General features: G+C 31.3%; 24 protein-coding genes and 3 long non-coding RNA genes across 68 annotated transcripts; 18 read left to right on the top strand and 9 right to left on the bottom strand.

Moving 5' to 3' along the window:
* The first annotated feature begins 500 nt into the window (after positions 1-500).
* Positions 501-40,083, top strand: LOC100879835 (uncharacterized). Its single transcript, XM_003699172.3, has 7 exons — positions 501-1,197; positions 21,928-22,259; positions 34,372-34,472; positions 34,610-34,764; positions 35,524-36,412; positions 37,307-37,822; positions 38,049-40,083. The coding sequence occupies exons 2-7, from the start codon at positions 22,175-22,177 to the stop codon at positions 38,499-38,501; spliced, it is 2,199 nt and encodes a 732-aa protein (XP_003699220.3). The 5' UTR covers positions 501-1,197; positions 21,928-22,174; the 3' UTR covers positions 38,502-40,083.
* A 598-nt stretch (positions 40,084-40,681) lies between these two features.
* LOC100879058 (receptor expression-enhancing protein 5) lies at positions 40,682-42,777 on the bottom strand. 2 transcript variants are annotated; one of them, XM_003699165.3, is made up of 4 exons: positions 42,644-42,777; positions 42,033-42,265; positions 41,828-41,963; positions 40,682-41,754 (listed from the first exon to the last, which is right to left on the bottom strand). In XM_003699165.3, the coding sequence occupies exons 1-4, from the start codon at positions 42,768-42,770 to the stop codon at positions 41,708-41,710; spliced, it is 543 nt and encodes a 180-aa protein (XP_003699213.1). In that variant the 5' UTR covers positions 42,771-42,777; the 3' UTR covers positions 40,682-41,707. The 2 variants fall into 2 exon arrangements, with proteins under 2 accessions (XP_003699213.1, XP_012140089.1); XM_012284699.2 differs by having other exon boundaries at positions 40,682-41,751.
* Positions 42,778-43,750: 973 nt separating this feature from the next.
* Positions 43,751-47,434, top strand: LOC100879946 (transducin beta-like protein 3). Its single transcript, XM_003699173.3, has 10 exons — positions 43,751-44,888; positions 44,963-45,162; positions 45,233-45,436; positions 45,643-45,832; positions 45,923-46,041; positions 46,113-46,271; positions 46,350-46,515; positions 46,598-46,822; positions 46,954-47,081; positions 47,170-47,434. Exons 1-10 carry the CDS (start codon positions 44,081-44,083, stop codon positions 47,362-47,364), a joined length of 2,394 nt encoding a protein of 797 aa, XP_003699221.2. The 5' UTR covers positions 43,751-44,080; the 3' UTR covers positions 47,365-47,434.
* Positions 47,435-48,107: 673 nt separating this feature from the next.
* On the top strand, positions 48,108-57,650 carry LOC100879170 (pH-sensitive chloride channel 2). 4 transcript variants are annotated; one of them, XR_001095971.2, is made up of 10 exons: positions 48,108-50,320; positions 52,286-52,475; positions 52,569-52,798; positions 53,816-53,898; positions 53,983-54,138; positions 54,204-54,359; positions 54,429-54,594; positions 54,675-54,861; positions 56,508-57,211; positions 57,291-57,650. XR_001095971.2 is itself a non-coding variant. In XM_003699166.3 (9 exons), the coding sequence occupies exons 1-9, from the start codon at positions 50,241-50,243 to the stop codon at positions 56,769-56,771; spliced, it is 1,512 nt and encodes a 503-aa protein (XP_003699214.2). In that variant the 5' UTR covers positions 48,108-50,240; the 3' UTR covers positions 56,772-57,650. The 4 variants fall into 4 exon arrangements, 2 of the variants coding, with proteins under 2 accessions (XP_003699214.2, XP_012140363.2); XR_013038832.1 differs by having other exon boundaries at positions 57,274-57,650; XM_003699166.3 differs by having other exon boundaries at positions 56,508-57,650.
* Positions 57,651-57,831: 181 nt separating this feature from the next.
* LOC105662529 (Elongator complex protein 6) lies at positions 57,832-59,060 on the bottom strand. The gene is made up of 2 exons (XM_012285642.2): positions 58,903-59,060; positions 57,832-58,631 (listed from the first exon to the last, which is right to left on the bottom strand). Exon 2 carries the CDS (start codon positions 58,624-58,626, stop codon positions 57,862-57,864), a length of 765 nt encoding a protein of 254 aa, XP_012141032.2. The 5' UTR covers positions 58,627-58,631; positions 58,903-59,060; the 3' UTR covers positions 57,832-57,861.
* Positions 59,061-59,187: 127 nt separating this feature from the next.
* Positions 59,188-63,559, top strand: Dic1 (Dicarboxylate carrier 1). 6 transcript variants are annotated; one of them, XM_076533846.1, is made up of 11 exons: positions 59,188-59,324; positions 59,923-60,111; positions 60,775-60,856; positions 60,932-61,051; positions 61,208-61,232; positions 61,309-61,363; positions 61,433-61,599; positions 61,660-61,867; positions 62,779-62,859; positions 62,934-62,990; positions 63,172-63,559. In XM_076533846.1, the coding sequence occupies exons 4-11, from the start codon at positions 60,985-60,987 to the stop codon at positions 63,283-63,285; spliced, it is 774 nt and encodes a 257-aa protein (XP_076389961.1). In that variant the 5' UTR covers positions 59,188-59,324; positions 59,923-60,111; positions 60,775-60,856; positions 60,932-60,984; the 3' UTR covers positions 63,286-63,559. The 6 variants fall into 6 exon arrangements, with proteins under 6 accessions (XP_076389961.1, XP_076389962.1, XP_076389963.1 ...); XM_076533847.1 differs by having other exon boundaries at positions 60,928-61,051; XM_076533848.1 differs by lacking the exon at positions 60,775-60,856.
* Positions 63,560-67,801: 4,242 nt separating this feature from the next.
* On the top strand, positions 67,802-78,522 carry LOC100879398 (pyruvate kinase). Of its 2 annotated transcripts, XM_003699168.3 has the most exons (8): positions 67,812-67,951; positions 73,336-73,371; positions 74,627-74,971; positions 75,954-76,140; positions 76,221-76,742; positions 76,883-77,221; positions 77,340-77,496; positions 78,103-78,522. In XM_003699168.3, the coding sequence occupies exons 2-8, from the start codon at positions 73,345-73,347 to the stop codon at positions 78,113-78,115; spliced, it is 1,590 nt and encodes a 529-aa protein (XP_003699216.1). In that variant the 5' UTR covers positions 67,812-67,951; positions 73,336-73,344; the 3' UTR covers positions 78,116-78,522. The 2 variants fall into 2 exon arrangements, with proteins under 2 accessions (XP_012140818.1, XP_003699216.1); XM_012285428.2 differs by lacking the exon at positions 73,336-73,371 and having other exon boundaries at positions 67,802-67,951.
* A 189-nt stretch (positions 78,523-78,711) lies between these two features.
* LOC100880060 (pyruvate kinase) lies at positions 78,712-89,492 on the top strand. 3 transcript variants are annotated; one of them, XM_003699174.3, is made up of 10 exons: positions 78,712-79,101; positions 79,574-79,715; positions 80,010-80,248; positions 81,374-81,551; positions 82,031-82,249; positions 82,317-82,492; positions 82,559-82,789; positions 83,609-83,831; positions 84,391-84,647; positions 89,474-89,492. In XM_003699174.3, exons 1-9 carry the CDS (start codon positions 79,036-79,038, stop codon positions 84,609-84,611), a joined length of 1,695 nt encoding a protein of 564 aa, XP_003699222.2. In that variant the 5' UTR covers positions 78,712-79,035; the 3' UTR covers positions 84,612-84,647; positions 89,474-89,492. The 3 variants fall into 3 exon arrangements, with proteins under 3 accessions (XP_003699222.2, XP_076389957.1, XP_012141373.1); XM_076533842.1 differs by lacking the exon at positions 89,474-89,492 and adding an exon at positions 86,816-87,008; XM_012285983.2 differs by lacking the exon at positions 78,712-79,101 and having other exon boundaries at positions 79,601-79,715; positions 79,990-80,248; positions 89,474-89,490.
* On the top strand, positions 89,488-90,444 carry LOC100880174 (short neuropeptide F). Its single transcript, XM_003699175.3, has 3 exons — positions 89,488-89,575; positions 89,878-90,059; positions 90,385-90,444. Exons 1-3 carry the CDS (start codon positions 89,488-89,490, stop codon positions 90,442-90,444), a joined length of 330 nt encoding a protein of 109 aa, XP_003699223.1.
* Positions 90,445-91,040: 596 nt separating this feature from the next.
* On the bottom strand, positions 91,041-97,761 carry LOC100879507 (uncharacterized). 2 transcript variants are annotated; one of them, XM_003699169.3, is made up of 14 exons: positions 97,707-97,761; positions 97,284-97,367; positions 96,489-96,756; positions 96,216-96,360; positions 95,674-95,873; positions 95,414-95,520; positions 94,962-95,183; positions 94,263-94,466; positions 93,763-94,062; positions 93,300-93,398; positions 92,633-93,015; positions 92,083-92,197; positions 91,817-91,975; positions 91,041-91,348 (listed from the first exon to the last, which is right to left on the bottom strand). In XM_003699169.3, exons 2-14 carry the CDS (start codon positions 97,356-97,358, stop codon positions 91,151-91,153), a joined length of 2,475 nt encoding a protein of 824 aa, XP_003699217.3. In that variant the 5' UTR covers positions 97,359-97,367; positions 97,707-97,761; the 3' UTR covers positions 91,041-91,150. The 2 variants fall into 2 exon arrangements, with proteins under 2 accessions (XP_003699217.3, XP_076390124.1); XM_076534009.1 differs by lacking the exons at positions 91,041-91,348; positions 97,707-97,761 and having other exon boundaries at positions 91,835-91,975; positions 92,633-92,740; positions 92,853-93,015; positions 97,284-97,361.
* fh (frataxin) lies at positions 97,078-98,805 on the bottom strand. Its single transcript, XM_003699177.3, has 3 exons — positions 98,428-98,805; positions 98,191-98,311; positions 97,078-98,109 (listed from the first exon to the last, which is right to left on the bottom strand). The coding sequence occupies exons 1-3, from the start codon at positions 98,661-98,663 to the stop codon at positions 97,840-97,842; spliced, it is 627 nt and encodes a 208-aa protein (XP_003699225.1). The 5' UTR covers positions 98,664-98,805; the 3' UTR covers positions 97,078-97,839.
* On the bottom strand, positions 98,196-105,532 carry mRpS10 (mitochondrial ribosomal protein S10). Of its 3 annotated transcripts, none has more exons than XM_012286239.2 (5): positions 105,182-105,530; positions 104,791-105,081; positions 104,440-104,567; positions 104,125-104,326; positions 98,196-98,311 (listed from the first exon to the last, which is right to left on the bottom strand). In XM_012286239.2, exons 1-5 carry the CDS (start codon positions 105,194-105,196, stop codon positions 98,288-98,290), a joined length of 660 nt encoding a protein of 219 aa, XP_012141629.2. In that variant the 5' UTR covers positions 105,197-105,530; the 3' UTR covers positions 98,196-98,287. The 3 variants fall into 3 exon arrangements, with proteins under 3 accessions (XP_012141629.2, XP_076390125.1, XP_003699227.2); XM_076534010.1 differs by lacking the exon at positions 98,196-98,311 and adding an exon at positions 102,208-102,599 and having other exon boundaries at positions 105,182-105,532; XM_003699179.3 differs by lacking the exon at positions 98,196-98,311 and adding an exon at positions 103,945-104,057 and having other exon boundaries at positions 105,182-105,523.
* On the top strand, positions 98,952-102,673 carry LOC100880512 (beta-1,3-glucan-binding protein). Its single transcript, XM_012286344.2, has 8 exons — positions 98,952-99,313; positions 100,159-100,386; positions 100,525-100,652; positions 100,771-100,913; positions 101,345-101,508; positions 101,842-102,206; positions 102,271-102,372; positions 102,493-102,673. The coding sequence occupies exons 1-8, from the start codon at positions 99,166-99,168 to the stop codon at positions 102,601-102,603; spliced, it is 1,389 nt and encodes a 462-aa protein (XP_012141734.2). The 5' UTR covers positions 98,952-99,165; the 3' UTR covers positions 102,604-102,673.
* Positions 105,533-105,899: 367 nt separating the features above from the next.
* LOC100880738 (uncharacterized) lies at positions 105,900-112,741 on the bottom strand. The gene is made up of 9 exons (XM_003699180.3): positions 112,095-112,741; positions 111,063-111,940; positions 110,750-110,939; positions 110,465-110,631; positions 110,079-110,371; positions 109,742-109,973; positions 109,461-109,653; positions 108,749-109,300; positions 105,900-108,653 (listed from the first exon to the last, which is right to left on the bottom strand). Exons 1-9 carry the CDS (start codon positions 112,096-112,098, stop codon positions 106,564-106,566), a joined length of 4,599 nt encoding a protein of 1,532 aa, XP_003699228.2. The 5' UTR covers positions 112,099-112,741; the 3' UTR covers positions 105,900-106,563.
* A 14,932-nt stretch (positions 112,742-127,673) lies between these two features.
* Positions 127,674-161,334, top strand: FucTA (glycoprotein 3-alpha-L-fucosyltransferase A). Of its 5 annotated transcripts, none has more exons than XM_076533186.1 (8): positions 127,674-127,988; positions 140,918-141,161; positions 141,832-141,921; positions 144,905-145,096; positions 146,444-146,668; positions 148,039-148,230; positions 148,969-149,204; positions 151,152-161,334. In XM_076533186.1, the coding sequence occupies exons 2-8, from the start codon at positions 141,000-141,002 to the stop codon at positions 151,501-151,503; spliced, it is 1,449 nt and encodes a 482-aa protein (XP_076389301.1). In that variant the 5' UTR covers positions 127,674-127,988; positions 140,918-140,999; the 3' UTR covers positions 151,504-161,334. The 5 variants fall into 5 exon arrangements, with proteins under 5 accessions (XP_076389301.1, XP_012148355.2, XP_003706636.2 ...); XM_012292965.2 differs by having other exon boundaries at positions 127,676-127,988; positions 148,042-148,230; XM_076533187.1 differs by lacking the exon at positions 127,674-127,988 and adding an exon at positions 136,657-136,772.
* A 26,511-nt stretch (positions 161,335-187,845) lies between these two features.
* Positions 187,846-380,018, top strand: LOC100880205 (1-phosphatidylinositol 4,5-bisphosphate phosphodiesterase epsilon-1). Of its 4 annotated transcripts, none has more exons than XM_076533177.1 (20): positions 187,846-188,027; positions 210,698-210,743; positions 276,201-276,260; positions 307,464-307,759; positions 315,385-315,716; positions 317,058-317,203; positions 324,044-324,239; positions 336,469-336,693; positions 338,176-338,403; positions 345,678-346,129; positions 351,500-351,782; positions 356,543-356,748; positions 357,809-358,104; positions 359,392-359,618; positions 360,909-361,136; positions 361,739-361,963; positions 363,845-364,148; positions 365,278-365,632; positions 365,701-366,024; positions 366,145-380,018. In XM_076533177.1, the coding sequence occupies exons 6-20, from the start codon at positions 317,181-317,183 to the stop codon at positions 367,646-367,648; spliced, it is 5,076 nt and encodes a 1,691-aa protein (XP_076389292.1). In that variant the 5' UTR covers positions 187,846-188,027; positions 210,698-210,743; positions 276,201-276,260; positions 307,464-307,759; positions 315,385-315,716; positions 317,058-317,180; the 3' UTR covers positions 367,649-380,018. The 4 variants fall into 4 exon arrangements, with proteins under 4 accessions (XP_076389292.1, XP_076389293.1, XP_012148356.1 ...); XM_076533178.1 differs by lacking the exon at positions 187,846-188,027 and adding an exon at positions 188,113-188,593 and having other exon boundaries at positions 357,827-358,104; XM_012292966.2 differs by lacking the exon at positions 187,846-188,027 and adding an exon at positions 188,113-188,593.
* Positions 380,019-381,585: 1,567 nt separating this feature from the next.
* LOC100880318 (N-acetylneuraminate lyase-like) lies at positions 381,586-385,677 on the top strand. Its single transcript, XM_012292968.2, has 8 exons — positions 381,586-381,685; positions 382,433-382,494; positions 383,037-383,113; positions 383,202-383,347; positions 383,879-384,047; positions 384,581-384,726; positions 385,107-385,278; positions 385,469-385,677. The coding sequence occupies exons 1-8, from the start codon at positions 381,680-381,682 to the stop codon at positions 385,618-385,620; spliced, it is 930 nt and encodes a 309-aa protein (XP_012148358.2). The 5' UTR covers positions 381,586-381,679; the 3' UTR covers positions 385,621-385,677.
* A 485-nt stretch (positions 385,678-386,162) lies between these two features.
* Positions 386,163-393,956, top strand: LOC100880429 (N-acetylneuraminate lyase). Of its 4 annotated transcripts, XM_012292969.2 has the most exons (8): positions 386,163-386,393; positions 387,435-387,496; positions 387,797-387,873; positions 388,523-388,668; positions 389,721-389,889; positions 390,585-390,730; positions 390,978-391,149; positions 391,334-393,956. In XM_012292969.2, exons 1-8 carry the CDS (start codon positions 386,388-386,390, stop codon positions 391,483-391,485), a joined length of 930 nt encoding a protein of 309 aa, XP_012148359.1. In that variant the 5' UTR covers positions 386,163-386,387; the 3' UTR covers positions 391,486-393,956. The 4 variants fall into 4 exon arrangements, with proteins under 4 accessions (XP_012148359.1, XP_012148360.1, XP_076390106.1 ...); XM_012292970.2 differs by lacking the exon at positions 387,797-387,873 and having other exon boundaries at positions 386,165-386,393; XM_076533991.1 differs by lacking the exon at positions 387,435-387,496 and having other exon boundaries at positions 386,167-386,393.
* Positions 393,957-394,609: 653 nt separating this feature from the next.
* On the top strand, positions 394,610-395,787 carry Ccdc58 (Coiled-coil domain-containing 58). Of its 2 annotated transcripts, none has more exons than XM_012292972.2 (2): positions 394,610-394,813; positions 395,350-395,787. In XM_012292972.2, exons 1-2 carry the CDS (start codon positions 394,769-394,771, stop codon positions 395,734-395,736), a joined length of 432 nt encoding a protein of 143 aa, XP_012148362.1. In that variant the 5' UTR covers positions 394,610-394,768; the 3' UTR covers positions 395,737-395,787. The 2 variants fall into 2 exon arrangements, with proteins under 2 accessions (XP_012148362.1, XP_012148363.1); XM_012292973.2 differs by lacking the exon at positions 394,610-394,813 and adding an exon at positions 394,945-395,199.
* A 302-nt stretch (positions 395,788-396,089) lies between these two features.
* Positions 396,090-398,247, bottom strand: LOC100879977 (protein FAM162B). Its single transcript, XM_003706582.3, has 4 exons — positions 398,084-398,247; positions 397,338-397,483; positions 396,718-396,811; positions 396,090-396,564 (listed from the first exon to the last, which is right to left on the bottom strand). The coding sequence occupies exons 2-4, from the start codon at positions 397,480-397,482 to the stop codon at positions 396,354-396,356; spliced, it is 450 nt and encodes a 149-aa protein (XP_003706630.1). The 5' UTR covers position 397,483; positions 398,084-398,247; the 3' UTR covers positions 396,090-396,353.
* A 509-nt stretch (positions 398,248-398,756) lies between these two features.
* Positions 398,757-401,860, top strand: LOC100880540 (DDB1- and CUL4-associated factor 13). The gene is made up of 7 exons (XM_003706587.3): positions 398,757-399,080; positions 399,189-399,586; positions 399,664-399,832; positions 399,905-400,052; positions 400,113-400,413; positions 400,485-400,648; positions 400,737-401,860. The coding sequence occupies exons 1-7, from the start codon at positions 399,011-399,013 to the stop codon at positions 400,822-400,824; spliced, it is 1,338 nt and encodes a 445-aa protein (XP_003706635.2). The 5' UTR covers positions 398,757-399,010; the 3' UTR covers positions 400,825-401,860.
* On the bottom strand, positions 399,904-734,656 carry LOC100880089 (EGFR adapter protein). 8 transcript variants are annotated; one of them, XM_076533985.1, is made up of 11 exons: positions 734,091-734,656; positions 731,518-731,818; positions 691,177-691,257; positions 539,605-539,674; positions 492,247-492,393; positions 410,740-410,886; positions 408,637-408,825; positions 407,462-407,901; positions 406,671-406,889; positions 405,632-405,803; positions 399,904-403,719 (listed from the first exon to the last, which is right to left on the bottom strand). In XM_076533985.1, exons 2-11 carry the CDS (start codon positions 731,577-731,579, stop codon positions 403,510-403,512), a joined length of 1,737 nt encoding a protein of 578 aa, XP_076390100.1. In that variant the 5' UTR covers positions 731,580-731,818; positions 734,091-734,656; the 3' UTR covers positions 399,904-403,509. The 8 variants fall into 8 exon arrangements, with proteins under 8 accessions (XP_076390100.1, XP_076390099.1, XP_076390101.1 ...); XM_076533984.1 differs by lacking the exon at positions 734,091-734,656 and having other exon boundaries at positions 731,518-732,375; XM_076533986.1 differs by lacking the exon at positions 734,091-734,656 and having other exon boundaries at positions 539,605-539,679; positions 731,518-732,374.
* Positions 446,128-490,875, top strand: LOC143264882 (uncharacterized). Of its 5 annotated transcripts, XR_013038861.1 has the most exons (5): positions 446,128-446,322; positions 484,278-484,451; positions 484,533-484,616; positions 485,486-485,616; positions 490,189-490,875. It is a non-coding gene; the product is annotated as an uncharacterized LOC143264882 (long non-coding RNA). The 5 variants fall into 5 exon arrangements; XR_013038863.1 differs by having other exon boundaries at positions 484,278-484,616; positions 490,193-490,875; XR_013038859.1 differs by having other exon boundaries at positions 484,278-484,616.
* On the top strand, positions 497,684-500,426 carry LOC143264851 (uncharacterized). Its single transcript, XR_013038820.1, has 5 exons — positions 497,684-498,134; positions 498,200-498,306; positions 498,389-498,640; positions 499,012-499,038; positions 499,407-500,426. It is a non-coding gene; the product is annotated as an uncharacterized LOC143264851 (long non-coding RNA).
* A 5,746-nt stretch (positions 734,657-740,402) lies between the features above and the next one.
* On the bottom strand, positions 740,403-762,518 carry LOC143264751 (uncharacterized). Its single transcript, XR_013038670.1, has 3 exons — positions 762,372-762,518; positions 740,597-740,854; positions 740,403-740,515 (listed from the first exon to the last, which is right to left on the bottom strand). It is a non-coding gene; the product is annotated as an uncharacterized LOC143264751 (long non-coding RNA).
* On the top strand, positions 747,145-789,203 carry Cad88C (cadherin 88C). Of its 5 annotated transcripts, none has more exons than XM_076533206.1 (26): positions 747,145-747,160; positions 748,957-749,197; positions 763,129-763,432; positions 765,820-765,971; positions 767,801-768,181; positions 769,507-769,636; positions 770,423-770,790; positions 771,296-771,434; positions 772,028-772,283; positions 773,574-773,848; positions 774,919-775,244; positions 775,812-776,123; positions 776,577-776,850; positions 777,192-777,492; positions 777,967-778,162; positions 778,605-778,762; positions 778,970-779,151; positions 779,374-779,597; positions 779,984-780,172; positions 780,369-780,662; positions 781,237-781,482; positions 781,847-782,032; positions 782,178-782,314; positions 784,791-785,182; positions 786,395-786,659; positions 787,247-789,203. In XM_076533206.1, exons 3-26 carry the CDS (start codon positions 763,231-763,233, stop codon positions 787,356-787,358), a joined length of 5,697 nt encoding a protein of 1,898 aa, XP_076389321.1. In that variant the 5' UTR covers positions 747,145-747,160; positions 748,957-749,197; positions 763,129-763,230; the 3' UTR covers positions 787,359-789,203. The 5 variants fall into 5 exon arrangements, with proteins under 5 accessions (XP_076389321.1, XP_076389320.1, XP_076389319.1 ...); XM_076533205.1 differs by lacking the exon at positions 747,145-747,160 and adding an exon at positions 747,176-747,257; XM_076533204.1 differs by lacking the exon at positions 747,145-747,160 and adding an exon at positions 747,207-747,372.
* Positions 789,204-794,884: 5,681 nt separating this feature from the next.
* On the top strand, positions 794,885-824,072 carry LOC105663916 (uncharacterized). The gene is made up of 17 exons (XM_076533481.1): positions 794,885-795,297; positions 800,686-800,891; positions 801,829-802,070; positions 802,702-802,785; positions 802,940-803,065; positions 803,137-803,277; positions 804,018-804,141; positions 808,825-809,017; positions 809,176-809,419; positions 809,479-809,637; positions 810,079-810,405; positions 810,837-811,224; positions 812,449-812,674; positions 813,208-813,454; positions 813,909-814,134; positions 815,460-815,796; positions 816,397-824,072. The coding sequence occupies exons 1-17, from the start codon at positions 795,248-795,250 to the stop codon at positions 823,703-823,705; spliced, it is 10,629 nt and encodes a 3,542-aa protein (XP_076389596.1). The 5' UTR covers positions 794,885-795,247; the 3' UTR covers positions 823,706-824,072.
* The last annotated feature ends 17,137 nt before the right edge of the window (positions 824,073-841,209 follow it).

The following is an 841,209-nucleotide window of genomic DNA, read 5'->3' as shown; positions in this document are numbered from 1 at the left end:
GGTATTGAGGGACTCGGAGAAAGAGATAACTCATTTTCTATACCAGCTGTAATATCTTAACGAATTTTGCAACGCTGTAACATATTTTCCTCGTTCAATGTTCCTCTCAATAACCAATGCAATCTATAACACGTTTCCCCTATTAATAATTTCAATTTATAAAAACGTAACTAATTTATGAAGGAGAGCATCAATTACTTAGGGTGCAAACCTGACACCTGTCTCCACCCTTATAAATCAAAATCTGCATAAACGCACTGTACAATTCGTGAGTGACCGTAATTGGATCACAATAAGAAAGCTGGCTCCGAGTGATTCCCCGCGTTGCTTTGATCGGGAACGTAAAAAGAGAAGCACCTAGCCAAAGTGCTATCTCACGGGGAGAGAAGTACACGACGGAGTCTGCGTGTTACAACCACGTCACTCGGGGAAACGTAGAGGGTCGAAGAAGAGTACGGATGCTGTTCTGGTGGGGGTAGATCAGAGGGAGAGGATAGTTGAAGCAAAATCTGGTCTCAGTCGTGCGCGACGCGCCATATGCGGTGGATCATTTGTCAAAGTGCTTACAAAGGCCAATAATCGTCTCGCATGACACGTGTGATCCCCCGATAAAAACTGCCACGTGCTGGCAACTAACCCCTCCACGGTTATCAACCCCCCTGAACCGCTCCCGGAAATTTGACGGAAAAACTTGATCCAAGTCCAATGTCCTAGTGGTGATCGGAGGACCTCCAGGTCCGGTGCTTTCGCGATTGAATCTTCCGACTAAAACTAATATCTCGCAGGATAAAAGAAACAAGGGATGTGATATTTTTCTTTCGAGACCTTGTAACAGGTTTTCTTTCGAAACCTTGGTCAGATTTTGCCAGGAAAGTTTGGATGTTGGATACAATGCCGTTGAATGTACCTTGGCGAGCAGACTGAAAAGGTGATATTGTTAGACGGTCGCATGGGGTGTACAAAGATAGTCCTTCTTGGAACTCGGACGAACGGAAATCTGTGGTAATCGATCGGACCTTGAGTGAGACTTACGTTAAATATAATTGAATCTCGAATATCAGTGTAATTGCACGAAAGAGACAGACGTCGTTAGGGGAAAGAATTATGCACGCACAGCTTTTTGGCGCTATCCAACAACGGATGAAAATCTCGTTAAGCGCGGGAGAGAGCCGAAAATTTCAGGATGCATAATCAGAGGTAAGTCGTAAAATATCGAATGTAGTTACTAATTTTATGCTTGAGAAGCTTTTACAGCGTGTGCGGTAGCGGGCCGGGAAATTTATTCAAATTGAGTTGTCGAATTTTTGTGTTCTTACGACAAGTCAGGCGGACGTAATCTGAATGCTAAAGAGATTGATCTATTGTGCTTAATCCTCATAGGGGTTATAACGATTTAAAAGACCTTTTAGTTCCTTGTCAATTAAAATAGATTTGTTATCTGCAAATAAATTGAATATCATAATTTAGGGTTTTTGAATGCTGAGACACAAAATTAAGATTATATTTATTCCACTGTTTATATACTTTTACATACTTTTATTTAGTTTAATTTTGTTTTACTTTTACTATTAAATACTGTTTACTGTTACTATTTATGTCAGTATGTTTTTGTTGAATTAAAGGTAAGGTTATAGATCTATTATTATTATTAGATTCGGCAGTCCATGTGACCTAACCTAACTTAACGCACAGGATATCACAAGTAGCAAAAATCAAATAAATTTTGTAAATTTTTGCAATGTGTTTAAAATCTATTTATTTAAATTAAAATTTAAGTTACCAATTTTTTTATTTGGATAAAAATTATAAAGAATTTTTAAATTCTCTTTCTTCGAATGCAATTCTATGTTCAGATTTATGTCTACATATGAAATTAGCTTAAATCATATGTGTACCACATATGCAAAGCATTTCTTCACAATCTGAGTTATTTTCCTCATATCACTATCTTGTAAGTAATAATTGATTTCCGGTTACAATATACTACTGTTATGTGTAATTGTTTCCACTTGTAATTTATGATGATTTCATAAAATGTTTGTACGTTCAAACGTACATCTATAAAAATTCAATCTGCACCATGGGTAACTATACACCATTAAAACCGAGATATCTCCGTGTTTTACTGCTATTTTAAAATTGTTTTAATTAAGCTCGGTATTTGCATTTCGCAAGACCGTAAGTTAACCTGAATTCGACAAATAGTATTTACTTGTGTCTGTGAATATAACATGCTCCTACAATTTAATTCCTCTGTCGACAGATCTTTTAGAGCATTTTAAAACTTTTATGAGACTCGTTTTAATGACATTTTTAATGGATACTTTCGTCTAAATTACCATATAATTAAAGCACTCGTAACAATTTTATGACAATTTCCTGCATTTAATTTGTTAGGATATTTTTCAGCAGATTCTATCAACATTGGACCACTTATAGCTTCTCTCTTATTTTTCAAATTATTTAAATAATTAATTTGAAATTGTTATTAAAATTTGAAGTGTTAAAATTATTTATTTGAAAATATTATTTAAATTTGAATTGTTAAAATTATTCATTTGAAAATATTATTCAAATTTGAATTATTTAAATTATTCATTTGAAAATGCTATTTAAACTTGATTTATCAAAATTATTAATTTGAAAATATTATTTAAACTTGAGTCATTAAAACTATTAATTTGAAAATATTCCTTAAACATGAGTTATTAAAATTATTAATTTAAAAATATTATTTAAACTTGAGTTATTAAAATTATTAACAAGAAAATATTATTTAAATTTGAATTATAAAAATTATTAATTAAAAAATATTATTTAAACTTGACTTATTAAAATTGTTAATTTGCAAATATTATTTAAACTTGAGTTTTTAAAATTATTAATTTGAAAATATTATTTAAATTTGAATTCTGATACTGCTTAAATATTATTGAAATCGCTATTATATTTGTTATAAAAAACTTTCTAAATCTTGCAAAAGTAAATTCTGTAATTTTTGCTCTCTGTATTTATCTTGCACATGCTGCACATTTTGCATATGTTTTGCACAGCTGCGGCATATCATACTTGCATAAACTTCCACGGTCTAATAATAAGAATCATCAACGAAGCGACCTTGATTCCAGATAATCTACTTGTTGGACCGAAGTCCGATATTCAAATTCAACTCCCGAACGACGAGACACAAACAGTTATTCGGATAACTACATTATCTCTGCAAATTCCGAAGATCCGAAGTTCCAGTATTCGGAAGTTCCGAAGCTCAGAACTTCCGAAAGCGTAGAGTTCCAAAATTCCGAACTTCCAATCGATCGAAAACTTTGAAATTACCAAATTCTAGAAAATTTCGAAGTCTCAAGGTTTTAGGGTTTAGAAATTAAAGACCTCGAATGTTTAAAAATTTCAGTCTCAAAGTTCTAAGATACCTAATTTCAAAAATATCAAAACTATAAAATTACAAGATTTAAACATTCTGTAATTTAAAAGTTCTAAAATTTCAAAATTCCCGAATCCCAAAATTCTCCAAATTCCAAATTTCCAAAATTCCATATTCCCAAAATACCAAATTCCCCAAATCCCAAATTCCCCAAATCCCAAATTCCCCAAATCCCAAAGTCCCCAAATCCCAAATTCCCCAAATTCCCTTAATCCCAAATTCCAAATTCCAAATTCCCCAAATTCCAAATTTCCCAAATTCCAAATTCCCCAAATCCCAAATTCCCCAAATCCCAAATTCCCCAAATCCCAAATTCCCCAAATTCCAAATTCCCCAAATCCCAAATTCCCCAAATCCCAAATTCCCCAAATCCCAAATTCCCCAAATCCCAAATTCCCCAAATCCTAAATTCCCCAAATCCCAAATTCCCCAAATTCCCCAAATTCCCCAAATTCCCCAAATTCCAAATTCTCAAAATCTTAAATTTCTCAAATCCCAAAATTCCAAAATTCCAAAATCCCCAAATTCCCAAATCCCCAAATTCCCAATTCCCAAAATCCCAAAATTCCCAAATCTCAAAATTCCCAAATTCTCAAATTCCTAAATTCCCAAATTCCCAAATCCCAAAATTCCCAAATCCCAAAATTCCCAAATCCCAAAATTCCCAAATCCCAAAATTCCCAAATCCCAAAATTCCCAAATCCCAAAATTCCCAAATCCCAAAATTCCCAAATCCCAAAATTCCCAAATCCCAAAATTCCCAAATCCCAAAATTCCCAAAACCCCAAAATTCCAAAATCCAAAAATTAAAAAGTTTCAAACTCACAAAATATGAAACTGTACACCCCTCCTAAATCTCAAACTTCCAAAAATCTGAAAAAACTATAAAATATTTGTATAACAAAAATTGCCAATGTGATTGCAATCCCCGTTACACGGAACACCCGGTACGCAACCCTGTATCGAATAAACGTAACGAGAAAGAAGAAAGATGTTGCACAATCGATTTTTCTGTCGATACGTAAAATAACGTTGAGGTATAAATTTAGGAAAAACAAATAGCAAAGATTCAGAGTGTCGTGCGTTATCCACATTTACCCGATTTATTGATCGCGTAACGCGGATTTATCACGCGAACGGTATTTCGCACTGAACGTGTTTTATATTTAGCGAAGCTCATTGATAGACGCATTATCGTATTGCGTTGTATTAAGGCAGTGAATAATTAATCCAAATCAGCAATAAATTCACGGATTACAACCACGGCCGTTGGCGTTTAAAGGAACGAATTGAATTCCAATATCCCGCGGACTCGATTGTGTCTCGTGAAATGGGCTTCTAAGGCAATTAAACTTGACAAATACAGGCTGCAATATGGAACGCTGCAAGATCTCGGTATAAGTGAGCAGCTAAATCTGTCAGCAATCGTGTAAACTATTACTTTAGTACGGTTTAAATTGTCTTTGTTAATTCTTATATTTAATAGAGGAGTTCTTGATATATTTAGATTATTAAGTTTTATATAGTTTTATTATATTAATTATAATAGTTAGAAATTATTTTAACTAAACGTGTTATATATTAGTAATCATTAAGAGTTTTTAGTTTGTTCGCAAACTGTATTTCGAATTGTTTGTTAATATCGAACTCTACCGCGGCAGCCATTACTGCTGCGCAGTAGAGAATGCGCAGCAAATTCGCGCGAAAAGACACGTTCATTCACTGAAATAGCTCGCATTCTATAAACAAGTACCCCGTATTTCTATAGTTGAATATGAATGAGGTTAACGATGCTATTAGCGGATATAGGAGAGTGAAGTTTGAAAATACTAGTTTGAGAGTAGGTTTTATTAACCTATAAAGATTTTTGCGTGAGAGCACTGAATGTTGGTCTTTCTAGATTTCTGAATAAATCAATTTTCAAACGCAAACAATTATAAACATTAAATTAACATTTCTTTTATACTATGCTTTTTATAATTATTACATGAAAATTTATGTTTTCTTGTTATTATACATAGATTTTTCATATAAAGTCTTGTAGTATTGGTGACTTTAAAAATATATATGTATTGAACTTATACAATATGTATTAATATATACATGTCTTATTATGTTATAAATTTATAATTACACTTGTGAATGAACACAATAATAAAATAATAACCTGCAAACGATAAATAAAATATGTGTGCTTAATGTACTTAAATTTATTAAGGTTCGCATGAATAAATTGCTTCATCTGTCATATTTAATGAAGGGAAATAAACAGGTGGTCGTGAATGAAGACCTCCTCGGTAATAGGAGGCCGTTTATCTTACTGATAATTCAGTAAAGAAGTTTGTGAACATGAAAATGTTTCTTCTAACTAATAATAAAATTATATTAAGTACATTCATACTTTTCTCTATAGTCGTAAGTTAATGACATAAAATATTACTCTACCAATAATAAATAACAATTTGTGACATCATGAACTGAAAATTCGCAAAACTTTTGAAACATAAATTGAAAGTCCATAATGTATCATTATAGCAATTTCTCATACATTACAACAATGTATACTTCACAATTCTTATAACAATATAAATTTCACAGCCAATCCTATGTAAAATTCACGTGAAGTATCCAGATTACACTGCAATTTCAGATCTCACAAATAACGTTCCAGCAAAGCCGCTCCAAAAATGCAATTTTCCGAAAACAGCCTTTTTCCAGGCCTCGCCGCGTTGTTTAAGCAGTTAAGCAGAATTGACAGTTTAGAAAGTTCCAGCAGTAGCTTCGAGTTGTAGTCAGGAAACTCATAATACTACGGCTAACACGTTGTGCGATGAAATTGTAAATAGCCCCCTGAGACGACTCGTGAGACTCGAGAGTTTAAGTACCATACGATATAGTTACCCAAGGGAAAATTGTTCGTGACCCTGCTCCACGACTACTCATCACGACAAAAATACATTCTTTTCCGTCACTTTTACACCTTGAACTTTGTAAATCTTCTTTTTACGGAATTTCGCTTAGCAAGACGTTCTGTAGAATATGAACCAGTTACAGGATGTTTGGTTACTTGCTGAAATTATATATTTGTGAATTTATTCATGTCTCCATTGAAACATTATCGTTTATCTGAGACTCCACAATTTTATCCAGTAAAATTCCTTATTATAGATATACAATAGAATACAAGATATTGTATGTATGAGTGTAGGCAAACATCTAAGAACTAACATTTTCTTGAAACGTATAGGTGCTCGTCTAAAATTGCAATCCTTCATTTATTGAGAACTAAAATTAAATTAATTTATTAAATATATGAATTTGAAGATGGAAGCCAATTTTAGAAACTTGGTATGGAACACCCTATAAAACAGAGCAATGTACCAATGTCAACCCATGAGTTAGCGCGTGAAGAGGCTGACCCAGGTGTTTAGAAGAGCTGCGGTTCCAATTGGTCAGAATAGAAAAATGGACGTCTCTCAACTAACCTAAACTAACCAAATACAATTTTATTTTACAATTCTCTCAATTAATATCTGTCTCATTAATTGATTAAGGTTCTGTCTTCCTTAAAAAACCACTGAATTTAGTTCAGTATGCATTACAAGCATTGAATTAATCCCTTACACTATGGCTTATTTGTCAAGTGCGTCAGTCAGAACTAAGTAATTACAGCTACAATATTAATACAGACAAAAAAAATTTAAATGTTATGTCAATATATTATTATACAATCGTTGACTATGCAAATTATAATTGGACTTGAACTTCAAATTGAAGCGTACTAAAAATTCGAGTAAAATTGATCACGGCCGAAGAACGAGTGCGTCACGAGTCTGACTCGTCAAAATAGTGCAAGGGGTTAAAAAGAAAAAAAGTGACAAAATATAAAACTAATAAGAAATTTATTCTCAGTTCAATTGAATCACGAATAATTTCTACTACGATAAATAGATCAAACGAAAGTTGTACTTCGTTGAATGTTGCTCTAGATTATGTTTAAATCAAGTGCATTGAAATATTCACAATATGGAGTAGAACGGATATTATCAATCGAAAATGACGGATTGAGGTTGAAATAATTATAGTCCATTATCGGCAATAATGCACTCTTTGATTCACTTCCAGATGATGAAAGTATTATTCGGTCTTTGTAGTTGGTGTGAGCCGCGCATAACTTAAGGCAGTCTGTCTTAATCTGTCTCCCCACCAGTAGTCAATCCATAAATCAGTTTGCAAGCCGTTACTCCGAATGTACCGCTTGGTGCATTCGGGATACATGAATATCGACTTAGCTTAGGTAGACTTTTGTTCTGTTGCCGATTAACAGTGTTTGCAACTTTTCAAATTGGGGAACTTTTGGGACTTAGTGATTTGGAAATTTAGGAATTTGGAGATTCGGGATACTTGGGAGTGGAAAATTTAGGAATTTGAGAAAACTTGAAACTTATTAAGAATTTCAAAATTTGGGAAACTTGGAGAATTTGGAGAATTTGGGAAATTTGGGAGTTTGGAAATTTGGGAAATTCGGAAAATTGAGAATTCGAAAATTTGGGAGATTCAGGAACTTGAGATTATGGAAATTTAGGAATTTGAGGAATTTGGGAATTTGGGAATTTGGGAAATTTAGGAAATTTAGGAAATTTGGGAAATTCGAAAATTTGAGAATTTGGAAATTTGGGAAATTTGAGAATTTGGAAATTTGGGAAATTCAGGAACTTGAGAATTTGGAAATTTAGGAATTTGGGGAATTTGGGAATTTGGGATTTTGGGATTTTGGGATTTTGGGAAATTTGTTAAATTTGGGAATTTGGGAAATTTGAGAATTTGGAAATTTGGGAAATTCAGGAACTTGAAAATTTGGGAAATTCAGGAACTTGAAAATTTGGAAATTTAGGAATTTGGGGAATTTGGGAAATTTGGGAAATTTGGGAAATTCAGGAACTTGAGAATTTGGAAATTTAGGAATTTGGGGAATTTGGGAATTTGGGATTTTGGGATTTTGGGAAATTTGGGAATTTGGGAAATTTGAGAATTCGGAAATTTGGGAAATTCAGGAACTTGAAAATTTTGAAATTTGGGAAATTCAGGAACTTGAAAATTTGGAAATTTAGGAATTTGGGGAATTTGGGAAATTTGGGAAATTTGGGGAAATTGGAAAATTTGGGAATTTGGGAAATTTTGGAAAATTATGGGAAATTGGAAATGTCGAAATTTTAGAAATTTTAGAAATTTTAGAAATTAGGAAATTAGGAAATTAGACTTGTCATGTTGTACCATTTCATATAACTACCTTTCCCTACAAATAAATATTAAATTACCGTTAAATATTTACCAAAAAAAAAAATACATTGCAATCATCACAGAGTACCCTTATATTTCTTTATGCTTCAACCATTTGCACTCGACTGTCCTCTTTAAGGGGACGTCGTAAATGTAGCAAACAACTAGAATGTCCCTCGTAAGGGGACACGAAAAAACTGCAGGTAATTAGAGAGGAAAACTTATGCAAACGCAAAGTTTCTTCTAACGTTTGTTTTCTCAAGATATTTCCTTTCCATTACAAGGAAAAGCGAAGAACTCTATGTAAAATATACCAGAACGAGGCACGTTTCATTAGCATTTTTATGTTATCACTTTAAATAAGACATTTTATTCTTATAATTAGTCATTTTGCAATTAACAATGACTGACTATTTTATTTTTAAAATACAACCATTTTGTAGAATACTTAAAATGTTTTGTAGAATACCTAATATGAAAGGTTTGTATATTTTGCCTGTTAAAATGGATTCTTCAAATTAATGTAACAGATGAGCTGTTCAGCTGCTGAAGCAATCAAGTGTCACTCCTTACTGTTTCACTCGTGAAACACTTTGACATTAAAATTACGTTGACACTAAAATTGGGAACAGTCGAAAAGTCATTGACTGCCAAATGACTTGTATAATTGCAGACAAAAATTTTTAAATAATATACATTGTCTATAGAAATGTTTTCGGTGAAATTTATTCATGTCATTTGCAATTAACAATAAATAACACGAAAATTACATAAAAGGCGATATTCAAAAATTTTTTCCGAACTGAACGATCTGTTTTAATATTTGTACATTCGCGGCATGAAGCCATATCCGACTAGCAGTTTTGAAAATCGGCCATTTCGTGCGCAACAACCTAACAAAGCGAAACGTTCGATGGATCGAGACAAAACACAAATTAATCTGGATGCGGCGTTCAATGGATGAATAAAGAAACAAAAATCTGAGCAGGAAATATTTCAAAAATAAATGCTTTAGAAGATGATTACTTGGGTAGATTAAAATTGGACAGTCAGTAGAGTCGTATTGCATTCGTTCATTCGTGGATCTCGATTCGTGGATTGTCGGACGTATTTTAATGGAATTTGATGAAAGCTGGTTTCGTTCAGTCAATACGCTTTCAGGGCGTAATTAAAAGTTACTCTGCTTTATAAAGGTATCCCCATAAGAGTATGCAAATTAAATCGCTCGGGAAGCATCAAAACCATACACTGCTTTTACATTTAAATTCCTAGAAACTTTTTACGGTAATTTTATGCGGGAGTAAATTGAAAAGGAGCAAAAGAAATTTTTATAAATCATACGCTTTTTAGTACAAGTACATTTCTTTCGATATGAATTCAGAAATGCGATTTCCTGTTGCTGAGTGAAAATCAATTTTTACTATTTTTATGTCTTACTTCATTAATTAGGAACATTTGATATACTTAAACAATAAATGATAATTTCCAGATTTTTTATCTCAGGTACTTTATTCAACAGAATGTTTTATAAAATAACATATTTTATTTTACATAAATAAACATTTGACAAAATACAAATACATAATATTTGCAACAAAATACAACAGAAGTTAGCTATTAAATAGCTCGTTAATTCAAGAAATAATTGACCGTTGACGCACAAATTTCAGTCGATATTTCAGCGATTATCGAATAAGTAAATAGATAAAAAAATAATGAGAGAAACGAAAATCGGCTTTCGAATAGATTTCGCTAAGCATGTTTAATTGCGCACGCTGATTTATCGACGACAAAATGGTTTCGAGTGATCTAGGAGGGACTACCAAAAGCATAGAGATAAACGACAGAGAGATACGCAATAGGTAAATCGAACGAGAGGGAGCGAGAAAGGTAGGTAAGCCGGATGGCACCCGTATAAACCGCCGGTGAATCATGAGTGTTGAGACATGGCTGTGTAAATGTGTCTTCGAGGTAAGCGGGAGGCCACTTAACAATTGCTTAAAATAACCAGAACTGCGCGGATCGTACGGTGGAAATCGTTTTACAGCTCCTTTTTTACTAACTACATTGCCCGAGATCGTTTCCATTGTTAACTCGATGGAGAAAGAAAGTCCTCGATAAAAGCGTTGCCCTCTGACTTATTAACATACCTTAAAACTTTATGGAAATGAGTGAAGCTGATACATTATGGGATTTCTTTTAGATTAACGGCATTACTTTTAACAAGGTAGATGCTTTTTTTAATTAGTTGTACGTTTAGGTGCATAGGTTTCTTTTCAGTAAAACATGTAAAGTTACAAATTTATATATTTCTAAATTTTGAAGCTTTGATATTTTCAAACTTCTAATTTAATTATTTACATTCATAAATTTCTATATTTGCCTATTGGTAAAGTTGTAGACTTCTGAAGTACTATAGTTACAAATACTCAAATTTCTATATTTCAAGCTTTCAGATTTCTGAATTTCCGAATGATCAAATTTCTAGAGCTCTACATTTTCATGTTTCCAGTCATGATTCCCAAGTTTACATAATAATACTGAGAGAATTTAGTATTAGAAAGATTGGGATCAAGTCTGCGCAGATAGATATGCGTACTAGCTGAGGTTGGATCTGCGCAGATCGTTGTGCGCATGCGTCGACTACTCTACAATGTCGCTTGCGCAGAACGGTTGCAGACAAAAGTCATAACATAAGCACTTTACTTAACATGAATAAAAGTGTCAAAAGTAATATAAAAAAGAAAAATAAAGAAATGAAACAGACAAATACATTCCTGACCAAAATTACGAATTCACTACATGTTTAGGTTTATTATGTATGAAGAGTATTTCTCTCCTTTCGTTTTACAGTACTATATAACATAAATACCAACATCTATTAATAAATAAATGAAACACAACTACAATTCATATAAAAACTTAAACGATAAATGATAATTTCCAGATTTTTTATCTCAGGTACTTTATTCAACAGAATGTTTTATAAAATAACATATTTTATTTTACATAAATAAACATTTATGTAAAACATAGCATTATATTTATATATAACATAGCTATAAACATAGCAAATACATTATTATCACTAGAAAGTAAAAATATTTCTATTATTGTCATAATATCAAGTTATAAAAAAATAATTACTCAAAACAATTCACCTACAACCCTCAACTTATTTTCAAATACCATAAAAGAATTTAGAGAAATTCGCTCCAATTTCTTGCAAAGTATCTTCTATTTCCAAAATGCAGTGATATAAACAAGTAATTACCAAGAAATACAGCACATAAAAGGACATTAAGCAATTCTCAGAGACTATGATCTCACAGTGTATGACTCATATGTGACAATGCTGGAACTCTAGACTGCGATGAAAAGTTTCGATGTTCGTTTGTGGAGGATAAATTATTACTATGGCGGTAATGAAATTAGAGGTACAAAAGACAAGCGAACGCTGACTGTTTGGAAAGAAAACAATTATTAGTAGGGTGGATTGTGGTTCTGACGAGGGCTGAATTTAAACCGGTACACGTGGCGCAGTGACAACCGAAGCGAATAGCGCAACGGTTTACACAAGGTGCTCCGTGTAAGTGTCATAACGAAATTTTTCAAACTATCTGTGTACAACCTTTCTACAACTTTCATATGCAAATTATGCTGATCAGAGGAGAACAGATCTACTTGCTGTCTTTTAGAAATTCTTTAAGTTCTGAAAACTTTTGAATGAGTTCGAGCTTTGGAATCTGACACAACAATTTTGGGACTTTAAGTTTTAGGAATGGAAGAAGGTTTAATAATAATCTAAGAATTGAGGAAGCTTAAATTTAGAAATTTAGAAATACAAAAATTCGAAAACTCGGAAATTTTGAAGTCCAGAAAGAGGCAGTAGTATCTGGAAACCTTGGAAATTGTGAACTTAAATAAACAGAAAGCTAGAGATTAGACAATTTAGAAATTTACAGACAAAGGAATTTGGAAATCAAGATATTTGAAGACCTAGAACCTTAGTAATTATTTGTGGACCTTAGAATTTCATGACATTATTTGTGTTATTTGAGTTATTTATGGATGTTGTATATAGAAACGCAGTTATTTGTGGACGTTGGAATTTATGGACATAGTTATTTGTGAACCTTGTAGTTTGGAGACATAATTACTTGTGGAACTTGGAATTTAGAAATTTAGTAATTTGAGACTTAGAAATTTGTAGCAATCTAGAAATTTGGTAATCTAAGAGTTTGGAAACATAGCACTTATGAACATAGCACTTGTGAATTTGGAAATTTGTAAACTAATGAATTTCCTAATTTGAAAGTTTTGATACAAACTTTGTAATGCAGAGAATCAATTAAGTCCTGAAAATTCGAATCCACTACACAAAGAATAAAACTTCGGTGGATAAAAAAATTGGCAAGAAAAGGATCATAACTGTCGTTACTTCGAAGAACTGGTAACTTATGACGGCAATAAACCGATCTCTTTCACGGGAAGTAACTCTAAAATTGAATTGTCTGTTCTGAAAGTTCTCTCGAACGTTATTCGTGCTGTATTGCATTCCTTTAATGACAGTCGAATTAAGCGTTAACTCCATTACGCTCGGCTGAAGCGAATCTATTTTAACCGTGCGGCAAGAAAGTTGAAAGAAAAATATCTTGGTCCTTCTCTTATTCGCGACAAGAGACACAAGTAAGAAATGTTAATTGCTTGTTAGAGTGAATGATGGATTCTTTCGAGTGACAGAAGAACAACATACACGATGCGGCGTATAAGGGAACTGTTAAGAATAAATAAAAAGATGTAATTAATGCATGGCATAGTAGAAACGATTGATGAATTACCACGAGTGGAAGTACTCTGTATGGAATTACCATGCGTGGAGTTACCACGCGCTGAATTACCACGCGTCGAATTACCACGCATCGATTTACTACGCGTGAAATTACTACGCGTGGAATTACTACGCGTGGAATTACCACGCGTGAAATTACTACGCATCGAATTACCACACGTGGAATTACTACGCGTAGAATTACCACGCGTGGAATTACTACGCGTAGAATTACTACGCATCGAACTACCACGCGTGGAATTACCACGCGTGGAACTACTATGCGTAGAATTACTACGCGTGGAATTACTACGCGTAGAATTACCACGCGTGGAATTGCTACGCGTGGAATTACTACGCATTGAATTACCACGCGTGGAATTACCACGCGTGGAATTATTACGCGTGGAATTACCACGCGTGGAATTACTACGCATCGAATTACCACGCGTGGAATTACTACGCGTAGAATTACCACGCGTGGAATTACTACGCGTAAAATTACCACGCGTAGAATTACTACGCATCGAACTACCACGCGTGGAATTACCACGCGTAGAACTACTATGCGTAGAATTACTACGCGTGGAATTACTACGCGTAGAATTACCACGCGTGGAATTGCTACGCGTGGAATTACTACGCATTGAATTACCACGCGTGGAATTACCACGCGTGGAATTATTACGCGTGGAATTACCACGCGTGGAATTACTACGCATCGAATTACCACGCGTGGAATTACTACGCGTAGAATAACCACGCGTGGAATTACTACGCTTAAAATTACCACGTGTGAAATTACTACGCTTAGAATTATCATGCGTGGAATTACCACGCGCTGAATTACCACGCGTGGAATTACTACGCGTAGAATTACCACGTGTGGAAGTATTACGCACCGAATTACCACACGTCGAATTACCACGCGTTGAATTACCATGCGTCGACTTATTGGTTCGTATTTTTCCTAATAATACAAAAACGAAGCTTCAAATCCCACTTTTGCAAAGGGAAATCTTACTCAGAATCACATTAGCTACCCCCCATTTCAGGGACCTACACTAATTGTGAGACACCCTGCATACGTCATGTTATAAGTTAGGTTGACATCAGCTCTAATATTCTCCTTATAGCGCTCATGTAGCTAAATAAGATTGGAAGGACAAGTTACAAGACTATGGTATTTTGAGGTTATTTGTGGTTAACTAGAATTGTTTAAGGATATTTTAAGATAAGTGTGTATGGTCTTTTAAAGTTATTTCTTGTTTAACGTCTTTTAAGGTTATTCTAAGTTAAAAGTCCATAGTCTTTTAAGATTATTTCAAATTGAAGGCCTATAATCTTTTAAGGTTATTTTTAATTAAAGGTTTATAGCCTTTTAAGGTTATCTTAAGTTGAAAGATTATGACCTTTTAACCCTATCATCCATATTCTCTTGTACCATAAAATATTTGTTTCCCAATTCAAAAGGAATATCACTTGAAAACAACCATAACAGTTAAAATGAATAAAAGAAAAATATTAATAATGTAAAACGAACTGAGGAAAAAGATTCCAAATATATGCAGAGAAGAATATAAAATCTTGGCTTTCAAATAAAAGATTTGAATAGCCACTCTAATTTCGACAGTTAAATTCCATTGAATACGAGGATTGTTGGAAAAGCTGGTGATTGATTTGGACAACCATGGAAAATTGGAATCTATGCCAAATCCGGAAAGGTGGCAACCATTCTCTATTGCTCCATCGTGTCCCCAGAGTTTTCCGTACCTTTGGCTATACAAAGGCTACTTTAGATGTCTGAAAAAGAGAGAAATGTCTCTCCATTCGTTTAATTGTGACATCCAAGAAGATAAGGAACCAGATAATGGTGATCGATGTTGTACCATACTTCAAGTCCCTTTTCCCTTTTTCGAGAAGAAAGGATTTACGAAATGTAATCGTCAAGTCCTGTACACGTTTTTCCTGTTTTTACTTTTTCTTTCGCTTTCGTTTGAATTGTTTGCGCAACCTGAATTTTAAATATCTTTTGCAACTTTGGAATTTTGAAATGAACATATCTAATAGCATAACTTAGCCTAATCTTTATGGGGCGTACAAGGTCTATTTTAATTTTTTGTATTATTAAATTAAATTTTTTTAATATACATGTGAGCATAACATATAACCTAACCTAACCTTTATGAGATAGTCAGGGTTTATTTTAATTTCTTGTATAATTGAATTAGATTTTTTTAATATACATATGTGTACTAAATATTAATGTTTAATATTAATAAGTGCATTAAATATTAATATTTAATATCAATAAAAGCATTAAGTATCAATATTTCATGTACATATACATAATACAAAACATTATACTATGAAGAGTGAAAGGTTTAAGTGAAAATAGGTTTGAGTAAATATAGATTTCCCATACGGTAATAAAATTAAAGGAAATATACAAAATTTTCAAACAAATGTGATTATAAAAGAGGAATATCAGTTCACGTTATTTGTTAAATAAGAAAACTAACACATTTCACAAAATATTATTTAACTATGAAATGCTATTTCTTAACTTTTGAAATAACCTTTTGAAAATATTTTTATTGACAATATTTACATTATATAAATATTTAAAAATTTTTAAAACAACAATTATGCAAACTTGAATAAATAAAATAAGAATAATAATTTTCTTCTATTTTTTGTGATTTTGATACATCTAAGAAATAACTGAAAAATGTGAAAATTTGAGAATAACTCAAAACCTATATAAATATGATATTTTATAGTGAAAGTGCTCTGACTAAAGGAAAACAGAATTTGCTATAAAAGTTCTGAATATTATCTTCCATGGAATACTAGTACTACCCCGAAGGCGCGAATTCTTGATGCATTAAACAGGAATCGAAGATCAACAATACTTTGAATGAATATGTACATAAATCGCCATTGCTAAAAGATATTCAAATTACTCTAAAAAAATTAAAAAAAGAACACACATTACTCCTTTTAAAAAAGCAGTATTCATATATCCTTTATATGCCTCCCACAAATGAAAATTTTATTAACTTAAAATTATACTTCTAAATACGACACAAGATGTTTAATGTACCTTCAAGATATTTTCTATTTTAGGTGAAATACGCAGTACATTGTTAATATTTTAGAATTCGCAACGATCGATATATTGCCAATATTGTTGAGGGGAAATATTGACGTATTGTCGATAGTGGAACATTTACGAGATGGATTGATGGAAAAGGAAATATTATAACTTGCTATTTTATTATTCTATGTTTGTATGTAATATATCATTGTTTGTACACAAACTTTGTTCTAAATGGATGTTAGGGAACTTTGTTTAGAAATTAAATGTATTCTCAATAAATATTGAACGCCTTGAAGTGAATTTGTGTGTCAGCATGTAATGGCAGTATCGATAATATTTTGGTAGTGAAAATACTTTAGAATAATATTCTCAAACTTTCGATAAACTCTCCAGTTTTCAAATTCTTATTACTTCAAATTTTCAAATTCTCAAATTTCCAAATTATCAAATTTCCAAATTCTCAAATTCCTAAATTATCAAATTTCCAAATTCTCAAATTTCCAACTTCTCAAATTTCCAAATTCTCAAATTTCCAACTTCTCAAATTTCCAACTTCTCAAATTTCCAAATTCTCAAATTTCCAACTTCACAAATTTCCAAATTCTCAAATTTCCAAATTATCAAATTTCCAAATTCTCAAATTTCCAACTTCTCAAATTTCCAAGTTCTCAAATTTCCAACTTCTCAAATTTCCAACTTCTCAAATTTCCAACTTCTCAAATTTCCAAATTATCAAATTTCCAACTTCTCAAATTTCCAAATTATCAAATTTCCAAATTCTCAAATTTCCAATTTCTCAAATTTCCAAATTCTCAAATTTCCAACTTCTCAAATTTCCAACTTCTCAAATTTCCAAATTCTCAAATTTCCAACTTCTCAAATTTCCAAATTCTCAAATTTCCAATTTCTCAAATTTCGAAATTCTCAAATTCCCAAATTATCAAATTTCCAAATTATCAAATTTCCAAATTATCAAATTTCCAAATTCTCAAATTTCCAACTTCTCAAATTTCCAAATTCTCAAATTTCCAACTTCTCAAATTTCCAAATTCTCAAATTTCCAACTTCTCAAATTTCCAACTTCTCAAATTTCCAACTTCTCAAATTTCCAAATTCTCACATTTCCAACTTCTCAAATTTCCAACTTCTCAAATTTCCAAATTATCAAATTTCCAAATTATCAAATTTCCAAATTATCAAATTTCCAAATTCTCAAATTTCCAACTTCTCAAATTTCCAAATTCTCAAATTTCCAACTTCTCAAATTTCCAACTTCTCAAATTTCCAAATTATCAAATTTCCAAATTCTCAAATTTCCAAATTCTCAAATTTCCAACTTCTCAAATTTCCAAATTCTCAAATTTCCAACTTCTCAAATTTCCAAATTCTCAAATTTCCAACTTCTCGAATTTCCAAATTATCAAATTTCCAAATTATCAAATTTCCAATTTCTCAAATTCCCAGATCCTCAAATCCCCAAATCCCCAAATCCTCAAATACCTAAAAATTGCCAAATTTCCAAACACCCTAAATTCCTAATTTCCCAAAGACGTAAGTTCTGTATACAAATGAAAATCTTGGTACCGTATGTATCTAACCACTTCTCAACATTACCTACATACACCACTTAACTAAGAATCAATAGTACAAATTAGTTTCAACCAGATCCAATCTCGAAGCAATCAGATCAGGTGTTCCGTTCTGATCACTTGAATTCGATTCTGTAAATTGATGTAATATTTTTATTGAATTATTATGCGCTTTCTTATCGTTTTTTTTCTAACTGTATATTTTTTATTGTTCATAATATTTAGATCAGTTAATAAACCACGAAGTTAATTTGTATATTTTCTTATAATAAGATTATTCAATTTCTTTGGTATTTTCGATAATTCGCAAAAGAATTTTTCATCAACTTTTTGAGCAATTATAAATGCATACAAATTCACTAATAAAAGTCTGTTAATGAAAAAATTAGTAAATTTGTTGACAAAATTTTTAATAATGTCTAAAAAGAATTTATTAATAAAGATAAGTTAAGGAATAAATTAATAAATTCTTTGACAAACTTTCCACAATACCTAAAAGAATCCATTAGTGAAATTTATAGGTTAGGTTTGAATTTCTCAAAAACTAAAAATGGTGGCTGAAGGTAAATATATTAGTAGAGATAAACACCTAATAATTCATAATCAATAAATAAAAATTTGTAAGAATTATTTATTAAATATTATAACACAAGATACATAGAATATAATTTTCAAAATGTTTTACAATTTTCTTTCCCAAGACTACATCGAATAACACACTACATCAAAGTGTTTTCTCTGCATAAATTTAACTTTAATACCATTAAAAAATAACAACACAGAAAACAGAAGAAAACACGACCAGTCGATTACAATATCAGCTAATAATTACCTCTGAAAACATTTGTATCAACGTAATAACCCTAACTAACTCGTAAACGAACGTTGAATTATATGCGTGTACATATCCAGCATAAATTTGACGATGTTATAATGAAATGTAATTTTGGGCCGCCATTACCTATACTATATAAACAAAACCCTATCGTCCATTACATTAATGAATACGCAATCGATAGATAATGTATATCCATAATTAACTTTAACTAACTCAATTTCAAACTTGGTTCGTCTCGCGGAAGACTCATTCAATTATCGGCAAGCCATAAACTCGTGGACGGTGCACGATGTGTACGCTCTTCCATAAATGTAATAATTGCAATAAAATTGGTACAATTATTTGTGTGACAGCCGCAATGACATCGTGAGGAAAATAAAGTGGATGTACTATTTGTATTTCGTGAAACTTCATATGCGAAAGATTTATTTCTGATATTCAGTAAAAAATAAAAGTAGGTTTGAATAATATAGTCGGAAGTAGGATAAAAATTTACAATTCTATACTGGTAGGAAAATTTACTTTTTAAAGAAAATAATAATTAGAGTAATTGGAGTCAATGATCAAATTTTGCAGTTTACTGATTTTCTCAATTTTAATAAAAAAATACTGAACTGGTATATAGAATATAAGGGACTGTCAATAAAAATACTGACACAGACTGACAATAAATAAAGTTCTGCTATTTAAAAAATTTGTTCAAAGAAGACTTGTATGAATAATTTTATAATTTTGAAAGAAAATATTTCTGAATTTTTACATGTAATAATAATGCAAAAATAACAGTAAATAAATTTCTGCTATTTAAAAAATTTATTCAAAGAAGACTTGTACGAATAATTTTATAATTTTGAAAGAAAATATTTCTGAACTGTTACATGTAATGATAATACAAAACTAACAGTAAATAAATTTTTGCTATTTAAAAAATTTATTCAAAGCAGACTTGTACGAATAATTTTATAATTTTGAAAAAAAATATTTCTGAACTTTTACATGTAATAATAATACAAAACTAACACTAAATACATTTTTGCTATTTAAAAAATTTCCCAAAGCAGACTTGTATGAATAATTTTATAATTTTGTAATAATTAAAATTAATAAATAATAAAAATTTTATATGTAATAATAATAAAACCTAACAATAGTTATAATCTTAAAAGTAGTATACTACAAAATGATCATAATTTATAAAAATTCTCTATAATATTATTTTCACATTATTCCATAATAAAGGGGTCCATAATAATGGAATTTCCAATGGAGTGTCAGTCATCGAAAACCTCACAAACAGTAAAACCAGAAGAAATAAAACCCAGTAAGAAAACTGGTAATTCTAAGTTTCTTCTCAAGTATCACCACAGCCCTCTTTGGGGATAAAAAAAAACGACGTAATGATCCTTTACTTTATCCCAGGGGATCGTAGCGGTATCCCACCGTGCGATTCACCCTAGTAGAGCTAGAAAAAACTTTTTAAGGACTACCACCATTCCCCTACGATGGCTCTCTCGTTCCGTGACCTGTTTTACTGAGTGAGAATTTTAGGAATTTTTGCTCTAACTCTTCGTCGGAGCTTGACTCACTATTGTTCTATCTCTTTCTTTTGGTAGACGAACTCTTGCGTAGGATCAACAGCTGCTCATGATCAAAATTCTTAGCTCGTCATCCGTGGAGTAACGTAAACATGGGATGTACATATAACGAATCGGTGAACGTGTGAATCGTGGCATAAAAATCGGGGAATAAGGGTTGATTCGGAAAGTGCTGGAGGGTATCAATGTAGGGTAGGCTGCATTACAATTTATCATTGTACAAATAAAACATGGACCAAGTGTGTATGATTTGGAGATTTTTAATATTCTCAAATTTCTCAGATTTCACAATTCAAAGTTTCTAAATTTTTCAAATTTCTAAATTGCCGAGTTTCCAACCAGATATCTGAACTTTCAAGGTTTGAAATTCTATAGTTCTCAGTTTGCAAAATTTTAGGAAGATTTGCAGAATTCTTAAAACCACAAATTCTCAAAATTCCCAAGCTGTAAATTTATAGATTCTTTAAATTTTCAAATTTTCAATATTCCCAAATTCTCAAATTTCTAAATTCTCAAATTTCCAAATTCTCAAATTTCCAAATTCTCAAATTGCCAAATTCTCAAATTGCCAAATTCTCAAATTCCCAAATTCTCAAATTGCCAAATTCTCAAATTCCCAAATTCTCAAATTGCCAAATTCTCAAATTCCCAAATTCTCAAATTCCCAAATTCTCAAATTCCCAAATTCTCAAATTCCCAAATTCTCAAATTTTCAAATTTTCAAATTCTCAAATTCCCAAATTCCTAAATTCTCAAATTCCCAAATTCTCAAATTTCCAAATTCTTAAATTTCCAAACTCTCAAATTTCTAAATTCTCGATTTCCCAAATTCTCAAATTTCTAAATTCTCAAATTGCCAAATTCTCGAATTCCCAAATTCTCAAATTTCTAAATTCTCAAATTGCCAAATTCTCAAATTCCCAAATCCTTAAATTCCCAAATTCTCAAATTCCCAAATCCTTAAATTTCCAAATCCTCAAATTCCCAAATTCTCAATATTCCCAGACCTACATATCATCAAAGGTCTAAGCTTCCAAATTTTCAAAATTCCCATATAGCGCTTGAGAATGTAAAAATATTGCGGTACCTCATATGTACCTCATATGTCCCCTCATATATACCTCATATGTACCTCATAATCAATCTTTAAAAAATTTTCAAAGTATCACCTTCTCACATAATAATGTATTTAGTATAATTTTAAGTGATATATAAGAGTTGCTTTTATTAATCACTGGTATTTATTTTCCAGATATCAACCAAGTGATTAGAGTCCTTCTCGAGCGTGGAACCGCCACGCTGATGCGACATTTTCCTCGCTCTTTTTCCACCTAGTCTTGTACTCCAGTACAAGAGGGTAGTTGTTACGGTCTTTGAACTGCAACGGAAGCTGCTGCCCGCAGGGAACAGCGGGGCATGGAAGATGAACGCGACTGACGAAGGATTAAAGCTAGAGTGAAAGCAGCGAAGAATTGAGAAAATTATTCGGAGCAACGAAGATGAGGCAGCGTGCTGCGTTCTACCTACTTTCGTTGCTACTTTTCTCGTTGGCCAGTTTTTGTGGAGCTTTCGTTGAAACTCGGGGTAAGTAAACGTACTTGGTTAACAAAGAAAGTTCGATAACTTTCGGGTGACTGATTTCGTTCAAACTTTCAAATCTTTTTATTCTACTTATTTTGTTGTTTCATAAATTGTTATTTGCATTATTATTAACGTTGTCATTTTATTTATTTAATTATTACTTTGTAATTATATCTGTCAAAAAATTAACTCGGGTCTGTTTTGTGATATTCTTTGAAAGATTTGTTATTCAAGTTTGAGTATTTTTATATCAAAGTTATATTTGAAAATGTGTGTTACATTGTTTGGTATGATTCTTTAGTTTAACAAGAGTGGAGTCTAATTGAAAGCACTTCAAGATTTAAATAGAATTTACTGAATTAATATTACATTTGTAAACTGCACGTCAGTTGTTGATAGATAAAATAAAGGAAATAATAAGTTGGTACTATTTTACTTAGTGCAAACATTTAATTATTCAATTGCAAGACACAAATCAAACCATCTTAAGGCTAGAAAGGTTAATCTTATATTTGTTTAAATAGATGTGCGTACTTACAATAGATGGATGTGCGCAGAACAGAGAGCGCATGCGCAGAACAGGCAGCGCATGCGCAAATCAACGAATGCAGCGCAGTTCATGCTGCGACTTACTTGAATAAATGTTCTAATGAATTTGATACAAAAATTATAACATAGACATTTTATTACTAAACGAAACGTGTAAAAATCACTAAATACAAATGTTTTTCATCACACAAAACCTTCTCAATCATTTTCTTCAATGTTCAAGATAGTTTTTAATACAGCTACTTGATTTTATATTAAATTGCGTCGATATTTTACAAGCTTGCATACCCTAATCTTCTAAGAAATTTTTAAACTCGTGTATCTCAATCTTGTATGAAATTTTCAAACTTGTACAATCTAATCTTTTACAAAATCTTTAATTAATATCTTTTTCACTTATATGTTCCAATCGCTTATGAACTTCTCAAATTATTGTAAAGTGTGTCTCAATATGCAATATTTTAAAATATTGATTTATTAAAAAACTTTAATTATGAACAGACTGATCTGACTATAACAAAATATACTGACTTCACAAATAAACTTCGTAATTACTATATTAAATAATAAAAGTATATAAATTTTATAGGTGACCATAAGCACATATAAAACTCGGTAAAATTTACGATGAAATTTTCATGGACCTCCGGGCTTTTTAAAGCACGGATTCAAGTTTCGAGAAATACTCTGAACTCATCCCGCGCAGACAGTACAAATACCGTTTTATTAACAGTTTAATCCTCGCTTTATGCTCTGGCCAACCCTCTCTAATAACTTTCAACAACTCGTACATTGCTAGCTCATCGTTTGATTCGCTCACGATTTTCCCAGATTACGACTAGTTGCAAGCGCTAGAGTTTTTACGTAAAAAGAACAAGCTTTAGTCCAAATATGATGACACTTATTTTAGCATAAAGAAAATTAAATGAAAGGTTGATCAAGGTTCAAATAAAATTACGTATGTAACGCACATTATTTTTAAATGTTACGTGCATTGTTAAGTACAAAGCTAAAAAAGTAGTAAAACTTTTAAATAAAATTTTTTAAATAAAATTTGTTAAATAAAAAGAAATTATGTCCTTTGATAAAAAAGATTTAAATTATCTTGCTCTCCATTAATTTAAATGAATATTAATTCTTTATAGCTCGGTAAAATCTCCAAAGCCCCAATAACAGGGAATTATCGAACGATATCCATTGCATTTGATTTCCAGCTTTTTCGACAAGCAGAATAAACAGTGAAGAGCACACTGACATGTTAAAAAGTCGTTTATTGCCATTCACAAACGAAAACAAAAAGGTAAATTGAACATTTCAACAAACGAACAACTATAACATGATTCTGGGAACAGAAAATTTATTTCCTGCGGTGGCCAGTATATCTCCCTGATCAAAATGCAATGAAAAATATGTGGAGTAACATCGGTACAAAAATATGTGCTTCGAACAAGCAGAATAGGAATATATCAAAATAACTGCAATCGCAACAGCGCACAGTACACCGAATAAAAAAAATTTACAGACGAAAATCAATTATTTTGTTTTTTTTTTATTCTTTCATATTTCTGTGTATTGTATTGATATCAATGATTTTTTGTAAGGTAAAAATGTACGTAATCAATTTGTTATCACTGTTTATAAATTGTATTATTATATCTTAAATTATATTATACGTCTGTAAATAAATAATAACGTAAATATAGTGTAATTTAATGTAGCTTACGTAAAAAATAGAAATTCGATTATCGAAAATGTTTCTATTTGTAAAAAAAATCGTGTGTATTCTAAAAAGTAATTATTAAAACATGACTAAGTAGGAACAGCTAATTTTTGGTAATATTTTATATGTAGAATGTATATACAGGAATATTTTAGAAAAGATTAATTAATATCAGTGAAAATGGACGACCTGATATTACGAATATACCACACATGTCTGCTATTTTCATTTCTGTTGCGAAAATGAAAAAAGTAAAACAAGCCATTATTAAAATGAAGAGTATTTGCTTTTGGTATAATATTCTACCGAAAATGTACATTGTTACCTGTTTCATAATATAAGAACGTTTATTACATTAAAAGTCAAATTATAATACTTTTACACATAATAGAACATTATTAAATAACTAGAAATGATTTACAAATGTTATTATAATCATTTTACGGTCACTAGGTTTGCTTGGAAATCAAAATACGTATCGTTATGAGGACTGGAGAAATTATAACTAATGCGACTGACTAATCATTGATTTATACTACTTAAATAGTAACGTAGCTAAAGGTACATTTACATACATATATTGAATGAATGAATAGTTGTTCTTCTGTGTACTCTGGAAAATTCAAGTATAGAACAGAGTAAACTATGTTCAATTTTGGAAATTTAAGCAAATGTAATCATATAAAAATTGGTTTATTTAGTGTAAAAGTACCTGCACTTATGGACTGATCTATTCGTTAGAGAATTATTAAATTATTAGGAATTTGCAAGTTTGAAAATTGGGAAATTGGGAAGATTGGGAAATTTCAAAAATTTATAAATTGGGAAATTTAGAAAATTTGAAAATTTGAAAATTTGAGAAACTTGGGATTTTGGGATAATTGGGAAATTTGGAAATTTGGAAATTGGGAAATTTGGTAAATTGAGATTGAGAAACTTGGAAATTTGGAGAAATGGGAAATTGGGAAATTTGGAAAGTTGAAAAATTGTAAATTTGGAAATTTGGAAAAATGGGAAATTGGGAAATTGGGAAGATTGAGAAGATTGGGAAATTTGGAAATTTGGAAAATTGAAAAGTTGTAAATTTGAAAATTTAGAAAGTGGGAAATTTGGAAAATTGAAAGTGGGAAACTTGGAAAATGGAAAGTGGGAAATTTAGAAAGTTGAAAATTTGAAAATTTAGAAATTAGGAAATTTGGAAAATTGAGATTGGGAAACTTGGAAATTTAGGAAAATGGGGAATTGGAAAATTGGGAAATTGGGAAATTGGGAAAATGGGAAATTAGAAAATTAGGAAATTGGAAAATTTGGAACATTTGGGAATTAGAAATTTGGAAAGTAAAAATTTACAAATGCAGAAAGCAATTACATATATTAAGCACTTCAATGAACGTCAAGATATAGTTCCACAGCAGTACCCCTACTATCCTTCATAATTTCAACAAATTCTCAACAATAAATCCAAAATCCACCATTAGACCATTAATTGTTCTAATATAAACAATTCTAAAGTTACCAGATACGTGTCGCTGCATACGATTAATTATATCGAGTATTGTATATTCCCCTGTCACCCCATCGGTGCTTAGGAATTTTTCGCAAAGGGGTGAAAGCTTTGAATATTCATAGAATCCACTTCGAGTCGAACATGATCCAACGGTTCCACAACGTGACAATCATGTCTGATTTTCTCTTAATTTGAGTTATTCCTCGTTCATCGATATTTCAATTACGTCGTACAAAGCAGGCGCCATTTAAATTCCTCGTATTCGTTACGAGTCGGATTAAACAATTTGTTGATTGTAATTATTCACATGCTTTCTTTGTCTTGCTTGTGTTACGGTTGAAATACAAATCTGCCTTGATAAAACCTTTTTCCCAAAAAATGATTAAACATTTTAATTTAACCTTCACCTTTAAAAATATTAATGTACAAAAATTGATATGAAAATTAAATTGTAATGACAAAAAAAATAATGAAGCAAAAATTGTAATGTAAAAATAATTTTTCATAAGGCTGTTCAACAATATCATAATTCAATAATTTTGTAGTATATTATCAAACTTATAAAATATAGTCATAACTGTATCTAAATACATATAATTAATTTGAAGAGGTTATCAAATTTTGTTAATAATAATATATAATTGTTTTAGTGTGTTTTCTTGTGGTAGCAATGAAAGTAATATGTTCGAATTAAGCAAGACCATGTGTACATAACATACAAGTCTCACTTAATTCCAGCATATATTATTTGCATTGCCGCAGAAAAAATAAGTAATAGGAGCTTTAGAGCGCTCAACCATGTTAAATTCCTGAAACCACATAATCCTCTGATATTTATTTTTTCCTTTCATTAGTAAAAGTAAATTCAGCTTACCTGTATAAAACGCTGTAATTAATTAAATACTAAAAGTTTGCCAGAGTATTAAAGCAAAAAGGTAATAATCGGAAATTGATAGCTAGAGCCAGGTGTGGTAATCTAGAAACGAATGACAGATAATGGAGAAAGGAAGAATAGAGAAAATTCGGATTACATAAGAGAGAACTACCCTGGAGCACCTAATCGAAGGTTGCACAGAAACATAGACTAAAATACTCTATAGAAAACGGTCTGAGAACGAACAGCAAAAGAGAGGATAATGGAGTAGTTAGAAGCAGTAGACGGGAGATTAAAAAAGAAAGAAAATTAAGGTAATCGATGTCTTATGCAAACATCTTTATATTTTAATTCAAAACAACGTTTGACAAATAATCATATTCTTATATGTGTAACATACTGTACATGGTATATCAAAAATGTAACGGGACTTTTTAAATTTAAGGAAAACAACTAACGCCATCTATTAAAACATGTTATCTGAAAACAGTATACCTCTCCTACAAAACACAACAATCATTATTGGAATCGAGCAACGAATTGTAAACTTATAGCGTTTAATGCGACAGAATCTTTCGTCACCGTGTCACAAAATCACGGACAAGCGCAACAAATTGCTCGCGTTGAATATTGCGAGGATCTTATCAAAACAGCCAGACGAAACTGTACATTCATGGAATGAATTATGACTAGTGATGAGACTTGATGATTCAAGTATGAACCTCAAACAAAGCGCGAAAGTGCTACGTGGAAATCTCCAAGCTCTCCAAAATCAAAAAATTGCGATTCCAGAAGTCCCGAGAGAAGACAATGTTAATTTGCTTTTACGATTCTAAAGGAATTATACTTCGGGAATTCGTTCCACAGGGACAAAATGTTAATGGCGAATATTATCTGGGTGTTATGGAACATTTGTGGAAAAGGATCGTTCGTGCGAGGCCCGAATATCGAGCGCCGGGAAGTTGGTTTCTGTTGCATGATAACGCACCATGTGAACTGTCACTATTCGTGAATTTTTGGCGAAAAAACAAGTCTGTTCCAACATCCTCCAAAGCCTGACTTATCTCCATGTGATTACTTTCTTTTTCTAAAACTGAAATTAGCTACAAAAGGAACGTTTGATGACACTTACACAAGTCCAAGCAGCTGTGACAAGGGTGTTTGAAGCGATTCAAACGACATAAAAAAATCTATGTTAACGTTGTGTAAACGTGCCCAAACATACTAATCAAATATGTTGCTTCGTATTTTTGCAGTAATTGCAAATACTAATCGCTGCACAACACAGAACAGTTAAACAACAACCCCCAGTGGACATACGAGTCTTTGGAGCTTAGGTTATACTCGGTCGCTCTTAATCTAATAGTGATAAAGCATAGTGGATCAATTCTGATCCCGGCTCCCCACAACACTGTGTCTTCAAAGCAATACCCGCTATTAGATACCTATTAGATCGCATGCATAATTTGTGCACATGTGCGTGTCACAGATAACAGACAGTTTAGTAACGATTTATACGCTTTAATTTCATTCTTTATGGTAGACGATGTTTGCACTGCTCTTGGTAGTTCTATTATTACCCCCAAAATCTTGGAGTTCTTTCTCTCTTCGCAATCTTCGCAACTTCTCGACGACTGCCGGCAGACTCGAGGACTTCACACCTCTTCGAGTTGCCCTGCTTCCTGTCGTGAACAAACTTCCTCGTGGAACGTGATTAAGTTTACATGATTCGGTACAAATTTCATTGGCAAAAATCACTTTAACATGACGGGAAGTTTGGTTTAAGTAAAGCTGTGCTTGTACTGACTTAAAACTGTGTGGTTGTAACATCAATATGTGACATTGCTTATACTTGTACTATTAATGTATATACTTTTGTATACATATTTATAACATCAATATATAACGTTGTTTATAATTATACCATCAATAAATAACATTGTACAATATGCAATTATAACATCAATACATAACCTTATCTTTACTTGTATCATCAATAAATAATCTTGTACAATATGCAATTATAACATCAATACATAACCTTGTTTTTACTTGTATCATCAATAAATAATCTTATACTTTATGCAATTATAATATTAATACATAACCTTGTCTTTACTTATATCATCAATAAATGACCTTGTAAAATATGCATTTATAACATCAGTACACAGCCTTGTATATACTTATATCATTAATAAATAACCATGTTTAATATATGTATGCTTATGTCATCAATACACGATCTTGTCCATATGTGTATCATCAATAAACAGCCTTGTACAATATACATTAATAACATCAATACACAATCTTGTCTTCACCTATATTATCAATAAACAATCATGTACAATATGTATACATACAGTACACATATAGCATAATTACATAACCTTGCATACTTACAGCAATACACTAATACAGTATACTAATTCAAGTTTACAATTCTATTAAAAAATTCTCAAACAATATTAAACTAACAAAACACTTCTATTGCCTTAAAAAAACAATGTTCTTTCTTTAACATCTATAACGTTAAACTTAACTTAAGTAAAGAACTATAATTCTAATCACAAAAAATTGTCCAAATTCATCTCTGTTATCGATTTCAAAAAACTGATCGCGTTTCATGATGATGCACGTGTACAATATCAACCTTTATGAGCAGAATGAATCTATAATAGCAAGTTTATGTTATTATCAACATAATTACTAAATGTCAGTCCGGTTAACGTCTCGTCGCAATCCGGCGCAGGGATTCTAACGATCCTGGCTAATTGAGTTGTCCTTCAATCTACGCGGATATTGTTGTAAAAGAGATTAACATCGTTTTAATAGCAAAATGCTCTGACAACTCCGAAAATTTCGTTCGTGTTCTCATTTAGGGACAATGGTATTCTCTTTAGGGGGTGCGTAAAATTTCACCTATGAAAATATTTTATTATATTGAGAAGGAACTTACGTTTATTTTGTAATGTTTTCTTCTTTTGGAGAATATTTATAATTCTAATTATGTATACATATACTGTAATATAATAATATGTATACTACAACAATACACATATTATGATATAATGATGTATGCATTATAATAAAACATATAACATATGTATTAACGTATATTACAGCAATACAATAATAGTAATAATGTATATACTATAATAATACATAATATTATAGCAAAATATCACAATAATATTATACATATTAAGTGTAAAATATACTTCATAAAATTCAGTAAACAACTTCTACAATTTATAACAACCAATTATAAAAAATTTCTTATCTTATTAGTACTACACACACATTATTCACTTATATTCTTACCTACAATTTAAACATTTAGCAAATAAAATATACCTCTCTGTAAACACTCGCAATCCATGCTACGGTTTTAAATGGCACTCGTAAATTACCGTTTTAACGCTTGGATACGATATGAACATTGTATAGTGGTACACAAGTGGATCCTTAATAACACTATTCAATTTTGACCAAACAAATGTTTTTGACATTACCATTCAAAACTTTATTTTACACCACATTTACGTACCTGTAGATGTGTCTTTTACAATGTTCCGGTGCTTTAATTTCAAACGCGGGGGAATAAATTCAATAATGAAGAAGGTTATACAATCAGAAGAACAAACGGCACGATTCATTTTGAACAGAAGAAAAGAAGAAAATGGAAGGCTCTTGTAAAATACACGCTCCGAAGGATAATCGCGATGTGCACGCTCTTGTATTAATCACCGGTGAAAACTGCTACTAAAGCAGTTTATTGCAGGTTTATTTTATTTATTCATTTAACGTTCAACGTGGACCGGTAATTAGCAGCCATCAGTACATTTATTTTCAGCGGAGAATTTCAGGCACTTACATTTTGCTGAATATTTGGTTTCTTTATTTATTTTGGAGAGCTTCTTGTAACTGTATAGTATTTTATTTATATTTTTTTACTTATAATTCATTTAATGATTTTTATGTCCAGAGATGTGAGACAAGAGAATACTGTGAAACTAAATTTACCAGCTAATTTAAATTTTATGGAATTATGGAGTCAATTATAAATTGTAGATTCAAGATTATAGGTTATAGATTGTGGATAATGGATTATAGATTCATGACAGGAATAATAGTAGATGTGTATTTATAATTTGTATGAAATCGCCTTTTAAGAATGTAAGATCTAACCTCAAAACAAAATGGACGCTCGTGTATAACATAACCTCTAAAATACATCCTGGAAATAGAGATAAATGTTTAATACTGAGTACTAATTTTTAATACTAAATATTACTAATAATTCATACCTCAAGTTTTATCGACATACTTTTTCCTCCCTTTCTTAAATTAATTTAATGTGTTACCTAAACCACCCTTAGAGTATGTGCACAAATTATAGATATACTATTTCAAATTTACAACACAATATACTTTCGTTTAATTCTAAAACTATTAATAGTCAAAGGTGGAAACGTTTTTATAGACAGTAAGCTGCATTCGCAGACATTCAATTAACAAATTAACGTACCTCGAGGAGTAAAACGAGAACAAGAAAGCTAAAAAGAAACGTAAACGTAAATCGGAAAAAAGACTCGGAGGAAATGGAGAAAAATTTCTTTGCAAAGTCCGATAGAACGTTACAAAAGGCAAAGAGATAAAAGAGAGGTAGTTGAACAGACCAAGAGTACGGTATCATAGATTCTAATGATAAGACGAAGTTTGCGAGCGGCAGAACGTAAAAACGGCTAATTGAACCCGATGAAAGTCATAAATATAAATAAGGAGAACAAGTAAAGAAGAAATAGAGATAAAAGCAAAATAGTGGAGGTATGGGTGAAAATATAAAAGTTACGGAAGGGAAATAGCATCAACGAGCCGACGCTTTATTTCCATAGAACTGACTGCATCAATGCCACCTAATTACCTACCACCAAGTTTCCGGGCGTTTCAATTACTCGGAAGATCAATATTCCGGTAGGAACAAGATATTTAAACAAGTGAAATATGCAAATCAGAGGAACTTAGCTTGATGCGCTGCCAAGGGAGGTGACAGTTGGTTTTGATTCGAAAATGAAACTATTAGAGAAAGTTACTACTTTGTTCTTTATTCTGAGTTCAGAATTTTCACCTAAAATTACAAGTTTCATCTAAAAATTTAAAAATATAGATATTTTTATGGATATAGTAGATCTCATTATATCAACAGTAATTATTATTATAATACATTTGCAGATTTTACAAAACAAAAGGGGATGAAGTTTTTCATGTATAATGTAGTTTTTAAATAAATCAACGAATATTTGTCAAGTATACATATATACAGCAGCTAGTTAAATGTAATATGTGTGGACAGTTTCATTCCTGGTTAATTTAAGCTTTGTTTTCTTATCTTCGTTTCATACATTGCAGAATATGCCCCGCTATGACGTATGATCCTGGTTTGCATGTAGTCCAATGTAATGCATCAGGAATGAGCAAAATGTTAAGACTCTGTTTGTGCAATTGTCCTAATAGCATCCGTGGTGCAGACGTGATATGGCCAGTATTGTTTGCGTGCTACAATGGAAGCGATGCGCGAGTAACGACATACAGTCAGGCACAAAATTAAGCGCGCTTGAAGATTTATAATAATTGGAATAAATCGGAGAGTAGTTGAAACAGTTGATAATTTGAAAATTTAGACTAATTTATTAGGTCTAGTTTGTGAAGTCACAAATTGTAGAGACGGAAAAAATGTTAATGTGGATAAAACGTGATTTGTACATTTTTGACTCTGTTTACAGGGGAGCAAAATATTAGTGTGTAAAAGTATTATATTGAATATTTAAAAATTTTCACATAATTAAAATTTAATTGTTGTAATTGTGGATGAAATTAAGAGGCAAAATTTGAAAGTAAATTATTTAATTACTTATTATACATATAGTTTTGCGATTAGAATGAAAAATTTATAATGGTAATACAATAAAAAGTGTATATAATCTCTCATAAATTCCTACATACAGAATATTCTTATTAATACTAAAATTCTTTAACTTTGAATTTAGTCATACACATGTATGAAAAAATGGAGAACCACTGATACCTAAATTATTTAATAAATATTTAAGTTTAATAGTAAGATTAAAAATAAATTCTTAAAGAATAACCCCACAAATAAATAAAATTACAATGAACACATTACAACGAACTTATTATTGCAACAATTTTTCATCGTATAATTTTTTCTCCTTCAAACTAATTACTATACGAATTAAGCAAAATTTATTCATATTACATTATTAATATTTACTTCAATCATTTCATTATTGCATAATATTCCGAATGCAACGAGAATATGCAATAATTCAAAGTCACGTTGAAACGTTAATAATTTTCTGATTTAATTTGAATGACGTATATTTCTATAACGTGTCCATTCATAATAATTTTGTCTCTGACTGTAAACGTGAATTACGCCCGTCGACTGCTGCCACCAGCCGATATAGTGGCTTTTCACGCTCTAACGATATGCTTCTTTGACTTTTCATTGTACGAAACGTGATCGGATTAATGTTCATTGCTTCGGATTAACAGCAGAAAGCCTTCAATAATTAAAGACAATTTTATACCACGACAAACGCGTCGTTAAAACAATTTTAACGTGTGTGAAGATGGAATTTGTTTCCTTTTTTATTTCAATTACGTTATGCAATTTTTATGTCGTGTTGTAGAAAGAAAAATTATTTGCAGGATTAATATTTGAAGATTGTCACTGCAGTTATAACATATTAAAATAGACTTTAATACAAATACTTAATTATTTAATTTGTTAAATGAATGTTACTCTCTAATAAGGGTTATTAGGATACAGCTAGTGATGGATTTAAGCGAAAATATTTATTTAAATTTTGTTTAGAGAACTCATACACTTCTAACAATTTTCTTTATAAAGAAACCAGGATTTGTTTTGGTAACAAAGTAATTTTCTTTTAAATAATCTTGCCCCTTAATTATTAGTATATTACATTACAATTTTCGGATGAAATACGATAAATCAAAGTCTCTTCTGTTTGTAGACTTTACACTAATGCTAAATTTATTTACTAAGTACCTTTATAAATAAATTTTAATTCTTAATTTATAAATTTGAAGACACAGGTAATCTCCAGAATAAGCTCCAAAAAATAAGAGAAGCAAAACTTTGCTTGTTTTCAGACTGAAGTGAATGACTAGTGTAAACAATTACTCTCGACAAAAATATACATGAAGCTTGGAATATGTTTTTAGATTTAATCAATTGCGGTGGAATTTCTTTTGGTATCATGCCAGAGCTCAGCTTGTGGAGAAAATATCACATTACATTAAAATATTTGTTTATTTTCTGAACAACAAAACATAATTAAGTTGTAAATAACCGTTCGACAATGTAAATTTTCACGGAAAATTGTCACATAATTTTATTCCTTGTTTGTTGCAGGATGCAATCGCACTGTCAGAAATTCTATCGGATGGATACGTTGGACAGGAAGAATGGGGCGGTGTATCGTTCACATTGTGGCACCTTCTAGAGACCCTCAGGTTGACACAAATTCTTTCATCTGAATCATAATTTCTTATATTATAACTGTAAAATATCGCCAATTTTTATTTTGAGCCAAAAAAAAAATTATTTAAATGTATACATAATATTGCAAAAATTAAAATATCATGATTAGACGCAGGTGATCGAACTAAAAATTAGACGACTTCAAGTTGGTTTTCTGAAAGAAACCAAATGCGAAGGTGCTTATATTCAATTTTTCGATGGCGGAAAGGATGTTCAGAATAAAACAGGACGTTACTGCGGTCACGTGAATAGCAATGCAACAAGGTAAAATATTAATTTTTTCTATTATCAACAATTCAATAATTGCAATAACTGTAACTTCAGTTACTTACCTTGTTTATAATAATAAAATGCGATTATAATATGATACATTAATATTATAACACGATGCAAACATAGAAAAATGAATACGAACATACAAGATGGCGAAAACATGACGTATTAATCACACAGGGCCTTTTCACTAACATAATTGTAAAAATGTTCAACATATTCGTCATTTACCGAAACGGTCATATCTTCTAATAAACCCCTGTACCATGCCATACTTGGTCAGTTTGAACGAGTTCCTGTGCAGTTTCATATATCATCCTGTATGATGCGCACTATGTGTACTTGTTCCCCTAACGCAGGGATTCTCAACCTAATTTCTCTCGCGAGTGCTTTCAAAGTTCAAAAATACCTTTTCCTTATTAGAATATTTCGAGTTTACAATGGAACATATGAACACATTTCATTAAATATTTTGGTGAACAAAATAATTCATGCATGAAGGGAATATTAAATAGTGACAACTACTGTGAAGTATTACTTAAAGTATTTGTCAAATTATTAATGTTGTATTATAAATTATGATAGTATGATAAAAGTGTCACATCATGCAAGATTATTTATATTACCCCTCTGATTTCTGCTCCACCCATCAATGACAGCAAAGTTTCCCTCAAACCTTGCACCCAACAAACCTTTGGAACAACATAATTTATATACGCAGTTAATATTTAAGTTAAAATAATTTTACAGACTGTTCCTAAGAAAGGGGCCCAACCTGACAATCATAATGGACTCGGACGTAGAGTTTGCAACCGAAAACCCAGTAATCTTCTCCGCCCAATTTTCGATTTTACCAGCGCACTTGGCTGCCGAGCGTCACCGCGGTTTTTCTCCGTCCTTTTCATTCGACTGTCCAGTGGAGTGCGTCGTAAGAAACGACCAAAGATTCTGCAAGTTGATGTCCCCGGGTTACCCGGGCGTCTATCCCCGCGGTATCAGATGCAGGATCGCCCTGGAATCGAATTCGGGTCGCTTTAAGATCGGAGGCCAACCGACCGATATTTTCGATCTGATGAACCACACGTCCCAGGACAACTGCCAGACGGAAAACTGCGAGAGGCACATAGAAATCGTCCCGGAAGCACCGAAGACGAGGGTCGCTAAGTCGATCGGGTATCTGCCGGGATATATGTCCTACAGGAGGCCAAGGAGCCCCGATCACGAGGAGGAACTGGAATTTATCATTGGACAAACGTCGCACAAGTTTAAGAGGAATAGAAATAATCGAAGAAAAGTTAGGAAAGATAAGAAGAAAGTCGGATCGAAAGATCTGTACAAGTCTCGTAGAAGATACGTAGCTGAGGATAGAAGGAATCGTCCGAAAGAGATAACTGAACAGTCTTCTGCTTTTCATGGGTTTAAAAAGGACCCCAAGCTATTCGTCGGGTATCACGACGAGGAAACATCGCCAGATTATGTGCAAAGGAGACTTCGTCGCCCGCAGCAAATTAATAAAAAGTCTATGGACTCCAGTTCGTGGAAGAACTTTGACCTGCAAGATGTATCGAGGGAGAATTTGTCTCCTGACGGAACACAGGACATTCTGAGGAAGGAGACTCAAGAGAAAAACACTGTACAGGTCAGTTTAACATGACAATTTATTTTTAGATAGTTAGATTGTTTGGATTCAACTTTTTTAACGACTTGACAAATAATGGGGTCGTGTAGAACTAGTTAATTAAATTTTCTTGTGAAACTTGCCAGTATTTTCGAGTCAGCTCAGTATTTTTCAGTTACATAGACATTTTAAGTTTCTTCGTACATGCACCATATTTTAAATGTAATATTTATTTATTGTAAACGTGACTCCAACAATAGGTGTGTAATTGATCTCGAAAACCTGACAGTAGTTTCTTCAAAACAATTCTTTGTATTTTTGCAGTTATGTATCTTGTAAAAATACTCTCATCTTGTGAGATTTTAAATATCATATAGCCTGTTGCATTTTTTATTGTCGTCCATGAGCGTACTAAATGTATACCAATTAGAGAGTTATAGAAAATTATGATTCTCTAATTACAATTTTGTTAAAAGACTGATTGAAGCCCTAAAAGGTACAAAAGTATTTCAGGAAGATTTCATAACCTCAAAATAGCTACATAGCTACGCTCAAATTCCAATATCAATTCAAGAGTTATATGATGTGCTTTCTGTATTAATTACATATAGTGTTGGGATGACAATAACTGATATTACATTTGTCCCAATAAGATTAAACCAGACTGGATCACAGGTTAAAATTAGTCCACAATGCAATTACTAAAATTACTCTGTATTACTTCCTTTTAACTTCTCACAGACACATATTGCAGTAACTGCATAGTAAACTCCCCCAACAGTTCAGTGAAGTTCCTCTTGTACAAAGTTAGTTGAAACTGCGAGTGTTTCTATCAAGAGAGCAAATACAGAAACAATATGCTTAATTGTAAAATATGATCGAATTATTTAACCATTAGCTATTTCTCTTGCCAAGGTTTCCGAGTATGGATACACGAGGAGGGGTCGCACGCAAGATAAATTAGGAAGCACCAGTTGCGTCGGCGATTATCTTGCTCTCATGGAGAACGTAGACGGGAAAATTCTGGAGATCTCCAAATTTTGCGGCGAAGGTCACGTGCCGCGAATAATTACTCGAGGGAAGAATATTATCGTTGAGTTTTACGCGCAGCAAGATGGTACGATAATGCACGACGGCTTCCAATTGTCCGTGCAAGAAATGGAGCAGACGTCGGCTGTGACACATAGCCAAAGTTGCGATTTCGTTTATAAGAGTTCGGAACGTACTAGGGAAAATATTAAATCGTTGCCGAACTGGTATCCTCCGGACACGGTGTGCAGCTATAAGTTCATAGGCAGGACCTCTGAGAAGATTTCGGTATACATGAAAATAATTAGAAACGAACTGGATTTGGAATATGCACCTCAGACTCGGAACCTTAGTCTGGGTTATTGCTCTGGAAATGAAATTGCAGTTTATAATGGAATAGAAGTAAGTTTCTGATTGGCTTAATATATTGTGACTATTAAAAATTTCTTGCTAAATTATTTTACTATTTATTTGTCTATTAGTTTACTATTACATTATATATTAGTTTACTGTTTATTTGTATTAACTGGTAATGTATTTAATATTTGATTAAGACAATACTACATCGATTTCAGTAATAATATAATTTTACTATTTAATTTTAATTGTGTTAATATTAATTTTGCAGGCAAATAATAACATCCTAATGTGGTCCTACTGCGACGTGTCTCATCAAGACATCAATAATATTCAGGTTCCTCTCACCTCCAGCGGAAACGAATTGTTAATACAATATTACAGTGCCAAAGGTTCTTACGACGGCCAAGAGTTCACCTACACGATATCCTACAGGTTTCTGAAGAAGTCGAAGAACTCCACGAATAGGCGTCAAATACAGGACGACTTCAAGTTAATTTCTCTTAGGCCGGTCAATTTTTCTGCGCTGAATTTGAACGACAGCGAATACTGCAATTGTGATTTTGGTGACAGAATAGGCAGCTTTAAAAACTGGTTCATGGTTCTGGTTGTGCTGGGAATTATTTCGTTCCTAGGAGCCATTTTTACGATAATCACGCTCCTCGTTAAATGTATGAAAATAAGATCCATGGAGAAGCGACTGCTGCAGACTCCGAAACTGTGAATCTAATCAAATTTTGTACTACTTTCTAGCTGTGCGAAGGAAAATATTTTCTAAACGAACTCATCGCAAAATGGCGTAAATTGTTCGAATTTAATTTGGATGAAACTTTGATAAAAGTACATTTTATACAGTGCAGTAATTTGAGTTTGACGGAAACTGCTTTTTGGATTAGTGAAATCAATATCCGTAACCGACCATCTTTATTAAGCAATTTATAAATAAATGTTTGAATCTTTGAGAAACGGTTTAGTGATGAGTCAAAATTTGAACTTCATCGAATTTACCATTGATAAATTACTCTAAAAATACTGCATTAAAAATTTAGTACACATCATTCCTCGTTAATGTCAAGATGTTAATTTTAAAATAAAAATGATCACCCTCGTTATTTTATAAAGTTTTATATTTTGGGAAAAATCGTCAACATCATATTACTATGCATAAAAAACTTTGTAAAGTATATTTTTATCTTTGATCTTTTCTAGATGGTTTACAGAATGTTAATATTTAAAAGCCGGTTTGACCTTTATAGCTTGAGGTGCTGTAGCTATAAAAAGTACGTATCGATCATTTTTGGTTATTTTATATACGAAGCTTCATCCAAATCAGAATCTGACAATTCACGACACTCCTTTATCAGGTCTAGGTTTATATGTACAGTGATGCTTAGGTTATTGACATCTTAGTATGAAATAAATTATGTCCGTTAACTACGAACGCAACAATAAACTTTTGTCCGAAATATATTGGATTCACGCAAAATAGGGGTATACAAAAATTTCCATCGGTCATGTGCAAAAATTCTTATCTGCACATATTATTTCAATGAAATTAACGATAAAACATGACACAGAAAATTTGGAAAGATAACATGAAAAAGTTTCAATTTTATCTTGAAAAATAAATATTCATTTAAATAAAGAAGTGTTTAAAATTCAAGAAATATTTTACTTTAAAATGTTTCACAATAATAATATTGGAAAATTAAATATTAATACAAAAAAATTAGCTCCAAACATCATTAAAAGTTTTGTATACCCGTAACGATTCAATGAAACAAAAATAAAAATTTCGAAATACAACAATTGAAAATCAAATAAATTTTGTTAAACATATCTAAATTTATAGCTTTATTTGAGTTAATAATAATGTAAGATTATTTATGTACCTGCAATAAAATAACGGAATTTTGTACATGCTTTTAGAATGTATTTGCAGAGGATGTGCATGATTCTGCACCAATTTCATATACATATGTGTTCAAGTTTAAGCTCGTGAATTAAACGGGATATTTTTAAAAGATGTGCACTGTAAACACTTTTGGACTCCAGATAAAGAAACATACATTTTGTATATTACACTGTCAATCGAATAATACCGAAAGTAATTATGGTTAATAGACAGACCAAAATCTGATATAAAATTGAGATTTGCGAACGTGTAAATACACATCCTCGTTAACATATCCAGTTAGATAATAAGGAAATTGTATGTATTGCAATATTGATATCGTCACTCTGCGACAAAACTATATGAAACTTGTACATGCCACAAAATTATTAAAAGATAAGAGTTTTATATATTTTTCCCATTTTTATTCCTACCTTCCATGATATATTTTCTGTAGATTATATTGTCTAACGAATCGTTATTATTTTACGTTTTGTAATGCTTAATTAATTCTTGTAAATTTTTAATTTTGAAAATATAAGCGATATGATTTATAATTGTAGAACGAAAACAAATATTAGTACTAAAATTAAATTTCTGAACAGAGCAACTTTTTTATTTATCACAATTTTATTTATTGACAAAATATAGTACAACTTATTTTTTAGAAGACATGAATAAATATTTCAGTTTTCATAGTTTCAACAGATGATTTTCACCCACCTTTTGTTAAAACAATTGCAATATTATTCTGTGCCTTCTTGTATTAACATGTATTTCATCCTAATATCTCCTCATATACAACTTTCAAAGCAAGGAAGCAATATTTCTTGTGCCTATTTCAATATATCATTCATACATTTATAAATGCAAAATTTTATGAAAAAAAACTACGTATTTTTTGTCGAATATATTTTTCGTATTTGAATCTTTAAACAAGTTGCATATTTATATGCCTACAAGACCTGTATGTATAACCTTAATTGTGAAGAAATAAAAAGAAACTCCAATCTTTTTTATTTACTTTATTTTCCACGATAAAATATAGTTTAACAAATAAAATATAAAAAAATAAATGCATAATAATTAAATTATTTTGCCATGCGTGAATATTCTGGATTTTAGTTTCTGCCAATAGAACTGTAATTTTAGTCTTTGTGAGTCAAGATGTGACACGAAAGAGATAAGAGGTTTTAAAGTACAGAGATATGAGACAAACAATGAATTGAATAATAAATTCAGTTATACGAAAATCTTTTAATGTGAATATATAAATTTTATTTAACAAATTTATATTAAGAAATATAAAAATTTCTTTTCTTAAAAGCCATCTCCTAGCCCATTCTCTTTTCTTGAAGTTAGGCAAAAGCAGTGAAGCAGTATCTGTATTACGTCGTTTTACTAGGCAATTTTTTTACCTCGTGCGCACAATAGTTTTAAAATATTTAATTTGCAAGACGTTTAGTTTGTTTGTCAGATAAGCTGAATTCTGCAGAAATATTTAGCCCATCGTTTGGGTAAGATAAGCACGGCCAGAATGTTTAAAACACATAGAATTAAATTATAATTCATATTAATTGGGTAAGTAGTAATATATTAACAGCAAAATTTTGATCAAACCATGTCTGATTAACACAAACAGATCATACAGAATGTAACCACAAGTTTTTGAAATAAAGCGTCAGGAAGACGAAAATATCGATTAAAACATAACAAAAATAAAAAATAATGTTAAGTTATTTGCAAGTTATCAATTAAAAAGAAAATTATGTAAAGATTACATGTATAGTAATAAAATTCATTTGAAAATTTTGTAATATATATAAGATTATATATGGTATATATAACTAGCATATAACTAGTATATGTGACTAACCATATAACTAGTATATATAACATATATAACATATGCAATTGGTTTTACATTATAAGAATATCAAATATATTTCTATTTCTTATTATGGAAAAAAAAAGGATAGTAAAAATATTTAAGGCATACAAAATTTTAACTCCTATAGGATGCAAAATTATACAAACTAATCTTGTTTCTCCGTCAGCAGAGAACTTGCTGCTACTTTGACTGCTACAACAGAACATGTTTTATAAGACACAAATAATAATAAATTATATAATATGTTTAATTAATATAAATTTACCTGCATCATGGGCAGATGATATAAATTGATCAACTTTATGATGGTACCGCAAAAAGTATGGCCTAATAATACGGCGATATAAAATTAAGGAACCATTGTTTTCAATGGGTGCCATCAACCACATGTAAAAGATGCACTGCAAAATGAGACAAAGTTGTTAATATGTATACTTAAAGTGGGATATTTTTAATACATACAATCATACCTTAAAAAGCCAATAAACTGGGAACCAACATAAAATATAATCTGAGAAAAATTCAACAATTGTAAAAACAGCACAGACAACCCAATATGTTAACCATTTTGTATCATCTTCTTTTTTTGGAGACTCCAAAGCTTTCATAGAACAATATGCTGGATATAAAAATCCAAAGACATTACTGACTAATTGTTGTCCAATACCAAATACCAGATATAATGCTATAAATCCAGTAATACCTAAAATATTAAATAACATTATATGAATAAGCAAACACAAAAAGTACAAGAACTGTCCATCATATAAATACATAGTTATGAATCATTTCAATGTATACAAGGAAGTGGAATATCTGCACTGTCATCTCTGTAATTGTTATTCAATGATGAGTAAATAATCTCACTACTTTTTTCTATAGAAAAATTCTCTTTCAACATTTTTGCATACAACAATAAATAAGCATGAATTGAAGAAAAATAAACTGATTTCAAAGTTATAATCAGACTGTATATTACAAACGAATTTGTTCATAGAAAAAGCGCATTATGTAAAGCTAGAATCTGCGAATACAACTAGGATAAAGATTGTCACAAACTTTAAATAACCTCATGCCGTACCTAAAAACACATAAAGCCGATCCACTCCTGTTTTTTTCTCCAGACTCGCAAGATATTTTGTCCATATCCTGCTTTCGTCGTACAACGACTTCTCCAATGATGCTTTTACAGCCGATATTCTTGACATTTTGTTCCAATGTTTTTAAATATAATTTTTGCTAGTTACACCGTTACAAATTTGCGACTCACTTCTATTCTAACCGCTTCAAGGCTCAGTATTTCCCACTGCTAAAATCTAGCAATACTTGCTGCGCCATCTGACTAAGGATCCGTTTTGTTTAAAAACTAAATGCGATATACAGAGTGCTTCTTTATTTTCATAAAATTGCAATGCAATTTCTTTAAAAACTAAAGTTATCAAAAGCATATTTGGACAAACACAAAATGTTGCAAATACTTTTATATCGATTCTTTGAAATATGCTACACAAAAAAGTACGAGGACTCATACCTTAAAAAATATCAACGGTTTATAAAATAATTTGAATTGGAAAACACATTATTGGAGACATAAAAGGATTGCTTATATGAATATTGTATGAAGGACTCTTTTTGATGAAGACAAATTTTAATATTTTGAAATTGGAATTTCATATTTTTATGTAGATTCATTCCTAAGATAGATCAATGTGCAGTACTTCTTCAGACGAATTTCATATTAGTTTACTTAATATTGCGATTACAAATGTACTAATTTTTGCTAAAGAAATTCAACTTGAATAGGAAGTACCAACGATGTTGTCATTGATATGGTAAATACTATATGTTTGGTACTGGTTCTTGAAGTAAATGCAAAGGATCTTAACCCTAAGAGGTTCCAACGGAAGGTTCTCTTCTGACAAATCAATAAATTTGTAAGCTAAACTTCTTAAAAATTATTTGGAGTGGAATTTATAAACAATCAATGAATTGTCCTAAAAAATATTTTAATATGATTTGAACAAATACATGTATATATATATATATATATATATACATAAAAAAAATCTGAGTTTTACCTTTGTATTTCATAGAATAAAAAAGCTTGTTATCGTTAAAAAATTGTCCATCGTATAGCATTAAATTTTTATGTATAGTTTTTATCATTTTCGACTGTTTAGACTCGTTGAGAACACCCTATAGAACCTTTTGGTCGGATGAAATGAATTATGATCGTGCTCTTAGAGGGCGCTGATCATTTTAACACTATCGCCATCTAATCAAGTATCTGTGTCTGTCGGAACTAATTAACTGTCTCAAAAATTCGGTGTGAGTTTCCGGCCTCCAGTATACATTAATTCTACGAACAATGCACGTGTGTTTCACGTGGTTTACGATTTTGCATCGCATGCATGTGTTCCTCAATAAAACGTATACACAACAGTAAATGGACCACATTTACTTCTTAAATGTTTATAAACATTGATATTACTAACATAATCAGTATAATCCATCTAAAATGAGTAACGTCATTTTAAAAGAAGCATATGAAGTTGAATTTAAACATGCTGCATTTTATACAGGAGGAAATGTTCAGTGGAGTAAAGATGGTCAACATATATTCTGTCAAAAATATGGTGTAGTTTCTATAGTGTCAGTAACGAAAGGTGTAGTACTTCATTATTTAGGGCAAGGAAATAATAATGAAGAAGAAGATACTATTAATACATTTACTGCAAGTGATAATGATTTAAATATTATTACCCACCACAAAAGTGGTTTATTCAAATTATGGAATTGGAAAGATAATAAACTAGTCAAATTATGGAAATCCATTCACAAGGGTCCAGTAACTTGTATCGCTCACGTAAGTGAGAAGAATTTAGTTGCTTCTGGAGGTAGTGATGGAGCTATTAGATTGTGGGATTTGCAACATTATAGTTGTACTCACAATCTGAAAGGAGCTCAAGGAGTTATTAGTGTATTAGTTTTCCATCCAAATACTGAAAAAGGACTTGTCTTCGCCGCTGGTGATGATGTGAAAATTCATGGATGGAGTATTAAATCTGGTAAAGAAGAAGTTACCCTTTCTGGACATTTTAGTAAAGTTACATCTTTATCTTTTGCTGAAGATGATAATTATTTAATTAGCTCGGGAAGAGATAAAGTATTAATTTTATGGGACATCTCTTCTGGATCATCAATACGAATTTTACCAGTTTATGAAGAAATAGAAGATACATTTATTATTCCTAATAATGCATCATGTATGGTTTTGAATGACAAAAATAAGCATGGTCTTTATGTCGCTGGTGCAGGAGAGAAAGGTTTGTTAATTATATTACAAAAATGTAAATTTACATATTGTAGAAAATATTTATTCCAAAATAATATTTTTTAGGTATTGTTAAAATTTGGGAAATAAGAACTGGGAAAGAAATATATGCCCAGAAAGATTCTATTGTATCAGCAGCAAAAGAGGGAACAAATTTTGCCATCACTCATTTACTTTATAATAATAGTTGTAATAGTTTTGCTATAGTTACTGTAGACCACAACATAATTATTCATTCATTAGAGACATTTGACTACATAAAGCAGGTGAAGTTGATTTTAAACTTTAAACAAGCTTTAATGAGTATGAAAATGTTGTAATATTAAATTGTTACAGCTAGTAGGTTACAGTGATGAAATTTTAGATATTGTTTATCTTGGAAATGATGGAAGTCACATAGCAGTTGCTACTAATAGTTGTGATATAAAACTATATAACATTTCAACCTTGAATTGTGAACTATTATGTGGGCACACAGATATTGTTTTATCTCTTGCCACAACACCTGCCAATGTCTATCTACTTTTATCATCAGCAAAGGTATGACAAATCTAAAAAAAATGATTTATAATAGATCATTTATTAAAAATGATTTAAGTAATCTGTTAAATAAGAAATATTTAAGAAAGTTGATCATATAAGTTTTAGTGAAAATATTGTATAAAGCTATAAGATCTCTCTTTTTAATATTAATAGATTTTTACAATACATTTATCAGATTATTAATAACATTTTACATTTTTCAGGATAATAGTGTTCGCGCATGGTATATGGATAAAGAAACAGAGAAAGTATCTTGTGTAGCATTTTCTGTTAGGCATACTGCTCCAATTGGTTCTGTTGCTATTTCTCAAACATCTTCTAAATTCTTTGCTTCAGTAAGTCAGGATTCTTGTCTCAAATTATGGGATTTATCAGAAAATACCGAACATAAAGGTAAATGTAATTTCTACTTAAAATATAAATTATCTATTGTTCATTGTATGGTTCACTATTAACATTGTTTCATTTGTAACATAATTATAGGCACATGTACTTTAAACGTGGTTCATACAGCATTAGCTCATCAAAAAGATATTAATAGTGTATCAATATCTCCAAATGATAAATTAATAGCAACTGGGTCTCAAGATAAGACAGCTAAAGTAAGATGAATAAAGGATATAAAATTTAGAAATATAAACATATATAAACCTATTTATATTTAATATTGTAGTTGTGGTCAGTTGACAATTTACAACTGCTTGGAGTGTTACGTGGGCATAGGAGGGGTATATGGTGTGTACGATTTTCGCCCATAGATCAAGTACTTTTAACAACATCAGCGGATTGCACAGTAAAACTTTGGTCATTGACAGAACTTAATTGTTTAAAGGTAATTTTGTGTAATCATAGTTTATCTGTATTAGCAATACATTTATACATTATTACTATTATCCTCTTTACATAATAGACACTTGAAGGTCATGAATCATCTGTACTGAGAGCAGAATTTTTGTCGCGTGGAATGCAATTAATTACAGCGAGTGGCGATGGTTTCTTAAAACTTTGGAATATTAAAACGTCAGAATGTGTATGTACTATGGAACAGCATGATAGTCGTGTATGGGCACTTGCCGGTAAATACCACTTTACTATTAAGTTTTAATATAAATTTCTTTTATTATATATAACAATATCTTTATTTAATTATATTCGCAGTTAATAAAAACGAGAAAACTATCGTCAGTGGTGGAAGTGATTCCTTATTAGTTATTTGGAAGGATGTAACTGAAGAAAGAAAAACGCAAAGAGCATTGGAGAGTGAGCAACTTGCATTGGAAGAGCAGCAGTTATCAAATTTACTTAAAGCAAGTAAATTAACGTCTGCTTTAAACTTAGCTTTAAAATTAAACCGTCCTTTCCAAGTTCTAAAAATTATAGAAAGTAAGTTTTTATTTCATATGATATTAATACATAAAAAGAATTAATTACAGATTATTGCAAATTTAGAGTGTAATTCAGCAGTCATATAACTATTTTTTTTATTTTTATTACTTTTTTCTGTCATTTATTAGATATTATAAAGGAAGACTGTTTACAACTTGAACAAACAGTTCGTGATCTAAAACCTATTTATAAGGAAGAACTACTTAAGTGTGCTGTTACATGGAACGCCAACAGTAAGAATTGCCAAATTGCGCAGGTAAATACTGAAATACTGTTTCATGTTTCGATTTAATAATTAAAAAGTTTATTTATAGTTCGTCTAATACAGATTTTATATTTAACAGGTAGTTATAAATACATTAATGATGGAAATGGAAGATCTAGAATCGAGAACAACAGCATCCTCCACGCTAGAATCTATGATACCATATACCGAACGGCATTATGTACGAATGACAAAACTGCTTCAGAATCTTCATTTAATGACCTATATGCTTCATCGTATGAAACCGCATATCGCGTCTATAGAAATGAAGTAACATGATAGTAAAAAATATTGTATATTGTATATTTATAAATTTTTTTTTAATACATTTTTTGATCTATTAGGATTGTTTAAAGTTTCAATTAAATTTTAAAAAAAATTGTAATTGTTTATTTTAAAAAATTATATTGAGAATAATATGAAAGATTGAAACAGGAGCAAAATTTAAATTTCAAGATTTGTAATGTTAATACAGTTTTTTAAATGAAATATAAGTAATGTAGATACTATTTAATTTGAAGTATGACTGTGAAAGAAATATAAATATTAAGATAAGTAACTTTTGAATAAGCAAAGAGGCAGAATAATCGCAAAATATTTTTACACAAACTGTGAGTTATTAGAAGATACGTAACATGGTAAAAGAAATTTTGTGACAAATGACATTGCATAGGTTTCAAGGTTAAAATTATTTTTAAGATAGTATTACAATGAATTCAATAATTAAGATATCTACATAAAGTTATTGCATTTTGAGTAAAGTCTTCAGGCTTTCGACATGTACTCGGCCTCACAGTTTGAGCGATCCACACTGAAGTTTCTTTGATCACCAACAAACTAGTTCTTTTTATACGTCAAATAAACAATCAGTTGCCTACTTATTATTTATTCAATCTGCATCTCAACGATGAACGAATTTCCTCTAAGAAAGTTCTTGATATTTGCAAATATTGAAGCAGAATAGTGTGAAACAACAATTCGCACCTAAAGTTGAAACTTATCTAAAATCCCTGGTATCACGCCGTAAGCCGCATAATTTAGTAAGAAATAACTATTATTCCATATTGTTCGATAGGTAGTTATTTCATGTAAATTTACGTAAGCATTCATCTAATCTTTTAAATGCCTCCTTATCTGATAGACACGTATTAGGGAAATAGTTCTTACTGTGCCTGAATTGTATTCAACAAGGCCATATCCTAAATGCATATTTGCACTTTCTTAATACGAGTAATTACTCACTTTTATTTACTTAATTACACTCTTTCCATTTCTAAGAAGCAGCAAGTTAAAATAATTTAAAGTACATCTAGGAAGAGAACTGAACAATCAAGAGAATGCGTCAGCTGTTAAGATACAGACGATTATTCAAATATAAATCAAGGTTGGTTATTTCGGGCATTTTTTATCAAGATAAGCTGTACGTGAATGATCGAGAATCAAAATTATATAATTCTGTAATAAGAATTATTGGGAATTAAATACGTGTTAATATAAACTTTGATTGCGTTTTATATCTTTTATCGACTCCGGAAGTGCACCTCACATATTATGAAGCACCCTGTACACGTTGTACCTCTAGACGTTGCAATTTCATTTAAAAAAAAAAACAGAAATATTTGCATAATCATCACTTTCCTTCAACTAAGTTGCTGAATCACAGTGATTTATTATTGCAGTATAAATAGTTTCGTTACTCTACTTATCAGTTCTCTATCTCTATAATAACTGCATTTGACTACATTCATGTGTAAAAATATATTTTTTTACAGTTCTAATTGCTTGACTGGTAAGAAGGATTCCCCTGAAATATTTCAAACCTTTTCCTAATGTTTTTTGCTATTGGATATTGCAATAGTTTTAAGTATTGAATATCTATTTTTAAAACTTTATTGAACCTTTTAATCGTTTTGCACTGGTTACAGCATATCGAACGAAATATAACCAACGTAAAACAATTTTCTTTTCAACTTTAATTCCCTTGTGGTATTGACTATAATTGTGCACAAATGTGTACGTTAATTTCAATTTCACGTTTTTAGATAATTCTATAGCGTAATTATTTCAAAAATATATCTTTTATACAAATTTTAGTATCACAAATTTCTTCTTCTCGCAAGAAGTAATATCTTCATATTCATTTGTTATATTATGGACAATTTACGTCTTTCTTCATCGACATCTTATCCTGTGGGTATTTTAAAGTGAACCTCGATTTTGTAAAAATTTGTTTCTTACTTTCAGAATCACTTTTGTAACGAAAATCAAAAAACAAAGTTTTTGAAAAAATAAAATTTCAAGCGTCGGTTCGAATAAGTAGGTGAAAATTTCAAGTTTTGACTCATTTGTTAATTACTAAAACGTTTAAAGACGCTATTTATACCTCGTTACACGTTCTCCATTATACACGAAACTTCGGAGAACATTCCATCGGTAATTTCCGCTGCTTAGATACTTCTCCATATTTAGCTAAAAAACTGTATTTGAATTTAAGTACATGTGCTATAAAAATTGATAAACTTGAATTTAATTTAATTTAAAATAGTATAACATAGTGATAAAAATAGTGCATAATATTTATAATACAAATAACATGTAAGCTATTTTTTTTATTATAATATGAATGTTATGTCAAAAAACACAAGAACTGTAATGCACTGATGACATAGTAAACATATAATTTAAATGTGAATGCATGATTAAGTGTAAGTAAGAAACAGTGTATTTTTCGTCATGTTAAATAAACACATTGTTTTTAAGTACCTCGTGTAAAACAAGGTAAGTAATTGTCACAGAAAAATTATTTGACTGTTCCAGAAACAAATATATAAACTCGATTATATGTAGTTCGAAAATACGTAACTGAACAAATAGTTGAAAAATTTCTCAGTAACTTGCGGTATATCTGAACTAGTTATGTGCTTCTGATTCACTCTGTATATGTATGTACAATACTAACAATATATAGACCGTCTTAGTGTCATATGGCACTTGAATATATAATCACTTTGTAAAAGAATATTCAGAGTGGGAGGAACGGTTGGGTAATGTTTGGTTTCCAACAAATTTACTCAAGAGCATACTTGTGTATCTAAGAAAGAATCAGTTCAACTTTATTAGTGAAGGAGTTAAGTTATAAAGGAATTTACAATGGTCTCAGAACGAAAAGTCTATTATATCGCGGTTCTCTTTTATTTCCTACAATTACTGCATCTAAATTCATCTACTATGTAAGTTATACTTTTGTTATATTAACTTCCACATTTTTTAAATCTATTTTATTTGTTCATGATTAATTTTTTCTAAATGTTACTAGAAGTGAGCATAAAATGTTTTATACGCGTTTATGCAGTTTGTGCAGTTGTTTGTTTTCCACTGTGAAAAACTACTAAATTTTATGTATCGGCTAATTAAATTTTTATGTATCGATTTACAAATCATATCTATGAGTTTATATTTTAATTTATGCACGCGCATGCGTGTGCACTCTGTATATGAACCAGAAAACGTGGGTATATATTGAAACTAACAGAACAAGACATAAATTTATAATATGAAAACTACTGAGTATACAATAAATAAAATGTAAAATAACACCACAATGTAGGTCCTAATATTTCTATTACACATGTCTAATTATTATAGATATTCCAATGGAAATATTTTCTAACAGAAAATGTTTGACACTTGATTCGATAAATTAGCAGCTGTTGAAAGACTTTTGTAAATACTAAATTGATAAGAAAGTGATTTAAATCACCTTATATTTTAATTGACCATAACGTCAATCATAATTGAATAGCACATAAAATACAAAAAAAAACTTCAGAATACATTGTAGAAAAAAATATTTCATTTCTAACGATTATTCAACAAAATTTCCTATTGTAATATAAAATAGGAAGAAATGTTTCACTTCAATTCAATGCAATGTTTTAATAGAAACTACAAAATTCTCATAAAAATTGAGACCTTTCAATGTTATATATAAAGTACATTCAATGTTATATACAGAAATTTTAAACAGTATTAAAGTTCATTTAACTTTTTTAAATCAGAATTTCTTTATCTGCCCAAGGATTAAAATTTAATCTTTTTTAAATGCAAAAGATAAGATTATATCATGTTCAATCTTTTTCTCGGTAGAATGGATTATGGCGAATTTAACCATTAACAGATTTAAAAACAATAAAAACTTGTGCTTCATGTGACTCTGAAAAAACAAAAGCTTAAAGTTGCTAACATAAGCTACGGTAAACAACTGTATCTTTTGCAATACTAAAACTGTTCTCAGTAACAGTCTCCACTTCCCGCTAGATGCATCATAAGTAAAGCAAAAAGAATTCTGTTGATAGCCATGGTGCAATTTTACGATGAAAAATATTGATAACTTATATAAACAGTCAAATGTTTAATGCTATAAATTAATGTCTTCATGTAGGTAGATAAGATCTTAATGTTGAAATTGGTGTTAGTCCTGATTACGGTACCGATACTGTATTGCTTCGATTTTCAAATGAAAATTTCTTAAAACACACTTTAATCATTTACACAGATTTAAATGATTCTTCCTCGAACTTTAATTTCGTAAATACATTTTTTTATCGTTAACTTTACTTTTTAAATACTTTGCACTAATACACAAACTCTTCATTTTTACTGTAAACTGTATTAACATAAGGTTTTACATAGGTAAAAATTTTTGCATAGATAAAAGTATTCTCACATGAGTTAAAAATGTATGATCCTGAATTTCGTTCTTTCGCGAATCATTCTTGAAAAAAAAAAAGTATCGAACTTATGTATAAATGACTTTCAATATTTATACAATTATTTGTTGCGTGTGTATTTAACTATTTCGAATTCCGATGAGAGGAACTTCTTTTATGATGTACAGTCACATGCATTGTATTATGTCATCTGCGTCAGTACAGAGCAACAATAAACCATTCGTAGTATGCACTTAGTAATGTTCAGAATTTTAATTCAAGGACCCTCTTTGAAAACAGCGTTATCTTTTTGTACACCGGCTATATAGTTTAAACCATTTTATATTAATTGTTGTTCTACGTTATTGTATATTTTTTAAAAATGAGAATATATACAACTGTGCTAAATACTGAAGTAACACAATAATAATTGAAGTAATTATTTAGGAACAATCATTTTTATGTAGAAAATGCATTCTTTTATAGATTGGGAACATGTCCAATGATAAATAACAGTATTCCTATGACACAGACTGAACTTCTGCAGGAATTAACGAACGACTGTCGTTATGACAAAATGATGAGACCTCCTGGAGAAATGAATACCACTGATCCAATTAGTGTGTACACCAGTGCTTACATTTATACAATTAAATCAAATATGGTTAAAACCCTGGTAGTTTATGTTATAGTTATATTATAATTAATTGTATATAAAATTTCGATGAAAGTAATTGTTACTACATTTTTCCTAATAATGGTGTTTCAGCAATTCGATGTTCACATGATGTTACAATTTAGATATTTGGATAAACGGCTGAAGTTTGATAAAATTGTTCCGAACTTACATCAGATAAATGGTGGACAATTTGCACACGACTTAATTTGGACGCCTAATGTATATGTTTCTAATGAGCCTAGTTCAGCCATTATGGGAAAGGATGTTAAAGATATACTTGTTTCTATAAATTCATCAGGCATGGTCATATTGAACACTAGGTTTGTAGCTTCAAATGTAATTTAATTGTTAACTAGATATTTAACTGTATTTTAAGTGTACTAAAAATGGACTGTTCTAAAAAAAATATTTTTTTTAGTCATCTATAGGTTTGCTATTTTCTTCACTGTTACATTTATCATTAAATGTTACTGAATTAAAACAAAAAGTTGCAGAAACTATAAAAAATTAAAGAAAAAGTACTTTAGTATTTTTATAGAAATTCAGTTTTTTATTGAAATTTTTTTTATACATGTGAAAATGATTTACTGTTACATTTAATTATGTAAAATTGAAGAAATTAGATATGTGATACTAAAAAATGTTTGTAGCAAAATATTTGTTATGGACTAAATGACTGTCTGAAAATACTTCTTAGAAGCAAAAAAAGAATTAGTTATACAATTTTATTAATAATCTATTTTACTTATTTATCTTAATATTTAATGAACATACCTTTTAACTACAATATAAACAAATTTATACTTACTATTCTTTAACAAGATCTCTTCTTTTATTTCTAAAGTATGTAATATTATCTCCAAATTACACAACTAAAATGATGGAATTTTTAAAAATAAATTTTACTCTATACAAAACATCAATAATCAGATTAAATGTGATAATACAAGCTATATAAAAATATTTTAGTTTGTGAAACTGAATGTATCAGTTACACTATAACATTGCAATGAACTGTTTAAATTCAAAATTACTACGTGGTTGTTAATGCAAGTAATATAATATTATAATAATATAACAATATGATACTTGTTGTATCAGAAATATCGATAATGTTAAGGATATTTCTTATTATTGAAATTTTCTTGTTGACATAAACATTTCATTATATAAAATCAATATAAAATTTTAAAGATTTCAAATAGTATAAATAATCTATGTTATTAAAATACAATATTAATATCAAATCTTATGTTAACTGAAATAGTAAGTTCCAATATAGTAAATGTATTAGTGACTCCTCCTATATTATAAAAACAGTATATACATTATTATAGGTTACAAGCAACTCTTAACTGTGGGCTTCGTTTGGAGAAGTTTCCATTTGATGTACAAGAATGTCCACTCATTTTTGAAAGCTGTAGGATGTCATTGTTGTATTACTACAATGTCAGCTATTTTATTCTACTATGCTCCTTGGAATGAATGGAATTTTTACCTACAGGGACACACAATGTGCTTGACATGGTATTATATTGGGATGAAGAGCCAATTATACTTGCAGATGAATTACACTTAACTGAATACAAACTTGTGGACAAATGGGTTAATACGTCAGAAACATTTTATACTACGTCACAACAACATTTTGGTCACTTTGGTACATACCTTTTCTTACCTACTAATCAATGTTTCAACTATATTAATGATCTTTTATATTTGTAGCTGGTAATTTCAGTTCACTCAGTATAACATTTAAATTATCAAGAGAAATGGGATTCTTTGTGATGGATTACTATATACCATCTATATTAATAGTAGTGATTTCTTGGGTCTCATTTTGGTTGCATGTGGATGCAAGTCCACCAAGAATAGTATTAGGTAACAAATATTTAAAGAATACACATTAGTATTATAATTCCAAGAACTAATTAAGCATTTCACGATTAGGAACAAACACTATTCTAACATTTATGACACTTGCATCAAAAGTGGAAAATTCCTTACCAAAAGTTTCTTACATAAAAGCCAGTGAAATATGGTTTCTAGGTTGTACTATATTTTTGTTTGCAGCAATGGTCGAATTTGCTTTTGTTAATACAATTTATCGACGAAAGTATGTGTATATTATTTTAAAATTATAGTTACATTATATTTATTAATATAATTATCAATTTTGTGAATACGTTCATATAGGAAAAATGTACCTTTAAAAAAGGTTAATAGTAAATACATATTAAAATCAACATTAACGCCAAAGCTAGCGCGGAAACAATTTCAGAAAAATACTACAGGGCTAGAACGATCTCGTTCTTGGTCGTCACTTGAAAATACAAATTCCAGTGATCAAGATTTTTCAAGTCAAAATTATCTTACTGTACATGTAAGTTAATTTTATTATTAACTCTTTCTTGCTAGTTACATTATAAGGTTTGGCTTACAAATACTATTTCCACATATATATCTACATAGCTTTTACTAGTTATCCTAAATTACCTACCTTTGAAAACAGTTTGGTTCACTTTACTTCTTGTTCTGCATATTTTGCATTACTTTCAATTTCTTCATCTATTCTGTAACTCTTTTGTTATGTGTTTTCTCTTCTAATTCTACTAATTTTATGTTTTTATTTTCCATCATATTTCTTGTATGTTTCCACTATCTATGTGTATGTTAGTTCCATCTCTTTCTATCATTTTTTTCAAACTGTGACAATACCCTATTTATTCTGTGGTATTCATAGTTTTTATTGTACTATAATGTTCATCTTACTTAATTGCACTTAATACTATTTTAAACGTTTCCTCCTTAAACCATTTCTTCTTAAGTAATCTATTTTTTCTTTTCGTTCCATCTACGATTTCTGTCTCTACATTCCTTTTTCTTTTTTACATTAAACATTGTTTTATCTTCTCACATCTACACGCTTTTTGCTCTGTTTTAACACCAATTATCTTTCTTATTGTTTTCGTCGGCATTACATGTATAGTTACGAGTACATCTGTTCAAACCTGAGATCCATATTATATACTTCTATTGCACTTGTTCTAACAAATGATTAACGCCCATCGATTTCTTCTATAATAATTGTAACAAGTCTCCGACGTAATCTTATCTTTTATGTATAGATCCATATTTAGTCATTAATGAGTAATTTACAATTTAAGCCAATTTAGTTTTATATTTACTTTCTGTGTGTTTGTGATATAAATTAGATCAAATGACGTAGCACATTGACGTGGTACGAGTCTACAAATACAGCGGCTAAGCTGTAATTCTGCTCTTTCTAGCTTTTCTTCTAGAGCTACAGTTTAGAATATGTTAAAGAACTCTAATAAAATATCTTTGTCCGAATATTTGGCAAGCATAGTGGATTCGATTGCGTAGTTCTTTTAAGTCATTTATCGGCGAAGAATATGCTTTACTTTTCAAATATCTCCACAAAAACCAACGGGTTTAAATCGATGGATCGAGAGGTCTATGCAAGTGGTTTAAGTACCCTTTATTCACACTTGTTATGTGTGAATAAAGTAACTGCTTATAAAGCATTCTTCAGATGAAAGTACCGATTCCTAGAGCATATATTTTTCTTATGCTAGTTTCGGAATTTTCTTCAATGAAAGTCTATGTCTGCCAGAATTTCAATTGGAACTTTCAAATGAACCAGATGTTGGTGAAGATTGTAAAACGGTATATGAACAATTCTTCATTAATTTCTTCATTGAAGTTATATGCTGGTATTTTCAGTTCAGTATTTTGTAACTGTGTAATACTAAATTTCCTGCTTTTTCACATTAACTATTGTATACATGCTTCTTCTTGTCTCTTCTTTCATCACTCATACCGCTCACTTCACTCGCCATTCACTTAATATTTTTACCAACTCGCGCTATACACGTCTAATTCGCCGCTTACTGGAAACAGTATCCCTTAAATGTAAATTAATATTTAACATATATAATAGTTAACGACTTTTTATATATTTAGATAAAACAGTAAATATTTTTCATAAAATTTATTCTACCACAGAGTTTCCCAAGTACTCTCAACATACCTTCTGTTAAAATTGAAGAGGACAAAGACCCAGAATGCTCAGAAAGAAATATTGCAACCATCAGTAATACACCACTACCAAAACCTTTCCCAAGAAGAGCAACCCTTGCCCAGTTACATAATTTTACGACAATGACACCACAAGAAATTGCTCAGTGGATTGATAGACGTAGCAGAATTGTATTTCCTGTAGCTTTTCTTATATTCAACATCTTTTATTGGTCTTTTATTTGGATATAAAAATTTCATAATGAAACTGAACATGAGCCGTTCAAAGGCCAAAACGACCAACTTTACTGGTTTTAAGCATTTGATCAAAAATGAAATTACTAAAAGGGAGCGAGGAGCACTTTTATATTGTGGACTTGATCATTTTGGCAAATGAATGGCTCATATACCTACAAAATAATCATTTTAACTTTTTTATTAGATGTATATTATTATTTAGTTGCTTTTCAATTAACAATTTATTCTTGCAATATAAAACAATCTGAAACATATAAATTATTTTAACAAAGAAAATAAGATCTACTACCACACAATTAAATACTTCTTTCTTAATCCACTGAGAACCATCTAGGTGTTCAATTACTCGTTAAGTCAAGATTTTGAAAGAGGGACAAAATGCAGGGTTTGGTTGCAGATCTGTTAATTAAAGGGAAATATGACAAAGATTGCAGGTATAAAAATTTCCTTTGTCCATAACTAGTATCTAAATATAAATGAATAAAGTTCATTTTAGAATTACTGTACACCTAGGATAGTCTGATAAGAATGAGAAGTACATAGAAGAAATACTTTTTCCAATACTTGTATTACAAGTATATTTAACATCAAAGTTTCTTCCACTCAGGAGGAGGATTGACAGATTAGCAATGGAGTCAAATATCATTGTCATAATCTGCATGGAACATCATAGATTATTTTGTATTGTAAGCTCAAATGATGCATAGTTTTAAAATTTATAGTTAATATATTTTAAATTTGTAGTTTTGTAATTTTTACAAAAACATGTATATAATTTACAGAAAAAGAATTTAGATTTCATATTTATTCAATAATTTCCTTCATTAATTTTAACTGTATTTAAAACACTAAATAAACATATATTTTTTTTAAGTCACGTTGAAATTATTATTACCTTCTATTAAGTATCACATTGAAGTGTTTTCAAAGCACTTCATGCTTGTAATATATTTCATAAGAAATAGTAGTTCATAAGATACAATATTTATAACAAATTTGCAATGTATTTTATTTGTACTTTAATATGGGATCATATATAGTAAAAAATTCTAAACCAGCTTTATAAAAATTTATTTGATACAGTTCATATTCCAGATGCATAAATTTGCACTTGACGGTCTGATAATTTATATATGTATTTTGCTATCTCTGGCCAATTATGGTTGCATCTAATGGGATCAACCCTCCAATTAATTGTCATTTTGCCAGATGCATCACTGGAATATCCTGTTTTAAAAGGCTCAACTTTAACATATAAATGAGCCATATATTTAAGAACATCTATAAACGTATTAAACCAGCTTTGTACTTCATGTATATAGGTGTGTGTCAGAATACAAAGTTGGGATACATTATCATTCTCAACAAGTGATCTTAACCATCTTATATAATACATAGACTGTTTTAAATCAAATCCAAAGTTATAAAGATGACTTAAATCATCAATTATAATAATCACACGATTATTAAGTTTCATCATTTTACTGTACTCATTTCTAACAGTCATAAATAAACTATCAATTACTTTGTTCATTGTTTTTTTATACATATTTTCCATTTCAAGTGCTTCGATTTTTATTGGTTCTATAAAAGTAACTATATTCTTTTCTTTTAATAAGGCAAGGTTATAGCCAAATTTCATACCCACATTATGATAATGGTTGAAAGTGTTATGGAAAAGTACAAAGCATATTCCATAATCTTTCTTTAGCGCATTTGAGATAACTGCACTTAATAAGAAGTTTGCATTGCTATCATGTTGCTCTTCGATTAATATTAATTTTCCACCCATATTTACTTTATCAATACCAAGTGTATTGGACACTGAATCCATTACGCTACACATCATTTACGCTAAAAATAATGAAATAAAAGTTCTGTTATAGTATATAGAAACTAACCTATAATCTACAATATAACATCTAACTTATCAAACTTAAATTCCATTATAAAGAAAACACTACTCTTATTATACATGTTGTTAATTCGATTCATAATTTAAATTTATTTGTTTCATATAAAACCAATAACAATAAATTATTTATACAGATTTCAATTGTTAGCATTGCATACTAAGTTCATTCGAAATGTTTATAGGAAAGTAAATTTCTATTTTTCAATTTACCTAGCAATTGATATCACATATATTTCAGCATAATAGAACGTAAGGTAAAAATTCTTAAATCTTCGTCCAATTCTTCATAATCTGTTTAACAGTCTTCAAGCTTGCTGTTGTTTCTTTTCTTTCATATTAGTCGTGAACAAACATTGAGTTTTAGAACTCAATGCTTAAAACGCGATCTACTTTACCCACATAACCAATATGCCACTGAAATAATGGCGCTGCAGTCGAGTTGAAAAAGAAATATTTCCGATAATTATATCAAATTGCAGTACATATTTATACTTTCCGCCTCTCAATAATGAATTATAAAACAGTTTCAATGCTGCTTTGCAAGTGTGTGGACAACTATGATGGAAAAGTCAAAAAACATTGTCTTCAATGATGTCAAAAAGGGACTTTCCCCGCCCGGTACTTTCGGGAAGGTATATAACTCTAGTTTAAATATAATTATTCAATTGGTCACAAAAATATCACCGATAAAAGCACGATTTTTTTACATTTCAATAAGACATCTTTAATAAAAATTATGAATATTCAAATAATAATAACCTTTATACCTATTTATGTATGCAATGCATTCATTACGTATAAATGGTAAAAATGTTATAAGTGTCTTAAGAGCATATTTATAGATTCTTTTAACATTAGTTCAATACAAATAAATAATCTCTATTTTATAAAAGATACAAAAATTGAAGCAAAAGATTTGTACAGATAAGTCTGAACAGATCATTTATACACTCAATGCAGTTATAGTTAATATATTTTACTTGGTGCTGCTAATAATATATTCTTCTTATTGCTGCAATTTATTTCTTGCAAATAAAACGAAGGTTTTGTTGAGAGTTTAGCATAAATACATTTGTTGTTTTGTAACATTTTTTTTCAATAAGTACTAATCGTGTTTAAGTAGCTCTTACGTTAGCAATTATTTCTTATAATCCTTAGTTATGTTTGCGAGTAATCAGTAACTTAAAAAAAAAAAATGTGCAAAACAAACCGAATCATATTCGCCAATAGATATGTCGATAAGAAGTAGCAACCTTGAAAGGAGGTGGTATAACACGTGGCTGTCAGCTGATGTGTGCGCGTTCACCGACTTTCCAGACTGCTGACTGATTTGGAATGTTACATCACCCGAAGTTTAGATTGTTTAGAGATTCTCACCCTAACGCTGAGCTACAGATACCGCTCATAGCATGAAGCAGTGTAAGTACCACTTTTTGCATATTTATATTTGTTATGGTGCATTTTTCTTACTTGTTTCAGTCATATTTTACAATATATTTATACATTTTTATTTATTAATGGTTGTAAAAGTTTAATTCTTTTATGAATACTTATTTTTTGTTCAAATTTATATACAATGATTTTCATGTATTATACTTTTTACTATTTCTAGTATATTTTTATTTAATAAATAATTTATTACGATTACTATGATATATTCTATAGAACTTTGTACTTGACGCTCGCGAAAACAGTTTATGTAGGCTACATACAAATTAGAATTAATTTATAACGAGTCACGATTAAACGTTCATGTTGCACGTGTAACATAGTAAGTAGAACTACTGTTAATGGTTTTTATTTTTACTATAAATCGAAATGTGAAGAAAATTTGAGTGTATGAATAACATAAATCAAACACTATTTATAGAATTAATTATAACATAAAATTCATGAGAAATTTTCTACTTCATATTTTATATTATTCAATAATTTGTTTAAAATCTTTATTATAACATATATATGCGAGCAAGCGCGTATTTATATAAATTTTTACACATTTTGTTTATTAATTTAAATAAAATATTTTTGGTTTCAAATTTTCATTTAGATTATAAATGTTATTTTATTACTTATTTACAGCTTCCATTTTGTTAAAAAATTTATAATTATGTAAATATGTAAATATATAAAAAGATACTATGTAAATATATAAAAAGAAAAGGTATGTATCTTAATTTAGTCCTAATATTAAATTAGTTATATTTTGAAAAAAATAATACTTATTTGTTGCAGTAAGGTGCAATAACAAAATATAAAAAATATGGAAGATAAAACAAAAAAGTTAGCACGATGGTATTTTGGTGGACTTTCTTCAGCAGGTGCTGCTTGTGTAACCCACCCTTTAGACTTACTAAAGGTAATTTGTTTTGTACAATAAAAATATTATCTTTTCATTGTTTTCTCTATATAACAATAAAATTATGAAAAGATGTATATTCCATATATTAATATCATATTAACAAGAGTCAGTATACTGTTACATTTAAAGAAAGTATGCATACCCATATTATAGGTTCATTTACAAACACAGCAAGAAGGTAAATTATCTGTAGTACGATTGACAACGTCTATAGTAAAAAATCAAGGAATTTTAGCTTTATATAATGGTCTTAGTGCTTCTCTACTCCGTCAGCTTACATATTCTACAACGAGATTTGGAGCGTATGAAGTAAATTTCTTTATATTATATACAATGCACACTTTTATTATATATCTTTAACAATTTATAAATACATAGGTAGGCAAACAAACTTTTGAGAAACCTGGACATTCGTTGTTATTTTATCAAAAATTGTTATTAGCTGGATTTTCTGGTGCAGTTGGTGGAGTTCTTGGAACACCAGGAGATGTAATTAATGTACGCATGCAAAATGACATAAAACTTGCACCAGAACTTAGAAGAAAGTAAGTGTAAAATTTATTATGTAATATATTTTTATTTCTATTGTATATTAATTATTGTAGTTATAAGCATGCTTTGGATGGAATAGTGTGTATAGTTCAACAAGAAGGTTTTAGTAAATTATTTAGTGGATGTACTACAGCAACATTAAGAGCCGCTTTAATGACTATTGGACAACTGAGTTTTTATGATCAAATAAAAATTACAATGATTGAAAGTGGTTATTTTGAAGATAATCCTGTAACTCATGTATTATCAAGTGTGTGTGCAGTAAGTATGTTTAAACAGTATCTATATAATATGAAACATAATATAAAGTATAACATGAAGAGTAAGTTATTTAAATATAATTTCTTAAATGACACGAGTTTGCGTTTCTGATTTTCTGAAAGCATGGTGTTTTAGGAGAGATAGACCTCTCACATAACGTGCAATGAATTGCAATGTTAATTTGTTAGATTTTTATATTTTTTTAGTTCTTACTTTTTTATTTTACTTCTACTGTGTTAATAATACAATATTCAATTCTTGTTTAACCATGCTCAACCTCACTTTTCTATTTTAAAGATTTTATAAATACATTTAGTAAGTAATTGTCATGTTATTGAAAACAAGAAATATTTCAAAGATTTCATTTTGTTTGAAATACTTTGCTTGTAAATTTTCCACATAATTATTCACGTAACTTATTTATTATGTCTTATTTATTGGCATATTTATGATACAATCATTTACTTGAATGTAAGTAATAGTGGTATGTAATAAGTATTTGATATTTTAAGAAAAGTATCATAAACTTTTTTCAATATATATTACAAATGACAATTGTATAATTATATAGCATGTAGTGAGTAATTTATCTTTAATGATATTATTTAAACTTTAGAACTATAAAATATTACGTAACAAACATAGTAGTAGCTTTAGATGATTGCAACATTATACTTATCTCTTAGATTCCTCATAATTTAGATTGATAAGTAATCAATGAAAAAAAATGATTAATAGAGTAATATAAAGTAAATAATAGTTAAATTGAATAACATTTTCAGTACTGTAATAATTAAATATATTTAAAATACCTTTCTTCAGTATAGAAATTAATCTTGTTATGCCATAAATAACTTATCCTATTTACTTCATAAATTAGTATTTTATTTATACAGTTCTTTTAATATAAGGGTGCAGTAGCTACAACTCTTACACAACCATTAGATGTTTTGAAGACACGTGCAATGAATGCTAAACCTGGAGAATTTAAGGTAATATCACTAATGAAATTACTACTCAAATATGTTATAATACTTTTAATTATACATTACATTCTGTTTTATAGAGCTTAATGGATTTATTTTTGTATACTGCTAAACTTGGGCCACTAGCCTTCTTCAAGGTAAGTTCTACAATTTTGCTTATTGCTACATAAAGAAATACTTAAGAAATTAATAATGTTATTGTTTTATTTAATACGTTAATTACTTATCATTATATATGTGCATTTTAATTGTATATATTACTAAAGTATGACCTGAGAAAGATTATAACTTGAAAACCTATTGAGTATCTGATTTTAGGGATATGTACCAGCATTTGTTAGATTGGCTCCACATACCATTCTTACTTTTGTCTTCTTGGAACAATTGAGAACTAATTTTGGATTCTATCCTGTTGGAATATTGAAATCATAATCAACCAATTAGGTGGGGTATATCTATGTAGGAATTGTACAAAACAAAAAGTTAGCACAAATGATGAAAATAGGCACTAAAGGTTTGTCCTAATATTTTTAAGTTAGAGCTGTTTTATATTTCATTGCTCTTTATAAATTGAGGTAATTTACCTCATTCAATAATCCATCCAAATATTGATAAATATTTTACATGATGATTTCCAAATTCTTATTAATCTAATTTTCTACTTAGATTAATATGTTAAAAATTGATTACACTTTTTATAATGTAAATAATATTTATAGAACAGCAAAAAAAAGGCAAATTCAAATAGGACAAGCATTGGTTCTTACGTTAAATTTATTATCAAATTTATATGCATGTTGTGAAATATCTTGCATAAAATTTTTATATATTTTATGTTATCATTTTTTAAAGTTTTAATGTCCAAGTTCGTACAAATGTTAAAGTATATTGATATTCATAATATCTACAATTTATTATTGTTATGCTAATATGTGATTTTACAAATCACTTTGCAAATGGAAAACAAATGTTATTGTTTTGTGTACAATTGTGCAGTTATTAACAGAAAGATATTTAAAATCACTATCTATTCTCAAATTGGGTATAAAAGAGTATTATAATATTTCATACATTCCTAAAAATATGATTATATTTACATTGCCATGTACAGAATTATATTTTTTTATATATAACAGTGTATTTACCACATGAAAAACTACTCTTTTTATAACTGTAAACAAAAAATCCTTGAAACAATATATTTTTTTAATTTTGAAAATATATATACATATGAATGTGTATGGGAACACTTACATATATGATCATTCTACTTGTTGTAAATTAAATTATTTTGAAATAAATACAATATACACAAATTTTGTCAAAATAAATTTAATCTCCAGTTATGCATATATATGTTAGTTTACATGCATTTAATTTAACTATGTATTCTAAACTATTTAAAAAAATATTAAAATAACATTACAGTATTCTTAATTCGTAATATTAATTTTAATTAATACTTAACTTACAATACAGGCACATGCACCACTACCATAAAATTATAGGAAAACAAATTTTAGTATTTATTAATTATATGATTAATTTCATTAGTTTTTAGTTACATTATTTAATGAAATAAACATAACTATTATTTCATTAAAAACAATTACTACTATACTATATATTATAAGTAATAATATAAAACAAACATCCTAAATATAATTACTTTGCTGTAAAATCCTAATTACAAATTGATATAAGAACAAAATACTATTAGCTTCTATTCAATAATTGCTTTACATCTTATTGTAAATAGTAACAAATGTATCCAAAAAAATATCTGTACATTTTATTGACTTTAAGTATTGCTATTATTTTTTTTAATAAAAAAAGACAATATGTACAGGATTAAATACACAAACAATGAATAGTTACTTATTTTACTTCCACTATTTTTACAAAATGAAATACTTACACTTAAAATGTTGATTCTAAATGCATTAGAATATTTTTTCTAACACTTCAACTAATATTTAGGTTAACTTTCCACTAAAGATTATATATGATTATTTTTTATATTTATACCAAAAGTATTATGTATATAAATATATACCGAAATAGTAAAAACGCATCACTTAAAAATTACACTAATTAAATAATTATGGTAATACTATTCCTCTTATGGTACTTGAGATCAAGAAAACGTTAGAGACGATGCAAGGCTTACAATAGGTAGATTAAAAAATCCGTAAGAACTCAAGAATCATAGATGTAAGAATATATGGGTGGATTCCATATAGCAAAGTCCGTACTTCTTAGCCGTCGCTGTTTATAAATGTAAGGAGAATATACCGGGATGCAGTCAAATAACTCATAAAAACATTTTCTAATTGGCTCACTCGCCGGCCGGTTTATCAAATCAAAAGCAAAGAAAACTGCATTCAATTATAAGGGTCTAGGGAATATTAGAGACCTCTGGTGATGAAACCGAGAAATTTCTAAAATAATTGGGAATCCTCGTATTTTCTGGATTGCACTTTACAGGAAAGATAAGAACATCAGTGATTTTGTTCTTTGATGAATTTAAAACGAAGAAGCAATATTTTTTCGTATTTTTTGTATATTTACAGTTTTTCTGATCATATATTATTATATATAATTTATTCAAAAACGATGAAACATAAAATTTAATTTAATAATATAAAACAATTATTTATTAAAAATCTTTGAGCTTGCAAGATCTCTTAAATAATTAAGGCGTTGCAAATCAACAATATTTGATTCTGCCTGTGCTTCAAACCATTTGATAGCTATGTTTAAAGCAGCTAATGCATGAGCATCAGTAGGAATTGTTTCTTTATTATAGTCATTTGCTGTACTGGATTCAGGTTCTTCAGTACTTTCCATTTCTTCTGCTTCACTAATAGCATTGTATCCTGCAACTTCGCATATAATTTCTTCATCATTCAAAACTTGAAAACTGTGGTCATTTTCATCACTCCTAAGCCAGTTTATAGTGTCCTTAATTTCCCAATTGTCACTACATGAAATACGTTTTGCAACATGATGAATTTGTAAAATTTCTTCTATATCATTATTTGTTTCTTTATCTATTACTTCTATCTTTTGTTTATCATAAAGTAGTTTCTTCCATTCTTTGTATAGATTTTCTTTAGTGACTAGGTTCCATGCTTTATGTATTATATGGCAACAGTCTTGTAGTGCAAAATGTTTTAAAAAGTGTAATACATCTAAATTTTGTTTATCTTCACCCAGTATGCTATTTAGCAAATGTTTGCGATATGTTCTTTTAACTTTTTCAATTATACCTTGATTCATTGATTGTATTACAGATGTTATGTTTATTGGAAGAAACCTAATATGAAACATTTCATCTGTAAGTGCATTTAACTCTTTTAAAGAATGCAATGGTACATTATTTAATATGAGCAAAACTTTTCCTTTCCTCCCACTTTCTTCCTGATACTTTTTTACATTTGGAATAAAATCTAAAAGGTACCATGATTTAAATAAATCAGTATTCATCCACCCATTCTTTTGTGTTTTATAAATAATAGGAAGACTGCTAATATATTTCAAACACTTGGGTTTTTGAGCTTTCCCAATCATAAACAATGGAAGTCTATGTGAACCTGTGGTATTAAAACAAACCATAATAGTCACTCTGTCTTCATATGTTTTACAATCCACTGAAAGTTGTTTCTGAGGTAAAGACCTCCAGCACAAACTACTCTGATCTGCATTATATATACAGTCTTCTGAATAATTTTGTTCTTGTATAAAGTCACACAAATTCTTTTTGAATGTTTCACCAGCTTCTGCATTTATAGACTGTTTTTCAGCCTGAATATTTAATAAACGTATTCCATGACGTGCTTTGAAATTTCGTAACCACCCTTTACTAGCCTTGAAATTTGTACTACCCCTCATTTTTTTATTTAATTGCAAAGCCTTTTCACATAAAATTGGACCAGTAATTGGTGTGCCTATAGTACGCTGTTGCAAAAACCATAGAAAAACTGCACTTTCCAAATGGTCATTTTCTGCAGTTGACATACTCTTTTTGTTACTCCCATAGTTTCCATTAACAAGCATATTTGCTTGATATTTCAAAATCTTATCTTCATTCGATTTTATTGCTGATATAGTTGATTTGCCAATATTGTATTTTTGTGACAAAGCAGTACCAGTTTCGCCCGTTTTTAATCGTCTGAGAATATCACATTTTTCATCAAGACTGAGCACTACCCTTTTTCTTTTTAAAGATTTATTGCAGGACATATTGCTAAATACAGACACATCAAGTTTTAACAGTAATTGATGTTTAAATGTACATCGCCGCTGTTACATATTTATATCATGTTCACCTGTTCCTTCCCCGACACATATATAATTTATTTTGAATATAAAAGGATGTTTGTAAACATTCATCATAATATGCGTTCATGTAACTGAAACTACGTTCGACCATAGTTTGGATAAGGAATAGAACAGTTAGCACTAAAAAGAAAACTTGCCGTTGAGTTAGTGTATTGTTTTATAGAACAACGTACTTTTTTTTATCTTACTTACATTGTTCTTTTTTTTTAGTTTATTATAAAATTCGCTTATTAATTTGGTAAATAAAATGGATGCGAACAAGAAGAACCCGCCTTAACAACAATTTCACTAAACACATATTGTGGCGGTTACGTGAAAACAAATGTTCGTACCAAGATTTGCAACTTAAACTGATTAGTAGGGTTTATTTATGTAAATATGAGGATTTTCTTCTGTCTACAAGCTTATTTAACGCATTGCTGTTTTAGAAGAACAATTATAAAGACCTCAAAGGTGCTACATATATTATTTTGTTTTTTAACCTAATCAATAAATTTGAAAATGTCATTATGGCAATCCGATGCTCCCGCCATCTCTCCTATTGAATAGCAACTTTGAAAAAATAAAACTAGATTTGAATTGAAAATCAGCCTGAAGATAATAGATAAAGTGTACTAGAAAATAATGACCTTTGGTGTCCTTAAAACAGTTTCTCAGAGGCCGTAGTGGGAGAACGTTGATCTTGGTGTACTTCTGCGTTGTTCATTGATTTCTGTTTTCTTAAATTTTACTTCAGTTTAAATAATTTAAAAAGGTAATAACAAATTACATATTTCAATTAAAAAATTGTATTTTCGATACCGCTGTAGGCAGTGATAATCTTAAAAGGTTATGTGTTTTAAGAAATTTTAATATTTGTTACACCCAATATATTTCAATATCTTAGCATTTACGTGTACTTAAAAATTTTTATTTATTTCATGTAGGCTCTGTTATATATACGTACAATATTATAATATATAATTATGAGTTTTTTCGGATAGAGGTACTTACATAAAACACAAGGTGTGGATTGAATATAGCATTAACCTTGAAAAATTTAAAGTCACTTAAGAATTGGGCATCTTTATCAAAACCGTTTTTAAATCTTTCAGACATTATTGTACGACTTCTTTACTTTTTATGGTATATTCTTTTTATTGATATATAACTCAATTAAAAAATTTGTTTTTCTTATTCTATTGTCTATAATTTATGTCAAAATTTTTACAATGTGCTTTTATTGTTTTAATTTAAGTTCAGTATTATAATGTATGAAATTATTTTTTTAATTAATTATTTATGTCATTATAATGAGCTTCTTTTATATTTATGAGTAAAATTTGTTATATTTATGTCTGAAAATGTTGTACTATTTGTTAAAATTACAATCAAGAACTTAGGAGATTTATTTGTATATTTAACATATGTTTTATGTAATGACAAGTACAGCAGTTATTAAAGTACACATTTATAGTTGTCTGATATCAATAATTTTATATTAATTACTATTTAATATATGTCAGCAAAGATACAATTTTTTGTGAAACTTTTTACTCAATTTAATTGTATTTATATGTACAGAAACTAATTATATTTAATATATTATGACAATATAATGAATGAGTAAAATATTAAGTACAAAATTAAGAATCTACTTGTCTTTTTATCTAAAATTTGAAATAATGTAATTATATTGTATAACCCTGTGATGAATATTATCATAGATTGTATTGTCACATCTCTTTTAGTCGAATGAAAAAGAATAAGATATGCATGACTTTGAACTACACATGATCATGATTGTATAATAGTTCATGCTGTCGATCGTTTCATTCAAATATCATAAGAATGCTTAATTAATGTTGCAATATCTTAGTGTATCATGAATAGAGTACAGTTCATAACATGCTAGTAAAGTGTGATAATGTTATCACATTTCATACATGATCATGCTACATCAAATCAAATCAAATTTTGTAATGAGCTTTGTTGATAACACTTAATCAGCTGCCATGTATTATTTTAATTATTATTGCAAACATGATTAATATCAAATTTCATTAAATATAGGTTTGTTTGATACAGAATAATTAATTTGATATTTTCATTCTAACACCATGTATCAAAAACAAATTGAAAGTTCATATGAGGGTAAATAAGATTTTTGAATCTGGCTTTATATTTGTATGATTGTCTTGTATAATATATACATAATGTATTGTATAGTACACAAGACAATTATGTAATCTGCACTAAAATAATCAGTGTTTTGCATTAAAAAACTATATGCTAGAGATGGATCTTACACTTTCAGTTTGGTTGGAAATAAAACAAAATGGCAGTCATAAAATTCACCATGAACCTAAAAATCAAAGTCAACATTTTTTTATTGCATTGTATTCTAATTATTGTAAGGATAAGAAATGCAAAAGGAACCATCAATTGCTAAAATATTCATCTGATTTTATTTATAATATATTTATACCTTATAGTTAGAGTTTAGATAGAGTGTTATTGATGAAATATGTCAACTGATATGTCCAGAAAAGGTCTGGATTGCCATGAACTTCATTGAATGGGTCAACAGTTCAATGACTAAGAATTGATAGAGCAACTCTTCACCTGACAAAGGGGCAGTGGGTTATCCTTGTATCTAATGACGTATAGGGAAGAATGTTATCATTTATGTACATGTTTATCTGCTGATGGGCTTACGTAGAATAGTTGGTCTAATAAAGTCAAATGATTATATTGTTTGACAAAAATTCTATAGATGGACACTAGAAAAATTGTACAGAAATCTATGATGCACAAATTTTTATACACAATATTTCATCTGATTTCAGTCAGAGAACTTTTGGAGGATATATTTAAAGTTTATTAAATAGGCTGTTTATTTCCTCATATTTGTGTCCCTTGTCTTATTTTAAATACAGTAACAGTAATCTCTCAAATAAATATAGAAGTAACAGCTCTGGAACTATTTATATTGCATCTGACATTGAAATATACACATAGTCAGTTTGAAAACTAAAGTGATAAATATTGTGTTTAGCAGTAAATAAGTACATAACACTGATCTTAGCTTGTATTATATCTAACTTGAAATGTGAATAAAATCAGTGTTTGAAAATTAATAAAACTTTAACACAATTTTTCAAGGAAGTGGTTGAGTCATGATTCATGGTTTCCTCTACACTTTTTATTCTTGCAATTCATAGAATGCAATTGCAATAGGAGAAAGTTATAACCTTGATCTTGCAATTCAAAGTCAAGGTAGTTATATCATTTACGAGTAACTACATAACCTATTTCAATGACTTTGAAATCTTTTCGCAAGGGCAACAATGTCATACAATGTCGAAATATATTATCTAGTAAATTAATTTTTCTAGTACTTCCTGTTTCAAGTTTACACTTTGGAAACGTGTCTTGGACAATCTTTTTGATCAACACGTTTTTTTCACGTGGCTTATCGATAGATCATCGTATTTATCACATCTTTAATTAAATGATAAAAGTATAAAAATTCCATTCAACTTGGAAATTGAGGAAAACGAAAGAAAAGTGTAATAATATAATTAAATACGGTTTAACTTTTCGACATTTTGTTTAAACAATTTTTTAAATTTTCATAGCAAAAATTACGATCGAATACATAGTTCAGTTTTGATGCAATTCATATTTTTTTTATCATTTCTGTTATTGCGTCATTATTTTATTGCCATAATATCTCACATTTTTCCTCAAGGACATATCACGTAGGTTTATCAAAATACACATTCCTTTACGTGTTTTTGAAAATTCTATTTTCTTTCAGTAAAAATTCCGGAATTCGCTTTAAATTTTCTGCACAACTTTTCTAAATAAATTTTCTATCAGAATTAATTTGTTAATAAGAATTAACTGAAAATAAAAAATTATATTTCAAAGTAAACTTACGATTTACATATCGGATTTTTTACGAGCAATTTCAAATGCTATTAATAACAGGTGCTCACCTTTTACATTGTTTGCATTGCTAATTTTGCTTAAGTCTAGTAGCGAGATACAATGTTTTACACAACTTGCAGCGTTCGCACTATCATAAAATATATTATTTTGACGTATTTGAACGCACATAACTCGCGCGTAACCTAAATTATTATGCATATGTCTTTTGAAAGTTGTAATAAATAATTAAAGAAATATCATAATTTTTCTACACACGTTTTACTAATATATTTACGGGTATTTATTTTGTAATTATAAATGAAAAAAAATTATTAGGTAATTATAAATCGAACAAGTTTGATTACGGAATATTTTATAAACGGAATGCGACAATTACAATTTTTCTGCGGATATTGGTAATCCACTTATCTCGTTATCGATCAAGATAATCTCGCGTTTATTAATACTGTAACTATAAATTACATATTATGGATTAATCCATTATATAATTTATGAGTACCACATTTTTATAACATAACAAATGTTTACTTTGAAAGAGAAGAGATAAAATTAAGTTTTTCCAGTTGCAAAATAGCACAAAAGTAATTTGTAAGTATTAATATTTTGAAATATTGTTTTTATTAATACATTTACATACAATGTACAATATAATATAAAAATTACAAATACTTATCACTAAAGTGATTCTTCTAGCATAGTTATAAGACACTGCTTATTATCTTAAAACACATATGTAGATTACTTCACTAATTTTGATTAATATGTTATGACATCCATTGTCATATAATCATAATTAATACTAAAGTTGGTAAACGAGCACGGGATGCTTTCCAGAATTAAATATCGAAATAAAACAAAAAAATACACATAATTTATTACTAAATATATAATACTATTTTTAGTACTCACATCCGGAAATTACATAATTAATTTAATCAAAGTTCACATATCTCTAGACGATGGCGGAAATCAGTGCAGACAGACGATTTTTTTTATCCTAAAAGAGTATATCTATTACATAATTTATTATACTCACTAACGTTTATGGTATATTCAAGCTCGTTATTAAAATAATTTATTAATTATTTTATTTTGATACGCCTATAAAAAAATTATTAAATGTTATATTAAAAACGTTTTGGTAAGCTAGACAAATCTATATTTCTTTTCGTTATCGATTCACATGACACTTTTCAGGTTAATTATTATTTAATTCTTGATTAATTACTGATTTTTATTTATATAATATTGATTTATTGAATCCCTGTTATGTCTTGTTATCTTGAAGTGATAAATTTGTCAACATTGTAAATACAATTATGTTATCTTTGAATGCAATTTTTCTCAAGATATTCGTTTTAACATTTTTTTTTTTAAATTATTCAAAAATGACAGGACATTGATGGAAAAAAAAACACAAAAAGAATATTTTAGGGTTAAATTATTTTATTTAAAAATTAAATACATTAGCTTTTTAAATATTTAGTTATTTTTCCTTAAATATTTATGTAACAAAATGACTATTATTTTGAATATAATATAACACTTTAATTATGAATTAATTGTTTTAAATCAGGTTTTATTTTTCATGTGAAATTTCTTACATAGCTATGTTACTATAATTATATAAATAATTATATAGTGCAAATATAAATAATTATATAGTCAGATGTGTTGGAAAAATTCAATTTTTATAATATTCAGTTGAATGTTCACAATAAAATGTTTAATATTAAAGTATCTATATTTATTTACACAATTAAACTATTATTGTACATTTATCTTGAACAACTAACTTCTTCTTTCAAAAGTTCTTGCAGTAGTAAAATACATATTACTAACTTGATATTTATTTACTTGTTTATTAGCAGTTATATTAGCATTAATGTAAATTGTTCTTGATTGGCTCAGATTAATACTTGATGTTATGTGTAAGAGAAGATCGGTACTAGAAATTATTTTCGAAATAAAATGGCGCGATTCGAATTTGGGTATATCTGCTGTGTGCACTGGTACCGTCATCGTCTAATGCGTCCTGTGGATATCTTCAATTTCCCTCTCTACTTTCGTTTGTCGCAAAACTTCCGTTGCTTGTCCAATAAGCAATTTATACCTTGCGCACCAACAAATGCAGCCAGACAAAGCCGTGGTCTCATCGAAACTGTATTGTCACTAATTTCTGTCTCTAATTTATTTGCGCAGCCTGCCAAAATGGTTTGGGTTACCGTCGACGATAAGGTATTTTCAGCATACTTAGTAGCCAACGAAGAAAACTGTTTTTGGAGTGATTTTTATTTTTCTCTATTGCCTTTGTGTGTTTTCGTTTTTGGGTTGCATGTATTAACAAGACTGCGCAGAACGTTTGCGAACAGCATGCGGGAAAAAATCGCAAGCGAATGTACGGTTAAGAGTTTGTAGATCCGTTTTGCACATGTCCTTGATTTCTTTCTTTCAGTTGACTCAAGAGTTACTAATGCATTTGCCATCGTGTGCTAAATTGTTCTTTTACTATTAAAGTATTTTAACTATATCAAATTTTCAATGTTGAAAAGTATAATGAAATTGAATATTTATTAATTTTGTAGGAGTTATTTTATTTTACACATGTCAATGAAATTTGTTATATTTTTTATTATAATAATTTGCAAGGTACTTGTGCAAAACTACGATTTTTTACCTTATTATTTAATTTAATATTTAAAATAGTTAGTACAATTTTTCTATATTAAAAAATAAGATTATTAGTATAGCTTTACTACATTAAAAAATAAAATGATTAGTATACTTTTAATTCACTAAAAAATATATCTATTTTGCCAAAGAAAAATAAATATACATTTTCAAATAATTTATAAAAAAAATTACATTGTTTATTTCAAGATGGTGCTATAATAATTATTTTTCCCATTATGAATTAAAATAATAATAATGTAATTTTGTTGAACGTCCTTTAAACAATTTTTAAAAATCCCAATTTATTTATGATACTTTCTGTATGCTTTAATTGCACCTTTTTTTTTAGTGCATTTTTATTCAAATCTGTATATAGTGTAACAGTAGTAATGTGGGGGTATCTGTGGAACATACTAATAAGTACATAACATTAACAACTTATACAATAACTTTTATATTGTTTTATTTGTAAATTTATTTTATGGAATATTTTCACTACTTTTCTTATTTCTTCATTTAAAATTTTGCTAGATTAAAATATAAACTAATTGGGGTTTGATTTTTATATGTGCTTACATATAGCTATGGATGTAAAAGGAACCTTAAAACAGAGATGAGATCAACTCGCGTTTTCTTAGTCCTTTTTTAATTATTTTTGAGCAGTAGCAACTTTTTACTTGAATATCACACCAAAGCCTCAGGACGCTTTAAAGATAAGCCGTTAGATATTTGAATCGTTTGCAGTGGTAGTTGTGCAATTGTTTGCACTTAAATAGTTTACAAGAATTCGATAGAATTTAATCTTTCTACATTTTTGCAGATGGCCGGAAAACCGAACACCCAAGCTTTATACGCTCAAAGCCAGTTGGATCACATGTGTGCCCTGGATATCGAAAGCCGAGCATCCTTTGTCCGCCTTTCGGGGATCATTTGCACAATTGGACCGGCTTCAAGATCCGTTGAAACCCTTGAAAAAATGATCGAAACTGGCATGAACATTGCTCGATTGAATTTCTCCCATGGGTCTCATGAGTACCATGCAGAAACTATTAGTAATGTGCGACAAGCGCAGAAGAACCTCTCCGCTCGTAATGGCCTCAATGTTCCTGTAGCGATTGCTCTTGATACCAAAGGTCCTGAGATTCGTACTGGACTTTTGGAAGGAGTATGTAGTTCATTTTTAATTCACCCTCAGTGATGAATAAATAGCTCGTCAGTCACTTTACAATCCTTATTTTTACTCTACTGAGCTGTACAGAAACTTTTATCACATGTATAATGTTAGAGATGTTACAACTGTATAATGTTAGAGATATTACAACTGTATAATGTTAGAGATGTTACAACTGTATAATGTTAAAGAGATGACAAGTGAAAAGAATGTGAATTCTGTTAGTTATATTATGGTAGTCTTTTTGTAACCACTGCACAACTGTTCTCATACTTGCTATATACAGCTCAAAAGGTGATGAGCAGAAGTCATGTGGATTCAGTTGATTGTACTATGGTAGAACATTTTTGTAATACAACAGTAGACATACTCTCGTCGCTTGTTAAAATGGCCATATCTATGTAAGCATTCATGTAACTTGAGAAGAGTATCCACTGTACAACTGTTCTCATACTTGCTGTATACAGCTAAAAAGGTGATGAGCAGAAGTCATGTGGATTCAGTTGATTGTACTACGGTAGATTTTTGTAATACAACAGTACAGATATTACCATCATTTGTTAAAGTGGTCATATTTGTGTAAGCATTCATGTAACTTGAGAAGAGTGAGAACGAGGAACATTTATCTGGTGCCACTCCTCATATTGTAAGACCAGTTCTTGTCACTATGTTATAACACTGACAGTTCATTGCACGTATAGCTTCTTCAATATCTCCTTAAGTAATGATAAGACAGTACCCGATGGTGGGGATCGTGAGGTGACGAGTACTTAGTCATCACTGCATTAACATTTTTAAGATTACACGTTGTTTAACCACTTTAGTTTAATGTAATACCATATTATCTGTTTCACAGTCAAGTATGTTATGAAATCTGTATATTGAATAATTAAGTTCTGTCAAGTAAATGCGTGTAGATGTAAGCATTGTAATCACATAACTTCAGTTAAAATATTTGTTAATTAAATTTGTTTAGGGTGGCTCTGCAGAAGTTGAGTTGCAGAAGGGCCAAACCTTCAAACTGTCCACTGATAAGGCTCATGCGGAAAAAGGAAACGCCAATTTGGTTTATGTGGATTATGACAATATCTCTAAAGTACTGAAGGTTGGAAACCGTGTCTTCGTTGATGATGGTTTGATTTCCCTCATCGTTACTGCAGTCAGTGCGTATCATCTGAAATATATAACATTTATATTCCTTAGTGACATGAATTTTATAATAATTACCTTTGGTATATTTCAGGTCCCGAAGTAATTACGACAACCATAGAAAACGGTGGAATGTTAGGTTCTCGTAAGGGTGTCAATCTGCCTGGTGTACCAGTCGATTTACCAGCTGTCTCTGAGAAAGATAAATCCGACTTGCAGTTCGGTGTTGAACAAGAAGTTGATATGATCTTTGCTTCATTCATCAGAAACGCTGCGGCTTTAACGGAAATTCGATCCATTCTTGGCGAGAAGGGCAAGAACATTAAAATCATATCGAAAATTGAAAATCAACAGGGCATGACAAATCTTGATGAAATCATCGAAGCTTCCGATGGTATCATGGTAGCACGTGGTGATCTTGGTATTGAAATACCACCGGAGAAAGTGTTCTTGGCGCAAAAGTGCATGATCAGCAGATGCAACAAAGTTGGAAAACCAGTCATTTGCGCTACACAGATGCTTGAATCTATGGTGAAGAAACCGCGCGCGACCAGAGCTGAAACATCAGACGTGGCTAATGCTATTCTTGATGGTGCAGACTGTGTCATGTTATCAGGTACGGTATAATTTATATTTTGCGTATATGTAAATGTACGTTAAAATATTCTGATTCTTTGTGACGAAATAAATTGAATAATATTTAAAAATATGTAGTCAGTATCGACATCTATATGATATTTATTGTGGTGTATTAAGGTGAAACTGCTAAAGGAGAGTATCCATTGGAATGTGTGCGTACAATGGCCAACATCTGCAAAGAAGCAGAAGCCGCCATTTGGCAAATTCAAATCTTCCATGATCTGGCGAACAAAGCACTGCCTCCAGTTGATGCTACACATGCCGTCGCAGTTGCCGCTGTTGAAGCATCTGTGAAGTGTTTAGCAAGTGCCATTATTGTAATTACAACCACTGGTCGTTCAGCACATCTGATCGCAAAATATCGGCCCCGTTGCCCAATTATTGCAGTAACTAGATTCCACCAAGTTGCACGACAAGCACATTTGCACCGTGGTATTCTCCCACTCTACTACGAAGGTAATAAAACATTAAAATTCAAGTTAATTTAAAGTTTATCAGATATCAGAAATTAATCTTGATTTGCTCGTCATTTTTAAATAAATTCTGAAATTATAATTTCTTCAATTATGTACAGATGCGCCATTGGCTGATTGGGTGAAGGATGTTGATGTCCGAGTTCAGACTGGTTTGAACTTCGGCAAAAGTCGTGGTTTCGTTAAAACCGGAGATTCAGTTGTAGTTGTCACTGGATGGCGACAAGGCTCAGGATTTACAAATACACTTCGTGTTGTGTACGTAGATATAGAAGTTCCTCCAGATGATGATGCATGTACTGTTCGTAGTGAAACAGATTCGTATGAATATATCATGTGATCGAAACAACACATTAACATTTGTTTATCGGTTTGTTTTGCATGGTCTGCATAGCTAATACAATTTGCATGCTTAACTGTGATTAATATTTATTTGCTTTATGATTTAATGAAAGCGGTTATGTGTATTTGCAGTTTGCTTTTTCAGTATTTTTCAAAGCCTTAACATGTGTTTTAACATGTATTTGTTCCAATTTAATTATATTGTTAAAAACAACTATAGTTAAACTCGGATTAGGTTATAATCTTACTAGAGTGAGATGTATGTTACGTGTATATAAAAGTTTTACGCTTTTTGTGAAATAAATAAAGGTGATTACTAGATGGGAAGCAGTTTTATTGTGTAAAATATTGAAAACAATATAAGAGTAATTTTGGTTTTAATGCTAGAAATTTGCATGTTTGTCACATAGTTCAGTACTTAACATGTCCTTAGGTGTATAACATTAAATCACTTTATGTATATTACAAGTTTATATATTTTATTTTTTAATATGTATTTTCACATTTACTTTTTGTTTCTAGGACCGTTGATTAAACATGCACTGGCTGGGCTATAAAGAGCAAAATGGTTCAGTAACTTTAGCTTTTGAAAATTCAGTATGTATATAACTTATACTGTATGGTGAATTTAGTAAACTTGTTAAACGGGTAACAATCTGAAAATGCCGGTAGCTGCAGTATTATTGCTGTAACAAAGTACCTACATACATGAATGCAGAAGTGCACATATGTATTTTAAGGTATACGAATATAGATACAAATGAACAAACACACACACGCACACATACACACTTACACGTACATATACATACCTCTATTGAAGAACAAAATGATTATTTGAACCAATAAATTATTGAAATCAGAGATATTGTTTACTAGAAAAAACATGCTATGCTTGATTCCTAATTTCTGTAGGAAAGATGAATAAAAAAGTTTATTTTATTCTAGAATGCTTATTATTACCCTTCAATTTTTAATCCATGACTTCCTACATTTAAATAGGTAATTTGACATTAGTAATTTGAGTTTAGCCTAAATTTATGTCTAAATAATTATACTTTGTTGTATATTTAAAAAAACTCTGCACGTTTCATGATACATATTCTAAAAATATGTTTTCTCAGAAAAATATTAATTCCTATTCAAAGTTTATAAAATAGAGATCGTTTATTAATCTTCTCTTACTTGTAAACTGTAATAAGCTGAAATCTTTACAACTGAAAGATGTTAGCTCTTTTATTATGATTCGAGTTACTGAGGTTTGACTGTATGTTTATTGTCAATATTCAAATTTTTTTTATAACCACAAAATGTAGTATTAAGTGTCAAATAACCTCACCAAACCAATAGCAAAATGGATTACTTAACTTTTGATTATAATTACTGAAATTTGTGTACATGTACAATTAGTCCCCAAAAATTACCAAGTGTTTTGTACTATACGTAATATATACCATGATATGTTCTAATGCAAATTCGTCAGCAACGAAAGTTGTGAAACCATGTCATCAACCACCATGGGTATTTTTTATAGTTATTATTAGATATAAACTAATGCATTCAAGTTATGATATTATTAATTTACTGTAACAATGACATAATTAAAAATTTACAATTTTTAAAATATTAATATAAGAAAAATGGTTTTTGTTTATATTTTTCAAAGTCCTTTTTTGTGGTTTTTGAATGATGTCATTATTATAGCAAGTAAGCAAACTTCAGAATAGTAAGTATTTAAATAATAAAAAGTTGAAGAAGTCTAGTTGATTATTATAACAAGGTGTTCTTTTTCTAAGTAATTACTTTTCAAATATTTATTATTATTATTTGATGAATATTAATATATGTACTTATATTGGTATTTTTATGTACAAAATAATTTGTTTTATAGTAAATAAAAAAATTACTGATAAGTGATTATACTAAAGTAATAATTCTTCCCTTATATTCACATATTATTTTTATATTTATTAACGTTCATTTTGATACATAGATGGTACATTTAGAAGACCACTGTTTAATGGATAACCAATTAAGTGCTGCCTATCAAACTACACGTCTTGAGCACAATATAAATCTTGATATAACTTGCTGTCCTAAAGTAGCAAGACTCACTAAACTTATGGTTACACTGGGTAAGAACATGTCTCTTTATGAAACATTTTATGAGATTTAAAAAAAAACATAAAAAATAAAAATCTCATATAAATCGATTTCAAATGAACAAAAATTTAAAACTCGAATATTTAAAGAAATGTCCGAATGGTTCTTCAATATTAAATTTAATTATTAAATGCATTCTCAAAATTTTAATTTCACATGCAGATATTACATCACTTATATAAAAAATTATTTAATAGCTATACTTGTCGCACAAGAATTCAATTAAGAACAAGTTTGTGCTGTCAGATCTTACATGTTTGATATAGGTAATGCGAATTCTCATCCCGAAGCTATCGTTGAAATGATGATGGCTGGAGCAAACATAGTCCGCTTGAACATGTCCCATGAACAAGAAAAATGGCATGCAATCACGGTGCAGTCTATTAGAGAAGCTGGAAATAGAATGTATGAATACACCAGCGATATTTATCCTTTAGGAGTCGCGATGAATTTGAGAGGTCCCGAAATACGGACGGGAATATTCAACGGTGATCCTCTGAATAGAGTATGAGAATTTAGTTTTTCATAATTAAGTTTCGTTTTAATAATAAAGATTATATTGTTTGTTGAATTCGTTCTGGTTCGACAAGGTATATATTATACAGGATGACCTAACATTCAAGTTAGGTTATTCAAAACTGTTGAATTATGCGTTATAAAAAAATCTTTGCTTAGCGATCTTTGCTTCTGCAAGATTATATGACTTCAAGGAAGACGATGATGTACTTGATCATTGTACATTGATATATTTCCTTATGGGCGGTGTTTAAGAAATTTTGAAGATCAACATAATTTGAAGATCAATATTTTTAAATGGAATGCTATATGTATTTTTTATATTATATGGGAGTGTGTATCAAGATGAGTTTAACCATGATTATTTGATGACCTATAGGACCACTCAAGATCAATAACAAAGGAAGTACTTCGAATTTCCGCTTGTAGAGATTTGTTAGACAATTTGGAAATTTGGAAAATTTAAGAATTTGTGAACTTGGAGAATTTGAGAAATTCGGATTTGAAAATATGAGAATTTGGGAAACTGGGATTTGAAAATATGAGAATTTGGGAAACTGAGATTTGAAAATATGAGAATTTGGGAATTTGGAAAGTTAGGAATTTGAGAATTTGAAAACTTGAGGATTTGGAAATTTGAAAAAATGGAAACTGAGAATTTGCAAATTTGAAAACCTGGGAATTTGAAAATTTGAGATCTTGGGAATTGGAAAATTGGAAAACTTGAAAAATTGGTCCTTTGAAAATTTGAAAAGTTAGGAATTTGAGAATTTGAAAACTTGAGAATTTGGAAATTTGAAAAATTGGAAACTTTGAGAATTTGCAAATTTGAAAACCTGGGAGTTTGAAAATTTGAGATCTTGGGAATTGGAAAATTTGAAAAATTGGTCCTTTGAAAATTTGAAAAGTTAGGAATTTGAGAATGTGAAAACTTGAGGATTTGGAAATTTGAAAAACTAGAAACTTTGAGAAGTTGCAAATTTGAAAACCTGGGAATTTGAAAATTGGAAAACTTGAAAAATTGGTCCTTTGAAAATTAAAGAATTAGGGAATCTTGCATCTGAAAAATTCAAATACTATATATTGTTTTAAATAACGTATACTGTTCTTACAGGGATATGCACAATTAAAAGAAGGTGGTATAGTTAGACTGGTAACGAATGATCTTGCAAAACGAGCAGGATCTGCTTGTTGCTTTTGGATTTCCTATCCTAATTTACCACGAGTATGTCGTCCCGGAGATAAAATACTGATCGATCGTGGTGCTGCTATACTGCAAGTCAGATGTGTTCGTTAGTATACTTCATTCTTATAATTAGCAATACACACTTATCTAATTATACAAAGAAAAATAATAAAAATTATAAAAGAAAGAATATCTTTATTTTTAAAGATGAAAAATATTCTGCATAAACAAAAACATATTCTTCATTCAAAATTAATAAAAATTTCCTGTATAATGTTATGCATACGTTATATGTGTGTACGTAATATATGTACAAAATTATCATAATCATCAATAAATAACATTTCAAATCCGAAATACAAATAGATATATAAACTAACAATATCAATGCAGCTTAATACATTTATTAATTTTGATGAAACTGAAAACAGTACAAATGTAATACTCAAGAAAAGAAAGGCAATTATTCTGAATTTTATTTTATTTAACATTTTATTCAGCTATATTGAAGAATATTAACTTTCTTACAAAAATGATGTTACATAAATGTAGACATTTATAAAAATTGATATGTGTTTAATATAGGTGAAACATCTCTAGTTTGCAAAGTCATAAAAGGAGGTATTATAAAAGACGAAAAACTTGTACAATTAATGGACAGTATCATTCCACTGCCTCAAATTTCTGAAACGGATAACGAACACATTAGACTAGCAGCCGACTTAGAATGTGACATTCTTATAGCGAATCACGTGCGTAATAAGAGACTTATTAACGGGATTAAAAGTCGCTTAAAACAGATAGGTATATTTGCATTACTGGTATTAGAGCTGTAATAAAAAAGTACCGTGCTAATTTATTTTGCTTGAAGGCGCTAATAAAGTTTGCGTGATGGCGAAAATTTCTTCGCAACAAGGTTTGGAAAATTTTGACGAAATTTTGGGCGCTGCCGACGCTATTCTTCTCGATAGAAAAAGCGTAGAAATTGACGTGGGTCCTGAAAAGATGTTTCTTGTTGAAAAAGTTGTCATTGGGAAGTGTATGAATGTGAGTGTTTATAATAAGTTAATATTTTTATTTCGTAAGTATTAAATTTTGATGTTTTGATTTCAGGTAGGAAAACCAGTTATGTTAGCTTTTCACGTGCCTAACTGCGGACAACCAAGAATCGACATGAATTTAATAGCAAACGCGGTGTTAACTGGCACTGACGGAATTTTTCTTAAGACGGGTACTTTGAATTGCAAACAAACTAGCGAATTATTGAAAAATATCGACGTAATATGTAGAGAAGCTGAAAGCGCTAGATGGCAAAGGGAAATCTTTAACGACCTCAGTCATAAGGTGTTTATATTTAAAATATATGCAAGGTGTTACCTGTAACGCTACTCACGATTTTTCTCCCACTTGCAGCCACCTTACGGAAAAAGTTTAGAACAATATTTGCAGGGTATGAAGTGGACAATAGATATTAGTAAAGCAAATTTTGAAAACGGTTTGTTCTCTTGGCAAAGTCAAGGTTACCTTGTGTTTTTTAAATAGGAACATTTTTTATTCGTAGCTTTAGAGGACATCGAGACGAATTCAAAACACATATTACATGATATTTTTATTAACATATTACTCGATTTACAGAAGTGGAAATGTGAAGTACTTAGCTTTTAACTTTGGTAGTGTAACCATTATTTGATTCCGAAGAGATTACTGAATGTAAACACACGACTAGAATGTACGAAAAATACACTTTATTTAATTACATGTTCAAAATGTATGCCGCCTTCCATCACGTAATATTCCGGTCGTTTACTTCACATTTCCACTTCTGTAAATCGAGTAATATGTTAATAAAAATACCATGTAATATGTGTTTTGAATTCGTCTCGATGTCCTCTAAAGCTACGAATAAAAAAATGTGTTCCTATTTAAAAAACCCAAGGTGACCTTGACTTTGTCAAGAGAACAAACTGTTTTCAAATATCTGTTTTCTAATATCTATTCTGCATTTCATACTCTGCAAATATTGTTCTGAACATCTTTTCGTAAGGTGGCTACAAGTGGGAGAAAAATCGTGAGTAGCATTACACCCTGTATATTTTATAAACTTATGAATTAATTAATGAATGATTTATTTTACTTGAATATGTTTTTTTTGTTTGAAAATAGATAGCTATACCTTTGGATCCTTCGCAAGCGATCATCGTGGGTGCAATCGAAACATGTTCAAAGTCTAACGCAGCTGCAATTATTGTAACAACAACAAGCGGTCGTACTGCCACTATGTTGTCACTATATCGACCTAGATGTCCTATCGTTGCTATTACTCGTTATGGAATTGTTGCTAGATCGTTGCAACTTTATCATGGACTTTATCCACTTCATTATATTAGTAAATATATCTTCTTTTTATTTGACAGTCACAATTTTTCGATAGACAAATGTTCTTGGGTTATGTGAGTAATTCATGGTTTGTGCTAATGATGAATCCTAGAAGAGTTAATCATAAATTATAAGAAAATTTAAATCCTAGAAAAATATCCTCAAAAATTATTATCCTTAAAGAGTAATCTTTAAAGGATTATTCAAAGTTAGATATGAAGATAGTACTTCACCTTTGTAATTACTTTTAATTTATGTAAAAATTAAAAATTGCCCATAAATAAGACATTTATAATAAATATTTTGTGTGTAGAAATGAATCTAAGATTCTTTACGAATCTTAGATAGTAATTTATCTCAAACAGTAAGTACTAGTAATTTATTTTAAGACAAATGCATTCCCCTATGCTCGTAAGGTTAATAAAAATATTTTATTCAACTGTATTCAAGAATATTAACTTTCACATATGTGTGCACATGTATGTACATATCTGTACAATATTCAATATCTTCAATAATTCAGATATCAGTAAATTTTACATAATATATTTATATGATTGTTAATGTAGATCCGCCATTATGTGACTGGAGTAAAGACATGGAAACTCGGATCGAAAGCGGCGTCAATTTTCTCCGAAGAAAAAAGTATATTAAAGTTGGTGACGCGATTATAATCGTAAGTGGATGGCGTCAAGGAATAGGCTTCACGAATTGCATACGCATAATTTATGTTCCACCTGAACACGTCTGTATACAAAATGAACTATCAGATTTCGAACTCTGCTTGTAAAACATTCGGAAAACCAACTCATTTTCAAATAAAATTGTAAATAAATAAAAATTTGATCAAACCTATGTGTTAATATTTTAATATGTAATATTAATGTTAAATATTTTTATATTAAGGTAAAGCTTTGAGTGTCTTTTGACAACAAATATACTTTGTAGACAGTCATTAAATTAGTAAATAATTCTTCTATTTCAAAATAGTAATTTTTAAAACTGTTTAGAATATGCAGATATCTTTTGTTAGAAAATATACTATTAAAATTTTTATTTTATTATTTTTTGTTATAGTATGTATTTAATGTGAAGAACTTATTTTTATAGAACTCATTTTGCATAGTGGCTCAAACCTTTTTAAGATGATCGAGTAACCTTGATGTGTGAAGGTCAAGGTCATCAAAGTTTCATGTAACAATAAGTAACAAGTTACTATACAATGAGTGATTTTTTATAACAATAAGTTTAAGGAAAAAAGACAGTACACATGTACCATAATTCTGATTAATTAAGAACGAATACAAGTTTGAAAGGGTTATGATACGTTATCGTAATCAAGATTAAATTCTAATAAGTATCGATCACTAGCGAAATATTTGCTTGATAGGAAATATCGATTTATAAATTCTTGAAACAGATGTGAAATATCAAATGTAAATATTGCCGTGAACTAATAGAAATCGAATTATGAGATTGGCATACTGTGAAATATTGCTTTAAAAGTAATTTCGAATAAGCTGTGACAGAAATGTATTAGAAGAGTAACTTATAATAAAATGAAAAGTACAAAATATTTTTAAATTTAATTAATTATTTAATAACAAAATTATTAAGTATTTTATTTCTAATATTAGGATTTTATCGTTTATTCTTGTTAATTGATTTTTTCACTAAGAGCGTCATTATTTACTGGTGTTTTTGCAAATTTCTTCTTTGTTGGATTCTAATTTATTTAGTTTATTTAGTGTTTTTATATACATATACATACAGAAAAATGTCACAGAAATAGTGAAGATTTTCTTAATTTGTTAGTTTCATAAATATTTAAAGATACAAATAGAACTAATTTTGTAGATTACATCATGTGTTGATTGAATGTTGGACGTGTTAAACGATATATTTAGCTCTTTCAACATAGGGGTAGATTCTAGCATTGCATGTAGTCAATTAACTTGGCTCTTATTGTGAGTAAATATGTTTATTGAGACTTTAACAACGGAGTTTCTCGAGTGGACATTAACGTTAATGACGGGATGTAATTTTATACGTTCTTGTACTTCTTATGTATGTTCAACTATCGATTTTTTTTCTGCTAAGGGAAGATTATTCTGCCATTAGTACTTTTTGGATGAAATTGAGCTTAAAACTGATTTATGATTGTAATTGTTTAAATTGAAGATCTACTGCATTCTCATTTTTTTTTAATTTTATAAAAGTTACTATTTTTATAGGGGTAGTTTATTATTGTTTTATTATTTAATTTTTATTATTTTATCATTTACTATTTTAGTAGATTATTATACCATTTTTAGCATTTCATTAGGTTTTTATTTTGCTGTTTTGCTATTTTATTGTTTTGTTATTGTAATATTTTATTATTTTGCTAATTTACTGTTTTAGTGTTTTACTATTTTGCAATTTTGCAATTTTACAATTTTACTATTTTACCATCTTACAATTTCATAATTTTATAATTTCACAGTTTTACAGTTTTACAATTTCACACCTTTATAATTTTACAATTTTACCATCTTATAATTTTATAATTTTAGAGTTTTACAGTTTTACAGTTTTACAATTTTACAATTTTACCATCTTACAGTTGTATAAGTTTAAAAGTTTTACAATTTTACAACATTACAATATTACAACTTTACAACTTTACAACTTCACAATTTCTCAATTTCTCAATTTTATACATTCAAAACAATATTAATCAACGAATTTGCTTTGTAATAACATTCGAACAATAAATAAACTTATTTTAAAATCATAACTCGTCACAAAGAAAATTACAATCCTCCTCTTCAAAAATAAAAAAACTAAAATATACAAAAAATTTGTATCCGTTTTTCTTTCAAAGTAAAAACACGAATTGTCATCCTAATGGTTCACAAGACAAAACGAGAAAAATATTATTCCACTATCTACAATACACAGAACAGTATGTTTCGTATCTTAATCAAGGCTAATCAAATGTTCTTTCTTAAGGTTATTCATTGCCTGCGATTGAAAGATGATTGAACTCCTACTGTGAATCGCATCTAAGATTTATCTCTTATTCATCAAACCTGGGTCAATTTGAATACTACAAAAGAAGTAATAAAGATACCGCTGTACAAAGATAAAAAAAACAAACTCTGTTTGTATCATATTTTATTTAAACGAAAAATACAAACATGACGTGGATGTCTTTTAACTTTTTTAATGTTCTAAGTTTTCAAAATTGTAAGCTTACAAGTTGATAAATTTTCAAGCTTCCAGATTAGTAAGTTTACAAATTCTCAAGTTTTCAAGTTTATAAATATTCACTAACTTACAAGTTCCTAGGTTTTTAAGTTTACAAATGTTTTATATTCTAATCTTTTCGAAATACAGGACTTCAAGGTTTCAAGAACCACACACTCACACATCTTCAAATTTACTGATTCACAAGTTTCCAGATACCCAAATGTTTAACTTCTCAAAATTTCAAATTCCTAATTTCTCAAATCCCCAAATCCCAAAATTCTCAAATTCTCAAATCCCTAAATTTCCAAAATTCTCAAACCCCTAAATTCTCAAATTTCCAAAATCTCAAAATCTCAAAATCTCAAAATCTCAAACCCTCAAATTCTCAAATCCCCTAATCTCCAAATCCCTAAATCCTCAAATCCCTAAATCCCCAAATCCCTAAATCCCCAAATCCCTAAATCCCCAAATCCCTAAATCCCCAAATCCCCAAAATTCTCAAACCCCTAAATTCTCAAATTTCCAAATTCCCAAATCCCCAAATCCTCAAATTCCCAAATTTCCAAATTCCCAAATTCCTAAATTCCCAAATTTCCAAATTCCTAAATCTCCAAATTTCCAAATTTCCAAATCTCCAAATCTTCAAATTCTTCAAATCCCCAAATTCTCCAAATCCCCAAATTCTCCAAATCCCCAAATTCTCCAAATCCCCAAATTCTCCAAATCCCCAAATTCTCCAAATCCCCAAATTCTCCAAATCCCCAAATTCTCAAAATCTCAAACTCTCAAATTCTCAAATCCCCTAATCCCCTAATCCCCTAATCTCCAAATCCCCAAATTCCCAAATCTCCAAATTTCCAAAATTGTCAAACCCCTAAATTCTGAAATTTCCAAATCCCTAAATTTTCAAATCCCCAAATCTCCAAATTCCCAAAATTCTCACTTTCTCAAATTTCCAAATCCTTAACTAACTTCCAAAAACTTGCCTAATATCTACTACAAAACATTAAAACAATCTAAGGAATCTTACCCATATAAAAATCTTATTTACACCTTACTATATGTGTACTCACCACACGTCTATACATAATAATATATGGCATTAGAAAATAGAATCGCTGAATCATAGAATTGCAACAAACCTGAAATTTCTTTATAAGGCACATATATGTTAGAAAATGAGATAGAGATGAAAAATGGAGACGCTTGCGCTCGAAAAGATCATGTAGTTGCTTTCGAGCGGTCACCTATGTCTGCGCCCACACTCTCCTACCCCGTAAAATCCGCCGCATCCCCTATATATATGAAGACACCCTCGATACTGTCTCATTTCTCATCGACACTATCGTATCGTGCAATTCGCTAGATTTCTACGATCGCGATTTCCAATAAGCAAGTTCAACGATTCATTGAGATTCTTCTTCGTCTATTTTCGATTTGATCGGTGAGTTCGTAGACTATTACATTTTCCTTACAACTTTACAGATTTGTAGTAGTTTTATTTTTTTTCTGTATTTTAAGTTATTTTTATTTTAGTTTGATATGTAATGATGTATGTGGGCTGTCCTTGTTTTTAAAATTATACTGCAGTTGATAGTTCAAATGGAGTTTAAATTTTGTGATAGACTTCTCACTTCTCAGTTCTCACTGTAGTTCTATGCAAATGTGTGTTTATTTAGGAAATTGCTTTTGAGAAGAATAAAACGTTTTCCTCTTTGAAATAACTTTAATGAAAATAAAAGGTTTTGTCTTTAATATGATTTTTATAAATGTAAATAATTTCGTGTTTGATATGATTTTTATAAATGTAAATAGTTTCGTGTTTGATATGATTTTTATAAATGTAAATAGTTTCGTGTTTGATATGATTCTTATAAATGTAAATAGTTTCGTGTTTGATATGATTTTTACAAATGTAAAATGTTTTCGTCTTTGAAATAACTTTCTTAACAAATATATTTGGATGGTTTAGTTTGTTTTCAAGTATATTTTGTCAAACACGTTGCTTTATGAATATAGCAATTCAAGAGAACAATAGTAGATGTTTATTTAAAGTATGTTTAAACATTTTTTTAATTCAACGTCTGAGTAATGAAAGTAATATTTTGTAATGAAAAAAGAAAGTAGTAGTTATAGATAAGGATAATAATGAAATACAATTATATGGAAGAAATACAGTTTTATCATCGTATGTGTGTAAGTGTACATACTATGTACTTTATTTCTTGAAAAATCAGTATGTCTTTACAGATTTGTAAAATAGTTTAATTACATTGTAATAACTACAAGTTTATCAGTGTAGTATAATATTAAGCTTATAATTATTTCTATTAGTATCTTAAGATATTAATTTTACTATGCAAGTATAAATAAAATATATTGTGCTATAAATATAAAAATTGACTATTTTGTTCTTAGATAATTATAACAAGATGTTATCTGCATCCTGTATGAAAGCAATCTTCATCTTCGCCATGATTGGTTTCGTTTTTGGCGTCGAAAGTTATATGGACTATGGAGGTAAATAAAAAGTTACATTTTGAGAAGATATTTTAAAATAAATTAAATATAAAAATTATAAAACTTGTGGATGTATTTACAAATTCACAAATTTACAAGTTTACAAGTTTACAAATTTACAAATTTGCAATTTACAAATTTACAAATTTGCAATTCTATTAAATTTAAAAATTAAAAACTCTTAAAGATCATAGATTCTGAATATTCTTCTTCCAAAATTTGTAAAAGATTTTAAATCTCTTCGTGTTCGTAACGATGTATATTTGAGTTATTATATTATTAACGAATACTTGATATTACAGATGAAATATCAGATAAAACACCAGCGGAAAATATTCACGAACTTTATAGACTTTTACTACAACGCGCTGGTTTAGAAAATCCTGGATATAATGAAGCTCCATTCGAACATTTAATGATTCGTAAATCTCAGCGATCACCTTCATTGCGGTTGCGTTTTGGACGTTCAGATCCTCATCTAGCTGTGAGTATAATTCTTTTACTAAATTTAATTATTTTACTACTTCATGGTTATTTTCTACTTCACGGTTATATTAAAACGAAAATCTCTTTGAATTTAAACAGTTATAGAAAACTATGGTGAAATGTAATACTGCAGGTTTATACAGGGTGTTTTATTTGAGAAGAAAGAGTAGAATTACACAAATTATTACACTATTATTTACCTTATTTAAAATTTAATGAATTTACTAAGTTAATAAAGTATTGCCTTTCTATTTTTTTATCCATTAATCGCGGTGCTAAATAAAAATGAAATTGCTATTAATTGAATTGCTTTTATTTTTCAGATGCGACTACTATCCAGACAAATGAGCGCCATCGCACCACCAAGATTTGAAGATAATTAAGTAAAAATGTAGTTTATTCATTTATTTATTTCTCCTTTTTATGTACGCTAGCTGTAAACATGATAATTATTGACTGTGTAATACCTGATTCTATAAATTATTATTACTTATTTTATTAAATTATTTCTGTATTTAAAACTGATCAAATTCTTAGCAAAAGAATTGCAAGTTTCATTTTCAATATTTAACTGCTTTGTATTCAAAGTTTTAATTATAAAAGTATAAGATATATTTGAAAATGGATAATGCATGATAATGTCGAAAAAAAAAATAGTTTAATAAAAGGTATTACTGTAAATGATATATTTAGAACTTCTGTCTGTGCTATATTTGTCTGAATTCGATGCTTATTTATAGAATAATAAATAAAGTTTTACTGTAATCTGTGTTTGTCTTTTTGTTAATTTTCTTAAACATACAAAATTATATATCAGCGTACTTATTATGTATATAACTATTTTTATTATTTGTCATTGTATATTTTAAACAATTTTATTTATTACAATGTAGCTTATATTCTAAGCAATATTAAAATATCAATGATAATAATTTTTGGTATAAAATCATACCAAATTGGAAATTGTTATTTTGAACTTTTTTTAGTAATTTTAAACAAACTTAAATTTCACTTACACATTAATAAATATTATGCAAATATTTGAGGAATAAAAATTTTAATTCAATTACATTTTTCTGTGATACAAAATTACTTGAAATGTGCTGTTTTGACGGAAGAGCAAATTTTTCTAAGCAAATATACAGCTTCTTTATCTTCGTGTGATAATTCGCCGACATTTTTGAATTCTGGACGTAATAGAAGTTGACTTCGTGCATGATCAACCGTGACAGAGAGCGGCATTTTTAAAGATTTTCTCCAATTTGTCTTCTCGTATTGTGTAAGAAACTGTTAAAAAAAATCAGTATTATTATTTCTTACTAAATTTTCAATAATCATAATTATTACTTTATGTACGTGACTAGAATGAAGTAGAATTATATAATTAATAGCATCTTTTTTACAGATCAACTATATGTATATATTGTACAAAAGAATTATTTACAAATACGTATATCACAAAATGTTTAATAATATTACTGTATTACATTAAAATTTGACATTCAAATTTTTTTACCATTACTATTCTAATTTTTGTTGTAACTTTTATTCTACCTCAACTTTCTACATCAACTTTCATTCTAAATAATTTGTACTACTCTAATATTTTTCAAATTTAATTATAATTCAAAAGGAAAAATAAAAAATAAATAATTGTCAAAACAACACTTAATATAGAAAGAAAGAAGTATCTTTTCTTATCTTATAAACTTTTCATTCTTCTTCATTTATTAATTATCTTAATTTACCACTAACCTGATCAAATATACTATCCTCAATGTGAAACATTATATGAATTAGCGGTTTAACAAAAGGAAAGACTTCCGGCACATTAGGCATCAACTTCTCAGTATTATTTTGTCGGAGATTATTCAACACCAAATCAGATGCACGTACTAAATATTCATGCGTTACCTACAACATACAAGCTATAAAAAATTCTATAATATATTAATCTCTTACATAAAAGTTTCAATATTAAAACACAAGTTTAACACACAGATAATTCAATTTTTATGTACTTTTAAAGCTCGTCGTCCGGAACTGGTAAACAATAGTTCATCAGTGTATGTTTCAATGATGGAAGATATATTTTTAGCTTTGTTAACGTGCAGGTCCTCATTTGTTTCATGGATGCTGAAAGAATAATTCAAATCTTCAATTAATTTTGAATATAATATAATTTACTAAGGTATTAGTAAAGATACAGTATAGCACTGGTTGGTGACATGGATATTTTACAATTATTTCACAAACACTTGAAAAAGTCTCTTCAACAAGTCTCTCAACAAGAAACAAGTCTTTCAACAAGAAATAAGTCTCTTCAACAAGTAGTTACTATAACAATTTTAATATTTAATAATTAAAACTTTTACCGTATTTAGCATTTATTGCTGTTGAGACTTTCGGGTGTAATAAATAATTCGGGTGTAAACAGCAATAACTGCTTGGTCGTGAAAGCCTCAAATCTCTCGTATTTAGCATTGGTTAATTCTTTAGAATTCTGGACATCATCCACTGTAGTAATTAACCCTATTCAGCACTAAAAACTTACAATATAAAAATTCTTACTTGTCCTTAACAAGTTGAAAAAAATCGTCAATCTGAGAAGTGTGCTTATTGTCCTCATCGATGCTACAAATGGCTTCAGCCAAGGCAAGTACGATCGCCGAAGAATCACTAGAATCGAAGAAACTCATTTCGTAATTCACTTCTTTAAAAGTTGGACTCTCTTCCTCTTCCTCTTTGCAGGTTTTGGAATACTCAAGAAGGGCAGTATAGAGCGACGCACAAAGAATGTGAAGAAGAAGATTTCCACCGATCGGATGGCAGTGGGCAGGAATGTACTCGTTCAGTACTAATACGGTTTTTAAAACAGCAGGTGGTAAAGTCACGTACAATTCAGTGAAACAACCAATTACCAGTGACATTGCCTGGTACATACTTGCTCCTGTCTAAAATTTCAGAATTTTGTAAACATTCAGATCTTAGGATTTTTTAATTTTTTAATTTTAGGTCTACTTAATTAGGTCTTCTTTAATCTTAGTTTTACAGGGTTTTAAAACTGTGTGATGTTAGTTAAATTTAATGATGCAATTTAATTTTAAAGATTCACTTATCATAACAAATGACATTGTCGAAATTATTACAGAATACTGTGTTTGTTTCATGTTGTGTGTTGTTATATTTCATACATTAAATTATAGGTGTAAAGCGTTATTTATAAACGGTAACTTACTCTTACAGCTTCCAAAAGCATTTCAATGATCGGCTGCATTATACTATGCAGTGGATTTAAAATTGCATTTAACCATGGTGGTCTTGACTGATTCCACACCTGTGTAAATACAAGAGATACATGTATGTATGTATGTATATAATGGACATTATAAATCAAGGTAATAAATAATTACTCCATTATTAAATCATGTTAATAAATAATTCTAAATCTGTTTAAAATGCAAAAGCGTCAACTTCATTTTTCAAGATTTATTTATTATATTTTTTAGTCATATAAAACGAGAAATCTTGAAAAATAAAGAAATTTAAATCCTTCCACAATATAAAGTTAGCTCACTTTTATCATAATAAAAGCCGCTCATAAGTGGTACATGTATAATTTGTGAATTTCACTTTGAAATACTATTTCTCATCTTTTACATTCTCGTTTTATTTCTCACTTTTAAAATTCTAAAAAATACCTGTTGTCGATCAACATAACTGGACCATTCGTGACTACGTTCCAAAACTGGTGCGATAACATGACCACAATCCTGCGCGACACATGTTAAAATGTACATTAAACTATAAAGACTTGATGCTGGAGTCACTTTTAATATCTGATTGCAAGCTGTGTTACTACACAAAAAACCACCACAACCGTGTTCATCAAGTTTTGATTTTGAATGATCAAAATCGTCTTCGGACGTATAATTACCACACTCGTGAATCAATGTGTTCAACAGTATTTTAGCCACTGCATAATCATTCATAGAAAGTACCTGTAAAAATTTTAAACTACCTAAATTAATTTAAATTACTTGCAAATAATAATTTAAACAATATAAAATATAAAAAAATTGTAATTACTTGAATCAGTTTTTAAATAATTTTCAAATAAGCTTGAAATCTTTTATTCGGTTTGTTTAAAAGCTTGTAGGAGTCATTTTTCTATTCAAAATTTAACAAGTATCATAGATACCTTTATTACTTGAGGCCAATTTGGTTGAGGTTGATGCCTGAGAACATTCAGTTCCAAAATTACATATCGGTCTTCTGACAAGTTTGAGACGTAAACATCAGAATCGAGAGAACCCGCTAAGTTTGGTGCACATATTAGCAGCCAAGGTGCAGGTCCGAGACGTGGTTGTAAAATACTCAAATTATCAAACCCAACTCTGAAAGCCTATAATAAATAGAAATTCTGAAACATAATCTCTACTGCAACTTTCAATTGTTTTTAAATAAGTCATTTATATATATTATTTATACACATTGTTAATTAAACGAATCAATAACACTTAAAAGTAACTTATTTTGTCATAACTTCCCCTGAATATTATTTGTTAATTTATGTTAGTCGTTATGGTAACGTTTTTGAACAATAATAATAAATGTTACCATTAGGTTACTACATATCATAACTATAAATAATAGGACAATTTTTACAAAACTGCAAATTTTATTTTATTGAATAAAAGTACACATAAAATTAAAACAATTAAAAAGTAAATAAATATGATTTACGTGAATCAAAAAATGAAACATAATTTCAATAAATAGAAGTAATACAAGGTAATAAACAAATGTAAAACAAATGTAAAAGATAGAATAAATAAACAGGAAAATGATTCAACATCAAAACGTGACTTATTCTATTATATTATCCTTATTTTTATACTTGATATAAATCTTGAAGAGGGGTGCCTCTCAATAATAAACAAATCAACAGCTCATTGCATTTTGCATGTATATCTCTAACAGAGATTGATAATTTATTTAATTTTATTCCAATCATTTCAGTAGCATTGATACAGGCACCCAATGCAAGATATCCCGTACAACAAAGGACGTTGAAAGCGTCTGTCCAGAATTGTTCAGATCGTGCCAAAGTTGGACGACCCTAGAACAAAATAATGTTTTCTATTATATACAGGGTGTCTCACAACTAGTGTAGGTCCCTGAAATGGGGAGTAGCTGAATTTACTTCGTTTTTGAATTTATGAAGCTTCAAACCGCATTTTTGCAAAGAGATATTTTATTTAGAATCACGTCAGCTATCCCCTATTTCAGGGATCTACACTAATTGTGAAACATCTTGTATACATAATGCACATTTATAAGTATTCTTACATAGATAAATCTTGTTACAAGGATAGACAGAGATTCGTTTAACATTCCGGAAAATACACGTTGTGCCATTTTTGGGGAAACGGTGTTCCACAAATCGGCCTTCGTCCCTAAAAATAATAAGATTCGATATAATTAATGGTAATACTAACAGTGTTATTGTAATGTATTTAAAAAATAAATTTAAGAACTACCAATTTGAAAATTTAAAAAATTTTCAATATGAAGTATACGAAGTGTCCGACATGTTTAGCGCTAATTACCTTGCATATATAACCACCACATTTGAATTGAAAAAGAACAACGCTCTCGTTCAAAAAAAGGTTTAGTATCATGCCAGCTGAGAGAGTCAGCTTCATTTAATATGTACAATGAAATTAAACGGCAGTGTAGATCCAACAATCTTTCCGCTACTGCTTCAGCCATTTCATGATAAGATTTGTATGCTTTGTTTAGTTTCTCGCTATTAATAACAAACATATCAAATTTTAAAAATTAGAGTATTATGCTGTAATAGCTTTACTACTTAATAATCAACATAATTATTCATAAATAAATCTATTAAAAATATAAACGTTACTTCTTCCTTTATTTGTTATATCATGAGTAGTTGAAACACAGTAAGTTTTATTTGAATCATTTTTTTAAAGAACGAAAAGTTCGGGATTAGGAAATTGATTTCCATGAACTGAAACATCCTGTATATACCTGTTCTCAATATTTATTTTCTCCTCCTTTTATTTTGAGAATTGAAAATAAGTTCAAGATAAAAGAGTTTAAACATTTATTTCATTGTGTAATATACCTTGAATGTGAAGAAATCACACTTTTAGCTTGTTGACTATAACACCATAAGCAATTTCGTATGAGCGCAGCTGCTCCCAAAGTAGCAGTTAAAACCGTCAAATCCGCGTGATCCAACGATTCCTGAATAAGCATATGTAAATGTTCTGAAATTATTTAAGGGATAATATGACACAATAGCAATAATTTAATAACTTTATATTATAATACAGAACTGAAAACTATTTGTAAGAAATTCGAACTTAAATTTTGCAGAATGAAATATGCAATATACCTAATAATTTATCAGAGGTGTCAACAACGAGAAGTATGAATTCGGATGGCTGAATTTTTTTTATGACTCTATCCTCGGTTCCTACGTTTGCGGTAGCGTCATGTTCGCTTGCACTCGTTAATCCAGAGTGACACTTGAAAGCAGCTTGAAAATCTGCTTCCCACCATGTAACAATTTTAACAGCAGCGAATGAAGCATGTCGAGGAAAATCGAGTTTTCCACCGTGGACACGTGTACAAAGCGACTCTTTCAATACCGTTTGCATTTCCTGTATCATTGTGTAAAATATTTCTGTGATTATGTCCTTGTTCAATGTACATCCCTTATGTACCAATTTTTTAATTTATAAATTTACTTTTCAATTTATTAAAAAAGAAACATTTTGCAGATTCGTACTCAATACAGAGAAAATTATGACATCAGTGTTACAAAACAAAATACATACTATAGGTATTCTTCATTAAAATTAACTTGAGTGACCTTCGCCGACAGATTGTTCTAATTAAAACCCTATTTTATAATAAGTGAACACTATGTTAACATTAGTGTTACATCAATTCTTATTATAACTTATTTATTAAAATAAACATTTAAAATTGCATAATCAATTTTATTTATAATACAAAATATAATACAATCAAAAAGGAGGTAATTTTGCATGAAAAAATTAAAATAAATTCTACACGAAATTTTTCATTCGAAACTTTGTTTTTGGAGATAAATAATTTGGGAACTTCGTCAGATCAGAGTACTTTTCACCTTACAAAGATACTATTACACTATGATTAATAATACCTGATAATATTGCATATCCCGTTGTAATAAAATTCTTACACGGTCAACTAAATTTCCATCTTCTACAATCTCCATTTCTGTTGTCTGTTCAATAAAGAATAATATATAAATATATTTACAGATATGTTATACATTAATAAAGGTATGAATATACTTAATAATATGTAATAATGCTTAAACCTTTAGTATATTATTTATTTACAACTACAAAATATTTAATAAAGATCAACAAATATATATAGAAATTGACTATGCATGTGTGATTTATGTCTTTGCGGTTTTTATATTATTATATTTATAAATATATTATTTTAATCATAAAATTCAAAGTACACTATGAAAATTAAAAATTCTACATCATGTGCCACTCTATCATGCAAATATTTAATCGTGTGAATATTTTACAAAAATATAAATACTCACATCAATATTACTATATATTACTTAAAGTTATAATTTGTTCAAATATATACATGAAATATGAAACTTTCTATTTTCAATAGAGTACATCTGATTGTTCTAATAAAGTTTATAACTTTTAGCGCCAAATGTGTGATTAAAGAGTCTTCATTGCGGCTTCCCTCTCTTTTCCACTAAAGGAACATTTATTAAAGTTTGTTTGATCCCTTATAATTGCTGGTATTTCATTGTTCAGTAACTCATGTAATGACTTTCCATCATGTTTATAAATCCATTTACCATTTACGAAGTCATATCTTTTTGGACCAGACTTTGGAGAAGACAACCAAATTTGTTTATTTGGTGTTTGGCGATTTATGACATAAGTACCGTATTTACTACCAAACTTGATAGTCAATACACCATCCTATAAAATTAATATATTTTATGTTTAAAAGTCATAATTTAATTTATCATAAGTAATATGAATTATTATACAAAAACATACTCCATATGATATATCTGCATCCTGTAAATGAGCCGCTTTCTCTATTAGTTCATCAAAATACTCAGTCAAAGATTCAAGAGTTTCATCAGAAACTTTCTCAAACTGCACAGGCGAAAGTTCTCTACAATGATAAAAAATAATTTTTTCACAAATACTGAAAATCTCAAATCTTAAGCTAATCTTATAAACATAAAACTTAAGAGAAAACTAGACCAATCTTCCATAATATTTACTTACAGTTCAGATTGAGGATGCGTGCTACTATCTGAACTAAAATTCGATATTAATTTATAGTTTATCACTGTCAAATCATTATTTGAATAAATATTATGATAGGTTACAGCATAACCTATATTTCTTCTACATTGAATACCAGTCTGTTGTATTACACATTTGTTAATTTTGTTCAACTTTGAAGCATACAACTGGGCTTTGGAAAGTCCATTTCTTATTACATTTATAGTTAGTAACATGATACGGACTTTTTATATATTATATATCGATCAAACAAAAGGCTGGAAAGACATTACAATAGAAATAACCTCCGCCATATTTTGAGAGCGCTATCAGCGCTATTATTGTGACATTATATTTGGCGGAAAATGCAATTCTAAACGAAACAATATATTTTCAGTTTTAAGAATTAATATTTTTAAAGTTTATCAAACTGTGTTAGACAATAGCATCACATTCCTTAATATTAACAAATTTAATTTGACTGAAACTTAAATACAAATAAAAGAACCATTTATACAAATGGTATATTTTCTTTGGCGAAACTCTGATTCACAGTTAAAAAGGTGGGGATTTAAAGAGTTTTATAAGCAATCAGAGTTATACTCCCTTGCATAGTTAAATCAGTAGTATTGGCGATTTTATACGCGAACAATTATTTTTTCGTTTCTCATCGACGACCTTATGTGTCGTCATAGATAACTTCCTACTTTATCGGACAAACTGTCAATCTTAATAAACATGTTCAGCTACAGTGTTAAATCCATTTTAATTTCCATGATATTTGTTTTAACGTTCGAAAATGTTATCACGTTGGTAAATTCGTATGTTTTACCTGAACCAACATTCAAAATTTTACAACCACAAGGAATTCAAATTTCAATACCTGGTGAGTAAAAATAATTATCTACAAAATTTAATTGTTAGTTGCTTTTATTTATACCTTATTTTACATACTGTATATTAGTCACATAAGAAATTAGTGCGAAATTGAATTAAAGATTTTTAATTGGAACTTTTTTCTGTAATTAATGAATCTTCATATAAATTATTATTAATTATTATTATTGAAATGAAAGAATGAATTGTTCAAAACAAGAAGGAATTATCAATTTCCGAACTCGATGTTATTATTGTAATGAAAGAAAATAAAAATGACAGAAGTTGATAGTGGTACTTTATGAGTGCCATTATTTTTTTTTAATATTAAATAATTGGTTTTTGAAAAAATATTACTTGATACGTTTATAGATTGCTATTTTTAGTTTTTTATTTCATTTGTGATTCCCCGAGAAGACCAGTCTTACTCAACAAACTTTCCTTACAAATAATTACTCCTCGCAAGATTGGTAGAATGGCGCCATGTGTAACCGTGTGCATGCGCATCAATGTATTTCAAACTTCGCGGGCGAATTTAAATATTCTTAATTCTTGAGAATATAAATTTCAATCAGTTAATTAAACTCTATACAAAATGATCGTTTCGCCCAATGGACAATTTTTTTATTGAGTAGTGTTTTTCAAAACAACTTATTACTTATTTCTGTAAATATCATATTTATTTCTAAAGAAAATATCATATATGTAAATATAGAAAATACGTATTTTCGTACATTCATTTTAAAATAAGATTTGCATAAAATATTTTAGAACTGTACCCGTCCTTTTCCTTCACATTTTATCACAAGTTTATTGTCCTACAATAAAATATTTTATTTCTCATTCTAATATTAGATGAACCAGGAATACAGTTCTTTGCGTTTCAAGGAAATATAAATAAACGAATTCAAGTTACTCAGTCAGGACAAATATCTGGTGAAGTATTTAGAAAAAATGATGGAAAATGGACGATTGAGGATGAAGATATAAGTTTAAGAGATGGAGATGTTATACATTACTGGATTCACGTGTTAGTTAATGGGACTCCTTACCAAAAAGGAAATAAAAAATGGACAGTTACATGTATGTACTCTACAATAACTCTTCTTATAATAAATTATATAAAAATTTATAAAGTCTCTATAAAATTTATAATATCTCTGACTTAAAAATTCTGAGAAATAATTTTAAATAACGCAGAGGTATTTTATACAATTACAGCAGAAACACAAGAAAGTCCCAGCACAGAAAAACCCAACGATTCTTCTAGCACACTATTGTTTGAGGATAACTTTGATTCTCTAAATACATCCATTTGGAGTCACGATGTTAAAATGCCGTTGAGCCCTGTGAGTCATGAACATACATAAAAAATGTTTGAATACAATAGAATTTTATTCATGTTTCTCCTTTTTTGGATTTCGAATGTAACATTGATGACTATTGATATGTATATATTTTATATAGGACTATGAATTCTGTGTATATCACAATGATCAACACGACTTTTTAACCGTAATTGAAGATGGAGTATTACGAATAAAACCAGCGGTTTTGGAAGATCTTTATGGCGAAAATGCAACTGCATTTGGAACGCTACAACTTAGCGGGTAAATTTATATTAAATTCTCAGATCGTTTTATGTTTTTTAGATGAAGTATGAAAATTGTGGTATACATATAGAAAATAATAAAATGGGCTTGAAAATATGATGGTCGTTCTACAAAAATTGTCGACAATCTTATTATCTGCAAATTCTATTATAAAATATTATATATGTAGTCGTTCAAGTCGTTTTTATATCTTCAACAATTTTACACGTTTTTAATCTTTCGTTACTTATCACCATATCGTGGATTTGTTCAATCATTTTTAAAGAAGCGATTTGAACAATATTTCGAACATTCAATATCATTTGCTCTCATTCTTTGATCAAAAAATATGTTTATTCAATGTTTTCGTCAAATTTATAAACCGCTCAAGGCATTAGTATAACACTATTACTTTAACAATTTCAATCATTTTTATTTTACATATGTAGTTGTACGAGTATCTTTCCAAAGGAGTGTATGCGACAAGCCGTAGCATTTAATATTTTACCGCCACTTATATCTGCCAGATTAACAACAAAGAACAGTTTTTATTTCCGATACGGCAAAATTGAGATACGAGCAAAATTTCCTGAGGGCGACTGGCTATATCCAGGTGAATACTTGAATATTATTAAATGCTTATAAACAAAAATTTACATCAATCTAAAAAGTATATCTAAATTGTGTTCACTGTATGTAAGGATATATGAGTATAATAATTTTATTGGCTATAATAACACGATAAAACTACAATAAAATTATTATTACTATATATAAAATAATTTGTTCTACCAAAAAATTAAGCAGACAACTCTTCAGCGGCATTTTTACAATCATACCCGAACTATTGTGTACGAAATAATTTTTGTAAACAAATATTTTACCCTTGAATATAATAATAATATATTGTGGTGACTCAATTTAAATGTTTTTTTGTATATAACAGAAATGTGGCTGGAGCCAAAATACAACAATTATGGCCCCGGATATTCCAGTGGACGCGTTATTCTCGGCCTTGCACGTGGAAATGATAATTTAATAAACGTCGCTAATAATGACGTTTTTGATTCAAGAAGATTAGACTTAGGAATTATGGCAGGAACTACAAATCACATTGCTAAGCACATGATTTCGAAAATAAGGGAGGATGGTGAAAGATGGACGAAAGAGTTTCATGTTTATACAACCATTTGGAATAATGATGGGTTTCAGTTTCTGGTAGACGGTGAAAATGTCGGTACACTAAGTCCTGGAATGAATGGATGGGAGCAAGTTAATGATGTTAACAAAATTGCTCCATTTGATCAAGAGGTAAAATTGATGATAATTTAATAAATGTATAATGTTTAATTGATTTTTTACTTTCATGATTTAGTTTTACATAAGTATTGGCGTTGGTGTTGGTGGTATTCGATTCTTTCCTGATGGAACAACTAATTCAGGAAATGCAAAACCATGGTCCAATAGCGCGGCGAAGGTAACAGCATTTTTTACTTTTTTGTAAAATACGTCACGAATGTTCAAATTCATGTGTAACGAATGTCCAAAAGATTTGAATATTTTATAAATAAATAAATTTATGTTTTACACATTTCAGGCAATGCTACAATTTTGGCGTGCAAGAAATCAATGGTTGCCGAGTTTGAAGCGAGAAAATGGTAAAATGGCTACCTTCCAGATTGATTATATTCGTGTCTGGTCGTCCTAAGAATTGTATTTATATAAATGGAAATGCTAGAATCAATAAATGAATAATGAAATAATTGACAAAAATGAAATGTTTACTACTGGCTTATAATTTTTCAGCGATTGCAATGCAAACAAGTTTAAATTATTAATATCATTTATAAATCAAATGATTAGAGTCTTATTAAATAGTTTATTTTTATTTAAAATGAATACCATAAGTAGCATGTATGTAATCCTGTAAAATATATTTCCAATTTATAGCACTTTATATGAAATGTATTTTAACAATCATGGACAAATAGTATAGGAAATATTATGAAAAATATTCTAAATGCATACTCGTCTAACTTGACGCCTCCGTTAAACCGGTTTGTCTTGAAAGATGTTAAAAAGAATAAAAGAAAAGAACAGCTGCTACCATTTATTTCACAGTGTTACACGTGAAAATTTGAAAATTCAGTTAATAATTATGCACTTCAATCTAACGTGAAAGTTTTAACTAAGGTAATGATATATTTATCATTTTAATTATTGAATATTACTATTACGAATTTTACATGTTCTTTATGATGATTTAATGATTGTTTTTTTTGTTCTTCAAAATTTCAGACGTTTATAAATTCCTCATGAAAAAATTTTCAGACGTTGTAAAACAGATATAAAGTACTCATATACTATTTCAAATGACAAAGGGACTAATTATTCTTCTTATTATAACCTTAATTTATTCAACCCGTGGATTACATATTGATACATATTATCAATCCGAACAACCTCGTAAGTAAATAATATAAAAAATGAATATTTAAAATGGTCATATGTATAAGAAATGTGTATGTAGTTTTTGTTTATTATTCATGCATTTATAGGGCATGAATTCATACTATACAGGTGTATAGCTACTGTTCAGTTAAACAGAAAGCATCAAAATGAAGAACCAAACATAAATTTAAATAAGCGTAATGAAAATTTACTTCAAAAGGCATATACTACATTTAAAATGCAAAAAAGAAATTCTAGTTTCTAGAATTAAATAATAGTCATTCACATGCTAATAAAATGAAACATAAAAATATGATAAAAATTACTGAAAAAAATATAGAAAATGTATGGTTAAAGAGATGGAACATAAAGTCAATTTAAAGTTCACAATAGAAAGTGTTTTACCAGGACTAGGACAAAAATAAGCAAAATTAGAAATTTATCTCAAAATATTATCATCAAAGCAGTGATCTAAATGTGTTTAAATTACTGTAATTTTATAAATAATATAATATAGAGTGGTATGTACAGTAGCATATTCTGGTTTCTACACATATTAGTGATAACTCTCATAAAGGAAACATTAAATTTAGACCAATTTTGTATAAATTATTTTACTATTCATAAAACTTAAGGTAATATAACAAACTACATTTGTTATTGTAACCATCATGCTTGTTGAACCGTTTCTGGTAAATTATTTAATTCCACCTATAAAAGGTAACTGTCAATTCGTTATACTTTTTTAACATTGAAAAATAAAGAGTTTCAATAATACCTTTGTAACTTTCATTGCAACTCCTTCTGGAAGATTTCTTTCTATATATTCTAAGTAAGTATCTGCTGTTGAACCTGTTAATTTGAAAAGCTCAAAATATTTATAATATGTTCTTGTTTCATACTGTACACGATGTTTCTTGTGAACATGAACAGACTTAAGCAATGTCAATCTTTCGTGAACAGGTTTTCTTGGTGAGACTCTGTTAAATTGTAATATTATATTGTTATATATATATATATATATATATATATATATATATATATATATAGATTAGTTTACTTATAAATTAAAATGTTTTTAAATGTAACTTACATATTGCTAACATCAAGTTCTAAATGTCTTGCTGCCATAGTAGTAAAAGTTACATAACTTTTTAATACAGCAGGATCATGTCCCCTTACTTCTATTTCTATTTTCTTATACAGTTTATCTGGTTGATACTATAATAAAGAATGTTGTATTTGCATTATAAATATCTTTAGAGAAATATTTCTTCATCTATTCTTTGCCAAATTAAATTAAACATATAAAATGTGTTTAAAATAAAATTAATGATTATATTTATTAATATCTAGACTTTGAAACAAAAATATATTAACAACATTATAACATACAACAAAGATAAGGGCTTTCTTATGTTTATGTTATAAAAACATTCTATACCTTTTCAACAGAGGACGTATCTGTGAATGATGCTTGAACTGTATCTTCATATGTAGTTGTGATTTCTGTTGAAGCTTCTGTTGAAATATTAGTTGGTATTTGACTCGAGGTATCTGTTAAAGTTTCTGTTGAATTTTCTACTGAAGCTACATTTATGTCTGTATTTATAGCCTCTTTTGATGATTCTGTTAAAGTTGTATCCGAAGTATTTGACGAAAACAATGCGCATTTACCAGGATGTCCATTATTATATAAATTTCTGTGTATCGTATTTTGTAAAATAGAAAATATCTACACAGAAAATTGATATTATTGAAATCAATTCTAACCTATTTTACATGAATATAAATGGAACATTTCTGTACATTAATTAATGTACTAGTCAACGTACCTTTGAACGAAACATTTCTTACAGTTATTTATACAAACATCAATAAAGTGTAGAGTTTAATACATTAAAAATAATAAAAAGTTATATACATATAGATTTAACCTAAGAAATTCGTATGTTCAAATCAACAAATTTGTTGACTTTCATTCATTCTGCGCATGTTGGCTCTGGTTGGTCCGGAAAGTATCACGCATGTGCTTTTACATTTTTAGTAATAGCGTACATACCCAGTGATCTATTACTTTGTATGTTTCTTACATTATTTCCACTATTTAAATATTTTATTCACGGTGTATGTGACGATGAAGTGGAAAGTAACGTAAGCATATGCATACATTTATCAATTGTACAACTTGATGAACACTTGTACACTTTTTACCGAATTAAAATTTGCTATAACATAAGTAAATATATACGTATACAAATAGGTACAATAGGACGATGGAATTGTAAATAATACACTTAGAGACATGAGTATATTTATCAATAATATTGTTTAAAAATAAGCAATAAAATTAAATCAAACAAATGGTAATTAATAAAGACTTAGATACAGCATAACATTTTTAAATTTATTATTTAATACTGTTGTAATATAATAAGATTCATTAATATAGTCATGTGATTACTACTAATTTCATGTTATTTTCGCATTTTCATCTGCAAAATTTAATAAATCAAAGTTAGGTAAATATTTATTTATAAATTCAAATAAATGTCTAAATTACATCTTTTATTTTCTTATATATCAATGCACTGATAATATTCAATAGTTTATAAATTAAAACATCTAAGCAATGTATTAATAATAATTAAAATTTGATATTAAATTGATGATAACATATAAAACTACTGCTGTGATGTCTAATCAAAATTTTAATGAAAATATTTATATAAATATAATTAAGTCAATTATACTTTTATATAAATGCAATTTTATTTAAAAAGTACAATATAAACTTACTTTTTACATAGTCTCAAAGGAGATATACAGAAAACACCATTACCTAGACTTTGTAGTAAACACATTAAATTATAAATTCTGTATTCATTATGTAATAATGATAATAACAATGACAATTATGTTATTCTCAATGTTAAAACAACAAAACAGTAACTCAAAAAAAGAAAAAAAAACAGAATCACTTTTCACTTGCATCAACTTAAAACACAAACTATCATAATAAATATAGTAAGTTTATAAGTATTTTAAACTTTAATCGGGTAATTATTTATTCCATTCGACTTAAATATATTTTGAATTGATACTGAAACATAAAAACTATAATTTCCCCTTTGTGATCCATGTAATAAAGTGATATAATGATAAGAATATCTGAAAAAAAGTTCAAGTAACATTATTAATTTATCGAACACCAATTTTAATATGAACTTTTAAACTGAGAAGTAGGAAAAGGGCGTTGTGATTGAAAATTTGAATTTTGAAATTGCCAAGATCCTACATTGTTCCCACTTTTCCAAGAACCACTTGATGCTGCCTTTTTTTCCGTATCATTTTGAGAAAGCCAACGTGATTTTCCAACATTTTGAACGTTACTATTTTGCCACTGAGATTTCGTAGGAAAATTTGATCCTTTGTTCTGCCAATTGGCTTTATTTTTTGACCACATATCTCCCTGTTGTTCATTTTCTCTTGTCCACGTGGATGATGATGGAGTATTTTCAAATTTCGACCACCTGTCTTTAAAATCTGAAGTGCCATCATCACCCCAAGGATCTTTCGCATCTTCTGGTAAATCATTCAAATCCTCTTTGTCAGAATTTTTCCAAGAGTCCTTAACATTTACCGGTTCCCATCTACTTTGTTTTTTACTGTCCATCCATGGCTCTTTGTATGTAGTAAAAGTTTCTTTTCCACGAATATTCCAATTCTCGTTACTAGTTCCAGGCATATTCGGTGTGCTTGTCCATTTATTATCAAAACTTGACGACCATGTTTCTTTCATCATAGGTTTTGTAGGTAACTGTTTAGAGTTCCAGTTATTTCCACTACTATTCCATGAATCACTACGAACAGACTCTTTAGTATCCCACTTTTCTTGACTAAAAGATTTTCTTTGTCTATCATTACACGCAGCTTGTTCCCAATTACTATTAGATGCTAAATTTTTGTCATTTCGCCAGACATTTTGTTCTGATACTCTTTCAGTAGGGCGGAACCAAGTACCTTGTTCAATTGCTCCTCTACTTGGTATATCCCAATCATCGGTAAATGGCTGTGGAGACATTTGACGTCTTTGAGGGGATTGTGGTCTTTTCGATAGCGATGGAGAAGGTTCCGGCATGAATGCCTTCGATGATTCTTCACGTCTCATCGTGGATGTTTGTTGTCTATCTTGTAGTATTACTTGACGCCTAGAAAGTAACATTTCTTGTCTACCAGACATCATTCGATTAGGAGAAGGAATCTGTCTCCTAGGAGGTGATACTGGTCGTCTCATTGGTGATGGTTGTCTTCTAGGAGACATAGTTGATCTCATAGGAGATATTTGTTGCCGCGGTGGCGATATCTGACGTCTTAATGGCGACATTGGACGATTTAGAGGCATATCAGTTCGTCGTGGAGGTGATAATGGTCGTCTTAGAGGAGATATCTCACATCTTACAGGAGAACGTTGTCTATAAATTGGTGATGGAGGACGGCGAAGGGGAGAGAAGTGTCGTCTGGGAGGAGAACATGGACGTCTTGGAGGAGACAACAATGGTCGTTTAGGAGAAAGTCTTTTTGGTGGAGTCAACCGATGTATTATCGGGGATATTTGTCTTCTCATTGGTGACATTGGTTTCTTTACATTTCCCATTTCATTCCAACGGTTTCTATTAAAAATGTCTTGAGTCTGTTGCGGCTGCATGCTAATTTCATATCGGTCTGGTGTTACACGAAACTGTCTTTCTTCTCTGTGCTCAATTGCTTGCGATACTGGCATTATTGTATTTGGTTCTAATGGTGGTAAATTATTATATTTTTTATACCCTGGTTTCATAGTAGACTCTTCGTTATTTAAAAATTTCTTATTTGTCGCAGTAATTAAAATATCTTGGGAACCCATTTCTTGAATGTATCGACCTTTTAAAAGAAGATCATCTGTACTTTCTCTTTCACCTGAATTTACATTTTCTGGTGGTGCGATACGATCCCAAACGGAACGTGGAAGTTGACTCTGGAGTTTATTTGTTTGTTCTAAAACCATATTTAACATATTTTGCAACTGTTTAGCGGTATTTACATCGACAGTTGGAGCTGGTCCACTTAATTTTTCTTTTGCTATTTCTAAAAGTGCTTGATGCTCTTTCACTGTTTGAGCAATGTCTGTATCTAATCTATTATTAGATAATCTTTCTCTCAAATCAGGTTGCTCTTTGGGTTCTCGCATCTTTCTTTCATATGTAGGATTGATGCGCAGCTGTGGATTTTCTGTTATCCATTCTTTCTTCCTTTTAGCAGGTAAATCTATTTTAAACAATTTAGTAAAATTAGAAAATAAAATTAATAATTAGTAGTAAATATTTGTAATCATTATATCCTTAATATTTCTTAAAGCTTACCTTTAATCCCAGATTTGTTAAATTTCTTCATCAGCTTCTTTGGTGGTGCTTCTCCTTTGTCAGGGGAATGTGAACGTTTTCCTTTGAAAATATTTTTTGTTAAATTATCAGCATTTTTTGTATAAAGCGTTCTCCTTAATGCAGCCTTTGACTTTTTCGGGGCATGTTTTACTATTGGTTTATTAAAATTCTTTTTAACTTGTGGTTTAACATCTTTAACTGGTAGTCTTTTATTTGCTCCGTTTGTACTTTGTTCGTGTGCTTGTTCTTGATTATTTTTACTATCTGTTGCTTCTATACTTTTTTGGTACCAATTTAGATTCATTTTTATTGTTCGTCGTTGCAACATGATAACTGCTTCAAAATGAGGACCAACAGGTAAAGTATCAACTACGCGCGCCAAAACAGGAATAAACGGCGGTCCGCGACTGCTATTGTCTACAGGCCGTGCTAATTCTAATATAGCACGTACTGATTGCTTAGTTAATGTAGTTATCATCACTATTCGTTTAAGAGATGGAATTTTTCTGAGACATGCCATTATTTCAATAGCTAGAAAGTATAAATAAAAACATATATACGTATTTTATAATTTATAAGAATATAAAATATCAAATATTAAATATAAATATGAAAAGTTCTTATAAATTCTTTATTATTAAATTTTTTTAATAATAAAGAATCAAAGCTAGCTTATAAATAATACACATACCTCGTCCGATATTAGTGTTTGCATTAATTATTGCACCTGTTCTCCGATTTTTTGCTGCTATGGCAATTTTACCTGCGATTTGGTTAGGCGCTCCCATAATAAACGAAGCATTTTTTATGTTATTTAACTCACATGTCATTTCCGCTTCTTCTACTTCAGACGGAGAATCTACTCCTATAACTTGTTGGCATTTCTGTATCAGGGTAATATAAGAATATTACAATTTTGAAAATATAACAAAAATATAGTAACTTTTAGTGGAAATGTATTTTTTTACTCACAGAAGCCATCATGAGTCCAATAAGACCAATACCACATCCTATTTCAAATACAGTTGTTTTTGGAGTGGGACCAAGTAATTCGATTACTGCGTTTGCTATATTTTCTGCTCCTGCAGTATTTGACCAAAAATTTGTTTTGGGTGCAAGCTGTATTTTTAATCCACCCACAGTTTCATCTAAAGCTTCTGAACCTACCAAAAATGTTGTGTCTGTAACAACAGTATCATTACATCTGAAATTAAGAAAAAATATAGTTCCTCAATAATATTCATGTGATGTAAATATCAGCTGTAAATTATGTAATTTGTATATTATGGATTTTACAAGACATTCTTACTTATTTATAGTCTTGCAATAAAGAGATTTCACATTGCAATCCTTTCCAGGTCCAGATTCATAAATCTGTTTTAAACGATTCATCGTCGAGCAACTGATGTTTTTTCCAGTTGCAAATAACATAAGCTCATCCATGCTATTACAACGTACTAGTAACCACAACCATTCCTGTCTTCCATCAGTGGTTACTTCCTTTTTCGGTGATGCATCCATAGGTATATCATCAGAAAAACTTTCATTTTTAGAATTCTGTGGAAGTAATTGTTCTGTTGTTTGAAGAAAGTCTTCAAATACCTATAGAAATATAAAACAAATGTTATTATATGTATCTAGTATTAAGATTTAAGATGATACTGCATTATGCAATAGAAGAACATCGAAGCATACCTTTACAGCAGATAAGACAAAAGGTGGAAGTTCTACTTCATTATTTATATTAACACCACAGGTATTGCCTGGTTCCAATTTCCACATAAATTCTGCGTTTTTATTATCACCATCACTATCAGCATCACTTGTCATTTTTGTAGGATTTTGTACATTTTTTTTAGTACCTAGACATATACTATTGACTTAATTATATAGTTTTAAACACTACTAATATTAATTAAAAAATTGAAATAGTAAATTATAAATTTCATACTTCTCAAACATTTCATCATGATTACTTACAAATAAACTTCCAACGATTAGTATATGGTTTGTCCAAACGACAACGTCGAGCTGGTTTTAACTTGCATAAAGGAGAACCGTTCATTTTCTCTTCCCATTCTAACCAATGTTCATAGCATGGATAAGAAATTGCTAAAACTCTAGCAACCTTTGATAATCGTTCCTTTATAATTGCCTCTTTCTCAGCGAGCTGTAATCATTTTTGAAATTGAAATACTACATATGAATATGTATATAATAACCGATTTTATTACATATGTAATAATGGTTTGTATATATGATAAAATATATGTTATACTAATATTTATATTACCTTCTTTTCATACCATTCATATTTCACACATTCTCCTTCTTCTACTGCTATTGATTTATTATTTTCATTATTGTTATCAGGTATCTGCTGATTAATATTACTCTTTTCAACTCTTTCATTTTTTGCACCAATCTTCTTTATTTCCGAGTTAGATATTCTATTCTCCTGTGTCTGATCATTTTGCTTTATTACTTGAACATCAGAAGTCAAATCTATATTTTCAATTTCATCCAAATTACGTAAAACATCTTCGTCTGTTACATCTTTTTGTTCTTCTAGCTGATCTAAATTTATATCAGCAGTAAAATCAATTGATTCTGCATTTGATTGTTGTGGATGTTCATTTTCTACATTTGATTGCTCTGTATCATTTTCAATCTTATTTTGATCGTTTATAATGTTATTATGTTCATTTTCAGTGTTACTCTGTTCATTTTCAGCGTTACTCTGTTCATTTTCAGCGTTACTCTGTTCATTTTCAGCGTTACTCTGTTCATTTCCAACGTTGCTTTGTTCATTTTTATTGGTGTTCTCAATATTTTCTATGTTACTCTGATCATTTTCGATGTTAGTTTTATCATTTCCAATGTTACTCTCATCATTTTTGATGTTACTCTTATTATCTTCGATGCTACTATTAATATTTGAATTATCTGGTACTGAATCGTTTACAGAATCCATTGGTATTGCTTCATTATTTTGCTCTATATTTTTATTTTCTGTACTATTTCCAGGAACCATATCATTCGAACATTGCTTGTTCATATTAGTAGAGTTATCCATAGACTTATTCTGCGCAGCATTAGTTGTATCTTCTTCTTCGACACATTCATCAACTACTTCATAGTTTTCTCCTTCAATTGTGACTTCAGAATTTTCTATAACATTTTAATTAATGATATTAATACTTTAGATTAATTACTTTAAACAAAATAGACTTTTATAACCAAATAGTGGCATACATAATTTTATTAATATTAAATATTCGACAATGATTTACGGAAAATATTTAAACATAAAGAAAACACTTACCCATTTTATTGTCGACCTTCAAATAAGAATTTTCTGCTCTTGACTTTCGAGACAAATGACACTTGGATTAAAACATTACCGACATTACATGCAATATTGATAACTGATTTGTGACGCAACTGACGCATACAGAAAGTTAATCAATGAATGGAACTAAACCAAATCTTTTATCAAATACTCTGCTATCGTTGTACCCTTTCGGTTCTTCATAATCGTTTTATCTAATTCGTAGGTTCATAAAAATAAATCTTTTACCGATATGTACAAAAGTGCATATGTGCATATATCGTAATATGGATTTACTTTCACAAATTTCCTTTATAACGTCTTGATTCCAGGATTATACAAAATCTTCACTTTATTTCAACGCTATACCTTACGCTAGGTAACATTTAATCGCGCGATGGGCAATAATGAAAATGGCGTTCCGAAAATAATCGATTAATGTAGACCCGATGCAAAGTTATCTTTTTTAAATGGTACGCTATGAAATAAGCAAGAACAATAAATACTTATATTTTTATTATATCAAAAAATTTTTACATTTTTATCCAATTAAATACTGTTAAAATATGTATATTATTTTACGAGAGAGCATTCTTAGTTGCACAGCTCAAATCGTTCTCACTACCAGTAGTACCCTTCTATGGTATATTTCTAATTTCGTGGCCATATACATAGTGGAGAAAAATATATGATTAGCCAGAAGAACCATAGACTTATACTAGATTGTACGTATACTAAATTGTGCGACCTGCGAATTGGTACCAATTTTTATAAAAGAGGGCAGTAAGCGCAGAATAGTGTGCGCGTACATTCTGGTTTCTTTGGGGAAATGCAAATCTGGTTTCTTTGGTGAAATGCAAATCTGGTTTCTTTGGTGAAGTGCAAATCTGGTTTCTTTGGGGAAATTAATAATCAAAAAGGAAAGGTTCCTATCCACTGCAAAACCAAAGAGTAAGGATACTTCAGGCGGTACCTTTGATGTTTGAAAAATGTTTCTTTAAATTGATTGTGTTTTTTTTCTCTCTCCATAAAATAGTTTCCTTGTCGACTATTGAAATGTTTCTACTCTTTATACTGGAGTGCAACTTTCTTCAGGAAAAACAAGTAAGTGGCAAAAATCTTTATCACTTGTTATATCACCAAAAAAGGGTATTGAATTTTAAGTAATAAAATGTTCTTACATAATTGCACAGTTTTAAAAACAAGCTGGTTCATTTTGTAGCAAAAATGAATAATAGTTTACTGTCAAGTAATTCATTTAATAAGTTAAAAATATTTTGGAAGCTTCATTTGTACATTGGCGCGTCTCCTTTGAAAACAGTGCACTGATGCAACAGTGCCAGTGTTGGGCAGTCGTGAGATTTTATCTCACGCGAGAGCTTTATGCGCATGCGTTAGCTGACGTCACAGCTTGCTGCCAATGCCGTACCTAGCCGGTACACGCAGTGGTGACTGAGTAGGGCACCTTAATGATCTCACATAATTTTTCAAAAATTCTTATAATTGCATTGTAAACTATGAATGTATAGGTTGGGTTAGATTACATTAGGCTGGGTTAGGTTAGTTATATGTATGACTGTATAAATCTATACAACTATATATACATATATTATAAGTAAAATTACAATCGTAGCTCTTAAATTCTAAATTCTAATTCTAAATTAAATTCTAATCGTAGCTCTTAGCTCGGTATAGTTCTCTGAAGATTTTTTGAAGCCTTCAGAAAACTATACCAATTACCAGGTCACACCACGTGGAGGTGGCTACGATAGTGACCCACCCTAACTCCAAATCCCATCCACCCTCCAAATGCAACATCATTTATCAGAAGGATAAATGAGTTCCGACTCTACATAGCTCATAGGCTCGCACATACAAGTTCTTTACCACAATCCAGTAAAGAACTTGTATCACACACGCTCACGCACATACATTAACTTAATACTAATCGCACGGGATCCCACACGCATACGCTTAACTTATTCTAAACGCCGCATGGTACCTCTCATTCCAAGACTGCACTCAAATAATCTATGACGAATTCAAAAAGCAAAGGGAAATAAGAAAGTTAGAAGAACTTTCTACTAAAAGCAAAGAAAGTTAGAAGAACTTTCTACTAAAAGAAAAGAAAGTTAGAAGAACTTTCTATCAAAAAAGGGGACCATTATTTTTCGCCAAGCGAACCTTGCTTTCCATGGGTCAAAGGGTAGCCCATAGTGGCTTACGTGAACCACGACGGCAAAGATGAACCGAAGATACCTTTGGTAAGAACGAGTGATACACCCCAGTTGGCGGAGGGTTTCCCATTTCTGACGCGCGGGCGACTTATACAGAGGACACCCTTACCGTGATGCCCCTTGGCAGTATGGCGGCAGATCGGGGGGGCACATCATGCTATGAGAGGTGCTCCCCCCGATCGGCCCCGCCGGGCAAAGAATATCACTCGCGCTACACCGGCACTTGCAGCTCACCTCTACCGCGTGTTCACAGCGCTATGAACCCCCAATGATCCACTTGGGCGCAGAACGATTGACAAAAAATAAGTGGGTATACTACAAGTTAACGCGTACAAAGATTGAGAATTGAGAAGATGAGTGCAAGTTGGAATGAGAGGTACTTACAAGGACCCACCCACCCTTCCCACACGATTACAATTAACTTAAAATTAACGCACGCATAAAATCAACTTAAAACTAGCGCACGCATCCCTCGATGATCCCTCGATGATCCCTCGATGATCCCTCGATGTATTCAATGATGAACTATTCATGACCTGAAAGTAAGTAGGTGTGACAATAAAAAAAGGAAACAGAAAAGGAAATGCAAGATTATCTAATTAAAATAAAAACCTGAAACATCTCAATGAAATTAAAACAAACAAGAATCGTTGAAATGGAACCCTGAAACATACAAATACAGTTAAGACACATATGAATAAATAAATTACGTACATAAAATAAAAACTTGAAACATACAAAAATGATTAAGCCCTAAATGTGCCTTTTGTTCTAAAATTGCACTTCTATGATTTAAAACTTTGTAGAGAAAAGGGGTAAAGAAGAAAGTTGGAAGAACTTTCTTTTAAGTTTGAAGCAATTGACAATAAAAATGATTGGCTACTACTAAACTCTAATATGTAACAAGTTAAAAAATTGAGTTAAAGATGAGTGCAAGTTAGAACAAAAGGCACTTACAATGTGCGCAGGCTTTTCGCCACATATTGTGACGAAAAACCTGCGCCCGAGCCCACCCTTCCTCCCACAGCTCGGAATTATTGTAATTTAGATATGGAATTGAGAAGTTACGATCGTAGCTCTTAGCTCGATATCGTTTTCTAAAGTTAATTTCGTGAAAAATATTTAGAAAACGACATCGATTACCGGGTCACACCACGAGGAGGTGGCTACGATAAGATAGTGACCCACCCTAACTCCAAATCCCTACCACCCTCCATTTGCAAATCGCTCATTTATCGGAAGGGTAAATGAGTTCTGACTCTACTTAGCTCATAGGCTCGCATATACAAGTTCTTTACCACTATCCAGCAAAGAACTTGTATCACACACGCACACATACATTAACTTAATACTAATCGCATGGGTACCCACACACCTACGCTTAACTTATCTTAAACGCCGCACGGTACCTCTTACTCTAAGATTGCACTCGAATAATCTATGACGAATTCAAAAAGCAAAGGGAAGAAAGTTTGAAGAACTTTCTATTAAAAGCAAAGAAAGTTAGAAGAACTTTCTACTAAAAGAAAAGAAAGTTAGAAGAACCTTCTGTGAAAAAAGGGGATCAGTATTTTTCGCCAAGTGAACCTCGCCTTCCATGGGTCAAAGGGTAGTCCATAGTGACTTACGTGAACCACGAGACAGAGATGAACCGAAAATACTGGCAAGAACGAGTGACACATCCGCGGAGGGTCTCCCATTTCCCCGCCGCTTGCGTTTGAAGCAAGTCTGACCGCAGAGAGGAGACCCCTGCCGTGAGGCGGCAGATCGAGATGAGCCATCAATCGATCGGCCCCGCAGAGATGTGTCCCTGGCGCTACACCAGCACTTGCAGCTCACCTCTGCCGCGTGTTCACAGCGCTATGAACCCCCAATGATCCACTTGGGTTCGGAATGATTGACAAAAAATAGCTGAATATACTATAAGCTAACGCGTACAAAGATTGAGAGTTGTGAAGATGAGTGCAAGTTAGAATAAGAGGCACTTACAGGGACCCACCCGCCCTGCCCACAAGCATACACTTAAAACTAACGCACGCATAAAATTAACTTAAAACTAACGCACGCATAAAATTAACTTAAAACTAACGCACGCGTCCCACGAAGTTACTTCGATGATCTCTTGATGATCGATGTCTTCAATCTTCGCGTATACGCATCTCACACATTCACTCATTCATACTACAATATGTTACAATAGACGCAACTTAAAATAACTAGAAGTAAACTTAAAATTAGCGCATAAGTTGATGAAATCCCTCGAAGGAAGTCTTCAGTGATGACCTCTTCATTAGCTATAGAATAATTAAGTGTAGCAATAAAAAGAGGAAATAGAGAAGCACATGCAAGATTTGTAACTTTGTAATTTTGGGCATGCAGAATTCATGCTAACATGCAAAATTCATATTAACATTTTCGGAGTAAAAGGGAAATAAAATTCGAGTCGACTTGATAAAAATGCGCAAATAAAATAGAATATATTAGGGAAGTACTCAATTACTTACAATCAAAACCTGTAACATAAAAATGAAACATTTCATTACTTAATTAAAATAAGAACCTGAAATATCTGAACGAAATTAAGATAAACCAAATTATTAAAATAAAAACCTGAAACATAGAAATATTTATTAAGGCAGAAAATAAATTACTTACTTGAAATAAAAATCTGAAACAGACAAATATTTATTAACAAAGAAAATAAATTACTTACTTAAAATAAAAATCTGAAACAGACAAATATTTATTAACAAAGAAAATAAATTACTTACTTAAACTAAAAATCTGAAACAGACAAATATTTATTAACAAAGAAAATAAATTACTTACTTGAAATAAAAATCTGAAACAGACAAATATTTATTAACAAAGAAAATAAATTACTTACTTAAAATAAAAATCTGAAACAGACAAATATTTATTAACAAAGAAAATAAATTACTTACTTAAAATAAAAATCTGAAACAAACAAATATTTATTAACAAAGAAAATAAATTACTTACTTGAAATAAAAATCTGAAACAGATATATGTAATTAGACACATAGAAAACATTAAATTACTTACTTAAAATAAAAATCTGAAACAGACAAAACTGATTAAGGTAAATATGAATCATTACAACTTACTTACACAAAATAAAAACCTGAAACATACAAAAATAATTTAGACAAATATAAAATATTAAAAATTACTTACTTGAAATAAAAATCTGAAACAAACAAAAGTGATGAAGGCAAATATGAATCATTAAAACTTACTTACATACAATAAAAACCTGTAACATACAAAAATAATTTAGACAAATATAAAATATTAAAGATTACTTACTTGAAATAAAAATCTAAAACAAACAAAAGTGATGAAGGCAAATATAAATCATTAAAACTTACTTACATACAATAAAAACCTGCAACATACAAAAATAATTTAGACAAATATAAAATATTAAAGATTACTTACATAAATTTAAACCTGAAACAGACGAATGCAGTTAAAGACAGAAAATTGAAAAACAAAGAATGAAATCAATCTTTATTCGAAACACAACTTTGGAAAAATTGAAATCACCAAAAATACAGTAGATGGAATGAAATAACGAAGAGTCTTGAAAACTTCGAAGCAAGAAATAAAATAGAGAAGACTTCCAAGCAAAGAATAAAATAGAGAAGACTTGAAAACTTCCAAGCAAGGAATAAAATAGAAAGTAGTCTTGAAATCTTCAAAATAAAAAATAAAATCATTTCGAATCTGAAAAACTCTTAAACTAAATAAGTCCTGTATCGTGTACTCACATTTTCACACACTCACGCATACTACAATATTAAAGCCCTAAATGTGCCTTTTGTTCTAACATTGCACTCGTATAATATAAAAGTTTGTAAAGAAAAGGGTTAAAGAAGAAAGTTGGAAGAACTTTCTTTTAAGTTTCGAGCAATTGACAATAAAAATGATTGGCTACTACTAAAATCTAATATGTAAGAAGTTAAAAAATTGAGTTAAAGATAAGTGCAAGTTAGAACAAAAGGCACTTACAATGTGCGCAGGCTTTTCGCCACATATTGTGACGAAAAACCTGCGCCCGAGCCCACCCATCCTCCCACAAGCTCGGAATTAAAAAACTAATGCATTGAACAGAACTTATCAAAAATTACATTCTGCAACAGACAAAAGTAAATAAGACAAATATAAATTATTTCAATACTTACATAAAATAAAGATCTGAAAGAGATAAAAGTAATTAAGACGAAAATGAATGATTTCAATACTTACATAAAATAAAGATCTGAAACAGACAAAACTTATTAAGACAAATATAAATTATTTCATTACTTACTTAAAATTGAATTCTGAAACAGACAAAATTTTATTAACACAGAAAATGGTGGGAGAGGGAGCAAGATTTTTCTTTGTTTCATACAAGAATTTCAAAAAACACAAAACGCAATGAAAATTGCGGATTTCAGAAGAGAGAACAACATAACTTAGCAAAAAATTAAATTCTGAAACAAACAAAAATTTATTAACACAGAAATTTGGGAATAGAGAACATAGCTTACCAAGAATTAAATTCTGAAACATACAAAACTTTATTAACCTATAAAATTGTACGAAAAAAAGTGAAACAACCCTTCAAAAAAACAAGAAGCACAATGAAAATTACGAATTTAAAATCAATCAACAATAAAACAATTTATACAAAATCAATTCCTGAAACAGAGAAAAATAATTAACACATAAAATTGGGAGAAATTAAAATCGCGAAGGGATATAAAAATCGCGAATCTCAATATATAATCGCGAAGGGATATAAAATCTCTAATTTCGTAATAAAATTGCAAAGGGATATAAAAATCTCGAATCGCGAAGGGGTATGCAAATCTCTAATCTCAAAATTTAATTGCAAAGTTATAAAAAAATCTCTAATCGCGAAATTTAATAGGGAGGGCATAAAAATCTCGAATCGCAAAGGGGTATGCAAATCTCTAATCTCAAAATTTAATTGCAAAGTTATAAAAAAATCTCTAATCGCGAAATTTAATAGGGAGGGCCTAAAAATCTCGAATCGCGAATAAAATCGCGAGTAGCTTTGCTCGTAAAAATTCGAGCAAAACGATACATTTTGTATCGTTCAAAAAAATACATGTAAAATACAAAAAAATAATAGTGAGCATAGTGACAGAATGACTGTCCATCCTAAGATCTTAGGATGGACATTCATTAATAGTTCCCCTCTTCTTTGGCAACTTTTGCCGGGGCTCTTCGGCGTATAGCCTCTTCTCTCTTCGGCAAAGCCTCACAAAAATCACTCGCGAATTTTTACGGTAACTCGGACATTCTTATTTTTCACATAAAATTTCAATTTCGCTATCAATCTCCATAAACAGATAGCAAACAATTTTATAGAAATAAAATTGCACCAGTATCCATTTATTTCGATCGATAACAAAATCGAAATTTCATGTAAAAGTTAAATTAATAAAAAAGAAAAATAACTCAAAATAAAAAGATACGACCAGCGATTCTCAGAATGCGCTGTCCGTAAAAGAATGTCCGAGCAGAATATTTTATTTCACTGCACTTCACTTCGCTTTATACTTCATTTTTGCAGTCGGATCTAGAACCCGACTGCGACTTACAAACTAAAAGGCCTGGCCTGAACGAACAATCGAGTTCAAGAGAATATTAAATAAATTCATATTTAATATTTTTCTCTTCTCGATTTTTCGTGAACCCCCCAGATGCAAGCATCTCACGTGTGAGAGAGGAGAACAGAGAAACGTGAAAGCTTGCTCTGGCCCTACCTACTTAAAACTAACTCATTCACACCAGAAGTAAGCTACCTGCCTGCCTATCACTATATTTAAAAAATTGCAAAGTCCATTCTCACAAAAACACACTCCACGGTTCTCACACATACCACCCGGGTGCAAAAAAGCCTAATCCTAGGGAGTACGTCCCGGGACGTCTCCGACACCCGAGTTCAATACTACATTCACACTCTAAGTTCATACCTTTTTGCTGAAATCGATCGACAATCGACAGTGAACATACATATTTCATTTTCGTACTCTTTCGAATATTCAATGTAATATGCACATGTAATAATTTAAACTACTCATACAATTTTTTAACTTAATTAATTTATAAAATTTTCAAATGACTCTACTTGCATTTTGTATGCATTTTCAAATAGAATTTTGCAATATTTAAAAAATAAATCTATAGCTTAATCGACACAAGGTCCACGACCTAACCACACACACACGTGTAACTTGTGTCGATAATTCACTGTCAATTTGTCGATCGCCAAATATCTTAAAACTAAACCGTGTCCACCTGCCCTAACCCATGCGAGTAGCATCTAAGCACGCGCATGAGTATAGAGCATAAAAATGAACACGGCCACATGTATTTTGACCTACCAGTTTTCTTCATGTGTGCTGAAAATCCTGAGCTAAAAGACATGATTAGAAACATGCTAATAAAGTGTCTTCCAGCAAAAATTGACTCTAACTTTAAAAAACTTTCAAAATGGAAAATGGAAGATCACTTTGCAAAAATCTAAGTATATCGGTAATTTCATTCTTAACAGATTTGTGATATCAAAGTAAATTTCTAAATGACTCAAACATTCACAAATAACTTTGATATCGAAATCTGTTTTTCGCGAAACTTTCTTGTACATATGTGTATTCATAAAGAGTTCGCGATACAATTGAAAGTGAAAATAAAATTGAAAGTGACTCTAAAAGTAAACTAGCACGAAATCGGAGGGTCATCCGACTTCAATATACTAATTTTAATTTGATTCGTAAAAAAGTTAAGTTAAAACGCGATGTACAAGAAAACCCTGACCTGATCTAATAAATATAATAAACAGTTTGTACGAATTTTGCACGATCGTACAGTCGTGGTCACTATGCTCGCTCGAAAATATAAAATACAACCAGTTCCCGTGTCGCTTCGGACCATTCGTCCTACGACATGATGGGAACCGGAGGAACCATAAAGCATGCGACTCACCGATCGTTGACTTGCGCCACTGCGATCGCTTTACCGGTAAAGCATCAGAGATTTGGACTGCTTTGGACTGTTTTGGACTGCTTTGGACTGCTTTGGCAACGTTTGGATTTGGCAGTTTGTCCATTGGATTGGCAGCGTGACCTGTAATCATAGCAGGACAACAATTTAGTAACTGTCAATCAATTTGCATTTCGAGTAACGTATACATTTTTGAAACGCAAACAGTTAATAAACAAGTTAAGCATGCATGCAGTACTACATTACAAAAACCAGTAATAAATTTGCAAATGTATATCAAAACGTATAGTCACTCAGTGAAACATTATAAAATATTCGAAAAAATATGTCAATGCACTTGAATAATTATTGTATGGCACAGGTTAAAACGTTTGCAAATTTATACCGAAACACATAGATAACTACATGGTAAAACACATTAAAACACCAGTGCAAGTATTCCAAAACATTTAAATAACCACTCCATAATACATACTAAAACACCAGTAACAATTTGTTAAAATATTTAAATAACCATTCCATAATACACACTAAAACACCAGTAGCAATTTGTTAAAACATTTAAATAACCACTCCATAAAATATATTAAAACACCAGTAACAATATGTCAAAACACTTAAATAATCACTCCACATAATACACTAAACCACCAGTAACAATATGTCAAAACACTTAAATAATCATTCCACATAATACACTAAACCACCAGTAACAATATGTCAAAACACTTAAATAATCATTCCACATAATACACTAAACCACCAGTAACAATATGTCAAAACACTTAAATAATCATTGCATAAAGTACACTAAAGCACCAGTAACACTATGCCAAAACACTTAAATAATCATTGCATAAAGTACACCAACACCCAATAACAGTTTGTAAAAGCACTTAAATAATCACTCCACAAAATACATTAAAACAGTAAAAAATTAATAAAACATTCAAATAACCGCACCATAAAACACAGTAATAAATCCGTATACACATGCACAATCACTTAAGGAAACACACTAGTAAAGTCACTGATACTTGTAGAACCACACCATAAATTTTATTAATACACCTCCATAATTAATAAAAAATAATTATTAAAGCACATTAAACACTAGTAATAACACACTAGGTACACTAATATATCCGTATATGCATGCAGGTAACACACTGGTTAAGTCACTGACACTTGTAGAATCACACGATAAAATTTATTAATACACCCGCATATTTATTAAAAAATATTTATTAAAACACACTAAGCACTTATTAAAGCACAGTAGGTAATACAGGGACAAGCACAATATCGGTAAAGTAAATCCTTGACTCGTACCGGTAAGTGTTGACAGGGCCGATCGGACCTCCTCGACTTTCAAAACAAAACTGAGCAGCGGCGACCTCTTCAAGTGTAAGTGCGATTGGTAGTTTACAGTAGCCAATTAGACATCATGTAATCGACCAATAGATCAAATCAAAGTGCAAGAGTGATTGCTAGCGTACAGTAGCCAATCAGACATCATGTAATCCACCAATAGCGTGCAACCACTCTCATTGGTTGCTGTATAATTATTCTAACGTCATATTTTTTATAATTTTATATTTTTTGGTAGTTTATTAACAAATTTATTGTTGTAATTATTTAAATTTATTAATTTTTTTTAACTTAATCTTGCAGATATGTTGCAAAATGATTATTTATTAATATACATTGTATGTATACATATATTGTGAATTATATGTATAATATAATATAATGGGAATAATATGATGGAATATAGGAGATTATTATATTTGAAATAACACAAAAGCACAATAACTTTTAAAACACTAAATGAATTTATTATTTAAGAAAAACGACTTGGAAGAACCTCTTTGAATAACTATATTTTATACGTGTGAAAATTATAATATCAGATAAACAATAACAAAGAAATACATGGATTTCATTTTGTTAACATGCATAGATCCGATAAAAATTGAGCCGTATCTTTTTTCTTTGCTCTTGCAACAAATATTGGTATTCATATAACAAATCGGCTGGAAACGTAAAAAATAATAATAATCATAAATAAATTTAATATTACGTTTATTATATATAATCTGTTGTATTATTTAACCCTTTTATTCTTTTTCCTGCAATTTTCTTCAGATTTATTTTGTTTTCCTTACTAGGGCCTAATGATACCTTATATTTCATCAAAGTGTATACGCTACTAAGGACTTCTACGGATAGCTTACTGCGCATGTACTGGGACTGCCCAACACTGACTGTGAGTGCTACTGTTAGTAAAATACAAACAGTAACTGTCATATCTACAGTCAATTACGAAAATTAAAATTCGGAAAACCGTCATGTTTCGATATCAAACGAATTTTTCAAATAAACTCCTTTTTGCAAAAGAAGATATCTGTGAGAATGGTGTTTGGTCGAAAGAAAATTTTTTGCCATTTTTATATCATTCCCTATATTATCGATGAGGTATAGTATAGTATATACGAATTGTTCTGAACACATAATTCGCATGTATGGACACACGAAATATTTTGTAAAGAGTATAACATCGATATTAATAAGTATATAGCATATTGATCAATAAAATCAAAATTAATTGAATTTTTACGAAAATGGAACAAGTGGCATCATCTTCCGACGAACAGGGTGAACTACATACTTATCTGATATAAAAAAGGATTAATCAGCTATAGGTAACTTTCATTGACATACGATGTCGATAACTTTATTGAAAATACTTTTTCTCTTTTTGTTGCTAACAGTAAAATACGGAAGGTTAAAGTTTCTCCAAATATTAAATACAATTATCAATGATTCTATTAAATGAAATATTTTTTTTATTACAAAAATTCATTTTCTTTCATGTGGATTTGAATTTTACCGCCACCTGCGTCCACTACTGCCCTCAGACGATTTTTCTTTATATTCAGCTTTGGATTAGCATGGCGGCAATCAATCAAAAACGTGACCACGGTTTCCTATTTCTCCCAGGAGGATTGCCAAATCCCCTTGGTTCTGTGGCGTTCTATATATCAATTTATCTGTCACGTGCAGTACATATCGACACCTGATATCAACACTGTAGCTTCAGTATCAATGCGTACGAGTTACAGTGTTATTCATCATCGTTACAATCATCATTATGTCACTCTTTTAATATTAGAAAATGTATAGATAGAAAATGTACAGTTGTTATATAATTATGCTATATTTTTATGTTCATTATACATGTTCTTCAATGCTGAATATCTATGATGCAAAATTTATTGTAGAGTTAGAATATATGGACGGCTAGGAAATATGGATGTGTGGTCATTGACGTTGAATATGAACCACCTATTTTTTATTTATTGACAAGATTTATGGTAACACTATATCTTTGTAACTACTATAATTCAGAATAAAGTTTTCAAGTGCCTCACATTTTTTAACAACTGTTTCTCTTAATCTTCTGATTAGTAGAAGATTCGATAATACTCTAACATCTTTAATCAAATATCTAGCTTAACTATAAGATTTATCTAATCTTCACATTTTCAGAGGTTACATAATAGTTTTAACAATATCATACTCATTCACAAAATCAAGTTTACTTAAAATTACTTTTTCTACGTTTTGTGTAATTTATTTATTGTATACAAAGCATCTCAAACAGAATAGATCTTTGTAACGATATGATGCGTTCTGATCAAAGGATATTTGTTCTTCCTCTCCACTATTTAGGCATAGGAAGAATGAACATTAGCTCCAGGCACGGGCAAGTAGCAAATTGAGCTGGAACGCTTTCCAACGCTTTCAAGCTCGGCGGCGACATCAAAGACGGCATAGGTAGACTCAAAAGCGAGATGGCTACTTCCCCCTCTTCACTTTCTCGAGGTCACATGGTTTAATTTTTGTATACTTTACGATTGTCACATTCTTCCATACGTTTTTCATAGCGTGTGTCACACAAGACCGAAAGGCCCAGGGACAAAGGAAGCTTTATCTTGTCCATGCCTCTTACACACTGTGAATCTTTTATCGGCTGATAGTTTGATCGATTTGATAAAACATTTTTAAATTAAACTACCGTGTTTGCTAGATTAGTTTGAAAACATAAAAAACACTTCATCGTATTTATTTAACAGGTGATTCAACAGATTTAATAGATGAAGGAAAATGTTGAGGTAAATTGTCTGGTATCTTCGCGACGCAAGGGTGAGAGACTCAGGAAAAAATCAAACTACGAAACTCACTATCAAAAGGAAACTTTTATTGTTTTTAATGCACGCATCACGCTCACGCCTGGGGCCAAGAGAAGCGTTAGAGAAAACAAAAGAATATTATTTTAAAAAAGAAAAAACGCAACATGGATTGAAGCGCGAAAAACAAATAGCTTCGACAGAAAATAAATTATCAAAGCGGTTCTAAGTTACATGAATTAATTGGTATAGTTCTCTCACAAGGACACTAACGAAGAGCTAGGATCAAAGTACTAAAACGAATGTTATTTTGTTAAAACGCAAAGCATTCCTTGACGTAAAGTATTTATCGTCACATGTAGCAAATTGTGAAAATCTTCACATATACAGTATGTACATGTAGTACGTGTATGTAGTATGCTTGGTTATAGCAATCATATCAATAAGATAGAGAAATAAGGAAAATAGAGTTGTCTTCATTCTCAGAGCTCACTTTATAGAATATGACTGTTTCAGAAAATGTTTGAGTTGCATCTCTGTGATAGAGATGTACTATTAATACCTGCATTTCTCCTGTACTTAATCTTGTATGACAAAGATAGTAATCGTGCTCTTAGTGTTTAATTAACACCGTGAATTCGTACAGGGCCTAATATTTACATAGAGCTGGTAGTAAAGTAGATTTAAGCTCTCAAGCCATCCAAGTCTCTGCATGACTATGTCTAATACATGTGATTTGCCTGTTTGTTTTAAACCGAGAATAGATTGTTAACCTCAGACATTTCTAAATTTGGAATATATTATTTCTTAAATTATTATTTAATTTGGAACATATTATTATTATATATTATTTCTGAATTTGAATACGATATGGTTATCCTCAAACATCTTCTTCTGTCATTTGAAGCCATTTTTAATTCTGTTCTTCAATTACTTTTTTTGTGTCTCTGAATATTTGTCGATGATTAAATTTACATATGAAAATATGTGTTATGTTATGCAAATCTCTTTTTATTAATTCTTTGGGTTACACAAACACTGCATGAGAGAATGTATGTATAATTTACAGGAACTCTGAAGTAGTTTTCGTTGAAAGCGCTAATTCTTTCTTGGGATTGTGCGATAATTTCTGTGAAACAACTAAGATTCTCATGGGAGTACAGTCAAGAACAAATCTGACATTTTTGGGGAAAAGGCAGAAAGGTGAACAAATTACCGAATGCAAAGAGGTTTTAAACTAGTTGGTGAATTTGCAAATTTGAAATTTTAGAAATTTGGAACTGCAGAAATCGAATTTGAGGATTTGGGAATTTGGGAACTTGGGGAGGAGAAGATTTCAAAATTTTGGAGTTTGGGCTTTTGAAATTTTGGGGCTTGAGAGATTGGGAATTCTATTTAAATAATAGAAATTTGGGGAATTGGGAATTTGGAAATTTGGAGATAAACTTAGAAATTTAGGAGTTGGAAAATCCAAGAATTTGGAGATCTAAATTTGGAAATTTATGAAATTTGATGGTTTGGAACTAGCAAAATTTAAGTCCAAAATTTGAAAACTTAGAAATATAAGGTCTTGAAAATTTTGGAATTACTGAACTTAAAAATTTGAAAATTAAAGAATTCAAATTTGTATCCTTAAAAATTGTGTACCTAAAAATTTAGAAATTTCCAAATTGAGGAACACGAGAACTTAAAAGAACTCGAAAATAGAAATTAGAGAACTCGTTCGATAAAGCTAAAATTCTCAAATATCCAGATCCGCAAATTTCAACAACAAATATTAAAACAGTAAACATAATAATAAAATTCCAAACTGTACACCCTCCAGTACAAAAATTAGCAAATGTATCCAACGAAAGGAAGCCAGCGTTGCACCCGAGTGTACAGGATACGCTTGCATGACGATTAAGTTCGTGAGGCTGAAGGAGGCTTAGGCGTGCAAATTTCTCCATGGTAGAGCGCAGACGCGGCTCTTATAGATTTTCCCCTTGGTATCTCGATACGTGTAGTACCGACAAAGTTCTGGGGGTACTGACGATGGGGTGTAAGGGGGTGAAAGGCGTACGTTCAACGCGCAGTGTCCACGAAACGGGAAAAGGAACTGCGCATACCCAGCGGTGGAAACAGGGTGACGAAGAGGAGGTGGAAGAGGAGGAGGAATAGCAGGAAAAAGAGGTAGTGTTGGAGTAGGAGGAGGATGTAGTGAGAGGACAGAAGCGACGGGCTAGGCCAACCGTCTACTACGTGAACTGCTCGATCAGGAATGAATAATCTCGCGCATAGGTGGTGCCCGACGTGAACGATTTGGACATGTGACCAAGGGTGGGTGCATCATCGAGGTGCATCTTCGTGGTGCACTGTTACTCGTATCTCGCGGCTAAACACGTGGTGTCATTCCTCAACGCACTTTTGAAATGGTGAGTTCACTTGTCTCCGGCATCTTTATCAATTTCGCTATTCGCATGGCTCGCACAGCTTTCGGGCATCGCATTTTTTGAACCCCGGTTTATTGAAACTACGTCTCGATAATTTATTGAAAATACATTTCGGTCTATACATAATTTATCTTATACTTTTCGGGAACTTATAGCTTCTTAAACGGTGTGATAGCAGATTTAAACGGTATTTTAAATAGCACTGACGAAATAACGTTTATCATTTTGATACCAAGTGTTTTTTCGTACTTTTTACAAGTGATATTGGTTGTTACTGGTAATGTAAAACTTCAACCATAACCGTTTAGTATGTATCTGTACCTGGGACTGATAAAAGATATCATTGCGTAAGGCGTGTTTATTTTTATTATCTTTTTGAAATATATAACGGGTTATTTCATTTTTGCGTTGGTGTAATAACGTTGATTAGTACGAAATTTTGAGACTGCTTAAAATGTGGACTGTGGTGTGAAGAAATTGAAGTGTTAATTTGAAGAAGTGGTATACTGTAACTATGTTATAATTATACTGTAACTATGCTATAACTATTCTAGAACTATACTATAACTCTACTATACTATAATCATACTATAGCTATACTATTACTGTACTACAACTGTACTATAACTATCATGCAAATATACTACTATACTATATTACAACTATGCCATACAATAATTACAACTATCCTACATGTACATTAAAATTATGTTATAACTATACTATAACTACACTATCCTGTTAAATCATCACACTAAATAATTTATTATTAATTTGCAAAATGTATATGAAACATGAAACTGTATACAAATAACCGCAACCTTCAATCATTATAGCTGTTCTCCACCCTTTTTATAATTAACAGACACACAAATAAAAACTCAAAATTCACCCAATTTCCTACTTCAGTTATTTTTCATTTCTCAAAATTTCAAACACTTAACTTTATATCTATAAAAATTGTTAAACTGCAGACTGTGTTTCACTGTGTTAAACTGCAGACTGTTCACTGTTAAACTATAGTAACAATTACTAGACAAATGATTAATAGCTGACTATAGTGCCCGATCGAATCTAGTTTGTCTTAATCATAACATGAATAGAAATCAATTATCTCCATCGTCTTTAAACACAGTCCCTTTACCGACAAGTGTCGCTCTTTGTAAATTGCATTTTCAACAGTTAATTACTTTACGTGTCACGTTATTTATAGAATAATAACGTGTACATAGTAGAATATATTCAAGGATTAAGATAAAAACGTTATCATATCATTATTTACATTTGTTTCACTATTTGTATAACTTGGGTCACTGAAAGTGGTTCAATCACTATCAAAGTTATGCGAAAATTCGTGTAGTAGCAATTATATTTGTAAACGTTTTCAGAGATTTCAAGGTCATTTTAATTTTTCTAAATAGTCATGGGAACGCGTAAACATCAACAATTTCAGACATTTCAAATTTTCAGTTTCTCATGGTGAGATGGCGGTTCCAACGCACGCTAATATTTCATAAACATTGCAGTTTGCTTCTTCGAGGCTGACCTGGATCTTGTATCTTATAAACCGAATAAATCGTAGATTTATATCTTCATTCTTTAACGCTTTGCACTCCTTAATTTCTTTTATCTAACGACTCCTTAATTTACAAAGTAGATGAAGAAAAGAGTGTTCAGTGAAATGTATGGTAACAGGGTGGAGTATGTAACAAATACATTTTTCTTTTATTACAAGCAGTAAATAGATAATAATATACGTATTCAACCTATTTATCCGAATTATTTATAGGATCCATGGAAATGTCGAGCCACATTCGACATAGGAGTGCAAAGGGTTAATAAGTTTTCATAAAGTTAGAGTCTTAAAAGCGTTGCGATCTGGACTTTAATTAGACAGTGTCTCGTTGCGTTATAGAAAATAAGTAATACCGTAAAATGGTGTCTCTGCGCGATGTAACTTGAGCCATGTAAATGCTCAATTATGTGGAAACTGTACATAGGTATTTACATACTAGGGGTTTCGATCTAAAGGGATTTGACACGCTCAATTAAGATTGTAATCGGAACAGAGATAAGTTGCTTTATGACAGACTAATCTCGTATTTGCGTGCGAGATTCTCGCTTTTAAATTATCTATGTCAAAATTTGTTGCCGCTTGTGTACACGTGAAATGTTACACGGTTTCGTGCTGTCCCGGTGTTACATCGTTTTTATGTTCTTTATGCGTGCTTTACGCAGCCATCAAATATTTTATGATTTCTTATCCAGATTTTTGAAATGTTTATTTTCTGAACGAATGCTTTTGTATTCTAATTTCTAAGATTTTTAAAATAAACTAATTTCTTAAGCATTACTAAAATTCTTTTCTAAGTTCGTAGTCAAATTAAGAAATTCAGTAATAAATGAGAAAGCAATTATTTTTGGTGTGGAAATTTAAGTTTTTGATATAAACAGTAACTATCGATTTGTATTTTATATTTTTTTTCATTTTGCGATTTGTATTTATATTTCACATTCAGCGATATTTAATGTCAGTTATTAGTGAAATGAAAGTATGAAGTAATTTTATGAATTAAAGCAAAACATGCATTTCACATAATCTACAAATGGAGGAACAGTTTCATTGCATTAATGAAATTTGATTTGTAATTTGACGTTTAAAGCTATGAATTGTACATGTAAAATTTATTAAACTATTTACTGCAAAAGTAGTGTTTTTTGATTATTGTAAAGTTGCTTTGAGAATAATTGAAACAGGTATACTTGCACTTTTACCATATGTAAAATTGATTAAATCCTATTTATTGCAAAAGTAGTGTTTTCTAATTATTGTAAAGTAGTTTTGAGAATAATTGAAACAGGTATACTTGCACTTGTACCATATGTAAAATTTATTAAACTATTTATTGCAAAAGTAGTGTTTTCTAATTATTGTAAAGTTGTTTTGAGAATAATTGAAACAGGTATACTTGCACTTTTACCATATGTAAAATTTATTAAACTATTTATTGCAAAAGTAGTGTTTTCTAATTATTGTAAAGTAGTTTTGAGAATAATTGAAACAGGTATACTTGCACTTTTACCAGTCGATACATCAGATACAAAATATCGAGGTTATCGTAGAAAGTACGAGGGATGAATTGAGAAGTGGGCGTAAAGGTTGATTCATGCTGGTATAATACTTTATGGTACCTTCTCTGACAATATTTCGATAATAGCACAGATAACGTAATACTGCATTGTAACCGAATTTGCTATTGTATCGACGAAAAAACCAAAGATGAGTCGATAAGTTTGCTATGGTAACATTTTCATGCATGAAATACGTTATTCGTGTAATAAGTAATGCCTGAAGTGGTCGTTAATAAGATATTACCGCAATTATTTCTGTTTTTAGAAAACTACGTTTTTATATTCTTACGTTAAATAATATATCGCCGCACTTTTACTTACATCTATAGAGCTTTGCTGACTATGCACGTAACAAATCGATGTTGAGTAAGTACGTCAACAGTACGAAAATATTCTTTTTGTTTGTCGTAAATAATATAGTATTATAAGAAAATTCTATTTGACTTAATTCGAGATTTAATTCTATTTAAATATAATAGGTTTAGATAAAAAAATTGCACTTGAAATTTTGTAGATAGTTAATTTTGTTATTTGTTAGATTTTCACTTATTTGTTATATTTTCACTAAATTAATACAATCATTAATGTACAAGGTATCTATCATTTTTTAGTAAAATATATCAGAATTTTTTTTTAGAAAAACATCAAATGTATAAACATAATCAAACCTAACCTAACCAGTAAATAACTGGTATAAGTACCAGTAAAAATAAGAGAAAAATGTGATACTTTCTGTTTAGCAATATTTTATTACAAGCGATTAAACGACAATGTACTTGTTGATATTTCGTATATTACTCATCACGCGTAGTGACGATGAAATAAATATTCAAATATCATATCAATGTATTTTCATTTCTGGGAGGAAATGTTTGTCAGACAAGAATTAATAGACTGATTTCAGATTTCACTGAATTTTAAGTGATAAATTTAATTTTAGATGTCAGTTCTGTAATTAGATATTTAAAGATAGAAGCAACACTTTTGCTGGTGTGAATATTTTGCATTCAAAATAAAACATGTTATAAATAGTGAAAGCTATCATGCTTTATAAAATTGTGTATTCAAATTTCCTGTAAGGAATCTTTTTTATTTTTACAAGATTTATACGAAAGAGATATGTATGTTATATTAATCAACTTTTGTCCTTTTGACGTATATTTACGTCGTCTATAAAATCTATAAAATTAATAATTATCTATAAAGTTTTAGTTAAATGTCTTATTTATTTTTGCCGGAGTATCATTTTGCTTTATAAATATTTGTTTTATTATTTATACAGTGTGTTCTTTTAAACGAATAAACTAAAGAAAATAATCGATAAGAACAATGGTAATACGCGAAGTATATCGATATGCGTTTGCAAAGTTATAAACAAATACACATTATGTGCACGATATAGGTAATGATACATTTTCCATTATATCGCAAGGTCGGCTGCGTTTATCTGGCATAGAGACACGTGTTTTAACATTTTTTAATATTGCTTATTATACTAATATTTTTAGTGGTAATTTGCATTTGGTGTCTGAAGTTTCTGTTGAATTTCCAAGGACGTTTTCTGGTTCCACTTTTTATTAGTTATAATTTAATTTTGTATACAAAATAATGTGTATTTAATTTAATGTACAAAATATAGAAAGATATTTAATAGATATTTAATTTAATATACAAAATATATAAAATATATTTAATTTAATATACAAAATATATAAAATATATTTAATTTAATATACAAAATATATAAAATATATTTAATTTAATACACAAAATATATAAAACATATTTAATTCAATACACAAATGTATAAAGTCTATTTAATTTACTATAAAAAGCATTTAAATTTGACTTATTATACAAAATACATGAATTATATTTAATTTAATCAACGATATATATAAAACGTATTTAATTTAATACAGAAAATATATGTATAAAAATTTACTTAAACATTATTAAATTAAACACATAAAATATGTTAAAAATTTCCTCACTTTACATAAAATTTCTCCAATGAATGTACTGTAAATTGAAATTGACTAAGATTGGATAATCATATATAAATTATAATTAGTAAGTTCAACCTCAACACTAATCATCAGAAAATACTTTACACGCATGGAGTCGGAAGATACGTTTGTATCTACATAAAAACGTTATTCTTGACAAATAACTGTGTTAAAATTAACTATACAATGTGTGCCACGATTAGTTTGGATAATCGTTTTGTAGTAAATGTGTGTACCGATTTGGGTATCAAAAACAGGCCACGCATATCACATGCTTTCGACAATAAGGAATACATATGCACAATCTTACTAGGCCGACCTAATCGAATTGTAATGATCATTTGTCAATGTAGACTTATAAAGATCATTTCCTTTTAAAGAGATGGCATACATAGATGCATTCTTTAGAGCAATATTTGATACAGAAATATATAACATAAAAAAGAATTACATTTTATGAGATATTGTTTTGTCAAATTTAATTATAAGTTTCAGTACTTTTTTAACACTAAAATTATAATTAAATTATAATAAATTACATAATTTGTTAAACTGATTTCTTCATCAAGATGAAGAATTAATGTGTGTACAAATTTATATTTTGTCGTTTGCTTATTTATTTTTTGACTTCATTTTTTATCTCAAATTAAGTACACATTATACGCCGGTAGGTTTAGTGTTAAATATTGCGACAGAGTTTGAAGTGCAGCAAATTGAAATAACTATTTGCATGTTTTGAGCATACTCGATAGAATATATTTAGTATAAAAAAATAATAGGCAGAAGGATATGTTAACTTTACGTGGACTACATGACGCTCGAACGCAAAATATAAAACAAAAGAAATACAACCTAAAACTAAATCTAACCGATTAAGGAACACATAGATTCTATTCTAACATATTAATCTATTAATAGAAAGAAAAGAGAACAAAAGTTATTTAATGACTTATTCAAAGAAAAAATTATTCAAAACTCTCCTCTAGGTTCGAATATTTTTCTGCATTGTTCCTCCAGGAGATGGCACTACGATTTCAGTGTTGGTCCTTTGACGAGAATGATGTATACTTCCGATCAATGTTATGGTTCCCGGTATGTCACCATAGAGATAATGTGTCTGCCACACCGTCGCTAATCTTCGAGTGTCAAATTTCCACATCTGAATATCAAATATCCAAACGTTACGCCTGTTAAGTCCTCGTTAATATTCATGGCGACCATTTTAGCTTATTCACCCTTGAAAACCTCATTGATTCGTGAAAACTTCTACCATGTGCATTGTATACATATATTAATGTGCATATATTAAAGTGGCCATAGAATGCTAATAGATAAAAAGACCATTATTTAAATAGTATGTAAAAATGTCATGCGTCATAGTTCTGCAATTTCGATCTAATATCTAACATACCTAATAGTATGTTGTATTATACATATCATAAGTAAAGAGTAGTAGTAAATGTATACTAATACTATTAGTATATAACACAAGTAAAAAGCGTTCTTAACAAAAGCCGTAATACGTTCATTTATCGGTTGTTAACTAAACAGAAAGTTTCGCTAAAATATGCGGGCAGATTAAAACGAAACTCGTGGAAATGCGTGAGTATGTAAGCATGCACAGCATTGCGACGAAACAGATGTGAAATCTATTAGTTTCCTGTTACACGTTTCACTATTAAAACTCTTTGTCGCCACATCCTGGACGGCAACAATTGGAAAAAATTCAAATGACAAGTAGGTTATCTTGATATCACTAAGGTCTTGTAAGTTTATGCACTATTAACTGGATGCATTGAATCCATTTCATATTTTGAAATTATAATTACTAAGATTTAAAATTATAATTGACGATCTTTATGCATATTTATGTATTATGTAATTTAAATTTTGATGAAACTGTTTTTACTCTTTGCGAAGTGTATGGTGAAGTTTATTTATGAGGTTTATTTATCAGTGTTCAAATAATTATTTTAGGTTTTATGAGTGTATAATGTGTACGTAAGATACGATGATTGTAAGATCAAACATTAAAGATAGTTGTAGATTTTAATGACGACAGCTATTTACTGGATTTATAAGCAAACAAGAAAGAGTTCTACAAAATTGGTAGACTCCAATATGGCGGACAGATAGCTAACATGGAGGATCTACATCTGATTCTATATTTAATTAAAATTATTAAAAAGGAAGATATCATTTTAAACGTTAATCAGGATGAGTACAAACTTAGTTTACTGAGAAAAGTTAAGGAAAAAATCAGTTGCACTCAATAAATATTTAGTACTGAGAAAATAAATTCGTATTGTTTTAATTATAAAAAAGATATGATTATATTAGAGCATGATACAAATTATTTCAAATATATTGTAAAATGGTAACATTCTGTATTTATTTAGAGTTCTATATTTTATAATATATTACAGGTTACTGTGTATGAACACAATGTACATATAAAAACAAAAATTTACAGTTTTTGTTCATTCCGAAATATTTGTTCTATTCCGATAAAAGTCATATATTTTCGTCTAAAATAAAAATGCATTCTTTTATTCTTATTATTTAAACAACCATACTCAATAAATGATTTCGTTTTATTTTGTCACTCGAAAATATTTTTCCTCTTTATATATACTTGTCTAAAATACAGAGAATAAAATTTAAAACTACATTTAAGTGTTAGCAATATATTTACTAAAAGAGCACATTTTGATTTATAATTTATACCAGTCACATGCTTGAATGGCAAATGCACGTTTATTGCTTTTGTTCAATTTTAAATACAGTTTGTCAAATAGCTTCTATAATATATTAATTATAACTCCACAGTTATAAGTGTGCATTAATTATAAAATATAAGTTTGTTCAAGGAAATGAAGCTTTTCACTGTGTGTAGTATTTCATCTAAATTAAAAATAATGAATCGTAGTGAGGTGTGTTAAAGAAGTGGGACGTACTTAAAAATACAATTAAAGTTTAGTGGCTGTTGACACTAATTAAATCGTATACGCTCGTAATAATTACGAGTATCTCAAGATTTTGAAATGTGTGTCAACTGCAGATATTTTTTTTGGCTTTGATTCTATAAATACGTTCTTATATTTAAATTATTAATAATATTGAACATAAGAACCCTGTATATTATTCGTTTAAAATGAGGTGTTTCAACTCTCAGTATACATACAATCATAATTCTTAGACTCCATAGACAAACTAGATATAATTTACCCATTTTGTTATATCAAATTTAACAACAAAATTTGGAAGAACTTTTAAGAAAATCAAAATCAGTGATATATGTATATTCATTTCTTATGCTAAAAATTAAAATTCAGATAAAATTGCGTGTCCATGAAGCATGAAACAACGAAAAAATGAAATCGATATTTGATAGCTCGTAGTACTTCGTTTGGTTCAGCCTGTATAACTAGTTATTATTAGTTACCCTCGTTACTAGTGATAAGAGATCGATATATCGTAGCATGGCACTTCCGTGGTTATTAGTAATACTTAAGTGCTCTAAAAGTCCACGTTTACCTCGACCGATATGTCGTAACACAGGTGGAACTAGTTATTCAAAAATTAATAAAATAATCCGAAGTTCACATGGATTATACATATCAAAGTGAGTAGCAAAAAATTCCATCAAATTAATAAATATTATTTATATTATTACTTACATCAGGTTAATAGATATTATTTTTATTATCTTTCTGCAACAGTTATGCTATTATTTATTCTTGTTATTAAATTTACAGTTTACAGTATTAAATTTACAGTATAGCCGAAAATTTACAGTATTTGCAAAATAATCTTATATTAAATCCACGTGATCAAAAGTTGAACAACTTTATTAAATTTACAGTAAATTTACAGTATTAGATTGACAGTATAGTCGAAAATTTACAGTACTTGCAAAATAATCTTACATTAAACCTAGGTGATCAAAAGTTGAACAACTTTATTAAATTTACAGTAAATTTACAGTATTAGATTTACAATATAGTCGAAAATTTACAGTATTTGCAAAATAATCTTACATAAAAACCTAGGTGATCAAAAGTTGAACATTTTACTTGAAGCTTGAACGTATGTGTATAAAATTTATGGCCTACGAACTAAATAAAAATGTTTACACCTATGTATACACACAATGGCAGGAATTACATAACCGATAAAAGAATTCGGATTAATATTTCTGTAGATATTGTTTCCGATTTTGACTTTATTCCTTTTGGTAGATAAGATAGATTTCAAATACCTTGCTAGACTTTCCCGATAATGTGAAACAGTCTGCGGAGGTGATTCACTGTGTCGAGGTATGTTGTCTTTAAGCTTGCAAAAAATCTGTGTTTTTTAAGTGTTTCTTTAAAAGAGACGTGTATCGTATAACAATGATGAATCCAGGAGACGCAAATTCAACAAAAAAATCATTTTTTTTTAGTTTGTCAATATCATTCCTTCGATAATTTACTTGAGAAAGAACTTCCAGATATCTAGTTTCAATAATAAATTTTCCTGTTGTAAAAATGATCTTTCTTCCTGTAAACATGTTCTTCTGAAAATTAATCGTATATAACTGTTAATATTCATTTCCACTTTTTCAAAGATTCACTTAAAATTAATATTGACAGTAAGATATAACCGATATATTGATTGTACACGCTATCAGAAATTAAATGAAGTTGTACAACTGATTTTTCCTCAGTTCTTGTTCGTGGCTGCAGTGTGCGATGCCAGAAAAACTTTTTTTAAATTGTATCAAGGTTAGTGAAAATTAGTTACTTTTGTCAAAGATTCTCTAAATATTATTAGAGTATTAAGAAAATTATTTGTAATAAAATTTATACAATCTGTTCTACTTTCTTCTGTTTTACAATTGTATAATAGTTGTCTCGAAAAGTTTTAATTATTAAAAAGAAATAATAAGTGATTATTAAATATTATATATTATCAAAATTTTCCTTCATGCATTTTTTTGGAGAATATTCTCCACAATTTTTTCAGTAAACAATCAAAAAACCATAGACACAAAATCTATTATAAATTTTAATGTTACATCAAAAAGATCAATTTTATATCATTTATACGTGTGTGTGTTGGTAAACAATTTTTTGAAAAATTATTTTCTAAACAGTACGTTCGTTTTTCAAGAATTTTCTCACCGAGGTAAAAACATTTCATTCTAATTCCAGTATTGTAAAGCAGTTGTTGTAGTTTTATGATTTGTTATCGTTTGTGATAAGTAATCGAAAAAGTAAGATATCTTAAGACAGAAAAAATGATGATTATTGTTACTGTTATTTGACAAGAAAAATTTGTAAAATTTATCCTCCTCCTTTTTATGAAACTTCGTACGTTTTTTGAGCAAGGGACTCGTTTTTTTATCGACTGAGATGCGACTTCAAGGGTCGAATCCACCCTTTAAACTTTCAGTCCGAGTACTATCTTGAAAACCAACAAAGGTACATGAAAACTTCTAAAGGTTTTATGGTTTTTTATGTACAGTAATAAAATGAACAAACTGATCAAAATGTTTTGATTTGCAGTCACAAATGTTTGTTATAATAAATAGACATATAGTCCATTTGCAGAGCATAATTTATATTAGTCTACATTAATCTAAGTTTGTCTATATTATTAATAATCCTAAAATAATTTTACTGAATTAAATTCACCTTTAACTCCAAATTATCAGAAACATCTGTAAAGTCAAAATTTATACAAATATTATTTTAGAACATAACTTCCCCAAATGAAATTTACCGAAACTAATTTGAAATTAAACATCAGTAAAGTGAAAATAAGAAATCAGTATCGCTATCAAAATATTTATCAATCTAAGCAACTGATTACATTTTAATTACACGATGATTATTTATTCATGGAATTTCTTGTTTGTACATCACGAAGTGGTCTAATTAAGAACGACGTTCTCCATTCAGGTAAACTTCAGTTTCTGTTCTTGTTGGTACCTTCTTCCACTCTATTTGCAGCCTAAAGGTGTAAATTAAGCGGAAGAATGAACCGCATGAAATTCACAGTGTACATTAGCGGAGAGGCTCTCCGTTACATTAAATTTGCACCATTCGGGTCAACTGTTTAAACATTACTCACTTTACAGCGATCGCTTGTCTTCGACCTGTCTCGATATACATCTGCTGCCACATTTGATTTTACAAGTCTTTATGCTAACGACTTTTTACGGAAGTAATTTCTTGTTTAACACTTTGTCTTGTGGGACTACATCTTGTAGTGTATAGGAATTTTGAATTTAATGAATTTATCGTGTTTGTTATTAAGAATTTCTTCACTTGTGCAATTCGAAACACTTGAATTAATGTATTTATAACACTTGTATTATAAAAGGTGAATAATGTAAGAAAATATTGTGCAAAGGTATGATGTTAAAAGAATGTCAGAATAATTTTTAATAAAATTGACAATGGAGTAATTATCCTTAATAATAAAATATCTTAAACGAAAATTTTTTTATAAATACAGGTTCAAATCGCAGGTTCAAAGAAAGAAATTTTTATACAAAAACTCTTCAAATGTCAGTTTCTGCAAACTTCAATAGTGTTTGTTTCCGGTATTTCAATGTTATCTGATATTTTATCAGTCGTTTCAATTAACGATGCACAAATAAAAGAAAGACAAAATAGATAAAATATTTATGAACGGGAAATATTTCTGAACAGGAAGGTCGATAAAAATTTTGATAGTAATGCAATTTCTCTTGCGATTGCATGGCGGAAACCACGAAGGACATGTGATATAATATGAGGCTAACAAAGTTTATATTAGTATATGCATATTATGAAGATTTATGTGTGTTTATAACATATAGTAGTTAGTGGATGTATATGCACGTATTTATACTATATGGAAGTTAGGTGATGTACATATATGTATTTATAGTATGACAAAGTCAGGTGATGGACGTATGTGATACTCATATGAGGATTCTTAGGAAATCGCAAATTTGGTGATTTGGAAACTTTAATTATTGGGTATTTGGGAATTTGGGAGGTTTGTGAATTTGAGATTTGATGATTGGAAATTTGAGAATTCGTGGATTTGCAAATTTCAGTATTTTGAAATATGGGGATTTGAGAAGTTGGAAATTGGGGAGTTTGGGGAATTTGGGAAATTTAAGAAATTTGAGGCAAATTTGAAGAATTAGGGAATTTGTAACTTTGGGAATGTAGAAATTTGGAAATTTGGTCATTTGGAAATTTGGACATTTGGAAATTTGGAAATATGGACATTTGGAAATTTGGACATTTGGAAATTTGGAAATATGGAAATTTGAATATTTGGATATTTGGATATTTGGATATTTGGGAATTTGGAAATTTGAAAATTTGGAAATTTGGAAATTTAGAAATTTAGAAGCTTTGAAATTTGGAAAAATTCAGAAATTCGGGAAATTTGGAAAATTGTGGAAATTTAGAAAATTATAAAAATTTTTAAAGTTGAGAAAATTGTGAAAATTGAGAAAATTGAGAAAATTGTGAAAATTGTGGAAATTGTGGAATTTTGTGAAAATTGTGAAATTTGTGAAATTTGTGAAAATTATGAAAATTATGAAAATTGTGAAAATTGTGAAAATTAAATAATTTCCACATCTAATAAATTATTCATTATAAGTCTCAAAAATTGCAAATAAAATTTGTGTATCCTCCAATTTTAGAACCTTAACAACCCAAGTATTTGTAAATTCGTGCTTCTAGTAAATTATAAGTTTGTTTAATCTTATGATTTCAGTGTCCCTAAATGGATATCGAGGTTCAGACAAGAAATAACGCATGGATAGATAAAAGTTTTTGACAAAGAGGAAACGTGCGGCATGGGTCTGCCGCGTCTCTCCTTGAAAGGATACTTTTTCTACGTGTTATGTTCTTCTGGCTTGCTGTTGGTTCTCCTGAATCTCTTACAGGACGAGATATGGCATCGTATGCGACCACATCCCGGACAAACGCAATCTGTTCGACTCGCCGACAGCACCAAGGTATTCTACAATATTTACATTCTAATTATTTAATTATTAGCACGAACTTTTTGTAGTACGTTTGTACTTGCACTGGACAGAAGTGTGTAATAATCATTTGATAAACTTACTTTGAAAAATATTCTAAAACTATGAATTCTAAAATATTACATTAAACGAAATGAATTTTCAAGAATGATGTGCTAATTAATTAACGATGTGCTATTTAAATTTTGTACAAATTATAAGTGCTATCTTATCTTAATTACAAACTGTGTAAAAGTCACTGAATTCAGTAAAATCATCTCAGTTGTTTTCAAGATAAAAATATTTCAAATATAAAATATTGGAAAAGAAAAATACCGGAAAGAATTAAATATCGAAAGAATATTTGATGTAAATATAAAATGTATCGTACTGTGTTAAATTCTAAAAAAAAATGTCTTTCTTTTTTATTTTCATTGACTACAATTTTTCTAAATACTTATGAGAATTATTTTAAAACTCACATTATAGTAAAGTTACTTTTATGGTATCTTTAGACAAATAATTTAAGGTTCATTCAAAGTGAATACCAAGTATTAAGTAGTTTCCGTAGATTTTTTATTGTGCAAATAAATTGTTAGAAAAGTATGAAAATACCATAACTGAGAGTACATTAAGAACATGTAAATATCGAATTTCGATGCAGATGAAACAAAATTGGCCAACAAAATTGAGGAAAACGACAATGCATATTCTGCAAACTCAGGAAAAAGCGAAGAAAAAAGTTCCATCGGAGGTACAGTTTAAATTGCAATGTCCATAGATGGCGATAGCAACACAGTATACGCGAGAAACACACTTGAGAAAACTTTTACTATTATATTGGCGATTATGATTCAAAAATCTAGTTTTGGCTTTCACTATTAATCATTGAAATTTTTGTAATAGTGTCTTTGAAATAGGCATGATCAAATCTGCTGATAATTATGCATGGTTGACATCCATAGTCTTCATTATAAGATTTCACTGTAAATTCTTTATGACGTTGTTAGGTAACTTCAAAATTTGAGTTTATTAAACGGTATGTTATTGACGTTTATTGGTGAATTTATTAATTATTTTGTATATTTTCACTTTTCAATCATTAAATTTCATAAAATTTAATATATTAACTTACAAACATTAATTACAATATAAGTTATAAAAACAATCTTTGTGCTTGTACAGTGGTTTGTTCATATCGATTCTCACTCTTACCCATCACTACTTTCTTTAGAGGTTACTTGAGTAGCAAAATTATGCTACACCATGTATAAAACTTAATATATAGGTAACTCATAAATAAAAATAGCAAAATAAGTTATAAAAACAATCTTTGTGCTTGTACAGTGGTTTGTTCATATCGGTTTTCACTCTTACCCATCGCTACTTTCTTTAGATGTTACTTAAGCAGCAAAGGTTATGCTACATGTATGATAATAACGAAATACATACGCCCTTAATACGCCAAATATATATAAGATTTTCTACACGTCAGCAGAGTAAAAAATTAGAGATGTCAATTGATCATGTCTGTTTTAAACAGGAACATGAAATATCTAAATACGCGCAGGATGACAATTCACAACTGAAACATTCAAATGTAGATGCATGTGCCACCTATTAGTTGTACTTAGAAGTTTAGAGTAGAAGGCACAAGCTTTTAGTTGTCGCCAGAGGACTTTTAATCTAATCACAGATAGGGGAAAAAATAATAGTCATTGCAACGGTGCTATATGCATTAGTACGCATGCAATCGCTCTGATAACATCGTGCGATAAGAAATATCGTATTACTTCCGTGATGATTAAGTTAGATAATGAATTAAGTAATACTGAATTACATGACGAATTGAATAACACCGCTACTGTAATACAGATTAACTTGAAAAGTAATTTTCAGAAATTTGAGAAGTTTGATAATGTTAAAATACAAGATGGAGAAAACTGTGAGATTGTTATATTAATTTTTTCTTTTCTTCTCTCTAGTAATAAAATTATGTGTCTCACTAGGACTAAAATATTTGAATTTCAAAACCGTATTCGAATATTCCAATATTTACAGCTCTACAGAGCCTGCTTTCTAGCATCGCAGGAATCTGATTAGTTATTAACCTACTTATTAACCTAGATGTGGTCCAAAAATACGTCTGAATCGAAGCGTGTTCCCACTTGCACCGATCACCCCTGCATTTCTTTCAAAAGACTTCTTTTCAGGCATACGCTACTTACGTTCGCGATTATTTTAACAACCGATTGTTCGTTTTCAATGGAGCCTTTTGTAACGTTCAAAAGTATTCCTAATTCATTGAGGAGGTTTTAAAGAGCCGATCGAAAGATCTTGCGTCAGGGCGTTGTTGGAACCTTAATGAGATAAGAGGAGTATATCGCCATTTGTTCTTTACTATAGTAACTCATTTGCGTAGTTTCAATATGGAAATAAATTGTTATGACGGATTTTATTTGTTATTTTCTTATATTGCTTTGAGGAGTTTATAATATTTATGGAAAAGAACATTGAGATGTAAAATTGTTACGATAAAGCGAAATCGTAAATTAAACTATTAATATGTTACCTGATAAGCTTCCACGTAAATCTTGTTTGGGAATAATAAAACATATTATATGTTATTATGAAAATTATTACCATGTTATTACAATTATTAAATATAGCATTAGAGGTTAGATTCTTACAAAATGTCGGTGGTCTGCCATTTTAGATTCCTATCGCCATTTTACAAGTCAGATTTTACATTCATTAACTGAGATTTTATATTCGTCAATGATATTTTATATCTTAAAAATTGCTATCTTCAATGCACGATTTGCGAGAAATGTTAAAACAGGTTATGTTCATAGAAATTCAATATAATCTACATTTATTTCGCATTTTCTAAAACAAACTTCTATAATTCTATTCAATATTCAATACAATTCTATATTCGATAAAATTGTGTTACCGAATTCTTACAGTTTTGTAATTTCTTATCGAAGCAAAGTTTCGTTAACGGATCGCGAAATGTCGTCCATAAAAGATGGTCACTCTTCATTAGTAGTTGAAACAAGTTTCGAAAAGTAATGGTACTTCTACATAAAGCTTGATGGTTCAGTCTTTCAAACCTTCTTTCTCGCTCGCGCAAGAGATAAATACGCGGAGAAAACTACTACCTCTCACCGTAACTGATCAGTATTTGTATGTCTCTGCAAAGTTGGTTTACCTGTTCAAGTATTACTTTATTCAGTCGACAAAATGGAGCTGTTTGACCTACAGAAATGGTGAATTTATCACAACAGAGATTAATTAATAATAATTATAATCACTATGAATATTTTCAATAATGAGTTACAAATACAGTTACAAAATAGTCAATTATCCACCCCTGTTAAAAAGTACTTAACTAAAAAATTTTCATTCTATAATTTAGTTTAAAATTTTTTAAATTTGTAATCAGATTTGTAATCTTAATAAATAAAAATTTTAATTTACATTAATAAATTTTATTAACAAATTCTATATTAATTTTCATTTTTTAAAACACTATAATCTTGAACGAAGCAACATAGAATATACACGGAGAAAAATTTATTTTGCTTATAAAGCAATAAACCCAGAAGCATTTTGTAAATTAACTTTAGGACAGAGAGCAATAGATGCTATGTTCCCTAAATATTAGCTAGAATATAGAAGAGGAGCGTTGTAAAGAATAATGATTTTATTAAACGCCATTTTCTTGTTAAAAGGTATCCAATTTAACCGGCACGACGATTCTATCACGTAACAGTATAGAATCTATGGATCCATCGAAAAGACCTTGGTACATGAAAGGTGGAACCAGAAGACCTTATCCTGCCATCAAATCCCATCGCACTGGTCGGAGATTAGCGCGTTTGTGGCCGGATGAAGATGTTTACGATGATCGTGTTACGAATCAAGTAAGATTTCATACTTTTTATAATCTTCTTCATATTATATTCATATTCACGTTATCAAACAAGTAAGAGTTCATATGGCGATTTCCATGTTGCCGTAACGACATTACAAGCAAATATCGCTAGGGACGCTTTAATCAGAATCGCGAGGTAACGATATCGATTTTGATTAGCGCCGCCATTTTTAAGTAAAATCGATACCACGGAATTTGACGACGTTCAATTCAAGGATGAGTTCCAATAAAAAATGTCGGTAATTCATGAAATATTTATTTTATGAATGTACACATAAATTAGGACAGCATAAATACCACTTACAAACAATATAAATGTTAAAACAGATTAATAACAAACTTTTAAATTTTGTATATACGTAAAGTGTGATTTTATACTTGTTATAATTCGAAAATAAGAAATTTTAAAAGACCTTCGCTATCTTTCATAAAATTTATGTTCTTCTATCTTTTAAAACTGTTTTCATACTAAAACGATATACGGAAAGTAAATAAAACTTTATTACGCAAATTGTATCATTTACTCAAAGCGTTTTTACAAAGTGAACGCGCGTTTCGCTGAAAAATAGAGTTATTGATAATTGAGTGTACTCTATTAAACAAGTAACGCGCAAAAGCAAGTACCGCACGTTAAAACCTGTCCCATTTGTTCCAGGAATAAATTACCGGCCCGTAATTTGCTGTTTTGAAATGAATTACCTAATTACGCGTTTGTTCTAAAGTGTAGTAAACAACAATGGGAGTGTTGTGTTCCCCCTTCTCATTTATATTGCACATAGACATATATGTAGATGCATACATCTTTCACCCTTTCTTCTCCAGCACAATACGGCCTGCTATATAGGGCGGCGTCCTAATATAGAGTTAAGAGAGGGGAGATATAGCGACTTTAAAAACTACTGACGTACCATTCAGACAATAACCTTTTTAAAATCGAACCAAACGGCTTGAGTTTCTTGAAAGAACAACTACAAAGTTATGAAGGATGTTCACTATTTTCTTTGCGATTCCGACTGATTGTTAAATCATGACTGAAACTTTTAGTAAATATTCTTAGATCAAGAGAAATTATTTAATAATTATAACAATTTTAGTAATTGTGAAACTGAGATGCCCAAATTTCATTTGTATCATAAAATTTGTTTAAGGTACCAGAGGTATTAATTTATTCAGAATAGTAACATTAAAACGTTAATAAAATATTAAGATAGGGACACTATTAAGAAGCCGGTAAAAAATTAAAAAGTTTATTATATTTTCCCTGTTATGTTTATTGATATTCTTCCATTTAGAAAAGAAAATAAAATGAATAAATAAACGTGTCTATTTTTTATAGCTGATGTACGTGCCCACCGATTATAACAAAACAAGCGAAGAACACCAGTTGAAAAAGATAATGGTTCCGCATGGTATGCCGGAGGCGAAAGTTGGTTCCGACATATTTCTTCAGCTTCGTTGCCCAGTAAATACTTGTACGATTGTTAGGGATAATTCAGACGAGGCTGATTTAATTCTGTTTAAGGATTATATAACTCATGTGGGAAGGAGATCGCCGAATCAAGTACGTAACATGAATAATTTTATAGTTATAGTATAATTGTTAAGATTAACTTTGTTTTTGACTGATATTCATCTATGATATTATATGATATTGTATGATACTATATGATACTATATGATATTATAGTGTAAGTTATGTTGAAGTATTAATATTAACCCTTTGCACTCGAAGACAATTTTACTGTTTGCAAACAGCAACTTTAAAGTATTAATTAAAATGTTAAATGACTTCTTTTGAAGTTATTATTTCTTTACTAATAATTTCCACTATTGTCTATTTCACTATGTTTATACATCACATAAGCACTATTATAGAATTAATTAAATAATGCTTGTTTTAAATTATTGTATTAAATCGAATAGCGCCTAAGAGGCGCCTCTCGAGCGCAAAGGGTTAACTTTGTTTTTGACTGACGCCCATTTATGATACTATATGATATTATATGATACTATACAATACTATATCACATTATATGATACTATAGTGTTCGTATATGACTATAGTAGACATTAAAGTACATAATAGATTAATTAAAAGGAGAGTGCAATCTTGGCGACCGTTTATCGACGCCACAGATACTGTCGTTCGTCTTTACCTTGAGTATACTACTGGATGACACAGACACATCGTTATACTACTGAAACTTAAATATGGCCGCCTCTTTAACATTGCATGATGTTTTTAGTACAAAGATAGCACGACAAAGAAGTCGGCGCATGAGATGTTCTGTACTAAACAGACTTTATAGAGGGTGTTTCAAAAATTGTGGTGCAAATGGAATAGTGATACGTGAAAATGAGTTGACAGAAAGAATGATACATTAATATTAGTTTTTGAGGAAATTTGTATTGATAATTTGTTTAAATTGTAAGAATATTTATTTACAACAATACAGATGACAAGTTTATTTCTTTTACTGAGTTTTATACATCTCGAAGTCCATATGATTCAAAACTCTAAAATTTTTTAATTATGAGCAAAATTTCAAAATTCCAATTAATTTTGTAAACTTGTCTACTTACAAATTTCTGTTAATTTATTACATGACATAACATTTCCAAAACCGGCTCTCAAGCTATCATTGGCTCGAAATGCAAACAAATTGAGAACATCTATTTTATACAATAAATGTCCCAGTTACGTCATATAAATAATAAAAAGTGACTGCACAATATTTATGAAATGAAGCCAAAATGTCTGTCATAATCAATCATTAAACTCACCGAATCCGGCCAAATGTCACATTACATCAGTGTCGTATAATATAATAATAATAATAATCGATAGCTCTTGTATGTTCTTCTGTACTGATCTCAAAAGAAGCTCGTTAATTATTTATATGCGTGAAATGAGACTCATACAACTTTCAGCAGGTGTGGATGCTGTACCTTTTAGAGTGCCCTTATCACACGCAGAGCGTCAAGAATGCGGTAATTAATTGGACGGCTACGTATCGACGTGATAGTGATATAGTCGCACCCTATGAAAGATGGCAGTATTACGACCCTAGTGTCACGCAAATACCGCAGACCTTCAATTATGCAGCTAACAAGACTAAAAAGGTAATACAATGATGGTTTTTATAATATTTTATGTGTGTTTTATTTGAGAATTTGGGGGAATGAGGATTTGGGGATTTGAGGATTTGGAGATTTGAAAATTTGGGGGTTTGAGAATTTGGGGGTTTGAGGATTTGGGGATTTAAGGACTTGGAGATTTGAAAATTTGGGGGTTTGAGAATTTGGGGGTTAGAGAATTTGGGGATTTGAGAAATTGGGGGTTTGAGAATTTGTGGGTTTGAGAATTAGGAGATTTGAGAATTTGGGGATTTGAGAATTTGGGGATTTGAGAAATTGGGGGTTTGAGAATTTGGGGATTTGAGAGCTTGGGGAATTTGAGAATTTGGGGGTTTGAAAATTTGGAGATGTGAGAACTTGGAAGATATGAAAATTTGGGGGGCTGAGAATTTGGAGATTTCAGAACATAGGGATTTGAAAATTTGAGACCTTGAGAACTTGAAAACTTGAGAACTTGAGAACTTGAGAACTTGAGAACTTGAGAACTTGAGAACTTGAGAACTTGAGATCTTGAGAATTTGAAAACTTGAGAACTTGAAAACTTGAAAACTTGAAAACTTGAGAACTTGAGAACTTGAAAATTTGAAAATTTGAAAACTTGAAAACATGAGACCTTGAGACCTTGAGAACTTATTGCATTCCAAAATTAAAAACATTGAAGTTTAGCACCTAAATAACATTTTTTGATATTTTAATTGAAGATGTGTAATGTGTTTGTTTTAGGTGGCATGGTTCGTTTCCAACTGTCATCCACGAAACCAACGTATGCATTACGCTAAAGAACTATCAAAATATATACAGGTAGATATTTATGGCACCTGCGGTACTCTTCGATGTCCACGTTCACAATCTCAAGCTTGTTTCGAAATGCTTGATGAAGATTACAAGTTTTATCTCGCTTTTGAGAACTCAAACTGCAAGGATTACATCACGGAAAAATTTTTCGTCAATGGTCTTGGGTATGATATATTTTTTATTATAAGTAGATTTTATATTAAGATGATTCATTGTAAATTGACGTTTCAAAATTCATAGTAATATATGACGTATGGTATGTGATATGGACATATGATATATGGTATGTGATGTATAACATATGACATGTAGTATATTATATACGATGTATAATATATAACATATAACATTTAACATATAACATATAACATATAACATATAATATATAACATATAACATATAACATATAACATATAACATATAACACATAACATATGACATATGATAAATGACGTATGATAAATGACATATGATAAATGACATATGATAAATGACATATAATAAATGACATATGACAAATGACATATGACATGGAACATATGACATATGTTATACAACATATGATATATGATGTATGACATAAAACATATTACATACAACATACGATACATGACATGCAACATATGATATACAACATATGACATATGACATACAATACATGATATATGACATAAGACATATTGCATATAACATATGATATGAAATAAATGACATATGACATATGTCATATGACATATGACATGTGACATCACATATGAAAAATTCATGTACAGGTATACACAAATTATACATATAGGACATATTAACATTTTGTAGAGTTGTTACCATAATTGCCAAAGTGTACTTTACATCTAGTTGTTACTGCCCTTATTTAGTGCTCTCTAGTGCAAGTAGAGGGTTTCAAGATACTCTCTTGTCCTACTCTGCTGAAGTGTTGTCTTCACCGAGATTTGGGGATAAGAGTTACCAATCTCAGAAACTAGGGTGTAGTTGGTAGCTTTGTTTCCTTTTTATACGAAAAAATATTCTGTTCGAAATACTAATTTACTATTTTTATAATTCATACATGTTATATGTTCAAATTTTTGTATTTCTACATTTCCAAATTTTCAAATTCACATTTATTTTAATTTTCAAATGTCCAATCATTCGAATTTCTAAATACAGATATTTAGGTTTCAGAAAACCTTAATAGGCAAATTCAGAAACTCTACTTTAAAGTTCAGGAATTTCTGGAATCTCAAATTTGCAGGTTGAGAATTTCGAAGTTCATTGATTTCTATATTTTAGAATTCCTAAATTCTCGAAGTTCAAAATTCCCAAATTTCCATATTTTCAAAGTTCAAAAGTTTCAAATATCTAAAATTACCAAGTTCTCAAATTTTCCAACTCCCAAGCTTCCAAATTCTCAAATTTTCTAACTCCCAAGCTCCCAAATTCCCAAGGTTCCAAATTCTCAAGCTCCCAAATTTCCAAGCCCTTAAATTCCCAAGTTTTCAAATTTTCAAGCTTCCAAATTCCCAAGCTCCCAAATTCCCAAGCTCCCAAATTTTCAAGCTCCCAAATTCCCAAGCTCCCAAATTCCCAAGCTCCCAAAGTCTCAAGCTCCCAAATTCCCAATCTCCCAAATTCTCAAGTTCCCAAATTCCCAAGCTCCCCGATTCCCAAGCTCCCCGATTCCCAAGCTCCCAAATTCCCAAATGTACAAATTCTCAAATCCTCAAATTTCCAAAATCCTAAATTCTTGAATTTCTAAATTCCCAAATCCTTAAATCCTCAAATCCCTAAATCCCGAAACCTCCAAATCCCCAAATTTTCAAGTTTTCAAACTTCAATATCTCTCAAATCCCTAAGTTGTGAAATTCCCAAATCTCCAAATCTGTAAATTTCCAAGGCCCTAATCTCCACACTCCCAAATTTACAAATCCTTAAGTCTCCACATTCCCTAATATCTAAATCCCCAAATCCCCATATCTGCAAATTCCCAAATCCATAAATCCCTAAACTCCCCACCTTCCAACCTCCCAAACTCCCAAATCCTAAAATCCCTAACATCAATAAAATTTAATTGCGTTTCAAGAAACATAACACTATCTTTCTTTCTCATTCAGGCACAACGTTCTGCCGATTGTGATGGGTGCCCATCCAACAGACTACGCCCGCAGCGCCCCGTATCGCTCATACATCCACGTGGACGAGTTCGAGTCCCCAAAAGAGTTAGCCGAGTACCTCCACCGTTTGGACAAAGACGACGAACTCTACAATTCGTATTTCCGATGGAAGGGCACCGGTGAATTTATCAACACGTACTTTTGGTGTCGCGTTTGCGCCATGTTGCACGACGAGCGTCCATCAAAGTTTTACAAAGACGTAAACGAATGGTGGAGAGGCGACGGCATATGCACCACAACTTCCTGGCGCGAACACGATCAAACTCGTGCAGGAAACCTGAGAAACACCTGAACAATCTTCGAGGTTTGGTTACACGAAACCGTGCGTTTTTTGATACTCGTCGAAGAGAATCGTATGGACTTCCAAAGGACGCAACGGGACAGCTTGTTCTGTCGCTTTTCGTTGGTTACACGACTTATTTGATGTTTACGCGTCCAGTGTTGCCAACGCCGGGTAGTCCGTTAATTGAAGAAAAAGACTGCCGATTACGAATTTGAAACACAAGAACTAGGGGTATTTGAAACTGTATTTTTTGACGAACAACAAGGATTTTTACACACGAATTCGCTGCTCTCGACGAACTCGTTGCACTTCAAGTTTGGTGTTTTTTGAAATGCAGTTGAGATTTTTTAATTAATTTTCACGATTGAGTATATTGTAACATTTTCTGTTGCAAACTTTGTTAATGTAATTATTAATCATTAAGATTACTTTCGTACAATTTCAATTTTAATACAATTTATTTAAACTTCAAGCTGATATCTGTACGTAATATTTTTATTACAATACCGTTTTTACAGTTTAGTAATAGGTTATGTTTGTGTAAGAAACTAGTGCAATTCTGGTGAGTCGAAGAAGCGAAATGTTTTATACATTTATTGATACATAGTGAACATTGACGTAGTTTAAAATTGGAAAGACGAAAAATGTTGACGTGATTATTCACAACCTTAGTTTTAAACACACTTGAAAGACATATGTTGTTGATGTTGCATTTACATTCGATGTTTAACAACGTGGATACGCGTTAAGAATAAATTATTTCGATTCTGTAATTCTTTCATAGCAGATCAAAAATGAAGAGTGTAAAATATTGCAGAGAAAAGTAAATTAGTGTATACTTATCGCTTACGAAGCTAAAGTATTACAATTGAAGGGTTAAATAGCGTTGTGATTATTATTATAAGTATTTAAATAATAGCAATCTTTATTTATACCGATAAGTTTATGAAGGTATGAAATAGTTCTGGTTAAGGTACAATTTTTTATTTAGCCACTTATAACTATAGTGTGTATTAATTGCATACGATCATTCTCATTTTTTTTCTAAACTTTTTAAATTCTTATTTTAAATTGTTTATTTAGAATAATTATTTTAATTGTTTCAAGCTAATAATTTATTTTAATTGTTTGAAGTTAATAATTTATTTTAATTGTTTGAAGTTAATAATTTATTTTAATTGTTTCAAGTTAATAATTTATTTTAAATTAATTGTTTTAATATCTTTTTTAGAAAATTGTTTCTCTCAAGTGGTATTTATAAAAATTAGTTGTAAAATTATATTTATTGAAAAGAAGAAAAATATGAATTCTGTAAAATAGCAGAAAAATTCGATCGTATGCAGATTAATATAATCTTAAATGTTCCTGGAACTTCAACGACGTAAACATTTATCTTCGTCCAATATTCAAATAAATCTCCGCGTTAATTCATGTTTAATGAATATTTATCAGCAGATAAATTATTCATGTTGATTCGATATCAGAGCATATTTATGTTCCAATATTTCATTAAGTATTCGTATTGTAACAATTATCGTTGCATGTAATGCAATAATTTATTAATTTTTCCTTGGGTCACGATACAGCGTGAAGTAATAATCTTTTCCGTAATTAAAAAACTGATGGGTGTTTGTGTAGTCATTTTTTTAATTTTTAACCTTGAAAATTTGTAAATTTGTAAATTTTCAAATCTCCATATTTCTAAATTTGCAAATTTAGAAATTAGGAAAATGCTCTTAAATTTCTAATTTTTAGAAATGGTATTCCTTTCAAAAATCTTCAGTTGCTAATACATTCCTCATGAGAACAAAATAACAAAAATTGGTATGTTAGGATGTAAAGTCAAAACTTTCGATGACCGAGACCAAAATTTTGTAAGAAACACTTTCTCGAAGCGAAGGAAACGTTTATTGCTACATTCTGTATAAAAAAATTTCACCCCCGAATTATTTCTAAATTACGTAGGTGAAGTCTTTCAAAGTGTGATGTCTATCATTTAACTTGTTAATAGGTATATCGATAGCTCGTATAAATATTAAAATCAATGTACAATGCTAGAATAATTTTTTAGAATGTTCTCAGATTTTAAAGCATAATCGCATAAAATGGCTTTCGAAATTCTAAGGCTAATTAAGAGTGGAATTGATAAATATAGAAAATGTAAAGGGAACGTTTACACATAACTGAAACTTGCTTACTGTCTTTTGCATTATGGAATTTGTTTAAATTCGAACCTTCACAGATTCACCGTCGATTTTGGAATGTTCGGTGATCTTCGCTTGTCATAATTTGTTGTACAAAGTGTTTGAACCATTATTCTGTAAGTTGGTTCATCGTTCAGAATAGATAAGTTATCACTTTCGTGTAAGCGACTCTGATAAGCAAATCTTCGTGTTATGTAGATGTACATTTAATTACATTGTACATACGCCGTTAAGTGTAAAATGTCACCAAGTATGCGAGATATTTGCGAGTTCTAGTCAAATGCGAACTTATGGAGAGTTTCTTCGAATCATTCTTATCGCTATGTAGGCAGCGTGTACCTGTTTAAATGATTCCTAATGTAATTTAATTTCAATTCGATTAGATTAATTTAAATGATTTAGATTACTGATCAGGAGAACAGCATACTTTGCTCGTCACTGCACAATTCTATTATGAAATCATTTTTTCAACTTGAAGTTTCAACTTGATAATTATATAAAAAGGATGACGAGGAAAATTTGCTGGTTGATCAGCACTCTGTAAGTGTTAAATATATGTAATGTACGCAGTTACAAAGTTCTGACATTTGGAACTCTTAGAATACTTTATTATTCAAAGCAATGGGTATGCATATCAAAGTGCAGGTTTCTGCATTCAGTATGAAAATTTATTTTACTGTGAAATTAATTTTATTTTACATTTATTACTTTCAAAGTAATTTTGTTTTACATTTGATTATTACTTTCAAAGTAATTTTGTTTTACATTTGATTGTTACTTTCAAAGTAATTTTCTTTTATGTTTGATTATTACTTTGAAAGTAATTTTATTTCATATTTAAATATTACTTTGAAAGTAATTTTATTTCATATTTAAATATTACTTTGAAAGTAATTTTATTTCACATTTAAATATTACATTGAAAGTGATTTTATTTAACATTTAATTATCACATCGAAAGTAATTTTGTTTAACGCCTAATTATTACTTTGAAATTTTATATTACATTTAACATTACATTGAAAGTAATTTTATGTAACACCTAATTATTACTTTGAAATTTTATATTACATCTAACTTTACATTGAAAGTAATTTTATTTTACATTTAACATTACATTGGAAATTAATTTTAAATTACAAATGTTTCTATATAACAAACCTTAAGCAGCTTTAAAATTAGTATATTAGTAGGACAAACTTTTCTCACACGAAAATTTGTTCGAATGAAATTATAAAATCATTGCAATGCATTAAAATGCACTTATGCACTTACTAAAAAATTCTTTTTCGCGAAAAAATTTCGATCGAAAAATATTTTTGACACGAAAAAAATTGCCTCGAGTTTAAATAATTATGATTTCACATTTATTTCCTATCGACATATCAATGAATTAACAACGATCAGCTACATTTAGCTTCTGAATAATAAAGGATTATTAAAATCTGAAAAAGAGACGCCATTGCAGAAATTTTTTATTTCATGTACAAAATGAACACCAAAGCGACGAACCTTGAACTAAATATTTCATGGTACTTAAAAACTAGTGTTTACGTTTCAGATATTTATGAACTTTCACGTTTAGAATGAACGAATACAGTAAAACGACAGCTGCAATCTAGTCTTCTATTATTCCAAATTACATTCCATAAATTGAAAAAGGTGCACTCGTACCATTGTACATTGTAAAACGTTTATGAATTTATACTGAACTGTAAATTATATTTGCGTACTACGAAATTGCGGTACCTCGACGAAACGTGAAGTAGCGAAATGCTTTTTGGGGGTACAAAATATTAGTTACTGTATAACGAATTTATGAGCGTGGAAAAAGATGCGGTGAAAGCACAGTCGAAATACAATTATAATCTACTTGTTATTTAACCTTTCGTTGCAAGCATAAAACTTTTATCTGTCAACTGAATTTTTATCTGCAACTTTTATCTGCAAATCAATAAAATTACGGAAAATCTTTTTGTCATAATTTTTACATCTTCTCGAAAAATTACAAACTTAATTCTTCATTTTTTCAAATAATTCTTTAATGTTATTTTATTGAAAAGCTGTTCTTAGTATGGTAAGAATTTTTTTACTAGAATTTAAACATTGCGAATAGAAATCATGCAACAAAGGGTTAAACTCACTTCTGTGTTTTAAAATAATAGATGTTAGATATGAAAATGGTACAGAAAAACGGAGTGAATTGTTTGTAAGGTTAGTTCGAAGGTAGTTGGAAAATATTTCTGGCAATTGTTCGGAGAAATTGAAGCTCAAAAATGTAACCAAAACGAGGGACAGTTGCACATTCGAAACGCACGCGTGAACTACGATCGAGTTACTTAATTGTGGATTCTACCACAGCTTTCAATCGGTTCCTATGTAATGTCGATTTTTCCGAGTACGCACAAGCAAGTTAGGTACTTAGGTAATTAAGAAATTGATTGATTCCGTAGAGAAATTGGTCTCGATGATCACATCGAGGAATTTTAGGAAATCAGTGATTTTCGTGTGTTTCTATGTACTCTACCGCTCTTAGTTGCAGGATCATTACGAATCGTAAAAACAATAATTTAATACAAGTTTTGGATTTTGTTAACACTATCAAACTGGTCAAATGACTGTTCTACAAGTCTTATAATAAATTAAGAAGCTTTTTCTGAAATCTACATTGATTTTCATCAAGATAAAGAATTAATGTGTAATTTATTCTTTGTCTGTTTATTTCAAACTTGAGTTTTAATTTAAAAATTACATATAGATAGATTTAACATTAAATTTACGCAATGTGGTATTAAAAATTGTTCACATAAATCTGTCTAATATTATTTAGAAAGTTTGTGTTTCTCATTCGAGTAACATTTAATACTTACACATTAAATTCATTGATCAAATATGTGAAAAATTACGATTATTTTTGCATTACAAATTTATTTAGAATTCACTTATATAATTATTTCAGATTAAAAATGAGTCAAATATAATTTCATCGAAAAATTAAACCATTTTTGTTTTAACCCTTGAGACTTTTGAAGAGGTTATGTTCGTTAAAATAGTACTTAAATAATTTGTACACATTCTTTGTATAAATTATTATTACTTTATATAAATTATCATTTTTGTCTTTCTAACGAATAATAATAATATTTCAATGGTTATTAGCCAGATAAATTTAATTTTTAGAAATCAATTAAGTTAAAAGAGAAGTGTTCTAAAACTTTTGAGCGGTGGTGTATGAACGTGCTATTTAGTAACATTTTTTATTATCGTAAAGTTCAATCGATTTTAATTTAGAAATACAATTGCAAATTAAATACCACGTTATTCCAAAGAATAAAATAAAGTAAGGTAGAAATAATGCATGAAGATACGTAGTTATATGAATGTGTGAAAAGTTTGACAATTTTTTGAGAGTGATTTTTTAGAAACCAAACTATTTTCTAGAATATTTTGATTCGAAACGAATGATACCTTAAGACGTTTACGAATACATTTGTTATATGAACCATTTTACGTTGTCGTTAGTAACAATTTGTATGTAGAGATATTTCAGTGGTAAATTCTGATTTTAAACATTTGTATTGATTGTTGAACAACTCACTTTTATTGCAATATAAAGAAAAAAGCATAACAGTAACAAGAGCAAAACATATTTCATATTAAACATTGTTTTTTTATATGAAGAGTAATTCTAAATTAAATATAATTAATTGAAAAGAAAAATTATATCTTCAATTAATTAAATATAAAAACTAAAACATCAATTAATTAATTATGAAAATTAAATCATCAATTAAATATTAAACATCACGAAAATATTTTGCATGGTTCGAGATAAAGTAAACAATTGCTACACTTTTTAATTTGTTGTTAAAACAATTACAATTTATTGAAAACAATTAAAAAAGTTCAAAAATTAAATTGGTGAAATAAAATTTGCAATTATGATAGCAAAATTATCGAAGCGATTCGTAAGTATAGAAGTAACGACAGTAGCCGCTCGATAAATGGCTGCTGAATAAAGAGCCGTCAGAAACGAACAAGGTAACGAATTATCACATAAAGTGTTCAATTCGTTAATTTATTAAAATTAATGAATTTTGTTGTTAAAATAATTGTAAGAAACCAATTGTGAGTCAATATTTCTTGTGACAAAGAAAATATTAAAAATTTGTTAAAATTGTTTCCTCTCCAGCTATGCAAAGTGTTTTTGTATTTATTATTTTTTATAATGTGGTAAACTTAAAGAAGATATAATAATTGACATCTGTATTCAATTCTGTGAGTTGTTACCTCTTTCTAAAATTAAGTTATTAAAAATATTACTATTAATTCATGCATTGTTTTAAGTTAATAATTAACATTTAATGAATTTATCAAAAGTGTCGTCACAGATATCATACCCTAGATATAAATAAAATTTAGCAATTATAATAATTATAATCAAATTCGAACGCAGTAAATATGCAATCTTTAAAACAATCAGAGCTAGTAGAATCATGAACATTTTTTTCTAAAAATTCTGAAGTTAACAGATATAATGGGATTAGTAATTAGAAGATTCGAAACCTTGAGTACTGTATTTTAAACGTGCACGAAGAATCATAATATACGGATTCGATTAATTTGTTCACTGTTGGTGCTGATTATAACAATTGGTGCTGATGTACGCCGTACTTTGACCACGTTGTAAAACTTGTTTCTGGCGGTAAACGTTAATCAGTAATTATAGAAAGTTAGTGTATAAATAGAGCGACTGAAAATTATCAAATAGATTAATAACAAAATAGCTACAAAAAGGAAAATATGTACGCTGCTTATTTGTTTCGAATTTGAACGCCTTTTAGTATCAAACATTTAATGGATGAACGTTTAAGTTTTGATTTTGTGAAGTTTCGAACAATTTCTTCATTTAATTTGGAAATTTGGAAGTTTCTAAGCTTTTGGTTTTCAAATTTTAAAATTTTTATGATCGCAAAATTGGACAATTAGTTTATAGATTTTCCAATTTTCCAATTTTCCAATTTTCTACTTTTCAAATTTCCAAATTTCCAAACTTCCATCTAAAAATTTCCAGACTCGAGCGTTTGAAATTTCTAAATTTTCGAATATGGGAATTTAGAACTTTTTATATTTCTAGATCTCCAAGTCTAAATTATCAAATATTTCAATTTGGAACTTTGGAGCTCAAAAAACCCACCAGTTCAACCTCTAAAAATAACAAAACGTATTAAATAAGTGAAATCAATCATAGTCAAAATCAAAATAAGTGTTCTGAGTTTTCTTGCATCCTGCTGCGTTGCAAAAAATGCTCAAAAGAGATGCAATAAAATCAGATACAGTAAGCGCTTGAAAGCTTCAACACGTTTAAAATTCTCGAATTACGTGAAAAATTAATTTAATCTTAACCAGCTGCGACACAATTTTCGAATAATAAAATATTTTTATTCGACGTATTTTAACCGTTAGTTTTATACATGTGTAAGGAGTCTGTTAATTATTTAACAGCGGTGTGCTGTTGTTTAGAAATTAATTTTTTAAGTGATCGCACGTTGTGAAACTAGATAGCGACATAATTTGTAAATAGCGACTTGTGGTTATAAGGGAGTGCCAGGTGTAAAGAAATCCAAGCGTAAATTATAACGACATTTAATATCATATTAATATTCGACATTTGTAGATACAAGTGCAGAGAGTACTGCGACGTGAAATACAGGGTGTCTCACAATTAGTGTAGGTTCCGGAAATGGAGGGTAGCTGACGCGATTCTGAATAAGATTTCCCTTTACAAAAAAGGGGTTTGAAGCTTCGTTTTTGAATTATTAGGAAAAACACGGACCAGAGCGCGCGTAATCCTTGCGCTGGGATTGGTGAATTACCACGAGAGGAATTACTACCTATGGAATTACCACGCGTCGAGTTACTACGCGTTAAATTACCACGCGTGGGATTACTTCGTGTCGAATTACCACGTATCGAATTACAACGCGTCGAATTACCACGCGTGGAATTACCAAGCGTCGATTTACCACGCGTCGAATTACCACGCATCGAATTACCAAGCATCGAATTACCACGCGTCGAATTACCGTGCGTGGAGTTACCACGCGTAGAATTACCATGCGTGGAGTTACCACGCGTAGAATTACCATGCGTAGAATTACCACGCGTAGAATTACCATGCGTCGAATTACCACGCGTAGAATTACCATGCGTGGAGTTACCACGCGTAGAATTACCATGCGTGGAGTCACCACGCGTAGAATTACCACGCGTTGAATTACCATGCGTGGAGTTAGCACGCGTAGAATTACCATGCGTGGAGTTACCACGCGTAGAATTACCATGCGTGGAGTCACCACGCGTAGAATTACCACGCGTTGAATTACCATGCGTGGAGTTAGCACGCGTAGAATTACCATGCGTAGAATTACCACGCGTTAAATTACCATGCGTGGAGTTAGCACGCGTAGAATTACCATGCGTGGAGTTACCACGCGTAGAATTACCATGCGTGGAGTTACCATGTGTGGAGTTACCACGCGTAGAATTATCATACGTGGAGTTACCACGCGTAGAATTACCACGCGTAGAATTACCACGCGTAGAATTACCATGCGTCGAATTACCACGCGTAGAATTACCATGCGTGGAGTTACCACGCGTAGAATTACCATGCGTGGAGTTACCACGCGTAGAATTACCACGCGTAGAATTACCATGCGTCGAATTACCACGCGTAGAATTACCATGCGTGGAGTTACCACGCGTAGAATTACCATGCGTGGAGTTACCACGCGTAGAATTACCACGCGTAGAATTACCATGCGTGGAGTTACCACGCGTAGAATTACCATGCGTGGAGTTACCACGCGTAGAATTACCATGCGTGGAGTTACCACGCGTAGAATTACCATGCGTGGAGTTCCCACGCGTGGAATTACTACGCATAGAATTACCACGCACTGAATTACTACGCGTAGAATTATTACGCGTAGAATTACTACGCGCCAAATTACCAGACGTCGACTTATTGGTCTGTATTTTTCCTAATAATTCAAAAACGAAGCTTCAAACCCCATTTATGTAAAGGGAAATCTTATTCAGAATTACGTCAGCTACCACCCATTTCAAGGACCTACACTAATTGTGAGACACTCTGTACACTCTTTCATTCTGTTTCAGCGAAAACAAAGAATTAGTATTCTACCAACAACGTTACAATGATCGACTATAATCGTGATATTTAAAAATTACATCGTAACACTTTGATTGGTGTGTTTAATTGTTATTTCTATAATTACTCTTTTTCGAACGGACTTTCACTTCTACAATTTTCTGTGGACAATCGTTTTTATCACTTTACTGTTTCTATGAAAAAAATGTGTATACTGTATTATTTTGTAAGTCAATGTGGAATAACATTTAACGCCGCGCAAAATGATATGCAGTTTTCATTATTTACATTCCACTATTTTCGATCAATTCGAGTGCGTTAATTTTTTAAACGTTTTTAACGGAGCTGTTGGATTCTTTCGTTTTTGGTTCTGTTCGACACAATTATGTATTATATATTATCTATTTATATTGATGTTATGTATGTTCCTGATTAAGGGAATAAAAATGGACATTATTCTTATTTTTATGGTAGTATTTATTCCCATATATATTTCCCTGTTCAAAATCGTTAATTACTCACTTTCTGAGCACAGTCTATGAACTTTTATGATTAAAGAATGGTCAGCAATGCATTATTTACATGGTTCGATCACAAAAATTCCATAAATAATGTTCGGGTAATGAGTAATTAATTATTTTGTGTCAGCATTGCGATACGTACATAAGCCGCCTATGTCAATTCTACTGCGCATGCAAAGTGCAATATTTCGGCACTTTGACGACGCAGTGTGGTTCGTGAGGCATTTAGAAACAAATTTCTATTAGGGTTTGATGCGTTTTGATGTCTAATAAAGCCAGGAAATCAATTTTTGTTGAAATCGGTCCAAAACGGTACAGGTGGCGCCATCTATCGGCGAGCGGCGGAACTACGAAAAACTAAAATTTCGATTTTCTCGAAAACTAGCGAATTTTAAGTACTTCTGAAGGTCAGAAATTGTTCTGTGACCTCTCTAGAACCTACATAATGCCACAAGAACCTCTTCAGATCGCTAGAAAAGAAAATAGAAAAATTGGTCAAAACATGGACTAAAAAATTGGCGTCCATCTAGCGGTGGAAGTTGAAACTACAAAAACATAAAAACGCGATTTTCTCGAAAATTAGCGAACTTTGAATATTTCTGAGGCTCAGAAAGTGTTATGTGAACGCATTAGAAGCAAAATAATGGAACAAAAGCTTCGTAAAGGCTTTAATAAAGAAAATAGAAAAAGTGTCATTTTATGGACAAAATTTGTGGCGCCATCTAGCGGCGAAACTGCGAACTAAACTGAAAAAACGTGTGCCCGTACACGCGTTAAGGAAAAATATAAAAAGTAATATTTCGCAACTTTGACGACGTAGGATGCTTCTTTAGACATTTTAAAGCATTTTTTGTTGAATAAGTTATTCATTTTTTTGCTTATTGAGCCCAGAAAATCAATTTTTATTTGACTCCTTAACGCGTGTTCGGACACTCGTTTTTTCAGTTTAGTTCACAGTTTCGCCGCTAGATGGCGCCACAAATTTTCTCCATAAAATGACACTTTTCTTATTTTCTTTATTAAAGCCTTTACGAAGCTATTATTCCATTATTTTGCTTCTAATGCGATCACATAACACTTTCTGAGCCTCAGAAATATTCAAAGTTCGCTAATTTTCGAGAAAATCGCGTTTTTATGTTTTTGTAGTTCCAACTTCCACCGCTAGATGGACGCCAACTTTTTAGTCCATGTTTTGACCAATTTTTCTATTTTCTTTGCTAGCGCTCTGAAGAGGTTCTTGTGGCATTATGTAGGTTCTATAGATGTCACAGAACAATTTCTGACCCTCAGAAGTACTTAAAATTTGCTAGTTTTCGAGAAAATCGAAATTTTACTTTTTCATAGTTCCGCCGCTCGCCGCTAGATGGCGCCACCTGTACCGTTTCCGACCGAAATCAATTAATATCGATTTGCACATCAAATTATTTTAAAAATCACCCATAAGTACTGTTTAAATATTTCAAAACAGATAACAAGATAGAAAAATCAATAAATGCAATTTAACTTTGCAGAAATTCATTTGTGTTCCTATTCCAAGACTTTCATACTCTCCGGTTACTGTACAATATTATCTTTTGCGTTATTTGTTATAATTAATGTATAATGCACATAACATCATGTTCTAATTACAAAGTTTCCAATTTCAAAATCTATTAAATCTAATAAATTTGTTATAAAAACAATTTAGTGATTATGACTTAATTGTTCCCTACATCAGCCATTTTGTTCTTGTTCCACCACAAATTAATTAAACGCAATACTAATTGCATCGTTAAAAAATATTATCATCTATTTAGATCAAGTGTCACAAGTATACGATGGCCTGAGTTCAATTTATTCCTGGAAACTGCTGTGCAGGGCACGAGTTTACACAACTGTGGTCTGCTAACCAACTCAAGCATCGGTCAAATCTCGAGTAAATTCAACATGGAGAAACTCTTCGTTCGGGTTCAATGGTATTAATGATGTCGGTACAGGCTTGACCCAGGACCATTAGAGGGATTTATCATACTTGCAAAAGTTGATACTCTAAGACAATTTTATTCGGCTATTTTCATTTCTGTTATGGTCGTTACAAAACTTCCATGCAGCACGGTGTTGGTTCGCGAATTAAACATCAGACTCTATAATACAGTGCTGTTTAATAATGTATGAGGCACTTACAGGGTCTTATTACAGTTGATTACAATATTAATACTTTGAGCACGGTGAAAATTCACATGTGTGGTCAGAGATGGTATAATAAGGATTGTTAAAATCAAGAGTGTTTAATTTTTCAATTTCATCTTTTAATCTGGTGGTGTAGGTTGTTTTAATATTGGGGAGAGGCTGTTTAGTTTATTTTTCATACAAACAATTAATTCTGCTGAATTTGCAGCGCCAGGAAGGTATGGCTATTATGGCACATGATTACATATGTGGTCACATACGATCAATGTATGTAATTATAAACTTACCAAATTTTACAAATTTTAAGATCTTAAATTCATTACGTTTCTTTTAATTTTGATGACTTTTGAGAGATTACCACAAACCAGAGCGTTTGATATCGAAAGCAATGCGATATATCAAATCAAATCAGTTGCGTTTGATACTTTGACGAATCTACAATTTGACTCTTTGTACTTGAAGTTTCTCTTATTTATAATAATTTAATTTTCTTTGATGATTTTTTGTATGTTTGATGAGTTTCCAAATACTTGATGCTAGTTAATGAATACTTAGCTGACTTATAAGTTTACCTACAAATCAGTAGGTAATAAAAATAATACTACTATATGTCGATAATTTATGTATCCTCACATCGGAGAGAGGAAAATTTGTTAAACATTAAACTCTCCATTCTTTCCTTGCACAGTATTTTATAATACAATAGTCAAGACCGACTTGTCGAGACAAATATAGCGGTAATATTTTATTCGATGTCTTTAGCCAGGATTTTTCCTTGAGAACCTTGTAATCCTTTCTATCTTTCGTTAGAATAGCACGTAGCTCTTCGATCGAATTTCATCAAAACCAGAGGTCAAAGTAAAAGCCCGAGTCTGGCGGAAATCTCTAAATTGTTCAACCAAAGCTTCTACACACTGTTGTACCTCATACATAAGTTTTACATACCATTAAAAGAATTTTTACATACTGTTCACTTTGACAAAAAACTTTGAAAGTAATATTCCTATACGACTGCCAAGTTTAGACTAAAATGGAGTCCTATTCGCGATCATGGACTTTGAGACATGAAATGGCTGCACTTACAATGTACCATTCCAAAGTGATCATTTTTGATTTTTATGAAACTTATATATAATGTAGTTCTAGAAAAAATATTCGATATGTAGTTTTTTTTAGCTATCGACATTCAAGTTATGGGGGTGAAAATAGCTATCAAAGTGGGGAGGGGTGAGAATCACATTTTGCCGAATATCTTGGGAACTAGTAGAGCTAGAGGGATGATCCTTTGTTAGCCTCTTGAGTTGTCACGTTTGATCAAGTGGTAATTTTGCAATCTTATTCGGAAACACGCGGACTAATAAGTCGACGCGTGGTAATTCTACGCGTAGTAATTCTACGCGTGGTAATTCGGTGCATGATAATTCTATGCGTAGTAATTCCACGCGTGGTAATTCAGTGCGTGGTAACTCCACGCATGGTAATTCTACGCGTAGTAATTCGACACGTAGTAATTCCACGCGTGGTAATTCAACGTGTGGTAACTCGACGCGTGGTAATTCTTTACGTGGTAATTCGCCGCGTGGTAATTCGATGCGTTGTACTTCCATACATGGTAATTCGACGCGTGGTAATTCGACACGTAGTAATTCCACGCGTGGTAATTCAATGTGTGGTAACTCGACGCGTGGTAATTCTTTACGTGGTAATTCGCCGCGTGGTAATTCTTTACGTGGTAATTCGCCGCGTAGTAATTCGGTGCGTTGTAATTCGATACATGGTAATTCGACGCGTGGTAATTCGACACGTAGTAATTCCACGAGTGGTAATTCAACGTGTGGTAAGTTGACGCGTGGTAATTCTTTACGTGGTAATTCGCCGCGTGGTAATTCTTTACGTGGTAATTCGCCGCGTGGTAATTCAATGCGTTGTAATTTGATACATGATAATTCGACGCGTGGTAATTCGATACGTGGTAATTCGACGCGTGGTAACTCCACGCATGGTAATTCTACGCGTGGTAACTCCACGCACGGTAATTCGACGCGTGGTAATTCGATACGTGGTAATTCTACGCGTGGTAACTCCACGCATGGTAATTCTACGCGTGGTAACTCCACGCACGGTAATTCGACGCGTGGTAATTCGATACGTGGTAATTCTACGCGTGGTAATTCGACGCGTGGTAATTCGACGCGTGGTAATTCGACGCGTGGTAATTCGACGCGTTGTAATTCCACGCGTAGTAACTCGACGTTTGGTAACTCGACACGTAGTAATTCCACGCATGGTAATTCAACGTGTAGTAACTCGACGCGTGGAATGCAAAGGTTTAACCATAAAAGAACATTATTTTAGTCCGGCATCATTAACAAGATAGGCTAACAAGTCTAAGACTAGCAAAAATTCGTAATAAGATTCTCTAAATCTGAATTAGAATCGGCTAGTTGGAGACAGAGTAGTTACTCTGCCTTATTGTTAGAATATATTTGCGTTACTAAAGAATGTGAAGAAGCTATATTTATATAATAACATCATCAATTATACAGGTATTACTGTTGAGGCTTTCGGGTGTAAGCTGTGTCCTAAAGGAAGCGAGTTCGCAACGTTTCGCCAGCATTGCAGCTAGCTTCATCAGGGGATACACTGATGCTGGTGCGACTGGTGTTATTGCGCCCCTTATATTGTGGTGCGATGCTCACGTTCCGGATCGTTGACTGTTCCGGTTGATTGCTTGCGTCCAATCAGAAAGTGGGACTTTTTGATTGTGCGCACAATTAAAAAACTAGGAAGAGCGTGTGCCAGATTGGGTTAATATGATATCCTGTATCCCGGTTGATGTTCTTCGGGTGTTTCCGTATTTCTATTGCTTCCCTGTGCTTTCGGGGAAGATAGACCGATGTTTTTGCCAAAACTTCTGTTTTATCAAACAGGATTTTGTGCCCAGTGGTAATCTGGTGTTCCGCCACGGCTGGTTGAATGTAGCTCAACCTGGCGCAACGCTCATGTTCCTTGAGTCTGGTGTTCACGCTCCTCCCAGTTTGTAATTCTCTAAGTACTCCATGTAGATGTCAGCAACTACGGGAGAGATGGGTGATCCCATTGCTGCTCCGGACACCTGTTCATAGTATGTACCCTGGAAGATGAAATAATTGGTGTTGAGGCAGTGTTGGATTAGAGGAACTAGGTTTTCAGGGACTTTGTCCTGGACGATTTCGATACTTCTTTTGATGGGGACATTGGTGAAGAGGGACTGCACGTTGAAACTGACAAGTATGTCATGGGGTAGGGTTCGGATGTCCTGGATCTTTCTTATAAAGTGGGATGAGTTAGTTATGGAGCTGGGTGTGTTGCTGGTAAGGGGTTTGAGGACAGATGTAAGGTACTTTGAAAATTTGTATGTAGGAGAACCAATGGTACTAACTATGGGTCTGAGTGGAATGTTGGGTTTATGGATTTTATTAAAGACGTGTTGCGACTGCCATCTTGTGTTTTTCATTTTTGAAAAATATTTTAATTGTGAATGTGAAACCAATTTAATTTAGTTGCTTTGAATAGTTTTCAGTAACTCAAGCAATAATTGCTGTCATTCAAAATAGTGCTTTTACTCAGAATATTTATAGCGTTCTCTTCAATACGTTTATTAATAATTTCTTTATACCTAAATAAACTTCTAGCTATACAAATAAAGATCGTAAGTTATAATTTAGAAATTCTTGTGTTATATTTAAATTATTTAACACGATAAACTTAGGCTGTCTGTATTTACAGAAAATAAAAATTTATTTTACCAATAAATTAATTTTATCAAAAACACGACTAAACTAATGTTCTGCAAAGGAGGCGGTTGTAGATTAAATTTCTATTTTTATTTCTTGCATTATTTATTTATTACTGTTGTGACATCTACATTTAGATTAAAAACACTACTAAATCCAACATGGCGTCGAAATACTGGTCGGCAGCGATTCCATAGCTTCTGATTGTAATATATACAATGTTGTTTATTATTAATAGGAAAAATACCTTACATTCAAAATTATTTTAACATAGACATTTATTCTATAAAATCTATTTTGCAGAATAATTTACTATTTACAAAGTACCTTATTGTTAGGTTAGGTTAAGTATCTCAGTGTTTGCAGAATAACTATTATCTCGACATTTTGTAGAACTATTAACAGTTCAGATGATTGATTTGCTAAAATATCCTCTATAAAAATTAACGAAATATGTTTAATAACTTTATGTACTTTAAAATTTTTATAAAAATTCACAGTTGAAAAATAAAAATTGTAAACTAAGGGAAAACAAAAATTTTTCCTAGTCGATACGTTCCTATAAATCCTGTTGTATTTTATCAATGCTACGTTTAAAAAATTGCGTAAAAGCAGTAATAAATTAACGATACTGCACGATACGACAACTAATTAAAATGAAATAGGTATTCACTCTATTACCACGGATTAATAATGATACTCGTTTAATCTGTAATACAATGTATTTTCGATATCACGTGAAATTGATCGATACACGTAGCAGGTATAATAGAAATTAATTCTTGTTAACCAAGCGATAATTTATTACACGCGTCGGTAGTTACCATTTCAATGACGAATATCCAATCGTAGGATTTAATATGAAATTGTGCTGAAATAGACCATCGTATTGCTCAGAATTCAGTCTTCCAGACATAATCGCATAGTGTAAAACAGTTTTAGTAATAGGAGGTAATTGTGCGTCACCAATTTCGCTTCCTGAACATAAATGCTGCTAGTTAGGTTTCACTGAATCAGGAGAATAGGAGTTCGCCTCTTTATGGTTTATCCATTTACCGGATTTTCGACGTTGCCTGTATCAAATCGTATATTACCGCATGTTTAATTGACATATGTACAGTAATTATACCTAACTGCAAGACAAATTCTATTAATTTTCTCTCAATCTTAAGATCCACAAAAGCCAATCATATTTGACAAATAAATTACTATTATAATTTGTGGAACTTGTATTTTATTTCATTAGCTGTGTGTGTTATAGTGAAATAAAATTTATTTAATTTATTTACATGAAATTAAAGCTATTACGTTTAATAACCTAATTCATTATTAGTAGATTTTGTTGTCTAATATTCATTATTTAACTTCACTAATTTCACTAATTATTTAATTCACTATATTTCATTATCTAATTTATTTATTTCATTTCTAATTAATTTGTTAAACTTCCTTTCTATATTCCATTTATATATTATTTCATTTCTTTATTTAATTTACTGTAATTTATCATATAACTCATATATTATTTATTTTCCTTATTTAATTTTATTGCCCAATTTATTTACTTTCATTCACTTTTCATTATGTAATTTACTGTAATTTATCATCTAACTCATATGTTACTTAATTTCGTTATTTAATTTTATTGCCTAATTTATTTACTTTCATCGTCTAATTTATTAATTATTTAATTTTGTATAAGTTACTCGACGGACATAATATTTCAGCTTTCTTCACTTGTTTGAACATTGTAACAGTACTGCCTGACGCAAAATGGCTGCTTGTCGCATCTGCCAGGTTAGGTTAGGTTCAGACAAATCAGATTTTTTAGTACTATGGTTCCTCATACGTTCAAAAAAATAAACTCATAACTTACTGCTAAATGTATATACAATTTAAATTGAACGTTCGTTGACAAAAGAAATTGTATTTTGATAAATAAATCTTATCTCTTGACGCTACAAGAACTCATTATTTCAAACAATAGATAAAGCATCATCAAGTGACTATTACATCAAGAAGGTTAAATATAAATCTTGTTTACGAATGTCAACATTTAAAGCGACCTAATTTACGGCAAGGGACGGAGAATGAAAATAATTGCCACTTATCTGGGCAGAAGTTTAAAAATGAAAGGGAGGAAAAATTGTTTTAAGAGGCAAAGGGACTACCGATGCGGTGGCAAAGTCTCGTTAGTTCGCAGGGTTCGCTTTGGAGAAAATAGCGTAAAACAGTGTATATTCGTGGCTGATCGAGAAATAGGGTGTAAACTAAAGACACCTCGAACGGGCTGGCCGACGATTACCTACTAAAGGAGTCTAGATAAGCTCGACTAAGCACTAATCGAGAGCACCACGAGTCTCTTTCATCAGAACCGTAAGTAATTTGTTTAGTAATTTACTGAGCGGAGCGAATAAGAGTTACGATGAGGTGTTCTCGCATGAATTAACAAATGGTTCTGACGAGAATAACCGTCCTAAGGTAACCATTACGGCATCATTTTATAATCGATGAATTTCGCAAGCGCGGTTTTGTTCAGCGGAAAAAATTTATACTTCGTTTCTGCTGTGTTCGATTAAATAAATAGAAAGGTTGGCAAGATGGAGGATGTTACTTTTTCCTTTTAATAATATTAGCTGCTGAAAGAGGTTTTTCAGAGGTACTTGTTCAATTTTTTTTTTCGAGTAAACTTGAATAAAGGTTTGGTTAGAGATATTGGAAAAATTATATGTCAGAAATTAATTATACGTGGCTGTCTTATTAGGAAGAAATTTCTGATTTTTTAAGCTTTCTTTGTACCTCTTTGTCGTAGTTCAAAATTTTTCTTTCAAACATCTATTTCGTTTCTGACAAATTTTTTGCAAGTGATAGCTCGAAAATGACAAGGTTAAAATAACAAATGATTTTTTATGAAAAAGACTTAAACTTTTTGAATTACTATAATGTGTCAGTCTGAGAGACATTAGAGATAAGTTTAAAAAATGAGGGTTGGTTATTTTATTACCATTTAATTGTAACCTTGCAAAGTGCATATTAACTAAAGCAGAGGAATATTAAAAAGAAATAAAGATTTTACAAGTGTGTTATTTTAATATTTTTCATATTATACATTTCTGAATAGGAAGTTTAATAAATAGTGGAAGAGGAAGAAGGTTTCGCATCTATAGAAAAATAACATAGCAATTTAAAATGATTTTGATATTTATTTCAATACATTTCTTCACATAACCTCCATGAAATAACATGTCAAAGTCATCTTCCCAGAATAATTTTATTTAACAATTTATTTTTGTAAACCATAGTCACTAAAAATTTTTAAATCTTTCATTTTTACTAACATCATATAATTTTCATAATTTATAACACAAAAAGAACACCATCTGTATATTACAGTTATTGTATTCCTGCTAAAAAATTAGAAAGAATTAATCTTTGATGTCAACAATTTTCTTAACTCAGACCTTCTTTCACAATTTTTATTACAATTTCAAAACAAGTTGCATAGTAAATTCTTACACGAATATTCATTAATTTTGTAAGGTTTCAATGCTAGTTTAGTGAAAATGAAAACATGATGGTATTTTTGGCAAGCTTTTAAAATTAGGTATTTCATATTGGAGCTACCCTTTGTACATGCTGAAAATTTCATTACAGCTAATTGCATAAACAGGCTATAGGCATCAACTTGTGTTCGGATTTTTAAGTTTATTATAGTCGTAGGTCAAAGGTTATGAAAACCTTTGATTTTCACCATTTAACTATTTGTAACTCTTAACTATGTTAATGGATTTCGTTGAAACTTTCAGTTCATATTGCAATATTATGTGAACGTAATATCGTGTAGCAAAATTTCTATTGCAGTTATTTGAGTGATAGTACCTTTTTAAGAAATTTGTTTCAATGTGAAAAATAATTACATTACTTTACTCTGTACTTTCATTAGTTTAGACTATGTAAATTTTCAATTTTAAATTTTAATTTAAAACACAACAATAAGCAGAAATCGAGTGCTAAAAAAAATAGATTTAGTATCTTCTTAAGAAATATAGATTATTTCATTTACGTATCAGTTTTGAAAATAATTTTTATACACATGTTTTTACTATTCCTCGTTATTTTTTTATCAAAATTATTGTAGAGAGTGTAACAGAGCTCGATTTTATCATTTAGCTTCTCAATTTTTATAAAGAACGAAAGTACACAAAAATATATTTCTTAAGTTACGAAACTGGATTCTGTAGTACTCTCTATTATGCAAAAAATATTTGAGAACAGAAAATATGAGCAAATATTACTGATTTATCTCAAATTTTTGGACCACCGAAGTTTGGAAGCAAAAATGTCTATCTTTGTTTCTCATGCGTAAAGCAACGTAGGAGAAACAAGGACCGCTAGAGCTTTTTTACTTCGCCGCAAGATGTCTCCAAAGTCAATTCACAGTTGAAACACTTGTCATACAATTACTATCATAAGCCTTTTGCTAAGCACAAGTTTGTTTAGGGAAAATTTGGATTTCTTCAAAGTAAAAATTGAAACGATAAATAATAATTAACCACTTTATTAATATCTGATGGTGTCATATACAATCAAGTTAAATAACTCTGGTTTCATATGATGTTGCAGTTATACTATATTTACTCATGTCAAAATTAATTCAATTCACAATCGATATTCAGCATTTTCCAAGATATTTAGTAAAGTACATTTTCAGACGGTGTCAAGTTTATTCTCACGTGAAGACACTTTCATACATTAACCTAAACAAGGTTAACTTTCATTATTCCCCCGATATCAAGTGTTCAACGCACGTCACTAAACCTTCCACTTTCGCATTCAAACTACCCATATCATTTCAAACCTAATCAGTCCGAACTTGACAGAAGTGATCCTAAATGATCCTACATCGAACACCGAAGTGGAAACCGTAAATTGATTAGCAACGATAAATGCAAAGCAGCGCGAAAACGCTAGAAAAGTATCCTTTCATTGTGACCCATATAGCGTCCTCGCACCGTTCCATCTTTATCAATAACTCGCTTGATGGTGCACATCCATAAACGGATCGGAAGCTAACATTTACCACGGTATGAAGCAGTTAAACAAGAAGCAAGGGAAAAAAATACAAGAGGACAGATAAAGGGGACAAAGGGTGCGAGGGTATGCAGCGTTCAGAGGATGCAGGGTGCGCATGGTCGTTAACTATCCTTTGAGTCTCGTTGGTGAAACATTTCACCCGTGCAATGTCTCACTCGGTCCATGGGACTGTGACAATGTATGGTCGAGCTACGATGGCGGATATGCTCGGTTGCTTCGTAAAAAGGCATTTTCACAGCTCCACTAGCACACAAAATAGAAGACTCCGGCTCTTGGGGCCGTGTAAGCATCGTGTAACGCTATACCTGATTACACATAGTGATCACTGAGCCGAGCTTATCGGCGGTATGCTTCGATAAGTCGTTAAGAACATACTTCGTTGGGCTCTAACCTCTATACTAACGGAATTATCCGCTCCTCCGTGATGTATGTCCACGTATTATTAGTCTCCGATGCTTCATTTCCAATTGATCGCAGACCTTTTATCTATCTATTATTGTATTAAACGTTTGGGATGAAAGGTGCGGTCAAACTGGGTACAGTGGAACTTTTATTTACGGGTTGGCAATTTAACCCTTAACGTGTAAACGTTACAGTGCTTTGTAAACATGGGTCTTTCATGCACTATGACTTTTTAGCCTGTGTTGTTTATAAAAAAGATTGGTAAAATTCGTGGAGTGGGTTCAAACGTTCTATATTGGACGTTGGACAGATTTTGAAAATTGTTTCGTTAGATGTTGTTAAGAGTGAATAGTACACAAATAGTAAATAAATAAATAGTAATATATAAATACACATAAATAGTAAGTAAATAATAGTATATTAAATTGTATAATAGTTTATTAAATAATAAATTAAACAGTACACTAAATAGTAAATTAAATAGTGAATTAAATAGTACATTAAATAGTATATTAAGTAGTAAATTAAATAGTACATTAAATAGTATACTAAATAATAAATTAAATAGTAAATTAAACAGTAAATTAAACAGTAAATTAAATAATACATTAAACAGTAAATTAAGCACTAAATTAAATAACAAATGAAACAGTAAATTAAATAGTACATTAAATATTATATTTAATGTATAGTAAACAATATACTAAACAATATACTAAACATGAAGTATACTGTTACAATAATGAAATTATAACAAATGAATCTAAAAGAAAAAGTACAATTCAAGCTTCGGACTTTAATTAAAAACGAGACATTGCGTGTATTAATTAAAATTAGATGCTGAAATTCGCGAAATGAAAAATCGTAATTATCAAAGCATTATTTAATGTAAAGTATTAGCTTCTTTTATTTAAAAAATTGTTTTTAAAGTCAGTGACTAATTAATGCAATCGAGATTCTTTCTCATGCCAAAGAAGTTTCAATTTTAATTATCTTTTGTCATTTCCTGAGTAAACGAATTAAGCTTTGTCTTACAAAAGGAGGTAATATTTATTGAAAACAGCACATTTGTTTCTGTGAAAGAAACAAGAGCTTGTTTTTTGTAAAAATTTCGAAAACTCTTAACGTAAGATTTGCAAAAATAAAGCAAATGTGTAAACACAAAATATTAACAAAATGTAAATAGTTATATTGTTTTAATAAAGCAATTGATCTAAAAAATAAAATTTAATTTTCATGTTTTCAAAATGGAAATAAAAATAAAATTTAACATTCGTACTTCAGTTATTGTAAATGAAATAAACAGACAAATATTCAAATGATTTGTAAACCACGGTATAACAACTCACCTTTTTAAATTGCGAGCAATTTATTGAAAAGTACGTTGTTAGTTTTTCACCGGTGTACGTGGTTTTTCCACACCCGTGAATACGCACAATGTGAAAAGATCAATACCATTTCAATTACCACAGTGTTAATTACCACATCGTTATTTTCTCATTCATCGCAATTTATCAGCATTTTCACTTTCGACTGAATACATTTTAAACATTTTCGAACTTCTCGATGGGAATAAAATGAACAAAAATATATTTATGGAATTTCTCTTCAACACTGATTTCATCGACCGTAAAACCAATTTATTTGTTTTTAATTCGTGTGATAATTTGTATTTTTATACATTTTTACGGTTATCTCTTTATTGTGAGAAACAAATTATATATTATTCAAATACTGTAATTTTCTAGAGGGACAATTTATGAAAACATACAGAAGAAATTATTTAAAATTAATTTGTACTAATATGTTATTAATTTAAGAACATTAATCTGTAATATATACTAAGGTTTTTAATATATATTTAATTTTTTAACTTCTTCATATTTAATTTTGAAAATATCCTTCTAGTTTCTAGAAAAGTATTTGGATCATTTAACGAGTCTCTTAATTTATCAAATTCGAACAAATATTATTTTATATTTTATAACCTTAAATTAAGTATTTACATTTCTTTAGAGAGTATTTCGCGACAGACATTTAGAAGTAAAATTTCTAATAAATATTTGCATTCATGTTATGCTTTAAAATGTTTAGCTTTCTGTATCTGTAGAAAAGAAAATTGTTAAAAATTTAAAAATTGTTATATCAAATTTTGAAGTTCCCAAATAAAAAATTTAATAGAGCATGAATTTGATGGAGATTCAAGAATTTTGTTCGCTGAATTATAACTCAAGTTATATCATATTTGATGAGGTTCATAAAAATATTAAAATATATCGAATATTAACAAATATTAAATATAAAATACAACAAATGTTAAAATATGACAACAATCGAATATGACAACTTTTTCGATAGTATGATAGTACAGTATGTAGCCATTTTTAAATAAAAATGGTTTATCGCAAGGTTTACGAATGTGCCGCAAGAGGTCCACTCATGTACCTCGAGAAATTCACAAGAATGACACCAGAGGTCCACAGGTGTACGAACAATTTGATGGTCCAAGATTTTTTGATATAAAGAGATAAAATTTAAACACAAAACTTAATCTGTAGCATAACTTTTGAAGTACCTCTTCAAAAACACGAGTTTTGTAATTTAACTTAAAACAAGGCTGAAATTAGTTAATTAAACATTACACTTTTTTCAAACAATATCTGTATTGCTTTAAACCTATAAAGACACAGTCTAAGGAATTTTTATTTATGTATATTATTTGATAGAGCTTTTATTATTTTCTATAGAAAACTTTACACAACGTCATTACTAATGTACTGCACATCCAGTAGTTGACTCAATAAGATCACATCGAACTGCCAACTTACTGGACACGCACAGCACCTCCAGCAATTATTCTTCTTTTATTATATGTATAAGTCAAATCCTAATTTAAATGCTCTTATCGCAGCTTTAATACAAATTTTGAATGTACTAATTTTATTTTAGCTTATTATATTAATTTTGCTTTATTTTAGCACAGTACATCACATATACCAATTTTACTTTACTTCAATACATAACTTAAACAATTTTTAGCAATTACTTAAAATTTCACCAGAGTTAAGATATTACCATTACATTCATTAAAATTTTAAAGAAACATAATAAAGAATGTCTGTGCTATCTCCTTAATGAAAAAACAGCAATCGAAGCACTTTTCCCTCTGTCCACTTCATATTCGTGTGGATTCAGCTTTTGAATAATGAATAATATAAAGAACAAGAATAGGTCGCAGCTTAAGACCTTAAAAGAAGATTTCAGAGTATCCCTTTCTGCGGATAGTTCGACCTCACACAAAAGACACAGAGGGATATGGCGGTCAGCGAACAATGGCGGTCACTATTATTATTACAAAACGGAATTTCTAAGAACTGCAATTCTTATTGTTTATGTTTCACCGTACGACTCGGTATTAAATTGTCTGATTTTAAAGGAAACTTTGGTGCCTCCATGCACATAAAATTTATTCAATTTAAATCAATATAAAAATTTGGTGTTACGTAATATGACATTACGTAAAATTATAAAAATTAAAACATGAGGCGTAAGAAACATTTTACTCAACTTTATGCAAATGAGATATTTATATAATTTAGATGATAAAAACTTACTTGACAGAGTTGCACGTATTAATAGTAAATAATAATGGTTTATTAAAATAAAAAAATGTTACTTAATAATATACATCATGGTAATATAAAGAAGACACTGATATAAATAAATGAATACTTATTACAATATTGCTACCAACTTATTTGTAGCTTAAAGAAATTCCACTACCAACATTACTATATGTATAAATTTTGAAAAATAATAAATAGTAAATTGTAATTGATAAATTGTATATTAAATTTATTTTTAGAAGAAATTTTCTAAAATTTTAAATACTATGTGAAGAGTTATGTACTGGATTATATTTATATGCAAACGAACAAAAATTAAGTGTGTGAGTCCATCGTGACTGCAACTAAATGTTTGATAGCGTTAACGAATGTGTTTATTTCACATGTGGGAACACATGTGTTAACTGTTACTTCAAGTATTGAATTTGAAGTATCATTTTATTTTGAACACCGTTTATGACTGTATATAAATACTAGTGATATACATTATCAATGTTAAATATTTTCTCTGATACCTTCTGACGTTTTAATTTTTGATAACATACTTCCTACTGTAATGTATTAGCAGTACTTTTATAACGTGTACTGTAATATAGTAAGACAGAAGCGGCCGCAAGATGCCCGGGAGCTTCAGAATGCCATAGTTTGCCACAAGATACGCCTTGGGGCAAATAAGTGGAGTACGATGTCTAGTGTACTCACTTCATAGTTTCTTTCTTTCTCCTTCAACATTCTCCTGTACAACCTTACCACCAGCGATAAGACTACTGCCACGAGACCAAACTTTTGGATAGTACGACGGTATGGGGTTACCAAGTCTGTGTCTTTCTCGCAAACGCAACAAATACTGTTGTAATCAATTCTGGTTGTGGTTTTTGACAATCGTTGTAGAGATGATGAAGTGTATTTTTGTTCGATTTGGGTATTTTGGTACTTGGGGATTTGGAGTTTAGAGATTTTGGGATTTGCTAGATTTGGAGATTTGAGGATTTGGAGATTTGGCAATTTACGACTTGGAGATTTGGGGATTTGAGGATATGGAAATTTGGGGATTTGAAGATTTGACGATATGGGCATTTGAGGATTCGAAGATTTGGGGATTTGGAAATTTAGGGTTTGGAGATTTGAAGATTTGAGGGTACGGAAATTTGGGGATTTGAAGATTTGACGATTTGGAGATTTGGGAATTTAGGGTTGGGAGATTTGAGGATCTGAAAATATGGAAATTTGGGAACTTAAGGGAGTGGGAATTTGAAGATGTGGAAATTTGGGGATGTAGAAATTTGGGACTGTAGAAATTTTGGTGTGTAGGGATTTGGGGGCGTGAAAGCCTTGGGGAATAGAACCTTTGTAATATTGGGAATATAGAAATTTAGCAACTCAGGGAATTGGAAATTTGGGAAATTGGGAAATAGGGAAATTGGGAAATTGGGAGATTGGGAAATTGGGAGATTGGGAATTTGGGAGCTTGAGAATTTGGGAGCTTGAGAATTTGGGAGCTTGGGAATTTGGAATCTTGAGACTTTGGAAGCTTGGGAATTTGGGAGCTTGGAAATTTGGAAACTTGGGAACTTAAGACCTTGGGAATTTGGGAGCTTGAGAATTTGGAAGCTTGGGAATTTGGGAACTTGGAAATTTGGAAACTTGGGAATTTAAGAGCTTGGGAATTTGGGAGCTTGAGAATTCGGGAGCTTGAGAATTTGGGAGCTTGGGAATTTGGGAGCTTGGAAATTTGGAAACTTGGGAATTTAAGAGCTTGGAAATTTGGGAGCTTGAGAATTTGGGAGCTTGGGAATTTGTAATCTTGAGACTTTGGGAGCTTGGGAATTTGGGAGCTGGAGACTTTGGGGGCTTGGGAATTTGGAAACTTGGGAACTTAAGAGCTTGCGAATTTGGGAGCTTGAGAATTTGGAAGCTTGGGAATTTGGGAGCTTGGAAATTTGGAAACTTGGGAATTTAAGAGCTTGGGAATTTGGGAGCTTGAGAATTTGGGAGATTGGGAATTTGGAAAATTAAAGATATCAAATTTGAAAATTCGGAAATTTGAGTTTCTGATAATTCTGTTACTTGTACATTTGGAATCCTTAAAATGTGGCAATTTTGAAAAGAAATATAACCTTGAGAGTTCTAAAATTTGGAAAAACAATAAATACTTAGAAAATAGAAAATATTTAGAAACATTTCAAAGTTAGAATATTCTAAAAGTTTTAAACTAAAACCTATACAGCAGATATAGTAAAATTTGAAAATAACTAAGTTAGAAGATTTCAACTTTAAAAATTACAAAATGATTGTGAAAATGAGTAAGTTTCAGAACAGAACATAAAATATCTCAAATTTCTACATATTCTATGTAATTCCACGCACAACAAGGTCGCAGGTGTGGAATACTCCACACATTCCGCACAATTTGCGTCAGTCTTGATTGATCCATACGAGTGCCACACAGATTTATTAACCATGTTAAATTATGTGTCTGGTTAAACAAAACATACGAACGTGTTCCACGTATTCCTCTTGTCACGTGTAAGAATACATAGTGGTATGTTTAACTGAAAATACTCTAGAACGTAGTGCGAATAATAGATGTTCTGTTATGCGTTCGTAAACCTAACTGAGATTGAGCATTATCTTATTCATATAAATGAGGTTCTGTTGCGTATTATCAACAGGCAAACTATTCGCGCTTTGTTGCAAGAATATCTACTGAAGGCAACCCACGAGTTGGAGAATGAGGGAGGAGTTTAGGAGAGCTCTAATTGGTCAGAATAAAAAAATGGAAAAATAGAAGATCCCCACACACCAAAATTTCCACAGTCCCAAATTTCTACATCTTCAGATTCCCACTCCCTTATATTCACAAATTTCCATATTTCCAGACTCTCAAATCTCCAAATCCTAAATTCCCAAATCCCTAAATCTTCAAATCTCCGAACCCTAAATTCCCAAATCCTCAAATCCTCAAATTCTCAAATCCCCAAATCCCCAAATTTTGCATATCCTCAAATCTCCAAATCTCCAAGTTCTATATTCCAACATCTCCAAATTTCCAAATTCCTCACACATATTTTCGACGATACATTGGCTCAAACACTAATTAGGTCAAAAGTGATGACAGGCAAATATCTTGAGAGTGAGATATAATTGCAGTTATTGTCATTCAGCAGTTATTGCCATTATTATTCTTATTTGCCGAAATGTAATGAAGTGTTTATATAGTGGGGAGCTTATTTTACTTTGAGTCTTATGCGACAACCCATGGGTTGACATCTATGCATTGCTCAATTTTAAATAATTTAATTCTATGTGATATATCTATGAAGATGCAATATTACCAAATCTTTACATACTGGAATACCTGTATTTTCGAGTCCTTAGATTCTCAAATTTCTACATTTTCAAATATCTAGATATCCAAGTCGCTACAAGTAGCCGAATACCTACATTTCTAAATCCATCCATTCCCAAATTTCTACAGTACTGAATTTCTACAATTCCGAATAATTACATTTGCAAATACCTATGTTTCCAAATCCTACATTCCCGAATTCCTACATTCCCAAATCCCTATATTCCCCAATTCTTACATACTCAAATTGCTACGTCCCCAAATCGCTGCGCTTCCAAATCCATGTGTCCCCAAATTGCTACGTCCCCAAATCGCTACGTCCTCAAATCCATGTGTCCCAAAATTGCTACGTCCCCAAATCGCTACGTCCCTAAATCCATACGTCCCCCATTCGCCACATCCCGAAATCGCTACGTCCCCAAATTGCTACGTCCCCAAATCGCTACATTCCCAAATCGCTACGTCCCTAAATCGCCACGTCCCCCAATCGCTACATCCCGAAATCGCTACGTCCCCAAATCGCTACGTTCCCAAATCGCTATGTCCCTAAATCGCTACGTCCCGAAATTGCTTCATCCCCAAATCGCTATGTCCCCAAATCCATGTGTCTCAAAATTGCTACGTCTCCAAATTCATGTGTCCCCAAATCGCTACGTCCCTAAATCGCTACATCCCCAAATCGCTACATCCCGAAATCGCTACGTTCCCAAGTCGCTATGTCCCTAAATCGCTACGTCCTCCATTCGCTACATCCCGAAATCGCTACGTCCCCAAATTGCTACGTCCCCCAATCGCTACATCCCGAAATCGCTACGTCCCCAAATCGCTACGTTCCCAAATCGCTATGTCCCTAAATCGCTACGTCCCGAAATCGCTTCATCCCCAAATAGCTATGTCCCCAAATCAATGTGTCTCAAAATTGCTACGTCTCCAAATTCATGTGTCCCCAAATCGCTACGTCTCTATATCGCTACGGCTTCAATTATTCCGAACAGAAAAGTGGACATCTCACAGGTATTTTCAATCACGCGCCAACTTCTGGGTTGACACCACTACTCACCTGATGCTTTCAACATTCGCACCATCGCAAAGTTACAACTTTCCAAATATACATGTGCAGCTCGTGCAATTAGGTTATGGTACCAAGATAATGTAGCCATTGTAAACACAACAAACCACTTAGCATCAAATATGTATATTCTCCGATATTATATCACTGTACAGAGTGTTTCAAAATCTGTGGTTAACAAAGGGATGATATTTCTTGGAAAAGTATATTGAATGTGTATGTATATAATAAAATTACTATTATTGTTTAAAATTTAATTTACAATTTCTGAATGGTTTAAAATTTAATTGAAACTTTTGAAATTGTTTAAAATTTAGTTATTTATATATTGCTGGTTTTTGGCTATGTATAAATTGTTCACATTCATATATAAATTAATGACATTTGATTTGTATATAAATAGTTGATAATTTATATAAATTGTTTATATTTCATTATACATAAATTGTCATGATTTCTGACATATAATTTTGAGTCCTTATGACTTCAATTTCAACCGCACAAGTTTTTTATTATATTTCAATACTTCAGTTTTATGTAAGCTTCGAAATTTGATAAACTTTATAAATTAATTTTATAAATTGAAATTTGTATAATATACAAATATCTGAATGTTGATATGTCTCTAACTGTAATTTTGATAGATGATGTCAGGTCCAGAAGGTTAATTAACCACCAAAAAAAAATTAATGAAATGAAACTCCTAATGAAGCTCTACGTCATAAAAAATGTTCCAAAGCAAATTTTCAGTTGTTTCATCCCAAATTAAATTTAGCGAAATGTTACTATTAACACTACGTTCTTTCATTTTCAAGTTAGGATGTTTTGCACTGTACGTATCTTTCATTCTGCATCTGTAATACTACTCATGCGCTCCGGTACATTTGATCCTGGTACAATTGATATTTGGACCAATGATGCTTTATATTTTACGCGCTTGACCTAGATACACCTTGCGTCAGAGGTATTTCTGACTATCCTAAAATACTGTTATTGCTCCACTTTCCTTTCTAAGATCAAATTCGTACTATACCATAGTTTAAATTTCCTTAAATGAGTCATGTTGATGTTACATACTTATAATTTTTACCGTGGATATACGTAAACAATGAGACACGTTCAAAACATATTGTCACATGTTATGTTTATGTCATGTATGATGTTTATGTGAGTTAATTGCGCTTAATGTGAAACAGGTGATTTTAAAAGCTTACTATAAATAGAGACATGTTCTCTAATGTTCAAATATGACGTGCTGTTGTATTCACAGCAGTAGAAACCTTGTAGGAGTAAAAACCTTAGACATTTTTAGAAAGACTCATCTGTATTCTATATAATTCATAATCATTCCCAAGTTTGTTCCACGACTTTGAAGTTCCATCAGTTATTAGAAACTTGTAGAGGAAATAAGTCAAAAGAGTTACAAACAAATTTTTACCAAATTTGAAAAAATCCAGTTTTGTTGGAAAGGTATAGAAACTTGTCTCTAAATATGTATAAACATTCGATTATGGATTGAAGAAATATTAAATTGACAACATAAATGTTGACGAACCTTATGTGGACATTTTAAAACCTTGCAAAAAATACCTTGTTAAAAATTCTTGTAAAAAATGTAAAAAAATCTTCAACAAAAGAAACGTTAACACATGAGAAAATTGTAAAAATTATATATCACAAATTTCATATTTATATTAGATTTTAATGCTGAACTCTTCACTTCATATCTCATAAGTTACACAGTCTATCATATTGCATATGTAAATATTAGTTAAAATTTTAACACTTTTGGTTTTAACAACATTGAAATATCTTTGTGAAAATCTCTCAAATGTTATTTCCAGTAAAACGATTAAAGTTTCATACACAGTCGAAGAACAAAAAGAAAAGACAATATATTACACTTTCAGTTAGTCAGAAATACAATTTCAAGAATAGTAAATTTTTCGTTCTTTTTCTGATAACACAGTTGCAAGGTTTTACTCCACGTTCGTGTTTCCTCAAATGTTCGCTCGTATCCTTTCCAGGGCGAGTGTTATCTCCTCGTTGTCCTTGCTGTCAGCATAATCCTTTGTTATCGGGCTAATAACAGTGTACACCTTTTCAAACGTTTTAGGAAGACAAATCTTTGTTGAATACATCTGGGAAGTAATTAGCGATGAAGTAATTCAAGGAATTATTTGTTATAATATCAGACAAATCTGTATTGTAGAATGTTTTCGATGTTTAACTTCTTGTAGTATTGTGACGAGTCTCGTGACGCACTCGTGACGCAATTCCACTGATATCAGTTTCATTTTTAATGCGTTTCAATATAATGTTCAAGTCTAATTACAGTTTGCACAGTCAAAGATAGTACAACATCAAATTGACAGAGCGTTTCTACTTTCTTTGTTTGTTTTAAGTTTGCTTTATTGTTTTAATCCTTTGTACTATTTCGACGAGTCTGACTGGCGATGCACTTGTGACGCACTTCAGCTGTAATCAATTTTGCTCGAATTTTTAATGCGTTTCAATTAAGTGTTTAAGTCTAATTACAGTTTGCACAGTCAAAGATAGTACAACATCAAATTGACAGAGCGTTTCTACTTTCTTTGTTTGTTTTGAGTTTGCTTTATTGTTTTAATCCTTTGTACTACTTCGACGAGTCTGACTGGCGATGCACTTGTGACGCACTTCAGCTGTAATCAATTTTGCTCGAATTTTTAATGCGTTTCAATTAAGTGTTTAAGTCTAATTACAGTTTGCACAGTCAAAGATAGTACAACATCAAATTGACAGAGCGTTTCTACTTTCTTTGTTTGTTTTGAGTTTGCTTTTTTGTTTTAATCCTTTGTACTACTTCGACGAGTCTGACTGGCGATGCACTTGTGACGCACTTCAGCTGTAATCAATTTTGCTCGAATTTTTAATGCGTTTCAATATAATGTTCAAGTCTAATTACAGTTTGCACAGTCAAAGATAGTACAACATCAAATTGGCATAGCATAATAATTATTATTTTAACCCTTTGCACTATTTCGACGAGTCTGACTCGTGACGCACTCGTGACGCACTTCAGCTGTGATCAACTTCACTCAAATTTTAAAAATGCTTCAATTTGGAATTCAAGTCCAATGTGCATAGTCAACGATTGATACCAAATTCATATAACGTTTCATCTTACTATGTCTGTTTTAATATCGTAGATGTGATAAGTTCTGACTGATGCATTTAACAAATAAATCATAGTGCAAGGGGTTGAAGCTTTATTCCGTTATATTTAGTCCATTTATTGTTACATTTAATAATCTGTCTTTACATACTCGTATGTATTATTATACCTGCAGTCTATCTTATTTAGTTTCTACATATATTATTAATTAAATACAAGTTTTTATATTGTACGCATTTTTACTTGCTCATTGTTCATCAATTTAGACCATAAATGCTCGATAAATTCCACTATTGTCGAATCGCGAATTTAAAATTCGAACCAAAACTGAAGACATTTGAGGTTAAAATTGGCTCATCTAGAGGATCTAGCAACGGATGAAATATGAATGGTGATCCTCAAGGGAACGATAGGAAAGTGTTCCGCCATAGTAATCTAAACCGGATGTGACCACAGGTGGCGGTAAAGTTCAAATCTATTTATACGAGAACGAATTTTCATAAGAAAATAAAGGAACAACTATTTCTACCGATTTAATCTGAAATGTAATTTATTCTGATACGGTATCGACCTTTTGATAAAAAGTAACATTTGCTTAAATACCTTTCTTTTACTTTTATCTACATTTTGCTGAAATGTAAATCGGAACAATAGTTTTGTGTGTACATTATGATGGATGAAGAACATTAACACTATAAGTTATAATAGTACTTCTTAGAAAATTAGATAATAAATATTTATATTGTTACAAAAACTCGTAATACCAGAATCGAATTTTTAGAAAACTAGAATAAGAATTAAAAACCTGAAGCAAGGATTAAAATTAACTGCATAAAATAAATTAACTCCTAAATAAATTAACTAAATAAATTAACCAAACTAAAATTAACAGATTTTATTTCAGATAAAAATATTTTTCTCTTTCAGAATTTATTCTTCCGCAAATACATTTGTATTTTACCTCCACCAGGGTGGAAAATCTACACAATTTCATGTAGACAATTATTCTTTAACAAATAAAATTGTGTAAGTAAATCACTGTGTTGCCTGCAGCTGGAAACTCGCAAAAATTTTTTTTCAATTCCCGAATTTTCACCTCAAACATCGCCAGCTGAAATTCGATTGCCTTCAAACAACAAACATCCATAAATTTCGAATTCTGTGTACAAATATCGCGGGCGAAATTGCGACTGCTAGTTCATGTATAAAAACGTAACAGCATGGTTTGTTTCTGTAAAAAAAAGTACAGTTTTCATCCAGTAACAATAAGTTATTGACACGTTAAACCTGTTACATCATTTTTAATACTGTATTTTCTCTTATTTAAAATAAGTAGATGACAATAGGAAACAAGTACACTTTTTACGAGAGTTATTAAAAACTTGCTTTGTAAATAATATTTCACAGGTAAAGATAAAAAAGATAAAATAACGAATGCAACAGTTTTTTCCTTTGACGACGTTCACAAAGGAAAGAAGCAGATCGAGGAGAAAAAATTAAAAACTGAAACAAGGAAAGTTGAGAAAGAAATATGAAAAATCAAGAGAGAGATTATTAAAATAATATATCAAAGATTTTAATAAACAAATCGAATGCATTATTTGTAGAAATTAAACAAAAATTCTGTTAAAGTTTATCGTATAAATTTTCCTGAGAAAATATTAGTCATTTTATTTTTGACATTTACTAAATAAAAATTACACTTCAATTTTCTTCGTTAATATCAATAATTATTCAAGTTTAAATAGTTGATCGAAACTAATTTTTTCTGCACAGCAAATTACAGTTTTGCTATCTTATTTATGACAAAATTAAAAAAAAACGATTAATCACATTTCACTAAATACCACTTGTACCGCAAACTGCCATGTTCAAATTCGATTTTTATCTATGTAGCAAAGAGTTATATCTGAAAGATCTTTAACAAGTTTGGCAATAAGTCATGAAGTAAGAGTAGTAGTCCATGTTTAGATCACGTATTCTACGCTCCGCAGTGCATACAGCACGTAAAAGACCTAACTGTAGCGCACCACCATAATAAAATGAGAATAAAAGTGTGGTAGAACACCACAAAGACGGGTATTTATAATGTACAGTCGGGTACAATGTAAGGTCCCTTTGAATAAATACGCACCTAAACGTGACAATTTTTAAATTGATCCATTTTCATGTTTTTGTATTTTTTAATACACAAGATCTCGAAATTTTACTTATTAAACATTCAAGCATTTATTTTATTCAATTTTCAAGTGGTTGAAATTTTGACTTATTGGGCTTTCAAATTTCTTCATTCTTTTATTTTCAAATTTCCAAGTTTTGTCATTTCCAAATGTTCATACTTTCAAATTTTCAAATTGACAAATTTTGAAATACCCAAATTTTTCAATTTTTCATAAGCTTTCAATTTTTCAAGTTTTCTACACTTTCAAATTTTTTTCTAAGTTTTAAAATTCTTCAGTTTTGTCACTTTCAAATTCCTTGAATTCGCAAATTTTCAAATCTCCAGCTTTTTACATTTGTAACTATTTAAATTTCTCAATTTTACCCTCATATCTGTAAATATTAAAATTTTTAAGTTACGGAATTTGTCATCAAATCTCTACACTATATTCCTAAATTTACATCTCTCTAAACCTTCAAATTCCAAGATGTCTAAGTCCTCTGGATCTTAAATATTTCAATCCTGAATACCTCTATTCATAGACCTACAAATCCCTAGATCAACAAATTCCTATTTTACTAAAATTCTAAGACCCACAAACATAAATTCCTATGTCAACTTCTGAGTCCACAAATTCCTTGATCATCAAGTACCTAGGTTTCTATGTCCCTCCATTTCCAAATCCCAAGGTGTCCAAATTTTTTGTTCACAAATTCCTCAGTCACCAAGTTTCTAGTCCTACAAATTTCTCTAAAAATACTTCTATCTAGGTCCACAACTTCCTAAGTCACCAAGTTTCTAGTTCTACAAATTTCTCCAAAAATGCTTCTATCTACGTCCACAACTTCCTAAGTCACCAAGTTTCTAGTCCTACGAATTTCTCTAAAAATGCCTCTATCTAGGTCTACAACTTCCTAAGTCACCAAGTTTCTAGTTCTACAAATTTCTCTAAAAATGCCTCTATCTAGGTCTACAACTTCCTAAGTCACCAAGTTTCTAGTCCCACAAATTTTTCTAAAAATACTTCTATTTACGTCCACAACTTCCTAAGTCACCAAGTTTCTAGTCCCACAAATTTTTCTAAAAATACTTCTATTTACGTCCACAACTTCCTAAGTCACCAAGTTTCTAGTCCTACGAATTTCTTTAAAAATGCTTCTATCTAGGTCCACAATGTCCAACAAGACCAAATACCTACCTAACTTCGTACACCCCAAAAGCCTCGAAACTCTGAACCACTCCGAAATTTCGCCATCCCCAAAGACCCGTAAAAATCATCAACTATCCCCCCTCGATTTTCCCATTTCCCTAAGGAAGGCAGATTTTTTCACGACTGTACCCACACATTGGATTTGTACGGGTATCGTTGGAACTTCAGATCGTGCGCAGTGCGTACAGGCGGAACATCGGATGAATCAGGATGAACGGTCGCGTCCAGCGAATCGCGTCGCTCAAAGAGGCTACAAATAGCGTGTCCAGGGAAAGGAATCTTATCGGTCGTTGGACATAATCGCTATACACGAAGTACGATCGAGGACGATACGTACGATTACCTCGCGATAGAGAGTCAGGGTATTCGCATGTGTTAGCTGACCGGCCCTCTACGCCGTCTTGGGTCCTTGGAGCGTGAACGGAAATAGCCATCGGTGTGCACCGGAAGCTCACAGAAAAGCCCCTCTCCCTGTCCGTTCTAGAAAAGGGATCCCTGTAGCAGGTTCTGTGGTAGCGTGGCAAGGGTCGGCAACGCCGTGGAAAGAGAGGAAGAAAAAAAAAGAAGCGGGATAGCCAAGGGTGGAAGAGACAGTGGAGGGAGAAGAAAGAGGAAGAGGTGCTGGTGAGTGTGAAACGGCGAAATGGGGCGGGATGGATGTCGGTGTGGCGAAGGGGTGGAAGAGGATGGCAGATAAAAGGGTAGGAAGAGAAACCGATCGTCAGTAGAGGGATGGGTTCAGTTCGGTGGTGGCAATGGCGGCGAGGAGAATAGTGTGGCCTGACCGTAGGAGAGGGGTGGTATTATATTTGCGCAGGGTCGCCCGATAGGGCGCAGTATCGTCGCGACCGCCGTCACGTGCACGTCGATTTTCTGTAGGTTTACGTGTCTAGACCGCGAGTGCATCTGCACCGTTCAGAACGTTGCTTTTCATCTTTGTCGGTCGTAGTTTCTTCCCTCTCTTTCTCCTTGTTCTTCTCTATTCTTTTCGATTATGCATTCTTTCTCCGTTTGTTTTCCGCCACGACATTCCATGCGTATCCCTGTTCGTTCTTTTTAATCCTTCGCGCGCGATTCTTCGCCACCCCTTCGTGTTTCGTTAGCCGCGTTTGTTCGGCTCAACTGTATACAACAACAACAGATATCGCGAGACCCTCGAGCAGATATCGCGAAGTGTTCTGGCTATAAGAGTGAGTAGAACAGTGTTTATGTGATCGTCGGTGTGCTCGTTTCTGTTTGCACTGCCTTTCAAAAGAGAGAGGACCTTCGTTTGTACTTTACCCCCGATTGCTCACCCCCCCTCCCATAAATTGCACAGTCCCCCATATTTCCAGTGGCTTTTCGACGTTCACGCAACGCGACCCTATCTCTCGCGCTATCGCCGAGGATGGGTGTTCGGTACTCGATTAATTGCCGGTAATTGCGGCGGGATTGTCGCGTTTTCGGAGGATCCTATTTCGAGCAACCCCCCACTGATGGGGTAACGAGACCAACGGAACGAATACGCTTGTTTTATCACCGACGTCGTGATAATAGAGGGTGAATCACCGTTCAAGCAAATGTTAGGACCTTTACGGAACACGCGATCTTAGCTGACATTTTCGCGTTGCGTGAAAAGTCGTCGCAATAGGGATTGAAATTATTTTGCAACATGGATCTGCTGATGGGACGAAGTCAGGTAGGTTTCTTCCTTACACTATCGGGATTTTTAATGGATTTTCAATGCTGGAAATAGAAAAGTGCCATTTTAAACTCTTCCTTTATGGAAACACTGTTTTTATGAAGGCCAATGTCGGTAAACATAGATGAAAGTGTTATTATAATTTTTTGTACCTTTTAAGTTTTCTCGATACATAGTCTCATATATTTTTATGTATTTTGTTAATCATTAATATTTAGATTTTGGTGACAAATAATACTTGTGTTTTGATAAATAACATTTACGTTTTGTAAATAATTGATGTTTCATACGCGCGATCAAATAGAATTTTGATGTATTTTGATACGTTTTATCAGTAATGAAATTTTAGTTTATTTTGTTCGTGTTGACGTCTTGATACATTTTGTCAATATTGAAATTTTAATATGCTTTGTCGAGAATGGCGTTTCGATATAGTTTGTCAAATAATATTTTGATATATTTTGTCAGGGAACGCTATGACGTATTTTGTCAATATCATAATAAATTTGTTAGTAAATTTTGATAAATTGGTGAATAAATAATGTTTTGTTACACGAAAATTCTTGGAAATTGTTGTGACTTTTGGCACTTATTTATTTCTACGTGTCACTACATTCTTTTGCAATTTTCTTCATAAATCACTATTGATTTCCATCAATGTTGATTGTAAAAATTTCTCTGTAAGGAACAGGCAAAATTTTATAACTCTTTTATTCTCCAATGTTTGTATTACGATCCTTTTAAATTGTATCTCGAACAAAATCGATTTTAACCGTATAAATAAATTTAATAACCACTTCTACTGGAATTACCCTTTTTTATCGTGTCATGAGAGGTGTACAGAAAATTTGTCGATGGAGTATAATTCTTTCGGTAATTAAACATACAGAATTTTCATCTCTTAATCGAAACTCCATATAATGCTTTGCTGAAAATTAAAATCGAATGTTATATGAAATCTGTTCAATCGAATCATTAATCAATTACTAAACAAACAGCTATTAATTAATGTGAAATATTATCAATATACATATACATTCAATTTTAAAAAACAATAAATAACATCATTTTATTTATTTGTATTTCTATCAAACATTTTATGTTTTAATAATTAATATTTTTTAGCTAATTTTTCTCTTCGATATTGAATTATTATTTCGTAGCAATAAAATTATTTTCTCAAAATTAAAATAAAAATTATTTTGATTATTTTAAGATGTGAAATTATTTTGATTATTTGAGAATTTATTATTAAATAATGTTTTTAATTTAACTTTCATATTTCGTAATAAACATTTGTGACAGAATTTGAATATTTTTCGGACAATAAAGAATTTTATAACAGAAGAGAATGATTATGCTCGAATGCAGAATCGTCTGGGGATAAGTTGATAAAGATAAGTCGAATCTGACGTAAGCCTACAAACGGGAAATTCGATTTTTGTGTTAGTCTGATACCATTGTGCTCAAACTATACGACTTTGTATCGAACTTCCAGACCGCTACGACATTGTCCAATTCTCCATTCGATAATGTAAACCTTAAAGCTGAATAGACTTGACAACTTGTATTGTAATATGTCGATCGATGACTCCATTAATAAGCTATCTCGATGTAATAATATCCTGTGTAAGTTTCGGTCAAGCATTGAACAAATATCCCACTGTACCTAATATTGCTATTGTCATATTTATTTATATCGCATGGAGCTTATTGTCACATTTATTTATGTACATCACTCTATTGTCTCTCAAGGATACTCTTCATTCTGCAATTATTAACTTTATATCTTGGTTGTGTCTTCTATTTTTGGGAGAGATTTTTATATAGTTTAGTTATAATTTTAAAAATAGTAAACAGAGTAAAAGTAGCATTGGTGAATATGTGAAAGCTTGTTCTAAAAGTATAAGTATAGTAAAAGCTGACTCCAAGATAAACTCGTCATTTTTAAATTTTTAACTTGGTTGTCTTCCATTTTTGGGAAACGATGAATTTTTATACAGTTTGATTATAATTTTTAAAATAGTGAATAAAATTAAAAAAGCATTGGTGAATACGTGAAAGCTTGTTCTAAGAGGATAAATGTAGCAAAAGCTCTCTCAAAAATACTCTCTTCATGCTGAAATTTTTAACTTGGTTGTCTTCCATTTTTGGGAGACGATGAATTTTTACACAGTTTGATTGTAATTTAAAAAATAGCGAATAAAATTAAAATAGCATTGGTGAATATGTGAAAGCTTGTTCTAAGAGGATAATAAATGCAGTAAAGTCTGTTTATTGGATTTATTGAAAAGAAAGTTATTAACTGAATTTTCGTTGATTTGAATGATGCTCAAAGTGTTAAGGAGATTAGCTGAAGTTCGCGAATTTAAGCGATTAGTTCTAGTATTCTGATTCATCTCTTATTACTTTCGCATATAGAGGTTTAAAATGAAACTTTCAAATACCCAGACGTGCTTAAATGAAATGTGGATTTGGAGATCGAAGAAAAGAGATTTGTAAAATGGATGGTTCAAATTTCATGTCTTCACATTTTAGACAATTTTAGTACTTAAATTTTTAATACAAAATTTTTAACACTATTAATTCAATAAAATCTAAATACATCAGCAAACCAACCTTTCTAAATACAAATTTTCTGAACCACCTGAGACTTTGCTGTCCCAAATTTGAAAAACCAGATTAAAGCAATGTTCAAAATCTCAAAAAATTCTACACAACTGAATTAGTATTCAGACTATTAACACATATAGACTATTAAAACATTGTATACCGTGACACAACTATTCATCAAAAATATGCGAATTAACCGTGATACGTTGTTGAGTGGAATACGTATGTGTTTAATTCGTTAACGTGTTCAATCCCGGCGTAACAGGTGCAACTCGGCCGCAATAAGACGAAGTCGTAAATTAAACCATTAAGAAGCGGTTCTCAGCGACGTTGCGCACAAACTTGTATACTACATTTCAGGATTCCGTTTCGATATATCAAAATCATATTGACACTGTTTCTTATACTTATAAACTTCTGGAGGGATGCCTATCTCCCCTCATATTTTGTCAAGTGTCAGATTTGTGTACCCTTCAAGGACTTTATAATCTGTCAAAGACACCCTCATGGAATATGTTTTGAAACACAAAGTGTCTGACATGCAAATTACAATCTTACATAACAAAAATTTCTAAGATGAAATTATGCATAAAGATTTGAAGGATTTTTTATAAATCCATATATTCATTTATATAACATACAGTTCATGTGTGTACATGATTACATGCTCCAACATATGTTTATGTGTTATGGTTTGAGAGCAAATTGATTTTAGTTCAGTTATTTTTCATAAATCCATATGTTCATTTATACAACATACAGTTCATGTGTGTACATGACTACATGCTCTAACATATGTATGTCTATGTGTTATGGTTTGACAGCAAATTGATTTTAGTTCAGTTATTTTTCATAAATCCATATGTTCATTTATACAACATACAGTTCATGTGTGTACATGATTACATACTCTAACATATGTATGTCTATGTGTTATGGTTTGACAGCAAATTGATTTTGGTTCAGTTATTTTTCATAAATCCATATGTTCATTTATACAACATACAGTTCATGTGTGTACATGACTACATGCTCTAACATATGTATGTTTATGTGTTATGGTTTGACAGCAAATTGATTTTGGTTCAGTTATGGTTTGATAGCAAATAGATTTTAGTTCAGTTATGGTCTGACAGTAAATTTGTTTAGCTTCTCGATTACAGATTCGAATTACGAATTAGTGAAACGTCTTTCAAAGCTCAAAAAGTTCATGAGCGTTTTCCATTAAACGAAGAGGTAATGGAAACTATACAGCAATACTTCAGACTTTCCATAAAGTTATAGGAGGATGAGATATTGCTTTTGGAACATCGCTGGAATAAATATCGATGTTGGGAGATTATGTCGAAAAGTGAAATTGGTCTTAAACCGAAGCAGCTGTTAGATCGATAACATATTAGCCATTGTAAATGGAATTTTCAATATTTCTGTGATTAGTCAGCTTTCACGAAAATTATTGCTTCGATTAATCGCTTTATGAATATTTATACATTCAAACGTTTATTATAATCCTGTGATTGATGAAATTTAAATGTGTCGAATGATTTACGGTATTTAGAGATTTCATTTAAATATTTGAATATTGACTGATTTTGGTCGAGAGGTTAATTAATTTAGTGGAGAAAAGTCAAAAATGAGCTTTCATCATTTTGTATGTGTATTGAAAGGGACTGAAAAAGTAGGTGTGTTGATAATTCTTGTGATGATGACATATTGAAGTCTGACTATATTCGTTTATTTTCACTGTAGTGATGGGTTAGAAAATAAATCAAAAGAATTCGAAGGTTTATTTCGATGCATTTTACATTATGAGACACTATACAAATTTTAGCACAAAATATTTTAAACAATTGACCATTCAAAAAATTATACAGTGAGTAACAATATGAATTTTGCAAAAAATTAAAACTTGAGATGCAAACTTATAATTTTTATATTTTATATTATATTTTTTATAGTAACTTTTCCTATTAATAACGAAAATATTTTTGAATACGTATAGTAATTTTTTATATTCTTATAGAGTCCTATATTTTATGGTATGTTAGTTTGTAAAGAATGTTCAAAAAGCAGGTGTAGATTGGCTATTTGACGAAGCCTCAAAACACAAAGGGAAATAAGAGCAACCCTTTGTTTTCGTATACGCTACCGTTAAATTCCTGCATTTCTCTCTGTATCTTTGATCCCGACTTCCAATCCCTGATCGTATGTACGTACATATACTCCATATACATACATAAATATGTACACATAAAGTGAAGTAGTTCTGGGCGAAGCGTTGGATCAAAAATAAGAAAAAAATCCATCCTTTTACTTCTTGTTCTTGAGACTATTCTTGTCGTGGAAAAGCTTGTTGGGGCTGCAGTTCGTTTTTATTTCTTCATTTCGCTCGTAAAATTGCCATGGAATATGTTCAAACTTGTATTTTAACTTCTTTTTATTATTCGTCGCTCTTTATTATCAGTATTCGTGTTTTATGATAATTTTTGTAATATCGTGCAGGCAAATGTGTATAGAACTTAATTATTACGTTAATTTAGTTCAGTAATTAAATTATTACGTGGGGTAATCAAATTATTATGTTAATTGAGTATATTAAATAATTTAATTATTATGTTAAATAACTGTATTACTGTGTTATAAAATGTACTGTTAAAATAGATATAATTTGTTGATTTTATTGTTAATAATTTTATTTTGTTCTTTGATGAGGATCGAGAATAAATAATGTTACTAAATAATGTTGCTATATAATGTTACTAAATAATGTTACTAAATAATGTTACTAAATAATGTTACTAAATAATGTCATTAAATAATTTTACTAAATAATGTTACTAAATAATGTTAGTAAATAATGTTACTAAATAATGTCACTAAACTATGTTACTAAATAATGTTACTAAATAATGTTACCAAATGATGTTACTAAATAATGTTACTAAATAATGTCACTAAACAATGTTACTAAATAATGTTACTAAATAATGTTACCAAATGATGTTACTAAATAATGTTACTAAATAATGTTACTAAATAATGTTACTAAATAATGTCACTAAATAATATTACTAAATAATGTTATTCAATAATATTACTAAATAATGTTATTAAATAATGTCACTAAACAATGTTACTAAATAATGTTACTAAATAATGTTACTAAATAATGTTATTTAATAATGTCACTAAATAATGTTACTAAATAATGTTACTAAATAATTTTACTATATAATGTTACTAAATAACATTCTTTTTCTACATAAAACTAAGTAATACTTAAAATAAAGTAGAAATACGTTTCAAATGAATTTGTATAAATTCAAGATGCATTTAACACACAAACACAGTGGCAGCCATTTTAAGAATATCTGACTTGTTTTTCGAATTTGCATAACAGCTCATGAAACAGAAATCTTTTAAGCTGTTTTAGCTTACTTTAATTCGTTCCAGTTTCCTTCGTTAAAACGAACCTTCGTGTGTAATATATCCACATGAAATTTTCTTAAGCCAAGCGAAAATAGGAGCGAAAGTACGTAGGAATGTAATCCTTATTTCCATTCTGTTCCACTAAACTGTGAACAATTTCTTGTGTTATAATCGAGAGAGCTTGATAGAGATCGAACTATCAAAATGTTACATTTTCGTGTTAACAAGATGGTAATTAGAAAATGTATATTCGATGTAAGTTTTTATCTTTAAGTAATAAAAAATAATAGCTAATATTATAATTTTAATTAACATTTTCGATGTCATGTTATGTTACATTTTTGTTTATATATTTTTTCATATTTAGAAGAATATTATTAATAATTTTATAATATTTCATAATGTTTATTATGAATTACAATATTAATAAGTATAATATGTAAAATAATTATACCAATGTTTTTTATATGAAATTATGTAAAACATTTTTATATTTGATAAATTTGAAGTAAGAAAGTAACGAAATTGTTCATTGTTTAAAATTCCTATTATTTAAAATAAATCGAGATTTCTTATAATTCAAAAGTATAGCACTGTAAGTAATAGATTGAATCATTGTTTGATATCTACTTTATATTCTAATTTTTTCAAGTTTGATACAGTAGCACGAATACCATTCAAGTCGTTTGGTATTCAAGACAAAATCAATCCATTGAAACTTTAACCTGGAAGAGTAGAATTTGAATCAGCAGAAAGTACATTTAGATGTGCTGCTTCGTTGAACACTATATTGCCGATACCATATTACCATAGCAAACTTGTATTATCATGGAACAAGATGAAATTGTTTTAAAACTGTCATTGTAATAATTTCAATATTTTTGTGATACGTTGATGAATCTTCAAAGTATACTAAAAAATATTTTTTAATGCATTGAACGCGCTATTTCAGGTCAATGTATTAATAAAAAATTATATAAATTGGATAGTAAAATTATATAAATAGGAAAGTAAATACTATAATATATAGTATCCATGATTTTGTAGTGTTAGTAATATTTAACTGTGTTAAATTGTTGTTAATTAAATTAATGTTGGATATTGTCTTGATAGTATTGATTTTGCAGTAATATACTTCAAAATTTGCATATTTGCAAATTTCAACATTACAGATTTAAATATTCATAAATTTACGCATTTACAAATTCATATATTTACATATTTGCAAATTCATAAATTCTCAAATTTGCACGGTTATAAATTCCCAAATTTATTGATACACCAATTCAAAAATTCCTAAATTTACAAATACATAATTGACAAATTGACAAATTGACAAATTTACAAATTTACAAATTTACAAATTTACAAATTTACAAATTTACAAATTTACAAATTTACAAATTTACAAATTTACAAATCTGAACATTAACAAATATACAAACATACAAATTTATACGATTAACAAATTGCATAAACTTATGTATAAATACAGTCAATGCAACTATTGATTGTATATGTATAATGTCCCTTATATAAACATGTAAGCAAATTGTATAATTTATACGCAAATTTACAAGTTCTCAAATATAAAAATTCACAAATCCTCAAATTTACAAGTTTACATACATTAAATTGCAAATAGGTTAAGAACAAACATAAAAGTATCACACAGTTAAACTTCACCCCCGGATTAGAACGGTTTTTTGCAACAGAGATTTCGATTTGACGAAACGTGCCGGTGTGTTTTTTTAATTAAAACTAAAGCTTTCATCTGACCTTATTTTCATACCATTGTAACGGTGCACGCATGTGAACTAGTTGGTAATTCCGTTAATAACGGTATCCGAAGGAAGAAATTATGGACCAGAAACACGCAATACTTTTACCAGGAAGGGCATTTGAAACATAGGTTTTAATGAATTAAAACTTTGCGGGAAGTACTTGCGGTCAATGGTGCTTTAATTTATGTTCTAATCCGTAACGATTTTGTGACGCTTTGGTATAGAAAATTTTTATTTCGTTTAAATATTTTTCTATTTTTGTTGCTTGACCGTGCATGAAATGGTAGGATAAATTACGTGTCAAGGTATTAAAAGCAGCAATAATTATACATTGTGGCATTATCGCCGGAAGTTGCTGATATCGTAACGTTTTATAAATTGCAACGATTATGTTTTACAATTTCTACTTTATTAATAGTGCTGTGAGGTGTTTATTGGGCCAGTTGCTTTAATAACTAGGTTAGGGTTGTAATTTTCCTTTATATTATTTTAAAGAAAGTCATTTAATACGTATTTTCGATTTGTTGCAACGTGATATAATTCAAAAATTATTTGGAACGTATAAATTGTTTAATATTGCACTCATATTAACATATGTGTTTTGTATGTCGTGCACTTATAATGTATTCTATATAATACACTTATGTTCCACAGTGTAGATTTATAAAATAGGTTAGGTTACCAGGGTGTCTCACAATTAGTGTAGGTCCCTGAAATGGGGGGTAGCTGACGTGATTCTGAGTAAGATTTCCCTTTGCAGAAATAGGGTTTGAAGCTTCGTTTTCGAATTATTAGGCAAAAAACCGGACGAATAAATCGACGCGTGGTAATTCAGTGCGTAGTAATTCTACGAGTAGTAATTCGTTGCGTGGTAATTCTGTGGGTAGTAATTCCACGCGTGGTAATTCTACGCCACGCGTGGTAATTCAGTGCGTGGTAACTCCATGCATGGTAACTCTATGCGTGGTAATTCTACGCCACGCGTGGTAATTCAGTGCGTGGTAACTCCATGCATGGTAACTCTATGCGTGGTAATTCTACGCGTGGTAATTCGACACGTGGTAATTCGACGCGTGGTAATGCAACGCGTGGTAATTCGTCACGTAGTAATTCCACGCGTGGTAATTCGATGCGTGGTAATTCAACGCGTGGTAATTCGACGCCTGGTAATTCGATGCATGGTAATTCGATGGGTGGTAATTCTACGCGTTGTAATTCTACGCGTGGTAATTCTACGCATTGTAATTCGACGCGTGGTAATTCGATGCGTTGTAATTCGATACGTGGTAATTCGACGCGTGGTAATTCTACGCGTGGTAATTCGACGTGTGGTAATTCGACGCGTGGTAATTCAATGCGTCGTAATTCAACGCGTGGTAATTCGTCACGTAGTAATTCCACGCGTGGTAATTCGACGCGTGGTAATTCGATGCGTGGTAATTCGATGGGTGGTAATTCTACGCGTTGTAATTCTACGCGTGGTAATTCTACGCATTGTAATTCGACGCGTGGTAATTCGATGCGTTGTAATTCGATACGTGGTAATTCGACGCGTGGTAATTCGATGCGTTGTAATTCGATACGTGGTAATTCGATGCGTGGTAATTTGATACGTGGTAATTCGACGCGTGGTAATTCAATACGCGATAATTCGACGCGTGGTAATTCGTTACGTAGTAATTCCACGCGTGGTAATTCAACGCGTGGTAACTTGACGCGTGGTAATTTACAAATCCCAGCACAAGGATTACGTGCGCTCTGATTGGAAAGAACCCCGAAAAATATTAGAGTACAAACATCAACATAGAAACATGTATATTATTAGCTGCAAAATTTAATGTAAAATTTCTGCATACATTGTAATTAATGTATCACATGTTGAAAGTTTTCCATGTTCATATGCAGATATTCAAGTAAAAAGTTGATTGCGTGCCGCAAATGATTGAAATACCGTTTAAAAAGTTTTTCATGCACGTACAAAATTTTTCGAGGCGATTTAATGTTTTTTTAGTGAAACTCGGTCCAATTACTTTTTCCCGATACTGGTAAGAAGAAAAAGGCCGAGAATTAATAACCATGCAGAGCGCAATTATTGTTGCACATCCATAACTTGCGGTAGTATTAAAAAATATATCGATAAAATTATATTCAACGAAATCGTAGGGCGAAGATAAGTAACCCGTTTAAAAATGAATAAATTTTTGTACGTCTCGTTATAAAATAGCGGTTTAACGAAATCCGATATATTGTGGCTCTAGCGAAAGTAACGAGCTGTGCAAAGCACATCTCGTTCACCCTTTATTGACGTACGTTTATTTTCCTTTTTTCTTACTCATTTTCAGATAGTGGAACGTTTTAATGAAGAACGATAAGATGTAGTAATTACAAACCAGAACCAACTAATTCCGTATTAAAGCAGTTTCTCATGAATATTGCGCCTCATTAGTTATTAAACCGTATTGATTATAGATAGCTTTGATGAATAAATTTTATCTTTTGGCATATTTTTTTCATGTCTTTTCATAAAGCTGTATACACCAAATAACGATGTTTGTCGTTATAAAATATTTCAGCTAGAATATTGTTATTTACCTGTTTTATTGATTTGTACAGTTATTTATATTCAGCGTCTTTGATGTTACGTATAATATAAAAATGAATGTTTAGTGCTTCATCATTCTTCGTAAATGTATTTCCACGCATAAATTGTTTCAATATTACTGAACCATGACAATTTATAAATATCTGAAGTGTACGGTACACAATTCTATCGCAATCAAACACAGACTTCTATTTACCAAACGTCAAGAGGATTTCAGGAAGTCTTCAGCTTCTCGGAGAGTACACTAACGTATAAGACGGTACATACAAACGTTCCTACGTGTACGTGAATTCACCCTCTTCATTTTCCGGTGCTAGACATTTTGCTGACCGTCTTTCCATGACATTACACCGGACATCTAATGCCGGGATAACTCGATCGAAAACGAAAATGAGTTAGCACTGTTGATACAGTTTCTTCGGACGTTCTTCGATCGAAAGGCAAAATCCTCTCCACGATCCCACGGCGAAATCTACAAACTGTATTTCATTTTGGTTGATCGTCTTTTTATGGGCAACAAACTTCTGAAACATCTTGAGGGTACGTCTTTGTTAATGGAACGTGAAGCATCGTGGAGCTATTCTAATTTCATGGAACCTTTTATTTTGATGAAGTTGCGTGAGTTTGCAAAGAGGGAATCAGAGATGAATAAATTAGGTGCATCTGCATTAAGTGACACTGCACCTTCTGTGGAATAATCTCGCTGTTGGAAATATTCCTTACGGTTCTTTTGAGATGATTCTTCGTTTATAAGAATTTTTGTTGTTTCTGATATTTCATAATAATAATTGTGTGTGATTTTGTGTTAACTGGTTATGATTTGAAGCTTCGTTTTCGAATTATTAGGAAAAACACGGACCAATAAGTCGACGCGTGGTAATTCAGCACGTGGTAATTCTACGCGTAGTAATTCTACGACTAGTAATGCGGTGCATGGTAATTCTATGCGTAGTAATTCCACACGTGGTAATTCTACGCCACGCGTGGTAATTCAGTGCGTGGTAACGCCACGTATGGTAATTCTACGCGTGGCAATACTACGCGTAGTAATTCAACGCGTTGTAATTCGATGTGTGGTAATTCGACACGTAGTAACTCCACGCGTCATACTTCGACGCGTGGTAATCCGATGCGTGGTAATTCAACGCGTGGTAATTCGACACGTAGTAATTCCACGCGTGGTACTTCGACGCGTGGTAATTCGATGAGTGGTAATTCTACGCGTGGTAATTCTACACGTTGTAATTCGACGCGTGGTAATTCGATGTGTGGTAATTCGATGGGTGGTAATTCTACCCTCTGTAATTCGACGCGTGGTAATTCTACGCGTTGTAATTCGACGCGTGGTAATTCGACGCGTTGTAATTCGATACGTGGTAATTCGACGCGTGGTAATTCGACGCGTGGTAATTCGACGCGTTGTAATTCGATACGTGGTAATTCGACACGCAGTAATTCCACGCGTGGTAATTCGACGCGTGGTAATTCGATGGGTGGTAATTCTACCCGCTGTAATTCGACGCGTGGTAATTCTACGCGTTGTAATTCGACGCATGGTAATTCAACGCGTGGTAATTCAACGCGTGGTAATTCGACGCGTGGTAATTCTACGCGTTGTAATTCGACGCGTGGTAATTCGAAGCGTTGTAATTCGATACGTGGTAATTCGACGCGTGGTAATTCGACGCGTGGTAATTCGACACGCAGTAATTCCACGCGTGGTAATTCGACGCGTGGTAATTCGATGGGTGGTAATTTTACCCGCTGTAATTCGTCGCGTGGTAATTCTACGCGTTGTAATTCGACGCGTGGTAATTTGACGCGTTGTAATTCGATACGTGGTAATTCGATGCGTGGTAATTCGACGCGTGGTAATTCGATACGTGGTTATTCGGCGCGTGGTAGTTCGATGCGTTGTAATTCGGTACGTGGTAATTCGATGCGTGTTAATTCGACGCGTGGTAATTCGACGCGTTTATGTTAACTGTGTGTGACGTCTATGTGAACTGTGTTTCATAATACAGTTTTTCACATAATGACACGTTTTTGATGTGAGTTTATATTATTTCAAAAAGAAGAAAGTTGAAGGATTCTGCTGAAAGATTTTTTTGCTTTATGTAACTTCATATCTTAACAACTGCAAAACTTTTATCCTTGATATTTGTTACACACCTACACCGAAATTAGTTAATTACGAAACGTATATTAACAGTATAACCAGTATTATTTGTGGTACATTAACCACAAGATAAAGTATATCGCAAATAATGTTTACAAATATTCTATGTCCTTGAACTCTCCATGGTCAAATCGATGAAATCTGAACGTGACAACATACATATAAATTCGCTCGTTATCTTGGCAAATAGTGGATTAGGGTGTGCACACGTGCGTGAGTAATGTGAGCGACAAACGTTCCTAACAGCTTATTATAGAACAGTTATTTATTGAACGGTCACTCCGATTCTTCGAAAATCAAAGAAAGAGGTCCGTCAGTTCCCGACGCCTCTGCAATCTTAAATGCGTCTTATAGCTAAAGTCAACCTATGAAATTGCGACCATTTCGTTATTAATCTATAACAAAAAACACTGCATAACAAATATGTATTAATTTGATATAATCAAAAGTTGTGGCACAAAATGACACATTTGATATACGTTTAAACAGTTAAAAAGTATTTTGGTCATTTCCACTTTTCTATTAGACGTTGCAAGCTTCTTCTCAATTAATTTAAAGCCCGAGTAAAGTTACGCTCTTGACCGGTTTAAATAAGAGAAGTGGATTGAAGTTTGCCGTCTGAGGGTAACGATTTTGTTCAACGACTTTGACTTTGATCAGTTTTAACGTTTACAGTCACAGATGTAACAAAGCACAGTTTCTAAATAAGAGAACGCAAAATTTTACTTAAATTTCTTCGAATTTCTCATTACGTACTTTATGGAAAGCAATTAAGTTTTTTAAGGGTGCAATACGTTCACTGAACATTCAACAGCCGCGATTTGAAGATTTTAGTTTTGAACTTCACTGACCTTTTTCGTCAAACTCAAGCTGAATTTAGAGTAATATAAGGTAATGTAATAAATCGTAAATTTTATTGTTATTCATTTATAACACGAAAACTATCAAACGACCGCTCCATAAGTTTCCTATTATAAGGAACACATTTTGTTAAAGTGCATTTCTTAAAATCAGCATTGATTTGCATCAAAATAAAGAATGAACGCGCGTACTAATTTATGTTTGGTTGTTTGTTTATTTGTCAACTTCATTTTTAGTTTCAAATTAAGTACACATTATACGTCGGTAGGTTTAATGTTAAAGAACTGTTTAACGCTTTTTGATATAACAGTTTAAAGTGATTGTATCATAATTTTCGCTTTTAGAAATCTGAACCATAAATCTTTCTACACAGATTAAAATAATTGTCGACTGTACCATAATCTTCGTATTTAGGGATCCAAAGTGAAATTACAGTTGACCGAAAGTTGGAAAGTGTAAGCACAGCTAACGAAAGGGGTCGGTTGAAGTTGACCGATTTAATTTTGTAAATATTCATGGTGCGCCATGTCCCTCTGGCAAACGACAAAGCCTGCTGTTGGCTTGGAACACCATAAATATTCTATGTCGCGTCGTCCTAACTTGGAACGAGAGACGAATATGGGATATCTCAGGTGGCAGCTTCACACCTTATATGTAACATAACGAAATATTAAGTTATGCAATTATCCATGTAAATTGAACTTTCCTTTCTCTTAAGCGGACGAGCAATTCCCGAGATTATTCGATGTCCACCGGACAGATTTAGGCTCGATCGAACGGATTAGTTGAACAATAAACGCGATTACTTGGTAACTGGTCTCGTAAACAATTTTAAAATTAACTGCGGTTTGAAGGGCCTGTAGCGGTCTTTGGGGAAATCAAAAATTATTTAAACTGTGGGAAAGTTAGGGTCGCTTAAGGTGGGTAACTGTGGCTAATATGGAACTGTTGCATAGTGGAATGAAAATTCTATGTGATGTGAAGTGAAAATCTGTAGGATGAAAATTCAGTTTCATGCAAAGTGAAAATTCTGTCTCATATGGAATAAAAATTTCGTACTAAAATTTCTTAGTATCATATACATACATATGTATACATATATACATACATAAAATATAGGTTAGGTTATCAGGGTGTCACAATTAGTGTAGGTCCCTGAAATGGGGAGTAGCTGACGAGATTCTGAATAAGATTTCCCTTTGCAGAAATGGGGTTTGAAGTTTCGTTTTCGAATTATTAGGAAAAACACGGACCAATAAGTCGATGCGTGGTAATTCAGCGCGGGATAATTCTACGCTTAGTAAGTCTACGAGTAGTAATTCGGTGCGTGGTAATTGTATGCGTAGTAATTCCACGCATGGTAATTCTATGCCATGCGTGGTAATTCAATGCGTGGTAACTCCACCCATGGTAATTCTAGGCGTGGTAATTCGATACGTGGTAATTTGACGCGTGGTAATTCGACGCGTGGTTATTCGATGCGTTGTAATTCGATACGTGGTAATTCGGCGCGTGGTAATTCAACACGTAGTAATTCCACGCGTGATACTTCAACGCGTGGTAACTCGACGCGTGGTAATTCGACACGTAGTAATTCCACGCGTGGTAATTCGACGTGTGGTAATTCAACACGTAGTAATTCCACGCATGGCAACTCGACGCGTGATAATTCGACACGTAGTAATTCCACGCGTGATAATTCAACGCGTGGTAACTCGACGCGTGGCAATTCGACACGTAGTAATTCCACGCGTTGTAATTCGACGCGTGATAATTCAACACGTAGTAATTCCACGCGTGGTAATTCAACGCGTGGAAACTCGACGCGTGATAATTTGACACGTAGTAATTCCACGCGTGGTATTTCAACATGTGGTAATTCGACGCGTGGTAATTCCATACGTAGTAACTCCACTCGTGGAATATGTATATTATGTATATGTAACACATATTTAACACGTGTTTAACATGTATTTAACATGTATTTATAACAACATGTGTATCATGTGGTTCATATGTTATAAACATACATTTAAATTTTGTTTTCTAACATAACTTTCGTTGAAAACAAAATCTCTCCATTTTTAGCAAGGTCATAAAATCAGGCTACTACCATTCATTTGCATTAAACTACTATAAAAGATACATTAATCGCCATTTTAATATACCCTGTTTATAATCCTCTGTTCATATTTAGGGTAGAGTTTTAGTATCTCTTCCGACAAAACTCGACGATTTTTATGCTAAAAATTTGTTTATGACTCTTCTGGCCTAATTCCCCTTTAACTTTTTAATGACTGATGGAAAAAACTTGTCCCGGAACAAACTTGTAACATTAGTATTAATTATATTGAATAAATATGAGTTTTAAATGTCTAAGGGCAGTTTTTGGCCTCGTAACAAGCTGTGAATACAACAACAGTAGTTTTCATTTAACGCTGCGAAGTAGCGGAAGCTCATATGCAGAAAGGTTCTAACAAATTCATGATGCCATGCGGTATTCTACCAACGGAAGGATATAAGTAATATTTATGAACGGCTATTGGAGTTGGTTATTTATTATAATGTATTGTGGTTCTTGATTTGTATTTTTATTATTTTGATGGTTTTATTCGTGTTCTAATTAGATTTGTTAAGTTTGAGTCGTGTTATAATTTTGGAGATTTGAAATAATTAAATTTCAGTTTTTCAATTTTTCAATTTTTTAATTTTTTAATTTTTCAATTTCTCAATTTTTTAATTTTTCAATTTCGCAATTTCGCAATTTTTCAATTTTGCAAAATCCTCAGCTCATCCAATTTCCAACTTTTCAAATTTCAATATATTCGATAATTTGATAATTATTTATATCAAAGTCTTAATATTATCAAGCTTGCAATTATAAGTAGATATACTTTTCAATTAATATTAAAAATATCGCCTAAATGAACTCCATTCTCCATTCTTGAAGACAAGCTTTCTGTAACTTTTTCAATAACGTCCGTCATTTCTGATTACATCACTCTAACCTTTATATGGATATTTTGCTTAAGCTGCGATATTGGGAGAGGCTTGTTGACACACACTCGCTCTGTAAGATAGATCGTGTTAATTACGTTATTGCAGAATTTTATTAGAAAATACAGTAAGAGCAACCTTTAACGAGCAGGAAAAAAAATTCTCTTACGTGACATTATTTTTTAAAATTCATTCATGATTATTGTCATTTCAGAAACTGTATTCAAAATTGAATGAAATCAAATGAAAATGTTACCATTTACACTTCGTACGTTCAACCTAACCTCACTTTTCATTGATTTTTCAGGTTTCTTTCCATTAATTATAATTTTATACGATTAAAAGATCAATAAAATTTACAGTATAATAATTTCTGTTATAATCAATACAATAGAAAATGATAGCATCCATAAAAGCTTATTAAAAAAAAATCTTTCAAGTAAAAAGTGATCCTTTACGCGAAAGGAATCGCGATCGAAATTACGCTGCACAGCGATCGAACATGAATATTCCGAGTACAATTGCATACTTCCTACGTATGTTCTTTTGACAAAAATGTTAGAGATACATCCTGCATTATGTACGGGTTCTCGAAAGCTGTACGCGAAGGGGAAGATATAATTCGATTGAACTTGGAAACTCTATTGGAATCTTGAGATGGATCAAAATAGAAATCTAAAGAGAGACCAATACGTTGTTGCTTTATTCTTGCATCGACCGTTCCTCGCAGTGTACTTTCTATCGATTTCAGATACGTGACTCCTTCGTCCTAAATGGAAAAACTCGTAGCCAGAGAATTCTGTAACTCGCGGAGTTTCTGAAGGTGACGATATCTTTAATCTTATTATCAGCATTTCTCTCGTACGGCATTGGCTACTTCGAGCTTAGATGACCAAGAAAAGTTGTGTCTATAAAAAAAAATTCGATAAGTATTGATATGAAAGTACAAAGTTGACAAATTGTGTTGATAGAAAAACACAAAGACATATTGTATTGATCAAAAAAAGTACTAAGACAAACTGTGTTGATTAAAAAAGCACGAATTTGACCAATTGTACTAATAAAAAAATACAAAGACAAATTGTGTCGATTAAAAAAATGCAACTTCTTTGACAGATGACGTATGTAAATACGCGTGGCAATTCGATATGTGGTAATTCGACGCGTGGTAATTCTACACGTGGTAATTCGACGCGTGGTAATTCGAAATGTGGTAATTCGACGCGTGGTAATTCGATACGTGGTAATTCGACGCGTGGTAATTCGAAATGTGGTAATTCGACGCGTGGTAATTCGATACGTGGTAATTCGACGCGTGGTAATTTGATACGTGGTAATTCGACGCGTGGTAATTCGATACGTGGTAATTCGACGCGTGATAATTCGACGCGTAGTAATTCGATACGTGGTAATTCGACGCGTGGTAATTCGAAATGTGGTAATTCGACGCGTGGTAATTCGATACGTGGTAATTCGACGCGTGGTAATTCGACGCGTGGTAATTCGATGCGTGGTAATGCGACGCGTGGTAATTCGGAATGTGGTAATTCGACGCGTGGTAATTCGACGCGTGGTAATTCGATACGTGGTAATTCGACGCATGGTAATTCGATACGTGGTAATTCGACGCGTGGTAACTCCATGCATGGTAATTCTACGCGGGGTAATTCAACGCGTGTAAATATATAGAATAAGAATTACCTAAAAATGTTCTGGTACCGTAAACAAAATTTACGTGAAAAAATAAACGAAAAATACAGAATATTTTCATGTGTATTTTTGAATAAAGAATTGTGTTTTGAAGTTGACGTGACACATGACAAATGCAAGTTTTTATTGATTTAAGGATTATTAAGGTCGCAGTCATTACCAATAATGTTTATTATCGGTTCTTCATAATATTGGATGTAGTGCGATGAGTTTAAAAGCACATATGAGAAGGAATATTCATGAAAAATAATGAAGAGAATACTCCAGTGATAATTACATTTACTGTGGAATTAACAAACAGCTGGTTTTGTTATTTTCTGTGTTGCATTTTTACAAACATTTCCTACATATACGAAGTTTGATTTCTCCAAAAATGTGAGACAAAATTTGATTCCATATTTTTCACCTGTTTTTTCATGCAGATTTTTTGACTATATCAGTACACTATCAAAATGTAAATTTAATTTATAAACACATCTCCTTTTGAATATGTAGAAAAGCAAGAGGAAAAAGTGACTTGTCTTAAATAACAAATTTCAAGATTATTAAAATTTTTATTAGGTAATTTCGAAATTGTTAAAATCTTTTCCACAGAATTATTGTCTCATGTTATTCTATTTAATTTAAAAAGAACATAAGTTATTTTAGTTGAACATACATTTGAAACATAAGGATGTCACGTTCAAACTGCAAATGTGTATATGAATTTAGTTATATCCGAGAATAGGAATAAATTCATAAGATCCATGCTTTTGTGCGGGAAGTTCATACCTTCGTTCTCTAATAAGTCTGACTTCAAAGGTTTTCCACAGGAGATACAGAAATTAATTCTACGTTTAGCTAGTTGTTTGAGGAGAGCAAGAATAGAACTTGAGGTGCAACTACCGTTACGTGATGAGTTTTTTTAACGAGCTGAGAACTGCACACAGAATGATGTGAATTATGTGACTTCTGGGCGAAGAAATAATCTTTCAGTTCTTTTTTTTGTCGAAATAATGACATATTTTACTGTTCATATTTTTAAAAATATTCAGTCATATGGTTGTGTGAAATCTAGGACTTGAGAGTAATTAATTTTCTATTAATAAAATTTAATTATATTTGTGGAGAAAACTAAGAAATAATAATATTTAATTATATGTCTGGAGTGGTCTAAAATTCACATTATTTGCATTATGCATCTGTCACATAATTATAAAGAAAGGTAAGTAATTTTTTTATAAAAACAATATGTGTAACAAAGTTCAACTTACATCTGTAAAAAGATCTAAAATAATATATTTATAATATTAATATATAAAAAATCAAACAGTTAACATTCCTTAAAAGAATCCATCAATGCCTCCTATCAAAACAAGATCAAACACAGAATACATTTTATACATCAAAAATAGAAAATAGTAAATGCATTTGAAGCTACAGAAAACACGAACAAAGGCATAAAAAAGCTACCTATATTAAATTCCCAAAGTTCGCACCGAAAATTGCTAACAAAACATCTACAAATTGAGAAAAAATATTTAAACGCTACGATCGAATCAGTTCCATACAAAACACGCGAAAAATTGCTCGATAAATTCACCGACTGATATTTCGGGATTTAAATAAAATACCGAAAAGTGGCTTCCACGCGGTACGAATGAAGAGTACCATATTGAATTTACAAACAAAAATGGAGCAAAAATTTGAACAAATAATGAGAATTTTCGGAATAATCGAGATGGTAAACATCGTACCGTGATGTTTTCCGTAAGAGACAATGAATGAATATTGAAGGTACAACATCGTCCATTGCAAAACAATGGCTGCACTCACAAAAGGTCGTGTTGCGGATACGGTGGTGTAGAAAAGGGATCATCTATTGAACACTGTTTCCACCCAATCAAACCATCACTGCAAATCTTTATTCGAGCCAACTGGGCCGTTTAAGCTTTGCTTTAGAAACTAAATGATCCAGCTTGGAGAAAAGTGTAGTCCTAAACGTAACAGTACCGTGTTGCGAGAATATGTGAGGAGCTATGACAGAGTAAAATGGCAGTAACGGGAGACAAAAGGCTAATGTGGTCTTTGTAATCAGTATTTGTAGAGTTACAGATGATATTTGTTATATGTTACTGAAATATATGTTACTGAATAGTTTAATGCAACTTGTGACAATATCAAAACTAATATCTGAGTGTTAAATATAACACAGTAATATAATTATACAGTATGGATAGTAATATTATAGTAATATATGTATATGCAGTATACTATAGTATTATACACTTGATCTCATCAAATATAACTAACATTATGTAGTTATATGATATGTGATTATTAACTATGACTGATATTATACATATATACATGTACATATAGCTGTATAATATTTGATCATTAAAAATAACTGATATTACACGTAACTTTATTAACAGATTTTTGATGGATTTTGTATGACTACTTCTATAAAAATTTGTTTAGAAATTACTACATTTTGAATCTAATAAATAAATATTATAGACATGGTTTTCAAAGAAATGAAATAAATGCGCATACATAATATTTATTAATCGTTAAGTACTATAGGCTTCATAACCTATGACTAACCTAACCTATATATAATTCTAACCTTAAAATAATCAAATCAGGGTCGAGTTTGACTACATAAAAATTAAATATTTGTACTTTCACTATATTGAAACTAATAACGTATATTATTCAAAGTATTGTTATTTTCTAATATAAGAACAATCTTGATAAATATGAAATAAAAATAATAGAGCTTATATATTAATTAATGTAGTACAACACCTTTAAAAGAGACTAAAACATTTTTGTTATACTTCCATATCCATTTTACGATTTTCCTCGATAAAATGCCAAAGTAATTAAAGTTTATGCTAAAATAAAGTTTAATTACTTTAAAGGATTTTACGGCGTAATGTTCCTTCATGAGGATCCAATTAGGCCATCTTAGCATCGGTTATGGTTATATCATCAATACTAGCATTAAATGACGTGCAAATTGTATTGATGTTACACAGTCTATCGACGAAAAGCAACATGTGACACGTTTAATATTCGACATTCATAATTTCACTAGTAGTAATTGAATATTTATTATGATTGACAAATTGTTTATATAAACCTTGACAAATATTTTCCTTCATTGTTGTTTGATTTTTCATAATTTTATCTTGAGTTTTACTTTACTCTATTTATTATTTTTAGCAAATTTGTTACACAATGTCTATCATTTGTTTAAATGACAAATATGTAAAGTCTACGATTTTGAAGTCTGATAAATAATTTTTTTTCACCTTCTACAAAGTTAATTGATAAAACTGAAAGGTGGACTTAAATTATGATATACCACATACTTTATAATGTTCACAAAATTCAAAATAAATTGAAGTCACACATGAATACTAATAGGAACGTTTTGTTTGTTTTTAGGCAATATGGCGCTTCGCTGGGTCCGCTGTGAAGTGAAACCATAGAGGTATGTTGCTGCTTTAAGTACATTCAAACAATACTAACTTAATTTTTTACGAGTTACTAAACAAACTCTGCATGAAATTAACATTACTATCAGTAAAATCATTTTTCAATCAAAAACTAACATAAAATATTTCATTAAAATATCTGTATTTATTTACAAATTAAGTGTCTTCTTCATTTCAAAATAAACAAAAATAATGAAATAATGAAAATAATAAAATAGTTAATATATAAATAATGAAGTAATTATGATACACTTACTGTTACTTATTTGCGCTCTTAAATAAAATATTTTAACAGAATTTATTTACGTTCTCAAATAAAATATTTTAACAGAATATAAAATGCTACAATTGCAAAATTGTGGTAGAAGTGCGTTTGCTTATGGTGGATTTAAGAAAATCAATAAAGCAGCATGAGAGTTTTCCTCGAACGACATTAAATAAAGAAACTAACATACAGGAAATATGCACTACAAAAGCTTGCAAGAGTTTAATACGACATATTTTGTTCAACTGAAAAGTGCATTTTTATCATTTTATTTTCTTCTGCAATTGCAATTTTTTCAGGATAACAGTTCCTACCATAGAAATCTTTTAGTAGCTTCTTCAAATATTTAAGTGACTTAAAGTAGTTGAAACAAAGTTAAGCAGTTTTATGTAGTAGTTTTAAGTGGCTTTCAACTTTTGAAAAATTATACTGTACACGAATATTTTCATTAATGTAGTTACTAAAAATATATTTACTTGAGTTATATTAACAATCTATTATTTGAGTTTATAAGAACATTTAGTGCTAAAACTATCAAAGATGCTTATAAAAATATACTTCATTTTTTCTTTCTAAGTTTCTTCTTTCAAGTTATAAAATTTGTTAAAATAATTCTTTTAAAATCTATGTTCATTATCATTAGGATAAAAAGTTTATGTGTTTCATCATTTGTTATGATTATATTTATGTATTTTCTTTATTCATACTTTGTCAATATTTATCGACTTTTCGATTTTAAAATAAAAGTGAGTAGGTTTAGCATCTCTAGGTAGTATGTTTAGCATCACAAGTTAGTATGTTTACCTTTAACATCATTTGTTATATTAACGATAATAATTGTACGTATAAAATAGAATTAGAAATTCTAAAGTCAACAGATTCCATTCTGTATCATCTCCACTACGTATGATAATGAAAACATAACGGAAAACGCATTGGGATAAGCACGACATCCATTACGCATCTGAGCGAGAGTAGATAAGTACACTATTATGTCAGACGTCAAGTGAAACAAATTACCTTACGTCAGCCTTTGACGTAATAAGTATGCCTAACACATAAATCTTGAGTAACGCGAGCGTGATTCAACGTTAGTGAACACAAAATTGCAACTTTACCGAGTAATGATTACGTGCGTTAATCTACAGGGTGACAGAAAAATAAGTGTCTAAAATTGTATTTACGGTGGCAACACTGAACAGTCCGGAAATTTTATTGGACAGTATTTTTATTTTTAAATAATGTCTCTTTTGTTATATCTATTATAAGCAATTAATAGGATAATCTCTAAGTAATTGATAGGAGTGTTTGTAATTATGTGAGTCAACAAGTTTTTAATAGATGGTAAATTCGTTTGAAAATTTAAGCATTTATCAAATATGGCCGACGCAGTAGTAAAAATTTTAATTCTAAACACTATACTGAGATTTTAAAAATCTTCCAGAAATTTTTAACATGTATTCTTCAATTTTTATATGTGAAACTGTACTTGGAAATTGACATATCCAAAGTTATCAAATTTTTAAGTTATTAAGACGTAAATTTATAGATTTTTAAATTTAACAATTTTGGGATATTTAAAGGTACGGATTTGAAAATTTCTGAATATTTAAATTGGCAGATTTATAAATTTTTAGATCCTGAAAATTACAGATATATGAATTGTTTACTGCTAATGTAGATTTAAAAATTTATGGATTTAAATAATAAAATCTCCAAATTCAAGTTTGATAGATTTATGATTTTGTACAGATTTTAATAGATTTAAAAATAGAGTTAACAATTTCTAACTACTTTTTACAGATTTATAAGTTTCTGAATTCGTACATTTCCAGATTTATAAACTTCAGAATCTTTAAATTTCTAGATTTATACATTTCTGGTATATAAAATGTATAGATTCTCGAACTTCCAAGTTCTTAAGTTTGCTATTTATCTAATCCTCTTATTCGCTAAGTTCCAAACCCACAAACCGCCAGGCATCCAAACTTCCAAATCCCTAACTTCCAAATTCTGAAGTTCTGAACCTGTCATATTCCCAAATTTACAAATCCTTGAAGTGCTAAATTCCTGTAACCAAGAATATCCGAAACCTTCAATATCTAAATCTTTCCAAAACTCCAAATTATCAAAATTACCAAATAATATGTTTACGTTTTATAATTGTAAAATTACAAAACACCCCAAGCCTTTAAATACTTAATTTTTCAATTGCTCAAACTTTCTCAAATCTTCAAAATTCCAAATGTTCCAAAATTCTTAAAATCCAAATCTCTCAGTTCCCAAATTTCTAAATGCTCAAAATTTCTTAAATTTCATATCTTTCAATTAAAAAATAAAACAAGAGAAATCTTCAGGATTCTAAATCTTCAAATTTCCCAAAATTCTCAATTTTCGAAATGTGAATACAAATTTTTAACTATTTAAAATTTCCAAAATATCAAATCTTTCAATCTCTAGCTTTACAAATTTACAAAGTTAAAAAATTCTAAAATTTTCAAATTTCCTGTTTCAAAATTCAAAAATCTTCAAATTTACAGTTTCATATTTCAAAAATTTCTGAATTTATAAAGTTTCAGAACTCCAAAGTCTGCGACGTCCCAAAATTCCATAATTCCAAAATTCCATAATTTCATAATTCCAAAATTCCATAATTTCATAATTCCATAATTCCATAATTCCATTATTCCATAATTCTATAATTCCAAAATTCCATAATTCCAAAATTTCATAATTCCATAATTCCATAATTCCATAATTCCATAATTCCATAATTCCATAATGCCATAATTCCAAAATTCAAAAATTCCAAAATTCCATAATTCTAAAATTCTAAAATTCTAAAATTCTAAAATTTCAAAATTCCAAATTTCAAAAATTCTCAAATTCAAAAATTTGAAAATTCCAAACTTCAAAGCTTCCAAAATCCTCAAAGTTTTAAATTCTTAAAGTTTCGAATTCTCAAAGACCCAAATTCTCAAATTCCTTAAACCTCAAATTCCAAAATTCCAAAATTGCAAAATTGCAAAATTGCAAAATTCCCAAATTCCCAAATTCCCAAATTCCAAAATTCCAAAATTCTAAAATCTCCAAAATCTCCAAAATTCTAAAATTCCCAAACCTCAAAAACACCAAAATCATAAATTATTAAATTTCCCCAACTCCCTAAGTCCGACCTGCAATAAAACTTCCGAATCGGAACAAAAACAAAGTGTACATTTCTCGATTATACTTTTTCTCGTTCTCATTGGTTTTCTTCCCCATGTTCTACCTTTTTCTTATACGGTTATCTGTCTTTTCTCCCGAGAATACGGTCTCTATCCATACGCGCGTGTTTGGCACGCTCGTCAGGTGCGGACCTCAAATGTGGACGTGCACCGTATTTTCCATATCCGCGGATATCGTAAAAAATGTTCACCAGGATGTCTGATTAAATCCGTGAACACCCGGTGTACAAGTCGGTATCACGTCTTTGCATCCCTCTCTGAATCCGCACACCACCCACTTCTCGATTCATTCTCTTAAATAGAATGCCACACAAATAGTCAACGGAGACTTCCACGCTTTTCTACTCGATTGGATATAATCGTGAGGAAATTTCTAATGTGATTCGCCGGAAGCACATGATCACACCGTGTACATAATGTGATACGAATGAAAATATTTTTTTCTCATCCTCTAAAAATTTAGTGCTTTAAAAGAAATCTTGTCAAATTTTTATGCTAACAAATTTTAACTTAAGAACATTTATAGCAATTTTAACATTTATAGCAATTACAAAGTTCGTAAAATAAAATTAAAAAAAAAAAATTGTTTTAACCACATTTTTATTTGTTTCAAATTATTTAGGTTTCAATAGTTATCTTATATTAATTATAGGTACTCTGTCGAATTTGTAATTTAAATACATTATTTTGTGTTTAAGTCCTACAATTTCAAGTTTAAATTTTTCAGTTCAAATTTAAAGAAGTTCACCACACACTAAATTTGTAGAGGGTGAGAATGAAAAAAATTTCTATTTTGTGTTTAAGTCCTACAATTTCAAATTTAAATTTGTAAGTTCAAATTTAAAGAAGTTCATCAGATACTAAAATTGTAGAGGGTGAGTGCGAAAAAAATTTAACATACATAAACATCTTCATTCGTACGTTCTTACAAAACAGTAGAGATAATTGCTACAAAGTGTTTCGTACCGCACGGTGTTTCAACCTTTGTTAAAAATATTCACGTAATTAAAACTTGAGCGCGTTTTTCTTTCGAGTACTTTTTCATACTTTGTATGCGTCATACAAGATGAGCAGGCATAAGGGGTGTACTTTAATTTGAACTTTTAACTTGGTTTTTTGAATAGTTTGATTCGTGAGGTACTTATAAGTTAAATATGATTTTTGAATATGGTTGTCAAATATGATGATTGGAATTTTTAGTGCTGTTTAGTGCTGTTTGGGACAATTTTTGTAGTGAAGATCGTTGAATAAAAAGTAGTAATATTTTGACTTTCTTCTTCTTAATATTATAGTGTAGGTAGTTCTTCAGCAAATAAATCGTAAAAGGGGTTGAAAACTTAACTTTAAAAAGTGAAACATTAATTACTTTATAAGTAGGTATTGTTTTGTGTGTTTCATTATATCGATCTTTCTGTTTCAATTGAACCTGAATCATAACCTCAAAAAATTGATAACTTGAGAATTTGACAATTTGACGGTTAATTCAGGCAAACTTATCACTAAATTATATAACAAATTTTCTGTGACAAAACTTCATATTTTAAACTGACTTGAATGATTGATTTTATTAAAATTATAGCTTCATATTTTTTATGCAGTAGAATTCCAAGAATATCTGTGTTTTTGCATTTGATAAGTTGGCCATTCGATAAGAATGTTAATACTTATTTTATTTTATTTTTGTTACAGTATTGATTTTATTGTTACATTATGTATTTGTTACAGCGTGTATTTTATTTTTGTTGCAGTCTAAAACAAATTTGTCAATGTAACTTTTAACCTTTTATAAGCTTTGACCTCTGCCCTCTAATTGAATACCTTCTGCTTATACAATTTCTAGCATGTTAAGTTTATGAAAAACTTTTAAACAGATCTCATGATAAACAGTATACGAACAATGGAACTTAATTAATTGACCCTCATGATCTTCAGATTTCAATCTCTTTGATTTACAGCGACAATTAAAGTGTTCACTGTACTACGTAAGATTTATACCCGCGACCACGCAATGCTTATCATGAAATATTATTGATCATTTTACGGGATAGAAATTAAATCCTGATAGATGTGAAAGTGAATAGGACAGGATAGCTTCTGTACACGTAAAAAAGCTAGCGTATTTGCTCGGAAAAATTATTTCGAAAAATAGGGTCACTTTGTTCCCTTCGATAATGTATACCATCGATGTATTGATCTTTACATTGAAATTTCGTTCACAGAAAACTGGAAAAGCTATTTGATAATTTGTATATAAAATAATTTTGTTGTTGTTCAAATAATCTGTGAATTATAATAACTTATTTGTGATAATATGTGACATAAATTTATTTATGATAATTGTAATAATTTATGCAGCTGTTTAGGGTGATTTGTGAGTTATAATTTACTTGAATTATGGTAACAATTGTTTGGTATATAATTATAGAAATTTGTCTAATTTTTTATAAAGTATTTTATAAATTATTTGCGATAATTATTTATAATAACTCTGCTAATGTATTAGTATAATAATGCATTAGTATGACTACTATAGTCATAAATAATTTATGCAATATGACAATTTATAATAAATAACATACGACAGTAATTTATTTACAATTTGAATATAATCGTTTGCAATGATTATTGATTAACAAGAAATTATTTATGACAACTGTTTAACTTATGATAACTGATTTATAATAATTACAGTAATTTATACATGTAATTATTCAAATTTTATGAACAATTAATATAAACAAATAACTTTTGTAATAAAATAAATTCATAATTTATGCTAATATTATACGTACGAAATGTCTATGTTTTTCATTACGCAAGTCAAAATTACATTCCATATTCTAAAGGATATCTTGAAGGAAAGGTTCATTATGAAAATTGAAAATTCTCTGTGGTTAAAGCAGATCATTCGTTCACGATTTTGCAATCTAGAGCTTTGTTTTCAAGATGTGAGCTATTGAAAATTGGGTGACCGAGTTGCTGGAGTCCTGTGTAATCCTCAGGCCAAGGACGAGCATCAGGGCAATCTCTCAGAATAATGTGATATATCGTAGCCAACAAGTAGGATGATGTACACTGAAGCATCTAATATCGATAAATTATCCAAAATTGTTTGATTGATTCCGGCTAAATGAACTACATTTAAAACTAATCAATAAATTAACATTAATGAACAAAATTCGGATGTCTGTTATTTTGAAAAAATTCTTTCATAGCATTTTTCACTATTTTCACTACATCTTAGTAAATAAAAGTTTTTACAATTTTTAGTGACTGTTTATTTAAGTTAAAAGTTATTATTCAAGTAAAAGATTATTTCAAGTTAAAATAATGTACAGTTAAAATAATTTTAAGTTAAAATATTCGTAAGTTAAAAAAATTTTCCTTATTAATTTAATAAATGATTTATTTATTGATTTTATTATTTTAAGTTAAAATATTTTATTTATTAATTTAATAAATTATTTATTTACTGATTTTATTATTTTAAGTTACAATCATTTTTTTATCAAATATAATTTTGATTCCACAAGTCTGTCTTTATGAATCCATCAGATATCTAATATATAAATTTTTTAATATTTGTATAATGTAAAAAAATAAACAAAAACAGTGAACAAAAATAATATACATTTTCAAGAATCATTTTCACAAATACATTATCTCAAAATTTCAGTACTCGTTACTTAACACAAAACTAATGAAAAATGCAATGGTTTAATCGTATAAGAACATTTACAACTAAAATGTTCTCACAAGTAAACCTACCCAAGTGTCACTCTCCGATTTTCATGAAATTTGGATATGTTATAGTACATGGAAAATTAGGGGACACGTATTTTTTTTTATCTGCGGTAAAACATATTTAGGGTATGAAACAACCCCCCAAAGTGTGAGGGTAAAATGGAAAAATTGCGATATTTTCGAGATCAGTGAAGCAATTTTGATGATTTTTGGTATGAAAGTATCTTTCGATAGAAGACAAAAATTGGCCTAGGTATGTTGGAAGGGGAGTGAAAATTAGGGGGTGAAATACCCTAAAGCGACCAATTTCTTGCTGTAAAAAAATTGGTTTTCATCTGATCAAAATAAAATCTATTAAAACTTCAAGAGGAAAGTTAATTAGGGAACACGTATTTTTTTTTTTTTTGTTACATAAATATTTGGGACGTAAATTACTCCTAAATTACCGCGCTCGTTTGGCACTACGCATGAAACACCTTGCAAAACTGTATCTCTTAACTGTTCGATCTTTTTAATATATCGGTTTTTTACGTTACTGAATGGAAATCTGAAATCAAAATTCAATATAACGGATCCATTATGGCGGACGAAAACTCGAAAACCTACTTAAACAGACCGTATCTGTAACATGCGATTTTCAAAATATAATACAATTTCTGACATTCATTGTTAGGTGTGTAAGGTGAATCAAGCGTGTTAAGAACATATTGTATATTGTTTATAACAAAATTGTTTGAACAAAGGAATTAATAAAATATGTGATCGATGTTTCCATAGACATTTTTTGCATACAATGAATGCTGTCATCAGATTTTAAAAAATTTTATTTTTAAGCTATATTGTTCAAACAATTTTGTTATAAACAATATACAATATGTTCTTAACACGCTTGATTCACCTTACACACCTAACAATGAATGTCAGAAATTGTATTATATTTTGAAAATCGCATGTTACAGATACAGTCTATTTAAGTAGGTTTTCGAGTTTTCGTCCGCCATAATGGATCCGTTATATTGAATTTTGATTTCAGATTTCCATTCAGTAACGTAAAAAACCGATATATTAAAAAGATCGAACAGTTAAGAGATACAGTTTTGCAAGGTGTTTCATGCGTAGTGCCAAACGAGCGCGGTAATTTAGGAGTAATTTACGTCCCAAATATTTATGTAAAAAAAAAAAAAAAATACGTATTCCCTAATTAACTTTCCTCTTGAAGTTTTAATAGATTTTATTTCGATCAGATCAAAACCAATTTTTTTACAGCAAGAAATTGGTCGCTTTAGGGTATTTCACCCCCTAATTTTCACTCCCCTTCCAACATACCTAGGCCAATTTTTGTCTTCTATCGAAAGATACTTTCATACCAAAAATCATCAAAATTGCTTCACTGATCTCGAAAATATCGCAATTTTTCCATTTTACCCTCACACTTTGGGGGGTTGTTTCATACCCTAAATATGTTTTACCGCAGCTAAAAAAAAATACGTGTCCCCTAATTTTCCATGTACTATAACATATCCAAATTTCATGAAAATCGGAGAGTGACACTTGGGTAGGTTTACTTGTCAGTAACACTTGACAAACTTCCGCTACCGTAAAACGAGATTATAAATGTCTTTTATGGAAAATTATATCACTCTGCCTCAAGATATGTAGAATGTACAAAGACTTTCAAGCAAAGGGATTATATTTTGTAAAGAGAAGCTTTTGCTCTTGGATAATTTGTCTGCATACAGTTTGCTGACGAGCATTACACGTTTTCGTCGACAAAATTGTGATGGACGGTAACAAAGAACCATCGCTCGGTGAATTCTGAAATTTCGAAATTTGGATATTTTGAAACTTAGGAATTTTCAAATTTGGTATTTTAGAAATTTAGAAGTTTTCAAATTTTGTACTTTGGACATTTAGAAATTTTCAAATTTTGTACTTTAGAAATTTAGAAATTTTCAAATTTTGTACTTTAGAAATTTAGAAGTTTTCAAATTTTGTACTTTAGAAATGTAGGACTTTAGGAACTTGAGGATTTGAAGATATGGATTTTTGAAAGATTTGAAGTTTGAGAATTTAAATATTTAGTTGGTAATTTGTACATTTGGATATTTGGGGATTTGAGAATTTTTAGATGTGAATATTTGGGGGTTTGAAAATTTCAAAATTTAGCAATTTGCAGATTTAGATATTTGGAAATTTGGGAATTTGGTTATTTGGAAGGTTTCAAGTTTGAAAATTCAGATATTTAGATATTTGGTAGCTTGAGATATCCACACTTTGGGAATTCGGGCACTTCACATAAAATTATAATAATTCATAAATTTTTACTTCAGAAGTTAGAACTCTGTGAATTTGGCAATTTTTGAACTTGAGAATTTAAGAGAATTGTAACTGTGAAATTGTAGAAAGTTGGGAAATATGAAACTTTAGACTTTCATAACATAACCTAACATCCACACCCTCCTTTTATTCTACACATGAGATTCACATGTTCTCACATTACTCGCAGACTTGCCAAGTATTATACTTCATTAAAATGACAACAAATCAATAAGATTATTAACATTTGAATTGTAGTCGTGTTTCCTCCATATTTTTAATAAAAGTTGAATCTTTTGTTAAATTTAAATTTTGATCTGTTGAATATAATTTGGTCAGCCACAGTCCTCGAAGTGTAAAGTTATCCCGTGTATTATTATGTCGAATTATGCTAAATGCATCCGTGGAGTTAGACCGAATAATCCATGGATTGTCATATCTCTCGAAGTTAGATTCATGGTTACATTCGTATACAGACAACGTTCTGCTAGGCGGTATATCATTGTCTGTGAGATCGCTAGATGTCTTACATGAATTCTCCTCGTTCCCGTTTCCACAAAGCTAATACGCGGAGCGAACGTGCACGGATTGCATTTTACTCACTTCAAGAGTTATTGTAAGAAGCGTTTCAACTCCACCCGTTGAACTTTTAAGCCACTCTGGTAGCCTTGCTTGTTTTCTTATTGTTGAAAAACTCTTTCGGATCGCCATTTCTTTTATCGTCATTTCTTGACTTCGAATTAGTCCTTTGACATTTTAATACGATTGTAACGTAATTAATCGTGAAATCTCTTTGATGTTCGTCTGAATGTAAATGACAATTGTATCTGCTAATTTTAAGACTTAAGAAGAGATATTGAATTTATGAAAGTTTTTACGTTTTTAATTATGAAAGAATTATGAAGAGATGTTATTGTTATCTTGACAGATATTGTTAGTGTAACAAGAAAAGTAATATAGCTAAATAATTAAATTATTTTGTAAATTATTTTTCTGTAAATTTAGTATCAAACTTAAAACAAGTTCATTTATTACGATGTTATCGACTGTAGGTATAATTACGTATAGATGCCGATATGTGTTAAATAAATATATTATAGTAATAAAATAAATATATAGTATTAAGTAGATATTGACATCACAGTATTAAAATAAATACATGATAATATATTTGAAATAATACAGTGTTCCTTCATAATTCATTTAACGCTTAAGGGTACATAACCTCTTCATAGCTACAGCGAAGCTGAGAAATGTAGAACAGATTAACATATTAAGCTTGATAAATTACTTTATTATAATTAAATCTGTTCCATTTGAAATTATACTCAGCTTTAGTTATAGAAGAACCTTCCACTTAATGTTTGATTTAAAATTTTAAGCGAGTTCATAAAGACAGTCATTTAAATATTTCTTTAAAAAGAAATTGAAATACCTCTTAATAATGTACTATTATTACTTTTAATAATCCCTCTTAATAATGTATTACTTACTAAATTAAAAACCTGAAATAAAATTGCGGTATAAAAGCGAATTAAAAATGGAAGAGAAATACAAAATAAAATTGTGAAATAGAATTCCGGTATAAAAATGAATTAAAGAAGAATTAAAGGAGAATTATAAGAATTTCGTACGTTTCAGAGTTTCTTCGTATGGTAACCCGATTCTACCATTCCTTTATACTTCTCTTTCTGATCTATGCACTATAGGAAAATCTAATAGGTACCATCGCATTCTCTTCAAATTCGAAAGACGCAAACGTGATCGCTTTGTGAAATATCAAAGGAATCCGTTCCATTCAAAAAACAATTGTGCTGTAATATCGAATGCAAATCGTCTTCTAGGATTATTTCTCCACAATAAGAATTGTAATTCACTTTATTCTCATTTCTTCGAAATTTCTCTGCGAAAGAATTGAAGTTTTCACTCTAAACTGTAATATCACTTGCTATTTTAAGCCGGCAACTACTTTATATCTTCGTACTTCGAACAGAACTTTTAAATGAAACGTAATCATTTTTCTGAGATTTCTTTCATCTTGCATAATTATTCTTCTTGTTCTCCCTTTTTCTTATTATAGAATCTTGTATTCTTAAGCTATGAATACACGGTGCATTAATTACTTAACTGATTAATATCGTTTACGTACTATGCAAATATTTTTAACAGAAAAAAGAAGCTAACACTAAAATATAGTTATTCATAATATTTAAAAAAATAAAAAAGTTAAAAGAAGGAACATAAACCATTTATTTACAGTTCGTTCTTGATTTATGAATTCTAAAAATTTTTTGTAACAAAATATTTTTTATTCTCATGCGACATAAACTACTTGAAAAAGTTATTTTTAACAGCAATTAATTTTGACTAAAATCGATCTATTAAAAATTTTCCGTAAATTTTTAACATCACGTTAAAATTGTTCTCCGCCATATTAAAATACACTTTTACGCACATCACTGAAATTATAATTAAAAATAGAAAAATAAAAAGAAGCTAAAAAGTGCTTTCATTTATCTTAAGAGGACAGATGCTTTGTATGCGAATAAAAATTTTCATATCTCTCGTAGAACTGCAATTTGCCTCCGTACATTTTAAACTGCAATAAATTCACAATGTCGGGTTAAATTGTTGTATTGTTCGTATTTAAATGAATGAAAAATAAATGAACGTAACAGGTGTGTCATTTTTTAGTTAATAACGTTCATTTATTATAAATACTCTTCGTTATTTTATTTATGAAATTATAGGAATGTTCTTTTTAACGACATCAACAGGTTCACACGTTTATGCGGTAGCGAAATTTCATTATAGCAGGAAAGTCGCTATAAATGTAAATGCCTTTCAATTTAACTGTCAGCAGAAGCTACAAAACTTCGAATCCCGCCATAAGTTTACGAGGTCGCATCTTGATCATTTGCAGAATTTCTACCGCAATAAAAATAAACTTACGTGTATTGGAGAACATAACTGCATTTTGAAACCTCGTATATTCACGTAGAAGTTTATCGGTGGAAAATTACCGTCTGTTCGCAATGTGTTGAAATTATGTGTAAATTTTGTATATGGAAAAATAAAAGTATAGTTAATATTCAAGTGAATAATTGTACTTCAAAATTTAACCAAGTAAAATCGTAGCTGTTTTCATAAATAAAAGATTAATCTTGTTTAATTCCCTTTTGTAAAGAATTTTTCACAATGCTTGCAAGAAAATAAATATTTTCTATAGAAAAAGATTATTTGAACAAAATTGTATTGTGTTTTGCAATATTTCGAGAAAGAAATGTATTTATAAAAGATAGGAAATGATTTCAGTGATACTTCAATTATAAAATTTGTTTTTCATTTGTTTTCGACAAAATGTTATTACATAATGTATTTTTTATAAATGCAATATTTTATTGTTCACGGTATTTATATAATATTTTAATAATTTACAAAGAAATGAAGACTTGATAGACTTCTATTTGATAAAAGAATATTTTGTAATATATGTACTTACGTACTTGTAAGGGCGCCATTTTGGAAACCGCAGCGTTTAATACAACAAAATGGAGTCATCTCGACTGGCAACCAAACCATAATTATAATGAAGAAGATCGAAGACTGCATTGTAACTCAAATTCATATGAAATAACTATATGTATACATATAGTTGACGTAAATATATACAAAAAGAAGTAAATATATAATAAATAAATGTGCATATACAACATGCAGTGCAAGACCATTAATTATTACACAACGAATTATTTTTATACAGACAACATTAGACCTACAAGATTTATGAATATACAATATTCGCAACACTCTATGTTTGCAGTTAAAACGAAATAATATATTTTATAAATATTACACAAAAATTGATAGTGTCTCGAATCCTATTGTCAGTAGGCACACATATTTCCTTTACGTAACAAAGATACTTTATCGATACTTTCATAACAGGTCACGAGTATAATAGTCATTCTTAGCATCCTGGATAAGAGTTCATTAAAACTTAACAACACGATGTATATGCTTATGTAAGCTTTTATGCTCGTACGTTTGTTAGCGCGAAACATTTGATTACGTTATCTGATTTCAATTCAAAGTATTACGTATGCTTGTGCGGTAGAGAATATATAAATACACGCGAATGTACACAATTATTTTTGTGATATTTCTAGTGGAATTGCATGGAGTAATATCTCTAAATACTTTCTTCTTAAGTAATTTTTTTTTCTTGGTAAAAATGTGTTTGTTTCCTTGTAACTTGTTGACAATTCACTTGTAATTGTAAGATTTGTTCACATAATGATATATGAATTCGTAAAAATGTTGTTCAAAATGTTTCCAAACAAGTAGCAAAATTATAACCTCAAAATAATACGAAATGATAGAAGAAGAACATAACCAGAACATCTTAAGATTAATCTTAACTATAAACGATCTTAAAATGTTTACATAGAAATAGAGTTCACTATCCATTAATGTTACCTAACCTAACCTAATCTAAAAATCTTAAGAAGCATAACCTACAAAATCTTAAGGTGCTTATATAAATGTGGAGTTCACCACTCATTAATGTTACCTAACCTAACCTAAAAGTCTTAAGAAGCATTACCTTGCGTTGAATTACCACGCGTCGAATTACCGCGCGTGGAATTACTTCGTGTTGAATTACCACGTATCGAATTACAACACGTCGAATTACCACGCATCGAATTACCGCGTATCAAATTACCACGCGTCAAATTACCATGCGTGGAATTACTTCGCGTCGAATTACCGTGTATCGAATTACCACGCGTCAAATAACCACGCGTGGAATTACTTCGCGTCGAATTACCGCGTATCAAATTACCATGCGTGGAATTACTTTGCGTCGAATTACCGTGTATCGAATTACCACGCGTCAAATTACCATGCGTGGAATTACTTCGCGTCGAATTACCGCGCGTGGAATTACTTCGTGTTGAATTACCACGTATCGAATTACAACACGTCGAATTACCACGCATCGAATTACCGCGTATCAAATTACCACGCGTCAAATTACCATGCGTGGAATTACTTCGCGTCGAATTACCGTGTATCGAATTACCACGCGTCAAATAACCACGCGTGGAATTACTTCGCGTCGAATTACCGCGTATCAAATTACCATGCGTGGAATTACTTTGCGTCGAATTACCGTGTATCGAATTACCACGCGTCAAATTACCATGCGTGGAATTACTTCGCGTCGAATTACCACGCGTGGAATTACTTTGCGTCGAATTTCCACGCGTCGTATTACCACATATCGAATTACCGCGTATCGAATTACCACGCGTCGAATTACCACGCGTAGAATTACCATGCGTGGAGTTATCACGCACTGAATTACCACGCGTGGAATTGCTACGCATAGAATTACCCCGCGCTGAATTACCAAGCGTCGACTTATTGGTCTGTGTTTCCTAAATATCTTCAAGTAATTATATGAAAATAGAGTTCATCCATTAAAGTTACAAAGAAACTTCTGAATAAACGTTCGTGATGCAATACAGTTAAGAGGTAAAATATGAGAGTATAATACAATATCAATGAAAACGGACAACGTGGACAAAATTCAAGCTCACAAATCGGTAGTAACCAATAGTAATAACAGATCGAGGCAATTGCAGATTGGACTCGAACCAAGCAATAAGGTCATTCCGCTTCGTTTCGTACCGATTGCTCTCCCGTTCGTTTCGATATTAACTGCTGAACCTATTTCTGTTTTTCTCTCCTCGAACAATGCCGCCTCCTCGTACCGAATCCACTTCTCTTTTTTTCCCTCTGTTAGTCTCTCTTTTGATTTCCCGTCGAATGTGTCTGCGTTCCTCCGCCAGTCTTCGTTTCCCTCTTTGACGAGCCGGCCATTTAAATTCACCTCGCCGGGGGTGGCGCGTTTTTATTCATTTTCGCTCCCGAACCGAAGCTAATTTAAGAAATCAATTGAAGTCGTCCTTGCCTAATAGCGGCGAACAATGAGTCCCGACGTATCGAACTGTTTTACACTTTTTCTCGGGAAACGGATAATCCCTGCGCGATGATTGAAATTTTATTTCGAGCCGTCTCGGTCGAACAGCCGCTCTCGTTCGCAATTCTCTCGACATAAAAACGTTGATATTAGATCAGACATATTTTTTATACCACCGATATTGCGTTCGTCGTTTAATATCCGATATATGCGAATGTGTTATATTAAAACAGCAATATTGGCCGAGTTCATTTGCGAAAAATATTGTGTCTGAAATTAGTACAAACAGGGCAGGTTTCGGTGTTTTAAATTGATGGACATAAACGGAGTTTTATATGAAAATTGTCTTTGGGTTTATTAAGTATGGAAAATTGCGTGGTATTTTAAAACGTTCGTTATATTTTATTTCGATGTTTGAACTGTATTATTTAGAAACATCTTTGATTATAAAATTATTATTTTATAGAGCAATGAAATTATTTGCACCGATAACTACATTTAAATTTGGCGCCAACTTCAAAAATTGATATAAGTGCATGAAAACAGAATTTCATTCGACGATGGATCTGCTGTATTTTTTTTTAGTAATCTTTTCACTTTTTGAATACAATTTTTAAAAAATTTGTATTTTGCTATTACTTCAACACTGATAATAAATAATGATGGCATCGAATTTAATAATAAAAATAAACGTGGAAATCAGTATAGAGAACACAAATTGAATTATCGATTGTGCTTCAGAGATAGAATTTTACACTTCGTATAGTTTTTTGCTTTCGCGAATTTAAAATACTCTCGGGGCGTTCCAATTTCTCCTGCAGCACGAATTTTATGTTTGCGTTCCTCCGTTCCTGAATAAGAAACGAAAAGTTAATTTAAATTAAATTCGGAACGTTGTGTTTAACGATAAAGATAACGAAATATAAATGTTATGGGTGTTTAAAGACTACATGGACAGAAAAATCGTATGATTTAAGTAAATTTAAATTTACAATAAACAATTGCGGTTGATAAATAAAATGGTTGAGTTAATAATATTTTGAGAAATTTATATGCTGAAATTTTATTGTAAATTAAATTCTATTCAAATTTTATAATAATATCATGGTTATGGAAGTAAATTTTTATAGTTCTTTGAAGATGTTTATATTTGCTTAAATAAATATAAACAATAACATTTTGTGACATATGGAATTTATTATAAATGGAAGTTATTATAAATAACTTTATAAATAATATAGATATTTATACATTATAAATAATTTTAAATACGATTTAAATAACTGTATCTATCATCGATTATTGCAGTTATATGTTGTACATGTATGCATTATATTTCATAAAATTTCACGCTGCATTTCCGCGCGTGGAATTTATACAAATAACAATTTGCAAAAATAATGAATAATAAAGTCAATTTATTCATGCAATGAATTTTGTTTTCGCAGAAAATTTTAATACCAACGCCATAAATTTTTATCTCTTTCGATTCGCATTTATGTGAATCGATTCTCTTTCATCACACTCGAGTTCACACTCTTCTAGCAAATCACACTCATCCTCTATTCGTTCAGAAAACACTCAGCCTGTCTCTTTTTCTTCCAACTTAAACTATCACGTTTAGCCAAAGGCATTCATTAATCTGAAACACTTGATCTTTTCCTCTCTTTCACGAGTACTCTTCGTTCGTATCTAAACCACTTGAGCTGTGTACTCACATATATCGTAAATACGTATTTACCTTACAGTTATACTTTAGTCTTCCTGTTTGAATAGACTTGCTACGAATACTTTGTGATACCTAAAACACAATATAAGGACTTGAAATTTATATCAAATGTGTAACTGAAAATGTAAAGTTAATACAGATAAAGTTTATACTGATTTTAGTATTTGTTCATATAATTGTACTTGAAAGGGTATATTAATTTAAGATGCAATTTAAAAAAAGTTTTAATTGTATTTCAAATTTTCGACTATGGAATATACAGAAAAATATACAGGGTGTCTCACAATTAGTATAGATCCCTGAAATGGGGGTAGTTGACGTGATTCTGAATAAGATTTCCCTTTGTAAAAATGGGGTTTGAAGCTTCGTTTTTGAATTATTAAGGAAAAACGGACCAATCTGAGCGCGCGTAATCTTTGCGCTGGGATTGGTGAATTATCACGAGTGGAATTACTACGTATGGAATTATCACGCGTCGAATTATCGCGCGTGGAATTACCACGTATAGAATTACCACGCGTCGAATTATCACGCATCGAATTACCACGCGTGGGATTACCACGCGTTGGATTACCACGTATCGAATTACCACGCGTCGAATTACCACGTATCGAATTACCAGGCGTCGAATTACCACGTATCGAATTACAACGCAACGAATTACAACGCATCGAATTACCACGTATCGAATTACCACGCGTAGAATTACTACGCGTCGAATTACCACGCGTCAAATTACCACGCCTCGAATTACCACGTATAGAATTACCACGCGTCGAATTATCACGCATAGAATTACAACGCGTTGGATTACCACGTATCGAACTACCACGCGCGTATTACCGCGTATCGAATTACCACGTATCGAATTATCACGCGTAGAATTTCCATGCATGGAGTTACCACGCACTGAATTATCACGCGTGGAATTACTACGCATAAAATTACCACGCATCGAATTACTACTCGTAGAATTACTACGTGTAGAATTACCACGCGTTGAATTACCAAGCATCGACTTATTGGTCCTTGTTTTTCCTAATAATTCAAAAACAAAGCTTCAAATCCTATTTTTGCAAAGGGAAATCTTATTCAGAATCACGTAAGCTACATCCCATTTCAGGGACCTACGCTAATGGTGAGACACTCTGTAAATTATACACATATTTAAATACCGATGTCAACTCACACGTTGGCGCGTGAAGAGGCTGATGTATCATGACCTTCACGCGCTAGCTCATGCGTTGATATTTCTAGATGAGGTACTATTGCTCTTTATTGATCGACCAGATTTAAAATAAGAAGATCATAGTATTAAAATAGTATTAAAAGATTATAGTATTAAAATCTTGGGAAACTATGAAGTTTCGTTTGAAAAGAGTGATTTCGAATAACAAGTGTTTTGCTTGTAGAACATTAAAGGACACCGAGTATTCTACTAAATTCTCCTCCAAGCTTTGATCTGTGTATTTCGTTGAAAGTCGAGTGTAAATGTAAATATTTCAAGGACGAAGTATTTTGAATTACCTTTTCCATCTTGAACAAATTTATGTCTCACGAGTTGCATGTTAACAAGATACATCAAAGAGGCTTTTGATTTGAATTTCATTAGATTGTGCTACAGTCATTAATAAAATGTACATATTTGTATGAATACCTAAATATATACCTTTATAAATTTGCTAAGTAATACAATTTAAAACGCGTCTTGCATATTTCGCGTGTACAATTTTTCATTTCATTTTGTTTTGCAAGAGCACGTTACATATTTGCATATTTTAAGAATGTGATGCAAGATAAAATTTTACGAGACGTCTTCTAATAAATTATCTTATTCAAATATTTTCGTTTTTACACTAATTGAAATTAGTAGATCAAATAAAATATGAGTCAAAAATAATTTAGAAATATAAGATGGAACTTGAACGATGTATGTATACATTTTAGACTGATACACAAGTTTAATAAAAATTTGTAATAAATTATTTTTAAATTTTAGATGTATATGTATATTCAAAAATACTGTAAGATTACCGAATTTTATTTTTTAAAATTAATTTTTGAGTTGGATACAACTACTCCTCAATAATTATAAAAATATTAAGAAGTATGAAAATATTGAAAAGCAATGTGATAACAAGTCTATCCTAAAATTGAACAAATTCACCTTCAAATTGAATAACTATCTTATTTTTAAATTAAATGAAAACTTCATCCTTGAATCAAATAACAATTATCACTAAATTGGACAATGATTTGATCCTTAAATTGAACAAATATTTTACGTACAAATTTACCTACAAACTTATATACAAAATTATGCACCCTAACGTTTCATGAAACAATTTAAATATTTCCAAAAAATCATGACATTTTTCTGCGACAATAAGTTATTCGTGATTTCAAAGATTCCATGACATTAAAGAATTTGACCTGTGAGGATTTCAGTTTCACTCTCCTCTTTTTTTCCCTTCGCTGCCACTTTTTATTTGTCTTGTTTACCGCCAACAGTTTTCATGGCTGCTCGTTTTAACACAACACCGTAGCCAGACAATTAGCTAAAATTTACGAGCCTCAGCGGCTTCGACTTCTTAAGGAGCCCCGGTATATTTATCGTTCAAATTGCCACGAACATGTCGTTTCTTACTTCATTTTTTGTTTCGTGTATAAATCTTTGGATGGTAATACGTTAAATCGTAAAGAAAAACAAGCTAAATGTCCCTTTTTTGTTACGTTATTTTTGCGGGTGAAGAAATCACCCTCTGTTTTTATATCAATTGACGAACGGTATTATGATCTTGGACATTCTTATTAATTATCGAAGACAGATTTGCTGGTTTTTCGTAATTAATTCTCGTGTATTTGACACTTTTGTCTCGTAAATCAGTTGAACTTTAGTGAATCAAGCTGCGTCATTTTTTCGGACGGAATCAGGGTGGATTTTTGGAGGATTTAGTTTGATCAATTTTATTAACTGTTATTATTTGCTTCTGTATTTTATGGAGGTCAATATAATCATTTATCACAAGAATATGTCGCTAACACAAGTACGAGACGTTGACAGATGGCGTTAGAGTCGCTTATGTAGAAAATATAAAATACTCCTTAATAAAATATAGTGTAGGTTACTTAATTATCTACTAATAATTAACAAGCTAATTATTTAATAATATAATGCATAATCTGATAATGTTATCTAATAATATATTGTAGAATTTAGTAACCTAACTATGTAATAATCTAATTATCTAATAATGCAATACATAACCTAAGAATCAAATTATTTCATAATTCAGTACATAATCTAACAGTCTAATTATCTCATAATTTAGTACACAAGCTAATGTTCTAATTATTTACTAATACAACACATAATCTAATTATCTAGTAATACAACACATAATCTAATTATTTAATAATATAATACATTATCTAACAATGCAATACATAATTTAACAATATAATTATCTAATAATATAATACAAATAAGTTTTTCCCTGTTACTTGAAAAATTATCTACACAATACATATGTTCTTATAATATTTTACAAAATGTCCAAAGAATTTTCCTTTCGTTTTCACATGGATAATCTGCAATCGATTTAAATAATACTTTCAGAATATTCTGTAACAGTATCCGTATTTCGTGTTGCATGGCTCTTTTGCAGAAAGAAAGAAAGCCAGTTGGTAGCCCAGTAAAATCAAGAAATATGATCAATGTGACCTAGAATACCGTTGACCGGAAGCTCGAAATCATGAGTTACACGCTGGCGACGTTATAATATATGTAACTCTGGCTATTGAGTTCAAGAAAATAAATTTTGGATATTTCGATTAAAATTTATCTTTTGTGAAACGTAAAATGCGGGTGGGTACAATAATACAGTAATGCAAAATGTAAGACACGAAATGTTTGAATATGTGGGAAGTGTGAGGTCTGTGGGAGTTTGGGAATTTTGGGAATTTGAGAATTTCTGGGAATTTGAGAATTTTGGGAATTTGAGGATTTTGAGAATTTGAGAATTTCGGGAATTTTAGAATTTTGGAAATTTGAGAATTTTGGGAATTTGAGGATTTTGAGAATTTGAGAATTTCGGGAATTTGAGAATTTTGGAAATTTGAGAATTTTGGGAATGTGAGGATTTTGGGAATTCGAGAATTTTGGATATTGAAAGGTTTAGGAACTTGAGGATTGGGGATTTGGGAATTTGGGAATTTGCGGATTTGGGGATTTGTGAATTTGACATAGTAAGAATTTGGAAAATTGAGGATTTGGGGATTTGAGAATTTGGCAAAGTGAGAATTTGGGAACTTGAAGATTTGGGGATTTCAAGATTTGGGAATTTGAGGATTTGGGGATTTGTGAATTTGGTGAATTGAGAATTTGGGAATTTGAAGATTTGGGGATTTAAGAATTTGGCAAAGTGAGAATTTGGAAGATTGAAGATTTGGAAATTTAAGAATTTGGCTGAGTGCCATTTGGCAAAGTGAGAGTTTGAGAATTAAAAAATTTGGGTACTTGCAATTGTTAAATTTGAATTAGAGGACATAAAAATTTGAGGATTAGTAAACTTGAGAATTTTGGGACATGAAAGCTAAAAATTTAGAATTTTGTAACTTAATATTTTGGAATATTTCAAAACATTAAGATTTGAGTACCTTGATAAATTGATTTAGAAATTTGAGAATTTAAGTTCTTCAGAATTTATGAATTAATAAGTTCTCATAATTGCAGATTTGAGAATGTAGTACTTCTTTATTTTTTGAAATACCAAATTACCCCAGTACTACCACAAGACTCCATATAATTCAAATAAAATATTTCAAGATTTCACGCAAAATAATTCATACATAACCTAAAAACAGTGATCTCTAAATTCCGCAACATCCTGTAGCAGTATTATGATATATTAGGTATTCGCGGAATTCTCGTTGGAACAATATTGAAAACAATATAATCATATTAGCTCGGTTACTCTGGAATTCATTCGTAAGTTACAGCTGTCGATAATTGCGCGGCTAATTAACGAAAATTTCCGCTATAATGCGATTGCAGCGACCAAGGACTGGGAATTTCATAACATCCATTATAAGAGGAAATTATGCATGTAAACCGAGCGGGCCGTGTGTTCCATCATTTGTCTCAAAGCCACACAACAATCGATTTTCGAATTTGTGGTTTTTAGTTGAGTCAGAACAGAGTTTCTGCAACAATATTCATCCAACATTCTGCACCGATACAAACTCCGGTATTCCGGGTACACGATATTGGAGAGTTCAGAGATTTTGCGAACCGAGCCGGAAATTATGAATACCACCGTACTGTATTCGATCATGGTAGACCTTCTTAATCAACGCTGTGGAAACGGATAGCCTTTAATCTAACCTATCGTGTAGGTGTACTATAACGAGGTTTTTTATTATTCGGACGAGAGGTGAATGTTATTTACACGAGCGTTGCGTTGTGTACAGCTTGAAAATTTAGGGGTGGTTGAATAGTACTTTGAGTTTTAGATTTTTTTATTGGTATTAAAATTTTGTGTATTTGAATGTAGAGTGGATGTAGAATTTAATGTGTACAAATTTTTTACTATTCTAGTTTTTTAATTTTCAAGTTTTTAAATTTTTATATTATTGAATTTTCAGATTCTTTGTGGCTAATTTTAAACTTTTTAATTTTTCAATTTTTAATTTTTCAGTTTTCCAATTTTCCAATTTTCTAATTTCCTAAATTTTTACTTTTTCAGTTTTCTAATTTTTTATCTTCCCATTTTCCAATTTTTCAATTTTCCTCTTTTCCACTTTCCTAATTTTCCAATTTTTCAATTCTTCAAGTTTTCAATTTTTCCATTTTTCAATTCTTCAATTTTTCAATTTTCCTATTTTCCTATTTCTTCATTCCCCTATTTTTTCGTTTCGCAATTTTCCAATTTCGTACATTTATAATTTTGTAGTTTTTCAATTTATCAATTTTTATTTTTATACAATCACAAATTTTGTATCTCCTAATTATAAATTTTTAAGTTTTCATATTTCCAAAATATATGGTCACCAGATTTTCAAATTCCTAAATTTCAAAATTCTAAATTTCTCAAGTTTTCAAATTTGGAATTTGAAATTTGTAATTTGTAATTTGTAATTTGTAATTTGTAATTTGTAATTTGAAATTTGTAATTTGTAATTTATAATTTATAATTTGTAATTTGTAATTTGTAATTTGAAATTTGTAATTTGTAATTTGTAATTTTCAATTTATCTAATTTGTCCAATTTATTATCAAATTTCGAACTCCCTCAGTAAAATATTTTAAACGATTTCATTTACTGATAATCGCGCCTCGTTATCTCATTCAACCAGATACTCTTAACGACATTTCGTATAGTGAATTACGACTTTTATTAAACAGCGATTAAATCAGAATGTCGTTCGTGTTAAACATATATGTATGTATTAGTAAAATTTATTGAGTTAACTGCGGAATTTAGTTTCAAAAACACCACATTGATCAATGACGAGTATTCTCGTCTGATACGGGTTAAATATTATAACGGTTCCTATTATAAATTTTATGAAAACAAGTAAAACAAAATATGAGGAATAATGACACACATTTCTGCCTAAAAATGGGACAATTTGTTAATGTCAATCGTGTTGAGATGAAGTTTTGTGTTGACGGATATACTCGTCGAATGTAAAAGCAAACGTTTTTATTGTAAATTTTACGAAAATGAGTAAAATAAGCTGAGGAAGGTTTTCATTTCTATTCGATACATAATTAACAATTCGTTTTGGATTGACGAATATACTCGTCGAACACAACTCTTCATACAAATTTCAATAAAATAGGTAAAACAGAATGAAGAATAGTCATCATTTTTTTTCTCTAAAAACTTACCAATACAATTGTACAGAAATAACGATCTGAATTGACGAATATACTCGTCGAACACACCATAAACGCTCTCCATACAAATTTCACGAAAACAGGCAAACCAAAATGAGAAATAGCAATATTTCTTTCTCCCTAAAAAATTACCAACACAACTGCACTGAAATAACGTTGCTAATTGACGAATATATTCGTCAAACACACCATAAACGCTCTCCATACAAATTTCACGAAAACAGGGAAACCAAAACGAGAAACAGCAACAATTCTTTCCCCTAAAAAAAAACTACCAATTCAACTGTACCGGAATAACGTTTCAATTTGACGAATATACTCGTCGAACACAAGATAAACGCTGTTCATCCAAATTTCACGAAAACAAAGAAAACAAAACGAGGAACTACCTCAATTCTTTTTCCCTAAAAAATTACCAATTCAACTGTACCGAAATAACGTTCCGAATTGACGTGTGTACACGTCGAACACAGCTAACCAGATAATTTCAAAACGCTTTCTCTGTGAATTCGATCGTACGTATTAACTGAGCTTCAGTTCCGATTTAAAGCCGCAAAATGAACAATTTACAAAGGCACTTTTCGCTTCAATTTTCCATTGCAACGTCACGAAAGACAAGCTATTTATATTCTCCGCTGTTATTACACGCTCGCCACTTGGATATTCGAGGTTTGTTTCGATATTGCAATGTCCACGAAACTTTCATGAATTTTTAGTCACAATTTGCTCCACACCGTTTCTGATCTGCATAGTGAATCTCATTTTCGGATACTGAAATGTTACAGATATCTCGATTCGAGCTGTCTCTGGTGTTTATGACACAAAGTTCGAATGAACAAGGGATCGATTTCTGTTTGAAGATGAGTATTTTATTCTTCGGAGTTATAGATAGACTGATATTACTATGGAAATGGGTTAAGGAAGTTTTCACAGTGGCATATTTGAAGATGTATTTGTATCGCATATTTTGTGTAGCTTTTATACATATATGCAAATTTTCGAAACAAATAACTGGTCGAAAAGAATTGTAAATGTCTGGATTCTTATAACTTCAAATTTGTAAATTATCAATTTTTTCATTTTTAAGTCTCTAAATCCCCAAATTTAGAAATTAATTACAATCTAAATCTTTGAACTTTTAAATTCTTAGATTCTCTTCCTTGATTCGTACATTTATCTCAAGATAGTCATATTTGGTTTTGACTGTACAGTTTATAAACTCATTAAACTTCCAATAAATCACACCACAGTTTAATATCAAAACTTCTATTAAATAGTACTAACCGTTTAATATCACTACTAATAAATTACATAAATAGTTTCACATCGAAACTGCTATTAAATTATATTAATAGGTTAGTATCACTAATAATTTAATATGAGCTAACAAGTAGTGCTCCACATACTTACATCTACACACATGCGAGTACTGCTTCTCACGTTGTAAACTGTTTTTATTACACATTGCTTTACAAACACTTAACAAAAATGTATTGAAATTATTAGTTATAATTTAAAAATTTTTACATATAATATGTAGTTAGTATAAGTATGAAAATTTATGAATATAATAATTTACAAATTTCCTACTAAAAGTTACACGATATGCAGTCTGCATATTTCTATAAAATTTCCTTTTTATAATGCATAATATGTACTTAGCTTCACCAACGTTAAACCCTTCGCGATGCAGAACTGAATTTTAATAAAATCTTGCAGATTAAAACGAAGCGGAGGTTCAGCCACAGCTATTTATTTCTTTTTTCACATCTGCGTTGGAAACTACACATCGTTTAAATTCTTATATAATGTCATACCGCACCTTCTCAAGTATTCGCTGAATGTGATGCTATTGAACATTCCAAAGATTTATTCCGGATATTCTATAAGAACCAAATCCCCGCAAGAACATTTCCTCGATACATAAATACTTTCAATTTTGTTTCTTTATCACATACTTTAATTTTTAAAAATCTTCTTAAATATTGAATATATTCTATTGTTAAATATTAAATATTCTAGTACATAATAATAACTTTACAATATTCCGAAAAATATTTTTCATATCGAATTATCATTTTGAATTATTAGGAAAAACACGGACCAATAAGTTGACGGATGGTAATTCAGCGCGTGGTAATTCTAGGCGTAGTAATTCTATGCGTAGTATTTCGGCGTGACGTAATTCTATGCGTAGTAATTCAACGCGTGGTAATTCTACGCCGTGCGTGGTAGTTCAGTGCGTGGTAACTCCAGGCATAGTAATTCTACGCGTGGTAATTCGACATGTGGTAATTCGATACGTGGTAATTCGATACGTGGTTATTTAACGCGTGGTAATTCGACCCGTGGTAATTTGATACGTGCTAATTCGACGCGTTGTAATTCGATACGTGGCAATTCGACGCGTGGTGAATTGATACGTGGTATTTCGACGCGTGGTAATTCAACACGTAGTAATTCCACGCGTGGTAGTTCAACGCGTGGTAACTCGACGCGTGGTAATTCGACGCGTGGTAAGTCAACACGTAGCAATTCCACGCGTGGTAATCCAACACGTGGTAACTCGACGCGTGGTAAGTCGACGCGTAGTAATTCCACGCGTGGTAATTCCACGTGTGGTAATTCAACGCGTGGTAACTCGGCGCGTGGTAATTCGATGCGTGGTAAATTGATATGTGGTAATTCAACGCGTGATAATTCAATGCGTGGTAATTCAACGCGTGGTAATTCAACGCGTGGTAACTCGACGCGTGGTAATTCGATGCGTTGTAATTCGACGCGTGGTAATTCAACGCGTAGTAATTCCACGCGTGGTAATTCAACGCGTGGTAACTCGGCGCGTGGTAATCCAACGCGTGGTAACTCGACGCGTAGTAATTCCACGCGTGGTAATTCAACGCGTGGTAACTCGGCGCGTGGTAATCCAACGCGTGGTAACTCGACGCGTGGTAATTCCATACGTAGTAATTCCATTCATGGTAATTCACCAATCCCAGCACAAGGATTACTTGCACACTAATTGCTCTGTGTTTTTTCTTAATAATTCAAAAACGAAGCTTCAAACCCTATTTTTGGAAAGGGAAATCTTATTCAGAATCACATCAGCTACCCCTCATTTCAGGGACCTACACTAATTCTCAGACACCCTGTATAGTATGTACGATTAATGTATTCACCAAGACAAAAATTAGTACAAACACTACACAAAATTTCCAAAATAAATAATTTGTATTCCAAATAAAATTGCACCATATATAAAAGTATTACCTTAGATTATACTATTAATTTCAAAATAGAAATGTATCAATTGACAATAAACTTAATATTACGTACCAAAAGTACCATCCTTATGTAACGATAGTGCCAGGAAAAGAAATTCAACGTTATTTATCAGAGGTTACACAGTCGAACGGTTACGATGTCCTTCGGATACATCATGTAATTTGCGCGGAGACGCACGATTTATGATGATTTATAAGACAAAAGAGAAAGAATAGGAAAGCGATGTCACCTTTTTTCGTTTTCCGGCAGCTGTTCTCCAGCCGTCTGTCTTCGGTTATATTTCTCAAACGTTCCAATAAGTTTCACTTCTCGGGAAATTTCATAGGAAGGAGCGATTTCTCTTCGTCCTGCGAGCAGCCAATTGAGAAAAGAAGGATCACAATAACGCAGAAGAATTGATTCATAAAGTTATTTTCTGGTTCAGGGCGCTTTACTTAATTCTCTTTTTCTCAAGGAGCTGCTTAACGGAATTATATTCTCTTTTCAGGGACAAGTGAATTGATGCTAATGATATTCGTTTCGTTTTAAAATACCTCAATTTCTGTTAAAGAACGCTAGGACGTTTGTATGAAAGCCACTTTTCAGTGATACAAAAAAAAGAATTATCCGTCTTTTGATCGTTGTCGGATCGTTAAAAGTTCTTTCTAATAATTTTCTCAATCAGCGATGTAAAAATCGTGATGCAGTGGACGATAATTCATTGAATGACCCTACGCTTTTATGTTAATGAATGGAATTATTGAACGGCATAAAGTGATGTTAGGCGTGTATGTACATGCATAAGTGGTGCCTGAATTGAGAACCTATTACATACGAAGTGCAGTCACTTACGAAAATATTTTAAATTGTTAATAGCTTTTGAAAATCAAATGTTTTCATTTGCGTCTATGTACAGGACAATTAGACAAAGTTCTCTTTGTATTATATTATTGAAGTTATAATAACAATTTTTGAACGTATAAATTATAATAATACAAAACTTGAATACAAAAATTATAGTAATATAATTCTCTTATAATAATCTGAATGTGTACATAAAAATATCAGTACATTAAATTACTATGTTACATGCACATGTTACAATGTAATGAATTACAAATATATTTTTGTTTAAAGCAAAAATAATTCGTTTAATATAATCAATGATATAATCAATCGTACAATCAATCATACAATCAATCATACAATCAATCATACAATCAATCATACAATCAATCATACAATCAATAATATAATCAATAATATAATCTAATCAATAATGATTGAACAATAAAGTAAACTTAAATAAACGTTTCATTAACAGCAGTCCATTGTTACTTCCAATTAATTCAACAACTGAAGAAAGGATTCAACATTCAAATTTAAAAAAAAAACAAAAGTAATTTTAAAGATTGGTATAAGAACTTTCGTATGTGTGAAGATATCTGTTCGTGAAAAGATTTGGAAGATAAGAACAGGTTTCCTAAAATCCACGTAAAATCCGGAATGTAATACGTATTCTGTTTAGTAGTTTCGACCACTTCTTCATCAGCAACTTTGTTCTGTAAGATCGGTTCTCCGCACAGTTTCGACCCTACTTTCACCATTGATCGCATTTACCGAATGTCAATCACAAGGTTCTTCCATTTACTTCTTACTAGGTATCGAAGAACTGGATAAAAGCTTGGGATCAAGGGTGCAAGAGCAATCAGTTCTTCCTTCAAACAAGAAAACCAATAGTGATGTATAGAGCGTCTGAAAAAAAAAGTTTTGAATTTGTAGGACAGATAATACTCGAAGTGGAGGAAATAAGTTTTAATTGCTGGGACCAGGATTGGAGTGAATTGTTCTTGAGTGTCGAGGAACGATCTTTCGGAAGTTGGGGATTTGGGAATTTGAGGATTTAGGGATTTCAGGATTTAAGGATTTAGAAATTTAGATAGGGGATTAAATTTGAAATTTAGGGGTTTAGGAATTTTGGGATTGTGGGATTTTCGAATATTGGATTTTTTGAATTTTGGAACTTTGAGATTTTGGAATTTAGGAATATAAGAATTTAGGAATGTAGGACTTTAGGAATTTAGGAAGATAGGATTTTAGGAAGATAGGAATTTAGGAAGATAGGAATTTAGGAAGATAGGAATTTAGGAAGATAGGAATTTAGGAAGATAGGAATTTAGGAAGATAGGAATTTAGGAAGATAGGAATTTAGGAAGATAGGAATTTAGGAAGATAGGAATTTAGGAAGATAGGAATTTAGGAAGATAGGAATTCAACTCATAGTAATTCCACGCGTGGAAATTTAACACGTAGTAATTCCACGCGTGGTAATTCAACGCGTGGTAACTCGACGCGTGGTAATTCGATGCGTGGTAATTCGACGCGTGGTAATTCAACACGTAGTAATTCCACGCGTGGTAATTCAACGCGTGGTAACTCGACGCGTGGTAATTTGACGCGTGGTAACTCGACGCGTGGTAATTTGACGCGTGGTAATTCAACACGTAGTAATTCCACGCGTGGTAATTCGACGCGTGGTAATTCAACACGTAGTAATTCCACGCGTGGTAATTCAACGCGTGGTAACTCGACGCGTGGTAATTTGACGCGTGGTAACTCGACGCGTGGTAATTCGACGCGTGGTAATTCAACACGTAGTAATTCTACGCGTGGTAATTCAACGCGTGGTAACTCGACGCGTGGTAATTCGATGCGTGGTAATTCGACGCGTGGTAATTCAACACGTAGTAATTCCACGCGTGGTAATTCAACGCGTGGTAACTCGACGCGTGGTAATTTGACGCGTGGTAACTCGACGCGTGGTAATTCGACGCGTGGTAATTCAACACGTAGTAATTCTACGCGTGGTAATTCAACGCGTGGTAACTCGACGCGTGGCAATTCAACGCGTGGTAATTCGATACGTTGTAATTCGATACGTGGTAATTCGACGCGTGGTGATTCGATGCGTGGTAAGTTGTAAGATAGGAATTTAGGAATATCGTAGTTCAGGAATTTAGAAATTTAGTGATTTATAACTTTCAAACTCTAGAAATTGAACAATTCGAGTTTCTAGATTTTCTATACATTAAGAATTTCGATTTAAAAAATGTATAAAGTCAATTTTAAGAAATTTGCAAATCTGCAAATCGGATACTTAGTTAAACCAGAAACTTATAAATACAAAAATTTTAAAGTGTGTTAACTTAAAAACAGAAACATTTAAAGCCTGCAATTGAATTTGGAACTTTAGGAATTTTAAAAATAAAATGTAGTAAAATGTTTCGTAAATTTTTCACTCCAAAATTCCACACACAGCAATGTCTCACTTTCAGCTTTCCATTTTGGTTAAATGTAATTTGCTCGTTCCTACGATCTCACGCGACACGAATACAATGGATTACATGCATTCACACATGTATGCATGCCACATAACACAAGGTTATCATCACATGTCGCCAGCTAATTGTTAATTACATACCTTCATAATTAATGAACAGATGCAAAGAGCAGTCGTAAAGTTTCCATAGTACTATAAGATTAATACTATGGTAATTAAAATCGCTAGTTGTTGAACTAAATCATGGCGTTCAATGTTTAAGCTTCCTGTAACAACCGCAAATTGTTATACGATTAAATCATTACAGTATTTAAATACTAAAACATTAATACTTGTTTTCTTTATGAAATTATTAATTAAACTAGAATATAAAAAATTTATATGACAAAATATTATCAATTTATATAACAAAAAATTATCAATTAAATAAATATTAAAATATTAATACTCTTTGAATATATTCTACTTGAGTAAATTATTGAATAATAAATTAAAAATATTGGAAGTAAATAAACTAATAAGAATTAGTTCAAATTAATTTGAATAATAAAATATTATTTATTGTCTAGATGAACATTTCAATTAAACAAATATATAAAAAATTATTACTTACACAAGTATTCAAATGTTAATACTATTTGAACATATTTTTTTTGAATAATCTATTGATCCAAAAAATTGAAACTAAACCTAAGAAAAATTTTTAAATTGAACAGAAAAGTTAGAAGTTAATAAACTAATTAAATTAATTTGTATAATAAATACAGAATAATAAACTATTTGAATAATGAAGTATTAATACTTATTTGCTAGATAATCTTATCAATCAAACAAGCAATGCTTCATCTGTTATTGACGGCAGCGATAATCGTCACATCAGAACTGCCTGCTAGGATAAATTTTATATACAAAATCGCTATAATTTGATTCGACACGTACACCGCATCTCTATCATATTTCGTTGATTGATCAAATCCATTAGTGAAACACGTTCATTATTGGATGATTTCGTATCATCCTCGATGTTCAAAATTATATACTTAAGCAAATCAGTGTTCGGTAACTAAATATATCTCACAAAGCAAAATAGGAAATTACAGGCAATAGATAGATCTGTATAGAAGCCGATAAAATATTGAATATTTCAGCGAAATATATTTCATTCGAGCTTTACCTATTAATTCAGTGGCTTATGATACACTTTCGACGCATATCACACGTTTTGATCAAATATTAATTATATTTGTCATACAACTGTGTTTTGAGTTTAGAAATAATTATAATTTATACAATTGAAGATAGTTAAATTTTAAGTATTTTTAATATTTCTAGTTTTAGTGTTTGTTTTAATATTGCAAGGGTGATTAGTTGGTTATGACGGACACAACTGTATAAAAATTATAGGTTAAATGAGTTAACTGACAAATTTTTATTTTGCATTTTAATTTGACTTTAATTTTATCGCATTAGTTGTTGATTTATGAGTCAACACTTTTATTACCTTGCACTCTGCTGTCCACTTTGAGAGGACATCTTTCAAAAAACATCTTTCAACTTTCAGAATGCAAAGTTATTGGTTAGGTAACACTGAAACAAAAAATAATTTTGAGCAAATTTTTCCTGAATACATATTTCGTTAAGTATAATCTGCAAGTGATAAAATAAATATTAACTATTTACCCTTATTAGTAAATGACTTACTATTAATATTTAAATCAACTCCTCTCACGCAAAACAAACAAGTATCAGTGTCCAAATATTAATATAAGTATCTGTATTTAATTTAACAAACTTGCCAAATGTAACAAAATTAAAAAGTTTGTATCAAAAGAATTTTTCCTCATATCAGCATTTACCAGAAAAAAAATAATATTTCATATAAAAGAAAAAGTACATTTCACATAAACAGAAGCGAGAAGAGACGATTTCTTCAGAATAAAATGGCAGACATTGGCAGACCTGCCAATTCATTTCATTTAGAGAAACGACTGTTCGATCAATATAAAATACAAAACACTAGAAAAACTGTAATAGAAGAAAACATGTCACGCATGACTGTACAGAAAATTTTCCGAGAACTGCATTCGTATCACGTTCGACGAGTACAGAGACTTACAGAACCTAATCTTCATCTTAGAGTAGTTTTTCGTAGTTGGCTTCAGCAAGTGTGAGAACATGATCAGCATTTTGTATGTACTGTCTCAGTTTGTATTGATGGGGACGGTGAAAAGGAGATTCAAAATGGCGATATAGTAAGAGATTCTATTTACGAGTTTTTGTGTAGGATTATCTAAGAACTTTTATTTAAGGGTTATTATCTGATTATCTGAGAGTTAAAACTTAAACTTTTAGATAAATTCTTAGGCGTTATTTAGAAGGGGTAGAAATGCTTGATCGGCAATATAGTGAAACAGAAGTGACAATACATTAACATTAAAGATTGATATTTTAAATGTAACATTATAGTAAACATAATAAGGAATACAAACTAATAGAAATTCACTTGATCTAAACAGACAGATTAAACTTATATGACTATTTCAATTTTAGAAAAGACACATTTTTCAACTCTTATAAGTATTAATAATTGTAAGAAAAATATAGCGGTCAACTAATTTTTCTATTTTATATTTTTGTACTCTTTAGCAGGTAACAATCCAAGTGACTATTTAGCAAAATGAAAATTTGGTTAAATGAGAATTTGGCAAAGTGAGAATTTTGGGGTTTGAGAGTTTGGCTAAGTGAGAATTTGGGAAAATTAGAATTTGGTTAAGTGAGAATTTGGCAAAATTAGAATTTGGTCAAGTGAGAATTTGGCAAAGTGAAAATTTTGGGATTTGAAAATTTGGCAAAATTAGAATTTGGTCAAGTGAGAATTTGGCAAAGTGAGGATTTTGAGGTTTGAGAATTTGACTAAGTGAAAATTTGGCAACATTAGAATTTGGTCAAGTGAGAATTTTGGGATTTGAGGACTTTGGGGTTTGAGAATTTGGCTAAGTGACTATTTGGAAAAATTAGAATTTGGTTAAGTGAATATTTAGCAAAGTGAGAATTTGCCTAAATGAGCATATAGTAATCTTTCTTGTACCTTTTTTCAACAAAATTCTGTGAAAATAAATTTCATTTTACCTACACAATATAAAACTTTAAGAAAGCACAATACAAATAGCAATTACAGAATATACTAAATTCTACATACTACATATAGATTATCTAATATATTAAATTACCGAATGTACAAAATTCATAACTTATATTTCACAAAGTTATGAAATTAAAAAATAAAAATGTAAAATATGTAGCGAATTTACTACAAGACATATTAGAGGCACAAGCTTCGTGCAAATGTTTTGTAGGGTGCCAATGTGCTGTATGCAATATGTCGAAAAGGATCTTTGAAACAGAATGTAGTATGTGGTCTCGCTCTTTATAACCCCATGTATCTCCTAAACTGTTGTTCGACGATCGAATTTCAAGCATGAGCGATTTTACGACCAACTCATCTTATCTGCTGCCAGTGTAAGGTTAGGTTGGTCACGTGAACTGTAGATCTACGGTTTTAGTACGGGGATGTTAAAATACAATTATATAACGTAATTGTTATATAATGAAGACTTTGTCGATAGACTCATTATCAGAAATGGCTGTGCCGTAAAAATCATATTACAGAGATTAATTATTATTGATTTAGGGAAAGCGTTCGGTGTTATTTAAAATTTTCATGTTTTCTGTAAATAGAATGTTTCTGAACAAATTTTGTATGATTAATGATTTACGAAATTGAAATGTTTTATGTTTTGGAGAGAATTTTTAGTGGATTATTGTGGTGATATTATAATATCTGTTAAAGGAAGTGGTAATTTTAAAAATTATTGAATTTTCAGGTTGTCAAAGTTTTCAGGGTTTCAAATTACAGTTTCAATTACTCAATTTGCAAAATTTCTAAATTATCAAATTCTCCGAGTACACATTTTCAAATTTCAACTTTTTCAATTGTTACTCTGTAATTAGAAATTTTTTAATTTCTAAGTTTTTGAATTTCCAAACTTCCAAAATACCAAATTTCCAAATTTTTAAATTACCAAATTCTCAATTTACTAAATTTGAAATTTTCAAATCCCTAAGTCACCAAATCTTCAAACTCCCAAAATTCTCAAATCTTCAAATCTTCAAATCCTCAAATCACCAAATCCTCAACTCCTCAAATCACCAAATTCTCAAATTCCGAAATCACCAAGTATCCAAATCTTCAAATCCCCAAATCCTTAAATTCCCAAAATCTTCAAGTCATCAAATCCTCAAATTACCAAATCCTCAAATCACCAAATCCTCAAATCATCAAATCCTCAAACTCCCAAATCACCAGATATCCAAATCTTCAAATTCCTAAATCCTTGAATCCCCAAATTCTCAAATCCTCAAATCTTCAAATCACCAAATCCTCAAATCACCAAATCCTCAAATTCCCAAATTCTCAAGTCCCCAAATTCTCAAATCCTCAAATCCTCAAATCCTCAAATCCTCAGATCACCAAATCCTCAAATCCCCAAATTCTCAAATCCTCAAATTCCCAAATCACCAAATATCCAAATCTTCAAATCCCCAAAATCTCAAATCCTCAAATTCCCAAATCTCCAAAGCCCCAAAATCCCCAAATCCTCAAATTCCAAAAAATCCCCAAATCTTCAAATTCCGAAATTTCTCAACTCCACACTCGCAAAAAGTGACATCACCACTCCTACACATCTTCAACGTCAACATTCATTGTCAGCTTTTCAAAATTAATGCCGAAACCACTTATCGTACCTTAAATGTTTGGAATAGGCTCGGATTAATTTCAGTTATGTTTGTGTTACATTTAGATTAAAATTGACTGATACTTCATAATTAAACGGATTTAAGTTTGATTAGGGTTAGATTTATTGCTACAGTTACCTAATTGCTATCCGAATACCTCATGTCGATAGAATTTACGATTGTAATCAGAACCTGATATCACTTATTTGAACCAACCAAAATCAAACTCATTCAACTGCCACATAACCTATTATTAGTTCAGTATCATCGTTCGAAGTGTTTGAAATTACTTTCTTATTTATTACACTAAACGTGCATTTAACAGAAACTTAATTCTTATCAAAGTTATTTACTGCATAAGATTAAAGATTCTTTTCATATAATAAACATTGAAATTAATTGAAATTACTTTCTTATTTATTACACTAAACGTACATCCAAAAGAAACCTAAATCTATTCTTAATTCTTATCAAATTTATTTACCGCATAAGATTAAAGATTCTTTTTATATAATCCAAAAAAACGCGGACTATAAAATGAAAAGTATACCACGGTTTCAAACGAGATAAAAACGCAGTTTATTATCATACTAGCCCCCGTGTTAAAATATCTGATCCATAAATTATAACGCACCTACATTCGTCAAGTGAAAAATAAAATGAACCACGCTCGATTATTTTTTGCGAACAAAATCTTTCAATCTGATAAAAAATATTTATCATTCAATAATGTATGTGTTGAAGTTTTCTGAGGACACACTATAAATCAACGTTTCTACTCTTTACAGAGTTTATACTGACACTTTCCTTCGACATTTTTCATCATTTTCTCATTTATTTTCTTCACTTTACCTTTTTGTTTACTTCATTTATTTCATTTTTTTTGGTTATTTTATTTACTTCGTTTTTTGGTTATTTTATTTACTTCGTTTTTTTATTTACTTTGTTTACTTCATTTTTTCATTTATTTTGTTTACTTCATTTTTTCATTATTTACTTCGTTTACTTCATCTTTTCATTTATTTTCCTTATTTTATTTTTTCATTTACTTTGTTTACTTCATTTTCTCATTTATTTTATTTACTTCATTTTTTTCATTCATTTCAATGACATCATTTTTCCATTCATTTCATTGATTTCATTTTTCCATATATTTCACTGGCTTAATTTTTTCCATTTATTTCGTTTACTTCGTTTTTTCATTAACTTCATTTATTCATTTTTTCATTCACTTTGTTTAATTCATTTTTTCCATTTACTTTGTTTACTTAATTTTTTAAATTTACTTTGCTTGCTTCATTTTTTCAATCATTTCATTGGTTTCATTTTTTTCAATTACTTCGTTTACTTCATTTTTTCATTTACTTCGCTTATTTCATTTTTTCATTCACTTTGTTTACTTCATTTTTTCCATTTACTTTGTTTACTTAATTTTTTAAATTTACTTTGTTTGCTTCATTTTTTCAATCATTTCATTGGTTTCATTTTTTTCAATTACTTCGTTTACTTCATTTTTTCATTTACTTCGCTTATTTCATTTTTTCATGTACTTTGTTTATTTCATTTTTTCATTTCCCTTGTTTACCTCATTTTTTTCATTTATTTGATTTTCTCATCATCTACTTTGTTTCCTCCATTTTTCATCATTCCTCCATTGTTACCGCTTCTCAGCGGCAAATTTGAAAACCCCCAACGAAACTGCACCCACGTTCAAATAAAATTAAATATACGTTCAGTACTAGAGCTCAAGGAAGCTTTTAAACTTATAAAGTTTGAACATGTTAAAACGAATAGTTTTCCAGCTTGTTACCGTAGAATCGCAGGTGTAAGGCAAGAAAAGCAATCAGGTCTGCTCTACTGGGATTTGAACCCGTGAGGCAGTCATTCTCCGTCACAGTAAAAACATAAACTACTACATCGAAGACCCTTCTATGCCAGATTTCCTTGGTTCTATTTTTCCTTCGAGTCTATTCTTTTTTTCTGAGACGGGTTGTGGTTTAAATATTGGCCATTGTTTTTATTTCAGGGTTTAGCCTGTTAAATACTTTTAAACTGCATGAAAAAGTTTGAATGAAAAAGCAGCGACAAAAATTGTCTTTTTTATATTTGGATTTTTAGTAGTTGAAGGTCACAAAATTAATGAATGTATGAATTAGTAAATATAAATTAATAAATGTGATAAATTAATTACGTACCAGAGGATCAAAATTAAAAAGTAAGAATGTCTGATAATTGCAAAGTTTTAAAATTTGAAAAAAGTGCAAAAGTTCTGAAATAACAAAATAATAAATTTACAAGGTTCTAAAGTTCAAAGGTCACAGAATTAAAAATATAAAATACCAAAATCCTAAAATTCCAAAATTTGTCAGGTTCCATGATGTCCAACCCCCAATCTTATAGAGTTTAAATTCGATAAACCTAAAAATTTCAAAGTCCAGAAATTCTAAAATGGCAGAACACCAATTTTGCAAGGCCTGAAAGTTCCAAGTTCCAAAGTGAAACAGTATAAAATACCAAAATGCCAAAATTAGAAAATTTGTCAGGTTTCATGACCTCCACATTTCAAACTTCCAATCTCACAAAGTTTAAATTCAACAAATCTAAAAATTTCAAAGTCCAAAAATTCAAAAATCACAGAACATCAAACCTACAAGCTCTCAGTTCCAAAGCCTCCAAAATGAAACAGTACAAAACACCAAAATACCAAAATTAAAAAATTTGTCAGATTCCATGACCTCCACATTTCAAACTCCCAATCTCACAAAGTTTAAATTCAACAAACCTAAAAATTTCAAAGTTCAAAAATTCCAAACTCACAGAACATCAAACCTACAAGCTCTCAGTTCCAAAGCCCCCAAAATGAAACAGTACAAAACACCAAAATACCAAAATTAAAAAATTTGTCAGATTCCATGACCTCCACATTTCAAACTCCCAATCTCACAAAGTTTAAATTCAACAAACCTAAAAATTTCAAAGTTCAAAAATTCCAAACTCACAGAACATCAAATCTACAAGCTCTCAGTTCCAAAGCCCCGAAAATTAAACAACATAAAATCCCGAAATAGAAAAATTTCACTTTTCTCCAACTCCTGACTTCAAACATACAAAAGTCCAAAAGAACAGTTCACAAAGTAATTTTTTCGATTACTCTCTACAAAGCAGCCATGATAAATCTCTGCAGAAACGTTACAACGATCCTTCATCGTATCAAGCCCCCGGTAAAAATACATCCGAAACTTCGTCAACAAACGAACTCTTTCAACTTCTGCAAATGTTTGCTCGCGTGCAGTTGCATAATCTCTGTATAAAATGTCGCGAGTCCCGGAAAGAAATATATCGCCACAAGTATGATTTGTCGAGTGCGCTGAAAAGATTAAAGGTTTGTAAATCGCTTTAAATGCAAGCCGACCTATTGATCAGTCTATTCAATCGAAATTTACGATGCGCAGAACAATAAGCGTAGGAAACACGCCTACGTATCGAAACACGAGGATGGAAAGTTTCCGATCGTTTACTTTGCTGTTATATCGAGAACATCTTTCGGCGGAATGATGTTTGCATGCGCCGATGGCTGCAATAAGGGAAATGTTTTTGTAAAGTCCATTTACCGGATATCAAACACGCTAGACTGTGAGCTAGACACCATTTTGTTTCTCATGTTCCAAAGTTTTCTCTCATTCCGGTTTTCGTGGATAAATAGCCCGAATTTGAAATTATGCTGAAACCAATCGAATTAAACGCCTTTGCATATTTCGCTAACTGAGAGTCGCTCTAATTGTGCTTATTCCTCTCCGCACTAATTCGATATTGATTTTTCGTCTCTGCGAATTCTTGGTTGGTAGATATTCGGCTGCTGAACAGTAACGAATGTTAACGAACAATCATTTGGACCGGAGAATGAGCATTGACAAAGCACTCGTGAAGCATTTTGTGTTGAAGGATCACGCAGCTGCTCTTACAAATTTCCAGCTGGATACACATTTATAACAATGTACAATTTTATATAATCATCGTTAGATTACATGGCTAGGTACGCAATGTGACAAGTTTGAGATAAATTCAAATTTTAATTTAGGAAGTTTAAATTATACTGTAACTTTCAATACTGTACACATAATTGAGTACTGTAACATAATTGGACTGAGCTTCAAATTAGACTCTAATTTTCAATATTGAAATAGTTCAACTAACTTCTAATTCTAGCTCTAATTGTCAGATAAAATTCAATCATTGATTTATCAGTCAGTAACTCAATCAGTAATTTTAATGTGATTTCAAAGTTTCGAAATAAATTGCACATGTCGAATAAATACATAAATCCCGCAACTCAATTAATGTATAAATTCATATTTTTTGAAACTGACACGCTTTTATCCTTACAGCCACAGATATACGACCGTTGGATTTAGCAGGCATAAATAATAAAAAAATTTCAGACATACGTTTATCCTGACCTGGTTTAGTATCTGTACCGATTACTGTTTCCACAAAAATTCAACCTTCAGTTTGAATATAATTCAAACCTAAGAGTTTTATCGTGCATCTCATCGAAAATTGTTAGGTGTTATTCGAATTTACTAGCAACCCTCTTTAATTCTCTGGCAGTGTACGATGTTATCTGCGACCGCGTTGTAAATCAAAGACTTGAAGTGCTCTCGTAAATGAAAACCCAGTGGATTTAAGTTCGGTAATTGAGCTGGTCAGTTGATTGACCCTCGTTTGACCGATTCGTTTATTCGGAAATTGCTAATCTAAAAGCTGTCTCGGTAATCGACCATTATACATCATTGTGCATAAATAAAATAGTGAAACATGTAATTACCAAAGGAACGTACTAGTATGAATACATTATCACGTGTGAAATGTTAGATTTTTTGTAATTGCTTGTTGGCAGAGTTACGATAGTTTGTAACTTATGAACAGATAGCAAAATTGCAGATGGGCACCTCATTTTATTTGCTATGAGCAAATAATTTTACCTTGTCTTGTTTACTAGGAGCAAACTATCTTGTCCTGATTACTGTAAATAAATATCTTGCTTTGTTTACTATTAGTAAATAATATTACCTTATTTAATTTACTATAAGTGAATAATATTATCTTGTATTGTTCGCCATTAACAAATAGTATTACCTGGTTCCATGTACTTTAAGTGAATAATATTGTCTTGTTTCATTTACTACAAGTAAATGATATTACCTTCTTTTATTTACTATAAGAAACATTACCTTGTTTTATTTGCTATGATTTTATTTTAGCACTCATCAGACGGGTAGCTTTTTCTCCGCCTTTCAGTTCCTGAGCATTTTTCAAGAGAATTAAATAAACATGTATGGTTTGAGTTACAGTTTCATTAACATTTTGTTAAAATTTTACAAAGTCATTTATTTACATGTCTAGTAGTCTGTATAAAACACCCTTGTGAAATATACCTGAGAGAATTGACAAGTATCTTTTAAATCCCTGCTTGCTATTTTCACTCCTACAAATTTTACCTAAAAAATATAACCTAAAAAGGCAAAATAAAGTAAGTTCAACAGTCAAATAATGGTAACAATACAAAATGTGTATAAAAATAAAAAAAAAAATTTTTAAATCTACATAACCCTTAAGCCACCCTAAAGTCTTAAAAAGTAAAAATGCAAAAACGTAAATTTACTTTAACCATCTATTAAAAATAGAATAATGTATATATAAAAATAATGTATATTTTTAAGGAATGAAAAGATTACACAAAATTATGTGTTACTTTTCTCGCGATATGAGCACAAAATTGCACTGTCACGCGTGTATTTATAGTTAACTCCAAGATGGAAATGTCTGCCGTAGTTTCTTGTACAAAATGCTCGCTGAACGTTGCATTAGCAGGTTCGTTAGATTTATAAGTACCCAGAATGGTATTACAGAACGTAAGTCGGTGTCCTTTAGGGTGCATCGGATGTATGCATCATATAGTCGATGCAATTGCATTCTTCGCAGCACGTTGCATTCGTGCGCGCGCACTTGTATACCGAACATGCATGTGTGTGGGTAAGATACATACCTTGCGTTGGTGTCGTGTTTTCTGGGTCACCTTCTCTATTATCAAAGAATTCAGGTTTTGCCGAGATATATGCAGAATGAACATAAACTTGTTTTTAATACGCGAGGAATTTCACCCTTAAGTTGAAGGTACATTTCGTTGTTAATTGGTTAAAATCAATGGGGAGGTATTAGAATTGAAACTGATAGATGAACAGTGATGGAATTGTTAGTTCAAGTGGAAAATGGTTTTCAAGGTTCTAAGATTTCGAGTCCCTAAATTTTCAAATTTGTGAATTTGTGAATTTTGAAATTTTGGAATTTCTTAATTTTGGAATTCCTGAATCTTAGAATTTCTGAATCCTGGAATTTCTGAATTTTGGAATTTCTGAATCTTGGAATTTTTGAATTTCGGAATTTCGGAATTTTGGAATTTTGGAATTTTGGGATTTCTGAATCTTGGAATTTTTGAATTTCAGAATTTCTGAATTTTGGAATTTCTGAATCTTGGAATTTCTGAATTTTGGAATTTCTGAATCTTGGAATTTCTGAATTTTGGAATTTCTGAATCTTGGAATTGTTTAATTTTGGAATTCCTGAATCTTGGAATTTCTGAATCTTGGAATTTTTGAATTTCGGAATTTCTGAATCTTGGAATTTCTGAATTTTGGAATTTCGGAATTTCCGAATTTTGGAATTTCTTAGTCTTGGAATTTCTGAATTTCTCAGTTCCTATATTTCTAAATTTCCAAGTTTCCATATTTCCAAATGTTCAAATCCTCGATTTCCCAACCACTCAAATACTAAAATCTTCAAATTCCAAAATCCCTAGTAGTGTTGCAACCTCTCTAAATCTCACATGTTAATGAATAACCATTAAGGAATAAATTCATTTGAAACATACTTTTTTTTAATTTTGACCCGTTTGATTTTTATCGAAGAAGACTTACTTACAAAAATAAGTTTCTCCCCCAAAAAGTGATCAATTCACATTTCAAAAATTCACATAAAATATTCCATTCCGTTAAAATATTTCACATTAAATTTTACCAAATAATTCATCTTCATAATTCTGCAACATTTGATAAAAACGATTATTCTGAAACCTTGAAAGCATCTACCATTTATAATCAACATTTCATATCAAGATACCATTAATCATAACATGATATTAATCTACAACCACAAGATGTTTTCTTCAGAACGTTTTCTTGAAAGTTTCTAAAAACACCTTTAGATAACCAAATAGAAGATGGAGCTTGCATAAACGTATAGTCGAAATACATTTATGCAGGAGGAATGACTTTTTCTAGAAGTGGTCTAACAACGAGTTTCTGCCCTAGTCGGAAAATGGGGTCGATTGAAGTCGGTTGTTGTTTCGGTACAATAATTTTTATATTAGGTCGAGCTACTTGAGATTGCGAGGAAGTCCACTATTTTCAGTTAAAATGTACACGGTAGTGTATTATCTTATTGGAATGATTATAATAAGCATAATAAACAATGTAACGGGAGATCTTTGTAGAGGTACCAGTGATAATATTACTATAGGCAAGTTGCATACTAAATGTTGCATACTAAATGATCTCAGACTAATACATTTTCGTAAAATTATATTAAAATTCGATTGAGACGTTGATGTGTAGCTTGGAATTTTTGGGTTATTCAAAATTAGTGGACAAGCGTTTTAAGAAAATAAAATTGCACTATTTTGTAATACGTTATACAATTATAACTGTTATGTTAAGTTATAGGGTGCTAGAGATTAACTATTATATTAAGTTATAGATTACTATAGATTAACTTTATATTAAGTTGTAACTTGCTATAGATTTACTGTTACATTAAGTTATAACTTGGTATAGGATAACTATTATATTGAGTTATAGGTTGCTTTAGGATAACTATTATATGAAGCCATAGGTTGCTATAGGATAATTATTATATTAAGCTATAGGTTGCTATAGGATAATTATTATATTAAGTAATACTGTTATAAATACAAAAGAAGGTAAAATTGAAACACTAGTTATTACTAAAAATAATAGTGATTAATCACACTAGTGATAAAAATTGGATATTTCTTAATAAATTACACCAATTGTTAATCTACTGCTCTATTTCAAACCAGACGCAGCCATTTTTTAATAAAACCTTCACATAAGTTCGATGAAACTTCAAGCTTCAAACTAATATACTTTCAATACCATTTTGCAGTTTTGTACTTTTGTATCATCATAAATGCATATGAGAGTAGGTGTCCATTTTCTGTTGTGACCAATTGGAGCCATAGCTCTTCTAAACACCTGTTCATATGCGCCAACTCATGGGTTGACATCAGTACACTTTTAAGGAAAATATGAATGAAAGTATGAATATTCATATACTACATAAAATATTCACGAATCATTCATCTATCTATAGTACATGTATATTTTATCTCAGTGGTTCTCATACATATATACATACACAACTTGTTGAAAATTTCTAACATAAAACAAATATTTCGAATAATAACTTTGCTTAAACACAAATATAACAAACTAAATAATGATATTTTTGATACCTTGAAAAGTTATAAAATTACTCAAAATGATTACAAATACTAGAACAAAAATAAGCAACTACAAATACGATAATATAAGCGAATTTTTTATTTCAATTCTTGTTAATATCTTTGTTAAAATTTTTTTGTAGATATCATTTGGATATGTAAAACATAATTTTCCTCGCGTTTCATACACTCGTTCCGCACTCGTAGTTACTACATTCAGTATATTTCTTACGTTAATAAACGTCGCGGTCGTGGTAAGGGAGAAAGAAAGGTTGTCGATACAACTTACCCCAATCTTCGTGAAACTGATTGTGAAGGGCGCATCTCCCATGGGGATAATGTGGTTTACAGAGGGTAGAGAGGAAACAAAGTATAGAACGCGAAAGCTGTCCATGTTCTATCTTTTTTAATAACGATCGTTACACAGCTCCCTTCGTGTATAAAATACAAATCTACAAACTGTTTGTTCAAGCAAAATAACTTTATACAAATTTGGGATTACGAATGAGGAATTTATTTAGTAGATTTGTAGCAAGGTTACTTTTGTTCTCTTTTCTGCTTTTGTATTTAGGAATTTTTTTTGGTTTGAAAATTTTATAAATTTGTGGGATTGTAATTTTTTAATTTTTATGTTTGGGGATTTGGAGATTTGGGAATTCGGGGATTTTGAGGATTTTGATTTAAAGATCTGGAGATTTTGGGGATTTGAGAATTTAGGGATTTGAAGATTTAGGGATTTGAGGATTTGGGGATTTGAGAATTTGGTGAATTGAGAATTTGGGGATTTAGGGATTTGAGGATTTGAGAATTTAGTGAATTGAGAATTTGAGGATTTAGGGATTTCAAGTTTTAGGGATTTGGGGATTTAGGAATTTAGGGATTTAGGGATTTAGGGATTTAGGGATTTAAGGATTTGAGGATTTGAGTATTTGAGAATTTGGTGAATTGAGAATTTGGGGATTTGAGGATTTGAGGGTTTGAGAATTTGGTGAATTGAGAATTTGGGGATTTGAGGATTTGAGGGTTTAAGAATTTGGCTAAGTTGTAATTTGGCAAAGTGAGAGTATAGTGTTTTGAGAATTTTGGAATTTGAGGATTTGGAAAGTCAGAAACTTAGAAATTTGGAGATTTGATAATTTAGAAATTTAATAAGTTAGAATTTTGGAAATTTGAAACTTGAGAATTCCTAATCCGTCCAATCCCCATATTTCCAAATTCTCAAGCTCAAAAATCCCTAGGTCTCCAAATTTCAAACCCCGCGATTCATCAAATGTTCCATATCCCTACATCCCCAATTTCCAATATAAAAAACCTACCTTCCCTAATTCCTAGTTCCCCAAATACCTAAATCCCCAACTTCCGGTCCCTAAATTTCTTACTCCTCAAAGTTTAGCGTCCATCGAGTCCCTACATCCTCATAATCATTAATCTCTAAATTCCAAAGTAAAAATGTACTAAAACTGAAGAAGAAAAAGTCTTTCTACCATCTTCGTCATATTTTTCCTACGTCCACCAGATTCTTGCCTGTATGCGCTGATATACATTGTAGCCTCGTGTTGCATGCATTCTTGTTATCGATCTCCCTAACATTAACCTCTGACCGTTTTTAAAGCACTGTCAACTACAGCTCTTTAGCAGCTTAACTACAGACGGTTTCGCCGAAACGCGCATAATTTAACGATTATGTGTTCAATTTACAAAATGTCGGCGCTTGCGAGTTCGTGCCGTTAAGATTAATGGAATGTACTTACATTCTATCAATTTCTGGGGAAGAAAAATTGCTATCCACGTTCTTTCTCTAATGAGACAGTCGAAATGTTTTTATAAAGACTAATTTTCATGGCGATTTCCAAATAATAAAATGTAGTTTAAAACACATATAAAAATACATTTGGATACTGTATAATATACATAAAAATGAATATGAATAAAAATAAATTTATAAACATACATGAAAGCAAAGATAAAAATACATTTAGGTATATACATATACATACATAATATAAATAAAAATAGATTTATTAATATAAATGAAAACAATGATAAAAATACATTTAGGTATATATGTATACATACATAATATAAATAAAAATAAAAATGGAGTGCGAAAATATGTAAACTTGTTCAATAAATTACAACACCTTGTTTAATAAATTACAGTAACTGCTACTAGAGAAACAAAATACCATTTAATTTAATATAAGCAGACAATATTAAATTAAATTAAAGTCGTATAAAATTATTTAATACTACATTTATTTTTATATTTGTGGTACCTTTCCAAGCTAATAATAATTGTTATTAATACTACTGTTAATCATATTATATTAATGTAAAAATAATTGTTAACATAATTATGTCATATTAACGCGATGTAAAATTGTAAACTCTCAAAACCTATATTATTAATTAATATAATAACAATTTTCAAACTCTCAAATTTCCAAACTCTCGAATTTCCAAATTTTCAAATTTCCAAATTCTTAAATTCCCAAACTCTCAAATTTCCAAACTCCCAAATTCCCAAATTCACAAATTCCCAACTCCCAAATTTCCAAACTCTCGAATTTCCAAATTTTCAAATTTCCAAATTCTTAAATTCCCAAACTCTCAAATTTCCAAACTCCCAAATTCCCAAATTCACAAATTCCCAACTCCCAAATTTCCAAACTCTTGAATTTCCAAATTTTCAAATTTCCAAATTCTTAAATTCCCAAACTCTTATATTTCCAAACTCCCAAATTCCCAAATTCTCAAATTCCCAACTCTCAAATTTCCAAACTCTCAAATTTTCAAATTCTCAAATTTCCAAATTCTCAAATTCCCAACTCTCAAATTTCCAAACTCGCAAATTTTCAAATTCTCAAATTTCCAAACTCTTAAATTTCCAATTTCTCAAATTTCCAAATTTTCAAATTCCCTAGCCTTCAAATTCTCAAATCCCCAAATTCCAAAATTTCAAAGTCTTCAAATCCCAAAATTCTCAAGATCCTAAACTCTCAAATCCTCATATTCTAATTTTGCCAAATTCCCGAACCCCCAAATCCTCAAATCCCTAAATTACTAAATTTCTAAATTCCCCAATCTCCAAATCCCCAAATCCTCAAATCCTTAAATCCCTAAATCCTCCACTTTTAAAAATCTCCAAACATCCAAATTTTCAATTTTTCAATCCTCTCCCAAAACCTAAATCCTCCTTCCAAGTATAAAAATTTCAATCCTCCCTAAAATCTCAAAGCTTCTAAATCCCTAAATAAATTCTCAAATTTGAGACTTCCTAAAATTCGTCAGAATAAATCCTAAACTGACATATCGTGTAATCGTTCAGCATGGAAGCAAAACATTTTCAACCGAAATGGAAATAAAATTGCTTACGTAACGAGCACGAAACGGAAAGGAAATAAAGGAAAGTAACTAATTTATCTGGCGTTATTCTGCGCGTTGATCGAGGAAACCACTTTGATGTCGGTTTTAATTAATAAACGAGACCGTTATGCAGGAACTTGCACATCTGGGATGCATTACTTGAGCTGCAACGTGAATTTGTTCGTGTATAATCGCTGCCACCGACACGAAACGATGTTGTGTGGATACGAAACGAATAGCAAAGCATTGTCGATAGCGATACAAATTGAAAAACAAAGTATGACTTACAGGAATACTTGTGGCTATGCAATTCCAATATCTGGTTGCAAGGAATAAAATATTGCTTAATGTAGGATGCTATGAATAAATAAATTGATAAACGATATTTTGTACGTGCAATATGAATCGTGATACAATTATAATTATATGTTTATATGTTAATATGGGCGATTAAACATGTTTAATTAAAATATTAATAATAATTCAAATGAACGTTTTTGGGATTTTTGACAAAATTTTTTATTTTTAGATTTTGGGATTTGGAAATCTGAGAGTTGGGAATTTGGGAGGTTGGAAATTTGGGAGTTTGGAAATTTGGAAGTTTGGAAATTTGGGAGTTTGGAAATTTGAGAGTTTGGAAATTTGAGAATTTGGAAATCTGGAGATTTGTGCATTTGATAATTTGCCAATTTAGGAATTTGCAGATATTAGATTTTAAGGTGTGGAGATTTGGAAATTTGAGGCTTTGGAAATGTGAGAGTTTGGAAATTTGGGAGTTTGGAAATTTGGGAGTTTGGAAATTTGGGAGTTTGGAAATTTGAGAGTTTGGAAATTTGAGAATTTGGAAATCTGGAGATTTGTGCATTTGGGAATTTGCCAATTTAGGAATTTGCAGATATTAGAATTTAAGGTGTGGAGATTTGGAAATTTGGGAATTTGGAAATTTGGAAATTTGGGAATTTGGAAATTTGAGAATTTGTAAATTTGGGAGTTTGGAAATTTTGGAGTTTGGAAATTTGAGAGTTTGGAAATTTGAGAATTTGGAAATCTGGAGATTTGTGCATTTGGGAATTTGCCAATTTAAGAATTTGCAGATATTAGAATTTAAGGTGTGGAGATTTGGAAATTTGGGAATTTGGAAATTTGGAAATTTAGAAATTTAGAAATTTGGAAGTTTGGGAATTTAGGAGCTTAGGATCTTGAAAATTTGGAAATTTGATTTAAGTACACGGAAAATTCATTATTTTTTGAATATGGAATTTAATGAGTTCGAAATTCAAAGAACTGCAAATACAGAAATCTAGAAATTCCACTTAAAAAGTTCAAAAATTAAAAAATTGAAAACCGAAAATATCTAAAAACTCAAATACCATACATTGAAATATTTGAAAACACGTTACTTCAATGAATAAAAATTTAGAAACCCCTCTTTGAAAATTTGAGAATACAAAAATGTAATAGCGAAACATGAAACTATAAAATCGACCCATCTCACAAGTTTATTTCCCTAAACGGATTAAAAATTCTGTTTACAACGATTACCGCGAACGAGAGCGAACAATTATTCTTGAAGCAATTCGATTACGTTTCCACTCCACCGTTCAGCAGTAACAACTAAACTCGAGGGAACCATTATCTTTCTCGACAGTTTCTAAATTATTCATAAACAGTTTGACGGTCGAGATGATAACGTATATCTGGAATTCAGAAAGAACAGCCATTAAATTTCTTCCGTCTCGGCGGCCATTTTCTTGCGATTCCCTGCGAAACGCAAGGGAAAGTAATATACGTAAGCAATATTTTTGGGGAAAGGTGAAAACGGATCACTTGTAAGCGATATCCTTATCGATTTTGTTGACCCACATATTAATGCATGAGTGGTCAAGGCAGATGTTTTTGCCTGTGTCGAATATTCGTCCGTTATTTGAAACATGCCTTTTTTGCATGAGTGCTTTGCTTCCCAATAATTCATATAAATCGTAGTAGTATCGAATTTATTTCTCGATGTTTTTTAGTTGATCCGGAAACTGTGTACAGGTTATTTTGTAAATTTTTTTTTAGAATTTTCATTGTGAAGTTTAGTTTTGTGAAAGTGAAAGGTAGCTGTTATTAAAGTTAGCGTTCAGTTCTTGTCGTTCATTAATTGTTAAATTATTAAATAGAAGAATTAAACTGTAATAGTTTTTATTTTAGTCTTTGTTTGAAAATTATGTTCAAATTGGAAACATAAAATTTGGCAAAATTAGAATATGGAGATTTGAGAATTTGGGAACTTGAGAATTTTGAGATTTGGAGACTTTAAAGTTTCAGAATTTGGGGATTTGAGAATTTGGAAATTTGAGAGTTGGGAATTTGAGAATTTGGAAATTTGAGAGTTTGGAAATTTGAGAATTGGGAAATTTGAGAGTTTGGAAATTTGAGAGTTGAGAATTTGAGAGGTTGGAAATTTGAGAGTTGGGAATTTGAGAATTTGGAAATTTGAGAGTTTGGAAATTTGAGAGGTTGGAAATTTGAGAGTTTGGAAATTTGAGAGGTTGGAAATTTGAGAGGTTGGAAATTTGAGAGTTGGGAATTTGAGAATTTGGAAATTTGAGAGTTGGGAAATTTGAGAGTTGGGAAATTTGAGAGGTTGGAAATTTGAGAATTTGGAAATTTGAGAGGTTGGAAATTTGAGAGTTGGGAATTTGAGAGGTTGGAAATTTGAGAATTTGGGAATTTGAGAGGTTGGAAATTTGAGAATTTGGAAATTTGAGAGGTTGGAAATTTGAGAGTTGGGAATTTGAGAGTTTGGAAATTTTAAAGTTTGAAAATTTGGGAATTTGGAAATTTGAGAGTTTGGAAAGAACTATAAGAACGTTAATTTTACGACATAAAATATTAGATACAATATCTCAATTATATCTAAATTTTATCGTTTTATTTCAATTTTTATCTCAATTTTATCTCAATTTTATCTCAATTTCATCTCTATTTTATCTAAATTTTATTCAACTTACCTAAATTTTAATTATACTCTAAATATAACCTTGTAATAAATCTTATATTAAACAACTACTAATTACAACAATTTACATTTCTGATTTGTACAAATATTTTTCCCTTTCGTCACTTAATTCATGCAAAAGAGAAACTATAATAATTATTTCCTAAAATTAATATTGTCTCCAACTAAACTTTTACAAGCAATAAATATTTAAAGATCGTAGAAATAATTCCAAAGAACGTGCAAGTTTCGCAATTTTTCAGAAATCGTGTACCGAATTCGAATGTTTCTCGAGAACGGAATGATGTTCTCGACGGGTAGAATGGAGTTTTACTTTTCTTTCGTTCTCGTTTGTTTTCTTCGTAATTCTTGAAATCTTGAAAACCATTGTATGCTGCTTCCGGGCTTCTTTCAACTCTTCGCACAATTTCACTGTCTAAGTGATCCTTTTCGCTAACCTTTACTTTCACAAGATTTTCCATTAGGATCGTGTGTAATTTTTTAATACAGTTCAAGACTTCTTTTAAATTAATGCAGTGGTATGCAAAAAGGGATACGTAACATCTAATCCCTACAAAAGGGATAGATTTAAGGGGGACGAATGTTACATGTCTAAGTAATTATTTAAATAAATTTTGTTAATGATTATTAGTGGTCATACAATTTAATATAATACATATTATGGAATTGAAGAAATTATTCTATTATAATTTTATTTATTTGTAAATTTAGCTGGTATCCTTTTGTAGAAATCATAGTAATCTCGTATAGAAGTTGTTAATTTATAGGTTATGGCAGACATTATTTGTTGTAAAATCTGTTAACAATATATTTCACTTCATGAACCATTTGCAAGCTTAAAAGGAACAAGACTTATGATAGAATACATATCCAAATATCTAATGTCAAATATAACAAATATAGTCAGAAATAATAAAATAATATATAGGCTGTCTCATAACTAGTGTTACTCCCTGAAAGAGGTGGTAGAGGATGTCATTCTGAACATGATTTTCCTTTGCAAAAATGAGGTTTGAACCTTCGTTTTTGAATTATTAAGGAATAATATGTTGCATATGTATAAGGTGTAATAAAATATACATATATATATTAGGTATAATAAAATATCTTCATATAAAACAAAACAAATAAACAATATTCTTCTTATTATTATTTAAGCAATCTTGATTATAAAATAACATTTTAAAAATACACAAAAAATATATATTTCAGTAATATTAAAATATGACATATTTCATAACTGGACCATTACTGACGTTCACATTTAAAATATCACAAAGTTATATAAAAATGATATATTCTACAACAACAATTAACGGCAGCAATATAAAGAAGCAAATAAATAACTAATTTCACTTGGACAGGCGAAAAAAGGAAAATTATAGAATTCCATTACATCCAAAATTTATCAGCGTCAACTCATTAACGAATGTCATACCGAGCTAATCGTATTTCAGATAAAACTAATTGGCTACCTGCAGATTGTCCTTAATGAAAGAGATTACTTTGATTGGCTACCAATTAACTTTTGACTCTCCCAAAAAGAATTTTATAAATCAGATCAAGGACCGCACTCTGTACGTTTGATATCTGTTTAATTATGTAGTGTGACATATGAGGGTAGTAAAAGGTAATTTAAATAGTGTTGTGAGAGAAAAAGGAGAAAGAAAATGTTGAATTAAATAGAGCGAAACAGTAAAATAGTAAAATATTGTGCTGTTAAAATAACAAAATATTAAAATAGTAAATTAGTACAGTTACAGAATATTGAAGCAATAAAATAGCGAAATGAAATGATGAAAATAGCAGTACAGTAAAATAATCAGATGTTAGTTCAAAAATATTGGGTGCTTTTAAAAAACGTATTCAGATAACATAATACAATATAAATAATATGTTTAAATGTATTATATTTAATGATATATTTAAAGTATTTCTATATATGAACATATGTAGGCATACATAATATGTAGTACACATGCATATATGTTTCATACATGATATGTAGTATATGTACATGTATGTTGCATACATGCTATGTAGTATACATACATATATGTTGCATATAACATATGATATGTATTATACATACATATATGTTGCATACATGATGTGTAGTATACGTACATATGTGCTGCGTACATGATATGTAGTATACATACATATGTGTTGCATACATGATATGTAGTATACATACATACATATATGTTGCATATATAATATGTAGTATATACATATACTTATGTGTCACATAAATGTTATGTAATATACATACACACATGTTACACACATGCTATATAGTATACATAAAGTATTTAATACCTAGAACATCATTCCCTTAAACAAAACAGTAAAATTCTCCTTAAGTCATTACACCATTTCTTAACACAGTTAAATACTTTTGCTACCATTTCGACAAATATTATTTATTCACTATTTCTCACATATCTTGCAATTACAATGCAATGTACATGACCCAGTTGTTGTAACAACTTCGCCGAATGGTTCAAATTTCTACTTCAAGAACAAGAAAATGGCGATGGTCACTCGATCGATGCAGTACTGTTCACCGGAATCATGTAGTGTCCATTTTGTAAGCTCCCGTTTTTTTATAAATATCGAAATATGATTGCGACTAATAAATTCAATTTATTAGCAAGCTCCATATCTGACACAAATCTTATTACTTTCTTAACTTTCAATAAAGCTGTAGCACAATTTAATCAAATATTTGATGAACACTCAGTATTACATTTAAGAGCATCTTTTTTCTGCTATTAGAACATTTAGAGGTTTCGGTAAGTGAAACTTGGAAGAAAAATTAACTGCCTTTGAAAGTGAAGACGTGCACTGAGTGAACGTGCATCAATCATATTCTTCACCAAGTGATTCATAGTCATTCATAAGTCGTTGATAGATTAATAGGAAATGTTAGGTTAAGTCGAAAAACCGTAACATCATTTATTATCTAGTTTCTTAATTTCTTGGAACATTTATTAAATTTTGTAGCAAACATAAAAGAATTTTGTTATTGAATAAAAACAAAAATATATACAGTATATATTTTCAAAGTAACATATATACATATTTTTTCATATTTTATGTTATAAATTTTATTAGAAGTCAGTTATTACATTCCACACAATAAATTCACCCTAACCTAACAAATTTAATTTACTCAAATGTCTAATAATATCGTGGAATTCTTTAAATTTGCTTTTTATGATACGAAATTAGAAAACGGTTGAGAATCAGGTTAAAGCGTTACAAGGAAGAACAAATTTGTTTATAACGAGTTTTGGAGCAACACAGCGAAATACCCAAGATATTTAATCCTTAACTCTCACATTGGGGTATAAAACGACCCCAGGCAATCTAGCTTCAATTTTAGCCACTCCATATCCTGAAAATCTGAATAAATACCTTTTTCGAAATATCAGTATTTCTACTACTTTTTTCCTCAAACTTATCGTGTTCCGCTAAAATTCTGTTTATATTAAAATCCAAGAATGTTCTGAATTTTTCTGTGAAAAACGTCATTTTTTCTGTTGTTTCACTCTTTTTAATTTCTTTTCTTTTTCAATGTTTCAAACTAAAATAAGCGAAATATGTTAACATACTTTCCAAAGATACTTTCCAGGTAAAATAATGAAGTATATTTTCAAGTGAAAATAATGAGTAGTTTCTCTACAAATAATATTTGTTAGAAATATTTTTAGTTTACAATTTTTAGTTAGTTTACAATATTTAGTTTGCACTTTTAGTGGCTAAGGTATTAAACGTTCTACTGTCTCAAGTATACTATTCTGATGAAGTGTGTTAAGGGTTAAAATAACCCAATAACAAGTACACAATGTCTCAAATGAATCATTTTATTTGCAGATTACTCCTTCAACCTGAGACAGATAAAACAATTCTCATGTAGCATATATTATTAACTAGTTGCTGCAATATGCAAAATTTTCTCAAGTGTTATAGTTCCCCTGAAAGGAGCTGATTGTTATTAGGAGCGTATGAACGCAAATTCAAACTTCCCTCCGTTGTAACTTCGACCGGTTTAATTGTACAGTCAAAAAGTTTAACTGGGACAATAATGTAAATTAGAGACTTCAATCGTGGACTCTGATATTTTTAGTTCCTGTCTAATTAACTCGTAGAAAACTATTTCGTAATAATAGCCTGAATCTCTTTAATTATTTTAAATAACAGCTTCTCTCATTTTTTACACCATTTTAATTTTATATTTTAAATATTCAAAAACCTTGATATCCTTTTATCGAATTACATTTTTCTGAATACATGTGAATATAATTAGGGAACTTTATAATTAATATTTCTAGTGTTTTTTTAATTCTACTGCCACGAGTTCGTGTTTCTAGTAAAAATAACTCGAGGATTTGGGTTATCCTTTCATTCATCAATATTCCAATTAAATCGATAGTCGAGCACCGCAGATTATTTCCCAATCAATACGAGAAAAGAAAGGAAACGTATAAATAAAATGAAGTTTGCAAAAAATTCGAAAACATCATTTCACATCTGTACGTCTCAGTATATCTACATTGTTAGACTCATAAAATAAAAACGAGACAAATTAAAATTTTTTAAAAACAATAGCTCTTACAATATCCTCCAATTACATATTACATTAATTTGAATTATTAGTATTGTAAATACTGATTATCAATTTCTTTGAAAAATAATTTTAAGTAATTTCAAACAACTTTAAATGATTTCAAATAATTTCAAACAATTTTAAATGATTTTAAATAATTTCAAACAACTCTAAATGATTTTAAATAATTTCAAACAACTTTAAATGATTTTAAATCATTTCAAACAACTCTAAATGATTTTAAATAATTTCAAACAACTCTAAATGATTTTAAATAATGTTAAATAATCATAAGAAATGATTTGAAACAATTCGTAAGCATTATTTGTTTGCAACCCAATTGATATTTTATTTGAAAATGTCAATCCAGTATGTTGCAGATAAAAATCGTTCCATTGTGTCTAAAGTATTGAATGACTTTAATTGGATTGCTACGGTGATAAAGGTATCGGAAACTAAAACGAAATAAAATCGGTCTTTGTGCACGGATAATATAGTGTTCGTCGAAGTTACGTTCTTTCGAAAAATAGACACGAAAAATATTGAACTCGATAAATACGCGGCCATTTTACGTACGGAAATTTTCTTGCATCGTAAACTATTCCCGTTGTTTACTGACGCATCAATTTGGTGCACGAGACAGCTTATTAATTACAACACAGTGACCTGAATTTACCTTTCATTATTACGAAGTTACCGTGTATAAAGCAGCGACTAAAGGCTTTTAGGAAAATTATTCACGATTGTGTTAATATTCCCGTGGAATGAAAGGAACATTACCGAGTGCGTATTTTCTCGCCGAGGAAATACACTGATTGCTCATGTAATAAACAAATCAAAATTTGTACACACAATTTGAAGCTTGATGAAACGCTGTCTGTTGATTGAAAATTTTTAATAACTTCTGCTCTGTTTGCGATACGTTTGTTTACCGAATGCATCGATAAAATGTTAGGTTAGGTTTATAGAAATTTCTGCACAAAGTCTGACATTTGTCGAACAATTGCGTTTTCGATAAGTAAATTGAGATATTTTATGAGGGGCGTTTTTTAATATAATTGAAAACGGTTTGTTTTCAGGATTTTTTTTATTACTACTGATTTATTTTTAGGGTGTAGCTGTTATTCGGGGAATTGTTGAATGAATTTGTGTGGGTTACAAAATAAATACGTCGTATGAAATTTAATTCAGTATGAAAATTATGATTCAGTTATAAAAATCATAAAATCATGAAAACTATAAAGATTATAAATCATTGTGTCAAGAATTACTTTTCAAACTTGTCTTTTCTTTTGCTCCAGAAGATCTAAACAGAATTATTATGAATCCTTGTAAGAATTACAAAAATGATGAAAATACGAGCTATAATAAAAATAATAGAATTGAAATATAATTATGAACGCAAAAATTTGTAATTTTTAACAAACTTAAATTTTGTATTTTGGTCAAAAACCATCAACCAACTGTACCAGCATAATTTTTCAAAATAATTATTAAAAAATGATTATGCTCATCCTATAAGCTTCTCAAGCTACATTAATAAGTACTTACAATCTAGATTCAAAAGTAACCGATTTGAAATGACCGTAGAAAGTTAAAGTAAATAACGCGAGCTGTATTCAGAAGGTATAATACAGTGTAAAGTGTGAACAATACAGGAGCAACTTATTTATGAAGTCGCATTAAACTTAATTAGTTAACGTTAGGTAGCAGTACAAATTCGTATTAAACCATCCAGTGTGAACATCGTTGTACGATGCACACCAAAGTTACACAAACTGGCGTTGCAATGTTAACTCAACTTGATTAATGCTGTACGTTGTAACATCTTCAGAAGTTACAACCGACTCGTGTTTTAATAGTTTTCGACAGAAATAGCAAACTAAAGGAACTTGTACACGTGTAACAAAATGTACGTTTCATTCTTCAAGAATGGAAAACAACCTTTTCTCACACATTTTTCCTACTCAATTTTCTACACAAAATATTTTTGAAATTACGAGGTACTATATTTATATTTACATATGTAAAATTCTATAATGTTATTACTTTAATTCTATTATTTTATTATTTTGTTCTGTTTAGTAATTTTCAAACGTCCACACAAAAATATAATATAATTCCTTTCTGAATATTTTGTAACAATATTTTGATTTTAACAATACTTTAACGTTGTAATGAAGTAAAGATATCATTAAGTGTTATTAAATTTTATTGTGCAATTTCGGTAAGTTCGAACCATTAGAAAAAGCAGGGCTTCAAACTGAAGCAAGTAATAACACAGGGCTGAAGCTCGTAACCATTTGGCCGAACGCCAATCAAACTGAGCTAGTGATGCAAGTGTCCACAGTCTTCTTTTTAGACTCCTATTCGTTTATTTCACAGCAGTATTTATTGTTAGATTATTAATTTAGTATTGTACCTTAAATAATAACTCTTTGATGTAAAAACAAAAATTGCTACAAAGAATGAAAATACAAATTTCTTTGAAAATTGTACTTGAATCTACGATACATTTTGATCCACGACTCAGTGCAAATAAACAAAGCTTCAAGACTTGTCAGACACAATAAAACGTTATTTACAAACAAAACATTTCTCTTAAAAATTATGACTAATTGCAATAAAACTTGATATTTACATTCGTCTTCTTCATATCAACTTGAACAAAAGAATTTCCTAAAAACATAATCTTACGTATTTCCACTCGGCATCCAAGAGTTGAAAAGTAACATGAATCACTTCAGCCAACTTAAAAGATTTATATCCCCGCTGTTCGCAACTGCACGAAGAATGTAATTCATTACGAAGAATTAAAATCGATGTTTTTTCAGTTATTATTCAAGATTTAGTCCCTCTGGTAACGACAGTACCGGTGAAAGCAAGAAATCTAAATCTACATAGGAAGTTGTCTCTGGCGACCAGCCAAGGCTGTGATCAAATGTGTATCCACGTTCTTTCTCGGTTGATAGCGGAATCGTATTACCACCATGAAATTGGTTAATAGCTCGTGGCAGCGTACTACCGATACTATTGAGAAGAAAATGGGATAGTTAACACCTTGGTCACGTACGTTCCTGTTTGCATAGTAAAATAATACCGTGTTATACACCAACTGCTTCCGCGCATCCAGCTTTACTACACGAATTCCTATTACGCTTTTTCATTTTCCCCTTTCATCTTCCTGTCTGCCAACTTCTCGTGTCTGTTTCTCTCTGTCTTCCTTACCTTCTCTTTCGCTCGGTTTTCCTATTAGAAACGACCAGTCGGGAAATATTTCACTTTGTATCAATATGTGTCATGACATTTGAAGGTGTCACATGGTCGGGAAAAGTGCATGCAAATAACAGTAGGTCATCTCGTAATCCAGACTAGGTTTTTATCAGAGCACTCCTCTAGAACTTATATTGAAAAATAAAGTTCTATTTCGTTTTATGAAGTTTCAATATTTTCGAACATTTGTATTCTTTGATGATAATGGAATTTCTTATCAATGGTTACTTATAGTGAAGTATGAGATTGCAAGAATAAATTCACTAATTTTTTATCAAACTTTGTGGAATGATTTTATTATATAAATATGTTATGTGCATTTTTACTGTATTAATAGGTTACATACATTTTTATTATATGAACATGTTATATACATTTCTATTGTATTAATATTTTACATGCATTTTTATCATATGAATAGGTTACATACATTTTTATTACATGAATATGTGACATACAAGTTTTATTATACTAACATGTTATGAACACTTTTATTGTATTAATATGTTACCCACATCTTTATTATATTAATATATCAAATATTTTCTATATATACAACATGTACATGCATATGCATATGCACATGTATATGTATATGTATACATATGTATGTATATGTATGTATATGTATACGTACATGTATATATGTATATGTATGAATATTTATATTCGTATTCTTCACTGGTATACAAAATATAGAACGTAAATTTTTATGATAGCAAACATAAGTAAAAATTTACATGCATGCATACGATAAAGCTTTCCGTCAGGAAGAAAGAAGGAACGAAGAGAAGAATTTCTTAAAAGCCCATAGAAGTGCATTTCGTTTGTGTTTCTTTACTACGTTGAGTTGGATAGTTCTTATCTCCAGCGGTTTCAGTATGACATTGTGGTTTGCACAATACCCCTTTCTGCTTTCGCTCCATCCATTCAAAATAACAGAAGTCAATTGAATGGGTATCCTTTGTCGCGAACAGTGTCAGGTAAACTAAATAAGTAGTTAGATCCAATCGTATGGATGTGTGCTTCATTTAACGGGTTGAACCAAATTTTTTGAAGTGGAGAAATGTGTTTGTGTAACATGGGTCTGCTGTGAGGTTAAATCTGAGTAAAAATATTGTCACATGGTGATCGAAATTAGTGCAGCTGTAAGAATAATTTGAGATTTGTAAAAGAAAATTAATGTGAGCAGTTTTCAGTCGTTTATTGTTTGGTTAGGTTAGGTATAACCTCTTGATGGAGGTTATACAAGATGGCGGACACATCTTGGTCGCTTAATATGAATAACTTTGCTTTATTCTTGATGTCTATGTAATATGTTGTTCATGATTATTTATTTTATTGTTAAAAATATTTTTCATCTTCAACTATAATTTCTTTCAAAATAATTCTCTTAAAATTTGATTAATAAAATAGTATTTCTCAAAAGTCTTCAAAAATTAAACACATCTCCTAATTTTTAGTCAAGAAAATTTCCGAGTCTTTCTTTTTTTTATTATCATATAATTTTCCTTCAAGTTTGTTTAACAGAAAATTCTTAAAAGGTTTTACAAAATCAAACACTCCTTTCAACTTTTAATAAAAACCTCAATTTCTGCACTATTATTTTTCTATTTTACTCGCATCAATTTCTATAAATATTTTCTTTTTTAAAAACATTGTATTATTAACTCAATTATTGAATATAATTATTCCGTACACCGTAACAGAATAGAGTACTTTACCTTCAGTAAAGTATCTTACCTTTGAACTACTTTTCTTGCAGGAACTTCGAACCTGACCACGGTTGTGTACTTTTTAGTTTCCACAGATTATTCTTTTTCGTTGCGACTTTCTTCGATAGAAAGATCATAGTGCTTCGACCTCGGCACGGCTTCGAGGTAATCTCAAATAAGTTTATCGGAAAATTTTTGTTGCCTGAAGAAATCGTTCTGCACTTATAATGTGTAATATCGATTCGAATATCGTTGTGATCGATGATTTATCCAATCTTTTTATGACAATTATAACAACACGTTCTTTATTCATTTTAACTATTTGAAAGCTGAACTTAGTTCGATGATAATTTCATTGAGGTTAAATTGTAAATTTAATTATTAATATTGTTAGCTTCAGGATTTTTAATGTAGCTCCTTTTTATTTTTATAAATCTTTCACTTTTTAATCGTACGTCATTAACACATAACATGCAATAACACATGTTATAATTTATAGGTTTATTAATTCCATGTTATGTGCCATAATTTACTATTTTTAATTATATGTGATTATATGCAATTGTTTATAGTTTTGATGTGTTATAGTTTATAATTATGTAATTATACAATACTGTATTTTATAGTTTATGGTTTCTTAAATACATTACTAAACTTGTATTTTTTCTGAAGTTTTCCTAAGTTCACTACACATGTTATTGTCTAGTTTTTTCAATTTTTTTTAATCATGTCCTACCCTTGGATTTCTATATTCAGTAAGAGTTTCAATTTATTTTTGTTTCTCCAAGTACACATTTGAATTACACGTCACCATGAAGATTTACAAGGAACTATTTTCAGAATTGCGCTTTTTTCTCAGTACAAATTCGAAAGGTTAACGTATGAATAAAAAGTATTTTGGAATTAACGTCCGGTGAATAACGTCCGTGTGACTGAGAAACCATGTGATTGTACAGCGTACGTGACCGAGTGGGTTTTAAGAATAGGTTTGAGAGAAGAAAAAGGAAAAATGATTGTGGACAGAAGGATATAATGCGAGAGCTAATAGAAAGACAGATAAAGCTGAAAGTACGAATGCGGAGGAGTTGAGAGTCGGAACAACGAAATAAATCATAAGTTAACAGTAAAATGAAGTGATCAATAATAAATCATGGAAATTTCGTATTTTATATTCTTTTTCGAAAATATATTATTTTTGAGATATTTAAATGTGAACAAATAAATGAAACAGTATTATGTTATATTTTTAAATATTTTATTATGGTGTTATTTAAAATATCAACATGTTATTATTTTAAGTATGTTATCATTGTGTAATAATCAAATAAGTATTCTAAATATGTTAACATGACGTTGTTATTTTAAATATATCATCATCATGTTATGATTCTAAATATTGTATTAGAGTGTTATGATTTTAAATATGTTCTTATTATGTTATTATTTTAACTATAATATTATCATTATGTTATTATCTTATTATTTTAAATAAGTTATCGTTATGTTACATATATCATATATCATCATCATATTATGTTACATATATCATACATCATCATCATATTATATATATCATATTATGTTACATATGTCACATATGTTACATATATCATACATATATCATCATCATATTATGTATATCATATTACGTTACATGTTACATATATCATCACTGTATTATCATTTTAAATATGTTATTTTATATCATATCATATCATCATGTTACTATTTTAAGTATGTTATTATCATATTATTATTTCAAATATGTTACCACTATATTACTATTTTAAATACAATATCCTATCCTCGTTTTAAAAGCGTAACAATCATACTACTACCTTAAGCATATTACAAAATATTAAACAAAATAGTCTAATTTATTTTTTCCACCGCTAAACATGCTTCCTGTTAATTTTTTGCCCTCGTCGGGAAATATCCGACCAGTATAAATAACCTAGTAGCAAAAACTTGCTCCCCGAGCTGGTAATACCGTGCTGAAAGATGGCCAAGAAGTAACTGATAAGAAAGTATAAAATTTAAATTCATTAACCTCGTCCATATAATAGCGCTAATTTACAATTACAACCGAATTGAACGGCGTACATATTGCTTCATGAGTAATTTTATCTCTCAATGATCTTGCGTAATAGGTCATTAACTTTAATCAGGGCTGAAACGATCGGATTTTTCTTGGGTTGCCAAGAGAAGTAAGAGAACAAAATCTGAACTCGGATTACACTGTATTCTATAATCATTATTTCATGATATTACTGTAATGGTAATAGTTAATTATATCTTTAATTTATGACTCATTTGTTGAACTTTTGATATGTATTTTGATTTCATGAGATGACAATGCATTTATCTGTAATTTTATTTTAAATAGTAGTAACAAAAGAATTGATCAAAATGGTAAAATTAATAATGATATTCGTTCTCATTAATATTGAAAATTAATAATAATACAAATTCCATTGAAATGGAAAATTAATAATAATACAAATTTCCATTGAAATAGACAATTAATAATAATACAAATTCCCATTGAAGTGGAAAATTAATAGTAATACAAATTTCCATTGAAATAGAAAATTAATAATAGTACAAATTCTCATTGAAATTAAAAATGAATAATAACATAAATTCCCATTGAAATTAAAAATGAATAATAATATAAATTCTCACTAAAATATCAAAATTATCATTAAAATTGCAAAGTTAATAATAATATAATTACCCATTAAAATTTAAATAATATTGAAAATAATAAGGTACACTATTTCATTCTAAAAATAATTTTAATTACAAACGATTACTTCAATCAAAAGTTTTATCTAATTTTAATCAGTACCGATATCGATTAAACCGGAATATAGGAAAACGATAATGCAGTGAATAACAAAATAAATAAAATGCAGAGAATACAAATTGTATTAATAATCCACAAAATTCTGTTGAAAGTAAAATAGCTATTTCTCTCAGAAAGTAGAAAGAACTGAAAGAGGGAAACGTTCAGTATCTTGATGATCTATACGAACCCTTCTTATTAAATTAGAAATATTGCCACGTACCGAAACAGCGATTCTACTTTACCTTTAAATAGAGTCATTCAATTTTCATCTTGTTAAGCCACTGGACTCTTCTTGTTATCAATTTCTCTTATCTTCATTCATGGAAGAAAGATGAATCAGTTGCTGGGCATTTTGGTTGAAATTGTTACGTTGAATTATTTACTAACAACGATCGATTCTATTTGAATGATAATAAAATTACGGTTACTAGTAATTATTAAATTTTACCTTCTTCTATAAAATTATACAACATCAATAATCATTATTAATTATGAATAAATATATGTTATTATTAGATTCATGAATCTAACTAAAGAATCAAATTCTTTTATACATATTTATTTATTACGAATTTATCTTGTAATAAGTACAATATTAACAATAATAAAATCACAATTATTAGTGATTATAAAATTTTATTTTTCCTTTGTCAATATTTAAAATACAACAAAAACGAAAAATATGTAACATATGTAGGAACATATGTAGAACTCATATGTGTACACATATGTTCACGTATGAACGACTTTAATATAAATCATAAATAATAAACTTAGTAAAAATAAAGTAAACTACTGTTGCACGTAGAAAACTTGAATACATGTTAAATTTATTTTAACTCCCTTTTGATTTATCTAAAAATATGAGAAACTTTAATGTCGAATAATATGGACTTTCACGATTAAATAGTAAGTACAATAAAAATTTTACTTTATTAAACGTAAAAAATATTTCAAGTTTGCGTCTCATATTTTGGTACGGAAACGAAAATATAAATTTTTATGAAACGGGAAAAAAGTTCTGCAGCTGTCGACGTCGTAAAGGGACGGCTGCAAGCTTTAAGCACCGGAGTCCTTCGCGGAAGACAGTTGTTTGAGACTATTATTTTGTATCTCTCTAATACATTTATTAAAGAAAAATTCCAATTTTTTTTATATATCTGACACTGACATACATTGGTAAAAATTTGCACAAAAATTATTCGACACTTGTGATTTTTTTAGTTATATTCGTGAAGATATTTTAAAAACAAATCATACATTTCGTTTTGTTTATAAATAATTTTCATTTATACTTTACAGTATTTCCTAACACTATTTTATTTATTCATATATTTTTATTTGTCATTATTTACTTAGAAGTGAAAAATAATTTGAAATGCTTGAAAGAAGCTCTTTTAAAATTGTTCACCCCTTCAGATAGCTAATAAAATTAATTGCAATTTTACTCTACACAAAAATGATATTACATCTCTGATCACAAAATATAAAATTTTATATGATTTATAAACGAATAATGTAACGGTTTGATATATTACATCTCAATTACTATAAAACATGTTTTAAAATACCGTTCAGTATCGATTTGAGACACTCTTATCTACAAAAGTTCAAGTTCAACCCTGTAGAAATAAAATTTATGTACCGTTTACACCCAGCGGGTAAAAATATATGGAATAATTTCACTGTTAGTCGAGACCTTTTCACCGAAAATTATTCACACCCCTCTCGGTTACTTCAACGAGTATGTGCATAAAATGTTCTCGGAGGGACCTAAACCGATTTAGTATATCTTATAAGAAGGTATATCGTAATAGAAATATAACACCAGATTTCTGTGTATTCAGATTTTATTTACAGTTTAGTATAAAAGCTAACCTTCAATTTCAAAATTCAGAAAATTGTTCTTAAATTCGTTAAATAAGACGAAGGAGCAAAAAATAGGTATTGTAAAAATTTGTTCTTAAAATGTCGTTGGAAGGAAATTAATTTTTATAGAAAGCTCTCATAGGTACATAAATCTTGTATAAATTCTCCTTTTCCAAAAAATGAAGATGTAATAAAATATTAGTATTGATATAAATTTCTGACTCAAAAATTTAATTTTTAAATATATTAAATTTATGTTAAATCTATATTACACTAAAATAATGTATGTAATTATTAAGTTAATATGATACAATTATTGTAAAATATAACAACAAATATGTAGCCATTCTTTTATGTAAAATAATTTAAAAATTGAAAAGAAGAATACAAATTAAAATTATTACAATGAAATATATTAATAAAAATCATACAACTATTCTATTATAAAAATGAATGTTAAAATTAATAATAGAAACCAAAATTGTCTACTTGACATAATAAAATAATATTAATTGCTATAATAAAATGATACCATTATAAAGGTTCAGTGAAATACTCTTTGAAAGGTATTTTATATAATAAAATAAATTTTATCTTTCTGTTACAGGTTTAACGAGATCCACGTGAAAACGATATCGTTAATGTCGTCCGTATTAAACTCAGGAGGGTGAGTAAAAAATGGAAAAAATATATTTCACCGTTCTACACTCGAAAAATTCTAATACCGAATGATTTATTACTCTCATCCCTTAAAATCATGTATATATATGTTTTCCCTTAAATTAAAATAAAATTATTTTCCAAGGGCACACCGTCGTAAATATTGATCGTCAGTTTGGGCTCTCAACATTTCATAAATCCTTTATTCTCCGCCATATCTTTTGTTTAAGAGATTTCTTTTGTTTAAGCGAAGAACTTCGTGCCTATCTGTCTCGTTTCGTCCTGTACTCCGTACATTTATCCGTTTCTCTTCTCGAGCTTCGTCGTTGTTTCTGCTTTTAAAAATAGTTTGTCTCTGCCGTTCTCTTTTCACTTTTCCTGTTCCTTTGTTGGCTAGGTTTTTTTTTCTTTCGGGCTTTTTCCTTTCGTTTTACTCACTTTTCTACACGCAAAGTGTCTTGTTGATACAGTTTGGTTTGAAATTATTCTTCACGTTCTTCCTTTATCTTTGTTTTTGTTCGTTCAGGATTCCTTCACTGGAATTCCATATATTAAATATTACTTTACTTACACATTTTATTCTGCATGATTAAACTTAGATATTGTTTTACGACATGCTTATTTTCTTCAATTCTCATACCTTATTCACTTCATCTTGTTCAATTTTAACCATAACCTTATTCTACTAGTTTTGGTCAATTCTAACCTTAACATCATTCACTTAATCTTGTTTAATTTTAACCATAACCTTATTTGTCTAATTTTGCCCAATTTTAACCTCAGTCTTATTCACTTCATCCTGTTCAATTTTAACCATAACCTTATTCTACTAGTTTTGATCAATTCTAACCTTAACATCATTCACTTAATCTTGTCTAATTTTAACCATAACCTTATTCGACTGATTTTGTTCAATTCTAACCTCAGTCTTATTCACTTCATCCTGTTCAATTTTCACTATAACCTTATTGTACTAGTTTTTATCAATTCTAACCTTAACATCATTCACTTAATCTTGTTTAATTTTAGACATAACCTTATTTGACTAATTTTGTCCAATTCTAACCTCAGTCTTATTCACTTCATCCTCTTCAATTTTAACCATAACCTTATTCTACTAGTTTTGATCAATTCTAACCTTAACCTCATTCACTTAATCTTATTTAATTGTAACTATAACCTCACTCGTTTAATCCTGTTCAATTTTAACATCCTCTATTATAATTTAAACTTTAGAAATTGCAAAACTGGTTTCGTAATATAAAATTTGTAAATGGTACAATTTAAAAGCAACGTTTTATAATTCTCAAATTTTAGAATTCCTTTCTAGAAACAGTCTTTGTACAATTATACGAAACAAAATAAAGCCCAATTCCGCAATTCGGTTTTGTTACACTCGCTCGATTCGCGAAACGCAATTAAAAGGGTCGGAGCTTTGTACTTTTCATCGCTTCGGATAACAAACGTTTATCAGTATTTTTAACTTCAATTTCGAGCACGGAACTGTGGCGAAAAAAAGCAGCCCCAATTGATACAGTAGAACGTGACACAAAAATGGTAACAAGACTCTGTAGCCCCATGGGACGTATAACGAAAAAAAGCATTATGAGAGTGGTCTATCCTCTACCACGTCCGTGGTAAAACATTTACCCGGCTCTTGTTCGTTTCTTGTTCAAAGAGGATACTCAGCTTCCACTTTACCACTATAAGTCCCTAACATTGTATAGAAGACTAATTAAGGTTGTTAAACTTCTCTTTTACCAGACAGAGATCCGTAAAAATGTAACTTGTTAGAGAAGTAACTCGGTTCAAGTTGGAACTTTCGCTTTCGAGCGGTCTTATACCTGAAGAATATTTCTGGATTTTCCAAATCATTTGGTTTTATTTTAAGATGAAAGAAAATGCAGTGGTATTTTTCGAGGTTCGCGTAAAGTTTATAGGATGAGAGAGTTTTTAATAAAAAGGGAATTATGAAGTTGGGATTTAGTTGGTCAGAAATCTTAATAAGGGTAATTTTGTAGTAAGAAATTTTGTGTATGAGATTTGAGGATATCTGAAGATTTGAGCAATTGAGAATTTGAGATTTAAGAGATTTGAGAATTTGAGAATTTGAGAATTTGAGAAATTGAGAAATTGAGAAATTGAGAATTTAAGATTTAAGGGACTTGAGGATTTAAGATTTGAGGGATTTGAGAATTCAGGGCTTTGACAATTTGAGATTTTGAGAATTTGAGAATTGAGGGATTTGAGGATTTGAGAATTTGGAAATTTCAAAATTTAAGAAATTGAGATTAAGGAGATTTGAAAATCTTGGACTTTGAGAATTTAAGAATTGAGGGATTTGAGGATTTGAGAATTTGGAAATTTCAAAATTTAAGAAGTTGAGATTAAGGAGATTTGAAAATTTTTGACTCTGAGAATTTAAGAATTGAGGGATTTGAGGATGTGAGAATATTGGAATTTGAGATTTAAGAGATTTAAGAATTTAAGGCCTTGAGAATTTAAGTTTTTGAGTATTTGACAATTTGAGAATTTTGAAATTTGAGAATTTGAAACTCTGAGAATTTGAGACGTGGGGAATTGGTCAATTTAAGAATTTGAGATTCTAAGAATTTACGAATTTAAGAATTTGGGAATTTGAGAATTTGAAGCTTTGAGAATTTGAGACTTTGAAAATTTGAGAATTTCAAACTTTGAGATTTTGAGACTTTGAGAATTTGTATCTTTGAGAATTTGAGACTTTGAGAGTTTGAGAACTTGAGAATTTGAGGATTTGAGAATTTGAGGCTTTGAGAATTTGAGACTTTGAGAGTTTGAGAACTTGAGAATTTGAGGATTTGAGAATTTGAGAATTTGAGAATTTAAGGCTTTGAGAATTTGAAGCTTTGAAAATTTGAGGATTTGAGAATTTGAAACTTTGAGAATTTCGGGCTTTGAGAATTTGAAGCTTTGAGAAATTGAGAATTTGAGAATTTCAAACTTTGAGAATTTGAGGCTTTGAGAATTTGGGAATTTGAGAATTTCAAACTTTGAGAATTTGAGGCTTTGAGAATTTGGGAACTAGAGAAATCAAAAATCAGAAAATGTAATTTAAAAATTCGAAATCTAAAGGTCTCACAAATTTCCAAATTCCGTCCATTTTAATTAAAAATTTCCAAATTCCCTCCACTTAAATCTAAAAATTTCCAAATTTCCTCTATTTAAATCTCAAAATTTCTAAATCTCCAAACTTAACCTTAAATATTTCTCAAACTTAAGTCTCGAAACTTCTCCCACTCTTCTAAATAATAAATCACCCTACTCATCTCTTCCTCAATATCTTCAAATGTAAAAAAATAATAAATCTCCATATATCTCCACCCTATCCGTGCACCTTGCGCCCTAGCCCGCTTGATCTTTGAGAGCACTCGATTTGCCCGTCATTCAGGCAGAACACTGAGACCGCCATGAATTGGAACACAGATCGAGTTCTCTAATGCTGGTACACGAATGTGTTGCTGCGGTTCAATTGACACGTACAAAAGCTATCTATTAAATGGACAAAATGTCGCAGTTCGAATTACTAGCATGACACGTATTATGCCATGCGTCTTCTCGGAAAGTAAACAACCGTTAGTCGCTGACCATTATTCTTGTGTAACGACGACTTTATTCTTAATTACCGGAAAAGCTGGTTATGTATCGCGCAATAAATCAGTGGGCTTTTTAAACACTTGTCAGCGTGTCCTGCGGAAATATTTTAAATAAAGTGACACCTCAGATTATATCGGGTGTTTTAAAGTGAATCTTTCTGAGAATTTTAAATAAATATTAATGTATTGAAGTATTGAATGTTTAGTAGAGAAAAGTTTGTCGGTCGTGATTGTTAAAAAGATTATGGATACACTGGAAGTGATACACATACGTGATATCGATCTGAGAACTTTCTACTTGGGCGTGGCTCAGGAATCCTGAACAAAAAGGTTAACATTTACCACATTTTTCGCTCCGAACTCACCGTCTTTCGATTTTGAATTCAAAAAGAATCTTTCGATGTTTGATACTTAATTTTAAAGTTCTTTTGGAGATTCGTGGAATTTGTATAGGGTTTCTTTTCTCGCGTTTGCTACTATTTATTAAGTAAAATAATGGTTTAACTTGATGACTAAAATGTTTGTAAACATTTCCTCAAATTCCTAAAATCTCAAATTCCCAAAGTACAAAATTCTTAAATTGTCTAATATTCAAAGTTTCAAATTCTCAAAGCCCTTAAATCTCAAATCTTCAAGTCCCTTAATTCCCAAATTTTTAAATTTCAAAATTCTCAAATTCCAAACATTTAAAATTCCAAAATTCTCAAATTTCAAAATTCTCAAATTCCAAACTTTTCAAATTCCAAAATTCTCAAATTCCAAAGTTCTCAAATGCCAAAATTCTCAAATTCCAAAGTTCCCAAATGCCAAAATTCTCAAATGCCAAAATTCTCAAATTCCAAACTTATCAAATTCCAAAATTTTCAAATTCCGATATTCTCAAATGCCAAAATTCTCAAATTCCAAAATTCTTAAATTTCAAACTTTTTAAATTCCAAAATTCTCAAATTCCAAAATTCTCAAATGCCAAAATTCTCAAATTCCAAACTTATCAAATTCCAAAATTCTCAAATTCCGATGTTCTCAAATTCCAAAATTCTCAAACGCCAAAATTCTCAAATTCCAAACTTATCAAATTCCAAAATTTTCAAATTCCGATATTCTCAAATGCCAAAATTCTCAAATTCCAAAATTCTTAAATTTCAAACTTTTCAAATTCCAAAATTCTCAAATTCCAAAATTCTCAAATGCCAAAATTCTCAAATTCCAAACTTATCAAATTCCAAAATTCTCAAATTCCAAAATTCTCAAATTTCAAAATTCTCAAATTCCAAACTTTTCAAATTCCAAAATTCTCAAATTCCAAAATTCTCAAATGCCAAAATTCTCAAATTCCAAACTTATCAAATTCCAAAATCCTCAAATTCCAAAATTCTCAAATTCCGATATTCTCAAATGCCAAAATTCTTAAATTTCAAACTTTTCAAATTCCAAAATTCTCAAATTCCAAAATTCTCAAATTTCAAAATTCTCAAATTCCAAACTTATCAAATTCCAAAATTCTCAAAGCCCTAAATATTCAAATCCCTTAAATCTCAAATTCTCAAATTTCAAGGTTGTGGTTTAGTTGTGGTTCAAAAGTATAATTAAAATATTGTTATTTGATTTCAAGCATTAAATTGATCCTTGATAAGTAATCCTGATAACTAAAATATTTGTTCGTATTTCAAAATGAAAATTATGATTGAAAAGTGTAACTAAATTGTTATTAAATTTTAATTGATTTTATGTGATGAATTTGGTGTTATACTATTCTTGTTAATTAAAATATTTATTCGTATTTTAGGATGAGAATCATGGTTAAGAAATATAGTAAAAATAATTGCTTGCAAAAATTAATTTTACCATTGTAAATATACCTTTGATTAATATATTCAATATGTGTTCATAAAGCATATACATATGTATATCAATTTTTAACGTCTATAAAACTCTTAAAATATGTGTATAAAATTTAAACAAAATTCTTATCTTGTTTAAATAATATATTAAATAAAAAAAAATTGATATAACAAATGTACTTGCAAATATTAAATTGATTTTCCAAGATTCTAACTACAATTCATTTTCAAGAACACATTTTACTGTATAAATGTTTACTTTTGATTTAATAAAACACCAATACGAAAGATGAGAATTTAATGAAGATTTAATAATTTCATCTCTTGACATAATTACATGAAATTGTATCTCAGTGTGATTCATTTTATATTTCGTTCGAAAGAAATTGAATTTAATTCAAGCTCTCTCGTCGGTGGTCCACAAAAGTTACTCATGGAACGTTATACCACGCCAATATAAGATTATGACAGATTTAAGCGTAAAATGAAATTCGCGTAATGCCACCATTTAAGGCGCATTATCAAATTTTTTTCTTGCGAGATATTAATTTGCGAGGATGGTAATAAATAATAGAATCATAAGAGAGAATTTAGTTAAATTTATAAATTCATAAAAATATATATAATGTATAAAATAAAAAAATAGAATATGATTTTATAACTTTCTAAATCTTATGCGAAAATAATCGAATTCAACTGTGTTTACTGTAAAAAAATATACACAAATTTTTTTTAATACAAATTCAAATTCTTTTGAATTATAATAATTTTTGAGAAGTTTTACATATTTAAATAAAATAAATCAATTACAAAATCAAAATTGAAGTGTTTAAACATGTTATATTATTATAAAAAGAATGAATCATAAAATATATTTAATTTTAACCAATTCGAAACTTCACAAAAGATTTTTAGGTTATGTTACTACCAATCGAAATGTGTTCAAATATTTTAACATCAATTCTGCTTTATAAATTAATATAACGAAATCTTACAGTGTTTAAATATTTTGAAAGTAAATTAAAAGTACCTAGAAATATTTATTAGAGTATCAAAGTAACGATTCACAATTTAGTATGCGCTGGGACTTTAAAGCTGCATCAGCATTTCTCTTATCGAAGCGAGTTCGCTATATGCATAGTTCATAAATCCAAACCACTTTGATAATCAAATTAAATGCAAATCTCAGGAGTTTTGAGCACAATTCTTCGATAGGTCTTTTACAACTATTGCTTTACAAGTACGTATTACCCCAATAATCGATATGTTATAAATAGTATATTCTCATGCGTACTTAAAGATTTATGAAAACATTTTGAAACTTGAATTATTCATGAAAATTGTTGCACGCGTCGATTTACACGTCGGTTAATATCAAATTTCGTGATATCAATATTAACTGATACGCTTGTTGATGTCACATTTGCAATATTCATCAAAAATTTAATTTATGAACATTGCTCAGTTATTGGAGGGAAAAATTGAATGAAAGTCGAAAGTCACTTTTGAAAGTAAATGACAAAGATGATAATTATTGTGTATATTTAAGAATGTACTTAATAAAAATGTAATATACATAATAAACATTTAATAATGATATACATAATAAACATTTAATAATAATATACATAATAAACATTTAATAATGATATACATAATAAACATTTAATAATGATATACATAATAAACATTTAATAATGATATACATAATAAACATTTAATAATAACATACATAATAAACATTTAATAATAATATACATAATAAACATTTAATAATGATATACATAATAAACATTTAATAATAACATACATAATAAACATTTAATAATAATATACATAATAAACATTTAATAATAATATACATAATAAACATTTAATAATAATATACATAATAAACATTTAATAATAATGTACATAATAAAAATATAAAAATAATACACATAACACAAATTTAACGATAATATACATAATAAAGTAAATTAAACAATAAAAGAAAATATTATAGAAAATAAAATAATGAAAAGAAGTATGATTAGAAATAAAAGAATGAAAAGAAGTATTATTAAAAATAAAACAATAAAACGAAATAAATCAAAATGGATAAAAATAAATCTTGTCTCAAAATAAATAAAAATGAAAATTAGTCAATAAAATATAAACATCAAAATGCCTGTATTTTTGAAAATGAATTTATACTAACATTTATTGTATGAACATCTGTTAAAGATGTTAGAGATTAAATAAATGAGAATTTTTAATAAATGGTGCAATATGTTAAAATTAATTTGTATTGTCCCATTAAATGTATCGTACTAAGCGTATCACAGCTTATGAGAAATAGCTTTGTAAGTCAAGTATAATTAATACCTTCATGAATGGGTCAACTGTCGAAGCTAGACATGCACATAATGTACCAAAGCATTCTGGTTTGAAACATCTACATATATCGATAGTCGAATATGAAGCTTGTGCATACTTTAACAAAGGGGTTCAAATATAATAGAATATTAATTCAATATTATTAACTCACTTTTGTCGTTCTTTGTAAATTGATATAGAGTTTAATACTCAATAAATATATTTCATTTAATAATTTGTCAAATATATTTTTATTTCTTTATCAATAAACGGAGGTAATTGTTTTGAGACATTTTGAGTTGACAAACTTTTGAAAGTATACAATAACTTATTTTTTATTTATTAATTATAAATAGTTTATTAGTCAAATTATGTTAGTATCAGTTTCTAACACTATTATAAAAAATTTTAGAGCAGAAATTTGAAATATAAAATTATTTAAAGTACGACCACAAAGTTATACAAATACAAATACGATATAATTAGATAGTAATTAGCACTTTCAGTAGAAATTGAAAAATTAGATAAATCGAGAGTTCTAATTTTAAACTTCAAGGTTCACTTTAGACAATACTGAAAAAGCCTCGACAGGTGACATAAGCTTATTGAAGGCTACAACTATACAGTTCCATGAAGCAGTCGTCGATTTCTCACAATTTCACTTAAACCTCCTCTATCCTCTTAACAAAGACGTATTATGTGATATAACATGAATTTTTCTTAGTCTTTCCTGACAACCATACATGCTCCCTCGTTCATCTTAGTGACGGTCTAAAATCTTAAAATTTTACAGCTATTCTATACAAATTTTTTATTCAAATATTATTCATAGCAAGCTATATCTTCTAATTCTATTTATAATTCTATTTCTGATTTTATTAATAATTCTATTTTTCGTATATTTACTATCATTTAATATAAAATAGTGTTCATTATATTTGTACAATTTACGAGAAAATTGTCTTCATATTTCTTACATCGAATTGCAAACATTTGATTCAATAATTCGATCAAAATTATTTATTATGCAGAAATGCAATGTTAAACAATTTTATCTTAAATTAAACATATTTCGTGTCATGTTCTATTTATGTTTTGTACAATTTGCGATAAAACTGTCTCGCTATTTCTTATAATGAATTACTTGCATACATTTAATCAAATAATCCAAAGAAAATAATCTAACAAATAGAAACGCAATGATGAACAATTTTATTTTAAATTAAATTCAGTTTTTGTTATATACAAAACTGTTATCCATTCTGATTAAAGAATTTTGATTGAATTTTTATTAAAGAGATTCGTTGCTCTGATTAGAAAATTTTCGATTATAAGACTACTTGATTTATTTCACCGATTTAAAAATGAAATATTTAATTGAAGGTTCTAAATATGTATTTTAATTATTGTATCACCGTGTATAATACAGCTTCAAATATTTTCTCTAATAGTTTTAGGGTGCAAGCTAAGTGGAAAGTTAGATTTCGTTCCAATTAACTACTTCTTAAAATACTCATTAACAGTTCCGAAAGTCCTTTTGACTTACTCTCTAAACTGAGTCCAGAAGTCATTGAAAGTTTTCAATGAACCCATAGAACGGCAAATAACAACGTCCCCGAAGGAATGCAGTGCCGTCGTTTAAAGACGATTTTTGGTGGAAGACTTTTCGATCTATCTCGAAATAGATTTATGTACTGGGTGTTGTAAAATTCATCAGAAAAATTGTCATCAACTTATGTAAATTAATAGTAAATTATTATCATCGAATTAATAAATGTATTGTGTATATTTCAGTCAAAAACAAAAATTTACTGTTGCTGAAAATATTTATTTTAATATTCTAATATTGCAAGACTTTTATTTTTTATCATAAATGTGTTTGGATGTATCAAACATCTACTTGAAATATAATAATTCAAATATTCAAGTATTTAATAAATTTAATATTTTAAATAATATTCAGGGTATTCAAATATGTGTGAAACAAATGTAGTTATATTCTTTTCATAGTTTAGGACATATTCCTTATAAAATCACATTTTGCAAAAAATTAAATAAATTTGTATAAATGGTAATGAAACTGCTTCTACAAATAAGAAACATATATCAAACATCAAATTCAGCATCGTATATCACTTGAAAATACATAAAAAAAGAGAGAAAAATAATACCGAAATATGACATCATAATTGGTTCATTGAGTATTTCAGAAATATTTCGTGTTTATCCATTTTTCTCCACAATTTGAGAACCACTGCAGACCATAGAAAATTTCTAGTTAACGCACGCCACGAAAATAAATTAACACTGAGAAATGTTATTAATGTCCATGATGCATGCAATGAACCATTCGAATGGTCAAATGTAGCGCAAAATGGAGGAACATGGGCAGTGCTGGCAACGTTGGCACATATCGGAATGCCAATTACAATCATCAATTACAAACACATCAAATACAATAGTTACAGTAACTACAGATTCGCATTAGTCATTACAAATAATGGATAATGTCAGCAAAATGTATTTCAACAAACACAGCGACCTTAAAAAACAAATAAAATCAGTTCATAACGGTTTACAATTAAATTTACAGAAGTCCATTTTAAATTAAATTTATAAACACCTATTTTAAATTAAATTTACAGAAGTCTATTTTAAATTAAATTTGAGAAAGTATATTCTAAATTAAATTTGAGAAAGTATATTTTAAATTAAATTTACAGAAGTCTATTTGAAATTAAATTTGCAGAAGTCTATTTGGAATTAAATTTGCAAAAGTCCATTTTAAATTAAATTTGAAGAAGGAAATATACAATTGACTACTAATATTAACATCAATTAGCTACAATATTTAGTAAAACAGCATACTTCCAACTGAATCAAAGAAACTTAGAAATTTTTCAGGTATCCTGAAGTACCATAACAAAATGTCGAACTCGTTTCACCAGTAGAGGTTATGTACCACAGAAAATAAGTTTGTGCTTCCGTTCCTTCGACAAGTCACGATTGTCTCAACCAAAATTAGCCTATGCATTAGGTTGGCAGTAAACTTGACGACATACATACATGAATGCAAGCATAGAGTAGATAGCAGGTGAACGAACGAGTTAATGGAGTTTGATAGGATCGATCATGGAACCTCCAGCAGTAGCGGTGATAACGTGTCCATCGTCGAGAAGCTACTACATGTTGCACACATATCACTTTATATCACGAACGCGTGCACGTTAGGGATGCGCCTGATCACGTGTACACCAATTTGCTTGGTATCTATAGCGCATCGTTCGCGAAATTACCAAAATTTTTGACATGGGTAGCACCATGAACTATTTCGTGTTATCTCCATGTTTCATCAAGAGTTAAGTCGTACAAGATTTGAAACTAGCTCAGTATCTAATACTTTTTAATAAAAGTTATTAAGTAAATTTTAAACATAATTTTTTTCTAAGTACATTTTCAAATAGAAAATATTTACTGTTATTTTTATGTGTACTTTTGCATATGAAAATACCTATGTATCTGCATACGTGTAATTAGTCTTATATGCACTTTTGTATGCATTTTTAAACTCAAATAATATAGTCTTACAAAATATTGAAATTCATAAGGTGGTATGAAAGAAATGAGATAGTGTACAAGATAATATATCAGATAATCTATAAGATAGTATGCAAGATAACAAGTAAGATAATATGTAAGATAATAGACAAGATAGTATATAAAATAATATACAAAAAAATTAAGAAAATGATATACAAGATAATATAGTAGGAGTAATTTGCAAAAAAAATTAACAAGATAATATACGAGATGATGTGCAAGATAATATAGATAGTATAAAAGATAAAGGAGATAATATACAAGATAATAAGATGATATGTGAGATAATGTATGAGAAGGTTTAAAAGAAAATTAGTAAGATAATGTAGAAGACTTAAAATTTAAGATAATATAGAAACAGATAATATAGATAATGTAGATAATATAGATAATGTAGATAATGTAGACAATGTAGATAATGTAGATAATATACATAATATAGATCATGTAGATAATGTAGATAATATAGATAATATAGATAATGTAGATAATATAGATAATATAGATAATATAGTTAATATAGATACTATAGATAATACAGATAATATAGATAATATAGATAATATAGATAATACAGATAATATATAGATAATACAGATTTACAAAAAAAATAAGCAAGAAAATAAAGAAGATGTTAAATAAGAGTACTCGAGATTTCTTGTAAGCACAACTTAATTTACAATGGCAAACCTTTCGGTCCTTCGATTACACATCAAATAACAAGCGAGTGAACGAGTTAATGGACTTCTGTAGTATCAACGTACATAGAGAAGCCGCAACTAGCAATATTGATAAAAGCCTCGAAATACAGTTGTTTTCTTGCGTGTAGACAACCATGTGGATACATATATATCTATTTCCTTCGCCATTTATGTATCGTTTCACTTATATATACATATACATACGTCTTTTCAACGTAGCTTCGATTGATATCTATACTATGTATACTCTGTTGAAAGTGAATATGTACATACGATTGCATGTACGCTCGCTATGGACATTTCACAAATACCTGTTTCTGTCTATTAACCCATCTGTCAACTTGTTTATCGATCGACAGAGAATTTCGGAGGAAATAACAAGGCATGCCGTTGTCCACTACATATACTTCACGATTCTTTCTATTTCCGGTGCTTTTCGATCATTTTCTATCCAATTTGCTCGTACTTTACTTTATATGTTTTTTATTTTCAATTCAATTTTAGTAATGTTTCTTTATTATTTTTATTGGATATTTTTATTTTTAGTGGTTATAAATAATAATATAGGGTATTGTTTTGTTAGAATATATATGTGTCATTATTCATTTGGGATAATTTATTTATGTTATTAGTTATTTAGTGGAAATTTTGTGTATCATTATTTATTTGGTATAAATTATGTGTATTATTATTTGTTAGTTACAGTGATTAGGGCAAATGTGAAATTTAGAAGCTAGAAATTTTCAGATGTGAAATTCCTAGATTTAAAAGTTTATAATTTGGAAATTTGAGAGGTTGGAAATTTGAGAGTTTGGAAATTTGAGAGTTGGGAATTTAAGAGTTTGGAAATTTGAGAATTTGGAAATTTGAGAATTTGGAAAGTTGAGAGTTTGGCAATTTGAGAGTTTGGAAATTTGAGAGTTGGAAATTTGAGAATTTGGAAATTTGAGAGTTCGGAAATTTGAGAGTTGGAAATTTGAGAGTTTGGCAATTTGAGAGTTTGGCAATTTGAGAGTTGGGAATTTGAGAGTTTGGAAATTTGAGAATTTGGAAATTTGAGAGTTTGGCAATTTGAGAGTTGGAAATTTGAGAGTTTGGAAATTTGAGAATTTGGAAATTTGAGAGTTCGGAAATTTGAGAGTTGGGAATTTGAGAGTTTGGCAATTTGAGAGTTTGGCAATTTGAGAGTTTGGAAATTTGAGAGTTGGGAATTTGAGAGTTTGGAAATTTGAGAATTTGGAAATTTGAGAATTTGGAAATTTGAGAATTTGGAAATTTGAGAGTTTGGCAATTTGAGAGTTTGGAAATTTGAGAGTTGGAAATTTGAGGGTTTGGAAATTTGGGAATTTGGGAATTTGGGAATTTGGGAATTTGGAAATTTGGGAATTTGGAAATTTGGGAATTTGGAAATTTGGAAATTTAGAAATTTAGAAATTTAGATATTCAGAGATCTGAAAATTTGAAAATTGCAATATTTCATTACATATATTTCTAAATTACTTAATTTCTAAACTCAAACTCCTATTAACTAAAAATCCAAAAATTAAAAATTCCAGTGCTCATTTTCCTATAACCTCACTTTTCTTATTCCTAACCTACAAAATATTTCTAAATCCACAAATTAACCTTGTTAACCCTAACTCCTCCATTGCTTAACTTTATACAAAGTGCAAAACAAGTTCGAAATAAGAAATGTCTATTACTTAGATCATCTGCAACTTAATACAAGAACCTAGTAAGCTTACTCAAGCAACTAGTACAGTAGTACACGTTGTTCGTATCAAAAGGATTAAGGATTTGGCGGAGACGTAACAATGTGCTTACGTGGCAACAAGTTTTGTCGACTGCCAAGACAGAACCTCTTCACTTTAAACATCTACAGTACCTATGTACCGTATGTACATATAATTGCTTTCTTTTACGACTGACCCTTCTTTACCCTTCTTTCTCTTTATTTCCATTTGTTTCTATTGATTCGAATCGTATACATGCATACATATTATCGGCAATTTATTACCGAAACAAATGAACTACTCATTCAACTTATTTTAAAGTTTTCTTTTTTTACTTGTAAAATTTTTTGAGATGCTTTTCTCAAAATTTGTTGTTTTTATTAAAACAAAGAATTAATGTGTAATTCTTTATTAATTTATATTTCATCGTTTATTCGTATTATTTTGAATTTCAAGACTAAATATCCAAGATTTACACCTACTACACTTAGGTTTAGTCTTCATGGTTAGGTTAGGTCTTTGCAGTGATCGAACTTAAAACTAAAATATTAAGTTTGAATCAAGTTTGCATATTTTCCTTTAAAAACTCCTTTTTTAATTATTCAGTACAAATTAATTTTAATATACACGTACTACTGTTTTATCATTTTTATTTTCACACATTTGGTAAAGTAGTCTTTATACATATAATAAATAGAAATGTCTAAAGAATATATAAAGTATAATAAATAGTTTTTCAATTAAGCAGCTTCAAACAAAATTCCATTCAAGTAGAATATTCAGGTAGAATTCATCTTTTATTCAAACAGAATAAATTTAACTTTGACACCATCATTGTACTTCATATAATCTATAAAATTTCCTAAAAGTGATTTCAATCATTGATTTCAAAAGTGGTTTCTCAATCATCACTGATCATAAAAGATTCGTCTATGAAGAAATTCCAAAAAAATTCTTGACTATATTTTGAGAGATAAACGATTACTGCTTTGGTTCCGAGAGACGTGCACAGGAAATTCAGGTTATAAAGGGATAAGTTGTTTTCAGCATCGAGTTGTGCAAAAAAAGGGTAGTAGTGAAACTTAAAAGCATACGTAACGCAATATAAACGGTCCCATCGACCGCCCCACATATTACACATCTTCGCCTCGTTTTCTCATACCCTCTGCACTGAACTACGGTCAATTGGCTTCCCTCCATTCAGAGATGTGGAAGTACACTTGGGTGCAACGTAGACGTATTTTCAACGAGGACACATATGCAAACTTGACAATGTCCATATTTGAAAATTTTATTGAAACATTTTTTTAATGTTTGAGTCTTCGAATTTTCGAATTTTTAGGATAGCAAGCTATCGAATTTTCAAATTTTCAAATTTTTGGATTTTTAAGTTTTCAAGTTTGTAAGATATCAAGTTTTCGAGTTTCTAAGATCTGAAAGTTTCAAATTTTCAAATTGTCGAGGTTGCAAATTTTCGGATTTCAAGACTTTCAGATATTTCAAATTTCCGGACTCAAAATTTTGTTAATTTTCACATTTTTTAGTCTTCGAATTTGGAAAACTCTCAGATTTCACTTTTGTAAATTTCTAGATTTATCGATATTTAAATTTCTAACTTTCTTTCTTTCTAGACTTCCTATTATTCCGAGTTCCTAAAATCTCTAGTTTCACAAATCATCAAATACCTCAATCCTTAGATTCAATCCCTAGTTTCCCAAATCCCTTGATTCCAAAATCTGTAGTTTTCAAAATCCCTAGATTCAGAAATTCTTAGATCGCAAAATCCCTAGATTCAGGAATTCCTAGATCCAAAAATCCCTAGGTTCAAAAATTCCCAAATCCCTAGATTGCCAAATCCCTATATTCCCAAGTCTCTAGATTCCCAAATTCCTAGATTCCAAAATCCTAAAATTACCAAATTCCTAGATTCAGGAATTCCTAGATCCCAAAATCCCTAGTTTCAAAAATCCCTAAATTCCCAAATCCCTAGATTCTGAAATTCTAAATCTCCAGGTCCCCAAATTCCTTATTCCCCAAATTCCTAAATTCTCAAATCACACTATTCCCTCATAAATCAGATCCTCGAATTCCCAAATTGTAAAATTTCTAGACTCCCATATCCCTAGATCATCAAATATACAAATCCCTGGATTTCCAAACTTTTTCAACCTAAAATTCCTAGATCTTCAAATTTCTAAACAATTAACCATATATTTCAACCATATATTACAGTTTGAATATATACATTTATGAATTTAACATCCATTAATTATTAAATCAATAAAAAAGTTATTAAAAACACTTTTTATCATAAATAATTTTTCTTACAAATAAATTGAATAGTACCCAAATTCTGCAAATTCAAATTTCTTAAAAAAGAGACTAAATATGAAAAAAATGTTATCCTTCTTTTCATATTTACTTTATAACGTAAAATCATCATTTAGCTGCACGTGCCATGATTTTCACGGCGCCGTGTGTTTGCGACCGACGTTGTTAGCTGAACTCTAGGCATACACGAAGAAAATACCAGTTAACCTAGAAAAACGATGTTAATGTCCTTCGCGATGCGCGTAATGAACGAACACCACAATTTTTTCTCCAATACATCTGACGAGCACTTTGATGCCTTGCCGTGTTGACGCCGGAAACATTGTTTCGCGAGAGAAAGAAAATGCCGCGGTATGATGAGATTTAGCTATGATTTTATAAAAGCTTTTGTTACCGGGGCTGAAAGTAAGAGAGTACGGTGAAGAAAGAGCGGAGGGAGAGACAAGTTTAATGCTATACTTTCGGTCCGTGATAAACCGAGAATTGAGAAATAAATTCGTGATGTAAAGCACGAGTAGAAAAATGTCACATTGATTCTTTTTTAATTTTTTTTGGGTTATTGTTCTTTGTAAGTGTATATTTTATGAAGACTGGTGCACACGTATAAGAAAAATTCTATATTTAGAGAATTCGGGCAAAATGAGAGGAAACCCTCTCAAGCGCCATTTTATATTTAGAGAATTCGGGCAAAATGAAAGGAACCCCTCTCAAGCGCCCTCTCTTAAGAGAAAATACAATACATTTAGAGAATTTATATTTGAAACACATTGTAATACACAGTTCATGGCCATTAAATTAGGGCCACTGTTTTTCAGAATTTTTCACGATTTCCATAAAATTTGTTTGTTCAAATTGTAATGATATACTTTATTAGCTAGCATGATATACTACTACTGTACATAACATTATTAACACATGTTAATATCTTGCATTGTCTTTGCTTTATATCTTTGTCTTTGCTTTATATTTTCCTAAATATCTATAATTCTTCTCAACTCAAATAATATAGTTGGAGAGTTGTAAACTAGTCTTTCGAGTAGGCAGCCATTTTCTATGACATTCTTTCACCTGATGCGCCATCGAACCTAACCTAAACGCACGGCCCTTAATCGCTCATCACACAATTTATTACCACGATAGTAACAAATTGCTACCGTTATCAATTGCTACGTGTCGTATCAACAATAATTTTGCGTGACCTAAGACAATTCTGCATGTAACATAACATTATGGCCATAAAAGTGAAATTTTTATACGTGGTTCTAATTCCAGAGACAGTGATAACAGATGTAGTGAAATAAAAATAACGTGTATGAAGCTTGTAAAAAAGTATTATACATATGGGACACGGTGCCGGAAATAATTAGTACAGCACTGTTCACGAGGTGGCACTTCAGTTAAAAAATTTCGTTTCAAGAGAAAATGGAAATACAGTATTCATGTCTCTGCGTAAAGAAGTGTTAAGCTGTAACACAAACGAAATCAATAATTTGTGACACGTTATAAATTGAAAACTGAGATACTTTATACAAATATTCGAAATATTTTACTGTCGATTGCCGATTGATTTTATATTGTATTTCGATACTTTTATGCGCGGAATATTTTAAAGAACTGATGCGTGCAAACATGAAGAATGCAACTCCATTTTTCTGAAAAACTACGCACGCGTTTATTGCTTTTAACGGAAGTGCATATTGCTTTTTGCAATAATAAATCCTTCGGAACATTCTGTGTAGCGAGGTTTTATGGGACTGTATAGAAAAATCAATAACGGGTCAACTTTTCTGGATAGTTGTGCAATATTTAAGAACGCGATTTCCAAAATTTTGACACAATTCTTTAGATTCTTGAATTTCTAGGTTAATTAACTTTTGTAATTTTAGATTGGTTTCTGAATTTGTAACTTGCAAAATTTCGAAATTTTCCATTTTTCAAGTTTTAAAAATTTTTAAATTTTCAGTTCTTCAAATTTCTTAAATTTTTAAATTTTCAATTTTTCAAATTTCGAAATTTTCAAGTTTCTAGATTTCCAAATTTCGAATTCGTGAATTTTTTCGACATCAAATCTTCAGATAAACAATTTTTTAGGTCCCCAAGTTTCGATATTTCCAAGTCCCTAAATTTTTATATTTTTATATCTTTAAACTGCTATGCGTCCAAATCCCTAGGTTCAATAATTCTATGTCCACAAATTTCTAAGTCTTCAAATCCTTAGTTGCAGTAATTCCTATGACCTCAAATATCTAACACCCAAAATCCCTAGATCTAAGAATTCCTATGTCCCCAAATCACTAGATCCATTAACTCTCATGACCTTAAATTCCTATATTCTACATCACCTACATTCCTAATTTCTAGGCTACCAAATCTCTAAATTCAGTAATTTCTACGTCCTTAAATTTTTATGCCACCAAAGCCATCGATACAGGGATTCCTATGTCCCCATATCCCTAGATCCAGTAACTCCTTCGCCCCCAAATCCCTAGATCCTATAATATCCACATCTCCAAATTTCTAAATTCCCAAATCTCCAATTTTCCTAGATCTCTAATTTTTACTAGTACCCACTGTCCCCAAATCCCTAAATTCCCTAGTTCTTATGTCCCAAAATCTAAATATTTCCCATTGTCTCCAAATTCCTAAATTCACTAGCTCCCATGTCCCCAAATCCTCAAAGCCCCAAGTTCTCTGTTTTCAACTTTCTAGGTCCTAAATCCCTAAATTCTGTATTATCCATGTTCCTGAATTTCTAAATCCACAAATTCTTACCTAATCCCCAAAGTTAAATATTAGGATTAGCTCCAGGAAAATAAACTGCAGTGCTGAGGTGAACGGAAAATACTTTAATAATATAAAAATGTCTTTACAAAATGCGCGGTGCTTCGTAGACGAAGGTAAAACTGTAACCGTAGGACAAAGCATCGTGATGCGTGTTCGGACGCGCATAGCGCAGTTCATTTGTTTTGTCCGTTACTTCCAACATTAAATTATTAAATTAGTAAATTATTAATTATTAAGTGATGTGATCATCAGTGGCGCCCTCAGGTGGATGACAACTCCAATTCCATTGTCCTTCATTTTGTCGCAAAATATTCCAACCTAACCTAATTCCTAACCTAACCATTTTACTATGAACTTCTCTAAACATCCGTATAATAACTATGAAATGTTTTGTAACATGAAATATTCACGTATTGCAAGTTCTGTAACAAGTGATGGACACGAAGTACATAAAACACGAACACAGCTTTATAACGATATTCCCGACGGTATTATTTCAATACTGCAGATCCGAGGATTTACAAAACGCAACCAATCGAATAGAATCAATACCAGTTAAATTAAAAAGCGTTTTACTCAAACGATACAACTTCAATGGAAAAAGACAGCAATTTTGAATAATCACTTTTATATAAAATAATATAAAACTGTAATATCCGTCTCGAAAACGTGTGGAAAAAATGGAGATAAAAATTATAAAACAAAGTATTTGTTCCTTGTAAATACTGTTTCTGTGCAAGAACACATTTTTAACGGTTATAACTGCAATAAAAAATGATGATGAAGTTCAAAAATGAAAATACATTTTGTGACTGTGATATTCTGTTTCATATTGTAGACTGGGTTTATAATGTGCATTGATATCGGACTGCACATTAATATCTAATAAAATGCATTAGCATACGTTAATATTTAACTGCACTTTAGTGAAATATTAATAAAATAATAATTTGGATATGTAAATGATGATTAGTGAAATTTAAATTTGGACGAATATTTAATTTTTTAACAGGCACTAAACTTATCAGGGTACACACTTATTTTGAATTTAACAGTGAAGTTGAAAAATTTATAATAGAACATAAACTAATGTTTACAATAATTTGTCTTTGTCAAGATAAACAGATTTCAAAGAAACCTCAAGAATTTTTATAAATAAATTTGAGAGAAACCTGAACAATTTTTGTAAATAGATTTCAAAGAAATCTCAACAACTTTTTCAAACAAAATTAATGAATATAAATGTATTGTAAGCAAAATGCTTATCCGATCACTTTGAGAGTTCCAGCGTTAAAAACGGAGAAATGGAAGATGCGTAGAAATGTACTTGGCAATTGTAAAGAAACCTGGGGATTTTTGAATTTTCCGGTCCGTTATGTCAGCTTTAAACGCGCTCGATATTGTACTATAATATCTGCAACGCAAAAACTGGAGTCAGGGCACGATGAAAAAGTGACAAACGCGGGAAATCGAAAAAGCCGACGAAACAAAATCCAGTGAGAGCTTTACAGATTGATGGCCCTTTTGTCGAGCTTCTCATAAACATCTCTTAATTTTTAGAAGGTTTCAAAAATTGCATCACTACCCGGTTGTCAAAGGATCTAAACGACTTTATGCAGCATCGACAAGCTTTCAATTTTTCGTTCACTTGTTAATCTTGAATTTTTTTGTAGCGATGTGGTTGCTCTTGTCTTTCGTTTGGGTTTAAAAATGATAGTGCATAAAATGAATGAACTGAAATCAAGATAATATAGATAAACTAAATATTATGTACTAAACATATAATTACTTTAAATGCTCTCAATTTTTAATGATATTCAATTCCTTAACCTACGAGTTTTTCGGCAGGTCAGAGTAGACTAATTATTATTGCAAGGTTAAATAAAGAATGTTGAAATGTTAGGCAAATTTTGAATTTGTCGAACTTAAATTGTAATATTACACTCAAATATCGATCTTTATGCAAATACAATTTTGTCACATTTGATATTATTGTACAGGATATCTCACAATTAGTGTAGGTCCCTGAAATGAGAGGTAGCTGACGTGATTCTGAATAAGATTTCCCTTTGCAAAAATAGGGTTGGAAGTTTCGTTTTTGAATTATTAAGAAAAACTCGGACCAATAAGTCGACGCGTGGTAATTCTACGCGTAGTAATTCGGTGCGTGGTAATTCTATGCGTAGTAATTCCACGCGTGGTAATTCAGTGCGTGGTAACTCCACGCATGGTAATTCTACGCGTGGTAATTCGACGCGTGGAAATTCGGCGCGTGGTAATTCAGTGCATGGTAACTCCAGACGTGGTAATTCTACGCGTAGTAATTCTATGCGTAGTAATTCCACGCGTAGTAATTCTAAGCGTAGTAATTCGGTGCGTAGTAATTCTATGCGTAGTAATTCCACGCGTGGTAATCCAATGCGTGGTAACTCCACGCATGGTAATTCGGCGCGTGGTAATTCGGCGCGTGGTAATTCGATGCTTGGTAATTCGACGTGTGGAAATTCGACGCGTAGTAATTCGATACGTGGTAATTCGATGCGTGGTAATTCGACACGTAATAATTCCACGCGTGGTAATTCGACGCGTGGTAATTCGACGCCTTGTAATTCTATGCGTAGTAATTCCACGCGTGGTAATTCTAAGCGTAGTAATTCGGTGCGTAGTAATTCTATGCGTAGTAATTCCACGCGTGGTAATCCAATGCGTGGTAACTCCACGCATGGTAATTCGGCGCGTGGTAATTCGATGCTTGGTAATTCGACGCGTGGAAATTCGACGCGTAGTAATTCAATACGTGGTAATTCGATGCGTGGTAATTCGACACGTAGTAATTCCACGCGTGGTAATTCGACGCGTGGTAATTCGACGCCTTGTAATTCGATGCGTGGTAATTCGACGCGTGGAAATTCGACGCGTTGTAATTCGATACGTGGTAATTCGACGCGTGGTAATTCGACGCCTTGTAATTCGATACATGGTAATTCGGCGCGTGGTAATTCGATACGTGGTAATTCGACGCGTGGTAATTCGACACATAGTAATTCCAGGCGTGGTAATTCAATGCGTGGTAACTCGACGCGTGGTAATTCCATACGTAGTAATTCCACTCGTGGTAATTCGCCAATTCCAGCGCAAGGACTACGCACGCTCTGATTGGTCCGTGTTTGTTCTTAGTAATTCGAGAACGAAGCTTCAAATCCCATTTTTGCAAAGGGAAATCTTATTTAGAATCACGTCAGCTACCTCCCATTTCAGGGACCTACACTAACCGTGAAATGCTCTGCACTGTAACACTGTAACGAGTCTGAATGCTTGTTATAAGCTAAGGGATCAAAGCAAACAATTCACCAAACATTTCCATCTGATTTCAACTTCCAGTAACAAGAACGTTTAACGAAACAAATTGAGTGTAAGGCAAATACTTTATTACTGATTTGTATCACTTGTAACATTGATATCGTGCATATAAAGGAACAATATATTGAAACATATCGCGTCCTCAACACCTGTCGATGTTATTTCGCCGAACAAAAGAAAAAGCCGCTATAGTTAATTATCGCATAAAACCATTCACGTAAACGACATTGAACGAATATTTCATTCGCTGCTACGAAAATGGAATTGTACTGGTTCACTTCCGTTTACTTCGCCGATATAAAGCCTGATGAACGAAATTGACTCGTTTGTTTGCTAGGTGGCTACGTTTTAATAGAATTTGCCTGCGGCCGAATGAATGTGTGCCGGTCGATTTTAAATATATGGGAAGTGGATCACAGAATCGGATTAAAATAACAGAACCTCAATTAATCCGGACGAATTTGTCAGAATTAATCGATTGCGATTGCATTTTCTATTTATAACTGGAGTTCCTGGGTGAATCACAATTTGTTCTGGAATATATAGCAAATACAATTAATAAAGATAGAATACTTTGATTGTACGTTAAGAATACTTGTATTTCTTGCAATTCCTTTGTATATAGTGTAGAACAATATAAAAAAATAAAAATATATAAAATAGTAATGTATAAAAATCTAAAAACTTAACAATTTAAAAATTTGATAAATTTTTAAAAAATCATTTTCTATAATTTCAATTCACAACAAATACAATTATTTTCTTCATGAATCCACCTTTTGTTCGAAATTTGTAATTCAGTCTTTGAACGCTATATAATGAATATTATTCCAGCGAATTTAAGCCATTCTTCGGTAAAAATTTTTAATTAAAATTCAGAAATATCATCGGAAACTGCAATACCATTGTGCGTAATCAAATATAACCTTAAAAAGAAGAATATTTAATTTCCGCCATATTACTATGAATAAGGCGAAAGATAAATATGTGAAACCATTGGTCTCGCCTTGGCCAAATAAGATAAAGCAATTTAATGCAATGCGAGTTAGTCGAACGTATTTCGTTTATATCAAATTACATTACCAGTTTCATTATCTTTTATTATATGTAGATGACGAATTCCTTTGGATCAAATTTTATGAACATATTGGAACGAAAATTAATTTAATATGTATTAATTAAATTTCGACTACAGAGCATCGACTGAGAAGAACTAATTTAATACATGGTGAAATGATTGAAAGCAATGGGGGAGGTCAAAGGATAATAATTGTAATACGAAAGATACGTAAATTAGTATTTTAGATGAAAATATTGATTCGAGTGATGAATGGAGAGACATCATTTTTTATTCGGAGCTTTTGATAATTATTTTTGTTGATAATGTGTGATATTATTTATGTGCAATATCACCTAACCTAAATTCTCCCCAAATTTCAAAATCCTCCAATTTCCATCTTCCCAAATTTCTAAATTTTCCAAAACTTCATATCCCCAAATTCCCAACTTCTCAAATTTCCATCCCCCCAAGATCCCATTTTCCCAAATTCCCATCTTCTCAAAGTCCCATCTCCCCAAATTTCCGAATCCTTCAATTTGCACCACCCTGGATTCCCATCTTCTCAAATTGCCACCTCCCCAAATTCCCATCTCCCCAAATTTCTAAATTTTCCAAAACTCCATATTCCCAAATTCCCAACTCCCCAAATTCCCAGTTGCCCAAATTCCCAGCTCCCCAAATTCCCATCTCTCCAAATTCCCATCTCTCCAAATTCCCATCTCTCCAAATTCCCATCTCCCCAAATTTCTAAATTTTCCAAACCTCCATATCCCCAAATTCCATCCTTCCAAATTTCTAAATTTTCCAAAACTCCAGCTCCCCAAATTCCCATCCCTTCAAATTCCCAGCTCCCCAAATTCCCACCTCCCCAAATTCCATCCTTCCAAATTTCTAAATTTTCCAAAACTCCATATCCCCAAATTCCCAATTACCCAAATTCCCAACTCCCCAAATTCCCAACTCCCCAAATTCCCATCCCTCCAAGTTCCCATCTCCCCAAATTCCCAGTTCCCCAAATTCCCATCTCGCCAAAGTCCCACCTCCCCAAATTTCCGAATCCCTCAATTTGCACCATCCCGGATTCCCATTTTCTCAAATTTCCACCTCCTCAAATTCCCATCTCTCCAAATTCCCACCTTCTCAAATATCTAACGTTTTCAAAACTCTATATCTCCACCTTCCCAACTCCTGAAATTTCTATCCCCCCAAGTTCCCATCTCTGATATTATTATTTATGTGCAATTGCACCTTACCTAAATTCCCACATTCTAAATTTGTAATTAACAAGATAAATCTCTAAATTTCTAATTTATATAAATATCTTCATACACAAGTTTATTTTATTGCATCAACGAAACTTAATAACAAAATAAATATTAAAATCAACAACAGATTAAATCGGAAGCTCTCGCGAACATATCGAACGTCACAGAAAAAAGGAACGAAATTCCGTTAAAGCTCTTTTACGCTAAAGAAGTTTATCCTGTTTGCACTTCGCATGCTGTACGATATTGTACCGCATTTTGTTTTTCTGCCACAGATTTTATGAAACCAGTGAGCGTACGTTGGCAAGGAAAACTCCGCGGGGGTAGAAAATGTTCAGTAACTTTTCAAGTTTATTAGTCTCGAGGGTGGTACTCGTGTTCTTATTGAAACAAACTTCTAACACTACTAACTAATTGGAGAAATATGTTTCATTCTTTTCCAACTGCACAGATTCTGGGACTTCGACGATTACGCGATAAATAGTACAGATTTTGGTTCTTTGGTATTGGTTCGAGACTCGTCTTGGAATGGAGGACCTGAGGCCAGGGACGTAGCTTGTAGATGGAAGAGTGCCCTTGTATGTGGAAAAGTATAGATTGGGATATGTAACATTTTGACTGGAGGAATAATAATTTGATTGTGTACATGATTTGTCTTTCTGAGTTGGGAGTTCTCAAATTTCACAAATTTCTTAAGTTTCTGAAATTTTTCAAATTTTTCAAGTTTCTTAAGTTTCAATTTGAACTTGGAGTTCAATGATTTATTATAAATTAAGAGTTTAGAAATTTTGGGATTTAGGAATTAAGCAGTTCAGGAATTTTGAGATTTAAAAAATTGAAGAATTGAAAAATTGAATGATACAAGAATTGAAAAATTGAAAGATTGAAGAATTGAAAGATTGAAAAATTGAAAGATTGAAAAATTGAAAGATTGAGAAATTGAAAGATTGAAAAATTGAAAGATTGAAGAATTGAGAAATTGAAAGATTGAAAAATTGAAAGATTGAAGAATTGAAAAATTGAATGATTGAAAGATTGAAAAATTGAAAAATTGAAACATTGAAAAATTGAAAAATTGAAAGATTGAGAAATTGAACGATTGAAAAATTGAAAGATTGAAAAATTGAAAGATTGAAAAAATGAAAGATTGAAAAATTGAAAACTTGAAAACTTGAAAACTTGAAAACTTGAAAACTTGAAAACTTGAAAACTTGAAAACTTGAAAACTTGAAAACTTGAAAACTTGAAGACCTGAAAACTTGAAAACTTGAAAACTTAAAAACTTAAAAACTTGAGAACTTGAAAAATTGAAAAATTAGCTAATATTTGTTTCCTAAAAATCTCTCCAGAAATCTTCACAAATCAACCCACAAAAAACGATATAATTTAAAATTTCATCAACAAAATCCCATCCTAAATGCCTTTAAAATTAACCTTATAAGTTGCTAAGCCCGCACACTCCATTTTATGTAAACGAGCTGGCACTTTCAGTAATTTAAAGCAAAAAAGCCCGAAGTTCACTGGACTAATAGTTTCCAAGATAAAAAATTCATGAATATAGTCTGCCGAGAATGAAGAAAAATTGAAAAATTCGAAGAGCGCATATTTCCTAAAGAAAATTAAAAGTACCTTACACGGAAGTTTGAAAAATGAAACTAATCATGTGATGACCGATATCTAACCCAATTTCACGACAGCTACATCATATTTCATTTTCGACCAAATCTCTGACATTAACGTCAAAAAGTGATCGATTTAGCGTGGAATGACATAAGCGTAATTATAGGAGAGGTTTCCGAGTTATGTTTCGATGTGTCCTCAACGTTTCAGTTAGCTTCATCAAAAGTTTCAGGATGCATTGATACTGACGTGCATATGGAACGTTTCTCTATTTAAGTAAACTGTGTTCATGTTGCGATCTATAGATCCGCCACCATGAGTTTTAATTAATGAACGGTCGAATTGGGTATTGATGTTCGAAGAAAATTGGTATGGTTAGTGGGAAAAGTATTAGGGAAATCTTTTTTGGTTCATGAAGCTAGTTAAGTTTATCAAGTTAATTTAGACAGCAATATGTTAGGTATATATTCAGAATATATTTTGAAAGTAATGACTGAGAGAAGTAGGTGTTTGGAGAAGATCAATAGTTAGTTGATGGTTGAGTAATTTAAACATTATAGAAATTTGGGAATTAACAAATATTAAAATAAAGTTATTTGGTAATTTGTAGATTGGAAATTAGATACTTATAAGTTTAAGTATACTGAGATGGGAACATTGGAGATTTGCAGAATTAGAAAATGAGAAAATGGGAGATTTAGAAATTGGAAAACGGGGAAATGGGAAAATAGGAAAATTGAAGATTTGAACACTGGAAAATGGGGAAATGGGAAAATATGAAAATTGAAGATTTGAACACTGGAAAATGGGGAAATGGGAAAATAGGAAAATTGAAGATTTGAACACTGGAAAATGGGGAAATGGGAAAATAGGAAAATTGAAGATTTGAACACTGGAAAATGGGGAAATGGGAAAATAGGAAAATTGAAGATTTGAACACTGGAAAATGGGGAAATGGGAAAATAGGAAAATTGAAGATTTGAACACTAGAAAATGGGGAAATGAGAAAATTGGAAAATGGGGAAATGAGAAAATAGGAAAATTGAAGATTTGAACATTGGAAAATGGGGAAAGTAGATATTTAAAAATTGAAAAATGGGGAAATGGGAAAATTGAAGATTTGAAAATTGGAAAATGGGGAAATGGGAAAATAGGAAAATTGAAAATTTGAACATTGGAAAATGGGAAAAGTGGATATTTAAAAATTGGAAAATGTGGAAATGGGAAAATTGGAGATTTGAAAATTGGAAAATTGGTAAATGGGGAAATGGGGAAATGGGGAAATGGGGAAATGGGGAAATGGGAAAATTGTAAAATTGAAGATTTGAAAATTAAAAAATTGGAAAATGGGAAAATGGGAAAATAGGAAAATAGGAAAAAAGAAGATTTGACCATTGGAAAATGGGGAAATTTTGAAACTTCTAAATTTAGAAACCTAAAATTTCAAAAATCTACAAACTAAAAATTTATAAACTTACGATAATATGAAATTTTTACTTTATCGAAGTATCTAACTATAATTGAAACTACAAATATAATTGTCTCCATCATTCTCACGAATTATAGCATTTAATTACTCTCGAAACGTACCTGCAGTGTGCAATTAAGTGTACAGTTTCAAGATTATATCAGAAACAAGTCGAACAACGTAGCTACTGTTTGCACATGTACGAAATCTTACGTAACCAACCCGTAGTTCATTCTTGTGCAGTGGCACTATCTTGTACGTATAATTGCTGTTGTTTCTCAATAGTACAATTCTCGTAGGAAATTTACTATACAATACACTAGTATCTGAATTTGTAATAACTTTCTGATATTGAAGTGAATATTATTAAGCAAAATTTTGATATCTATAATAATAGATATTATAACAATATTTAATATTGTTATTTACTTAACTTTAGTAAATGTAAAATTTTTACTTAATTTTAATAAACATAAAATAATTAGTATTAATTTAAGTATAAAAGAAAACTAAAAAGACCACATAAGAAACACTATAAACTTCCTGAAAGAAACCAACATGTACAACAAAATATAGTACCCAAGTATACAGCCGTCGCCAATGACCACGCAGTCGACGCGACGTTAAACATTTATGAAGAAGAAGAAGAAGAAGAAGTTGTCAAACTTTTGATAGTCAAATATTTTATTAAAATGTTTTTACCACTGTTTTCGTTAGAAGAGGATTTTTAAACTTTGCTATTACCATTGAAACTTTTAAACTGTTATAAATTAATAACTGAACTTCTATAATATTGGAAATTGTTATATTACCTACACAACATACAATAAAATTGTTCAATATTACTCTATTATTTTGTTTTATTAATTATTGTATTTAGTCGCGTTATATTGGAGATATCGATTATTCAACCCTTATTGCAGCGAACGTGTTAAATCGGAAATTGTATACTTCAGATTTTCAAATGAAACAAATTGTATACGAATTTATAACAAAAGTTTATAAATACATATTGTATACTGTAATGAGCGTTAAATTATTTTATGATAATATATAATACTATGATAATTATAATATCATGACCTCACAGGGTGTCACAAAAATTGAAAAATTTGTTCAACTATTAAAGAAACAGTTGACACATTTACATTTATGAAAATTATTTTCAATTGCAATTTAGTATCATCCTGGGAATATTATAATTAATATTTAATTCAATTGTACGAACATTGTAATTAACCCTTAACGGTCTCACTTCATCAGAATAATACCTGGCGCACTGGGACCTCTAAAACCCCAGTCACTAAAAATACTTCTCACAAAGAAGCCACCCATTATTTTTACATAAAAAAAATTCTAAATAATCTTCGAAAGTTATTTTAACACATTGCATAAGTGATTTCAGTAAACTTAAATGATGAATATGTAATAAAATTTAAAAACGTGAAAAAATTGTAAAATGATTTTCACAAAAAAATTCAAAGCTTCTTTCGATTTTAATGAACCTAAAAAATCAACCTGAAAAGAACCTAAAATTTTACCTGAACAAAGTATAATAGTTTGCAGAAAAAAAACAGTAAAAAGTCCTAATATTTCAAAAAAGGTACTCATAATTTTCAAGATATAAAAATACCTAAAATTGTACCTAAATTGCCTACGTTCGTTTCACACCCCAATATGACCATCAAAAGATAATAAAATGTAATTAAAAAGCATGATAGAGAGAATTATTCGTTACACTTGACAAGTAGAATAAAATACAATCACAAAATTATAATAATGGTAATTATTTACTATTCGCTCCAAGATAGAAATTGTTAAACTATGTTAAATTACACCTGAGCAGATAAACTTTCGGTGGATAAGTATCGTTAATAAAATTTCCTAAAGTTTCATGCTAAGTAGAGAGAGTTTTAAGAAGACACTTGTGACGATGTTTAATCCCGAAAGAGCGACGAAACAGAAATTAACATCGTTCCTCAGTGAGTCGTTAAAACCGCCGCATTCTGTCAGCGACAGTTTACAGCTATCTTAGTGAAGTCTTCGACGCTTTAAGGATTAATGAGTGGCTACACTTCCTGAAAGTTTCTTCCGACATCACTCAGAAGTACCGACAAATTTTCCATATAGTTGATATACTGGGGAGAGATATAGGATATTTTGAATACAGTGGTAGTAGGTGAAGAAGGGGCTGAATGTGAAATTGAGAAAAAGTATGGGATAAAATTTTGTGTTGCGACTTTTTGAGAAATTAACTTTTTGAGACATTTTTGGGAAAACTGAATTTGAGCGTTTTATAATTGAGATAGAGGTTATTCAAATTAACACATTTAAATTACCAAGTTCTCAAATTCCCATATTTCTAATTCTCCAAGTTCTCAAATTCCCAGATTCCTAAATTTCCAAGTTCTCAAATTCCCATATTTCTAATTTTCCAAGTTCTCAAATTCCCAGATTTCTAATTTTCCAAGTTCTCAAATTCCCAGATTTCTAAATTTCCAAATTTCTAAATTTCCAAGTTCTCAAATTCCCATATTTCTAAATTTCCAAATTCTCAAATTCCCAGATTTCTAAATTTCCAAGTTCTCAAATTCCCATATTTCTAAATTTCCAAATTCTCCAATTCCCAGATTTCTAAATTTCCATGTTCTCAAATTCTCAGATTTCTAAATTTCCAAATCTCTAAATTTCCAAGTTCTCAAATTCCCATATTTCTAAATTTTCAAGTTTTCAAATTCCCAGATTTCTACATTTCCAAATTCTCAAATTCCCAGATTTCCAAATTTCTCAGATCTCAAATTTCAAAATTTCCAATTCCTTAACTTCCCAAATTTCACATTTCCACATGTGTGTGTGCATATGTATATCTACATATCCATGTATACATATGTATATCTACATATCCACATATACATATGTATATCTACATATCCACAATAAATATGTATATTACATATCCACACATATATAATTTCCAATACCCCAAATTCTCATCTTCTCAAATTCCCATCTCCCCAAAGATATATGTACACATATCTATGCATCTACCATGTTTGCCTCCCTTTTCAGGATCCTACACTATTTATGAGACACCCTGTATATCCTCCGAATATTCCATATTGCTTCATCCCAACTGATGAATACTTCCTCCCATATATTAATAATACTCATAATTAATAATACTATATCTCTCTCTACATATCCACATATACAGATGTATATCCAGGCATCTACCATCTACTTGTGTGTCTCCCATTTCAGGGACCTCCACTACTTATGAGACAGCCTGTACATTCTCCGAATATTCCACATTGCTTCATCCCAACTGAAGAATGCTTCCTCCCATATATTAATAATACTCATATTTAATAATACTAATCTCGAACATTTAAAAGTATCTAAATAGTATCCATAAAGTTCTAGTTATGAAAAGAGTTTCTTCTTTTGTGATTTGCAGGTTGACAAACAGACGTGCGAATTCTTAAGGAACGAAGGAAAAAACGGAGAAAAAAGGAGGAAAAAGGGGCGAACACTACCCTAGAGATACTATTGGATAGAGGTCAATGGAGCCATCCTGATGCAGGCTGCAAAACTACGTGGGGATTACCCGTCGTGGTCGTCGGGCTGATTTGAACGGTGAACAGTGGCGATTTCACCCGTGGGTAGAACCACCGTTTTCATCACCGTCAGCGGCAAATAGTACAGCCACTTCCGCTTCCTCCACCCCACGTGGCCGAACCATTACCTGATAAGGTACGTTCAAAAATTTCATGACATTCCGAGATAATTCTCTCAGATATACTTCAACCAGTGCTGATATCATTTCTTTTATCGTAATTTTCTACCGATTCCCTCGGGTTTCTTAAATGAAATGTCATAAAGGCTGAAGGTGTTATTTAAAATCGGGGGATATTAACACTTCGTGACACGGTATTTTCGAATTTGTTGCAAGTGTATTTCTGGACTGGTATAATCGGAGATAAAGAAATAATGATATTACAGAGTAATACAGTAATATAGTGGCGATGTAACATAGTAGTAAAGTAACATAATAACAAAGTAACAAAGTAACAAAGTAACATAGTAATATAGTAATATAGTAACATAGTAACAAAGTAACAAAGTAAAATAGAAATATAGTAACATAGTAAATTGTAACAGAATAATCAAATAACAGAATAACAAACTAAGATAGTAACATAATAACAAAGTAAAATAGTAACATAGTAACATAGTAACATAGTAACAAAGTAACATAGTGGCAAAGTACCAAAGTAACCAAGTAACAAAGAAGCAGAGTAACATAATAATTAACTTATGAAACAACAACACGATAAAATAACTGCATCGCAGAACAGCATAATGGCTAATTTGTTAAGTGAATTGATAGAAGAATACTGAAATAACGCAACAACGAACATATCAAGGTAACAAGGCGGCAAGGGGATAAGGTACCAAAGTAAAGGAGCAAGATAGAAAAGTAGGAAAATAACAAAATAGAAAAACAATAAAATAACAAAGTAGCAAATTGGAACGACAGCAATCTAACAAAGTAGCAGGGTAGCAAAGTATCAAAGGAATAAAATAGAAAAGTAAGAGAGTAGGAAATCAATAAAGTTACAAAATAGCAAAGTGATAACCACAGCAAGGTAGCAAAGTAGCAAGGTAGCAAAATGGCAAGGTAGCAAAGTAGTAAGATAGCAAAGTAGCAGGGTAGCAATGTAGAAAAGTCAGAAAATTGGAAAACAATAAAATAACAAAATAGCAAGGTGGTATCACTGCAAAGTAACAAAGTAGCAAGGCAGTAAAGTAACAAGATAGCAAAGTAACAGAGTAACAAAGTAGCAACGTAGCAAAATAGAAAAGTAGGAAAACGACAAAATTATAAAATAACGAAATGGTACCACGACAAATTAACAAAGTAGCAGAGGAGAAAAGTGGCAAAGTAACAAAGTAACAAAATTGCAAAAGTACAAAATAGTAAAACAGTAAAGCAACAAAGTAGCAAAATAAAAAAGTAACAATGTAGCGCCACAGAAAAGTAGTGAAGTAGCAAAACAATAAAATAACAAAATAGCAACTCGACAAAGTAACAAGATAGTAAACAAAGTAACAAATTATCAAAGCACCAAAACAATTAAATAGTAGAACATCAGTCGAGAAAATGTTTCAAATAATTCCTTCAAAGCTGTGCGCACCAAATCTCCCAACAGAATTATACATTTTGTAACTCTGTCCATAACCGAGAGAGAATATTCCCCTAATTGATGAAATCATTGCTTTCAGTCATTATCTTAATGAGTATCAATTCATATGTCAATTACGTAAAGGGGATGTTACGTTTAGAAAGACAGGTACTCCAACAGTCAATATTTACCGTCGTAGTTTTACTACCACTCCGTTTGTGTTGTCTTATCGTTATCTGATTATATCGATCTGTCAATCAAGTTTGTGTACATTCCAGTACTAATTAACTAGTTACTATGCTTACGTCTACTATGTTTGTTCGACGATTGAGGACTGCAGAGTACTCGTTTGTTTGAGAATATACTTAACGGGAGGGAAGGAAGTTTTTGCAAATATGTGCAGGTAGATTTTATTGGAATCGTGTATGTATTTACTTCCGGCATTGCAGAATCACGTCTGAAAGACGTTTTAATAAATAAGAATAAAATAGCGTTGATATTAGTAAAATTACAGTAGTATGATGTACAGTAGTATGGTAATAAGGGATTTTAGTAAATAATAATAGTTGACGAAGAGTGTTAAGTATTAAGCTTAGCAAATCTTCAAGTGTCCAAATCTCTAAAATAACATATCACACAATTGTCTAATAAATATAAAAATTTCAAAATTCTTATGATTCTGATTACTAGTTCTATAAATCCCCAAAAAAACCAAATTCCCAAATCTGTGAATTCTCTGATTTCTAAATATTAGAATTATCAAACTTCCAAACTAACCCCAAAATTCTAAAAATTTGAAATTCCTATCACTCCAAATTCCCATCTCCCCAAATTCCTATTTCCCCAAATTTCAAAATCCTCCAATCTCCATCTCCCCAAATTTCAAAATTTTCCAAAACTCCATATCCCCAAATTCCCATCCCTCCAAATTCCCAGCTCCCTAAATTCCCATCTCCCCAAATTTCTAAATTTTCCAAAACTCCATATCCCCAAATTCCCAACTCCCCAAATTCCCATTCCTCCAAGTTCCCATCTCCCCAAATTCCCATCTTCTCAAATTCCCACCTTCTCAAATTCCCATCTCCCCAAATTCCATCCTTCCAAATTTCTAAATTTTCCAAAACTCCAGCTCCCCAAATTCCCATCCCTTCAAATTCCCAGCTCCTCAAATTCGCACCTCCCCAAATTCCATCCTTTCAAATTTCTAAATTTTCCAAAACTCCATATCCCCAAATTCCCATCCCTCCAAGTTCCCATCTCCCCAAATTCTCATCTCCCCAACTTCCCATCTTCTCAAATTCCCACCTCCCCAAATCCCCATCTCTCCAAATACCTAAATCCCCACAGCTCCAAATATTCGACATTCTTCCTCCCTTAAATCCCCAAATTTCAAAACTCCAATACTTTCAACCCTCCACTACTTTCCAAATTATCTACCCATCACCCTCGACCACGTCTCTCCTCACTCCGTTTATAAAATGCAATTTATACGAACCAACCTATCCTTACCACTAGTTTCCCGCATCCTACTAACCTCTTCTTTACCTCGCGTTCTTTTCGACCTCTTTTTATTGCCATCACCACGTATTATCTAGAAAATATTACGTGCACATACATACATCGTTTCATAGATGTCACGTTATAAATTTTTCTAAGCCAAGAGATGCTTCCTTTGAGCGCAATAATTTAACGGAAATCAACCCTCCATCGTTTCATGTAATTTCGTTCGTTCAATATATTGTTGCCCTGTGGGACACTGAAACAAACAATATTTCATTCCATGTGTAAACGTGTGGTTTCAAAAACTTTCTTCCTTTTAGCTGTTTCTTGTATACAATAACTACATCAATACCCAAAGGAGTGCTATTCAGGCGATACACCGCGATTATAAATTATTCATAACATTTCTTTATATCTCTTTCTTTTTTTGACGTAGTTTTTAGTAGCGTGTGAACGATGTGTATCATCTAACGAAAAAGACAATTTTATTGTAGACATGTGTGAAAAATATTAGATTCCGTCAGAGTTTTATTGAAAAAATTCAATTTTAAATACTGGAGTATGGTTATAGGTTTTTTTTTTAGATTTTTATTGGACAATTTTTATTTCTAAAATCTTGTTACTGTATCTATTTTTTCTATGACATTTTTTTTCGACAAGTTTATTTTTGAAAAACTGAATATTGATATTTTTTATTAAAAAGGTTTAATTTAAAAGGTATATTGTATCCATTTTTTATACAAGATTTTTATTAAAGAAATGTTGGAACTTTTGGTAAAGTAATTTAATTTTAAAAAAACAGTACAGTGATGTTTTTCTGAAACTTTTGTTAAAGAAATTTAATTTTAAAAAACAGCACAGTGATGTAGTCATTTTTGCTATGAAACGTTTGTTAAAGTAATTTAATTTTGAAAAAACAGCGCAGTGATGTATTTTTTGTGAGACTTTTGTTAAAGAAATTTAATTTCAGAAAACAGTACAGTAATGCTGTTATTTTTTCTATGAAACGTTTGTTAAAGAAATTTAATTTTAAAAAACTAATATAGTGATGCATATTTCCTAAGACTTTCATTAAACAAAAATATTAAAAATTTGAATCATCTCAAGCAAAAAAGTAATTAAGAGTTTCTTCCATGTAAATATAAGACAAGAACACATCAAATAAGAGAAATAAATTTTTGTCTAATTTGAATTCCTGTCACGCGTTCTTTACCGAAGAAACAGTGCAGGTAGAAGATAAGGGCGGGTCGTAGATTAAATCATAAAGAAACGACGGTCTTTTGACGACGCCAGCGTTCAGGACCGCATTCAGCATTCCGTTTTAGGGATCAGTTTTGATATATTTTATAGAGCACATTGGCACTCTACGAAACATTCCTCGTGCAACCCTGACATAGCGTTTCAACTCCTTATCTCCCCTTTCGAGATCGTATTTTGTGATCTTTCACGTGCGAGCGATTTTACGAGCGTTTTGAATCTCGCCACCTCGTCGAACTGCTGCTTAAGCAGCACTTGGTAAGAAACGTGTTCAGAAACATTCTTGATAAAATTCCTGTTTTTTGAACTTTGAGTATCGGTACCTAATAAAATTTCGTTGATACATATTCTTAGTCTATTTTTGTACTTTCTAAAAATATTCAGAGTACAGGTTTTAATAAAATATTTGTTTATTGTCGCCATGTGAGGTACTTTTAATTATGCAATAAATCATTGAGGTTATGTATCTTTTTATATCTATAAATATATGAGTTCTTCAGAACCTCAAGTCTAACTTTCGATTTTTTTGTAGTTTTAGGTTAGGTTGATTATTTGTAAGAACCATTAAGAACCTGAAAATGGGGAGCACTCTTTTTGTGGATTTGATGACTTTAATAAATAAACGATTTGTATGAGAATTTTTTCTAATTTTGTATATATGGTATAAAATGAACTTTAAGTACATTTATAATATTATAAAAATTATACATTGTTGTCTTCTCATTTCTTTCGCATCCAACACTGCATTAGCAATATATTATAATTGACTATATTTATGTCACAGTTGTAGAAAGAAAATTTGTTACTAAAATATCTATAGATTTGCAAAATATAAAATAGCGTCTTTGCATCGTATTGTATGAGTTTTATTTAAAAAGATTTTTAAGATTATACACAAAGTTTGTATCGAAGTAATGCCAATTTAGGTTAAGTTGTTATTAGATTTGAATTTATTATAATGAAAAATGAAGAAATAATTGCAATTGAGATTGCAATATTGGGTTAATAAGGTAGCTAATAGTTAATTGACTGAGTTCCAATTCCGATTGGTTTCATTTGAGTTTGATTTCATCAGGTTCAGATTACCATCATTAACTCGACCGCCATGTTTCTAACCTCTCTAACCTCTCTAATAGCAAGAGATAGCCTCTCCAATTACGAACACCCAGTGTTTAAACAGTTTTAGTAATCCTGCACCCTTTAACGCGAATGAATTGATACACAAATTGTAATGTGATTAGTAATAATTATTGCTCATTTCGTAACAAGAGTTTATTTATTCGAGGGTGTTACTTATTTATTTTGTTAGATTATTTACTATACATTATGTATTATACATCTTATAATCTTAGGAAAGATTTAGAAAATAAACAAAGATTTGGAGTAATTTCATCATTTAAATTAGGATTATTAATTTTCTATAAGACATCAGTATAATTTCTCAGTGACACGAGCATGGATATCTGAATTAAACTTGAGTTTGCGCCATACCAAGAATAGATTTCTGCAAATAAACATACACTTGCAGAGCAGAAATTCCACGTAGTTAGTTAATTCCACAGACCTTGGAATTACAGGTGCAATTTTGAACTGTTGCAGAAATGCAGAAGTGAGCACAATTAACAATACACTGACTCCTTTCTATTATTCATTCATAATCATTCATTTATGAAGAAAATTTTGTTATAAATTAAGAAACTATTAATTTCATTTTCTAATCATTGATTTGAACTTTTTCTGACAATAATGGTTTAGAATTTCAATTATTTATTTTTCGTTATTAATTTTAATTATGGTCAAGTTGGACATTTATCTATTAACGAAAATTTGTAATTTAGCTGTGAGTAAAAATTTAGTATGAAAATATTTTTGAACAATAATTATTTTTTAAACATTTGATACATATATGTAGGGATAGCATACACACACATGCAGATTGCATAGACATACATGTTACTTCACATACACGCATATAGATTACATATACGTACATACCTATTTCATACACATGCACTCCTATTTCATATATGTATATGCATACAGATTGTATAGACATATACATACATACAGATTGTTAATACATATACATCTATTTTATACACATGTATACAGACCTCATACACATACATACCTATTTCACACATGCAAGATTTATTTATAATTTACTTACAAACGAACATACATAAACAAATACACAAATAACTAACATACATTGTGTATACTATAAAAACTACAAACAGACAATAGCAGTCTTAAATACAAGTACTAAAAGCACTTAATTCCATTTTGTTATTGCAACACATTATTAAAACACACGTAAACTAGTGTTAAATATTATTATCATGTACAACCAGTAAAATAGTAAGGAAATTCCATAGTAAATGGTGTTTGTGCTGCACCTTGACAATTCGACATTATAAATCGCTTTAATAACAGCGCATTTCACGGTACTTCAGATATGTCAAATTACTCGGATGCTCCTTCTTGTCGCGAGAAATGGATGCCACTCGCACATTTTCTGGCTCCTCGTGTACACGTATTATGCTCGTACACGCCTGGGCGCCAATCTTAATTATTTTTGACGGAATTAGGTCAGATTTTAAATTGTTGACGTGCTTTGAATAATACTTCAATACATGCACTTTCTTTCAGTCACACTACTTCACACAACAATTCATTTCTCTTTTCAATATTTTGGGTACCTTTGTTCGGTAATTAACGTTCAATGAATATCAAAACACTTTACGATTTCTTACTTAAATAATTAAGTACAATTAAGAACAATTAAGAATCATTTTTAACAGTCATTTTATTAAAATTGCAAAGTGCTTTTTTTCTGTGTGTTACAATATTAGACGACAACTATAGGAATCATGTTTTATGAACTGAATTGTTAGGTAATTTGACGGGGTAGATTTTGAGATGAGATAAAATATGAAACAGTATTTATAAATTTTTACTTCATTTAATTTTTGTTAACGTTTATGTACCTTCATGTTTAATTTACTTCACGTATTTGTTTGAGACAAATTGTAAATCTGTTGCACCTATAATATTTAGTAAATTGACTGTTTCTATAATAGCTACAATTTATCTAACAGCTACATTATTAAATCCATAATAATCATCTATAATAAATAACTATATCATTACACCCACAATAAGATAAAATCCATACAAATTCTTACCGCATTCAAAACAAATAAATCTTAAAAAAAAGTGACAAAATCTTTCAAAGCATCCACAGAAAAGCGACGTTATCCTTCGGTATCAAATTAAGTAACCAAGCAATATCGCAGGCGAAAGAAAGCATTATTCCTCTCTTTATATGTAAATAGTCTAACGAACTTTTCCAAGAAGCTTTTCGTAATATGATACTCAGCGGATACATAAAATAAACAAAGACATTGAAGGGGAAGTATAATGTTTAATTAGAGCTGGAGAAGCGGCCGCAGCCGCAGCCGCCTCGGAGCTCTGAGGAGCTGGAGGATCTGCAAAAGCTGCTGCACTTCCCCGAGGAGGTGGCGCTCAGGTTGACGGAGACCGAGTACCAGCTGTTCTATCAGGTACCACCACAGGAGTACCTAAGACACGTGGCGCAAGATCAGAACACGCAGAAACCACCTGCCAAGCCACCCCCGTCGCCGAGTCGCAGCTATACCACACCCCGTACCGCAAACAGCTCGACCCAGACCGAAGAAGAATCTAACTGGCCTGTTCCCAACATCTTCTCTTCCGTTCAGACACTCATCAATCGTTTTAATGAGGTAATTTCATAAGCATTTCAACTTGGTATCTGTGGATCAAGGATGATCCACGAGTTGGCGTAATCAAAAGCATATCTCCTAATTAATAGTTAGCGTAAGCGTAACTTACATTTCAGCAAACAAAAATAGTTATGACAATGACAAAAATTTTAGAGTTTGAAGACTTGAAAATTAAAATATCTGAAAGACTGAAAAATGAAAGAAAGGAAATTGAAAAATGGTAAATTCACAAATTCGTAACTTTATAAAATTGCAAATTCGCAATCATTTTAACGATGAACTTGGTATCTGCGAATCAAGGATGATGTACGAGATGGTGTGATAAGCATATCCCCATCTAGCCTAACTTACCTAAAGCCTAACTTTCATTTCAGCAAATGAAACTAATAATGGCAATAAAAAAAATTTGAAAGTTTGAAGATTTGAAAATTAAAAAATCTGAAAGACTAAAAAATGAAAGAAAGGAAATTGAAAAATGGTAGATTCACAAATTTGTAAATTTATAAAGACGTAAAATTGCAAATTCCCAAATTCGCTAAATTCAATGTTCATTTTCATTCGTAATAACCTAACTTGCCTAAAGCCTAACTTACATTTCAGCAAACAAAAATAGTGATGACAATAAAAAAAATTTGAGAGTTTGAAGATTTAAAAATTAAAAAATCTGAGAGACTGAAAAATAAAAGAAAGAAAATTGAAAAATGTCAAATTCACAAATTCGTAAATTTGCAAATCATAAAATCGTAAAATTGCAAATTTCCAAATTCGCAAAATACAATGTTGATTTCCATTCATAATAACATCGTTCGTACAAAATTAATACAGCATAAATGCGAACTTTCTGCAATGTAAAGATCTTACGACAACAGGGAAAAGCAAATAGAAATTTGTTCTGTCCACATATGAATTTAAATCTCTGATTCGCAGAACTGTACGCAATTACCATATCGACGCAATTGAATTTCAGATTAGTCGAACCGTAAACATATCGTGAATCAATATTTTTTGTGTCCAACAGTGACTCGTGGAAAATAATTGTTTTTTTTTTTAAACAATCAGTAATGCAAAACGGGGAAATGGTTTTGAAACTTTCACTAAGTACTTCAATTTCTATTTAAATTTTTGACTTTGCAATTCATGGGAAATGAAAGTGAAACATTATTTTCACGTTATTAATAATTATTTAGAATAACTGATATTTAGCAGACTAAGTTATGATAACTAAGTTGTTACCGAATTGAGTTATCCTCTAAGTTATTATTTATAGTGAATTTTGTTTTATTAGGTTAAGATATGAAAATCTTGTTACGGTTATTTCGAATATTATTTTCGATTACATAGGTAAGCTCATGGGTCACCCACGCAATTACAAGCGGCGCGACGATCGAAGAAAGGCAGGCGATTTTATCTTGCCTCCTACGCGTGGCTCAAACCTGTTGGAATACCGGAAACTTTAACTCAGCCATGGAAATTGTTGCCGGTCTCAAGTAAGTTTATTTTCCTATCATTTCCACAGTTTACACATTAATACAACTCAATAATTACTGACAACAAAAAGTTTTTATTAATAAACTATTTTCATTTTGAAGAAATCTCTCATTCATTATTACAGTAATGATAATCATTGATAACAAAAAATTTTTGTCACAAAATTTTCATTTTGAATAACTGCCTCATTTATTATTACATTAAAAAATATCATTGATAACAAAAAATTGTTGTCACAAAATTTCCATTTGGAACAAATACTTCATTAATTATTACATTAACAATAATCTTTGATAACAAGAAATTGTTATCACTAAATTTTCATTTTGAATAACTGCCTCATTTATTATTACATTAAAAAATATCATTAATAACAAAAAATTTTCATTTTGAATAAATGCCTCATTTCTTATCACATTAACAAAATATGTTTAAGCACAATATAATTCAAATAAAATTCTGCTATATGATAGTGTATATTAAACGATAAAATTGTTAGTGTATAATACATTGAACAAATTGTACATTTTGTTCTATTCTTATAAATTTCTCTAATTAACGCTTTCCCGCTTGAGTAATGTGTCTGCAAAGCACGTGATGAGCGCGAACGTTGACTATAGATCCTTGGGGAAGACGAATATCTGTGCAATTGAAAACTGTGGTTAATGTTCAATGATCCGTGACACGAGCAGGGATGAAACTTAAATAAGCAGAAACCGTCAAACCCCGGTTTCGTGTATCCTCAAGGACTTGAAGCTTGCGATACTGACGTGGATATGTTCTTCGTTGACAATTAATTTGAACTTCCACAACTTATTTTTGGTACAATGATTTATTTTGGGTTAGGGGTAGATAATATTAATTTTTACTTTTGTTATACTGATTTGTTATTGTGATAGTTGCATTATGGAACTATAAGTCGTGATATTAATATGTTAATTGTATTGTTATAGAAATTGTTACTCATAATATAAATTTAGTTATTTCTAATAATATAAACTATTGTAGTATTAATTTTTATATATTGCTTATAGTATTAATAATTAAATACTGAAATATAATATAATACTATATTATTTATAGGTTTACTGTAAATTACTTGTAATATCAAATTTCCTATAAATTGCTTATAATATCAAATTTATTATAAATTACATACAATGTCAAATTTACTATGAATTACATACAATGTCAAATTTACTATGAATTACGTACAATGTCAAATTTACTGTAAATTACATACAGTGTCAAATTTACTATAAATTTCTAATAATATCAAATTTACTATAAATTAATTACAACAGTAAATTTACTATTAATTGCTAATAATATCAAATTTATACAAATTACATACAATGTCAAATTTACTATAAATTACTTACAGTGTTAAATTTACTATAAATTGCTAATAATATCAAGTTTATTATAAATTGCTTATAGCATCAAATTTACTATAAATTACTTATATCAAATTTACTATAAGTTACTTATAACATTTTTACTATAAATTTACTCACAATACAAATCACTTACAAATTCTATAAAACTATAAAATACTTACAACATTCATTTCTAAAAATCCTACATTATTTATAAAATAAATAAAATAAATTATTACTCATAATCCTTTTTTCTTAATTTACCATTACCCAAAACTACAATTTCAATCGTCACATATTTCGTATTTCACTGCATAATTTATTATTTCATTTAGTATTATACTGAATACATAGTGCATGATTATTCTGTTCACTATTTCAAGTACAATTCAGAATATTTATGACAGAGTATCGATATTATGCAACGCGCGAAGCAGTTCTCAAAGCTGCGTTTACTCGTTCCTTCAATTTGCACAAACTAACTTGTGCAATGGAATTTGTACAAGTAGATCGTTACGTGTGAATAGAAATTTGAAGTTTCTGCAAGTTCTTGAGCGAAATCTGTTTTGCCTGATAATTTTCGCAAAGTTCGTGCGAGTAAATGCAAATTGGAAAAAGTAATCGTACGTTACTTGAAACACGATATTTGTTTCTAAATTTAATTAGCGTCAGCTAATTTTCACGTAACATTACAAGAGTAACACATTACAATAAACCAAATAAGTTTATTCCGGTAGATACTCATAAGTGGAAATAAAAAATATAATAAATAATTAATTGACATTTTATTTTGTAATTACAAATATTATTTTTAATAATATTGAAAGTTCAAATAGGATAATTTAATTCAAACTATTTTAACAAAAAATTGGTTTACTTTTAAGAAATTAATCTCACCTGAACGTGTTATATAATGATTATTTATTTATCAATATTTATTTACAAGAATATTTATTATTTCCTGTAACGAAACTGTAATTAAAAAATGTCAGTTCTCTTTTACAATTATAGGATAACAGATTTAGAATTTATTTACAGTCACAACATAGAAGCCATAAAATATTTATGTGCTTCAATCTGGCAGCTTGCTAAAAATTTTACAGCCAAAAATATTTTATTTACAAATCGGTATCGACAAAATAAAAATTTGTATTTCAATTGGTTTGTTTCCAAAGCTTCTCTGCGTTGGTAGAACTTTTTGAGATTAGGTTAACTCTCTGAGGTTGGGTTAACTCTTTGAGGTTAGGTGTCCTTTGTTTAGCTTTTCATGGGGTTTTAACTCACCTCGAAAAATTTTCACGTTAAATAATATAAATGTACATTTTTACCATTTATGTGTATTAACAACAACTTTCTGTAACTTTAAAATCATCTCAAAGAGTTAAAAAAGTAAAGAAATTCAATTAGCTGTAACTTTTTATTCGATGTAATCATCAGTAATTACTCGTAATATCTTTCACTTATAATCGTGTCATAGCTCGCGGGACTAATGAATAAAGTACCGAATGACGAGAAATAGTATAAAATTTTGTTAAAACTTAGCAAAGTAAGTTTAATGCTGGAATTAAATCAGTTTTGGTAACTCTATAAAACTTTTGAAAATTGGATACCGTCGTAACTTTAACGGATCGATTAATCTCAGTCTATTGAAATAATAGCATCCTCTAGATTCCAATTAATCCGTAGGCTTAGTAACTCAAGCAAAACGTTAGCCCACTTCAGCCATCAGTTTCATCAGAAAGCTGCTTTGATTTGGGGATCAAAGTATTTGCAACTTTCTTGTTTTATGTTTATTAAGAAAGATGTCATATAGACAAAATTTCCTTATAATATCAAACTTTATAATTTCATTATTTTAATTTGTAAATATTGTTTTAACTTACTATTAATATTAATGTATTAATATTAAATTTTGAACTACTATTAATTTATACATTTTCATATTCAATTTATGCAATTTATATGTGAAACTAGTTTCTTTTTTGTGAAAAAAGTAAAAAGTCAAATAAAAATTATTTAAATATATCATGTATTTAGAGATCACTCCGAAATTCATCAAAAGTTTTCAAAATTGTTTTCAAAATATTAATTTCAATTCTATATTAAAAATTCGTTGCTAAATTTTTGCAGTGAACATTTTGGAGACACTATTATTGTGATGAAGGTATGATTAGTAATAAAGGGTATCTATAAAAATAATTTATAAAATGTTTTAGGTAGAAGAAAGTTAAAATTGTTAGAGAGTGAAAATTAGAGAGAGAAAATTTAACGAATTTGAAATCTTAATTAATGCTGCTATCAGATTTAATCCTCACAATCTTGTACAAACTTAGCTAATTTGAGAAAGTGGAAATGATCATGATATGACACATTATATTATAGAATTCCATTTATTTGAACAAGTTTAAGTTCATTCAGACGGCTTTTAGATCATTACACAAATTCATATTGCTTTTAACTTCCATACTCTACTCAAGTTAAAATACTTTAAAAATTACGTTTACAAAAATCTTTAAAATTGTAATGAAGATACCAAAAAATATCCTTTATCATATTCAATAAAAAAAATTTTAATTTTAAAAAGTAAAAATAAAATTTGCAAACATATTAATAATCAATTATTTTTTATTTTGTATCCATTTGAAAAGATTCAATTCTTCTATCGCAAAGAAATCTACATCCAAAACTTCTTTCCAAGTTTCCAAAGTTTAATGAAAAACGTCTTCAGACCAAAACCGATCGTAATTGAAAATTTCCCATATTTTATCAACATAAAAATAAACATAAACAATTGTCCGCAATAAATCTTTGCATCAAGTCCTCGACATGGCAGCTTTATGTCATTAAAAACTGAGGGCTTTTTATACGTTTAAACCAGGACAGGTACTTCTTTAAGTGGCACCCTCGAGATCGTTTTGAAAACGAATGGAAAAATAAAGTAGTTTTATTATCAGTATCGTAAAACAGGTTGTAACCGCGAACGAGAAGATAAAAGTTCCTGCTCGAGCATCGTTCCAGACGCAGCCATTGAGGCCAATGGCTGCCTCTGTGCTTACAATTTACCTCTCTGTATCCTTCTGTTCGAGTTTTAGGAAACTCGATTAATCGAACATATGGTTTAAATTTTACCGTACTCTCACCGTGACACTCTTCAAAACTATGTGACCTTATCCCAGTTGCAACAGAAACCTTGCAACTTTACTTGCAGAAACTTTACACAAAATTTTATGACAGTACTTCATGATGTTGTACAAATTTTTGTAATTTGAAAAAATTTTATGAATTTCGCAGTAGGGACTTTTAACTTTTAGAAGGTATAAACAAAGTAATGTGCTTTTTTTATTGCCATGTAATAATCAGTTTATTTGAGACTGTGAACTGTTGCTGTGAAATGGATGTGAACGGGACTTTCTTCGGCCTCGTTAATTACAAGAGTGCCGTAAAGCGTAGTTAGGATTATGGTGCACCGTAAAGAACTTACAGAATGGAAAATGAATTAAATGAAACTTGGATGATTTCTTCGAAAATAGGTTTGGTAAACGCTGACACATTATGAAGGTATAATTTTAGTTATTATTAAAAATTCATAGAGAACCTAGTAACAGAAAAAGAATCGAAACATCAAGTATTAGGTAAATTTTAAATGAAATATTAAATAAATTGTTTAAAGTATTAAACAATAATTTTATGATAAAAGAACACATATACATTATGTGTGTTCACACATGTGTTAACACTATACATATGTGTAAACATAAACTTGTGCATTATAACATATAACTGAATTCAACTGAACAATTATGAAACAAAAAGATAACAAAAATTTTAATCTTTAGCATTTTATTTATAACACTAATTAAAAAACATATTAAACAATTATTATATCAAATATAGCTTTGAGTAATTTTCAATAAAATCAAATAATTTCTGTCAAATTTAATCATCATAATTACATAAGTTTTCACATATTTAACAAAATTGTAAAAATGTAAAATTGTAAAATTGTAAAATTGTAAAATTGTAAAATTGTAAAATTGTAAAATAGTAAAATAGTAAAATAATAAAATAGTAAAATAGTAAAATAGTAAAATTGTAAAATTGTAAAATAGTAAAATAGTAAAATAGTAAAATAGTAAAATAGTAAAATAGTAAAATAGTAAAACAGTAAAATAGTAAAATAGTAAAATAGTAAAATAGTAAAATAGTAAAATAGTAAAATAGTAAAATTGTAAAATTGTAAAATTGTAAAATTGAAAAATTATAAAATTATAAACTGGCTCCCACTATAATAAACACAAATCCAAATAAAAATTTACGCTCGCAGAAATATGAAATATGATACTCAAAGCGTTAACTCGCGATTGTCTTCGTTACGTTTTGACATGAGAAGTTTTATTAAAGTTTCATTTCACCAAGCAATCAAAATCTCCCTCATGTCATATCAAATTGACAAAGTTTTTCCGATTTTCGTAATGCGCCGCTGACCCGTCTGTAAAGTATTATTGAAAACGAAACTTTCTCCGTCTTACGAAACTTTAACATTAATTTGAACTTTAACTACTTTAAAAGAATTGAAAAATTCGAAAAGCTGCAGCTGCACTTCCACTCGACGACGCGACGTGACATGACACTGCGAAACTCGCTAGATTTTTAAAACCCGTTTATACCTTTACCCGAAAAAACAACGTATAAAATGTTCACAATGACATATTCGCAGAAACGCGTTTTGTATATTTTAATTTATCAAAAAACACGTCAAAACAACCTTTCAATTTTTCACGTTTTTTACGTTGTAAAATGCGTCTCTGTGCAAATATTTTCAGTTTCATCAAAGGTTTGAGATTATACGCGTCATATATGCAGGTACACATTGTACATGTTGGACAGAAAAGATTAAAACAAAAATCGATGTGTCCATCAATTCTTTCGAATTTTTAAAAATTTTTATCTCAAAAATTCTTCTTTTATCAATATTCAGAGGTTCTGCGAATATAAGAAATATTCATAGAAAAAATTACTATTATTTGCTGATATCACTGACAGGCGAAATTAGGATGTTAAAACATTTTTAGACACTGCAAATTATTGTAGATTTTCTGATTTGGTAATAGTAATATTTAGGTTGATATTTGATAGAGTAAGAAACACACAGATTAAATTTAAAATAAGTGGTAGTCCAAATGTTTCCTCGATATAAAGCTAACTTGAGAAATTAATTTTGAAGTACTTCAATAGTCCCATAGAATAAATTTTAATATCACATGATTTTTAAGATTAACCCAAATAAGAATAAATTTTTCCTATTTCTAAATTTTCAAAAAATTTCTCGATTTAAGATCCGATGTAAAAGGAACGCAATTTGCAATAAATATCCGAATGCTTTTCACGACACGAAAAGTTGTGATACTCATATGATATATGGAACAAATCCTTAAATCGAATGCATGGGTTTTGTTGCAGGTCCAATAAGCTAAAGCCCTTTTGGCATAGCATAAACGATCCAGTACCGGTGTTGGAGAATCTTTCCTCAGCCCTTCTCTCCGCCGAGTATGAGTTCACACTTGCTCGAGCTTTGGCAATGCCGGAATGTCCGGTGGTGCCGTTCTTCGGAGCCTTCCTGCGGGAATTGCGGGAAGTCATTGCTTCCGAGTCCAAGGTAAGCCATTAAATTCTATACCTCTACAACTACCAGACCTCGTCGAGCGATTACTATCCTGCAAAAACCTTGGAACGTTTGCATACGCTGCTGGGAATTCTAACAACGGTAAAGTTTCAAAGCCAAGATAAAGCCTTGTCCAACTTTCATTATATGCCGTTGTACCTCGACTGATTTTTAAATTAGAAAATAAAGCTCCGCTTGTTTCTATGACAGCCGCAAATTTGCATTGGCTTTCATATTTTAAACAGAAAGTGATTTTGTTATGGTATTAAACATTGATTATTTTTAGTAAAATTTATTGAATGATACTGTGTTTTTATTTTACTGTTTAAGTATATATTGACGTACAATGGACAAATAGAACTTCAATGCAGCAGATAAATAAATATCTAATTTTCACAAAACGAACTATAATTATTGCAGTTATTAATTAAACTCTGTAACAGAAAATATTAGCATTGTTTTATACCTATATTCAATTTTCTATGTCTATATCTCTGTATTTATCTTTGTATCTATATTTAATTTTTTAAAAGAATGTCATCGGAAGTGTCCAGTTAGTCCTAAGAACATCCGCCATCTTGTATAGCTCCTGCGCCATTTTGTATAGCTTCTGCGCCATTTTGATCTGTAACGCGTCGATGCACCCCAGCAAAAATTTATTAAAATCTCTAAAAATAGCTAATTAACTTATCAAGAAAATTATTCTTAAAATTATCTACAATTTCGAAGATTAAGAAAAGTTTTCTCTTAAAAATATTTTACAGAGAAAGAAGTAATTTAAGATTTCGTATGAGATACTTAGATCGTGATATGAGAATAGAGAATAAACTTTTGAGTAGTTCTTTGTTGTAATCTTTATAGTCGATAGACTCTAGTTTATAAACATATGATGATAATGATCATGATGCGCATAACTATTGACTAGCTTACTAAAATACTCGGGTATTTCTTTTTTTACCATTCCTGAAGTTGTTGGAAGTCTCAATTTATTCTGTGGAATAGCATTTGCATAATTATCCCATACGTATACATAGCAGGTCCTTTTTGCGTTGAATTTGCATTAATATTCCACTTGGTATTAAAAAAAGGAATAGATAATTTGAAATAACTGTTCAGCTTCGTTAATTTAGTGTTTTTTTACATTAATTTCGTGTTTAGTTCTTTGGTGTATTAAGACTAACAGCACTTTTTGGACGACGTGTTAATATTTACCCTCAAGGAGTAACTGACTGTTAAATTTTTATTAATGGAGTACTTGAAAATTACAGTTATTTAAATTAATTATTTAGTTCAATATTTAAACGTGTCTAAACTATATTCGATTACAAAGAAAAATAAATTGAACATTAATTTTTAATTCAGAGGAATTTAATTATGATTTTAAAAAGATTAACAGAAAAATTCGATGTTCATAAAAATATACTCTCATTTAAATTATTCTTTAAAAGAACTAAAATTGTTAAAAACAGTCATCTGTGTATTGTATTAATTTATAATTATTTGTTCAAAAAATGTCCTTGTTCAAAAGAATTCAGAGTACGTAATAAATTAGCTAAAAATTCAAAGTATGTAATAAAGGGCTGAAACGCGAAGATATAAAGCCACTTTCATTCTAGTAATTTATAAAGAAGAAAAAACTCATATAACCACATGTGATGCTGTGATTCAAATCTTTCTCATCTGTCACTTTAATATCCAGAAATTCATCTCTCGCAAAGCACGAATGTCAAAGCAGATTCGCAGAATAAACATACTTCTTGCCTGAATATATTTTTAATATTTGACCTACATGTAAAAATGAGAGATACACGAATTCCAATCCCACGGTTTTTATTATCAATCGCGCATATTTCGTCGAACTTATCTCCAGGTACAGGGAATGAATTATCGGTTCAATTAATTTTTTAACGAATTTTTTTGAATGTATTAAATACAGGTGGACTTATTGGAATTTATTATTTTAAATGCAAAATTATAAGATAGTGTTTAGTATCTTTTTCTAAGGTTTTCCATATTTCTTTCATAAATCATAGTTGTGCAAAACTTCTCTTCGCAGCAATCTAATCTTGCGAAGAGAAAGATAAATGATAAATGAGCAACCGCATGTTTCAAAGTGTAGTATTGAATCATTTATATGAAGAAATAAAAATGTGTCTTGAACAATATCATAACTGTTATATTATGAATTATTAGTAATTATTAGTAATATCGTGAGAAATTAAATTTAAAAATTTTTTATTTTCATTCATTAAAAATTAATGTGACTTGAACTCACAAAAATTATTACAATTTTAATTTACAAAAATTATTACAATTTTAATTTACAAAAATGATTACAATTTTAATTTACAAAAATGATTATAATATTATTATTTACAAAAATGATTACAATTTTATTATTTACAAAATTGATTACACTTTTATTATTTACAAAAATGATTACAATATTATTATTTACAAAAATAATTACAATTTTATTATTTACAAAAATGATTACAATTTTAACTTACAAAAATAATTACATAAACTTGCAAAAATTAATATAACTGTAACTTACAAAAGTTACAACAGAAATTACAAAATATTTACAAAGTAATAACTTCTCACATGTAATATATAAACAAATTTCATTTCGAACACTTTTAATTTTCTGACACAAATATTTCTGCCACTTTCTACGAATGTGATTGCAATCTATATAAAAAATGTAGGTAAAAACTATTTCATGAAATGCCAATTCAAAGTTTGATTTACGTTTTTATTACTTTTTTCAACTTCCATGATTTATTGGAAAATGGTTTTCGTGAAATTTAATTAAAAGTAGTAGAAACGAATCTATTCTGAAGTTTCCAAATTTTTAATCGCAGTTAATCAATATAATACGTTTTTAATTCTCGTTTGTAATTCTCAAGTCTGGCTTGAAACGAGTGATACTACTAACATTCATGTGCCGATGTCAATTTACAAATTGTCGCGTTAAGAGAGTGATACGTGTTTACAAGAGTTATGACTCCAATTGGTCAGAATAGCAAAATGGACGTCTCACATTCCCAAATTCCTATGTCTCCAAATATCTATGTATATTTCCAAATCCCCACATTCTGTAGGTTACATACAGAACTGTTACTCTATACATTCTTGATTGATTGATTTTACATGGGGCTTGACTGCTATGATCATTGGCCCACTATACATTCTTGAATACCTACATTTCTAAATTTCTCCATTCTCAAATTTTTACATTCTAAAATTCCTACAATCCTGAATACATACATTTCCAAATCTCTACAGCCCTAAATCCGTACATTTCCGAGTCCCTACATCCCCGAATCGCTACGTTCCCAAATCGCTACGCCCCCAAATCGCTACGCCCCCAAATCGCTACATTCTTGAAACTCTACATTTCCTGATTCCTTACAGTCCCAAATCCCTACACTCCCCAATCCCTACATTCCCAAATTCCTACATTCCCAAATCCCTACATTCACAAATTCCTACATTCCCAAATTTCTATATTCCCAACTTTTCACATACCCAAATCGCTATATCCCAAACTCCTACATATCCAAATCGCTATATTCCTAAATCCCTGCATTCCCGAATCCTTACATTTCCAAATCCCTACACTTCACAATCCCTACATTCCCAAATTTCTATATTCCCAACTTTTTACATACCCAAATCACTATATCCCCAAATTCCTACATATCCAAATCGCTATGTCCCCAATCCCTACATTCCCAAATTCCTACATTCCCAAATCCCTACATTCCCAAATTCCTACATTCCCAAATCTCTATATTCCAACTTCTCACATATCCAAATCGCTATATCCCCAAACCCCTACATATCCAAATCCCTACATTCCCGAATCCCTAATAATAAATCTTCCAATGTAAAGAAAGCTCACAAGTTTATAAAAAAATCACAGTAAAATTTGAATAAATAATACATCAATTTTTCATAATTCCTTGCACTATTAAAATAAAAAAAAGTAGATGTAATACTAAAAAAAAAAAATGAAATATTTGTTTAAACAAAATAAACCTTCCTTTCCTTTAACATTTTTATTATTTAAAGATTAGGTGTAATAGATATCGACCAGTAAATATTGTTTTATTTATCAAAGTCCCGAGAATGAATAATGCAACTGATAAATATCCTTCAATACAATTGCAAATTATGCAGGCGTATAATTATCAATGTTTCATTATTGATTTATATTCGCTTGTCAGTCGCTGGAAATAATTCCGTTTGATGTAATACCTTCAATCGGAAATATTATCACTCCATGTATCCAGATATTGTCTTTCATGCTATCTTTTAGCGTATTACTTGTACTGTAACAAATTATGAATTTAATCGATGCAGTAATTGAAATAAACCGATGATTTTGTGAATTATGCAGTTAGGACGATTGTGGGAATTTTGCCAACATTGTTACGAGATCAATCTGTCGACGAAATGGAGGAATTTTATGCAAGTTGGATTATGATATATGTATGCTAATGACGCAATTCAGTTTCTTTATTATTTTTATTGGTGCTAGCTTTCCTTGCTTTTATTTTGTTTTGTTGTATTTAGTCACTGAAATTTTATTCGTGAAATATTGATTTCAGTAGCTTTTATACAATAATAAATAGTCTCCACATATTCAATTTCTAAATTTTTGTAATAGTTTAAAAATATTTCTCTTTCAAACTTTTGTAATAGTTCACAATAATTAGTATATAAAATACTCGTTGTAGTTTAAAGTAATTTCTGCTTGAAACATTCACTATAATTTATAATAATTTCTATCTAAAAATTCTGCAATAAAATAATTTCTATGTGAACTGTAGTACAGTGATTTCTGTTTAACATTTCCACAATAGTTTAAAATATTTTCCCTTTAAAACTTTCATTTATAACTTTTATTGTAATTTCAAATAATTTCAGTTTCACATTTTCACCACAGTTTAAAGTAATTTCTGCTTGAAACTTTCACTGTAATTTAGGACAATTATTATTTAAAACTTTAAATACAAGTTGAAACAATTTCTATTTAAAACTTTCATTACACTGTAAAACGATTTATATTTGAAACTTTCAAAACTCAGTCTAAAATATCCTACCTAATTTTTCAAGTACTGATCATGATATAATGCACTCTTCAAAATTGATTTGTAATTAATCTGAATAATTCATCGTTTGCGTGCATCAGGAAGTACTATGTACAAATGTCAACCCACGAGTTGGCGCGTGATCGACCAAAAAGAAACTCTGTCTTCGCGATGACCGCTTCGTAACATTTCGGTTAATAAGAATAATAATGACAATAACTGCCGAACGCAAGTGGCTAGTTCATTTTTCTATTTTGACCAACTGGAGATGTTGTTATTTGGAGACGTAGTGATTTGGGGTAGCGATTTGGAAACGGAGCAATTTGGAGATATATCAATTTGGGGATGCAAGAATTTGGGGATATAGCGATTTGAAGACGTAGCGATTTGGGGACGTAGCAATTTGAGGGCACATGGATTTGGAGACGCAGCGATTTGGGGACGTAGCAATTTGGGGGCACATGGATTTGGAGACGTAGCGATTTGAGGACGTAGCAATTTGGGGGCACATGGATTTGGAGACGCAGCGATTTGGGGACGTAGTAATTTGGGGACACATGGATTTGGAGACGCAGCGATTTGGGGACGTAGCAATTTGGGGACACATGGATTTGCAGACGTAGCGATTTGGGTGTGTAAGAATTTGGGAATACAGGGATTTGAGAATGTAGGGATTCGGAATGTAGGGATTTGGGGACGTAGTGATTGGGGGACGTGGCGATTTGGGGATGTAGGAATTTGGGGACATAGCTATTTGGGTATGTAAGAATTTGGGAATGTAGGGATTTAAAAATGTAGGAATTCGGGAATGTAGGGATTCGAGAATATAAGGATTTGGGAACGTGGCGATTTGGGAATGTAGAAATTTGGGCATATAGCGATTTGGGTATGTGAGAAGTTGGGAACATAGAGATTCGGGAATATAGGAATTTGGGATGTGGCATTTTGAAGATATAGGAATTTGGGGATATAGCTATTTGGGTAAGTAAGAATTTGACAATATACAGATTTGGGAATGTAGGTACTCGGGAATGTAAGGATTTGGGAGAATTAATATTTATAAATTATAGAAATCCATTGCAAAAGATATTTGCAATTACATATTAACAGGGAAGTAAAAATGTTTATATAATAGCAATTGCGTAAAACATGTCAGAACACAAGGATTATAAATTAAGTGACTATTTCCGAAGGATCCCCCTTTCACGCAAATTGAAACAGAGGTTGTACGCTTCTAAAAATAACTGTTAATAGCTGTTATATAAACATAATGATAGTGACAGTTATAAAAATATTTTGCTGTAAATAACTTTCAAAACCAAAATTTCTAGCTGGAAATTTTCCGGATATTTCATCTTATCACTGACTTCTCAAACTTCTTATCCCGTACATTTCGCCAACTAGATTAGTATTAGATCGGTATCAATTCAACAGCAATTCAATATCGTTTCTAGCTGAATTCTATTTCAGAAACTCAGTTCTCCCTACTCTGCTCCCACAACTAATGCTTGTCTGAGATTAAATCCCCTCTGAACTTTGTATCTCAGAATCTTCGTGTACAAAATGTATCATTAAATTCAATCTAACTTACGTGGAAAATTTGTTGTACCTTCATTTGAATCTTTAAAATTGTTCAGTGTAATAAAAAAATGCAATAAAATCACTTTTTTTTGTATCTCATATCTCACATTCTCTTTGTCATAATAATAAAAATTCAGTTTTTCGAATGTTCGAACCTTTTATAGTCTGAGAAGGTTAACCTCTTGACATCGAGTTACACGTTACAGTTCAAATCTAACCTAAACCGTATTTACACCATGGCCGAGTTTTGAGTTCAGTACTAATTATAATTTGTACGATCACCCAAAATGCACGTAACACTTTAACTTTCTTTATTTATCTTAATATTGCAGTAATAATTAGCTAGCTCTGACGCAGCTGCTGAAAAATCAGGTTAACGGGTTAAACACTTTTTGTGTCACTGGGAATACAACTGGAAGACATTTCTATTTTAAAAACATTGAAATTTTTAGTTGATTGATGTATTTTATTTGACAGAGGCATTTTTATTTAACAATGGAATGGAAAATATTTTTATGTTAGATACATTGAAATTTTTAATTGATAATTAGATGTATTAATATAAAATATTTGACAGGTGCATTTTTATTTAATAATGGAATGGAAGATATTTTTATTTTGAAAACATTGAAATTTTTATTTTAATGATTGGATGCATTTTATTTGACAGATGCATTTTTATTTAACAATGAAATGGAAGATATTTTTATTTTAAAAATATTGAAATTTTCATGTAATATTGCTTGATAATTAGATAAAACTCGAGTAGTTATTAAAGGATAATCTACCCATCTATAATTTATTACATAAGTGTCTCTTCATGAAGTTATAAAAGTAAAAATAAAACAAAGAAATAAATATTACTTAATACCTACAAAACAATACTGTGAATAACCCATTAAAAATGTACCTTTTTACCCAGCAATTTAGAAAGTATAAAATAAGTTAAACAGAGTGGTCACCATGGCAAGATTAAATGCTAACAGAAAGAAAATTAAATCCATATTTTAAACTTGACAGGTTCAGTATTTCGTAGCAAAAACCATGGCATCCATCATAGTTTTGACCGCAGCCCGACATGGAGTTGATGAGTGCCTCGATTGATAAACGGCTTCGAAAATCATAGTGTACTTTATCAAAGCTGAATACATGGTACACGTACCACTAAGTGTCTGCTATAAAACTTTTACTGTCATCGATTAACTTTCATGAGAGTTACGCTCAGAAAACTTAAAGGCGATATAGATGTTTCTGTACGGAACTGTAGTACCTTCGTTGCGGACTAGGGTCACTGACGTTAACACGTATTCGTTACATTTCGATCGATATTACAATTAATGTATTTTCAAATTAGTATACACAATATTATTAGGTACGTAATATTATTATATGTTAGCTTAATGGATAGACACATATTTTGTTAGTTCTAAAATTTTTATATTTATTGTATTATTAGATAAATTATGTGTTACAGATGGTTGATATATAAAATAGTTCATGATTTCTATATTTTCATTTTTTTAAGAGAATCATTGCTTATCGTCTTCTTTGTTAAATTTTGTTTAAATCTTGTTATAGTAATTGTTACGTTATAAAGCTAGCTACAGTATTTTCAAACATATTCACATAGGAAGTAGACAAAGTAAGTTATGCAAATTTTGTATAATTTCTTCAGAATGAATAGCTTATTAAGATGTCTTCACTAAACTTGTTCTAATATTTCCTATTGCAATGTAAAACTAGTTACAGTAACTTTAGAGATATTTTCATGAAAACTAGACATTTAATTGTTTCTTTTAAATAGTTCATCTACTTCACTTTTGTTTAAATATATCTTTGTTACAATTATTGTTACAATATAAAGCTAGCTGTAGTATGTTTAGACACAGTCGCAATTTTCATTTGTTTAAAAAGAAATAAATTCCATTTTCCACTTCTTACAACACAGAAATAATTGAGAAATGTAAATGCAGCATTTCTTTAAGCTATCTTGCTTAAATATACTAGAGTACAATGTAGGAAGTGTTTCCATTTTTATCCAACCCCAGCTGTCATACACATTCGAGAGCTAGAAATAGTAATGAAAATTGATCGTGAAAATGTTGATACGACGACGTATTACGATTGGAAAAACCAATCAACTGAACAAAAATATACTAACATATAGATAATATAGCTCTTGACAAAACGTTGATTCAAATGCCATCTTTGTAATAAGGGAAATTATTAAACTAATCTAAACTAACCTAATTCGACTGTTGCTAAACATATATCTCGAAAAGTAAAACAAAATGAGAGTATATTGATTGAAACGCCATCTTTGTAATAAGAAAAAGTATTATTAATCTAAACTAACCTAATTCGACTGCTACTAGAAATATATCTCGAAAAGTAAAATAAAATGGGAGTATATTGATTGAAACGCCATCTTTGTAATAAGAAAAAGTATTATTAATCTAAACTAATCTAAACTAACCTAATTCGACTGCTACTAGAAATATATCTCGAAAAGTAAAATAAAATGGGAGTATATTGATTGAAACGCCATCTTTGTAATAAGAAAAAGTATTATTAATCTAAACTAACCTAATTCGACTGCTACTAGAAATATATCTCTAAAAGTAAAACAAAATGAGAATACATTGATTGAAACGCCATCTTTGTAATAAGAAAGAGTATTATTAATCTAAACTAATCTAAACTAACCTAATTCGACTGCTACTAAAAATATATCTCTAAAAGTAAAACAAAATGAGAGTATATTGATTGAAACGCCATCTTCGTAATTAGAAAAAGTATTAAACTAATCTAAACTAACCTAATTCGACTGTTGATACTATCTCGAACAACGAGATCGAAAAATTTCGTAGTAGTAAACTTACACGTGCGATTTGGAAACCTTCCAAGGAAGTTCCTTGATAAAATCCGTATATCCTTCACGTCTCTGTCGAAAGCGTCGAACCATGGAATATGAGCAGCGAATGGGGTCAAAGGTTACAGAGGAGATACGAGAACAGTACTCAAATTACCAACCCTTTCCTACCGTTTGACCACTTTACAGCGGCAAAACAGCGATACGGGTTAGCAACGTTGAATAGTTGAAACTAGAGAAGACGAACAATGTCGGAGATTTACGCTCCCCTTGCGATGCTCTCGAGTTATCTTGCGATTTGTGGGATCTAATGGTCTTACGGTTTAATTATTTATTACTTGACGAATAAAGTTTTTGAATATAAACGGATTTGTCTTTGAATACAAGGTATTACATCTGTGAGATTTACTTAAGATTAATTATAAATAAATGTAACACTTTGTTATCACGGTATTCAAAGTACTAACTCTTGTAAAAATTTATTAGATGTGGAAATTATTTTTGACTGACTTTGTGAGAGTAGCAATATTAATTTTTGCAAAATATCTTTCTGTTCTCTTTTCCGAAGTATTCTTTTTGAACGAATTATTTTATATAATGTTTTTAAATTATTTTATTCTACACACTTTTCGCGATAACAATGCATTTTGGAATTTTCGAAACTTCTATATTGTTGATCTTCTGAATTTTATTTTCAATTTTCTTATTTTTCAAATCTTGATGTTCTTCCATTTTTATTATGTTCGAATACACATTGCTATTTCAATTTTTTATATCTCGTTTTTATATTTACTAGATCTCAGAACTATCAGGGTTCCTTTTATACAAATTCCCACATTTTCTACGAATTTGCACATATTTAAATATATTATGAAATGCTTGTATCTCAAAATTTCTACATTTCTGAAATCTTTATATTTTCAAATCTTCAATATACCCTTTCTCTAGTTTCAAAATTCTGTAGCTACCAATTTCTTCATTTTACATCTTCTATTTTCTCAAATATTTACCCATTCAAATATATACTACTTTTCTGAGTAAAAGATGTTAACAATATTTCTATAAATTTTATTTAAATTTTGAAATGTACCTTTAGTTCGACTTGATCACATCACTTTCCATGCATTTCGTATACAATGCTCCACAAGCATTTAATCTTAATTTAATTATTTAGAATTAGTTACTTATATACTCCCACTTTACAAAATGTAACACTAAACCACTTATGACTTGTCGTCACGAAGATTCTTTCAACGGAGAAGAAGAACAGCAATGAAGAATATCTAGCGATAAGGTTAGGGGTTTCTATCGGCCTCCAGCAGTAAAGATGGTTGTAGGCCGGCGGAAACTACTTGCCCTTGTCGCTAAACATCGCCGAAAAACACAGCAAACCCACAATTTCCTTGAATGAACTTTTTCGTCGCACAGAATGACTCGTCTGAATGGTTCAGATATAAATCAAATTGACCGAATTTATATCTGCAGAACAGTTTAATGAAACTATCAGAATGGCATGAAAAAGAAAATCTTTGTTGACTCACGCGAGGATCAAAGAGTACTTTAACATCTGAATTGATTGTATACCTTTGGGGATTTGATCGAATTCCCATTTTCATCATCTTGCGATGTTATAATGTATAAAATATATAAAATGTGTATTTAATATAGAACACCTGATTTTTTGAAATTACCAAAAACAAACCTTATTAAAATTGTTAACAAAATTATTATAATATTAATTTAACATATGACATAATGTAACATAACATTAAATATGACATTACACATTTCTATCATGGCAGTCTATGTATCCTAACTATACCATTTTGTCAACCTAACCTATATTTTTGACAACCTAACGACCTGAAATTTACAACTTAATAAAATAAAATCCAAAAGTACACCCCGTTTTCATAAAGCGTATAAATACCTCCCAGAATAATTTACATAATCCATGAACAGTCCATAAACGCCTGAGCAGCCAGGAAAATGCGTAACTTTGTATGAAAATGGCGGCGTGACTCCCACGCAGCAAAACCGTAAAACGGTTAAGCAAAATGCAGATAAATTCGTCTAACGATAAAAGTTTATGTCGTATCGAAACAAAGCTTTCAGCCTAACAGACAGTTGCCCCTTTTGTAACATTCTTTTTCTTGTGTTGAGTGAAATAAAGCTCGGTCACGGTACGCTCGTCGTTACAAGGACGTAGACCTCTTTCGTGAGGGAACGACTCTCGTGAAAAAGAGGAGGAAAAGAATGACCAGAAAGCGAAAGAAAATCCTGTTCAGATTGTGACACCTTAAATCGTTTGAAACTGTAGTTGAACTGTCAAACTTCGAAACAAATGTTACTTGAACGGACAGCTTAACATGTTCATAAACGTTTCAGATTGTAAAAAGTGTGCTACGTGGTAAAGGTACTTATTAGAAACCTTCCTTAAAGAGAAATTTTTTATTTTATTAAATATACTAGGTTAGAAACTTTAAAACGTTAAAGTGAGATATTAAGATATATTTAATATTTTAAAAATTGTTATTGAAGTGACGAGAATGATTATAGGGTTACAATCGAGAGAAGCTTATTTTGAGCAGCCACATCACTGCAGATACTAATATCTCGAATTTTTCGCGCAATAAAGTTGTAAATAAGAAATCAATTTTTGTTCCAGTGTCAACAGGAGTGCAGAGACAACCATGAGTCGCCTCGCAGCAGCAGCAAAGACACCGCGACCGAAACTGTGTTGTCCTCGGGGCAAACCGAGAAGATTGCTATCGACAGCAGCACAGAATCACCCACTGAATGGAACTCGAGAAATAGTTCCTTGAAGAAACAGGAAAGCGCTCCCAACCGTGATACAAATTTTGTCCTTGAAAAGGTCGCTGAATTTCATAAGGTAAATCTGGCAAACAGATCGAGTTTTCTTACTATAAAGAAATCTGGCGGTTTGGGAGATCAAACCATAAATGTGGATAAATCTGATTATACATCCAATAATACTTAACACTTAACGGGTTGTTTGATTGTTTTTTAGGGGTTGTTTCTTTGTCTTTTTAATTTCTGTGCATTTTTTGGAAGAATTAAATAACCATATGTGTATGGTTTGTGTACATGTATGCACATATGTGTGCTGTGGTTTTATTAAATCAACGTTGTTTTTGATCAAATTTTACGAAGCTGTTTATTTATGGGTCTAGTATTTTTTGAGGATGTAATACACAGTTACTACTAGCTCTGTGTATTAAAATATACATAATTTATTAGACATAAATTCTCAGTATATCAAAAAACATACTCAGTATGTTGATATAGTTAAATCGAGAAGCTGAGCCAACAGAAAAATGAGTCCTAATTTTATAAAAGTTCATCTTCCGAACTTGAATATTTGTTGAAATTAAATTGAAATCGTGTTACAGTTCCAAATTATTTCGACCCGAAAAAAAACGTACACAAGTTTCAAATAAAATTACAGCAAACTTAACGCTGATTTAAATTTCATCTATCTTCCACTCTCCGTTTATATTTTAGCTTGAGCTAAGATAAAAAGCGCAGAATGTTAAAATTAAGTTTGCAAGTTATATCCCTTTTACCCGGTCGGATGTAATTAGGTCAGAAAATGGACTTTGTTATGTACGAAAATAATCAAAATAAAAACTTTGGGAGATAAAATCAAGGAATACCTGTGTAGACGTTTATGATCGACCTTAGCTTCTTTATTACGGGGTCTTTTTATTACTGTTATACAGAAATGATTTATGAGAAATTTATTTGTAAATAACCTTAGTTGGCGAGAAGGCAACGTAAAAATTTTTAAATTGCGCTTAAAAATGCAAAAGGGGTAGTAATTTTCTGTAATTAAATTTTTATGTTTATTGTATATTAATGTGAATTAATATTCTTACATTCATAAAATATTAATACTTCCAAATTTTTAGCAAATTCTTTAAATTGTAGATTATGTACTCAATTATAAATAGTACATAATTTATATTCTAACCTATTCAAAGCACTATGCGTAGCGTCACATCGGTAACACAAGATGGCGCCAAATCCTTTACGAAAAAGAAAGAATTTATAAATTGTCAAACAAGTAGAATTACGCATATAATTTAACTGAAATTTTAACTAAGAATGAAATAAAATAATGGTTGAATTTGCCAAAAGTTGCACATGATTTTCTTTCTTCGTTACAAAATATTTTAATTGACATGTCTTCAGAGACACATTAATTTATGCTGCACTGTTCACAAATAAATTCTCCGCGAAGCAGGTTTATTCGATGAATTATAGAGGCCAAGAATGTTCAAAGTATCATGCAAAATTCATAGAGTACCAAAATATTTTTAAATATTCATGAAATTATCGTATTTCTGTCTAGCACCGACATGCTCGAGGCAGAGACGCGACAACTGGTTCGCTTCATCGTACACTGAGTATTCATACGACCGCAATCGAGCAAACTTATATGGCCGAAGAATGTGACGAAAACGACTATCATCTCGATCTCGATTCCTACAAACCGGTGCAACCCATTTCGTTCGACCATGGAGTTGCATTGTTTCCTGTTGCTGCTCCGCATTCTGGAATGGATCTGCATCTGCTGCAGGTAAATAGTTATATAATTTACGGGTAGTATAAGCACTCGTGCACTTTCAATTAATAATTGAATTCACGATCGGGACCGAAGTAAACCTGCACCGCAAACCAGTTTACCAATCGATTTTACCCTATGTACCGTAAGGGATGTGTACCTCGTATTTTGGAAAGTTTAACACTCACAAGTTCTGGATTCCTCAATTTTACAAATTTTTAAGTTGCAATCTTCTAAATTTTCAAATTATTAAGATTTAAAACTCCTACGTTGTCAAATTTTCAAGTTCTCCAGTCTTCAAATTTCCCAATTTTCAAATTACCAGAGTTGTAACTTTAAAAATTTCTTAAATTTCCACACAAGTGTTCTAACACTTGAATCAATAGATAATTTGTAATTTTTAATAAAACGAAATAAGGTTGAAGTAACGAGAAACCCCTACAATTACGTTATTGCATCGATAACGTTGCGTTCCCAATTAAAGCGAGCATTATCGTGCAATTTCTCGGAACGAAAACGATTGCACGCATCGTCGGAATTTCTATCACGTACAGCGAAGTTTGTACGGATACAGCTATGATTCAAACCTTGAAAAGGAGCGTACATAAAGACACGACCTTACCCTCGGATGATTTCGAAATATTAATATCCTAGCATAGCGTCCAGCTACCTTCATAGTTGCTGTCCGTGCCACGGTGCTAAGATAAAAGACATCGTCAGTGTAGTTTTCCTGCACTTCAAAAGGATTTCAAAGAGCCAACCTTAGCATGCTACTTTAGGTATATTTCGTGAAAATTCGCGAGAAAAAGGGAGAGAGGCAGAGATCGGGTAGCAAGCTTTGGAAGCTGGAGGGAAATGAAAAGGATTAAAGCTGGAAGACGTCGAAGAAAGAGGTTAGGAAAAGCAGGTCACCCTTTAGAATAAAGTGTTGTTTTATTAATTGGTTACTTGTAACTTTGAGGAGGAGAGTTAAACATTCGAATACTCAATGATTTATAAAAATTAAAATTATAATGTTCATTGGTTGTTTTTAATACATTTTATGTTAGAGGAAAATGTTTGTTCAAATATTTGATTTGTTTGATGCAAGCGATCACAAAAATTCAATTTAAATAATAAAAATACACAGAATTATTTAATTCATTATGAAATTATTTTTATTAATTTTAGTAACTTTGAAAAGACTATAAATGAGTAATTGTCAGAAGTCCATATATGAGTAATTTTCATCAAAATAAAGTGGAACTAAACGTTCTACCGATCCGATGAATGCTGCCATGTTTGTTCTTAGCATCGTAAGTCGTTATGGAAGATGGCGTCCGGGATTTCGTTACCTTACGATGAAATGCGAGATGCCTTTTTAAAATTCCATATCCGCCATCGTTCTATCCGAAATGACGGGAAGTCGATACGTTCTTATACTTTTAGCATCCACTTGCCCAGATCTATATCGTGAATGATAGATCTTCTGTTCGGAGGTTCTTGAAATTTTATCGGTACAAATTCCGTTACAAATCTGTACTTGTCTTCGGTGGAATCACCGAGTATCAACTGTCTTCCTCTCGTGCAATTTTTATTTACTTTGTTCTCATAAATATAAATATGTATAATTAACTATAATATCAAATATAATAAATATTTTAATATAAAATTAAAAGAAGATATATTTTTTTAGTCTTTTACAATGAAAAAAGTATTTGCATTTTCGCATAAAAGATTTATTATTTCCACAAAGAAACGTTCATTATTTTCACAGAAAAACATGGACCATTTTTCAGAGAAAAATTCAATTACAGTTGTTTATTAAACAAAAATACACCCAATGTACGTGACAGTCGTATAATTTTACTTTGAAACAAGCTTTAACCAGAGAATATACTATGAAAACGTGTGAACGAAGAGGCAGCAATAATCCTTCTAATTAATAATATAAATCATTTGAACTATGTAGCTTCTTGTGAATTACGCTTTATCGATATTCGCGAACGACGGAAGGTGTTAAGACCTTCAATGTAACATGACAGGCACTGTTTGCATCAAAGGAGAAATTAGCGTTAGATACCTTTAAGGAATCAACGTTGCCTTTAAACATTGTGCGCACAGTGTTAATAATTTTGCGTTAATGTGCTAACCTTTAATAACTTTCGTGTCATTATGGAGTCTTTAGCGTAGTCTGATAAATGGGCGGCTATTTCACTACGGTATAAATCAAGTTTTATGAAATTTTTCGTGACGCTTTTAAGAAAGAAAAATAAAATGAAATTACTATGAAAAGTTTTCATTAAAAATGAAAAACACTGTGAGATCAAACATTCTTCAAAATACTAAATATACAAAAAATGTGATGTTATCAAAAAATAATTAGAATTGTATTAATAATTAATATTACTGTTACACTATTTCTGTGAGTAGTACTAAAAGTAGTATTACTATATGATGTATTTCTTCAGTAACATTCTTAACTCTACAGGTGTTTACATCACCACTTCCACAAGTATACATAAATGAAAAACCATCCACCATAAATACTCCTGTGGCCACAAACTTCATGAAAATATTTCATACTCGTAAAAACATTTCAAATAATTCTGCTTACACTTCAATTTTTAAGAATTTTCTGAATAACTAAACTATTAACTCATTTAATTCTCTATGTTTTGAAATATACTGGTACATTATTCACTTCAATATACATTTACGCGCATGTATCAGCAGAGAAAACCTAGCAGTGACCACAAACGGTGCATCTACCCCACACGCAGTACCAATATATCGCTGAAGCAATTAAAGACGTATGTACATGCACCGAAACACGTGTATCAGACTGCGTTAGTGGCTCTTTAATAATGTAATGTAAAGCTATCTTTACTCTTTCATAACGGTAGTCAAAGTGGCGTGTACGGAAATGCAGTAAAGCATGCATAAAGCAGACGAGTGATTGCACGTACACTCGGGTGCAACGCGGGCTTCCGTTGAATATATGCACACGTGTAAACTTCACAATTTTCAGTCAATGTTTAAATTTCTTATTGGTAATATTAATAGTGGCAATTATAAATTTTATGAGGTTAAATTATTCACAAGCTTTTGTATTTTTATGTTTGTCAAATTTGCAAATTCTGAAAATTCTCAAATATAAAAATTCCTAAACACATGTATGAAACTTTAGGTACTTAGTGTTCTAAGAAATTCAAATCTCTCTAGATTTCTCAGTACACGAATTCAAATTTTCCTAGATTCCTTAGTATAGAAATTCAAAACTTCCTATGTTTTTAAGGATATAAATTCCATACTTCTAAATTTTTAAGTTGCTAGGTTTCTGAACACATTAAGTCTAAACTTCTGCATACACAAAACCCCAAATTTCACCAAAATCCCAAATTTCACAAATTTCCAAAATTCCCAAATTTTCCAAATTTCCCAAATTTCCCAAATTTCCCAATTTCCCAAATTTCCCATATTCCTAAATTCCCAAATTCCCAAATCCCCAAATTCTCAAATTCTCGAATTTCCAAATTCCCAAATTCTCAAATTCTCAAATTCTCAAATTCCCAAATTCCCAAATTCTCAAATTTCCAAAATTCCCAAATTTCCCAAATTCTCCAAATCCCCAAATCTCCCAAATTTTCCAAAATCCCAAATTTCCCAAATGTCCAAATTTAAAAACTCCCAAATTCTCAAATCCTCAAATTCCCAAATTCCCAAATTCCCAAATTTCCAAATTCTCGAATTTCCAAAATTCCCAAATTTCCCAAATTCTCCAAATCCCCAAATTTCCCAAAAATCCCAAAATCCCCAATTTCTCAAAAATCCCAAATTTCCCAAAAATCCCCAAAATAAAAATTGTCAACTTCCTAGTTGTTCAATCATACAAATTTCCAACCTCCTACGCAGCTATCACACAAATTCCTAAATTCCTAGTTTTTCACATCTCTCTACATCTTCAAATAACCCAATTCCTTCCACTCCCAAATTCCCAATTTCCCCATCCCCAAATCTTCAATTTTCCCCCAATAACCTAACCTAACCTAACCCCCTAAAAATCAACGAGAATCAAGTCTCTCCACCTTTACCCTTATTTTCCCTAGAGGAACCAAATTTGTTCCCGACTGTACATCAAACAGGTGAGCGCATCAGTCGCGTTTCGATGCATCAATTAACGTATCAACCTTTCGACAAAGATAAATAATTTCACGCAAATGCCGGTATCGTCAGTTTTATAAACGTTCCCAGAGGCTGCACTTACGATCGCTCGCGTAAACGTGATTCCGAGTGCATTAGAAGTTCCATCAACATTATAAACACAGGCCACGATGTGGGCTACTTTCGACGTGCATTGCGCCGTTGCACGATTTGGCGCACCGCAATTGCACGGACAGAACGATTTTAATGGCCGGAGATTGTAGCCTGCGAAATAGTGTGGCAAGATTTTCACGATTCTTCGTGCTTTTGTTGCGTTTCTCCTCTGCAACGTACGAGGCTGTTTCGAGAAATAACCGAGCTCATTTGTCACTTTTATTGCCGCAATCGAGCAGAGAAAATGGATAATTTTGCTTTGGATGTAATATCGTTGTGGTTGTTATTTATAAAATTTAGGGAGGATTGAGTGGAACTAGTTTTACAGTGGATTTTGGGATTTTTAGTTCGATGGAAGTAGGTCATGACGGTTCAACTTGTAGATTTGTTGTGTATTGGAAGTGAACTGCGGCAACCCTTTCTGCGTTGTTGGTAATTGACATTTAGTGCGTGATTGTACAGAATCATTAACCCTCTATGATTTCTCTTTGTTGTAAGTGAACAAGGATAACAAAGTAAACAACCTCTTTTACATACTTCATAATTGACATTTGCTGCAAAAAATGTACTTTGTCGTACAAAATCATTAACCCTCTATGATTTAATTTCTCTTTGTTATAACTGAACAAAAATAATAGGGTAAACAACCCCTTCTTCATACTTGATAATTGGAATTTTCTGCATTATTTTTCTTTCACACCCACTTTCTTCGTTTTGTGACTGAAGAAAAATGATAGAGTAAAATCAACCCCGTTTGCATATTTTACAACCAGATTTTACTGTATTATCATAGAAATAATTACTCTTCTATGATTTGATGCTTCCTTTTATAGCTCTCAAAAATGAAAGTAAAAACAACCCCTTCTGCATATTTTATTAATATTAATTATTAACCCTCGAAGCTTTAGAAGTAACACATATGTCTTCACTCTTTCAAATTATATTATAGATAAAGCTACTAAACTGTGATAATACAACTGTAATTAAATATGTATAATTAAGGATATAAAATTGTAATTAAAGTTGATGCGATGTAAAACCTGAATAAAAAAAAAATATACAAAACTATAATTAGAAGTATAAAATTTGTAATTAAAAGTATAGGCCTATAATCATACATTTAATAAAAAGGTACAATTACCGAAATAAAGCCAATATTAAACATACAATAAAAAACTGTAATTAAGCTTATAAATCGACAATCGAACATTCGCCAAAAAAGTATGATTAAACGAATAAAGCTATCATTAAACACCCAATAAAGAAGTGCAATCAACAAAATAAAGTTATTATTAAAAACATAACAAAAAGGTGTAATTAAATACAAGCATGTAATCAAAAACAGAACTATATCCTTCGAAAGCAAATACAATTTGTATGCAACCAGCTGCAGCACTCGACGTTGCTATCGAAGCAACGTTGTTTGTGTTAGATCAATAACCGAAACCGACATTCGAATCCTATTGCATGCGATAAATTTGAAACGACAATTTTTATGGAACGTTTCAATCAATCAAGGGACATATAACCACATTGGGGAGGAAAAAAGAGTATTTGAAAGTTGCCATACGTGTGTTAAATGGAGAAATAAAAATTTTTGTCTATTAGACGATGTATCGATGATGACATCTCACTATATCAAACATTCAAATTTGTAGAGTGTTAAATATGATTTTGGGTGCAGATGTTTATTATACACAGTTTTAGGCAATCACAACGGATTGATACTTTGAAATTTGATACTTTTACTTATTTAGAGATGATTTCAAAAATGTTACTTAAGTACGTTTCTGGAAATTGTTTATTGAGGAATTGTTAAATTGTAATGTACCTATATATCGAAATCCGTGAATCCTTAAATCCTTAAGTAAACCCTTAAATCCTCAAAATTATTAAATTCTTAAATTTTTAAATTCTTACATTCGTATATCATTCAATGCCTAGATACATACCTACCTACATACATGCCCACATACATACCTACCTACATACATGCCTACATACATGCCTACATACATGCCTACCTACATACATGCCTACATACATACCTACCTATATACATCTCTATGTACATACAGTATACATACCAAAATCTATTCCAAAATTGTCATATGCCGTAATCCCTATATCCCGAAATTCTCATATCCCAATTACCTATATTCTGCAGTTCTTATATTCCGAATCCCGATATTCCACAATTCTTATACCCCGAAATCCTCATTTCATCAAATCTCTACTTTCCCAAATTCCAATAACCCGAAATACCTATTTCGCCAAATTGCTATCTTCCCATATCCCTACATCCCGAAATCTCTATATATCCAAATTCCAATATCCCGAAATTCCTATGTCCCGAATTCCTACATTCTGTAACCCTTATATACTGAATCCCTATTTCACCAAATTTCAACTTTCCCAAATTCCAATAACTTGAAATCCTAATTTAACCAAATTACTATTATCCCAAATTTCTACATCCCGAAATCTCTATATTCCCACATCCCTATTTTCCCAAATCCCAATTACCCGAAATCCTAATTTAACCAAATTACTATTGTCCCAATTTCCTATATCCCGAAATCTCTATATTCCCACATCCTTATTTTCCCAAATCCCAATTACCCCAAATCTTAATTTAACCAAATTACTATTGTCCCAAATTCCTACATCCCGAAATCTCTATATTCCCACATCCCTATTTTCCCAAATTCCTACCTCCCCAACCCTGAAAATCGCAAAAGTCCACCACCCCCAAATTCTTCCGCCCCTATATTGCTAAATCTATCTCTAGAAGCTCTAAATTTGGAGCACCCAAAATCCTTGAAAAAAAGAGCAAGGTCCTCTTCCTCACAGCTTCCTCCTACCCTACTTATCATACTTCCCCTTATCATACTTCTCCGATTTACTCCCAACTGTTCATTACATAACTCCGTATAATATAACGTAAAACATAACTAATCACCGTGTTAATTAACAATAATAAAATGTACCAGGTGCTGCATCACGGAACAACATTGGTGCACTGGGACTGCGAAGGGGGTAGGACGGCCTTGGTATTCGCGCGAGTGGATCGTGCATGCGGTACGTTCGTCTGGGAGAAACCGCCCTGGAGTCCTCTGAAGACTGCCCAGCTCGGTGGCGCTGCCCTCACAGACTTTTCGTTAACTGCCAATCCAGAGGACACGGTACCAGCCGGTTTAATAGGGAAATACGCGTGTCAACAAGTGGAATGCGCGTCCGTGACGCTGGAAGAAGGATTTCTAGACCTAAGTTCTGTGAAAGAAGTTATGATCGGTTGTTGTGATCGGGACAGAGACGCCGACCTCAGAAGCATTTGCAAGAGGTACGGGCTCCCGGGTTCTGATTCGTGCATCGGCCTCATGTACGGCTCCAGTCTGCCGGATAATCGACTGATCTTTCTCCTTTGCCCTCCTGCTCTTTGCAAGTGAGTAGTATCGATCATTTGTCTATTCAATGCGTTACTAGGTTACTGGGTGCATGTAAAAATCGTGGTACTGAGAATCTCAGCACTGTGAGATGATAATTTTATGCTGTTGTGTGTAATTATGTTGTGTTAGTATCAAGTTTAGCTTTATTTTATGGAATATTCTTGGACATACTTTGCAGCTGTTCATTATGGACAATTTTCAAACTTTTCTGTTTAACATAGTTTGTCAAGATTTATGATTTCACTGTCGATCAAACTTCACCTCATTTTGTAAGGGCGGTTCTTGTAACTTGCCCTTAATATTTTTTTAACTAATATAATCAATTATATATGTACAATTGATACAATCATTTTGACTATGTTGCTTATCCAAACCCAGCAGCATGTCGACCTGCTTTATCTGCTCTAAAATAAGACATGACCTTTTAGTTTCTATTAATTATGATCATAAAATAAAATCAAATCTGTAATATACTTTTAAAATTAATCAGGTCTATTGTCAATTTTAAGATTGATTGATTGATTGATTTTATATGGGTTTCGACTGCTTGATCATTGGCCCAGATCAATTTTAGGAGAATGTCTATTTCTCTCCAAAGGAGTAGTTATTAATTTTTGAAGCAACCTTTGCTTTTTAAATTGAATACAGAATGCACATTTGAAGAATTGAAAAAAGTTCGCAATATATCACAAGAATTCACATTTAAGTAATTTAAAAGAATTTCCGCAATATTTCACAAGAACTTAAGATTAATATCTCTTGTTGGCTAAGATGCAGTAACAACAGATCACTAAAACGGTACCTACGCTCGTTATTTTCTAGAGAATAAACTGTTACGACAAACCTTTATCCAACAGCGCTATTTCAACCCCTGGGTCGTACAGAGAATAACTGGTTTGTCGAGTTGACGTATATCGTTAACTATGGTAGCATTAAAAATAAAGTTCTACTTATTGGAAAAATTATTTCTACGAGGTAGCTATAGTAAGCTGTTACTGAAATGGACTCGACGGTAAATTTAATACCGGGTGAAGCCGTTATTTTGGTGTTTTAGTTCGAATTTGGTGCGTGAAACTTAGGTTAGGCGATGTGGGAGAAGTGGTATAATCAAATACATATACGTTTAAAATTGGGAAATTATAAAATTTTCAATTTTACTGATTTTCGTATTTTTGAATTTTAAAACGCTATAATTTCTACATTTTCAAATGTAATTTCTTAAATTTAAGTTAACTTACCTAATCTGCAAATTATTAAACAAAGAAGAAAACAACGCATATATTGTCTCATATAAGACTAATTTTCTAATCATTATAACAAATACAAAGCTGAATCTTCGCAATCTACACCTACATCTTTATCCTCCTATTCAGTTTATATATTATGATCTTGATGTGTTATTAACCATTTCATTACATACTCAATATCAGTTTAAGAGCCAAATACCCGATCACGCGATGACGTGTGTCCGATGGTAAACTCGTAATCTTTCGCTGCCACACGAAACGTTCATAAATAATCCAGTTTAATTTTTCTTCACTTTAGTAGCATCATTAAAAAATCTTCTATTACTATCTCTTGGTATTTCAATGACTTTTCTTTGCTTTTACTAGAAAAACTTTAAAACGAGAAATCACGTCGATCGGCGGAGACGGCATGACAAATGAACACGCGGTTCTGCTGATCGGCGGAGGTGGCAGCGAATGTGTTAATTGTGTGGGTAAGTGGGATATCTTCTTAAAACGATCAATCTTCATTTTTATTCGCTCATAATTATTTTAATTTACTTCTTCGACAATTTTCCTTATTTCGTGATTATTCCCTGACATTTACGAACGATTAATAACACATCAAGAGCACAATGTAAAATGAAAGAAGTGGATGGGAAGAGATAGTGCAAGGAAGAGATTTTATATGTATACAAAATGGATGAAATCCATAAAACTGAAAACTGTAAAATTTGTATAAAACTGACGGTATAGTAAATGGACTTTTATATGTAAGTCAAACAGGAATTATACAGGTTATTTTAATAATCAACTTGTATATCAAGTCTACCGGTGATTCTTAATTTCTCCAGTTCTGTAACATGGTGCGTTATCATGTAACAGAAACCAACTTCCCGGTGCTCGATATTCGGGCCTCACACGAACGATCCTCTTCCACAAATGTTCCATAACACCCAGATAATATTCGCCATTAACATTTTGTCCCTGTGGAACGAATTCCCGAAGTATAATTCCTTTAGAATCGTAATAGCTAATTAACATTGTCTTCTCTCGGGACTTCTGGAATCGCAATTTTTTTGATTTTGGAGAGCCTGGAGATTTCCACGTAGCACTTTGGCGCTTTGTTTGAGGTTCATACTTGAAGCACCAAGTCCCATCACTAGTTCCAATTGATTCCGGGAATATACAGTTTCGTCTGGCTGTTTTGGTAAGATCCTCGCAATATTCAACGCGAGCAATTTGTTGCGCTTGCCCGTGATTTTGTGACACGGTGACGAAAAGTTCTGTCGCATTAAACGCTATAAGTTTACAATTCGTTACTCGATTCCAATAATGATTGTTGTGTTTTGTAGGGGAGGTATACTGTTTTCAGATAACATGTTTTAATAGATGGCGTTAGTTTTCCTTAAATTTAAAAAGTTCCGTTACTTTTCCGACATACTGTGTAAAGTATTATAATATGTTATATTATATTCTTATAATGAAATTATAGCTAGCGATGGTACTTTGGATAAAGTATTTATCCTTCTCCTCAAACTTAAATTTTCTTAAAAAAATGCTAAGAATTATTAACTGGTACACTTGATATACATTTGAAAACTATTTACACGTTATGGAATTCACTTTTTGACTTTCTGAATTTATTTTGAAACACAACGTTGAAATATCAAAAAATATCCTCTCATAACACAAGGATTTAATGTAACTCGTTCGGTCACATGTTTGTTCTATGGAAAAATATTTCTATAGAGGTCGTGCGGTTTTCAAAGAAAAATACAGTACCGTAATCAAATTTCTTTTACTTTGTTTTTCTATCGAGATATAGACCTTTGATTTTTCGAGTGGAACCGTATTTTGTTCCACGTTAATCAATTCTTGAAAATATTCCGTGAAAAACCCGTTAAAAAATCAACGTTCCTGTAGAAACTGAAACAGTCGGGGAGACATTTCCATATGAAAATGTTTGATGAATAATTTGAAGTATCGGATGAATAAATTTTTGAAATATCTTATGAATAACCTTGTGAAATATCTGACTATTTAAATACTTTAAATACTTTTAAATATTTTATGAATAATTTGGCAGAAAATCTTTGAATAATTTTTAGAAATATAAATGCTTTTCTGAAATAATTTTTGAAGGAGTGAATTTCGTATATACTTCACATTAATAGTTTTTTTTTATTCAAAAGTAGAATATTTAGAAAATCAAACTATGCATAAAAATGTTATTTTTAGGAAAGAGCACTGTACTACTTGCATTTTTGTTAATTTTTGTTCATAACTTTTTTGATGAAAATATTTTCTTGTGTACCTTGATCTTTTAGATCATAATACAATATACATTTCCTGTGCAAAAATAATGAGTCTCGCAATCAGATATACAAAGTTCTTAAAAATACATATTTCAATTATTGTAAATATTTATTTCTAAACTTCAACTATTTTTTCTCAAACTTTTTGTAATGTTTTATAAAAAATCATTTAACAGGCACAGAAAATAAGCAAGAATTTACCATGACAAAAAATAATAATAACATAATAAAAATTGACTGAATAAAAACTATACAGTTGCATTTAACAAATAAAATATGATTTTCGCATCTGAATAGAAGAGCAAAATAAATCCATTACATCAAAAATCTCTGAAAACCATGTAAATTTCACCAAGTATTATTTTAACCATATTTTCTCTCAATAAATAAAATACGAATTTCACGAAGTCATTTCTATATTAAATTTCTTTTAAAAAAATGAATTCAACTTTCATGCTTCGTAAAGCAATGCATTATGTAAGACTGTCCAAGAATTTACCCTCGTGACAGTAGTCTTATCGTTCGTAGTAATGCCATTCAACAGAATGTTGAAAGAAAAAGAGGGAAAAGGTGAAATGGGTAAGCTAGACGTGATCCTTTATTTATGTTATCATTTCTATCTTGGCTGTTCTGTGCCACATCTTGTGACACATTGTTGCCTTCTGAACCACGGAAGTATTTTGTGTGGAGTATTGTTGTAACGGAAAGAAAATACGTTATCAACACAAGTTTTTTATATAAACTTTAACAAAATAAAATTTTTTTTTATAAACAGTTATTGTATCTTTGATAATAATTGGAGGAATAATGGAATAAATTAGAAAATATGTAGACACATATGTTAATATTACAAAATGCGTATGTTATTAATATAAATTAGTGCAAACGGTTTACAATAGTTTGTAATATTTAGTTAGTACTGTAATAAATGAACAGTTTGAGAATTTGAAGATTTAGGAATTTGACAATTTGGGAAATTTAGAATTAATGGATTTGGGATATTAGAAATTTGAAAGTTTAGAAATTAAAAAATATAAGGACTCGAAAATTTAAAAATTCGGAAATATAGGAACTCAGAAATTTTGGAATTCGAAAGCTTAGAAATTCGGAAATTTTGGAACTCAGAAATTTTGGAATTCGAAAATTTAGAAATTCGGGAATTTGGGAACTCAGAAATTTTGGAATTTAAAAATTTAGAAATTCGGAAATTTAGAAACTCGAAAATTTTGGAATTTGAAACTTTAGAAATTCGGAAATTTAGGAACTCAAAATTGTTGAAATTCGAAAGCTTAGAAATTTAGAAATTTGGGAACTCAGAAATTTTGGAATTCGAAAGCTTAGAAATTCGGAAATTTGGGAACTCAGAAATTTTGCAATTCGAAAGCTTAGAAATTCAGAAATTTAGAAACCCGAAAATTTTGGAATTTGAAAATTTAGGAATTGCAATCTCAGAAATTTGAAAATCCAGAAATTAGGAAATTTGGAAATCAAAATTCAAGTATTTGTCAATCCAGGACATTGAAAGTTTACGAATTTTCAAGTTCATCAACTTTCGAACTTCTCAATTAATAAATACAAAAATTTCCAACTTCTCACATTCTACATATTAAAAAATTGATGAATCTAAATATTACTAAAAATTTTCAAATTTTATTAATTTCATTAAGTTTCAAAGTCTTCCAAATTTGATAAAACTTCAGATTCTAGTTCCAACAATTTTAAAATTCAATTTGCAACCACCCCTAATTTCTTCTACCCACAGTCCTGATTTTATCCACCAATAACAATAATCATAATATTTTTCAAATATTCATTGTTCCAGAATTTGGTACATGGGTCTCTGTTGGATACTAAGAGGTCTGAAGCGTCAGCAACAATTAACAGATCGTAGATCGCGATGGTTAAAAGAAAAATATCTTCAGCTGTATTTCGAAGAAAGCTGTTTCGAGCCAATGACAGCCGATGCGATAAGAGCTTTCGGTGGTCGCGACTGGTACATGACTGAAAGTATAGGCACCCTTTCGCCCACGTGTAGCAGCACTCGTAAACGAAATGTTAAAGGGAAGAAAACGAAATCCATTGGCAATATTCATGCATTAACAAAGGTTAGTATACACTATTATTAGGGATACCGAAAAGTAATCAAAATTTTGTTCGCTGGCGAAAAATATTTATTTACTAAAGAAATCTTAAATCAACAAAATAATTTCTATCACTTTCTAACGCTTTTTGCCAGCTTAAAGGCAATTGTTCCCTTCTTGAAGAAAGTCCTTCGATTTTTCATAGAAAAACTTTGAAATCATCGAAGAAATTTTGATTACTTTTCGGTACCCCTAATATATTACTTTATTATAACATTTTTATAAAAATTAATTATTAGGAGTCTTAAGAAAAAAATTGAATAGCTAAAAATCAAAAATAATAGAATTTAAGTAGTATGACAGAAATAAGTGATACTTCATACTGAATTATAAAATTGAAATTTTATTAACTCCTTCCCTTGCCATTTATTTATCAGATGCGTCAGTCAAGTAACTATTCAGGACTATAACATGAAAACGAAAAAAGAAAATTGAAATGTTCTGAGTGTTATATATTCAGGGATTCTTGATAATGCAACTTATGGTTGGACCTAAATTTCAAGTTGAAGAGTATTCAAAATTTGAGTAAGGTTTGTCACACTTGAGCTGTAAGTCAAGAGTGAGACTCGTCAAAGTTCAGGAGAGGTTAAAAAAATAAATGAAGATAAAACTTGTGCTCTAAATTGATATTTTATATTTGAATTTCCGTGGAAAAAAAAAACAGTAAAAAGATTTTGTAGTCATCAAAATATGAATGCATTAATAAATGAAAATAATACCTGTGATCTGAATTGATATTTAAAAATCTAAATGTGATATCTAAATTCGATATTTGAATTTCCTCGAAAAAAATACAGTAAAAGAACTTTGCAGTCATCAGAATGTAAATTCATAAATAAATGAAAATAATCTAAACCTGATATTTGAATTTCCCTGAAAAAAATACTTAATAAAAAGATTTTATATTCGTCAGAATGTAAATGCATAAATAAACATAATACTGATTTAAAAAAAAGAATCGACAAATTATTCATAATTCTTACATAATGCAAAAATTTCATCCATGAAAGAATAGAGGTAGAGAAAAGGTCAATACAATCAGTATACAGCGTGCTTCATAACAAATGAAGCTTTGTGCCAACTTTCCTTAGACACACGACACGAAGATAATGAAAAAAGTTCCCATCGCTTATGTGTACGTGTACGTCATCTTTAACTTCGCCGTTGAGTTCCACGTACTTTTCTATTTCAATAATTCACTGTGTGACCCTCATTTTTCAAAAGTATTTCGTATGTATGTAATATGAAGATATTCTTTTGTATAGGAGACATTTTTTGTACGCAACGATCTGCGAATAAACTTTTTTAGTTAAAATGAATTGGACAAGTTTGTACGTTTATGGACATTTATTGATGAGGATTTGAGTAAATAATTTTCTTCAATTGCTATCAAGTTCAATTACTTTTTTTCTCAAATTTTTATCTGACGTTTTTCAAGTTTTTTTTTATTTATGATACAGGCTATTTCATAATATGTATATGACTTTTTCAGTTTAGATCATTTTAATTTGGTTTAGAACTGAGTATAGGATGTATAGTTTTTCTCAAATTTTTATCTGACGTTCTTCAAGTTTCTTTTTTATTTATGATACAGGCTATTTCATAATATGTATATGACTTTTTCAGTTTAGATCATTTTAATTTGGTTTAGAATTGAGTATAGGATGTATAGTTTTTCTTAAATTTTTATCTGACGTTCTTCAAGTTTCTTTTTTATTTATGATACAGGTTGTTTCATAATGTGTATATGACTTTTTCAGTTTGGATCATTTTAATTTGATTTAGAATTGCTTATGGGATATAGTTTTTCTTAAATTTTTATCTGACGATTTTCAAGTTTCTTTTTCTTTATTTATGATACAGGCTGTGTCATAATATATATATGACTTTTTCAGTTTAGTTCATTTTACTTTGATTTTGAATTGAGTATGGGATACAAAAACAGTGAAAAAGTTCTAAATTCCAAGCTCAGAATCAATATATCTAATTTGAACTTCTTTTAGCTTGGTTCACTTGCTCCCATATCTTGTGGAACGCCTTGTACAATGGTTTTGCACACATTATGCAAAAGAAACATATCAAGCTTTAGTACAGCTATGATTCTGTATAATTTAGAATATACATACAATAATTATACTGTATAATGGTAATTTCTGTTTGATCTTGTATATGTTCGATATGTTATATAATACATAAAAAGAACTTTAAGGAAAATCATATTAAGATAAAAAAAAAACAGAAAAATTGAACAGAAACTTAATAGAAACTAGTGAGTGAAAATTCCTAAATTACTAATTGTAAGTTCAGAAATTTTCAAGTTACTGAGTTTGTAAACTTCTAAATTATTAAGTGTAAAAATGTCTAAATTTCTGAATTACAAAATATGAGAATTTCTAAATTTCCAAATTTCTATATTACTGAATTAGTAAATTTCTGAATTAGTAAATTTCTGAATTTCTAAATTTCTAAATTTCTGAATTTCTGAATTTCTGAATTTCTGAATTTCTGAATTTCTGAATTTCTGAATTTCTGAATTTCTGAATTTCTGAATCTCTGAATCTCTGAATCTCTGAATCTCTGAATCTCTGAATCTCTGAATCTCTGAATCTCTGAATCTCTGAATCTCTGAACCTCTGAATTTCTGAAGTATTAAATTTGAAACCCTATAAATTTCTAAATTTCTAAATTTCTAAATTTCTAAATTTCTAAATTTCTAAATTTCTAAATTTCTAAATTTCTAAATTTCTAAATTTCTAAATTTCTAAATTTCTAAATTTCTAAATTTCTAAATTTCTAAATTTCTAAATTTCTAAATTTCTAAATTTCTAAATTTCTAAATTTCTAAATTTCTAAATTTCTAAATTTCTAAATTTCTAAATTTCTAAATTTCTAAATTTCTAAATTTCTGAATTTCTAAATTTCTAACTTTGAAACCCTACAAATTATTAACTTAAAAAATGTCCAAATTACCAAACTTAAAAGTCCATAAATCACTAAGTTCAAAAATCTCTAAATGACTGAGATTGAAAATTTCTAATATCAGAAGTTTATAAATTGAAGAGTTTGAATATGTCTGAAAAATGTAAGAACGTATGAATTTGAACGTGCGAGGCTTCTTTGCCCTACATCGCTATTTTCCCTAGGGATGCTCATCGTGCTCGCCAGTGTACATGAGATATCAAGTGCTCATACATACTTAAATGGAAAGTTTAATTTGTCTGAAACGTTAGTAGAATGCAGAAACTACTACAATTTAGAAACAGATTGAGATAAAACAAATGTTTATAAATTCTTTTTATTATTATTTTACTTCTTTTTGTTGTTTATGTGTATTAATATGCATTATCTATTCTTGTTATATTATATTACACTTTGTGAAACTGTACAATATTTAAAATTTTAATCAAAGTTAAAATTAAAAGCAAAATTTGAAATCAAAGCAAAAATTAAAAGCAAAATTTAAAATTTCAATCAAAGCAGAAATTAAAAGCAAAATTTCTTATATAATTATTTCATGTAACATTATATTCATTTCTTGTATAATTATCTAATTGCTCTCTATTTTGAGCAATCACAAAGTCACAGTTAATTGATTTTGTCGAATGAAGAGAAGTTCAGGAGTTAATTATTACACGTGTACATTAAAGGAATCTCATCAAGTAATGCAGTTGTTATCACGTTGTTCCCGAAGTCACAATGCATCGATTGCTATTGACTTGTCTAAAGTGTACTCCAATTTTCTACGAGAATTCTTTAATACGTAAAAACAGCGAACAGCTGCATTTTGTAAACTTGGTACAATTAATGTTCAATTTTTGCATGTACATCTTATGTTACTTTTATTATCGATTGATCAAATTTTGTAAATATTCAAAAAATTAATTTCTAATTTCTTTTATATATATGTTACAAAACTCGATTTTAGGATAAACTAGTTTTTCCTAGGCCAAACCAGTTCATGCGATAGGATTAACTAGTTTAGGATAAACTAGTTTTTCCTAGGCCAAACCAGTTCATCCTATATGCTTAGTCTAGGCAAAACTAGTTTGTCCTAAAATCGGGTTTGGCCGGTAACATATATAACAATTAATTAAATATACGTTTTATTCGCTACTTGGTTTCAATAAAATATTAAACACAATTATTGACTTTACCCTATAAGATTAATAACATTGAATTACTGTATACCTTGTAGACACATTAATCAAATTAAACGTGAATTTAATTAAATTTAATTTACCATTTAATTAAATGTGAATTAAAATTAAATGTTCATATTCTTCACTAAAATATTAAACATAATTAAACTCTACAATACTAAGAATATTAAATTACTATATTTTACATACATTAATTAAATTAATCATCCTTATTGCTTCGTTCAATAAAATATCAAACATCACTGCTACTTTCACATTTCACCAAAATAATTTAAAATAATTTAGAGTTACATAATTTTCCGAATAAAATTAAATCGTTCGATAAATCTTTCTATAGAAGTACAATTTAATAAAATTTAGCAAGTGTACAAAATATAACAAGATTAGCATATGATTTTATAGCTTCGAGTTACAAATCGTGCACGATAAATGAATGAGGTACTTAAATGAATTGCTCATGCAAATTCATCGTGCGCCGAGAAAATTTGAGTAGCGTTAACGAGTATGTTTTAATCAAGTAATTAACTGTTGAATTAGAACGTAGAATTTGGTTGTTTAACACAGGATTTGAGCCTAAAATATGACTCCTCGTTCACGGATGGAGGTTTATCAACGGCCCCTCTTCGGCATATTACGGGTAGCAGAGAATCTTTGACGAGAATCATACCAACATCCCCACGGTGTAGTAGAGATCGAGTTCCTCCACGGAGTCCTCCCGGTTGTGCCGAACGTATTATTAGTTCCAACTTGCCTTACTCCAGCTTCCAGAGGTAGGCATTTCAATAATTCTCAATCCAGAGACAAATATAAACAGAAATACGAAAGAATACTACACTAAATAACTGGAATGGAACTTTACAATCCTTTACTCTAAATAACTTTCATGTCTTTTAACTTTTTTTTAGTTTTCTGATTATGATTCAATGTTATTTTTATACCATTTATTTATGCATGATAAGTTGCATAAAACGTTTTCTATATTACTAGTATTATGGTATTATAGCATTATAATATTGGATACTTGTATTATAATATTAAATGCAATCACTTGTTCTTCAAATCACAGAATCTTAAGATCAATTTTTCTTATTATTATATGACGTTGGTTTATTGATTTATGACTTTTTACGTTCACACTGATTTACACTGGTTCACATCAGTCCTCACCAATTTACACTGCTTAACATTAGTATATACTGATTCAAACTGGTTTACATTAGTTCACAGTGCTTTATGCCAGTGTACATTAATTCGTACCGATGTACACCGGTTATAACTGGTTCCCAGCAGTTAGTTCACACTGAAATTAGTTGAAACTAGTTTACACTGGTTGACAATAATTCAAAAACTAATTACGTTAATTTACTGTAATAGAAAACATGTAACTTTAAATTAGTCACATCTCTACAATTTTAACTGTAGCCATATTTTTTGACTGACAACTTATTCATACGTCTTATAATAAAAATTTCGAGTAATTGTTACTTCAAGGACACTTTTATTTGGAACAAGATGTAATCTCAACTAATATTCAATATTGATTCATTATATCTTTGTTCATTACTATTTACAGCGTTCATTGTTTTCATTCAATAAGTTTTGATAACAATAAATTTCTATTCCAGTTAAAAATCGATACCGATACCAAATTTAATCCCGATTCATAAATATCTTCAAGGACTGGATAATAAAATTATTTTAATTCATGTCCAGCTCAGACCTACAATCTAAAGAACCTATGATACGAATATGCCCCTTCAATTGATAATTACAACAGTTTGTTACGTGACAGTTAAATAATGCCTTGTGTTTCCAATAATATCCTCGCAGCCTATTGTGTGTCACCAGAGACAAGGATAAGAATGGATCTGGAATGATAGGTGGTATGGAAGCAGCTTGGCAAGTGAAGGCTCGCACCACGACCATAATGTACGAAACTCAGTTAAACTTCGTCGAGTTCGTCGCATTGTTTCGATCTTTTAGTCTGAGGGCCAGAAAAGATCTGAGAGACTTATTTGGTCAACTGGCGATTACGTGTCGCAGCCAGAGTGACGGTTCCTTGAGAGACTTCAATGTACGGCCGCCTGTGTTAAGGCAAACCAGCGATGCAACCCCTCAACGAATAGGTCAGTTTGCATGAATAAATATTGTAATTTGATAAAAAAGAACCGTGACCCAATTTCAACTGTCGGATTTCCATAGTTTCATTACATACTCATTATCGATTGAGTTTCCAACTCTTTGCATTCGGAAGATGTCCCGATTCGATACGACATTTTGAAATTGGTGTTCTTTAGTTAACTCTAGTTAACATTCTTTAGTCAATGAGTGTTATATAGTAAGTCGGAAAAATAACGGAACTTTTTAAATAAAAAGAAAGTATTAGTTACTTTGCCAAAATTAATTTTTTTTATTCAAAATACATCCGCATCATACACCGCTGGGCTCACACAAGGTTAACATAGATTTTTTATGTCGTTTGAATCGCTTCAAACACCCTTGTCACAGCTGCTTGGAATTGTGTGTCATAAAACGTTCCTTTTGTAGCTAATTTCAGTTTTGGAAAAAGAAAGTAATCACATGGTGATAAGTCAGAATTTGGAGGATGTTGGAACAGACTTGTTTTTTCGCCAAAAATTCACGAACAGCGATAGTTCACATGGTGCGTTACTATGCAACAGAAACCAACTTCCCGGCGCTCGATATTCGGGCCTCACACGAACGATTCTCTTCCACAAATGTTCCATAACACCCAGATAATATTTGCCATTAACATTTTGTCCCTGTGGAACGAATTCCCGAAGTATAATTCCTTTAGAATCGTAAAAGCTAATTAACATTGTCTTCTCTCGGAACTTCTGAAATCGCAATTTTTTTGATTTTGGAGAGCCTGGAGATTTCCACGTAGCACTTTGGCGCTTTGTTTGAGGTTCATACTTGAAGTACCAAGTCTCATCACTAGTTACAATTGATTCCAGGAATGTACAGTTTCGTCTGACTGTTTTGATAAGATCCTCGCAATATTCAACGCGAGCAATTTGTTGCGCTTGACTGTGATTTTGTGACACGATGACGAAAGGTTCTGTCACATTAATCGCTATAAATTTACAATTCGTTGCTCGATTCCAATAATGATTGTTGTGTTTTGTAGGGGAGGTATACTGTTTTCAGATAACATGTTTTAATAGATGGCGTTAGTTTTTCTTAAATTTAAAAAGTTCCGTTACTTTTCCGACATACTGTGTAAAGTATTATAATGTATTATATTATATTCTTATAATGGACAATGCAATTAATAATTTCGAAAGAATGCAATGTGAGATTTTATGAAAGTTTTTAGTAGAAATTATAACATTACAAATGTTTCAAGAAAAACAGTAAATTGTTTAACAGTTGAAGTGTCTCTTCAACAGGTCTTTTAACGAGGAACAACTCCATTGACTGTCACGAATACAAAACTAGCAGTAATCTTCAAAAGAAGCAGGTTTTCGACGCAGTAGCCGCTGCCAGTATCGTTAACAATTGTTCCGGCGTCGACACCTCGAAGTCGCAAGTTATCACCTTGGCAACGTTCACTAAATTTTTGGAATCACGGCAACAGGAAAAATTGACTGACGAGGAAATCAAAGCACTTGTTAAGGTAAAAGAATTTCTCGAACTTCTACTTTTTCATGAAAAATGAAGCCTTGAAAGTTTACAGATTCATTAAGTTTTCTTCTTCCATATCTTCGTTTTGCTAAAGTATGCGGTTGCCTTTTAACGCTTTTAAAGAAGTTGCTGGCAATTACCCATTAATTAAACAAATAAGTTTCATCGTTTATTAAAAGTTCAGGTTTAAATATCCTTCATGAAAATCCGTGCTTAAGTGAAATGGGATAATGATGAATATACGTGTTGAATGTAAGACAAATACTCCTATTATAAATTTCACAGAAAGAAAAAATTATATGTTCATTTAATAATGAGTTAACAGTTTGTCAAAGTTAAGTGTAACGAAATAAAGATTTACATTGATATAAATTTTGAATTGAGCAAAAAGTTGTGGATTAGCACTTTGATCAGCAACTTTTGGATTAGAATTTTAAGTTCATTAGAAAGGTTTAGATTTGAACCTTGAATTAAGATAAACATTTTTATTGGAACTTTGGACTGACCAATAGTTTTGGATTTACACTATTAGTTAATTAAAAAATTTTTTATTTAAGCCTTGATGTAACCTATACATTTTTTATTAGAACCTTGAGTGACCAAATAGTGTTGGATTTGAACTTGGAATTAACTACAAAAGTTTTTATTTAAACCTTAAATTAACCTATAAATTTTTTATTAAAACCTTGAAGTCACCAAATAGTGTTGAATTTGAATTTTGAGTTAACTAAATAATTTTAGATTTAAACCTTGAATGAACCTACAAATTTTTTATTAGAACCTTGAATGACAAAATAGTGTTGGATTTGAACTTTGAATTAACTATAAAAGTTTTTATTTAAACCTTAAATTAACCTACAAATTTTTTATTAGAACCTTGAAGTCACCAAATAGTGTTGGATTTGAATTTTGAGTTAACTAAAAAATTCTGGACTTAAACCTTGAATTAACCTAAAAATCTTAACCTAGAATTTCGAACTAACTAAACAGTTTTGTATCAGAACTTTGAATTGATCAAAAAGTCTTAAACTTCACCTTTGTGTTAACTAAGAAGTTTTGCATTCGAACCTAAGTTTCACATTTTTCCCGAAGTACACTAAAAATGTAAAAATGATGCTTTCTCAATTTTCCGATTGAACATATTCATCAATCAGTTGAATCTTGAACGTGTAATAATTAGGGGAGCACGCAGTTATCCATAGGTTATGGTTTTGCATTACAATGTGCATACAAAGCTATAGGGAGTAACACAATCAAGCGGGACGATTTGCTCTGATTTCAGCGACACGAACCGGACCCAGCACTACGTACACAATGGTGTTTGTCTTTCGAGGGCTTTGCACGGTACATGATGGACAAGGACAATTATGCTTTCCCAAACGAGTATGCGACACCGTCCGAGACTGAAATGCAGCAGCCATTGTCCCAGTATTACATCGCCAGCTCCCATAACACTTATTTAACTGGTCATCAGCTCAAAGGAGAATCTTCGGTGCAGCTGTACTCTCAGGTGACCATAACCATTCTTTCCACGTGCTATGGCTGCATAACTCTTTCAAGAAGTTTTGTAGCGATCTCATTTTGTCTACTGCAAATTCAAAATTGATCCTTTTATTATTTTAAAAATTACTTTCACTATTATTTCAATTTTCACTTTTATGTTTGCTTAGAAAATTATTGTCATAAGCTTTAGTGTGATTATTAAAATTACATGGCACGCGTAAAACAGCAGGAGACCAACTAGCACTTTTAGGAGGTTTTTAGTTTACATTTAGTTGCAATCTCTTAATCTCCTTGATTTTTCCTGTGAATATTGTTGACTTTTGCTATCGATGTGGATTTATATTTTTTAATTGTCAAATACTTGACTTAGTTAAATATATAAGTTTCTTAAGAGTTAGTGAAATTGAACTTGTGTCGTTTTGAAAATCATCGAATTTTATCAACATTTTAATTAAAGACACTGTAATTGAAATTGTAATGTCTCAAATTATATTAAAATTGTTATAATTCCTATAGAAGATATTTCTTTCGCAAAATTTTGAAGTGTCTGTAGAAATTGGCGACATAATGCGAGTACTTCAAATAATCTCAAGTATGTACGATTTCTAGGTGCTACAAACGGGGTGTAGATGTGTGGAACTCGATTGCTGGGATGGCGATGATGGGTCTCCTGTTATTTACCATGGTCACACCTTTACTACGAAGATTCCATTTCGCTCGGTCGTCGAAGCGATTGATAGAAGCGCTTTCGTGAGCTCTCCATATCCTGTGATTCTGTCAATTGAGAATCATTGCTCTCAGAGTCAACAGGCTCGAATGGCCCAAATATTTCAAGTACGTCATATTCTGTTGAACGTTTCAAATATCCTGTTAATTCCTTATTGCATGACTTCTTTGATTTCGAGAAGGTACACATTCTTGAACTCTCAGAAGTATAGTAATAAACAAGTAAATAATTGCAATATAACATAATGGACAAATGGAAATAACATAATAAATGAACAAATAATTATAATATAAGATGATGGACAAATAAAAATAATATAATAAATGAACAAATAATTATAATATTATATAATGTACAAATAAAAATAATATAAAAAATGAATAAATAATTACAATATAAAATAATGGTCATATGAAAATAATATAAAAATGAATAAATAATTACAATATAAAATAAGGAACAAATAAAAATAATGTAATAAATGAATAAATAATTACAATATGAAACAATGAACAAATAAAAATAATATAAAAAAATGAATAAATAATTACAATATGAAACAATGAACAAATAAAAATAATATAAAAAAAATGAATAAATGATTACAATATAAAATAATGGACTAATGAAAATAATATAATAAATGAGCAAATAATTACAATATAAAATAACGGATAAATAAAAATAATATGACAAACGTATAAATAATAATTAAAATATATGATCATAAACAAATATAATATAATAGTCAAATCTTACTAATAAATTGATTTCAATAAAATTGTATAAAATTGCACATTTGCAAGGTTGTTTGAGAAAGGAGAAATTGTTGAAAACTCTCAATGAACATTTCTTCTTTCTATTTGAAAAAATTATTTATAATTTATAAGATAAAATTGTATCCTTTAAAATGAATCTGTAATGTAAAAGTTCGTGTGGACAGATGTGTTTAACATGAAACGCAAAGTATTAAAAATAATTTAACATAAACTGGTATACATCTTCCTACTTTACAGTAAATCTTGAATTCATTACTCGTTCCCAACTTCGTTTTACACGTACACACCCGAAACCACGAATTAATTGCACAGATCCACCAAAAATGTCGGTTAATTACTCACATGTATACGTTTACACTCGCAATTTATGTGATTATAAAATAGATGCTCATTAATTGTAGTCACGAACCAGAACAAGCGATGTTTACAGATCTGCGTGATGTTTCATTAATTAACTATACATATATGTTTATAATTTTGATTACCTCGGTAACTAAGTTCGACTATTCCAACTATGCAAATATGTAACGATCCAAATGTGCAAAACATGGTTTAACAATTTCCTAACCAGCTATTCATGCAAACTTATAAATATTTATTTTGTTTAAGTACGTGAATGTATTATTTGCTGATATCATTGTAATAATAAATAGAAGGATGTGTTTCAAATTTTAAAATGAATTTTACTGCAAATAATCTTTTGCGTCTTTTCAAATTTAAAACTCATTTATGTAGATGTGTTTTGCAATCCCTTTCAGTAAAATAAAAATAAGGAAAATTAAATCATATAAATTTCTATACAATTAAATTTATTTAAAATTTCAAGTAAATATTGAAATAAGTATTTACAGAAAAATTAAGATTGAAAAACTTTAATTATATTAGCATTAAGCTGACATAAGTTTATTAACCCCTTGCACTATTTTGACGTACTTTAACGTGACGCACTCGTACTTCAACGTGACGCACTCATACTTCAATTGTAATAAATTTTACTTACGAATTTTTAATACACTTCAATTTAGAGTTCAAATTCAATTATTTACATAGACAACTATTAATACGATATTGACATAATATTTCAACTTTCTCTATCTGTTTTAGTATTATAACTGCGTTGACTGACCTGACAAATAAATCATAGTGCAAGGGTTTAAAAAAATGAAGAAATAAGTACGAAAGAAAAAAATGTTACTGCTATTGTTTCAGTCCGTTTTCGGAGAAAAGCTCGTAACGAAATTTCTTTTCGAGAGCGACTTCAGCGACGATCCTCAACTTCCATCTCCATCGCAGTTGCGCTATAGAATATTGATAAAAAATAAGAAACTGGTAGTGGATCCTGCTGGTCCTTTGGCACATGCTCCCCTGAGTCATCGTGGAAAAATGCTGATGTCGGATCGTGCATCATCTATGAAACAAATGCGCACTGACGTAAACAGCGCATCCGTTGTTGAATATTTCAGCGAGGACGAAGACGATGAAGAAGATGACGACGAAGACGACAACATCGACGGTAACTATTTTTTATCACAAAAATCTCTTTGAACATATCTTACGATCGTATCAAAGAAACCGTTTTTAAAATGTCTGACAGAAATTGACATACAAAAATATTTCAGCTATTTTGAAAATTTCAAGAGAATTGCATTAAAAAGATGATTGAATCTTTTATAAAAATCTTTAATACCAAACATTTCAAAATTATATTTGGGACATCAATTATGTTAGAAGTTTAAAAAATTAAAACGCTTTTTCACGCTTTAACTGTAGCTTTTATAAAAGTTAATCCTTCTACTTATAATGCGCTGATTTCTCACTTAATAAAGAAACAACACGTCCAGAAAAATGCACTATCCAAGTTTACAGTTGTCCTAAGAAAGTTAAAACTGTTGTTCTTAATCTTTTTTAAGCTACAGCTTAACCCAAATACGCGATCCTGTTATTTCATCCGTTCTAATTGCTTCTTATCTCTTCATTTATTGATCGCAAACTTCAATTATGTCCTTTGCAAACAGTAGAAAGCAATTTTGCTGCACTTTAATTAATCCGTATACACATACACTATCCGATGCGACCGACTTTTCACAAATTTGTGTGTGTATTCGCTGTAAATACTTAACATCTGATAAAAACTTCAATTGCCTCTATTGATTCTTTCGGTAATACCTGTTAGTGGCTAAATATTTGAAGACTCGGTCTCATTACCTCTCGTATTCCTTCTATTTCGAAAATATTGAGACTTCTGATAAAAGTTTAAAACCCTCTGAAATATTTGGCTTCATTAATTCTCAAGCTTATTTTGAATGAAATAGGAAGGGCTTCTGAAGGATTTTTAACGATTAAAATACTAATACAAAGTTAGATGTCAGTTAACGTAAAAGTACTAATGTAAAAATAGTTAAGTGTCACTTAAATATTTAAGTGTCCTGTTTGTCTAAAACTCATTACATAAATTTTTAAAAAACCACCTAGAAGAATTCCTTATACCTTGACAAAGAACCACAACCAAATTGATTAACATTGCAATGTACAAATGCCAAAGTTAGGATAATCCTTCTGTATCGCAGCGAAGTTTGGTCATTGAACCGAGACACTAATTACTAAATTAACGACGAATCTGATACGAAGCTTTTACCTTTCAGATAACTCGATTTCCAGTTACGAAAGGTACTTGGGTGGAACGCAGGTGCCGCATGGCCGATTAAAGTCGGATTCAGCAGTCGACGATAAATCACAGAAGCAAAGTAGCCAAATTGCGAAGGAACTCTCAGACTTGGTGATCTACTTGCAAGCCATTAAGTTCCGTGGATTAAACACGACGCCAGGAACGGTGACAACCGGAAAAGCAAGACATCAACCGCATAGCGGACCTGTTCAGAGGCACAGCATCGCCGGAATTGGAGCTACCAGCATCGGTGCACCTTCAGGATCACCGCAATCTCTGTCAACGTCAGCGTCGCTTGCGAGTGGCGGCAGCAATATTGAGAACCTCTTCAGGTACAATTTGCAGTAAAACGAAGTCATTTAACAAACGCAACATTATCTTATAAATGAACATCTTTCAGATCCACTCGTGGAGTTCCAGCTTGCTTCCAGTGCTCTTCGTTGAATGAAAGTACAGCCAAGAAAATCTGTAGGAAACAACCTCTGGGAGTTGTCGCTCACGCTGAGACTCAGCTGATTCGAACATATCCAGCTGGAATGCGCATAGACTCGACGAACTTCAATCCTGTAATATTTTGGGCCTTTGGGATTCAAATGGTTGCGCTGAATTACCAAACCGACGATGCTGGGTTGAACTTGAACGCTGCTATGTTCGAGCAGAATGGACAATGTGGATATGTTAGGAAACCTTCGGTCATGTGGGACAAAGGACATATGATGTACAGGTACGAAATTTCTGAATAAACTCCTGCTTTAATGTAGCTATAAACTATTTGAATCACACTGTACTTTATTTAGTATTCTACTTCTGTTTGTAAACATGTATTTTGAACTGATATTTCCAGACGTTTCAACCCTTGGGACAAGGAGTTTGATGGACTGCACTCGGCGCACTTGGCACTCTCAATTATTTCCGGCCAGTACGTTTCCCCGACAAATTTCGTCGCCAGCACCTACGTCGAGATCGAACTAGTCGGCATTCCGATCGATTGTGCCAAGCACAAGACGAAAGTGATGCCAAACAACGCGTTGAATCCGATCTGGAACGAGAAGTTCTGTTTCCAAGTGATGTTCAAGGATCTCGCCTTCCTCCGCTTCGGGATCGTTGAAGCGAGCTCCCACCACCTGATCGCTCAAAGAGTGATACCGTTAAAGTGTCTAAGACCCGGCTACAGACACGTGCGTTTGCGTTCGTGCAAGAATAAACCGCTAGCACTCTCGGCGCTCTTCATCTACTCTCGCCTAGAAGAGGAGAGCCTCGATTACAACACCTGCTGCCGCGACCACAAGGAGTCATCCAAACGTCCATCATCTGGAAAGGAGCCGGAGAAACTGACCACCGTGGACTCCGGCCTAGGCGGTGTAACCTTGAAAAGAAGAATGTTCTTCCTGATGGTTTATCACGTGATACCCGACGAGCCGTACACCATCTTAAAGGTGACCCAGGAGAGCACAACGCAGGAGGTGATGTTACAAGCTCTTCAGAAGGCAGGAATCTCTCCAGACCGCGTAGACGAGTACATCCTCGTCGAAGAAGTCTCGCGCGGCTGGGAAAAACGAGACAGAGAAGAGTTACCGACCCAGCGTGTTTTGGATCCGACAGAACATCCTCTGCAGGCGCAAGCGTTGTGGAAAGGTCAAGGACGTTTCTTGCTGAAGAGAGTGGGCGACGATCCCAGTAGCAGAGCCTGGTTAGCTTCCATCAGGAGCACAGCCGGTCACTCCAAACTCGATTCCGAGAGAGACACGTCCACACACATTTGGGACGAGGCTGACACCTTCCTGGTTTGCATCTACAACGTTTCACCGGACATACCGTACGCGATACTACGTGTACCCGTCAGCAGTTCCGCTCAGGACGTCCTGGCCCAGGCTCTGGTGAAGGCTAGGCGAATGGAGGATCCCATGAAGTTCGCTTTGGTCGAGGAACTCGAATGGGGAGGCACAGGAGCGGTTGGTAGCGGCAATCGTCAGCTGAGAGTGTTACGCGACGACGAGAACGTTTACAGCACCCAAGCTTTCTGGAAAACACTCGGAAGATTCATTCTGAGGGAAAGAGAGCAGGCGATACCGAGACGACATTTGTTGCCGGCTACTTTGGATAGGCTCAGCAAAGGATTCTCCGTGGGGAGATCGGTTTCCTTGCCGGGGTCCAGCAAGGAGAAGGTACCTGTTTCGGAAGCGCTTTCTGATCCCACGTCCAGAGGACTCAGACATCGTCTGCTGATGTCTGGTCGCAGAAGAGAAGTCCACTCCGATGGAGAGGACACGCGCGAGTCCGACATTCTGAACGCAGCCATCCACTTGAAGAAGGTGTCTCTGCGGAAGTTGAGGATGTGGAAGTCATAGTGGCAGTCCCGGGCGACGTCGATATCATCGATCTTCGCCACTCGGAGAAATCAGTCATAAATGACATGCAATCGAGATACAGGCAAAATCACGTTGCGAAAGCTCGGGGAAACGAAGATGTCGCTGAGATGTTACACCGATGGTCGACCCTGAAATGTTTTGGCATAAGTATACAAAAAAACGCCTAACTCGACACTGCTTAAATACGCATCATCTTTTAACTTGTCGTTCGAAAGCAAACCGATGTTAGCGAATAGATCGGTTGAGACGGAGTTTGATTGGACGTAAAATCGTGGAACACGCGTTTCAGCTTCGAGAAAGTTACGTTCAAACAATCCTGTTAATACCATTTCAAATTACATCGTTATTTCGTGCGATCAAATTTGGATCAAATCATATACGCTGTTATGTGTACAATTGTTTGCATCTTCAGATAATTTCATTTTAAAAGGCATCTTTACTGTAGTGTGATCTCTGGGTCGTTTTCCAGTCATTTAATGTACAAATGAAGATTTTATATGCGATCGGAGAAAATCAGTTCCTTTAGAAACTTGGAGTTTTTTAATCTGGTTGCAAGGTGACCCTCGAATTTACAAGGTGTCTCATTTAATTGAAGATATTAATGCCATCAGTCATAGCTTTTTCGTGGAGGCTTAGCAGACTCTTAAATAGTCATATTGGCAAATTTCTGAATTCCTGAATGCCCAAATTCCAAAATTCTAAAATTTCTATATTTCTAAATCTCTTGATTGAATTTCTAAATTTTCAAATTTCCAAATTTTTGAATTCTCGAATTCCCAAATTCTTGATAGTTCAATCTGTCAAATTATAAAAATTCCTACTCTTCCAAATTCTCAAATCTCCAAATCCCAAAATTTCGACTCCCCAAAATTATGAATCTTCCAATTCCAAAATTTCGAAATTTCGACTCCCCAAAATTATAAATCCCCAAATTCCAAAATTTTCAAATTTTAATTCCCCAAAAATTAAAAATCCCCAAATTCCCAAATCTTGAGATCTCAAACTCCCCAATTCCAAATCCTCAAATTTCTAAACTTCCCAATTTTCAAATTTCAAAATCCCCATAGCCCAAAATTTCCAAACACCAAATTAAATTCTCAAATAAAAATTCTACAAATATTTAAATTTAATCTCTCAAAATATTAACCCTTTAACAAACTTAAGAATACGCATAAATACCCTTATATCACTTTCTAAACAATTTCACCAAAATTCGAGGGTCACACTTTTCAAAGAACGCAAAAACTAGTCTTTTAATCGCAAACTTCAGTTCGATTAAATTCTTTTCGTTATACATTGACACAAGCTTATTTTCTATATTTTTTTATACACATATACATACTTTTCAATCTAAACGATATATTTTAATATATGTATACATATTTATATATATTTAACGCATTTTATTAAACCGTATACAAAATCATACAAGGGCTTCAATATGTTCAGAATAGTCGATTCATTTTAGTTCGAAGACGAAGCCAAATATCAATTTCTCGTATAAATGTAACTTACAGCGGGACCTGATTCCTTTTTATAAACACTTACTTGTCCTTCGAGTGATTAATGCTTGGACTTTAAGTACCTGACTCGTCTGTGAAAATTTCCCGTTTATTCTACTGAAATTTCTGCCAATCATGCAGTCATAAATATTACACCAATTTATTCAATAAAAAAATTTCAAATCGAAACTTACAAAATTCATTTTTAATTGTACCTAAAGTTGACAATAACGGTGACGTGCTAACATTTCGTATGTCTTTTATTTTCGTATGCCATATTATTTAATATTATTTATACTGCATGATTTTTCCTCGCAGAAAGTAGTAATCGCAAAATGGAGAATTATATGCATTTACTGGAGAAAGGCGACGTTACGAGTTGGCGTTTGAGGTTATGTTTGGAGGAGCCATTGGTCACAAAGATGGCCGCCGTGTGTGGAGCTTCTTTTACTTTGGACCTCACGCGCCAACTCGTGGGTTATCTGTTCTTGAAAGAAAAAGATGTACTTAAAAAAATGGTAAAATTATTGGTAAAATTAATGGTAAAATGGTAAAAGAAATGCAAGAAATCGAAAAGAAAAATTTCTCTGACGGCTTCCATTTCTTCGATCAATGATTTCAGCACAAATCCCGTTAGAAACCCGAATATAAAGCTTCCCAAATCGTGAAAGATCGAACGAACACGTCTAGTCAAGCTCTATCATCGATAAAATGCTTAAAGATATACAGTAAGCGGCTCTCCGATTGCCAACTTACCAGAGTGTATCGAACTCGTCCATAATCGAAGCAGTATTTTAACGAGGTTATAGGACAAAGTTCTGAGTTAAAGTTAGTCTGTTACTTGTTGCCGAGGATCTTTAATAAGAATGATAAAAAAGACAACACTATTTCCGTAATAACCGCGTAAACTGAACGTGAATTCTAGTCCACTGTATACTATACAGAGATTTATTTATTATTCGTTTGTTACGAGCGCGGGCAATGTTTGTACATATTATCTTCTCCGTTGTTGTATCAGACCTTCTCCGACAAGAGATATTTAACGCGTGAAGTCTTGCTATCATATTTATTATATATTGTTGATAATGGGAAAAGGAAAATAGTAGGTCAATGTTACTTTTACAGTCGCTATCCAATTTATCCCTTTGGACTGTTGAACGAGTATACTTGTAGATTATAAATACGAGACCAAGGAGTGTCGATCGTTTCTTCGCTTTTTAAACACGTTCCGATCGGTTGAGGACAGTGCACTATTTAATCGGTTTCGATTCTTTTATCGGAGCCTTAAGCCTAATTTTCACAAAGTAATTCTGTGTACAAATGGTACGAATGATCAGAGAGAGATTTGAGGAAATCTGGCGTAGGTCAACGACGTCACGAATGAGTTACCCTTTGTCTTCCACCTGGATTTCTGAATTAAACATTTAGAAATTTAGAATGCATTTCGGTTGTAAAAAAGATGTTGAGTTTTGGATTTGTGCATTGAATAGTGAATATGGATCTTCTGGGGAGTATTGGGGGAATGAGAAAAGTATAGATCGTGAATATTTATGGGAATTTAGCAGTACATTTCTGGATGCAAATAGTTGGAGATTTAGGTTTTGAGTTATTAGGTTTTTGGAATCAGAAGATTTTTAAGGTTGTTTTGGATGGGTTTGAAGACTTTTAAGGTTGGGAATTTAGAAATATAGGAATTTGGGGATCTGAAGATTTGGGAGTTTGGAGAGTTCAGGATTTAAAGGACACTTGGGAGTTGAGGAAGTGTAGGATTTAGAGAATTGAGAAAGTGAAACATTGAGAATTTGAGAATATAAGGATTTAAAAATTTGAGAATATGAAAATATGGAAATTTGAAAATTCGAGAATTTGAGAATATAAGAATTCAACAGTTTAAGAATTTGCAAATTTGGGAATTTGAAAATTTAGGAATTTAGGAATTTGAGAATTCGAGAATGTAGGAATTTGAGAATTTAGGAATTTAAGAACATAGCAATTTAGGAATTTAGAAAATTAGAAGTTTGGGAATTTAGGAATGTGCACATTTAGAAATCTGGAAATTTAGGAATTTGAAAATTTAGGAATTCATAAATTTAGGAATTTGGAAGTTTAGGAATTTAGAAATTTTGAAACTTAGAAATGTAGAAATTTAAAAATATAGTAATTTGGAAATGTAGTAATTCAGAAATCTAGAAATGTAGAAATTTAGAAAATCATATATTTAGAAATTTAGAATTTTAGAAATTCAAATATTTAGAAATCAGATATTTAGAAATTTAGAACTTTAGAAATTCAAATATTTAGAAATGTAGAAATTTAGAAATTTAGAAATCTGGGAATTTTAAGATTTTGGAACTGGGAAATTTTCTGTTTAGTTTAGATTCTTACAAAAATATTACAAAGTTTCTAAATGAAAAAATTTGAAGGTTTATAAATTTAAAAATTTATTTAATTTTACTCGATAAATATTCACGATCTTTAGTACATAGTGAATGTATTATACAAATTTTTTCCCCTGTATCACCATATTTTTCAGGAAATTCTACTTTGCTCTTCAATGTGCTGTAAGCCATGCAAATATTTGTATCCTTTCATTCGTTAACTCTACATACATCTTTTCTAATTTAGAAATATAAGAATATGGAAATTTTCAAATGAAAAAGTTAAAAAATTCAAATGTAACTTCTAAAAGTTACAAATTTCCAGATTATGAAATTAACTATTCATGCTCATCAAGACAATTTAACACTATTTGATAACAAACAGTAATCTTGTATAAAATATCCAAAAACTACTTTGGTCATTTATGTCATCATAAATAATCCCAGCTATTAATTAAAAGGATATAAATACTTTTACAGCTCACTGTTTTACTTGCTCTTGTTTTAAATCAAATACAATTGTATTTGGATCAAATATATCAAAAATTTGTAAAGTTTTTACCAAAAATTTATCCAACGTATCTAACACTATATTTCAAAATAAAATACAATTGCAACAATTACATATCTAAGATCGCAGTATCATCCCCAATTGTATTATTAAACCCAACTATTTTAAAAACATCAATTTTTAACCACAATTTCAATAAATCTATAAAAATAGATTCTAAAAAACGAATTCGTGACGTTCTTGAGCTCCATAGTATATTTTTGAATACCACTTTCTCCATCATCGTTTTCCCCATTTCTTCAAATACATACATATCCTAGGACAAGCTATGGTATAAACAAATTCAACTGGAAATGAAAATGAAGTTGACCAAGTGGGTACAAACAAGATTTGCTCAAAAGTTAAAATCAAGAATTGGTGACTGAAAACAAATCAACCACAAATATCTTTCTTAATTTTATATGAAGACGTGACTTAAAACAGTTAATAACATTTTTAAAAAACGACTTGTCCACGTAATTTGTTGCAAAATGTAATGATGATTGAAAACCTCAAAACGATTGAATTCTTTGGGTTTGTTGTATTTAATATCATAACAATTTTGTTTGTTACAACAGTTATAACATAAATAAGTTTCATAAATATATAATGTCACATAATATTGCATCAATTTTTTACATATAACAAGATTTATTTTAATACTATTAATTTATTTTAATAATTATTGTAAGGTCTAAGTACTATATTTTTTACAAATTTGTAACAAATTCTTAAATAACTTGAAAATACTGTTGGTTGAGTTAATCATAACACGTACTAGAATTGTACGAAAAAATTTTAGGTTATGTTGACGACTTAACCGACTTCATAATAAACTTTTTAAATATACTTTGCTATTAGTGTAAAATATCAAATGTATCATTATGTGTAAGAAGTATATTTATAAATAGATTTATGATTTTCAACCAAATTTATTTATTATTATTAAAAGAAAACCATCTCAGTTTACGAAATAATTCACATCAAATCAATCTAATTACGTTTGCAACCAATGTGGTTAAAAGAAAGATTTCATTTCCCTTACCTCTAAAGAAAATAAAAGATACAACTATTTAATTGTGTGTACATAAATCAACTATCGCAAATTTTATATCATACGCACTAGACTTTAATACTTATAAAAGCTTCCGATCATACAGCTTCACTATATTGTCTTTCCTACTTTAATTTTTATAGTGTTACTTTTTATATTCAAAGTATATCATTTATACTTGTATTAGATGATAATAAATGTATTATATTTTTATTCGTTCTAACAAGAATCTAATTTTCCCTCTGAAAAATAAACCAAATATTCTTTGACTGACATTTATTTTCGCACAATCTTCAAAATGAAATCACCAGATCTTGTATAAATAGTATCGAATATACGTAATGAAACTACAGGAAGAAATTCAGTTATGTAAACCTGTACACGTTAATAAGTATTAAGCATGTATTTGCTTATAATAAATATAAACGTATTTGCACATACTTGTGAACGTGTACAGTATTTATATAATACAATATGTCAATTTAGCATCAACTTTCATACCTGAATTTTGCGTTACATTTAAGAATAAATCATTTCACAAAAAACTAAGACTTGAATGTATCGAGGAAACCGCATTTATATACCAAAACAGTATTTACAGTAGTGTACAGCATGGAACGTTATGTACATACGAGGAAAACAAGGGCTACTAATAATGATAATTAATTGTTATAGTTAATTTCGATGCTCCTTGAGTCTTGGAGAAAACCCCCGCATCGAGAATATCATCGACTATAACAGACGTCTTTCGAATCGTAGGAAAGGATATAAACAATTCTCGAATCAGAACAACAACGTTGAAATTTTTTCCAAAAGCATTCGCGTCGCGAGAATGACAGAATATTGGAATCGTTACATCGACCTTTAAATTCGAGAATTATATTTTTCAATTTTCTTTTCGCTGATCACCGATGATTTTTCGAATGTTTGCTTCACCGACGTCAATGCTTGGAAATCCCTTCGGCTGATTCCGGAACATTTGTTGAAGATATTTATAAGACGAAAGCTACGTTGTATTTCGCTAGAATGAAAGAACTACTTCTTAAAACTTTTGGGACCATACTCATTAAGCATATTTTCGAGCGAGCTCTCAAGGGCCATTTGAACGCAAACGATGCAGTATTAAGTTTCTTTTCGTCGATAAAGGTGGGATGGAAGTTGGAAAGGGACGAAGAGAAACGAGATCGAGCAGCTCGATATGTATTCGATCAGATTCGGAAGGACTTGATCGAGTTCTGAAATTTACATACTTACAGAAATCTTTAGATACAATACTCTTTGTACTCTTTACTAAACTGTTTATTTAATTTTATTAAATTTTTTGTTTTGTCAAAAATGGTAAAAGAGTCTGTTATTAATAAAAAACTTGCAATTAATGAAGTAACAAGAAAATAGAAATTTTTATTTATATGTAATTGCAAAGACTGTAGTTGTCAAAGGACAGATCAAATATAATTTTCATTAATAATTTCACATGTAAAAATTGAAAATTTTTTATCTATGTAAGAAAGTATTTATGTGTTCAAGAAAAATGACTATTTTTAAATGATCATGTTCTTTTATTTATTTTAAAATATTTTCTTTTATTTACTTGATGGTATACTGTAACTTAGTTAAAATTTTAGTTTAGATAATTTTAGATACTTGGACAAGTTTAAATAGTATAAATAATTTGCCATAGGGAGCATCACGATGTTTATGAAATCGAAAGTTGCAATATTTGATGGATAGAAATAAATTAGTCAAAAGTTGAAATATATTGCATTGATAACATATTGACAATTACATGGATAATATATTTTTGGATTTGGAAATTTGAGGAATTTAATATTTGAGACTTAAGAATTTGGTAATTTAGAGATTTGAGAATATGAGAGTTGGAAAATTTAGAAATTTGGAAATATAAGAATTTGAAAGTTTGAAAGTTGGGGAAAATGAGAGTTCGAAAGTTTAGAAGTCGAGGAATATGAAAGTTTGGAAATTTATAACTTCTGGAATATGAGAGTTTGGAAATTTATAACTTCTGGAATATGAGAGTTTGGAAATTTATAAACCTTGAAATATGAAAGTTTGAAAATTTATAAACCTTGATATATGAGAGCTTAAAAATTTATAAATTTAAAAATACGAGAGTTTCATAAAAATATTAATATTAATAACGAACTGCCTACAAAATCCACAAAGTTCACAAAATCCATGAAATCTCAAAATAACATATCAAAAATTGTTCCAAGACAAAGAAAAGAACAAGAAGTTCATCCATTTAAAACTACCCTAATTTCTACAACGACTCGTATCATTAAAAAATGGATCGAACTCGATAATCCTTTTCAATCTAATCGAATACGCAAAAGAAAATAAAGTGTATTGTTTGGGTACGAAAGAAGCGTATACCTTGTATCGATCGGGCATATCCCTATTGTACATATCCGTGATTCTTCGGTAGCTGTTACATTAAATCTGTACGCATTAACATGTAAACGATACACAAATGGATAAACTATACGCATCGATGCGTATACGTATGTCTGTATGTGAGAATGTATCTGTGTATGGATATGTACATATATACAGCATACTGATGCATGCATGCGTCTAGATGTGTCGAATGATTCGATAACAAACGATACATGTACATCGTGTTTTGTTTATTTTTCAAGGTTAATTAACGCGTGAGGTTCTTTCGATTTGCTGCAAGATGTACGTATATGTGAAAAATACGTATATACACATATGTACTCATATGTGATACATGAAGAACAATGTATACATACTATACGTGTATCATACATATGTGATGCATGAGGAACAACGTATGTATATACACATGTGATACATGATGATGAACGTACATATGTATATACATATGTGACACATGAAAAACTACATATACCTATGTACACATATGTGACACATGAAAATCAACGTATGTCTATGTACACATATGTGATACATGAAGAACAACGTATACCTATATACACATATGTGATACATGAAGAACGTACGTATATACATACGTGATACATTAAGAACAACATATGCATACACATATGTATATCATATATACGTGACACATGAAAATCAACGTATATCTATGTACACATATATGATACACGAAGAACGTATGTATATACATACGTGATACATTAAGAACAACATATGCATACACATATGTGTATCATACATTCGTGACGCATGAAAATCAACGTGTATCTATGTACACATATATGATACATGAAGAACGTATGTATATACATATGTGATACATGAAAAACAACGTACATAGAAAAAGAAAGTGTATGAAGATACATACAAAGAAAGTGTACGTATGTAGATACGTAGTACATGAAAGTTAAACAGTTATAAGACGTATCCAATTTTATTGTGGGTAGAAGTTTCACTAATTCAGTCACTTCCAAAACGCGACATGTAAGATAATTCATGGTTTATTAAGATGAACCTTGCCGAACTGATAAAGTATGGCAACGATAAGCCAAATCATAGTGATCCATTTTCATCGCTTATTTCAATGACGAATAGAAAAATAGAAACTTAGAAAAATTGTTATCGAATCAAGTCGAACATAACCTTCAACAGCTATGAATGATGTACTGCACTTTTGTACGGGGCGCGTTTCAGACTCAAAGAAAATAAATAAATAAAAAGAATACAGTAATAAATGAAGTTGATAGAAGAAAGCAGTTTAAGAAAACGTTTCTGCCGTTTGACCAGGCTGGCCCGGTCTCGGCGGTTGATCTATCTAACTAAATTATGATACATATACGAGATGTCTTTTTCATAAGTGTGAATTTTATGCTATATATACATATATCAACGTATATGTATTAATTAACCTTGTACATACGTACACGCTCGCATGCAAATATATACATACATACGTACACATGTATGTATGCGAAAGTTAATGTGATTCCATTGCATTCTCATGAGGCAGCTTTTTGATGCAGTGTAAGTAATTAACAAAATTAAAGTTGCGATTGCTGATATCGATCGAGAGTACGAGTCATTTAATAGTTGATCGATTTATTAAGTCTTCGCCGAATAATGGTGACGTAACCAGCTGGGACAAGTGACTTTTAAAAATTATTCTTTTCTGTTTAGGTTTATTTGTTAAATTTTTTATTTATGCAAGAAGAATGTAGTTCTATTGAGAGTCGGATCTGATAGGGGATGGTTGAAGATAATACCCTTCAATAAAAGTATAGTAATAATTAATATTGTGAAATTGGTGGTATAAAATTGGAATTTATGAAATGTTTACATGTTTATAACGGGAGGATGTAGTTATAGCTTATGATTTATTCAAATTTCCAAATTTCCAATTTCCCAAATTCTCAAATTCCCAAATTCCTAAATTCCCAAATTTCCAAATTCCCAAATTCCCAAATCCTCAAATTTCCATATTCTCAAATTCCCAAATTCTCAAATTCCCAAATCCTCAAATTCCCAAATCCTCAAATTCCCAAATCCTCAAATTCCTAAATCCTCAAATTCCCAAATCCTCAAATTCCCAAATCCTCCAATTCTTAAATCTTCCAATTCCCAAATCCTCAAATCCCCAAATGCTTAAATTCCCAAATCCTCAAATTCCCAAATCCCCAAATTCTCAAATTCCCAAATCCTCAAATTCCCAAATCCTCAAATTCCCAAATCCTCAAATTCCCAAATCCTCAAATTCCCAAATCCTCAAATTCCCAAATCCTCAAATTCCCAAATTCTCAAGTTCCCAAATTTCCATATTTTCAAATTCCCAAATCCTCAAATTCCCAAATTCCCAAATTCTTCAATTCTCAAATCCTCCAATTCCCATATCCTCAAAATCCCAAATCCTCAAATTCCCAAATCCTCAAATTCTCAAATCCTCAAATTCCCAAATCGTCCAATTTCCATATTCTCAAATTTCCAAATCCTCAAATTCCCAAATCCTCAAATTTCCAAGACCAAAAATTGCAAAGTTTAGAAATTTTCAGATCTCCAAATTTAATAACAGGAATAGTTAAATATTGCTATATTGCAGACGGCTATATAACAACACAGTACCGACTCTATGTTTATCATACGTCTACAAAACACATTCTATAGTATAATATTTTAAACAAAAATGTATCTGATCCTTTTTATCTCATTGATTCCATACTCTTCTCTATATATATTTACTTTATTACACATACTAATTTTTGTATAATAGAATCCTTTCTACTGTGTAAAATAATGACTTATTACCAATGATTTATTAGTTTCCTAATAAAGTTTATAACGTATTCATTAATAAATCTTTATAATAACTTTAAGTGAAAATAAAAATATATATTGCTTTATCTTATTTTATTTTTCTCATCAGAAAATTATATATTAAAATGTTAAATACAATTTTTACTTAAATACGCTTTTTTGTATATTTTTTAATACACACTGTAAACGTGCCAAAATAAAAACGTTGAAATAAATGAACACATAAAATTTATTTTACACACTTTACTATGTTTAATGTTTTAAAATTGCAATTATTCTCCAACATAACACGACTTCAATTTCTGAAAATTAAATACTGTTTCATAATTAAAATTTTCCATTACAATTTGTTGAAGAAGAAACGCTTTTTTTTTTATAAAAAAAACTATAACTTCTGGTTACGTCACCACTTAATATTTATTGTAACAGTACATAAGCGTTGACACTGCATTAGGAAATAAATGCATTGGAAAAAAGATATAAAACAGTCTAACGAGAACACGTCGACCTTTAATGAAAATACATAAATAAATTGTAAGTAAAGTTAACCATTCTCGTGCCATAATTTTAATGTATTTTCAAGTCAATTTTGTTCATGTGCATGTTAAGTTAAAATTTATACTGAACTTTTAGTGGCTTTCTTTTAAAAATCCCTTTAATATCTGATTTTTCAGAAACTTTACTTATTTTTGTTTTCAAATTTTTGTTAAATCGTTGTTTCAATTTTTCTGCGATTATTTATCTTTTTTAAATTTGTTGTGATTTTTTATTTCTGTCAGTAACGTAACCAGATGGGGTACACAAGTTAATAAGATTATTTCACCCCTCAAATTATAGATTATTTATTTAATCTTAAAAATTATTTAAGGTTATTTTAAGAAACTAATATTTTTAACAAAAATTGAATTCTTATTAAAATATTTAAAGTTCCCTATTATTTTTAGCAAACAAATATTTTTGATCGTCCTTACAATTTTGGTTACGTCTCTAGTCATTAATTTCATGAATATTTTTCCAAAATCTGCAGATAATTTAAAACGGAGCTCGACGTACATACAGATAAAAGCAACTGAAAATGAAATAACTGTAATAATAATATAAACGCTAAAACGATAGAGATACTTCTTCGTAACCGTACATTACTCAAAAGAAAAGTCGCCAAAATGAGCCGAACACTATTATAAGTAGTTATTATAACGTTTACCGCGGCATTTTGTCCGGTATATTGCGCGAATATCGAAAAGTACGAAGGTAGAGAAGAATGAAATATTTAAAAATAAAGAATTCTTTTACTAATACGAGCCAATGTGTAGTGTGAGTTTCGTTGTACTTAATTAAATTAAGAAGAGAAAAACAGATGAAAGACATTGTATGAGTAGCGGATAATTAAATACATAGAGTTCTCTTTGGCGTTATTATGTAAACTCTCGGATAGTATTCATTCTTGTTTTAAGGTACTCGTAATACGAATAAAACAGGAAAGCGTAATACACTATAAAGAAAGGCTATGGTCCTCTTAAAACTTATCACTACGATACTATGTTAATGTATCATTGGCATTGTTGAAGGAAAAAGTCTACATGTAAATAAATATGAAAAACATTTTTATAAATGATGGTTGTTTTATGTTCACCTCTCCTGCAAATATTATTACTATTTTTGTTATTGTTCGCAGTAATATAAATTATTTTAAGTGAAAATAATGTAAATTAAGTAGAATGATGCAAGCATTATTGACTATAAATTATTTGAATCTATTTAAATAGCAACAAAAATAAAAAACATTACAAATGAGCTAAAAATTCAAGTTTATTAATTCAATGCAAATTTATTAATATAAATCGCAGATATCGAAATAGCTGTTAAATAAATTATGTACGATGCTATATTTTTAAAAGCTTTTTTAAGGTTTCTAAATTTGAAAATTTCTAAATTTATTTTTCTGAAATTCTAGAGTTTCAAAGTATCGAAATTGTTGTTAGGTATGTGGGCGAGAAATAAATGATACAGAAGTCTTGAAAGTACTATATATAGATATAACAAAAATATTCATATTATATTATATAATATAACAAAAATATTAAATATTATATTATACATTATTCTATATAATGTTAATATTTAGGTGAATTGCACGTGTAATTCGTAACATACCTCACACATGGAGGATAACGAAAGAAGATGGTGTCAGCGAACGCGTTGGCCGAAAGAGGCCCTGACAGTAGCATATGCGCGCGCAATTTGAATCTCCCTTCTCAATAGACATTTTTTAATTTCAAGTTTCTTAATATCCAGAGTTTTAAAGCTTTGAAAGTTAAGAGCTTTGAGTTTCCAAAATTCTAAAATTTGTAAGGTCTCGAAATTAAAAAGTTTGAAGTTCCCAAAATTATAGAATCTTAGAGTACTAAAATTAAGAAATATCCAGTTCCCAAAATTGCAGAATCTCAGAGCACCAAGTTCCCAAAAATCGCAGAGTTTCAAAGCCTCAAAATTTTTAAAATTTCAAGTTTCTAAAATTCTAAATTTTAAGTTTCAAAATGAAAAAATTCCAAATTTGCAAAGTTTCAATATTTCAAAGTTTCAAAGCTGAAAAATGTGAAATTTCAAAAACTGCACAGTTGCTAAGTTTCAAAAACTAAAAATGTCAAGTTTTCAAAGTGTCATAATTCTAAAGCTTCAAAAATTAAAAAAGGCAAGTTTTCAAAGTGCCAAAATTCTAAAGCTTCAAAAACTGAAAATGTCAAGTTTTCAAAGTACCAAAATCCTAAAGCTTCAAATACTAAAAATGCCAAATTTTCAAAGTGCCAAAATTCTGAACCTTCAAAAACTAAAAATATCAAGTTTTGAAAATACGAAAATTCTAAAATTTCAAAACTGTAAAATTTCGAAATCCTAAAGTCCCATTTTGAAATAGGACTAAAAATAGATAAAATTGTTTTTACTGTCTATATTAATATTATTCAATATTTATTACCTATCAAATAACTTCTTTCGCAACACAAAATTTAAATGCAATTATAAGAACAAAAGAATGTTAAAAATATACAGAGGTAATTAAAAAACACACAAAGATAATTAAAAAATTGTTTGCATAAAAGATTATTTATCTGACAAACGGAAAATTTAATGTATCAGAATTCATGCAATGTGTATGTAATGTCTGATATGTATAAGTCTGGCAATCTTATCAGAGTCGTGGTAAAAATATTTCTCGCCGTACGATTTTATACAGTAGGCACGTTATTGCTTCACAAGTTCATCTCGTATTCCACGATGCCGGTACGTATAACCGCATACATAATCGATTTAAATTACCAAAAATGAGATTTGTACTCTTTTCAAATATTTTGAGAATATTTTTCAGTGGCTTTTACGAAAATTATTTTATTAAAATAAATTTTTATTATCAATGAGTATAATAATATTAATAAATTAATAAGAGTATAATAAAATTAATTTTGATGGCATTATTGTAACTGTCATTAAATTGATGAATATAAATATTTAATATATTATAAATAATATAAAATTTTCATTATATAATGTTATTTAAACTAGTTATATTAATTATGTATTGATTGTGTTAGTTATTTTAGTTATATGAATAAAATATACTTTCAATATCGGATCAATACGTTGCGGATGATGAGAAATATTGGCAAACTGTCATACACATACATGTTATACAAATTATCTTATTTACATTGATGTTTGTGATAAGCAGATTTCAGTTCTAAACTTACATAATTTATCTGTATGTGTTGTAGAGATACGAACAAATCTTGGTTTCATTCTATAATTTACACTTTACATCAGCAGTTATTGTTTACAATAATTCTATGAAGTCTCCCATTTAATTTACATTAAATAAAATAATGAAAATTAAGTAAAATAGTGCAAGTATTATTCACTATAAATACTTAAATATGTAGAACAACGACAAAAATGAAAATAAGCTAGCAATTCAAGTTTAAATTTATTAATGCAAAATGTAAAATGTAATATTTTATTAATTTTTGATTGTAGAAAGTACCATTCACTTTTAGAGGACTTATCGTTCCCGTGTTTTCGCCGTTTAATAATGACAGGTAATTCTATTAATATAAATAACAAAACGAATACATACAAATTTAAAATAATAAAGTTAATACATAATGTGATGCGATTCGTGAGAAAAAGTAAATGTTAAGTTAAAAATGTAATTTTATGTTGCTCTTAATTTTTTAATTATATTGATATTCAATATATTAATTCTAGTCTACACACATTTAATTTGTTTTTAACGTTAAACGTTGAAATAAATATTCTGTCAATATTTTCCATTATAAGAACATATCTGCTAAATATTATTTATTGTTAATAATAAAATGAAATTACATACGTACGTTCATTTTATAGTAAATTATTTTGAAGCCATTAGAAACGAATTATGTATGAGTGATCAATTTGATACTTTGTTGAATTTGAACAAGTTGTATCATTCATTAAAATATAAAATACTGTTTTAGGTTATTTTTGTTACCAAATAATTTTAAATTTTATATATTTAAAAATTGATAAATTAGTTTATCAACCAAGAATATCCACCAATCGACTAAAATTATATTATTACTTTATTACTTTATTTTAGCACAAGAAGTCTAAACTTGTCAATCATACCACAATATGCCAACTATTTAGCATCAAAGAAGGTTACCGGCATTCTTGGTAAGCAAAAATTAAACTTTCCTAAAATATAAGGACACGATTTGTGAAATATCTTGTGACCTTTTATTTTTAACGTTATTTTTAATAGTAAATGGAACAACTGGAGAAGGACCATCTCTATCTCTGACTGAAAGGAAGATGGTTGCCGAAGCATGGGCAAACGCTGTAAAAACGACGAAACAACATTTAATGATTCAAGTTGGAGGCGCACCCCTTCCCGATGTCCTTGAACTCGTACGTAAATAATATTCACGACTATAAACTCTATATAACAAATAGAAATAAAAGCTTTCTATACTAAACAATTAAACGAAATGAATAATAAACACACAATTGAATTGAAACGTTTACACTAAAATTACCAAAGTGAACAACTGACCATATTGCAAATTTTTTATTTTAAATTGTCAAATTTGATGAGGCCATTTTTTTGACAACTGTGTTGATTTTCATCGAGGTAAAAAGTTAATGTGAACTTATTGTTAGTTAACTAGCAATGAAGACTGTTCATGTATAAATTGGATTAGTATATCAATACAAAATAGATAAAATTGAATCGTTCATATTCATACAGACTATTTCTAAATTACAAAATGGTTGTTCTCTATCTCTTTAACATAATGTAAGGTACATGTGTAAGCTAATTTCGTTAAATTCACAATTCTATGAATGAAGTCTTTATGAAGACTCCCTATGAAGTCTTTTCTTAATAACATATGAACTTGTTCGTGATTAATATTATAAATTATAAAATTTGTCTTCAAGGCAAAGCATGCTGAAAGCATCAAAGCAGACTCCATTCTCTGTTTACCGGAACTATATTTCAAACCATCGACATCGACGCAATTGGCGGAATATTTGAAATTAGTTGGCTCTGCAGCTCCGAATACACCTCTTCTATATTATCATATTCCAATGTTTACTAATGTGAATGGTAAGTTAATTGATAGAATTATTTAAAGTCTATAGGGATTTATACGGGTCTATACGGAATTTGAAATCTATATCTAGTAGATTTGAAATTTATTATTTTGAAGTTTATACAAAAGCATGTACTTACAGTTCTGGAAAATAGAAACTATAACCCTGTGGTATTGCAATTTTGCAATGTGGTATTTTATTTTGACAAAATTGCAATAAAAAATAAATTAAAATTACAATAATTCCATAGAGAAAAATATACAATGCAAAAATTAGAAATTTTATATGTAAATTAAAAATGTTATATTTTCACTATTTTCAAATAAGTATATTATTTAAAAGAAATGAGACATAGCAGGTTGGACTATAATTTGCACTGTTAAATTCTGTAGAATTTTGATTATTGTAATTATTGTAAAATTTGTACAAGTTTTCCTTTTTCTTACAATCAGTGATTTACTATTCTTAGTTCATTCTTGTGCACGTAAAGTGCTATAAGATAAGTAAACAGAGAACAGCATATATTTAAAAAATAATTTTTTCTAGTGCATATGGGACAATTCCTTGAATCTCTTGGTGAAACAATTCCGACATTCGTGGGAATAAAATTCACGAGTGCCAACTTGGAAGAAGGTGCTCAGGCATTGAATGCCCACAATAAGAAATACGTAATATTCCTAGGAAATGATCAGGTAAATTATATATTCACAATTCGTTTTGTCTTCTTGAATAATTTTTTAAGTAATTTTATTCATACTAATTTGAGCATAATAAACGTATGATATGACTTTTCTTATGAAAAGTGACTTTATTGACACTCACTATTAATAAGTGACAAATTAATCTACACATATTGTGTACTACAAAGTAATAAAGTAAAAATACAAATTTCTAATTTATTCAATTTTATGACAAAAATTATGGACTTATATTTAGTTTCATATAGTAGTTCTATTTATTTTATGAATTTTACTTTATTTATCATGTGTAGTATAGTTTATTTGTCTTGACTTATTCTAGTTAACTTTTTTTACTTATTTTCATTTAATTTTATTAATTTTATTTATTTTAGTTAATAAACGCTGCCTGTGCATTAGGAATGGATTCAGTCATAGCAACAGGCATAAATATGCTTCCAGAACTTGTATTCGAAATTTTCAATGAAATGAAAGCCGGAAACTTGTTGAAAGCAAAAGAAAAACAACAACAACTCACAAAGGCTGTGATGGTTATATCACAACATGGTAAAAATGATTTACTATCTTTTAACGCATATTACTAAAAATAATCATAATAGTTATATTATTAATTTATTCTTGTTTATAACAATAGATGTTACTCTTGTTTAAAATTTTCAAACTTCATAAGAACAGCGTTTAGTCGAATGTGTGATGAATCTGTTAATTATGAATTAATTATACTATTAAATTTCAGGTAACTGGGTAGAAACTATGAAGGTAGCAATGCCCTTATTAACTAATATCAACGTTGGACCTACACGCGCACCTTTGAAAGTTTTACCCCCGCAAGTTAGAACGGTGATGGCAAAAGATTTACAAATTCTAGGATTTCAAGTAAAATTGTAATCTAATAAAAGCAGCAGACATATGTGAATGAATATAAAAAATATTTTTATAAAGAAATATAGCAGAGTTTTTAATCAACCCTTCCTAAGATTTATTAAGTTAATAACCCATAGTTACTTTTATTACAAATCATACTGTTTTACATGAATAAAATACATGATTGCATGAATCAAATATATTTCAACTAATATTTAAATATAAATAACTAATGACATATATAAATAAATAAATTGCATTTGAAGTTTTCATAATAAATCATAGCACTTAAACTTCTAATAAAAAATATACTTTAGACACTCTGTTTAACATTTCGTATTTTAAAGAATATTAACAAAAATATATAAGAGACATTTAATTTTTAGTTTCACTTTTTTTAAGTCCACGATCTTAATTTTTATCCAAAAAAAGTTTAATATTAGAGTCATCAAAAAAACGATAAACATATATATTTATACCAAATCTACTTCAAAATAATCAATCAATTATTTTTTATCCATTATAAATAATTAATTTTTTTATTCGTTCTGTACATGCAAGTTTCGAGTGATTAAAAAATACAGTCGATATCATTATGTAGAAAGATAATTAGGAAAGCTGTTTGTATAAGATTATTACAGTGTCACAAGTGAAGAGTTTAAAAACATCAGAAGTGTGGCTTGATATGTAGTTGAAACCGGTTTATCTGAGTCGTGCTGAAAAGAATTCCTCTTCAATAACTTTTGTACAGTTTACAAATCAGTTCTTTGGTATACACCTCGTATTCCACGATGCCGGTACGTATAACCTTGTACATCATCAATATTATTAATTTATATTGACAAAATTAAAAATTACTTTTTTCCAATACTTTATAATACTTTGCTTAATATTTTATGGATAATCTTTTTGGTTATGTTGCTTCTACAAATTAATATAAGTTATTTTTATTCACATAAATGTTTATCAACAATAAATATCTAATTTTCAAAATTAATTAATAACGTATTATGAACAATCACGATAATTCTTCTTAAAATTAAATATTAATACTGTAATTTATTTTGTGATATTAATATTAAATTTATTTTTAACAAGTCATCTAGTTATTGATTTTAAAAGTTCTCGTTGCGCGAGATAGTCTAAACAAGATGTACATCACAATTATTAGACAGTTAAGATAAACTGTTTTATATCGATATCTACTATTTTGTTTTGATTGATGTTTGTGATAAGTAGATTTCGTAATTTGTAAGACACCAATTGTACAAGTATACATACTTGTGTATAAACACTTGAACCTCATTTTTAAAATGTAACCTTTTTCTGAAGATTCATATTTTGATATATTAATTTTAATTTTATGTATAATTTAGTATAAACAATTGTCATTAAATGTTTCTTTAAATGTTAAATTGAAACTATAAGTTGAAAATACGAATATGTAGTAAAAAGTCATTGTGGAAACCTTAAGGATGCAGATTTACATATTATTGATAAATGAAGATAATTTATCAATTATAGATTGCAATTCGCTTAACTTGACCTTCCTTCATATATCAAATCTTCATAACACTCATTCGATTCTTATATGTCATATAAAAAATAAAACCTAATGATATTTGACTTTGTAATTATAATTGTTTAAGCACCTTTAATAAAAGTCCATTTTCACGTTAACATGACATTCAATTAAAAAATTATTGAATTCTAAATATTAATTCGTGATTAAATCGAAAATAGCATAGGAGTTTAATTGAAAACTTAAATTTAAATTTGCGAATGTAAATTCTTTATTATACATTATTACGACAAACTTAATTAATTTCTAATTATAGAGAATACCGTTCACATATAAAGGTCTTATCGTCCCCGTCTTTTCACCGTTTAATAATGACAGGTAACATTTTTCATGTTTTTATACAGCGAAATATATAAAACAAAATAAAATAATAAACGAGTCAATATTTAAACATTATTCGCTTTCTAGATACTTGTATAGCCTGTTTATAAAAATTTAATCTTTATACAAACGTTTAAACTTCAACTTTATTTCGCATAATTATTACTTCATACTAATTTTGTGTCAAGTCTTTACGCTCACGAATTTGACATAACACGATCAAATGCAGTACGATTTAAAAAGACCTTCTGTTCAACTAAAGTTATTTAGTTTTGCTATTTTGCTGTTTAATTTTAGTGTAAGGAGTCTAAACTTGTCAGTTGTACCGCAGTACGCCAAATATTTAGCTTCAAAGAAAGTTAATGGAGTTCTTGGTGAGTAAACATCATACATATTTTACTTTCAATATGTTTCAATATGTTTACTCAAAAATTCTTGGACCAATGATCATAGCAGTCGAGGCCCATATAAAATTAATCAATCAATCAATCAAAAATTCTTTCTATAAATTTTGTGCAGTAGCTGCACACAGAAATCATATATGCATGCATGTAAATATGTAGACGGATGAAATACAGTATGTATAACTGTACAATAACATATACTGTAAAATACAGTATATACATATATACTGTAACTCGCTGTTGCTCGCTGCGGGGTTCTCCACTTCTCAGACCCCTTTCAACCACCTTCCTACACCTTTGACAATTTTTTTTTTAAGATTTTTGCCCATTTTAAAAAAGTTTCTTTCTCTGACAAAAAACCATATCTACCATAGTTTTGTCTGTACCTTCATGCAGATTTACATGTTATTGATAAATGAAGATATTTTATCAATTATAGATTAATTCACTTAACTTGACCTTCCTTCATATGTCTAATCTTCATATCACTCATTCGATTCTCACATGTCACATACAAAACAAAACCAAATCTTCATGTGAGTGAGTGTGGATGGAGTCTTATAATATTTTTATGTGAACTGTAAAATAATAATGTGTTGAAATGTTTCATGACTAATAGTCAATGGAACAACTGGAGAAGGTCCGTCCATGTCTGTAGGCGAGAGGAAGTTACATGCTGAAGCATGGGCCGACGTTGTAAAAACGACAAAACAACATTTGATGATTCAAGTAGGAGGTGCACCGCTTCCCGATGTTCTTGAACTCGTACGTAAATAATATTCACTACCATAAAATTTATATGTAAATGAAAATCTTTTTACCTTCATAAGATTTTGTATGCAAATCTCTTCACTATCGTAAGATTTTATATGCAAATCTCTTCACTATCGCAAGATTTTGTGTGCAAATTTTCAATGTTTATCGGCCATTATGAATGCGGATTATACAATTTGAAGTAGTTAGAGTCGGTTAGATATAAACCGTATCCTATATGATAATAATTGGAATAATAGTTTTTTCATTTTTGTAGCTAATGATCTTCAGTTTCTATCGTTTTCATTTGAATTTCATTTTGAATTTTCATTTTGAATTTCAATTGTGGGTATTAATTCTTATTATTAATACCTCCCTGAAAGAAATAATGATCCTGAGAAAAATAATTGCAATCTTAACAGAACATGAAGAATACTTTTCTGTAGGATGTAAGTCGACTCCATAAGACTGATACTATTTTTAATAATTTTATTTTGAAGGAAGTAAAAAATATACGTGAAATATCAAAACTCATATAAGATGAAATCTGTCGTATTTAATTAACTATACAATAAGAAAAGTAAAAAATAACAAGGTATATTCAAGAATTAAAATATCCAACTGTTTTATATTTTCAAAATTGAATCTCAGATTCCGAAACAGTAAACAATTTCTTTCATTTCTATTATAATGAAAAATTTGCATTTGAAGAAATTAAAGATAATAATAAATATCATCAAGAACTAAAATATTTGGGCCAATGATTATAACAGTCGAGCATATAAAATCAATCAATCAATCAAATCAACTAAAATATTTAATTACGAATTGCTTCCATATATAAAAAATTACTGAAATTATAAAACTGGTGAACGATTTTTTTCTTTCTGTAGAAATAAAATATTTGCAGTTTGCAAAGCGCACATCCTACATATCAGTATCTAAATTTATGCAATGTAATATAAATCAATAAGGCACGTACAAACTTGTGATGTACAAACAGTTGTTCAGCTATTGTGGAAATGTCCTCTTCGTTGTTCTTATTTATAAAATTTGTCTTTAAGGCAAAGCATGCTGAGAATATCAAAGCAGATTCTATACTCTGTCTACCGGAATTATATTTCAAACCATCATCCCCAGAACAAATTATCGAGTACTTAAAATTAGTCGGCTCTGCAGCACCGAGTACACCTCTTCTATATTATCATATTCCAGTACTCACTAACGTTAATGGTAAGATAACAAACAATATACTTTACAATATTCATTAAAACATATTAGAGCTTGTAATATAACCAAAGCAATGATGTATTATTTATAATATAAAGCAAGAAAATGACACTTTATTTTATAGTCTATTAACACTAAAACTATCAAACCGGTCAAATGATCGTTCCACAAGTTTCTTATTATAAGACACACATTTTGTTAAAGTACGTTCCTTGAAATCAGCATTGATTTTTATCAAGATAAAGACTAAATGTGTGTACTAATTTATGTTTTGTCGTTTGTTTATTTATTATTTAACTTCATTTTTAATTTCAAATTAAGTATACATTATGTGCCGGTAGGTTTAGTGTTAATCAGAATTGTGGCTGAAATCTCAAATTTTATGAAACAATATAAAGTACAATGTTTTAATAATTTTGAAATAACTTCAAACCTCGTGAAATACTTTTTATGTCATGTGTAAATGTAACATTTGCAAAATTTATTCATAATGCAGTATTAAATTCGTTTAATTAGATGACAATTATTTATTCATAATGCAGTATTAAATTCTCATAAGTTATTTATTCATAATGCAGTATTAAATAAATTCTGTAGAATGAATTATCGTAAATATTTAATATTCCGCTTTTCCCGTGTGAAAATGAATTACAAATTACGACATAAATGGACAATGCGTTTATAAAAATTATTTACAGTGCATATGAGACAATTCCTTGAATCAGTGGGGGAAAAAATTCCAACATTTGCGGGAATAAAATTCACAAGCGCTAATTTGGAAGAAGGTACTCAAGCATTAAATGTTGGTAACAAAAAGTATGCAGTGTTCCTTGGAAATAATCAGGTGGGTTTTACTTTTAATTTCACTGAAAACTTTAATAATATTATTTTTTATATTTTTTATAACGCTTGTAATTTTATTTTTAACATATTTAATGACTTTTATGATATTATTCTAATTAATTCTGTTTATTATAGCAGGTCTAAACATTTATTATGAGATGTCAGTATAACATTTATTATAACAGGAAATATTTGTTATATCATTTTCAATGTTATTTTACACTATATTTTCATTATATTTGTTTCAGACAATAAGTGCTGCCTACACATTAGGAATCGATTCATTCATATCAACAACCGCCAACATGTTACCGGAACTAGTACTCGAAATTATGGCCGAAGGGAAAGCTGGAAATATGTTTAAAATGAGAGAAAAACAAGAACTATTGACAAAGGCTGTGATTGCTACATCAAAACATGGTAAAAATAGTTAACTCCTTTTAATGTCATTTCAACTTTGAAAATAATGTTGATACATCATGCACTACCTTTTTACTAAATATCTAATACATTTACTGCACTTATATCTAATTTATGCTATAAAAACATGTCTGCAAATGGAACAAATGAATATGTGAATTATATTTGCAAAATTAAATTACAGGTGCTTGGGCAGAGAGTTCAAAAGTAGCAATGCCCTTATTGACCAATGTTAATCCTGGTCCTGTACGTGCACCATTGAGAGTTTTACCTCCGCAAGCCTCACAAACAATGAAGAAAGATTTTGAAAATTTAGAATTTCAAATACATGAGTAAATTTCACGCTAAAACAAAAATAGTCAACCGTGTCATCCGATTGAATTGGTTGAGTGGTGCAAAAGAAGAGCGTGGACAAAAAAGTTGAAAAATTAAGTACATAAGCGCGAGCAAATTCCATTTTGCATTAAAGTCTACGAGGATATAGTTTTTCGGTAATTATTCCTCCGCGGCACGCGCAGGCGCCGCGCAGGAGGAATATACACGACAATGAGTATGCAACATCGTTAATTACTCACTTTCAGAGCACAGTCTATGAACTTTTATGATTAAAGAATGGTCAGCAATGCATTATTTATATGGTCCGATCATAAAAGTTCATAAATAATCTTCGGGTAATGAGTAATTAATTATTTTGTGTCAGCATTGAGATATGTACATACATGAGCCGCCTATGTCAATTCTACTGCGCATGCAAAGTGCAATATTTCGGCACTTTGATGACGTAGTATGGTCCCTGAGGCATTTAGAAACAAATTTCTATTAGGGTTCGATGCGTTTTGATGCTTAAAAAAGCCAGGAAATCAATTTTTGTAGAATTCGGGTCAAAACGGTACAGGTGGCGCCATCTAGCGGCGAGCGGCGGAACTATGAAAAACTAAAATTTCGATTTTCTCGAAAACTAGAAAATTTTAAGTACTTCTGAAGGTCAGCAATTGTTCTATGACCTCTCTGGAACCTATATATTGCTGCAAGAACCCCCTAAAAGCGCTAGGAAAGAAAATAGAAAAATAGTCCAAAACATGGACTAAAAAATTGGCGTCCATCTAGCGGTGAAAGTTGGAACTACAAAAACATAAAAATGCTATTTTCTCGAAAATTAGCGAACTTTGAGTACTTCCGAGGCTCAGAAAGTGTTATGTGATCGTATTAGGAGCAAAATAATGCAATGAAAGCTTCCTAAAGGCTTTAATAACGAAAATAAAAAAAATGTCATTTTATGGAGAAAATTTGTGCTGCCATCTAGCGGCGAAACTGCGAACTAAACTGAAAAAACGTATGTCCGAACACGCCTTAAGGGAGTCAAACAAAAAGTGATTTTTTGGGCTTAATAGGTAAAAAAATGAATAACTTATTTAACAAATATTGCTTTAAAATGTCTAAAGAAGCATACTGCATCGTTAAAGTTGCGAAATATTACTTTTTATATTTTTCTTTAACGCGTGTTCCGACATACGTTTTTTCAGTTTAGTTCGCAGTTTCGCCGCTAGATGGCGCCACAAATTTTCTCCATAAAATGACATTTTTTTAATTTTCTTTATTAAAGCTTTCAGGAAACTTTTATTGCTTTATATTGTTTCTAATTCGATCACATAACACTTTTTCAGCCTCGGAAGTACTCAAAGTTCGCTAATTTTCGAGAAAATCGCATTTTTATGTTTTTGTAGTTCCAACTTTCACCGCTAGATGGACGCCAATTTTTTATTCCATGTTTTGGACTGTTTTTCTATTTTCTTTTCTAGCGCGTTTAGAGAGTTCTTGCGGCAATATATAGATTCCAGAGAGGTCATAGAACAATTTCTGACCCTCGGAAGTACTTAAAATTCTCTAGTTTTCGAGAAAATAGAAATTTTAGTTTTTCGTGGCTCCGCCGCTCGCCGCTAGATGGCGCCATCTGTACCGTTTTGGACCGAATTCTACAAAAATTGATTTTCTGGCTTTATTAGGCACCAAAACGCATCGAACCCTAATAGAAATTCGTTTCTAAATGCCTCAGGAACCATACTACGTCGCCAAAGTGCCGAAATATTCATTTTTTTATTTTCCTCATGTGCGTGTTCGGACCCTCATATTTTAGGTTCAGTTCACCCGTTTCGCCGCTAAATGGACGCCAATTTTTTAGTCCATAAACTACACTATTTGTAACGGTTTGCTACTGCGCATGGGGTCAAAGTTCAAAATTGATCGTTAATTTCCAGGAAAGTATTTCAGCGCAGAGTGAAATTTTTTCACCCCTTAAACCTGAACGGCTCAAGTTGATCTCGATATGTCCAAGAATATTTTTTGAACAAAAATATATGTATAAAACTGTATATTTATCCGGAAATAGTGTTTTTAAAATACATGTATTGAATATCAAACGGTAGGTGTTTTGCAATATTCCCAATAACGAAAATTCTAAATGCGAGCAAATTTAACTTTTACATTGAAGTCTCTGAGGATCAGTTTTTTCGGTGATTATTCCTGCGTGGCAAGTCCGATTTCAAATTTTTTTTTCTATGTCCATCTCGATGTACATACGCATGTGCGTGCAAAATTTGATGAGAATTGGTTAAGTGCAAAAGATAAACACGGACAAAGAAGTTGCAAAACCAAGTATAAGAGCTTCGCTCGCCTTCTGCTCGCTCGTTCAATAAAATAAAATAAAAGGAAACTGTGTTTAATACTTTCTTCGAAAAAATTCCTAGTTATATAAATAATATGAATTTACAATTGTATATTGTTTAATAAATTTTTATTTATAAACTATACATTTATACAGCGTGTTTTATTTATTAAACTGCATCACCTTAAATATTAGGAAATGCTGTATTCACAGAGTACACAATACTGAGTATTGTTAATGTATAATTAAATATAATAGTGCTGTTTACAATATATTCCGCGGGTCAAAAGTTGTGAATTATCGGTTCAAAACAATTTGCATACTGCTTCCCGTCGATGACACAGAAAGTGACATAAAAATGGAAACAATTTTCTTTCAAGTTGCCAACAAAAATTCTCACAGATACCTTCTTTTACAAAAAAGAGCTTATTTATAAAATTTGATCAATAAGAGAGTATGATAGTTTTCCGAAGTTTCGCCAAAATGTATTTTTATCTCCAAATGTTGAAAAACAACTTCTTGTTTCGATCATTTCAATTTCTTATTTGATCGTCAGATAACGCTAGATGTATCAATTCGAAACAGCGCTCGAAAATATGAATTGTATAATATACATAAAACTTAATCTTCCAAAATACTTTATAAATTACTCTAAAATGAACCTTGTAAATTGCTTTATAATAAACTATAGTCTTTCACATTTTATTTACATATTAAATCTTCTCAGTATGTAAGATTGACTATATTTTACACATACTGTTTTTTATAGTTGATAAAGAACAACTAAGCGCGTTTCATACATGACATACACAATTACCCTTAAATTTATTACATGGAAGAAAGTATTACCACTGCATTAATAATTCTATTATTAATAGGCTATTAACTAAGAATTACTTGCGATAGATGGATGTTTACAATATCTTCTGATTATGCTTTTGATCCTCCTACAAGAAAATGGCAGCCTTAGGTGCAGAATGCGGAGATTTTCTAGAGTTTCAGGTATTTTTCATGTATATTATAGAATTATATGAAATATTTGCTTCTTTTAACTGTAAACTCTGCCTTTTTAATTTATAACCTAAACATTTTGTACAAACAATATGTATCTCAGTTAATCTATACAGAGCACGCGCATACATATAATTCAGGTTACATGATAGTTCATGTATTTTATAAAGTATCTAAGCTTTAAGATATTAAAATTGACACTGCTATCACGTGACGAAGTGATAAAATTGTTAAACTGAATATTACAAAATAATATATTAGCATCTAATTTTTAAATCTTAGTTTAGGTTAGGGTACTTCTATAGTTAAGTCACTAAAGCATAAATCTAATATAGCACATATATCATGTACAACAAAAATGTATTGACGTATGAAATGTAATAATAATTTATGTATTATAAATATATAATTATTAGAATATATATTAAACTTGTAAACTTTATTAATTTTCAATGTTATTTTTGCATATATTTCTTGCAGGTATTATTCTATTAAAATTTATTTTATGACAATTATTTTTGTTACAGGATGCATTACAAAAAATGCGGCAAATTGATGATAAAATTATTTATATGCTGAATGCTATAATTCCAACAGAGTCATTCAAAAGCCAAGTTGACCCCAAGGCTCAATGCAAGGAATTATTTGAACAAATTCAGTCAGGTCATAAAGAAAGAGAAATGGCCATTACAAGATGTTTAAATGCATCAAAAGAAAAAGTACAGCAATTGAAAGCGCAAAGAGATAATGGTGATGATAGCTTACAACTTCTTAAAACATTAAGGAAAGAACAGAATACTTTACGTTTGTTACAGTCAGAATTAGGAGTAGAAGAAATTGTAAAAAAACGTACAGTTGATGTATATCAAGAAAAATGTCGTAGTTTTTATAAACCTATAAATATAAAATCATAATAATGTAAATAATTATATGAATAGTTAGAAACATCCTTTTTTATACCATTATTGTTGCAGTTTCATTTACCATAACCCTTGAAGACACAATAATTTGTAACTATATAGTGTCTACAATTATAGAAACAAATAAAGATGTTTAGTAATTACATTAATAATATAATAAATATAAACAACTGGTAAATGTGAAAATAATGATTGTATTCTGTTGTTCATTTTTTCATAGTCTTATTATTTCATAAAATAGAATTAATAGGGACAATATAAAGTATATATCTACATGTAATATTAGACATATTTTTTACTGTCACATTTCGTAATCATTTAGTAATAATTAGAAATTAATTGAAATATTTTATATTTGCTATGAAATATATTTTACAATATTAATGTGGTACATCATTTTTATGTTACATATTTTATACTTTCAAAATAGTTCATATACATAAATATATTTTTACACTATAAAGAAAAAGACTGATTGTTCAAGTAGCATTGCTTAAAATGTGAGCAATATTCACTAGCAATACAAGCAATAGAAAATCATATTAAAATGTCACGCTAGATAACCTATTTTATTATTGCATTTCGAATATTTATAATAATACTGAAATACATTATTCTTTTCCTTTGTTTTGCTTCTCTGCATTCGCTTGTTCTCTTACTTTTTCATAGTACTTCAATCTTTCTGTCAATATATTTTTCCCAGATGCTACATCTCTCTTTCCCATTATAACAGATCCAATAAAAGCAGCTATAGAAATTCCCATCAGTATGAAACATACACGTACTCTTGCTTTAGTGTGTGCTTTTTGCATACAATCTATACTAATTAATAAAAATAGGTATGTAATCTTAAGGTAAGTAAGTAATCTTCATATTATAATTGTTATAAAATATAATTTATTGTTAGTATTATAAAATAATATATTTTATATCAAGATTTTAGACACCATAAATATCTAATATTTATTTACTTACGTTACTTGATCTGGAACCTCAGCTAAACTAGGAAAACGTTTAACCCACACTAATATTTTTTTATCAAGATTAGTACAAGTATGAAGAGGTGACCCTAAAATATATAAAATAAAATTGATTTTTATTGAATAATAATGATAACAATAAGAAGGTAGTTTACTTTTCAATCTTTCAACAATTAAAAGACGTACTCTATAATTATTACTATTGTTTATCTTTCACAAATATTCATACCCCTTTCATTACATCTATCATGTATTGATCACCCTGTTTTTATTTATATACTCTTCTTATTTAACCATTTATTTTTCTGTTCCTTTATACCTTTCCTTTTAAGTTCTTTTAAATATTCTACAGCCCTCTTTTCTTCCTTTCCATTAACAACTTTTATGCTAATACCCTTTTCTAATTTGCCACATTCTCTTACAATGTGTTTTAAATTCTCAAATTTATTGCTGCAAAGACCATATTGTCTTCCTTTATTCTCTCCCCAATATCTGTTTTATATCTCTACCGATCCATGCCTTACTTTCATACTTTTAGCTAATAAATACTGTCTTTCATTCTCACCCTTCAGTTTTAATTATTGTAAATGAAAATTTTATATAAATAAATTTTACCTAATATATCTTCTTCCATCCTTAGACTTCCTGATGGCTTATTAGCCTTATCAGGAGCTGCTTTCTCTTCATACTTAATGATAGTAGAATGTATTTGTCTAATTCTTAAAAATTTAAACTCCTTCATCAATCTTGAACAAAACATGCTGCAAATATTGCTTAACATTAATTATATTATTGTAGAATTATTAATAGTTAAAATTTGTATTATAACAAACTAAATATAATACAATAAAAACAAGTAGTTACAATTATTAAATTTATTATTTTCCATTCATGTACTATCATTACAATATTCTTATGAGAAATTAAATTACTACACACTTAATTTAAAAGACAAATATGAACAGAATATTATAACATAATATTTAAATATTAAAAAATATCAAAGTGCTAATACAATCAACAAATATAAAAGTTATAATACAAAATTTGTACTTTATACAAGTAGTCTTTCATAAATAATTATGTACAACATCATCAACGTTCAACAATACAGTATATTAGATGATATATTAATGTACAAAATATTTGAGCGTTGGTTCCGCAATTTGTACGTTATATGCCTATAAATAAATTATAACTATATTTTATAAACGGGATGTGAATTGCACTTAACCGAATTCTGTAACGGTTTCATTGATTGTATTTTTGTCATTTAATGCATTCAATATTTCGATTATATTAAACATCTAACTTTAATGTTGTGCAACGTGACAGATATCATGTATCTCTCATTCACTTACTTTAGATTGTTAATTATCAATTTCTGACGACGAATCTATTGCCTTCTACCTCTTGCTCACGACTGACGCAACCCAGTATGTGTGAATGTTTATATACGAAATCGCTAACATTAATTACAGTTCAGCTTTCTAATATCCCTAGCTCAACTTTTCAAAATTTAAAGGATTTTTATTCTAAATTATCCAGATACTTCAATTCATAAAATATAATTAATTCGTATATTATTGGAGCGAGAAATATAAGAAACGATTTTGAGTGAAAGTATTTTTTTTCGAACGAAAGAAAAATATTTGAATTCAACATGAAGTCTGAAAAAAAGTGAATTTACTAACAATTCAGTAAAGGTGATTGTTGTTGATATTACTGTTTTACAGGTATACGGTTTAAACTATTTTTAAAATTTAGATGTAATAAAATATTATTATTTTAAATAAGTATATTCTGTATAATAAAGTATAGTATTTAAAAAATGTATATTGTTACGTAATAAAAAGTTTACTTTTATGAATTTCTTTGCTCTTGCAGTTTATTATTTAAATTTGAATTTATAAGTTATGTATTGATCGTTCTACAGATCAATTTTGTCTTTACACGTGGATTGACCGTGTTCAGAAAAACTTGTGATTGATATTGTTCTACCAATTACTTTTCATAGTCATATATAAGGTAGACAATATAATTTTGTTCAAAGTAATTTTTTTCTAACAAGACAAATCGGTTTTCGAATTTAGTTTTCATAGTAGAGTGGTTGGACCGATTTAAAATGCAATGGTTCAACCATAGATCACCATAGATTAGTTTGACAACCCTTTCCTTGTGGAAGAGTTGTGTATAACGTTTCATTGGTAACCTATTCTAACCTAATCACAATAGTGTGATTATTAATTGTATTTACAGTGGTTTAAACTTCATTAAATGCTCAAAATATGAAGGTAAAAGTTTTAACAAGAAATCCAGATGAGTACTTGAGAGAAACAAAGCGTGATATTCATAAACGTTAGTTTCATTTTAACCTGTATAACCTGTAAACATTTCAATTTGTATATACTGTAGAAATAGTTCAGAATTCAAGATGTAGTTGTTAATAATGTGAATTATTTACAGTTCCCAGGAATTTTGATCCTGCATTACATCCGTTCGATGCAGCAAGAGAATACACTAGGGCCTTAAACGCAGTAAAGTTAGAAAGAGTATTTGCAAAACCCTTTGTTGGAAGCTTGGAGGGACATAAAGATGGTGTTTCTTGTTTGTGTAAACATCCTTCACAATTATCAATAGTTATTAGTGGATCTTTTGATGGAGAAGTTAGAGTATGGAATCTTACTCAAAAACAATGTGTACGTAACATTTTGGCACATGATGGTATAATACGAGGGATAACATATGGAGTAGATGAGAAGCAATTTATTACTGTTGGTGACGATAAAACAATTAAAATATGGAAATCACAAAACCCACAATTTGGTGAGGAAGAAGAGCCTGTAAATACTATCATCAGTAAAGTAAGATATTAATCATCTATGAAAATTAAAACTGTTGTTTTTATATGCTGTGTTAAATGCAAATAAACATTTTATAGACTATAATAACAGGAATTTCTCATCATCGGATGCAACCAATATTCGCAACATGTGGTGAAGTGTGTCACTTGTGGGACGAAACTAGGAATGAACCAACCCGTACATTCAAATGGGGTGTTGATAGCTTATATGATATTAAATATAATCCTATTCAATCAAATTTATTTGGTAAGAAATATTATACAGTATAAGGCAAATTATTATGTAACAAAGTCATCTATTTCAACAAATATATTGCAGCTGCCTGTGCAAGTGATCGAAGTATAATCTTATATGATGCCAGAGACACTGGTCCCTTGCGTAAAGTATACATGAGATTAAGATCAAACAAATTGTCTTGGAATCCCATGGAAGCAGTCACCTTTACATGTGCCAATGAAGATTACAAGTATGTACTGAAAAAATGTTATATTACTTAGATAATTTATTAGTATTTTTCACTTTTCAGCTTGTACACCTATGATATTCGTAAATTGAAGACACCTGTAAATGTACATAAGGATCATGTGGAAGCTGTAGTAGATGTTGATTATGCGCCAACTGGTAGAGAATTTGTGTCTGGTAGTTATGATAAATCTATTCGCATTTTCGAAGTTCACAAGGGTCATTCTCGAGAAGTATATCACACGAAACGTATGCAAAGATTAACCTGTGTTGCGTGGTCTCTCGACAATAAATATGTATTGAGCGGTAGCGATGAAATGAATATTCGCGTTTGGAAAGCAAAGGCTGCAGAAAAACTTGGTGTTGTACGTTATTTAAAATTTACTTTATGTATTTTTCTCTCCGCTGCATTGACTAATGAAATACGTTATTCTAGCTGAAACCTAGAGAAAAAGCAGCTTTAAACTATAATGAAGCTCTGAAAGCGAAGTTTGCTGCACATCCTCAAGTTAAACGAATTGCTCGGCATAGACAGGTTCCGAAACACATTTATAACGCAAAAGCCGAATTGCGTACAATTAACGAGAAAAGTAAACGGAAGTACGTACAGTTACTGAAAGAAAAAATAATTAACGCTGTTGTAGTATTATTTTTAGAAATGTGCTAAGTATATTTTGTTTTATTTTAGGGAGGCCAATAGACGCGCTCATTCTAAACCTGGTTCAGTACCTTTCGTACCTGAAAGAGCAAAACACGTTCATCGACGAGATTTTTAATATAGGATTATTAACTATATCACAATTCTATACGGATTTAATAAAAGATATAACAAATTTTACCGTATTAAATCAGTATGGAGTTTTCTTTAAACAGGATAGATAAATCTATCCTCTGAGAAATGAAAAGTTTTCATTAATTAAATCTATCATACTTACCAGTTTATATGTCAGTGTGTGCATCAGATTAAATTACGCTGTTTCATTCACTGTTTATTGTAATAAATAATTTTATTGAAATTATACAACGCATTGCTATAATGATTCGTAAAACGTTACAAATTTGAAGCAGTGATTAATGTCTCGCTTAGCGTAGCTTACAATGATTTATTAATTTCCACTTATTTTCTTTGCATATTTACCTTATCAGACGTTAATCAATTTGATGATATAAAGATTATCCTGTACCTCGCTTTTGATGTCGAAGGTATAACGAATGTTCGTAAATTATTGAAATTATAGCGAATCCCTGTCTTTCTCGAAAATAGTAATAAGCGATTTATGTTTTTGTAACTTCGCTTCATCTACACCTTCAAAGTCTATACGGTACATATTACACTTCCGGTTGATTTAAATAAATGAATGCGAAACACGTTTTTCTTTTAATATATAAATCTTAATACGATAGAGAGTGTTGCTTGTTTAATTTAATACCAGATATTCGAACGTGGGTAAACTTCTTATTAAAATATTACTATTTCATTATTTATCGATCACCAGCTGTCTCATCTGTGTTGCTTTGTAGGATAAATCGACGGTACTTTAGCCGCTCGTTAAATCTGATTCAATGTGTCCATATCGTTCAAGAAGTACAAGTTTTGAGAAGTAGGTGTTTGTTTAAACTTTTATATTCTTGGGCATATAAAAACGGCACACAGTTTTCGGTTTTGTTCTTCAACATCTGTTAATACACACACATGATCATACATTTTGTTTTTTATTCGAATCTTTTCTTTTTCTTTAATATTCACTATGCGCACATAAACTCTGTACAAGACTAGTTTAGTCGTGTAATTAAATTACCACTGCAAGGTTATATTTTTTCGTCTTATCATTATAACTTCCATGGAATTCTTCGCTTCCTGTCTGGTTAGAGTTTCGTGGGTGCAGTTCTCCCCGATGCTGCCGTCGATCTCGTGTAATTAAATATAAGTAGTATTGTATAACAATAATTATAATTTATATACATATAAACACATTTACATTAATTTTGTAAAACACTATTCAGCGGCGTGATAACGGTAAAATCTCGAGAAATCTTTTTCATTTATTACAGTCGATCAAATTAACTAAAAATAGTTGATACCTAAATTGCTGAAAAATCATACACTAGTACGCTAAATTTTTCTGGCAACATTTCACCGGTAAATTTCATGTTAATATAATATAATTTCTAATTAATCATTGCTATTTAACATTCGCAAACTTTGACCCCTAAATGAAATTCAAATCGTTTCGAACAGAAACTAGTCAAGAATCATTTGTAGCAACATTGAAAAATATATTTCGTTCTTGAGATAACTTTCATTCAATTTAAACGCTACTAGTTCATGAAAAATGCTGCAAACAGTTGTTCTTCAAAAGTGATCACAGAGTTGGCGTTAAGATATATCAATACTAGACCGGGTCGCGCTACTAAATTGCACTGTGCAACAAATTTTAACTTTTTTAATGCTTTGCAACAGTAAATGAGCGATTTTTAAACATTTTCATGCATTAATTACGAATCTGAAATTTTTATTCACAATATAATTGTCTAAAGTTTAAGTAAGAGCAAGAGAGGCAGATTGAACGTTAGATTAGGTCAGATCAGGTTACGTCTCATATCGACTTTATTTTCTAAATTGAAACCTAAATCTGTTTTATAGGTTTTGGTGGCTCGTAGATTTTATAGATATTTCTAAAATAAAAAATATGCAAAAAATTAGCAGATATCCCTCGTTTTAAAGATTGTTTAAACATATTTGAACGTTGATGTTATAAAAATATATGATATGTATAATTTGAGAGTGTTTTACAAAAAGCAATGGTGATTTTTACAGTTAATTAAAAACTGTTCGTACTAGATTTTATTAAAATTTCTCAACTGATAAAGAGAAGTTCGCAATAAATGCATGAAAATCTGCAAGAACCACTTACCGGTTGTTGCAAAACAAAATACAAGTTGGGCAGTGTTATTAGCAATTCAATTCAGCTAAATCCACACTAGGTTTTCGCATGTTCAACGCAAACTCTGCGAATTGATCTACGAATATGGAATAGGTTTCCCTGCTGCGCGTCCTCTGACTTTTGATTCGCTCTTGTTTCCGTTAATAGTTGCGATCATTAAGTTACTTATACCTAAGTGTCTTATTTCTATCGATGACTTATGAATACGTATCACCGCCCGAATGTACGGCATTTTTTTCACTCTCGAATACGCGATGCATTATCAAGAAATTCCTTAGTTAATCGACGTACACGGTATACATAAAATGACGTGGAATTCAAGGTGAAAATATACTTTGATGATTCTGTAGGGTTTTTCCTTTTCTAAAATCGTATTACGTCAATTGGTGTACTATGTTGGAGAACGTATTTCAATTTCTCGTCGTCCCTCGGAACGAATTCACTATAGTTGCTCGATTTGAAAGAGCATCGGTGAAAGTATCGATTTTTTCCCCCGATCTAACTGCGAGCTTTATTCTAGACATTCAGGTCAGCCATCATTTTACGGAAGTCGGCTAAGGTATTGTAATCGGGATCCGAATCGATGTCTGCGAAGTCTTTGTTAGAATCGCTTTTCACAAAGCTGGGGTTGTATCGACTTAATGATAATGGGCACGGCAGTAATTCTGGCATCACCGAGTGGTGAGTAATTAAAGCAGTTAGGGTTGTGAATTCCTTTGTGAAGCCCTGGAACAAATAAGAAGAGAATGCTATTATTATTTATTTATTTTTCGTATTCATTTTTTGGGGGATTATATTTGGTATTTTATTAGACTCAACTTTATCAATTTGAAGATTTTTACATTTTTCAATTTTCGATTAAAAATTTTTTAATTTCCAGGTGTTTGAGTTCTACATTTCTTATTGTAAAAAATTCCAAAAGCTTTGAATTCTAAATTATCAAATTATTACACGCTAAATTTTCTAAATTGTCAAATTGCCAAATTCTCAAATTTCTAATTTGCTAATTTATCGAATGTACAAATTTGTAAATCATCAAATTCCTACATTGTAAATTTCTAAAATGTCAAATTGTCAAATCCGCAAATTTCCATATCATTAAATTTTCAAATTCCCAAATTTCTGAGGTTCCAGTTTAATTAAACTTAGCATCTTAATTTCTTCCAAAAAAGTGTCATCTACATATAAAAGTATCACAATTCAGTCATCACAATAATTGTAATACTACAAAAATTTATACTACGCAATGTATGTAATATTTAGAGCAATCCTCATAATAAAAAAATTAGTATTTATTTTATTACTCGAAGAAATGTCAAGCTTCATGTGTTTAAATTATCACATTCCGTACATATCCGTATGTTTCATAGCGAGTCGCTACAGCAATGCAATTTCAAACGAAAAGAGTGGGGGAGAGTTTTGATTTCCCTGCGGTATATCCAACAAAACTCATTTATACTGGTTTCGGGGATTATCAAAGTCCACAAACCCATTTAATTTATCCTACAAGTTCAACCATTTAAATACGCATACTCAGATGGCGAAATGCACAACCACAGAAGCTTTGTATCTGCTTTGTATCCTCATTATGATGTTTCGAAACAAAAAGTTGTTGTCCGAACATATTACTCTTTGATGATGATTTACATTCAAGGTACTGAGCTACATTTGCAACCTCTCAACAGTGTTTATTTTATTCGCAAAATATTAAGTAGAGGACATTATGCGATATTTAAAAATATTTATAACGTGTAATGTAATTTGTATAACTGAGCAGAGTCAAACAGGAGTTAAAATTTTCATGTTTCAAAATTAAAAATAAAAGAGGTTTATTTTTAAAGTAATTAGTAAAATTGTCAACTGTGTTTATTCTTGTTTTCTGTATATGTAATTTATATGATTAAATATATGTATTAATATATTTCCTTATTAGTTTTATTTGGAGAAATTGTAAAGTCAAGAAATACATTATGTGAGTTAATAATTTTAAATACTATTAGAGCCAAAATACTTTTCAGGGTGTTAACAAAAATTCGGTAGCATTGTACACATTAAATTTATAAAAGGTTTTGATAGTTATAAAAATCATTAATTTTAGAATTAAATTTTAGATCATGAATTTGTAACAATATACATTTTTTTGTGGAGATTCAAATAAGGAGTTGAAACGTGGAAAAATAAATTATTGTAATTCTTTCAAAGCTGCTTATTATTCATCTAAAAAGACAAGTAAATAAATAATATTGAATTACTGAACACATACACTATTCATAAATTCTTGTATTTATCAAATGAATTCTTAAAATATTTATCAATCTCTTGTTTCAATTAATACTGCCTACTCTAGAAGCACCCTAATATTTTTGTGTACTATAATATGTATTATAGCAATACACAATACACAATACTTATATATTGTATGTAATATAATTATTTTTAATTCGTACATAGTATATTGTTTGTCATGCATGATTTTCAATTTGTATACTGTTCAGCTACTAAATGTTTGCAGACCAGTAAAACAAATTGTTATCGTAGAAAGTAAATTCAGAGCACGACAACCAAAGCGTTAATTACTATCGTTAAATGGAGACATTTAGTAGATGATTAAGGACTTTCGAAAGAAGGTGAGATTTACCTTAATTTTGTAGCCTTTGTTAGTACGCATTATGAGATAATGGGCTATTCCGCTTGGTTGGAATTCGCGTGGCACTCGAAGCGAAAGGGCATAACATCCAGGTTTACTGGTACTTTCCCGCACCATGAATGCTCCTTCCGGTTCTTGACTCAACACTTCCAACGTTATTTCCCTAGAATCATAAAAAGAATATACTCATATAACCAATTACGTAATATCCTGAGATTTGTGTGAATAAGTAGGACAAAAAAGAGAGTACGTTCATTCATTTTTAACAAATTTATATTCGTTTTTACCAAGCTCGTATTCATTGCTAATAAGTTCACATTCATTTTTAATAAGTTCGCTTTTATTTTTAACAAGTTCGTATTCATTTTTAATTAGTTCATTTTTATTTTCAACGAGTTCGTATTCATTTCTAATAAGCTCATATTTATTTTTAATAAGTTCATTTTTATTTTTAACAAGTTCATATTCATTTCTAATAAGTTCATTTTTATTTTCAACAAGTTTATATTAATTTCTAATAACATGCTATTAATTTCTAATAAGTCCATATTCACTTTTAATAAATTTCGTATTCATTTATGTATAGCTAACTGCATATTCATTACAATGTTTTAACATTGTTATAATTGCATTATTTTTGTCTAAAATTTTTTAAAAATTACTTTATTCTTTGTAGATCATTTATTTTGTTCCAACGAAATTATGATACCTGAACAATTAAAGAGAAAATTTTCTAGTGCAGCTCGTAGATAAATAGGGGTTGAATAATTTAGAATAATAACAAAAAGAATATTCTATATCCATTAAACAAATCAAGACAATATTTTACATCCTCCACAAAGATAATAAAAGATAAAAGCATCTTACAATGTTCTCTCATAAAATCAGTAATTATTTATTGAATAAATAAACTTGTACTGAAACTTCTACTGAAACTTGTACTTTATAAAAAGGTGTTATTGCATCGTTAAAAATATGTAAAAAATAGTGTCGCAAAAGTAACGTATAAAATGTAAGAAACGATTCGAACCTTGGTATTCCAGCTTGAAACCAAGGAGCTTTCCGTAATTCCGCTTCTTCGCTGCGGTTATTTAGGCTATCCGTTCTCTCCGGAAGGGGCGGTGGAGTTGGTGTCGATCCATGAGTACTTCCGTCAGCGGGTACCGAACTACTCGAAGTACTAATCTGAGATCTTCTCTTCGATTTAAATTCTGTTTCTGTCCCCGAACTCGGGGAGTTGTGCCCTATCCTGTAAATTCGACAACCATTATCACGACACTGCTATCACAACTCGTAACCAGCACAAAATAAATACTACACACAAAATAAATAAATCGATACAAATTTTCAATTCCCAATTATTTATAATCACAAGCAAATATTTACTAGTTTGTTCTTAATTTCTTATGTTAAAAATCGTATATTGGATTATGTTATTTTATGTATTTAATTAGGAAGATATTCATATTTAAGTGGGTCATACATTCTTAACTAGGTCATCATACATTCTTAACTAGATATACTTCATATAATATACTTCAGTCATCACAATACTTAGGTCATTACACATACTAACAATAAGTAATATTACTAATATGTTTAAGTAATACAAAATACTAATTTGAGTACTGTTCTACCTTCCAAATTACATAGAAAAATAGAAAAAAATTGTTTACTCGCTTATTTTATGTGTTATGTTATTTTCATCATTATGCCATTTTTATCATATGTTATGTTTGTATCACTTAAAAATAAGTTTCTCTAAATGTCCATGATACGAACATACCAAAATATGAACAAAACTCAGTAGAGTATAATTACCTGTTATTTTCGATATTTAAGTTTTTCGCGGTGATAGAGGCGTTGATAGTATTATCCAGGCTTTCAGACGGGGGTATCTTATTGTAGGCTGACCTCGTGCCCTCCGAGTCAATGATCGCCTCATTTATATAGCCCCCAGAATGCGGCCTGTTCGATGGGCTCGTTGGTGTGCTGCTACCACTGACGAGGGGGCAGCTGTCATCCTCACCGTTCAGTCCAAGAACATCACGTCCACCTGTCAAACCCATCGCCAGCCGCTTTATCAGAGGCGGTTTATCCGTTAGTCTCTTGTACGAATTTAGTTCCGTTGGTGAGTTGCTCTCATCGCTGCTCGGTGTGCTTTGCTGAGAAATACTCTTTGGTTCGTCCTCGTTCGTTATGGGACCGAGGACGTTCGTGAAATTGTGCGTCGGCCGTAGACCCGGGATCGAATTTGGTGCCTGCGTTCACATAAAAAAAAGCATTCATTAAATTCAATTAACTCATAGAGAATGTAATCTGTTGCTTTCAGAATGTGGTTGTTTTAAGACCTCTACTTCTTATTTTATGTTTTAACAATTCTTTATAGGTTTTCTTTTCAACAAAGTTCTTAATCCCTCACCCTACTACTGTCACATAGTATGTGAGACATACTACACTTGGAATGTGATAAACCAGACTCCTACTTTCACTGCAATTGAATTTGCAGTGTGTCTTTTTTAATTTCAGTCTGAATAATCAGGTAAGGATAATCAAGATAATCTGTATAATTAAGGTAAAATGTGCTTAACATTTTAACTTTAGCTGCCTTAACGTTGTAGCAATAATTAGATAGTTGTGAATGAATGCCCAAAAGCTTGTGGATTAAGTGATTAATATTTGGTTAACATTTAAGCTTAAAATGTATAGTAATATTAGTGCAACTGTTCATCAAATTTAATACTTAATTACGTTATATTTTTATGTGGACATAAATTTCTGATATAAAGGACTTAGAGTTTAGACCCTAGATATCAGGCTACCCAAAGACTATCAACATCTTCAAGAAATAAATAAGTTGTGTGGAACTTAAGTGTGATATTGACTTCCTGCTACGCCTCTAGAGCCTCTAGCTCTACCTAGAGCCCCTGGCGCAGGAAGATATCGCAACACTACTGTATTCATCACACAGTAGGGAACAAAATGAATGAATTTACCTTCACGCTGGCGAGTCGCAGCGTGGGCGAGCCGGCACTGCCGAGTTGCACGTTCATGTCCGCCGCAGACGAGCCGCTTCCACTTCTGGACGTGGGCGACGTCCGACTTTTTAACCACGAATTCGAAGATGAATTCCTGCAAATGCTTTCCGCGCCGGCAATCGAACTGTCGCCAGCCAGCGATTTGTTCTGTGGACAGAAAGAAATCAATCGTTAAGCTCGAAATGAATTGTGCTTCTATTGGTAACAACAGAACACAATGGGGAAGAAACAATTATACAAAAGCTTCTTTATTTCAATTTTAGAAGATGGTACTTTGAACGTCTTTGATTTGGCTCTTATTGATTGTTTATTTACTGTTCTTTAATTTTATGTAACTGCTTACAGTAAAGGGAATAGGTCATAGATAGGTTAACTAAGGTTCATTAAGGTTTAAATGCAATGAATGTGGACACCAAACAAGTTTAGCAAAGTTTTGATAATGAAATCTCGTACGAAAATATAGTAAATGATTAATATTGTCGACTCCTTTTCTTATGTGCATAGGTTAAGTTGAACAAGTTAAAGTTAAGCTAATGGTTAGTGTAATATAAATTACTAGTTAACAAATCGAGAAGGTACAACGTGTGAAAGAACTAATGTTATTAATTACACCGTGTAAATCAAGTTTCTTGTTAAACGTTTAATTATTCGAACACAATGGTCAAAAGTATGAATTTCATGAGAAGATAATTAGAGCTCGAACGTGTAACATCTCAATTAAAATTTACATTTCAAAACATTGTTCCGCCGCGTTAAACATGATACACGTATGTTATTATAATAAATTATTTAATTTAATGAAATACTCGAAATTCAAAATACTAGCCAAGCTAATACAAGTAATTCTTCACGGTACATTAACACGTCGATAGTTAAAAATAACGAAGAAATTTAGAAACAAGAATAAATTTACCTATAAGCAGTTTAAAGTTGCTCGAAGAGAAAATGAAATTGCGAGTGTAACTTGTCAGACAGGAAATGTCAGGCGTCTACAGCGGTGATTTCGCTGTTTGCTTGGTGATTTTAACACAAGAGCACAGATTGGAAGGTAGGTGACGAAACTTGGAAACCAATGAATAGTTTATCAATAGGATCTTACGATTCCCAGGACGATTGCGTAGGTAGAACCAGCGGCCATGCCGCGTTGAACTGACCGTTTACTTGGAAACGCGACGGAGCCGAGAGACTCGGGTCGAATTTATAATTAACGCGGCCTGTAAATGGGACACCTCTTCTGGAAACTCATGCTACTATAACCTGATGGTAAATTTTCCCTTTTTTATTTCTCATACTTATAATACAACGTCCGTGTAATAGCGACTCGGGTATAGGCTCTGTGGAATTGTACCAACCCCTATTTTCACTTGATATTATTTAGAAGTTCTTTTTTCTTTAGTACTTTAAGGATTTTGTCTAGTTTCTCAATTTTTACAATTTTTACAATTTTTATAATTTTCACAATTTTCTCAATTTTCTCAATTTTCTCAATTTTCTCAATTTTCTCAATTTTCTCAATTTTCTCAAGTTTCTCAATTTTCTCAAGTTTTTCAATTTTCTTTTCATACATACTTGTTTTTCTTTCACACAAGTTTGAAGAGAAGGCTAAAAATATAGAGCAGCACCCCAATTAAGTTTAGCTACGAATCACTACTTATATACATACATGCAGACATCGTTAAACTTGTACTGATAAACAAAAATACAAATACTTTTGTCTTTAAAAATTCTTAAAATTGAAAATTTGCAAAAGTTCCTTAGGAAAGTCAGATTTACCCGTGACAGTACATTATTGTTGAATGGGTTGTTCATTTTTTGGGGTTAGGTGAGTTAAACATTGTCTTAACTCCTTCCCAGCTTTTCAAAAATGGCGGGATACATTTTAATTCATCGAGAAATTGAGGTTACAGTTTAATAGAACTGGTCAGTTTTCAGTTTATTCACAGATTAATTCTGTTTGACTTATATTTTTATTCTTTGAAATCATGTCTTCCAACAATAATTGATGTGTCGAATAAGTTACACAATTTTATAATAGAATAAAGGTTTCAAGAAGTCACGTACCCAGGAAGATCGATTTTCTTGTTTGTCCTTGCGGTAGGATGGCGACGATTGAGGTGAGATCACATCTTGAAGAATCGGTTGACGCTGAAGTTGCGCCACGTATGCCATACGAAAAGCATTGCCGACGATGGTGTTTAGCTCCTCCGCCTATAAGAAAGTAAAAATATTTGCTTTTAAGCACAAACAAAATTTTTCATTCGATAAACACAAAACATATATTTAACCTTTAACTTCATCAAAATAACTTAAATTAATTTTATCAAAATAACCACGCTGGGACATTTCATATCCTAGCCACTAAAAATATTTTTTAACTTTTAAGTTCATCAAAATAATGTAAACTAATTTCATCAAACTAACCACACTGGGACATTTCAGATCCTAGCCATTAAAAATGTTTCTTACAAAACTACTCATAATTTTACTTCGAAAAAAAATTATAAATAATCCTTGAAAGTTATTTTAACAAATTTCGCTGACTTCAACGTTAAACACGAAAAAATTCACAAACGTGAAAAATTGGAAAAATGACGATGTTCACAGAAAAATCCCTTTTTCGACTTTAATATAGAGCTAAAATTTCAGCTGAACTGACAACAGTTAGAAGAGAAAAATAGTAAAAATTTCAAAAGAGGATACTTATTCAGATTTTCAGGAAAAAATTGCTAAAAAATTGAAGCTGCAGTGACTGAGGTAAATACTCCACTGTGATCATTAAAGGTTAAATATAAATAACAAATAAGAGTTTTAGTAATATAACCATTACTAAATGGTGAATTGAATAAATAATCATTTTCATGTTTATAAAATTTTCTCAAATAAAAATTGTAAGAGGTTAATTAGAGTATAAGTTTTCTAACAAGCATGTCACTGTTCGAACTCTCCGATGACTATCATGAAATGGACACGGTGTTTCATGTCCGAGTTGCCACGATTCCGTGTGGCAGAGAGAAAACGATAGTAGAAGAAAAAGAAAGGAGAGCCTGGAGTAATCCATACGTCACGGTTGAGAAGAACAGTACCGGAAGTGGGGTCGATACGGAAAATAAACGATGCGGAGAAACTTTACATGTGCCGAACGGATATGTGAAGAGCGTGCACTAAAAAGAGAAGGAGAACGATAGGAAGAAAAAAAACGGGGAGAGCGGTAGAATGAAAAAGAAACGAGGATAGATCGTGAAAATAAAGGGGGTAGACGATAAAAAGAGAAAGAAAGAACGATTAGAAAGATGGGAGAGAAAATTATATCGGATATCATCGGCGGTTGCGGTTGACATTTGTTTAACCGATATTCAAGCTGGGAACCGAATACGAATGCTATTATGACAAACGTATTGTCTGCGGCTAAAACGCGATATATTTGATATTTGCATTTTAGGTAGAGATATGATTATGGGGATATTGTATTAATATCGTATTATTTGCATTTGGAAATTAGGAAATTTGTGGATTTAGGCATTTAGAGTTCGAAGATTTGGTGAAGTTAATATTTGAGTTAGGGATTTAGAGATTAGTTAGAGATTTTAGAAGTTGGATGTTTAGAAAGTTGAAGATTTGGGAATTTATTAGTTAATTGCGAATTTGGGAATTTGGAGTTTTGGAAATTTTGAAATATAGAAAATTAGGAAATTTGGGGATTCAGAGATTTAGGAATTTGGAAATTTAAGGATTTAGGAATTTAAGGAAAATTAGAAATTTTGCAAGTTTAATATTTAGAGATTTAAATATTTGAAAATTTGATGCTTTGAGAATTTATTAGTAACTTGGAAATTTGGAAATTTGAGAATTTGGAAAATTTGGGAAATCTGGAGTTTTTGGGAAATTTGGGAAAATCTGCAATTTGAGAATTTGGAAAATTTGGGAAATGTGGAAAATTGGGAAATCTGGAAATTCGAGAATTTGGAAAATTTGAGAATTTGAAGAATTTGGGAAATTTGGAAAATCTGGAAATTTTGGGAAATTTGGAAATTTGAGAATTTGGAAAATTTGGGAAATCTAGAAATGTGGAGATTAAGAAATTTAGACAAGATTAAAAATTGAGCAAATTCAATATTTGAACCACAGACAAATATTTGTATAAATAGGATAACAAATAATCCTTGAAAATCAATTATACATTAAAATCTAACAGTCTTAATACCATATGTAACCGTTAAGAAGTTTAAAGAATATTTTAAATGCAACAGCAAGGCGTTCGCTCAGTCCTATAACTGCAAATCAGCAGTAAGTTACGTATATTTATGGGATACATTTATCACTTGATCCTTTTAGGACTACTCTGAAAGGATGAGAAATGACGCTCTCCGAATGATTGAAATCCTCTCGTAATGTCCAAAGTGAAGCCTTCGAAAATAATTACGAATACCGTACAGAAACGCGATATTAATACTATACATGCAATTATAAGTAACTTATATACACCGTACGTTCATTGCACAAAAAATAGAAATATGGAAATGAAATATTTGCGCAAACTTTACTTGCAATATTTTCTAATTCTCTTCTTATATTTTACTTCTACGTAAAATATATTTTTAAAATGATTTCTTTATATTTTCTAACATAATTCATTTTTATAATTCTAAAATATAAAATTAGTTAAAAAATTTTTATTGAAGTGAAATATTTTTCTTTTCATTTGTCATCTTTATCTTCTCAGTTACACTTCATCCCCTTTCTAGTTTAATACAATTTAAATAATTATTTTGAATCACAAAAAATTTAACATTCAAAATGTCTAAGTTCATTTTCACAAAAGCACAACGAAGTTAATATCATTGCAAAATAGTAACATCATTGTAAAATAGTTTGATTGAACCTGTATTTTAGCATTCAAGTTTAAAAACTATATATGTCAACTCAGTACAGTTAAACTGTCGTTTCAATTTAAACCGAAATGTACACCTAGAGTGATGAATTCGTATCAGTTCCATTTTCTTTTTCACTTTTCGTTCCCTAAATCAACTAGAATTTTCACGATAACATAGATCGTGCAGGTACACAGGATTTGATAACTGGTTCCATGTCCATAGCGAATGGTTGTCACTGGACAGTATTACGAATTTGATCCCGTTTCTCGATGCGATATCTGATGCTGGTGCACAGAATTCGCAGGAGAAATCAGTATCAATTTAAACCGTCTTTGGACCGTCTGTAATCTGCTACTATGACGCAAAAATACGTATCAGTTTAATTTTCAATTTTCATTTTTTGTTCAATCAATATGAGCACAAAACTCATATACGACATCTACATAACCTAACATAACCTCACATTCTTTCAAATAAATTATTTTTCACTTAACCTTATTGCATAAAAATATCTTTAAAACTATATTCATTTTTAAAGTGTAATAACAAATAATTTTAATAGTAAAAAGAGACTATCAAAGGTTTTAAATTATGTTTTATGACAAATATTGAAGAAGACTGTATAGGTATAATTGGAAAACTTATCCATCACAAAGTTTTTCGATCGTTACAGATTAAAGAGGAACTTGCGGCAGAGATGAAACGTAAAGTTCAAAAGTAACATTCGATCGATCAAGCTTTAAAATTTAAATTTAATTTCAAAGCTAATGGTGTTTCGCATTTAAGTATTTTAGTATTCAGCCATCTACGGATTTCTTGTCCCGTGGACAGGGTAAACGATTTTTTATCAACTTGCATAATTTTACGGAATCAACCATTCTTGCATAATAATTGCTACTTCGGTTAAGATGCTTACAGTCGGGCAGATCGTGCAGTGGCTTGCTAAAACTGAAAGGAGGATCCTTCGAACTTGATAAAGTCATAGCGAATAAATTCGCTAATGAGGTTTCTTGCGAACTAGTTAGAAATTGCTAGGGGACTTCGAGTGTTGCTTTATATCAGAACGTACACGATGTGTTTTTAAATTCATTCAAAAATGTCTATCGTTTCAGCGCCATTTTATAACAATTCATAGTCTTATTTCTGAATTATAACAAACCTGGTCTTATTTGATAAAATATTTCTGTAATTATTTAACTTCCAATAAATTTTGTTTGAACTTTAAACTTTAAAGTTTAGAAGGATAGATTCAATTCAAATTTAATAAAGATATTAACAGACTTCATACATTTACTGATTTGTTGACATATGTTAAACATAAGTGAAGTCTTGTATTAAAAACTTGAAAGCATTTTATTCCTTCAAACATTTTCACATCAAAACGTAATTTTATGAAAGACATGAAGAATGAACGCTAGCAATTTTTCTCCACAATATACCACTGCCTTGTAGCAATTTCTTCAAAGCAAAAACCTGCATTCTGTTTGAGATCAAAAGAGCCACAAGTACGCCGCTTATGACGCTAAAACTCTTCTCTTGTTCGAAACCGATCTTCGCAAACGGACGATAAACCTAACAAAAGATTTTGTCAAAAAGCAGAGAGGGTGGAAGCCAAGAAGAAGACAAGAAAAGAAGTTCCAGACTGTAGTTAAATATTACAGAAAGCTTTGCACTAGTAATACTCTTCAGTTGTAAGTACAATACAAAAAGGGGATGATTCAAGGAAAAAACTGTTCTCGATTATTGTTCTTTAAAAATTCATATTTCAAATTGTCGATTTCAATGATTTATTAAAATGAAGTAGGTTGAAGAAAGGACATCTTTCTTTTTAAGTATTCTTTTCTTAAGAGACATTTTTCAAGATCTAATTTTGTGTTAAATTTAAACTTTGCAACTTTACTTTTACATATTTGAATGGTCATAAAAAATGTTTGAAAACGTTTTAAAATAAATATTATGTATACGTTCAATAATGTATTAAAATCATATTAACGTGGTTTAGCTAGGCGTTCTATTACCATAACCTCAATTTTGACCTAACTTAACCTCAAATCCTTATATTTTCAATCCAACTTCTTATCCTTATTTCGCCATTTTAGAAACAATCTGAATAGCATTATTTTCTAAGTTCACTGTATTTTCTTAAGAAAATTGAATTTCTTAGAACTTGTGACATTAGTGAGACACTAAATTTTCGATACGTAAACTTATTTGTGAATTTTGATTTATTTCGCAAAGAAAATTGAATTTCTTAAAAGTCATGGTATATGACAATCAAAGTACTAATTTTTAATATATGGTACACGTATTTTTTTAATAAAATCCGGTGGTATTATCGAGCCACCTTATATATCCGATGTGTGGTAAGCGTGTAAGGCGTATGTAAAAAGTAGAAAGGTGGTGCACACTCATTCCTGGGCGTACAATGCATCGTCTTTTAGGTGCCCCTCGTAGAGCACATGGTGAACGTCGCGCATTAATACGCACTGCCGTGGCTTTTATGAGCTTTGGAAAAGAGAGCGATAGCCTTCTACCCTTCCACCTGCCATTTCATCCTGTTTTCACCCTGACTTCACCCCAACGGTGCCTCTCCCGACGGTGCCTGTTTGCCTCACGGCCTGGCAGCCAACGGCGCCGTCGTCCGTTCGCAATCAAACTTGCGTCCACGGTGCCGTATCATTCTGAACGACGCACACAACAGGGCCAGTATTCACGTGTGGTCTGCAACGGACCCACACGATGCATGTGGCACGCGTGTGACGCGCGTGTGTGTGTCCAGGACCTTTCTAAACGCAGACACGAGCCACTGGTCTAGCCAAGGGTTGCGACGTGAGTGCTTATTACACATTCAAGGCCTGCATTTGCACTGTGGCCTGCTGGAAAGCTATACGCCATTTCCCTCCTATGGCTCATCCCTCCTTTTCTCTGCCACCCTGTGGCCGCTCTTCTTCCTGGCTGTTCCTCCTCGTCCGAATAAGAGCGTTTCGTTATATACGACGTACCGCGGCCATTGCCGACGATCTGACAAAAAGATCTAGCCCTGCGTTCGCCGACATTCTTCTTTCCTCGATATTTTCATTCCCTTCCGCTGCTCGTCCCTCTTTGCCCACCTTTTTGCGTCGCCTTTCGACGCTGACGTTTCGCCGATTAACGTCACCGGGCATCTTTCAACTTTTAAAACCTGATTTTATTTACGACTGTTTTTAGCGCGGTCAAATTGTACTTCCATTAAACCAACCGTATATTTTTTTACACATTACACATTAATGTTTAAAGAATATTTTCTTACCAAAAGTCGAGATAATTAAAAATATAGGGTTGGTGTATTTATGCAATTTTTTGTAAAAATGAAGAAAGTCGAATGTTCGATTTGTTTGAATAACTTGGAACACGGTTTTGAGACTCGAATCTCTAAAAAAATATGAATGTCTGAAAAAATGTAAATAACTGGGAAATTTGAACATTTAGATGCTTTAAAACATTACAGTACTCGTATTCGATTTACAGATACCTGAAGGAATATTTATACACAAGATGAATCAAAGTAACCTAACTATTTCAAGTAACTCGTGAATAACTCAACAACTCAATACAATAAATTTATAGAAACAAATTTTGCCGAAAAATTAGCATAGTAAACACACAGCTACTAAATATAGAATTCCAATAACTTATAATCCGCGAATCATAAATTCGACGAACGACTGATCCTAAGAAGAACAATCTGAAACGATTACGAATTATTTGACGAGGACTGTCTGGTCTAATTCAATTGCGAATCGTCCGTCCGAATAATTTTATAATTTGCGGTCTTAGAGTTGAGCTGAATGCTTGTGCCAGCTTCAAGATATTTCAATTACGAAACAAGCAGCGCTATAATTGCTGTCGGGCCACGCCATCTCATAACCCTCACAACCCTCGCCTCTCAGTGTACCTCAAAATAGCAATCCACGTGTTGTAAGTTACATTGTTGACCACACGCATTCATTGTGTGGGCAGATGTGAAAGAAAACGCGATAGACCACGGAGATATAATGAAACGATTGCATCGTTTTCCGTTTGAACGCATTGGCGTAATTAGATAGGGGCTAGGATGGGTCCTCCCTAAACATAGTGATCTAATGCATCGACACAATGCATGAAAGTTTAACATATGGCGACTGTATCGATCGAATTAATTTATGACGCGATACATGTGAAGAACTGATGCTATTATAACTATAATGCATAGTCATACCACGTATAGTGATCTGCCTCGCCTTTATCCTCAGACCTCCTGTAAGGCACATTTCAACACTTTTGACAATTCTTTGATGGAGGTTTTATATCGTCAGGGTCTGGCTTCTTTTTGCGCGACCTTTTATGGCAGTCAGCTCACGGGGTCATATAAAATCTTGATGTGCAGCTGTACAGTGTGCAGTCATATGATGTGTGGAAGTATACTATGTACTACTATGTACGTTACTGTGTGACGTTATATGTCACATGACAGCTTAACACGAAGCCATACAATATAGGAAAGCAGTAGTAATCTAACACGTGTTGCTTTAACGCGCGACAATCTAACACGTGGTGATCTAACGGGTAGAAATCATATTGCGTGGAGATCTAACTCGAGGCAATTTGACATGTGGTGATTCGAAGCATGGTAATCTAATGTGTGGTGATCTAACGGGTGGAAATCATAACGCGTGGAGATCTGGTGTGTGATAATCTAACGCGAAGTAATCTGACGCGTAGTAATTTAAGGCGTGGTGATCTGACGTGTGATAATCTAACGCGGAGTAATCTTATGCGTAGTAATCTGACGCATGGTGATCTAGCTTGTGATAACCTAACGTGGAGTAATCTGATGCGTAGTAATCTAAGGCTTGGTGATCTAGCGCGTGATAATCTAGCGCGGAGTAATCTGATGCGTAGTAATATAACGAGTGGTAATCTAGCGTGTGATAATCTAACGTATGGTAATCCAAAGCATGATAATTTAATACGTGGTAATGCTACGGGTAGAAATCATTACGCGTTGAGATCCAACGTGTGGTAATCTAGCGTGTGATAACCTAACGCGTAGTAATCTGAAGCGTAATAATCTAACGCGTGGTAATCTAGCGCGTGATAATCTAACGCATGATAAACCAGCGCTTAATAGTTTAACACGTAATAACCTTGCGTGTGATAATTTAGCGTGTATTAATCTAGCGTAACGATTTAAAGCACGTGATAACACCACACATAGCGATCTAACGTTAATCTTTCTCAAACAAAAATTCTAGTTACGCCAATGCTTGAATAACTCATGTAAATGTTTGCTTTCGACGCGGATGACATTTTCGAGATTATGCAACGTTAGGTAATGTCTGTATCTCTAAAATCTATCATTTATCTGAAAGGGAAAAGGAAAAGACACATGACATGTTTAGAAAATGATTAATTTAATACTAAAAACGAATGCAATTTTTCGTTTATGTATTAGTAAGATTTGCAGTTCGTTAACAGGGAAGTACTGAAAGTTTATACATATAAAAGGAAATGAAAGCACTTTATGACTGATATATAACTATATTTATATTGTAATTAATATATCATTTGTTCTAATAATTTGATTAAGTACATGGGGTGTTATAATAAAATTTCAAGACATTTTATGAACTTTATAGAACATTGTATCAGATAACAATTTGACTGTATTTCAATTTTGGATAATTATATAGGGAGACATTTTATGTATTATCTTTAGCGAATGTCGGACAATATTGGGGTTTCTATATACTTCATATGGATGAACTTCTGTTTCTGAAATTTACATGAATACTAGGGTGCAATGTAGACTTTCTTTGATTGCTAGGAAATATTATTCTAAATACCTATATTTTTTAATTTCCACATTCCCAAATACCTACATATATTGCTAAATTCTGACATTTCTAAATTCTTATATCTTCAAATTCAAACATTCCTCAGTTTTCAAATTTGTAACTACCCAAATTCCCAAGTCTCAACATTCTGAAATTTCTACTTTCCTAAATTTCTACACACCTGAATACCTACATTGTTAAATTTCCACATTTCTAAATTCCCACATTTGCAAATGTCTAAATGCCTAAATACCTAAATTCCCAAATCTCAATCTATCTATCCATTCAAATGTTCACATTCCCAAATTCTCACACTCATAAATATCTACCTTCCCAAATTTCTATATTACATAATCCCGAAGTCCCCAAGTCCTCAAATATCTGTATCCCTAAAGTTTATTCAGAGTAGGCCACATTTGCTACCGAGTACACAGTTAGGTTAAAGGTTAAAGCCACTGAAACAAATGAAAGCATTCACATTGATGATCACGTCACATTCGCGCGTACGCGGAACACACATCGTAATCTTCCAAGGAAATCTCTTCAGCGTTTGAGTAGTCCATCAACGTGAACATACTGCTCGTAGACACACGGTTACTTTCTCTTTTGGAGAAATAGGCTTGCAAAATACGGTAACCCGTTATATCGAGACGATCCTAATTTTTCTCAATAAAATTTCAATTTCGACATTTGGTATTCTGAAATAGTGGAAGAACTTTGTATCATCGTTTAACCCATTGGCTACCGCAATCATCAAATAGGGATTTAAATATATTTAAATGGGGATTTGTATATATTTCCTTGTCACTGACAATAGAATTATATTAAATAAAGTTTGTGTAATGTGTTCTTATATCAAAGTTTTTAATGTTATATAACTTATAAGAATATTTGTCAAGTTAGGCATCAAAATTATCTCTCGATGCTTAAAATTTGACAATAAATGAGTTAATTAAGAAATTTTGGATATTTCAGAATTTTTGAATATTTACTGTACTCTACACTATAATATGTTGAATTCCTGTAACATGTTAGAGTTGATAGAAAATTACTGCCGTTTTCATATAACGCAATTCTATGTTATGTAACGAAGTACAGGAAACAATTAACATATTTGATAAAACTGGAATTAATAGCTGACATGAAAGTAACCGCTCCAATCATGCTGTCTTACATTCGTGTTATGCGAGTTTGTAGACACGTGTGAATTTTGTACAAAGAACTTTGATCATATATTTATAACCTAATCATTTATATTATACCTTAACCATCAAATTATAGAATAGCTTTTCGAGTCCTTAGATTTTCAAATTCTTACATTTTCAAACATCTACATTTATAAATTTCTATATTCTCAAATTTCTTCACTTTCAAATCCCTACATTCCCAAATTCCTTCACTTCCAAATTCCTTTACTTCCAAATCCCTTCATTCCCAAATCGATATATTACCAAATCGTCACATCCCCAAATCGCTACATCCCCAAATCGCTACGCCTCCATGTCACCACGTCCCCGAATCGCCACATCCCAAAATCACCACGTCTCCAAATCTCTACGCCTCCAAATCTCCACGCCTCCAAGTCACCACGTTCCCGAATCGCCACATCCCAAAATCGCCACGTCCCCAAATCGCTACGTCCTCAAATCGCCACATCTCCAAATCGCTACGTCTCCAAATTGCCACGTCCCCAAATCGTCACATCCAAAACTCGCCATGTCCCCAAATCGCTACATCCCCAAATCTCCACGCCTCCAAGTCACCACGTCCCGAATCGCCACATCCCAAAATCGCTACGTCCCCAAATCGCTACGTCCCCAAATCGCCACGTTCCCAAATTGCCACGTCCACAAATCCCTACGTCCCCAAATCTCTACATTCCCAAATTCCTATAGTCTCAAATTCTTACACACCCAAATCGTTCTATTCCAAATTCCTACATCCCCAAATCGCTTCATCCCCAAATCCCCACACCCACAAATCCCTACATTCCCAAATTCTTACATCACGCGCCAACTCCCGGTTTGCCACCAGTACATGAACTCTGTTGGCACTCAGCTGGAAAATTTCCTCGAACCGAACCGGTAGTCGCAAGGTTAACAGCGACTAGAAATAAAAAGCACAAAGAACTACGCACGATGACGTTTGAATCGTGTACAAAAATCATGCGAACTTTCATCGCTTGATACTTCAATTTATCACGCGGAGTATCCGGATTCCTCTGGTAGCAAACGGCGGACGTTACGAGGACACATCGTGCATAGAAAACCGGTAAAGCATAGCGTATCCCGCGGCGAGTTCGTCCCCCACGGGAGAACAAGATGCCGGCATTATCGCAAAAAAGTTAAAACGTCCGTCTATCTACACGGTGACAATGTAGTTAACCACTTGTGACGAGAAAGAATCACGATCGGTACGAGTAGCATCTCCTGGATGGAATTCAAAATACACGGGATGTTCTTTACGAGCCACTAGCTACCCGTGTGGTAATATTTATTTTTAACGGTGGAACGGGCAACCACGATTAAACTTTCACTGTGACGAGCATCGTGCCGTTGGCTAGTTGCGTGACGAGCCCATTGTGTTTATTCTACGTGTATGTACTCGGCTGTAACGCACGCTTCCTTTGGATAACGACACATGTGTGAACTTTGCGATAACCTTCCGAATTCTACGTGTTCAAGCTTTTAAATTTTTCAATTTCTAGGTCTTCAAGTTTATGTCTGATTTTTATATTAACAAATGGATCGTTTATTTTGAAAAGTGGTGTAAGTCTATTTGTATGAATATACACTATTTTAGTTAAGTCACCTAAAACAAATTTGTATAATCAAATTACATATTGGTCAATCAGTAAAAAATTGCTGAATTGCCAGTCTTGATATAATTAACCTCTATATTTTTGCATTGACATATATGCTAATCTTTAATTTTCTCAAAATAAATGAAAATGGACTTACACCACTTTTAAAATAAACGATCCAAATTATACATTACATCTGCAGATAGTCAATACATTTGTAGGTATAATATGAATGAATCAAATTACTAGGTTTCTAAATTCTTAGACAATCGAATTCCTAAATTATCACATTTATGAATTAATTCCTAGATTGTCAAATTCTTAGATTCTTGTACCTGGAGAGCACTACATTTCTAGATAGATTTTAATCCTTTGCACTCGAAGGCATTTTTGCTGCAGCCAGATATTAAGCTTGAAATATTTTACTTAAAAAGTTTGCTGAATTTTGTTAACCTAATCGTTGTTTACTATTAATTGCTGCTATAGTTTATTCTGCTGTCTTTGCACATGTATAGTGTCATAGATTTAGTTAAAAAATATTTATTTCAAATTGTCGTATTAAACTGAATGATGAATGTGAGGGTTGTGGAAGAGATGTGGAACTCCACATCTTTCGATGTCCAAATTTCTAGATTTATGTATTCATATGTAGATCTTCAAACTGTTACGTTTCCAAATTTGTAGATCATCGGATCCCCAGATTTTTATATCCGTAAGTGGTCAAATTCTTATATCGTCGAATCCCTAAATTCTTAAATTCGTAAATTCCTAAGTTTCCAAACTGCCAATCTTGAAATCCCTAAGTCTACAAATTCCTAAACTCTAGGAATTGTGGGGATTCTTAAGTTTTCAAATCCGTAGATTTCTAAATTTCTAGATCTCCAAATTCCTAAACCCTCAAATCTCTATATTGCTATGTCAGCAGATCCTCAAAAATTCCCAAATCCAACCCCCAAATCCATAAATTCTCAAATTCCTAAATATTCAACTCTCCACTCTCGAGATTCCTAAGTATTCCAATTTCAAAATGTCCAAATCTCCACTCTTTACATCCCTTAGTGTTCCAAATCTAAAATTTCCAACTCTCCACTCTCCAGATCCCTAAGCATTCCAATTCCAAAATGTCCAACTCTCCACTCTCCAGATTTCTAAGTATTCCAATTCCAAAATGTTCAACTCTCCACTCTCCAGATTCCGAAGTATTCCAATTCCAAAATGTTCAACTCTCCATTCCCTAGATCCCTAAGTATTCCAATTCCTAAATATCCAACTCTCCACTCTCCAGACCCCTAAGTATTCCAATTCCAAGATGTCCAACTCTCCATTCCCTAGATCCCTAAGTATTCCAATTCCTAAATATCCAACTCTCCACTCTCCAGATCCCTAAGCATTTCAATTCCAAAATGTCCAACTCCCCACTCTCCAGATCCCTAAGCATTCCAATTCCAAAGTGTCCAACTCTCCACTCTTCAGATCCCCAAGTGTTCCAATTCGAAAATATCCAATTCTCCACTCCCCAGATCCCTAACTATTCCAATTCCAAAATATCCAACTCTCCACTCTCCAGATCCCTAAGTATTCCAATTCCTAAATATCCAACTCTTCACTCTCCAGATCCCTAAGTATTCCAATTCTAAAATTACCAATTTCCCAAATTCCAAAACATGCAACTGCCCATTCTCCACATCCCTAAAATCCTCCAATTCTAAAATTTCCATTTTCCCAAATTCCAAAACATCCAACTCCCCAAATTCCTACCTAAAATAAATAATTCCGGTATAATTTATTTTATTGAATTTCTTTCGGTCATCCGATAGTTAGCCGGTTCAAACGTTTTTAAAAGGTCAGCCAGTCACGATGAAATTACTCCGGGATGAGAAGGAGGAAGAAAGGGGCTTTCGGCAGCGAACGATCGATGCATCATGGCGGGTCATACGGTCATGTCATCGAGAAAAATTTATCCTCGTTGTAGGCGGTACAGGAGAGGCTATTCCGCATCCGACAAACGAAAATACGGCCCTGAGATTCCCGCCCCATAGAAGAAGGGTCCGTTCTTCTCTTTGCTCCGAATTTAAGCACGATGAAATCATCGTTCTTTATTTTCTTCCTCCTTCTTCTGGACGTTGACTTCGAACAGGCACTGACCCTCTTCAACGTTCTTAGATCCGGGTTTCTTTGACTAATCGCTGGCTAACGTTGCCTCTGATGAATTTTTTTGTCGGATCGTGTGAATCTGCGGGCCATTTATGTTCTCCTTTTTCCGTCGGTAACTTTCGACGTGGTCTACTGGAAGTAATGCGGGCTTTTGAAAATCCTGCTTCAGATTTATGAGAGTTTAGAGCAGCGACTTTTTCGGCGGTGAATTTCTTCTGGGTTTGATGAAGCAAATAACGCTCTTTCGGAGAGAAAATTAATTTCAAATTGGAAATTATATGTACAAGTTTTAAGAGCTTAAATATTAAATAATAAAACGTTTGATTGTATAAAATACAACTTGTGTATATAATTATACAAAATGTGATATGTACATATGATTTTATAAAAAGTGACATATATACATAATTGAACAAAATATAATATATGTGTGTAATTATACAAAATGTGATATGTACATACAATCTTATCAAAAGTGACATACATACATAATTGAACAAAATATAATATATGTATGCAATTATACAAAATGTGATATGTACACACAATCTTATAAAAAGTGACATGCATACATAATTGAACAAAATATAATATATGTGTGTAATTATACAAAATGTGATATGTACACACAATCTTATCAAAAGTGACATACATACATAATTGAACAAAATATAACATATGTATGTAATTATACAAAATGTGATATGTACATACAATCTTATCAAAAGTGACATATATACATAATTGAACAAAATATAATATATGTATGCAATTATACAAAATGTGATATGTACACATAATTTTATAAAAAGTGACATATATACATAATTGAACAAAATATAATATATGTGTGTAATTATACAAAATGTGATATGTACATACAATCTTATCAAAAGTGACATACATACATAATTGAACAAAATATAACATATGTAAGTAATTATACAAAATGTGATATGTACACATAATTTTATAAAAAGTGACATATATACATAATTGTAAAAATATAACATACATATATAATTATAAAAAATGTGATATGTACACAAAATTTTATAAAACACATACACATATGATACATGTAGACAACTATACAAAATAAGCCACATAAAAATAATGTTCTAAAACATCAGAAGACTACTTCAACCAAAAGAAACTGAAAAACACATCAGCAAAACCTCGAACAAAGTACAAGCAAATAGAAATATCTAGCAATGAAACGAAATAACAATAGACAGAATGTTCTAATCTTGTACAGAATTCCAGAAAGCAAGCCAAGAAGACTTCATTAGCCCGACTCGAATTTGATTTAATGCCTCAGCTACTCAGAAGCCAGCTGGATTATAATGGCTTTCGGACGAAAACCAGTCACGTGAACTGTGATCAGGCAGGTGTAATTTTTATGGTAACGGCACCTGTCATCTGGTGAAACATCTTCGGACAATCGAGTAAATTGCAAAGTTAAGATTGCCAGGAAAATCAATCAAGGTATCCTACACCTGTCTTTCTGGGTTGCCTCAAAAACGCCCAGGGCTACTAAAGAATCTTCTCCGCTATTGGATACTTAGTAGCAAATTGTATGTTCAATACTTCTAGACATACCAATACATTCTTTGTATGTTGGAAACAATTAATCTTCCTTCTTTTGTGTTATCGAATTTTTACTGTCGGATTTAACAGTTAGAGCTATTCAGTAATTTTGCGAAAAGTTAAACTTAATCTGTTCTTATGGGGATTTGGGGATATGGGAATTTGAGAAATTGGGGATTTAAGAATTTGGGAATTTAAGAATTTGGGGATTTGAAAAATTGGAAATTTAAGAATTTGGGGATTTGAGAAATTGGGAATTAAAGAATTTAGCAATTTGAGAATTTGGGGATTTAAGAATGTGGGGATTTGAGAAATTGGAAATTTAAGAATTTGGGGATTTGAGAAATTGGGAATTAAAGAATTTAGCAATTTGAGAATTTGGGGATTTAAGAATGTGGGGATTTGAGAAATTGGGAATTTAAGAATTTGGGGATTTGAGAAATTGGGGATTTGAGAAATTGGGAATTTGAGAATTTGGGGATTTGAGAAATTGGGAATTGAAGAATTTGATAATTTGAGAATTTGGGGATTTGAGAAATTGGGAATTTAAGAATTTGGGGATTTGAGAAATTAGGAATTTAAGAATTTGGGGATTTGAGAATTTGGTAATTTGAGAATTTGGGGATTTAAAAAATTGGGAATTTAAGAATTTGGGGATTTGAGAAATTGGGAATTGAAGAATTTGATAATTCCAGAAATTGGGAATTAAAGAAATTGGGAATTTAAGAATTTGGGGATTTGAGAAATTGGGAATTTAGGAATTTGGGGATTTGAGAATTTGCTAATTTGAGAATTTGGGGATTTTAAAAATTGGGAATTTAAGAATTTGGTCCTTTGAGAATTCGGTGATTTCAAAATTTGGGAATTGTAGAATGTAGGCATCTCAGAATTTGATAATCTGGTATTTTGATAATTTGCGGATTTTAACATTTTTGAATTTTGAACCCTGCGATTTCAAGGTTTAATAATTTTAAAATATCGAAATCCCTTATTCAAAATATTTAAATATTTCAAAATTTGGAACCTTGCAAATTTAAAAGCCTAAAATTCTGAGATCTAGAAATCTGAAAAAGAAATATATGTTTTGGCCATATATTTCATGACTTTTCAATATAATAAGTAAAAAATAGTAAAGATTAAACACCGTTGAATAAAATTTGCACATAACAATTGAAAAGTAAATGTATAGTAGGGAAACACAGGCAAATTGATACGCAATTTTCGGTGGACATCATGGGCGTGAAGATGGGGAAACGAGGATCGAAGTGGACCGAAAGGATGGTAGGTTGTTGTGGCTTTGCCCCGACGTGATGGGCCACATTCCACGCATTCCATGCGGTCACGGTCATATCTCCCATTCCTCTAGATTTCCCGTCCCACCAGCAGCCCTACTGCTGGTACCGTCACTGCTACTAACACTGCTCCTTTCCGTCTGTGCCATCACTTCCTTTCGGCATGAGAATCGAACAGTATAGCCGTGGTGGAACAAATTTTTTTTAAGGGCGGTGCTTGAGAATTTTTTTATTGGGGCTTTTTTACTGAGGTTTGGAAATTTAGTAATTCGAGAATTTGGACATTTGAATGTTGAGAAGTTTGGGAATTTGAGGGCTGGGAAATTTAAGAATTTTGGGATTTGGAAATTTGTGGATTGGAGAATTTGGGATTTGGGGATTTAGGAATTTGGTGGTTTGGGGATTTGGGGATTTGGGGGTTTGAAGATATGGGAATTTAGGGATTTGGGGATTTGGGGATTTGGGGATTTGGGGATTTGGGGATTTGGGGATTTGGGGATTTGGGGGTTTGAAGATATGGGAATTTAGGGATTTGGGGATTTGGGGATTTGGGGATTTGGGAATTTGAAAGTTTAAGGAGTTTGGGGTTTTGATGTTGAGGAGCTTTGGGGTTGGGAAATTGGAAATTTGGATCTTGAGGAATTTGGAAATTTAAGAATTTTGGGATTTAGAAATTTAGGAATTTGGGATTTGGGGATTTGGGAATTTAGATATTTGAGGATTTGGGGGTTTGGAGATTTGGGGATTTGGGGATTTGGGGATTTAGAAATTTAGGGATTTGAGAATTTAAAAGTTTAGAAGTTCGGATGTTGAGAAACTCTGGGGCTGGGAAGTTAGAGAACTCGGGAATTTGGAAATTTGGATCTTGAGGAATTTAAGGACTTGGAAAATTAGAAATCTTAAAATTTGGTTTATGGACTAGAGAATTTGGAAATTTAGGAATTTCATATTTGTTGATTTGGAGATTTTGAAATTTAGGTGTTTGGGTCTGGAACTTGAGGTACTTTAGGAATTAGGAAGTTGAAGAATTTGGGGATTTGGAAATTTAAGAATCTTAGAGAAAGAAATTTAGAAAATTGAAGAATTTATAAACTTGAAAGTTTTGAGATTTAGGAATTTGGAAATCCGGAAATTTTAGAGTTTGAATATATGTTGATTGAGTAATTGGAAATTCATGAACTTGAGGATTTGAACATTTGGAAATTGAGGAATTTCAACGTTTGAAATTCTTAATACTTCTTCAAAAATAAATACAATCTCTAACAGATACAATAAACAAAGTGTAACAAATACAACAAATAAAATAGAATTTTGCAATGCTCATTAATACATACTTAATTTTAAAAAATATTCAATGACATTATATCGATATATAATCATCAGGCACGTGTAAATTGTGGAATACAATTTCGATTACCCAAACTAATTTAGCTACACCTCACAGGATAGTTTAGCTAATCCAATTTACTGTTTGCAACTGTTCCCATTCCGCAGAATAGTGGTTATTGATCTCAACCTATACTATTTATTGCCACTATGAGATTTGGTTCAGTGAAGTGATGCGTGGGAATTGGAGCTGTGCTACATAGCTTACAGAGAATTTCCACTTACAAAAGGCAATAGATAATTCAGCTTCATATTGTTTCACATCAGTGGAATCTAGTTTCTGTCGTATTTTACAGGAAATAAACGTGCTACGTCTCATGGGACCATGTATTTTAATTATGATAGCGATACTCATTAACACTTTGACTGCCATGTAATTCGCTTCTCGCTGAATATGAATTTCAATATTAATGAATGTTTTTACACTGCTTTAAAGCTTATTTTCACGAAAATTTGTTCACATTTTGCATTTCATATTTTACTTTTATCATTTTATATTTTATTTTTCATATTTTATATTTTACTTTTCATATTTCGTATTTTACTTTTCACATTTTACATTATGCACTTTTCATGTTGTACTTTGTAATCTTCATTCCAAATTATATGTTATATATTATAAAATTTCCATTTTACATTTGATATTTTTCACATAGAATTTCACAGTTTACATTCTACATATGTTATGTATCACATGTGATCACATATGTCATTGTGCACTTCTTATGTTGCATTTTACAGTCTTCATTCTATATCATATATTATATGTTATACAATATATATTTTACATTTGATATTTTTTATAAAGCATTTCATAGTTTACATTCTACGTATGTTATGTATCACATGTTATCACATATGTCATTGTACACCTTTTATGTTGCATTTTACAGTCTTCATTCAATATCATATATTATATATTATACAACATGTATTTTACATTTGATATTTTTTATAAAGCATTTCACAGTTTACTTTCTACGTATGTTATGTATCACATGTGATCACATATGTCATTGTGCATTTCTCATGTTGCATTTTACTGTCTTCATTCTATATTATATATTACATTACACAATTTATATTTTGTGTTTTTCATATTGAATTTCACAGTTCACATCTTATATTTATCACATATTATCCATCATATATAATATATCAAACATACTCTCCATAAAGCACGTTCCCCCTGCCCTCACATCCAATTCTTAATTAGCCAACAAAGAGACAATTTAAACTCCAAACCTCAAATTGCAAAGTAACGTATTATAACATGGTTGTACTTTGTTCGATTTAAGATAAATCCAGCGCAAAACTGTAAGAGATATCGACAGAGAGATTCAGCCAAGAGAGAAACGTGAATAGGGAGCAGTTCTAGCAAAAGCTGGCTCTTTGATCAGCAATTAACACCACGAGCAGCTTTGAACTCGATCTTCCGTATGATCATTGGATGAAGCCTCTCGAGACAGTAGAGCGATTTTCCTCTGGCTGGCCTTTTCGCAAACCGACCGGTTCACCTGTTTCATCATCCTCGGATGCACCCCGACGGGTTTACACGATGTTACTTGCACATAGGTTGCCAGCATAGTCCGGTCACGCTTCTGATTGATCAAGTTTCCGAATGTATTGGCCAAGCTCGCGTGCAGGCCGGAAGCAAAGCTATTTGGAAAATTGCTTGCTCTCAGTTTGGTCCGCGACGGGGTCAGGCTTATTTCTTCAATTTCATTTACGAGTCCGTGATGTGAAAGCTTGGCTCTCGCCATCTTCTTTTATGGCTCGTGTAAAATATGCCGTACACGATTATCGCGTTATCGGGTTATTGCAAATGACATGGGGTCCTATGTAGAATGAGATTTGATGCAGAAATAACGTAACACCTGGGTCATCAGTTGCAAATTTGAAGTATAGCAGACAAGAATGAAATGTTTTTAATATAACATAACTGATTGACAATTTTGTAAGACCATGTTCGATAGTGAAGGTAGACCGTCATAGAGATCTGATGATGTGGAAGTAACATAGCAATTTTATCATGTCAGTTCGAAGGTTAAAGTGTAATGTCACAGGCTAACATATTTTATATAAAGTAACTGATTGCCAATTATAGGAGACGATGTCTGATTTTGAAGTAGAAGCTCAGAGACATTTGATGAAGCAGAACTAACATACCACCTGGGTCACATCGATTTGAAGCTAAAGGTATAGACAAAAGCTAAGATAGTTTTAATTAAAAATACTTGAATGCAAATTACAGAAGACATCGAATTTCAAGATAGAAAGTCTGACATACGAATTGCTAACATAAAAATATCTAAAAGTATGTAAACTATGACCACTTGAAGTACAAATAAAAATGAACGTAAATTAATATATGTATAATCTCTTTACAAATATATTCCACAAAAATCAGTGGTTAAACAACCTTTTAACCATGTGTTAGATTTTGGTATACCATTGAAGCTTGAAATGCTTAGATTTTTATGATTTTGAAACATCAAAAATTCTGAAGTTTTCTTGACACCACAAAAGAATAATATAAATAAATATTTCACAAATATATAATAAATCTTAATATTTCTAATTCAACATGTCTATAACTAAAGTTTAAATAAACTTGATCACATAGCTTAAATTTTCAACGTAACAAGAAATGATTAAGAACTCAGTACGTGAGGTTAGGAGGCATTGTAGGGTCAGAGCTCTCATGATCGATTATTTTAGATAAATCCTGTTGCAAAGCCAAACATTCAATGCGGCCGATACACGACACACGATATCGTCTCTTCGATTGCAGATTCTTTTGAGAAAATCCTGTCTGGACCGAACTGCTGGCGCATTCAATCGAGATTCAATGTACAGGATGGCGTATCCTTACGTAACACACGACAAGGTATATCTATAGTAGCATACGGAACGTGCCTTTTTCGAATTCTTTTCCCTTGCTTGTTCGTTTCGCTCCGAAGCTGGCTGCGAGATAATACCGGCATTATAGACAGCTGAAAGATTAGATCAGAAGAACCGTTTAGATCGTGGAAAATATTTTAAAGAATATGTGTTTGGGTGCAGGGTTGGTTTTTTTCGTATGTGGGAGACCTTGAAAATTTGGCAATTTTGTATTGTAGTTTCAAGATGGGACCATTTAAATATTTGCGATACTAAATGTTTGAGTTAGCAAATTTTCATATTTTCAGTTTTTCAATTTTTCAAATTTTGAAGTTTTCAAGTTTTCATGTTTTCAAGTTTCCAAGTTTTCAAGTTTCCAAGTTTTCAAGTTTCCAAGTTCTCAAGTTTTCAAGTTTTCAAGTTTTCAAGTTTTCAAGTTTTCAAGTTTTCAAGTTTTCAAGTTTTCAAGTTTTCAATTTCTCGATTTCTCAATGAGTTTCAATTCCATAATTTTTTAATTTATTAAATTATCAAATTCTCAAATTCCCAAATTTTCCAAACCCCTAGATTGTCAAATATCCAAATCCCCAAGCTCCAAATCCCTAAATTTTCAAACTCTCCAATTACGAAATCCCCAAATCCCAGATCTCTAAATTCTCAAATTCTCCAATTACGAAATCCCCAAACCCCAGCTCTCTAAACTTCCAAATTCTTCAATTACGAAATCCCCAAATAACAGATCACAAAACCTCCGAATTCCTCAATTTTAAATCCTCACATCTCAAAACGTTCAAATTTCAAAATAATTTACTAACCTCGAAATCTAATAAACAAAAATTCCGAAGTAACTCCTTTCAATAAGGTTCTCTCCTCTGACTGTTATAATTTCCCTAGGGAAGTCAGATTTGTTCTCGACTGTACGTATTCCTGTTACCATGAAATTTTGACTTGTAAATTTTTCTATACACATTGCCGCGTTAACACGAACACCTTAATGGCGTCACTGTTCTTTGAGGAGATGTTTATATACTCTGGTTTTTAGCAGTAACGCTCGCCTACGGTTATTTATCCACTTTTGAAATCCTTTCGTATTTATCAAGGAACATTTAGACCAGCGACCGTTAGTTTACTCGTAGCGGATGTTGAGTTAAAACAGACAACACTGAGAAAGCTACTGTTGCTGTTTAAATATTTGCTTTAGTTTAACTGTGTTGTTCATGTGTGTGCTTTTACTGAAATCTTGAAATGCTGAACGGAAAAATTCAATAGACTTTACATTTTAAAGGAAAAGTCATTTGACGACGTGCATTATGCATTTAGTTTGAACAAATAAATTTATCCAAAGTTTAATTTTTTTGTTTATTTGTAATTTGTTATAGATTATGATAAATAGATGTCATGTCATAAGGAAATAATTATGGTTACATGGTAAACATTACATTTGTTGTAATGTACTGTATATTTATTATCTTTGTTGCAGTTTGTTTGCATAATTTTACAAGATTAGGTTAGGTTTGTTGTACCAGTCTGTTGCACCAAACAATACGAATATAATTACACAAACTTGACAATTATATAATTTTACAAGGTTATGTTAGGTTAGGTTTGTTGTACCAAACAGGACAAGTATAATTATACGACCTTGGTAATTGTATAATTTTACAAAGTTAAGTTAGGTTAGGTTGCTTGTAACAGTCTGTTGTACCAAACAGTACGAATATGATTATACAATCTTCATAATTATATAATTTTACAAGGTTATGTTAAGTTAGGTTTGTAGTGTCAAACAGGACAAGTATAATTATACAACCTTGGTAATTGTATAATTTTACAAAGTTAAGTTAGGTTAGGTTGCTTGTAACAATCTGTTGTACCAAACAGTAGGGGTATGATTATACAACCTTGATAATTATATAATTTTACAAGGTTAGGTTATGCTAGATTTGTTTGTACCAATCTGTTGTACCAAATACTGTCATTATACAACCTTGGATAATTATACTGTTTGCTGTAACAGACTGCTACAACAAACCTAACCTAACTTAACCTTGTAAAATTATACAATTACCAGTATAATTATGCAAACAAATCTACGTACAACCTGAGTAATTGTACTGTTGAGTGCAAGAGACTAGTTCAACAAAAATACCATAAGAGATATTCTCCATGTTTTATAATATATTTTATACTACTTTAAATAATTATTCAGTTTTGAGGTTAGTTTTGAACGTCTACAAACAAAATACTTGTACATTTTACACTATTAGATGATTTCGTAAGGCTTTTATTCTGTACATTTTGTTTTTGTATTTTCCATAAATACAGAAAAATTTGTTTTTCAATTTTCTGTTAAATCAGAAAATGTATTGTTATAATTTAATTAATTGTAACGATTTTTTATATGAGTTTGCTATGAGTTCATTTTATTTTTGTACTATTATATTGGTATACAGTATTAATCCTTTGATTATTGTCATAATTCCTGTTAGTCAATTTTGAGGTTATTTTTGCATCTATAATGATTCATTGATTACCAATAAAGAACATTTTTATTCATATCTTGCATCATTCCATGAACCCACAAGTTTATAACAATTTTGTTAATGAATTTACTACAAATCCATTTCATCTTCGTACTATTATATTAATATACCATGATAATCGTTTGATCGCCATAATTTCTGTGTCGTTAACTCTTCTGTTATTTCTATCATCCAAGCCATCGTGATAGCTTCGTATACCAATTACAAATACGAAGACATACTAGCGTTGAAAGCTTATGGCGAAGTGGAAGAGATACCTCTATCTATTAGACGAAGATTAATGTCTTAACATGACATAGCACCGGCATACTTCGCTTGAAAGAGTTCGAAAATTGTTAAACGGGCATAGATGTAGGTTAGGAAGAGGTATAGCGAGTACATGGGTCATCAAGGTCACTCATACTAATCTATCACACTTTACCCGATGAAATTATGTTAAATGAACACTTTACATGAAAAATGATAAATGTTAAATAACTAAGAAAGTGTAATTTAAATTTAATTTATCATACAGAAGATGCTTTGAATTATATAAAGCAGTTATGTATAATTCGGTGGTGTGATTTTTGTAAACTGAAGTTTTATTATAAATTTAATTATTATATCCCCAAATCCCGGAATTTTCAAATACCTATATTCTGAAGTATCTACATCGTGGAATTCCTGAATTTCCAAATTTCTATATTACTGAATACTGCGTCCCTGGATGCCTACGACCCCAAGTCCCTATATTTCCAAATTTCTATATCTTCAAAATCCCTATACTTCCTATTACCAATATCCACGAATTCCTAAATTTCCAAATTTCTATATTACTGAATTCGTGCGCCCCCAAATTCCTAAATTCCCAAGTCCCTATATTCCTAAATTTCTACATCTTTAAAACCCTATACCCCCAACTACCAATATCCCCAAATTCCTATATTCCCAAATCCCTACACTCCCAAATTCCTAAATACCTTAATTTCTAAATTTCTATATTTCCAAATTTTCAAATTTTCAAATTCCAACATTCTACATTTCCAAATTTCCAAATTTCCAAATTTCCAAATTCTCAAATTCCCAAATTCCCAAATTCCCAAATTTCCAAATTTCCAAATTCCCAAATTCCCAAATCTCTAATTCTCTGATTTCTGTAAACTGAAATTTCATTACAAATTTAATTACATATCGCTTGCTGTTGAATTAATGAAATTATATATCTTGCAAGTAATAAACTATTATTAAAAAATTGAAAACTAAAGCAGTCTTTCGTTTATAATTTATCAAGTACTCAATTTTGATAAAAGAATAAACAAAATATAGTACACCATGTTTTTATGGACTTAAGTCCATGCTTCATAAACAATAAAATAAGCCATAAAATTTCAATGGTAGTGTACATAATAAAAATTCTCCAGCATTTTTTAATGCTTCCTTCAAGCTAAGTATACATATTTAAATTACAAGCATCCTAATTGCACGATGCTATTAATTAATCACCCTCAAGCGTACATTAATTACTGAACGCATTCTCAATCACTATTTGATGACAGAAATTTCCCAGACAAATTATTACAAATACATATTTATGAACGGAATAAAAATAATTTATTCGCTATTACAACCAGTGAGTTTCATTCTTAATTCTCACAGTAGACTAGTTTCGAATCATTATCAGATAATGTTCTCGTAAAGTTAAATCGTTTCTGAAAGAAACTTTAATCGCACAGCAATGAATGAATTTATGAGAGCTTCCGAGATAAGGGGTAGAACAGTTCATGCACCTTTGAAGTTCGCATAATTTATCACAGAGTCATTGATGTTATTATAGTATATTCATATACTGTTACTTAATTGGAGGATTTGTTTGAAGTATTCAAGAATTAAAATTTGTAAATATTTTGATACTTTTGATGCTTTTAATATGGAAAATGTATATTGTAAGAATGACACGTTAGGTGACGTAGATAAGCTTTCTTCTTGACCCTTCAGTTATTTAATCGCGCTTCTTTCATTTCTCTTGCACTTAATACGTTTTAACGACGCAAATGCGTGCTATATGTATATACCTCTACGTGCACAATGCATTACTAAGCTTATCCATTTTGCTCGACCGCGTTTCCGGTTTCATCTTGTGATTAGTTGACACTTCGGGTAATAACAATTATTCATTCTGACATTCACGCACAATTTCTCCTTTTCACGGGTCACCTCTCTGTGAGAAGTGAGGTTATGTGGAACAATCTTTGCGTAAGGAGATATCAAATAGTCAAAATGAACTTGTTTTTATTCCCTGGCAATTACTATTTATAAGTATAGTACAAATATTATTTTTAAATTGAATTTAGTTAAAAGAAAAATTTTGAGGCTCACGTAAATTGTAATAAGTTAAAATATTCTTTTGAAAAATAAAATTGTCTTAATTTCCCAATTAATGTAAATTTTTCGCTAAACTGTATTTACCAGAAATTTAAAAAGTCATTGCTATTTGAACCAAAATAAATGAAAATATGCTTTGTAAGAATAAAATTGCGATTATTTCCCAGTTATTATTTATAAATCAAATATACTTTTTAACTAAACTGAACTGAAACTAAAATTCTTAAAACAAGAGCCACCTAAGCAATAAAATTTTGCGAAAATAAAACAACTTTCCTTTTCCAAATAATATTATTTATAATTACACTGCGAGTACTCTTAACCAGACTGCATTCACCAAAAATTTAAAAACAAGCAGAAATAAATTAAAATACGCTTTGTAAGAATAAAATTGCTATTATTTCTTGACCACTGTAGTTTCAAGATTTGTTTTCATCTCTAAAATTATGTAAGAAGCAGCAATATATGCAAAAGCAGAGTTAACTGTTATTTCATACATGAATGACATGGCAGAGCATTAACTAGTATACGATTTTCCTATCAATAAATTAATGCGGCCATTAGTTATCAATAATCCCCCTATCTCCAGCTTGTGTTCACTATTAATACCGGATCCAGTAATAGCAAACAGCCATAATCTTGAGAGACAAATGCCAGCTTCTGTGGATCACTAAGAGAATTACCAGAACGATCTGCCACGGCTACATATATCCTTTTGATGGACAGCCGGTACAACCCTTTTCCTTATCGTTTCTTCGAAAATAATCAACAGAGGATACATATATCTCGAGGAGGTTGAATTAAACGATCGGCATTTTAGTAACCGGTTATCTCTTGTCCTACTATTATATCGTTCTTTAGGAGGCAGACATTTTGTCTTCCATCGGTTCTATAAAGTTTTTGAAGGACGTTCTTAAATACCACACATACTGCGTTACAACGTATCATTTGATTAATTGTGCGGAATGTCGATTTTTATTACTTCCGCAGAAATTATGTTAGTACAGAGAATTTCACATTTTCAGTCAGATTTAATTAACCTGCTACTTTCAACTAATTTTACTTTCACTCTTGAATTTTAAAATATAAAGAATCAGTCTATATAATTTATCTCTTATTTAGTCTACATTTTAATTTTGAATTAACTTACTAATGTACAAGACAAAATCGCAATACATTAATAATTTTAACCAATCAGCTATTTTTAAGAATATACGACATTCGAGGGGTATTTAATTTTAATCCGCTACTTCGGAACCATTTTACTTTCACTCCAGAATTTTAATGTTAAAATGTAAAGGATCAGTCTGTGTAATTTATCTCTTACTTAGTCTGCATTTAAATTTTGAATTAAGTGTGTATAATTCACAGTTAATACATAAATAATTTTAACTAATGAACTATTTTTAAGATTATACGACATTCGAAGGGTATTTAATTTTAATCTGCTACTTCGGAACCATTTTACTTTCACTCCAGAATTTTAATGTTAAAATGTAAAGGATCAGTCTGTGTAATTTATCTCTTACTTAGTCTGCATTTAAATTTTGAATTAAGTGTGTATAATTCACAGTTAATACATAAATAATTTTAACTAATGAACTATATTTAAGAATATACGACATTCGAGGGGTATTTAATTTTCTAGATCAAAACTGAAGTGAAAATGGAGAAAACGGGAATTTCGTGAAATGTTTTCAGTCAGATTTAATTAACCTGCGACACACGGACTGCAGGGGCGGCTTTGAAGCGAGGGGGCAAACGAGAGAAGGGTCGGCGGGGGACTTAATTTCGTCAGTTATAAGCGCTAATGAAACTGTAGTTTGTGTTTCGACGTCGGCCCATTGTTTCTGAGTTACCGGTACCGCCTAAGGCTACTAAAAAGAGCCAAGGTAGGCCCATTGTCCTACGAATACGTGCTCCACTGTGCCCTTAGGTTTTCCGCGTTGCTCGAAAACAATACAATTCTATAAAATCGAGGTAAAAAACCGTGATATGCGTATAACTCCTCCGAGAGGAACTTGCTTACGATTGTTGAATCACCGTCAGGATGGTTGTTAATAATAAAATGCAAAATGCAAGCATTTTAAGTACTTAATTTATGAAGTTGGGAAGTTAGGAATGTGGAAATTTAGAAAATTGGAGAATTGGGTATTTAGTAATTAGAGAATTTAAGAATTTGGGAATTTGGAAATTTAGAAGTTGATCAATTTAGGTATTTGGAAGTATAGGGATTTGGGGATGCAGAAATTTGGAAATATAGGAATTTGGGGATGTAGAAATTCGGGTATTGGTATTTGGAGGTTTACGGATTGGAGGTAAAGGGATTTGGGAATATGAGAATTTGGGAGCGTAGGAATTCGGTTATTTCTGAAATAACATTAACAAGATTATAAAATTATAACATCATCAAGGTTATACATACAATTATACCAAGGATAAGGTTATAAAATAATAACATTAACAAGGTTTTAAAATTCTAACATCATTAAGGTGATATAATTATAATAAGAATAAGATTATAAAATAATGACACGAACAAGGTTATGAAATTACGACAAGAAGGTTATAAAATTATAACATCATCAAGGTGATACAATTATAATAAGAATAAGATTATAAAATAATGACACGAACAAGGTTATGAAATTACGACAAGAAGGTTATAAAATTATAACATCATCAAGGTGATACAACTATAACAAGAATAATTCACTAAAATAATAAAATTAACAAGGTTATAAGATAATAAAAGGAACAAGATTCTGTTTCAAATTCTGTTATATTGTAGATATGAAAAGAAACATCTGAAGTAACATTAACAAGGTTATAAGATTGTAACAAGCAAGTTATGCAACTGTAACAAGAATAAGGTTATAAAATAATAACATTAACAAGGTTGTAAGATAATAAAAAGAACAAGATGAAAACGTAGGTTTCACATGCGGTGGTCCAAGTGTTAAGTACACTTGATACGCAAGAATTGCGTGGCACGAGCATCAACAAGGGACGCTAGTTTCTTTAGATGGAATAAGCTGTAAGACAATACCAGAGAGTGTTCTCCACTCGGAAGAAGTAAAGTGGATAAACGTACCAGTGCTATGTGCACACAGAGGGTCGTGTATGGTGCATTTAGACATTCAACTCACACAGTGTGGTAATCCCGAGTGGACAAATGCCACGGATATCACCTCTCCGTTCTGGGGATCCCGAAAACCTCAGACATGCTGTAACTATCAAGTTTCTACAAACTCGCAATTTGTAAAAATCAGAAATACTTTCTCTTAAAATAATGGTGCGTCTTCTTAATTTCTCAAAAAATTAAATTTCTTAATTTCGTAATAGGCTTTCCTGACTTCGTTGTAAGATGGATTTCTTAATTTCACAATAAGATAGAGTTCTTAATTTTCTAAGGTGGTTCTCTAGGATGAAATTCTACAAAATAACATCTTATTTACTGTTTAAGTAATATTAATTTTTCCTCCCATTTAATGCTAAATACGCAAGTATTGGATTGTGCCTAAAATCTAACCTTTGCTGAAAAATACCTATTTCAAATTGTTGCATACAGTCGAAAGAGTCAACTCAAAACGTAGTATTAAACTGAGGCTAAATATTAAACTGAAGTAGTATTAAACTTAAATCGTATTAAACAGAATGGGTCAAATTGTTGCCTCCATTTTGATTGACTTCGTGAGTTGGAGAGGTTAAGTTCGGTAGCCAAAGCCTGACAGGTATAGGCCTAGTGCCAATTATATTCTCATGAGTGGTAGTAAGGGACCCGAGAAAAATAGTCCTAAAATGGTGCTTTCAGTTCTCCAACAAAACGATGAGAGAATGAGCGGGCGAGTTCGAGTGGTACGACGAATCCACGACGAAACCATTACTACGTTCTTTGCCGGGGAAGTAATGTGTTATTGAGGAGCTACCAGGTGTAACTTATGCCTCCACCAAGGCTTGAGAGTTCATATTGTACCTGGAGCTCCTATGAAGTGCCCCGACAATAATGGCCCACCCTTTGTGCACGATGCTCTATTGATGTCGAGAGGAATTCCGTAACGTCTGCGACCTGGAAGGTCTCTCTCTCTTTTAGCTTTTTCCTTCGACCAGAAATCTGTCCTTTTCCTTAACCTTAAAATATCCACGTTCTGACTGCGGTTCACGAAAACGGGAATCGTATATGGACTATTGTCGTGACACACGTGGCGAATTACCTGGGTCCACCTGGTTTTATTCGGAATAGCATTCGAACCTCGATCGAATTTGGTCTGTAGGTTCTAAGGGCTCGTTAAAAGACTTCGGGGTTTTGTCTGTGGACACGCTGGGGTGAGATCAATCTCGCGTTTGCCATTGTCGAAGACGGCGAGGGTGTCCAGGTTGTTTCAATAGGTAACCGAGGGCTGTTCGACAAGCGTACCTTCTCACGAAAATAACTCTTGACGATGTCATTCAAAATATCTTTTGTGGCGAAACATCGAAAGATGTCGTCGCTGTTTCCTTGAGTGCTGTATTGGCGAAAGTTAAGGGTCTCTTCTATTAACCGTCGTGTGTCTCCTGTTTGACATTCTTATTGGAAACGTGGGGACTTTTTTGTACATTTTATTCATGTTGTGGCTACGTATCGATTTAATATGTTCTTGAGCAAGAGTATGTTTTATATTAAATATCCTGTCACAATTTTTTAGAATTTTATAACTTTCATCATTCTTAACAATTTTATAGCTTTCAACACTCTTAATAATTTTATAGTTTTCATCATTTTTAAGGATTTTATATTTTTTTATAATTCTAAGAATTTCAATAGATTTGAAGAATTTTATGATTTTGTATAATTTTGAAGAATTTTACGATATTTTATAATTTTCAAGAATTTTATAAATTTATATAATTTTAATTAATTTTAGAATTTCAGAGCACAGTATTTTTTGTAGAAATTATGCTATTGTCTGCAGAAGAAAATTCTGTTACTACCTTAATCAACCTCTGTTTAATTTTACTAACACAGTTTTTATTAACGTAAAAATTTCTCATTTATCAAACCCAATTTATTCTTCCTTTTAAATACCAATTAAATCTGTAATTTAATATTAAAATGTTACTATTTTTAATTCCTTCAATTTTCCTTTTACCAAACTCAATTTCTTGCCTCCATTTTACTTCAATGCACAATTTCGTATGCATTTCTTTCCTAACTCATATAGTTTCCTCCCACTATAATTTCCAAGTTTGATTTACGGCGTGTTTATTAATTAATATTTTCTGGCTTCCCGCCGTTACAACTCATTTTGGCTTCCTTCCAAGAGAGAAGGTTTCTAATTTTTCCTACCGTATTTCTCGCGGGGGCTAACGAGGTCATTTAAGATAAGGGATCACTATCAGGGCTGCAACAACGGGGAGACTAAAGGGGCCCCACTTTCTATGGGACTTCGTTTCAAGTCTTCCGTTCATAACTCATTTACAAAATTAAGTTTTCAAATTAATCTTCATTCATATTAACTACAAATATCAAACTTAAACTATAATGTAATATTATTAAAATACAATGTACTATTAAAATTGAATTTCTGTTCTACTAATAACAAATGAAAACGAACTGACAGCGAATTGATTACATAACCTACAATTTTTTAGACAACTGCGTCATGTATAAATAACTAATTATTGCTACAAAGTGATAAATGAAGGAAGTTAAAAAATTAGACACATTTTGTATTTAATGATTCTTGACTATGAAAATTATAATTAAAAGTGAATTAGAAATGAAGAAATTCAATTTTGATGAAAATACGAGTATGATTTATTAAGTATGAATTATAGTTTGGGTTACAAGTGTGATATTGTAAAGCAGAAGGTTAACAACACATGGTATAATACTAATAATTGTATCTCATAGCTACAAGATTTCTTAATAATTAAAAGTAAAATTTTCCTTTCATCTTTTAATATCATTTCTAAATAACTATTATACTTAGTACATGTCATATAATTTTATTGATAATAAAAATTAAATTTCAGAAATGCATATATTTTATTTTAAGTTGTATCATAAAAATGAATTAGTTCTTGAAATAATTTTTGAAAAATGAATTATATTTATCATAAAAAATAAAAATTTTCCTTTCATCTTCTAATACATACCATTTCTAAATAACTATTATACTTAGTACATGTCATACAATTTTATTGATAATAAAAATTAAATTTAAAAATGTATATATTTTATTTTAAGTTGTATCACAAAAATGAATTACTTGAAATAATTTTTGAAAAATGAATTATATTATAAAAATGAAAACTTTCCCTTTTATTTTTGAGCCAACATCATTTATTTTGATCTATACTAATCCCAGGGCCCCAGAAGTCTTAATTCGATCCTGATCATTAACCATCAGACATCCGATCTCGACGAAAGCTCGACAGAAACTTCTTACGAAACGTGCGAGGGCGAAACGTTCGAACGTCGTCAAAGCTGCTCGATGTTTGCTTGTTTTATTAGAATATTCTGCAATCATGCTCGTCCCACTCGACAACGTTGAGCAACAAGAATATCGAGGGCACCGTTCGTTCTTTATAATGCGGCATCGATTATACGTTCTCACGTGAATAGGAATAAGAGTATGTACATATATCGAAGTTTCATTTTACTATACAATCACTCTCGCTAATCTCAGGGCGAAACAACGATTCAACTTGCAACCTACTAACATTTCATCGGATCATCCTTCTTACGAAATCGAAGAAACAGGGTGAGACGGAATCGAAAGAATTCCATGTGTAATTGTATGAAATTACTTTGTGGGGATTGCAGTCATATTTGTGATTGATAATGTCATGTGACTTTCGTGTGTGACTGCATGGGAAACCTTTGATCGTTTTGGAGATATTGAAAATATTTGAAGGATGCACGTGTAGGAAAATATGTGAAGTGTATTTGAGAGTTTTGGATTGTGGAGTTTTTGGGGGGTTGGCACTTTGAGGTTTTAGAGTTGTGGAGCTTGGAGAATTTAGGGTTTTGAAATAGGGGAATTTGGGAATTTTTGAATTTTGAGATTGTGGGATTTTGGGACAATTGAAATTGTGGAACTGAGAGTTTGGAGTTGCGGAACTTTGGAGGGCGGTACTTTAGAGCTTTGGGAGTTTGGAATTTTGCGAATTTGGAAATTTGAGAAATTGGGGCGTTGAGAGATTGGGGATTTGAGAATTTAGAAAATTGAGAAATTGGGGCATTGAGAGATTGGGGATTTGAGAATTTGGAAATTTGAGAAATTGGGGCATTGAGAGATTGGGGATTTGAGAATTTGGAAATTTGAGAAATTGGGGCGTTGAGAGATTGGGGATTTGAGAATTTGGAAATTTGAGAAATTGGGGCATTGAGAGATTGGGGATTTGAGAATTTGGAAATTTGAGAAATTGGGGCGTTGAGAGATTGGGGATTTGAGAATTTGGAAGTTTGAGAACTTGGAAATTTGAGAGATTGGGGATTTAAGAATTTGGAAGTTTGAGAACTTGGAAATTTGAGAGATTGGGGATTTAAGAATTTGGAAATTTGAGAACTTGGAAATTTGAGAATTTGGAAACTTGAGAATTTGGAAATTTGAGAACTTAGAAACTTGAGAATTTGGAAATTTGAGAATGTGGAAACTTGAGAATTTGGAAATTTGAGAACTTGGAAACTTGAGAATTTGGAAATTTGAGAATGTGGAAACTTGAGAATTTGGAAACTTGAGAATTTGGAAATTTGAGAACTTGGAAACTTGAGAATTTGGAAATTTGAGAATGTGGAAACTTGAGAATGTGGAAACTTGAGAATTTGGAATTTTGCAAATTTAGAAATTTGGAATTTTACCACTTTGATATTTCAAAAGTGTGGGACTTTAAGTGAGCCCACAAAAATTCCCAAAAAATCATCCTCAAAAGTGTCCATTTTCTCAATCCAACTTTCACTACAAATTTATAATTTAAAATACAAATGCTTTTCTAATAAATTTGGTACATTTCATTATCAGTACAAGAACAAATCTAATTAGATTAGTATATATACTTTTTTTAAAGATATCATAAAGTAATATTTAAAAAGATGATTCCTTTTTCGATAGGTCGAGATCTGTCGGTGGGTTCTGGTAAGGTCGTGGTTCAAGTGACGGCAATTAACGTACTCTATTTTCTCCACTAACCTTTTAATCTTTCCACTGCAGCGGTTTATCTAAATTGTGCTGGTTGGTAGTGTGGGAACGGTGCACACAACGTGTCACGGAAAGGAAGTAGACCGAATGCATCACGATAAATGCGTCTGGGGCTAAACACGACATAAAAAGGCGGGGCTAAAAAAGGATTGAAGATGATTTACGTAGAAAATGGTGATAAGTGACTTAACTACTTTATTTTTGCTTATTTATTTTCTTAATTTTCGTTTTCACGTATTTCCACATTAAATGTTCTACATTAAAATTTTTGAAATCAGTATTTTTCTTTCGTTAAATGATTTAGGTTATTTGATAATATGAATGATATTAATATTAATTTTAAATAATACTTTAATATTATTAATATTAATATCAATTTTTGCAAAATGTAGTATGTTATGTATGTATACAGTGTATAATGTATATTGGGTTATTTATTATAAATAGTCAAATTGCATTGTTATTATTCATTTTTGTTCATTCTATATTTATGTGAAAGTATTATATCTTCAAATATTATAGTATTGTTGTATATTTATATTTCATAGTATTGCTATATGTTCATATACTATAGTATTATTATATTATAATGTCATTATATATTTATATATTTTACGTCTTATATATTACAGTATTACTGTATGTTATTACACTATATATTATAGTATAGTATATTTTTATACTACATTTTGTTTATAATTATCCTAAAAATGAATGAAAGTATTCAGGACCTAGTACTGATGGTACAACTAGTATGGAGGTCAGCTTTTATAGGTTAGGTTAGAAAAAACAAAAAAATGTAACCTTTTCCTATTTTATACACTTATGGTTTTCCAAAAAAACTAATTTTGAAATATCTGTAATATACCTACAAGTAAATTTGTTTATAACACACAATAATTTTAACTGTCTTTATTAATCTTAAAATTTCAATAGCAATTAAGTACCCTGACACAACTCTTGCAAATATTATATATTAACAAATTAAATTCAACAAAATTGTTTCACCATTATGTACCTCATTTAAAAATAATTTATCCCAAATAAACTACACGAAGCTACAACTAAAAATTACAAAAAAAAAAATAAAATTACAAACCAAAATTAAAATAATAAACCCAATAAACCATTATATGTATCTATAAATATTCTGTACCTCCCATTCAGTCTTTACAAGAACTTAAAATTTAATTCCAGAACTAAGCACTTTCACATAAATCACAGAAAAGTGCAAGTAGCAAGAAGAAAAGTGAAAGCAATTATCGGTATGTCTTCTATGCGATTAACCGAACATTCGTACCCACTAGCTGTATAATTCTTGACGGATGTTTAAATTCAATCAAATTTCTGCACTTTCGTGCAATTCACGTGGGAATGAGTATAAGAAGCATGAAGAAAAAATTGCTGTAATATCAGTATTATGCAGGCACTGTGTCGGTAAAGAAGCAAGAGGCAACGAACATGAGGTATCGGATGCCACGAGCGGCTATAAGCACGGACCTCAGGAATGTGCCCGTCCGATCCCACGGCTTATCCCCTCTCTTCTCTTTCTCTTTTCTCTCTCACTTTCTCTTTCTCTCTCCTGTCTCTTCTTGACACTAATATCGCTAAGGTTAGTCTCTTTGAAAGCCTCCTGCATGTACACCGCCGAGCACGGTAGGCTTCCTTAAGGAAAAAGGCGATACAGGGGAAGCTGGACGAGGTACTCTTTCACTTTTCGTTGGTACGTTCTTAAATATGGAAACTTAAATGTGGAAACTTTTAAATTAAGTAAACGCTTATTAACGGAATTATTGAATATTTAATTACAAGGAAAATTAAATATGTTCTTTGCAATGAAAGGGTAATGTAAGACTGACTGTAAATAGAATGAATGTTCATAGCAATGATGCGTTTTTCGATGAAACATGATAACACTTGCAACCCCTATTCATTCCCTAAGTTCTCACTTAACAAGGAATATTGACAATCACTAACCCTTTGCACTCCTATCTCGAGAGTGGCTCGACATCACATTTCTCTGGGATCTTATAAATAATTCAGATAAATAGATTGGTTAAATATATATATTTTTATTTATTTACTATTTATAATAAATGAAAAATGTATTTGTCACATACTTCGCACTGTTGCAATACATTTTACTGAGAACCCCTATCTTGATATATTTTTTGTAAATTAAGGAGTCGGTGAGGAGTGCAAAGGACTAATGAGTCACTCAAATAATACTGTACCAATAAATACCTACAAATACAGATTTTTGAAACTTTGAAAATTTTCAAGCTTCTTTTAATTTAGAGATGTTAACAATTTTTGAATTCAGGGAAGGGTTGAAAGAAGAGCAGAAATTTGGACATTTAGCATCTTGGAATTTGGAGAGTTGGAAATTTGGGGAATTGGAAACTTAGGTATTTGGGAATATAGAATTTTTTAAATAAAAAATTTGGATGCAGGAAATTGGAAATTTTGAATTTTAGGGATTCAGGAATTTGGGGATGCAGGAAGTTGGAAATTTTGAATTTGGGGATTTGAGAATTTGGGAAACTAGGAATTTAAGTATGTAGAGATTTGGTAATTTGAGAATTTGGAAAATTGAGAATTTAGAATTTTTGAATTTGGGAAACTGAGAATGTAAGTATGCAGAAATTTGGCAATTTGAGAATTTGGCAGTTTGAGAGTTTGACAAATTGGAAATTTTGGATTTTTGAATTTGGGAATTTAGGAAATTAAAAATTTAAGTATTCATATATTTAGAAATTCGAGAGTTTAAAATTGAGAATTGTGGATCCTTGAATCTGTAAATTTAATATTTTAGGAATTTTAAAATTTGAAAAAATAGGAATATTGTTCATTAAGACTAAAAAATGCAGGAATGTAAGAATTTAGAAATGTTGAGTTTACAAATACGAAAACTTTGAAATCCATAATTTCAGAAATTTGAACCATTGAAAATTTGAGGTTAGAAATTGTAAAATTTGTGAATTATGAAACTTTACAATATAAAAATCTATAAATCCTAATGTCTCCAAGTTAAAATACAAAGTTCTCACGTTCAAATACAAAATTTTCTAATATATAATAGAAGGCAAATAGTAATTTTTCCTAGCAAATAGTAAAATTCTCCCTAGATTCCTCTTAACCCACAAGAGCCTCATTGCACCTGAATGTACATATTCGACCGATGACTTTCTTATACTGACATATCCATTTGCATTCGACTCACTGTCAATCTTAATTTTTCCAAACGTCGATTAAATCGATAAACCAATCACTGTTACTTGATATGACAGTACAAAGTATTACTGTACAAAGTATTAATCCTCCATGTTGCAGATCAAGAAACGAATTCTCATTAAAATCTCCAAATTCAAAAATTCAAAATTCTCAAATTACTAAATTTCTGCCTACTTAAATACCCAAATCCCCAAATTCAAAAATTCTAAATTCTCAATTTTCCAAGTTCTCAAATTACCAAATTTCTGCATACTTAAATTCCCAGTTTCCCAAATTCTCAAATTCCCCAATTCAAAAATTCTAAATTCCTAATTTTCCAAATTCTCAAATTACCAAATTTCGTCATACTTAAATTCCAAGCGTGGATTGAATGGGTAAACCAATCACTGTTACTCGATATGACAGTACAAAGTATTAATCCTCCATGTTGCAGATCAAGAAACGAATTCTCACTAAATTATCCTGTTCAAGAATTTCTCAAATACTTCACTACCTAAAACAGCTATTGCTACAAATTATTTCACTTCCTATGACAGTAAAAAATATTATTACACTTAATCCTCCATGTTGCAGATCAAGAAACGAATTCTCACTAATTATCCTGCTCAAGAATTTCTCAAATACTTCACTACCTAAAACAGCTATTGCTACAAATTATTTCACTTCCTATGACAGTAAAAAATATTATTACACTTAATCCTCCATGTTGCAGATCAAGAAACGAATTCTCATTAAATTATCCTTGAAGAATTGAGAAATTCTCGAATTTCTCAAATACTGTTCATTACCTAAAACAGCTGTTGATTCAAATTACTTGGTAATTTTAACGGTACGTTTAGAATGTTCGAACGACTATCATAAATTAATAAAAACGGTTTCTTATACTGAATTCAATGCATCCGCGAATGTATTTCTTCTTCTAATTTCTTGGAATGTCGTAGAAATATTTTTCCCGCTAACGAATTTCAACTTCGGTTTAGATGTTTATTCGTTCAACTTCCTTGAAGTCCTGAAATTCCAGCTTTCTTTATGGGACTTTCTTGGCCCTTTGAATCGTCCGTCTTCAAAGCGAATCATGGCTCTTTAGATTTTCTCCTGATCTTTTCCTGCAGTCGTGTTCGGCCTGACTAGTTCTTAGATTTATTGCGATAGTAAACCTATTTAACACATCATCCGGTTCTACAATTACAAAACAGAATGCGAGGTGATAGGTTCTTGTTACTGAAAGTTTTTCGATGTGTGAATAATTCTTTACTTTCATTTTTTGTGATCAGGTTCTCAAATTTTTATGTCAGCACCACTGATAGGTGAAAAACAAGAGGGTTGTACAACAATCATTAATGTCGAACATAATCACATTATAGAGAGAAATTCAATAGCTAAAAGGAAGCCATTTTGTATGACATAAGCAAGATTTTCGTCGATGCTACATTTGAATAATAAATAAAAATTCAAAGAGTTAAATTTATGTTAAAATTGTTATAAAGTGCAATTAGTATATATAGAAAATATTTTTCATCAAGAAAAAATATTACAGTAAATTTCATTTTTTTTTATATTTACAATACATACTCTTCTATGTATAATATACTTTTTATTTGATGATATTGGAATTCTTGAATTTTTATTTTGTCATTTATAAATTGACAATTACTGACATATTGCAGAATACTTCCTGAGAAATGACATTTTTCTTCAAGTAAAAATTTCAAAGTTTATACATATTTAATAATTGTAAACAATTTTTGAAATTCCAATAATTTTTGTCATTTTTGTAATGGTTGTAATTTTTGTCATTTTTGAAATGTTTGTTATTCCTGTAATTTTTGTAATGATTGTAATATTTGTCATTTTTGTAATGGTTGTAATTTTTGTCATTTTTGAAATGTTTGTAATTCTTGTAATTTTTGAAATGTTTGTAATTCTTGTAATTTTTGTAATAGTTATAATTCTTGTAATTTTTGCAATGATTGTAATTTTTGTCATTTTTTGTAATGGTTGTAATTTTTGTCCTGGTTGCAAGTTTTGTATTTTTTGTCCTGGTTGTAATGTTTGTAATTTTTGTAGTGGTTTTAATTTTTATAATTTTTGTAGTGATTGTAATTTTTGTAATTTTTTGTCATTTTATTTTAATAATTTCCTTCTAACTTCTCATATAAAAAAATATCTTTAAACAGCTTCCTACAGGAAAAATTTTTATAAGAACTTACAGACTGTTGCTTCAATTTAAGTTTATTTTATTGAATTCTCTTTTATAAATAATAAAAGTCATATCAGTTAAATTATCAGTAAACAAGCACTTCATTTTTGTAACTTTAAAGAATCTTGCTGAGATAATTCATATTTTCCACGGTGACAAATCCCTTCTCTTTTCTCCGGGTACTTGAAATTTTAAATTGCCATTGTCTCTTTACAGCGCTTTTCAGAGGCTAAAATTACACGCCGTTGTTCGCATTCGTTCCTCTCGGCTTCACTCCGTTTTCAGTTCGTAAAAACAGAAAGTTTACGCGTTATACACGTCCTTACCGGGTAGGAAACAGTCACAAAAGTAGTATAATACTTTTACTAGTCGTTAGTCAACTTGTTCTCTTTTTTCGGACGAAACAATGGGGACCCGTTTACTTGAATTCCAACCTGTCAGATGCACCAGCGTGTTCGGGGTCATATTGCGGTACCGCAACCTAATCGCGACTGGTTAATACGGTAAGATGTTCCCGGTGATTTGCAGGCCGGTAAACGAACGGGTATATACGTAGCACCGAAAAGAAGCGGGAGATAAAAGATAAACCTAATGCCTTAGTACAGTAGGATCATTTTAATGACGCAATCATCGTTAGCTCGCGTGAAAGTTGACTTTCGTGCAGGTCCCTCTTGTTCTTTCTGCTCGTTTCAAAGAATAGTTGGAAACGATACTATCGAATGTCCTTATGGGATTAAATAACATGCAGACGGTTTCTTTCCTTTTATTTCCTCGTACAGTTCAAACAGAAATAAAACAGGAGCGTAAGAAGTTTCCTTTGTTGCTGTTGAATTGTGGTATAAATTCAAACTCAACGGAAACAATTTTAAGGGCTTATCGCTCAGAAACTACTCTTCTTAAAAAGGTCACTTCTTTGTTTTATTAAAACAAAAGCTAAGTCAAATTCTAAAATTCTCTTCTATTGGACTGAATATGTCAGTTCTACAAGGTCCTAAATATTTATTGACAATATAAGGTATCTCACGATAAGTGATAACGAATTAATGTGACTCATAAGACTTATAGTCAACCTATACTTATAGGCAAGATAGCTGAGAATGACCTCCAAAAATTAGAGTGGTATTTCACATGAAAAAAAAATATAAATGTTCTGTTACATTTTTATCCTACTACTAACAGGCTATTAATATTATTATGATTTTGTATTATATAGTATTATATTACTATTAGATGTTACACCTAGGTGATAATCAAATGTTATACTCACTCAGTAGGAGATAGTTAATTCAATAGCTAAATGTATTCACTGTTAATGTATTCATTGTTAATCATATAAGTGATAGCTAAACCTTTTCAGTAATTAAACGCTACATTTAGTAAGTGATAAAGTCATATTATCGTGAAACACGCTGTACATCGATCCGACTTCGTGAAAGTTGTAATTTCACGCAGTCCATCTTGCGTAGCTGCATCACGTGACTAATCAGAAACGTATGAGAAATGCAAATGAAGAACTTACTTTGAGTTTTTGAGTGTGCCCACATCGGCAACAGCAGTACGACATGTAGTCAGGCAATGCTGGCATAAACTTCAGCTGATCCTGTTGTTGCGAGTATTCGTCTACGAGCTTGCGATACTGTACCCTGAAAATGGGCCTTGTCGTGCTCTGCGAGCCTTTACCAAGGCGTCCCATAATCGCAGAGAATGCGGCCAGGGTTTTGCGCCTGCGTGTGAACCTCCTCATGCCACGGCGACCGTTGCACCTCTTCGTCTTCCAATACGATTCGAAGCGCACGGTTCGTGGCTTTCGCCAAATCCTGGCAATTTTTCCCGCTACCGATCCGATCAACCAATAATTAAATCCGTGTTTTATTCGTCATCGAGCTGGATGTGCAGTACGATACGACGACGCGTAAATCGTGTACTTCTGTACCGACGTACACTGTTTCTTTGCTGGAGAGTACCGGTTGAACGCGATCCTCCATCCTTCATCGACCGATGAATGCCGAGACACTTTGGACGATCAATTAGAAAACGATCACTTTGATGTGCAAGTTCTTTTCTTCTGATGCTTCACGTTGATTTAATTGGCATCCACTTGTCCGCGGCACCACTTAGCACACTTTCTAATTTGTACAGTACCGGCACACCGGCTCTGTAGCCACACACTCAACATCACCAGGTAAAACGTTCATTCACTTATCAGCGAACAGACACACTTTCCAAGGAATACACTTGGCGGAGGCCTACGATAAACTGGCGCCTCTCGGATCACGGCATTCCTTCCGACACTTTAACCGGCGTAGCTTCTTATCCCTTCGCCCTGTCTGAACTTTTCTAGAAACTCAAATCACGCACGATCAAAAATACTCACTGAATCACAAGCAAAGCACGTTCCGATAATTGACACGCGTGTTTCTTCGAGTCGATGGTCCCCTCGGTGATCCGGACTTCGGTTCGGAATTCCTAGAATAATAATCATCCGCCTACGAGCGTTCAGTTACCATTTTAACATCGCCTCGTGAATGTTTCTAGTATCGAATGCTTCCTGACGGTGTTGCCTATAGACTCTTGGCCGGTTGGCTGTTACAATAAAAGCGTTTTACAGTATCCATGTTTTCAGGTACGATCTTCGAGAATTATCCAGTACCACCTTATACCGCTGTAAGGTATATTATCGTTGGCAGGTGATCATTCGTCTCTGATCCAGCAGACCGGTCCGATCGCTTTACGCGTGGGACATGCACGGAAGATCCTGGGCTCCACTTCGTGGCGTACGTAGTCTTCACCGAGTGTCGTTCTGCATGCCGATCCGCGGAAACCGGTTAACGAGTTCGAAGCTGCCTTTCGCTTCGTCCTCGTCGACTGTCAACCATGCTTGCATCTACCACTAGCGCATTAACTTCGTGTCTTTTTCTCCTCTTCGTCCTCTCTCTGTCCCTCCGCCTGGTCCGTTTTATCTTTACGGCCGGCTGACAGAACCGGCATCGACCAGCAGAATTATTCCGATTCAGCTTTTAGAATGGTCTCGATCGCGACGTTCAGGTGGCACTGATAATGATAAATGTTGCGTTAAAATAATATCTTCACGATTATCTTAGATCGTTTCGTTTCAGATCGTTGATCTCGGAGACGACGTTGCTTCCAGTTCCCTACTGGCATATTGCGTTCTCTGCTCTGAACTACCGGATACAGCTCCGTTATATTTTGGTGTTACGATCGTTTTAACGACGTGCCGGTTACGATCGGGACACTCGACACACGGATTTCGTCGAACTTCACCGACGACGGTATGCCTCGGCCAGGAACAATCGGTACGCACACGAGGACACGTTATCTCTGCAGAATCGGTCGAACGAGGTCGGCAGGACCCATCGTGCTTCCTCTTTACTGTCAACCGAAAGGTCTGCCAGAAGAGAAGTCGGCGGATTTTCGTTCCCCCTTCTGGACGTCTCAGTTTCGGTCCTACCTGACGGAGGCCAATCCAGGTGGTGCTCCTCTCGAGCGAGGCAAGCCGCCTAGAGCATGCTAACCGACCCAACAATGGCAATACCTCCCAGTACGTATAGAGAGAGACTGAAGTCGAAAGAGAAACACGAAGCAGGAGTAGTACCGGCGGCCCACACGGCTCTATCCCCACCAGACCTCGAAACCGACCGACCGACCTCTTCTCTCCGACCGCTTTCTTGCTCCAACTACGGCATTGAACACGTTCAACGGCAGCTGGCGAATACCAGCTATCTTGTTCCTCGTCTCTCCTTGCATTTCATTGCCTTCTCCTTATCCTGTTCCAGCGACGAGAGAGCACCACACGGGCCTCTCACTCCAGAGAGAGAGCAAGCAACGCGCCGATCGCATGAGTTTGCGATTCGCGTTCTTTGACCTCCTGCCGGCACGATCGCGAACTCGTGTTGGACCACGAACGTTACTCTTGATGCCTTCCATTTCGTGCACGATGTACGCGATGTCATCGAAGAGGATCGATCGTACCGCGGCTCGCGAATAAGGCCCCGCTCGAACGACCACATTTTTCTGTTTGCTGCCTTTTGCTTTTGCACCGCTGTTCGGCGTGCCGTTTCCCGCGATCGGATGCGTGCTTTCGTAGCTGAACTAAAAGTATGTCTTTGATTTTATTTCCAACCGGCCGGGAATTGTCGCATTCGATGGAGGAAGTGTAAGCACCGTTAGATCGCGAATGGCTGATCCTGTATCTCGAATCGTTAGTATTGACGTTATAAATGGGGTTGTGGGAGACCGAATGTGTGAGTTAAAAATTGCCTTCTTTTGTGGTACGTGGTTGCGTCTCGAGATATTTATGGTTCGGTGAAGGTTTCGTGGTTGGATGTGAGGAATAACCTGAATTCAGCTGATATGGACAATGTCCAAGTCTTTGGGGCTGTTATTAGACTTTGCAGATTCAGAAGCAAACGTAAATCATTTAATTTATAGATCTCATAGATCACATGTGTTTAATTTGCAAATATGATTGCAAATTTGAAATATAAGTACACATCCGCACTCTAGTCTTATATGGATGTACTTCAATATTAGTTGAATTGTGTAAGAGAAAAAGTACATTCATATGTAAAAAGTATCTATGTCCTTGAAAGTCTGAAAGAAGTAACTTTCATCCAAAATATTCTTTACAGAGTATTCATCTATTGGTGCCATATCAATTGCGTACAAAGTATTCTTTGTATCATCACGATTGAAAAGGATATTTTGATGGCTGTCTTTCAGTGAATCACCCTGTATAGAATCTAATGAATGATTAGTGAAATCAAGGTATTTAAACCTGTTATATGAAATAATTTTTAAGACTGCGTTCAATGTTCATTTTGGCACATTTTCGTATTCAATCACCTAGTCTCCATTCAAAAGTTAAGGTTTTGGAAATATAGTACAGGGTTTTTAGAATACAGGATAATTAATATCCTTAAATCACAGAAAAATACAGAACCCTAAATTAGAAGAAGAATATACTGTAAATAAACATATATTGATCCCCTTTGCAATTGTTATGTTCAGCTCGATTCTAATCGGCAAAAATTAAAATTGTGGAAAATCAGTAAAATGGCGGTCTTCGGCGTGTTAAATTGGCGGGATATTTAAACGAGAATAATTTATACAAAAATACAAAAGTACTGTCGTCAAACTTTAAGTGGTTATCTGCGAATGTATTTGTTACTAATTGAGTATTATTAAATTGTATTTGAAGAATGATTTCCAACAAGATGTTTCATACTGAATAACGGTCCTTACAGAAAAAGTCGTTAGTACCTGTTTAATCAGATCTGATCATCTGATCGCATAAATTAAGAGCTTCTTTCTTACTAAATCGATTCTTACCAATCAAATTTACATTGAACGGTATTAATTGTCGTATGACAACGATATTAATTAATACTTTTGTTAATTAGTATAACATAGTTTTGTTCTAAAGAAAGTTTCATACACGTCTACTTATCAAGTAAGATAAATATCTACGATTTACTATATATAATTTATTATTATATTTCGTAGGTAAAAAGTGTTTAATACTGACATATCCTACATTTCATTACAAAATGATTTTTGTAATGAAGATAAAATATGAAGATAAAATTATAAGTTTCAAGTTTAATTAAAAAGTTTGTGTTTTCACCTGACACACATATATTTCACACTTTTTATATCTATAAGAACATGTTGACATTTTTTATTTCTATTCACGAAACATGGTGGGAAAATCTTGAAAGCAACGTGTGTTGCCAGCTGTGTCCCCTTTTTATCTACTCAATAAAGCATGATTTTTCACATCTATCTTATCACACTAACAAGAGTCTTTATTATTCAAATATACATTTCCCGTGTTTTCTCATGCAAGGTGATTCATATCTTCTTATATCTTTTATAGATTAATGATGCAAAGTATAATAATGTATATGGTACTTCAAAAAGTTTGTACCACCTGGAAGAAGTCTACGTATTAAAACAAATAAAGTGAAATTTACATTCAAAGTTCTATTCTTCAGATACAAACGATTAAAAATGGAGTTTTCAAATTGCTTCATAATTTTGTAACTTTTTGTGTCATACTATCCACTGATAAGCTTTTTCTTCAATGTTTTTATCGATGCCTGTAATAATGCCGTTATTCACAACATTCTTGCTGGAGATAAAAAAATAGGCTTGTGTTAGGAACAGGAAGTCCATAAATTACAGAATACATTTTGGTTATCGAAACTGATTGGTAAATGTCATGTAACCCTAGATTTATACGTCTCAAACCGTTACTACGAAATGTGTAATCTTTTTGTAAGCTAATATTCTTTTTTTTAGTGTGTATGGGACTTGTTTCAAGAATGAAGAAATTTTCTACTAGATAAAACTGATGAGCAAGAATATCATGACTTTTAGTTAGAATTTTTTATGTAACATCACGTTTTTAAATTTCAAATTTTAATTTATCAAATTTTTTAATTTTTAATTTATGATATTTCTTAATTTTTAATTGATCAAATTTTCAAATGCTGAAATTAGCAAATTCCCAAATTTCAAAATTGTCAAATTTTTAAATTCTCAAATTCCAAATCTTGAAATTTTCTATATTTCTAAATTATCATATTCTCAAATTGCTAAGTTTCTAACTTCTCCCTGTAAAATCGTGAAATTCATAAATTTACAAATACCAAAATTCATCAATTTTAAATATCCACCTGTCATAATTTTAAAATTATTGAAAATTCACCAACTAAAAACAATAATTAAGTAATCTTCTCTCTCTTATTACATTTTCCCTAAAGAAACCAGATTTCCTCTTGTGCACATATACCACAAATCTCAACACGTAAACTTTTGTCCTACCCTAAACATTTACCGACCGAAGATAATTCACAATTCACATCGCACAATGCGCACCCAAAAAAATATCTCATAATCAAAATTTGCGACAAGTTTCCAAGAGAACATAACCGCGGTCTAAAATTTGTCTACTACCAACTTTTTTTATGGCCGTATACGGGAGTTAAATTAGCAAGATGGGAAGTACTCTCAAATTCAATTACTGCAGTTTCAGAGCAAGCCGCGTGGCAGCAGAGGTGGAATACCGGTAGTCGTGGCTCGTAAATGATTTTAAGTTAATCATCGACCTTGGATAATTTAATATACAAGAGATTCCACTCGGTCGCCATCTCAGCGTGAATTTCAGATCTTAAGCCGTCCTCGTAACACTCGACCGAATGATCCAATAGCCCTTTTCGGTCCACGTGAAAGGAAAAGAGATTCGAAGATAATATTCCGTGTGATCGTTTATGCAGATCAGGAGTTAAGATTCAACGAAGTTCCTGCGGAGAAATTGCAGACGATTTTCTGTTCCTTGCATTTCCTTCATTTTATTGCGACGAACGAAATTTGCTATCTTGTGGGCATTCTTAATAAGGAAGGATGTATAATACATGTTCTTTAATTTACATATCTTCTAAATTCTTAAATTCTCAAATTTCTAAATTCTTAAATAGATAGCTAAATTCTTAAATTCTTTCTTTACACTTATACGTCGAGTGTGGCTCGACATCATATTTCTGTTGGATTTCTGTTAGAACAAATAGATTGGTTGAGTATATACATTTTCATTTATTTAATACTTTCATATATTTATATTTACTTAATACTTATAATACTTATAATAAATTTATATATTATTATATATGTATTATATATTAATACTTATAATATATTTATTTAATACTTATAATAAATGACAAATATACTTATCACACACTCTGCACTGTTGCAATATATTTTGTAGAGAAACCCTTTCTTGTTTTTTTGTTGAAAATTGAAAAGGTGGTAGCTAGAAGAAATTAAGAAGTGCAAAGGATTCTTCATATCTTCAAAATTTCTCAAATCTTCAAATTCTTAAAATTTCTCAATCCACAAATTCATAGATACCTAAATCCTCAACCCTTTGCACTCCTATGACGAGTGTGGTTCATCATATTTCTGTTGGATCTCATAAATAGTTTAAATAAATACATTGGTTGAATATATACATCCTCAATTATTTACCACTTATAATAAATGACAAATATATTTATCACACACTTTGCACTGTTACAATATATTTTATTGAGAATCGCTTTCTTGATTTATTTTGTAAATTAAAAAATTGGTAGATAGAAGAAATTGGAGAGTACAAGTGGTTCTCTGTATCTTCCAAATGTCTTAAATCTTCAAATTCTCAAAATTTCTTAGATTCTCAAATTCTAAACATCCACATCCTTAAATTCCAAAATTCTTCACTTCTAAAATCCCTAAATTTCCAAATCCGTATTGCTACTTTATTAAAACAAATAAACAAAGTTAAGATGTCATGCTTGTCGAATTTTCAAACCTTGAGACAGATGCAGATATACACAAACAAGATGGCGGCAGAGAAACGAATGCAACGTTATCACCTTAACCTTAACCATTCGAATTACACTTAGATCAAAATAAAAGAACTAAAGCTTGTAAAAAATATAACAAAAATTTGTCTCATTCGAATTTCGAGTGTGTCATGAGTGCAGCACGTTATGATAGAGTAAAGAGATCAAGTTTATTGCATTTTTTTTTATAAGATACCACGAAAAGATATTTTAGCATGCAAAGAAAGTAGATACGCGTGACTTTCGGGCTTGTTTGAAATTCATAAGGTGTGAACGATGAAGTTCATGCAGAACTAACGTAGAATGTTCGACACAGTCGCGTTACGAATATTATATTAACGAGTATAAGATGTACGTGAAGGTAATTTTTAAGCAATTGTTTTTGGTTGTGTAGTGTGTAGTGTAATTTCATTTACGCTGTATGAATGTTTAGGTGAAAGGTTGCTATGTAGGGGTGGCATTTGCAATTGCTGGAAATTGTGTCACGTGAGATTTAGTTTTGGAGATACTTAAATAGTTAGGGATTTAGGGGTCGATAAATAGGTCGATATATCAGTAGATTTTCAAGTTTTTAAATTCTCGAATTCCTATATTTCTAAATACCTTAACTTCCAAATCTTTAAGGTTTCAAATTCATAGATCTACAAATTCATATAACGTCTCAAATTTCTAAATCAGCAAATTCCTAGATACTCAAATGTCAGATCCCTGAAATCCCTAGTTACCTAAATCCTTAAATTCTCAAATTCCTAATACCTTACACCCCCAAAATTCTTAAATTCCCAATTCGTCGAATCACCAAACTCTTTAGATAAAAATCTCCAAATCCTCAAATTCATAGGTTCTCAAATTCCCAAATTCCTAGATTACAAAATCCTTGATTCCAAAAATCCCTAGATTCCCAAATCCCTAAACTCCCAAAATACCATAAACCTCCAAATCCTTAAACCCCTCAAATCGTCAAATTTACAAATTTCTTAATTAGAGAATCTCAAAATCTCTAATTCCTCAAATTTCCAAATTCCTAAATTCCCAAATAATCAAATTCTCAAATTCCCAAGTTCCCAAATTCCCAAATTCCTAAATTCCCAAATCCTTGATTCCAAAAATTCCTAGATTCCCAAATCCCTAAATCCCCAAAATCCTGAAACTCCCAAATCGTCAAATTTCCAAATTCCTTAGTTAGAGAATCTCAAAATCTTTAATTCCTCAAATTTCCAAATTCCCAAATAACCAAATTCTCAAATTCCCAAATTCCTAAATTCCCAAATCCTTGATTCCAAAAATTCCTAGATTCCCAAATCCCTAAATCCCCAAAATCCTGAAACCCCCAAATCGTCAAATTTCCAAATTCCTTAGTTAGAGAATCTGAATATCTCTAATTCCTCAAATTCCCAAATTCCCAGCTTCCCAAATCCTTCCATCCCCAAATCCCCAAAAATGTCCTAAAAATAAAAATCCTAAAAATCGCAAATATCACGCTCTCTAAATCCCCGAAACCACGAACTTCCATATCTGCAAGCCACAGGGCAGATTTAAAATTCGCAACCAGATTTGCTGCTGACTGTACCGTGCAATTTCGGTAAATCTCTTCTCCAGTTTTAAAGATCGAATTCGCATGGTGGATGAGGATGTTACTTTTTGTCGCTGTGCACCGTCGGTTTCTTCGTCTTTTTCGTAGCGGCCGTCGGAGCGGAGGACCAAGCGGGGTAATAAAAAGCTACAAAAAGACCGAGGCTGCATACCTTACATAGTCGCACGCCTCCACGTGACTTGTATCCTGCAAGCCGTCGCGTCGCGGCGCTCTACTCTGTTCTTCCTAACGGTCTCAATGATCAGGGACGCCTTATCAACCTGCACTTTCAACGCGTTCAGTGCCCTACCAGATTCACCTAACTTCCAACTCACTTTGACCTACATTAACCCTAGATTTACGGACTGAGTTACTTTCAACTAAGAGTAAATTTCAAGAGCAAATTTCTTATATTATTTCAACTGAGAGTTAACTAGAAAAATAAAGAAATAGTGCATGATACGTAAATTTACATTATTATTGTTTAAAAAATTTAAGGACTTGAGAAGTTGAAAAGTTGAGAGCTGAAAATTTACAGAGTTGGAAATTTGCAATTTCATATATCATCAAATCTGAAGTATCCAATTTAGGTTAACTGCTCAAGAAACCTAATCTAAAATCCCGAAAAATAAATGAGTCTTATTCCCCCAGTTTGTAATATTATTCTAAGGATCAGGCTGTTGTACCAAACTTGGAAATTTGCAATTCCATATATCATCAAATCTGAAGTATCCAAATTAGGTTAACTGTTCAACGAACTTAACCTAAAATCCTGAAAAATAAACGAGTCTTATCCCTTCAGTTCGCTATATTTTCCTAAGGATCTCTTGTATCAAGCTAATTTATAAACAAAAAATGTTATCCCATATTCCCGAGGTGTTCAGTAGAATCACTCTCCATCCGGTCGTAGCATTACGTGACATCCTGTGCATAAACTCATTAGACGCCCAAGAGAAACCCAAAAAGGCTACTTCTAAAAGTCACAAAGCAGTACCAGTTTCCACACAAAAGTGCAGCGTAACTACTGTTATTCATCGGTTTATTGCCAGGAGAAAGAAGCGTTGTACACGAGATTACGTATTTAAAAAAGTTCAATCTCGGTTCTTCAGCGTGTGCATGAAATTCATAGTTGGCGAGCAACGGAGAGCGTTCAACGACTTTGCGTCTCAATCTGTCGGCGCGAAGCCGGGATTCCATTCGGAATAAGAAAATTAAAGCCGACTGTTACTCATTTCTCCGACTATTCTTCGTGACAGAGGGACTTCTTACGAGAATCGTTGATCGTGTCCGTTTCGAGGAACGTGCGTTGAGTATAGGCTGTGTCGCGTGCAGTTTCGTCCCGGCAGGAAAACTCGTCAGGATCGTGACGAGAAGGCACCCAAGGCGAACTCGTGGCTATTCGATTTGTTTGATTTGTTGGTAGACGATGTAGCCACGGGGTGAGGTAGCAAGAAGCGAAATGAGGGTACGACATCGAAAAGAGGGGAGTACGCAGCCACCAACTAGGTACCACTATTATCTGTACGAGAATGCCAAGGTCAACCTCATTCCGAGGCTACGGTGGCCACTATTGGAGTACTTACCCGCCGGCTGATATCGTTTCACGGTAAAACTACTTACCTGCTCTATCGATTTCCTGTAATCTTTCGAATGAGTTTTTAAACAACGTTTCTTTCATCAATTTCCACGTATACTTGGGGCTGAAGGTGGCTTTTGACGTGGTTGAATTTTAGAAAATTTTCTGCATTCCATTCTCTAGTGTGGAGATTTCTAAGGTTCTGAGATTTAGAGAGATTTTGTTTGGGGAGATATCAAATTTTTAAATTTGCGTTAGGATTTGGTAATGGTGAGATTTAGGGACTTACGTAAGGATTTAGTGAGTTTTGTATTTAGGACATTAGGATATCTACTGATTTTTGAATATGGGTAGTTGGGAATATAGGGATTATTTCACTTGGGGAATTGATCTATGAGTCTTCAGATTTAGAGATTTTAGGTTAGGAGATTTGAGGACCTTGGAATTTAGCGATGTTAAGATTTAGTGATTTAGATAAGGATTCAGTGAGTTTTGTATTTAGGACATTAGGATAACTACTGATTTTTGAATATGGGTAGTTGGGAATATGGGGATTATTTCACTTGGGGGATTGACCTATGAGTTTTCAAATTTTGAGATTTTAGGTTAGGAGATTTGAGGACCTTGGAATTTAGCGATGTTAAGATTTAGTGATTTAGATAAGGATTCAGTGAGTTTTGTATTTAGGACATTAGGATATCTACTGATTTTTGAATATGGGTAGTTGGGAATATAGGGATTATTTCACTTGGGGAATTGTCTTATGAGTTTTCAAATTTAGAGATTTTAGGTTAGGAGATTTGAGGACCTTGGAATTTGGTGATGTTGAGATTTAGAGATTTAGGTAATTGATGTCTTAAGTTTGTATCTAGGAAATTAGAGGTCTACTGATTTTTGAAGCTGTAAGTGTATAAATAGTTTGAAATATAGGGATTATGTCATCTGGGGAATGATCCATGGGTATTCAAACTTAAAGTTTTGAGGTTAGATTGAGGATCTTAAGATTTGATGGTATATGTATTCAAATAAAATGGGAGATAGTTAAAATTGTTGAAAATGTAATGAGTAACGAATTAAATTTAAAGATCTAAGTAACTGGAGATTTAGGAATTTTTGAACCTATGTAATTTAGAATCTAAAGAGTTTGTTATCTATGTAATTAGGAATTTAGATAATTAGATAATAGAAGATCTAGGGACTTATTTTCATAATGGAAAATCCATCAATTGATTAATTTGAAAATTGATTGATCCATGAATTTTTAGATCTAGGCTCTTTTGTGCTAGGGAATTTGAGACTTTGGAATATAGTGATCTAAGTAACTAGAGAACCAGAAATTCTTAAATCTATAAAATTGATGCCCTAGTAATGTTGGAATCTAGAAAACTCGAGACCAGAAAATTTCTAAATCTAAAAAATTAAAAATCTAAAATTACTGAATCTACATAATTTTATTAAAAACATTAATTCCTTTAACGCAGTCGTGACTAATATACCATCCTGTATTATTAAAGTCCCATGAGCTGCAAGTTATAATTATTTACGTAGGATGATTTAAATAGAGTGCTCTATATTAAGACTTCAGAACAGCACTTCTCAAATGATGGGGTAACAAAATGGTGGCTCTTATCTTATATCAAAGTGGCATACGTTTTACAAGAAGGATAAAATTAACTAATACTTTTCAGTCAAGAATTAATGAATTCATTGAAGGAAAATAACAATAACAGCCACTAAATATCTTGTATTATATATATTTTGTTCATGATAATGATTCATTTTTTGTTATAGTTATTAAACATATTACACTTCACTAATTTTGATAAACACTTTATATTTTATTTGTTTATTTCATTCACCATTTATATTTTATTTACTAATTATATATCAAAGAGAAGATAATGGTTATTGAAGAGAAGATAATGAAATATTGAAGAAAATGGTTCTATTTAATATATGGAAATTAATTAGTCAATATTTTTAAATGGACAATTTTTCGTTTTACTTAATGTGAGTAGCTTGCTGTGAGATATAGTTCTACATAAAAACAATGGGTTATCTTTCTATTTCTTATATTCTTGATTATGGAAGGTTTCAACATTATTTACTCTCAAGTTATGAGCACACTGAGTTTCGTATCAATTGCGTACTCATTCGGAAATGTACTCACGGTATTTCCATTATGGAATATTAAAAACAATATAGTTTTATGCTGATTATTTAATCATATCGAAATAGTATCTTCGATGAAAGATAGACAAAATGGGGTAAATTAGTGTTAATTTCTTCTCAATTTCTTTAACTTAATAATTCTATATTTTTTTGGGATATTGAGAAAGTTAAAAATTCCAAAATTAAGGTTGCAAATTTTCAAATTTAGGGAATTTTGGTATTTGGAAATATGGGGATTGGGGAATTTGGGACTTTAGGATTTTGGAAATTTGAATATTTGGGAATTTGGGAATTTGGGAATTCGGCAATTTTGGAATTCGGCAATTTTGGAATTTGGGAATTCTGGAATTCGGTAATTGTGGAACTCGGGAATTAGGCAATTTTGAAATTCGGTAATTGTGGAATTCGGGAATTTTGAAATTCGGTAATTGTGGAATTCGGGAATTTTGGAATTCGGCAATTTTGGAATTCGGGAAATTTGGAATTCGGGAAATTTGGAATTCGGCAATTTTGGAATTCGGGAAATTTGGAATTCGGTAATTTTGGAATTCGGGAAATTTGGAATTCGGCAATCTTGGAATCCGGGAATTCTGGAATTCGGTAATTGTGGAATTCGGGAATTCTGGAATTCGAGAATTTTGGAACTCGGCAATTTTGGAATTCGGGAATTTTGGAATTCGGGAATTCTGGAATTCTGGAATTTTGGAATTCGGTAATTGCGGAATTCGGGAATTTTGGAATTCGGTAATTGTGGAATTCGGTAATTGTGGAATTCGGTAATTGTGGAATTCGGGAATTCTGGAATTCGGCAATTTTGGAATTCGGGAATTGTGGAATTCGGCAATTTTGGAATTCAGGAATTGTGGAATTCTGCAATTTTGGAATTTTGGGAATTTGGAAATTTGAAATTTTCGAATTTTGGATTTTTGGAAATTTGGAAATTTGGTAAGTCAGTACATTGGAAAATTCTAAATTAAAAAATATATTATAGAAATCTAGAAACCTAAAAATGCAGGACACGAAGTTTTCGAAATTTGACATTTATAAAAATTAACAAATTGGAAAGTGCAGCGATACGAAAACTCAAGATACCCCAAATTCCCAAATTCACAGCTCGAAAAATCTCCCCCAGTGCCCACGAGATGTCCCCCGCCATCACGTCCCTGCACCGCGCCCTCGTGGGCACAGTTGCCCGTCACTGATCTGAAATACGAGGTACACAGAAACACTCGTGCGATTGAATACCGGCGGATTGATATTTCCCCGTACGTTACGCAATTTATCACGTCTAAATAGGAATAATGAATACATATTGTATTCGAGCATTACAATAAACGCGACGAGTACATACACCATTACTCCGTTCATCGAATATAATTTTCTTCCCTATTGTAGTCACTCGAACAACACGATTCGAAATTTCAAACGTAATCGAGTTCGATTTATCATCGCGATTTATTCTGCGCGAACATTGCTTCATCCACGGCGATTAGTATTATATCCTGGAAAGGATTGAATCGCGAACAAACAGAGGAACGAAACAGGTGGTTTGCTATTCAAGTTTCGCACGCGATTTGCCACGGCGGATAAAAGTTTTGATAAAATGCAACTGCCACTGTATAGGTTCACGTTTTGTTGGTATTTGATGTCGCAGTCATTGGCAAACGACCGCTATGAAAGCTTAGAGAAGATTACACCGTTATCGCGTACCTTTGACATTGAGCAAAACCACAAAAACCGCAGCTCTATCTCCTATCGTGGAATACGGAAGGCATTTAATACGCGGAAGAACTTTCTGTTACGTTTCAGCGCGATATACGTGTACTTATCTGACTTAAACGAAAATTTAATAAAGATGGTTCGAGGTGTGGCATGTAATAAGCGTTATGGAATAATAGGAGGTATAATGTACTTTCAAATTAATTTTAGATTATTTCGAGTTGTTATTTATTTGGAAACATTAGCAAACTAACTGTTAATTCAAACTTTTTTTTCGGTAATCAATGACTTACACTTTATTCATTATCCATGTTTAAATTTCTATATATAAAATTTGTATTATGGAGTAATTTTAAATAGACTGTACTTTGAAATCAAGTTTAGATTATTTCTAGTCATCATTAGACTTGAAACACTACAAACTAAGTTTTAATATTCTAAATTTTTCCTTCGATCAGAAATGAGTCACCCTTCATCGACAACTCATCTTTGAATTTTGACGTACAAAATTTGTATTATGAAATAATTTTAGGTAAACTGTACTTTGAATTGAAGTTTAGATTATTTCTAGTCATCATTAGACTTGAAACACTAAAAACTAACCTCTAATATTCTAAATTTTTCCTTCGGTCAGAAATGACTCACTCTTCATCGACAACTCATCTTTGAATTTTGACACAAAAAATTTGCATTATGAAATAATTTTAGATAGACTGTACTCTGAAATCAAGTTTAGATTATTTCTAGTCATCATTAGACTTGAAACACTACAAACTAAGCTCTAATATTCTAAATTTTTCCTTCGATCAGAAATGAGTCACCCTCCATCGACAACGTATCTTTAAATTTTGACACTCAAAATTTGTATTATGAAATAATTTTAGGTAAATTGTACTTTGAAATCAAGTTTAGATTATTTCTAGTCATCATTTGTCCTGAAACATTACAAAATAACCTCTCATATTGGAAACTAACCTCTAAATTTTTCCTTCAACAATCAATAATTCATCCTTTAACCACACCTCATCAATTTCGAAGTACATACCTGCGTTATGAATTAATCTTAAATAAACTGTACCTTGAAATCAAGTTAAATTACTCCTAGTTATTATTTACCTCGAAACATTGCAAATTAACCTCTAGTATTGTAAAGTAACTTCTAAATTTTTTCTTCAAGAATTAATAATTCATGATTTAACCACAACTCATCTTTGAATTTCGAATTACATAAGTAACATAATGAAATAATTTAAAATAAACTATACCTCGAAATCAAGTTTAAATTATTTCTAGTTATTATTTGCCTTGAAACATTGCAAACTAACCTCTCTAATATGTATTCTTAATTTTTCTTTCAATAATTTGTCGACTATTCATCTAAAAATTTCAACCCCTGCTTCTTAAAAACCAGAGACCCATAGATGTTGTAACCTGAGTATTTTTGGGTCAATAGGTTAGATGTAAGGATTTTAAGCTTGAGGATCAGGGGATTATAATTTGTAGGGATTCTTAAATGCAGTGTGAGTTTGATCTTGAATTTTAATAATACTATTAAACTCTAATATACAATTTATTGCCTTCTGTTCCTTACATGACTATAAATTTTAAAACTCTGTTACTATAATTATTACTTTAACATTATTATTTTAATACTTCAGAAACTTATATACTTCCTTATTGAACTCTTAAAATCACTATTTTATTTTGCCATGAAAAATAAGAAAGTTTTTGAACTAGTGATTCGTCACGGGCTTAAATATCCGTTTGCTATGGCAGCTGCTTTGCACGTCAAGGATTTCTTTTTCCGCTCTGAAAAATGGGAGAACAATCCACCGTGACGACTGTTAGTCGTCAGTGAATGCATGAGAAATCGTATTAGCTACCGTGCGTGAGAGAGAAACAAACCTCAACTATTTTAGTCCTAATACGAGAATAAAAAGAAGAGAGCACCATGAAGGGCGAAACTGATTCACGGCACTCGCGTGAGAGTTTTAAACCGGTACTTCGTTCCTGTGAAGGAATATTAAACTTTTAAACGAATGGAAGCGATGGTTGCGCTTTTATTTATTGTTTGGATTGATTGCTTTATTGTTGGAAGTTTGGAGGATTTAGGGGATTTGGAGAATTTAGAGAATTTGCAGAATTTTAAGAATTTAGAGAATTTAGAGAATTTTGAGAATTTTGAGAATTTAACAAAATATTCCCAAATTCACAAATTCCCCAATTTCTCAATTCTCCTATTCCCCAATTCCCTAAGCCCCCAATTCCACAATTCATCAAATCCTCAATTCCCCATTTCCAGAATTCCTTAATTTCCCAATTTCCCAATTCCCCAATCACCCAGTCCCCCAATTCCTCAATTCCTCACTTCTCCAATTCCAGAATTCCCTAGTTTCCCAATTCTCTAATTTCCCAATTCCCTAATTTCCCAGTTCCCTAATTTCCCAATTCCCTAATTTCCCAATTCCCTAATTTCCAATTCCCTAATTTCCCAATTCCCTAATTTCCCAATTCCCTAATTTCCCAATTCCCCAATTTCCCAATTCCCTAATTTCCCAATTCTCTAATTTCCTAATTCCCCAATTCCCAATTCTCCAATTTCCCAATTCCAGAATTCCCTAGTTTCCCAATTCTCTAATTTCCCAATTCCCTAATTTCTCAGTTCCCTAATTTCCCAATTCCCTAATTTCCCAATTCCCTAATTTCCAATTCCCTAATTTCCCAATTCCCTAATTTCCCAAATCCCTAATTTCCCAATTCCCCAATTTCCCAATTCCCTAATTTCCCAATTCTCTAATTTCCCAATTCTCTAATTTCCCAATTCCCTAATTTCTCAGTTCCCTAATTTCCCAATTCCTTAATTTCCCAATTCCCTAATTTCCAATTCCCTAATTTCCCAATTCCCTAATTTCCCAAATCCCTAATTTCCCAATTCCCCAATTTCCCAATTCCCTAATTTCCCAATTCTCTAATTTCCTAATTCCCTAATTTCCAATTCCCTAATTTCCCAATTCCCTAATTTCCCAAATCCCTAATTTCCCAATTCCCCAATTTCCCAATTCCCTAATTTCCCAATTCTCTAATTTCCTAATTCCCCAATTCCCAATTCTCCAATTTCCCAATTTCAGAATTTCCTAGTTTCCCAATTCCCCAACTTCCAAAATCTCAAATTTCCCAAATTCCCCAAATTCCGCAAATTCCTCAAATACCCCAATTCTCCCAATTGCCCAAATTCTCTAAATCCCAAGGTTCTAACTCAACAAAATCTCACCACCCACAAAACTAGTTCTAACTTCCCAAAGAGTTTGATATCATTTTACTTGAATTCCAACAGACCTATCCCTTCAAAAGTTCTTCGAATACTCTTCCAAACATTTGTACCCACATTTGCTACATTCCTACACCACTCACAAATATTCCCCTTCGCATTCCTAAGGTTCCACTAAACTTTCCCTAATTACTTTCATACACAAGGCATATCATCAGCATTCATCTAAAGTCGGAAAGAATAAACGTAATAATTTATTACCCCTCGTAAAGGATTAATCAAAACAGCATTATTTTCCGTTTGAAAGGAGATAACATTAAAAAAAAAGAAGTTCTGAATCGAAAGACTCCACTGGAGTTTGACTGTCAATGTGTCACACGATAAGAGTTGTCAGAGTGGTTTTCGAGCGATCAGTTGTACCGAAGACGGTCTACTTGACGACTCGCTCGAGAGATTTCCTCTCTCGAAGACTGCCGAGTAAATAAAAGGTTCAATGGGCCGCATGGTCGTTTCGGGATGACAAGAAAATACCTTGAATTCCATCCCGACGTTTCTTCCTTCTCTGCTACTTCGATCGTCTCCTTTTACTCACGGCCTTGTTTCGCTTTTTCCTCTTTCGGAGAGTCTGAAGCTGAAGCAACAACAAACGTGGAAGACAGTTCGTTGCTGTCGTTGCCGGAGGTTGAATAACATCTTCAGATTGGATAGAACGTATTGTGCCGAGAACGAAATGAACGTGCAAAGTGCTGCACAGTCGATTTGCTGACCGAAATTCATTAGAACTCGAAAAATTACAAGAAAAAATTCATTTGGAAATGATAACAACGTCACAAATATTCGTATTATTAATATACGGCAGCCAACCCACAGGATGGCGCTGAAGAGGCTGACGTGTTTGGAATAGCAAAATTGGTCAGAACAGAAAAATGTTATTTCCTGAAATGTAATTGGAAGTGTTGGGTTAACATTGGTGCTAAGTTAGAAGTATGAACGAAGTTCAAATATTTTGCTTAAATAAATTGTCCATATCTATTATAAATATCCACGATGTACTACTTGCAAAATTCCACATAGAGGAACTTGGTCAGAACAAAAAAATGTTATTTACTGAAATGTAATTGGAAATGTTGGGTTAACATTGGTGCTAAGTTAAAAGTATGAACGAAGTTCAAATATTTTGCTTAAATAAATTGTCCATATCTATTATAAATATCCACGATGTACTACTTGCAAAATTCCACATATAGGAACTTGGTCAGAACAAAAAAATGTTATTTACTGAAATGTAATTGGAAGTGTTGGGTTAACATTGGTGCTAAGTTAGAAGTATAAACGAAGTTCAAATATTTTGCTTAAATAAATTGTCCATATCTATTATAAATATCCACGATGTACTACTTGCAAAATTTCACATAGAGGAACTTGGTCAGAACAGAAAAATGTTATTTACTGAAATGTAATTGGAAGTGTTGGGTTAACATTGGTGCTAAGTTAGAAGTATGAACGAAGTTCAAATATTTTGTTTAAATAAATTGTCCATATCTATTATAAATATCCACGATGTACTACTTGCAAAATTCCACATAGAGGAAATTGGTCAGAACAGAAAAATGTTATTTACTGAAATGTAATTGGAAATGTTGGGTTAACATTGGTGCTAAGTTAGAAGTATAAACGAAGTTCAAATATTTTGTTTAAATAAATTGTCCATACCTATTATAAATATCCACGATGTACTACTTGCAAAATTCCACATAGAGGAACTTGGTCAGAACAAAAAAATGTTATTTACTGAAATGTAATTGGAAGTGTTGGGTTAACATTGGTGCTAAGTTAGAAGTATGAACGAAGTTCAAATATTTTGCTTAAATAAATTGTCCATATCTATTATAAATATCCACGATGTACTACTTGCAAAATTCCACATAGAGGAACTTGGTCAGAACAGAAAAATGTTATTTACTGAAATGTAATTGGAAGTGTTGGGTTAACATTGGTGCTAAGTTAGAAGTATGAACGAAGTTCAAATATTTTGCTTAAATAAATTGTCCATATCTATTATAAATATCCACGATGTACTACTTGCAAAATTCCACACAGAGCAAGTAGAGTTGTTGTCGACTGTACAATGCCAGTTGCAAGTTCGATCTGAACATGTGGAGCTTCCGTCTCCGCTGCAGGGCATGTCCTAAAAGCGTCTTCCTGTTATCTGAAAGATTTCGCTGTCTGCCTACGGCTTCGATGCCCGTTGATAGGAGAAGAGAAGATTCTTTTTCTTCGGGAGTTAGTAAGAACGGTAGAAACAACTCCGTTTGGACGAGAGCCTCAAGAGGCGGGGTTATAGTAGACTTTGCACTCGGAACTTTACGCTTGGTCTGCGACGGGCGTTTAGTCAATCCTAATGGCACTCTTCGGATTAAACTTTAAACACCTTCCGGTGAATTAAGGACGCCGTCGTTCGTGAAACTCGCGAGTGGCGAGCGGCAGCGTGTAAGAGCAGCGACTCTGCCTCTGGGGATGCTGAGAAAGGACAAACGTCGGGAACGAATTAATCGGAAGGTCTTAGCGCCGGATTCAAGGGCGTCTTGACGCTTAACACCAGCTCGCCAATTTGCCTGACGAAAGTTGGTAACTCGAGAATTTGGAAAGTGGAGTTTCATGTGTTGAACGTTTTGATGGCTGCGAATTTGGTAATTTGGAGATCGGGGGTTTAGTGGGGTTTGAGGATATGTGGAAGAGAGAAATTTGGGAGTTTGGGAAGTTGGGGATTTGGGAGGGTGAGGAATTGCGGATTTGGGGATTTGGGGATTTGGGGATTTGGGGATTTGGGGATTTGGGGATTTGGGACTTTGGCAATTTGGGGATTTGGGAATTTGGAGATTTGGGAATTTGGGAATTTGGGGATTTGGGAATGTGGGGATATGGGGATTTGGAGGTTTGGAGATTTGGGAATTTGGGGATTAGGGGATTTGGGGATTTGGGACTTTGGCAATTTGGGACTTTGGCAATTTGGGGATTTGGGAATTTGGGGATTTGGGAATTTGGAGATTTGGGAATTTGGAGATTTGGGAATTTGGAGATTTGGGAATTTGGGGATTTGGAAATTTGGGGATATGGGGATTTGGAGATTTGGAAATTTAGGGATTAGGGGATTTGGGACTTTGGCAATTTGGGGATTTGGGAATTTGGGGATTGGGGGATTTGGGGATTTGCGGATTTGGGACATTGGCAGCTTGGGAATTTGGAAATTTGGGGATTGGAGGATTTGGGGATATGGAGATTTGGAGATTTGGAGATTTGGGATTTGGGGAAATTTGGAGATTTTGAAAGTTGGAGAGTTGAAGAGTTGGAGATTTGGGATTGGGAATTTGGAGAAATTTGGAGATTTTGGAAGATGGAGAGTTGGAGAGTTGGTGAGTTGGAGAGATGGAGAATTGGAGAGTTGAGAATTTGAAGATTTGAGGATTTGGAGATTTGAAAACTTGGGGATTTTGAAAATTTGAAGATATGGAAAGTTGGGGAGTTGAAACTTGTAGGTGTGGAGATTTGAAGATTTGGGGACTTAGAGACTTGGAGAAGATTTAGAGATTTCGAGGCATTGAATGAAAGATTTACTTTGAAGATTTCAGAATCTGTAAATTTGGAATCTGTGCAATTTAGAGACTTACAGATTTAGATCCTTTGAATCAAACATTTAGTAGTTTGAAGATTTCACCACTTATAGGCTTGAATTCTTGCAAATTTAAAAACTCAAAAATTTGAAAATCTACAAATCTAAAAATTGTAAAATTCATATTCAATCATTTCGACCATGTCAAATACACTACTCTCTATTTAAAAAATTGAGAAATTAAAAAATTTAAATTTATAAAACTTTTTCTATTCCAAAAATGGGATCCGTCTCTCAACATATACTATTCACATAAAATTCAACTTTGTCAAAATAAACCTCATAAAAGTATCCAGCATAACATCGTCAAACTAAGTAAAGCCTTCTGCATATTTTTAAAAAGTACTCCCTTGATTACAACAGTTTGGCCACAACTCGGAAGGTTTTAACACCGGATTCAAGGGCGTCTCGACGCTTAGCACCGACTCGACAATTTGCATGTTCGCTCTACTTGCTATTCCCCGATTCCTGCCAAACGATAATGTTCCGCCGCATAGATTATAAGCTGGATACTGTTATTGTTAACGATACCAAATGCCATTTTCGCTTCCATTAGCATGTACTTGCAGGCACATTACCGGTTAATAGTAAGGTTCCTCGAATACGATTGTTCGTGTAATTGGAACGCTGGCCAGACTTCTATTTCAATGGCAATTAAATCATTACTGGAATCGCTACGCTTTAACCCTCTCCGGCATTTTTCCATAATTAAAGTAATACGTGGAACTACGGTCTAATTGTTATACTAAAGAGATTTCTTTTCTTTATAATTTACTCTTTGCGTTTCTTAATCTTTTGTTTACCGACTTTTTAAGAGTGGTCTTAGAGAGGGTTTTAATAAAATTGTGATTGTAAAGAGTGGAGTAGACATTTTTTATTTATACTTGAAGGTAACAAATAAATATATGAATTCAACAAATTTATTTATTTGAATTTTGGACTTTAATTATTAATTAATTTTTTATCTGAATTATATGGTGTAAGAAATTTGATTGACTCGACATAGTAAGGGTTGTGTAGTTTGATTATTTTATTGAGACTTTATGTATTCTTTTAATGTAATAATTAGTCTGTGAATGTTAAAGCAATTTAAAGCATATCAAGGTCTGAAAAGTAAACATAAACAAGCTAATTCTGAAATTAAAGGATTTATTATATTTTGCAGACTTTGACTTATAAGCACTTGAACACTAATCTAGTAATATTAAAATAACTAATCTAACATTTGTAAAATATTTGGTATAATGTATTAGTTACAAGCACTACCTAATTCTCTCGTAATCAATCAATGACAACTATTATTGATTGATTGATTGATTTTATAAGGGCGTCGACTGCTATGATCATTGGCCCAAACAACTGTTATAAATGATAATTAATGTAATAAAAATATACAAATTTATTGTATAATAAATATATACAAGTTCATTGTATAATAAATATATAAATCTATAGAAGTGTCTTAAACAAGTTTCCAATTATCTTAGAATATCTCAACTGTAATAATTCCTCACATAATTTATAGTCTTCCCCTGTTTTTAATATTGCATGTAGATAAACACTTTATAACACTTGTGCACTAATATACATAACGTGTTATAAAATATACAACACATAATTTTATTCTTTCTGTGTTGTATTTCTTTTGTATTTTATTTCTTTTGATAATAGTTAACTAATTGTTTCTCAGAAAGTACGTAACACGCGACCATTTTGTAACGACCAGCAAACGCAAACGTCATTGCACGTGGCCAAGATTGGTTACATATTTTACTCCTTGTGACTAAAAATCATTACGATTAAAATCGCGATACACACCAGCCCCGTTCTTAACATACTCCCTACAGCGTGATTTGCGGGACTGTTATGAAAAGAAGAATATAAGTTCCCGTCAGAGATAACTGTACACCGAGGATGGTGTATTATTATCTTCGTTTCGAATAAGGTTACAATTTCTCAATTCGAACGATTTGTTAAGCGAATCTTTTGTGAGTGAAACTGTCGATATTGTCTTATAACTTTCTATTGTATTGATACTGGTTTGTACGCAAAATCAATAGTGCAAATATTGATTTTCTCTGACAAAATCAATAAAGATTTTCTCTGACAAAATTAATAATGATTTTCTGTGATAAAATCAATAATGATTTTCTCTGACAAAATAAATACTGATTTTCTCTGACAAAATCAATAATGATTTTCTTTGACAAAATCAATAATGATTTTCTTTGACAAAATCAATAATGATTTTCCCAGCAAAATTAATACTGATTTTCTGTGACAAAATTAATAAAGATTTTCTCTGATAAAATTAATAATGATTTTCTGTGACAAAATCAATACTGATTTTTTCTGACAAAATGAATAATGATTTTCTTTGACAAAATCAAAATTAATAAAGATTTTCTCTGACAAAATTAATACTGATTTTCTTTGACAACATCAATAATGATTTTCTCTGACAAACTCAATATTGATTTTCTCTTCGTGGAATACATCGATATTCACTTAGTGATGGATATTTACTTATGACTTACAATATTTGGATTACAAAAGTTTATATTAAAAATTAAAAATTGTGGTTATTACATATTGAAATACTTTCAGTATTATCATACATAAAAATTAATATTTATTACAATACCGAAACTCTTTCAGTGTCATCTGCAACAGTAGCCATTTTAATATCTTTCACAATATATGAAAATATAACAAACGTGTGTTTTCATTAAGAATTCGTGAAGACAAAAATTAATAAAATTTGCTACTAATATTATAATCACTATTTATTATTTAAAGCAAGTAGATGTTTGTTAGACATTTTGTAGTACTAAAATAAAGAACAACGCAACTTCAATTTAACTTCACAGAGGACGCTGAAGCGGCCATTTTGTCTTCCATCCACAAACGACGTAATAGAAAAATAATTCCATATATCTTTTTGTTCTTTTGTTTATTTATAATAGTATATCCATAGTCAGTAATATTTACTGTAATACTAATTCACAGTCAGTAATGTTATATTACACAATAATTTAGTAGATTCGCAAATATCACAGAGGACGTTGAAGCGGTCATTTTGTCTTTCATCCACAAACGACGTAATAGAAAAATAATTGCATACATCTCTTTGTTCTTTTATTTATTTATAGTAGTATATCCATAGTCAGTAATATTTACTGTAATACTAATTCACAGTCAGTAATGTTATATTACACAATAATTTAGTAGATTCGCAAATATCACAGAGGACGTTGAAGCGGTCATTTTGTCTTTCATCCACAAACGACGTAATAGAAAAATAATTCCATACATCTCTTTGTTCTTTTATTTATTTATAATAGTATATCCATAGTCAGTAATATTTACTGTAATACTAATTCACAGTCAGTAATGTTATATTTCACAATAATTTAGTAGATCCGCAAATATCTCAAACTTGCAAATATTAAAATTTGCGAAGACACAATTGCTTTATTAAAATTTCTCGTTTCACTCGAACGTTTCAATTTGTGCATTCTTGGTTACTCTATTTTCCATTAGACGACACTTAGCGTGCAGGATGCATATATTAAAAGAAACAAGAAGGACGAGCAGGTGAACAGGAAGAGTTTCTTTTCACTGTGAGAGAAACAAAGTAAAGAACATACGTGCATGACGCACGTGTATTCGAGCGAAGGTAAACGGGTTACGAACGCCGTTCAAACTGAACTTATAACTTTAAAATGTCGATGAATTATTCAAGGGAATACTGAACTGAATAATTGATACTCATAGAAAGTCAATGGACGTATACATACTGTACATGTGTATCTGATGTGAGTCACTTTTTCATCGGTTTCAAATAAACAATGTTAGAAAATTAGGAGTACACTTTATCGGGTTTATGATAAGGGTGATTCATTGGGTTTATGATGGATCTGGTGACAAGTTAGGTTTTTTTGGGGAAAATGACGGATTTTGTGGTTTGTGGAGCGCTGGTTGGGAAATGTAGGAATTTTAGAAATTCAGAAGTGGGCAATTTGGGGGTTTGAGAAATTAGATATTTGAGAATTTGGATATTTAGGAAATTGGGGATTCGGGGATTTGAGGAATTTGGGAATTTGGGAATTTGGGAATTTGAAAATTTGGGAATTTGGATATTTGGGAATTTGGAGATTTGGGAATTTGGATATTTGGGAATTTGGATATTTGGGAATTTGGATATTTGGGAATTTGGATATTTGGGAATTTGGATATTTGGGAATTTGGATATTTGGGAATTTGGATATTTGGGAATTTGGATATTTGGGAATTTGGGAATTTGGGAATTTGGGAATTTGAGAATTTGGGAATTTGGGGATTTGAGGAATTTAAGAAACTTGGGAATTTGGAAATTTGGGGATTTGAGGAATCTGGAGATTTGGGAACTTAGAGTTCGATAATTTGGGGGTTGGAGAATTTGGAGTTTGACAATTTGGGTGTTTGAGAATTTAGGTATTTGAGAATTTGGGGATTTGTAGATTTGAGGATTTGGGAACTTAGTGCTTTATAATTTGGAGGTTTGAGAATTTACGTATTGGAGAATTTAAGAACTTAAGAATTTGGAGTTTGACAATTTGAGTGTTTGAGAATTTTGAGATTTGGCGATTTGAAGATTTGAAGATTTGAAAGTTTGACATTTAGGGCTTTGAGAATTTGGTGTTTTAAGAATTTGGGTACTTGAGAATTTCGAATTTGCCAATTTAGGGGTTTGAGAATTGGGAATTTAGAAATGCGCAAATCCAAATTTCCAGCTACTTTAAAATTTGAATACTATGAAATTAAAATATTTTTGAATCTCTGATTTCGTCTGAAAAGTATTGTTCTTCACAATCAAATTGCAGTGATTCTGCATAAACTTAAAATAATTTTTGAAAATCCATTTACTGCAAAGGATATTGCATCTTTGACCCTAAAATTTAATCAATATCTTCCAGATCTTTTTTCAATCAATTCAATTAAAAAGTCTTGAATATACTACAAATAGTCTTGCTAGTTCCATAACGTTATTATTGTTCACTACCGAAGTATAACAATGAAAAATATTTTCTGAATTCGCGTAATGTCACCCGTAATACCTCAAAGCTTAGCTGTCGCGATACCTAAATTCCAATGGATTGAAGTTAGAGGACACACGATCCTGAGGTTGTCAGAGCATAGCTGATTCTGTGGTCCCATGGAATTTCAATATCCAACCGTCATTAATTCTACTGATGAATCCTTGCGGTATAACCTAATTGCACGGTGTGCCGATATCACGTTCTTTAAAAATGCAACGAATGATTTATTGCTTGTCAAACATTAGAAAAAAATCCTGTATATTCAATTTTTGTGCATTTGGTTTTAATTTTGAAAAAAAATGTTTGAATACATTTAAATACATTTACCTGTAAACACAAATTTTATATTTTAACAAAACTTCAACATTTTTACCTCATCATTCTAAAATAAGAATTTCCTCATTTTTGAATAGATGTACATATTATAAAATGCATACTAATATTTCTTTTCCTATCATTCATAATTATCTGTCTTCTTAATTATTTCCATGCATTTGATTTTAATTTTGAAAATAACTAAGAAGACAGATAGTTATGAATGATAGGAAAAAAAATATTAGTATTAGCATTTTATAATATGTATATCTATTAAAAAATGAGGAAATTCTTATTTTAGAGTGATGAGGTAAAAATGTAAATGTTTTGTTAAAATATAAAAATGTTTTTAGGTAAATGTATTTAACATTGAAATTTAATGTTAAATAGTGTTAGTAGTATAGTTAAATAATGTAGAGTAAATGAATTTGACATTGAACCATTTAAAATTAAATTTGACTTAATATTGTATAATTTAACATAACAGATCATTTAACATAATATTGTAATATCAGAATGTCATTATATCACTGTAGTATAATGTTATAATGTTACAGTAACATATGATATTAAAATACAGCAATATCTTATTGTTTTAATAGTAAGATAACGTCACAATGTCATAATGGTGTAATATCATAATAATATAGCATTATATTATCACACCATAATTCCATAATATCATAATGTCATAATGTTATAATATTATAATGTTATAATGTTATAATGTTATAAGGTCATAATGTCATAATGTCATAATGTCATAATGTTATAATGTCATAATGTCATAATGTTATAATGTCATAATGTCATAATGTCATAATATCGTATCTCAACATTAACGTCATCATAACATCATAATGTCATAAATATTACAAATATCACAAGTTGTAATTTCAATATAACCTTCTGATTATTTTACATAAAACCAGAAATTGTCACTTAATAGTATAGCAAAAAGATTTGCCAGTGTATAGTATGTAAAATTTCACATACGTGTAACGTGTACAATATTACAGTAAAAATACTTCAGAACAAAACTACATTTAAAATTTTGTTATACTAATAGAAACAAAGAATAAATCCGAATAAATACAGGCAAAAAACCATGATCAAAAACAATGACGTTTCTATAAGTCTATAAATTACCAACGTTGTTCACAAACATATCGATAAGTTAGGTTATGTCTGCAACCTCACATCTTAAAGATGGCCGCCCATAATTCGTCGCCTCACAAATCTAAAAATCTATAAAAAACATTTCTCGATTGCAAATCCGAAAGAAAATTAAAATCCGTAAAAATACCTAACCAAAATAAAAACCTAACCAAAGGTGTATCATCAAAGCTCTAACGTAATGATCCCGCATTAAAATTTCGGGCGGCAACTTCATTTTTTCGATGCACGTTATTAACTGGTGTTAATAATCATGGGTTAAAACCAATTTACAAATGCCCGTAACAAGTAATTTCGATGTATCGATATCCTGTTATTTAAATTACATTATTCAAGTTAGTATACATAATTCATTTCGCGTTTCCTCTACCTGCTAGGCATACATTAAACGCAAATTTCGTATCAGTCATTGATCACATTAAACATATCGTGCAATTTCCGTTGATCATATCGTTCGTGTGTGTACACACGCGAAATTTTGTTCCATCGAGGAAACAGAAAATCAACCGATGACCAACTGTAATTAAACAGCGATACTGTGAATAATGATTCACTGTTTCCGCTTTTGCAAATAATGCCGAATAAACGTTGCACGAATGCGTGAGTACATAGGGTTGTTTATACGTGACCAAAGTCGATCTTCGAAAATCGATCTCCATGGTAATTTTATGGTAATTTCTGCAAAGTTTTTTTCCCGTATAATTTTAAATTCAGATTAATCATTCTTTATTATAGAGTTAAATGCTCGTGAATCTTGGCTTACAGCAATTTTGGGAATTTGGGGAAATCTGGAGACTTGGAGAGTTTGAGAGTTGGAGTAATGGAGAGTTGGACAGTTGAGAATTTGGAGATTTGAGAGTTTGAGGATTTGGAGATCTGGGGATTTGGAGATTTGGGGATTTGGAGATTTGGGGATTTGGAGATTTGCGGATTTGGAGATTTGGGGATTTGGAGATTTGGGGATTTGGAGATTTGGGGATTTGGAGATTTGGGGATTTGGAGATTTGGGGATTTGGAGATTTGTGGATTTGGAGATTTGGAGATTTGTGGATTTGGAGATTTAGGGATTTGGGGATTTGGAGATTTGTGGATTGGAGATTTGTGGATTTGGAGATTTGTGGATTTGGAGATTTGTGGATTTGGAGATTTGGGAATTTGGAGATTTGGGAATTTGGAGATTTGGGAATTTGTAGATTTGGAAATTTGGAGATTTGGGGAGTTGGAGATTTGGGAATTTGGAGATTTGGAAAATTTGAAGATATGGAAAATTGGAGAGTTGGAAGTTGTAAATATGGAGATTTAGAGATTTAGAGATTTGGAGATTTGGAGATTTGAAGACTCAGAGATTTTGTATGTTACCTTATTTTTCTCTAATGAATCTCACCAAATATTCGAATTATAAAATGTAAACCAGTTACGAACTTGATAAACAAGTTCTAACTAATATATCAAAATTTCAGTGACGTTAATAAATTTAACACATCAAAGTGGTAAACGAATTTTAACTGTCGTAACATTTTAGGAAAACAGAGAGGAAGAGATAAACGGGACATCAGCTTTAAGTGACAACAGAAGTTCTAGTTTCCACTTGAAACCTGCGGCAGTTGTTTGCCAGAAGCAGAAAGGACCGGTCACGTACAATATCTCGAACCAGATCCCTAGTGAACCAGCACTTTCGTCGATCTATTAGTCGCTCAATTACACAAAATACTCGAGATACGCGCACTGGATACGAACTCCTCCGGCAGTATTCGATACACTTCCGTAGTTGATAACAGATGTTCACCTGTTCCTTGAAATCAATCCATTAGGTTCTATTTCATGTATTTAACACTATGTTGTATTTTAAGTAGTTAAACCATTGCTTTATAATATCGTGTTCCATATATGACATTACCTTAAAGGATTAAATATGTTATCACCAGATATATGTATGTTATATGTTTTCACCAGAAAAATTTCAACAAAATTCACCATTTTCATATTTAACTTTTCTGAGTCATTCTTGACAATGACTTTGACTTTGAATTGCTTGACAAGTAATTGAAAAGAAAATTACTTGAAGCAAACTATAGTTTTTTCCTTTAATAGTATAACAATTTTAAGTATAACTTAACAATTTAAATAATACAAAAGTTTATGTCTTTTTATCGAAGAAAATTGTAATGGTCCAGAACCATTTCTCAGCAGTTAAAGTAATGCATACAAAATTATCGGTCCTTATGCACCATTTAATTTAAAAGAAATATGAAATCGATATCAGCTATTGTGCCTAGGTAAATGGGTAAGATTGTCCCATTGTTCCAGTATTAAATCTTTAAATATACCAGTGCTGATCAATACTTCAACGTCTAATGCATAATTTTGCATAAAACTTTTACCTGGTTCACAATTTTCTATGAAATAATTAAGGAAAACGTTCGATGATATCTTTCGCTAGTTAAATAACCATACACATAGTACTATGACTCAAGAACAGCAATTCGCTGTAATGGAATTTCTAATCAAATTTAAGAAGAAACTTTCTTTTATGAAAGAAACTTTTTTCATTAAGATTAAGAACGTTCCAACGCTATTTCTAGATTACGTATCGGAATTTTACACTATCTGTTTAAAAAAGAAATATTTAACAAAATATGGATAACCTCAAAATATGAAAATTAATTTTTAAAAAATTCATTTATTTCTACTCTTTGAAGTTAGGTTTTTATGAATACTTTCGTATTTATAATACTTTTAGTTTGAAAATTTTCAATAATTTTGTATGACTATCAATTTCCCATGAAATGGATTCAAATTTGTATTATTTGATACTGTCACATCGAGAAAAAAATAATTATTTATTTACGAATTGCATTTTTTTTGCAAAGTGCATAGATCATTTTTACACGAAATTAAGAAGCTGTAACTAAGACTTGTTGCGAGTGACGTATTTTTTACGTCAACATGGAAAGTGCAGTTTATGTATGACGCACCTTTTGCGTCAAAGCGTAAATAAAAGTGTTATAAGGCTTTCTCTCCGTAACTACTGGAACTATTACTAGTTACTAGAACTGTTATTACTGCCAGACTTCATTTTCTTTATGGACAAACGTCTTGAGTACACATATAACTGAAGAGCCGGTACTCGTCGAAACTTTTCTACTTAACCACCCCAACCCGAAAGTGTTAAATTACATATGGAACTTTTCTCATACCGTTAGAGAGGATAATTAGGTCACCTGTTTTACTTCGTTCAGTACTTGTATGCCAACGATATATTAATTTTATTTAAGGGATACGCTTCTTTGCATAAGAAGAAATATATGTAGAAGTATAAAATAAAATGTCTTAAAATATTACGATTAGAACAAATGAAACACAATTTAAAGTTAAATCTAAGAAGTGATAAAGAGAAACATATAAAACATATAGAACAAAATATAATGTAACATAGTATAAAATATAATACACATATAACACATTTCATATTAACACAAAAATGTAAAATAATTAAAAATTAAAAAATTGCATAAAACATGCATATCATGTATCAACAGGAAAATATAAAATAATTAAGAATTAAAAAAATATCGTAAAACAAAAATTGAACGGGAAGGTAATACTTAGATCTCTAAATATGCAGAGCAGATCAATAGTGTAATTATAAATAATTTTCCTACTTCCACGTTATTAACGTCTTGGTTACACTCAGAAATAATTTATTAAACACCCAACTACCATTTCACGAGCAAATATCAAGAACTCAAAAGAAAGACTACAAAAACTAGTTCCATAAACCAATAACTTTATATAGTTTAACCAATAATAACTTAACACCAATTAATTAATCCGCACAACAAGATTGAAGCAAAAACGCCACCTCATTGAAGAAGGTAAAAAAGTAGTGTAGATAATTAGTGGAGCGTGTCACATCGATTTCCTGCTTCATCATTATCGCTGGAAGATCAGATTAATTTATCCAAGACAGCGCCATCTGCCGTGAAATGGGGTGCTTGATAATCTGATAAGAACGTATCGAAGGAAGACCATTTAGATACCAGAAAGCTGCTCGCCGGAGGATCATGTTCTCGTTGCTCATCGGAGAAAAGACCTCCATAAAGTTGTTCCTGGTTCTCGGAGGGAACAGCTGAACCACTGGTAAGATTTTTGCAGAAGCTACAGAGACGTGTCAACGACCGGACGATTGCAGTCGGTCCAATCCCTCACCGTATAACAGGTCTCCGACTGGCAGCTTTTGCTTTTGTTCTTCTTCCTTCGTTGCGTGCTCGAGAAACTCGTGTCTCGTACATTGATTCTTTACTACCCAATTAACGGCTCCGATTCGTTCTAATCTTTACATACTTGCATTATCATACGCTTTCGACACTTCTACTCATATGTACGTACACATATATGTAGTATATACGTACACTTACAACATGTGTCGCATAAAGGTTATTTTTCTGCCTCAAACACTGACTGAAATTTTTATTAGTTTCTTACAAAAATGATCATATGGTTTCTATGTTGACTCAAGCCGCTCAAAAGTATACATACGCTTACAAGATATGTATGCGCCTCATAAAAGTTATTTTTCTGCCTCAAACACTGACTGAAGTTTTTATTAGTTTCTTACAAAAATGATCATATGGTTTCTATGTTGACTTAAGCCGCTCAAAAGTATACGTAGACTTACAAGATATGTATGTGCCTCATAAAAGTTATTTTTCTGCCTCAAACACTGACTGAAATTTTTATTAGTTTCTTCAAAAATATCGAACGAATTAAAGATCACATGCATGTAACATACTAATATATTTAAATTAAATATGAGATATTTCTTTATATGTTTTTTAAGAAGAGGGCGCTCGGGTAGCTGTGATTAGTTCTGACGCATCTAATAAATAATGCAAGGAGTTAAACTATGTCTTATATTTTCAAAAGTAGATTGAACTATATTGTCGACTTAATATCTCTGTATCGACCATACTGTTTGTTCCGAGAATATCACTTTTGTATCTCCGGAGTTTAGAGACTCAAAGTGTATTAAGTTGTGCTGTTTATAGCGAAACTTTGGGGGCTTTGACGAAGTGTCATGGCCGAAAGATCTGAGAAACACGGAAACTTTGCACTTGCCTAATTTACAAATTCTCATATTTTGAAATACGAGTTTAACTTTCTAATTATAGTTTGCGAGTTTAAAAATATTTTAATTTATGAATTTTTGCGTTTGAAGGTTTTTGAAATGGAATTTTAGATTGTATGGAATTTGTTGTTTACTGGATAAGCACTTTTCTGTTCCAGATGAACGAATACCATTGGAAGCTTTCCTGATGAACATGCAGAGAGGAAGCAGACAGGAACACAACAAAACGAAGCGGACAGATGGAATCAGGTGGATCGATGCTGTTAGAGAAGCGGACAGGGTGTTTAAGGTCAATTTATACTAGATCAGAAACATCGCTTCTCTATTTCCATGTCCGTTTCTTTGATAGAAATAAATACGTATCTGTATATGAGATACGTCTGGAGATTGAAACGTTATTTACTATTTTTCAGGTGCGGTTATGTTGCGGTTTAATACGGCGATGGGTAACTGACCGTGAAATTTAAATATGTTGAAATTTTTCGGTTTGTTAGTGGGTTAAGTTTCTACATTTCTAAACTTGCAAATTTCTAAATGTCTAAATCTCTCAATTTTTAAATTTCTAAGTTTCTAAATTTGCTAACGTACAAATTTCTATGTTTTTTAATTTCAAAATTATTAAGTTATTGAGTAAATGAATTTCTATATTCACAATTGACCAAATTTATAAATTTATCAATTTTCAGTTGATCAAATTGGTAAATTTCTCAATTTTTAGTTAGATGGATTCTTAAATTTTTTAATTTTTACTTGATCAAATTCTTAAATTTCTAAAGTTTCGTTTCATCAAATTTCCAAATTTAAAAATTTTCAATAGAACAAATGTCTAGATTTCTAAATTTTGAACTCATCAAAATTTCTAAATTTTTAATCAATCCCACATTTATTAATTTTCAACCTATCAAATTTCTAAATTTTCTAATTACTAAATTACTAAATTGGCTAAGTTAGGTTAGGTTAGGTTATATTCCACATTTATTAATTTTCAACCTATCAAATTTATAAATTTTCTAATTACTAAATTACTGAATTGGCTAAGTTAGGTTAGGTTAGGTTAGATTCCACATTTTTTAATTTTCAACCTATCAAATTTCTAAATTTTCTAATTACTAAAGTACTAAATTGATTAGGTTAGGTTCTATAGTTTTTAATTTTCAACCTACCAAATTTCTAAATTTTCTAATTACTATATTACTAAATTGATATGTTTATCAATCAATAAATTTGTACATTTAATTACAAATATTAAGTTACAAATAATAATTTCAAATATTAAATAACAAATAATAATTCCAAATATTAATCTACAAATAATAATTCCAAATATGTAAATTTCATTGCATATCTTCATCACTGGTTTGTACAGCGTAAATTGATCTGTCATCGTGGTATCAGGATTCTATAAGGTGCTATTAAAGGTGTTTGCGATGCTACAAGGAAAATCAAGGTTGCATTAGATAATCGAGGATGTAACGAAGATTGACGACCCGATAAGAGGTAATGACTAAAGTATTTTGCATGCATACAGATTACATGCGAAATTACAACATCTAAAGAAATTATTATAGTCATTAACCACATGACTGGTATTTTAAATAGATAATTAACATTTTTCTAAATATAAGCTGCTAAAAATAATTATACATATACGTACAAAATAATAGTAAAAATTTCTCAAGTTTTAAGTTTGTAAATTTTTCAGTTGCTGTATTTTTATGTTTGACGATTAATAAATTTGTAAATTTGAGAAATTATAATCTTCAGAATTTCCGAATTCACAAATTTAGTAAATTGTAAACTTTGGTAAAAAATTTTTAATTTTGGTAAAATGCAAATTTAAAAAATTTTGTATGTTTATAAACTTTTAAATTTGTAAATTTGAAATTTTGAACTTTGAAAACTTATAGATTCCTCAATTTTTAAGTTTAAGTATTTTTACATAGATAAATTTTTGAATTTCTTTATTTATAAATTTGAGAAATTGTAATATTGAATATTTTCAAATTTCTGAATTCCTACATTTTTAAACCTCCTTTCTAAATTTATCAATTTGTCAATTTACCCAATTGTCTATTTAACAATTTGTCAATTTGTTAATTTGATGATTCATAATTCTGAAATTTGAATTTTTTCATTTTCAAACTTGAGAATTTATAATTTAACAAACTTCTAAACCTGAAAATTCTAAATTTTTAATTCTGAACATTTCTTAATTTCCCAACATTTTAACAAAACTATAAAACTAGAAAATCATAACCTAAAACCAACCTAAATGGCGCTAGTATCGACATCAATCATGGCACCTTCATAACCAAACACTACAACCCGCACTAATCATAATACCTCCAATACTTCCAATAAACCTTAGTTACCATTAATTAAACCCAGAGAGCCATACACGATAAAAGTAATTAAAACATCGCAGCCAGAACATATCTCACATAATATATCGATTTGCGTGTCCAGTGAAAGCACACTGAAAGATAATTTGTCCGTTACACATGAATGAAATAAAATTACAGGAATGTTTGGCAAGATGGTGGTAGATAACGAAGTGGCACAGTGGATAGGTTTTGTTACGCTCTGTTCGTTCTAATTGCGAACGCGTGTAAATCGCGTTGAAAATATCGTATTCCCTGACGAGCAGAGAAATTGCAAAGACATCTAATTAGCTCGAACGTTTGTTACACTTTCGAGAAGTTTTAACGAGCATCCTCCTCCAAGATGAACTGCTACTTCTGCAACTGGAAAGATCACACAATATTTTTATGTACTTTCACGACAGTTCGTTGACATTCTTTGAACGTTATTCGACGTGAACCTTTTTTCGTTTGCTTATCGAAAGAACCTAACAGAATTTCCAAGCCGGGTATTCGTTTATTTATACAGACGGGAAACAGTTCGCCGTTGCTAATTAATTAACCAATTAAAATTCACGGGGAAAGCATCTGCATCTCCTTGAAAAACCTTCAGCGGCGGAATATTAATTCCTATATTTTTGTGGATCGAGTAACCCGTGAAAGAATTAATTATCGACACTTCGATATTAAGTTTGTAATTAAGAATATCTTTTATCGTTACCGGATATTCAGTTATTTCTCTGTATATTTCGTTTTTTAGGTAAAGAATTTCTTGTATTGGAAATTTTTCTAAAGTGTACTTATGACTTCGCATTATTAAATTTATTTATTATTTACTGGTGAATGATTTGTTAATTGTTAATAGACTGTTTTTTGTAATTATTCCACTTCCGAATTTTGAAATTTTTGCAATTTCGAATCTTGAAATTTAGGAATATTTCTTCAAAATTTTGAAATTGTAAAATTCTGTATTTTCTTCATTTTTAGACCTAAAAATTGTCTAATTATCAAATTCTGAAATTTCTTCATTCTCAAATCCCCAAATTTCCTAATTTTGAGTATTCTTGCAATTTCTCCATTTCTAAATTTAAAAATTTCCCCATTTTAAAATACCAAATTTTTAAATATTGAAATTCTGAGATTTTTCAATTTCTAAATGCTTAAATTTCCTCGCTTCCAAATTTTGAAAATTTTGTAATTCCAAATTCCTAAATTTTGAAATTTCCCTATTTTCAAACCTTCAATTTTCCTAATTTTCAAATTCAGAAATTTCCCCATTTTCAAATCCCCAAATTTCCTAATTTTGAGTATTCTTGCAATTTCTCCATTTCCAAATTTTGAAATTTCCCCATTTTAAAATACCAAATTTCTAAATATTGAAATTCTGTGATTTTCCCATTTTCAAATGCTTAAATTTCCTCAGTCTCAAATTTTGAAATTTTTGTAATTCCAAATTCTCAAATTTTGAAATTTCCCCATTTTCAAACCTTCAAATTTCCTAATTTTCAAATTCTGAAATTTCTCCATTCTCAAATACGAATTTCCTTATTTTCAAATTCTTCCAATTTCTCCACTTCCAAATACCAAAATTCCTCCATTTCGAAATTTCGAAATTTCTCCATTCTCAACTTCCAAAATTCCTCCATTTCCAAATTTTTAAATTCCTCCATTTCCAAATTTTTTGGTTTCACCACTCTCAGCTTCCAAAATTCCTCCATTTCCAAACTTTGAAATTTCTTCATCCTCAATTTCCAAAATTTCTTCATTTCCAAATTCAAAAATTTCTCCATTCCCAACTTCCAAAATTTCTCCATTTCCAAATCTTAAAATTTCTCCATTCTCAGCTTCCAAAATTCCTCCATCTCCAAATTTCCAAATCTTCTCCATTACCAAACTTTAAAAATTTTGACCTCCAATCAAATTCCCTAAACTTCATAATTTCTATACTACATGTATACTACTAATATGTGCCTCACACATGTATACGTTTGACCTAAAATTAAAAACCTATTTATGGTCGTTTCCATTATCGTCAATTTCCTCTTGATTTCCTCGCTAACGATATACAACACAGTTGTATACAGATTTACGTAGATCAAGTTCCCAAATGATTGATTCGAAAATCATCAAAATCGCAGTTAGCTGGCAACCATTTCCTACTGGTACTCCTGTTTAATCGACAGGAGCTACGCTTATGGGAGCCCCTTGCTTTGCATAATTGCCGCTTATGCACGCTCAACGACGAGGGGAAGTGGCGTCCTCGGCTGTTGGATAGGGTTGCTGGATGGTTGCTTCGTATTTGTGGTGTTTCTGCAATGTGTCGAGTACTTACCACATACTTGTACTTCATAATGGTAACATTAATGGCGGTCCAACAATGCAACAAGCTTCAAACAGGAATCCGGGCTTTATGGTGTAACCCCTTTACTTATATCTCTCCCTTCTTTTCTTGTTTTTTTATTTGAGATACAATGTACTGTGATCTTGGGTATGGACCGAACTACTTGGTCTTCCTCTTTTATCTGTTTTTGTTGTACGAAAGACATGCAGCTTTCGAATATAACTCATTGTGTATATAATAAAACAACATTGTGTGTACAAAACTAAACTTGGTTAATATTCAGAATATTTTGTTTGTCAAGATAAATGATGTTAATTGGATTAATGAGTAATAAGTGAAATATTATTCTAAATAATAACATACAATTTTACTAATATTTAGTAAATATTATTTAAAATTGATTTAATGATTCAGTTATTTAATCTTGATCAACAAGTTGTGGTTGAAAGCTTCACTTTATACTTCTTCTTTGAACTTCATTTATAATGTATTAATAATATTGTATCTAATTAATATATGAATAATATTGTGTCCAATTAAAATAGAAATATATTTATGATTAATACAATGCATCAATAAAATAATTAAAAGAAATTTATGTGTACGATTGAAATAATGAAGATCGATGTATAATTGAAATGATCGAAATTGTGTATAATTGAAATGAATCACACTCGCCCCAAAATAACATTGCTCCAAATAATAAATAAGTGACCCGACCTCATTATGCACTCGTGTTTTGAACTGTTTGATTTGTTAATTAGTACAGTCTCCCTCACTCTCTGTTTTATGCTTTCTCACGATTGTAACATGTAATCATGACTAATTGAACGGGTGGCCTATTTTACCAACACGCATCTCTTGACACAGTATTTATAACATGAATATGCATTCATTAATTATTTTATGAATAGAGTTCCAGTTTTAGCAGGGTAACGATTTATCGAGAATCTCGTTTCTGGGAAGAATTGTGCGGAAGATGTAATTTCTTTTTGTATTATATGTTACTTTACTTTGGAAAAGTTGTGGAAAGATGAGAAACATTAAACTGTGACAAAACGAAATATATCTTTTTAATAAAATGATGATTTCTGTCTTTTCAACAGAATGAAAAGTTATCTTTTATTGTTTTCGGTCTTTATTTTATTTATTACTTATATTTATATGTGAATTTAGGTCCATAATTATATATTATTGAACCGTATTGAATTCACGTCCATACAATATATAAAAGTTTTTCTTACGGTAAAATATGTCCCTGCTCATTATACTCCCAGTTTTTACATCGATCCCTAACTGTATAATTTTATCTCCAAAGGATATCTGTGTCATAAAACATTTTTCGTGTGTTACATGTGATTCTTGGAGCCAGGAGAAGCATGCCTCTCACAACGATAATTATTGTTGTTCGTAGAAACTGTCCAATTTAATAACCACCTGCATCGTCTCAAGATTTATGCACTATGCTCTTAGCAGTAATGCAAGAAATACGACACAGTGGTTCAAAACGGTAAATTTATGAAATACATTGTTACGTCAACTATCCTGAAATTACATTTTTATTGGAAAGATTCCGTTAGGCTATGAAAATTGATGGTCTATCTTATAGTCTTACTGTGAAGACAGTAAAATTCCATTTTTTCTCAAAAGATAGATAAAATAGATAAGTTATTCTAGCTTATTATTACGGTCGTATGTTCATTTTTATTTTAATTCTATTAAAATTCTTGTATGTTTTGAAATGATAGACACAGATGATAGACAGTGTTAATTCGACTTGTTAATAAATAAATAATGTTTTTATTAATGTTAAACTTCAATTTTAAAATTATATAATTTTTGAGAGGCTTTACATTTTTGAAATTATTGCCATCTCAATGAGTATATTTTTGAATTATATACTACACGCTATAATTTCTAATTTTCCTGACTCCGCCATTGTCCGTTTGGAGGTTATGTTTCGTGGTGAGGTTATGAAAACGCATTACTTTAAGAACTTCAAACTATTATATATATAGACGCTTCCAAAATTATAACTCAACATTTATAACACATACTAATACCTAAAACAATAAATTCTACTCATAAATTCAATTATTATTAATAATCCCAATTGTCCACATTTATTCCAAGATAAAATCAGTCAAACAGTAAAAAAACACTAAATCATCGGATAATCTGCGTTTCCTTTATTTATTGCATGTTATTTCCTTTACTTGCAAAGATTTCACCAAAAACTGTTATCCAAAACGTAAGTTTAAGTACGACACTGAAATCTCTCGTATCCTACACCTAATGACATTTGATGTACATAAAATGCATTTCACCCAGTTTGCCAGGACACATTAGTAACGTCTGACATTTATGTACGATTTATTCGCAAAACGAGTTCAAACAGCGAGTAATATTCCGCACGCATTTGTCTATTCCATATGTAATTTGTCCTGGATGATGGCGATACACTATTGCAATATCACCAAGGACACCTTATGACTCGGTTTTTTCCTTCCTCTTTTTATTCCCTCATCCGGTACACGTTGCAGGGGGTGTGTCGGTCAAAGACATAAAACGGATATGAAAGGATTTTTTACTTCTTCCTGACAACTGTCGCACGAGATGCTTCGTGATGCCTGAATAATCATATTATTTAAACTTCATTTGGTTTCAGTTCTCTTTTTGACCTCACCCGAAGGTAATTTCTTCGTACAAGTATAATTACGAATGTATTTGCATTCATTTTCTTGTAAGACACTCTATTATGGGTTATTAAAGATTTAAGTTTAGCTGTTATGCAATGACAAAAAAGAGTTCTAGGGAAAAATGTTAATGATCGTTAAACTGTAATGCTTTGAGAAGATTATACGAAAAACTGCTTATTTGCTTCTGCAAAAAAAAAATAACTTTTTGTGTCATTGAAAACAAATTTTCTCAAGTTAGATATTTTCAGTAGACTTTTGTTATAAATGATATACTTTAGAAATGGTGTATTACACTTCTGTTAGAAATAATTTTTAATACATTTTTGTTATAAAATGTACGTTTGTAGAATCAGTCTAATTTTGACCAATTCTTAGATAACAAAAAGTGTACCAAGTTTGATATAAATTGTGATCAAACACTTTAGGAGCAAATTTTCCTGGTACGTATGTAATATACGTATCTTACATGTGTATGTAATTGCACACATGTATTACATATACATGTAATATACGTACATTAAAATTATGATAAAATGATTGTTGTAGTCTATTGCCATATTATTTTGATTTAAAGTATATTTCTTTAAAATAAAGGGTTTCGAAAAAATTCAGTCTCAAGGACAGGACACATATTCCCACATACGAAGTATTTCATATGCAAAAATTGTTCGCGTTATTGCGATTGTGACGTGCTATAGAAGCTGGAAAAGCAGGAGAATCCACTGACCTGTTCTGCAGATTCGGTGATGAAAGAGTGGCAATATTGTATGCTGAAGTGGGCTCTAGGCTCTCGAGCGAGGAAGCTGAATTGAGCGTGTTGAGGTTCACAGGTTGCGTACGAGATGCGCCTCAACGCGTGCGCCATTTGCACGCACTGAAAAAGAAAAACACTTTATTATTAATGTATTACTTCTTTTAAAATGCTACAACTTATATAAAATATATTCGTGTCTATTTACAACGAAATAGGGTTTAACATGCAATATTTGCAACATAGGTGCTAATTTTGAAAAGTAACCTTTCAAAGTAATTAAACTTGTTACAGTATAGTCATTAAACTTGTCACAGCATAGTAAATTGAATTTGTAAGTACTTGTAAGTACTGTACACCGTGTTACAAGATGTCGAGACATAAACAGAGGTATTTAATCGACAACGAAAGTAATTAAACATGGCTAATCTGAACGTCACCTCAAGTATCGTAAATCCGACAATTTACTCGGTACCGACAGTGTTTATTTGCAAAACGGATGGTAATTGCAGGTTTTCCTTCCCTCTGGAATACTAAATAAAAACGTCTACCGAATAATGATACGCCACTCCGAAGGTACGGAAGGTCAAAAGATCAAAGCAGCTTGTTACGTTTCAGTCTGCAGGTACCGGGAACATTTCTCAAGCATAAAGTAGCGACGTCTCTTGCGACACCGTTCTCGCGCGTTATCTTGTGTTATATATTGCGGAGCTCGTTGAATTTCTCTTTACGATTTTATGCGTTCTTACTAGTTTTCACCGTGTGCTTCCCTGTAGCTTCGACCCCTACCCTTTTCGTGTGTATTCAAAAACTTTGGTGTCCCTTTGAAGTGTACCGCGACATCTCTCAAACACGAGTTGATCTGGTGGTCACAGCTACCGGTAATACGAAAAGCGTTGCGTCAAAAAAAAAATTAATCATTACGTATTTCACGACGAATCTGCATCGTTAAATACACTGCGAATCAACGCTATTCATACTTTGCATTCGAAAGGTGATTTAGACTCCTTTAAGGTTTAATATAACAGTTTTGGGCACTTAATTAGATATACATATATTGTTAGTGTTATACATCTGATGAATACAGTGAAGTAAATAGTGGTAGTTATAATAATTTAATAAAAATTCATTCATAATTTTAAACTACTTACTAATAACAGAACTTTCAAGTGCAGAGGTTGAAGGGTTATATTAACATTATTTTATTATTTTAACATTATCTGAATTATAATCGTATTAACTGTTAAGGTTTATGCCAACACTGTTAATAATATTCGTACTATTTATTAAGTGCTGTATTAACATTATTAATACTATTTATTAACCATTATATTAACAGTATTAATTTTACTAATATAATTTCCTAAGTTGGAACAAATTCTAAAATGAATCTTCACATATAAATTCACTTACTTAGGTGATATTGTTTAGCATGGGTGTGTAACATGTTGCATATTGGTTGACATTAAATTATTCGATTCCACGGTTTATTTAACATGGTGATTGATTATTGCAGTAATAGTTATTAAAGGGTTGCCATAGCGGTTCAATCGAATTATAACAAATTCATAGATTAATTGAACTAATGCGTTCATATTAGGTGCTTCCACTTCAAAATGGCGCTACATTTGACACCAACGCTGTGATAGACATTAACATGTTATAAAATCAGATGACAAAATATTAGAATGTTGTTTGATATCCACATTCACAATTATGTTAAAGACAATTTCAAAATTTTAATTTCACGTTTATCTAATTTAAACATATCGGATTTATTTTTATTAGAAAATGTTGAGTTGGGAAAGGTTATGTCGTCTTTGTTAGTAAATTCATTAATTCAATTTGTGTCAATTTATTGTGAGATTAAAAAGTTTGTATAGAAATACAAAATGGTTTAATTATTTAAAAACATTATTAGGTTCTTCTTAATTATTATATTGTTATTTTTTTAGTTATTATATTTTTTTTATTCACTCATCACTTATAGTTAACATTAGTTAGAATTTTGTAAAACATTGCAGTGCTAATTATAAATAATTAATATCTTTCTGTGACTATATGTACAAAGTTATACATACTTTTAATTCCATAATGAAATTGAGCAATGTTAAATCAATCATAACAATTTTAACATGAGTCGTACACACAGGAAAACAGCATCCTTATTAACTTCAATAACTCATAAATATCACTTAAATGTATCATAATAGCAGAGATATCACGGCTCGTTACTAAGGACAGTAAATCTTCGGTAAGTTCGAGGTGATGAGTGTGGGATGAGCTTTGACTATAAAAATCAAATTGAAAAACTCATAAAAAAATATTTGGTATGCTTGTAAAAAAATAATGTCTTCCTTGTTATTTCCTTTCGCAATTTATAAATTGAAAAGTGATAACATATCAAATAAAAAATATTTAAACTAATTATTGATATTAGTTATTATATTTTATTTAAGATAATTGAATTTGCATAAAATATTTTTGAAATGCATATTCAAAGAGAATTACGAATTAAAGTTAAATGTTTTGATAAAAAGAATGTACCTAGAAATATAAATATCTAACCGGATAAATAATTCGTATGAATTCATTTGTTTTTAAGTGATTATATAGATTATTATATGAGTTTGAAAAGAAAATATAATTATGTGGAATTGCAACGATTGCCTGTGATACCGACGCGTACCAATTCATACAATGCGCCTTAAATCGCTTAGTTTCAATGATCGTCGACAGAGTACGCTATTTCTTAGGCGATTCTTTTCGTACAACTCATAAAATGTCCTCCATTATGTAGGAAATATGTGATATAAAATAAAATTTGCTATAAAATTCATGTTTAAAATATTAATTGCATTAACTAAATAAATTGTATAAACATTTATTGATGGAATTATCAAATGAAAAAGTTATTTGTGTTTTTCGGTTAGAATCATATTGTGTTACTTTTCAAAGATGCTAAATTTTTAAATTTTTAAATTCTCAAGCACCAAACATTCTTAAATTTGCTAATTCTTAAGATTATTAAATTTATAAATTTTTGAAGGCATAAATGTTCTTTCTCTCTATTTAAATACTCAAACCTCGATAATTTAAAAATTTCGAAGTCTTTTGGTTTCTGAAGTTTTTGATTTTTATTATTCTAAATTTTTAGATTTCTAGATTTTCAAATTTCTAGATTACTACAATTCTAGATTTCTATATTTTTAGATTTCTGGATGTCTAAATTTCCAAATTCATAAATTTGTACATTTCATAATTTCTAATCTTCTAAACTTCTCAATTTCCAAGTTTTTAAATTTTAAAATTTTCACATTTCTAAATTTTGATTCCCAACTACATAAATCTAAAAATTACACCTCTAAAATTATAAACTTCAAGTTTCTAAATTTCTAACTTCCTAAACCTCTAAATTTCCAGACTTCCAAACTCCTAAATTATCAATTCAACATTCTCACAAATTATCAATACGCATTGCACCCATTACACCATATTACAACAAATCTTCGTTTAATAGCCCAACCTCGTCACCACATAATCATTACCGTTTTACTTCTTACATCCCTCACAAGTAACCGAATAATAATAAGAATGAATAAATAATAAGCAACTGACATATTCGAATAAATCAAAAGTGTCGGAGTATTTCTCGTTAGATCCATAATGAATTACCTATTTGCTTTGAATTGCCATCGAACTAAAATTTTCTCACGATTCATCGCAACACAGATGGCTTTAGCGTTTCTTGTCGGCGGAGGCGGCTCGATAATTAGGCAATTAATTCAACGGCGAAGGTGAAGCATTGTTGTAGCGCTGCCTCGATTAACGCGGCGGCACGTCACGACGAAAAGGAACGAATAAATCGCAGTTATTGGCCACTTCGGCCCCTTTCGAGATGAAGTTTCGTTCATCGAATTCGTTCAGTAACATGGAACTTTTAATGGCTCACAGCCGTAGCTCTATTCGCGGAAAAATCCGCCGGAAAGTTCGCCGCTCCTGTTGCGTGAAGTCTGCTGCCAAAGTTTCAAGCGATTTTGAGATATTGTTCGACTTCGCTACGATTCACAATTCTAATTACCGACGTTACCGCAATCTATTATCGTAAAACGTTCTCGGACGATAAAGAATGGCATTGCAAGATAATCTTTCTCGTTATTTTATTTCATTATTTCGTGCTGTCTTAATCGTTTTAAACACTTAACTTCGTTCGATGGATATTTACGTCAAAATTCGTTTCGATGCAGCTGATGTTAATTGATATTTTTTCATTGAACAAGTCATCGGTTTGCTTTTTAACAAATGTTCTAATTTTTTGTCGAATAAAAATACCATCCTCCGTTTGCTTTCCATGAAATGTTCTAATTTTTTATGGAATAAAAATACCATCCTAGTTTTGTTCACTAGGAAATGTTTTAATTTTTTGTCGAATAAAAATACCACTCTCGTATTGCTTTTCACGAATTGTTCTAATTTTTGATGGAATAAAAATACCATCCTAGTTTTGTTCACCAGGAAATGTTCTAAATTTTTATGGAATAAAAATAACACACTCGTATGGCTTTCCAAGGATTGTTCTAATTTTTTAGCAAATAAAAATACCATCCTAGTTTTCCGTTTCAAAAAAATGTTTCCAATGCATACATTAATATAAATATGATTGCATTTTGTTATAATATCATTTTGATAAATAAAGACTATTTTTAAAAACATGATCTTGTTACTTGCTATTAATTAATTTGACCTGAAGTCTCATAAAATGAATTTACTTATAATTATTTTAGAAAATAACAAACCATTTTTCAAATTATACCTGTTTAAATTAAGTTTGTGTATTTTAGTTGTGCAAATGTAGAATTTTGTAAAATTAAGATGCATGTAAAACTTATGAAGAACTTAAATACTTCATCTTGAATAGAGATGCACAGTGCGCATGCGCTGTACAGACGCGCATGCGCATTATGCTTCAAAAAAGCGTTTTGTTACTTCTTTTCGATAGATATTTTTACTTTAGCAATGTTTAGTGTTTAAACAACTAGAATTGTACTTGTAGCAAACTTTGGACACTTCAAGAATTCTCAAATAATCGTCGTATTAAGAAATATAATCATTTTAATGCGTATCAAAGTTTTATTTTATTTTTTTTCTGGGAAACGAAACTTGATTCGAACTTGATTCGAACTTGATGCGTGCAAAAATAAGTAATAAGTAATAAGTAATAAGTAATAAGTAATAAGTAATAAGTAATAAGTAATAAGTAATAAGTAACCTATACAAAGCAATAAGTAATAAGTAATTACTTATAACTAACAAATCGACCACTGTTTAAATATTTTATTTTGACACATCGCTATAGCAGAAAAATATCATATTGCAGGGTTAATAAATTCGTATTAAATTTTTCTAGCAAACGTTCCCGCTCACGGAGGAATGTTTCCCCGGAAAAGTTACGATAACGCCACTGTACTGCCACAGTCGAGACATATTCTCACCTGAAGCTCACGGGAAAGGTGAGATCACGTATACTTTATATAGCCGGAACATATGTAGATGTATACGTATACACGTGGCCACTTCGGTATGCATAATGTTTATAAGCTGGCGCATCCGCATCATAGCGAGATCTGTGGCGACATAAAATATTTTTATATCGAAGAGTGCCGCTCGAAAATATTTGTACATCCACCACTATCGCTACTGCACCGTAAATAACTCGTTCCAGCTGCGTTATTCGACGGCTTGGCAACATTCGCAATTTCATTGTTTTTCTATTGGTTCCTTCTTTCTCCTGTCATTTTCTGTCCCTCACTCGCTCGGAGAAAAATAATTGAAGAGATGATCGTCACGGTCGAAAAAATTCCCAGGTTAAAAATATTTTTCCGTATTTTTATATTTCACGCTGGACGCATTCCAATCAGTGAATTTTTAGGCGAAAAAAATATCAACGATTTTGGGGTGACACGTGTTGGAACGTGAACTTGAAAATTGTTTCAATGGCGCCGGTGATAACGGGGACAGAAATGTCGAATATTTCAGGTCAAATATTTCAACTCGTGCAGGCTTTATTTGGACTTTAATTTGATTTAGTGGGTCATTTCAATGTTTGTGAACATTTCAGAAATTTTTATATTCTGATTTGCAAGTGTGAATAGAGGCATAATGAAAAAGTTATTAAACATTTCGAGAAGAAATTAAAAATTCATTACAGCGGTCTTCAAATAACTTCATCGCCTTGAAGATTTATTTGTTCATATGTTATATTGAAAAAAACATAAATTGCCAATTAAAGGATTTCATCACTGCACGAAGTAGATCAAGTTTTTTGATCAATTACTGGTTTTTACCTCCTGCTACTTCAAGCTTCAAAGAGGTATATTGAATCTGCATATAAACGATTCACGATCAAGTTTTGCCAATAAGATTAGCATATAATTGGCTTCATTGTTGCAAAATGCCGGATCTAGTATGGTATAAGGATCTTATCATCAATAGAATGCCATCAAATGCAAGTTAAGCGTATCATGCCCTCCTTCATTGCACATGCTACGTCGAACTATGCCTATTCATCATACTCGAGTTACTATGTATAATATCTCAGATTCCGTGTGTGTGTAATACACATGTTCATATACGTCGTTCAATGTAGAATTAAATGCTCATCATTTCTAGTTATCATCGTCAATCATTTAAATCGTGATATAAAGATAAATACCTCCATTTATTCGTTTTTTTGTTTAATAGAAATGTGTTTGAAATGGATTGTTGAACGTGAGTGTCACATAAATTTGCATTTTAACGTATATTTTTATTTTTAGTGGTTTTAGAAATATGATGGAATTATGGAAAATAATTTTACTGGTGTTTTTTGATTAATATTAATTTTAGGATTAAACTTGCAAACTTGTGTAGAAAATATGTTATATGGTTTTTAGGGTTGATGAGCAATAAGGTGTAATTAATCACTATGCAAAGTAGGTATTTTAGGACAATAAGAAAGGAGGGTGCCATAGATATTTTCGGTTGTTAGATTTACTATGAGCTGTATTCAGCAGAATATTCCATCAATATTCTAAAATTACTAGATGTCAGTAAAGAAGTCCTAAAACCTAACCTAATCAAAACTTAAAAATTTTTAGGTCCTAAAGAGTCTTTTCGTTCTACAGTCTAAAAATACCAGAATTTAAGAGTATCAAGGTCTATAATTTTTAAAATTAACAAATTTCAAAGTTTAAAAGTCATCAAACCTAAAAATATCAAGACTTAAAAATTCTAAATCTAAAAATTAAAAACTTACAAGGTCCTGAAATTTAAAAGATCCACACTTGCAAAGTCTAAAATCTTTAAAATCCTAAATTACCAATTCCAAAAATGCAAACTTCCCAAAATCACAAAATTCTATAATTAAAAATCCCAAAATTACCAGATCCAGAAATTTTTAAATTCCAAAACCATAATGTCCACAACTTGTAAACTCCAAAATCACAAACTCTTAGAATTTAAAAGTTCCAAACTTACAAAGTCCAAAAATCTAAAAATTCCAAAATTACCAATTCCCAAAATCACAAAATCCTAAAACTAAAAATCCAATAATTACTAATCCCAAAATTCTAAAAATTCCAAAATCATAAGGTCTACTACTTGTACTCCTCAAAATCACAAACCCCTAGAATTTGAGAGTTCTAAACTTGCAAATTCCAATAATCTACAAATTTCAAAATTAGCAATTCCAAAAATGTAAAATTCCCAAAATTACAAAATCCTTCAACTAAAAATCCCAAAATTACTAATCCCGAAAACCTAAAATTTCCAAAACCACAAGGTCCACAACTTACACTCCACAAAATCACAAACTCCTACAATCTGAGAGTTCCAAACTTACAAAATCCAAATATCTAAAAATTCCAAAATTACCAATTCCAAAAACGTAAAATTTCAAAAATTAAAAATCCCAAAATTATCAATACCAAAACTTTAAAAATCACAAAATCACAAACTCCATAACTTCCACACCCCAAAATCACAAACTCCTAGAATCAGAAAGTTCCAAACTCACAAAATTCAAAAATCTAAAAATACCAAAATTCCCAATTCCAAAACCGTAAAATTCCCAAAATCACAAAATCCTCCAACTAAAAATACCAAAATTTCCAATTCCAAAACCGTGAAATTCCCAAAATCACAAAATCCTCCAACTAAAAATACCAAAATTTCCAATTCCAAAACCGTGAAATTCCCAAAATCACAAAATCCTCCAACTAAAAATACCAAAATTTCCAATTCCAAAACCGTGAAATTCCCAAAATCACAAAATCCTCCAATTAAAAATCCCAAAGTTAATCACAAAAATCTAAAATTTCTAAAGCTACAAAGTTCATAGCCTAAAATCCCCAAAATCGCAAAGTCCTTAAACCTAAACCCCCAAAACCACAAAGTCTCCTAAAATTCCAAAATCCCTCCAAAGAATCCCAAATCTCCAAACACCAAAATCTCTCTTCAAATACCTTCCCTAACTCGCCGCAAAACGCAGGTAGAATAATTCGAAACGATTAAGAGTCGTCTGCAGGAGACAACAGTCCATAATCCGCTAGAATCAACCGCGTTCCTCCACAAGTGGGTAATTTTTGTTGCCGCGTTGTCGCGGGGCGAACGAAAGAAAATAGAAGGAAGATGATGGATGCGAATGAACAAATATGGACTTGGTTGCGGAGAATCTCTTACGAGAGGAGCACGGATCTGTGTATTCACTTCAAGTGGTGACTGTACGTGCGGAAGATATAAACGATGCCACAGACCAGGGACCATCAATAACTTCTCCTTCCTCTGTTCTCAGCCTTTTCCCTTTGTACAGGAAGTGCCGTCTACCTAGGTAAACCGTTGTCCTTCGTGCTCCTATCTCCTCCAACACTGGCTTTTACCATACGGTTTTTGAGCCTTCGTCCTTATCGTCCTCGTGCATTCACCATTCCGCATGGAATTTTGATGGACTGTCATTAAAATTCATTAACCTCGAATGTAATATCAAACAAGGGTTTATGTTAAAACGGATGATGCATTTACCATAGCTCCGTTGAAATAATTGCACGGGAAATACTAGTTACATTGAAAAAAGATTTATTCGGATTTATTCTGCGATGCTTTTTTTATCATGGTATTCCGTAATGAGCGATTTCAAAGTGTAGTAGAACTGTATACGGTTGAATTCTGCAGACTGCACTGATTCTACGTTAATTATACACGGTATTAAATATTTATAGACGTTTTAAGCGCTTTTTTGTGGGCACTTTTTTTTATTGATGAAAATCAGCGAATATCGCTTAATTTTGTTGGAAAGATAAGGTTTAGTGCACGAGTATCCAGAATACTATTTTTATTTTGTCCTGATTTAACTTATTTTCAGGGTACAGTGTTGAAGGCATACTGTAAGTGGAATAGTAAAATAATAATATAGAAATATAGCCAAGTCAGAACTGTGCTATTTTGTCATTTTATTATTTTATCCTTTTTATTATTTTTGCCATCTATATTATTTTTATCAGTTTATTATTTTGCTGTTCCATTATTTTATTTTATATATTTTATACATTCTATATATTCTACTCTACATGTATATCTATATGTTCTACTTTACATATCTATACATTCTATTCTATTATACTATTATTTTGTTATTTAATGATGCAACTATTATATTACTTCATTATCTCACAACATTGTTATAATCATCAAAGTTCAATAAATTAAGTTGTCACAGTTTAATATAATATTAAAACTTTATACGTTTAACAATATTCACGTAGAATCATCTTTTTAAAAAGACATTAATTAACTTCTCTAATGAACGAGTTAAAGAAAAAATCTTTGAATTCAAAAGTGTTGTAATAATCCATGAAATAAAATGTTAAGAAATTTAATGATGTTTGTTATTTCGTAAAATGTATGTAAAAGAAAGAATACCTTCGTATCAAAGAGTTTGCAACAAAGGAGGAAAAAAATCGGGGCTGCCCATTATCGTCTTCTAAAAGAGGTGTCGATGCAGCAAACTCGCGTAAAGGGAGCAATGGGATCCTTCGGGATTTCTGGATCCTCTGGAATTCTGTAGTACTTCGCTGCGGTCCATTTCCGTCATGGAACTTTCTAACGAGCTCTAAGAAAAAGGTCCTTCGTCCTGCGTGCTCCCTTGATCGGCCTTACCATCGTGAATATGCTTTGAATTACGATTCATATTTCTTTCTATTGTAACCAAAGCTATTGCGCTAAATTTTATTGTATCCAAAACTATTATTCTGGAAACCTTTGTATTACGTTTAAAATTTTGTTATTATCTTCTGATATTGGAATTTATAAGATTTATCATTGTTTATTATGATATCTTCTGATGTTGTTAATAATTATATTTATTATTTTGACTTTTAAAATTTGTTATTATTTATTGTGGTATATTTTGATATTTCAAAAGAGATTGTAATATTTGTCACTATGTGTTGTAGTATATTTTGATATTTAGAAAGAGATAGTAATATTTGTTACTATTTATTGTGGTATTTTCTGATATTTAAAAACAAAATGTAATATTTATTATTGTTGTAGTATGTTCTGATATTAAAAAAAAAAATATAATATTTATAATGGAGTGTTATTATAATATGTTGAACAGACTATTGACGATAATATTGGGATTAAACAAGAAGTTGTGATAGTATCGACATAATTATGTTATTGAGCCTTTCATGACATTATTTTCGAGAATGGTGTTAGCTCAAATTACTAATTGTGACTTTAGGAATACTAATTTTACTGTGAGTCACAACGAAGATATAATAGAACAAGTAGAAAGGTAAAAAAGGATATGAAATTTATTTTAAAAATGACACTAATTGTGAGATTAGGAATACTGTTTCACTTGAAACCATAACAGTAGACATTGAAAAAGGGTATATTTACTTTCGAAATAACATTAGTTCAGATAATTGTGAGGTTAGGATTGGCAGCCATAATGGTACACAGCGACGAGAAAGAAGAACATAAAACTCTAGAAATTATATTAGTTCAAACACTAATTGTGAGATTAGGATTCGCAGCTATAATGGTACACAGCGACGAAAAAGAAGAGCATAAAACTCCAGAAATTATATTAGTTCAAACACTAATTGTGAGATTAGGATACTCCACAATAAACCATTAAGGTACACAACGGAAAAAAGTCAAATACATAATACATAAATTTGCAATAACAATGATATTAATTTAAATACTAATTGTAAGGTTAACATTACGTATTTCACTATAAGCTACAATATTATACAATGAGGAATAAAAAAGAAGAGTTTAAAGTAGTTTTGATACACTACTCCAGGTTACGCAAGTTCATAAAGGTTGAACCTTTTCGTTAAGCGATCCAATTTGCGCGATTGGTAAATTTAATTTATGAGGGGGGTATAGTACGTAAGTATCGCATTCTAGCACGGTATAATCGGAGAACCGTCGTTGCAAGCTCGCGTTTCAATAAACAGTGAATTATTACGTACGCCGATATTTGCATAATGTGTGCGCAGTATGCCGCCATTACAGCAAAATCGATAAACGTAGCCCTAGGCGAACACCGATCGCGACAACTACGACTTACTCATCTGACATTCTTGCTCACATTGTACTTTGAGCTGCTCTTTCGTCTATGTGTACTTGTATACTTCCGTTTCTATGGGAAAGTATTCAAAAGCGCGTTCAAAACCGTCGAATTGCTATCAATTGTTGTTTCACACGGAACAACTTACTGTGATCACTACATACTTTTTACACTGGCATTCATTTTTACGACGATTTAAATTTGATCATTACGATGATCTAAATTTTAGGATTTATTGATTTCAAGTTAATACTTGAGTTATAACAGAGTTATTTTGATATTGTACTTGTTATGTGGGAAATGTTAGCTCACAGAAAATAGTATGAATCGAAAGAGAATATTATTTGTCAAAAAATAATTGAAAGATAAAATTTGTAAAAATATAATATATTCAACACCTGTTAGGAATAAATTGAATTATACATATATGAAGTTTCTTCATGTTAAGAACATATGCAACCAAAATTTTATTATGCATAATCAATGATTTCTCAATAAGGAAAATTATTTAAATTCATAAGAAGAATTATTATTTATCAAGACCTTCAAAATTGTCTTTAACATAATAGTGACTGTAGATATTAAGCAAAATGTCAATATCTTCCTCCCTGAATTTTAATATTTAATATCTTAATAATTATTGCATCGTCGTTGTCAAGTGTAGCGCCATTTTGGAACACAAGCATCTAATCTTAGTTCAATTAATCTACGAATTTGTTATAATTCGATTGAACCGGTATGGCAAACCTTTAATGACTATTACTGCAACAATAATCGACCACCGTATTAATTAAGCCGTGAAATCGAATGGTTTAATGTTCGCGTTACGATTATTATCACGGACCTAATATCGATTAGGCGGTTGATACTGTTGTTTGTATCCCTCGCATGAAACATGGAATTTGCTACCCGGAATTTGTAATTATAACACAGTTAGGCAATTATTCTATAACCTTATGTTGCTATTAAATCATCTTAATCGATACTTTTGAATTTTATATAAAACACTATCTCTGTTTACTTTCATTTTCCATTAAAGTCTTAATTTTCATATTTTACACAATTGCACAATTTTATGTGTGTAATTTTATTTCCGTTATATCTATCAAAAAGTAGACTGATGCTATCATGTTTAAAAATTACTTTAAAATTATGAATTTATGATTTGTAATATTGGTAGTCTCACATTTTACAAAATTAATGGAGTCTCTAATTTTATATTTATTATTTATACTGAAAAATAGATTACAAACACACTATATGTATTTAGAAGCTTTCATCTACAAAATATATTATTAATTTAATAATTTTCAATTTGCAATTAACATACCATATTTGCAAAAATAAAATGAAAAATGTCACTGCAAAGATTTACATATCAAAATTTGAGTATTCATCAAATAATTAATATAATATTAAATCAACGAAAATTTTTTCTGTCATATTCCTGATTTACAGTGACGTTTATACGAAATTATCTATAATACGAAACATGATCTATTTTGCGATATAATAATATGCATATTATGTTCGCAGTAATTGGTGACGTTACGTGTTTGTGCAATGTAATTGGATGCCTGAAAATGTGTTTAATTGACTGATTAATGAATCTGATTGACTGATGTAACTCCCCGACCGGGGTGTAGCTATCTGATCTGAATGTAATTAATTGATTGCTGACCTGTAACTAACTAATATGTGAACTAACTTCTATCTTATGAAGTTAAGCATACTGAGATCGGACAGTTTGCTTGATTTTCCAAATTGATTTAGTTGAGATGAAACGCTATATACATATGTTGTTGACGTTTCATTCCAACGTTACAAAAAAGGCGACAAATAAAAAAGTCGACGTAATATTTTTGTATTTCTGGGTTAATCTTCTTAAATTTTAACTCATATTATTTCAGACACGTTACAATAAAAAAATAATTAAAAACGCGACGAAGAAATATCTTCTTATACTACTGGGTTGCAAAAGAAATATTTTTAATAACTCATATTATTTCAGACACGTTACAATAAAAAATTAATTAAAAAGGCAACGGAGAAATATCTTCTTATACTACTGGGTTGCAAAAGAAATATTTTTAATAACTCATATTATTTCAGACACGTAAACAATTTTAAACGAAATTAAAATAAAATGTTAAAAGTGTGTAAAGTACGTTTAACATAAACTGAGAAATTTATAATAATTCCTTCCTCTATGCGTTATTCCCGTTTGCAACTGTGCTACAATTGTCCTGTTGGAGAATACTGAAGAACGTGCTACTTCGTTTAAAATTTCCTTAACACTGCGCATAGTTACGAGCTCGTGTAAACTTCCAGCAAGTTGTTAGTCCTGAAGAGTGGAGGAGGGCTCTTAACAGTGTCCGGTAGTTTGGACCAACTATGTTGCGGCAGCTAAGTACTTACAATACCAATCATAAGCGACCCTCTCAAAAGGACCATTTCCAAGGTTTTATCATTCTCTTACTGCATTCCGATATCGTTACTATTTTGCTACTTTCAATTGAGATACCTCGCCCTGTTCTGTACTTCCGCATAACAATTCTTATCTGATCAATGCATGAGAACTAGCCTTTATGTATTCAGGACTAATATTTTTGAATTCTTAACATGTACTTTTCAAATAAAAGGAAACATTTGTATCAAAATAATTCTATACAAATTTTATTCATTTCCATTAAAATATTTATCAAATTTTATTAATTTTTATCAAACTCTTTATTAATTTTCATTAAAATCTTCATTGAATTTTAATAATTTTTATTAAACTCTTTATTAATTTTTATTAAGACCTTCATTGAATTTTAATAATTTTTATTAAACTCTTTATTCATTTTTATTAAGACCTTCATTGAATTTTAATAATTTTTATTAAACTCTTTCTTCATTTTTATTAAGACCTCTATTGAATTTTAATAATTTTCATTAAACTCTTTATTAATTTCTATTGAGACCTTCATTGAATTTTATTAATGTTTATCAAACTCTTTATTAATTTTTAATAAAATCTTCATTCAATTTTATTAAAGTTTATTAAGCGCCATATTAATTTTAATTAAGGTCTTTATTAAATTTCATTAAAATCTCTATTAAATTTCATTCTTCTAAAGTTCAAAATAAAGTCTCTTCAGCTTTAAATAGAAAAAGCGTACTCTTTATTAACGCGCCTTGACAGCTCCGCGTTCAATACATAAATCAACCATTTTGTTTTACCTACTCGACATTTTAAAATCCCGCGAACAATTCTTCATTTCATTCTACATTGTGTAATCGATATGTCACCGCATGTACATAGATTTTGTTTACTTATTTCACATATTTATAATTAATTTTGATTTGCTTACGTTTCACGTTAATTATTAATTACGAAGTTCAAAATAATTTTATTATTCTGTAGTGATTATTTCGTTGTTGTATAACAATCATTTTGTAATCCATTCTATAGTCATTTTATAATTCATTGTACAATAATAATTTTGCTGCACATTCTGCAATAATAATTTAATGTTAATAATTTTGTTATATGTTTTGCAATAATAGTATTGTTACACATTGTACGATAATAATTTTAATTATAAACAATAATAATTTTATTATACATTCTACATTAACAATTTTATTATACATTCAAACAATAACAATTTTATTATGCATTCTACAATAACAGTTTTATAATACATTCTACAATAATAATTTTATAATACATTTTAAACCATAATGACTTATACATATTTGAACACTTGTAAAAATATAATGCACGAATGCACAACTAAATAAACCGTGCAGCAGGTAAAAACAACTCGTTCCCGATTAAATGAAACGTAAACATCGATTTAATAATTCATCATAAAAAGTATCGAAACGTTTTGTTTGGATATTCTTTTTAAAGCTTGCGTGTACATAATATTCCACCGAGATAATTCGCTATTTGACAGGTTTCGTTCGTCGAACTAGGAAAGTTTACCGATGGTTTCTCAAGCGTGACGTCGGGCTTCAACCAACGCGCTTAGAGTATTTGGAAAATGCATTGTCTCGATGGGAAGCCTAACTTGACATTAGGTATGTCGGGAACGAAACTCAGAGACTCTAAAATTTTTCACGAGCGACATTAATCGAGCGAAAATTACGGAATTCACATTAATCAAATATTTTGATTTTTCATATTAATTAATCAGTTTAATTTCATTAACTAATGCTTATGTTTACAACTTATTTTTCCTTATTAATAATTTTGTGCACTACAGAATGAATGAAAATTAAAGCTGTCATATATTTGAAGCATGGTTGAATATTTTGTATTTTTGTCAAACAGTATTCAATTATATATTTTTATAAAATATATAATACACAATTTTGTATTTTTATAAAATATACTATATCAAGCATTTATTCATACAACATGCAATACTGAATTTTAACGATTATAAATTATTTTTATAGTCTTTGAAGTGTATTTCCTGCTGACAATAAGATAATTCAATATAAAAGTCCTAACAAAAAAAAGTATAATTCTCTATGTATAAAAAGTCAATTTTATAATTGAATTCTTAAAACTATTACAACACTAAAGTTTTTCAACGTCATAAATGCAGCACACAATGTTGCAAAGTTTCATTAAAGTCTGAATTCCAAATAAAATGTCACGTGGACTATAAATGTACAGACCTGAAAGGGTTAAGATCGGCGCTCAGCAACAAAGTTTGCTAATAAATTACGAAAAATATTCGCCGGTAACAGATGCTGTAAACAAGAAGAATGTACGTGTATCCGCTTGACAAAATCTTTTACTAACAAGACGGGCGAAAATTTTAACGACGCTGTTCTTGACTCAAGGAGAATGGTTCAGCTGCAGGACTATGCTGCAGGAGGGTGGCCCAACCTTTGTACAACAACCATAAACACCCGTTTGTGTGTATTTTACAAACACCTGTATCACATTACATCTTGTTTGTACATGTACGTTATCCTGGATCTCATCGAGTGTAAGATAGCAAGATAAACAGCTGTAGACAAGCTTGGAACCTGTACCCACATCGATGCATGAATTTTCACTTTCCTTCGGAACGTCCTTCATTGCTTTTTTATTATAATAGAGTTGCTACTTTTTTCTGTGTGAGAGTGGTTCTCAAATGGAAAATTTTTTAAGGACCGAGAAATGAGAAGAAGAGTATTATAGCGATGCAAGTAATTTACAGGTGATTTTATAAATCAAGCTTTGTCTTCCGTGGTTATGTTTTGAATAAAGTCATTCAAGGTTTAACTTACAAACGTTTTAGGTTCAGAGATCTCTAGCTTCCTATATCTTTAGATTTCTATGCTTTCAGTCTATGTTTCTATATTTCTAAGTTCATGTATTTTATATTTCTATATTTCTAAATTTACATTTTCTGTATTTCTATATTTCTAAATTTACATTTTCTGTATTTCTATATTTCTAAATTTACATTTTCTATATTTCTATATTTGCAAATTTACATTTTCTATATTCTTATATTCCTAAATTCAAATTTTCTATATTTTTATATTTCTAAATATATACTTTCAGTATTTCTCTATTTCTAAACCTACAATTACCTTATTATACTTCTAAATCTATCCCTACTTAAAATGCACTAACTGTACCAGAAACTGTATTCAATCCATAAAAATGGATGTCGTAACATCACATAACATTTTAAGAAACAAACCGACTTCCATAGTGTTAAGAGATTCGCTGAAAGATGTATGGACGAGATTCATTGCATATAAATGTTCCATACACGAGAAGTGCATTTACAAGGACCATAAATAGTAATAATGTTCAATGCATATTAGATTGAATACATTTTTCATTGTACATCGGTTACGAGTTGCGCATTGCCATAATAACGGTACGGTTGTAAACTGCATGGATAAACCGTGAATTTCTCAGACAAATTGAAGGCAATCATTCTCTGCAGCTGTTTCGCGTTCAATACTTTAGAGCAATCGATTGCGTACGCTAGAAATAATATTTTGATCACTGCAGTGCTACTGTGCGTCTATGTGAATGGATTAAATGTTCAAATGGTGGTCACAATGTAAATTGTGATGTAAATGTTCAAGATTTGTGCTAAAATAATTGATGTGCTAAAATATTACTGGAGATGTGCTATTTTTGAAATTCATTTCATATGCAATAATTTAGTGAAAAAACATTTTTAGTTTACAATAAACATTATTTTATAGTATTTTATTATTGCAAGTATTTATTATTTTACGACACGTATTTAATATGTTGTATTTACTATGATATTAGTATTTAATGTTATGTTATTTTATACAGTATGTTATTTTATATTTCCTTAAGACATAACCTCTTATTTTCGAAACTCAATGTTTCTTACGCACCAACTTGTATAATAAAAATAAAATTTTTATGCCACAAGCATTTATTATTTTGTACTATTCTTATAACACTGCATCGTACAAAGCCTTCTGTTTTAAAAAAGAATTTTCATATACCACGAGTATTCATTATTTTGAACTACCCTTACGTCACTAAATCACACATAACCTCGTTTTCGAAACTTGACGTTTTACACACATTAATCCAGTAAAATAAACTTTTACATTTAATAAATATTTATTATTATATAGTACCTCAGTTATATCATAGTGTGTACTATTTTATAACACATTATTATACCTCATACTAATAAATTATACATAATTTTTCTTTGAAACTCGATATTTCATAAGCAACAACCTATATGAATAATAAAGAGAAAGTTTGTATATGTCACAAGTATATTTCGCATTTTGTACTATTTTATAATTCATTCCAGAATATGACATCATTGAAGCGTAACCTCCCATTTTCGAAAGCCGCCATTTCATATGCGCTGACCCAATAAAAAGACCGCGGGCAAAAAATCAGATTTTTTTTTTCAAGATTCTGCTCTCATTCCGTTTATCGCGGGATTTTTAATATGCACTGCTCTGCTACCGAGCTAATTTCCCTCCAGTCCGTGTGACAGAGATAACATCTGCCGTGGAAAAGAACGACGTGACGCGAGAAATTATTTATTGTCGTTGAATGCGGACGGTGTTTACTCCGTGATCATTCTTCCAACGGTGGAGTGCCTTTAGGTACCATAGATCCCTTTCAAAGGGTGCAACTCGTGTAACAGCGCACCGCTTGATCTTTTCACGTTTCGAAAGCAACAAAACCTGAACGACTGTGTGAAGCTGCGAGCGTTGTTTTCAAGGATAATCCGATGTTCCATGATTTTACCTTCGCACGGAAAATTCTGTACGGATTCTCTTCCGGTAGACAACTCTATGAACATTCACGTGCAATTTAAAGTTCATGTTTCGATACTAAATGTGTGATGTACAGTGCTGTACAAAATTCTACGACAATTTGCATCTAAGTTTCAGATTTTAATGTTATTAAAGTAGTCAGTTTTTGAGCTTTAATTTTTATTCAGATAATCAATTTTGAAGTTTTAGTTTTTATTCAGATATTTTGAAGATTTAATATTTCATTAAAGTATTCAACTTTGAAGTTTCAATCTGGGAGAATTTGTAGCTTTACAGAATATTTTTGTACCTGTTACAGTTGGAAAATATGATATTGGAAAATCTGGAATTATTTTTGATGAATATTTATTGGAAAATTGATTTTTCTACGTCTATTTTGTTTTAATTGAGTCGGTCGAATGGAGTTGAAAAACAACACAGCTCCAAAAGTCATATTGAAATAGAAAATGATTTATTTTACTTCTATTTAGTACACGGGTAAAAAATATCCTTTGATCAATACAAGTAGTTGAACACGCAAAGAACGGAGTTTTTTAACAAATAACAAAATCTAACAAATAATATCTACTATAAATAAATAATATTTACTATAAATAAAAAATAATGTCATATGCTAATTATTACATAATTATTACACATATAATTATACATATAATAACTGTTTAAATAATATAATTTTCAAAATAAATTTCATTTCATTTCATTTTAAATAAATTTCACAAATTACAGGCAAAAAATTGAGAAAACATTCTGTTAAAAAAAATCTTCCATTCATATGTCACGAGTCTACTCTTCAGATTCAAATATTTTTCAAGTTGGTCTACTTTTGTATTCTGTGAATTTTCATCTGCCTCAGACATCACAAAAATTTTATCTCAACTTTGACAATAAATCTACTTCACATTTGATAAAGGAAATAGTCTTGAAATTGAATATTTTTAATACGCAGTGTACACAGTTGGAAGTATACATTTACTTGTTTGTTGATTATTTGACAAATAGTATACAGACAGGGTAGATGGACAGTAGTTGACGACAGAGAGGGCGGGGACATGATGCAAAAGAGATATGCGTTTCCAGCGTGAGTGCTGTTTCGTGTATGCACGAGTAAATCTGCAGGTGGAGGGTAAATATATTCTACGATCACGAGTGAGGTATACGCACAAAGGTTATATAGTCGTCTGTTTTCCGTTATTGCATGGCTTCCGTGCTCTCCTTTGCGCTTTATCGGAAATATCACTACAGCTGCAGTCCCGATAAATTTGGAGAAATTTTAAAGAAACTGTGTTATTTCAATTTTATTCTCAATTTCATAATTTACATAAGCGATATAAAATTTATCATATTTAAAATAATGTACTGACTAACAACTGTATGTATAACAACCATAATAAATAATAAAAAATGCGGTAAAACATACATAGCTGTGATATAAATATAATGTATACTAAACATTTTATGATAAACTTGACTTGAATAACTATGATAAAAATATAATGAAAATTATAACGAAGAGACATACACTGACTTAGTAAAAATGTGATACAATATACAGTAACTGCCATAAAAATATAATAGTAACTGTAATAAAGATGTATGTGTTAACTGTAATAAAAATATGATACAAGATGTAATAAAAATGTATTCTATAACCATAATAAAAATGTAATAAAAATTACAATAAATGTGTGTACACTAACTGTAGTAAAAAATATAATAAGAAATGTAGTAAAAACATAGACACTAATAAAGTATACATTAGTAATACAGATATACACATTAACTTCGATGAAAATATAGAAACTGTAAAAACAATGTAATAAAAATATATACACCAGATAATATTACAACAGCTTTACAAACGTAATATACTTATAATAGAGTTAATAAAATAATCAAACAATACGAATAAAAAAATTCTGATTAGAATAAATCTCATATTCTCGCAAAAATTTTTTGCTAAAATCCCTCATAAATATATCCCGTTGACCTTTCTTCACCGTTCGTGTCACAGAGCACAATAATCGCATGGGAAAATGAATTTTCTCGCCGTCGTCCACTCAACTGTCCGCATATCGGTGTCCTATTTCAAAATTGGATGAAGTCGCTTTGTGCGAAATAAAGAAAGGGGCTATAGAACCTTTTCGACCTACAAAAAGGGTAAAGGCCTTTTAATGATGCTAAAATAATGGAGTATCGTCGGCTCGGTACCTGGCATAGAATCCACGAATGGACACTGTTCGACGTTCCTGGATGCTCGAGAGATGCGTTTTACCCCCGGAGTGCTGTTCCGTGTATGCAAGAGTAAATCCGCAGGTGGAGGGTAAACATCGCCCTCGGTGATCTGGCCGGGACCAGGCATCCCTTATTCCGCTGCCGTTTTCAAAGGTTGGCGCCCTTTTTCGTCGTCTCGTCTGTTTGCACGGCTCTACCAGCCTCTTTCGTTTCCTCGTGTGTGCATTCGCGTGTGCCTCATTGATACTCTATCTACCTATCGTGAGCATGCTCTGTTTCCATTGAGTCTGACGCGTCGTTGTCTACGGATTATCGCTCTGTTCTGGAGCTTCATCGGGTGGTATAATCTACCCTCGATCGGGACTAAGACTTTTTTCTGCCGGTCTGGTGCTTGACATTTGTACTCCTCTTTTATGTACATCCGTGGGGAATTGCGGTTGCGTATTCAGAGTGACCGCACGTACGAGGGACACTGTCAAGGGCACCGACTACGACTTTGCGATGTACACTCCGCTACGATTTTTTTCACTAACATTTACGCTTGTTCGATTCGCTAGTTTTTATATTTACAATCTTTACTTTGTGGGTTCATGATTTTAATTTTTTCGGTTCTGGATTTCTCAGTTTCTAGGTTTATCAATTTTTGGATATCATGATTTCTGGATTTTTTGATTCTTCAATTTGTCAATTTGTCAATTTGTCAATTTGTCAATTTGTCAATTTGTCAATTTCTCAATTTGTCAATTTGTCAATTTCTCAATTTCTCAATTTGTCCATTTGTCAATTTGTCAATTTATCAATTTGTCAATTTGTCAATTTCTCAATTTTTCAATTTTTCAATTTGTCAATTTGTCAATTTGTCAATTTCTCAATTTCTCAATTTCTCAATTTCTCAATTTCTCAATTTCTCAATTTTTCAATTTTTCAATTTTTCAATTTTTCAATTTTTCAATTTTTCAATTTTTCAATTTCTCAATTTCTCAATTTTTCAATTTTTCAATTTTTCAATTTGTTGATTTGTTAATTTATTATATTATTCATTTGTCAATTTTTCAATTTGTCAAGTTCTGAGTTTCTTAATTTCTCTTTTGTTTCAATTTTTCAATTTCTCAATTTCTTAATTTCTCAGTTCCTTAACATCTCTTTTTTTACAATTTCTCTTTTTTTTTCAATTTCTCAATTTCTCAATTACCAGATTTGTGGTTTTCTTCAAAGTCTCTAAATGCTTCCAAAATTCTAAAAGTTCCAAATTCACAATATCCCAAATTTCCAAACATACAAAACTTATAGTTTAAAAATTTCAGCGTTGCGTACAACGCGCTCAACATCTCAGTTGAACGTCATTCTAAACCTTAAACCTTACACGCTCATGTAACCCCAGCCTTGGGTTACAAGGAGTGTTCTACGGCGGGTGACTATACTTACCTTTAGAATGCAGTAAGCGCTTGAAGTTGGGTGACTACAGTCACCTTTAATAAGGAAAGGGTTAAAGGTCGCTTTGTATCTCTTAAATAGAACCTGCTATTTTTGTTGCAATATAATGAAAGAGAAACAAGGAAAGGAATTCAAAACATTTCCTTCGGGTAACCTTGAATGAATGCCAAGTCATAAAAGAGAAGATATTTTACTCGTTTCGTTTATGGTGTAGAGTGTGTTCAAAATCACCACCGTTATCTGGGGGAACCTTCCGTGTTTTGTTGATAAACAATTGCTTCGTTGTAGTTTGTTTTAATTTTGCATCATTAATAATTCACGCATTAGCATAATGTTTGTTTTGATAAAGTTACTACGACATCATTTGGTTATGTTAATAAGTATTTAATAGAGTATGTAAATTATGTTGTTATTAGATTAAAATTAATATTAGAGTAATTTCTCTGTGAAAGCTGTTAAAATTTGTATTAATGAAGTTTTATTATTATTCAGAATTGTAAATCTGACCTATAAGATGTACTCATTTTTTAATAATGATCTTTGGATTATTAATCTGTGTTCACACAAAATATCTTTAGTCGTTTCTACAATATTTAAAATTACTAGATACCATTTTCAATTTGAATATTTTTAATCATTTTTTATATTAAGAAAAAGATGTGACGTTCAAGCAGTATGTTTTTAAACATTTGATAAATTTACACAACGAATGTTTACATAACACATTAAGATTTTACATAAAAGACAATTTAAAGATTATGACCATAACTTTCTCCAATGTCCAACAGTTTAAAAATATAAAAATATTTGACTAAAATATAAAAGAGTATAAAAATGTTTTACTGACAATATTGATCTTGGTACTCCAAACGTCTTACCACGTTTATTTTCATTATTCGCCGCGTGTTTAAGTAGCTCTCGATATATTTCCTTGTTACTTTCGAATAGGGCGCCCTTCGGAAACGAAAAATAAAGGGGGCGGTCCGCAAAGATCATGGCTTCCATTATGAACGTTAATGCCGACGTTGTTGGATGGGCTTTTGATGTAAACGTGCGTGCTCAAAGAATCACCAAGAGGATCTTCAACGATGAGCTTTCCATCGTGGAAATGCCCTTCGAGTTCTTGTATCGAATATCTGGGATTCGATCGCAAAAGAACTGAGCTCGCAATTTTAAGAGGGTTAGCGGGTCTTTGAGTATGATAGCACAGTAGACGAATATAATGCAGCTTTGATACTGGGGCTTTTGCTTATTTCAAGTCCGAGATTATTAATGGATTACATCTATTATTACTGAACAATTTCCCTACTTCTTTTTTCGACACTGATTCTTTCTGTAATTTTTGTTATTTTTTTGCTTTATTTTATATTTGCTTGTTACGTGCCATCGTGGGGACATCTGCACATTTTTCGAACGCAAAATTAATTTGGGGTTAAAATATTTTTGCACTGTTATTTGGAATTTAATGGCACGAGAATTTTGTAAAAACCACGTATTACGTTGTTTACTTATCCTTGAGTAAATAGTGCTGGAGTTGAAGACTGGAGAAATATCGTAGGGGCAGAATTTCGAAGGGAGTGTAATAATAGGATGTCAGAACCAAAAGGGAAACAACGGGGATGTAATCTATAATCATTCTATGACGTGTTAACAATTTCCTGCCCTGACATTTTCAATTAAATAACTAAATCTGCTTCAGCATTTTCTGCTACTGTTTCTTCAACAAATTCTATTATATTTTAAAATAATGACACTGTTACATAAAACTTAAACTTAAAAGAAAATTATAACAATTTCAACTCAGTTTGTGAATTATAAGCCACCCTGTAGGTATATGACAGTACTATGTACATTATATTATGTAATTTTTTAAATTTATGTACTAATGTTCTATAATAATGATAGTAACATTTTTTTGGCATATTTGAATAATTGCATTCATAAAATAATAATTGTATTCATACAACTGTTACATTTTAAAATCAAGTTTAATTTTTAACACTAGTAATTTTGTTGCAAAATATGTACATTACTTTGTAACATTTTATAGCTGCAAGAAATCATAATATTCATAAAGACCTGTATAAAAAATTACATTAGAATTATATAAAATTATAAACTATACAGTAAAATTGTAAACTATACAGTCTATAATCCTACGCGTTTCAGTACACTTAATATACTGACTGTTCATCACATTTAATGTCGCGTTCAGCTTCACTACACACCGTCATCAAGGTTTTAAGTTTCAAGCATAAATACATGATTTAATTTTACTTTCGTCAATGTTTCACGTCACACACATCGTTCTGGAAGTTATCCAGAGTTAATGGTCGATACTCGATGGGTTCTGCCAAGTAATACCCATCTATTTAGGGTTGCACAATGTTCTCGGTCCGCTCCATTAATTTTCACAACACGCCTAACACCCTTTGTCATTTCTATGTTACATGTCTGCCACATCAGTTGCTCTGATTATACGGAGCTATTGTCTGAAACGTTATTCACATTGTATTCGAATACTGGGTCTAAATTATCTGAATTAAAAAAGAGATTACACGAATATATTTTATGTTAAATATAGAATATTAATTACTGTGCAAATATTAACTGCTGTAACTTATAATAATTTTCAAAAATTAATAATTATTTTAATAGTAACTTAAACTGTTGCTATATGATTTCATGTTATACAAATATTAACTACTGTAACTTATAATACATTTCAACAACTAATAATTATTTTAATAGTAACTTAAACAGTTGCTATATGATTTCATGTTATACAAATATTAACTACTGTAAGTTATAATAAATTTCAACAACTAATAATTATTTTAATAGTAACTTAAACAGTTGCTATATAATTTTATGTTATATAAATATTGACTACTGTAACTTATAATAAATTTTAACAACTAATAATTATTTCAATAGCAATTTAAACAGTTGCTATATGATTTTATGTTATACAAATATTAACTACTGTAAGTTATAATAAATTTCAACACCTAATAATTATTTCAATAGCAATTTAAACAGTTACTATATAATTTTATGTTATACAAATATTGACTACTGTAACTTATAATAAATTTCAACAACTAATTATTATTTCAATAGCAATTTAAACAGTTGCTATATGATTTTGTTCTACAAATATTGACTACTGTAACTTATAATAAATTTCAACAATTAATAATTATTTCAATAGTAATTTAAACAGTTGCTATATAATTTTATGTTATATAAATATTAACTACTGTAATTTATAATAAATTTCAACAACTAATAATTATTTCAATAGCAATTTAAACAGTTACTATATAATTTTATATTATGCAAATATTGACTACTGTAACATAATAAATTTGAAAAATTAATAATTATTTTAATCGTAATTTAAACAGCTACTGTGTAATATAAACAGTGATCCTATAAACAGTGAATTCCTATATAAAATGAACAGTAACACATCTTCAGAAAATTTATCTATCAGTCAGATATGAAAGGCATGGAAAAAGATATTAAAATCGATTGCAGATTGAATTAGATCTTAATGCACTTGACATAAATCAATTCCTCGTTATTATAGTTGGTCGTTTTATACCTCCAAATTAATCTTTCCTTCCGGATATTATACGGACTTTTTATCATTGCAAATATCGTTTAGCTAACTCGAGTCCTTTGATACAGAGGAAACTCTGACTAAGTATTATCACCAGAAAAATTCTCGTTCCTTCTGTAAGGGAGCTCGTTTGATCCCCCTTTCCATTTCCCTTTGTAACTTTATTTGCCTTAAAATGTTTGACGGGTATAAAGAGAACGTTCATACCGGTGCCTACGTATAAATCTGGTCGCTTGTTACGATTGTTACTGCTTTATCTTCATCTCTGTGCACCAATGTTTCTGAGCCTTCCTGGTTTATTCTGTAAAATATTCCCTTTATCTTATTCCATGTCAGCTGAATATTATATTATACAAACACTAAGCTACAAAGGTGCAATATCTTTATTCAAACGAATATGGGTTACTGCTAAACCCATATTCATGCTCACTCCGTCGTTTGTTTTCGTCAATATTTACATTTTTCGTTTGACTCTTTACAAATGAATTCGAGAGAATTAATTTATAGGAATTAATTTATTGATTTTTTATTGAAAATAAATTGAGGTTATTAATTTCACTAGCGAGGTTATTTATTCAAAAAACGTTCATTCTCTATTCCTTTATTTATTCAAATAAATCTATTGAAAAGAACTTGCATAATTTTGTAGATACTTGTATTTAATTAGTCCTCTGTTTATGTACCATAAATTAAATACGTGAAGAGAAAAGGGAATCTCCATTTTGGGAACCTAACCTAAAATTTCAATTTGAATTTAATCAGGACTTTGCCTTAAGCCTACGCATTCAATTTGCGAAAATGGATGAAGGTTTTACCTTCAATGAAATCTTCACAACTTATTTAAAATGGTGGCCCAAGATTATCATAATTGAAGTTGACTTTTATAAATATAATTGATTTGAAATTGTCCTTTCAAATTTATATTTTATTTTATTGTATATATATATATATGTATTTTATTTTGTCTACAATTGATTCTTTAAGATTTTACATTTATCAGATTTTATTATTAATAGAGGAAAAGGAAATTTGTCTATTTTTGTTATCGGAAGCTATAGAATTCTCCTATTCGCTAAACAATGGAAGCAAATTTCGAAGTTAGCTAATCTTCTAAGTCCATTCCCAAATTACTTCGATTTGTCCTGAAAACCACTTAGCGAAGACGCGCTAGTTGTTTACTAAGATTGAAATCAACAAGTTCACCGTTCAATCTTTGAATAAACAGCACTTCCTCGGAGCTCAACCACAGTCGGTTCAATTTCGTGCAAATACACCCGAGATACACAATTCAATCAACGCGCACAAAATTATACCGACGTGTAGAATCACAGTATACATTTAATTTAGATTAATTCAATACATTGATTTGAATATATGACCGCCTAGTTTAATTTTGGTCATTCGGCAAAATAGAAATAAAAGACTTTTATGGCTAATATTTTCATGTGTCATGTTTTAGGTTTATAGAAATTTAGATACTCAACTTAAATTATTAAAATAATTAAATTATTTTAAAATTCTATTAAATTTAATTAGAAAGTAGAAAGGAATATATTTTAAGTAAAAAGTGGAATTTCAAAATGGAGGCTTATGTCTGAGTACTCGAATGAGACGATGTCCTTCAAAAATTTTTGTACATTTTTCAACCCTAAAAGAAGACGTCACCACAGTTGGGTTACACGCTTTGTTTACTAATGACAGGTTTACTAATAATGGTTTTAGTAGAAGGTCGTTATAAGGAACGATGAAAAAAGATGAAACCCAAGCCTTAATCATTAAAATGGCGTATCATGACAGACTCTTAGATGCCATGTTGGTAATTTACGTATCATGTTACTTCACAAAAGATGTCCATTGATGTTCATTTTTAATGTGCAGGGATTCTCAATATGTGGATCTCAAATTACTGATACTGCAAATTCATTTCCATTTATTAACTCTTGAAATACTATTCGAAATAACTTTTGTTTAATATATAATATTACAGAATAAACAGTAGAACAGTAATATTCAATATTACACAATAATTAATAATACATTATAATATCTAAAAATATAAGATTTCACAAATGTTTAAATTACTAAAAAAGTATCTAAAAATATACTACTATAATAATGTACTAAAACAAGCTACTAAAAATGGTACTATAATATGAAAGTAATAAAATAATTTTTCCATGCAACCCCGAGTGATTCTCAAAAAATGACCGTCTTCGAAAGTGGAGCAAACTTTCAAAAGACTATAAAAACTAGATAATTTTCAGTATTAGAAGACTATCTATAAACATCTCCAAGAAGATCTAATTTCGAGTCGATTGAGCCTCCACTTCAGCTTCATTGCGTCGAAACTGCGTTCAGAAGTCTGATGAACCATCGCACCGATAAGTTTGGTAACATTCGTTACATTTGATCGTCGAATTGTTACAAGAACAGTATAATTGATCCACGATCGAACGGCATTCCGCGTAAAACCTCGGATGTTGTTCCTGTTCGTCGAACCGTGCTAGCCTCGCATGATTAACTCGAGTGTAACTGGTGGCACGAACTTTAGCACGAAGACCTACTGCAACAAGTTTCCATTTGCTTTAATCATCTTACGCGAGCACGTTCACTCGGTAATGCTCTGCAAACTTTCCCCCGTATATTTCAGCTGGTTATATTAAGGACGACGATTATTTCTCTGTGAGGGAAACTCTTCGACCACCTCCGATAGAGCTTTGTTCAGGCATTCAAGCAGATGCTGCACGAGATGAAAGATTAAACATTTCATGAACTTAAATAATATCTTTTCAGCAATACTCTCATTATTAATTATCCTATCCTAAAAATTAATTATCCTATCCTTCAGTAGCAACAAATGCTAAATCAAACAAACTCTTTGGAATTTTGCTGCAGATGTGATTGAAGAGGAGACAATAACTTTGAAAAAATTTGCAAAACAAAGAAGAAATTTTATTACAATACAAAATAATATGAGAAAGTAACAATGCTCCCTTCATTCAACAATTGTTCAAATAAATTGCTATTAAAGCGTGCAATTTAAATCATAAAAGCTGAAAAGATTAAAGAGCAAAAATATGGTAAAACTTTTTCGATCCAGAATTTTTCGCACATTCGCGAAAATTGTTTTTCGGTATCAATTATAGGAAACTCCGAAGTCCATTCGCGGCTTTTGCGCAACAGTTACTCTCGTGTTCATCGTTATCGTCATCGGTGGTTGCATAGCCATCCGTCGTGTCATTAATCAACGCCGTTTGAAATTGCATACGAAGCAAATTGTAATTGAAGGGTAATTTCAGCTTTCTGTATAAATCACGGTCACAATAATCTATGGTAATTACTATCAATCGCTGGTGATTTCACGCGCTACACGCCCGTGCTATACAACCCTTTGGGGGTACATTTTCCGCCTAACTGTATTTACATCCTCATGTTTCTGCGCGAAACTTCCATGTTATTATTCGTTGCAAAGTGTTTACATTAACAATTACAGTAATTTGAATCGGGTTTGCGATATTTTATTTCTGTGAAACTTTTGATTTATATTACCTAAAAGCTAAATTTTATGGGTACGAATATACAAGTTTTGAAATTCGTTTTCTTTTATCAAATTTTTGTCAAATTTAATTGAAAAAATTATTGTGCTACTTATTTAATATAACTTAGTTTTTAAATGGAGTAATAAATATAGCATATGCACTTACTTTTCTTAATTTTTTGATTTACATATTTTCTGCACAATTGTTCGAGTCTCATTATTAAATTTGAAATTAAATTTACGTAATGTCAATCAATATTTAATATAATTTTTTTTTATAAATACAACATTTAATTTTCATCAGAAATAATAACTATAATGGCCAGTATCTGGTATCTTTCTTAATTCTGTAATTTACATATCAATTTCACGAACATTTCGTGCGTTCCGCTTTCATTACAACAAAATGGCCGCCGTACCGCGAGTTTTTGTGACAATTCGTGAAAAACATCGTTGACATTTGCGTTCAACTCGCAAAAGTGTACAAGAAATCTTACAAAAAAGTCTATTGTGCAACGTAATTAACTTTAATACATCCAAATAAAGCAAATCGATAACTTCATTTCGCGCAGTTAACCGCTTCATTACAATTACTTTAACGTTCCGCATGTTCAATTAGATCTGGACTGGCGTAATAGCGTTTCAGCATAAAGGAAAAAGGAAAACCGATGAAATTAGTGCTGGCATGAATATTAAGTTCATTATAATGAAGGTTCGCATTTTGTCTAGCGTAAAAAAACCGTTCTACCGAGTTATACCGTCAGCGCTCCTCGCATCAAGAAGAGATCGCGAGGGTCCGTGAAAGTAAGGATTTTTTCAGGTAGAAAATTAAAGCGAGAGCTTAGGAGAAGCCCTCGAAATAAAACACTAATTCGGTGGATCGATGCGTTCTCCAGAGTTCGTAAACGGGAGACCCGGAGAGAACCGAGGAGGGTAGCTTTCAACGGGAGAGATGTTGGATGGTGCATGTCGGACTTAACTTCAAAATATTAGGGACAAGGATGCGCCAAGGATTATGGCTTCTCCAATTTTAATTGGAGGAATCGTGGCAACGTTCACTTCGTTACTTTTACCCTTAGCTTATTCGCAGCAGTCGATTTTAGAAGACTTATGAAATTAAGAATCATTAGTATTATTTGAGGGTTCAATCTTATTCTGTTGAAATGTGTAAAGTCTATTACTTTGAAATTTTTTTAATATTTAATAGTTTTGTATTTTTTGCGAATACAAAAATTTTGACATAAGTCTCAAAAGGACTTATTCAAGTTTTATACATTTTGAATGAATAAAACTTGAAAATAACTTCAATTTGTAATCAACCTCTTTCTTCTCTGTAGTGGAATCATGAGTAATTCCACAGTGTCACCAGTACATTTAAATATTTTGTACATTATTGTATTTCTGTTAATATAAATTACTGCCTTTATTCTTCCATTTGTGCTTCAGATAAATATTAGTGTCCCAAAAGAGATATATAACTGACATTACAAATATTAATATCTTAAAGAGGATAAATATGTAATAAAATTTGAAAGCCGATTTCGACAATGAATTGGTAAAACCTGATATAACAGGGAGAGTTACCTAAGTTTAATCGTAATTTCCGACATCAAAAAGATATCTCCACCGAACAGAGCTTTAAGATCGGCTTAAGAGAGTGGAAATCGCACAAAGTGTCGTAAGAATTATCGAACTCGAGGTTCAAAAACGCAGAAAATTTGACTTCTCGCTGCACCACTGTGATTTCATCTTAGTTTCCGACCCTTGGACTTTTTCTTTCTCTCTATTCTCACGGCACTCCGTTTCTCTCGCATTCTATTTCGCCGTGCTCCTTTAATCCTTTGCTCGTTGAACCCTTTTGACAGCCACTCTTCTAAGAAGTTCTTACGTTTCCAAACGGAAAGACTACCGGCACGCGGCCATCTATGTATACGTGTACCTGTTCCATTACCGACAAACCCCTCTCTTGAAACATATACGTCTTTCACCTCCTCGTACGAACCCCTGTTAGCTCGTTTCTTTCTCGATCACCCCTTAATGTATACTCCAGTCGTGTCTACTTCAATCCCTAATGCCTGCAGCTTTTGCGAGAATCGGAACAAATTTTTTCCCTTTCGAGGATGACATTTGGATGTCACTTCACAGTTATGAACATATTTTTATTACAAGGTAAATTCTTTCATACAAAGAAAAACATGTAGGAGTAAAACAGTCATGAGTATATTTTCATTACAAGGTAAATGTTTTCATATAAACAGAAACATATAGGAGTGAGACAGTGATGAACATATTTTTATTACGAGGTAAATTCTTTCATACAAAAAGAAACATGTAGGGGGATGATTTAACGCAGCTTTACATTTCTAAACACTCAACTCGCAAATTGTTAAATTTTTAAATTCTCTTACGTTCTAATTTCAGAATATCGAGTAAAAGCCTTTGGACTTAAATTCTTTACAACTATATTTATGTATTTCCGTTCACAATTCGTTCCAATCGATTCCCCGAGTGGCCCCTAATTTCGTACCGTACCAATTTGGTGACCCTTGAAAGCTGACATTCACAACGCTGACCAATCAATAATACCCTGATAAGCCTGGTTGTGTAACGGCAAATAGAGGGCAAAAAACCGGGTATAACCGCCGGTATAAAGATTGAAACAGGCCCCTCGGATAGAACACATAAAACTGTGCTCTATGTCACGAAGGATTTTCCCGCTGGTAGTCGCGAGGGATAACTAGAAAAGTGAGCGGGTTATGGTCCGAAGATCCCTATCGGTTTCCAGCTCTTTCGAAGACGAGTTAAGGGTCGGAAAGTTTCACGAGAAGGGTAGCAAAGGAAACGAAGGGGTTGAAGAAGGGTAGTAGATAGAAATTGTGAGGAAAAGGTGGAAAAGGATAGCGGAGAGAATCGGCAAGTGCCTGCGGCTGAACACTCACTTATAGCTTTTCCGGGCCCCTGGGTGCCGTATCTTTGTCAATGGTGTCTCTGATACTACATCACGCTATTTTATGGTGTCCGAGGTCCCCAAAAAGGACACTGTGATTCGCGATTAAGATATTGCTCCAATGGCGCGAACACTTCTGCCAATTTGCTTATACATTGAGCTGATGAATGTTTATAATGTTTCTATATTTTTTATTTCTTATTTCTTTATTTAAAGTCGCTCATGGGTTATTAACTCAGAGTTTACAGCTTGTACAGTTTAGGTGCTTTGACATACTGCAGCATGTTTTGAGTCGACTCTTAGCTATGAATGTAATAATTTTAATCCTTTGCGCTCGAGAGGCGCCTCTCAGGCACCATTCAATTTAATACAATAATTTGAAACAAGCATTATTTAATTAATTCTATAATAGTGCTCATGTGATGTACAAACATAGTGAAATAGATAATAGTGGAAATTATTAGTAGAGAAATAATAACTTCAAAAGAACTCATTTAACATTTTAATTAATATTTTGAAGTTGCTGTTTGCAAATAGTAAAATTATCTTCGAGTGCGAAGGGTTAATTAGTCTTCATAAATTATTTGCACGTTAATGCAACATTGTACACGTTACATTATTATGTACAACTTGTGTGCATTTTACTGCACGAGAACAAGAAGACCAAGAAAATTAATTTCTGAGATACGAATTTTCTTCGCTGCAAAATCTTGCAAGTTGACCTACGACGAATTTCCGCGAGTGTATTCGTAACTGTCCTGAAATTTCCAGCCGGACACGCGACTACCATAAATGTCACAAAGTTCCGAGAAAATTTAATATCGTTGAACAAACTTCTTTTTTACCGGATGCAAATTTCAACAGTTTCAGGAAGCCGGAGCGTGGACAAATACAACCAGAAACTGGCTTTCTGCACTTTGAATAGGTTAATCGCATAAGCTTGTTTAATATCGCATGATGAGCGGCGAAACTGCTGACATCTGGTAAGCATTGGCTAACTCCGGCTGCCATGTTGGACACTTTAAACCCTGTATAAGAAGTTAAGTTTGTATTTTTCTTTGATTATACAGTTCTTACTCGGCGTGTTGCGTACTTTAATTTAACCCTTCGTTTTTAACCTTGGATTATGAACGCTTTTCGCGTGACGGAATTTTTATACTCTAATTATCTTGAAAGAAAATTTTAATATAATTCTACAAATTTGATTAAATCTACTAAATTTTGAAGTGCTGTCTTGACTGTCCCATTTTTTCAAATGTTTCGCTGTTATTATAAAATATAAATAAGCAGGAAAATTAATAGGAATCATTAAATAAAATCATTGAATTTAAGTACATACAAAATAACATCATGTGTGCCTTTTCCATCATCGTTACTAACAATAAAATGGAAGATATATCTGTTAAAGCAGAAGAATTAATGCAGTATATTTTAAACTCGAAAGTATGCATAAAACTAATGTCTACTTATATTAGCAAACATACGAAAAATCCAAACTAATTCACAAACCGGAATTTATGTCTGTGTCTTGCATATGTGTGATGAGTTGGCAGATGAACCAGTATTGCATCCGGCTTATCAGACACGCATAATACTTCACAATGAGTGTCAAAATCCTGTGCATCCTGTCACAACACAACAGGTACAATTGATCATCAATGGACAAGCAGAGTTTCGTCTAAAAGCAGTTCGTTGTCTCGTTACAGGAAAAATGTACGTCGGTCGTTTCGCGTCTCATATTTTTTAGCGGTCGTTAACTCCATTTGTCCCTGTGACGTGCTCCTCCAAAGTTCGTCTGTGATGTCCGTCAGAGAAATACGTACACGTCGGGAGGAGAAGAGCAATGGTAACGGTAGGGAAGGCAAATGGCTAGGAAGAGGAAAGGAGAGTGAGAATGTCGCATTATTAAAGCACCATGCCCCCACGTTCCTTTCGTTTCGGCTCGCAATTAATTGAAGCTGCTGCAGGGACCACGTGAAATAATTACGAAACACGTGGGAGTGCAGGTAGAGTAAAGCCTCGGTCCGTTGTCGCATGATGAAGGAGACGAGTTGCTCCTCGCGCTATTACCAGCCAAACTCTTCTCGTTATGATCTAACAACACGAACAATGAGTTATCTTCGTACTCTGGCTTAAACTTGCGCGACTATATTCCAATTTCTGTGTACGGTTACGCTATGTGGACTCTCGCTTAATAACATTTAGACACCATGTAATTTTTTATGAAATTTACAATACAATTTTTATAGTGATATTTTGTGTGAATTATTTTCGAGAAAATCAAGTTTCAATCTCCGTAAATAGACTCAAGGGTCAAATAATAATAAAAATGTAAATGACAAGAAAGTTTGAAAGCTTGGCAGAAAACACTGTGGACAAATTATTATACTCGAGAGATTTCCTTTTAAAATGACACAGCTTTAATTTGTTTATTAATTTTATTTACATTTGATATATTAATAAAGTATAATACATGACAAATGTGTGAGTAATGTGTCAACACATGAATTTCGTTTTTGAAATAAAAGAAGGATGTGTATTTGAGGTTATGTTACGTATGGTCTATAAAAATGATCAAAGACAAAATTCTAAAAGAATAAAATTTTTCACTTGTTAACTCCATATCCATTCATTTTATTGTATCATTTAGTATAAATATTTTATAATTTAATACAGGAAAGAAAGTTTACCTATACACTCTTTTAAAATTCATAAAGTCATGTATTAAATATTTCAGTACACACATTTTCGTTTTCCCGTTTTAAATAATTTAGCATAAGACAAGAAATAATATTACAGAATTTATTATCAAAGTATATTCGTCCATTCTGGTAAGTTTATGCTGTTGAAATTTGCCTAAAGGAAACGCGTCAAAGAGTAAACTTTGTTGCTTGGCGCTCTACGCAAAATAGTTTGGTTTAGCTTAAACGAGATGAAGCTTCGTAACTTTACTGTGATTCATCCAGACGTGCGAGAAATTAATTAAAACGTTTAAGGAAATTAATTAAAACGGTAGAAGGAAATAATAATAGAACATATGAATTTTAAATAAATCTTTTGGATTAAATAATTAAGGGAGTGAATGGAAATTGATCAAATTTTGTTATTTTTAACGAAGAGAAAGTAACTTGAATGTACATTTAATTTGTATGTTGGCTGTAAATTATTATATAGAATATTTATCAATATTTTCAGTGTAAATTAACTTGTTATTGGTTTTAGTAAATAATGATTGAATTTACAACGCTCTAAGTTTAACACAATTTAATAATGTAAGAGTAAGGCTCAAACTACCCTTTCAACTTTTATTTAATTATATTTATTTTGTAATAAATATTTTACTCATTATTATTAGACTTATAAAAAAACGAGGTTGTAAAGAATTATACATATTTACAGGAATCAACATTTTTCCCTGAATAAAACTTGAATTATAAATTGTCCCATTTGTCTGAATCACCCTGTACACAGGTACATGAAACATCATTTTGAACACCTATACAATACCTCACAATGAATTCTTCAGTTCTCTCGCATTTTTACATTCGAAATGAATAAATACGCTTTCAATAGAATACAATGAACGGTAAATGCAATAAGGTTAATTAAAGCAGCTTGTAAAAGACAAAAAAATTATCGCTTCGCTGTAACAGCATTTCTCGTAAATGCTTCGTTCATCGACGTGCAATAAAAGCAGGGAGGAACACGAGACTTATTTAAGAAATTTTCGAACAAAAGCTTCTTTGCAATGAAATAATCTTCACTCTTATTGCTTTTCCTTATTGTATCAGTGTCATTTGATATGAAATACAAGTTGAATAAATTGATATTTAATGGTGAAAAGAAACAGGTAATCGAATTCATTATGGTGGGAAAAACAAAGGGTAATAATGAAAGGGGAAATTAATGAAAGAGGAAACTAGCAAAAAGTTCTTATACATTTCGTAAATATTCGAGAATAGTGTATTTGAAATACTGGTTTGTGGAAGACGAATAAAAAGTTACGACAGGAGAGAACAAATAAAACTATATACAGTAAAGACTGGATAACTGCAACAAAATCGGGACCCAAGCGTTGCAGTTATCGAGTCGAGGTGTCGATTTTTTGTTTACATTTAGCTCGAGCCGAGCGCCGAACGTAGAAAAGGACAGAGACTGGAAGAGAGAGAGGTCCGAGGAAAGAAAACAATCGGCAGAGACGTATCGGTGTGACAACACTAATGCAACAGTAAAACTTTTTTAGTTTTTGGTTTTGCTAAATATTACTTTTACCAATGTAATTGTGAGATTCTCCTGATCAAAATAAGACCAAACACGGCATAATTTGAACAACATTTGTTTATGTAGTAATATTGTTTGTTTTTTCTAGTGTATTGAGGTGCGATTTTATATGGAACCAAAAGACCATTACTCATTCGACTTTACTAAAAATTTAATTTTTAATAGCCCCTCACGTTCGCTCTTTGTCCTTTCCTACATTTAGCGGTCGACGCGAGCCAAATGTAAACAAAGAATCGACACCTCGACTCGATAACTGCAACAAAATCGGGAACAAGCGTTGCAGTTATCGAGTCGAGGTGTCGATTCCTTGTTTACATTTGGCTCGCGTCGACCGCTAAACGTAGGAAAGGACAGAGAGCGAACGAGTGAGGCTGTTTAAAATTAAATTTTTAGAGAAGTCTGACGAGTAATAGTCTTTTGGTTCCATACAAAATCGCGCCTCCATACACTCGAAAAAACAAACAATATTACTACATAAACAAATGTTGTTCAAATTATGCCGTGTTTGGTCTTATTTTGATCAGGAGAATTTCACAATTACATTGGTAAAAGTAATATTTAGTAAAACCAAAAAATAAAAAAGTTTTACTGTTGCATTAGTGTTGTCACATCGATACGCCGGTTTGGATTACATTACATACGCTGCTCGCTCGTCGAGTGTCAAAATTCAAGGGGGATCCCCCTAAGTGGTGGGGATAGTAACGTTGCAGTTATCCAGTCCATCGTTCGTCGCAGTTATCCAGTCTTTACTGTAATATCAGAAACTAAAACACTTCAATATTTCAAACTCTCATAAAGAAACTTTCGACGGATTTAAAAAGATTTTATTTGTGGTGCATATGTCATACAAATATTGATTTCTAAAACTGTAAAAAGAACAGAGAAAATCTATTTTGAAAGTTTTTGTATTTACACAGATTTTATATAAAACTTTTTATATTGGCTCCTGGTTTGCAAGCTTAAATGTTACCAACGTTTAAAATTGAGACCTCAAATAATTACTTTCAATTACAACCTCAAATATTTCTATTTGCATTATTATTGAGAATGTTACTATTACTTTAAATTATAACCTCAAAAATTTGTATTATTTATGTTATTATTGAGAATGTTACTATTACTTTAAATTGTAACCTCAAAAGTTCCAATTGCTTTAAATTATTATCTCAAATGTAACAATTATTATAAATTATAACTCAAATATTTCAATTGCTTTAAATTATAATTTTAAATATTCCAATGACTCTCCATTACAATCATAAATATTCCAATTACTTTAAATTGCAATCACAATTGTCCCCATATATCCTAAATTATAACCTCAAAATTCGTTCAAATTATAACCTCAAAAGTTACAGCTATATTTTCATTCTAATTCGAAGTACAAATATCTCCAAAACTATTTTATTCCTAAATTTTACAAGTATAAAAAATTAAAATCTTAATGCAATAATATAAATACTCCTTTTTTTACATTTTAAGCGATTATAACAAAATTCTGTCATCAAATTTATTAATACTTTTGCTAATACAAAAAATTCGAATTATAGACGTTTACTATAAATATTACTCCACGATATTTTCAGAGTTCATAGTTAATCAGCTAACCAGTTGCTGGTGCTAGGTTTACCTATAATATCGTAAACAGCCTCAGACTTTCGCAACTTCCGACGAAACAAGCAAATAGAGGATCAAAGGAAAGATTGCTAGCATCCCTTCGTAGACCGTCTTGGTCCTTGCTCTTCTTTTCTCGGGAAAGTATGAAATGCAGACTGTTTACAGACAATCTTTTAAAAAGTTTTACATGCCAACAGGAGCATTCAGGAGTGCTTTCGTCTGCTGATTATTCAAGAATACAACTTTACCTCAAGACGGGAACATTCTTCTCTACATTCTCTACTTATGGTTATAACAATTATAATATATGAGAGCTTTCTCTTATAATACAGACGCATATTTTATATTTAGGAAAATATAATTTCATTACTTTCTGCGGAGCAAAAATATATCTTGAAAATAAAATTGAATAGGATTGAATTTTTAATAAATACTGTAAATGCAGACATTTATGGATTTACTATGTTAATAAATTCTATTCATACAACATGAAGACTCATAATCAATCATAAGAAGTCAATAGTCTTCGTATAACCTCAAAGTTTATAGTATTTATATTTATACTAGTCTTATAAACTGTATATCCCATAGATTACATTATTTATAATTTACTTTATACTTCACATATTTGCGATGTATTTATTTATTTTATACATCACAGAAATAATAGTAAACTTAGCTCATGAGTATGCTTGCATGTGTATACTTGTGTATGAGTGTTCAAATCGACTATAATGCTAAAACAATAAAAGCAAAAAAATAAAACTAAATTTCATAGTAAAATATATCTATCATTTTCTAAAAGTTAAAAGAGGTCTTGAAGTCTTTACGTTTCCACCGTACGGTTGATTCCCGCTGCTCAAGTTCCTGGCAATCTTCTCAAGCTATCTTTTAAAAAGTTTTAGATTCAAATGCGAGATGAATTACGAAGGATTCTTTTTGTCGTCGGACGGAAACGTACGCGGAAAAGGCGGTAACCGAGCTGGTGAATGGAGATGAGTAGCGTACATTGCTCAAAACTTACGACTATTATGAGAAGCCTGGTTGCGCGAAGGTGGAACGAGAGATTTCATGTTCCCTTTCAACCTCGAGTCTTGATACGTCCCTGAACGACCACGTCGTCCTTGGAACTTTCTTTGGTCCCGGGAGAGGAAAGCTTCCGAGGGAAACCCGGACTTCCTTTTTGCGACTACAAACGAACCAACTTCTTCATGGCACGTAATGTTCCAGAGTTTATATCTTACGGGGGAAAAACTATAGTTCACGGCAGAAAAAGTAATCGTTGAAACTTAACAGGGCACCTGGTTTCTACATTCAACTGTCAGGATTTAATGACGACATGTATTAATCATTTTTTAATTATTTTCATGTGTAATCATTTTTAGTGAGTTTTCGAATTTTTGTAGTTTAGAATTTTTTAATTCTTTGGTATGCTATTAAATCTTTAGAAAAGTTGCTGATACAAATAAGATGACTATAAGCATTCTTTATTAATTCTACAGTGAATCGATGTTATGAATGAACATAATTATTATTATTGCTAAATTGAATTATTAATATAACTTCTACTTATGCAAACTTATTATAATTTCAACTAAATCTGACACACTATTAGTGTATTCACAATGACATCCAATAATAAATGCATTTATTATATTCTCAAATCAATAATTACAGTCATTGCATTCTTAAGTCAATAATTCAGTGATTATATTTCATAACAAAATTAATTATAACTACTAACACGTATCATGTGTTAAGAACACATATTTGTGTTAAACACATATTAAGTGTTATGTGTTAGAAAATGTGTCTCGTTAATAATAAACACATATTAAGTGTTATGTGTTAGAAAATGTGTCTCATTAATAATAAACATATATTAAGTGTCATGTTTTAGAAAATGTGTCTCACCAATAATTTCTCAGAAAATACTAATACTAACATTATCATTTCCTCAGAAAAATGACAAAATTAAAATAAAATTCACTTATAACATTCCACAAGTATTATACCTAATAAAAATGTTCGTAATCAATATTCAATCACAAAAGAAAAATAAGTCACAAACGGCAAAGTTTCATTTCCATCGTGTTTCCGCGTTCAGGTGACTATCCGTCACCGACTGATTCAATTTCCGTCAATATACATGACGATAACTTTTTTAATATAACCGAATCAGAGGTTTTTTCTCGAAGGAGAGAACTATACCTTCTGTCACTCTGTGCCACCTGTTACGCAACTTACGTGACATGAAACCTAGCAGGAAATCGTGCGTGTCATTCTCATAAAAGATCTTCCGAATCCTAGCTAGGGTTTCCGTTCACCCTCTCAATTGGTTTCCCTGGTTAATCGACTCTTTTATTTACTGCGCTCGCGTTAAGTCGATCTTTGATTGCTGGCTGAACTTTTGTTATTACGCTTTTTCCTGCTGAAAGTTTAGAACTAATTAACTCATTTACCGCGATTACAGAATAGGGATAATATTTCTTTTATTGTAAATTATATTAAATAAAATTTGTTTTTGATTGTTGGGGAGTTCTACATACACCAAATCACTGTTAGTCACGTTTCGGTATTTTTAACAATTTTTTGGGGAGTTTTGGACCATCTAGATATATAGCCGAATTCAGAGTACGGTTTAAAAATTCTAGCTTACAGAATTTTTTATTTTCATTTAATATTACCAAACTTGTAGGAGCATTTGACATGTAAATTTACAACTCATGTGTTAAATTAAAATAAAAATTTAATAGCTAATGAGTTATGACTTTTGTTGTTTATTATTTTTATCAGATGTTGAATATCTGATACAAAAAATTTGGATAAATTTTAAATAAAAAATTTGAATATCCTTTTCTTTGGAGGTTAAATTTGTTCTTTTTGAAAGAGTCAATTTAATTAAATTTTTAATTTTCAATTGAATTAAATTTTTGCATGATCGATTTGTTACTTATAATTCAAATTATGAAAGAAAGAATTACTTCACTCTCAATTACAATTCCCATTACTGAAACTCGATTTTACAAAACATTCAGTTCAGTGAATGCACAATTTATTACAAATGAATAAACATCACAGATAAACGGCACCTGTTGTATAAATACGTTGAAGTACTTAGACGGAATTTATTACCGTAATTAATTAGCATCTGTGCAATTAATTTCATTACACCGTAGTGACGTAATTTATTATAGCTGCTTTACTCGCCGAATGAAAAGTTACATAATTATTCGAGTATCCGAGTATCGAAAACAGATAATTCATTTTTCTCGAACGAATGCTTGCACGAAATTTAGAAATGAAAGAAACATCTGGTGGCAGGTGCAAACACCTCCTATGAAAGTTTTCACCTTCATGGAAACAGCACAGTTTTGTTCTCTTTCATTTTATACCCGTCTGTCTGTAGTTTCATAAAATCCGAAGTTGCTAACCAGCAAATAAAACAAGAGCTTGCAAATTTTCTGCGTTTTTGCCGCAATCCCTTTCTCAGTTCGCTCGAAAATTTTTGCGGTATTTACTCGTTCCATATTTAACAGAGAGTTGCTAATAGAGAATGGAATTTTTAGTAAAAATACATGTTCTTGTAACAACCGATAAATAACTTAAAAATTATATTTAAGCAGTTACTCTAAAATCAAAATTTAGATGAAACGATTACACTCCGAATATTTGTACAAATGCAAATTTGTTTTTAATTTAATAAAAAATTCTATGGTGTTTATCTTATTATTCACATAATAATTCAGTAGTTTAACTATATAAATAATTTGCAATAACTGTTTGACGGTATGTTTTCATTTTATTACAACCGCTACTTAAATGACCGCCCTTAATGGAATGCCATCAGTTGACTGCTACTTAAATGACCGCCCTTAATCGACCACCATTAATTGACTGCTATTTAAATGATAAACCTACTGAAAAACTTCAAATAAAATCTAAATAATAAATGTTTCACAATTACTTTTTTATTCTTTACAAATATTATAACATTTATAACATCAATTATGCAATATATAATTGATGTTTTATATTTTACAATCTATAAGTTTTCATTCTTTTGCAATTCATGTAGGTAGTATTTTATCATAATATTATATAATATATCCACTCACAAATCTAAAATATCCAGTAATATTTTAAAATACAAACCAAATAAATTTCAAAGAAAAAAATGAAAAAATACAAAGTGAAGTTTGTAAACGTATTATAAAACTTGTAACACAAAGTAGGGAAAACAATTTCTCCGCCGTCAACAAAATTTTTATTCCTTTTCCGCACCCCGAAACTATCAAAATAGATTTGTCGAGCATGTCACTCCTTTTTTTAAAGAAATTTTTTCTTTCGACGGTGAACACAAAAAGGCTTCTTAAAAGTTTCTTGTCTCATCGCGTCCCGGAAGACTGAAAATAGGGCGGACCCCAGAAATCAGAAGTTCGGGGACGAGAAAAAAGCAGAAACATAAAACGATGGCAGACGGGTGAGAGACAAACAAGGATTATCAATCAGAATGACAGCGATATAGAAAAGAGCTAAGCCACATTAGTCCCCGCCTGGTAGATTCATTCGCACTGTCAATCATGGTATCGTTGGGAACCCCCAGGGAATCTAGGGAATCGTTCGTTGAGTTGATTCGTGCGATAACAGGGTCGAAAATTCTGTTAAAGTGCACTTGTGTGAGGCTGATTATTATTCTTGACACAAAAATGTATATTGTAACGATGTAATAATAAGATTATAATAACGTTGTTTGATTAAGATTATATGTATAGGTACATTTGAATATTTATGAAGACTCTCATAATACATAGAAGTGAGATATTTGGGCTTTTGGAAATTCAGGGGTTTGTGGATTTGGGAATACGGGAATTTGGGAATATAGGAATGAAGGAACCGAGGAATGTGGGAATGTGGCAATGAGGGAATGTGGAAATGTAGGAGTGTCGAAATGTGAGAATTTGGGAATATAGGAATGTGGGAATCTGGGAATTTGGGAATGTGGGAATTTGAGAATGTGGGAATTGGGGAATGTGGGAATTTGGGTATGCGGGAGTTTGGGAATGTAGAAATTTGGGAATGTGAGAATTTGGGAATTGGGAAAAGTGGGAGTTTAGGAATTTGGAAATTTGGGAATGTGGGAATTTGGAAATTTGGAAATTTGGGAATGTGGGAATTTTTGAATGAGGGAATTGGGGAATGTGGGAATTAATGAATTTGGGTATGTGGGAGTTTGGGAATGTAGGAATTTAGGAATGTGAGAATTTGAGAATGTGGGAAATGGGGAAAGTGGGAAATTAGGAATTTGGAAATTTGGGAATGTGGGAATTTTTGAATGAGGGAATTGGGGAATGTGGGAATTTAGGAATTTGGGAATTTGGGAATGTGGGAATTTGGAAATGTGGGAATTTAGGAACGTGAGAAATTGGGAATGTTGCAATGTTGAAATGTTGAAATGTTGAAATGTGGGAATTTTGGGAATGTGGAAAGTGGGAATATTGGAATGTGGGAATATATTAATTCGCAAATTTACAAAATCTCCATTCTATATATTATTTACGTCATTTTCAAGTACAAAAAATTAATTTACAATTATTTAAATCGCTTTCTAACTATATTCTACATTACACATTATTATTAATCCTAACCAAACTGTTAGTCTATATTGGATATTGGCAAGCCTCTATCTCTTTTGTTTATATGCAGTTGCATACTTGTAGCAACTAACTTCGCATACCACCGAGGAGGAAGTTGCGTTGCTCACCTTTTTATTCTATTCTAATAAAGTCCACGCTACTGTTCGCATCATTCGCATCACGTCTTTACATTCCACCTTAACCTTAACACAAATATTACCCAAATAAAAAGTTTTCAAATATTATTTAATAATAGTATTTTTTTCCACGCCTGCAACGAACATTGCAATTTTCATGAAAGAAATATTTTTCATATTTCCATAAATAAAAGAGATATTTCTCCATTCTCTGTTTCACATAATAGAATGAAATACCGATAACGGTTAATTAATCCAGTTACAAAAATGCTTGATGAAAAAGCAGTTATTGATAGTGGATGTTCCAAATTGTGAAAAAAACGAATTGTTCCGTTCTATTGTTCCACGCGTAGGGAATTTTATTGAAATCTACGGGAATTCGTTTTCACGAATTCGACCGGCAGAAATGCTCGGCAATTAATTAGCCCATCCCCGCTAGACCTTTTCATACATTGCACGATAACGTGGACGTTATATTTTGACGATATTGGCATCCAGACAGTTTAATTTCATTTACCGGCGTACTTTGTCCAAACACGAAAACGTAGACATGATTCTACGTTGAATAAACATACCATAAATATCTTCGTTCATTATTCCAAATGATTTCGAGTTGAAATAGGTATATTGATATTTTTCATTGAGCGGTTAATCGTATATGAATTTATTCGAAATTGAGATGTATGAATGTATGACTTTAATCGCTATATGTGCATATGTGAAAGTACATATTGTTGCATGATTTTTTTAATTTCATGAAAGAGTAATAGTTTTAAGGAAAATGGGGTGCTGGGGAATTTTGTAATTTTTGTGGCAATAATAGTAATAAACTATTATTCTTGACTTGACAATTTTGGTATTTGATCATTTGGACATTTTGAAGTTTGTGAATTTTGAAGTTTTGGAGTTTGGCGGTTTGGGAATTTTGGAATTTTGGGGTTTGGGGTTTTCATAATTAATACAAATGATACATTAGATAAAGAAATAAAATTCATTTATTAATTAATTTTACGTCGTAGACGGTTATATTCCAGAACATAAGATGATCCTTCAACTGAAGAATTGATTAAGTGGTTAAGAGTCTTTTGTAATAATTTAAATAATTTTTTTTGTAATAATTTAATTTTGTAATAATACAACAGACTCTTTATCTTTGACCGATTCAATCACCGTGTCTTCCTTCTTCTTTCGTTATTCAAATCCTACCGTCAATTAAACCAGTAAACGTAGTCGAAATTATACCGTGTTTGGTTTCATTTTAATCGTAAAAATGTCAAGAATTAATTGGTAAAAGTTTGATAACGAAAAAGTCAAAAATAAAAAAGTTTTATGTTTACATTGGCACTGTCTCACGGATATACTGGAACCGCGGATCATGTTACATTTCTCGGTGCGCGAGCTTCATAGTGTCGCGAGGGGGCTTCCCCCCACTAATCATTTTTTTGCGCGTCTCGCGTAGATCGCAGATCGCGAACTGGGCACCGCGACCGCTAGGTGGCCAGCCACGAATTGTTTTTCTCACAATTATAATAGCCCTCCGCGACTATAATAAAGGACCATGAGGAAGAAACGACGGCATGTTTCCGATTCACGTATATGGTCTTTACCTATACATTGAAAGCGGAAGCATGCTCACATTTTTATGTCAGGGGATAGCAAGTTGGTTTCATACCCGCGCTCCTAAGTGTCCCATTTTGGAAATCTCTAATTGATGATTCCATTTTTGAGAAGCAGTTTGCTGCTGGCCACCGATGACCCACGCCATGCCCCCCGCCCTGATAGGTGCTCGCCATGGTGACACTCCGATGGAAGCTTCCGTCCCAGACCCAATAGGTGCCCCAAACCCCTGAATGCCCCACACACTACACTGAATGTCCCAGACCCTGGAGTGCCCTGACCCTTGAACACACCCCATACCCCAAAAATACCACACACCACTAGGTATCCAAGACCTAGTGGAGTGCCCCATACCCCCAAAATACCACACACTAATTGTCCAAAATCCAGTGGTGCTTTCCAGGACTCCTGAATGCCCCACATCCCTAAATGCCCCACACCACAAATTGACAAATATTATTACATGTATTAAATACTATTAATTGCAGATGTTTTGTATCCTGTGAATATGGAAATGTTTAACAAATATTTAAAAACTTTAAAAACTTTGAATCTATATTAATATTATTACAAAAGATATATACCCGGCTATACCCTTTTCTGATATTCAATTTTTGTATATTTAACACGAATTTTGTCAAAATTACTGAAGTCACAATTAAAAATTGCAATAACTTGTCATTCCATGAAGTTGTATTTCGTCACCCTCACCAGAAATAACCTGTTACTCAAATACGAAAGTAACCCTTATAAAGATCTGCTAACCCTTATTTACTTTGACCGATTAACTTGACCCATTCAATACGGAATTCTGCAACTTGAATATCGCAGAAAATTCGTTTAAATGTGAACATAGTCTCACAGTCAAAGTATTCAGAACATCATCATAAGATTTGCTGCAAGAAATTGTTTGGTCTCGAATGCACGAAAGTAATTTGATGAACCTCGTCCGACGAAAGACTGCTTTTAATACCCATATACAACCGACGACATTCTCATCGCCAAAGAAGTCAGAGGTACAAAGCATTCGTACCGAAATAGTATGCTAAAAGCTATCGCAAAAAAAGCGTCACTCGAGTCAATGTAGGTACATGTGTGTAATACCTAGGAAGATATAGCGTCATCAGTGAGCATCGTTTTCAGGGCACGTTGGCCGAGTTTCTTTGTGGGTCGCACTTTGGGGACACACGAAAAAAGGCAGACAACGTTAATTTCTTTTTTCTTTTCTCTTCGACACGCAAACGCGAAAGCTTCTACCTCTTTTCTGGTTTTCGTTTTCCCTGCATCCTTTGTTCATCATTTTCTTACGAGCGAAACTGTGTCTACATGCATCGATTGTACTCACTTTTCCATCTGGACTGCATACTTTGATACCCGCGAGCGACACTATCAGGAGGACAGGCGTAGACCGATCACTGTACTGAAAAGAAACAGATGTTTTCATATAGCGAGTGAAATAATATATTCATACATTAATTATTAGACTTTTTTCAAGTTGAAGGCAAAATTTATCTTATTAACTATTTTGGAAAGAAGAGCAATTGTGCTTTAACACTTTGACTCTTGTGTTATATATAGCAATCACATATGTGTTACTTATAGTAATGGTCACATATGTATTACATATAGTAATCACATATGTGTTACATATAGTAATGGTCACATATGTGTGACTTATAGTAATGGTCACATATGTGTTACATATGGTAATAGTTACATATGTGTGACTTATAGTAATGGTCACATATATGTTACACATAGTAATGGTCACATATGTGTTACATATAGTAAAGGTCACATATGTGTTACATATGGTAATTGTCGCATATGTGTTACATATAGTAATGGTCACATAGGTGTTACATACAGTAATGGTCACATATGCGTCACATATGGTTGTGTTACATTTATGCCCAAATTTTTAGACAAATTTATTTTATTAAAAATTTGTTCACTTAGTACGAAATATTTGTATTATGTAGTTGACATTGTAGAAATAAATTGAACGAAATATTGTGGAAATATTTGGTGAAAGTTAAGAAATACTGTAATTGTCAGTTGTTTTTATACAGCAGCCAACGTGTTATTAGTAAGTAAAATGAATAAAAAAAAAATAAGAATAAAATAGGTATTTAACTTAACAGAAATATGAACTTGAAGTAATGTTAACTTTTTGTTAAAATATGTTCCTATAAATTATAAATCTTGAAACTACCTAAACCTTCATATCATAAATAATAAAATATTTTCATGTATATGGCATATCATCTATGCAAAATAATTTTATATATTTATACATTAAAGGTAAATAGAGAAAACCTCATTACAGATAGCGTAATTAAAATCAGCTCGAAGGTAACAATACAATTTAATTAAAGCAGTGCTCGAATAAACGCAATTAAATTTCCTTAATTAAGAACGACTTTCAGGCACATTAGAAATTACAACGAAGATTGTTTGCAGTTCGTTTAGCTTATTTGAATTCAAAGGGCATTCCGAAACCTTGAAGTTTCCTCTAATTTTGAAATTAGAAAGTTGGCAAAGCGAGCGGCGCGATTGAAAATGGCGCTGGCAACTAAAGAGCGTTCTCTATTTCTCGTTGGGTACACAGCTCATTGTCTTAAAAACCCACTGAGATGGATAGACGTACTAGCTTGAGTAGGAAAGGGAATTGCCGGTATAATTACTGTAAAGCAAGGGGTGGTTTTCGATAAAGGACTCCCAGTGTTCTCTTTTTTATACGGGGTGATCTGCGAAGTCTTTTCTTCGTCTCCTTTCTGCTGTCATGCCCTTACATGATGCTACGAAATGAACGGAGAAAAGATCAGTGTTTTGACAGATTAAAAAATCTCATCCCCTAACAGGGGTGCGACACTAAGTCTAAAGAAAGTCTACCTTTGTACTTTTTGATTAAAAAATTAATATTATGGCTTGTATTCAAGACTTTGTGATTAAAAATAAAGTTATATGCATTTACGAATTTGTATTTGAACTAATTAAAATTTTTATTTCATAAAACATAAGAATGTTGTAAATTGCTCTTCTAATTTTTTTTTATTACTGAAACAGTAACAATGAGACATTGTTTTTAAGATTTATTTTAGCAAATTGTTAATATATTTTCATTTAATTTGATCATACAATGTAATTAATTTTACAAGATAGATTGATTTAATGGTTGCAATTTAAAATAATACTTTTACTTAAATATTAATAAACGTGCAGGTAAAATTCATCAAAATTAACATTATAACGCATGTAAATTGTTTAGTAATAAAAAACAGTACAATTATTATTTAATTATATATAATAGAATATGGGATGATGTTTTAACAAATGTCAATATAACATATGTATGATCCTCCCAAACTTCTAAATTTGAGAATTAGACTTTTAGGAAAAATTTGAACATTTTTAAACTTGAGAATTTATGATCTCCAATATGCAAAACTTGTTTGATACAAAATTAAAAATGTAAAAATCTGACAATTTAAAAATTGCTCAATTTCTAAACTTGTGAAAATCTAACAATTTCTCAACTTATAAATTTCTAAATTTGAAAATTTTCCACTTTCTAAACTCATAAATTTCTAAATCCAGCAATTTCTAAACCCATAAATCTCTCAACCCAAAACTTTCCAACTTCGGCCAACAAACTTTCTAATTCCACTTTCATAAAACCAGAAACCAATAAATTTCAAAGTTGTAGAGCTCATAAATTCGCAAAAGAAGCCCTGTAAACCCTAAGAAATTGAAATGCATTGTCCACATAAAGCACGTTCAAGTGGCTGTTTCATCCAACGTTAACGTCAGCGCTGAACGTGATACTAACCCAGTATTTCGTTCCCATTTCAAGCATACAGCGAATGACCGCGTGAAACGAGGCATATCAAAGCGCACGTCTGATGCAAACAGCCTGATATACGGTTTCAGCGAACGAAGAAATGCGACATTTATTCCAGGACACCCGTTGGTTCGTCCACCTTTGTTCGGCGTGGGTGATTAAAAAGTTGCTGAGTGAGTCGCGCCGACAGGACACGGACCGAGACAGATGTGGAGAGACGGTGAGGGACAGAGAAGAAATGAGAAGAGACGCAAAGAAAGGGAGAGAGAGAGGAAAGAACGAGTTACAGAGAAATGGGAAACTGAAAGAAAGAGCGAGACGAAAAAGGAGAAGGTAGGATAAGATGAAGAGAGATACGGAACGATAGACGAAAAGAGACAATAGTTGAGACAAGCAGGGGACAAATCAAAAGGATAAAGTTGCGAGACCACGAAAGGGAGAAGGATAGATAGAGGGGTGGCACAGAGGGTAGAAGAAAGGGTAAAAAGCGCGGGATAACTCCTATTCGGTGTGTACAACCATTAAGCGCATCGGGTACAACCCTGAATGGGCTCTTGGCGTGATCACCTAACATTTTCTTCCTGTTTCAATCTCCCTGTGTCTTCCTGCTATGCCAACAACCCACCGTGTGCAACACGGTTACCCTTTCTCTTTTTTTGTATTCGTGTATTTGCCGTTTTCCCTCGCCCTCTTTCCTCGGAAATGTCCCTCGCATTTGTCATTGCTCACCCGACTCTACATAAATTGACACTCATTCGATTTATCTCGGCCATTGTTGTTTCTTTCATCTGCCTTCTGCTCTTTTGAGCGCTGATTTTTCAGCTGGTGATTTTATGCTACGATGCTGTTCATACTGGCACACTTTAGTCTTTTACTGTTGCAAACTATTAATTGTGTTATGTGGATGTGTTGTGATATGTGTATATGCTAGTTTATATTATATTCTTCATTTTTTTGGAATTGAAAGGTAGATGTTGGAGAGGAAGGGAGCTTGATGATATTCAACTTTAATTTATGCTATATTTATAATTATTATTGTGAAAGATGATGTCTGTACAAAACCGCTATTCTACCAGTTTTCAGGAATTTCTAATAATTTAGTAAAACAAAGTCATATGAACAGTAGGAAATTGTTACTTAGCTACGAAAGACTACATAACCTAACAAGTTAACCTAACAAAGATTTGCAAATTTCTTTAAAATAAAATTTTCGACAACCCCAAAACTTTATTACCATTTTTTATCCTTCTTGACATGAGATTTTAAACCCTTCCACTTTTCTAATTTTCAGAATCTATTCTAAAGAAGATGATTGCACGTGTTCGAATTGAAAGATACGGAAGCGTATCTCAGCTAGCCTCTTGAACGAGACGGAATTGAAAATTAATTGGTTTGTCGTCTGCAGGCTCGCTGCTTCTCATTTTGCAGTAAAGTTCAGATCTCTGAAATAGGCGCAGAAATTAGCTTCATAGATTAGACACAGTTTCTAAGACCTGTTCAATGAATTTTTGTATTCTTTAGTTGACGGAATTTTGATATTGCGAATATATTATTAAATAGTACATCTCCAAGTACTTTCAAATTATTGACGATAAATATTTTAAACAAAAGTTATATAGTTACTAATTATTCATTAGTATAATTTTTAGTTACAAATGAAATAAATATTAAGGTCAATTTTATTTAAGAAAATATTGAATATAAGAAAATATTACAAAAGACATCTTAAATGGAGGCTTCAGATAATTAATATATCTTTTGTAAAAATACACTAAATTATAAACTAAATATACTAAATACTAAATCTTGAATAAGCGTGTAATTACATTTAGGGTAAATCACGATACAAATATCGTCTCGTGGTTTGACATACAACACCGGTATCTGAGCCACTGAACAAAGCTATACTTCAGATAATGTCACCCATCGAATCTGTCACGGATAATAAAGGGAATGGATATGACGATCGTGATTATCAGTAACTCACAACATGACTCAACATATCAATGGACATGAGGGTGAAACGCTGGAGGGTTTCCATTATGTGGCATAATTTATATATTTACCCTTGTTGAACGTGTTATAGTGTCTTTTCTTATTATTTTTGTTAATTTTATTACAATATTGTATTTATCATATGAGAGTGCAAATGTGTTGGGATCTCTGTTTTTAAATTTGGAAATTTGGGAATTTAGCGAGGTTTTAAGGAAAAGGTTTCAAAATTTGGGGTTAGGAATTTGGATATGTGGGAAACACTTTGGAATTTTGAAATTTGGGGATCTGGGAATTTGGGGATTTAGGGATTTGGAGATTTGGAGATTTGAGAAATTAGAGATTTGGGGATTTAGGGATGTAGGGATTTGGGAATTTGAGAATTTGAGAATTTGAAGATTTAAGGATTTAGGGACTTGGGAATTTGGGAATTTGGAGATTTGGGGATTTGGGGATTTGGGGATTTGAGAATTTGAAGATTTAAGGATTTAGGGACTTGGGAATTTGGGAATTTGGGAATTTGGAGATTTGGGGATTTGGGGATTTGGGGATTTGGGGATTTGGAGATTTGAGAAGTTAGAGACTTGGAGATTTAGGGATTTGGGAATTTGAGGATTTGGAGATTTGACAAATTAGAAATTTGGAGATTTAGGGATTTTGGAATTTGAGAATTTGGGGATTAGGGGATTTGGGAATTTGAGAATTTGAGAATTTGGGGACTTGGAGATTTGGAGATTTGGAGATTTGAGAAATTAGAGATTTGAAGATTTAGGGATTTGGGAATTTGGGGATTTGACAAATTAGAGATTTGGAGAATTTATGAGAATTTAGGGATTTGAGAATTTGGGAATTTGGAAATTTGGAAATTTGGAAATTTGGGGATTTGAAGATGTTGAATGTTGGAGATTTGGAAATTTAAAATTCTACAGATTTGGGGAATTAAGAATTAAGGTTTTGGAGGTTTGGAAATTTGAAATTTTGGGGATTTTAAAAATTGGAGATTTGGAAATTTGGAAATATTCAGATTTGGGGATCTAATAAGTTGGAAATTTGAAAATTTGGAAATTTGGGAATTGGGGGATTTGGGAACTTTGAGAGATGGGGATTTCGGAATTTGAAAAGTCAAAGATTTGTCAATTTTTAAATTTGTATATTTGGAGATTGAGATATGAAAATTTAGAAATAATTTGAGTCTTACAAAATTCAAATATAATTTACAATTTGTACATTTTGTATTTTTATAAATTACATATAAATAGTATTAATTACATTAAAATATAAAATGTCATTAATATGTATAAATTGTCAGTGAACAATATAAAATATCTAAAATTTTAATATAATTAATACTATTTATATATAATATAAAAATTATATATTTTGTATATTTGCAAAATACATATAAATATTATTAATTACATTAAAATATAAAATATCATTAATATATATAAATTGTCAATAAACAATATAAATATCTAAAATTTTAATATAATTAATACTATTTATATATAATATAAAAATTATATATTTTGAATATTTGTAAATTACATATAACTATTATTAATTACATTAAAGTATAAAATATCATTAATATATATAAATTGTCAATAAACAATATAAATATCTAAAATTTTAATATAATTAATACTATTTATATATAATTTAAAAATTATATATTTTGTATACTTGTAAATTACAATAGAAATAGTATTAAAATATAGAATATCATTAATATATATAAATTGTATATAAACAGTAAAAATATCTAAAAAAATTGCAGTAATTCACATTGTACCTCAAAAGACCACATCTTATCTCGTCACAGCCACAACGCACTAATTCACGAATTTATCAGCCGGGAAATCGTTTCTACAAATGCGATCCACGTATCATATGGGGTGCATATCAAGTATCATCCCTTGGTGATCGCGAGACTGGAGTAAGAAGAGTACTCGAGGCTCTGAGCATGAAAAACGAAGGGTGAATATGCCTGATGAGAACGAGAGCACTGATTTGAACTCTTATGCTTCTTTTACGTTCGTCGTGTCTTTTTTCTCGAAACCATTAACAGGTTTCAGAGAGCGAATCGCATGAGCAACGATTATTAGTGGCTTTATAACTTCTGCCGCGTTTTTTTCATACGTACATCTAATGAACAATGCAAGTGAGACTATTAAATCGGTGAAGCCGTAATCTTCTAGTAATTTCTCTCATTTATTTACTTATCATTACACGTTCTACTTTATTATCTTATATAATGGTAAATTCGATTATCGATGCTTATCGATACTGTTAATTGCATTCAATTTTATGGAGGCTGATAAATCTTTTGATGCTGCGTTAATTAAGTTGTGTACATGATTCTGTTGAATTATAGTTTTGGGAGAAACTATAAGATATTTGGGTTAAATGAAGTTGGTGTGTGGCTTTAATTAAAACTTTTCCCAATTAAACGATACTCCAACTAAAATTTGTAATTTGGAAATTTTATATGTAGCAATGTTTTTTATATGTCAGGTAATTAATTGAGATGATGAAGTGAAGAAACGAGAAAATGTTTAATGTATTTTATATTCATTTAGACGAATTTATAAAAGTATACGAAGAGAAGTTTGCCATTTCATGAAATGGTGGAAGACAGTTGATTTTAATTAATTATGAATAAGTATGAGTTTATAAATTTCATGTTTGTGTAAGTAATTTTATGTACCGTATTGGATAGCTTTTTTGTTAATATTGTGTGTAATATTATGAATTATATATTTATTATACCATTTGGTGTACAGTTCAGTGTTAATAGAGGTAATGTGGGTTCAATGCATTTGTATCGGTGGATTTAATAATTAGGAAAATTTGCAAATTGGGAATTAGACGATTTGGAAGCTTAGAGATTTGAGAATTTAGAAATTTAGAAATTTGATAATGTAGAAATTTTGGAATCTAGGAAAAGTGGAAATTTGGGAATTTATGAAATTGAGAATTTAGAAATATGGGATTTTAAAGATTTAGGAATGGAGAAATTTGGAAATTTAGAAATTTGGTAATTCATGAAATTGGGAATTTAGGAAATTGAAAATTTAGAAATTTGGGAATCTAGATATTTGAGAATTTAGAAATATGGGATCTTAGAGATTTAGGAATTTAGGAAATTGGGAATTTGGAAATTTGGGAGTGTAGTAATTTGAAAATGTTGAAATTTGGGAATTTGAAAAATTGGTAATTTATGAAATTGGGTATTTAGAAATTTGGGAATTTAGGAATTTGAGCATTTAGGCATTTGGGAATATGGGGATTTGGGGAAATAGGAATTTGGGGATTTGAGAATTTGGGGAATTTGGAATTTGGGAGATTTGGAATTTGGGAGATTTGGAATTTGGGAGATTTGGAATTTGGGAGATTTGGAATTTGGGAGATTTGGAATTTGGGAGATTTGGAATTTGGGAGATTTGGAATTTGGGAAATTTGGAATTTGGGAAACTTGAGAATTTGGGGAATTTGGAATTTGGGGAATTTGCAATTTGAGAAATTTGGAATTTGGGGAATTTGCAATTTGAGAAATTTGGAATTTAGAAATTTGGGAATTTAGAAAATTGGGAATGTGAAAATTTGTAAATGTAGAAATTGTGTAACTTAGAAATGTGGAAATTTAAAAATTTAAGAATCTATTAATTTGTAAATGTAGAAATTTGCAAATTTAAAAATCTGCAAATTTAACACCTCAAAAATTTGATCACCTGAAAACTCTAAACATTGTCAATTCCGAAACTTAGAAACATACGAAATCAACTTAATAACTTCAAAACTTAAAAACCTAACCTCTATAAATTTTCCAAAGAACCATTTAAAGTTAAAAAATTTCACAATTTACATTACTGTCATATTGTACAAGTTACTAAATTTTCTATGACATACTTATTGCGTCTATTACAAATATTTTATGTTATCATATTGTCGACACGTGGCGATACATGAGAAACTTTATGTAATTTGATACGAACTTTCGTTGACTCCGAAACGGAAAGAGGAACCATTTTGTTTGTTCCCGAGTGAATTTATCGTAACTGAAAGAAAATTCTCTACACGAGATCGGTCGTTGTTCCACCTCGGAAGGTGTATAAACGTTTTATCGTGCGACGATAACAGAAAATGCGCCGTGAAACCAAACGACTTTCGTCTTATTACGTGAACAGAACTTGCACCGATTCTCCTCTTTAAAACGTCTGCGTTCACTTTTATACTTTTCATTTCACGTTGTTGATTACTCTGGTTCTATATTAAAAGCACGATGCATACACGTGTTTCTGAATCTTGCTGACATTTTATGCAACGTTCGTATAAATCTGTCGTAGACTTTCAACGTTACATGCAATTGTGTATTACAATTAAAGTACATTTCTTTAAAAACCTTTCAGCGTTTCGATGTTGGTACTGCATGATTTCCCATATGTTATATAATATATTCCCTATTTTGTGTGAAATTATATTTAAATTCTTTTTGAGTGGCAGATTATTGAATACATTAAAATTAATTCAGGAATTAGAAGATTGTATATGGGTTATTAAAAAGAATTGATTTTTGCAGTAATAATTAATAATTGTAATTAAAATATAATTCTTCAATTTTTTTATTTAAATGTTTCACCTTTATGTAATTTATATTGTAATACTTTAAAATCTTCAGTATGTGGACTCTCAATATATGGCCGTCATTTGTAGTGCTTATAAATAGAGTTATAGAAAGATGTGTACTGAGAATTAAAATTATTTTTTTTTATTTATTAATCAAAAGTTGGTGATATTATTTAAAATTTGAAATACTAATGATGTTATATAAAATTTGAAATATTAATGACATTATTTAAAATTTGAAATATTAATGACATTATATAAAATTTGAAATATTAATGACATTATTTAAAATTTGAAATATTAATGACATTATTTAAATTTTGAAATATTAATGACATTATATAAAATTTGAAATATTAATGATGTTATTTAAAATTTAATATATTAATGACATTATTAAAAATTTGAAATATTAATGACATTATTAAAAATTTGAAATATTAATGACATTATTCAAAATTTGAAATATTAATGGCATTATTTAAAATTTAATATATTAATGACATTATTTAAAATTTGAAATATTAATGACATTATTTAAATTTTGAAATATTAATGACATTATATAAAATTTGAAATATTAATGATGTTATTTAAAATTTGAAATATTAATGACATTATTTAAAAATTGAAATATTAATGACATTATTAAAAATTTGAAATATTAATAACATTATTCAAAATTTAAAATATTAATGACATTGCCAAAAATTTGTAACATTGTTGTATAATTTAAAATTGACCATTAATCTGGTATTAAATACCACAAAGAATCTATTCTTTAAAGTATCCATATGTGAAAGGTAACAAAAATTTATGAACGATTCATAAAGAATCAGTTTCGAGCGAATTAAAGAAGAGTCGAATTATTTAAACGCAGTTCGTCTGGTTGGGCATTAAATTGTACACGAACAGTCTGAACAAGCGTAAAGAAGAAAAAAACATCCCCAAAAAATGCAACAGTGCTGCAGTAGTGCATCCGGCTCGAAATAAAAGCAAAACGTTGTAACAGAGAGAACGAATGACGAAAAGCTCTCCGTAGGTCTGTCGGGGACTGGTTTTAATCCACTATTATGAAATGTACTGACGTCTGACAGAACTGGCCAGATATCGGAAGCATTGGACGGAAATTAAACCGTTTCTGCTTCTCGTGTACTTCGATTCCGGCCATCTCAGTTTTTCCCTCTTCTATCTCTGAATGTTTAGATACAGAATGCGTGCAAGAATTTGTGTATCAATTTTAATGATCTTTTTTATTATTTCATGGTACATTTTTTATTTATACATTTACTTTCATTTTTTTCATCTCGTGTGTTTCATTTTTTAATGAGCATTTATTTTTTTTAATTTAAGGGTGCAGATGACTTAAATTCATTTTCAATCAATTTTATATTTTTATTCATTTTTCATACATTTTTTTCTTCTTTTAATAGTTAAAGCAAGATGAAAAGTTGTATCTTGTATTTTCTTTAAATTTTGACTATTAGTAATTTTTAATAATATAACACTTTAATAATGTACGTTATAATTTATGAGGTTAAATATTATTTCTATGCATTATACGACGATAGCATCTAATTAATATAAAGGAGTATAGAGAATCAGAAATCGCAAAGCACCCTAACAATGTCAATATATGTACAAGACATCATCTGAACCAATTTGAAGACCCCTTCTGCAAAATCAAAATTGCTTAACTGAGCAATTAATATGGTAAGTAATCACTGATCCGGAACCTGAACACGGTTCCCCTTTAAACAGTCAATAATCTTAAGATGTACTCCAGTACACTGTCTACAAATGGCTGATGAAGGTAGCTATAGTACAATGCTGACAAATCGAGAATTTATTCTTCAAAATACAAATTACTATAGTTTTATAGATGTAATAGTTACTGATTATATTAATAATTTTAAACGAAATACTTTATTTGATAGTAAGGGTATGTTGAACAATGAGGTTAGGTTTAAAGATACTCAAAATTTCATCTTTATTTCACTTTTATGGGATACAATCATGATAGAAATTATTACAAGAGAAATATCCTTTGACACAATGAATTTATGTTATAACCTAATAAATTATTTAATTTGAGAATTTTTAAAATTGTATACGTATATATACACAATATACCATTAAAATATTGATACAAATAAATAACTATGGAGATGAATTTTTTCACAAACGAAAGAAAATATTTTTACGAAAGAAAAAGTTTGTAATCACCCCAGCTATAGTTCCTTTCAGATAGTTACATTAGTTGCGAGACACCCTGTACATCACCCGACATATGGTACACTGTCACATATGTAAAGTCAGATTTTTAATGTCAAATACAATTATTTTCTACAATGTACACAAAACAGTGTTTACAGCACATAACTCATTGTCAGTAACAACTGTCAATAACATTGTCAGTAATTCTAAAGAAACCAGTTTAATGAAGAAGAATTCCGCTTCCCCACCCTACTTTCATTGTTGTCATAAAATTGTTTCTTGCAACGGTATGATGATTTCTCCAGAGACACAGAAAAGAAAAGCAACAGAGGCGATTCCCGAGAAAAAATAATTTTCCACCGCGATGTTATCCTCGACTGTACCGCATCGAATTTCAGTTGGCCAGCTCCACCACGGAAATAGACAACAAGTGACAACGGTACAGCGGAATTTAATTTCGTTTCGAGATGCACGATGTCGGACCTGGTATACACACTCATATGCGCGTCATATATGTGCACACCGTCGACACTCCGCTCCGACTGCACGGGCTTCCAAATGAAATCAATTATCGTGCACTCGCGAATAATTATTTTGCAGAATGAAGGAGCCGGGTCACGGCAACGAAGAAATAATTTTAATACCAGTCGCGACTGCTTGATTGCTACGATTTCACTTGCTATCTTTCAAGATATTCAACAATGGGGAATTCTAATTCCTGTTGGAGAATGTTGGGACTTTTGATGTATAGGCTGGGCAAATTATTATACTTTTTTCTTCTTAAAAATTTAATTGTACTTCTTTGTATGATGATTTTATTGTATGAAGATTTGACTGTAATGAATTTAACAAGTATATGTACATATATGTTATTTGACTATAATTACTTATTGATACCTGACATATTAATAAGGGATAATATATATCAAATCATACACAAAGATTAAAGATAAATGAAAAATAATTTATAATATATGGCAAATCTGTAAGGAGTTGACATACGAATCTTTTCTGTAATATCCTCCTTTGAAAATTTTAAGGTTATGTTAAGTAACGCTGATGACAAAGATGTTCTAAGAAAAAATTAAAAAATTAAACTTTTCACCGGTTTGCACATCGATTCATTAAATTATATTATTTGGATAATGACGCTATAATTTAATAGAGAAAAGAGAGTTTACTGGGAAAATATCTCGTCCCAGCCTAACGCAATATTCTCCTCGGAGACTTTTTCTCCTTCCAAGCAGCCAAGACGTCGACGCCATTTGTAATTCATTAGTAGGTAGTGCACAAAAAGTTATTAAAAGTTAATGAAACTGGAGGTCTACCTTTATATTGAAAAGCACAACATTTAGTTCTTCTTATCGGAGATGGAATGTATTAATGAAACGATACAACTTTGCTGGTGGACTGCATAATATTAATATAAAGTAACTATTGAAATATCATTTATACTCTATTGATGAATTTTTGTGATTGTATATGTATTATGTATGATATAATATAACTGATGAAACAAGTTAATTATAATTATTCTTTAATGTAATTTTAGCAACTTTTATAAATTTATTTGCATTGTACTTTTCAGTTATTTTTTTAACTTATTTTTAAGCATATATGTATGTAATTATGTACTGTTGATGATGCATCATTGTATATATTATATGTATTCTATATGTACAACTATATGTCAGTAATTTGTAATATATAATAATATATAATATATAATTTGTAATATATAAATTATTTTGAGAAAGTAAAATGAAGAGAGCATACATATGTGTATATGCGTATACTAGCATATGCTTACAATATACTCTTATTAAATTACTATCATTTACATTACCTTTTAACCCTAATTTTATATATCTAAATTTAGAATTATAGAAATACAAAAATACAAAAATACAGAAATACAGAAATACTGGAAAAAAAAATTTTTAAAATAGTTTCCCCAGAAAAATGGAAACATAAACGACAGAAATTTAAAACAATAAAAATACAAAAATTAAGAAGTTAAAAAAGTAAAAAAATTCCACAATCCAAAAACAACCTTAAAAACCTAAACTTCACTCGTCCAATCGCAAGTAAAACTATCAATCAATTACAAATTCAAACGCTATGATATCCACAGATTAATCGATTCCCCATATTTGCAAAATACGAGCAAACTCATAACTGTTGATTCGAAAATTTCAGAATGATAACCGATTTCGCCGCTAATTACTATTTGCACCTAATTGGATAGAGGCATTTCCTCTGAAAATCCTTCCTACAGAGCATGCAAACCACGTCTGTTTTGCACACGCATAAAGTATACTACGACCGATGGGTCCAGCTTTTCGAAAGTTTCGGCGCATCCAGAGGTTCCAGAGCCGATTAATGGACATATCCGATATTGCACGGCTGCGTACCCGCAAGTATTAAACGTTACAAGGCCAGGAACAGAGTATATATGTATACACCTATACGTATATGTATACGTATGTGTGTTGACCGTTTACACGTGTTTACGCGTCGGACAGATTTTAAGGGGAAATAGACTTACAACTAGGCTAGCGAGGGAAGGTTACCATGGGAATAAGCCAGCGACCTCTAATGGAGATGGATTTCTGCATCGACGACCATGCCGGATGATAGGTAAGCTTTGAAAATTTTACGTTCAATGCTACGTCCTCTTTCGCGATTTTCACCGTATCTTCCAACCATGAATTCCCCTTCCTTCTATTCTCTTTTTTTCGGGGGAGGCTGTGCAAAAGGTCGAAAGACAGGTCGCAACATTCTCCAGCCGAGCGGAACGGATGAGAATTTTTTGTAAAGTAACGTATTAAATAGCGGTGCGCTTTGTTTAAATAATGGACGTAATCTCTTCACATGGAAGTTAATGAAAACGGAGCTGTAATTATAAGAAATTAATTTGGAAGATGATAAAATTCTCAGAGTTACTTTCAGCAGGGATTAAAACGAAGTAAAATAGAAAATCTTATATTTCGGGTTTCTGTTAATTCGGAGAATTTAGTTTAATTTTAAAAGGGGAGAGTAATATAATTTATTTTTGACTTTTCAATTTCTCGAATATGTAAATTAGATGTTTTAAAAATATAATAATTTTAGATATAAAAAAGAGAAGGTACTTGTACGGGTGAACATTAACAGGGTGGCCAGAAATGTACACTGTCATATCTGTCTCTATACACCTTTTGTAGAACCTTGCACAATAAAAGCATTTCTTACGCGTTGGTCCCGTTTTTCAGTTACATACAAATGCATTGAACGATGAAAAGTATGCGGTTTACATAGAAATCGATCATAACGTTCGTTCAACACGATCGAAACGAGCGAGTGGCACTTTGGCTGAACCACCGAGGCTATTTATCGGCGTAATAGGGCGTAACGGAGCAGTCATCAGCTGATTGATGCGTCGACAGGCTCCGGAGGGTTTCTAGCTTGGTTGTGAACCGACGATTCGCTCTCACTTTTCACTTTCAGCACGTATTTGGATAATGCCCGCTGCCAGACGGGAATATTATTTGCTCGGAACCGCTTACTTTACATGGGAACACCTGACCATGAATTGTAAAGTTTTTCATTCCGTGACTTTACCGTTCGCACATTTTACTATGTAACGTTTTACTTGCTCTGGGGTGGTTATTTATTTAAAATAAAATTGTTAGTTTCTTTGAAGTAAATGAATTTATTGAAAGCGACTGGGAAGGTCTGGTCAAATGTGACTTTCTGATTAAGGATCAAATTAAATGTGACATTCTTAACACGCATAGTAAAACAGACATCCACTTCCTGAAATAATAACGGTCTGGATGTGCAACATATTTGTCCAATTAGTCTTTGAGTAAAATGGTCTGAGGCTCATCGACTTTGAAGACAGAGTTAGGTTATGATGTAGCCTCAAGACATGATTTTCAACGCAGGAACTCTCACCACAAACATTTATGTTTGCTGACTAAATAAAATGACAATTTAACAGACACAAATAATGATCATATCCGTTTTTATTCACTGTAATCCTCATTTTATTAACAAATACTACAAATTACCTTCTGCCTTCATTCAAACAATTAACAAAGGAATTCTTTCACAGCAAAAAATCATGAATACACCCATTAATTTTCATCCTAATTTACACCCTTCCAAAAATTACTCAGAACTAAAAGTGATTAAATAGATAATATTTCAATAATAACCGACTAATTTCAGTTGATTACATTAGTCCTCGGTTCAAATTTTCATGCAGATAATCAAACGAGATTGTGGCATGACGTGAACGAACAGGTTAAAATTGAATTAACGAAAGTAAGGAAAAAATGAAATGCATTATATTGATTATGAGTTATAATTGAACCGTTAAGTGTATTAAACGTTTAACGTGATGACAGGTACCGTAGATAGGGTATGAGGAGCGCCGGAACCGCTTCTGCTATTAACTTCCGGATATTTGTATTGGAGTCCCTGCTGACAGCAGAACCATTTGTGTTACGCCCACAATGACTCACGCCTTCAGCAACTTTTGCGTGATCCATTAACGAAATTCGATCTTGTTCATCGAACGCTACCGGTTACCTCTCCCTCTTTCAAACTTTTCACTGTAAAAACGAAAATCCTGCTTGATTGACGGGGAGGCGAAAAAATTCGACGAACTTTCGAGTTTGGTGGAAATCTGGCGAACTTTGAGGTTTGGACGTGAAAAAAACGGGTATAAATAGTATATTCTTCTTCTTACTGTTATTGTCTGAGTTTGAATTTGAAATCAATTTGAAACCAGTCCTTTTTTACTAAGAAATTGTGGAGATTTCAGAATTTGAATGTTGTTGAAACAGAATTCGATTTACAAATTTTTATAGTTAAAAGTTTGGAAATCTGAAAATGTAAAAGTTTAGAAAGATATACTTTGCAATTAATCGTTTGAAAATTATGAAATTTGAAGATGCAAAAATTTTCGAGATTTAAAAATTTTAGAACTTAGAATTAAACAATGTAAAAATCTGCAAATTTTCGAATTGATAGTTTGAAAGTTATTCTAATTTGAAACTTTGTATCTTAAAACTTCAGAAATCTACAAATTTACAAATAAATGATAGTCAAAGTGAATTGAGAATTCGAAGACTTGAAAACTCGCGAATACAGCAGTTTGTGAATCCTCAACAGGTACAATTTCGCTTCCGCAAGATCTCTTAACTACACAATCATTTAGTCGCATCAGTTATGTTCTTGTACTACTGGCTTGAGTCCAACACCCTTATTGTGCTTTAAAATAGGTCAATAACCACCCTATTGCTTGTGGCATGATGCGATTGCGGTTCAAGGCTGGTTTTACACGTGCCAGCATTCCACCGCTATCTACGGTGCATTAAATGTACTTTCAAAATGTCGACTACAACCTACGAATCCACGTGGAAGATCCAATTTAAAGCAATGCATTTGCGGTGTCATGTGCAATGGTACAGTAGCGGTTTGTGTGAAACCAATCTAAATGTGTAAATCTAATTTGAAACACCGGTGGAGCGTATATTAACAAACAGTACGGTATATTAAAGGTAGACCGTTGTGATTCATAGAATATTTACAGAGCAAACGTTCATGGAGCACTAGTTCAAAACCCCATTGAAGTTTCGAGTGACTATTTTATACTACGCATGATGATATAATGCTTTATCGACGTATGTTGTTACGAATTCATTCGAATTCAAATTTTAATTAGAGGTTTGGTATGGGCTGGTAAGGTTATGTTCGTTAAATGGACGCCATTTTGATGTAGTTTCTTTAGAGCTCTATTTGTGTAATATAATTACACTGGATTTGTACTGTATTAATACTGTATTTATATTATAATATACTTCATTTTTTATCATTTTTTAATACTTTTTCTGCTTATAGGTATCTTTTGTGAATACTGGTATGATATAGGTAACTTTCATACATAAATATTTTTTCATACATAACTTTCTATGTATAATACGATGAAGTGCATTATAGAATTTGAATGAACAGTTCTAAATTTATACACTATTTTCAATGTGTAAATATTCAATAATACTAAATATTCAATAAGAATAATAAGTAACAATATTATAACAAATGGTTATTAACCAAACAAGAACATAAAAAATATTCACTAAAAAGTAAACAACATAAAACACAAATTATTTAATTTTGAATTGTAGAAATTGTGTCATATAAAAAATGTCGTCTCTTAATTGTTCATCATATTGTTGATATACATATCATATTTCGTTAAGAAACAAAATTTACTTTACTGTCAGAAAATAATCAAGTGACTGATCGATAAATATCAGGCAGCTCCCCCATTTTTGAAAATTGCAATTTCGAACGATATTCGGTTCGTTGGCAATATCTAACGAGTGACACGTTCGATAGCGCGTAAATTTAACCGTGATGGTCCGAGTTGGCAGACAGGAAGCACCCTTCTAACATTTTCGATAGTTATCGGACACCGTGACGTCATTATTCCAGCGTATTAGACAAGAATTTAATAACGTGCTGATATGTTTCAAGCGACAAAACCTTCGGGATCGGGGAGACACCGAGGACTGAAAATTTTGTGCTATAAATCAGGGTGCAGCTCTATGGGCGTCCGAATGAAAAGACCTGAGGATTCTATATTCACGGGATTAGCATGAAAACAATACAATGGATTACAAATGAAATAACGACCTACTATCTACTGATATAAAATTACCATTTTCGGATGAATATAGAGGGTACGAATTAAACTGGTTGTTAGAAATGGAGTTATAGGCGAATTGAAGTTTCTAACTTATACGGATTTATTTTAACTGTGTGAATGTGAGCTATAATGTATATATACAAAAAAATATGTTTTTAGTTGTATAGTAATATTTAACATGTTTAGGTTTACAGCAGTATGTGAATGATACATGTGACATATGTGACATATGTGAACGAAATGAGATTTAGAGTGATATGTATAATAACATGCTTATATTTACAGCAACATGTATGTAACATATTTATGTTTATACTAACATGCATATAATATACTTGCATTTACAGTATCATGCATGTAACATATGTAACATATGTATACATGTGTGTTTTATGTCATATGTTAAGAATTTATACGACCGACATTACATGGAAAATATATTCAAACTATAAAATCATGAAACTCTTGTATTTTTAAATTTTTATATGTAGAAATTTCTAAATCTTCAAGTACTTATATCTCCATATGGTTAAATTTCATTTTCAAATTCTTCAATGACCAAATTATCAAATTTTCAGATCTTCAAACTGCAAATATCTACAGTTCTAAATTCACAATTTTCTGTATTTGGAACTTGGCCAACTGAAAATGATCGAGCGAGTTAAGCCACTTTCCAGTACGTCGCCATATTCTCCAGAGAATTTCACTACGATGGCGAATACATATATTATACCTACACATACATACGCCGTACCTACATACTAATCTATGAGGCTATAATCCACAAAATCTACGCAATCAAGCAACTAGCTAGAGTACATTATTTGCTAATGTACATTAAATATTTAAAATTCATTTTAAGCTTCAAACTTGTTATATTCAAATGACCTATGTATAATATTTAGCTACATTTGCACATATTTTGTTTTGTTGCGTTCATCTTTTGTTTTCGGATTTTGTAAAGCGTCATTATGTGAGTGAGAGTATCATAAATAAATTACAATAAATATTTCTCAAAAAATACTGGTATAATATTTTTTAATGTGATTTTTACAACAATTGTACTAATCTATCACTTCTATCTCAAAACTGCTAGCAAAAGTAATACAAAAGAAGTATTATTATTCCATTTCATTTTGTTATCAAATTCGAAATATTTCAAACCCAATAAACAATAACTACTTCGTCCACCATCAAACACAAATACTTCATCACGTATACAAAATATACACCGCAATTCTTCCGCACTCGAAGAAAAATAAATTAATTAACAACGAATAAAATCGTGAGAAACTGCTAAAGGTGTCCCATTCAAATTTATATCCAACAGGAACGATCGCGGAGTTCATTCAACGCCATAACCGCGATGATTCTTATTCCGTTTCACAGTTGGCTCCGTCTAAAAGACGCTGGAACAATTATCTGGATGCCATTTCCGGGTCTGTAAAATCCTCGAACGGTTAAGAGTTCTCGAAGACAATGAAGTCGCGAAATTTCGTTCGAGGATTTTATTAGAACGATGCAAAATGTCCGAGGCGAATACCCTCGAAGAACTCCAGCCACTTGGAGAGTGTCCCTTGCAAATTCACCCTGGATTGTTCATTCATAAGCATCATACGAGGAAGACAGTGCAGTTGGATACGTTATAAATACGTTAAATTAAGCAAACGATTCCCCTTCCACCGGTTGCGCCAACATCCGGTGTACACAAAGGCGAACAAGAATTAACGACCAATTAGGGGAGTTAAGAAAGAATCCCAGGTCGAGATAATGGGAAGATCCATGGCCGGGCTGTGTTGTTGCGAAATGTAATTCAGCTCGGTCTACAACAATTTGTGGAAATCATTAACGAACGAGCGCCGTTCGCGATTCTGTGAAATCTGTCGTAAGACTGTGTTGTGCAAATGGCTCTGAAACACGCTGAAGAAAGACGTGCAGAAAGAGGAGAGGATGCTTTCCCTTATTATAAAGCGTTCTTATTATAAGGAGGTTCCCTAATTATTGTCGTCCCTCGAGGAAGAAGGACTCTCGCCTCCTTTAAGCCACTTCGAGTACATTAAATTATCCTTTTCACGGTCCTGAGAAATCGTTGCATTAAGATGCGCCTCTATTTTGTGTGCCCACGTTGCCATAAAACAATCGTCACGTTTTATTGTTTGCTTCAATGTTTTTACGTTCTGAGAGCTCTGTTTTACACGTTTCACAGTTCGTTAATTTTTATGTTTTACTTGTTACCATTGTTATTTGCTTGTGAAACATGTGGATGTTCATTCATACTAGTGATGGGTATGTGTGTAGTGATGGGTATGAGTATATGGAGTATAATAAAGAACCTTTTTTACTGTAGCAAAATTAGAAATTAATTTTATTTATAAATAAATTTAATTTATGGGCTATTTTTTATTACAAAACAATTTTTTTTTTACTTACATTAAGTGATTTAGTACTTATATTAAATATGACAAATAAAATAATTTGCAGTTATAGTCATAGAATATTATACAGTCAATTTGTAAACATGTAAATTATAATGATCAAAAAATTGTTAAATTTGCAACCGAATTTCAGTAAAATTGTAAGTAGATACATTAAAAGATTAAACTATACTAACTATCCAGATAATTTATCAAGAAAAATCGATTTACGTGTTAACTGTCGATACAGCAGACATTGAAAGATATAAATTTTCTTTAACGAGTTTCTTACTCCCGTTTCCATTCGATCCGCCATTGACAGAATACAGATGTACCATTCACTAAGCAAATTTTTTCCGTTTCCTCTGTCTGCTCTTCGTCATCATCGAAGAACATCTGACATTCGACCGTAACGATTGCAGAATCGTTTCGTCTCTCCGAGACATACTTTTCTCGTTTCCGATAATCTCAGCGACAAAAGACGAAACGTAAGCGAAATGGCTGTAATTTCGTCTCGAATTTCATTTAGGTTCGTTTACAATCTAAAGCCACCAGTTTACTAACGAGGCTGAATATAAACTTCTCCCAAATTATACAGTTTAAGTCTTTTTACATTTTATTTATGTATCAAGGAAATTTTTAGGTTATGTTTTCTTATAAATTAACCATTGTTTCGTTATACTTTAAAGGCATGAATAATACATTTCACAAATGTTACTTTTAATCTGTTCTTTTTATTCTGAATAAAAACTCAGAATTGTAATAAAAATTCAGCATGGACCGAGTATAACGTTGTTTAAATTAAAGTCAAGGTTTTCGTGCAGATTCTTGAAATATAGAATATTTAACATAATTTTATATACACACCCTTCTCTCATTTTACAAATGAAATTCATTTTACATTTTACATATGATCTGTCATATATTGTAGCTCATTGTGCAATCGTTATTGTAAATGTAGTTAAATTAATTATTTAGGAGAAAATCTAACAAAATATATATTGCATTTTATTTTCTATTTAAAAGTAACTAATCATAAGTCCATAAACCTAGCATTAAGAAGAAATCTCTGAAGTAAAATTTGGTAATATAAAATCCTGTCTACAAGTAACATACGTTTCAATATCTCCTATGAATTACGGGCACAAAACTTTACATCTTCAGTCGAAGATCGCACGTATTATCCTCGACGTCAACACATTTTCAATACCATCGATTTTCCTACCCCTTTTCAACTTATCTTCAGGGTCTATTATATTCCTTCCCGTCGCACCTCTGCTCGCGTTTTCCCTGCACCCCTCGGCCATTCTTGTCAGCATAGCCTCTCGCCGTAAGTGAGATTTTGCATATTCAAACGTGGAGCACGCCTGAAGCTGACTGCACCATCCTGGCTTGGCCTGTTACCCGCACCTTCCTTTTAATTATTGCGATTAATTAAGCAGTAACAAGTCTGCGCAGTAAGGAATAGGTCGAGGGTGAAAGCAGCCCGTGCAAAACAGCCGATAGAATCGACGGGGCGGAGGGCGACCTGGCGAATTCATTATCATCGAAGTCGAGAGACGGTAAATCACGCACGTGGAATTGTTAATATCGGCACCCTGAATATTGAGACGGCTTGGGAGATTTATAAGGGAGGTGCTCACGAAAGGGATATTAAAGTTTCTTTCGGAAGTATATTAAGCCGACATGAAAGTCTTGCTGCTTCTTTCTTTCGTCGATGCTGTTCGAACTATTGGCTTAACCGAAAAGTTTCGTATTTTAACGATGAACTTATATTCACTTTGAAATTTATTAGAAGTTTTAAAATGTGTGATGTGATTGGAGAATTTTAAACACTAATGGCTGTGACGATGTAGGGTGGTTTAGAAATCTTGGTACAAAAGGTGGACGCTATGAAACAAAAGATGCACTATACAGGGTGTCTCATAACTAGTGTAACTTTTGGAAAGAGGTTATAGGTGATTCTGAACAACCTAACCCAACCTTCCTTTTGCAAAAATGGGGTTTGAGACTTCGTCTTTAAGTTATTATCGAAAAACACCAACAAAGCTGGGTTGTACACGAGTTGTTTCAATTTTAAGAGAAATATAAAAATAAAGAAAAAACAATAAGGGTACAATGTAAATTATTGTAGATATTAATTTTTTATCCTGACAAAAACCGACACAGATTTCAAAATCTTCAAAATTCAATTCAAAGTGTGAAGGTCAAAAATTTTACTCAACTTAAAATTTTCAAATAATAAAATAAAACTAAAAATTTATAGTTAAATAAAACTTGTTTCGATACATAAAAAGCAGTATTATCAATTATCACTGAGTGTAGCCATGATTGTCCTAGAACATAGATTATTATTCATAATCAATTTAGTACAATTTCACTATATAGAATGTTGTTTTAAATAATGTTCTTACTTTTACAAAAATATAAATAGAAAATATGTTATCGTGGAAATTATTGCCAAAGAGATACTGTGTTACATGTGTTACTTTTACTGCAACGTTCAGTAACAGTGAAAAATACGATATGATAATCGTTTACGGTGGCATGAAAATCCCGAGAGAGCTGAAATAATGTATGAAACTAAATATTCTGAGCGAAATCAGCCACCACATTTTTTAAAACTCTGTAAAATGCTGAAGAAATGTGGCTCTTTGAATATTATTCGGCAGTCGACCCTTTTAATTTATAATTATATTAATTACATCATTTTTAATTACTTTATGTTATATTTTCGTGTTATTAGTTATTTTATATTTTTATATTTATACATCACTGTTACATTTTTATATTAATATTTAATAATGCAATATTTTCGTGTCAGTATACGAAACTGTTAATCATGAGACCTTGTATTATACAAAATCTAAATAAAAATTAATTACTATTAACACGTCATCACCGTAAAAATAAGTAACCATATTAACCGTATATCAAAAATAATTAACTAAAAAATACAATAAAATATAATTATTCCATTGGAGAACAAATTTTACAATGTTATATAATAAATGTTTTTTATTCACCATCTATTCATTTGCATTCACTCTAATTATATGCAGGCACTATTTGAATTCTTCCTCCACAAAACATAACCTATGTAAAGTAATTCAGATCGTACTCGATAACTAATTTATTTTAGCAAAGCCCAAAGATAATTTATTCTGAGTCACGATTACAAAATATGAAATAATTGAAGAAGTTAAATTTGAGACAAAATTGAAATTTGAAATGGTTAGGTTAGGTTAGATTAGGTTGTTTGAAATGGTTGTGATGTGTGTACGAAATCATAGAAGCAAAATTCATTCTGTTACTATGAGATTGGCAATATCGTCGGACAGTTTTAGAACCCACGTTATATCCGTCATCAGAAACATCAGCTTCCTTTATCCGAGCTTAGCTGATCGTAAAAGCGGACGACGGAGAACGAGAATGAGAAAACCGGAGGTAAATTTACAGAACAAGCTTGAGCAAATGGTGTTCCACGTTGCGACGCATGCATGCATACAATTGAAGCTTTTGGAAAATTGTTGATATTTCAGACGTCAAGAAAATGTGATGGCGGTTTGTGCTCGCATCGATGATCAAGGTTTATATGAGGGAATGAATAATAAAGTGAACGAAGTTATTAATAAAATTATTAATGTAATGATTAATAAAATGATGAATAAAATAATGAATAAAATGAATAAAATGGCAAATAAAGTGATTAATAAAATATTGAGTAAAATGAAGAATAAAATGATGAATAAAAATAATGAATAAACTGATGATTAAAATGATGAATAAAATGATGATTAAAATAATGAATAAAATGATGAATAAAATGATGAAGAAACTGATGAAGAAACTGACGTATAAAATGATGAATAAAATAATGAATAGACTGATGAATAAACTAATGAATAAATTGATGAATAAAATCTAGAAATCTGGTAATCTCCAATTCTTCAAATCCTCAAATCTTTAAATCTACAAATCCACAAGTCCATAAATTCACAATCCTACAAACCCACAAATCCACAAACTCAAAAGTTAAAAAATTTAGATCTCCAAAATTTATTAATTCACAACATAAAAAATCCAGAAACCTATACATTGGTATCAATACAACAAAAATCTAAAAATAAAATTTTCAACCATCAATAATTCAATACTTCCTCCTGAGCAGTTATTGATCATAACCTGTTCAAATATCCAAACATCCCCCGACTAATACAAATATTTTGTATACAAATATAATTAGTCTCTAATACGAGAGTCACTTCTCGCATTCTCCAAAAGCACCAAAGTCTACCCATGGACAATCAGCGAAGCATATTTCATATTCGGCGAGCCGTAGCAATCTTCCAGATGCAAGAGGGTGGGCTAACTGGCCGGACGGCTCTGAAATTGAATCCACAATCGAGAATGAGTTACCTCCTCGCAGTGTAACGTATGCATTGATTTGAGTAAGTGGACACTGTCCACCGTCCCTACCTTCTCCTTTCCATTTCCCTCCTTTTATTCAAACTCAACTTTGTCCTGCTTAACCATCCCCTGAACGCTCCTCAGAAGCATCGGATCCTTTTTACTCGTTCTACTTACTCGGTTTCGACCACGTTTTCTCACCCTAATCCGCTTTGTTGACGGTAACGTGTGTACGTATGATTGTCCATGTGTACACCTGCGGCTCTAAGCTATAGCAAATAGCCATCGATTTTCTGAATGCATCCCGGTTCCTTCGAATACATCTAGCGACCAATAATTGGATCGTCATCTATTGTGGTACAAATGCTGCCGTGCATGAATCGGAAGCTAATCTCCACGTACGCTCATCCCAGTGTTATATAATTGCGTGTTGCGTCGGCCATATTTTCTTGCATGATTGCTTGCGAGTTTATCGTTCTTTGGGGTGCTGATTCTCGTGGTAGGGTTATTTAGGAAGAGGTTCTTATATTTAGAGATTGGAAGCTTACGAGTTTAATTGTTTGCAAATATGTGAATTTGAAAATTTTTAATTTGTGAGATTACAATATTGAAAACTTGCTGATATGTGAATGTGGACGAAAACGTGTGAAATTGTAAATTAAAAAATTTGAAAGTTTTACAGTATTAACTAGAAATATCTAAATGTAAAAATTTGTGAAGTTAAAATTTGAAAAGTCTAGAAATATAAAGTGGATAGCTACTACATACACTACACATATGTAGTCACATATGAGTAGCAATCACCTTAAATTACCAATATACATTTACAACTTAAAATTTAATCACCATCTTATTAATTATTTGACGAAATTCAAATAATTCTAATTATCCCTAAAAATAAAAATCAAGTAAAATAATAATTAGTGTATCCTTGGTGAACAATTACATACCCATCGATTTTTCACTACGAACGCGTTCATAACAAATTGCAGCTACATTTTACAAAACAGTGGACAAATAAATTTGTTGTTAAACGTTGGCACGTGTTATGGTTCTTGACGAATTTCATCGTACGCCAACGGTTCCCCTAGCAAAGAATAATTCTTTTTATTTTCAGGCGATTTGTCGGTTGTCAGCGAAGCACTCTTATAATGCAGAGCTACCGATCGTTTTAAACGAGCGTAATTGGAGTGGGACGATCTGTCATGTGCGTAGAAAAGATTGAAAGCTGCTATGTGAATTTATTTATCCTCGCCATGTACAAACCGGGGGAGTAATTGATGGAACAGAAAAGTTTCATCTAGCCATTAAAATGTTCAGTAACTTGTCCACATGTCCTTCCAAATTGAAAGCTTCGTTATTTTTGTACAACGTTTTGCACTGCGTAAATAATTTCATAATTTTCGTAACATTTTCAGAATTTTTTTAGTTTTATGCAAAACGTTTGAAAGTATGAAGTTATATTTTTATGAAAGAATTCTTGTATCCAGAAAAATATTAAACTGTTACGATATTAAAAATATCATATCCTTATCATTATCCGTATTTATTATTAAAAATAATTGTTTCTATTATTTTTCGTAATAGTTGTTCCATTATGATTTAATTAAACGAAGGCTTTCTCACGAGCAATCACAAAAGTGGCTAGAGAATCTTAGTAATAATTTTCGAGATGGAAGCTACGAAAGTTCCCGGTGATTCAAGAAGAAGACTGACAAACGGGGCTCGTGAAGACCAAAGAAATCAATTAAAAATGAATGCCGACGAATTATTAAAAGATGCCGCGACTTAAGCGTCCACCGAGGAACTTTCGTATCGGAGACGGCCAGAGGAAAGTTCGAGGAGTGCTCAGAAGGGAAATAAGTTTCAACTTCGTACTTTCGTTACTTAAAACACCTGTGAACAAACAGACGCGTCTACGACAAATTAAAAGTTGTCGCTCCGCTAAAATCTCGTATTTCGAGTTTAACTTATTATTTCACCACTGTCAAGTTCAATGACGTACTGATTATATTTATTCAAAGATCTGCAAGTTGTTCTACAAGTTTAGGTTACGTCTTTCAAGTTTTAACTTCTTTTTGGTAGCGTTTTAAGGTTAGAAATAGATTTATTATTTTATACTGACAAGTTCATGGTTGTGTTAAATATTATTTATTAAAAAAATAATTCTAATGGTTTCTTGTTGCTTTTCTGTGTTTCAATTTTTAAGCCTTTTGCGGATGATGTTAAGGTTAGGGAAATGTTTAAACCCATAGTAATCCAGATTATCTCTGGTCTGCCATTAAAGTAGTAACACGAATAAAAGCAGAGTTAAAATATTAAATAAACGTCAAACAATAAAATTAAAATTATGTCCATTTTGTTCAAATTGTAATTGCACCCAAACCTAAAAAATTCCAGTAATATTTAACACATGAGTGCTCGGTGAAGGGTTGATATCGAATTCATTTAACACGGGTTTTAGCATAAAAGCACGTTAGATGCCGCGATCGAGGTAATTAGCATTTCGAATGAGACAAGGGCCTGCACCTCGCACAAAGAGCATCCAGCACACTTTTGGTTTGTTTAAGGAAACCACCAGACGTGGTTGCGAATACGCGGAAGAGGCGTGGTAACCATAGCCGGCCCTTTTCCAACTGGCACCCCTGTCGACAGATACCACTCTACTTGCAGCGAAACCGTTTCTACGTCAACGAACATGTTTGAGCCATTCGCACGCGAAATTTATTCATCGGTTTGGACGAAGCAGCATCGCGAGTTGTTTGGGGTTTGATGAAGAATTCACCGAACCACGCTGACCTGTCGAATATCCCGTGCCAACCCCTATCCTGTTACGTCAATAAATTCGTCGGCCGGAAGTCCTTTCCCGCTCGAAATGATTAAACTTTGAAAACTGCTCCGATTTCAGGTGTAATCCGTTTCAGCGAACATTTAGGAGGGTTGTTCAATGATAAAAATGGGACAGGAATATTTTAGAAATTGAGTATTTTGTAAATTCTAAAATTTGTAAATATACAGATTTAGAATATTTTGCAGGACATCATATTCCAAAATTCCTTAAATTAAAATAATAATTTTCCTTCAACCCCATACACTCAGTGACACTTCACTATCGGTGAACTACACAAAATTCAATAAAAAAAAAAAATTTCATTGATTCCTGGTCGAAACTGTCCTACCAAAAATTCCGACATACCAGATGGTCTTAAAAAGTTCAGGGTGGTTTAACGAGGCAATTTTGCACGGGAGCAGCACTCTTGAAGAGTCTACCGGAAATTCTTCAGCGCTTTCTCGGTTCGTTCCACCGGGCGGAAAAAAAGAATTTTGTTAAGAAAGAGCAGAAAGGGTTCGGGGGTTGGGGGGTTGACTCAGACAACTTAAAGGCGCGAGCACACATGTCGACGGGCGACTTTCACAATAGTGTTCTTAGCCACGGTCTTCTCGTGGGAGCCTTCTAGATTTTCAGGCACCTTTCAGAAGCTTTCTCAAGTAAAGTACACGCCATTTCGGTATCCCCCCAGGCTTCTTGCTCTCCTCTGATCTCGCTCCGACGAGTTCTACTCTTTGTTACCTTCTGCCTAATTATCGTCGTAACTTGTACGCGATTTTACTACGTCACGCTCCTCTTGTTTCGACAAACAAGAACACGTTGTGCGGCTTTCTTCGTGAAGTATCTTTGGTGCCCTTTCTCCCCAAGTATTTTGGAACGTATTAGAATAATGTGTTATTACAACCCTACCGGATCGGCATTATACCGAATTACTTAATTCCCCCAATTTTTCCGGCGTTTCTACCGTTTAAAACCACTTCAGTCTTTTTCGAACCGTTCGCCGGGGGAGCACTTTTGTGAATTTTCTTCAGTTTTCTCTGGACAAAATTGTGCTTGAAATCTTTTGTACTTTTGTGGTGTCTGTATGGACGACTTTTTTTACTGCAGTTTATACGATATTCAACCCTTGTTCAATGTTATGTGAAGTTCATTATTACAGTGATAGTTGAGCACATATATGTAAAAATAATTTACTATTTTTAGTATTTTAATAGTATGTGAATATGTACCTAATTATATATGTGTACGTGATGTTTATAAACTGGTCTCATATCATACGTTGCAAACAACGAACTTAAACCCTTCACTAGTTGTTTGTAACCACAAGCATTTTATTGTAAAGTGTTCTTTTCTAAGATAGAGGACAAATGTATCATTGGTAAGGAGAAAAATTAACATTGTATAAATAAAAGTATATACATAATTGTGGAACAAGTTACTCTAACAATGTACAATTTTAGGTTAGGAATGCTTCTAACCTTATATGTCTAAGAAGCTCGACTTCTTCTTCTATTTCTTTTCAGATTATTAAACAAAAATTTAGGAATATCATTTTTTAGGAATATCATTTTAGGAATGCTTAAACAGCATTCTAAATTATTCACACCAGTTTAAGACGATAACACACAGGGAAGAATAAAGTAAAATTAATAATTATTTTTTAATAATAAAGTCATGTACTACTAAATTAATTGCACTTAAATTTCTTTTCAAATAATTCACAAAAAAATTTAGAAATGTAATAAGAAAAGAAAACTAAAAGGTGACGAATTATTAATTTTTAAGCAAGAATATGAAAAGCAATATTTATGATTTGAGCGCAAGTGTTGAAACTGCTATACAAGATAAAAACCTAATTTGACTGCAAGTGTTTGGTAACCGTGACAGTAAAGCTGTCAATAAAATGCGCGCGTGAAAAGCTTTGGAAATTTTTGGTGCAAGCCCAAAGAGGAAAAAAGCGGGAAAGAATGAAAGGGTAGCTGAATATACAGCATACGTGTTTCGAAGCGATTTCTGCAGTGACGTTCGTACTTTAACTACGCTTCTCGAAGCTCTCTTATGTGCTTTCAGAGGACTTTCAGAAGCTTTCTCGGAAGCAACTGCATCACGTTTTCAACCTCTCGTGAGTATTTACTCGCTAATAGCGTGCAAAGTACACTCCGCGGAATTTCGCAGCCTTCGTTGCTTTCACCTTCTTCCACGAGTCCCGAGACGTCCGGAAGGAACTCTGACTTTGACCCCTTCCAACATAGCCGCCTTCACGATTTCTCCCTATTAAGCGAAATAAACCTTCTGCAGGTTAGTCATTACCCTCACCTCCTCTACCTTTACTTTGTCGGTACTTTTATTTAGCGGGAAAATTGTTTCCATAACAACGTGTCCTTTACGAATTTCACGAAAGCATCGCGAAAGCAAACCACGAGTTGCGTAATAATTGCATGTACCCCGTGTGACTTTCACCCCTTAATATATGTTTTTTTCAACGTAAAGGCAAATAACATTTTTTACGACTATACAAGTTTTTCGTATCGTGCACAATATCAAAGTTATTTTGTATATTTGTCGCGTTATTTATGATCGAGGTATATGAGCCATAATTACAGGGTTTGATTGTGATATTAATTTGTAGATTTATATTTCAATATTTTTCAATAGCAATTATTCTAATATTTTTTATTAACGTTTTAGTATTTCAGTATGTACGACTATGTTTCAATATTTCAATATTTTTTCAAGTTTTCATGTATGTATTATTTTTATGTATGTGTAACATGGTAAGTATAATATGGTACCCATAATATGGCCGTATTAAATCATCAGAGTTGTATTCAATTATAAAAAACTTAATCACAGACCACCACAAATACAATAATACATGTATCTCCTAGAACAGTAAAAAACAAACAGTCGCAACGTATGTCACCTGTGCAAAAACGTATTTCTTCGGTTTAATGGCCGATCGATGCAGAGGCAGGGGGAACTAATTTTGTACGAGCCCATGAAGGTTCACGAAGGTTATCTATTTCACTCCCGTAAATACTGAACCCTGTAACATGCGGGCGTGGATTGCAGGACCGCTGGTTATCTGGACAACACCTCTTTCCCTTCCCCTCAAACATTTGCAGGGTTGGGATTTAATTGCCTCTTCTATTTTGTGCGTCACGTACGTAGCGATTTGCGGTCAGACGAACCCACGATATTAATTTTCCCGACCGCTTTGCCGACTAATAAAAGAACCAAGGAATAATCGCGATTACGTTTCCCTCGTAAACCGCCTAGTTACATGTACTTTTCGTTCGGTGACGCAATGCGAAACTGCTTAAACTTTTGACTTTCAGATATTTTTGATAATTCGATTCGACGTTCTTTAGCTTCAGTTAGACTGTTAGGTTAGGTTCTTTGATCTAAAGTAATAAATATATTTTTTAATATATTTATTTGCTATGGTTGTTTAATCCCTTGACGCACTTTGACGCACCTTGTGCACTTTGACGCATCTGACGCACTCTGATGCATCTTACGCACTTTGACGCATCTGACGCACTTTGACGCATCTGATGCACTCTGACGCACTTTGACGCATCTGATGCACTCTGATGCATCTTACGCACTTTGACGCATCTGACCCACTCTGACGCACTTTGACGCATCTGATGCACTCTGACGCACTCTAATACACTTGACGCACCTTGACGCATCTGACGCACTCACGGTTCAAATTTTAGGAAACATATTCGAATTTTTAATGTGCCTTGATTTTAACTTTAACTGCAATTATAATTTGCATAGTCAAGGTTTATTTTAATTTTCCTTATCTGTTCCTAATTTTAATTTTGCTTATCTGTTTCTAATTTTAATTTTCCTTATCTATTTTAATATTTTCTTACATAGTTATGTATTTGACAAGTAAATTATACTATGTAACATCATTTTGTTCATAATCTTGCTAATAGAAAATATCAATAAATTTTTGCCAAAAAACTGAAACACTCCATATGTAATTATCAGACAAGAGTTCTTATTTCTTCCACATTTCTTATATTTCTAATAAAAAATTTTAGCACCTATATTAATACAAATTTTTATTCTTAATTTTGCTTACAGAATATTTTAATAAAGTTTTGTCAACAACCTAAAGTATATATCACTGAAAAAGACTAAAGGTAACTTGAATCTGAAAGAACAGAAAATGTACACTCGACCATCTCCACAGACACCGAATCGTTCAGAAGCATTCGTAATCTGATTTCCGGCCAGGATCGATCAAGGTGATTTGACAGTTCATCCTTCTGTGGCTATCGGAAGTAATCTAATTCCGGATGGATAAGCCGGAAAAAGGGGAAACATTACCAGATCAGATGTTTTCCAGATAGTTCTGTGCCTCTTAGGGACGCATCGTAGCCGATGAAAGCAAATTACACGGGTCGCTTAAAATACGAAACTTTCCTCGTCTCCGTGCGGAATTTCCTTTTCATATCATGCTCTTCCTTAATATATATAGTAACTTATTTTTCGTTCGTGAATAAACTCCAAGTAAAATTTTAAGTGAGGTTTTTTCGAAACTGCTGGATTTTTTATTTCGATTCGTGGGTGGAATATTTATGGTGATACGTTTTGAATGAGATGTTTGAAAATAGTTTTCTGTTGCGAGATATGATTTTCATAATCAATAATTAAATTTTGTTGATGTGTATATATTGGATAAGATAAGAAAAATTTACTCAGAAAATAGTGTGAGTGGATGTGAAGGGATTGAGGAGTGAAACTTATGCGATTAATAGGGTTGGAAATATTGGGATGTGAGAATTGGGATTTTTGGGAATTTGGGGATGTTGGGATTTGGAAATTTGATAATTTCAAGATGTAGTAGTTATGGAATTTGAGAATTTGGAGATTTGGAAATTTAGGAATTTAAAAATTTAAGGATTTGGGAATTTGGAGATTTGAGGATTTGTACGTTTAAGGACTTAGAGAGTTGGTCGAGGTAGAAATTATGGAATTTGAAAATTTGGAGATTTAGGGATTTAGAGATTTAGGGATTTAGGGATTTAGGGATTTAGGGATTTAGGGATTCAGGGATTTGGGGATTTGGGAGTTTGGGAGTTTGGAGACTTAGGAGGTTTGAGAATTTGAAGACTCAAAGATTTTATAATTTGATAATTAGAGGATCTGGAAATTATGAAAGTTGAGAATTTGAGAATTTGGGGATTTGGAGAATTGGAAACTTAGAAAATTTAAAATTGCTGGTTTTAGAAATTTTTTAAATCGGTGTTTCAGATATTCCATAAAATTTAAAAAATGTAGAAATAATGAAGATTGAGAATTTTAGAATTTGAGGGACCATAATTTAAGAATTATAAAATTTCTAAATCTTGAAATTTGTAAACCTACTGTAATAATTTATGAAATAATTAACTTTGCCTCAATTCCCCAACTTAAGTTATTTAATCTTACGATCAAGCCTATTTTACAGTTTTTATGTAAAAATATATTTTCTGTAATTTCTATGTAGATCACATGGTTTGTAGAGATTTAAAATTCACAATACGCTCGTTTCCCTAACATAAACGTTTTTATTACGTCAATGAAAGCAACAAAGTACAAGAACAACAAAAGATATCACGAGAGAAGTCCGTATTACGGTTACCGTATGTTAATTTAACATCTAAATTCTATTCCGTACTTTAAAGCTTGAACTTTCCCCTTTAACTTCTGTCCGAGAATAAATTGTTCTCGTTACCATACGCTGAGCATAAAATTCGACGAAAGGGTAATAGAAACGCGGTCAACGAAATCATCAGAAACTTCTGACGGCGTATTTCCATCAAGTTTCATTGTTTGAATGTCGATAGTTCGTTGATAGATGGAGAAGTTCGGCGAAATATTATACTTGTTCGGTGAATATTATTATACTCAAACGGGAAGTTTCATATTTTATGATGTTGATTGACGAAGTAGAACAGATATTTTTATTTTAACTTTACAATATACATATACTATTTATATAATTTAATATATCATTTTTACAATTTGATATTTCATTTTTAAAATGTAATATATTAGTTCATCAATTTAATATATCATTTTTAAAGCGTAATATATTATTTCTGCAGTGCATCATATCATTTCTACAATTTAATGTATCATTTCACAAATATAATATATGAGTTTCACAATTTAATATATCATTTCTAAAATGTAATATATTATTTCTGCAATGCATCATATCATTTCTACAATTTAATATATCATTTCAAAAATATAATATATTAGTTCCACAATTTAATATATTATTTTTAAAATGTATTATATTATTTCTGCAATGCATCATATCATTTCTACAATTTAATATATCATTTCAAAAATATAATATATTAGTTCCACAATTTGATATATCATTTCTAAAATGTATTATATTATTTCTGCAATGCATCATATTATTTCTACAATTTAATATATCATTTCAAAAATATAATATATTAGTTCCACAATTTGATATATCATTTCTAAAATGTATTATATTATTTCTGCAATGCAACATATTATTTTCACAATTTAATATCTCATTTTTAAAATGTAATATATTATTTGTACAAGGTAACATATTATTTTTACAACCTAATATATTGTATATCTTCTTACAATGTATCATTTTCCAATACTTAACATAGCCTTAAATGTGCACCCTCCTTTTAATCCAGAAAGAATGAAATTCATGTGTCAACACATTGTTAACAGATTTGTTAAATAACATATTACTGAAAAATTTGTTAACTGACACATTACTCAAAAATTTGTCAAATGACACATTACTCACATATTTGTCAACTAACCCATCACTACCAGATTCGTCAAATATAATACCTTATTAATATATCAAGTATCAGTAATATTTTCCATCTAATCGAAGTCGTGTCACATAGTTTCAAGAAGAAATCTCTTAAGTATAATTTAGTCTACTGTACAGAGGATCAAACTATAGGAGATACGATTGAATTGCGTTGGCTTTGGAACGCAGTTCGAATATCCATTCGCAATTCTTCCGAAACGATCCAACAGCTTGATCCTATTTAATGGCCGTACTATGAACCCTACGCTATTTCGGCCATCAATGGGAGTCGGATCTGCGTTTGTTAACGGAAAACTAGGCTCTTTTATAGGAGTATCTCTATCGTGAAACTATACTCGTACATTTGCCTTTTTCGTTTGCTCTTTCCGCCTTGTATCCTGCTTTACAGCGACACGTTATCTCGCACATTTATTTCCTTCATTTCGATTATATTTTGACTTATTGTTAGAAAGATTTAGTTATAATACATAACTATTTTTTGTTAGAAGATATTAAATTTACTTCTGCATTTTTAAATAAATTTTACAAGTTTAACCTTAAATATTTGCAAGAAAATTATTGGGAGAAATGATATTTATCTTAGTGTCCCTTTAACTATATCAATTTTTAATAATTACATAAATATACGGTTGCCTATTTGGCTATTTCACTGTTAATCTCATGTTTTTTGCTGATTCATGTTATCGACTCTTCTTATAAGACTAATAATTTATAACTTTAAATGTACATATATATTTAGTACCTTACTGCCGTAAGAGGAGTTTTGTTAAGAAGATGTAATTTTCCAAGTTGTAGTTCCCGCCTTAAGGAAAATGAGTTTAGGTTAGAATTCGTATAAGCCACATGACGGTAATTAAGCATCAAAGTCAATCTTACGTTTAACTTTGTTGTTCTTAATAATTCAAAAATAGTTTTCATTTTTTATATATTAAACAGTCACATATATGTTTTCCGTCGTTTTTGTACATAGTGAAACATAAACCTAATAATGCAATAAATGTATATAATCATACTTGTCAACGAACACCTCAACAACAGAATAGTCTTCACCGCTATGTTTAAGTGTTTCATTTCAGTCAAATTGTCGACTTCAATTAATTTCACCTTCAGTTCATTTTCAGTTAACTTCACCTTCACTACAATTTCAGTTAACTTCACCTTCAGTCAACTTTCAGCTAACTTCACCTTCAGGTGATTTTCACTTAACTTCACATTCAGTTCACTTTCAGTTAACTTCAGTTTCAATAAACTTTCAGTTAACACCACCTTCAGTTAACTTCAAGTCAACTTCACTTACAACAAGCTTTCAGTTAATTTCATCCTCAATAAGCTTTCAGTTAACTTCACTTACAATAAGCTTTCAGTTAACTTCATCTTCAATAAGCTTTCACTTAACTTCCTCTTCAGTAAGCATTCAGTTAACTTCATCTTCAATAAGCTTTCAGTCAACTTCATCTTCAATAAGCATTCAGTTAACTTCATCTTCAATAAGCTTTCAGTCAACTTCATCTTCAATAAGCATTCAGTTAACTTCATCTTCAATAAGCTTTCAGTTAACTTCATCTTCAATAAGCTTTCAGTCAACTTCACTTATAATAAGCTATCAGTTAACTTCCTCTTCAATAATAAGCATTCAGTTAACTTCATCTTCAATAAGCTTTCAGTTAACTTCACTTACAATAAGCTTTCAGTTAACTTCATCTTCAATAAGCTTTCAGTTAACTTCACCTTCAATAAGCTTTCACTTAACTTCACCTTCAATAAGCTTTCAGTTAACTTCACCTTGAATAAGCTGTCAGTTAACTTCAACTTCAAAGAACTTTCAGTTAACATCAAACTAAATCGTCAACATCAGATAAGATATCATTGTCACTTGTTTCATTCACAATTTTCAACGAAGTAAAATAAACAGTCACAAGTAACAAGACACTCTAATAGCTACAATTACGTCAAACGAAAGAACAGAAAGACAATGATTATGCACTGATGAAGATGGCGACGAAAGAACCACATGCTGATAGTATACCGGATTGTAACGTTTCTCGTGGTTATAAAAAGCGGGTCGTGCGTACGTCCGGTCCATCGTGATCATGTGTATCAATCGGTGCGGTTAATTGATAATAACAGTGTACTCTTAATGTCAGGCATCCCGGTTAATTAGGATGTGGGTCTCTCTCGTCCAATTACCGTCATGTTATTATGAAGCCACTCTGGTTTCCCTCTATTCCGTTTTGATTTCTCTCTCACGCGTTCCTTCTTGGCATTTGTCGCAATCTTTCTCTTTTTCATATTTGCTTTGTGACATATTGCTTCGGATTGGTCATTTTGACGTTCGCCTTTCATTCAAAGGCAAGGGCTTTTAGGGTGATCTTTGCGAAATATGAATTTGTAGTCTATGGTGGTATACACGTATAAGCTGACTGTGTGAAATTTATTGAAATATATTTAAGGTTGAATTGAAATAGTAATAATATGTGATGGTGAAATTTTTGAGGTGGGTCACTAGGAAATTTAGAAATTTAAAATATTGATTACTTGGAAATTAAGTACTGGAAATTTGGAAGTTTGGAATTTGGAAACTTAAAATATTGATAATTTTGAAATTTGAAAATTTATAAATTTGGAAGATTGGATACTTGGAAATTTGAAATTAGGAAATTAGGAAATTAGGAAATTAGGAAGTTAGGGAATTAGGAGATCAGAGAATTAGGAAATTGGGGAATTAGGAAATCAAGGAATTAGGAGATCAGGGAATTAGGAGATCAGGGAATTAGGAAATCAGAAAATTAGGAGATCAGGGAATTAGGAGATCAGGGAGTTAGGAAATCAGGGAATTAGGAGATCAGGAAATTACGAGATCAGGGAATTAGGAGATCAGGGAATTAGAAGATTAGGGAGTTAGAAGATCAGGGAACTAGGAAATTAGGGAATCAGGTAATTAGGAAATTAGGAAATTTGGAAATTTGGAAATTAGGAAATTAGGAAATTAGGAAATTAGGAAATTAGGAAATTAGGAAATTTGGAAATTTGAAAATTTGAAAATTTGGAAATTTGGAAATTTAGAAATTTGAAAATTCAAAAATATTACTGTTTTACAATACTTCAACAATACCCACTATAACAATAGATAACAATTAAAACTTAAACTTACCATCAAATTTTTCTTAACATTTCTCTCCACATCCAGATCATGACATCCATTAATAAAGCTTTCAAGAACGCGTTAAAATGTATGCTTTCATTCTGAAACCACCCCATAAAATATTATCAAGTTTCCGAATGAGAAGTAATACATCGATTGAAATATTTTCAAGCGAATATACAAGTTTACCAGCAAAAGTGCATTATTTATGTAGTTGTTTGGTAGAATTCGCTCTCCATTAATATAACATTATTAAAATGACAAGTGAAAGATACGATCGGCCCCTTTATTTCAGTTATCTTTTTACTAACCACAATTAAGATCGTCGATTACATTTTAATGAACAGATTATCAGGACGAAGGTCTTCCTTTCACCCCTGCTTTTCTTTTTTTCCGTTTCCAAGAAGGTTATCGTTTCATCGGATTATTTGATACTTCAAAAGTCGTTAAAGTAATTAGCAAATGGATCTGTGGCTTTATTTTAAATCTCGTGCCACTAATAATGAGTTATGTTGATTTTATGGGATGACGCTTCGAGTGTTTGTAAATAATTCATATTTCAACATTTTTATATCAAGACTCATTTACTCTTATGCATCATATACTTTCACATTAATATGCTTTATGAGCCTATTTACAAAAAAACTAGTGTACACGAAGAATTTTTGTTTCTTTCATTTTTTGTTGTAATTTTTTGATTAAGTGTTTGAAACCTTATTTTCACATTTTTATTTTTATTTTTGTATTAAAGAAGTTATGTTGATTTTATGGAGTAATGCTTTGAGTGTTTCTGAATAATTCATATTTCAATATTTTTGTATCAACACTCATTTACTCTTGTGCATCACATATTTTCACTCTATACACTTTGTGAGTTTCTTTATAGAAAACTGATGTAAATGGAGAATGTTTGTTTCTTTCATATTTTTGTTGTAATTTTTTGATTAAGTGTTTGAAACCTTATTTTAACATTTTTATTTTTATTTTTGTTGCGAAGTTATGTTGATTTTATGGAGTAATGCTTCGAGCGTTTTTGAATAATACATATTTCAATATTTTTGTATCAACACTCATTTACTCTTGTGCAACATATACTTTCACTTTAATATACTTTATGAGCTTATTTACAAAGAAAAACTGATGTATATGAAGAATTTTTGTTTCTTTCATATTTTTGTTGCAATTTTTTAATCAAGTATATGAAACCTTATTTCAACATTTTTATTTTTATTTTTGTTTGAAGATGTTAAGAAAGATTATCTTTAATTTTGTTTGAAGAAGGTAATAATAAAACTAAAACACTCTGTGTATTTATTCTATGAAAGCACTATAATATTGAGATTATATTGTGATAGTAACAAACGAGAGTAGTGAGACTGTCATGTATTAATGACTTTGTAATGAATGTCTTTGTTCTTGACGCGTAAGTAACATGACTGATGTATATGAAATTACGTACAGAAGATGCCATTGTTACGTTCAAACAGTGACATTTACAAATTGTAAGACGTATGTTACCCATATTTGAATAATATGTAGTGTTATACTAATACAGAAGAAATTATATTAATACAATGTATAAATCATATAAATTTTATTATCGTACAATAAATAATAATTATACTTGTATTAATTTTATATAGTATCAATGTAAGTAATTTTATTAATTTTATACTTTGTAAATGCTTATAAATTTTGTTAATTTTATGTTGCATAAATGTACATAAATTTTATATTGTATTCATTATATAAATTATGTTATCATTATTAAATTTTGTTATTACAATTCGAAAGATCTTTACAATAAAATATTATTTGTTCTTTTATAAAAGATGAAATTATACCAATTTTCGCTCAGGTATTCATCTCACCCCGTATTCCAATACTCGCTTACAGAGGTAGCCACCGTTCGTTTGATTTTCAAATTTATTTCGATGCATAACCTCATCTACGACAAGTTGACAGATATGTCGCGGCAGGAAAGATTCAAATATTTTTCAAAATATAACAAGCCTCTTGAGAAACATGAGATTTGCTGCGGGAATTCTGATATGGGAGTGTTCCCAGTTTTACGACTCTCACGAAGACCAGATCTATTCTACGCGCATATATGTATGCATTCGTAGAAAAGTTACATTTTTAGTTCCTGTGTAATTCTGCGTCTAAGTATGATTTTTATTATTTGCTTATCTTAGGGTAGTATTGGGATAATTAAATTTGAACGTCGCCATTAGAGATGGAAATTGGAATTTGGGAATTTGGGAATTTGGGAATTTGGGATTTGGGAATTTGGGAATTTGAGAATTTGGAAATTTGGGAATTTGGAAATTTGGAAATTTGGGAATTTGGGAATTTGGGAATTTGGGGAATTTGGAACTTGAGAAATTTGGAATTTGAGAAATTTGGAATTTGGGTAATTTGGAATTTGAGAAATTTGGAACTTGAGAGATTTGGAATTTGGGAAATTTAGAATTCAGGAAATTTGGAAGTTGGAAAATTTGGAATTTGGGAAATTTGGTATTTGAGAAATTTGGAATTTGAGAAATTTGGAATTTGGGGAATTTGGAATTTGAGAAATTTGGAACTTGAGAGCTTTGGAATTTGGGAAATTTGGTATTTGAGAAATTTGGAATTTGAGAAATTTGGAATTTGAGAAATTTGGAATTTGGGTAATTTGGAATTTGAGAAATTTGGAACTTGAGAGATTTGGAATTTGGGAAATTTAGAATTCAGGAAATTTGGAAGTTGGAAAATTTGGAATTTGGGAAATTTGGAATTTGAGAAATTTGGAATTTGAGAAATTTGGAATTTGGGGAATTTGGAATTTGAGAAATTTGGAACTTGAGAGCTTTGGAATTTGGGAAATTTGGTATTTGAGAAATTTGGAATTTGAGAAATTTGGAATTTGAGAAATTTGGAATTTGGGTAATTTGGAATTTGAGAAATTTGGAACTTGAGAGATTTGGAATTTGGGAAATTTAGAATTCAGGAAATTTGGAATTTGAGAAATTTGGAATTTGGGAAATTTGGAATTTGAGAAATTTGGAATTTGAGAAATTTGGAAATTGACAGAAGAAAAATAAGGAATTTTGGTACCCAGAAATTTGTGGATTTATGAATTGATAAATTTGAGAAGATCAAAATTTGGATATTAAAAAATTTCAAAATTACAGCATGTGAAAATGTCGTTAAAAAATTTAAAGATTTACCAGTTTGTGAGCTGACAAATTTTCAAAAATTAATTTAAAAAGTTCAATTCACTCATATTAAATTAATTAAAATTCAAACATATATTAATTTAAAAGCTTCAAAATATACTCTCCAAATTAACAATCCACCCTCAACCAAAAAACTTTTTCTACAGCATCCCTACAGAAACCACAAACATTCCCATAAAGTATACAAACGATAATTAAAGCGAAAGCACGATACAAGCCCTGTAGCGAATAACTTGTACAACAATCGAAACATCAAAGCATTCAAACAATGAATAGCTAAACAAAACCAAAACCGAGGACAGATAACGTAGATGAGTAGCTAGCATCGACACGAAGGCAAAGAAGAGTTGTACGAAGAAGAGGACAGAGAAGGAGACAATGTCGAAGACGGCGATGGAGATGGTAATATTGTACCGTGCTCGTCAACATAGCAATAATAATAATGAAAGCTAGAAGGATTCTCCGATGCCCTTGATGTCCAGACACAATCCCCTCCCCTGTCTTCGTTTGGCTCTTCAGCTTCCTGGGAGATTAGCATAGAGTTGGAGAACAGGCGGACGAAGGGATGAAGCAAGAGAGCGTATAATCGAATAACTAAACGATTGTGTTTGCAGCTGCTTGCGAATACTCGATTACAGCGCGGATTTTTACTAGTTGCATTTATCGAACATATTTTTGTTTAACATTAAACGGACGTATAATGTATGTATACTTAATCTGAAATGAAAAATGAAGTCAAAAAATAAATAAACGAACGACAAAACAAAAATTAGTACACACGTTAACTCTGATGAGGAGCAATGCAAATATCAGGAGAATCATTTTAACAAATTGTGTAATTTATAATGAGGTGAAATATAATATGTGGATATGTTGTGGAATGATCATTTAATCGGTTTGGTAGTTTTATTGTTAATATTTGCTGATGATCTATCTCTCTTAAATGTACAATATATTAGTCCCTATATGTTCATTGACAAAAATGTATTCATTGAATTTAAGCTGACTTCAACAGATTTATTGCTGTGCATTTAAGTTGTCTCTGAATTCAGACAAGTGTCATTTGCTCATAATCTTAAAATGTATATTAGTTTCCAATGTGTTCATTGAAAAAATGTGTTTACTGAATTTAACCTGCTTCAACAAATTTATCGCTGTGCATTTAAGTTGTCTCTGAATTCATTATCAGACTAGTGTCATTTGCTCATAATCTTGAAATGTATATTTGTATATTTTCATTGAATTTAATTTGACTTCAACAGATTTTTCGTTGTGTGTTTAAATTGTCTCTGACTTTTGGTAAGTGTCATTTGCTCATAATCTTAAAATGTACATTAGTCCCAATGTGTTCATTAAATTTAATCTGACTTCGACAAAAAATTTGTTGTGCATTTAAGTTGTCTCTGAATTCAGACAAGTGTCATAGATTTAGTCTTGTATGTACTGAGGTCTAATCTTCTTGCTATAATATGCATTCTAAACTATTTTTTGTTCAATTTGTTCTTCATATTTCTTTTTGAACAGAATATTAAACACTCCAATATATTTTGTCGATAATAGTAATGAAGTAATAGTTCATGAAGATAATAGTTTATGAAGGTATAAGATCGTAAAATGGTCAACAAATGGGGAAATTCTTGGTCAAATAATAGTCATAAGTCAAATAATAGTTCATGAAGATAATAGCTTGTGAAGGTACAAGATCGTAAAATGATCAATAAATTCTTCAACAAATGATTCAAGATCTTGGTCCAATAAGATCAAAAAGACTACAGTATGATTAATTGCTATTCTTGTCTCCAAATGTGGGCTTTATGTTTCTGAAGTGTTCTTCATTCCTTTCATCTAAATTTTTCAAAACTCATCGATCGTCAATGTTGACTCGCATCTTTTTCACACACATTGGCACTGCTTGCATCTCAAAGACGTATCTAAATATTTGCACCCATTAACACCGTGCTCTTCTTTCATGATCAGCCAGCGTGCTTAGCTAATAATACGCTTCGCCGGAACTCCCTTTTAGAATTATTAACCTCGCCGGTCATTGATCGTACTTTTATAGTTCGTGTCTATAAAGAAGATGTGTGTTCAAGCTGCTAAAACGGTGGTGAATAAGATACCTTATTTTATCTACCAATACAGGTCAACGACGTAGGAAACTGTGGTTTGATATTTAAAATGTCTATTTTTATGTGTGGAACTTTGGTAAGAATAAATTTAGTTGCCTATGAATTATTTTGTGGTATGCAGGAAAACGATTTGAACTATCGGTTTGTGGTATTTTGGGAGTAACAGGAAGTCACCTTTTGAACTACTTAGCTATTTCAGAAGTTGGGTAAAAGTTTAAAGTGTAGTAGTGGAAAATATCGGTGTTATTTATATTTAAGTTGTTGAAGATGGATTTTTAAATTTATGGGTTTGGATATTTGGGAATTTTGGAATTTGGGGATTTAGACATTTGTGAAGTTGGGAATTTAGGGACTTGGACATTTGGGAATTAGGCAAGTAGAGTTTTAGACATTTGGGAATTAGGCAAGTAGAGTTTTAGACATTTGGAAATATGAAAATTTATGGATTTGAGAATTTTCGTGTTTAGGAGTTTAAAGATTTAGGAACATAAGAATTTATGAATTTAAGTATTTGGAAATTTAGAGACTCAGAAATTTGAGGATTTGGACATTTATGAAGTTTGCAATTTAGAGATTTGGACATTTGGGAATTTAGGCATATAGAGATTTAGATATTTGGGAATTTGGGCATATAGAGATTTGAACATTTGTGAATTTAAAAATGTTTGAATTTGAGAATTTAAGGATTTGTACATTTGATAATATATAGATAAAACAATTTAAAAATTCCCAAAGAGGGTTGAAGTTTGGTGTAAGACGTTTTTTTTTGTATATGCTATCGACTGACATATTGGATGTTTCATTTGACTACCTCAAGGGCACCTTGGACTACCTTATTCGGCTATTCCCTTTGGAATTTAAGAATTTGGAAATTTAGAACCAGAAAGATTTAATCATTTTTATATACTTCCTTCCAGAAATCCGCAAATTAAAATGCATGTCAAAATAACCATCCAAAAATCAAAAAACTAAAGTTTGAAAGTTTTCAAGTTTAAATTACTTCGATTTCCCTATACCTATTCTCCAAAGGTGTTGTTAGGGTTCGCCTACCTAGCCCCCGAGTGTGCACTCCCACAAATAGTTCAGCAAAGTGCACGGAATGTAAATGAGCAATTAGAAGCGGTTACAAAGGTAATTTACCACAGCGTCGATAACGTACCACAGTTCTTTTCCAGGTTCCACGCGATCCAGCTTTTTAATAGATCGCGAACGGTAATTTCACACCGTCTTATTTGTCTCCGTTTCTCTCTCTCTGTCTTTCCGTGTACGCCACTGCGCCGTGCCTTTCCTCTTTTCTTCTCGATTCTCAAGTCTGGTGTCTGCTTATCCCGAAAGCAATCGAATTACGTGCGACGTAAGGACGTTATTCAATTACTGGCGGACCTGGCCGGAGGTGGAAAGTAATTTGCAGGCCCGATTCGATTACCGTTATCGCGAGTTGCTATCGGCACGACCGTTGCGTACTAATTACTTTTCGACGACAACGACGACAACGATGCCGCGTCGACGACTCTTTCGCACCTCTGGACCCATGTCGCAGATAAGTTATTAGCGTACAGTCAACAGCAAATCTGACTTCCCTAGGGAAAATGCGACAGGCGGAGAACCCTTCAAATCGGTGGTTGTTATGAACTTTTGCGAATATGACAATTTGGAGATGATTTAAGCATTTAACCCCTTGCACTATTTTAACGAGTCTGACTCGTGACGCACTCGTACCTCGGCCGTGATCAATTTTACTCAAATTTTTAATACGCTTCAATTTGGAGTTCAAGTCCAATTATAATTTGCATAGTCAACAATTGAATAATAACATATTGAAATAACATTTCAATTTTTTTGTCTATTTTAATGTAATAGCTTAATTGCGCAGTTCTGTCTGACGCACCTGACAAATAAGTCATAGTACAAGAGGTTAACGACGGGGATTGGAGGGTCCACAAACGTGGAAATCTGGATACCTGAAGAAATCTAGGAATTGTCGAGGAATCTAGAGATGTAGGGATCTTTGGATCATATGCGGACATCAGAATGTGGGGATGTAGGAATATGAAAGTTTAGGAGTTTATGGATGCATGAATTTGTGGATCGTTTGTGGACACTGGAATTTGGAGATGTATCGATATAGAGATGTAGGGATTTAATGGATTATGACTGTGAAGGTAAAGTTTGTGACATTGAGATCTGGAGATGTAGGGATATAGAAATCTGGGAATGTAATGAATCTAATTATGAATTCAAAGACATGGAAATTTGTGGACATTGGAACATATGGAATTTATCATATGTGGACATTGAAGTTTAGACATATCTTGATGTAATGAAATTTTGCACTTACTAGTTTCTCCACCAGTACCTTCTTCCATAAGTCAGATGTACCCTCTAAATTTGAGCAATTTCTCCAAAATTTAAAAAAATTTTACCAACATAAAATTTGAAGATATTTGTCGACAAAATAGAATGAAACACCTCCACAATAAAATAAGTCTATGACTAATCCCTTTTGATCATTCCAATAAACCAGTGTTAATAGACAATATCCGACTCTATTAACGTAAATTAGACTTTCGGTATTTCGTGCATCGCTTTCCAACATCGGATTTTATTTTACCGGGTTTTAAGATACGAACATCGTGTATTTATCAGTTGAACGTCGAAACGATCGGTATTTAGGAAACAAGACCGGTTTGTATAGCTTCATCAGTTAGGGGCTTGCGTGAGCAAACGCTATAAACTCGATGTAATACAATCAAGAAACTCGAAAGCAACTAGCTTCTCGTTCGCCGGCCGGTGTTCGAATTTCTGAGCGCATGCACATAAGTTCTAATTGAAAACAGAAGCGAATAATTTATGAAATCGGGGCTAAAGAACGTAGAGAGCGATCGAAATGGAAGATTATACGTTGTTATTTCGCTTGCCTCGGGAACGACTATGGCTATATTCGAGGCTTACGTATTCTTATTCAAATTTAAATTCAATAAAACCGTTCGGATTGAGATAACGATTTGAATTCGAAGAAAATCGGCGCCGATAATGCGTTTATAACTTCTTGATAAGGCGTTTGGTACTTATAAAACCTAAATTAATACCCACATTTGCGTTTCAATATCAAATTTTTTGATTGCGATGCATATAAAGTGTACATATGAAGTGCCAACTTAAAAATTCGTATTTTTATTTCTACATATACATATTATGTATTTGTATGAATAATGAATTATTATACTTCTGTAACATTTGTATTATTTGCATGATACAAACAATTTTTAATATACAATATTACATGTACGAAATTGTCAGTTTAGTTAAAACTATTCACTGTCTTAATATTGAAATAAATGAAAAATCTTAAAAATGTTTTATTAAGTGATCATTGAATATGCAAATTATCATTGGATTTAACCCGAATTTAACTATAATTGTAATCGGACTCAAGCACATTGAAAATTCCTTTAACATTTATCAAAGTGGAATGTGAATTCGTCCAGGTGCGTCACGAGTGAAACTAGGCGCGTCATGAGTGAGACTAGGTGCGTCACGAGTGAGATTAGGTGCGTCACGAATGACACTAGGTGCGTCACGACTGACATTAGGTGCGTCGCGAATGGATATTAGGTGCGTCACGGGTGAAACTAGGTGCGTCGCGGATGAAACTAGGTGCGTCGCGGATGAAACTAGGTGCGTCGCGAATAACACTAGGTGCGTCACGTGTCAAACAACATTCAAGGGTCAAGCTTTTAATAATTAACAAAATATTGTAACAAAATTTACATGTCCATAAATTATCAACAGAAAATAATAACTGTATCCATTCACAGTAATTAAAAATTAAATAATTGTACAAAATAAAAATTTACTATTATTTTGGTTTATAAGTTATATTGCAAAATTGCATGATTGTAACACTTGTAATAGTAATTATTTGAAATGTAATTTAAAATATGTATTTTGATATGTTTGTCTCATTTTTTTAGTATCAGAAAAAAACACAAGTTTGAGTTTGTTAGGTTACTGCTTTGACTATGAAATTAGTATCTAAGATCGACAAATAAAAAATATGATTGAATTAATACGAACTAAGTACGATATTATGGAATTAGTCCAAACTAAAAATAGTATATCAGAATTATTATGAATTAAGAATAATATTATACAATTCGTACGGATCAAGAATAATATCACAGAAGTAATGAAATTAAAACAGTATTAGAATCAGAACAAATTAAGACCACTCCAGAAATATATAATAGTTCAAAGACAATTATGCCCACCACAAAGGAATATTTTAAGGGAAATTCTAATGAAAGGACGAAAATATCAAAATATTTACCATGTTTTATTGTCCGAATGGTTTAATAATACTTCAAGAACGAGTGTCTTTAGATCCAGCGAGCAGTGTTCGTGGCCCCCATGATAATTACCAAACAAACGGACAAACGAACAGGGTCCTTCTTCTTCGCTTTTTCCTGGTTGGTACTGAAGGGCCCTTAAACAGTGTGGTCGCGTGACAATGACGTACTTCGTTGAATGACCGTTAAGAAAGACGCGGTATTTGCAGACGAACCGCTGCCTCGGACAAAGACATTTCAACGTGATTGTCCGGTCTAACTCTCCTCCTCTGCTAAGGATCGAATACCATAGAACAGGGAAAGAGGTAACGAAGATTACAAGAAAGAGGAGGACTGAGAATGAACTCGTGGTTAAACAGAAAATGGGAAAATGAAAAAAAAATGAAAAATGCAGGCAGCGACGGCTTTTCTTATCGAGAAGGACAGTTATCCGATCAATTCAGATTAGACTGGCGAAGCTTCGTCGTAGGAAAAAATTGAAGAGGATACTCTTGCATGCATGTCTGCTACGGATGCAATATTTACATAAATACTTTCTACAATATTTTCTTATCTCGGGAAATTAAACTTGAAATGAAATTTCTGTTGTATAGAATTGTTGGGCAGCTTTAATATCTACTTTATAACGTCTTGGAACAATAGAAAAGTAAAATAAGGATAAAAATATGAAGGTAGAAATATTAATGAAAATAGTAAGAAAAATAGCACTTTGACTTATTTGCAGTTAATAAACATTTAATGCATTTCAGTATCGGTAACAATTGTTCACAGCAAGAGATATACATATGTGGACTGTGAAGAAGCAGCCCTATTTCCACTTGATATGAACATCACAGTAAAAAATATTTGACTTTCCTTTCATACCTATTTGTATAAAATTTGTATACAAATTTGAGTATGTTAACAATTTGAGAATGAAGGGTAAAAATTTTGTGGAGCACCCCACAAATTTTCGCGCCAAATTACTGAAACATGAGGAGCACAATTACCCCGTAATGAAATTCCTTCCGCGAGAGAGATTCACCGAATCATTCCGCAAACAGTAATAACATTTTTTGAACTCCGTATTTCCAGCCGAAAGAGTTCTTCAACTTCCAACTAAGGTCCAGGCGAAAAGTTTACTAGCCGCTTCGAAAGAGACAGCCCGAAACAAAGGGGAAAGAAAGGAGGAAAGGGAATAAGGATCCGAAGAGTAACAGAAAGTCCGGATGCATTATAAAGACACAGACAGTGCCCCAACTACCGGTGGCAACTCGAACCGATGGAACTAGCTGCAAAGAAAGCCCGTCGGACACCATATCCCCGTGGCACGGGGCTGCCATGGGGGTTGCCGAGACGCTATTGGGTCCTAACGGGTAGATTGCACCGGGTGGCTTCGGGCCACGTTACAGGGGATCGAAGATGGCGGCACGGGATGAGAATGCACCCGGTTTCCTGGACTCGGGCTCCAGGCAGCAGTCGAACAAGGGTGAGTCGTAGGCGGGGAACACTGAAAAGAAAATAACGCGAGGAAACGAAGAGGACGGACAGCTCACGGTCACCGGACAGTAGGCTCTTAATTGTGTCGTGGAAATACTCAGACAGCCGGATTCCTTTAATAATGTGCCCGACGGCGCGCTCAACCGATTCACCCTCTCTTCGCGTTTTTCTTCTTTTCTCTTACCAGCGCATCTCCTTTTACCGTCCTGTTTCCTATGCTGCATGCCACCGGACCGCGCAATTAAAGGAGACTCGAGTACGAATTTTCTTTTGGTCCGTTTTGCTACATCGAAAAAGGATCCTAATAGACGACGAATATTCAGATGCTATCGAGTTGTTTGATTTCCAATATCGGGAGAAAGGATCTGGAGAACCTTTTGCGATGGAAGGAAGACTATTATGTCTTTATGTTAGATATTACATATCATTTACATACATAGACGCTAATTATGAAAATAAGATAGTAAAAGTATCTTTTACTATTACACTTAAACTGCATATACTATTATACAAATATATTATCATATAAGTTATGTTATATAAATAACATATTATTATACAAGTTATGTACAAATAGCATTATATAATTGATATAGTGATATAAAAAACAATAGACAAAAGAATATAGCAAAATAATATAACTGAAAAATACAAATAAAATGATAATAGATATTAAAATAGTGTAATCGATTGGACGTCAGTGAACTTCTATTGACGTCAATAGCCACAATGTCTGTTATGGTTCTGTTTACGACATGTCTATGGCGATAGAATTAGAACCAATAATTGAAGATTAATAAAGGAATACCTTGAGACCACAATGCTACACAATTGAAACAATAGAACGTCTCATATACGAAAATGAGGACATAATAAGCTTTCTGACTTGTGTCATATGATTAAGAAAATTTTCATTATGTTTCATATTTTTGCACACATAATCGTCATATTAAATCTTTAAAAACTTCATAATACATTTTTTTAAGCTAAATAATAAATTCTTAATGATATATTTATTCATATTAATGTAAGAAATTTAAATGTAATCCTAAACACGATACACATATGTGTATTCCTTTTGAAACACCCTGTGTATGACATACATAAAAAATAAGAATGAAATATTAAAAACAAAACGTGTAACTACATTTTACTCTTGTCAACAGACATATGCCTTTTAACATCGATAAATTTTGGAAACATTCAAAATAAAAAAAATATTGTATTTGTTCTGTTTTATATTGTGTTTTAAAAAGTGAATAAAATAGTAAAAGTAAGATACATCAAATTTTTGAGCGAAATATCAGAGTTTGTAACATGAAATGTCCAACCAATTTTTCTTTTTTGAACATTGTGATCTAACACCATTTTTTACGGAACATATCGGAAAATAAATGTTCGCAAAAAAATAACCTTATATATTGAAGATGCACCGATGTACTCGTGAAAAAAATCGTACAACGGTTTTATAGAGCTGAAAACGTGACAAATATTTCTCTACGAGTTTTTTCTAACCCCATTTGAAACAAAGCTATTGGTTCAGTTGTCAGAATCACCGTGTGTAGAACCATAAAAAAACGACACTTTATGTTACAGATACGTGACGATGTTACGGTACGAAATTCCACTCCGCTGCACTCTAGCGCAGGGCCGGGGGAGAAATTTTCTTTCATAGGTGAAATTTCGACATTTTTTAACGGGATGGTTATAGAATTTGGGGGTTTGCAAAGTTTTACATTTATGAATTTTGGGATTTAAGAATTTGAATATTTTGGATTTTGGGTAATTAGGTATTTGGGGATGTAATGATTTGGGAAATTTTGTAGATGGGGATTTGGAGATTTGGGGGATTTTGGATTCGGAAATTTGAGAAATTGGGACTTTTGGGACTTGAGGATTTGGGGATTTGGGGGTGTGGGGATTTGGGGATTTGGGGATTTGGAGAGTTGGGAATTTGGTAATTTTAGAACATTGGAATTTGCGAATTCTCGAATTTCAAAATTTGTAATTCTGGAGTTTTGAAATTTTGGAATTTGAAAATTCTGGAATTTTCGGAATTTTGGAACTTTAGAATTTTGAAACTTTTGAATTTTGGAACTTCAGAATTTTGGAATTTTGGAATTTGAAAATTTTTGAATTTTGGCAATCTAAAGTTTTGGATTTCTGAAATTCTGGAATTCTGGAATTTTGAAATTGCGGAGTTCTGGAATTCTGAAGTTTTGGAATTCTGAAATTTTGGAATTCTGAAATTCTAGAATACTAGATTTCTGGAATTCTGGAATTCTGAAATTCTGGAACTCTGGAATTCTGGAATTCTGGTATTCTGGTATTCTGGAATTCTGGAATTTTGGAATTTTGGAATTCTGAAATTTCATGATAATTATAAAATTGCTCATAGAAAAGTCAGTAATAGTAAAATTAAAAATTTTAAAGTTCTGAAATCTGCAATAAGGAAATTAACAATTGAAAAACTATTAATTACAAAATTGCTCACTGAGAATTCTACAATGAAAAAATTTGGAAACCTCCAATTACACAACCCACAAATACACAAACCAAAAAACTTCAAACTTATAAACATATAAGTATTCTAAAAAATTCAAAGTACAATAACATATCCAAAAGAATGCACGTACTATATTTTCAATTTGTACAATAAAATCCTTGGAATTCCCCGAACAGCAAAGTTCCATATACGTAACAACCCACACGCAATTCGCGCCGTCCCTGCATTCGCGTATCCATTTCTACGTAACCGTGATACGACACGAGTATTCCATACAAGTGGATCTCTTCACAGCATCATCCAATGTTAAGAGCCGCAGTAAGTTCAAAAGCTTGACTTAGTTTCTGAAAAGTGAAATCGATAATCGAGGGTACCGTGTCAGAAAGCCGATTTTCATTAATCCATATTTATGAGCGTATCCCGAGGTCCGCCGGGACAAAGATGAACGACGAGGCCTAGATTAATGCGTGCACGATGAACATTTTTTCCGCCTCCGTTAACGACGTCGTAAATAATAACATCGACAGGCTGATAATACGAATAGCAATCGTCCTTCTCCTTTGACTTCGTCCTGCGAATCCTTTTTCCCCTCATCACCATCTCTCTTCCTCTTTCTCTTGTTGCTCGTGCTGCTCCATGCTACGAAGCCGTTAGTCATTCGCGACTGGTAACAACTCACTTCGAGCTCCCGTTCATGGTGCTTCAAATAAAATTGCATTCATTATGTCAATTGCTCCGCACTGTTATCCGATGAAGAGCTTCCGTTCGTTGGAACCATCGTTCTTCTTTAGTGACAGCAACCCGATCGATTGTTATCGCTTCGACGGTATAATTTTTACCACGATTAAGATTTGCGTTCCCGGATAAAAGTAAGTCTTTTCGTTAAATGCGATCGAAACAAAGAGAACGTTTAAACGTTCATTGTTCGTGCGATTGAAATCCAAGCAAAACCGGATAAAGGGAACGGTTCTGTTCCTACTAAATGAAGTTGAAAATGATCAGCAATCTTCTGCACTCTCCTTCTACCATCACATTCTTTACTCCTTCTATATGTTTAATATGTGCTCTATCGATACTTTCAAATACACTGTTTTTGATTAATTTAGCCTCAATTTTAATTTTTAATTCTGGTCGATGTTTTAGGCATTTGATGGATTTGGTGCTTTCTGATCTGCATGAAGATGTCTCATTTTTAATTTTAAGTTTTGGTTCCAAAATGATCGATGTTGTAGGCTTTTGATGGATTTAATACTTTCTGATCTGCATGAAAAGTCTCAAGTTCAATTTTAAGTTTTGGTTAAAAATGTTATAGTCAAAGTTATAAGCCTTTGATGGATCTGGTGTTTTCTGATTTACAAGATGGTTCAAGAACTTATATACTCTTCTGTATGTTCCAAACTGGTTATGATACTTTAAAAATTTTACCACATTAATTCATAGTTTCAAGTATTCAATATAAATATTAGATAAATGAAGAAATTCTTAACAACACAAGAAATAGTTCCACATGAAAACTTAAACGTTGCAGACATAATCTACAAACATCATTGTTCTAGACATAACCTAAAAACACAAACATTATAGACATAACCTAAACCTTCACACGTCACATATGTATACAGTGTTAAAGCAAAAGAGTTTCTCCCAAAAATAAAATGTATAAAATAGATTTCAGATTTCAAAGAGTCTTGAAGTCTAATCAAAGAAAGTTCGAATGATCGATTATATCGAGTACAGGAAATAAGAAAACAATGCAGGTGGATAGTGAAGAGTTTGGTAGGATTCCAAAGTGATCGTAGGAGACGTTATAGACGAAGAACTCCTTTATGGAGTGGATGAACCGTTTCTTTGACGGATCATCCAGCTCCAGTCAGTCGGCGACGTAATCTGTCTGGGCCTTGAGGCGTGGGCGTCGCTGCTCTCGTTCTGTTTCTGGAAAAACAACGTGACTTCTCGGAGGATCTACGTTTTCGCAACTGCAGGCCATTCTGATCGTCGTTATTTGCAGTTAACCGAAGAAGACAAAGGTTTACTTTGCTACTTCAGCCGAAGGATTTTATTGCTGATGATCGGTCAAGTGCCATCCGTGCAAGACGGTCCTTCACTTTCAAACGCTCGACATCCTAATTAACTAAAAGCGCGGGAAATCCTTTCGTCGAGGAATCTTTGTAAGGGAAGTGGATTACTTTGCGAGAAAACGAAAGCGTTGCTGAGAATATTACCGGGATATTTAAAGTATCAGTTTAAAGCGATTTTTGACCTATTAGAGTCCTTTGTGATATTTTAACAAGTTTGTTTATTGGAGCAGTAGAATTATTTTGATATGTGTAACTGAAAATTTTAAGAAGGAGTGAAAATACATTTTTTGTATTTCATAAATTTAAAATTTACAAAATTTACAAAATTAACCAATAAACAGTAAAAATTCTTATTTTCCTATATTACAATTTTGCTAATAAAATTTTTTGCTTTTAAACTCCCAAACATGAAATTTCACTTAACTTGATTAGTTTCATTATCCACAATTAAGCACTTAACGAATCAAGAATCGAAATTAAGCATACAACTCCACACGAAACCTACACTCCTCTTGGTTTCACACACCACAGGCTAATACACACAAATCCTGCCTAATATTAAATTATTTACACAAAATTATGCACCTTGCAGTCAATTTCAATGATCATTCAATCAGCTAAAAGTGTATTCACATGCGTGCCGCGCGAAACGAGCTGCGTTAATTAATGTACGCATTATCTGAATACCTATATGGCTTCCACGAAGCAAACAATTGTTTTACGACGAATATTCTCGATTTTGATTCTTGTACGAAACAACGAGCGAGCCTGCGTCGAGTATAACATTAAACGCAGCAGCAGCAGCAAGCACGTTAATGTCGTAAAGAATAATCGTTCGGCCCCTAGGTACTTCATTATTTCCGATGCAAAGAATCGAGGCTGGAATAGTTCTCATATGAATTTTTTAATTGAACCGGCAAAGATCGTTTGCGTCTGGAACACGTTCTCGCCTCGAAAGGGCTTTCTTTGTACCCAGTAATAACGTACAAATACGTACCCGCGTGGCTAGAAACGTAGCACAGAACATACATTGTGCCGATCAAGAGTTATTCGCAGAGTTTCTTGCGACCTATTCGATAGATCGGCGCTGTTTCAACGTTCAAGAACTTATGACACTTGAATAGCGAGTTTGTTAAGGGGACGATTGATATTCCCATCCATATAGCCCAGAGTTTCAACTGTTTTTTAATTCGAGGGTTTCAATATTTCGTACGAGATGAAATATCGATTTTACCCGAATTATTCGCAGATAAAATTTCATCGAATCTTAGGTTTATAACTAACCTAACTTAGTGCTCAATGGAAGCAAGATTCTTTGTACAAACTCAGAATTTGTCCCTCAGAATCTTCACAAATGGACTTGCATAAAAAACAGTTTTCATGCAAACAAAATCTAAATATTTCCTTTAGAAATACTGAATTAAAATTCAGTAGAAAGAATCTGAAGTTAAATCATCCGACAGTTAAAAGGTTAACAATGGAGCAATTACTATGATAGAACTATAAAGGGCGTACAAAGACTACTGTAATTTTTCTCCGAATTCATTAACTTCTTTATCCGGCGAATTATACATGAAAGCAACACGTAACAGCATTACAAAAGCTGAATCATGAAATCGAGGAAGAAAGACAGTGGGCAAACTGCGATATAACAATATCAAAGTTCATGAAAGCAATCCATTAACGTCAACCCGTGTTACTTTCAGCGTTTAAAGGCGGTATTCGGTGATTGTTCCAGACGATGACTCAAGTGCTCAGATATTTGGCCGAGCCCAAAGTCCGAGGGGTTTTTCAAGGGTTGGCCAGCGCTCTATCCAAAAGGGGTGCAGCAAGACCTCCCCATTTGCGATGGACCTGAGTCGAGAGCAGGTCTAATATGCTTTAAACCGCCGCCATCGAGCCGGCGAGAATAATCAAGGAAGACCGGCCAAAAAGAGAGACGGCGATGACGACGGCGTGCGGGAAGAGGAACAAATGGAGAACGAACAGAGAGGAAGAAAAGCCGGGAATATTCATAATACGAAGTCGAAGAAATAAGCTGACCCTGCAAACAGCCACTCGTTGGCACCGGCGAGGATTCACCGGCATTATGAGAAATAGAAAGCGAAAGGGTGAGAGTCGAGGATGTGAAGAACGGCGCAAGGAGGACCGGTGAAAAAGGAATGGAAAGATAGAATGAAAAGGCAGCACGAGGGAAGTTAGCGGACGATAGAGGAAAGGATTGTACGCAAAGAAAACCCGGGTAGAAGATAGAGTGGAAGAAGAGAGATAATTACAGAGAGAAAGGGACAAGCGAGTTGTGAAGAAGATAGACAAGCGTTTTCCGTCTGGTCGATGAGTACGAGATTTTTTCAACTGTTCCTTTTCGTTCGTCAATGGTCACAGAAGATACATTCAGCTTCGAGGACATTTCTGGGGAAACTAAACATTTAGAGTCAATTAAGGTTTAATGCTCATCGAAAGTGAAAGAGAAATGAAAAGATGGGGAAATAAAAAAATGGAGTGGTACCCGAGTGAAGGTTTGAATGTCCTTGAAAATTCAATATGGAGTTCACTTTAGGTTAAGAATTGGGCTGAGTCTTCAGCGGAGGAATCTGTGCAAAATGGAGACTACTCATGTCAATATAAATAATAATCTGTATGCTGTAACCGATTTTGTTAATATTTTTGCATACTTTATTGTTTTATAATAAATGAAATTTAAGGATAAATGTAATTAACTACATAACAAATATTTTTGGACTTACGGTTCAAATAAGTACTGGATAGAGGTGTACAAAATCGTTGTTTCAACTATCTTGTTTTTGATAAAATACAATTTTTAGAACACTGACAAGTTTAAGGAAATTTTAAACAATTAATAAATTTCAGAAAATTTAAGAGAGTTAACAGGTTCAAAAGAATTGTAAAAATCAATATATCTAAAAAAATTTAAGAAAATTAAGTTTAAAAATATTTAACAAGTTTCCAATCGAATAGTTGTCTGGTACCTCAACATTAACTTATTTAATATACAAAATCATAATTTTATCATACAGAAAAAACTCTCGAATAATAAAAGTCCTTAATGAAAAATTCAAGTACCTTATAAAATATGAGATATGCAATTCTGAAATGTAAACATTTAAAAAACAATTTACAAATTACTAATTCAATAATCAGTAAATGAACCTAAATATAATTGCACTTGAAATAAATTCAGTTTAAGGAAATTACCGAGGGAGAAAATGTAATGATATCGGACAGAAGTAAATTACATAGAAATGAAAGGGAAATTAGTAATAGTCTCTTGGCATTTCACAGCGATATTTCCTTCCGTCCCGCAAATCCCAGACTGTATTTTCATTTCTCGTTACACAATGGTCTTTATTAGAAATTGACGAGAGAACAGCCACGGCAATTTTATAACGGACTGTTTGTTTGGATGAAATTGGAGGAAAACATTGCGGTTCAGCATGGCAGACCCGTAGGCGATCCACGTCAACCGAGCTTTTTCACGTGGGCAAACCCCCTTCGAAGCTTTTGCGACAAAAATTCATCCCTCCTATGGGGATCGGGGATAGGGGTGCAGGGTGAACCGCGCCAAAAAACCGCTACTTCGATTCAACCTACGTATGTTTGGCGCGTCGGTCAACACGAACGGTGTACGCCTTTTCGAACGGATTCTTTTGTGAGAGTTTACGCTTGATAGCCGACGCGTTTTTGTTTGCGAATTGCACGCTATTTGTGGCAATGTTTATCAACCCCTTTTCATCAAGCATTTTCATGCTGCCACGGAAATGCCGTGAATATCTGATCACCGTGGTTGTAAGAAAACTTTGTCGTGGAATTAGGGGGATGGAACATAGAGGTGTATACGAGCTGTATGGGTACAACTTTTTCATCTTTTCTGAAAAAATATTTTACTGTAGCAAAGTTTACAGCAATAATGAATTATGTAATAAATAAAATTTATGTAATTTTTATAGTATAATATTAGTGCCATTTATGCAACGTTTAGACAATTAATTTACGCAACGTTTAGACAATTAATTTATGCAACATTTAGACAATTGGTGCGATATAAAATTTGTATAATTTATAAGGTATGAAATTTACATGCAATTTATATCGTATAAAATTTGTGCAATTTATACATATTTATACATTTGTATGCAAATTCATACTATTTGTACAATATAAAATTCATACATATTTATGTAATATAAAATTTTACATATTTATACAACATGAGTCGATACAATTTATGTAATATAAAATAATTTGCAACAGTGATATATCTTTGTGAAAGATGAAAAATTGACCTGTTATAAGGAATGTAAACAATAAAGCAATTAAGGGTAGCTGACAGTATTAGCTAAGGGTAGTTAAGTGACTGTATATTCTTTTTAGAGTAAAGTGCTCGAATTTCTGAGGATAAAAGGATACACATTATTTGTCATTTTGTGGTGATGTAGAAATCCAAGAAATTCGACACCCTTTTCCAAGAAGAATTTCGTGAAAGAAATTTGATTTATGATGAGGGAAGCACACCCCATCGATGGTGTTTCTCTCGGTGATTGTAAAACATTCGATATCTGGGAGTGATGAGAAAAAGGTCGTAACTGTGAAATGAGACTTTAGAAGAACATACTTCATGTTTTGACAGAGATTCATTTGTGCTAGAATGCTTTATTCGTTAATCTTATGCTGCGTGATTTATAATACCTTGTGTTACACAAATATTGAAATTAAGATATGAAACTTTTAGTAGAGAAACTTTTAGTTTTTAGTTTTAGAAACTTTTAATATCATTGCGAATCTTCTGTCGCAGTTTTCTGCAAATATTTTGTATAAAATAATGTAATATAAGGTTGTTATTAATTTGTCAATATTATTAATTTGTCGAGTATTAATTTCTTAGAAAACGATGACATAAAAATCAGGAAGGCAGAAAAGTTTTCTGTAGGCAGAAAAGTTTTTAGGCAAAATAATTTTCAGCACAGAGTTAGGGGGTTGCTATGGGGTTGTTTGATCGCATAGAAGTTAGCAGCGCAGTTCATAAGCCAACACTCGAATAAAGTTTAATTTGGAGATCAGCACTGTTATGAAATTATCGTACATATTTATATTGCGTTGATGCGTTGATCGTACTTATTTGAGAGATAAAATTAATTATTCCAGAGCAATTTTTTTTTTTATAACTTAAATCGTTATTAATGTAAACTGGTCTCTGTATCTAAAACAAGTGTTCTAAAGATAATAACGAATAAGAGAATTGATTATAATTATTAAATTAATAATTGAACAATTAAAAAATGTATTAGAATATAATTGTGTTTATAAATCTATTATTTAATAGCAAATAAATCTTGCACTTTAAAGAAGAAGGTACAATTTCAGTGATAAAGATTCACCTCGTTAATTTACGACGTCCGCAACGTGTACTTCTGCCTCCATTTTTGTTCGCTAACGTTTCACGTTTCTATGTCTACCCGCCAATATCAGATCGTAAAAATAATGAGGGATGAATCAGAAGGTGGTCTCACGCTATTAGAGAAGACTCTGGAGGATAAGTGGAACAGAATGGCCCATGGGAGCACTCGTGACGACTAAATCGGGAACATCCGGGAGATTATCGAAGATATATGAAGTTCAACTGCTAACTTGTTCGATCGTGTAACCAAGCAAAGATCTTGATTTAAGAGATTTCATCTGTGCTATGATACATCGTTCGATAAAATTATACCTTCTTAATCGTACTTTTTCTAGAGATATAAAAACGGTAAATATTTTAAATCTCATCGTTTAATTTCTTTTCAACATGCATTCAACGTAAAGACTTCTCTTATGGGAAAAATATTGAAAATATTTTCTGACAAAATTAAATATATTACTGTTATTTTGCATTTAGTTATATATGACAATTATTATATAACAGTATTTGTATAATTTTTATCATGTATCATTTTTACATGATATATTATTTATTTTGAAAAAATAAATTTCGTAGGTGTCCTCCCTTAGACATATTTATTTTTACAAAATATGTTTGTACTTTAACACAATTTTAAATTATATCAGTCAAATATTAAAAAATGTATTCTTTATTTAATTGTATGTATTTCATTGCATGTTAATGTTTATTAATTTTGTATTGTTTTAACGTAACATCAAAAGTAGATTATTTCTGGCAGTTTCTTAAATTGCACGTTTTAGGTTAGGTTACCTGCTTGTTTCCCACGCTGGAACTAAAGAATCGTGTTAAGTAGGCGAAGAGCTATATTCCTGGCCCTCTTTTGAAACAATTGAAGCGGCTGGGGTGAAAATGAGATTCGTAGACATTTTTAGCAGAGGTCTTAGCGAATTTAGGTCGAAAAAAAGTAACGAGAAATCTGTGCTAGTGGAATTGATCGCCTGGCATCTGTTGCCCGAGCACTTACGATCTGATGTTTTTGGGTCAGTGCCTTGAACCTCTCAAATAAATTGTGGTGTTACGTTCGTTGCACCTCATTCTCTTATTTTGAGGTTAGACTCTCGTGTTTGGATTAGGGTGGCTTCTAGGAAAATTAAGGAACATCATGGAGCAAGAATCCTTTCTGTAAAGAGTTTCGCGAAGAACATTCGAGTTTTATTCGCTGGTTTTAACTGGTCGTTACTGGATTTTCTTCTGATTTAAGGCGAAAATGTAGGTTTAAATTTTTATACTTGTACAAGAGGTAACAGGTGTTTTTTGTTGGAAAATTTAGTTTAGAGAATTTGGGGAAATTTGATTAGGGAAGGTGATATTGCTGATTTGGAACATTTTGAAGGGGTGAAATTAAAGATAATTATTGTGCAAATTTTGTTATTTATGGATTAGATACAAAATTTAAGAATTTCTAGATTTCTAAATTTCTATATTCCTAAATTTCTGAATTTCTACTCTTCCAAATTTTTAAATGTCATAATTTCCAGACTTTCAAATTACCTAATTACATAATTTCCTAATTACTAAATTTCCAAATTTCCAAATTTCTAAATTTCCAAATTTCCAAACTTCCAAACTTCCAAATTTCTAAATTTCTAAATTTCTAAATATCTAAATTTCCAAATTTCCAAATTTCCAAATTTCCAAATTTCCAAATTTCCAAATTTCCAAATTTCCAAATTTCTAAATTTCTAAATTTCTAAATTTCTAAATTTCTAAATTTCTAAATATCTAAATTTCTAAATTTCTAAATTTCTAAATTTTTAAATTTATAAATTTATAAAATTTCAAATTTCCCAATATCCCAATTTCCCAATTTCCCAATTTCCCAATTCCCCAATTTCCTAATTTCCCAGTTCCCAACTTCCCAATTTCCTATTTTCCTAATTTCTCAGTCCCCTAGTTTCCTAATTTCTTAATTTCCCTGTCTCCTAATTTCCTAATTTCCTAATTTTCTAATTTCCTAATTTCCTAATTTCCTAATTTTGTAAAATTCTAAAATTCTAAATTTCTAGATTCCTAAATTCCTAATTTCCTAAATTTCTAAATATCCAAATCTTCTTACTCCCAGATTCATAAATCCCTAAATGCCTAAACTTGTAAAGTTCCAAAGATCCATATTTCCAAATCCCAAAATCCCTAGATTTGTAAAGTCCCAAATATCCATTTCCCCAAATTTCCAATTTTGCAAATCTGTAAATTTTCAAAGTACCAAATTCTTAATTTCCAATCAGTAAAATTCCCTCATTCTAAACACACCAAATTCTCAAGCTACCAAATCTCAAAATTTCAATCTTCTGCATTCTCCTAACCTCCAAACATCTAAATCCCAAATTTCAAAATTTCAAAATGTGCAAATTACCAAAGTTTCATACAAGAAACTCATCCCTTCAAATTACACAAAAAAGCAAATCTTTCACCTATCTACCAATCTATACACATATTTCCAACAAACATACAGTATTAATTTATAGTTACATTTATAGTATTAATTTTAAAGCAGAAGCAAACTATTTCATCTTACATCTATTCTATACAATAGATACCGAAAAATCTGTAGACACTTTCGGTGATGACCATGCGGACACCGCAAGGTAGTATCCCTTTATTCGGCAGCATAAAAAGAAGGTAGCAAGGGTGTTAATCAAGAATGAACCTTCTTTCTAGGGTTATGTCGTTGAACGATAGAAGGGAGAATAGACCTGGATACACGTCGGTCAATGTGAACGAAGGTAAAATGCCATCAAGGATTCTAGATGATAAAACGGGAAGGGATGATCGAGTGAGTGATCGATCCGAATAGAAAATGGAGGTTAGGGTACCTTCTTCCGTTGCCTACAGCTAGATTAGATTGCCTACCCTCGATTGTCTTCGACATAGGACCGTATCCTTCGAGTTACAAGAAATCGTTTTTGTCACCGGGTCTCTGAAGACCTGCTGCGACAATTCGAACACATGCTCGAGAAAGAAAAAAACGTTAATGTGATGTGGGACAATGACACGCATGAAAAGTTTTAATGAAATTTTTCTTTACTTGTTCACCGTGATGATAGTACATTTTAAATAAATAATACGGTAACAGTATGTGTTATTTATAAAATCGATACGACATTGTTATTTAACTTTTAATCAATTTTTAGGTTATTTTGTACTGTCACATTAATACAGTTTGTTTTTAATATTTTTATAAAATATAAGAATGTTATAATTACTGTCTTTCTGAATAAATAAATTAATATTTTTTCAAGTTGAGAGTTTTTTCAAGATTGAAAGTTGGAAATAATTGTTGTAAAAATATTTTAATATTTGTTACGTCACAGTATACACATTGTATGTACGTTCTATAAATTCTTTAACGACGAAGTTTTCACATTAAGTTAAATTACATTTCTTCGTGATTTTATAATTTGTGCACTTTTCATTAATTTCAAAGTTAAATTAAATTAAATTTCAAAAATTTCAGAGTTAAATTGAATTTTAAAGCACAAAAGAGTTTAACCTTAAAATATAAATTCAAAGTTAAAGTGGGTTTCAGAGTTAAATTAAATTTCAAAATAAACTTCAAAGTTGAAGTAAATTCAATTAATTTCGAAGTAGTTAAATTAACTTCAAAGATACATTATTTAATTTACGAAAATATTTATTTACAAAAGTACTGTAGAAAGTGGATTTAGGTAACTAGCTATCAAAGTAATTGTGGATAAATATTACATTTGCGGATAAAGAGACCCTTTTGCTAACTTGCTAAACTTAATTTCATTTTGCTGATAGAATTTCATACATCTATAGTAGTTTTCCTGGTGAGCAGGAAACGAGATATACTCCGCGATCGAATGAAGCAGCAGGCTTCACAAAGTTAGCTTTCCAAGCAGAGCTTCACATACTTCTCCACATAGGTATTTATCAAAAGTATCAGGTAATCTATCGACAAAAACGTGAAATATCTGCTGAAGAATATCCACAAAAATTTCCTTCTTCAATTTATGTGGAATGTTAGAGAAATCTTTCCATAAATTATTATTTTAAATTAAAGAAATTATTGATGGTACAAGGTGAATTAAATAAACATATCACATGTGTTATTATCACATATATGTATATACTACATGTAGCATTAAATAGTACTCAATTTTCATTATTTCAATCGAAACTCGATATTCGATATAACGTATTATATAGTGTATACAGGGTGTCTCACAACTAATGTAACTCTGAAAAAGCTGTAGCTGAGGGATACAGTATGTGTAACATATGTGTAACATATGTGAAGCCTATTATTGTCGAAAATTTAGCACAGGCAAATATTTCTAACCAATCACCCATCTTCAATAAATTATAAATAATTTCCTCCGAACCCGCACATAAATTTTTAAAGCACAAATATATCATCAAGTCCAAAGTTTAATGAAATTCGTTAAAAGGTCAAGCCCAGAAACGATCGCTCTTTGATCACGAAACAATTACGACAGAAACGAGCACGTTCTGACCAACATAATTCCTGAGAGAGGCCAGGCGGAGCAGGTTTAGTCGGTATTTGATTTACTCCCTTACAGGAACATGCTCACGATTAATGCGTCCACTTTATGGCAGTTTAACAGCCAATCAGTATGCGAATTGTGGTTTACCATTGATTCATTAAGTCATGGGTTGCCGGAGATTTGCGTAATCGTTCGAAGGAGCAACCAGATCAGGATTGTTGCAGCTGCATCCCACGGGAGAATCAGAATCGCTCGATTTGCTCGGCAGCAGCTTCCTAGGCACCTTATGCTAATACAGAGAGAGAGGCTGAGACAAATAGACAGAGAAACGTACAATGGCTTTTGATAGCGACAATGCTGAGTTGCTGTACAAACAGGGTGAATGAGGATCAACGACGTGTACGGGATTAGGAAGATCAACCAGGTACTCATTACATAGGGAAACCAGGACCACTGTCAATTTCATTAGGTCTTGCTACAGGGGAAAGTTATTTATATTGAATCGCTTGAGGAAATGGGTTATGGATATAGTGTAAACTGAGAATTTATTGTGGAGAGTATAGATGACATAGGTGACATAGCTGATACAGATGACACATATGACATATATGACATAGATGATATAGATGATATAGATGATATAGATGACACATATGACATATATGACATAGATGATATACATGATATAGATGACACATATGACATATATGACATAGATGATATACATGATATAGATGACACATATGACATATATAACATAGATGATATACCTGATATAGATGATACATATGACATATATGACATAGATGATATACATGATATAGATGGCATATATGACATAGATGAGATAGATGATATAAATAATATAAATGATAATGTAGATGATGTTTGACACTGAAAAATTTATAAATAATATATAAATTTGAAATTTATTGTTATTTACAAAATTTCATTATATAAATTGCATTAAAATTTGTTGAAACTAAATAAAAATTTGTTGAAACCAAGTTCCTCTTCAGGTTTCTATGACCAACATTTTGCAGCATTTAAGATTTTACAACTCGACGCATACAGAAGAATAAAATACTAACGATGCGTTTTTGACGTTTTCGAAAGTTTTCCACCAAAGGTACGAGTTGGCAGAAAGCTGCACGAATTATGAGCTGTAATGGATTTGAAAGGTGATTTTGTCTGGAAATTTCAGTTTCCAGACAAGTGGATGGAACATTTTTTTAATTAACGAGTTCGTTACTGAAAATTCGTATCATTCACAAATGGACACGAAATGTACGTGTACAAAAATATGAATTGAATCTGTTATTGATTAAATTTTGCTTTCTAAGTTAACATGAAAAATGAAGAAAGAAAAAATACATGTAGAATAGCTTTTGTGGAATATTTGTTTGATATTTTAAGATTGATGCACTGAATATTTTACAAACAACAAAATATGTTATCACGGTTGTAATATTTTTAAGTAATTTTTTAAATGATTGTAAATAATTAATATGCACATTTTATATATTTATATTGATACATATTAATTTTTTTACTAATAGTTATTTACTTATTAAACAATTTAAATTTATTTTATTGGAATAAACAAATAAAATAAATAACAAAAATTATTTTAAGATCATTAAAGTCCACTAAAAACAATTGCACCATTTCTAAAAATTTCCTCCTCAAAATTATTTCTAAAATAAAAATACCAATTTGCAGAAAAGTAAAATGAATCAATGGCTACCATGTAATCAAAGAAATTGTTTTTCACTTTTAAACAAAAAAGAACAATAACTATATGAAAATCTACATATAGCAGTTGCATTGAACAGATGTAAACAAGCAAGAACTATTCAGATTGGCAATTGTTTTTCGGTAAAAAAATTCGGAACATGTTTCAGCATCGATAGGAAAAATTGAACTCAGTACAGTTTCAGCAAATTGGAAAATGTTTGGGCGAAATTGAGTCGATGGAGAAGCGACACGTTAACCGGTTCATGATGAATATTTGAATTGGCATGACAATTAACTTGTTGGGCAATAAAATGGCCAAAGGGGTGAGGCACCCCTGTTTATGTACCAGCGGCGTAATAATGGTTGCACGGATTCAATAAATTCCTATACAGAAAATGTATTATAATGATTTGATAGGAAATTGACTAATCATTTTTATGGGATTTAATCAATTCTTATTCAGAAAATATAATAGAAGGATTTTATAGGAAATTTTATAGGAAATTGATTTTTTTAGGATTCAATAAGGATGTTAAATGACAATTTTCTACATTGTAGATATAAGGCTTTAAAATAGGGTTTTTAAATAAAAATGTAAAATTTCTCAGTTTGAAAATTTTCTACATTACTTGATTTTTAATTGTGATGATTTCTATGTTTTTAGATTTCTAAATTGGAAAATTTTGACAATTCTAGATTTCTAACCTTAAAAATTTTTTTATTTCTGATTTTTAAATTTCGAAAATTTCTGCAGTTCTGAATTTCTAAATTTGGAATTCTTTATTTTTCTGAATTTAAGAATTTGAAGGTTTCTGTATTTCTAAATTTCTATATTTTTGGATTTCTAACCTCAAAAAATTTCTTTATTTGTGGATTTCAAATTTTGAAAATTTCTGCAGTTTCTAAATTTAATAATTTAATATTAATAATTGAATGTCACCCTTTACACTTAAGGGTAATTTGACTATTAACAAATATCAACTTTAAAACTTACTAGTTAAAAAATTAAATGAATTCTTTTAAGATTATTATCTATCTACTAATAATTTCCACTATTGTTTGTTTCACTACATTTATATTATAGTCAGTAAAAAAATGACACCATGTATCATATCATAAAATCAGTTAAAAAATGCTTATTTCAAATTATTGTATTAAATAAAATGGTGTCTGAGAGTCATCTCTCGAGCGCAAAGGGTTAATGGAATTTAATAATTAAATTTAATAATGGAGTTCAACAATTCAATTTAATAATTCAATAGTTTACATCCAAATTCAAAAATTACCTAACTTCCAAATTAAAAATATTCGAAATCCTCTATGAGTACAATTTCCTCCAATAAGAAAATGAGTACAATTTTCTCCTTCTCCAAATACCGAATCTGCCCATCAAAGACTGCACAAACACAAATTCACACACGCAACATTTGAAACGTTGTGATAGGAAATTCAGTATCGACGAGATTCGTAAAAGGAAGTAGACGGAGCCATATCAGCTTTCGGCATTAACTATAAACAAACGCTCCTAGTATGTAGGGGAAATGAAACGTTACGTAGAAATGAGAGAACGAGGAGGTACCCGAGAACGATTCTGCTTTTGATAGGCTGCCTGCGTATGACGTTTCGATAAACAGTCACCGTTTTGTATACTTTCGTTCTCTTGTTCGTTCTCTTTCGTTCCGACAGTTTCGGCTTGCCAGATCACGTGAAACATCGCTTGCAACTTGTCATGGATTATCCTTGCCATTTTTCTTTTTTTCACCGATTATCACTGCGCGGAAATGTCGAGTTAACTCTTTCCCTGTGACACGGTTCAGAATCATATATTTTCTATTATATTTACGTTATGTACTTTAGTATTTACTCGCACATTACTGTTCTCATTTTTAAACTAGTTACTAGATTTTTATGTGTATGGTAGATTTTTTCACACCCCGTTACTTACTTGTACATAAACATCTTCATTTTTAACCTAATCACTAGATTTTTATATGTGGTAGATCTTTTTACACCTCACTATTTATTTACAGATTAAAGTGATCATTTTTTAAACTAGCTACTAGATTTTTATAGTGATCGCTCAGAATTTTCAGATGCTGCGTTTTCAACAACTTTAAGTTTGTTAATTTCAGAGTTTCAATATTAGGAAATTTTCAAATTAGAAATTATTTTTGTAGTTTTCAATATTTTTTATGTTTATGAATAATAATTTAGAACTAATAATTATGTTCATAATTAATGTTCATAATTTATGTTCATAAATAATAATTTAGAAATTTGTAAGCTATTTCTTAAATTGTTAATATCCTACATTTTCATAGTATATCAAAAAATAAGGTGTTTCTTAATATTCTAATTTCCTCATATTTTTGTTACAAATTTCCCTTAATACTTGCTGTTTAATTCCTCTTCTTTAGTTTCCCAATTCTGTAAATCCCTAAATCCTTGCTTCTCCGATTTCATAATTTCCTATTTCCCTAATCTGCATCCCAACGAAAAGTATTATTCTTACAAGATTAATTTCTTTGTTTTCCGAAAGTATGTCAAGTTAAGTAATCCAATCTATCGAAGATGTAATCCAATTATGATAGGAATAACAAATTGGCGGACACATGTGAGGAGCCCCAATCACAGATATCCGAGGTTCGTGTCAGATCAGAAAAGGGAGAGATAGAGTCAGATCCCTAAAGTACCATCCCGCATGCAACTGATACGATATCCAAGACTGGAATTGAAGGAGATCGATGAGAGCCGAGAGGCATCATCCGTTGTATACTTCCAGGAAACAATATAGGGTGTTCATGTTCATGTTGCGTACAATTTTACGATTGAAGATTGCTAGGAATCAAAATTTACCCTTGCAAAATGGACGAGAGGTAGTTTTTTTGAAGATGGTTGCAAATATGGAGTGGAGGAAAATTTGGAAATTTGGTAATGTGTTATAGGGACATTAAATATATCGTTTTTGAAATTAGTATATTAGGAAATTAGGGGGTTATGGAAATAGGGAATTAGGTGATTACGAAATTAGGAAATTGGGAATTAAAGGACTAGGAAATTCGGAAATTGGGAAATTGGGAATTTGGGGACTGTGAAATTAGGAAATTAGGAAGTTTGGAATTAGGAAATTAGGAAATTAGGGAATTAGGGGACTAGGGAATTAGGGGAGTAGGGAATTGGGAAATTTGGAAATTAGGAAGTTGGGCAACTAGGAAAGCAGGGGACTAGGGAATTAGGGGACTAGGGAATTAGAGGACTAGGGAATTACGGGACTAGGGAATTAGGGGACTACGGAATTACGGGACTAAGGAATTGGGAAATTTGGAAATTAGGAAATTAGGAAATTAGGAAGTTAGGGGACTAGGGAATTGGGAAATTTGGAAATTAGGAAATTAGGAAATTAGGAAGTTAGGGGACTAGGGAATTGGGAAATTTGGAAATTAGGAAATTAGGAAGTTGGGGGACTAGGGAATTGAGAAATTGAGAAATTGGGAAATTAGGAAGTTGGGCGACTAGGGAATCAGAGGACTAGGGAATTACGGGACTAGGGAATTAAGGGACTAGGGTACTGGGAAATTTGGTAATCTGGAAATTTGGAAATTAGGAAATTAGGAAATTAACAAATTAGCAAATTGGGAAATGGGGAAATGGGGAAATGGGGAAATTGGGAAATTAGGGAACTAAGAAATTACGAAATTAACAAATTACAATAATGTAAAATTAGGCAATTATGTAATCAAGAAAAAAAGAAATTGAGAAATTAAAAAATGAAGAACCCAAAAAATAAAAAATTAAAAATCGAAATTTTAACAATTTATAATAAAAACAAACTCCATAATAATAACTGCATATAATGCCATAAAATTATGATCATTTCTATTATATCTACCAATTGACTTGTTAATATCATGAATAATCATTAATTAATTCTGAATAATCACGTATTTTATACGTCGGTTGCACACAAAGTCTACCTTGTTGCGTGCATACCTCTACATTTTTACATTCATTAACATGCACCTTTGCTGCAATATATTAAATTAGCAGCGAAAATATAATCTGCGGAAAAATATGATAATTTATTTGCAAACTTTGCAAATGCGTTGAGTAAAATTATTCTCTTGCTCTGCTATTTTGTTGCTTTTTCACGTTTATTATTCGCATATCGATCGGAACCCCGTGTTTTTAACACTGGACTAAGCACAAGCGTATGCATAGTTTTTTATCTTGCAACTATATATCGTGTACATTGATTTTTCGTAGATATCGTTTTTCACCACCTCTCACGTATTTTTTTTTTCATATCACGTAACGTTCCAATATTAAAACTCGAATCGGCAATTCCTCAAATATTGCGTTTCATTCTTTTATTCCTTCATCAATTTCGTTGTTTGATAAAATTGATTTTATAAAAATGAATGTAGACGTATTCAATGGGAATTTGCGCGAACGAATGTGCAATAAATATTTTTCATTTAAACGCAATTTCCATATAAAGCAATTATGACATCGGTAACAACTACATACTGCAGTGACTTTAAACATTATTGAGCCGCGTAAAACGGAGAACGGTAATTGACAAATGGTGCTTCAGTGCAACAAGTTTATAATATTAACGATTATTCCGTTAATGTTGAATAGTACTAATTAAATTAATGTAACTGGTAATTAGTGCGTCGATACCGGGAGATGTTAATTAAATTAGAACGCTGTTGGCAATTACTGCAATTATATTGACGATGATGATCTAGATGTGACATAACCTTAAATCTTCATTTTATTCGATCTTTGATCGTTGCTCGGTACATAACCTTTTTGTACAAAAGTAAGTTTTTGGAGGGAGACAAGTCTGGAGATTGAAATTTAGGGATTTGGAAAGATTTAAGAATTGAGGAATCTAGAGATTTGGAGAGTTAGGAATGTAGGACTTTAGAAATTTGGGGATATAGGAATTTAGGGGTCAAGAAATTTGGGGATGTGACAATTTAGGGATTTGTGAATTTAGGGAGCTACGAATTTAAGAATGTGAGAAATAGGAATTTATGAATTTGGGGATGTGACAATTTAGGGATTTAGGAATTTAAGGATGTGAGAATTAGGGATTTATAAATTTGGGGATATGACAATTTACAGATCTAGGAATTTAGCAACATGAGAATTTGGGGCTCTAAGAATTTTGGGGGTCTAGGAATTTAGAAATCTAGAAATTTGGGAATCTAGGAATTTAGGGATGTGACATTTTACATATCTAGGAATTTGGAGATATGAGAATTTGGGGATCTAGGAATTTAGAAATCTACAAATTTGGGAATCTAGGAATTTGGGTGTCTAGGAATTAAGGGATGTGACAATTTACATATCTAGGAATTTGGAGATGTGAGAATTTGGGTATCTAGGAATTTAGAAATCTAGAAATTTGGGAATTTAGGAATTTGGGGGTCTTGGAATTTGGAGATGTGAGAATTTAGAGATCTAGGAATTTGGGGGTCTAGGAATATAGTGATCTAGGAATTTAGTAACCCAAAGCTATAGGACATTTAGAGACTTAGAAATTCAGGAGTGTAGGGATACAGAGAAATAATAATACATATAGGAACCTAGGTATAAATGAATATAATAATACAGGAATATAGTGATATAAAAATATTGAAATGTAGTAATCCAAAAATATAGAAATATCTAATTCCAAAAATTTGACAGTACATATGAATTTCATTATAATACACATGTTCACTTTTCTCGTATAACACACATGAATCAAGCTGGACGAACATAGAAAAGGAAATCAAAAAATGAATGAAACCACAAAAAACGTTTAATATATCATTTTAAAACTATAGTACACCACACATGAACAGTGTAAACTTAAATTATTGTAATACATAAGTGTATATGTATACATATATACATAAGTGCACATATATACACATATGATTCATATCAGTAATTAAGTATTCGTCACGAAGCTCATAACTTGACATTCCTCACAACAACAGTTAATCAGTATAGCATTTGTATATCTTGTCGTTTACCCTTTTTAAAAAGCGACCTTGCCTACTCCCTTTCCTTTTTTTATTCCTTCTAGCAATCTATTTGTTTCACAGACCGATGGTTACGAAACCAATCAGTGTAACCCGCTCGAATGGAAGGCTCGCTAGCTGCACAAAGAGTCGCTGCACAAAAAACGAGAAAAATGCGTGAATTCCGAAAACACGGACCAAATTGCTACGACTTCCGGGTGATTTTGCGTGAAAATGCTTTTTTTTTATATATACAAATTCGTGGAACGACACTTCCGAGATTTGTTTTCACAGAAACTTGTTGTTTTGATAGAAATTTTGATTGAATTCATATTCTTTGACAGAATATATGAATTTTCACTTGCCTTGATTAAAACATCAGTGATTTTTCATTCGACATCAAAGAGATTTCAATATCGACTGTGGTTGATGAAGGACGGAAATAATAATTGGCTCATTAAGGATTTTTTTTAATTTCTGCAAAGTAATGAGTATATTTTAATATTCAGGGGAATGTTAATTAAAATTCAATCTTAAATACTAATTATTAAAATTTCAATCTGAGATGTTAATTATTAAAAGTTCGAGCTTAAATGTTAATTTTAAAATTTAGTTTAAATTAAATAAATTACAACAAATAGAAATGATGAATGAATATGTTACACACTATATATGTTACGTGTGTGTGTATGTGTTACTAAATAATCATCTATTGAATGTACCAGGTGAATCATGCTCATATGTGCAGAAATTAAATCCAAAAAATAAATTAATTTTGGAAAAACAATTTAACGAAATCTTTTCAAATTTATGTTGTTATTGCTGTTATTCAATTTGTATATAAAATGTCAGTATTATAAAATGAATACTTCATCGACATTAATTTTTATCATTATATCAACTCATTAATATATCAACATATGTGTCACATATCATCACATGTGATAAAATAATACATTATACTATATGTATGTATAATAACATTCTAACATTATTCTGACATACAATAAGCTATTATATTATACAATATAATAATACTATACAATATTATAATATATTATAACATGATACACTAAATCTGTCGAACTCATTATACCAACAGTGCCTATGTCAGCAAAGCTGAAATCCAAAGAACAAATTGATATGAAAGAAACAAATTAACGAAGAAGTTAATCAGTAAAATTCATTCGTTATTAATGAAATTCTTGCGAAGGGAAAAGTCACAATTAACGGTTGGTGGTTTAATCGTACCTAATAGCTCCGTCAATTTTGCCGAATATGCAAGAGCTCGCAGAACCCTGTCAGGACATCAATTTGCGCTATGCAGCGTGCTCGTCCAATCTCCTTCGAAGGTCCTGCCGACGGAATCACATTCCTGAACGGCCTCACTCTTCCCTTTAGGAAAATTCAGAGACCACTGAAGGTTTTCGTTAAATTATTCAGAGCCACGAGTCGAGCTGTGGAAGGGCGATTTCCTTTCGGGTGATCGATCAATTAAGTCGACGACCATCCCGGAACAATCGTGCTTTATTATCTGACGAATCCTGAACCCATTTCATTGCGGCCATTCATCTTGATGCGTTCTACAATCACGGAATGAGATTTTTTCCTTCTATGCACCTCAAGCATGGCCTACCATAACATTGTTTCTATGACGATCTGTCATGTTTACAATGTTTTGTTAAAAGCTTTCATATTTCTATGTAGTTTAGGTAAGTCGAGGAAGCTCTTGAATTTATCTTCTTGTGGCAGGTACAGTTGTGAAATTTTTTTGTTACTGTATGATATTATTTGTGACTGATTCAGTAAGTGAAAAATTGATTGTTGTGGCTGTTTTGAAAAATATGTGTGTGTACACATGTATGTTACGTAGGTATGTTATACACCTAATATATGTAACATATGTAACACGTGTACGAAACATGTGAAACGTATGTATGGAACATTTGTATGAAGCATATGGACGTATCATATATATAAAATACATGTATGAATATATGTGTGTACTATACATACGTATGTATACACGTATGTAACATACGTATGCATATGTGTATGATTCACATGCATGAAGCATGTAATATGTAATATAATATATCAAACATATGTATAAAAAATAATGAACCATATGTATGTAACACATGTATGAAACATATACATGAAACATAAATGATAATGATATTATATGTATATGTATAAGATGTATGTATGTGACATATGTATTAAACATGTGGATGTATCCTATGTATGAGACGTATGTATGTGTCATATGTATTACACATATGTATGTATCATATGTATGAAACATGTGTATGTACATACAATTTTGAGTTTGTATATATGTAACACATCTATGTACATATGTACAGGGTGTCCGCGCCAAAGTGTTACACCTTAATATCTCATGAACTATTGATGTCACGAAAAAGTGCTTATATGGAAATTGCAGGGTAAAAGAGGCCCTATGTTTTGGCAGAAGCAAAATTTTTTTATTGTTATTAATGTAAAAGATATGATGGTGAAGTTTCGTTTTTTTAAATGGAACTATAATTTTTTCTCGATCAGGCGATAGTGCTTTTCAAGACGAATTCATCAAGGTTTTATGTACTTACCCGATTTTTATTAGTTTTCGAGATATAACGCTTAGAAATTTACTGATTTTCAGCAGTGACATCTCGGTTTGACGAGTAAGTCATAAAAACGTTCTTATTGTTACGGTAAGTGCCGCTGGTTTGACTCTGCCTGCCGAAACAGATAGGCGGGGTGTATGGTCAAAATGGCAGGTCCGAAGAGTAAGAAACGTGAAAAGTATTGTCCATTACGGTTTAAGTTTTCCGTATCGAAGATGATATTAATTGTAATTTGGAAGGTTGGGACATTTATTTAAATGTTTCAGTACAAGGTAGGTATAAAGACAATTTAACAATATAACTGACTTGAAAAATAGAATACACAATGCATGCGTAAATATCCCGTGCGAAATTATGGAAAACGTCGAGAACGAATTTGTAAAACGTATACAAACTTGTATTTCAAATAGCGGAAAGCACGTGGAATAAATTTTTTGCATATTATTTTTTGTTAAATTGTCTTTATACCTACTTTGTACTGAAACATTTAAATAAATGTCCCAACCTTCCAAATTACAATTAATATCATCTTCGATACGGAAAACTTAAACCGTAATGGACAATACTTTTCACGTTTCTTACTCTTCGGACCTGCCATTTTGACCATACACCCCGCCTATCTGTTTCGGCAGGCAGAGTCAAACCAGCGGCACTTACCGTAACAATAAGAACGTTTTTATGACTTACTCGTCAAACCGAGATGTCACTGCTGAAAATCAGTAAATTTCTAAGCGTTATATCTCGAAAACTAATAAAAATCGGGTAAGTACATAAAACCTTGATGAATTCGTCTTGAAAAGCACTATCGCCTGATCGAGAAAAAATTATAGTTCCATTTAAAAAAACGAAACTTCACCATCATATCTTTTACATTAATAACAATAAAAAAATTTTGCTTCTGCCAAAACATAGGGCCTCTTTTACCCTGCAATTTCCATATAAGCACTTTTTCGTGACATCAATAGTTCATGAGATATTAAGGTGTAACACTTTGGCGCGGACACCCTGTATGTATGTAACATATGTATAACATAATATCTTACATACGAATCAATCTACTTTAATATCCTCGATATACCAAATATCTAAATATTAATTTTTTTTAATAGTACGTCTTCATACCACTTTATGCACAATATTGCAAAGAATTTTTTATGTAAAAAAAATGCAGTCCAGTTAAATTTGGATTTTATAGAATTTGCATGACTTTTTCAACGTTATCGCAGGTTTAGTAAATATATGCACATATGATATATGTTCTCTCCAACTTTATTTACCAATTTTCGTGTGAAATATTTTTCCGAGACAACCATATTTTTCAAGGTATTTATATGTTTTCAAATAAATCACATCTACTGTATACCTCCGCGGGTTAAAATATTTTTTCTCCTCTCAGTTATTTTAGTTAAAAGCGGAAAGACCGGTTTTGAACAGTTAGAAGAAAACATATGGAAAAGTTGTTGTGTAGTTTTATAAGTAAAACGTGAGGACTGCATTTTCTACTTTTGGTTTTTATTACGATGGAAACAAGACTCTTTAGTCTGTCCTCGTGGATTTGTGGGTTTATGTTAATTGAGGACATTTGACTTGTTTCCTCAAATTGCTTTTTTCTTTTTTTAAGTCGTTTGTCTTCAACTTGATGTACAATGCTGTTAATGATAATTAAATTGAATATATTTAAGATATTCGTTTCTTATTTGACAAATATATCTAACTTTTAAATTTCTAGATTTGGATTATTAATTTGCTGATTTAGAAATGGACAAATTTTTGTATTTTCAAATTTTTATACTTTTAGATATTCAAGTGTCCAAGTTTTTAAATTTTCAAGTTACCAAATTACTAAACTACCAAATTACCAAATTACCAAATTACTAAATTCCCAAATTCCCAAATTCCCCAATTTCCAAGTTTCCAAATTCCCAAATTCCCAAATTCCCAAATTCCCAAATTCCTGAATTCCCAAATTCCCAAGTTCCCAAATTCCCAAATTCCCAAATTTCCATATTTCAAATTTGTAAATACTCAGACTTCTAAATTTACACATTGCAAATTTCCAGCTTCGAAGTTCACACATAATTTAATTTTTAAATTCCCAAATTCCTATATTCGTAAAATTAATGCAAAATAGTAACATCACAATCTTTAATATAAATTCGTTTCTTGTACAATTTTGCATATAAATGGCACCCACTAAAATCAGTAAAAATAATAATCAATGAGATGCATGTTTCAATTTATTTCCAAAAATATGCAGAAAGTGTTTAAAAGTTTCACCATTATATATTTTAAACAATCTCATCTTACAAAATTCGTAAACGGTGAATTTTACTCCGAAAATGTTCCATTCCGAGACCTACATAATTTAAGCAGCTTTTGTACTTCTTAACAAGTAAGTACAATAAGCTACTCAGCGTTCTAAACTTTTCCTGTTCATTAACACTTCAACGTTAAGAAATTACCTGCTGCTCACTTAAACTTACTTCTGGTACATTCAATGTAAAAATAACGTTTTTTTAATATTTTTTGTCAAAAAATGTTTCTAACTCCTATAAATACAAACAGCTTTTTTAAAGTTAATTTATTACAATTTCAAATTGTAGCAATACAATACAAATTTAATTTCCAATATACAACTTTAAGAATTAATTAATTGTATATACATTTCATTCTACTCTTTATTGCTGTGCAACCCTAACCTAAAACCACTCGAACTCACATAGTAATTTCATATGACAAATTCATTCTTCAAATACATTTATTTATTAAACTCATATTTAACACTACAACTGTCATTGCAAAAGACACACTTACCTATTTAATAAACTAACCATAAATTCACAATTATACAATAATTACTATAACCTACAATAATTACCTAACTTATAACGTAATCATTCTTCATCTCGAAAAAGTGTGACAGAAAGTTTCAACGAAAGCAACAAAATTTTATTAAATAAGATACAAAATCTGTGACCAGTTATTTTGACTCATAGTTCTATTATTAACAATATTCATTTTCATAACTCACCTATAGACCTCATAAATTCATGCTCAGCTATATTCATACATTTAATCAATCATCCACAATGTAGATTCTATAGTTATTATAAAATCAATGCAACGTAACCTTACAAGAAGACAATATATATTTTATTTTACATATAACATTCTTCATATTTAGCTCATATTTTGTCCACAATATTAATTTCCTAAGTAATTTAAATATTAATTTAACTCATAATTAATTTTCAAATTGAAGAATAATTTGGTAACTGATTTTAGAGAGAACTGAATGTAGACCTATTATTAAATTTTAAAATATAATTACAAGTCACAAAAGCTTGCAATTTAAATTATGTTTAAAATTTGATTCAACATCACTTGATTACGGTATAAAAGTTTAATAGGTATACACAAGCGTCTAGCACAAAACTATTGTTAACCGCAACAATATTTCTTTCACAATATATACGGAACGCAATTACAAGAGTTCCAATAAACCACTTTATTTCTAACACATTAAGTTTTTAACAATCGGAAGCACTCGACTCGATTGCATTCGCCGTGAAACCCTGGGAAGTAAAAGTGCAGCGGGCTCAAAATATCTCGGGGCCGCTTAATTTCCCCGATGTTAGCTTTTAATCCATGAATTATGTTTGCAATGGGATGGAAAAAGCATCGAAAAGCACTTCTTCACGGGAGTGGTTCGGTAAATAATTCGCGTTACACGATAGCCGGACCGTACGGGCATCAAAGATCGAAAATAAAAAAAACATCCGCAACTTTCATGGCCGTCCCAGACACGCAGCTTTGATTTTCAGCAAAATCGAAAGGTTTTCGTATCAATCGCTCTTTCAGCGTTGAAACTGGCTGTGCAAAAGGTTCGCCAAGAATGACGTTTCGGGGAGAAGTACATTAATTACGGCGCGCGATCTTCGAGTGGCGATCTCCATGAAAAACGCGCGAGTTTCGCTGAAAAGAATATTGCCGCAGATCGATTTCGTCTACCAAATAGTGTGACTTTTTTATCGTGTGCACATTTTACGATATCGCGTCGTAAATGATATTTCTGTCACGTAAATTCGTAACGATGGAAATCGACCGGAAACTTCACGTTCAAATATCCAAACCGCACGATTTTCAGGAGTTTAATTGTTTTTCAGAGGTTTTATTTCTTTACACAGCTCTCACAGTGGTAAACGAAATGGTTAACAAATTAATTAATGAGAAGGTAACAGTAACAGATTTGTATACATGTATCCATATCATATATGGAGGACATGTCCTCACATGTGGACATATGTCAGAATTCTTCAAATTGAAAAAATTAAGCAGTTTTTGTTAAAGTATACATCAACTTTTGTTAAGATAAAGAATTCTCGTATAACAAATATTTTACATATCCCTCATTTGTGGAGGACATATGTCCTCACATGTGGACACATATCAGAATTCTTTGAATTGAAAAAATTAAGCAGTTTTTGTTAAAGCATACATCAATTTTTGTTAAGATAAAGAATTCTCGTATAACAGATATTTTACATATCATCCCTTATTTATAATTTTATTCCTGATTCAGCGAAGTTCAGCCTTCATTTTAATTTGACGAATGGTCCTCAAACTAAGAAATTGAATAAATATAAAGACTGTAATGTTACATGTCTTATTGCTAGATTAGCAAATATTAAAAATGACAAACTCATTGCTATGAATTTTGAACTTGAACAGTAAACAAAAATATACTTATACTATATACGTATTTTATCGTGACAGTTTGAATAACTGTGTTAATCGCAACCTGTTACATGGAGTTAGGATAAAATATTTTCATAGTATTATAAAATTTGCATAAGACTCTCAATTTAGCAATACGATTAACAACCTCAACAAGTAGCAATGTAATTTGTCCCAACGCCCGAAGTTTTAATTGAGAATCTCAATTAAGACACTAACTGCGTAACCCTGTTTTTGAAATTCAGTTAACGTCTTTGGAAATTGCTCGAGCTACATAGAAATCTATGCTAATGATAGACCCAGATTTCCGAATTAACGAGGCAGTCGCGAGCTTAAAACGAGAATTTATGACGAGGCACGGACCAAAAGTTTCTGTGGAACGAAAACTTTCTTTGAGAACTGCCCTGTAAGTGAAACTTCAAACCTGCATAATTGACGTGAAATTTCTGGTAAACGAGAACGGTTCTTAGGAAAATCGAGATATCACGGGGATACGATCTCTTTTTCTGCTGTTATTATATTCGGGGAGATTGATAATCGATGACGGGAAGATTAACGTCTTGCTGCATCAAATATTGAGGGATGCGCTTGACACAACTTTTATGAGCGATCGAATTTATGTATCGGGAAATTTAATATTCTCGAGCTTCGATGAATATGAAACGTGACTCGGAATTTGCGGGAACAGATTCATTGGAAATAGAAATATTTCTGGGAATTTGTCTAAACAGGTTTTTATTTTTATATTTTATTTTTGTAATTTAGGTAAATTTATATGTTGACTTGTCTCATGGTGATAATCAAAATTTTTAATTTTTATTTAGAAAATTTGATAAGGTTGCAAATATACTGGTAATTAGAGATTAAAATTTGAGATTACGTTTTTAAATTTTTTAGTTGCCATATTTCAGTTGCGAGTGAATTTCAGGTGTTAAAAATTGGAAAATTTGATATTTTTAAACTTCTGAATTTCTAGATCTTCGAATTTCTAAATTAAAAAAATTCTAAATACATCAGCAAATGTCTAAACGTCCACATTTCTGTATTTTTATGTCTCTAAGTTTACAAATCTTTGAATCTTCAAATGTCTGCATTCCAAAATTTTTAAAATTCTAAATTTCTAAATCCCTGAGTCTATAAATTTCTGAATTTTCAAAGCACCAAATCTCTGAATCCTCAAATTTCTAAATTTTCAAAGTATCAAATTTCCGAATTACCAAACTACCAAATAACTAAATTTCTAAATAATGAATTTAATTAAACACTTTTAAGTGCCACTTCTCTCGCGCACATTTTATCTCAAAAGTCGTTGCCATAAATCGTTCGCAAGCAAACAATTCCTCCTGTCATTCTCACTTTAAACAACTTACAGTTTATCTGCAATCGTGACTGCTTTCGTTCCGAATCGCCCTGGAATAGCACGTTTCAACGCTAACTTCAGTTTCACATTAATAGTTGTTAAAGTATGCGTGTGTGGTCCGCAGTAAATGAAATTACTTTAGTTCTCAGAGTTTACTAATCGTATTTATGAACCTGTTTATTAGACCTTATTTGCATGTGCGGAATTGTGTTCATAGCTATGACGTCAAATGGTAAATTTTCATAAAATGAAACAAAGGTAATAGAATTAGAAATACACATTCCGATATACGCATTAGTCGAATGGAACTGTGTATAGGTATTTATGGATACATATGTATGCTGACATGAATGGATGTACATATATGTTTGCATGAATAGATGTACATATAGCGATGTCAACCCACGAGTTGGAGCGTGAAGAGTGACCCGGGTGTTTAGAAGAGCTTCGGGTCAAATTGGTCAGAATAGAAAAATGAACGGATAGATTCACACATATTTTTGGCTAGTATTTGCTAGTATTGCTATTATCGAGCTGTTGCGCAATTAGGTCAAAAGATAATGACAGGCAAACGTCTCAAGAGTGAAATAATGCAATTTACGTCCAGCAGTTGTTATTGTCTTTATTATTCTTATTTGCCGAAATGTAACTGGAAGTGGAGGGGTTCTTTTACGGTGGAGAGCTTTTTTTACTTTGGGTCACGCGCCAACTAATGGGTTGACATCTATACATTGTTCAATCAGAATAATAATTTAATCAGAAGTCATACATCTATGATGGTACCATATCTCCAAATTTCGATATCCTCGAATACCTATATTTTCGAGTCTTTACATTCCCAAATTCCTACATTTCCAAATCTCTACATTTCCGAATACCTACATTTCCAAATCTCTACATTTCCGAATCCCTACATTTCCAAATCTCCATATTCCTAAATTCTTCCATACCCCAAATTCCTACATCCCCAAATCGCTACGTCCCCAAATTTCTACATTTCCAAATCGGTATATTCCCAAATCGCTACGTCCCCAAATTGCTCCGTTTCCAAATCAGTACATCCCTAATTCGCTACGTCCCCAAATTCTTACATTTCCAAATCGGTATATTCCCAAATTACTACGTCCCCAAATTGTTCCGTCTCCAAATCAGTACATCCCCAATTCGCTACGTCCCCAAATTCCTACATTTCCAAATCAGTATATTCCGAAATCGCTACGTCTCCTAATTGTTCCGTCCCCCAATCCCTACATATCCAAATCCCTATATTCCCAAATTCCTACATCCCCAAATCGCTGTGTCCCCAAATAAAAACAGCTCTAATTCGTTAGAATAAAAAAATGAACGCCTTCATTAACGTAACTGCAACTGCTCACGGTGATAGAGCTTCCTTTACTTTGGGTCGATCACGCGTCAACTAGTGGGTTGACATCTGTATGTTTGCATGGATGCATATACATATTTGCTTGCATGAAATATGTAAACATCAGATTTGAATAACGCACAAGTTCAGTGAACAATTATTTCGAAATGAACACATTTCGTGCAAAATTAATGTGATGATACTATAATTACCTTTAAAAGTAGATCAAATGCTTCAAATCTAATTTTATTATCAATTTCAATGTTATCAATGAATAATATTTTGATTCATATTTTATGCAAAATTTAAAATCTTTTTCATACGATTTTGTCGTAAAAAGAAATTGAATATTAAATTATAAGTTTGTCTATTTATTAAATAGGTAATTCTTGGTTAATATACAAATTGTAACCATTTATGAGAAATGTGTATTGCATATTTTGTTTAAATAAATTTTGTTTTGTTACATGTTTATGAAATTTTTATTTAATTCTTAGTATGTGCGTGTTTTCTGTCTGTTTTAAATTACGGAAGGTTTCTAAATGAAAATGGAACATAAAAGCGGACTTAAAGTAAAATCTTAAAGTACAACGAGAAAACTTAGATGAATAAATGTTCAGCATTTGTCTGAAAGTTATTAAAAGAAAAAGCAGTATTTTAATCGCTTACTTTTCGAGTTAATTTTATTTCCTTTCCTGTTTATGTACATATTTATTTACTATTTATGTACCTCATAAATCTTAATGATTCATGAGGTTTTAATTGCAATGAAAATCTGTGCCTTATTTTTATAAAATCTTGTTTAATTTTTTCATGTACATGCAACTACTTGTACCCTTATTTTTTAATAACGTATATTTTAAACTAAACCTTTTAGAATTTTTTATGACTTTATTTTAAATATTTTAAATTGAACCCCTTTTACAAGAGTAAGTTTAAATATCCTTGATACATTTTACATTGAATAATTACTTTTGCATTGATAATTATAAAAAGTACACAACTGTAGTAATAATAAAAGTATTTATTGATAACACCGCAGCTATCAATTTTTTAAAGAATTTTAAAAAACTTCAATCGATATTTGAGTGGTTTTGTCACGTTTACACGTTTAACTTGCTCGATTCGATCTGTCACTTCGATATACATCCATTTACAGATTAACAGCAATCGGCTTACATACAGATTTCCAAATCCGTCGTTTAAAGGATTTAAAGGAAGTTCACACTGTGCCATTTAAAAAAGCTTGAATATATCGTTCCTAATTTCCTGAACTTCAGCGATACTTCGACACAAGAATATATGTACATATCGTAACTTATATCATCAATGAATTATTGACAATTTTAATGGAAGCTATAAATTGCATTGCGAATTTAACGCTGTTGGAACAGAATGGTAATCTTGAAATACAAATATATATTTTCTACAACATGTACGCATCGACAATTTATTTGGAAAAATTAATTTAAAGCATAATTGAATTCAAGGGGGATTTATTGCACTCAATTGTACAGTTATATTATAGAACTTATATAATTAAATAATAATAGGTTAACAAATTTCTAAGTTATACTAATTCTCTAAATCTTTAGATTCAGTTAGAAGAAATGTTATTAAATTTCTATTTTTTTAGATTATTAATTTTTAAGGTCCTTCAATATATATGTCCTAATGTCCCTAGGCAATATTCATAGGCACCCACATCTCAAGATTCATTAATCGCCAGATCTCCACATTCTTAGATTTTTATATTCTTAGTCTTTTACATTTCTAGATCTATTCTTAGATTGCTAAATTTTTAGATTTCCATATTAGTCTCCTAAATATCTAGGTCCACAAATTCTTGAATCTTCAAATATTTCAGTTGCAGATTTCTAGTTTTTGGAATTCATATCCACAAATTTCTACGTTCCTACATTTTTATTTCCATACTTCGTATTTCAATTCCAAGGTTCTACAATACTTTTGTTTCAAAATTTCTAGGTCTCATATTTCACTCTTCCAAATCCTAGGTCCACATATTCCACTCTTCCAAATTCTAGGTCCACATATTTCTACTCTTCAAATCGCTAATTTCACAAGCTCGAAGGTTTTTAAATACCAAAATAGGGAAATGACTATATTCTTGTATTCATTCTGATATTTCGATATTCCTACACCCTTTAACACCAAATTTTAACGCCTCCTGTACCTACATCTTAAGAATTCCAGGTTCCCATATTTCTACTTTTGGCTGCAACTTTCAAGATCCTCAACTACCTATATTCAAAAATTCCTAGACTCCCATAATTTTACTCTTTCAAATCCTTAATTTCACAACCTTCTTGAACCTCAAATATCCAAATCGTCATATGCCTATATTCCTATATTTGTTTTTATATTTCTATATTCTCACTCTTCTACATTTTTACTTTTCCAAATTCCTCATTTCATATCCTCCGTGAACCTCAAATATCTAAATCGTCAAATGCCTATATTCCCATATTTGTTTTTATGTATTTCTATATTCTCACTCTTCCAATATTTCTACTCTTCCAAATCCCTAATTGCACAACCTCCTTGAACCTCAAATATCTAAATCGTCAAATGCCTATACTCCCATATTTGTTTTTATGTATTTCTATATTCTCACTCTTCCAATATTTCTACTCTTCCAAATCCCTAATTGCACAATCTTCGTGAACCTTAAATATCTAAATCGTCAAATGCCTATATTCCCATATTTGTTTTTATGTATTTCAATATTCTCACTCTTCCACATTTTTACTTTTCCAAATCCCTCATTTCATATCCTCCGTGAACCTTAAATATCTAAATCGTCAAATGTCTACATTCCCATATTTGTTTTTATGTATTTCAATATTCTCACTCTTCCACATTTTTACTTTTCCAAATCCCTCATTTCATATCCTCTGTGAACCTCAAATATCTAAATCGTCAAATGCCTATATTTTCATCTTTGCTTTTATATTTCCATATTCTCACTGTTCCATATTTTGACCCCTATATTCGTTCTCATATTCCTACATTCACACCCCCAAACTCCTATAAATCAAAAATTTGCAAAAACCCCTAAAAATTACCCACAAAGAGGTATCTTTCCCCTCGATCACTATATTTTCCTTATGGAAACCAGATTTGCTCTCGACTGTACTCGTATCAATTACCTTCGCACACAGCCATCGGCGCTCGTTTGATCCCAACACCCAATTTACTAAAAGCAATGAATTTTTACCATACGCGGTAATACCGTGGTTATTTACAAAATAGGAGCACGAATGCCTTTCACCGCGGAATGAATCGTCCATTCCGGCCGGTCGTCCGGCGAAAGTAATGAATTTTTATTGGGCCTCTCACGCCGCCCGTTTACGGGCTTCCCATTGATGCGGCAGCCTTTTTTTTCATCGCGAAATGATTAGCCCTGATTCGTCGTTTACCTAGACAGATGTATTTTTACGAGACTCGTGATTCGTTTGCGAAGAACGGATAACATCGTCGCGGTTAAGCGAACGAGCAAACCCCGATACTTTTATTTTTAATCGGCATACTCAAACTAATTAATTCTTGGCCTATCTCTCATTAAACGATCGAGAAATTCAGGTAGCAAGATCCCCCCGAGTTTTACGAGGAATCCATAATTTATGGACCGCGGCGAATGTTCGCACAGAACACTTTCCGCTGTCTCTTCGCGAGAATTTTTCGAAAAACTGCACTCATCGATGTCAATCGATTGGCTTCGTTGTCGTCGGTCACGCGCTACCGCTGTTCTCTATTTTTATCTACTCTTTTTAATTGAAAGTCGGCACGTGTTCTATACAAATTCCAATTAAGCTTTTTTAGGAGAGAAATTTGCTTTTGATGGATATTAAGGTGGGTTTAATTGTGGAGTGAGATTGCTCTTTCTGTAAATGACAGACTTTTATGACTTTCATCGTATAAGACTATGTGTAATTATAAGATATGTAACTATATGTTAAGACTATATTTCTTAAGAATTTAGTGAAAAATATTTACTGTTAAATTTAGTGTTAAATGAGCTTAAAGTCTTGTACAAAATCTTTGCAAAACTACAACTAGCAATAAGATCAATATTTGACACAGAGAGCTGCATGTATAAATAAAAAATGACTAAGAGAAATTAAGATACTTCGCAGTATGAGAATGGGATCGTTTAAAATTAAGTCAATATAGACAGATTTTTGAATGAAATATTGGTCACACAGCTATGTTGAATATTTAACATGAAATCAAGAAAACCGTATGACTATCTCACATATTTGTTTATAAGGAAAAATATGTTTGAACGAATAAAAAATAATTAAATTGAATTAAAGTACATTGGTGGATATATGAAAATGTGATTGCTTGAAAATAGTCATTTTAGGTAGGTAGATTTTGTGTGAAATATTGTAGTAATGAGACAGGTATACAATTTAGATTTATCGATTTAGTATACATACGCATTAAAACTCATATCACTACTCAGAATGATAACCTTCATAACTCGATAAAAAGTTAAATAAAATAGTAATGTAAATATTTGCCAAGGGTTGCTTATTTTGATGTAAATATTTACGATGAGTGTTACATCGACATATGTGTCATACTAAATACCATATTAACATTAATATTACAGTATATGTGTCATCATAGTATATGTGTCACACAGCCTTCGCTGTAGAAACCAACGAGTCCAATAATAGAATTCGTTTGAATCAGAAATTATCTCAATAACAGAATCGTAATATAATATATGTAATTGCCACAAACAGTATACACATACGATACTACACACATGAACACACGTCAATACCATCTACTCTACATATCTCATGCATTTGTAAAATCGTTCTAAAATAGACAAATAATTGTGTTTGCCAAATAATTTTGGAATTGACGAATAGTTATTTTAATCATACATCAGGTGACAAGCATTTTGTCATAAAGATAAATTTGAACAGCAAATTTACACCCAACATAAATTTCTCCCTAACTTGTTTCAAAACTCCTTTCAAGTGCCCCGGATACAACACTCCGTTTTAATTTCATCGAAGTTGTTAATGATCGTTCCAGAACAACGTGTTCTCCATAAACTCTGCTACAACCATTTCTTACACGCCTTTCAAAAGTTTCTTTAACTACACCGAACCATAATGCGTTTCACCAGAAAGTGTGAATAAATTTAATTTTCGTCTTGATGGAAATGTAAACACATAATGGGCAAAGTTTGTTTCGCCTTTAGAGTGCCTAATATTGGCTGCTCTTTAAATGTTTCAATTTTTATGAAATGTTAGATATGTTTATTGAAATATGTAACGTGGATATAACACATGTCACGTAATTGATAACAATGGTATAAGAGAAATAACCATATTCGTGCTCAAGAGAAAAAATCATATTTTTCAGGAAAAATTAAAATTTTTACATTAGGAAAAATTAAAATTTTACGTGTATTTTAATAGTAAATATTTTAATAGGTTGCATCACAAAATTTTAACGTGCTGCGTTGAAAACTGCATACAGGACTTAAAGGGGTTATTTCACTTTCCAAGAATAAAGCTTTCAGAGAAAAAATTATTTTTTTAACTTTTCTGTGAATTCAATTTTTATTTAATTTAAACCAAAATGAGTTTTTGATAAATGTAAATATATACCTAAAACATATTAAATTCAATCATCAATAATGACAATCTAAATTTCAGAAAAATACGCAAAGTAAATTTTAGAAAATATTAGAAAACTCTTAATGATTCTAAATTTAATAGTAGACTCTTTAATTCTACGTGTCATTCTTTAACTTTCACTTACTTTTATTTTAGTTTAACTATTGACTTCAGTTTCAATTTTACGTTTAATGTTCTATCACAAAAATTATAATTTTAATCAAGTAGCAGTTCTGAATAAATTGTAGCTGAATATAACTTTCAGATGTCAAATATCTAAGACAATTAATTGACAAGTTGTTCAAAATGTCAGTTATTCAGTTTATAAAATATCAGTTATTTAGTTTATAAAATGTTAGTTTCTCAATTTATAAAATATCAGTTACTCAGTTTACAGAATGTCAGTTGAAGGACTTTGCTCGTTTCATACAAAGTTCTCTTACTCACATAAAAAAATTAATAGAAACAGCTTGTAGCTTACAACTTGCACAATTTAATTACCAATTTAACATACATTATTACTAATACTATCAATTGAATTGTTCAAAAAGATGCACCTGATAGACAGAACTTCATAAAATGTTCATGGTCTATTATTTACTAATGAAAATTGAAGATGTTCCCTAATACTGTCAGTTTGATTGTGCAACAGGGTGCACACGACATACAGAACTTCGTGAAAAGTTTCAAACTTCAAAGATTCATTTGACAGATAGTTCAAAAAATATTACTTATTAAGAAGGATATACTAATATAAGTTTAATAATGTCAAAGTATACAAGCACACGAAACTTGACAGAAACTTTTGTTCTCCAAAATTTCATAAATCATTGACAGTATTTGCAACCAAAAACCTTGGAAGCTCGAAGATAAATCATGTAAACGTGTAACTTTAAAGTGGTAAAATTCTTGAACACTGTCACTGATTGCCAGGAAAAACATCTCGGATCACCGAATAAAAATACGCAACAAAATGGTATAAAACAGCATACCCACAACAGTACCACAGCACCGGCAAGATCACCCTTTAATCACCAAACACGTTCGAAATGAAAATGTTTCAAATGAATCTTACCTCGTTTCCCACCCCGAGCACTGCACAATGTCCTCCACTCACAGATGCTGTCAATGTGAACGTGCACTAGAAACTCGCGAAGGAAAGTTTGATGATCGGTGCGATGGAAACGCACCCCAATCGCGAACCGTGATACGCGAATGACTCGCTGAACGCGACTGACAGTATCGTGTTGGTCCACGTGGGCTCCAACCACCCCATGAAACACACACAACCACACGACAAAACGTACAGGAGAGTAACACACACACGAAAGGAACGGGAGGGGGCTGCGATCATGCGCACTCACGAAGCCCCATCGGATTCGAACTTCCACTCTTTTCCCCTTTTTCTTGTTAAACACGTAATTAGCAGCATTTCGCGGCTTCGCTGGCCGATAATCGGTTATGGAATGCAATCGCTATCGGATGATGCTCTTTTCTAGACCGGTTTCCTTTACTTTCATGGCCGTTTCGTACTTGGTACCGTTGCTCATGACAATTTTACTCGTAAGGGTGCATTTCGCAGTTCTTTTAGTTATCGTTCGTGGAATTTTTTTGGGGATAATGGTTTGTTTATTGGGCATGAATTAATTAGTGATTTAATGGTCTATGTTGTGAATTAATCGTGATTTGACAAGTGTTTTAATACTCGAACGTCGATTGGAGTCTACTTGTTTTAATGCCCACATGCTGCCAGATCACGAGTTAACTTGTTTCTTAATGTCCACACGTTATTGATCATTTAACCTATGTTTTTATGTTCAGACGTTGTTGATTAATCATAAGTTAGCTCCTGTTTTAATACCCAAACGTTGAATAGTTATGATTGAATTTGTGTTTTTATACTCTGACCGCCATGTTAGCGATATGTATATGGGTGACACTTAAATTTTTATACAGATCTAATATTTATATTATTAAAAATTTGTTTACTCTCATAACTAAAAATACTAGTATTAATTACTTGAAAATATAGAAAATAAATGTAACAAAATATTATACAAATGTTTGGTATGATCTGTTAAAAAGTACTGGAAAGTGTCTAAATAAAATGTACATGCATTTGCTCATCATATAATTTAATAAAACAAACAGTAGTTAAATTGACTTCGTATCACTTTAAAACTAACAACGTTTAATATTAAATAAATTTACTGTCTTTTAGCAAACTTTTGCACTATGTTGTTTGCAATTTATATATTTTTATATTTTGTTAAACACAGATGAATATAAAATAAATTTCTTCGTGTTAAAAATTGAAAAGCAACTTTCTGTCGTTCCCCTTTAAATTATAAATTTACAGTATTATATTATTATTCTACAAACAGATTTTTTAAATAGAAAATATTTATTTCGCATTTCTAATGTTACTTTGAGAGTTTAAAAGTGTATTTCAGTTTATAATTGAAGGATTCATGCAATGGAGGATTGACACGTTTACTGCGACAGTAGAAACGCACGTTTGTGGTCAGACATATAATACAGATTATTAAGGACACAAAGGTTCCTTTCAGTTGGATCTTTTAATTTGTTTTCACGTACTGTTGACACCATATTGAAAGCACTCAAAAGTTCATTTCTTCTGCTTTCTTTTAGAGAATAATAAATGTAGGTAAATTTGTGTAATTAGGTATTGGTGAACATGTTAAGAAAAGATTATGTTATTGCATTATTTTGTTATTTTACAATTTTGTTGGAAAAGTAAATATTTCAGTGTCCTGTAAAAATATCAAAAAACAAATTTTATGTAGTTCAGTGAGTAGTACGTCTGATTAATAGTGCGTCTAATTATTTCGTTTAATTATTAAGAACGATAAGACTAGCAATTATTAAACTTAATATCTTCTATTTTCTTTTTATTTACAATATCACAGTATTTACTATTTTTCTAATATTTTAAGTGAAAATAAAGTTAAACTGAATTAAATGTACAATTTTATTCATAGATATAAATCATACCACATTTTGAGTAAATAACTGTTATACATGGACATAATATGAAAAGTCAATCTTTTTCATTTTTATGACATTTTTTAATTCTACAAAGACAGAAATATTTGTTAAATTTTAGCTTTGTATGAAGACACTAAAATCACTGCATTTATAATGAACACATAATCATTTAAGGTAGTATTATACCAAATGATGAAAAATAGTTAATGATAACTCAATCTTGAATTGCTTGTAATAATAAAGAAATAATAAATAAGTTTATAATTATGCTTTAACTATTTTCGAAATATCCTGTAGATGACAAAAACAAATAAGACTTGACAGACTTTGAACTTCCTTGAAAACAATAGTTTCAGTTCACACTACAACACAATCATTCAATATTCTCTATGAAAAAAAAGGAAAAGAATTTTTTTTGAATTTTTATGTTCAATCTAACCTGTATGTCACAGTTTATTTCAGCGTACTGTATATACAACAAAACTGGTTCCAATAATTTAGTCGAAGGTATGAAGTTGTGACAGCTTCGAAACGAAATGCCGAGCAATAAAAAGTGTTGTGAAGATTTATTCGAATGTAAATACATGTAACCATAAATCAGGTTTGAAAAATGGATCGTACGAATATTATTTATATTCAATATTTACATGATATACATTATATACCTTTTCAACACAAATTTTTATAAACATTTGTGACTTAATATTGGAAGATTACTGTTTGTTATTTAAAATAATTTTTACAATTTTCTTGAAATTCATCATTTTGAAAGTGGAGAATATTTGTATTGAAGTGGAAAGGTAGTGTTTTTATTTTGAATGAAAAGTATTAAATAAAATTTCATGAATTTTGTTATTGTTATGTTTTTGGAAAGTTATGTAAAATATACAAACATGAGTACAAAGTTTTGGTATTTATTTTTCTTCAAACTTAAAACCTAACCAAACTTTTCACTTAATTTATCATGCAAAATTATTCTTGTTTCAAACACGATTCGAATTTGAAATTCAGACAAGGATATATAGATTTAGAGAAATAGGTTAGGTTGAGTTAGATTAAATTTCAAGTTTAAATAAGAATAAATCGATTTTTGTTATGAAAGTATGCAATAAGTTAGGTTAGGCTATCTTAGATTTGAAGTTTAAGCAAAAATAAATACATTTCAGTGGTAAAATGATTGTCTGTGTTTTATCTCAGTAACTCATTATTTTTAACGTTTTTTCAATGATTAATGCATTGTTATTTAATGATAGAATATTGATAATATATCGACAGTAATAATTTCTTTAATTTTTAAAACCCATGACTGTCCAAATAAATATTAGAAATATTATTTTTAATTTTGCGAATAAATGGAAGAACATAGTGAAAATATTTACTACCTTGATAACAAATATATAGGGTGTCTCATAACTAGTGTAGGCCTCTGAAATATGAGACAGCTGATGTTATTCTGAACAAGATTTCGCTTTACAAAAATGAGGTTTGAGGCTTCATTTTTGAATTATTAAGGAAAAACACATACATCATAAAAAACCTCATATAATCATAGTTCCATTACCATTAAAGCAAGCTATGTATTCTAAAGAGTATAATTGTTACACTTCACCTTTCCAAAAGAATTCCTTTTTAAAAACCTTCCCTTCCCAAAGTATTTACTCTTAAAATCACTCCTTCCCCAAAATACCAATCACCCAAATTAATTATTTTTAAAAGTACATCTTTCCCAAGTATTTATTTTTCTATATCTCAAGCAATAAATTTGCACCGCTAATTAAACCGCTCCTTATTATTTCTGTTTCGTGAACTTGCAGAAATTTTCAGCTTGCGATCGAGCACGATAAAGATCAAGAAAAGGGGAACATTGAAGGAACGATGTCAGAACGGAATCGTTCGGTTTAATCAGGAAATTAATCTCCGTTTCGAAGCGAGCCTGTTTCTAACGCTTTGGTGTTTCGTTAGCCGCAAATTACGCAACTCCGACATTCGACGGTGGCCTCTTGAAACATCGATCACGAAACACTAGTGATTTATGTGTCCCGAAGATCCTGATAATAAAATTCTAATTACGCTCCGTGCGCTGTCTCGATATAATTCGATTAATTAGAACGGTAACTGTGTATCACTGTCAGCGAAGGCATTTCACTGCACGTTCACCATTTTGTTGCGCTCCGTGTGAAAGTGTTTTTTCTTGGTAAATACCGATTTACGGGGTAGGAAATAATAAGGAACAGAATTGTTGTGTCAATGTAAATTTCCTTTTCAACAATTTTTATTGAAGTACAATTTTATTCACACTGTACTTTAATACGATCACTTTCGCTTTTAGTAAATTATATCGTTCAACTCTTTATTACCGTGCAATCATATTGCAAGACTACTTGAGGAGGTAGATTATGACTATGTGGAACGTGATTCAAACCCACACTACTAGTTTGAATAATAGATTCATTATTTGATAGATTTATTGAATTAAGTGCTTAAACAAGTTCATACGGTTAATCGTCTACCTATTCACTGTTACTTATATTTCACTGCTACTTTGATTCATTCAGCAAATTTATAAATTCAGTTTGCACATATTACACTTGGAGACTTGTAAAATTTCATACTTTATAAATTATTAAAGTTTAAATTTATAAAATTATTTCAGTTATTACATTTAAAATTTCTTCAATTTTTTTAACTTCTTACATTTCTAAAATTTCTTATACCTATAAATTTCTCAGATTTTCTGAATTTCTTAAGTTTATAAAATTTAGTAAATTTATAAATTTCTCAGATTTCTTAATTTTCTTAAGTTTATAAAATTTTGTAAATAAATTACTCAGATTTCTTAAATTTCTTCAGTTTCCTCAATTTCTTGAATTCCTTTAATTTCTTTAAATTTTATCAATTTTATCAATTTTATCAATTTTATCAATTTTATCAATTTTATCAATTTTATCAATTTTATCAATTTTATCAATTTCTTCAACTTCTTTAACTTCTTCAAGTTTTTCAACTTCTTTGAATCCTCAAACTTCTTGAATTTTTTAAATTTCTTGCATTTTTTTAATTTTGTCCATTTTTTAATTTTTTAAATTTCTTACATTTTTTTAATTTTGTCCATTTTTTAATTTTTTAAATTTCTTGCATTTTTTTAATTCTGTCCATTTTTTAATTTTTTAAATTTCTTCAACTTTATTCAATTTTTTTTGCAATTTCTCGAATTTCTTAAATTTCGTAAACTTCTTAAACTCCCTAAACTTCTTAAACTTCCTAAACTTCTTAAACTTCTTAAGCTTCTTAAACTTCTTAAGCTTCGTAAACTTCTTAAGCTTCGTAAACTTCTTAAACTTCTTAAACTTCCTAAACTTCTTAAACTACTTACTAAATAAACTTCTTAAATTCCTCAAACTTTTTGAACTTTTTAAATTTCCTACATTTATGTAATTTTGTCTATTTTTCCAATTTCTTCAATTGCTTGAATTTCTTGAACGTCTTCAATTTCTTTAATTTGCCCCTTTAATTTCTTAAATATCTTAAATCTCATAAATCTTCAATCTAAACCCCCATCCCCAATTTCCGACAACCAAAATAATCCGTTGTTCCGCTCACCAAGTCATTACCACACCAATCCAGTCATGTCACCGAGACATTAGTGACCTTTTCATCGTGATAAGGGTGTAAACATTTCAATCAAGTTCCACGACGTTCCTTTAATATTCATGAACGTTACGTGGCGCCGCAGTCAGCGAAAGGGTTCAAATTTTCTCCATCAAGCATTGTTCAAAAGAGAAACGCGAAGACATCGTGGTTTAAGTATATCGCTCATGTTTCTTGGCAAGTAGTAACAACAGAATCGGCCATTCCGAAGAACGATTGCAATTACTCCGACAAAGGTGTGCATCCGCATGAATGGATGGTCTAGTCGCTTCTAGTATCCCTGAAAGAAGGAAGGTTAAGATGGAGGCAAGGTATTTTAGGGAGCTCCATGGGAAGCTGCTAATTACCAAGGCTTGTTTGAGTCGTTACACCAGGGCTATCGGTCCGTTTCTTTTACCTCGAACTGGCTTCCATCTCTTCGACTATCCGCACCCTTTTGCAACGCTGAGTCAGTTCTGCATTCAGAACAGCCACGCGAAACGAGAAAGACCTCGTTTCTGTCTCAAGCGTGTTAATTAGACGCGCCTTTGTTTCTTCGGAAGGAACTCGAACGAGGCAAACATGAACGGTGAAGCGACCCTCGAATTTTGTCTCTCGGTTGACATCGCAACCGCCGTTGCACGAAATTATTTATGCTATGGGATTATGCGAAGCTTTCATAAGGGAAACGAGACAGCGGCACATTCAATTTCATTTTCCGGCACGTCATTTGATGTCTATGATCACGGAAAATATTTCATTAATTTGTCCTCGTTTACCCTTTTGCGCTTTGGATGTGCGCACTCAGATAAGCAAGTGGAACGTTCAGAAAGTGTATTTTCATTTCTGATTTTTATACGTTCAGTAATATGGCATTTCCAAAAAGTAATTCAAGCTACATGTAGTGTTAGAAAAATGTTGTAGAAAATTATCAGGTATTGACAAATCATTGTGGTGCATTAACAATTATTTTGTTAAGGATCAGATGTTCCTATCTGTTTCTTCAAATATTTCTTGTATCACTTGTTTATAAAAATTTCTAAATTTCTACATTCATTGCAATGTCAATTTCTTTGTAGACTTACAAATTTCCATATTTCTGACTTTGATGAAAATGTGAGTTAATCTTCAAAATTCCAAATGTTTAAACTTTTAACACAAAAAGAACCGGTGTCATCATTTAACTTTTGTCGTCACAGTTAATCTTACAACTTCATAACTGCACTCCATAAAGTTAAAAATTCTATGAAAACTAAACTGCTAAATTTGACCAACGAATCATAAGACAATTAAAACTTTCTTTTACAACTTTTATACTTCTGCTTTCTTATTTTCCGTACCTCTGCTTCGCAAATCATCTTCCGTTTATTTTGAAAAGCATGAAGATATGGATGGTAAAAAAGAAGTTTGATCGTCACGAAAGTGGCAAGAATCAGCTCCTCGCCATTTTATTGCTACAAGTTCGGTCAAAACTAACAAGTGCCTGACAGCTTGATTTGTGGTTAGATGCACGCAATGGTAGCAAAGTAATAATTTTAACACCTGCTGTTCGCAGTTAATTACATCATTTACGTGTTCCACTGTGTTCTCTCTGACGTTAAACGTCCAGTTACCATGAGTGATAAATTAGTAATTAAAGATTTATCATTTTAACAAGCGGGGAGCTGTCAGGTCGAAACAGAAACTCGTTATTTATATAAAAATCGCGAGATCTTATCTGAATTCACTATGAAGAAAATAAGATTATTTGCAATGATTTAGCTAGAAATTGATTATTAGATAATTTCAATATTAATTGATATTCAATTTTTATTTTATTATGTATATTCTTTACTGAGATATTCTTGTTATTAATGTTAATATTACTTGATATTCAACTTCAATTTTATTGTTGTTAGTATCAATATTACTTAATATTAAATTTGATCGTTAATTTTGATCTTGTTATTATTAATTTCAATATTAAATACTGCTATTTATCAGCACAATAAAATACAATTATTGACTTGTTATTAATGTCAATTGTTACTTAATATTTAATTTTAATCTGGCTGTTAATAATACCAATATTACTGAATATTTAATATCAGTCTTATAATCAATATCAACATAAAATACCAAATTGTAATATCAATATAAACAAAATTATCGACCCGTTACAACTAATATTAACCTAACCTCAATCTTCATCTTATAAATCAAGAATGACATGTAAAGTACAAATACACATCTTGAAAACTAATTCACACAAAATGACAGTTCAGTTCTGTTATTTATCAGCACAATAAAATACAATTATTGACTTGTTATTAATGTCAATTGTTACTTAATATTTAATTTTAATCTGGCTGTTAATAATACCAATATTACTGAATATTTAATATCAGTCTTATAATCAATATCAACATAAAATACCAAATTGTAATATCAATATAAACAAAATTATCGACCCGTTACAACTAATATTAACCTAACCTCAATCTTCATCTCATAAATCAAGAATGACATGTAAAGTACAAATACACATCTTGAAAACTAATTCACACAAAATGACAGTTCAGTTCTGTTATTTATCAGCACAATAAAATACAATTATTGACTTGTTATTAATGTCAATTGTTACTTAATATTCAATTTTAATCTGGCTGTTAATAATACCAATATTACTGAATATTTAATATCAGTCTTATAATCAATATCAACATAAAATACCAACTTGTAATAACAATATAAACAAAATTATCAACCCGTTACAACTAATATTAACCTAACCTCAATCTTTATCTTATAAATCAAGAATGACATGTAAAGTACAAATACACATCTCGAAAACTAATTCACGCAAAATGACAGTTCAGGGTGTTCATACATAAATACATAAACGACAAACTATGAGCTTGCACTCGTTTCATTAAGAATGAATAATTCAGCGCTGTAGATCCGTAGGTGTAGATCTCCTTCGCCGTTACGACAATTGAATTGGACCACCATAACGCTTATTCACCGCTCTAAACAACGTTTTTGTATTTTAATTTGTTCCTTTTTTCCTTCGATTTGAAGACTCATGTTTATTTTCCGAACTAAACGACCGAAATTCCAAACGCGCATTCATTTAAGTTAACTAACTTATAAATATGAAATTTTATGCAGGCTCGTATATTTCAAATAATACGTTTGTCACAATGAATATGCATCCACTTATTTAGGCAGCGGCAGACATGTGGTCGTCACGAAATGTTATTAATGTTTGATAGAAATTTTCTCCACCTCAGCACACTTTTAATATACGGCATATATTCATAAATCACGTATATTGTGCTTTGTATGCTGCTTCACATATGTACATATATGCACACATATGTTTTTAGGTTGCTTCAAAAATTTTGTTAATACTTGTATACTTTGTACATGTAAATATACATTTTTTATGCATATTTAAAGAATGTATTTCAGAGATATGTAATATAGTTTTATATGTAGTGTAATATATAATGTAACATATGTATACTTATGGAAGTAATAACATAAGGTACATGATTTTCAAATTACAAGTATATTTAAGTCAGACAGTGATTGACGTAACCCGTACATTTTTAACCTCTCAAGTGTATTTTGTAAACCTAATTTTTTAATTAAAGTAACAAATTTACGAAATTTCAGTAATTGTAGAAATTTGGCGTTTTAAGGTAAATGTTGAAAAGGGCTTGTTAGCATATTGAATCCTATAGTTTACCAATACTTATCAGATTCCACGGATCGAGCTTAGTCGCATTCAAAAAGCGATGGTTAAATTGCAACCTCTCCTCGTGAGCCCATTAAATTTCTCCTCAAAAGCAAGCTGAGTGTTTACATTTCAATTATCCGACGCTTCGTCCGTGCCATCATTAGTATTTGCATGATTTAGTAGCTGAAGAAGCATGCCTTCCTGCATCGAGAGCCAGCCTGCTTTAGTAATTATTGAAGTACGATATGATGGAGATTGTCGGATATATAGAATTGTATCTGCCAAATACAGTAAACATATCTACTTACGAACACGTGCAATATCCGTAACGATTAATTAACTGAACATTGTACTTCCATTACGTTAGCAACAAGTAACAGTGCTGTTAAATAACATTGCAAAATATTCGTAAAATTTAACGATTATTTCTGTTTCGTATTTTGCTACATTACTTATATTTATTTTCCTTGTAAATTATTCTTTATCGAATTTACGATAAATTCTGTTATTTTAAAAATTTTTATTAAGTTTTTTAAAATCTAAGTAAGTTTTAAAAATCTTGAAATAAATGTCTTTCAGAAACTGAAACTGATTTTTAGATATTTTCAATTAGGTTGTATACAAGACTGAATAATTCCTGAACGATTAAAATATGAATAATATATGTTTATTATACGTAATTAAAGTAAGTGACATTACAGAATAATTTGAAACTTACATACGCAATCGATACATTGTCGACCGTCCCACCATTTTGTAAACACGCTAACGCAAGGTAGACATTATCGCGGCCGCTTATGACAACCCCCCTAAAATTTACATTAGCATCTTAAAGCAGTGGTTTCATGCATAAATTTAAACGATCCGAATGAAATGATCTGGACAAAAGTAACTCACTTTTATTCGTTATAAACAGTTTCGAGTGTTATTGCTGAACGACATAACAGTCAGATTCTTCATTAAACTCCTTGATTTACATTCGTACACATTTTATGGAAGAAATAACAACTTTATAACTCGAGAACAGTTTTTCAAGTAACGAGCTGAAACCAATAATTCAGAACGTTTAAAAGATGAAGTCACTTTGGAGACTTCAGAAAATGTTTTTCTCGAAAAAGAAATGTGAAAGAAATGTAATAGAAATGTAAGAGAAACGTAAAAGAAATGTAAAGGAAATGCAAAAGGAATTTAAAAGAAACGTGAAAGAAACGTAAAAGAAATGTAAAAGAAGTATAAAAGATAGAAAAGAAACTCGTACAGAAATTTATAAAATGAAGTCTTGCTTGACAAAATTAATGTAACTTCTTCACCAAAGTTACATCAAATGCTGAAATTTAGAAAAGACTCAACAATGTTCAAACATACATACTTTAAATAAATAAATCAATGCATGTGTTTGCAGTGATAAACAAAATTATACGTTCATTTACAATATAGAAATAAGAGAAATAATATTTTGTGTATTGTTACTGTATATGTATGTATAAACATATGTGATCGTATGAACACATGTCTTCGTTTATTTATACATTATATACAAGTTTTATATTGCTTAGTTATTTTGCTTACTAAATATCAATATTATATTAAAATTAGAAGTTTGGTACTTTATAAATCAATTTATTTATTAAAATTATCTAGTTTAACGTAAACAATATAACTTCTGAACTACATTACCTAAAATGTTCAAAATGAAAAGATTTTTCAAAATAGTTTAAACCCATCACTATCTATAATTCACATTTCACTTATTGACACCTCGCATGTAAATTTTGTATTGCTGTATTATTTTACTTACTTAACATCAATATTATATTACAATTAGAAGTTTGGTACTTTGTAAAATAATTTATTTATCAAGATCATCTAGTTTGACGAAAACAATGTAACTTCTGAACTACCTCACCTGCTTGAACAAAAATGATGTTCGAGTACGGATCAAACGCATCACTAATTGTCCTCACAAATATAATGAATAATAAATAAATCCTTTCGGTATTATAATATGATTATAATCAATAGCAAGGTCAAAGGTAAGTATAAAGTCTACGAAAGTATACGTAAGAAATTGTCTAAATGATATTATCGAAAGAACACTCGTTTCATCCGATTTTCTTCTTTAAAATTGTTCAACGGAATTTGAATCCATTAGTATGTTCAGAATCGATTAATCAGCCGGGCAATTGAAGGATTTACCGGCGAGGCAGGTAAATGAAGGTGAACAAGGGATTGTAAGAAAAGGACGATAGAAATGAAAAGAACCTCTCTTTAGGGAGAAGAAAAACTCGGAAAACGAATCCCCGGTGTAATATTCCGGGGAATTTCGCAAATCGATGGAAGAAACGGAAACGAGCGAAAGGGAGAAACAAAGAAGGAGGGATGAACCGAGGACCTAAGAGGGGAGGAAGAGGAAAAGTGGAACATTTCTGTGCTCGTTAAAACGCGCAGCTTCAGCATCCAGCGCAAACCGGAAGAAAGAAGGCCTCTCTCATTGCGAAACGTGACCCGCTTCCTCTTTCTTCGATTTTTCATAGAATAACTATTGCTTCGTTTCTTTGAAAAAATCTTTGCCGCTTTTTTCCCCATATTCGTCTTCTTTCTCGCACAACAGCCGAATGGCGAACGGGCCTGGTGAAATCGACTTTAAATTCGTGTCAATTTATTCGTCGGGTTGTAAATGTAACTGCTTTCAATGAATCTGGGTTAGTGACGAGTTACGTATCTGCCATTAAAAACAGCTAGCGGTTCGTGAAAAGGATCAACCACTTTTAAAGTTTCCTCCCTCGACATTTTGACCTTTGCTCGACCCTGATACCGATGTCTTTTTCGTGTGTAAATTTTGTGACGCTTATACAAGCAGATATCATTAGAAAATTACAAGGCAAATTACAATATTATTACAATATTATTACATATACAATATTATAACTCACGTTAGAACTATAGGATTAAAAGTAGAGGACTTGAATTCGTCATTTTTAATATTTATATAGTTCGAAAATATTTTTGTGAATTTTTAAATTTTCAAGTTTCACGATCTATAAAATTCTTAAATTCTTGAATCTCTAAAAATTATAAATCCAATAAGTACTTAAATTCCAAAATTGTAGATCCACAAATTCCAACATTCTTAAACTACTAAATCGCCAAATTTCTGAATCCCAAAGTTATCAAGTTTTAAATTTCTCTGGCACAAATCTCTAGATCATAAAATCCCTAGATTGCTAAATTCTTAAATTATCAAATCCATAGACTACCAAATCCCTAGATCAGAAAATCCCTAGGTTACCTAATCGTTAGATTAATAGATCCCTAGATTACTAAATCCCTACATTGCCAAATCGATATATTACCGAATCACTATATTACCAAGTCCCTAGATCCCAAAATCTCTACATCACCAAATCCCTAGATCGCCAAATCCCTAGATCGCCGAATCCCTACAACGCCGAATCCCTAAATCGCCGAATCCCTAGATCACCGAATCCCTAGATTCCCAAATCCCTAGATTCTCAAATCCCTAGGTTCCCAAATCCCTACATTCCCAAATCCCTAGATCGCCGAATTCCTAGGTCACCGAATCCCCAGATCACCGAATCCCGAGATTCCCAAATCTCTAGATTCCCAAATTCCTAGAGTCCCAAATCCCTAGATTCTCAAATCCCAAGATTCCCAGATTCCTAGATTCCCAAATCCCTAGAGTCCCAGATTCCTAGATTCCCAAATTCCTAGAGTCCCAAATCCCTAGATTCCCAAATCCCTAGGTTCCCAAATCCCTAGATTCCCAAATCCCTAGATCGCCGAATTCCTAGGTCACCGAATCCCTAGATCACCGAATCCCGAGATTCCCAAATCTCTAGATTCCCAAATTCCTAGAGTCCCAAATCCCTAGATTCCCAATTCCCTAGATTCCCAAATCCCTAAATTCACAAATCCTTAGAATCCTAAATCCCTAGATTCTCAAATCCCTAGATTCCCAGATTCCTAGATTCCCAAATCCCTAGAGTCCCAGATTCCTAGATTCCCAAATTCCTAGATTCCTAAATCCCTAGATTCCCAAATCCCTAGATTCCCAGATTCCCAGATTCCTAGATTCCTAGATTCCTAGATTCCCAAATCCCTCGATTCCCAGATTCCTAGATGACCAAATATCTAGATTCCCAGATTCCTAGATTCCCAAATCCCTAGATCACACGAATCCCTAGATGTCTAAAGATTTTAATCCTAAAATCTTTAGATCCACAATTCTCCAGGTAATTGCCTTTTTCTTTAAAATTACCAAATTTCTAAATTCAAAGATCTCATAATCCCTAGATCTCCAAATTTTTAAATCCCCAAATCCTTAGGTTTAAAAATTTTCAAATCTTCAAATTCCTAGATCTTCATATGCGAAAGTTGAAAAGTTCTGAAGTATCCCCAAAAAAAGCACGGTTGATATACCTGTTCACCCTTGCTTGCGATATTCTTCGAAAAGAATTTTAGTTTCGCCTTCGACTGTACCCGTTTCGAGTAGTTATGATACTTGTTCAAGATCGATCGCTATTTAACCGAATTAATTTTTCCTGGTAACAGCCGTTGTCGGTTTGAAGTCGCTATTATCGTCGAAAGAGCCGAAAGAGCCGGTATTTACAAAATGATCGATGTATCCCCGTGAAAGATTCACTCAGCCAATGTAGCTTCTTTTACGGAACATTTCGCAATTTCATCCAACGACGATTTCTATCTGGGGGTGTTATAAATACGTGTAACGCTACGGTCGTGGGCTTGTCAGCATTCAAAGTGCCGTGAATAATCATAAATATGGATCAGCCGAATATATTACGTCGCAACTTAAAAGAAATCTATCGTTCACGCTACATCAATCATTTCGCTGCTACGTAAAACATCGGTGATATTTCTGTTATAATAACGTGATTTACAAATGAATGCGCATTCGGTGCACGAATATTAATTGCTTTCACATATTAATGGAACTGTATCGTTCAATTGTCAATGCGCAACGGTTCGTATCATAAAATATTATTACGGAATGAAGAGCAAATCCATAAATTGTAATTCGGTTAGTCTGAATTATTTCATTGAAATCGTACACTTTTGACAATGGTAGTTTAGCAAAATGGCGGACAGATTTATGAGTGTGCTTTGTACTCGAAATGTTAGGTTATAATTTAATTTTTAAATGGAAAGTGGGGTGATTATGACAGGTTAAAATATTTTTAAATAAAATTGCTAATTTATAGGTTTATGGAGGGATGAATAAATAAAGAATAAAAAAATTACGTGGTCAATGAAACAATTATTCAAATTTAATAATAAAATACAAAGACAAATTGTATCCGACAAATCATTCACAAACAGTTTAGAATTTATTTGACATTTAGCACGTTCGTTTCTATTTACAAATGTTTTGGACGTGTACAACAAATGGCTGAGAAAATAAACGAAAGATAGCGAAAATTACTCAATAAAGATCGTTGCGATGCATCGAGACAGAGATTAAAGAGCTGTTTTCCCCCTTTTACCTAGTGAAACGAGCTCCTGAAATCGATTGTAGACCGATGGTTTGGAATTTTACGAGGAAACCGATGAAGTCACCATTGATATTGACCACTGAATTCTCTTATCTCCCTCAGATATGACCAATTCAAGAGACCGATTTAATAGATCGCACACTATTCACGATTGGTAGACGCAAATGAAATATCGTAAATCGATCCTCGTTCTCAATAGACGGTGATAATAAAATGATTCAAGTGAGCGTTAAAATATTACTACGTATTATTCATTTATTATGAATAAAATTTAATATTGAAAATATTCAACTTTATTCGACCAAATTCATCGATTTTTCTTTTTCTTACTTTTTTCTATTATTATTTTGATAATTATAGTTATTATCATTTCTACATAGTAAAGTTTCTAAATTATTTTCATATAATTCATTTAGAATCTATATTACACTTAAATATTTTTATTATATGTTACATATTTTATTTAATCTTCCGAAAATTTATTTCTTATAGAGATAAATAAAATTTATTTGTAGCTGTGTCTTTCAATCATTTTATATACTAAACATTTTATGGTGTTGATATGTCATGTATGGGATGACCTATGCTATCCTCTGAGTGACTAAGCATAGCATTGTATTTTCCCCGTGAGTTTTATGGATCACTGGTTTTATTACTCGTTGAGTCATTGGTATTGAAAGATGGGTGCGATGTCGCGAATTATTATGCGTAAAATACCTGATACATTTCTTAGACGACTTAATGTGCTTTACTGTGGCTGAAGTTTCTTATAGTAATTTTGGGAATTTGGGAATCTGAAAATATAGGGAATTCGGAGAATTTGGAGAATCTGGGAAATTTGGAAAATTTGGGAAGTTGGGAATTTGGGAATTTGGGGAATCTAGAGAATCTAGAGAATCTAGGGAATTTGGGAATGTGGGGAATCTGCAGAATTTAAAAATTTGGGAATTAGGAAATCTGGGGAGTCTGGGGAATTGAGAATGTGGAAATTGGGAGAATCTGAGGAATCTATGGTATCTGGGGAATTTGAGAATTTAGAAATCTAGGGAATTGGGAATTTGGACATTTGGATATTTGGAAATTTTGACATTTGGAAATCTGGGGAATTGGGAATGTGGGAACTTGGAAGACCTGGGGAATCTAGGGAATCTAGGGGGTCTGAGGAATTGGGAATGTGGGAATTTTGGGAATCTGGCGAATCTAGGGAATCTGGAGAATCTGGGGAATGTAAGGAATTTGGGAATCTAAGGAATTGGGAATTTGAAAATTTGGAAATTTGGAAAGCTGGGGAATTTAGAAATTTGGGAACTAGAAAATTTGTAAAGTTAGAAATTTGAGAACTTAAAAATCAAGAAACTCGAAAATTTGAAAATTGAACTCAGAAATATAAAAATTTAGAAACTTAGCAATCTGAGAACTTGAGAATTTCAAAATTTGGTAATTAATAAATTTCGGAATTTGTGAATTGAGAATTGTCAAATTTTACAATAGAAATAATTAAAATCTCCTCATTAAATAGCTAAAAATATTAATATAATTTTAATGACAGTAACACACGATCAATAGTCAGAATATCGGCATGAAGTACGAGCTGACATTTCGAGCTCTCTTGCACGATGAACGTAGCCGTTTTCCCTCCGGATTCTCTCACGGAAATTAGTTCTACGGAAGTGCTGTTCGTCTTCGCTTGTCTGTCTCACGGATCGACGATTTTACGAGGACAGGATCACTGCATCATTGACCGTTGTCGTCGAAATTCGAATGGACAAACTTGACTGCTACCAATGGCGCAGTTAGCCAGCTCCCCTATTTGTTCCAGAACTTGGTGAATATCAGATCGACCGGCTGGAGTGAAATCGCTTCGCAATTCGAGTCACGATAACTGCACTTTGTGAACACCGTAGAAGTCTGATAAGAGGGGAACTGTGGAAGAATACGATTTTCTTCGACTCGTTTGTTCAACAACGAGGAAATTGAACAAGTCCTTATAGGGTAGATCATGCGTAAAAATGCTCTCCATGATTGTTATCTTATACTTTGCGAGAATTTACAAAAATTCACTTGTGTCTTTATCGTAATTGTCAGCAGCTTATGAAAGAATTTTATTAAATTTACAAACTTTGTTTTGTAAATGTTTTATACTTTGATAAACACTTATAGAATATGAGATGCAAATTTAAGGTTGCTATGGAGTTTCGTATATCAATATTATACTGAACAGAATTAACATAATTTCCGATTCGATTTATGCAACCGAATAACCATAATTAGTGCAATGTTTTTCGCGAATTAAAGTGTAGTTTCTTAGAGAAGCTGGATTATTATCGATCAAGATATCATACCTTTCATAATTTTATAAAAGAATAGTCAAGCCCTTTTCTTCTATTGCGTAGTGTTTGTATGTTTAGATTATTAAGAATTAAATCATAGTCGTGAGAATTAAACAGCATGGAACCACTATGCTTGGCAGCAAGCCTTCAAAATTTCTGCCGGACGCATTCAGCATCATTAATACGAGAGTCATAGTACAGAGACCAGATTATACTTCCGTACTCTAAAATAGGTCTAATTAGTTGACAGTATAGCGTTCCGAGAGTGTCAGTGTTCTAAAAAACCTTGAGGCCCTGTGAATGAGACTCAGTGATTCGAAGCTGTGAGAAATATTTCCGTAATGTACGGTAAAACATAAATTGGTAAGAATGTAGGGAATTTATGGAGTAATGTATGTTGTTATATAATAGTGTGTGGTATTATGTGTATTATAGAATATACATGGTGTTATATGTACATTACATATTATACTATATGCATTACATTCCTCACTATAATATATTATAGCAAGAATATCTGTAGAGGTTATGTCACGTATAAATGCATCACGGTAAACAAGATGGCGTTACATTCAATTGTCTCGCAGACATAACCTAAAATTTGAGAGCAACGGTGTCAATTAAAATGATGAATTAGTGATCGAAACGAGTGAATCGTGATACCGCATGCTTTCCGAAAGAGGAATAGAACATGTTCGGTTGATTGCAAAAACAAAAAGTCCGTATTGATATCGTTGTTGAACGTGACGCATGAATCGAGCAGTTACACTTTAAACCTTTTAAACCTGTCTAGGGTGCAACATACCATTCTATATAGCAGCGTGTACAGCAATGGGTTAGGAAAGGCTCTTAGCAAGTGCTTTAGGTGGGCGTTTTCGACCGCGATATAGTACCTTTTAACCACGGGAAAAAAGCAAAAAGTACCGAAGTCTATGACCTATCTTTTCCTCCGTTTTCTCGTCCGTTCACCCTTTCCTTCAAGACCTTTCTTTTTAACCGCTTCTCTTTGCCCCTTTTCCTTTCGATTCACTTCCTTCTTTCAACAGCGCGAACGCTACAAAGTGTGGAAAATCTGGACAGCGATGTGTACCGTTGTTTCTGTCTCTCAATTTCACACTTTCTTCACTTATTTCCTTTTTACTAAACAGTTTCTCAATACTGCACAACTGTTATTTCTATAACAAGCATCAGAAGGTAAATACACAATAAATGCAATAAAGCTATAATGCTATTAAATGCAATAGTGCTATTACAATAACTTGTGCTATAATTCAATTGCAATTACGTTGTATAATAATCCATTTACAGTAATATATACAACAATCGAATTGCAATAACACGTTCGACAATCCAACTACAACAACTTGTACAATTATTGAATTTCAAAAAACATTGAACGGCTATAAAATTGGGGAGATCATAATTCAACTTTTAACATAATAAGTCTGTCTTTGAACTTCAATAAATAAAATAGTATAACGTTATTTTTAAGTTTTGAAAACGTATGATCTTAAAGATAAGTTAAGTTCAAGATCAGTTAAGTAATTTTAAACAATTAAGAAAAGTTACAACTTTTGAATTCTTATGAATATTCTCACGAATACGTGTTTTAGTAGTTTAACCTAATAGGTTATGTTTTAACCTTCTTCCACGAGATTACAGAAGGTGTAAAATGTTCTCATTTTTTGACATACAGAAAAGATCGCAATCAATTTAGTGGACGTAAAAAGAAGATAGATGCCTGAACAGAGCAGAAAATACTAGAGACTGACGCTTTAAGTGCATTCGATCGCGAGGTAATAGCTTTTAACTACGGAAACAAAGAAAGGTACGAATACCACCGACGTACCCTTTCATTCTCCCTCTTTTTCTCTTTCGACTACCCTTTGATTCCTTTTAACTCCTACTTCTAGAGCTTTCGAAACAATGCGAACACTTGGCACGCATCCCGAAAAATCTCAACGACCGACAGCGCAGATTCTGTCAAATCTAACGTGATCTAATGATTCACCAAAAAATGTAACGTTGACGTTGAAATTTTGCATTTTAGAAAATTATAACTTAAGGAACATGTTCGTAGTATATTTCATGTGTAGCATGTTCGTAACAAAGTACTAAAAATAACTAAAAAAAAAAAAAAATAAATTATTTAAACAGAACGTTTCAGTAAAAAATAATTTCACTAACATGTTATGAAACTCATGTATTAATTTTTAAAAAATAATTTCTTTAAACGATGACGTCCTAAAAGGAAGAAATTTTAAGTGACTGTTCGTCATAGTACATTTTCCGCACTTTCCACTTTATATCGTCCTCTAAAAGGCCATAAATTTCGATACAAAACGTCGTACAACGATTCTTTCAGTAGTGAAACGTATATCGCCGGTGCTCTTTGATCAGAGGCCAAATCTACGGCTTCTAAAAAGGCGTCGGAAAAAAATATGTACACCATAAGTATTACAAGCACCTCATGAAATGTAAAACAACGATTTTGGCACTGTTACCGCACGATTTTGTCCACCTTCCATGCAAGGGAAACCCCGTCGTTCGCCATAAAGAAAATCCGTGACGGGTGGTCCCGACTTCCGGTTTTTCTCCTTCGACCCTCGTTTGTTTCCCCCCCTTTTCAAACTATTTTCCTGGCAACCGTTTGCTGTCGAAGGCGGCATCGTTGCCTTCGTTCCGCGTCCATCATTCATCCCCTTCTTTTGCAGGAAGGGTGCGAAGTACGCCCTTCGATGCAAGTAACCACTTCTTCCTCCTTGAATCGGGGAAGCATTCTCAAAGCACACGCGTGCATACGGAAGAATGGAATTGTAATTGTACATCTTGTTCTCGCTTGACCGAACAACATTGACGCTTCGATGTTGTCGCCTGTTTTGTTTTTGGGATTGGCGCAACGTGGGATGTCTTTGACGGAGGATTTCTGAGGGCGAACATTTTTGAGTTTGGGTGTGAACTTTTGGATACGTGAATTTTTAAATTTGAGTATAAGTGAATTTTCTCAAATTTGGGAATGTGGAGATTTGACAATTTAGATATTGGGGGGTGGGTATTTAGGAAAGTGGAAATTTGAGAGTATTAAGATTGGGTGATTTGGGTATTTAGGAATTTGGAAATTTAACCCCAGAATAAAAGTTTTGACGATTTAGATATTGGAGGGTGGGAATTTAGAAAGGTGGAAATTTAAGTGCATGGAGATTTGGTGATTTGGGTATTTAGGAATTTGGAAATTTAACCCCAGAATAAAAGTTTTGACGATTTAGATATTGGAGGGTGGGAATTTTGGAAAGGTGGAGATTCGAGAGTTTGAAGATTTGGTGATTTGGGTATTTAGAAATTTGGAAACTTAAGCCCAGAATAAAAGTTTTGACGACTTAGATATTGGAGGGTGTGAATTTAGAAAGGTGGAGATTTGAGAGTATGAAGATTTGGTGATTTGGGTATTTAGAAATTTGGAAAAACCCCAGTTAACCCCAACAGTTTTTTATAACTCTTTCATGCCTCTACCAGTTCTTCAAATTAAAATAAAAATTATGTTCAAAGTTCTCATAATTTGTATTCAACCGTATAATAATAAATATAAAAAAAAAACAAACACATTTCTGAAGAATCACAGAAATATTTATACGTATTTATTTTCCATAGAGGGTAGAAAACATTTGATTCGCAAACAAAGAAGTTGTGCAAATGTTTATTTCTGTCATCCTGTGATAACGATCGATGGTAAATAAATAGTGAGAAACAGAAATGTTGTAGTTTCATTAATATTCTCATCAATTTTCATTTAATGCAGAATATACAATTTATGTTTATAAAGACGTAATTAGAAGATTTATAATTTGCAACCAGAGATTCATTAGTGAAATGATCGTTCAAGTAATTAAAATGTTTGTAAATGCATATGTTCGCAATATTATTATTATTATCAAATACAGAAACTGTTGGATCATTACTGTGAATAATAGTACGAAACAAATATTTTATTGCAATTAATGATATTATAAATTATAATTAATATCTTGTTACAAATTTTTCAAAGTATAAACTTAGTGACTTTATCAGTCCACAAATTCACATATGTTGATATAAATTACAGTATTTCTTTTTTATTAACACACGACAAGTCTAACGAAAACAGACCTTTTAAAAATGGCCCTTTCTGCGTCGACAATAACACGGAACTTATGATTGTTGAAAAAATACATTTGTTTCAACATTTCACGTAAACACGTACGAATTTATGAACTGACCTGACGCTTTCACGATATTTTTATGAATACCTAATTTTGCTCCCTTGATAACAGCAGTGTGCACAAAATGCTTTCATTCCCCTCGGAACAGGTAAACATTTGATAACAAGAAAACAATGGCGCAGCTTTGAAACAGGGTCAAAGTGGATGAACGTTTCATACGAACTTTTCCCATTATGTTTACCACTGAATTCATCACTGTAACTTTATCTGCAGTGCGTGATATATCTTTCAATTTTATCCAGAACATCCTGCTATATTTTACTTTTCGAACATTATATTCGAACATTAACGTTTCGTAATAATCCTTCATCAAAATTTTTAAAAATAATGTAATTAATAGATTTAAAGAAAAATTCAAGTAAAATTCCATTTACAATTAATTAAAATTGTTTATTAGCGAATAAGTATGTACTTTTCAATCGTTCATATTACAAAATGGCGGGTGATGAATTTATTATGCTTCAGTATATTTTTGTTAGTCAAATTTTAATAAATAATCAAGGGGTAGTGAAATTTGCTTGAAGGTCATTCAGATGACCTTGACATATGAGAAGGTGAAAGTCATTGATGATGCATCATTTAAACCTCACTGTTACCACTTAATCATTGATTTGTTGGAATGAACATTTCACTTTTATTTAACATATCAATATGTACACATGGTTAATTATTAAACGTCAAACTTCAACCTGATATTTTATAATTATATGTTTTTACTGCTGCTTCTATTATTACTTTTACATGAGATTATTTTTTATTATACATCAGATCAATTTTGTATTATACATCCAGATCAGTCATTTCTTTTAAATCTATAACAATATTCAGTTAATGTAATAATGTAATGTAACTAACACTTTAAACAGTAATATAAATGAAAACTTGTTATACGTAATGCAATAATTTTTATTTGATAAATCTAGATACGAATTACTATCATAGCTTTCACATAAACCGATTGATAAATGCAAGTGAAAAAAATTTGAATGCCGATGAAACATATCGAAGCTACAGTTGATGGTCCGTTTGAAGGTTGTTGAACGTTTGCCAAACGTTGCAAGCATTTTAACTTTTATGTAGTGCAACGTGTCGTGTACCTTCTGCAGCTTCGTAAATACTAATAAAAGTACGCGGATGTATACTGCATCTGAAATAAATTGAACAGACCGCAGACGCGGAGCCACTGACGAGCGTTCGTGTAAATTTCAGACGCGAGTCGGTCACGGTTCCATGGGGGAAAACTCGAGAAGAAGAAGGAGTAGTCTATGCGGCAATAAATTTCTTCTTAAACGCTACTAACAACGTATTAAAGTCCACTGGGAAATTGCTTCCAATGTACAAGCGAGGTTAATTGATACGTTCGATAAAAGTACAGGATATTTCAGAAGCTGTAGCCACTTTACGAATAAAGATTGTATTAATATGTGTTTTATTATTTTTATGGAGTACTGGAGTAATCTAATTTAATTATATCTAAATAAGATAAATATATAGTACTTCAATTGGGATATTTTACTAAAAACAACGTAACAAGTTCATATGACAAACACTAAGGTCGAGAAACAAAATGAAGGTAGCTTTAAAAAAACAATATGGAGTCCCTCGTGATCGACGCGCGGGAAATTCAAACGCTTAACAAGGAATTTATGCATTTACTATAATTAGTATAGCATATTAATAGTATATAGTATAATGTTCATAATAAAAGGACAGATAGCTTTATATTTAAAAATTTTCCAACATTAACTGTTACAATTTACATTTGTGAGTATATGGAGAAAATTTCTCCTAAAAACGAAGAGATTCATTACTCGCACAGTTGTCGATCGATACCCTGCACTTGTTACGAGACTAAAGATTTCATAAGGTGCAGCAAATACCAAAGTTTGAATAGAATCTCTTTTTCATAAAACACTCTGATGAAACTACTTTTCCGTGGGGTTGTCGCGACAGATAAAGGAGAGTATCGAGGATCGAGTGTCTCTGAAAAGGGGGAAGAATACGAAATAATTCCTTTGGCTAGAAGTGTGTAAGCACACAATAGGCATAAAAGTTTTTCAAACAATAGAGTCGGTCAGCCTCTTCTGAACGTCTTTCCGGACGGTCAATGAGCGTTCGTCTCTTCGCGAGTACTGTGTGCCCAGCTATGGTCTACAGGTCACCGCAGATTACGTGGACCCATCTCGAGAATCATTCTTTATTTACGCAATTCCTCCTCGTATACTTTGGTTTACGATTGTTTGAACGACAGTCGCGGCAAACAGTCGGAACGTAATATTGCGACAGAGAATCAAAGTTTTAACGAACTCCATCGACAAACAGTGTTGGGGATTTGTTTTGTTTTATGCGCCGCATCATACTACGAATGCAAATGATGGTAACAAGAGAAACAGAATATCTCTAACTTCTGTGTTTCCGAAAAAACGTGAGATCCTTCGGAGAGTTAAACATTTTACTCTGCGTACCAAAGAATAATTTATGGAACAACAAACGAATTAATTATAAGAAAAAATGCAGATTACTCTTCCTGGAAAATATTCTCTCAGTAGACATTTTTTTACTGTTTTTTTTTTCTTTCGTATTCTCTTTTATGACTTCTATTAAAAAAGTCAGTTACAGGAAATACAATATTGTTTGTTGTAATATATTATATACTTTTTAGTCATTTATTTGTTTAACATTGTCGGGTAGATATTTTTCATAATTTTTTAATCGTTAATTGCACAATGTTCTATGTTCTTTTAAATTGTATATGAAAACAGGGTCGTAACTTTACAGTCATAAATTACTTTACTTTTTCACTGAAAATATAATAACACTAACAGAATATTATTTACAATATCATAAACATAAATAACGTTTAGAAATAATGTTCATAATATTATTACTAGATGTACATCATACATCAATCTGTACTGCAAGTCTTTCAAATTACAATTTAAACGAAAATATGACCAAAGATACAATTTCCGAATTATTAGAAGAACTACAGTTCAAAGAACTATTTCCAAAAACAAATTAATCGAAAGAACAGAATTTTATTTTCGTCGGCAATAATTTTCCGTCAAAGTATTTCCTGCCTCGCACGCATACTATAATAACAAAAAATCGATCCGTAGGGTTAAGATAGAAGGGTGGATCTAACGAGTTCTCTTCAAAAATAACTTAGGCTGGGAAATATTTTAGCCGACGCTCCTCTAGTGATTTTATTACTAGCGGATAATTTGTTGGCGACGCTGCGCCATAAAGTAGTGTGTTATAAGGGGCCTGAAAAAATATGCCAGGATTCTAATATCGCGAGCAAGCAGACGTTTCTTTTCTCGTCCTCGTCCGTAGAGGTTCAATACCGTGCCTTCATCGATTCTTTGTAGAACCAATATATCCCCATTGCTCCATTCACGTAGTGATAAGCTCAGCCTGTATTCATGTGTAAATACCCCTTCCTTCTTGTACCTTCTTTCGTCCTCCTCTGTTGCGTCGTAGACGTTGCCGAGAGTTCACCGCTGCTTCACTTTTCTCCCATGATAAGAGACCGGTATTTGGTGTTCCATTATTTCCTTCGACGAGAATACGCCGATTGTTTGCCTCTACGTCGATGAAATTGCAAAATTACTTCCTCGGAATCAAATTTTACACTTTCCATTCAGAGCTGAAGGTCGTAAACTTGTGCGAACATAAGACCGGTTTTCTTTTTGAACTTTTGCAATTTTAGGCATAGTACTACTTCTTCTGCAAGCACTTTTAAATAATTTTCATGTAATTTACTTCTAATAATGTTCGTCTTGTTACCATTGGTTTTTATTCTAACCTAATTTCGTTTCACATAAAATACAGTACGTGTATAAAGTATACATGTCTTGTCGTAATAATAAATTTACAAAAATTAAAGTTTGTGAGTAAGAATTATTTATGTACAGTAATACTAATTTTTGAGAAACCAATTTTAGTTGATACCAATCTAATTAAAATTGTTGGTTAGAAAGTATGCCCCAATATTCCTTGACAATTGCAGTAAAAGCGTTTACACAAATAACAAAACTTGATAACTAATGTATGTACTTTTAAAGTTGATCAAAATAATACTACGTTATCCAAGTTTATCAAAGCATCTTAAAAATGGGCCCTAAAAGGAAGAAAGGAACAAGATAAAAGTCGACGGCAGTCGCGAGAATAATTTGCGATAATTATGATAAAGTTTCTGGGTAGTGATAAATACGAAGAATTAAAAATCTGATATAATACCGGTGCAATAACGGCAGGGTACCATTCCCTCATTTTAATGGAGAGTCTCAGGCTGTGTATCAACATTATCTTGAACGTATCCTCGTGGAACTCGTATCCTCGGTGCTGCCAGATGATGTAGAGCTCAGACGAAATAGAAAATTAATGCTTGACGAAGCTCGTAAACGCATTTTTGCCGAATAATCTGCATCTGTTGCTGCGAGGAGACAAAATTTAATTCTTTCACTTTTTGTCTCTGGGTTCGATACTTTTTATTTTTTCTTTCTTCGATGAAATCGTTCTTGTCTGTGGAAAAAATACAAGTTGGCCTTCAACGTTTAAATAAAAATGCAAGGAACACTCGTACTTCGTTTGCGTTTACCGTAGCCACCCACGACGAGACACACGAATTTATAATTCGCATTAACTCGAAAAATGAAAGGGAACGATACGTTTCTCTGCTGAAGTCACGTTGCAGTTTTTCAGGAATCCTTGAAGTGTTTCGAAGTCGTGTAATTGTATACGTATTTTAAGTATCATTAACTCGGGAGAATACGAAAGAGTACACGAGAACTTCAGAATTGAAATAAAATTAAATGGTCACTCTACAAGTGTACATGATTCGATAGATGTAGTCTTATTGTAGGAGGAATAAAATGGTGGTTTAATAACATATTAAAAATGATTAAAAAGTAGCTGTTAGTATATAAAATAAATCAATAGAATAATAATATTGAAAGTACCGAAATGAAATTATTTACAATATTCTCTGACGGGTACACACGTGTTGTGCACACATGTTTTATTAGTATCTTACGTAGCAATAAAAACGCAGAATTTTCAAGCATGTAACTCATAAATGTCCATCGATATACAATGCAAACTTTTACGGCTGAAGTGGCTCGTAAATAACACCGAAATTTCGCAACGAATAAATCTCCATGACAAACTGCTCGTATAAAAGTAATCAACTGGACAGAAATTTGCTATCACGAATAATTTTCAGATATCGGGTATCGAAACTGCGTCCATAGCGACGTAACGAACGCTTCAGTGACCATAAAAATGCTCTTCATCTAATCATTTCTATCGAAACTGTACGCGATACTTCTCAGCTCGAAACTATTCTGAATAACATTACAAAGTCCGAGTTCTTGCTCAATCCCGGTGTCCACCCCACGGGAGAAATAAGAATCCCGGAAGAAGAAAGGAGAGACCACGAGGGGAAGAGCTACTGCGAAGGCAACTGGGTTTCACCGTAATATTCGAGATACTTGGAGATACTTTCAAAGGATGGGCTCGTGTCCAGCAGCGGAGTAGGAGAGAAAGCGCGATGAAAGAAAGAAGATGGCAGACACAGACATCGCGTCCCGATCTCTATTCTGTGAACCTTCGGCTTTCCTCTAGGATCCGATGGCTCTTCTCGTATCTCCACACATGGAACTAGTTTCGTGTGCACGTTTCTGCATCTTCGCTTGTACGCGTTATGTACCTACTTATGCATGCGTATTCATCACTCTGTGTTATGTCCACTACCCTTCCTTTTTCTTCGAGTATAGTGGATTACGTCCAGCGACTTGCGAATGAGAACCCTGCATCTATTTTCCTTACGAACGTTGTATCACTGTCTCGCCACGGACATTCGGTAAATGGCCACTTTTATGGTTAGGGGCCAAAAGAGATTTTTGAATATGCGACATTCACTTCAATAGTTTAACGTTATTGTTAATAAGCTAGTTTCATTTTATGTATTGATAGGTATATGACAAATCTGTGAGCATTTACACATATGTGAATATTAACACATGAGTTTCATTTCTGGAGTAAAAGAAATTTATCCTTGAGGAATGAAACAGTATGGAGGTTATGTTACGTGGTCATGAAAGTGATCTGAGATAAAATTTTAAAAGAATTATTGTTAATAAGTTAGTTTCATTTAATGTATTGATGAGGTATATGACAAATCTGTGAGTTTTAACACATATGTGAATATTAACACATGAGTTTCATTTCTGGAGTAAAATAAATTTACCTTGTCTGAGAAATGAAAGAATATGGAGGTTATGTTACGTGATCATGAAAGATCTAAGGCAAAATTTTTAAAGAAAATTTTCACTTGTTTGTCCTGTATCGTTAAAATATTCCTAACCTTAATCCTCAATAAAGCTAATCGTGGTGTAACAAAATTGATATATTCACATAATTGAGAATAGTATAGCTATTCAGCAATTAGTTCTGTAAAGAGGAATGGCGAAAACACAGGATGTTCCCTGATACCTAATAACTTAAACATTTGAATGCTACGGTATTCCAATGGCTGTTTTATTACACGAAATTCCCGGTGTTTCATGTTGTCATTAGCTAATGTTAACAGTGAAATTCATACAAATGTATACCTTCTGATGTTTCTACACGATACGAACACGTCGAATGACTTGTTCTAGTCCAGCAGCATTGAATAACGGCCAGAGAATATATGGTGCTCTCTGAACATGTGGAGGACATTCGCAAGGATCTTGCTAGATCTTTATCTAGTTTAATATACACCGAGAATGTGCCATCAGACACGGTACTAATGTTTAATGAATAATAAGCGAGTATATCCTCAGATTATTCCACGTAAATTATACGGTTTCTGTTGAATACCCTGTATTATTAGCTTTTATATTTTTTTGTTCCTTGGAGATACTCGGGTATGGAATTAATTTCTGATGACATCTGATTTCAAGTGATAGTGGATACATTTACGTTAGCTATTCATTGAACTGCCGCTTAAACGGTTATTGGCGTTCTTCTGACAGAAGTTAATGTTCGCAAGGATTTTATTGTGGTCAACGATTTTATGGAATTAATAAATTATATGAGTAATTTAATAAATAATAGTAGTGATAATTATGTAGTATCAATTAATAGCTATGAATGAATAAATTACACAAATAATATAATGACTAATAATAATGATAAATGATATTCATAAACTATATGCACAGTATAATAAATCATAATAATGATGAAGACAATAATTAAATTATGTAAACAATATAATAAGCAATAATACTGATGAATATAATAATTAAATTATGGAGACAATATAATAGATAATAATAGTGATGAATAAAATTAACAAATTACATAAATTATAAATATTATAAGAGAAGAAGATATAATGATAAAATGTGGTTATAACTAAAATTTGATTACTTTGAGAGATTATTTTATTGAAATTTCTAAAAAAATTTGGAAGCATGTAAAATTCTTTTAAAACTAGACTTTAAGGTTTGTTTACCATTTATTTATAATTAAGATTATTTACAATATACTTAGAATTGTTATTCATTTATTTATATTTTAATCTGACTGAAAGTTCATTTTTCTTTTTGTTCGTCCTCTAAAATAAAATTTTCGTAACTTTGTTATTAATAAAATTTAGTTTTATGAAATTCATTAAATTCTGTATTAAATATTCCTTATTCACTGACATTTTAGCTATTTATAATTAAACTAGGACAAGTCCATTTATTTAATATTTTATTCTCCACATTTTTCATTTGTAAAAAACATGCAAACCTAAAAAACATGAAAAACCTTTTTCTAAGGAATTCTATAAGAATTCTAAGAAATTGAACTATTTATAGAAATATATAAATTGTATTTTTAATATAAACTGTTAACTTATCAACTTCTTAAGAATAAAAAAATTCTTTTCTGATATCTCTACAAAAAAATTTGTACAGTATTTCAGCTAGCTACCAGCTGCGTCGAAATTTAACTGGACCGTTTAAAAAAACAAGATCCTTTTACACAACATTTGATCTCGTTGCTAGCATTTCAAGTTTACGAAACGTGTATCAAAATATCGCAGGAAATTTCTTGTGAAATCCTCTTCTTCTCTATGAAATTGTAAAACACGTTTTTTGAAAACTGCTGAAAAATTACAGGAAGTTTGTTTTACCGTGAATTTCTAAAGAAATAAAATAAACGTACGTCAAAATAACGAGAATATAGCAGAGTTTATACAAAAGGTTCGTGTTTCCGTTTCACGAAAACCAAACCTGCGAAATCGTGTAAAGGATCTGTGTGTGCGTTGAAAGATACATTTTACGTTCAAATAATGATATTATTTTTATACGTATTGAAATATGAATACTTTAAAATACGATCCAATAAACCGTGAAATATCAGAAGAATCGTATTTTACTTTTTCTGCAGTTTTAGTTCACAAAACATTCATTTTGCAGATCATAGCGGATTCTTTAAAATATGGTTCTTCTGTTCGTTGGTTAGTTAAAATTATATTTTCTAGTTTGAGTTTTGAGAATTTTTAAAATATCTTAGTAGTTTAATTTTTTAATTTTTACAATATCTTAGTATTCTCATATTTTAGTTTTCAGAATATTTATAGAATTTCAAGGAATATTCTAATTATACGGACAAAGTGATAGAACAAAATGAAAACTTATAAAATGTAAGTGAAATAAAAATTGTTAACCTATCTGCAGTTATTATACATTAAAATTATAAATATCAGCAAATATCAAAAAATATTTTAAAATGTAATTAATAAATAAAAAGTATTTAAAAATCTCATAAAGTGTGCCTTGCAGTACAACATATTATTAATATTTAAACATATATCACAGAACGTAAATAATAATTTAACAAAAGTCTTCATAAATTCTAAAAGAAATAAAAAGACATGCATCATGAAAAAATACGTTTAAACATAAAGAAGCTAAGTTCGTTACCCCAAACCCATTAATTAAAACATTAAATGATAAATCAACTCCGCAAAGAATAAGACCTTGTATCTACGATCTACGTGCAGCTGTTGCTCAAAATACGTGCATGTTAGAATCACATAACTTGTAAAGAACCAGAGGTAGATAAAGGAATAAAAATTATAAAGTCACCTGCACGAATGCAGTATCAGAACAAGAATCAAACATTCATTGCGTAATTTCTTTCAGCTGTCAACTGCGTTTAGAGATAATTGTAGAAGAATAAATTACTTGTGTTATCGATCCTTAAGACACCTGTTAATCAAAGTCAATTATTTGCGTAGATTAAGCACAATTTTTATTTCGAATCGGTCTCATTAAAGAAGTTAAACTTTGAAGTAAGTTGAAATAAATTGTGAAGTTCATTAGAGCTGTCATTAAACTTTGTTGATTTATCAATGATATATTATATAATTTTAATGAGAGAAAATTTATTTAATAGGATTACATGTTATATTAATGCAAATCTGATGTATGTAAATTCAGAAATGCAGTCAATATTTTGGTATTTATATAACAGATAGGTTATGTAATTGATACTTCGAACTGTGAAACGCCATTTTGTAACAGTTTATTGCAAAGTAACACTACTGCTGTATCAGTTTGAAATTTAAACTTCCTTATAAAAAACTCATTTAAACTTTCATCTTTTTAAAGTGAAATTCTTGCATATTAAAAATATTGATATAATGTTTAAGCAATTATTTGCATCAATTGCTTGAATCATATCAGTCTTAATATACTTCAGAACGTATTTGGTGCACATAACATAATTCGTTGCACTCGAAGTAATTAATTAATTGTAATTGTAATTGTAATCTAATACATACTCAGCTATTTAACATTAAGAAAACATCGATAAAGTGTTTAAGAAGTTTCATCAAATATTTCAGTCACATCAGACTTTGTCTCTAAACACATTCGACGAACATAACCTAACATACAATCGAAGCAATTCACTGTCTTGTTTCAATAAAAATCATCTTCTAAATAATAACATTCATAGAACGCAATTGCCTTAAATGTTTCAGTCATGACTTTGTCTCTAAACTCATTCGATGAACATAACCTAACTTACAATCGAAGCAGTTCACTGTCTTGTTTCAATAAAAATCATCTTCTAAATAATAACATTCATAGAACGCAATTTCCTTAAATGTTTCAGTCATGACTTTGTCTCTAAACTCATTCGATGAACATAACCTAACTTACACTCGAAGCAATTCAATCTTGTTTCAATAAATAGCTTCTTAATAATAACATTCATAAAACGTAATTTTCTTAAATGTTTCAGTTATGACTCTATTTAATTAATGATCTACTTGTCTCTATCTACCTAACGCACAACGTAATTCATTACAAGGCCCAATAAATAACAGCACATCTAAAATATGTCTAAAAGAAAAGACATGTGTCAAGCGTTCAAAACGAAGCATACTATTTCAGGAAAGTCCGTGATCGAGCATTTCAGGCTGTCTAAACAAGCTCCCTTTTTCCCTTTCCACCTATTTCCCTGTCCTGCGTTCATCTCCTGTTCCTTCTTTCGCGTTTGTCGGAGGCAATGACAGGATATTAAAGTAGGAACAGTGAGTAGACTGCAGACTGTAAATATCCGGTGGTGCTCGAGCTTGCTCGCAATGAACAGGTTGAGCCAACGAGCTCGAATACGGCAACCTGGAGCCTTCAACATCCCTCTGAAAATACGAATGTTCACCGTGGTTCTTACAGTACAGAAAATTGTGATAATACGCCGAACAGATTCTAGATTCAATAATAATAATTCAGATGAAGAGTTATAGATATCGGCTTATAGGTATGCTTTGTTTTAGATCGATTGTTGACATTCATTTTTTTTATTTATATTTTATGTATATGAATTTTATTGGTAAAATAGTGGAAGGATTGGGCAACAAAATAATGTTATTAGGTTTAGTATTCACTAGATATATTATAGAATTACTGACTTGTATACTTTGTAAAAAAATAATAAGGTAGAAGTAATTATTGGATCATTTTTTAGGTAGTTTATAACAGTAGTGGGTGAGTGAAGTTTAGGAATATAGGCATTTAGAAGTTTAGTAATTTAGAAATGCAGAAATTTAAGAATTTAGGAATTTAGGAAATTAGGAAATTAGGAAATTAGGAAATTAGGAAGTCAGGAAACTAGAAAATTGGAAAATTGGAAAATTGAGAAATTGGGAAATTGGGAAATTGGGAAAATTGAATGCTTGGAAATTTGGAAACTTGAAAATTTGGAAATTTGGAAACTTGAAAATTTGGAAAATTGGAAAATTGAGAAATTAGAGTACTGGAAAATTGGGAAATTTGGAAAATTGAAAACTTGGAAACTTGTAAATTTGTAAATTTGTAAATTTGTAAATTTGTAAATTTGTAAATTTGAAAATTTGAAAATTTGAAAATTTGGAAAATTGAGAAATTAGAGAACTGGAAAATTGGGAAATTAGAAAATGGGAAAATGGGAAAATTGGAAAATTGGAAAATTGGAAAATTGGAAAATTGGAAAATTGAAAAAGTTTTAGTTTTGTGAAGTTGGGAATTTAGAAAATCAGAGAATCAAAAGTATAGAAACTTACAAAATCAGAAATTTGAGGATTTATATCATTTAATAATTCAATATAGCATTTTACTATAATAAAATATATAAAAATCACAAATTCGTGGCGCCAGCTGTCAAAATATTAATATTAGTTCTCTATTTTTGGTGGTAAATGTTTTTCCTCTTTCTTTCTACATATTTGTATGCATTATGCGAATAATCAATGAAAGCCGCTTGCAGGTATACATATGTATGCACACATGTATTTACATTCATGTTCAATATACCCACTACACTGGTACACATATTTGTAGTAGAAATAAAATGTTGAACGAATAAAATTTGCATTCAAAGCCTCGAGCAATTTCATGAAAATTCACGACAGAAGTTTACTACGCCGGTATAAATTCTGGGGAGAGGCTGTCATAATGGCAACAATAATTACAAAACGTTTCAAAATGAATTTACTTCGAGTGATTTTCAGGGAAATAACAAGCTACCAAGTTAATGACGTACCTAGTTACACGGAGCATTTGAAACACCCTTCAACATTTTTGCTTTAATACGTATTTACATATCTTTCGGAACTTGGCTAATAATTTTTTGCGTTTGATAAAAATGAGAAATCGAAAATTAAATTAGAAAATAATATAGCATTTTTAGAATGTTTTTGTAATTTTTGTTATAGTTGCTGCTCGACACTGATATAATTTAACAAAATTTTATATTTGCTGATATTAAATATTAATTCACAGTATGTTTGTATATGTTAATCATATGAAATAACATATTTATTTATAATTATTATAAGAAATAGTGAGACCTTTATTTAATACAATACAAAATATAAATTTTATAACAACTTTTTCTATCAAATTTATATGTTTTGAGTTGCAATAAAATTTGTTGAGAAAAATGATATATGTGTCCTCTTTTCAAAATTAATATAAAAATTAAATAGATTATTTGTGCACAAAAATTTTGCATTGAAGTTTTATTAATATTATATACATATACAATAAATATTTAAAAGAAATAAAAATATTGTATTTTTTTATTAATATGAAAATGTTATGCCCATAATACATGCTGTATTTATAGTATATTTGCAATAATACTTCAATAAGTTCAATTAAATCCAATGCATTCTCAATAATTTGGAATTGCTAGAAATACAATTAAACGCAATAATAAATCGCATTATTATCTACATTAATATATCGATAATAATGATTAATGATGTTTCATAAATTAATCTAAATTTTTAAATAGCAAAATAACTAAAAATACGAAAATTGAATAAAGATTCGTGAATAATTTGAAATAATAAATTGGAACGTTAGAGTTGATTCATAATACTAGGAATAATTCATATTGTGTATTATTACTAATTGCAGTGTTAATTACTCCCATAACAATGCGAAAATAATTGCTCTGGCGATAATTTTTCCACTGGGAATAATATCGATCTACCTAAATTTGACCAATTTACTTAACTACGTGTGTGCTTCATTTCTTCATCGAGCGAAACGCGTTTAACCTTCTTTGCAGTTATTTTTATTTTGGAATTTTATATTTGCAATTGCTATGTTACTATGCCTTTAAATATTCACATTCATATAGAAAATAGAGTAATTTTTATGGGTATTTAAAGTAAAAGCTTACAATCATATTTTGATTTATTGAGTAAATTATATCCTAACAAAATCAGCTAACAGTTGCGAGCATTATATTAAAGAATAAACTATATTTATTTAACGTATTTACAAGAAACGGAAATATTCTTTAAAATAATTATAAAATAATAATTTCGAAGAGAAAATAAAATGGATACATGAACATACAATAAAATACTAATAATAAGTATGCATTCATATCAAAATACAAGATGGCTGATTTGTGAAACTTATTAGAAAAATTATTTCATAAACCGATATAATATTTTTCTCTCGATGTTTTACTGTTCTGATAAGATTTAAAAATTCTAAAAATAGCTCCTCTAACTGCTAGTATACAAGTTTTAATTTTATGTAATTATCTTGGTACCATAATTCACCGCATGGTGCGCACGCATCGTTTTACTTTATAAATGGCTACGAGAATTTATTCCAAAAACGTCCATTTTACGCTATTTTTTTCCTGCACGTATTCAATGACATGTAATCTTTATTTTACTGTTATTTTCTCCATATGTGTTTAACGATATCTGGTTTCCATTTTACTCTAGAGTTCCCTATATGTATTCAATGACATACATCCCTTCATCGCAATTTATCCTATACGTATTCAATGACATCTCCCCATTTTACCTCAATTTTCCATATATGTATTAAATGATAGTCCTTACTTCACTGTAATTTATTCGATGATATCGAGTTCCCATTCACCCTAATTTTCCATATATGTATTCAATGATGTAGTCCTCATTTCACTTTACCTACATGTAGCCAATAATATCTAGTCTCCATTTTATTCTAACCTATCATGTATCTATTGAATGATATTAAGTTCTCATTTTACCCAAATTTTCCATATATGTATTCAATGACTTCTGATCCTCATTTCACTTTAGTTTACCCTATATGTAGTCAATAATATATAGTCTCTACTTTATCCTTGTCTTTTCTATATCTTTTAAGGAACATCTCATCCTCATTTTATTCTGATTTACCCAGAATCTCTTCGATGATATCAAGTTTTCATTTGACCCTAATTTCCATGTATGTATTTAATGATATCTAGTCCTCATTTCATTTTAATCTACCCTATATATAGTCAATAATATCTAGTCTCCATTTTACCTTTATCTTTCCTATATCTATTAAGGAATACCTAGTCCTCATTTTATTTTAATGTAGCATGTATCTAATGAATGATACTAAGTTCCCATTTTACCCAAATTTTCTATATATGTATTTAGTGACTTCTGGTCCTCATTTCACTTTAGTGTACCCTATATATAGTTAATAATATAAAGTTTCAATTTTACTCTTGTCTTTTCTACATCTATTAAGGAATACCTAATCCTCATTTTATTTTAACGTATCATGTATCTAATGAATGATATTCAGTTCTCATTTTACCCGAATTTTCTATATATGTATTTAGTGATATATAGACCTTATTTCACTTTAGTTCATCCTATACATAGTTAACAAAATCTAGTCTCCATTTCACTCTAGTTTTTCCTATATGTATTAATTAATACCTAGTCCACATTTCATTCTAATAAATCCTATATCTATTCAATAACATTTACTGGTATTTCTAGTCTACCTCATACATATTCAACAATAACTACTCTCCAATTTACTCTAATCCACTCTTCCCTATACATATTCAATAATATCCAGTTTCCATTTCCTTCAACTTTTACCTCCACACTCATCAACATCCACAATCGATATCTCCGATCGACAAAACGACGATCATTATCATTTGATCCGCTAAAGGATTAATTCGTTCCTGATTTCCCTCGTGAAACTCCTGTTTTCGAATGCGCATACAACTCCGCTTTCCCTCGTCCGCGTTCTCTCTCTCATTCCTCCTCTTTTATCCTCTTTCACTAATTAAAGAGTATCCAAGAGTCCAGTATAATATACTCCGGTACAGAGGTCTCGGAAGCAGAATATCCTCTCGAGAATTTAGGACTCTAATATGGAGGGGTTCCACGGGAATATATGAATTCCAATGACGAGAAGCAATATTGCGTGGCTATTCTTTATCATGGCTAATAAAGACAGACCCGAGAACGGGTCCGATCCAAGAGGTCAGCGTTTCTTACCCGGTGCTTTCACTTTCTTTCTCCGACCTCTTTGTTTCACTTTCACAGGGTCGCTCGCTCGCTGATGTACACGTCGACCATAATTCCTCTTAACGCGTTTCATTCGGTGGTTTAACCGGCACGGTGAGGATATTAACGTTTTACGATCTACACATCTCGTTTGATTTCGTGTCAAGCCTTTTTCTGCTTGCTTATCAGAAAAGTACTACAAGTCGGATTTGTAAATTGCCTTTTTATGATGCTGTTCATTGCTTGTTTAATCGGAAGTCGTATGATCACAGGAATTTCTCAATTTCATCTAGATATCTGAGAGGGTATTTCAGAATCAGGTTTTCTAGGTGCATTTTGTATTCGAATATTCTTTTCTGTGTTTCACCCTCTGCATTCGGTATTTTTGACAACCTCAAAACACTGGTTGAATTTAATGAATTTTTCTGTTGTTATATCAATTATCACTACTGTCTGATTTACTATATTTATACATTATACATATGTAGTTAAAAAGTACTTATTTTTGTGTTAAAACAAGTCACATTTCAAATACAAAATTTGGATAAACCACGAGCTTCAATACTTATTTCAAATTTTTGTATTAAACTGACATTTTGAATACAAAATTTGTCTGATGTATCCAATTATCACTACTGTCTGATTCCATACATTTATACATTATACATATGTAGTTAAAAAGTACTTATTTTTGTGTTCAAACAAGCCACATTTCGAACGAAAAAATTGGATAAACCACAAGTTTTTCTAATTTTTCAGAAACTTTCAAACATAAGCTGAATGGGGAAATAATCTTATTTCTTGGATTCCCATCGATCTCGTTTTACCTTGCATCTCCAGTTCACCGACGAATCTTCGTCGTTTTTCCTAACTACCGTAATCCACTCTCTCATCTCGTTAATATACGCTTCTGTACGTTTCATCCGCGTAAGCTCCGACTCTTTTCACAGTTTTCTTATTTTCCCCCATAGTGACTCTTTATTGGCAGGTTATCCTCGACGAGTGGAATATTTGAGGGATACTTAGATTAATCAGCATTCTGCAGTTCATTCTCGTAAAAGATGAATTTTAAACATTTTTGGGATGAGACTGTATTAAAAATATACAAAAAAACACGAATTGTTTCAAATAATCTGCTTGTAAAATAAGTGCAATAATATCCTTAGTTAACCTTAAAATTCTTTAGTCCATCTTTTTTCTTCATCTGCAATCTTTTAATAATAAAATGAAATGTCCATAATATCCAATAAAAATGTCCAACTCCTAAAAATAATGAACTAAGGACAAAGAGACAAGCGTCATTTATAAATACCCTTTCCAAACGATTACCCGGGAGAAATGTATATAATTTTCACCAAAGTTCCTTGTGACAGAATGTTATCGGCAGAACTGTTTTCTATTGCTGTTCGGATTCCAGACGAGCAAGAAGTCCCGCCAAAAAAGATTATTAAGTTTCGCAAGCAGGAAGGACAATGTCTGAGAAAAAGCAAAAATTCGACGGAAGGTTTTCGTCGAGCTACACGTGATTCCGCGCCGCTGAGCAAAAGATGACGTCGAGCCGAGCTCATCCCCGTCGACGTCAACGCGGGATACATAACTGAAGTCTCGTCTCGTGTAAAAACGTTTGATACCGTCAGCCGCTTTTCATGTTAATCCGGATTAAGAAACTCGACAGGAGATTTTACGTCTCGCAAGCCGCCGATGGTAAAATAACAGCAGCGGCTCGAAAAAAGTGACGGAAGTAGGTACCGGTATTCGGAGACTCAATTGCCGGGTTGATTCCGCCCTGTGGAAAGTGAACCCGGGAGGGTAATAAAAAGGAGCGGCAGATAAGACCTTCGGTATTACTGTTCGATCGCCATATTCCACCGACACCGGGAATATGTTTCGGAAAGCTGCGATTTCGTTTGAATTCCTCTAGCAAAGACTTAGTACGATCGAATAACTCGGGCTGAAAATGCGGAGGGCAATTTCTCGAATAGGAAGGAATTTTTACGACCACTTTACGGGAGAGTATTTAACTGTGCCAAGAGACTGAAAATATGCATACAGTAGGTAAATAAATACACATAGAGTACGTCAATAAATATGCATGATACGTAAGTAAATATACATAGGACACGCAAGTGAATATGCATATGGTATGTAAATAAATATACATAAGGTAAATAAATAAACATGAGACACCTAAGTATCATTTTATACATGAGATATGTATAAAAATATACATAAATACATAAATAATTGTGACCATGAGTACAAGTGTGAATATATGAATGAACCTGTATATGAACGAGACTGAAATATTTTTCCAATAATATCGCTAGAAGCAATTTAACCTACATCGATTCTGACATATTAAATGTCGCAATGTTTTAGTATAAAAGAAGTTTTAACAGCATCTGTATAGAATTCGAAGTCGATCTAGCATGAACCCAAATTGATTTCCTGCAGGTAAATGCATCATCAACTGCACCGATCATTACAGGGATCGTTACACGCTCGAGATCTCAACAGTGAAGTCAGCAAGCATCCAGAGACAGTCATTCTAAACGTTTTCATCGAGTCGGAACAAAAAAACGAAGCAGGCTTTCACCCTCTGTGGATCACAATCACCCCGTTGATTTACATTCAACTATCCATGGAAATGTGTTCGGAAGTACGACCACTGAAAAACTCGTTCGTCATTATAAGGAGAGTAATGTCGTTTAATAAAGAACTGGTTAAACACGTCAATTACCTTCGAGCAGCTTGCTAATTGATGTACTAATCGATTGCTATTCTGATGGCTTCGATTTGATGAGGGAATATTAAGGATATGGGATTTTTATTCGAGATATTTTTTTGAACACGACGAATTTCGTGAGAAGGCAATTAATAAGGATTTTTGTGATTTTAGGTTGATAAGAGAGTACCTTGTTTTTGTTGAAGTAAAAATTATTTTATTGCTACTGACGGAAAAAACATTTTATTTTTATTTCATTTTTGTTGAAATAAAAATTATTTCACTGCTACTGACGCAAACAGTATTTCATTTTTATTTCATTTTTGTTGAAATAGGAATTATTTATTTTTACTGAAACTGGAATAATTTCATTTTTATTTCACCTGTATTGAAATAAAAATTACTCCATTTTATCTAGTTTTTATGGAAATAAAAGTAAATAAATTTTTATGAAAAAATAAATTCAATTAGTTAGATATAACTGTTCACTGTAGTTTTTTACCATAAAGTTTATATAAACTACACGATGTTTTCCATTCTAAAATAAAATTCTATTTCAGAAGACCAGAATTATTAATGAACGTGTATACAACAGTGAAACAATGATGAAATATATTGTAAAAAGAATGAAACACGACAGCAAACAGTTATTGTACAATACGATGTCCACAAATACAACATTGTGCAGTAGTCTAGCTATCTGATACAGCAATCGAAATTGTGTATATCAATAATTATTACACTCGGTAACAGTTATGTACGAACTACATAAAGTCATTAAAAGAAGTGTTAAAAAGCACGACTGCAGTACAACTAACTTCGCTAATTGAAAAGATTAATGGGACATTCAACGCGTTGAAAATCAAACCTAACACGCGATTCTAATAAAACCCCACTAAAATTAGGTGCGGTGATTAGTGCGATGTCAGAGCGAGCACATGTCCCAGTTATGTGTACATAACAGAATTTGTCCTTACATTCCATAACACACGTGCGACACTGGCAACACTGACACGGTTCATAAAGTTCTGGCAGTAAAGTTACAAGGAACGGTCGCGTAAAACAATGAGGTATCTGCTTTCGTGATCAGAGATACAATAAACGATAGCGGACTCTACGTAAACACATGTTAACGGTGTCCGAAGAATTTCATTGCGTATAAGAATCGAGAGATCGGCTAAAAGGCTGCGTGGAACCGATCAACTCGGTAGGTCGGATCGGTTTAATCGTCCGGATCAACGATCGGTTTGGCTCGAACGTTAATTGCCGGTCTAAGCGATCGGTTAATCGAGGCTCGTTATCAAAGTACCAGCTCGTACGATCGTAACGAGCAGAAAGTAACCCGGTGGTTATCGGAATGACTAGCTTCTTAAATCAACGACGGTCGTAAAATGGTCATAAGGTGTCGTGCAAGTCGAAATCATGCGGCACCCTTCACGGTGAACCCCTAAACGCCGCAACATCGACATGCGCATCTGAACATCGACGAGCCGGTCCCTCGGCGAGCATTTTCGATCTTCTTACGGTCTGGTTGCGTACGGATGCACACACAACTGGGACGTGTTCGTTCAAGAAAGGAAGACGGAAGGGAGGAGATATTCGCACACAGGCTTCCAGCATGATCAAGAAGTTCAACGACCCGCGGGAATGCCAGGGCACCGGCAGACTGCCGTCTTAAACCGTGCTCGGAGATCGCATAGATGCGACTCTGCGTTCGGTACGAGCGTGTGCACGCGTGTACGTGCATGCATCGCGAGCTCGAAATGTGGGAGATCGGTTGAATATGTGTCGATGCATGCGGATACCCCTAAAGCGGTGAGGAAACAAGCAGACGCCCTGCCGCAACGCACGAAAAACGACTAAATGGTACGAGCTTCGAATTTGTGAAAAAGATTAGGTTAGGTTAGGTTTCTTTAGGACCTTTCATTTTTCAACGAAAATAAGATGGCCCAGAAAATAGCAAAGAATATCGAGAACTAAGGTTGAATTTTGTACGAAATGTAAACGGGTAACATTAAAAATTTTCAAGTAGTAAATAACTTTAACTTTTGATTATATTTTTATGAACTTTCTGGTTCTTCTATTTAAAGTGAAAATAAGTCAAATCAGAAATTCCTATATGTTCTTTTGGAAGAAATGAGTTATGACATTGCCATGAAACGTTAAAGGTTTTATTAACAAGATAAAAACTGGGTTTATCTTTCAAAAATAATGCAAACAAAACCATTACCAAAATATACAACCTGATCTCCGTTCTTGTGAAAATCACAGGTCCACCTGGAGCACCCCATATATATTAATTTAAATAAAAAGAAGAGAAAGCAGACATCAAAGTACCGCTTCAATATTACCTAAATTTTTGGTTACCTCAGGCAACAATGCCTGAAGGGTGAATGCACCGAGAAGCGCCGAAAAAAAGCTACTGAAACAGGTACGAGGGGCAACGTGAACAATGGTACATAGGCAAAAACGGAGACCGTGGGGACGTTAATGTGGAAGCGGCTCAAGTGGCGTCGAAACACACGTAAGTCCATGAAACAGCGTGGAACTACGTAGGCAGTGTAATGAAGATACTGGAAGACTGTAGAGAAGGTTCATGGAGGACTTCTGGAGGGGGAGAAAATTGGAAGAGGAGGAGTAGACTTAACAGTGGGTGTGCAAAAGATGGCAATCTCCACACCCATTGAACGCCGCCCGGAGGTGTTTAATGAGAACAGCCAGCTTGGTACAAGGTATGCTTGACCTATATCGCCGGTCACAGACTGCGTCGTCAACCTCGACAACTACTGTGCCATGGATGACGACGACGTCGACGATGACTGTCTGCCACCGGGAAACCCGACTGCGAAAATTCAACTGGCTAGAACTGATTCCCTCGACTTTCCACGAGCTCCTCAATGGTTTCGCGAACAATGGAAATTCGAATCGTGAGCTGGTCAAACGGTCCGTCGATTTTTATTTTCACCGTTTGCCGAACAGGGTAGAGTTTCTATCTCTGCGTTTATGAAGCTAAATCGACGTTGACCGGCTCTAATATTTCCTTTATACTCGTATGAAAAAGGAACGGATACAAAAAGACCATTGAACATGATGAAAGTTTTAGAACTGTATGCATGGGGTGAGGTACACAGACGTTGAAGAAATGTTCCAACCCCTCTTCTTTTTATTGATCACTCAACTGAGCGTTGAATTGAAATTTAAATAATTTGTGGTGTACATACAAATTTTTCGTATATAGTACAAATTATAATCTGGTCCATCTGTATCGATTTTTTTCTCGTCACTATATCAGCAAATTGCAAAACGTTTCGTATAAAATAAATATTTTATCCCCAATCTGCATGCAGGTTTGTTTCAGCGAATGTCTTATGAAACCCTGATAGACACCCTGCGTTATACTGTAACTTGCAAAGATTAAGCATAATGAAACTATAAAACAGAAAAATTTTCCACGAGGAAGATTTGTAAGGCGTCGATGCATCGTTAAATAACCGGCGATGCCCATAGCGATGAAAAAACGGGTGCCTTTCACGCCAATAATCCAGCGGTCAGACGATCAGGAAGTTGTGTTCGCAGAAGATCGCGTACGAGTCTCAGGAAGTCATAAATCGAGCGTGTTGCATTAAATCTCGTCTACGTTGGTCTGAGAGCAGCGTAGTAAAGAGCTTACTGCGCTGTAAACGCGTAATGCCATTAAAAAGATCGTATTCAGCGGCGAGGACGAACGAGAACTCAACTTTTGATCCACGGGAACGTTTCTGTGGATGTCGAAGACAGGAACAACAGAGACGGGAAAAACCCGGATGAATTCGACACCGACGAGAAGGACGGAAAGAAGAGAGAATCCAGAAAGAAGAGAGAACACAGAGATCCAGAAAGAGGAGGGAACGTAGAGATCCAGAAGGAGAGAGGTGGATAGAAAGAGAGGATACGTGGGTTCACGGCAATAAAAACGCTTACAAAGGATCTCCTCAGAAGAGTACAGGGAAACAGAGAGGAATGAAGAGGAACGCGATGGAGGGTGATAGAAGAGCAAAGGGGAGGAACTGGAAAATGACAGCTCCAGCAATTGCGTGTAATTGCAGCACGTCTTGCACAAAGGAGTTATAAGCCTCCCCCGGAAGTTTCCTACGCGACAGATTGTCCTTCGTCCTGTTCCAAAGAGGAGAATCTCATCAGAGATGCACGTCGACTTGCCACTCTGGTGATTAGCTTGCATGCGAACGTTTAGGGAGCACAGATTCTGGCGAGGTTACGCAGGATCGCGCGATGCTATGCGAATTTAATGTATTGCTCGAGAAATGACGTGTCTTGCAAGAATATTTATGATTGTGCGTCGGGATCTCGAGGGGAACAAACTTACTGGGGTTACATTGGGTTCACTTAAGCTGAAGTTACTGCGATTTTTAGGACTGGGTCATATGAGTGCAGTAGGTATGAACAAGCCTTTTGAGAATTTGGTGATTTAGATATTATAAAGTTCAGAAAATTGAGGATGCGTTGATAGATGGAAATTTTTATTTGGGAACTGAGTTCGAGGTTGGAATTTGGAGATGTGGACATTAGGTTTGATAGATCTGAAACTACAGAATAAATATTAATATTCCAACAATATTTTGAAAGATAAATTCATGAATTTAGCTTAAGAATTATTAATTAATTACACGGCCAAGTTCGACTAAATAATAAACGGTTTCAACATTCCGCAGAAGCCTTTCGAGTAAACATTGAAGACAAAAACTGCGAAACCTGAAATTCTAATTGCGAAATATTGATTTGATACATGGGAAGTCTTGAAGAAGTCTTTCAAATTAATTTCATCGTTGTTAACTCGAGTTGGAAGTAGAAATACTTGATATTATCTTAATTGATCAGAAATGGTAAACCGATGATTTGCATGCAAATACTGTCGTATAAAGAATTTGATTCGCCGGTCCATGATACTGCAAACATATTTCGGTGTCAAAGAACATAGAGCGTGAATAAATTTCTTTGCTGATTCAACTGAACGGAAATATTCGTATTCTGAACGACGAACGGAAAGCAGAAAAGAAGAAAGTCGTTTTATGCTAATATACCGTGCCACCGTGGAATGTGTTTATTGGATTTTTCCTTCGATCGAATTGCATTCCGCCATAGTACTGGACCATTGATTTGATTTTGAATGCCAAGAACGAGATCAGATTCTTCTTCGAGCCAATTTTACTCTATACAACACGGCCACGTCCAATTAATTCGAAGCTAAAAGTATTCTTAGTTTGTGTAAGAAGCTTTGTATAAAATATCGGAACTATGTGGATTGGTATAGAAGTAACGTTTATGTAAAGAAATGGGTTATAATGAATAGACTTAAGAATTCGTCCTATGTTATTGTTCTTATAAGGTTAAGGATATTTTAGTATATTTTAAATTCGTAGCAATATTTTGACTAGTCTCATGACGCACTTAAGCTGTCTCCTCATACATACATATTTTTCAACCTTGTTTTGTTAGTGTCTTTCTAACGAGCAGTGACCAACTTTTATAAGTTAATACATCTGAGAAAAGTGTGTTATATATACATCATAATATATATCAAGGTCAGAGTCATCTATTTGATTCACGTTTCTTCCTGGTAAACGTACACGTATTCAAATTGTACGTAATTGAATCGTTGCTATAGGGTTGTAAAAATAACCTCTTTAATGAATTGTAAACTCGATAGACCGTAGATCCACAGGATGTACAGCGACTGCATACTTTGGGAAAAATTCAGAGCATCGTTTGACACTTGGTGAAAGCGACCACTGTAATTGGCAATTACAGCAGGTGGCTTTGACAGTCTACCCGCTACACTCGAAATTTGTCCGGGTTAAAGGGACCGATGAAATTGTTCGTAGGTTCGTTCTCACCTCGACAAATGAATTCCCGTTAATTTAGCCCGTCATTTTTTTCCTTTTTTTTTTGTTCATTCCGTGCTGGTGTTAAATGTTCTCAATTTAATTCGAATTCTCCGGTATAGACACGAATTAAACCCTTCGTATTTTTGGTCGGAATTCTCATTTAGCGCTGATTGCGAATTTATGACCATTATATTGTGTAATCGACGATAAATCGAGCAAAATATTGGATACGATTTTGATTTTATCGCTGATCAATAACGTGGTAACGTTCCGGGAGATATATCATGGCAGCTGCTATTTTGAAAGGAATTTAGCGAAATTAAATTCTAGCGATTCTGGTGAGTAATTGAAGTATTCAATGGACAAAGATTAGGTGTAAATTTCAATGAAACGTGATTTAACCGAATATCGTATAACGCGGTGCGTGGCATAAAATCGGATGTACTGAATTCTCCACATTCTGAACTCGTAGCAAACATTAGGTTTTTCGACTGAAATGTACTGTGTTCGAGATAATTGTGACAAGGATATGGATTACCTAACATTGGATACATCACTTGTATATTTTAGTGGTAATCATTATACATATCTAACTGTGTACGTATTACATTATAATACATACACTACCGTCCATAAGTATCCGGACACTTGGTTTCGTTACATAAAACATTGTTGAACTTTGTACGAAAGGTATTTAGGGTTATCATATCATTTGTAATAATTATTATTATCTTTTTTGAGGTGTCATAACGTAATAAAATTAATTTTTAAGTACAAATTATACAATGAAAGTGTGAAAGTAAAATTCATGTCAAGAAGTACAAAGTCCAAATTTGTGAATCTAATGAAACTCTTTCGATACTAAAAAAAATTTTAATTTCTACTATGTTTCATTTCTATGGTGCAGAACGTATTCAGAGGGTTCGTCGATATGTTTCAAGTGTTTGTAAACTGTTGGTAAATGTTTAGGTTCCCTCAATGGAGATAAGAATGGAGGTAACGCTACGCATTCGACAGTTTCGGTTTAGTTCGTCTGTAGCTTCTTTTCCATCGAGATATGAGTTCCAAACTAGAATTATCAATCGAAAAACGTTCCAGTATTCTGACCTTCGCAGAAAAAGAAATCGATTTTAGTTACTGTTGCAGATACTTGAATAACTTTCATGCAACGCGAATGTGTATTTCGCTTGTGTCCGGATACTTATGGACGGTAGTGTACATGTGAGTACATATGTCTACGTTTTACTATGTTTTACTACGTATCTAACTACATTATTAATTATATTTAACTATACACATTCTATACTATAAACTACATCCAACCATATACATTCTACATTAAATGCTATAAACAATTATCTCAAATATATCAGAGATTCCCTAATAAAAAAAAAAAAAACAGGTAAATATTATAAAAACTGCCAACTGAACTAACTAAAAATAAAATTACCACTTGAAGGATTGTCCATGATTTTACGACACTCAAAGTGTCAAATATTTGAAACGAAAGGGTTAAAGCTTGCAACCCCCGAGATACGCGAAAAATAAAGTTGCCAAACGGTACATTAATATCATCGGTAGCAGGGAAAAAGAGAATAACAACAAACACTGCAAACAAATATCTGCAATCTCGCGGATTTGGTAAATATCGCAACGTTTCAATCGTGGTCTTTCATCCCTGGCTGGCGGAACGCATCCCTGACGCTGAAAACCAACCCCCTGGCTACTTCTCGCATCGCGAGAGTTTTTATATCATTCAGGCATCATTTGAAATTTAGCAAACACAATTTTATTTCGTCCGTGCAAATATTGATCCGCGGAGGCTGGCCGATAATAATCGAGTTTCGTTTATTCGAATCGGATACCAATTCTGCCGCTTCGATCAGTTCCGAGAAATACGAGAACAGTAAAAAAGAAAGAGAAGAGCAAAAAAAAACGAAACGGGTAGATTAAAGAGCAGGTAACCACGGAAAGATGAATCGGGAGACGAGTCTGGCGATATGAAAACGAGCAAATAATCGAACCTGCCCGTTTTATTGGCCTTAAATTCCTCGCGATAAAATACGCGGTTTGATCAAAAACTAACCGGATGTCATACGCTGTAACCAGCGTTTATGAGCTAACAGCCATTAACCTCGCGTCGAAAAATAATTTCTTTCGTTGCGGCCCCTGCGATTCAATTTCATTCATTTTGCGAGAGCGGACGGAGAATTGATTGTGGACTACGCGACCCGGTGAAATTTTATGGGTAACTTGCTGGGAGAAGTTTGCACGCGATCAATTTATGTTTTGATGAACTTTTATGGGATAATAGATGTTTTGATTGGGAAGGTGGTTGTTTGAAACGTGTTTGATGGAAATGGTTTATTTGTTGTGGTGTAATAGATTTTAGAAAGTAAACATTGATGTTAGGTTGTTATATTTTGTTGAAGGAGATTGAGATTTTGAGATATTTATAATTTGAGATAATTTGTTCAGAGATTCTCTTGTGGAAATTTGAATTTTTATAAATTTGCAAATTCCTAAATCTTCGAATTTCTGTTTCATTGAATTGCAAAATTTCTAGTAGTAAAAACTTACAAATTTAAGGTAGTAGTAAAGTTAGTAGTAAAAACTTCGAAATTTAAAAATTTAGAAATGTGGAAATACAAAGTTTCAAATTATTAAATTTCAAAATTTTGCACTCTTCAAAGAAGTTAACCCAACCTTACATGCCTACTATTTATTTACAAAGCAGTGATAATATTTAAACAATTCATCTGTAATCAATTAATCTCCACGATATTAACAACTTTTAACTCATAACAATGATATTTTTCAAAATACAAAAGATATCAATTTTATTCATGAATTTCCGTGAACCGATTTTATCGTTTTATCATTTTAAAATATAACCACTTTCATCGTGTCAGTGATTCTGTATTTATATTTGCATAAATTGCATCGGAAAGCAAACAACATTCATTTGAACAAATTTAAAATTTAATGAAACTTGCATGGAACAATTTATTTTGTGCAAATAAATTGATCAAAAGTATTAATAATTAAATCGAAGCTTATTTACATTTCCTGCGAACGTTTTTAATTAAAGTTTTGATGCTTTATACACCGGTAAAGCCACTAAACGAATTTATTCTGCGAACAATAATTCCCTTTTGTGCTGTAATTCATCCATAACACAAAGCTAATAGGGAATCCAATTTAACATTTTTAAAGAAACGATACGAGAAGTTTAATGAAAACGCGAATAAATAATATTCTGACAAGATTCACTGATTACGTTAATATTAATAGCAGCGATTTAAATCAGGTATTAAAATTTACGTTTGTCGAAAAAATAGGGAACGACGAAGAGAAGAAATACAATGTAACATAATACACTACACATGTTACAATATGTATAAAACATGTCGTATATTAACACGAAAGTATAACATAATTAAGAATTAAATAAGCCTAACATATTTTAAGGGTGCTATGGAGTTTCTGGATATATCAATATCACACTGAACAGAATTAACATAATTTCCGATTCGATTTATGCAACCGAATAACCATAATTAGTGCAATGTTTAGCACTAATTAAAGTGTAGTTTCTTAGTCGAGTTATATTCAAAGAGAAGCTGGATTATTATCGATCAAGATATCATACCTTTCATAATTTTACAAAAGAATAGTCAAGCCCTTTTCTTCTATAGCGTAGTGTTTGTATGTTTAGATTATTAAGAATTAAATCATAGTCGTGAGAATTAAACAGCATGGAACCACTATGCTTCGCAGCAAGCCTTCAAAATTTCTGCCGGACGCATTCAGCATCATTAATACGAGAGTCATAGTACAGAGACCAGATTATACTTCCGTACTCTAAAATAGGTCTAATTAGTTGGCAGTATAGCGTTCCGAGAGTGTCAGTGTTCTAAAAAACTTTGAGGCCCTGTGAATGAGACTCGGCGATTTAAAGCTGTGAGAAATATTTCCGTAATGTACGGTAAAACATAAATTGGTGAGAATGTAGGGAATTTATGGAGTAATGTATGTTGTTATATACTAGTGTGTGGTATTATGTGTATTATAGAATATACATGGTGTTATATGTACATTACATATTATACTATATGCATTACATTTTTCACTATAATATATTATAGCAAGAATATCTGTAGAGGTTATGTCACGTATAAGTGCGTCACTGTAAACAAGATGGCGTTCCATTCAATTGTCTCGCAGACATAACCTAAAATTTGAGAGCAACGGTGTCAATTAAAATGATGAATTGGTGATCGAAATGAATGAATCATGATACTGCAGGATTTGTAAAAAGGAATTTATCGTGTTCGATTGATTGCAAAAATCATGGTATACGTATTAACTACTACACGTTATTACATGTGTATTATACAGGACTATACGTTTTTATACAAGGTTACTATATTGTATGCGTATAGGTTACTATACTGCATACTTACATGCATGTAGAACCACATGGTGTTATACATATGTGTATTATAATGAATTTTTCAAAAAAATTCCTTTCTGAATACCAATTGTATGTTACTACATGACATGAAGTTATTAAGAATAAAATAAAATTTTTAAATTTGATAAATGAATAAAATGTTGAAAAGAAAGTTTAAACAGCATCCTCGAAGGCGAATAGAAATGATAGTCACGGTTAGATATCGAAAAATGTTCAGCTCAAATGTATCCACACATAAACGTTCAACTTCTTTTTATTTCGCCGGATATGATTCGTCGTGCGTGAATAATTAGAGTGCACTCAGAAATGACGCGTACGCTTCTGCGTTGCTTTATAACGAAAGATTTTTATGGCAGGAACCGCGTATCGTTTTCGCAGGAAACAGACAGGAAAGCAGAGAATAGGAAAGGGGCAGAATACGCTTTATTATCTTCTGCAAAACACTAACCCACCCCCTGCACATTCACTGGAACAAAAGGGACAAAGGACACAATCGAAATATTACGAAGACAGAGAAAAAAATTAGAGAATATCAGTAGGGGGTACTGGATAGAATGGAGGGAAAGGCAGAGGAGAAATATTGTACGTAACGCGGTGAATGTAACCGATGCTCTTCCTATCGAACCGGAATTGGTTATCAACCCTTAAATGCAGCGTTGCAGTTTCGTGACATACTTGTTTAGTAGAGTATACGATAATTGACGATTTCATTTTTAGGGATGATTTTTCAGGTTATGATTTTTGAAGTTAGAGAAAGAAATAATTTCAATTTTTGGTGCTACTATATTTTACATGTTTACAATTTGTGGATGTTATTTAAGTAAATGTAGAATTAGGGTAAATTCAGACATTTGGAAGTTTGGAAATTTAGTACTGATACATTGACAATTTTGAATTATGAAATCTATGTTGATAATTTAAAAATATGGAACCTTGAAAATTTAGAAATATGAAGTTTTAGAAACTTAGAAATATGAAACCTTGAAAATTTAAAAATATAAAACCTTAAAAATTAAAAAATAAGAAACCTTGAAAATTTAGAAATATGAAATTTTGAAAAAGAACAAAATTCTTATCCACACACCAACATAAATACTCCAAATATATTTTACTTAAATATTTTTATTGTCTAACAACATCACTACAGTGAATTTCAACTTAAAATATATCCCCTTTAATTAATTATAAAACGTCACTATTCCATCACAAAAGAAAGTAAAAACACATGACCATCCTAAAAGGATAAATTAAAACTTACTTTAAAAATTCCACTTAAATTAAGTTTGTATACTGCTGTTTATTCGAAAGGAAATTAAAATTAAATTTGAACATTCGTCGATTCAGAGCTGATACTAAATTGAAGCTTCAGTTAAAGTTTGAGTGGATCTGTTCCAATTTAATTGAAGTTCAATCCTTTCTGGTTTGTCACTGGACGATTTCTCTCTCTGCAAGCTATCTGTTTCCTTGATTGAATCTCATTCTTCTTTGAATGTTTGTACCAACTTCTTGGAACATTACCTTCTGCTCAAACTTCATTTCTCAAAAGACCCATTACATTCTGTTTCACTATTCAATTTTCTTATTCTTCAATCCAAAAACGTTGGAAGTTGTTTGAACTTTAACAAACGAAATTATTTAGGAGATTTAAATGATTTTGGAGAGGATTTTGCGTTTGTATTTTAGTGAAGATTTTTAGGTTAGACTTTTATAATGTCTTTTAGTTTCTAGAGTGGTATGAATGTTTTTATAAGCGTTTTATAGTTTTTTCAGTGGCGTATAAATGTATAAGAATGATATGGGGTACATGTAGGTATGTTGTTTTCATATATGATGTTCTTGTGAACGAATATGTATTTTATTAAATATAATTTGAAGAAAGAGTAGAATTCTTAATTAGAATTTTGGAAAAATTGGATTTCAGGAAGATAAAATTGAACTTTAAGAAATTCGGAAATTTCGAAAAATGAGATTCTGAAGATTTGGTGACTTAGGAATTTCGGAATTTAGAATTTCAAAATTTTTGAATTTTGGAACTTGGGAATTTGAGAGTTTTGAAATTTTGGAATTTGGGAATTTGAGGGTTTAGAGAATTTGAGAGTTTTGGAATTTGAGAGTTTTTGAATTTGAGAATTTTGGAATTTTGGAATTTTGGAATTTTGGAATTTTGGAATTTGGGAATTTGAGAGTTTTGGAACTTAAGATTTTTGAAATTTGAGAGTTTTGGAATTTGAGAGTTCTAGAATTTGAGAGTTTTGAAATTTTGGAATTTGGGAATTTGAGAGTTTCGGAATTTGCGAATTTTGGAATTTGAGAGTTCTGGAAGTTGAGTGTTTTGGAATTTGAGAGTTCTGGAATTTGAGAGTTTTGGAATTTTGGAATTTGGGAATTTGAGAGTTTTGGAATTTGAGAGTTTTGGAATTTGAGAGTTCTAGAATTTAAGAGTTTTGAAATTTTGGAATTTGGGAATTTGAGAGTTTTGGAATTTGAGAATTTTGGAATTTGCGAATTTTGGAATTTGAGAGTTCTGGAATTTAAGTGTTTTGGAATTTGAGAATTCTGGAATTTGAGAGTTCTGGAATTTGAGAGTTCTAGAATTTAAGAGTTTTGAAATTTTGGAATTTGGGAATTTGAGAGTTTTGGAATTTGAGAATTTTGGAATTTGCGAATTTTGGAATTTGAGAGTTCTGGAATTTAAGTGTTTTGGAATTTGAGAATTCTGGAATTTGAGAGTTCTGGAATTTGAGAGTTCTAGAATTTAAGAGTTTTGAAATTTTGGAATTTGGGAATTTGAGTTTTGGAATTTTTCAGAATTTTGGAATTTTGGAATTTGGGAATTTGAGAGTTTTGGAATTTGCGAATTTTGGAATTTGAGAGTTCTGGAATTTGAGTGTTTTGGAATTTGAGAATTCTGGAATTTGAGAGTTTTTGAATTTGAGTGTTCTGGAATTTGAGAGTTTTGGAATTTGAGAGTTCTGGAACTTGAGAATTTTGGAATTTGAGAATTTTGGAATTTTGGAATTTTGGAATTTTGGAATTTTGGAATTTTGGAATTTTGGAATTTTGGAATTTTGGAATTTTGGAATTTTTAGGGTATTCAAATTTTGGAATTTTGGTTTTTGGTTTTGAATCTACACTGATTATCTTAAAAATTCCTTAACATTTATCACTCTCAATCAGCATTTTTTAATTCACCTACTGAAACCACTAAAAAAATCTCCCTAATTCCATATACACGAAATACAAAACTCCCCAACCTACATATTTACACTAGCACTCCCATGCATAACACTTACACCACTCGCTGCAAAGCAGTAATTTTAAATCGCCATAATTCATACTTTGCCAAAAACGTCTGAGCAGTGTACACACTGTCTGGAGATTATTAGCTTGTAAAATATGCACACAGAGAAGATTAATGAAGTCAATACGTACTTATCGTTTCGTTGCACACTGCAGCGAAATATTTCATTCAACTAATACGTTCACGAGGTATTACAGAAATGTAGTACGGTTTTATTAAGCAAAAACCATCGCGAGTTGAGATTCAGCTGTGGTTGGAATTTTAAAGAGGCATCGTGCAACTGGAGCTTTTAACGCGTTTCATTAATTTCGAACTCGGCCATGGAATTAGTTACACATAATTTAGTGCGCACAGAATCGTACACCTTCCCGTAGAACCTTCGTCAATTATTTTTTTCGTTTGTATCGAAACTCGTTGACCTTGTTCACGACTCGCCATTGCATGTCTTCTTTACGGCGATGTATAATGCTGTTCCGTGAATGTATCGACAATTGTCAAGCAGCAAGAATTGGTTCATGATATGCTGGGATGATATTGCTGGGAAATCAAATTGCGATGAAATTATTTTATTTTAATCGATATAACGAACTATAGGGGTTGGAGAAAATGTTAGAAATTTTTTTTGGATGGTATTCTTCATTGACACATTTACACGATCTCCAAATTGGGATTTGAATATATTTTTTTTTTTGAGCTTGCAATAGGATTACTAAATAAAATTTGTATATAGATGTGTGTTCTTATGTTTCAGTTTTCAAAATTATTTTTTATTTCAATTTTGTATAAGTATTTGATGTATATACTCATGCGGAAGAATTATCTTTTGATGCTTAACCTAACCTAACATTTGGCTGTTGCTGTTCATAAAAATACGTAAAAATTGTATGATACGATATATCACTTATTATCTATTTCAATTTTGTATAAGTATTTGATGTATAAGCTCAAGTGGAAGAATTATCTTTTGATGCTTAACCTAACCTAACATTTGGCTGTTACTGTTCATAAAAATACGTAAAAATTGTATGATATATACTACGTATAGCTAAGAAATAAATACATACATGTATACACATGTGTTCATATGTTGATTTAATTTGGCAAGTTATCCTAGGTTTCAAAAAATAAAAACTTGTTTAGAAATTTGAGAATATGAGAAGCTTGTCATAGAAATTTTTAGATTTCAAATTAAACAGTTAATTTGAAAATTAAGTTTGAAGTACCAAATGAAACAATAAAATATTAAACAGTAAACTTTATTAAAAGTGTTCCTGTTTGAGCATGTCATCGTCAGGTGGTTCAGTATTCTATAGAAACCAGAAAATTTAACGAGCCAACTTCTACGTATGTACAGCCCTTTACCTCGAATGTACGTGTTTCTCGTCAAAGAATTTTAGGTGAACCGCCACAGTTATTAATATTGACGAAAATCAGCTTCTACAAGTTTAAACTGTTCCTAGGGTTCAAAGGGAACTTAAAGAGGTCCTCTTTAAAGGACCGACGGATGTGAATCTGCGTCTTCCGCCGTGCATGCTTCTATTAAATTCAAAAGCTGTGCACCTGACAGGAATAAGATTCGTTAACGAAATTTCAAAGTTGTTACATATTTGAATGCTAACTTCTCGTTAAAGATGATTAATCAGAATACCTTTGGTAATTTTAAGCTGTTATGCAACGTGACAAAAATGTAAACTTTATAGGTTATGTTAATGGTGCTTTATAGGTTATGTTGATTATGTTGATGAGTAGTGTAAAGTTTTATTACTATTTTGTAATTTATAAGTTTTGAAATTTTGAAATTTATCAATCTTCAAATTTTAGGTTAATAGAATTTTTAAACTAATTTAATTAATTTTAGGTTTGGCAATTTTATGTAATAGATAATTTTGTTTCAATGAAATATCCTGTCACTGATGATAATTGTATCTTATAGAAATTTTATGTAACACATAATAATTTTATTTTCATGAAATTTTATGTCATACTTGATAATTTTATCTAAATGAAATTTTATTTCATAGATTTTAACTTTTTCTCTATAAAATGTTATTTCGTTTAAGTTAATTTTATCTCAATTAAATTTTATTTCGTAGATGATCATTTTATCTCAATCAAATTTTATTTCATTTATGTTAATTTTACTTTCACGAAATTTTCTTTCATAGATGTTAATTTTATCTCAATGAGATTTGCTTTCGTAGATGTTAATTTTATCTCAATGAAATTTTCTTTCATAGATGATAATTTTATTCAAATGAAATTTTATTTCATAGATGTTAATTTTACCTCAATGAAATTTTACTCCATACACGTTAATTTTTCTTCAATGAAATTTTATTTCATAGATGTTAATATTACCTCAATAATATTGTATATCATAGAAGATAATTTTACCTCAATGAAATAATGTTTCATAGATAATAATTTTATCTCACCAAAATTTTACTCCATAACAATTTTAACAAAATGAAATGTTATTTGTATTACAGTTAAAACAAGCTTTCATCAGCCGCAAACAAGAATTTTTACACAGTGTTTACAATAAATTTACTCATTTACCCAGTCCAATTTTACGCACGAGATAACCGTGTATTTACTGAAACAGATTCCATGTACACACAATAACGTTATTGTAACCGGTGGAATAAAATGAAAGCTAAATATACAGAAGCAGTTAAAATTTTTTTGTCATTTGTGCGTTCGAAGAAAATTGAAATTTGCAAGAAAAAGAATACGAAGCAAAATGTTGGGTGCTTCATTTTATGCTATTCTCCACGATGAAAGCAAGGTATATATAATATTGTAGTAAACGCAGACTACCCGACAGTCTGGTTTATACTCGTCTTTTTACTCTCTCCTTGTTCTTTCTTGTTCTTTTGCTCCCCTCGTTCCTTATTTGCACATCGTATTGTCCTGTAAACTGAGGAAGAAATATTAACGCTCGGTTGACACCAGTTGCGAACCTGCCGTTTAACAACCTAATGCTTGTTTTTCGACCAACCTTTTACAGATCGCTTTTTCAATTAACCACGATTTCGATGAGAAACTTTCTTTGTTAACTATCATATTACAGAATATAATCAAATAACTAAATAACTATCACGATTTAATTCTTCTTGCAAACATCACGTTTTTGAAATAATTTTTGGTTATGTTAATTATTTTTTAATTTTTGTCAATTTTAATTGTTAATGATTTATGTTGATTTTAAATTGTTGTGGTTAATTCTATGATTTCTATATCTTTATTATTTTGTAATTTTGTGAGTACATAACCTCTAAAACTCTGTTATTTCATCCTCCTATTATTTTATAATTTTACCACTGTATTATTTTATAAATCTATTCTATAATTTCTGTTAACGTTTATATCTACAAAAGTAATTTACTGTGTTAATTTCAATAAACCTTATTATTTATTAAAATAGTAAATATTTCTTTCATTGTGCAGTAGCCTAAAGTGAACGAGTTTGAAATAAATAATTATAATTTTTTTTCATTTTGAGTTGCATTATCTTGTATTAAATAATGGAATGTGATTGTAATGATGAATATTAATTCATACAATAAAGAATATACACATTACAATAAAATATTTTTGTATTATTTCACAAATGTTCTTTTCGTTGCTATTTTAAATATGTAACTGCACACTTTCAGAATATTACGCTTCTAGAAAGAAGTTTTCCCCATTCCGATCTTTCGTTTGAATATTCACGCAACATTGTGTCCGTAAAATAAACAAGGAATTTCTGTCCTTTTTATCGGTCTGATTTTTACACCATTTGCTTTTACTTCGCGCTTTAAAACCACCTAGGTAGAACCGCAAGTACCGCATATTTCCGCTCCATTAAGCTGAAGGAACGGACGAAGAAAATCAAGATATTGCATTTCAGTGTAAAAAGCAAGAGGACAATGTTTGTATACAAATTCGCAGGTACTAACATTTATGTTTAATAAGCGTGTAATTAACGAGACGAATGAAAACAAGAGACATAATACAACTGTACTTTTCAGTTTGTAATTAATTAAACTGATATTCTGCAAGAGATATTTAATTATTTTGTTAGTCTATGTTTTATTTTTTGTTTTGACAGGCAACTACTTAATTTAATAATTAGTACATTTAAAAGTACATACATAATTATTCTGTTGCTTTACAGCGTGATATGTGTACTAATTCATAACACATCATATACATAAGTAATATTTTTAAATTAAGCAAATTAAAAATATTTCAAAACATATTTTATAAAGCATCACAAAATAATACTAAATTGTTGTACACTTCGTAGTTCAATATTAAATATAAATATGAATGCAGAAATAATTAACGGTCATTTAACAAGCTTTCACTTAGCGAGTCCCAGTTTATACTTTTATATTAAATATGACCAAACTTTATTTTAAAAGTAATTTTGAGTTTTCTATCACTGAAAAATGCTACTAAATTGATAGAACTATCACTAAAACTATTAAGAGCTACAAAAATTATTTATTTATTATAAAAATTTTTAATGTATTACACAAACAGTTGCAATACATTAAACTACTCTGTATCATTCCGGTATCCGAAGTTCATAAACCGAATTCTCTACAACAGAATAAACTCGATCATACAATTTTTATTTCTTTTCCATGTTTTCTTTACTCGTATTTGTTCGCAAGCAACATTTACGTCGAATATATGAAATAGAATACGTATAGAAAGGAACATCGCTTGGCTGATATTCGGTCGAGCGTAATTTTCGCTTCATTTAACCTAAACATATAAAATATGAACGTGAAAAGGTTGATGAAATGGATATACATACGAACGCTGAATCATAGAAGTTTTTGGATCCTTTTAATTAACATCTCAGTGTGCAGAATACTGTTTTGGATACGTAATTAATATTTCATTGATCATATAGGTAAATGGTAGGAATAATTATATGGCTAATTAATAAAAATGTATATTAATTACTTGTAATGTAGCTGCATTAATATATTAATTAAAACTGCATTAATTAATAAATGATATAAATTGACAAAAGTCAATTTACTAGGAATTCAAATAAATAGGAATCCGATAAAAATGAGAAAAACTATAAACAAAACAATTGAATGGTGTAGTTATTTTTCTATTACATTTCGAACAACAACACAAAAACTACAAATTAGCGACATAACTCCTTCCAATTGACACACTTTGTATAATTTATACATCTCCACAAATTCGCGTGAAATGCAACAATAGAGAGTTTTTGCGACTAACATCAATTTTCGTCATGTTAAAGAGTTACTTAAATGCCCTTAAGATGCTCTCCATTAAACGACATCGTCAGTTTACTTCGTTCCAAAGCGGTATTGTTCAGCCATTGACGGGAACAAAATGGAGTCTACGGAAACAAAGGAAGATCGTCGAGCATAAGAAGATACATTGTAATTTTCATTTTGCGTAGCGAATCGCTCGCGTACAAAAAAGTCTGGCTTTATGAGTACAAAAAAGTCTGGCTTTGCTAAATTCCTTGGAGAAATTTTAGATTTTATTTGACAGCCGGAGTATTAGATTTCAAGTGTACCGGAATTTATCTAATGGAAATAATTTGAGAGGACGTTTCAGGATTAACGGTCACGTTTCTTGGAAATTAAAGTCGCTATGTACTACTGTTTCTATGATATGCTTTGGTATTTTTCTTCGTTAATTTTAGTTAACACATTGATAGTAGAAATTGCGCTTTAAATGTTAGAAAATAATTTGTGGAAGATTTGTTTTGTATTGGGAGTATAAATTTATTCACAAGATTTCGGGTAGTTTTGTATCATATGTAACTCATATGTAATTCATATGTAATTCATATGTAATTCATATGTAATTCATATGTAATTCATATGTAATTCGTGTGTAATTCATATGTAATTCATATGTAATTCATATGTAACTCATATGTAACTCATATGTAACTCATATGTAACTCATGTGTAACTCATGTGTAACTCATATGTAACTCATATGTAATTCATATGTAATTCATATGTAATTCATATGTAATTCGTGTGTAATTCATATGTGACTCATATGTAATTCATATGTAATTCAGATGTAGCTCATATGTAACTCATATGTAACTCATATGTAACTCATATGTAACTCATATGTAACTCATATGTAATTCATATGTAATTCATATGTAACTCATATGTAACTCATATGTAACTCATATGTAACTCATGTGTAACTCATATGTAACTCATATGTAATTCATATGTAATTCATATGTAATTCATATGTAATTCATATGTAATTCATATGTAATTCGTGTGTAATTCATATGTAATTCATATGTAATTCATATGTAACTCATATGTAACTCATATGTAACTCATATGTAACTCATGTGTAACTCATGTGTAACTCATATGTAACTCATATGTAATTCATATGTAATTCATATGTAATTCATATGTAATTCGTGTGTAATTCATATGTGACTCATATGTAATTCATATGTAATTCAGATGTAGCTCATATGTAACTCATATGTAACTCATATGTAACTCATATGTAACTCATATGTAACTCATATGTAATTCATATGTAATTCATATGTAACTCATATGTAACTCATATGTAACTCATATGTAACTCATGTGTAACTCATATGTAACTCATATGTAATTCATATGTAATTCATATGTAATTCATATGTAATTCATATGTAATTCATATGTAATTCGTGTGTAATTCATATGTAATTCATATGTAATTCAGATGTAGCTCATATGTAACTCATATGTAACTCATATGTAACTCATATGTAACTCATATGTAACTCATATGTAATTCATATGTAATTCATATGTAACTCATATGTAACTCATATGTAACTCATATGTAACTCATATGTAACTCATGTGTAACTCATATGTAACTCATATGTAATTCATATGTAATTCATATGTAATTCATATGTAATTCATATGTAACTCATATGTAACTCATATGTAACTCATATGTAATTCACATGTAATTCATATGTAATTCATATGTAGCTCATATGTAATTCATATGTAACTCATATGTAACTCATATGTAACTCATATGTAACTCATATGTAACTCATATGTAACTCAATAATTAAATTAGCTTGTTATTGTTCTTTGTGATGTTGGTTAGGTAGTAGCTTAGATTGATTAGGTAGTAACTGATGACAATTATTTTTGCTGTTTTATGATGATATGCTTCAAAATAATATTATCTTGAAATCTGAAATCTTCAAAATAAAAGTTCCAAATATTCAAATTTCCAAACTCAAAATTTTCAAGTCAAAAAATTTAGCTATCATCAGTACAATTTGAAATTTATCACATGATATATTAGAAATTACAAATTACATTCAACCTTTCAAAATTGTAATAATTTCTGAACTAACAATGAGTGCGTATAATTATCTTAATATCAAAAAGACTTCTTAATAAACATTAAAGATAATTAAACATTAAAGTCTTCAAAACGTACAAAACATTTGACATAAGAGTCGACTATTTTGAAGTAAAGCAGTAACCAATCCAAAGGCAAAATTCTGTTCATACATCGCTATGCAAACCCTAACATTGTAATTTCCATATCAGCCCTTTTACGCATCCGAGGTTCAACGTCCTCGAAAACAAAGCTTCAGCGTTATTCTACCTTTTCGATAGATAAATACACAAGAAAGTTCTACCCACGGTTCCCTGTCATAGAAGTGTAACATAGAAATGTCCCGTGAAACAAAGGTTGAATAGGTTGCATTGGAAAGCGTGTATAGACGGCGCTGATATCTTGAGCTTTCCTTTCGGATGAAAGGGAGAAGCGGTAACACGGGAAGCAACCGCGGTGTGTATTCATGGAAATCTGTCCATCAGGGTCTAATGGAATACCACCACGACGAAAAGTGCTACGAGATATTCTTTAATGCCTTCATAAAATTCAGCTTCATAATTCCCGTTTCACCGGCACGAACACGCCTCGCGCCCGACCAAGCGGACACGTGCGTACACACACGCGTAAAAGATCAGGACCCAACTCTCTGGCACGAGTTCTCTCATGCTCGCAGACAAATATTCAACTCTGATGAAACTCCGCACCGAAATTCTGCTGATCCCTTCGGGCTCGCCAGTCATTACTGCGTTTACGGTAATAACGCAGTTTACAATAATAAACCCCCGAACGAACTTCATTCCAAGCAAATCTGTTGTTTTATTTACTGAGCAATTATCGGCCTTAGAAGTTCGGGCTAATTGGTCGAAGAAATCTTGGCTTAATTGTGTCATGCAGTTTGCTTGGATAATTATTTTCAAACTTCGCGGAGTTTAACTTCCAACGGCACACATTTTTCTGACTTCAGGCAAAGGTTCAATTTTTATTGGATACGTTTTCATTTTGGATACTTTTTTATTTTAAGGTATTTTAGTTTGTTACTTTAGCTGTTATTTTAGCTGTTGAATTGTTCAGTTTTGTGGTTTAGGTTTTGTGGTAATTTCGTAAGTGAAAATGGCGTGCATGAAAGAGTTTATATGACGTGTTGGTAAGGTTAGGTGAACTTCATAAGGGTGGAGCTTTTACTAAATAAATATACTACTAAAAAATACTGAACATGTTAATAAATATCTTTATAAAATATTGTCAAAAATAGAGTTGATTTAATAAAACTAACGCTTTAATACACACACAATTTTTTAATTATCTGAATTTATCTAAAAATGCTCAAAAACCGAAAAAGACATAGAACAATAACCTGTTTGTTATTTTTCAATATATTGTAAGTTTTCAAAATATATTTTTAAATATATTGTAGAATTCTATATTTTGAACTTTGCTTACAGTTATTAGTGTCACTCGAACAAATTAATGATTTCAAATTAAACTAATTCATAAAAAAAAATTTATATGAGAAATCATTAGTATCTTCTTATAAAGTATTAGTACAAACAAATTACAAGTATTCATTCAGAAAGAGTAAATATTATAATGTAATATTATTTATAATAGCAATTTACGACTTTCGATTGTAGTATTATTTACAAATAAACACAATAAACATATTTTTCATAGTATCATTCTAATAATTTAATTTCATACGCAAAAATTTTTAAAGAAGAAATTAAAATTGAAAATAATTCAGAAGTTAAAATAGAGAAACTTGTGTTTTGCTAAATGTTTTCCATAAAAATGTATTGTCTGTAATGAAAGATTTCTGAATATCGATTTAAGTCACATTTAAAACGTAAATTTAAACGATGTACTTATACAAGACAACCCAAGCACCGTGTGCACACGATGCTCGGATTAAAGGACCGCTTAATATGAATGAAAGTTAAATATTTGCCAGACTTCATCGTGTGGTATCCATAAATACAAAGTACAAAGATCCATAAATGGATCTTCGAACTTTAAGCTAATATCCTGAGTGATCTGTTCGCATTATCGATACATATTTAACACGTTGACTTAGGGTTGGTTGGACAAATCTTTCTCGAGTGTGAAATTTAGAAATTTGAAATGTTTAAATTTGGTATTTTGGGAGTTTGAGAGTTTGGAATGTGGGAAATTTGTAGATTTAGATTTTTGGGAAGTTGAAAATTTAGGAATTGGTGAATTTTTAAGTTTGATAATTTTTTCTTGGGGGGGGATTACAAATTTAGGAATTTGGGAATTCAGGGATTTAGAGGTTTGGACATTTTGTAAATTAGGAATTTAGAAGATTGGGTATTTAAGCAATTTTTTAATGATAGAAAATTTTGGGAACCTGGAACTGGGGGAGGGGGGTAGAAAAATGTGGAAATTTAGAACATTAGAAATTTAGAAATTTAGAAATTTAGAAATTTAGAAATCTAAACGTGTGAAAATCTAAAAATTTAAAAATCTAATAATCTAGAAATCTAAAAATCTAAAAATCTAAAAATCTAAAAACTCAAAAATCTAAAAATCTAAAAAACTATAATAAATAAATAGTATTAATATATCCTCAAAATTCCTAAATGCCAAATCTACAAATGCAATAAAATTAATCATCTAACCAAAGCTAAAGAATGAATCATATAAATGAATTACCTTACTATACTTTAAAACCTATATCATAACATAATATCATAACATGTCTGACCACACACATAAAATTTCCCTGGCAACATGTTAAATTACATCGTAATAAAACTTCAACCCCAATTTACACACAATCATAAAAAATTTACCAAGCACAAATAATTGAATTACATAAAGTAAAAATAGACTCTCAAAAAATCCATTTACTGTCACTAGACACTATTGATTCTTATCACGCGAACAAACATGCCAGAATAATTTGTCTTATGAATCATCCATCATCGACGTCGAAGGAATAACGTGTATGCAAAGCAGAGGTCTTATTGACAGACGCTTTGACAGCTGACCGTTTGCTTTTCTTCTAAACCGATCGTTTTCGAGAAGAACAAAATTGTTTGAAAGGGTACTCACTCTGAGGATCTCCAATTGGGAGCGCACGTACTCAGCACGGCTGGCAATGTCGGGAATTGCCACAGGAAACGAACCCATGTACTGTAACACGAAGAATATTGATTCAGTAGTGTTGATATATGCTTCGAGAAACTATGAAATTGTATTAGTTTTACAAGTAATTAGAAACTTCTGTTATGTCTTATCTTATATTCATTGGAAAATTAATACTAAATGTATCAAAGCGGTCATTTGCTCTGTTCATAATTTTCTTATTTTAAATTGTCAAATTTATTTGGATATTTTTTATGAACTATCACCTGAATATCACATGCATTCAATGTCAATATTGCAAGATCTCTAAATACCAAATTTTCAAGGTCTAAAATACCAAATTCTCAAGGTCTCAAAATGATCAACTGTATATTTAAAAATACCAAAATTTTAAAGCCACAAAATACTAAAGTCTCAACCTTCTAGCATACCAAAGTCTCAATGTCCCAAAGTACCACCTCAATATCTCTACGTACCAAATTTTCAAGGTCCTAAAATGTTAAACCCTCAACATTCATAAATACCAAAATCCTAAAGCCTTAATGTGCCATAGTTTTAACCTTCTAAATTACCAAAATCCTAAAGCCTTAAAATGCCATAGTTTCAATCTTCTAAATTACCAAAATCCTAAAGCCTTAAAATGCCATAGTTTCAATCTTCTATAATACCAAAATCTCAAAGCCCCAAAATATCAAAGTTTCAACCTTCTAAAATACGGAAATTTCAAAGCCCCAAAATACCAAAGTTTCAACCTTCTAGAATACCAAAATCTGAAAGACCCAAAATACCAAAGTTTCAACCTTCTAAAATACGAAAATCTCAAAGCCCCAAAATACCAAAGATTCAACCTTCTAAAATACCAAACTCTCAAAGCCCCAAAATACCAATGTTTGAACCTTCTAAAATATCAAAATCTGAAAGACCTAAAATACCAAAGATTCAACCTTCTAAAATACCAAAGTCTCAATATCCCAAAGTACCATCTAAGATCTCTAAATACTAAATTCTAAAGGTCCCAAAGTATCAAACCCTCAACAATTCATAAACACCAAAATCTCGAACCCCCAAAATATCAAACCCTCAACAATTCATAAATACCCAAATTTCGAACCCCCAAAATATCCTAGTCCCAACCTTCTAAAATACCAAAATCTCAATAGCTAAAAATCTCAAGATCTCAAAACATCAATCTCGAAAACTTCTCAAAGTACCATACCTCCAAACCTCCAAACACACTACTACATAACTACTACAATCTCCAACTATAACATCCCTCATATCACATTCTAAATAACTACAACAATCATATACTTCGTAAAATCATAAAGACAGAAAGTGTTAAATATCTCCCTCGCACCTATTGAACACATCCCGTACAAAACTTTCGTCACAATTTTCTATAAAATTGTCGGAGCGCTAGCGGAGTTCAATTCTCCGCTGCACTATACCGACACATAGTTTCAAGCAGTTGCACTCCATGGAAAAGTGGAATGGGACGTGCAGCAGAACTACCGTGACACGAAGCTTGAGGGCCAAGGCGGGTCGCAAAATTATACGGCACTCGATTCTCTGTGCAGAGGCAGTCAATGGATGTCCAAATTGTTGGACCAGTTTCTCCATGCCGATACACGAGGGTCAATTGTTCTCTGCGAAGTCACGAATTCGCTGGGAACTACAATGTTTCAGCGAAATAGTTGACTCTGTAAGATGATCTAATTACCGAGTTTCGAGAACGGTGTACATATTTCGATTATGTACCTCTAACGGGCTCAAACTACGGGGTAAACAGATAGAGTAACACCATATAAATAGCTTTACTGGAGCGAAATCTCTTTAATCATTATTGTATGAAACGGGTCATTTTAATTTGGAAGATTCAGTAATTAAGTTATTATTTCAGTTATAAGCAAGGTTATAAGTTTGAAAAACAAGGCTTTAAATGGTCAATTTTTCAAACGGGAAGTCTTCCTAACCTCAAAATTTTTGATTTTCAAGTTTCTGTATCTTAAACTTGAAGGCTTATAAGATTATAAATTTAAAGAACAAGACTTGTAAATTAATAAGTTTGCAAATTTCTAAATGTTCAAATGTGAGCTCAATATATGAAGAAATAGCTTTATAAGATAATTTTATAAGACTTTGAGGTTAATCACAGAATAGCAATGCTAGCATAGGTATTTTTAAATATTACTTTGTAACATTCACTAGTAGGTAATTTAATTAGAGAGTTGTTGAAATTATAATTTTTATAAGAATAAATTGTCTTACAGATTTTTTGAGTGATTTTCAAGTACAATATTTTCCAAAATGGCAGCCTAGTATAATGACATGTTATTCCTCTTCCCATTCCGAATTTTATACAAATTTTCACTAAAAAGTGTTTTGCTTAAAATGTTATAAAATTTATCACTAAAACCTGTTTACTATAAATATAATAAAATTTGTTACTAAAAAGTGTTTGTTCTAAAAGTATCAAAAACCATCACAGACACAAAAGTTCAATTTGTAAGAAATGACATTAAAATGAAAAGACTGTATTAATAATTGCAATTGTAACTTTATTGATCCAAGAATAACGTTTCCGTAATAACGTTTTCAGTAATAGTAATTGTGTACTTACATACAAAGAAGTAAAAGATAATTATTGTATTTATACGACGATATAATACGCTATAAAAAAGGTACAACAATATAAGAAGCACCCTACCGTTAGAGCAAAGACTATAAAACGACAAGGTTATGGGGTGAAGAACAATAAAAGGGAACCAGTGTCCAACCTATAACAAAAATTTAATTTCCCTTTTTCGCATCAGTGAACCGATCTCCCTTCGTAAATCTACCATTTCCTTCCCATCCTCGATTTGGCTTGCGATCATCTGTGTCTTTGCTAAGCGAACTTGGAGACGTTTCGTTTCTTGACCGAGATGATTGCTTTCTTTATGACAACAACGGATATCTTCTCTTCTAGTCTTAAATAAACACTTTCGTATTTCTTTAAATATTTATTTCCCGTTAATCGTTTTTGTATTTTTGATGTTAAGTGAATGTTACAATTGTTATCGAGCGGTAATATTATTTATAGGTGGATGCTGAAATTATTTTTAGGTGGATGTTAAAATTATTTACAGGTAGACGTAAATATTGGTATCAGATAGACGTTAAATTTTCAGACGAAACTGTTATCAGATGAGTGTTTAAATTATTTTCAGATGAATATGAAAATTGTTATGAGATAAATGTTAAAATTATGATCAAATATTGAAATTACTTTTCGGTTGATGTTAAAATCATTTTTAAATAGATGTGCAAATTAATTCTAGGTGAATGTTGAAATCATTCTCTGGTGGATGTTAAAATTATTTTCAGGTAGATGTTAAAATTTGTATTGGCTGGATGTTAAAATTATTCTCAGGTAAATAAATAAACCTGTATCAGATGGGTGCTAAAATTATTTTCAGGTAAATGTTAAACGTGATATCACATACATGATAAATTATTTCCAGATAAGTGCTAAAACTGATACCAGACAAATGTTAAAATTACCCTCAGCTATTATTTTCAGATAAAATTGTTATCAGATGTTAAAATTTGAGGTAAATTTTTAAACTTGTATTCGATAAATGTTCAAATTATTTTCATCTAAAACTTGTCAGACGAACATTGAAATTATTACGAAATAACTATTAAAACTACCATTAAATAAATATTGATGTACACAATTATAATCAACTTCCAGAAACAATCGTGTACGTAAAGAAACGAAATGACACAAGGTGTAAATAAAAATGTTTACATTTTTACACCACAGTGTTTACATTCATTCTTAGTAGCCATTCAAATAATTTATATTATACGGTGTATGTTTTCTCCTTTCGTTCTCTACGTTTTCATAATACATTATGAACCGCTGCTGACACCAGTTTTGTCTCGTCTCGTGTATATTTTAACCTTTACGCTGCGACATTCGACTATGCTCGTTCGACGCCAGCTCACTGCGGAATTTGACTTTAGTCCACGTGCTACTTTTATCTGCCTTCGGTGTGTGAATAAACTAGACAAACACCTTTGTATTATTAATGTAGGTCAGTGGTTCTTAACCTCTTTTGAGTCACGGAACACTTTCGACTTTACGAAAGCCCGAATACTGAAATCAACGGGAACAAAATAAAGATGAACGAAATAATTGGTGAAATGTTCATTGAAGATGACAGATGTTAGATTTTTTTGTACTTTGACATTTTTGTATTTTGGGAATTTTGGAACTGGGGTTAGGGATTTTGAGATAATCAAACTTTGGGATTTTGAGGTTATGGAAGTTTGATACTTTGGTACTTTGAGAATTTTAGAAGTTAAGAATATTGGAGTTTTGGGATTTTGAGGTTTTAAGACGTTAGTACTTTGAGGTGTTCAAATTTTTTAATTTTGGGACTTTGGAGTTTTGGGACTTTAGCACTCTGTCTCTTGCAAGTTTTAGAATTTCAGGATTTTGGAGTTTTTGAATTTTGGGATTTTGGGACTTCAGTACTGTGAGATATTCAAATTTTTTAATTTTGGAACTTTGAAGCTTTGGGACTTTGGAGTTTTGGAACTGTAGCACTCTGATGCTTTCAAGCTTTAGAATTTGAGAATATTGGAGCTTTGGAAGTTTGGGGTTTTGGGACTTTAGTATTTTGAGGTGTTCAAATTTTTTTATTTTGGGACTTTGGAGTTTTGGGACATTAACACTTTGACTCTTGCAAATTTTAGAATTTAGGAATATTGGAGTTTTGAAATTTGGGGTTTTGAGACTAGTTCTTTGAGATGTTCTAATTTTTTAATTTTGGAACTTTGGAGTTTTGGAGCTATAGCACTCTAACTCTTGCAAATTTTAGAATTTAAGAATATTGGAGTTTTGGGACTATAGCACTTTGACACTTTCAATCTTCAGAATTTAAGAATATTGGAGAATTGGAATTTTGGGGTTTTGGGACTTTAGAGATGATCAAATTTTTTAATTCTGAAACTTTGAAAAAAGCGTTGGGACTTTAGAGTTTTAGGGTTTTAGCACTTTGACACTTTCAAGCTTTAGAATCTCAGAATATTGTAGCTTTTGAAATTTTAGGGCTTCAGCACTTTGAGACATTCAAATTTTGGAATTTTGAAACTTTGAAATTTTCAGATCTTGGAATTTTAGTTTTGCAAAGCATTCAAACTTTAGAACATCAGTTCTGTAGGGATTTAAGACTTAGAGATATTAGAATTTGTACACATTGAGACTATCAACCTTCAGAATGTCCAAAAATATGATTGCTGTTTGGTACTTTAACCCCTTAAAATTTTCAAACTACAAAATTCTTGACCTTCAAAAGTTTGCAACTTTAGCAGTTTTAGACTTTCATACTTGAGAATTTCAGAACTGTCAAAAAATTCCAAAAAATGTCTCTTATCAGAAATGAGTCTCAGTGCATAAAATATTAGACAACATAAGTTGAGAAGGTTTAGAATTGCAGATAATTCATCATGTTAGTCTATGTTATATGTACGACAAGCTTCTGTCCATTTATTTATTTAAGTTACATTCTTTTAGCGACTAACTTCTTACGTTAAGAAAAAGGAAACTTCGTGCTTCTTTTCTTTTTTTCATTCCAATAAAGTTCTTCTTAAACGCAACACTTTGTTTCATATTCCACCTCAACCTTAACACCTTAACCTTAACATTATATGAATCATTGTAGTTTCGATGTTCCATAAAAAATATTTCACCAAATTATATCGAATATTTGCCCGCATTACTTACATAAGAGGTTCAACGAAATTAGTGACAAAACATGAGGGTAGAATACCAGAAAGGTTTCACGTTTCTTCCGAGAGGGCGTCCCTCTTTTCTGGTTAAACACGTCGTCGGATGATTATATGGTCGATAAAAATAGCGGTCCTTCTTATAACGACAATAAATAAAAGCGACCGGGGGGTGAATTCCAAAGACGCAATAAATAACGGGTTTGTGCAATTAATAGTCTGTCGTACGATTATTATGTTTTTATATAATTGTCAGTTAGAAGCATGCTAATTACGCTTCGTGCAAGATTAAGACCCAGTCAACACGAAATGAAAACTTAACAGTTAACAGCTTTCAATTTGCATGAAATTTATGGACTCGTTAAACTTATTGAAAGGAAGTGTCGCTTGATAGAAACAGAGTTGATCATATTTTATATTTGATATGTGTACTTTTTATGCAAATTATTTTACTGCTAATTAAAATTCATTAAATTATGCACTTTTGGTTGTTTAATTTTGAGACATGTAAATATGAGAATTCATCTTGTTGATGGTCAGTTATAATTAAATTAAAATTGAATTCATTTTGTGGAGGGAATGACTGTAGCTTTGATAAATGAATGCATTTTGTCAGTTTATAAAATTTATAAAGTTTCAAATAATTACAATATTTCAATTCTTAAATTTTTTAATTTTTATATTCCTTCAAATATAATATTTTTAATGTGCAAAATAACTGAATAAAAGTTAATATGCAAAGTAATAAAAATAAAATTAATATCACCCTCAAACTGACATTGTATTAATTTGTATACAGAATTGTATTAATTGTTATACAGAAATATAATGACTGTAATAAATACATAAATTACTGTGTCAGACAAATAATTTTTGATAATCTTATTTTACAACAAATTGCTAACATCATGACACGCCAAAACGTAAATTATGGAGATATCGATGCATCCAAATACACATTGTGACAAATAATGATGTCGACATAAAAGCGACCATCACGAAAGTAACGAAAGACAAAGTACATACTATGTAAATTTAATTGATCACTTCTTCGATACAAGCTTAACTTCTGTCAAAGTTAAGTATTACTCGTGATATCTGTAAATCTTCGAGCCTAAAAAAAGAACTCGCCGTAAAATGTATCCACCGGCGGATCAATAACGTTCCAATATGTATCTGCAACGAGATTATTAAAAATATCAAACGTATCGAAGATCCGCATCGAGAAAACAGGAACACGCTCTGCAGGATTTAATTGCGACGCATGTAGCACATGTAATTTGTGTTTCAATCATGATTTCCATATCTGGAAATCTTTTCTCCGAGCGGTATTTCGATTCAAATACTCATGCCACAAAATAATCCCCGCTTTAATCCCTCCGGATGATTCTCATTATTATTTCATCGAACTTCTCTTCGGAAGGATCTCCTCTCGGAATCACAGGGATTTTCCAGAAATATTATACCTCTCTCCATGTTACAGATTCACTGCAATATCGGAAATTTCAAACGCGAATAATAATAATAACGGCTGCTTTTCGTGTAAATAGATACATACTGTACAAGGTTGTATGTGTGTATGCATTAGGGCTCGACGAAAATTTTTTCTTCCCTTTCACTCTCTGTGAAGTTATAAAGCCATATATGCGTATGTATGTATAGTACTACATAAGGTTGGTATATGATAAAATAACGCTTTCAAAATTTGAGCTCAGAAGTTTAAAGTTGAGGGATCGTACAATATATTTTCTATTGGTATATTGATTTTTTATCATATCGACATTTAACTATAATTTTAATGATCACAAGTATTGTTACACTGGTAAAATTGCACAAAATTAGAAATTACTATTAAATCTCACAGTGATGTCAATCAACTGATTATGTTAATTGATCATGTTTAGATACTTTAAAAATCAATGAGTAATAAGTAAGATTAATTAGGAGTAGTGTTTAAAAATAGTAAACTTTGCTGATTGTTAAAAGTGTTCGAAAAAAGTAATTTAAAATGAGAAATTGCAGGTCCGCCATTTTACGAGTTTCACAAACCTAACCTCAATTTAATCTCATTTCATTTACGCTCAAACTGCATCTTAAAAATAACATACAATACCGGAATTTTTGCAAGTTTCTTAACTTAATGATGCAACATAATTTGAATGATATCATGTTGCAAATCAAACATAAAATTATTTCCAAATGATTTAATAGATAAGAAGCCTGACATTTATCAACATGTAGCCCCATTACGTCAAACGTCATAGTTTACGCTATACCTCCAGCAAATTAAGTTTTAATTTCACGATCAACCTGACGGCTCAATTGATCCGTTTTATCGTTCATAACACGTTTCCCATAGAAACATGGTCGATCGATCATGCGAACGAAAATTCGCCTGTAATCGTAAAAGTTGTCGGCAGAAATAGCAAACATTTACGCCGCTGATGGAAAACTATGCGATAATAACAGTGATAAATCTACCTTGTTAAACGTACCTGTAATTGCCCTGGTTATTACAGGATTTGCTAGAATTGGTTGCCTTATTTACGAGAGCCATTTTTCGCGATCTTGCATACATGCGCCAAACGGTACTTTTAGATCGGACATTTAATTTAAGGAATTTATCGAATTCGGTTGATAATGTGATACTGAGTTATGTAATAGCGCATTATGTCGAATGAAGTTATTGGAATCGTATATTTACCTCGGATGTTATTAGGTTTTCACGTATCAGGTGGCGAAGATTATGAGACATAGGAAATTTAGGTAGATGGAATTTCTTGGATGGAGTTTAGGAACTTTGTAATTTTGTAGTTTTGTAATTTTGGGGATTGTAGTCTTGGTAAATTATGCATTTGAAAGTTTTGTAATTTTTAAATCTGATAAATTTTCAACACAAAAAAAATAAAATTGGACTTCCAACACTTTGTGAAGACATAACTTCTACATAACTTTCAATTTAAAAATAATCATCAAATATGCATATATGTGTGTTAAATTAAATCTCTACTACCTTTTCCTGATACCTAATTCCGGTCCTAAATTTTCTTTTCAAGTTATCGTATTTTATCTTCGCATGTTTACAATTTTTAGTACTGAACACTAGTATTAACAACTGCACAAGCTTTGTAATTGAGTTATTACCCCTTTACACTATCTTCCGTGTTACTAATATTTCTCGAATTTCAAAGTACATGTTAAAATACTTATCTAGATTTGTGGCGAATAAATACTGTATTCGTACGTTTGTACACGATAATGCAGAATGTACGCTTCATAACTCAACGTATTTATTAGCACTTATTTCCGTTGCAGAATTATTGTGACTAGTGGTAACAGCAATTGCCCTTTCGAAATTATATCACCTTTTCACACACACGTGTTCAATCGATCACGTTAATGGCGATCCAGCTGCGATAAATTCAATGCTGATCAATGGATCGCCATTGATTGCGGAATGTAAGTTTAGTGCAGTACGATCTTTACCTTGGGCCTTGTCGAGCTGCCAGCAACGAGTAACGATTATGATTATTGCACCATCGTAAATACTTCATAAATTTCGCACTGGGAAAATACACCAGTTGCTTTGCATCTACACTATCCGACAAAAGTATGAGGTTTGTGTATCAAGATTTAATTGCAGATAACAATGATTAAATTTATAATGATTTATGATTAAACGAAAAATGATTAAAGAGTATGGATGGTTGAGCGGGTTGAAAAGTGTCTTTAGATTAAATTAATCGATGAGCATATCACTTAATATGTTGTTCAAAGAAAATCATTTTTGTCAAGTATCAAAGTACCCCCACTTGAAGGGTGGAGGGCAAAATTCATAATTCAAGCTTTGTATCTTCTGTTGTGTCATACGGGAAATTTTGAAAAAAATGACAGATATTTTGCTTTATGGAATACTTGTTTGTGAATTTTTTACAAATTCTAAAAGTTAAAATCTATTTTTCAATAAACGTTATTAAATGTCCATGTTTACATTTTTTACATTAATGTAAATTAATGTAATCTAATTAGATTTTCTGAAATGTGGGCAACTGTTGAAAAAATAAACTGAGACATTAGTTAAAGAAATAAAATTCAACTATTAATTAATTCTATGCCCTTTGTAATTTATGATGAAATGACTAAGCTAATAATTTAAGATGGAATGATAACACAATTAAATTTCTAATTTCATACCACAGAGTGCAATGTAAGATAGCAATTATTCCAGCAATGAAATGAAGGAATTCCACGGAGAATTAGACGAAGTACAATCATGATGAATTAGGGCAAGCAGTCTTATTATGACAAACAATACTCAATTAACTACACAATTGGAATTATTGAATGATTAGGTCATTCCATTGTGTAGCTATAACTTCTTGAAATTCTTGATACTTCTCAGAACGGCAATAAATAACGTTTATCTTCTTACGAACATCAATTGGAATAAATACGTTTGTGATGGTACTTGCACTCGCCAGCAGAGGGATATTCGGTGCATTCATAACCTAATTTTTCGTAACTTCTCAGTTACTTCAATTATTTACGCTAAGATTATTATCTACTTAGTATGTCGACAGATTATTAAATATTATAAGTATTTAATTGTTTATCTTGAAAAATATTCATTGTAGTGAATATTTGTATGATTTATGTGATTTCTTAAAGCTGATTTACGTAAATTGACGTTTGAAAAACTATTCATTGAAAACACAAAAAAAAAGAATTAAAATTCTATAAGAAACATTTTTGTATAATTTTGTGAATATATGTATAATAGACTTTTACTACTTTTAATTACTTCAATTTTTTAATCTATTACTGACTTAATCTATTATGTTTAAGGTGCTGACTGTTGTTTTATTTTACAAATTCGATGTACTGTTTTTATTTTGCAAATTCCATGTACGACTCAATCTTAAAAAATTAGGTGTATGGTCAAATCTTAAAATTCTTTTAAGAAACATCTGTCCATATTCTTTCATCCTGGATTACGTTTCTATATTTTACAGACACCATAAATGATAGAGCAAGTTACAAAGGGTGGATTAATCGCAAAAAATAGAATTTCCCGACAGTCGGTATAACGTAAGAACGTGACATTAAATTGTCAGAAAACGTTCGAAAAAATATCCGCGTCATGACAGCGGAAGCCATGAGGTTTAATATCACGTGGAAACGTACCCTAAGGCACAAGTCTACTAGGTAGGCTCACTAAATCGATTGACAGGCTCCTGAAGAATGCATTTTGTTCTTTACTTATTTTTCTCTATTCTCTTCAATAGAATGACAATAGCTTGCATTCTCGGGAAGCAAAGTAAAATGAAAACCATAAGACAGCAACATTTAATATCCAATTTTAATGTGAAAATATAATTCTATAAGTCTGGACTTTTTTAAAGTTTAATTACTAAGTGGTGTTAGTTATCATCGTATGGTATAAAAATAGCAAGGTTTTGTAATTAAACAAACTACAATAAAATTAGCAATAATTTCATACCTCAAATATAAAACACCATGAAACAAAAGTTTCATAGGTTTAAACATAAAATATAAATATAGCAAGGGAGACTTTTGAATACCTAAATTAAAATACGTTGAAAACTTGTTTTGAACCTGCTTCAAACTTGTTTCACAACAGATACATAATTCAAAACATAACATCGTAATTTTAGAGATAAAAATTTAAAAACGAAAGAGGAGATCAAAACATGAAACTCTGAACATAAATCCACTTAATAGCGAGCGCAGTATATTTACAAAATTTTGCAGCCATCGCTGTTTTCTTTCCTGCAATCACGTAAAGCACAAAAATACACACACGTTTTGACGATCACGTACTCTATAATTTAAAGTGAATTACTTGCTCAGTATTCTCTCTCGCGTAATTCGAATCAGACCTAGTGAATTCCTATCGCAAGTGTATTAGTTGATAGTTCTTGCGTGACTGCTCCTTTTCATTAAGTAATTTGTCATAGTACTTCACTACGTGTGTTACGAGGGGCAATGAAAGATGATAGAAAGCAAGATACGAAACGTACAGTAACGTACAATTGTTAAATACGAATTTTAAAGATGAGAATGAGTTCCATTTGCAAATTAGCAAACAGCGAATTAGGGAATTTGATTAATAAATGGTGATAGGAGAATATACGAATTTGAAACAATACTTAAATAGTTATTTGCAAATATTGAGTATTAATTTCTGAATTATTATTGTATCAAAGATCGACTAGACACATCATCCTAATAAGGGCTAAAGACCATTTATAAGCAATACGGAAGCTGTTTAATGCTGCAAAGATTCCCATGTATGATGCAATGAATGGAAGCTTGAAACTTAATTATTAATGAAGATTAACTACTCTCTGATTATGAGAATTGCACATAGGATTACTCATTAGAAAACAGTTAGATGTGAGAATTCTCTTGCCAAGTGCATATGGAATTCTTACTGTACTCAGAGCAAGTCGGAGTGATATACGTTCAATCACATGTGTACAGTTATTCATTAAAAATAAATTATAGCTTTGTATAATGTTATATGTGTGTACAAAGGTATATTGTAACGTTACAATTTTATTGATGTATTGAAGAATGTATGCAGGTACTATTTTATTCTTGTATTTAAATGTATGTTGTAAGGTAGCAATGTTATTCACATATGAAGATATATTGTGAAGTTACAATGTTATCCACATATGACAATATCTTATGAAGTTGCAATGTTGTCTACATATTCAGAAGTATATTATAAACCTATAATGTCATCCACATATTCAGAAATATATTATAAAGCTATAATGTTATCCACATATTCAGAAATATATTGTGAAGTTATAATGTTATCCACATACTCAAAAACATGTTATAAGGTTAAAGTGTTATCCACATACTCGTAAATATATTATAAAGCTACAATATTATCCACATACTCGAAAACATGTCATAAGGTTACACTGTTATCCACACATTCAGAAATATATTGTGAAGTTATAATGTTATCCACATACTCAAAAACATGTTATAAGGTTAAAGTGTTATCCACATACTCGTAAATATATTATAAAGCTACAATATTATCCACATACTCGAAAACATGTCATAAGGTTACACTGTTATCCACACATTCAGAAATATATTGTGAAGTTATAATGTTATCCACATACTCAAAAACATGTTATAAGGTTAAAGTGTTATCCACATACTCATAAATATATTATAAAGCTACAATATTATCCACATACTCGAAAACATGTCATAAGGTTACACTGTTGTCCACACATTCAGAAATATATTATAAAGCTACAATTTTATCCACATACTCAAAAATATATTATAACATTACATTGTTATCCACATATCCATATTAACCTCTTGGATACATTTCACATTTGACACACTTCATGACACTCATTTTGCATAAGTACCAAATAATGAGTCTAACTCGTCATTCACATGTAAGACTACCAGCTTAAATATTATATTTCACGTTTCTTGTTCATGTAACAGCAATTAGTATCAGTTATAACAGAATGTTTGTTTGGAGTTTTGGTGAACCTTGCTTATAACACACTGCCCCATAATGTCAGAAATGAGAAATGTGTTTCATATAACTTTTAGCGAAACGAATGACTTTGAGAAATGTGATGAAAAATTTTTCAGTGGTATAATTGATCATAGTGAATTGTAAAATGTAGACGATAAGAACAATCTTGAAACAGAAAACTACAGTGAAGTAACAGAAAGTCACGATTTAATGACAAAGACGTGTTTTTAATTCTTTACACTTGAAGGTATTTTTTGTGGTGGGAGATGGCGACTGTAAAACTTTTTGGTTGACAAACTTTATAAATTCTTTGCAAATTATTATTTTTCTATTATTAGTATCGAAATACTATTATTAATTTTTCTATTATTTATAGTCTGTTTCACTGTTTACACATTAAACGCACAATACATTTTGTTAAAAAATGTCTATTTCAAGTTACTTTATGTCAAATGATGAATGTGAGTCGTCTTTACAATGCAAAAGGTAAAAATAACACATGTGATAATTTGAACAAAAAGTTTGACAAAAATTATATCAGACAAAATTTTGATAATATACAAAAATGAAAAACCGTGTGTCTGTACACCTGAATAGACCGTATAATTAATACCTAAATAGACTTTCCTTTAATATACCAGTTTTATGACTCACCGCGCATGTACTTCATACGCCATTAAATGAATATGTTACTACACGTTGAGTATATAGAGATAACTACAGACTGTACGAAGACTTTCATGAGTGACTGTATATGAGATATAGAGAGCAATATATGAGTTATGACACCTTCATGATATATATCGCAGCTCGCAAGGTATGTATGAATGCTTTTTGTTTCTTTTAGGGCACATGACGTTATTATACTTCATTATGTCAGACTGCACTTCTATTAATCTAATAGCGTATATGGCATGCACCATTTTTGTGTTAAATGACATCCAACTACTTTAAAAGATGTTCTGTGAAATTGATACAAAGTTATAAATATATTACTTGAAGAACAAATGCATTTTGCACTATTATGACTTAGTCGGTATGCAAATATCATTTTTATAGGAATATATGTAGAATATTCTTGAAGCTGATTGTATGCTATATGTATACATTTTTTAAATTGTTATACTCAAGGTGGGAAACTAAAGATTAGTAAAAAAATTAATGCGGGCTTTTAGTATTTTGGAAGGTATAAAGACTTTGGCAGCTTAATTAGAAATTTCCAAATTCTGGAAATCTGAAAATTCTTTCATTTCTAAATTCTCAAATCTTCAAATTCTCAAATTTCCAAATTCCAAAAGTCTCAAATTTCAAAATCTTCAAATTCCAAAACTTTCAAATTCCAAACTTCTCAAATTCCAAAAGTCTCAAATTTCAAAATCTTCAAATTCCAAAACTTTCAAATTCCAAACTTCTCAAATTCCAAAATTCTCAAATTCCAAAACTCTCAAATTCCAAAATTCTCAAATTCCAAAACTCTCAAATTCCAAAACTCTCAAATTCCAAAATTCTCAAATTCCAAAACTCTCAAATTCCAAAACTCTCAAATTCCAAATTCTCAAAATCCAAAATTCTCAAATTCCAAAATTCTCAAATTCCAAAATCCTCAAATTCCAAAATTCTCAAATTCCAAAATTCTCAAATTCCAAAATCCTCAAATTTCAAAATTCTCAAATTTCCAAATTCTCAAATCCCCAAATTCTGAAATTCTTAATTTTTCATATCTCCAAATTCTCAAATCATCAACTCCTCAAATCCCTAAATTCTCCAATCCCCAAACTTTCAAATCCCCAAATTCTGAAATCCCCGAACTCTCAAATCCCCAAATTCTCAGATCCTCAACTCCTCAAACCCCAAATCCTCAAATCTGAAACTCGTATAACTTTAACAAGCAATCCAGGTAACCAAAAGACGCAATATTCGACAACCATAAATCAGCCTCAATAACCATAACTCATATTCCTAACGCACCCTCAACAGCACTCTGCTAATTTCCCCAATAATTCTTCAAACAAATTTTCCAATCTCCCTTTTCGATTACACAATTCTTCAAACAAATCATAAAACACGAGCCTCCATTAAAAGTAAACATTACGAATTTTATGCCAATTTCTTTAAAAACAATTTCCCAAAAACACTCCTGATCTTAATCTTTTCTCAAAACAAAAACACATGGGAACCTACCTGTACACCGTTGAATATTTTTAGAACGGCCTCTGGCATTTTGATGGTTATATCCCCGTCCTCTTCCTTTTCACCCGATGTTATTTTAATTCGTTTCCTTAATTGCGTATTTCGTTAATTATTCGCCGCCTTGTTCGCCAACGATCTATCTTCTGCTGAGAGTGCAAGCTACGATAATAATCGTTCCATTTCCGGTGTTCCATCGTTGCGAACGTTCTCTAAGTTATCTCGAATCACTTAACGCGTTAAAACTTGGTCTAGCATCACAGAGCGTATTTTCGAAAATTTTCACCGTCCATTTACCGCGGCATGGCCATACAAGCAACAGGTTTACATAATGCGCCAAAGTAAATTCTCATTAAACGCGGGTAATAAATATTCACCGCACACGCGTACCTTCGGCCGTGTTTGGATGTAACTTCACACTAATCACCGAAGGATATCGTTAAAAAAAATTAGAAAGGCACCGATTGATTTAACGAAGAGCAATTTACGAGGAGACAGATGCTGTTTCTCCTTTCCCGTGGCGTCGCGATAAAATCAACGAACCGTAGATCGAGCCGGCGGACGGGTCACTTTCACCGGTCACTTTTGCACAACGATTCGTTCGATTTTGCGAAATAATAAGACCTCCATACCGGGATACGAAGGTATGCACCGTCGATCACTAATCACTGTCATTTTCGTCTAAACCGTGAACCCAAAGTGCTGCGCTCGACGCCACAGCCGACCTACGCGATCACTTTCGTGTCATTAATCCTGCTGATCACGAAAACTAGTTTCGCGTTGAAGCGTTTTGCAAGTGGACTTGAACGTACAGCCAAGTAGCATTCAGCCCGAAGCAACTGCAACATAACCGTTCCTGATATTTTACATATCAAATATTTTGCTATCGATTAATCTGCGTTAATAACGCATTCAGCGTTACTTTGGTTGTGTAAGATAGATTGGAAATCTTTATTAATAGTAGAGTACTATTTTTAGATCGAAAGAATATTAACGCATTAAGCGATGGTTTAGTTATGTAAGATAGATTGGAAATCTTTATTAATAGTAGAGAACTATTTTCAGATCGAAAGTATATTAATATAGGGCGAAATTTGCATATACAGTAACTGAACGTGGGTGGATTTCGTGGCAAGGATTAAATTTATACTATGGAATATTTTGGGTTGTATTTTAAAAAAGGAAGCTTGAATTCTTTTCGAAATCTGAGAAAAATAATGGTGAGGGAAATCGTATTTTTTATAATATTATTAATTTGTTAATTAGTGCATATTTTGGTATGCTAGGTTTATGAATGTAATTATTGATTACTAGTAGTTAATGTATTCTATAATTGTACTTAATATATGTATTTTATGATTTTACTTAATGTATGCTTTTTATAATTTCTACTTAGTATATGTATTTTATGATTTTTACTTAGCATATGTATTTTATAATTTTCACTTAACATATGTATTTTATAATTTTACTTGATATATGTATTTTATAATTTCTACTTAGTATATGAATTTTATGATTTTTACTTAGCATATGTATTTTATAATTTTCACTTAACATATGTATTTTATAATTTTACTCGATATATGTATTTTATAATTTCTACTTAGTATATGTATTTTATGATTCTTACTTAGCATATGTATTTTTTAATTTTCACATAACATATGCATTTTATAATTTTACTTGATGTATGTATGTTTATGTGTAACCAAAAGCAAATATTTGCCTTAAAGGAAACCTTACACTATTGTATAGGTTAAGTCACATAATGTGACGTATTAAAATATTTTTTAAATTAGGTTCTATATGGGTGATGCGTGAAATTAGATCGCATATGGATGACATGTATGAAAAATTACACACTGGTGATATGGTACCCATATGATACCCATATGTAATTGATGAATGAAATTAGATAGATCATATGAGTGAATTACCAAATTTGCTGATCATGTTTAGTGAGCTAGTTGAAATATACAATAAAAAAATTTGAATGAAATGAAATAATACATAAGTAAAAAAAGTGTGAAAAATTTCTAATGTGTACACACATAAAACTACATAAATATTTATTTTGTTCATCCTGTTTAATATGAGTCCTACTATTTTTAATAAGAAATCGTAATCAGTGTCCTTTTCGAAAAATGTTAAACACTTTTAAATCCATACAATTGATACTTGAATTTTGAGAGAAATTACACAGAAGGAATTTTGAATTTCCAAAGGACTAGGCGTGAGTCCATTAAGTTCACCTTGACCGGATAAGGGTTAAACAACTTTGTGAAAAAAGGTTGAAGGACAACAATGTCGGCATTGAAGCAGTAAATGAATCACGTCTGAAAGTAAACCGACACGGTCCAGATTCAAATTATTCGTGGTGGATGTTGTAATTCAGCGGAAAGCTCGAGTGTTTCTTCAAGATTACGGGTCGGTGAGTTTGTTACGTTATTACTGATGAAATTGCATTTCTGTATCACTGCAATCAAGCTACTACAATCTTTATATCCTCGAATTTTTAGATTATTCTTTAGATGATTTCTTAAATAATTCTTATACAAATCTTATATTTGTATTTCCAAATCAATTGTATAGCTCAAAATTTCTCTATTATCAAATACAAGAATGTCTAAAAATATCTTCGGAATATTGACATTTCTAAATTGTATACTGAGAATGTAATAGAATGTTGAGACCTTAGAATGTCGAACACACCTGCAAATAATTATATTTCTCCACTACTACATCTTTGAGTTACTGTATCTTCAAATTCCTAGATTCCCCAGATCCCTATATTTCTGAGTCTCTGTATCTCTGAACTCCTATGTTTTCAAATTCCTAAGTCCATAGATCTCTACATTTCATCTCTACATCCCCCGATCACTATATCTTTCGATTTCTACATATTTCTATTTCCGAATCTCTACGTCCCTGAATCCCTATGTTTCCAAATTCCTAGGTTCGTAGATTTCTACATTTACATAATCTCTACATCCCCCGATCATTATATATCTCGATTTCTATATTTCCGAATCCCCATATCCCTGAATCTCTATGTTCCTAAATTCTTAGGTCCGTAGATCTCTACATCTCCAGGTCATTATATTCCCCAGTCCCTGTATCTCAAACTTGCTACATATCCGTACCCACACCCTCGAATTCCTAGATTTCAAGGTTCCTACATCTTCGAATTCTCATATCCCCAAATCTCTACATCCATACTACAGTTCCGAGTTCATACATCCTTGCATACCCATATACCCACTCTCTCAAATCCCTAAATCCTCAAATCTCCACATTCCAAACTTCCTAAAAATAAACTCTCGCAAACTCCCATATCTTCCAATCCCTAGATTCCTATATACTTATACCACTATCACAACCTATCACTAGATTCCCTAGTTCCTACATCCCCGAATCACTATGTCCTCACATCCCACATCCTCCGGTTCCCACATCCCTGCAAAGACTCCGAAATTATTCGTACATTCCTAGATCCTCGATTTTCCGAATCCCTGGATTCGTAAATTCCCACATAATTAACACAGGTGAAATTGCACACTCGAAACATGGCCTACCAGTACTTCGCGTTTACCGAACTCGGTCACGTTGCAACCGTTGACATTTTCGTGTTGGCCGTCCTGGGAGTCGTGACGAAGAATCTCGACGCAGGATGGCCGGAACGTTGTGTAAAACGTGAACAGCATTTAAGCTGGCCCCGATACATTGTGCAACTGATTCGCGATATACATCGATATTGTCGTGACACTCGATCTTTGCTATCAACGATCGGTGGTGTACGATTTCAATGAAACTTGGCGACAATGAAAAGTTCAGACGTACTGTGTTTTAGCTTTCTAACTATATTACTATGTTTTAGCTTTGTAACTACACGATTTTGAAATATACTTAGTAACGAAGACTTTTGTAAGTTATTGGTTACTGAGAATGTTGGTATTTATCATTTTTAAAAATAATCAATTTTTTGTGTTTGTTATTGGTCATTTTTCTGGGTTGATAATTTACAAGAAAATTGTAGAATACTTTTAACAATACTAACTATAGAACAATCTTTTGCGATATTATTAGGACATTTGTTTGATTAACGAGCTGAAAGCTGATACCTCTGTTTTGTTTTATTTTTATGTAGATCCATTTCTGTCTTTTATTTTAAATAAACGGTAATATTAACTTGTACTACTTTTGTTTTATAACTTGGCAATTTTAGAAATACATGTATGCGTTACATACGTTGTTTTGTTTAAATATATAATTGTATTAAATATTAATGAACATTTATTAAACAACAAGTATTTTATCAATTATTTTATTAAGGACAAAATCTATGAAACATTAATTTAAAGACAATTAATTTTAACGTTTCAAGATTTTTGTTAATAAAAAACTTGATCAATTGCATCAAATATTAATGAACATTTATTGAACGAATATTTTACCAAATATTTTACTAAGGACAAAATTTATAAAAGAATAATTTAAAGACGATTAATTTTAACGTTTCAAGATTTTTGTTAATAAATAACATGATCAATTGTATCAAACATTAATGAACATTTATTAAATAAACATTTTACCAAACATTTTGCTAAGGACAAAATTTATGAAACACCAATTTAAAGACAATTAGCTTTAACGTTTCAAGATTGTTGTTAATAAAAAACTTGATAAATTGCATCAAATATTAATGAACATTTATTAAACGAGTATTCTACCAAACATTTTACTAAGAACAAAATCTATGAAACAGTAATTTAAAAACGATTAATATTAATGTTTCAGGATTGTTGTTAATAAACCATTTTATCGCCCTTCTTTTACTGAATTTCATTTCATAAAAATGATTGCTAACATATAAGGAATGAGTACATTAAACGTCTACATCAGTTGAAATGCACACTCTTAAACAGCTTACTGTTTATGTGGAAACTTATAATTGACACTTAATTAGAATTATGGGTAAATAAAACGATTGTGAACAGGATAGCGATAATTATCGTACATGATCGGCGATTTCCGCGAGAATATATTCCGCGATCACGTGGGCGATGATTTTTAATGCGGAAGGTAAATCTTTGGCACGCAAATATTCATCGGATCCGTTTTAATTAATCGACACTCGTTCAATCATGCACACTTGGGCCTGGTTTAATTAATTATCATTCATCTAATTATGTATGTGCGTTGTACAGGTTTTATTGGATTACAGCATGCGCTTTAATTACCTGCGGAGTTCGGTTTGAACACAATCTCGCGTGGTATTAATAACAGCTACCCAATCGTATTTCAAATTTCTTACGGTGACGTAATTTCAATTATTTCGCCGAAATCAGGCGGGAGCCGATATAACCCGCATCAAAATTTCTTCTCGATATATCATTAATTATCGTTAGCATACTTCAGCAACGAGTTTTCAATCGTTCGATATTACCCTGTCTTCGGGGAGACATATATTAATTAATAAAGCTTAAAATCATCGTCGTTGATAAAATTAGCCTTCAAGCGGACGTGTTATTAATTAATTCCGATGGTATGCTTCAACGACCTTTAGCGATCACATGTTCAAAGATCAAAACAAAATTAACGTTTTCTCAAACTGATTATTTCTGTTTAATTGATCCAATACAATTATAGATATTTACTTTCCTAGATTGAAAGTGCAATGGATATTGCTAGATTTTTATATATTTACATTTGCATATTTGTAAATTTCTATTATATCTACATCGTTATTGATATCCTTAGATTTGTTCATTTGCAGAGATTCACAAATTCCTACATTTCTTGTGTAGATTCATATATTTTAGAATTTTTGTATTTCCGAATTATTATATTACTGAATCCATATAGTTTCGAATTTTCATATTCTCAGGTTTCTACATTTCTGAATCGCCACATTCCCCAATTTCTATGTCCCCAATTTAATACAAATCCTCGAATTCCTATATTCTGAAATTTCGACATTCCCAAATCCCTATATCCCCAAATTCCTATATCTCCGAATCCCTATATCCCCTAATTCCGAAATCCTCAAATTCCTAAATCCCCAAATCTCCAAATCCCAAATCCCCAAATCCCCAGACTCTTAAATCCCCAAATCCTCAAATCCTCAAATCTCTAAATCCCCAAACCCTCAAATTCTCAAATCCCCAAATCCCCAAACCCTCAAATTCTCAAATCCCCAAATCCCCAAACCCTCAAATCTCCAAATGCCCAAACCCACAAATCTCCAAATTCCCAAACCCTCAAATCCTCAAATCCTTAAATCTCCAAATCCTCAAATCCCCAAATCCCCAAATCCCCAAACCCTCAAATTCCCAAATCCCCAAATCCCCAAACCCTCAAATTCTCAAATCCCCAAATCCCCAAACCCTCAAATTCCCAAATCCCCAAATCCTCAAACCCTCAAATCCCCAAATCCTCAAACCCTCAAATCCCCAAGTCCCCAAACCCTCAAATACCCAAATCTCCAAATCCCCAAATCCCCAAATCCCCTAATTCCCAAATCCTCAAATCCCCAAATCCCCAAACCCTCAAATCTCTAAATCCCTAAATCCCCAAATCCCCAAACCCTTAAATCTCCAAATTCCCAAATCCTAAAATGTCCAAATCCCTATACTCCCGAATCCCTAGCTTCAATCTTGGATCTCCAACCCCTTATTTTCCAAAAATTCCCACATCCCTAAATCCCTACAATTATGGTTAATTAACAGCATCTACGTTACTATAAAATATGACACCTTTGGTTTAATCCATTAAAATATAGTAATTATCTATTACTGCATGTATCGTTTTTATATTAACTTAAAACGTTGTGACGTTATTATTACCTAGCCCTGTTGCATTTGTTTCCCCTTTCCATGCACGAAAGCGTAAACTTGAGATGAAGCTGCGTCATATGTCAATTATGTACACAGATCCCATTGAGCAAACATTTTCCTAGCAAATTACGATGCATGTAACGTGACATTTCAGGAGCTTGTCTGTAGAGAAATCTAAGTAAACGTGTTTAGCTACCTTGGAGATGTGTAATTTTGTTCAATGCATTGCACTCAAGTTTCAGTTATTTGTCACATTTACCATTCACCTGTATCACTCACTTAATTCTCCTCTTATTCTGCTGTTATTTTGAGCTTTAAATTAGGAACAATTGCTGCTATTTTAAATCTAGTCAATGATAATTAAATGTCAATGACATTTTAAAATCAACGATTTAATTTGTTAGATTATTAAATATTGTTAGCTACATAATGTTACTTATTCAAGAATTTTCTATTGCAAAGATTGTTTTGTTTCAAACAAAATTTTAAATTAAAAACCTGCTACTCTCGCGTTTAATCTTCAGTGATGCAGTCGATAATTTACACTTTCGGATGCTAGCGATCGAATTTTGCAATTTTGGAACATCGCACGCTTCTGGTACTCATTTACGTAGAATAGCACCACGTTTTTGTCTCGCCTAATTAAACAGACCTAATTACTTCATTAACCGTCAATCAACAAGGTTCAATTACCCACTTATCAAGAAATCTCGTCAGGCGTGGAGTCCGGCAGAACAATCCCAAATGTCAACTGCACAACGCACTTCACATAATAACACATTTCATCACTTAACCGAATAAAGGAATACCTCGTCGATCAAGTCACACACTTAATTCGCAGCACCATAAATCGAGCTCATCCAAACCTTTCATTAAGCATGCGTTAATTGTCTTCTCTACGGATATTCTGCCTAGAACAGTCCAACTCTTCGCAACACACTGTATGTTCATCGAACACACGCTATTAAATCTTAATAACTCCATGATCGTGTGATCACCGAGTCAAAATCACTGCGAGAATTTGGCTCCCTAATCGGAGAATAATCACGTTAAATAATTCATCCATTTATCTGGAGTTTCATTCGACGCCTGGCGATTCGAGTCGTCAAACGTTCATCACCGTCGAAGCAAGAATGTGGCGATCCACTTGTCCGTCGACGGATGTCGACGAACGTCCTTCGTGTCAGCCATCGCGGGAAAAACGTGCGTCGTACCGTGAAAACCGGTGCGTTTAAATCGCACGCGTGCATTAAGTGCCGCAACGTGTGTAATAAGACACTGGCGGCCAAGTCTGGCCGGTGTTCTTGCGCAGGGCCTCCTCTGCGGAATACTATGGGGACAGTCGACGGGCCCACATCGTCCTGCCTCGAGACCTCGTTCGTGTGTCAGCATACACACCACATAAATACACACATGTACATCGGGCAGCAAGGTCGTCCCTGTTGGAGCTCCCGTAGACTCCCACCACAGCTTCAATCATCCTATTTTCCTGGCCGCTGGGCCCTTTTACTCCTTCCAGAGGAGGCTCCGTCACCGGACTCCGATACCACTGGAATAGGAAACTTTCTGAATGGGCACCGATGGATCTGGTTTCCATTTCTTTCTCTACCCGGTTCATCTCGTTTTTTGCTTGCTCGATTTTTAGAATCGAATCGGCCGGCTTTGATCGCGATTCGATGACTACTTTCAGCTGGATGCTCGGGAACGGGAATTTTAATGAAGCGATTAAATTAGAGAGAAATTAGAGGGGTTGTATCGTCGACTCGAAAGTTGCTCAGATTAAATTGAAAATGTTGCAGGGTAACGAATGGCTGGCGAGATTGGGAAATGATTTAACGATGATATTGTTTGATAGCAGGTGGACATGGACCTGATATTTATGACTGTATTTTATTCTGCAGATTTTTGGGATACAGGTACAATAGGTATAATAGGATAGATTCATTTTTCGATTTTTAAAAATAAGTCATGTGTGTTACACAATTTCATGATCAGTTACTGAAGATAAATCAGTGAAATTATCTGTATTTTTATGAAATTAACAATCATAGTACAATTTTATAATAAAAGCTGATTATAACATTGCTCTATTTTTGTAAAAATGATTGATTTGCTACATTTTTTAGTTGTACCAAAACCTCTCAAGAATTAATTTCTCTACTTTTATTATCCATGAAAATTTAGTTGTTCGATTTAAAAGGGACACCCAGTATATTGCAATATCGGTGTTATAAATCAAAGAAGTTTTAACCTTAAATATCGCAAAGTATAATTATGGAGAGTAACAAATCATTTCACGGTAATAACCTTGTTATCACTATAGTGTTATTTTTACGAAATTCATGAAAGTGTTACTATGTTGAAAATATATTTTACACAGTACACGTGTGAGAAGTGGTCTTTCGTTAATAGGGAAAGCCTCGGGAAGTATCAGATTTTTATGTGGAAACCATATCTCCTTCAATTACACTCGACCGTAATTTTCCGTGAAACATCCGTTGCTACGGAATCAGCGGATAATGCTATACTATTACTAAAATAATAAAATGGATTATAAATTCTAAGCTTAACTGCAATTTCTTACCACTTCTGTTATATAAAATGAATATCCTTTTTTCCGTATTATAAAATATGTAATGTAGTATTAAAAAAAGGATGTCTGTTTTATTTTCACCTGTGGAGCCAATTATGACAAAATATCGTTTTGAGAAGAAATATCTACTGGGTGGCTCAACAATTTTCGTTCTTGTATATTTCTGATTTTTTTAGAAATACGAAAAATATATGTTTGTAATAATATAATGTCAAACTATATTATAATGATAATATCGGAAATTAATCTGTGAAGTTTGAAAATGTTTGATGTTACAGTTTATAACATGTTTCTTATTTAACTACATTTGTCATGTAATAATTAAATAATTTTTAAAATAATTTTAGGTATGAAGTAATTCTTGTTATACATTTACCTTCTAAAATTAATAGTCTTTTAAAATTCTTAAAATGTTTGTGTTCAACCATCATTTTCATAAAATGACTTGTTCTTAAAAGGATAAATAAATAAAATTTGATTTGATAAATAAACGAATGAATGCAGACTAAAATTGAAGTATAATTGACTCTATTAAATTTTTACTAAATACATAATACTTATTCGAGTTAATTTTTACCCAACGTGATTTAATATACACTGATAAAATATTTTGTTATTTAATTTAACATTTTGGTATATTTTATTCTTTAAATAGGATCATTTTGTGGTCAATAGATAATGTATCAGAGAAACAATAAAACGATACAATATATTAATATTTAGTAAATTCTACTATAGTGAATACAGTTGCGAAGATGAGTCACGATAGAGTAAAATACTTCACTTACAGATAATCAATCTAATCTAAAAAATTCTTCGTACGATTTCCTGCTATAAAAAACTAATCACGATCTTGGTAATAGCAGTGGTTAAACTATTTCCGGTTTTGAAAGAGAATATTATGGTATTTTTGTAGAAAACAACGAAGCATCGCAAATTATCCTTCGAAATGAAATTTCAATTACAACTAAAATAAAACGACACTACTAATATTAAATCGGTCTATTTACGAAACTATAATTATGATAACTGCATCAGTCTATGTAATAATTTTCTTAAATGTTTTATAGGTAATTTCTTTCAGCAATCAGGAATACAGAAAAACATTCCTTTCTGAATTGATTGAGAATGTTTGAACATTTGAACATACATATGCATTTGAATATTTCAATATATGAGTGCTTGAACACTTTACTACTTGAATAATTGAATAATTGAAGAATTGAGGAATTGAGGAATTGAAGAATTGAAAAATTGAAAAATTGACGAATTGAGGAATTGAGGAATTGAAGAATTGAAGAATTGAGGAATTGAAGAATTGAGGAATTAAAGAATTGAAGAATTGAAGAATTGAAGAATTGAGGAATTGAGGAATTGAGGAATTGAAGAATTGAAAAATTGAAAAATTGAAAAATTGAGGAATTGAGGAATTGAGGAATTGAAGAATTGAAGAATTGAGGAATTGAAGATTTGAGGAATTAAAGAATTGAAGAATTGAAGAATTGAAGAATTGAAGAATTGAAGAATTGAAGAATTGAAGAAATGAAGAATTGAAGAATGAAATAAAGGAATAATTGAAGAATGAAATAAAGGAATAATTGAATACTTGAATACTTGAATTCTTGAATACTTGAATACCTGAATAGTTAAACATTTTTTGAATAGTGAAATATTTGAATACTTGGAAAACTAGAAATTCACAAATCTATACATTAGAAAATTTTTTAATATGAATACATCCGTATTTGTAAAAACTTTGGAATTTATAAGAATTGATTTCTCACAACATGCATTAATTCCTCATATTAATGGTGGTATTTTCCATTATCTATACTTATAAATATTTTTCCAGGATTATTTATAAAAAAAGAACCGACAACGAATAAATAAGAACACGGAATGGTTAATGATTGGTGAAACATTAAAACATACGAAAACATTTTTACGTCACCCGGTATACAGAAACTTGATCGATCTCTAATGTGTGCGCGCATAAGTCATAAGAAAGGGTATAAGAAACCGCAAAGTGCGGTAAGATGGATGTACCTATATTATGTACACGGCAACAAAGTGTAACAATGAGTAAATAAAAAGAATCGGTGATATTTCACCCGTAACATCATAAATCAAGTAATCTTCATTTTCAGAATCTTAATTGCACGTGTCCGTCTTGTGAAAATTACTCCTTTATTTTCGATGCAATGACACACGAGTAATACATACATATATCCATTAAACTCTCAGACGTATACTGGTCATTTATGACTCAGAAACATGATACAAATAACTATATGCCTCTTCGATTTATAATTGTTGTCGATATAAATGTCCACTTGATTAAAATCGTGGTACTTTTTTGATATTCGAAATTGTGTTTCGGAAATGACTTTTTGACTGCGAGTAGGTAAACTTCTTTCAAAATGCAAGATTAAGTTTCTACTCGATTCCACAAATTCTCAACTTGTCAATTTCTCAATTTTTCAATTTCTTAATTCTAATTTTTTAATTTTTCAATTTTTCAATTTTTCAATTTTTCAATTTTTCAATTTTTCAATTTTTCAATTTTTCAATTTTTCAATTTTTCAATCTTTCAATCTTTCAATCTTTCAATTTTTCAATTTTTCAATTTTTCAATTTTTCAATTTTTCAATTCTTCAATTCTTCAATTTTTCATACTCTCAAATTTACAAACTTTCAAGTTCTCAAGTTCTCAAATTCTCTAATTCTCAAATTCTCAAATTCTCAAATTCTCAAATTCTCAAATTCTCAAATTCTCAAATTCTCAAATTCTCAACTTCTCAACTTCTCAACTTCTCAACTTCTCAACTTCTCAACTTCTCTACTTTTCAACTTCTCAACTCCTCAACTTCTCAACTCCTCAACTCCTCAACTCCTCAACTCCTCATCTTCTCAAATTCTCAAATTCTTAAATTCTCAACTTCTCAAATTCTCAAATTCTTAAATTCTCAACTTTTCAAATTCTCAAATTCTCTTTCTCTTTTAATGGTACTGGACAGTAATCAATGAAAAATTTATATTGTAACAATAGACGTATGAATTCAATACCAGTAACAAATTTCACAATTAAAGATCACTACATCTAAAATCCGCCTAACATTTCAATTTCCTTTCATCCACATATTGCAATGATAATTAACTACAACTTGTCCAACTAGCAAAAAAATAAATCCCTGCATTAAAATTCCAATAATAATAAAAAAAAAAAATACTTATCATTAACATGGCTCATTAAAAATGAAGTCATCTACCTAAAATATTCTACCATCTTATAACCTCAAACCTGCATCCACAGAAATGATTTCATCGAAGAACACAACGTTTTACATAGTATTTTAATTCCGGTGTAATATGCGATGCAGAAGAAGGTAAAATTAAAAGCAAATATTGTCTTCGGTTAAACAATAGAAGAAAATAGCAAGGGAAAAGAGGAACATTTGCGTAACCGAGATAGTTGAATGGTTCGATATCAGCCTTTATTCTGAATGATGCTCATCGAGGAGTGTTAAATTACTCGGACATTGTACGCCGACAATATGCTTTCCGTGTGTCGGGAATTGTTTGAATAATGGCGAATACCTTCGAATGAGCCATAAACGCAACAATGGTTATCACGATGATAAAACTTTACCAGATTGCTTTAACAGATAACCAACGAGATACAATGCACGTATGTACAGTCGACGGCAAATCTGACTTCTCTAAGGATAATGTTACAACTATGGAGAGAAGAGACATACACTTATTCGTTTTTAGGGACTGTTTAATTGTAACTTAATTTTTTTTTTAATTATAGTATTATTACAACTGTATACGTAATTTCTGTGGGGTCTTATTTTAATTATATATATAATTTGCAGAAGGTATTATTATAATTATATGAATGGGGTGTTTTTATAATTATATGTATAATTTTCAAAGGGTATTATTATAATTATATATGCATATTATTTGCAGGGGGTGTTATAATTTTACACGTAATTTCGATGGGGTGCTATTACAATCATATATAATTTTAATTAAATATAATAATTATATAGAATTTGAGAATAGGGTAAGAATTTCAGAAAATAGTAATTTGTGCACATAGGAATTTCGAGAAAATTAAATTTGGGTTTTAGAAAATTCAAGAAATAGGGGTTTAGTGATCTAGGAATTTGGGGACATGAGTATTTGAATGTGCTGGAATTTGGAGTTCTAGGGACCTTTTGCTACCTAGAAATTTAAATACATACATAGGTATTTAAGGATTTAAAAATTTTTAAATTAGAATTTTTTGGAGTTCAGAAATTTGGAGAAGTATATATCTTAGGATATTGCAATTTGAGAATCTAGGGATTTTTGGGGTATAGAAATTTAGGGACGTAAGTATTCAAGAGTACTGGAATTTAGGGACCTAGAAGCTTAGAGTCACAAATATTCGAGGATACTGGAATTCTGGGATCTAGGGTTTTTTGGGGTCTAGAAATTTAGGAATTTAGAGGATTTCATAACTAATAGATTTGAGAATTTGCAAATTCCAAAAATTAAAAATTTAGAAAACTAGGTTCAAACTTTTAGAAAATGGAAAATTTGGAAATATCAGTTTAGTTATTTTGAAGTTTAAAAATTTGAAGAATGAAATATTTAGAAATCAAAGATATGAAACCTTACAAATTTAAAAAATTTGAAAATGCCAGAATTGGTAAATTTGCAAATTTGGAAATATAGAAAAGTTTGAGAGTATTAGAGAATATTATAGAGGATTCTACAAATTTGCAAATTAGGAAATTTGTAAATTTATATATTTCTGAATTTAAGTATTAAAAAGATAACTTGAGTTACTTGAAAAATTAAAAACTGGAAACTTGATGATTTGAAAATATCCAAATATTAAAATTAAAAAATTGTCAAGTTTGCATATAGTACGTCCTCATACGAAGAAAACGCACGTTGCACTCGACTGTACATATACCTGTATTCATAGCATTTTATGGTTGTGTAAAAGTGGTTATACAAGTCATATTCAAGGACGTTTCAATACATTGTGTTTTTAAGAATGGCTGACTGAGACCGTGTATTTTAATTCCTCGATACGTCTACTTTACATGCAATTCTGATAATTTCATATTGTAATTTACATTATCCGTTTCAACAAACAATTGAGAAGTTAAAGTGCTAAACGATGTAAATACAGAAGATAAGAATTATTTTCCATGTAGAGCATGACGCAAATATATGTGCAATAATTTTAGTTTTTAAAATAGAAAATTTCACGTTCCAGTTTCGTTGTGTTAAAAAGAAACAGTAACAATCTACGTGGTTGCAATTTTTCTCCGATTTCTTGGAATATTAAAAACAGTCTATGCAGAAAAATAGAAAGATTCATCCATTGTTTCCATTTTTAGATGAAGAATAACTATGTGGATTTCTGCAGAATATGTGGATTTTACATGTTGAAGATTATACGAAACAACGTATTGGTAACACATGACTTTATTAAAAATAATTATTCAAAAATGAGGAATTGTCATACTGACATCGTTTACCATTTTAATTTCTTAATTGAAATTAAGTTTCGATATTAATAATTTTAATTTAATTTTAATTTTAATTTAATTTAATTTTTAAATTAAAATTGTTTACAGTCTATATCTAAAACTGACGTTGTTAGAGAAATCGATTGTTTTTATAAAGTTATAGATTTTCTGGTCTTTTATGTGGAAGAAAAGTCGAAGACAGATTTAATGATGACATAACATTCTATTTGCTTACACAACTCCCAAGATGTATGATAGAAAAATCTTGATATATGGTACGAATATCAAAGAAGCAGCCACAGAGAAGCAATAAAACTGTTCAGGATACGTTCGTTTTTCCAGATTTTTCATATTCAGCGTCCCATGTGTGTTAGAAGAAAGAGAGACGAATGATCTTGAAAACTATGGTACATTCATTTTTCCTTTAAAATGTGATTATTAAAAGGACATGAAAACTGAATATCGAATAAAAGAACAAAATAGAAATGAAGATAGAAGGAGATATAAATAAAAACTCATACACCATAAATATTATTTTACAGATAATATTTTGATGTCTCAAAGCATTTTTACACTTTGTACTCTTCAAAATTAACTCCTTAACAATTTTACCAATTTCAATGCAAATAAAAACCAAAATTGCACAGAATTCTTTTTATACATAAATAAATAACGTTCTTTATTTAACGTAAAAACATCAACTTCTTGAAGTGAGTTAAAAACTCACCATGTATGAAAGGTCAAGCAAAAGGTGGGGCAGTTTTTAACCCACCAAAAGAGTCAACCATTGTTTGCTGTCACTGGCAAGCAGCTAGTTTGTATTAACAACGTTCACAAAGAATTTGCGTAGTCACTGTCATCAATTTATAAACTTTAGATTGATACAGTGTGAGTGCTATTGTGCAGCTCCTTTATGTCATCAGAACCTGGTAGACTTTTTACGTTTCGAAGCCCGCAATTTGATACACACCAACTTCATATTATACCTCGATGACAAAATGGATGTTGCAATATTTACAAAGCGTCGGTGTTTTTGGAACCTTGAAAAAGACTGACTGAGAGAAAAACTGTTATAAAGAAAAGTAAATTTATGGACGTAATATTTGTTCTTTTCAAACAATATATATTTTATTCACGTTCTTTGAGGTTAAAAATAGATAATACTGGAATGTTACTGTAAGTTTGGAAATAAATAGTTATTAAGAATAGTCACTTCACTTTTATAAATTTCAATTTTGAAAGTTATATTGTTATGTTCATAAATTCACATTATTTCACAATATTTGCAAATCTTCAATTTAACACATATCCAAATTGCGAAATTCTCCAATTATTATATTTCTGAATCTCTGCATTCTCAAATTACACATTTCCAAATTCCCAAATTCTCAAATTTCTGAATTACTAAATTCCCTAACTTCCTAATTTCTAAACTACCAAATTACCAAAATTCTCAAATTCCCTAATTTCTGGATTCCCCAATTCCTGAATTACTAAGTTCAAAAATTCCCAAATTCCAAAATTCCCAAGTCCCAAACTCGCTAGTTCCCACGTCTCCAAATCCCCTAATTCCCAAGTTCTCATGTCCCCGAATCTCCAAATTCCCAAGGTCCCATGTCCCAAAATCCCCAAATTCCCTAGGTCCAATGTCCCCCAATCCCCAAACTCCCTAGTTCCCACGTCTCCAAATCCCCAAATTCCCTAGCGCCGACCTCCCCAAATCCCCAAATTTCCTAGGTCCCATGTCCCCAAATCCCCAAATTCCCTAGGTCCCATTTCCCCAAATCCCCAAATTCCCTAGTTTTAAAATTCTCTAGTTCCAAAATTCCCAAATTTCAAAGAAAAAGACTTGATAGAATTTGTGAGAGATGCATAATATTTAAAATGCGCACGAAAATTTGTTTAAAAAAATGTATAGTATAGTATAACATGTTATATAGATTTATGTACAAAACTAGATCATATATGTATACTATAATATAATAATGTACATTGTAACACTTTATGTGTTATAACAATATACTTTATAATAGATGCTTTTTAACATACAAAATTAATATATAAACCATTTCCAAAAATATTTTTTCCAATCTTCAAATTTCTTAATTTTCTATTCTCAATTAATTTCTTGATTCTCATTTCTTAGTTTCTATAACTAAATTTAATTTGAATGTTTCTAACCTTGAAAAATACAAGACTTGTAACTTAAACAATTTCCAAAATTAATAAATGACTTGAAAATACTCTTTCCAATTTCCAAATTCTTTTAATTTCAAGCTTATCTATCCTTAAAAATTTCAAAGTTTATAAATTTGAAAGATACGAAACTTACAAATTCAAAAATTTTTAACTGTCAAATTGTAAAAATTGTTAATTTGTTATCGAATGAAAATATAATCATTTCGCTTCACTTTTTCCTTTCTTTTTCTTCTACATTCTTTTTTAAATAACAGCTGCAGTCCTGCACCTGTACATACACGTCCTTGCATCATTTTAATTACTCGCAAGGGATTTTAACTAAATTCCACAGTTAATTGGTAAAGTATTGAACTACCAATGTAGACAGTATAACACGATGCAACGAAGTGTTAATTACTTATGTATCCCCTTTGTTGAAAGTTTTCTCAGATGCGTGCAAGGAGGATGTAACGGATAACACGTACAAGATAGAAATTTACGTTCTTAGATCGAAGCATTCCGTAGGGAAGCACTGCGGCGAAAGGAAAATGGAAAACCAGAAGAATAGATTGTACGTTCCCTCGAAAGTTGCGAAAGATCAAATCGCGCGATAGTTGTAACACGTATACTCAGGTGCAGCATGAGATTCCTTTGCTTCTGGAGGCCGAGTTCCATATTAACTGATTCACAAATTATGCAAATCTCCAATTCTCGAATTCTAAAGTTTTTAACATCTAAATTCTCAAATTTCTGAATTTCAATATTGTAAAATCTTTATATTATAAAATTTCTGCATTATTATCAAATTATCAAATTTTCAAATTTTTAAGGTTACAAATGGAACACAGCAAATTAATGAAATTTTCAAATTGTTACAACCTCATATTCTTGAACTTTTTAATTTCTAAATTCTTATATTTGCAAATTCCCAAACTTCGAATACTGAAATTTCCAAATTAATAAATACAACAATTCTTAAGTTATTTCCAAATATCCAAACTTCAAGTTATCATATTTCCAAATGTACAAATTTTTATAATCTTCAATTATGATATTTCCAAGTTTCCAAACTGCCAAATTCCCAAATTTTTTAATACAACAAATTTTTAGATTCCCAAATTTTCAAATTATCACATCTCAAAGTCCCTAAATTCCCAAATTTTCAAATCATCGCATTTTCAAATCTCCAAACTCCCTAGTCCCCATATCCCCAAATGTGCAAATCCCTAAATTCCGAAATTCCCTAGTTTCAAATTTCCCAAATTTTATAATTTCCAAGTCCCAAAATTCCCTAGTTCCCACGTCTCAAATCAACAAATTTGCAAATCCCTAAATTTCGAAATTTCCTAGTTCCAAAATTCCCAAATTCCAATGTCCCTGAATACCTAAATTCCCTAGTTACCAAGTCCCCAAATACCCAAATTCCATAGTTCCTAAATCCCTAAATTCCCAAATTCCCTAGTTCCTAAATCCCTAAATCCCCAAATTCCCAAATTTCTTAGTTTCCAAATCCCCTAGTTCCCAAATTCCCAGATTTCCTATTTTCCAAATCCCCTTCTTCACAAATTGCCAAATTCCCTAGTTCCCATGTCCCCAAATTACCAAATTCCCAAATTCCTAAATTCCCTAGTTACCAAGTCCCCAAATCTCCAAATTCCCGAATTCCCTAGTTACCAAATTCCCAAATTTCCTAGTTACCAAATTCCCAAATCTCCAAATTCCCAAATTCCCTAGTTACCAAATTCCCAAATTCCCTAATTCCCAATATAGCTAAATCATAAATACGAAAAATCGTAATTTTCTAAACAGCTTCCCACAAGAAGACAAATTTGCTCCCGAGCATACACCGATCATCTATTCTCATTTAGCGCGTACGTACGGTGAAATCAATTACATTCCCCGCTGCGGCGATGCAACAAGATTTACCGTTTACGCGTTCCTTAAAGTCGAGAACCACGGCAAAGAAGTTGCAGCGTAAGAATTTTTATGTCCCGAAAAAAGACAGAATCGCCCGGTCACCGGTGCGTGCAGCCACACGCACACCAATCGAATGAAATATGCCCGATTTTGTAAAAAATTTTCGCGTGAATTCGTGAGCGGGCACCGGCCAGCACAGATTTGCATTCGAGCAATTACATGGAAAATTTATGGACGGGGCATTAATTAAACTTGACAAATAAATTATCGGAGCGAAAGTAAAATAACGTAGGAAATAATTTCGGTAAAAATTGTGTCCAACTTCGGCTGTACCGTGTAACCTATGCGTTCGCTTTTATGCTGACTCGTAATTATTCGTTGCGGGTCCTAAATATCAAACGTGGATACTGAATAAATAAATGCTTATTATCACGAATAATCTTGTCAATCTTATTATATAAAAGTTTTCTTATTTTGTACTATAACATTCTTTAACTACAAAAGTTACGGAAGGCTTCACTGAAATTTACATGGAGGAGTTAATTTTCATCGCGGTGAAGAATTTATGCTTCGTCGTTTCATTTTTTGGTTACATTTTTAATTTCCAAGTAAAGGTGCATTATACTGGAAAGTTTAGTACTAATAAATATTTGTAAGTTAGTAGTTTGACGATACTCAGAGTTTCATTATTTGATTATTCCATGTACCGATGTCAACCCATGAGTTGGCGCGTGATCGACCTAAAGTAGAGACTCAAAGTTCCAGTTATGCTAATGACCGCGACCATTTTTCTATTCTAACCAATTGGAGCTGTAGCTATTTGGGGACGCAGCGATTTAGGGATGTAGGAATTTGGGGATATAGTATTTTGGGTATGTAAGAATTTGGGAATATAGAGATTTGAGCATGTAGGGATTTGGGGACGTGGCGATTTGGGGAGACACCGATTTGGGAATGTAGGGATTTGGATATGTAGGAATTCCGGAATATAGAGATTTGAGCATGTAGGGATTTGGGGACGTGGCGATTTGGGGTGATACCGATTTGGGGATGTAGCAATTTAGGGATGTGGAAATTTGAAGATATAGTAATTTGGGTATGTAAGAATTTGGGAACATAGGGATTTGGTAATATAGGGATTCGAGAATGTATGGAATTTAGATATGGAGGGATTTGGGAATGTAGAGATTCGGAAATGTGGGTATTCGAGATTACAGAAATTCGAGAATGAAGGGATTTAAAAAAGTAGATATTCGGGTATGTAGAGATTCGGAAATGTAGATATTTAGAAATGTAAGAATTCGGAAATGTAAGGACTCCGAAATGCGTATACTCGAACGTAGAAATTTGGAAATATTGCTATACCACTGCTCGAGTCTATACTACCGCCGAAACTACACACACGGCGTCCATTTTTCTATTCTAACCAATCGAAGCCATAGCTCTCGAACTAGGCTCCGCCCCTTCACTCGCCAACTAACGCGTTGACATCAGTACACGCTCCATTCCTAAATCCTCAAAAGCCATCAAAATGTTCTACAAATAAATATAAAAATATTTCGGACTCGCTACGTTTAAAGCGTCCAACTGCACCGGAAGTACATCAGACATGAATAAGAGATGAAAGGGGGTTGCAAGTGTGTTGGTTGCAGTTAACGGTTAATTTTAATCGCATTTACCACCGATGGCAATACTGAAATGTAGCTGAAACATGCATCCAAATGTGTTGCATGCGAGAAGCAATTAAATATACATACATATCTCTTACCGCTGTGTAGAAGAACGGTTCTTCGACATCGTTTTCTCGAAAAGGAGAAGCAGAACGCATTACACTAATGTGTAAAATGCAACATGAAGATTTAAAGGAAACGCTGAGTAACATGTAAATCAAGATAAAAGTCTACGACGTCGGACAAAAGTTTCTGTTTTTATTCTGTCGGTCTTTTAACAAGCTTTGAAAGTAACCAAGGTAAAAATGTAACAAGTTAATACTCGAGAGACAAAAAGTAAATTACGTAGTTAACCCTTTCGGAGCCGATTTTTTCTGCAATTAAGTGAATACGTCAAATCACGACTGGTTTGGGTACATGCGCAACAGAGTCTGCACACACTCTGTTTTTGTCTTTCTTGATCAGAAAATTCTTTTTTTGCGCTTTTTTCTTCTTGTGGGTAAATAATAAGGTATTTTAAATTATTTTTTTTTTTAATATCAGGGTTCAGATATTGAATTTTGTGGGTTTATAGAGAGCATGTGTTGTTATTTTGGGTATGTGATTTTAAAATATGCTTGTTCAATATTGGAATGTTATTGTAAGGTAAGTTTGTAAATTAATAGTTTTTAAGAATGCTACACTTTTTAAGAATGCTACAAGTCGCTTCACTTTTATAAATTTCAATTTTGAAAGTTATATTGTTATGTTAATAAATTCACATTATTTCACAGTATTTGAAAATCTTCAATTTACATTATATCCAAATTGCAAAATTCTCCAATTATTACATTTCTCAATCTCTGTATTCTCAAATTACACATTTCTAAATTCCTAAATTCTCAAATTCCTGAATTACTAAATTCCCTAACTTCCTAGTTCCTAAACTACCCAATTACCAAAATTCTTAAATTCCCTAATTTCTGAGTTCCCCAATTCTTAAATTATTAAGTTCGAAAATTCCAAAATTCCCAAGTCCCCAAACTCCCTACTTCCCACGTCCTCAAATCCCCAAATTCCCTAGTACCCACGTCCCCAAATCCTCAAATTCCCTAGGTCCTATGTCCCCAAATTTGCACATCTCAAAATTCCGAATTTCCCTAGTACCAAAATTTCCTAGTTCTAAAATTCTCTAGTTTCAACATTCTCTAGTTCCAAAATTCCCTAGTTCGAAAATTTTCTAGTTCCAAAATTCCCTAGTTCCAAAATTCTCTAGTTTCAAAATTCCAAAGTTCCCAAATTTCAAAATTTCCAAGTCCCCAAAATTCCCTAGTTCCTGAGTTCGAATGTCCTCAAATCTCCGAATTCCCTAGTTTCCATACCCACAAATCCCTAAATTCCGAAATTCTCTAGTTCCAAAATTTCCAAATTCCCAAGTTCCAAAATTCCAAAAAACCAAAATTCCAAAATTCCAAACTCAAAAATTCCCAAATTTCTAAATTCTTAAATTCCGAAATTCCCATATTCCCAAATTACCAAAGTCTCGACATCTTAAATTATAAAAATACTCAAATTTGTACATTTTCAAATGTATATAATTCTCAAAGTTATTAAAATCCTATTTTCCGAAATCCAAGTTACAATCTCTTCCAACTCAGTCAATATATTATCATAACTCCACATGAATCCACTCATATGTATAATTATAATACTAATACTAATTAAAAATACTAAATTTCTTGCAACAAAAGACATCACACTACAATTCCCAATTGTAAATATACACCCACGACAACATCTCAAAAACATTTACCACACATTTAACAAACAAATGAATAAAAAATAATAAATCTCCCATACACAATTCTCACAGTACTCGAAGTTCAATAATCCACTATTCAACTCACAATTCCGCCTTAAATCCTATAATCCAGGAATATAAATTTATAGAAATAAAAGAACCTTGTATCAACAAATTCAGTAATTACGTAAATCCCGAAATTTATTCGCAGTTCGTTTTCGAACAGCGGAAAACGTAAAGGATTTGAAACAAATACCCTTGTACCGACCCATTGAATTTGCAGACCCTTACACGCACGGGGACTTTAGACACATACGGGTCTCGTACGAATGTGTAAAGTTGAGCGTAAATGCTCGAGCATGTGCTCGCGTGCACATATTCGATCGTTTCGCTCGGACCATTCGAAAGAAGAAGAAAGGAGGGAGGAGGAGGAAGGGAATCGTACATGAAAATTACATACTCGGTGGGACCGGCACTTAAAAGGCCTCGAACGTACAACCGTAAGCAACTAAAAGCTTCGTATACGTCAATGCCAGATTCGCGATATTTCCTAACCCGTATAGCCGAGCAGGGAAGCCGAACGGATTCCTTTCAATTATGAATGACGAGCAAAAATTGCTCTCCGATGCTATTAACATTAAAACGCTCATCGGGGCTCGATAATGAATTTTAATTCGTCGCTAATTGTTTCCGGCAAATATTTTCAATTTTATTGGTAATCTTGATGGGTTCTTTATTTGAGAGTTTGGTAACTTAATGAAAATGGTAGTTCTTTTAAAATCAACAAATTTCTGAATTACTTTAGTACATTTTTAAATGTTTGAATTGTTATATTTTTAAGTTTGAGTCTGAAATCTTTCAAATTCCCAAGTTCCAAAAATTATTAAATCAATAATTAGAAAATTCATTTACAGTCGATAATTAGTAAATTTTTACTTCTGCAATTTCCTACAGATTCATATCCTCACATTACTAAATTCTCAAAGCTTCAAATTCTTAAATTTCTGGATTCTCAAACTTCTATATTACCAAACTTCCAAATTCTTAAACTTCTAAGTTTTTAAACTCCCAAATTTTCAAATTTCTAAATTCACAAATTTCCTAGTTCCCATATCCCCAAATTCCCAAATATCCCAGTTGCTATGTCCCCAAATCCCCAAATCCCCTAGTCCCCAAATTACCTAGTTCTCAAATTCCCTAGTTCCAAAATTCCTCAGTTCCAAAATTCCCAAGTTCCTAAATTCCCTAGTTCTCAAATTCCCTAGTTCCAAAATTCTCTAGTTCGCAAATTCCCAAGTTCCCAAATTCCTCAGTTCCAAAATTTCCTAGTTCCCAAATTCCCTAGTTCTCAAATTCCAAAGTTCCCAAATTCCCTAGTTCCCAAATTCCCTATTTCCCAAATTCTCTAATTCCCTAGTTCCCAAATTCCCTAGACCCCAAATTCCCTAGTTCCCAAATTCCCTAATTCCCAAATTCCCTAATTCCCTAATTCCCAAATTCTCTAGTTCCCAAATTCCCTAGTTCCAAAATTCTCTAGTTCGCAAATTCCCAAGTTCCCAAATTCCTCAGTTCCCAAATTTCCTAGTTCCCAAATTCCCTAGTTCTCAAATTCCAAAGTTCCCAAATTCCCTAGTTCTCAAATTCCCTAGTTCCCAAATTCCCTAGTTCCCAAATTCTCTAATTCCCAAATTCCCTAGACCCCAAATTCCCTAGTCCCCAAATTCCCTAATTCCCAAATTCTCTAGTTCCCAAATTCCCTAGTTGCCAAGTTCCCTATATTCCAAATTCTCAAACTTCTAAGTCTTTCAACTCCCAAATTGTCAAATTTCTAATTTCTCAAACTCCCGAATTCTGAAACTGCCAAATTCATAAATTTCTAAATTCTCAAACTTCCAAATTCTCAAACTTCTAAGTCTTTCAACTCCCAAATTGTCAAATTTCTAATTTCTCAAACTCCCGAATTCTGAAACTGCCAAATTCATAAATTTCTAAATTCTCAAACTTCCAAATTCCCAAACTTGTCAACAATGGCTACACTTATCTTCCTATCTCTTTGCACTTCTATGCAACGAAAACTAAATTACACAATTCACATGTATCTTCGTACTTACAGAAAAATTCCCATAAAAAAATTTTCTATTAAAAGAAATTTCCAAAGATTAAGTACAGCTTTCTAATTTTGCAAAAAGGTGCAGAAATAAGAAAAGTTAGAAAATGTAGAAAATTCGACCGAAATGGAATTACGAAACAATTAAGCAATTAGTTGATAAAAGAACTTACCTCAGCTGTAACGAATCTCTTCGAGAACGGTTCTGCCATAATAGGTAGACATCACTTCCCATCTGGTCGTCACTGTTTCCGGTATGTTTCACAAAAACATTGGTCACGTTAATCGCAAAGAGAATGCACGGTCGACGGCTTTTTCCTTACACGTAGCACGCCATTGTATCACTTCATCGATCTTCAGGCTTTTCACACTATTGCTAACGAGCTTTCAAATTACCCGCACTATTTCACTGAACATCTTGCACAACACTCCGTTCACATTTTTCTCAATTATTTAACGAGAACTTTCGCAATCCTGCAGCATTAATTTTACGGAGTACAATCAATCACGCTTCATTTTAATCTTAAAATATTCAGAAATGAGTCTACATATTTTTGAAAAATTACAGTTTTGAAAGTTGCAGTTGCAATGTTGGAACTGCTATAAAGGAATCTTTCATTCTCTCGAAATTAATTTCTTTGACAGATCACATTGTGAGGAATATTTGTTACGAGAGACTGGTTGATATCTTTTAATTCAATCTGCACTACGATCAATGATAATATGAAAATGGCTATAAGAAAAATAATTAACAACAAACACAGAATAACTGGTTACTGCAGAATAATTTCAATCTAAATACAAGGTTAGTGGAGAATAATTTCTGTCTGTCATGTTACAATCACTTCAAAATTTATTACCACTGCTAAAGCGAAGATAAATTGGTTTAATTACTATCGCTATTATTAAATTGATAATTGAAAATCATTTGTTAAGAAATGAAGTGCAAATATTACGATACACGATTCAGGTTGCTTAAATCACGTTCTAACTCCACGGTAGTGCGGAACATACTGAGGCCAGATCAGGTTGATCATAAACCAGATTCGACAATGACATTAGGTATGCGGAGATATGTACAGACAGAGATTTGTTTACTTCCATTCTATTATATCTAGCATGTTTAAACTGGTTTCGTTTCCATTACTGAACTGAGGAAATATTCTCAACGAAATATTATTTTGAATAAAAACTTTGTGAAACTATTTCCTTCGGGCCAAATCGGATTGCATTTTTATGTCAATTGAAATACTATTTTATTTGGGTTTAGGTATGTAACAAGTATGTTGTTAATATGAAAGTGGAACTATTTTAAATAAATGGTTTTCTCCTTTTAGAGGTATTCAAATATTTCAAATTATTAGGAAAAATAATATTTAAAATGAGCAACATAAATTTAGAAATTTAACAAAATACAATAATTTACCTCATACACAATTTATTTATTTTTATCTCACATGAATGTAAATATAAATTTATATATTTATGGATTGAATTTTCAGATACAAAACTATTACAATAAATATTTCTAGTAATTTTTATTTTAAATATAACACTAAGAAAAATAAGTAAGTGTAAAAATACTTTGATTTTGAATTTTAGTCAAATATGAAAACTTACATCTTCTTTAAATATCTCAAAAATATTAAACACTATAAGTACCTTGTCATGGAAAATCTTTCCAATTAATAATTTTGTTTTCAATAAAATTAAACTGTTTTTATAATATTTAAGTAATTTTTATAATTTAAATGTCTTCATATATTTCACAAAATTATTTTCAACATTGAATAACTTTTTATGTAAAAGTAATATGTCTCCCAGGAATGACACTCAAATTTACTGATCTCAAATTTCCAATACTCACAAAATAGTACCATATTAATTTACAATTCACAAAATATTAATTTTAAAATATTTATTACTTGGATCAATTTAACAAATATTTTTAAATCTCCACTTCAAAGGAAAGTAATAAAAATATCTTTAATACACAGTAACTTTTGATTGATACCTAACGTAAAGCACTGAAAGTTTTCTGAAAGCAACTTTTTTCAGAATATTGGAACCACAGTTAAAATAGAGAAATGGTGAGAATACTTTCGAAGAAGTGAAACTGTTAAATTCTCAAGGTCGAGTATTCATCATTACATTCAGTTAACCACAGCTATCACATTTCTAGGTCACTCGTTAAATCATCGTTACACGTGCAAATGGAATGTCACCTGTATGAACCAACGACTAACGATCACATTAATTTATAATGATCAAATTTCAGCCTCGATAAACTAACGCGTTCAATTAATTGTCGAATTTCGTTTCAATCGTGTGATCAAAATTAACGTTGAACACAGAGTGCTTCTACCACAAATTTTACGAAAGAAGTAACGCAAAATGCGGTAAAATGTTTTATTCTATACACTGTATATGTTTTATTCTACATACGTTTCCGTTTTTATTTTATTTCTCTATCGAATGAATCGCTCGAAATAAAGTTACCGATTGACACTTGATCACATTCCAAAAATCACCCAACTCAGAGGTGCAGAATATTAAATGATCAGGAAATAATTCGAGCAGAAATGAATGTTATAGCAGGGAAGAGCGAAAGAAACTGCAAGAGGCTCGCAATGCATCCGCAACCTTGAATCGAATTTCACACCGACGTACAATGCTTTCACACCGACATACAATGACGCGTGATTGATTGACGAAGAGACACCGTAAACTCGGTAAAAACACTTACACACAGACCGACGTATCCAATTAATTCACTTATTAACACAAACTTGAGCACTCCGATCGATATGCGTAACACGATCTAGACGACGAACGGAGGATCGACGAGGCGCAAAATCGGTATCACTAGGGTGACAAGAAACTCGTTCGAATGACGGTCTCCATCAACTCGACACCGGTTGCTACGTAAGAAGCTCCGGTCGTATATACGCTAGCGGATCACTCGCGGAGCATTGTCGAGTCGCTAACAAACGGTGGAGGCAAGAAAAACTTGCGGCACAAGATCGAACGCAATGAATCCGATGGACAGAAGTTCGGCAGAGGCTCTCGTCGGTTGGCTACCGAAGGCACGAGCCGAACTCACACTGGTAGGATCGGTGAACTCTCCGGTGGTGTCCAGGTTATCAGGAACGTAGATCCGACAGACGGAAGGTCGAGAACGGTTAGACGTAACCCGCTAAATCACGTGGCAGCAGCGAAGAAGGAGGTCTGTGGAGGAACAGAACGTGGGGAAGGCTCGGAGGACGCGCGACGAACGACTGGGCCCGGAGGACCGTAAGAGGTCCCATTACTGCGGGGCCTGATGATACGGTGGACGGCAATCGCTAATGGCCAATGGTACGGATAAGAGGAAAGGACGAGGAGCCGTCGAGAGGTTAGGAAGAGGCTCGCGAGGACTGAGCCAACGAACGAAGCTAGTGAACAAGAAACAGCCGGAGGAGCGTGTCCTGGAGAGAGAATGGACGAGGAGAGGAGGTGGAGGTGAGTTCGGCAAAGGCCGGTCGGGCACCTGGGCGACACTACCTCCTCACCTCTTTCAACTGCTCTCTCACACGCTGCTCGATACCTTAACGTAGTTCCTTTCGTTTCTGCCCTCGCCTCATGCTCGGATCGACGGCTTCCTGAATCTTGGAAATAACTTCGCTCTTTGACAAATCGGACTAGATTTCGTCATCACTGTAACGGTCGTACTAATTTCTTGCTTTGAGTTATAAAATTTGTTTTCTTGAAATATGGACTGATTCAGGATAAATTATTTGTCTTAGCGTTTGCTTTGAGTTATGAAATTAGTTTTCTTGAAATATATACTGACTCAGGGTAAATTGCTTGTCTTAGCGTTTGTTTATTTATTTTTAATTTTGAAGTGAGTGTACATACGTCGGTAAGTTTAGTGTTAAAATAGCAGACAGTAAATTTGTAAAATCGTAAATCGTTAGTATGTAATTTTATAAAACAGTAAACTGTCTACTGTAAAAATGTGTAAGTTTATTAAAATAGCAGAAAGTAATCAGTAAATTTCAGATATGCTTATACAGATAAAACATGATGAATCATACATAAAAATTGAACTAAAAATATACAATGAAGGTTTTCATATGCAGCTTTTGGAGATAAAAGTTGATTTCTTAAATATTTGTATAAAAATTTGATTAATAAATAGAGGATGACAATTTTGACGAGTTGTTTGCTAAATAAAAATTTAATACAAATAATCTAATTATTAATGATCTGATTATTCTAAATTGATAATCATACATAGATATTTCAAATAGGTGAATGTAGATATAAATTGATAAATGTAGATACATAAGCCAAAGATATTACAAGTCGATGAATGTAGGTAGATATAAATTGGTGAATCCAGATAGATATAAATCGGAGAATACAGATAGATATAAGTCGATGAATGCAGGTAGATATTATAAATCGGCGAGTGTAGATAGAAATCGGTGAATGTAGATGAGTATTATAAATCTGCAGATAGGTATAAATCAGTAAATGTAGATAAATATAAATCAGTGAAAACGGTAAATGCTGATAGATATAAATCAGTGAATATAGAGAAACAAGAAGCGGTAAATGTAGATGCTTTAATTTATTAATGCGTTTTAATGCGTGGTCAAATTAGAAACGCTCTGTATACTCTATTTCAGTGATTCTCAATCAATGTTACGCATTAATGATACAAATAATTGCTAGGTACTTAATTTTCATTATGAGATCGTTCATGATAAGATCGTTACTTAATTTTCCTTATGAACTCTATAAAATATTTGAATTATAAAATATAAATAAATATAAAAAATTTGATTCACAACCTTTACGTTTAATCTCTTCAGGAACATTTTTCTAGAATTTGCAAAAAGAAATAATCTCGCTTAAATAATTATATTTTATTTATTTTACAAAGATGACAATTAAAAATCTCGACAGCACTGATAACACACGACAAAGAAAATGATATTTACATACGTAATCATTGGTTATTGAATTTAAAGAGAAATGGAACGTCAATGTCCTTGAAGAGGTTGTAATTATGTAAAGTGGTACCAAATGCCATATAAAAACTGGTTTTCGCTGCGTTAACACAAATATTACATGAAATTAATCATTTTGTTTATTAATAATCATTTTATGTGAACTTTACACGGTAATATATTTGCACAATAAATCTATTAGAAATAAAATTCAAATCTTTCTTAAATTTTTAAACGCTTAAAAAATATTAAATTCTCCAATCACAAAAATATTCGACTCATTGAAAATGCAAGTGTAAATGTTATCGACACATGTAAGTATAGTGTACCGAAGACCGATTTGTTACCGGAGTCACTTTACATACTTTTGCTTCAGCTGTCTACAGATACCGCTTCATATTCATTTTCGAACATACTTATTTTGTATGTTCCTTACTTCATACTTGCTTCAGGCTTCTACGTGTTATGAAGTTATGAACATGAATCTGTCTCACAAAACGAATGATCACCTATCGTGAAACTAATAAATTTTATCTGAAAAGGGAAGTAATGAAGATGAAAGAAAATTGAATATGTAACTTTTTTATGAATTATTTTCTGTCCTTTAGTTCATAATAATCAAAATTATGTCTGAAATAAGCTTTTAATACGGAGACTTCAACTAGAAAATTTTATATTTATTTTCACTTATTAATTTAATTAATGCTTTTCTCTTGGAAGTTTATTTTATATTTGTTATTTTATTTTGGAAAATATATTTTGTTTATTATGTTGGAAACTACATTGTACCATTTATTAAATTATGTTGGAAATTATATTGTACTATTTATTACATTATGTTTGATACTATATTCCATCATTTATTACATAATGTTGGAAACTATATTGTACCATTTATTATATTTCATATATATTTAAAACTACACATAACTATTGTAATTTATTAATAATTTCTTAAAAAGTGTCTCAGAGAGTCGCAAAGTGTTGCTTTCTGTTCTGAAACCGATTTTGTACAAACAATGTCATATATTAAAACATAAACTTCAAAGTAATATCATTCATCCGACCTTCCGTTTAAAAAATGCATTACAAGCGACTCGCGAAAAATTACCATTTCCAGAAGTGGATCTCGGCTCATAAAAGTTTGGGAAGCCTTGAATTTTTATTTTTCTTGAATACCTTGAAAGGAAAATATAAACCATTTCCATAAGAAACACAAACATCTGCAGTTAGAAACATATCTACATTACTATAAACAATAAAATAAATTGTAACAGTAAGGTAATGTACCAGTAAAAATATAAATTCAGTATAATCGTAACGTCTCTAAAAATACTAAATGTCTAGAAATACATCTCGCAAAAATTGAAGACGCTTATTACAGTACATCAACTTATAATCAACTTATATTAAAAGGGTCCAGAAAATTTTTCATAAAACTATATATGTACACTTTTATCGAACAAAGTATCTACACCGATCATTACTGACATAAAGTAATAATTACACATGTTACTTATCGTTCATTGATTTATTTTCCCTACTCATTATCGGTTGGAAGGTACGTATCTGACCAACACCGCGTGTTTTAGTGTAAAGTTACAAGACAAAAAATTGACAAGTGATGATAATTCGGTCGTTTCTCGCATGTCGATACAACGTTTCGCCGAGCTTTGCTTTTCATTCCATCATCATGGGTCAAGCTCGTTCTGTCCACGTCGACCATTAAACATAACGAGTCGAGAAGCAGCACGCACGATTATCTCTGTAAGCGAGCATGCTAATGTGTCGACGATAACCACCGTGCATTCTCGTGTCCTTCATCGCTTACAACGTTGTACGCGTTTATCGCGACCAACTTTGCAACGAAGCACCTTCGTAAAGTTCGGCAGCGACCTCTCCTCGAGGTCCTTCAACGATTATTTTTTTTACTTTCGTTACGATTGTAGTACCCTTTGGTGGCCGCGGGCAGTCGATCAGTTAACATTTCGCCGGAAGAGAAGAAGACTAATTAGCTACCGTTTTAAATACAATGCTTTCTTTTCGTTTCGGCTCCTAACCTCTTCCGTGGGTGCCACTTATTGTTAGAAGTGATATACGCTTGGATGACGGACATGTGATTTCAACACCTGATATCTTGAGCTAACATTGATATTTTTGACGTTAGTTAATTATGTGAATCTAGTCAATTGCAATTTTAATCTACTAGTGTGGATGCACCATTTTGAGTTCTGGGGACCTTAGAAAACTTGATGTGCAAATTTTTAAGTATTTTAGAGCGATGGTGAGAGATGTGAAAAAAAGTTAGAAATGGCAAGTTGGAGAAAATGGTAGATATTTAATATGAAGCACATGGATGATTTATAAAGGAAGAAGATAGTAGTTCATGAAGAAGGATACTAGTTTCATTACTTGCACATTAGTTCAAATAAAAAGGACAATTAAACAACTACTAATTTTCAATATTATATTAAATCAATTCTCTTCTATAAATTTAAGGAATGACTACATTGGATCCATGTATCTTTGTAGTAATAATTTTTGTAATGAATTTTTATAACTTTCTGAATTGTCCAAATTACAATATTTAAGTTGAGTGTGTACATTCTTTTGTCCCAGGATTTTCTTTCAATTTGCTACAATTTTTAAAATATGTAAAATGTTACAAATTAGATAATAACTGTAATCTTGAAGGAGAAACCATGTCATGAATATGTGTAAATAAACACAAGTCTGTCGTGTCAATAACATTATTTATGTCAATAAACTGATTCATAATGATTCAGTGACCAGTAGGTGAAAAATTTCAATTGAAAAGGGTTATAAATAATGTGTCTGCTCTTTGTATAACTCTGGGAACATTCTTTAAACTGTAAGTACATATATTAGGACTTTTGTCAGTCTGTTAGATTGTGGATTTGTCAGATTAGGCCACTGTGCAGGGGCGGACCCAGAAGGGGGTAATAGGTGGTCCCCCTTCCTCCTAGGGAACCTGTCGTGTGCTACCGTTTTGGTTCTCAAAAAAAAGTAAAATAGCATCGGTAAAATATCGCAGCAGTTTGTAGATCTTAGTGTTACGTAAGCGTGAAAGTCGATGTGACAGAAACTAACTCAATTATCAATTTAAAGCATGACAATATAATGAGAGTCTATTGTATATGTAATAGGTATTTGCAAATCGTATTTCGTCAGATAGAGCAGCGCAAATAATATTAATATATCTGAAGAAGTTATTCATTTATAACATTTTTAAAAGTCATTTATTTAACATCGAAACTATTTAATAAAACTCTGTTCTAAAATGGATGGGACAAGTAGATTAAAGAACAAAAATACAAAGAATTATTATAAGTTTGCATAATCAAAGAGAAGTATAAAATTTCATTAAATAAGAAAATCGAGTCATCACGAGTCATGTGACATGTATTTTAAATTACAGAAAACATGAAATTTAATTATGTGTCTAAATAGTGCATTGTACAGTGATGTATCATTAAAAAATTGAAGTATATTCAAGTAATCATATTGTACAAATATATTAATCTAATGTGAGCTACTTAAGTATAAAAAATACAACCTAACAAAATTCACATAAATATCTTGTAAACAGGCTTTCTATTCCCAGTTACGAAATTACTAAAAAATGCTCCCTAAAAAGCAAAACTGATGTAGATTCAACAGCTCCCACACTAACAAGAACCCATAAAAATAAAAAACTAAAGTGTCTTAATAAAAAGCCACAAAAAAATTGATGATCTTCGGAAGTCAGAACGAGAGGTCATAAATTTCCGTTGAAACAAGGAATCTAAGATCGTTGATTTTGACGGGTTCCGTAAATCTAGTGTGAAGCTCGTAACGAAAGGATTAAGAAGCAGAGACTCGAATAAAGGCCGATAAATGAATTTCAAGCGAGAAAACCGCAAATCGTCGCGAACGGTCGTATAACACACCGCAAGATCGAATCGATCGATTCGTAATGTTGATGGGATTAAACTTTCGAAATGCACACGGTCCATATGCAGCTGGAACGGTGAGTCCGCCCCTGGCGCCATAGTGTATGCCTGGAGATGTGCCATGGTGTGTGGTTGTTGGTTGCCGGCCGATGCCCAGTCTCCAGTCTGGCTGCAGCTGCGAACCGGTTATATACTTTAATCTGGCAGTCTTAGCACGGTCCCTAAAAGAGAATCCGATGACTATAGCCTGAGTGTACACGCGTGGGACAGAGAGAGAGAGAAAGAGAGAGGGAGGTTAATACCTGTACGAAGGCACGCTTATGCATTGGAAGAAAGGATGTCCAGCGTGGTTTTTTTCATTCGACCTGCTACTCCTTCTGGTGTACCAACGAGCTCTTTTTGGTAACGCTCATCTTTCACTTTTTGTTCGAACGGACAGTAGGAACAAAAGCTCGGGAAACGGGAGAAATAGGGAATATCGGGAAGAAATTATGACTCTGCGGATAGGCGTTCGCGATGAAACGACAGTCTGACAGGCGACCATTACGTTAGAGATGGATCTAAGCATATTGCAAGTAGATTCGAATCGGATTATTTCGAACAATTTATGGGGTTTATAGAAAGGAGGGAATAAGTAGATACAAATAATATTTTGTACTTTCGCAACTTATTTTGCAACTGTTTGTACTCTAACTTTAGTATGTTGAGAGGGGATCACATAGCTAATTGTGGAGTTCTACATTTTCATACTGAATGCGTAATTAAATAAAGCAATATGGGTAAATAATCATATTTTACTATAAAAGGTACAGCAAAACATATTACATATTTATTCTACAGAAAATTTTGTTAACATTAAGAGGAACAATTCGAACCGAAATAAAGTTTTCGATTAACACAGTGGCCTAATGTAGTTGACTGGTTGAAATATATTTTGAAATATAATCGAATTTTTTTTTATTTATTTTTATATATTTTTGTTTATTAGCTGATTTGTAACATTTATCAGTTGGAACTGTGGATCGAAAAATATTCTCAGATGCTTCATATTTGTAGTACATCTAATAAGGTGGTAGCTGGAAGCAATGTGGACTCCATTGGCTTGATGTCAATTTAGATGCACACATCTCCTTTTGCTCATAATATTGAATTCGAGCAAATTCATGTTACATTAAATGAGGGACCTAACCACAGTGATATGGTGTATATAATACTTTTTCAAATAAACTGTTACTATCAAAAACTCTGTACACATGCAGTTGCAGAAATACGTTCATAAATTCCGGAAACTACAAACTGTCATTGTTATAAATTAAACAAAACTGTTATAAATTGAACACTGTTATAAATTGCAGTACGAAACACGATTTTGCATTGTATAGAAGAAATCCAAATAAAATTTTTATGTATATTTTCCTCATGACATGTCAAGTTAACCCTGTATCCCTAACACTTGTTCTTAATTGATATAATTGATGTTTATTGATAAGAATTCCAATGTTTAAGGCTACAACTGCATTGACAAATTACATATATAAAAATGTAATTTTTCAAATTATTTACCATTTTCAAACGGATACAAAGGTAATATTTTCAAAAGAAGAGCAACCGTATTCCCCGAGTTTATTGCATGAAATTGAAATGGTATTCTGACAAAATATCCGACATTATTGACAGGCCGATAGGCAATAAAAAGGGTAACATTCCAAGAACTCAGGTACGATATCGTCATGATAAATTATCGATGTACGTTGCGTAATGGAACATTTGGAGTCGTAGCGTGGGCTTTGAATTCATTCAATTCCGTTTCAATGAAATCCTAGACGGGGGTAAAGAAAGACTTTAAAGATCTTTTTCTTTGGGTCATACTTGACATCTCATTCATATTCCGCCCACGGGAACGAGTTTCTTCTCTAGATGAATATCATTGAATTTCTCAGATACTTTCTTCTGCTTGGCATTCCATATAAGAGTTACCAAGGTCTACGAGTTGGATATCATGATTGCCAGGATCACGTCGCTGTCGCTGGATTATCACAAAAAATCGAGTAATAGAAAGGGGGATCCCCTAGTGCATGTACGATCACTATTCGAAATGAATAAATATGTCGCTGATGGTTAATGACACGATGTCCAATGAAAATTGTTCGATTCCCGAGAACGGGGCAAAGAAGTCGTTTAATATAAGTGCATCATTACACGAGTGCATTTCATGACTGACTGAAAGAAAAGCATCACCGTAAAATTATCATGAGAAGCATCGTTTGCGCGTTTATATTTCCATGAAAACGTTCTTACTGTTTTTAGTCGCTCTATAAAATATATGAACTGCGATTCTGGTTGCAACAGAATATGGAAGATCGCGGTACAGGTGGTAAGAAAGTCATATCTCGAGAAAATGTAACGCACGAAATGACGTTCTTAAAATGAGATTTCTTTGAGAGGAGGAAAAAGCTTTTTTGGTAACTCCACCATTAGTAGCTAAAATAGCTATTGAACTAATTGGGTACAAAGTATATTTTTTTAGGGGTTAATTTTATGTTACCCTAATTATAAACGTAATTTAATTTAATTTAATTTAACAAACTCCATCATTTTCACAAAATATTATGTTTATGTTTTCACAAGATATTTTGTTTAATTGTTTCAAAATAATTTTAAGAAAATTTTATTAGGAAATTTCAAAGGAAACCTAGCAGAAATGTTTGAAGCAATAAAAGAAAACTGTAAGAGCAAGTTTTACGAATCAAAAAATATAATCTAATATTGTTAAGATTAGGAGAACATAACCTTGGCTGAAGGTCGTACATTTATGTATTAACGAACAAATTTTTCATAGCTATCGCTATCATTTAATCCGGGCTTTCCGAGCATGAGCACGTGCAGCGATGTTTGTAGGCGTTTTGCCAATATTACAGCCAGCTTCATCGGACTCCAATGATATATTGAACAACATGATCCTCGTACTGAGTCAACTCGTGTAATGCTGATATTCAATATCAACGTCACATTTAGTTCTAACGAATGTCTAATTATTCATTTCAATATTCATTTATAATTGTATTTTTAATCTTATTGGCAGACGGGGGATGTTTATGCAATCGTAGCGTATCATGATATATTAAATACTTGTGACAATTTGACGAATCATTTATTTAGCAAAAAGATGGGTATTAGGCGGAAGATTAATCACGTAATCACAAGTATGTCGGCAGGATGTTCTATCTCTTTTCACTCTTTGGGGTGCAGTTCTTAGAACAAAAAGAGCTATGAGTTGCACAGAAATTTTATTTGAATCAAGTTTATAAAAATAAATTGAAGTACACAAAGTAATCAAATATAATGTTAGCTAAAAATTACTTCAAATTTTTAGAAATAACTTCAAGTAAATAAAAATAACCTAAAGTGTAAATAACCTAACTACAACATAACCTCAAACTTTTTATTTCTACTAATATATCATTCACTTTCTTTTCCAAACTATAAAATTTATCATGATGCCTTTCTTCTGAATGAATATGTATTTATTTTTAATGTCAAATTATGTATCACACATCAGTAGATTAGGGGTGAAGAATATTTCAGACCACAATTCAGTGATGTCTAAGAAAAAGTAGAGAAGCAAGTGATGTGAAGTGCTTAGCAAGAAAAATTCGGCTTTTAAGACATATTCGTACATGTGACATCCAAGGAGAATAGATACAAGAGATTCATTGTGAACATGTTACAAATAAAAATCACGTACAGTTACTTCATCTTCAGATACATGAAGGGGTACGAAAGGTCACTCCTCTTTGAATACATATGCACGTACTTTTGAGCAAAGAAGCTCTCACAGTAACATCACGTAATGTCTGAGTACGAAACAAGTTCTACGAGAATAAAGACCTGTCTTCTTTAAATAAAATCTGTTCGTTATCTTAAAGCTACATACGTGTAAGCTAAAGTCCTATTCTGCTGGTTGTATTAAGGAACAATTGACATAGCAGTCATAACTTCCTTCGCTTCTAATTGCGTACTAATCATCATTATTCTCCTCGCAGGGTAAATTATATGGTGATGTTTCTGACATGGGGATGTTTCTGACAAATATTTGCAAACATGTGCAGTATAACGTTATCGGTTACGAGGTTTTTAATATATTTTACAGATTCCTAAATATCATGGGGATTGTACTTCAAGCTTTGTTTAAATGTATTTGAAATATTTTTGTTACGATAATAATTTGTTGGTACTATGTTATTACTATTTGAAACGGTTCGTAAATTCTATTTGAAACAGACAAACAATGTTAAAGTTTTAGAATTAAATTTCTTTACTTCTTTCAAAATTAAATGCTAAGAAAACGATATGTATCAATGAACAACGGTGGATAGATTTAAGGAGTTTGAGATGTCTATGGAATATCAAAATTTGTTATAAATAATGGCTGGTAGATATAGATATAGTTAATATTCTATAATTTGTTTACATTCATTACTTGAAATTTTTACCTATACTCGTTCAAAAAATTAGAGAACACATTGCAAGTTCATTCTGAATAATATGATTTGCGTTTGAATATTAGTGTTTCAACATTTTCCTTTCTAGTAATACGTCTCTTCTGTAATAAAATACCTTCATGTTTCGTTTATGGAGAACTTTTGTTTTGTTTTACAACGCAATATTATATGGGTTGAACACTTTACTTCTGAATTTTAAAAAGACCGCCACAGCGCTATTAGTGTCATCTACTGACGAATGCAGCAACGATTTCAACCGAAGCCGACTACAACATTTGTAGTCACTGGCTAAAGTTTTTTAAAGTGACTTCGAAGTTAATAGTAAATTCATTTGTTATTTTTGCAAACAAATGCATATCTGAAAATAGTTTGTTTATATAGTCCGAAAATATTTTGAGTAAACTAGATACTATATGTGGCAAGTATGGATTATAACTAGTGAGACTATTTTTTCTAGGGAAACCTATATGCACCTGATATTCACAACATCATGAGTTACATTTATAAAAGAATTTGTGTATTTATACAGCGTGTTTCCAATTTGTACAAAGAAGAGGACGAATCGATATTAATATAAATTATAAGAGGCGCATATAAATATGTAATATTGATATTAATATAAATAATGAATGTATGTATAATTTATATTAATAAAAAGAATAAGTGAAAAATAAGAAATTCATCAGATTGGACAGTAATAGTTGTATTAATAATAGCTCATAAACTCTATTAATATCAAAAATTATATTTTATTTCACATAATTTATTTCTACATTTTGTGTGAACGCGCGCTTTGCGAACTGTATCGCTAGCGTCATCTACCGATACAGTATAACATTGTCAATCTAGAAAATTGTATTTCTTTTAAAAAATTAGTGACTGTTTTGTCTTCTACTGTGTCAATTAGTACTTCCAATAGTTTCAACACATTTAATATATCGCCTCAGTTTTTATGACAGTTGATAATTTAAATTATTGCACTTTTGAACTCTACAGCATTTATCTAGTAATAAGAGAAGAGAATAAAATAGTTTCTTTTTGGAAAATTGTATACTAGTTTATTCAGTGTGTTAATAATAACTAAAATGGAGTGAAACACTAGAAGCAAAAAGTACATTGAACTGACTAATTTTGAAATATTGTTATCACAAAGCGGTACAGTGTTCCGCTATATCAGACAGCTAAATGATCTACACAACAATTATGATCGTCATGTCATATTTCATTGAAAGACAAATTTTTTCGAACTCCAGAAAACCGAAACAGTCACACACCAGACAAACAAATAAAATTTTGTTTCATCAGTTTTGATGGTTTATTTACAGTAAACAACTGTAATGTTTTATAAACTATAATTTTTTAGATTACAATCATTACGTTCTAAGTAAATTATGATGTCATTATTTGTATTGTTTTGAAACTACAGGATATTCTAATTCCTATAAAATATGAAATCTAAATGTCAAAAGGTTTGCAGAGTTCATAAAACGAAGCCTTCTGTTCTGTTAGTCCTGACGTTCACCTGCAGATAACACTAGTGTGCTATATTCTGAGGGCGCCATTTGTATAAAATGAAGAAGCATGTCTGAAGGTTTGTGCCATATTATCGGTTTATTATATTAATTTCTTGCGAGTAATACACTTATTCCTGTTAATAAAATTATGTAGTATTATTATATTACATAGTTTTGATATAATCATTGTAATAACAAGGTTCAAATCAGTTCATAACGAGGTTCAAATAAATGTTCAAATCAGATATTAAACATAGTAAGACTATTTCCTTATTCCCATAGACCCAGAAGACACAAATCCTGTTGCCTAATCAAGGTCGGCAAAAGTAAAACTTCTATCCGTACAAATATTACAGAGAAAGTAAAGCAGTATCTGTAAATTACTATAGAGAAAATAAAACTTACTCCATCCAATAAAACTCTAAGAACAGCGACTGCAATCGTAAAAAGAACAAACGCATACCGATGATACCTAAACAATGTAGGCCAATGAATATTTCGAAAAGAAGAATAGAAACTCTACTTTTCCAAACTAACACTTCTACATCTTACTTTATAATCGTCCAGAACTTATCTGCTGGCTGACCTTCATTTCTCTCTAAACCGTGATATCATTTTCGTTTAGCCTACTTTAGCAGCGAACGATCGCGATCGATTTCGCGCGGATATCACGAATTTCTGCTCCTCGATCGATTCCCCACCTTTCCCACAAGTATGATCCTGTGGACGGGTGTCCAGACAGGTGACCAAAGGACGGGAAGAGGGGAAATCCGTCGGTGCACGCCTCGGAGAACACGATGGGCTGAATTTAACTTCGAACAACCGTACGTTTTGTGGTATTCTGTGTACGGTCAGTGCTCACACCGCAGAACGAACACCGGCCACCGATCTCCCCATGCCTTTCTTAGTTCTGTCTTCAGTTTGTTGTCGTGAGTCCGCCCGAACAGGTGACCGAATCGATCATTCGATAACGCGGTTATTGATCGATAAACACCGATCTCTGAATGATGCTTTCATTTATTTTTCTGCGAGTGGTTCATTACTGAGAGGTTTCCTTTGCAAGTAATTATAGAAATAGTTTTGAAATTTCGTATTTGAACTTTTGTGGATTTGCTGATTAGAAAAAACGTAAAACTTCTAACTTCATTTTAAGAGGAGAATGTACTGAAGATACAGTTTATGTACGTATTTTATGTACGTTTGTGTATGTATATGTAACATGTGGTTCAATCATGATTTTGATCATTCTTACTGAAAATGTGGGCTGACTAACAATTTTGTTTTTCTACAAGTAGTTAAAATAATAATACTGAAATTTCATATTAAATCTACATAATTGTTGCTGATGTAAGAATACAAAACGTAATAATAATATATTTTGGTTAATTTTTGGAATTGTTAAGAAAACTGTTCTGAAGATGCATATGTAACATGTGGTTCAATTATGATTTTGATCATTCTTACTAAAAATTTAGGCTGACTACAAATTTTGTTCTTCTACAAGTAATTAAAATAATACTATTGAAATTTCATATTAAATATACATAACTGTTGCTGATGTTCCAATACAACAAATAAAAATAGCAGTTTTTATTAATTTTTGTAATTATTAAGGAAGACGCGTGGAAAACGTACACACATATGTGTATGATTTCAATGATTCTTGCTTGTGAATAATTTTGATCATTCCTACTAAAAAATTTATTCATCTACAAGTATTAAGTCTTCAACTTAATAATATTTTAAATAAACATAAAAATAATAGTTTTTATTAATTTTTACAATTGTGAAGAAAAACATGTACGAAACGTACACACATGTGGTTCATGATTCCTCTAATTTTTCCACTGAAAGTTTATTTTGTTCATATACAAGTAACTAAAATAATTATTTTTGTAGTCAAGTATATCTAAATAATGACGATGTCATGAGAATACATAAAAGTTACATTACTCTGTCAATTTCTGAAATCGTTGAAGCAAACATACATGAACGTATGTGTAACTAAACCATTCACATATCCTATTACACTTATAATTCAAGGAATTCACAATTATTTTTCACCATAAATAATTACTGTACTTTGTACGGTTTTTCTTCACATTTCAGTGGTTCTATACTTAAAAAATCATGAATTTCATGGAAAATGTGAGGTCCGTTTTCCAGATATGTTTTATACATACATGCATTTCATACATATTCTCTCAATATATTTCAAGCCTTCAAATTTTATATTCAGAAATGTAATACCTTTCTGTTATATGTGTATTCGAAATGTGTTTCAAACTTGACAGATTATTTTATTGAAACAAATTACAGTATCGCATCAGGGATTATACGACTATAAATTAAAAATACAGTTAGAATATTTTTCAAGAGTATTTGTAGCTCGATTTCTAACACCAGACAAAGTTAGGAGGGTGATGCACTGCCGTGGGTAAACGGAGTTTATCGCCGTTGGCGAACGTTCAGTATACCGCCGCGAGCTCACCTGTTCAGGTGAACACGTTTCGTGCTCTCCTCACTTTATCACCACATTGTCACCCTTAAATTGATACCCTAAACCCCTTAAAACAAAAACCTCTCTCCTCCTCATTAAAACATATCAATTTCCTCGAACGCAATTCAAAATTATTTTTTAAACAGTTACGAAAGTGAAATATGCGGATTTTAAACGAAGTGACGTATCACCAGTGAAAGTTTAGAAAGAACAATTTATTATAGAGTGATTTCAGACGTGGTTTTGTAACAAAAGAATTGGTTGAAATAAGACATGAAATAGTGCGACTGTTAGAAAAATGTATACTTTAATATGGTTGTAAGAGTAGATGAAACTTGTGGAAGAAGAATGAAGCGTAGCATCGTGCACGACAGTTCTATGGAAACGGTGAGTAATATTCGATTAAATTTTTGATGGTTGGGTATATATATGTTTTAGTTTGTACCGGAGAAATTTAGCGAGCGGTTCGTGATCATTGGAAAGTTTGACAGCACTTTTATATCGTGACGCGTTTAGGTAACGTGCACGCCACGAGTAACGCTTCGGAGAATTATATAAGTGAGAAATTTCATAAGTTGGATGTGCAATTAAAATTCGACGTTTTTAATTAACCTTCAAATTTTTGTATGAGGTTGCTGTCGATATTTTGTTATTTTTATAGGGGAGTTGCGTTAATGTAGGTTTTTAAATAAATAAAGAGTGAAGCATTAAGCATGATCAATCATTATGTATCACAAGTAAAATGTGGTAATTGTGAATTTAAGGATGTGAAGATTTAGAATTTGAGAAATTGGAAATTTGGCAATTTTAGAATTTGGGGTCTGAGAATTTTGGAATTTAGGAATTTCAGACTTGAGAATTTGGCATTATAGAATTTGCAATTTGAGAAATTTGGGATTTGAGAATTTGGCAATGTGAGAATTTTGGAATATGACAATTTGGGACTTGAGAATTTGGAAATTTAAGAATTTGAGGAATTGAGGATTTGAGAATTTGGGGATTTAGGAATTCAAGATTTGGGAATTTGGGATTATCGAGTTTGGAATTTGAGAAATTGGTAATTTGAAAATTTGGGTTTTAAGAATTTGGAAATTAGAGAATTTTGGAATGTGAGAATTTGGAAATTTGAGAATTTTGTAATGTGAAAATTTGGAAATTTGAGAATTTAGTAGTCTACGAATTTGGGGTTTGAGAATTTTGGAATTTGAGAATTTTAGAATTTGAGAATTTAACAATTCGAGAATTTAGCAATGTGAGAATTTGGGATTATAGAATTGGGAATCTTGAGAATCGAACAATGTGAGAATTTTGCAATTTGAGAATTTAAGAATGTGAGAATTTGAGATTACAGAATTTGTAAATTTGAGAATTTGAAGTTTGAGTATTTGGCATCATAGAATTTGTAAATTTGAGAATTTAGCAATGTAAGAATTTGGGGTTTGAGAATTTGGAGATTATAAGATTTAGCAACGTGAAAGTTTGGTGTTTGAAAATTCGACAATTTAGTAATTTAAAATTTGAGTATTTTGGATCAGAGAATGTAAAAATTTTAAAATTTAACACTGTGAGAATTTAAGAACTTACGAATTTAAAAGCTTGCAAATTTGAAAATTAAATCACTTCAAAAATTACTTCAGAATTTTTTAAATTTATGAATGTAACAATTCAAGAATTTACAAATTTTTTATCTCCAAATTTGAAATCTGAATATCTCAATATTCCAAAGTCCTAAGATTTTTAATGTATTAATTTGAGAGTTTAGAAATTGAACTGTATTATTCAAAACCAATAATATTAAAAAATTTCAAAATTATATTTCAGAAAGCACAGCAACTTACTTAAAAATCTATAAACATTTTTCTAACTAATCTACTAATCTAATAATTATTACTATCTACATATAAACATTTTACAGAAGTATGCAATATAGTTTTTAAGAATCATTATTAGATTCTCTCTAATTACAATAAATTTGAACGCAATATATTCATATTAATAAAATGTATATCATAAAATGTAACATACAGCGACCTACTTGATAAAATTGAGTAACAATATCTGTGCACCTCTCAGCGTTCGAACATTGCAAAATAGCACACAAGAAATGAAAAGTACAATAGCAAATCGTTAAACCGATGCTGTAGAAATCGAATGTGATTACTGGCGTCCTCAATTTTTTCACGATACCACAATTAACAATTAATGACTAATAATCGTGATGCAATCTCTGACTGCACCGAAAGCATCGCACTGTAATCATTTTTCGCCTGTATAACACAATGACATGACGAAACTTCATTTCACTTTTTTATTTATTATGAAATGTCTTAATAATTATTTTTTGCAAATCACTTCCTTTGTGATGGAACTTCGTTCTCACGCAGTGCGTTACATTTCACAGAATCATTTATAGATTCCACTTTTCCTGCAATAATGATCTTATTGTTGGGATTGGAAGTGTAATAAAATGAATGACTTAAATGTGCGAGAAGTAAGATAGTGATCAACGGCGAAAGCATGTTGAGGATTTACATCTGAGACATTTTATGATGACTAGGAAATAATTTGCAAGCTTTACTCAATTTTTATGAATTATTATTTGTTGAGGTTAGATTTGTATGTTGATTTTTTATTTGGGAATATAAGTTGCTTCTCAAGTTTTAGTATAAAAATTATTAATGTAGTCTATTGTTTATGATTGAGATAAATATTACTGAAAATAAGAATAAAATATATGATGTATGTCAAATACAATATATGACATACACAATATATGACATATACAATATATGACATACATAATATATGACATATACAATATATGACATACATTACACACATGACATATGGATACATACATGATGTTTATATATGAGAAATGTAGTCTATTGCTTATGTTTATGATAAATATTACTGAAAATAAGAATAAAATATATGTTGTATGTCATATACAATATATGACATACATTACACATATGACATATGTATACATATATGACGTTCACATATGACAAATTCTATGACATAGAAGGAAATGTATGTGAAATATTTTACATTAAATGTATGAAATATACTATACATATACAATATGAGAAATGTACTACATAATATGTAATATGTACTACATAACATGAATTTTATTTTGAAGTATATGAAATATACTATTAAAAATATATGAAATATGCTACATAAAGTGCATGAAATATATGATATGAAGTTTGTGAAATATATTACATGAAATGTATGAAACATGCTATATGAAGTATATGCAATATACCACAACAATAAATTATATGAAATATATGAAATATGCCATAAAAAACATATGAAAGCTATTACAAAAATATATGATACATACTATTGTTCATAAAATTAATCATACACTGCAAATTCAATGAATTTTGTTAATACCAATATAATGCAAAATATCATTTATCAAATGTAAATAGTACTAAATTTTCAACTACATATAAATATTACTGCAATATTTATTTAGACAAAAATGTTAATAATTTTTTACTTAATTTCTTAATTTAACGCTGTTCTTAGAAATAAGTTTCAAGCATCTTAATGCGAAACTAACGGAAAATCTTCTATATTGCAATTGAAGTAAAATTAAAATTATAATGTAGTATGGAAGCATCAGTAATTATGTTCCACAAGAATACTTTTGTGTAACGCAGTTTATACAGTTAGCTTTTATTTATACGGTAAAAATCTTGTTGTAGTAAATTCTTAGAAAGTTATGTTTACATTAAAAAATGTCTATTTTCTTCGTGTGTGAGGACACGCCAGTATTCTTTTAATAAATTGCAAGGTTATATCATAAGGAGCATAGAAGAATGTGCGCGATTATGTCATTTATAAATAAAAATAAAAATTGTTCATGTTCTATGTTTAAATATTAAATATCTTTTAATAAATATAAAGCAATTGTTATATATTTAGTAAATATTTTATGGAAAATGATACATTACACTTACACCAATTTTAATTCATATATTAATCGTATAAATATATAAATTACGCATATCTTATACTAATCATATGAATATATAAATTAAATGAAACGTAATTCATATTATATAATTTATATTGTACAATTCGCTGCATTATATAAATTAAATAATAAAATTAAATGAAATGTGTTAATTTTGTTAACTAAGATAAATAACTACATTAACACATTGTTTGCAACAAAATATTTACAGCGTTTTCCACGTGAAGACAATTTAGTTAACACGCAGACAACCGGCACGTACAGGGTTATTCACAAAGGATGTCGGTATTTTAAGTACCCACAAGTTTAACTTGCGAACTCATGAAAAAGTGTAAATTACACCCAGTAATCTGTCCAAGTTTTTCTGTTACCGGAATAACGCTTTAACAGACAGTGTAACTATGCAAGAAATGTGTAGTTACTGAGAAGAGCGCTTCTTGAGAAGTTTCTTGATTCTGCATGAGATGTTGGTTCAACTTATTGAATCACAGTAGGTAAATATAATTAAGTACAAACTTAAATAATATTCAAGTTATAAAAATAATAAAGTTATATAATTAAGTGTTAATTTAAATAGTATTATAAAGTTATATAATATTATTAAGTTTGTATTGAAATAACAGTATGAAGTTATTCAAATAAGTATGAATTTAAATAACAATGCGAAGTTATATTTTAATAAAATGTAATATTAATAAAAATATCAGATATAAATTTCCTAATTTTCAAATCTTTAGGTTCTACATTTATAGATTCTCAAATTAGGGAATTTCAAATTATCAAGTTTCTAATTTTTGAAATTTCACAGTGTAAATTACACGATTCTCGAAATTCTGAAATTTGAGAAATTCTGAAATTCCCAAATTTCTACACTTCTGAACCCATAAATTCATTTCGCAAATCTCAAATTCCCATACTTCTAAATTTCCATATTCTTAAATTTTCAAGTTTCAAAATTTCCAAGCCCTCAAATTCTAAAATTTTTATATTTTCAAAGTTTCTAATTTTTCTAATCTGACAAATCCTAAATTTCCCTCTGAAAATTTTTATATTTCTAGATCTCTAAATTTCCATATTCTCAAATTTTCAAGTGTCAAAATTTCCAAGCCCTCAAATTCTAAAATTTTTAAATTTCCAAATTTTCTAATTTTTCTAATCTGAAAAGTCCTAAATTTCCCTCTGAAAATTTTTATATTTCTAGATCTCTAAATTTCTATAATCTCAAATTTGCAAGTTTCATTAATTTTCCAATATTCTAAATCTCTCAATTTTCAAGTCCTCATATTTTTAAGTCTTATTAAATTTTTTTATTGTAACCACACATTTTATTCACTATACTATCTGTTTTGAACATATCTGTATAAGTTCTTTTCTCACTCGATAACTTGTCCCTTTAAGAAACGTAATACGATCGAGGTAACCGAGATGAAGTAATTGATACTTTCCACGATAAAGATGCATATATCAATGTTTTTTGACAGCTTGCGTAACTATTTCATGTGTCATACATAGTTGCAGACTATTTTTCATTTTTTATTTGAATTTTTCTACCATTACACTTCCTACTCTACTTATATCAAAATTTCTTTCTATTCATTTGAAAAATTATTTGTAACATATATGATTATAAATTGATTATCATTTTCCTATAAAACACAAAAGAAAATAACGTAAGTGTAATAAAATTAAAAATATTGAAATTTTATAAAAATGAGGCACAACCCCTAGCAGTAAAGGAAAACAACTAATATAAAGAAGAAATATTTACTTAACACTCAACTATCGTATAAATCTTTTTATCAAATAAAATACTAAAGTATATAAATTTGTTCATCTCCATGAAAATTCCAACTGTCTTTTTGATTAAAATTGCTTCCAAGAAGAGAAAGAAATTCAAACATTAAATGATGTTTAAAATCAAACAAAATTTACTGAATCACATACAGTTTACGGACACTCAAGGTTACATCTAAATTTAAACTAAATTATAAAAATAAATAATAAAGCTTGCTAAGATTCTTCATCTCGATTAACTTTTTTAACAGTCTTCTTTTCCATAATTCAAAATCTACGACCCATCATTTTTCCGGGTTTCATAAATCTAGTGTTTTAATTCAAAAGCACACAACAAAGAATACTTCAATGTTCACCATAATTCATAATCTTGGTATACTGAACACCAAGATCCACTAAAGCGATAAACCATGCAATGCTTTTCCTAACTGTAAACGGTATTAAAAATGAAAATCGCCGGAGTTTCACGAGTTGAAACAATTACCGTCGCAAGTAGCAATTTATGATCGGTACATGCGCATTTCGTCGAGGAGCGATCATGCACGTATCGACGGTACGGGAAACACCGTCACGCAACGATATTGTCTATGGGGTGTACCGAGCAGCAGACGATTGTATGGGGTGTGTCAATACCCCCTTGCGGTGTTATCATTCGGAAGCATGCATGACAGGTGTAGGAAATGACGTCACGCACCTCCAAGTATCCCCCATTGGAAACACGACCTTACTATCTATTTTCGACGGACCACCATGCATAAAAACTTCCTCTGTTCTCTCACCAAGTGAAACACACACAAAGGATGTCCTTGCCTCGTGGGTTAACAACATGGTGTACCATTGATTGCGAGTGTGCCCGTTTGGAAATTCAAATGGAAACATTGCCCGATTCTTAACGTAATTATTGTCTTTCCTTACCTGGTAATTGCCTCGCGGTTCTTAATTGCTGGAGTGAGGCAATTAAATTTTTGATATATCGACCGGTTTCCAAATTAAATTCTAATACTAGTTTGATTTACTTTTATTAGTTACACACTTTGGTTCGCGAATTAATGGTTTTTAGGTGGGTTTAGTTTTAGAACGGTAATGTTGGTAAGATAAATAATATTTAGTTTGTTCTTGCATATATGGTCAATTAGAAGTAATTTATTATGTAGTTTTATTTATATCAATCAACAAAAATAAATTCGATGACCTGCAGTAAGTTAGTCTGTAATTTATCATTAATTCAAATCAATGCTATTAGTGCAATCAATGCAATAAGTACAATAAACGCAATCGATACAATCAATACAATCAATAGAATAAATGATCAATATGACTAATATGATCAATATAATCAACATGATCAATATGATCAATATGATCAATATGATCAATACGACCAATGTAATCAATATGATCAACATAATCAACATAATCAATATAATTAATATAATCAATATAATTAATATAATTAATTAACATCAATATAACATGAATTTATAATTAAAACAAATATAATATATCTAACTACAATAAATGATACTATTAATCATTAACGATAAAACAAAATTGTCTCAACTTACATGTCTCTCATACAACCAACTTAATTTGTCTAAGAAAATAAAATACAAATATTTTTAAAGTTTCCTGAAGTGAAAAATAGAATTTCCTGAAGAGGCTACAAATTGCAGGAAATATTTTGTAGTACAATCAACCTTAATTTCAAGTACTGCTGTTTGGGACCGTATGAAAAGAAGGAACCTTCAACATGGTCTCTTATTTAGCAGCTTTAAAAGTCAAGAGCGTGGCCGATACACTCTGTTAGCAAGAGGAACACTACACGGCATATATTTCCAAGTGTTCCCGAAGTGTCGAACCATCCGGGTGAAACACCTTCGCACGTGCATTCAAACCTGCAATTACCTTAATCGTTTGTTGCATCGTTCGAAAGCGCTTTGTCGTTGTCGTACGAGGCAATAATTCCCTGCTATGTCGGATGCAAGATAGGACAACCTTGGCACAAAAGTTAATTCCGATGGTATAGAATATGAAAATGAAATTGCGCAACGAGATGTCCACAATTAACTCTTGGATATCCTATCATTTTCCTGAGAAGGATCGATTTCCTTGTTGTTTAATTGCAATCTTCATTTTTGGGAAATTGGTAAGAATATGATGTATGTTGGGTTTGAAATTCTTTATATTCATGTTGTATGTAGTTTATTGTCAAATGATAAAGTTTATTGTGTTTTAGTATTTTAAGAAAATACTATACAGTTGTACTTATAGGTTAGGAATGCTTTATATTCATATCGTATATATATTTCATTATCAAATGACAAAGATTATTGTGATTTAATAATAAGAAAGTACCTTAAAGTACTTATAGGTTAGGAATGCTTCATATTCATATTGTATATATTTCATTACCAAATGACAAAGATTTTTGATATTGTATATACTTCATTATCAGATGACAAAGTTTATTGTGATTTAATAATAAGAAAGTAAAATAAACTTGTACTTATAAGTTAGAAACCTACATAACCTAAAATTCATTTAAAACATATAACTTAAGTGGTTTAATAATTATAACTGCTTCATAATAAAACTAAAACAAAATGGCGCTATACTCATACTATCTCCCACACCATGTTTACCATGTTAAAAATCCATCAATATAATTACAAATGCAGTACAAGCAATGGCTGAAAAATATTCACCATTATATTAAACATTACTTGAGCAATACAACAACATTTTGCCTACGTTATAAAACCTGTCGTATAAAATGGCGATAAACGAGAGCCTAGCAATGAAACACACTTGCGATAAAAAACGGTACAACGTTGAAAGTTAATAGTACATCATAGGTACAAGTTATCGGATTCCAAAGGGTGGTATCGAACGGTTTATAACTTCAGCTCTCCCTCCAATATAATTATCACGCGATGTTAGCAAGAAAAGTGGTCGGGTATAAACTGTAATTTTGAAAAACAGTTGGTCATCTCGGTCACGACTTCTTCCGTAATCTAGATGCTCTTCGAGACTGAATTAATGATGTTTCGTAATCTCGCTTAACTATCTGGTTTCCGGGCATCGGCCTTGCAGACCACTGACCACGGCCGGATGCTCTTGTCTACCAAAAGCGAACGAATAAGCACCGTGTAGAAACCAGTGAACGAAGCTTTAATGAAGTCTGTGTGGTTCAACAACCGTCGAACACCTTTTGTTTCTATCCAATCTCCTATTGTACTCGATCATTTTGATCGATATCGATTCGCGTTTATTGTCCGAAGATAAAGACTCCCGGCTTCTACATCCGCCGTCTGATCCACGTGTAATGAGAGTATGTTCATAACAGTTTTCGTATGCTTCGTTTTACAGAGTCAAATTAAAGACTTGTAGATTAAAGTCGTTCAAGTAATTTCCTGTAGAGCAGATTGATTAGATGAGGATAGGGTGAGTAACGTTTGAGAATATATGTTGTTTTTAAGTTTTAGATGTTTGAGTTCAAAGTTGTTAGGTGTTTTGGGATTTGAATGATTGGTATTTGGAAGTTTAGAGATATGGAACTCTGGAGATTTAGAGATATGGATAATCGAAAAGTGTGAAATTCAGATGTGTAGAGAAAAGAGAGTTTCATAATGAGGGAATATGGAAGTTGCAACATGTAGAGCGATTTGATAATTTGAAAAACTGAAAGTAAGAAATTTGATAATTTAGAGATTTGAATGCACGAGAATTTGGTAATTCAGGAGTTGGGAAAGTTAGGAGTTGCTACACTTAAAAATTGGGCAATTGGGAGATTTGGAAGTAGGAAAATTGGGGAACTGGGAAATTGGAAAATTGAAAAATTGAAAAATTGAAAAATTGAAAAATTGAAAAATTGAAAAATTGAAAAATTGAAAAATTGAAAAATTGAAAAATTGAAAAATTGAAAAATTGAAAAATTGAAAAATTGAAAAATTGAAAAATTGAAAAATTGGAAAACTGAAAAATTGGAAAATTGGAATATCGAAAAATTGGAAGATTGAGAGATCTGGAAGTAGACAACTTGGGAAATTGAGGAATTGAGAAATTGAGAAATTGGGTAATTAGGAAAGTGAGAAAGTGGGAAAGTGGAAAATTGGAAAATTGGGAAATTGGGAAATTACGAAATTAGGAAATTGGGAAATTGGGAAATTGGGAAATTGGGAAATTAGGAAATTGAAAAATTGGGAAAATGAGAGAACTGGAAAAGTGGAAAATTGGGGAAAAAATAGCACATATGTATATTTTCATTCTACGTAAAATATACTTAAGACTGTTTCATGTATTTTAATGTATAAATGTATATAAAAAATTTTTCCTTGTTTTTATCAAACGAGGGCACAGTAATGAAATCGTAATTAATATTAACTTTCCTGCACTTCATGTGTAGCATCTGTAAATACCATACTTCTGAATCATAAAATAGTTTCCTTGAAGTGAAAATAATGTGCATTTCCTTTTATTTATAAGTACAGAAGGTTTTTTCATTAAATGAATTTCTCGTCGACCCATGTCAGTTATCAGTTACGATCAAAACTTTTTCAACCGTTACATTCTGTAAGATGTTGTATAGTTAATCTTACAATTATCAGATAAATCTCAGAAGGAAGTTGTAAAAACGGTATAGCTGCGATTTATTAAAATCATTAGTAAGAAAATTATGTACTGTAGAATCGTCTGCAATGGATAGTTCAGGAAGTTGTCATAAATAAATGAATTTGTGTTTCTAATAAAGTTACAACCTAGAATGCTTGTAAGAAATGTAAAAACGAAAGCAGTAACAGAAATCTAAGTTAATTGTCAATTAACATTTTTTTCATTTTCAATGAAATTTAAATATTCCTTTGGACTTCTAGTAAAAAAGATATTTATGGAAAAAGTCGATTAATTTGATGGAACAATTAAACTGCATTTTTGTGTTAAAATATTTGAGAACCTATTATTTACAGAAATATAAATATTAATGTTTTAAAAATTTTATAAACGAAGATTTATATTTAACGAGTGAATTGTTAAATCAGAATTCAATATAGCAAAGTGAAGTTTATTTCTACTGAAACTATACGTTATTTAACATTTTATAATATTATTATGCAAATGCAAATTTTAAATGAATGCAATAATATTTCTGTAAAGGCAATATTAGAAGGATTATTTAAAGAAGTTTATTATTTTAATAATAATCAAATTGTGAACATATGAAAATTGGGAAGCTGGGCATTGGAAATTGGGAAATTGGAAAATAAAAAAATTTCAGATTTGTAAAGTTTGAATAATCGATCATTTAAGAATGTAGAAAATTAAAGATTTAGAAATTTTAGGAATGTTCACTCTGGGCAAATTGGAAAATAAGAAAATGGAAAAATTGGAAAATTGAGAGATATGGAAGTACACAACTTGAGAAATTGAGTAATTGGGAATTTGGGAAATTTGGAAAATTGGGAAATTGGGAAATTGAGAAATAGGAAAATTGGGAAATTGGGAAATTGGGAAATTGGGAAATTGGAAAATTGGAAAATTGGAAAATTGGAAAATGGAAACATGTGAAAATGGGAAAATAGGAAAATGCCTAAGTAGCGTCCAGACATATTAATTGAACACCGTTTATGAACTAATAGGGGAATAACGTTAACGTTTTGAGTTAAAGTTCAAAGTTAACCTCGAAAACCAACCCCCAAAATTATTCTATAGCTATTACGTTCAATCTGGCAAGCGATTAACAAGTTTTCGATTGCTTTCTCTGCACAAAGGCGTGTGACTTGTTCAATGTCAAGATTGTCAGGAGGCGGGAGTGACCACAAGGACAATTAAACTAAGTGAAAGCTGGCCGGAAGTCACCATTCGTTTCCCACGATGTCGATGTTATACCACATAACCGTAATAGCAACGTGAAAAACAAAATCAATTTCCGAGAAGATAGTTTACAATAGCTCGCTTCACTCTCATTTGTCTTTCTTCAATTCCTTATGTATTATGGATGATCTCTGAGCGATTGTTCGCGTTTATTCGTAGTTTCATTTGATTTCTATCTTAAACACCTTTCAATAACACGTCTATTAACTTCCGCATAGACTGAAATAATTATTACATCAAACTGTAATTATTAGAACAATTTGATCGTATTAATAAAGATGCAATAATTATTGCATCTATTTTTACCATTATTCTATTTAAATAAATATATAACATCAACTTAATTTATTTTGCAACAAGAGCTGATATATTAACACTTGTTGACTTTGATAATTTTGTTGTGGAATTTAAAATAAACACATATGCTATGTAACTTTAGAAAAAAGAAAAAAAAAGTACAGATTACGTACATTTTATTTTCGAAATAAATTTAACGCAAAAGTTTAATTGATTAGATAAGAACGAAAATTGAAGTTTGTATAATAATTATTGTTGTAATAATTGATAAAACCAATTAAAATGAAATATTGCGCTGTGGGTAGTTTTAGGTAATAGCGGAAAATATTGTATAAACATCTGATACGCCTGCTATTATTTATATAAACTTCCGTATTCTTTTACGATAAAATATATAAAAACAATTATAAAATTTAGTAACGCGGAACGCAATGTTATCTAACAATGTATTTAACGCTGCATATATATAGCATATAACCATTTGTTATAATGCTAGATCACATTACACAAAGCGATAACAAAGCATAAATAATTTCGTAATTCCGTTAATATTTCGCTTCGTTTATTTTCGCGATAGACAACGCTTTATTTATGAATCATTTACTCAAACACATTAACGTGCAATTAAAACGTTCTACCTGACGTAACCTTTGTTCTAACAATAATAAAATGCAGTTATTTTAATAAGTTCTTTCATATTACACTCGTATGGTCATCATCGTCCCTTTAAATCCAAAAGTCATTTTTTTCTCATTTTTGAAACAATCATCTCGTATTTAATTTCGCAAAATTTTTTTCTTGATTATTTCACAAATTTATTGCGGAAAAAATAATTCTTCATTTCACATTTTATTTGGCGGTTTTATAAATTTAGATGATGTCTCAAATATTTTTTAATTTCATGGTTGTTCGTTTTGAACAAAAGTTCAAGCATAATTAAACAAAATAAAATGAAAGATAAATTGTAAATAATAAAAAATAATAAAAATATAAATAATGAAATCAAGTGAAAATATAAGTAGTGAGGTGAAATAAAGTAATGAAAATATGTTATGAATAATGAAGTAAAATGAAATTCTGATAAATAATAAATTAAAATAAAGTAGAAATGCAAATTATCTGAAACATAATGAATAAAAACATAAATAACAAGATTAAAAACAATAAAAACGTAAATAATAATATAAAATATAATAATAAAAATATAACTACCAAGATTAAAGTAGCAACTAACCTAACAATATAAAACAAAAAAATAAAAATGTAATTCTGTTGCAACACAATTAAACGTATCAATAATAGCATAATTAACTAATCTAATATATTAAAATTTGATTTAAGTTTTAGACACGTGGTCCGAGCTGTTCACTTACGCTGTACAAAATGGTAGAGAAACCGAGTACCAACAAAGATTAAATCGACTCGTTTTCCTGAAGGATCTCGAGAAAATTCCACTAACCCATGAATGAATTTTCACCGCTTCGGAGAAATCAGCTCTCGTCCAACAAGAAAATCCGTAACCTTTTTCTTTTCGTAAACTGTTTACTCGCGCTTTCCTCTGGCCGCGTTACCTTTTTAGAATGATGTACAAATACGCTTTACCTCGATCCGTGATCTTCTCTCGGCACGTTTTCTCCGCATGGTCAATTACACTGTTCTCAGGGGACGTGTCTTAAACTCGGACTAATTAACTGAAAGATCTGCGCCGGGAACTTGTTTTAATTCCTCGAACACGGTCTCACCGAGAAAAATCACATGTAGCCGAGTTATATGAGCGTGAAAGTGACAAGCGCTTGAAAGTGGCGCGTTATCTGTTTTAATCGATTTTAATTCTCTTGCGTGAACGCGTACCTTTTATATTTTCAACACTATATATATTATATATTTTTTTAATAATACATTTTATATTTACTTAAATATTTTGCTACTTTTCTGCTGGACCATATTTTATTTACAATTTTCCGATTTAAAGTATTGCTTTTTCGAAAATTTTTAGTTTAATTTGTGGTAATTGAGGGAAATCGATGCATATTTTAACTTTCATTATACTTAATTTAAAAATGTAAATATGTCGATGAATATGTATGGTCCAAAGCGACTGCAAGTTAATATCAACATAAAACAAGTATTCAGTAAATAAAACTCTTCATATTATTTAAACTCGAGTGATTTTTTCATAATATTAATATTAATGAAAATTGATGAAAAAAATTATTTTGAGACCATAACAATTTTTCACCCATGTCTCTTAAAAAGAAAGAGCAATTAGAAAATAAATATGAAAATGCAAAATAAATGTTTGTTGAATTTTATAATAAGAACATGTTGTAATGTAATGCTTCTTCGGTTTTTGTTTAAGGATCCACACAATCGTAGCAAGGATCGCAATTATCTGCACAACGGTTACGCTAATTCGACAAAAGAAAGTAATCATGTCAATTAAGCAGAGCTCGCCAACAAGATGACCTCAACAAAGCCAATCATCACGTTTTCATGGCTGTTAAGATCGTACAAGAGACGAAGATTCAAGCCTGAATGCCTTGTTTTTGTGTTTGCTTGTCTTTTGACGACTTGCGAGGCTAGAAATAATCCGCCACGTTTTCTTATCGATGGACAAACGGAAATTATTCTCAGGTTGAAGGAAGGTCCTGATACACCAGTTGGTAAGAATATATCCTTGTTTTATTTCGATGCACACTATACCATAATCGTATTTTAACCCTTTAACTGCTACTTTTTGTAAAATGTAAAAAAGTTTCAATTTAATCTTAATTTAATTTTAATATAATATTACTGTATTGATATTTTGTTTGAAAAGATTTTTTTTGTATTTATTTCATTTTTAGTGGTATATTAATCATAGCTGTCATTTGATATTAACAAAAATTAACTTGTTCTTTATATACTCCTCTGGCTATAATATTAGTATGTATTAACCTACAGTTAAAGGATTAATTGGAACTCAGAAATATTGCAATAGATATATTGCAACTTAAAAATATTTATCGCCGAATTGCATTTTGATTTAAAAATACCGAGGGTGCAACCCTTAATTCTTTGTATTAATAGGATTTTTTAAATAAATTTAGAGTATTTATACTTTATACTGAACTTTCCATTGCTATTATTATTATATTATACTAATATTGTCAATATACTAATGTTATTAATATAAGAATTATTATACTAGTATCACTAATATAGATATTATTATACTAATAATATTAGCATAGGTACTATTATGTACTAATAGCTTTACTAAAAATTGCTTATAACTTTAAAAATAATGGTCCTATATCATAGAAACGATAAAATATAGTACGTCTTTAAATATTTTATCAACACTTATGCATAATACAGTGGAGTCTCGTTATATTGCCGTCTACAAACTTTAACAAACGCATCTACAAAACAGACAATTTTACCTTTCACAAAACCGAATTTCCTGTTTCATTCACTTTTAGTTAATTTCAGTCCAAAAATTCTCTTCGTTAAAAATGAATTAAAAATGAAGTTTCCTAATAAAGCGAATGTTGCAACGAACTCGTATACCGCATAAAAAATTCAAGTGAGGTAATTGTGAACGAGAGCTCACATAATCATTGCATTATGATTGTTCTCCGAGATATTTACGATCAGTTTGCTTTAATAAATTTCCTAGTACTATATCAAGCTACACGTCAAATTAGTCACAGAATTAAATTGAAGGAGTAATTGAAACGGCTTAAAAATTAAAAGCTAAATTTTACGGTCAGAGAACTCTAGATTTTAGAATCTAGACCGTGGCGAAACGAGAATCTTAATTGTGTAATTGATTTCACAATTACATCTTGATTGCCTTTACGGGTGTTCAAAGTATTGCTGAACTATACTAGTAACTTTTGAATTGTTAATTGCTATGAGTTCATTCAATTATATATAATACAATACATACGATTATAACATACAATTATAAATTTCGTTTAGACAGGAACAGGAATTTATATGTACTAAAATTTTTAATTAACAATTTATGTGTATACAGAACTTGTAATTAACAATTTATGTGTATACAAAGTTTTTAATTAACAATTTATGTGTGCACAAAATTTTATATGAAAATGTGCCAAAAATTGTATAATAACAGCAATTTGTGTATTCGAAAAATTTTATACGAACAGTAATTTGTATGTACGAAGAATGTTATATGAACAGCAATTTATATAAGTAAAATGTGAATGCAAAATTACTGGTTATTCATTGCAACGAAGGATAGCATATTATGGTACTTTTATGTCATTAAATTATGTCAAACTTTTCCTTTCGAAATCCTTCATTTCAAATGCAACAACCTAATACATGCAAAATGAATCGCAATGCTTTATGTTTGTCATGCTTACTTTCTTAATTGATATTATATCATTGATGATGTTTTTTAAAATTGTATCGTTAATTATGTAATTAATATTACATTATTGATTACTATATTTGCTTGTTAATTTCATGTCGATTCATTGATGATTTAGGCTTTTTATTCTGATGGTACAAAATTAAACTGTTTTGATTAGTAGAGCATTACTCACTTCTTTTTTTGTAAATGACATTTATAATAAAAATTAACAGAATATTCGTACATAATTTAATATTTTTGAATAAATATCTGAAGAACAATGACTAAAACCTTATTAAAATGTACTAAGCAGAATATATAACCATCAACCATAGAAAACACATGTGTGTATATGTATGCATACATATGTGTATATGTATATAACCATACTAGGAAGATATTAGTTCTAAAAATCACATTTATTGAATCAAAAAACAACATTTAAAAGAATTGCGCAAAATAATAAGTGCCATTACAAATTTCTGTCATCCACTCCATTTGTATAATCAAAATATTTTGACAGTGTCACATTTCGTATATCGAATGCAAGTACACCTCTGAATAATCTTCCAGCAACCTCAGTTTACAGTAGACTCATCGTTCCTTCGAATTTAAACTAATTACGCCCATTGTTTGCTAGTGTATTGTGTTGCGATTCGTGTCGACTGATTTCTGTTGCAGGCAGTTTAATTTACAGGCTTCGTGGCGTCGATCCTGACGGTGACAGCCTGATGTTCGGTGTTAGAGATCAGCCTGACAGCGACGTGATTCGGGTCGAGAATTTTAGTCCAAACCAGGCCAATATTTACCTGAACAAATTGCTGGACAGAGAGGTAATTTGTCCTAGAGACGGTCTATTTCGTCGCAATGATTATGTTCATTCACAATGGGCATGGGATTGATCAAAATGTCACACTTAGTTTGCAAGGTTTTTATATTAGTCCTTTCGATCTGAAACTTACTAATATTTTTACCTTGCAACTCAAGTTTCTAAATTCTTTAAGTTATCTATTGAAATACTGTATATTTCTTCACCTCTGTATTTCTATGATATGTGCATGAATTTGCTCAGAATATCACACCTAGTAGTTTGCAATCTTTCCATATTTGTTCTTTCGATGCTATGAAACTTCCTAACCTCTTCACCTTGCAGCTTAAGATTCTAAATTTTCTAATTTATCTATGAAAAGTGATATATTTCTTCATCTCTAAATTTCTATGACATGTGCACCAAACTACCTAACCTCTCAATTTTGCAATTTTCAAGTTTCTAAATTTGCTAATTTATCTATTAAAAAATTTTATATATCTTCATTTCCAAATTTCCAAATACCAAATTAACAAGTTTAAAAATGTCTATCATTAACCCTTTGCACTCGAAGATAATTTTACTGTTTGCAAACAGCAATTTTAAAATATTAATTAAAATGCTGAATGACTTCTTTTGAAGTTATTATTTCTCTACTAATAATTTCCACTATTTCACTATGTTTATACATTACATAAGTACTATTATAGAATTAATTAAATAATGCTTGTTTTAAATTATTGTATTAAATCGAATGGCGCCTAAGTGGCGCCTCTCGAACGCAAAGGGTTAAACCATTTAAATTTCCAAACACCATTTCGCTAATAAAATACGACTTTCCAACTAAATCAACTTGCACAAAATTCACAATCATAAAATTGAAGACTAATAATCGATGCATGAAATAGCACATTCAAATAAAAAGATCACTTTTCACTCTTTTTTCATCTTTTCACTTAGCCACAATAAATTGCAAGAACTCAGCAATAAGAACGATAATTTCTATGAAAAGTTGATATCAATTTCCTTTTTCACCAGTGACTTTTATTCTTTGAGTTTCACGCATAATACGTCCGATCAGTGTAACAACGTCGGAGGTATTAAAGAGAAACTCCGAGAGCAGCAAAACGAAGGAAAGAAATGTATAACTGGTGATCTGAAATGGATCTCTTCGCGGAACTTGTTATTTTGTAATCATCTTTTCTCTTAAACGTGACCATTTGCGAGCGAAAGAATTTCCTGCCTGACATCGTGTAATTATTGGTTCGATGTTTTATCTGTCTTGACAGAAATTGTGATGTTCATCTAATAATATGGTTGATAGTACGACTTTCTAAACAACGAAATGGTCCATCCTCGACCTAGCTTTCTTCAAATGCTTTCAAATATTTTTTGGTTTGACTAAATCGACGTTGTTAACAGATCGTGATTGTTCCATGCATGGTGTGTTTCACTATTTTTGTACAAAGTTAATAATACATTCGTCTTACGAGAGAATACGACCCATACTTTGTGAATTGAACGAAACTCTAGTCGAGATAAAATCTTTCTTTAAGGAAAATGACCAACAAGATTTCTACTGTAGGGATGTTAGAAGATTTGGAGAAAGGAGATATTTCAGAAGTTAGATATTTAGAAATTTTTTGATTTTAGAATTTCGACATTTTGCAATTTACTCAGTAATTCACATTTTACATTTCACATTTCATATTTCATATTTTATATTTCATATTTTATATTTCATATTTTATATTTCATATTTTATATTTCATATTTTATATTTCATATTTTATATTTCATATTTTATATTTCATATTTTATATTTCACATTTCATACTTTTGTTTATATTTTAGACTAGGGATGAGTATGCATTGGTGCTAACTCTGACGGATGGAAGACTCGGCGAGGGAAACTTCATCACGCAAAGTTTGCTGTTGCTGGTAGAAGATGTCAATGACAACGTGCCAATTTTCCGACCACATCCAACTTCGTTGACAGTTCGCGAGGATTCAGGACCGGGTATTCTAACCACGGTCGAAGCTACTGACGCGGATTTGGGAGCACATGGGCAAGTGGTTTACTATCTGCAAGAACTTGACGGAGACAATGATGTGTTTAGTATCGCTACTGTCAATGGTAAAGGTGTCATCCGTCTTGTTGGTCATCTGGATTACGAAAGAAAATATCTATACCAACTCAGGATTTTGGCCATCGATCGTGCGATAAACGAAAAGGTTGGTTATATAACATTTTTGAATGAAGTGATATGTTGAAGACATTTTATAGAAGTCTTCATTTTAAAAGTGGGATAAGTGCATGTTTGAAGAAGATGAAGATAAAACTTAAAATAATATTTTTATCTATGAGCAATCTATAGAGAAAATAATTCCCTAATATTTTGATGGTGGAAGATTAATAAAAACCTGTATTTCATTTATGAACAGAATTTTAAGAACAGTTAGAGATAATAACCGTACATTATTATCTACAAAGTACCAAAAATGTATATATTAGTACTTATCAATATTCTTTAATTTATTGAAACGAAAATTTCAAATATTTCGCAGTAACAAAAAATGAACTTGCCTCATATTTAAAATAAACGGTTCAAAATTCCTATATATTCACATCATTGAATTTCTATATTAAATTCATCTTCATATGACAAAAATGACGAACTTTGTTTTGCAAGGAATTATTATAGTTTCTATAAATTATTATCGTTGTAAGAGTACGTTTTCTATGGACCATTATAAATATACACGAGTATTCAGTCGCTTTTCAGAAATTCTTGTTTATAAAACAGGTACTTTCTCTGGTAAAGGGAAATTGCAATGCAAGAGAGTTTTACGTAAACAAATGAGAGCAAGAAAAAATAGAGTGCGAATAATTGCGATGATCTTTCGAACATAATGAAAGTGTAGTCGTAGAAATCTTTGTGTACGACTTGTGTAGTTTAATTATCTCTTCTGTATTTAAGGACTGAAATGATCGTCTTCAAAATGTGGATTGCAAATTTTATAAGATTAGTTACAAATTATTTTTGCAAGTTATTAGCTGCAAGTTATTCCTTATTTAAATTTGCATCTGTTGTCTACGATAATGTTATTAAATTAGATGTAATAGTACTATTGCTAGGTACTGTATGATACCAGCTGTATAACACAAGCTATAAAACATTATTTGGTATTTGGTTGAAAATAGTTTTAGTACAATTGTTTTAAAATACAATATAAGCTCATTTTGTAATGTGAAATAAATTGTCAACATTAAGTATTTGCTATAAAATATTACTGCCATTTTTAATTTCGTCGTCACAAAGATAACAGTCAATGTTTAAAATTCGTCAAAAATAGAGCTTATACTTATGCAAAAATTATCTACTGCTAAACTAAAAAAAATCAACAAAATATTTCAACGATAAGGATAATGAATCATTATTAAAGATAATAAAGGTTTAGAATGCATTGAAATTATATTTGAATGTTACCATTAATAAATTATTATGACCTAAAATTAGCAATCAAACTACTATTACACTTACTTGTAACTGATTTAGGTAAATACTGGAACAACCGCGATACTCGTGAAGGTGCAAGATGTCGAAGATCAGCCACCAGAATTTATAACCATGACGCCTGTTGCTAGGATCAGTGAAAATGTTAGGATAGGCACTTCCGTTCTTCAAGGTTAGCGTACTTATACCCCTTAGAACATAAGGTAACACCTTAGAAGCACGTTCAATCCTTCAAATAATAAAACTGATAATTTATAGCTTTTAATAAAAGTATTAATTTCATATATCACAAAAAATATTTTTCGATTTACTACTGATTTATTCTATTATAGAATAGGCACTTAAAAAATTTTTTTTTAAGAACATAGCACTTTGTATTGTTTACAATAAATGTAACAGTATGTACACATTTTTTATAGTAGTTGTTACATGCTGCACATTCACACATTTTTTACAATAAATATAACAAACTATATACACATTTTTTATAATAAATGTAATACACTATATACATACATTTTCTGCAACACATGTTACATACTATATATATATTTTTTATAATAAAAGTAACACATTATATACACACATTTTCTACAACACATGTTACATACTATATATATATTTTTTATAATAAAAGTAACACATTGTATACACACATTTTCTACAACACATGTTACATACTATATATATATTTTTTATAATAAAAGTAACACACTATATACACACATTTTCTACAACACATGTTACATACTATATATACATTTTTTATAATAAAAGTAACACACTATATACACACATTTTCTACAACACATGCTACATGCTATATACACATTTTTTATAATAAAAGTAACACACTATATACATATTCTTTCTCTAATAAACGTAACACACTGTATATACTTATCACAAAACATAGTAACGTCATAATTTGAAATAACATATCAAAAATATGTTACAGTTCGTGCAGTAGACGGTGATAAAGGAATAAACAACAAAGTGACATACAGTATAACTCAGGGTCCAAAATACTTGTTCGACATAGACGCCACTTCCGGTCTGGTGTTCACCAGAGCTCAACTCGACAGGGAGGCAGAAGAAAATGCCGACGGCACTTTTATCCTGGAAATTACAGTGAAAGAAGTGTCGAAAATAGTACCACCGCCGTCAGTTTCGACCGAAGTCACCATTATTCTTACAGACGTGAACGACGAAACACCAAAGTTTCGAAGCACGCGATATCGCGCCGAGATAAATGAAAATGCGCCGCATAATACCCCTGTTAATTTCATCGGCGATGCGATACCGGAAGTCTACGATCATGATTTGGTGAGAAGCCAACGCTGTTTCGTGGGATCATTGATAAACTCCGTTTCTCTCTCTTGCGGTCTTTAATGCTCAGATAAATATACAGGGTGTCTCAAAAAACAATATCTAAAATGTAGCACTAATCCACGAGTAAAGTCAAACTTTACGAATTTGAACAAACTTTGAACTTTTAAAAGAAACAAAAAGGCATCGTTCTTCAGAATTTTTTTTGTTATAGTAAAGGAATGTTTTCAGATTCAATGAAAAGTTAAATTTAGTATTATTTATTAGTTAATCAGTGACTATAAAAATTAAATGATTCAATAATTCTTTGAGTTATATAACTCAATTATACTTAAACTGTAATTCTTTGACTTTTTTAACAGTGTAATAGAAGTTTGATGACTAAAATGACTAAATAATTCTTCGAATTACACTACAATTCTTCATTTTTTTTTTAACAATGTTATGAAAGTTCGAATTAAGTTTTTATCGTAATTTTTTTACAACATGGTTTTTTCTTTAGGGAACAAATGGTACTTTTAGAATGTACATCGAAGGCGACGAAGGAATATTTGACGTTACACCATCGAGGGGAATCAATGAAGCTCCTTTCCTAATACGCGTGAAAAATTCTAGCAAGCTCGATTTTGAGGAAAGGACAGGTAAATAAATGATTAAATATTTTCATTCAATATTTACATTGATTCTTAATAAAAAATGATATTATAAAAATTATTTCAAAACGTAAATTGTAGTCTATGACGGAACTGGCCATACATAGTACGATATGTTATTGTTTATGATGCATGTATTACTTTATTTACTGAATATTTTATTATTTATTTCTAAATTTTTTAATTTTGGTTGAATTTAATATTTCACATTTTAATGTTTCACCTTCAGTTTAATATTAACGATACTAAAAATTATTAGTTTCTTTTTTTTTAATACTAGTTTATATGTAAATTATAATATTATTTTTACATAAGTTATCTTTAATTAACTGTAACTTCCAAAGCACTCTCTTATGTAACTATTACTTTCTTCTCATAAGAGTCCCAAATATAATTTACATTAACTAATAATTTTTCTGTTTTCACAATAATGTAATTATTACTATAATGTTTTCTGTAATTGCAATAATTTTACAACAATGATAATAATTTTCTCATACCATAATTATAAAAACTACTCAATAAAAATTTCAGAGGTAAATACTAAATACGTAATACTAAATTTAACTTCACGTTTTTAGAGGTAAATTTTACGCTAATCGCAAAAGAGGTAGTGACAGTGGCACCGAAACTCAGCAAAGTGTCAGTAGTAGTTTTCATAAAAGATCAAAACGACAATTATCCAGAATTCACCGAAAACACCTACGAAGTGTCAATACCAGAAAACTGTGCTGTTGGCACAACAGTGGCGTGGGTTCAAGCTTTGGATGAGGACAGCGGTAGTTTTGGTACCCGTGGAATCAGATACACCAATTTAGGAGGCAGTATTGCACATGCGTAAGTTATTATGCAACCATGAAATATTATACAAGTATGACGTTAATCACGATTGCGGATGTTCGCGTTAATCATCTCTCGACATGATTTTACTCACTCCGAGTAATTTACGTTCTTATTGTGTACCATATGTTTTACATACTATTTGCATCTAATGTACTATGAATGTATAAACATATATGGTGTAATCTTGATTATATATGTACCGGGTTAATGCGTACCTAATTATGCATACTTAAATGTTGTTCTGTAGGAATTCTTAAGAAGTTAATAATTAGACCGAATTAAGACTAATGAAAATTAACATGAAGTTCTATAAATCTTTGAGATTGATATTTTAATGAATATTGATTTTTAGAAGATGTTGACGAGTTGGCGCGTAAAGAGATTAACCCAGGTGTTCACATATCTCAAAATTTCTATATTCTCGGATACCTATATTCTCGAGTCCTTACATTTCCGAATTCCTACATTTCCAAATCCATACATTCCCCAATACCTGCAGTTCCAAATACTTACACGTCCAAATCTCTGCAGTCCCAATCCCTACATTCTCGAATCCCTACATTTCCAAATCGCTGCGTCCCCAAATCCCTCCACTCCCGAATCTCTATATATTCCAATTCCTACAACGCCAATTACCTACACTTCCTAATCCCTACATTCCCAATCCCTCCATACCCAAATTCCTGTATTCCCAAATTTCTACGTCTCCAAATCGCTATATCCCCAAATTACTATGTCCCCAAATCCCACTACTCCCAAATCTCTACACTCCCCAATTCCTACAATCCCAAATACCTACACTTCCTAATCTCTACATTCCCAATTCCCACCATACCTAAATTCCTATATTCCAAAATCTCTACGTCTCCAAATCGCTATATCCCCAAATTACTACGTCCCCAAATCTCTCCACTCCCAAATCTCTACACTCCCTAATTCCTACAATCCCAAATACCTACACTTCCTAATTCCTGCATCCCCAATTCCCTCCATACCCAAATTCCTATATTCCCAAATTTCTACGTTTCCAAATCGCTATGTCCCCAAATCACTATGTCCGCAAATTACTATGTCCCCAAATCCCTCCACTCCTAAATCTCTACACTCCCCTATTCCTACAATCCCAAATACCTACACTTCCAAATCCCTACATTCCCAAATCTCTATATCCTCAAATTCCTACATTTCCAAATCCCTACGTCCCCAAATCGCTCCGTCCCCAAAACGCTACGTCCCCAAATCGTTCTACCCCATACAATTACTTATGCAATTTTTATGTTATAGATTATCGATGGATCCAGTATCAGGTATAATCACAGTAAAAGAACCTGGTCCAAGCTTCGATCGAGAACTAGTGTCGAGACATTATTTAACCGTCGAAGCAAGGGACGATCGTGGAAAAGGTAATCAGAATACAGTTCAACTGATTGTGAATGTGAACGACGTCAACGACAACGCTCCTGTATTTTTGCAAAAGAAGTACGAAGCTGTGCTTCTGGAAAATGAAGATCATTTCGAGTCACCCTTAATCGTTGAAGCATTTGACATTGACTTAAATGGTTAGTAACTTTATTGTTGCATTATTTGCTAACTAATATGTCTAAATAATATTGTATTTATAATAATAGGAAAACTATGGAGGGTAATAGCAATCAAGACAAAAGTAAAATAAACAAGAATTGTTGACAAATTTCTGACTCTGAAAATAACTAATAAAGATAAATGATATTTAGTCAATTAGTTTTTGAACTTTGAGAAACAAGTAGTATCTTACAGAATTCTTTTAGTGAAAATAATTTTGCAAAACGGAATTTTGTAAATGTTAGTAAAAGTTCATTTTGACTTAAAGTCTATTTATGTACCTACAGTATCTCTTTAGTGAATAGGAATTTTTGATTGATATAAACTTTTCATCTAAAACCGATATTTCCTATGTTTTGTATTTCATTTACTATGAAATCACTTATGTACTAAATCGCTCACATATTAGGTTGCGCATATATTAGATCACTGACAGATCAGATCGCTCACATATTAAACCTCTTACATATTAGATCTCTCACATATTAGGTCAGTTATATATTAGATCGCTCACACATTAAATCTCTCACATATTAGATCGCTCACATATCAGGTGGTTCACACATTAGATTGCTCACATACGGTCATATATTAGATCGCTCACATATTAGATCTCTGACATATTAGAACATTCACATATCAGATCGTTCACATATTATATTGTTCACATATTAAATTGCTCTCATATTAAATCTCTCAAATATTAGATCTCTCACATATTAGATCTCTAACATATTAGAACATTCACATATCAGATTGTTCACATATTAAATTGCTCTCATATTAAATCTCTCACATACTAGATCTCTAACATATTAGAACGCTCACATATTAGATCGTTTTCACATTAAATCGCTCACATATTACACCATTCACATATTATGCTATTCATACATTAAAAGCACAACTTTTGCTACTTTTTCATGATTATAATATAACAATAATATTAAACCCTGTTGTATATTAAACACTATATATAAGACTATCTATAACACTAACCACCCATCTATAAAATATTATAACACTCTCTATATTTATCTTTCAACAGGAACCAAAAACAGCGAAGTAATTTACGCATTAGTATCAGGCGAACTTTCAAAGAATTTTAGCATCGATTCGAAACGAGGGGTAATCACCCCAACAACACCGTTAGATTATGAAGCACTGCCTATTAGTCAAGGGCATAAGGAAACGTCAGTCCGTCCATTGAGATTGACAGTGCGGGCTAGGGATATGGGCACACCAAGCTTAAGTTCAGACGCGCCATTAATTATCTACTTGAAGGATGTTAATGATAACCCACCCGCATTTGAGAGAACCTTGTACAAGAGGAGCATTCCTGAAGACTTACCTGGTGGCACGAGCGTAGTTCAGGTACTCAACGAAAAGAAATTTTTAGTTGAATAAAATAATACATTAGTCTTTCCAAAATAATAAAAATGAATAAAATTATTTCATTACTTGTAATTGATGAAGTATAAGTTACCTGCATTTTACTTCCTCTGAATTGTATATTATTCAACGAAGTTGATATTCTTCGGATTTTTCATACTTAAAAAATGTGTAATTCAATGTAAAAAAAGAGTGTAATTTGCATTTTTTGTTCACAAAGAAAATTAGTAGTGTATGTATTGCCGAAGCCAGTACATAAAGAAAATTAACTCATAGAAAGATATACCATGCAACTTTTTCTTCAAAAATCTGTTCCTATTTCCTATTAAATTCTACATATAACCTAACTGCGTAACACACGTATATTCATAATCAATCAAATAAAATTACATTCAAACAGCTACTAAAAAACACTGTATATAAGAAGTTATTAACAAACACATTAAGAAACTATTAACCATATTTCAAGCTATTCAAACGATAAAATTGAAAACGCAGAACTAATTTATATATTTGCAATTGTACTAACAAGTTAAGTTTCCATTGCAGGTCAGAGCTTGGGACAAAGACTTATCCTCCCCAAACAATAAATTAGTTTACCGAATTCAAAGTGGTGCAGGTGATAAATTTGTGATCAGTCCGGAGACAGGTGTTATTAGAGTTGCACCTGGCTCTAATTTAGACCCAGATCTTACTTCGCCAAAAACCATTCGCTATAATTTGAACGTCCTTGCGATCGACAGCGGAACGGAAGTGCAGAGAACTGCTGAAGTTCTTGTTAATATCACGATTGTGGATGTTAATAACAAACCTCCAATTTTTATTGATCCTGGGACTGTTACTATTCGCGAAAATACACAGGTAAATAAAGTTATATGTATTTTTGAATAATATGTATATACAAATTGATCCACTTCTATCCTTTATTTTATAATCCTTTAATTTCGGTTATAAGTAACTTTAGACCATAGTTTCTTTTATACTGTTTATATTCTTACAACTTATTGGAAGATGCATTTAATTAAATATTAATCTACATCGCAATTTTTATATTTTACATTTTGTATCATTTGATAGAATCGCAAAAATGTAATAGTTTCATATTGAAAACACTAATAAATAATGTTATGTGAGTTTAGCATAATTGCATCAATTCAACTTACAAAGAACAACTTACAACTTACAAATTCAATTCACAATCACGATTTCTCAGCAAAAAATATTTTTGCTGAGATTTCGATGCGATTTTTCTTCTATACACAACAGTAAATAATTTTTACGTAACAACGTAATAACCATTTAATTATTCTTCAGGTTGGCGCATATGTGCATCGTGTCGTCGCTAACGATCCAGATATATCACCAGTTTTGAGATATCGCATTGACCCGAATTCTTCGGAGGCAAGGAACGAGGAAGGAACTTTGATCAAAATTCAGGAATACGATTATCTTTCCGCTTTAGAATTGAACGCACTTGATGGATTGCTAAGAGTAGTTAAATTGTTGGATAGAGAGAGAGTGGAGACTATAAGGTTGGGACTCGTTGTTGAAGATTTAGCTGCGGTTAAAGAAGTACAAACTGCATTCGGTTAGTATTTGGAAACACTGATGGAAATAATTGGAATAAAAATTTGTAGTGTGAATGCAAAGAAAAGGGGATATTTTTTACTTTGAAAAATATTTTTTGGACAATTATTGCTGTTTTCAAAACTTAAAAACTATTATTCTTGCTTTATAAAAATTTAGGATTATTTACAAGACTAAATAATATTGTAAACGAAATTTTAATTTTCTGAGAAAATCTACTGGTCATAAAATTTGACATTTATATAATTTTTTATTTAGAATCCTTTAATAAAATTTTTAATAATTGTTTTAAGTATATTTTACTATCATTATTTATTTGCAATTTACATATATATATTTCAGCAATATTGAACATAATAATTGAGGACGAAAACGATAATAATCCAAGATTCCGAAGACCATTTTATAGACGGTCAGTGACCGAGAACAGTAAAAATGGCGTCAACATTGTTAGCATCGTGGCTGACGATGCTGACAAAAATCGTAGTATTACGTATTCGTTGGAAAGTCCAAAAGAACTTGCAGATTTGGTGCACCTTGATTCTGAAACGGGAGAAATGGTCGTCGCGAATAAAATCGATAGAGAACAATATTCCTGGCTTAATCTTACGGTGAGGGCCACTGACTCTGGAATACCGCCAAGGTAAAATTATTTCCGTCATTTTTAACATCACGTGTTTTCAACTTACATTTCAGTCCACATAAATATTTTAACTAATAGTTTGAATAATAATATCAAATGAATTATTTAGACAATTTATTTATTCAATGAATTTTTATAAACCTTTGTAAAAGTAAAATGAATTTCTAAACAGTTTTCATAGCTGTATTAGTATATGAGATAAAGTATGGACGTTTCTCATTATATGTTGCATTATATATAGTTATTTTCATAATTATAGAGTAATTAATAATGAGTAAAGTAATTTATTTTATAACAATAATTTTGGACAATATTAACTTTATAATTACATCACAAATTAATCGATGTTAACGTTAAAGAAACAGAAAATCATATTTTTTTAAATTTTATTTCATTGCTGATATGAAAGTGTTAATAAATCCCATATACATGTATAAACAATATCTATGATACCGTTTCGTATGTAATTTCTAGATCAAGCTTATCGGAGGTTTACGTCCAGGTATTAGATGAAAACGACAATAACCCATATTTCATTACCGATATCAATAATATAATGGTAATGGAGAACGTCAAAGTTGGTACAACAATAGCTACTATTCAAGCTAATGATCCTGATAGCGGTGATTATGGGAAAATTACGTATTTGTTAGATAGGATGTCGTCTCAGGTAAACAGAAATATTATTAAATATTACTTAATAATTCAAACTATATATTCAAATCAATGTATATATAAATAAATCAGAATCTTATTCTAATTAAAGTTAATTTAAGAGATGAGTTTAGGTAAAACTGACTTAATGAAAATTATTTTACAAAGCCCTTAATATTACTTCCATAAGTGGACAATTATTTACAGTAACAAAATTCAAGTTCCTCATACAAATTTATTGCTATAAACATATTTGTACGAATATATTTGAAATTAATTTAAGAGATGAGTTTAGGTAAAACTTATTTTAAATGACTCTTACTATTACTTCTACAACTGGACAATTCTTTACTGTAACAAAATTCAAGTTGTTCATAAAAATTTGTTGTTCTAAACATTCTATAAAATCTATTTATTTTATATTGTATTTGTAAGAATGTAATTATTTAATGATGCAGGGAACGTTTGCCATTCATCCTGAAACTGGTGCTTTAACAGTAGCAGATTCCATTGATTGGGAAACTAAACAAAGCTATGTTCTAGTCATAGAAGCTTGGGATAATTATCAGTTCGGTTACACGGCTGGTGAATCGAGAAATGCCTTCAAACAAATTCAGTAAGTTAAGATTTTTAAGAAATCAATATTTATTCATTATTTGTAATAAATCACTGTGATCACTATCATTAGATGCTCTAAATATTAGTTAGAATCTTTGCAATCTAATTTGCAATTCAAGAATTGAAACTAATAACTAACAAATGAAATTTTAGTTATGCAACTTTAGTTAGTAAAGAATTAGAAAATATCAATTATGTTTTGAAGGGTTACAGTAGTAGATGTAAATGACAACCCACCAAAAATGGACATTCCTCCAACATGCATCACTATATCAGAATTCCACGATATCAAGGACTTAATTTTCGCCATTAAAGTGAAGGATGCGGATGACCCAACTACACCGAATGGTCGTGTGAGAATCAGAATTCTCTCCGGAAATGAATTAGGTGTGTTCTTGATATTTATGCATTATTATCGTAACATCACATTAATTCTAAACCATTAAAAATTGTAAAAATTCGAACACATGAAACCTAACTTCAAAAAGTAATTCAATTTCTTAATGAAGTTAATTTTACCTATGAAATTTTGATGAACGAAATTCTTATCAACAAAATTCATTTTTTTATTAAATAATAATATGAATTTATATTAATTTGTTCGATTAGGTTTATTCATCTTAGAACAAACGGATTATTGGACAGCACACATAAAAGCGGCTCATTCACTCCGAGGAAAATTCGGGAATTACTCATTGCATTTGGAAGCTAGAGATCTTGGAAATCCTTCTAATAAAGACACTTCGGTCTTAAATATATGCGTTACCGATTACAATGATAATCCTCCAGTGTTTATTAGTCCTCAACATAATACAACTATCCGCGTGCCAGAGGTAAATTTATATAATACATATATTATTTTTAATAACATTTTTCATTATATTCTACGTTGTACCATAATCTTTAGTATAATTTTCTGTCATCACTTTTAAGTGTATATATTGTTGCAGAAGTGGAAAGAATTTAAAATGAATAAATAAATATAGGGAATTATAGGGAATTAAGCATCAACTGTTAGAACATATTTATATTAAAACTTGATATGACCAATCAGTATCTCATATTTGCACGAATAACGCACCATATTATAAAAAATATAACCAATTGCAATTTTTTCAATCTTCCAATTACCAAAATTACAAAATAGATGTTATTAATCAAATTACATATACTTCATTATAGCTCTTGTAGTATACTGTAATAAAATAAACAATTACAGAATGTAACAGTTGGAACCGCAATCATCCAAATCGAGGCCGCAGATGCTGACACCGGACCAAACGGTGACGTTCATTATCGTCTAAAACAAGATTTGGCTGGTCACTGGAGAACTTTTCACATCGATGACAAAACTGGAATTATTTCACTGAAACTTCCACTGGACAGAGAAACTCAAAAATTATACGAGGTAACTTAAGTTCTTAGAATATTTTAGTCCTTAGAACTATATATGTTATCTAATATTCCACATATTTAGTATTCTACATAGTAATTTTAATGACTAAAATTTTATTCATTAAATCATTATGTGTGTATAATATTACAAATTAGTAAAAATTGTACAAAGTATTTGTTACAATGTAATTATTATTTTTCGCAAACAGATCAGAGTAGAAGCATACGATTTAGGTACTCCAACTCCACTCAGTTCGGATTTGGATCTAATCATTTACGTCCGAAACATTAACGATTACGAGCCTCAATTCTTAGTGGACATTTTCAACATTAATTTCACGGAGGAGCAACCTCCTGGGTCGGAAAAGATTTTGCTTCCAGAAACCATTGACAGGGACGAAGTTGACGATCTTGATGATCCGCCTACTCAAGTCTGTTATTTCATAATCAGCGGAAATGAGGACAGTTTATTCACTCTTGATATTTTTAAACACGAGTTAACCGTAAGTTTTCATGCATATACCATAAATATATAATAATTAAAACGTTGTACAACAATTGTATTCGAATAAGAGAACATGTTATTTATAGAAAGTTAAAATGAATAAATATGATAACAAATAAAATATTTAATAATATTTAATGAAGTAATAAAAGACTTGTTGAGTTTCTTCTTATTTTCTTTTAAAGCTAGTTGCTGTTATATTATAACATCTGTATATTGTAATACAATCATATTATAACATTGTTGTATCATAATTATGCAATTATAGCGTTTGACCTACGTGTCCATTTTGTTTCAAACTTATAACGAAAAGTATACTACTTCTGATGAGTAAATTAAAATTTCGTTTTTAATAAACATTATGAACCATCTGTGACTCACCTGACATAAAACGTGTTAATTGTTTTCATAAATAATTATTAAATTAATGTGTCTATTATTTTCATAAATAATTATTAAAGTAATGTGTCAATTATTCTCATAAATAATTATCAAAATAATGTATCAATTATTCTCATCATAAATAATTATCAAGATAATGTAACAATTATTATCGTAAATAATTATTTCAGACTGCCAGAACTTTAGACAGAGAGCAACAGGAGCAACATTTGTTGATAATTAAGGCGACAGAGGATTGTAGCACTGTCCCAGTGCCATTGAATGAAACATTTTTCGATGAAGCAAACGACACTACGTTAAAAGTTATTATTGACGTGACTGACATAAACGATAACCCGCCAAAATTTGTTAGCAAAATCTTCACTGGAGGTGTTACTACGGAAGCTGACTTTGGAACACAGTTTATGGAAGTTAAGGTAAAATATTGTTGCTATCTTATTTATTAAAAAGTCATTAAGTTAAAATTTGTTAAAGTCATGAAGTGAAAAATTTATTCTTATTTTAACAGTTTATTTATGTATATAAAGATGTATATCAGATGTATATATTAGATGTATATCAGATTCATGTATACCAGATGTTTATATGGATAGACATTTGAATTAATCACAGGCCATGAATCAACCATTTCGAAAATCTTATCATTTTATTAATAAATCCTCCGTATTTTAAATGTATCATATTTAAGACATTTTTGGAATGTAACAATATTTGAACAATGTTAAATTCAACAATACTAAATTATTGCGATATTTGATCATGATTCAAAAACTGTTTCAGGCAATCGATTTAGACGCTGGTGATAATGCAGTAATTAATTATTACCACGTGGGCAAGATGCACATGACTTTAACCGAGGGACTAGATGACATTGAATTACAACCTTTCTTGGTTAACAAGCTCACAGGAATTATAAGTCTAAATTTTGATCCCCAAAGAGGAATGAAAGGATACTTCGATTTTATGGTATATTAAATACACAATTTCGAATCAATCATAAAACACAAACGTTCTTATTTTTTCTTTCCATCACATTTTAAAATATTTTACTGCGAAATGTGACAATAATATTAGAGATGTAATCAATGTGTTCAATTATTGGTTGATATAGGTAATAGCCAATGACACAGATGGTCTACAAGACACTGCAAGAGTGTTTATTTATTTACTGCGAGAAGATCAAAGGGTTCGTTTCGTGTTGCGACAACATCCACCGGAAGTTCGGAATAGGATAGAAACATTCAGAGAGTAAGTTAAAATTTACTGTTATTAACGTTACTACTTAAATTGTTACCTTCCGTTACATGGACGTATATCTGTGTTAAGATTTTTTAACAAAATTTATAATTGTTATTGTATTGATTGCTGTGGTGAAAAAAGCACTACAAAGCTTTTGAACTATAAATCTGAATAGAGGAAAACTTAGTCCTTGAATGTCCTTATTTAACCAACGATACAACGTAATAGATGAAAATCGACTTTTGAAATAGTTATAATTTTAAAACTTGTCATGAATAGTTCAGCATACTATAACAGTTTTTCTTATCAGAGTACATACATTTTCAATTTTAAAAATTAAAAATTATTTTTTCTTTACTATTTACGTCAATCAGTGATGAACACCTTGACACACATAGTGAAAGATTTCGTTTCATTTAAGATTTCGTTCATTTAAGTAAATGAATGTACAAATCACTAAATTCACTAAAATTAAAAAAAAACAAGTTATTTAATCCTTCGTGCAGGGTTTTCTGTATATCGCGTACTAAGTTTTAAAACGTTTAATGAACGATAAAAATGGCTACGATTTTGGTTATAAAGAAACCTTTTACAAAACAATCATGAAACTTTATGTACTGAAAACATACTTCGTGAGCAGAAAGAAAACGATCTAATCCGAATCTGAAATCTAAATTAATAGAGGCAGTTACGTAAAATAGGCCGTACTTCATCAATTATAATGAAGTTGACAGGAACCACCTATAGAGATCAATACTCTTGATAATTTTACGTATAAGTGTAATCGGCGATTGACTTTAACTTCAGAAATATGCGTAGTTCTTATAACATTACGTACAGAAAATCAATTGATGTAATAATACATCAAAAATAAGTATCGAGGTTCTTTTACTCGATAAAAAACAAATAACTATAATTCATATTAAAGCTTTAATATCTGCGTTATAATCGCTAGCATTCATGTGATCTTATCGGGTCTTATACCATGAAATATAAAACATTTTCATGAAATGGAGATTGGAAAGATTATAAATATTAATATTTATTTAATAATAGATTATTATTTCATACTTATTCGATAACAAATTATTATTTAATATTTATTTAATAACAGATTGTTATTTAATATAATATTTATTTAAGAACATTCAAAATTCATGTACGTAGGTAATTGTCTCAAAATATGGAAAGTGAATAAGCAGTGAGGAATTCTCAGAAACTGTGACCATACAGTGTGTGACTCACATGTGGCAATATTAGAGGTGTGAAACACCTTGGGACAATACCGTATATGTGACGAATAGATTGACGTGTGAACCTTTACGACTTTTTTCAAACTAAAATAAAATAGTAGCTATATGTTATAGCATCACTGACAAATTGTAAATTAACTTATTAATTTTACATATTACATGTTGAATTATGGAGCAGCAATTTATTATAGCGTATATTATATGTCACATAATATAACATGCATATTGTAAATTAACTTATTAATTTTGCAAATTACATGTTGAGTTGTGGGAGATAAATTTATTACAGTTTTTGTTGCATGTTAAATAGTATAATATGCTATTCTAATAGTACAATACATCGTATTGTATAACATGCTATTCGAACAGTACAATATATCACATAGAATAGTATGTTATATTAAGAATAATATATCACATATCATATATCATATATCATATATCATATATCATATATCATATATCACATATCACATATCATATATCACATATCATATATCACATATCATATATCACATATCATATATCACATATCATATATCACATATCATATATCACATATCATATATCACATATCATATATCACATATCATATATCACATATCATATATCACATATCATATATCACATACATATATCACATAATATAGCATGTTATTTCAAAAGTACAAGGTGTTATAACTTTGTAACACATATTGTATTCTATAATTTCTCGACCTACACTTTTCAAATCACGTTTACATCACTGAAGTACTAAAAAAAATGCAATAGTAAATTTATGAAATCTAATCAGTATATTAATGTGATTATTCGTGTTCACTCTAGGGCTAAGCAATGTGTACGTCACACATTAATTAAGCAACATATATATTGTCTATAAGTGATTAAGTGTAAATAAATTTTTTGTTAATTACACAAATCCCCACTGATAGAACAGCCTAATCGAAATCTCCCCGAATTAATTTGTAGCAGTTCGCAAGTAGATCTAGATAACAGCTAAATTAATAGACCTAGATTAAAGCTGGACAGTAGATAAGGAATATTGATTAGACGTATAATTAAAAACTACGTTACTACTTCGTTTTAAGCTGTGTTGAAATCAGATTAATATTCCTAAGTAACTGCTTAAATTCCCATCACATGTAGCCATTCATTGCACATTTTCAGACTTGAAATATGAAAAACATCCACACATGTACATACAAAATGTATATGATCTCATAATTTTTCAGAACACTAGGAAACGTGACCGGAGCAATAGTAAACATCGACGAATACAAGATTCACGAGAACCACGACGGTTCCGTCGATCGAACAAAAACAGACCTATACATGCACCTTGTAAATCGGCGCGACAATTCCATTCTCGAAGTATCCGAGGTACTAGAATTAGTCGACAGAAATATAGAGAAGCTCGATAGTCTGTTCAAAGAATTCAACGTGCTCGACACGCAACCAGCGCAATATCAACCGATTGTTCAGTATGAGCAAGCTGGAACGACGTTTTGGCTTTTGACTTTGACCTTGTTTCTGGGAGCTCTGCTAATTTTGTGCATAGCGTTGTGCCTCTCGCAGAGGGCTTCGTTTCGCAGGCAATTGAAAGCAGCTAATGCTTCATCTTTTGGTAAGTATTATAATTATATAGATGTTAACACACGAGTTGGCGCGAACATTTTGGTAAATGAGAATAATAATGACTATAACTGCTGAACAATAGTAATTTACACTATTACACTTATTTGAGAGACGTTTGATGATTGTCATTGTTTTTAGCTTAATTGGTGTACGATCGCAAGAGACAATTATAGAGAGACAATTATAAGAGACAATTATAGCGCGGAAAATACGTTTGAGACGTTCATTTTTCTATTCTGACTAATTGGAGCAGTAACTACTTGGAGATATAGCGATTTGGGGATGTACCAATTTAGGGACGTAGGAATTTGGAGATATAGCGATTTGGGGATGTACCAGTTCAGGGACGTAGGAATTTGGACATATAGCAATTTGGGGATGTACCGATTTAGGGACGTAGGAATTTGGTGATATAGCAATTTGGGTATATAAGAATTTCGGAATGTAGGAATTTGGGAATGTAGGAATTCGGAAAGGTGGAGATTTGGGTATGGAGAGATTTGGAGACGTAGCGATTTGAGGATATACTGATATTGGAATATTGGAATTTGGGGATATAGCGATTTGGGTATGTAAGAATTTGGGAATATAGGAATTTGGAAATATAGAGATTCAGGATGGTAGAAATTCGGGAATGTGGAGATTTGGGAATGTAGGAACTTGGAAATATAGACATTCGGGAATGTAGGAATTCGCGAAAGTAAGGATTCGGAAATATAGGTAATCAAGGACATAGAAATTTACATATATGGGAACATGTTTTGGGATGACTTAGGACTAAATTATTTTAAGCCCCACGCACTAGCTAATGGGTTGCCCTCAGTACATACGCTTTCTCTAAGCAAATATAAACTTGAGTGCAACTCTTGAATACAGATTTGATTTAGAAACTTGTTCACGTATTTCATAACTGTTTCACCACATTTGGGTCAGTATTACGATTATAATATGCCAGATCATAATAAATGATGTGGCAGATTACAAATGTGATTAATGGTGTGACACATTATAACTACTATTAATAGCAGTAAGCAGTTACGAATATAATTAATGATATGATGGATTACAATTATAAATAATGATGTGACAGATTTGTTCAATCTTGTTTATTATCAATAAACTTCTTTGCTTTAGAGTGAGGTTGTAATTTTAGAAAGCTTGAAAAGTTAAATTGGAAATTAAGCTGATCATGTTTTTTAAGGTACGTCGGATGCAGAATTTATTAGGGGACCTGGACGAGTTCCTAACACGAATAAGCATAGTGTGGAAGGTTCGAACCCTATATGGATGCATGCTTACGAAAATGAGTGGTTCAAAAGTGATGAATCTATTAGTCATACTTCTGAAAGAGATTCTCTTGATGAAAATGCTTTGAACAACGAAGAAATGATGAACGAAGCTAACACAGACCAAAGAAATGAAGATAAGCCGTATTATATTGAGCCAAGAACTACTTCCATTTCAAGGTAAATGTTTTTTGGTAGATCTACAATAATGTATAATAAAATGTAGCGAAGTAATTAACAGATATATAGTAAATTAGAGGAAATTGAAGTAAAATGAAATGATAGAAATTTACATGTAGACGTAACTACTAATTCATATGTATAATTGTAAAATTTACAATGTTATTTAAAAGAATTTTAAAAGATCACGTTATCTTTTAATAATTTATTAAAACATTTACTAGTTTGAATTCAGCCAGTAAAGTAATTCTGTCTATAACAATTATCTTTGTTTAAAATTACATTTTATTATATTGTATCTTCACATCAAAACATTACTCTATATTTTTCAAATTTCGATTCAGATTTCATAGAACGTATACTATGATAAAATTAATCTTTTTGACACGACAGTCGCACATATTGTATATGCTGCGTTAAACATAACCTAAAAGTTGCAGCTTTCTCACAAGTGTCCATATAAATAACTTTTCATGACTTGTTACAATTATCATTACTAAGAAATTGATGTTTGCAATTGAAATTGTGATTTTACAATTAATTAATTTGCCACTCCATCATTAATAACAATAAAATTTTCCTTCCAGCTCGGAAAGTGTAACAATTCCAAACGATTTTCACCGAAATTCGTCCATTTATAGAACACAGAACACGATCGTGAATCCTCTTGGCAAGAAAATCGAAACGACTGAGCTGTAATCGAACAACGACCGGTAAAACTTCGAATATAGCTTAATTATTATCATCCATAGATTCATAAGTGAAATGTAAATTTCGAATTATAAATGTACATAAATAGTCTTATGTCGTACAAAGTATAGAATGTATTTAATATTTATTTTATAATACTGCATCGAAACTTTACATTATCAGATTCTTTATTGCATTATTTTTATCATGTTTAACAACATGACAACATCATGTTGTAAGATAAACCGAATGTCATTTTTTAATATCCTTTATTTTCACGTCAGTTGAAGTTCATGTTTATTTTATGTAAAAATAAACTTATCAATGATCTCTGCACACCAATTAATATCGTATTCAAAGACTTTTATACACCTATATGATTAAAGAATAAAAAAGTTGGTGCAATGATATATTTATGTTATTTATTAATTTTAATAAACGTACCATTTTGTATTCTTTAGATATTATAGATTTGAGCTTTTTCAATTCTATTCACTTGTAAATACTATGAGAATGCATTCCACAAAATATAAAATTTTATGTAATCTATATAATTCACTATACATTACCTAATATTCCTTAAACAATTTACTGACTGTAAAAAATTTGTCATCTAAAAACATACAAAATGATAAACATGAAACTCTGATAACACTCGACACTCGATAAATTTGAAAGCGAAATTTAAGCAAGGACAAAATTCAACCCCAAAAACGATATTTCCATCGTCCAGCCATAATCGGGTCGCATTAGATTAAAGTGCGATGGCACTTAACCTAAATGAAGTCTTAACTCGAATACAATCAAAATAGCGATCGCAGATTTGTTCGTTGAAGCACGTTTAGTTACATATCAAGCAAGAAACTCCCTTGGTGTATTCTTTTATCAGATTCCTATCTGCACGAAGATTATCACCCCGAGGGTGATTCGTGCAGATTTAATCGCGACACGAAATACCAGTAAAAGAAGAATCCATTGTATAAATGCAAATTAGACGTACGTAAAGGTGACCTCGATGGTTCAGTCACACTTCCAATCCTTTCCGCCATTGTTAATATTCGCGTGGGTTAATGACAGGGTTTTATATTTAACATTTATTTCGTCCAACACGCTATTCTTCAATTAACCCTCGAAAAAACTAAATCTTAATCGCTGCACGAGTGCCCTACAGAAATGCGTACTCTCAACGAAGTTTTGCTGTTTTATGTCGGAGAATTCGGAATTGAAGTTGATAATGTACATAGGTAATTATGAAATCGAAGGTATTTCACGGCATAACCCACTTCGGTCACGAACAGAGGACGCAAATGCGAGATAAGTTCTGTGTATCATAACTACTCGTGATACTGTTACAACCACTTGTTTTTATGTGACTGTGTTATCTTTATGTTTTGTGTGACACTTGTTTTTTGTCTTTTGCCTGTTCTCTAAAATAAAAACTATTTTTATCATTTCTTGTATCATTTGATGCAACAAGACTGTTATTAGACATAAAAGCAGGCATATATTACATACACGTGAAAACATTACATCGTCAATTAAATGAGTTGAATTTACTTTCAAAAACCCTTCCTCGGTTATATAATTAAAATCCAGCAATAACAAACGTGTCAAACACAGGACATTTTCTGCCATTATAAATTTTACAGAAAAGATGAAACAAAACAAGAAACGATATTTTTATTATTCATTGACATCAACCGCTTCAAAGCAAAGTTTTGTTTGGAAGTACAAACACAGTAGACACAGTAAGTTACATAGTAAGTTACACAGTAAGTTACACAGAATAGTTGCAACTATTTAATGTATATTGATACTTGACAATACATCTTGAAATAAAAATGATAATCCAAATTTAAACCACCTGTCATTTGAACCACCTGATACTGTCACCACATGACATACCAAAAAATATGATTAATATTTCTAAATGCCGCCCGTAACTCGATCTATCGTGCCATCTGGAATATATTAATAACGCAATTCTACTTGGTTTACCTTTCAAACGTGAAATTCTAAGACCTGCGATGAGGGTGGAGGTTTTATTGGACGGAAAATGAGCGAGTCAAAAGTCGTACGCACCATCGCTTGTAGGTTGAACGGTAAGGTAGCCGAGGAAACGGGCACCTACTCCCTTATCGTATTCATGAACGTCAGCCTTGCGTGCAGTCTTATGCTAATCTTCGCCGGCTATATATGCGACTGGCCAGTGTTCGAATCATTCCCTAGTGCCACTCCTTTTCAATCCTTCACTGGCCCAGACTGCTTGCGGAATAACCTACTGGCGTTTCCTTCCAATACCGATAGTTTAACCGTCTTCAATTCATTAGAACGATCGTCCACAATTTACAAAACACCAATTACATTCTGTACTGATATGTCGCTGAAGTACATACATTTATATTCGTTATCATGAGCATGAAATATTCGTTGCTATAAGTAGGTCCTGTGATACATTATTCATTGTCACAAGTATAATATATTTAGTATCATAGGTATCACATATGGGACACATTCACTGTCATAAGTAGAACTATGTAACACATTCAGTATTATAAGTACATAACACATATAGTGCCCTATGTATAACCTATGTGACACATTCATATAGTGTCACAAATACAATATAGTTATTATGAGTATGATATACATATGTGATATGTTCATTGTCATGGTTACAATATATTCATCGTCAAAGGTATCACATATGTGACATATTCTCTGTCATAAGTAGAACTATATGACACATTCAGTATTATAGGTACATAACACATTTAGTGCCCTATGTATAACCTATGTGACACATTCATATAGTGTCACAAATACAATATAGTCATTACGAGTATGATATACATATGTGATATGTTCATTGTCATAGTTACAATATATTCATCGTCATAGGTATCACATACGTGACACATTCAGTGTCATATGTAGAACTTATGTGACACATTCAGTATTACAAGTACGACCTGCGTAACACATTTAGAGTCATAAGTATAACCCATGTGACACATTCACATGGTGTCACAAGTACCATATAGTCATTATCATGAGTAGGACATATATGATATGTTCATTGTCATGGTTGCAATATATTCATCATCATAGATATTACATATGTATGTAACACATTCAGTGTCATAAGTAGAACATCATACGTGACATATTCATTACGACATAAGTACGATCTAGCTAGCATATGAATTATTATAAATATAACACATGTAACACATTCATTGTCATATGTGTAACATACGTAACATACTCAATTTCATAAATATTACCTATGTGACACAATCATTGTTACAAGTATGAAATGTGTGACATATTTTTGTCACAAATACAATATACTCATTGACATGGGTACCACATATGTGACACACTCATTGGCATTATTGACATACTTGGAATATATGAGAACGGAGAAGTCATAATTTTTTTTTTCTAAACAATTTTATGAATATCTAATCGCTTCACAATATTGTCAGTCGCTTTGGCATTCGTTGTAAATTTTCAACGAGAAGTAGCGCAATTGCTAATGCTTCAGTATTGATGTAATCGGGTAGACGCCCTCCGCCAGAATGTAGAATTATCTGATCTAACTGTGGCGATATAACGTGAAAACGTGATCACATATTACATGGTAATCTAACTCGGGACGATCTAATACGTCGTAATGTAATATATGACTATACAGCTCGTGGAGATCTATGGATAGTTCCCTCAAAGGTCCTAGTTATATTAATGAGTTACAATCAATGTAATATCAAAGTACAAAAAAGAATTAGTATAATATACTATAAGTATAGCGTTATTACTAAATAATATGCATATCACTATTAAATTATTTTATTAAATATTGAACTGTTTTGCATTTGAATTAAAATTAATAATAATAAATTAATATTTCAGATTAATATTAAAATTGATATTTACATTATCACAACCTATAATTTATTCTAGTCATTCCTTCATTATTCAAGTAAAATAATCTATGTAAATATTTCACAAAATTAAAGAATGCTGTAAAAAAAAACTTAAGTAAATTATTCCTTGCCATTCCATAGTGGTATAAATTAAGTACCAGTATTTCTTCGCCAAGTGTCGAGGGAGTAATTAAAACTGACCATTGTTCGCAGCACACGTACGTGTAACGCACGCATTTTCCTTGGAATATGAAACGAGCTTTTAATCTCTCCGTAAACGCTGTCGACTGGTAATATTTTACGTCACACATCCTAGTAAGTGATAAATAATCGTTATTTGCTAGGGTTATACTGTCAATCCAGTTCTATACAATGTTGACAGCAATGGCGCTGTACTTCTTCTACGAACAATTTGCATACATTAGCTCCTTGTGTGCTCTCACGTATCGCAAACTTGGCACGCCATAATGGCTTCCAAAATGCCCTCATTCCACTAGTCTTATTAATTTCTTTCTTCTTTGTATAATCTATGATTGTAGTTACTCTTTCAAACCTATTAATATATTACTAAACGTATTCCAATGCTTTCGTGTGTCATTTTATATTAGTACCGTCGTTTATAATAATCTAGAAATATACACATTGTAAGGTCTAGAAATGCATACATTGTAAAGTACCATTGTATGCTTACATAATCTATGATTGACTATACCTTCGTGACCAAAGTAATTAGAACTTCATTTCAATTACTTTGTGTTGTGTATTTAAAGCATTTTTCATATCGATACATTACTGGATTTTGAACGTTATCATAATTAGTGATGTAGCAATATAAGGATATAGGGATCTCAAGGTTCAGAAATTTGGGGAAATATATACTTAATGATATACGGTTCTGGAGCAGTTGGGAATAGAGAGACATCATAATCGGGAAATTTGTAGGTCAGGTAATATAGGGATCGGCATATAAAGAAATCTAAGAGTGCACTTGCAAATATAGAAATTTGAAGATATAGGTATTTGAGAACGTGGGGATCTGAGGAGATCGTATATTTCGGTATGTAGAAATTTTGGGATATCGGTACTTTACGATGTGGATATATATGATAGAAATATACATGTGGATGTACAATACATAATATACTGTATTACATATATAATATATATGTGGATGTATATTATAGGTATCTGAAAATATAAGAACCTGAGGATATGTGTCATTATACGAAATTATTATTCATTTAGAAAATTATTGTTCATTTAGACACGATTTGCTTAAGAATGAAGTCAAATCGATAGAAGTCTTGTGAGGTGTACTCGTGAAGAGTTTCAAGGGTGACTGTACATAATTACGCCGACACTTTTAATCACATATCATTTATCTGGTGCATAACCAATGATTAGCGTAGAAATCGAACGAAAGATGTATATCGTTAAAATGTGTTCTGTGCAGAAAACAAATCACGCGACCCCCGCGTTAAAGAACCCCTCATATTAGGGGCTGCGTAGCTACTAATGTCTCGACTTCTCGAGTCCTGACTCATCGACGTTAGACTACCTTTCAGTATTACATCGATAACTGGCATATCTTCTTGCATACCTGCTTTGTATCGTGTGTTAAGGCACGAAACGTGAAAACAAATGTAGGAAAGCTTTTATGCATAATTGAAATGCAAGAATTTTGCTCTTTTAAGCAATATAAGTAGTCTAATAAATGATGCGATGTATGCTGACGTACAGCGTAGACTTCTTTTGGATAAGAACACTTATGCAAATGTCATAATTTTTAAATTAATAAGTTTTCATATTTCTAAATTTTTATACGAATTTTTGAATTTTCAAACTTTTATATTTTCAACTTTTCTAACTTTCAAATTTTCAGAGTTCAAATTTTTTAACTTTCAAATCTTCAAATTTACAAATTTCTACGCTTTAAATTTTCATACTTTCAAATTTTCAAATTTACAAATTTTTACACTATCAAATTTTCATACTTTCAAATTTTCAAATTTACAAATTTTTACACTTTTAAATTTTCATACTTTCAAATTTTCAGAGTTCAAATTTGTTAACTTTCGAATTTTCAAATCTTCAAAGTTACAATTTTCACATGTTAAAATTTCCAAACTTTCAAATTTTCATGCTTTCAATTTTTTAAGCTTTTAAATTTTTAAACTTCAAATTTTTAAGCTTTCACATTTTTAAACTTCAAATTTTCAAATCTCCAAATTTTTAAATTTTTAAATTTTCAATTATTTAAATATTTAAACATCCCTTTTAGCAATTTTGTACCCATTCGACACAATTATATCACTAAAAATACAATACCAGTAAAAATGACTGTGTTTTACGTACTGATCTGTCCTTTGCACCAAACATAAATTCTAGAATTTAAAATCATTTCATCTGAATAACCTTGAAACATGAATAGTTACATGTACCGCATAATTATAGAGTGGCACCAAGAACATTAAGGATTACGCATAAACATGCATACCAGGTCCAATTATAATTTTACTTCTTAAGAATAATTTTTACATTAAACATTGCATTAAATCTACAGCATGTATTTGCATGAACTTTACATCGGTAATACATTTCACCTAACAATAAAGCTTAGATTCTAAAGTTAGGTTAAAGATTAAAATTTCATGAAATGCAACTAGCGGAAAAATTAGGGGTGGATTTGATCCGAATATTTAAATTGCAGGAATTCGAATCTGGAGTTTTATAAAAGTGGCGGGAAAATTAGGGGTGGGTTCTACCTGAATTATACTTGAATCGAAAGCTTTATAAAAGGTAACTGACGGAAAAAATAGGGATGGGTTTGATCCGACTTCTTTAGTTCCCGAAATTCAAGTTTGAAGCTTTATGAAATTTTGTAACACTAAAAATTTGATGCTCAAAACTTTCGAAACTTGAAATAATAATTTTCTTAAAATGGTATCTAATAATTTTACTGATAATCATTGAATGATTTGCTTAAAATAGTAATTTTGTTTTGCTGGAGAAATATCTTAATTTAAGAAGCGATGTCAACAAAATTTGTCAAACTCAGATTTCAAGAATCCATTCTTCAATTTTACGATTTAGCTTTTTTCAAACACAAAAATTAATCTCTAAGCATTAGGTAAAACATCACGTAAATATTCAAAATTAAAATCATTTCAGTGAGAAATGCCTTGAGAATGAATCGTGTATATCTTGAATATTTATTCATTAATCCAACACCACTTTGATAAATTTTCTACTAACTTTCACGAAAGTTTTGAAGAGATAGAATCGACAGATGTTTCAAACCACGAAGAGGACACAAAGTTTCAAATTCCCGAAACTTGAGACTGTCTCATGTTTGTAGAAAGAATGACAAGTTACAGAGTGAAGGAGATGACGTTTGAGTTTAATGGATTGCAGCCTTGAAATGGAGTACGATAGAAACGTGTAATCAAATGAGCCAGTGAAAATCAGTGATCTGGGAGGAAAAGGTGGATGTACTTGAGCAACTTGTGGAGGGGGTGGCTGTGACGTGACGTACACGTGACACAAATGTACAGGGTTCGCATCGTGGGTCGAACAGGACAACCCCTTCACATGCGCGGCGTTCGCGACCACGTGAAGTGGTGTGTTCTTCCACAACCCTCGAACATGTCGGCTCTCGACCACGGTTAACTATCCAACCTTTAGTTGAAACTAGTTTGTGACACAGAATCAACTGTGGAGATAAAAAATTTAACATCGAGAGGGGATAATTGTAGAGATTCCGTTGTGATGGTGCTATACGAATGACAAGTGCTCTTAATTATAATCTTATTTTAATAATTTTGTACATTTGTGTTCGTGAATTGTCAAAGTGTGTTATTTTTTGAACATCTAAGGGGGAGGATGTTTGCATGGAAAGTGTACCGCGACGCATGTACGAGTTTTTAGCGGGAAAACGCCGTTGAAAAATGTGCTGAATGAACTTCATGGATGCAAACATGTATTCACGTTTTTGCGATACTGAGTGATTCTGCAATCAGGTGAGTTTTTGAGACAATTAATTATTGTTTGATGTGTGAACTTAATACTCTGACGAGGTGTTTTTGAATGTCCGTATATTTCTTCTGAAGTGAAATTTGTAAGATGAGGAATGAAGGAGTAAAATAGTAAATAGCAAGTGTTACGTTCATGGGAACAGTAGAAATAATCGTATTTATTACGAAATGCTATTATTAAAATTATTATTAAAGGGAGGTATGAAGACTTCTAATGTAATTGTTAAGATTGACTACTAAGGCATAAAGATTGACTTCTAAGGTATGGAGATTGACTTCTAGTGCAATCTAATGTATTTGTTATTATGATTTTAAGGATATCCTATATTGTCCTGTCACTTTCAATTGTTTAATTATTTTACAAAATTGTTGTGTATTGGTAACTATTATCCTTCTTTTAATTTTATAGAGTCTTTCGTTTTTATTTATATCAATTAGAAACTAAAAATCATTATAAATTTATCAGAAGAAAAATTTTATAACACTGTAAATTGTTATCAGAAAAACCTAACCTATACTTGAACAATAGTAAAAGCAGTTCATTCATATTAAACAGATATAAATTGACAAAATATAAATTGTATGGTGTACTATTTTTATTCTATTATTTTTGTCTACCATATTTATATTATATTTTTATGTAGTGTACAATACAATATAATGTATAATTTTTACATAGTACATTTTTATACAATATATATGCAACACAATGCAACAAGTTTTTTGTTTAACAAAACATTGAATTGTTTTGCAGCTCTAATATAAATTCTGTAATGTATCCATTGTTATATATAATTTTTCCAAAGTAAACATGCACAGTGAACACATATGTAAGGCTGAACTGTTTTAGTTAACGCATATTGTGTGCTCCTAAGCCAGTATGGCATGCCAACACGACATTATGTCTCCCACTAACAAAGATATTTGATCGTTCCACATTCCGTAATACAAAGGGTGTTTGACCGTTTCATAATTATAATTAATAATAAATACCTCGCCTAACTAATGTTACATGTAAGGCGTGGGCAAAAAACTATGCATCTTATTTAAGTATATGGTCGCATTACATTGGAACATTTATCATTTCGATATTGAATGTTCTTTTGGCATGTACAATCGTCAAATAGAAGTTGTAATGTGCATATATTTAAAATGAAGTAAGTTTACGATTATACTTGTGTTAAATCCAACACTTTCGAGAAATAAATTAAGAATTAAAATTGCTAATTAGTAGCATTAGTGTGAAGTTTCATAACCTTCTATTTATGTTTTATGAAAAAATTGCAAAGTGTTAGTATAACAATTTTTATGTAATGCGATTTTTTGTTGGTTTTACGAACACTTGATTTTTGACTCGGTGAATATGTATTGTAATTCATGATGTTACTTTAATATAAATTTTAATATATTAAAACTTTAAACCTCGTTTACTAATATATTTTATTCTAATATATTTGTCTTAAACAAGTATTGTCTTGTTTGCTGTTTTGCTCCTGGATTTAAAAAAAATTTTTTTCTGTTCTACATGTGCAGTATAATATGAAAAAGTATTTTTGTATATCAGTTGTTTTTAATATCGAACTTTCTAATTTATTTTATTTACATAATGACTATAATTATTGTTTTACTATATAATTGATCAACTCTTTTTTAGTATCATCCACAGTTCGAATATAAGTATTAATATAAATTCAAAAGTTTATATTTTATTATGCATAATTTTGTAGGGTATAACTTGATTATACGTCTCTACGGATATTATAAGCTTGCTACATCGTTGCACAATTGTGCACACGCTACATGCAATTTTATCAAATCTTTTGCTATTTTTGACCTACAGTAATGAAAAATTGCTTTTAAACAACTAATTTAGATAAAAATTCTAAGAACATTAAGCCTCCTACTGGCAAACGAAAGGATTATACCTAAACGAAGAATCTAACCTAAAAAGAAATTTTTTAAATTTGATAAGTCTTTGTAATAAAACTTAAAGAAACAAGTCATTAAAAAAATAGCAAGATTATTTACAAAAATTCAAACAGGAATATGTTACAAAATAAATGCAAATTTTGCAAATGTTGCTAATAACAATATATATTCGACACAAAAAATTATTTAAAAAAAAGTGATTTTTGTAATGAAAAAATTATATGGAAAATCATCATTTTTCTGTAAATTTTTTCAGTGAAAGAATTATTAAGAAAAATGTTTGTTAATTATTTAGAAAAAAATAAACGACCCTTTAAATGTTATCATAACATAGCTATGTGCATTTATGTCAGATATACATTCGTTGTTCATAATTAAATACAATCATTCAGTAATATCTGCGATATTTACAGTTTTTATATCTAAAGATCCGCATAAACATTGAATAATATACACAGCTGCGTGTCAAACGTCGGGGGAAAAATCAAATCGATCTAGCTGAAGTGGGCAATGACCAGCAACCATATCATTAAAATCTTATATAGAATGGTCTAGTTCAAGCTCAATTCTCTGTCAAAGACAGGAATTCGCGAATAACAACACGAAAGGAATAATTTTAAATATTTATTGAGTCTAGGTTCCTTGGGTGAAAGGCTATTCAAGCTTAATTCATTATAAATGATTCATAATAATGTACGAAGCATTGTCATTCATAAATGTTTGATAGAAGTTCTTTGAACTCCGTAAAGATCGTGTTACTTTTTGGTATTACAATATTGCATTTAATAAATTTAATAATTAATACTGTAATGATTGTGTGTGATATTCAATTTTTGGGTTGAAATATTTTTGTTGGATTAAAGTAAATGAAATTTTGAGCAATTAATTTCTTCAAGGTGGGTGAAATTTTATTGCAGTATTAAGTGCTATGTTATAACATTAAATGCCTTTAATAGTAAATACTATGTTATAGTATTAAATTCTGTTAGATACAATATTGTAGTATTAAATTCTATTAGGTACTCTATTACAATTTTAAATACTGTTGGGTACTAGAACACAATGTTAAATATTATTGTGTACAATATTACAATTTTAAATATTATTGAGTAGTATAACAGAATATTAAATACTATTAGGTATAATATTACAATTTTAAATACCATTGGGTACTATAACACAATATTAAATATTATTGGTTACTATATTACAATTTTAAATACTATTTGCTACTACATTACAATTTTAAATACTGTTGGGTACTATAACACAATGTTAAATACCCTTAGATACTATACTATAATCCTATTTACTCTTAGGTACGTTTTTACAAAATTAAATTAAATTAATTATTATATTGTACTATACTCTTAAATACTATTAAGTACCATATAATATTATACCACAATATCAATTATCTATTTATTTACACTATGCATTTAAGATTATTAAATACCATACATGCTATATAATTCAGTCCTACAGTACTAACAATAAGTTTACATATAAACTACATTTTTTCTATTTCATAATAACAAAAAATTAATAATATCCAAATAAACGTACCACTATTCATTGATTCTAAATTTCCCCATTTTTTTCTACAGAAAAATTGTAAGATTGGTAGATAAACGGGAACGAATTACTGATAACAGCAAAAATAATGCATACCTTTATTCATAGCGATAATTACAGCAAAAAGGCACACAGATTTATATTCTACCCTATATCGCAATCTCATCGGCACGTGTCATGTCATACTGTTAATTACATTGGTGTAAGTTCGTGAGGGTAGGTGTACTTATAGATTGAATCGTTTCAGCTGATTTGAGCATTGGACAGAAAGCAAACATGAATAAACGAAAATTGGTATTACTTCGTATTGACTATAAGAGAGTATCTAAAAAAGTTTTTGGGTTAATTATTCATTTTAAGTAATGGTTTTTAAGTTGTATTATAATACATTTTGTTATTCATTTTTTTAATGTAAGTGTATACGGAATTTAATTGTTGTCATACTATTTTACTTGCAATGTGTTATTTTTATATATGTATACAGCACATGAAATGTTCTTTAAATTATTTCAACAATCTTCATAATTTAATATAAACAATATAATATAATATAAATGATATTTATAATTTTGTAGCGATAGATTTTCTTCAAATTCGTTTTAAATTATTTTTTAAAGTTACTTGAAATAATTTTTTTTAAGTGAAACACAATTATTTAAGGGTTTGGAAGTAAAACAAAGTTTACTTTATTAATGACTAAATCGTAACATATATTTTTACTTTGTAACCAGCAGTTTAATCAGATTAATAATTACTACTAAGAATGTTGACGTTACGAAAACTATTGGCTATATTTTAGTTTCTAATAATGAATGGTGACGACCTCCTTTCGTGATCATAAAATCAATATTCACGATTTTATCGAAATAAAGAACGCAACAATAATAGTATTATTATTTTTATTGTCCTATGTCAAAGTAAAGAATTCTAATACTTACTATGTGCTTTAAATAAAAAATAAAATTCAACTTCTAAAATAAGATGTATAATAGTAGTGATATTTATTATAACGATATTTTTAATGTCTATTACCAATATACAATACAGCTATTCAATTGCTATTTATTTGCATTAGCATAAGATACTAATAATTGACAGTACGTTTGTGGAATAATATAAACATTATCCTATCAAATTTTCCCTCACGTTCAGCTTAATTTTACACTTTATTGCAATAACAAAATTCATTTTATGTTACATACAAATTTAGGCAGTTCAAATTTCTTGTATTCCTAAATAATTTGTGTTTCATTATTCTTTTCATCAGCATTTTGTTAATCTACATTAAATTTTAATACTAAAAAACGACAATGTTTCAAAATAATCAGTATTGACCTAATTACAATTTCTTTTTGCTCAAGTCAATAATAATAAAGCAACAAAAATAAAGCTACCAATAGTAAAACTACTAATTGTTACTAAAATATCAAAATGCAACATAACAAAAAACAAAAGCAAAATAAAGTGTTTTTCTCCAAAAATTCAATTCTAAAAATAATTTCTGTATGAACAGTTAGAAAATGAATGAAATGTTAACCAAGTATAATACAACAAACTATTTACCCGTATTATCACGAGAAAATTAAGACTGCTGTCAGTAGAAAGAAGGGTGTGCGCCCTATCACGCGGTATCGAGGAATGACCAGCAGTTTCTCGTAAATAATTACTCATTCGATAAATGGAATGACTGTCAGTCACTTGAGAGGGTTTGAACTCACTAGGCTATCTTTGAAATATTTAGAAAAGAAACAGGGGAACTCGGGTAACGAGATATCGATCTTTTCATTAACGCAACAAAATAATAAAATCGAACATTGATTTCCCTTCATCTTTTTTTTTTTTAAAGAAAGAATACAAATTTCTTTGCAGAATGCCCTTTGCAGGAGAATGGTGCAGAGTATGGATTTATTTCGGGTTCGTTTTCGCGTGGGCGAAGAGTGCTCGTCCACGTTTTGATACATCTACAGATATGGGGTTAGTTCTGGTTCCGGCTGATGCAGAAGTAGATTCTGTCATTTTCCGACTTCGGGCGACTGATCAAGATGCGGATTTTCCACTCGTCTTCGAAATAACTGGTAACTATTTTTTTCAATAATTAATTCATTCTTTAAAAAATTTTCAAGAATCATTTCATGTTCCTCGTAAAAAGAAAAATGTACAATCGTATAATCCAATATGGAATACAGTAGACCTCGATATATCGTCATCTTCATGAGGACACTCCTATTTATATTTCTTCCTTTCACACATATAAAGATGTCAATTAAAACACAAATCTATCTGAAAGAAAAAAATTTTTGGTGGCAATTTAATGAGTACCTACTGTAATAATTTATTGCAAATAAATTCATACGTGTAGAAATATGTACATCAAGTAAATTCGTATATGCACAAATATGTATTGCAAGTCGATTTGTATGTGTGAAGATATGTATTGCAAATAACTTCATACATATACAAATATGTATTGCATATATGTAGAATTGCATACATTATATGCATGTATTACATGTATATGTATGTATAAATATGTATATCTATACAAATTGCAAATAACTTCATATACATGCAAATATGTATTGCATATATGTAGAATTGCATACATTTCATGCATGCATTACATGTATATGTATGTATACATATGTATATCTATACACATATGTATATGTATGTAGAAATATATAATATTACGAATGAAATGTAAATTGATATAATTTATTACAACAAAATTATATAAAAGTATCACAAATTTAAAGCAGTTAAATTTTCTGTAACTTTTGAACATTTTATTAGCAAATAACCAGAAGTGTATAAAGCTAATATACGTTACACATCAAATGAGTATACATCACACATACATGTACACATGTGTACATGTGCTTTTGAACATTTTATTAATAAATTACCAGAAGTGTATAAAGCTAATATACGTTACACATCAAATGAGTATACATCACATACATGTACACATGTGTACATATTAAATGAAACGCAATGCTTTAATTTGTTCAGCTACAATCACACCTGTTGTAAGGATCGACAATCTGCCGTGCACGTTATATAACAAAGTGTGTCAAGCTAACGTGATCCTAACAAAACGACTAGTTCCTGGACGCCTTCACGATTTTGCAATAAGGGTTAGGGACACGAAGGGTGACTCGAATTCGATGCAGGCTACTATTTCTGTTACGAACGCCACCACTCCACGTGATAAAATATTCCCGCACATACCCTCCCTCATAATGGTTCCAGAGGTAATTATTTATTGGTTCAGCTTTAACTATTAGCGTAATCGTTTATTCTATCAGCACCCTTAACATGTTCTACTTTCTAACGTTTCATTATGCTTCGTGTAATTTTTATGTTGAGAATCCTTAACATTTCGTAATGCTATGTTTCTTTTCTGTGTTCAATAAAAAAACCCTTAAGATTTCGTAGCACTTTGTATCTTTTTTATATTCGATAGAAAACATCCCTTAATATTTTATAGCACTTTGTGTTTTTTTCATGTTCGGTAAAAATCATCCCTTAATATTTTGAAGCATTTTGTATCTTTTTTATGTTCGATAAAAATCATCTCTTAATACTTCGTAGTACTTCATATCATTTTTATGTTTGATAACCATCCCTTAACATTTCATGAAACTTTGTATTTTTTTTATACTCAGCATCATAGAATTTTGTAAGAAAATATTGATTATAAGTTAACAAATGAAATGTAGAAATTTTTATAAGAAGTTGTGGATGAAGATTTCTTTATCCATTTTAGATAACTTTCAAGATACATATTTTTGTTTTTGCATTTTCTGATAAAATTTTATATGTCAACATATAGTAAGAGTCATTTAAAACCTCTCTATATATAAAAATCATTTATACATACAGGATACGAAACCGGGTAAAGAATTGGATTATCTTCTAGTGAGAGCCAATCCATGGAGTGGAAAACCTGTTTACATCGAACTTTGGGTTAGTTATTATCTACTGTGTTTTTAAATAAAATTAAATAAAATAAGTGAAACATGTGATCACATTTGTCATATATGATTAACATTTGTTTTATAAATGACTAAAAACTTAAAAATCGTAATAGTGATATTGCAATTCAGCATTGTGGTTTCAGCAACCAAAAGAACTTTTTACTATAAGACAACGACAAACGCCAACCCAAACACGTGGAGTAATTACACTAATTGGAGAACTAGATTTCGAGACGCAGTCTATGTATGCTCTCACCATGTATGCCACGGTATGAATGATTAAATTGTATTTTGACAAAGATTTTGAAAATTGTATAAATAGATAAATTCTATTTGTTAGGATCCATATACGGAACCGGGGAAAGACACTAGAAATATTGCAGGTTTAAGCGTAGTTGTGGTCGTGCAAGATGTTCAGGATGTTCCTCCGATTTTTACGTTGGCACCCCCTTTAACGAGGATTAACAATTCCGTGCAACCCGTAAGTTACTAATTACTTTATTGAGTATTACAATATTTATTTAGTCTACAATGACAAATACATTTATATTAAAATAGTGAATAAATTTATATGTAATGGTGAATCAATTTTTATTGAATTCATTAATTTTAATGGCAATAGTAAATAAATTTATTTATAAAATTTATGTGGCGAAGGAATTTATTGACTTTATCAGGTGAATACATTTATTTAGTATTTATTAATAGTACTCATGTGGTGAATAAACAATCTTCATAACCAAAAGATGAAATATAACTCCAAAATAGTAATTCAATTCCTTTCATCAACAATAGGTTTTCAGAAAATTCGTAATTATTTTATTATACAAAGAAAGTAAATTGAAGGCAGAAAATTATTATTTCCTTATGTGGATACAAAACAACCCCTTATGGTATAACTAAAAAATATTATAGACAATATTATAACATTCCTTTCGAGGTATCAATACATACATCAATTTTACTAATAAACTAATGGCAATAATTTATAAAAATGAAGGTGTACATATAATTATAAAACATGTCAAGTTTTATGAAACTTGAAACTTACTTTTGAAGCGTTACTTTTGAAACGAATAATTTTTCTATCTATGTATTTAAAAATTTTTAAATAAAAAGAAAGTGATATTAATGATCTGAGATAGAGATCATATTTAAGTAGAAGTATTTAATGGTACAAAAATCTTGAAGAATAATATTATATTTATATTTGAAATTTAGGGGGATATAATATTACGAGTACACGCAGAAGATGGAGATAAAGGAGTTCCACGGGAAATCGTGTACGGTCTCGTGTCAGAAAGCAATCCGTTTACACCGTTCTTCAACATCTCGGAAACAAGTGGTAAGACAATATATCACGATTTCTGAAATAGAACATAACTGGAAAATTGATATTGTCATAGTAATCTTCGTTCATTTTTGCTTCTTTTTCCGTCCACTATTTCCCAATGCTTTACAGAAAACATGTTACCTAACTTTCATTATAAATTCAAAAAATTAATCTTATCGAAAACAAGATAGAACCATGTACAGATTATCACATCATAAAAATTATTGTTTAATTGTTGCATGCTGTTCATCTGCACCTCATCAAGGTTCGAGGTTTATTATTATTATTTAATAGTTTCTGTACTTCCCGATGTTTATACTATTACTTTACATTTCTTTATTTTATCTAACTATTAATTGCATGTAGCGTGTTTATGAAAAATCATTTATTTATATTTCATTCGATTTGACTGCATTTATTATAGCTCATTGTCTTTTATATAATTGCAAATTTATAATTTATGGTACTCGATAATTTCAAAGTAGAACATAATGGAGGTCTCAGATGATGAGTATGTCACATCTTACGCAATATTTCAAAGTTTTCTATATATACTAACAACACAGAAATGCATTGCGTCGACAAAGCATATTGCTCATGAAAATTCATAAATATTAACAATATATAAATTTGATTGCAAATTATATATTATATATCATCAGGACCATGGCAAACAAATTAGGACTACATAAAAAAATTTCACTTTTACAGCTACTTGTATAATATTAAGTCATGTATGAAAAATTGTCTTAGGTCATTATATCATTACAATATGAACAAACTTATTAATTTTACATAAAATGTTAAACATACAGAAAATTTATAGTGATCCTTCAGCTGTACTTTGCATATTATAAAACATACCGTCCACGATTTCAATGGCAAACTATAAAACAAAATATTGATGAAAAAAACCTATAATCGTAATAATATATAATGATCGTCCATGATCTCGATAAAAAACTATAAAGAAATGAAAATGTCGATAAAGTATACGTAGAATCTTAATACATCAAAAGTCAAAGAACAGAATTTCACGAGAATTACCCTAAATTGTGAGTTACGACTGCCTTAATTACATTTTACAGCTGCGATATCGGCAAGCGAATTATTCACAGCTACATAGACATACACACTCAAACACAAGGTGACCCGATTGTTTAAGAATTATTCGGTCGATGACTAACACGCCAAATTAATTTATCGCTCCTTCGATCTTCTAGCACGAAGTCATCAAGTAACGTTTCATCCATAAACATAGTCTGAGGACGGACATTATACATGCAATTCCAATAGAATGGAAAATAAATGGAATTGAGTGGACGGTAATTAAATCCATCGCGAGTAAATACAGGTGTGATCGATAAAACACTATTAGATAATTAGGTGATAACTGGAAAGGACATGTAATATACAATATAAAAATATAGTATTAGTGTGAGTGGTGTTGGGTGTAGAATATTACATGTAGATTATATTAGGTATTGTATTTTCTAGTTCATAAATTTGTATGAAAGCAAATTGTAAAATTTAGAATTTCAGAAGGGGTAAATTTGAAATTTATGAAATTAGGAAATAGAGGGAAAGAGAAATTACGAAATTACAAAAATATAAAATGATAAAAGTATGAATTTAGAAAACTAGGAAATTCGGAACTTAGAAAATGAGTAAATTTAGGAAATTAGGAAATTATCAAACTAAGAAATTAGGAAAGAAGGAAATTATCAAACTGAGAAATTAGGAAATTAGGAAATTATTAAACTAAGCAATTAGGAAGTACGAAATTAGGAAATAATAAAATTGGAAATTACTTAAGATTTCAACATTTCAATCTTTTAAATTTTCAAATGCTTAACGTTTCTGAAGTTCTAAATTCCCAAATTCCAGATCTCCAAATTCTCAAATTCCCAAATTCCAAATTTCCCAAATTCCAAATCTCTCAAGTTCCAAATTTCTCAAATTCCAAATTCCCCAAATTCCAAATTTCCCAAATTCCAAATCTCTCAAATTCCAAATTTACCAACTTCCAAATTTTCCAAATTCCAAATTTCTTAAGTTTCAAATTTCTCAAATTCCAAATTTCCTAAATTCCAAATCTCTCAAATTCCAAATTCACCAAATTCCAAATTTCTTAAGTTCTAAATTCCCCAAATTCCGAATTCCCCATATTCCAAATTTCTCAAGTTCTAAATTCCCCAAATTCCGAATTCCCCATATTCCAAATTTTCCAAATTCCCAAATTCCCAAATTTCCAAATTCCCAAATGCCCAAATGCCCAAATCTCCAAATCTCCAAATCCCCAAGTTACTAAGTCCCCATAACTCTAAATTCTCAAATTCCCTATTCCCACATATCCAAATCCCCAAATTCCCTAGTTCCTATGTCCCTAAATCCCCAAATTCTTTAGTTCCCATATCTCCAAATCCCCAAATTCTTAAATCCCCAAATTCCCAAATCCCCAAATTACCAAATTTCCAGATTTTTGAATCCCCAAATTGCGAAATCTCCAAATCTTCACACTCGCAAATCTCCTAACTCGCACCCAAGAAAATTCATAAACTCTCAACTATCTAAACATCCAAATTCGCAAAACTCACATATTCACACATACCACACAACACTATACCTACCAACAACACCAATAAGTTGCCCACAAAGAATCTTATAACTCCACTATCCATCGATCTCCCCATTAAAAACTCAGCCCTACCCTCATAAAACCTAAATCATACTCAAGAAATCTCCCAAAAACAGTGCGTTTCACATCGCTGTAAAAGAAAGAAAAAATGAAGGACAGTGAAGGGTCGATGAATAAGCACAGTAATCTTACACGGTTGTTTTCGTCTGATTACACCTCGCACGAACGTGTTATCTAGGGTCTCAGGTCGGTGATCTGATTTTTTTCACGGAACCGAAAATGAGTCAGGCAAGGAAGTGGCCAGAGAACTCGATAGAAGCGGTCAGAGTAAAGTCTTGACGGTCTACAGCGCGGTATCGATCGTACTTAGGGGTCAGTCTCTGCTTTTCAGGCTGCGATGCTTATCATTTCGTGACACGAAGCATACGACCTCTTCACAAGCGTGTATACAGGTGTGTGCGTGTGTACGTAGTTGCGAGAGAGAAACCGTAAAAAGGGAGGGAATAGGTCCAGAAAGAATAAAAGGCGATACACGTGTCCACTTTCAGCTGTATTATTGCCATGGAAAGTTAACGGACAGCCATAACTCTACCTGTCAGGGCAATAAAAGCACGCGATAAGGGAATCCTTAACTCTTTGATCACTGTTACTTAATTTTCATGCATTCTGGAATTTGTGGGTGGTGTATTTTTTATGGTTGGCAAGGGGTGATAGGAAAAGGATTGTGAAATACTGTATTTAGTTTGGAAAATATATTTACAATATTTTTAGACATAAGTTATGATCTATATATATATATTTTTTTTAAATATAAGTTTGAGCCTTGATATATATTTTTAAAAATATGGGCCATAATCTTCATATAATCTTCTTATAATTTTCTAATATAATTCTAAAAATATAGTATATAATCTTCATACATGTTTTCGAAGATACTTTTTAGAGATCCTTCTAATTAACCTTATTTTTAATTTCAAATTAAGTACATTATACGCTACTAGTAGTGTTGAAATACTTTTGTCAAAATATATATGAACTTTTGCGAAATGAAAAATGATTGTATAAATCAATTTATATTTCAACCCTTATACATTTATTTTTGAGTTCCACTTTGAATTTGTTTTTAATCTTATATTTGATCGAACGTCCATAAACTTACTGCTAAATCCATACGTGCTACCTACATGTATTATTTGAATATTTTTGTCAAAGTCGCATGTGTAAAGAAAAAGTTATATTGGATAATGAGACAGAAACATGAAGTATACCGAGAGGGTACCGTAATGAATGTTAATAGAGGCAATTCCATTCGTTCAGCTAGATTTTGCGGTGTATCGTGGAAAATTTCTACCACTGCATGTACAACCTTTTTACGTGATAGGTGAGGGAGGTCGTTGACCGAAATGTTTTATTCATAATAAAAGTATTTCTGAGGAGGCTTGTGTGTACAGGATTGTTTGGTCGTATGAGTAACAACGTGTTAACATAAAAATGAAACACGCATGATATTTGTGGAGTAATTGAGAAGTGAATCATGTAGTTAAAAATATATATATGTGTGTGTAATGAAGCACAGACATGTGTGCATTCTCTTTGTTAAGTAATTTGTAACTGAATGTATATGTGTTTGGGAATAAAATGGTAGGAGATAAGTACTAATACATAAATACTGACATATACATATGTATACATATACACATACGTGTGCATGTACATATACATACACATATGCATATACATACACATATACTTATACACACACTCCTAAAATTAAATATTTATACAATGTTTATAAATTTTGAAAATTTTAGGAAAATAAAGTGTATTCATATACATATACATACACATATACTTTATAACAGATGTTGTAATCAGAGTAACAAATATTGCTATTCGTATCTAATTAACTTCTTCTACATAGTCGAACAAGTCTTCCACATAGTCGAACAAGACATTATAAATTTTATTAATTATAAATGATTTATCTTAATGCATAATAACGCAAAAGTTTCCACATTATTAATTGTAAATGCTTAAAATTTTAATTATAATTTCAGGAGAAATTACTCTTGCCAGACCTCTGGAGGAACTTACACAAATTACGCATGTTGGCGCACCGGTGGTACTTACAGTAGTTGCTGAAGAAATAAGAAGAAGCAGAGAAGAACCTCCAGCTCAGGCAACCGTTGTTGATGTTGGGTTTCTTCTTGGAGAACCAGGCAATAGTCCACCATACTTCGAAAGCGATAAGTTGGTACCTGAAACATGAATTTACTTCATTTTTATTCGACTATAATATAATATAATGTATATGGTATAATGTATATACTAAGTTTATAACATTTTTTAATAAAATGTGTTTTAGTAAAATATATAAATCAAACAAATACATTATTCAATAATTACAGTTACATGGCAACGATAGACGAAAATTTGGAACCAGGCACAGTGATAAATTTTGGTGAGCAATATTCGACCAAAGTGAAGGACGAAGATATTGGAAAAGCAGGAGTGTTCGCGTTGAAATTAGAAAATAATAATAGTACTTTTGAGATAAATCCAACGGTTGCAGAACGCACAGCAGATTTTGTTATCTCTGTTCGAGATAATTCGTTAATTGATTACGAGTTGTATAAAGTTTTATCTTTCAAGGTAAACATTATAACTATATAATATAATCAGTCACGCCATTTCTGATTTTCTGAATGCAGATCGTGGCTCAAGAGGTTGGTCCAGCCACGAATCTTTCCACCTCAGTTCCAGTTACCATATTTATAAGAGATATTAATGATAATCCACCGATATTCGAGGAAGAATCGTACGAAATAACGTTGTCTGAAAATGTGACTGCAGGGTCGCGCGTACTTCAGGTAAAAAACATTCCTACAATAATACAACTGTATTGTTCCTTTATATAAATTCTGTTGTATACAAGGAATTAAATTGTCCTTCATTTCGATAAAAGTTGATAGTTTTGAAAAACCAAAAACAAAAGTTTTAACGAACACTGCTTAATAATTCCTGTAATTTAATATAAAGAATCTAGCTAATTCAATAATTTACAATAAAAAATCTAATTTATTTTCTAACATAAAATAAATAATCTAATGTATTTTAATTTACTATAATTCACTTTAGAATTTAAAATAAGAAATTTAATTTAATTTGTAATTTTAAATTCGTGATTTTGATGTCTCTTTTCTCTAATAGGTACTTTAATTCATTATAATTTGCTTTATAATTTAAAATAAGAAATTTAATATATTTTGCAATTGTCGATTCGTGACTTTGATGTCTCTTTTCTCTAACAGGTACACGCAACTGACAAAGACACTGGTGCCTTTGGTAGTATTCGATACACGAGCATAACAGGCGAAGGAAGCGAAGCTTTCACTATGGATCCTGATACGGGATTAATAACTGTCGCCATGGGATCGTCTTTGGACCGTGAAATTGCAGCAAGACTTGTATTATCTGTGGAAGCCAGAGACGAAAATGGCAGCGGCAACAGAGGAGTCGTTCCTTTAATAATTAATTTACTTGACGTCAATGATAATGCACCCGTGTTCGAAAAAGACGTCTATCAATTTATGTTAAACTCTGATCTAACGAACTTCACGTCGCCAGCTTTTATAAAGGTATACTTACAGATACGTTGAGATAATTCAATATACTTTTAGAATATTTACAAAATTACAACCACGTCTGATTTTAATCATTTTTTAATTTTAACATTTTAATGTAGAATTTTTTAATTTTAATTTGGTGGTGTAAAGTTTTTTTATTTCAATTTTTTAGTGTAAAATTTTTGTAATTTTAATTTTTTAATGTAGAATTTTTTTATTTTAATTTTTTAATTAAAATTTTTTCAGTGTCAAATTTTTGTAATTTTAATTTTTTAGTGTAGAGTTTTTCAATTTTAACTTTTTAGTATAGAATTTCTTAATGTGCCTAGAAATTTTTCTATTCTTATTTACAATATTAAAAGACTTTTATTTAAATAATGTATTTTGCTCATTAACAAAGATGTAACTTGAGTAACTTAAGAAACTAATTATAAAATTTGCAGGCTATCGATGCCGATGCAGAGCCACCGAACAACGTAGTTAGATACGAATTGATCCACGGAAATTATGAAAATAAATTTTATTTAAATGAAACGAGTGGTGAGTTAATTCTTCGATCACCGATTACGAAGATCAGACGCAAGAAACAGAGCGTTCATAACAAACTTTCTAAAACAAGTGAAAAGAATTTCATTAGAAATCAAAATGAAGATCGAAACAATGTATTAAAAGGTTCTGTTCAAGTGAATAGTAATGAAACGTTGACGAATATTCAAAATGGGTATAATTCAAATTCTACTGAGGGTGTAATAATGAAAATAATAAAAGGAAGACGAAAACGAGATAACGAAGACGCGTTGTATTCTCTTACTGCCAGGGCTTATGATTTAGGTAAAGTAACATTTCTATAGTACTGAAATATTTTTTGAGAAAAATATTATTATTTTTATGTATTTTATATATGACGTTTATTGCTAAATATTAATATTTCAATATTACAAATTTATATGTTTCTTAATTCACAATTCTTGGATTTCTGAATTTTTAGATTCTACGCTTTTAAATTTAAAAATTCTCTAGTTCACAAATTTTATAATTCCCAAACTTCCCAGTTCCCCAATCCGTAGATTCCATAGTTTCCAAATTTTCCAAATTCTCAAATCCCCTAATTTCCAATTCCCAAATCCTCAATTTCCAAATTCCTTAGTTCCTAAATTCCCCAATTCCCAAATGCCTTAATTCTCTAATCCCCGAATTTCTAAATTCTCCAATTTCCAAATTCCCCAATTTCCAAATCCCCCAATTTCCAAAGTCCCCAATTCTCAAATTCCCCAATTCTCAATTCTTCCAATTCCCAAATTACCTAGTTTCCAAATCCTCAATTCCCAAATTCCTCAATTCCCAAATGCCCGAATTCTCAAATCCCCGAATTTCTAAATTCCCCAATTTCCAAATCCCCCAATTTCCAAAGTCCCCAATTCTCAAATTCCCCAATTCTCAAATTACCTAGTTTCCAAATCCTCAATTCCCAAATTCCTCAATTCCCAAATGCCCGAATTCTCAAATCCCCGAATTTCTAAATTCCCCAATTTCCAAATTCCCCAATTTCCAAATTCCCCAATTTCTAAATTCCCCAATTTCCAAATCCCCCAATTCTCAAATCTTCCAATTCCCAAACTACCTAGTTTCTAAATCCTCCTAGTTCCTAAATTCCCCAATTCCCAAATGCCCTAATTCTCAAATCCCCGAATTTCTAAATTCCCTAATTTCCAAATCTCCCAATTCCCAAATCCCCAATTCCCATTTCCCCAGTTCTCAAATCCTTCAATTCCCAAATTACCTAATATCCAAATTTCCCAGTTCCCGAATTCCCAAATTCCCAAATTCAATATTAATACAAATTTACTATTAAATCATGCATTCTACAAGTTTCAATTTACACAGTTTGCAAAGCTTGTACCTTCGACACACTGTAACGTTACCATTGACGTTTAATTAAAATTAACATCGTTTAAAGCACTAAATTTGCAATAAATTATTCAAACAACAACAGGTTATACATTTGTCTTTTATTTTCTTTCGTACAATACCATCTCACGGCAACAATTTTCTTAGGTGTTCCACATCTTTCAAGCGTAACACAAATTCAAATTTTCACTGGAATTGCTATGGAAGCTCGCATAATGATGTTTGTGGTGCCAGGAGAGCAGCCAGATTCAATAAAAACTGCCGAAACTTTGGCGGCTATTACCGGTGGCCGGGTGACTGTTTTAGAAACTAGACCTTACGTTCAGCAGAATCATACTGGAAGTTCAAACACCCTGCATGGAGGAGGGAAGAAGTTAGTAACTCATTATTTAAGTATTGATTAATGAAATTAGGTTTAAGGGATCCCATGAAATTTTTAAATGGACAAAAATGTAAATCGAATGTTAAACTAATTAACATTAAAATTATAATGTTAGTCAGTATGTACTGTTAGTATGTTTATAAACTGGATAATATACTAATTATACTGTTTATTTACGGTTTAATACATAATTATTTGTCTAATACGTTTAACACGTATTTAAAACCAGTATTCAACAATTATTTATTAAATGATCATCAGATGATCATGTAATCATTTTTACGTGATTATTACATTTATTATGTTCATTGAATTCTGAAAAAAAATTCAGTTTTCAATTTCAAGTTTTAAAAAATTTCGAACTTTTTAAACTTGCAAAACTTCAAACTCTTCAATATATGTTTTTACAATGGTACAATGATGTACTAAAGCAGTTAGTTAATAGTAATTTACGACCTTCATTTATTTCGATTTTAGTTTGTAACCGTGCTCAATGAACATAAAATTGACTAAATTACTTTTAGGAGCATTGTCGTGGCGCGCGTGGAACAAACAGAACCCGGTACACCCTTAGTGGATGTAGAAAAGATTCGAGAAGCTTTGGCTGCTAATGGTGTGGGGATAATTAATGGCACGGATACGTTGACAAATACAACAATGGTCATTGATAATACGAGACCTCCTGTTGATGGAACACCACGAAATAATAATAATATGCAGACATCTGTCATTAACAACACCAGTATTACCAGCATTCAAAATGAAGAAGTGGTATGTATATATACATGTATGTACAAATGAGAATAAAAGTTTGTTTTATTTTATTTTTTGTTTAGTAAAAAACTTGCACGATAATATGATGTTATACATTATGTTATAATACTATGTTATAATAAAACATAGGTATATGTAGCAAAATATTCATTACACGTATCATCACACATATACGTCTTTATTATATCGTATATTTTTTCTGAATTACAATTAACTCAAACTTAAACTGCAAATATGACTAAAATACAAAAGAGCTGAAATTAAATATGAAGATATTATCAAATGTAGAATAAAGAGTATGAAACATAGAATTTAAGTTAACTTGACATTTAAGTTATATGCAACGTGACTGAATGTAGATCTCATTGTAAAAAATATTTGTACAAAACAAATAAATATGGTGCATCAGTCTAACATCTGCACAAGTTAAAAACTTCTGTGTTTGTTTTAGACTGTGTACAAAGCAGAAAACAAGCTACTACTCTGGCTTCTGATTATACTGGGACTATTGATGCTCTTGGCCATCGCCATTTTGATTATCTGTTGCATCCATCCTGGATGTCCATTTTACATGGCACCTAGAAAAAGAAGAGTACATTCTTCAGAAACGTTGGTTGTGAGGTCAGATGGAAGACCAAAGAGACATCTTCATCGACAACCAGCTGTTCCTGCAGAAGGTAATTATTTTCACAAACTTTTTTCATTCGAGTCGCCAAAAATCGGTCTCACATATGATTCCTATTGAAAAAGGAGCTTGCATTTGACCAAAATCAGAACATGACGGTATACTGAAGTTTTTCCAAAAATTGATAATAGTTTGGTAACGTCAATACAGTTCAAAATTAATTAGTTTTGCAATCTAATTATGTTCATATTATAGCCAATTAAGCTAATAAAATCATCTTAGCTTCACAAATATAACTAATTTTATTCAAATATTTCTGAATTTAATTTAAATAAATGTTCTTGATTGAAAATTTAATTACAGAATGAATAGAAAACTATCTTTTTTCAAAAGTAAAATTGAATACGATAAAACAACGATTGCTTTAAACATTGACTTGTTCAGAATTGCAAATAGAAATTTTCTTGACCGACGGCTGTGATCACAAAATTCTTCTTAACCGACGGCTCTGATGATCACCACAAGAACTATACATGTTTCACTATCTAGCGATAGAATGTGAGAACTAATGAAACTACAGTTTTAAAAGTGTGCAGTTCACCTTGTTTGCGGAAGAGTTGGTTCCATTTGTTCCGTTTTCGTAAAAATTCAATTAATATTGATTTTATTAATAGATATGCTGTATACTCATTCTACATTTATTAATATTGATTTCATGCATTTTGCAATATATTTAGTGGGTCTGAAGAAGTGTTTAGAATAATTCGCACACTGTAGTATATCTCGTCGATGATATAGGAAATGATTTCCTGAGAATATAATAGTTTTGTTTCGCTAGTTTTCATATTCACAACTAGAGGGTACCTGCAGTACTGTTTTCAACACAAAAATATAGATTTTCAAATTTAAGTAAGATTTAAGTTTAAACATTGACCAACCTAGAAAAAAATAACGCCAAATATCAACTACCTGCCATTACAATTACCTTGTCCATCAAGTTGTTGCTAATAAGATTAACGACTTCTGAACCTACTTAACTCCTGACTCGCGAAATGAAAGATGGACGTACGATCGTGAATCCCCAACATCAATCTTAACGTCAATCACTTAAAATCTTCGTTGCTTTTTAAATTGACAGCTTAATGTAGTGGTCTGACAATTTTGTGTCTCATTAACTTGTTGAGATGTGTAATTCTTTATCCAAATAGACAGCCCTGCACAATTTTAGTATCGAATTCTCGATTACAGTTCAGTAAAAAATAGTAGATGAATGAAAAAATAGCAGATGAATATTATTATGACGTTATTACATGGTTGCTACATTATCATTATTATTGAACGTTACATTATTACTGAATATCCCTCATCTAATTCCAGTATCCTGGAACGGAAGAAAACAAGCATGGAGTGCCGATCCCACTAGAAGAAACTGGCAATTCAATAAAAGAAACGTGAAAAATTGTTCGCTACCCGGTGACGTTGCCTACGTTTCCGGTCAACCGAACGACATCCAGATGAATGCCGAAGCTAAACGATTAACAGAACGTCCCTACGATCACTCAAGAAGAAGCAGAATGGAAGAACAAGACAGACTATACATGGAAGACATGGAAGGCCAAAAAGCTAGAGCCTATGGTACAGCAGAATTGGATTCCTTGCAGAGACACGAAATGGATAGAGGTTCTGATGTTCAACGACATCCTTTTAGGCAAAGGTAGGTAAGCTATCGACTCAAATACCATTAACATCACTTGTACTTCTCAATTTATTAACTCAAATACCATTAACGTCACTTGTACTTCTCAATTTATTAACTCAAATACCATTAACATCACTTGTACTTCTCAATTTATTAACTCAAATACCATTGATTTGTACTTCTTAATTACACTGAAATTTATATTCTGAAACACGACCTTTAACAGGTTCAGAAATTTTTAAATTAAAAGAAACACACGATGTATTTTATGCTATGTTTAGTATGCAAGTAGGGTCGTATTCACATTGTAATTTTTACACATTTGTTGAAATGGTTTCGCTTGTTCAGAATTACAAAATGTAACAGGAAAGAATGAACAATTTTTGCTGAGACTTCCTGACTAATTTTGAGATTTATTCAAGAATTCTCTGATTTATAATTTATAATTCTCTGTGTAATGGTAATGAAACGATGGTCTCAAGTAGAAAAATGTAAATTTACTTTGATCAAGTCAGTAATAAAATCAGAATTTTATCATGCCACTGAAAGATCAAAAAAGGAGACATGTCTCAATTTTCCACATACATTTAAAAAATTCCATTTATACCTGACTAGATACATGGATCCCGCCATGAACGAAGAAACATCCGTAAGAGAGCAGCACTTCTACCGCGAAGGAAACGCCGAGGTGTTGCGCCTGGTGACGAGAGGTCAAGTAGAAGACACTTCGAGTCACCTGCACCATCCTCCGCACCACCATCGCTCGACCACCCTAATCGTGGACGGTAAAGACATTATTTTGCAAAGGTTCATAGAGGACCAGAAGTCAAGACACGAGTTGTCGGTGCAGGACATCGAAGCGGCTCGTAGCATGGAGTCTCATCAGCGATCCAAAGAAATGTTCCAGCAACAGCAACCAGAAATAATCCTGATCCCGGAGAAACTGGATCTTGGACACAGACAGCACGTCGAAGAGATAGGACCGAACGTGCAACGATTGGTAATCGATCACGGTGATTACGACTTGCAAATGGAGAAGGAGCAAATGAGGGACAAAGATGGCGCAGCTGGGACTTCGATGCCGGAGAGACCCGCAGCCAACAAAGACGTTCAGCCAAATAAGAGTCAGTATTCTTTCCACGACCTAGAATTAGCTAGACAAAACGCGTTGCTGACGCGATTGCTGTTGGAGAGGGAGAGTAAACGACCGGGAGGCGGAGGAGTAGACTCCACGAGTTATTTGGAGACACAGAGTCTTCCCGGACAGGTGGCGATCGCTACCCAAACCGATAGAACAACGGCTACTCAGACGGAACGTCACGTGAGGAGCAGAAGCGACAACGACGAGTCCGACGAGGAGTCGAAACACAGACGGAAATTGAAATCCAGGAAGAAATACAGCGATGGAGAGTGGAGGAGGACCCGGACTTTGTGGATGAAGTCGCCGATCGAGGAGGAAGGCGGCCCCTGCTTCGACAAGCGGCTGAGCATCTTAAGAAAAAAGGTGAAGGAGGTGAAAGAAGGCAAGAAGATTTCACTGGAGCCTGAAATTCTTCGGGAGATTTCGGATTCCCTGGATGGGAACGGGAGTTCGTATAAAGCGGAGGAGGACGAATCGAGGACTTACAGAAAGTCCACGGAACAGACGAGTATCAGTTACAAAATACTGAACGAGAAGAAGGAGGACTCGCAGTCGTCGGAAGAGGCGCGTAAACGGCAGAAAAGCTGCGAGGACGTGACCGACGATCAGAAGAAAACCGTGACGGAGTCCACTTCCTCGACGGAGATGAAGATTCCACGGACGGACGATAAAAGTCCGAAGAAAGAGGGGAAAGCGAAGACGCAGAAGAAATCGGATAACATAATAAAGCCGAGCTTCAAGATTCTCGAAAAGGAGTTCACAATGTTGACGAAGAAACTCAGTAAACTCGGCGACAAAAGGTTCCAGGAAAGCACCGGCAGCGACAGCACGAGCCAGGAAAAGTTGGAACCGCTTTCAAAGGATTCGAAGAAGAACCAGGACAGAGGTTCGAGGAAAATCGATTCCCAGAAACAGACGATCGACGTACCGAAAACCGAGCAGAAGGCGAAACAGAAGAAGGAGGCCATAGCGAAGACGAAACAGAAGCTGAAGTATCAGCAGACGCACGTGATGAGTACCGGAAGTTCGGAGTACGACGACGCTCTCGAGAAGCCGAAGAAAGTGAGCGGAATTCAGGATAAACAGAAGCATCCGCAGGTTCACCCGAAATTGAAACGCCAGGCGCCAGTCGACCGTCGAGAACTGAAAACGCAAATGGCGGAGTTGCGGGAAGAAGAGACGAAAAGAAGACACAGTCCTTCGAAAGGGACCCCAAAGATTGAAGACAAAGGCGAAAGAAGAACGCGTTCGAAATTGGCTTTGTCGCACAGAGGAAACGTAAGTGAAGAAACAAGCACCAGTACAGAGGACAAGAAAGATCCGTTTAATTTTTCAGATTTTAAGAAGAAAAGCGGTAGCGTTTCGTCGGATAAAGATTCCAGCAGGGCTAAGGATGATCAGAGAAAGCTTGCAAAGAAAGGGAGCCAGAGGTTTAGTGATGATTTTATAGAAGAATTTGAAGCGACGACCAAAGTGGATGCGAGAAAAGATGCGAAAAGTGTGAGGAAGGAAATGGCTCTTAAAAAGGAAGAGTTTAGTGGTGATAAAATGAGAGTGATAAAAAATGGAGTACGAGGTGACAAGGTTTTGGATGAAAAGTTGAAGAGAACTGAAGAATCGACTGTTAAAAGAGTGGATGATAGTCAAATTACTGTTGTGGATGATAAACGGGAATTAGTTAAAGATGCGAACGATATAAAAATGGAGAATGGAAAAATTGAAACTAAGGACATTGAGCATCGGGAGATTGAAAAATTTCCATCATCTCAAATTGAGTCAGTAACGCAAGAATCAGAGAAACACAAGGATGAAGGATTAATGGAGAAAGGCGTTGTAAAATTGATTGAAAGCGTTGGTGTGTTTGAAGAAAGTATGAAAATAGCAAAAGAGGATGAAGGTAAAATAAGCAAATCAGCGAAGGACACAGAAGAGGTACAGGATAAAGTGGAACGATTTAGAGATGAACAGAAAATGTTAGATGATAGTAAACGTAAAATTGAAGTGGAAATGTCAGAAAAAGAAGAAACTATGAAACCGCATGATGAGCATGAAAGCTTGAGGGAAAGTGTGGAGAAGTTGTTTGAAGATCGTGAAAAGCAGAATGTTTCTCTGGAAAAAGTTGAAGAAGTAGATGATAAGCATAAAATATCTGTAGAAAAAAGTGAGAAGGATGTAACAAGGGGTGTTAGTATAGGTACAGAATCCAAATGTGATACTGAAGAAAAAGCTGATGTGGAAAAGAAAGAATTAGGAGGAATTAAAATAGAAAGTATTGGTAAAACTGATTTAGAAAAGAAAGAATTAAGTGCAATTAAAGTAAAAAGTATTGATAAAACTGATATGGAAAAGAAAGAAGAATTAGGAATAATTAAAGTAGAAGATATTGGTAAAACGGATATGGAAAAGAAAGAATTAGGAACAGTTAAAGTAGAAAGTATTGGTAAAACCGATATGGGAAAGAAAGAATTAAGAACAGTTGAAGTACAAAGTATTGGTAAAACAGATTTAGTACAAAAAATTGAACCAATTGAACACACTACAACAATTGAAACACCAAAAAGTGAGAGAGATAGTATGCAAGCTACTATAATTGACAACACGAAAGAGCATAAAAAAGAAGATATATTACCTGAGAGTGATAAACAAAAAGAACACATAGAACATAAAGATGTAACTGTGAGTCCAGTAACTGAAACAGAAGAAACAAAAATGAAGACCCAGGAAGATAAGAAAGAAGAGATTCATTTTGGTACAGTTAGCGACAAAGATATTGGTATTCCAACCAAAATTGATGATTCAAGTGAAAAGAATATTTTTTTAGATAAAAACGAAACGGAAGATGTGGCTGAAATTACGAAGGATAGCAATATAACTACTAACGTGTCTATGGACAAAAGTGTTGATAAAGAGAAAGAAGAAATCGCAAAATCTGAAGCAATAGATCGTGAAATTTCTAAAGGGGATATTTCTTTTGACAAAGAAAAAACTTTTGAAGAGAAAGAGAAAATTTCTACAGAAATTGTAACTAGTGCCATGGATAAAAACGAAATAACTAGTTCAGAAAAAGAAGATATCAGTAGTCCACAAAAAGAAGAATTCCCTAGTCCACAAAAAGAAGAAGTCCCTAGTCCTCAGAAGGAAGAAATCACTGGTCTACAAAAAGAAGAATTCCCTATTCTGCAGAAAGAAGAAGTCACTAGTCCTCCGAAGGAAAAAATCACTAGTCCACAAAAAGAAGAAGTCACTCGTCCACAGGAAAAAAAAATTCCTAGTCCACAAAAAGAAGAAATCCTCAGTCCACAAAAAGAAGAAATCACTAGTTCACAGAAAGAAGAAGTACCTAGTCCACAAATAGAAGAAATCACTAGTCCACGAAAAGAGGAAATCACTCATCCACAAATAGAAGAAATAACTAGTCCACCAAAAGAAGAAATCTCTCATCTACAAATAGAAGAAATCACCAGTCCACAAAAGGAAGAAATTTCTCATCTACAAATAGAAGAGATCACCAGTCCACAAAAGGAAGAAATCTCTCACCTACAAATAGAAGAAATCACTAGCCCACAAATAGAGGAAATTACTAGTCCACAAGAAGAAGAAATCACTCATTCACAAAGAGAAGACATTCTTTACGAAGAACCACAAATAGTTACAATAACTGAAATTATAGATGATCAAATGGACGAGAAAAAAAGCGTTTTTCCGACCGAAGAGAAAATTGTCGATATTATAACCGATAAGCAGAGTAGCGAGAGGGAAGGTACTTTTTTTGACAAAGAAACAACTTCTGATGAAAAGGAAGCACTTATAGAAGCGGCAACAACTGGTGATCAGGAAATGAAGGGAATAGAAAGTATTTCCTCTGACAAAGGAGAAGAAAAGCAGTCCAAAGAAGGAGAGATTGTGAAGGATACAATGAAAGATAATCAAATCACAAAAGATGACAAAGTAAAAGAGTATCAAGAGCAAGAAGAAGCTATTATGAGTAAGGATACAAAAGAAGATTCTGAAAGCACAAAAAAAGATGTGCCTGTCGAAGCAAAAGAAGACCATGATCAACAGAAACAAGTTATTACAGAAACAAAAATAGTGAATGGTAGTCAAATCAGCAAAAGAGAATATATTCCAGAAGATATAAAAGTTGAACAATTCGAATCCGAAGTTGAAAAGTCCGAATCCAAAGTTGTAAAGGATATTTTAGAGACGAAAGATGAGAAAACAGATGATGAAAATATTCTCGGTGAAGAAAGTGGTGTTTTGAAAATGCCTGTTGTTGAAAAACAAGAATCTGAGACATCAAAAGAAGAACATGAGGCTATTTCAAGTAACATTCCTGTTTCTGATGTTCATGACGTCAAAGAAAAAATAGTGACAGAACCATTAAAGATGGTCGCACTACTGTCAAAAGATGATCAAACTACTGAAAAGACAGGTGTTTTTGCAGAAATGTTCGGAGGTATTCGTTCAATAGTTGACACGTTGGTAGGAAAAGAAGAATCGGTGGCTACAGGTACAGAAACAGAAACTGCGTCTATGGAGGCTTTACCTCACGAAGATGAAGTTATGAAGGAAGAAATATCGACACCGTCTTTTGGTAGTAAAGATAAGGATAATGCAGAAGGTATAAAATCAGATGAAGTTCCAGACACAAAAATGGATAGTGAATCTCTAAGTACAGAACGTGACACAAACATTGAAAAAATAAAGGATAAATTCCCCGCACTAGACAAAAAAGAAGTTAAATCGAACACTACCAAAGAACAACCAATAGTTGAAGAAATCAGAAAATCGGAAATAGAAATTAGCGATAGTAAACAAGTCGAGTCACCAGACGAAGAAACGTCAAAAATGTTTAAGGAAGAAAAAGAATCTATCCAATCTACCGACGACAAACTACAATCTCCGACAAAAACAGCGCACGAAGAAGAGGATCTGCCAGATATCGCAGAAGAATCGGTTCGAAAGAGCTCCGAAGTCAAGGAACCTGAGATAGTTCCAGAAAATGGAACGACGGATGAGCTACTGGTACAAAATAGTGAGAAGAAAGGGGAACCGTCCAAACATCCGACAAGTTTGCCGGAAATTTCTGCGCTGGCTTCTTCGGAAGCGTCAAAAGAAAAGTTTGCGTTAGATTCCATTACAGCAGAAGTTCCAGCAGATTCCGAAAAAGCCGAACCTGGCGAACAGTCGAAATTAGACAGCGAGCGTGCTGAGCTGCAAGAAGTGCAACCTGTTGTGGAACAAATTTCCACTGCAAATGAAGACGAAACTCGGTCATTTCCGGGGCAACCGGCGCACACGGAACAAGATACGAACATAATTTCTGAAGAAGAAGCGAACAAACAGGCAGCTGATGTGAGCAGTATGTTGCCCTCAACAGAGAATGTCATGACGGATTTAGGGCAGAGGGAAGAGCCTGGGAAACAATACGCAGACGTAAGCCTTCCACTTTTTACGAGTATAATAGATACGATGGACGATTCAGATGATAGTGATTCATCGAGTGATATTTCCAGGAAAACTACGCTGACTACCAGACCGTATCAGACACCGCGACACCGCGTTCGACAGTCCCCCGAGAGAGAACAAACGGAAAAAACTGAAGTACACGACGTCGATGACGAAGAGAAAGTACTAATAATGGAGTTAGATAAAGAACTTTCCGACGAGATGCATGAGAAAGACTCTTCGAAAGAGATCCCGCTGAGAGAAACACATTTGAGTTTAGAACCTTGCAGTTATGGAAAAGTGACAAGTATCACAGAAGAAAATTTGCAAAAGAAGCAACCAGATTCACAATTTGATCAAGAAAGTTCTACCATGTCAAAACTTGCGAAAGATACGAAGACAAAGTGTCATGCACCGAGCAAATCGAAACCTGAACACAAAGATGATAAAAAGGCAAGAAATGTGGAAAGAAAAAGAGTGCCTTTGCGAGGGAAGAAGAGTTCCTCTGAGGAATCTTCTGAAGAGAGAGCAATGTATTTCCAGGAACGTCAAGGATTTCATAAGAAGCCTGACAAGCAACCGATACAGAAAGACGGTCAGGTGAAATTAAAGAAGGACGAAGAGCAACGGAGAAGGCAATCGAAGTCGAAAGAGAAGAGAGGCAGTGAGAAACAGACGCCTCCGAGAACGGGTGAAATTGACACGAGCAAGGCGCAGCCGAAATACATGGCGTGGTACAAGAAGAACCGAGAGGAGATGGAGAAAAAAAGAGCGGAGTTAATGGCGACGGACGAAGAAGACCAGCTCCCTCGATGGTTAAGAAGAAGTATGAAGAGTCAAAAATCGGACAAGGAGAAAAAGAGTCACAAAGAAACAACGCCGCGGATGAAGCGAAAGGTCAAACCGTTGGTGAACGTCGAATCCGAGCAGCTGAAGGCCATAGTTCGTCAAGGAAGAAAATTGAGACGCGCCGAAGGTGGGAAAAACGAAGATCCACCTGTTCAGATATTCGCGACGACACCACCGGCAGGTAGCAAACATCATCTGGTGCAGCATTCTGAATACAAATACGAGAAGATTCCGGCGCCATTTTATCTTCATCCCCCACCGGTTCCTCATCCATCGCCGCAGTTGTCTCCGCAACATTTTGAGATTCCGACGATGGAACCTGAGCATGTGGAGACGGATTTTGAGTCGGGGATAGCGATATCCCTGCAGGGCGGTAACAGGTTACGGCATCAGCAACTTTTGGAAAAGAAAAGCGTGTTCGACATCGCGTATAGTGAAGCTGCACCGTCGCAGCTTCGATCTGACAGTACCACTCCGCCATCTTAAAGTGGTACTTGGATATTTATGCAAACAACCGGAATCGGAGATATGGCTTCTTCAATGTAAAGTGCTCTTCATCTGACTTCGGGTCAAGGGTTACAAACAAGGGAAAGAGCAAAGAAAAATAAACATTTGAGGAAATTTTTAGAAATATGAAGTTGACTGTAAACTTAACCCAACAGACATTGAATTCTTGGTTTTTTAATTCTATTTTGTATATTTGAATGTAGGGTACATGAAAATTATTTGTTTCAATATGTTAATGTTTATATATTCAAATACTGTTTAATCTGGTTTAAATTATTTTTATTATTTTTGTCAAAAGATGTTATGAGGAATGAAGTTAAAATTTAGGTGTTAAGAGAAAACAAAACTATTGTAGTATATGACAAAGTAATTTATTTTATTTAAATATAATTAATAATTAACGAAAATTTTATTTGATAATATATATTAATTTTATTATAAGTTTTTATACTTCTTTAAATTAACAGTAACTAAACGTTTTGAGAAATACTTTAAACTTGAAAAATTAGTGTCATCGTAACGAAGTTTAAAAATTAATATAGACTTCGAAATTAATTTGAAGTGAAAAGAATATTGATAAAGATTGTTAAACATTCATTATATACGCAAAGAACTTGAGTTACCCTCGGCAGAAAATAAAGGAATATGAATTATGGTAAGGATTTACAGTACGCACAAAATGCAGGGTTAATTATACCTTAATGGTAGAAACTGTTAAGAGAACGTAGATGTCACATGATAGAATTGTGGTAGGAAATAAAATGAAGTGGATGTAAGTGATAAAATTGAAAGAACGTATAAATTGGAAACAATAGCAACATTGACAGGAAACAAAGAAACTCAATATTACCAACAAACATTATGTTGTTATTTACAATTACAACAGTATTTTTAAAAATTATGTAAGTAGATTTATTGTAGATAGAATTGTATTATGTCCAATATAAATTTAAGTGTACTTAAAATTATTTTATTTTATTTTTTGATGATCAAATTTACAAAACTTTCTTCAGAACTAATTTTTGATCATTTACTTTTAATAATTAATTTTTAGAAACAATTTTCATTGAATTCAATTTTGATTTATTAAATTAATATTTATGTTATTTGGTAAAAGGATCCCACTTTTTTATAATGAAATTTTAAACAGTAATATTTGTACAATAGACTTCATACTACTTTTAATTAATTTTTAAATATACTTTTTAAATGTACATATTCCTTTTTAAAACTTGAAACCTACAGTATTTTATTTAAAATTTTCTCATGTATTTTCCAACTGTTAATTGTATATTAAATATACTGTTAATTTTATTTAAAATCTGTCATAAAAATATGTTAACTTTTAAATTAGTAAACTTCCTTGACTACAGGAAGCATTTTGTTATCACTGTTATTAATATGTTATCAATAGGTGAACCATTTTACTTCCTCTTTATACGCCAGCAATAAACACGAAACCTCTTCTACATGAACAAATACTATTACACAATTTATAACAATGAACGATGTAGTTTTGTTATAACTGTCTCCGTCCAAACGAAAGTAGACATCAACATGATGACCAATTTTATATTATGATTGTTATTCCAATATTACAATGTTTATAATTATCTTGTAAATACATATGTATAAACACAAACATTCGCATTTTATTCACACCTGTAACCATGAAAATATCCTAAATACTTCGCATTTTTTGATAAAATAATATAACTCTTTAATTTGTGTAACAAGAATGAACATCGTTTTCAAAAATATTCAGCTAATAAACCAAAAGTGTCAGCTTGTGTTATTTTAATGAACAAAAACTTTATTTTATTTTATATTAATTTTATTTCAAGCTGAATTTTGTAAATTGTATAAATAAATATTAGAATTTTATGTTTGATTTATTTAGTATAAAAAGAAAGGTTGAATCTAGTACAATTATTATTGTATCTTTTTGACCATTTATTTAATCATATAATAATCATTTACAGTAATCATTTTCACTAACTAATATTTTCTTCAAAATTTACAAGGTACGTGCATGTTAATCTGCAGTATTCTGTAAACAGACTACAATGTTATTAAATATTACTATTAGTAATTATTATTAGCTTGAACATTTTGTTATCAGACATATGCTACGTTATAATTTACCCTATTACGTAAAGAAACATTACGGAATCTATCGAAACACAAAAATATTGCATTTTCTTACAGAACGTTTAACTATCAGCGTGACTGCGATAATTATATTCACATCAGCTACGTCACCGTCGATCTTCTGTCGTTCCTGTTATTCTGTTACAAAAATATCTTCGATTCCGATTTTACAAGCTCTGTTATCTTTTGCCAAGCAGTTTTATCTGCAAGTGACAACACGACAAGCCGAAAGATAAGCACTTTTATCGATACGAGTAAACAAAGTATACACAAAGATAATTCTTTCTGTCGCATTCAAACATTTTATAATTATTTTAAAACATTTGTAAAATACATATGTACAATGTTTTATAGTTTATGTATAATAAAGCAGCGATGTGAGCTAATTTTTCGACATCGAACTGCCTCTTATATCGATTAGTTTTAACATCGATGAAAGTGTGCTGAAGGACTGAGTGAAAGAAAGAACTGAAGAGATAAACCTAATGCAAGAATAAAAATTACTTTGATTTTTTTGTGACGAAACTAACACTACACTTATCAAAATATAATGCACACTTTTGAGGTAAAAATAAAATTGAAAATTAAATAAATTAACCTAACAAACGATTAAACGTAACAGAGATATCAGGAAAAATATTGCTAACTTTTGTAATTTTTGAAATAGGAAATTTGTGAAACGGTCATTTGATCTCTTTGATAGTTTTAGATTTAACTAACGTATTTGTGATGTATAACTGTAGAATTATAGATATGAAGAATTTGGAAATGTGGAAATTTAGAAATATAGATAGTTAGGTTAGGTTTTTGTGTGATCGAGGTTAAATCTAAAAGAGTTAGAAATCTGTGGATACAAGAATTGAGAGATTTAACAATTTAGAAAGATAAGACTCGAAGGATCTAAAAACATGAGAGTCTAGGGATGTAGAAATCTGAAAATTCAGAAATCTACAGGAATTTAGAAATGTAGGGATCAAGAGATTTAGGGCTCTACAGATCTGAAGATCTAGAAATCTAGAAATCTAGAAATCTAGAAATCTAGAAATCTAGAAATCTAGAAATCTAGAAATCTAGAAATCTAGAAATCTAGAAATCTAGAAATCTAGAAATCTAGAAATCTAGAAATCTAGAAATCTAGAAATCTAGAAATCTAGAAATCTAGAAATCTAGAAATTTAGAAATTTAGAAATCTAAAAATCTAAAAATCTAAAAATCTAAAAATCTAAAAATCTAAAAATCTAGAAATACAGAAATATAGAAATCTAAAAACCTAGAAATCTAGAAATGCAGAAATCTAGAAATGCAGAAATCTAGAAATGCAGAAATCTAGAAATCCGGAAATCTAGAAATCTAGAAATCTAGAAATCTAGAAATCTAGAAATCTAGAAATCTAAAAATCTAAAAATCTAGAAATCTAGAAATCTAGAAATCTAGAAATCTAGAAATCTAGAAATCTAGAAATCTAGAAATCTAGAAATCTAGAAATCTAGAAATCTAGAAATCTAAAAATCTAGAAATCTGGAAATCTAAAAATTTAAAAATCCAGAACACTGGAAATCCAACAAAATCTAAAAATCCATAACTCTAGAAAACTAGAAACCCCGAAATTGAGAGATCTATAAATCTACGAACCTAAACATCTAAAAACCTAAAAATCTAGATCTACAAAAGTCCACACAAATGAAGAAATACCTCTCAACACGATACATCTCTCAACTCACGTCACGCTTCTGTCTACCAAATAAAAGCAATAAAAGAATAAAAATACTTCAGCAGCCGCGAAGGAAGATCTACATGATCGACCGCGATAATACAGTTGCAGAAATGACGCGATTGATAGAATATGACGCAACGAGGTACGTAAAAGTTGTCCACGATGACGTACTATATGTTTCTATGACGTGTATCTACGACACACGTGACGTTACCGATGCAACTAACCTACCGTAATCGAAAACATAATGGTGCATCAAACATAACCGAAGACCGGTAAATCTTAGGATTGGGAAAACAGAAAGTGCGGGTTGGTCGACTGACCTCGAATCGCTGACGCGCGAACGCAACGGCAATGATCGAAACTTGATTCGAGAATAATTTTAGCAAATGTAACGCTCGGCTTATCGGGTATAGTCTCTTATTTCGATATGAACGAAAACAATTTTATTTATCTGCTTTAAATCGTATACATGGAACACTTTGTTATTTATTATTTGTTATTTTGAGCAGCGGTGAGTTAATTTTAAGTAATTCTTATACATATAATTTTACATTACAGAGAAGTATAAAATAAACTTTACTGTTTTTGAAATGTGAATAATTTTTGGTTGCGATTTTTGAGGGAAGTCAAAGTTAATTGAGACATTGATTAACTTTTTGCAACAAATTAGTTAAAAGTATTAGTTAAAAGTCATAATGTGAGTAAACTATATATTTTGAGTGAATTATATGTTTTACGAATGCAAAGTAAAATATTGAAATGAAGCTTGATTTTGTTAATATTGTTACAAATGTTAATACTAATTAATAACTGTTTAGATATCATGATTTCTAAATGTAGGAAATTGTGTTTCTATAAGATCAAATTAGCATATTTATTAGTTGACATACTAAATAAATTCTATCACGTTACAACACTATAATAAAAATAGTGTTATTTTTACAACTAATAAAAATCCCATTAATCACGAAATTTTCTAAATTTCTTCTATCTTTAAGTTTTCTAAATTTCTTCTATCTCTAAATTTTCTAAATTCCCTCTATCTTGAAATTTTATAAATTTCCTCCACCTCTAAGTTGTAATACTTCAACCAAATTATAAAAATATAGAAATCAATGTGTACATGAATCAACCATTAGCATAAAAAAATATTTTAATAAACAAATTAACATAATTACCATGGATCACTGATTCCATAAATTAAATTTTGTGAAATTCTCCAAAATGAATATTCACCTAAAGCTTTTAAAAACGTGGAATTGTTCATAGCTTCTTTAGCTCCTAATTATAATTTTAACGATGAAATATCTCGGAAATGGAATTCTTATCAGAAATTTTCGGACGAAATATTCGCATGCCAATAAAATATACGAAGTATCTCATCGAAGGTGACACGAAAAGGATATTGCAACGTAAGATATGTCGTCGTATAAACGCCATCATGGCGACGAGATATTTAAGGCTGCGAAAGGACCGTACTAAGCATACCTCTTAATAAAAATTTAAAAATTAATGAAGTCTTCAACTTACCAAGTTTTTAAATTTTACAAAATCATTTCCACGTAATTTAGTAAAATATTGACTGAACCAATCGGTCAACATGAGTTTCATAAGCATTTTAAATTTGTTTACTAATAATACTATTGCAAATAACAGAAAAAATTATTGTATATAGTCTATATTTAATTCCTAATTTTCGTGCTAAAAGTGTACATTACACATTAGCAACTCTGTATGGTAAATATTTTTCTTCGTTTGAGGATTGAAGGACACAATGAGAGAAACGGAATAATAATAGAAGAGTAGAAGAAAGTGAAGAAGAAAGAGAATGAAGTCCTAATAGGGAATTATATAATACAGCTGGTAAACTTCATAGAATATTTGTTATACGTTGCAAAGTATAAACGCTATTTAGTTTGTTAAAATAATAATTAAAATCACAATAATAAGAAGCTAGACAAAATTTTAAGTATCATTGATTTTACAATAATAATTAAAAATAGCTTGACATCAAATTGTAACCCATTAATATAATGTATTGTAACCTACTCTTTAATACAATTAATAAATTAGTATATTAACATATTATGTATGACAATTTCCATTGCTAAATTATTGTTAGATTATTTGTTAAATTATATGTTATGTTCTATTACTTTAACGAAATAATTAATCAATCTATTTATAATAAATCAATTTATTAAATACATATTTTATACAAATTATACACTAATTTAACACAAGGGTTGACCGAATGCAGGATACTTAAAAAAGAAAACAAACTACATTTCCTCCACTATGAAATTGATTCATCGTAAATTGTTCTATTATTTAATAAATAACAAGGTTCATAAGATGTAAAATATATATATACATATATAAAATAATTGCAAAAGATAAATAATCATAATGTACCTCAACAATGTATTATTACACGTCCTCCAATTACGTATGAGAGAACATAATAATATATTCCATAACAAACGATATATTACCAGAGCATTTAATGCAAAAATAAGCTTACAATATTATAAAATTTACATTTCATGAATATTAACATATTATTTATGCAAAAAACGTTACGATATGCAAGAAACCCGGCAATTTTAATCACATTTAAAAATAAATTTTAATTACATGCATATTTACAACAATTCAATTAAAATAAACGTTAACAAGAATTTCTTCTTTACTCCTTCAAAAATATCAAGAAAAGGATATACACGTAACGGAATATATATAGTATCATTTTGCAACATCCAGTTGTTGCAAAATTCGTAATAATAAATAATCACCGATTCGAGCCTACGTGTCGCAGGCCTTTTATGACTGGCTTCACGGGTATCTCTTTAATTTCTTCCCAGCCCTCGCTGAACGGAAATATCGAATACCGCGGGAAGTATCAGCTTTTAAACAATGGCCAAATGTTAATTGTTGTTAATAAAGAATACACATGTTGCTGATGCAACGGCGAACAGAGCTGCGGAAGAGGCTGCACCTGTAACACCAGTACACGAAACACGTATACATACACCTGTAACCTTTGACCTTTTCATCGACGCCCGGCCCCACCCCTCTCCTCGCAACTACCCCTTTTCCCTATCCCTTTCCCTTCGCCAATTGCAATTCGATGAAAATGTTGCACTCCGCGCAGTGCAACGATTCTACCTTTTCGAACCAGAAACCATCACTGACTGCGAGTTTACTTCCCCTTCACTGAATCGCTGAACAATTCTGTTTGAAATAAGGTTTTGAATGGTGACGAATTTTGAAAAATTAATAAATTAATATTGATATTTTGAAACAGTAATACTGTTCAACCCCTGGCGATTCGGTAGATGCGTCAGATGTGAATTACATGTAGTTGGTAGAAAAGGTTAAAATATATATATTTCATAACATTTATTTCATATAATAATGTAAGTACAAATATGAATATTATGTTAGCTTAATATTGTACTGGGTGCAACATTGCAATTAGATTTAAATATTCAATCATACGTGAATGAGAAGGGTTTGAATGAGAAAGGTTTACTATACTAGAACTGTAAGTGCATCACAACTGTACCTTGTTATATTGTAAAGGGTTAATGTAAATTAATGAAGTTAATGTAAGTTAATAAAGTTATTGTAAGTTTAATGAAGGTATTAGAAAATATTAGAAATGGTACTTCTTAATTTATTCCTATAGTAGCAGTAATTTTTGTTCCTAAGAATAATAGTAGTTTTTCTATCCTAAAAACAAGAAGTTCGATTTTCTCTGAATATAAAATATTAAATTACAATCTTTAATAGTAATGATCAATTTAAAAAAAAATTGTTATTAATTACAGACATGAACTTACAAATTATTTAAAGTATTTAGGAAATTTTTTAAATGAATTTTCCGCCATCTGATATTATGACTACACTCATAGAACGAGCATTTGTTTATGATTATGTTAGGTTAAGGTACTCTTAAGGTACTCCTATTGTACTAATATGAAGCTTAACGCTTATTGAAATTAACCACGTAAATTTTTCATAAATATCTTCAATGTAAACTGTATTATTAGAACTATAGGCTGTTTTGTATGATACATACAAAAGGAGTGGAAAAGAAATTGAAGACTGCAAAGCATGAAAGAATTGTATATTTTGAACATTTCTTGGGAAGAATTTAACAAAGCAATGAAATTTGTAACCTGCATTCTTAAGTTTTTATATTCACAAGATATCATTAATAATTGTTCAAATATTCTTGAGATAATTTAACACCCTAGAACATTACAAGATTTTTCGCCCATATTACAACTGCTACGAACTTGTACAATTAGCAAAGGGTATGTTACACTATGTCATTACTAATTCACTTACATTCAGATTCAATTATGAGAAAATCTGCATATTTTAATAGTTGATGCACCCCTATTATCTTTTAAATTTCTTAAAGAACTCTTACTTGCACAAACTTGATGTTCTCAAGGTATCAAAAAATTTCAGTTTTGAGTACTCTGAAAAATTTGAATAAATATACATATACGATACAAGAGCAAAAAACCACGAACAAAAATTCTTAATCCAGCATTGTATTCCGTTTCCCATTCAGGACTTAAAATGTTCTATAATCAATTAAGTGGATAATACTGAAGACTGAGCATGGTTCCAAACAAAAAAAAAATAACAATTTCTTATAAAATTTCATGACTCTCATTTCTAAGTAAACTAATACCTATTTTATATTTATAATATTTTTCTACCCGTCACGAAAATTCATGCATCAAATACTAAATTTCCAAACCTAAAAAAAAATATGTGAGGTGCCTGTGGCACCCAGACTGCCTAGGTACGTCCTTGTTCCGTTCAGCTCAAGTTGTATATATCGTTTAATTCGCAACGAGAAGGGCGCATTGGTTAGATGTTTTCGCATTGCAAAATCCAAGGACCCGTTGCACAACGGTCGAGATTGGCTCGGGCATCAATAGCCATCAATCATCCCGAAATTTCGGCAACGCGCTGGACAACACGAGCGGCAGGATACCATCACCAAAGTAGAGTTCTCCGGGACCAAACGGTGAGGAGAAATGTCGACGAAGGGGGAAAGGGGCCAGGGAAGGGGGACCAGGAGAGAAACGTTCAATACCACCGAAAACGCGGTCCAAGATATAATACCTCCACGTGAATTCGGTGGCCACGTTGCTTCGTGTATGCTATGCTGTGATACTCGAACTCGTTGGTATGCGTGGGCGCAGGTTGAATCCACGAAAATGCGTAGAACGTTTACACGATAGTCAATCTTCGGGCAGAAATTAACATGACACATCTGACACGAATTGTGATGTTAAGACGGTTCGGTAAAAGGATTTAGAGATTGATTTTGGGAGCAATATTTTTAGAGGAGGATACGTGGAAAATTGGGGTATAACAACGTGGTATATCCTGTCAGTTTGGAGAAAATCAATTTTATATCGATTTTGTACATAGTATGTATAAATGAAAATTAATAAGAATTATAAAAATTGTATAACATATGCACAATATGTAAAAATGAAAATTAATAACAAGAACTATAAAGATTGTATAATATATGCGCAATATGTAAAAATGAAAATTAACAAGAATTATAAAAATTGTATAACATATGCACAATATGTAAAAATGAAAATTAATAACAAGAACTATAAAGATTGTATAACATATGCACAATATGTAAAAATGAAAACTAACATGAATTATAAAAATAGTAAAACATGTACACAATATATAAAAATGAAAATTAGCAAGAATTATAAAAATTGTATAACAATTACACAATATGTAAAAATGAAAATTAGCAAGAATTATAAAAATTGTATAATATACAGGGTGTCCCGCAATTAGTGTAGGACCCGAAAAGGGGTGGTAGGTGGGGCGATTCTGAACAACTTTTTCCTTTGCCAAAATATTGGTTGAGGCTCCATTTTCGAGTTATTAGCAAAAAACAGTGACCAATGAGAGCGTGCATAGACCGGGCGCGCGAAAGCGTGAGCGACAGCTTCGAATATGACGGCCGATCGTCGTCGTGAACAAACGTATCGATACCGTCGGTATAACGTCGGTATAACGTCGGTATATCGTCGGTATAACAGGAAGCTATTAGGTGAAAGTTAAATTGAATAATGAATTAAGAAGTTAAGAATAATATTAAGTTCTTCGTAATTCGTGAATGGGAGATAAACCAATTAGTTGTTGTTTACCCAGACCAAGTATCTTGTATTTATTTTAAGCCTTCAAAAAGGAAAAAGAATAAATTCACGAAAATTCATTCTGTCGATTATTCCAATGAAGCAAATGAATAAATTCACGTTTCAAGACGAACGAGTACCTTCCCTACGAAATGGGATAAAATTGGAATAAAATATCTAATGCAGTACCTCATTGAAGTGAAATAAATCAATTGCTGCGTACGTATAATTTTAAAAATATGGAAACAACTTAAATAAAACTTACCCATTGATTCATGAAAAAACTAGCTTCGATAAAAAATATTTATGTCACCGGGTAGATCCACCGATCAGAGCATCAACAGCTGATATCCTGGCAGGGTCAATGAACTCTCAATTTATTTCACTGTCTCTTTCTAATAATTGCACAACCTAAGCACGACCGGTAAACGGACCGAATGAAAACGCGTGAACGATTATTCATAGATATGTATGTTTAACGATACGCTATATTCTCATTATAAGGTATCCGAATTGAGGAATCGATATTATATTGTATTTTATTAGAAGACATTGTTAGACTGGCCACGGATCGCGGTTTCGTTCTCGATCGCGAGGCATACGTCGCGAACGGTTGCCATGCAACGATGATCTGTTGAACGACTGCGGCGTCGATCGACAGTCATCGTTTATTGTCGAAAAATACGTGTTGAAATAAAATGTATCGTTGTTTTTAATAAAAAATTCTGTTTTCTTGCTTTCAAGATAATATAGTTTAAATTATTTATGAATATTTGTTTATGTGTTTTCATTCATCGTATTTATGTGTTGAACTCACAGTGAAAATTAGTGAAAATTAGTGAAAAATGACAGAAAAAAGTGATAATGAAAACTAATAATGAAGGGTGACAGTGATAGGTGACAGTGAAGTTTCTTGAGAGATTTTTCAGAGTTTCTATTATTTATGAGAACAGTAGGGATCGGTGGATTGGCCCAGTGACAGAGACGCATTTTTATCGTGATTATTTGCGGTTCAATGGGTGAGTTACATTTAAATTTATTAATTATTCAATTCAAATTTTTATTTGTTGAATAGAAAAGTTATTTAATTTTTTAAAAATGAGAATTTGTTCTTTTTCATCATCACAATATCGAACGAAAATAATTTTCCATATTTTATCCGTTATTTCTTTGCCATAACGAATAAACGTATCGAATAAATTCGATTTACTTTGATTACGTGAGTAGAGACTAATTTTGTTATTTCTTATTCATGAATAAATGATAATTCAACAATAATCCAGATTTTTTTATTCATTATTTAATGTAACTTTCATCTAACAGCTTTCTATTATACCGACATTATTCCGACGTTATACCGACGTTATACCGACAGTATCGATACATTTGTTCACGACGACGATCGGCCGTCATATTCGAAGCTTTTGCTCACGCTTTCGCGCACCCGGTCTATGCGCGCTCTCATTGGTCACTGTTTTTTGCTAATAACTCGAAAATGGAGCCTCAACCAATATTTTGGCAAAGGAAAAAGTTGTTCAGAATCGCCCCACCTACCACCCCTTTTCGGGTCCTACACTAATTGCGGGACACCCTGTATACATAATATGTAAAAATACAAATTAACAAGAATTATGAAAATTGTATAACATATACACAATATGTAAAAATACAAATTAATAAGAATTATGACATTGCATAAAAATTACACAATATGTAAAAATAAAAATTGATAACAATTATAAAGTTGTATAACAATTACACATTATTAGATGTGTTATACATACAAAACATGAACGTTTTGTCCATGTGGAGGAGTTTTTGAAACCTCAAAATGAATTTTGATTTTAGAGATGAAACTATTCGTTTTCATTTAACTAAATTTGTTTAAATCATATATTGTATAATATGTTAATTTTTTAAGATTATTCAAAGCCAACCATCGTCATTCGTTAAATGTGTAGAAATTATTTTTCATTTGCAGAGAAGGTTTTATACATAGATACATAGATTTATTTTATTCTTTAATGAAATTTTCATTTCATTTTCTAGAAAGCTTCATAACTAATTTACTCGCATATTTTTTATAATTTTAAGCTTTTTCTTTGTACATCACTTTGTATATGAAGCATCAGAAGAAACGATCTAAAAAGGTCAAATATGAAGATCTTAGAGAGAAGGGAATTTTATTTCCCTTTGTCATCCGGCAATCAGAAAATATATTTACGGTTTCACTCGGCAGCCATTACGAACGGGACAGCATCATGTTGCAACTATGTTCGTAACCTAAAGAGCAATTTTCAAGGCTTTGCAGCTTGTCAATTAAAAGCTCATTGTATCAAAACTAAAACAAAGGATTATTCAGACGGAAGAATTAATATGTTCCACGCTAAAATTGTTGTACAGTAATTTTAGAATTCTTCAACTTTACACATTATGGTCAAAATTAATAAATAGGTATAAAGCAAACAGCTACATGAAAAATCGTATTGGATAATTTTTCTCAAACAGTATAAATTAACACATGTATTTGTAATAACTATTATACAATTTGAAAATGAATTATTCAGAATCCTTTATATTTGCCAAAGAAAAAAAATATGGTAGAAAATTAATGTAAACATCAGTTAATTTAAAGGCATAGAAGCATTCCAATAAAATATGTTTATTCCACAAAAGTTGTGAATAAGATACAAAAAAATGAAAATCTAATAAGAACTTAATAATGCATGGACACCTCATTAATTTCAATTTTGACGAAATTGATTTTGATTTCAAATTTATCTATAAAATATTCAATTTTGTATATATATTTGATGAGACTTTGCTGTATTGAACCTTGTACTCATTTCATGCCGACGTGTTTGCAATATTTAATTATGACGTACTCTGATACTATTGCTCACATATTTTTCAGAGGACAATACTCTACAATGTAGAGTCTACATGCTTTCCATCGGATTTTGATCAGGAGAACACGCTGGCCACTGTAAGAAGTCAATTTTGCAGTTCCAAACCTATAGTTGCTACAAACCTCCGAAAAAATAATTACTTTCAAATACACAAATATCAATTTAACAACATTTATTCGTGCAATAAATTTCCTACAAAATGAATATCTAACCAAATATAACAATATTGAACATTCATTTACATTCTGCAATCCATCGATTCTAAAATGATGTTTTATTTGCAGAATACATTTTAAACTCTTAACGAAAATGTATAATGAGAAAAAAAGAGTACCGGAACATGTGGTTTTAGAACAACCACCACACGAAATTTCGTACTCTGATTGCTTTTAAAAAGCCGCGACACGTTCTGACATACTAAAAAATGCCGTGATGCGGAATTCGTGTTGCGACTGTTAAAGAAAATGACCGCAACATATTCCAGCGATACGAAAATACCGCAGTACGTTGTGGTTGTTGCTATTTGTGGCCATGATGCGGCGTGAGGAGAATTTTCGCTGACTTCTATAAAAGATAACAATCCCTTTGTAAACTTATTCCTTCATTAACAAATATACAATATGTAAAACCATGAGCTCGCTGTGGAAATACAAGCTGCTTACAAATAATTCTTTCGTTTCGACAAATGGTGATATTTCTATATATGGTGTTTTGAAAGGTAAAATAATTTTCAAAAATATAATATTATTAAAAGGAAATTGTGATTGTGCAAAGCTATGATTAACATTATAATCTGTAATACATAACCTTTATTATAACATAATAAAGTGCTACAGTTTTCGTTTCAAGTATATTTGAGATTATAATTATGAAGACCAAATTTACAATTTTTTTAATAAAATTGATTATCTTGAAAATATATTTAACAACGTATCGTATTAAAATCTGTGATTATTGAGGAACGTAAATAATTCTTGGAACAGTAAATAAAATATTTGTAACCTTAACGTTTTGAAGTATATAATAAAACAACTCCTAAAATAGAGAATTTAATTTAATGTTCCAAGATATTAACTAACAGCTTTATTTATCACTTTCAATGTAATGAAACAGTTTCTGGGAATGTGATTATAGGTACATATATGTAATTGGTGCTTTCTAAGCAATTGAATTACAATATCCATCAAGATTGACATAATCGAAAGCACAGTCATATTAGTCAGGCGCATTCAATCAGGATGATTGCCGCCTCGATGTAATAGAGGACATGTTTCATTAGCTGAAATATGCGAGAAGACCTTCTCACATTCATGTTATTCTATTAAGACGACGACAGCCCGCAGATGACTCGCGCAGTTGGCGCGCATAAGAAAGCAATCTGAACCGTGGTAGATCCGCCATTTTATACATCAGGTTCTAACAAGACACATGTGAGACTGAATTATGTCGTTCGATTGAAAAATGATGTAAATCGATTTTTTGTTCATATGTTTAATAGCACATCTTGAAAATTTAACCTTCTTTGTGTTTTGTGTGGAAAGGATGTTAATCTAGCTGTATTAATTCTACGATAAATGGAAAAATAAAGACCGTTTCATAGAAAAAGATGTGGTGTAAATTAAAGTAGTAAGTATGTTTAATAGTATGGAGATATTATATATTTCGATTTTCGAAGACAAGAGATTTTACTATTTATCGCCATATATTTCTCTTTGAAATCAAGTCAAACTTAATTTTTTTTACAGCTAGATATACTCTGTAAATGATATAAAAGAACATGTAATCCATGACTGTATTCCGTCAATTTTCACTCAACTTTGAAATATTATAATTACTAAATAATGACTTAAAATTATTAGGTATTAACCAGTGTCCTTCACGTTCAACCTTCCTCTTTCGAATGAGCCCAAATACACCTCGAAAATGTTCTTATAAAAGGACAAAAACGTAAACACTCGAAATACAATTTTTCCAGAATTTTTGTCGGTAACAGCGTCACTCTACCTTATCGATCTTTTCTGTCTTCAAAATGGCTTCGCAATGTGTACAGTAAAATACGTAAAGAGACATAACATTTTTTCATACTAATTCAATACAAAAAACTTATTAAACTTTTTCAAAATATTAAAAATAAAAGCAAATTGATATATTGTTAGGAAAATATATAATATATGTATACATATTTAATAAAAGAAATCTGTATACTTCATAATAATGGATTATGATTTTTTTAAGGTTGTAAAAATGTTTAATGTAATTTAGAGATAAAATTTCACGCTATCACCATGCTTATTTTACTTTAATAAAAAAATGCAATTTCTGTTATTTTAAATAAGTGAACCTTTGTACAGAAAGAAATAATACTAGATAATAATTATAATTATGTTTAATTATTTTCATTATTGCTTTGTCAACTGACCATGAGCAATGTTTGCTGTAAGTGAAGCCTTGGGAAGTTTTGATATATCACTGTATATCAAAATCCTCGGTATATCATAATATTTGGATGTATTAATAAAAGTATAAAACGAATTCTAATCTTGCATTAAGAAAAAGGTGCTACAATGTATTACTTTTCCAAAACTATATTAACTCTTTCAAAATAAAAAATTCATATTATTAATTAGAATTGTTTAAAAAAAGATCAAGGTTGCTCAACAAATAAACTAAGAGCAATATTCAAATCACACGAATTAGAAAGTTCAACAAAACAACTCTTTCACAGAAGTGCTACAAATTTACAAGTAAATAAAAATATATGAATGCACTTTTTTAAATATTTAAATAAAACAATTATTTTATTAAACATTTCAATAATAATTTTATTCCATTTTATTTCGTTTATCAATAAAGTGAATATTGAATATAATAAATATACCTCGTACAAGAACGCGTTCAAGTATTAAGTCTTTTACCTCACCTTGCACTCGCTGAACGCAGCTCAATAGGTTACCAGAAGCGTCGACGGTGGGGATATAAATAGCGGGGAATCAGAGAGGATGTCATCCGCCTACAACCGTATAAGGAGCCCGCGCTTTTATTCGGAGAACATGCGAGGCGAGTAGGTTACACGTTACTGCTTATCTTTCTGAAAGCCTGTTACTGTGGCCACGTGTTTCGTCGAGGAACGTCGGTCTTCGATCATGAACCACCTCCATGCGTTTCATGCGAGCCTGGTATTTGGAAGTGACGATTAGAATGCACGTGGCCGCCCTTCCGGAATCTTGATTGACACAATCGTCCAATAATGATATACCACTCCACAGTAGTTCCATTATGATTCAAACACATTATAACATAATAATTATTTTCAGACACTTCTTATGTTCACAATGAGTTGCGATGAATACACAGGTATTATTTCCACCGCTATGTATTAATATTTGGGCGTATTATAACTTTCAAATAATTTTCAGACAATTATGCTTACAATTAATTGAAATGAATAAATAAGTATTACTTTGACTGTTATGTAGTCATATTTGGACATGTAAAATAATTATTTTCAGACAGTTTTTATGTTTATGAGTTGAGATGAATAAATATTATTTCCTCTCTGATTATAATATGTAATATATAAATAAGTGATTTGTTTTTAATATTCTATCAAACAAAATATGAGAAAAACAATAATGATTTAATTTAGATAATCTGCAATATTATAGTAGGTTCCTTTGATTAAATCATCTAATAAAAAATATTGATATATTACTGTTACTTGAATGCAGTCAGATTTTCAGTAAGAGGAATGTAAAACTAGTTTTAATGCAAATTCTATCATATTATTCTAAGCAGATAAAAAATTGATTTCACATAGAAATATTAATATTGATTATTAAATATAAATATTAAAATCAGTTATTAATCTTCTATTTTAATTAATATTTTTCTCTAGTCATAACAAAAGCCACTTTTCCCTCAGGAAAAATTTGGGTGTCTTCAAATATTTAAAAAATCACGCAACAAAGCATCACATCATCAAACAAATTATGCCTAAAAAATATTATTACTATTATATAAAACATCGAAAATTTTCTTTCGCTTCTACATAACATCAAGGTTTTACCGCCGCTGTTTCAATCTCGGAAAATAAATGGGAGGGGGTAATAATATACAGATATAGCTGTTGCTATAGCTAGCGATACGTTCCTACAGCAATATGAAATCCTGGCAATCAATCCGCGGCTCGCGGAGTCCTTGTGGGCAACATTACGCATCGTTTCACGGCCGTAGTCGCGGTTCCGTCGTCGAAGGTGCACGGAAAAAGCCAAAGGACTGGTCTTCGACCACGATTATGTTTCGATACACGCGTATACGTATCGTTGACACTCGCCAAGACTCCTCACCTGCCCATCAAAAGACGTAAAGTCATCCACATTGGCCAACCACGGAACCGGCTTACATGTAGCGAGGTAGGTCGACGCTTGGAACGAGTCGCAGCTGCGCTATGACTCATTGCCTCCTCTAGCTTCATGTACGCCTGGTAGTTACTTGGCGAAATGT

This window comes from Megachile rotundata, chromosome 7 (assembly GCF_050947335.1).
Source record: "Megachile rotundata isolate GNS110a chromosome 7, iyMegRotu1, whole genome shotgun sequence".
Classification (NCBI taxonomy): Eukaryota; Metazoa; Arthropoda; class Insecta; order Hymenoptera; family Megachilidae; genus Megachile; species Megachile rotundata.
Note: the sequence above shows the minus strand (reverse complement) of the source record. Positions and strands in the feature narration are given on the sequence as shown.

Coding starts and splice junctions, on each gene's coding strand:
- LOC100879835 (XM_003699172.3), top strand. CDS start 22,175: ATGAGGCAGCGTGCTGCGTTCTACCTACTTTCGTTGCTACTTTTCTCG. Junction 22,260..34,371: donor AGCTTTCGTTGAAACTCGGG/GTAAGTAAACGT, acceptor TGTTTGTTGCAG/GATGCAATCGCACTGTCAGA. Junction 37,823..38,048: donor CAGTTTATAATGGAATAGAA/GTAAGTTTCTGA, acceptor TTAATTTTGCAG/GCAAATAATAACATCCTAAT.
- LOC100879058 (XM_003699165.3), bottom strand. CDS start 42,770: ATGTCAAGAATATCGGCTGTAAAAGCATCATTGGAGAAGTCGTTGTAC. Junction 41,964..42,032: donor CAGTTTATTGGCTTTTTAAG/GTATGATTGTAT, acceptor CTCATTTTGCAG/TGCATCTTTTACATGTGGTT. Junction 41,755..41,827: donor ATCATCTGCCCATGATGCAG/GTAAATTTATAT, acceptor GTTCTGTTGTAG/CAGTCAAAGTAGCAGCAAGT.
- LOC100879946 (XM_003699173.3), top strand. CDS start 44,081: ATGAGTAACGTCATTTTAAAAGAAGCATATGAAGTTGAATTTAAACAT. Junction 45,163..45,232: donor CATTTGACTACATAAAGCAG/GTGAAGTTGATT, acceptor AAATTGTTACAG/CTAGTAGGTTACAGTGATGA. Junction 46,272..46,349: donor CAGAACTTAATTGTTTAAAG/GTAATTTTGTGT, acceptor TTTACATAATAG/ACACTTGAAGGTCATGAATC.
- LOC100879170 (XM_003699166.3), top strand. CDS start 50,241: ATGGTCTCAGAACGAAAAGTCTATTATATCGCGGTTCTCTTTTATTTC. Junction 54,139..54,203: donor ACAACATTTTGGTCACTTTG/GTACATACCTTT, acceptor TTATATTTGTAG/CTGGTAATTTCAGTTCACTC. Junction 54,862..56,507: donor AAAATTATCTTACTGTACAT/GTAAGTTAATTT, acceptor ATTCTACCACAG/AGTTTCCCAAGTACTCTCAA.
- LOC105662529 (XM_012285642.2), bottom strand. CDS start 58,626: ATGATGTGTAGCGTAATGGATTCAGTGTCCAATACACTTGGTATTGAT.
- Dic1 (XM_076533844.1), top strand. CDS start 60,956: ATGGAAGATAAAACAAAAAAGTTAGCACGATGGTATTTTGGTGGACTT. Junction 61,052..61,207: donor ACCCTTTAGACTTACTAAAG/GTAATTTGTTTT, acceptor CCCATATTATAG/GTTCATTTACAAACACAGCA. Junction 62,860..62,933: donor CTAAACCTGGAGAATTTAAG/GTAATATCACTA, acceptor TCTGTTTTATAG/AGCTTAATGGATTTATTTTT.
- LOC100879398 (XM_003699168.3), top strand. CDS start 73,345: ATGGTTTGGGTTACCGTCGACGATAAG. Junction 76,743..76,882: donor AGACTGTGTCATGTTATCAG/GTACGGTATAAT, acceptor TGGTGTATTAAG/GTGAAACTGCTAAAGGAGAG. Junction 77,222..77,339: donor TCTCCCACTCTACTACGAAG/GTAATAAAACAT, acceptor AATTATGTACAG/ATGCGCCATTGGCTGATTGG.
- LOC100880060 (XM_003699174.3), top strand. CDS start 79,036: ATGATATGTTCTAATGCAAATTCGTCAGCAACGAAAGTTGTGAAACCA. Junction 82,493..82,558: donor TCATTGGGAAGTGTATGAAT/GTGAGTGTTTAT, acceptor TTTTGATTTCAG/GTAGGAAAACCAGTTATGTT. Junction 82,790..83,608: donor TTAACGACCTCAGTCATAAG/GTGTTTATATTT, acceptor GTTTGAAAATAG/ATAGCTATACCTTTGGATCC.
- LOC100880174 (XM_003699175.3), top strand. CDS start 89,488: ATGTTATCTGCATCCTGTATGAAAGCAATCTTCATCTTCGCCATGATT. Junction 89,576..89,877: donor AAGTTATATGGACTATGGAG/GTAAATAAAAAG, acceptor TTGATATTACAG/ATGAAATATCAGATAAAACA. Junction 90,060..90,384: donor GTTCAGATCCTCATCTAGCT/GTGAGTATAATT, acceptor TTTATTTTTCAG/ATGCGACTACTATCCAGACA.
- LOC100879507 (XM_003699169.3), bottom strand. CDS start 97,358: ATGGAGATTGTAGAAGATGGAAATTTAGTTGACCGTGTAAGAATTTTA. Junction 94,467..94,961: donor CTCTTCAAGATTTATATCAA/GTATAAAAATAA, acceptor TATTTATTATAG/GCTTTCAGAGTTGGGTTTGA. Junction 94,063..94,262: donor ATTGGCCTCAAGTAATAAAG/GTATCTATGATA, acceptor AAATTTTTACAG/GTACTTTCTATGAATGATTA.
- fh (XM_003699177.3), bottom strand. CDS start 98,663: ATGTTACTAACTATAAATGTAATAAGAAATGGACTTTCCAAAGCCCAG. Junction 98,312..98,427: donor ACGCATCCTCAATCTGAACT/GTAAGTAAATAT, acceptor TTATCATTGTAG/AGAACTTTCGCCTGTGCAGT. Junction 98,110..98,190: donor ATGCAGATATATCATATGGA/GTATGTTTTTGT, acceptor TTAATTTTATAG/GATGGTGTATTGACTATCAA.
- LOC100880512 (XM_012286344.2), top strand. CDS start 99,166: ATGTTCAGCTACAGTGTTAAATCCATTTTAATTTCCATGATATTTGTT. Junction 99,314..100,158: donor AATTCAAATTTCAATACCTG/GTGAGTAAAAAT, acceptor TTCTAATATTAG/ATGAACCAGGAATACAGTTC. Junction 102,373..102,492: donor GGTCCAATAGCGCGGCGAAG/GTAACAGCATTT, acceptor TACACATTTCAG/GCAATGCTACAATTTTGGCG.
- mRpS10 (XM_003699179.3), bottom strand. Junction 104,568..104,790: donor ATACGTCCTCTGTTGAAAAG/GTATAGAATGTT, acceptor TCTTTATTATAG/TATCAACCAGATAAACTGTA. Junction 104,327..104,439: donor GAACTTGATGTTAGCAATAT/GTAAGTTACATT, acceptor ACAATTTAACAG/AGTCTCACCAAGAAAACCTG.
- LOC100880738 (XM_003699180.3), bottom strand. Junction 109,974..110,078: donor TATTGCAAGACTATAAATAA/GTAAGAATGTCT, acceptor TCTTAATTTCAG/ATGTAATGATACTGTTGTTA. Junction 109,654..109,741: donor TTGGACTCATGATGGCTTCT/GTGAGTAAAAAA, acceptor ACCCTGATACAG/AAATGCCAACAAGTTATAGG.
- FucTA (XM_076533186.1), top strand. CDS start 141,000: ATGGGTCTGCCGCGTCTCTCCTTGAAAGGATACTTTTTCTACGTGTTA. Junction 141,162..141,831: donor GACTCGCCGACAGCACCAAG/GTATTCTACAAT, acceptor ATTTCGATGCAG/ATGAAACAAAATTGGCCAAC. Junction 149,205..151,151: donor TTTTTCGTCAATGGTCTTGG/GTATGATATATT, acceptor TTTCTCATTCAG/GCACAACGTTCTGCCGATTG.
- LOC100880205 (XM_076533177.1), top strand. CDS start 317,181: ATGGAAATTGTTGCCGGTCTCAA. Junction 338,404..345,677: donor TGGATCTGCATCTGCTGCAG/GTAAATAGTTAT, acceptor AAAATGTACCAG/GTGCTGCATCACGGAACAAC. Junction 359,619..360,908: donor AAATCAAAGCACTTGTTAAG/GTAAAAGAATTT, acceptor CTCTGATTTCAG/CGACACGAACCGGACCCAGC.
- LOC100880318 (XM_012292968.2), top strand. Junction 383,348..383,878: donor TTCCCGATGTCCTTGAACTC/GTACGTAAATAA, acceptor TTTGTCTTCAAG/GCAAAGCATGCTGAAAGCAT. Junction 384,727..385,106: donor TATTCCTAGGAAATGATCAG/GTAAATTATATA, acceptor TATTTATTTTAG/TTAATAAACGCTGCCTGTGC.
- LOC100880429 (XM_012292969.2), top strand. Junction 388,669..389,720: donor TTCCCGATGTTCTTGAACTC/GTACGTAAATAA, acceptor TTTGTCTTTAAG/GCAAAGCATGCTGAGAATAT. Junction 391,150..391,333: donor GATTGCTACATCAAAACATG/GTAAAAATAGTT, acceptor ATTAAATTACAG/GTGCTTGGGCAGAGAGTTCA.
- Ccdc58 (XM_012292972.2), top strand. CDS start 394,769: ATGGCAGCCTTAGGTGCAGAATGCGGAGATTTTCTAGAGTTTCAG. Junction 394,814..395,349: donor GAGATTTTCTAGAGTTTCAG/GTATTTTTCATG, acceptor TTTTTGTTACAG/GATGCATTACAAAAAATGCG.
- LOC100879977 (XM_003706582.3), bottom strand. CDS start 397,482: ATGTTTTGTTCAAGATTGATGAAGGAGTTTAAATTTTTAAGAATTAGA. Junction 396,812..397,337: donor GATGGAAGAAGATATATTAG/GTAAAATTTATT, acceptor TATATATTTTAG/GGTCACCTCTTCATACTTGT. Junction 396,565..396,717: donor GAGGTTCCAGATCAAGTAAC/GTAAGTAAATAA, acceptor TTTATTAATTAG/TATAGATTGTATGCAAAAAG.
- LOC100880540 (XM_003706587.3), top strand. CDS start 399,011: ATGAAGGTAAAAGTTTTAACAAGAAATCCAGATGAGTACTTGAGAGAA. Junction 399,081..399,188: donor AAAGCGTGATATTCATAAAC/GTTAGTTTCATT, acceptor AATTATTTACAG/TTCCCAGGAATTTTGATCCT. Junction 400,053..400,112: donor TGTGCCAATGAAGATTACAA/GTATGTACTGAA, acceptor TTCACTTTTCAG/CTTGTACACCTATGATATTC.
- LOC100880089 (XM_076533985.1), bottom strand. CDS start 731,579: ATGGGAAGTGATGTCTACCTATTATGGCAGAACCGTTCTCGAAGAGAT. Junction 539,675..691,176: donor CCCAATTGGAGATCCTCAGA/GTGAGTACCCTT, acceptor TTTTCAGTACAG/TGATCGGTCTACGCCTGTCC. Junction 407,902..408,636: donor TGCGACTCGCCAGCGTGAAG/GTAAATTCATTC, acceptor ATGTGAACGCAG/GCACCAAATTCGATCCCGGG.
- Cad88C (XM_076533206.1), top strand. CDS start 763,231: ATGACCTCAACAAAGCCAATCATCACGTTTTCATGGCTGTTAAGATCG. Junction 772,284..773,573: donor GGAGGCAGTATTGCACATGC/GTAAGTTATTAT, acceptor TTTATGTTATAG/ATTATCGATGGATCCAGTAT. Junction 786,660..787,246: donor AGAACTACTTCCATTTCAAG/GTAAATGTTTTT, acceptor TTTTCCTTCCAG/CTCGGAAAGTGTAACAATTC.
- LOC105663916 (XM_076533481.1), top strand. CDS start 795,248: ATGCAAACATGTATTCACGTTTTTGCGATACTGAGTGATTCTGCAATC. Junction 802,071..802,701: donor CCCTCATAATGGTTCCAGAG/GTAATTATTTAT, acceptor TTATACATACAG/GATACGAAACCGGGTAAAGA. Junction 813,455..813,908: donor GCATTCAAAATGAAGAAGTG/GTATGTATATAT, acceptor TGTTTGTTTTAG/ACTGTGTACAAAGCAGAAAA.